Source organism: Penicillium taxi (genome assembly GCF_028828555.1).
Source record: "Penicillium taxi strain IBT 34144 chromosome Unknown utg000005l_segment0_segment0, whole genome shotgun sequence".
Lineage (NCBI taxonomy): Eukaryota > Fungi > Ascomycota > Eurotiomycetes > Eurotiales > Aspergillaceae > Penicillium > Penicillium taxi.
In genome coordinates, this window is record NW_026643207.1 from 1,160,910 (window position 1) to 2,194,028 (window position 1,033,119).

Here is a 1,033,119-nt window from a genome sequence, read left to right on the forward strand (position 1 = left end):
GGCCAGTTCTGGAAACACCTGACGACCCGCCTAAAGACTAAGAGCCTGCTATCTACTACCTTTCACCCGGAAACAGATGGATAGACCGAGCGAGCTAATGCTATCCTAGAACAGTACCTCCGAGCCTATATAAACTACCTATAGGACGACTAGGCTAACTGGCTTCCGCTAGCCGAATTCGCCTCTAACTCTGTATAAAGCGAGTCGACTGGCGTCACCCCGTTCTTTACTAATTACGGCCAACACCCAGTCGTTAGATTCGAGCCTATCCGCCTAAGTAATCACCCCACCGCCCACGATATAGAGAGGTTCGCGGCTTATATAGAGGAGATCACGAACTTTATATAAGCCTAGATCCTGGCCGCCTAAGCTCGCCACGAAGAATTCGCTAACCATCACCACCAGCCTGCCCGAACGTTTACTAAAGGACAGAAAGTCTGGTTAGACGCCTAGAACATCAAGACCCGTCGCCCCTAGAAGAAATTAGACTAGAAGAACTTAGGCCTCTTCGAAATCACCGAAGTTCTAAGCCTATATACCTGCTATTTATAGCTTCCCCCTGGAATGATGATCCACCTAGTATTTAATATCTCCTTATTACACCCTACCGACGACAACCCACTTCCCGCGTAGTAACAAGAACCTGCCCCACCTATCAAAGTCGACGGAATCGACGAGTAGGAGGTAGAGGAGATCCTAGACTCCCACTGGGAGAAACGTGGTCGCCGGGGAACACCACATCTAAAATACGTGGTTAAGTAGACCGGTTACGATGACCCAACTAAAGAGCCTGCTGCTCACCTAGAAAATTATGGACAGTTAGTGAAGAACTTCCACCTCCGCTACCTATCTAAGCTAGGTCCTGTCTACGCCTCTATAGAGCTCGGCTCTAAGGAGGGGGATACTATCACGGTGCCAGCTCAGACGACTACTGATTGATTAGATAGTGCGGGCCACGTGACCCGTAACCTTATGTAAACTCAGAACCTTGTCTGAATGTAGCTCTTCAAGCTACGTCTTCGTCTTAGCCTGTCAGTCAATGCAATACTGTCTGTCCAGTTCTAGTATAATTCTATTCACCTGCCCGCCCTATGATATATAGAGCCTATATTGTGTTCAAAATACTATCTTCTATTCTTCGCCTTCCTATATTCTGATCTTATGGAAAGCCGCTATGATATCGAGTTTAGTAAACCAGCGAGCCTTCGACATGTTTCATAGTGTTTCTTAAATCAGAGGTAGGGGGTAACAGTCCTTAATAGTTATAGAGTTTAACCCTCTATAATCGATATAGAATCGGATGCCTCCACCAGGTTTTCGTACTAATAACACCGGTGAAGCTGCTGGCGATTTACTAACTTGTATAAATCCTTTTCCTAGTAGATCGGTAAGAGTTTTTTGTAGAACTAATAGCTCTTCTCTATTCATTCCATATAATGGCCTATAAGGTAGTGTCGATTCGTTACTATTTCTATCGCGTATTAAGGGTATCTTATGATCGATCCCTAGGCGATGGCTCGGAAGCTTATCTGCTTTCTCCTAGCTAAAAACATCTAACTAAGGGAGATATTATAGGAGAAGTTTAGCTCTCGGATCGGTGAATTTCTTAGGTTATAGCGCCTTATCGATATCATCTATAGTCATTTTAGCTATTTAGAGGTGGTCCGGCGACGAAATACTATCGAATAGTTCTTTGATTTCTCCTATAGATGATTGCTGTACTTTCAATCTCTTTACTTTTATTAGACCAATTAATAGGTCGATATGGTTCTAATAACAAATACGCTCTCTATTTCTCGAATAGATATCTAAATATCCTTGTTTCGTAGTATAAACTCCGTCGACATCTTTTAACTAAGGCGTCCTAAGTATCATTTCGTCTAACTATCTTAGAATGATATAGGTAAAGACTTTCTGCTATTATAGTCTATTAATATCAAGATCGAAGTATATGGCCTAAGTAATCCGTCCTTGATTCTTGATAACTCTGTTCAGGATTCATAGTGGAATCGGGATATATAGAAGGTTAAGAGATTACGCTAGGTATCCACTAATAGATATATAGCTATCGCTTCTGTTATCTACTAAAGTCTTCGCGAATTGAATTCCATTAACTCTAGCATCGATATAGAATAACGCCTCTTTCTTTAGTAGCTTCTTAACCCCCTTCTACTCCTGCTCGTGGTTTAGTATAGGAGCTAATCTTTTCCCGAATCATTCTCCGCTTTATCTTCTTCGATCGCTGGCGAATACTCCCTTCTTTAGGGGTGGCTCGATCTTGGTTCTTCGACTACTATATTCTGTACCACTACTTGGTTCGGATTCCGTGCGGGTAGTAAAGGGCATATACTTTACTAATAGTTATCTCGACCATATTATAGATATCTCTTTTCTATATAGTGATGTTAGAGTTCTTCTTTCTCGACCTATTTTATATGTTTTCCTATAAGATATTGATCCTCTTTATAAACCTATCCCTTTTTGTTCATAAATCGGGACGAATTCGTCTATATAGTGTTCATATTTATTATTAGAGTCTAGTCTATCCTATCCTTTATAGCTATGGTTGATTAATCTCTTTAGATTCGCTAGCAAGTAGATAACTAGCGTCTACCTAATACGATATTTAGTATCTCGCTATTAGTATCGATTTCGTGGAGCTATATAATAAGACCTATAAAATCATAGGGAACACCACGATTTATAAGCGAATTTATTATATCTTTATTAAGAGTATTTAGTAAGAGTTGTCGTTTTACTTTGTTATACTATTTAGTTACACCAGTATCTATAAGCTCTCTTTCTAACTAGGGAAGGAATCGTGAAAAAGGCTGGTCGGGCTTCTATTTAAGCTAATATAGATACTAAGCTACTTGTGATCGAGTGTTAGGGTCCCTATATATCCTCTCAAGATATTCTAGAAGCATATATAGGTTGCCTTCGCTTTATTATATCTTCATAAATATTCTAGTGTTCTTGGCGGCTATTTTCTCTAGGCGGGAAAATATATAGAGGAATTGCTCTTATAGGGTACTAATGGTAGCTCCGTCTACTAGTAATTTATTCTCTATCGAGATTCTCTAGGTTAGCTAATCAGAGATATTTCCTATATATATCGCGGGGTCGGGGAGACGAGGGCGAGGTCGTCGAATCTGGTTATTATTACTGGTTGATTCGATTAGTATCCCTTATGGTTCCGTGGGTGGTTCGGGAGCGGCTCGCTCCTAGGACTAAACCACTAATTCTTCGAGTCTTCTAATTCTCTTATTGGTACTAATACTTATCTAACTAATATATTATATTAACGTCCTAGCCTACTTAGGTAGGCTCGATGGTTCGCTTATAATCATAATAATAAAGATATTCGTTTTCTTCTTATATTTAAATCGGATGCTTTCTATCTTTAATTCGTTTATTGGATACTTAACTAGATACTTTCTAAGAGCGATTTCGTATTTATAGGACGCTTAATTAGATTCTTTCTAAGAGCTTTTCGTATTTATTAGTATGCTCGATCGGATTCTTTCTAAGAGCGATTCGTTCATCTATTATATATGGCTCAATCAGATACTTTCTAAGAGCGCTTTTCTTATCGTCGGTTATAGGTTTTACTCTTATTAGAGGAAGGATTTTATATATAAAGGGCTAAAGCTAATCTTAAATTCAGAACTAGCTAGGCATATACTATTTATAAAATCCTTAAAGAATATAAATAATTCGGGGTGGAATCGTGAGGTATATAGTTAGTAGGTCATATAGTACAACTATATGATAGTTTACCAGGATTTAACCTATTATAGGTAGGGGAACGGGGGCGGGTATTAGGTAGCAGATAGTCCCGGACTAGATGATCCTTAGATCTGTATCTAAAGCACTCCCCCTAGTCACGCCGGGTGAGCTTAGCCTTAGAGAGATCTATAGGTTCGCTAGGGCCTTAGGCGGGAGTCAGGGTCCTAGGTAGTATATTTATTATCGCGGCAGCTATATATAAGGTCCTTACGATTTTCTCCTAGGGTGTACTACCTAAGGGCGTGGGTTAGTGGGCATAGTATATCTATTACTAGTGTTAGCGGAAGCGGTTATTAAGCGACTAAAGATAGGCTATATAGCTATAAAACTAGCGGGACGGAGCTAGGTTATATAAGAGTATATCCTAGAGCTTGTTCGAGATAGCTTATATTAGGAGGGGAGTCAGAGCTTCTTTATATAGTTCGCCCTCTAGGGCTAAACGCTAGAATTCGGATAGGAAGGTGTTAAAGTCGTTATTCTTCTAGCGGAGCTAGTATAAGTAGTTCTAGGTATTCTAGACTCTATTAGGGTCGCCGAAGGCCTTCTCGAGATATTTAAGTATTTATAGGTAGTCTATAAACTAGGGAACTCTATACAAGATCTTTAGTAGTACTAGTTCGTACGCTTTACTAGTAAGTCTCCCTATAATATAAATAAGTCTAATAGTGGCTATTGGGAAATAGTCCTAGTTCGCGTTCATCTTGCTATAGATCTACTATATAAAGCAGCGGAGGTCGCTATAAGTTCTATTAAACTCTTTCGGGTCAGGGATTCTTTCACTAAGGGAGGTAGACCAGGGACCTAGGATAGGAGTTGGTATAAGTTCTTATATAGGGATATCTACTAGGTTCTTAATACCTTAGGCAGGAGTGTTTTCGGTCGGGGGGGTTCGTATAGCAGGCAGGGCGGAGTTCAGGATCTGATTTTTTTCGACTTCGAGCCTAATAATCTTGTTATATAAGCTATTGATGCGCTCTTCCTAATATCTAATAACACCCTCCCTATGGTGCCGAGTCTCCTCGCTTTTAGTCGCGGCTTAGTAGAGGGTTTAGTTATCTTTCTCAATTTCTTGAGAGTAGCCCTCTATAGTCCAGAGGTATAGTACCTAGACATCGGGGTGTTCTTGGACATAAGCCAGGAATTCTTTAATAGAATCGGTGTTCAAAGGCGGTTCAGGGCGGGGCATGCTGGTAGGTAGCAGCTCTAGTATAGGGTAGAAGCTATATAGTATCACGGGGTAGGCAGGTGAATAGAATTATACTAGAACTAGATAGATAGTATTATATTAACTAATAGGCTAAGACGAAGATATAGCTTAAAGAGCTATATTTAGACAAGGTTCTAAGTTTATATAAGGTTGCGGGTCATATAGCCCGCACTATCTAATTAATCAGTAGTCGTCTAAGCTAGCACCATAATATAGCTAGTTAAATTTATAATATTCAACTCTTTTATAGAAGGTGATATTAAATTCGCGTTCTAAGGTTTATTAATACTCAGAATAGATTTTCTTTATATTCTTTTAAAGATAAAGATTAAAATCAATATAAATTCTTGGTTTCCTCTATTCTTTATTGATGTTAAATCGAATCTTCTAAATATATATTTCTATTAGGTTCTTTAAAAATTATTTTGAATAAAGAACTCGGATTTACTATATTAATAGATATAGATATAAAAAGGCTATCTTTATCACCATTAGAACACAACTCTCTTTATTCCTAACTCTTTTATTCCTCACGATATCTCTAAATCAATATCTTATTAAAACTACTTTTAAAAATAACTAGCTATTTTATATAAATAACCAGCTAACTTTCTCTGGTATAGCCAAAGTTATTAATCATAGTGCCTTTAAATAGTACTAGGGGATAAGTGATAAAGATAGCTTTAAGGGCTATCTTCTAGATCTTACCCCTGGTCTAAATAGTAGCTATATGGTATAGCATATAGAGCTATTCTATCGGGTTCCTAGATACGACGTGAAAACCAAATATAACTTAATATATAGTCTTCGGACTTATATTATGTAAATATATAAGGATATCGAGTTAGAGATTATGAATAGGAGGCTAATATTAGAGTATCAGGGTGATGCTATTAAATAGCTTAAAGAGGTTTAAAATATATATGATAAAGCCTATAAAGATATTGAAGAACCCTTACTACTAGTCCTATTACGACGAGATAGGAAAGAGGTATATAATTCTATAACTAGCTATTCATATAGAATAGCTGGTTATCTTATTTATTAACATGATTATAGATAAAGGTTGGCGAAATAAGAGTCAGAGTAAAAGGACTAGGCTTTCTATCACCCTATGTTCTATATAAGGATGCTAAACGAAGGAATAGTAAATATTTAATATTTTCTGTTTAACTACTTATTTTTATAAATTAGCTACTTATCATCTTTTTTTAGACTATTATAAACTAGCCGGTTATGATATCTATAACTATTTTAAGTATTTTGCTCCTCTTCTAGCAGAGTTAATAAAGAATCGGCTTAGCCCTAATAATATATGCGATTTAAGCGACTTAGAGACTTCTTCTAAAGAAGATAACGATAATATAGGCGAAGGGCCGGCTCCTAAAGACCCTAAAGGTAAAGGAAAGGCTAAAGCAGTTCTAAAAGGTAGAATTGAAAAGCTAAAGCCAGCTAAAGGAGCTATGACTAAAGGAGTTATAGCTAAAGTAGCTAAAGCTAGGGATAGTACTAAGGCGCGAGCGATATAAAAAGCCATAGATACAGCCATAGCTTCTATTGAAATGATAGAAGAAGAATTACCACCTGATCCGATAGAAGAGAAAGTGTCGCTCGCTTAGCGAGCGTAGCTAGCTAGTCGCTTATTACTAAGAATAGTACTTAAGTTCTTACTATAGTAAAAGGGAATTAGAGTTTACTATAGTAGAAAGGAGTTTATTGGAACATGGATATTATAATCATGCAATACCATAAACCCGGAACGGAATAAACAGACCCCCGAGTTATAGGGGAATAACTATATTAGGAACTTAAGTAGCTATATAAATCGAACATATTTCACACTATTTTATATAATATATAAACTAAGAATCTAGGACAAACCATACCCTTTTCTAATATATATAGTATAACATGTGAACCCTATCCTTTCAACATAGTTGATCGATAATTACTAAAGTATTACTATAAGCCATAATATAAGCTATAGCGCCTCTTATACCTATAATAACAATAATAAACTTCATAGAGATAAAGAGTTACCTCACATAAGCTATTTTTCCTATCCTATAATATATTAATAACTAGTTATTAGTAGGGTTTAGCTAGTTAACATACTCTATATTAGAGAGGTGGGAGACTAGGTGATTCCTTAAGATATTATAGATAGGAAGGGTGATTAATAATTTGTGCCATTAAAAAGAGATAAAGAGAGATAAAGAGAGATAAAGAGAGATAAAGAAGAGGAAAGAAGAAACCAGGGAAATAGCTAGTTATATATTTATTATAAATAGGTCGATCATAAGGTTTTTTTTACCAAGTATTCGGCTATTCTTACTAAATAACTGATTATCCGGCTATTCTTGTTATATATATAAATAATTAAGTATCCAGCTATTCTTATTAAATAACTAGTTATTGTTCAAATTTAATTTATTCTAGTAATTCCTCTATCTAGTTAGTCCTAACTGCTTATATTCTAGGGCTAGCTATTAATATTCATTCTCTAGCTCTAATATATATGTTCGGACCTCTCTCTCTCGGGCTTTAGCTTCTATTATTCGTGTTCGTGCCTTAATTTATCTTATAGCAATCTCTCTTAAAACCTAAGAATCTAGAGGGATATTGTTAGGATGTCTTTGATCCTATAAATTGCTTAATGCTCGGCGACGGAGGTTATCCCTATAAAATATTAGAATAACTAGTTATTTAGCTTAATTAGCTGGTTATTACTTACCCTCGATATTCGATTAGAGGAGTTGAATATAAAGAATCTAAGCGACTACTAGAGCGCTCTCGTGATCTTCCTCTTTAGTGTTGGTTTTAATAATATATAGTTAGTAAGCCTCTTCCATAACTAGATGATCTAGAGCGAATAAAACCAGAGGATAAAGCTAGAGATAAAATATCATTATCACCATTATTACTATTGTAAGCTATTTCTAGCTATGATACTAGCTGCTATACTTCTAGCTCGGCTTCTAACTATGGCTCTAGCTATGGCTCTAGTATATAGAATATAGTATTCTCTATACTAGGAAGATGTCTTACTCTTCTGATTAGTTGTTTAATTGGTTATTTAATTAGAGAATCAACTAATCTAGAGCGTTTTTTAGAGCCTAAGATTGATTATTAGTCAAAATAACTAGCTAATTCGGAAGAGTAGCCGGCTATTACTTACTTTCATAGGAAATATTAGTCAAGAGTTGTTTCAGCTAGCCCCGATTATAAGAAGTATAGCTAATACCAAATTTTTCTCTAATAAGGTTCTCATCAATATCTTACTAATCATGGATAGTAGATCTATAATAACCAGATATTAGTAAATAATAGCTAGTTATAAGTATAATATATATATATGAATTATATTAAGAAGGGTACTATAGATACTAGTCTAATAGCCCTTATAATATGACTGCTCAGCAGAATTTGTGGAATCATATATATTCTTATGAATCTCGGGGTCTATTTTAGAACATGCTATATATAGACCAGCTGCGATTACCTGATATGCTTTATGTTTTACCTAGCCTTTAAATCGGCTATCTTCTAACCCTGAAATATAAGTTAGCTAGCTATTATTTAATATTAGTTAGTAACTTACCTTTAATCTTCTTAATTAAGAGATCATATATAAATTGTGATTTATATTAAGGGAGTGCTTTAAGGATTGCTCGAGACTAAGGATAAGGAGTACCCCTTTAATAAGGGATCATCTTATGGATTAATCGTTTAAAATGAACTTAACAGAATATCATAATACTTTAGCATTACTAAGCCTAAGGCCGGTGCGCAGGATCAATATCTCGAAGATAAAGGCCAAGTCCTATATAGCTAGTTAATATAGCAAAATAGCCGGTTATTGAAAAATAAACTATTCATTTGTCCTCTATCTATATCGGCTATAATGGCTTTTAGTCCTCCGCTATAGAGGTAATAAAACATATAAGGTCTTTATATAATAGTCTCTATAAGAGAGAAAACACGTTTAAACATAAGCTTAAATATATTCTCTAACTCTATTGTTATAAAGATATATAAAAGAGTCATGACTATAGGATATATTAGTAAATAAGTAAGTAATAGATAATATAACTAGCTATTTCTACGAAATAACTAGCTAATTTTCTCTAGATAATAATTCTTATTTACTCTTATTACGCCGCTTCAGGAAGACTATAAATAGAACCTTATTTATGTCACCCTTCACCTATTTATAAGATATATCGATTTCGAAATAATCTAGACTAGCTAGAACATTTATCTAGGTATTATAGCCATAAATAACTATAGGGCCGTATATATTATCGGAGAATATTACTTATATATAGTCCTAAGAAAGATATGGTTAATAATAACTAGTTATTCCTTACTAATAACCAGTTACTTATTTTAAATCCTGGTGAATGTTCAAATTCCTATTTTACTCTATTAAATTATCGACCTTAGGGAAAGTTAAGAGCCCTTTCCTTTACTAGGATTACAGAAATTTGGTCATAATTAGTAAAACTATTATAAATCTATGGTAGTGTTTATTTATTATAACTTTAGTAGAACTATAGTAGGGCAGGTATCACGGTACCAGCTTAGACGACTATTGATTGATTAGATAGTACGGGCTATATAACCCGCAACCTTATATAAACTTAGAACCTTGTCTAAATATAGCTCTTTAAGCTACATCTTTGTCTTAGCCTATTAGTCAATATAATACTATCTATCTAGTTCTAGTATAATTCTATTCACCTACCCGCCCTATAATACTATATAGCTTCTACCCTATACTAGAGCTGCCACCCGCCAGCATGCCCTGTCCTAAACCGCCTTTAAACACCGATTCTATTAAAGAATTCCTGGCTTATGTCCAAGAACACCCCGACGTCTGGGTGCTATACCTCCGGACTATAGAGGGCTACTCTTAAGAAATTGAGAAAGATAACTAAACCCTCCGCCAAGCCGCGACTAAAAGCGAGGAGACTCGGCACCGTAGGGAGGGCGTTATTAGATATCAGGAAGAGCGCATCAACAGCTTATATAACAAGATTGTTGGGCTCGAAGTCGAAAAAAATCAGATCCTGAACTCCGCCCTGCCTACCATATAAACCCCCTAACCAAAAACACTCCTGCCCAAGGTATTAAGAACCTAGCAGATATCCCTACACGAGAACTTACACCGACTCCTACCCTAGGTCCCTAGTCTGCCTCCCTTAGTAAAAGAATCCCTGACCTAAAAGAGTTTAATAGAACTCGCAGCGACCTCCGCCGCTTTACGTAGTAGATCTATAGCAAGATGAACGCGAACCAGGACTATTTCCCAATAGCCACTATCAGACTTACTTATATCGCGGGGAGACTCACTAGTAAAATATACGAACTAGTACTACTAAAGATCTCATATAGAGTTCCCTAGTTTATAGACTACCCATAAATACTTAAATATCTCGAGAAGGCCTTCGGCGACCCTAATAGAGTCCAGAATGCCTAGAACCGCTTATACCAGCTCCGCCAGAAGAATAACGACTTTAACACCTTCCTATCCGAATTCCAGCGTTTAGCCCTAGAGGGCGAACTATATAAAGAAGCTCTGACTCCCCTCCTAATATAAGCTATCTCGAACGAGCTCTAGGATATGCTTTTATATAACCTAGCTCCGTCCCACCAGTTTCATAGCTATATAGCCTATCTTTAGTCGCTCGATAACCATTTCCGCTAACACTAGTAATAGACACACCGTGCCCGCTAACCCACGCCCTTAGGTAGTACACCCTAGGAGAAAATCGCAAGGACCTCGTATATAGCCGCCGCGACAACAAATATACTACCTAGGACCCTGACTCCCGCCTAAGGCCCTAGCGAACCTATAGATCTCTCTAAGGCCAAGCTCACCTAGCGTGACCAGGGGGAGTACTTTAGATACGGATCCAAGGATCATCTAGTCCAGGACTGCCTACTACCTGACACCCGCCCCTATTCCCCTGCCCGCCTATATTCTAGCCGAATAGAGAACCCCGCCTAGGCTGACTCCGCTACCTATACTAAATCTACTAAGTCTGACTACTCTATACTCCAGCCAATAAATAGAGTAAGCCTAGCCTAAATCGCGACTAGGTGAAACCTAACCACGTGCTCCGCCTATCCGCAGCTATACTAGGAGACTCTATTGAAGAAGAGAACCTCCGCGCCGACGCTTTTATCCTGCCTATAACCCTGACCTAGAAAGAGACCCAGATCCCTATATACACTATAATAGATAGTGGTGCAGAAGGGAAGAGGTTCGTCGATAAAGATTAGGCCCGAGACCAGAGCCTTATATTCGAAACCCTGAAAGAACCTATCCACCTAGAGGCCTTCGACGGCTAAGAGCCCGAGAAGGACTATATCACCTATTTTATATAAATAAACATAAGGGTAGAGAACCACTACGAGAAGAAGGCCCTATTCCTTATCACGAAAATCGCTTACTACCCTATTATACTAGGCCTGCCTTAGCTTAAGATCCACAATCCTAGTATTTATTTCGCGAACCATACCCTCGAGCTAAATAGCCTATACTACCAGAAGTTCTGTAACACCCCTAGTAGGGCCCCGAAGATCCGAGCCCTATATGATGTCCCGAAGAAAACCCGCCCTATAAACCTGCCTGATCGCCCCTCTGTCCTAGAAGGCCTAGATATATAGTCTATAAGCCTAAGGGCCTACGCCATATACACCCGAAGCGAGAAGGGCTATCATTTGTTCTCCGCGTCTATAGAGACACTAGACGAGATACTATAACCAAAACCTGACCCTGCCCTGCCTAACGAATTTAAAGACTTTAGAGATATGTTCTCCCCTAAGGAAGCCGAACGACTGCCCCCACACCAACCTTACGACCATGATATTCGACTAATAGAGGGGAAGGCCCTACCATTTAGGCCCCTCTATGCTATATCCCGCCCTAAGCTAGAAGCTCTGAAGGAATGGATCTCCGAGAACCTAAGGAAAGGGTTTATCCGCCTAAGCTCCTCGCCTACTGCCTCGCCTATCCTATTTATGAAGAAACCTAGAGGGGGTCTCCGATTTTATATAGACTACTAAGCCCTTAACACGATCTTGGTTAAGGACCGCTATCCCCTACCCCTAACTAAAGAAACCCTAAACCAGTTAAAGGGGATAAAATACTTTACTCGCCTAGATATCATCTCTGCCTTTAATAACCTTTAGGTAAAGGAGGGGCAGGAGTACCTAATAGCGTTCTATATAAGATTAGGTCTCTATAAGAGCCTAGTAATGCTATTTAGCCTAATAGGCGCCCCTACTATATTCTAGAGATTTATCAACGATTCCCTATAAGATTACTTAGACCTGTTCTATACCATATACCTTAACAATATACTAATATATAGTTATATAAGGGAGGAACATATCGGACACGTCCATAAGGTCCTCGCCCGCCTCCGCGAAGCAGGGCTATTCGTGAAACTAGCTAAATACGAGTTCTGTGTTTCTGAGACTAAATTCCTAGGCCTGATTATAGGAGGCGAAGGAATCTGTATAGACCCTAAGAAGGTCCGGACAATCATGGACTAGAAATCGCCGACGAACACGACTAATGTCCGAGCATTCCTAGGATTTGCTGGCTTCTACCGACGCTTTATAAGAGACTTCTCGAAACTAACTACCTATATAAACGAACTCATAAAGAAGGATGTTGCCTTTAAATAGACTCCCGCCTACAAAGAAGCCTTTAAGACCCTAAAGACAGCCTTTATATCCGCCCCGATCCTAGCACTATTTAACTAGACTAAAGATATGATCCTAGAAACCAACGCGTCTGATTATATATCTATAGGCGTTATTTCCTAGTACGACGAAAAAGGAATACTATATCCTGTTGCATTCTTCTCTAAGAAGCACTCAGCAGCTAAGTATAATTACAAAATCTATAATAAGGAACTTATGGCTATCATATACTATTTCGAAGAATAGCGCCCTAAACTTAAGGGCACAACCTCCCTAATTAAGGTTATCATAGACCACCGAAACCTAGAATACTTCATAAGCACTAAGTTACTAAACCACCGATAAGCCTATTAGTCTAAGTTCCTATCCTATTTTAATTTTACGATTATCTACCGCCTAGGTAAATAAGGCGCGAAGCCTGATACACTGACCAGGAGGTTAGAAGATCTACCTAAGGAAAGGGATAAATAACTAAAGCACTAGAGTCGTATAATCCTAAAGCGCGAAAACCTAGATAGCCAGATCTAAGGAGAACTAGGAATACTGACCCCGCCTGCCTCACCACCGCCTGACTCCCCTCTAACCCTGAAACTAGACGCCCTAATAGGCCTAGAACCTAACCCACCTCCACCTAATATAGAAATAGTAAGAAGTATACACTTCGTAGATAAACTATAGCTAGAACTACCAGTCGCTATAAAGGAAGCATACAAGTCTGCCCTATAAAAAGACCAGATATTATAGTCAATCCTAAGTGCCCTAGACAAAAAGAAAACCCGGCACCTAGATATCACACTCGTGTACTACATAAGAGATAGGAACAACCTGCTATACTAAGGATGTATTTATATCCTAGATAACAATAACCTTAAAGCTGAACTAGCCCGACTCTACCATGATAACCTAGCAATAGGACACCTAGGTCGCACAAAGATATATAAGCTTATATCTCGCGAGTACTACTAGCCGAACCTCTACCGTTATATCGAGCAATAGACCAAAAACTATCATACCTATCACAGAATTACCCCATCCCAAGAAGCCCATTAAGGAGTCTTACGACTACTCCCGATCCCTGCCCACGCCTAGCTAGATCTATTAATAGACTTTATCACACACCTGCCCGAGAGCCAAGGATTTGACGCAATCTTGGTAGTAGTCTGCCGCTTAACTAAAATGAAACACTTCCTGGCCTGCCACGGGACCTATAACACTAAAGACCTCGCCTACCTATTCTTGAAACACGTCTAGAAGCTATATAGACTCCCTTATATAATTATATCTGATAGAGGCCCCTAGTTTATAAGCTAGTTCTGGAAACACCTAACGACCCGCCTAAAGACTAAGAGCCTGCTATCCACTGCCTTTCACCCAGAAACAGATAGATAGACTAAGCGAGCTAATGCTATCCTGGAACAGTACCTCCGAGCCTATATAAACTACCTACAGGACGACTAGGCTAACTAGCTTCCGCTAGCCGAATTCGCCTCTAACTCTGTATAAAGCAAGTCGACTAGCGTCACCCCATTCTTTACTAATTATAGCCAACACCTAGTCGTTGGATTCGAGCCTATCCGCCTAAGTAATCACCCCACCACCCACGATGCAGAGAGGTTCGCGGCTTATATAGAGGAGATCACAAACTTTATACAAGCCCAGATCCTGGCCGCCTAAGCTCGCCACGAAGAATTCGCCAACCGTCACCGCCAGCCTACCTAAATATTCACTAAAGGACAGAAAGTCTGGTTAGACACCCGGAACATCAAGACCCGTCGCCCCTAGAAGAAATTAGACTAGAAGAACTTAGGCCCCTTCGAAATCACCGAAGTTCTAAGCCTATACGCCTACCATTTACAGCTTCCCCCTAGAATAATGATCCACCTAGTATTTAACATCTCCTTATTACGCCCTGCCGACGACAACCCACTTCCCACGCAGCAATAAGAACCTGCCCCACCTATCGAAGTCGACGGAATCGACGAGTAGGAGGTAGAGGAGATCCTAGACTCCCGCTAGGAGAAACATGGTCGCCGGGGAACACCACGTCTAAAATACGTGGTTAAGTAGACCGGTTACAATGACCTAACTAAAGAGCCTGCTGCTTACCTAGAAAATTATAGATAGTTAGTAAAGAACTTCCACCTCCGCTACCTATCTAAGCCAGGTCCTATCTACGCCTCTACGGAGCTCGGCTCTAAGGAGGGGGATACTATCACGGTGCCAGCTCAGACGACTACTGATTGATTAGATAGTGCGGGCCACGTGACCCGCAACCTTATATAAACTCAGAACCTTATCTAAATATAGCTCTTCAAGCTACATCTTCGTCTTAGCCTATCAGTCAATGCAATACTATCTATCTAGTTCTAGTATAATTCTATTCACCTGCCCGCCCTATGACAGCAGGGCTCTAGAGTAAAGCAGCTAGATATCAAACCAGACAAAATTAGCTGGTTATTTTGCAGAAATAGCTGGTTATTTTAAAATAGATATATATACTAAGTATAAGATCTGGGCGTTAAAGACAACGAATCAGTGTTAAAAGACCCCTTAGAATCAGCTATAGAGGCCGATTTAGTGGTAGAGGAGGGTGTGAATATATTCCCTTTGATACAAATATCGCATAAGGATGCGCCTTTATATCTAAAGGAATAAGGCTATAGAACTTAACCTGATAGCCAAGTTTAACGATTTTCCCAGCTCCCTAAGGGTAGGTTGTACCTATATAACCAGTTAATAAGTTATATTAGCTAGTTAAATTGATATATAATAACTTACTATAGACACGCTGTCTTGTATCTTGTTGCTAAATAGCATCATAAGTCTCTATAGCAGGTAAGGGATTAATACCCTGAATAAGATTGTGTAAGAGTGTAAGATCAATCTTTGCCATTCTCCCACTTAAATTATGGTAATGATGGTTCGGAGTCTCTATAACCAAGACAAAATTGGCACAAGCAACATATAGAACCCGATTATAAGGAATACCCTAGATAGATATTAGTAAAATAACCGGCTATAGGTGGTAGATAACTAGCTATTAGATGATTACCTATATCAGATAGTGATATCGTAAAACAAGCTTATAGCTGGTTTCTTATGGATCATAAGCTAAATTTCTCCAATATAAGTCTCGTAATGCACAATAGACTCTATAATATAAATAAAGTTAGTAAAAGAAATAACTAGCTATTACTATAAAATAACCAGCTAATGTTCTCTAGTTTACTTACGAAATAGTCATGCGTATAGAGTCTATAGTTTGATCTTGATGATAATGGACATCAGTCCGAAGAGATTGAAGACGGTCGAATAGGGCCTCATCAGCCCTAAAATGAACCAGATCCTTTAGACATGGATCTAGATATTGGTATACCCTTACCCTAGAGCACTACATAACTCGTTTCTCAACTTTATAGCTAAGAACAGGGCTATAAATAACATGACTCCTATTACAGCGAAAATGGGAATATTGATATACATTAACTCGATTAGAGATCTTATCTTCTGGAATACCCTTAAGATCGATCAAATAAGCATAGCCTTGTTCATGTGACCGAGGATACTTAGGAAGCTCAGCAACATGTTCAAATTCCAATGCTATAAGACCACCCTTTGCTTTAATTGAAAGTGGAGTTGGTATCTATTATATTAGCCTATTAATATAATAGCTAGTTAAAGTGTAGTTTTAGCTGGTTATTTACCTTAGGTCTATCTTCTATAGTAGATCCATCTTCCACAGCAGTAAATTCCTCTCTAAGGATCGCATCCATTAGGGGAAGGGCTTCAAGGGCATCGTCGTCATTCAGCCCTAGATCATCAATATCAATATAATCCTTAATATATAAATTATCATCATTAAAAAAGGATTCCTCCATATTGGTCAGTCCTATTAGAGCTTAGTTATTAGTCATGGTAGCTAATAACTAGTTAATATACATAAATAGCCGGTTATTTACTTACCAGGAACTTAGACAGGAACTTGAATTAAAGAAAAAGATTAAAAATAGGGGGGATATAAGAAATTGAAATGAATTGTCACACGCTAGACCTAAATAGTTTTTCTCCTGTCAGTAGAACTTTTTACGCTAACCGTATTAAGAAGGTGGCAGAAAAACCTGTCAGCTGAACTTTTAGCTCCTGTCAGCTGAACTGTAGTCACGGTTATTTATTGTAAAAGGCAATTCCAATAACAAAAACACACTCTTAGAACAGAACCGACCGCCTTCCCAATTAATTGGCATCCACGTAGAACCATGTGGTGACTATAGTTCAGCTGACAGGAGCTAAAAGTTCAGCTGACAGGTTTTTCTGCCACCTTCTTAATACGGTTAGCGTAAAAAGTTCTACTGATAGGAGAAAAACTATTTAGGTCTAGCGTGTGACAATTCATTTCAATTTCTTACATCCCCCCTATTTTTAATCTTTTTCTTCAATTCAAGTTCCTGTCTAAGTTCCTGGTAAGTAAATAACCGGCTATTTATGTATATTAACTAGTTATTAGCTACCATGACTAATAACTAAGCTCTAATAGGACTGACCAATATGGAGGAATCCTTTTTCAATGATGATAATTTATATATTAAGGATTACATTGATATTGATGATCTAGGGCTGAATGACGACGATGCCCTTGAAGCCCTTCCCCTAATGGATGCGATCCTTAGAGAGGAATTTACTGCTGTGGAAGATGGATCTACTATGGAAGATAGACCTAAGGTAAATAACCAGCTAAAACTACACTTTAACTAGCTATTATATTAACAGGCTAATATAATAGATACCAACTCCACTTTCAATTAAAGCAAAGGGTGGTCTTACAGCATTAGAATTTAAACATGTTGCTGAGCTTCCTAAGTATCCTCGGTCACATGAACAAGGCTATGCTTATTTGATCGATCTTAAGGGTATTCCAGAAGATGAGATCTCTAATCGAGTTAACGCACATCAATATTCCCATTTTCGCTGTAATGGGAGTCATATTATTTATAGCCCTGTTCTTAGCTATAAAGTTGAGAAACGAGTTATGCAGTGCTCTAGGGTAAGGGGTATACCAATATCTAGATCCACGTCTAAAGGATCTGGTTCATTTTAGGGCTGATGAGGCCCTATTCGACCGTCTTCAATCTCTTCGGACTAATGTCCATTATCATCAAGATCAAACTACAGACTCTATACACATGACTATTTCGTAAGTAAACTAGAGAACATTAGCTAGTTATTTTATAGTAATAGCTAGTTATTTCTTTTACTAACTTTATTTATATTATAGAGTCTATTGTGTATTACGAGACTTATATTAGAGAAATTCAGCTTATGATCCACAAGAAACCAGCTATAAGCTTGTTTTACGATATCACCATCTAATACAGGTAATCATCTAATAGCTAGTTATCTACCACCTATAGCTGGTTATTTTACTAATATCTATCTAGGGTATTCCTCATAATCGGGTTCCATATGTTGCTTATGCCAATTTTGTCTCGGTTACAGAGACTCCGAACCATCATTACTATAATTTAAGTAGGAGAATGGCAAAGATTGATCTTACACTCTTACACAATCTTATTCAGGGTATTAATCCCTTACCTGCTACAGAGACTTATGATGCTATTTAGCAACAAGATGCAAGACAGCGTGTCTATAGTAAGTTATTATATATCAATTTAACTAGCTAATATAACTTATTAACTAGTTATATAGGTACAACCCACCCTTAGGGAGCTAGGAAAATCGTTAAACTTGGCTATCAGGTTAAGTTCTATAGCCTTATTCCTTTAGATATAAAGGCGCATCCTTATGCGATATTTATATCAAAGGGAATATATTCACACCCTCCTCCACCACTAAATCGGCCTCTATAGCTGATTCTAAGGGGTCTTTTAACACTGATTCGTCGTCTTCAACGCCCAGATCTTATACTTAGTATATATATCCATTTTAAAATAACCAGCTATTTCTGTAAAATAACTAGCTAATTTTGTCTGGTTTGATATCTAGCTGCTTTACTCCAGAGCCCTGCTATCACGGGGCGGGCAGGTGAATAGAATTATACTAGAACTAGATAGATAGTATTGCATTAACTGACAGGCTAAGACGAAGATATAGCTTAAAGAGCTATATTTAGACAAGGTTCTAAGTTTATATGAGGTTGCGGGTCACATGGCCCGCACTATCTAATCAATCAGTAGTCGTCTAAGCTGGCACCATAACAGTATCCCCCTCCTTAGAGCCGAGCTCTGTAGAGGCGTAGATAGGACCTGGCTTAGACAGGTAGCGGAGATAGAAGTTCTTTGTAACAGGTTGAATCCTGGTGAACTATCACGTGGTTGTACCACGTGACCCACCAACCGCATACCTCACGATTCCACCCCGAATTGTTCACGTTCTTCAAGGATTTTGTAAACAGCATGTGCCTAGCTAGTTCTGAATTTAAGATTAGCTTTAGCCCTTCACATACAAAATCCTTCCTCTAACGAGAGTAAAACCCACGACCGACGATAAGAAAAGCGCTCTCAGAAAGTATCTGATCGAGCCACATACGACAGACGAACGAATCGCTCTCGGAAAGAATCCGATCGAGCATACCAACGAATACGAAAAGCTCTTAGAAAGTATCTAGTTGAGCATCCTACAAACGAATTGAAGACGGAAAGCATCCGATTCAAACACGAGAAGAAAACGAATATCTTCATCATCATGGCTGCAAGCGAACCGTCGAGCCCACCCGAGTGGGCCAGGACGTTGATGCAGCACATCAGTCAGACAAGTATTAGTACCGATGAGAGAATTAGAAGACTCGAAGAATTAGTGGTTCGGTCCCAGGAGCGGGCCGCTCCCGAACCACCCACGGAACCACAAGGGATACCAATCGAATCAACCAGCGATAATAACCAGAGTCGACGACCTCGCCCTCGTCTCCCCGACCCCGCGATGTATGCAGGAAACATCTCTGATTGGCCAACCTGGAGAATCTCGATAGAGAACAAATTGCTAGTAGACGGAGCTGCCATCGGTACCCCACAAGAGCAATTCCTCTATACATTTTCCCGCCTAGAGAAAATGGCCGCCAAGAACACCGGAACGTTTGTGAAGACACAACGAAGCGAAGGCAACCCGTATATGCTTCTGGAATATCTTGAGAGGATGTATGGAGACCCTAACGCTCGATCACGAGCAGCTCGGCGTCTACATCAGCTTAAACAGAAGCCCGACCAGCCTTTTTCACGATTCCTTCCCCAGTTAGAAAGAGAGCTCGCAGATGCTGGTGCAACCGAATGGCACGACGAAGCAAAACGACAACTCTTACTAAACGCTCTTAACGAAGATATGACGAATTCGCTTATGAATCGTGGTGTTCCCTATGATTTTATAGGTCTTATCACACGGCTCCACGAAATCGACACTGATAGCGAGACACTGAATATCGCATTAGGCAGACGCCAGTTATCCACTCGCCAGCGAATCCAAAGAGATCAATCAACCATAGCCACAGAGGATAGGATGGACTGGACTCCAACAGTAAACACGAACACCACACAGACGAATTCGTCCCGATTCGTGAACGAAAAGGGACAGGTTCGTAAAGAGGATCAACATCTCGTGGGAAAACGTGCAAAATGGGTCGAGAAAGAAGAACTCCAACGTCGCCGTACAGAAAAGAGATGTCTACGATGTGGTCGAGATAACTGTTGGCAAAGTATATGCCCTTTACTGCCCGCACGGAATCCGAACCAAGTAGTGGTACGGAATGCAGTAGTCGAAGAACCAAGATCGAGCCACCCCCGAAGAAGGGAGTATTCGCCAGCGATCGAAGAAGATGAAGCGGAGAATGATTCGGGAAAAGATTAGCTCCTGCACTAAACCGCGAGCAGGAGCAGAAGGGGGTTGAGAAGCTGCTAAAGAAAGAGGCGTCATTCTATGTCGATGCTAGAGTTAATGGAATTCAATTCGCGAAGACTTTAGTAGACAACGGAAGCGATAGCTATGCATCTATCAGCGGACACCTAGCGCAATCTCTTAACCTTCCGCGTATCCCGATTCCACCGCGAATCCTGAACGGAGTCATCAAGAATCAAGGACGGATCACTCAGGCCACATACTTCGATCTTGATGTTAATGGACTACAACAGCAGAAAGTCTTTGCCTACATCATTCCAAGACAGTCAGACGAAATGATACTTGGGACGCCTTGGTTAAAAGATGTCGACGGAGTTTACGCTGCGAAACGAGGGTATTTAGATATCCATTCGAGAAATGGAGAGCGCATTCGTTGTTGGAACCGTATCGACCCGTCAATCGGTCCAATAAAAGTAAAGAGATTGAAAGTACAGCAATCATCTGCGGGAGAAATCAAAGAACTATTCGATAGCGTTTCGTCGCCGGACCACCTCCGAATAGCCAAAGTGACTATGGACGATATCGACAAGGCGCTGCAACCTAAGAAATTCACCGATCCGAGAGCTAAACTTCCCCCACAATATCTCCCTTGGTTAGATGTTTTTAGCCAGGAGAAAGCAGACAAGCTTCCGAGCCATCGCCCAGGGATCGATCATAAGATACCCTTGACACGCGATGGAAATGGTAACGAATCGACACCACCTTATGGGCCATTATATGGAATGAATAGAGAAGAGCTATTAGTTCTACGAAAAACTCTTACCGATCTACTGGGAAAAGGATTCATACGAGTCAGCAAATCGCCAGCAGCTTCACCGGTGTTATTAGTACGAAAACCTGGTGGAGGCATCCGATTCTGTGTCGATTATAGAGGGTTAAACTCCATAACCATCAAGGACCGTTACCCCCTACCTCTGATTCAAGAAACACTACGAAACATGTCGAAGGCTCGCTGGTTTACCAAACTCGATATCATAGCGGCTTTCCATAAGATCAGAATGCAGGAAGGCGAAGAATGGAAGACAGCGTTTCGAACACGATACGGGCTCTATGAGTGGCTAGTTACACCTTTTGGCCTGACTGGCGCTCCCGCAACCTTCCAACGGTATATCAATGAAGTTCTACGCGAATTTCTCGACGAGTTTGTGTCAGCATATGTGGACGATATCATTATTTACTCCGACGGATCGATCACGGATCATAGACGAAAAGTACGCGAGGTGCTCCAGAAGCTAAGAGATGCTGGACTTCAATGCGATATCGAGAAATCTGAATTTGAACAGAGCTCTGTGAAATACCTAGGGTTCATCATACGAGCTGGAGAAGGTCTATGTGTAGACCCGAAGAAAGTTGAAGCCATTAAGCTATGGGAAGCACCTACTAATATCCGAGAAGTACGTGGTTTTGTTGGATTCGCTAACTTCTACCGGACGTTTATACCACGATTCGCAGATGTCTCTGCACCATTGGTGCAGTTGACAAAGAAAGATACGATATTTAAATGGGACAAGGAGAAACAAGAATCATTCGAGACCCTAAAGGACCTCTTTATCTCTGCACCAATATTGGCTCATTTCCGAGAAGACACCGAAACAATAGTGGAAACAGACGCATCTGGATGGGCGACAGGAGCAGTCTTATCACAAAGACAAGAAGATGGGACACTAAGACCATGCGCCTATCTCTCGCGTAAGTTCTCACCTGCAGAGACCAATTATATGATACACGATAAGGAATTACTCGCTATCATCCATGCGCTACGGGAATGGAAGCCAGAGCTGAAGATGGTCCCGCGATTCGTGGTCTTAACGGACCACAAAAATCTACGATACTTTCATAAGGCGCAGGATCTAAGCGAACGACAAATGAGATGGGCAGACATCCTGGCCGAATTCGACTTTGAGCTACGATATCGACCCGGGAAACAGGCGATCCAACCAGATGCTCTATCCCGGCGAGGACAAGACGAACCTAAAGGAATCTCTGATGAGAGGCTCACGAATCGTTTCCGGAAACTCTTCGAATCAGTAACAATCCGTAACAATAGCACTGAACCAAGTCCACCTTTAGACTTTGATATACTAGTGGCGATGTTTGAAGAAGCAGAAACGCAGGAAGCATGGAATAACGCGCGGAAGGAAGATCAAATATACCAGCAGTTCGCACTCGCACTTGAAAAGGGAGACCGACGAATCCCTGCCGAATCGAACCTGAAAATAAGCCTATCCGAGTGTGACTTAGATGAACGAAATCTTCTACGCTTTAGGAAAAGGACATGGATTCCAGACAACGAACCACTACGCACAACCTTGATCCAGAAGGTCCATGATTCCTACACGACTGGACATCCAGGACGGGACGCAACCTATATAATACTGGCCCGTAGATTCTTTTGGCCAGGAATGACGAACGATGTACGGAGATTCTTAAGGAATTGCACCATTTGCGGACGAAACACGATTTGGAGAGATTCGAAGCAAGGCCTACTTAAACCGTTACCGATTCCACAACGAATCTGGGCCGAACTATCCATGGATTTCATCACAGAACTTCCACCCACTGGGAAAGAAAGAGCGACGAATTGTCTAGTAATTACTGATCGGCTATCTAAAGGAGTGATCCTAATAGATATGCATAGTATTACTGCGGAAAGCGTCGCAGATGTCTTTATGAAGCATATTTATATGCATCATGGTTTACCGATAGCGATCACTAGTGACCGCGGCCCACAGTTCGTAGGGGGGTTCTGGCGAATCGTGTGCGAAAAGCTAAAGATTCGACGCCGATTATCTACCGCATTCCACCCCCAAACTGATGGAGCTACGGAACGCGCAAATCAAGAAGTCGAACGAATTCTACGCGCCTTTACTACGTACGCACAGGACGACTGGGCAAGTTTACTACCTATCGTAGCCATGGCGATCAATAACCGAGACGCAACCTCTACTGGACTATCTCCATTCTTCTTCACACACGGATACCATGTCGATCCAGTCGAAGTGATAGAAGTCTAAGCAGAGAAAGGACCAGAGATCGCAGCGGAAACGTTCACGAACCGGCTACAAGACGCCACCGATTGGGCAAATGCAGCGATGGCTATCGCCCAAGAACGCCAACAGGAACAAGCGAATCGTTCAAGACGAGCCGCTCCAGTCTATAATATCAACGATAAAGTATGGCTAAACCTACGGAATGTACGCACGATACGGCCTTCAAAGAAACTAGACTGGCTTCACGCCAAATACACAGTTCTAGAAGTGCCATCCTCTCATACAGTGAAGCTGGATGTGCCAAGCGGCATACATCCTGTCTTCCATGTTGAGTTAATAAGACCCGCGGCAACGGACCCGTTACCGTCACAAATCGTGGACGATTCGCAACCGCCTCCGCTGTTAGTCGAAGGAGATCTGGAATACGAAATTGAAGAGATCCTATAAGCAAGGACGCGAAAAATTGGACGTGGATCGCGGAGGGAAGCATTAGTGAAATGGCGAGGATACGCAGAACTGACATGGGAACCTATCGACGCAATGGAAAACTGCACAGCTCTCGACACCTTTGAACTACGATACGGACCAATTACGACTTCGAATGGACCCCGGAAAACAGGAGAATAGGAGGGGGGTATTGTAACAGGTTGAATCCTGGTGAACTATCACGTGGTTGTACCACGTGACCCACCAACCGCATACCTCACGATTCCACCCCGAATTGTTCACGTTCTTCAAGGATTTTGTAAACAGCATGTGCCTAGCTAGTTCTGAATTTAAGATTAGCTTTAGCCCTTCACATTCTTCACTAACTGTCCATAATTTTCTAGGTAAGCAGCAGGCTCTTTAGTTAGGTCATCGTAACCAGTCCACTTAACCATGTATTTTAGATGTGGTGTTCCCCGGCGACCATGTTTCTCCCAGCGGGAGTCTAGGATCTCCTCTACCTCCCACTCGTCGATTCCGTCGACTTCGATAGATAGGGTAGGTTCTTGTTACTACGCAGGAAGCGGGTTATCGTCGGCAGGGCGTAATAAGGAGACGTTAAATACTAGGTGGATCATCATTCTAGGGGGAAGCTATAAACAACAGGCGTATAGGCTTAGAACTTCGGTGATTTCGAAGGGGCCTAAGTTCTTCTAGTCTAATTTCTTCTAGGGGCGACGGGTCTTAATGTTCTGGGCGTCTAACCAGACTTTCTGTCCTTTAGTGAACATTCGGGCAGGCTAGCGGTGACGGTTAGCGAATTCTTTATAGCGAGCTTAGGCGGCCAGGATCTGGGCTTATATAAAGTTCGTGATCTCCTCTATATAAGCCGCGAACCTCTCTATATCGTGGGCGGCGGGGTGATTACTTAGGCGGACAGGCTCGAATCCAACGACTAGGTATTAGCTATAATTAGTAAAGAACAGGGTGACGCTAGTCGACTCGCTTTATATAGAGTTAGAGGCGAATTCGGCTAGCAGAAACCAGTTAGCCTAGTTGTCCTATAGGTAGTTTATATAGGCTCGGAGGTACTATTCCAGGATAGTATTAGCTTGCTTAGTCTATCCATCTATTTCCGGGTGAAAGGTAGTAGATAGCAGGCTCTTAGTCTTTAGGCGGGTCGTCAGGTGTTTCCAGAACTAGTTTATAAACTAGGGGCCTCTATCAGATATAATTATATAAGGGAGTCTATATAGCTTCTAGACGTGTTTCAAGAACAGGCAGGCGAGGTCTTTAGTGTTACAGGTCCTATGGCAGGCCAGGAAGTATTTCATTTTAGTTAAGCGGCAGACTACTACCAAGATTACGTCAAATCCTTGGCTCTCGGGCAGGTATATAATAAAGTCTATTAATAGATCTAGCCAGGCGCGGGCAGGGATCGGGAGTGGTCGTAAGACTCCTTAATGGGCTTCTCGGGACGGGGTAATTCTGCGACAGGTATAATAGTTTTTGGTCTATTGCTCGATATAATGATAGAGGTTCGGCTAGTAGTACTCGCGAGATATAAGCTTATATATCTTTATACAACCTAGGTGTCCTATTACTAGGTTATTATAGCAGAGTTAGGCTAGTTCAGCTTTAAGGTTATCGTTATCTAGGACATAAATACATCCTTAGTATAGCAGGTTATTCCTATCTCTCATATAGTACGCGAGCGTGATATCTAGGTGCCGGGTTTTCTTTTCGTCTAGGGCACTTAGGATTAACTATAATATCTAGTCTCTTTATAGGGTAGACTTGTATGCTTCCTTCACAGCGACTGGTAGTTCTAGCTATAGTTTATCTATAAAGCGTATACTTCTTACTATTTCTATATCAGGTGGAGGCGGGTTAGGTTCTAGGCCTATCAGGGCGTCTAGTTTCAGGGTTAGAGGGGAGTCAGGCGGTGGTGAGGCAGGCGGGGTCAGTATTCCTAGTTCTCCTTAGATCTAGCTGTCCAGGTTTTCGCGCTTTAGGATTATATAACTCTAGTGCTTTAGTCGTTCATCCCCTTCCTTAGGTAGATCTTCTAACCTCCTGGTCAGTGCATCAGGCTTCGCGCCCTATTTACCTAGGTAGTAGATAATCGTAAAATTGAAATAGGACAGGAACTCAGACCAACAGGCTTATCAGCGGTTTAGTAACTTAGTACTTATGAAGTGTTCTAGGTTTTGGTGGTCTATGATAACCTTGATCAGGGAGGTCGTGCCCTTAAATTCAGGGCGCCATTCTTCGAAACAGCGTATAATAGCCATAAGTTCCTTATCATAGATTTTATAATTATACTCAGCTATTAAGTGCTTCTTAGAGAAGAATACAATAGGATATAGTATTCCTTTTTCGTCGTACTAGGAAATAACGCCTATAGATATATAATCAGACGTGTTGGTTTCTAGGATTATATCTTTAGTCTAGTCAAATAGTGCTAGGATCGGGGCGGATATAAAGGCTATCTTTAGGGTCTTAAAGGCTTCTTTATAGGTGGGAGTCTATTTAAAGGCAATATCCTTCTTTATGAGTTCGTTCATATAGGTAGTCAGTTTCGAGAAGTCTCTTATAAAGCGTCGGTAGAAGCCAGCAAATCCTAGGAATGCTCGGACATTAGTCGTGTTCGTCGGCGATTTCTAGTCTATGATCGTCCGGACCTTCTTAGGGTCTATATAGATTCCTTCGCCTCCTATAATCAGGCCTAGGAATTTGGTCTTAGAAACACAGAACTCGCATTTAGCTAGTTTCATAAATAGCCCTACTTCGTGGAGGCGGGCGAGGACCTTATAGACGTGTCCGATATATTCCTCCCTTATATAACTATATATTAGTATATCGTTAAGGTATATGGTATAGAACAGGTCTAAGTAATCTCGTAGGGAATTGTTAATAAATCTCTGGAATATAGTAGAGGCGCCTATTAGGCTAAACAGCATTACTAGGCTCTTATAGAGACCTAATCTCGTATAGAACGCTATCAGGTACTCCTGCCCCTCCTTCACCTAAAGGTTATTAAAGGCAGAGATAATATCTAGGCAAGTAAAGTATTTTATCCCCTTTAACTGGTTTAGGGTTTCTTTAGTCAGGGGCAGGGGATAACAGTCCTTAACCGAGATCGTGTTAAGGGCTTAGTAGTCTATATAAAATCGGAGACCCCCTCTAGGTTTCTTCATAAATAGGATAGGCGAGGTAGTAGGCGAGGAGCTTAGGCGGATAAACCCTTTCCTTAGGTTCTCGGAGATCCATTCCTTCAGAGCTTCTAGCTTAGGGCGGGACATAGCATAGAGGGGCCTAAATGGTAGGGCCTTCCCCTCTATTAGTCGAATATCATGGTCGTAAGGTCGGTGTAGGGGCAGTCGTTCGGCTTCCTTAGGGGAGAACACATCTCTAAAGTCTTTAAATTCGTTAGGTAGGGCAGGGTCAGGTTTTGGTTATAGTATCTCGTCCAATGTCTCTATAGACGCGGAGAATAAATGATAGCCCTTCTCGCTTTAGGCGTACACGGCGCAGGCCCTTAGGCTTATAGACTATATATCTAGGCCTTCTAGGACAGAGGGGCGATCAGGCAGGTTTATAGGGCGGGTTTTCTTCGGGACATCATATAGGGCTCGGATCTTCGGGGCCCTACCAGGGGTGTTACAGAACTTCTGGTAGTATAGGCTATTTAGCTCGAGGGTATGGTTCGCGAAATAAATACTAGGATTGTGGATCTTAAGCTAAGGCAGGCCTAGTATAACAGGGTAGTAAGCGATTTTCGTGACAAGGAATAGGGCCTTCTTCTCGTAGTAGTTCTCTACCCTTATGTTTATTTATATAAAATAGGTGATATGGCCCTTCTTAGGCTCTCGGCCGTCGAAGGCCTCTAGGCGGATAGGTTCTTTCAGGGTTTCGAATATAAGGCTCTGGTCTCGGGCCTAATCTTTATCGACGAACCTCTTCCCTTCTACACCACTATCTATCATAGCGTATATAGGGATCTAGGTCTTTTTCTGGGTCAGGGTTATAGGCAGGATAAAAGCGTCGGCGCGGAGGTTCTCTTCTTCGATAGAGTCTCCTAGTATAGCTGCGGATAGGTGGAGCACGCGGTTAGGTTTCACCTAGTCGCGATTTAGGCCAGGCTTACTCTATTTATTGGCTAGAGTATAGAGTAGTCAGACTCAGCAGATTTAGCGTAGGCAGCGGAGTCAGCCTAGGCGGGGTTCTCTATTCGGCTAGAATATAGGCGGGCAGGGGAATAGGGGTAGGTGTTAGGTAGCAGGCAGTCCCGGACTAGATGATCCTTAGATCCGTATCTAAAACACTCCCCCTAGTCACGCCGGGTAAGCTTGGCCTTAGAGAGATCCATAGGTTCGCTAGGGCCTTAGGCGGGAGTCAGGGTCCTAGGTAGTATATTTATTATCGCGGCGGCTATATATAAGGTCCTTGCGATTTTCTCCTAGGGTGTACTACCTAAGGGCGTGGGTTAGTAGGCACGGTATATCTATTACTGGTATTAGCGGAAGTGGTTATCGAGCGACTAAAGATAGGCTATATAGCTATAAAACTAGCGGGACGGAGCTAGGTTATATAAGAGTATATCCTAGAGCTCGTTCGAGATAGCTTATATCAGGAGGGGAGTCAGAGCTTCTTTGTGTAGTTCGCCCTCTAGGGCTAAACGCTGGAATTCGGATAGGAAGGTGTTAAAGTCGTTATTCTTCTAGCGGAGCTGGTATAAGCGGTTCTAGGTATTCTAGACTCTATCAGGGTCGCCGAAGGCCTTCTCGAGATATTTAAGCATTTATGGGTAGTCTATAAACTAGGGAACTCTGTACGAGATCTTTAGTAGTACTAGTTCGTACACTTTACTAGTAAGTCTCCCCGTAACATAAGTAAGTCTGATAGTAGCTATTAGGAAATAGTCCTGGTTCGCGTTCATCTTGCTATAGATCTGCTATATAAAGCAGCGGAGGTCGCTGCGAGTTCTATCAAACTCTTTCGGGTCAGGGATTCTTTCACTAAGGGAGATAGACCAGGGACCTAGGATAGGAGTCGGTGCAAGTTCTCGCGTAGGGATATCTACTAGGTTCTTAATACCTTAGGCAGGAGTGTTTTCGGTCAGGGGGGTTCGTACAGCAGGCAGGGCGGAGTTCAGGATCTGATTTTTTTCGACTTCGAGCCCAACAATCTTATTGTATAAGCTATTGATGCGCTCTTCCTGATATCTAATAACGCCCTCCCTGCGGTGCCGAGTCTCCTCGCTTTTAGTCGCGGCTTGGCGGAGGGTTTGGTTATCTTTCTCAATTTCTTAAGAGTAGCCCTCTATAGTCTAGAGGTATAGCACCCAGACATCGGGGTGTTCTTAGACATAAGCCAGGAATTCTTTAATAGAATCGGCGTTCAAAGGCGGTTTAGGATAGGGTATGCTAGCGGGTAGCAGCTCTAGTATAGGGTAGAAGCTACATAGTGTCATAGGGCGGGCAGGTGAATAGAATTATACTAGAACTAGATAGATAGTATTATATTAACTAATAGGCTAAGACGAAGACGTAGCTTAAAGAGCTATATTTAGATAAGGTTCTAAGTTTATATAAGGTTGCGGGTCACGTGGCCCGCACTATCTAATCAATCAATAGTCGTCTAAGCTAGTACCGTGATACCTGCCCTACTATAGTTCTACTAAAGTTATAATAAATAAACACTACTATAGATTCATAATAGTTTTACTAATCATGACCGAATTTCTGTAATCCTGGCAAAGGAAAGGGCTCTTAACTTTCCCTAAGGTCGATAATTTAATAGAGTAAAATAGGAATTTGAACATTCACCAGGATTTAAAGTAAGTAACTAGTTATTAGTAAGGAATAACTAGCTATTATTAACCATATCTTTCTTAGGACTATATATAAGCAATATTCTCCGATAATATATATAGCCCTATAGTTATTTGTGGCTATAATGCCTAGATAAATATTCTAGCTAGTCTAGATTATTTCGAAATCGATATATCTTATAAATAGGTAAAGGGTGATATAAATAAGGTTCTGTTTATAGTCTTCCTAAAGCAGCGTAATAAGAGTAAGTAAGAATTATTATCTAGAGAAAATTAGCTAGTTATTTCGCAGAAATAGCTAGTTATATTATCTATTACTTACTTATTTACTAATATATCCTATAGTCATGACTCTTTTATATATCTTTATAATAATAGAGTTAGAGAATATATTTAAGCTTATGTTTAAATACGTTTTCTCTCTTATAGAGACTATCATATAAAGACCTTATATATTTTATCACCTCTATAGCGGAGGACTAAAAGCCATCATAGCCGATATAGATAGAGGACAAATAAACAGTTTGTTTTTCAATAACCGGCTATTTTGCTATATTAACTAGCTATATAGGACTTAGCCTTTATCTTCGAGATATTGATCCTGCGCACCGGCCTTAGGCTTAGCAATACTAAAGCATTATGATATTCTATCAAGTTCATTTTAAACGATTAATCCATAAGATGATCCCTCATCAAAGGGTTACTCCTTATCCTTAGTCTCGAGCAATCCTTAAAGCACTCCCTTAATATAAATCATAATTTGTATATGATCTCTTAATTAAGAAGATTAAAGGTAAGTTATTAACTAATATTGAATAATAGCTAGCTAACTTATATTTCAGGGTTAGAAGATAGCCGATTTAAAGGCTAGGTAAAGCATAAAGCATATCAGGTAATCGCAGCTAGTCTATATATAGCATATTCTAAAATAGACCCCGAGATTCATAAGAATATATATGATTCCATAAATTCTACTAAGCAGTTATATTATAAGGGCTATTAGACTAGTATCTATAGTACCCTTCTTAATATAATTTATATATATATATTATATTTATAACTAGCTATTGTTTACTAATATCTAGTTATTATAGATCTACTATCCGTGATCAGCAAGATATTAATAAGAACCTTATTAGAGAAAAATTTGGTATTAGCTATACTTCTTATAATCAGGGCCAGCTGAAACAACTCTTGACTAATATTTCCCATAAAAGTAAGTAATAGCCGGCTACTCTTCCGAATTAGCTAGTTATTTTAACTAATAATCAATCTTAGGCTCTAAAAAACACTCTAGATCGGTTGATTCTCTAATTAAATAACTAATTAAACAACTAATTAGAAGAGTAAGACATCTTCCTAGTATAGAGAATACTATATTCTATATACTAGAGCTATAGCTAGAGCCATAGTTAGAAGCCGAGCTAGAAGTATAGCAGCTAGCATTATAGCTAGAAATAGCTTACGATAGTAATAATGGTGATAATAATATTTTATCTCTAGCTTCATCCTCTGGTTTTATTCGCTCTAGATCATCTAGTTATAGAAGAGGCTTACTAACTATATATCATCAAAACCAACACTAAAGAGGAAGATCACGAGAGCGCTCTAGTAGTCGCTCAGATTCTTTATATTCAACTCCTCTAATCGAATATCGAGGGTAAGTAATAACCAGCTAATTAAGCTAAATAACTAGTTATTCTAATATTTTATAGGGATAACCTCCGTCGCCGAGCATTAAGCAATTTATAGGATTAAAGACATCCTAACGATATCCCTCTAGATTCTTAGGTTTCAAGAGAGATTGCTATAAGATAAATTAAGGCATAAACACAAATAATAGAAGCTAAAGCCTAAGAGAGAGAGGTCTAAACATGTATATTAGAGCTAGAGAATAAATATTAATAGCTAGCCCTAGAACATAAGTGGTTAGGACTAACTAGATAGAGGAATTACTAGAATAAATTAAATTTGAACAATAACTAGTTATTTAGTAAAAATAGCCGGATACTTAATTATTTATATATATAACAAGAATAGCCAGATAATCAGTTATTTAGTAAGAATAGCCGAATACTCGGTAAAAAAAACCTTATGATCGACCTATTTATAATAAATATATAACTAGCTATTTCCCTGGTTTCTTCTTTCCTCTTCTTTATCTCTCTTTATCTCTCTTTATCTCTCTTCATCTCTCTTTAATAGCACAAATTATTAATCACCCTTCCTATCTATAATATCTTAAGGAATCACCTAGTCTCCCACCTCTCTAATATAGAGTATATTAACTAGCTAAACCCTACTAATAACTAGTTATTAATATATTATAGGATAGGAAAAATGGCTTATATAAGGTAACTCTTTATCTCTATAAAGTTTATTATTATTATTATAGGTATAAGAGGCGCTATAGCTTATATCGTGGCTTATAGTAATACTTTAGTAATTATCGATCAACTATATTAAAAGGATAGGGTTTATATGTTATACTATATATACTAGAAAAGGGTATGGTTCGTCCTAGATTCTTAGTTTATATATTATATAAAGTAGTATAAAATATGTTCGATTCATATAGCTACTTAAGTTCCTAATATAGTTATTCCCCTATGACTCGGGGGTCTATTTATTCTATTCCGGGTTTATGGTATTACATAATTATAATATCCATATTCTAATAAACTCCTTTCTACTATAGTAAACTCTAATTCCCTTTTACTATAGTAAGAACTTAAGCACTATTCTTAGTAATAAGCGACTAGCTAGCTACGCTCGCTAAGCGAGCGACACTTTCTCTTCTATCGGATCAGGTGGTAATTCTTCTTCTATCATTTTAATAGAAGCTATAGCTATATCTATAGCTTTTTATATCGCTCGCGCCTTAGCACTATCCCTAGCTTTAGCTACTTTAGCTATAACTCCTTTAGTTATAGCTCCTTTAGCTAGCTTTAGCTTTTCAATTCTACCTTTTAGAACTGCTTTAGCCTTTCCTTTACCTTTAGGGTCTTTAGGAGCCGGCCCTTCGCCTATATTATTATCATCTTCTTTAGAAGAAGTCTCTAAATCGCTTAAATTGTATATATTATTAGGGCTAAGCCAATTCTTTATTAACTCTACTAGAAGAGGAGCAAAATACTTAAAATAGTCATAGATATCATAACTAGCTAGTTTATAATAATCTAAAAAAAGATGATAAGTAGCTAATTTATAAAAATAAGTAGTTAAACAGAAAATATTGAATACTTACCATTCCTTTATTTAGCATCCTTATATAGAATATAGGGTGATAGAAAGCCTAGTCCTTTTACTCTGACTCTTATTTCGCTAACCTTTATCTATAATCATATTAATAAATAAGATAACCAGCTATTCTATATAAATAGCTAGTTATAGAATTATATACCTCTTTCCTATCTCGTTATAATAGGACTAGTAATAAGGGTTCTTTAATATCTTTATAGGCTTCATCATATATATTTTAAACCTCTTTAAGCTATTTAATAGCATCACCCTAATGCTCTAATATTAGCCTCCTATTCATAATCTCTAACTCGATATCCTTATATATTTATATAATATAAGTCCGAAGACCATATATTAAGTTATATTTGGTTTTCACGTCGTATCTAGGAACCCGATAGAATAGCTCTATATACTATACTATATAGCTACTATTTAGACTAGGGGTAAGATCTAGAAGACAGCCCTTAAAGCCGTCTTTATCACTTATCCCCTAGTACTATTTAAAGGCACTATGATTAATGACTTTGGCTATACCAGAGAAAGTTAGCTAGTTATTTATATAAAATAGCTAGTTATTTTTAAAAGTGGTTTTAATAAGATATTGATTTAGAGATATCGTGAGGAATAAAAGAGTTAGGAATAAAGAGAGTTATATTCTAATAGTAATAAAGATAGCCTTTTTATATCTATATCTATTAATATAGTAAATCCGAGTTCTTTATTTAAAATAATTTTCAAAGAACCTAATAGAAATATATATTTAGAAGATTCAATTTAACATCAATAAAGAATAGAGGAAACCAAGAATTCATATCGATTTTAATCTTTATCTTTAAAAGAATATAAAGAAAATCTATTCTAAGCATCAATAAACCTTAGAACACGAATTCAATATCACCTTCTATAAAAGAGTTAAATATTATAAATTTAACTAGCTATATCATAGTACTAGCTTAGATAACTACTGATTAATTAGATAGTATAGGCCATATAACCTATAACCTTATATAAACTCAGAACCTTATCTAAATATAGCTCTTTAAGCTATATCTTTGTCTTAGCCTATTAGTTAATATAATACTATCTATCTAGTTCTAGTATAATTCTATTCACCTGCCCACCCTATAACACTATATAGCTTCTACCCTATACTAGAGCTGCCACCTACCAGCATACCCCGCCCTAAACCACCTTTAAACGCCGATTCTATTAAAGAATTCCTGGCTCACGTCCAAGAACACCCCGACGTCTAGGTGCTATACCTCCGGACTATAGAGGGCTACTCTTAAGAAATTGAGAAAGATAACCAAACCCTCCGCCAAGCCGCGACTAAAAGCGAGGAGACTCGGCACCGTAGGGAGGGCGTTATTAGATATTAGGAAGAGCGCATCAACAGCTTATATAATAAGATTATTAGGCTCGAAGTCGAAAAAAATCAGATCCTAAACTCCGCCCTGCCTACCATATAAACCCCCCGACCAAAAACACTCCTGCCCAAGGTATTAAGAACCTAGTAGATATCCCTACGCGAGAACTTGTACTGACTCCTACCCTAGGTCCCTGGTCTACCTCCCTTAGTAAAAGAATCCCTGACCTAAAAGAGTTTGATAGAACTCGCAGCGACCTCCGCTACTTTATATAGTAGATCTATGGTAAGATAAACACGAACCAGGACTATTTCCTAATAGCTACTATTAGACTTACTTATATCGCGGGGAGACTTACTAGTAAAGCATATAAACTAGTACTACTAAAGATCTTATATAGAGTTCCCTAGTTTATAGACTACCTATAAATACTTAAATATCTCGAGAAGGCCTTCGGCGACCCTGATAGAGTCTAGAATACCTAGAACCGCTTATACTAGCTCCGCCAGAAGAATAACAACTTTAACACCTTCCTATCCGAATTCTAGTGTTTAGCCCTAGAGGGCGAACTATATAAAGAAGCTCTGACTCCCCTCCTGATATAAGCTATCTCGAACAAGCTCTAGGATATACTCTTATATAACCTAGCTCTATCCTACTAGTTTTATAGCTATATAGCCTATCTTTAGTCGCTTAATAACCACTTCCGCCAATACTAGTAATAGACACACCGTGCCCGCTAACCCACACCCTTAGGTAGTACACCCTAGGAGAAAATCGTAAGGACCTTATATATAGCTGCCGCGACAACGAATATACTACCTAGGACCCTGACTCCCGCCTAAGGCCCTAGCGAACCTATAGATCTCTCTAAGGCCAAGCTCACCTAGCGTGACTAGGGGGAGTGCTTTAGATATAGATCTAAGGATTATCTAGTCCGGGACTACCTACTACCTAATACCCGCCCCTATTCCCCTACCTATAATAGGTTAAATCCTAGTAAACTATCACGTGGTTATACTATATAACCTACTAACTATATACCTCACGATTCTACCCCGAATTATTTATATTCTTTAAGGATTTTATAAATAGTATATGCCTAGCTAGTTCTGAATTTAAGATTAGCTTTAGCCCTTTATATATAAAATCCTTCCTCTAATAAGAGTAAAACCCACAACCGACGATAAGAAAAGCGCTCTTAGAAAGTATCTGATCGAGCTATATATAATAGACGAATAAATCGCTCTCGGAAAGAATCCGATTAAGTATACCAACAAATATAAAAAGCTCTTAGAAAGAATCTAATTAAGCGTCCTATAAATACAAAATCGCTCTTAGAAAGTATCTAGTTAAGTATCCGATAAACAAATTAAAGACGGAAAGCATCCGATTTAAACATAAGAAGAAAACGAATATCTTTATCATTATGATTATAAGCGAACTATCGAGCCCACCTAAGTAGGCTAGGATATTAATATAATATATTAGTTAGATAAGTATTAGTACCAATAAGAGAATTAGAAGACTCGAAGAATTAGTAGTTTAGTCCTAGGAGCGAGCCGCTCCCGAACTACCCACAGAACTATAAGGGATACTAATCGAATCAACCAGCGATAATAACCAGATTCGACGACCTCGCCCTCGTCTCCCTAACCCCGCGATATATATAGGAAATATCTCTGATTAGCTAACCTAGAGAATCTCGATAGAGAACAAATTACTAGTAGATAGAGCTGCCATCGGTACCCTATAAGAGTAATTCCTCTATATATTTTCCCGCCTAGAGAAAATAGCCGCCAAGAACACTAGAACATTTATGAAGACATAATAAAGCGAAGGTAACCTATATATGCTTCTAGAATATCTTAAGAGGATATATAGGGACCCTAACACTCGATCACGAGTAGCTCGGCGTCTATATTAGCTTAAATAGAAGCCCGACTAGCCTTTTTCACGATTCCTTCCCTAGTTAGAAAGAGAGCTTGTAGATACTAGTACAACCGAATAGTATAATAAAGTAAAATAATAACTCTTACTAAATACTCTTAATAAAGATATAACAAATTCGCTTATAAATTATGGTGTTCCCTATGATTTTATAGGTCTTATTATATAGCTCTACGAAATCGATACTAATAGCGAGATACTGAATATCATATTAGGCAGACGCTAATTATCTACTCGCTAGTAAATCTAAAGAGATTAATCAACCATAGCTATAGAGGATAGGATAGACTAGACTCTAATAATAAACACGAACACTATATAGACGAATTCGTCCTAATTCGTGAACAAAAAAGGATAGGTTCGTAAAAAGGATTAATATCTTATAGGAAAACATGTAAAATAGGTCGAGAAAGAAGAACTCTAATATCGCTATATAGAAAAGAGATATCTATAATATAGTCGAGATAACTATTAGTAAAGTATATGCCTTTTACTACCCGCACGGAATCTAAACCAAGTAGTGGTATAGAATATAGTAGTCGAAGAACCAAGATCGAGCCACCCCTAAAGAAGGGAGTATTCGCCAGCGATCGAAGAAGATGAAGCGGAGAATGATTCGGGAAAAGATTAGCTCCTATACTAAACCACGAGCAGGAGCAGAAGGGGGTTAAGAAGCTACTAAAGAAAGAGGCGTTATTCTATATCGATGCTAGAGTTAATAGAATTTAATTCGCGAAGACTTTAGTAGATAATAGAAGCGATAGCTATACATCTATCAGTAGATACCTAGCGTAATCTCTTAACCTTCCGCGTATCCTAATTCCACCGCGAATCCTGAATAGAGTCATCAAGAATCAAGGACGGATTACTTAGGCTATATACTTCGATCTTGATGTTAATAGACTATAATAGCAGAAAATCTTTACCTATATCATTCTAAGATAGTTAGACAAAATAATACTTAGGACACCTTAGTTAAAAGATGTCGACGGAGTTTACGCTACGAAATAAGGGTATTTAGATATCTATTCGAGAAATAGAGAGCGCATTCGTTATTAGAACTATATTGACCTATTAATCGGTCCAACAAAAGTAAAGAGATTGAAAATATAGTAATCATCTATAGGAGAAATCAAAGAACTATTTAATAGCGTTTCGTCGCCGGACTACCTCTAAATAGCTAAAGTAACTATAGACAATATCGATAAGGCGCTATAACCTAAGAAATTCACCGATCCGAGAGCTAAACTTCCCCTATAATATCTCCCTTAGTTAGATGTTTTTAGCTAGGAGAAAGCAGACAAGCTTCCGAGCCATCGCCTAGGGATTGATTATAAGATACCCTTGATATGCGATGGAAATGGTAACAAATCGACACCACCTTATAGGCTATTATATAGAATAAATAGAGAAGAGCTATTAGTTCTACAAAAAACTCTTATTAATCTACTAGGAAAAGGATTTATACAAGTCAGCAAATCGCCAGCAGCTTCACTAGTGTTATTAGTACGAAAACCTGGTGGAGGTATCCGATTCTATATCGATTATAGAGGGTTAAACTCCATAACTATTAAGGACTATTACCCCCTACCTCTGATTCAAGAAACACTACGAAATATATCGAAGGCTCGCTGGTTTACTAAACTCGATATCATAGCGGCTTTCCATAAGATCAGAATATAGGAAGGCGAAGAATAGAAGATAGCGTTTCGAACACAATATAGGCTCTATAAGTAGCTAGTTACACCTTTTAGCCTGACTAGCGCTCCTATAACCTTCTAATGGTATATCAATGAAGTTCTACGCGAATTTCTCGACGAGTTTATATTAGTATATATAGACGATATTATTATTTACTCCGATGGATCGATCATAGATCATAGACAAAAAATACGCGAGGTGCTCTAAAAGCTAAGAGATGCTGGACTTTAATACGATATCGAGAAATCTGAATTTGAACAGAGCTCTATGAAATACCTAGGGTTCATTATACAAGCTGGAGAAGGTCTATATATAGACCTAAAGAAAGTTGAAGCCATTAAGCTATAGGAAGCACCTACTAATGTCCGAGAAGTACGTGGTTTTATTGGATTCGCTAACTTCTACCAGACGTTTATACCACGATTCATAGACGTCTCTGCACCATTGGTGTAGTTGATAAAGAAAGATACGATATTCAAATAGGATAAGGAGAAACAAGAATCATTCGAGACCCTAAAGGACCTCTTTATCTCTGCACCAATATTGGCTTATTTCCGAGAAGACACCGAAATAATAGTGGAAACAGATACATCTAGATGGGCGATAGGAGTAGTCTTATCCTAAAGACAAGAAGATAGGACGCTAAGACTATACGCCTATCTCTCGCGTAAGTTCTCACCTATAGAGACTAATTATATGATACACGATAAGGAATTACTCGCTATTATCTATATACTATAGGAATGGAAGCCAGAGCTAAAGATGGTCCCGCGATTTATGGTCTTAACAGACCACAAAAATCTACGATATTTTCATAAGGCGCAGGATCTAAGCGAACGACAAATAAGATAGGCAGACATCCTGGCCGAATTCGACTTTAAGCTATAATATCGACCCGGGAAATAGGTGATCTAACCAGATGCTCTATCCCGGCGAGGACAAGACGAACCTAAAGGAATCTCTGATAAGAGGCTCACGAATCGTTTCCGGAAACTCTTCGAATCAGTAACGATCCGTAATAATAGCACTAAACCAAGTCCACCTTTAGACTTTAATATACTAGTAGCGATATTTAAAGAAGCAGAAACACAGGAAGCATGGAATAACACGCGGAAGGAAGATCAAATATACTAGTAGTTCGCACTTGTACTTAAAAAAGGAGACCAACGAATCCCTACCGAATCGAACCTGAAAATAAGCCTATCCAAGTATGACTTAGATAAACAAAATCTTCTATACTTTAGGAAAAGGATATGGATTCTAGATAACAAACTACTACGCACAACCTTGATCTAGAAGGTCCACGATTCCTATATAACTAGATATCTAGGATGGGACGCAACCTATATAATACTAGCCCGTAGATTCTTTTGGCTAGGAATAACGAACGATATATAGAGATTCTTAAGGAATTGCACCATTTACGGACGAAACACGATTTAGAGAGATTCGAAGCAAGGCCTACTTAAACCATTACCGATTCCATAACGAATCTAGGCCGAACTATCTATGGATTTTATCACAGAACTTCCACCTACTAGGAAAGAAAGAGCGACGAATTATCTAGTAATTACTGATCGGCTATCTAAAGGAGTGATCCTAATAGATATATATAGTATTACTATAGAAAGCGTCGTAGATATCTTTATAAAGCATATTTATATATATCATAGTTTACCGATAGCGATCACTAGTAACCGCGGCCTATAGTTTATAGGAGGGTTCTAGCGAATCGTGTGCGAAAAGCTAAAGATTCGACGCCGATTATCTACTATATTCCACCCCTAAACTAATAGAGCTATGGAACGCGTAAATCAAGAAGTCGAACGAATTCTACGCGCCTTTACTATATATATATAGGACGACTAGGCAAGTTTACTACCTATTATAGCTATAGCGATCAATAACCGAGACGCAACCTCTACTAGACTATCTCTATTCTTCTTCACACATAGATACTATGTCGATCCAGTCGAAGTGATAGAAGTCTAAGTAGAGAGAGGACCAGAGATCATAGCGGAAACGTTCACGAACCGGCTACAAGACGCCACCGATTAGGCAAATATAGCGATGGCTATCGCCTAAGAACGCTAATAGGAATAAGCGAATCGTTTAAGACGAGCCGCTCTAGTCTATAATATCAACAATAAAGTATGGCTAAACCTATAGAATATACGCACGATACGGCCTTCAAAGAAACTAGACTGGCTCCACGCTAAATACATAGTTCTAGAAGTGCCATCCTCTTATATAGTAAAGCTAGATATGCTAAGCGGCATATATCCTATCTTCTATATTAAGTTAATAAGACCCGCGGCAACGGACCTATTACCGTCATAAATCATGGACGATTCGTAACCGCCTCCGCTGTTAGTCGAAGGAGATCTGGAATACGAAATTAAAGAGATCCTATAAGCAAGGACACAAAAAATTAGATATAGATCGCGGAGGGAAGCATTAGTGAAATAGCGAGGATACGCAGAACTGATATAGGAACCTATCGATATAATAGAAAACTGCATAGCTCTCGACACCTTTGAACTATAATACGGACTAATTACGACTTCGAATAGACCCCGGAAAACAGGAGAATAGGAGGGGGGTATTATAATAGGTTGAATCCTAGTGAACTATTATATGGTTATACTATATAACCCACCAACTGTATACCTCACGATTCCACCCTAAATTATTCATATTCTTCAAGGATTTTGTAAATAGTATATGCCTAGCTAGTTCTGAATTTAAGATTAGCTTTAGCCCTTCATACTGCCCGCCTATATTCTAGCCGAATAGAGAACCCTGCCTAGGCTGACTCCGCTACCTACGCTGAATCTGCTAAGTCTGACTACTCTATACTCTAGCCAATAAATAGAGTAAGCCTGGCCTAAATCGCGACTAGGTAAAACCCAACCGCGTGCTCTGCCTATCCGTAGCTATGCTAGGAGACTCTATCGAAGAAGAGAACCTCCGCGCCGACGCTTTTATCCTGCCTATAACCCTGACCTAGAAAGAGACCCAGATCCCTATATATACTATAATAGATAGTGGTGCAGAAGGGAAGAGGTTCGTCGATAAAGATTGGGCCCGAGACCAGAGCCTTATATTCGAAACCCTGAAAGAACCTATCTATCTAGAGGCCTTCGACGGCCGAGAGCCTAAGAAGGGCCATATCACCCATTTCATATAAATGAACATAAGGGTAGAGAACCACTACGAGAAGAAGGCCCTATTCCTTGTCACGAAAATCGCTCACTACCCTGTTATACTAGGCCTGCCTTAGCTTAAGATCCACGATCCTAGTATTTATTTCGCGAACCATACCCTCGAGCTAAATAGCCTATACTACCAGAAGTTCTATAACACCCCTGGTAGGGCCCCGAAGATCCGAGCCCTATATAATATCCCGAAGAAAACCCGCCCTATAAACCTGCCTGATCGCCCCTCTGTCCTAGAAGGCCTAGATATATAGTCTATAAGCCTAAGGGCCTGCGCCGCGTATACCTAAAGCAAGAAGGGCTATCATTTGTTCTCCGCGTCTATAGAGACACTAGACAAGATACTACAACCGAAACCTGACCCTGCCCTGCCTAACGAATTTAAAGACTTTGGAGATATGTTCTCCCCTAAGGAAGCCGAACGACTTCCCCCGCACCGACCTTACGACCATGATATTCGACTAATAGAGGGGAAGGCCCTGCCATTTAGGCCCCTCTATGCTATATCCCGCCCTAAGCTAGAAGCTCTAAAGGAATGGATCTCCGAGAACCTAAGGAAAGGGTTTATCCGCCTAAGCTCCTCGCCCACTACCTCGCCTATCCTATTTATGAAGAAACCTGGAGGGGGTCTCCGATTTTGTGTAGACTACCAAGCCCTTAACACGATCTCGGTTAAGGACCGCTATCCCCTGCCCCTGACTAAAGAAACCCTAAACCAGTTAAAGGGGATGAAATACTTTACTCGCCTAGATATCATCTCCGCCTTTAATAACCTTCGGGTGAAGGAGGGGCAGGAGTACCTGACAGCGTTCCGTACGAGATTAGGTCTCTACGAGAGCCTAGTAATGCCGTTTAGCCTAACAGGCGCCCCTACTATATTCTAGAGATTTATCAACGATTCCCTATAAGATTACTTAGACCTATTCTATACCATATACCTTGACGATATACTGATATATAGTCGTATAAGGGAGGAACATATCGGACACGTCCGTAAGGTCCTCGCCCACCTCCGCGAAGCAGGGCTATTCGTGAAACTAGCTAAATACAAGTTCTGTGTTTCTAAGACTAAATTCCTAGGCCTGATTATAGGAGGCGAAGGAATCTGTATAGACCCTAAGAAGGTCCGGACGATCATGGACTAGAAATCGCCGACGAACACGACTAATATCCGAGCATTCCTAGGATTTGCTGGCTTCTACCGACGCTTTATAAGAGACTTCTCGAAACTGACTGCCTATATGAACGAACTCATAAAGAAGGATATTACCTTTAAATAGACTCCCGCCTGCGAAGAAGCCTTTAAGACCCTAAAGACAGCCTTTATATCCGCCCCAATCCTGGCACCATTTGACTAGACTAGACATGTTCATTAGGTTAGGTAAACCCATACCCAACCCAACCCAACCCACAATAGGCTGGGTATAGGTCAGAAATTTTACCCAAAACCTATATAGGTTGGGTATGGGTTTGAAGTAAAACCCACACCTAGCCCATAAACCCATCTTTTTGCTAAGACTTTTATTTCACGTGATATTTGTCACCTAGTTAGTACTAGATTGAGGCAAAAATTAGGCACTAAGGCACTAATTACCCTAATTTAGTTTAGGTTAAAGCGAAAATCAGGTATTAAGGCATCAAAAATACCTATATAGGACCCATACCCAACCCATACCCACGTGGGTTGGGTTAGGTATAGATATAGGTTTACCTTACCCCTGATGGGTTGGGTATAGGTATGAATTTTGACCTATACCCAACCTATACATATGTCTAGACTAGACTAAAGATATGATCCTGGAAACCGACGCGTCTGATTATGTATCTACAGGCGTTATTTCCTAGTACGACGAAAAAGGAATACTACATCCCGTTGCATTCTTCTCTAAGAAGCACTCAGCAGCTGAGTATAATTACAAAATCTATGATAAGGAACTTATGGCTATCGTACGCTGTTTCGAAGAATGGCGCCCTAAACTTGAGGGCACGACCTCCCCGATCAAGGTTATCACAGACCACCGAAACCTAGAACACTTCATAAGCACTAAGTTACTAAACCGCCGACAAGCCCGCTGGTCTAAGTTCCTGTCCTATTTCAATTTTACGATTATCTACCGCCCAGGTAAACAGGGCGCGAAGCCTAATACACTAACCAGGAGGTCAGAAGATCTACCTAAGGAAGGGGATGAACGACTAAAGCACCAGAGTTATATAATCCTGAAGCGCGAAAACCTGGACAGCCAGATCCAAGGAGAACTAGGAATACTGACCCCGCCTGCCTCACTACTGCCTGACTCCCCTCTAACCCTGAAACTAGACGCCCTGATAGGCCTAGAACCTAACCCACCTCCACCTGATACAGAAACAGTAAGAAGTATACGCTTCGCAGACAAACTACAGCTAGAACTACTAGTCGCTGTGAAGGAAGCATATAAGTCTGCCCTATAAAGAGACCAGATATTATAGTCAATCCTAAGCGCCCTAGACGAAAAGAAAACCCGGCACCCAGATATCACGCTCGCGCACTACGTGAGAGATGGGAACAACCTGCTATACCAAGGACGTATTTATGTCCTAGACAACGACGACCTTAAAGCTGAACTAGCCCGACTCTGCTATGACAACCCAGCAACAGGACACCCAGGTCGCATAAAGATATACGAGCTTATATCTCGCGAGTACTACTGGCCGAACCTCTACCATTATGTCGAGCAATGGACCAAAAACTGTCATACCTGTCGCAGAATTACCCTATCCCGAGAAGCCCGTCAAGGAGTCTTACGACCACTCCCGATCCCTGCCCGCGCCTAGCTAGATCTGTCAATAGACTTTATCACACACCTACCCAAGAGCCAAGGATTTAACGCAATCTTGGTAGTAGTCTGCCGCTTGACTAAAATGAAACACTTCCTGGCCTGCCACAGGACCTATAACGCTGAAGACCTCGCCTGCCTATTCTTGAAACACGTCTAGAAGCTATATGGACTCCCTTATATAATTGTATCTGATAGAGGCCCCTAGTTTATAAGCCAGTTCTAGAAACACCTGACGACCCACCTAAAGACTAAGAGCCTGCTATCTACTACCTTTCACCCGGAAACAGATGGACAGACCGAGCGAGCCAATGCTATCCTGGAACAGTACCTCCGAGCCTATATAAACTACCTACAGGACGACTAGGCTAACTGGCTTCCGCTAGCCGAATTCGCCTCTAACTCTGTACGAAGCGAGTCGACTAGCGTCACCCTGTTCTTTGCTAATTACGGCCAACACCCAGTCGTTGGATTCGAGCCTGTCCGCCTAAGTAATCACCCCGCCGCCCGCGATGCAGAGAGGTTCGCGGCTCATATAGAGGAGATCACGAACTTTATACGAGCCCAGATCCTGGCCGCCTAAGCTCGCCACGAAGAATTCGCCAACCATCACCGCCAGCCTGCCCAAACATTCACTAAAGGACAGAAAGTCTGGTTAGACGCCCAGAACATCAAGACCCGTCGCCCCTAGAAGAAATTAGACTAGAAGAACTTAGGCCCCTTCGAAATCACCGAAGTTCTAAGCCCGTACGCCTGCCGTTTACAGCTTCCCCCTGGAATGATGATCCACCTAGTATTTAACGTCTCCTTATTACACCCTGCCGACGACAACCCGCTTCCCGCGCAGCAACAAGAACCTGCCCCACCTGTCGAAGTCGACGGAATCGACGAGTAGGAGGTAGAGGAGATCCTAGACTCCCACTAGGAGAAACGTGGTCGCCGGGGAACACCACATCTAAAATACGTGGTTAAGTAGACCGGTTACGATGACCCAACTAAAGAGCCTGCTGCTCACCTAGAAAATTATGGACAGTTAGTGAAGAACTTCCACCTCCGCTACCCATCTAAGCCAGGTCCTGTCTACGCCTCTACAGAGCTCGGCTCTAAGGAGGGGGATACTGTCACAGTGCCAGCTCAGACGACTACTGATTGATTAGATAGTGCGGGCCATGTGACCCGCAACCTCATGTAAACTCAGAACCTTGTCTGAATGTAGCTCTTCAAGCTACATCTTCGTCTTAGCCTATCAGTCAATGCAATACTGTCTGTCCAGTTCTAGTATAATTCTATTCACCTGCCCGCCCCGTGACAAGCTATTTCATACAAATAACCAGCTATCTATGGCAGAAACTCCCGTTTTTAATAATAAATTACTGTTATGTATTGTAAATAGAGAAAAAAGCAAAAAAAAGCATCCTATTCTAGTTAGTCACTGTCAGCTGAGGTCTAACCGGATTAGGGTCGTGGCAAAAAAACCTGTCAGCTGAACTTTTTTCTCCTGTCAGCTCAACTGTAACCTGTAAATAACCAGTGGTTAAGTAGCTGAAATAGGCACAGCGTATTTCAAAAGAGGGTTCGAGAAAGATTCTCTGTGTAGATCCATCCTGTACAATAAGAAATTTCTGATAGTCAAAAGGTGAAACTGATTTTAATCGCGTCTGCATCACTATCCGACAATTCTTTACAAGTCCCCCTCCATTCAAAATTCGTTCATTCATTTCCTTAATTTCGTCTCTAGAAAGTCAAGACCAAGGGCGTAGCGATCGGGGAGGATTCTCTGGCATACCTTTCCTAGTAATTTTGAGCTGGGCATGTTGGAAATCAAATCTTATCATGCCATGCTTTCCAAATCTCCAAAACCTCCAAGGAAATGCCCCCAGGTGGGTCGTCCGTCAGAGCTCCATCTTATCTTTTCTCTTTGACGTATCGTTCCCACCCTCCATACTTGAAACTAAAAAAAAAAAAGTAGACCAAGCGCCGAGCAGCCTGCCAATGAAATTCTACTTTACCCTCCATCTATCCACGGCTCTAAGGAAACAGCTCTGGAACCTTTAGTTCTAGGTGCTCTATGTCATCAATTTTAGATAACCTATTAACTGGTAGCTCTTCAAGATGTTGTATCAATCTTAGAAATAGGTCTGGTGTAAGAAAGTGTTCTCTCGCTCCACACTCTTCTCACTCTATTATATGTGAGGTATATATACCGTTATACCGTCTCAATCCATAGCTACTTACGTTACTATCCACGAATACTCACCTGGAAATGGTTTTTATATGAGTTTACGTAGTTGTTATCAGTAAGAGCAAAGGACCATATGACCCTTAGGTTACTATTACTCGATTTATTCGGTCTTGCTGTCTCCTTATTGATGCCCATAGTAGGTAACAGTGTAGCACTCCCAGACTTGTAGACACCTGGGAAAGAAGAATCGATTATTTAAAAGATAGGCTTCGATATTTTCCTCCTAGACATGTTTTTTGAACACCGGGACCTTGACCTCCTGATCCATAGCCGGCGTTTTCAACCGATAGCCCTTGAATATGTGAGCTGTTTCAATCTGTAAATATCCATGGACGTACACTGAGATATGAGATCAAGAATTGTTAAGCCTAGGAGGAGCAGTTGACATCCAACAGACTTTCATCAACCTATAAAGTCATGCCAATGTCAGCTAAAATATTCATTCACGAGCTTCAAATATCATACATTCGTGCAGATAAAAGTATCAGTTCCGGAGGGACTCTCAACATCGATATCAGTTGCGTATATACCTGAGCACGTCTACTAAAAGTCAGATTCCGCTCTTTTTTTTGGGAGAAGGGTCTTGGAGATACTTACATTCGGGCTCGAACAAACAATTGTTCCCACGTTCGACTTTTTCCCGGAAGTAACACCTTTGATGTTTTTAAAATGCACATCAGAGATTGTGAGGTTACTCTTTATCTCTCGAAAAAACTTGTCAGTATGTGATACGCGTATTGCATTGGAATCTGAAAAGAATCACGCACCGGGTATTCGTTGCATAAGGTGAGATTTGACTGGCCATAGCACTGCGTTACTTCAATAGCGTAATCGACATTCTCAATTGTCATGGTGTCGTAGGTGATATTTTTCACGCTTCCTAAACCACCGCCGCCTTGCAAGTCTGTTGATAGTGCAGAGGACACGCCTGACCAAGCTTTGATGCGTGCACCATCCTGATGTAAAGATCAGATATATTCAAATCCTCTATATTCATTTCTTAGGAAGACTTACTGAAGCGTTGAACATGGAAATGTTGTAAATGAGCAGGTTCTCGACGATATCAACCTCACCCTCGTATTGACCAAGTGAGCCTACTGATATGCCGTGGGAGCCGTTGCAGTGAAGGTTCTGAACAATAATATCCGTGCTGTTAGGCTTGAAGGAAACGCAATCTAGACACTATCAGCATGGACCAATTCAACAAAAAAGAAGAATTTTTTCTACCATCACCATTGTTGATCACTGAATTCTGAATCACAATGTTTGATGAGCGATACAAATCCCTGTAATCCACATTAAGTCTGAGAACAATTCCCATATGGCCCACCAATAAATGCTTACCATCCGTCAGTATTCTTGGCAGTATGGTTGCTCGTACTATAGCCAGAGATATCAATGCCCTCAAACAGTAAGTTGGACGAGTTGGCCACAATTTGATACCACTGAGGTGAGTATCGTAGTTTGAGAGGACCAATGGTGCCGCCATTGAGTCCAATAATTCCCACCAAAATAGGACGCAGAATTAGGGCATCCTCGGCGTAAAGGTCATACCATACTTGACCATTGCCATCAAGAGTACCAGTGCCATATAAATTCACATCTTCGCCGCCCAATTGGAAGAATGTCGTCGCATTCTGAAAAGTTTGATTGAAAGCATTGGCTTGCCAATAGTCCGTGTCATTTGTGAATTGAACTGTACCTTCGATCTCTGCACAGATTTGTTAACCTTGAGCGTTTCTACTTTTCTTCGTGAAATATTACCGATATCGATATGTTTCAAGAACGTCATATCAATTGCCGTGCCAATGGTATATGTCTTATCAGCGTCGAACACAACCTTGCCGCCATTATTACATTTCCTCAAGGCTTTGAGAATGTTCTTGGAGTCGTCGATTCCATGACCATGATTAGATACACGACATGTTCGAGTTCTGGGCTGACTGTCAGGAAGAGGCTTAAATGGATGATGTGGCTTGCACGCGTCTGTTCGCGACTCTCCTTTACCACCAGCGACGGCAAGACTGAGCGATAGGAACAGTCCTGCCACATGAGTGATAGCTGAGAATTTCATTATTATGAAAATGGTAGCGGGATATCTTAGTCGACTAGAGTTGGAAGAGCAAATATGTACAAACAGGTGTATCCGCGATATATAGTTAGTTCCTTCCCAGGACCCCTTGCAGAAAGTGCGACTTAATTCCAAGACGATCAACTAATTATCCCGGATTCACCGATTTTCAAGCTGAATACATGGGGAATTACAGATCCAGTGCGCTCTCCACAGCATTTCCGTATAGCGTGGGGGTAAGCACTGACTTGATCCGGGGAAATTGCATGATTATTTGTGGGGACATGCAAATGTTAAATGAGGGTGTTCATGAAAGTATTGACCTTTTAGCGATGTTGTTGGAGGTTATGATGCTCTATCGATGTTAACATCATTCTGATAGGGGGGAATTTCCTCTCCCATTTAACCGATTGGGAGGATAAATCGGGGTAATTGAACAAGGTCCCAAATACGAGCGCTTATTCATTACCGAACAGTCTGAGTAAATTTAATTGTTCTTGAAATAAAACTTGAAGTTGTTGAATTAGTATATACAGCGCGGCTCCTCAATAGATAATAATCTGGACTCCAGCATACAAAAGGCATGGAGCCCGGGATAATTCAGATGAGAATCGTCTATAGATGATATCTATATCAGCTCTGTTAATTCAAGTCATTCTACATCCGCATCATCAGCAACACCTATCAGTAAATCCCAAATATCTAGGTCGACTTTTCAACAGCATTTTCAACAGCTTTCACGGCATTCTCCCCGGCAGTCTTGGCTTCCTCTCCGAACTCCTTGGCGGCCTCGACAGTGGAGCCGTTCTGGCTGCGCTGCCACAGCAGAATACGAGAACATTGGACGACACCAACGCATCCGAGGAAAAAGTTAACGGCGGCGAGGCTATTGAACAGTTTGGGTCAGTCGGGGGACTTTCAGACGAAACGGGGCGTGCAAGTTCAGATGACATACAGGACGTTGCGGGGCTTGATAATGAAGCACCAACGAGTCCAGATAACTCCGGTAGCGGTCAGCGCAGCGTTTTGGGTGAGAGACAGCTTCTCAGGTGGACGGTAGAAGTCGGAAATACCGGCAATAACGAGAGCCCACTGTTCGCAAGTAAATATATTAGTTCCCAGGTATTAAAGCAAGTGAAAAACGACGATTTCGCATAGATCCAGCGCTAATACAAATCGCACGGAAAGAGGCTTCGACAATGGAAAGATGGGGTCGAGTTAAGTTCGTACCTTCATAACGGGAGCCCTGTTCCATATATCGTCGTTAGTCACGTCTTCTTTGAATACAGATCGTCATTGGTGTATATTCCACGACATACCAGAAGTGAACGGTCTTCACACCAATAGGGCTGTTCCATAGACGCTGGAAAGCATTTTGGTGCTCCGCGGCACCGGCGCCGGCCTCGGAGCTATTGAAGCGGAAGCCCTGGGCGCCTTGTCGGCGGAATGGTCCAGAGGCATTGCGGAACGCAAAGCGAGAGTTATTCAACAAACGGAAGCCCATACGAGACGACATTTTGATTGTTGGGGGGTATGATCAGGGTTGAGGAGCGAAGGGCGCGAGATTCGGGACCGGTGACTGGGCTCGGAAAGCGAGGGTTCCGGGTTGGGGTAGGTACTAATGTTATCACCACCAACAAGGAATTAAATTATTCACAAAGAGTGGAGATTGTTCAGAGCCTTTCGATAATTGATCGATCTTTTTCGCAATACTAGTTACATAGTTAACGATCTAAACTGCGGTCCTGCTCCGGATGACATAATATATGCGCTAAACCACTTTAGGCCGAATGAACCTGGCGAATCATCACCGTCGTGAATAATGCAACTCCCGTCAAGACCGTACTTGATAATTGACCTCTCCTCATCCCCTCCTTTACCTGCGCGATTCAACCACCATGTCGGGAAAGTACGTCTTCACCAAGGGTCTGAAAGAGCTCCGCTTTCTCTTCTGCCAAACCTCCGAGCAGAGCGCTCCCACAAGGCATGTCTCCCGCCATCAAGCCAAATCCTCGCTCAGACCATTGCTTTTTTAATATTGCGACATTGTTCTCTAACTTTAGTACTTATATTCAGAACTTTTATCAACCGTGCCTACCCTACCATGAAGAAGCACAACCCTCACACTCCCATCATGATTCGCGAGGCCTCTGGCACCGAGCCTCGAGTTTATGCCCGCTATGGTACGCCAACACACTCTCGAATTATTGCAGTGCAATATCGATCGCATAATGAAGAGCTCAGCTAACATGTTCAATTTCCACTCACAGACCTTGGAAAGGAGAAGTCCGAAGCCCTGGCTGGTGAGTAGTGCCTCCGTGAGATCCGAAGCTGAAAACAACAATACTGATTTTTTTTTTCTTAACCAAATACAGGCCTGTCGGATGCACAGATCGAAGAGCGTATCACCAACCTTGTGAAGCAGAGCTCATAATGAACCCGCCACTAGCCCCTCATCTTATGTTTCTACTGCGACTTCCCTGTTCTACAATCCTATGTACCTATAGATGAAACCGGATCCTTCTAAACGATTCTTTCACCGCCAATTGATATAAATTAACACGCGGCAAATGCCGATATATTCAATCTCTGTTTATACTATGTCTTATAAAGAGGTACTAGCATTTGCAAGATCTCCAAATCGGAACTGCGACCAGCTCATACTTCCCTCCGGATACGTGAAAAGTCTCTTGCCAACATCATCACCCGCAGCTCCGGCTCCAATGTGAATAGGGAGCAGGTGGTCGAATGTCGGATGGGCCTGGCGAGCATCTGGGCGCTTTAAAAGCTGCACCAGGGCCTGCTCACGTTCCTCCGGCGCAGTGGTCACAGCCTCTTTGAGAGCTTCATCGAAGCTAACTGTGTACGGCATTGGACGCGAGCTGCCGAATGAAAAGCGCAGGTCGCGCAGGTTGTGCACCGCCATACCGGAAACAATAATGAGAATGTTCTGCTCACGCAGGTGGGAGATTGCCTGACCGAGCTTGTAGTGCTGCACCGGATCTTCGTTATCGAAAAGGGAAACCTGCACAATAGGTACGTTTAGTGGGTTGTCATCCGGCGCAAATGCTGTGCCGAGTCAGTCTCTGTTCGTATGAAATTGTCGTTGCTATTAGGTGACATACCGCACTTAAAGCTGGCCCAAACTCCATGGTCCAGTCCACGCTTCGTACCCTTCGCGTCGATACCGGCATTCTTGAGAGCATCAAGCACTTTGTTCGCAACAGCTTTGCTACCCACATTAGGATACTTCTCCTTATAGTAGTTATCTGGGAAACCGTAGAAGCTGGCATGTGTTAGCAAGGTCATCTAACGCGGACTCGAGAAAAGACATACTCATAGATCAATTCGGTGATCTCAGCATTGTTGACATAGATAGTATCCCTACCACCCTGCCAGTGCGCGGAGAACACAACAACAGCATCAGGCTTAACCTTCGAGGTAATTTCTCGCCCTATCTGACCCAGCTTCTTGTAGGCCGGGTGGTCATAATCATACATGATGTTGGGCTGAATCTCAATTGTTAGCGACTTCCATCGGAATGCCAAAGATCAACCTCGTCAGATTTATAGACCGAAGAATGAGGGGAACTCACTCCGCCATGACTAAAGAAGTAGATGGGTGTTTTCCCGGTCATCTTGGATTCAGCCAAATTGTCAATTGATGCAGTTCTTCCCTTGGTCGTCGCAGCTGCAAGTGACGCTGTTGCTGCAGTCGATAGAGACAATGGAGCTACAGCCGAAGCAGCGCGGGAAGAGGATCCGAATAGACGGCGGAAGGCAGACAGATTGACGGCGTCGCTCCAGAAAAGTGCGATCAGCACAGCAGCAGCAAGAGTCAGTAGAGAAATAAAAATGAGTTTCCGAGAAGAGTCAGGTGGATTTGATCTTGAGGGATTTGGCAGATTGGTTTGCGGATGTATCTCGGAAGACATGTATAACGAAGAGTAAGTAGAAGGGTAGGTAGGGATCTGGGAAGAGCTCTTGATAAAGAAAAAGTCAAAATGAATAAGACAATGGCATCATTGTTAGATCTCGATATAAGTCTGATAAATCAGTGGCTTGCATCAAATATACTCGAAGCCGATGGCCCGATGGTTCGTCAGCGCGGAATCTGGCCGCGTCGGATGTTGGTAACCCCTTTCATATATTACCAATTTATTACGGGCCCGCATCAAAAACGTCTACTTCTCCATCTTCATATCCAAATTGATTAGCCATAGTCTATAGATATATTCGTTCTTTCTACCCCTTAAAGTTTATGATTCTTGGTCGCAGGCTTTAGGTGAGATGCCCCAGCGCGCCTGGAGCGCTGCAAATAACTCCCTAATATCATTGAGCGAGCTCCTCTTGAGTAGCTTCTCATTTATAGTAGAGACTATGAATGCCTCTTATGAGCTTTCTAGCCGCAAGATATCACTTCGTAAGGTTACCACTAGCTTCAAAAAGCCTGTAGCAACTTTTTGAGAGCGCTCTTTGAGGTGCTGACTTCAGTTGAATTGAAGGATTCCATTGTAAGATATGATTCAAAGATATTATATAGTAATGATCCCTATGAGGCTTTTGTATATGACTATATGGATTTCTCAAAATAATGAATCCATTGAAATGCCAATGAAATAGTCATTTAGCCATTTTCAGAGATAGTTAGGCCAATGTCATCATTATGTAGGCGATCAAATCAGCGTAGAAGTAGCTGTTTTGTAGAGAGGATAACCATTCATGGGACACCACCTAGGTAAAACCATCAGTTAAGATAGCTTTAACCACAGTACTAGAATATTAATTAGTATTTATTCTAGAAAAATCTCCTGTGCAGCTCTTGTTTGATGATCCATCGGTATTTTCCGGCGCCGATTCATAAAATCCAGTCTCATCAAATTTGTACATCTATCAGAAGTCGATACCAGCATATTTAATAACTTATTGATAGCTTTTAAACCAACCCTTGATCGCTGATTTATAAAAAGCCTGCTAGCGTTCAATAACAAGAGCTTTTCAAAGCCTCTTTTGTTATTCAGGGTTATATTTTAGGGAATGTTTAACTCAATCTTGGCTTCAGGGCTTCATTGAAGGATTAAGAGCCCAAGAGATGTTTTAAGTACCTAGGTAGCATTCCAGTCTTATCGTGATAATCAATCTAGAGGCTTGTCGTAGGCTTCATTAATCCTGGGCCTATTTAGTCCTCGAAACCAATAGTAATTTACGCTAAATCTCGCGTATTTGATGACATTGAAGAGCAATCTTCATTTCTGAATGCGCTGATAGCTTCAAGAATTCGTTCATCCTGATTTTTATAATGTGAAGACATGGTGATGGGTAGACAGCGATATTCTCATTCCAAGGTCCGTGATCGCATATTGTCTAGATAACTACGAATTAATGAAAAGCAATGTGGAAAATATATGATTCCCGTATCAAACGGAAGAAAACTATTCATTAAACATAATTGCAGGCCTTGCTCCAGGGTATTCGCTCCGTTTTCAATGTATTCCGTTCAGCCATGGTTTTCTCCAAGGAGTCATAATGCAACCCATCGATAAACAAAAATAATAAATCAAGAATCAGAGTAATAAGGTGTAAAAGGGGAAGGGATAGAAGTCGAAAGGACGAAAATGGTGACGGGGAACACAAATATGTTTCTCTGGGACTGAAGGAAGAGATAATGTACATCGAAACAAACCCAACTCGATAAGTTCTCTTTCGTGGAAAATGGGGCGAAGGTTATGCACCAGGCGTACATGCACTTGTGGCAGAAATGGAAGTAGGGTAGAGAGTGACTGAGTGAATAGAGTAAGAGGGGAAGGAGGCAGAATTACATCAAAACACAGTCTCCATCGCTCTGCTTGCTAACAGCTGAGCGTGAAAGATTGGTTTTCTGCATCGTACCTCCACCTCTCTTGAGATCTTCAAGACGTTCACGAGCCTTTGGAAATCCTTGCGCTAAGAGAAGAAACATAATTGTTAGTTATTTCGCATATCAAGAATCATGTAGTAAGTTCGCCTACCCGCTGCGCGCCAGTACCATCGTTTGGCATCATCCAAATTAGCAGTAGCACCAATGCCAACCTCAGTGAAGTATCCCATGGCATATTCAGCCTTGGCCAGACCAGCTGTAGCCGCTTTCCGGGCCCAAAGATAGGCTTCCGTATCATTTTGCTGAAGGATGCCCTCCGATCCAGTTAGATACCAACCACTGAGGGCAAGCTCACTCTGATGTTCACCCTGGGCAGCAGCACGAGTGTACCAGATAATACTCATTCGGTTGTCCACGGGACATCCCATCAAGCCATATTCATAGGCAGTACCAAGGCGGAACTGGGAGAACTTGTAACCCAAGTCCGCGGCCTGGTGAAATAGTTCACAGGCATATGCCTCGTCTTGGACGATAGTGTCATTTCCAGTGGCAGTTTGGTACATGAGAGCCAATTCATGTAGCGCGTGCGGATTTTCTTCATCGGCGCGCTCGGCTGCACGCTTCAACCACGAAACACCCTCGCGTGGATTCTTGGTCTGACCCAGCAGACCCTTCAGGTTGATCATTCCCATCTTATACATGGCCGGGGTGTCACCCAAAGCTGCGGCACGTTTGTACCACTGTACAGACTTCATTGGATCTCGCCTAGTGCCGCCACCTTCCTCCTGGCCGATTTCGCAGCAAACTGCCACTCGGTACGCAGATTGTGCGTGTCCAGCCTTCGCGGCAGAGTGATACAGCGAGTATGCCTCCTTCGGGTCAGCCTCCAGACCCAATTGACCTTCGCCATAACAATCGGCCAGGTAGAACTGTGCGTCGGGAACACCAGCCGACACAAGCTTCTTCACGATCTTGTACGCGTCCAAAATATACTTCTCCCTGGCCTTGACCTTCATTTTTGCATCGAGTCGAGCATTATTGGTAACAAGAACGTCAGCGGCCTCAACCATCTTTTTGGCAAGGAGAAGTGAAGTTTTGTGATCAGCCGGATTAGCTCGCGCTTTCTGCTGAAGTCTCTCTACTTCCTGCTGAGTGACGGGAGTCGAATCAGGACCTGTTGGTGGCTGTGGCTGCGGCGCTGATTGCGCGGGGGCTGGATTGGGGGCACCTGTGTATTGTCGAACTGGTGCAGGCTTGCCTGATGGGTCATGGCCAAGTCTGAACGGTGTAGGGTGGCTAGACAGAGTATCAGGGCTTTGTTGAGGATCCGGAATCTGAGCCTGCTCGAACTCATGTACCGGTTGGTTGATAGCATACGGGTCTTGGACATGACCGGCATATGGGTTCACTTGGTCATATGGGGAACCCTGTTCATAGCCATGGGCCTCATAGCCCTGGGGCACATATCCAGCCTGGCCTGGGTGCATTTCACTGGGAATATCAAATTGAAATCCAGCATGTTCAAATTGATTGGGAACACTGCCCTTTCGAAGATTGGGCTGGGATTTGGAGTGCGCTAGCGAACTATTGCCGGAGGTGGGCGAAAAGGCTGCATACTGGCCACCCGATGACGAAGGTGGAGACGACGAAGTTTGTATTGTATGTGTGTCAAGTCCCATCTCATCAACGGGACCACTTTCCGGAATCGCATCAAAGTTGGGCATGTCGGGATCCTCGTCTGGACCGCTTTCATAATAACTATCCAAAAATTCTCTGGGTGCATATGACACACGATTATTGACATCAGAATGGCTGACCATTAGCCCAGAGTCCATGTCGTTACCAGGTCGGGGCATAGGGTATCGTCTAGAGCCGGTCGTATCAGAACGCGTAGATGGAGTATGATCCATCGAATTTTGTTGGTATTCAAAGTCTCCATAGGCTGCTGGACCAGTATATTCGCGTGTTTGGGAAGGCATTGTTGCGCTTCGCGAAGGATGAGGTCGGGACGCAGCAGGGTGCATGCCAGTAAAATTTGGATCCGTGTAAGATCGATCCTGTTGATCTGGGCGGACAGGAGGGCGTCCAGGGCCTGAATACTGTCCTCCGCGGCCACGCACAGGTGGCGGTCCACGCGGGGGAGGTGGTCGCATGCCTTGCCTCTGTCCATTTGCAGTATGCGGTCGAGGAGGCATTCTACCATTACCATTGATATCCATTGCTGCCATACCATTCTCCAAGCCCCGAGGATCAGGTCCACGTCGGTCTCTAGGGTCTCTGGGGGCAACAGTGGGAAATGGATTATCATAGTTCTCGCCAGGCCGAGGTTGACTCCCCGCTTGAATCCTGTTAGTTCACGTGTCACATGACAATAGCGGAATACTTACGAGGCGCTCGTGATCGTTTCTGCGGTGGCATAGCACCAGGAGGGTAGGGACGACGAGGATCAGGTCCTCTAGGTCCTCCATTGGGAGGACGACCATTCATTGGACCCGGAGGTCCTGGTGGTCGCATCGATCGGGGTTGTGAATTTGATGGACCGTGGGGCGGGCGTGAGCGAGATGAAGGGCCAGGAGGTCCTGGAGGTCCTGATCGGAGATTATAGGTCGGATTTCCAGGTCCATGTCCTCCATTTGCAGAGCGCGTGTCGGGAGCAGCATATGCGGGGTCTGCGCCGTACATAGCATCTGGCGCATACCCCCCAGGGCCTGACACAGGGGATATGGGAGAAGCGTTATACTGCCTTATAGGCGGCATTCGCTGGGTTTGGTGGGAAGGATACGCCATGGCTGTGATGGCTGCAGTTGGCGAAGTCGAAGTAGAGATCGGTGTACGCAACAGCTCACATGCAAGGAGGGTAGACGCTGCAAAATGATGTAAAGCCCAGTCTCACCCCCAAATTCTCGAGACTCTTTTGGAAGGAGCACGTGGAATGAGAGAGACTTTTCTGATACCTTGTTTCGGACTAATTGAAAGTAGAAGTAGTGTAGCGGGGGCGAAGGGATTAGAGGGAAGGCAGGTGACTTTTATTAAATCTTTGTGACCCACACCTCCGCCGTCATAGTTTGGTTCTTTTTTCTTCTTCTTTTTCTTTTCTCTTTTACTTTGCTTTTCATCTCTTTTTTGATAATTGTTTCAGGAAATATACGAGACTCTTGTTTCGTTACTTAAAGCCGCGCGGTTGCTACCCCGTACTCCCATCTGCATATAACGTGCCTGTCGATCCAGGGGTTCTACTTAGTACGAAAGCACTAACTAAATCTAAAACGTAAGCCAGCCGTACGGGTACAACGGCTGCCGAATGGGGGCTTACTACGGAGTACACATCCATTACTTTGAATCTTATATCATCTATTCAACTATACTGTATAGAACAGCTTCCTGGATAGAACCCCCGACCAAGTGTCTAAAAGGCTCAGCTTTAATCAAACCATGACAGACTTCTCAAATGGCACGGTAATGTTTACTCGTATGTACGTACCAATAATCAATCATAGTGACTGGTTCTTCTAGTCTTCAGCTCGATGAATCTCAAAAGATATACGAGATTGTTCTCGATACAGATAATAAGATGATACGAGACACTATGAATAGTGTAGTACAATCAGCAGCATTAGTGTGCATATTACAGGTGGAATTCTATCTTATAATATCGCTGCGCCACGATACTCCAGCCCCATTTACTGCGCCACGCTACCGCAAATCAAAGCGACGATGTTAATGATGCCAAGCTCAGTATCCAACTTCACACCATTGTTCGTCTATTACGAGATTACTTCCAATTCAATCCTCCAATCCTTGCAAAGTTACCCACCACACCTAAGAATACTCCACAATGTCTCGCGCAGGTCTGTGGTTCAAGGTCATCGCAGGGTAAGTAATGCGACAGATTTCCCAAATCCTCGGTATATAACTAGTCTCACTAACGTCACATGTCTCGCTTAGTGGTATCCTGATCTCAATCGGCGGCCCTGCCTTTGTCGAGTATATCCGGCCCACTGATGAGGAGCTTGTCAAGCGGTACAACCCGGAGCTGCGGAAGCGCAGCGCCGAGCAAGGACAGCAGCGTGCGCAGGAGTTTGACGACTATGTCACAAAGTTGAAGGAGTGGTCCAAATCCGATAAGTCCAGTATTGTTGCCCGCACCTTTTGAAGATGTAGAATGTTATAGCTAATGCATTATGCCCCGATATTAGTCTGGTTCGCCGCGCAGGAAGAATTGGATGCGAAGCGCGCCCAGATAGAGGCACAACGTACCAAGGCCAAGGAGGAATCCAAGGTACAACGGGACGAGATGCGCAAGGAGCTTTTGGGCGAAAAATGATTTCAATAAAAATTTCCCTCCCAAAAAGTCCTTTATGTTGTCGTTTTACTGCCTACTTTCCCCATCTCCACTCTCTCCCATCTAACGCTTTACAGCTCCCTAATTCTCTTCGGGGCACCGATTCTCAAAATATCCCATATATTATCCTGTATGCTGTCATTATGGTGTGTACACTACAATTGCCTGCTGCACTTGATACAGAACGCCAGATGGTTGACTGCACTATGTATGCCTGTTTAATGGGCACGAGATCAATTTTATATCCTACTCAAAAGTTTCATCCAGAAAAATAATTGAATAGTCATGAATATTCCATCTGTAAGCTTGGAAGCTTGATCATAGAATCCCCTTCGAACATTGGAAGTATCTACCTCGTAGGAGCTACCGGAACCATCAAGTGCAACGACTCATAATAAACTATATTGAGCATCGTGGGGAATGAAAATCACAGTCTAGAATTCGGTCTTAGGGGCTCGAGCCCTTTTCGTCTCATATCTCTTTTTGAAATTTGTCGCAAAGTACCTAGGTAGTATTTTCTTGACCGAAATGGTTACCTAGGTAATCATCCAATTCCATCAAGGTACAAGGTATAATCAGCACCCCCCATCATCATGACAATCTCCAATATGTATGGAAGTCTTGGTAAAAATATCAATCATAAGCCTTATAAGCAGTCATGAACCTCGAAAGCATAGACAGCTTCCAAATACCTATCGATATTTATGGTTATGAAACACGGAAGCCCGAGGTCTTGGGTTTCAGAGCTTTATTAGATTAGCCACTAAACTGGCAAGCTCTCGAGGGTTCGTTATAATGTGCGCACGGAGAATTCATCCAATAGAGGTCAAGGGGCTCTAAACATACTAGTAGATTAATTGACGTTTCGGTATGCACTTCATGGAGTCTGAAGTATAGACAGGGCTGCAGCTTCAAGGTAAAACCAACCCGTGTGTCAGCTTCCATGCACTATCAACAACGAATGCGTACATCCATCCATCTGGGCATGGATTTCGGGATGAAATAGTGGTGATGTTTCAGTCAACAAGGTAGTTGACTAGATTTATTTCAAGGGTTCTTTGCACACGTGGATGAGATTCCCTCGAGTCATTCAATTTAGCTGCAATTGAAGCAGTTCTCGAAACCCCCTTCACTTTAAAAATCTTCCACAGCTCTTAAGTAGACATTTCCAAGGTTGTATTGGATCAGCTGAACATTGAACTAGGACTTCAAAGTTCATATACCCTTCAACACACACGTAATATGAGGATAGCAAGAACAAACTTTTCAAAGTTCTGCGCCTCGACTTGCATCAAATTGCCGATTAGCTCTTGAAGACTTTGACTGTGTGACTCGAGGCCGAATGCCCAGTCGGATCAAATCCTTCTCCATCCTTCTTCACAAGGCATGAGATATTCTGTGTCCCGTTCGTAGGGCAGATCATTACCGTTCTCGAGCCGTGTTAAACGTGACTACAGGTTGTTACCTTATTAGGCCTAGTGCTGTAACTACAATACTACGCCGTACTCCGTAGATGTCTTGGACTTCTGAAGACGGATAATTTTTAATTTTTAACTTTTCTTTAGAAAAAAGGGTTATGTGGTGTTTGAATGGGAAAGACATGGTTACTTTTGTACGGGCTTTATATAGTCAAGCTAGATAAAGATCGATTGCACTCTTGAAACGTTCATGTCAGAATTCCACGGGTGCTTTTCAAAAGAAGTGAGCCTCAGCTCTGATATTATACACACCATTTGGTTATTATTCACGGTGGTGATACCTACTGAAACCCAAAGAGGTTGGAGAACTTTTGAACCTACGCTACCCTGAGGACTCACCCGCCTAGGTGGCATCAAAAAGTTCGTGAAGTTCAAATCTCCTACCTAAAATTACCTACCTAGGATTGTCGAGGTCTGACGTCCAATCCACTGCCAATTGAGTACCTAGTTAGTCTCAATGAATATTCTCTTCACTTCTTTCTTTCCAGATTCCTCAACATTCCGAAGTTCTCAGGTCCTTTCTCAAGTGAATCTTCAAATTCCATCTCACTTTCATTACTCTTATCACCCTTCGAAATAAACATGGAGCATATTTTGACGCCTCTGTCAAACTCTGAATAGATCATTTGCAGAACTTCTAACATCCAGTAGATTCACTTCACAATTTACAAATCTTCAGATTTATTGACAAGATCAGGGTTGCCAAAGATAGAAGTTGGTTTGGTGGTTACTACATCCCATTCAACAAATCCTTTACCGATTTCAAGAGAAACATGCTCAAAGTGATTGGAGCCGGAATCGTCGCAAAGCGTTGTTTGCTTGGAACTAGTGCTTCATGCACTCACGGTCTCTTGCAACATGTACTACGTTGACTGCCAATAGTTATATCCTTGACTTCCCTATTCAAAAGTGATCTGTCTGCTTCAACCACTGAGAAAGGCGGTCTCGTCTCAGTCAAGCTCACTGGGTCCCCTGTTGGCTCTTTCCTTAGCCTCTTCTTTCTGACAAAGAAAATTGATTTGCGCCGACTGAGCTGATAATGAACGTATCAAGCTCAAGGTTTTAAGAAGGCTCCCAACCCTCCATCCTTTCCCTTAGTTTCGATCTGACCTCTTTCCGGTGCTATATACGTCTCCCATCCTCTAAATGAGACCGAAAAACTACGACTCCGTCATTCCTATGGATCTGAGCGAGCCTTCTTCTTGTTTCAAGGCCTAGATTTACATAAATTCATGACTGTGAGAAAGGTCGTAGGATTATGCGCAACTAGGTGGCAGAATATGCTCAGACTCAGAAGATCCAGATCTCTATGACCGTTGAAAAGATCACTTGGTTGGATCGTTTTTACGGACTTGAATTCAACTTTCTCACTGTGCACAGCCTAAATATCTTTAAATATGAAGATCGAAAGACAGGTCGTGGTATCTTGCAAGGCTTGACGCATCTTCATTACGAGGTTGGGCCTCAATATGAAGTTATTGCTCTAATAATTTAGGGTAGTAGATCACACGCCTACCGAACTGGTCCATCGTAGTCTAGTACAGTAGTCCAGTATCAGCCTGTCAGGAAAGAGAGGACTTGATTCAACGAAGGAAATTCAAACATCTGTGGAGAATGAAGATCCCATCGAGTAGGTTGTTGGTAATTCGGTTACGGTATGGCAAATAGTGGAAGTCTAGTTCTTCTATACATCGGGACATGCTACTCAGTATAGCTGTTTCTCGAGCAACGATTCCAAGAGTATAGGCTGCCACAGTGTTGAACGTTTACTTATTAGACTGGAAGAAGAGTATTGAGGATGAACTCAGGTCTTGGCAAATCTAAAAGTAGAATGTATCATCATGCATGTATTTATCGCCCTAGCGAAATGCATCACGGCCAATGGGATCACATTATTTGTAGTATATTGATCTAGTGCTTAAAACACTTATCAAATACATAAAACACGAGCAAGATAGCAGCTCTACTTAGAGACTATGTGAGATTATCTATTCTTAAATGTCCAATAATTGCTAGAATGTACTCTGTAAGTTCCAACTCCATTTGAGACACTGCGCCACTTACATCACGTGACAAATCGACCCGCCATCCGCGGCAACCTAGCCTTCCCAACCCAGCTCTTACGCTAAACAACTCTCATCTCATAATCATTCTCACACCCTACCTCTCTCCTTCAATATCTTCCAAGGCCTCTAAATTGCTCATTCCATACTCTTCTAAGTCAGGCCGATTTCCTTGGGCTTCCAGGTCAAAGACGCCCGGTTGGTTGACCCCCAATCAAAACACAGCGACCCTGACTACTTGAAAGTAGTCTGGCCCTCGCAGCTTTTCAGGAACTCATCTCTAACATTCTGAATAATAGCTTCACTTTTCACGATGACTTCCGAACACCCTTATGACCCTTATATTCCCGCTGGAGGCGCTGGTGCCTCTGCGCCGAATGGTAACCAGCGAACCGCCGCTTTGCAAGCTGTTAGTCTCATCCCTTTGTTACCTAGCGATCCCTCCAAAAAATTCCTCGGACGAATCCCTCAGACATGCGATTCATTGCACTGCTTTTAACTTCATAGAAAATGCGCGCTATTGAAGTCGAAGGGGGGCAAGAGGCACTCGGTGGCGTCCATCTGTTACCATGCACACTAACATTTTCGCCATAGCAAATTGATGACACTGTTGGTGTGATGCGCGAAAACATCAATAAGGTTTCTCAACGTGGTGAGCGCCTCGACTCTTTGCAGGACAAGACGGACAACCTGGCAGTATCAGCCCAGGGTTTCCGTCGAGGTGCCAATCGCGTGCGCAAGCAAATGTGGTGGAAGGATATGAAGATGCGTGCTTGTTTGATCGTTGTGGTCATTATTCTGCTAGTGGTCATTATCGTGCCTAGTAAGCTACAATTGCCTAGATCTTCGAATTTCAAGAGAAGAATGCGACGCTAACCCATCTCCTGCAGCTGCTGTTCATTTCTCCAAGTAAATGGAAAGCCTCGCGCCATGCATGCCGCCACGAGCTTTGTGTTTTCTAGTTGGGAATACGGAATCTTTGAATTTTTATTACCCGGTTTACTGTCGTTGAAGCCATGGCGCTCCGTCTTTTCTTCCCAACCGCTAATACCTCCTCCTGTTTGATTTTTCGCGTGTTCTGAATGACCAAATATGCCCTCTTGAACTCTCTCCCTCCCATATGATGAAATGCGCCGATCTTCCCCTATGGCATCGCCTGGGTGAAGATGTAAATGATCTTTACCATCATGCCTGTGTTTTTGAGTTATGTTACTATCCTTTTGCGAATTGTTGTAGCACCAATGAAGTCAGTCAACCCAGCTCGGCTTATTCTATTCAAATCTCAACGCCATTTAATGGAAAGCCCTAAATCCGAATCTAAATAGGCATAATACTGCCAAGACGTAGAGTCGGAGTGATTCAAAAGTGAAGCGATAAAAGACGTAATCAGAGGTTTCTATGCCGTAATAGAAGTGGAGGAAGTGGATATTATGTTGCAGGCCTAATTAACGAGTAAGAATCTCGGACTGGATCAGATAACTGGGATCAAGAATTAACGTGAAATATCTGGGGTAGCTTCCCATGTATATGCCCCTTCTTTTGAGATGGAGAAATGGAATGATTTAAAGTACTAACAAGCCTCGATCCTATAAAGTACCTAGTTGCTTTCTTTAGATCTGACCCTACCTATTCCGGAGTATAGCCTTTCCCGAGCCCTGTAGGGTAACTTATACCGTATTTGCCGGAAACAAATTATGCACCAATAGATCAGAATTTTCATAGTAAAACACAGACTACACAATTGACTAATTCCCATGATTAACTACTATTCTCCGAGTGAGTTATTCTGATACAAAGTCAGAACTAAATCGAACTCGCTAGAGTCCCCACTTCTAATTGGGCAACTTATCGCTCCGAGGCCCGGCCGACAATCTCTAAAATCTTTAACTTGTTAGTCACACCTCATTCTCTCTCTTCTTGTCTTTCTACACCACTTTCCCTTCCCACATAATTAACTAGGGGGCAGCCTCCCTACTGACCTCGCTATTACTTCAATTGCAGCTGCCGCATGTTGTTGAAGATGTTGTCCCTTCGCTCCGCTGTGCGGAGAGCTTCCACTAAGCCCCTCCGATCGCTCTCCACACCCAACACTGTTTCGCCATTGCGAGCTGTAGCTGCTCGCTCCGTCTCGACTCCTCTGCGTCATGGCCGTCACTTCTCTCCCTCTGCCGATTCTCATCTCAACTCCACACGTAACACCGTCGTTCAACTGCTCAGCAACATCGGCTCTAAGCGTGAGGTCCAGCAGTATCTGTCCCACTTTACATCCGTGTCCTCTCAGCAGTTCGCTGTCATCAAGGTCGGTGGTGCCATCATTACCGAGCACCTCCAGACCCTGTCGTCCGCTCTCGCATTCTTGAACCATGTCGGCCTCTACCCGATCGTTGTCCACGGTGCTGGTCCCCAACTCAACCGGATGTTGGAGGCCGCTGGTGTTGAGCCTCAGTTCGAAGATGGAATCCGGGTCACTGATGGTAAGACCTTGGCATTGGCCCGTAAGCTGTTCCTTGAAGAAAACATGAAGCTGGTTGAGGAACTGGAGCGCATGGGTGTACGTGCCCGTCCCATCACCGCTGGTGTTTTCTCCGCCGACTACCTGGACAAGCCGAAGTATAACCTTGTCGGCAAGATCAATGGCGTAGACAAGAAGCCGATTGAGTCGGCCATCGCTGCTGGATGTCTGCCTATCCTCACCTCTATGGCTGAGACCCCCGACGGACAGGTCCTGAACGTGAATGCTGATGTTGCTGCCGGTGAGCTGGCCCGCGCTCTGCAGCCTCTGAAGATCGTTTACCTCGCTGAGAAGGGTGGTCTGTTCAACGGTGACACTGGTGAGAAGATCTCTGCCATCAATCTCGATGAGGAGTACGACCATTTGATGTCCCAGTGGTGGGTGCGCCACGGTACTCGCCTGAAGATCAAGGAGATGAAGGATCTCCTGGATGATCTTCCCCGTACCTCTAGTGTCGCTATCATACACCCAGCTGACCTCCAGAAGGAGCTGTTCACTGACTCCGGTGCTGGAACCCTGATTCGCCGTGGTAACAAAGTTAACGTCAAGAGCTCTCTGTCCGAGATCGAGGACCTACAGGCGTTGAAGGAGGTTTTGATCCGTGACCGTGAGGGTCTCGATGCTAAAGCGGTTGTTGACCGCTACGTCGAGGGCCTGAAGGAGCATGAGTTCAAGATCTTCTACGATGACCCCATGGAGGCCCTGGCTGTGGTTCTGCCCCCTCAGCAGGGTTCCCTGATTGCCCAGCTGGCTACCTTTACTATCACCAAGGCTGGCTGGCTAACCAACGTGGCTGACAACGTCTTTGTTAGCATCAAGAAGGACTTCCCCAAGCTGGCATGGACTGTCAAGGAGGATGATGAGAACCTGACCTGGTTCTTCGACAAGGCTGATGGTAGCCTCAGCCGTAACGGCCAGGTTTTGTTCTGGTACGGCGTCGAAAACGGTGACGAGGTCAAGCAGTTGGTCGAGGAGTTCACCAAGAACGGCCGCCAGATGTTCGGTGATATCAACCTCGAGGCGCGCCTCCACCGTGCCCACGAGGCTGCTTCTAGCATTCTTTCCAAGGGCTACGGAGCCAGCGCCGCCTCTGCTGAACAGAAGCGTGGTTTCTCCACCAGCTCCAACGTCCTGCGCGCTTCCCGCGCCCAGCGCCCTGCCGTGGCCGTTCGCGGTATTCGTACATATGCGACCACCAACCCCAACCCTCCCCTCGGTGAGAAGAACGCTTCAAACACCCGCCCCGCCAAGGTTGCTCTCATCGGTGCCCGCGGCTTCACTGGCCAGGCTCTGATCAATCTGCTCGACGCCCACCCAAACATGGATCTCCGCCACGTCTCGTCCCGCGAGTTGGCTGGTAAGAAGCTCCAGGGCTACAGCAAGCGCGAAATCATCTACGAGAATCTTAGCGCCGAGGACGTTCGCAAGATGTCCGCCAATGGCGATGTCGATTGCTGGGTTATGGCCTTGCCCAACGGCGTCTGCAAGCCCTTCGTTGAGGCTGTCAATGAGGGTGCCAGCAACGGCAACGTTATCATTGATCTGAGCGCCGACTACCGCTTCGACCCCACCTGGACCTACGGCCTGCCCGAGCTGGTCGACCGCTCCAAGATCGCCCGTGCCACTCGCATCGCTAATCCTGGTTGCTACGCCACCGCTGCCCAGCTCGGTATCGCCCCACTCGTTCCCTTCCTTGGTGGCCAGCCCACAGCCTTTGGTGTCTCCGGTTACTCTGGTGCTGGAACCAAGCCCAGCCCCAAGAACGACGTTGAATTCCTGACCAACAACATCATTCCTTATAGTCTGACTGACCACATTCACGAGCGTGAGATTAGCGCTCAGCTCGGTGCTAGCATCGCCTTCATCCCCCACGTCGCTGTTTGGTTCCAGGGTATCCACGTAAGTTCTTTCTCATTACCTGTATTGATCTCCTTATACTAATGTTTCGTCGTCATAGCACACCATCAGCATCCCTCTGAAACAGAAGATGACATCTCGTGACATCCGCAACCTTTACCAGGACCGATATGCCGGAGAGAAGCTCGTCAAGATCGTTGGCGAGGCTCCACTAGTCAAGAACATTGCCGGCCGCCATGGTGTCGAAGTTGGTGGATTTGCTGTCCACTCAAGCGGCGAGCGTGTCGTTGTCTGCGCCACCATCGACAACCTCCTCAAGGGTGCCGCTACCCAGTGTCTCCGTAAGTCCTAAACTTCAGATACTTCCAAGCAGAGCTAACAATTCAACAGAGAACATGAACTTGGCTCTGGGCTACTCTGAGTACGAGGGCATTCCCCTGGATTGATTGCTATATAAGCGATAAGGTGTAATGCCTTCGTGTCTGCCCGTTATTTTAGTCATATCCACATGCATCATCCGAGTTTCTTTGAGTTGCAAAGAATATAGCTTGAAAGTGTCTTGATTATTTTCCCCCTTACACTTACTGGATCTCGGATTTCTTTGATATTCATTTATCTCCTGACAACGTCGACCCTAGACTTTGTTTTTGGCAATTTGGAGAGTGTTGCTCTGTGGAGCTCTGTTGATGTCGATTTATCGTGTATTACATTCCGTTTATATCGGATTTACTATCTTCTTCTAGGTTGTATATGATGCCTCCAACGTTTTAGGGAAGATTTTCAATGGCACAAACAAAAGTAGATCTGCTTCTTACATTCTATTCTTCCTACGGTATGAATTTCCAATTTTCCATGTTAGCCTCCAAAATACGTAGGTACTACTGCCCAGGTACAATTACACAAGTGACTGCAGGAATACGAGGCGAAAGTAACGTACATGAAGCTAAGTATAGAAGTTCCTCTCTAGCCACGTACCGGTAGTAGTTTGATATGTTTTGAGTTGAGAGCCTTTAGAAAGCCGGATACACCGAGGCACCTGGGCAAATTCACTTATGTAGTATTTAAGAAAGAGTGGTATGTGATGACAAGAGGCTGAAGATATTGTGTTCTATTCAAATCTACTTATGTACAGTTTTAGAATAATGGTATCAGTCATATTTAATTAGGATACATACAGTCTTATAATGCAAATACTTATTTACTTGCGCAGGCAGATACGTAGAAATACCAGTGTTATGTTTCAACGTCACCACGCGCGACTCTTCTCTTCAACACTCCATTGTTAACCAACAATCTCCCTCCTACACCCTCTCTTTCAGGAATGCGATTGTCCTCAAATATCAGCTCAGAGTGAGTACGGAAATCAATTTAGTCAATCAAACCTTCAAAGATTCTCGATTGATAGCATCCACTCCATCCTCACTTCAGACTTGGACTTCTATTCAACCACGACTTTCATAACTATCATTTCTCCATTATCGTCATCTTTTTTCACTATCTTGCATTGCTTGAGACTGTCGAGTCGGCAAAGCTGTTTCAAAGATCAGTTATCGACGCTGAGTCTCATAACCCCAGTGTTTAAGTCTAAGGACCGGCCGCCAACATGTTTTATAGCCACGATAGTAAGTTTTCCCATTCATTGATGATATTATCAAAGCCCCAGGATAGGAGATCAATTGTTGCTAATTCTCGAGCCTTGAAACAGTCCTCACCTCTCCGGAGCATGGCGTCGCCACCATATGGTAACCATGAACAACCCGCTTTCCGTGTTGAAATATACTGACTGATAATGATAGGCTCGTAGCAACTCTAGGATCTCGATCCGTTACTAGACGATTTAATCGAAAAGCTATTCTTGACGTCGACGTTACCGAAGCATGCCGTGTCATCATCAATCCTGATGCGCCTATGGCGCTGCGACTTCAAGGAAACCTACTGTATGTTATCTCTCTTAATCTCTCCATGAACACCATATCAAAAGAGCTGTCGTGACTGACATATTCTTAATCTTTGCAGGTACGGAGTCTCGAGAGTCTTTCATCAACAATGCGGGTATACTCTGCTCGACACTCAATCTATGCACGATCGGATGATTAGTATGCTGAAGCAGATTCCTAAAGGTGGTCTTGACCCAAATGCTGGAAGAACTAAGTGAGTTTGATTCAATCCTCACTGGATTTGCTCTTACTTCGATCTGGTGCAAAGCTAACCTCATGCAGGCCAAGCAACATCGTCCTCCCATACGATCTGGCCTTTCTCCCTGAGACTGGTCTACAGGGAATCGATCTCTCCTTCATTGATATTCTCCCTGACTTGAAAAAGTCAGCCGCTTGGGTTAAATCTCCAGATCAAAGTCAATCCAGCATGTCTCAACTCGGAAGCATTCAGCTTGATTTTCCCTCCGACCTTCTCTTGGACAGTGATCTACCCAACATGAAAGATGACACCGATACAATTTCTCGAAAGCGAGGCCCTGATGATGAAGAAGGGATCCTCCTGCAGCCTGACTTTGAATTCGATGAGTACGGTAATATCGTCGAGTTTGATGCGGGCCATATATCTCCAACAAAGAGAAGACGCATCACTCCAGCCCAGATGGGCTCGCATTCTCAATTGGGAAGAGAAGGAGGTTTCACCATGGAAACAGATCAGCTTCATGAAGTGAGTGCTTGAATGCCTTAAACAAAACTGGATGGAATTAACTGACATCATACAGATACAGATGCTGGACGACTACCTGATGGAGGTAGATCTCCCCACGAATGGTAACAACGTTTTGCTTAGAGAGAGTGCAGTTATTGAAGAGTGCAAACCTGGACCTGGATGTCCTGAAGAAAGACAACAGGTACAGACGAAAAAAGCTCGTCCGATAATGCCTTCTGACTACAACACCACTCTCCGCAATACGGACCTTTCACAGTGGAACGAGAGCTATACAGCATTCATGGAGCAGGCAGCGAAAAACAAGCATCAAAATAAAATGCACACGATCGCCAAGAACAATGCAGCTTTCTGGGTTTTCGGCCAGGGAATCGGCGCTGTGGGAACTGGGCTGGGTGCACATCGAGAAGTCCACCCTCTGAGCTGTTATGCGGGCAATCAGTTCTACAGCATGCTGTCCGGCGATAGCAACACGATCAAAATGAGTTGTGCAAGGGGAGACTATGACGAAGAAAGCAACACGCCTACAAACAAGCACCGAGGGGGCCACCAATCTGATGAAGCGGACGTGGAAATCGGCCGGGACGCGCCCTCAAACGTCCTTTTCGATGACCACAGCTCGCAAGCGCCGTGGAACATCACCGCCTCGATCAAAAGCTCTAATATTGGTCTGCACAGAAGTGCAAGTGATCTCTCTGCCCGCGGACTCCACGACTCAGCCAGCTTCATCGGCTCCCGAATCCGCGGTCGTCTCACAAGCGCCAGTCCCCTTGCTGGACGAGGATTGCGCGAACGACTGAGCAGCCTTACCCTCCAAGAAGATGGACAGGCCGATCTGGAAGATTTTGAAATCACCAAGTACCTGGAAAACGAGTTGGCAGAGGACAACGAAGACATTAGCATGCTATCCGTATCGCGACGAGCTGTGGCGATCGATCGAGCCGTTGCAGTGCTCGATCAGGAGAGCCTGAGCTTTTTTGACTTCATCAAGAGTAAGACTGAGCAGTCTAGGTATTCTGGAGAGATCTCGTTCTCAGAGCTTCTCCCGCCTACCCATACGACGCGTCCTGTGGCTACCCAGGGCTTCATGAACGTTCTTACCCTCGCTACGCGGGGTGTGCTGGACGTGTCTCAGGGCCCCAGCAAGGATGCTGGTTCGTATGTGTGGCCTGACCGTTTCAAATATGGAGAGATCTTCATGCAGCCATTCGAATAAGCGCATTTTATCCGACAGCATTACTAGCTATGATTTTTAACGCAGCAGTCACAACTTATGATCCTATATGGCTTATTCAACAACATGCTTTGCAGAGTCGACTTTCATTCATCTGCATGGAAGCTTTACCAGTGACTCTTTTTCATGGTTCCTTCACTTCCAGTTGCTTTTTTCCATGTCGATCATCCTTCTATCTGCTTAAGTTCTCGATTCGCGTTTATGATTATGATTTATGAGCTCAGGTGAAATGTCCCTCAGCTGAATATTCTTGGTGGATGAGGAAAGAGATAGCATTTTTCTTAAGTATGATTCGGACAATTTCAATGATCTTTATATTTAAGCTCAAGGTTTTCCACATGGCATTTGTATACTTCGTTTCAAGTTCGATTGTTTACACTACGCGTTCTGTTCGTGAATCTTACCAGGTCACGGCGTATCACGTATAGGATACGGGATGGTCGGAACAGTAATAGTAATAACACTCGAACTTTACCAGGTATAGTATACCAGTGTGTATTTTGATAAGATTTTATAGAAACTGCTCGATATTCTAGGTATCTCGAGGATAGATTTTCCAACTGAGATTATGCTTGTTTCTTATCATTCAAGCCATCTGTGATCTAAATGGTGCGCCCAGGTGCGCCCAGGTGCGCGGTCGAGAATCAGCCTGGTTGGCGTGATAAGGGCGATGATAGTGCTCACCTAGACAGGTGATTCTTGGATCATATGGCTTTATGGATTTAATTTATCATTGAATCTATTGCTACCTATTCTAGATATCCTATATACTCCTTAGGTAGAATTTTAAATATCTGTAGCATCTATACATTTTCTAGCAGGTAACTTCACTCTGGGCTGACAATATTTTGCCTGATCGATGTTCGGGTGAATCCCGCAGCCTTGGAGCCTGAGGACTGAAATAGATCTGAAATGATCTGAAATTTGTACTAAAGATATTTAGATAACAAAAAGACATGAGATCTTGAATTATTTGTAGGACTCAATCCAATACCTGCGTTTGAGGATGGCGTGCTGACCGCCTGAAATGTAAGTGAAATACTCGGAAACCGGACTCAAAATTACGCGGACTGGGTACACTTCGCCACCGGTAATCTCGTCTTGGTCTTTCGATTTCTTTCCTCCTTCCTCCTCTCTTACCCAGGTTTCCCCCCACCAAAATTTCTATCACTTTTCTTATCCCAACTCTGGGAACCCTCATCAAAATTTTAACTTCTCAGGGCTCTCACCTTGGGGATTCCCTCATAATGGGTCGCACTGTTGACCAGGAGGTCCACGCGGCTTTCGTTGAATTTCGCGCCAAAGAAGATGACAAGGTGCGTGACTGTTATTTTCGGTAAATACCAAGCAGACAAACTAATACACAGGCCGGTTTTTTTTGTAGTGTCTCTCCGTCCAGTGCATTTACTGCCAACAGATAAGGGCAAAGAACACTTCGCGACAGAAGCAGCATCTTCTTGAGTGTCCTGGTCTGCGTGGTCACCCGAATGCGACCCAAGCCTCTCAGCCAACCCAGACGCCCAATGGTCTCACTTCCAATGGCTATCCCGGAACACCCAACGGCCCTAACGCTTCTGCGCCCGGTCCCAATGGCCCTTCTATTCCTACACCTAATGGCGCAATGATGACCAACGGTGTAGTCCCTCACACTCCTCTGCAGACTCCGCTGCAGGCTTTGCAAAATCGGCCCCCGATGCAGACTCCTGGTCCGCCCGTCGGAGGACCTCCAGGTTCGGCCCCGCAGTCCGCGCAAACGTCGCGTCCGACCCCAAAGCCAAAACCAAAATCAGCAAGCTCCAATCTTCCTGCGCCACCTCTAGATGATGTTCACGCCGCCTTTGTAGAGTTTCGCGCAAAAGAAGAAGATAAGGTAGGCGCGTCCAAAGCAGAATGACGTCAACTTCCATTTTGTTGATCACCCGAAGTGGAAGTCTTAATAGAAGTCAAACTAACGCGATACTAGTGTCTTTCGGTGCAATGTATCTACTGTCAACAAGTTCGTGCAAAAAACACAAGTCGCCAGCGCCAGCATCTTCTTGAGTGTCCCACCTATCTCAGTGTCATGAAGGATTCAATTCCTGCCAACAACTTGCTGCACACCTTCCCGGAGGGTGATGTAGCTCGATCGCTTCAAATTCCTGCACCTACACTCGAGCTTGATTTCCGCATGAGCATCAAGATGAACCCCAAGGTCGCTGTTGGCCCGAGTATCTGGGGTCACCGCGAATGGGTTTCTTTCATTGGTGGCCAGTGGGCTGGTCGATGGGGCAAGGGAATTATTCTCGTGGGTGCACACAATCACTGATCACATTTTGCAATCACTAATATTCTTGGAACAGCCTGGCGGTCAAGACACACAAGTTATCACCAAGGACTCAACCACCAATCTTCACGCAAGCTACATTCTGCAAACTGCTGATGAACCGCCTGCTTTCATCATGGTTCGCGCCGATGGATGGCTTACTGGATCCAAGGATGTCTTGGACAAGGTTAACGACTCCGGGATGGCTGATGGTATCAACCCTAGCAGCTATAAGTATCGCATCAACCTCTCAATGGAGACCGGTGATGAACGTTACATTTTCATCAACAGTTTGATGTGGATTGGCAGCGGCTGCCGCCGCGGTCATGAAGGTAGACCTTCCGTTTTCGATATCGTTAATATTTTACTGATATTTGAAATAGTCATTTTCGACGCGTTCCGTGTGAACTGAACACCGGGTTATCCAATCTTTTGCTGTTCTTAAGCGATATCTTTACTGCCCGTGAATCGAACAGGCGCCCGCATTTATTTCAAGTTTTATTAAATGGCGCACACCCTTTTTATTTATTATGATGACCTGCTTATCGCCGACATGATTTTGACTAACTTCCCTTTTGCTCCAACATGGATTCTTGAAGCCTAGTATTTACTTCCGTTTCTCTTGTATCTCTTACTGATTATGTTTTCCCACGTGGATTTTCACCATTCTCCAAGATTTTACCACTTTGAATGTGACAGGTATGGACTTGCCAGGTATGAGCTGCTTGATGGTGATTTAATTATCACAATAATTTGAGCTGCCACAGTCTGACATTTGAAATGAATCAAATTTTCAATTTCCTCGTTTTCCATACCAGATACTCTATAGAGTGTAAATAATAGTGGGCCTCAGTGTACAACTCTGCTCAATTCACCGCTTTATTCTCTCGGCAGAATCAATATCGTAATTATCGTACCGATATTGGTAGGCAGTGTTATAGCGCTGTATTAATACTGGAAATATTTGGAGATCTCTAATTGCTCACCTGGACGCTCTTTCCAACGTTCTTGTGAAACTTTCAGATTAGCTTGGCGTGTTGATCGTTATATCAGCGGCCTTGGGGGCTAGAACTGAGAGTGTATCAATATTCAACAATCGATGTAGACTCTGGGACTCAGGAGTATCTATAAGAATGTATTCTGCCAATATTTATCATTAGGTGAAAGAAACAGCATTAGAGATTGCAGATCTGTCTGCTACCATATCTTCTAGGCAGGCATTCAGTCAATGACATTGTGATGTCGACTGCTGCGATTCGTACATTTATGTAGGGAGCACTTTTTATAATCTTCATTTCTGTGAATTATCTAGGACCAGATATCAGATATCAAATAAATCAGGTGCCCTAGTTAGAAGGGCTCTAAGGTTATTTATCAAATCCCAAAAATTGAAACCGTTCGACATCCAGAGCTGACAGCTAGTCAACAGTGGCTGACTTCTCCATCTGATCTAATTCTGTTGTGTATATTGCAATGAGAATTAGTATAGGGGCATGAGACGACTATTCTTCGTGTTGACTAAGATGTGAAGGGGATCAAAACTGACATGGAAGGCGGGAGACTTTGGAACGCTTTTGAGATGATTTCCAATTAAAGCCCAAAGGGGCACCCAAATTTTTCAAACTGGCCCAAGCTGAAGCAATACTTATCAGGATTTTAATCATACGGTCTCTAATTCCAAGGTTCGTCGTGAATTTGCAGCTTTGGAATCTGGATCTACCCAATAGGCTCAACTTGATGGGTTTAGGATCTGGCTTTCTATATCTCAGATAACACATAGGCGGGAGCCTTGCCATCCCTTGGAATGGATATTATGCAGCAGTCAAGTTTATACAGAGTATCGAGTATAAAAACCTAAAATATGGATATTGTGTACAGTGTTTTTGTGTAAAATACCTTCCTCAATGTCTCAAATTTGTTTTGTAAAAATACTCCTGGAAGCGGTCTGGCGGTATCTATATCGGCCATTTTACCCCATATTTTGGTATCCACGAACTGCATTGCAATACCGTTTTTAACCTTAAATGCTTACCGGACTTTTTGACTAGCTTTAATTTTACGTTTATTACCCAGGTATGGAGTATTCTTTTAGCGTAATATGGACTAAACTCCATACTTCCGATGCAATACATTGATACCATACATACCCGATATATTTTTCGATTACAACGAAAACAATAACATGTTATTGATCCTTGAATCAGTTAATACCTACTACCTAGGTAAAGTAGGTATTTAACATTTGGATCTGCCTAGGCGCTAGATGATGTATGAGGTTTCAACACTCAATGACGGTTTCAAGGTTGCCATCTGTGTTTTTTTTCCCAGGTTTCAAACTTCCAATGTTTACGACCTCATAAGTAACATTACTCGCCTTTTCAAGACTCGAACATCAACCCATACAGATATGGGGGTGTGCCTGAGGATATATTCATTAGGAGCTGTCCAGGCGAAGTGTCGTATCTGAGGAAGGGAGAGTGAGGTTATATTGATGTTCAACCATGGAAGATTCTATCATAGATTTCTTCAAATTGGGAGAGTGGTTATCCAAAGATTTCAAAGGAAGTCTAGAGGCTCACCATCCGATATCACTTAGTCACTGAATTCTTCGGCAATCAGCCTCATAATTTGGAATTGAATCCTTCGTAATATTGTTAGACAATATTGAGGGGCAGGTTTCGACATCTGTCTAGTTGTGTATTTCTCTGTGTGTGCAAGATGTCTAAAAAGCCTTCGAGGTAAAATTGGCCAGGAGTTAGTGAAATGAACAGTTTTGAATTGATAGGGAAGTAGATAGATACAGAGGGATATGCAGAGAGAATGGGTGTGAGAGTAGATGCAAATGATAGAACAAGGGGTATAAAGGGTGGGAATGACAGAGGACTTGTAACGATAATCACTTCCCCAAGTTTTTTAAAGGGTTAATTAAACTGATAAGAATCATGAATAGTACCAAAAAGCCGATAAAAATTCATCACAGTAATAATCATATAACAAGCACAATAGTGTGCATCAAAATGAATTAAAATATAGATTCTTAGAGAATCATCAAGCTACAAATCGGCAGTTATAATCAGAGCTATAGACAGCAAATACCCACAGTCAAGGGCTTTCCCACTAGACTATTATACCTGAAGAAGAGGTTTTGAGCATGATACATAGTTAAGTGGCTGGCTCGGGAGTCACTACTAAGCGAATGCATCGGCTTCAATCTTCAAATTGACTGCTATTTACGAAAAATCTTCGATCAAATAGTTGCATCCATTCCTTTAAGTTATCAACTACACGTTCGTGAAACATTGAAGCTGAAAAGCCAGTTTAATTGAGCAAGATGAGACCTTGGAGAAAGTCAAAAGGGATATCAGGCTGATATCTCCTTAAAACCCCTGCCAAGAAGGCTTAAGTGCTTTGTACGACTCAAAATACTTATTTTTGTTACTCATACAATACTGACCAATCTTCGTGTCAACTTTCAGCTTATATTTGCTTTTTCAGCGCAGAAAAAAAGCGGGAGCCACCTACAGATGACACCTACATACCTTTTATAACACTATAATTCAAATTTAGCTCTACCCACTTAGGTAAAGCCTAAATGAATGTGAACTTAGAGTTTGATCTCGGAAAACTCGGAATTAAGAAGTTTACTAGCTTTTTAGGCGAAATCAAATGCTTTGATGACTTGCCTGCAGATAAGCATCAAAGACTGCAAGTAATACGAAAATGGCGAGATCACCTGCAGAACCAATAGGTTCGTGGAATGCAGCCCACGCGAGGCATCCCCTATCGTGAGAGGGGTCAAGGATTGTGGAGTCTCTTATAGCAGAGTAGCGAATCAAGTCCAAAATTCCGAAGAGACTTGCAAATAACTACGACTATTATATCGAGCTGGTCCGCATGAAATTGGGCTGATCTGCTTTTACACATTTCACTTGCCTCCAGAAAGACGTGTGGAGGCTAACCATGTTTCCATCTATACCCAAAGCTTTCTTTTTACTTGGCATTATCTTGCACACTCCTTCTGGCAGATGTGAGGATACCACCATCGTCCGTGATGTCGCCATCATAGGAGGTGGATCAGCTGGAACCTACGCTGCTGTGAGACTCCGAGATGAAGGAAAGTCTGTTATTGTGATTGAGAAATCAGATATCCTTGGAGGCCATACAAACACATACCAAGATCCAGTCACCAATCAGACTGTGGACTATGGCGTTGTGGTCTTCCACAACAACCAACTTGTCAAGGACTATTTCGATCGTTTGAACGTATCTTGGGTTGTCGCAGTCCCAGACTTCAGCACGTCTGCCCCCCATTGGCTAGATGTTGACACTACCAAGACGATCAACTATAGCAGCCCCGATCCTTCAGCTGCTTTCGCCGCATATGTAAGTTTCCAGGGTTATCCTATCTCAGGCTTTGAAACGCCTCGCTAAACTACAGACAGGCACAACAACTGAGCAAATACCCTCAACTTGAAGCTGGATTCTTCCTTCCTGACCCTGTACCTCAGGACCTACTACTGCCATTTGCCCAGTTCCTTGCCAAGTACCCGACTATTGCAAATGCCACCTATTCTATATTCACCTATGGCCAGGGTCTAGGCGACTTCCTACAACTTCCCACATTATACGTCTTTAAGGGTGTTGGAATAAGCGTCGTCAGTGATATAGCCGGTGGATTCTTGTTGACAACAAGCCAAAACAACTACGAGATCTATGACCATGCAACACAGCTGCTTGGGTCAGACATCCCTCTTCAACAGCCAGGTGGAGCAAACACAGAGCCGAGACAATAAAAGCATTGAGCTAATAATTCGAACTGCAAACGGTCGTCAGACGGTGAGAGTAAACAAATTGCTGATCACAATTCCGCAGAATTTGGAGAATATGGAAGTTTTCATACTCGATAAGCGGGAATCAAGCCTCTTCGGCGAGTTCAAAAATGCAGCATATTACACAAGTCTAGTGAGCAATACTGGGTTACCGGCAGGCTTCTCCTCAAGCTCGGTCAGCGAAAATACTGCATACCATCTTCCCAAACTACCTGGTATCTACTCGATTTCTGCGACAGCAATCGATGGAGTCTTTGACATAAAATACGGAAGCCCCAGGTCTATTCCAGACGTCGATGTTCAGAAAGAGATAATTTCCTACATCAAGAAGCTGCAAGCCAACGGTTTCCCAACAACCGTAGAAGGAAATCCTAATTTTGTGGAGTTCAAAAGCCATGCTCCATTCGAACTGACGGTGTCATCTGATAGTATTGCGGCTGGGTTTTATAAAGACTTGTATGCGTTGCAAGGTCATCGGAATACATGGTATTCTGGAGCTACCTTCCAGTCTCACGATTCATCGCTGATTTGGAATTTCACTGAGTCGGTTGTGCTACCGCAGTTGTTGAAATAGCTTCAGCACACAGTTTCACCCGCGGCTGAATCTACTAGAGGTCTCAATACAAATCAGTCTGACTATCGTCCAAACCCACATGTTATTGCTCCCAATCTCGTTTATGATATCTTACATAGAGTTTAGGTCGAGTCTGCAACTACTTAAATAGAGATATGTATAGTTGTGAAAGATTGTAAACCTTTACACTTCAGAAGTTGTTGACTTAGTGCCACTATCTTTTCGTCAGAAATATTGAATGAATTCCTATAAGCCGAGCGAGCAAATGTTGTTTAGGTAACTTCCAGTCCAATTATCGCCAAATAAGGTGAAGTGCCCAAGGCACCTAGTCTGTTCCATATTTTTGCACTTCTGCCCACTCCATTGTGACACCTAGATTACTGCTGGTCTCATAGATCTTTTTGTGAATTTCGACATCAATACTGCGGATTTGCGGAGATAGAAGTTGACATAAGCGGTCGATAAATAAGCACAGGCCAGAGCAAATTCTGCCATCATCCCAGTATTCATAGGCAGATATTATCGAGAATTGACTAATGAAAATCATCCAGGGTTTTAAAAGTGAAAGAAATCTACAATTCGGAATTTGGTGCTTCCGATGTCTGTCCGGCCGTATAAGGCCGCTAATCCAATAGAAAAATATTTCTTAGGGAGGTATTCGATATGAGATAAAAGATGAGAACAATGACGATGGGAAATACTCAATTTGTCGCCCAGGTGGCATTTGGATACCATATTCCCCATTTCGTTCTTTTCTCTTCAAAATATCTCTTCAGCTCTGGAGCCGGCACAACAATATAACACCAGCTCATATTTTCCCTGTAGATTCCATCCATCCATAGTGGCAGTCAGTCACCTCCTTTCAGGCGGTGGAATATGCAGTATTTCAAATGGTTTAAGTCCTGAAAACTCTGGAAGCGCTCTCAGTAGAATGTAATGGGCGTCTCAGCCGTAGTCCTATGACTTCATACGGGCTTTCTTACTAAAGTAAACGGTATACAACCCTCTACGTTCATTATTTGGGGTATCAGTAAATTATTAAACAGAGCGAACAAGCAGGACAACCACAAAAAAAACTACGGACTTTAAGTAATGTCTAACGAAATTTAATCTTTAATAATGAAACATGTAAATTCCTCATAGCGGCCGTGGACTTGGAGGCTGCGAGAAAACTCTCATTTGTCTTTCCACTTCAGTTTCCCCGTCCATGTTTCTCTCAAATACTACTGAAATCTCCTGGGTTTGCTTGATAGCTGGCTTTTTCAGTATACCCCTCTCACTGTCACTGTCTGAGCCATTAAGTGTACCACTGAGTGCGACTACCTCACCGCCCACATAGTAACAGGGATTTGGACGAGTTGGGCCTTGAATTTTGGAGAAATTACCAGAAAGTTGGTATGAATCTGGTGCGGGTGTTTCTTGGCGGTTTGATATCCATCGCATACGAATAAATAGTATTCTGAGAGAGGGGATAGAGGCGGCGAAGATAGTAAGACCTGTTTCGGCAGAGCACCATATCAAAATGCTAGAAGAATACCCTAAGATTGATTAGCTCGAGTGATAGTGAGAGATGAATCAGAGTTATTGAATCTTACATGTAAAGTCTTGCAATTTTCCGACATCTACAAGCTTAGATGTCTTGATAAATGCAGCTGCTGCCGCACTGTTCATCTTCATCAGTAGATGGTCCTTTGTCCAATGAATGAAGCCTACTTACAAAACTCCTAAGGACATTGCAATAGCAATGCCAAATTTCTCACGTCGTCTCATTTGAAGCTTCCATATAACCTTCCAGGGGAGGAGTGCAAGAATAAAATCCATGGAACCGGAGTATGCTGCTCGAACGTATTAGTGTTCATCTCCAGGTTATATTTGTTAGTAAAGAGTTCGTACCACCAGCCGTCAGAGCGATTGTTTCGTAAATATGGGAGGGCCAGCATTTTGCCGTAGCCATGAGCTTTATATCCCATAGAGCAGAACGTGGATGACACTGTACTAGATAGCATATAGCACAGAGCCACATGATCATATTTATAGATACTATAATGAACCACAAAAGGATCTTCGCCCAAGGTTTCGTCACAATTCGCAAAAGGGTGACAGCAAATGATGTCTTGCTGAGGACGCAACTGATGATAGCAAACTCAAAGGATATGTAAACCAACTTGAGGGATGGAGGTACAACAATTTCTGGGTCCTGGATCGTATCAATATGTCTGCCAATGACTCCCGAATTAACGGCCTGTGTGACTAGACCGGTGAATATGAGAAGCATGACCTGCCATTTCTGATCAGCTTTTTCTCGTTATCTCCTTTGTAAACGATATATATGGATGACTTACCCAGGAAATACAGACGATAACATCGTCCCATCCAAACCCCCGACTAAGATAGAACTTACACCAGACTCGTAGAGCTACCACGAATCCAGGAACCATGACCAAGATCCAGCAAACCGCTAGAATCTCTGGACCTTGACTTTCCGCCGCCTCTGCAATTAATTGGTCGGTGGTCATAATTGGAAGCACCTAAAATTTAGGCTAGACACACTGTCAGATTTTGGTCTCTCTTCCCAGTTCAAATAGACGATCTAAAAGTCTCGCGAAAGCAAAGAAAGCAGGTCCAATGGATATAGTCTCCGGTTGGGTTAATTCCCCCTTAGATCTGAACAGCGGAGACCCCTAAAAAGTACTTACATATGTACCTAGATACTCTATCGAATAGGAGTCCTCATTCAACGCTCAAATTTCTAACGTTTTAAAGTACCATGCAAATAAGCGACAGACATCCAGCCTGCAATATCGCGGAGCGGATCCTATGTTCCCGCTATATGACAGGTACTAGTCACATAAGAAAACCGCTCATATCGAATAAACATGTACATCCAAACTGTATTCCATCACATGTGGCTGAACCCTGCCGCTATGGAGCCCCGAAGTAAAATCTCTCCCAACGGGAGCACATAAGTGCATTTGATGGATCAGTCCATGCATGGCAAAATGGAATAGGTAAACCTAGAAGTGACTGATCAATATCTTCAATTCTAGACTATTGGGTAGACTCTAGGATCGACGATATATCCCGGGCAGACCCCGGAAGGCGTTTCTAATAGTTCCAAAGCTTTTCCGGATAAAGAGGAAATAGCGGGGGCTTGAAACAGTCGTGCATGTAGGGCATAGGCCACGTTCCGGCTTCAGTGTCATGGCCGTTGCTTTGGGCATGGTTGTGGGTATTTTGTCATGGTCCAATTATGCGTATTAGCTTTCAGCTACATATTTATTTAGAGTAACGACTCTACTTCTAGGTTCGGGCGATCAGAAAGGTACATATGTTCCGAGGTCCGTACCTACGATTAGCACCGGCCGAAATAAATATTGGTGAACTTGTACTTATCCACAGATGATTGGTCCCTTTACCACTAAGCCGTTAGATTTGTCTCCACATCTGGGCAGAATACGCTGAATCCTTCGTTGTTCTTTATCGTGTTCAAGTAAATATGTGACCTGTCAACATTTTGTACGTACATAAGTACCGATCACTCTTGAATATTCTATTCAAGACAAGTACTTGTCAGTTCTCTTTCAGCACATCTTTTAATTGAAACAAAAAAGTCTCGGCAAATGGGTTTAATATCACCACTATGTTGACAGCCGATGTACTCGCACGGAGCATAAAGAGAGGCCGTTGGATATATTGCCTAAGAATATAGACCATGTTGATCCTAACATATCTTTCAGCCCTTGATTAGGCTTTGCTGCATCAAATAATTAGAATTCTAGCCCGAGCCAGCGCGTTCCAGATTTATATCAATCCAAGGCCATCATCCACCTACATGCCCAAGTGAATTAGATCCATGAATGAACTTTGGGAAAGATATTGTAGCTGTATATGTACGCATGCCATGTCTAGTGTCACAGCACGTGGCCTAAACAAAGCACTTCCAGGTTGCAATTCAAAGATCGGAAATGATCTCCTCGCCGTTGGCACTACTGAGGTATTAAATGTTCTACTCAACATTTATTCGACTCGTGTAGGACTTGTAGTTCATGAGTAAGCCCTAGATATGGGGCTGGTTGTTGACTTAACTATCAATCTTCTGATTGATCAACTGCAGGAGAGTGTCCGACTACCTTAATTCACGTGAGCGATCTGCATTCCTTTCCCGTGGGGTAAGCATCTGGTAGAGTGTTTCAGTCGCATGGGGTGTTATGAGCCGGATAACTTTCTCAAAGGATATAGGAATCCATGAAGCTAGATGGGACTATAATGAATTCCTGGGGCGATCGAACAAGGTTCTTGACTACTTTGTATCAGTAAAATCTTTCACCAGGCTTAATTGATAGAATGCCTATATAAAAGTTATAGATATGTCAGACCTCTCTCCTTGACATGAGCTTTGACAAAAATCAGATTATGCAGATTGGTCCAGCGGCCTTTGGTTGGGCTACCGTATTTAGTCAGGAGCAACTTCAAAAGGGTCTGAATGGTGGAAAGAATCATGCGCAAGCTAAATTTCTTGACAAACTGCTCGAAAATAATGAAAGACCGCCAGATACTGTGGACGACAATGTCGTTGTCACCTACCTATTTTCTAACGTCTGGGTTGGTAGTGATACTGCAGCCAGCGCAATAAGCAGCGCCACGTATGCATTCTCAATAGCCCAACAGTGCACAGGAAACTGCGTGGGGAGCTTTAAAGGGTTTATTTAACCATGCCGGGTACATCAACGGATTTGCAAGGCTCAAGTACCTTGACGCTGTAATGTGGGAGGTGATGCGAGTCACTCCTCACGTGGGGCTTATGCTTGAGCGTATTTTCCCAAGATTTGTCTCGCTTCCAGATGGTTGATTTGTGCCAGAAGTTACTTTTGTCGGTATGAGTCCGTGAGTTATCAATAGAAACGAAGCTGTGTTCGGTATCAATACTGGTTCTTTTATCCCCGAGAGATGGCATCTAAGGCCCAAAGAGCCAGAAGATGTATATCAGGCTTGATTCTCGAAAATGAAGGAGACATACTTGATCTTTGGCGCTGGATCATGAAGTTGTCTTGGAAGTTATTTGTCCCAGCTGGAGAGTTATAAGCTCATCACTGCCGTTTTCGGCACTTTCGATGTAAGTCTCCTATAAGTTTTTCTGGGGAGCTCAAAGCTGACAGAAGCGTAGATGGAACTCCTAAGCAGGGACGTGGAATAGAATACTGTTAATCCATGGTTTTTGAGATTTACTGGAATCCCTGCGTTTTGAAGGAGCGGATACAGCCTTCCAAAGTTACTTTTTCAGTTTAAGACGAGGATATTCATATCTCAGGAATAGAAAGAGGAAGAGGAATGCATATGTTTCCTTCTCCTCGCAGTGTTCATTCATTCATTCCGATTCCGTGACCTGTAGAATACAGTTTTTCTAGGGTAATCATGTCTTTCAGCTAATGGATCCTTCTGCTCCACCTGGGCAAGCACTGTTTCCTGCCATAAACCAGTGGAGTCTGTGGAGCATAATTAACAACCTTGGAATCCCTTCCTTGGAGCTCCGGCCCGTATTTTAGACCCCAATTATCCCGAGGTCATAACCCGATATTCTGATATCGCGATAATTAGCTACAGAAGTAAATAATAATCTCCTAAATTCCTTCCATTGGTTCAAGCTTTGCTATTCAGTAGGGCTGTCCCATGTTCCAAGGTCCTATACTATAAAGCTAAAAAGGGTTGCTAAGTTCAAAGTGAAAAGCCGGATCTACATAATGTAATGAATTTAGCGCACTAACTAGCTCATATGCACCGATAACTAGCCAGTTGATTGTATCGTTTGTTATAACTGCCAACGACGCTAGCGTCAGCCCATAATACGTCATGAGCTCCAAGTTGACGAAAAAAAACCTGATAGCTCCAGATGTCAACCTTATCAACTTATATACACACATATCCCAGCTCTGAGGCTCATTACTGTAGAATGCTCTACTTAAGCCCTCTCCTATAATCTGTTATAATACCATCAAATCTTATACCACAGTATCATGACAGGCTTCCTACACAAGGCCGAGGAGTCGATGCACTTCCATCATCATCACGACACGAACAAGCCAAATCATACATCCAATGTGACACCTGTTACTCAGAGTGGTAAGCTGTTTCTGCCTTTTAAATGCGCCATATACAAGGCGCTAACAGAGACCTGTTAGATAAGCACTCCAACTACAGCCTCTTCCACAAAAAGCACGATGACAAACACCATCTGAGCCAGGAGGAGAGAGATCGTCTCGAATTTGAAGCATCTAGACATTATGACCATGCTAAGCGTGAAAGTCACGGTGCTGGTGTTAATTTTGAGGCATAGATTTGGGCTTCTGAAAGACAATATTTTCTACAAATTATGCCATTAAACAGCGCCTGAAGCACGCTAGCTATGAATCTTAGTCGCTTCTAAGGTTTGGATTTGGATACCTTTCTATTTCTTAATGTTACTTGCTTCATGATAAAAGCACTGCTGGTCTGCGACTGCACCCGTCCGGGTGGTATGGTATTTGAGTTATAATTCCATAATATATTGGTAAATCGCTATTATGGCCATTCTCGGGTCCAGCTCTCAATTTCCCACAACTTCGATGTTGAATTGCAAGTTCAATCTGTCCAAAAACCTAGTTGGCCATAAGCTGATCCTAGTGATATATCTGATCTCTCGGTCAAATGCCCCGAGCACCAAACTTGCTACCATCTTGGCTATTTGAGTACCGAGCAATAATCAGAGCTATTCCAATTCCAGATCCTGTCCATAGCCCTTGTAAAGCATTTTTTGACAGATATTCTCTTTCTCTCTGTGTTCACTATATCAACCACAAATAAATACCGTGAGCTAGAGAACTACACTAACCATTCTCGCGCCATTGCGTGACGCATGGATTTGACGACTTCTATATCCACTTGTTAGATCATACTAGAAGGTTCAGGCTTAGGGTACTTGATAGACGGCAGAGTTAAGTTTCGCAGCTTGAATACTTTTCCTAATTCAAGTGTTTCAAGGTTCTTCATGGAGCTGAGTAACGCTACCTCGACACTCGTTTTTAGACTACGCGTAAAGTATTAGGTTGCAAAATAGAATGACTGCCGTAGCTATCTAGGTATGTACTTGACTTGGCCATCGATGTCGAGACATCTCTAAACAACTCCTAACTTCTGGACTAGCGTCTGGGCAGTAGGGCGTAATATTATAATAATGGTCTAGGATATTAGTTTTACTCCGAAAATCTAGTTGCAAAGGTAGATTTCTTTGAATTTGTCTGTAGTACTGTTCCTCCCATCATCCAAGTTCTATTTCGAGGTAGCGTTTGTCTATGTGGAAAATGCTGTTAGCAGTCATTCCACTTCTTGACCCTTTCCTCCAAGAAGACGACCAAGAGACAAGAACACAAGCTTCAAATACTCTTTTCAGCGGAACCATTATAAGCATCGACAACAAAGCGCCCAATGGGGACGTCAATGTCATACCTCTTCCGGCTCTTCCTAAAAAAATCGGTTCGTGGAAAAAATCTCATCATATAAGAGTTGTTTTCGGCCTTTGTGTTTGTTCTTTGTATCGTCTCCATGGAGGGAGATGTGTGATACATACCAGTTATGTTGTGTGCTAGGATGGACAAAAAATCTGAATATTTGAGATCCTGTTATTGCCTGTGTGGTGTTGGTGTGTTGGTGTTGAGTGTGTGGAGGGAGAAAAGGCTGAAGAGCGAGCTCGCGAAAAAAGACTCAGGCTCAGTCTAAGCCTAATTTGGTGAGCTATCTTTAGTCATGATTAGGTCAGGTGACTACATGGCAGTATCATTTACCGCTCACACTAACAGTAAATGGAAGAGTATTGAAATGAAAGTATAGAGGTACTATTTATAGGAATTCTACTCCTATAGTAAGTCTAAGTAAGAGATACATAAGTACCTAGGGATAGGTAGAGGATAAAGTGAGGCTGAGAGTAAAGTGAAAGTGATGTAAGAGACAAAAGTGAAGTATGAAACCGGAAATCATTCTAGTACGATTACTTATCGTAGATTCCATTAATCCTTGGTATCAGATTTACTTCAAGGTGAATTGTGTACATTTCAGACTCAGTATATGAGATGAAAGTGTTGAGGTTTGAATACGAATACAAGGATATGCCCTACAACGTAGACCAGAGTACAGCCGTCGGCGTTGCAAGCCAGTGAAACCGCAGCATTCAGAATACCTTCTCGATCGGCCTCACCGGTGAAATACAGTCTTCCAGTATTTTGACTTTCAATATTCTTGCAAGACGAAACTTCTTCCTCAATTTCTCTGCTTTTCATCGATCGAATAGGGTATGACTATTCACTTGCACTGAACAGGTTCTCAGGAATGGTGACCACGGCAAGGGTTCGACATTTCCTCTTCGCACCAACTTCGAGACGATGGATCTCAGGTTGTTATAGAACCACGATTGCAACCAAGGACCAGTTCGGTCCAAGGACGGTAGTGCCGCTAGTGCGGCGATACCATGCGACAGTGTGGCCATCTTACGGCATCACCACGCCCGTCCCCGACCACCAGAGCCCCAGCTTCGCTTTCTCGCCCTTTCGCTTCGAGACAGGCTACGCTGTTTGTGCCAAACGCCCACCGCGCCCGTTTCCTCCACCCTTTCTCTCCCCGCCATCCTCTTCTTTTTCCGACCCTCTCACCACACACTCCCTGAACAAAGATAAGAGATTATCCGTAGAAGGAGAGCTGATTCGCGGCCTGAGCAATGGAGATGATGCGATTATAGCATCAGAGTACCTACTCGGCGTTGACGATGGTGTAGGAGCCTGGGCTACGAGGCCTCGTGGCCATGCAGGGTAAGTTTCTTCAGCCTATCAGTGTTGTGCGCATCATCTCACGCCAATTGAAAACCAAAAAGTCTGTGGTCGCGCCTTTTATTACATTTTTGGGCCCTCGAAGTCGAACGTCGAGTCTCTGCAACAACTTCGATTCCCGATCCTGTTGAATGCCTCCAGCTTGCCTACGAACAAACGACTCGTGCAACCACCAGTCCTGGCGAATGGTTCGGAACTACCACATCGGCCACCGCTCTCTTACACTGGACATCCGAGCTGGATGGTACCAAATCACCCCTGCTATACGTGACGAACCTGGGCGATTGCAAGATTCTCGTGATTCGGCCTAGTAAGAAAGAAGTTCTTTTCCGGACTTCTGAGCAATGGCATTGGTTTGACTGTCCGATGCAGCTGGGGACAAATAGCAATGACACACCTTGTAAAGATGCAGTGCTGTCTAGGGTCTCTTTGAAAGAAGACGATATTGTGTTGGCTGTTTCGGACGGTGTCACCGATAACCTGTGGGAACATGAGATATTGCAGCTCGTTCTGGATAGCCTTCAGAAATGGGACCAGGGTCACTCTGATATCAAAACTCTTGACATTCCTCCTGATATGTCGAATGATCGCATGGTTTATGTAGCTAGGGAGCTGCTCAATGCAGCTTTGATTATCGCTCGTGATCCATACGCTGAAAGTCCGTATATGGAGAAGGCAGTGGACGAAGGACTTGCGATTGAAGGAGGTGAGTTTGCCACTCATTCCACATCAGGAATTAATCCACTAACTTTTCTTCTAAAGGGAAAATGGACGACATATCTGTCGTAATTGCTTTGTGCAAAAAACGAGGTGTATGATTCGGGTATGATGCTATACACTTTACTCTAAGAAGGGTGCCTGTGGCTATCTCCTCCTTACGTTTCAAGTCATTATTAGACTGAAATGACCTTCAGCATGCTTCACAAAGCCACGGCGGGCATTTTCAACAACATGTTGTGCTCTGAGGCTACGACTTGACGACAATTCATATTCATAATATCACTTCACATCACTTCATTCCTTGCGAGGAGAGGGCGGTAAATTGGACTTTTTGCATTCGTTAGGCGTCTGGGAATATCACTTCATTTAAGCTGTTTCAATAGTATCAATATATTCACAATGTAATAATGAATTCAATTCAACCTTGAGACTACTAAGGACTTGTGCAATGCGAAGGTTAAAAGAAATCTCTAAGTCAATTTTGATGTTTCAAAACCAGAAAGAACAGAAAGGACGAACTCCATTTTTTTGGAATGTCTCAAAGTCCAGATCAAAAATCCCATAATTCTCTTATTCATACACTCATACTTCATATCAGCCGTTAATAAAAGGTCCCAAATTTTGTCATAGTCATACTCGTAATCAATCGATTAAAATCATAGCCAGGTCTGTCAGCTTTCAAACAGGCTGACATGAATTGCTCCAATGATTTAGTCCCACTCTCGGATAATCACCGAATGGCGCTCCTTGATGATCTCCTCGCTAAAGAGGGAAAAGAACTCCATAAGCTCCACGAGCAAGGCTTCTGAATCGACATTCCTCTTCATGAAAACCAGACCCTGCCAAAAAGAGAGAGCAAGAGTAGTAACGCGAGTCACAAAGTCGAATCGTCCAGGTCCTCGGCGAAGCTTCGCCATCTCGATACGGAGCTGTCGTCGGGCACAAGGACATGGTTTCTCCACAGCAAGTGTACACCTGACCGCACAAATGCAGCACGACCTACAGATGCACTTGTAGTATTTGACCGGGAACACAGCCGGATAGTTCGCATCTTCACGGCGCAACTCTCCAATAACCCGTCCTTCCAGTATGGCCAGTGCGGCTTGTCGATTGTCCAGGATGAGTTCTTTTTCCCACGCGATGGGGTCAAGTGTTTTCAGATCGAGAAAAGGGAGCTCGACGGCATGAAGGTCCGGTTCTGGGGTTACTTTGGGAAATGCTGTGAGGTAATTCTCACTATGGAATATCATGATCTTGGGTGGGATGCTTGGAAAAATTGGGATGAGACCATCCCACTTTTCGCGAAAAACTGAAGTTTTATCAATAAGGACTCTCAGCACGACGTTACGGTACTCTTTTGTGTCGCTCACAAAAAGCGTACGGTCCTCGTTTTGGCTGATCTGTCGTTTGATGTAGTCCTCCTGGTACAAGGCAATGATGTCGTCCTTGGGTGCCTCACAGATACTGCGGTGGTCCAAAATGTTCTTGAAAGTGCAATAGATCCGATAGAGATGGACAGGTCCTGGAAGTTGAAATTTTCGGGGGTCAATGGAGGGACGCTTTTCTCTCACAGGAAGCTGATCGCACAGCTCAACGGCCGCCATCTCGAGCTGTAGACGCGCGTAGATGGTATAAAACAGATTTTCTACCGATTCGATTAGAACGCGGAGGGAATCCGTTCGAATACCTCTCTCCGAACGCTTGATCCAGTACATGAAGCCGTTCTCGTTGTTATCGAGCTGCAAAATGTATCATTAATTGGCATGTATATGTAGAGGTTGGGTTGTTAACTTTACCTCAATGCCATATGCGAGGAAGATGACATGTAAAATTTTCGCGATAGCGTAGACCCTACTAAAAATCCTCATCACAACAGAAAAATGTAGCTGTAGGTTCTCTTGATTCAAGTCCTCCATGGTCCGCACATGTGTCGGCGATGCAGGAATTGGTGAAGACCTGATCTTCACCCAATCATTGCTGCTCACCGTGTAGGGACGTGAGTGATGTTTTTTTGCCATCTTTTGAATCTGAAGTCAGTTTTGAGTCCTGTCAAAGATGTGGGTTTTTTTTTACTATAAGAGAATCAAAAACTCCAAAATTCTCCTCTTGAGAGCCACAAGGGCTCGCACCTGAAGGCTTGGATTCTTCGACGATTGACTCAGAGTATCGGTAAAACCCGTCTCTCTGGTCTTCAAAGGTGTCGTCGAAAGTACCAGGGGAAGAAAAGTCCGTTTTGTAGCTTGTGGTTTGAGTAGTGGAGTGAGAAATGTGACTTTTGGAGCGATGTTTGAACATGGCGAGCAACGAACGAGTCTTGCGTTGGCCCTCCATGATGAAGCCGCACTCTGAAGAGATAAAATCAAACCTGAATTTGAATTTGATCTGCTAGGTATGGTTTTTTGCAAATGTATGAGAAAATACAGAGATACAGACTGAATCTCTAGAATTTCCTCGACAGGAAGGTACGACGCCGAGCCCATTGTTCGAGGCCTGCTTGGCAGTGAATATTTCCCAGATTTCGATTCACTATTAACAGATAAGCTTACAGTACAGGAGTATCTACAGTACGGATAGGGGGAAGGGGAAAGAAGCAAGGAATGGTGTATAATCAAATGCTTTGCTGCCTCCGGTAGTCTTCATAGCAATGAAACCTCACATCTAACCTTGCACACGGAATGTCCGTCCACTTGCTGTCTTACGCTCACGCTCTTCGTTCTCCGGTCGGGCTCGGTTGAGAACTACCTTCAATTTAGCTATCATGACGTGTAAGGATGGGGAAGTGTGCATACCTTGGAGGAAGTCTGCAGTGCGTTTTCTCATTCGAGTGTGGATGTATGCCTGCATGGATGGTAAGCTAATTGCTCGGTGATAAGATAATAATAGAAGTCATCATACCTTGGAGGCCTTAATGTGATAGTGGAAATAGTCACGGAAAGTCTGGATATGAGAAATGCTGTCATATCGGCGCTGAGGGGTAAGGTGTCGGGGGAACAGAACTATGTCCTTCGTTAGTGGAACATGCGCATTTGATCGAGACATTCAACAAGATTCGCACCGAAGGTAATGTAGCTAATCTCGCTAGATCCGTCCGGCAGACCTGGAACACCCTGCAGTTCAAGCGGGGGGTCATTGCGGAAGAGTACTTGTGGAGCGTTCTGGAGGGTCACGACACGCCGTCTGGCATCAACAAATTCCTGTTCCTTATTAGCCCCAGGCCATGATACCTTGAATAGTTTCTCGTATGCAACACACCTGCAGGAAGACCTTGCCGAAGATCCGATCCGTCTCCTCGCGGAACACTGTGCTGAATATCACGGTCACGCGGTCGAAGCTAGCCTTGATATAGATCGCCTCCTCGTCACGGTAGTGGATGGACATGACTTCACCACCTTCCTTAATACCCTGTGGCGCAGACTCGGATGTGTATTGAGATGCCTCCTCGGCAAGCTTGTTGAATTCGTCAAATGCTCTCTCGAAGGGGGCAGCCATGGCATTGCGCTTCAACAGAGCAAGCTTCATGATCAATTCATCGCGAGCTTCCTGTTCAGTAGGCAAGTTCTCAAGATCGATTTGTACGGAGAAATCATAACCTGGCTCAGGCGAGACGATGTATGAGCCGTACTCCCGTTCCAGCACCTCCTGGGCGCCGTATTGGACTAGCTCCTTGAAACATTTCACTTGAAGCGAAATGAGAATCTTGGTTTTCGATTCGGGTGTTGAAAGGTGGAAAGTTACTCCGTCAAAGTCTGAGACCACTTGATCAATCGAGGTCGGGGGGGCACTGCGGGGGGTTCATTGTTAGCTGGGCCTGACGCTGCTTTTTGTATAGAATGAGGGGACGGAGGGGTGAGGGAAAGGAATTGTACCCAGAGAACCGCTCCGTGAGGAGGGATTGGATCAAAGCGTTCTGGTAGTCTAGAAGAAGCATGGCAGGCAACACAATGGGGGAAGTTGATGCGTCAACAAGTTGTCTGTAGGTGTGAACGGCGACCACGAATCCACGAATCGTCATGGAGCGGTGGGGGGCCCCAGTATTTACGCCCAATTCCTCAGGCACTAAAAAGACATGCGGCCCGTAATTAATTTTGTGCTAATCGATAAGTCGATATTTTTTTCATCAACCGCCGACGATGGTAAAAAGCTACTTGTAAGTGTCTATTTGTGCGATTAAGCTTGTGTATAGCCTTCTGAATTTATTCCTAGCAAATTCGAGCAATCGAATACCTTCGGGCTCGTCGCCTCGGCGTCTTCGAATGCGATCTGGGCCAAGGACGAGCAGACCCTCGGCGGCGCTGCACGCCAGACGGGCGCCGGTCGGGCGATTGTCGGTGCAGCTGAATCTGTTCTCTGCTGGGATGTCAAAAAAGGAGAATTGCTAGGACGGTGGCAAGATTCTGCTTGTAAAGCGCAAGTAACTGTGGTCACCCAGAGCAAAACCGATGAAGATATCTTCGCAGTCGGGTAAATTTCACCCATCGCATCCCCTGTTTGCTCTACGCTAATAATCAATAAAGTTACGAAGACGGAAGCATTCGACTTTGGGACTCGCGAACCAGCACAGTCATCATCTCTTTTAACGGTCATAAATCCTCTGTCACCCACCTGACTTTTGACAACGCTGGAGTGCGCCTCGCCAGTGGCTCTAAAGATACGGATATCATCCTATGGGATCTGATTGGCGAAGTTGGTCTCTTCAGACTCCGCGGACACACAGATCAGATTACTTCGCTTCATTTCCTCTTCCCGTCCGAAGAACTGCTTAGGGCTTCCGGGCTGAACGAACACTCGGGTTTCCTTTTGACTACTGGAAAGGATGCGCTAATCAAAGTATGGGACTTGTCATCGCAGCACTGCATTGAAACGCACGTGGCTCAATCGAATGGAGAATGCTGGAGTCTGGGGCTCTCACCCGACCAGGGTGGCTGCATTACAGCAGGAAATGATGGAGAGCTCAGAGTTTGGTCAATCGATGAGGGCGCTATGATGGAAATTTCAAAGGAGAAGGTCAGCGCAGAAGGTCGCAGAATTCTCAAAGACCGCGGCACCATTTACCGCAACGGTAAAGATCGTACAGTCGGCATTCAATTCCACCCTCGTTTGGACTACATAGGTATCCACGGCTCTGAAAAGTCTGTTGAGATTTGGCGGGTTCGCTCGCAGACCGAGGTCCAAAAGAGCATGGCACGCAAGCAGAAGCGAAGAAAGGAAAAGGAAGCTCAGCGGAAAGGTGACGATAACGCCGCAGAGGCTGACAAGGAGAAGTCCGAAGATCCCGCGTCGGCCCCTGTGAGCGAATTGTTCGTCCCTCACGTTATTGTCCGAACTGGTGGAAAGATTCGATCATTTGATTGGATGACCCTTAAAACGAATAGTCTGAACATCCTCGCTGCGACTACAAACAATCAGCTGGAGTCATATAGCATCGTTCTTGCAAACAAGAAGAACAAAGACGACGACGAAGCTGACTATACCCGCAATCTAGCTGTGGATATCCCTGGTCATCGAGCCGACATTCGATCAGTCGCCCTGAGCTCTGAGGATCGGATGCTCGCCACTGCCTCAAATGGCAGTCTCAAGATTTGGAATGTGCGCACAGGTTCATGTCTGCGTACTCTTGAATGTGGTTACGCACTTTGCACTGCGTTTCTTCCTGGTGATAAAATTGTGGTAGTTGGAAACAAGAACGGCGAGCTGGAAGTATTTGACATCGCATCTTCAACTTTACTGGAGACTATCCATGCGCACGAAGGCCCCATCTGGTCTCTTCACGTGCACCCAGATGGCAAGTCTATGGTCAGTGGAAGTGCAGACAAGTCGGCCAAATTTTGGAACTTCCAGGTCGTTCAGGAAGAAATCCCGGGCACTAAGCGTACCACGCCGCGCCTCAAGCTAGTGCACACAAGAACTTTGAAGGTCAACGATGACATTCTCAGTCTTCGTTTCTCGCCAGATGCTCGCTTATTGGCAGTTTCTTTACTAGACAATACCGTCAAGATATTCTTTACCGACTCCCTGAAGCTCTTCCTTAACCTATATGGTCACAAGCTTCCAGTCTTGAGCATGGACATCTCTTATGACACCAAGTTGATTGTTACTTGTTCGGCTGACAAGACCGTTCGACTATGGGGCTTGGACTTTGGTGACTGTCACAAATCTTTGCTGGCGCATGAGGACAGTGTGATGTCAGTGGCATTTTTCCCGAATAACAAAGAAGGAAACGGTCACAACTTTTTCAGTGCGGGTAAAGACCGCATGATCAAGTACTGGGACGGTGACAAGTTCCAGCATATTCAGAAACTTGCCGGACACCATGGTGAGATCTGGGCGTTGGCCATGGCCCACTCAGGTGAATTCATTGTCAGTGCCAGTCACGATAAGAGCATTCGCATCTGGAAACAGACCGATGAGCCACTCTTCTTGGAGGAGGAGCGTGAGAAGGAAATGGAAGAGGCATACGATAACACACTCACTGCATCTCTCGAACAGGATGAGGATGAGGAAGATGGTGAAAAGGCCGAGGCGGTTGATGCCGGAAAACAGACTACAGGAACACTCATGGCAGGAGAAAAGATCATGGAAGCATTAGATTTGGGTATGGAGGATCTAGAGGTTATGCGCGAATGGCGCCAGACCAAGGCCATCAACCCCAATGCAGGTGCCCCTGATCGCAACCCGATCTACCTTGCGTTTAACAACATTTCTGCCGAGCGTCATGTCCTAAACACTGTTCAGAAGGTCCCCGCGGCAGCCTTGCAAGACGCCCTACTGGTTCTCCCCTTCTCCAAACTAACCTCCCTCTTCACTTTCCTCAACATCTGGGCCGAGCGCGAGTGGAATGTGGCTCTCACCTGCCGGGTTCTGTTCTTTATGCTGAAAACGCATCATCGCCAAATTGTCACCAGCAAGATGATGCGTCCTATGCTCGACAGCATCCGAACTACGCTACGTCGGGTCCTCGCCCGCCAAAAGGATGAGATGGGATTCAACATGTCTGCCCTGCATTTCATCGGCAACCAGATCCGCGAAAACAGCACCAAGGACTACGTTGACGAGGATACCTGGGAGGAGCAGCAGACACAGGAGGGAACGGGCAAGAAGCGGCAATTCACCAACATTGCGTGATTGAAGCGAGTGTTCGGTGCAAGCATGTCAACAGGCGTTGTGGGTCAAATTTTGACCATCTGGATGTTTATTTGTCTTCTCATGTCGATGGTTGCTCTACAAAAGTTTTATATCCTTGGGAGTTTAGAGACCAAAGATCGAATGTATTATACTAGATCAGATCCAATCGCAAATTTTGGTTTCATATATCTTCACTCTTACCTTCGCTCTCTTCTTACCTTCTCTTACTTTTCGCTTTCCAAGGTGACTCTCAGTCTTACTCTTACGATGATCTCACTCTCACTTTACTGATTTTTTTTTATCTCTAGATAGTGACCTAGGTGCTACTATACAAACCAGATAGATCACCACAGAACCTACCTCTCCCATTTTCTTCTATCCACCCTTCTTCCATCTATCATCCGCTCTTCGGTCTTTTCCTCCCGGCACCATTTCATAGAAATAGCAAGAATACACAAGTTCTCGTCACGTGTCGTTGCAGCAAAGGCTGTGGTGCAAATTCCCCACATGAATCCTTAGTGATGGTAAGTCACTCTCTTGTTTCCCATTATAGATGAAGAGTATCGACGACAGCTAACTGATGATAGTGCTATGCTTTCTATGGGTCCCAGGGGCCCAAACCGAAGCGAGAGCCGCGAAATCGAAGGTAAGATTAACGCGGCCCTGATTTGACTCCTGCTGAACAGAATGCTGATGAGACATGAGTAGAGGTTAGCCGTCGCTCGCTCGGCCTAAGTTGAGGCTGGTGGCTAAGCACACTCTTGAATTCTTATGTGTTCGAATATTGGTCTTGTATCTTTTGAAATTATGATTTAATACGGCATTCGGGTTTTTTTTCGTTTTTATACCCATTTTGGTCTTCTGTTCCACTTTTATATCTCACATTATGGCCCGGTTTTGCTTTCTTCACTTTCATAAAATTGCAGTTTATAATCTTGAGAACGGTAAAAATTGAGTATACGCTTTTTAATCTAATCTTCCTCCATGGACTCCCAGCCATCACGGCCAGCAGCAGGTTCACCACCCGCGTCTCCAGCAATCTCTTCATCCGAATCCTCATCGTCGTCAGGCACAATACCAACGAAACGCTCCTTCACCTCGCCGGCAAGATCAGGCAGACGTGACACGAAAGCACGGCGCACAGCGCCGTTGGTAGAAGCATCCCAAACCTGGACATTGCCCTTACTTCCAGCCACAGCCAGACGGAATCCAACCTCGGCATCAGGGGCAAAGTTGCTTGAGAAGACCTTTCCAACCTCCAACTTGCGTGCGACAACCAGACTGGGCTTGTCATTTTCGACGTTCCAGATCTTGACCTGCTTGTCTGTGGATCCGGTCACCAAGAAACCGGGGATGGTACGGTTGATGTCAAAGGATGAGATTGAGGAGTCGTGGGCCTGCAATGTCCAAAACGGCTTAGACTCGGCTGGGGTAGCTGGGACGTTACGGATGTCGAAGCGATACAACATTCCAGCATCGGTAGTGGCATAGAAGTAGTTTGGATCGTGCGGGTCCCAGCGAACGGTCTCCACATCGGCATCGACACCCCAACGAGCCTGGGAGTCAGGAGCACGCATGTCAGCAGCGACCACAGTGCGGTCGTAGCTACCGCTCAGCAGAATGGTGGATTCAGTTGGGTGCCAGTCTAGCGAACAGACCTTGTCGGTGTGGTGAGAGTAAGACTTGGCGCAGCTGGTTGTGTTGAGATCCCAGAGCTTAACGGTACGGTCTGCGGAGGCTGATGCCAGCAGATTGCGGTGCTGGCGGTTAGCTGCCAAAGCTAGTACCGAGTCGATGTGATATTCGTCGTTGGCCTTGGCCTTCTTCTTTTTTGACTTCTTTTTTTCGCCAGAGTCCTGACCACCTTGTCCGAGAATGGCATTGGGGTACATGCAATCCACAACGTCAAGGTCCCAGATCTCAATGTCAGGCTCCATGGTTCCCACGGCGACAAAGTTACCTTGTGTACGTCCCTCAGTGTTCTTGCCAACGGGGATATCGAGCCACTCCAAACAGAGAGGAATTCCCGGCAGCATGATGTCGTGGTGGACGTAGAGGTTATCAGCGCGATCCTCGTAGACATAAACCTCCAAATGGGCGACTTCATCTTCCACCTTTCCGGCCAAGAGCAAGTTGTCTTCCGGCATGATCTGTAGCTCCTCACGCTCCTCGTCCTTCTCATCTTCGGGGATGACGAGGTAGGGATCCTCCTCGTTGGGCTGGTGGTAGGCGAGCGATTGCACATTGCCGAACATTGTTATTTTCTCGCCTTCCTCGTCGATCTCATCGCTGTCATAGTGGTCGAGATCAAACTCTTTCAAAACATCGTCGTCACTAAAACAATCAATTAGCATGCGCTCGTTTCTAGAGTCCTGGTATATCATGGAAACACACTCAGTACTCTTAGAGTCAGTTCCCTTTTTCGAGGTCGTCTTCTCGTCAACGTCTTCCATAGCATCATCCGCTTTGGTATCCTCATCCATGGCAGAATCCTCATCGGCCTCATCCTTGCCGCCATCTTGGGCAGCATTCAAATCATCCTGAGCCTCCTCCAGCTGCATACGAGCAAGCTTGGATATCCGGTTCATCTCCTCCTCATTAATCTCATATTTTGTAGGGAATTGGGCGGCAACACCACGCCGCACCCATGCTGTGGTAGTAATCATCGAAGTCATTTTTGGTATAATCTTCGACAGATCAGTTTTTTTTTTTTTTTATCGGGATATTATTTTTTTTATCGCAAAGAGGGGCCCTTCCGCCCGGCAGAAATTAGCCATATCCTCACCGCCCGGTGATTCTCCGGACCGAATGCTTTACAAAGTACAGGACTGTAGTCTCCGATCATACCATTAATCCACCTACCAGTCACCATGCATTCACACCTACACACCGCATACAATGTCAGTACGTATTGTTTCACTTATATCACTTGCCTTCTTCCCGACAAATGATCTAATCAGGCCACTACTAGACTGCGAGGAGATCATGACTGCCCTCGATGAATGCCACGCCCGAGGCTTCATACACAAAGCCATTGGCAGCTGCAATGACATCAAGATTGAAGTCAACAAGTGCCTCTCTTCTGAGCGCTCCGACCGAGCCCAACAAAACCGAGACGAGGCACGCAACAAGCGGCGGCGCATCGAGGAAATTTGGGCCAAAGAAAGGGAACTTAACCAGATACCATCGAACACGGCAAAGACTGATGCTTCAACTCAGTAATCCAATACTACCTAGGTACATTTTCTGGTCGTTTTCGTGACTCTGGGGGTTTAAGTTTGGTGTGAACGACTAGAGAATATCTCTTCTCATGACTTTGTTTTTCTCAAAACGTTGTCTGTACGATATTCGACGCATGACTGTATATATGATGATCCAATCTGATATTAGAGATTGATATACCCATGCCTACTTATCAATAGTCCTTAGGTACACAGCCATGTTCTCTGGTGGATAATTATAGCTCGAAATACAGACCGGATGGTCGCCGGAACAGCAACGTAGACTTTTAGGCTTGAAATGAAGACATAGGCAGTCCCAGAGCTTCATGGATGACCGTAAGATTTTACCTTAATTCCATACCATACCAGCTATGAAAAGTTGTAGCACATAGACCATCAGAGTAAGAGCAGACTATGGCACCGCCCCACCCACCGCCCGGCAGAATTGAAAAAAAAGTTTCATCGGCGCGACATTGCAATCTCGAACTTTCAATACATTCAATCCAGATTTTTCACAATGAGGGCCAAACGTTCTAAGAAGTATCGCAAGCTTATGCACCAGTATGAGCTTACTTTCGGTTTCCGTGAGCCATACCAGGTTCTTGGTAGGCAACATCCCCGTAGCTGATGCAAAGAACTATATTGATCAGCTCTCAGTGGACTCGAACTTCCTCCATGCGGTGGACTCTTTTAAGATGGAATTAATTCCAGCACTTGAGCGGACTCTTCAAGGCAAACCCAAGCCATGTTAGTGTTGAACTTTCCGCTCCGGAACTATGCGAAATAAATTACAAATTTCAGATCGCTTTTGTTCAACTAAACTTATGAACTGACTTTTTGTTTGTAGTGTTGACCAAGTGCTCGCTCGCTGCCATCATGGCCGCACAACCAATTAATCCCAAGACTAAGCAGCCATACCGCCCGATGCATCTTCCTCCTCCGACAGAACTACCACTCCGCCACTGCTCGCACAACCCAGAATCCTCTCCAATTGACGAGGTGGAATGTCTGCTCTCGCTGCTTTCACCCAACTCAAGCAAAAAGGAAAACAAGGAGCATTACATTCTAGCCACAGCTGAACCACCTATATCCAAGAAGAACAACGACAACCGCGAAGGACAGAAACAGCGCAAGTGGAAAACTGAGACCGAAAAAGCGGAAGATCAGGCTCTGCGCCGATCTCAAGAACTACGTTTCAAGGCCCGCTCTATTCCAGGTGTACCGATCATCTATGTGAAGCGGTCGGTTATGGTCCTCGAGCCACTGAGCACACAGTCCGATACTGTTCGCGACGATGTTGAGCGAGGAAAATTCCGTGCTGGATTGGACCCTGAGTCCGCGACTGGCAAACGTAAGAGAGAAGAAGATGAGGGAGCTGAGAAGCCCAAACAAATTAGCGGGCTCAAGAAGGCCAAGGGGCCGAATCCGCTTAGTATGAAAAAGGCCAAGAAGAGTTCAGTTCCTGCTTCTACGGCCAAGAAAGATAAGCCCCAAGACCAGAAGGATGATATTGAGAAGCGCGATGAGGATGAGTCTGGCGCAGCCAAAACTAAGCGCCGAAGGCGTCATAACAAGGGTGGTGCCCGCGAAGAAGGCGCAGGCGAGGCCATAGAAGTGGATGCTTAATTTTCTGTTTCTGCATTGAGTCTCCTATTCTATTTTGGTACCGCAGCATGGCGTCTGGTTTGGGAATTATACAAAAAGTTGAATTGATGTATTCTGAGACAAATCAGCCTGTAACTTCATTCCAACTGAGTAGTCTGGAGGGTATTATTCTCAACTCTCAATTCCAAGGTTTGTATATGACTTTAAGCCAGGTGTCCAGGTAAGTATGATGGTCATAATCTTTAGGATCGTAAAAGCTTTACCGCCCTTTTCTTCAATATCTTGACTAAGGCTGAGTACTATCTGGAGTGCAGAGTGTTATTCTTCTGAATAACATGTTTCTCCCGAGATCTTGAGCATTCCTCTTTGGACATATTCTTCTCTGTTCCAGAGCCAACCCCTAGTATTCAAAATCCAATGAGCCATCCATTGCACAGTTGAGAGTCCATTATAAGGTTACCTAGGTACAATTGATAATCTAGCACCAGGCCATCAATACAAGTTCGCCAGAACCAGACGCAATGCGATTTACAAACCCAAACCTCGCGTATAGAGGTGCTCCTTGCTTACTAGAATCAATATAAGCGGCAAGTCTCTCAGCATCAATCTGCTCACAGCCCCATTTAACCAAGATTGAGCCTGCTCCTCGAAGCCTGGAATCTCGATGAGTATAAAGTGTAACCCATGACTTGCTTCTTTTAATTTCCAATCCTGCAAAAAAGATATCGCATTCAATCTTAGGCTGATCTTCGCCCCAGGGTGGATAGCAGGATACTCGGTCGATCATAACCTAGTAACAACAGCCTAGTAAAATATTTGCTGGAACCACATCTTGTTCTAAGATGTGGGTCTGTCTCTAATATACCAAGATGGTTTATTACTGAAAGGATAATTTCTAACTAATCATGAGCTGAATACAGAACATGATGTCGAATGGCAGCTGGGTAAGGCGCAGGGTTGGTGTAGTTCTTAACTACTCCGTAGTATCCGTAATGAAGGCTCCGCCCTAATATAGTTGGTCAATTTTAAATTAGCAATTATGTAGTCAGCATAGAAGACTCTGAAGTCTGAAGTCTAAAGCTTAGCATTCTTTAGCAGAGTTGATCACCCGTGAGATACAGCATGAAGTGAACAGTGATCAGGGATCCTAGCGATCTTAGAAGATTTCCGCTTCTAAAATGCCCTCAAACCTAAACATCGTCTTAGCTCATTTATTATATGTACACAAAGGCGAGGAATTTTGCAACGCATAGCTCTATATCCCACTTTTAACTGCCACCTCAAAAGTTAGGGCTGGACCCACTAAGGGTTCGAGGGAAAGAAGTGGGTTGAGACCGGAAACCTCTGGCCTACTCTCTGAGTCATGCCTCGACGTAGCCTCGTTGAATACTAATTATCACGTCATTTCCTTGATCCCGTTTCCAGCTTTCCGTGTCATTGTAGGGGCTCGTCTGTATCTGGGCTTGTCCAGAGGAGGACTCAGTGTTGATGGGCGAAAAGCTTACCCCTTGAAGTGGGAGGTTACTCTTCCCCATATCACATCCACTTTCTACGCCATTATAGATCCTGTGGTCAGTAATGTAGCTGCGCTTAATGCAGGGGAAATACACGTGGTACGGAGAAATCCAAAGAGTAGCTGTCGACTGATATTCCCGTCTCGAGAAAATCAGAAATAGTTAGTGTCTCAACAATTCGAACTAAAAAGTCCGGCTTCATTTTAGCTCAGTGAGCTTTGTCCGACTGTAAAAATGCCTTACACCTTACGATTCCACTTTTATTTGCTCGAAGACTCTCCAGGGACTATACTTCACTGACTTCGGAGACTCTAAAGACCGTAGAAAATTACTGGGTCATAAATAACCTGTTCCTTTTTGTTTTTCTCTAGAGACTAAGAACACTTCAGGATAATAATACTGACCAAGTTGACGTAAATTTCCTGATGAACCAATCATATTACATATTTCTTTTAGTCTACTGCAATTCAAACAAAGGATTTGATCCAGCTCTGCCTCAAAACAAAGGCGTCTTTCGAATAAAAGTACTAATTAGATGAGTGCGAACAAGCAAGTCGTGGTGTCCTTTTCCGGGACTCTCTCTCTCTCTCTCTCTCTCTCTCTCTCTCTCTCTCTGTGTGTGTGTGTGTGTGTCTGTGTCCTTCCCCAACAATACTTTCCGATTTTCATTCCATTCAACCTGTATGGCAGGCATCTACCTCTTGGTGGCCCTGCTTACGGTACACATGATGTATGTAGCAGCCTTTCCATCAAGAGCCGAGGTGGACTTGGTTTTCCCGCGTAACGAGACCTACGCTCCAATCGCACTTTTCCCTATTTTGTTTGCCTTCCAAAGCCCGAAACTGGTCGCCGCCATGGATCCTGATATCTATGTCACACTTTATACTGGAACTTATCCCAACATCGCTACTATTCACACCAGTATTGATGGGCAGGCTGACGGGATGAATTTATATTACAACAATTTCTCCAGCAGTGACCCAATGTATGTTCACTTATACACCACTGCACTGAATGCGAGACATGATCCAGGGACATTGTATCACCTTGAATGGAATTTCTCAGGCGGCAACTGCTCCAACAACACTTCATCAGAGGAATTCACCGATGACTCTGTACAACTTGAGGACACGGAATTCTCTAATACTCTCGACTTCACTGTCCAAAACGGCGCGCAATAGCCAGACATAGCCAGCTCGAGTGAAGCCGCTTCATGTAAAAGCGCAAATTACTTCGCCTTCAATGTCACTGGCACTATAGATATTGGAGGCTCTGATCATCTTACTAAGGAGTGGACCGGCCGTAAGTCTTGTGCTGTTTTATCTGACGCGAAGCCTCAAATATCGGGAAATCCATGTGCTGTTAAAGTCTCGAATGCTACAGCGAGCAGCATCTCGGCCGCTATGACAGCCACAGTGTGCGCAGCCACCTGGCCCACTCCCGCTGTAAGCTGCCCAGCAAGCAAGAACTCCTCTCCGGCCATGTTTGTATGGAATACCCCCCTTTTCTTTGGATGGTTGGCTACAGCGTTTTTGGCTTTTGTAAAATGCGTATAAAATATCATGGATTGTAGGCAATATGTCTACCGTAGGTACTTTGCCACAGAGATTTACAAATCAACATGCAACTGAATGTCGACGAGGTACTTTCAAGGCTAGAAAGATCCATGGATCTATCTTATCCTGTAATGAGCCTAATTTTGTATCCTGAACTGATGAGGCAAGATGGAAACTAAACGAAATTCGAAGATGGAGAGAAGAAAAGAAGAGAAGAGCTTCACTCTACTAGTAAACAGACTAGTCCAGCTAGTGCGGCTCTTTCTAGTCACGTGACTACCATAGGTTCCGCTTCGTGACAATCCATAATCTTTCTCACAAAGTCCCCACCCGGTAATCTACTTTACAACATGCAAAGTTTCACTTAGGACACTGTGACTATAGATCAAACCAACGAATACCCACAATTTGCTATCTATTATTTCTTGTACTCTGTGCTTCGCCACAAGTAAAATAATTAATATCCTGTTCCAATTCTTATCAGAGACAACTCAACCAATAATGTATCATTGAAATTGTAGCAATGCATCTAACTATACCAGAGCTAGTTTGGTCTCAGGCACAAAAGTGGTGTACTTACTCCCGTCACTATGAGCCACTCAAGCCTTTTAAGGTGGAACTGGTTCATACTAGCCTGGGGCTGAGCAAATTTCAGAATAAGTCATCAGTATTTGGCCGAAATTCTCAAGCTTCCCAAGATGTTTGGACAGTATAGATCGAAGCTCTGGCCTTTCCGTTCTTGTTCTGAATCCCAAACCAAAGCAACTGAGCGAGCAGTATTCCTTTGCACAAGCAACGGGAAGAAAGTCTCGAATTTTTAGCCTGTGATGCGGGTCGGTATAGTGTTTTTCACAGAAGGCGAATGAATCCATCATTATAGGCCCTTCATATAGAATAAGCTTTCCATGGAGCCATCTCCGCATCCAAGGACTTGGAGGCCAATGAGGCCAGTAAGATTGCTGTTGAGGACATACGCGAGGAACTCATCAAGGAATCCAGGTCCAACACAGGACAGATCTGGAAGAGGCCCATCTTATAACCCGTAAGCGCACAGGCCGTCCTGAGTGAGAGCTAAAATATGCCCGTGGAAATGCCGCTAATATTGGTGATTCTCGTCCATTGAAGAGAGTTTTTCTCGAAGTTGGTCCCAAGAAAGACAGTGTTCCTAGGGATTTTGAAGTGGCTGTGAATCAAGTGAATACCAAGAAACTTATACCAAGAAACTTGTCAGCCTTGTGACGAACATTTCCGCTAGATTCTCAATGTGCTCATCAGCAACGGTAGGCTGATCTACATCATCGAGGAGCTCGTTGTATCTATAAAACGCTAGCTACGTGTATGATATATGAAATGGGTTTCGTACAGAGCACAGCTTTTGCTAAAGTCCTGGATCTCCAGAACCTTATCAAATCTGGGAAGAGCGGGAGGCATAGAAACTATAGCGGCCATTGTGACTCGAATTTCGTGTGTTGTCGTGCAACTTAGATACCTTCAACCGAGGTATAGAAGATGAAAAATAACTACTGTAGCTGGATGACTTAGAAAGGAAGGAGAAGGATTGAGAGCATCGTTTCTATTTATGTACTAGTTCGGAAAAGATTGCTTCATCCCTGTCATAACTAATTGGTCGAGCGAGTGCGAGCGGAAATATCTCGTAAGTGGGCTTATCATTTGAAGCGGCTCACAGGGATGGGGAAAAATGCATTTTCAGAAAACCCCTTCTGACCAATAGACTGGACTTGGGTCTTTTTCTAATTTTGCACACGTATTCCATCCATTTAGATTGGTGTTGGACGTGCCTCACTCCACTTTTCTGCTCCCTCGGGGATATCCACAATAGCATGTTTAGTCCAAATATGAATGGCGCTTTTCATCATATCCTTATCCAGACCTTCCAAACAACCACCCTTGACATTGGTAGTCGCTGATTCACTCGGCAGTTGTCCTGGAGCGGGCACGAAATCCCGGCGGCGATGGAGCACCCTAGCGCCACAATTCTTGCAAAAGAGGCACTCCATATCTCGGCCTCCAATGGTGTGGCGCGTGTAGCTTCCAATAAAAGCCGACATTGATTTAGGAAGTTCAAAGTACTGGAAAATGGCTGTAATGCCAAAGGCGGAGGAGCTTTGGTGGCGACATTCCGTGCAGTGACAGATATAAAGAGCCAGTGGTTTATCTGTTGGTGTCTCGAACTGAACCTTCGAGCATTGACAGCGGGCTTTCATTCCCATTTTTGATAATTCGGGATACTGAGACTTAGATTTAGATGTGGAGGTGATTTTGGATGTTGATTGTCATTGATCAATGCCGGGGATATGATCAAAGTGGGGCGCGCACATGGAATCGAGATAGAAGTAATCATACATTCTACCGCGCTTCCCGATTACACCGTTGTTCCGACCGGTATTCTCCGCGGAAATGAAGCGAATTTCCTGATTGGTAGAATTGGGAAATACAATTTGACTAGGATCTAGCAAAATTTGCCTCTCAAACCCACTGGAAGTTTTTCGCATTGAATACATACAACTATCGTCATCTCCATCGATGCTAGATGTCTTGGATAATCTCTTCCGCGAAAAAGAACCGCGATGCTGTGCAATGACCGGGAAACAGAATCTATGACTTCCAGTCCCTTCATCTCAGAGAAAGTAGGGTTATGTGGACTGGTAGCTGTGTCCAAACAGTTTGGGCAGGGTATTGAGCCATGATTGGTCGTCCGAGGTCGCTGGCGGCGGATGGTGCTTTGTGAAAGCATATCATCATCGTTACCTTCGAGTTTGTAAAGAGTCCTGTCCATTATCTTTCGCTCGGATGAAATCTCATTTCCATTTCGTCCGATACAGGCTCCGGAGCGTGGGGGGTTGATTCAGTCATGATCTCGTCTAGCTGTTCGGTGGGCATTGTTTCAGAAGGCTGAAATAGGTCAGTAGACTCAATTACTTTTCGTGAAATTTGAGTGTATAATAAGTGCTAATAGAAAGAGTAAAGGAGTGATGATATGGTACAAAAATCAAATCACCTCGCATACAAACAATGATCCCACTCACACCTCATCTCTCCAAGTCTCTTAGCCGTCATAGAGTACATAAGTATTCAACTTAAAGCCTAAGCAGATCCGCACTGCCCAGCTTTAGTAAAGCTAACATCGTCAAGCAGAACACTGCCTATAAGAGAGGAATCCTCAAAGTCACATCCAGCAATAAGAGTCAAAGTCTGCGTCGACTTCTTCGGCACAAACGTTCCACTAAGAGACGTCCATTCTCCAAAATTGAACAAAATCGAGTCTTTGATCTCGCCAGTCGTTGAATTGTGGCCCATGAAGACATAAAGTGAGCAATAGGACGCGCCTGTTGATACTGCCTGAACTCCTACGTTGAAATCATATTCGGCGTGAGGAGTCAGGTGATCGAGGGTTTGGGAGATGGAGTTTGTGCGGCCGCCGACGCTAGTTTGAAGATTGCTGCATTTGCATTTGTCAGTCTTGGTTCAAGATTCTGATCTTGAAAGTTGGAAGACAAATTCAGAGCTATGGGTGAAATCTTACAGGTAGTATTCACCACCGTAGGCATTTGTGCCAGTGCTCACTTTGGCTACGTTCACAGCAGAAGGGACCCAGGGGTATAGAACACCAGATTCAAAGGATGGGTTCACAACGGCATTGCATGCAGAAAGGGACATGATGGGTTTAAGGTCGATGGAATGATCTTAAAAACTTGGAATGGAATCCATACACGGACTAGTCCTCACCTTTTATTTACAAAAATTTAAGAAGCAAATAAGTGTTCTGTCTTTTTGGAATAGCCGTGGTTCTAGCCACAAACTTGCGTACTGTATACCGCATTAAGGCATTGAGGATCCGGGGATCTATCTCAGACATCTACCTATAAATAAGGGGCGTTGTTTTCTGGGTTTGCTGACAAACCGAAACAATACTACTAATTATAGAGGCCATTAAATAACTGTATCTGTGAGATCAAATTGAAGATCCATCAAGGGTCCACGGCCGGGCTCAACCTTGGACTGATTATTCATGCCGAAACCTGGAAAGTTACACCCGCTTAAGGTCGCAAAGTTCAAGCTCTGGTCGAATTAGATTCCGTATGTGGAATTACTGACCTGAGACAATTAATTTTTAGTATGATCAGAATGGGAATTTATCGCATAGGTGACTTTGTGGCTTGTTCAATGTGTTAAGTTGGGAGGCTGAGGGCCTCCATTTGAGCTGATGTGAGAATGCCCTGGGTATACAGTTCGCACACAAATTAAATGGAACCATATAGATCAAGTGTATTTAAATGTTCAACTTGCATCTAATTTAGATTTACAATAACTATAATTATTAAGGATGCCTGGGCAGTAGATCACATCCGAGTCAACCTTGGAAATACAGCGCGGTGTACCTTGTTACCTTGAACCTTGGAAAGTCGTAGAGACTTCCAAGGTTATTTACACTTATCCAATGAGGAGGTTCCTCCTGATGATCGGACCAGCTTGTCCTTCAATATCAATCAGACCTGCGGAGTCGCTTCCGTTCCAACCTTGGAAGGTACTTCATGACTTTTATTGGACTTCTGTTGAGCAGAGACGCTTTATCATGCGTCATTTAATCTCGGAGTCTTTTTCTCACTTCAATGCTTGCCGAGGGACAAGTTTAATGCGGGGGTCTCATATAGGTAAGATATAGTTCCTAGTAAATATACCTAGGTGGGTACATTTCACTAGCTTGAGTATATTTCTACCAAGGTACCGAGGTAAGTCCCACGGTTATAGAGGCTCTTTAACTTCGAATGTTGAGCTTGTCCAAAGCAAGGTAAAAATTATAAGCATATTTTATCCAATATATTATCCCACATCATCTGTATGATGGTGAAATCATGAGAAGTTGACAGGAATGGACATTGACAGGAACTGTATGCAGGGGCATCGGAAAGGCTGCACCTCCATCTTCCCACATGGTCGGTATCATTCCTGCAACATAACGGAACAGGGTTGATCAAGGTCCAATCAAACACATCAGCCTCTTTATCCGTGTGAAGAGATAAAGGGAGTGGAGTGTACGTGAGTATGGAAATAGTACAGAGTTCCGAGACAGCCGTACTTAGAAATCCAAAAGTATAACCTTAGGATGGATCTTAGCCAATGAATGGGGATGATTCTATCCCTACCTATGATTTGATAGGATGGTCTGCTGATGAAGAGACCAGAGCTCCAGAGCTGGTTGGTCTGTAGTATGACAAAAGTGGCTCAGCTTCGTCAACTGCGAATCACCTGAAGGCTGAAGCCTGGATGTACACGCATGATCAAGTCGATCTTGAATACCCCTTCTATAGCATTAGAAATGTAATGATCAGGAATTTGTGCCTTGAATCTTGAAATGTTTAATGGTCACCGGGGTTGGCCGCGTGGAAGTATGTAAAGTACCTGTCACTTCCAAGGTTATTTTATAAAAGGACCCATTTCTCACATTCTTCATTCTTTTTATACTCCACTTTAGAAATTGTCCCAGAATCGGCGAAATAGGCAATGGGTCCTAAAACTTCAACTTGAAGCAGGAAATGCATCAAATGGAGGCATGTATCCTCCGCTGTTATCCGTGGAAAAGCATCAGTGGAGACAGTGGATCATCCGCTTCCTTCCAAATCATGGAAGTGATGTATTTGTGGAGCCGAGATTGAAATACCGTTATTGTCTAACATTTATTTTATTTTGGCAGAAAACACGAAAATCCGTGTCCTTAAAGTCGTCATCCCCGGAGTCTTCTTCATCCTCCTTTTACCCCTCTTCTCTCAGTACATACGGCAGTAAGTCCAACATTCCCACATTCCATCGTTCATAGTCATATTCATTCCACTAACTTTAATTTCCAGGCTTCTCTTCAGCCTCGTCACAATATCAACCGCGCGATCATCTAGAGACATTGTTCATCAAACACGGATACCCCACTCCCGTCTCTCTTTCCTCGCTGCGAGATTTAACTGCCACTGTTTCGGCATATAACCCACCTTCTCCTCGACGTTCTCGTTCAGACTCCCCTGAGCATCTTGACTCATCTTCTCCCACAAAGCCGATCCCGATCCCCAGACGGCAAGGTCCGATATACGACGAACATCTCCCCGTCACACCGCTCACTGGTCGTTTCGACAAAGAAGACTACATTGAAGATTGGGAACGTGCCTCACTGTCAGCCAAATCACGACACGCCTTCCCCCGTGTCCATTACCATTCCAGCATGCGGTCCGATCACTCTCCTTACTACTCGCCAGTCGCATCGCCAACTATGTCCCCCCGGCGCACTGCTTCCCCACAGCCATCGCGCTCTCGCTCTCAGGCTCCAACGAAGTCGGTCCCGGGCTTCCACCTCGGCGCTCTACCTCGCTTCCACCCGGCAGTCTTTCAAGACCCCACTTCGTCCCACTCAATTACCGGGCAGCCTGCATCCCCACGTCAATCTCGCCAACAAACTTACCGCCCTTCTTCCAGTTCGCGTGACATGAAATGGCAATTCGGATATCGCGATCTGGACTTGAATCAAAGTCCGTCGGCCCCACGCTTGGACCCCCTGAATAGTCCTGGCCCGGTGACACCACTCGCTTTGGAGTCTGGAGATTATCTGGCTGCTGGGTCTGTCAGCAAGCCTTCAAACTCTCGGGATGCCAAAACACAGCATTCTGGCCCTCATCCCGACTTGATCGAAAAACTCCTTGTCTGCAAAAATGAAAATGATCGTCAGAGACGCATCTCTACCAAGGGTCGATGAGATTTCCGCCAATCATACCCTATGCACGGACTTGAAGTTGGGAGACCCTTTTTGAACTTATTTTTTCGCCTTTTTATTAGACTTTATATGGTTGTATTCGTGCATGAAGGAGAAGGATTTGATTTCTCCAAGGCCTCTTTCGAATAGGGGTTATTCTTCTATATTTCTTCTCTCCCTTTTTGATACTGTGGTTTACTTTAGGCTTGCATCCTTTTCTTGAGAACAAGAGCGTATTTTGCCTTGGCCATTTTGTGTTTATGAATTATGTATCTATACCCCCGCTGGTCAAGAATTACCAGACCTTACTCTCATCTCTTAACAATTCAATTATGTATTACCATTGCGTAGAACCTGTGTACCCCGACTTTGTTGGGAGTGATTTACCATTTTAGAGTCCAAGCGAAAGATCTACAAAGTACTGCAATACTGCCAAGAGCGGGGGCCAGGGGCAGCCGTAATAGTAAAAGTGCGTTTCAAAAGAAAATATCTCTGTACGCAAGTGGTGAAACTGGTTTCGATCCATCCTGTATCTATAGCAGAGTTGTTCTTGTATAGTTTTGTTGCATTGTACGAACCACGACTAAGTGACAACTTCATAAATACAAAGTGTAAAATACTGTAAATACCAAAATCAAATTCGAGAAATTTTCATCAATTCCAAGTCTTGGGAATGTATCTGATCTCATTTATTGGTTGAAAATCATTAAATCCCTATCGTTTATGCAGGTAATAAAATTTTTGGTTTTCTCGCTTTACACATAAAAACCGTCTTAAAAAAAAACAAAAGCAGAACGCTAGACTTTGCGGAAGAGGCGAGAAAAGAATGCTTGTTTGCGATACCGGCCACAGGTTGCACGGGTTGACTTTTGGATAGACTCCTCTGCTGTTTCAATAGTTTCTATAAGAGGCTGACTAGATGAGGAATGCCTATTCTCACACCAGTCATTGAAAATAGATATTGAAGACAGGGTATCCGGGTGATCAGGACCTAGTACTTGGCCGCGTAGTCGGGCGCATGCTGTCATCAATTGTAAAGCAGTGTCGAAGTTGCCTAATAATTTTAAGGTATAGGCAAAATTTGATTAATTATATTTTATCTATAATAAAAATGCCATACTACTCAGAGTATAGGGATGTTCTGGCCCAAGCACCTGCTTGCTAGTATTTATCACCTGTACCTGAACATCCTCAGCTTTCTTAAATTTACCCCTAAGGCTTAATGCTAACCCTAGCATCGAAAAATTATGAAGAGTCTTCGGGCTTTCATGGCCAAATAACTCTTTCCTCGCTTGGGTTGACTCCTCTGTCATTCTTTCCCATCAAGGAAATTCCCTTGTATCCATGCAAACCATGCTGAATCATATAATAGAGACGCCCATTCTTCTAGCACAGAGTCTGTCTTTGGCTGTTGCTCCACATCATATAGCACATGAGGGAATAGCAGCTGACAAGTCAGCCAGTTCTCAAACTCGCTATTCGGAAACTTGTCATAAAGACGCTGTATAAAGTCTCTTTGCTGTGACAAAGTCAGACCAGAGCATATGGAGATAATAAGGAGCGATAAGGACGTATGTAGTTTCATCAGAAGATAGCTCCACTCTCATCTCTTCTCTTTCTTTTCCTCTCTATCTTAGAATTCCATTTCAGCGTCCACCTCTTTTCTCCATTAGAGTAAGGTCTTTACATTTGCCATCTTTCGTATAATTTATGCGTCTTGAGCCACTGTTGCATAGATAGCTGAACAAGTCGGTGCATCGCAAAGCTCTTTCTATCCTCACTAACAGAAATCATCGAGAAGTTTCTTAGTACTAATATGTTATCCTCAAATATGTCGTCTACCTTAGTAGTTTTACTTTTAGTCTCCTTGTCAATATTTTCGATTTTTCCTTTTTGTCGTTGCTGACTCTGCTGGTGTTATGGGATGAATGCAGGAATTTGTACGCTGTCAAGATCCGAATGTCAAACAAGAAGAATTAACTAAGGAAGGAAAAGGGGTCCTTGGGATCGGATGCTCTTATGGCAGGAACCAGGGGCGCAGTCTTTCCAGACACTGGGCATATTGTCGGGTATTGATCCGTTACAGCTTTCATATAAGACCCCACGATATATAAAGATCTTATGAGCCTATATCTAGCTACCCACGAGCCCCTGTCTGGCTACCCACGAGCCTGACCACTACGTCTACGCCTTGGAAAGGGGGATAGCTTAGAGTTAGAACGATAAGCCTGAACTATAGCCTGCGACCTTGAATTTATGCCTAGGTACGTGAGTTTCTAAGGCTTTCTATATAGGTCTAAAGCTTTATCTCTTTTTTCCGCCATGACACGAAATAATGATGGAAACATGAAAGCCACCTGACAGATAAAAAGAATCAAAAAACTATTCGAGATAGTACAAAGAAAACGACACCTGCAGGATTCGAACCTGCGCTCACGAATGAACGCCCTTAGCAGGGGCGCGCCTTAGACCAACTCGGCCAAAGTGTCCTATTGATATATTAGCTCCTAGTTGATATCATGAAATTGAGTCATTTGGGCGGTTGGAGTGCAGACATTACAAACGTAATGAGACCCACAGTTAGGTTATGGTCTTCCTATTGGCTAGTATTATGGATCTAGTCCTAAAATGGAGTAGCCCGAAATATATACACCAATAGGAAAATTATTCCCCGGCACTACATTGTGGCTTGAGCTGACATTTCAACTCTAATACTCCACTGTCACCACAAATGTGGTCATCGATAAACCTTCCATCTCTGTTTCATTGTCTTCTGATACAGCTGTGAGGAAGACCCGCAATGAATTGAATAAAAACTACTATTATAAGGATTGATCCAATTGAAAAATATGATTATCGACTTTTATCTTGAGTAGAGAGGGTGAGAACTATATATCTTTTCTCGACTACCTTACAATGTCAAGGTGCAGGCTCCGACAGGAATAATACTGGAACTGATACAGAAACTGGTTCATTCACTAATAGGACGGGCACCTGCAACGTATGAAAATCTTGCCCGTACTGAGCCGGCGGGATTCTTCGACAATGGATGGCCAGGAATCTCAACCACCTCAAGCTTCGATGGAGTGGAGATGATTTTCTATATACGCTCTGCAACTTCAAGATTTTGACCCAGAAACCTTTTTACAATCAATTCACCAAACAATGAATTAATAATAATATACCCGATATCCTTTTTGCTCTTCCTTTCCCATACATATTAAATACTATAACTCTCTAGAGCAAAATTTGAATTTCTTAGCGTTTTCCAATTCATATTGAATACTTAGACTCAGACCAGAAGCGGCCCAATTTAGTTCAATCTGTTCATCAATGTCTAGCTATAATAATAATAATAATAATAATAATAATAATAATAATAATAGATGAATGTTCAAGTAGCTATATATTTGATTCTGTGCTGGCCCTTTCTTCTTTCTATCTCTTCAAGTATCGATATAATTCCACGAAAGACTTGAGCCATTCTCTTTCCTTCTCGCTATGAGGCTCCCATCTAGAGCACTTTTGCCGTTGGAAATTGCGACCCTGACATAATCTGAAGGGAGTGAAGAAGGCGTCATCGATAGTAACCGGGATTATTGGTGTATTCCAGGGCGTGTTTCCAGTTCGTTGAATTTTCCCATCATATTTATATTCGCTGTGTAAACCACATATTTCATCATCGGAAACATAGACATGAGGAATCCCGCGGACAACAATTTCTGCTAAGCCCGTTACTAAAGCTGGAAAACCATCTTTAATGATCTTATCCCCATCAAGTAAGCCATTGGTTTTCATTAAATCCAACAGTTCATCCAGCACGGAGTCGAAGGGAATGACTGGCATAAAAAGGTATCGAAAGTGCTCGCAAGCAGCCAACCTCGCCTTTGGGTATCGCATGAATCTTTCTGCACCATGTCGCATACGCGATACGATATGTGCTGTATTAGGTCGACGCTTTTGCGCCGAATCCAAGGTACGTTTAAGTATATCTGGATTGGCCTCTAGCATATCGGCTGCCCAACGTAGCTCTAAGGCTAACTGTCCAGAAACTGCAGCCAGGGGAGTTTGTATATTTTCCCAATCTCTTTTCATTTCTTCAAAAGAGTATCCGCTCTCCAGAGTACGCTGGACTGAGAACCTCGCATGCGCGCTTTTGACATTCATACAGCCGCAGTAACCAAAATTACCGCAGTAACCCTCAACTTGAGACCAATTCAATATCTTGTACTGCCGTGTCAACTCTTCTCGGAGGCGTGCATGCATGTTGCTATAGATTGAGTTTTTCCTCCAACCTTTAACGTGATGGATGTTGGAATATAGTGGTGAGTTTTCAGGGATAGGTCGTTTCCGAATTTTTGAAAAGCAGTGCCTAAAGAATTCGGTCGCAAACCTGACCTTCGAAATGGTCTCAGGGTCAGACCCGATGAGGGTGCGGCAAATAGGATGAGACATGATGCATCTGTCGATTCGGTCACTTCTGTAGCAGAGTAGCTTAAGGACATCCCATACTCGCAAATCATCGATGATCTGATGAGCGAGTTCAGTGGGCATTGCCTCTAAACTCTGGACGATCGAACCCAATATGTCTGATTTTTTCATTTTTTTTTCCATAAATATTTGGAGATAGGAGAGAAATATGTGTAAAATGAAGTAAAAAACGAGTAAGTCAAGTGCTTTCAAGGTTTCCTTTTATTATGCTACTTCAGCTTACTTTCCGAGCCCTAACACCGGTCGCGGCCGGGGATAGACTAAATATGGTTAGAGTAGGCAGCGAAGCGGATCTTGGGAGCTTAGGGCCATGGCTACCTTCCTTTGCGACTATTTCCGCAACATTACTCGTCCACGATGTATGTCAGCGGGTCAAATCTCTTCGAGTTAAGGATTATATTAAATCAATTACGTTACGGTTTGGTACCAATACAAATAATAACAGAATATCCTGCCACGCGAGTCGCTCTAAAAATAAGCATAACAGTGTCTTCGCGCGTCGAGTGTATGCGTGCCACACCATAACCGCCAATTCTGAACACCAACCTATTCAAAGCAATTATCTTCCACGCACCATGCCTAAAGCCGACGATTGTACTTAATCCCACCTTTCTTAGGCCTATGAAGTAGCTAAACGTGATGAAAAACCAAATACCTCAAACATTACGCGTGATTAAGGTGTGAATAACATATGGGTTGTTGAATCGAAGGGCATCCTATAGAGCTATAGAGCAACTGAGCAGAATCCAATGCATTCGAGAATTGCGGAATTCACACGTTTGATCAAAAGAGAGAATATTGGCCTAAGAAAACTGATTTCGATCCATGCTGTAACTCATAATATCATCTAGTCATTCATTATGAGCTAATGATAACAGAGCCAGTCTCGAGGTCCCAAACTTGTTCTATATCATCTCAATATTTCAGAGCTCCGTACATTCCTAACACAGTTTTCTGTCGGTTTAAACGGGTATGATAGTTATAGAATAATGTACCATAAATGGTGGAAAGAATTAGTCAACGGTTTTACTACTCAAGGCATTTTTCATGGCGAACTGAGTACCCATTCCCTAAAGATATATATCATTAAACCTATTGGAAAAAGAAGAATATTGAATTGAACTATAAGATATAGAAAGAAAGTACATCAAGTGGGAAAGATGCAATGAGCTTTGCGACTAAAGGCTGTCAAATACTGGTCCAGTCTCAAGGCATATGAACATAGGAGTTGAATTGTGAAAGGCCTTATGTGTTCTATGGAGGAAACATGAAGTCTTGCTCCTATTCAGGATGATTCGATAGATTAAAAGAACCATTTGCGTCAACCCATGTGTCCTGGATCATATTGGAAAACGGCAGCTGACTAGAGAGCTGCGCATTTTCGTTTTCACCCATCGCTGTCGTCAAATGACTTATAAACCCTTGAGCGGCGGGAATGATACCAACTAATGTAGTTTGAATTTCTGCCCTAGATATGAGATTTCCACTATCTGAGATAGCAGTGTCTAGGCGCTCTCGTAGCTGCGAAATCTCTTCTGCCAACCCTGTTCGTTCAACGCTTTCTCTTTCTTCCGGAAGACTACTTATCGCAGTCGTTTTAGCTTTCTTTGTGGAACTGGATATCTACAGGTGTCTATAGTCAATATTATAGATAAATATACGTATATATACACGTATAGCCTTCGTGACTATATCACTCTACTCACTATTCCTTGGAGATGTTGTGGGCGTAATGATACGGTTGGGATATCTTCTCCTATATCCGCTGGTAATGACCGAACGGGATGTTTAGTATGTGCCCCGGTTCTAGTCAATCTGCGATGGACCCTCTGAGTAGCACAACTGGCTTGCAAGAGGCCATCGCGGTTTTAGGTATGATAGATATTATGAGCGATTGATGCAATATTGATAAATGCATGAAGAGCAATTGTGATTTAAAGTGCCTGGGCAGTGAATATCTAGGGTAAAGTAAAGCAGAATTAGAGAGTAAAGTTAAAGTGAAGTGGAAGTAGAAGTAAAAGTGAGCACAAACATTGAATTAAGCCGGAATAAGGCCCGTGGAATCTTATAGATGCTATAGGCTATGTAGATATATTCTCTCCACTTGCAACTACCGGATCTTCAAAATTCCACTCTTCTCGCAAGCCGACATCCAATGACAAAACATATAACAACACCAGGCTGAAAATGGAAGGATTTGGTCTGTTCCAGTATTGGGGGAATGTCTCGATATACTAGGAACTCACCTTCTGGTTTTGCGCTCCGTAGTGTAGTTATAGCTCAGTAGTCACGCAGGGCGGACTGCGTGTCACATATATTTTTAAGAGTCAATCCCGTGTCCTTGGTGAGAGCTGGGTTCAGTAACGCGTTGAATTTCTCTAGGAACTGATCTTCAATATTCCCCTTGGCAGCCATAGCTGCAGTTGGATTGCGCTTTAGATCCAACAGCAATGCACATATAAACTGCTTAGAGATAGAGCAAATCGACATTTGAATCTCCGACGTCATCGCAATGCGCTTGTCCATATCTGCGTGTCCCCAAACTCGTTGTGCGACAAGCTCACTAACTTTGATAACAGCAATAGCGCCACCTGGTCCTCCATAACGAAGGACAATTGAGTAGAGGATCTCCTGAATAGCTGCCATGATTAGGATACCTGTGAAGCCAGGAAAAATTCAAAGTAATTACTAGTTCTTAAATATCGGTTGATATACTACGGGACAGAAAGCTAAATTAAAAGTATTATCGAGCCAAGCGCATTTATTGAAGGATAGTTGTGATTTTTTATTATACCAAACATGACTTTAAAATGATAAACCATACGAAAAGTTTCACATCTTGTTCATCGCTGAGTTTTCTAACTTCCAAGGTTGTTTCTGAACTAGTCCATGGTGACCTTGTTTGTAACCCTGGAAGAAAAGTGGAGTTTCTGCCACTGGAATCATTCTCGGCACATTTGATGCGATAAACACTAAAGAATGCAATCTCCACCTCTCCACGCTATCTCCAGAAACTCCAAATGTGCAGGCCATATACACAGATGAAGCATTGACAGATTATTTGACAGCCATTGCATATAAATTCCGTTACAATTGCTCAAGGCCTTCTTGTCCGTGCTCTGGAATGTTTGGCTGCGTTCGGTCAGCATGGGCACCTCAGCTGTTTCTGGAATTCCTCGAAAAAGCCCCAAGTAATTGACCTCTGATAGGGCCATGGGATCTGCCATTGGTCTGGTAGATCGCGATCGAAATGGTTGGTCCGAGGTCCGTAGTATAATGGCATAGTGAGCCACCTGGTATAACCCTTTCCGGCAAAGAGAAGGGGAAATTTAGTCATGCATTCCTGGAATACTATCCATCTTCTGTGCTCTGGAATTTTACTTATAAGTCTTTTATTCCAAAACCACATCTCGGAAGACACTTGTGAGGCTAGGAGGCTGTGTTGAGTCCAGAACCTGTTGTGCCTGAGGCATCTAACCTTATTGATCAACCGTTTTGCCGCCGCAGACAAACTCCCTACACATATACAACTTCACCAATCATAAATTGGTGGAACGGCTATGGCCGTCGCAATATCAATGCGACGAACGAGTCCAACCAGCCTCATCCTGGCTGCTCTGCTGGCATTTGGATTAATCTGCTTCTTGCTCTCCCCCTCCACACCCTCCGCCTCCGCCTCCGCAGCATCCTCGCGTCAACGACAAGAAAATGCCGCTGAGCACCCTCTCTCACCGCCGACGAAGCCCTTTCTCAAATCACAGCCCATCCGCAGCGATGGTGTACAGGCTGCCCCGCCCGTAGTCCACTACAATCTGAACAATCTCACCAGCACGAGCACCGCCCGCGCAAATGGCGAACGGATCCTCATCCTCACTCCGCTCGCTCGCTTCTACACAGAATACTGGGAGAACTTGGAGAAACTGAGCTACCCGCATGATCTGATATCACTGGGCTTCATCGCCCCGAAGACAAAGGACGGAAACACGGCCGTTCTGGCGCTGGAACAAGCTATCTCGCGCACGCAATCCGGCCCTATCGATGACCGCTTTGCTAGCATCACCATCCTGCGACAAGACTTTGAGCCGCCTCTATCATCGCAGGATGAAAAGGTCCGGCACCAGATGGCGGCTCAGAAGGAACGTCGCGAATCAATGAGTCTGGCCCGAAACAGCCTCCTATTCACGACCCTCGGACCGGCGACCTCGTGGGTGTTGTGGCTGGATGGTGATATTGTCGAAACCCCGGCTTCGCTCATTCAAGACCTGACAAGTCATGACCAGCCCGTCATCGTGCCGAACTGTTTCCAGCGGTACTATGACTCGAAGAAGCAGAAATGGGATATCCGGGAGTACGACTACAACTCGTGGATCGACAGCGACACGGCTCAGAATTTAGCCAACGATATGGGCCCCGATGAGATTCTGTTGGAGGGATACGCCGAAATGGCCACGTACCGCACACTCATGGCGAAGCTACCCGACATGGAGAACCTAGACCCCCACCGCATGGTCGCTCTAGATGGAGTGGGTGGAACAGCATTGATGGTTAAGGCCGATGTGCACCGCGACGGAGCCATGTTTCCCGCATTCCCCTTCTTTCATCTCGTTGAAACAGAAGGCTTTGCCAAGATGGCCCGTCGACTCGGATACCAAGTCTTTGGACTACCAGATTACTTTGTATGGCTCCACCTGACTACCCCCTTACATGAACTTGACTAACTGACTACTAGGTCTACCACTACAACGAGTGATCTCCATTTCTTGAATGAATATACTTGCATCCGTCGCGCGCTGTGCGCCCGACCTGAATATTCCTCGCCAAGCTATCAAGGTGATAATAAGCAGAACCCATCCATCGGCGTCTTGAGTTCTTAGGCCATTCCAGTTTCGTATCCTATAGGAATGTTTTGCTTTTTTCCATTCCTGCTTTCCATTTCCAATTCAATTCGTGTATGATGAGATGTTTCGCGATGGTAGGCGTTTATCGTGGTGGTGATTTATGAGATTTGTACTTTATCAAATCATATAACCTCTGATCAGGCTTGGTTTCTATCGACTCTGGAATTGCGCAGATATATACATAATTCTTAAATGTCATTGCTACGGATTCTCGTGCTTCACGGTGTGCTTGACCGTTCAAAATTTCAAGATTCGCTACTGTCACACGCTTAGTCCACGTCTTACTCTTAGGCTTTTTCTCACTTCCACTCTCACTTCACTCTTACAAAGACCCGGAGGTTACCTGTGTACGGGATAAGCAATCGACAACAGAGTTTTGACATTGATAGATACTAAGAGTCATGCTTGCTAGATCCATGTATTTATTGAAGGGTTCACCGGACAATATAAGGCTATTCTAGATATATCAGAGTTGACAGATTTTCGCCGACCAAGCTTTATTTAGGTATAGCCCCTAACCAGACAATCATTGAGTGAATGAATCAAGATTTAAAGAAACTGATCTTGTAGGGTTTCATTCAGTGGAATACACGAATCATAGATCAATATCAATTACGTCGGAAATCTAACCTCGGCCTCCGGACTTGGACTCAAGATCCGAGGAACAAAACACCGAGGTGTAACCTATCTGCAACCATATAAGGCGATTTTTTTCCACGAGCACTCGCAACGTGTCACTGATTTATGATTTATGACATATATTATACCATTTGTGATTTACGCCTCGTCGGCTATCCGGACCATCCAGCCGCAGAATGACAAGCCAAACCCCGACAGTACGAATAGTAGAAGTAGGACCACGAGATGGCCTACAAAACCACAAAAGCCCCGTATCGACGACGACAAAACTAGAATTGATCCAGCGCCTAGAAGACAGCGGGCTACGCACAATCGAAATGACATCGGTCGTCTCACCGAAAGCAGTGCCGCAATTAGCAGACTGTCGCGATATACTCGGCGACACGGGGATTCAACACCGACTGCGAACATCGCCTCTGCGCTTCCCGGTGCTTGTTCCTAACTTGAAGGGACTTGAGATTGCGATGCAGTATGGCGTCAAGGAGATTTCGGTCTTTATCAGCGCTACGGATGGCTTTAGTCAGGCGAATATCAACTGCTCGGTGCTTGAGAGTATTGAGCGGGTTAACCGAGTTGTGGCGCTAGCTACGAAGGCTTGTATCGCTGTAAGAGGGTACGGGAACCAATGTAGAGCATGGATCTTTCGAAGTCAACTGCTAACTCCTGTAGATACGTCTCTTGTATCTTCTCAGATCCATATCATGGTGAAACATCACCAGCAGCCGTCCTCCGCTCAACGCGGGCTCTTCTAGGCGCAGGATGTTATGAAGTAAGTCTAGGGGACACGCTAGGCATCGGATCGCCGGCAGACGTGCGCAGGCTCTTGAAATACCTGATAAGCCATGGCATTTCGCCCGACAGGCTGGCTGGCCATTTCCACGACACGTATGGCCAAGCTGTAGCCAATGTGTGGGAAGCATATCAGTGCGGAATCCGCGTGTTCGACAGTAGTGTCAGTGGGTTGGGTGGTTGCCCCTTTGCACCTGGCGCAAAGGGAAATGTCGCATCGGAAGATGTGGTGTATATGTTCCATAACGCGGGCATTGAGACTGGCGTTGACTTGGCTAAATTGGCCGTTACTGGTGATTGGATCTCGCGGCTTCTTGGAACGGTCAATCATAGTCGTGTTGGTCCTGCGATTTTGGGAAAAGAGATGGCTTTCCTTGGGGAGCATCATGGGGATTTGACTATCTCTTGGGATTTCATTGAGGCGAAAAGATTGAGGCTTTATCGTTCTGGTGTGAATCTTAAGATCTTGCGATGAGAGGACAGTGCTGGATCTCGAGAGTGTTTAAATGCGCCAGTTTGTATTTCCAATATTTCGGTCATATTCAACAACATCGTCGCATAAATTTCACACCAGCCAGCGAGAGGGACTCGACGAAACGCTGCAACTCAAAGATCAAGTCTTAGAATAGCCTGCCAGGGCGATGGGGCAACGCTTTCAGGGTCACAATTCACATGAAATGATCCTGCATTGGGCTGGGTGGTGAAGCCATCACGAGTTCTGCTTCGACGCTAAAGGATTAGAATCCCGACTCATTAGGGCGTGAATAACATGAGACAACTTCATTAATAAAGGAAAAATTGTTTACACGTTCGAGCCATGTGCTACTAGGAAGAAGCCAAGGATGTCGACGTTCTGAATTTTGTTTCATGATGGCACGAGGTAACCATACATAGCGGTGAAGGTACACGGCCTACTGTGACCCAGGGTTCAGAAGCTAGGCTAGAAATACTCACAAATAAAGCAAAAACATTGAGTCTAGACTGTACAATCGGGCGGGATGTTATGCAATAATATTATGAAGTACCTCAAGAAGTAGTTGTATTCAATAAGAATGAAAAAAACTGGTACCAGGCCGATGTACATGTTCCAACCTGAATACCTTGATACTTTAAAATCGACTCGAATCATACCGACAAAAATAGAGCCGAAACCACAACAGAGTAAGAAGCACAAATCATCAGGGACAAAGAAGAGGGGGGCTTCTTATGAGAATGCAAATGGAGACTGAGGGTATTACAAAAGGACGAAGCTGGCGCCGAAGACGGACGACAGAATGGTAACTAGGCCAACGGCAATGGGGCCAATGGTGAGGGCAGGGATCTGCAGACCAGGAGCGGCACCCGTGGAAGTGGTGGAAGTGCTGGAGGAAGTGCTAGCACTGCCAGTCACGTCGCCAGAGCCAGAGGTGGCAGTGGCAGTGGACTGAGTGCCAGCGTTCATGCTGCCCTTGCCGCTGAAACCCGAACCCTTGCCAGCGCCATCGGTGAGATACTTCTTGGCGGGCTCGGGGATAGCAGGAAGAGAATCGCTGTCAACGTTCCAGTTGGGAGCGTTCTTGGTAGGACAACCGCTGGCGCCACCGGTGCTGTTGTAGCCACCATCACCCTTGGGGTTGGCAGTCTTATCAAAGGCAGTCTTGAGGGCAGTGTAGTCGTCCAACTCCTTGACGCTGTCGTCGCTGATGGAGACCAGACCATACTTGCTAGACTCTTGGGAGTACTCATAGACCAGACCACCGGAGTAGACAGAGGTCATGTCGGTAGAGTAGAGCGAGCTGACCTCCTCGAACTTGCGGGTGTTGGTGTTGCAGCCGTATTCGGAAAGGAAGAGGGGCAGTCCGTAGCCGGTGAAGTTCTTGACCTTCTGATCCCAGCCAGAGGTGGTGAAGGAAGAGGGGTCACACCACGAGTAGTCGTTGAAGGCGAAGAAGTCACTTCGCTCGTCATCGCTACCACAGTTCATGTACTCAGCCATCTCGAGACGGTTGGTGTTAATATCTGCAGCTGAATAGCCAACGGGGACCTGGCGCAGGTTGCGACCCTTCAGATATGAGCGGAGATCACGGGTGACAGCCTTGACGTATGGAGCAGCCTTGGACGAAGGACCATCGTTGATGACCTCGTTTCCGGAGAAGAAAGCGAGGGTATTGTCGTACTTAGCAAACATTTCGACAGTGGCGAAGATGTACTGAAGGTAAACATCATTGTACGAGGGACTGGGGTCAGCTCGGTTGATGGCGTATTTGGGAGTGTTGACGTCCAAGACGAGGTAGATGCCAGCATCTGCCAGAGCGTTCATGCACTCATCGTGGTCGGCGGAGTTATCAACAGAGTAAACACGAATAGTGTTTAGGCCCAGGTCCTGGAACTTCTTGATGTCGCGCTTACAGCCGGTTGCGTCCGCAATGGGATCAGCCAGGTCCGAAGAACCACCAGGCTGGTAGTCGACACCACGGATGTAGAAGCGGTCGTCACCCTTGAAGAAGGCGTTACCCTTGACAGTGATGGGGGTAACACTGGAGCGCTTCTCTTCAATAGCTGGGGCAGCCAAGACAGTAGAGGCACCCAGGATGAGGGTTGCGAGGGAGGTTGTGACCTTCATTATGGTTGATAACTGAGGAAACAATGAATAAAACGGGTATGGATGGATGGAAGACGCGTGTGAGTTAAATGTATGAAACGAGTGAAAACCCTTGCAAACGAATGGACAAGGAATGTAAAGACCAAGGAATGGCAAGAACGAAGGATGGAGGAAAGAAGAAGCAGGGATGGGTAAGGGGGGAGATTACAGTGTGTTATACTCTGTAATCCGTCCTTTCTTCTTACTCAGCCCCAGTTTGATCAACACAAGGTGGCGTCCAAGGGAAGAAGAGAAGGGACACGGCAAAAAGACTGTGCGCATAGTGGAACTCATTATAGTAAATGATTGGATAATTACCAGTCCAACTCGGCGATCTTACTGTAAGGGATTCCGTTTCAAATCAGAAGTGGATTTATTGTGGATATATTGGGCTTGACTGTGGGTATTTATGGATATGATGTGGAGGTGGGCCAATTTGACCCTGATTTCATCACATCCTTTCTTACTGTCTTAAAGTGTATGCTTGTCCGATGAAACAAAGCCAATTCTCTCAATTCTTTCCTGTTTGTTTCTCTATATTTAGATGTAATTTTTATTTACTGACCAAAAGAGAACAGAGATAAAATACAAATACCAAATACAGCCAAGATTACGGAGTATAAGCGAGACCCTGGATTTTCTTGGCGGTGACGAAGTGTTTGTCACTTTCAATTTCCATTTTCTCAGGAGAACTTATGATCGTCAGGGATAGTTAGTTATTTCAAGCCAATCACAATAATTACAGGGATGAACTAGAAATCTATGCAAAATTGAGCCAGAAGTTCAATAAGTCTACAGCAGTAGAAACAATCCGATCAAGTGTGGGGACGTATTCAAATCAATTACTTTGTACTCTTAAGTCTAGAACCCTACCTAATCTATTCATAGCGGGTGGCGTGTTATCCCCCGATATCACTCACTTTACCTGAACCCATTCTGTACTTTTTCGCCAGTTTCATCACAATGCATAATAAATAGCCCGTTTCTTTAATGAAAGAGAGCCAGTGCAGATAGGAATACCCTTACTTAGATTAAGGTTGAAGGTCTAAGGATTGACTGGGCCATTCTGGCCCATCCACGTGCTTCCATCCCTGATGATCCTTAAATGACTAGTTATTTCGAGGAATCTACGGGGACGTAAGAACAGATGTTTGCCTAAGCTATGTAGAGCTGAGATGAGTAATTGAACAAAATTCACTGGAGTCTTACAGAACGAAGCATCGATTCCCGATTGGCTGAAATGCTGAATAGATCTGAAACATGATGTTTATCCCACCTAGCCGATGCACTAACAGCTCTTCACAGTTCTGGCAGCCACTCATAATCATCATTATTAAATGGTCCCTCCCTTCTTCGGAATGTCTTGTTTACGTTCTCCTTCGATAGCTTCTTTAAGACTCTTCTTGACCTGTTACCTTCAGGTCTCTACGTACGTAGTAGAGAATATCAGATGTTCTGAATGGGGTGAAGGAAGATGATATTCTAATTCCCAGCTGATCTGGGGAAATAGCGGAAGGTGACTAAGCTACTTAGTCACTATACTGTGCCATACCACAGTAGAGTGTTCATACCAGAGGTCAGCTTTACACACCTAGGTAGTAAGGCATTATAGAGTTGGGTATATTCTACCTTCTCCAGCGAAGTCTGGGCGTTCTGAGCTATCCCGACAAGCTCAACTAGAACGGACGCTATTGGAGGTTTTCTTGGAGTAGCTGACTAAAACATTATGGCACCATTATTGGCGTAACTCTATACTTTGTTAGCATCAGGCTCCCTAGAACGGCTTAGAATAGAATACTTACTCATTACGTTCGGCTGCATTTCTGCTTCCATCACTTCTGTCTCTTTCTTGATATGGAACTACCGCTCGTCTGAGAATTTACAGGAGAAGTGGTGGCATCAGAAACTAGAGGATACTGGGGAGTTCGCGAATGTTGAGGAGCTCGCAAATATTCTCTAGCTCGAGTCATTTTGAAATATGAGTTTCAAATTTGAAGCAAATGATGAAGTCTGAATGGAAGGGGTAGCTGGAAGTCCTTTAAACTATAATGCTACTTGTAATAACAGAATCTGAGTTATGTCCTTTTCCTTGGACTTGACACATAATAGTTAGCCCCGCAGCTACCAATTCCCATGAATAGAAGAGAATCTTCACCTCAAAGCTATGACCGTATCAAACAGGTGGTTTATCCATATTATTTGACTAGTCATAGTGTATGCGTGACCGCATCTTGTCCCCGAGATATAAAGTATGAAGAGAAAGCTCGATATGATTGTGATCTAACTATTCTTCCGAGTAATAGACGATCACAAAAGAGGGAATCGTTGATGAAGAAACAAAAAGCAAGGAAGGAAAGAAGGAAAGAAAGAATATGAAGATGAAAATAAAAATGGGTTTAATACGTGCGCTAATGATGCTTCTGAGCGATAGTAAAACAGAACAGAAAGAAGAAATGAAGCAAGAGAGTAGTAAAGAGTAGTAAAGAGTAATAAAGGGTAGAATGCGAGAATGCGAGAAAGACTCAAATCACCTGGTCATTACACAGGGTGGTGGCCAGTCTTTAGGAGATGTCGAGTAAGTCGACGGCGGAGCTCAGTCAGGTTGAGCGGTAGATTATCTAGTGGGTTTCGGTTTGCTAGGATATAAGCACCGAAAATATCGCCACGAAGGAGGGACGGCTGCCCCGCCTGTTGAAACTGAGCGGTTCCAGGCAGTGGAACTGGAAAAATATCCCAGCTGCCGATACATCTGGCAATTCCGGCTGCATCCCTTTGCCAAATCTCGAAGTCTGCTTTAACTCCCGCACGGGTGTCTTCTAAGTCGATAAGTATCACTTTCCGTGTGTGAGGGGCCCCGCCCTCCAGGAGTAGGCGGGCATTAGCCACAAGGTTGGGATACGACTCGCTCCATCCAACCTCCATGGATATTGTGGGCAACTGATGTGGAGACTGAAACGGTTCAATCGCGAAATCTGTAATCTTTGTGGAGCCCCTATAGGGTGGCTGAATCATGGCAATCATCGGATTCCCTCCATAACAGAGCTCGCTTTCTTCAGCCACAGTGAGAATGCCTGCAGCGCGCCATCGGGCTACCTGGCTACTAAGCCAAATAACTGCGCCTTCGTGTTGTGATGTCGGCATCCTGATATGGATTATCTTTTGTTGAAGAAATGACGTTAATTTATAGCCGGGGTTTCTGGCCTCGAGAAGTTTCCAGAGCTCTGGTGCAAGATTTTCCGATACATTCGTCAACACCAAGAATGGCGAAGCGTTGGATGGGATATTGCTCTGGACGAGGATGAATGCCTTTTGCACAGAGCGCATGTTCGCAAGCGAAATGGTTGGGTCTGGCCCCAGGGAGCGGAGTTGAGTTGGAAGAGAGCCCATGACGAGCTGAGAAGTTAGAATCCAAGGAGGAGATACTTGATCTTTCCTAAAATGGATGTATTTGATCTTTCCAGAAATGGAAGGTGGATGTAGAAGTTGCGGCTAGCCCCATTTTCTCCATACTCACTTTCTCGGTTAGACTTAATTATTGCTAATCAATCATGTGCCTAAGATTTTTGACCGCCCTCATAAAAGCGGCGGCACCTGAGATAGGAAAGCCCCACTCATGCATAGAAAAAACGGTACCTAGGAATGTACCTTGGTAGTGATGAGATCACAGACCTGGTCAAATTTTATACGATGTCTCGCAAATGAAAAGCTTCAAGGTTCATACCTATCATTCTCTACCCCCGGGGATAATTTATTCTTTCATTCCTCAACAGAGTCGTCACAGAAATTGCCCAGCGAAACCCGAGTCAAATATTGCCTAATTTGGCTAGCTGAAGTGCAGTCCTTTGGCTTGATAAATTTCTGTGGAATAATATACGCCACTTCAACAGTAGGCTGGCTGCGGTCAGTAGGAGGTCTCCTCACTTGAACTCTTTCTAGAGCATTCAAGATATTATGATTAGAATAATTTTCTCTCCATATATTCATATTCATTATCGACGTACCAGTTTTTCACACCATCCGCAATAGTAAGCTTATGAGTTATATAATAAGAAGCAGAGCATAAGAAACACACTATAGATCGGCTCGTCCCAGGCATACTTGCTTCCGCTCCCAATGAAGGAACGAATGCAGTTTAGTTAAATGGACACACGGAGATACGTGCAGATTCCGGCCAAATTAGAAGAGATCAGAAGAGCAATCGTCCATTCCTATATATCAAATGGGCATTGTAACACTATCTTCCGCGTGCGCTCAAGCTTCAAGATTGGAGTTATCGGCAAACGAAAGGTGGAAAGGTCCCATCCGGCGTACTCTGATCTCGAGTCGGGAGTCATTATGGATAATTTTCTCAATGTGATCTTGGTGATATGGATTATAGAGCTCCTAGGAAGTATTTTGATCGTCAAATCTAGTCATGGTGAGTGATGATGGCGAGAATATCGAGGACTACTAGGACTTTTGTCAGGGCCCTCAAAACTAAGCTTTTTCGGCCCGTTCCTTAACTGACCCACAGTTAATCCTGATAGGCCCCACTTTCGTCAATTGAAAATGGAGGAAAGGCTTTAGTTCGAGAGTCTATTTCTGGATCATTTTTTGTAAACTCCGAAAGACTGGAAACTGCGCAAGATTCAAAAGTAGCGTGCAGAGCCACAAAACGCGTTCAGTTCCTTTTAAATTCGCGATGAAGAGTGAACAGAACGGTAGTATTTCCAAGGTTTTTAGAACTAATATACAATTCCAAGTTTTCCAAATTTCGATCCGTCTTTAATATGAGTCACTCTTGTATCAAGTTTAGTACAGCCAGTCCCCAGTGTGAGAGATAGATTTGAGCACTCAAAACACAAGGAGACTTCCTTATATGCGGTATTTGAGACTTATTATCAGATAAGGCGCTGCATAGCGCAGGGCAAATGTCAAGATACTCGGCAGTTTTATTCTGAAAAATCTGACAGTATTCCCTTCCATTTTAGCTTATTTACATGCGTAACCGTAATAGAAAAGCAGAGCAGATGGGACGCCATCTCGAAAAGCCCGCCCCCTTGAAAAAAGGGGATGCATCGGAACGTAGGTGGCTCGAAGGCCCCTATATACACAGGTGAGCCATATTACTTTAATTGGTGCGTTTCAGAAAAGGGGTTCGTGATCGTGATGCTGGATGGACGGGAATGGGATTCGAGGGTGGGCTGACAAGGGATATAAGAGGGAAGAGCTGGTCATCTCTTCTTTAGAGTTCAAATGATATTAAGACTAGCATTACAATGCCTCCATAGAAACTCATTCTGATGATATACTTACTAGTGTTGTCACAACATCTGCAGCCACAAGCTCAGGAAGTCGTAGAATTGCCGCTTGCTTGAGGGCGGACTGTCCGTTTAACTTCCTGACGTAGATGATTCAGAATCATCAGACTCCTTCAATGTTTTCTGATTGGACCCCCCTGATTAAGAAACGATGAGGTTCGATCGGCAGACTCCCAACTGTAGCTTGGGGTACTTTTCCAGAATTTGCTGGACGAGTCCTTGATGGCGTGCGTCATCGAAATCATGTGTTAATTTTCTATGGTGAGATGAATCAGTAAAGTGTAAAATGTGATTTTTAGAGCAAAAAATAAGAGATTGTAGAACTTGGGTAGTTGAGAAGAGTGAGAGGACGGGTGAATGACGTGCTTAATTGGCAAGCGTTACAAAGTAGAGAGGAATATCTACTTTGAAGCCATTCTTGACCTGCTTTCTAAAGCTATAGTGTAACTCATTATCATTGAAGCTATCCTCATTTGAGTTAAGAGGCTTAATCAAAAATAGAGTGTGACACCCAGATATCTTATAATTCTGCGATTATTCAGATTGTAGCGAGAAGGGTAGGTTCATACACACCCATCATTACCTCCAGAGGCCCACTAGTGGCTCACTGGACCTTCATTAAACACAGTCTAGAGAGTAAAAATGAGAGTGAGAGACATGACTGGGCGTGAGACGATGAGACGGATGAGATGTAAATAAGAGTAAAGCGAGAGGTCACTCACGCTGTTTCAAAGCTATGATATCGCTGGATCATGTGTATGTTCAGAATCTCGGAATATTTCGAGAAACACAATTCAAAAAGATTCAATTAAAAATGGCTTCCAAGGGTCTTGCTGAGGTATTGTATGCTGAGAGTACCACAAAAGAAAAACGCTATTGATGGCAATAGAGAAAGTGTGAGAAGCATCCTCCTACTGTCCATATATACTGTACAAGCGTACTTGGGTTAAATACACATATATCGGCTCATGCTCTATACCTCTTGAATATAATTTGCAGGAACACTTCTCGTGACTCCGCCACGCTCAACATCAGCCCACCCATCCCCAGTATCTCTAGTGATCAGCACAAATCGATCACCCTCTGCCATTGACCATTCCGCATCGCTTTGAGCTTCGTAGTCGTACAAGGCTTCTACATACTGCAACTTCTTGGCGCCTCTGCGGGGTGCCACAGCTGGGCCCACGCGCTTTGCCGCCAAACTCCCTGCTACCGAGGCTGAGGAGTTGGAGTAGGTTGAGCCGGGTCGATCGGGCAGACCAGGGCTAACTGACGGTACCGGTGATGGAATTGGTGCGACCTCCACGTAGGCGGCTGGGACGAGACCTTCGTTGGAACCGAAGCGAACGCGTAACCAACCAGATCCGTCTACCAATTATATTAGATAAAAGGCATGGATTATTTTCTTTGGTTAGAAGGACTTACCATCTGACTCGATGATGGTCACATCATCTCCGTCTTGCACGGTAACCTCATCATGTCCAGTTGCCTGATACGCATATAGCATCTTTCCCCTCGACTTGGATCGTGAGCTAGATTCCATGGGAGGCGGTGCATACGACGTCGGGGGTGGAGCCAAAACACGTCTCTTAGCTGATACGGGCTTGTTCTCCATGACGGGAGGGGGTGTTTCTCCCGGGTGTTCGGGAGTGGACTGGTTCAGCGACCGGGTTGTGCTAGCAGCATATTCGGAACTAAGAGAAGTCATGGTGTTCTGGCGCGTAAGTGATGGGGCGTTTGTTGAAGCCGCAGAAGACTCGAGATCGATGGCTGGTGGCGCAGTACCGGCCAATTCCTGTCGTTGCACTTTAAGCTTCTTCTTCTCCTCCTTTGTTTGCTCGCCTGGGCATTCTGCTGGTACTTTCATTTGACATTTACTGTGACAAGTATATCCACAGTCCTGGCAGTCAAAGCCCTTGGCTGAGAGACCCCATATACGATCTCCGCAAAGATCGCAGTTTGTGGGTATCTTGAACGTCTGAGATCGAAAATTGTGGTTCTTGGCTCCTAGAGACAAGTCTCCCGCGACAGCAATGATAGTAGATGTTTCGACCTCGGCAGTAAGCCACTTGCGATCTACATCGTGCAAGTTCTCCTGTAAACGGAAGATAGATCGCACGATATCGACCTCATTGCGGTTGTCCTTGCCTTGTTGAATATTCTCCCGAATCTTCTGGCCAGCTGTAACTTCACGTTTCTGTCGGTCGGCCTCCACTCGTAGCTCGCGTATCTGCTCCTTGCTTTTTCCAAGAATGTTACGCAAGAACACTTTAGCAGCCTCATCGGTGATGATCGACGCATCATCGTGCCAGACAGGACTTGGCTCGAAGCCCACATTTGTAGGCTCCTGTGCCTGCGTGATGTTGTGTTGGAGGAACATCATAGAGTCCAGGCTAGGATTGTTTCGAGGGATCTCAACCAGAAGATTAGCGAAAAGGCTCGTGCTGTTCGTGAGTGACGATTGTTCGAGCTGCGCAGCAACAGTCCATAATGCATTCAATCTTGTCACTCGGGTTTCGTTGAGATCTTGCAAACCCTGAAAGATTCAATGGTGAGTACTGTCGTTGAGTGAAGTAAGGCTTCAACTCACATCCAAAACCTCGGGAACATATTCGTGAAAGAATTTCTCCTTCAATTTGTTGGTTACATTGATGCTGATAAGATAAAGGTTCTGTAGAATGTCAGTCAAGATCGTAAGAAGCCATAGGAGCTGGTGACATGCCTTGTAGTTATTCATCTCCATTATTTGTTGTTGATAAGCGCCCTGCGCTTTGGTTTTGCCGTGGTCGAAGGAAGATTCCATCTTCTTTCGCCGCGATTCAACCTCCTGGCAGACCCCGTCGTATTTACCCTTGGCCTTCTTGAGCTCCCCATATGCTGCATCGCGTTCCTTCTCCAGCTTCGCATGGAAATCGACGTGACACTTGCGAATCTCCTCATATTGAACCGCAGCTTGCTTCAATGGCTCGGCCACATGGGTGACCAACTCTGTACCAAATTTATCTCGCTCGGCGGCATGAGACTCGACAGCATTTAATTGGGTAGCCCATGTTGTAAGGGAGGCACTTTCGAGTGATCCTGGTGTTAGGGTGGGGGTATCGCCGACACTCAATGGACTGATCTTCTTCGATCTGCGATCTTGGTATTTCTTGCAGAGCGCCGTCAACCTGGATGCGTATTCTTTTTCAATCACGCTGCGCTCCCGGTAGAATTGTTGGATTTCCTCCAGCCAAGATATGCCGTTCGATACCTGTGCAACATAGATGCATTAGCTAGCTTCGGTCCAACATGGTTCTATGATAAGATGGGAACCGATGCCGGAAACATACCCAAGAGTTCACAGGCTTGAAGGCATCCTATATGAGACCAATAACTTTAGTAATCTCGACGCAATTTAGAGCTGATTGCGGGTCTACCTTTAACTCCGCTCCAAATTGGGGAGCCACGTCTGCTGCCATGGCTGGGTTAAGCTGCAAAGGGATATGCCACTCATAAGCTGAAAGAAAGACCCGGATAGGGATGTCGGAATTGGCGGGAATAGGACCCTCCAACTACAAGAGTTAGACTTGTTCACTAGAGATTCTGATAAAGCTCGAAGATAATTGAAGAAGTTCAATCGGGTATCAAGAGATAGATGATACGCAATTCGAAGGCGGGGGCATTCAAGTGCATGTGACAATACCATACCCAATATTCTTGGTGAGCTAACTAGCAATGTGTCTCTTTTCATACCGTAACAATACGTTTATCCTATTTAGGCTTAGTGGCTTACTTCGAGGTTCGTCATTTTGTTTTCTTCTTTTGCGGAGAATTAATCCTATTGATATCTTTTCCGCCTTGTATTCCCCCACCCATTCCCATTGGTAGTCATTCTCGAAGCCTTTCATTGACTTCGACTTTCTTGATTTTTTCGATTCGGATTTACTTCGTGAGTGGAATTTGTTGTGGGGAAAATTGTTGTTCACATTAACCTCACCCCGCCGCATTCGCCGCGGCCCCCTCCTCCGCTTCGCCTTTTCCAATCCTCTTTCTTTTTTCTTCCTTAACATTTCTTTCCTTTCATTAGCATCATGTCTTCTGAGGCTACTGAAGTTCCGGCTGGAACCTCTCTGGCCGACCGCGTCACCAAGCCAGATGAGTCTAAGACTGGTATGTCCTAAGCTCCCTCGCGACTTACTGTGGTCGTGTAGTTACCTCTTCAGAATACAATGGGCTAACCTATGTGCTTCATGTCAAGCAGAATCCGTTCCCATTCCCAACACCGAATCCAGTGTCGATGGCGCCAGCGAAGGCATGCTTGGTTCTCAGCTCCAAGAGCCCGACTACCAGGTCAATGTAAAGCTCAGTGACCTGCAGGCTGATCCGTCCAACCCTTTGTTCTCTGTGAAGTCATTCGATCAACTTGGCCTGTATGTATCCCCAGGTATATGATATTTCTTATGTATGTACATGCTAACAAATTTGACGCGGTAGTGATGAGCGCATCCTCAAGGGTCTCCTTGCTATGAACTTCCGCAAGCCCTCGAAGGTGCAGGAACGCGCACTGCCTCTCCTCATGAGCAATCCCCCTAAGAACCTTATTGGACAGTCGCAGTCTGGTACTGGAAAGACTGCCGCTTTCACTCTCAACGTCCTTAGCCGTCTTGACCTTTCGACTGAGCAGGCACGTCGCACCCCACAGGCGCTGATTCTGGCGCCCACTCGTGAGCTCGCTCGTCAGATTACGGGTGTTATCTCACTTATGGGTCAATTCGTTGATGGCTTGGTTGTCGGCACGTCAGTCCCAACCGAAATCGCTACTCGTCCCAAACTGTTGGAAGTCAGCGTCGTAGTTGGTACCCCCGGTACAGTTCTGGAGCAAATCCGACGTAAGGTCCTGAACCCAACCAACATCAAAGTTCTGGTCTTGGATGAGGCCGATAACATGATGGATCAGCAGGGATTGGGTGATCAGTGCCTGCGCGTGCGCAAGTAAGTTACCCGCTATAGTTATTCAACCTCATCGCACACTTTCGCTCACATTCTGCAGATTTCTTCCCTCAACAGTTCAAGTCGTTCTCTTTTCGGCCACATTCCCTGATCACGTTCTTTCATATGCTCACACATTTGCTCCTAATGCAAACGAGATTACTCTGCAGCATGAAGAGTTGACCGTTGAAGGGATTAAGCAACTCTACATTGATTGCAACTCCGAACAGCAGAAGTTCGACTGCCTCGTCAACCTATACGGAACCCTTACTGTTGGGTCTTCGATTATTTTTGTCGCTGTAAGAAAAATCTTCGAGACTATCTCAAATTGGCATATCATTCTGACAAGTTTTAGACTCGCGCCTCTGCTGAGATGATTGAAAAACGCATGACTTCGGAGGGCCATGCTGTGGCATGTCTGACTGGTAATATCGAGGGTGCCCGACGTGACACCGTCATAGATGCGTTCCGTGTTGGTGCTGCTAAAGTTCTCATCACTACTAATGTCCTTGCCCGCGGAATTGATGTTTCGACCGTTTCTTTAGTCATCAACTACGTGAGTTCACCCTCGAGAAGTCTAATATTCTATCGATTTCAACTAACATTTACGTCTCATGCAGGATGTCCCCGAGCTGTACATTGAACAGAATGGCCAAAGTCGTCGTACTCGTCAGCCCGACCTCCAGACTTACCTGCACCGTATCGGACGCACGGGACGTTTCGGCCGTGTTGGTGTTGCCATCACTCTAGTTTCGAACCGTGAGGAATGGCAGTTGATGAAGGGTATCCAGGACCACTTCGGAGTCGAAATTGCATCCCTTGAAATCTCTGACTGGGATGAAACTGCTCACTTCCTCAAGAAGGTCATCAAAAGTTCTCGTGCCGCTTCCGACTTTGCTGGTGGCCAGATTTAGGTGTACAATGCACTCTCTCTTTGATGACTGGCCTGTCATAGGTCACCGCCTCACGTTTATGTGTGAAGAGTTACGAACCCCCATCTTTGCCATTTTCTCTTTCTTCCTCTTGATTTGGGTTGATAGGTCTGGAGCACTAGGGACCTACCACCAACTATTATGCAACCCTTTTGTATCTCACTCCGTATCGCAATTCCGCTCTTGTCGGGTCAATCCACCATGTATCTGCTTGCTACGAGAGTCGCTTTATCTATATCCATGATTAGACGAATTTCCTTCAATCAGAAACATCACCACGTAGGGAAGTGAAAGTGAAAGTGAAAGTGCAAGTTAGATGAGAGTCCTAGCCGATCTAAACATTCGAAAGTTCGATGAAAACCTTGGCACATTCCAGAAAGGTCTATAATTTCAAAAATCGAGTGAAAACACAAGTAGCTAGTGCGGTGTTTTGCCGATATGACCCTTCAAATGAGCCATTGATTGAATACAGCCCCAAAGTCCATCGTATTTAATAGATCCATATCATCGACACTATTCATTTGATCAATCCTAATTAGAGAATCACCTGTAGGATCAGAATCCACCATAGCGGTCTCCGGTTCTAAAATTTCATCGATAATTTTCGAGAAAACCTGACTTGCCCGTTGAAACAAAGCATAATTTGCATTATCAGGGCGAACAGTAGTTTCAAGATGGGAGATGAAGACGCTTAGGTTTCGAATCAAAGCCGACCTCGATCCTTCATAGAGAAATGTCTCTCCTGTTCTCTTTTGGTGCTGTAGGGCTTTGATCAGGAGACTCGCACTTGGAAACCCATAGAGTAAGATCTAACAAAATTCGGAAATTTTAGCAAGGTAGACTGTTTCTTGGAAGGAACCTAAAGTACATACAGTCCATGTAAAATCTGGTCGAAGATCGAGCATCTGCTCGCGTTGTGTTCCTAAGGTGAGGACGGTTGAAAGAATTCTTGCGCTCACGGACAACAGGGCTTTACTTCCGTGGGGGTTGTACTTCCCTGCTAACAGACGTTGAACGAGGAATTCATTATAGAGGTATGCGAGAAAAGAGATGATGAGCATCAGGCACACTACTACTGGAGATTCATTGTTCCAACATTCTGGAGTATAGCGTAGGTGAGGAGGTAGTGACTCCCAGGCTACATGGCAGCGACAGGAGATATCACTGCATATTATCAGCATTCCTAGGGAAGTTAATGATAGGGAAATGGTGACAAGGATCCATACTTGAGAGAATTGGTGATTTCAGGTGTCATTCTCTGCAGTGAGAGCTCAAGAACCTCATCACGAAAAGTGCATATGATAAATCGTACTCTTATCCATGATGATCGCTGAAATAGGGGCTGTAGATTCCAATTATTTGAATCAAGGTCTTCTGTCAAACAAGTCAAGGTTGTATCTTCGGTTGCAAGCGCTTCATCGCTGATATCAAGGGGCATCCTGCAATCAGTATATCGTAACGGCATCCGTGGTGGTCGGCCAAGAAATGTGGCAATGGTTTTATCTAGCTGATATGCTGCAGCAAATTGCCGGCGACGAGACTCGAGAAGAAATTCGGGCATCTCGCTTGAGCTTTTCAAGTCACGATGGATGCCAAGAGCGAATATGTCAGTAGAAAGCTCACCCAGTCGGTTCCAACCATGAGGACCTATATCCAATTTAGACGCCAAAAAATTATTTGTGTAATCAAGAATCAACTCACTGGAGTCGCCATTTACTATGTCTGAGAGCAGCAGATTCTCATAAACCAGCCATATCGTTAGATCATTCAGTGGGGTTAAAATCTTGCAAATATACAGAGCAGCATCACTGGCTGCAAGCATCTTTTGTGCAAACTGCGATCGTACTGTTGGATCATCCAATTGACTACGAGATAGTCCATGATATCCGGCACGACCAGCAAGAGAGCATATAACCCCAATAATTTCCAGCCGGATTGATGAGCCAGTGAATAGAGTATGAAAGTCCTTCCCAGCTGTTGAAGGAGGGACTGAGAATATTTCAGCAGTATTCTGAATGATGGGAACGGTAATGCTCGCTGTTAAATCATCAAGACTCTTGATTGAAATGCATTGCTTGCACATAGTTCTCAGAGGGTCCAAACTGTTCAACACGAATGGTGCTGGTATAACAGCACTTTGATTTAGGACATAGTAATCCCGAATGAGGCTTTCAATGATGGCAAAGTCACCGAGAGTCAACAATATTTCGGAAATTTTCTGTACCCAATATGGAGGTAGGACACGCTGTGTGGCCTCTAGTTCTAAACTTTGACTATCCGAGGCTAGGTCAACATCGACTGCATCTGTCAAGGGAGAAACAAAGCTTGTAGGGCCAAAATAGCCGGATAAGATAGGTTTCTTTCGGGATAACCTCCCAGCTGTTGGTACAAGGCCGCTAGATGCAGTCAATTCAGAATTGAAAGACTCCTTGTTAGGTTGAGAGTTTTTAGACACACTAGATTTCATGTTAAGATTGACTTCTTATGTGTTTATACGGACAAATTTGAAGTTGAAGCATTTAAAATGCACGTACGTTGACGCTGCAGTGCGGTCAAAAGGTACACCTTCTGCCAATGGGAATTTGCGTTCTCCCTGGCGTTTAGTAAGCGGTGCCGGGTGGTAAAAACATCGAGATGAAATTCCACGGTGCTTGCACCGGGTACAAACAGGTAATGCGTGGTCGCACCGCACCTTGTCCAGTCGACAAGGCTCGCATGAGGCAGCTTTGCCGTTACGTCGACGGGCACTGTTGATCTGAGTTAACCGAGAATCATTATTCAAAGTATCAAAGTCGAAGACGAACCTCATTGAAAATATACTATATTAGCAAGATTGATGTCTCCTGCATGATATCATTGACGTTGAAGCTTTATTCGGGGTTCGCTAGTCCGTCCATAATTCGAACGCCGAGAACTCCGGCTTAAAAGTGGAGAAATAACCAAACATCATGATTCGTCAGCACTCAGTATAAAAGTGGATGTCGCTGCGTTGAGTATTTACCCTTTTCTTCTTGGATAGAGCTATCCTCAGGCCAGCCGTCACATCTTCTCTTTTTCCGGTATATCGTAACACCATCCATCTTCGAAAGTTCTATCACTTTGTTCCAAACATCAACTATCATCCTCCCTCACCACGGCACGTCACTCACAATAGCGGAGTTCGACGATAAAATATCTTCTCCGAGTTTGATGGCTCCTGTCGGCAGCAACTCATCATCAAAATCATGGATAATGACTCCTAAATGGAATTTGCATACTGGTCGAGCCTTTTATACATATATACATACAGATCTCCGCCATATCAACAGAATGTGAACAAGAATATTCTTTTGATCGTCCGGCCTATGCTTCAAGACTCGAACAATCGGCGAACCGAAGGTATATGTATGTGTGTCTACTTCAGGGAAATTAATGATACTTTTTTTACTCAGGGGAGGAATCAAACACGTTAGCCCCCAGGAAGATTTTAGTCTAACAATTCCGATCCTGCTGAAGAACTGGCACGTCGATCATGGATATCAAATTTACAGACAAGACATAATACTAATCTTATCCCATAGGCTACTGAGAGAGATAAGGGGCAGTATTCCCTTACTAAGTACCGTGGGTCTATGTTCTTCTGAAATGCAATATTCTCACAAACTTGAGCTCGGTTAATAGAATAGACAGGACTCGACTTGAAGCCTTCTGAGTTTTTTCTGGGGTGCATATTGTGCCAAGAAGTGGAAGAAGAAACTTTCTACGAGAATAAGATGAATTTCGATCAAGTTCACAATCACGTTGGATGTTCAACCCCTGGATATCCAGAGATTGGCTTATGTGCTTTTCGATAAATATCGGGCAAGGCTGATGGAACCGAGATTCGGCTCACTTTTCATTGGTTTTCGACGACTACCTGGGTGAAATTTCGATATCAGATCTTGTATCAGGCCAATCATCTCCTTACTCAAATGAATTTCTACAGCGTCATGATGATATAGGTGACTATATTAGCCCTTGAGTCCGATATCGAATCCGTTCTGTCTTCATCTTTAAGATGAAGACAGACAACTTTAGTCAAACGTTGATCCGATACTCAAACAGTCAGCAAAAAAGTATTTAAAGATTATATTTAGAAACTTGGAAGTAGTTGTCCTATCATACAGACCCGTCACTATCGTGTTATCACGGAAAACACGATAGAAAGTTTCCGTGGTTGCCTATCACCAGTTGACTTGAGCTATCAAACCAGCAAGTCTGCAGCAACTGGAGCCAATGAGTTGCTAGGTCTTCCACCTGTCTATTTCGGCGATACAAAGGCAACGGGACATGAAATAGTTCTTGGCCGCTATGGCACGACAGATCCTTACTGGACCTGATCTATGACTTTATGGGCCAGCCTGGAGGAACATTCACAATAATTGTCATCATATCTCGGCTACTAAGAGTTCAAAACAGTGTATCAAAAGTTGTCATCAATTTGCCTTGCCGCTCTGTCGGTAACTTGAAGATCACACCACTAGCAGCAAACATCGGACCAGGCCGAGATTTTTGCATTCAGGAAAAGTGTGGTTACCTCATCATAGGCTTAGTGGCTTGATTGAAAAGCTGTATCCTGTCATTTTAGAATGTCGCTCTCCAGACCCAGTTGAAAATCTACAAGATTAATAACGCCGATAGGGCTACTGCACTGGAGCTTCAGCGAGCTGCAGCACTACTAGAGAGGAGAGTATTTGCAAGAATGAGATCATATATACTCAATATGTACTCCACATCCAATGTTGCACTGTTCTCAATCTTCTGTTAGAATTTAGGATACCAGAAAATGAAGCCCCACACACTGTAATCAGAAACCGATGAAAGGGAGAAGAAAACGGAGTAAAAAGTGACGGGGAAGGTGGTCAACGTTGAGGGAATCTAGATTCAAAGTTAAAAATTGCTGTCAGATACCAATTCCATTCACCGAAAGTAGTCTGATGGGATTCTGAGGCTAGACCGCTGTGACTCAACGTCGTGGTGCAATCGAAATTGGTTACTTGGTTGCCTATGAGCTTGCGAAGAGGTCGAGAAAAAGAACTGCCCATTTTATGCACAAATTAGAGAACAGATGAACTCTTGCTCAGAGGCATTCAGGGGTAATCCTGGTCCTCCACATGTCAGAATGCTATTGCACGAGAAGATCGATCAGATAAGATCTAGGCACCGGAATTTTCACTGCTTCAACATTTATCGAGAGAAGTGTGATCAATTGGCGATACCTCATAATGTAATGTTCGCTTATGTCAAGGATAAGTGCTTCTTAATCTTCTGTATCGAACCCAATATAGGTATTAGAAAAGACTTGATATTTAAATATTGATTATCACTCCTAGTCACGTGGTTTGATGACTCAGGTGGGGTATCTGGGGAATTTACAACCAATCAGATAATTTGTTGAGGCCTCGGAAAGTGAGGAAGCCGAGGGTCGTATGATGTTCAAAACCTTTGCTCTTTGGCAACTCCGTAACAACACCACCGTTCTATTTTTCTAGAGCCTAACTAGATGTGATTTGGTGTGGTGCGAGCGCATCCTGGCCCACAATCCCACACCCTGATGGTGATCGCCTTTTTACTGGAGGCCAATTAATTCGAGACTCCCAACCTTTCTAGAGGCCCGCTCACATTCAAGCACACCCTATTCAAGTGGGTATGTGGCTAGACTTCTTCTCCTTGCTAGGCTACATCTCTAACATCTACCCCCTCAGTACCTTGCATCTTACATCTCAGTCCCTGGATGTTTCATGCATGAGCTGTCCTACCTAAAAACACTTTTGAGTCTTGCTATCTACCAGGAGTAAGTGTCTCTTGATATTCTTATCGATGGTCGATTGACCGTCGCTAGCCTATACTGGCCTAGCTATCCGTATCCCAAGCCTGCGCAGGGGGGCGATCTCTATCTTTCGCAGCCACTGCTTCTCTGTACAAAACTAAGACAGGCTATAGTTTTCAGCCAACTAGCCTAATCATCCTCCAAATTTATCCATTGGTGCCGGCCTAAGACAAGACGTCTTGGATGCCCTAGCTCCTTATCTATTCAACTTTTTGATATTGATATACCCGTCATGGACTCGGACTTCCAGCTTTTCTCTCCCCACCGCCAGTCCGGTGGGGATGAGTCTCGTGGTATAATATCTGCCGAAAATACCAACTCAGACTGGACGCAGTGGATGCGTTGGGATGAACCCATCTTGGACGAGAACAACCATAAACCAATTGACACCAACATGGGCCTTCCTTTTGTCTCTCCACCCACCACAATGAGTTCACCGAATACCGTTCAGCAAAGCGAAGTTTTCCCAAATCTCCCTCTTGGAATGATGCAAATCCCATCAGGACTCTCCGACGACAGGAGCCGGAACTTGGGTCTAAAAGGCTCCATCGGTTCGAACTTTGGCCTGGTCTCTCCTATTTCTAGCGTGGGAGTTGGCCGAAAGCGCAAGAATGGCACCGACGACGATTCCACGATGAGGATTGATCCTGTACAGCCAGGTAAGAAGATGCCTGCCAAGAAACGTGCTCACAATGTTATCGAAAAACGATATCGAGCCAACTTGAACGAAAAGATCGCCGAACTACGTGATAGTGTACCAAGTCTCCGAGCGATGAAGCCCCTCAGCGGTTATTCTAATGACGATGAAGATGACGCCGATGGTACCCTGCCAGCCAACAAGCTCAACAAGGCTTCTATTCTATCTAAGGCAACCGAATATATTAAACATCTCGAAACTCGCAACAAACGCCTGGAAGATGAGAACACCGCTTTGAAGAATCAACTTCGCCAAGTGGACAAGGCCGCAGATCAAGCTGTCACCTCGAGCGCTTCTGTGTCATCTCCTAGCAACTATACTGTATCCGGTGAATCAAATACTGGCACGTCACCCAGTGTTTTCTCTCAGGCTGAGGAGGCTTCTGGTAATACAAGCGATGCTTCTCCCTCTCCACAGAACCCTCCTGAGGGCCTTATCAAAGTGCCCGATGCATGGCGACGCATGAGAGAGGAAGGGAAGAAAGGAATTTTCGCTGAGTCATACATGACTTCAACACCTCGAACCAACAATGGTTATGAACGGGAAAATGAGCGCCGACGGTCAAAGCTTCCTAACAAATACATGCTCGGCGCCCTTGCCGGTCTCATGGTGCTTGAGGGTTTCGGGTCAGACAAATCCGATACTGAAGCAAAGGGGCTGCTTGCCGTTCCTTTGAACTTATTGAGCCATTTAAAATCGCCCAACCTTCCGTACCTGCAATACTATATCAAGAACTTTTGGTACACGTGGCATTTGCGAGCTATTATTGGATTCCTTGTGCTTGCAACCCTCATTCTTGCCAGTGCCTTTATCATCTTCCTCTACCTTTTCAATGCCCAGCCCATCACAACGCGAACTCCAGTGAAAATAGCTGCCGAGAAAAATGCTGCTCCAAAAACCTCAAACTTCCGCCAACAAGCATGGCTTACCAGCATGCAACGAGCCGGTGTCCCGCGCCATAGATTCTGGCGTGAATGGGCTGTGGTGACATCACGATGGTTCGAATACGTTCTGCGATGCCTGATGGGTTGGAAACTTTACTCATGGGCCACTGGTATTACGGAGGAGGATGAAAAGGGCCGGGTGAAGACCTGGGACATTGCTATTGATGCTCAGCTTACCGGTGGTGATACTGAAATTAGCAAGAGTCGACTTGTGCTGACCATTTTCGCGGCGGGAACCCTTCCGCGGAGCCCAGTAAGAATGATGCTTAAGGCTTTGCATGTTCGCATCCTTTTATATAGAGTGGGAGAACCCGGCTCTTGGACCTTCCATATCTCCAACGATATAGCTCGTACGCTTGCCCGGTACCAGTGGGCCATGGCAAGAGATATGAACAACAGATTGCCCGAAAATCACCCCAATTGCCTTCCCCCTCACCTTGCGGCTCTGATTAGTCTCGACTGCGAGGATGTCATGACCGATTCTATCACTCAGCGTGCTGTCAATCTCGTTTGGAACCAACCTACTCAAGAAGGCACTCTTGATGACGAGGTGCTACTTGATGTCGTCGACGAGGATCCGGCTATCCAGTGCCCGGTCGATGCCCTGGCCGCTTGGTATTCATGCCACCTTCTGCAGGCCTCTCTTTTGAAGTATCTCGAGGCGAGCGGGGGCGGTCTCAACTCCAAGCCCAGCCGTGACTGTTTTAAGAAAAGGATTCATATGGCTCTCGAATCTGCCCCGCGTCTCTCAGCCGCGTATACCCGCGCTCTCGTAATGAAATCAGTTTTCTTTGAGACCGATCGCATTAAGAAAATCGATTTCGTTCTTGCCGCTCTTCCTAGGGAGAACAGCAGCGACCAGAGTCGTGCTGACAACTTCATTGACTCGTCACTGCCAGTCTCAGTCCGGAATGAGATTGCACTCACTGTACGCTGTGCAATGATTGCTGCAGTGGTGACAGGGCGGTCCTCGGACGATTCACCTTTTCCTGCGTCATTCACTATCCAAAAGGCAATCAATTGGTTCAACGAACTCCCCATTGACCCGGTCGAACTTAGTCTACTTGGATTTTCCGCAGTCTACCATTTGCTGCATCTCCTTGCATCTGACGTCGATTACATTGCTTCGTCCGATTCATCCGCTCCGTCTTCCCCCACCAGTGAAACCGCATGCTCCGCCGATGACGAGGCCGAGGAAACACCTCGTCCCGTTCGCAAGCCTCTAATCTGCCCGCGAGACATCCCCAATCTAGGTCGTGTCGCTGCCCAGTTGATTTACTGGGCTCAAAACGCCTACAACCCTATTTTCTACGGCTTCTCTCCCGCTCTTGTTGAGGTCATTGTAAAGTCATGCACCTCTGTTTGTGCAAATGCCGGTATCAACGTGGATGACTACTTTCAAGTCGCCTCCGAACCTATCTCAGTGAAGAAACGTCGGCACAGACGTCGTCGGGAGAACTCTGAACCGGCTCCCCAGAGTGATGCTGACCAAGACGCAGTCGGTTCTCATATTGGAAAGATACTTTCATTTCCACATGAACGATCAGCTAGCAACGATACGGGTTATGGCAGCCTGAGCTCCAACGACGAGATAAATTCTCGTCTTAATTTAACTGAAAAGGTACTAGACATTATGGGTTGAACACTCGAGCCAAATCTTCCTGTCTAGTATACGGAAATTTTATAATGACTTTGGCGTTTCTTTTCGGTATTGGGTTGAGCATAAGTCTACTTTGTGTTATGCGGCTTCGGAGTAGAAGGAAATAAGGAATTGTCAAACTAACTGGCGCATTTTGTTTTTTACACATACATTTAGAAATTCGCTCCTCGTGTTTGAATTCCGAGCTGCTCTTTCAGTCAAATAATAAAAATGAAGATTTTCCAATCATTTACTTTTCTCCCAGTATCATCCAGGTTCGGGCAGTTACCCTTCCGAGGTTATGCATACTTGTCTTCAAGTCTCATACCTCGGCATGATATTATCAAGGCAAAAGTCATGGTGACACTACTCCGTAAGCATACATATGGTACTCCGAACGTTCTAACCTAATTTGGAATTGGTTTCTGGAGCTCTTGCCAGGTTTGCCTTGTAAGACGAGCCCGAACCTTTCCTGCTTTGAGAATCTCCAAGCAAATACAAAACACCCCAAGCTACCCAGTGCTCAGTTGCTGGACAGTCGAATGTTCTCGAATCAAACTTAATAGAAGAGTGAATTGTCTAGAATATTCAACATTCTCGTCATATTATGGCTCCCTTTAGGGTGATTATCATTGGTGGCAGTGTCAGCGGTCTAACATTGGCCAATGCGCTCGAGCAATACGGTATCGACTTTGTCGTGTTAGAAAAATATGAAATTGCGCCTGATATTGGGGCTGGACTCGCTATCTGGCCTCATGGCGCGCGGATACTGGATCAACTTGGGTGCCATGATGCAATTGTGAAATTCAACGAGCCAGTCAATACGATCACAACCTATGATGTGAATGGGAATCATCGAGGAGAATTCCCTGAAGCAGGAGCTTGGTTTGAGGAGATGTAGGTAATTTTTCATTCTGAATTTTATGCAGGTATTAACCGTTTTACAGCTTTCGATACAAGATGCGCTTCATGGAGAGGCGGCAGACTGTGCAGGCTATTTATGACAACCTTCGCGACAAGACAAAAGTTCATGCTTACAGTGCGGTTGTCAAGATTGAATGCCGCTCAGATGGTGTCTCTGTTGAAACAGATGACGGATCTGTTTTCCACGGAGATATCATTGTCGGAGCAGATGGAGTCCGAAGCTCTATTCGAAATGAGATGCAGCGTCTCGCATCAGACGAAACACCTGGCAGAATTCTATTCCCGACCAAGGAATCTTTTCATCATACCTACCGTGGGCTATTCGGCACATCGCGCATGCCCAAGGGTATGATGAGACAAGACGAAGCCTCCAGATCATTTGGCTCAGATCGCAGCTATCTTGCAGCAGGAGGACCTGATGGTATTCTGTATTGGATCATTTTTGCGAAGAATGATGAACCAGCCCAGGGAACATCTTTCCCTCACTTCACTGAGGCAGAGGCTCAAGAACTTATCGCCAGGTATGCGGATGATTTCATCAGGCCAGGCGTCAGGTTTGGCGATGTTATCAAGCATCAAATCAAGTCTTCCCTGGTCCCCATCGAGGAAGGTGTTTTGAAAACATGCTTCTATCGACGTATGGTCTTACTCGGTGATTCCTGGCACAAGAGCAATCCAGTGACCGGGCTCAATGGAAATAGTTGCATCAATTCCGCTGCCACACTTGCTGATGAGCTTGAATGCTTCGCGAGGCGTGAACCAAGTCCTGATGAAGCCAGAATCGAAAAGGCTTTTCTCGCGTATCAACAGTCTCGAGAACAGCAAGCTCGAGTTGCAGCAAACCTTTCTCATGCGATGCAAAAAGCTGATGCTATGGCAACCCCACTACACAAGATCTTCCAGTTATACCTGCTCCCAAAGATTCCAATGGAGGTATTTGTGAGTAGAGTGGCCTATCTTATGAGTTTGGGCGTTCGGATGAAGCATCTTCCTATTCCCTCAAAACCAGGTATGCACCTTTACGACGATGAAGTCAAATTGAAGCCCAAATCTCGGTCGCGATTGGCCAGTATGGCCTGGATTTCGCTGCTTGTGTTTGCGACAGTGTGGCTCTATCCTCTCCAAAAACTTGAGTTCGACCGTGTTCATCTGCATGGCGAGCATACGCGTGAGAGTTACTTCTTCATGTCGATAAATCTGGAACAAGAACAAATGTATCAGCTCCTCGATCAATTGAGAATATCAGTGGTTATGCTGATTATGTGCATCGAATCTTACCGACGGTTCTTCTTTATGAGTATACTCGGCAGGTACGTGTTTCGGTTTTCCGTTCATTCGCAACCTGGCAACTAACTGAAACCAGTGCGCTCTTATTTGGAATGGCCTCTTTGGTTTTAGACTGGACCATTGTGATGCCGATTTACTTCAGCCTTTTCATCATGTTTACCGGAGCCAAAGCATTTTACTTCCCGTCTCCAAGAGCTTTGGACTTGTCAATACCTAGGGCAATCAATTTGGCTTACTGGTCTGTCTATACTCCTTTGGTCGTTTACTCTCTGAAATCTCCCACGCTGCCAGTAAAGCTGTGGCCAATGGCTCATGCTATTATGCCATTGGTCGTTCGATTTTACAACAAAGTACTTCCTTCAGCATCTGTCTCAAATCCTAAGGCATTATTTGGACGTTTTACCGTGAGTCAATTACACTTTATGGAGATGGTCTCTGCCATCCATTTCATTTTCTCATCACTAGGAGCTCGAGCTCCATTCCATGTGGTATTTCGCCTTTTGAAGGGGGAATCTGGGTTTCTTCAAGGAGTTGAAGCTCAGACACTTCTTTTGGATATTCTAATCACGATCTTCACAATTTTTGTTCATTGGGACCTACTACGAGTCCGTATATCCACCAGCTATTCCTGGACAGAGATTATCTCTGGTCCCGCCCTTGTATTTATCGTCAGCCCTTCTATCGCATTGGTCAGGACATGGAAGTATCGAGAAGATAGCTGGGAAGTGGCGCGGAGATCAAGCGAAGATGTCTAATTGGATATTCGAAGTCGAAGGGATGTCGTGTGGTAATCTGGCGAGAAGCATTGGTCATCTATCCACAAGCTGTACTTTTGTCGGCCGTGAGAAGACTAAGATTGTGAAGATGTGGTGCGGTAATCATCGGCAATGAGTATTGGATGCTGCTCTGTCCTTTTTAAGTAAACCCCAACGTGGTATAGAAAAACTTATGTCAATGGGAATACACCAATACATCATCATGTATCGTAATCTACTACATCGACTCCACAATGCACTAAACTATTGTCCTTATCAACGTTGCAGTTGCGTTTTTCTCCTCAAAGCCACAAAGCTTATAGAAGAGCAATATGACGTGCACTCTGCAAGCACGTTTCGATTTGAGTATCTACAGGTAAGAAAAATGATGTCTTTGAGTGAATTGGATCAAGAATTCAAGACAATAAGTTATTTAAATTCCGGTTCAGGAGGGGGAAATGGGCTTTCCATGCCGCAGACGGGGAGTGGATAAAATTTCCGTTTTCGGAAGCTTCAACCACTATTCAGCTTCTAGGCCAACACGTTTCTTCCACACCTCTCTTCCCGCTTGGATTCTTGAGAATGTCATAGACGTTCATTGTATTACTCATGCTACCAGGTTTTAACGTGGACTTAGTGGGTGGCGTTCGTTCAATCTGTGGTTTGTTTATAGATCTGAGCACTGAGACGACATACCAGTGGATAAGCTCAAGCCCCCTCGATTCACTTACCCATTTCGGTTTGTTACATTCCTCAAGAAACACGCTTTCGTTGGACAATAACGCAAATCTTTAAATCTTTGTGATGTTTTCATTTTAGCAGTAATAAACTTCAAGGCACTCGGTTCTTATGACGGCATTCAGGATGGAGTCCAAGATCCGGAAAGTTGGATACCACTTCCTGAAATGGAATTGGCTTTTTCTCCACGCAAAGGTGCTCCGTATTTAGAGCGTTTATATTTTGCAGATACGTCCTTTGTTCTTCGTTCGGTCTGAGACTTCGAGGAGTCGTTGAATATCCGTGCTGTTGGGCGGTTTACGACGATATTCCTTTCTATTTATTCGCTGTTTGTCTTCTAAGGCTCATATCTATATCCTTTGCGGAACTATTTTGCATACGGATGGCAAAATGGGCGTTGAATTGAAAGGAAATGGCCATGATGAGCCGCCCATGAACCCGGAGATTGCGGTTCCTCTGTTCGTCATTGCGGTACTAATCGCCTTGATATTTATATACAGAACGATCATTCGAATTCAACATCGCCGACGTTCAAAGCTAGCCATGCAGACCAATGACCAGACTCAGCTCTCTCGGACGAGTGGGAGAATCGCTGGCCTGAAGAAGCATGTGCTGTACGCACCATTCTGGGGTAATCGGCACAGCCGAGAGTTTCGATTTCTCAGAATGCATATGGGATCGGTGCCATTGAGGATGGAGATGATATTCCTAGTGATTTATCTGTGTCTGAATTTGATATTTATCATTGTGACAGTTGATTGGTGGCGAAATGATCTCTCTTTGAAGCTATTTCAACTCAAGTATGCCGCTGGTCATCTGGCCGTGATGAATACCCCTGGACTGGTTCTGAGTGCAGGCCGGAATAATCCATTGGTTCCAATGCTAGGACTTTCCTTTGACTCCTTCAACTTCATGCATCGCTGGGTTGGGCGTGTTATTGCAGCGAATTCTATCATTCACATGAGCAGTGTTCTGGCAAATCAAGCTTATATGAGTGAGTGCCCTCGATTTTTAGAGCACAAGATATATTTTAGCTAATTTATCTTCTCTGCAGATGGTAGCGACTACATTCTTTATTCAATTTGGCAAGTGCCATTTTACATATACGGTTTGATGGTATATATCAATCCATGATGATCCAAAAATGGAGTATTCTAACGCGACTCTCATACTTTAGGCTATTCTTGGATTCGTCTTCATCTGCATACAATCATTATCGCCTCTCAGACACTCATTTTACGAATTCTTTCTTCACTGTCATATTGCTCTAGCCATTATGTCCTTCGTGGCACTGTGGTATCATCTCAAGAATTTGACACAGCAGCGGGTGCTACTAGGTACTCTGATTTTGTGGGGTCTCGATGTAAGTTCACAATTCCAATCCCGAACTTCTGAACTATTTACTGATTTTGAAAGCGTGCCGGTCGCCTCGGAATCCTTATCTGGAGAAACTTCAGCAAGCGTCCAACAACCGCTACCGTGGAAGCGCTTCCCGGATCAGTTGCACGTGTTGATGTTGAGGTTGCCCGAGCCTGGAACTTCCGTCCAGGACAATACATGTATCTTTACATTCCCTGCCTTGGCTTATGGACCTCACACCCTTTCACGGTTGCCTGGACATCAAACGGAGAGAGCTTCAATGAGAAACAGAGCTCCAGTGACTCATTCGCTTCTCTCATTGGCGGCTCACAGAAGACTACAATGTCGGTTCTTATCAAGGGCCAAGACGGCTTCACCAAGAAACTCCTTCGCAAAGTTGAGGAGTCGCCCGAGGGAAGAATCAAAGTATTAGCATTAGCCGAGGGACCCTTTGGTAGGGATGAATGTTTCTTTATCATAAAAAAATACTAATACTAGTCTAGGTGGGATTCACTCTTTGGCTTCGTATGGGAGTCTTCTGCTGATTGCAGGTGGTATTGGTATCACTCATCCAATATCCTACCTGCATGAGGTGGTATCAAACTTTGCCTCTCGTAAAACGGCAATCCGCAAAGTCCACCTGGTGTGGATGATTCGAAGTTTGGGTAAGTTGCATTCCAAGAACCATCCTTTATCAACATGTACGATAATACTGACTTGGGCTATTAGATCATTTAACATGGGTTCAAACGTGGATGATTGAGATATTAAGCCACGACGCCTTGAAGAGCTCCATCAATTCCACCGGAACTTCATACTTTCAGTTTCAAGGCTTGAGGCTATGTATTGAAGTTCACGTCACAGACCATAAAGACAATGTCGAAGAATATATACCTACACCCGAGACACCGTGGACAGAATGTGCCCCATCTAGCGTGTCCGTCAGCGTACAATATGGGAAACCGTGTTTACGAACATTGTTAGAGAATGAAAAAACGGAGCAGGTTGGTGCATTGGCAGTCAGCGTCTGTGGCCCCGGTTGTCTCGGTGATAGTGTCCGTGAAGCTGTGCGCAATGTGCAAGGGGAGAAGACGGTTGATCTGTTTGAAGAGGCGTTTTCGTGGTGACTAGCTAAATATTTTCAATCTCTTGACATTCAAGGTTTCTGTGGCTTCTGAGCGGTAAAAATATAAAACGAGAATAATCCTGGATTTACGTTATTTGACATGGTGGCTCTCAAATGAAGCCGGGAAACGAATGACGCGCTAAAATCAGCAGGAGTTGGCTCCTAGAGTTGGCCACAGAAGAAAATTATATAAAACATTTTGAAAAACATTTTGAAAAACCCGAAATTATTCCCATAGACATGAGACCTAGAATTTAATCATATCACGTATAGTAGCCCTAGCTATAGCATCTCATTCTCTGGTATATTCCATGGATTCTAGAAGTATAAATAAGTCTACTGATTTAAGAAGTGATATATGTGGGTATCGCTGGATCAATCTTGGGAGCCAAGGGTTTGATGATTTAAAGTGAATATATGTGAAGCGGGGCCAAATGCTGATCGTACTTTTTTGAAATGAACATGAAATGCCTAAACTTGCTAGGTTCTATCAGATTTGTCATCTACGGAGGTATTGCGGGGCTCATTAATCAGAATATATCAAGCGTCTTCAAATTTTTCTTCCTTCTTCTTTTTTTTACAAGCTTGCATTTCACTTTATTCACAATGTCTACGCAAAAGGCTGTCGTCATCATATCGCCAAAGGTTGCAGGTTTGGTCACTGACAGACCAATCCCTAAGCTTCGCGATGATTACATCCTCGTAAAGACCGTTGCTGTGGGTCTAAACCCTACCGACTGGAAACACATCGAATACGTTGCATCCCCCGGTGTGCTAGTAGGCTGCGACTATGCCGGTACAGTAGAGGCCACTGGCAAAGACGTCCACGAGTCCTTCAAGAAGGGTGATCGTATCTGCGGCTTCGTCCACGGCTGTAATGACGTTCAGCCTGAGGACGGTGGCTTTGCTCAATATATCGTGGCCAAGGCTGGCGTGCAGATGAAGATTCCCGACCACCTATCCTTCCAAGAGGCCGCCACTCTAGGTGTTGGTATCACCACAGTTGGCCAAGGTCTCTACCAAAGCCTGAAACTGGCTCTTCCCACCGATCCGACCTGGGATAAAACTCCTCTCCTCATTTACGGTGGTTCTACAGCAACTGGCACACTGGCTATTCAATTCGCCAAGTATTCCGGCTACACTGTCATCACTACTTGCTCTCCACGCAACGTGAACCTTGTTCGTAGCGTCGGAGCTGATCACGTCTTCGACTACAATGTCCCCGAGTCTCCTGCCCAAATCCGCAAGCTTACCAACGATAACTTGAAGCTCGTTTTTGACTGTATTTCACTCGAAGATAGTACTGCTTTCTGTGAGGGTGCCATTTCTACCGGTGGTGGTGACTATAGCACCCTCCTTCCCGTCAAGATTGCCCGCAAGAATGTCCGCAGTCGTTCTACTCTGGGGTACACTGCTTTGGGTGAAGATTTCTCAGTTGGACCTACCCCTTATCCCGCTAAATCCGAAGACTTTGATCATGCACAGCTTTTCACAGTGATGAGCGAATGGTTCTTGGCCAATAGAAAGGTCAAAGTGCATCCTCCTAAGGTTGGCAAGGACGGCTTGAAGGGTGTTTTGGAAGGACTTAAGCTGATGAAGGATGGCAAAGTCAGCGGAGAGAAGCTGGTTTATAATGTTGATGAGACTCCTTAAAAGACGGTTTTGTCATGATTGATGGAGAGGCCAAATTTTAATCTTTACTCTGTATCGACACAGCCCATCTTGATTCTGGCTCGCATATAATTCACTGTGCCATTTTCAGGTTGTCAGAGCCCTTGTTTGTATTAAATTAAACAGAGACTGTTTGCTCAAAGATAGGATGATGAGACATTCCAAGCTGTCCGCGAACAACAATCTTCATACTATCCAAAATTCGTTGCTCTAATCCTCCCTCAAGTACCACAGCACCCCCAATCTTCTGCCAGCCAGTTTCAACCGTCAAGCCATTGAAAGCGCCGAATGTCTTCCTAAATTTGTATGGTCTAATAGCTTTCCAGATCAGATAAATATCATCAGCAGGCATTGGGATCATATTCGGGATCGACCACATGAATGTATAAGTAGACTGTGATGGCAATCGTGGCGATGGATTTAGCCCAGACTATCAAAGAATATCAGCGCTGATACGACCTTAGAGGTACCTGAAGTTGAAGTCATTCTCACCGGGACGGTCACAATCGTGTCTGCAATGAAGAGCATTCCCTGGTATTCGGCCCAGTGCAGAACAAGACTGCCTGGGAAATGACCGCCACATTTGATAGCAGTGAGGCCAGGTACGATCAATTTTGTGGTTTCAGTAATGAGTTCCCTCTTCACATCTGTGGCATCCATACGTGACATCCATTCTGTGTCTTCAGGCGAGACATAAACTGGGCACTTGAAGGTGCGTGCCCAAGTCACATAAGTTGTGTAATAGTGGGGATGAGATATCACCATGGCCGAAAGTCCGCCCAGTGCTTGAATCTAGGGTAATGTATCGGTTAAGGAGACTTCTCCACTTCTCAAAATAGATAAAACGAACCTTCTCGACGGTATCGTCATCAAGAAAAGCGATCAGATCCCACAGTATATTCTGATGTGGAGTCTTCAGGAAGAAAGCGCGTTGTCCAATGGCAAACTAAGCCTGGTCAGAAACAGCCTTGATACATAGCATTAAGTATTACCTTGGGTGTTGTGCAAATTGACCAAAGGCTGTATAAACTATCCTCACTTTGATAGTGATGAGTCCATTCATTGCGATAGTTTTTGGTTTTCAGCGATCTCAGGGTGGTATATGCCTGTCCTGATGGTGGAATGAATTGTCGCGGGTCCTAGAAACAACATCACATCAATTCTGAGGTCTTGAAAATAGAAAATTCGATACTTAAGGGAATATGGACCTCGCAAATGAAACAGCTAGGTTGTTCGGAGGAATCCGAAGTGCTGTACTGAGTCCCACAGGCTACGCATAGGACCAGCGCATCATCCTTCTCGTACATGGTCAACTGCTTTCATTCACTCGAGTAGGTCAGATCAAGTTCTGAATTCTTATTCAAATGCGGAGGTCTAGATGATGAAGTGAAGTATGGACCAGCCGGACCAATAATGCCCCGCACGCGGGGTGCTTATGTGTATTTGTCAACTTTGTACCCATCTAAAATGCCGATATCTGACTTAGTGTACGAATTAAAAGTATCCAAAAGGAATGCACAGACTCCGAAGTATCCAACAACTGGCCGAGTGTAATGCCTGAACGTCCAAGACTTAGATACCACTGTTCAGCACAAGTACCTCGGAACTGAGCTATAGTCTCATAATCTGAATCTTGAGGAGAATATTTGGATCCTCAAATCTCAATGGAGCAAGAAACCTTGCAATTGAAGAAATCTAAGTTAAGAAAGTCGATCAGTGGTAAAAAGTTCTGGTTGAAGCTGAGATCCTCTATTTATACTTCAAATGCTATAAGTTGAATTCAGTAAATTTGATTGAAGATTCACTAGCTAATGAAAAGGAAGCAATTCCTTCTCAGTGTATGAGTTTACATTTATAATTTATGAATATATAGATAACTACTGTTTTGGCCAAAAATAGTGTAAGCAATCTTGATCGACGTTGACCAATCACAAGGCGGCCCGCATCATTAAAAAATCACTGATCAAAAGCTCCAACAACCATTTCTTCTCTTCTCAACCACCAACATTCATCACACCATGGTCGACCCGGAAGTGTCACTCTCTAACTTGAGCCGTAATGATGGCTCTGTATCCTACAAATGCCCGGCTACCGGCTTTCATGTGCTTGGTGCCGTCAATGCCCCAGTTGAGCTTCCCGGTCGTCGCGACGCCCAAAAGCCCGAAGAAGCTACCGTTGAGGTGTTTGTGAAACCAGGAAGTGCCACAGCTGGAGTTGGTGAGAGATACGCCGAGGGTATCTTGCGAAGTGTGTTGAGTGAGGTGATCTTGGGACGCGAAAAAGGATTCTCTCGCCGCGGAGTTGTCATCACACTAGTGATTCTTGGAGGCGAAACCATCGGGCGTGGGGACTCTGTGAGTAGAACAGATGGCACTATGCCCTGGATGATTTTGAAATCCATAAACTTACATATATACAGTACATCACTCTTCTCCCGGCTCTTTTGAACGCTTCGTTACTCGCTTTGCTTTCGGCATCCGTACCCATGTCCATGGCTTTCGCTACAACATTGCTCGGTGTGACTCAATCTGGCGACATCATTCGCGATCTCTCAACAAGTGATGCAAAGGCTGCGGCATCACTTCACGCTCTTGCATTTTCCTCCAAGGGCCACCTGCTCCTCAATGAGAGCCAGGGACGATTCGATTTTGAAACATGGGAGCTGGTCCGGCAACAGGCTGTCGCTATCTGTCGGAAGGCTTCTACTGGCTCTGACGGAGATGTCACAATGGGCGAAGAGACAGATAAGGCTCACCTGGATGAGTTTATTCGCGAGACTGTGGAGGATTCCCTACACAAGGACTATTCATGGAAACTTGACGATCTCTGAGAGAGATAGCATAATAAAATTGACGAGATCACGATACCCCACAAAGTACTGGACATTTTTTTTTTTTTTTTACCTCGGCTTTACGATCTTCAAGCTGCTACTCGGGAACGCAAGTGTGACAGCTGGTAGCACACCGAATGCTGTATCACCTGTCTATACTTTCATACACAAACCACTATTGGTTTGGAGGGTGATCATGGAGTCCACCCCTGCTGTGGCACCTTAGCCTACCCACGATCTTTGGTTCCTGGAACTTTTCTTCTTGGTTACAGGTTAGAGCTTCAAGCAAGCGACACCAAGTCCAATCAAATGCCTCATTTTCGTCTGTGTTTGAGATCTGGATTGAATATGATGTGAGAAGATGCCAAAGAAAAAGAAAAGGTAAGAATTATGCTTAATAATCTTAGAGATGTACAAAGTAAACGTCACATAGCCGATTATGGAAGTCTCCGCAGATCTAATTGGGACTATCTTTTCTCTCCGCCTAATTAGGTTACGGGGAGACTCCGCTGTTTGATCTTTTTTTATCATCTTATCATTTTATCATCTATTAAATGAAGGGAGAAGTAATAACTCCGTTGTCGGCTTAACGACTTGAAAAATAGAAAAATAGAAAATAGGAAAATAGAAAAAAGAAGAAAAAAAAATTATTCCCGATCAAACCCAGTTTCGACTATGACACGTTCTTAACTATTTATCTCCAGCATTAAAAAAAAAAAAAAAAAAAAAGTATAGGTGCTTTTAGGGCTAACCTACGGGTCCTTCCCTACAAGAATTGGACTAACCCCATTACATCCAAGCCCCGGCCTTCACCTTTTCCTTTGAGAGCTCCAATCCCCTGTCCGACCCCCGATCTGCACATAATTACCATGGCGTCGCAAGGCAGCGAATCTCTCCGAGCTGACACACCAGATCTCGCTCAGAAATGTTCTCTTTTATCTCCCTTATGTCCTAGTGCCCCACCTGCCCCATCCACTTCAACCGTCAGCGAGGCACTGCTTCACGATTACGCTCTCCATATAGAACCCTCTCAAACACACGGCATCCATTCACCTCGAGTTTCGACTCCAGTTGCACCTGATAACAAGGCTCTAGCACCTCCGATTGAATCGACTCAAGAGGAGACCGCCGGCTGGTCGCTGTCCGGCTCGACCCTTGAGCGGTTTCGTCAAAAGTCCCTCTCTGGTCGTCGACCGCGAAACGCGCCAAAATCACTCTCCACCGATAGTATCCCCCGCCAGACAATCATGAAGGCCCTGGCTTCAAGATCTAGCTTTGGCAATGCTCAGAACAGCACGTTCCAAAGCCCTTGGTCGGGTCTTATCTCGAATAACAGCACCGGCAACTCCGGCCCCACTGGCAGTGGTAGCAGCACTAATAATGGCTCTACATCTTCAGAGGAGAAGGACCCGCAGCGCGGCAATAGCAATACCTCCCGACGACTATCCGCCGCTTTATCTAACCTTCAACTGAGCGATTACCTCGAACGATCGTCGTCCTCGGCGCGACTGGTGTTGCAGTCGCCTTGTTTCTTTCACCAGCGCTTCGATGACGCTGTCAATATTAAGAAGGTGCTGGAAGAGATTGCAGATGATGACTGGCTGTCGCATTCACGACTAGTCCAAACTGCAACGGGCGTGAGGGAGGTATCCAAGCAACTACAACGGCGGCCAATCAAACGTGCCGTTCGGAATGTCATGATAGTTACAAAGGCACGCGATAACAGTCTTGTACACTTGACACGAGAGGTGGCCGACTGGCTACTTTCAACTCCGCGCTATGGAAGTGATGTGGGTGTTAATGTCTATGTCGACGCGAAATTACGGGATTCGAAGCGGTTCAATGCCGCTAGTATTCTTCAGAAAGACCCTCGTTTCTTAAGGATGCTACATTTTTGGACTCCTGATCTCTGCTGGACCTCACCGGAAAAGTTCGATCTGGTCTTGACACTTGGAGGCGACGGAACCGTTCTATATACATCTTGGCTCTTCCAACGTGTCGTTCCCCCAGTCCTCTGTTTCTCTCTAGGCAGCTTGGGCTTCCTGACGAACTTTGAATTCTCTGAATATAAATCACATCTCAGCGCAGTGATGGGCGATGTGGGCATGCGCGTTAACTTACGCATGCGCTTCACATGTACAGTTTACCGGAAAGACCGGAGCAAGGGAGCAGAAGCGGGGGCAGTGGTTGAGGGAGAGCAGTTTGAGGTACTCAATGAAGTCGTCATTGACCGTGGCCCTTCTCCCTATGTTTCCAATTTAGAGCTATACGCCGACGATAACTTGTTGACTGTCGTCCAAGCAGATGGTGTCATCTTCTCCACTCCAACCGGTATGTTCTCTCTTTATTGGTCTCCAACGCATTTTAATTCTTTTTATCTGACTCACCTCCGTATCTAGGTTCCACCGCTTATTCTCTGTCCGCTGGTGGCTCTCTCATGCATCCATCCATTCCTGGAATCCTTCTCACTCCCATTTGCCCCCATACTCTCTCATTCCGCCCGATGGTCCTCTCCGACTCCCATCTTCTTCGCATCTTAGTGCCCCATACCTCGCGCTCTACGGCCTACTGCGCCTTTGATGGTAAGGGTCGCGTCGAGCTCTCACAAGGCGACTATGTCACCGTCGAAGCCAGCCAATATCCCTTCCCAACAGTCGTCGCAGATGGCGGCGAATGGTTCACCAGCGTGCAGCGTGCTCTACGCTGGAATACCCGCGGAGCTGTCCAGAAAAGCTGGGACGGCCGCGCTGACGATGCCGAAGAAGGTGAAGACGAACAATGGGACATTGACACTGAACCCTCGCCTGAAACCGATAGCGGCATCGGTCCGAGCGAGGATGGCGACTCTTTATGCCCCAATCCGATGCGGCGACAAATGAGTCTCCTCAATATGTGATTTCTTCTCACCCTCTTATAAACACCTTTATATACTTGGAATGCCGTCGTTCATTTCGGCATTATGACGATAATAATTAGCCTTCCGGATTTGATTCCTTACCATTTCACGCATAGATTCATGACTCTGTCTTTTTGGTGCCGTTTTTTTTGTTGGCCGGTGTTGGAGACTAGCGGTCGCTACTTAACATACATCCCTGTGGGATTGGTTCATTTCGGTTGAAACCTTGGAACTGCTTTATATTATTAGACAGTTGTCACTTCAATAAGAAGATAGCTTGTTGCAGTAATTTTGAAATCTCCCAGCGCAAGAAATATACATTGATATCAATCCTGATTCAAAACAAAACTTACATAGGTCTTCTCAGAAGCCTGTTAATGTTAAAAGCTTGAGCTTTTAACTCGAAAATGCGACTAAATCAAAACTCAGCTCGTAACAGAAGCTCAACTTCCAAATCATCAATCCCAATTCCTCATAATGTATCTCTTATCGCATAACAGCAGTATATTGATAAATCACCAATCGCAACTATCGGCCAAGAACTCCGCAAGCTTTTCAAGGTACTTCTTATCCTCATCATCAAAGCCTTCAGGCTCAGCGCAATCAATATCAATAATAGCAACCGTCTAGGCGAAATTAGTAAAAGATCCAAATTCCCTATTTTATTCTCACTCACCTCGCCTCGAACGATAATGGGAACAACAATCTCACTCCGACTCTCCGCGTCACAAGCAATATGGCCCGGGAACTCCAACACATCAGGCACAACAAGTGTTTTCTGACTAGCAGCCGCAGTACCGCAAACACCGCGACCAAAATTGATCTGCTGGCAAGCTGGCTTTCCCTGGAAGGGACCTAGTAGTAGAAGGTGGTCTTCTGGCGAGGCATATGTAGTTGAGATGGTAACGCTGCCCAGACTATCGGAGCCTTCGAGTGGCGGAGAAGAAACGGGCGAGGCGAGCGCGGGGAACTTGTCATCGCGGATATAGAAACCGGCCCAATTTACAGATGAGGATGGGCTTGGTAGAGCTGCATAGGCGTGCCAGAGGAGGGAAGAGACATTTGAGAGGTTGCTGACCCAGTTCCGTTGGCCGTCTAGGAGACCCTTTGTTTGCTCGAGGACTTGGGTGTAGATGTCGGCTTTAGTTTGGCCTGGGGTGAAGTATGAGGCGTCAGCGTGAGGCTGAAGGATTCAGTGTTAGTTGATATTTGTGGAAGATGCGATAATCCGCGCAGGTTTGGTCGCGACAATATCCAAGGGAATGACTAGAGCGTACCATATTGACAAGTATGTAGGATATGGAGATTTTGTCTTGTGAGAAGGTATAGCTGAGTCGATATTCACGAGGCGACTCGGTATCTTATATTGTGAAAATTGGCTCTGATCGGCATTCAGTCAAGGTTTGAGCCGCAGTGGAGAGATGGCAGCACTAGCGGGACATTACATACATTACATACATTACATAAATTACACACCCAAATGAACCCTCAAATCCCGAAAACTTCTCCTCTTTCATCAACAATTCTACCAAAACTGACGAATAAAAGAGAAATTGAATATCATAATACTAAAGCCCTTGAATCCCTCTATACTGGATTAAAACCTGATATCGCGAAAATTGGGCAAAGATTCGCGGTCCATCGCGGCCGACTTCTTCGACCCTATGATAGAAAATCGCTATTTGTTGTGAGCTCAATTCTACCCATTAAGTCTTCGTGAATAAATCGACTATTTCGATAAGGCAGAAGTATTAATCCATGGAATGGAAATCTAAATTACAACTATTTCGATTATTGAAGAGGCATATTTAGCATATTTAGACCGAACAACAAAACCACCATAAATCGGCAAACACTGGTTAAACGTTTCCTTCAACATTACCCCCGAGTGCGACCGTCTACGCCGACGAGATATTGATGTTGAAAGAAGTCTTGCTATTAATAACACTGTGGTTAAGAGGTGATTTCAAGAGTATAAACACGTGTTGGGTCCTCCCGCGCACCTGTAATTTATGTAATATGTATGTACTCCTTAAAGCCCGGTTTTTACCCGCTCCGTCGGCTTTCGCCTTTCACTTCCCTCAATACTTCTTTTACTTCTTTCAGGCTTTGACAGGTTCCAAGACTATGACCCATGGGTCCTGGAACTATGTTATTGCTATAATCTGTTCGTATTCACAGAATTCCTACTTCCACACTGGTAGAGTCGGTTGGACCCTTGGAACCTGTAACGGCCGTGGCGCCATTCCAAACTTTCACCCTTCGTTTCTTCAACATGATTTGTCAGTCAGCGCGTCAACGGCGTGTACCGAGCACGGGGATGAGATTCTGGCCATCTCCGACGCCAGTCATACTAATAGCTTCTAAGTTTCGGGGAACAGACAAAATGTTCGGCCGTGGTGCCAATAAACCAGGCCTATTAGGCCAGGCCATTGTCCAACTCACTTTCTTCTCCGTCCACTCGGATCTCACGAAGCTCGGGTGTGGGAATGTGTCGTTGAAACCTTGAACTAAACACCTTGGAGTGTTTCAAGAGAACGAAGCACGGGTTGATCTGAACTGATTGGTAACGGCCAGAATGCTCAACCTCAGACTTGATGCCTTTTATCCAGCAATCGGCATAGTTTGTGTTGAAGAAATGCTTTTGAATATGCACCTCATTTGGATTGATGCGCACCACAGGTCCTGCACTGATCAGTATTCTAGATACTGTTACAGGTAGAGTGGAATGTAGTACACACCATATCTCTGATGCATTCTTTCAATCTCATCCTCAAGGTAATCAGGTCCCCATGCAGCGAAGTAGATTTCGTATAAACCTGTCAAGGCAGCCCAGCAGGGGCCAGGGTACTCCTTAAGTGGATGTATATGCAACCGATAGACTGTCATGAGCAGACTATAGGCCAAAATACTACCTAGTAAGAAACACGCAATCATTTCATTTGATATCATGTTGATCGATGATTATTCTTGCGAAGTCCTTCACACGGCATTAATATGAACCCTAAACACACAAAGTCTTGTCGCATTTCCTCCCCCACTATCCCTGGCTTTTTTTTTTTTGCAGGAGACATACCGAGGATCTGTCTAAATTCCATTTGTAAGCCTTCACGAATTCGATGATTGGAAAGAATCTAATAAGAGAGATGATTTCGAGTACTGCAGAATGAAATCTGCATCTTCACATTTCCAGATGCCGGAGCACTTAGCTCCTGTTGCACAATCCTGCGGGAATCTGAAACGTGCATGCGGAGTTCGAGGCTCCTACATGGTTAGATACGGGGTGGATATATATTTATGAAGTGCGGAGTAATCACCTTGACTCTTTTGGTAGAGCTTCGTAGCCGTCCCACTCGGTTTGGCGCTAATTATGCAGATCCATCTATTTCAGACGTGATGCATACATCAACTTGAGTTCATAGAGCCGAGAAGCGAACCTACATGATAAGCTTTGGACAGCGCACACTTTGTCTAGGAAAAATTTGATAGGTCAGATCGGTGGATGATTTAAAGTAGCGGTCTACGATATCCGAAAATAAAACAATGACCTACGGAACCTTGGAAGCACTCAATGCACTGCGCATTGACAGATAGTTCTTTGAATTTTGAGGTATTAGAAAAGAAAATATTGAAACTGAAACACTGGAACGAAGTACTAAAAACCAGAATATACTTTCAATTGAATAAATTCGAACAAAGAATGATAAATCAGGAAATTAAGTAGCTATACTCCGTACAGACCCCACATATCCCATTATATTAGACTCCCGAGTCTTCTTGCTGAACATTAAATTGGGCGTCATACTTATTCCACGCAGCACAGTTCTGATCCATAGCATTCGGATCGACAAGACGTTTGATCTCATTGTAGCGTTCCACCCACTGCAAGGCAAAGCCTTCAGCAGTATGCCAGCCAATATGGCAGTGCATCAACCAAGTTCCAGGGTTATCAGTCACAAAAGCAATAAGCAAATGGCCAGAAGCGGGTAACAGGGCGGTATCTCGACGCGGGGGATTGGCTGTATTGACAGTTCCATCCCAGCTACCTGTCCCTTGCCCCAGAACAAAGAAGTCATGTCCGTGGAGATGAACAGGATGTGGAATGGGAAGCGTGGTGTTAATCAACAGATAAACCCATTCGTTTGGATTCGGCACTTCAATCACACCGCTGGAGTTGGAAAAGTCGGTAACTCCATTGTAGACTTGCAGCAAGGTAGGGTCCGACCACTCCACGTCAAGAGAGGTGCTGTTGAGATACCATTTGAAGAGATTATTGGAATTTTTGGCAATTGTGACGTCAGTCAGTGCTTGCCAGTCTGCAGCTTCGACGGTTTTAGGTACGACTGGGACAAGTTTTTTCAGATCTTCATCAACACAACCATCAACAAAAATGTAGGGCTTGGTGGTTGGAGCTCTGATATTAGAATCGTAGTGGAATATTCCTTTAATATTGTTCACGCTGAGGTTCTCAGAGCACGCCGTTTGGGGAATGGCTCGGATCCAAAAGTTCTTGGCCACTTTATGTTGGTTGGCAGTGACGATCACATCGTAGCGCTGGCCCATTGCAATATCAACGAAGTCTGTGGTGTAAGGCTTGATTGGCACCAGATCTATCGCAATGACTGTGAGTAGATGATTATCGATCATAAACTTCCAGTGTGTATCAATCGCGGCATTGACAAGTCGAATTCGATAGGATTTGCCCTTGGTAGCTCGCCGTGTATAGCGAGATCCAGTCACAGTGCTGTTTGCAGTGGCGTTCCAGACATTAGTTCCGTTGATGAGACCGTTGTCCAAAGTCGGCGGGCCAACAGTTTCGGCATGATGATACAGTTCATCCACGGTTTGATGAGACCAATCGTTAAGGAACATCAATCCCAAGTCGACATCATAGTTGGCACTCGCAGGTCCAGCGATGTTGATGCCACCGAACACACCCTCCCAAGCTTGGAGGCCAATGTGTGCGTGATACCACGATGAGCCGTATTGCACAGCACGCCATCTGTAGGTATACGATGAGCCAGGTGCCGTGGGACATTGAGTGATGGCTGTGACTCCATCATTTTGGTTGGTGTAGTTCTGGCGCATGCCATGCCAGTGGACACTGGTGCCGTTATGAGAAGTCGTGAGATTGTTGGTGACATGCACAATGACATTGTCCCCCCAATCAGCAAAGATCGTAGGACCTGGAATAGACCCATTGACAGCCATTGCAGAACGCGCAACTCCATCTGGAGAGACGGTCACCTCGTTGAGAGAGAGCCAATATTCTCGGGTGACACCTGTGTTGGGAACAACCTCATTATAGTCGGTATGGATGTCATAGTCACACCACTTCTGTCTCGTGTTGGCAGTGTTTCCAGAGCACCTTTTAGGGGGATTTTGAATAGAAGATGCAGCTGCCCCAAGGACATAAGATAAGATGAGGAACGATTGTAACTTCATAGTGAAGAACTAAGAAAGTAAAATGTACAAAGACTAGATGACAAAACGAATGTTGAAGCTTGTCATTTTCTGAAGATCCTTCTTATCCCTAGCACTTTATACACTTTCCTAGGAGTGCGACCAAGCACCAGACACTAGGCTGATTCAGAGTGAGCAAGGCCCAATTCACCTGCATCGGAAAAGACGTATCGAGAATTTACTTCTTCCTCGATTGAGGCTACATGGTCCCCAACTCCAAAATCCGATTTGAGGCCTCCACTAGAATTAACCCCGAAAAAGAAATCTAAACTCGTTTCAAGGCAAGATATCTATGGTCTGATCCCTTGATACCCGGTTACTTTTGCTAGAATGAGGTTAGTCACTCGTGTTGTTTCTTGACGATCTTTTTCGAGTACATGAGAAAGCAAGTGCTATGACAGCTTCAGCAACGCCAGAAAGGGCGCCTTGTCCGTTTTCCAGCCAAATAATGCATATTTTCTGACTTTGCGAGAATTTCAATTGGTTCGCATACTCTATAGCTAGGTATCAGGCACCTGGGCTGAGGCTGGGGGAGTGGAGTCTGCATTGTGCATACTTGTTATTAGGTACTGATGTACTTACAGCACTCGAGCCTATGGATCGGAAGGAACTTTGGGGTACATTCGGACATGCTAAGACAAAGACAGCAAAGTGGTAAGCAGAGTCCGTGCTCCAGTACTAGCGCCTTGGATACGCGGACTGAATATTGACATTACGATCTGAAATGGACGCTACTACAAGGAATCAGGGGTTACTAGGCGAGTGAACGCGTATGCATTGCATTTAGATGAGTTTATCAGCCTGGAGAAGAAAAGATATAACGAAACTCCAAAGCCCTAAGTTGACTATCTGCCTTTCTACTCTTTTTTATGTAAACTTCTCAATACTATTCACTCATTATACTTTCAAGATGCTATCGTCAATCTTTTTGCTTCACCTCTTTGCAATCTTTGGTCTCCTCTGCCAAGCTACGCCTTTGCATAAACGCGATTCTGGATTTGAAATCTACGCCTATGGTACTGGTATCAGTGGACTTCAAGTTCACTACGACGATGGTAAGAATATCTTCCGCGAATTCTTGGCTTATAGACTGACTTGTTCGATCAGGCAAAGCTAAACTCATTGATACATCACTTTATACCAAAAGCAATGCGGTTCCTGTCACATGTATGTACATTAGGTACCAGCAGTATGATTGTTATACTAACATACAAAATTTAAGTCCAAGTGTCGAGCTCAAAGTCCTATACCTGGATTGCAAGTAGTCAATCTGGGAATGTTACCTGGGCCCCAAAGACCCTTTACCTGGAGGACGACGGAGCAACTGCAACTGAAGTTGGCTTCACATCTGCCAGCAGCACGTCAGGAAAACTCACCAACGTGTTCTGGCTGTATGGACAGTCTGTCATAGTGAATGTGGACAGTGCAACTTTCTATGCTGAGCCAGTCGCGCACACTCCCGGCCACTACACTCTGTGCTGGAGCCCAACGGATGTATCGGGCGATGGTATCATTGTTACCTTGCGTACTATCGCGCCCTCTACCGATTCCGTCCTCAGCTGAAGAATGAGGTAGAATAAGCGACCAGGATTGCGGGGGACTAATGTAGAGAATTCATGGTCTATGTTGTAGGATGTTGACGATGGATACGAGGATAGCTGTTTTGTGGCGTGGGCCTTCTTGTCAGAAAGTACTATGTTGTACCTCGTTAGTGTTGATAGTTAGGAATATGAAATTCCTGTTTTGAACTTTTCACGTAGACTATTACTGCAAGAACCCCCTTCTGCGACAGTCAATTCCCGACGGTTGCTTCATGCCCCGGCAATACTACAAATGACCCATATCATCATGCATAATGATTGGACCCAATCACTCGAACATCTGGCCACGTCGTTTTAACGCCACCTGTCATTTTTCTTGGTAATTTCCAGCGAGATCATCGAGCGTAGAATCGGCACTTACCTGAACTAATGACACTAGTTACACCATCTAAAGTATTTCACCACTGAACGGGTCACACTACTGAACGGGTCACCCCACCAATTTTACGCGTCAGTCTGGTGTTTCCATTTTCAACTACCCACCATGCCCCCCCTAAATGCTCTATATGTCCAAGACAAACAGGATCAGGAGAATAGGGTCTTATTAGCTTACCAAGCTTACAAGAATGGCGATATATCATCAATGCGTAAAGCTGCAGCTATGTTTAATATACCATTTTCAACCCTCCAACGCCGCCATTCTGGTGTCCAATTTCGTCTTGAAACACACCCACCGCAGTCTAAACTGACTGAATCTGAAGAGGATTCATTACTTCAATGGGTCGTCTCTCTAGATGATCGCGGCTGTGCTCCTAGAACTAAAGATGTTGGTAGAATGGCTAATATCCTACTCGCCGACCGCGGAACCAACCCTCCTCTTACGATCGGTAAAAACTGGGTTACTAGGTTTGCGACGCGTTTACCTGAACTTAAGACGACCTATTCAACACCGCGCGATTTTACACGTGCGCGTCAAGAGGACTATAATGTGATCAATAATTGGTTCAAACTGGTTGAAAACACGATCGCAAAATATGGTATCACCACCGACGATATCTATAATTTTGACGAGACTGGGTTTGCGATGGGACGATGTGCGACCGCGAGAGTGGTTACTAGAGCTGGTTATTATGGTAAACGCGCAAAAAAACAGCCTGGTAACCGGGAATGGGTTACTGTGATAGAGTGTTTAGGCGCGTCTGGTTACGCACCTCCACCCTGTATTATCTTTAAGGGTAAGGTGATGATGCAGAGCTGGTTTGCTCCTGATCTAGGTTTACCACCTAATTGGCGTCTTGAGATTAGTCCTAATGGCTGGACATCAAATCAAATAGGGCTCCGTTGGCTTGAAAAGCTCTTTATACCTGCTACTGCTCGTACTAAAGGACGGTATCGCCTTCTGATCTTAGATGGCCATGGTAGCCATTTAACACCTGATTTCGACAAAATCTGCCAGGAGCATGATATTATACCATTATGTATGCCTGCGCATGCGTCTCATCTTCTTCAACCTCTTGATGTTGGGTGTTTTGCGGTGTTAAAACGCTCTTATTCTCGGCTGGTTGAGTCTAGAGTAGAGCTTGGTTTTTCCCACATTAGTAAAGGAGATTTCCTAGAGATATATCCTACTGCGCGTATTGAAGCATTTGCATCTGCTTCTAATGCGTTTGCTGCAACTGGAATCGTGCCACTTGACCCTACTAGGGTGTTAAAAAAGCTTACTATGCGCGTCGATACACCACCACCACCACCCTCTATAGGAAGCGATTCAAGTCGAAATTGGACACCTAAGACGCCTAGGACGCAGAAAGATTTACGACGTCAACACCAAGCTATATTACGCACTGTATCTCGAACGCCACCAACACCATCTAAGAGAGCATTAGACCAGATAGTAAAGGGTGCAAATTACCTATATCAAGAGAATGCTCTCTTACGCCTGGAAAACAGAGATTTACGCGCCGCCCATGAGAAAAAGAAAAAACAAAAAGAACGTCCGAATCGTCAATTAACAGTAGTAGGGGGTCTTACAATTCAGGAGGGATTAGACCTGGTTGACGCGTCGAATGGTGGCCCTAAACTTAATGATGCCAATTTACAAGAGGGCCAGGCGCCTGTAAGGGCGCCTGTAACCCAACGCCGGTGTGGGATATGTAAGACACCTGGACATAGGAGGGAAACCTGTCCTAGTAGGCCCATTCAGTAGTTTTTTTTTACTATATTACATAGTAAATAATGGAGTTATTGGGATTCATAAAAATAAGTGGGTCAAACTGACCCGTTCAGTAGTGTGACCCGTTCAGTGGTGAAATACTTTATTTAGGGCTAAATCCTTAGTTCGTGGTTTAGTGTATTTACATGTGGATCATTGAATCACCGCAATACCCGCTTAAGTAACCTTATCTCGGCAACCTGATTGAACTTTGCAATCGAGAAAAAACAAATTGACTTTGAGACAAACAAGCTCACACATGTAAAGTGTACCTGAATTTTTGATTAAGTATCATTCTATTCGCTTGGAATTGCCCGGAGTTACACGTTGGTACCTACATCCGCTGCATTTACTTCGTACAACCTGCAGTATCAAGTCATTCCTGAAACTTAAAAGCTTTGAAATTTCGATAAGTTGATACGGCAAGAAAAACTGCTTCGGAGATGCTTATCAGCTTATTGCATATGCACATGTATATTTTGAAACAGACTGAGGGTCCGATGGACAACCTTGGAACGGAGCAAATAATGAGAGAGGAAGTGGACAAACGTGACATCTGGAGGCTCAACCATCCTCTGGAAGCTGAGTTCAGTCCACCTTGGCACCTGCCCAAGTGCCCGCCTGGCCTTCTATTATTGTGATACATCACATCCACAGATACCGAGATAGTACGATCTGCTTAAAATAATCTAATACCTAGGTTTCAACCCCTAGTGCTTATTTATCCGTGAAAGTGGGCTCGATTCTCGAATGATGCTTATCAGAATTCGTATATAGTTATCATCAATCTGAAACTCGTCACATCAGCTAGGCAGTTGATATAAATGCTGGAGATCTTCGGACACGATCGATCTAGTGGATATCACGGTCCTTCCAGCCGAGATGAGTCGGGGCGCCCAAAGCGGCCAGAGCTCAATTGCTGCTTATTACTATATAATCATTTTTCAAAAAAAGACGCATTAGGTGTCAGCCCTACCTACGTCGTAGATTCCTAGTACCCCACCGTAATTGGAATGCAACTGCCGAGAAATGCTTCACGCTATTTCAATAATTACAAGCACCTTCCTATATGCAGTAGGTGATTTGTCACGATAATAGGTAATCTAGTGTCAAGTGCTTTTGAAATTTACATGGTCCGAGACCCTACATGGCTTGCAGTAGAATGTCGCGTGGGATAACTCAAATCTTCTCCGGAGTTGCCGTCTATACAACATCTCGCACGAACCTTGCACAGCTGAAGCCCAGGGCCGACACATGGCAAGATTATGAAAAGAACTCGGCTCTCCAGTGACTCACTACTCCGTAAGTAGCTGTTCAGATCAAGTATAAGTCATCGTGCATAAACTTCGTTAGTTAGAATAAGATACATACGCGTGGGGTATCCCGTGGAATCCGCCAATAACACCACCCGAGTCAATCTCTTTTCCGACATCGCCAACGCACACAGAGGTGGTGTTTGCAGACAGACTGGCCACTGGAGAGAAACACGCCTAAATAGACTGGTTTTGTAGTTCATTAGTTTCATACAACTCAAAGGAGTTTTGGTATAAAATAGGATGTTCAAAAATTAAAAGCTAGTCAAATTACCCGCTCGTATATATTTTACTTTAGCCTACGGAGTACAGAGATCGAGATCGTTAATTGTTCCCAACCGACTAAAAAAAGATAAATTTCAAAGGGAGCGTGGCATTCGACAAGGGATCAAAATGTATTATTATTTTTCTCTCTTTTCTTTCTTTTCTTTCTTTTCAGACAGGGATTGCGATAAGTCAATGGCGTCACGTTGCCGGAACCTCGGTCGATTAAAAGCTATTCAAGTTGATTAGTCCGTTGATCACTTTGTGAACTAGCGAATATCGCTTTTTTTTAATAGAGGGAAATTATTATGACCGTTCAAGTTTGTCCTTTGATGAAAGAAAGGGGAAATTCCCGGTACCTTGCTCTCAGATTCCAACCCTTGGAAGGCTGTTCTCTGTATAAAATCCAGACTTTTTGAGACCGAATAAACCCGTAATTGGAAAAGGGTTAAAACATGGAAAACTTGTTTTGGCCGTTACGCCTAGAGTACCACCCCCCTTCTTTTACCAGATGATCATATAGACACACTGAAACAGATCAGTGAATCCTGGGTATGTGTAAGCCCCTCAATTGTCGGTGCATTTGCTCCTTCTTTAATCTAGTGAAGGCCGTCTAGAAATACTAAACAGACCTCTTCGAAGCTTCTCAATTGTAAGATCTCTGCAAGATGGTTACTGTCGGTACACCGGTGGGTATAGCAATTCGATGAAGGTGATGAGAGGCTATCGCCCACTTCTAACACCTATTACAGGTTGTGCTTTACACCCCTATAATATCTTGTTTTCTCTTGAAGTGGTTGTAAATTCTGCTTTTCATTCATGGTGAGGACTAGATATTTATCTTACAAGTTGCTCTTCTGTCTGAGACGAATGTGTTCCATCGTCTAAGATAGGAGAGCCAGTGAAGACGGGACATCCTATTTGTATGTATATTGTTCAAGGTTGTTGCTTGATGCACTCCGAACAGGGGTTCGCGATGTGGTCTAAACCAGGGCGTCTTTATCCGATATCCCAACAGTTATGAAAGTCAGTCAACTGCAAGGCGATCAAAGTCGGCGATGTATGCTAGTAGACATTGCGGTTGTCGCATGTGATCGTCATTTTTCTGTGAACGCTGGAAGTCTCGAATAATGAGAGCACATTTCAATCGCACCAGGGAGCGCATGCGCAAAATTTGCTGCTACGAGGGCTTGAGTGGCCTGGTAGGCGGTCCGAATAGCAGAGCCGCAGGTAGCATGGCAGGCAGCATAGCAGGAGTTGCTGCCACAAGAGAATGAGCAGCCCGAAAAACAGTCGTAGCACTGATGATGCAGTGCGGCTAGTCGCAGAAAAGCTTATAGGAGAAGAGAGGCCGAAGTTACTGTAGGCACGGGAGCTACAGGAAGAGGAACAGAGCGGGTTGGCTAAACATGATCACAATGATTTAGAGTGGTTCAGGTCACTAAAAATGGCCTGGACTTGCCAATGTCAAGGGCACTCTTGACGCCTATCTTCTTTAAGATATTTCCAAATCTATCCCTTCCGTATCGCGGCGGCATATAGGGTTATAAGGCACGTACCATGTTACAATATTACAGATTTGGTTGCGTATTACTCATCTTACCCAGCCAGATGTCCACGTCCAGCGCTTACTAAAATCAGCTACATCGTCTATTTCAGGTGCAATAAGTAAATGCCTCAGTATCGGTGGGTATAGCAAGGTTGGTGAGAGGCTAACGCCCACTTCTGACACCTATTACAGGTAACGCTTTACGCCCCTATAATAGCTTGTGTCTCTGAAGTGGCTGTAAAATCTGATCTTTCATTCATGGTGAGGACTAGCTATTTATCCTACAAGTTGCTCTTCTGTCTGAGACGAATGTGTTCCATCGTCTAAGACAGAATAGTCGATAAAGACAGGACATCACAGTTATATGTATACTGTTCAAGGTTTTCGTTTGCGATGCATTCTGAACAGGGATTCGTGATGTGTCGTTTGTCCGATATCCCAACAGTATCATATCGTGGATAAATCACACTCTGAGGGTGATAGTCTCTTAGTGCCATATATTGCGGAAAAGTTTCCTGTTTCTCGAGATGTTGGCATCAGATAATTACGAATTAGTGTTGGTAACGGAAAATATCTATCTATTCCGTGACCGTGTATGTTGCGACAGCCGAGAAACAAGGCCATCAACAGACGGAAAGTATTTCGACCGAAAAAGCTTCTGCCGAGACAGCGACTCCGGAACTGGATTAGTATATCACGGCATCCTTGAACGATATGCATTCATCGCGAACGACACCCTTGAGCGATGCGCATTCGCGACAGTAATGTCCCGTCTTCACCGTCTCTTCTGTCTCGGACGAATGATGACATTCGTCCAGAGCAGAGGGGCGCCCATATACTATAAGTAGCTAGTTCTTTCATCAATGAAAAAGCAGACTTCACAACAGCCACAATATTCAGTACTATAGAGACCACTACACTTGGTGGTTTGTCTACGGTGTTGAGTAGTGGTTTGTTGAAGCTCACCAACTCCTTTCTACTGCAGTAAACTCCAATTCCCTTTTACTGCAGTAAGAACTCGAGCACCGTTCTCAGTAACGAGCGACTAGCTAGCTACGCTCGCTAAGCGAGCGACAACGTCTTCTTTGGCTAGGAAACTCGCCTGATTTGAATGCTATTGAGCCAACATGGTTCTTCTTGAAACGCCAAACTACTAAGAGAGGTGCACCTAAATCAAGAGCTCAAGCAATAAGAGCGTGAGATGAAGCATGGAATCAACTACCCCAGGAACGAATTCAGCAGTCGATTGAGTGGATACCGAGACATATTGAAGAGATTATTCGCTTGGAAAGAAGTAATGAGTATAAGGAGGGCAGAGATCATACAAAACACTAGATCAAATCATACAAGATATCACTGTCAATAAAACAGCTAGTCTTAGTTATGTATAGTTAAAAAAAAAGCAAAACTGCTGAAAATTTGAAATAGACCTCCGTAGTGATCGGTTTTATGAGCGAGTTGTCGGACTGACTGAGAGAAAGGAGGGGTAGGCAGTTTGCCGTACCATGGCAGCCCTTTTTCGTAACTGGCGTAGCATACTAGCGCTTACGAAACTACATATGTTAATGATTGGCTTGTCAAATGTGATAAATGATGCGTCGATAATGCGCACTTTATGAACCCTGTAGGCACCAATAATGCCGCAGGCGGTGATATGTAGCAGAATGATAAAAAGATATTTGACGCTAATTATAGCTATTTCCCGTCAAACTAGAATAATAACGCTCGATGATGACAACATATCAAATTCATTCTATATAAATATGGTCATCTCCTCAACATATGGGTCAGACTTTTCAGCTAGATGATCACAAATGGGGTCTACCATTAGCAGGTTGATGACCGGTGGTAGGCCAGGGGATATCAAGGGAGATATATGGCTACTAAAGGGTCGTACGAATGTTAATGACTGAACGCTTATTCTCTTGGTGTCCTTAGAAATCTGCGAGATGGTCAGTCTCTTTTGTTTCGAGTCATGTACATGTAATATAAGTCGAAAATAGTTTCACCACTTTACCTTCTTGGATTCTTTCTTAAATCCTACTTTGAAGCACATCAATCCATATCCGTAATAATGTGTTTTGGATATCAAGATTTATTATAAGGGCTTGTCGCAATGTATATTGAAATGTTTTCTATCGGCATGTGATACAATCACGAGACTTACTCACATTGCTGACTGCATTTTAGATGGCCACCGCCGAAAGCGCAAGAATCTTACGGAATGACATTTATCTCTGTCTTAGGCCACGGACTAATGCGCAAGTGATCACATCCAATGACCCCATGAAAAGTCAATCCACATATATGCCCGTCGAAGCGCCCGGGGTCCTAATCACTTATAAAGGGGCGATCAACCCGTCTATAAGAAGCTATAGAATTCTTAGTCAAGAATTTTCGCCTATTCTTCTCTATCAATTATTCTCTCGCTGTCAAAGATACCGCTTTTGAGCATCCGACATATTCAGACAGCTTCGATTCCTTATCACTATAACCTTCAAGAATGGCTGAAGTGATCGGTACCATCTCTGCAGTCATTACACTTATCGAAACTTCCATAAAAATCTATGATAGTGCTAAGAAGGATATCAAATTATCTGAGATATTCGAAACGGTTCGACGTCGGCTCCCTGTCATTCTACAGACCCTCGCTACATGTAAAGAAAATCTCGAAACGCGAAAAGACTCGATTCCCGAAGATGTTTGTGAAGCTTTAGACGCCACCCTCTATGTTTGTAAGATAAAAGCAAGAAACTTAGAGGAAATCTTTCAGAAGACCATACCCGGCGAAAACGACACAAGAGAACAACGATATTCAAAAATCCTCAGCAGACTCGGCAAAGGGAACAAAGTCGAAGAGCTCATGCTGAGTCTTACTGAAGAGGTTCAGCTCGTGATCAATCACGATGCGGTCAAGTCTGCGAATCAGAGTCAAAATGCTGAACTAAAAGATATCATAGAGGAGATGAAGTCTTTTATCTCTACACCAGATAAAGACAGCTCAACGATGAATTTCAGCACCGGAGGTGGAGCACAGATTAATAATGTCCAACGCGGCAGTGGGATATTATATGCAAACAACGGCGAGGGAAGACAATATGTTGGTGAAATCCAGAACTTCGGTAAGGACTAGTTAATTGGGTCGTCCTTGTATGCCGATAGAATTTGAGAAAGGAAATTCATTCTGCCACTTCTGCGATAAGATGGGCTTGTGTAGCCCATGTTGCTAGCCTTCGCTATCAGAGTTATTTAATTTGACTTAGTCAATATCGAGACCGAGAGACTGTAAATTCGGGAATCGATCGGATAAACTGGTAAGGTGATGAATGCTGGTGTGAAATAGATTTTCTGTCAGAGAAGAGCTAGATAAGGCCATATCAAAAACGTAGGTGGTTCAGGGATTTAGCATGATGTTTTGCTAATACCTCTAGAGTTGTCCTCGGAAATCAATGTCCAATAAACATTTTCAAAGGTGGAAGTTCCTTCAGAAAAGCTTGGAGCTAGTTTAACCGTTTAATGTAGGTAGAGTAGTCACTTGCATATAGAGAACGTCGATAGTAATAACTCATCTAACTCAAGAGTTTCTAAACATCTAGGAACTGTGATTTTAGGTAGTAATTGAATTCATTCAATGTCAACCAAGGATGGATATCTGAGAGTTTGCCACTGTAGTTTTGTGGCCCATAATGCGCGTTGTATTGTTTATTTTCTTCCTCTATCACGTTACTGGTACAAAAAATGCCGTTAGCTATATACATCTTTTCGCTTCATATAAAGTGTATTCAAATAATGTGGACCTGCTTTTTAAAAATATACAACGTATACTTATTTTTCTATAAAACTTACCCACATGCAAGAATCTCCTTTTCCCGAATTGTCTCGGTAAGCTAAGAATCAGTGTTATCAGAGTCTAAAGAAGTAGTATGGGACGAAGGATATGATGTTCGCAGCTTGTAACCAAATTACCACTGACCTTCGAAATAGGTCCTACTACGATTATTCACAATACCATCGTCTTCAAGGTCTCTCGGGTTCTTTCGAACTCTAGCCCCGACCTTCCTTTGATTATACCACTCCTTTTACTATTTTACTCCTGGTAGACTCTCAAGTCGGGAGGAATCGTACTTCGACTCGAACTTCCCCTTTGCTCTAGCTGGCCACCGAAGGCAGCCGAAGCTAGCCCCGAGGGACATTATACTCTCAAGTTTCCCTTTCCAGCATATCTAGATAGGGAATATCTAGCCCCGAAATGAGCCATATAACTCAGCTCCGGCTTTGCCTATCTGTAGCTCTAAATGGAGTAACGTCGTATTGAAGAAAGCCATACTTTCGGAGCCAGACTTCGCATATCCCAAGGTTTTCGTCACCAACCCTGAAATTAGCCCTAGTTCCCGGCTCTGGACTCCCCCATCCTTTGATTAAGCCTGGGAGGAGTCGTATCAATTCGATAGGAGTCATACTTTCAAAATCAACCTCTTGGTCTTCGTCTGGGAATCGTTGCCTCAACCCCAAAAGGAGTCCGACTTCGACTCAGGCTTCTCCCGCAACTCGTCCTTCTTCGAAGAAAGCCATTCACTCTGAAAGCTGTCGCCGCCCGTCCGATTATATCAATGTATCTTTTTTGCATATCCTGAGGTATACCGCAATTATTAGGTGTGGTTTTGTACTTGTCCTGATAAGTCGGTTTGAGCCGATCTTGACATCTCCACCCGGACAATAAGGCTTTTCGCGCAGCACATGAGAAACATATCCAAAAATAGCTCGCCCGGATCGCCAAGTAGTCACTCAAGATAATTTAACTACCCAAGAAGCTCAGCAGCTTCTAGAGAAGTCAGCAGATATTTACTCTAGAAGTTATTCAGGCTAAATCTTGATATCAAAATCAATATCATTCCAACACTACCATCGCCCACATAGATATGGGATTTGTAAATAGACTGAGACAAATTTTATAGTTTAGTATTTTTGGTTAAAAAAACACATTAACAAGTTATTTACCTATGTAAATAATTAACATCTACCGTGTGAAGATGGCGATTGTCATAAAGAGACTTAAAATCATTTCTAAAACCTTTGCTATATTGAATGGTTCCATAACTCAGTTGGTTAGAGTGTGGTGCTAATAGGACGTACTCAACCGTGCTACGCCAAAGTCGAGGGTTCGACCCCCTCTGGGACCAGTATTTTTGGGCCTTCTAATTTTTTTTCGCCACCTCCAGCTAATTGTTACTCAACCAACAACTATCAATATCGACAAAGATATTATTTAGATGATTTATTTATTTTCTTACTCTTAGATAGTTAGGCACAAGTCAAATGTTTTATGCTATTTTTCAAACGTGATTATACGAACGAACCTTGTTGTAAAAACGACCTGACATTTCCAAGGATTTCTGGAAATTTTATCCACGAAGGAAATTAATATCAGAAATGTATCTCTTTGGTCCTAAAGACAGTTAAAGCAAGAACCTTGGAAAGAGGAACTTCATGAAAATTGAAAATTGGAAGTCTAGTTCTGCATAGTTACTACATTCCGCACTCCATACTTCGTCACCCCACAGTAGATTTTCGATCTCAATCGTCTTTAGGTTTTGGCGCAACACTACTCCAAGTTCATCTTGTCATTGATTGAAAGTTGGATTAAAGTTTTTTAACTTTCTATCCTAATCCGATCAAGTCTTCAGCCGACAGCAGCCGAGTCGAACGGTGCATGACGTAGTTGAGGCTTTGGCTTTCTATACCGTCATCACTATAGTCCAAGGGATCCGCCCATTTAAACCCATTCTAACCCTGTATTTGATCTAGCCCCTGTCAGCTTTGGAACACTGCCGTTTTTTTTCTCAGCTGTATCTTAACCAGTTACCATATTCCAGGTAATACTTACCCCCGCATCTACCTGCATCCTGCATAATCCATCGATGCAATGGCTTTAAACGGCATCCAGATCGTCCTCCGTGCGTGGCAGGTATGTATCAAACCTCTTAAAGAGAACTAGAATAACTCCTGCTAATCAGGCGGTTTTTGTATAGTTCTTATGGACTCTCCTCATCCTTTCCCTTGTTGGTAACATGATCTCCGAAGCTTTCGCTGGAAACCCAAGCTCGATCAACTATACCATGTTCGTAGCGGCTTTCTCGATGCTTTCACTACTCTACCTCATTCCGGCTTCTTTCAACCCAGACTGGGCCATTCACCCAGTCATCATGATCGTTGTTGATGTCTTGAACTGCCTCCTGTTCTTCTGCGCCGCTATTGCGCTCGCTGCAAAGTTGGGGGCTCACTCGTGCAGTAACGCAGTACGTTTCGTTCCAACTTCCATACCCAAGGCCTTTGTTAAATTAACTCATTCTTGTCTAGCGTTACATTCTACGCAATGAAATCACCAACGGTTCTCTCAACCCGGCAAAGCGTTGTCGCGAGGCCCAGGCCTCGACTGCCTTCCTTTGGTTTGCCTGGGCGGGATGCATGGCATCTGTATTTATCTCGATCATGATGGCCCGCTCCGCCAATGTTAACTTGCGCGGTGGTGGTAGTCGCGGTCGCTCTTCCAGCCGTCGGCCTGACATGGCTCAGGTCTAAACCAGAAAGACACAGCGCAACTGGGAGCAAGGTCACAAAATCTCCTAGAAGAAATATCTAATCTTATGGTCTCTATTTAGGAGTCGATCTGGCCTTGGTGTTCCAAGGTGCTCATCTTAGGAGCTTCTTGGCTATCCCGTTCATAATTAACCGGGCGATTGTATGACTTGATGACCTGTGGAGGGAGATTGAAAGAATCTCTCTCATGACTTCTTCGACAGTAAAATGATTTAACGGGTGAATTATACTTCTTTAATTGGAATCGGCGCACTTGGAATGTCCTCGTGTCTCTAATAATATTGATTACTTTCTTGGAGTTCTATGCCAAACGTAGTAAAGTAGTTTTGGTATAAATATGGCCTACTTTAGATCCATCCTGCAGTAATCTTCAAAAAGGTATGTGATTTTATTCCCTCGCACTTCTAAGACGTTGCTCCCGCGACCTTGAGGGACCTTACCTTGTAATTAGTTAAATAGTAAATAAGTACTTTGGCTATGTACCTAGCTAACTTCAGGGCTGTAGTTTCACGAATGGACCGACCCCCAGGCACGAGCTAGAAATAAAAAATCGGGCAAACCTACTAAATATTACTGGGCATGGGTTTGCAAATTTAATTTAGATTCAAGTACAGGATAGCAGACATGACAGTGCCCGCATATCCATGGATTTATGTAGAGGGAGTTTGTTTTGTGGCGTATGGACTATACCTACTAGCGTCTTTGCTGACACAAGTTGACTCACAGTTGAATCGAGGTGGTAGAATACTGTTCAGATCCTTATTCTCCGACCTGGAGAAACTTCCATCTTCATTCATATTTCAGAGCTAGGGTTTAGTTGCGGGGCCTGCAATCTGCTCCACCCTAGGAATTTCCAGAATCAAGAGCTCGGATCCGTCTGCCCCCTCAACTCCCTTTCTTTACCTTCCCTATCTATCCCAGCCAAAATGCCCATTCAGTGAGTTTGCACATCATATTCAGGCATTTGGGTCTGTTAACAAAGCTTCCAGCTATTTAATTCTGCTATCCCGACAGGGGAAAGTGGTACGTCTCGTCGCCCACCTAATTATTGAACTGATCTGAACCAAGCTCACCCGAATTTTCTCCCAGCGCCTCGCAAAGTGGTTCACTACCCTTTCTCCCAAGGAGAAGGCCAAGATTATCAAAGATGTGACTCAGCTGGTTCTGTCTCGCCGCACACGCATGTGCAATTTCCTCGAGTACAAAGGTGGCTTCAATTCTGGGACACTCATAATTGGACCCTCGCTGACAGCTCTTTGACCTCTAGACTCCAAAGTCGTCTATCGCCGTTATGCCTCTCTCTTCTTCATCGCAGGATGCTCCTCCACCGATAACGAATTGATTTCACTCGAGGTCGTGCACCGCTACGTCGAGCAGATGGATAAATACTACGGAAATGTTTGCGAGCTCGACATCATCTTCAATTTCCAAAAGGCATACTTCATCTTGGATGAATTGCTATTGGCAGGAGAGATGCAGGAGAGCAGCAAGAAGAATGTCCTTCGTTGCATCAGTCAACAAGACAGCCTGGAAGATATGGAGGTAAGTCCCCCCGTGATTTCTGCCCATTAGAGCTAGGTGCTTGAAGGGATTCTGTATGTCTTCCAAAACTAGGGGATGCACATCTCTCTACCAATTTACCGCTGGTCTTTCTATTCCTTCCGTTTCACTCCTAGGTGCAATCGGGCTAACGCTCTCTGCCCCAGGTCGAGGAAGATGTGGTCACTAAGATCATGTAATGATCGGGACTGGCTCCTTGTTCTTGTTCTTATTTTACTTATTTTACTTGTTGCTTGTTGTACTAGCGATTCTAATTTGTCATTACTGATCAATACCACTACCATTCAGGAATCAGAAGACGTGAATCGCAATTTGGATCGAATTGGACTATGAATCTGACACAGAAACCGGGAAGTGAAGGGGGAACCACGGAAAAGGGATTCGAGCCCGTGAAGTCTATGTGGCTTCTCACTGGCTTATCCATCTCACGTGATACTACTCACTAATCGCACCCCCTCACCCCCCGTCGCATGGAGAGATATCAGTGGCTTCGACTCTTTATTCTACTCTACAACTTCACTTCTTCACTTTTCCCCTTTCTATTGGTCTTGAAATCCGATAGTTCGATTCTTTGATTCTTTGTTAGTCTTGTTGATACTGGTTGCGTCATCCGTTATCGGGCTAACTATCCCCGGCTCCGACGCGACCGCTCTCGTCATTCTATCACCACTCACCACTCACCATCTGACCCCGCGACTCCAATTTGTGTGGACACAACAGTCGCAGACTATATAATTAAATTTGTTTTTCTAAACTTTGAGAAGTCCACTTCAAATAAGCCAAGATGAAGGTATATCCACGCGCCTCCCCCCTGGTCACCAGGACCACGTCTCAATCGGTCTTCTCAACATCGCATGCAATATGTATTATAGTTCCTTCCACTCCCCGATTACGAAGATGTTACAAGCTCCTTGACTTTTGATACATCCGATTGCCATATTATTGGTTCATGTGAACTGTACACAATCAAGGCCGCCCGCGCAGATCGGAAACTCCATCAACACATTGAAGAATCGCTCGAAGCCCAATATGAATCAAACCTCCGCCTCTCTGCCTCTTTGTCTCCACCAAATGCCTCTGCCGCCGCCGCGGCCCTGAACCTCTCCCGATCGAGTCCATTTGGCCCTATGAGCGAGGTCTCCAGTCGCCGCACGTTTGCCTATCTGATTGCGACTCTGAACGCAAGCCATACCGATTACGAATTCTCAAACTTGCTGCGACCGGCAGACTTCCGTCATGAGCGCCATCTGAATCGTATTATGGAGCAATTCAATTCAACCTTGTCAAATCTCAAGCCCTGCGATGCCTTCGCGTTCTCACCTTCATCTCCCGCAACCCTGTCCGGTTCATACACCGATAGTCCACTTTGTGGACCGCGCATGTGGAGATTAGTCGATACGCACATGACGCTGAAGGACTGCGTCTGCTACTCTTACGCGCCCGATGGGGATTCATTCGAGGCTGACCAAGGAGCTCTCTGGAGCCTTCACTACTTTTTCTTCAACCCGCAGCGCAAACGCGTCACATACCTCTACCTACGTGCAGTTCCCCTCCATCTCCCTCCAGACGATGGAGTCTACACGCCCACCGAGCAATTTACTATGGACGATGCTTTCCTGACACCAGACTCTGATGGTAAGCGCAGCCGGTGGTTCTCACCTCGGGGAGAGATCTTTGAGAATGGTGATGAGATGGATGCCAAATCCAAGAAGTCTCGTCATGTTGTAGATGACGACGAGATCATGATCAGCGACGAGGATCAGCAAACCCCTGAGAAAGTGCGAGCAATGAGTGAGGAGATTGCAGACTCCATGGAAGTCTAGAGCCTCTCGCTCATGCCCGTCTTTTATAGTCTTTACTGTGTCTTTGTGTCTTTGATTCCTGATGTTTCTTGTGTTACTTGCCTCTTAGCTGGAGGCGTTTTGGCTGGGATTCCATGGACCCGTGGCGCATTCAACTGCAAATTATTTTTCACTATCCACAAGGGGAGTTACATGGACCAGCGGTGATTTTGATATAATCCTTGTACCTATATATTTTGATCTTGATGTTGGAAGGGTAGGTTATATCTTTCAATCACTTTGACAGACAGCTAACATTTGTGCAGATGGACGAAGTTTTTCATATTTGGACTACCTCACTATGTTTTCGAACATAGCGAGAAGGACCTACGATATATGGAGGAAGTGGGACTTTTTTTGCACCTATTGTTCTATTCTGATGCATGTTGATAATTGAAATATCATACTATTTTTTCTCTCATCAATAGCTTTTGGAATATGTATTCGCTGCATGCTGTTGTTACTCGGAAGCCTCTAGGGCCTAGTTTGTAGCTTTCATAAGTTTCAAGGGTTTATAGAAGTGCCTCTCAGTTTGGAATCGAGTCGACCAATGCAGTAAAAGCCTGCATAACATCCAGAGTTCTCTAAACTTCCAAGATTCGGAAGGAAACTGTAATCGGAAGAATCTTATAGGAAGGTATACTGAATTGCTAAAAGTTGAAACTAAAACAAGACTTTGAGGTCCAAAAAAGGGGAATTGGATCACAATGTCGTTGGAGAGAGACTGACTGCACTTCTAATAACCCGGGATTGCAAGGAGTTTGCTGGGTCAAGGTCAAGACAAATACGCGGGCTTAGGCGTAGATGCTTGAATGGCCTCAATAGGCACAGAATGCACACCCCTATCATCAGCCAAGGCCATAGACACCGTGGCAGTGGACATGCAATGCCGAACCTGTTCGTGAAGCAATTCATCGCAGGAGATTAGAATGGTGGTACAACTTTGATTCCTTACTAGATGCAAAAGTAGATATCTAGGTTGCTTAGAAACGGGTAATTAATCAAAAAGTTCAAGTGAAACTCGGACAGTGAAGATGATATCAGCTTGTGAGAATGTAAGTACCTAAGAGCTTGCCCTAATTAACAAGACGGGATTTTAGCGTATTGACGAGGCCCGAGGTGATAGATAAGACTATACACTAGGTGAAACCCTAAGAATTAGTTAGCTATGTGATTTTTACTATATACATAAAGCACTAACCACAGGTGTCGTAGTATGTTTTCAAATATTCGGCCTGAAACAGGCTAAGCTCTATCTCTTTTGAATAAACGAGGGCGAATCATCCGACAATTCTAATTAATAGTATGAATCCAATTGAGAACAAGATTCATTATCGCCGATCGGAAGCAAGAATAAAGCTGTAATCAATATATCCTATTCCGCTAAGGCCAAAAGGGAAACACCAGGAGCCACTAGAGTGTTTTAGGATTATCATTATTCACTATCATGGCATATCTCCCCACACATTGATAGCAGTCCGCCCACGAATGAGACATACTGATTTCATTATCAGCATGAACCGCTCTAGAAGTACGCAGGCTACGAAAAAATTATAAGGTTATGGGTTCCACCGCTGTCGCAGAAACCTTCTTCATCAGGAATGCCGATTGAGATGATATAGTCCAATTCCGCTTGCTCTTTTAAGACATTGTCCGCTGGTTCTAAATTATTGATTAAATTCAAGAATCAACATACCAAGATTACCCTTTACCATGGATGGCGATAAAGGCTCTCAGGTGTTCAAAGACACTACTGGTGAAGATGTTCGATTGGAGGATCTGGGTTATGAGCAAGGTAAGATGACGCACTTCGAGACCAGTTCTATCAAGCTGCAGAGTCATTTACTAATATATCATTTCTTGTAGAGCTTAAACGCTCCTTCGGCTTGTTTAGCATGATAGGTTTCAGTTTCAGTATTGTGACATCGTGAGCATTTCAGTTATGATACCATATCAAAAAGCAACTGTCTAACTCAATTATAGATGGACAGCTCTTAGCGGCGTCTTAGTTGTCGGAATTACCTCTGGCGGCGCACCAGTGATGATATGGAGCTTCCTAGCAGTCTCTATTATAACTCTAGCAGTTGCAGCATCAATGGCCGAGATGTGTTCTCAATGGCCAGTCGCAGGTGGTCAATACTCATGGGTTGCTGCTCTTACACCTCCAAAGTATGCTCGTGGATTATCTTATGTGGCTGGGTGGTTTATGCTCACTGGTATGACTGAATATCCTGGGTCTTCTCCTCATATGCTGCGTAGATGCTAACTTTGAGACAGGGCTTCTGGCAATGGGAGCAACTAATAACTCGATCGCGTCCAACTTTGTCACCGGAATGGCAAACCTCGTATTTCCAGATTACGAAATTGCCCGATGGCAGACAGTCCTGGTAGCCTACCTCGTGGCTTTTGTCTCGACCGTAGTTAACCTCTGGGCGTCTCATTTACTACATAAAATTGCAAAAGGCATTCTTGTCTGGAATTTTGTCTCCTTTTTTGTCATTATCATCGTGCTCCTTGCGACAAATGATCACAAGCAGTCTGCTTCCTTTGTTTTCAAAGACTTCCAAAATACCACTGGCTGGGGTACTGGAATGGCTGCAATCATCGGTATCTTACAAGCCTGCTTCGGAATGTGCTGCTATGATGCGCCCTCACATATGACAGAGGAGATGAAGGCGCCATCTAAAGACGCCCCGAAGGCTATCATTCTTGCAGTCGTTCTGGGTGGCGTCACTGGTTTCATTTTTCTTATTGTCTTGTGCTTCTGCATTGGAGACATCACATCCGTCGCCAACACGAGTACTGGAGTCCCTGTTATTCAGATCCTCTATAATTCCACTGGCAGTAAGGCGGCTACTTGCATCTTAACTACCATGATCACCGTGATTGTCCTCGTTTCAGGAAACAATCTCCTAGCTGAAGGATCTCGCTCCATTTTTGCCTTTGCTCGAGACAATGGGCTGCCTTTCTCGAAGCTACTCAGCAAGGTCGACGGTAAGAGCCAGGTCCCCGTTAACGCTGTTCTACTGGCACTATTAGTGCAGCTAGCTCTTGGTGCGATTGAGTTTGGAACGACAACTGGATTTGAGACTGTTATCTCCATCTCAGCTGAAGGGTTTTGTAAGTCATTTTTTTGGCCACCCATTTTGCAATTACAGAGTATTTGTACTAACAATGATTCGCGACATAGATCTTTCTTACGCAATGGCTCTCTTCAGCCGACTAGTTGGATATTTCTCTGGACACGTGGTAAAGATGGAAGGACCATACGCTTTGTCAACTCCCGTGTCAGTCGCTCTTAACACTGTGGGATTATTATTCCTTCTTTTCGCAGCCATAACCTTCAATTTCCCTTCTACTGCTCCTGTCAACCACGAGTCGATGAACTACACTAGTGCTGCCATTGGTGTGATTGCCCTTATCAGCACAATAACTTGGTTCACGACTGGCCGAAAGGATTTCACAGGTCCCAGTGCTGTTAGTTTCCTGGATGGACAGAGCACAGGTCAGGAAGTCATACAGTCTGAAACTGAAGGATCTGAAACGAAGAAGTAGCGCTTTCTCATTTTTTACAAATGCTGCGTTCTTACTAAGAGATATCGAACATTATCTATTTAATTTTAAATAATCATTATTGCCAATGGGCCACCTTTGCAACAGACACAATTATTATGATATCGCATTAGTATTCGGTTCAACAACGAACAAAATAATGCTACCTAAGCTTACCAGGGGCGATATCATGAATTGCGATAAATATCTCCTTTTTGTTCTGGCGCACTCTCGACAAATCATCAACAAAAAGCCGCCAGGCGAGTAATTGGGCTGCTTTCTCTTTCAACTCTTCCTAGATTTCAATACTTCACTGCTTGGGGTGAAAATCTCAGTATACATAAATAGATGCCCCAGAAAGAGTGACTTGGCAAGGGTGAAAGCTTCGCCATCATCTATTAGGAACTTGTCGTCTTCATCAGTCGTAAGTCTTATTTCCGAAAATAAACGTTATTGAGCCGAGGAATAGACTGTATCTAAATGCTCAAAGCCAGTTTCTGGTGACCACATGTACCGTGACCAATCCTCTACCTGAAATATCTCCTCCGACAAACTCCCTGTGATATTCACGTCTATATCCTCCAAATAGCCCAAGTCTCCATCAAGCGTCAGCGCAGGATCAAGAGGAAAATCAAACTGATTCACTTCGAGTGGGCTAATCAAAGGTCCTGTCTGAGATACACGCGCCTCCGAGACAGATAAAGAAGGCATCATGGAGTACGTCGGATCAAATATAGTACCAGAAACGAAAGGATCCAGAGTGAGATCTGGAGCAGAGCATGCCGGTGAATGATCAGACTCAGCACAGGTGATAGAAATAGAAACATTGAGACCTTCTGCATAGGACAGCACACGACTCAACCCAGTACCAGACCCCTCTGAGCCAGACCACTCTATCTCGTTCGCAGATTCGCGTCGAGAAGAAAGGCCTTCCTGGGCAGGGGTATGGGAAGATGATGTGGGCCCTGAAGCCGACGCCGACGTCGAGGACAAGCGACGCGAATCATCCCTCTCCAATGGCCGAGGTGCAATAGGGAGGTAATCGGCTGGCTTATGGCGCTGGAAGAGTCTACCATGCGTTGCTTTCTAGAACACTAAAAATTAGCGAACTCCGGCTGTCCGCACAGAATCTCTTCCTTGATTGGCGACCAGCCTTTCCGGAAGCGAGAAAGGCTTGCTTTTGTGTATTTGCGTTACTTTTGAATTTGGAGTCTTGATCTCTGCATCGCGCTTGATTCGCGCATGCTCCATTGGCGACGAACATGGCGTCGAGCAACATATAGAACAAGTTGCAAAGGGGCGCCCCTTGCGCTTAATGCGAATCAACGGTCGATCTGGCTGTGTTAACTCGGTATCCGTGTGAAAGGAATTTTTCTAATAAGGATCATAATTCACGCACCATGGTGCTTGCAGCTAGAGACTCGGTGGCCGCGTATGCAGGCTTCGCAAGCCCACTTATGACCGTCGATAAGCATACCTTGAGTAAAATAGAATGAAGGGAGAAGCGGTCAGTGGTCAGCAACGGACTTTATAGCTTTCTCTTTGTAATCGTTTTCGGAATAATCATATCAAATTTCAAGGTATGACCGGATTAACATGACACATGGCAGGAATACCAGTTAGGAGATGCTGATCCACGACCCCCAATTTCATAGCCACATGATCGACGGTGGAGCTTCCAACTATGGGGATTTCTGTTGTACTTTTCAATATCTGATGTCTGTGGCTAAAATATCGAAGCCAATGAACCTATAAGCGTCGGGGCGTTCACAAGGATAACCCAAGGGAATTTGGTTGGTTACAATATGAATCCAAGAGATTAGGTCAGTATTTTTTGTACATATAAGCCTAAAATTAATGAATAGACCTCGGTTGGTCACTGTGGGAGAATTCTACATTTTTTTGGGAAATTTTCAACGGCTACGGGATTGAGTTATGCGGCATTTATTCTTACCACTCAACTGAAATTTCATCCAACTTCCCGCACATTCAAAAAAGGGGGGTTCTCCTTCTCTGTACCAGATCGAGGCTAGATTTCATCTGGAAAATCCCTCATACATACTCTTGCTCCATTATCCTGGAAAACTCATCACACAGGAACTAGGCAACCGTCATTCGCTCGATTGACCGTTCCCTCTAGATGCGCCTATCACCGCTCGGTTCGCTATGGGGCTGTGCTATGCTGTGCACGGCCGGGATATGTCATTGATTGTGTCGAATACTAGGGACATCGATGGTTCCAATGTTTAAAGCTATTAGTGGCTGTGTTGCAGCTTATTGCTTAACATGCTGCGTACTGAGTCCTGACATGGCCAAGTCTTCTCTATAAGGTATTCTCCGATTATCTACTACTCCATGTTATCGATAATCCGTATCTTCATTACGAAAGAAGAATTTAAAGAATTTAAGCTTCTTCAAGCACCAATCATAGTCTGCAATCCCTTATTAGGCGGTTCCACTCCCTGGAGTATGAGCCATTTTTTATATTCAATGTTCCCGTCTCTTAGCCCCTATTACTGTCTCATCGGGTCTATCCAGCTGGCACCTATTAAGAAGGTTATAGTACATTGCAAAATCCATCAGACATATTACACATAAAGTAAGAATTTCCCACAGGATTCAAGATTCCGTTTTTAATTAAAAAACAAAAGGATGAGTTTGTGGCGAGAAGCTGGTAATGTTAGATTTGTTCTCCTTTCGACACAGCTCTTCCGATATATACGAGTCAGTCGCGGAGCACCAATCTAGCACAAGACACTGATTTATACTCCTCTAAGAACCTTGGAAGTGTTATTGGTATAGAAAGTCGATAATGATAATTAGCATATTAGTAAAAAATAGTGACTCGAGAATAATTATATATAATTAATCAAATTATCAGGCCTGTTATCGAAAATGGCCTTTAGCCCTAGTTTCTATCGCACCTACTATATTCACACACCACTCAAGAAATCCTTCGAAATTGTGATCCGGGTCTTCTTCAAAGCGTTGCCAGTATCTGACGACCGCATGTCCAGGATAATTTTTTTCTTCTTAAGAGGAGTTGAAGATGTCGGCTGCATCAACACAGTGCACAAGGTAGTGAAAATCCTCCTAACCTTGGTAGTAAATGCTTGGGGATCTTCTTACGGGTATCCGTGTCGTATTTCATGCAATGGATGATATCAATCTTATCTGATGTTGCGTTTCATAATTCTTTATCCTTAATTCCTTGTCGGCGTGCAGGCAATTAGCTCAAATAACTTAGCTTATTGGGCAACTTTGTGACAATGTGGTTGATGTTCACAGTGTCACTCGATGTAACCTAGGTCCCAAGGTCACTTAAGAACGAGTGGTGGGAGACATGTACCGAGATTGTCTACGGGTCTTCAGTCCGTTATAGCTTGCTTGATGGAGAGTGGGTGGAAGAGTAGGAACGGATGTGAGAAAATCAAACCCTATAAAGTATACCTAGAGGTAGATAGAAATTAAAAAGTGAAATTAGTAAGAGTGTAAGTGGACGTGAATCTGAAAGTGATCGTCAAATGAAATGATCGTTGAAGATGTTTCTGGAAGATGTTTGATATCAATGTTGTTGTTCGGTAGTGGCTCTCGACTCTAGCTTCTAAAATTGTTAGCATAGGTACTGCAAACCTCTTTCTAAAAGTTCTTTTGGAGTCTTCGATTCTGGTTCTACGATGACTATGGAGTTGCTATATATCTCTATCTTCTCCTTTGAAAGAGTTTGATGATATTTCATGACTATTCTCCATTCTATTTCGGGTAATACCAGACCTGACCGAATAGTTATTCGGGTTGATTCAAGGAAGGAGAAGAGGAATGGAATGAGAAATTAAAATGAGCGTTGTATTATGCTTTTTTCCCCTCCTATCTGTCTCTTGACTTCTTTAGATTTACCTGGGGCTGATAACTGACCGACTGATCTTAGCAAAACTTTAATCACGATTCTTAGAGTCTTTAGAAGATTCTTAATATTATCTACTAGTGGCACAGTTGCCCGGAACATCGAATATTTCATTAAACAACTATTTGAGCTTCTCGGACCGAAAGAAGATCCTACTGTTGTACCTCGTATTAATGCTATCTCCCATGGCATACTGTACATAGCCTTGATGATATCATGGAAAGAAATAAGAAATCTTATCAAGACTGTCTTAAATGAGCCAAGGGCCGACTCGGTAAAGAAGCTTCCGAGGTGAGAACAAATCATGTGAGCGTATATGAAATGACAAGTTTCAGGAACTACTTCTTGTGGAAAAGGTCATGACGTATTTTAATATGAGTGATATATGTATTTGTGTGCTCTACTAGCTTTGTCCAGGTTAATACGAACATTTGGTTACGGGCTTTATAATTGATAATGGTCCCGGACGTTACCCATGGTTCTTACCAAATGACAAAAATAGAACGCCTACTGTTGGCCGGAACTGCTCGCTTCCAAGATTGCATCCACAAGTTCCGAGGTAATGCTAGTTCATTTTCGCCTACATTTGGTGCATTGTTATGCTGGTTCCACATCGTCAATGCGCAATGGACAAAATGCAAATCTTGGAATTCTTGACTAACAGAACGTCATGTAACTTCTAAGTCGAAAATCTTCAATTTCAGAGATTCCTTTATTTCATTTTATCTTGAATAATGTAGTCTCTATAAGTTTGAATTTCCTTTCCATACCCGTTCTCAAACGCTTATTATAATCGAGACCGCACGATATCATCGAGCTTACCGCGAAGATCATCAATTTAGTACATCATGCAGGATCTAATGCAGAATCTAATGCAGGGTCCAATGCAGGGTCCTGTCCAAGTTTGGAACCTTGGGAGTTGCTGACATACAATACCCAGTCTGAGAGCCACCCCGATATTTACCCTTGGCTTCTCTAGTTCGAGTCCGTATACTGTCTTGACCAATCACTAGAAGCTGATTCAAAAATAAATAAAAAACCAAGAATTATCACAATGAAACCATGGTCGTCTATGTTTCCATCTATCCAAATCGGGGTATAAGTGGAGAGCTTGCTTGACTTCCTTCTTGTCAGAGCTACAGAGCCGTGAGTGGTAAAAAAAGATGTTGCCACTTCAGATGTACTCTGATCAAACCTCTTCTGGTAAGGCGTTATACATTATGCTTACTATCAAGGTGTCATCTCATAAAACTTGTTTCGTGCATCTGCCATGTGGAGTAAGCTAGTTCTCCAGGTCTACTTTCTCCGCAATTAGAAGAATAAGCCTTGGTTGACCATGACGTCTATATCTCCTTCATTGATACCTGACTGGTTCAGTGCCCCATTTCATGCTCTATGCTCTATGCTCTCCTCTTTGTGTCAAAGCGCTATGTCCAACTCCTCTCAAGCCCATGGTACTTGTCTGCTTAGATCTCCAATCCGGTTTTTCTATTTTCAAGTCACGACTCTTGGAATTGCCCATAATCAGGGTAGTAATGGGTAGATCAGTCTACTAGATACTCACTTTCAGTGTCTTGACCAGGCTATAAGTACGCGGCATGTATCCCATGGAGCTAATGCATCCTATTCTTTCAATCAATCACTCATCTCAGCTCTTCAAATATCCCCTTTCTTGTCTATCCGTCGTTAAAGAGATATCCAATTACTTGTCAATATGAAAGGACTTGCTGTTGTCATGGCCTCTGCTGCTGGAGTCAATGCCCTCGTTACCCGCGGGGATAGCTGCTGCTTCCATCTGACTGCCTCTGGTGGTGCGTCCGGCTCTGTCGGCCAGCTAGGTGACGGTCAGAACCGCATTGGTGATAACAGTCTCTCTCCTGCCGAATACTGTATTTCGGGTAACTCTATCACCGATAGCAATGGCCGCGGTTGCATCCTGACCCGTGAGTACTACAAGGTGCCTACCAACTCCATGAATCACTAGTCTAACTCATTACAATTCAGCACCAACTACACAGCTCCAGTGTGATGTAGGTGCTACTCCCACTTCTGGATTCTCTGTGAGCTCGTCCGGTGAACTAGAGTACAACGATAGCTCTAAGTTCATTGCCTGCGAGACTGGCCAGAACGGTGGTTTGAACATTTATACCACTTATGACAGTTCCGCGCTCTCAAACTGCAAAGACATCACACTCACAGCTGACTCCTGTCACGCTCCTGCCCCGCCGCCAGTACCTCCAGCTAGCAAAGACTGCGGTACAACACTGAAGTCGGGAAGCTACGAGTTCCCTCATCTCATCGTCCCTGTCGACTCAAACTCCCCAGACAAGGCCTATGGCACTCAATACAATGGTAAAGTGACTTCCAGCATCTCAAGTATCTTCAACTTTGATATCCCCCAGTCCGACTCTGGGAAGACCTGCAGCTTGGTCTTCCTGTTCCCCAACAAAGCCGACCTCGAAACTTCGGACTATACCTTTAGTGGTGATGGCAAGATCGACGTTGCGAAGTTGTCCTCTGCTGCTTCAAGCTCTACTACCTTCAGCAATGCTCCATCCGTAACAGAGGATCTGGGTGATATTACCATTTCACCCGGTAATTCTTACATTGTCTCGACTTTCTCTTGTCCCGCCGGTGAAGCCGTTGCATTTGAATTAAAGAATGCTGGTACCACTAGCCTTGAGTTCTTTGAGGATTATAACCCATCTCCGTAAGTCTGTTTCATACCTCGAGGTCTCTGAGTACCTGCTAATCTACAACCTGCTGCTAGTCTTGGTCTTTACATCACTGTTTGCTAAAACAGATCAAAGTCGACATGGATCTAGTACAAAACAATCTTGAATAAGCATGTTTCCGATAGTACTTGGATATATGCTGAGAGGTCTTGGAAATGCCTTGATCTCCAATATGCTGCCCAGGTGTCCAGGTGGTTTCATTCCAACAACCGATAGTTCTAATTTGGGAAGCATCAGGGTTCTGAGACTTCGGTGCTGCGTTTTAACATGTATTTACCTTATTATGAATCAAAATACCATTATAATTATGAAAAAAAAAAAAATCGGAATTCGGTATAATTAACTTTTTCGTCTAATGTTGCCAAAAACTGCATTTTCTGCGCCTATGGCCCTGTTGTATCTTATTTGAGGAAAAATTTCCAAATTCAGTTGAGTTGATTTCCAAGGCGTTGTGGATAAATTGGTTTAACCAGCTTGAGGTTTCAGACTTTGAAATGTAATTATAATGGCTACCTAGGTAGCTGAACACAAATCCTGGAAGAAAAAGCATATGTACGTAATAATATGTTTCTCTAGGAATTCTCGAAAACCGACGGTTCAAGGTTCCAGACGGCATCCAAGGAAGTCTATAGTGCAAATCAATGTACAAATGCCATGCAGGAAAACAAAACGTCATCTAACAACATTCCATGTATGTATGTATGCAGGTAATCACACAAAACTCACGATATCGCTGGCTTAAACGGACTTTGTACAGAGCCATAACTAATAAGATTAAATATTAGCAACCGATAGAAGTACCGAAATAGCCTTGAAAATAAACTTACCCTTGCGGACACAGCGAACCAAGAGCCGAACTGCCACTACGCATATAGCAAATCTTCGCCTGCTGACACACACGCGTAGTACAGTTAGGACTGTGAACGCTCATCTTTCCCTGGTAGGTATTATGAAGAGAAACCAAGTCCAAGTCCTCCTCCATAGCCTCAGTAACACGATGCCAGAAGGTTGCGTTCAGCGGCGCATCTTCGTCCCACCCTGCAGCAGGGCCGTACGTGTCGCGGGTAGAATATTCGAATTGGAACGTTGGGCCAGAGTCGGATAGATGCGTGTATTCGGATACATTACTGTAAAAAGTGTATGCCTCATAGACGTTGAAGTCGCCTGTGTCGACTTCATATAAACGGAAGCCGCTATTCACGTTCGTTAGGGGCGTCACGCTTGGCCCGACCCAGCCTGTCGAGAGGGCGGTTTCTGAGGTCTGTAGCGTGCCATTGTTGGAGTAGTATATTGTGAATTGGTCTTCGTGGTTGTGACCCCAGAATATGTTGGCTATTACATGCGGCGAGTAGCGTTCCACTATTTGGTAGAAGAGGTCTGTGGGATTTGGCAGTGGGTTCGCACCGTCCCAGCCGCTGAGTACGTGGCCTATTATCCAGACGCGCTCGCCTGCATCCTCGGCCTTTTGTAACTCGTTAACCATCCATGAAAAAATTCCCGAGTTGTCGGGGTTTTTCGTGTTGATAAAGTTGAGGATGTTGCCTTTATACCAGAAGTCTAGAAGATGTTAGCCCGGTAATTGTGTTATATTGGAGATAATACAAACCAGTATTGAATACGATAATCCTTAATCCATAGTGGGTTTTTATGGAGTAACCACCATAGTGTGTCGCTGCCTCTTCACTTGTCTCATGGCTAATCCACCCCTCATGTTTCCAGAGATCAGCCACATGCTTATAGTTCCAACTAGACTGCTCTCCCAAACGTCCTGGGAGACTGTATGGGGAGGCAATATTAGACGGACTTGAGTCATGGTTTCCCAAAGCGGCAAATACAGGGCCGGTGAGATACTGCTTGAACATTCCGAAGACACTTGTCTCGATGTATTCGAGATATGCCCTAGAATCTTGTTTTTCAGGATCATGCGACCCTAAGTCACCAGTGTACATAGTAAATGCCAGGGACTCCTCGGAATCACCCTTACCAGTGCCAGTGAGAGGTCCTACAGCCTGCAATGCCGCAAGAGCTAGATCATACGGCGTATCGCACTTGAAGGCGCCATACGCAGAGGCGGGAATAAGAACGTCATCTGAGAGTTCATTATGGCTGTCTCTGCGACAGCACATTCCAGCCGTACAGTTCGCCTCGGAATTGACCATAAATCGAGCATCCAAGTGGAAATCAGACATGTGGAGAACCTTCACGCGCTCGCCACTTGCCTTTGGAACCATAGTATTCTCAGGCTTGGGCTTTGGAAATAGGCCAGTCGTATCAAGCGGAAGAGTCTCAGGTTGAGGACAAAATTCCTTTAAAATTGAATGGCAGATATATTGACCATCAGAGCCTTCGACATCAGCCAGCGCAAGCACTTGAGTCCAGATAGCGCCAAACGTCTTTTCTGCGAACTTTTCTTCGCAGCCTTCACCAGGTTTGAATTCAAACGACTTACACATGCTGACCATAGCGTCAGGGACCCTAGTCGGCGTCAACAGCGCTGCGGGCTTGGCCGCAGCCAAAGCCTGCTTGCACTTTGAACATGGATCGTCGTCTGGCGTGATCGAGTTGATAATGGCAGTGACATTAGCCACGATTTCATCGATCAATGCAACTTGCTGGTCAGGATGCAGGTTTTCCCGGGGATCAGGGAAGTAAACTGCATCTTTGCCCTCGTGAATGACATCGGGATTGGTCAGCTCATAGGGAAAAGTGATATTCAGCACTGGATCATGAATTATGGGCTGAGGCTCCCTGGTTGGTAAGGCTGGGGCTTCATAGTAAGATCTGATGGGAAATCAATACTACTCATGTGGACTCAGTCCCCAGAGCAAGGATCGGGTGTAAAACATACTCAAAGGCTGAAGTTGGAAACCCCGCTGCGGCGATATACGACGAAGCCCCTGGAAGCACATTCGAAACCACCGTGGCATTCACTAGCAGCCCAACTCCAAGAACGACTTGCATCCTTTCCGTCGTTCCCGAATTCTAGGCTATAAACAGGATATGCCTGTGGACTAGGAAGGCTGTACAAGGAAGCCTCATTGGTCAGAGTAAGCGTTGATGGTCCAACTTTGGCGAGGTCACGTGGGGAAGATGCGTCTATTATGGAGCAAAATGGTGATCGAAAAGGAAAAGATAATATTAATTCACATCCATTTTAGCTACGAGCATTATAACTCTAGAGTCTAGACAATCATAAATGGGGCTGATTATAGGTACTTTCTGATGAGGAGTTATTCTGATATCCAGGTAATCTAGGTACTGTACGACCTGGACGTCTCCGTGTTGAGATCCCGATCCTGTATCTACGCCTTCCAAGATCGAGGCTTGAAGCAGCCCTACAATTTCTACGTTCGGAATCCTGTTCGGAATCCTGTTCGGAATCCTGTTCGGCGTTATGGGGCCGGATCATGATGTCATTGAAGCTATGGCTCCTGAGACCAAGAGTAGATCGTTCACAACATAACACAGCCAAGTTTAATACAGCCTGGTTTACATGATAAAGCAAAATGGCATGATGTCAATGGTTGCCGAGATCCCGACTCCTGGATTTCTGACATCTAATATGTGGCACCAACAGGAATACTATATAGCCCGGATCTCAGCCCAGTACTCCCTAAAATCAATTCCCAACAGCCGCCCCTTAATCCATTCCGAGTTCATCCGCAATACCAAAATGACCGTTTATCCCTCGCTGGAAGCAACCACCTTCGATGCCGACATTCGCGATCGGCACTTGATTTACGACTATGCTGCACAAGACGCAGAGGGCAACCCGGAGAAGTGGCGCTATGAGATGTGGTTCGAGAGCGATAACCGCATCAACTATGCCATCCACGGCGGGCCCATGGCAGGTCGCATAAACTACCAGACTGCGGACTACCAATGCATTCGTCCTGGAGAGTTGTGGCAGTGCAATTGGCTGGAGGAGACCGGCACCATCTGTTCTCTGGTGTACGATATACCGAATAAGAAGATTACCACCCTGCTGGGATTCTCCAAAGGCCACTGGACTCAGGCTGAAGATGCCCATGGCGACAAGCGCAACCATGAAGATCTGGAGCGCTGGCGTGGATTGGCCAGGGTTGGAGAGAGTCAGACCGATCGCCACATGCTGAGTGAGCAGGCTGATATCCTGGAGGACTTCCGTGGCCCTGGTGACCTGAAGCCCTCTGACCCCAACGCCCCTACTCTGTGAGCAGGCCAGAGGTAATAATGAGTTCGGATTTAGAGTCGGTGAAGAGCGAGACATGATATTGGGTTGCCATGATTTTTGGATTAATAATGGCAATCATCTTGTTTAATAATCCACTAGACATGAATTTAATCAGAAGGGCGTTTGTTCCGATCGGAAATTTCCCATGGCCGTTGAATAATCCCTGTTTTGAGAGTTATGGTTCAATGAGGGTAGCGCGAGACTTGGCATGTTCAATGCTTGGTTGAGTTGACCAGTCAGGTCAAGAGCCATCTCCGCACATTTTATCGCACCCGCTCAAGCTTCACCAAGTGAGCGAGGCCTAATTACAGTCGTGTATGTCGCAGTAGGATAAACGAGTGGCATGTCCGAAGTGACGTGGCTGGGCTGGTCGAGTGATAAAGAAGTTCATAGACTATCCGTAGGATGGTCTAATGCAGTATCAGTTAGTCGTTTCCCATTGATCCACTTGGCGGTGCTTGTGGCGCTTGCATACAGACAAGCTCGATTTGAATGTCGTCAGGGGTTCGAGGCAGCGGACTGCCGTAGGAAGGAGCACGACTGATGATTCCCACGGCGACTTGTGAAGCCTGTTGCTGTGGCGTCATATCGTCCAGATACCACACCTGCCATGGATGGCCTAAAGACCCCGAGGGATACACAGAGACATCCTGATCAGTTTTACTCTCAAAAGCGAAATCTGTTAGGGAGTTAGATAAGCGTCGGTTGAAACAGTATGACACGTCGAAAGACATACCTTGGACAGGGATGCTGGCAACATCGAAAATAGGCGCGCCACACAACAACTCAGGCTGAACCATCATCAATTGTGATAGAACCGTTTCCAGCGGTTTGCTGTAATATTCACCCGATCTGGCGAGATGGAAGATGCCAGTCTTTAGGGCCATCTTAATCCCATTGGTGCACTGTCGGCCCCATATTCCATCACACGCATTATTTGACCCTGAAGGGATACCAGTTAAATTCCCAACACGTAGGGCGATTTCAGATGTCCTGTTCATGTCCACAACGGAAGGATCAATATTTGAATTCTGATACCGAAGCCAGAAAGCGGTCTTGGTCATGGGGCCGTTGCCTTTACCGGATAGGCTCGCGTCAAAGCCATAATAGAGGGTGATTGGATTGATGAAGAGAGGACTGAAGTTGAATTTGACGGCAGTTTGGGCAAGAGGGTCGATGCAGGCACCATTCCAGAAGGAGCAGAACTGGGCGCTAGACTGGCAAGCCAACACTAACAGAATCCATGATCGGATCAAAGAAAACCCTGGAAATGCCATGGATAAAGACCGAAGGGTGAAGTCCACAAGAGTGACCGCGAAGGCCCTCAGATGTGTGAAAATGAAGAGGAACAGGTCAAAGCAGTGACTTCATGCTCGGGAGTGATGTCGGATAGATGTCGGAGAGAGAAACAAGGGTCAAATGGAAATTGACAGGAAAACTGGGTCTTAAACCCGATGGCGAAGGCTACCTTGAAAATGGGTCCGTCCACCCAAGTGGAGTCTGAAAAGAACCGGGAAAGAGAGGTTCAAATGGAGAAAGTAGGAAGGATTAGACGAAAGTTAGACAGAAAAAGAAAATACCAAGAACAGAAACGCCAATGTGAAAGAAACGGATCTCTCGGGGAATGGAAGGACACAGGCCAAGGGGTACAACATAAACAACTCGATTATTTTATTTCCTTTTTTTCCGAGCATTCCCATTCCACATAAGATAATCCGGTGGGTCGGAAAGGGAGGGAATTAGGGATTCCTGCAGGGTCAAGACTAATAAGGAGAAGAAAAGTACGATCATAGAGTTCTGTTTTTGAGGGTCCAGTGGGTCCTAACAGGGTCAACCCCCTTAGTCAGGGTCTGAACCCGTATTGTATTTTGTATCTACAGAGGTCAATATGTGAGAAAGTACGAAAAAGTACGGACTTATTGAGAATACACGGGTTACCAAAACAGGGAACTGATAAACAATCAGCTGATAAATATGTGCTTATTCCCTAGCTCGAGTATTATCAAGGCTTCCAAGCCCTGTACACACACCGTTTATTGCTAAACATGCGCAAGTAAGAGTCCAAGTTTGAGAGTAAAGGTAAAGGTAAAAAAATAAATGTAAAAGTAGAAGTAAAAGTGAGAGTGAAAGTACAAGAATAATATTACTGTGTAAGAATGTATCCATATAAAGATGCTTCTTAATAATTAGTATTAGGGCTAGTACTAATACAGGTATTGTTACGCTAAATGTACCCAACACTATTTAAATACGTGAAGTGTTAGAACCTCATATGTCAGATGCCACCTGCATTGGATTCTAGAAATAGCTTCTTTTAAGAGGAAAATTCTAGATCATAAATTAAACCCTCCTCGGTTGTACTATGAATGATGCGTGTTTTCGATAGCCTGGTAGCCTGATTCCCGAAGCCCAATGCTAGTGCTTAGCCCAGTCCCCAAATAATACAGTATTGATGTCTGAGCAACCCCGCTTCCTGAGAGGTAAGATAGGGACTTGGCAGCCTTGAAGTTTTGTTTTAGTTCCGAATATTACATAACCAGAAATATACCATAAGTCAGGCACCGCCTAGCCTAGTTGAGTTACACTATAATGTCTCTTATCCTCTGATTGGTTGAGTTACACTATAATGTCTCTTATCCTCTGATTGGTTGAGTCTCAGCTATACGACCATCCTTCGCTTGACGGTATTCTTCTCTTGTTCCCTCTCTTCAAGCTATTCTCACCTTGACGTTATTATCACCTTCACACCATTATTGCCTTGACAGTATATTCTCCTCACTCCCTACTTATCCCACAGCGGTATCACACAGCGGGAGCCTCTCTAAAAGATCCGTTCTTTGGAGGCAGATTGGATTTCCAAAAAAAAACCTACAAAATGTTTCGCCCAGCCACTCCTTTGAACCCTGAAGCAAAGGAATTCTTCAAATCTGATGACCGCCGAGATTCAATGCCCATCTGTTCTCTTACGGACGATCCCGCGATAAAGGGAATCCGCCACAATCGTGAGAAACTATACCGCCTAATTCGCGAAAAACCTGAGCAAGTTTGGGAAAGGTTCTGTCGAAAGTACGAGTCACTACAGAGCTCCTCTTACAAACTTACTGGAGAACTGGCCAAAATCGAGGCTCTGTGGGAGGAGACTAAAGCCGAGAGAGACCAGCTAGCCCAGGAAATTATACGACTTCAAGCGGCAGCTAAAGAAGCAATGGCTTACGAAGCAGGTACGGACCGAGGTGAGAGAAACCACAAAGATCTCGTAGATGATTTGGCGGCAACCAAAGCCAGTCTAGCTGTGATTACGGGAGAGCGCGACTCCCTCTTCAAAGAAAATGCCCAGGTCACCTCTGAGCGAGACCAGGCCCGCAACACGATCGTAGATTATGTCGCCCGAATGCTTAAACAAGCAGAAGGAGCTTCTTCCCATCCTGCCATTCTTTCCGATGGAAACAATGTCGAATTCAATACCTGGAAATCCGAGATCCGACGAAAGCTTGCCGCTGACAGTGGGTATTACCCCACTGCAATTCATCGATTGATCTACGTCTCTAGCCGATGTGAAGGATTTGCAAAGCGGCATATTGACCCTCGCCTTTGCGAGGGCGCTATTTGTCCTTACCAAGACGCAGATGACATCCTCAAGCATCTTTCTATTATTTTCGCGAACCGACGGACTCAAGCCCAAGTTCATTACAAAGAATTGTTCATGAACTATGGAGATAACTTTCAAGTCTTCTTGGCCACCTTCCTTCGACTGTCCGATGAAACGAAGCGACCTGAAATCAACAGAAAGCGAGATATTTACAGTAAGTTACCTCGACAAATGCAAACCTTGATGCTGGAAGCATTCACTTCGTTGTCGACTCCGTTCGACATATTCGTTGAAAAATGTCAGGAAATACCGAGTGACATTACTCTTCAGTTCAATACTATGGCCAATACTAAAGAGACGAAGAAGGTATTGGCTCCAGCAGTTAAACAGACTATCATGAAGGACCAGAAGCCGGTTTCTAATGATAGAACTTCTGGTACGCAAACGACACTCCGTGATGGAACCCCGATACCCATTTTAACTTCGGAGCAAAAACATATTTTTTTGCGTGAAGGCAAGTGTTTCGCTTGCGAGGGCGATCATGTCTACCGGGACTGCCCGCACCGCCGCCCAGTAAGTTAGATTAGCTTTTAGTCGCGAAGTGGTGAAGAAGTCGAAGATACTCAGGCCTAGGAAAACTCCTCTCATATCTTTTGTGCTATATCTATTAGTGCCAGCAAACTGGGCCAATCCCCACAAAATCTCATGCTAGCAGCTAGCCTATTCCCGGAATTATACAGAGCACATACCTAGTGAGGTGCCCAGGTGTCAGTATTCATCCATGTCCTTGCCTAGGTATGTTTGAGTGACCTCACTTTCCTAGAGCAATGTACCATCTACCCGGGCATGAATGTTAGGACTTAGGGACAGCCCTGAAGCCTTGCTTTCCCCTTGCTCTATTCCTACTCACGATTGAAAAAACATGAGAGAGTCTTAAGGCGGGAAGAAGAAATGATGAGATTTTACTTTAGCTGATTGGAAACTAAGCGGCCGGAACATGAACAAAAGCTGAATATTTGGTGCAAGTTACTGCAAGAGATGACAATATTGCTAAAGGGAGTCGCCACAAACCAAGAAAAGAAAAGAAAAGAAAAAAGCGAGGAATGGCACTATAGTTCGAAATTGCGTCGACTAACGGTCAAAGAAGAAGGCTGCATGGAAGAAGGCCACGAAGGGAGAGTGATGCTGAAATTTAACATGATGCGTTTCGTACGATACACGATAACTTGAGTTCAGCTAAAAATCGGTGAAAATAATCTGAATCGACCTCTCAATAACGAAACTATTACTGGGGGCATACACAAGCCCCGAAAACATCACCTTTGCAGCTTGACGACTGGGTTATTATTGAAGTTGGATGGAGTATGCTTATCGAACGCAATATAAAGACCGATCCTGAATATTGCCTTGCGGATCACCGTATCCTCTCTCTCTATATTGCATCAGACAAGCACTCACGCGGATCTACTTGAGTCTCTGATTAGACGCTGAAGACATATATAAGGATGACGGCAAAATTGTTGATCACTTGGCCGGAATTTTTGTATATGATTCAGGCTCACGCTTGAATTGCATATTTTACCTTAAAGATGAGCATCCGATATGATTACAGAACCTTTATCGCTCATTTCCTCCATAATGCTAATGGACTCGGTCTCTGACTAATAGATAGGCCTCCAAGGTTGGTTACTGCTTTAAGCAGAAGTGTCGTGGCATGGTTATGCATAGCCCTGGAGTGAATAAGTTTATCAGCGCAACAAATGACAAGGTACTAAATCCGGAAAGGTACTGTCTTTCTTATCAAATACAGATTCTGTTAAAAGAGGTAAAACAAGACACATATCTGGCCTTCTGGCCCTAGAAATACATTAATGGTATCCGATAAAGCAGCAAATACACCGTGGAATGACCTTAGAGCGCCTATAAAAAGATAGTCATCAAAACTACCCATCAATATGAAATGTCAAACATAAAGCTACTGTGGCATCCATGTCGGGTCTTTCGGTATCTTAACTCGTCGTAGAGAAACCCGAGTCGTTACCAACAAGCTGATCTTGAGCTTTTTCCTCATCGTTGTCAGTTTCGTCAATGATGGTTTCATCGATAATAGTTTCATCGATAATAGTTTCGTCAATAACGGTTTCATCAATAGTTGCACCATCATCGACATCTGGCATGTCGTAATCCTCATTCTCAATCTCGGTGGCATTGGGGTCTTCGCCATCCCCTTCAGCTTCATAATAGTTTGCGCCTTCCTCGTCTTCTCCGTCACCTTCGTCAGCAGCTTCTTCTCCACTGCCAACATCATCATCCTCAGTTTCCACGGCTGATTCGTTCTTGGAAAGATTTTGCAGTGGTGAAGTTGTGAGTGGTTTCTCATCTCCATCGTCACTGTCCATCTCAATAACCACGCTGATTTTAGAATGCCCATTGCTTCCATCTGCAGTGGAAATTGAATTGTTTGTCTCATTGGGAGCAGAAGGTTGCCCCAATGCTGCAGCCGAGGTAGAATCACGCCGATCTGAAGCGGAATTTTCAGTCTCTGCGGCTGCAGAAGACTTACCAACGGCCGTTCGAGGAAGTTTGAGGTTGACAATGTTGTCAGCTCTCTTTTGAACGTCTCGGCGAGCAATACCCTTGGTACGACCGCGGGGAGCTGGAGTGTCTGACGCTGGTACAGGAGTCGCTGGAGTAGAAGGTTCCGTAGTGACATCGCCTGCCATGAGCAGATGATCGACCTTCATCTTCTCTTTATTTTCCTCGTTAGTTTGTTCAATGATCAAGGGCATGTTCAATTCGTAAACACGAGCGTAAAGGTCCGCAATGAGATCTTCGAACATTGTAACCTTCATGAGGTTGTTGTTGCATTTCCTCATCTCCACGGAATCACGGAGCAATTCCAGAATTGGGAGGCTTTCCGGTGCAAGCTGGGCCAAACCTTCCAGTCGGGCTGTGTTCGAGCTAAACTCGTCCCAGCTCATAGGCTTGAACACGCTCTCTTCGTGGCCCTCCTGGATATTGCCAGCTCTACGAGTCACCTTTGCAAATACCAGGCAGAGATCGCCCCACAGTTTGATGTGGTCGAGGAAATCACCCGGCTTCTTTTTCACACGGCGCAATAATTGATCCAAGCTGGCACGATCATCGAGCTGGTCGAGAAGACTCGCAAAGAAATAAACATAACGTGTGGTGTAAACGAAATGTCTACCAGGTCGCTCAAACTCGGGCCTCCAAACTTGAATAGTCAGTGTCTTAGTAAAAATTTGTGACATTTCATGCTTAGCAGCAGCGGCCGTCGTGGCATTCTTCTCATCATCGTAGATGATATGTGCGGCTTTTGCACTCATGCGGTGATGCCAGTTTGATTTGTCAGCGCTCTTGAACTTCTTGATGACTTCCAGGATATATGGCGTCCATCCTTCGCTATCCTTGGGTGAATCCACTTTACGTGCCCATGGAGTTGCAAGGAGGGCTTTGCTTGCGTCGATGGGCTGATAGTATGTTAGCACAATATTTTTGGTGAAGGGAATTGCTCTACTTACCGTCATCTTGCCTTGAGCCACAAGTTTCTGCACCACGGTCAAAAGCTTGAAATGAGGTTCGAATATTGGCTCAGATCGCGAGTCTCTGCGCTGAGGAAGGGCCAAGATAGCATCGCGAAGAGCATCTAGCACATCGTGCGTTTCAACATTCTTTGAAGATGTGCGCAAAGAATCCTCGCAATTTAGCATCTTCCATAGACATTTGCCGAGAAAGTAATGTGTCCTAATCATCAGCCAGTTAATTATGGCAATTGAAATGCTTCTCTTAATCACTTACATCCACTTCTTTCGCTTGTTTCCAATAGCGATCGCTTTTCTGAGAAGACGACTGGCCAAGCCCCATACTGAGTAAAGGGGCATCTCCTTGAAAGGCTGTGCTTTGTACATTGCCTGACTATCTCCGTGGCTGAAGTGTCGGATAAAGTCTTCTAGGCTGAAAGCACCCATGGAGAGAGGTTCTCGAGAGGAGCAGTAGAGGCGAATTCCGAAGTCAGTGTACAAGTCTGATAGTACCTCCCGGTTTTCGGCTGTTGGTGCGATAGTTCGAACTGCGGTTGAAACAGCCATTGCATAACAGTGTATGGCAAATCGCTGCAATGTTGCCAGTTCTGGACGATTGTTGTTGATCTTGTCTGCAGTCCATGTGATGTCTTCATCCACTTTAGCGTCGTATACCTGCGCAAGCCGGTACCAAGTTTCCCATCTTCCGGTTCCATGGTCGATATCCTGTCTAAAGAAACTGATCGCATCGTCAAGCTCTGAGGTTGACCCAGGACTGGTGCGTTTTTGCGAACGAAACTTTGTGAGAGTGGCATGGCCAAGAAGGAAAAACCAGCCCTTGGAAGCGATTTTAGCCTTTTCGCCGGGTACAGGTACCATTGGAAGCTCTGCTGCCGCCCCCTGAAAAGCACGGAGCAAATTGGAGGAATTGATCGGAGATTTGATGTATGCTAAGAAAAGACGGCGGTTGAAAGACAGCTGGGGTGACGCGGAGGAAAGCTTTGCGGCGCCAATTGCCTGCTGCATCTTTTCAATTGTTGTTTTCAACTCAGACTTCGATAGATCTTTCATATTCATTTTACGGGCCTGTTTGATTACGAAGTCGATCATTGTGATGGCTGTGGGCTGATCCAAATTCTCAGGGGGGCATCCATGATCGGAGATCCAGTCATTAGAAGAGAATTTGATCCCATAGAGGTCGAAAAGCACCTGGCAAACGTCCGTCTCGTAATCTCCTTTTGTCTCAAGGTCAGACAATTCAGATTTGACGAGCTTCAAGAACCGCTTGTTCGAGTACTTGCACATGGACCGAACTCCCAACGCATGATGGACGGATCGAAGAACATGGATGCGATCATTCAGTGGCTCGTTGAACTTATCCTTGTTCTGAGATATTGCTTCCAATAGCAATGTATACAGCATAATCCAGCAACTGACATATAGCTCTCGCATCCTCTCCTTGAAGTTTCCGAGTGACTTTGCGTGATTTGCACGGAGGTCACGTTCGGATGTCTGACCCACGCGTACTGAATCCTCGTACAGGATGAAACTATGGAGAAGCCGAACGAGTCGAGCTATCGCAGATATAGAAGCTTGGAGGTGGTCCATATCCACGCACTCATATGCCTTTTCTCCCTGCTGTAGCACAAGGGGAATGGCCTTTGCCATGATAACATCGAGTGATTTGAGCCAACCTAACAAAGTGACCTGGCGGTGTTCACTTGACTCTTCGATGTGTTTCGCATCTTCAAGCTCTGACATGACAGTCTCAATACTTCGCAAATAGCAGCAGACCACCTTCGGGGGGTAGTCAATAGCCTGGTATGCTTCGTAGAGCCTCCGCCATAGGAATAGTCGCAGGGTGGCATCCCCGCGATCAAGAAAAGATGCCATTTCGCTGGAGTGTGAAGGAGCGTTTTGCATGTTTGAATCCTCCACATACTCGATTGACGAGGGCTCGAGAATCGGCTCGATGGCTTCGATAAGCGACACGGGTTTTTCGTCCTCAGAGCTGAAGACTTTGGCAAAGAAATCCATACACTTGAGCTTGAGTACTTCCTGATCGATGGCTGCTGTCGATAGTTCAGACATGACTGAGTTGTTCACAAGACAAGTAACAGGACCGCCCATTGTTTGAATGACGTGCTTCAGATCCTGGAGACAAAGCAAGACATGCTCACGCTCTGTCTCGCCAACAAGGTTCATTTGGAATACCGTTGCCCACAAGTGGCGAAGAGACATGTTCTGTTGACACTCTTCGGATGGGCAAAAGTCAAAAAAGTGATTGAGAGACGATCGAGCGAGCATGCTCCATCTGCCAAGACGATCTCTTTGTGGAATTCTTTCATTTTGGCTAGCATCGCTACCAAGGGTTTCAACCATGGCAAAAACGTCCAGATGAAGTTCGAAGATAGATTGTATCATTTCCAGGTCGTAAAAGTCTGTGGCGTGGTACTCGAAGGGGGTACTCGAGCTGAGCATGCGACGCTCGAGATTTTCCACTGATCCACACAGTTTGGCGAAAATGAATTCATCTTCACGAACTAACAGACTCACAACTGTTTCCTTGAGTTGTCCAGGCCATAGGAATGATTCGTATGCTGACTTCATGACTGGCCAGTCCAAGACAATTTCGCCGAATTGTGGCATCAGAAGACACTTAATCCACTCGTATGAAGTGTCATGAGGATGGAGCCAGCCATCATTGACAGTGTTCGTGAAATGATACATCTCCTCACCAGATGGCAATTCTTTGTGAGAAAGTGGCTTTCGGGCTGTCTTCCTTGAGTGCTCCAGGAACACAGCTAGTCCAGACTTGCTGGTTCCTCGAATATCTTTCAATGCAGAAACGTCATCTTTTTGTACCATGGCCCGAGATTTCCCATCGTTCCAAGTTCTGACCAGGCCACGAAGATCCTGGAATAGTCTGGTCTCAGAATCCTTTGGGGTGTCGCTTGAGTCCATTCCAGTGGTCAATTTTTCTCTTAGACTCTCTATAGAACCTGGTGCTTCAATGCTCACTCTTGAAAGCAGAGAACCGAGAGTATTGAACATCCACTCATCAGCATGTACGTAGACTTCGAGACAATTACCGTAATACTTTTCTTGATCAAATGCAATTTCCTCTGGTACCACTAGTCCATCAGCGTTGGATTCTCGAGCTCGAGTCCGTCTACTTTTCATTCGCCCGTTTTCTGGCTGTTCTTCGTTCGCCGCCGATGCTGATGATCTTTTACGAACTTCAGTAGGCGACTTCGGTTCATCCTCTTGGTGAGTGATGTCGTTATCTGCTGGGTGGCTCTCGTTCGGTTGAGCGGAATTTATTTGAGGAGATTCCGTGGGCGCTTTTTCCGCGTTCTGTTCCTCCACTGACTCAGGAGCAGCCTTGGGACTGCCCGTAGCATCGTTCTCGAGCTCCACGTCTTGTGGTGAACTGTCAGCCAGAATTTCGACATCTTGGTTTTCAGCTTGAACCACAACATTATCGTCAGGAGCAGTATCTGCGACATCCGTTTCTTTCAAGGATGCGGTCTCGGACATTTCGGAGTCCCTGTGCGGAAGAATGACTCGAATTGATCGGCTTGGAGCTGCAGCATAACTGGCATGCTCTTCTTCATCAAATGCCTGAACAATTGCTTTCCCGACGGATTCCCATGTTGGCGATGACGGATAAATTTCCCGGCGAGAGGTAGACAGGGCGAGAGGACCTTGAGATGGGCTGAGGTTTTGTAAATCGCCTGGGAGATTGGGCAGATACGGGAAAGGGTCATCATGATGCTTGAGATATCGTGCCAATGCTTTCTTAGGTTTCTTGACCGGAACTTGTGAGGCTGAGAGTTCATCGCCGAGGGACTTGAGTGTTGCTAGCAAGGATTCCTCCGAAAACATTTCCTCGATACCCATGTGCGCTGATTGAGATTCCAGTCGATTCTCGTCGTCTACTAGAGCGCTCTCTAAACAGAAACGGCTCAGACGAAAGCTTTTCAAAGCGCCGCTGAGTCTCGCGCTCTGTCTCCATAGGTGAAGGTCGGTATCATCTCGTTCCAGGGCGTCTGCAAATGACCCCAGCGCTCTTGTTGATGCATCGTGTATCTTTTGTGTGGATTCTGGCTCATCTTTCAGGGATTCTTGCAAAACATCGAGAAGGTATCGGCCGTGATTCTTGTGGGAGAGGTAGAGTGTTTGGAATAGGCTGGACGTTGAATCGTTGACATTAAATTCCACTATCGCATCAGTAACACTTTCTTCGGAGGCGCCTCCAGATTGGACATTTGATGGTTCGGCTTGTTTGAAATCCGAGATCGATTCGGGGTATTTGAAAATGTCCGACTTAAAAAGAGCATCGTAAGCTTCTCCGGCATGAGAAAAAGAGTTCGGGCCTTGTGAGTGAATCTTCAGGGCATTAGTGTAAAGTTTCAAAGCTTCTTCAATCTGAAGCTCCTTAGTGTCGTCAACTTCATCTTCACCATCGTCCAGCTCAACATTCAATGCGACCCAGCCTGACATGGTGGGAGCTCCCCACGGGGGGCGTTTCCAAATGTAAGACCCAGGATGATAGGATTAATAATGTGACATCAAGGCCACCCTCATGAAAATAATGGAACAACAGTGAATTTTTGGAGATCAAGAGTACGGAACGCGTAAGGTCAAGGCCAGACGCGCGATAGCTTCCTGATTGGGTAAAGGCGGAGAGGAGATTCTTTGTTGCCTGATGGCCTGAAGTTCTTCGGATGTTAGGTTATGTACACTCGTCCTCGCCTTCTTCATTTTGTGTTTATCCCCTCGCTTTGGCAATTGATTGTTTTTGAACCGGATACCCACACTAGCTTAATTACGCTGCCCATGTGCAGCCGTTATGGTCGCGCCCGCTGTTCCTGAGTATGTTCCCCTGATTCCCCAGATACGTGTTTCTCGGGATCCTTGCGCATGCTCATTAAGACCCGCTGGTGGGATTAGAGCTGCACAAGTCACTTGATATGTGACTGACCTCAGATTAATGATATAGGATCCATGAGGAGGAGGACATCTTTGTTGCCGTCGATGCGCGAACAGAGTCATTGCAGAGCTTGCGAGAACTAGGCCCCCGGATCTGGTATACCTGGTGAAGCAACCAAAGGCCAATTCTACTCGCCAGGTTCGTATTTTTACTATCCACAGCGTCCTTTGAAATAATGTTCCTAAATAGTGATCTTCTTATAGACCGGCGTTTACCATCATGTCACTGGAATCGATGCCTCCTCGTCAGCCAGCCTAGCTGCATACGTCAACACCCTCACGTTCTCCCCCCTCGACAAGACACACAAAGTTGTATCTGGAATCTACTGGTGAGCTCACCCGTCTGGCGACACTAGTTCCATCTCTAATATCTATGCAGTTGCTACAATGCCTTCTCCCATCTGGATATGCGAGTCGAGGTCAAAATTCCCGGAAGCTTAGAAAGCTACTGCATCGATGAGCGAGGTGACAAGCGCGTGGCTACCGAGGCCCTTTGGCTAGAAACATTCCTTTGCGGAGTCTTGCGCGCCTATTTGTATGCTGATGATGGAAGTGGAGATGCTATTAAGAAGATTGTCGGCGTGCGACGCTTCAACCCCGTGACGAACACAGAAATGGAGCACAAGTTCTTAGATGCGGCTGGCAAGCTGTTCTTCCTTGGTACCGACAACTTCCCACTCACTCTTCTTCTTTCTGTATATCTGACAATACTACAGGCCGCCAGCTCAGCTCTGACCCTGAAACCCAAGTTCCTAACACCGTAAGCAACCACCTGACTTCAGGTATCCTTAAGTATATCTATACAACTGGTCGTTACACATCCGGCATCAATTTGTTTGAGAAGCTGCGCACGCGTGATGTTGAGGTGTCGTCCCTGCTGGCCCGGGTACAAATTATGGCTGATGAGGAAGTACAAGCCGTGCGGTTGATGTACGACGCTCTCCAAGATGTTCCGATGGACTACGCTTTGCTCGATTGCCAAGCCGATTTCTGTCAAAGCAAAGGTGAGGGTGAAATGGCCTTGGAGTGTGCCAAACGCGCGGTAACCGCCGCCCCAAGCGAGTTCAGCACTTGGGCTCGTCTGGCCGAGGTTTATGTTGGGATGGAACAATGGGACTTGGCACTTCTCACCTTGAACTCGTGTCCTATGTTCACTTACCAGGACAAAGATACACCACGCATGCCTCAGCCATCCCGCATTATGCTTCCGATTCTCGCCGAGAGCATTCTGGACGAGATTGACGAAGGTCAGCCCAAGCAAGGAGATCCTCATGACTATGTTCACCCTTCTCTCCGGAAGCTACATGCTGCAGGATACCAGGGAACATTCTTGAAGGCCTACAATCTGTTGACGAAAGTTGCTGCCGCAATTGGATGGGATCAGCTTCTGAAAATTCGCAGTGAGGTCTTCGTAATGGAAGAAGAATATCGTGTCGAGAGACATCATGTGCCCAAGCCTGCACAGTCACTGGATGCCGAAACTAACGGAGATACCGCGGATGAGGATGATGGTTCCGGTTCTGTTGTCGATCGCGCTGAGCCCACTACCAATGGCGACGGAAATGAGAATACCGGCGAGAACACTATTGAGCGCCCTGAGCAAACAGTGGCCTCCGAGGTTGCTAAGCCCGGAAATGATGTTGTAAGATTTCCCATAAAGAAGTCACTTGTAATTGCTTACTAACAATCCTTCAACAGCCTGATCCATCACACAACGATTACACGCATTTCCGCAATAAGCGCCTGTGTGAGCGATGGCTGGATAACCTTTTCATGGTTTTGTATGAAGATCTTCGCATTTACACTATCTGGCGAACCGAGATGGCCCAGTTCCGTCAGCAGGCGATGGAATACAAAAAATCAGCAACGGAATGGGAAATCCTTGGTGAGCTCGCAAATCGACTTCACCACTTTGATGAGAGTATTGAGGCATATCAGAGCTGCCTTGCGATTCGCTTTTCTCCCAAAGCCACACGTGGCATTTTGAAGTTGTTCGAGCAAAGGAACGATACCAGGGCCATGCTGGGTGCCTTGATTCGTCTGATCGCATGGCAATATCGCTGGTACTCTGAGGTAAGAGCACTAAATATCCCCCCTGCCCATTCACAGTAGATACTGACTTTTTGTTATATAGTTCTCTCCGGAGCTTCTATACATGATGCGCAAGCTCATCGAAGACGAAGGTGCTGTTAAGGTTCGCAGCATCGTTCAGGCTACCAACCTGCCCCAATCTGTTCTGGATCTCACACATCAATACTGTCAGCTCTGCGCTACTTTCCGTAGCAGCGGAAGTGACGCCTAAATCCTTGTTAAGTATAGGGTGTCGACCGGCGGATTGTAGGCTCTTATTCCTGCTTTATCTCCCCGGCTGAAATAGATGCGACGCGCCTGGTAAATGACCATTATTCATGAGACTTATATTCCTTTAATCATCCTGTCCCTCGATTGTCTCTGTATTTCAGATCCATGTTATGTAATGCATATCAGTGTATAATTCCAATTACATTGGTAGATAAGGAATGGAAAGAAGATGCGGGGGTGTAATCGCGCAATCACTGAAACGCTTTGACTGTAATTAAATTAGGGCTCAGGTACAACTCTACTTATCCGAAATTTTAAGAACTTGGACGATTCGGCGCTAGATCATAGAGTTATCTTCAATACAAAAAGAAACTAACATATAACTAGTTATCATTTCCTAGCAAGCGATCTTTTAAGAAGGGGCAATGACACATGGACAATTCGTCCAATAGTAAAGCTAAAGCACCAAAGGGCCAATTGTTTCAATTGATTGATGACAGTATGTCCGTTGTCGCAACAATTAGTCCTCCAAGGCATCCTCAATCTCAGGAAGATCCGATTCCTTGGGAACAACATGGCCTTTGGCCTCAACTGCGGCTTTGGCAGGACCGCTAATTTCAACAGTCTCACTCTCCTCCTCGTTGCCCTCTTCTTCTTCTTCTTCCTCTTCTTCTTCCAATTCATCCTTTTCCCCAGTGGGCTCATATTTTCCTTCATTATCAACCTTGGCATCTTCATCGGCAACAGGCTTCGTTTTCTGCTTTTTAGCAGCCGGGGGTGCTATTGCGAGAGATAATTTTAGCGTGAATTCATAAAGAGAAATAAATGAGACAAGCACATACCTTCAGGCACTTCCTCTTCCTCATCGTCATCATCATCGTCAGAGGCATCCTCTTCATCTTCTTCTCCGTCCTCGCCACTCACGATCTCGGGCTCGGAATCTTCGTATCTACAATATGCGCATCGAGTTAGCAGGGATCACTTGGACCTCTTCGGCATTTTACGCAAGGTTATTGGCTGCGCAAGGTAATGCGATCAATGCGCCATCATCCAACGTAAGCACAATCGCAATAAGGTTCTGCGCATAATGGCACGGGCGAATTGGATAAAACCAATGTAGACGCAAGAATAGAGCTACTGACTCTTCTTCCTCTTCACTCTCGTCACTGGGAAGAGCTACAAGCTTCTCCGCAGTATCCTTTCTCTTGCGAGTTGTCATTGTGGAATTTGGATGGTATGAGAGAACTTGATATCAATCAAAGGAGTATGAGATTGGAGTATGAGATATGGGGAGAGAAAAATCAGTTTGGAGGGGAGCGCGGTTTATAAATGGAAAGAGAGTGGCATTACAGGGTTCCAGTCCTCCAAAGGGGGAACCAAGGGAGAGGGGTGTGAAAAACCGGAGTGACGACATGGGTTTTGGGGTATTTAAATATTAATGAAACACCTCAACGTCGTACCGAGGTATGGTGTAATTTCCGGCAGCATCAGGAATTCAACCTGTATTTAGTTCCAACATCTAAACAATAAAATACACAAGGCGAGTCATGAATTAAAAGTCATATTTTCTGATCACCACAGAGGATACTCCAAGCACCTTAATCAAGGATATCGTCGCCTTTTGGGTGTATTTAAACAATTCAATCTCTGGATTGAAACGCAAAGACAAAAAAGCAAGCCCTTGGACCTATGCTAGAAAAAAAGTCGTAACGGTCATGATTTGGGGTAGGGTGGGTGTTGCTTAGATCTCGTTTTCAGGACCTAGGTCGTACTTTCTGGTAGCCATCTTTCTTGGCTTCTTGTCCGGCGAGGGGGTTTTGGATGAAGTGGTGAACATGGTATCTGTGAGGCGCAGTTGATTCATACGTTGTATGGCATTTTGAACATCACTCTCACGACCGAGTATGTTGGCTGAGCGGGGGCCAGGAGCGTGCGACCTGGGCTTGCGAGTAGGGGATTGAGAATTCATCTCACGCTCCAGAGTAGCAAGGCGGCTTCGAAGACGGTCATTCTCATCTTCAAGTTCTTCTATGCGCTCGCTTGTGGAAGGCTCAGGGTCTTCGTAAACTGCACACGCTGTTAGAGTCGTTGTAATACTTCGGGCGTTGGTGGGATGGACAACTCACTGTTAAATCCCCTCGATACAAGCTCGATCTTTCGATCTACATGTTCGTTGTTGCGACCAATCTAGAAGTTTTCAGTATCTAGGCGATCATTTCAAGGCAGCTTTTTACTAACCTGTTCATCCCACGCATTCTGCCATCGCCGCCGTTCCTGCTCCATCATCTCATCCATTTCGGCCCAACACTCTTCTCGAACATCTTGTTCAATGTTCATTGCGCGATTTTCAGCTGCTCTCAGTCTCATTTCGATCTCAGAACGGGCAATCTCCTCCTCAGCAAGTCGTACAGCGAAACTGTGGCAGTCCTTTGTGAGACGTGCGATCTCGGCCATGGCCTGCTCCATTTCCTCGGAGGATGGATAAAGAGGTGTTGTACGGCCGCTAGTAGAAGTAGCAGCAGAACGTCGGTCTTTACCAGAGGCGACAGAAATTATGGACCCGGTGATGGATGGAACACGAGGCACGGTTACCTCACGAGCAAGTGCAGAATAGCGCAAAATCTGGGATGTAGCGTTGAAATCGCCCAGAGGATCGGCCGTAACAATCATGATGGCCTTCTGCGGGTGGAGTCCTCGGGACATTTGATTCGAAGATGGGAAAGAATTAGAGAACAGGAGTTCGGTCAGTTTACACTGGCGGAAGGGAACAAGAGCAGTCTACTTTAGATTAGCAATGGATCCAAGGGATATTGGAAGACAAAAATCTTTACCTTTGCGCCATCTTGGAAGTGACTTTGCATTTGAAGGCATTGACCAAGATACATCAGACTTTCATTGATTTTGCCAGCCTCTGCGAGAGTAGCCCCGGCTGTTTTAGCGGTTCTTGCTCGTTCAGAACCTGATTTTGTCAATAACCCGTTTGATAGATAACTATCTTTGATAGAATAACTTACCTGCCAAGTCCACAACTGTGAGAGTGTTGCCTACCCATGTGGCTTCGCCGTCTCGTTTGCTGTGTGACTTTCTCTTGACCTCCAGACAGAAAAAGCCGTGACTTCGGGAACTCACACTATTGGCACCTGTGCCGGTAACTTTACGCTCTGTCAAGCCTATGTCAAGAATGTGTAGTGCATCCTCATACGTGCTGCAAGCAATCTTCCGGAGACCTGATACAAGCTTCTGTTCCGGGGAGGATTCAGTGTATTTGAACAGTAACGGGCGTCGACGGTCTTTTTGGGCATTTCCGCGAGACATGTTACCTTGTCCAGTGTTGATAGCCGGGGATAAGAGGTCGTAGATTCGGTCATTGTAGACTTCATACATGGAAACAAGTACCATGTAGTTAGATGTCGGGCTAAGCTCAACTGCGAGATGGCTGATATCGGGGAGTCTGGGGGGTGCGGTAGGACGTTCGCGAGGTTGACGGCGGGGAAAAACCAATGCAGGGGTCGGTTCCTTTAAAACAATAAGTTGTGATTTAGCCAAGTTTGCTTCAAAAGAATTGGGATGGGTGAAGGGAATAGAGTTGAAAGATACAGGTCGCTCAGTCGACGATAGGCCAAAGGTCTGTCGATCCTTGCTTAGGCTTCCAGGGGCATTGTGTAGTCTGGGATGGCTACGTCCAGGAATAGACAGACGCACGATTGGCGATCCTTCATGGGTAATAGGGATTTGGGGTGTCCGTACCGTGAGTGGGGTATTTGCACGAGATGGGCTCATGGGCGTTTGAGCCCTTGAGCTACGACCATTGAAATCACCATATACCGCTTCCAGGAAAGTTTGGGCGGAGAATAACTGGGCCTCGGAGGTGTCTGATGCTGCCAGGGAAGCGAGTAGCATTGGACTTATGCTATTATCCTCGGTCTTGAGAGTTGGTTCCAGTGATCGAAAGATGATATCTAGGGCCATTTGGGTCATTCCTCGTTCGGATCTGGATCCTAGAATAGTATGGCTCTGTAATTATGTTCCCGGTAAGCTATCACCCATAGAATAGATTTATGGAGCTTACAGACCTTTCCACTGCCGGTAACGCCTAAAGTTGCTACCAATCCATCTCGCCCTTCTTTCAAGACGCCTCGCACTAGTGATCCCATGCCGGTATCGTGGAAGACATCTAATTGGGACGCGATCTCTTCAAAGATTTTTGTGAATCCAAATTTCTCGATAGCGCGCTTTCGCGAGTCACTGGGTGGCTGCAGAGTGACATGTGTTGGAACAGGTACAGCAATTTCCCTGTCACTTTCGGATATTTCTGGCAGCTCGACCATGAGAAACCGTTCGGATTCGGATTCATCGCGCTTGTTTGTGATTGGAGGGCGTAAACGAAGATAAACTTGAAACAGCGATGTCTGCGGCTGCTTTGACAACATTTTGAGCTGTCCGTATGTGAGGCTCCAAAGTGATGTGTAGGATTGAAGACCGGCAGCGTCGAGCCAATTCGGTGTCCACAGATCATCGATCACATTGCCCGATCTGGAATAGCATATTGTTGCTGTGACAACAATATTTTGATATCACGTGATCTACGGTAGCAATTAACCTTGTTTTTCCTTCTCATGTTGTTTCATATGGCAGTATCATAAGGCTCATCTGATACCTTCGCTTTGGGCAATTACTCCACCAATGTCTTAGATTTCTTTCTCCTGGTTCTTGACTCCACTGTCACGTCGTTGTGAGGCTCAGAGGCTTGCCAAAAATCTGACCCACCGCACCGCCAAGACCCCGAGTACGAATATTACCCTTTTCGGCTAATAGTCAAGCATTGCCAGCCCACGAGAACCCACGCATGAGCCATGGATCGGAAAGGGGCCGAGATGCTCCAAGATTTCCTGCAAGCCTTATATTGGTGCCCAGCAGATCCATGCGCTATGGCTGCCGTAAGTACATATGCCACTGCCACAAATCCCACCTTTTTAGCTCTACAGAGCGCCTGTGATTCGTCCGCAACCTCGACCTAATCGGGAATCTCGTTTTCGCTTGTCTGTACGCTGAACAGTGAATGTGAAGAGGTTTACTCAAATTCTAATTCAAGGGCCTCCTATATAATCTTATCATGTTTCCTTAAGAACTGCTTTTTCCATCAGCTTTGGATTGCTTTACGACATATCTTTTCTCCATATTATCAATATTTCACATAAATATCCACAAATACATCAACAATGATAGAGACCCGATCTTATCGTAAGTTCTTTACTTTACCTCGGGGGACTCATCAGCGAAACTAATGTCAAGTAGAAGAAGGAAGTCTGTGGTACTATGCACCGAACCAGGGTGCCCCCATCGCCTTCGCTGCTCTCTTTTTCATTTCAGGAGCGATCCATTTCTTTCAATGCTTGTAAGACACTTGAACTTTTAACACAGTCGTATACAGCTACTAATATTGATGGCAGTAAATATCATTCCTGGAAAGTGACAGGTCTACTGCCATGGTCTGCTCTTTTGTTTACTGCTGGATTCATAACGCGCACTATTGGTGCATTCTATCAATGGGAAAATGTTGGAGTTTATATTGCGAGTACGGTCTGTCTTCTCGCCGGACCGTAAGTTAAATCTTCTCTCTAGGGCTATTTTTTTTTTAATCCGCTGACCCTCTGAGCAACAGTCCTGTATATGAAAGTGCCAACTACTTTATCCTGGGCCGCATACTCTACTATATTCCGTATCACTCGCCCATCCACCCAGGCCGCGTGTATACAACCTTTATTGCTATGGGCATAGCGATTGAAGTTATCACTGCAAATGGTGGTGTTAAAATCGCCAACGACAACTCAACAGTCGCTGACCAAAACGTTGGAAAGGCATTACTGAAGGCGGCTCTTATCATGCAGCTTGCTCTGATGGCGGGCTTCGTGACACTAGCTTCCCGGTTCCAATTCAACTGCGCTCGAGGAGGGGTACTAAACTATAAAGTTAAACGCTGTCTGCGTGTGCTGTACGTCAGCTGCACACTCATCACTATCCGAACCATCTACCGCACAGTCGAGTATTTCACTGCTGCCAGTTTGAGTGCTTCCAGCGATGCTCAGAATATCAGTCCTATTATTAAACAAGAGTGGTTCTTCTGGGTTTTTGAAGTGGTTTTCATGTACGGCAACACCACTTTGCTTAATGTCTTTCATCCGATGAAGGCACTTCCTCGATCGAACAAGGTTTATTTGGCCCAAGACGGTCAAACAGAGATCAAGGGTCCTGGGTTCAAAGATGATCGTCCCTTGTATATGACATTTATTGATCCATTCGATATTTTCGGCATGATTGTCAACAAGGGCAAGAAAGAGAAGTACTGGGAGGTCAGTGAAGTCCTTCAGCCTACTGATGTTCATTACAAGACTGCACAGGCTGTGTAGAGTGGTAATACGCCAGCTCTTCTTAACTGGGCATGAATCTGGGACGTGGTTTTGGAATATCGTTCAACATTCACATACCACACCCGAAGGTGATTTCAGCAACCTTGGAATCACTATTCGTAGCACTCTCCTCCTTCTATTTTTCCATTCTTGACAAATCTCTCCTTCAAGGCGAGTTCTAAAGACACCTCGATTCAACATCATACATATCTGACTCAACCTCTGTTACATCACCTCACTTCTGGCGGGTAGTAGTTATCTACTACTTGGGTACCTGGTTACTTATATACCGCAATGTTTGCTATTACTTTATCATATTTTATACGGAAATGCTTCAAAATTAATAGACAACTTGCATCTGATGACACATAAATACAAGAAAAGTCAATAGGCAAGAACAAGCTTGGATACTGCCCACGCATACCCAAGTGGCAGCGCCTTGTAAACCGGACCTGTCACGGAAAATTAACGAGAACAAACAACTAGATCATAGATCATCATCGTCGTTTCCAATCTCTTTCTGGATCTCCCAGCTGTGGTTTGCGAAGCGACTTCGTCGTCTTATTCGCTCTCCATAGCACATAAACAAGGGCAGTACAGCGCAAAAAACGGTTGCCACACTTGCCAAAACAGAAACAGCAATGTTCGCCCCCATCCAATGGAACATTTGGTTTGTGAAGAGAGGGAAAGTCCCACAGAGCACTCCGCGCAGGAATGCCACTGCAGCAGTAGCACTAGCTGAATAAGTCAGATAGCTGTCGGCTATGTACCCATACATCAAAGTGTCTATCTCGGTTAAAGCGTATCCAACCAGGACCAGAGACATGGTGGGAACGATCCACGGGATGTTCGCACTCTTTAGGATGGGAGGGATCGTCCAGGCAAACCACCAGAGACCAATTGCCAAGGCCGGAGAACCAATGATTAGTCCCAAAAGTTTGTCTTCTGGCTTGGTGGTTAGGCCTTGGCGACGCTTTTTGTTAAAAATGTGGGTGTCCAGAATGCGGGTCAATGTGCTGAAGCAGACACCCAACCCGATAGCCATGAATATAAGGGATGCCTGAGCGGCAGAAAACCCCAAATTTTGATAGATTGGTTGCAATGCCTCGGTAAAAATGAATATGATGGAATTAGAAACCGAAATCATGATGGCGGTGACAAATATTATGGGCTCTCTGAAGAAAAATTGAGCAGGGCGGAAGAGGGCTTCTTTGGTAAAAGTTGCAAAGTCCATGGAATGATCATGGCTCAATGCTGGAGGAAGTGACAATATCTCATTTCGGAGTATATTCACTTCGCGTGTGAGGAGCAAGGAAGATCGCGACTCGCGGATAAACCAGAGAGCGCCAGTTGTAATACCAAGAGCGATTGCATACACATAGAAAACCCATCGCCTAGATAGTTCGTTAGAGTGAGGAAACAGAAAATAAGACATTCCAGCTTACCAGTTAAGCAGTTCAATCAAATGGCTGCTCATGATAGGTCCAATAATCATGCCAATATTTGATGCAACTGTCCAGAAGAACATCACCCAGATTCGGTCTTGGGAATTGAACATGTCTTCAATACTTCCGCCCACCACAGTGGCCGGGATAGAAGCCAAAAATCCGGCGATTATTCTCATGGTGATAGCCGCAGAGTTCGACTCCACCACTCCGATCACCAAGCAGCAGATACAGCTAAGAGCGCTGCAGAAAATGTACGTATACTTGCGGCCGAAGGATTCAGACCATGGAGGGAATATAATACTGCCGACAGCTTGGCTAAGCAAGAATCTGTCGATCATGCACTGGTTAGATATGGCTCAGTCTGCAGTATTTGGGAGATATTAGGGCTCATACAATGTCACGAAGCAAAATGTCGCATAGGTCGGGGTAACATGGTAATCCTGCTCTGCTGCTTTTGCTGCCGCTGCGCCTGCAGTACTACTAGCAGTTCTGGAAAACTTAGTTAGCCTTTCGTTCGAGAGATTTCACTGATATAGGACTCGCCGTACATAATAAGATCCAGAAGGCATACAAGTCCAACATCGTAGATTTTCCGACTTGTACTCCAGTTCCTTGGGTGCTTCGGATTTTCGCGATACCACCTTACGAACTTTCCATCTTTGGTAATCTCAAGATGATGTTCATTTCGCAAATGATTCTGCAAAGGAAACTTGAGTTCGTCTTCTGCGTCGACGATAACTGACTTTCTGCCGCTGCTTGGAGAATCCATACTTTACCGTGTATAGGTAGGAGTCAATCTCAAATTCTGCCCACAAGAATATCCAGAATTTTGCCAGATTCTCGTGTTATTCTATGCTTCTCGAGTTAAGCTCCTTTGCACGCATTCGTTGCTGTGGGTTACAAGGGGCAATTCTCCGAGGAATTCCAACCCCCTTACAATATGCAACCGAAGTCAAATATAGCGCTATTTGAAGCTTTAATTTGCATTAGACAGCCTTTGCACACTATTTGCAATAGATGAGTAGAACAATCATCGTCGCCAATGAAGTTGCAACCTATGTTTCGACAATATTTTTCCTCACCCGCGCGATTTTTTACTCCAATTTCCAGCTAAAACCTTTCACTCGACTATTGAAGACATGAACGGCTATCACTCTCAATTTTACGATGGGGCTGGTGGCATTCCTTACATATCTTTGGAATTCCAGCCACCCCTCATCGTGAATCTCGTTAATCTCTTCCAGGTCTACAAACATAGGTATTCGAATAATCCAGTAGGCAATAGGAACATGCTGAGTGCGGCTTGAACACTCAGCCACTCAGAAGAATTCTAAAATTCTTCTTCTACTACGGAGTGCACGAAATCATCTCGTTAGCCTGGCAATTTTGAATCAACCGCAACCTCAACGTTCTACTCGTTTACATTGGAAGTTTTTTTTTTTAGCTCATGATTTGAAGTACCAGTATTACCAGTGCTTTTCCAACTCAGTAGACTCCACATCTGAAGAATAATCTACTTTCCTTGAAGGTTGCACATGTCGTTATATTTGTCCACCACCTGGTTTCAAGGTTATTCATATGCCTACGAGCTTTGCATCAGTCGAATAGCCTTTACCCATCCAATACAATAATTAGATAATCTGTCACTCTTAGAGCCCTGATTAAGAAAAAGACAATAATTATAAGTCCCTTGGAATCGATTGTTCTTACTAAAGCTATCTAGCTAGTCAGGGCTTCTAAGATTCCAAGATTCTTTTTGATGGCTTAGGTATCTTTTGCCATTTCTTCGCAAGAATAGACCCGTAGACATGTATATCCAAATAAAAAGCCTCAGAATTCTTCCTCATGTCATTCGCAAACCACTCACAAGTAAAATCAAAAATGAAATCTATCCAGTGCACTGGTGTGGTTCTCTTGAGTTGATCTACACAGGTAGCTCTATGTAGCAGATTTCCTTTCCACGGTGGGGCTTTCTTAAAACAGCTACCGCCGCTTTAATGAGGACGCTCAGAGTCAAGCTCAGTGAGTAAATTTCAGTCCAGGCTCAGGCTCAGGTCTCGTCACGTGATATATCACTGATGTCAAGTCGACTGGTTCAGACTGGCCAATCATTCAAATGCCACAAATGAATGAAACTGAATTTTCTAACTAGAGTGTAATCTGGCTTAAATACACACCGAAGAGTGGGTCCCAAATCACTTCCTTTGACAACTGAGGCCCAATGAACACTCAGTGAGCATGATTGGCTGCTCCCTGCTTACTTAGAGATCGATCAGTGCCATCTGTTGAGTCTTTTCTCACGCTACACCGAAAGAGGACTAGTGGAAACAAGGTTACAGAGTTGTTTAAATCTTTCCCTCTAAATAAATAGAAGATGACGCAAAAATTTGAATGGGTCTATATTGTTGATCATGAAGGGGTTAGGGGGAAATTTTGCTCACTCGGAGAGAACTAGGCATAAACAGGCGTATATAAGTTGGAATAAACACCATTGACCAACTGTTTCCATTTATCCTCCATCTCCTTTTAAGGGAGTTCCCGTGAAGCCAGAATTCTGAGTGGCGAAGATGCTGAGTCGTGCTCCTCATACTCAACTGCTTCAAGCAAGTTACGCACACCAGACGCTGAGCTGTGCAGCGCACTCTTTGTCGGACATTTTTCTATCCTTAGCGACTAGTATCATGACTACCCCCGATAAAAACATCAACATGCTGATCAAGTTCCATGCGAGACGAAACCTGTGATCAAATGTGCCCATCTCTTGCAGCTCGGAGATCCCATCATCCTCGTTGAATTTATCGTCTGTGCCCGTCCGAGAGTAACCCCGATGGCTTTTCATTATTGTAAATTGCAATTAAGAAGAATGGAATCTGATCAAGATTTCTAGCAATATATAGTCCGGGGGCCGACATATTAATTTATGCGATGAGGTGCGCGAGCCAGTACTGAAGATAATGTAAGATTGTGGAGAAGATAAGTCCTGGTGGAGCGACAGTTTGCTTGAAATAGTAAGGAATATCTCTCAAGGCTGCAAAAAGTGACTTGTCTAGATAGAGGTGTCAACTAGCATTGCAAATTTGAGAAATAAATATTTGGTACTTAGTTTGGTTACATTCTGAGGTTATAAACCCCCGATAGGTAGCGCCATTCACATAATAATCCTGGTCTAGTGCTAGTTATCTCCCACGAATTACCGATAGTCTCGTCATATGGCTTAATACTTAACCTTGGAATAAACCCGGAATCAATTTCAACCTTTCAATTCATGTTGCCGTACATGTAGTTTATACAAATCGTTGATTCTCTATCTTGACCTTGAAGGTCCATTGCATTGATAGACATATAAAAACTGTTCGGATCATATGTCCATCGATATGGCAATATTTTGTGTTGATGATGCCTCCTTTGGCCCTGTCGTTCAGGGTTGTCGGAGTGACTTTGACTTCACCCTTAAGTTCGAAAAGATCATTCTATCGATACTGCCCTTGGCTGTGTTCATTGGAATTTCAGTGCCCAGGATCATCTTCCTTGCTCTTCATGTCAAACTAGTGGATGGTATCGTGTTCTAATTTATTAAGCTTGTCTGTCCTCCCTCCTTTCATAAACTTCTCAAAACTAATAAAACATGGGGTCGGGAAGGTGGCAGCAGCAGTTTACACGATTTTGCAGCTGGCTATCCTCATTCTTAGCTGCTTCTAGTCATTCGAGCTGCCGTCATTATCAATTACAGCAAATGTGCTTTGTAACAGGTTGAATCCTGGTGAACTATCACGTGGTTGTACCACGTGACCCACCAACCGCATACCTCACGATTCCACCCCGAATTGTTCACGTTCTTCAAGGATTTTGTAAATAGCATGTGCCTAGCTAGTTCTGAATTCAAGATTAGCTTTAGTCCTTCACAATATATCTTCAGTCTTGGCATCCGAGCTGATGTCCACCACATTCCTAGTTCAATAGTTGTTAGATAGTCTAAAATCGAGACCGAGGTTCAGATTCAAGCAGAATCACCTCTCTATAGTACCAAAAGCGAGGAGTCATCCATGGCTGAACCCCAAATCGGTGCATTAAACAGAGCTATAGGCGACTTGACCGTTTTTTCACACTATGGCCGAAATATCGGTGCTTTCTGGCTGACTACATTCCTCTCTTTAAGTATAATTTGCGGGTTCCTCTTCAATTTCCCGATGATATGGTTAAGTTATTAGAGCTCAGACTCTTTCAACAGACCCAGATCTCTCTATATTGGTATATATGCCCTCTTCCAAGTCCTGGCCTTGACTGTAATACTAGGCGAGGCACTGATTAGCTTAATATTGATTATTCGCAATTCTGGGTTCCGTCTACATGAGACTGCTCTGCGTACAGTTGTTTCCGCGCCGCTAAGCTTCTTTTCTCAAACTGAAACCGGAACCGTGACCAATTTATTCTCCCAAGATATGACACTTCTCGACGGGGAGCTTCCATAGGCCTTAATTAATACATCCTTGCAGACCTGGATTGCCATAGGAGGAGCTGTAGTTGCTGCAACGCCATCTCCCTATATCATCACCACTTATCCCTTCGTCATCTTGATTCTCTATATGGTTCAAAGATTCTACCTTCGCACGTCCCGTCAAATCCGACTCTTAGACTTAGAGGCCAAGAGTCCGCTCTAGTAAGATCTACACTAGTCAGAATGATGAAGTTAGTTGCTAATTTTTGTGGGATTTAGTACCCATTTTCTTGATATAATCAAGGGTTTAGCTACTATTAGAGCCTTTAATTGGACGGAAAATTATATTTCTATTAATAATGACCTACTCGATATCTTGCTTTTGTACTTAGCACTATAGTAGCAGTAATTGCATTGCTAGTAGTTGTTCTTGCTACGCAACTTCGCCCAAGCACTGGCTTTATAGGTGCGAGTATGGTGTCAATCATAAGCCTAGGTAAGACTCTATCGAGTCTTATGCAAATATATACTTTGTTGGAAACTTCAATAGGCGCCGTTTCTCGTTTGAAATCTTTCAGCGAGCAAACTCCTCTAGAAGATCTACCTAGTGAGGATATTCGCCCACCAGCTTTATGGCCAGAGAAAGGCAGAATTAAAGTCCAAAATATTTCTGCATCATACTATGGTGCAGAGCTAGCTGTAGATATAGCAAAATCGGAAAATCTTGCTCTACGGGACCTTACATTCATAATCGAAGCTGGCCAGAAGGTAGTAATTTGCGGAAGAATAGGAAGGTGAGTTTGAAACCTATATATGATATTTAAACATTAGTATAGTTTGATCTAGATACTTATGTTTATTGATAGTGGTAAGTCTTCCATCGTCCTCCTCCTTCTACGCCTCTTGGATCCACTTTCTATATGTGAGGGCGACTTGATCATCGATGACGTCTCCCTCCTGAGAATAGATCGCTCTACTTTGCGCGAGCGTATAATCGCAGTACCCCAGGATCCAACATTTTTTCCTGATGGCACTTCATTCAAAAAGAACCTCGATCCATTCAACGAAATCGGGGAAGATGAGTGCCAGCAAGTGCTCGAGATGACAGAAATTTGGGCATCTGTGTCTAGTCATGGAGGTATTAACGCCGGACTGACTGCCAACACATTAAGCCAAGGCCAGAAACAGCTATTCAGTTTTGCCAGAGCGGTTTTACGTCGGCGAATTCGTTCTCATCTACTGAATGCTGAGGTTGGGGAAAATTACCTAGAGTTAAAATCTTCTTTAGTACAGCCGCAACGTGATGGTGGTGTCCTAGTCCTTGACGAGGTCAACAGTAGCACAGACCGGGAGACGCAGAAAACCATTCAGAAGATTATATCGCAGGAACCAACTGTCTGAGTTCTCTCAGCACCGATTCTTATTACAAACAAACAGTCGTTAACTAGATACCCGATCAATTTCACATTGGATGCGCAAAAAATTTTTTGCTTGCAACAAACCTGGCGTTGTTGGAACTCGGGGAGTTGATCTATACTAGATAGTGCCAAGGCGCGGCTTTATTGACGCGCCGAGGTTTAGGCCACCTTGACCTCTCCACAATTATATTCAACAGTAAAGACATCCAGCTCTGCTGACCAATTGTGAGCACTCATTTTGTTATGAGCTTATTGTTCTGTGCTAAATTCTCTCAATATAGATTACTCCATATCGTCACTCGCCAGTTCTCCGCGCCTTGCTCCAATCCTAAGACTGCCATACGCCATGCTCTCATCACTCGGCGTCACAAATGTGCGCCAAACAGTTGCACAAGCTTTGAACTTTGCGCTCGTTCTTTCTACAGCATTTATGCTATGGAAAGGTCTCTCCATATTCTCCGCGTCCAGCTCGCCTATTGTCGTCGTTCTGTCCGGGTAAGCGCTACGTTTTCCGAATCTTGGAAAAATCCATTATCTAATACCACTGCCAAGGTCAATGGAGCCCGCATTCCAGCGTGGTGACCTGCTGTTCCTCTGGAACCGGAGCCCTCGTGCGGAGGTCGGAGAAGTTGTTGTCTATAATGTGCGAGGGAAGGATATCCCAATTGTTCACCGGGTGCTGCGAACGTACCCTGAGCTAGAAGGCAGGACGAAGAAAGTGAAGGAGATTACAGTGTACGTCAAACACCTCGGTATGATATTTTGCGTTTGTATACTGACTGTAATCAAAGTAACTCTGCTCCGGACTCCCACATGCTCTTGACCAAGGTAAGTGCGATCAATATGAACAACTTCACTATTGAGGCTAATATGTTCTTATTCTTCTATAGGGCGATAACAACCTTGCCGATGACACTGAGTTGTATGCTCGGAATCAGGATCATCTCAACCGTTACGAAGATATCGTTGGCAGCGTGCGCGGCTATATCCCCATGGTCGGATATGTGACGATTATGCTGAGCGAACACCCTTGGCTCAAGACTGTCCTACTTGGTGTAATGGGGTTGATGGTCATGCTTCAACGAGAGTAATCGGTAAAATTAGCCATTCAAATGAGATGAAATAAGATATGAGCCTTAAAAGTGGCAATTGTTTGTCTAATTGATATGTTGCGGGTAGAATTGCAGCCTAAACTTTTCATCTGACGTATTTCCCCAACACCCCACTTAAGGAGCTTCCTCCATATTCAATGCTCACTTCCCTGATCAGCTCCCCCCCCCCACTTGTCCAGTCTCCAATTGATAGAATATTTTGTTTTCACTCGCTTTTTCGATTTTTTATCTTTTGGCTTCGAGTTCAAAAGCTCCGCGTCTCTTCAACACCCCGCATACCCATCATTACGCGCCCCGCACCCACGCGCTCGCAAATATGAACGGTGGAAAGCGTATCAGCAAGGCGAGTTTATCTGACCAGGAGCTCCTGCTACCATTGAATCACTGACTTGGCTAACTAAAATTGCTGAAAAGGAGCTTGCCGAGCTTACCCAGTCGCCACCAGATGGCATCAAGGTCGAATTGGCCAACGAAGACAACCTCTATGAATGGAAAGTGACTTTGGATGGTCCTGAGGGATCCCCCTATGAGGTAAGTGAGTTTCGAAACCAAAGTGCTTCACCATTTATAGGTGCTACAGACCGGCGGGCTTCCCCGCATCCATTAACGCATATAAACTAAAATCCCTTTTCGAGAACAGAATGGCCGATTCATCGTGAACATCTCATTGCCTACCTCATATCCTTTCAAGCCTCCGACTGTTTCTTTCGTCACCAAAATCTACCACCCCAACGTTGACTGTGAAAAGGGAACTATGTGTCTCGGAATGTTGCGTGCTGACGAGTGGAAGCCTAGCTCAAAGCTTGCTGCAGTTTTGGAATTCGTTCGCCAATTGCTCGTTGAGCCGATGCCCGACGATGCGATTGAAGCACAGATCGCCGAGAAATACAAGAATGATCGCAAGGACTACGATAAGATTGCTCGTCAGTTCACCAAGACCCACGCACTTAAGAAGTAGCTGAGGCTGTCAGAATCTCGCTACGCTTTGGCGGGAGGGTTCTCTCTCTCGCATCTTTACAGATGATGAAAAGCCTGGATGAAGCCTCTGGCTTTGGTTATCTCGTCACATTGTGACCATTTTAGCGCATACCATTACGAAGCCTTGATAAGAATGCGATTCAAGAATCAACCAGTCTATGTCTTTCTCTTCCGAGGGTTTTCTTGTTTATGTCCTTTTAAGAAGCGTATTGGCCTGAAAATCTTCTTTAGCTGCTATGCCTGTTGTTTTTGGTGTTCAGTGGATTCAGTAAGCCACGGTTGCTGGAGCACAATGCTGATAATCATCAGTATGGTCACTACAATATGGTACGTTCAGAAGATTGGATTGGGTTGGATTGAAGAGCTGTCCGTGAGATCGCTGTTGAGAGCTATCTCATAGTAACAACACTGAAGGCTAGTATTAGCATGTTACGATACAAAATTGACCCAAGTAATTACAACCTATTGTAGTCGCGAAATCAGTCTGTCTTTTGCCCAAAACATCACTTTTCAGATCTTGAATTTAAGCCCCAGGCGGTTGGCGAGTTGTCGTGTATAGTTGCCCTTGTTGATCTGCTGCGGTCTTGGGGTGTCGTCCCCATGGCCGTAGTCCGTCACTCATCAGGTGAGATCGCCGCCGCATATGCTGCCGAGGCACTATCTCGAAAGACCTGCTTGAAAATAGCTCTTCATCGCGGTCTAGTCTCCATTTTGGCCCAGGAGCGCAGTCCAGGGGCGGCATGATAGCTGTCGCCCTGTCTGCCAGAAAGATCCAAGCGTATCTAGATGGCTCTATCACCTTGGCCTGCATCAATAGTCCCAGAAACGTGACACTGGCAGGCGACAGAACGCACCTGGGGCAGTTGCAGGAGAATTCCCAGAGCGAAGGCATCTTCTGTCGTCTACTTCACGTAGACAATGCCTATCACATCCCGTAGATGCACAGCGTCAGTGACGAGTACAGGCAGCGAATTGCCGACATAGTTCCCAACCTCGACGCCTCGACATTGACTTGCTTCCATTCAAGTGTCTACGGCCGTAAGAGCGCTCCTGCGGGATTATACAGGTCCAGCACACAAAAGAGGCCAACGAAGTCTATGGCGGTAGAGAATTACGAGAGGAGACCTTGGCGTATCAAAAATACTAGGAATCAAAAGAAGAATAAGTGTGATTGCCGTGGCCAACAAGACTCACTACGAATTCTGCACGAGCTTGGGGATCAGCTATGGCCAGTGATGTTAATTCATAAACTGAGATACTTGTTGAATTTGGTGCTAAACATTTAATTAAATCAGGCAAATCTTAACGTCAAAGAAGCTTTCCGGGAGATGCAGCATGGCTCTCATATCGGTAAGCTGGTTCTCCGCTTCACGACCGAATCTCGAGCATCAATTATGCCGCCAAATATGGCTCCCTTGAGCCTTAAGCTAGATGCGACTTACCTACGAGTCGGCGGTCTTGGCGGGCTACGGCGCCCAGGCAACGACATTCATGGCAGAACATGGTGCTCGTCATCTAGTCTTTGTTTCGCGCTCTTGAAGCGCTCGACAGGAGGCTACACATCCTACATTCCTGGAATTCACCCGAGATAGCTCTAAGCCTAAAACAATATCAATGGCATAACTCTCAAATGCAGAAAAATTCAATTGTGTGAACTACTCATAAGAGCTCTTTCCTCAGTCAAGCGAGGGTATGCAGGATTGACTTTGATATTGCAAAGACCTTCGCTGACCCTGGACCTCAAAAGCTAGCTGGAACTGAAGAATAGACTGCAATTGTCGAGGTATTTAGAGAGCTCCAAGGTTGGTAAGAGAGCCGTTGTTGTCTATGCTGGAGGAATTTCATATCAAATGGTAGTACCAAGGGTTCATAATCATATTCACCATTTTAGCGAACCATCCATACTTCCCAGTTTATTTCACTTGACTCAAATTTGGTATGGAAATCTTCTGTCTGAGCTCAATTATATCTTGATTTTGCCAGCGCCAAGCTTCACTCTATCCTTTATTCAACCACATCACCTATCAAGTAAAAATAATACTTTACTTGAGCCTATACTATCGTCCACATCTAGCTGGGTCGCGACAAATACACGCTCAGAAAGCTTCCCGATAATTTCCAGGCCCCGGGGGCGTCAAAAGGCGATTCTGGTGGTAATATTAACCGTAGTGCCTTCGAGGTATTCCAGAACCATGGTTGATATAATGAAGATGACAATATTAAAGCATTCGTGGGTGAGTAATGATAAAAAAGTGATAGTCATCAACAAATGGCTGTTTTTAATTACCCAAGTTAATTACGAATAATTAAAGGGGCCAAACCGTCGACTATTCAATTTTCGGATCTATTGACGGACTCGAGCCCACAGCTTTAGCATCAACTGATCCACTTGAACATATTTGCTCTCCAACGCTAGAGAACCACCTGCAATTATTCCAAGGTTGAGTTGCAATCCATTCCTGCATCTCCAGGGACTGTCTACCATCTGGCCCTGGGAACGAAGTTGCGATCTTTCAAGACAAATCAGCCCAGCCAAGTCAACACCATACATGTCCCAGTTATAAATTAAGGATGATAACTGGTTCAAGAAAAAGTAATCAGTCTGATAATTTAATAAAGGAGGAAAGTTATAAGACAGGTCTAGTTTGAGCCCGAGTTTTGGAACGTCTTTTCCCCTGAAAGACTAGGGCGTTAACTAGTTTGTTTTATGCTTCCGTGCCGCAGCAACAACGGCCCATGTTAAGTGACTCGTCAGGGTATTTACCCTGGAACTATCCTAGATAGGTAATAGAAGATCTTGCTGCATAGAGGAAAAGAGCTCTGACATTTATTCTGAATAAAATACCATGTATATATATATGGTGAAATTCGCTAGGTCCAACAATGGCTAAAATAATATACTTTGTGGATATTTACGCACTAGGCCTATTTGATGTAAGCAACTGGCAAGATATCCTCATGTCTGGATCGGCTATTTCCCCACCATCGGGAGAATCGTTCAAAGGAATCAGTAGCCGCCGCCATCTTCGGTTCCACATGGATCGCCCAAAGACGAACCACGTATAGCAAAAACATGAAGAACACGGTCATCAGAATACCAAGGCGCAGCGTATTCGGAGTATGGATATATGACTCCGGATCCGGCGTACCATCTGTCTGCATGGCAGGCTTGAACCCGATCGACATGGGGAAGTACAAAAGGTAGACTAGGACGGAACGCATGAAGGGACCATGCAGTAGGTACAATGGGAAGCTGATGGATCCAATCCATAGTAGGAATCGATTTGAGAGAGCTCGTCGCATGGATGGTGAAAGCATCACTCCAAAGCACACCATCTGCGCTCCCACACTTGCATAGTAACGGCTCATATTCGAGCCTACTGGGAAAATTGTTTTACCGACATAGGCGAGTTGGGCAGACCAAGCTGTTTGTTCGGCGTATTGATCTGGAAATGAACAAATGTACAAGCCAAGTAGAACCAGCGCGTATGGAATAAGCTTGAATACGCGCGGCACCCCATGCGTATGGTGAAGGTTGTAAAATGACAACTCGGCCAGGATCATGCCTGCAAAGATATTAACGCCAACACCACCTGTCAAGAATTAGCGCTCGAACCTCGTCTGTAGAAAGGAAGTTTCAAGTTCAATATCTTGGGATCTTCGCTACCGGGTTCTTACCATCTAGAGTAACCCAGGACCACATGTACAACGCCATTTCAGCTAACAACCGAAATTGTGGTGTAGTATTCACCAGAGCAAGCAAGGTCATGAATACATACAACGAACCCCGGAAGAGAGGCAGTAGAGCCCATTGAGGCTGATCGTAGGCATTTTCCCCATACAGCCAGGTCCCCACCAGCTGTCTAAGGAGATCTTGCACAGCAATGAGCCAGGATGCACTAGGTTTTGGAGCTGTCGATCGCAACCAGTATGCATCCACACTGCCAGCCAATTGAAAAGCACCGAATTGGCAGGCAAGCCATGTCAGAAAGGTGATTAGCGCCGCAGGAAACACTAGTCTCCCGGTACGCCGAAACGCTCCACTGGATAAAGAATTGAGAGCCTCAGAGATTGCTCCCGTCCGGGCCAGATGGACAGCTTTGAGCGAGTTGACGAAGCCTAGTAAGATGAAGAATATGGCCACCCATGCTTGACCTTGAATGACAAGTCTAAAGAATGGGCGCTGAAATAGAGATGATTTCCCAGTTTCTGCAAAAGAGGGCGGGATGAGGAAAGTAGCAAAGCTCAGTGAGGTATGACTAGCAACGACAAAAATAGCGGCAAGTCCGCGAAGGCCCTAAGAACAGTCGAAAACAAGTTTAGGTTTGGTTCGTTTAATGTCTGGTCTAGACTTACATCAGCCCAGGTGCTGGGGCAAACTCGGTTGGGTAATTTCTTCGACACTCCATTTAAAACAGCCATTTTGAGGCAGAGAGAGTGGATTCCTGCGGATCTTGATTTCGGCAAATATCAATATATTTCAGTCCTGTTCCATAGGGAAGGGAAGAGAGGAAAGGATAAATATCCATGGATAAATATGTTCTTCATTTTGAATAGATGAAAGCGTCTAACTATCAACGGAATAAGTGAGGTGAAGCTGAAGACGGAAGTGCATTGATTCCACAGGACCCGAGAACGAGAACAAAAACGAGAACAAGAACAAGAACAAGAACAAGAACAAGAACAAAAACGAGAACAAGAACAAGAACAAGAACAAGAACAAGAAACAAAAGCAGAAAAAAATTGAATAAATGTATATATAAAAATAAAACATAAAACCATTATAATCATTTAGTCTATGGGTTACAAATACTCCGTACTCCACCAATATACAAATTAAAGTACGAAGTTACCGAACTATCCGCAGTAAATGGTAAACAAATAAATACATCTAGACTCAACTTATGATCTACGATGATGCATCCACGGTTCACGCATGGGGTGAAACGAACTAGAATATAAGTTAACTGACCTTTAATATAATCTTACTAAGTACTTGTTTAAGAACGAACGTAATTTAATCTTGTTACGTCATGCCACGCTAGTCCATTTCGGGCTATGTTGATTTTTTGTTCTTCATTCTGTTAATTTCCCTATTTCCTTCTATCTTTCTATTTCTTTTTTTTAGTTATTGTCCTTCTTTTTTGGTTTCCTCATCAGATACCCCCTGCTTTACTTTCTTTTGTTTATGTGTTTAGTGTAGTGCTGTACTTCTCTACTGCATGCACCTCATTCTCTCTCTCTCTGGTTACCCCCTTCCATTCAAAAGTCAATTTCAATTAGTGCAAAAAGTGCAAAGGGCCATTGTTCTCTGTCTTTAATCAATGTCCAGCGGGAACTGGTCAATACTAGTTAGTGGCCATGGTCACAGGGAATGGGTCTGCGAGTTACTCGCCTCCCCTAGAATCTGATCTTGCCGGTCGCCGAAAGATCACTCACCGGTTGGATCCTCTGAAGATCGAGCACCCAAGAGCGGCACGAACCGCCCTATCATCTCCGTCTCCATCTCGCTCTCCTCGTTCCCCTCACTCTCCACCCAATCGGTCACTCTCCCCCTTACCTCCATCTGCAACAGGCTTTGATGATCGTCCATGGCTTCCAGAGTCTTTGCGTGCTGGCTCCCCTGGACCCATGCCGGATGATTGGCCGTTGAAAATGCCTGGTTTTGGTCCTCAGCTCACACCACCGAAAGATCGAAATGCCTTGAACGCGTTTGCTCAGGAGAACTGTTGGGATAGGCAAAGTCATCGACAGGCTCTACCAGCTAGGGGTGGTCTCCGTATATCCATGTCAACTTCAAGGTTGCAGAGTAGGCGACCGAGATTTCCTGAGCCAGAATGGCGCCAGAATACAAATCCTTACGCCCTCCCTCCACCTCGATTTCCTCCAAATGGGTTGGATGACGACACCCTCAGAGCCAGCGTCAATTCCACCTTGACTTCGAGATCCAGCATTGAACAAAATAGTGGCACCGAGCGCAGCAGTGTGTTGACCAAGAGCAGCTCGATTACAGATCTTTCACCTGACACCCCTGATACTCCCTGTGGCCTGGACGAGGGCATGAGCGTGGAAGATGCCATCTCCATGTATCTGGACGGATTCAGTGACGTGACCGAAGAACCTGCTTCGCCTAGGTCTCGACTAGGTAGTAAAGCTGCCTCGATCGTCTCAATGACACCACCGCCTTCCCGGGATACCCATTTAGACTTTGATTTTCCTTTAAGATCGACATCGCTGGACGACGTACCACCCATTCCACGCACTTCACACTCCAGGCAAGAGCCTGTACTGTGGGAGTCCACGCCAGAGTACCTCACCCCTGAATTTGAATTCGAACCCGAAACTCCATTTTCCGAACCCACGCCTGAGCACTCAGCAGACGCGCTCCCACCACAACCGATACCCTCGGAATTTTCTACCTCGCCAACTACATCGAATGTACAAGCGGCTCATCAGCGACAACCGTCAAAAATATTCATCCCAGGCCCGGTCCCACCTCCCCTCATTTCTGGAAATGACGCACGGGACATGTATGGCTTTCGCAAGGCTACTCACCACGTGACATTGGAACAATACGAGGCCTGGAAGGGCCCGTATTCGCACTACACGGCCCAACGCAAAGACAAGTGGATGGCTTTGCTAAATGAACATGGCCTTCCAACAACAAACCCGAGCACATTCCCTGCACCGTCCAACAAGGTCAAGAGATTTGTTAGAAAGGGAATCCCTGGCGAGTTCCGGGGTGCTGCGTGGTTTTGGTATGCGGGTGGCTACCAGCTTCTGAACGGCAACTTTGGTGTTTACGATCAACTCGTGGAGAAAGCCATGGCTTCAGAAAGCGATGACGACAAAGAGCACATTGAGCGAGATCTCCACCGGACCTTCCCCGACAACATTCATTTCAAACCGGATCCAGTAGAGACTGGATCTCCTAATGACCAGCAAGGCAATGTGACAACTGAGACGCAGATGATCCAATCACTTCGACGCGTGTTGTATGCCTTTGCTTTGCACAATCCCAAAATTGGTTATACGCAGTCACTCAATTTCATCACCGGCATGCTTCTTCTCTTCTTACCAGAGGAAAAGACATTCTGGATGTTGCACATTATCACATCTGTCTACCTTCCTGGAACCCATGAGATCAGCCTAGAGGGTGCTAATATTGACCTCTGGATTCTCATGGTATTGCTTAGAGATTCTATGCCAGCCACTTATACCAAGATTGCTAGCATGGGTGGTACTTCGGGACATGGCAAATCGCCTCCATTGACTGTGAATTCGCGTTTGCCGGATATTACACTGGGATTGACCAATTGGCTCATGTCTGTTTTCATTGGAACTCTACCTCTTGAAACTACGCTTCGGGTGTGGGATATTTTCTTCTATGAAGGATCAAAAACCTTTTTCCGCGTGTCGCTCGGCATCTTCAAGGCCTGTGAACGGGACATCATAGCGGTATCAGATCCGATGGAGGTTTTTCAAGTCGTGCAAACGGTTCCCAAGAAACTCCTAGATGCCAACGCCCTGCTTGAAGATTGCTTCGTACGACGTCACCGAGTCGGTCAAGGCCGAATTGACGACCTGCGGGCTGCTCGCCGAACGGCCGTCCGCCAGGAGAAGCTGCGACGGTCCGCTGCTTGGAGCAAGGGCGAAATCAAACCATCGGCAACAGATGATCTTCACGTTAATCGGCGAAAGGAAGCTCCTGGTATTGAGCACCGAGTAGCCGATTCTTGGCGGCATCTAAAATCACATGCATTTCGATAGCCTCAAGAAAGCATCATCGATACCTATCTGGGTATTTATTGTGCCGATCTTGCCTGAAAAAGCAGCTGCAATACCTGCAGCTGCACGTATTGTAGGCTAATGAAGTGAATCAAACAACTAACCCCTATAATCATAACTGTCCTAGTCCTCGTTAGCAGGACATCGGAAACCAACCTCCCTTGCATTTATGGGCGTCTCTCGAAAATGGCATTATACCTGGCATATTGGATTCTTGTTTTGTTGATCTACATTTGTATATAAAAGAAGCGAGCATAAATCTGGGATTTGATTGGAAGGAATTGATTGACTTCCTTAGCATCACAATTAACTTTTGACTATTTCTAAGCTAATGTGTTACCTAATCATGTAAATTTTTAGTTAACCAGTTAACTAAATAACTGAATAAATAATAAATAGTCATATAGTAAGTAGTTGTAACAGACAGGTATATCGAGTACAGAGTAAATTCAGTAGGCCAAGACTAGTTCCAAATACACTTATTGAAACTTAAGGTGTAAAGTATTTCACCACTGAACGGGTCACACTACTGAACGGGTCACCCCACCAATTTTACGCGTCAGTCTGGTGTTTCCATTTTCAACTACCCACCATGCCCCCCCTAAATGCTCTATATGTCCAAGACAAACAGGATCAGGAGAATAGGGTCTTATTAGCTTACCAAGCTTACAAGAATGGCGATATATCATCAATGCGTAAAGCTGCAGCTATGTTTAATATACCATTTTCAACCCTCCAACGCCGCCATTCTGGTGTCCAATTTCGTCTTGAAACACACCCACCGCAGTCTAAACTGACTGAATCTGAAGAGGATTCATTACTTCAATGGGTCGTCTCTCTAGATGATCGCGGCTGTGCTCCTAGAACTAAAGATGTTGGTAGAATGGCTAATATCCTACTCGCCGACCGCGGAACCAACCCTCCTCTTACGATCGGTAAAAACTGGGTTACTAGGTTTGCGACGCGTTTACCTGAACTTAAGACGACCTATTCAACACCGCGCGATTTTACACGTGCGCGTCAAGAGGACTATAATGTGATCAATAATTGGTTCAAACTGGTTGAAAACACGATCGCAAAATATGGTATCACCACCGACGATATCTATAATTTTGACGAGACTGGGTTTGCGATGGGACGATGTGCGACCGCGAGAGTGGTTACTAGAGCTGGTTATTATGGTAAACGCGCAAAAAAACAGCCTGGTAACCGGGAATGGGTTACTGTGATAGAGTGTTTAGGCGCGTCTGGTTACGCACCTCCACCCTGTATTATCTTTAAGGGTAAGGTGATGATGCAGAGCTGGTTTGCTCCTGATCTAGGTTTACCACCTAATTGGCGTCTTGAGATTAGTCCTAATGGCTGGACATCAAATCAAATAGGGCTCCGTTGGCTTGAAAAGCTCTTTATACCTGCTACTGCTCGTACTAAAGGACGGTATCGCCTTCTGATCTTAGATGGCCATGGTAGCCATTTAACACCTGATTTCGACAAAATCTGCCAGGAGCATGATATTATACCATTATGTATGCCTGCGCATGCGTCTCATCTTCTTCAACCTCTTGATGTTGGGTGTTTTGCGGTGTTAAAACGCTCTTATTCTCGGCTGGTTGAGTCTAGAGTAGAGCTTGGTTTTTCCCACATTAGTAAAGGAGATTTCCTAGAGATATATCCTACTGCGCGTATTGAAGCATTTGCATCTGCTTCTAATGCGTTTGCTGCAACTGGAATCGTGCCACTTGACCCTACTAGGGTGTTAAAAAAGCTTACTATGCGCGTCGATACACCACCACCACCACCCTCTATAGGAAGCGATTCAAGTCGAAATTGGACACCTAAGACGCCTAGGACGCAGAAAGATTTACGACGTCAACACCAAGCTATATTACGCACTGTATCTCGAACGCCACCAACACCATCTAAGAGAGCATTAGACCAGATAGTAAAGGGTGCAAATTACCTATATCAAGAGAATGCTCTCTTACGCCTGGAAAACAGAGATTTACGCGCCGCCCATGAGAAAAAGAAAAAACAAAAAGAACGTCCGAATCGTCAATTAACAGTAGTAGGGGGTCTTACAATTCAGGAGGGATTAGACCTGGTTGACGCGTCGAATGGTGGCCCTAAACTTAATGATGCCAATTTACAAGAGGGCCAGGCGCCTGTAAGGGCGCCTGTAACCCAACGCCGGTGTGGGATATGTAAGACACCTGGACATAGGAGGGAAACCTGTCCTAGTAGGCCCATTCAGTAGTTTTTTTTTACTATATTACATAGTAAATAATGGAGTTATTGGGATTCATAAAAATAAGTGGGTCAAACTGACCCGTTCAGTAGTGTGACCCGTTCAGTGGTGAAATACTTTAGTCATACTTAACTAATAGTTCTTCAGTTGAACCCTGGAACGGGTACAAGATCGACCTCGATTTGGGTCTGGACCCTTATTAGCTTAATTACCGATTGGCCGATCAGGGTTCATCCCAGCTGAGCACCCGTGTCGTCATGGATTCAAATGCGGAAGGAAATACCAAAACCTTGCATTCCCCTTTCGAGGTTTTTTCCCTTGTCAACCCCTCAGCCTTTCACAATGAGTGGACAGGCTGCTAATTACTACGACCCGAATCGCGGCTACGAGGAGGGTCAGTACAGCAATTCTCAGTACAATAACCCAAATGATATTTACCAGCAAAACGACAATTACCAGCAAGCTTCAGAGCCTAAGCCTCCCCCATACCCTGATGATGTTGCACCTAATGTTGCACCGCCGCATGGTGGTTACAGCGATCCTCCTCCCAGTTATGAGGAGGTTTTCAAGGTAGACCGGCCAAAGTACAATGATCTTTGGGCAGGTCTTTTGGTAAGCTGCCCCAAGTCCTTCCTCGTGCGCAGAAATTTTATATACCATAGAAATCTGACCCTATTCCTAGCTCATCGCGGTATTCCTTGGCTATGCCGCTATATCGGGTTTGACAATCCACAAGTATGCGACCCATAAAGGGTTCAGTGGCGGTGGCATTTACGACTCCGGAAACGATTTCTCCTTGAACACAAACACACTCATATTATTCGTATTTGTCCTTTGCGTTGCCCTCGTCCTCTCCTGGCTGTATTTCCTCGGCGCGCGATACTTTACTAAGACCTTCATCTGGGTCACGGGCATCCTGAATATTGTGTTTGCATTGGCCACTGGAATCTACTACATTGCCAAAAAGCAATATGGTGGTGGAATTGTATTCCTGATCTTCGGGGTCTTCGCTATCCTGTGCTTTATCAGCTGGATTCCACGTATCCCATTCACAGCTTTCATGTTGCAGACCACGATGGATGTTGCCCGTGGCTATGGACATGTCTTCTTGGTCAGCGCGATTGGTGGGATTGTCGCCATGGCCTTTTCGGCCTGGTTCTCCGTCACTCTGGTTGCGATATACGTCGCCTACGAGCCGGACTCCACTGGTGTGAACCCATCCTGTCAGAATGGCGGTTGTAGCTCCGCAAAGGTCATTGGACTGATTGTATACGTAACCTTCGCCATGTACTGGTTTAGCGAATGGCTCAAAAACACAATACACACAACTATCGCCGGCGTCTATGGCTCCTGGTACTTTTACAGCAAGTCACCAGGTGGCATGCCCCGAGGCGCAACCCGCGGCGCATTCCGCCGTGCAACAACCTATTCCTTCGGTAGTATCAGTTTCGGCAGCTTGATTATCGCAATCATCCAGATGCTGCGCCAGGCATGCTCAATCGCACAGCGCAACGAGGCCGCGCAGGGAAGTATGTTCGGCAGCATCATGTTCTGGATTCTGGGTTGTTTCATCTCAATGCTCGACTGGCTCGTAACACTTTTCAACCGCTACGCATTCTGCCATATTGCACTCTATGGCAAGGCCTATATTCCTGCGGCGAAAGACACCTGGAAAATGATGCGTGATCGCGGCGTCGATGCCTTGGTCCAGGATTGTCTGATGGGTCCGGTGCTGACCATGGGATCTGTGTTCGTCTCCTACGTCTGTGCTCTGCTCTCTTACCTCTATCTGCAATACACGCACCCTGCATACAACGCGGACGGTACTTTCACCCCTGTCATCATGGCGTTTTCGTTCTTGATTGGTTTGCAGATCTGCCAGATCTTCATGACGCCTATTGGTAGTGGTGTTGAAACTATCTTTGTTGCTATGGGCTGGGATCCTCAGGTTATGATCAATGATCACCCGGAAATATACTACAAGCTTGTGGAGCTGTACCCACGGGTGCAACAAGCAATTCATGCTTAAATGAGTTGAGGGCCATGGATATATGAGTTTCGTGAGTTTACTACCTAATTAAGCACATTGGCAGTTTTATCTTCTTCTGCCGAACGCCAATTTGTTTTCCAAAGGAGCCTTGTTGCCCTTGATGCCAGATATGACATGTTTAGGAACTTCAGGTTTCTAGTGAATAAATTGATTGATACTTAATGTAATAAATTTTCTTTCCTTTAATCGCTGCGGCCTTGGTCTAGGTACCTTGCTACCTGGCTAGGTAATTAATGAGTTTGTTCCACTCGTACACTGATATTAACTACAAATACACACCAAAAACCTTGACACTGCCAACGAAGAGAAAGGGAAAAATGAAGAAAAGAATAGGAAGAAGAATCATATCGCGACACAGATCATAAAATCTCAAACAATAACGTTGGAACGTGTTTAACATCTTACCAGACAATCATCAGACCCATAACAGCCGCAACACCGACAGCAACAACACCGCTGTACGCAGCGCTGACCTGAGGAGCAGCGCCCTTGAAAGTGTTGAAGCGGTTGGCACTAGCCCCAGAAGGAGTAGGGTAGGCCGACAACTTAGGAGCGAAGCGCACAGAGGCAGAGGGTGTTCCCATCAAACCGTGAGACCAAGCAGGGGCCGAAGGTGAAGCAGACCAAGATGAAGGAGCAGCAGAATCAGACCAGGATGAAGGAGTAGCAGAATCAGACCAGGATGAGGGAGCAGCAGAATCAGACCAGGATGAAGGAGCAGCAGCAGATTCAGACCAAACGGGCGTAGGAGATGAAGCACCAATCATAGCAACGCGTGAGTTAGAAGCCGCAGGCGAAGATTCAGACCAAGATGAAGGAGCAGCGGATTCGGACCAGGATGAAGGAGCAGCAGATTCAGACCAAGATGAAGGAGCAGCAGATTCAGACCAAGATGAAGGAGCAGCAGACTCAGACCAAGATGAAGGAGCAGCAGACTCAGACCAGGATGAAGGAGCAGCAGATTCAGACCAAACGGGCGTAGGAGATGAAGCACCCATCATGGCGACGTGCGAGTGAGAACCCACAGGCGAAGAGGCATTGGGCATCTCGGCGACAGGGGTGCTGGCGCAAGCGTACTCGGTGTGGGTTGCGGTTACGTATACAACGCGGTCCATAGCGATGTCGCCAGATTCAGGGGCGTAGGCGCGTTTGACATTCACGGAAGCTAGCTCCATTGGTTTGCTGGCGTGGCGGAATGGGGCTGCGACACGGCTTGTGGTTGAGCAGAGGGCTGTCTCTAGGTCTTTCACGTCTAGGCCGGCGGCGCCACAAGCTGCTGCGGCGGTGTCGGATAGCTGATTGATGCTGTTGACTTTGGAGCAGAAGCATGCTGCGTCGGAGGCCTCGCATCCTACGACTTTGAGAGTGGCGGTCTGGCGGGACGTTAGGGCTTTGTCTTGACTGTTATTATACGTGTACTAGGAACTTACGGCACAGCTTGTGAAATCATCGACAGTGGCAATGGCAGCGGTGCCAGCAATGAGGAAGGAAGCGATGAATGAACGCATTTTAATGATGTATAGGGGTTTATTTGAAATAGAACGATTTAAGTGTTAGAGATGGGAATAGGACAAGACAAGCGAGGCCTTACGACTGGATTAAACGTTCTTATAGATACAAAGCCTTTGTAATGGAGTAAACAAGCTCAACAACGATCTACTCCGAATGTATCCCTTGATCATACTGAAGCTTGTCAAGTATGATTATGACGATGTCCCGGCATGTTGGTACATCGGGGAAGGGGACGTTACTCTAGCAGTGGAAGTAAGCTTTCGGAGGCATCTGACTCGGACAACAATTGCAAAGTTCACATAAACAGATCCCCTGTTGATCACTCTGGAATGCCTCAAGAATGTGCCAGTTGCTATACTGCTATCTCATGTTTGTGCGAGCATCCCTAGTTACCTACCCTCAATGGAATGTTCATATTGATGTAGTAACATTGGAAGGATGACCCTTACCGAATCTACCCGTAGGCATTGAAGTTTCAATTCTAGCTCCTGAATAAGGGTGAGAGCCATGTCTAGTGTAGCGTAGGTAGGCAAAATCCCGAGTTCTCTACCTAACCCTAAATAACTTCCAAGTACGTTTCAATCCAAAGTCTGGCCGGCTTTTAATGGATCGCAAGGTCCACACCAAAGAGGCATATTATCTACCTCTTCATTGGATTGCAATCAGCTTTTTACCTAGGTACGTTGATACACTAGACCTACTTCATATACGTCAGTACACCTAGAATCGTCCATGTATGTGGCAAGTTGTGGAAGTTTCAGCAAGTAAAGACTACGGAATGACCCGCAGAGACAGGGTATATTGATGTAAACCAAATATCGATAACCTTGTCGGCAAAAAAAAAACAGGATTGAATTACGGAGGGATAAAAGTGAGCACGTGGATCTAAATATGACTATAAAGTAACGTTGAGAGAAGCTTTCCTAAAAGTAAGCCTGGATACTTGAAAAAGAGATCGATATATCCAAGGGGTATTATGACTAGGGCAAAATATGTCCATAAGAAAAACGCATTCACAATCAATACTGAATCAATTAAAACTTCTCACTTGTAACACAGCGGGTAGAATTCACCAACAACCAAGCCAATATTTTGACCAGGAGTGTCAACCCCTTGACAAGTATATCCAATCCAAAGAATAGAATCTTCAGTAAGCCCCGAGTGATGCCGGGTACTTTCTCGCCCTCACGAGACGAGCTCGAACCATACCTGCCGTATTTCTCTAAATCAAATTCTTCGACCACGATCTGCTTCTTTTTCGACTTGGACTTGCGGTGGCTATCCTTAGGAGTAGAAACAGCGCTACCCCGGTCCCAGAATCTCAAGAAACTTTTCCTCTTTGCTGGCTTTGATGTTGCAGCAGCCTCTATTTGCGACGCTAGCTCAAGACTTTGATTGTAGTCTTCGCGCTCAGCCAATGTTGTTATAAGATCTCCACGGTAAGGCATTGCGGCTCCTGATTTAGTCGCCGATACCGCATTCGGTCCCACTGATTGAGGTGAGCCAAGGTCCATATCTGCGAGAATAGGATTTGTGGCTTCGTCAGAGACGGCGACTGCCAGGATAGCCGCGATCAGCGAGTCAATAGCGTAGAGCGATGGGATAGTAGCGATAACAGCAGCGGGAGAAATGGACAAAGTACGCGTTCCAAAATCCATAGTTGCGAGCGGCTCATCTTGGTCAGAGACGGGCATTGTGGATGTACGCGGGTTAGCGGCTTCTTGCGCTGCTTCCATGGCTGTGGAGGACATGGGACCAGTGACAATTATTGTCGGCGGCTGGTGAGGTGTCGCATCGTTTGAAGGTGCGGAAACGGTTATGTATAAAATGCCCGATGATTGAGATTGCACAGGAGATAGTGGAATACCTTCAGCCCCGACTAGGGGCGGAGGAAGTCGTTTGGACTGCGATGGATGTCGAAACTCGTAAAGGCGAAGGTTGCGATTCCAGGATAGACGACAGGATTCTTGAGCGGCTGCCCGCTTAAGAGCGTTGCTTTCAATTTCTGATGCATGGGACCCGGAGAGATGGTGGTATTTGCTGATCTCTTCGGCCTGTTCGATAGCGAGCATGGCAGCTAGCCTGGGGAAGAGTAGTGTGACAAGCCCATCGTGGGGGTGCTCACGGCGTCTGCGGTCCTCAAGGCTCAGGGTCATGATAGGGACATCGTGATTAGGCTTCGATGGAACTCCACGAGATATAGATATTTCATTGTTCGAGTAGGTTTGCAATGTATAAAATGGCTTCTGTGAATTCCCAAATGCGAAAGTTGCAGGTCCAGTTCTTGCGCCCTGTAGTCAGCAGTCGAACATGCTCAATATATAGGTATCGCAGCTTACTTTGTTAAGCGTAGATTGAAGGCTCCGTCAATATCCTGGGGCCGTTGACCATTGGCAGCTTCCCAGAGTAATTCCAACTCCTGATTAGAGGAATATTGGATCTCCTCTGGCTCCATTACCCCAGTCGGAAAGTTAACTATACTTGCGGGGACAGTTTTGGGCCCAAGAAACTGGTCAATATTCGATGTTGGCGAAAGTGTAAGCTGTGGCTTACGAGAGGTCTTGGTAGACAGATCATCGTTAACCATTTGAGAGAGATACTTCTGTTGATTGAGCGGGACTTTAGGATCAAATTGAGGAAACATAGATTTCATAGGAACTTGTGGAGTAGCAGAAGACTGTAGCGACTGGGGAGATGCAGATGAAATGGCAGTGTAAGGGCTACTGCTACTACTGCTCGAGCTGCTCTGCAAAGGTAAAGATCGCTGGCTGGTGTGATTTCCCTGGCGACTTCGGCTGCGTGCAGATTGGGTGGACTTCGAATTAGGCGATGAGTCTGCCGTAGACAGAGACTTTCCCCGTGCAAGATGTGCTGGTAGTGGTGGTGGGGGCGGCAGATCATGGGTATCTTCGATGATTTGAAGCAATAACGATTCCGTGTTGGAAGACGAATCCTTTATTTCATTGAGAGGGATGGGTTCCGATTCAGCCTTTTGAATCGGCTTCTTAACCCTGCGAAATGGGTTCTTTGCAGCCTTTATCTCCGGTGAAGGAGGCGGGAATAACTGAAATTGACTCATGGTTGTAGGAGCTGTATGACATATATAGTCCGGCTTCGTGTGTTCAACAATAGGACTATAGACCCACCTCGACGTTCTCGATAAACGTTGCGAGAACGCGACAAGGGGGTGTTTCGACTTGACATATAGCCCATTATTGACCGTAAACTCTTCTGACTCCTCCATATGCGCTATGGTATCGTATGTGACAGCCCTATTTTTAGGGCCAGCGCTTAGGAGAAGGCAGCTGTGATTGGTCTATTGATGGGACGGGGAATAGCGACTGCAGGGAACGGCGCGTCGACCTCGATGATTTTCTCTGCAATAAGGTAGTTGATTGGAGTAATGAGGTCTCTAAATCTGCAGTTCTCTGTCATCCACAGATGCAATTGGTGGGATTCCAGTGCAGATAGCTCACCTTAGAGTTGGACTGGCTCGAAATCCAACGCACGTACGAGCTTGGCAGCACAACGAGAACATTTAGCATTGGTCGAAGATTCTGAAGAAATACAAGTGAGTGCAAGTGGAATGAGATATCTATACATTGGAATATTTACATTTTATACACCTGGGTAGTTCGTAGCCTTAATCTTGGCTGTGTCCCAGTGCCTCACCGTGGACTGAATAAGTGAGTCCTTCGGACATGGCAATTGCCCCCTCCATATTGCCCTTGTTATACAAAAATAGGCCTTGCAACGCCGCTGCACTGGTGCTTTTCGAGCGGTCGGGCTTATGGCCTTGTGCATCCTCAATTAGGCCAAGCTCCTCAAGCCGGCTGATGAACAGTTTTCGGTGAGATCCGTCTTTGTCAATCTCTTCGTAAAACCGATCCCAGAGTCGGCTGACCTGGTAGCGCGTTACCTCTCCGAGGCGGACAGTCATATCCACGCGCCCCGGTCGGACCAGGGCCTCGTCAAGACGCTCAACGTGATTGGTAGTTAAAAAGATAATACGCTCCTCAGCACTGGCGACTCCATCAAGAGCATTCAGTAGACCAGAGAAGGTCACGTTAGCGCCCCGGTACCCATCCGCGTCTGACTGCTCGCGCCTGTTTGAGAAAGCCGCATCCACATCCTCCAGCAGAACTAGAGTTCGGTTCGGAACAATTGTTAACAGATGATTTAAACGATCGTCAGTTAGTCCACGCTCGCTCAGGTTCAAAATAGCAATATCGTAGTCTAGCTCGCCAGCCAACGCTTGGATAAACGAACTTTTTCCAGTGCCTGGTGGTCCATATAATAGGTAGCCACGACGGTACGGAATGCCGCGGTCGTGATACCAAGCTGCGCTTGAGATAAAGTCTTCCACATCCTCCACTATACGTTCCTTGACGCCCTCATCGAGCACCACCGACTCAAGCGGACGCTTGCGTCGTGGATTCCCAAATGGTCGCCACTCCGTGCCCCAACTGTTATAAATTGTAGTCTTTCCTTCATGTGATTTTTCAGCATATGCGTGGGCTTCAGTAAACAGGTCTTCGAAGATATGGCGATGAGCGTAGAGAGTGGTCAAGGTGATAGTCTCCCACGGTTTCCCAGTCTGAAGATCGCGTGACTTTGATTCGCGCATGCGGTTGACGAAAATGAACGCATTCTTGTAGCGAAGAACGTGTTTCCCGGGACCAGGAATCAAGGAGAAATGTGTATGGATGGCACCGTTCGAGTGCTCAACCTTTTGTGTCTGAATAGAAAGGTGACGCATTCCGGGTGTCATTTTCTGGAGGAAACGGTTGATAAAACCCGAATTGCTTGCAACTGAACGGCTAGTACCTAATTGTGACTGTTGATAAAGGGTCATCCAATGGAGAAACCACGGATATGAATCATCTTTGATGCTAATTTCGACGTCGACAAGCATGCGACGTCGCAATAAAGCTGCACCATGACGGATGCCCTTCTGAGCGAAAGTGAGCCCTGCGCCCAAACCAGCAAGGCCAAATCCCTATTTGAAAAAATTCGTTAGTGGACCGGATCAGTTTCGTGATCTCAATTGCCTCATACCGCTGTGAACAATGGATTGTTCGTCAGTTGCGAAAAAAGACTACCATCACCCTTTTGCACAGACTCTTGCACACTCTTGAGGGCTTCAGTCCTCTGCTGAAGAATCAAGTCAGACGCTGATGGCACAGCACTGGACCCATTTGGCTCCATACCAGCCGAATCTAGGAATGGGAGTTGTTGTTAAGAACAATCGCGATTGACGATAAGAAATCTGATTATCGGAATTACTAGCGGGCCGACAACGGCTCAACTCGATCTACAGCGTCATTCATTTTGGCTTTCTTTTCTGGCTTTCTTTTCTGGCTTCTTTTCTGGATTTTTCTATCTCTTTCTGATGGACCAAGGATGACAATGTAGTCCTGACATCCACTGGATAGTTCTCATTCTAGTCCCCTTTATGAGTCGGGGTTCGGAAATGGAGTTGGTATAAACCGGGGGAATCTGTAGTCCGTCGGGATTTCTACCCTCTCCGATTCGGGCTTAAGGGCTTTAACGTGTGTGCCTTTGCTGTCTTATATCCCCATGCGCCCCCTACTTCGCGCTCAGTTTTGTCACCAGGCAATTAACTGGCATACTCATGTTCGCAACATGAGCTCAACAACAACCGAAGTCTTGTACGCGCTGTCGGTGGCTTCTGGTCCGACCAGACTAGGCCCGGAAGATTCTTCAAAACTGAGCCACCATGTCCAATCTGGGTTTCGAAACCCCTGGGAGTATGTGAAGCTTCTCGCACACGCTAATCAGCATTGAATGACACTCATCTCCCCTGTTCTATAGTTCTTGGCGCAATATTAATTTAAAATCAGCTCAGGATATTCTCATGTAAGTTCTCGACCTCTTATACTACCCTTCTTTCCCCCCTCCCCCCCCCCTCTCAGAATCAACTCATCCACACTTTATCTATTACTGGGCTCATATTGGACTCTTCATACAGGCGCCGAGTCACCGGCCGAGCAAATGTACCAGTCACTACCGGCCCAACTGTCCCTGTTCGAAAGCCAGAATTTCTTCCTAGCCGAGTTACCCCCAATTTGCGCGCAACATGGTTAGGACATGCCTGCTTCTACGTCGAGTTTCCGAGCGGTCTTCGAGTCCTCTTTGATCCAGTCCTTGAGGAGCGCTGTGGACCATACAACATGTTGGGACCGAAGCGCTTCACGGATGCTCCTTGCAAGCCTGAAGATATTCCTGTGATTGATGCAATTCTCATTTCCCACAACCACTACGACCATCTCTCATACAAGACTCTTATGACTCTGTGGGAAAAACATCCCAACTGCCATTTCTTTGTTCCATTGGGCGTCAAGGCCTGGTTTGACAGCTGCGGCATAAGTAAAGTTACAGAGTTGGACTGGTGGGACGAGAACGAGATCAAATTGTCTCCACTGTCTCCGTTGCAGCAGGAGGAGGCAAATTTGGGTAACGCTGGAGAATCTGCTTCCACAGTGGCAGAGATCACGGCACGGGTCAGCTGCTTGCCCAGTCAGCATAACAGCGCTCGTACTCCATTCGATCGATTCAAGACTCTGTGGTGTGGTTGGGGTCTTGAATCAAACGGTGTCAAGGTTTATTTCGCAGGGTACACACTCATCTGACTTTTCATTAGGTTGGGAATATATGTAGGCTGACTCGCTCGAACAGAGATACTGGATACCGACCCGTCCCCGAGCTTCCTGCCGGAGAGGATGACCATGACCCAAAGTACGACTTCCCCATATGCCCAGCTTTCAAGCAAATAGGCGAATTTCGAGGCCCATTTAACCTTGGCTTGATTCCCATTGGCGCATATGCTCCTCGTCATATCTGGAGTCCCGCACATGGTGATCCGCACGATGCAGTCAACATTCTCCAAGATACAAAATGCAAGAATGCACTTGGCATGCACTGGGGAACCTGGGTTCTTACTGAAGAGGATGTCCTCGAGCCTCCTGAGAAGTTAAAGACCGCTTTGAAGACACTGGGTCTGCCCGAGAAGGGTGTCTTTGATGTGTGCGATATTGGCGAAAGCCGAGAATTCTAATATAAGCTCATAGAATGCATGATACATAACGGGTTCACGATATCTGTGGCATATGTGGATTATTTACGGCATTTATTTCCATTCGATGGGTTCTGTGAATATTGTACAATAGTTGGTTCAAAGATCTGTATTTCTTAACGGCAAAGAAGAACAATCTAATCTATTGCGCCTGGCAATTGCGTTTTTTTGCCCAGGTCCATGAGTTATCATATCAACATTACCTACCTTAGTAAATTCATACGTTTATTTGTCGGGTAATTATCCCATCCCTCTATAGCATTCCATTGAATAGACACCCGTCTACTGCTCGATCTAGGCTGATCTATTCTGATTGGAATTTTAAAACGAATGCATCACATCATAAGGCCGACTTGGTATTGATATTCTACCAGGAATTTTCGCTCACATCTCATAAACCACCCAGACATCAACCAGGTTGGGATCCATCCTCTTATCCAATTTTCCTAATAACTAAACAGAACTCATTTGAAAATCTCCGATGTGCTCCAGTCTGCATTTGATCTTTCTTCGCGACAATATTTTTGTCCAAGATAAACCTAAACACTAATGCCCTGGCTCACCATGAATAGCCTACTTATGAAACTATCATAGCACTTAGCTTGTCAGCCATAGTTCTCCTTTATTCAAACTCCATACCCCCTTCGTAGAAGCTAACACCCGGTGATATCACTAGAGTCCTGATATTAGCGAATATCGAATCGCCAACGCTGGAAAACTGGTTTCTCCTCTCACTGTATAGCCTATAATCACCGTAGTATAGCCATTTTACCGACTCGAATTGAGGATAGCACCTAGTCAATAGAAAGACTATTTATTTATTAATAATGATTTACGTATAGTACTTTATACACTATTTAATTACTTTGTATGTAGAAAAGGCCCCCAGGTTGGAAGGCCCAGTCACTCCTAGTTATCTTGGCCACAGGCTCAATTCTTCTATCCTTCAACATGATATATACTAAAAAAAATTAAAAATTAAAAGCTCTAACTTATTTGGCATGAATTGATTCTCAATTTCTAGAATCTGATAGGAGGAAATTTGTAACCTTTGGGCTCGGGGTTTTAGAATGACCAATTCAAAATTGGTATTCTATAAAAACTTTCTATATCTATTAATTTTACACCGATACATTTTGAAAGCTGTTCCAATATCCTTCTATCGCACAAGAACGCCACGGTATCTCATCTTTCCAAAGCGAAGAGTTTCCATTGCGTCCTCGATGCCATCCTTAGTTAGAGGGAATGTCATTGAGGTAGGAGTAATTTTCTTCTCAGCAGCAAACTCAACCAGTGAACGGAGGGCTTTGCGAGATGCAACAAGAGAGCCTTGGACGCGAATGCCATGTTGGTTCATGTATAGAAGAGGGATAGGTGCGTTGCTCATGTCAACAGTCAAGGGGTAGATAACTCCGTGGATATCCATCAAAGGCATAAGACTAATTAAAAAGTTAGTCAAATCTCACAGTAGTAGACTGAAACTAGAAACTCACCTAGGGTAGTCAACATTGGCACTTCCGCAGAGTAGAAGATGCTTAACAGGCTTAAAGTCGGGCAACTTGTCACCGGATCGGAAAACATGGTACTCGGAGGCACCGAAAGCCATAGCCTCTTCACGCTTAGCCTCAGAACTAGAGAGAACAACCACATGGCATCCCATGGCTGAGGCAAGCTTAATGGCCAAGTGGCCTAGGCCACCAATACCCATCACACCAATGCGATCTGTGGATTTGAGACCATATTCAGTCAGGATAGTCCAGACGGTTGCACCAGCACACATCAAGGGAGCAGCGTCAGCAGACTCGTATCCTTCAGGAATGGGAACCACACATCCGGCATCCCAAACACAACCGCTACTAAAAGACCCAATGTCTAAATCAGCGTAACCGTATTCTTTTTTGTTCTCACAGTACTGGTCCCACCCTAATCAATTTTGGTCAGTCAACGGCTATCTTCATAACTCCAAGGGTTTCTGAATCACATATTCTCAATAACATACCAGTTAAGCACTTCTCACACTTTCCACATACGTAATGGGTATAACCGAATCCAACACGGTCACCAACCTTCACGTTAGTGACAGCTGGGCCAATCTGACGAATGACGCCGACACCTTCATGGCCGAGGACCATTTCAGTCTTCAGGTAGTGCTCATCAGTACCGCAGAGACCCGAATGAGTGGTTTCGATGAACACTTCATTGGGTTGCAATGTGCGAGTAGTGGTGCCTGCGACAATCTTTCCCTTCTTCGAACCGCGGAAGACATCAAATGTGACGCTCATTTTATAGTATTGGTAGTGATATAAGATTTTTTAATTCTTTTTTCTCAGGGAAAACTAATCAATGACGATTGTATGGTATTTAAAGACATTTCAACTGGTTCCACCAGAGGTTCTACTTTTGTCTTTTTTTTTGATTCCTCATCAAAAGCGAAGCAACAGGATCCAGATCCAGTGTGTCCGCTATTTCTCTCGTGAGAAGTCCGAGGTGGATCTTACAGTTTGCCTATCGCTGTCTATCAAGAGTAAGTACTTCGGCAAAGCCGGATCTAGTCCGATCAGTCCGATCCATCTCCGTCAAACGAGAAGCGAGAATGAGATCCCGCAACCGAGTTATTTCTCCACAAAGCGGCATTACTCAAATTTCCGAGAATTAAAACTCGGCGACTTTTGCTTTTGAAACCTCTGCACTCTTCCTGAACTTGCAATTCTCTCTGATCTTCCAAGATTCTTCGCCATCATATCCACTCCAGGGCTATCAATTTGCCTATTCAGGTAGCCAACTGCCATTTTACCTCGGTTTGATATTGGAAATTTTACTTATTGATGTCTCACGTCTGAACCTCCTAATCTATAGACTTCATTTCAAAACGTCCAAGTGGGGACTTCAAATTATACTTCAAGGTCTGCTAATATGATAGACGGAGATAGGAGTACAATGTACATACAAGTCCACTCAGTCTACGGAGTATGGAGTAAACCTTGCAACTACTACAGAGTAGTAACTAAACCCCTGAATCCTGAGATGAATTATGAGATCGACAAATTCTGTTCCATTTTAGGCTTAGATGAGGATATTCAGATCTCTCTAGCTTGCTTTTAGAGACCTAGCGTTCCTAATTTGTCCAAATATCTAAGTCACTAATGAGCTCGTTGAAACCTTGTATACGTACTGCCAAGGTATAGTACTCCTTCCTAATTTCCACTCTTCTCCGGGTACTCCGCAAATACATACAGTAATTAGAATACCTGCATGAATTACAACCTATCTGTGAACGAACTCCTCTTTTCTCACGAGGCATTCAATATGCAGTCTTTGAAACCCATGGAGGATTTACAGTAGTCAGCAGTAACCACTAGGAGTAACGCTCCCGTGAAGGATCAATAGCCTATTCTTGTCGGATATTATTGGCCCTTAAATCCTCGGAGCTTTCTCCACTCACGAATCCTCCGGGGCGATACCATGCAATAAAGCCAAAATCATACCAAGAAGGTATATCGTATCCAAGACTGATTCTTGGGGTAGGTTCGAAGGAGATGCGAGCTTTAAGTGGCTGTGGAATCATTATATAACTCCCGCACATTGGGGGAATTGATAGGTACACCATGACAGTTATATACTATCAAAATTGAGGAGATAGAAGATCAGACTAATGCTTTCCATCTTAGTCCAAATTTTCTCTACCAAAAACCCATATAGACAAACATCGCTGTTCTGTATACTAAAGATTCATGAACAAGCTTCTATAGCTAAGATAAGTGCTCAGGATGCGACTTTATCTATATGTACTAACTTATTCACTAGGTCAATGGGTTTACCTTGCGCACATCGAATTTGTGAAGGGCTAAAGCTAATTGTCGGTACATTAGTAGAATAGCTATTCAATATCGGAGCTGAATGGGAGGGATACCTATTACAGGCAACGCTTTACGCTCCTATAATATCTTGTGTCTTCTAAAGTGGTTGTCAAGTCTGAGTTTCATTCTTGGTTTGCTAGCTAATATAAAGCGACGATTTGACCACATGACTTCTTTGTTCCTGTCAACTTGAGAATCTAACCTGACTAATCATGCAAATGTCACAAATGAATGAAACTGAATTTCCTAACTAGTGCGGAATCTGTCCTGAATACACACCAAAAAGTGGGCAACAAAGATTCGACACTCCTCGAGACAGAAGCCATATGACATTCATGATCCGCAGATCGACTTAGCAACTCAACCAATCGAGCAGATAGAACAAATGCCCATGCAAGAAAAAGGACTGAAAGATAATTTCCCTTGTCATAACTTGAAAGTCCCTGGACTCCGGGCCAGACTGAAAAGGGAGTGTCATCTGACAAACTCACATTTAATCAACTATCAACTGCCAGGACAAGTTGCTTAGACATGACCTTTAGCTTTGAATCACAATTCCCTTCGGACGTTCTCCAAGTTGATCGGCCATTTATGAGAAGACTGCCCTTCGACTGTGGTGATTGCTTCTCCTCGTAAGCGAATGACGTGGTCTTGTTCAAGCTAGCAAGGCCACCGAGAAAAGGTGGGGTTTGATTGACGAGATGTCTCAGCTCTATGGCATGATGGGGGAGTAGGTTATCCTTGCTGGCATCGAGATAGGATGACCATGTCTTGAAACTATCCTGAAGGGCCTGGCTATATTGATCATCACTTGGGCGTACAGCATCGCCCATAGTCATACTCACCCGTAGGTAATGAAGGCTGAGCAGTTTTTCGGGGGTTGGACGTAGGCGCCAAAGGATGGAGTCGCTTTTGCCTCTTCGTCAATAATAGAGAGAGAAGGTAAACAGGGAGGAGGAAATCAAGGGAGAGGAGATCAAAAGAGCTATTTGTGGATCTCGGGTGGTGTAGTCAGATAGGAAGATCCATGGAAACAATAGAAACATATTTCCTCCCCGAAAATACTTCATTACAGCGGAAGCACAGCCTTCTCTTTTCTTGACTGGAGGACTTCAGATTTCCTGCATCGGTTACGCGGAAAGACCTTATTCAGATAAATACAGTTGTGCCGGCAAAGAACAACCTGGGAGTGGATTTAGCAGAGGTTCGCATGAACTTCATACTCCCGAAAATCTATGTGATCGCTGTAGTACATATTCTCCTTAAATAAACCTCCCAAATATGGATTGGGCAGACGATCATGTGATTCTCGAATCTCGAGCATCTTGCGACTTGCGATAATCCCGCCTTTCTCCATCGGCCGCACTTTGGATGAGACCTTTTATCTTCAACACGATCTCCGCAATATCCCATAATTGTTCGCCGGCCATCTGTCGTCCCCAGGATTGCCTGTAAATCACTGACGAACAGATGAATGCACCGATTTCTTTTTGAAAGTCCTCTTGCTTTAGAACGCGCGAATGAGACACAAAGGTGTTCTAGGCTGGAGGTATATAGTCACTCAGAAGCAAAAAAGTTCCAGCGAGCACCTAACAAGTCTTTCAGAGCTAAGGGCTACACATGGTTTTTAGCTTATATGTAATTTCTGATCGTTTATCAAGTTGCTGATCGATATGGAGCCAAAGAAGTCTCCTAGAACTAGAGGCTACAACACGTCTGTGGACCTCTGATTAGGACTAGTTAACATTTTCTTTCTGTAATTATTCAGGGATAAATGTCATACTTTCTATAATTGCTATCGTTTAGCGGCAATTATTTGCATATTTAGTTTAGTAACTACTAGTCTTTCACACATCGCAGGCTATAATGCTTAGGGGTTGTTGAGCACTTACGCTCCGCTGGCCCTCCGGAAGCCACTGCCCTGGATACAGTCAATCATGGGTTCCTACGTCGCTCATAGTCTCTTGAAAAGCATTTAGTAGGCGGCTAACGCTGCTGGCTTAAATAGGTGACACCACCATCGAACGTGTTTTCGGGTTGCGCCGTCAACCTAGGTAGAAAGGGCCACTTTCACGACAAAGCTGCCCAAGTGGTACAAAATAGAGGTTCTCAATTTGAATACCGAACACATCTGGGCATAGTTCAATCTTATCAACATATAATCAAGACTATGTGTACCCGTACTCGCAAGTTTCCTACAGCTCTCCACCAACATGGTGGTTCTCCGACAGACCATCAAACTTACTAGCCGCAGCCTGAGCATTCTCAGCCCAAGCCTGCAAAGTCTCCGGATCAAGATCATCCAAGAAGGACAGACCTTTCATTGCACGCCCTCCACAAGCGCGCTCCAAGGCCAAAAAGGCAAAGTGACCACCAATGACAGGGCGAGCGAAAAAGTTTGGTCCCGGGAAGTTTCCATCGCCCTCTGTTTGGTGGAGGTCAGTGAATGGTCTATCAGTGACAGTTTCGTTGACCCAGCGCGCGACGGACTCGAGGACTTCCGAGCGTACGGGCTTGGAGGTTACTGCCATTGAAAAGAACTCCCAGTCTGTTTTTGTGTAGAGGTGGCGGCTGTCTAGCGGCAACCCGTATTTCTGACGCACGTAGTGGTACCAGATTGATTGCTTCTGGTAGATGTGACGTGGTACGAAGCCGGCTGATTCGTTGGATGAGAGGTTCGTTCCTTCGAGGTGGAAGCAGAGCTGGGCGTCTGCGTAGAGATTGTAGAGACTTGTCCAGGAGCCGTACCAGTCGTAAGCTAGTTTGGCGTGAGATCCATCACGAGACATGCCGAACTCTTCCCACTTGGCGATGTACTTGCTGGCAATTTTCTTGTCCAAGTCAGTTCGAGTTTGTCTTCTTAAGGTTGGGGTTGTTTTTACATACCTTGAAGTGGGAGGCGTCAGCATCATGACCTGTCAGTTCGGCAAGCTTGCCCATGGCATTGATGCCAATAATACCCTTCAGGGCCAAGTTGGTCTGTAGGGCTAACCAGCCAGCAAAGTCATCAGTGGAAACTGTGTGAGTTATGTCAGAATCTGTCAGAATAGTCGGATGTAATTTATAAGGTCTGTGTCTTACGCTGGTTAGCAGGCTCTAGAGAGAACTCTACTAGGTAGCCGGTCCATTGCTTCCATAGACGGTAGCTTCGCTTCACCCATTTCTCTGCGAGATTCTTGCCGGTGATGCCCCCACCCCACTTGCCATCCTGGTGCTCAATTCCAGAAAGAACCTGGAGATTATCAAGAGGGAAAATTCCGGTGGACTCGCTGGAGAAGGAAGAGGGGTCAGAGCCCTGCGCTGACCATATCGAAGCTGCATCAGCCGCGTCTTCATATTGTAGAGAGTTGGCAATTGCAAGACCCATGATCAAAATATTACCGCACTCTTCCACTGGCATGTATTCATCACGACCATCAGGATGACCAGTAGCATTGGGGAAATGTGTACCTAGATCATGCATTGCGTATGTGTTAGGGTATTGTCCACTCAGCATATGCTCGATAAGAGGCTCCAGCAAGTATGCTAACCATCTCGGGTTGGTATAAAGGAAGAAGGGGAATGCAGGGAAAATGACATCAATAGTTTGGAAGTTTCCATTTGAGGAGATCTCCTTCAGAAACAAGATCGGGTTGTCCGAAGTGCCGGAGAAGGTGGTCGCTCCCAACACCTGCCGCGCTGAGAGGGCAACGATGTCCACATAGTCATCTGCTCCAGAAAGATACGCATCTGCAGCTAATTGCTGGGAGTAGTTTGATGCCAAGGAGCTAGCTGCTGCATAGTCGTAGTAGTGAAATTTTAACAATTCCTCGGTTGTCGGGAACCAAGACTGCCACAGAGGCCGCATCTGGGTCAGACCCCTAGCGGATGCATACTGGACTACCGGAGCTTGGATGAAGGCGATGGTGAATGTGACGCTATCGGAAGTATACTTCGCAGTGCGACTGAGGTTGAAAGACTTGGAAAATGCAAACACGGGGGTGCGGTCATGAACAGCTCGGTGGTTTTCGTCATTTTCATTGCCAAGTATGCCAGTACTAGCAAACCCTCTCCTCACCCTGTCGGCCTCGCCGGACTCGTATCGGGCATTTGCAGGTCCGGTGAAATGGAGGGTGCCCCATTCTGCACGATCGGCAATCTCGGAAAAGAGAAGTTCAGTTTCTCTTTGAATTCGCCATCTTTGCAGTGTAGACTTTTCATTATTATGACTTTTGACATCCACATCGTCCCGCTGCCATTTTATTTGACTGTCTGCGTTACCGCTGACCCAACGACCATCAACATCGATGTATACATTGACTTCTACCTCGCCATGAACGTCAATTGTAATATAGGAGGCCGGAATAGACTGTCGCAAAGTCGATGTCGGCGTGATAGGGGAGAGAAAAGAGACTGTGATATCAAGAGGAGTGGAATCATTGGTGGGAATACGATAGGTAAAGTTGGTTGCGGAAGCGTCATAATTGGTTCCAATGTACTCAGGAAACTGCACTTGGTGGCTGTAAAGTCTTTGGTTAGTGAAACAGTCATATAATCATGATTCTACAACAATCATACCCTTGATGTGAGCCTAGAGAATCCTGGGGCTTGCCCAACAGCGGGTAAATTGAATCCTGGCTCGGGACATGGGCCATCAACGAGAGTCCCACCTCCTGCCCGGTATAGAACATGGGCCATTTTAGCCAAGGTTCATCGCGGGCATTACCTAGCCAGGTGCTCAGATAAGGGGTGCGCACGATCAACGGAAGAACCGGGGGAGTGAGGGACGAGGCTGTGATGATAGCAGCCTGGCTGACAGCTGCCAGAACAGCAAAGGATAGCTGCATTACGGCAGCTATTTCAGGAAATGGCGACAATGTTTTAACACCAACTAGTGTCACCAGGGAAGTCCGGAGATGTGCGACAAACGCTGGATGAAATGAAGGGGCTCGAGAAAGCGAAATGCGGGGAAGTCGACTCAGCTAGTATACAATCGACCAGTATGGAAACATTCAAGTTTGTAATTTGTCGTACGTAAGATGAAGAAAGAGTAAGCAGTGAATGCCCATTGGTTTCCGTACCTTTTTCTGCACCCTTTGCAGTAGTTCAAGTGATTAAGTCATCCGAGGTTATAGTTAATAAGAGTTTCAGGTTTGGCGATGATGTCATACATGCTGATCATATGTTCAGTTACTATACAAAGTAACTACTAATACTCTCCTTTTTCATCTTAGTATCTACACAAACAATCAACATGGATGGAGAGGTCCTTGGAAGCCAATTGACTTGGAATGTCGGTAGCAACAAGAGCGCGAATTAGGGCTTCCCTACCCAATAACAACTAGCCAGTTAACTTCGAGTTATTAAGTAAGCTTGAATTTGGAGGTTTCGTCATGTCGAATATTCGAATATTCGAATATAGATCGACTCTATGCTACCTTAAGAAGTTAGTATGTCCGACAGTCTGCTTAGAGACTACTCAGAGTCTGTTTAGAGGCCCCAATGAGACTTGTTACTTGAATTCTAGCGTGAGCACGAGAGGCTTCAATATATGGCGGTGAAGAAGAAACAACTGGACACTCAAGTTCTGAAGGAATAAGAAGAAAAGAAAAGCAGTCTAAATCGCATTTAGTAAGGCCCAAATTTGGCCAGCAAAACGCGTGGTTGTGTGGACCCCGAGTCCGTGCTTTCTTATACAAGCTATCTACTAGACTATACGCGATTGACGCGTGCTAAACACATCCTTCGATCTCGCTTCCTTCCTCTTCTTCCCTTTCCCCATTACTTTCACATTTCTCAACTCTTACTCAAATTCTTGGAAGATTTGTGGAGTTTTAATCTCTCGACGCTAAGGAGTTACCCGAATCCCCGATACTCGGTATTTGGTATCTTTTGATCTTCTCACTTTTTTCTCTACCTACAACCCTACACCTCTCCCTCCCCTCCATTCCTCCTTTTAGAGCGATTTCTTCCCCATTATGGATTCCACATCAATCCAATTCACCCCCAAGGAGGGACGTCGGGTTCTTGGGGACAAAGACGCCAACGCGTGTCTGACACCAGCCCACCGAAACAAACAATCTCTCTCCGAGTCACCCGTCAAGCGAACACCTTTCACGCCGGCATCTTCTAAAGTGCTTCTGCCCTCACCTATATTTGCAGGTCAAAAACGGACGAGGGACCAGGTTGATGAAGTCGATGTTAACCCCGGACACGTGCAGGCGGGGGTGAAGCTGGAGAGTAGTCAGTCGCCCGTCAACGACAATAATTGTGAACATGTAAGCTGTCCGAGACTTTTTGAGACAACGTATAACCAGAAAGAACGTGACTAATTGGTGCCTGCGTGAATAGCAAAACCAAGAAACAGATGCGATGGACGTCCGCGTCTCAACACCACCAAAAACAGAACCCGATCAATCCCAACAACAGATGGATTCACAAGGGTCTTCTGCAGTATCTCCTAGTATCCAAGAAACACAAACAGTACCTGAGGACCCAGATGCGCGAAAAATCTTCATTCGAAAAGTAAGCGGAGCTCTTCTTCATTCCACGTGTTGGTGGTATGTGGCTAACAGATCGTCTAGAAAGCAGCCCTTCTCCGAAGTACCCTACAAACCGCCATGCGTAATGTCACCAATCACCATATCGATCGTCGCGTTTCAAACCTGGAGGACCACAGCCGAAATTGTCCCAGAATCTCCTTCTCCGCTCTGTCTTCGACTTCTTCCATGAGAAAGCCCGCCACAAATCCATTCCAAACACCCCGAATTGGCACCTCAGGATTTATAATCTCTACACCTTTCCAACAGACTCCTGATCTTCCAATACGATCGTCCTCGATTGTTGATTCCGCAGAACGACCCAAGGCATTTCAGCACACTCCGCGCAGATTGGGATCTCCAATGCAGTTAAGTAGCCCTACAGCGACAGCCACTCGTCAACGTACTCGTGAGCTAGAAGAGGCAGATACTGGGGCAGAGGCAGAAATGAACGACGATTTGTCGCCGTCACAGCGAGGTGATGCAGTAGACGGGCTGCTAAAACTTATGAAAACGGCTTAAGGTGTACGGGTTAAATGATATTGTTCCAACATGCAATCAATGATACCACAATTTTTTGTTCCTTTTTTTTACCTATCGAAAAAAAGATCAATTGCTATCGGAAAAGTGGTGCAATTATGCAGGGCTACCGGTGAATCCAACTCGGAGAATACAACATAATTTGTGTGGCGTCGGAATACTGTCCATCGCCCAATCTGGTAATATGTGGGAGTAGGGGGTTACGCAGGGCAGCAACATGAAGTCCACATTGATACCAAGGGAATCCGAAAGAACGGCTTGATTGACTTAATCTACTCAGATCATCAGCTGATCTATGTTCTTCAGTAGTTTCAAGGTTATGACGTTCTCCGGTGTATCAAGATTATAGCCCTAATTCACATCATGCTGACGACGGGTCCCTCTTCAAAGCGTTACACTACAGCCAGTCTACAGGGAGACTTGATCTCAGATAACCCAATGACTTGTGTTTTCCTAATCTGAAGACTCGGTTAGCCTATCACCCGTTTGTTTTACTGCACAGGCCAATTGTCGGCCTGCTAGAGGCTATTATTCTCGTGTAACTGACTCGATATAAGACTTGATAGGTCCGGATGCGTGCTTTTGAGGAAGAGCGAACAATCTTCTCGGTTAAATGACGAATTTCACGTTGTCAGCCTCCATGTTCACAGCAATCTTAGTACAATATTAAGTAATGATTGTGTGATCGTATAAGAGTTTACTTTCTTCCCTTCCCCTCCCCTCCTCTCTAGAGCTTAAGATCCTTTTCTCATCCTTACTAAGAATACCGATACTACCCACGATCTCCCTTCTTGTTCCACAATATGATCTATAACTGGGCCTGTGAGCACTGTCGTCAGAAGGTACGCATACCCTCTCATACCTTTGCCGTCGACTTCAGATAACTCATGGCTCTGAAATGGAAGAGAAACGCAGGTCAAAGCGTACGCTCTTCCAGCCAGGGGAGAGTCAATAAGAATAAACGACCTTTGCAGCATATATCGGCACTAGGGTTGCCTCATCCGTTCGATATCTATCCCGATAGAGCAGCAGCAGTGGTGCCCAAGTCTTCAGCGGGCTTCTCATTGGGAAATATACCTGATCCTGAAATCTTCAATTTTCCTCCAATGGATGTCACTCCAAACGCATTTATCCCAACTGTAGTTCCTAGTCTATCGGTCAACCAGATGGTGGAACCTCCACTTACTCCTAGTGGAGCCTTGGATCTCGCTGCCCCAGCACAGCCGACATTTAATCAGTCAGAATTTGATCTCAATACTCTGACACCACTGGCGGAATCAACCCCTTGGATGGGCGACTTTTGTTCTCTAGTTCACAGTGCTGAGCTGAGCAAGCTAACCACGCCACGTCTTATGCCTTCTTCTCATTCTTCAAGCTCTTCGCCCTCGCCGTGGCTATCTGGCTCTGCCTTACCCTCGCCACTGGATTTGTATTCTACGTCCCCATTCGATACACTCTTCGATGCCCCGGCTATTCTACCTGATGTAACGACTTTCGAGATACCGAAGTTAGCCAACACTACAACTACACAGCCCAGTGGTTGGCGACAGAATATGCCTGAATACCAGTCAGATCAGAGTTTCGCCTACACACTTGGAGGAATAGGAGGCGAGGCTCAATTCATTCAATGAGCTACATGTGCGTTTTTACAGGAGTAGGTAGCGCTAGAATAATCATTTTTACTTTTGAACCTTGGAAATTTATGGTATCAAGTAGACAGGTCAATATGTACAACAATATATATTCCTTTAGCGGACTTTCTTAAGCTTGTTTCTCTTCCGTCCCAGTACATCACGGCCCTCGCCAATTTCACCAATAGCCTCGCGCTTCGCAGCGCCTACTTCTTTCAGCACTCCTGTCCGAACAACACGGCTCTCAAGGTTGACACCCTCCTCGGCGTATTCATCCATCTGCCGACCCACGCGCTCCTCAATTGCAAGCACAAGCTCAACATCACGCTGTCCAACCATGGTGACGGCTTCACCAGTCCGTCCAGCACGAGCCGTACGACCAACACGGTGGACATAATCATCTGGGTTACGAGGCACGTCGAAATTAATCACCAGTGCAACGGATGGGATATCAAGACCACGCGAGGCAACATCTGTAGCAACCAGAACTCGAGCTGCGCCAGCGCGGAAGCGGGCAAGGTTAGAAGTACGCTCAGACTGAGGGAGAAGACTGTGGAGGGAGGTGGCACGGTGACCTAGCCGGCGCAACGTACGCTCCAGCAGATCGGCCGTCTTGGTATGGTTGCAGAAGATGATAACGGGCTTGGAGATATTCTCATCAGTAGACAGCAGGACATGCAAGAACGCTTCACGATGTGTCATAGGCACTTTGACGTAAGTCTGCTTAAGAGTAGGTGGGATGTTGCCTTGGTTTTCGGTGGCGATCTCGGTGACAAAAATGGGGGGTTTGTTGCCTGTGCGAGGCAAATCCTTCAGTGCTCGTACTTCGGCGGTCAAAGTGGCTGTGAAGAGAAGGGTCTGTCGCTCTGATGATGGTGGTAGAACGGAGAGACAGGTTTCCACGTCCGGGAGCATGCTGCCCTGTCCACTTGCAAGCAGCCGATCAGCTTCATCGAGCACGACCATCTTAACTCGGCGTAATCCAGCTATTGTGTCTTCGCCAGATGTGCTAATATGATCTGCCAATCGTCCTGGTGTTGCAATTACGACATGTGGTCGTTGCGCGAGGGCGATTGCTTGCGGCCGCATTTCTGTGCCACCCGTAATGAGAATCGGCTTCATGCTCTGTGGTGCAGAGACGGCCTTGAATTGCTCATAAATCTGAAGAGCAAGCTCTCTGTAAAATTGTAGTATCAGTATGCATTTGTTTAAAATTGTTGCTAGGGTATGTGGCCTACCTTGTCGGCGTTAAGACCAATGCGAAGATACCAAACGGATCCTCAGCCCATTTTTGTAAGATAGGAACTGCAAAAGCCATTGTTTTTCCGGAACCAGTGCGACTTCCACCAATACAATCTCTTCCGTTCAGGATCTCCGGGATACATGCTTTCTGAATGGCCGTGGGTCGTCGAATGGCCATAGTGGTCAGCGAGCCAACCAGCCATGGCGAAACGTTCAACGCTCCGAATGTGGATTGTTCACTGCGTAACCCAATCTCGAGAGCATCGCGAATTGTCACAGGGTCTTCTTCTGTAGACTCGGTTTGTTTTTCGGTGTCGTCTTTCTTCTTGATACGGGAGAGTGTGGGGAGCGGCGCTGGAGCAACATATGAATCGGTGGAGGACTCTGAGAGACGACGTCGTTTAGGCGCACGGTCTTGAACCTCAGGTTTTTCCTCATCTGAACCACCGGAATCAGATACATATGAGTTCTCGGTCATCTGGTCTTCTTCTGAGGTCACCATTGTTCCTGTCGCCTTGATCTTGAGAAATAATTTTGCGGCAGAAAAAAAGATATCTGATCTGGCGGTGGGGAGTTATGGTGCCTTGTAATTAAGGTGTTACGGCCCGTAGAAAGTGGTTTTTGGTTGATATATGCAAAAATTAGCGTTTAAAATAATCCAATGGCAAGATGGCCGAGTTGGTCTAAGGCGTCAGGTTAAGGTCCTGATCTACATTGTAGGCGTGGGTTCAAATCCCACTCTTGTCATCCTTTTTTGGCTTATTATTTTTTTTCCAATTCTAATAGAAGAGATTTTCTTCATCTAAGACACCTTAACAGCCTGAACCTGAGATTCCGAAACAACCTAACGAGGGCTAGACTTAGCCCTAGAGTCTATTGGAACAGAGTGGAACTATAAATTATTTCTTGAGCTTGATTGCTCTAAAAATTACGTTGGAAAGTTTGATCTATGATGAAACTTATTTTAATGAAGCCTTGTCTCTCTCCATGCAAAGGAAATGCCGACATTGATTAGCTAGAATAGGGTCAAATATTGCCCCTTCCATTGGGGTCTCCTGAAAGAGATATTATACACTTATCGTTGTGAGAGTAGTTATAAAAGACATGGCTCAGAGATCTATCACTTAAGTACGTATTTTTCTTTCCTGGGGTTTTTAAGGCCACGACGGGAGGCAGGGCGAGAATTTGGTAGAGAGACTTTTTGTGAAAGATCATGACTAAAAACTATCCTCAATTATCCTTATGTTCCCTGATTCAGCGAACTTGTTAGCAAAATACTCGCTGATTCTCCTTCAATTATCCTCCTGTTCCCTCTACATCGGAACATTGAATTCAGCAACTTGTTAGTAAAGTTGATTACGCTCCCGGAGGAGGGGGAGGAGGTTGATCGCTTGGAGGAGGAGGAGGGGGTCCATCGGCTGGCGGGGGAGGAGGGGGAGGAGGATTTCCTGCTCCACCAGGAGCGCCATAAGACCATGGGGCCATTCCGGGAGGAGCCGCAGACATGCCGGGGGGTAACCATATCCAGCGTATCCAGCGTATCCGCCGTAGCTGGGCTGGGCAGCGGGAGCGGAAGCAGGAGCAGGAGCAGGCGCGCGCTGATTCCAAGGAGCAGCAGATGGAGGTGGAGGGGCACCAGGAGCCGTGGCAGGTGCTCCATATCCACCTTGGGATCCATAGCCGCCGTACTCGCCGCCACCACCGCCGCGACTGTGGCTTTGGTTCTGGTTCGCCCAAGGGGGTGGGCCACCGTGATCCCGGGATCCGTGATCGCGGGATCCGTGATCGCGGGATCCATGATCGCGGGATCCGTAGTCATCACGAGGGCGATGCTCGCGTCGCTGGTGCCAGGGAGCTACCACATCACCGGAGGGCTGCTCACGCTGATCACGCTGTTGCCATGGCTTAGCATCACGGTTACGGTCATCAGGGTAACCCTGGTCGGGACGGGCTTCGATACGGCGAGGCGGATTGTCGCTAGGAGCGCCTCCAGAGAGCTCATTCATGAGCAACTATAATATATGTTAGTATCAATGATTTCTTGAAAGCAGCATATTTTTTTAGAGAAATCTCTTGTAGAGACCTACCTCCATTTCACGATCCACGGCGTCGCCAGCACCACCAGCACGAGGAGTACCGCGTCCAGCGAAGCCAGGGCCACTGTTATTACGCCAGTCGCTGCCTCTCGGGCGGTCAGGACAATCACGTTGCATATGACCAGCGTTACCACAGACACGACAGATGATGTTTGTGGTGAAGTTGCGCTGCTCGGGGCAGTCATACTTTCGATGTCCGATTTGACCACCTGTAGCAAATTTATAAATCTGGATTCTTGTATGTCAGGAAAGAAAAATCACTTACAGTTCTGGCAGGCTTGGTTTTCGTCGTCCCGGAGTGTACCGTTGAGAGCAGCCAGCTCACGAAGTTGGTTACGCTTCAGCTCGTTCTGACCCTCGGGAATAGATGCGGCCTAGTTAGCTTGTTAGTATCCTATCACCGCAATATATGAAGGGAATGTAGAAAATGATATGGCTTACCGTCTCGATGACGTTGTGAACAAGTTTCTTTGCCTTATTGACCTTCTCCTCTGTGTCAGCCATGATAAGACAGTGAAGATCCTCTTCCTGATTGCTGGCATGAGCTGCATCGGACCGACCCTTTCCTTCCTTGACGGAACCCTTGCCTCGGATAGCGATTTTGGCTCCAGACTCGGTCTCCATTTTCTTCAAGGTGTTTCCGCGAGGTCCTATGAGTAAGCCGACTAAAAAGATAACCTGTGTTAGTGTATGGCCCTTAATGTTAAAAAGAGATGATCACGCAGCTGTATTATCCACAGTAAGGGTTAGCAAGAAACGGGCCGAGGACATCCAAAAAGATGCCTCGTCAGCTCGAGTCGAGCAAGGAGTGGGGAAGGAATGGGGGAGCAGTCATGAGTTAGAGGGTTAGTTTTATGCATACTGAAGTTAATTTCGGGATAGTCGTTCACTGGGACGTAGACCTTTTCTTGAGTCTTAGTAGGGCGTCTGTAATCGGAAGGTGGATTGTATTTCGGAATAATCCTCATGGCCTGCTCAACCAGCTTATGGCGTTCGTCCTCGAGTTTCTTGCGGTAACGAAACTCGCGAGTATTCACACGTCGACCGAAATTATCGTACTGCGGAGCGGGGGGAGGAGATCTATCATATTATGAGAAATTTACCACATAACGGGAATAGTAGGAAGTATCTTACCGGTCGCCGTCAGCAGGGACAACGTCGTTGATCCGAAGCTTCTGGCTGATCTCCTCAATGCGCAGGTGCAGAGCGTAAGCTTCAAGTTGCTCGGCGGTGAAGTTTGCCATGATCATTGTGGGTAAGCCCATCAGACCGGCGGCTTTGTTGTCCTGTTGATCACCCCAGCGGTTGCGCTTCTTGCGCTTCTTAACGCCATCCTCAGCGGGTTCCTCTGTGAATAAAACGGGTCAAAGGTTAGTTGGGATTAATGGTAAAGTTAATATGATAGTAAAGCATACCTTTCGTAGGGCTGCGACCGCGTTTGGCGTCAGTAGTCGATGAAGGGGTCACGGTGCGACTCTCGTCCTCATCTTCTTCGCCCATACGGCGACGGCCCAAGGGAATATTATTAGAACCTGTTATTCCTTGATTACGCCACGCCATAACTTTAAAGTCAAGGTTGCGGCCTGTAGATTAGTGAAGGGGTGGTGTAAGGAACAAGTTACGGGAAGGTGAGAGCGGAAGAAAAGTGGCGGATACGTCACGTGGGGTATATTATTGCCAAAGCGGTGTAAGTACTAGACCTAATACGGGCTACTGTATTCGCTCTAGTTCTTCGAGTCCTCCTTCATTCCTGCTTGTACCCATTTCTGACCTTCAGCTGCAAACTTCTTCGCAGTGTCCTTGTCTTTGATCAGTTCCTTGACATTGTGAGGTGATGGGACATCACGGCCCTTCTTAATACCGGGTCGCTGAGCCAAAAGCTCCTCCCACGCCTTTAGGTTAGGAAACTCATCGATATCGATACCAGCCCAACCAGCAGATGCCACCCAGCCCCAGTGCGAGATATCGGCTATGGAGATATGGTCACCAACCAAGTACCCGGACTTAGACTGTGCCAGGTGCTTGTCAAGGACACCATACAGTCGGCGTGTTTCATTGACGTAACGGTTGACACCGTACTCAATACGCTCGGGCGCATACCGAGAGAAGTGGTTTGCCTGGCCCTGCATGGGACCGACGCCTGCATTCTGGAAGAAGAGCCAGTTGTTCACCTCGTAGTACTCCCGGGATCCCTTGGGGAAGGAGATTTTGTGATCTGGGTCATATTGATCTGCGAGATACTGCAGGATGCTGCCCGACTCAAACAAATTAATCTGTTGGCCATCACTGAAGGTATCAGTGAGAGCTGGGATGCGGCCGTTTGGGTTGATTTTGAGGAACCACCTGCTCATCCGTCAGCGTCATGTCCAGTGGGGCAATTGTGGGGAGCGTACTCCTCCTTCTGAACACTCTTTGTCATGTCAATTTTCTCTACATTGTATGGTAGTCTGTATTTTTTTATTAGAGACAGTCCCAGATATATATTAGCTTACTTACGATAACTCTTCCAGGGCAATGGAGATCTTGATCCCATTGGGGGTCTGGGCCGTGTAGAGGGTAATGTTCGGCTGACTCATATTGATAATAAAAGGATGAACGAGTCCCAGATGGTGCTACTTGTGAGAATCAGAAATTGAAACTTCCAGATGTCAAATTATATATGAATTGAACGAGTCGATTGAGCCTGGAGAGTTTTGAAGTTGAAAACGTTCCCCACATGAATTTCTAATCGCACCGAAGTTAACCCCGGCTGAATAATCCATGCGATGACTGTTCGTACATTACGTTACCCTGGAATTCTCGACTCACTCCCGGTGAAGATAACGTCTTCTTTCAACTGGAAGCTTTCGCCCTGAAGGTCTATAGTTTATGACAACGGGATACAATGTATACTGAGTGAAATCAAGGCCGGGCCAAGACTTCGGACTAGATGCAACATAAGAGGGTGTGGAATATGATCTAGATAATCTATCGGCCCAAAATACGAGTGTGATGGAGCCCCGATGTTCACAATTTGGGAATGAATTCATTCGCAAAAAGGGAACTTTGAAAGTATGTATGGTAAACATCGGAGAAAATAGCAGGTCGTAACGGACAAGTTAAAAAAATATACACAAGAAAAAGCCAGCTGTAAAGCAGGAAAGAACTGAAAAGGAAATCCAAAATCCATCTAGAAGTCTGAAATCTTACCCTTGTAAAGAAAAAAAAGGCGAAGAGGTCCAAGGAGATCTAGGAGAACAAGAAGATCCTGACTACCAGGAGAAACTTTCCTCAATGTAGTCCAGATTAGACTTGTCTTGTCTTTTCCGGCAGACGCGACGGACATCATCACTCAAGCCTCCATTGCCACAAACCATCACACCCATTGCGCCAACCTGGTTCTCCGCTTCCATCCCGATGAGAGTATCGATCTGCGGCCGACCAGGGAACATCTGTACAGTTGCTGAAGGGCTCTGGATCTCCTTAGTATTGCGTGGACGGGTAATGAACAGCATGATACGCAGGATTTCTCGACGGCGATCCATTCCCAGAATGTTGGTCATCCAAGGACGGATCCACTCCAAGTGTTCGGGAGACTGGATGATCCAAACTAGAGTGAGTCGGCGGGTGGCTACCGTGCCCTCGGCAAAGCCGGCTACAAGATGCTGGACAAAGGGGACATGGTGCGTGATACCGACACCACCGGCAAAAAGCATGACTGTGCCGTATGAATCCATGGAATGGATGTTTCCATACGGCCCCTCGGCGAAAGCCCGCAGGGTGATGCGGGATCCGATAGAGTCGGCAGCACGTTGGTAGAGTTTGTCGGTCAGTCCTGTTCGGCGGCGGACAACAAGCGATATACTTGTCTTCTGCGGTATGCCAAGGAGATCTTGATGGGAAATCGGCAGGGACTTTTCGTCTGTGTTCACCTCTTGTGTTTCACTCCACCCAACAGAGAACGGGTGTGAAGTCCACCACCCGACGGCTGGGATGTAGAGATATAGGTGTTGACCAGGTCGACAGGTCCAGGGCCGGGCCATTTTCAATGTGATGCGCATCGCATCTCCAGGCATCGCCTCAACGACTGCAGTGGTGGGCTCGCGACCAACATTACGGTACAGAATGATGAAAAGACGAGTGGTTCGCTCGAGGGCCCAAAAGATGATAGCAACGAGCAGGTAGGTCTGCGCAGCAAGGCCATTCAAATGTACCCATAGCAAGGCTAAGAAGACAACTGCGAGGGCAATGTGCAAGTGTAGGAATATTTCATAGAAAGCATGACGAATAGGCGATGGAGATTGTAGTAAAATCGCTACCATTGCACAGACGGCCTAAAGATTCAATTAACAGGCCATTCTTATTTTGAGCGGCAAGAGAGAAAAAACCATACCACCAAACCTGATGCCAGGAAGCTGCTTTTTGTCATTGCCTTTCCAACAATGTCCCAGCCAGCTGGGAATAAGGGTTAGCTTTTGCTTGATATGGAGGACTTCGGAATTTCTTACCTTCTTGAGCTTTGGGGATGGCCCAAGCAAAAGTATGTGCAAGGGCTTCCAGGACTACTATACGCCCGAGCCATCGATGTAGCAAATTCCAAGTATCAAATGGGACATGAAGCATAGCTATAAGAGGGTTGTTCCGGCCAGCCATCAGGACAAGGGGAATAAGATTCACGGTGGCCATCGTGCCAGTACGGTTGCGCACAACCTGAGCCGCAGAGACTTCCATAGAGCCGTAAGGAACAGTTACCACACAGAGAATGACGTTCATGGCAATGACTCCAGCAACGAGGAATCCATGAAAGCGACTTGGGAGAGTACCCATGTTGATAGCCGACGAGAGCTGGAATTCTCGATTGTGCCGTGCGCGGAAAAATGGAGCATAGATAATGTGGTTCTTGATCCAAGAAAAAGTTTCGTGGCCAGAAACGAAGTACCGCTGTGTGTCATCGCTGAAAGTAGACAGCCTTCGTAGGTGGTTGTTGAACTGAATTGTAAGTTTCCAGACATACATGGCGGCGGCAGCGCAGCCTAGAGCCAATATTGTATACCGTGCCAACTCATCGTTGATGGCTTCATAGAGGAGTTCCATGGCAGTAGGAGCAGTTGAACCACCATTCCGTTTCTCAATTTCGTTTGCACTGCTCAGTCCAGCGAGGAGAAGGGATATGAAGAGCTGCATGATTTCTAGGGACTGGATACTGTATTTTTTTGTCGGGCAAGACCAGCTTGTCTTATATTGAAAATGGTGGATGGATTTGATATCCCAAACTCGGAGCTGCTTATGGTTCGTTTACTAATGGCGATAACGCCAAAACAACACCAGGTTGCTTTGGAAAGCGGAAAGACGGCAATCCGAGAAATATTAAAAGAAGGAACAACTCAAAGATCTGGTGTTCGATGGTTGATACTGAAGACAGGGCCTGCCTAGGGTGAATGCTTATAGTCAAGCTTTGGTAGAAGGAAACAGCATCAATTGATGATTAATTCCTCCGATTCAAATGAGCTCAGGGCCAGCCCAGGAATGGAAGTTTGAGTCAGATATGTAAATCTCAGAATCTATCAGGATCTTGTGGTTGGTGGGCAACGAAAGGAATGCTGAAGTAAATATCAAAAAGCCCAATTGAAGCGAAACCAGTTCACAGTGAATGGCTATTGTAATTGAATGAAAGAAGAAAAAAAAAAAAAGAAAAAGACAATGGCAGTCAAATTGAAAAGAAAGAAAGGCAGTGAATTTCCATCGAGGAGACACAGCTCTTATTGTCCCTGCAACCCTTTCCTGAAAGACGGGGGAAAGATATGAGACAAATCAGACATGTGAATACAAGGATAAAGGCCAAAGTGGCGCAAAATCAAAATCATATTGGTATATCATCATGAGCTTCGTCAATGTACTTTAGCGCCCACCCCCTGCATAGATCGGATGTTTCTCTCCGGAGTGATACCGGGACTCGAAGACTTGTCAAATGTCGAAGTATTAGTCAATTAGTCAATTAAATAGTCAATTGTTAGTCAAAACCTAAAAACACTTTATCTATCGAATAGCAGAACTGGAATGTTTTGACCAGAGAACGCCAAGCGAACATACGACACCTAAGATATTATGTGGGGACGTGTGACTTGCTCAAGCTGAAACAACCATACTTCAGACGTGCATCAATCATGTTTCTAGCCGCCGACTCGTCCAGTGTCAATGTCAACATCCGTGCGGATGAATATTTTATAGTCTGAGAGGATTGGTTTAGTAGGGAAACCTATGATCCAATCCGGTGCATTTGTGTGAATTACGCAACTCCGGCAATTGAAATTCTCTGACGAGCCCTCAGATCATGCAAATGGCACTGAATTTGTGAGACATCCATCCTCGATCAGTTTCCAAGGTTTTGTATTGAAAGTGTTGTTCAGTAATTCGATGTCTTGAGATCCGAGCCCTGACCCGCTCATTTATCCCAGACTTTAGCTCCTGCTTAGCGAATCATTGAAGTTTCGGTCCCGCAAGACATTATTAGTCCCAGCTGTCATCTGTAATAGACTCCAAGATTAATATGGCTGAAACAGATGTAATAAGTATAAGGTATCAATATACCCAGGGAATAATAGCGAAAAAATATTTGAAAAGAGTTCGAAAATAGAAAGCGGGCTACAGCTACCTAAGTTATGCTACCGATGAATAACTCCAAGACTGATCAAACGGCCAATACTTAGAAATTTGGAGGTTGAGTATAGAGCGATGGAGGGATATCAGGATCCATTTTCAGACTGCTGTAACCTTGATTCAATCTTGTGATTAGGTTGAATAAATTAGAATGGAACATAGTAAACCTATCATATATGATGGAAGATCAAACGGCAAAGTAGGAAATTAGTTAGCACATTGGAAGATCTAAAAAAATGAAAGCTCGTCCTCGGAGGAGCTGATGGGCTCGTCCGGGGGAGGGGTATCTCTTGGCCGTTTTACCGGCATATCGTCATGTTCATCAAAAAGCTTACGCTTTGGAATAGTTGGTAAAGGTCCTCGTCCGTAGTTAGGGACATTTGGTGGTCGGTCGGTCAAAGAGGGAGAGGCTTGTTGATTGGCTTGAGACTTTCCCCTGCGTGGGGGAGGCGATTGCTCCCCTTCATCGGAACAGATCTCAAATGAGGAGCTAATGCATTCATACGTGTCACGCGGAGGATTGCTCGGACGCCATTGAAACTCAGATGTCGACGAATCTGAACACGACTCTTCTGTTTCGTCCAGATATTGCCGCTGCCTTGCCGATAGGTCCTCTAGCTCTGATACGACTGAAAATGGGATTCTCTTGCGCTCAGGAGACCGCCTCTTCAAGAAGCATGAGCCATTTGGACAGCTCCTTCCTTTTCGTGAAGGTGTAAAGTCCTGTTTGGCTGAGGAGTCACTATCACTGTCACTGTCCGTGGTATAAGGCGACGAGGTTTTGGAGCGGAGTGTCGTAGAAATCTTTTCTGTTCTGGCCTGGTTTTGATGAACTTTTCCGTCGTCCAATTGAAGCAGGGCATTTTCAGGTGCATCACTATCTGATGAATAAGGTGTTTCATCAACCGATGCAGCATTGGCATTCTTCGGCGTACGAGCTATCCACTCGTTTATGCTCTCCTCCCATCGATACAGTAGATTGCGGTTTTTGGCTTCCAGGTTCACTGGAGACAGCACACTATTCTCCTGCTCTTTTTGGAAAGAAATGACTGTCTCCTGGATCTCCAAAGCCCACACATGGTCATCTGGCTCAGATGTTTCTTCTGCAAAGTTCATAGCAGCATCCATTGCGACTCGACCCAGGAGTTTGGATATACCCCTGTATTCAACTACATGGAGTAGTCGTGACACCATAAGACGGTAGTCTGAGGAGCTCAAGCACCTCAAGGCCTGTCGCACAAACAGTGCTAGCTCTTTGATCAGTCCAGGACGGGACGCTAGAAGATAGGCATGTTCTTCGAGATTGGGTGCGAAATGTATCGGATGGCCTCCTGTTAAAATTGTATCGTTGCACTCTAATAAAAGCATCGCGATCAGAATACAACCACGTCTCAACGTTATATGTGTGTTAAGACTAGTCTGAGGAAAACCTGGTCTCAGAGCTAAGCAGTCTGAAAGATATCTGATCATGTGCCAAGCTTCAGTTGGACCTTCATCGTGGTATGCCGCACTGACTCTAGATGAGTGAATGTGCACATCACAAAGTCTCGCTAAAAGACTAGTGACGTGGTTGTCTAGGGCATCGCTCACTGGAACCGGGCACGCCCGGTCAGGTTCAGGTTCTTGTAATCTCAATTTCTTCTCTGGGGTTTGCAAGGCCTGTTTTGAAGGTTTGAGGGGAGCAATATCGCTTGCAGCTAAGATTACAGATTTAACCAGTCGTTCAGCGGCAACGTAGTTCTCGTCTTCATTTGAAACCGATATGATAGCATAGGTCATCCAGGTATTCCACAACTTAGTAGCCATCCATTCTGCGGGTATCACACCACGCATAAGAAGCTTGGCGAGTTCGTTGGAAACATAACTCGCGCTTGACGACCCGTTAAGACCGTATGAGCGTAAGAATAAGATGGGCTTATCCTCATTTCGCTCAGCAACAAAATGTAAGGATAAAGGGTGAGGTAAAAATGTAAGGGTAGAGAATATGGTTGTAAGGAGTGGTTCACACGCATCAGGATGACGAGAGCAAATTGCAACGACTGCGAATTTAATCGAAGTTGGAATCCACCCGTGCCGAATCATTTGGGATACAAGATGAATTCCCTGAGCACGAGCAGCTTCACGGAGCGGCTTCCATCCTTTGCAATTGGGTGCATAAAGCAGCTGCAATTCCGTAAAATAGTGAGAGCACATGTTCTCATTACTACTTGGATCTTTTTCATTCTGCTCTTCTTGCTCAATTGCGATGAACTTAGGTAGAGAGCGTACGACCATACTGAACAACGACCGTGCGCCACGACCGGAATCATCAGACCTGCCAATTTCGCAGTTCGAGAGAAGCTGTTCAAGAACAATATCCAAATTGCGGACTATCTCTGCAAAAACGGGGTCACCGGTCTCATTGAGCAGCCCATGCCATCCACTCCTAGCATAGTATGTCTTTTGGTCTTGATGTTTTGTAAGACTCTTCCTTTTGTTCCTTCTATCTTCAGAATATTCAAGATTCTGCACGCAAGAATTTGATCGTGTAGTATTCGGAGATTTCCACCGCTTTTTGCCGAGCAAGGGTGTTGAAAGTTGGATTGCTCCAGGAAGGGGAAGTGCTTCAGAATTGTGCACCGACAATCTTGCGCGTCGGTTTTTTTTTGTCGCTCCTGTTCGAGCACTGTACTTCTTCACACGTCGTGCTGGCTTCTTTCCGGGAATCCAACCAGGGTCATTATTGTCGTCGGCGTCCGAATCCTGATAGTTAAAGCCAGACTCGGCAATATCTGGCGCAGCCCTGATAGAATTCCGGGACTGTTCTCGAGGCTTAGACTTCATGGATATTTCAGTCAGGGTTCTTTGGTGCTTCTCCAGCCGATTGTAGATCGAGGTCAGTGGGCGCAGAATTCGCGCCGCCCATCTTGCGGTGGGCAGCGGGTCCTCCATTGGAGGGATGGGAGTAAGGATATACTTTCTGCGGAATGAACTTTTAACAAAGTTCGTTAGTGAAGCTGCTTAGATATCTTTGGGGCTGGAACCTCATACAATATATGACGATAGACGCAGGAGTGTTATGGTGTAGAAAGATGGAGACGCGGCAGAACAACAAATAATGAGGGGAGACTATCTCCAATGCGGACTAGCGCATTATCTTAAAGTAAGATAACGTCAGATAATGGTTGACCGCTTACCATATTGGAAAGGGCTTGCTTGCTTCTCGATTGGGAGGAGTTCAAGTAAGCTTTATGGTTCTTTAAGGATAATTAGACGTCAAATTAAAACTAGGTATTTATATGTGAGCCCTGGATGCAGCTATCTTACTACTAGTACTAGAGTGAGGTCAACATAGAAGTTCCAAGGTTATTCGGTTGCAATATGAATAGTCCAAATGTAGGATGTCTACAAACCTAGAAACTTGAAAGATCCCACCATATGATAACTACAGCGTGAACAGAAAGAATGGACCACTTGTTATGCCGAACAATGGAGACTTTAACGTTTTCATGACCCAATTCGGACGTAAATATTTTAGGTAGTCATGTCGTCAATGCATGAAAATATAAGGCCATATAGTGTACAACCGAATCCATGAACCTCCAATCCATGCAATGCCCAGTACAAGACCACCGGATTCAAAAAATAAAAATATAAAAAAATAGACAGAGAGGGGAGATATTGAGAATATTCTCTAAAATACAACATTTTTCCAGGCGTCCGAGCAAAAGACCAAATGAAAAGAATTTATTTTTGGAGACAAAAAGGTGGTCAGGAAAAGGAAAAGGCTTATGACAAAGCGGAGAAAAACTGTATAATACCGTATAGACAGAATTCAATTAAGCCTTGGGCTGCTTAGTGCCCCGTAGCTTGGGGTTGGTAGCAGTTCGCTTCTTCTGCTTAGTGCGGGAGGAGTTGGTGTCACCACCCTCGATGAACTTCAGCAGCTCATCAATATTGCGTGAGTCCATCGAACCAGAAGCACCAGTCACACCAACAGCCTCTGGAGCAGTCTGGCCAACCTGGGGCTGGATGCGGGTGCCCATGGTGGACGCGCGCGGGTTGACATTGATACGGCGCAGGCGACGGGCCTGGATGTCCTTTGCGTGCTTGGCAATGGAGACCGCATTCTGGGTCAGCTGCTCCAGCCAGGTTTCAGCCTCCTTGGTGTTGCGGTCCTCGGGACCCAACTGGGAAAGGAAGATGTTGTAAGCATCACGCATCTTACCAACAGCAGCCTTGGAATCTTGGTCTAAAGCCAGAGCCTGGGCGAGCTGGAAGAGGATTGTGGCAGTGTTGATAGACTGCTTGCCAAACAGCTCCTCGCACACAGAGAGAGAAGCTTCAAACCACATGCGCGAGTCCGCATACTGCTTCAGGTGTTGCAGCATCACGGCAGCGTTGTTCATGGTTGTGATGGAGTCGGGGTGGGCAGGACCGTAGATGATCTTCCAGAGGTCCATGGCGTGTTTAATGTAAACGAGGGCAGTCTTGGTGTTGCCAGATGCATGCTCGAACAAGCTCAGGTTAAGGTAGGCCAGGATGGTGTCTGCGGAGTCAACACCCAGAGTGCGCTCAGTCACAATGACAGCCTTGCGAGCCAGCTCTACAGCAGCCTCCTTCTCATCAGTCTGGTAGTATAGCATGGAGAGTTGGTGGTAGAGCTTGGCAACCTCAGGGTGGAGGATACCATAGATCTGCTCGTGGAGGGAGAGAGATTCCAGAATGAGCTCCTGGCCCAGTTGCTTCTGGTTCTGCATGAGGGAGATGCGACCGGCCTCCAAAGCCTCCTCAGCCAAGGCGCTACGGGGAGAAGCGTCACGAACCAAGGGCACGATGTTGAGAATATCGTCGGCGACGATAGAAGTAGCGAGCTTGGTTTCAACAGCGGCACGATTAGGGGTAGAAGTAGCGGCAGCACCCTTCTTCTTCTTCTTATTCTTGCCATCGTCGTTGTGGCCATTAGCGCCGTTGGTGGCTGGGGCTGGAGCCGGAGCAGGAGCCTTCACCTGGTCCTTGGTGAAAGCGAATTCACGGGCACCCAGCTGGAGACCTAACTTGATAGAGATATCACGCAGGATTTGCATGTGTCTCAGAGAGCTAACCCACTCCTTCTGGAGAGTGAAACGATAGCGGGTGTTAACCTGCTGCTCAATCTCGGTACGGAGAGTCTCAGGGGTCACATTCTCGAAGGAGAAGTCGCCCTCGGGATAAATCTCACGCAATGACTTCTCAATCTCGGCACGAGGAGCAGCGTTCACATCAGAGCCCAAGAGGCAGTTCAGCAGGTGAGAAATGCAAGAAGCGACGAAGGGAGCAGGAACGTTGCTTAGGTACTTGTTAGCAACATGCTTGAAGGAACGGACGATCATCTCCTGCACGAGAAGAGTAGACAGAGCTTGGAGGCGGGCACCCTTCTCGCTAGACAGGTGCGCCAACTTGCCCAGGTAGCGGATGTTGATACCACGCTTGTGCAGGAGCTGGGTCAAAGATTGGCCGTCCATGGGGAAGCCAACGTCGCCATCGTGCAGGTCCTGAATCAGATCTGGGATAACCTTAGATCGCAGGTGGTTGCAGGCGTCGCGGACTTCCTGTTCATCCTTAGCCCACTGCTCCTTCTCCTCCTTGGTCTGGGGAGCCTGGCCACTGAAAACATCGGGATTGAGAGACAAGTTGAATCCTGAAATGTCAACACGCTCATCTGCAGCATCCTCGGTCTTCTCCTCATTCTCCTCAATCTTCTCCTCAGACTTTTCGTCAACCTTGCTCTCCTTAGCCTTGACCTCCTTAGGGGCTTCCTCGGCCTTAGCAGCACGGCGGCGCTCGACTTCGGCCTTAACATACTCGCTCATCTTGAGGCGCCAGTAAGCCTCAACAAGCTCCAATCGGAGTACTGACATGCGGTGGGGGTAGACATCACTACCATCCTCCTCCTGCCAGAGAGCATCCAGTGGAGCCACGCGGTACAGATCCAGAACATACTTGCGACCATCGGTACCCAAAAGACCCTTGGTCTCAACACTGCCCTCGAGATCGTGACGCTTGCCGTCCTTGTCCCAAACAGGGTGCTGCTTAATACGAAGAGCCTTGGACAGCTTCTCGAAGACAGGGACAAAGTCTTCGTGGGTCGCCACAACCTCCTTGCCTTCAACGCCGCCGTAATCGATCTGGTGCTCACCAGGCTCGCGCTGCTTGAAAATACCAGGAACAATACTCTGTCCAACAATGCGCTTGCCCAAGTAATCAACAACAACGGTACCAGGGGTGAACAGTCCTGGGATATCGAGCTGGTTCACAGCCTTGATTCCCAGAACATCCTTGCCCACGGCCACACGAGCAGCTTCGTCACCGCCCTCGGAAGTGAAAGTACCAACGCCGTCGGCACCGAATGAGTAGAAGATGTTGTTATAGACGAAGATCTGAGCATCACGTGCTTCAGTTGGGTTCAAAGGAGCGACCTCGCCACGAGCAACCAACACCGCACCGCGGGCAGCAGCCTCGTTGTAGTCAGCGAACAGCTTAGATGTCAAGCGTTCCCGGAATACGCGGTCCTGAACAGTGTCACGAGGCAGTTCGCGAGTGGTCTGGAACTCCTCGTTCCAGTCGCGCAGAGTCTCGGCATTATCAGCGCCAGAAATCAAGTAGCTCTCCTGAGAGCGAGTAATATCGGCCTGGTGAGAGTTGAGGCTCGATGAAGTAGGGGCAACCAGCCATGGGCTGTTTGGAATAGCATTTTGGAAGGGGAAAGTGGTCAGTAGATCCTTTTGATTGTTGGATTCTTGCAGAGCCTCGAAGGCGGAGTTGAACGAGGGCGACAGCAGAGAAAGCAGGGTGAGGAGAGAGTGGGCTTTGCCATTTTTGGCAATGGTCTTCGGGAAAGGATCGAAGCGGCTGTTCGAGGACTTGTTTACAAAGAAACCTGAAACGTGAGAGGTTATCTGGAACTGATCGCCCTCCTCAGTGAGGACCTGCAAGTAGAGCAGATGGCCCTTTTGGCGCAAGTTGTAAGGGACAGGATTCCATGGAGAGAGCGAGATAGACTTCACGGTCTTAGGAAGAGGAGGCTCAGGCTGGGGCAAGATAGTCTGTAGCGAGGAAGGGCTGTTCAAGTTGTACTTGGTGAGCGAATGATCCTTCTCCGATTCAGCAGCCTTTGCAGCTTCGGCAGAGATGGCATCATGGAGTGACAAACCGGCGGAGATACCATAGAGGTTATCTACACGGTTACCAGCAGCGCCGACCAACTCCCGCATGCGCACAACATGCATGCGAGCCTCCTTCTCGGTGTAGGGATCCTCCACCAGCAAAATTTCAGAGTCCGCCTTCAAGTCCTCAACCTCGGAAAGCTCGATGAAATCGTTGATGCGTTTTCCGTTGAACTCGAGGTGGAAGCAGGTGTACTGGAAAGTGCCGGGCAGTTCGACAATGGATTGGCGAACATCTTGCACCTGTTCTTGGCTCGATACCTACGTGAGGAGACATGGCGTTAGAGAGAATTTGCAGTAATTTGCGGTATGGTTCGAAATACACACCATGACCTGAATCTTGTGTGGCTCATGAGGAAGCTTCACGGAGATTTGGAAAAGACCTTGACATGAGTCAGAAAATCACGGCAATTGCCATGAATTGATGTCACACATACCACCAGCATTTTCATCTTCGCCATTGAGCTGATCTTGAGAGACGGGAGCAACCTCTATATTTATCGTCAGAATATTTGCCATATAAAGCCATTGACCATTGAATGAATATGTATGCTGCGATTCCGAATCTAATCGTGTGACCATCGGGGATGATGAAGAGGGAAAGATGTACCTTTCGGGGCCTCCAACTCTCCATTGGTTTGAGCCATTATAGATAATCAGTTGATATAATAGCACTAGGCAAGGTCTATTTGCGACAAGAGGCTATATCACGGTAGGACGGATAGAAGGTAGAAACGACGAGAACCGGGGAAATTTCGTCGGAAGAAAAATAAGTCGCTATGGTACAAGAAGGTAGGAAGGTTCAATTGGAATCAGATAAAACCCCCGTACCCCAGATAGAAGAAAATGCAGAGGAATCAAGTAAATGGGGGTGTGTTGCGGAGGAGAAATTTTCGCAGGCATGCTAGCGGAAGTGCTCGGGCGGTGGGTTTTCGGGGAAGAATAGCGGCGAGCGTATTCTCCACACAAATATCCTCACAGGTATTACAATGCTGCAAGGGTTTAATTTATTGAAATGACCTTGGATATTGAAAAGTGTAGTTGAATAGGAAATCAATGCTGCTCGTGGCTTCACTACGGCCAGAATACACAGTTGGTCTACTGCCCTAATTAATTCTTTCATTGCCCAGATTAGGCCAATCAGACTGCAGACTTATGTACCCGAGTAAAATGTAAAGGAACCTTCCAAATCTCGCTTAGTTGTTCTTCTGTCTCCATTATTCTAACCTTAGACTCAAAGACCTTTCGTATAGCTTCGGCTCCCCAGATTATATGCCGACAGGAAAACTCAATAGGTATTTGCTATATCTGGACCCTGGTGGTTAGCTAATCTAATCTGATAAGCTAAATAAATAGCTTATTAGGTACCTTGGTATACATTTCAAAGATCATTTCAGTTGAGAAATACCTGGGCACATATCTAGGACGTTGTTTCAGGCAACGTTTCGTATATAGCATACGAAGTATACGAAACAAATGATGGAATTAGTAGTATGTATGAAAACAGACTAAAAAAATGCAAATTACGGGTTACCTACAAGCTTGACAAGAAAAAGCAAGCTGTAGTATGATTTAGTATCAATTGATATCTACCATAATTTTGATGTTGTGCCTAAGTAGAAAGTCTCTGGATCGGGCTCCACAACGGCTAGATATACGCCACATCACTAACGAACGGTGGGATTATTTCCACTTCCCTTCATACTTTTCACTCTCTCAACATCTTTCGTTCTCTTCTTTTCTTTTCTTTTCTTTTTTAGATCTTTCCTCTCGCTATTCGAGGTTTTGACAACACTGTCAACACTTTTAGGCTTCTTGCCTGTCCACTCTTTGTTATTTTCTAACACATCCCTTGTGTGGCGCAATCGGAGTACTCCGTATAGCATCATCTTCTGTGGCCGTGTTATATCAGCATTACCGCTCCACCTGTACTCGAATTGATCGGAGAACCAAGTGGAAAGGTTAAAGCTTTAGCCCTTATCTTAGAGCAATCCATCACTCTTTTATCCAACTAAATCGCCAACATGCTATGGAGGCGGTTGCAACCCCTTTCATCCTACGCCAAACTGAGCATATCTAGACCCACTCGATCTACGCCACAACTTGTGCCATATGCTCTCAGACGGTTCAATGCTACTGACCCTCGAAACACTGGCCAGTATACCCCTGATCCCACTGATCAAAATGATGGGGAAGAGGGACAGGATAAGGGTTCCAAGAAGGAGTCTAACGACCCCAACTTCAAATCTACCATTCTAAAGATGCTTGAGACTGCCGCCACAACGGCTGCTTCAATTTTTATTCTGGGGTAAGAATTATCTCATACAGTATAGCAACATGTTGAGCTAATATTACACAGAGCGGCGGGTTACTCATACCATCAGTATTACAAGTACTTGATTCTGGATAAAATGGACAATGCCTTCAGTCCAGGTGATCCGGCTCTGGAAGTCGCCGGTGTTCTGGCTGGAAAACACCAGTACAACCATGAGGAGCATTGGATAGTTCGCGACGAGCAGCCTCGAATCGATGATATTGTGGCCGGGCGGACCACTGGTCACTACTATTTAATAGTCGGTGAAAAGGGCACTGGAAAAACTTCCATGCTTCTCGAGTCAATGCGGAAGATCAATGGCGACGGCTGCTCTATGTTGGAAGCGCATGGTGATCTTGAAATCTTCCGGATTAGACTTGGCAAGGCTTTGGACTACGAATTCCACGAGGAGTAAGTGTTATTTCTATACTTATTGTGTTGAAGGTAATTATTCACAAAGTACAGTTATATCGGCAGTCTATTTAGCATCCGGGGCCCACGAGATACCACCGCACTTTTGGATATCGAACGAGCCTTCAACAAGCTAGAGAAGGTCGCTCTGTCAAGAAGACGCAAGCACTCACCGCCGCTAATTCTTATCATCAACGGCACCCATTTGGTTCGGGATGATCACGATGGACAAGACTTGCTTGAACTAATCCAGCAGCGTGCTGAACAGTGGGCTGCTAGTGGCCTGGTCACCACCAGTAGGTCTTCACCTCCAATTATATAAACACGCTCCTAACATGAATCAGTTTTTAACAGTGATGACTACTGGGTATACGAGCGCCTGAAGCGTTATGCAACCCGAATGGAAGTCATTGCCATCACCGATCTACCCAAACACAAGGCGATATCTGCTTTAAAAAGATATCGCCAACGGTTCTGCCATGAGGAGCTACCATCCTCAGTTCTCGAGCAAGTCTACGATAAAGTGGGAGGTCGTTTGTCCTTCCTCAATCGAGTCGCCAAGTCCAGCAACGTCCTGAAGACCTGCGCGGAAATTTGTGAGGCTGAGAAAACTTGGTTCCTCAACAAATGCTGGATCCTCGGAATGGAGATGGACGATGATGTGATGGATGAGCAGAAATTCTCTTCCGCAGCTATGGTCCTGGCCCAGGCCCTGGTGGAGCGCGAAAAGGATATGGATCAGACCTACGACCCAGAAAGTGGCCATATCTTACCTGCCATTCCGCTCCATGAAGCACGCGAAATCATGACCCGCGCCGACTTTATTCAATCATACGATCACGAAAACATCTTTACCATCGATTCGCGGGCTATGGTTCGCGCCGACTCCGTCCCGATGCAACATGCGTTCCGACAGATCTGTGCTGCCGATGGATTTGACAAGCATCTCGAACTCACCTTGGAGCGCATTGGCGATATTGAGAGTCTCGGACGTACGCGCGAGCTGACGATCAAGGATCTCTGGAACCAGGGCAAGTATCGGGTCGTCGTGAAAGATACCAAGGGAAGGGAGAGTGGGACGGTGGAATTCTCTGTGGCAGAGCGTGAGGGTGACGATGAGGATAATTAGAAATTTAAATTGCGGAAATGTACTCTTATGTCAAGCATATTATGTCGTATGCTCAAGAATTTTGGTGGAACGTGAACCCGACCTTGAAGCTGTAAATAGTGACATCATCACACACCGCCGACCAAGACTTCCTCTTCCACTCTTGCCTTTCAGGTTTTTAGTAGGTAGAAAGGGCTCTTGCCTTCCAGATCAATTATCTCTCCTTTTCTCGACTCAATTTCTCTCCTTCACATCTATCCTCACCTTTGCTTCAGCCCCACCCCTTAACTCTCCTCAAACTTAACAATGTCTCTGTCAGGGACCCTCGCGCGCAGCCCCTCACCCGTGCGCTTTTGCCTCGCTGTTTTGAGCAGCTTGGTCTTAAGCTCGGCTCTGTTTACCTTTTCTTCTAGCCTTGTCGGCAATCACATTGGTCACGTTAGCAAACATCTTGAAGAATGGTGGGAAGTGGCAGGTTTACTGGCATGGCGCGTTGCGGAGGTCGGTCTGGCTTGGGTACTAGGATTTGACGGTAGGTGCAGTCCTCCATACTTCAATCAGATTATTTTCACATTTACATGATGCTAATTTATACGCGCAGGCTTCGATGTCGCGTCATTCGTATACCTTACTCACCTACCCACCAATGTGCTCTTATCGGCATTCTACGATATACGCCCAACAGCGGTATTGCTTTCGTCTGCTATTACAATTATATCGACGGCGATTCCGTTTGCCTTGTTGCGCCAACCATGGCCTGCTCATAAAATGTCCGGTGCATCCCCCGCAGTTGCCAACCGCGCCATCCTACAAGACATTGGCACTACAATCTCCACCACTCTCACTGCGACTTCCATCTACACTGTCATTCTCTTCGCCAGTTTCGCGACATGGCTCCCAACTCATCTTGTTCTACACTTTGGGACAATTGTGGATATCAGCATTGTGCATGAAGGGTCTGCCAGCATTCGCGCTCTCCTCATACCATTGGTCCTAGCAGGCTTTGCTACTCGCGACTTCTTGTTCGTTAGCTCCGCTGCCCACTCGGCTACTGAGAAGACAGCACCAAAAGGTCGGATATTAATTTCTCGCATCGTCCCTCTCGCAACTGGGGTACTGCTCACTACAATTGTGCAACTGGCAGGTACAATCAAAAATGTTTCTGTCGAGGGTGCGGCCGGCTTGGGTGCGCTTTTTGCGCTTTCAACATTGGTTGCAGGTGCTGCCTTTGGCTGGATTGAAGCAGTTGAAACCCTTGAAAAGTGATATCGAATATGCCCTGTACAGAAGGTGGTGAGGACTGATGTGTAATTCCAGTTGATGCTTGGTTTTTAGTCCTCTGTTCATGTGGTCGTCTTTTTCAGTGCACATTACTTCGGTCTACCTTGTCTTCTTATAATTATCATGTTCTAACTCAAGGGGCCGCTTGATACGATTTCTCGAACAGATACTAGACTCGGCTCAATTAAAATTCTATATTCATTATAGCTTAAGAACCCAATATCTGTCTATCTGCAACAACCGGATATTGAATTATCAATAAAAATTAAACAACAGGGAATATACAACACCATATCAAACGGGGCACCAATCATTCGCCATGCGCTAGGAAAAACAGAGATAATAAGATGTTGAGGCGGTAAGAATGCCAGATTAGATAGCGAGATCAAGATTGAGCCATATCCATTTCATCCGTATTGTGCATGATCTTACTCTTAGGGATCAGCCAGCCAGGATTCAGAAAATTGAAGACAGCCACAGCAAGAATCATCATAGCACCATCGAGTCCAATAAAATAACTCTCATGGGTAATCAAGAAACCGGACCAACCCTCTGAAAGCTCAACAGTACGATAGATACTTCGAACATAGATGCAGAGCACAGAGAAAGTCGTAGCGGCGAAAAGCGCATAGGACTTCTTATCCAATTGATTCCAGAGGCCGCGGCGCATGCAACGGCGAGTGAAGTCCAAAGCGCAAATGACGAAGACACTGATGGAGAAAAGCTGGAAGACGATACCAGCAACCATGATATGCGTGCCTGGCGCGGTGTTTCCGTTAACTGCTGTTGCTTGGACGGAGGCGATACCGCCGCCAATAGCTTGGATGACGAGTGAGAGGATGTCGCAGGTGCAGAAGATCCAGAGGTATAGGGATGGACTGAGTAAGGAGGATTCTGGGCCTAGAATTTGGATGAAGCGACCTAGGATCACGTAGATGCCTGCTGTGAAGAAGGTTGGAGCTAGATTTAGGGTTAGCAAGACCCTTGTTGATAGAAATGTTTTTATGGTTCGGATCATGACATACCGATGATCAGGGTGGAAATTTGCATTAAGAATGCTGTTGTATTATATGGGCAACTAGATGACCAGGCTCTTCCAGCCCATCCAATCAATTCCACTACCATATATTAGTAAAAGTACTGTAGTCCAATCCTTCGTGCGAAGTACTTACCCATCGCACCAATGCTGAAAACACTGGCCCACCATGTTCGCGTCCAACAAAGTTGAACAGTGTGGATGATCATCGACAGTCCGAAGAGCACACAGAAGGCGATACCAGCTCCCCGTGATGGAACATAGTTATAATCAGTGTTGATACCCGGGATGATGGCTTGACAGCCTTCGTATATACTTTGGTTGTACGACATGGAGAATCTCACGACCAAGAAGACATATACCAAACGAAATTAACGCGTGTTCGAAAGGTGGATTGAGCAGTGGAGATAGAGAAGCCGGTAATGCCGTAGACTAGAAGATATAAGGAGTAAGTGCGTTGATAAGGGCGAGGTACGATATATGAACCTCAAAAAGAAAGTATTTGAATTAGAGGACGAGGTTCAAAATATAAGAGAAATAGAAAACAGGTACCACGGCTAAGATTAAATAAGACCGTTGATAGTTCACAATCGTCCTCTAGTTATGGGCTGAGAAACCGAACGCTAAAAAGGGCTAGTTACCTGACTAGTCGATTGCTCCGTTTGAACGATATCTTTGTTGAACCATCCAAAGCTATTTAGTGGAGGAACCCGAATTCCTATAAAGTAACAAGTGTGTGTAATCCGCCCTATAAGAAGTGACATGCAAGCGAATTGTGTGAAAACCGCCTAGATCTGATATAAATTCCCTTCCGCCGGAGAAATCCGCTAGTTAATACCAAATTTGTACATTTTGATCTCGCAAGGTCCTCCATTTCAGGTTTAGCGTCGGTGGAGGTGGGGTATACCAAAGTTATGAATTAATAAGAACTGATACTTGGTTTGGTTCGGCGTCTCTGAACATTCCGAATTCCGGTCTAATATACAACTTTTACATGATTGCCAGAGCTGAGAATTTGTTCGCTTTGACTCCTTGACTCCTCTGTGACTCGTTCGGTTGTTGGCACTTGAAACTTCCGTAAAGCAAAATTCCCTACTAACACCGTATATGGTCTTTTTGACTGTGCTGACTTGCAGGAGATCGGGCGTCGCTGCTCGGGTTGTTTGAATTTGATTAAAGCTTCAGCTGAAGGTCATAACTGGAGTCTATTCAGTATTATTTCGAAAGGAAATGGAGGGTACATGAGGCGTCATTAAGAGCTAGCTGTGAGAAGCCTAGGTATGATTCTGAGTATCATTCCTACCTAAGGTTTTCGAGTTCTCGACCGGGCCTTTCAAAATCTGAAACCTAAGTATCTACATATGTAACACATACTAATGATAAATGCATATCAGTGTGGCTTTAAATGTTGGAACTTTGAAATTTTTATTCTGCTGTATACACCTCGGACCAAAAAGCTGTTTCTTGGAAACAAAACACATGGGGAATGTGTAAGCTAAAGGGATCGGATATCGTCAAGCCGAGTTTCCAACATGCACGTCAGCCATTATAGAAACTATTTCAGCCGGGAACTGGGTAAGCGAAGCCTAGCTTTCGAGATCGCATGATGAATCTTAATAGGCGACATCCGGTCAGAAGTTAGCCATCGTCTCACGTTCAATAACTTTGGAGCCTTCCCCGGAAGCTTGAGGCTGTCCCCGATCTTAATGGTCCCCTAAGTTTAGCAAAAGGCTTCGGCCCTGATGTGTTCGTCTAGATATGCCCGGAAAGTTACACGTACAGTTATGAGTTCACGAACTTGTGGAACATGAACAATTTAAGAAGTCATCACCCCGAAGTTGTCTTGGTGAATTGAATCCTAGTTCGGAGTACGTATTACTTATGAGTTGTCCAGGCCTACAGTGATGTCAGATGGTGTGTATACCTAGTCAAAATCAAAATGCTGACTCACTAATAGACATCTGTCATATAAACACGCGGCTAGCCAAGATGTATCCTTGGATGAGCAAGCCATGACGCTATTATTGGAAGTCTAGAATATTCCAGGCCCTGGAGGTTGACTAGACTTCCAAGGCTTGAAAACAGGCCTCCCGAGGTCAAAGTGAACCTTAACGTATCGTACTTAGGTCCCAAATCTCTTACTACAGTTCTATTGATTATGTATAAGCTTTAGCCCATCAACTGCCAGTATACACTAGCTATCAAATAGCTAAGGCAGAACTTTGTGATACTGATAAATGATGTTGCAGTGAAGTGTCAAATGTTCTGGATTATATTTAGGTGGAGTCTGTAGTCTCTCTTCAGGGTTTTCCTCCACAAGTTTCCACATACTAGTTCTTCTTTTCAGCTTGAGCCAGTAATCTCCGAAAGCCTTGAATCACTTGTAGCTTGTCAGATGATATATATATATATACATTAAAATGTCATATGGATGATGAAACGAGAATTATATTAATGTTGGAGCAGGCTGCGATGGATAAGATATATCTCATATCTGCCTGCTGGTTACTTTCTGTCCATTCGAAGCAGGTTTGTGAACTAAGCCTCCAGGGCTCCATTAATAACCTAGGTAGTTATGTTCTCAAATATTACCTATATAGTGGTGCTCGATGAAGATAAACTTCAAGAAGAGGACCTTGTCTAGGAAAACTGCCCCTTGTAACTAAGCACCCATTAAGAGTTCATTTTAAAGAGTTTGAGCAATGTATGGTTCCAGCCCTGGAGATGGCGGCGATGCTCCCAAGGTTACTACTTACTAAGATATATAGGTACTACATCTATGGATATGTAGGCACTAGTGATAACCTTGGAAGAATAGTGTATATCGACAGCTAAATACCTAGATACCTACTCACTATCTCGTGTAGTGTAACCTTGGAATGTGGTCATAATAAATAATCATTGGAAGTTAAAGAAGGTCTATTACCTGACTAGTTAATTACAAATTAGAAGTGTCTTGCATATACCAACTGGCGTAAACATACTCTGTATGTGGAATAAAGTTTTGACATAGCCCTAGGTACGGAGTATTCCAAATCAATTAAGGTCTATTGCATGTGACAACCTTGGAAATTATTTAGAATCTTGGGACTTTGACATATCATTAGTATTGCTTATTCTGATTGCCACTTCCAAAGTTGGACCAGATGCTGCCCTTTCATCCGTGGGTATATTCCATCGATCAGAAAGCTGCGCTGGTTACGGAACTATCAAGGTACTCGTTCGCTTTCGATTCCCAGATTCTTCATACACGGTATTGAAAACCGACATGATTGCAGTAGCATATGCAAACAAGATAGCACTAACTTCCCTGATACGATTATGTAGTGCAACAAGAAGCAATTATGTCCTGAACAACTTGATGGGAGAGACCCTCGTGTTCATAATAGAAACAGAAAAACTAAGTCCAGCACGAAGAACATGCAAATCACATGAGTACGCCTCCAATATCATTGTGCCCTTAGGCCTTGCATGTAGAACCCGCACCAACCGACACTTCCTGTCAAAGCGAAAGAAGCCATTAACAAAAGTCCCCCACCGCGACAACCGACCTTGCCGAGATAGTAGTCAGGAATCCAGCTAAGGAGTACAGACCCACAAGTTCGCATTTGGTATTTCCAACGATCGGAATCTGGACTACGGCAGTTAATATCTGAAGCGGAACAGGAAGGGGGGTTAGATGCGTAGCTGCCGACGGAATTGGGTAGAAGAGCGCGTTACGGGTATACTCTCCGAGAAATGCCAGAGTCTAGGCATGGCGATTGGGAGGCGAGAGATGGTCTGATCCAGACGGTGGTCAGTTATGATATCTCCAGTGAGACGGCAAGGAGCCTCGGGAGGGCATCCGGCGAACATGTAAGTTTGCTTGCCTTCCCGAGAATAGAGCGGGAAGAGATTGTTTGATCAGAAAAACAAATCATATAAGTTTGAAATGGAAAGACTGTTTGATCGAGATCTTGAGCTGTCTTATTTCAACCTAAGTCAAATCAGGAGGGCTCGATCTGCTCGAAATGTGATGTAACAAGTTCGCATTTAGATCAGATATGCCGTTCAGGAAGTAGGATACACAGTACATTAAGTACAAATCATTAAGTACAAATCATTAAGTACAAATGTATGGATCTCTTATCTTACATAGTACTCCGTGCTGTGTAGTGATGTGTGATGTTTTGTCATTTCACTTCAAATTCTTCAAATTCTGCACAAGTACTGTAATCAATCTCTGCAGTTCTCAACGAAGATCAGTGAGTCGGTATTGGTCGCCACGACGGGAAGAATGATTATGATGCGTCAACTAGCCTATGTCAGATTCGACAGCCTGCATCTCGCATCTCGCATGCATCTTGCAGCTTGCAGCTGGGTAGAATCCGTCTCCCCGCGCCCCTAATTCCCCACCTCTAAGGTTGGTGGATCATCTTTCAAGTCAAACGCGACTGCTTCACTTGATAGAGAACTGGCGATCGGGAAGAAGATCGGAAACCTACCTTTGAGGATGCTCACGTCGACTAGATCTGTGTGAACCTTGGAAGATACCTAGGGATAAGGGAATGTCTAAGGCTACACACAGTATTGAGTGTAGCCAGAGCCCTGGAGGTTCCTAGCCCTGCCTAGGTGATCTTTGAATTTTCTAAGCTTGTTATAATGCATGAAGCAAGACATGGATGAAGTAGATCCAGTAGATCCATTAAAGCCTCAACGCCGCATGATTTGCAAGGGGGCAAATCCAGGTACTGATACATATCAAAGTGGCTTGAAGAGCAAATCCCGAGAGGTCTCTCCCTTTTCCTAATATGACGTCTAGGGGGATTCACCCAGCCTCTTGATTTACTCTAATGTCTATATTTTAACTCCAAGGCATGCAATGAGAAAAAAAGATAAGACTCCTGTATGAGTTGGCGCTGAAAACATTAACGGGTGGGTATAGCGGAAGTTGACGGAGAAGCCGATAGGCCGCTAAGAATACACATCTCGGTACACATTGTGGATCCTCGATGGCAAGTGTTCACATTGTACTGTGTATGGCTCGATCCATTTGCCAAGGGTAAAATAAAAAAGAATGTTTCGTTATGTTAGACTGTAATCCAGGTTCAGGGGGGAATGTACGCCGTAAAAACGTAAATCCAAAGGGGAGGACGATCAAAGACCCGACAGGTTGGATTTACGGGCCGTGGATTATCGGGCGATCCCTTATCTGTCGTTGTCTTCATTTTTGCTCATTTCTTTTTATTCCTGTTGCCTGTCACCTGCGAGTTTGTTGGGCCGGGCATCGATCATTGAAGCTGTCATCCAAGAAATACTCCACTTGTAAGCAACCCACCAAGCAATCCACAAATATGGATGGATGCTTCCCGGGTGGTTCCAAGGTTCGTGGGATGTATCGGAATGGGGTTCCGACGTTCTTCTGAAGAAGGTAAAGTGGTGGTATATACAAACTTCGTAGAGAATATAATTCTCCTAGACTACACAATTCTCCGGACTTACCGACTCGTACCTATGTATTCTGAAGATATCAGGGCTCCACTGATGGCCTCATTCGGAGTCGTGTCCGTACGACAGAATACCCAACAAAACTCCACCTTAATTTATTCCAGAAGCCTTCCAAAGTTCTTTTTGATGGAGCCCTCAATTTCAAGTTAAAAATCAAGATCATCCGGCTTTACTTCCGCGCGACCCTAGCATAAAGCCAAATTCAATTAGAATGAAGTACGGAGTATATTGATACAATTTGAAATCATAAAATTTCCCTATAGGCCTTTTTGGAATTAAATTATATAGGTGTGGAATCTAGAGGGATCTAAAAGGTAAAAAGGTCTAAAAGAATCTGGAATTTGGATTATGTCAAACAATGAAATCATAAAAATAAACGGCGCCACAATTGGGGGAGATTGACACATCGATCGCCCGTTACCACAAAGAAAGTATAGCGTTGAACTAGGATATCCCCCTGCTTGAAATCTATGCTGCAAGGTATCTGACTCAGAAGATCTTTTTCTTTTTCCCTTTTTTTTTTATATGTTAATGCTGTTTTTGTTCCGATCTTTGGCCCCTGTTCCCTGCGGGCGCCACACGGTAGGCTTTGCATGGCATATGCAGGAGTAAGTACTAAGTACGGAGTATAGAAGTGTTGGCATTGACTTACTACCTTCCTAGGTAGGTGTAACTAGTACTTAGTAACTAGCCGCCTAAGAAGTAGGTCTGGTAGAAGAGAAATAGTTCATGCTAAACCTTGTTCACGAACTAATGCATCAAGCCGAAGTCTGGAGACTCAGGAACACGTAGTTAGCAACCTTGGAATCTGTGGCGATAGGATCGTCAGGTGAAATAAAACCTAGTTTAACTATATTGGAACCATTATACCAATACCTAGGTTCTCCCAATGTATCGGGGAAACCGGAATAAATTGGAGTGTTTCAGACCTGTAGTTAGCGCAATGAGTAGTTAGCTTAGCTTAGCGTGATGAAGTCCAAGTCTTTCATCAATAAGCCGATGACCTGGTATGGGTCTGAAGAGTACTCCTATTTGAATCCTTTCATCCTTTCTGATTTTGACACGCAGATTGTCAATTGAAACTAGCCTCTCTTTAGAGGTACTGAACACATCACTCTATCTTGTACAAGGTCATCTTCTTCCCGACACGGGTCACTAATGCACGGTAAATACCAGGCTCCCGTCTTTATGACCCACAAGAGGATCATTCCTGTCTTTAAAGCCCCGGTACCAATCAGGTTGGATAGAAAATATGGAGATGACAACAGGAGACAGAGGGACACACTCCGGGACTAAAAAAAATCCTCTACCTGACTTTATCCGCCCGAAGTTTCGCTAACGTCAACGGTTTATATATACGGAACATCATTAGTCCACCAGTATACTACATAATTCCTGAACCATTGAACTGGTTACTGGAACCGGGCTGAAACATGTTTGAATTGTAAGGGGCTAAATTGAGCCTTTGAAAGGATTGTCTAGCTTGATTTTCCATGTAAAAGGGGTGAAGTCGGAGAAATGACAAGTGAAGCCAGGTGGCAAAGGTTGACGCAAGAAAGTTGCTTCACCATACAGAGTAATAGATTATAGACTGGGGGTGGAGCACGGGGATACAGAATAAGTTTCGGTTTTAGGGGTGAAATACAGAAAATAAAGGAATTCCAGAATATTTAGAGAATTTCCGGTGGATATTAGGGACCCAACCCCCGGGGAGACTAGAAAGGCTAGAAGGTGAAAAGAATGTTTACACGTAACCGAGACCGGCAGAAGTCTGATTTTGACTTCGATTCGTATGGGGCTTAGGCCCACCCCCTATGATGGGGCTGTAAGAAGTTGTGTATTCTACGAACATCATACTGTGATCGATCGAAGATACATGGAGAAAGAGAACGTGGAATGGAAGACGGTTCGGCATAATATGACACAAATGGTAGGTGTCAGATCTATTGGCCCAGCTTGAACATGTTTCTCGTGATGAGACGGGGCTAAAATGGTAAAAGGCCTTGGGGAAAGCTGATTTGCTGACGAAAAGTTCCCGAGACTAGAAGCTAGAAAGGGTTCATTCAAGTGAATGTCGACGTTGATTGCACGGAAGACTACCTTGAAGGTTGAACATCTGGTCTTGATTGACTAAATTGGAATTAACAGGAACGAACCTATGGAGTATATCCGTAGTGAGCTTAGGAAGAGGAGTTAGGAATAAACTATCCCGGAGTCATATGTTAGGTCATCATACCCCCCCCCCCCCCCCCCCCATCCTCTAGGTCAGTACCGAGTGTGAGTTACTTGACATCATCATGGGTTTAGACTTGTACTTTCTAGTCCATATGAGAGAGGAAGGTCCTCAGTCTACTCCGCATACAGTAGGTAGATATGATCCATCCGAGTCTAAGTGTACTCTAAAAGTCCCGAGGTCCCTATGTCTGGTAAATCCATGTTCTCGGATGGATCCGTTTGTTCCTGAGGCTGTTACCGTCTACTCCACTCATGCAGGCTTCGCCCGGAGATTTGGTTCCTGGCTTTTTGTTTCCCCTGAAAGTGGAGTTGTATACTGTATCAAATCGAGCTGTGTATTTCCATCTGTAGGTACTTTTGTATCTGATGCTGAAAAGTGACAAGTTGGATTTGAATAGATTAATTCACAGATCTATTGGATCTGAATGTATGTGATGAAGACGTTGTAACATACATGTGTAGACAGGGGCTGATTACCCTGTTCCCCGGGGGCTAAAGACGGGAGGGAAAGCCGCTACAACAACCACAAATATGGATCCTTGTAAGTTACCGTATATTTCGATTAGGTATTTTGTATTTATTTTTTAAATTGGTTTTTAAGATATTTTTTAGATTTAGGCATTTTGTGTTTGACTTAGCTCTATAATCATTTAATCCTTTTTTCATTTATTTGATTTTTATTTTTGCTATTCCATTTTAATTTTGGGTTTACTCACTATATCTAACCAATATTCCCCCTTAGGCTTGTATTTATTAGAACATATCTCTCCTCGACATACCTTCAATTCTCAGCCCTTTCAAGTTCTTCTCCTCGTTCCTCCCTTTCTTCTCTCTTCAATCCGGATCTACCGGACCAAACTTCCGCACTTTTCTCCTTTCTAGGGTTCTTCTCCCTTGCCGAACTAAGCCTATCCCTTCTGCCGTTATTTCTGGTTCAGATCGCAATTTTTATGGACCTGATTCTACAGCCAACCTCAGTCTTATCAGTTTGAATCTTTTGGCTTTTTAAACTTGTGGATTTCAAATAAAAAGCAACCTTGCAACCTCCGATTCCAAAAACGAACCTGTCAAATCGAATCCTTTGTCCTGTCTTCAACATTCCTGCCCTAATCTGCTGGCGTCCGCACTGTCCTAGTGGTCATCTTTAAAAAGCTGCTCTTCCGATCTTGACTGCAGTTGGACCCATCGTCTTCCGTCCATCCTTGACTAGACAATCCTGGCCTTTTCCAATTTTCGATTTTCGAATTTTTTTTTTTTTTTTGCTACTGGGGTTGGATTTGGAAAGTTTGCCTTGAGCTCATTTTCTCAAAATAACTATATAATGATCCATTCGTCGTCTTCATCTGGTCAGTTTTTCTCATCCAAGGGTTCAATTGCACATACAACAACGCAATCACCTTACTCCATCTTTTTTGCTCTTGTCCTAACATGACTTCCTCAAAAGATCTTAACATGATCCTTCAAGATCTTTCGGCCTTCAACATGGGACGAGGAGCCTATGACACAACTGGTGTCAAGAAGCCTGGCGCTCCTCCACCTCCTCCCAAATAATTGATGATACCCTTTATCCGCATACTTGTCAGCGATACTTTGCCTGGTACCAATGGTTGCTGGGGGTTTGACGTCTACACACTCGGAGTTTTGCGCACGTTTTTTATCTCTTTATTTCGGTATGCTTTACCCTAAGCCTCGTTTTGGGCATCAAAACTAACAGTCCCTAGACAGTTGTATCACCATTTTGGCACCCTTTTTGCCTATCTGTCATAATCTCGCTTTGTTTTTTCTGTCAACGACAATGAGCTCGACTTATACCCTTTTATAATCCTTTTCTGTATCGGTCTCGGATTTCAGCGACAACTTCGATTTCCTCCAGACTTCGGCATATGTACCATTCCTAATCTCGACATCCCACCTTATGATTTTAATCCGACATACACTCATCTACTTCCACCTGACACGACTACTGGGACAATCATCTTTTAATCTCTCAAAAGTGTTGCTTTTTCTTTTCTTTCTCGATTTCTCACCAACTCTTCATCTCTGGTTATCTGGCTCTCTCTGTTTTCTTATTTTCTTTTTTTACACGGCGTTATGGCATAGACGGAACGGAATTTTTTGCATGAGCATGGACTGATACTACAAGAACATCTTCCGACCTCATGGTCAATATTAGCACGTTTGCTAATTTCTATTTTGGGACTTGAGTTCTTCCTGTGTATTTGTATGTATGTACCTGTTTGTATCATACCTTTTTGCGCCATCAAATGAGAAGCGCCTGGTTTTAATACTTGTCACTTTTTCCACTCTTTGCCTTCGGTCTAGACCCTGACCCTTGTTCATTGAGGTTTAGGTTTAGGTTCGTTGAGGTTCATTGGAAAAAGTAATTATGCCAACACTGAATCTCCGAGACTTGTCGGGCAGATTTGCTTAGAGACTAATGCCGATCCAGGAACCGCCGGTCTGGTTTTTGATGGTCCTGCCAATGCATCGGTAGATCCCGAGCCTGACTAGGGCTTCACTGGGGCACTGGCGCCCGAGATCAATTTGCATAATCGGGCACTACCTAAATAGTACCTTTGCGCAGGAACAAGGTTTGGAATATAAGCACTGCTTTTGATTAGATTCTGCGATTTGTATTATAACTCTCGATACGGATACGACGTAAGATTACTTAGGTATATCTTTAATGGTTTTTCCTTTAAAACTGATTGACAGTACGGTCCTATAAGAACATGGGAGTATACGATACATTGGATAATGATTCGTAACTTTTGGAAAAGGGGAAAAGGCTAGAATCAGATACTAGATGGCTAGCCTAACCGTTCAGCATATGAAATTCTAAATGAGAACAAAGTCAATAAACATTCATATTCTAATCTTCCTATGTTCTTCCTCTATGTACTTCGCAATCCCGTGACTCCGGATATGTTGTTTGGCGCTAAACTACATTCGGGAACAACATCATCGACCACGAACCCCAGCACTTCCGTTGCATTGCGACCCTCTTGACATCTTTTTTTCTACATCACGCCCATCACGAGAACCCCACATCATATATTTCGATCTAAACTTCTGTCTTACAAGCCCCAAGACAGTTGACCCAAATACTAGTCTCAGCTGATTTTGCCAGCTCAGCCTTCTGCCTGATCGTAAATTATTTGACAGGCGTCGCCTGCTGCACGACGGCCTAACGAGCTATCTTTCTCTATTGCCTCATCCCAGCTCCCTAGGTCTCAGCCATGTCCGACCAGGTTAATTCAAACGCTCCGAAGCCGAGCAGCAGTGTCAAGCTCGTGTTGTTGGGAGAGGCTGCTGTGGGCAAGGTACATTCGTCCTTCCACCATGTTGCGAATCTGTAGCTGATATTATTCTCTTCGCTTATAGTCTTCTCTTGTCCTTCGATTTGTCAACAATGATTTCCAGGAGAATAAAGAACCCACTATTGGCGGTAAGCATTAACATATCCCCCCTCCCCACCCTCTTCAATCGCCCGAGCGCCCCCGATAAATTAGTACTACCTTGCTCCGTATTTTGCTGGACAAACCACCCTTGAAGTGAGAGTCGAGTACTATTTTGGGGCAATCCATCCAGATGAGACATCATCCTTCAGCCCCCTACCCCTATATGCCATAATAATTCTACCTACCAAAATACTATATGAAACAATACGCTAACGTCACAATACAGCTGCTTTTTTGACACAGAAATGCTCGCTTCCTACGCGTACAATCAAGTTTGAGATTTGGGATACGGCCGGCCAAGAGCGCTTTGCGTCGCTTGCCCCGATGTACTACCGTAATGCGCAAGCCGCACTTGTGGTTTACGATGTCACCAAGCCTTCCTCGCTTATTAAGGCGAAGCACTGGGTAGCTGAGCTCCAGCGCCAGGCAAGTCCCGGTATTGTCATCGCTCTCGTCGGTAATAAGCTGGACTTGACCAACAGCGGTGATGCCTCTGGTCCCGCTTCTGAAGGAGAACCCGAGTCGGCTGGACCCGACGGGGACGAGGCAGTCGGCGAGGAAAATGAGGAGCAAGATTCTGGCGATGCGCGCAAGGTTTCGACCCGCGAAGCAACCTCATATGCGGAAGAGGAGGGCCTGTTGTTCTTCGAGACTAGTGCGAAAACTGGAACTAATGTGGTAGATGTCTTTACTGCCATTGCGAATGCCATACCAGAGAGCAGCCTGAAGACTGGCCGGGGTGCCGCAGGTGCTGGTCAATCTGCACTAGGAAGCCGCTCTGCAGAGGACTCTCGAGTGAATCTGGGCGATCGTAATGCTGCGACAGCCAAGGAGGGCTGTGCCTGTTAACTCGCAATGCTTTTAATGTTTTTGGTCTTGATACTCAATTACCTTGCGACTTGCACGGGCACAGGCGTTTCCCCTATTACTGTTCTTATCATTGTGCCTCTTGTATTGAGTTACCCATGGCAATACAGGCCTTTTATGAGTTTTTTGTCCCATTGTGCCATATTACATTCCATCCATACAGCTCAATTTAGAATCCTGCTCAGAAAAAAGTTTAGAAATACCAAGTAACTATTAGTACTCGAAAGGCATTCCTGGTGGCATATGGAATAAGCTAACTGAACTCCGTAGTATGGGGTATATATTCGGCCAATCAAAGGTAAGCTAGTCACGGGACAACCCAGCCCTAAGCTAAACCTAAAATGAAAACGCTGACTCAGGAAGACCCACTTTTATTACCCAAGCGAAGCCCACAGCAAATTCACATCTGGTTCTCGAGATCACCTCCCCTCCGCCGACCACCTCAACCAGCACTACCGCAGCACCTCGTCGCTCGCAATCATGGCTGCCATCAACAAGATTGCTCTCAACTCGCCCTCCCGGCAGAGCCCCTCCGAGCTCGAGAACGCGATTGCCGGCGCTCTTTTCGACCTCGAGAGCAACACACAGGACCTCAAGGCCAACCTGCGCCCCTTGCAGTTCGTCTCTGCCCGTGAGGTAAGAATCGCAATTATTCCGCTATCGAAATCTTCGGTGAATCGCGTCGACTATGCTTTCTTTTGGTGTCATCGGAACGGAAGAGGTGGAATTTATGATTTGTGGATATTGTGGACAAGTCTCAACACTTTGCCACTCCTATCGCAGCACATCTCATAGTTGTAGCACATGTAATGTGGTACATTGAAAGGGATCAACTCAACAAGAAGCATCGTCAACGTCAATTCCGGAGGATATCGATTTTTTTTTCCACCTGGAACTTTTGTGCGCAGGCTCTTGATTTGAAGAACTCATGGTCTAACATTTATTATTGTACGATAGGTTGAGGTCGGCCACGGCAAGAAGGCCATCGTTATCTTCGTCCCTGTCCCTCTCCTCCAGGGCTTCCACAAGATCCAGCAGCGGTAAGATTCGCCATTCAAAGCACCGGCTTCAGTCCTGCGCCATTGAAATATGCGGACCGTCCAAGAATGAATCACGGACTAACATATTAACTACAGCCTGACCCGTGAGCTCGAGAAGAAGTTCTCTGACCGCCACGTCCTCTTCGTTGCTCAGCGCCGCATCCTGCCCCGCCCCAAGCGCTCCGTCAACTCCCGCTCCACCCAGACCCAGAAGCGCCCCCGCTCCCGCACTCTGACCGCTGTGCACGAGGCTATCCTCACCGACCTCGTCTACCCGGTTGAGATCGTTGGCAAGCGCATCCGCACCAAGGAAGATGGCAGCAAGACCCTGAAGGTTGTCCTGGACGAGAAGGAGAAGGGCGGTGTCGACCACCGTCTCGATGCCTACGGCGAGGTCTACCGTCGGTTGACGGGCCGTTCCGTCGTGTTCGAGTTCCCCCAGAGCGGCGCCGAGTACTAAATTCTCAGTTGTCTGGTTTTTATGAGGGAAAGGGAATGATGTCGTTGTGTTTATGGGATTACTTGTTTCTAGGCTTTGAAACTCACTAGATTCAAGAGAGAGCATAATGGCTGAAAGAACCAAAAAATGCATTCACGGGTTTTCTTCAATTTATCCTGATATTCCCCTACCATTTTACTCCCTTTTTCATTGATTTGGCTATGGTTCTGGTTCTGGTTTGAGGTAATGAGGCTGAATTCCATCCCGGGTCGCTTTATTCTCCTTTTAATCAGAATGGATGGGATAATACTCTTCCAATTTATCATTTCTGATTTTCAAGGTGCCGTAGCATTTGACGTGGAATTGATATAGATGGAATGGAGCTTAATGATCAAGCTGGACCTGGCTTTTACCTACGTGGCCAGAGGGTGATGGCCCTTCTAGACTCTACACTGATTAATGACTTGTGAAAAGGATAGCATTTGAAAGTAAAAATGTATGTGCAACGACGGGGTATGGAAGAGAGAAAAAGAAGCATATAACAAGATTAAAAATCACAGTGAAGGTACAATCTGACCAACCCCAAGGACCATCCAGTAAGCCAATTCCCTGGAAACCATATTATCTTTCGACGACTTGTCCACATTCTGTTCAAGTTGCGCCTCCGCATCCCACTCCATATGGACAAAGACAGGAATTTCCAAAACATCCTCATCCTGGCGCAGAGTATCATCACCAGCAACCTCGGCACCTTCACCCTCTTCGGACCCAGGTAAAAATCCTGGCACAACCTCCAGCACAACAGTCGTCCAATTGCGGCCCTTGTCCCAGACTTTACCAGCTTCAGCTACCTTCTCATTGGAACGCACTCCGCCACTAGTTATGGGAGCAGAAGCACCCTGCAGCGCCTCGTCCCACACGTCGCTGTTAGCACCGATCTCGAATTGTGGACAGAGCACGGTAACTTTGCTGGCAACACGACCTGGTGTTACAGATGGTGTGGCGAGGGTAATTCGGACTGGATCAAACATGTGGTTCTTCAGCGTGAGAAGAACGAGAATAGGTTTGAGTGGATTTAGCGCATAGAGATCTGGTGGTGGAGGCGAGGGCATAGCCGACGAGGTCGGGAGGGCGAGAGCCCGTAGAGTTGGGAGGGGAACGTAGCTTAGGGCAATAAGACGAATACGGAAACGTGTAGACTGTGGTTTATTCTCGGGTTTCACAAGAATGTGCTTGCAAGACTTGCAGCGCTTGGCACGCTTCGTGCGTAGAAGGACTGGTAGCGGGAGCAGTTCGTCGACGAAGCGCACGTCTGGAGATTGTTCTGCGCGCTGGTTGATCGATGCCACGGCTTCCCAGCCGCCGTCTGGAGAATTGAGTCGCTCGATCACGGCGATGTCGCCGTTTTCGGGGGCTATGCAAAGACCCTCACTGGCTGTGAGGGCCTCGCGCATTACTGGCGGCTTTGATTTGGGTTTTTTGCTACTACCGTAAAGTCCGCTTAGTCTGGATGAGGATGCGTAGAGAGACATCAACCTGTTCAGGGCTCCTGGGGAGGAAAATCCAAAGTCGGATAGTGGATCGCTGGGAGATGTTGATGTTTCTGATATTTGATTGCGGTAGAAGGATTTCAGTGCTGCAAATCGGGCATCTGTATTTGCAGGGCCCATGGCTGGCTCTTCCTTTGTGGCTGGATCTTCACTGTCATCGAGTGCATTGGATTGTTCGTCGACTGAGGCAAGAGTGGATAAGGGTGACTTGAGATCGCCAAAGGTGCGGGACGCCTGCCTCGATCGTGTATCAAAAGTAATTGGAGCGGTTGTATCTGTCATCTTTTGCAACTGGTTACGAATGTTGGTTGGCTTATCGAATTTGATGCCAATATCGAGCGTTGTCCACAGGCAGTACCCGCAGGATAGTACCCACGGCCCTTGCTTGCTGCCATTGCCTACAACATTCTCGATGGAGTTTACAGCTAGTGGAGCGGTGCAGACAGGACAGTTGAAGCAATTTCGGCCGCATCTAGACACTTTTAGCAATCTTCGTCTGCCATAGATAAGGTCAACATTTTGTTACTTACCTATTACCATCACTTTTCACCATGCTGCTCGGGGTCTCAAATAGACAGCTTGGACAATACCAGCTGACGATTTCTTCGGTTATGCATCGAGGGCATTTGATCTGGTGGCAATCCTCGCAGTACAGCAGCTGCTCGGGAGGATAAAGCGAAAAATTGGATCTTGGATATCGGGGATCAAATGTCTGGTCTTCTTCGTCGTCGCTATCATGATCTTGCTCTTTCAGCTCGGGCTTTTCTTCATTGGTATTATATGCCCGCTCGGGGGTCGTTGATTTCCGGGGAGTTTCCCTCGATCTTCGTCTCCTGGCCGGGTCTGGGACTGGAGTATCGGCACAAGGACAGGAGATGTAGGTGTAAGGAAACGGGCGAGACATCTTGTGTTGGGTTGAGGAAGGCGATTAATAAAGTCGCGCTTGATCGGAATGAGGTTTGGTCTGTCAAGTCATGCTTTATCGGCGGCGTTATTCCTTCGATTTATCCCTTCGATATAAGGGTAAATTGATCAGCGACGAGTTTGTCTGGAAGGTAACTTTATGTTATTGTACCTGCGTCGAGTATCAATATGCGCGTGTTCTATCCGCTTGGCGGGCGCTTCACGGGGGTGAGTTCGTGACATGAGAACGTACCACAGACACGAGGCTAACTGGTCTTGACGTCTTCAGTTTTCAATGATCTGAGATTCAAAAGATACCAGGCACATAAGCCCTGGTTAGTGTCCAACAGTGAGCGTGGGGCAATGCACGAACCGGCGCGGAGGTTGAGCTTCGGGGATCCCTCATCAACAATCGACGTCAGAACAAAATTTAAGATCCGATGGCCTTCAATTTCCAACTTTAGCCTCAACCTCACGCCCAACACTCAACAAGAACAATGGCCTAAATATTGACAAAAATTACACACATACACAGTTACTCAATAAATATACCATGATTTCTCTCCACACGACTCGCACCAATCTTCCGCGGCGATGTCTCCCTACGTCGTGGATGGTTCGGACATATGCTAGCCAGACTCCAGGCAATCCCACGATGGAAGTCTTCAATCGGAAGACCAAGCAACTACAAAAGGAGCGCGCAGCCCAAAATGTCGAACAGAGCCGGAGAGTCGACTACTTGAAGGACGAAATGGCAATGCGGTTATGCGATCGGTTGCTGGTAAGAAACTTCTACAAGACAGGGATAGCACCGTCAGATAGGCTAATCGAAGCTCAATACTAACTCTGTTATTGAATAGGATATCAAGCGCAAATTCCCCCATATTCTTGACCTCGGCGCAAACAGTTGCAATATCGCACGAACAATGACAATGCCAGACATCGACTCGGCAGTACCGGAGGGCACATCTACGCCACCACTTGCAGAGCGGATCTCGAAAATTACTTGCGTTGAGAATTCACGGGCACTGCTTCACCGGGATGAAGAGCTCCCCTTCAATAAGGAGATCGATATCCAAAGGGATGTCATTCCAGATATGGAGACGCTACCCTACGAGCCAAATACATTTGACGCTGTGGTATCCTCGCTATCGATGCATTGGATCAATGATCTCCCCGCTTTGCTAAGCCAAGTCAACACAATCTTGAAGCCGGATGCCCCATTTATTGCAGCGATGTTCGGCGGGGACACCTTATTCGAGCTGCGGGGATCATTGCAGCTGGCGGACCAAGAGCGGCGCGGTGGAGTGAGCCCCCATATATCTCCACTAGCGGACGTGAAGGATATCGGAGGCCTACTGAACCGAGCCGGTTTCAAGATGCTGACTGTCGATGTCGAGGATATCGTGGTTGAGTTCCCAGATACTTTTGCTCTGATGAAAGACCTACAGGCTATGGGCGAAAGCAATGCCATTTTGCACCGCGAGGCCGGTCCCTTATCTCGCGATGTACTACTAGCCAACGAGGCTATTTACCGGGCTATGCATATGGAGGACGGTGCGCCAGGCATCCCAGCAACATTCCGGATGATATTTATGATCGGATGGAAGGAGAGTGAAACTCAGAGGCAGCCGCTAGCACGTGGTAGTGCTGATATAAACCTGCAAGATATCCTGGGAGATAGCAATTTCCAAAGGCCGTGAAGAAGAAGATTATGTATAGGACGAAGTTGGGAAGGAATTCCAATATGATTTTTTTAGTATATCAAATGTAAAACCACTACGCTGAGCAAAGAGGAGGATTGTCCACAAAAAGAAAACATGAAATGCAATCGAACCTCTTAAAGAAAAAAGAAAAAGGAGATCACCGCGCATTCTTTCCACTTAAACCGTCCGGCGGTCGGTCATAACCCGCACAATCGATCCAGTCCCTGTTAATTCCACTAGCTTCTCGTGCCAGTTAAGCAGCACGCTCATCTGCTGACCACCGCCGCCTTCGCCGAGGTTCCGGGCCTGGACCTGCGAGAATCCTGTAGTCTGGGGGAGACGTTCTTGCTCTGGGCAGCGCTACCAGGGGTGGTCCCTGTCATTCCCTTGTAGCTGGATGAAATTAGCACGGCCCTGACATCGGTCGTAAAATGCATATAACGAATAAGACCTACAGATACTTCATCAAGCAGTCTGCCCGCTCTGATCCACCATCCGAGCCACAGACACCCTCCAGTACCCGAGTCATCTCTCCCTGTCGGATACCCTGTAGCACTTCAGTTACAGTTGCCAGATGCACCTCCTTAGCACGGTCATCACCGCCTAGCGGCGCTGTGTCCAAAACATGGCGCAGCGCGCCTTCTGTGTCGCCGCTGCGCAGCAACTGGCGCACCTGGCCGGCGACATTGGCAGCATCGCTAGAGCTCGCAGGTTGAGGCACAGTGGCAGGAATGAGGGTTTCCATAGGGAAATTGACCGACGACTCCGGGTCGAGCTGGTCGATATTGATGGTGCGGTAATTGATTTGCGACATAGTGGCGGGGTTGTTCTTGTTATGGATTTGAAGGCTTAGAAAACCAATTTGGAGCCTCTATTTGTAGTCTAACTTTGATTTCAAGGGCTTAGAGCTAGGAAGAGTGGCAGAGACAGGTTGTCGAGGCGGACGTGTTTGGGTTATGTCGCTACGGTGGGCGGAAAGCGGGGAGATCGGGGACAGAGGAAAGGGTCCCGGGTGACACTCGATGGGAGAATATGGAGAGAGGTTGGAGTGAAAAGGAAAAAGAAGAATATATCTTCAGAATCCAATGACTATAAGGAATTGGTGAGGTGAGTTTAAAGGGGGGTCAATTGGGTGGATTAATGGTGACTTGGGGGGAAGGCGGAGCTAGTGGTGGAGGTCTATTGCTGCCTGAGGCATAAATGATTAAGCTTTCCTACTCTATAAGTTTTGAAGATTAAGAAATGAACCACATTGGATTTGAATCTCAAGTGATGACTGAGCAGCCTGGAAAGCCACACTTTTCTCCTGTCATTCCAAGCGTGGACAATATGGTGCTATGGTGGGAGTTGCGGATATTTCAGAGACATTAAAATTTGAACTAGGGCTGACTAGGTGTAATAACTTGATGTCTTACTATTTTACACTGGCAGTGGCACATATTGGTAATCTATTTGATGCAGTGCTTGAAAGTAAACTCTCCTATTACTCGCAGCTTCATAAATCTTAAAAGCATGACCATCATCATTGGTTCTAGTTAAATTTATATCATAACCAAGAGAGCACATCCCATAGTTCTCCCCCAAAGACACCAGCACAAACCAAGAAGAAAGCCCCCATGACTGGATGACGAAATAGTAAAGGGATCTGAATCTGTCCACCACTATTCTTAGGCCTAGTAGTCGCTGTAGGAGCCGGATAAGTTCCATTTCCAGAGCAATACGAGTCAGGACAAAATCCCCAGTAGCACGCAAAAGAGCATAATCCTGTGAAAGTTGTGTCACCATGTTTGGGCTCACCCTTCTCATAAGATGCACGGGGCTTCTTCTTTGACTTTCCCATGGCAGTACAGTAACACGTCCCAAGTGGGCAGTAACCGTACTTGCAAGTGAACTGGCAAAGGTCTGTGAAATTCGAGTATCCGAAACCTTCGATACAGACTTCCTGTGATAGAGAGAGCTTCGGTGAGACCGGCTCAATCACTTTTCCAGACAGAGAACTTCCAACCCATGCATTGTAATTGGCAAGACCACCCGAGCAGACAGTAGAGAGGGGGTTACCTTGAAGACGCATTGATTCCTGATCATCTCGCGAGATTATGACAACAGTTTTTCCAAGAGTTTTTGAATCAAAGTCAAAACTCCCATGGTAGATGCCAACTCCGCCGTCAGGCTCATATTCCCATTTGGCATTGTTTTTGATACCGCCAATGCTCACGGCAACAGAAGCATTGGAGGTCAACAGTGCAGAGAAAAATATCTTATCTGCAAACCATGTACCAACGTCGAACCCAGTTTGCAGCTGACTCGGTGTAAAGTTAGATGTGTTTCCGTTAGCACAGGAGACAAGAGGTTGTGTGCGGTACCAAACAACCAGACTTTCCTCCGTAATAGATGCCTTCCCTGCCTTGTATAGATCGATCACATAGGGAAGCTGAGCCCGCCAACCATCGTGTGGCATGTCTCGTGCATAGTTGAACGGTGCCTTGCCAGCAATGAATACACCGTAGCCTTTTTCGTTTAGCGGGCCGATATAATGAGACTCGCCATAGTCGTTCCAGGAAATGATCTCCACCCACTCGGGCTCCAAAAAGGCTATCTCCACCCAACGGTCATACCACAGGTCGTCACCATGACTGGCCCAGTTTTTCTTATACTTCGGCATATTTGTGTAGAACCATGGCGAAGCAGGCATCATATATGATTTATTGGCTTGTTTGAGACTCTGAATATATGACGCATCAGCGTAGGTGTTCATCCTTCTGGAATCCGCCGCTGGCCAGGCTGCCCAGGAAAACAAGCCATCAACAACGCCGCCTGCTAGTTGAAGTGCGGAAGCTGGTTTGACAGAAGACCAGTCAGGAACAAAGAAGCAGTCTATCTCTTTTTTGATTGTAACCCAGTCTTCGGCGTTGCTGGTTCCTTCAAACGTGGACGTAAATGGCTTCCCATGGTGTCGATAATATGCAGAGCTAGTAGAGTAGTTTTTTAAGAGAGCTGCAACTTGCATTTTTGGCCAGGCCCCGTTACCGTCGTAGTCGAAGGAGAAGAAAAGATGGAACTTGAGACTCTCGGCGGCAGCGAAAGCGTCAGCAACTGCTTTCTGATTTGTTTTGACTCCATATGCCATATTGAGTGCGAATGCGTCAATGTGGGCTTCTTGAGCTAGTTTCATGTCATTTTTCCAATCTGACGTGTCATATAGCGCTGAATTTGCCATCTAAAGTATTCTGCAGTCAGTGAGGTGTCAATAGAGAATATCTGGGTAAGCAACATTTGAATAAGGATACTCCATACCATGAAGTGAGCGAAGACTGCCTTTCCGGAGACACTTGAGAACAGAACTAATAGAGTGAGAAGAACTTTTAGATACTCCGCTAGGGAGAATTTTGATACCCCCATCTTGATGCTAATTGAAAGCAAAAACATGAGGCTCTGTGATAGGGATCGCTTGCCAATAAAATGGAAAATCCGACGAAACTTGGAATTCAGATCTGAGCAACGACGGCCCGGGGTGCTGTACATATTATTGCCTAGATACATAGATAGTCTTGGAACCCTCGGAGCGTACTGGAAATCCCTGGCCCTAGGTTCGTCCTCGTGGGAAATTGGTTCAATCATCTTCCACGGTTGTGAACTACCATCTACCTAGTACGGAGTACAGATCGTACAGATAGATCAGAGTTACACGGTCACAGATGATTGATTGGATTGCTATATATAAATCTTGACTGAAATAACGTCTACTTATACGATCTACCTTCTAAAACTATAGAAGCCATGGGGTCATAGACTTTATTGGATATCTTCACAATGAAGCCAATCTTCTGAGACCGGAGCCGTAAAGGGAATCTTGGAAATATCAACTTGGAGACGTTGGTAATTGTGATTATCCCTAGATTGATATTTAGGTAGTTTGGTTTGCTAATAAGTCCTCAGACCCTGCCTATGTATGTATCACAGCGCCCTATTAATCTCCGGTAAGATCCGGTCTTTTGACGCCGTAAGTCTGGGATTGGTACGGTGAATATCTTAGATCCTGACAGTTCCGCTTGGCATATAGTATAGTGATAAGCTGCCCAAGTGGTTACACTTAACCGCACCGGATAGGTACAGAACAAACAGTGCCTTTTTGCCTTGAGTTCCAGGGTTGCTGCTCTCAATTCGATATCAAATCTACGATGCGGTGGGTCCATTATTTCACCGGTTGATCTTACGAGCTCGAACTTTCAAGGGCAAAAACTTTTAGAGCTGAAGGGCTTGGATCTGTTTTGTCCCGGGTTATTTCGATGTCTTTTAAATTTTGATATAATTTCATATTTCATTTCATCTATATAACAACCACCCCAGGTGGACGGCTCAAACGCTATAATGCTAAAATTCTATCACAAAAGCCATCCATCATTAAACATAATTATATACGTGTGCAAGAGCTCCTAGGGCGAGCTTGTGACAGTGATCGGAGGCACTGTTATAGTCGGCGGAGTTTTAGGTCGCTCATGGCTCTCCTGCTTAGCCAATTGGGCCGGAGCAGGGGCCGGAGCAGGGGCTGGAGCAGGGGCCTCTACATCAGAGACGGGAGTCTTTAGCTCAACTTTGTCAGCGGTATCATCAGTCTTGGTATCATCCCGGAAGAGAACGCGACGGGCAAATCGCGTGACTGGTCGAAAGACCGCCTTTATACCGCGAGAAAGCATTTCCCAAGCCTTGAGCAGCGGCTTCATGACAACACTCATACCACGGACGACAGCGTTGAAGACAACACCGAAATGACGGTCTGGAATTAGGCGGAGTACCACAGCCCAAGGTAGACAACCTAGAGCGCAGATCAAACAAACTGCCCACAGGATGCCATTCAGTCGAGTCACGCCAAAGGCCTGGCCGCCTACGTAGACGATCATAACCTGTCCGCCAATCATGATGGCGTTGATAGTTAGGAACCAGTAGTTCCGGAACATGCCCTCAAAGATGTTGAACTTGTTGTCGAGGCGTCGGTTATTGAACTCGTTGAAGATTTGCATCCACACAAATGTGTTGAAGACGACTGTAGAGAGCTGTTTAGCTCGAAGGGTTGGATCATTGTTGGCGAGGTGGGCGTTGAGAAGCTTGTCTCCTGCGAAGTAGAGCATAAAGGTTATGGCAAGTTGGTAAACAGCCTGTCCGAGGATCATCTTCCACATGGTCAATGTGAAAAGTGACGCACTCTTGGCTACTGGTTTCCGATCCAGGATCTTCTCTGTCGGGGCGTCCGTAGCCAGAGCGAGAGCAGCGAACGTGTCCATGATCAAGTTCACCCAGAGAAGTTGTACTGCATTCAGAACACTGCTGTTGGAGCTGCTGTACACAGCAGACACGAATGTCAGAATTACAGCAGTGATGTTGACAGTGACTTGAAACTGCAAGAATTTAGCGACGGCATCATTGACAGCTCGTCCCCACGCGATCGCAGTCACAATGGACCGGAAGTTATCATCCAAAAGAATGATCGAGCTAGCCTCCTTGGCTACTTCAGTTCCAGCAATACCCATAGAAAAACCGACATCTGCAGTCCGCAGAGCAGGTCCATCATTGGTACCATCACCCGTCACAGCAACTGTTTCGCCGAGAATCTTCAATCGTTCTACAAGAATACGCTTGTCCTCCGGTGAAGAACGTGCCAGAACCTGCAGGCGGGGTATTACTTGATCCATTTCCTTGTCGGATAGTCGTCGGAACTTAGGACCTTCCATAACGAGGCCGTCCTCTGTCTTAATTCCACAAGATGTTGCAATTGCAGTTGCCGTTGCGACGTTGTCTCCAGTTACCATCTTGACTTGAACTCCTGCAGAATGACACTTGCGAATGGCCGGTGGAACCTCAGGTCGAAGAGGATCCTGAATTCCCACGACACCAACCCAGGTCATTTCACGGAAGACATCGTCGAATTTGGCTTGAGACGCATCGTCCTCTAGTCTTTCGGCACCCTTCGGAGGCCAGACGGTAAAGTCTGTATAGACAAGTCCGATAGTTCGGAGAGAGTCCTGTGCATATTGGTCGATGGTCTTAAGAATCTCTTGTCGTGATTCTTCAGAAAGCGAATCTGTATTGATTCTCTCTTTTCCTGTCTCGAGATCGGTAATTTGCGAAGTGCAGGCGTCCACCATCAACTCCGAGGCACCTTTGACGAGGAGGCGATAGCCAGTGCCTGCCTTGCGGTAAACAACGCCCATACACTTTCGCACAGAGTCGAACGGGATGAGCTGGACAATCTCAGTAGAACCACGCTCCGAAGGCAGGTCCATTCCCAGGTACGTCTGTGCCAATTGAAGGAGAGCGACCTCGGTCTTACTTCCTACAAATTGCTTCTGGCCATCTTTCTCATCCTCAAAAGCAGTGGAGTTCAGGGCAACGCTTTTAACAATCAGTTCTCGAACCGGGGCAGACAGCCTCGGAAAGACTTCAGAGGCTTGTTGTGATGCTATGCCATTTTTGGTCTCAGACAGCTGAGAAAAGCTCTCCTTCGAACCCCAAGTGCCAGTGACCACCGTCATTTTATTTTCAGTCAAAGTTCCAGTCTTGTCTGAGCAAATCACAGTAGCGTTTCCCATTGTCTCGCAGGCCCGGAGAACACGGACCAGATTGTTCTCCTTGACCATGCGAGAGGTAGCAAACGCAAGGGCAAGTGTGACAGCCAAAGGAAGACCCTCTATAGACTTGTTAGCTTCTGGGTACTATGATATCTAGACATAAGTGACGTCACTTACCGGGAATGGCAACAACGATAACAGTCACAGCAACAATCAGGATATCTACAAATTCCTTTCCCTTGACGGCAGGACTTCGGTCAGGGTGATGTGGAAGGTCGGCGACAAATCGGAACAGCAGGACGAAGAATAAGATGATGGCAGCACTGAGAATCACTGTTAGTACTTTCCACGTTGTAAGATGAAGTCATATAAACTTACGCCGAGCCAAGATATCCAATCCAATCAGCCAAACGACCCAGCTTCACCTGGAGTGGTGTCGGGTCATCGGAAGTTTGCAGCGACATCATGATGCGGCCGTAACTTGAGTAAGGACCGACGCTAGTGACTAGGTAGGTACCGACACCTTCAAGAACCTTGCTGCCAGATATCAAGAACGGATCAAGTCTTTTGGTTGCGGTGCCCTCGATAATCTGCTGCCATACCTCATGGCCATTTGTCTTTTTCATTTGATCTGACTCGCCAGTAGCTGAGGACTCGTCACATTTTACTCCATGTCCAGTGATTAGGATTCCATCAGCAGGGACAGAATCACCAGGCTCCAGGTGCAGAATATCGCCGACCAAGACATCGTAAACTGATATCAGCAGGGACTTTCCCGATCTGATGACTTTGACTTCTCTATCATCGTTCTGGAAATGGTTAGTAAGCGATAGTAGCGAGCTGAATTAAGATACTTACTCGCTTGTTAAGTTTAGCGAACTGTCTTTCCTTCTGCCAATCATTTGCAGCAGTGACAACAGTGACGATCAAGATCGCAACGCAGATAGCCACTCCTTCCACCCAGTCCACACCTGAACCTCCTCCATCCACTGTCTCATATATGCCCAATGACAATGATACAATTGCAGCAACAGTAAGTAGTATAATGATCTTGTCGTTATATGCAATCCAAAAAAGCTTGAAGAAGCCTGTCGACTTGCGAGCGGGCAACTTATTCTGGCTGAAAACACGAATGCGATCCTCAAATGGCGAGCCATGTCCAGATGGTGGTGGTTGTGGTGATGGCGCTATTGTCTGACCGGGCTCTGATTCTGCCTTTATTATTGAAGACCGCCTATCATATAATGGCGGAGTAACTTGTTGAAAGTCAACTGTACCCGCCAATCGACCTTCATCGGGAGAAAGACCTGCACTCAGGTCCGTTCGTAGACCACGCTCCAACCCCTGCAAGCCACCAAGGGCGTGGAAAGCCGCGAGAGACTTGGGGTTCTGCATCTTATTAAGCTGACCCGGAGAAAAGGCAAAGCGATTATCCTCGATGTGAAAATCAGCTTCTTCTCGAGGATCGGGGTTCAGAGCATCTTTGAGTGATACATCATCGTAGATTGCTTTAACATGGGAGGGATCCGTTTCGGAGTTAGCCCTAGAGCGGATCATAGTCTCCGCAGTTGATGCGTATGAGCTCGAACGAGGACGTAAAGTATCACCATCAATGGAACTAGAATGCCGATGTGATGCATTATGCACCGTCAGATGGCCTTGATTTTGGTTCCAAGCCATATCCGGTGAAAGAGATGTTGACGTCGGACTATGATTCAAGTCTGTGGGATTAGACCATGATGAAGAGACAGCAGCAGAAGAGGCAGATAAAGAGCGCTGATGGGGAAAAAAGTTAGTAACAAGTTGGCGCCCAATGTGAATTCCAGGGCTTTTTACCTCTCTGCCAGAAGTATCTGTCACCACAAGAGGATCAAGATATGGGCGCTTAGACTGATCGGATTGTGAAGAAGCCATTTGCGCTGCACCAATGCAATTTTAAAATGACAGATTATTATAGTGTTGGGTAGTACTGTACCCTGATTTCTGTTTGAAAAAAGGCAGGGGGATGTAAAGTCCTGATATTCCCTTGAATGTTTTAGCCAAGATTATGGACTGGGCGTCTAGAGTAGGCTGAGTATATATGCCGAGGCCGCCCAGCATTCACTGAGTTTGCAAATGTCACTAGTTTTTTAGGAAAATATGCCAAGATTATGAGTGTATTGTTTGACCCACTGGATCATTAATGGGTCGGAATAGGATGTTAAGTGATGTCGTATGTGGCAATCACGAAAGTAAGAAGTAGGAAATCCCAGGTGCACAGCCTCAATGGCGATTATTGATACAATGATACCTAATGTGATTTAAGCTTCACTCGGACCTTGCTTGTTAATACGCCCAGGCTTCAGATTTCAAGATATACGGTAAATGGTATTTCACACAGGCTATTGAAACTAGTTAGGCGCTTTATTTTGTCGGTTCCAGATGTTCCCCACTGGATACAGTTATCGGCCCCAGAACCAAGGGTCCACACTTGAACTGTCCAATGTCCGTTTAGATACATCAAATTGTGGTTGCCGCCGGTCTTCAAGGTTGATTGCTGCGCCTCAATCCACAATCCAATGATCGAGCAGAGATACAAGCGAACCTGGTAAACGTTATAATCATCATATTGAACCTTAGTGTTTGTAAAGCACGTTTTGGTATCTAGAGTAAACCTGGTAAACACTTTACAGTATACAAGTAATAAAATTGTAAGGGGGATTAACCGTCATGCTTGGCTTACGTCCTAGATTTAACATAAGCCATAAATACGAACAAAGAATCAGCAGGGGCTAACCCCGGAGTCCGGTTGTAAGAGATTAACGCCTTCAATAAGCCAACGTTTGGGACTTCGGACTTCGGAGGTTGGGACTCATCCCGAATCTCTGCAGCTGATGAATCTGCCCACCAGCCACATATGTGGCGTAGAAGTGTGGCAATGCAGTCACGTGCTCTTAAAAGCAGAAACAAGTCACACGAGAGTATTATGAGGTTTAAGGTCACATGGGTGCAGAGAATGCGGTGTGGGATATTCTGTATACGTTTAGCAAAGCCCAGGGCTTCATTATAAGCTGATTCAGAGTCTAATCCACCTGACCAAAAGTTATTGAAGTCCTCTGATTCGAACAGGCCGGCGCGTACGCTCCTGACAGGTGATCCTAGTAGTGAGCAGATTCTAGCATCGCCCCATGGGCTCAACCAGCTGCGTATCACGGCTCAATAGGGTTTAGTTTCGTCGAGAATCAATTCTTTACCCTTGCTGTTTGATGTTCTGTAAGCATGGCCAAGCTCTTGGCAGGCATACGAGTCATTAGAGTCGAAATCGGGGCATGCGGTTTATCAAATCACTCGTTGGACCGGAAACCCGGCGTTTTTGGCCACTTGCATTGCTAGGGCCTCTTCTTTGCGCCATCAGATTATTTCAAGCTGAGCCCGAATGTGCTTTGAGCAATTTGGCTATCGTATGAAATCCCAGTCTAGCTACTCTGATCAGGCAAAGTCAGGCAGGAAGACGCGTGGTATACGAAGTAAACCAAAGTTTCATAGTGGAGAGGGAATAAACTAATAACTATGGACTAAGGCTAAATAGATCAAGATCGAGATAGAAACACAAGCCACATCAAGATAAGGCGCAGAAGTGTGGCTGAAATTAGCTCATGGTCACGTGGGCTCTAGACCGCTTAGTGCACATCCATGTGAGATTCAAGCAGCCCAAGGTTCCAGGATTCTATTTTGGCAGTGTTTTGAGGCTGTATATGTCAGAAATTAAAGCCAAACAATGTTACATATTGATTCGGTACCTAGCTAGTCACCTAGACAGGAGGGCGCAGCCTCAAATCCACCTCGTACTGGCTACCGGGAAATATATTTAGCCAACCCATAGCGTCATGAACTACCAGGGGAAATATTAATTGAAGACTTAATTAATGAAATATTCTAGAGATATCCAGGTCTTACTTGCTCGGCTGAGGGCTCCATGATAGCACACGGAAATATCAACAATCGCCAGGTTAGAAAAAAGGTAATAAGAAAGAAAGGGAAAAAAAGAGGGAAAGAAGAAGGGGTATCTATGTAGAAGAGTAAATGGGGTGGATGATAAGACAGGGTAAAAGGACATTTGTCAGGGAGAGTAAGAGAGAAACATTTAGAAAAACAGCTCTCGATGAGCAGCAGAAAATTGAAGGGTGAAGTTTCAAGATCCAGTAAAAAAGAGAAGCACCGAAATAATATCAAAACGCTCAAAATTAGTCGTAGCCTAGTTCATTTCCGAGCATGAAGGCATCGGCTAACTTGTTTTTCGTATCGCATAGCCCGTATCTTATAGAGGAAGAGAGTCATAGATTAAAGATCGAGACTCTCCGTGAAGCGACTCCCACGACTTCCGTCATGACTGGCGAGACTGCGGCCCAATCCGTCGGGTAGTGCGCTCTGGGGTTGGGGATAAGAATGAGTTGGGGTGATAGTATTCGCAAAGTTAGAGTTGACAGAGCCAGATGGAGGAATCTGAGCTTTATTCCTTATGAATTTGATTTGGTGCTCGTCTACCTCTCGGGTCACGGTGGTATCCAAGGGAATTCCATATGGCGAAGTGGGCGGTGGTCCATTGTGTACCGGGGAGGAGAGGGGTCCTCCAGCTGGTGATAATGGAGAGAGACCATACAAGTCAGGAAGGCTGGAGGCGTCATCTGTACTGACACCGCCGCCATAACCATCGCCTCCATGAGTTAGGACGGGAGGAATCTTACGTCCTGAGATCTTTTGAAATCCGCGTTCACTCGAATTTGAATCGTATGTAGTATCCGTGGCCGTGGTGGCGGTTGACTGCCGCCAGCGCTTCATAAATGCGGGCGCAAAGTATGAAGACCGATACATGTGATCCAGATTTGAATTGTGTTCCACCATCTCTCGTGACGTTCCAGCATCACTAGATGGGAGAGTCGCTGTACCACCCTTCTGAGTTCGTCGGCGGTATAAGAACAAAAGGAACAGAAAGAGCACGGCCAGACCCGCGACGCCTCCAACGACACCGCCCACAATTTGCGGGGTACTAGTAGTAGAATCATTGGTCGTACTGGCTACTGGTGCGATCTGCGTGTTGCTTGAGGTTTGTGCTGACCCGGTCCCGCTAGCGGTACTCGTCTCCTCAGAACCTGAAGACAAATTTGTTTCCGAGGAATGAGTGCCGGAAATTAAATAATAGTCGCCAGAGGAGCTGGAACTAGAAGTTGGAGTCGATGTGGGGGTTGGATTATAATTGATGGTGGATGTGGCGTTTGAAAAAGTACCAATAAGTATATGAACAGACGAGTTGTTACCCGACGTAGGGGTTGATATGGTGCCCAGAGGTGTCGAGGTTGTGGGTAAGAAAGTGTGCGAGGAGGCCCTTGGCGGGGAGCCTGCAGCAACTTTACTAGTGAGCGCGGTGGTTTGTGTAGCCGGAGAGGTTGCCACGGGGAAAGATGTCGGCGAGGTGGTAAGCGATGAGTCGACCGAATTTTCCAGCGAAGTTATACTTAAGGTCGTAGTTGTAAGAACATCAGCATCAGATGTGGAACTAGAAACTGTCATCGAAGAATCGGCGCCAACGGACGCAGAGAGAGTCTGGGAGTTTGCATCGACCACTTGCACAACGGTCTGAACAGAGTCAGCCGCCACGCCCTGGGTGGAATCCGCTTCTTCCCGTTTCAAAAGCTGCGCCTCGTCTTCAGCTGGTACATCATGGGGACATGTCGTATTGTGAGTTTGGTCACAAATTTCGGTCAAAAGTGGGTCTACCAGGGCTTGCATGATCTTCTGGTTTGTTTCAGCGTCTCGGAGAATATTGGGTTCGCTATCATCTGTATCGTCTCCTTCACTATCCTCGACTGCCTCGTGTTGGTGCTTTTCGACAAGCCTTGCAAATCGAGAATGGCGGTGGCCATGGCGACTCATCGCGTCAATTGACGACGATGGCGGGGTACAGAAGTGTATTCGTGACTCCTCACAGAGGTTCGGACTGGGTCGACCAATTCTAGCACAAGAATGAGATGGAAAAAGAAATCCGGGATTCAGTTGAATAATTGAAGACGGAATGAAAGACAGGATCTTGCCTGATAGTTCATAAGATGGATCTTCCAAAAGTCTTGGTTTTGAAATACGATAGAGTGGGAACAAATCGGGTGGGTAAGGAGTGGACGTCGCGATGAGTTCGCTGGCGAGTGGTTTCAAAAGGAGTGTGGATAAACATTCGACAGAAAGTTTCAAATCTGTAAATATTCGCAGGTTAGTAGATGTCAACATAGCGGCGCCTTATAGGGCTGCCATTGACAGTCTACATCAATCATTGGCAAGAAAGATCTCACTTGATATTTAAGGAGTGAAAGAAGAGAGAGAAAAACCGGTCAATGGAGGGGCAGATATCGCGACCTAGTCCATAGCGATGTCGACGGAATTCCCTCAAAAGATAGTCGATACCAGCGTTGGGACGGAGAAAGTAGGCGGAGTTGAATAAGAGAAGGTGTGACAGTTGAAGTCGATGAGCACACTGAACTCAGATTGGCGAACCAGTTCGACTCGTGGTGGGTGAGATTTAAAAGAAAGTCGAAAGCAAAGCGAAATGAGCGAAAAGAGTGAGAGTGGGACGACAAGACCCAGACCGGACTAGACACTTTTTTCCCCTAATCAAAAGTTTGGGTGACCCACGGTGACGAACTAGCCCGAGGGGCCGGAGATGATCTTTGATCTTTATTTTTGGAGAGTTGCAAAGAGGGGAAATGGTGAATATGTAAGAAGAAGGGAAGATGGAAAATCAAAAGGGGAGTTGAGTGCGTTCTATTGTTTACATTGTGTTCCACGGGTTCAGACTCTGCGAGGAGAGAACTTGCATCAAACACGCACTGGTATTGATGCAGGTACACGGCATGATGAACCAATCAAAAAGGTATACGACTGACAGGTGGAGTAGATATAAATAGTCTAAACTAGATTAGGTCTAGACTCTACGTAGGTTTAATTATGGTGATTAGTATCCTCTTCCCGCAAGGACTCACTTGTACTAGTTAATAAGAAGCAATACTAGTAACGTACTTGACTAGTTCATGGAATAGGCCAAATTCCATCTTCTCTGCCAGATGAAACATCAAGACCGCACTGGGGGTATTTGGTAAAGGGAGCGCTTATTTCTCTTTCTCTCACCCACTGAGACACTAGTTTCAAAATTAAAACGTCTCCAGTTCCTCATTCAAGCCTTCCTCTGCTTCGGCAGGGATCTCGAAGCCATCCTAGTTCCTCGTCAGTATGACCGGTGATGATTAGTGCAAATATCTACAACTCACCTCAGTGGAGTACAGGATACCCTGGATGTGCTTGACCAGCGAATCATCACCATTTTCCAACTCGGGATCAGCCTCAATAGCACTCTGCAGAAGCAGCTCAATATCACGTAGTTTAGCGAAGTAGAAGTCTCGCTCTTTCTCCAGGCCGCTGATAGCCTCCTTCTGTGTCGCAATCTCCTGCTGCAGAGCAGCGGTGGCAGGTCCACTTGCTGCCGCGGCAACCCGGGGACCCCGAGCTGCAGTCGTGGTAGGGGTCGCTCCACGCCGGGATCCAGCAGAGGGAGCACGCGCAGCCGGGGCAACACCACCGCCAGGAGCGCCTGACGCTTTCCGTCGGCTTACAGCATCGTAGTCACCGCCCGGGTAGTGCTGGTCCCAGTATCGCTTGACCCACTGCAGGAACTCAAGGTTGTCCTGCATGCGGCATTTTGAAAGGGATTGAACGGGGATCGGCTTGTCAACGGCATGGCGGGCAAAAACGTCTAAATGTGGGGTATGTTAGACAGGGGGGAAAACGGTTTGGCGGACTTCTGAAATGAGGGAATAGCCTGTTGAGGACGTACTCTGAAGAACTTTGAAGTTTTGGAGGTAGGCGTATTCGGAGTTGACGTTGAACTTGACACGGGACATGGGTACGTCCACTAGAAAAAAAAGATTCCCCGCATCAGTAACGGTTATTCTCAAAGGGACTGGCTGACAGCCAGTCAGGACTCGGGCGATGCCGAAGTCTTACTCACTGAAAATCGAATCAAAAACCTGGCATAGAGCAGCGCTATTCACGATTGATCAGTCAGTTGATAGCGATCCCAGTATTGTATTCGTGTTGATCATCCATACCCGGTTCCACACTGCTCGATTTTGGTAATGTTCAACTGCAGAAGGTTGTTCAACCATTGCAGAAGTTCTTGTCTGGATAGATATTGTCGTTAGAGAACCATCTTTGTCGCGTTGAATGCCAATGTCAATAGGGGGGTAGAGGGGAAAGCCGAACCTGGATTCACCCATGGTGGGGTAGTGCGGTCGGAGTTGAAAAAGGAAAAATCGAACTGAGGTTGAGATGAGAGCAGATAAAGATGGGTGGATAATTTACTGCAAGGTCAGGGTTTCTTCGCCAGTGCCTAATCTGCGTTGATGCAAAATGACCAGATGATTTGTTTTGATGCTAAAACCCACGTATCGCCGTGGCGCTAGTTGATGAATCGGCCAATCATATTAGCTTATATAATCACGGCACCTGAGGCTCCAATATCTTCTATTTAGGTTACTGAAGCCCACTTCAACACTTCGACGAAAATGATGCTAAAATTAAGTACATGTATTGCAATGCGTGTTGTGCGAGTAAATTTATAAACTAGGATATAACTAGAAACCGTCCATGTCAAAGCCTTATTTGGTTCTATCCACTCCTTGACCCATGTTTTGTTCCGAACTCCTTAATAAGAAAGAATGCCAACCAATTTGCCAGTAACAAGAACGCTTAATAAACTATGAAAATATGCAATTGTACACTATCCATGTCACAATAGAAGGTCTCAACACTTACTCCTCCAAGAGGTCAACGCCATCAAGGCCGTAGCCAAAGTCCACAATGACTGCCCGAGAGTCTTGACTAGTAGCAACAATGCGTCGGTAGTCAGACTGGACATTAAGGATCCAACTTGTGGTCCACCCAGCGAGATCAAGGGATAACTCTCCAGACTCAGAGTCAAAGACCTTGACACTCATGTCGTAGCTGCCACTCACAATACGCTTGTTCATGGTGTCCAAATGAAGCGACCGAACCAAGTGAGAGTGGCCCCGGAGTGCATTGACCATTTCACCGGTGTTCGCATCAAATTTGTATATAGCACGATCATTACCACCGGTCAAGATAGTTCGGCCATCGTCGCTGAACTCAACACAAGCAAGACCACGGTCTTTACTCGGGAACTCCTTCACGCAGGTTCCAGAGATAACGTTCCACAACTTGACCACGCCGTCTCCGCTCGCTGACACGATCAGGTCACCGCGCAGTTGTACGGCATTTACCGGCCCGCGGTGACCAGTAAGCCGCTCCAGAAGCTCACCAGTCTTGCGATCCCATACACAGATTGTGCTATCCTTAGAGCATGAAATGATGAACCGGTCATCAAAGCACACATCCAAGACACCAAGACTGTGACCTTTGAGACGGAGGATGGGACGGTAGTTGTCCTTGATATCCCATACGATACAACTAAAGTCCGAAGATCCGGTCACCATGATCTCCTCGTCAAACTTCAAGCAAAGGATTGAAGCGCTATGATACTCCATAGGGGTGATAATGTCACCTAAGGGAACCGATGGTGGAGTGATAGTTAGAAATGGAGACACCCCCGTGGCTTGTGGAGTTGGGTTGGTCATTTGGACGTCTGCTGAATCATCTGTGGGTGGGCCGATAACTTTAAGACAAGACCAAGGGTAATGAGCATCCCAAATGCGAATGGTTCGGTCACGAGAGCCAGTGATAATTTTGTTTCTAGAAAAGGTTAGAACGTGCAAATATAACAGTTAACTAAGACTTACTCGTCAAACTGTGCGCAATAAACGCTATCCTTGTGGCCATACAGGTAGATTGCAGCAGCCTTACCCTCTTTCCAACGAAGATCGAGGGCCCGTCGCACAAGAAACATCTTCTTCCAATCTTGATTGGGAATATTCTTTCCCAAACCAGCGGATTGTCTGTTCTTGGTTTCGGTAGCGCTAACTGAGCGTCGTGGGTATGCAGAACGGAAAACATGCTTCCAAACGTGACGGGAAGATGCTTCATGGTTCCACGATCTTGAAACTGACTCAGCATTCATCAAGGACACGGGGTCCAATAAAGAAAGAGTAAAAGCCATAATTTCAGAAGGAAGATATAACGCAGGATCTATTGTTTCCGATTAGTATCAACATCCAATCTCGCAGATACCAAGGAATCCTACCACATCGCACAACATCCAACTCAATTTCTGAAAGATCAGATCGATCTCGCAGATAAATGCCGATACCACTCTCGGAATCCTTGGTCAGTCCATTGGGAGAAGTCTTGTCCCGCTCCATCCGCGTCAGGTCGAGTCTGTTCAACTTCAACTCCAGCTTGCTCTGCTCTATCTTTTCATTTTCCGCAGCAGCAGCAGCACGCGCTGCTGCACCCGAGAGCTTATCGTTAGGAAGTATAGGTGATTTCAAACCACAGCCCGGAATGGGGGCGAGAACTGACGCAGTCGGCGCATAGAAGCTATGTAACGCAGACACGCTATGGAGAGATGGACGGCGGTTGATGCTATGTCCATGATACCAAGCGCTTTTCTTTGTGCTCAAACTACCCGATGGTGTGTGCCGTTTGTTGTTGGAATGGACACAATGGTTGCGACAGTCGTCTTCCTTCTCCTCTCCGTAGAGATGCAAATTGTGCTTCGATGACTTGTTGCGAAGGGTTACAGACAAGCGCCGACCAAGAGCGACAAGACCCTCCATCGGATGGCGCAGTCCTGAGAAGCTTTTGGCTGTACGGCGACGGGGCACGGCCCCTGAAAACTGCTCAACGTCTTCTACTGCCGAAGCAGCATCATCAAGGCACGCCTCTGCCGGAGAGGTCTCGCGCCAGTTATCGAGAGTATAGACCTTGGTAAGATGCGCAGGATGTACGGCAGTTCGAGTGTTCGAGCGAGATGACAGCGAGGGGTGTCGTCGCAAAGGCGCGGAATTATCTCTTGGCGACATGATGCGAATATGAGGATGGCGAGTGTGCGAAAGGGAAAACGAAAGTGAAAATTAAAGGGAAGCAAATAAACGTTTGGGCAATTTTTGAATGCCTATAATATGGGAAGAAAGATGACGAGGTTTGGCCCCTAATCTAGTGTATCAAATCGATGTTGAAGTATTTCGGTCTTGGGGGTCTGCAAAGGACGATTCTAATGAACTCGGAAAATAATGTCTTAAAAGAGGAGAAAAGAAACACCAAAATCAGTAAGAAAATTAAAAATGAATGGAATGAACGCGATAGAGATAAATGAAAGAATACAAAAAGCGCAAGGAGAGGATAAATAAGGGAAGAATTCAAGGAAAGAATGAATGGGAATGGGCTTATGGGGTTGGGCGGTGAAACGGGGATTGCCACCTTAAAGTAGTAAGTACTTGTGCTCTTCAGCCTTGCAGGGATTATTCTCATTTTTTCTTACATCTATTCCTAGATTGGCTTTTTTTGCCTCCCAAGAGCCCTAAATTCCTTTCACTCGGTTATGTACTGTACCCGAACCGAGATACAAGAGTCGATATGGCGGTTCGGGACTTCAAATCCAAGGTACTGTTTAACCTTAACAAAATCGGGTTAGTAGATTTGCCACGGGCATTCGGATGTGGAATTATATTGATTTCCAAGTCATTTAGGCCTTGACTATGGGTGGTTTGAGTCGACATTAGTTGCCTGAATTTACGGCAAATCTGTTAGTGAGGTAGAGTGAATATCCCGTTGATTTCTATCTTTAAGGCTATAGATAGAGTATATCACAATTTAGTGGATCAAAAGTGTCTCTATATTGCTTCGAAGGTTTCTTAAAATGAGTTGATCAAAACAGAACTCTCTATATTTGGCAATTCTAAGACTTGATCTCACGAGTATATACGGCCTAACCGCCAAATCTAGGGCTAATTTCCCCCTCTAATATCTAAGAGATTGGTTAAGCCCGTATCAAAGCAACCTTGAACTAGTACACGACCCATTACCTAAACACCTTGTCATATCCAGTCAGAGTAAAGCGATAATGAACGTCTCCCTTCTTCATGCGTAACATAGCATTCTTCAGCCCCTCCTCCCCGATAGCAATCTCCTCCACCCAGCTTTTGAGTCCCTTGTCCGCAGCCAACTGTAGCATCTTAAGCATCTCACGACGACTACCCAAGTGACTGGCACCGATCAAAACACCGTTCGAAATCAAGTTCTGTGCCTTGATAACCTGGCCCTCTTCCTCGGGCAGACCAACACTGATCCATCGACCGTGTACATCCATCATGGACAGATAACGCGCAAGATCAAAGCCATCTGAAGAGTTGGCACAGTTGATGATCAGATCAAACGATAATTGATGGGGAATTTCCCATCCTTCCTCGGCAGTAGCGATGTATCCATCAGCACCTAGCTTGAGAGCATCGGCCTCCTTCGCCCGAGACCTTGAGATAGCCCAGGTCTCAGCTCCAAGCGCTTTGGCGAACAGGATACCAAAGTGCCCGATGCCACCCAGACCCACGATTCCAACCTTCTTACCAGGCCCAGCATCGTTACGCACTAACGGTGAGTAAGCAGTCAATCCAGCGCACAGCATCGGTGCCACATTGACGGTTTCCAATGCATCAGGGATAGGGAACACCCAGTGCTCGTGGGTCCTAACATGCGAAGAGTATCCTCCCTGGCTCACAATTCCGGTTTCTGGCCACTCGGAACCGTATGTGTCCATCATCTGCACAGGACAGTATGTTTCGTTGTCGTTGAGACACTGCTTGCATTTGCCACAAGAGTAGCTTTGCGCTCCCACTTTTGGTATAAAATTAGTCACTAGAGGTATTTTAGGATGAGTCTTAGTTCATACCTCCTACTCGCTCTCCTTCTTTGATTAGAGTGACCTTGGGTCCGACACGGATCGCACGACCGACGATTTCTACATCAACCATCAATACTTAGGCGAATGATTGAGTCTTATAAAGAGGCCTACCATGTCCCACACACAATGGAAACTTTTGATCTCCCCATCCACCTGGAAAACTGTGAGTTCAAATGTTGAGATCGCGCTTTGAGGGTTTTCATACCACTGATGGTGTGAACATCGCTTCCACATATACCACAAGCTTCAATCTTGATATCAACGTCTATCAATGCAGTCAGATACTTTGAAATACAACCAATCAAATCAACTAAACAGAAATGAATATCGATCTTACCATAGTCGCCAAATGGCTTCAATCTGTACTATATGAAAAGTCAGACCCGTTCAAAAACGTACTAGTATTGAAGGTAAAAAAAAACATACAAATCTCTTGTGGAACTCGCTGATTCCAGGTGCATCGACTTGAAACCCTTCAGCTTCATCTGGATAAGGCATTGTGAATTGAATGAGAAAGTCAAAAAAGAAGCCCGGAGCTGGGCAGTGGAGAATATTGAAATGAGATAAATATCAAAATAAACAATCCACGTATATAAGTACAGCGCTAATCCTGATGGCAACCACTTGGGTATTCTTATACTCTGAATGACGATAAAGGCGGATCTAGATCGTATCTACTCCGACTTGGAATTCTCCACCAATGAGACTTGAGAAATATCGTTGATAAGGGACTATCTATCCCGCAATAATATGACTTGAGCTTGAATGAAGAGGTATGAATATTGTTCGGTATATCGAATTTTCAATTTAAATACTTGAAATGTGATCACATAGCAGCGTTATAAGCCTATCTAAGATCTTAGGTGCAACAATCTATGTGATTATGCCACATCCTTCAGTTCCAGCTCCACTTCTATCGCACCTTTAATCTTATCAGCAACTTCCTGAGCCTGGATCTCACTGATACGAGCAAGAGGTCGACGCGGAAATCCACCATAGCCGTAGTATGACTGAATAGCAGACTTGGTACCGGGGATAGCAGCCTTGGTAAGAACCCAGTCAGCCGCGCTAAGCCGCTGTTGCGCTTCTATAGCCTCAGCAAGCTTGCCCTCGGCCCACAGATCAAAGATCTGCACACACAAACGTGGAAGAACATTTGCGCCACCAGCGAGGATAGCGGATCCGCCTGAGATAAGTGTCTGTAGACTGAAATCGGCAATACCACCAAAGGCAACGTAGGGGTGTTTGGCATTAGGCTTGACAACAGTTGGGATAGCACGAGTAGGAGCAAGTGGGGAGGGAGGAGTAATGGCACCGAGAGCAGTTGCAACGCGAGTCAGCTTGCCGGTGTTGGCGCAGGTGAACTTAGTGCCGACAACGTTCGGGTGCTCAGATATGCGGATAATCAGATCGGAATCCATGTCAATACCAGCGACGGCGCCAGGGTAATTGTACAGAATAAGAGGCACTGGAGAGCTGTCGGCTACAGAAGTGAAGTACTCGTAGATAGTTTCGTCGTTGCCCACGGCGTAGCGGTAGTAGCTAGGCGGCACGATCAATGCATACTCACCGCCAGCAGCAGCAACATCCTTGCATAGCTCGATAGTGCCGCGAATGCTGTTTTCACTGGCACCGGAAATCACCGGGACATTGGAAAACCCCGCTTCGTCAAGAGCTGATCGGGTTTCCCGAGTCACTGTCTTGCGCTCCTCGCGGGATAGATGCACAGCTTCGCCATTTGAACCCATAGTTACCAGGCCTACCAGGCCGGCCTTGGCCAGACGGACTGCATGGCGGCGGATGGAGGCCACATCGAGTTCTTCGGTATTTGGGTCGAAAAATGTCATTGTAGGCGCATAGACGCCAGGACGAAGTGGAGTGGGCATGATGCTAGATTTTGAAATTAGCTAGGTAGCTACAAGGAACATCTGTTAGATTGAACCTACTGTGGTGGTTTTTATTGATATAGAAAATTATACTAAACCTTGGAAGCAGACAAGGTTGAAAAGAAATGGCGTTTCTCATTAATATAACGGACTTCCCCACGTTGGCGTATTCTCCCATTTTGTATGGCGGAGAATTAAATTCCACCAATAAACGAGCAGTATTCAAGTATGGCGGAGGGGTATGGCTTCATAAAGGTATAGTTATGTACTTCAAAAATGTACTATTGATCTAAATTTCTAGGTATGATTTGATAATATTGCTAAGGTGGCTCATATTTAGCTCCAATTCCAATGAATTGAATGGTAGATGAATGAGAATTTGATCAATATCCAGCTCCATACTTAGATGTTGTTCTATATCCATGTGGGCCGATAAGATATGAGATCGGCTATTGACGTACTACTTTTTCAAATACCGGAAGAATTATCTCCAACGAGAATTCCCCTCAATTCATATTTCCTTCCTTAATTTCTCCCGTTATAGACTCTGTGAATCTTGCTCCACAGTTCCATACTAGAAGCATTGTCAGAGATCACCATGGCTCCTCCTAGTGTATTGATGGTAGGTCATTGCCCCGTCAGGTACAATATTAAGCTAATAGAAGAATGAAAGGTCGGTACCGGCGAGTACACCACTGGCTTCGTCGGTGGAAGTGCTTCAACATCAGACAAAAAAGTTGGTGTAGTCGGCTTGAGCTTATTCGATCTGCGCCGTCAAGGCAAAGTGGGCGACTTGAGCATGGTGGGCGTGTCGGGCAAGAAATTCCCTGGTATTCGTAAGTGCATCGCTACAAAACAGTAGTTCAAAAAATAAAATAGCTAATGATTGAACTCAGGTGATCATTTACATCGGAACATTCATCAGGTGTACAATAATCTTGATATCTCCTTTACCTCGTACCCAGAGGACGATCAGACTGATCCAGACGCCTACAAGACCGCAATTGACTCCTTACCTAAAGGCTCTGCAATCACAATTTTCACACCAGATCCAACTCATTATCCTATTGCCCTGTACGCAATTGAACGCGGCATCCATGTAATGATCACTAAGCCCGCAACTCAGCGGCTGGTCGATCACTTGGCCCTGGTAGAGGCCGCACAGAAGAATGGTGTATTCGTATTCGTCGAGCACCACAAGCGCTTCGACCCGGCCTACTCAGATGCACGCGCAAAGGCCCGCACTATGGGTGACTTCAATTATTTCTACAGCTACATGAGCCAGCCTAAGAGCCAGCTCGAGACTTTCAAGGCATGGGCAGGCCGCGACTCGGACATCTCGTACTACCTGAACTCACACCACATCGATGTTTGCGAAAGTATGGTCCCGGATTACAAGCCTGTGCGTGTCACAGCTACAGCTTCTCAAGGTACGGCTGCTGCACTAGGCTGTGTTCCTGAGACTGAGGACACGATTACTCTGCTTGTGGAATGGCGACGCAAGGACAACCCGGCCAAGATCGCAACAGGTGTCTATACCGCTAGCTGGACGGCACCAATGAATGCAGGTGTACACTCGAACCAATACTTCCATTGTATGTTTTTTAATCTTTCATGCATCGTTGATCTTCAGCTTATGACATTGAACAGATATGGCTGCCAATGGCGAGATCCGTGTGGATCAGGCTAAGCGCGGCTACGATGTGACCAATGACGAACAGGGCTTGATTTGGGTAAACCCGTAAGTTGCGAATTTTTTTCATTGGACCCCAGGCTTACTTGACCTCTCAGATTCTATATGCGCTATGCGCCTGACGAAGAGGGCAACTTTGGCGGTCAAACTGGCTACGGCTATATCAGCTTTGAGAAGTTCATTGATGCAATCACCGCCCTCAACGAAGGTCGTGTAACTCTCGACCAACTAGATGCCCGTCCACTACCTACGCTACGAAATACAGTCGCCACTACCGCCATCTTGGATGCAGGCCGAAGGTCTTTAGACGAGAGACGGCCGGTGGAAATTGTATCAGAGGGTGGGAAGTGGGAGCTTAAATAGATCTCGGAGTGTTGCGGAAAGCATGACTTTAAATATTCAAGCCAAATAGGACCTATATCGAAGTGATCTTGACGAAGTGTATAGAGTAACATGGTGTTATTTAGAGGAGACTGCTAGTTTTACCCCCCTGCCTAATTCTTAAGATTTTTAAGGCATCAACTATTCTGCCAGATATTCTGCCCGAATTATTGATTCGGCCTGGAATAACTATTAATGCGATATTTGGCTTCGGTCGCAACCCACTTTCTTTCTTCCAAAATATCTTAATGTTTAAATACGGTAATCGGTCCGTTTTGCATTCTGGTTTGCATACTTAAGCAATTGACTATTTATAGATAAAGATAGGCAAGATACTCAACTCGCCGCCGACTGCGAACAATTCGTAGATTTAAAGGGGTTTGTAAAGAAAAAGAATAGAGATTTAGAGATTTGGACCTAAATACTATGAAGAAAGGCGGTCAAGTGGTAAGTAAATTAAAGTAAGGCGGTAAGGAAAGTGGAGTAAAACCTTAAGAATCAGGCAGGAGGAGTAAAACTAGGGGGTAAAACTAGCAATCTCCTATTTAGAACTTGACTGACCCTAGATGGAGCCGTCACGTGATAGTGGTGAAAAGCTGAACTGACACTGACTAACTTAAATAGGAATCATATCACATGTATTTTTAATACGCCAGAGTTAAGGTAGCCCATATAGCGCTAGCTCGACGCTAGTGCCCCATTTAAAAGACCCACTTTGAAAACCACTAAATGTAATTTAACAGTTTAAAAACAAAACAAAATAAAGATAATATGTTATCAGACCTGATAAGAAAATTCAAGCTCGGATGGTTTTAGTGTTACAGGATGAATACAGAAATTGGTACGCTGTAAAGATCCGATTGATAAACGAAAAGAATTAAGGAAGGGAAAGGGGTCCTGGAACATATGACTAATACGCGAAGAAAACAGACTAAACTCAATGCAGTAATATCATCTCTGACAAATGCTTATAGTCACGTTGGAGAAGAAAGCTGACTAAAAAACTGACTAAACCACAAGAGGCTTTGCTACCTTTTCTTGGATTTGAGCAAACAACGAATCCAAGCCGATCTTGGTTCACGCGCAACGGTTGAGATAGTTGTATTCGGTACTAAAAGATCAAATCCGTGGAACCCGCCGGGCCAGACATGCAATTCAGCTTGGACTCCGCATTTCCAAAGGAGGGTGGCATATGAAACTGCCTCATCTCTAAAAACTTCGGCGCTGCCAACGTCTATGAAGGTTTCGGGCAGGTTGGAGAGGTCGGTGGCTCGTAAAGGGGCAGCATATATGCTGACATTCTCCTATTCACATCGCTCACCCAACAGACACTTCCATCCGGTCTGATTACTGCCTCGACTCCAAGAACCTTCGTCAACATACTGTTGACTTGAAACTGTAAAGTCACGATCGTCCAACATGGGACAAATGAGTACTTGAGCACACAGCAATGGTCCGCCGCGATCTCTAGCCAGCAGCGCTGTCCCTGCTGCCAGTCCCCCTCCGGCAGATGATCCCGGTAGGACTCCCACATGTTCTATATACAAAATTATTATTTCTAATCCGTACCATGAAAACATAATAGAGGTTGTGAGAGCTCAGTCACCATACGACAAGAAACTTGATATCTTCGCATTGGGGATGACTTATCTAAATATAGTTGTGCACGGCCTCGAAGATGATGTTTTTTTTTTATCAAACTTGGAAAGCTCTTATTGGCCCCAGTGGAAGCAAAACATTTGGAATTAGCCCGGATGATGTTGAAAAAGGGTTGATCAAGAATTTTGACTCTAAAGTTGACGAAAATGCGCGGGCGGTCTTATCATATGTTCTTTGCGAGCCAAACGAGCGACTTGATATCGACACTTACGTATCATACTTTGGGATATGTTGGAAAATGCCACTAAAGTGGCAACGGCTGCATTCGTACTGATGGAACTTTCTGCTGGAATAGATAAATGTTCCGATCTTTGTTGTGAATGAGACATACTAAATATTGATGTATTCAAATTGATTTATCAGTCGATCCCAAATCAGAATTATGATTGCCTCAACTGACTCTCCTGATCAAATATTTTGTCGTGTTGAGACAGGTTCAAATTCATCACTTGGGGATATCTCACTTCCACGGGTACTTCTATTTTCATAGGAGACCGTCAACTCTGTCATTTTGGTGATAAGCTGTGACTGATGGCGATTATCTTGCAAGATGTGATTTGTGTCGGCATCTCCAGATTCCTCATCAAACATATCATCTTGTTGTTCCAAGTCTTTTCCTGTTATTACTCTGGCCATAGAGCCCATGACATATCCAGATCGACCTCCAGGGGCACTTTTGAATGATTGATCCATATTATTGTAGTTAGAGGCATCCTCGTTTGATTTCATTCCGCGAATGGAGCGAAACAGCGGCCGTAAAGCTGGTATACTGATACAAATAATGGTTGTGGTTAGCTCGGAGTTCGTCCACATGACTGAGTCAGTTGTTGCATCTAAGCTCGTTATTAGCGAGAACAAATACGGGTACTGTGATTATTATAAAAGCTTACAAAGGTAGTCATCAGACTCGCTCAGCACGTATAGACTCGACGTCCGGATAATGCCACAAATGCCGGCACTGTTTTCATCACTCATTTAGCACATGACAGATATATAGGTAAGATGAGAGGTCTATCGAAAGACAAAAGACTTACAATATACCGAGACTCAATGATGTGCAGATCGAGATCTTTTCTTTGGGCTTCATATTGATCTTCCAAAGGGCAACCCAGGGAAATATAGCAAGAACGAAATCCATTAATGCGGACCAGACTGAATTTTTGTTTATCAACAATATTCTTGGTTTTAAAGAACATGGGCATATCAAGGACCAAAACCTACCACATAAAACAGTTGCAATATTTGTCAAATTCAAGACACAGCCATTTGACTGAACTCGAGGATCCCATATCGAGCGCGTAGGTGTACACTGAGCAAAAACAGTGATTGAAAGGAAGATACTCAAGAACATTATAGTGATGATCCAAAACCAAAGGAAAATCCTTTGCCTGCATTTTATCAGCCAAGGCTGTTATTGTTCATGATGTCATCATTTTGGGCTTTACCATCTCTGGATCACAATTCGCAGCAGGAACAGCGAAACAGCGGATTTACTGAGTCCCATTGCCATTGAAATAACACTCTGGCCACAAAGAAGTAGTAGCATTCCGTGAGCCTTCTGGCTCTCGGTCAGATACCAAGCGTGAACTCCCATTCCATATGTGGCCGATGCAGTACAAAGAGATACAAATATAACCATCAGGAACTAGGTAGAATCAGACATAATTAGTCAGATAGTTTTCTCATTGATGATAGTGAAGCATATTTAGGTAGCATACCCAGGTGATAATGAGCAATAGATCGTCAATTCCAGCAATTTTACGAAGGACTGTACGGGTATAGAGTCGCAATCCAAGAACAATCAGGCACAGGAAGATTTCCAACCAAAGTACTCCAATAAGGACAGGGCCCTTGCCGTGGACTGCCATTTGTACTTGTTGCTAATACTTTTTTGAACCTTTTATTTGTGAGCATGGACTTGCTTTATCCCAATATCTTATACAATTCTAAAAACTTAGAAGAGACAATGTAACAGAGTTGCCGGTCAAAGCTTAGAAAATCAGTGGATTTAGGAAGCTCAGGTCTTTGGCGCAGTCATTTTAGGCTTCTCTTTCTGTCATTAGGTCGTGCTGTTGCAAATATCTTATTTTTTAGTTTGTTTTTTCTCCACTCGCATGTGGAGTAGAAGACCAAAATACAGGCTGCTAAAGTCGAGATCAGCAAAGGAGACTCAGGAGAGATGATTAAATAGTAGAAAATTGAACGAGATTTTTATCGGGATCCTTCCGGTCGTTAAGTATGAGGAATGAAGTACGAAAATGAGGAGAATCAGGGGATGTTTTAAACTAGATGGAAGAAACTAAGCATCAAATTAAGGAATGACTCCATTATCGGGATTAAATATTCAACATACGACAGTACTCAAGGCTCAGAAATTTGACTAATTGAAAACTATAAGATAACAACACACTGCTAGGATGAAAATGAGAAGATAGGGTGCATTGTATGGACTTGTCTAAAGGCTGGTCAGGAGAATGTTTCACAAATAGATTGCATCATTAGTAATGAGTTGGCGCATTTACTTAGACAACGGTTGCTTAAATAAAATTGACTCGTCCTTGCGGCAAAAAACGTCAGCCTGTGAAGCTTTCTGTCACTGTTAAAAATCTTGAAGTACAGGGGCCATATGAGACCACTAGCCAAATTCGCTGTAGACGCCCTATTATAGCCTAGTGCCATACATATAAATACGTCAATTTTGTATTAGTTAGCGAAAGTGGGGTCTCATTAAAATTCGCAGGTCGGTAGATCGCCTAATACACCGCCTAATTATAAAATACGCCCAGAGCTTATATTCCTTCCTTATTATGATATAACTCTTGAGCTATGAGCAGAGACTGTGCAGTTAGCATGGGGTAATCTTAGCTTCAGTATTATAGAGAATTTAGCTATTACTATGCCGCATAGGGTGGCGCAAGTCAGTAAAAGCCATGGTTGGCATACACCATATTGAATGAATTCAAGGGGCATTCTGCTTGGCAGAAAATAAGTGGGTCTTGTCATGCGAGTTTTGAGACACTTGAGATCGCGTCGTGTTCTGTATTTCATTGTGCTTTTTGAAGATTAAATTAAATTGAGTGTATCTAATTTGTATAGCATATGATATGGCCTCCACCTTTATACTTAGTGAATCGGCTTAGATACAAAGATCTAAAGGTCTTCACTTCTATACCTTCCAATTATCGTGCTATGTCGGGTGTGAAGATAAGACACGGTGTGGAGTATCCAGTGGATATTTCTGTTGCGACAGCCGAGAAACAAGGCTGTCAACATACGGAAAGTATTTCGGCCTAAAAGCTTCTGCCAAGGCAGTGACTCTCGGTTCGGAATAACCACTCGGAGGAACTAGGTTAGTATCACGGCTGTGAAGGGCTAAAGCTAATCTTGAATTCAGAACTAGCTAGGCACATGCTGTATACAAAATCCTTAAAGAAACGTAAACAATTCGGGTGGAATCGTGAGGTATGCGGTTGGTGGGTCACGTGGTACAACCACGTGATAGTTCACCAGTGTCAGCAGTATTTTAGGCACTAAAATCGGGTGAAATCACGAAGCATAGTAAGTTGGATTAGGGAAAAAAGTCTGTTAAATACATGATCCAGGTTGGGCTATGCAAACAGACCAAACACCCCTATTTCTAGGTTGACAACCAGGATTCAACCTGTTACAACGGCATCCTTGAACGATATGCATTCATCGCAAACGATACCCTTGAGCGATGTGCATTCGCGACAGTAGTGTTCCGTCTTCACCGTCTCTTCTGTCTCGGACGAATGGTTACATTCGTCTAGGACAGAAGAGCACCCATATACTATAAGTAGCTAGTTCTCTCCATCAATGAAAAAGAGAGACTTCACAACAACCACAATATTCAGTACTGTAGAGACCACTACACTTGGTGGTTTGTCTACGGTGTTGAGTAGTGGTTTGTTGAAGCTCATCAACTCCTTTCTACTGCAGTAAACTCCAATTCCCTTTTACTGCAGTAAGAACTCGAGCACCGTTCTCAGTTATCGGCGACTAGCTAGCTACGCCCACTAAGCGAGCGACAATTTCTCTAAACTGTTACCTAGGTAAACGGCGTTTAGTGTTAGAACCATTTGGATTCAGACCAAATTTCAGACCGTATTTGGATTACATATATCCATCCGGTAAATAAGGATTAGTTGATTCACAGGTTATATTGAAGGGATATAAATAGTAGCCGGTGACTGGATATATCCCGAGCTAACCTCGCAATGATAAATTAGAATAATTTGAAGAAGCCCAAACCCTTGGAAGAAAAGAAAGGAAGAGATACAAGCGCTATATATCGGATTCAGATATGCTTCCCTTCAATAATAACTTCTATAGCCCTTCCAATGTCAACAGTGATATCAAAAACCTTGGAACGGCTCATTGAGACATAAGTACTTCCAAAGTTTGATTAAAGAAAAAATTTGATTGAAAAACATTGCATTGAATAGATTAAAACAAAATTATATCATTCTCCACCAAGCTATCTTCTTAGATTCTTCCAAAATGTTGGAATGCTCCCATTGAACTTCTACTCCTTGGCACTCTTAGTACGCTCTGACTCGGATTCATCAGATACAAGAGCATTCTGTAGTTCCAATACGACTTTATCACCAAAAGTAACATTTATTTCCTCAAGACTTAGACCCATTGTCTTCATTAAAAAAATATTAGTATACTAGGATAGTACCATGAAGGGAAAGAAGGGAAAGCGTACCTCGGGAAAGTAAAACAGAATTATGGTAGTTGTCACAGCTGTCACACTGACAAATACCATATAGAATTTCCACCCAATGTTATCCAGCGCGATAGTAACAGGGGCGCTGTAAGCAATGGCATTTCCGAAGAAACTGGCGAAGGCTAGGGTGGCACCTTCACTGCGGAGATGAGTCGGCCAGATCTCGGAACCGTAGACATATGAGGTACACTCAATCGTGGCGGTATAAAATGCTCCAAAGATGAAGTACAAAGACACTGCACCGTTCACACCTGGTGTGTACGATGTGTTGAGATAGTACTTTTCCAGCGCTGCCATAATGCCAACAAGCAGGGCGCTACCAAATCCGCCAACAACTGTATTCATCGGTTAGCATATTTATCATCAATATTTAAGACTCGTTTAATCGTACCTAGGAGTTTGACACGGCCGACGCGGTCGAGAAGGAAGACATTAATTGCGCAACCAATAAGTGCACAAACAGTCCAAACCACACCAAGTCCCAGCTGCATCGTTGTTCCGAAACCGAGACTTCCCATTAGCGTGGGAATCAGATTGGCAATAGCAGTAATACCTGTTCCTTGGCCCATGGTCCACAGTAGCACAGCACAGATAGCTCTCTTTCTGTGAGATGGGGTCTTCAAGATGTAAATAAATCCGCGCGGGCTGTTTTTCTCAGCTTCAACCTGAGCCTTAATCTGTTTGGCTTCTGCATGAGCAAAGCTAGCACTGGGATCTCGGTTCGTGCGATGAAGGTATTCCAGTACTCGAATGGCCTCTTCATCCCGACCTTGTTCCATCAACCATCGAGGGGACTCGGGAATGAAATAGAGTGTCAAAATGTAAATGACACCAATGGCCGTGAGAACAATGAAAATCAATCTCCATTGGATTGAGTGTTTCACAAAGCTGAATGCCAATGCGCACAACGCAGCTATAATGTAGGCCGTCACAGTACCGACTCCGTGCATACCAACTAGCATTCCACGCGTATGAGGAGGTGAGACTTCACTCATATAGACAGGAGTGTTAGCGAATATCATACCAGAGCCAATACCGCAGATAACGCGCCCAGCTATAAACATGGCGACATTCACCGCACCTGCCTGCAGGGCACCGGATATGATCACGATTAGGGCAGCGACTCCATTAGCAATACGACGGCCGAATTTATTAGCCAGTGGTGCCTGCACTAGAGCTCCGATCATAGCACCACCAAGGAAGCTATTTTCATTTTTAGTGGAAGGCTATGTTTGAAAATTGACTTCAACATCTTACCCTCCAAGCATACCACTTTGGCGAGATGCTGCTTGTGGCGTTGACAGGAATTTCTCAATGAACGTCACCTGGGACAAAGAACCGGACAATGCATTGGCGCCAAATCCGTAGACGAAGCCTCCTAGGCAAGCAGTCATAGCGACGATGATGTTGACAAGACTCGTCTCAGGCTTCTCGCCTTTAACACTGTAGGTGTCAACAGTGGAGTCTGACTTAGACTTCTCTGGCTCGCCCATTCTGACGATTTGGAGAGATCGTTTCTATGTCGAAATGGAAACAGAGGTGAAGTGAAGGAGAATTTAAAAACTTTCTGCTGAGCAAAATGATCCCCAGTAAGTTTCTCATAAATATCAGGCAAGTTCAATGGTTCTGTGCATCAAGTGGGGAAGTAGGTGCTCACACGACTATTCTTCATATGGGAAAGCAACCGCTGCATCCAACTTTAGACCCAACTTGAAATCCTGAAATCCTGAAATCAAAAATGTTTCAATTTCCATCCGGGGTATTTTTTGCTCACCGACTCAAGAGTGTTCAACTTCTTCGAGTATTTGCATGTCGATCATTGAAGTATGATCATTTCTTAACTTGACTAGCGTCACAAAACCTAAATCCTGACAGAATTCAAAAAAAGTGGTCCTTTTTGACAGAGTAGTTACAAATGTACAGAAAATACGCTAAACTCCACTTCTCCTGCGCCCACGCTAGCACCGACAAATTTTGCTAGCGTCGAAAATAGCTAAATTCGACCACCTCATGCTAGTGGCTAGCTATAGACTCGGCTTCCATTCCAAGTTCCGCATCCATTGAATGGAGACCCTCACTTCCATTTACAAGAGATATCCACATCTAGCACTAGATGATCATAAATTTGGCCCCGGGTCCACATCTGGCATTTGGAGGATTGCTACGTGGCTTCTATCAATACCAAGCACTCTATATTTCAAGCGTCGAGTATCTACATAGTATGTACCCGGAACAATTTTTTTGTGACACAGTCCTGCTATAATGAATATCTCCGAAGCTCCCATCTTTCCCGTTCTCAGTGGCAAGGTAGCCATTATCACGGGTGGCTCCCAGGGCATGGGAAAGGCGACTGCTTCGGTATTTCTTCGTGCAGGCGCCAAAGTGGTCATTGCCGATCTCAAGACTGAGCAAGGAGAGGAGCTCGTTCGGCAGCTTTCTACCCTCCATGAAGGAGCGATTCGCTTTGTCAAAACAGACATCTCCAAATCGGAGGATGTCCAAAATCTTATTGAACAAACGATCAATGCATTCGGTAGACTTGATGTAGCCATCAACAATGCTGCTATGTCACCTGATCAAACTCCTTTGATTGAATCCGATGAGTCTTATTGGCGCAAGCTAGTAGACGTCAATCTCACCGGCACTGCTCTCTGCTGCAAGTATGAATTGCAGCAGTTCAAAAAACAGGGGTCCAAGGGGTCAATAGTGAACATTGCTTCAATCAACGCCTTTATGCCTCAGCCGAACATGCCCGCCTATACTGCTACAAAGCACGCACTTCTCGGGTTGACCAAGCATGCTGCAACTGAAGGTGGTCCTTTAGGAGTCAGAGTCAATGCTATCGCCCCTGGTGCTATTTTCGTAAGTTATTGCTAGACTTGTGCTTTTTTGGCTTTTTCTTTTGCCCTCAACTAATTTACAAAACAGAGTGACATGTCTGCCAAGGCATTGGAGATTATGGGTACCAATCATGACGAATTTGCGCCCAAAGTTAGCAGCTTGAACAGATTTGGACAGGCTCACGAAGTGGCACATGGATCTCTTTGGCTAGCCTCAGATAGTTCATCGTACGTCAATGGCATTTGTCTACCCATTGATGGTGGATTTCTGTCCAAGTGGTAGTTAGGCAGTCTGATCATATTTCGTGGGAAATGATTGTTACATGCTATTGAATATGATTATCTCTATAGGATTTCCACATTTAAATATCCAACCGCTTGAAGCTGAGGTATGCCGTAATCAAAGAAATGAGTAAGTTATTTACCTGCTTGAACTAATAGAATTTTCCACAGTTTCTCAACTTGGTGAGGCTTTGTTTCTAGTCCTGCAAAATAAAAAGTATTTATTTGCGTTGAATACTGGGTAGTGAGATTTTCAAGTCGTACATCTTAAGTATATAGAAATATTTCGTCTTGGGGCTGGCAAATAAATCTTGGATTTATTTCATGAGGATTGATTTACCCCTTCCTTTCCTTTCCCAACAAGTCGCGCTATAATTATTATGTAAATTCCTTGCCATGCTGTATCTTCAAACCTCCATAAAACCAGGGGAATAGCGGCAAAATTAAAGCTGCGTATGTACTTTTTATCTACAATGTGGAACCTTTTCATGCGGATGGGTCCATTGGGGTTGTAGCAAAAGTACATTAGGATTCTATCGGCTATAATGATAGTTTACTAGCGGTTAGTCAACGCCGGGAAGTATTAATGAAAATCTATTCCTACTTAGGAAGATCATGATATCTAGTTAGTGTTTGAAATTTCTATCAATTACCTACATAGTAGGTATTTTGGTGGAGCATCTTGAACCTGGAAAGTGCTTCCCGCTAAGCTTGGTGCTGATAAAGACTCATTCGATCCTTTCCACCCAATTTCAGTTGATTTTGGGGCCATCTTGGTTTTCAGCTTGATCTGTTCTTGGTTTATCAAGTCGCTTTTATTTTTTCCGTTAAAGTTTCCACGCTTTATTGATTCATCAATGACAAGTCTCCAGAACAAGGTTGCGCCTACTCGCATGTTCGAGAGTAAACTTGCTATTGTCACAGGATCAGCAAGAAGTAAGTTCATATATGTTTCTTAGGGTGGCATTTATTAAGAAAACGGAACAGGTATTGGTGCAGCCATCGCCCGTAATTTAGCAAGCAAAGGCTGTAATGTGATCATCAACTATGCGACTAAATCATCCGATTCCCTTGCCAAAGCTCTTGCTATAGAGCTTGAGCAAGAATACTCTATCCAAGCATTGCCTGTTCAAGCAGACATATCCTCCCGTGCCCAATGTGAGAGCCTTATTGCTGTGACCAAGAACCATTTCTCAAAGTTGGGATCATTTCAAATCGACATCATTATCCACAACGCGGCAATCTGCTACGTTGGACCACTCGAGAGTGTTGTTGAAGATGAGTTCCGCAGGATCTACGAAGTGAATGTGCTTGGTCCAATTCTTCTCACTGCTGCTTGCAAACAATACCTTCCCAGCGACCGATCTGGGCGCATCGTATTGCTCTCAAGTATTAACTCCAAGGTTGGGACTGAGAATACCACTTTATATGCCGGTACTAAAGGCGCTGTTGAGGCCATGACTCGAGTATGGGCTCGTGAGCTGTCAGAAAACGCCACAGTCAACGCAATAAACCCTGGCCCTGTGATGACGGATATGTACATGTCTGCCGATGATGATATCAAACACTCTCTTGCAAAGTGGAATCCTCTGACACCATTGACAGCTGTACGTCCTGATGACAGTGAAGAGATGAGAATATTGGGTGAGAAATTTGGAGGTAGACCTGCATATGCGGAAGATATTGCTGGACTTATTGCAACTATATGCAACCCTGAGTTTAGATGGTGCACTGGAAGCATCATTTCGGCCAATGGGGGCCTTTCATTCAGTATTTAGTCAGCATTTGCAAATCAACTCCCGAGATCCCATTTCTTATCCTTATTTCAAAGTTTTTCGGGATTACATAAGTGCCGTCTTTGTTACGGGATGAATATAGGAATTGGTACGCTGTAAAGATCCGATTGATAAACGAAAAGAATTAACTAAGGAAGGGAAAGGGGTCCTGGGGTCCTGATGCTCTTATGGCTTGTCCGGCTCCGCACAGATGCCAGGAGCGCAGTCTTTCCAGAGACTGGGCATTTCATCGGGTATCGACCCGTTACAGTTAGCGGCTTCAAGCTATCATAGACTTTGCGGGCCGGGCCGTCCTTTATCTTAGGACTTCATATTTGAAGTCTGAAAGTTGGATATTTAGCGATATTAATAAGGTTCAGTTGATTACCTGTTACCTGAATATACCTAGTTTAAAGTCAGAGTAAGGTAACTATAAGGGGTTTAGTATGTTTCGAAAGAAGGTTCTCACTGACTAAGCTCTAGAGTCCATATCACGTGATTTGCATCTTTCAATAAAACTCAATAACTACTTGAAATCGTGCTAAGTCAGAAATCGATTAGTGTGTTTCAGAATAGGGTTCAAAAAAGATTCCATGAGAGCAAAGTGGTGAAACTGATTTCCATCCATCCTGTATATTTCCTCAATCAGACTAGTTACTTTTCCTTCGAATTACGGAATAATGTTATTCCGGGATCAGTACAGTTCACTAAGTTGCTTGAACTAGTTCGTTCTTTCCTCACACTTCCTTCCCGAACCAATATGTCGCAGACTGGTTCGTTCAACATCCTTGCTTGGCTTCATTCTATCGAAGGCGCAGACTTAAGCCCAAATTCAAGTCTAATCTCATATAGTTCCTCACCACCCTCCACAGACAACCCCTCCCTCAGGTCCAGAAAATCACTTGACAATATCAAACTCCACGCTCTGATCTCAAACAATCACTTCAAAATTGAGAACTTCAAAATCAATATCCCGCCAATCCTCGAGATATTTCTTGCTGAGAAAATCCTTCTGCCTGGAACCCCTTTGACGGAGGAGGAACAAATCACAATCCAACGCGACCTTAGAGTTGCCTGGAGTTTGAAAGAATAAAATGCGATGTCTTAGGTCCTGAAACCACCCCCTTTTTCCGATCAACGATTTCGAAGTTTTGAAGGCTGGTGGCGAGACTCCTTGGTCAACTGGGCCTATCAAAAATCCAGGATGCATGCCTCTGTTGAGACCGAAAACCGAACACCATATCGGTTTTATTCACGCAGAGAATGGAGGCCCCGACCAGCTTAAAATATGGACCCACGCTCAACAGACCGCCGCGATCAACGACCAATTCTCGGAGTTTTGCTCACCAAATGACGAAAATCTTTTCCCGTGCCTCCTGATCGAGGGAAAATCAGAATTAACCGAGGGTCACTTCACGAAGCTGAGTCACAGCTAGCGGTCGGGGGCTTACATTACAACCGGTCGATGTCCCATCTGATGAAGGCCGTCAACCCTGACATTGAACCCGATGTGCTGCCCTGCCTTGTTTTTGGTATGTCAGTGAGCCAAAGACTAGCAGTTTCATACGTTCACTATCCTCATGGGGATATCCACTGCATGACATTTCTTGACTCATATTACTTCACCAAACCTGATGATCGCCAGAAATGTCATGACTTCGTGGTGAACGTAACTAATTGGATGGAGCGAACCCAGCTCCCTCACATTAAAGGACTTCTTTCAAAGCTAGCTGCAACTATGCCAGCTAACGAAGGTTCGAAAGAGAACTCACGCAGTGATAACAAGAGACCTGCCAGCAGCCCGCTCATCTCGCCGATCCGAAACCCCTCGGATTTTCGCTGACCGATAGACGACTGGCTTGACTGCATGACTTGATAAACGTGGCTAAATGACCTGTATGACGGACGAGTAACCTTTATGATTGACTTTATTACTGACTCTATGACTGACTTGTATGACTAAATAACTGTATAACCAGAATCAAACTTCAATGCGAGATCACAAAAGCTTTATTGACTTTATGATCTGTAGGCACACTTTAAGTTGCTGCTGATAAGATATCTTCCTCCTAAAGCTACCTAGGTACTAATGCTTTGACTGATAAATTGACACAGCAGTGGGACACAATAATTCAAGTCCATCAGCTCCGATGAACTCACTTCCAATTTGTTCTAGACTTTCTGGTTCTCTACTGGAGAGAGAGAAAACCAGCCACTGCGAGGCAAAGATGCCAGATATGCCCAGGTGTGATTTTTAGCGGAGTTAGAGGTGCATAAATCAGGATGGGTTCGAATGTAGCGTGATCGCTGATTTTCCCGGAGTATATGTTAGCTCCAGTCAAATTGAACAGCAGTACAGAATATCAGTTCCACAGTCTTCTTGTATACAACTATGTAACTAGGTATTTCGCAGGTTACTCTATATTACATAATACAATTGCAGGGACCGTGAGCTGATCCGTTGAGTATCATTACATAATCGCAAACAAAGCCGACAGCGTGACTGTCTCAGCTGTATCGGTTCACATCACGTTTACTGTCTTCATCCTCGTTCTTTCATGACGTCACGTCATTCGTTTTTCCTCTTATCGCGTAACCTTGGACGCGTTATTGAGGACCTTGCACATCCCAACCCCCACTAAACCTCCCACCTTACAACCTTACAACTTTCACCTACAACATGCCCATGACTGACGAGACTGATCATAGCGGCGGGGTCATTCTAGATGGCCCCTTTGATCCAGATGCTCAGGCGACAGTCACTGACTTCATTGATTACACGGAATACCTCCCTGCCGACCTCATGCGTTCGTTGACTCTCATTCGCAATCTGGATGAGCGATATCTCGACTCGGCGCAAGCTGTACACAACCTGACTCGGACCTACGGCCAGCTCCCTAACCTTTCTTCTGATGAGCGCCCGAGTGCAATTGCTATTCGCGCCCAAATATCTCAGCAGCTGGATCGCGCCATCAACGCCCGCGAGTCATCATACTCAGAAGCTTCCCGCATTTACGATGTTGTGGATCGCCACTTTGATCGCCTGACAAACATACGCCAGAAGCTTGTAACCCTTCCCGATCCACCTTCAAAGGAACCAACACCGCCGCCGCCAGACCCCACGAAGAAGCGCTCAGGTAAGAAAGATAGCGCGGCTACGCCGCGTCTAACCCTCACACTTGATAAGAAGAAGCCGGGATCGCGACGATCGGATCCTGCAGCAGCCGCGCGATTGTCAGGATTCAATCCCGATTCGCCAATCGCTAGTACTGAACAGTCTGATGCGGAGGGCGAAGCAACCGTTGCTAAGCTTGCCAAATCATCCAAGCGCTCAAAAAAGGACGCAGCCCGGCGACCTCGACCAAACCCAGCCGCTGGATTCTCAACAAGAGATGCTCTGGCATTACTCAAGCCACCTCCGGATGATGCACAGGTGGGAGATGTAGACTTGCCGTGGATCAGACTGACCGAGTGGGAGATGACTAAACTGAGAAAAAAGATGAAGAAGAACGCCATTTGGCAACCAAGCGAAGTTATGATCCAACGTGAGCTGTCACTCTCCGGTCGAGGATGGGAAGCTTATCGCGCCGCCAAAACCTTGGCTGAGGAGAACGGTACTGATTTTATCGATTGCGACAACATCGAAGAGACGCAACGCGGCAAAGCCGCAAAAGAGCTGGATCAGACCAAATTGAGCAACCGGGGAATGAAACTCAATGAAGCTAAGAAGCTAAAGCGCGAGGCGCTTGCGCGGGAAGCAGCCGCTGAGGCAGTCGCTGAGGCAGTCGCTAACGGAGAAATGCCTGCTAAGCCGATGATTAGCCCTGTTCAAGGTGTTTCGATAGCCAGGCCATCACGAAAGAGAAAGGCAGACGATGTTGCGATTGAAAAGATAGAGGAGCCGGTTCTTGTGCCAGAGCCTGCTCGGCCTTCCTCCAAGGGCGCAAAACGTCGCAAATCTAGTCGTGGAACGGGCACCGAAGTCGCGGCGGATGTGCCTGAAGCTCCCATTGCTACAATTGGCACCGAACCATCTGGCACTGACTCCAAAGTAGTGCCAAATCTGCCTTCGCCGACTGGATCACGACGATCCACTAGATCGATCGTACCGCCCATTCCTGCTTCTACTAACACGCCCCCTGTCACTCGCCCCTCGTCCAGACGTTCTGCCGCTGGTATACCAACGGAGCTGGGTGGATCAGGAGGAATGGCTCCGGCTGCTATCCCTAGTGGACGAGAGTTACGCGTCAAGAGCGCCACTCCCGCAAGTACTATTGCTGTCCGAGAAGCATCACGTGCGCCCAGTGCTTCTGTACAGAACCGTCGACGCAAGAGACCTGCACCGGGTCCCGTTCTATCTGGACAGGATGGCGGCGCGTCAGTAAGCTATGGACGTCGTAAGGCCAAGCCAGGCAAGAAACGTCTCAATGTTCGCAGCTCGCAGGACGTGCGTGTCGACGAGGACGGAGTTCTTGAGCAAATCGATGCCAATGAGCCACGTTATTGTCTCTGCGGAGATGTTAGCTTCGGAACTATGATTTGCTGCGAGAACCCTGATGTAAGCTCCCATTGACTTTTCTACGCCTTTATTTCGATATTCTAATGATTGAATAGTGTGATCGTGAATGGTTCCATCTGGATTGTATTGGCCTTACCGCAGTTCCTTCACGCACAGCTAAGTGGTATTGCCCTGAATGTCGCATCAAGCTCCACACGGGCACTGATGGAATTGTCAATGGTGGATCACGACGCTGATCTGGAGGAAATTGAAGGGGTTCTATGATACGATGAAACTATTCCCCGCTATGACTTGATCGACTAATACTAGGCCTGACCGAGGTGTCAGGCTTATCTTTCTAATTGGAGTTCTAAGGTTCTCGTTTTTGGAGTTTGGAAATCCGGTGTCTGGAGAGGAATGAATACCTTTTACCTGGATTAGGTCACATATTTTCCAAGGTTGTTTTGATGAATGAGCAGAGCTTTATCTATTCATTACTGTATGATATTTTCCAAAATAAAATTAAATAATTTTCATGTGGAATGCGAGTGAATAAATTTCATCATTTCATGATTTAGCCGTTGCTTTAAGTTGGAGTCGCTAATAAAGAGGATCTTAGATGAAGGATTTTATGTCCACCTGACCATCATCCAAACCTCAGTGTTGTGTTGTGTAATTTGCAGACAGCTAGGCAGACTATCATTGACAATCCCATTCATCAATGCACAATGTAGGAGAAACAACGATGTTATTCAAAATCAAAAGCTACAGACTTAACCCAACGAGGCGGTGGCAGAATGCCACTATACCTGGCTTATCGCGATAAGCTTACTATCCCAATGACGCAATAGTAACATCATCTGAGCTCGGCGATCTGACTTCACCTAAAGCATAGGGCTACAATCTCCAATCTCCCGTCCATAAAATGTCCAACCAAAGCAAATTAACAACCTGGCTACTTGCCAGTACACCCAATCACCTAAAGCTTGCAACAAATCACCCATTTCTCGCCGCAGCCGGTACAGGCAAACTCCCAAAATCAACTCTATCACAATGGCTTTCCCAAGACAGACTTTACGCCCAGTCTTACATCCGATTTATCGGCCTCTTACTCTCAAAAATTCGTCTACCATTAAGTCATACGGCAGAGACACATTCTTCCCAGACACAGACACAGACACCCGAGCATCTAGCCGTTGACGTCCTGATAGACGCCCTGGTGAACATCCGCACTGAACTCCACTTCTTCGAGACTACAGCGGCAAATTATAGTCTTGATCTCACGCCTGGGCTTTCCGTAGTCGAGGGCGATACTTCCGATTGTCGGGGGGATAGTCCTTCCGTGATAACTCGTGCGTACATTGACATGTTCATGTCAGCTGGCAGTCCTGGCGTTACAGTGCTAGAGGGAATAGCCGTGCTATGGGCGACGGAAGTCTGCTACCTCCGATCATGGCGGTATGCCGCGTCGTTCTTGGAGACGAAAGATGGAAAGCCAGATGAGGATGGCGGGGCGTTGAGAGAGAAGTTTATTCCGAATTGGTCGAGTAAGGAGTTTGAAGATTTCGTTTACCAGATTGGGAATGTGCTTGATCTGATAGCTGGTCAGATTGGAGATAGTGAATTGGAGGATGTGCGAGACCGGTGTTTGGGGTGGTGGAGGCAGGTTTTATGGTTAGAGGAACAGTTTTGGCCTGCTATGAATTGAGTGGCGACCTAGATTTTACTTAGGCAGGGAATATAGGATCCAAATTGATGAATTAAAATTCTCCAAGGTGCTTCCTCTTGTATTATACATTTCGTAACTGTACATAAACGCAGAGCCATCTTCTAGTCTTCAAACAAGCTTCTTCAAACAGAATAGGGGAAACAAAAAAAAAAAAGAAAATTCACTGGAAACAAGTTTCCTAAAAGACTCCGGATAATAATCCTTGAACGCCAACCTTTCCTGCAAGCAATAAGAATAGAAAGTAAGATATGAAACAGTGAAGCCGCCAACACCGGTGTATGCGGAACCTCGGTGAACCCAAGAGAAAAGTCAAGAAAACAAAAAATCAGTAGAGAAAGGAAAAGATCATTCAATCTGTGAGCCACGGAGCTATGGTATGTTACGTGTTGTATGATCTCTCGTTAAACGAAGAAGATAATATCCTAAGTGGCGGCTGCGCGAGCAGCATTGCTCAACTGCTGGTGGTATGAGCCAATAGGTTGGAAACCCCTTAAAAGTTAGTTTTGAAGGAACATGGGAAAATGAGCAAAGACTTACCGAGCCAGATCAAACCCTTCACCTCCATCATGCTCCGGTTCCTCGTCATTCTTAGCCACGCTGGTCGAGGTGTTTCCGCGGTCAGACTGGGAATGAGGAAGAGACTGGGGGGATTGCAATGGAGGCAGTTTACGGCTGGGGTTGAGACCGTTCAACGTTCCCGGCTTGCTAGGGCTGACTAGGTTGGGCGGGGGCGGGCTGCTACTCATGCAACCTCCATTCAGGCGGTCATCAGCTTCGCGCTTGAGAGGACTCATGTCCGGGATGGGGCGCGCAGGGGTGCTACCTATGTCGGCAAACTTCCAGAATTGGGCTGGGGAGCTCATCGGCATAAACTTTGAGGGGATCTGAGCAGTGCTTGGAGGTGGAAGACGAGGCTGCTGGCGGCGCGGGGCGGGAGTGATCATTGATGTGGGACCATCGTCGTAATAGGACGATGAGATAGTCGGAGGTGAGCCTTGAATGTTGTCTGACAGACCGTAGGCGCGGCTGAGGTTGTTGGTGCTGTTCTGTGCCTTGGCCGAACTAACGTTGCTGTGAGTGCGGGCCGGAAGAGGGGACGGTTCTTCATAATCCTGGGGATCCATATGGCGCAACGGGTGGTCCGAGCCAACGCCACGACCGAGCCGGGAGCCACGCTCAGGAGTGTATGCTTCTACAGGAGCTACAGGGAATGAGCTGAAGCCAGGCGATGAGACAGGGGGAGACTTGCGGGCAGCAGCCGTGAATGAGGTGTTCAAGGGTGCAATGTGAACATGGCGGGCCGAGGAAGGGGGTTCCTTGGTTGCAGGCGAGGATGGTGCAGAGGAGTGGTGACAACCCCGGCGAGTTTGCTTCTTGAGAAATTCGTCGCGGGACTCGGGAGCAATCATCCATTTCATGCCCTTTCCAGGTTCATCCGTGCGGCGAGGAACCTTGACGAATGCCTTGTTCAAGGACAGATTGTGACGGATCGAATTCTGCCAGCCGCTGGTTGAATGACGATAAAAGGCGTAACGTGCCATAATCCAACTGTAAATGCTGTTCAAAGTGAGTTTCTCCTCCTCGTTGGAGAAGATAGCCTGGGTGATCATCACAGCATAGCTGTAGGGGGGCTTGAGATCCTTGTTGGCATCCAGGCTATAGTCGATCTCCTCTGTGCTTTCCATCATCATACCGCGGTTGTAAAGCGGTGACTGCTTAGACGTACGTGCACCGACGGTATCAGGAGAGCGAGGTGGCGGGGTGACATTGCGCTGTTTAAGAAAGTTAGGAGCCGGCGCCAGTGAAGGTCCACCAGACGAAGAGGGGCGCGGCTCAGTTGCCTGTGAATTCTGGGGATGGGCATGCTGTGAATGGTCCCAAGCGGTGGTAACCGGGTCCGGTTCGTCTCCGCGAGCGATACGCTTTGCGCGTTCAATGAAGGTGGGGTGTATGCTGGGTTCGTCGCAGGGAGTGAGGAAGACCATTTGACTATTGGCGATTTCGATAATATCTCCACAGCGAAGAACTGCGTCGCCACCGCGCTTGAGAATCATGTTGTTCAGACGCACTCCGTTGCGGCCATTCACTCGAACATGCCAAGCAGGTGTCTCATCATTGCGGCCGTAGAAGATCTCAGCATGCAGACGAGAAACAAACTTACTGGGTCCCAAGTCCAGGTCCACTTCAGGCAGTGCACGAGCCGCCACGGCTATGGGGCTGGATTGTTCATGATTTTTCGACTCACGATCCGGCTCTCGTCCGATGTTGATATGTGATGATTTGACGTAATAAGTCCAGCCGCGACCAGCGATCTTGGCGTATGCTGTGATAGTGTGCTGATTTTGTGTCTTATCGTTGGAGTGGTCTTGCGCAACGCGCAGCTCCTCAGGTGGGGCACTCAGATATGAGATGACGAGGTGGAGGTCCTCTGCCCCGGAGTCCTCAGCTTCATCGGCGGATTCCTGTTCTTGTTTGACGGCGGTTCGAAGAGAATCGTTGGAAATCTGCAAAACAAAATATGAAGTTAGGATACATCCTACGAGATTTTGACTCAGACTAGTGCATCTGCGAGACTGTCTAATATACGCACCTTGCGCTTCTTAGCGGACGGACGAGTAGGTGACGAGTCAGGCATCTCTGCATCGGATGTTTCCTGCAGTTGAATTTCCTTGCGACGCGCACGACGACGATTTGTCAACGGCGCCATAATCGGGATATTATTGGGGGTGAAGTATGTGTAGTGGGGGGTAATTCTCTTCGAGATTGATAAGAAATGGTTGGAGATCAACAAATTCTGGTGAGCCGAATCGGAATGTTTGAAGAATGTGGGCAATTTATTCCGGGTACAGGTTGAATACTCCGCAATCCGGGGAAGCAGATGGAGTAAGGGAAGGGGAAACGGAGAAGAGAGAGAGAAAGAGAGAGAGAAGACGATGATAGAAGGCAAAGAAAAACACACAACAATGGGTCCGGATTTCAGCGGTCGCCCCAGTCAAGTTGTTCGGATGAAGAGCGCCAGAACCAGAGAACGATAGTGTCAGAACCACCCGATTGAGCTTGGTTTCGCCACCGCAATAAGTTGCCGAGAAGGGAAGATGTTGAAGGGGAGTATTGAAGAGTTGGAGGAAACTGAGGGATGATGTATGATCAGTGGCTGGAGTGGCTGGATTTGTTGATTATCGATAATCCCTACGGATCGACGCGATGGCGTCTGTTTGTGACCGCCTTGTCGCGTGGGGAACGTGTGATGCTTCTTTAATCAGCCACAAATACCAGTTGGATCTGGAGAGTACAAAGATCAAAAAATGAAAGAGGAAGAAGTAGAGAATATAAGGATCCAGGGAAGAGAGAAGAGAAATAAGAGAGGGAAATAAATCAGTCTTCGCTTTTGGCCGTAAACAGTGGAGTCTGGTCACAGTGGCGTATGGTACGGATAAAGGGCCCGTGGGGGTTAGAGAGAAGGTTGGTATTACCAATACCACAATTACGCTCTCAAAGTACAGAGTGGGATTGAGGATTGTTGTCCGAGTGCGAACACAAAGAATATCCCCACATCCTACGTTAAAGACATGGAGGATACAAGGGTGGATTTGTCTTTATTATATTCTCGACTCCACTGGGTTTAGATTGTATTGGATACAGAGTGGGTACATTCACTACTAGTCTATATTCATACATCAAACCCAGGTATAGTATAGGATTCTATGCAGGATTCGGTATAGTACAGGATTGAACGTTGTATACAGATACAAACCAGACTCAGATCCTTACTTACAAAAGTCCCACGGGGCCACTCAATCCATGCCGTTTGCGTCACTTACCCCGGATTTAGTTTAGTTTGGCCCGTTGGAATGTTTCCTTGCCTCATCGGGCTTGACATGTCGATCTCAACTATCGTCGGGATTCATGCTTGGTATATTAGCATGCAACATTACCTCTACGAGATCGATCTGGGTGGGAATCGAGGGTCAATAGTCGATGGTGGAGACTACTTTGATCCACTACATATAGACGCAAACAACAAACACGCATGATTCAAATGAGACTCAAATAATCCGAAAATTGAATATTTAGAAAGAAATGAATACGGATAATGAGGTATAGAATAAAATATCAGATATGAAATTATGAAAACCTGTTCCCGTGGGAACCTCAAAAATCACTAAGAGAAGAAAATAAGACATATACCCAAGGGCTAGTTCGGTGATATACTCCAGGCACGCCCGAGGTCATGAATAAAAGAAAGAGAGAAAGAGATAGAAGATGTGTGAGAGGGAGATAGTAAAAAAGATAACTTGTGTGGCCGGTAGGAGTTGAATGTCCTTGATAGTAGATGGACAATGAAGAAAATCATCATCAAACGTGATCGTTCGGAAGGTAGGAAAGGGAAGGGAGAAGACTAAAGGCGTGAGGGCATACCCTCGACTTTTTCCACGGTCATTCAGGATTGAAGTATGACCGAAATCATCGTCACTCCCATACAACAAGCGTGGATAGGCTTTTGATAGTTATAGATGGGGAAGGAAACCGAGTTTGGACCTAAGGCAGTCTTGAGTTCAAAATTTACTTTCCGACACATGGGGGGGAAAGGCAAAAACAACTTCAGAGTAATAGAAATCAAAAAAAAAAAAAAAAAAAAAACAGATGAAAAGAAAGATGAAAAATCGTAATGGCGTAAAAGGTTGGTTGATTGATAAGGATGAGGTGTTGATGATATTCAGAATGGAATGCGCCAAGTGTTTACTCAGCAGAAGGCATCTTGGAATCGCCATCTTCATCCAGACGCAGAGTGGGGTACAGAATGGCTTCTGGCTCAGACTTGGGTTCATCCTTCTGGATCGAAGAAGCACGGGTGCTAGCATCAACATCCATTGCTCCGTCCATGGAGTATGATGGGGAGGCCGAACTACTGTGGTCCCAGCTGGCATGCTTGATGTTCCAGGCGATCCAGTCTCGGAGGCTCTCAATCAGGCGAACCTTGTCGACCCAAGGGAAGTTAACGTCACGTTCAGCCACCTCGGTGGCTGCTTGCGCGGTACGGCGAGCGGCCTCCTGCTCAGGGTCGGGAGAGGCACTCGACAGGGCTGGGTCGATCAGACTAGCTGAGATGTTCGCGTGAGCCTGGGTGGGGGTACGCTCGCCCCCCGCGACCTTAGCATCATCCGATATGACTTCCTTGTCAAATTGCGTAGTCACCTGGCGCGCACGCTGCAGGGTACCTCCGGTGAAGCGGCGGCGGTCGTTGTTATCAAATGCTCCACTAAGAGTAGACGGAGGAGCCGCACTGGCCGGAACGGAGTAGTTCACGCTATCCGCATTGGAAGGCAGACGAGGATAGACACCGCCGCTACTCTCGTGTGGAGGGGATACCCGGTGGCCGTAAATGGAAGTAGGAGAGCGGGCTGATGTGTAAGATTGAGCACTCGACGGCGGGGTCAGTGCCGGGGTTCCAACTGACGGGGATTGCGCCGAGTTAGGTATCATGGATCCGGGGGCAGTCGCCGTGACGTGGCTGGGAGGGAGCTGGCTTGGAGGAGACTCAGGGTGACGGTAGTGCATTTGGGAGTGCATGTAGTGAGCTCCAGGCTGGGCGACACCGGCGGCAGCAATGTTGTCCTCGCTCTCGTAGATAGTGTTCTGAACTTGCTCAAGCATGTGTTCGAGGTGAATGAAATCGCTCTTGTGGCGGGCCTCCGACAGGGGTGGGAGGTGGTACGCGGGAGCGTGCGAAGAGGGACCACCAACTATGGCCATCTGCTGGTGATACTCAGGTACAGGTGGGCTGAGAACAGGAAGCTGAAGCGCTTGCAAGCCATTCAAGCGTTGGCTCACGGCAGCATAGGAGTGTGTGTCAAATTGACGACGCTTTAGGTCACCGAAGAACTCATTCAAAGCATCAAACTTATACTTTTGACTGGCCTGATTGTATTGGCTCACGTCCGGGCCCTGGTAAGAGTACATCACATTTCCGTAAGAAGGGTTGGCGGCATGCTGCGCGGCCGGGTGATAGGAGAATTGTGGGGCCGGAGCAGAAGGAGCAGGATAGTTGTAGTTCTGTCCCTCAGAGTAGGCAGGAATGTAGCCTCTAGGGTTCTGCTGATACATAATATCAGGGTTGGGTCGAGATCCAGGCTCTGGGGAGCGGATATCCGAATCATCGGCATGAGTCTTAACATGCTTCTTCAAATCTTGGGGACGCTTGAATGCCTTTCCACAGAAGTCACACTTGTGAGGCTTTAGCGGAACATGCACACGAATGTGGGAAGTGATGTGATCCCGCTTGACAGTAGTAGTAGTACAGGTACCCCACTGACATGTTAAGTTCAAGTTGTTAGTGCTTTTGCGACCAACATGGCGTTCGCAGACGTGGTCCTGAAGAAATAGTTAGTGACCATAAGAAACAACGCTGATCAAGAAGTCAGATGAGCTCGTACATAGAGTGCCTCCGCAGAAGGAGCTTTTTCATGGCATCCAACCCATTGGCAGGAAAACTGATCACCGCCAGTGTTAAGCGAGTTATTGACGGCAGCAGTTGCGGCGACGGCAGTTGCGACTGATGCAGTCGTGTTAATGTTGTTGATGTGGTTTTGCTCAACCGGCGCGGCAGACACGGGCTGCGGCGACGCGGCCGAGGCGACGTTATTGTCAGACATTATGCCAAGAAATGACCCTCTTAATGCTGGGCGGGAATTGCCACAACTTCAGAAAAGGGGTGAAGCAGACTTAACAAGATAGAAGAGAAGATTGGAGAGAAAGGCGTGGGGAAATAGGGTGATGATAGAAAAACAAAAGTCAAGAGATGAAAGGAAAGGAGGGGGGTGAAGAGTGAGAAAAGAAGAAAATCCGGGGGGGAGAGAGGAAAACGAGCCGAGCTTTTGCCCAGAAAAACCCAGGGCGGAGAGAAGAAGATGGACCGGGCCAAGAGAGTCTGTGCGGGAACCGAAATGGCGTTGTCATACGCACTCTTACTGGTAGAAGTCGGGATGAAAGGGGCTGTGCATTCCAGTCCCCTCTTACTTGCTGGACAATTACACATGTTCAATAGTATTATTATTACCATACCGATGTACATCTGCTTATAATTTGTGTGTTTAAATGAGGTATCAGATTCATCCAATACGTAATCTGGGTATGTGCAGTATAGAAAATACCTAGGTACCGAATCTTCTAAATTTCTGTCTTCCACGATAGCCTGAAAGCCGGATAGGGGTAACCTTGGAACTTACAATCGTGGAACTATACCAGACAAGGAATGAGATCTGCCAAGCATCTAAAGTGAAGCAGCCAAGGTTTTCCTAATTCCGCCCCGAGACCCAAGCCTTCTCTCGGCACGTCAAACTTGGCACATATTTCCAATGTTATAGTGCACATACCAAGTATTTCATGAGGCTCCAAGTTGGTTCTAGGAGTGGTTATAATAGAGGGTGTGAGTATAGGATAGTCGGACTGTGTACCTAGGTACCTAGCAGTCACGCTTTAAGAATATTTGCTTATAATGCACGCACTCGCAGCTCAGGTGGGCTCCATAGTATATACACTTCCCGAGGTCTATCTATCTGAACAACTAATTAATACAACCCTTAATTCCACTAACCAGATGAATAATGCATGTGAGAACAGTCACATCGGTGCGAGGACGGCTCCAAGCATCGATAGACCGTCGTGGGTCTTGGAAAAAGAATTAAAAACCGTTCACAATTTACTTAACCCCTGAGCTCATCTCGCTTCGGCGGCTGGTACCAACTCCAAATATTCAATCCTACCTTAGTCCCAGCCGTAACTGGGTACGAGGCATGCCATGTCTCCGGGTACCCAGAGCCATCAGGGCGTAGATTCTGCCAAAAGACCGCATTGCCCTTAATAGGCTTAAACGTGATGCCCTCCTTGCGCTCGCCAGGGGCAAACTTGTTCCCTTGGTCATCGTCGCACTCCAAGAATCGACACCACTCCTTCCCCGGCGGCATGCGCAGACGCGGGAAATTGGTGCCACCACCCTCGCAGTCTGCGTCGAGATATACCATGAATGTGCTGATGCGATCTCCGCCTTGTGCGAACGATCCCGTCCAGTCGAAATGGTGGCGATAATGGCCTGAGACGTTGTAGCGCTGCGCCCACATGCGCTCGATGTACAGATGTGGGCGCCAGCCCTGGAAGGCTCGGGCGCGGTCTTCTAAGCAGCGGATAACGTCGTCGCGTTCAAGGAGGCCGCGTTCGGAGAGACGGACGTCTGAATCGATTCGTTCGGTGACCCCGTCGTACACGATAGACGGGGTGTACTTAGTGAGACTGTAATATTTATGTGTCAGCCTTGGTCCGATTTGAAATCAGATGACGAAGACTCGGAAGGGTTCGCTTTTACCTGACGTCTAGTATATGTTTTACTTCTTGGTCGCTCACGAAGTTCTCCAGATATATAATGAGCGGTGCGCGCGATAGGAGGTGTACATGGTATCCAGCGGGAACACCAGGGCAATTGAACGGCACGCCATCTTCGGGACTGATGAACGTGTCATCTGTAGTGTTCAGCGCAGGCGGTAGATCTGCAAGATCCCAGTCATTGTATATATCGCGGTCTTGTAGGGACTTGGAGGGGAGAGCAGGGAAGAATGGGCGGAGTAGGGGGTCGAGGGCGAAAATGTAGATCGGCACGAAGTATAGGGCCCACGTGAAAAGACTCGAGAGCTTTGGTATGGAAGCCATTGGGTCTGAACCCCCTGCCGACAGCTATAATTTACAGTAAAAGTTCGACAGAGCTTGCGATCGAATCGAATTACTCGTGGGAGACTCAGGCTGCTGTCTGCGAGTTGGTATGAATCAATTGGGATAATGTACAATTGAGGCCCAAATCATCCTTGGGGAAAGTCCATGTTGTATGAGGTATCTGTATGTGCTGATGGAGCAGTCGTGCCGCCCTCCCCGTTAAGCTTGGAAGGTGTGGGTCCGGTATCTGATTCCGGCCAAGTCAGAGAGAGACTATACGTAGCAGTACTATGAAGTTGTGCTTATTTAGAAAATACCTTGATATTTCATTGCCATCCAAATGCGACCTGATTTGCTCATTAATAATTTTCACAGAATAGCCAAAGCCAAAGGGACCATTTGATTGTAACGCCAGTCAGGTATTAACAACGTCTTCCTTCATTATATGTATTATAGTTATAGAAGCAGCCTAGACAGCAGTGTTCAACCACTGAGACCACTCATCGTTGGGTGCCCCGTTCACAGGTCGACCTGCAGTATTGTTCCCAAAAAGGTCATCGAACGAGATGCCAAGGTCCATGTCCATACCCATATTATTCTCATCTAGTGCCATGCTGAAATCCGGTAAGCTATTGGGGATGTTGGCTTGTTCCTGCTGAATTGTTTCATCCGTAACTAGATTCGTGGGCTGGTAGTTATATCCTTGCCAGACGAAATTTTGGTTGGGAATGGAAACTAGGTCGGGACTACTGAGCGCTTCACTTGGAGTCTGGGCTTGGGAATTCGGCGAGTTCATTCTTGGAGAGTGCATTGGTTGTGTATTGGACTGAAGGCGGCTCGGTATTGATGATTTGACACCAGTAGCTGCATAGTTGGACATGTTGGGGAATTCGAAGCCAGGTGTCGAGGCACTTGTCCCGGTGGGGTCGGTAGGTGTGGTCGGTCCTATTGCTTGTGACTTCGCGTCATATTGGAACTGTGATGAACGTATGCCATTGGGTTCGTGTCTGAAGTGATCGGCTTCAAGTGTTGACATCGGCTGCGTGGGATAAGCAAAGGGATCGTCCGAAGGGAACATGATTGGCATGAGATCGGGAAGATTGCTCGGGTTGTTGAATTGCTGTGACCATGCCAGGCTCGACGGCTCTTGGTTGGGGAGAGAGAGGTTCGGTGGATTTGAGACCGAGGGCTCCGGGGTAGCCATGGTCTCCGTCAATAACTCGGGGGCCGAGGCTATCCATGGTTGCTGGTTTCCGTTCTCGGGTCTGTTTTGTGGAGGCTGGTTATAATCAAGACTAGTTTGTCGGCGGTTTGGAGGGTTGGAAGGTTGTGAAAGGTTCAAAGGATCTGAAGTGTTGCGCTGGTGCATAATATGAAGGGGGAAAGTGGTAGAACGTTTTGGTTTTGGTTCCAAGTTGGAGGAATCGAGTTCGGATGTTGGCGCTGGTCGCTTCAAACCAACTGGAGCCTTTGAAATAACTGGTGTCTTTGAAACTAGGCGGCTCTTCAGCATCTCCGGTAATGTTTTAAACAGGCACTGGAAGTTTTCAATTAGTTTTGGTATAACAACAGATCATGGCACAGATACTCACATTCAAGCTCTGGGAACAACGATCAGCCGCCATACTTTTCTTGGCTAATCCGGCCAAGGTGCTTTTACCCTCCATGGCATCCTTAAGGACTCCATCCTTGGCAGTGGGAGAATCGGGGTTCTCGACAACGAAAAAGATCAGTGATAGGATGGCAAAGTAGGTAGTATACATGGTAAACCAAAAGGACCCATTCAGAAGGCCCCTCTTGTGCATTCCGGTCGTGATGTGAACGATATTCCGGGAAACGCTGACACAAGCCGCAGCACAAGCATATGACCGCTTATCCATACCACGCGCCTGGGACCCGCTAGATACGTAGTGCAAGAATGGACGGTACATAACCATCTGTACGTGTGCATAGCCTATACGCAACAACTGGCGGATTCGTTCCAACTGAGGGGACACTTCAGTGCCGGGGCGTAGGGCAGCAGGTAATTCTTCCATCCAACCTTGCAGGTCCCGCTCGATTTCGCGGATTTTCGAATGGCTAACCATATATCGCTGGTGGTTTTTAGAGCGATAACGCGCATTCTTCACCGGGTATATATATTTTACGACCTTCAATATGATGTTTGAAAGGCGGGTATGCGCATTGCAGCCAGCCATCAGCGGGGTATAATCGGAAGGCATCTGAACGATACCATCTGCTTTAATGAATTCTCCATCGACTTCCATGGGATACTCTTGATCTATGTCGTCATCATTCAGCATCTGGGGAAGACCCAAGAGCGTACTGACATAGACATCCATCTTACGAACGACCCAGAAGAGACGTTTGCGCATTTCTCGCTCGACTGGATTGAAATCTGCCGTCACAGTGCGGTGAAGACCCAATCTCAGGGCTGAGCGGAGCGCAATACCAACATAGGAGTAGCAGGTACTCAGTTTGGCAGAAGATTGGAGGAATAGAATCATGAAGCAAATTGCTTGCAGGGAAATGAGATCCCGACAGTCAGTAATTTCCAGAAGTTGGCGACCAGCCTTGAAAAATTGAAATCTGTGAATCCAAGTTAACCACGCTGCTGTCTATAGGGACTTTCTTTCGAGAACATACCCTTGACCGATTGCACCCTCATAACCAGCATGATCCAGAGTCCCAGCTCCATCATCCGAAAACAGACATCCGACGGCCATGACGATATACAATAACGGTAGAAAAGAGTTCTCTTCATTCCCATAGAGTTCTGGAGCCGTGTCGTAGATACGATCTAGGCTAGCAAAGAATGTGGGTTCATGTACGAAGCGCATCAAGCTACAAGCATGATCGAGTGCACTTTGACATAATCGGCGAGCGATGGCCCGTGGGGGTAAGTCGAGCGTGTGCGGCAGAGATCCATCCTGAGGCGAGTCTGATACAGATTTGGGGCTTTCAAGCATCTGATTCATCGCCTTTACGGGTCGGTTTATCGGTACATCGGCGGCGCCCAGCTGTTTGCGCAGGCGACGAACAAATATGATACCCGAAGTATGACCATGGTAGTCCCAATGTCCCTGATCATCACGATCTAGACAGCCCGAGTTGTCCACCATAGTCTCCAATAATGGCTCTTCCCCACCTTCAGGAGCCGCATCGGTGGATCCAGTCGCCGGCTTGGATGGGTTGGCTTCTCCAATTGCTGATGCTGATGATGATGATGATGTCGGTGCGGGTGTTGGAGTTGATCCTGGTGCTTGAATCGGTACCTGTGTTTCCTTCTGAGCAGCGATGTGCTGCTCCGTGGCGTGTATATCCAGTTGAGGATCACTCAAATTTATATCTGGATGCAGATTGTGTAATAGTGTCTCTGCCTTGAGCAGACGGGCTTCGAGGGCTTCGACATACTGCGGGGCAGGGTTGCGACGGCGGTTAGAGGGTTGATCGTACGTGCATTCTGATGGAATGTTAGCCTACTCCACGTGCGCGATCGAGCTCGAGTCCGAGTCTGAGTCCAGGGGTCTAGTTTCGGGGGTAAGTTACGCACCATAGCTGTAAACGGTACAGTGCGTACATGGCTGTTTCCCGTCGCACTTGATCTTTTTTCTACGGCATTCATCGCAAGCACGGCCTACTCGCCTCCTCTTTTGCATAGGTAAGCCAGATTGGGGAGTGAGCTTGGTGTCGATGGGGGAGGTATCCTGCGACTCATCATCTAGGTGATAGGAATCGTTCATGACAGACTCATCCTCCATATCAACAGAATGGCCCAGGGTTGTTGGCATGATTGGGGAATTGAAGACGTGGGAATGATGTAAGGAGGGCTTGGCGGCCTTCAAAGTGTCATCGCCCTCCTTTCAAGAAGGGTCGGGTTGGACAAAATATCTATGTATCTTGAAGTCAAGATAAAGGCAGTTGACGGTAAAAGTAGCGAATAGTAGAGAAGAGATTAATAGGGCGACGCCGAGAGATCTCACACGGGCCTTTGGACTGACGAAACTGAAAGCGGTGGAGGTGGAGAATGAGTTCACTTCACTTTTTCTTCTCTTTGTTTCTTTTTCCCCTCAAATTTGGAGCGTAAGCACTACCAAAAAAAAAAAAAAAAATACAAAACTTCAATAGTATTAGTTGACAGTGCGGGATATTTTTTTTTGGATTTTTGGCGTTAAAAAATAAATTGATATTTACTGTACATGGGGATCATTTTGAAATTTCAGGTTGTCGAAGTCCGCTTACCAGTTCATTCGACTCCATAGCAACTGAAGGCCTCGACTCGGCTGGACTTTTGGCTTATGTGGAGGTTTCGGCCAACTTGATGAATACCGAATAGGATAGTTACTTGTGAGGTTAAAGTTGCCGGTATGATCGACGTTAGGTTAAAGGTTATTTAGAAGATTAATTTCACTATCTAGTACGGGGAATTTGATCTTGAAGTAGGTAAATACGTGGGGTCGTCTTTGTACTATGTTATATGCCCTAAGTATACCCGTGGACCCTTAGGTATGGAGGGGGAAGTTCGGCGAATTATAGTCAACCGCCTAAATACCTACCGCTCTTATTGAAATTAAATAAGGATTTTCAATCTGTACTATCTCTCCCCTCTTTCCCCCACTTCTCTCTCTCTCTCTCTCTCTATATCTACAGTGGGGATGAGACCTCAGCCAATCCTATGTCTGTATTAGCGAATGTATTTCCACTTGTCCACTGATAATTGTGCTTTCGAATGGAATCTTTATCTAGGGACGCGAAGAATGGAAAAGATAAAAAACTTGGGCAATTCGAAATATTCCATTTCCTTTCTATTTAGTATTATTTCTAGCTCAAACAGTACCCTTGGCTCTGGATGATTAAGCTCATTGTGCAGCTCGATCTATGCAATTGTAAACAGAACTTAACCTTGTAATGAAGTTTGTAGTTCTTGTTAGAATAGGATGGGGCGTTTGAGACTACTCACTACCCTAAATCACCCTAAACCATACTAAGTGGATGTCGCCACATTCTGATTCTGCCTTGCAAACCACTCCTACCTATTTTACTTATTTTACTTATTTTACCCATTTTACCCATTTTACTCCACCATAATAATTTTAATTCAAGAAATGGAGTTATCATGTTTATCCTAGTAACACTCTGCTGTACTTTTGCTGCCTTAGGTTCCTTCTTATTCGGCTACGACTCTGGTGTCATCTCATCAAGTATTGAGCAAGATGCATTTTTACATCGCTTTGGCCACAACGGTCTGTCAGATGCGGCCAGCGGTGGGATCATCTCCTCCTATACCGGTATGAAACCCCGGTAGTTTCTCCTATGATCGCATGAGACCTGGTCTCGGTTGTTGAATTTAGTATCTAACAATCCACAGGAGGTGCCATTGTGGGGTCTTTGCTAGCATCCTATATTTCCGACGCCTGGGGTCGCAGAATGGTCATGTTCATCGGTGGCTCTATTGCTACGCTCGGTGCGGCTCTTCAGGGTGGCGCCACCGCTCTTGCTATGCTGATCGCTGGGAGATTCATTGCCGGGCTGGCAATTGGCCTCATGTCCGCCACGGTTCCCGTGTATTGCGTAAGTGGAGCTTGAATCTTTGGCTGGATTATAGAATTTAGTATAGCTTACTCAGTCCAGACTGAGGTTGCTCCTCCTCAAATTCGAGGGTTTTTAGCGAGTATGCAGCAATGGATGATAGGTCTAGGGATTATGGTTGCAGTAAGTTACCGCCCATCGGATCGTGGCTCTTTTTTCTAACCGGCTCGATTCCAGCAATGGGTGGGCTACGGATGTTCTCGATACGAGAACAACTTCTCCTGGAGATTCCCACTTTCCTTTCAAACAGTCCCCGCTCTAATCCTCACATGCGGCGTCTGGTTTCTTCCCGAATCACCGCGCTGGCTGATTGAGAATGGCAAGGACAAACTAGGCCAGGCCATGCTAGCACGTCTGCACGGCAATGGAAGTGCAACGAACCCGATAGTAGAGCACGAACTCAGCCAAATTTACGAAAGCATCGCCTACGAGAAACAATCTGTGGTCCGGTCTTGGCGCAAACTATTCTCTCGTCAGTGGTGCAACCGCGTTATGCTCGCATGTGGCCTGCAAGCATTCACGCAATTGTCTGGCACGAATGTGATTCAGAACTATGGACCTCGGCTGTACAAATCTCTTGGCTTGTCCACCTCGACATCGCTCATGATTATAGGAGTCTGGGGTGCGTTGGCCTTGTTCTGGAACACGATCTTCATGACTTTTGTCGATAAAATCGGCCGGCGAAAACTTCTCATTCCATCTCTGTTCGGCATGGGAACAACCATGTGTGTTGAAGCTGCTCTGGGTCATTACTTTGACTTTGACGATAGCAACAGCAACCAAGACGCGCTCCGAGCTGCCATCGCCATGTTCTTTGTATTTTCGCTCTTCTACACTTCTCTCGGTCTCATTTCGTGGATCTACCAGTCTGAAATCTTCCCAACAGCTATCCGGGCCCGCGGAGCTTCTGTCGCGACAGCAACAAACTGGAGTATTAATCTGATCTTCGCGCAGTGCTCGCCAATAGCACTGACTAAGATCGGACCGCGATATTTCTACTGTTTTGCTGGCTTCAATTGGGCTGCCGTCTTTCTAGTCTGGTTCTTCTATCCTGAAACGTGTGACAGAACACTTGAAGAAGTGGAGGAGGTATTTATCGGTCATCTCCAGCAGCTGGATGTACGTGCAGAAGCTACGCAAGAGACTGTGCGACCTAATTCGGAGTGTAGAAATGATGGGATGAATCCGCTATCTATGCATCCGACTAATGGTAGTGGTTGGAGTAATGGCATATGCAAGACGACGAGTGAAGTGTAATATTTACGATATGACAAATGTATTTTCAAATTTACTTCTAGTATTGACACCTATAACGCAAATCCTTGGAGTCGTTATCGAGGGACTGACGTTACATGATCTGCAGACCACTCCATACTTTCCTCAGACATGCAACCTTGGATGGATACAAAGTACAATCTCTTCTATAAGCTAGCTAGGTAGTTGATCTTCTCTGCCCAATTCCAGAACCTAGATCCGTCAGGTTCACATGCCGTATGATTGAAACACCGGAGAATTCCGTAACGACAACTCGAACACCGAAGCCGAAGCTCTAACCCTAACCCTTAGCAACCCCTTATCCTTCGGAATATTTGACTTTTGACACCGCTACCTAACAACGGCGTAGTTCACATGAAATGCGATTCCACGTGGCATTCTCCGCAGCCAGTAACCGAAATTTAACCGACGAGCTAAAATAAGCTAAAGGGGACTAAACAGCTTGTCGACTCGTCATCCAGCCAATTCGGGGGCCCTATATCCCTGCTAATCAACCCTTTGGAAATTATATCAAGGCCCCCCACTCCCTTCAGGTCTGGTTACGTAGGTTTGCCTTGCCGTGGAAACGCTACTACGCTTGTTGAGACTAGTTCGCACTCTCTGCTGCCCGATATGCCCAGCTGCCTCAGCTTTCAATCGAATAATTTTTTTATTCCAATATTTGAAGGTTGAGGTTATAATATTGGAAAGTTGGAATGTGGGGACCTTAAGTTCACTCGAAAGTAATTCTTCCATAATATGGATGCAGGGTAGTTCAAAATCTCATCAATCATATAGGGTATTGTAGTCCACAAATCATACACTTGGACAGTACCCAAGACCAACCTTCATGTACCATCCATGCAAAAAAAAAAAAAAAAAAAAAAAAAAATACAACTGCTATGTGTGGAGATCAGTACATCAGCGAAGGCATAACATAATTTGTCAAAGGCGCAGCGAGAATTTCACGACGCAGATCAGACTCCCAGGTATAAATCGTCGATTCCGAGACTTGAAGAGTCAAGCACAAGAAAAGGAAATCAGTAAGTCGATGCCAAGAGTCTGCATTCAACCGCTTAGCAACTTTCAGCATGCGGCCCGCGAACCAAGGTCGGGCGGAGGGGGACGTGGCCGTGGGTGAGTATTGCGAAAAGTCCGGGGTGTACGTTGTGCTCCATCCGACGTGGCCGTCGTTGCAGGAGAGGAGGATTTGAAGAATGGCTTCTACGGAACCACTCTCGCTCACTTCGCTGTCTATCATTGCTTGTTTAAGAGTGTTGACAAAAGTTCTGGCGAGGACGGGCGTGTATCTGTAGTCCCATAGTGCGGCGTTTAAAATGATCAGCGCTGTTAAACGAGCAACCATCTGTTTGCGATCCCCCGACGCGGTAAATCGTGCACTGGGAGGCGCTGTAAGGACCTGGAACAAAATGGAATGTTCTTGGACTGCCATGCGCCGAGATCGGTCGCAAGACTCCGGGTTGTCCCGTTGGTAGAGGGAAAGTTGCTCGCATCGACGGAGAAAGTCGAGGAATTCTTCACATTGAAGCCTGATTTCATCGGTGGGAGAGATATCATGTTTGAGTATTGTCGGGGTCGAGGAAGAGTGGGGTAATTTGGTCGGAGCAGAGGAAGGAGATTCGGGCGGAGAAGGCATCGAGTGAGGAGGTTGGGAGAAGGAGTGGTGAACAGGCTCTATAGCAGGTATCGTAGCTAGTGGGGGCCTGTCTTCGTAGAAGAAGCTTGGCCCATGTGTTTCATAACCCGAGAGAATATAATCTTGCCAGTTTATCAACATGCCCAATCGAGTATTAGCAAAGGCATCAGGCCCGCCACGAGACCGGATCATCGCACGCGCGGCACGCATATGAATCCAGCTTATTTCTTTGTGGCCTGGTCGTGGATCAAAGTCCTCAAGAGCGGCAGCACTCAGACATGAAATGATTGCGACATCGGAATTATCTAGCGGGTTGTTGCTGAGATGTTCGCGAAGCATGGTGATTGCACGATCACGATGCAGCAGTATAAGAGGGGTCTCTTTTTCATTGCGGACCCACGCCCAAGTACTTGCGGCATGGACCAGAATTGTGTTTTGGAAGGCAACGGCGCCTTTCATTCCTTCTGGAACGAAAACGGCCGTATACCAATTATGGGCCTTGGATGTTCGAAAGTGAGTTCCGTATGAACAGGCAGGCATGGTATTCACGTAGAAGTCAAATAGTTGTTGGCCTTCTGCGTCCAAGTCTATAGGAAGGGTGTTGAAGGGGTCTGTGCGGGCAGCACTCATGACCGTTCTCGGTGATAGTGACAGGTCGAAGGGTGTAACTTGTGCCGACGACCAAGATGTAGGGTTATGCGTCTGCGACATTGAAAAGTCATGTGACTGACTGGACGTTCGGAAGGGCAGAGAGGCGGCCACATCATGAAGCTGAGCGGCAGCCGCAGCCGCAGGAATGCCGAACCAGTTGTTTTCAACGGGTACAGCTTCATCCCGATATTGAACTTTACATTTTGGATGATTTGCAGGATCTGCACCGTCACTCTCATCTTTCTTTTTGGCTGACTTGCGCTTCAGAGTTGAAGTCTTCTTGGGACGGCTGCGCTTAGACTGGTGACTTCCCTCCTCTTCACTGTCAGAACCAGGACTGCTTTTCTTCTGGCGCATATATTCTTGCATGACATGGCGCTTGACCTGTGTCAAATTGGATCGACTATTATTTGAAGAATCGATGAATTGCCACCTCATGTTGGCAGAGTCTGTATTAGAGGGATTTGACATGGTGGGGAAAAGATTGATATCCCCAGGATACTAGTGGGTTTTTCAATTTTTCACATTCCTTTATTGAGGGAGAATTAACGTTGAGGTAAGTCTCAGAATACGAGAATTAATAGAAAAAGAAATTGAATTGTGATTTGCTTGCATTGAACCATGGAAAGAGAAAGAGAGAAGAAATAAGCCAAAGTCAGACTGTGGACCTCGTTATTTTATCTTCAGCAATCCCCTCTTCTCCGCGCGATCACTCTGCCTCTATTTGGATTAGCCGCGATTGAACCCACACATTCACGAAGAAACTCGTAATCAAGGCGAAATCATATTAGCCCCCACTACGGAATTTGAATAGACTCCGTTGGAAAAAGACTAAGGAATGTGGATGACAATTGAAAGTTTTGAACCGAGTTAGGTAATCTGATCTGATTAACTATTTATAACTATTAGTTAATAAAATGGCTAAACTGACTAATCCCTTTCAAGGTTTACGCCAAATTCAGACTAATCTGATGATCAGTAATTCAACTTAAACGTCAAACTGGTTGGTTTCAAAAGTTGTCTGTTCTTCAAGCTCTTCGATGTCCGTCCAGGGCTGGGGCTTTCCGACACTCTAGGCACTTAGAACTCTTCCCTTTACAATCACAGTAGGTAACGAGTACGAGTACTCCGCAAATCTCCCCTGTATGCCAACTCATCAGTCCAATTTGACATTTCCACAACCGACGATCTATCAAATAAACGGCCGCATATTTTAGGGCCATGTTTCAAGTACTACTTAGTACTAAGTAGAGGTTCATTCCAAGCTTGTTGATGTGAAGTCACGAACTCCAATGAGGCGCAAGAAATAGGCGATACCTAGATAGGATAAAGGTCAGGACGGACAAAATACTATTTGAAGTCTAGTCTATAGTCCGAAGATGATGTATCCAGGGGATATCCATGCATGTCAGACACCATGTGGTTTCTGTGGAGATCATGTTCCAAAGTTCTGACATAATCTTACAGGAGTCGTTCATGTCGAGAAAAGGTAATTGGCTCAATTGGGGTTTTATATCATCAAAATGTGGATGACAGTGTCCTGTATTGATATTTAAATATTTTCTCAAGTCTGAGTCCCATATGGCAAAGAACTCAGACATAAGAGGCTACAATTACTAGAATGACGCTCAGGTGGCATCTGAGTATATACTAAGAATCTAGGACGAACCATACCTTTTTCCAGTGTATATAGATAATGCAACGTGTGAACCCTGTCCTTTCAACGTAGTTGATCGACAACCACCATCCCGGGGCAGCGACTCTAGCCAGAACTACACTCCAAAAACACCGATGACACAGAAGGATATACGCTGCCAACATAAAGCTCTGTTACGTATAGTGTCGCGATCACCGTCTACACAAATAAAGCAGATCTTAGACCAGTTCTTGAAAGGCGTAGTAGCTATACACCAATATGGCAATACATGATCAGGAAATAGCCGCTCTTCGCAAAGCTAATGAAAAATAGAAGAAAAAAAAAAAAAAAAAAAAAAAAAAAAAAAGGCACGCCCTAACCGCCGAATGGTTGTTGAAGATGGTCTTGCGCTCCAGGAAGCACATAAGCTTATCGACGCGTCAATTAATGGTGTTGTAAATAGTAATGGTGTAAACCAACACCAAACCCCGGCCTCTTCTCAACCAGGCCATCGGCCACATAGGTGTGGGATATGTCGGGAAACCGGGTATAGGAGAGAGACATGTCCACAGCGCCCGATTCAATAGTTTATTTACATAGTTTCAATGGAGTTATGGGATAAATAATGTGAAGAATGAAATAAAAGTGGGTCTAATTCACGAGTCGTAAATATGTGATTTACTTTAGTTAACTAACTATTCTTTTCATATAATGATTAGTCACCATGGAATAGAGTCATGTGACATACCGCCCTTCATCGTCTTCTCACCGCCTTATTTTTCGCCAAAAAGTCCGCATCTCCGAGATGCATGGAAAGATTCAAGGGTCAACGACAAACGTGTGAGGTTGGTGAGACTTTACATGATACAAGCTCCTTTCTCAGTTTTTTATTGAATCTAGATGGTCATCACCAGCCTACTTCAACAACACATCTCGAAGACAAGTCATTCCACACGAGCGGCGCACGCCCCCGTCGGAACGCTCGCGCAGCCAAAACGTCTCCCCTGGGCCTTTCTCCTGTCGCAAGACTGAAAAACATCTAGATTGAATCTTGTGAATTTGAGTCAGTCAATACAAGTCCAATGATGCATCAAATCCTCTCACTTGGATTTGTTTGTATCTAGCTCATCCTACGCGCCTTCGCTCCTGATACCCTTGGATTTCTTCTCATTCCGTTCTGGGGTCAGTGAGAGTGTTTTACGAAGCATTTGACCGTTGTGGAACAAGTGAAAACTCATCTCAAGTGCCAATTTTCGTATCTCCAACTTCTACTACGGCAGATATGGGGCCCGTCGTGGGTGCCAATCATGTGAACGGGTTCAAAATCGCAGATACACCCCAAAAACCATCAAATCCATATGGGACCAATCCAGATAAAATCCCCCGAGACGACCCTTTCCTTGCTCAAAGCGCACACTATGGTCGTTATACCCCGCACCCCGACGACTTTACCCCTCATCATCAACACTGGTACCAGTCAGACCCTGATGCAAATCCCTTTTGGACTGAGGTCGCGCAGAAATTCTGTATTCCGGAACACTCGCTTAACATCAATGGACCCAGGCAGGCATTTGCGGTGGGTAGTGTGATCATTCGGATTGACCGCGAACTCGTCGAGGGGCCAGCAGTGAAGCGATTTTCCTGTGTGAATGCGAACGAATTGTCCGCAGCGCGGAAGGTTGAGGAAGCTCTCAAGGAATTAGGCGTCGCTATCCCGGTGGTATACTTTTGCGGCACGATCGGAGGGAGAAACATGACTGTGGAGTCTAGAATTCCAGGTGTTTCACTAGACGTTGCCTGGAGATATCTCAATGCGAAGCAGATTGACAGCCTCAAAAACCAATGTCGTCGGATCATCCAGACTCTAGCAACGGTCGACCCAGCCCTCGATGAGCCCTCTTACGTCTGCCGCGGCCTTAATTCGCAACCACCACTTTCTGGCGAGGAGAAGGAGCGGAAAATACTATTCGCAGAAAAAATCGACGCGGAAGATTTCTGTCTCGTACACAACGACTTGATACCGAGGAATATAATTGTGAACGACGGTCGGGTCGTGGGTGTGGCAGGCTGGCGACAAAGTGGATATTTTGGCCTGGAGAGGGTCAAACAAATACATCAGTCATTGCGAGATACCACAGTTGCATCGCAAGAGAATACGACATGGGTAGATCTTTATGATGAAGCCTATGATGCTGAAAAAAGCGTGCCTTTGATGTCCGCCAAAACCGAACCCACGATTACTTCACTGGAAAAGTTTCCAGACAGTGATGAACTGGACACCAAATTATTCGAAGGTGGTAGCGACTATCCCACATCAAAAAAGCTCACCGACCTCAAGAATGAACTACCTTCACGTGCATCATCAACTGATCGGTCATCGCCAGCGACTTCTGTCAAGCCCATATCTAAAAAGGAGGCGCAACCAAGAAAGGCACAGCGAAGAAGCCGGTGACCAAGAAGCGCAAGGTGAACGATGATACAGAGAGCATTCGGTCCAACACTCCCCTATCCCGCACGAGCAAAACCCCCGGGAAGAAGCAAGATTCCATCTCCATTGCAGGATCACCGGTGCCAGAAAATAAGAACATCAGGAGGAAGAAGCGAGGCAAAGGACGACTCAATGAAGGGGACGACGATGATGAAGACGAAAATCAACTCTTCTGTATCTGTCGCCGGCCTGATAATCATACCTGGATGATTGGATGCGATGGAGACTGTGAAGATTGGTACCACGGAAAGTGTGTCAATATCGATCCTAGAGACGCCGAGTTGATCGATAGATACATATGTAAGACAATATCCCCATTACCTCCCAACAAATTCTGACCTAGCAAAAAACAGGTCCGAGCTGCAGTGATCGCGGCAAAGGCTGTACGACATGGAAACCGATGTGTCGCCTACTTGAATGTCGCAAACCTGCACGAGCTACGAGGAAACCCCCTAGCAAGTATTGTTCTGATGAGCATGGCCAAGAATTCATGCGCCGACAGACACGCCATCTCAAGCTAAGTGGCCCGGGAGACTTAGGCAGCATGGGCGGCATTCTCACAGCCAGCGATCTCAAAGCCGCGCTCATGGGTGTGGCCTCCTTCGCGGAATTTCGGAAACTAGGCGACCGAATCATTTCCCCATCGCCACAATCCATCAAGGCAGAGACGCCGAAGGAAGAGACTCCGAATGGCATTAAGAAAGAAACGACCTCCCAAGATGATAGCAAATCCACATTCGATATTGACGTGAATGGGATGGAATATTCCGCCGATGAAGCGGTGAAGATCGAAAAGCTACAGAAATGGCGTGCAGAACTTCTTCAGCGCAAGGATATGCTAGCTGCACGCTCAACGTTCGTGTCGCTATTGCGTCAGCGAGCCAAGGCCATCGTGGAGAAGCTGAAGCAGAATGATCCAAAAGGCGGATGGAAAGATATTTGTGGATTTGACTCACGGCTGTCGTGGTCTGATGACGAGTTCGATGAGTGGCGGTTATCAGAAGCTGGTCAAAAGGCTCTGAAAGAGGGCACGGTCGAGGCTCTCGCAGCCAGCTACCCGGGAACTACCGACGCTGACGGTGATACAGCCATGGACGACGAGCAGGGCGAAATAGCAGTCATCACTCAGGGTGTTTGCACCAAAAAACGGTGTGAAAGACACAAGCAGTGGGTCAAAGTGCAGCAGCAAGATATCTTGTTCGAGGAGAACACAACAGACGAGGATCTCGCCAAGTACGAGCAAGAAGCACGGTCCGTGGCGGAGAGCGCTGTTCTGAAGAAGTGGGCCGAGATGGAGAATGCACCGCCGTGATTGCTGCCGAGTACCCATCATTCATCTCATCATTTTCTTTTCCCCTTTCTCGTGTCCGGATGGACCAAGAAACTAAATCTTGATACCCCCCTGACAGATAAATAAAAATCCATGGGACGGAGTTGGCATTTTATGGAGAGTCGGCGGGGCAATGGCCCCGTTTGTATGGCGTATCGGCGCTGCGTGGATGGATCTAATCATATTTGGACGAACATGTAAGAATAACACTGTGATAAGAGAGATACCAATAAAGAGATTTATTCCAAATTCCCCCGCTGTAGAGAATCTAGGCTTGGGACCATATGCCCCATTTGCTAAAGCCAGAGCCAACACGGTCTTTAATCACTTCAGCCACAGTGTCTGCCCTAACATCCGACAACAATAGGTGTATATCAATGCCGTGATCTAGAGTCCTCATCAGGAGATTTGTCAAGAGCGAAGAATCGGGTGGCTGAAATATGGAAGTGATGATGCCATCCTCGCGCGAAGGTCTATCATCATCAGCATTCTTCGGTGGCTGATCGTCGAATTGAACCGAACCTAGTCCATTAGTATTGACAAGAAGGATAGACAAGAAAGAAGCATGTGCTCTAGATATCCTTGTTAGAGTCCGTAATGTAGTTGACAAGACAGCAGCGCCTTTGACGGGGCTAGAAGCGCGAATGACTCCGTCAGCTAGAGTATCAAGACCAGCAACAATGAGAACGACAGGGTGGCTGATTGGATTTGATTGGATCCCTTGCAGAGAAGCAGATACCTGCCCGATAGCCCTGACAGCGCTGGGCAAGTTGTGCACAGGAAGTAATTGCACTGAATCAAGGTGTCTGATTGCATCATCCCTTGAAAGACCTTGGGATTGCAATGTGCTCAGTAGAGTTCTGGGTGCGAAGGCACCGAAGTTGGTTGGATGTATGATGAATGCGCTCGTCTCTGGCAATGGCTCTTTGCGGAGTAGGTGCTTTGTGAGCAGATACCGAGGAATCTGATACTTTGTGAGATGAAGTTGGATGTTGGTGAAGAAGAAGCCTACCTGGCCAACGTATTCGTCGCTGTTTTTCTCTCTTGACCGTAGTCTGGAGAAGCCGATGACACATCCTTGACGGAAGATGCCTGTAGTTGAATATTTGATTCCTAGGTTCCAGTCTTCTTGGAGGTTTGAATCGTCATTGTTATGGTTGTTACTAATGACTGCGCTCGGTTCTGATTCAAGGCAGCGAACTAGATTAACTGCTAGAACAGGGTAAGCAGAGTCCTTGGCGTGACTCGAAGTTAAAGCCATTGTGTGCTACTGGTCCAACCAATGAACCACCACCATAAATGTACGGGCTTTATATCTGATAATGGATTAGGATCGGAGTTGTTGAGTGGAGAATGATGTAGAGGGGAATATTTGGAGGTGATCCACCGCCTAGGTTTATGTGATTTGTACGAGCGACGACCAACTACACTCATATTATTCAACTTGAAATCTTCATGTCAATAATGAATTTGAATCTTCTTTCAATGTTAGTTCGCTATTAAATCGATGCATCAATCCTTTCGGATATATGGATAAACTATTGGAAGATAAAAGACCGAAGATATCTTAGAGCGAAATTCTTATCAATGAGTTTTACTGTGTACATCTCTTCAAATGATCCAAGGGTCAGTGTTCGATTTCAAGACACCTGAACCTGAGTGAATATCTAGTTAGCTGTGAAATGCTTAGCAACATCCCTTGTTGTCGTGATATGAGATGGTATATCAATTCAGTTCGAATTGTCAGTTCTTTAGTTCAGATCTATTTCTCAGATTCACGTGATTCTTGACTAAAGCATGTCATTATGAAGAAAGTTATCAGTGAGCTTATTAGCTCCATGGATATTAGATATTTTATACCTAGGTAAGTAAAATAAAATATCTCTTGAAGTGTTGCTTTACATGAGCCCGGGAATAAGAATAAAGGCAAAGTGCCGGTTAACCCCACTTGAGCACTCACACTCAACCAAATGCATGTCCTCTGCATGGCACGTTGTAAGCCTTGACTCAGCCAAGGTTAAACTGCATACTATGCATGCAATTTGATCTTCTACCACTTAAAAGTCGAGTTTTACAGAACTAAGCCGGGAAATCCCCAAATGTGGATCTTTCACTCCCCGCTGGAAAAATCACATACAAAGTACATCTACGGCTTGACCTGGCCCCCTATTTGAATGCTTAAATACAGAGGAAAACTTAGTATTTCGGGTTTAGTAGATCGATTGATTCGTTTCAAGTACTTCTGGAAATTCTAGAACTAAGGCGATGTATATGGGGTACTATCATTCTAGATCTACCATGCAGCATTTGAACTAGGGCTAAATGTCCAGACATCCGAGATTATATAGTCAAATACACGACCTTTAGACATTCTCTTGCTCTGTACTATTCGTACTCCGTAACCGGACTCTAGTAAAGTCGGTGATTCCTTTATATCCGTAAGATCTGATATTCCGATAGGTTGAATGGGGAGAAAGAGTGGAGATCTCATACTTTTTTTCTAAGCCCCACCAGCGGCAGAAGATGGATGGATTGAATCCCCTCCTTTTGCTGTTTCTTTTCTTTTCTCCTACATATCCCTTATAGTAAGTGCAAGTCCACCATAAATCATTGCTTACAGTCACTCATTGCTTCCAATTATAGATATATCATAATGGCCCCTACACTCCCCCAGAGACCTCCCTTCCGTGCTGAGCACTTGGGTTCCCTCCTTCGTCCCGATGACCTCTTGACCGTCAAGGCTGCCCAGGAGAAGGGTGAGGCTGACGAGAAGGAGCTCGTTGCCGTTGAGGACAAGGCCATCAACGAGATTGTTGCCGCCCAGAAGAAGCTTGGCTACTCTGGTATCTCCGATGGAGAGTACCGTCGCCACAGTAAGCTCGGAAATCTTATAGCATAGATAACATATCATTGACATGGATTGTAGTGTTCTGGGGTACTTTCTTCCCCGGTCTTGATGGCTTCGAGGAGGTCACCGAGTTCGACGTTGATATTTTCCGCCCTTATGCTCCCGACATCGCTGCCTTCCTCGAGGCCGGCCACAAGCCCGGCGAGACCGTCCTTTGCACTGGAAAGATCAAGCACGTCGGCAGCACCTACGTCGACCAGTTCAAGTACCTCGCCAGCCAGGTTTCCCCCGAGGAGGTCAAGAATCTTAAGATCACTCTTGCCGCTCCCAACTGGTACCACTTGCGTTACCGTGAGGGCTCGTCCTACCCCAAGGACGTGTACAGCTCCGATGAGGAGTACTTTGGCGACATCGCCAAGGCCTACCAGGCCGAGCTCAAGATCCTTTACGAGGCCGGTTGCCGCAACATCCAATTCGACGACCCTAACCTCGCCTACTTCTGCTCTGAGAAGTTCCTCAACGGCTTCAAGGAGGACAAGCTGAACGTCTACTCCGCCGACGACTTGTTCCAGAAGTACATCAAGCTGTATAACGACAGCTTCATCGGTACCCCCGAGGACCTGCACATCGGTGTCCACCTGTGCCGCGGTAACTTCGTCGGCAGCCGTCACTTCTCCGAGGGTGGCTACGACCGCATCGCCATCAAGCTCTTCCAGGAGCTGAACGTCGCCACTTACTACCTCGAGTACGACACCGAGCGTGCCGGTGGCTTCGAGCCCCTCAAGCACCTGCCCACCCACAAGAACGTCATCCTGGGTGTTGTCACCTCCAAGTTTGCCACCCTTGAGGACAAGGAGGAGATGAAGAAGCGCGTTATCGACGCTGCCAAGATCATCGCTGAGGGCAACAACATCACCCTCGAGGCTGCTCTCAACCAGGTTGGTGTCAGCCCTCAGTGCGGATTTGCCTCTCACCGTGAGGGTAACGCCATTGACTGGGACGGCATGATCAACAAGCTGCAGCTTGTCCGTGACATTGCCAACGACATCTGGCCTAACCAGCCGTAGATGGACTTGAAGTTGTAAAAAAAAGTTAAAGCTATATATATAAATTTCTATCTTTGTCAACGACAAAGAGGCGTCATTCCTCTCCGCTTATTCAACAATGCGAGGAGGCCTGGGATTTTCTTTGTGTACAGCGCGCTGGTGGGGATTTTTGGGATGTCACGATTTTATCTTTTGGAATACCACCTTAACGTACGATTCTCGGATATAGTCAATGAATATTAAATGAACCAATGTTCATGATTTTGATTTGATTTGGTTCAATGGCACTCGTAGTCAAGTGGATCAAATCCTGAACAACAAGGAACACCGACATGCCCTTTGGGAGTAACAACCCAGGGGCTAGCTTGTCGTCCTCCTTAAATCTTGGAACCTCTCCTCCGCCACAGACAGCACGATATCTTCGGGTGTAATCCCCTAAATTCTTGATCGGCCATTTTCATGCCAACCACGCCAATGACCGATATAGGGTTTGTTGCTGTTTTGATCTTAGTGAATACACTTTCATTTGGCACCAGCAGAGTAATAGGCCGATTGAGCTTGGCGTCTACCTAGGTATGGTGGTAATGTTGAATCATGCTTCAACCTCTGGCCTGGTAATGGATGATATCGCGACCTCGGGAGCTTCTTGTCACTATTCCTGGGCCTTGCTGTCTGTACCACTTCATCGGATATCTTTCTAAGGTGTTAGTTGTCCCTGGTCAGACACCGGTCCGAAATATCCCATGCGGTTGCTCAACACCTCCATACGCTCAGCAAACAAAGCGTGTACTTGCCTGAGATTGTCGCTGCTACTCCTGCTGGTATAGCGCCTGTTCATCGTGTGGTTGCTGCTGGTACTGCTGGTAGCGTGGGCACTGATACTATCCATGGCTAACCTGTTGGCACCAGTGACAGTGAATCTCTATCTTGGCTTGAATAGGAAAATCAGAAAAGTGGATTAGTAACGATGGATGAAGAAGAAACAAGAAGGGTAAAAACCTAAGTTGATTTTTAATTTCCATTGAATCTACCTACCTTACTGTCACTTCTACTTTGGACAAATGGATGGTAATTTCTTTTTCAAGCCTGGTTGATTCATCGAACTTCAATATTTCTATCCTGTATTGAAATCGTTCTAATCATCCAAAGCTTTCTTTTGTCATTGAAAGGTGCACATCTCAGGAGATACTTCCTATTTCGGGACTTTTGTATTTGATATTCACCTTTCGGATTGGAAATTTTGATATTTTAAAGCCTGACATGAATAAAATTGACAGCACAACCTTCTGCTTTCCCGTCTATAATGTTACCTACGTGCGAAGATGACAAGATTATAATTCCCTTCTGTGAAACCATCTTGGAGCCCTGGATGTCTCTTCATAATCCCATGAGGATTTATTGATCAAGAATTGTCGAACTTCATCGCTACGTGTCTGCTGATATGTGTATGCTTCATAGAATGCGCTTAGGGCTTTGGAATTTTGGAACCTTGGAAGCAACACTTTTGTTCTCTGAAGGCATATTTAGCAACTCGTTCTTCGCTAATAAAGTCTTAGCAATGGCAGTTATCTCACATTATCCCCTTATAACCCAACTCAGAGGTACCTATCAAGATGGGCAGAACTTCCAAGGGTAGAGCCCTGCAAGCAACCATTGAAGTGTCACATTTAGTCCGCAGGGCCAAGAATATTGCACTCCTTGACAACAGAGTTCTTACTAGTATTATCGTTCTCGATCTATGGGTGGAAACTCCAGTTAGTAAAATCAATGCTAGTATACGTCGCTTGTCAAGAATACCTGGTAGCGCGGCTCTTGCTCCATAGCCGTCATACTGCGGCCAGACAGTGTGGTTAGTGTAGTGGTGACGCCACGAATGATACCGGTGCTAGCACTGGTGTTCGAGTTGGGGCCTGCGTAAACATTCAATGTCAGACTTTGTAATTGGGCAGAGATCGTAGCGAATGTGTGTGGGTATCATACCTCCGACAGGCTTGTAGCTGACTCGGTCGCCTTCTTTGTAGATTGCCATCGTATGTATTGTGAGAACTCTTTCGTAATGTTGGAGTTAAAAAAAATATTGATGGATTCAGATTGGGGATCATTGGTTGGGTTTTCGGCCTTACTTAATATACCCTCAAGTATTGTGATTTTTTGATGGAATAGTTTTCCGTGGCTATGCGTCATGTCAACATTCATGTATCGCTGCGAGATTCAAACATTTGTTGAGACTGACGTCGAAATGAAGCTTCAGGGCTTTCATGATCTATATGACTTGGCGGGAATAATCGCCCGCGCCCTTGAAAATGATACATGGGTAATCCACCCCGGATGATAGTTCCGAGGGACTTTTTATAATCTAAGGTCGGTATCTAGGTAGACATCCTAAGTACGAAAGAGTGGGTCAGATGAAGGTCATCTTATTTTAGGTTCAATTTTCTGACCCGGCGCTGGGTTCACGTATTCACATCCTCATCTTTCGATGCATCCAAGTCAACCCTATACACATCAAGAATCCACAAGGAAATCACGAATCAAACAATGGCGACGCGGATGATATGAACCATTATAGAAATTAAATGTATTAGGTCGGATCTCGAGAGAGTCCTTGGTGATAAACAGAGGGGATATCATAGAAGTAAAAAGGAGTCCAAAGGGGGTGGAGGCCAGGCGTAGGAGAGACAAAAGAGACGGAAGGATCCAAGGGATAAAGACGAACGAAAAAGAAAGGAAGATAATTGAAAACCAAGTTGATGCGTTGACTTGTCATCAAACACGGACATGAAGCGAAAACGGATGGAGCAAGCAGTGTTGTTACACGAGGCGATCTAGATGATCACTTCAGAATCGCGGCGGGCATTCAGCATCTTGTCTGGGTGAACATGAGCAATCAACTGCGTAGCAAGCCTGGTCTTGCGCGTGTGTATTAAGCCCATTTTAGAATTGGTCCTTGGCGTTAAGTTTGAGTAAGCAGGTATGTTTACTTCGCAGGTTGGGTTTTAACATTATTCGAGAGCCAAGCCTGGAATGGGTTAGAGATGCCGAAATTCGATAGGAGAAAAAGATGATAAAGTAACTTACCAAGCCCTCAAAGATACCAGTACCATCGGTAGCAACACTGGGAGCGACATACCACAGCTTATCCTTCAGCTTTGTGAGTTGGAGCTGGTTAGTGACGTCCTCCGGGCTTAGGTCTAGGAATTGGTCAGTTCAGCAAATAGATTATCAGCCGATGAGAAGGAATACGCACGTCCAGGAACATCCTGCTTGTTGGCAAACACCAACAGAAGAGCATCTTTCATTTCACGATCGTTGATGATCTTGTGAAGCTCCGAGCGAGCCTCCTCCAAACGCGCCGTGTCACTGGAGTCTACCACGAAAATCAAGCCTTGTGTGCCGGAGTAGTAGTGTCGCCAAAGAGGTCGAATCTTGTCTTGACCACCAACATCCCAGACATTGAACTTGACATTCTTATAGGTAACACTCTCGACGTTGAATCCGACGGTAGGAATGGTGGTCACGTCCTGGTTGCTGAGTTTCAATTTATAAAGAATTGCTGATGCTGGTTAGCATCTGTTGTGTCCGGAAGAGCACGGAGAACAGGCTTACTTGTCTTTCCAGCAGCATCCAAACCCAACATCAGAATACGCATTTCCTTCGTGCCGAAGATCTTCCCCATCATCTTAGATACTGAAGCACCCATTTTGGCGGTCAATTGGAGTTGTAGTGAGAAAGTATAGGTGGTCGCGCGGGGAGAGTAGAAGGGTCTATTAAGGAGATGTGGACCGTTCAGCCAGATATGCAGCCGTAGACAAAGGAACGAAAGAGGGAAGTTGTTTGAGATCGAGGCGGGGAAAAGGGGGAGGCTGAGTCAGCCTATGGGAATGATAATTGACTTTGTACTCTTCAGTAGTTCCATGGCTACTTTTGATTGCATTCATTACCTTAGATCTTCTATTTATTGACAATGACCAGTCAATTGGATCAATATACCTCTATTTTATTGATCTGGCAGGTCACTATTCCCTAAAATATCCAAGATCATGGACACAGTGAGATTCGTACTTGTTTCAGACTCTTAATTGAAACTTGGACACGTACATTTGCCTGTTATCTATTACTAAACTCAAATTTGCGCACAGTGACCATCTTATTTGATCAATTTAATCTATATGAACTTTGAAACGCAAGGTGTGGAGATGAGCATCTCATGATCCAGCATGATGAAGTAAATCACCTTAACTACCTGTGGACTTAAGTATACTCCACACTTTAACTATCTCTAAGCTTGCCATAAATCCTTGTTTAACTACCTGGCGCAAGAACATGCTGTTGGTCTTGAGCTCCCCAATATATCATTATCTGGATATTGGCAACTTATAGGTGTTATCAGAGAAAAAAGAAATATTGATCTCTAGGTAGTAGGCATAGGTGTCCTCAATCTTGGAAGGTTTATTACAGAGTATTGCCTACTTATTTAAGTGTAGGTGGTGTAGTCTCGAAGTATCCACAACTCCACTTTGCCTTTCGTACCTCATTTACCATTTGCGCACCAACACAGTGTAGTCTATTATTATACTTCCCGAGGTTGGTTAGCGGCTAAGAAGAACAGACTCTCCCGCACAGCCTTGGAGTTCGCCAAGTAGCCAGAGGGATGACACTTAGCCCGATGGTGGATTCAACTTTAGTATTTCGATCAACATCCCAAGGTTCTAGCCTTATCTTAGGGAGCTACTCAATAGCTTCCCTTCTCCATAAAATCATTCGTTGAAGATGCAAGGACGATGGAGTTGACTACCGAGGTATGTACCGATAGCGCACTTGAAAATCTAACTAGAAACAACGGCGCTAAATTAATAAAATCTTGGTTCTTCCAAGATCGTTTTAAACATGGTTCATAACCTAAAAGCAGCGATAGCTAAGATTACATTTCCCCACCAGGGTACACCATACATTGCGACTATCAGTCTGCACAGATTATCACCTCGCTGGAATTATTCCATAAGGAATGAAATATTTGAAAGCTAGCGCTTGTTCAGCATATCAATCTTGCAAGGTCGTTATAACCTCAAAAGAATCTTGATATGGCACAGAATGTTGTATTCAAATTTGAAGTCCCAGTAACCTGGGCACTCTGAAGCTACTTCTCGATGGTTTGCTGGGATCTCAAACTGCCCAAATTTTGATACGTGAAGACACATTATATATTTCCCCAAAAATCTCAAGGTTTCAATTACAATTATAATCAATATCATCACCGGCCGTACGGTAGGCACATCGCTCAAGTGCCCAGCCTCCTCATGGTCCCAAAATGCATCCAAACATTAGAGAAGCCAAAAACGCAAAGAAGGTCAAACGACTAGAAGAATCCGAGATTGTCATTGTTCAAATGTTTCAGATGACAAGAACTTGGCCACTGCCATTTGCATAAACTTGCCCGTAGTCTCAACCTGTTGAATCACAAATCATTAGAGGGGTCAAGGGTTAGACAGTCTCGCTGATGGAAACTTACCTGGGGGTCCTCAAGAATAGTCTCATGGTCTGCCTCTAACGAGTGGCACTCCACGTTCTCCACTCCAACAACCTGATCCCAGCCGGATGGTCCAAGGGACTGACGGGGCTCCGTTTGCCATTTGTTACAGGCACGTTTTTCCGTCTTGGAACCATACTTCTTCACGATCTCTGCCTGTTCGTCAATCTTACTCACAAGCTTCTCGGTGGTTCCTATTTTTGCCCATATCATGAAGATTTTCACTGGTACATCAGTTGACCAGCTTGAAGCATTGATTGCACGTGGCTTATACTTGCTCAGCGCCCGGAAGGATTCAATGGTGTGCTTTTTCCTATGGAAGGGAAATTCGATATCTGGTTTCCCTGGGCGACGAATCGGTGGAAACCAATTCAACATGTCCAGAAGCTCAATCGTCAAGTCTGGGAGATTCTGTATTGGGCTTGGAAATGGACTATCTATGAGAATCAGTCCTTTAATCTGCTCTCCTGCCTTAGATAGCTGAACAGCTGTTTCGTAACTTAGGGCACCGCCCATCGACCAACCACCCAGAAGATAGGGACCGCAAGGTTGAATGGCGCGTATGGTCTCGATATATGCGGCTGCTGCATCTTCGACCGTCCAGTTGAGGTTTTCGGTCGTGAGAAATGGAGATCCCAGCGTGTATACAGCTAGGTTGTCGGGAAATTCAGGAAGGCCACTATATGAGAAGGCATATCCCGAAGCTGGGGGAAAGAGAAACAATGAAGGAGTTCTGGGATTGGGCTCGCCATGGAGAAGTTTTGAGAAGCATAACCCATGAGAAGCTGGAGATGAAGAAGGACAGAGGCTTTTCCTGAACTGTGCGACTGTTTGATGGTCGAAGAATAGCGATGGAGGCAGCATCTGACCTGTTTCTCTCATCACCCGGTCAAGGATTGTGATAGCCATGATTGAATCAACACCCAAATCGACCAGCCGCGTAGTTTCATCAATATCAATATCCCTTTCAGCTGCGATGGAGGATATGAGCAGCTCTGCCGTTTTCTCCGGAAATTTGCTCATTGGTTGATTTTCATACGACCCAGGATGCAAAACTTGTTCTTGATTTGCCTTTTCAATAAGCTGAAGTTGTTCCATGATAGTGTCAGCAGCAAGCCATTTAGACAATGAAACGTTCGTTGTCACATCCCTCCAAATTTTCTCCCGTATCAATGTCAATGTTTCGCTGTCAGCAAATGCAGAAAGCTCAGTATTTGCGGTGATGAACTTGGCGTCGAGTCCCAAAAATTGTCCCCATACTTGCTTGAGCTTCTCCTCATAGATGAATCGATCAGAGGAGTCTTTGACTCGGTTCAGATTTTTCTCGTCCCTATACTTCTGCACCGTCACCCGAAGCTTTTCCCTCTGAATTTTTCCTGACATTGTTCTAGGGTAATCTTCAAGCCCAAGTGACTGCAAGGGTATTATCTCAGCTGGCACATACATCATTCCCATGTTGGTGCGAATGGTATCTTGAAGGAATTTTGCCACGCCTCGATCGACAGCTTTGTTGACAACAGCGACTGGAACCTCACCAGCAATAGGATCTGATACTCCAACAATCTGTGGCTCGAGGATGCTGAGCTCAGGAACCTGGCTCAAACTCGTCTCAATAGCACCGGGCTCAATGTTTTCTCCTCCACGGATGATTGTTTCTTTATATCTCCCCATGATGTAAAGTTGACCGTCATGGTCCATGACTGCTTTATCTCCAGTGGCAAACCACGGATAATCATTACCATCGTCGTAAAATCGGCCAGAGCCGTTGCCCATGTAATGTGTGACTAGTGCGGGACCAGAGAAATTCAGCTCTCCCGGAACTCCCCTCGCAAGAGGAATAATACTACCAGGAGCACATATCCGGACCTTTGAGCCTTGAGCTGGCACCCCGATGGAGATGTGTCCTCCTTTGGTGATGGAATGAAACTCCTTGACAGGTCCAGTTGAGACTTCAGTTCCCTCTGTCATTCCATAGAGAATCTCCACAGTCGACGATCCGAGTTGATCGAAGCACATTCTCGCTAGATCTGGGGTCACAAGCGCCCCTGCCAATGTTATCTGCCTCAGGGAGCTGATCCCCCTTCCTTTCTTCACATTTCCGAGGGTAACAAGAGCGTGTACCATTGTTGGTACCATCGACATATGAGTACATTGTTCCCGTTGTAGGCATCCCATCACATCTTGCGGGACAAAGCTTGGTCCAGGAAAAACAACAGCTGCTCCACGAGTGAGGGGCGGTATCAGAGAATTGAAACCGAAGCCGTGATTATTTGGCACGACTATTGCAACCTTGTCCCCAGGTACCATAGTTCGATTTTTGTTGCGACACTGCAAGGCGGCAACAACCCGTGAACCTCGTGTCAAACATCCCTTGGGGAAGCCAGTGCTCCCACTTGTGAAGAGGACCGTTGCGTCTGTAGGATCCCAGAACTTCTGCGACGAAGTTACACAGAGACAACCCACATCTTTCATCAAATCCTCAAATGAGATCCAGTTGTCAGCTTGGCCACCCAAGATGATCCGAAGACAAGGCTCAAGTGCCAAATCATCGATCCGTTGAGCCGAATCACAGCTAGCAGCTATTATAACAGTTTGCTGGGATGGAAAGCTCTCCAAGACTGTTTCCATCATATGCTTGACTTCAGTCTGGTTTGAAAGGTTTCGAGGGTTGATAGGCACATGGACACAGCCCAGACGGTATGCAGCCCATGTGGCCATGACATACTCAACAGTATTAGGCAAGAAAATGAACATGGGAGATTCCTTGCCAATCCCTCTGGCTGCTAATGCATTGACAAGCCGGTTGATACCTTGGTCAAGATCTCGATAATTCCATCTCAGGTAAGGCTGGTGAAGGTACTCGTCGTCGTCGAGAGGTTGACTGCGGATGTTGTAAAGCTCTGCCGGCTGTTGAGTGCTTATGACAGCTAAGTTTTCCGGATAACTTTTGATTGCATTGCAAAAAAGTTCATCGAGGCTCGGAATGTTCTTCGACAATGGGATTCCTTTCGCTTCGCTGATTGGTGACATGTTTACCAGACTGTGACTTCACGTTCCAGGCTGACCCTATGAATCTTTTTAGCTGACAAGCAGTTGATACCTGGGTATGGCCCTGGAGACTAAAAAGGAGAGAGAAGGATAAACCAGACAGATATATGACCACCTGGACCTTAGACAGTAATGATCACAACATTCATTCATCTGGGTTGATTTGTCAATCCTTAAAAGTTACCACCGGAATAGCCCCTACCTGAGCAGTTGACCTATTGGTTAAGCTTGTGATATGTACCTACCTAGGTACACACATCCATGGATGTGATCATCTGCATAGCTAGGTATTTTACGAGGCCAAGAACAAAACAGATACTACCAAGTTTGTTTTACCTAGGTACTATATGAAAATCTAGACGAAAAAACCTACAGATGTGATAGATCGATGTTGATCTTGCTTATGCATGTAATGTACCCAGATAGTGGGGTCCTATTGGCGGGAACTACTACCTCAGGTCCTGGTGTCGGGACTGTATACACAGCACCTTCAGTGAATTTATTGTTGGATAAACGTGCCATAACAACGAAAATTTGACTTTCCTGTTGTGATATACGACTTTGAAAGAAATTGGTATTGAATGGTTATAACTTTGTCAAGGTCAAAGTTGGAAACAAGCCGCTTACGAAGAGATGCATCACTAAATCAGGGAACATGGATTTCCACAGAAAAGCAGCCCCACAGTTCAGCTGGTTGGCAAGCTACAACCGTGGAAAGCCTCGATTTGAATTTTATGATAGATACCCAGCTGCTTCCAAGACCATAAATCGCGGAACCTGTCAATATGAACTACGTCTATATACCCAATAGGTAGTGTTTCAATATTGTAACCCTTTTTCAAGGCAGGTTTATGCACGAGACCCCCGCTTTAGTTACTAGAAGAAGTTAGAGAATTCCAATGTTCCAAGATTTCACCTTCAGCCTAGGTACATGCTAAGTATGCATGCATTCATTGAGAAAAAGAAAATAAGAACTTGCAGACACTAGTAGGATCTTGCATACACGGCAAAGGATCAAGGCTAATAAACTTTTTGATAGACGTTCGAATCAACTCTTCAGCTGATGCATCAACATACCTGAGCATGGATCTTTGAGATATTTTCTTCTGTCCAGAGTACCTAGGTAAGTACTCCGTAGAGTCACGTATAACATGGATGAAAGGGGTACGGTACGCCAGTAAGATTGGGTGGGTAGGTAGTCTCTATTTTTGTCTATTTTGTCTTTCTTCAAAACCCTTGCTTTCAACAAATGGTCTTACTTTCGCCATTAATTGGCTAGATGTGCTTTTTTGTTTTGAAGTTTACCTAACTGGCATAGTCCATTTTGAACGACCCTGGGAAAAATTTACTGGATTCATTTTTCCTCAATTAACCTCGAAAGTCCATTTAACACTACTGTGATTTTATCTTTCATTCATTGCCTTCCACTGACATTGGAACCGTGCAAAATGATTGATGAGAACACGCATTTGATAGATCCTCCAAGCAATGGGGTCCCATGCCCAGCCAAAAAGACTGAGGATGTGGAAGATCCATTGGAAGAAGAAAAACCCAGATTAGACTGGGGGTTTTTCTTGGTAGCCCTCGTAGGTGGGTAGTATACTCCATGGTCCCTTCTTCCACTACTATTGACAGAGGCTGATCAACCCTGACAGGAGTGTTCATCTCATATTGTGCTGACACTTTTGTCATCTCTACGCATGAGGAGATTGCATCTAGTTTTGGCCAACTGACTATCAGCCATTGGCTGGTAACTGGATTCAATCTTGGCTGGGCAATCGCTTTACCGACTGTAAGACTCAATCTCCTCAGACTCCATTGCCATAGCCAGAAATACTGACATTGATTTGGATAATAGTACGGAAGACTCTACGATATCTATGGAGGGAAAAACACGCTCATTTCTGCTTATATATTATGCATAGCAGGTTGTGCCATCACGTACGTTTCTCAGTGGCTCTGAAATCCCCAAAGATACCGCTAACACATAAAAGTGGCCTGGCAGGGTCAATGCAGATCGCAGTCCTAGGAAGATTTATTTCTGGAATCGGGAGTTCTGGAATCACGGACTTAGTGTCTGTACTAGTCACTGGTATGAGATCACTGTCCCTACACTGGTTACACGGTAACTAACGACCTCCATTCAATAGATATGGCACCCTTGCGACAAGTTGCCGTGCTACGAATGTACATCCAAACCGTTTCTATGACAGGAGTCGGCGCAGGAGCACCTATTGGTGGGCTAATTATTAGCTTGGTGGGCTGGAGATGGTATGATAGCTTCTATCTGATGCCATCAGTGTTAAGCTAACTTGTCAGGTCGTTTCTGGGACAGACCCCAATACTATTTTTCTGCCTTGTCATGATCGCATGGAAACTTCCCAAGGATTCCTACTCAAAAGTCCACCAAAATGGCGCACAGGACTGTCATTTGGAGAAAAGGCGTATGGATGTTCTCGGCATCGTTCTTCTGGCAGGTGCTGTTTCATCATTCATTCTTCTTTGCAGCGCGTTCACAGAGACTTCAACTTTGGGTAGGATCAGATGGGCACTTGTGGCCGCCTTAATTATTTTCGGAGTCCTTTTTGTTATTGATGAAGCATTCTGGGCTAAAGATCCTTTGATTCCTCTGGATTTGGCCGCGACTAATGGAATAGGCATTGCATGGACTGCACAAGTCCTGCTTAATATTGGTCTCTTCAGTGTTGGTCTAGACTATAGTCTCTTCTACATGACGCCCGCTAACTTTTCAATTCCTAGATGATCACGAACATTTCTGAGTTTTTTGTTCGAACTGAATACGCTTCAACAAGAACAACTGGTCTTTACATGATACCAACCTCCATTGGAATGGTTGTTGGTTCTATAATTGGTGGTCAATATATGAAACGGTAAGAATATTCCCCTCTTTTTGCGGTGCTCACAAGGTTCTTGATGAAGCTGAGCGAGAAATTCGTACTCACTATTCTTTAGAAGTGGAAGATACAAGCTCCTCTCTATTTTAAGTTTGGGACTCTCGATGTTGAGTTTTCTTCTCATCGCGATTCGATGGTCAAGTGGCCCAAACCACTGGGAAGTTGTTTACACCTTAATTATGGCTATCGGTTTGGGCGGAGTGTTTGCGACTCAGTTCGTCGGAATCTCAGCAGTCGCACCTGAGAACCAGTCTTCAACTACCATCACAGTTTACTATATGGCGCAGCAACTTGGAATGATTGGTGGAACTACATTGGCAGCGACCATTTCCCGGGCTCAACTCAGACGCGGCTTATTACGGAAACTTGGCACGAGCGCAGAAGCACTTGCAATCATCCAGAAAGTGCTTGGTGACACTCGATTTGCACAATCATTGCCAGACCATTCTCAAGGCATTATCCGGTCCATTTACTTGGAGAGTTTCAGAGCAGTCCCAAGTATGTTTTCCCACCCCTTGCTACTATTTTCCTTACCTAACTTAAATAGTCATATCATTGATTGCTGAGCTCCTTGCTTTGCCTTTGCTTTCTTGTCTGAAGGAACGACTTCTTACGTGAAGGCTTAAAGCCATCGCACTAGACCGATTTTGAAGGGAGTGAGTAGTCCGCATCGGTGCTAGAAAATTAATTGATGGGTCCAAGTGTGTATATACACTGTCTTGTCTGGACCTTGCTTTAAAATGTTTAAGAGAGTAATTGATGGGAAAAGGGAATACTGTACACCAAACGAGGTTGATACTCGGCCGCATTTGATAATTTTCTTCGTTTGACACAATTGATTTTTTGTTTATCTGTTACTTGACTGCATAGCTAGGTATCTCGTTCGTTAATACTTCTGCCTAAGTGGGCACCAAATTGATATTAACTCATAGTTAGCTATAGACTAAATAACTAGTAGATCTTCCCCCTATTTACCTACGGAGTAGGTAGAATTTCAATCTCTCCTTTGTCGGCTCATGTGCGTTTTCGGACCTCACTTGTTGGCTGCTTACTTCCACTGGATGCGTTGGCGGTTTTAAAAGCAGTCTTTAGTGCCTCTACCCAAGCCTATTTCCTCTTCATCGCCCCTCAATGGCCAATGTCCCAGTATTATCGCTCTTCTGGCAGGGCCAGTCTTACAAATCATTTTGATTCAGCTGAACTGTCCCCCTATTGAAGCGAATAAGCTCCAGAGTCTAAACTTTGGTATAATCTGAGCGCACATAATCCATTATAATGAGAGGCTTAGATAAATTCGGACCATGGCCGACTGCTTAGTCCATAGTTATAAACTCCTATTGGGAAATATCACGCTGCTGCCTTGGTAAATCAATCGCATATAATGCAGGTCGTCATTGTCGATGCGACTGCCTCATTGCAGAATGGAGTATCAATTCGATATCCTTCCTTCTAACATACCAGGAGAGCTTCAAAAAGAAATTTCATCTAGAGATAGGCAGATGGCAGTCCGCTATTCTTCAGCTAGCCACATGGTTCACATCATCATGTAGATATGTCAAATTCGTTTCCTTTCGTCGCTATAGCTTTATTATTTGGGATGAAAAACGTATGTGCAATCTTGATCTTCTGAAAAGTAGTACCAGCCCGAATATTGAATCTGTGTGAGATCCGAGGTCTGAAGCTGACCAACATATGAGATGGGAAAGCATTCTCTTCAAATGGTAATTAGGTCAAATTTAGACCCTCAAAGTTAGTGCATAACCTTAATTGAACATCGAAAAACATTTGTGCCAAGGTATGAGAGCCTATTACAGACTTCCGACGTCATCACACCTGATACTTAAGTAACTCGAACCATTTCATTTTATTTTTTCTTCATCATGCTAAAATCATGTCGTCCAATGGAGATAATAGTTTTGAGCGTCGGCCGTCTTTATTTCAGCAACGCCGACTCTCCACGCAATTCAAGAAGAATGCCTGGCTTGGTCCTCCTTCTGATGTAAAGCATATTGTATTCAACGACTATTTTTTTCTGATGTTAACAATTTTCAGATTATCTATGCCGGGATATCAGCCAGTTTCTCAGAGAAATATTCTATCATTGCCATAGCCTTTCGCGATACAACCTATCTATTGGACTTTGTCCAGAAAAAATACGAAGTTTCTGAGGGCTGCGATGGTGCAACTAACTTTATTATCGACGAGCTCGAAAAATACACGAACACCAACTTGGAAAAGATCATTGGGGCTGCAATACCTCAGAGCCTTGCCGACCGTTGCCCTAAACTCTGCTCTCGCCTCTGGGCTGAGCTCGATATCATTCCCCTCGTGTTACCGGAAGCGTCGAGGGATCGGTATACTACGGGATCTACATGGGATTGCAAACACGTCGATGAGCAGGCGGAATCTATGGCCCGCAAATGTGTGAGGTTGGTGTTGATCACAACTCACTTATGAATTAAGGAAACTGAACTAGACAGATTGTTTGGTCCGGAGAAAACCCCATTACTGCAAGTAGGTTTGATGGGGACCGTGGAGGTTGACACAGACTTCCATGTCCGTCTTACAAACCTGGACGATTTTCAGAATACCGTCTCTCATCGGACTTGGTCGGCTGTGCAACATTATGCTTCAGACCTTAAAGATCGGAAAGTGAAGATTGCTTTCTTTAGTGCTACACCGCAAGGTGGAGGTGTGGCTTTGATGCGACACGCCCTAGTGCGATTTTCCCACTACCTTGGTACTAATATCAAATGGTGATTCCAGAAACTACATCATGGAGTTGGAAAAGAGACCGACTGACGATGCAAGTCTAGGTACGTCCCAAAGCCGTGGCCGGGTGTATTCCGAGTCACCAAGAACATCCACAACATCCTGCAAGGTGTCGCACATCCGGATGAACGTCTAAGCACAGAGAACAAGAACCTGCTGCAAGACTGGATTGCCGAAAATGCAAGACGATACTGGACCTCTCCGGGTGGCCCTCTATGCTCTACTGCCGAGGGAGGCGCCGATGTGATCATCATTGATGACCCTCAAATGCCGGGATTAATTCCGATAGCCAAAAAAGGCAGCGTCGGACCGGCCTGTTCTTTTCAGAAGTCATATACAGATTCGAAGTGACCTGATTGAGCAAACAGGAAGCCCACAGGCTGAAGCGTGGCAGTTTCTGTGGAACCAAATCAAACTTGCTGATTGCTTCATCAGCCACCCAGTGAGTGCGTTTGTGCCAAATGACGTACCACGGGATATAACAGGTTATATGCCCGCCTCTACCGACTGGCCCCCCCCCCCCCCCCCCCAGAGAGAGTGGATATTTATCTTCATCGTCATGGTTGACATGTTACAGGCTGGATGGATTGAACAAGCACATGTGCGACAAGGATGTGGCACACTATGGCCGTATCTTCAATGCAGCCTGCCGAAATGCGGAGATGCTGCCCATAAAATATCCCGAAGGTATGATCCATGAGAATCAGTAAGTGCCTATCTGAAAAGAGCTAAATGGATAATAGAAAAGTACATCGTGCAGATAGCGCGATTTGACCCATCGAAAGGAATCTTCGATGTTCTCAACTCATATGAGAAATTTTATAACCGGCTTGTCCAAGAAAGACCGGATTTAGAGGCCCCAAAACTTCTCATTTGCGGCCATGGCTCAGTAGATGATCCAGATGGAACTGTGATTTACGACCAAGTGATTGAACACATAGATGTGAAGATCCCCTTCATCCAAGATTCCATTTGTGTCATACGGTTGCGACCATCGGACCAGGTTCTGAACGCTCTTCTCTCCAAAGCCACCATCGTACTGCAGCTGTCTACCCGAGAAGGATTTGAGGTTAAGGTATCAGAAGCTCTTCACAAGGGTAAGCCAGTGATTGCTACACGCGCTGGGGGTATTCCACTGCAGGTCGAGGACACCAAAAACGGATTTCTGGTCGATGTGGGCGATACAGATGCAGTTGCACAGCATCTGTATGACCTATGGACGGACGAGGTGCTCTATACTCGCATATCGCAGTATGCACTCAGCCATGTTTCGGACGAGGTGAGCACGGTAGGAAATACTGTGAATTGGCTGTATCTCGCTTCGAAGTTCTCTAAAGGCGAGTCGGTAAAGCCAAATGAGCGTTGGATTTACGACCTGGCTTTCGAGGAACTTGGTATTGCCACGACCGGGGAGCCGCAATTGACACGAGCAGTCAAGTTGGAGAATATGGGATAGACTTGAAATGGACATATTATCCTCTCTAGCATATCATATCATATCTCACCGGCCATATACAGAATAAACATTGACAGAACCGGGGCAATGCAAAAGGCTCGGCAGTCCACAAATCACAGTATCGAGAAAAATGTAGAAAGGGGTATCATTGGCAAAGTTGAACGGAAAATCAAAAAAAGGAAGCGATTTTCACGTTCGTCCAACAACACGATAACGTTCTCTCGCCATTCCTCCCTCGGCCCCCTCGACACCATATCCCTCGCCAACTTCACCAACTATTCGAGCCGGTATTCCACCAACAACGCAGTAACTCGGTACTATCATACCGGGTGGTACAACAGCCTTATCCAAAACAACCGCGTAATCCTTTATGATAGCCATACTCCCAACCATAGCGCCTGCGCCCACATGGGCATGGTTCCCAAGCGACGCAGCCTCCACAACAGCACCCTCACCGACAAAGACATGGTCACCGATCTTGAGCGGGTAAAACGAGTGCACACCGCGATGTGATCGACTAGGTGGGTGTAGGATTGCTCCTTTGGAGATATAGCTGTAGCGACCGACTGTTATGGCCACGCTGGGAGTGTTGGTTTGTGGAGCGGTTGAGCCATCGGTCGATGCCGTCGTGGTTGGTGTTCGGAATAAGTCGCCGCGGATGACAGCTTCGGCTTGGATTACTGTCTTGCCACCTAGGATGATGTGTTGTGTGCCGTGAATTTGGGAGCGACGCGAGATCTTGTTACCCGTGTCCTGTTTTGCGTAAGCTGGTGGGGTTAAGTTGATAATTGGAGCTTGTTACGCACAGTCTCGATGTACTCGCTTTTGGCTTGGGGTTTAGGAGCCATCTTGGCGCCTGGATATAAGTCTGTTTGCTGTGGACAGTCCAAATTCCTGCGTCTTGATGTTGATAGACCAGGGATAAAAGGCGGTGTGGATTACGAAGTATTGGAGGCTTGGCAGAATTGAAGTTATCTAACGGGGTAAAGGTTCTTTTTAAAAGGGAAAAACATGTGGTTGACTGTGAATAGTATCATTGACTTTACTCAGTGTACTGTAACCTGTATATACAATACAACAATAGAACTTTGATAACTTGGAGTACAATTCATAGATATACTGGAGAGCAAACAGTTGCCCGAAAAAAAAAAACAGTTAAAAATGTGGCAAGAAGATATTAATCCACACGAATTCAATAGAGGTGATATGGTTGTTTTTCATAACACTTTTAGGTGTAAGCTGCCACTTCCAGCACTCAGGTCGATTTCAATGGAGCAAACTCAAAATCACCGTCCCATTGCAGCTTGAGCGACATCGGGAATGGGAAGTACGAGGTGCCGTCCTGGCGCAGATAGACATAGTAGCCGCCCTCCTGGGGGATCTTCTTGAGTTGACCCTGTTCGCCAGCTGCGCGACGGAGGTTCGGAAGGCGAGCGACAACACGCAACATGGCGACGAGGGCAACTTTGGAAATCTCCTGGCCGAAGCTAGTGCTGGGGCCCTGACCCTGGCTGATGTAAGAATCTAAGGGACGGTTGAGCTGAACGGTGTTGGGCTCGGGGAAGACAGTTGGGTCATGGTTGGCCTGAACAAAGGAGGCAAACACCTTGTTACCGGGCTGGATGTTGACCAGGCTGTCGTTGTCGGAGATGGTCATGTTGGTCTTGGCCTCGCGATACGCACCGAAAGTACCGTTGATACGGATAGCTTCCAGACAATAGCGATACAACTTCTCATCGTTCGCGCTAGATTCCTGCTGGGCCAGGCGGCTGATCTCGGACAAATGATGCTTGCCATCGCCGGTGTAGAACTCGATAATTTGAGTGAACACTTGGCCTTGGTTGGGGACCATGGCGACAATTGTCGGGATGATTTGCGACCAAGTGATCTGGGAGGAGCTCAGGCCAGAGTCTTGGAGACGCTTAAGGGCGCTGCTACCGAACTCACGGAGGGCGTTAGTGTGAGGACGGAAACTGTCCATGAGACCGGCCAGAAGGCCGCTGTTGACGTCGGCCTTGACGGTGGCCTCGACTACATATCCGAGCTGCTGGGAGACAGCAGCGGCTGCTCGGTTCAGGGAGTAGGACTTGGGGGCATCGATGTCGAAGAAGAGTGCGGTGTAAATAGTGGTCAGGATCATGTACATCTCTTGCTCGGTGAACAGGCCTTGCGTGTTCGCCTCGGTCTTCAGGGGCAGGCCAAAGAGCGCGGAAGCAAAGTGAACATGGGCAGCATTGCCGACGTCACGAGTGATGTCAACCTGGTTGATTTTTGCCAGCTTGGCACCGTTCTCCTTGATGAGACGGAGAGTGGTCTCCTCGTAGAATTTCTTGACAAGAGTGGGGAACTCCGCAGTACTGAAGGACTGACCCAAAGCCTGGGTTGTCTCTGCATCGAACGTCTTGCCAAATAATTCCTCAATGGCGCCAGTCAAGGCCATGCTGAAGTCCTGGGGATTGTTCAGGACCAACTTGGCACTCTGGTGGGAGACCAGGTCAACGCGTGATGGGGTAAATGAAGGAGGTTCGTAAGAGTAGTCCTGCTCACGGCCAAGATTCTTCATGATAACACGGTTCTCAGATGGAATAGTCATGGGATAGTGGGCATAGATAGAGTCAGGCTTGAACCAGTTGGGGAAAGCCCGGGTGGCCAACTTGTAGAAAGAGCAGCCCTGATTGATGTTCAGATCATAACGGCACTCGTTGTAACCCCAATTGGTCAAATTACGAGGATTGTAGTCAACGGTGTAGTGGCGATCACCACGAACCAGAGCCACGGCATCGGACAAGACAGCCCGTGAGATGGTGTAAGTTGGGGCGATGCCAACACCAGGCACCATGGGTTCCTTAGCCTCCTCGCAAACAATACCGGGATAAAGCTCGACAAAGTCAGGGTGCTCATACAAATGGCGTAGGTTGTTTGCAATTTGTGGATCAGAATTGATCTCCTCAAATGTGTCGTAGGTCTTCAGGCCGAAGTGCTTACGGAACTCGTTCAAGGAGCCAACCTGCCATTTACGGGCAGCCTGCATACCGAGGATCTCGACGGAGCGCAGGGCCTTTGGAATGTTGCGGGGGCCGAACGAACTGGCAACATCCTCAGTGGCTTGTTTAAGAATAGCAACAAGCTCTTCATCTTTGAAGGTGCCATCTTCCTGACGTTCTAAGCGGGCGAATGTACGCTTAGATGGGTCCGGGCTGAGAATGCCCTCGACCTTCTTCATACCCATCAGCAGTTCAGGCATGGAGACCTCCTCAGCAGGCTTACCCATGAGGTCGTAGTAGATCTGCTCAATCCACTTCTCGTCACCTTGAGAGATGGCCGAGTGCCAGCGGTAGGCCAGGTTGAACTCGACAGAGCACTGGTTACCCAAACCAGAGGGAGTAGAACCGGATTTCTCCATTTGAGCACGAGGATCCAAACACCAGGTAGAGTTGGTCCGGTTCAGATTGACAATGGTGCGTAGATAGTCGTACAAAGTGATGTTAATGTAAAGACCGCAGGTAATAAGACGACCAGTCTGGAATAGGTCCTCATCATACTTGGCCCAGGCCTTGTCAGCCTCCTCCTGGGACAGACCGGCGGGTGGCTTAGTAAAGCGACCGTTTTCATTTATCTCAGCCAGCTCCTCAACAACATGGTTATGGAATCGATTCAGCATAACAAGAAGTACACCACAAGCCGCAGGAAGAGCCTGGAGACGACCCTCAGAGAAGCAATCAGGCTTAAGCTTTCCGGCCTTGTGAGAACGAATGAGGTCCTGCTGCTCCTGAACATCACCGTATAATATGGAGAGATCAAGATAGGCAGAAGTCTTATTCAGGTGTTGCTGACGGTAGTCAGTCTGAAAGATATCTATGAAACAAATTAGAGATACTGTCGGCATCTCGAGGCTCATTTGAAGGCTTACCGTGGATAATCAAAGAAGCCCAGTTGAAGAACATGCTCGACACCTTGTTAGGGTGGGGAGTGAACTTTTCACGGGCGAACAAACTGTCAAAAATGAGGCCAGGGTCGGGTAGACCAGTAGGCTGAATGGTAAGTGGAGGAATGGTGCGGCAGTATGGGGTATTGGCAGCACCTAGCCATGGAAGAGTCGGGTTGTTGTTAGAGCCATCGGCAGAGCGGTACTTGAAATCATCACCCATATACCTGTCATAATGTCAGATTGTAGATCCTAGCTGCAAAGCCAAAATCTAGAGAACACTTACGATAGAGGAGGGTGCGGAAGACTTCCCCATAGTTCATCCAGGAATGTGTTGGTGAGCTCGGTACGGTTCTTGGAGTGACCAGGTAGATCTGCAACAAGCTGCCGTTAAGATTTTCGTTAGAAATCAGCTGCATAATGATGGAAACTATTCGGACAAGTGTACTTGCCTGAATAATGCGCTCCATTAGATAAGTTTTGTCATCGACAAGCTCGCCGCTAGCCTTAGATTTCACCAAGTCCTTGACCGTGTTGATATCGCGGAAGCCAAGAGACTTGATATCATTGATTAGACCAGAAGACTGGTCGTGCTTCAAGTAGGTGCCATCGCCAGTTTGGTTTGGCAGTGGCTCGCGCGATGCGTGAATGGCCTGCGCATACTTTTCGAAAACTGCGACAACCTCGGCACGCTTCACGACGTGGTTCTCCTCATTGTTGGACGAGGACTTGCGCGATGGTGAACCCCTGGAGAAGCGCTTGTTCTCCTTTGGGCTCTTGGGCTCGATATCCCCATTTGAATCCTTGGAATCCTTGTTCCGCTTGAAGGTAGTAGAAAATCTCCGCAACATGGTGACGGAAGTCTAAAACTTTCAACACCACTGTAAAGAATTGGGACGAAAGAAATTGAAAAAAACTTCCACGGGCACGGACAGGGGGCGAGGACCTAAGTAAAAAGGCTTTCTAAAACCCGGATTCAAAAAAGAGCTGCGTGGGAGCCAGGATCATAGCTGCAGGCCAAGTGGATCTTCATAAGTGGCGGATTTGTTATCGCCAATAGTTGACTGGATCTCATCATCTCAAAATATGATTGGGAATGGATAGGTTCACAACACTAGCATGGAGATGGCTGGTACTCTATGACTCGAGACATTGCTTGCCAATCATATCGAAGGACTCGCGTACTACTTGGAGCTGAATTCGTCAGATCTCATCATGGCTATAGAGTTCTATCTGATGAACATCTCAACAGAGTAATTGATCATCGACACCTCTAGTGGGGAACGCTTTGTAAGTTCTTTGAAAGGCAAAGCCGGTAATTGGACGCAGCAGCAGAGATATGACAGTATTCCGTGTCTCCTAGGAGAGAAGTATGCGATATTTGCGTCATACATTATCATATTCTGAGAATGGCCCTTTGCTTTTTCCATAATGTAGGGAATACGGGATACGTCAAAAATGTGATTCAGGTCAAGCTACAGTAGCGGTGTATGGAGCAGATCTCGGAGCTAGAGCGCCCCGCACACTACGGAGTAGGACTGTGAGATCCTAGAAGATACAAGACCGTGCGTAGAAAGTGGAGCTTTGTATGAATAGACACATATCTAGGTATCTCGTGTGGCTGGCTAGAGATGATCACCAGTTTCCACGTAATTGGTGGGCTTTTTTGGGCAGTTGACGTGGCTGTCATACATTAGGTAAAGGGCCTTCATTCGCTTATCAAGCAAGGGCTTTCTTTACATTAGTAGCAAACTTACCTTGTTACCTTTTTAACTTGCTTGCAGGACTTTGTTTTCCCCTTTTTCTCTCGATTCCTCAAGATCGACAAGACCCACCAGTTCCCCCTGGATGGGCCATAGTGTACAACCGAGCTGCATGAGTACATTCCGCTTCTTACCATTGGTAGCTGGATCTACCGAATTGAACTGATCAGAATCTGATGGATCAGAACACTCATAATTCAAATTTTCTATCCCTCGTGGTAGATAAAAGCAAAGCTTCGAGCTCACGCTGTGGGGTAAGTAGTATTTATTCCTAATCTAAGCAAAGAGTAAATCGAAACTGTCATAAAAACATGAGCCTCACTGTGGAGGAACCGGGAGGTCCGAAGCCATCCATGGATGACGTATCTGTCGATTGAACATCTCATATCCCACAAGAATGATGGATTAAACGTCAGTTCTTGAAATAGTAGGTTGCAGTCCGCGATGCCAAAGTTCAATGAAAACTCTTCGGAATCTTTAGGTGACGAGATGAGTGGGGACTGTGGGCCACGATGTGGAGGTCAAAGTACTTCCCGCACGGAAATACCTAGCGTGTCTCCACTTCGTTGCTAGTCTCGATCGAATATATCTGATGAACGTCTCCTCTTCCTTGTTTAATCGACCCGGGGGCTGGATACGGGTTGGACTTCATAACATTGGAAAAGATCAACAATATTGATTATTTTTAGTGAACTGCGGTACTTGGGATTGTCTGATATTGTAGGTCCCAGCCCCGGCTGGATCCAATAGGCCATTACGACGTCGCAACAACCATGCAGGACGGAGCAATTGGGTTCGTTCGGTTTTAGCGGAGCTGAACAGTAACGAACTCCGCATCCAGAATCTCAGCCCAGATCAAAGTTTGCGTAATGTTGTGCAACGATTGTGAGATAGCCGTTGAAGGGCTGCATATTTTAAGAAAACAAGAATCCAGAGCCAAGGAAATATAGTGTCAGGGCAAAATTAGAGACCAGGGCCAGTAAATGTGGATGTTTGAGTCATACGGCGCAAGGAAGAGAGAGAGAGAGAGAGAGAAGGAAAGAAAAAGCAATGATTGGCGATAAGGGCTGAGCGAGGTAGTCGGCTCCACTGGAATGTCTTGACGTATTCTTTCCAATAAAACCAAGGAAATAATCTACGTCGTACGTATATATTGAGTATTTTACTTATTTTACAAACCCCCTCTTTACGTCTTAGAATTGACATGTAATTTATCCCCATCTTGTCCCATTTATACAAATTTCCCCTCTCCCGATGTAACTTGTACTGTATAACTTTCCTTCATTATGGCTCTACCAGACCAGTTTGGGCCTCAGCAAATTCCGAAGCAGTTTGTACTCTGCTTTGATGGAACCGGTAATAAGTTTGCTGGTGATGAATCTGATAGCAATGTGTTGAAAATATTTCGCGTACGTATCATACACTTTCCATCTAGCAACTTTGAAAAGTATTTAACTAATAAAATGGTCAGATGTTAGATCGCAGTCAAAGTCACCAATACCATTACTATCAGCCTGGAATTGGAACCTACGTGACATCGAAATCATTGACAAGCCATGGCCGAATCCAACGCATCAAATCTTGGTATCAAAAGGCCAAAGATTCGGCGGTTGGCTCATCCTTCGATGAACACGTTATGGGAGGCTATAAGTTCTTAATGCGTTACTACTCTCCTGGTGATGAGATCTATTTCATTGGGTTCAGTCGTGGCGCATACATTGCTCGTTTCTTGGCTGAGATGCTTGACTACATCGGATTACTCGAAGCCGGAAACGAGGAACTGATTAGATTCGCCTGGAAGACTTTTGCTAAATGGCAACAGCGACAGGGGGACTCGGAAATTGAGCAAGAGGAGAAGAAGAACCTCTTCGAGTATATGAAGGCCTTCCGCGAAACATTTAGTCGTCCAATCTCGAGAATCAGGTTTATGGGTCTCTTCGACACTGTGAATAGCGTTCCACGCTTTGAGAATGCCTGGATGCAGCGTAGCAAGTTTCCATATACTGCGCGCAGTTCCGCAAAGGTTATTCGACACGCTGTTGGTATCGACGAGCGCCGCGCCAAGTTCCGCCAGGATCTGATCTCTGGTCCACGTCCTCACGAAAAGCAGAGCAAACATCAACGTCATCACCTTCCAGTCCAACTGGCTCATCTAGGGCTCCACGAAGACCGTCAACATCATCTGCACTTCCATCGCCAAGATGTCGTAGGTCAAGGTGATCAGCACGGTGACAATGACGAGCAAATCCCTGCCATCCGCTTGAACGATGAGGATGAAAGTCCAAGTCACGAGAAGCGTGCGCCGGAACTAGGACCTAATATCCAAATCCCTGGATGGGGCCCTAGTGATGGCGAAACATACTATCACGCCCCAAATCATGGTTCTCATCATGGTGGCTCACATCATGGTGGCTCATCTATTGCTGGAAGCTCTGTCAACTTTGAAGCTGAAAAGCCCCATCCGTACCGTGCATCGTCTCTACGGCGTTCAAGCCTTGCACCCCCAAAACCGGGCCAGTCAGCTGAAGATCTTACGTCTATCAAAAGTGGCCAATCAGGAAACATTTCCATCCAGATACCTAGCGGTGATGACTATAACCCGGAGGATGAAGAGCAGGATATTCACGAAATTTGGTTCCCCGGTGGCCATGCGGATATTGGTGGTGGGTGGAAGCTAAAGAACGGTGAGATGTGGGCATTGAGCCATGCACCGCTAGTTTGGATGGTCCAAGAAGCCCAGAAAGCTGGTCTGGAGCTAGACTCTCGCAAGATGAAACAGTTCCAGTGCCTAGAGGAGTTCGAAGGGGAGTACAGCCCAATCCAGCGGGAGATCTCTGCGCGACGACTCAGTGAGGCTCCTTCGGGAACTGACGACAGTGCCGAAGCTTTCCGAATCGGGCCAGATGAGAAACAACGCTCGGCTGCAAGTCGTGACTTTTGGCATGCACTGCACACTTCCAGTACGAAGGGACTTGTGCATGACTGCTTGGAGTTCAATCAAGGGCTCCCAATTGGCTCTGTCATCTCATGGAAGATCATGGAATGGTTACCGTTCCGCCGTATGGATCTTCAGGCAGACGGCTCTTGGAAGCCAATCCGCTGGCCACTACCTCGGGGTGAGGTTCGTGATGTGCCTATGGATGCAGAAATTCATATATCTGCGATCCGCCGCATGCAAGCGGATCCAAGTTACCGCCCTGGTAATGTCATTGTTGGTGGTGGAGGTCGTGGTATCCGTATTGCACCAGAGGAATTTGGTATGGGTGATTGGGTTGTGATGAAGAATGAGGGTGACCAAGTCCGCGAAACATATGTTCGTAAGAACATGTTGAGGACATGCAAAGAGGAAGATGAGCGGACGGACTTCTAGAGTGACATTTTTTGTAGATATCCCATTTTGTCTCGTATGATGTACTTGTAATTTCACATTCAATTTTTGATATCTTTGTCTGAGCTAGACCTAGGTATAGAAGATGCTGCTACTACTTCTGAAGATCCACCTACTGTAGTGGGGAAGGAGTACCCCTTATTATTATGGTTTAGGAGGACGGTATGAGGGGCGGTCAGAGTAGCGGCGACAGTGTAGCTGGTGAGGAGTATAGATAGGACTTCGTCCCATAGTTAGACCATTATGCATACATCTACCTCATTTCTGGACATTCTGCTACAGAGTTCCATTCCCACCATTACATGAGTTGTTCTAACGTCTACTTAATAGCTGAATCGACCTATGTATTCTGACTGCACTGCCTACGAGCGTTCCCTGTATCAATATCTAGTGAGATAAGGACAGGAGAGTTGGATGGTACATCCACATATTCATTTTCTATTTATTGGCCTTGAATTTCTCATTTGTATGTGTCCATAGAAATGGCATTTAGTTTCATGTAGGGCTAGTGCTCTCTTATTTTGAGAACCAACTCAAATATTGTATTGGAGCAGGATTAGGTGCACGGGACTCCATTCACGTGAAAGAGATAGTCAACATCCAAAAGATCTAAAGCTTTCAGGATTTTCTAATCAAATAATTATGGAGCCTTCTTCTCTCTTACTCAGATGCGGGGTCCTACTGCAGACCAGGTAATCTATCTAATATTTTATCTTCACCAAGTATATTAAGTGCGAGTAAACAAATCTTCAGGGAGGCCATAAAGCTACAATCTAAAAGACAGTCTTGAGGTTTCCTACATAATAGAGATATTGGTTCGTGCTGTCATCCAATTGATATATCGGGATAAAGGAACGATAAACTGAGGATGCAAAGCTCTATATGCGATACTGGTGATTGCAATTACAGACGTACAGCCAATGCTACAAGATATCAGTGTATTAAGAAGGGCTCATTTTGAACAAGAATGTGAATTCGAGTAAACAGGATATAAAATTGCCCTAGAAGTCCACAAAAGCCCCTCTAAGTCGGCCAGTGAAATTAATCACGTATTCCCTGTGGGCTAGCTACATCTTGCTGTATAGCTAAAGTTGCCAGCAGTGTCAAGTAAATCATTCAAGGTAGTTACTAGATCATTGATGGAATTAGCGAAGTTCCTTTTTACAAGAGATGATAGAAGAAATATTGATGCGCTTGATACGACAATAGCCGCCGCATTTACTATGGGTGATTTTTTATCTTATTTACCTGCACACTTTTCGCTTACTGTATGCTCAACCTATCAATCAATCAATCAATCAATAAAAGTTCTATCAAACTGTTGGAGCCTGTATCGTAATGGCTATGCAGGTGCTTCTTTCTGGTTGAAGCAATGTATCTAGACATTAAGGCGTACACGTGTTTTATGGAATTGAAAGACTAACCAATTGCACGGCCTGACTAAACTTTATTGAGATCTTTATGAGGACCAAATTCGTTCTTGTCAATACCCCAATGAAGGACCAAATACCTCCTCTCTTGTATCAGCTCTCGCAATGTCATAGATACTATGGCCACGCCATCGAGCTGATTTCCTAATTTCTATTCTATATGTGTAAATATAATCTTACACGCGAGGAAAGACAGAACGAAAAGCCCAGTGACAGTGAAAGCACGCATTCCAATCATCGTGATTTTTGAAAAATACTCGTCACAAATTTGTACGCATGCAATAGTTCTGTCGTCCTCACACTTCGTTCCTTTCAGGCGGGCTGGTAGGGCTTACGGTGGGAATAGCTAGTGGATAAATGGTTGACACATAAGTTTTGAAGTATTTTTTTCTTTTTTTGGAATCGAATACTGGTTTGCACACTGAATAAGATGTGACTCTCACATTCCAATCGAGACAAACTTCCTTATTATGTGACCCACGATCCTGCATGGCTTTGTTCCCCGTCCCTATTGCTCCCTTCTCTAGCTTTGATACATTTACATATTCATACGTTACTTTTCTATATTGTACGCATACTAGATCCTTACAGTGACCAAATACTTGCTATAGAAAGTGCAAAAGCAGCGATGAGCATATAGAACGTAGTGATATGCAGGAGAAAGAAGGTATATAGAAGGAGCTGTTGACCTGGAGCCCGGCAGCTACCTGAGGCCTCAGGCGTACGTAAACAGCAAAAAGCATTCATAGTTAGACACAATTATTCAATTTTGCTGATCTGGATTGGGATTCCATCTTCCTTCGCCACCTGTAATAACTACCAGATCTGTCTAATATGCTGATGATCCCGTGAGCCCAACAAGGCTCGACTCCTGTACAAGATGCCATCACGAGCTATTGATTATATTTTCTTTTTGTCCCACCCGACTAAAGTATATACATATCCCTTACTTGGCACTTGGCGTGACGAGTCTTATAAGAACATAAGACAACACGAAGTCAAATCTACAACATTCTTCGTAACTAGAATGCGACTTAACAAGGGTTTGATCTCAGCATTGCTGGCCCCTGCTGCTTTGGCCACCACCAACGCAGACACCGTCTTCTCTGGTTTCGAAAACCTACACAAGCGAATCCTCTCCACCCAAGACTGCATCAAATCCTTCGATGGCGGTGTTGTACAGAGTTTGAGCTGTGGTTTCGAGCTGTATAACGTTTTGACGGCTAGCGGCTCGGCGAGAAAAGACCTTGCCGATTTGGACTCGGTCCCACCTGATCAGGTCCAGGCTTACCTGAACCACTATCATGGCATTCGTTTGGCTGTTTCCAAAACTTTGGAAACCGCATCTTCAAGGGTAAGTAAGAATGATTGTTAATACAATTCTGACTTCTTCTTACGAAATACAGATCGATAATATAGACTCTGCGGGTCTGAAAATTTTCGCGCAAGTCCTGGTTCGTCATTTTGGTGGCGAAAGGGAGGTTTTCGAGACCTTGACAAAATCCAAACTTCCAGCATCAAGCCATTCTGAGATTGCTGGCCCCATCGACAGTCTTAAAGATGAGTTTGAAAATGCGTTTGCCGTCTTTGTTTGAGCCGATGTTAGAAGTTGGTGGGAAATATACAGCCGATTGGACTTGGAAAGGTCATTAAATTGTATCTACCGCTAGTTGTCTCTCAATTTCTCGCCAAAGTCCCTCTTTCAAATGCCATGTCAGCCACCAGTTCCCATCTGTGTCCTTCCCTATCACCGATCCATTATTTATTAGCATGGGCCATCGATAGATAGTTTTGGTTAAGATCAGTCTCGGTCTTCCCACTGATAGGGTCTTCTCAACTGGACCAACGACTGCAGGGGAGAAATCCACCTCGAAAAACCTAGCTTGATGCCAGTTCGAGCAATGGATCAACATGTTTGATACGCCCATCGCTGAGGCAAGTGTAACCCCAACTTTATCCATGCCCCCTTGCTGAACAGCCATGTACGCATTGACCTGCTCTTTGGAGCGCTGGGCTACAAGAGAACGCCGGAGCTTGGAAGCCAGATAACTTACCGGCCGCTTGAGCACCTGGTCAGCGGTAAGGATTGTATGGGCAGTCAGCCATGCATTTCCGACGTAGGTCATATGCTGTGGGAACCGGTCTGGAAAAGTAGGCCGGATATTGAAGTTGTTCAGGAGCGTGACATGGGTTTGCCCTGACGGTTGCATGGAACGTACAATGCACTGAGCCCACCATGCCAATAGAACATCGCTTTCGCTGATGAAGACATCCACAGCTCCCACGGACACGGACAATTCCCGTATTGCCGCCTCTCGCATCTCGGTCACGATGGATCCTGGAATACAGACCAGTCGATCTTCATGTTTTGGGCATGGTAGCATTTCCCAAATCCAACTTATAATGAGCAGTAGTGGTCCGAGCCATTGCATAAGCATCAATATCCACTGTGACCGGACGAACCACTCTAGTAGTGGCTGCGCATTCATGTCCGCCAAGGGGTCTTGCAAGAACCCGAGGAACGGTGGGACTTGATCTTCACGACCTCGAAGAACGGCTGCCCACGCGCTGAGCAAACTAGCCCGCCCCGAGGCATCCATGAAAGTATGCAGCCATGTTAGCTTCACCAGGGTGGCATTTAAGGTGACTACAAGGTGAATATCTAGCTGTGGTCGATCTGTATGTATCCAGTCTTCGAGTTTCTTGGGGGAATCAGATCTGTAAAGTAAGGAGTCGAGATTCGCAGCCGAGAAAGGGAAGATAGTCGCAGAATTTGTGCAATATGGAAGCTTTGAGGAAAGCAAGTCGTCCAGCCTTTCGTCATGCGTCGTGGTACAAAAAGTGAATCCAGGGCATTTTGCATCGTATTTCTCGGGTATATGATATTCAAGTTTGCCATGCTAGATATTCTAATTAGTAGTCAGAGCCAAGAAGCAGGAAACGCAATGGATACGTACTCTCTGTTTTAGACGAGCTCCCAACTTCTTCCAGTCTCCTATTTCCAACAAGCGTTGGAGGGACCGACGGAGATGCTCTGGATCCAAAACATAGTCAAACTGAAGGGTGAACTCGAGAGCAATCCCTCTATTCATCCATGTGTCATCCTTTGAGTGTAGAGGGATAACCTGTACGGCCATCTCTTTCTACTCTGACTTGGCTGGGATGCAAAAGGGAAGGAAATCTAGGAGAAGGGGGAAGTCGCATGTCCACAATCCCACTCCCTTGCACCATGCAAACGAAAGAAGAAAGCCACTTGATAGTAGGTACTACTTAGTGATACAGAATTTCGAAGCTGTCACAGATTCAATGTATCTATTTCACTCCTCAGCCGTATCTGACGGTTCAAGTATTGATTAATTACAAATAGCGCGTTGATCGATGCAGCTAGTCAATATAATTGCTCGTTTCGGATCCGATCTGCTGGGAACTTCCAATTTAGTAATTATAAATAGTATATTAAGACGATTGATTAACTACGATTTGAATTGGAAAGAAGTTTTACATTCTTGCCTCCTTATTCCCTTTTCACACCAAACCTTCGTTCCCACGTTGTACAAATGGGCGAATTCGTCAGTGATTCCATCACTCATCGAGTGCCTCTACAAAGCGACGTTGTGGCCAGGCTTGGGGGCGAGGAAACTCAACCCTATCAAGATGATATGGATATCGAAGACACTCCCGTCCCTTTCCCGATCGCGATTGTTGGAATGGCCATGAGACTTCCCGGCGGCGTGAGCTGCGAGACGGAATTCTGGGACTTTTTGATCAACAAACGCGATGGCCTATGTAAAGTCCCCGATACTCGATACAATATTGACGCTTTTTACGATGATTCTAGACCGGGTAAGATCCGAACAAAGCACGGATATTTTCTGAAACATAATATCCGGCATTTTGACCCAGATTTTTTTGGAATCAGTAAGATCGAAGCCGCTAAGCTTGATCCACAGCAAAGGATGCTCCTGGAGGTTATCTGGGAGTGTATGGAGAATGGCGGTCAAGTAGGGTGGAGAGGAAAGAACATCGGATGCTATGTGGGTGTTTTTGGAGAAGATTGGCTGGATGTGAAGATCAGAGATCCCCAGGACCATGATAGGTATCGCGTTGTTGGAACGGGCTCCTATGCCCTCTCCAACCGGATCTCATATGAGTATGATCTTGGAGGTCCAAGCTTGACTATCCAAACGGCATGTTCATCATCCCTGGTAGGACTACATGAGGCCTGTCAGGCTCTATACTCTGGCGAATGCTCTTCCGCGCTGGTGGCTGGCACTAATCTCATTTTCACACCAACCATGACCACATCAATGTCGGATAATCTGGTCATTTCGAAGAGTGGTGTGTGCAGGACCTTTGATGCGGCAGCAGATGGCTATGGTAGAGGAGAGGCTGTGAATGCGATTTTCATCAAGCCATTAGATAAAGCAATTCGGGACGGCGACCCGATCCGAGCTGTCATTCGTTCGAGTGCAACGAACTGTGATGGCAAGACTCCTAGCATCACTACTCCTGGGTCTGCAGCACAAGAGAGGTTAATCAAAAGAGCCTATAGAAAAGCCGGACTGGATGTGTCCTCAACTGGCTTATTCGAATGCCATGGTACAGGAACCACGGTTGGAGATTTGGCAGAAACATCTGTGGTGGGCAAGATTTTTGGGGATAAAGGAATTCATATCGGAGCAGTATGTCTGTTGTCACCGTCTATGAGCTTATGCTGATCGAATCAAGGTCAAACCCAATGTTGGACACTCGGAAGGTGCATCTGGAATCACGAGTGTGATTCATAGTGTACTGGCGCTGGAAAATCGCACTATTCCACCTTCTGTTCACTTCCAGAATCCGAACCCCAGCAGTATGCGATCACCTAGATATTTGAGATCCGCGAGCGAGTACTAATCGACAGCCAGTCCCATTCGAGCAGGCAAAGCTGAAGGTAGCAGTGGAGCCTACCCCTTGGCCGAAAGATCGAAGCGAAAGAATAAGTATCAATTCATTTGGAATTGGCGGGACAAATGCTCACGTATGAATTTCTCTCTATTCAAAATACCGCTGTTAACATTGCTAGGTTATTCTTGATTCTGCTCCTTCCAAGCGGACTAATGTTTCTACAGATGTAGATAGTCCACAGCTCCTGGTTGTCTCTGCAAAGTCAAAAGACTCATTGGATGGTCAGATCAAACGTCTACAGGCATATCTTGAAACAACAACGTCACCTTTAGCTGACATTGCATATACCTTGGGTTTGAGACGAGAACACCTGCCTCATCGCGCATTTTTGGTCACTCAAAGCGATGGGAAAGTCTCGTCTTTTGAAAGGTCAACCTCGATGTGTGCACCCATCATCTTCACATTTACGGGTCAAGGTGCGCAGTGGCCCGGAATGGGCAGACAGTTGATCAAAAACGTCCAAGGATTCCGAAAAGATATCCAGATGATGGATCGAGTCTTGCAAATGCTAAAGAGCAAGCCGCTGTGGTCAATTGAAGGTAAGCTTGCACCCTACTCCGAAAGACCAAGGTTAACAGTTTTGATTCAGATGAGCTTTTGAAATGTGACGAACAAAGTAGAGTGGCAGAAGCTGAATTTGCACAGCCACTCTGTACCGCCGTTCAGATTGCTCTTGTTAATGTTCTTCAGACTTGGGGTATTACACCTGATGCAGTACTAGGGCATTCCAGTGGAGAGATTGCAGCCGGCTATGCGTCAGGTGCATTATCCGCTGAGATAGCGATACTAATCGCTTATTTCCGTGGTCAGGCAATGAAGAATCAATCTAATCATTCGGGTGGTATGGCAGCTGTTGGCCTAGGCTTTGAAAAGGTTGAGCCTTTCCTGAAGCCGGGCGTCGTCATCGGCTGTTATAATAGCCCGGACAGTGTCACGCTATCTGGAGACAGTGAGACACTCATAGAGGTTTTGGATAACATCCGCGGTGACAACCAGGACACGTTTTGTCGAAAGCTCGCCGTTAATGTCGCGTATCACTCGCACCATATGGTTGAAGCCGGTGAAGCATACGAGAAGATGATCTCACCTCATTTGTCTCATCAGCCGTCAATGATTCCAATGTACTCCACTGTTTCCGGGACAATCATTTCAGATCCCTCTATTCTGAGCCCCAGCTATTGGCGCAGGAACTTGCAGTCCCCTGTTCTATTTCATACCGCAATTGAAAGAATTCTCAACGATGACAGTCAGCCAAAGCTTTTCCTGGAGATCGGACCCCATTCCGCGCTTTCCGGTCCAATTCGACAGTCAATCAAAAATGCGAATACACAAGTGCATCGATATACCCCAACAATCATCAGGGAGAAAGAACCATGGAGAAGTCTTATGACCACAGTTGGCAACCTCCACACACACGGCGCCTCGATTAATCTTCGCTCGGTAATTCCCCAAGGCACAGTTCTGACAGAGCTTCCGCCTTATTCTTGGCAGCATAACGAGGATTATTGGGAAGAGCCTCGTATTGTTCATGACTGGAGAAATCGCCAATATCCTCATCACGAGCTGCTTGGGTCTCACACACTAGAGTCAAATCAATTGGAGCCATCCTGGCGAAACATTTTGAAGCTGGAAAATGTTCTTTGGTTGATGGATCATAAGCTAGGTACTGATATTGTCTTTCCTGCCGCCGGTTATGTTGCTATGGCAGGTGAAGCTGTGCGGCGAGTGACTGGATCATCAGACTACTCGCTGAGAAACATGTTTATTCGCAATGCCCTGGTCCTAGAGGATTTCACAGAGATAATGACGAATTTGCGGCCTGAGAAGATCACAGACCATGCTGATTCCATGTGGTTTGACTTTACGATTTCGACATTTCAAACCGGAAAATGGAAAAAGCACGTCGTGGGCCAGGTCCGTGGGGGGCCTGATCAGGAGCACGAGCACGATGTTCCCCCCAGAGAGACCCATTCTCGAAAAGTTGATTCAGAAAACTGGTATCGCGCACTGAAAAAGCGAGGGTTGGACTATGGCCCCCATTTCAGGGGACTTAAACAGATCACAGCGAGTGCAACCACGCAACAGGCTTCCGCGGTTTTGCATAGCGATGAGCCACCGCACGACAGCTACTACGCTCTTCATCCAACCTCTATTGATCAATGCTTGCAGCTGTTGAGTGCAGCAGCGACACAAGGTATCTCGCGGCGAATAACAAGGATGTGTATACCCACTGCCATTGAGTCTCTATATGTTAGCGAAGGTCGTGGACCAATGGACCTGAATGTTTCCTGTGAGACTATCGGTGGTACTATGGAAGCGCATGCGACACTATTCTCAAACAATCGTGTCTCACTCCTCATGGAAAGGGGCTTCTTCTTCAGTATCCAAGATCCAGAATCAGATGACATGAATACGCTACTGGCATCGAATTTACATTGGATGCCGCATATCGACTATCTGCCCCCTAAAGAACAACTCCCGCCCCATGAACCGGTCTTCAATGGGCAGACAATGGCCAAGTTGACGAGTGTATGTGTGGCTGAAGCATACCGTCTAACGAGACATTCAACTCCCACTTCGAAGCACCTTGAGAAATATCATGTTTGGCTTAAAGACCTTTACCAGAAAATTCAGGAAAAGTCGACTGACATTGTTCCTGAGATGAGGGAAGAGGACGTTTCAGTACTTAGCATCTTCAGTCCCTATGCCGATGCATTGAACAAGGAAGCACACGCGTCTCATCCCATGTTCAAGCCTACTCTCGAACTCTTGAAGAGAGTCTGTTTTGGGCTGCACGATGTGTTGGAGGGTCGCATTAATCCTCTCGAACTTCTCATGCAGAATGATGGGATGAAAAATTTATTTGATAATATGTCTGCGGCTGCACCTTGTGAAGATTTCCTCGCACTATTAGGTCAATCCAATCCAGCCGTTCGTATCCTTGAGATCGGCGCTGGAACAGGTGGGCTGACATCCATTGCCCTCAAGAGTCTCAATCCAGACAGTGGCCGACTTTACTCACGGTACAAATTCACGGACATCTCACCAGGATTTATAGCAGATGCTCAAGAGCGGTTCCATCAGTACGATGCCGTCGAATATGCAACCCTTGACATCACTCGCGATCCAGAAGAGCAGAGCTATGTTCCGGAGAGCTATGATCTGATCCTGGCTGGCAATGTGCTTCATGCGACGCCTCAAATATCCAGCACGCTACAGAATGTCCGCAAGCTTCTAGCCCCCGGTGGTCGGCTACTCATGCAGGAGCTCAGTGGAGACCTTCCCTCGATCAATTTCTTGATGGGCATTTTACCGGGATGGTGGCTAGGAGGGAATGACGGTCGGCCAGACAGCCCTGCATTGTCTGTTGAGAGATGGCATGAAGAGCTGATCGAAGCCAACTTCACCGGTGTCGAAGCCGTGCGATATGCCAATGACAGACCACTGAGCCTGGTAGCAGTGCTCCTTTCGAGAACGAAAGCTGCCGATGTGGATGTAACAGGAGGGCAGATTGGACTAATTTATTATTCACAAATCACGGAATGGGGACGCGACCTTGAGAAAGCACTTTCCTTTGCAGGCTATACAGTGAAGTGGTACACATTGCAGGAAACACCTTCGGCTGGGACTGATCTTATTTCCCTCCTTGACCTTGAAGAACCATTCTTTCAGTACTTGTCGGCTGATGAATTCGTCTTGTTTCAAAACTGCATCTCCAAACTAGCCGAATGTCATCTCCTTTGGATCACAAAGAGTCTCCAAATCGCTTGTGACGATCCTAGTTTTGCATTGGTATTAGGTGTGGCTCGAACACTTCGACATGAATTGAGTGTCAAGTTTGCGACTATAGAAATTGATCAGTTTGATACCATTGCCACGACTTCTGTGCTCAAGGTTTTCCAACATTTGAAGGTTCAATCTCATAGGTCGTGGCTTGATCCAGATTATGAATATGCCCTCCAGGATGGAAAGGTTCTTTTGCCTAGGTTTCAATGGTCCTCGCTGGATCAACAGCTGGCCAGTGTGCCACACCTGTCGGCAGCAAGGTCATTGGATATCAAATTCAATGGAATTTTTGATTCGTTAACGTGGGCCATTTCCATGTCGCCAGTTTCTCCACCCGATTTGAAAGAAGGTGAAGTTGAAATTGATATGAAATATGTTGGTATGAATTTCCGGGTGAGTCAAAGTCTGTCCCTATGCTTTATGCTGGCCACTTCCATGGCTCTAACCTGTGCAGGACATGATGATTACCATGGGATTTTTGGGGTCTACAGACCAACTTGGATTTGAAGGCAGTGGTACTGTTCGTCGGGTAGGGTCTTCCGTGGAGCATCTCAGAGTCGGCGACAAAGTCAGTTGCATCTATGATGGTCTCTTTGCCACTCGAGTCATTGTCCCAGCATTTCTTTGCGAACCTATTCCTGAAGGAACGTCTCTGGAAGATGCGGCGGCCTTCACAGTCATTTTTGCAACGGCAATATATTGCATGATCATTGTTGGAGACCTTAAAAAAGGCCAGTCTGTCCTTATTCATTCCGCGTGTGGAGGCGTTGGATTGGCTGCAATTCAGGTTTGCCGGATGATCGGGGCAGAGATATATGTCACAGTTGGGACAAACGAGAAGGTCCGCTATCTCACCAACGTCATAAAAATCCCAGCTTGTCGTATATTTGATTCCAGGAGCACATCATTCCTGCAGGGCGTGCTTAGGGAGACGAATGGACGGGGGGTTGATCTGGTGCTCAACTCTCTGGCCGGCGAACTGCTTCATGCCTCGTGGAGATGCGTCGCCAAATTCGGGAAAATGGTCGAAATTGGAAAGCGAGACTTCTTGGGCCACGGTAAACTTGACATGAGAGCCTTCCTTGAACACCGCTCCTTCTGTGGGGTGGATCTCAGAATGTTATCTCTTGAGTTTCCGATGGTCCTTCGAGACCTTCTTGACCGGTTTATGGACTACTTCAGGCAAGGGAAATTAACGCGCATTGAGCCGGTCACTGTTTTTGAAGCTCGTGACGTTATCAAAGCCTTTCGCTATATGCAAACAGGCCAACATATGGGTAAGGTTGTTGTTCGAATGCCAGAAGATCCAGAAAGTCTGCCAATAACCGGGATACATAGCAGCGTTTCTATCTTCAGACCAGACGTCTCGTATCTTTTGATCGGCGGGCTCGGGGGACTTGGTCGAGCGATCAGCACTTGGATGGTGGAAAAGGGCGCCCGCAATTTCATCTTCTTGTCTCGGTCCGGTGCTGAATCCCTTCATACCCAGGCCTTCATTCAAGACCTAGAAAATCAAGGTATGGTTAGCGTGACGGTGGTTACAGGTGATGTCGCCGTGGAAGCAGACCTCCACCGGGCTATTTCAGCAGCAAAATGCCCCATCGCAGGTGTTTTCCAGATGGCAATGGTACTCAAGGATCAGATGTTCTCCAAAATGACACACGAAGAATGGACGGCTGCCCTGAAGCCCAAGGTGCAAGGGACTTGGAATCTCCATTATAATTTCCAAAGTACGCCACTCGATTTCTTTGTTCTTGTCAGTTCCGTCACGGGTGTCATGGGATTTGGCAGTCAGACAAACTACGCTGCAGCCAATACTTTTCTCGATTCGTTTGTGAAGTATCGTCATTCTCATAAGCTACCGGCAAGTGTACTTGACCTTGGTTTTATGGGGGACATTGGTTACGCAGCCGAGAAGAGCCCACAAGCGTTGAAAGTCTTCAATACCCTTGATGGCCAAATTTTGGAAGAAAGGCATCTGCTTCAAGCTTTGGAGATCTCCATCTTTTCTCAATTCTCTCATCCGTCATCGCAACTTATTGTGGGAATGGGGACACGGAGCCTAGGTACAAATTCCCTTGTGCAAGAAGGTCGTTTCATCCGTTGGCGGAATGTTGCTGTCAGTGGGAAAGCGACAACCGTCACTCGATCTCACGCACTAAGCTCTCTTCTGGATGAAATTCGTGACAATCCCGAGCTTCTGAATGATGAGGCCACTCACGACAAAATTACTGTTGAGTTGGGCAAGGTTGTTGCTTCTCATCTTGCCTATGCGGAGGATATGAGCAAAGAGGAACTCGCCAATATTGCAATCGATTCGTTGATGGGCATTGAAATACGCAGTTGGCTTCGTCGTAACACGGGTATTGATATTTCTCTGGTAGAGATAGCGAATGCTGGTACCGTTGGAGGCCTTGCCGATGTTGCAGTTAAGATCTTGCGCAAGAAGTATTTGGATGGAGAAGAAAACCCCAGCACATCTACTCAACCATCATCAGAGGAACCGGATGAATTGGCAGTATGTTTGGAAGACATGAAACTAGGCATCAACTTGCGGCCTATTGCTGGAACTATCCCGGACTGGTGCTCGGATTCAGAGGGAAGAATCTTCCTGACTGGTGCAACAGGATTCGTGGGTGCCTTTTTCCTGCAGGATCTTCTTGCCCTCCCACATGTCAAGAACGTCACTTGCCTAGTTCGAACCACAGATCCCGAATCAGGCAAGCGGCGAATTGAAAATACATTTGCCCGATATTCTCTGCCCATGAATTTTCTGAGCAAGGTGACTGTGGTCCCGGGAAATATCGCATATCCGAACTTGGGAATGTCAAAGGAAGACTTTGATCATCACGCACAGGCATCAAGTGCCGCCTTCCACATTGCGGCCCATGTCAACTACACCCTTCCTTACTCTGCTCATCGAGAGGGTAATATCACTGGACTCCTTAATGTGTTGAAGTTTGTCAATGCTGGTCGTCTCAAGGCTTTGCATTATTGGTCCAGTATCTCGGCTTGCGGTATTCCTTTCCTCTCTGGAGGTGCTATCCCAGAGGACAAAAGGGCGGTGTTGGATCGTCAATCCTTTGATTTGCATACGGGATATACCAGGAGCAAACTCGTCGCCGAGAGCATAGTATGGAATGCAATTGGGAACGGTTTCCCTATATCCATCTATCGCCCAGGGTTTGTGATGGGCGACAGCGTCACAGGAGTTGATAAGCCCGAAGACCTAACCAGTCGCCTAATGATCAACTGTATCCAACTCGGAGCGTTTCCTACCTCGCCTCCGCAACTCACCCACTTCGTCCCAGTCGACTATCTATGCGCAGCAATCTTGCATATCTCGCAGTCTTCAAAAAGCCACGGTCACGCCTTCAATGTGCTTTATCCTCAAGATGAATCCATAACCTTTGCTGATACCTTCAACATTATAAGCGATTGCTGTCCCACTCCCCTACAAGAGATCTCTGCAAGCAAGTGGCTGCAGTTGTTCCGGGAAGGTGGCAAGAAAGGCATGAAAGTGGCCACTCCTATGCTCCAGGAAAGCCTGGCGGACAGCCTAATTTGGTGGGATACAAGCAACGGAATGTCCACGTATGAAACCACAAATCTGCGCAAAGCACTGGCAGATTCGCCCGAGACCTCGAACTTCAAGTCTATGCCGGATCTGCTCAAGACATACTATAACCATTGGAAGATTACGGCTGTGGAGGAGAGTGGTGGCACTGTCTGATTCGTTCTCTCTACGATAGACATTCCACAAAGGCACTTAGCTTCCCTGATATCTCTTACCTTTGTCGCCTTATAGTTAGTGCAAATAGAAAAAGACGGTACTGGTTGCTACTAAAGCCTAGAAGGGAAGAAGTTTAAGTGAGATTTTCAGGCAATATTAATGAGAGATGAAATACTGGAAGTGGGGTGAAAATGTATTTTATTCGATGATGGAAAGAAAGAGAAAGAGAGTGAAGTGGGTGGTTTATCCACTCTGAGATACGGCCCTACTTCCTATTTTTCTTATTATGCCTAGTTCTCACCTCCAATTTCTTCCTTTTCTTATATTCTATAGAATATTGTAACTACTGTAGTAGCCCTATGCGGCAGTCCGTAGTAACCCAGGAAGGCGGTCTGCAGCGGCAGAGCCGAGTCGTCATTTATCTAGAAGTTGTGATAGTTACAGAATGGACACCATTACACACCTCTTCACTTTTTGACTCCCTACTTTCATTAAGCTTTCTTTCGTGGTTGTGGTTGGTTTTTCTTGGCTGACTCGGTCTGCACATTCCGACCGTGCTGCCTACCCAGATACCATTATTTGTCCAGCCAATTATAGATTTTAAGGTGATATCTGACGGTATAGTAAGAGACTAGGTGTAAGATGAGATTACCATCAGAACAGAATTACGCTAGGCCTCAGCCTCAGTCTCAGCCTCATAGTCCTTCCAGGTAATATCTACAGATTAATCTAGGTAAATAGATGACTCATTGGTATAATATAGTAAGCAGGTACAATATCTGTATATCTAGATAGTAAAATGGAATGTGCTATTGGATCTAAGGAATACTGAAGACGTACGACGTTCACATAGACTGTTTTCAGACATTATAATTGGCGGAGATGAAGATGCGATCTCCGTCGTGGACCGGTAGATCCATGGTTGCATCCTTGATTGTCGTCATGATTTTATACAGTAACAGTACAGCCGTTTTAGGGAGGCTGGGATGATGGATGAGTATAGAGAACTACTTTTGATTTTCAAATCAATATAATGCAGTTAATTTGTAAAAAGGGACTGGGGAGTGGAATATATGCAGTTTGACAGACAAAAAGAGTATAGTTGAGGCTGCGGTCTGGACCCCGTGCCTTTCCGCCTCAACCTTTTTCACCTCTCAGTCTTTCTTTCCTCCCCTCTTCCCTCCTCTTCTTTTTATTATCCTAACCTCTTTTTATCTTCTCGAAGCTTGGCCGGCCCAAAGTTTTCGTTCTTTCCCTGCCTTTAATGATGCGCTCGGCGTAATCAACTTCTTCCTTCCCCACCTCCCCCCCCCTTTTTTTTTTCTTTGATCGTATCCATGGAAGAGTCGCAACGACCTGAGGCCATGCGCTCTCATTATTCTGATGCCCGCGAACACCGACGAGTTGTACACAATCCCGTATCTCCGGAACGGGCAGGAAAGGAGGACGTCATGATCAATCTATCTCTCTCCGAACAATCGCCTCGTACCCGATCTCCTGTGGCCCGATCACATTTACGCTCCCGATCACTGGCTGGAATCCCGGGAATGCCATCGATGACGCGCGTATGGTCCACCCCAGGACTTGACTCTCATGGAAGATATATCTTTGTCAACGGCCGCGAGGTACCCGCACCTTCAGTCGACAGTTCGAAACGCTTGTTCCCCTCGCAGATGCGCGACGATCATATCGAAACCCGCCTCGGATCACTCAACATCTCCGAGACTATTTCCGAGAATGCGGAACTTGAGACGGCCCCCATCTCACCTAGCTCTCCACGCAGTTCCTCTCCCGTCCCAATGCAGCAGCACTTCCTTCGCGTCGGTCGCATGCGCTCTACCTCTCCCCTCAATTTTCAACCACCTATGACTAGTCTGCCATCTCCCCACGCCTCTCCAATACTGAGTTCACGTTTCAATGAGTCCTATCCAAGTAACTCGAACTCTACCACTTCATCTGTGCCGTCTACTCCCACCAGTCTCCGCTCCCGCAGTCCTAGCATTTCGTCATTGGAAACTATTGCCGATATCCCCGATGCTGAGGCCGAGGCTCTTGAAGAGGATGATCGTATCGCCAAATTGAAAGCTGCAGCCGATGCGGACGATGAAGATAACAATGTGAACCGACGACGCGGTACAGCGGATTATATTCCTTCCGGTTCATTCAACGCCATGCGAGGAGGTCCCAACACCTACCGAAGTGATAAACGCAAGCGATGGAGTGTCTGCGGTGCTGAGCGCCGTCAGGATCTAGACTTGGAGACCATCTGGGAAGATTAAAGGAACCAATCAGCATCTTGGCTACTAGCCTATCACATCCTGCAGGGATTGACAGGGTCCAATATGCAGCCATTCAGAATAGGAACTGATCCCGACATTTTACCACGTTCTCTTTACCGGGAGCTGAGCTCAGTCAACCTCTTAAGAGTTTTCCCTCCGACATTCCCGACACAACCTCATCACTTCGTCACTTCGTCCACTTGATACCCCCCCTTTGCACCGTACATATCTTCTCGTCCATTTTTCTATTAAATCTTTCCATGTTAGAGGAGCGATCTCATCACCAAAAGGAGTCTGTTTTGCAGTTTATTTTCCTTTGTTTGCTTTTGGTCATTTCGTTGGGGAATACTCGTCTGGGTTTCTTATTTCCTATCTCATTATGCTGAGCATAACCATTCCCGTTTCGGCGCAACATTGCCTTCGTGCTTTTGATTCGCCGTTCTATGCTCGATACCATTTCAAATTATTGCCTGGCCTTTGCTTTCCTTTTTACATCTCTCCCTGCAAATTTTTAGATGAAGAATTAAAAATATCATTTACTTGGCCTAAGGGCTTGGATAAAAGGATTATGGTAAACCATATATGAAACTTGGGTATGTTTCAATGTATGCTGTGAATAAATCGACTTGGCCATCCATTCTCAGTAGCAGGAGGCCTAAACAGGCAACTATGAAGCTATCTACAAGCGATCCGTTTCAGGTGGGGGAATGGGATCTTCTATGTCTCATGTATCATGCATGGGGCTACGAGGTTAGAGGACACTAGCCTCTCGTCCTCAACACAACCTAAGAATGAACCTCAAACAGAAATGTGATTTTAAAGAAGTAGAACATTTTATCTCATTGAGCACTCGTAGAGAAAGCTAGTATTTCTCTATAGATTGAGTGGTACCAATCATTTTCCCCCACTTCTGACCCCACGCTCTCTACCTAGGTATCAACTTCGACCAAATCTCGCAACTACCTTGAAGATCCTCATGTTCAGAGGTGCCTTCAAATACGCTCAAGGATTTCGTCTCATCTCATCTTTCCGTAAGCCCGGCAGTGCCTCTTACACAATGAGTTTCAGGCCCCATATAGGAATAATCGGAGCCGGCCTGTCAGGGCTCCGTTGTGCCGATATCCTGACTCAGAACGGGGCTCAGGTCACCATTCTCGAAGCTAGAGATCGAATTGGCGGGAGGGTATGTCAGTTCCCTGACCTGTTGATGTAGTCTTCGACTCTTCAACTCGGCGAAATCATCAGACTGATGTATCCTTATCTAGGTTCTCCAGGGCGAAGTTGGAGGTCATGTAGTTGATATGTGTGTGCCGCTTTCTCTCATTATATCAAATAGTGTATCTAACTTTATGATATAGCGGTCCCAACTGGATTCATGGTGCGGGGGAGAACCCGATCATGACCATTGCCGAGGCGACACAGACAACCTTCAATGATCCCGAGGGCAAGGTTCTTATCGTCTCGCGCGATGGACATCCTCTCGATGCAGACACTGCAGTAAAGATCTCAAATTTCGTGTGGAAGACCATCGATGATGCGTTCTCGTATAGCCGTGAAAATTCAGATCGCATTCCTTCCGAGCGAAGTCTGTTCGACTTCTTCGCGGACAAAGTCCAAGAAACGGATTTTACCCCAGAAGAAAAGCAGTATGTGCTGGATTCTTCCAAATTATGGGGTGCCTATGTTGGCGATTCTGTCGAGCGACAAAGTCTCAGATTCTTTCATTTGGAGGAATGTGTTGATGGGAGTGCGTATATACTTGTCTGATCTCTTATTTAATATCCTAACCATGGTATAGGTAATTACATTGTTTCCTCGACTTACAAGCGCATCTTGGAGTATGTGGCCAAGCCAGCGTTGGCACATGCCTCTATCAAACTTGAGCAACCGGTGGTGAACATCAATGCTCCCATTCGCGATATTATCAATGCCTCCAACCACAAGGTCACCGTGACCACAGCCACAGGAGATCACTATGCCTTCGATGAAGTAGTAGTGACTTGCCCACTAGGCTGGCTGAAGCGTAACACAAGCGCATTCACCCCCGAACTCCCAACCAGGCTCCTCTCAGCCATAGATAGCATCTCATACGGCCGTCTAGAGAAAATCTACGTTACTTTCCCGCGCGCATTCTGGCAACTTGCAAGCAAGCAGCCAAATGTGGCACAGAATGAGGACTTGGTCTTCGCCCAATTCCTCGACCCAGCCTACGACAACCACCCATCACACATAGAATGGAAGCAAGAGTGTCTCTCCTTCGCCTCTCTCCCAGAACCATATTCACACCCCACTCTCCTCTTCTACACATATGGTGCCTGCGGTGCAGAAATAGTTGCTCGAATCGCATCACTAGACCCTACTTCGGCGGAATATAGAGATGCGCTGATCCAATTCGTCGAACCCTATTACTCACGACTACCGGGTTATTCACCCGCTTCGCCTGACTGCGTGCCTAGAGAGCTTCTTGGTACGCGCTGGGGAGCGGACCAGTATGCGGGGTATGGGTCATATAGTAATTTCCAGGTCGGGTTGAAGGAGGGTGATAGGGATATTGAGACGTTACGTTCTGGGGCTGGGGTGCATGCAGAGCGCGGATTGTGGTTTGCTGGTGAGCATACTGCGCCGTTTGTGGCGCTTGGTACGACAACTGGTGCTTACTGGAGTGGTGAGCGCGTTGCGGCGCAGATTTGTGAGAGTCGTGGATTGGAGAAAGCCGACTTAGATGGATTAAGTCGGTGGATGAAAGTCTAGTTCCGATTGAATTGAATGCCTTGCACATGGTTGCTTAGATACTCGAACTACTACTGAACATATTCAGTCTTTTATATGTGTAGATTGGTCAATGGTCGTTAATGGATTTCATTTCAGGATTAATATATCTATGGTGGGATATTTGATCCTACAGGTTCTCTGATTGGGATAGTCAGCCGTCAGAGTGAATTACTCAGCTGGCCGTGTATATCCACAGTCCAAAGGACGAGCAATCAGATAGTATAGGACAGTAGATTCACAAGAGAGAGAAATATAACAGGGCCCAGTGGACCTTCGAAACAAGAGATCATGGTTTCACGTGACAGGTGAAGATCACAAATGCATAAGGGATCATGAAAAATGAAAGGGAAATGACGAGGGCATGAGAGACCACACACAGAAGGAAATAATCAAAGGAAGAGGGAATAAACAGGAGGAAAGTTGGAAAGGAGACTTAAATGACATCGGGAAGGAGACATGTCATATGTAGATGTCCCCTCACTTATCGCCACGCCCCTTGGCTCAATGACAAAAGACCCTGGACACAGTCCAAATCATCTTCTTGACTTCCACCGCCACTCGACATGAAGGCAGACACCTCTGAGCTTATTTGTGGACCTTTGCCTTGGACGCCGGCGAATGGTCTGCGTTTGCCGGTAGATATGCCAAGACCCCGATTTCTATTGGCATCCCGCAAGATAGGGCGTGAAGTGTGAGATGCTGTACGTCGACGAACCTGGGATGATCGAGTTCCCGGCACCCAATTCTCCTTGTCGGAATCGTTAGGGTCCAGCTCCAGGCCTGGTTTGCTAGACTTCGAGTTCATCATTTTTTGAGGGTAGTTGGAGTTCTTGGTTTCTAGCCTCGCCAATGAGGACGCGGTACGAGAGAGCTTTCGCTTCTTGTCTGTTGATTGGGAGGAAGGTGTGCGAGAAGCCTCGGCCTGGATAGCGAGGTGTCGTGCTGACATGGTGCGAGATAGAGAGCGCTGACTGCGAGACTGGAAGAGACTAGGGGAAGCATGGGGAGCTGTTTGAGAACTGGTAGGGGTGGATAGGGCGCTTCGTGCGTCTGTGTCGAAAAATGATTCCCAATTGCGGGGATCGCGAGACCGGCCGAATACCCGCTCATTGTCTCCCATGACTGATCGCGGCGTGGCCGGAAATATGGCACTGGAACTACGACGCAGACTGGAAGACTTGGTTCGACGCACTGAGAACATGGCCACTCGGTTTTTGGACGGAGACGGCTCATTCTCTGAGCGGATGACGGCTTTGCCGTCCGACGACATGGCAATACGCAGTGCGTTGCAGCCCTTTGGAGGGGAAGGAGTCAACTCATCTTTCCTTCGTATCATGGCCTCGCCATCGAATGACATAGACAACCGTAATGAAGGAGGAGATTTAACGGGTGTGGCAAGAACATTCTCGATCTGTTGACCATGAGCTTCATCTTCAGGTTGATGGTGTGCCTCCTCCCGAATATCTGATCCCGCTCTCTTTCGCTTCGGTGCTTGCATTATGGACTCTTGTGATGAAATGTTGGTGTGTTGTCCCGACTCGGCCTCCGGAAACTCCTCCTGTGTGGTGGGTGGAGTATCTAAAGGATCTGTTGCCACGCTAGTCTGTGTGCTCAGGAGTTGTGCATAAAATTCCTCCTTTTCTGCCACTGGATCCGATTCAGATAACTGCAACAGTTCTCCTGTCCATGATTTTGGTCTGGCTCCTTCCGGTCGGTCGTGGTTGTCACCCTGCTCTGCCCCACTCGAGAACCCCGGTTCCGCCGACGCGTTTTCGTCACCATTTGGATCAGACATACTACGTGGAGCGACTAGTTCGTGTGGCTGCAAAGGTTTCGACTTTCGACGATCGTTTTGGCGGCGATTTTGGAACCAGATCTGGAGGGGTTAACGGGTCAGTTCAGACACGGGAGAACAATTTTGATTATGGTCTTGGCATCGCGTACCTGCACCTCTTTCTCGCCGAGTGAGACGCGGTTCACGATACTTGTCCGAGCAGCTTTGTCTGGTTTTGTGTTCATTTGATATTCGGCCTCTAGAATAGCATGGTCCTCAGGGCTATCAATTATGGGGTTCGGTTAGAAAAAGAATCGACGCGTATTGAAAGGCCGGTGAGAATTGCGTCAACATACCTGGTCCGACGCCTCTTTTGCCGAGCAAGTAATTTGTTATCAATGCGAGGTGGAAGATCCTGAGTAAGGGTTTTTTGAGAATGTACCAAGAAGGCGTAGGTGAGAGAATTGGAGTCGGTGGCCGGGAGAGATGGCGGAGATGAGGCCGCCAGCACCGAAGGCTCCTGGTCAGACATGTTCCCGCTTAAGAGAGCATGAAGAGAAAGGAGGTTGGGGAGAAGAAGAGTGTATATAAACTGTATTAACACGGAAAGGGAAGTGGAATTAGAAAGTAAGGAAGGATGTAGTGTGAGGCTGGAGCAGAACAAGAATACGGGAGTATGTACGGAGATGCCGCGTCCCCATTAATCGCGTCGAAAAGAACGCGGCCCGCGCTAGTGACACATGCATCTTTCACTTGGTTACATGTGGGGACGCGATTTCTTAATACGGAGTACACTGGGTAGTATCTATTGCCTTTCGTTCTACCTATTTCTTCGTCTTTAATCCATTCTTCTAGACGCGTACAGCCAGAACAGGGTTCTTCGAAGATAATTCGATTCTCCACTTGGCAGCATGGGGGCCCTCGCGTGTTTGACGATGGAGAATGTGCTACGATCTCAGGAATCCCTCAACCCAGTAGGGTTCTGGTTTTTGTAGATATATTGATGTTTCTAACTATCGTGTCAAGTTTCAACTGTTTAGTCTCATTTTGTGTTGAAGCGCGCGGGAGCACGTCTTCACGTGACTTTATTCACCACGTGACCCTCGACAATACATTTGGCCATTCTTGTTTAGGCTTAGCGTCAGTATAGTTTATTTACTTCTTAGGCCTAGCGCCAAAATCTACTCCATCTATCTTTCTACACCTCTTCGTTGCAATTCTAAGCGATTATCTCGAGAAAGCCTTTTAAAGGCCGGGATGAATCTGGGGAAAAGATTTAAGCGAGCTGAAAGACAACATGACAGAAGTTGGCACCCTTGCAAAGAACCAGAAGTCTGCATTTTTGCGTCAACCAGCTTCTTGAACAAGGTACCCCCTACGCGCGCAAAAACCTTTGAAAAGAGAAGCGGTTATTCGTGTGAATGTGTTTACGCGATGAGGCTTTGGCTGGTGATCGGGGGAATTGTCCGATAACGAACGACAGGACCTAAATGAGCTCTCGAACGGGGTATGTCCGATTGGAGCGTCGTTTCAAGACACACGTCCGGCAGTGGCACATGCGCGTATCATTCAAGCGATATGCTTCAAACCGTCGGAAAAACACAAATCAGAAAAGCCCATCGCAGAAGTACTCGTTCTCGCACGTCACAAACCCGACCTACGAAGTTGCAGATTCAGAACGACAGTTGATCGCTGACATAGCAGCTACCCCGTACTCACGTCTTCCATCAAAGTCGGATTTTCAGGACGATTGACAGCTTGACCAGAAGTATTCCACAACTGCAGTGAATGTTTTCGCAACGCTTCGACGAAATATCGAAGAGCTTGAGAATCAATAACAAGAAGCGGTTACAAAGGAGAGGGCCTCAAAAGACCCAGAGCTAACTCCCTCTCGGAGGTGAGCACTAAATGAATTGAGTCTGTCAAGAACTCGAAACATTAGCAAGTCGAGGCTTGTCTTGGCTGGGAGGGCTACAATGTCTAAAGAACCTCTTATTTACTAGACAAATAATCCGGCAAAAGTCTCAAAGTTGGACCGTTCAATAATTTATTGATAAACAAGGCTTCCAACAGCAATGGGATGAACACTGGCGGCCCACTTTTCAATCATCTCGTTATTGAAAAAATGATCATTGCTAGAGGATTCGAAATCCAAATACTTAAATCTGGACTTTTTCCTGGGAAAGTTCTCCACCTCTCCTTCTGCGGCCCCCTTCTCTACGCTTTCTTCATTGTCATCTTGTTCAGTTGGTGTATCTGCCGAGTTCCCGGTTTCTTTGCTGATCATATACAGTCGGTTCAGAAAATCCAACTGGTCGATCGTTTGACGGTCCAAGACATCCCAATAAAACGGCGAGCTTCTGGCTTGAAAAGCTTGCCGGAATAGGGCAACCGGGGCTCCATACCAAAATTTGGGCTCCAGGAGAAATGTATAATCACCATGCCCAGGCTTAACGACAGTGGGTAAGCTGTAGTTCTTCAGCCAGACCGACCTGAACAAGCCTGGCTTTTGCTCCTATTGATCGATGTATCGCTCGGAGAATTTTTGGTGGCAATGATCCGAGTAATCCTTCGCAGAGGGTACTTCTCGGGATCGATCGCCCCGGCGAGTCATGTCTTCTTGCTCGAATTTGATAGAATACTTGATGTCGACTGGAATGATGAGCAAGCCGGGGTCGTTCGTGCGGTCGAACTGCCTATGACAGTTCAGGCATAGCGGGACACTATTTGCCAGCGACTTCGGGGCATAGTTAACCAGTCCCCGACGTTGCCATTCTTTGAGCTATTTTTCCACATTAATAAAGTTGTGAAAGGCTAGGAGAAGTACATACGGCTGTATCTCCCTTGACAAACACATGTGCGACATCTGGATCGATCGAAAAGCAGACCCAGCAAGCATTATTGCATAGGCCCTTCGCCTTGTCTTGAATGGAGCTTGTAAAAGTGCCCGATGAGGCAGCGGAGGCGGCGCTGGGCTCCGCCATATCGTTAAATTTAACCTGTTTTTTCGGCATGATTAGGCCTGGGTCGTTCAAAATGCTCTAAGATACTTAAAAGGCTATCAGGAGAATCGGCACGGAAGACAAATCGTATCACTTGGAGAGTTCCTTCCTTTCTTAATGCTATTGTTGAGGAAGGACCAGGAAGATGAACATACTGCCCTGATCGCCCTGTCGGGGCGACCCTCTTGTTAGTTTAGGACTAAGCCTCTTACGAGCTTCTAGTGACGAACTACTTCAACCAAAATACAATGATAGGCTCAATCAATCGTAAACAAGACTCGGGCGATTGTGTTGTCTTTGAGGGGACTACCATTCAGTCGTCTAATCGAATGATAGCATATAAACGGGAAAATGTAGAAAGTGTGTAATTGTTTAATTGTCAATTGCGCTACTCTACACATTCACGCCGCATCCGTTCAAAATAGAGTATATCTCTCTCCATCGCCGCCACTAATGAAGGATGGTTATATCCTCTTGATTTATCTTACTTCAATTGATTGATTGAATGGGATGAACGATCATTTTAGTAAGACACGACATTTATTGATGGGATAATAAAAACGACCTACAGAGGAAGGGAAGAGGCTGAAGTACTTAACGTATTTCCCGGTTGACATCAAAATATCTACTCTTTCATAACTCACCATTTTCAACCCACTACTATGCCTTCAAATCGCTCTGGAAGACAACATAAATCGCTAGAGCAGGAGGGACGCATCGTATTAACTATTAAAGCTATTAATGATGGTCGATTTCTTTCTGTCGCATCGGCTGCACGGTCAATTAATGTCCCGAGATCAATACTAGGTACTAGAATAAATGGCATAACAAATCAGTGGGAAATGCGACCAACACGTCATAAATTTTAGGAGCGCAGCCCTTGCCCCTGCTATGTTTAGAGATATGGCCAATCTTTTACGCCGGTCGAGATTCTCAACCACCTGACACCCGCCTTTCTATTGGCAAAAACTGGCCACATGAATTTTTTAAACGACACCCTAACCTGGCATCGCGTCGATTAAGGAAGTGTGATTATAATAGGGCTTTAGCTAAAGATCCTAGGATTATCGCACCATGGTTTGAAGTGGTTTAAAAAACTATTGAAAAATATAATATTAATTCGGACGATATTTATCTTCAACTTTAACGAGTGAGGTTTTATGATGGGTGTAAAGATGACGCAAAAGATCATTACTTCCTCGGAATATCATGAGCGGAGACCTGTTTTATAGGCTGGGAATCGCGAATGGATGACGGTAATTGAAGCAATTAGAGCTAATAGTGAAGCTCTTCCGCCTTATATCATCTTTAAAGCTAAGATGTTTAAGGTGCGATGGTTTGATTTCCTTCCTAAGGGGGTTGATTGGCGTCTTCATCTTAGTCCTAATAGCTAGACTAGTGACAAAGTTAGTATCGATTGGCTAAATATACATTTTATCCCTAATATTAGGATGCTGAATGGCAAATTCTGCCTCCTGATATATTAGATGGCCATAGTAGCTATCTGACGCCTGAATTCGATTGGGTTTGTCGGGGAAACGACACTATTACTCTCTGTATGCCTCCACATGCTTCATATCTTTTATAGCCTTTAGATGTGGCTATTTTGCTCCTTGAAGACGTTTTATAGAGCAGATGTTGCAAATTGGATGCGAAACGGAATCAATTCGATCGAGAAAGAAGATTTCCTTGAGATATTCCCTGCGCGTAGTAGAGTTTCTAAAGCTGATACTATAACAAATAGCTTTAAGCCTACCCGTTTACTGTATTTAGACCCTGATCAAGTCTTAAATCGATTAGATATTCGACTTGAAAACCTACCACTACTGGAATCCACCTCTGATCGACCATTCTCTTCTGGCAGCGATAGTGATCCTAGCTCTATTTGGACACTGAAAAAGCTAGCAAAATCGAAATTTCACATCGATCTAGGCGTAGAACCTTTATCAGAATTCGTTCCATCGCCTATCAAAAGGGGATTTAAAAGCATTATGATCGCACGATCCGAACGGTCCATCACCATATTTTTCTAGACGATCGCTGAGGCTATTTGGAAGAAGCTAATGAAAAACAGATGAAAAAAGGGCTACTAGTAAAAAGCAGATTACGCATAAAGGTAGTTTAGGGGTTTAGAAGAGCTTGAGATCAATGGTGTCGATGGGAATAGTGGTGATGCATCTTATATGTCTGATGTTGAAGCTGCTCAAAACGTGTTTACTGAGACTGAACAGCGTAATATGCTTATTATTAGGCGTCAACCAACCTGTTCTGGATGTGGTCAAAGGGGCATAAAATCAATCAATGTCAAAATCGTATCATTTAATTGAATTTAATTTGTTATGGTGTTTAAATAAAGGTTTAAAAGAATGGTGATTTTGAAATTTTGATAGGGTTTCCCGGTTAGACGGGAAATACGTAGTCAGCCGCTCAGTGAGCGAATCAGCTCAAATTTTGCTTAGTGAATCAGACTGCCCACTGATTGCTGAATTTTACCTGATGCCCAGTGAGTAAATCGGAGAGTTTATATAATACTCATTGATCGGGTCAGGGAGCAAAAGCAGCGAATAAGCACTGGTACAGAAGAAGAACTACAAGAACTGGCATATGAAATCCGGCACATAATACTTCCATTATAGTAATTCCACCAAGTTAAATCCGAAGTAGTCATTTGCGCAAAGTTGCAAAGCGAAACTGCAGTCTACACTCTTAAATCTGTACAACTATACATCTTTCAATCCTGGCTGGTATTCGCCGACAATAAGCTGAAGTAACAACCCTGAAACCAAATAACTCTAGAAACAGCTTAAAGAACGATGTTTAACCCCACAAAAGTCGGGGAAGTGGAACAAGGGCTTTTCAGCCGATTAATATTCCCGGCATCTTTCGACCATTGGTTCCACAGATACAGGGAGGAGCTGTGGCGCATCGCTCGCGTCAAAGCACATGAACTGGTCTAACCCCCCGCTTTGACAGGTCGATCATCTGAGAAAAGTCACGCCAGTCTTCATTTATTACTGGCCATTCTGGCTATCAACATTCTTATTCTATTTTTTTTGTCTTTTTTTTTTGCCCTTGTCATCATTTTAAGCTTCATCTTCATTTGTTTATTGTTTACTATAAAGGTAAAAGCTATATTCTTCTTCCCTGTACAAAGTCCGAAGTATGAGCTAATCTCATGACTGATTAACTCGATAGGATAAAACTATCGAGGAGGGAGGGGAAAGATGACTGATACCAATAACCTCAAGTCAAGCCATTTGGCTATTGTCCTAGGGATTGGTCTCGGTGTGGTGTTGTTGATTGTTTCGAGCTTGGCGTGAGTGGCTTTCCCTCATCTCTGTTGCCCACTATTTCTGATGTCCTTGTTACTCTGGTCGCATGACCTTCCATCGCCGATTTTGTACTTGAATGTCTCTGCCCGTTCTCCAATTATCCTCCGACTTGTACGACAGGAATTTGGCTAACATCGCCCAGTTTGACAGTCATCATCAACCGACGCGACCGCCAAACATTCCTCAGTCCGAAAATAAATGCCGATGAGCGATTGGCGAAGCTGGATGTTGTGTCACCCGTCCGAGAGTTAGGACAGTGGTGGGCCGAGACAAAAGGCAATATGGGTCTTTCAGAGGCAGTAGATGGCCAATTTATCTGGTAAGGGAATCTCGCCCGTTCGGTTTCGAACACAGATACCACAAATCCGGCGACTGACAATTAGACCAAGCGCCGTCTGCCTGGAACAAGTGGATCGCTCAGAGGAAATTCGCGAGCTGAAATGCTTGCATGTCTTTCACAGGGAGTGCTTGGAGAAATGGTTCTTGGGTGATCACTTCAATTGCCCGTTATGTCACTCGGCGTATTTTGTGGCGGAGACGCCCCATCGAAGTGTCTATGCTTGGATGGTATAATTGATGATCTCGATGGAAAGGGGGGCTATGTAATTCATGCAATTATGATGTTAATTCTGCTCTCACAAATACTCACGTTTATGAGATGATGACTTCAATGATTGCGCGCACTACTAAAGCGTAGATCATGATTGACTTGGCTGCTTCTAATCCATATCTAGGATTGGATTCATTGCACGAATGCATCAGCCACAGGAAAATACTCAGAGTTGAAGTCCCAAGTATTATAGTTTGACCAGTCCAAGAAACTGGATAGGCCAGATGTGACATCGTGGACCATATCTTCCTGTACCGGCTGTGGGTCCAAAAGTTGATCGAGTATCAGAGACAATTTCTTCTCTGCCGCTTTACATGTACTGTAATTACCATGGCCTGGACGTGCCACCCATGACAGTAGTGATATGAAAACACTCAGATTGCGTATCAGTTCTGCGCGAGGGAGGAGAACAACATATGAGCTGGGCTGTTGTGACTGGTGTAGAAGTTCCACAAGCAAAACACTTGCACTGGGAAGTCCGTACGTGAGTGCCTGCATGGTATCAGTAATGCGTTCAACTTGCATATTGAACATACTGTCGGAGATAATGAACTCACAATCCAAGAAAAATGTCTATCTAAGTCAACCAGCGGATTTCGCTGACTGCAAATTTGATTGACGATGCCCAGGATACGGCGGGAGATATCGCACAGTGCACCCTCTTCAGCACCTGTATGTTTGATGAGTGTCCGCTGCAGCAGAAAGCACGTGTGTAGGTAATTGAGATAAATATAAGCAATCGCGAGCCACCCGTCTGTTAGAGAATCTGGTACCTGTCGGTCATATCGAATATGATCGGGGGCTGCTTCCCATACAGCACGCACCTGCTCTTGTATTTCGCTGTTTGAAAAAAAAACCCAAGTCAGTCACAGAAAGAAAGTGAAAAGCCCGCCTGGATATGCTTACTTGGATTTACGAACCAGATCACTGGGCTTATTGGTTCCTAACGCGATATCGAGGGTTTGTTCTCTGAAGATGGCAAGCTGGAATCGCAGCCGAGACGATGTCATTCGGTACATTTGTCCCAGAGTATTCCAACCGTTACTGTCAAGTTCAGATACTGCTTGATCAAAAGCAGCACCCCCTTCGATAAGAACATCGTCGCTCACATCGAGTGGAGGCTCTAGGTTGCAGTATCGATAGTTCATGAGAGGTGGGCGGCCAACGAAAGATGCCATCGTCTTGTCCATATAGAAAGCCGAGATGAAGCATCCTCTCCGCCACTGAAGACGGAAAAAAGGATATTCGTCCGAGCTCTCTGTGTCAAGATGTAATCCAGCAGTATAAATTGTAGCCACCAAATCACCCAGCCGACGCCAGGCTTTGTTACCTAATTTCGAAAATCATCAATAAACTGGTGTTTTGTATCGTATTGTCATTAATTCAGCTTACTTGAGTCTCCATAATGCTGTGTCAAAAGCATCACATAGTTGTATTGTAAAAATGCCAGTAATTCATTAGCGGAAGAGGTTTGATCGCAGAAGTTGATGCAGATGGTGCTTGCCATTATGACCTGGTCCAGAAGGCGATTTTTCGGCCAAGTTTGGTCGGCTCCTTCCAAGAAAATAGGATCATTTTCAGGCGTGACTACCAATTGTAGGCCGAATAGAGAAAATAGGCTACCTATTGCCTCCCAACGGGTATTACGACCTGTAAAGGACGAGCAATATTCTTGAACAGTCGTCGTTTGGTGCGTAGTCATTGACCGAGATGAGTTCTGAAATATCTGAGTCGCCAGATCTTGCAACTGTGGCATTATATCGTTGGAATTAAAACCAGAGAATACCTCATTGATTGAATTCAGGATCGCATCAGTGACAACTCTAGGTACGACCACATTGCATGATCGAGGATAATAATTTTCAATCAACTGCCGACGGCCATGAAGATTCCAAAGAAACAAAAGTACGTCTGCACCGGACTGGACTCGGTCCGGCTCCACAGATAACACAGGGTAAGAGTCGGTGTTTTCTTCTGGCTCAAAGGGTATCTCGTTGCGATGTTCGGCGAGAACCGCGCTAAAGCTTGTTGAGCCTAAATATCCAGGAAGAGCAGATGGTGGCTCTAATGATACAAAAATTCGACCTTGGCCCAATGCCCCGGGACTGGAAGAGCTATATTTGACGATCAGATTTAACATTTCGAGTTTACAAGGTTTAGCGCTTCTCTACCTGGAAATTGGTTGACGGGTCAGCTCCAAAGAAGTTGAGCTATTCGATGGAGCTAGTACCACTGTTGAATTAGCTTGCTGCGAGAGCCTGCGCCTGGTCATAGGAGCTGGATGATAAAAGCATTTATCACTGATTTTCTTAGTGGCGCATCTGCGACAAATGGGACGCTCATGGCCGCATCGCTGCTTCGAACGGCGACAGGGCTCGCATGATTGAAGTGTACCATTCCGACGAGTTGCAGGCGACCGTGAACGATGTATATCATCATTCCTCATTTTGAATACAGAGAGTGACGGCTTGACAACTGGCGGAGATTGAAGTTGAGGTGGGCAACCGGATTTCCCGAATTGGTCTACATTTGAGTCTTGTAGTGGGGAAAGAGCACCCCCTTCGTATTACGGTTTAGGAAGGCGGTATGAAGGCGGTCAGAGTAGCGGTGGCAGAGTATATCTGGCGAGGAATAGATGGGAGACTACGTATTATGCTTACATCTACCTTCATTTCTGGACATTCTGTTACAGAGTTCCAATGTTCCATTCGGACTAACATACCTCCTATCTCTCTTTTTTTGAACCTCAGTCTCTCTAGTATTGCTAGAGTCTAAGCTTCTGAGACACTAATATATGGAAAGGCTATTAAATTGTAATATCTAGGAACTTGTTTCGCTATGACCCCTGGCATCTGCCTTACTACTGAGCTTATTTATGATAGATGTTTTAAATTCAAAGACCAGTCTTATAATATTAAGTCCCTTCTGTAATTTTCAATTCATACTTTGACATTTTGTTATCTTCCAAGAGTTGAGTCTAAGCTTGAGCGATCAGTGATGATTCTCTACTAAAGCGCGCAATAATGCAGCAAACCCCTGCTATAGCAACAGAGCAGGCGCAGAATAATTGGGTACCGAGCCACCCATATGAGTGTAGGATTGCACCAGCCACCGGCGTTCCAATCAGCAGGCCCAAACCTGCAAAAGTAAAGCTCATACCCATCCGAGTGCCAACTAAACCAAGACTCGGAGAAAGACTGACCACCGTTGTGGGCGGCAACGACACAAATGTGCCGGAAAAGAACCCGTAAAGAATTGCAAAGACAATAAACCCTCCAAAGCTTTCGATGGCGATCCAACAGTAAGCCAAAAGAGCAGAAATGAGAGAACAGGGTATAAGAATGTTTAACGGCCCGGTCTTATCTGCTAGGAAGTTGGGAATGATACGCCCAAAGACGGACCCAGCATTAATGATAGGAAGCATATAGAATGCTAGATTTTCAGACGCCTTCGTTTTCTCAGAGGCGTAGGTAATGCAGTAGAAGAACGGAATATAAAGCCCCATAAATCCGAAGAATTCAGTGATGGTGAACATGGTGAAGGGCACTTCGAGAAAGGCTCGAGGCTCCAAAAGTCGACGTTTTTGGGGAGGAAGTACTCGGACGCGCATCACTGCTAGACAGATTAGCATCATGCCGAGCATGATGAATGCTATCACCCGAGTTGACCAGCCAAAGCCAATTTGTGGCTGCAGACGAACAAATATAATGGGATAAATAATACCACCAAGACTGCTTCCAGAGGCGGCAAGACCAGTGGCAAAGGACCGCTTCGTGGTGAAGTATGTCGATACAATTGCAACACTGGGAATAAATAAACAGCCGCTCCCAAGTCCAACAGCTATTCCTTGGGCTAGTATCAATTGCCAATATTCAGTACAAAGGCTTGTCATGAACATGCCAAAAACCACCAAAAAAGACCCTAATGAAAGCAAAACGTAGAAGTAGCCGGCATCAAACAATGGACCAGTGAACACGCCAATGATCAGTAGCAGGCATGCCTGGACAGATCCAATCCATGAGATATTAGAACTGGAGCTATTCGGGATGAGTTCTTTCTGGTAGTAAGATTGAAAGACTCCGAAGGAATTGATGACGCCCCTAGTAAGTGAGTGGTCACTTAGTAACCTGTATCATAGAGCAGTATAACGAAAATACTTACCAGGTATTAAGAAAGAGAAAGAAAGAGCCCAGAACCTGTAACCATGCTTTAACTCCCCCATTAGGGGCTTCGCTTGCTGGCGCTAAGGATGAAGGATTCGGGTTTACCTCCTTGTCCGAGAAGTCTTGACTAGATGATGTTTCTTTCGATTCCGACATTTCTACTAGCAAAGGTATTATAGGAAATATGCTCTGTATAGCCATTCCTTCATGGTATAAATCAGGTACAACTACTATGCCTACAGCCGTGACCTACCAAATCGCATTTATAATCATTCGGGCCTTTCCAAAGGCCGAAACAATGAACTTTAGATAATATCAATTACTAAATATTTAGATGGCGTGACATTGGCCTATACCAAAGAACGACCCGCAAATGATCAGCAGGGCCGGATAGATTAACTAGCAAGGGTAAGTTCATATTTCACTTTAGTGAGTAGGTCCTAGACGTGTGGATTACTAATTATTATACCTACCCATTTTCTGTCTAGAAGGATGACGAAAGTGTTTTGAGCATATCGGGATAGATCTAGCTATGAGAGCTCGAAGGTAGACAGAAATTCACCTAGCTATAATTTCTGTTGATTAAATCATCCGAAATAACTTCGCAGATGGCGGCCTTCTGCGGCTATTCAGACAACCCAGCCAGCGTGGTAAAAATCTTCGAGGAGGCTTGTATACCCCTAGAGGTAAAAGATGTTTATATCCGATTTCTGACAGCACCCGTCAACCCACAAAGCCTGATGGTCGCTACGGACAGATATCCTGTGCAGCCCTCTTATCATACTGGTGGTCACCCAATTCTGGGTTATGATGGAGTCGCTTAAATTTCTAGAGTTGGTAAGTATACAACAAAGAAATGTATATTGTGAAGGATTCCTTAGAATTCTCTAAGAGTAGCTTAACTAGCTATATAATAAGTGGTTTTTCCTTCACTAACCTCTACTCTACATCTCTATATCTATTACTATTACCATATTGGAGTTATTACTATGGCCAAGGTTTACAACCACTCCTCTTATAAATGGTATCAGGGGCAGAGCTCCAGAGACCCCCTGCAAAATCACCTACCCCCTCTGACCCCAGGCGTCAACTGAACGTGTATTATATGGCCAGGAGAACTGTTCTGTCGAGTCCCTAACCCATGGGGGTTGCTGGGATGCACTGCATGCCAATTCATTATCCAATCAAAGGGGTCAAAAAAGTGGGGGACTTATTCCGATCTACGAACCTTGAATCCTTCAATACACTTAATAGTTCTATACACAACAGTTAAACACTGTGTACTTCCAACCTTGGAAGGTTGGGTATGAGGCTCCAGAAATCAGATTTGAGGCTGTCAGAAATGTAATATTATTCTTGCTGAACGAGCCTAGTACCGGTTTTCGAATTCACTTAGATGATAAAGTTCTGCTTCTCTCGGAGAAGCAATCGAAAGTGTTGAGGCACAACGTTCAACCGAAGCCCAGCAGGTAACAGAGGAGGAATTAGAGTGAGCATGGTGTTAGCATTCGAGGTATATGGAAAACGTTCACTGCTGACGATACAAGGAGAGAAAGATATTTTGAAATGTGATAGATAAACTGTCATATCGCGTAATATTGACACGGAAGAAAAACCCGGGACAAAAAGCAAAGTAGATGCCGTGGGTGTACGAAGAGACCGAAGGAGGAAACAATCGGATCAATCGTGATAGCCTCAAATGGTGAGAACTTTCTAACGTAATCAAAAAGCAGTAACCTAACGCCGGAAAGAAAAATGCCAGAACCCCCAATATTGAGACGCCGAAAGAACCACATAACAAAATCGAGATTCGAGAACCACATTAAAAGCATTCAGATGCAAAAGAAAAATGGGTATGCGAAATGTTGCCCATGTGGGCATGTAGAATTGAAATTGTCGCCACAGGCAGACAACGCGGAGCATCCAGTCATGAGAGGAAAAAAAACGGCTCATGGCTTTTACTGGCCAGCTCGGATGGCACGAGCGGGGCTCGATGTGCTTCCAACTCGAGCACTAGTCTTTCGAACTCCTCGAGGCTCAACCTTCTTGCTGTCGGTTGTTGCCCGCCGGGGACTAGAACGGACCTTGGTAACTGGGATAGGGGTGCTAGTATTCTTACGACTGGAAGGAGTCTTAGGACCTGCGTGCTCGACCCAGTTCTCTTGATCCTCGTTAGCATCATCAGTCAAAGTGTAGCTGGCAGTGACTGTTGCCGAGTAGCTAACAGACCGGGTAGTCGATGCTGCCGCAGGTGACTTGGATGACCGCTTGGCCAGCATGCGAAGCTGAGCCTCTTCTTCACTCTCACTGCTGTCATTGCTTAGCCGGTGACCGCGTTGGCTACGCTGCTCTCCATTTTTAGCGTCATGGTCCACCGCAAGACCACCTGATGCAGTCCGAGCATAGGGATGGTGACGTGAATCCTTTCGGTGTGATTTGCGAGGCTGACCCGGGGTGGGGGCAGGAAGGTTTTCCTCGTGTTGGTTGGCATGAGTATCGGTGTTGTTGTCGATCTCACCAAGGGCAGCACGTTTGGAGTGACTGTTATTGGGAGGGGTAGAGATCGGTCCGTTACTGGAGCGCTTTTTGGTCGAGTGACGGGCTGGGGTAACGGGGGCAGCCTGAGCAAGTTTCTCCCGCATGCTATCCTCAAACCACCACTCGCGGAAAGAGCCCTGGTTCAGGTGAAGCCAGTGCTGTTGGGGACCCACGACCATACCAGGGCGCATGAACCGCATGAAGGAAATGACTTCATTGGCAGTAAAGCCGTAGCGGTAGATAAGATAGGCGCCAATCAGGCAGCCTGTCCGACCGAGGCCTGCCTTACAGTGCACAGCAATTCCCTTGTTCTTTATTGTGATCATATCATGAGCAAGCTTGATAAACTTGCGCACAAGCTGGAGGGGAGGACAGGTGCCATCCTCGAAGATCATGTCAATGTGTTGGATTCCCATCGCTGTGAAGTAAGATGGGCTGTAAAGTTCCGAGTTCAATCGCACAACCAAGCCAACATTTCGAGATTTAAAGTGGACCAGAACATTCTTGAATGCGAGCGGAAGTTTGGAAGAGCAGATTTCTGAAATACTGGATGGAAGCGCGTCATATTCGGGTGTATTCATGGGGATGGGTGCAACGGGCTGATGTTGCGGAGAGGCGAACGCGAGGAAGTTTTGAGTCACCCAGTTGAAGTCACCCATATCAACTCGCTCAAATTTTTCATATCTATTTCAATTGTCAGGAAACGAGGCATAACGGTAAGGAAAAAATGGAAAATACATACTCTTCGAGATTGAAGTCACGCAGTCCGCACAATCCCTGCTCTTTGGCCTTCCATACACCATACACCACATCCTGGATGTTCAAAATGAAATCGGCCTGGCTGTATCCAGCATCGCGGAAAGGCATATATGGGGGATCAGCCTGTGCGATTGGTGCCAACGCCAAATGAGGGGGCCACGATTGAATCAGAACCATGTAGCAGGCTACTAGGCAAGCGGCGTTTGCGCGGCTTCGGGCATCAGTCTTGCTGTAGAAGACAACCGGTCGCTCACTGTTTGCAGAATCACCCAATATCTCATGAAAAAGAACTGCGAAGCGATACAAGTGACCAATGTGGAGAGGACCGAAATCAGCGTGGAAAGCATTGTAGAGGAGAGTATCATCGACGGTGAAATACACAGGAGACCGGCGCTTGCTATGGGACGTCATAGTGGGCCGCGCGGATCGCTTGGATGGAGACTTGGGTATGTCCTGCGCAAAGGGGAAAGGAGTTCTAGAACTCGGAGTCGAGTCATAGGATGCCAGGTAAAGGCGATCTTTTTTGCGTTTGTTGTTAGCCCCCGCAATCACACATTTTCTAGGCAACAATAGCAATATTGCAGTTAACGAACCTTGGATGTATTCAATCATCTGACCGGCGTCGGACGACATGATGGTGTTTTGATGAGAGATGGGACAAAAAGAGAAAACTAGGAGTAAACTATTCAAGCTTGCGCAAAACTGCCCTCACTTTCTCGACACTGATTAATGACAGGCCAATTGAGAGAGTCGCGACAATGTCAATCAATTTAGAGATAGAAGAAGTCAAAGGATAATACAACCCAGCAACAGGAGAAATAAAAAGGCAATGGAAAAATGTTGTGGATGGGAGGGTTCAAGATTGAATGGGATAGAAAGTGTGGAAGAAGACTCCTATGGGTCAGGGCAGCTGCCATGCCGCGCTAAAGCCCGCTGTTATGTTATGTTGGTCAATATTAGGGATAGTGCCCACTGTTGACAGGGCAACCGATGTTCGCCTCAGGCATCTCACACATTAGCTTATGTCATCTGAAAACCACTCGGCCAACGAACCTATTTGAATTGATGTTTTGATGACTGCACGTGAGCCTTCGCTGCCTAGTCTGCATTGTTGCCTGTTCCTGAAGTAATCTTGTCACCGTAGAATTTATTCGTATAATTCGTATCGCCCATCTGCGTGTGTTAAATAGATATCTTGTTTACACAACAAACCAGTGATCCTAACATTCCATCCCCTTTAAAGAAGAATCACCAGTCGACTAGGTATATATATATCAATTGGTATAACTTATTTGCTCATGTGCCTCCCAGCTTAGGCAGGTTGCCTAGTTGCCGCTGTTCTCTGCATTAAACTTCTAACTTTGGAACATCTGAAGACTTGGAAAACACGCGACAAGCCCTGCTCGGGTGATGGTATCAGACGAAGAGATTTGCGTTTAGGTAACAGAGTTCTCTCCTTTGACTGATATTTGGGAATACCCTATTACCCTCCCGAGCGATGCCGGTGACCTGACTGCCCATATTCAGCAACTGCTCGGCGAATTCGTCGGCAGCTTGGTGTAATGTCCACTGATCTCGGCCTGAAAATCTAGTATTGGCTCCGGGAGCCTACTGGCGGCTGTTTCTAGAAGAGAAGCTACGAACTGTTCTTAGAGAAAGTGTCTCGCAAGAAGAAAGCCAAGGTCGATGACATGGGGATTGTTATGTCAGTTCATGATCGTTCCTAGCGTGATTTGACCAAGCGTTTCAACAAAACCGATATTGGCTGGGTTCCTACCGAGAAACAACTTCGAGTCATTTCTGTCATGCAGAGAGGCTGATGCTGAGGGTCAATTTAACTATGTAAAGGACTCTACCTCTCCATCTGCCGGGCGGAAAGGGGATAAATCTTTCGTCACATACAGTGTGCTTAATGATTGAGATCATTTACTAGATATTGACGGAAATGTATAGATAGCAAGGAATTTGGCGCCGCATTTATGACTTGATGAAATATGATTCAGCTATATGCTACTTGAACCCCTACTGCTGGCTAGATTTGATAGAAAGAAAAGAACTATCGACTCCGCACGCAAACAGTTAGGTGTCTAATTACCTAGATCAAGAAATATGGTGTCCAGGAAACGTATAAAGACAATCCAGATGAAATCCGGGATGAGTTCTATATAGAGGATCAGCAGAGGTAAAAGAAAGAAAAGCGTAAAAGGGCAACATTCTTAGCGGTGAAATGCTGTAAAGCACCATCGGTTTTCTCTATGCACTCCCATGAGGGTTACCAGCCGTGAAGTAAAATGGAAGAGTCTCTTAAGTGACAAAATTAAGCAAGTAAAGAAGAACAATGACAAATGATGGGATAATTTGCTCAATACTACCATCACAGAAATCGGAAAACTCTCTCCATACCTGCAACCGGATGCAGCAACCGTGGTTTACAGTGGCCTGACTGTCGTCTCCGAGCTAGCTGGCAAGGCTGCTGCCGCACTGAAGGTGTTTTTTTGGCTAGATTCGCGAGTTTATCATGAGGGCCGGGGAAATGATGAACCAATTTGAGAAGCAAATTGACAACTGGATTCCGAAGTGTTATGCTGCATCAAGGAAGTCTATGTGGCTTTGTATTGTTGAAAGCGTCTAAGACCATAACTGTAAAAATTATTGTATGCTATATAGAATTAGATTGGAGAGAATCAAGCACCATTCTAGGACTCTATCAAGTTTCTACCTAGCTAAACTCCATGGGTTGAAGCGAAAACTGCCCGCAGAACAACTGAGTAGGTATGCATTGAAAATTCACTTGGTCCTAGAACTACCTAAGTGCATATGCACTAAGTAAATAGCTACCTACAGTAGATACCTAGAGTTTCCAAGGTTGCCTACGCAGTCGGAACTAGATAGTCAATGTCTATGCCTCGTAGATTTCTCAAATTGATCTTGATCTTACACCTGGACAGTCCAGTATAACTGCCTGGGGCCTAGCACGCCATATAAAAAGAGCATTGTGCTTCATCCATGGCCTTCTAATCCAAAATGCAAGTTCTAATTCAATCCTTGCATGCGTACTACATCGCACTTTTTTGATCAATATGACTGCTGATTCAAGGGTCGTCATTCATCGCACCTCGGGAGATACATTGACACTGGGAGTTTTACCCCTTGCAGCTTCCATACTATCATGCATGATATGTTAAACAGCACCCTTGTTCATGTATTGTGTCGATCGTGATATTACCCGTGCTATTAAGGGTCTCACCTGACAAAATGCAAATTCTAAGCTAATCGAATTCTGAGCATCGTGACTCTCCTGCACGCGAGGGGTTTGTTGTGCCTCATGTGGGTGATATACAAAACACTATTAGTTCTAGTTTATTATGTCTATAAAGTCTAGCTTTGACCTGGGGAATTCGTTTGTATCATCCAAGTCATACACTCTCCCTACCAATCTCTTTACTTGCCTCAGCCTCGTCACTCTCTCTTCAACTAAAAAAGCTCACACCGCCAAAATGAAGTTCGCCGGACTTGCTGCTTCCCTCGTCGTTGTGGGGATTGTTCTTTCTGCCCCCATGCCTAGTCAAACTGGCATCTCAAGCGCTGTATCCGGCTTGGAAGGTACTGCTAAAAACGTGATAAGTGGTGTGGCTGGTGAAAAGCGTGATGTTGACTCTTCTGGTGCATCTACCTCTGATGTTTCGGGCTCTCTCGAAGGTGTAACTGGCCTCGTTGGCAGTGCTGCTGGTACTGGTGAGAATGCACTTACCAATACAGCCTCCGGTATGTCTATTGCTATTTTCATCAACCGATGCCACCATACTAACCCTCCGTGAAGCTGTTAAGCGCGAGCCAGAATCGGGCGGTCGACCCCAAGAAACACACCCAGAGAGTGGAGCCTATTTTATTGACCGTGACGCTGGAAATGTCCCTTGTATGTTCATCTATCATCATTGACAATTATGCCTCCCTCGAGTACTGACAACCCATCAGTTGTTGAGCGCCAGGTCAATTCCGCCGTGGATACTGCAACCGGAGCAGTCAGTGGTAAGTTGAACAGCACTTTGAAGCTTCGATTAACCACGTTACTAATCTCTCACATAGACCTCGGATCTACTGTGGAGGGTCTCACTCATCGCGACATTCAACCAATTGCAGACGCTGCCGAAGGTGAAGTGAATTGTAAGTTCGACCAACTTCCGATTTTGACATCCGAGTACTAACTTCTAGACTAGCAGTGGGATCTGCCGCGGAGAGTCTCACTCGTCGCAAACTTCCCGGTCTGACTGAGATTGTGAAGGGCTCGGTCACCAACGATCTCGCCATGCTCAGCGGAGGTACGTCGCTACCCTTCCTTAACTGTTTTGGTCTCTGAATTTACTGACAACCACCGCAGACTATAGCGGCCTTGATGCTGCCATGGCTGCCAATAAGCCCCCGGCCCCTAGCCATGTTGGCGAGCTCCCGGCGTCGGGGTAGAAGAAGTCGCTACATACGTTTTCCTGCCTCAGCCGTCATTCAACAGCTGAATAGTTCTGTTGTTTATGCGGATACGAGCCCCATAGAATCGTTTTTGGCCTGCACTTGATATCTCCTCTTCTCTTTGGGTGTTCGTATTTTGGAGGATGCCATATGAGCTGTAACCCATCTCTTCACCGCTGTAATGTTATTTCTGCCCTCCACGATGCTACCCAATATGTCTTGTAACTTAAATTGTCGAATGTGTTCTCATCCTCTCTTGGAAGTGTACGACCTTTCCTTTCAATCCACCAAAAATCGTTTTATTTATGCAAAATCTATCCAAGCTATAATTCCTGAAATAAAATCATCATTAAAATTTCTGAGATTTCATGGACACTTTCCGACATGTCCTCGACAACACTGCCAGGGCGGCCAACCAAAGTCAGGCCGAGTCCAGGTTAAAGTGATCACCATTTCCTAGACTGAGAAATACCACAAGCACCATACCGGTCCATACGTAACATTCAATGTGGAAGCCAAAAGGCTTCACTACCTAGGTATGTTGTCGAGGATGACAGTCATCAACATGAGTGGAAAATATGTCACTACCATTTAAGCAGTGCTTTCAACACTCAGATATAAATGATAACTAACTGATGTAACATGTTTAGTCACATATTAGGTATCCATTATCATTATATAATTTAACCATAGACGTCAGTTTTTGCAAGATGCTGGGGGTTTGATTCGAAACATCAAGCGAATCTATCCTTATGAAGTTCGCGAGCTAGTCTAAAATAGGCTAGTTGCTTATGCGCATGTGCTGAGTCATCAATAATTGATGATTTGGTTGATCAATATCTCAGCATCAACCTCAAGACCCTAAAAAATCGCTATATAACATCTGAATTGACCTCAAGATTTAAGCCTGCTATCTCTTCTCGCCCAAACTACCTCGAAATGGCATCTGCACAGCCCCCGAGCAACGAATTTCCCCACTCACTGTACGATCACTTCCCCACCAAGACTCAATGCGCCTTGTCGCGTTGTGCCTTTAGAGCAACCATACTCACTCTGATCAGGACAATTTCTCTGCCCTTCCCCACAAACCGCCTCGCTTCTTCGGCTTTACAAACCCTCGACGTTGACGCCGAATTGTCCCCGAATGTACGACGCACATTGACGCTCGTAGCGCCATCCTCACAAGACTCGACAGAGCCACAAGAAAAGAAGCAGAAGCAAGACACCGACGATTCGAAGACTGTTCTGAAGACTACATATTACGCCACCACGAACCGCATGCTGCGCGTGGCGGTCAATGGGTTTATGGAAAGCTTGGGTGTCATTCTCGGAGTGATGACAGAACTAGATCTTGACGTTCTCAACGCCGAAGCTGAAGCAAAACTGAAAGATTGAAGCATCACATCCTTTTTCCAGATGATCAACTTCGACGCCGCATACTTGGTACTCTCGTGAGTAACTTGGAACTTGGTTCACTAGTCAATACTCGGTGGGCTGGGCTCAACTAGTGTGATATGGAAGGCCAATCGGTCTTCGAACCATATCTGGGCTTTATACCCGGACCTTTATGTTCTCATAACCGACGCATCCTATCCGTTCGCAGTCCTGCAGAGATATATTCCGACCATGCAGACCTCAGGACTGACCAGAGACTTTCAAGAAAATAGAAATTGTCTTCGTGATGGCAGTAACAAGGTACTTCAGGCACAAGTGTGGATGAGCTTCCAACGTTGGAAGGATCGCGAGAAAGGAGATAGACTAGTGGTTAGAATTACTAGCGTATGAACATATTTACTATCCGAGGGTGTTCGCATTCGCATTCGCACTCGCATTCCAACCCCGCTTCATTTGTAATCACATGGTGGCATGAGGTTCTATGTGTATACCTACCATATTCTTTATACATTCAACTTGGAATAAGTTTACCAGAATGTGAAGCTCTAGACACAAAGCTTAATAATATCAGTAATTGTTCGAGTGGATTGAATAGCATAAAATAGAGAACAGAAATAAGATCGTCCAATCAGAAGCTATATTAATCGAGCATCGGATTCGGTCAAAGACTGTTACCATTTTTATTCTACTTTATTCTAGCCCTCTGGAGACCCTCAAACCACTTGTGCCTAGACCCAAAATTCTTGGTAAGATTTCCTCGGCCCATAAATTCAAATAAGATAAATGCGCGCGCTGCTTCTTTATCGCGGGATTCCAACTCCGCCTGTTCGCACATTCTTCACTTCTTACTTAACGACGTCATACCACTTACTACACTTCACATCTCAACCTCATCAACTCGCGCAATTCAGAACCATGGCCTCCGCAACCACTTTCTTCGACTTTGAGCCCAAGGATAGTACGTCCTACCCTTCCCCGTATTAACTACAGCAATCAACTAACCTCTCATCCAGAAAAGGGCGAACCCTTCCCTCTCGCCTCACTGAAGGGCAAGGTCGTGCTCGTCGTCAACACCGCCTCAAAATGTGGCTTCACCCCCCAGTTTGAAGGTCTTGAGAAGCTTTATCAGGACCTGAAGAAACGCTTCCCAGAAGACTTCACCATACTCGGCTTCCCCTGCAACCAGTTCGGCAGCCAAGACCCCGGTTCCAACGACGAGATCCAGTCCTTCTGCCAACTCAACTACGGCGTCACATTCCCCGTTCTGGGCAAAGTTGATGTGAATGGTGGTGAAGCCGCGCCTGTCTTCAACTGGCTCAAGGAACAACAGTCCGGTCTTATTGGACTCAAGAGAGTTAAGTGGAACTTTGAGAAGTTCCTTGTAACACCTGAAGGCAAGGTCGCCGGCCGTTGGTCTTCTCTTACTAAGCCTGATGCTTTGGAGGAACCCATTGTGAAGGAGATTGAGAAGGCTAAGGCTAAGGGTCTCTTGGCTTCTCAAAAGAAAGCTACCGAGACCACTGCGGCTGCTGAGGCCACTGAGGCCCCTGTTGCATCTGCTTAAACTTGAGATTTCGCATCCCTAGTGGCGTTTCATGAAGGAGCTTATTATGTTATTTTATTCCCGTACTCTTTGTATGTTCATAGACTGTTGTATCTTTGTGTTTTGTATGAAATACGCCCATCGCATACCCTGTTTAACACCAGAATATTACTGAATTAATGAATGTTAGATGAGATTCGCTAAGAGAGGAAATATCCCTGTAATTTTCATGAACAATTTTGATCTTGTGACTAACTATTTTTTTTTTTTCGAAACCGATACAATCAACTACTAGGATGTAACGACTCCCCCGTCGGTTCGTAGACTTACTAGTCTGAAATTAAGCAGTAGCACCCTTAGGAATTAGGTTGCGCAACGAAAGATCGTAAACCACATCTTCGACCTTCTTCACCTATTAATTGAGTTGAATTAGCTTATTGTCCTCATATACCCTCGAGTGTTAACTTACGCTGTACTTGATACCATCGCTGCGCTTGCGAAGAATGTCATTCTTCAAATTGAGCAGCTGGAATCCAGCAAAGAGCTCCTTAATGAAGTTGCTAATCTGGAGAGGACGGTCGAAGTCACCCAAGGTGACCGAGTTGACAGCAAGTCGTGCCTAAAACAGAAGAGTGAGTAGTGCCGTATCTGACAAGAAGGGAGGTGAAAATTACCAGTTCCTCGACCATGGAAATCAGAGCTAGAAGATACTCTTCAATTGTGAGGTGGAAGGCATCTTCTTCCTTCAAGTTGACGGGGACTATAGAACAGTCAGTTCCAATCACTGCTGGATCTCAATAGGGAGAACATACTTTCGAGGAACTTGCCCACGTCCTCGATTGTCATGAATGAGGTCGAGCTGGGTCCTTTGTGCTCCTGCAATCCACCGAGCCATGCACACAGCTCAATTGAGGCAACCTAATTGCATATGTTAATATAAAGTCAAGGGCAAACGGACCATAGACTAACCAGGTTCTGGAGCTCTCGTGTCCACAGGCCGTTATACTTGTAGAAGGGGTGCTTGTCAGCCACAGCCTTCAGGCGAGCAACTTCTTGCTTCTGGGCCAATATCTCGACAGTTGCATCTTCGAGCAAGCTCTTGACTATACCAAGTTAGATATAAGATACTTCGAAACGAGGCCATGTCCACTTTCAAATAAAAGAGGAAAGAGGCGCAATATTCAATTGAAAGATCAAAAAGCTTTCAACATAAATATTCACATACGTTGATCGCTTGGGGTAGAATGCGCCCGCGAGAGAGTAGCTTGAGTTGATCGTCCTATGGAAAACATCAGTTTCTACTCTGAAAATTAATTTCAAGTCTGGGAGCAGCCCTGTCAGAGGAGCTGGAAGATTTAGTGTAGGACAATAATATATAATACCTTTTCTCGAAAGACTTTGAACAATCTCGTGAAGCGACTGACATTTGAGTGTTAGCTGAGTCATGCGCGTTAAAGCCTTGATTGGGGTTCGGCTTGGCAAAGAATTTCAATGTTCGGAAAAGACGCGGACGCCGAAATACTCACATCACGAACGGCGCTCTCCTCGTCAATCTTGGTTTGGAGATCCTCGAAAATAACTTGATCGATCATTTTGGCGGGAAGAGAGTTGGAGAAAGTGGGAGTGCGAGCCGGGACGTTGAGGTTGAATTTCAAGGTGAAGTTGTTGCGGCGGATAGGAAGGCACGTCAAAATAAGGTCAAAATAAGGTCAAAATCCTTGGGATTTGGCATCAAAAAAACAGGTACTGGAGGTTTGACTGAAACTCAATTCATGAACTGAACATTTCGAAATTATATTTTATTGATCAAAATTGGATATATTGACATTCACCACAAGGATGTGGCTCCCAATAGCAGCAATACCCAGTTGATATTGATCAAACGTTGGGAGTCGGGACTAGAGATATTGCCGCATTGCCCAAGGTTGTTTCTAATTCTCATTTCAAGCTACCTGGTATTCCATATGGTCGCCGTTGAACCTTCAGTCCTCGAGCGATTGTGACTAACATCGCCTTCAAAAGTTAGAAATGCTCAGGCATATTGTCAGACGAGATATTCAAGCTCAATTCTGACGCGATTTCTTAATTCAGAAACAGCATGTCTCTTCATATGTGTAGCCTTGTACCTCTTTCCTCAGAAGCGCTTGTGATGATCGAATAGGTCTTCCGGAGTCTCAAGACTGAAAGACATGCCCAGACCATGGTCATATCGTGGACATGATCAAAATTGTAGAAAGTAGTCTCAATCGAGTCTTCTTTTGACCATGAAGGACGAATTTGAAGTCATTACCAAGACTTCATATATATTGCCGGGCCAAAACACTATGTCACTGCCAGTGAGGCTGCCAGTATGCAGTGCCTCAATTACAAGTGTACCATCTCATGTGCCGAAACTACTTGGGTATTCAGCTTCGGTCTCTAATCTTGCCGACGTGGAGTATATCATCATGGATAAGGCTTTAGGTGTCAGTCTATAGACTAGATGGTTGGATATGAGCAATTGTGAACAACACAAGCTATCATCAAGATTTGTTAAATTGAGAAAAAGCTTTTTGATCTTCCTTTTTGGTCTACTGGAAGCATTCATTTCAAGGAAGACATTCCTGCTCAACTTCAAGCCCCGCTCTATATAGTGAGCACAGAAAAAAAAAGCCATGACGCTGAGCTATGTTTCGTTGATTTAACTGTAGATTCTATGTTTTGATATGGGAAAAGGGCGGATCTAGATCCTAGCTGTGATCCATGCAAGTCTGCTTTGGGCTCTGAAGTTGGGATTATCACAAAATTCTGAACAAAAGCAACTCTCGTTCAACATAATAAAGTACTGAATCTATGGCAGGTGCAGATTGGAGTTACAAATGAGGACGGTTGGGTCAGCAATGATATTTTTTGACGAGGCTGTTCAAAAGTCAGTAGAACTTTAGACCTCTCCTAGAGCTAGTGCAGAGGGCGACGAGGATATTGCTCTTATGAAGAAGGGATAGCCATTCAGAGATCGCGAATTGATTGACTGATGACTGGAAGCTGTTGCTGTGGATAGTAGTGGCCGCAAGTGAAGTTGGAACAAGGTCTAAATAAGGTCTACGCACCACAAAACTAGCTTTGCTCGGCTCTCGGAAATACTTGGAGTGAGATGACCGGATGAATCATTAGTTATCACCGTATGGCATTATGGTGGAACTTCCAGGCTCCTTCAATACTCCATCTTCCATTTCAAGGTTGGTGAAGTAGCGAATTAGAGTCTTTGCTGCAGATCGTGCTCATCTGCAGCATCGCCGATACTTCTGGTTTCATCGACGAAGTCCGGAGGTCGGACTCTAAGGAGATCAAGAGTTACAATGTTTTCATGTTTTCAGAGTCCACACATTCAATAACTGACTTTGATTCTAAAAAGCTCTAAAAAAGCTCTCCATTTTCGGTGACTTCTCGGACAAACAAGTTGACAAATCTGTCAACCGCCATTCCCGGCGAGATAAATCAGTAGCGATAGCGGGTCGAATAGTCTGTGAAAATGGTCAGTAACTCAATCCGCTTCCACAATAGAGCAGAATTTTCATACCTTTGGGACTAACAACCAAACCACGTCCCTTCTTTGCGCCCTTGTAGACACATTCGATGATATCGATAAGTTCTTGCTTGTCATCGAGAATGAAGTTCAATTTATTATTATTTCCGGTACCGAAATCGCACATCATGTGCTTATTGCGGTAAAAGAACATGATCGACATAGGGTCGTAAAGTTCGTACATTTGGTTGAAATCCTTGACCTGGTCGATGTCGCAAACATAGATCGCTGCAAAGTCTAAACACAAAGGCGTGTTAGTGATATTGGTAGTGCATCTCTAGGGTTCAGAAAATACCCACTCTTGACCTTTTCTGCGATCTTGTACAGAACCTCATCCTGTAGCATGCCTGTGGTATGCGGTCAGCACTTAGTCTTGAGACAAACAAGGTGGGGTGATTACATTCTTCATCGTGGTCGCGTCCGAATCGGATAACCACGAGTCTATCCTCTTCACCGAGGATGGCCTGGTCAACGTGCCAGCCAGAATTCAAATGAGGGAGAACGATTGAACCCATGACAACGGTTGTAGAATCGAAATGTGTAGAAGGAAAGAATAATAATGTGACCTCATACGCTTATCTTAGGACCCACTATTAAAGTCACGTGGAAATGAAGTATCACGTGATGTTAATCACTGTCTGTTTAGCAGTGCGCTCTTGGCATAACTAACTACTCCGTACTGCGCTGTGCTTCTCCGTAGTTTTTAAATAAACATTATTTTAATGTTCGGCCCCACTAATTCAGTATTTGTTCATGTGATCACATAAATTGGAAATTACAATATGAGCAGATGACGTGTAGACATTTTAACTTGTGAAAGACTTCACTGTTCAGACGTATTCCTGTTTTCCTCATTTCTGCTGTCCCAATGATCGATCGGATATTTCTATGAATCAATCTTATGTTTTCTGCATCAGTGATTGCTCAGACCACGCCTCGACCGCATTGCAACGCATTCCTACTAATTCCTGAATAGGTTTAGTGCTGAGAAGATAATTATCGATAGATTATCATATTCACGGGGTAGTGCGGGGTCAATAGGCCAGACTATTGAGGATAAGCTCTTCCAAGGTTCCAGCCCATCCCATCCATCTTTCTTCCTCTAACCGCCCCTTACTGACCCGTGGAATTCTTCCTATTCTTCATCACTCCCAAGGTTGTATATAATAAACATGGGCTGGTTTGACAGTATGTAAAGTCTAACACTTGAGAAGTGACGCTCTAACTTGCTTTCAGATGATACCCCCGAGGCCAAGAGCCAAAAAATCGTCAATGTAAACAACCACCACAATGCGAAATGGACATTTGAGCTGCTCGGTGGTGCTGCTGCCTACGAAGCCATACAAGCATACGAAGACCATGAGGCTAGAGAAGGTAGGTCATCATAACTATCTTGCTAATACCGCAACGTCCGCTTATTTATCTGTCTACTTCAGGTAAGATTGAGGATCGCGTGAAGGCAAAGGAGTTTATCGCCACTGCCATCAGTGCTTACATTGCTCGCGAAGTTGAGTCCAAGGGCATTGACTACGTGGACCTGAACAAGGCGAAGTACCACGCTCAGCGCAGATGCGACATTCGTCTTTCTCACAGAGGCCGCTTTAAGCCATGAGAATTACAGGGGATATTGCGTGGAATAGGTTCAACACAATTTTATGATTTTATGAACTTCAAGACAATCGAGAGATTTCTTCGTGGCAAAAAGATCTTATTTTAGAGTACTAATGGTGCCATTGTGTGCTAGTATCACCTCCCGAGGTCGGGTAATTTCGGGCGGTTTGTCGGCATAGGCCCCCTCCAGGGCTGGAGCCATGTATATGGAGCGCTTAAGACGTGTACAATTAAGGGTTGCCTTTGGGCTGCCCTCATTATCCTAATGCATGGAGATTCAGGCCGTAAAAAAGTATGAGAGACAGAAAATTTACATTAGTAAATGTATGAGCCCTGCTCTCTTATACTAAGGCCTGTAAGTCACTCATTTCCTGTCAGGACCAGATATTCTCAATCTTTCTGGGGTCTAAATCATCTCGAGCATGCCTGAAATATCCAGGAAGCTTTTGTATCAGTCGCTGACCTAGGTAATGACATCTTCGTCTCGTTGACATATTTCCTGCATAGTACTCTGCAGGTAGCCCAAGCTTTCAACAAATGCATGCAGATATATTCCTTGTGAAATCGGAAGTATCGGTATTTTCAATCATTCAATCATTCAGTCATAGTATGGATGGTTTCTCAAGCGAGAGACGCTTTCTGCAGTCCAAGGTTACTAAAGACACAGCTACCCTCCTTCGTTTCATTTTCGAAAATTGTATCTGGGGTCCGAGAGAGCCTTGGCAGACATTTTTCTAAAGCATGTTACAATGAGCTAAACAAGGATAAGTCTTCGAATGGGACAAGGTTAATCAAAGTGGTGATCGGTCACAAGTAGAAGACTTAAGCACAGAGCTACATTCAATAGAGTGGGGGTGATCAGACTTCGGCATAAGCCGATACGAGGGGTAGACTAACTGCAGGCAGTTAACTATGTAACATCAAAATGTCCCCAAATTTGTGTCAAGTATGGTTCATACGATTGGTAGCTCCAGAGATACGTCTTGGAGATGCTGATGGTTGAGTGGGGATATAAAACACACGCAGGTTCATGAGTGAAGCTGATTATTGACAATTAATGGGTAGTTTCCGAAATATCTCCCTCCAACTCGACTGATTTTTGTATATCTGGGGGTTTTTGGTAGCATGTGTGGTAAAGACATGGGTAGTAGGTTATATGATGTGTGAAAGACTGATGGGTGACCAGCTGACTTGAATGGTTGCATGGAGATTCGGGTAGGTTTAGCAATATCAACTGACTAGCTACATGCAACCATCGAAGTTATAGTAACCCCGTTGAAGTCCCTTAATGCTGCACTGGTGGTGAAAGTCCAGTTATAGACATGGATACGGTATGCTTCATTCCGCCGACAATCTATGAGTGTATTGGCAAGAACTTTGCACAGCGAGATGAAGATCGAGTCTTCAATTCGTGAATCAAAGTGATAAACCTCCAAGGTTTCAAGCAGCAAGAACTGCGACAGAAATATTATGTGGGCGAGTTTCAAGTGGATGTTCCTAGTAAGTTTGAGCCCTTTTATTATTCTTCTTCTTTCAGTTCTTTTCAGTAAGAAGCGTACAGCCTTCCATGTTTCGAACACAGAGCGGCTCTTTTGAACCCTAATCACATGATGCGCTATTCCGACGTGAATAGCGCGTAAATAATCCGTCTTGCAACTGATCAGGTGATAGATACTAGAAGTTTATAATACTAGTATAGAGGACATATGGTCGTCGATCTTTCTGTCTGGAAGGTTCGATGCGAACTCAGCAAATATAGCGGTCTTTGAAAAGACAGCCTGTCCTCTGTAGATATCTATCTATTTGCTATGGAGAGTACAATGCTTCTAGCAGTCCGTCTAAGGTCAAGTTGTTAGGAAATATTGACAGTAAGACTTATTCTCAACCTCCGCTAGTGTCCGTCATAATGCTATGGTTTGGGTCTAGTTGAATACTAGAGGTTATTATCCTTAGGAAGTTTATCAAGGTTTGTGACCACGAAATGCACAAGACTGGTAGATAGACTACTAATATCAGCACTCAACCAAATTGTAAACATCTCAGCAGTGCCTTCGCGACCCGAACCCGTGTCCCGTGTTCGGGTGCGCACCACCGGTTCCGACACTTTTAGGTACTTTCACCGGTTCCAACACTTTTGAACATTATACTATAACTCTCAATTCTCTCTTAATTCTACCTATTCTTCTAGGCATTCGCGTCGTAACTGTTCAAAATAAAGCATATCTCTCTCTATCGCTACCATTAAGCTTGGATTATGTTCCTGAACCTGCTCCTGAACCTGTTTTTTTTTTCTTTTATTTTACCTGCTTCTTCTGTTTTATAGCTTCTTCTTTTGTTTTCCTAGCTATAGTTGAGCGATTTGCGTCACGCACAGTTAAAGTTTCCTCCTGTATATCATTCAAAGCCTTATTAACTGGTTTTTGTTGAGATTTCGCGGTCGCCCTCTTTTTAACGCGGTCATAGAGGGTGATTCGTTTGACACCATATTCGCGCGCAATCTTCGAGATATTTGATTTTCTTTTTCGCGTTTGGCAGCTTCAAAGGCCTTAGGAAGGCGGGATTCAGTAGATTTGTCGGTATTAGGCATGGTGGGTAGAGGATATTGCTCTTGATGATAATGTTCAAAAGTGTCGGAACCGGTGGTGCACACCGATTGGGTGTGCTCTTAGCACTGCTATCTGTGTCTTATCAGCACACTAAACACGTGTTTCCCGTGTTTATTGTGCACAGATATTACCAAAGGAGCCTAGCTCCCCACTACCCCACTACAGCTATAGCTTCCACTTCTCCATCCTTTCTAGATCAGAAAATATTCAAAACTTTTAATCTTCTTTCATATTCAGAACTACGAGGCTCAGAACTTTTAGTCACCATGGAGGTCTCTTCAAATTTTCCCTCCTCGGACTTAGAAGTTTCAGAAGGCCACTCGCTTAAAAGCTCGATCTATAAGAACATCAAGTCGTCTCCCATCAGCAATATTTTGGAACCCCCGCAAACCCAATTTCTTCTGGATGAGGATGAAAAGTTCTCGCTAGCCAAAATTACCTCCGCTAAAAAGGCACTTAAGGTGCTTATGAAAGCAAAAATCATCGACGGCAGGGAGTTTGTTGTGTTGACTGGCCTGACGCCAACACTAGTCAACTCACTTTGGAACCTGCTCAGCATGGAGTACCCCAAAATCCGCAAATCATCAGACCCCCGCAAAGGCATCCTCGAGCTTAAGGTGCCCACCTGGATGCATGAAGAGGTCCATGATTGGCTATGGATTTGCCGCGAAATGTGGAATGAGCAGAACTTGCTCACCGTCAATGAAAAACGGGATTTGCGAATGCTACCATCACCAGCTGTTGATCTACGGGGCCCCGCAAAAATTGCCGCTGCCCCGAAAAAAGAACCCGATACCGCAATTATCTCATTACGCGCTCCCCCGTCCGCCGTTGGCAAAAGCCCAATCCCAAGCATAATGGTGGAGACCGGATACTCCCAAGGGTACACCAGCCTGCAAGAAAACATGCGACGAATCTTCTGGGGAGGCTCCCCGGAAATCCAGCTAGTGGTGATTGTGAAATTCACGAAGCTAGCCCATACAGTAAAGGGTCGGATCGAATTCTGGAGAAGAGACGCGACAGGAACTCCTGTCAAAGATGAGGAGCGGACAATCTTCCCAGCACCTATCATTCCTCAACCAACCCTTTCCTTCACTCGCGCTGAGCTGTTCGGCCCAGCCTTCCTCTTCCCAAACCGAAATCCTAATGACGCCTTCCCTCTGGACCTCGATGAACTACGCCGATCGATCACTATTTTCTTATCTCACAAAGGGCTGGTGCCAGCCTGATTCGCTATGGGGCATTGTATTTTTATGAACTCTGTATTTGTATATTTTTTTTCTACTGTATGATGATTTTTTGCTATATGATTAGCAATTGAATGTTACCCTCTTGTACTATTATAGTACTCTCTCTTATAATCATAGCATCTCTTAATTCCTCTCGACAAATTCAGTAGTCGGTTTCTTCAAGTTAATAGTGGCTCTCATATCCATCTGTTCGCTTAAATCCCTTCAAATTTTGTGAGTTCTGCTTCGAGGGCGACTAGACATGTTGATGGGTTGGGTTTTGGCCCCAAATGGGGTTTTTTGGGTAGTCACATGATAGTGCGGCTGAGGTATCTCTAAGGTTTGGACTTTTACTTTACCCAGCACCCTTAAGATAAACATAACACTTCCACGTTACCCTGATAATGTCTTCAGTCACCTTTCAAGGTGGTTCAAACTCAGGGCTCCAAGTAGGGATTCATCATGGTCCAATTTATCATTCCGCGGGTAGATTCCACAAGATCCTATTCCATTCATTCAATTGATGATGACCTAGAGCAACCTGAAACCCCACCAGCCCCGGTTTTCACTGTTCCATTTCGTCGCGACCTAGACTTTGTCAGTCGTGGGACACTACTTGATCAATTACATGAAAAAGGCTCAGTACCTGGATCTCGCATCGCATTAGTCGGCCTAGGCGGCGTTGGGTAAGTTAAAGAAGAATAGCGTGCGAATTCTCAATTCCTAAGAACTAAGTAGGAAATCGCAACTGTCTATCGAGTACTGTCATCGAGTTCGACATGAATCTGCTGAGACGTGGGTGTTTTGGATCCACGCCAGTAACAAGATTCGGTTCGAACAGAGCTGCCGAGAGATTGCCGACCGAGTCAAGATCCCCGGCCGGCAGAATCCCCAGGCAAATATCTTCAAACTCCTTTGCCATTGGCTACAGGATGAGAAGCACACTTGGGTTCTTGTCCTTGATAATCTTGATGATGATCAATTTCTTCATGAAACTCCACAAGTATCAGATGGTCAAAGTAAGACACTTACGCGATCGATTTGGGCATATTTTTCGCAAATATCAAGAGGCTCTATCGTTATTACAAGTCGGAGTAGGCGCGTGGCCATACAATTAGTAGAAGAGGAGGAAATCATTTCAGTTGAGCCGATGGATGAGACCCAAGCATTTGCACTTTTAGAGAAAAAGCTTGGCACCCTAACACAAAGAGAGGACATCGTTCAACTGATTACAGCACTCGAGTTTATGCCGCTTGCGATTGTGCAAGCAGCGGCCTATATAAAGCAAAGGGCGCCACGACAGTCAGTGCGACAGTATCTCGAAAATTTCCAGAGAAGTGACCAGAATAAGATCACTCTCCTTAATAGTGAAGGCGGCCATCTCCGCCGAGACACAGAGGCTAAGAACTCAATTATTATCACATGGCAAATTTCTTTTGATTATATTCAAAGAATCAAGCCATCATCGGCTGATTTGTTATCTTTTATGAGCTTCTTCGATCGCCAAGGGATTCCAGATCATCTACTTCGACAGAACAAGGAACAACAAAATACGAAAATCGAAAGTTGTGATCAAGAGGAGAGCGAAAGTGAAACTGAGAAGTTCGAAGCACTTGAAGACGATATATTAGTACTAAGAGACTTTTCTATGATTTCTGTTAGTACCGATGGAAAGAGCTTTGAGATGCACCGACTGGTCCAGCTATCTATGCAACAATGGCTCAAGACGCATAAACTATACGAAAGATGGCAAGGAAAATTCATACAGCGTCTTCATGATAATTTTCCGAATAGCGAGATCGAGAACTGGCCGACCTGTCAACTGTTATTCCCTCATGTGCTATGTGCTATGAAGCAACAACCAAAGACGGAGTCTCTGTTGGAAGATTGGGCTTCTTTATTATATAGCTCGACATACTTTGCATGGGTACAGGGGAATTTCCTCGATGGTAAAAGAATGGCAGAGGGGTCAAGCCAAGCGAGGAAAGAGTTGTTAGGCCATGAAAACCCGAAGACTCTTGATAGTTTGTCGACGCTAGGGTTAGCACTAATACTTGGGGGCAAATGGAAGGACGCTGAAGAGCTCCAGGTGCAGGTCATGGATACCAGTAAGCGGGTGCTTGGGCCAGAGCATCCTGATACTCTGACCACTATGGCCAACCTAGCAGTGACCTACAGGAACCAAGGGAGATGGAAGGAAGCCGAAGAGCTCGAGGTGCAGGTCTTGGACACTAGTAAGCGGGTGCTTGGGCCAGAACATCCTGATATTCTGACCAGTATGGCCAACCTAGCAGCGACCTACTGGAACCAAGGACGATGGAAGGAAGCCGAAGAGCTCGAGGTGCAGGTCATGGATTCTCGCAAGCGGGTGCTTAGGCCAGAACATCCTGATACTCTGACCAGTATGAACAACCTTGCAGCAACCTACATAAAACAAGGACGATGGAAGGAAGCTGAAGAGCTCGAGTTGCAGGTCATGGATTCTCGCAAGCGGGTGCTTAGGCCAGAACATCCTAATACTCTAACCAGTATGAACAACCTTACAGCAACCTACATAAAACAAGGACGATGGAAGGAAGCTGAAGAGCTCGAGGTGCAAGTCTTGGACACTAGTAAGCGGGTGCTTGGGCCAGAACATCCTGATACTCTGACCAGTATGAACAACCTTGCAGCGACCTACCGGAACCAAGGGAGATGGAAGGAAGCCGAAGAGCTCGAGGTGCAAGTCTTGGACACTAGTAAGCGGGTGCTTGGGCCAGAACATCCCGATACTCTGACCAGTATGGCCAGCCTAGCAGCGACCTACCGGAACCAAGGGAGATGGAAAGAAGCCGAAGAGCTCGAGGTGCAGGTCTTGGATACCCGCAAGCGGGTGCTTGGGCCAGAGCATCCTGATACTCGGAGTAGTATGGCCAGCCTAGCAGCGACTTACTGGAACCAAGGACGATGGAAGGAAGCTGAAGAGCTCCAGGTGCAGGTCTTGGATACCCGCAAGCGGGTGCTTGGGCCAGAACATCCTGATACTCTGACCAGTTTGGCCAGCCTAGCAGCGACCTACTGGAACCAAGGACGATGGAAGGAAGCTGAAGAGCTCGAGGTGCAGGTCTTGGACACTAGTAAGCGGGTGCTTGGGCCAGAACATCCTTCTACTCTGACCAGTATGGCCAACCTAGCAGCGACCTACTGGAACCAAGGACGATGGAAGGAAGCTGAAGAGCTCGAGTTGCAGGTCATGGATACCAGTAAGCGGGTGCTTGGGCCAGAACATCCTGATACTCTGAGCAGAATGAACAACCTTGCGTGCACCATGGATTCATTAGGCGAACACGCCGCTGCTTCGCAATTAATGACAGAATGTATCCGACTACGCAGCCAAGTACTAGGCCCTGATCACCCACAGACCCTTTCCTCGATATCTTCTTTTAATAGTTGGCGTGCTCAAACTGGCGGAAATCGCAGAAGAGCAATATTCTCTCGCCTCTTCCGCAAAAAGTAGAGTTGAGTATTTTTCCGGAAAGCGGCTTTTCGTTCATAGGCGAGAAAACAAAAATTTCTATTACCAGTACACACCATAGCATTCCATTACTTAATGATAGTAATTCATGCACTGATTTTCAATCGATAGAAATGGAATGAGATGTATTGCCAAGACCTGAATTGATACAATGGAATTCTCAGAAATGAGTATTTTACACTCTGTATTTATGAACTTGTGGTTCATATATAACTAGAGAAAGAAAATGTGCGTTTAGCATGGAAGCCAATTTCGAATCTTACTGTACCACATTTCACACCAAATTCTATACCGCCTTTTATCATCACCCTTTCCAGGTTATATCATGGAAGGAGGCTGAAGAGCTTGAGGTGCAAGTGATGGAGAACCGTAAGCAGGCGCTTGGCCCAGCACATCCTGACACACTGAGCAGCATGATCATCCTAGTATTAATATACTAGAGACAGGGACGATTGAAGGGGGCTGAAGAGCTCGAGGTGCAGTCTATGGTGATCAGCAAGCAGGTGCTTCATAGATAGAATGGTCAATAAACTCAAGGAGATAGTTGAAGACTACCAATACAGTTTCTTCTCCAAGCGATCGGACAAGCCGAAGCGGTTGATGAAAAAGAGGTTCGCATCAACCGGGGGTAGTGTAAGCCCAGTGACACAGTGCGCCCAGCATGCGCAAGCACAGAGGCTGGTCGCTAATATCAAAAATAAGGATAATCAATGTGTTTTCCATTGGAAAACTTTCAGAGATTAAACTGAAAAGAACAGATACTACACTTGATCTAAGCCAATTGGCAAAGAGAGCTGAAGAAGAAAAAGAAGAAGAGGAAGGGATGTGGGAAGTTGGGGGTTTATAAAAGGAGAGACTACGCACAGACCCCGTATTCATTGGATGACTCATTCAATATTGGCCAATAAAGTCACTCTCCTTCCGCTGTCCGCCTTTTCTGCTACAGCCTCCATAATTACTTTGTCCGAGAAAAAGGAATAGCCAATTAAAACTGGCATCCCGACATATTGGCACCTACGGTAGGGTTGAAACCATATCGCTATAAAATATCTTTTATTACATTGGTCTATATTGGGCGGCAGTGTATAATTTCAGTAAGTATGTCTAAGTACTAACATCACCATCAGGGCAGACCGTCGTAGCAAATTCCGCACTCCCACTGTGTAGGAGTTGCTCTTGGAGGAGATTGCCCTAGCTTCTTTCTTATTTTTCTCTGTTCATTACACCATATACAGCTTCTTTTCCCTGGAAGTCTCTTAACCCTATGAACTATACCGGCTTTCTGTGGCTCAAGCTCTGCTGCACCAAACTTGAAGAGCAGTAAATAGAGCTGCTTACGAAATTTTTCCCGGGTAATGAGATCCTTCTTGAGAGTGGGTAGTTTCTTCACTTCAATTATTGATTTCGTACATCTCATTCACACCCAAAAAAGACAGTAATCTTTATCAGCTGTACCAAATAGCTTATGTTTCTGAGTAATAGGCCTCTGGGGTATCTTGAGAGTATGCCGAGGAATCATCAAGTCGTCAATAGCAACATCACTTAATGGAAGCCAGTATTTCAAAGATGCAGCACGAATTAGATCCGCTAAGAATTCTATTTCATGCTCTCATATATGTGATTCCCGGAATCCTAGCTTTTTCCAGCATTTTGTTTACTCTGATCTGGATTAGAGAAATGGAAAAAATATTAATTTGCTGAAAGCGGCTAAGTGAGATGTAGTCAGGAGGAAGGTGATGTGGCTTCTCTTTTTAGACCAAAGCTCCTCTTTAGCAGTATGTTTCGATGTATGTACCCCAATATAAATGAAACGGTGATAAGTATCTTCACCTCGCTGGTGCTGTTGGTTTCCATGGTCATGCGTGAGGCTCTCTCCTGAGTTGCCATATACTTATCACTATTATTAGATTGTAATAAGGAAATTATCAGGTTTTAAGAGTACATAAAGGAGATTAGAGAATTTATATCAATCCTAGCAGGGAAATTGGTCTTCGCATCAAAAGAGAGTATCTTAATAGGCTCAAAATTCGCGTTCAGCTTACTGCCTGGCTTCAATTCATTCAGACCAAGGTCGCCTGGGTCGATTGGTGGAGATGATCGGATTACCAATGTAGAAGGAGCTATAGATGAGCTAATGAAGAAAAAACCTTCAAATTCCATGTAGAAACTGGTTATATAGTTGAGTCGGTTGCAAGCAAGACATAGTAGATAATAATTGCCAATAGTTTGTTTCATTGGTTGTAGCGGAGACCATGATCACTAGACTATAAGAGCCCTAGCCCTAGAACTTTCCAAAATAGGTCTAGTTTACCCACACCCCTCGTAAAATTTTGCGTTATCGAGGAGGCTCCACTGTATCTGATCTTCTTCCGACCATCCCTCTCATCGGCGCAGGATATTCACCTCTTTGCGACCTCATCCCTATACCTCATCCATCATCAAAAATGGCTCCCGTCGCTGCTGTACGTTGAATACCATTCTAATCGCTTTGCTGTTCCCCCGAACATGGTCAAGTCTACAGCAGACATGTCACTATCGACGATGGAAGACCGACGCCGGATGTTGAAAAATACTTCAGCGCCGATTTCATTGTCTTGAATGCACGTCGTGCTGATAGACTACCAACTCGGGACTCAACAGGAGCAGTAGGCTAACTCGTTTTCTCCCCGGTTATAGAAAGGCCGCAAGGCCCAGAAGGTTACCCAGAAGGTACGTTTCCTGCAATTCACAATTGACTTTCAATCGAGACACCAGACCTAACAATGATCTCCAGTTCGTTATCAACGCTTCCCAGCCCGCCAGCGACAAGATTTTCGATGTCTCCGCCTTCGAGAAGTTCCTCCACGACCGCGTCAAGGTCGAGGGCCGTGTTGGCAACCTCGGTGATGACGTTGTCATCTCCCAGGTTGGCGATGGCAAGATCGAGGTCGTTGCCCACATCCCCTTCTCTGGTCGCTACCTCAAGTACCTGTGAGTTTTTTGCCTACGCCAAACCTTACCACCTTGCATCCAGAACTGACCACATTTTTCTCGCTTTGCAGGACCAAGAAGTACCTCAAGAAGCAGCAGCTCCGTGACTGGCTCCGTGTCGTCTCCACCTCCAAGGGTGTCTACGAGCTCCGCTTCTACAACGTCGTTAACGATGAGAATGAGGAGGATGAGGAGTAAATATACTCTCTGACTATGGAAATAGACTAGCACTAGCCCTTAAATGCGGCTGTGAAAAAGTTCATACCCACTTCGCCTTTCATTCTTCCCCATTTAGACAGTAAATCATTTGCAGGAGTCCGATGTTGGTAGCAGTGTAAAATGTACAACCTACAGCATAACAACAGCGTTAAATAGTTCGTGTTAAAACTCCTGACGATATGGCATTGCTAAGATATCCTCGCTCAAATAGTAGTACATCTGAATGGTATTACAGAAATAATTCTCGGCCTCATCATATGATTCGCGTATTTGCCCAGAAGGTTTACTTCGACTTGGGCTTTGTCAGTCGACCCCTATGCAACTCCATTTTCAAATCTTCCTCTCCCTGCCCAGGCGGTGCGACCAATTCACCCTTAACAAATGTCCAGCCCTGATTCTGCAGACGTTTCCAGATATCTCGCACCTTGACTCTCACGAGATCGCCTGTTGCGATTGAATCCTCCTTCGAATCATGACCCTGCTGGCCTCCCATCTGAATCTCGCGATCCAGGAACTTGTAAGCAAGAAACTTCAGTTTGTGTCGGGAGGGAAGAGGTCCTGCTGGATAAAGAATCACTGTATCGATTACAGTAGGATGAATTATTCGGCAGGCATTGAGGTCATTTTCAATTGCGTGGCCGATCAGCGGTGTGTCGGGTTGGAGAAGTTTGAAAAGAAGATCTCGTGCTGCAGCAGGAGATTCAACAACCTGTAGAGAGCTCGGTTTCCCCTCCCCACCGATTGGAGTGCCATATGGTCTGGCGGAGGCATAGTGCTCAGGAAATACACCCGAGTAGCGTGAATTCAGGTCCAAGACTTCGCCAAAGGGTCTAACTAGAATATCCAGTAGCTCGCGGTTCTCTGGCCAGCTGACAGCAGTGAGTCGAATTAGTTCCAGGCCCAGTGTCGTATAGCCCATTTCACAATCGAAAGATACAGGCTCGAGGGATCCTTTGTCGGGCTGGGTCGGTGTAGTCTCGAATGGAAGTACAGCCGAGAGAAATTTGACTTCTGAAATCTTGAAGACATGGTCATTGGCTTTTGTACAGCCAGATGAGGTGCTCACTGGTTCATTGCAACATGGATAGATTGGACCCGATGAACCGGTTACCGTGTCGGTTTTCTTGCGAAGAGGATAAGTTGGCCGAGAAGGATGATGAGTACACAGACCACCGCCGGTCAGGGCTCCATCCTCGCGGCGACCAGGGAAAACCTGAAAGCGTCCGCCACACCGGTCACATTTCTCCCAGCCCTTACAATAGGCGATTGTCTCCTTAGCGGTCTCAACTTCGGCTGCACTCGGGGCTTTGGTGTTATAGCCAAACTCTTCGAGGCCTGCCAGGGGTGTGATCAACATTTTCACGAGAGCAATCTCTTCACTTTTGCTGAGACCAGTTTCAATGGGTTTTGGTGCTTCATTGATTTTCGATTGAATTGGCTTCGTTTTGTAGTACCGCTTATAGAGGTGATCCATAACCTCTTCGGCCCATTCCTTAAGATTCATTCGCGTCAATTTCAAAACCCGAGACCTGATAATGTTGCTGTATAGACTTTGTTTAGCGGCCCTTTCCTCTTCGTCGAGTGCCATGATGACAAGCTCATTTTCGGAAAGGATGAGGCTTTTGTTTGTGTTATTCTTGTCCTTCTTCAGCTTCTCGTTCATTGTCGACATTGCCCAATGAACCTTATTCAAAATTGTTGTCCGAACAGAATGTGGAGCTGGCGACTTGGGTATCATGCGAGGATTGAGGTTTTCTTTGGGTGCCTTGCGAGGAGGGTGTTTCAAGGAGTCGTCGACATCAGGTGATGCAACTGTGTCTATCTTTGTTGGGTTCGAGGCAGGCGCTTTGCTCTTCGTGGTAGACGGAGTGGTATTTGAGCTTGGAGGCTTGACCTCTGGCCAGATAGAATTTGGAACCTTCTGTCGTTTGGGTGGTTGTTCAATGGCATTATTTGGTTTCTCTACGGAGGTTGAAGCGCGTTTCAAGGCCTTGGGTTGACTGTTAACGGACGTAAAATCAATACCATACCATAACTACCATACCATAGGTAGACTGTTATCCTTGTGCGAGAACACGCATGTTAAGAGAGAGCATTGTGTGCTCTGTGGACAAGGCACTTGCTCAAACAAGCCACCTGGTCTGAACATTGTGGGCAAGGTTGGAAATCTAGCAAAGCGCAAAGAGTTGGGAGGTTTAGGCGGGAGGAGACCCGCGGCCACCTTAAAGCACTGCAAGCTCGATGGAGTCGCTAATTAATTTGTCGATTTGCAAAATGCTTTTTTAATGTGAGATCAATGGGCAGACTTGAATATGCCACCAAATATTGCAAAATGGAGAAGAATCAGCTAATAGGAAGAGGAGCTGAAGAGTGACGATGCAAAGCAAACAAAGTGGGTCCTAGAATATCAGGTGACCCCTTATCGGTTTATCTCCAGGGACTTATCGGTTTTAAGCAGGTCTTGTCAAAATCCGATCAGCCCAAAATATTCTAGGCCGGGATCGGTGCAATAAATTGACGGAAAGTTTCAAGGGAAAGAGTTAGTGGCTTTACACGTGCTCTAGTGGAGATATTTTTGGAGAGAAAAGGAGCTTGACTAAGCCGAGTCCGATCGATCTCGGACCCAGCTAGACAGTTAACTCCGAACGCCTCTTTCGTCTCAGTCCAGCTTTATAAGTCAGCCCCTAGCAGCTTAAAATCCATCTTACCTTACCATTTACGTTTAACACAGTCTTCTTCAAACCAACCTTGGATTCAAGAAGCAATGTCCGAGTCTCAGACTACATCTGATCACCTATGTGTCCTAGTGCATGGGTAGGCTCCCTTACGTCACTTATCGAGCTAGGCTGACTTGTTCCTTTTACAGACTCTGGGGTAATCCGGCGCATCTGGAATATGTGGCCTCTACACTACGAGAAAGATATGGAGAAACTGGCCTACATATCTTATCCGCCAAAGGAAATGATGGAAATATGACTTATGATGGAATAGAAGTGGGTGGCGAGCGATTGATGCATGAGATTGAAGACACTCTGGAAGCCTTGGAAGCAAAGGGACAGACAATTAAAAGATTGAGTATTGTTGGATACTCCCTCGGGGGCTTAGTATCTCGATATGCTATCGGTTTGCTCCAAGCTCGAGGCTTGTTGGATAAGTTGGAACCAGTGAACTTCACTACCTTTGCCACGCCGCATGTGGGTGTAAGAACACCCGCACACAATAACACCACAAACCATGTATGGAATTGGATGGGATCACGAATTCTGTCCATGTCTGGTCAACAGATGTTCCTGGAGGATTCCTTCCGGGACACCAGACGACCCCTGCTCAGTATTATGGCAGACCCGGACAGCATCTTCATCCAAGGTCTAAGGAAATTTCGCAACCGATCAGTCTATGCCAATCTTGTTAATGACCGCTCTGTGACATTTTGGACTGCTTCCTTCTCAAAGGTTGATCCCTTCCAACATCTAAATGGTGTAAATATCAAGTATGTCCCGGGCTACGACCAAGTCATCGTTGATCCCGATCAGTATCTTCTACCCTTCACACCAAAGGAACGTGAATCACTTATTTCCAGGATTCGGAAAGGAGGAAAAAAGTTTGCGAACGAGATGCCTTTCTATTTGCTCATCCTTCTCCTGGCTGGACCCGCTGCAACAATATTCCTTGCCTACTCTGGCGTACAATCGGTCCGCAGCCGGAACCGGATTCGACTGCACAGAGAGGGAGATAATGGTATACTCTTTGGAAAATACAGAGTACCTCTACTTGTTCAGAACGCTCAACATGTCATGGAAGAGGTATTTGAGAATGTCAATGCTCGACAGGAGCCAGAATATCTCTCCAGTACCGATGCCGAGGCTTCCGATTCTTCCTTAGCGAAGGCCGACACAAACACCCTAAGCAGAAAGAAATCAAGCGAGCGTGCTCCGCCGCCTTACTCTCTCGGAACCGAAGATACTTCCAAGTTCCCACGACTTGCTTTGACACCTGAGCAATCTGCTATTGTTGACTCGCTCAATGATGTTGGTTTCCATAAATACCCCGTTTATATACATAATCACCGACACAGCCATGCAGCTATCATTGTTAGAATGGAGCAAGAGAGTTTCGCAGAGGGCAAAATAGTCATGAAGCACTGGCTCGATAACGAGTTTGTTAACTGATGGCAACAGCTGTGAACTTTCTGGTGATGACGTACACTCAGCATGGTTGCATAATGTTTGGGCAGATTTATTATTAGATTTCAAGGTTGGATTGACCAAAACGACACAGCATGTCTTTAGAACTCGAACAATCTCTTCCCTTATATAAGATTTAATACATGAAACTCTAGATCACTGATACAACTGCTTCCAAGGTCGCTCTAAACCTCAATAGATACCTCATAAGAAATACGACTGATACCCTTCTGTCGGCTAATCTTGCGGATAGTAACTCGTCCACACAGACCAGTCCGGGGTACATGGGTCCCGCCACAGGGAGTCTGATCAAGCCCACCAATACTGACAATTCTGACAGGACCATCGCCCGCCTTAGCACGCTCACCAACATCTGAGCCCGCCTCCAACCATGATACAAGAATTGGCAAATCCTGCTGCACAAGCTCATCGATCTTGGCCTGTATAAGCGGTTTATGCTCATTATACACTAATCCTTCATACTCCAAACAAGCCTCCCCAGGAGTATGATTGGCTTTGACCTCTTTCATCTCAGGCATGAGAGCCTCCATAGCCACGCCAAGGATATGGCCTCCGGTATGGAGTCTGGAATGATAATCCCTCTTGGGACCGTCGACTCGTTGGATAACCTTTTGGCCCTCCTCAAAGATCAATCCATTACAGGGCTTGCCGAAATGGATTATCCGTCCATCTGGTGTCTTGCGCACTAGGGACACTGTGAATGTGGTTTCTTGGTCTTGACCTTGATCTACCACGGCGATGGTGCCGGTATCACTGGGCTGTCCACCACCCTGCGGATACAGAATGGTTTGCCGCGTTGTAATAGCCAAATCTTCCGGGGATATATTTTTGGCTAAGAATTTTTCATCATCGGGGAGTCCTGCGATGGGCTCATATGAAACGATCTCTGTTGTCAGGGTTCTTAAAGAGCTATCGTGCAGGTAAACTGCTTCTGTGGGGCCCTGTTATCAGTTAGCGAGGACTTTCACATGATGTTGCTGTGATCTACCATTTCATTTATAGAGAGGAAAACTTTGGTCAATTTCAGAGTCTCGAAATTGGCCCTGAGAAAGAAAGACTCGAGTATGATTCTTGGGGTCATCTGTGGTGGGTCTGTCAAATTAAGGGCGCAGATAAGTGCCTTGAACCTCAGGCTGCCACAAACTCGTGTAGATGGCGAGATAAGTATTCTTTGGTTTCTAGGCATAATTCGGTATAGTTTGGCATGGCTTGAAAAGTTTTAAAATTAATTAATAATGTTTTCAACCGAGTCGGGGACCACCTGCAGAGAATGACACCTGGGCAAGACACCTGGTCAGAGATCTGGGAGGTGGTCGAAATGGTGGTTCATTGCGCTGAAGAATTGAAGAAAGGAAGATATAGTCTACAGTTTGGTATCGAAAGGTCTTTATATAGTCTACCTACATAGGGACTTCAAAGTTTACAGCGAATATCGTCACATCATGCTCACCTAAGTAGGTCCACCGAGTAGGTAAGGAAATCAAATTCGCTTATACAATACCTCGTACCTAGGTAGCTATGTACAACTTCGGAAGATTTGGAACATTAGTCAATTAAGAATTGAAGATTGAACTTCCAAGGTTGAGAAGGGATAAGCATTTGATGTGGTGTTTATATATCAACTATCCAAAGCAAGTCGCCCGGTTCAGTTTTGTATCGCACTACCCTTAACAGCAGCTAAAGGGGAACCATTATTGATTGCCTTCTGCAACTCACGCTCAGTCGCAAACCTGACAGCGTCAAAGACATTGTTGCAAATCTTCTTAGGAGGAAAGCGGGGAGAAGTGCCCTCTTGCCATACACCAGTCTTGACAAGGATAGAGTACCACTCATTATCCGATATCTTGTTGTATTCATTGGTACCACGGACATCCGACTCAGGCGTGTCACCAACAAAGTAGACTGTTCCAGGGGGTTTGTCGATGCCGTGGGAATCACTGCGCCATTGCTGCAAGAGCCTCGTTGCAAAATCAAAAGTGCCCATCTGCGGCTTACCGAAGGCGATTGTGTTCAACTCTTTGCCGGTGATGGCTTGATAGAGAGCTTCAACCGAGGCTCGGAGAGCTCCCATACCTAGACGTGAGTGGTCGTGAGATGTTGCCCAGACCACGTCGTTGTGGGAGAAGTATAGTGGTGGGCCTTCGTTAAAGGTCTCTGATCTTTTGTTTAGCTGGCCTCCTTGGGACAGTAGGACATCTAGAATAATCTGCTGGTCGCCTGCCCAGTCGCGACTATCGGCAAAGACGAATATTGCTTCGATTGTTGTTGAATCCAGGTCCAGTGTTCGTGAGTTGTTGTGCTCCTCTTCGGTCAACTTCCGGAATGGTGTTGTATCATGTTTGGTCTAATCAGGAGATAGTTAACGTATGAATATGGAAAAGTGCAAAGTTGATGGATAATTATAACTTACCTTAATAATATCACCAGGCGTGATAACATCCTTGAAACCGTATTTTTCGGCGACCAGACGGCACTGCTCGCCTACACCACCAACGACTAGCACGGTGTGGTATTTTTGGGCCATTTCTCGCATAGGTGTGTGACCACAGATAAATTGGCCTTCGCAAACTTCGATGTTAAGTTGGCGGCTGAGATCGAGACATCTTTCTTTTTCAGTCTTTCCACCGCCGTTGGTTAAAAAGATGTAAGGACTGTTGAGAAAAATAATTAGAACATATTTTCTTCGATGAACTAGGCTCAGGAAAAAGAGGAAACTCACACTTTGATTCCGTATTGATTTTCTCCATTGATATACTTCATGGCATCGATAGCCTCTGGGATGACATTGCCACCACGAAGAAGGACGCCATCGATATCAAAAGCTATCGCAAAATCATCGCTGGTGACTATGGGTGGGGTAGTCGGTGTAGAGAGAGGGGATCGGGTCAGGAGAGAATCCTCCTCTGATGAAGAGACCGCCGTGTCGTCTTCAAGGTTTGGCATTTGCAATGGAGAAGGGATACCGAGATCAAGGCGACTTGGGGCCTTTAATGATATGTGTGTTGGGGGAGTGATGGTGTGGATATCTCCAAGAAGATCTCGTTCTGCATGTATACTGGAAAGTCGGCGAACTCTTTGGGCCTCGAAATCAGTGGTGTTGACCATATTGAATGATATAAAGCGTGTTGGAAAAGTGGGTCGTGGAGATAGGCTCTTCTGTGGTACAAGAGAGTGTGGAGTCAAGGTATTAAAATAATTGATTTATACTTGGGTATCATTGATCATTGAGGGGAAAGGAGGGGAATAGGGTGATTAATATACTACTATAGGTAATTATGGAAGAGTATCAGGCCTACAGTATCTAGACCCAGATCTGCAGCCATCCCATACTCTGACTCCTGTAAGTGGCTTCGTCATCACCTCCAATCACTATTTCTCTAAATCAGCCACACAGAGAGAAATGGCCTGATCCACAACGGTATGGCCTTGGCGATACGAGCCATGCCCCAAGTCCGTTCAATCTGATTGATCAATCATAGTTTCAATCCCATGTGGAAGAGGACTGAGAGTGGAAACCGAGGTCGTAATTGAACCTTAGATAATCGCAAACATCATACTAATATCATCAAATCCGGTCTGATCAAGAACTGATGAAACCGGTCAAAGTCTATCTCTACTTGTTTCTGATATGACGTCGGATAATTGATATCAGAGCGCTTCCCACCACACTTGATATTCGTCTTTTTGATTGGATATTAGGAGGATTACTTGATTACCTACCCTACCTCGACCAATACTACCTACCTAGCAAGTTCATACCTTAGGAGGGTAGTACATATACAGAATTGTTACAATACCAGTGACGTCATGACCATAGTCGTTTCAATATAGAATGGGAATAACCTCAGCCTCAGGAACCGGACAATATCACGGTGGGTCTGTGCGTCATACGTCCACACCTTGGAATGGAGGGTATGAGGAAACTTAGGCGACAAGTTTATTATCCGAACCTTGGAACCACCCTGACTATTCCATCCGAACCTTGGCAGCCTGGAACAAAAGTACAATATATGTTCATGATGTCGAAATAGAGTGGTGGATACGCACTTGAGCGTGCATTCCCGCTTTCACATCGGCTTCTATCATCCGTAGTAGTGAGTTGTCATACTTACAGCCCCTGTCAATATACCTAGAGCAAAGAGAATGGATTAGACAATACATGCAGGTGGCGACTTGTTGAATTGAATTCAACGGAGCAGGAATTCTTATTTGAAGACTTGTTTAATGTTGTCATACAGTGCGTAACCTGATGATCGTTCTTTTTCCCTTCATGTGAGTGGCTGTGCTACGGAGACGTTCCGACCACAATCCTGAGATTAGCTAGTATCTTGTAAATTTGTATTCCAATTTTTTTTTTTTAAAAAAAAAAAGAGTTTCGTGGTTCGCACTAGAGCAAAGACAATAGTAAAAATATTTATTGAAATTTATCTACCATTGGAAAATCATGGTTCATCCAAAGCCAGAGAGCATGGGGATCACTTTATACATCAAAAGTACTAACGATTATTTACAAGAATGGCCTTGCTTTCAGCAACCGGGAAAAGGAAAGTGCAAATGAAAGTTTCCCCGGTATGTAATCGGGGAGAAGAACCGATCTAATCCACACTCAATATCAAATCATCACCTCGTCGAGAAGGAGTGACTTTGCGACTTGTTGGTGAGATTCTCTTTTTATCACCTTGAGGCGGTTGATCATGGGTAGGTGGGTATATTACAGTCGTTGGATACGACTCTGATGGATAGGGAAGATTATCTGGAGTAGGCGGGAGTGGACGACTCCGTTGAAGCCAAAAGTCTTCAGGGCTGTAAGCAGCGACAACCTCGCTTGGCGGAGGACGGGGGCTTTTTCTGATCTCAACACGCTTGATATCATCGCCACGAATCAGACGAGGCTGGGGTATGACTTTCCCGGAATTCATAGGCTTGGGAGGTGGGATTGGCTTGGGTGATCCCGGTTTTTTGGGCGAGGTATCATTTGTACGAGGTTCTAGGTCTGGATAGAATGTCGGAGGGGTGAGGAGTCGGATAGATGTTCGTTGTGATGACATGGTGCTGTTATTGGGCGCAAGGTTGCTGGTATTTTGATTTGTTGGTTGAAGTGCGCGCTCAGCAAAAGATAGTCCTGGTTTTGGTGCACTACGCGGGCCAGCCGGTGCAACGCGAGGACTTTGGCCGGGAGGTGATTGCGGATTTTGGACTCGTTGGTACTTCTGTGCTGGAAATCCATTCTTCAGAGCCCGAGGATTTGCTGGTAATCCTGCCATTGGGTTGAGAGGGCTTGACTTTTGAGGCACCCGCGGCTTCTTCTCTAGGCCTGATTGAAGTTCATCCTCTTCAAAAACCGTTTCCCCACTTGATGGTCGATGGCTCCATTTCAGTGGTTTAGGATAAAGTCCCGTTGGTAATAGGCGTGAGAGAGTACGCTGCGAGGAGGCTGTATGAGGTGAGGCTTCTCCGTCTGATTCCGAGGTAATTGCAAACCCTATTCTGTCCTCTCCTCTTGAAGTGTGTGGATTTTTAGAACTTAAAAATGCAGCATGTGTTTGAGAGTATTGCGATGGCAGATGGAAAGTGCGTGATAGGTTATTTTCCTCTAATGTAGACAGGCCTAGACCTGAGCCTGGTCCTGGGCCTGGCCTTGGTGATCCATGCCGCGAGGATGGCGCTGAGAAGCCGGGAGGCTCAGACATGGTCCCCCCAATTTCAAAGTCATTCTTTTCCGTATCTGACTGCTTCTTCTTCTTCCATTTCTTGCAGCAGTAAAATACCGCAACTCCTATCAAGAAGGAGCTTGCAACACCTGATGTGACGGAGACCCCAATGACTGTGCCCGGGCTGACAACATGCTTCTTTTGCGTTGAAGCAGTAGAATTTGAACTTGAATTTGAAGTAGTGAGCGCTGTGATGGAAGATGTCGATGAGGTTTCAGTGCTTGAAGTTATGGACACCACCTCAGACCTTGTCGTCGTCATTTCCGTCGATGTAGAGTGGAAAACAGTAATCGCCACAGTACTACTAAGTGTTGTTAGTATCGATGTAAAGGTCGATGTCGCCGTCAACTCCGCGGTAGTCGCCGAGGTTGTCTTTAATGTTATTTTGGGACTTGATATTATTGTATCTGTTGCAGTAGATGACGGAGCGGCAAATGTCGTAGCGGTAATAGTAGCATGTGTCTCCGCAAGAGCATCTGGGACTGATTCACAGATATTGTAAACCTCGGAGCTCTTGAAGACCTCTGTCGAGCAAAGAGCATATGCACAGCTCAACCCTGCCTCGCCAATGGTAAGACCACCAGCCGATTTAGTCCGACATAGACACCTAATATTGGATTGCTCGGTACATTCCTCAGACGAATACTCGGTCTTGATGAAGTTTTCGAGACAGATTCTGGCGCATTTTGGAACCATTTCCCACAGAGCAGAGCTTGTTTCATTGCTGGAGGCGGCTGACGTGCTAGCTTGACATAGGACTAACGGAAGGACCGTAGCGAGAATGCGATGGATTGAAAAGAGACGCATTCTGTGGTGCGACTCTGAATGATTACCCTGGAAGCCATATGATCTATGAGGTTATCATCATTGATAATCGCGAGTATAATTCTGGCGAAAGCAATGTATTCCCTGATTCAACCTGGGACGAGGGAAAGGGCATAAAGAGATAGGAGTATATGAAAGGAAATCAAAAACATTCCAACATAAGCCATGGAAGAAGGGAAAGGCTCAAGCCTTAACTGAACACGAAACATTGAATGCATTGCAAGTTTAGGCGCGAATGCTTCGTCCGTATACTACGATCTATTCTACGGACCAAACAAATCGAGCTCCACCCGGACTTGAAACGCTTCCTTCAGAGCGCTGCCCATGTAAGCGCCATCACGAAACAAGATGACATATTCAATCCAGGTACATATGAGGCAAAGGAATAGGCTAGGCATTAAAGCGCCTTCTTTGCTAATCCCGTGATGTGGTTGGGTGGCTGCGGAGCTAGCGCCTGCAGTACGCGCCTGCAGTACGCGCCGGCGAAAGGTGAGCGCTTGCATCTGCAGTGCATTTCCAGTCAAGGAGCTGAGTGTTTCACGATTATCGGACTCTTCACTCGGGCTATCTGGTTATGTTGTCTTGAATCTTGATTTTTTCGATGTTGCTTGTTTGCCGAGATGAGGGTTATTTAATTTGCAGAGTTAACTAATGTCGAGATAACGAGGCTTACCAAGTATTTAGAAGACTTCTGAAAGGACTTTGAAACCCGCCTGCATGAGTTACTCTGTGCCGAGGTAGTCAGTCCAGGTGCAATCTAGATTATTGAGTTTGAATTAAGCAGCCCTGGAATGTAGATTGATTGTGGAATTACTTTATATATAGCCACTCCCCACTCAGCAGAAAGTCTCGACCTAGATAATAAAAGATTTTAGTGGTTCCGTTATGATTACCCGGTATCCTACAAATAACTAGACTGTACTTCGTGAGCTTTGGAAGTATCAGTTGGGATTTGAATATATTGCATTGCCGTCATCGTTGCTAAGAGTTAACCACGGCCGAAAACACGCCCATGAATCATTCCATGAGCTGGTATCTGGGAACAAAAAAGACATCAAAGCAAGGGAACCCCTGCAAGATCGAGCAGAACAAAAGAAACGCATGATAAGCATCAAAAAGGGCCAATATTAAGGAATATTATTAACATCTCGTAGATGCCAAGAAGTGGGGCCGCATCGGGGTAAGGCTCGACCAATCCAGAACCGGATCTCATTGATCCCGGAGCTCAGAACACATCGAGAATTGCTTCTCCATACGAGATAGCGGGCGGGAATGGAAGAAGTACGGTCTTGATAGCGATGCTTATTCTTTGTTGAGGCTCAGGGTAAAAGAAGCTGGAGGGACGTAGACTTAAGTCTAATATTTGAATATGATGTAGCTAGAGAAGAAAATAAGATTAGCGGGCAGTTTCAAGGGGGTAGGAGCTTATGGTCAACGTACAAGGCGTGAATAACACCAGGCAACCAACCAAGGATGGTCAAACAGATGTTGATCAAGATATCGGCACCACATCCACGCTCTAGGAAGACACCCAGAGGGGGAAGGATGATGGCAAAGATGACCTTGCAGATGTCACTATAAAATTCCAGTCAGTTTCCATCTCGTCCCAGTTGTGACAAAGTCAATGGGATAGTTATAAAGTATCGGGGCGGTGAATCGATAACTTACGAAGCAGTAAGAGGCATTTTGGGCAGATTTCGAAAATAGTGGGATGGACGAAGAATGAAGATTGTAAAAAGCCGGAAGTGTGGAGTGAGTTTTCTTCTTAAAGGTAAAAGGGGAAAAATATGACATCATTGATCAACTGTGGCTGATGTGTCGATCACGTCCCTGATTGGCCTTAGCCTTCTTTCCTGTGGCTTTATTATGTTCTGCTTCCTTGCTTTTATTTTTACTCGTTACAAGTCAGTGCTTCATTTTGATTCATCCCTTCAATTTCGCCTAATTTGCAGTGATTTGGCTGTTGCCTGGAACTCTTGGCTTTGATCAGCCTGTGTAACCAAGGTGTACATCCGGCGATGGCTCCAACAGGATAGATAAGCAAGGAAGAGACTTGACATCGTCACCGATTCTAAGCCGCGCCCAACGCTCCAGCCCTATGAAACCCCACTTGCCAAGCCACCACTGCCCCGATCTTCTCATTGGCGAAGGTGGCACTCCACTCGGGTTGAGCTGGCGCAACTCGTGTGCAGGCAAAGTGGCTGAACCGGCAGGATAAATCAAAAGCCCCTGACGCAACTACCTTGAACTAAGCCTACTCAGTCATCTCAACGACAACTCACCTGGGACAACAGATCATAGTTACACGGAGTCAGTGGGCCAGAAATACAAACGTATATTTTTAGATCATGGAAGTTATTTGTCTTTCAGAGATGCCTAGTTACGTTACTCGGAGGTATTGCTCAGTCAATTTAGGGTCACTGTTTAGTCATGCACAATCAACCTTGGAACACACTCGATACTTTTAAGTTTTAAGTCTATGAAGATATATGGACTGTTTGCAATTTGAAAATGTCACTTGGGTGGGCAAATGTGTTTTGCACTATTGTACCAACTTAGTCGCAAAGTCGTCTCTTGACAAGAAATCAACATTGGAAGCCATGGCCCATGGAAGACAGGATAATTTATAATCATGTACCCGAAATTGATTGCACATAAATTCGGAAATATACCAAGGTTCCAAGGTTGGGACCTCGGGACGGGAACTGACTGTTAAGCAATTCCAAGAGATACACCTGATAGACTTCACTTCAACTTTAAAACAACTATACAGGGCTACCTAGTTATGTACCTATACAGCTCCTGTTTTATAGGTAGCATTCAATAGAATCCCTACAATAAAGTTGTTAGTTGATCATATCTGATATCTGTTGATGGCCTTCCGAATGCGGAAATAGCCGGGTGCACCGAGCATGATCTACAAACTGATATTGACCTGCATCCAGGACCCAATACGTTTCCAAGAATTCGAGAGGCAACAAACAGTACAAGAGTCATGTATTCAGACAAAGATCTTCGGAATCCTGGCGATCTTATTACTGAAGCGATGGTATTCGAATTAGACCGACATGAGCGTAGTATGAGGCCTAGCAGAGATAAAATGATCATCAATTCCACACTTGAACGGTAATTCAATCCTCTTGCTTTTATTGAGAAAACATGCATATAGAATTTGACCCTATGGTCTCTCTTCCACAGCCCCCTGCCCTGGGACAGCCTGTTCCGAGCTCGCATCATGCCGTCTCGGTTCAGCTACCCACTTGGGATGACATTAAAGAAATATTCACAGGAGCCAAAAGAATGCAAGATGTTCAAATGGCAGGGTATCCAAGATCATTCATCCATGAAGATGTGAAGAAGGTAAGGTCCGCTGGCACTCAGAGAAGTCCAATCTAACCACTGCTAGCTGCATCAAGTCTGCATCGACGAATTTGCCAACGACTCGGCAGCCTGCTTTCTATTCCCCTCAATTGATTATGCGAATGGATGTGTACAGTTTGCGACCTCGTCTGCTATTCACCAGGAAGATGCGATAGCAGACCATCTTCTTTCCATCCGATCCCTCAAAATAGAGCTCGAGGCATCTGGCAAAGATCAACCTGATCTCATGATGCTCCATGCTGTATTTTGTCCAGCGGATATTACAAAGCCAGTGAAAGAGTTCTGGAGACTAGTCGGAGCCGGTATCTCATCCCGTTTAGCTCAACATTGCATGGATTACATGCGCTCTATTTCCGACGTAACTGGGAAGCCTGACACGCTGCACCCACTTATTCAAAGACGGATGAGTGGATTTCCTCATCGTAAACTATGCCAGCGCATTGCGACTTTACTTGAGAGAGCTCCAGCGTGTGCCCGTCAGAGAGAGCTCGTTTCCCCAAATGATGTGTACTTATATCCCACGGGGATGACAGCCATTTACCAAGCACAGCAGCTGCTATCTAAGTGGCGCGATACTCAATCTGTTGTATTTGGGGTTCCATATGACTTGACGCTCAAATTGATCGAGACTTACAGCCGGTCAGTTTGCTTTCTTCCGTTTGGCAAGGAGAGCGATCTTGATCAGCTGGAGGAACATCTGGTAGAACAGGCCCGTGTTGGATCTCCTGTTCAGGCTATTTGGTGCGAGTGTCCATCTAATCCACTTCTCCGAACACCAAATCTGCGCCACATCCGTAAATTGGCGGATCAATACGGCGCTGCAGTAGTGGTTGATGATACGGTTGGCGGGTTTGCGAACGTCGATCTTCTCGGCGTTGCGGATATCCTCGTGACCTCGTTGACGAAGAGCTTCAGTGGTAAAGCTGATGTTATGGCTGGAAGGTAGGAATAAAGACCATAATTGCAGGTCCAAAGAACCCTCGCTGACCTGATTTCAATAGTTTGGTTTTGAACCCTGCCTCGCCCTTTTATTCGGACTTGAAAAGAATCATCGAGAAGAGTTATCAAAACCATCTTTTCAGCGCGGACGCAATCAAGCTAGAAATGAACAGTCGAGATTTTTTAGATCGCACAGCACGAATCAACGACACAGCTAGCTATATTATGCGATCTCTGAAGCCACTGGTCAATGACTCAACATGCGTCCTCACAAAGCTCTACCACCCCGAACTGGATCCACGTCCAGAGAATTATCGAGCTCAAATGCGTAAAGAGACTAAATACTTCAAACCAGGATATGGAGGCCTCTTCACCATGCAATTTGAAGATGTAGAGCTCGCGAAAGTCTTCTTCAACTGTTTGAATGTTCACAAGGGACCATCACTGGGAGCCCCGGTCACGCTTGCCCAGCCATATGTTCAAACTGTCTTCCACAACCAGATAGAGTGGGCTGGTAATTGTGGGCTTCATGAATCTATTGTTCGAGTTTCAGTTGGAATGGAAGATAAATATGCTCTGCTGGTAGCTTTCCACCTTGCACTTGCTGAAGCTGATCGAGTTATGGCTGCTCGATCCAATCCAAGCCCCGTCAAAACAAAGTCCGGAGCCACTTTGACTCTAGAAGGAAAGAGGCTGCTGGTGGGGGGATTCTGACAGGTAGTCGAGGTACACAGCGAAGGTCTTCGAGATTCTACCCTGAAGTACATCAGGATATCAATATATAGGACATATTTTAGCTTCAATGTTCGTACTTGTTAACAATACTAAGTGTACTATTGCTTCCAAGGCCGCGATTATCTCTAATAATCATATTCAGTTATAGATCTATACCTACCTAAGTAGCTAGCTGGGTGATCAATGGTGAAAGCCAATGAATCTTTAAAATTGATGAATGAATGGGCGATAACTGATCGCTGGCAGCTACCCGAATGAGCATTGATCTTACCATTGATATCGGGTCTTCGACATAATTTCAATATTTTCTGCCATATTTTCTGTGCGTAAGGTGTAACGTCTTGTCGAACTTTGGAGGTATTCATTCATGAGTACAAATCAATTTCCAAGGTTGACATGTAGAAGGGTGAAATCGAGGTGCCAAGATTCACGTGACCATAGCACTAGCGTGGTTGAGTCGCCAACCTCTCTCCATCCTTTCCGACCGCATCTTCCCCATCATCGGCCAGATCCTGCACTCCTCGGGTCTTATTTCATCCATTTCAAGCTCTAAAGTTCTCTTGAGAGACCAATCGAGTCATTTAACATCAAAAATGGCGACAGAACTCTGGTAAGTTGTCGTCTTCGTGCCTCAGCCCCCCTGGGTGCTTGACAGCTATGAATCGCCAATCCAACAGCTTCAATCTCATGAGCTTGTCAGATCGTTTAAATAATTGCTTTACTAATCTAATATTCTTAATAGCCCCGTCTATGCGGTTAGTCCCATTCCCGAGATTGCCGTCTCATGAGGTTATCTCCTGCCATTTCAACCGCCATATCATCCTTCAAACTACATCGATCGGAAAGCTGATATTTATTCTTTAGCCCTTCTTTGGTGCGCTGGGCTGCACGTCCGCTATTGTTTTTACCTGCTTCGGAGCTGCCTATGGTACCGCTAAGGCTGGTGTCGGAGTTTGCAGCATGGCTGTCCTCCGCCCCGACCTGATCGTTAAGAGTATGTGAAGCTTCAAGGCCTAACGACCACTACTGAATGTGGTCCCCGCTTTTTCCCGGTCGCGGTTTGCTAATCTAGACTCGCAGACATTGTCCCCATTGTCATGGCTGGTATCATTGGTATCTACGGTCTTGTCGTGTCGGTCTTGGTCGCCAACGACCTGAAGCAGGCACTGCCCCTGTACACTGGTTTCATTCAGTTGGGTGCCGGTCTCTCTGTCGGTCTGGCTGGTCTGGCTGCTGGGTACGTTTGATTCCTAAGTTTCCGAAACCCATATGATGTTTGCCACTGACATTTATACTTGGTACAGTTTTGCTATTGGTATTGTCGGCGACGCTGGTGTTCGTGGAACTGCTCAGCAACCTCGTCTCTACGTCGGAATGATTTTGATTCTCATTTTCGCTGAAGTCTTGGGTGAGTCGAGTCTTATTTTACACCCCAGGAAATTTTGTTCTAATCAATTCCCTCGAATAGGTCTTTACGGATTGATTGTCGCTCTTCTCATGAACTCCCGCTCTAAAGCCTCTTGCTAGACAAAATGCATCTCGTTGCATCCGAGGGTCGGCCATCTCCATCGACTCTCGGGCACTGCGGTGTTTTCGTACAAACCCGCGGTTCGACGTGCTTTTTTGTTGCGACCTCTTATATTTGACATATCAACTTCAGTCCCATTATGTCTCGTTGAGAGGACGAGTGTGTGCAAAGAAACGAAAATATTTCGGATAAGATAAATTTATTTGACTTGTGAAAGGAATCTTTCTTGTTTTTTATGGTATGTAGAATCAGGAACCACGTTTTCATTTCGAACTCGACCCTGGTCGACTGGGTGTGAGGAGATATGGGACTGGCTTATATTGCATGAACGTGTGCTGGATACTGTACTTTATGGATCTCGCATTATCAGTGAGAACTGGACTGTTTCATTGTCAGTTTGATCGATTCTTGCGTGTATTTCTTCCTCTCGGTTTTTGCCTATTTTTGTCCTTTTATTTTTTTGTTTTGTCGGGCTTTTGTATTTGGTACGATATGGTAACCCCGATTTGTGAATTATTCTTGCTTTCGTCATACGTATTGTATCGAATTTTGTCAATTGGGCTCTTATATCCACAAGAATCAAAATTCTTCCGAGGTAAAACAGAATGGATTTTCGACTTACGACTTACTATTGCGGGCGAACGCTCTGATGAACCAGGTTCATCCTATTAGGGAGTCTACAGGAAACAGGATTGCTACATTGATGAATTTCCGGGGTCATGATGTATGCAAGCAATGATATCAGAGAAAAGATGTTAATGTAGATGATTGGATATTTGATAGTTTAGGAGAGAAGTATGATGGAGATAAGAGTTGCAGCTTACGATCTAGCAAGGAATATAAGTGCCCTGAAACCAAGACGCTATTCCCTACTCAGAAAGGTGCAGACAGGCCAAAGATGCATCCGACGAAAACCGAACAAGGAATAAGCAAAAAAAAAAAGAACCTCTAAACTTAAGTCTTATCGAGCTTCCGTCTAAGAGTACGCGTTCTCCGCATCAGCTTCTTGAACTTGTGCTTCTTCATCTTAGCCTTGCGCCGCCGCTTGGTGCTAATAGCGTGCATGGTACGGTTGTTGCGCAGGCGCTCGACATAGGTCATGCCCGATGTTGAGGGCATGTCGATGGTCATCTCATCGTGCATGCCCGGAGCCTCGATCTCGTCGCGAACGAAGGGACCCGTGTGTGCCTCGTAGCTCTTGCTACCATCGGCGTTGCGGGATTCCCGAATCGTCAGAACGGTCGAGTAGCTGGTCTCGGCTTCTTGCGATTCCATGGCTTCGGTCTCGGCGGACATATCCATGGGGGTTGGAGGCGGGGGAGGGTGGAATGGTCGGAGAGTACGAACGTAATCCTCTACAGACATGCGCTCTGGTCCGTCGAGCATGCGCAGTTCCCCGTCAGCTTCGCTGAAGCTTCGGTGGATCTGGCCGAACTGGTCTTCTGACTCAGACATGGCGTTGTTCTCCATAGACTGGACAGTTGATGACAGAGTGAAGATGACATCCTCGGGCTCATTCTTCAGAATCTTCTTTGAGGAGAAGATGGCATCAAAGGCTTCGAAGGTCGAGGTTGGGGGAACCGTGGTGGTTACGGAGATCGGGCGGTGAATGGAGAAGAATGAGGCAACATGCACGTCTGATAGGAGTAGGTAGTTAGTAATTGCGAATACACTATGGAATAAGGAAGTAGCAGCTCAGAAAACTGACCATGCGGTTGTCGGTGCTGTGTCGAGGGCACGCTCGGCAGCTTGGAAAATGCCGCATGCTGGCTAGACTTCGACGAAGCGTTGCGGGTAGCGCTATCCTTACCTCGGCGGCGTGTAGCTTTGCTACTGGAGGAGTTCACTCCCTTCGTCGGAGTAGCATCTATCCGGCGAGGGCCATCGCTGGGAGGGAACGGAGGCTTGGAGGATGAGGAGTATCGGCGCTGGTGTATATGACGAGCCGTGGTGAGAAAACCAGTAGAAGGGACATGCTGGACGCCAGATAGAGGCACCCATGCGGCCCGGCGCAAAGATGTTGACAACATGATTGACAAGACCCAAGAGCTGGGAAGACGGTTAGGGTGAGTCTTTGAACCGAAGGCGAAATCGTCGGGTCGGAACTCGGCGTCTCTGATCATGCGGGTTATTACATAATTATATGCCTCAGGTGTCAATATAAGCGGCTGAAACCTGTCAAGTGACTTATCATCCGAATCATGTTCCACACTTGAAAGTCGATTTAATTGAAAGTGGGGATAGCAAGGAGCTCCATTTGTTACAATTACATTGATAGGGATAGGGATTATATTTGGTTTCGATCTAATTCAAGCGGATTAAGATTGTCGAATATAGACAGTTTTGATTATACAAAGGCACAGTCATGAGGTACAACAAGTATGGAGCGTGGAGAAAACATTGAACAAAAGTGGTATCATCCTGCAATATCAAAAACAAAACAAAGTAAAGATAACAACAAAGTAACGCCGAGACCGAAGAGTGGCGTTAATAACGGGCTTTTGAATGCAGCAAAGAGCCAACGGCTCCTCTAACAAGATGCCTCGTGAAGAATATGGAAGTGAATGTAAAGAAGAGATAAGATCTTTGCAGGAGACAGACGAAAGGGAAGCCACCGGGTAATGCAACAAGAGGGAAAAGAAGGCTAGACAAGCTTGAAAGAAAGTGAGAAGTAAACGTCGTGGAAAAGGAAGACGGTCATCAAATAAAGGCCAACAGTGGGGATTTCGTAAAGTAAGGAAAATCGTCTCTACCTTATAGTATCAAGGTATGAAGATTCTTCTGAATAATCATGTCTTGTACCGAGTCCATGGTAGCCTTCAACAACGTTGTATCCGTTGCATTGGTGTAGTGGATGTAGATTTCACGGTCTGGAATCCGGTTGATGCCACGGAAGCGATCGGCGAAATATCGTGCTGCGGCATCAAAGTCTGTGTTTGACCCTGTGTAGTCTGGGAAATGGTTGGAGATGGTTGATATGGCGAGTTTTCCTTTGAAGAGATCGATTTTGTTCAGGAAAAGGATGATAGGCTTACGCTTGAACCACTCGCCGTTGACGAGAGACTCAAACAACATCATAGCTTCGTGCATTTGGTTCTGTGGAGCGCATCGGATCAGTATGTTGTCAATCAAGTGGCATGCGAAGTCTGTGTACTCACCGCATTCTGGTCTTCTACAAGGCACTGATCGTAGCCAGATAGGGCAACCATGAACAATAAACATTGCACTCCCTCAAAGCAATGGATCCACTTCTTCCGTTCTGATCGCTGTCCACCGACGTCCATCATCCGGAAGTTCATCTGACCAAGCTCAAACAGTGTCTCCGTAATACCTGTTGTTCGGAGACGAGCCTGCAGCATGTCCTGATTATCAGGTAGCCAGCCGGGAGAGAAGATACGCTCCAAGGACTCATAGAAGCTGAAGGTTGTGAGCAGTTTGAAAATTCTAAGCAGAGAAGATCAACTCACTAGCTGAGATTATCATGTAGGGCAAACTCATGGCCGCGCACGACAGCCTTTTGTACGCCTGGATCAAGCCACATAGTGTGCATCGCATCGCGGATCTTCAGATTCGAAAATGCCTCATCCGACCCAACATCGGGATCCTCATTGTCTAATATTGTGCTTGCGATCTTTTAAAACGTCAGTCATGAACTACATATTTGGCATGAAAGGAAATTACCCGTGAATCTTCGCGCTCAAATTCAATGTTCTCGGCATTCATGATGTCTAGCAAAACCTTGAAGGCAATGACAGTGTTGGAGTAGATGACAGCGCGTGTTTGATGGCGTTCTTCGTCGGGAAATCCACCACTGTGAATGATGCGCATTTGCTTGATGATAGTGGACTTTCCAGACTCTCCGGCTCCTATTAAAGTTTAGAATAAAAGATTACAGCAATGCTCCGAAGGCGACTTACCTAGTAGCAGAATCTTGATCGTCCGGTCCATATTCTTCTTGTCACTTTTAATGGATCGATCGATGCGAGCATTCCGCTGGAGCGCCTCCTTGTCCTCCTCGGCAGGTTTTGAGCCTACGCAACCCATGATATAGGGACGAAAGCAGAAGCAAGGAAATGTATATCTGGAGTAAAAGTGATTAAGTTAGCAAAAGACCTTGTTGCGACTTCCAAGGTTCAACTCGGAGCAAATCCAGGCGCACTAGAGATATGACCTGAACCAGGCATGTCGCAGAGCAATGCGCCACTCTCCCGCCCGAGACCGAGACCCTCGAGAGTCAAGCGAACTCGAATCCGGCATGATTTGCCCCGAGCAAACATGATAGGTGTTGACCTACCAAACAGACCGGCCCCTTATTCAGCTTTATATACCTCGCGGGCGAATGAGATGTCGTATCTGAGATGTTGCCGTGCGGAGGAGATTCGATCGGTTCTTTCCCCGCAGGATCTGCTACGGTCCGTTGGTAATTCGGTTGCGTTCCCAATTGGACTAGGTTATCCTCCGAGACAAGGACGACCAGATACTGTGGCAGGTAATGCGCTTTGGACGAAGCAACTCGAAGGTCGAAGGGGGGGGGGGAGGAAGATGTTGGTAGCCGAGACCGTGTGGCAGATGTCGATACCGGGAGTTCCAGACTTTAGGCGGAGGGTTTCCCGGAGATCGGACACTTCAATGTAGATTTAGACTTATACGAGCAAGGTTTCCAGAACCTATAGCTTTCCCAAAGAGAAAGAAAGAGGGAAAGAGGGGAATACGGGAACAATAATGACGAAAAGAGAATTGAAGATCAAAGGTATTTTTGGAAAAAAGCCGTTAGGGGGATATTAAGAATGAAAAAGGAAGGGGCAAAAGAAGTAAAGGTGTATATTATCGGCAGCACATCTCTGCCGTCCCACAAGAAAGAGTCGAGTCCACAAGCGGAGGATACGGAGTAGTAGAATTAGGCTAGACTCTTGCGTTCGATGGGGGTTTACTCCGTACCTTCCCAAGGTTCACTTCCGATGATCGGCATACTGAATTCCTTAAATATCTTGATATTTTGATATTTTGATATTATATAATTTATAATTTATATTTTCTATTTTATATTTCCACATTTTCTAATATTTTTTGTATTTACATCTTCCATTCCATATTTGTCACAAACTTGACTATTCATCCTTTGATTTATACCTAGGTAGCAATATACGTACTATAAAAGTACTCTCGTTAGGGAGTGGTATTTCGGCCCCTTCCTTTCATATAGAGTAGTACTCTAATACCAGGGCTTTTCACGCCGATCCACCAAATGGGGCCATTGATTGGGCCTGAGTTGTCCAGCTGATACCCGAGCTTGGACAATGATCAAAGGTCGGAATCATTCTTAGTTTCAAATGGTGGGCTTTACATTGTTTATAATCAGTTTTCTTCCCTTCCACTTTTAGAGCTCCTAACTTCTTAACTCCACTATTTTCTTTAAAGGTACCATGGAATTGTTCAATGCATATAGTGAAGCTACTAGGAGATACACGAGTCATACTCAACTCTGGGACAAAAATACTAAACATTATACCCTAGCAATGGTGCCATCAAGATGGAAAAACCCGAAACGTCGGCGGAATTCTATCCCGGTCCACTTATACTAGTCCCTAGACTCTTTATAATTTAGTTTAATATGGATTCTCCGTACTTCTTATTCCAAGGCTGCAGTGTAATCCTCCTGGTCATTTCCAAGGTTCCGTACATATACATCTTCATGCATTCAGATCCATTTTGCCCTTGACATAGGTACTTTTGACAGTAGCAAGTCGTTCCACGCAACGTGGCGTATTTTAAACATTATGCTGTGCCGCACAACTGAACTGTATCCTCGATCACTCCCAATCACTGAATCGAGATTCCATTGACCCCCCTTTCGCTTAGTTTCTAGCTAGCTTAGCGGCCATGTGGTCCCGGTCCCAAAATTGATCCATCCTTTGGAGCTGGTTCGGCAGTACCCGTTATATAATAACTAGTACTTACCTATCTCCTGATCTCACTCTCACTGGAATCTCCACGGCCGACAAAATAAAAAGTATGTAAATCTACAGGGTCTACCTAGGTACTTTTTTTTTTTTAGGTAAGTCTTATACCAGTTCAATTGATGTGCCAACACTGGAATCCTGACCAGCCTTTCTCTAATCTCGGAATAATCATAACCAACATTTGAAATTGCATCTACTATATTGGCAGATGGCGGAGTACCTAACTCAAAATAATTCCATCTCCGTCCCCGTCACGTTGAGCTAGTGAAAACCAGCGGATCATTACGGCTTTATTGCCCGGTGCAACTTAGTACGTAATTTATGCATTGATGATCACCAGTTTGACAGCAGATCCCACTCTTCAGGGAGTTCCGCAAACAAAAAAAAAAAAATACTATGCAATGGAAATCATTGCATTGTGTTTAGTTCGCTTTTTCTACATAACTTTCAGGGCTTGTCCATTTCCAGCAAGGTTCACCCTTGCAGTTGCCTACTTATGCTGTGGTCTGTGTCCTCTACTTGATTTCGTGCATGAACCCTACATAGGTATGGATATCATTCTCAGCTCGGAACTTTGTTTGAAGCTACACACCTCACGACTTGGAAGATAGTACTAGCTCATACTTCCTGCATCGGGCGTAAACTCAATATCTCATTTGAACCTATTATAGTTATACAAGATATTATGCTATGTTTACAGTAGCATAGAGAAGGTATTCCCCTGTCTTCCGCAGTCTCGAATAGAAATTGAGCACTGGGCAAGTGACAACCCGTGGTATAATATTTCCAAAGAAAGCACATATATGTTCTATCCATGATGCCTTCATTCCAGTAGCCAGATGATTTCTGATGCGAGAAAAAATAAGCACAGGGCATGGACGTTGACCTTTCGTATTATTATGCCTGACTTTTACATTAGTACATCTGATATGTCTCAATCCCGCCACGATTTCCCATTTTGGATGAGTCCAGCTGTCAAATTGCCCCACCAACATTCAGCACAGAGTGAAAAAGTTAACATACTCGTATTTTACTGCTTACAACATCGAGTTATTGAAATTTTCCTCATTGAATTCTGCCAGTGCGATGTAGTTGATCTCCTAGAGAAGCCGGAAGTTGTGTACCAGGCTTTCAAAGCAGCTATGATACTTTGTGATAACCAGTTTTTACTCCTTATTATCTCAGGACACTGGCTCTGTTTGGAAATTAAGGAATATTTACAGACAGGGAAAATTATTCCGACAGAAAGGGAATTAGAGAATCAGTTCAGTTTTGACAACTTCATTTAGGAGTACGAAGAGTATACTGAAGACTTGCTGTGATTGTGCAGTATCACTTACTCGGGCCCACGAGCTGCAGGCTGAAACCTACTGTGATCGATTGACGTTGTTTGTATCAATTGGAGATGGCATAATTAATCCCTTGCTCACTAACACGATTGTATTAATCCATACAGCCTGGGGGCCTAGCCAGTTGGTATCTCTATTTTAGCACTAAACCCAATCTGGCGAGTGGAGTATTCTAACGTTTTCGGTCTACTACTTTGTACGTACGGCGTGACTACGAAACATTAGGATAATTCTTCTCAATTGAGTCGATTCCTTGTAAGGCGTGTGGAGTATGTGAAAAAAGGCTCGGAGATGACTTCGAAGGCTATGGAGTGCTGAAACACGACGATGGAGAAGCTGTGCCGTACACCCCTCTTTAGAACATCCGAGTTTGGAAGATCTCGTTGATTATCAATCCATCCAACAATAATCCACTCAAAGTTCCAAGCTACGGAGTTGTAGGTAAATAACCTTTCAAGAGTTAGTCTTACTTCAAATCATTCCACTTACATACCTATCCTTCCTACATTGTTCTACAAATGTACGAGGCTGTGCACCGAACAGCACTTGACAGTTCGGTGATTCTCATCCTAAGTCCGCCGCATCTCGTATCTATGGGTTTACCACGGGCATGCTAGTTGTAACAAAAATTCAAAATTCAGATGAATAGCTCGCTGTGTGAGATTGACGACGATCGCTGACTCATCCAAGGACATGTGACGTCTTTCCCCAGCTTCCCGAGGTCAGAAGACCCCGAGAGGTTTAGTGCTTCGTTCTCAAGGCGCAGAACTATTACAATTCAATTGTGCTATTCATTCTATGCTTGTACTTAGACCTGAGCTGTCCAGTGGCTTTATACTGCTGTCATTTGCCATTCGCGCAATATGGTTCAGCCACTACCCAGGTCAGTGTTATGATGTAACTATCTACGGGAAAGCTCTACTAACAGTCCTCTAGTGATGACCGGGGTTTTATCTGTCCAGATAAATACGAGACCGAACAGAAACAGAGCCTTCTCAGTAATGATGATTTCGAAGGCAATTTGAAAAAAGGCCCCTGTAAAAAAAGAGCCCAACTATGGAACACCTTGGCTAAAATTGGCGCCTTCTACTTCCTGATCTATATCTTGATAAGATTGACTAGGAGTATGTATTCATTTCCAAGATCCTATCCTTAGTCGATATTCATACTGATTGAGGTTGTTACTCCAGCACCACGGCCCCCACTCCCGGAACCAGAGGTGGCGCCTGCAGTCTGCCAGACGCCAGAATGTATCCACGCTGCGTCCGAAATTCTGTACAACTTAGATCCAAACTATAAGAGTATTGATCCTTGCACCGATTTCGACCAGTATGTTTGCGGTGGCTGGAGAGAGATTCACGATATGCGATCTGATCAAGGTTCGTTAACCCGTGATCGTCCCAAAAGCAACTCCTAATCTAAGGCTAAATTTATTATAGGATCGATATTTGCTGGCACTATCATGGAAGAGAACTCCCAAACTCGTCTACGTCACATTGTCGAGCGCTCAGAGCCTTCTGAGCAGTCTGATACCGAGAACTTCAAGAAGCTCAAAGATGCATACGATGCTTGCTTGGACGAGTTCACTATTAGGCAACGCGGCAGCGAGCCCTTGGTTCATATTTTGGCGGAACTGAAGAAGGTATACCCTGCCGAGAAAGGTATTGTTTCAGGAACTCTTGACCATCTTACCAGTGCAATCCTTTATCTCATAAAATCTGGTGTCGAAGCATTGGTTTCCCCAGGAGTTTCGGTAAGTACACCCGAAACTTCCTAATATTAGCTATACATGGATCACACCTGACAGTATTAGGCTGATGATAGAGACCCTGACAATGTTGCCATCTTTGTTTCGCCACCTGGAGGCATCGGACTGCCGGCACGAGAGTATTACAACAATACAGAGACTGTTGCCAAGTACACTGCAGTCTTGAAGCAGATATTCCAAGGATTCGATGTTAGCCATTACGATAGAATCGCTGAGGACGTTGTAGCATTTGAGAAAAAGCTTGCAGATGCGTCTCCAGATACAGAAACTTCAGAGGACGTCACGAAATACTATAACCCATTCAGCATTAAGGAGACTGAGTCGCTGCTTCCAGAGATTTCTTTTACCGATATTATCTCTGAATTAGCGCCGCATGACTTTAAAGGCGACCGTCTGATTGTCGCATCACCTTCGTACATGAAAGCATTGTCGGACATTTTGAAGAATACCTCTCGTGAGACGGTGTCTTTCTTCCTGCAGTGGAAGTTGATTCAGCGGTACTCAGACACCATTGAGGATAAGACAGTTGAACCCCTTCGCCAATTCGAAAATGAGCTTGGAGGTAAGGATCCTCAAGCGAAGGAAGAGCGCTGGCGCACGTGCATTAATTTGCTAGATGGTGGTCAAGGCTGGAGTCTGAGTCGGTTCTACGTGTTGGATTCTTTCTCCGAGGAATCCAAGCAGCTCGGAGATCAGATCGTGTCTGATATCAAGGAACGTTTCATTTTTACGCTTGACCAAACTGAGTGGATGTCGCCAGATGTTCGAAAGCTGGCTATACAGAAAGTGGCCAACATTGTCCAAAAGATCGGGTATCCGACCAACAGCCCTAATGTCCTCGACGCAAAGGATGTAGAGAAGTATTATCAGGATCTGAAGGTGTCTAACGGCACTTTCTTTGAGAATGAACTCAATGTGGCCAAGTTTGATCTTCGCAACGAGTGGTCAAAGCTAGGAAAGCCCACGGACCGCGATGAATGGGATATGACTGCCCCTACAGTTAATGCCTACTATAATCCTCCGGGCAATGAGATCGTCTTCCCTGCCGGGATCATGCAACCTCCAACGTTTTATGGACCTACGGCCCCATTATATCTGGCCTATGGTGCATTTGGTGCCGTTGCTGGGCATGAGCTGTCACACGGTAAGTGAATTACATATGGGAATTCGATATGACTACGCGGCGAGTATTTACTAAGAACTTTCCAGCATTTGACTCAACCGGCCGCCATTATGACGAAGGTATGTGTTTAGTTGCCCCGCTTGATTGATTCACCCATCTAACTGTGGTCTCAGTCGGAAACTTTACCAACTGGTGGGACTCCAAGACTGTCGATGCCTTTGAAGAGCGTGCACAGTGCTTTGTCGACCAATACTCCAAAATCACAGTGGAAGGTCCAGGTGGTAAGGTCCTTCATGTCAATGGACGACTGACACTGGGTGAGAATCTTGCCGATGCTGGCGGTCTGAGTGCTTCCTACCATGCATGGCAGAAGCGTGGCACCGACGATGCCAATCTTCCAGGTCTGCTTGACTTTTCGAAGGAGAAGTTGTTTTTCATCTCGTATGCGAACTGGTGGTGCGGAAAGAACAGCCTCCAGGCAGCGGAAAGAGGCATATATAATGACCCACACGCACCTAAGCGGGCGCGGATCATTGTAAGTATTGATCACATTTCATCTGCAGGGCTGTCAGTTGGCTAATTATGATTTTAGGCAACCATGGCCAACTCTCGAGAGTTCAAGGAAGCGTTCCAATGCCCGGATAAAAAGCCTGTCTGCAAGCTCTGGTAGTGCAGTCTTACTATACCTAGATAGTAAGCGGAGTAGCTATTCCCATAAATCAATCCTCCCCTACCTAGGTGAGGGTTGATGAGTATTTTGTGTGATTGAAATTATAAGCTATCCTCATTTGATCTATATCATAGTTCATCATATTCCAAAGTTCCTTGGTTGACTAAATATGCCCAGACCTCGGAATCTTCAGGCTTGGTAATATAGCCCCATTTTTAGGCTCCGCCGGGGCCCAGCTTCAGATATTCCCCCTCTGCAGATCACCGAATGAGCGGTCTGACCTTGCTAGATTGAGCTGAATTCAACCATATAATCCAGTTCTATAGATTCACCGATCTTTTGCACTTCGATGGATCTTGAGATAGGCTTGAGATAAGTGACGAAGACTCTGATGGAAGGGATATTTCCTATTCTGACGCTAAGAGTTTTTTAGTTTAATTAACCCAATTTACGGAGAAACTAACTAGTCATGAATGGAACGCAGTACTAATATATGGTCACACTAAATGAGCTGACATGGTTGTAGAACAGGGGGTTCATCTATTTAGTTTTAATCTATACTAAGTAGAAGAGACACATACAGTGGCCAAACTACAGACTTTATCCTGAAGCATGTAAAAGTGTACTCATCAAATTTGACACAGACATAAATGTTAATAAATGGGTCAAATATCCATCGAGCTCAAAAATCAGTGTAAGTGATTAAGTGATCAAAGTACCAAGCGTTCGCCCTTTTGGTTCCGCAGTGTCGGGACCATTCCAAGGTTCCTTCTTCCTCCATTCTCCACTTGGGAAGAAAAACACTTTCCCCTCCCCCCTTTCTCGATCTGGGATAAGGCCTGATGCATATTTCTAGTTGATCTTCAAATCTATTTCTCTACTGCGGTTCGTTGCAGAGAGCTGTCCGGGGGGAAACGCTTCTCGCGCGCCCGCAATGGAACCGTTCCCTGCCACCGATTCACCCGGACACACCAAAACACAGGAAACGCGAACCACTGATCTGCCACTCTATCAAGCACGCAGTAGGGAAATTCAACAGAACTTGGCCAAGGTTCGACGTGCAAATACCGTGGCCCAAGGAGGTGATATCAGCAGGATCTTGGAACTCAAAGAACTAAAGGCAAGAAGAGGAAGAACAAATTCAACGGGGATTCGTGCCAAGGACAACCAGGAACCACTACGGAAACACTCGTTACAGTCGTTGCAACGATCACATACGCACCGGGCCCAACCGACAGCAGGCCCAGCCGGACGGAAAGCTGGTCATTTTACAGTTGGAAGTGTTGGTCAAAATGGCAAGATATTTCTCAGGTACGATCTCATCTCGATCGCGACAGTCTTGTCGTACACTTTATGCAAGGTAGCTAGCTGACCTTGGACGCTTTGATTCAGGCCGATTGCAAATCCGTCGCAGACCGACATCTCAATAGTCCCATATTCATCAATTGACCAAGTGACTACCAATAGTCTTCAGCCGCAGTCACAGCCGCGAACGTTCGCCCATGTCCGACGTGATCATGCACGATGGTCGAACTCGCAGCTCTCGGAATCATATCCGGAGGAAGTGCCTGTCGAAGACAACGAGTCGGTTTTCTCCTCGAAAGCGGCGAACCCGGGCTCTACGCTGTTTTCCCGTAAGAGAGCGACTTCTTTTTCAACAATACCCGAAAAACAATCCGTGCGAGGTGCTGGGAAACGTGGAGAGCTGCGAATCGTTATAGATCGATCTGAAGACCGGCCCAGAACGACATATGAAAAGTCGCGGGCCCAGACCTTGAAGGTGCCAATCCCCCATTATCGACTCGGGTCCCCACGATTCAGCGCCGAAGGTAGTGCGATGATGCAGAGTTCCGCATACACACAGACTCCAATGTCCGATAGCTTTGGAAACTCGACTTTGTTCGGTGGTATGGCGGATCCGTTGCCCACGCTGCTCCGCAGCCCATATGGGAGGGATTCTTTTTCTTACAATCGTGCATCGTTTACCCTCTCGATCTTTTCTGGCACAGCTGCAATCGACCTCAGTCGGAGCACGCCAGTCCCGAGGAACTCCATGGTGTATGAGTTGAATGGCCCCGTGGAACCTTCGATTTACGAGACTCTGGTATCTGACATGGATGATGAAGCGGTTGTACGTTACTTTCCCGGGACGAAAGACGTCAGCGCCGCCACACCTGCTCGTATTGTGGCACAGATATCTTCCGAGTCATTTATGGACTATGAGCTCGTGTCAGACTTCTTCCTCACATTTCGATCGTATTTGTCCCCCAGCCACCTGTTGGCTCTTCTGCTTGCTCGTCTGCAATGGGCTATTCACCGTTTGCAAGACGATGGGCGAATTATTCGCATTCGTACTTTTGCTGCACTTCGCCACTGGATTCTGAACTACTTTGTCGATGACTTTGTCGCGATCTCAGATCTTCGGACCCACTTTTGTGAAACGATCAACACCTTATATTTAGACGTCAAATCTCGCAGAAATGGCGGCACAAGCGATTTGAAGATTCTCATTGATCTCAAAAGGTGTTGGAACGGGAAGTGTCAGGTCTACTGGGGAGGCTCTGATTTTTCCCGCGCATTAATTGATCCGGACAGTCCCATTGTGCCTGGCAGTGGCCAGATTGATCCGCTTGACGGCGATGCTGCCCCACAGTCTGTTTCACATCCTTCACTAGCTCAATCACTAGTTGCTTCTCGCCATAATAATTTCCGCCAGAGCCTTGCCACTCCCCAACATGACCGAAACAACTCTGCTGCCACACAACAGAGTATCCCCTTCTCCGCCAAGAGCGAACAGAGCATGTTGGCGCTCTCTTGTTCACTGCCTCCTAAACTTCCACATCCCTCTCACCCGAGAAGCACGGCACCTCGACCCGTGCCTGTGGGTTTGGTCAACCCTGGTTCCTCGCATGACCACCCGGTGTCGTCGCCCATGCTTTCCAGACACCCATTCCGCAACCATGTACACAAACGAAGTGGGAGCTTCTCAGACTCGGCACGAGATGATAGAATGCCCATCTTTGGCATGGAAATCGGTTCAAACGGTTCTGCGCCCAAGGAAATATCGGACCCTGTCGGTTTCATCCGAGGTGTCCTGTACCCCCCTGCAGAATCTTACATGACAATGATGGCGCCAGAGTCGCCCCCTCTACCTGTCCCGTCTGCATCCTCTAGCTTGGACCGCAGAAGCATGTTGGATGGGGGCCCGAAAAACGCACAGCCGACTTCGGGTGTAAGAACCATTATTGGTTCAATCAGGCGGGTGCTCCATACTAGGAACGGTGGTCATAGCTTCTCTGGACGGCTGGCAAGTGCCTCGGAGTTTCTCACCACGCCGTCTCGCGGCCGGACGTCCCACATGCCCAATCATATTGCGTTAGGGTCGGAATACTACCGAGAGCGGAAGATGGCTGCTGCTCCCAAACACCCTATGCGGGTTGATGTTCTTTGCGAACATGTTTTGAAAGAATATATTGAGTCTATGGGGCATAATGATGCTAAAAATATCCAGCCAATATCGGTTGCGCCGGAGTTGCAGATCACGGCACAGAGTCCTTCGGACAATACGGAATCTTTTTCCTCTCTTAAAGCCCCCGAAGTTCCCGAGACTGGCGATCTGAAAAGTGACCTGAAAGGCGACCTGAAAACGAGCAGTGAACTCACAACAGAGACTGACTCACTTGTCATGATTAACGAATCTGCCCTTGAAATCCCCGCCATGTCGGGAGCTGTGCGAGATGCCAAATATGATCCAAGTCTGCCACTTCAAAGTTATAACGCGTCTTCATCACGTTTGTCGTGTACGGCTTCATTGAGAGATGAACCAGAGAACTCTCTTTCATATCGAAAGTCATTTACCAGCGAAACCCCTTCGATCACCCGCAAGAAAATGTCATTCTCGCTTCGGCTTCGCAAATATGCGTCCTTCCAGAGTATATCTAGACACCGCATACCAACAGGAAGCGATAAATTAAAAGCAGCTTCTAGCCAGAATGATATGCGAGATCAAGAAAAGATGCCATCTAATCCTGTCCTCCGCAGACGGCCTGGCGGGAATCTGCGTCGCGTCCAGCATGCGGGTGACCTTGAACAACTTCCTGGACGTGAATCAGTCTTGTCGACTTATTCTTCCAATGATTCAGTAGCGGAAGCGCCAAAAGCTGAACAAGACCCTTCAAGGCCTCCGACAGCCTTGATTTTTCCTAGTCCCAATCGATTTTCACTAGTTCACGCCTCTCCAGCCCGCAGAATAAGACGATCATTCGAGGCAGCACTTGCTCGATTTGCCCAGATTCCTGATGATGACGATGGAGGTATTGAGTCGACCTTGTTGAAGCTTGAGGGCAAGTGGCCCAGCTCACCACCGGCAGATCAGGAGGCTGGATTTGAAAAAGTCAAATACTCTGACCCCGAAGATAAAAAGGACAAGGCTGTGAGTGACGGACTCTTACGTCGGCGACAAACAGATAAATCCACATATTCTACGGTTGGAGGGCGACTGGCGCCACCTAGACCCTACTCTGACTCTGTGGCCGAGTCGGAAGAGTCATACAATTCCGTTCCTCTACTCGAAAGAGGATTAGCAGATGATTCCGTGAGGCGACCACTTGCTCCTACTTTCGAAAATCATACACCGCTCAGCCTCATCTCCAGTCGGGACTCCGAGCTGGTATCGTCTCATCCGTCGATCCAAATTATCCATGAAACCGAAAGCATTCAACGTATCCCGCCTGGCTCAACAGCTCCCGATTCTTCTTTCCTCAATGTGGCACCGATTACTCCCAAACATCTTTCGCTTCCATCTTCAGTCATGTCTATGGACATTATAGGTTCACATGAAGCCGTTGAAGGTCACACCCTAAACAGACACAGCTTTACCTCGTCAGCTGTTGATATTGATATCCCGCCTCATCCTCTAGGACAACCTCCTTCTCCCCCCATGACCATACAACACCCGCCCTCTTTTGGCTCCGATTCTTTACCCGCAAATAAAGCGTTCTTCCAGGCACAGCCACTCACTCCCGATACATCTCCTCTGCGGCCAGAGGTGGATCGGTTTCACCAAGCTCGACATGTACCGCAATTATCGAGAGACATCCTCTCCAACTCTGAGAAGGATCACAAAAGTCAGGGTCTTCTCCACCATAATGGCCCTGACCATGTTCCTTTCATTCTCGCATGCGAATCTCAAATACTAGCCCAGCAACTGACTTTGGTTGAGATGGCTGCACTGAGCGAGGTGGATTGGCGGGACCTGGTAGAAATGAAATGGAACAGTAGTTCTCACAATGTTGTGAGCTGGGTCCAATTTCTTTCCGAGAAGCGCAAAGGCATTGATCTCGTCGTGGGGCGCTTCAATCTCATGGTCAAATGGGTTGTTTCCGAGATTGTTCTGACCAGTGACATCCACGAGCGAGCACACACTGTCATCAAGTACATTCATACAGCTGCCCATGCACGTCGAATCTGCAACTATGCCACCATGCTTCAAATCGCGATTGCCTTATCATCTTCGGATTGTTCACGTCTACAGAAGACGTGGGATCTGGTTCCCCTGGAAGACAAGCGGATGTTGAAAGATATGGAGTGTTTGATTCAGCCCGTGAGAAACTTCTATGAGCTTCGTTACGAGATGGAGACAGCCAACTTACAAGAAGGCTGCATTCCATTTATCGGTCTATACGTACACGATCTCACCTACAACTCACAGAAGCCAGCCCAAATCGCCAATGCCGACGGTGGAATGCTGGTCAACTTCGAGCGATACCGTACATCAGCTCGGATTGTCAAGGGCTTGCTCCGTCTGATTGACGCTAGCACCAAATACCGATTTGAGCCCGTGCCTGGTATTATCGAACGTTGCCTGTGGATTGCATCTCTCCCGGAGGATGAGATTCAAGTTCTTAGCAAGAAGCTTGAAGCCTGAAGCCTGAACAATCCTGCACATTTCTCATCACTGAGAGCCACGAATTTCTATTTTTATCTTGTATTTTTGATGACTGGACTCCATACCCCTTTTGCTGCAGAAACTTCATTTTTTTCTGCCATGTTCTGCCATGTTCTGCCATGTTTTACTGTATCTATACGTGAATTTTACCCATGTTCCCTTTTGTTTTATTATCATTCGGCGTTGAAAGCGAAGCATTTGCATCTGAGTTGGGAAGGAAGATATCACGGTCTAATGTGGATGGGATTATTACTATACCAAAGATTTAGCAAAACATTTGAACCCATTTATGAATTTATACCAAATCTATTTTAAACCCAAGTGACCTACAATTTTTAAGCATTTAAGCCAGTAATTGGGTACTAATCTCAACTTGAAACCTCATAATACCAATGCCTGCGTCATAGAGCACAGTTTCTCTCCCGAAGGTCGTGCGTTGATCTACTCCCAAGTTAGTGTCCATTTTAGCCGTTCCTATTTCGCAACCCCCCAATTCCAACCGTCGATGGCTTCTTAATCTCTTCTGGTTTTGATTCTTATCGCTTTTGAAATCCTCCATTTTCTGCTTTCATGTCCTGCCTCTGCTCTCCTCAACTGTAGGCCCGCCACGATGGACACGATAGAGCCAGGGCACAGGGCTTCGGAGGAGATCGATCACAGTCCTGTGTCTGCAGGAGCCCAAGAACTCCCCGATGACCTGCCCAAATCGCTGGACGATCGCCGTTCGGTTCCTGTCTTTCAAGAGACTGAGATGTACGATGCATGGCAGGGTACGTCTGTTGTTCTCCCCGCCCCGTCCCGTCGACGATCTGGAGGGGAACATACCAGCCCAGTCCCTACTCCGCAACCTGTGACTAATGAATCTCGATCAAATTCAACAGGCCAATCCCAATTCCTGACTCCTACCGTCGCCGCAAAGCCCTTGACCTTTAGCCTTGCCCTCGATGACCACTCGCACTTCCCCGATACGGACGAATACGGTCTGGACCTCGAAGACAACGATGCCCGTTTAATGGAGATGCTTGCAGCGCAGGCCGCCCACCGCGAAGTCGACTCACTCGGTGCCGACGAGGAGAGCATTGCGGCCGACGAGAAATTGACGACGGCCGAGAAACGAGATATCCTTCAGAAGAGCCTAAACATGGCGGCGAGCAATGGCGACGTCGAGCGCGTAAACAAGCTACTTGGCGGCCCAGCTAAAAGCTATGTCGATGTCAATATGAAAGACGAGGAGGGCACGGTGCCTTTGATCTATGCTAGCTGTTTTGTGGGTCGTCTCTTTCTCTCTCCCTTACTGCGGGTAACCCTATGCGCTAGGGATACGCCGCGATAGATGAAGGTTGGAAATGCTGACGTAGGAAATTGTAGGGACATCAAGAGGTTGTTTCGGCTCTTCTCGATGCCGGTGCATTTGTTGACCAGCAGGATCGCAATCAGTGGAGCGCGTTGATGTGGGCTATGACCAATCGACACAAGACTATTGCAAAGATTCTTCTCGATCATGGTGCTTCGCCGGATATAAAGTCGTCTTCTGGTGGTACGGCATTCGACTTCGCGCAGCCCGGTAGCGAAATCTCCGATTACTTGCACGAGAATGGGTATAGTTTTGGACCTAGTGTTATTGAGGATGATTTCTATGATGCCGGTCTGGCACATGGTCATTTTGAGGAAGCACTTGCTGAAAATGAAATGAAACGCCGAATGATGATGGAAGAGAGTGCGATAAATCTGGAGGTTGATTTGTCTAGTCTTGGTTTAGATGAAAAATTTGACGTAAGTACAAGCGCAGAAACTAGCAGGAACCGTTTTGCTGATCGAGATACAGTCATTGGATGACGAGGAGCTGGAACAGGAGCAACAGGATTTCGTTTGGGACAAGTGCTTGAATGATCAGATGTTTGTATTCCAAGACCATGAACTGGAACGTATTTTGGATATCATCATTACCAACATGACCCCCCAACGGTCTCCGTCTCAAAAGCCAGTGCCAGCCAATCTTCTCTTTCTCAGTGCTCGATATGCGCACTACCATGCCAGCCCCGAACTATTGGCAATCCTGCTTACCTCCGCGACGGAAAAGATCAACGATGTGGTCGAACGTTACCAGTGGGATATGACTATGCAGGCTTTCTGGCTGTCCAATGCCACTCTGCTAGTTCATTACCTGAAGAAGGACACTGGGCTGACAGAAGCAACAGTGGAGTTCCAGCTTCATCTGGCAGAGCTGATCAACGAGATTTTCGTTCTTATCATTCGCGATGCAGAGCGACGGATGAACAAAGTCCTGGATGCGGCAATGCTGGACCATGAAACCATCCCTGGACTAGAGGATATCGCCTTCCAAAATGAATGGAACATCTTCCGCAAGAAGAAGTCAGAGGCCCCCGAGCCTGCAGAGAAGCGCTTCCGGCCGCCATCACCCCGGCGGCGAGCTCAGATCTCTCCACGAAATATCACCTCCTTACTCTCGTCGACCCTCTTCGTCCTCGATCTCTATGACGTTCACTCCGTGATCACCACTCAAATCCTCTCTCAGCTCCTCTACTGGCTTGGCGCAGAGCTTTTTAATCGCATCATGTCCACGAAGCGTTACTTGGCGCGGACGAAGGCAATGCAGATTCGCATGAATGTTTCCACATTAGAAGACTGGGCCCGTACTAACAATCGGCAACCGGAACACTATGAAAATGGATCTATGACAAGCACCGGAGAGACGACTGTTGATTCTGCTCGTCGCCATCTAGCCCCCGTGATTCAACTACTACAATGGCTACAATGCTTCTCCTCACTAGGAGACGACCACGAGTCCCTCGTTGACACATTGCTCCAGCTACAACAACTAGTCCCTATCCAGCTTCTACACGCTGTCAAATCATACCGGCCCGAAGTCGGCGAGAAAGGTTTAACAAAGCAAGCCATGAAATTCCTCCTCGAAATGCAACGTGATCCCGAAATTCTGTTCCGAGAACAGCAGAAGATCGAAGACGCGAAAAATAAGACGACTCCTGTACCGGGATCTAATTCCGAAGACCGTCCCAAGACACCTATCAACCAGTCCCAAGCAAGTGCGGACGATCCCGGACAGAAATCACCAGCGCCGTCTATACCCGCGAGCATGTTTACACTGAACGATGACCGTCCACATAATAACAGCGTCTTCCTCGACACGACACTTTTCCTTCCATTCTCTCTGCCAACAAGCACAGACATGCTCATCAGCTATGGAGCCGGACTCGGCGGGACGAACCGCGAACGAGCCCGCAAGTATATACCGACAGTTCCACCAGAAGTGCTTAGTCGATTTGACCGTGGCGACTAGAAAAGCTTTAATATCTTTTTTTTTGCTCTTCTGTTCTTAGCTTTTATTCTACCTTGTCTTCTAGCTCAGATATTGGTATTTAGCTGCGCTTGTATGAACTTTGTGGGTTTTCGGCATCGGCAATGGAAACGGAGGAGCGATACCCCTTTGCGCTCTTGGCTTTTATATTTGACGATCGTGGATGTGCATTCTTGTTTTAGTATATAATGTTTTCAATGCCCCAGCTTTCAGTTGGTTGCCAACCCGGCTATTGGCAGCTAGGGATTAATCTTATCTTCATTTTGGCCTGTATTCAAATAAGCTACCTAGGTACATCCAACATGTTTAGATAGACTCGAGCTGTGCTGTGCCAGCAGGCATGGGGATTTCCAAGACCCAGGGGAATTAAAACAATATATTTACATGTAGAGGCACGACCTGGCCAGATGGACACCCGGGCGATGAAAGATGGAGTATATAAAAAGATGCTAGGGTTATTACATACAAGCCTCGATATATTCCTCCAAGTACTAAATCCAGCTGAGTTGTTCGCCAAAATTACAGCCCGGCGCCATATCGCTGACATTATGCAAGAAAATCATCCCAAATTCCCGAAAACGACCGAACTCCGTGTAGATGAGTGCAAATATGTAAACTATGATTTATACGGGGCCTTGAGGCTTTCCCTTGACCATTCGGCTGATCAACTCCTTACAATGCTTCTCACTATACTGTTCCCAGACTTCATATAAGGAGAGAACCTCCTGAGTGCACTCAATCACAGCTTTGATGTCAACTTCAGACTCTGCAAGCCACTGGACCAGATTCTGGATTCGAGGCCCACCACTCTTGTCTGATAGTGCTGTAAGCATGCTCATCCCCCCTCCATCCCGCAAAGTACCAGCTAAAGCTCCTCCCTCGCGCATGGAGCCAGCTAAAGCTGACTGTGCCGAGTTACCAAAGTTGTTCAGGTGGGCTGGCTTAAAGACAACAGCAATAATGATAGCCATAATAGCAATGATATGTGGTGGATGTAGCAATGGGAGATCTGTGAGATAATGGTCATTGATCACTGACCAAGCTAGTGCAACCTCGTCTGAAGTAAGCGACAGCTTAGGTTGAAGCTCTGATAGAGTCCGGTAGGGATGATGCACAATCATCTGTGAGCTCATCTCAGAGATCAAGGCGAATTCACACTCTCCAAGTTTAGCTACATCGGGAGTGATGAACTCCGGCCATAAGCCACGAGCCTCGCCTACTACAAAACGGATATGTTGTGGGCATTCTTCCATTTTGCAGGCGAGATAGAATGCTGTTGTGAGGACAAGATATGGGTTCGTATGACGGATCTCATTCTTGGTGTAAAACCGCTTCAGGTAGACTTGGGCTGTGGCAATTGCTTGTTGTCGGGTGGACATGCGCTTTCCTAGCTTGATAAACTGTTGGTTGAAGTAGATATTAAGCAGGCGTTGGTCTGGCAGCGGGAACTGCGCATGAGTGGCTTTGTCGCGTTCGCGCAGTGCCTCGCGTACATCAGCTAGCTTCTCACGTGAGAAGAGCCAGAACTGGCGTTGACTCGAGGTCCAGTAATTAGCAGCCATAATGGATGTAGATCTGCTCAGGTGAGGGGAGATTACTTTAATATGCGCAGTTGATTTCTGGCATATGCCTGGTTATCGATAACAACCCTGGAGGGCGGTGTAGATTATTCTACGGCAGAATATAGTATTAATAATAGCGGGAGTATGGAGTTCGATCGTGTTTTGTGTTTCATCGAACAACAATTCAATTGCTCTCAAAATGATGATGTCCACAGATCCCCTACAGCTCTTGCCTCCTGAAGTCACTCTGAAAATTTTAGAATTTTCTCCCATCTCAGCCATTGGGGCTCTAAAAAGCGTTTCTAAACGTTGGCACGACTTTATTGACGTCACACATCAAGACGCCATTTACAGTTCGCAAACCGCAAAACCAACTGGTCACCGCGATATTACCGATCTTTCATTCCTCAAAGACGGCAAATCCTTTTCCCAGTATTTTGGAGGCTTTAATCACTTCGAGGAAATAGAATCATGGAAGGAAGCATGTAAGCGGCAGACAGTGCTCGCGTGCAACTGGGACAAATCACACCCAATTAGCCAAGAATCCCTGATTCACGCCGGGAAAGATGTCTGGCGATTCCATTCTGATTTCACACGTCGATACTTTGTTCTTACTCATCATGTTGGTGGATTGACTGTGATCGATATGGACTCGTATGAGATCCTATGGGAACTTCCTGAAAGGGTGACACGCCGATATGCACATCTAGAGTACCAGGATGGAATGATGGTCTTTGATGGTGAGGGAGATTCTTTGCAAGTCTGGCAGACTGATCTGGAAAATACAAAGCGTGGACAATTCAAGCGAATTGCTATTCTAGAACACGATCGCCAAGTTCGAGGCTTTCAACTTTCTTACTGGACGCTCTGTGTTGTGTCTTGTGAAGAGACGGGTTTTGTCTGGGACATGACCAAAAACCCTCCCAAGTTGACCAATCGTCTCAAGATTGAGAAAGATGCCGGTGGTCACTTAGACCAATCTGAGGATGTTGTGATCTACGCCATGGGAGAACGAGGTTACTATGCTTACGACAAGACATCTGGTGAGCTTCTCGGTGTGCTGGATCCATCACCGTGTACGGATCGGTACCATATCCGTGCACCCCCAATACCCAAATACGACTTTTGTGGACCAGACGGAGACCCCTTGACTCCGATTCGGCTTAGAAGAGGACCTCTGCCCCGGCCGAAACTCCTCGCTAGTAGATTGGAATTTGAAGATTGGGGATCGGGAAAGGTAGATGGGGACCTTTTCGTTGGTATCTCTCGTAATGGAAATGTTTTTGTGTGTTCAGATTGGCGCAAATCCCTTCGAGACCCTACAAGCCTCGCAGCTAACAGTTCCATTCTTGAATGCTACAATGATGGAGTGACTTTCGACATCGGCGGCTGGCTAGCGGTGCGCAACCACCGTTTCATGTTCGAGGCTCAGGGCCGCATCTACGTTGTTGCGCTTGATGACGATAACAAGTTTCAAAAAGTCGAATGTCCGGCTCGTGCCTCTTACTCACTCCTCCCCAGCTCTGCAAGCCAACTCAACGTACCAATCAGCTATATGGAACTATGTGACGATGCTATCTTTACAACTTACACTGTAAATCTTTCGCAACACGCTGCATTTTACAGAAAATGGCTAATTCTTTGTTTGAAACCCATAGACGCTCGGCAATCAGGACCGTACGATTAATTGCCAGTTCAACGAGGAAGGAAGACACCGTGAAGTATCTCCGCTGAAATGTATTCGCGTGGTTAAACTTGCTCATAATCTGCCTGGGATTCCTGCGTCATTCTTGCCGACCGAATGGCGCAATAACTTGAGCGATATGGCTGCATATCTGCGTCTCCTGGTAGCGGATGATCCAGATGGTCCGGATTCTTTGGAAAACACCTTCGAGGTCGACTTTTTTGATGAGAATAGTACGTGGGAGGATTCGGAGGATGATGATTAAGCGTCTTTCTCGCAAGGAAACAGATCGAAGAAGCGCGAGAACTCCGTTGAAGAGGATTCAAAAGATTACGCAGACATCGAAGGACAAGGCAGGTGCCCAAATTGTCTTTGGCTCAGCAATTTCAAGAACTACCCAGGCGACTTACAGATGATGAGCGATGTCGGGAACCTAGTAAATCGGCAATCCATTTCTACAAAACGCAGGCAAAATACACCTGGACAAAAGTCTAGGTCACAGAAAGCAGATGTCCTTTATCAAGTGTCCAAGTTAGTCTTAAACTCTATTATCAAGGTGTGGTTGATACACCCTATTAAAGGGAGAGTGGCAGCTAACAAGTCATCTCCTGTCCGCAGGAGTCTATCAAAAATGCGGATAACCTGAAGGAAAGCAAACTTGAAAGGAACTTGCTATTTTCTCAATATGATTTAAAAAAAAAATAATTTGAATACAGTCCAAGTGTCTCAAATGAAACTTCGGAATATCTTCACAAAACTTAGAGAGCGGGAGTTTAGCGAATCGATCCGTGGGATAGTCTCCTTAACAAGTGCAGATATCAAAGCTGGATACTCGGAATACCTAATCTGAACAGCTAGCCACGCTAGGAACGTTCTTGCAGCTGCCATAGGTGTCACCGCCGGAAATATTGACATCACTCCATGTCCAATCAGAGCAGGCATCATCACCGCAAACGATAGCGATGTTATAACCGTCAGAATCAACAGCATCGGCGCCGGAGATGCTCTTGATAGTGAGGTCGGTGATGGGGATACCGGTGGTAGGGTCGCCTTTCAGGTCACCACCCTTGTAGTTCTGCTCGATAAGGATGCCATAGCTGTGTCAAATACTGTCAGTAAAGCGCGAATGGGGTATACTGGTTTCGGGTCTCGTTCGACTCACTCGCTGATAGACGAGAGGGTGATGTCCTCGTAGGTGACACCCTTGATAGTGCCAGTCTTTCCCTCAGTGGCCTTGATACGGATACCTAATGTATGTTAGCTTCCACCTCTACTAATATTAGGGTTCTTGCCCTATTCCGTACCGTTAGTGGAGTCCTCGACTGTAGAGCTCTTGAAGGTGACAGTATTGACGGTGTTGTCAGAACGGCCACCCACACTACCAATAGACAGGCCGTGACCACCGGAGCAGACACCACCACTGAAAGTGATATCCTGGAATCATGTTAGCCTTATGAAACTTGTATACAGCCAGGACATGGTAACATACAGTTCCAGAGTTAACAGCAACGCAATCGTCTTGATTGTAAACCTTGGCACCGGTAATCACCACATCGGTACTATCACTAATATCAAAGCCATCGGTATTGTGACCGCCACCGGAGTCACCAGCCTTGTTGTTGATGGTCATATCGGTGATAGTCAGGCCGTCACATCCATTGATACTAACAGCCTGCACCGGGGTATTCTCAATGTACAGATCGGTAATGGTGGATGACTTCAGGCTGTGAGCGTAGAAGAACTTAGGCTTGGTCTTGCCACCGTTGCTTCCCTTGCTGTCCCACCAGCTGGAGCCGCCACCGTTCAGCTTAGCACCGCTAGCACCCTTGATGGTGATGTCGGTTCCCTTGATCTGGAGAAGAGGACCATCCCACTCCTTGTAACCCCAGGTGGTTTCACCCTCGAAGATGACCTGCGAGCATAGATGATTAGCAATGCATAAGAGGAGTTGAACTCAAATTTGCTGGCTCTTACCGTGGTTCCATCCTCCAAGTCACTCAAATCCAGGGTTGTTCCTGAAGGCACGGCCACATCAGACAGGATGATGGTAGAGCAAGACGCCTGCGACTTGCTGGCCGATGAAGCACCCTTGGAGCCAGAGAAGGTACAGCTCGATCTCTTCTCCAGACTTGGGGCTTCAGTGATAGCCGGTCCTGCAGGGAAGGCTGCGGCAGAAGCAGTTAGGGCAGCCAGTGCCAGGTAATGAAAGAATTTGGGCATTGAAATGAAATTGAACAAAATATTGTATAAAGGCTGGAATGAATGAAAAGAGTGGATGCTTTTTCTTTCAAGGCATAAGCTCTCCTTTTATGCGAACTTCCCCAACCCATTACGCTAACCTGTTTATCGGCGCTATTTGCTAGAAGTAGTCAATTCTGCGATGAACGTGGAGAATCCCTTAGCACCGAAGAATATCCGTCGGTCCTCCGGTAGTCTCCGACGTGCTGAAGAAATTGGTGAGAACGCTTGTGTCTTGGGATATCCATTTTCAATTTGTCCTTGCAAGAAGGGGTCGAAACTAGAGCTTCTCAGGTTAGATCCGGCTGTTGGCGGTTTCACCGTTACCAATGAACCCCACACGCAATTGGCTAAGTGGGGATATTCTTCTGATTGATTAAAAAGTGCCGTTTCAATAATTTCAAATAGGATCCACCATACCTTCCTAGTCCAAGGGTTCTTCTTAGACAGCTGTCGTTCTATCCCCCGTTCTGCACATGTATGTTTTAGCGCCTTGGCAGAATAGAAAGCTATGATTCGTTTACTTAGTCCTACTTATAAAACTTCGCTAAATGATACGCACCGAGGTCACATCTCCACACTCTCTGCACATCGCGACTCATCATCTTACCTCTCTATATGAGCATGTATTTATTATTTAGCTCCTCTGTGGCTCTATCTTCTATCTCTTCTCCTATATCACTACCTAGAGAAGCCCCCCTATCACAAAAAACAGATCTACATTATGATGGTTACATCTGGCCGATATGTTTCTTGGGGGTACCTATGTAGGCTTCATAATAGGTGTTGAGTTTCCATTTAGTGTGGCAGCCTTTGGGCGAAAAGTACGGAGTATCCAAATACCATATAGATCAGTGTGTGGTAATAATGATCAATAGGCGTGTCGTTATCTCTATTGCCAAGGCGCTAAAATGGACATATGCAGACAGACGAAAGAGAGAATAGTTTGTATGGGGATGCAGGTCAACTGTCAAGTCCCGTAATTTGGGGGTGTCAGTTTGAATGTAAGAGATAAATTATTAAATTAATTAAAATTATTAAATGCGGAGTTAAGACTGATTAGCCAGAAATTGAAGAATCAAATAGATTGAGTCGAGGCCTACACCACGCCACATTTACTTTACTTGAGTACTAGTAGTACTATTCAACCATCGTAGCATTAACTTGAAAGACCGACTGCACTTTGGCCACAATGGGCTCAATTCATTGTCATTTTTTCGCAAGGTTCTTTTCTTATCTTGAGTGTTAATTTTTCGACTATAAAAACACAGAAATACAAAAGAAGTTACTGCACTGCACGATGCATTTCTGCGCAGTGAACCGAGCCAGACACAAGTACCGCCCAATCGCAATCGGCAGTATAATGGGTCTAGTGAGTATGATGTGGGGAGCAGCAGGTCAAAAGACTCCCCACGTGGGAAAACGGAATCCTAGAAGACACCAACGAAGACATAGGTACGCAAACATAGGTACAAGCCGCAAAGCCGATGCCTAGTATTTAATAATTTCCAGGGGTAATTCCTTCGATACTTATTACCGGTGGCTGATATCATTTACGATCATTTATTTACGCAAACAGACTCACTCGCCCGCCGCGTCAGCTTCCACCATATTACTCCGGGTATCCGGATTCAAACCCCGATAGAATTCTTAGCTCAGCCTTTCAATACACTCCCTACGGATAGCAGAGAAAGTCATATCATTCATATCATTCATATCAAAGGAGCAGATCTGATCACTGAATTGGAGAAGAAGACTGAGGGTGACTTGATCCCATTTCTCCAGTAAATAAAGCTTCCTAAGGTCATTGGTAGATTCAGAAAACTAAAGTTGTTCACTGCTCTCTTTAATGTTGGTTGTAATTGATATGCACGAAGCAGTGATAGGACCCTATTACCTGACACCTGTGATGGACTATATCGCCCTTCTCCAAGGGCTCAGAAGGGTGGCATTGTACCGTGTGATTTGTATAGTTCACATATTCATACGGTACTACTAAACTAGGCTGAGCGCGAAGAGAAAAGGACAGTGGGAGGTGATTGATAATGCAGTAGTGCAATGGAACTGAAAAGTTCGAGGCTGATACGTCAGAGAGTTGGAAGAATGTCTCACTTCATGATGTGAACCTGTTACTTATTAACACTTATCTACTCGTGTAATGTCTTTTAAGGGTTGAAGGATCAATTTGAGCCTATATCTCTTTGCAACATTGTAGAATAGAATTCTGCCAGGATTCGTGTCCGCCTGACCATCATCTCTCGGTATCATAGACTCCTCACACCGCAAGCTGAAGAGGGAGAATATCCAGTGGTCGTCTGGCTGCAGCCACTGTCAACATATGGGTCTGATGAATGACAGTAGCCGTCGGGCTTCCAGTCACTATCGATCCATGGAACTGTTCGAAGCAGGATCCATACTTCTCAAGGTCGGATATTTGTATTCTCACTATGTAGCTAGTGAGTACCACTAGTACCGAATGGTATTTTAAGAATTCATTCTGATTCCTGAGGACAGTTGTGCCCGCGTTTTGAAGCTTGGCATACTACGTTCGCCAAAGCAGGCCATCATAGCGCCGAAGCCATCATTTTTGTAAGGAATAAAGGGAATATTATGCAACAGCAATCCATCTCCCTGGAGGTAATCACGTAATTCAATTGTCGTAGAGTTTGTTATGCATATTATGCAGAAGTTGGTCCCACTTTCCTCATTCTGCCCACTTAGATTCTTTCTACTTTAGATTTTTAAAAAGTCTTTTAATTGACCCATCTCTATCTTCATATAGTCTAATGCGAATATGGGTTTGATAGTAAATTCATTGGTTTGTGAGCATTGAGCAACTGGCAACCTTTTCTCTCCCAAGTGAACATTATGACATTCGTAGACGCTATAATTTTAACTTCAAACTGCTCTGTGGGCGATCGCCTGAATCAGCATTTTCACATTCTAAATTCAAACACTTTCAGGCCAAGGAGAGGATTATATCGTCAGTCTCTATATCCATCATTTCCTTTTCAAAAAAAGGCTTCATGCCATGATACGTGATCTTCCACCCGTCATCCCCAAAAAATCCTTCGATAAGTTGAGTATTTCGTTTTGTGACAGGTACACAGAGTGGATATAGACTGGATGATTCAGGGTTTCTTGCGGATGCAAAAGCATATTGGCAGTTGCTTCGCCAACATCATCTCAGGCTGTCTATGGGGCAACGTTGTTTCCATTGCTAAAGATGCAAACTTCCTTTTCTTGAAAGTCAAGACCAAGGAAGCCGGTGGAGAGGCACCAGTCAAGAAAAGCGCCATTAGCTACCAATGTATAGGTCAAGCGATTGTCAACCGCGTATTTCTTCACGGCCTCATAAGAGGCTTTCTTCCGGCCAAAAATAGGCAGGCCACGAACGCCCGATAGATCAGGATCGAGTCCAAAGTCGCTGGTGATACTAGATACGCTATTAACTAGGCTCATTCGCTATATAAAATTAAAAGGCTCCCATACAAGCGATACACTCTACTCGCGACGGCCGCATCAATCAGACCGAGTGGGGGTTTAACCCCATGTGAAAAAGTAGTGCCAATCAATGCGTCCCATCCAGTGAGAGTAGCAGATAGTGAATCCACCAAGGTGAAGTCAACAACTTCAACGTGAGCAGTCGTCGGGAAGGGCTTAGAGGTGCGACTCAGCACTACTACATTGAACCCAAGATCAATTATATGACTGAGGGCTCGAGATCAGATATTTCCACTAGCCTAACAGCATGTTGTTAATTAAGACCAAGTTTTGTTTGGATTGTGTCCCTTTCTTACCCCGGCAAGGGCCATATTTTTGATTTTAGTCGACATTTGCCGAGCTCTTATTCCGTATAACGTTCAAGGAGATTTTTGAGAAAGCAGCAGTGAGTTATTCCTAGGTATATATGAGTTGGTTATAGGAATAGGCAACTGCCTAGGTATTTATAGACTCGGTATAAGTGATCCAGGGCTAGAGTTGTCCAAAGTGAATTCTCGACATCATCCTTGATTCCGTCTGCCCTCTACTTATTCCGAGAACTCAACTCCGAGATTGAAACTCAATTTCTCAATCTATCGGCTTTGTATCTAATCTTTTCTCCAATTCAATAAAACACAAATCCTGTGGCAGTTCCAGCTCCTTGAAAATGGCACGTGGGAACGGTTTCGTCTCGCCCGTCTGTTGATAGCCACAGCGCATGTACCAACGAATCAATTGCGGGCGGGTGGAAAGAGCATCTAGCTCGATGACCTCAGAGTTCCAAGTCCGTTGGCAGTATCCCTCAGCATAGGTAATGACTTGACGTCCCAGACCTTGGCGTTGGTAACGATCGTCAACGGCCAGCATGAATAGCCTGGCATGGCTGTTTTCGCGCTCGGAAGCACCAACGCAGCATATAGGGGTGTTATTTTCCTCGGTAGCCAACAGGAATTCATTGTTTGGTTTAGCCATTGTGGTTATGATGTCTTCGACTTTGACTGTAAAGGCCCGTGCGAGTTCCACGTTTCCAGTCCAGTCTTGCCTGCTATCTTCGGCGCGAAAGGCCTCTTGCACAAGTTGCTGGATTTTCTCCGCATCGTCTAGAGTTGCGATACGGAAATTGAGGTTGTCTTTTGTCATGATTTTCTGGAAGAATCGTTGTTCCAGGGCTGACCTGAATGTTTGAGGGGGTGGTAAAGTTCAGTTGTTTTATCCTTTTTATACCCAAAGGTACCTCATCAACTCCGGTGGTGTGATACGCCCTATTGTAGACATCCAGCCAATAGTCCTTGAAGAATACTTGAGATGCAAATCACGCATACATTAAATGAAACAGGTATCTAGGTACTTCTATTGATTGTATGAAACCATATTCCTGAGAAAAAAAAAAAGGTCAAAGAAAAGATTTTCAGTAAAGCCCTCAGAGCCCAAATCTAGAACCTTGGAATCTCTCACCATGTTCCAAGGTTAAAACTTGTAATAAGAGAGACTAGACGAGTATTAGCCCAATCATTCGAAGGACCGCTTGGGTTTGAATTACTTGGGTGGAATTTTGACTAGGGCAAAGAGTCAAGCGATATCTTGCAAGACGGTAAGGTAGCCAAATGTCTCAAGAAGAAAATAAAAAGACAAAGAGGTAGGGAGCATGAATAGGTCTCCGAATGAAGGTGAGTAGTATTAGAGATAAGAAAAGGTATGAGCTGGACTGGAAAGAAAGATGTATTCAAAGAGTGAAGCAGAGGCAGAAAGAGAAGTAGAAGATAAAAGACACAACACTAAAAATTACAGCAAGGGTGGAAAGGCGTTCTCCCATGGCACTCCAAAGGTACCATGTTCATAAAAAGACAAGAAGGTTGGGGTATAATGTGAATTAGACATCAAATGTGATTCTCGGGGTTGATCGGATCACAGGGTATGAAAACAGCCGTTAGTGTAGATATTAAGGCGGGAGGGATAAACAAAGGAAATATATAAAAGGGTAATAAAAAGAAGGGAGTTAGTAGTGCTTTTTGCGATGGACCTTCCACTCAGCCTTAGCAACGCGCATGAAGAGTTCGGTGTCCTTGATGGGCACCCAGCTCGTCAGTACTTTCATAGCATTCTCAAAGTCAGAATCGAGAATAATTTCGCGCATTCCGTCAATAAGAGCTGCGGAAGTGGCATGGATGACATCGAGACCTTGACCAAATGTGCCTGCGCGTGTTGGGACACCAGCTTTGCCTGCGGGCCTGGAGATAGAAGTCTTGTCTTCTGCATCCCCGAGGAGCATAAAGACGTCCCACACGCGGAGCTGGGCAGGGAAGGGGATTGAGTAGTTGAAGAGCGTCAAATACCAACGAGTACCATAGGCAGTTGGTGGGATTCCGACTTCGTTCTGTAGAGCATTCTATCAGTCATCATATCAAAAAATAATAAAAAATAAAAACATGAAGAAAAAGACAATTGATCTCACCAATTTCGCAGCCACTTCCCCACCAGCCAACCATTCACGTTCAAAATCATCCAAGGGCCTCCATGAGTCCAGCAAAGCCGGACTTGTAGAGGTCTTCCAGACCACGTAGCTTCCACAATCGAGTAAGCATCACAAACGAATGCTCCTCATCATAATATGCCAGCAAAGTGGCTGCAAGAGCCGCCATTCCTTGCACATAGCCATTGTCGGGGTAATACAGAGACATGGCATGGAGTACGCGGAAGAGCAACCTTTGCCCACCACGATATCGTCGACGAAACATAATATGGCTCGAGATAGTGCGGGGAACGTCAATATCAATCTGAACGTCATCCGGCGAGGAAATGTACTGGAACTCGTGATAGGCCTCGATGAGTTCCACTTCAGAAGGACTATCTTCGTGTTGCTTCGCGCTAGATTCCAGGAAGGAATACCATGCTGTTGCGCGCCATCGATCCGGAATGCCCTTCCATGTACGCTCGATCAGCTTTGGGCTACGAGTATCGAACTCAAAGTTCATTCCACCACCCCCATAATGGCTATTTTTTTTCAGCTTTGCCATGTTGGTCCATTTATCTTCACGCTGCCACTCCTTCTTTCGCCTTGCACGCGCCGCCGGTGTGTCTTTCCCTTCACCACAATCGTCCCACGGAAGAGTAAGCATGTCACCGGCCTCATCTGTGACCTTTCGGTCCCGGTTTTGAGGAAGATGGTTAGTTGCGGAGCGCAGACGAGATGAGCGACGTATTGGGACACTAGCTGTGCTTGCGGAGGTAGATGGGCGATTGAATGTAGAGTTAAAGGATGGATTGCGCTGTAGACCATGACTGGAGCGGACACTGGCTCTAGCAGACGGTGGTCGAATTGAGCGCTTGCGTCTTGGTGCCTCAGAGGCGAGCTGAAGACTTGTTGTGACTCGTTGGATAGGTCGAGGCTCTGAGTCACCATTGTTTGCTGGGGTGTGAATGAACCCATATCGATCAACTTGCCCGGAGCCAATATTGCGCCAATCTTCAATGCCCCCTCCAAGTTCCATGGTCTCTCTCTTTATTCTTTTGCGATCCACTTCGACAGAGGCCCTGATATTTGATTCTGCTCTGTTCAGACTGAGTCCTGGTGTTGAGGCAGTCTCTATGTCAGAAGTCGCAGGCTCTTCCCACAGAACACCATTTTCAGATGCAATTGACTTGGCGATATCGGAGTCCGTGACATTCTCATTACCCATCTCATACATAAGGCGGACTCGTCGAGACAGCATATCATCGTCGGCAGAGATAGCTCTTGTCGTGATACTGCTTCGTGGGCGAAGGGTGCGCTGTGAATTGAGTCGTGGGGTCGCCTTCGGTATTTCGTTGCTTGTGTCGGTATTGCCGATCGAGGGAGAGCTTTCGGGCGTTGTTTCCGTATCCTCTTCCTGCTCTTGCTTCTTCTCCGGCTCTGCAGGTTGCAGAATGGATTGTTGCTCCGAAGCTTCTTCAGGAAGCTGGTCAGATTGCGCATCTGGCTTTATAAAATGGGGCCTCGTCGCATGGTTCTTGATGAGACTTCCACGGTGAGAGAACTTCATAGTAGATCCTAGTCCTTCTAGAGTTGCCGCTGGTATATCCATGCTGATTCTACTGAATGCTGGTTCGATCGGGGGCACTGGTGGAGGTTCGTCTATGCTAGGCCGTTCCATGTCGGTAGATTTCTTTCTGAGACCTGTCCATTTGCGCTCCGACCAGGCAGATCTTGGTCGAGAGCTTGTTCTTGGACGGTTTTCATTGACCGTGATGTTGGGAACACTGCGCAAGGAAGAGGCCTTCGCCCATAATGAACGGTCATCTAGCGAGCGTATTGTTCGGTTATCATCTTCCACTGGACTCACTTCCTCCTGCTTTGTCACTTTTCGCGCCGAGTGCACTGAGCGCACTGAGCGCGCAGATGATGGACGATTGTCGAGGTTAGAGGACGCGGCGTTGGCGTGGAGGAATTGGCCGTCCGAGTGTGGCGCATCAGTAGGTAACGAGACCGATCGAGGGGCGATAGGGCGCTGGGTGACAGTATTCAATGCGGTTTTCATTGGGAGTGGTCCCGATCTTAGAGGCGATAATGCAGGAGCTGCGTCCTCCATTTTTTAGCATGACTTGGGAGGCGCGAATACGAGAACAGAAGTACTGCGTTCAGGAGGGGAGAAAGGAGTGAGTGTAATGTTTTCCTGGGAAATTAAGTTGGCCAGAAATAGAACTTTTGAAAATTCCCCCTTTCACAGCCCAAATGTAAAAGAATGAAAACTCGATTGAAGAAGAAAAGAGGTGAGTAAAGTTCAAGGAGAGATTCTAGGGGCATTCGGCGTCTCACGCTAGTATGAGGCCGCGCAGCACTGACTAGATGTGGAGCTCACGGGGTATTAGAAGATATTATGAATACTAAAGTATTGAAGGGATTATTGTCAGATTATATCTTATACTCTTGAATATAAAGAATTAAAATGTAATATTCTTCTATACTTAAAAATGCGGAGATGCGCGGACTTCATGCAAGGAGATTGAAAAGTATCAATTTTTGGTCAAGCCAGAACATGTACAGTGAGAAAACACAAAAACGCGACTCCAGTTAGCCGAAGGGGTTAAGAACCCAACAGCATATGCAAAAGGGGAATGAATGATCCCCATCATTAGAAAGGCGTACAATGATAAAAGAGTAAGAATATCAGGCTAGAATCGGGTTGGGTGCTCCCTGTGGTTCAACAGGCTCCTTGGGCAATAGTTCAATCTGTCGCACCAGAAAGCTCTTCTCGTCGGTGAATTGGTCGTCATCAGTTCTATCTTCTAGAAACTTGGGTAAGAATCTTAATAATCGATCTCGATTGTTGATGAGAATCCGTTGTACAGCCACCGATTTGTTCGGGTTGGCCACAAATACCTATACCTCGTTAGTGCCCTGCTAGTTCTCCTCTTCCTTTGAGATGACCAATGAGCATACCTTGAAAACATGGAATCCCTCGTACTGAACCATCTTGCGGTCGTCTCGCAGGAGCTTCATACATAGCTTGAGATTCTCCCCACTGTCCACATATGCCATCATCACATTGTAGTTCGCACGGTCCAAGAGAATTTCCCCAAGGAGTTTGATGCTTTGCCGTTTGGTAACATATGAGTCGGACTGCACCAAGATTTCGTTAAATCGTCCAAAGAACATAGAGAAGTTGGTTGCAAGGTATGCCGTGATGAGACTTTTATGCCGCGTCAAGATTTCCTGTAAAAAGTATTAGTTTTCTCGTTCAACCTTTGACTCTCCAACTCTAGATTCTTTGGATCATACCCGGAATGTGGTGAATGCGTCGGCGCTCACTTCGAAGTTGCTCTTGTCAATCCATTCGAAGAAGTTCCAGAACACCCCGTCACCTTTTTGTGTTTGATTAGGCTTCAGTTCTGTGATTCGGACTGCCGGTTCGCCCTGTTGGGACTGATCATATAGAATTACTGCGGCGACAACATCAAACTTGAGAGCTTCCCTCAATATCACGCCACAGGGCATGACGCTTTGATTCTCTGAATACCCGCGACATAGCTCAATCAGAATTTCCGGTCGATGGTGGACAATATATGAAATCACAGGAGGATCTTTATCAGCCGCATAGTTAAGGGGTCGAAAGCGTAGGATATGAGAGAAGATAGTCTGGGTGTCTTTTCTAGCCTCAAATGGTAGCAGGTGAATCGTTCGCGATAAATCATAGAGTAGATCTTCTTGAAGGATGGCTTGGACGAGGGAATGGATGATCTCTGGGGATGTGCTAATCTCTATTCAAAGTCCCAAGTCAGCCTCATTCTGATTCAGCCTAGAAATTCCAAGTAGGATAAATGAGCATTGTCGCATTATCAATAATAAACCCACCTTGTGTTCCTTGTACAATCACTTTCATGTGACTGAGCTGCTTTGCCAGCTCTTCTTCTGCCTATATATACGTCAGCGGTCTTCTAGGGCGGATCATCTCGGGGGCTGTGGGACCTTTGGGGAGCTGGGAGTCTCCTGGATTCTCAGAAGCAATTCCTTGGTTGCGTGAGCAACATCGGCAGGCTGCCGTGACCGGCCACGGTTGAAAAAGAACGCCATAATCTAGGGTAAAGAGCAAAAGGAAAGGGGAAAAAGTAACAAGGATCGATGATGCACTTTGGGGAACCTGGGGGAGAGACTGATCACATTCGGAATAAACAAACGGGAGCGGGGCAACTGATTTTATGGCCTCAGGCCAATCACGATAACGATTTTTTTTTTTTTTTTTAATTTATGCTATTTTATCTACCCCTCCAAGACAGCAGTCACTTTTCTCTCTACTATCTCTTTACAGTATCTTTACCCTATTCATCTTTCTCTATCGCACGTCGAAATCTAGCAATGGCGTCCTCTAGCCTTGCTAACGAACCCCCCGTCGACGATGTCGATACACGCTCGGTGTCAGGTTCGTCCGAGTCCAGCAATGAGGAGGGCTGGGAGGATGTTGAACCCGATGATGAGACACAGCCTGTCATTGACCTGTTCTCAAGCCAAGTCTTCCCTGACGTGCGTTCCATGCTGAAGGAATGCAAGGCAACACACAACTTTGACCTGTTGAAGGTCAGAAAAGATCTGAGTACGTTGACTTGAGCTTTTTTTTTTTCTGTCGCTAAACTGACACTTTGTTAATCTTTAGATCTTGACTTTTTCGACACCATTAAATTGGTCAACTACATCCGAACTGCGGTAAAAGATGGAAAGATTCCGGATGTGTCGTCCAAGTCTAACTTTGACGATGATGTCTATCTGAAGCCTGTCCTGGAGGATGATGCTCTTTTGTACAGCTTGGACGATGTCACCGAGGAGCAGGCTGAGAGTGCAGCACCTACCAGTGAGGCAGAGCGGAAAGTTGTTGAGCTGCAAGAGGATTTGGAGAGATTGCAGCTCCAATTCTCTGAGTATAGAACCGCTGTCCAAAAGTCAATGGAGGACCAACTGAACAAGGAGGATGATGATAAACTCGATCCCAAGAATGCGACTGTGTCGAAGTTTGCCAACGCAAACAGAATCTCGGAGGCTGATGAGGACTACTTTGCTTCTTACGCCTATAATGGTAAGTTTGCCTATCTTATCTTTTCTTCTATATCTTCTTTCTAATAATAATGGTCGCGAGAAGGAATCCATGAATCTATGCTGAAAGATGCTATTCGCACGGATGCCTACCGTGATTTCGTCTACGGACACAAGCACCTCTTCAAGGACAAGGTTGTTCTAGATGTGGGGTGTGGAACTGGAATCTTGTCCATGTTTTGCGCCAAGGCTGGTGCAAAGCAGGTCATCTCGGTTGATAACTCGAACATCATCGACCGCGCTAAAGAGATCGTTTATGACAATCAGCTCGGCGATGTGATCACGTAAGTCTTTTTCTTTCTTTTTTCTCAAAAGACTCATTTAATCGCTCACAATTTCATAATAGTTGTATCCGTGGTAAGATCGAAGAAGTCACTCTGCCGGTTGAGAAAGTTGATATCATTATCTCTGAGTGGATGGGTTACGCTCTTCTCTTTGAGGCCATGTTTGACTCTGTCATCTACGCTCGTGACCGCTACCTCGCTGACGATGGTCTAATGGTTCCCTCACATGCCTCTCTCCACATTGCTCCTTTCGCAGACCCCGAATTCGTTCACTCGAATGTCACCTTCTGGAAGGATGTCTACGGATTCAAGATGGACAGCATGCTCTTGAAAATCCACGATGAGGCCTTAATTCGCCAAGTCCCACACGACTCCATCCCTTCAGAATCAGCCGAATTCTTGGAACTGCCGCTGCACACCATCACCCGGAGTGAATTAGTATTCTTGAAAAACTTCCAGGTTACTTTGAAGACGGATATTGATGCACTGGATGGCTGGGCCATCTGGTTTGACATTTTCTTCTCACCTTCTAGAAACTTGGACTCTAAGAAGGACGTCGTGAAATTCACAACTGGTCCACATGGTCCCGAGACCCACTGGCAACAGGCCATCTGTCTCATTGATTATGGAAACAACACCCCGAAGCCAATGAAGGCAGGAGCGGTCATCACTGGAAGAATTGGCTACCAGAAGTTTGAGGAGGGATCTCGTGGACTGAACATCGGTATTGGCTGGGAGAGCCAAACCATCGGTTGGGAAAGCCAGTCCATCTCAGGAAACCAAAAGTGGGCCCTTGACTGAGTAACATGCCCCTCAAAAGTTGATCTCTAGTTCAAAAAGACATATATGTTTAGATGATAGGCAATACCCAAATGAATTCATTCTATGGTTAGTACTTCTACTGATAGAATTTGGGCCAGGTATCATGTATTACTTCATAGAATCTGGGGTAATCAACGTTTATCCTTGTCGTAAGCTGTACCCAGCTCTGGTTTCCGAGAACGCCTGTCATCGTCGCGAATTTCACGATGATGTCGATGGTCTGAGGAATGGCATCGATCTGAAACCTCGCGGGTTCCATCTCCACTTTGGTCTCGACGACGATGTCGATAGCGATGATGATCTGATGAGTGCCGCCGGTCCGATTGCTCGCGGTTTAGATCGCTACTCCGGTCCCGATGATGGCGACTATGGCGGCGACTATGGTGACGACTATGGTGACGACTACTGTTGTTTTTGTCATCGCGGTCCGGCGTATCGAGATTGAAGCCCTCTAAGCTATCAATCGACCTTGAACGCCTTCTTCGTTTATGCTTAGAACGATCACGCTCCTGAGTCTTCGATACTTCAAGCTGATTTTGATGCTCTTGCTCGTTCCGTAGTTTACGCTGCTGTTCTGTTGCTTTCAACTGTCTGACACCTCTTTTTATGAGTGCAAGCGGATCGCTGGCATCCATGCGAAACTTCACTCTTTCTTTGCGCATTGGGTCATCATTTCCCCATACGTTCTTTTCTGGCATAGACTCTGGTGCTTCTGCAGTCCGAGACCCAGATGAATACCATGGCTGGCTGCCAGCGATCTGTTTGAAGCCTGCTGCGTTAGAAAAGCGCATGGTGTATTGATCTTCATGGCTTTTTCGCTTTTTCTCCGCATCAGCCTCAGCTTCAGCATTCTTCTCTGCCTTCTTTGGTGCTCCTTGGGCCGGGAAGAGATTGATATGACCTGCACTGTCGACCAATGGTGCTTGATAATCTTTATCGCCCCGATGAGATAAGATAGTTGATTCTTCACGCATAGAAATATAGTGTGCCGCATCTTCTCGAGCAAGTCTTATGTCTCTATCTGTATCGTCCTCTCCGTGTATACGCCGCTTTTTACGGTCCCTCCCAGCATCAGATGTCCGATTTCGGTCGGTTCGATCCAAAACTTGGGGCGGCGGCGGAGGTGTATTTGCCGGTCGCTCTCCTCGTAATAACTGGATCCTGCGTTCGGCGTCTATCTCTTGCATGCGACGTTCCTCTTCTTCTTCGAGGGCTTTCGCCTGCGCCTCGTCCCGCTTGACGCGCTCGATATTATCCTGGTTGTAGACATTCCAAGATTTTTTCCCAAGCAGATGGCTAAATACATGTTAGTTGTAACCGATGTTTGCGCAATAATATAGAGCACTTACAGTGGCATAGTGAAGGCTAAGGTAAGGACAGAATGACGGGGCGCAGTTCGTTGCCGAATAAACTACCTTATCGATAAAGCACCCCACGGCCCAACGTTCCCGGCGGTGGCTGAGTTCCCCAGGTCTCTTTCACTTTCACTTTCACTTTCAAGCTTAACCAACTTGCCTCATTTCTCCTACAAATTTGAGGTTTTTGATTTGTCAACCTCCGGATCACTATTCTATCTGAACCGAGACAGTGACACTTTAAAGGCCTTAACGGGGTTGATCAACGCTTCTACCTATCTCTGTAATAACAGAGTGGCGCTCCCTCACTCACTCCTTTGATTTCACCCACAAATTCAGCTACGATATCAGCTACGATCCGACATGTTCAATCGTAAAGACATGCCATCCATTCCCAATCCCTTTGGGTCTAGGCAAGATCCCGGACGGCCATCGCCGCAGGGCTATTCGAACCCCAACCAGGGACCGCCACGGTATGACAATAGCCCCGCTCACATGCCTAGCGCAGGGCATTCCCCCGATTCCGATGTGCTTATGACTAATGATGGTGTACAATTAAGAGGATATGGTACTCCGCAGCAGCAGCCGGGACGTCCGTCACAGCCCATGCCGAGTCGCCCATCTGGAGGGCAAGGACAGACATGGACGCTCCATCCCAGCAAGAGTCCCAATGACAACTACACCTTTGGCAATCTGTATGATCATTCCTTTCTATCTACCTGGTCTCCGGATACTGATTGACTTTGCGTAGTGTCGCTGTCTCCCCACAAGATATCCCCCCGTCTCGCGATGGCACTGACGTCCTTCTCCTCATCAATGACCTATATGTGTTCTCGGCCCGCCCTCTCGATGGGTTTCCCCCCGGGCTGATCAGCATGTCGGACCCCCAACGTACATGGGCAAACATTGGACTCAGAGATGCCATCAAAGTGCAACTTTATGACCCGTTCAGCGATGGTGGCCAAGCTTATCTGGGATCTGCGGATATTGAGGTTAGCTTTGCCTCCGTTAAGAAGCGCGTGGAGGCGCCATATGATCAGGATGTTCTGTCGAGTGCTGTGATCAAGGTGAGATAACTCTTGTAAAGCTGTATTACATTCCCAACGTGCAGCTACTCACTTCAGCAGAATTTTGAAAACCAATTGCTCGCCCCTGGCCAGCGAATCTTAATGGACCACAAAAGCATCCCGCTTCTGTTGCAAGTTAAAACTGTTCAGCGAGTAGATCTGACCGCTGAAAAGGCCGACCTTTCGTCTGGACAAGTTGAGACCGCTCCTACTGCTCGAGGAATAATCACCCGGCATACCCAGCTCAATTTCTTCAAGGATTCCCAGACTGGTATCAACGTCAAGGCTTCAAATCATCGTCCTGCTGCTAACTCGATCATCCAACCTGGATTTAAATTCGAGGATATGGGCATTGGTGGTCTTGACTCTGAATTCAGTACTATCTTCCGTCGTGCCTTTGCCTCTCGTATTTTCCCGCCTGGTCTTGTTGAGAAGCTCGGCATCCATCACGTCAAGGGTCTTTTGCTATATGGACCCCCTGGTACTGGTAAGACCTTGATTGCGCGACAAATTGGAAAAATGCTCAATGCCAGAGAGCCGAAGATTATCAACGGTCCGGAGGTACTGAATAAGTATGTTGGTCAATCCGAGGAGAACATCCGAAAGATGTTCGCAGATGCCGAAAAGGAGTACAAAGAAAAGGGCGATGAAAGTGGTCTTCACATTATTATTTTCGACGAGTTAGATGCCGTTTGCAAGCAGCGTGGAAGCGGTGCAGGTGGTGGCACCGGTGTGGGCGACAGCGTTGTCAACCAGCTTCTATCAAAGCTTGACGGTGTCGACGAGCTCAACAACATCCTATTGATTGGTATGACCAATCGTATGGATATGATTGATGAGGCTTTGCTGCGTCCTGGTCGTTTGGAGGTTCACATGGAAATCTCGCTTCCCGATGAGACGGGCCGAAGCCAAATTCTCAAGATTCACACCGAGAAGATGCGTACTAACAATGTAATGGACACCGACGTTGACCTGGCGGAGCTCGCAGGTCTGACGAAGAACTTTTCGGGTGCCGAGATCGCCGGTCTCGTCAAATCAGCTTCGTCCTTTGCTTTCTCTCGTCATGTCAAGGTTGGCACAATGGCTAGCATCACCGATGATGTGGTGAACATGAAGGTCAACCGATCTGACTTCCATCATGCATTGGATGAAGTTAAACCAGCTTTCGGTGTCTCAGAGGAGGAGCTTTCTAGTCGTATCCAATACGGCATACTCAACTACTCTGAGGCCATTGATGAAATTCTCAGGGAAGGTCAATTATTTGTCAAGCAGGTCGGTCAAGCCCAGTCCACGCCTCTCTTCTCGGTGTTGCTTCACGGACCTACTGCAAGTGGAAAGACTGCTTTGGCAGCACGCATCGCAATTGACTCCGGCTTCCCCTTCATCAAACTGATCAGTCCCGAGGATATGGTCGGATTCAGCGAGGCTGCCAAGATTCAGCACATCAGCCGAATCTTCGATGCGGCCTACAAGTCAGCAACCAGTATCGTTGTCGTTGATAATATCGAGCGTATCATTGACTGGGTTCCAATCGGCCCTCGTTTTAGCAACAGTGTTCTGCAGGCTCTCATGGTTTTCCTGCGGAAACAACCCACTCATGGGCGCCGCTTGTTGGTACTGGCTACAACTACTGAGCGGGCTCTTATGAAGCAGCTGGATATCTACAACTCGTTCAACTCAGACATCATGGTGCCCAACGTACAGTCCTTCGGCGAACTGCGGTTCGTCATGGAGAAATCTGGCGCCTTTGATGCTCAGGAGATTGCACGGGCTCTGGAAGGGATCGGTGGCCTGGCAGATGATGGCCGTCTTAGCGTGGGTATCAAGAAGGTCCTCTTGGGTATCGAAACTGCCAAGCAGGACGTCGATAAGGTCGGCCGCTTTATTCGCGTGATCAATCGGGCTATCGAGGATGAACGGACCTTCACTTGAATGTATAGATAGATAGTGCCTTTGTTGGAAGCCATATATTCACTATTAAATATTAAAGACGTATATACCTAAATCCATATTAAATAGTAAAAGCACCTAGGGGTCCATCAGTTAGACCTACTATGTTTCAGCCTCCGCTTGATAGGTCTAGTCTATAAAGAGAACCAGGAAATTACAGTGTTTCATTATTCAAATCAAGTCTAGCCTGCGACTATGGGGCTGAAAAATTTAGTGGTCGCATCCCCCTATTGGCTACCACGCAGCCTCAATTTTAGGTATACGTCAAACTTAGGCCCCAACTCAGTCATCCACCAGTTCACCCCCTCCTCTAAACATACATTAATACAATATGGAGTACGGGGTAAAGAACTCAAATTCCCAAAGCTGTGTCTAATACTAAGGACTCGACCTATGGACTAAGCTAAGCCATTTGGGGTACAATGAAACTGGTAAAACGAGTACGATTCCAAGCATCCACCACCCCCTTAACTCGCACAAAAGCATAAGAAAACGATACATAAAGATATACAAAGGGATAAAATAATCAGAAATAAGTAACAGGCTAGATCAGAACCACCAAAAAAAAGCACAAGTAGTATCCGATCCCGGAGGTCTCGATTTTGTGCAAAGTAGGTCATTATAGTCGTCAGAATAAGCATAAAGTAAGGGCGCACGCAGAAAACGCCCGAATCAGTAGTCGTAGGTATACTTCTTTGCGGCCCGACGGTATTCATCCGGATGGGCCTTCTCGGCCTTGTTCTTGAGCGCGCTATGTGCCTTCGTCAGCCTTCTAGAACACGCATGCGCCGCAAATCTGCCGCCGATCCAGCGCACGTGCCAAGCGTTACGGCGGAGCGGAGGCTACAGACCCTGTTCACGGAGCGGGGCGGAATATGCAACGTCCATGCTCGTGGGTTGGGGTTGGATTTTGGAAGTTGAGTTTTTGCTTACCTCACGCGTTTCTGAGTCCACTCTAGATCTCGCTTTGTTTCTCTTGCTGTCTTCAGCCCTTCGTTGAAGTTCGAGCGCAGGCCCTTTAGACGTCGCTCGGCCATTGCTTGTAGTTCCAGCAACTCTTGTTGCTTTGCGTGGAGCTGGCCGGAGCTATTTCATTCATGTCAGCTTGAAACACTCGAATTTTTCGCTTCTAGCCAAAGTGATAGCAGGGCCACGGGTTTCAATTGGGCGTTTGCGCAAGAGTTATAGAGTGTGCTGGTTTGTGGGGATGCGATATGGGTAACTCACGCTTGTGCCTGGTGTGCCAAACTTCTGTCCAGTGGTGTCGGATCGAATGCGTTTTGCATGCGACTGCTGAGGACATCAACGACATCAACGCCGGAATATCCTGCTGAGCTTTCGTAATCGCCGCTAATACCAGCAGAACTAAAGGTGAGTCCACCAGAGGAGCGACTGCCGGCAGTGGTGCTCGCATCAGAATAAGCCGATGGCGAACCCGGTACCCGGGAAATTGGATACATATTGGCCGGTGCTGGGGCTTTGGATGGCATATTAATGGCCATCGCTGAAGGCTGATAGTATTGACGCTGAGCAGCCATGACGAAAATATAAGATAAATCTTTTGAAGAAAAAGATGCTCTGAACGACGATGAGGTGTCTCAATGGAAAAACAATGAGGTAATCACTATGTATAGTCCTTGTTGAAGTGTGGGGACAGCAATATAAAAAAATGGCGGAAGGTGATTGGAGCTGGGATTGCAAACGGACGAAGCTTGGAAGAATTAAAAGGGAAGCAGGAGGAGGATGGGGACACCTGAATGAGATGAGACTTTATATAGTCTTCGCCGGAGAGTCTTCCTTCCGGCGGGAACTTCTTGGGGAGGAGACGAGGCAAGGATGGGAGGACCCGGCCCAGAGCCATTGGACCATCGGAGGGACATGGACTCACAACCCCTCCTGTGTATCTCCCAATCCGCTACCTTCGGCTGCACCTCCTACTCCGTATTCTCCCGCCGATTCGCCTCTTGGACCGCCCTAACCCCGCTCCGGAGTGGAAAACATAGGTCTGGCCCAAGGCGCAAGCCAATCCCTCCACTTAGGGCTTCCGTCTTGCCGTGGCGTTTCCCAAAGATCATCGGTCATGACATCCATGCTTTTCTGTATGGCCAGATTTTGCGTCCTTTATCTTCTCTGGATGATGGAATATTACGGAAGTATTGAGTCTGAGCGGGGGGATGCTGGTTTTGCCGTGGGTCGAAGGTGGAGGTGAGAAAGGAGAGTATAAAATGGGGCCAATTGACTTTCCAACTCTCTCTTTTGCTTTTTCCCCTTTCTTCATTTTTCTTTTAGCGCTTTCCTCGTTTCTTTCTTCATCTGACATACCTTCGCTGGAAATTTTTCTTCGTGAATGGCTGAGGATGTGGTTCCTCGAGAATTACGATCAACTGCTTGATCGAGTCGAGCTGGGAACTACACACGAACTGTTATGACATAAAAAGAACTTGACCCCACAAACTGCGACCCTTACTCTATTCCAAGTACTAGTTTGATATTAACCAAAGATATGTTCTGCTCACTCTGTTGCATGAATTGTCTGTAGCAAATATTCATGTCTTGCTGTGGGGATCCTTCGGATCAGTACCAATTTCTTCAAGGACGGGAGCTCCATACCGAAAGCTCCTTCAGCCCTTGAAAAGAACATAATATTTGGCTGGAGCCAATTAACCGTGTGAGATCATTTAGAATTCCCAAAAGTTAAAAGAAGATTGCTGCCAGAGATCGTCGAAGCTGACAATATCACATAGGATGATCATGGACATTGGACATCACTGCATGTCCCGACGAACCGTGGAGAAACCGGCAATCAATCGAACGGGAATCCTGGCGGTGGCCCCATACTCCAGCTTTCAGGTGCAGATCTCAAGCTAGAATTATCCTGGGAGCAACAAAGCAAAAGCCAATATTGTGCGACCAAGGCTGGATCAATTCAGCTCTTTCATGTTGCAAAAAAATAAATAAAAACCCAGGTCTGAGCATGCTGATCCTTGTTCCTCCGTTTGACTGTTGAGATGCGGCTGTTTATTTCGCCCGAGAAAAAGTCATCCACCGGCTCAAAATATGCTGGAAAATCGACGAAATGGGTGCAAGTACATGGACAAGCGCTCTAGACGCGAGGGGAATAACCAGTCCACCCCCACAATACGCAATCATGACCTGCTCTTTGAGATGGAAAGAGAACCAACTATTGGAACTACCTTTACAGTTCCGTCGGGAATGCAATTCAAAAGAAAAGCTCTTCTTGGCTCAGTCATCTTCCATTAGTTTTCGATTAAAAGCTGACATGAAGAGCATGCAGGATACAATCCTAAACCAAAAAGTCCCAAAAAGCCCTACCGCTGGGCAGCCATAGGGAACCGTTATCCTTCCAAGGCTCCCTCCATGATGCATTGTAGCCTTAATTGGCGCTTCTGCCTTACAGCCTAATGAGGAGCAATATAACGAATGACAATTACACAGTGAAACCACCCACACCACTTTTAACTCTCAAGGGAAAAAGGGTAGCAGGGGTACAACTGCCAACACACGCCCAATCTCTCGGACTAATAGTATCGGGCAGCATAGTCAATGACGCGCAGCACATACCAGCAGTTCTCTGTGCAAATGAAAACTTGTTCCCACTGTCCACCCGTCATCTTGGGTTCAATTTAGGTCCAACCTTCTATATCCATTTTCTCGTTGATACGCCACTGCCTTTACTATGCTATCCCGGACCCCGGATCGCTCTTCAGTCCATGTTCTCTCGTTTACTCCATGTAACTGCAGCTCAACCTTTTTAACAGCTGTCAACAACATTGTCAGCGGCCCAGACTTGCATGCGTTACACGAGGCCGCTTGAGTCCGAGATAATAAGTCTTGGATCTTTCCGTCTACGACTCCATTCTAAGTCATGGGTGATTTATTTGCCTAAGCTCAACCCTTGGATTATTATTATTGATGACTCAACATCAAAATTACTTTGAAGAATGAAAATTATCATCCTCAAGTTAGCTAATTCGTCGCAGAGTGGGGTTAAGGGCGGGGTTTTTTGTTTTCTTTTTTTCTTTTTTCTTTTACTTCCCTCACCGCCACATGCAGCCATGGCGCATGGTTGTCACGGCCAACTCACCACTGCCTTTTCCACTTCCGGACTGCACCTTTCGGGGATTTATCGTTTCTATCTGCATTATGTCTCGCTGAACGTGTCTACTTCATTCGGATACCGATGACATTTCGCGCAATAAATGCATATCAACCTTGTTTTGGACATGAACTAACTACATGGAAACTATTTAGTATTTGAACATCGAAAGAATACATACTATCCAAGTATCTAGGTCCGGGTATCGATGACTTCGGGACTGGAATATTCAGAGCTACATAAGTAGGCACAGAGTACATTTCCTTTGCTCCTACCATGTTAGTGCTCAGCACCACTGTTCTCGGGGGGAAAAAAAGAAAATATTTATTATACTAGCATAATCGAAGAACAATATGGCTTCTATCTACCTACTCCATCTCCTGCGCTCGAGATACGCCCTCAACAGCCCTATGATTTTGACCTCCAATAGGGGCTCCACATTCAGGACATCTAGCTTGCTCCATCGGCATACCACACTCTCCAATAGCAAACTATACAAATGAATATTTAGCTTATCTGGCCTGTTCAGATCTGGGGTAACTTGAGACAGTTTGAGGAATGGGGAAATCTACTCACCGGATGTCCATTGACGCAATTGTACCAGTGCCCAGAGTGAGTCGCAATTCCTCCTCGCCCACTGACCATGGCCGTCTTGATTGATTGAAGTTCTTCTAAAGTCACCGTCTCGTACCGCGGTCCCTCGTAGAGCTGGACCATCTCTTGGATATTTTCTTGGAGCTCAGGGCAGTTCCCCAGTCTATCACACAGTTTCAACGCAGCGGCAAGGAGATCACGGGTTGATTCAATGGTCTCTTCAAGCTTTTCTAGACCCTTGTACTTTTCTTTAAGATGCAGATCAGTTGTAACTTCTCCTGGATGAGTACGCTGATACCACGCGTCGAACTGGGCGATCTTGGCGAATGAGATGGTTGCCGTGATGACGATACGAGAGAGATTTCCTTCATTGGCTTGGGTTATCAAGTCTCGGCAATCCTTCAACGCTTTAGTCAAGGTAATTTTTAGTCGTGGTGGTGCTGCATATCTTCCCCTTGAATCTATCACTCTGAAGATATCGCTCAACACGATTTCTCGGGCTTTGATGTTAACTAGCCGTGCGCTGATGGTGATTTGGTTGTCTGGTTTTCGTGTTGCTATGTTCATAGCCTCCATTCTTGCTGAGAGAGAGGCTATATTGTCAGTTGAAGAGTTCTGGTAGATGGCAACTGCATCCGTGAGCCGTTTCATCGGCTGATTCTCGGTCTCCATATTTTTGCTGAGAATCGAAGCCTCTATCTCAATACGTTTACAGGGCGTATACCGCTGGGATTTACCAACATTCTCTAACACCAACGCCGGCTTAGATTTGAGGTCATTCTCAATGTCATTCAGACGCGATTGAAGGCAATCAAGGTCGGTATGACCCTTGGTAAGGAACCGCTTACAAGTCTCATCCGCAACAGCACGGTTGATAACACGATTGTAACGTTTTGTTACAAACTGGCGAATGGGCTGTTTACAGTCCGGGCACGAGGGTATGGCACTGGCAAGAGAGGAAGAGACATCCCGGAGGCCGTCGAATTTCCCATCTTTTTCTCTCGTGTATACCTCATCCAGACCAACCAAGCTATCAACTGATTCACTTGTGAAGAAATGGCCGCATCCAAGAACAATGATTGGCGTTTCATCGAGGTTAATTTCGGAATAGGTTTTCCATTCGAGGAAGTCAACACGGGCATCTCCCTTGTCGCCGCACTTTTGACACAGATTGTTTGGACAGTCTTCACCACAGAGGCTCGGGCATTGATGGCCGCATTTGAGAATCTTTGTGCATCGCTCATCACAAGGAAGTCGATTGCATGGCGCCGCGCAAGGCATTGCGCATGAGCCTTGGTGGGTGCAGGACCAGGTGCATCTCTCGATGCATGGAGCACATGGCTTTCCGCAGATTAAGTCGCATGCTGAGTGTGAGCATCGGACCTGTATACATTGATTAGTATCTCCAATATTCTGGACAAACGATGGATTTCAGTGAGTCTTACCTCGCAATTTGCCTCGCAGTAACCGCAGCTCTCCCCATCATGACATGTTTTGGGACACCGATGGTTGCAAACACCATATGAACGGTCACACTTTTTCTTGCACTCCGGGTGCTGAAATATTTTTACGTCGCCATATATCTCCTTGAGACATTTTCCACAGTAATCACTGCAATTGTGGCCACATCTAAGAATTTCAACGCATGGCTCAGGGCAACGGAAGTCCGGGAGCGTGACGTCCTTGAAGCAGCGAACCTGAATTTTATGGCCACACTTAGGAACAGTCTTTTCGATCTCGACGTCACAATTAATGCCTTCCAAGTTAAGCATCTGGTGACAAAAGATAAATCCCTTGATATGGCCACAAGGAAGCTCCACATCTCGAATCTTTGTCATGCAAGGGCCACAAGCTTCACCACAAAGCTTGGGACATTCGTGCTCACAGGTTGATCGGATACGTGGGCATGGTTTTCCACATGCAAAGCCGTCGTGCAAGACCGCTGAATGACACTTAGCCTGGCATTGATGGCCACATGGCTCGAGTCGACGAGTACATGGGAGACTGCATCCACCTTCAGGACTCTTCCTTTCAAAGTCGTGAGGTTCAGAACAGAGAATAGGCGTATTTGGGTGGCGAGGGCAACAGAGAGCTAATTCCGTGCCGACTGCATTCGCAAGAGCGAGATGAGAGTGGACATTGGCCCACATTGGAACATTGAGATACGTTTCAGTATTTCCAACGAGATACATACCGTGCTGAGCTCGGCTAAGGAGCACGTTGATGCGATTTTCAGTGCGTAGGAAGCCAACTTTGCTGTTAGAGTTGCTGCGAACTAGGGATACAACGATCACTTTTGCCTCTTCGCCTTGGAAGTTGTCGACGGTAGCCAGGCGGAGCGTCTGGAGTAACGACTTCTTCTCTATCGTCTTCTGACCATTTGACTCAATATTCTCATCTTCAACATTCTCAAACCCATCCGCAGCCAAGGTTTCCAAGTCTCGCTCGCTGAGACAAATCTCAAAATCATTGCTGAGCGATGCCCTGAGCTTCCGCAGCTGCCCGGTATAAGGGGTCAAGAGGGCAATATCCGTGCTCTTGTACTCTCCCTGTCGAACAAGATGTCGAACAAGAGCAGTAACCATTTCGACCTCCCACTGATTACTATGAGACTTTACACGGCTGCCGTCATCTATTGAGTCTTCGTAAATTCGATGGTCCAACCAGAAGAGGTTTTTTTGCATTCCAACAACATTCGGTAGAGTCATAACACTTTCATGATCCTCAAGTTTTGGGTATATACTCCTGATAAGCTGTGATATCTCAGGTCTCATTCTTCGCTGTACATTGAGCTGTGCAACAGGGGCAGGCTTGAGACCTGGCTCACCAACAGCGCGTCTCTCAAACTGACTTCGATCTAGCTTCCATTTCTTTCCTGTGGACGATTCAAGACTGAGTGAATGGGTTTGAATCTGTGGTCGCAACTGTTGATGATCCCCAATCTGAATGAAGTGTTCAACGCCTGGCATGAGGGCTGAGATGACATGGGCTTCCATCACCTCAGCTGCTTCCTCGCATATTATTATTTTTGCTCCTATGCGGCGCAGTGTCTCTATATGACGTGCATAAGCTGTGGTCGTGATTCCTACCACATCTGCTTGAATCAGAGCTCGCCGGTTGATCTCATCATGTACTGCATTGATATCCTCGCGGAGATTTGAAGTGTGATCAAGAGCCTCAAAAAGAGAGGCAGTTTCTAATTCCTGCCACCGCTTGAACCAGCTTATTGCAAGAATCCGACGTTCAGGTATTGAGAGACTATGAATGTCTTCCTCGGCAGCGCGAGTGAGGCCTTCCAAGCTCACATTGTCAGCTTCATTCTCGCTCTGGTCTTTGCGGGTTTTCATCGTTTGGACTCCAAGCCAGTTGAGTAATTTATCATCGCCTGATCCGACAGTTGTGTATCCTTCCAGATCTTTTTTATTCAGCTGTGTATGTATAGTGGGCCATTTGCGGTTCACGAAATGCTCTATCGCGGCCCAAGACATGCCTTTTCGAGACTGGTGCAGAAATTTCATTGCGTGTTTAGCTTTTTCCATACATTTGTCAAGTTTTCCGTAGGAAATGCCGAGGGTTTGCGTCTCTACCCTCGTCTTCCCAATGTCTTTGCTGACAACGCGAAGGTTTTTGCCTTCAAGCTCAGTGGCCTTACTGCGGCCGCCCATGCGTATAATTTTCTGAATACCAACGTCAAGAAGGTGCTTTAAGAATTGGTCCAAGGCATGGTTGGTATAACAGCTGTCATTTTGTCAGCACATGTAAAGGCCTTCCCAGTGAGGACATGGACTTTTGGAAATCAAAACTTACATCACAATAATCGGGCCTAGATTTGCCTTCGCCTTGATTTCAAGGAGAACTTGAACAAGCTTGACACCTAAATAGGACTTCCCGGTACCCGGTGGGCCTTGGATGAGGGCATACTCGCGTGTAAGAGCTGCGATAAGTCCCTGGCACTGGCCATGATCAAGCCCGGTTTGAGTTTGTAGCTTCAAGGTGTCAATAGACTCAGGGGTACTCGGGTCCAATGCAACAGTATCAGCTCCAACGTTTGTGATCGAAGCCAGAGGAAAGATAAATCCTGGTTTGCGCGCGTATGCTGGTGGTGGTATGCTGTGACCATGTTCATCATCCTTGTGGCCTGGCAAAACCCATTTTCGAAATGCCAAATACCCTTCACGTTGAACCCGCTGAAGGTTTTTCAAGATAGAGACGAACGTGGCAGGGATCAAACCGTGAAAGTCAACCAAAATACCTGTGAGTTTCTCGCTGTAAAGCTGACCTAGTAAGATAAGTTCTTGTTGCATGCATGCTGCAAGCTTGACCGTAATACTAGGGGGAAACATATCAGAGACAAGATTACTCATGTTGTCGTGTTCTCGGGCTTTGGAAGCATTTTTAACAGTGACCTCGAGGAAAATATGCCTTCGGTGAGTTCCTTGAGACGTCAAGAAGCACACTAGGCTTCCTTCCTCTAGTCTACTAGAGTCTTGCCACCATCTGCATTGCTCGCTGGAGGTTTTTTTGCGTAGTTGTGGTGGAGTAGAAAAGGATACAGTCGCTTCGAGCTCCTTTTTCTCATTGATAAATATTTGCTTGACTTGTGCTCCCAGAAAAACATGCGCCCTGTTATCCTGTCTTGGGAGATAAGGACTTCGTGTAATATCAATCTGCTGCAGGAGATCTCGAAGGACATCTTTGGCTGAGCTGAAGATATCATAGCGCAGGAGTCGGAATGTTGAGTCAATGTATCTTTCCAAAGGGTCGTCGAGAAAGTGCGGCTGAAGAAAGTTGGTAGACGGTAGATATTCAGAATTGCTGCTGACAATCTCCCCATAGGTAGGAAGAATCTGAACTTGAGATATCTCTGTAAGGTCGTTGTCGTGTCTTTCTCCAGGTACTTCCACATCCATTGGAAAAGACGACAGTAGCCCAGTCTTCCGTGAATTTTTCTCATGGGCCGTAGAGGTAACAAGATTTCGATTTGAGCTATTGATCAGGCTCTGTATGACTTCTATTTTGTTTTCAATTCCATCAAGGTCTGCTCTCAAGCATGTTTCAGTCATTTTGGAGCCCAGTTCGCGGGTTAGGTCGAGTAGTGCGGGAAGTTCATCGTGGAATCGAGCGTGTCGGACCCTTGACAAAAGCTGACGAAGGGTATTCAACAACAACTTTACCATATCCAGAGAGATGACTGATGCATTATTGTTGCTGTCTTCAAACTTCCTCATCAGGTTCTGACAAACACTTCTCAGATATCTGATTGCTCGATCTCCATTTGTGCCACTGAAGGATGTGTAAAGAGTGCCAACAAATGAATCGACAGAAAGACAGTTTAAGAGAGAAGGATGGGTAATGACTTTGAGAAACGGCTCATCATAAGCTGAAATAAGCCGCAATCCTTCTGGACTGTCTGAATCCACAGTTGCCAGGATAAATCTATGGCCATGAAGGTTATCATCCACAATATCTTTGGCCAGTGATTGATGATTCTCTCTGCTGTCGCTTTCAAGGATTTCGAGAGCCCCATTCCAAAATTGAAGTATCTCCTCATGTTCCATTTGGGGATATCCAGATCCTAAGATATTATTTCTAAGAAGTCTCTTCCAGTCAAAATATTCATTCCGAGCATCCAGATCATCGGCTGTGGAATGGTATGCAGCTGATTTTGACTTTAAGTCGGCAGCCATATTCACATCGTGCGAGTATTTACACCTCTCACCGTAATAGCACTTGCCACGCTGAAAGAAAGTACAGAGTTTTTCTGGCTGATTGCACTTTCTGAAGTTGTTGGATCCTCCTCGGTTGCCCATATTGCCCCGAGATCGCCAATTTCCGCGATGAGCCATTATGAGAGATGATAGAAGGCAACTTAGCTGTAGAAGGTCTAGATCTTTCGAGTTCAAAAGGTTACAGCCTTGGATGGATGTATGATTCTCGCTGAAAAAGTAGGAGGTTGTCGGAAGAAGAGAAAACCTCAGTACTATATAAATATTCTAAGATACGCCAAGCAGGCATCTTCTTTCAAAAAAAGAGATGACATTGTGCCTTGTACTTCTGAAACAACTCATAATTGGATAGACCGCCAGAAGCTTGCTGAAAGCCTGCTAATAGCCTCCAGTGATAACGGGTTGTTGTTGTTGGCTAGGTGAGCCATCTGCAGCAATCAAATCCGCCTCGTGATTCCTTATCACAGCGATGGCATAGGTATTAGAAGCATACATAGGTACTCGCGAGAATTTATGGATAGTTTACAAGAAAGCTTGAGAGCCTATAAATGCAATCAGCTGACATGAATTAGGGTAATCTACAGGCCCTGGGGGTTGGAACAAGAGTACTATGGTGCAAAAGTAAAGTACATTTTGAGGTCATGTTACAAGTCTCAGTATACGTGACAAGGCTGAAAATATATGAACGCCTTCCATTTGGTTAGCTACAGACAGGTAATTGTGAGGCATTCATACACGGTTTATGGAGATACATCAATGGCCTATGATTAGCAGCCCCGTAGAGATCCATGTGGCGGTACGTCATCGTGTCGCAAAGCCACATCCAACAGGTCTAGATCATTAGTCAATCTACGCGCCTGCATAGGTTGTTTGAAATGTAGCCACGCCTTGAGCTAATCATACTAACAGGGATTCTGAGATATTTTCGCCATTGGATGACGGCGGCTAAGCACAGCAACAACCAGAATGATGATTATCATGCACCAAACAAATTACTTACGGAAAGACTTAGACACTAAAAGAAGCAAGTTTCGCTTCTTTGATCTTCTGTAATACATCTTATAATTCCTAAATATGGAATGGTACGACCACTAAAATAACAAATATATCATATTAGGCTAGAAATGTCCTTTTAGTAACTTTCTGCTTCTTTATAACGGGTCTCCCTATTCCACCGTCTATCACTAACCAGTACCAGGCACATAGATAGTCAATCGTATCAGGGAAAGCCTGAAGTCACAAAGGCGTTTACAGTCATTCGAAAAAAATCATTTCAAGAGCGTCAAGCTGCTCGACCCGGACTAGAGGGAGAATGGCTAGATCTCCATTTCAGATCTTCTAGGACTGTGACTCACCTTATAATCGTGCAGACTTTTCGGCTTTGCACCAGGAGATCAACCCTACCAAATCAGGAGCTAATCTGAAAGCTGTTATATTTCGACAAGCTAGTCCTGCGCGGCGAAGAAGGTTTTTGGCCCGAGTAGATCACCTCCAATGGGCAAGCAAGCAATAAAATAAGCAAAACTGCCGCCTCATCTACAAATTGTCACGAATCACATTACGCTGGCGTTCCGGTACTGAATATGATGCATAGATTCTGCAGACGGGAATGATCCAGTGAATAAAACTAGTTCAGCAAGCACACAATTCACATAGCTAGCCCACCATCTGAATCTTTGGACGCGAACCAACAGAACTATATGTGTTTACGGTTGCGTTAGAATGGGCTAGACTGCCTTGACTGCTTGTTCTATGGACAGTTCATGTGCTTACTGCTGGGTATTTTCATTTGAACATTGGAAAGCTAGTCGCAACCTTTTGCCAGCACCATTCTTAGCGAATCAGGCAGTGTCTGGTGCTCCTAGCGACGCTGTGCAGGCTCCAACTCAGATTAATGCTCTGCTTCGACTGTAACAAGATTCAAAGGCTAGGTAATGGTATCAAGATTACCAAAAAAGGAACATAAATTGTGATGGGTCGGGACTGTCTACCTATGTATATATTGAACGGAAATTAGATCAAGAGTTGATACTGTTGAAAATACAAATCAAGAAGTGAAAATAACTAATCAATTGTCGTTGTGCGCTCGTAACCTGGTATCACAAGAAAAAGAACCACAGGGCTGATAGAAGAGAAAATTATGAAGAGCCTATTAAACAGAGAGAAGAGCCAATTCCACTGACGCCAAAGGACCAAAGGCCAGATCAGAACCGGGCAAGTAGATAAGTAATACAGAGAGAAGGTAAGCGCTTTGACATGACAAAGATGATATGCACCAGTCAAGGCCCACTGCAGAGATGCAGAAGATGCGTTCCTTGAGTTGCAATGCAATAAAAATGCGGGATTGTGGTGAGCAAATCAAATGGTGTTGTGCTCTTAGTCGCTAGATGAATGCACCCCCTTTCCCCCGAAGTTCCAAGTCCCGCCGGCCGGCTCTTTCCTGTCCCCGATCCTGTTGAGAAGGAAAATGATCAAGATGCACCATGGATCGTAAAATGTAATTTCGCCCAGAACTGAAAACCCGCTCAAATATGTGCCATAGAGCAATGGGCTGCAATGGAGATAGTTCGTGAAAAAGGATATTATGTGAAGCAAAAAAGATAAAAGTCACAGTGGTGGCTGTGAGCTGGGAAATAAAATGCAGAATATGATGTAGGATGCAAGAAATTACTTTAACGCCGGGTAGAAAGGGGATTCTCACTACCTGAGTTGAGACGATCTCGAAGAAGTAAGAGAGGTCGGTTGGTGTCAAGTAGTCCCATCATCATTTGACCCAATTCATTATGCTTGATGGGCTTGGTGACGTAGTCATTAAAGCCTGCTCGGGCAGCGTGCTCAATCTGATCGGTCATTGCATTTGCGGATAGAGCCATGATAGGAATCTGCGGGTAATGGTTTTTCAATTCCCAGGCACGGATATCCCGACATGTATCATAACCGTTCTTGATGGGCATTTGAATATCGCACTGTGGAAGTATCAGTATAAGTGAAACAATGAAAGCGACATATCAAACGTACAATAATGAGAGAGTAGTAGCCCGGCTCTTTGGAGAAGACCATGTCGGTACACTCTTTTCCATTGGATGCTGTCTCGGACATCAATTTGATCTTGTCCAGATATTTCAACATGACCTATTTATACGTTAGCAGACCATAAAAGGCTTGAAGGAAATGTTCTGAGTTACATACACCGCGATTAGTCTCGTCATCTTCCACAAGCAAGATTCGGTATCCTTTATTCCCAAGTTGTTCTTTGACCATTTTGGACATAGTCTTGAAATTGTTGTTGATTTCTCGTGCCATGTCTTGATTGCGATCCTTGCTCAGTTCTCGCTTGCTTTCGGGGTCGAAAATTGTAGAGAAAGCCGAGGGCTTAACAGGCTTTGGTACAATAAAAACTTGTTTGCCAGTAGCCGCCAATGCCTTGACTTGAGGGCTGATTTGGCGTTTCTGGTACAAGTCTGAGATTATGACAACGACAGGAGCAGTTCTGGGATCGGATGCCGACATGTTTTGGATGACATCGAGTATATCATCCGTTGCAGGTAAGTTGAGAACCAGGTGAGTGCAATCTGCGTTAGTACCACTTTGCATCATGTCCTTCCACTCATCGACATCCGGCAAAGTTGTGATCTTGAATGGGATCTCATGCGGCACGACTTGTTCAATATGCTGCTTTGTGGCTGTGCGTGTGTTCTTGAGTGTACACAAAATGTAAATGGAGAAAGGTCCTTGAGAAGGGGGAATGATGGCCGGACCCAAAAATTTGCTGGGAGATGCTGCGGCCTGAATTGGCGCAGGGCGAATCGGCGCATCAACGACGGAATTGACATCAGGAACTACGTTTGCAGTTTTCTGAGATACTGTATGAAAGTTGCTCTGGTCTAGTGCTGGTGGCAAAGGCGCAGGTACGATATCTGGAGTCGGTAGAGCAGCTGACGCCATAGATAATGGAAGCGAACTCTTCGGTATGGAGACAGCTGATGCTTCACTAAGCATTGGGGACTGGGATGCGATGGAATCAAGTCCAGGAGAGATAGTTGATGGGTCTGAGAACCTTCCGTCAAAGGGTCGTAATGGCCCCAAAGTTTGCTGTTCGTAAGACGCCAGTCTGGAGAGTCCTGGTCTCCTGGAAGAAGTTGAAGATTGACGAAAAACTTGAGGTGATTCTGAAGGAGACGGAGGCTGAGGAGCATCAAGCTTAACGTTGAAAGAGAACTTGGCACCTTGGCCCTCTTGGGCGCTAGCTTTGAGCATACCTCCATGCATCTCCACTAGCTGTTTGGATAAAAATAGGCCCAAACCACTGCCTGCATGTTGTTGCGAGACAGTTTCTCCCACTTGACTAAACCTTTGCATAAGAAGTTCTGCATCCTGTGAGTTGAAGCCCTTGCCAGTATCCACCACTTGGAAGTTGAGGAAAATTTCGGTCTCTTTAGTCTTTGCGGACGCAGTTTCGCCGTGATAGAGACTGCAGCGGATGTAGATTTCACCTCGTGCAGTGAATTTCACGGCATTTCCAACAAGATTGATCAATATTTGGCGAATCCGGAATCTATCTCCAATGACCATTGATGGTACATCTGCATCCATTAAGTAATTGATCTCGAGACCCTTGTCAATCGCTCGGGATGCAACGGTGTCAATGACATCTTCGATCATGGACCGAACATGGAACCAGGAGATTACCAGGGACATCTTGCCTGCTTCGACTCGAGAGACGTCCAGAATGTTATCCACCAGTTCACGGAGATTAGTAGAACTGTTCTGGATGGTGTCAAGCATTCGTCGCTGGTCACTGTCAACTTGTGTGTCAAGAATAAATGGAATTGTACCAAGAATTCCGTTGAGGGGAGTTCTGATCTCATGCGACATGTTGCTAAAGAACTTTGTCTTGGATTCCATTTGGTTGTTGAGCTGGCGCATTGCTTTATTGAGATCTCGCTCGAGGTTCTTGCGGTCGTTGATGTCAGTGCAGGTGCCGTACCAAGAGGCTTCTTCGCTACCAAAGCTACCTATCTCAACGCAGACTAAGCGGACCAAGTGCCATCTGAAGTCACCCCCTCTTGAACGAAGGCGAATTTCTGTGGAGTAGAAGACGCGGCCATTCTCATCCTTTTGTAAAGAGGCCACCCCACGCTTCACAAGGTCGTTCAATGCATCTGAGACGGCATATATTTCAGCGAAAGATTGGGGTTGTGCATTATCTCTTTGGGCTGATTGGCTATTGCTGGGACTTGTTTGACGCTGCTTTTTGAGACATAGACCACCGCATTTCTCCAAGTCATCCGGATGAACGTGTTTGGTAAATCCGAGATCTGCGGCATCCTCAAGCCTCTGTCCTGTATACAAGTTCCATTGCTCGTTGACAAATATCAAGCCGCGTTGCTCTGTAGCTTCAAAGACTATTTGAGGGATTGAGTTTGAGAATGCCCTGTATTTTGCATCTGTGGCAAACTTCTCCCTCTCTTGGGTTGCTTTCAGTTCCGCAATATGCTGTTCGTGAATGTCAAGGAAGGAACCAATCCAGTAAAGGACCTCTCCGGCTGCGGATAGTAGAGGATTCGCTCGAAAGATAAACCAGCGGTACGCATTTTCATCGTTGTAACGTCTCACACGCACTCTTTCCGTGAACTGCGAGCCAGTGCGTAGCGCGATAGCCCACTTGTTGGACATGATTTCGCGCTCGTTGCTGTGGATGTTCTGCCAAATGTCTCGCGACTTTTGCTCCTGCGGTTTGCTCCTTCTGTAAGCATCAAATTTGGCATTGGTCCATATCACTTCGCCGCCCTGTGGTTTGGCCAGACAGAGGTGTAGAGGAATAGAATTCAACATCAGTTGCGCTATAGTGTCGGAGAATGGCCGAGGGAGCTCCCGTTGTAGCTGGGAATAATAAGATCCTGTCGAGGCCTGACGCGACGGCTGCGGGGCCGACGATAGAACAGTAGATGACCGCATTTCATGTAATGGGGATGCAGCAGTCAAACTAGGGTCATTTGCACTGTCTTCGGCAGTCATCCGGGGTCCAGGAGACGTGGGCGTGGATGACGCAAGGTTCACTCGAGATTTAGAAAGGCGATGACGATGCTGTGTGGGAGGCTTAGGATGTTGAACATTGAAATAACCGTCTGTCCCATCCCCAGAGCGGGGGTTAAGGCCCGGAGATTGGGTCGCCGAGCCAAATCCAAAGTGGCCATGTTCATACGGCGTTGCATAGCTTGACAAAGCAGGGCTGAATTTCATGGATGAGTTATCACTAGGGCTAGCAAGACTGGCTCGCGCTGACATAGAGTTATCATCACCGACAGAGTAGTTCATATGCCCACTCAGCCCTGCAACAAGCTCCATTTCGCTGCTCGCATCTGAAAAGGTGCCACCCAAACCTAGGAGATTGCCATATCGGGGTAGCTCGACCTTACAATTTAATTGTCGTTCGAGTTGGCTGTATTGCTGGGCTAGGCGGAATGAAGTCGTGAGATGTGGCATGAGTTGGGCAAGGGACTGTCGAAGGTTGGGTGGATAAGGTACAATGGATGAGAGTAGAGATATTACAGCGACCGGGAACCTCAGGGTTGGAGAAGCGCTTTCACCAGAGTGATCGCTGTACAAGAGCGGGATGTGAATAATTGTCTTTGAATGATCAATTCCAATTGCCTCCAACGGAAGTGTATTTGCGTAGTCATGTTCAGGCGGATTCTGTTCGAAGGCACCCTCATCCACAGCATGGCTCAGGAAAAAGGGATTTTGATCTGCATATGACCGTGGAGCTGGTGAAGGCGCAGGAGACTGAGACCAAGGTGATTGAGGAATCTGCTCGTATTCATCATACCGCCGTATTGAAGGCACGCAAAACATATTCATGTCCCCAGTTCCCTTGAAGCCAGACTCAATCTCTTCGGCAGTCGGAGTAACTTGGACCGTGTCTAATGGGCTCATAACCGAATGTTGCGGGTTTTGCATTGACTCTTCGTAGTCACGAGTAAGTACCACTGGACCGCTCCGTCCGAACAAACTAACGACGCCGGTTCGTTTGATAAGGGGGTCTGGTTCTACTTCTAGCTGCCTCAATGTTGGAAAGACTGTCAGTTGCATCATGCCCATGTACTTGTGTTGGTGTTCTTTCGCTTGGGCATGAGCCTTCGGGGTTTTTTCGGTGCTTGACAAAGGTGCCTCCGCACTTGGTGTTTCGACGATACGAGCATGTTTCTTTTCGAGCCTTCCTGTGGCCGACTTAAGAAGGCTATGGCGATCTTGATCTACCTGACCTCTGACATGGCCGAAGCCTGCAAAGGAGTGGCGTGATGAGAAAGACGGTCGGACTGGAGTGGCACCCTGAGGTCTAGATTGCGCGGCCGGTGCTCCGTTCTGCTTCTGGTTCCATTCGTCGCTCAATTTGCGCCCGCTGGGCCCGCTCGGGGTTTCTGGTGCAGTTCCGTTGTCCATGGTGTATAGATGATCGCTCTCTGTGGAACAGCTGGCGCGTGGATTAAAAGTCGCTTTCTGTCCCCATGGCACGTTCTCTAGGTCTGTCGCATCACCTGGAACAGCAAGTGATGCGCGCTCTGTGCCGTAGTCAGTACGCAAGATATCCACGAGATTAGACCACCATCTATCCAGTCCCGCATCCGCATTTAATTTCAGTACTAAATTGTAGATGTCAGGGCTCGGGAATTCTTCAAAAATATCCTTTGTCGGTGGCGAAAATGCAGCTTTTAAACCCAAAGGCTCCGTCGCAGAAATACTCGGGTCCTTGGCTGAATGGAATTCTGGCGATTTGTCTTTATCCGAAGGAAGTTTTAACCGGAACTGAGCCTGGCGTGCTGTTTGCTCAGGACTGGGATTCGGATGATGCGTCACTCTTGGAAATGGATAAGAAGGTGTTGGCTGGACGGGGTTCATTTGATCGTTGGTCTCGTCGGCCTTGATCGTTCCCGTAGAAGTTATGGGGTCGGCCTTTGGGGTTGGCTCAATCGAAGATGCAGATTTCGCAGAATCTGCAGTGGATGCAGAGGATAAGCGTCTTTTTCTGGGGGGATCGTTGACGTTGCTGGCCGATTGAGGTAGTGACGTATGGTGCTGGTTTTGTTGCATTTGCTGATAAACTAACAGTTCCTCCATCTGCCTACGAAGTTCCTGTAAGGTTTGCGAAGTTTTTCCCTGCTCTTCTTGCCGTTCGCTCCCCGATCGCGAATCTTCTGCAGCCGATGCCAGTCCCATAATATGCTCGACAGAGTCTCCACGTGAAAAATGAGGCATCCGAACTCCAAATTTTGCCGAAGCCTCTACTCCCATGAAAGCATCCAAGGAAGACCGGCGAGCATTTTCGACAAATTGCGGCGATCGGGGATGAATATTGTAAGGCTGTGATACAGATTCGGTCGGCGAAGGAAATGGAGGGCTCCTCCTGCTATGCACGTCCCCCATGTTCTCGCTCCTCCACCACTGCTCGATGGGGAATCTATTACTCCTGGGCGATGTCAGTATCGCAAGTCAGGATGAGTCGATCATGTCTCGGCCACAACGGTCGTTCTTCAAGGGAGTAAGAATCGATGAGGGGGGTGGGAGAAAGGGAGAAAGGAAACAAGATGAATAGAGGAAGATAGAGAGGCTGAAATAGAATAAAATCAAGATTGAAGATCCAGATTCAAGGTTCAAGGTTCAAGAAGGATAGGAGTGCAATGTATTTTGTTTGGAAAGTAGGTTGAGGGGTGGGTTTTTCGGAATCGGAGGAACAAGCGTTCTATGGAAACTGGCGTCAGTACCCGTGATCGACTTGTTAAGTGGATGAATAAATAATTAAAAGTGGATTCAAGGGTATGACGTAGTGGGCAGAATAGAGTTACTCGTTTATTATTACGTATTGAAATACAGTATAGTATTATATTAACTACTTCACTAGTATAAGACCTTCATGAAACAACTCCAAACACATCGTCTCTTGACTCGGTACTTACCGTACTTGAACTTGTCTGGGCCACTTTACCTATTTCCCCCTCTGAGTATGCCTATACCTTCCTTCTCATTCGCGAGTCAGACCACCTGGAACGTGCGTACAGATCATTTTCTTGGAATCAGCCGATTCTTTACCTAGTTAGTTAGGAATATAAAGCTGAGAAATTTGCCTTTCGTATTTATAACTCCTTCCAATTGTTCCTGCCCGTGATGTATCGTCTAATTTAGCCACTGGCCACTGAGACAAAACCAATTCAAGGCTGACCAGATTTACAAATCATCCATTAACTGATTAGGCAAATATTATGACCAAGTATTTCATCGTACCTTTGAATTCCAAGATTGTTGATCACTTTCGGGGCAACAAATCCAATAGGGTAAGGCCCAAAAAAAAAAAAACCAACGGGGTGGGTCATCACAACTAATATTGCATACCTACTTAGGTACCTAGGTAGTGAGGTCTACGGGGTATGAAGTAGTGAGACGGATCGCCTTCCAAGTTTGGAAATATGGGACTATTGATTTGACAGATGGTTATATTTTGGTTCCAAGATTACCGCGTTTCCTAATTCCCTATATCCACCTCTAGCTAGGTAATGCCAGGAGGAGAGGGGCGAAAATCAGGAATGAAAAATAATCCTTGGCATCAGGTTCCTGGGTCTAGATCTCTTGGGATATACAAATACCAGCTGAGAAGAGGGCGCATTGGTGGTTGTTCTAGAAGAACCGCTGACGATGATGGTCTATGAAAAGGAGAAGTGATCAACGGTGGAAGGGATTGAAGATGACACTTGCCCCCTTTCTGAAAAGAATAAATACGGGATGCGGAGTAGGGCTTCTTGTCGATCATCTAGGCTACCTCCTAAGTATTTAGTCAATTTAAGAGTTTTGATACCTAAATGTTCCAAGATTAGTTTATAAGGATGAACGGTGGGGAAACAAAGACGATTATATAGTGATTGCCTAGGGCTACGAACAAAAATGTACGTCATGGCTCGTGGCTAAGTGGACATACCTGGATAGTAAATGCTCAACTCCAGGCCCCAGGGCTATTTGACACCGTTCCCTCGGCATCTTCATTTCTTTCTAGGTAACTCTACCTGATATGACATTTGCCTATTTCTATCAGAGGTTGTTCCAAATGATCAAAAATTAGTGGGTCTTGGGAGTTTAACTGAAGGATTCTCCAAGTACAGTACTCCGTACGTAACCCTTGTGTAGTGAAAATGAAAATGAATAGATATTTGGGCATAGGCAAGAACTTCGGAAATAATAGTTAGGTAGATAAGCAATTTTAAAGATTTTACCTAAGTAGAAAGTATCCACACACTTTATGTAACTATGGCAATCCTCTATTTATATAACCGTCGACCGGGAAAAACCAACTCGGGATGAAAACCTTGGAATCTGCCATGTGGATCATAAAATTACCTACATCAGATATACAACTAAATACAGTACCGATGTAATAACTGCCCAGGTGAAATTATGATTCAAAATCAAAATATTGTGAGACCTAGGATGCTCAAGGGTTTTACAACCATCTGGATGGTTCCTGAGGACTAAGTACCCGCTCACGACCTCGGGAGCCTTGGAGATTTGCTCACATCTTTGGGACACTTCAGGTGAGTTGACATCCCCTGGTTGCGAGCAATTAATGACACAAACCGCACGTGGAACTCCGCATGATTGTGTCGTCTAGAAATTTTAAGAAAATCTGCCAGTGTCCCAATTGCCAGGCGTGGATTGTGGAGTCCACAGATCAACTCTTCAAGGATGAAATTTTTAGCTAACAGGCTATGTAGTCTTTTCGCGCAATTGAGCAGTGAAAACAGGGCACCATCTCATTCAGCGTCCTGGGTTCTGGGCACTTTGGTTTGACGCAGGAATTAGATTCAATACAACAAAGCTGGAGCCAAGGCTACGATATGCATTTGGAAAGCTTGGTAATCTTCTCTTCCTCGGTGTCATTTTTCTCGCTGTGAATCTGTGACTAAGCTAGCTTAGATATGTTTCATCTAATCTGCGGAGCGATTTCAAGTCCATGAAATCATATAGAGCTGAGCGTACCAAGATTAATGCAGCACCGCAGGCCGTTCTGGATAATGAGTGCTATAAGAGATGCGAGAAAACCCCTGAACCCAGGTGTTGTGAACAAGAGATCATTAATGAGAAGTCAAGACAGAAAGGAAGATTTTTGTATGTTCCATTGGAAGTCAAATAAAATAGATATTTTGGAGATTTGGGGAATATACTGTGTAAGAGAAATTAAAGATTCCACCTAAGCAGAAGGTACCCACATACTTCCAAGGTTTTGATTCTGGCAGGCACAGATCTTCAGGGCGGGAGATACTTATTAAAAACTAAACCCCACCGACATTCGATTCGGGTGGATCATCAATGATCGGGTATAACTAGTAACTACCTAGATAAGGGCGACTGATCAGCCCTGGAGTGAAAATTTGAAATTTGCAAATTGAAACTGAAAACTGAAAGCTGAAAACTGAAAACTGAAATTTGAAATTTGAAATTTGAAATTGATACAATCTAGATATTCACCGCCCTGTCAAATCTTTAAAGCACGCTTACATAATGCAATACCGGTCTGAAAAGGCAATGTAAGCCCTCGTAGAAATAGATTTTCCGTAGTTTGTCTCATGCACCGGGAATTCTTGTGCTCGTGATCAGCCCTGCATGGGTATCTCGATCTCTTTTTAATCCTTCGTTTCTGGCAACAACTCCGTCTCTTGAATTGGGGGTCTGATTAATTTCCGCTTTTCTCGATATCTCCAGCGCCGCTTCCGTCCTTCATGTTCTTCCCGTTAGTGTCCAACCCCGCCTGAAATTTCAAGGTGTGGCCGCACAGTCAAGGTATACAGATAGATATCTATAGTCATGGAGGAGAGTATTCTTCTCGGCGATGACTTGCCCCTTCCACCGGCTCGTCTTTATGAACGATTAGGCCAGTTGCCTGGCTATACTTGGGATCAGTCAACCGAGCCATTTCACTCTACTTATAATCACTGGCATATTCATGGGTATCGACATGGAATCGAATTAGATCTGTCAACACCTGTCGCAGCCTCATACGGCCATCACTCGTCCGGTCCGTCAAGCATCACCCGAACTTCGCCCCGCGCAGAACTACGTCCGGCAACTCGTACACAGAACCGAAGACCTAGTGATACAAGTAGCGAACTTTCATTCTCTAGACCCGACCAGGAACAGGAACAGGTTTGGGTCCCAGTTGTTGCCCGAGTCTCAACTCATGTTGTTAGACTGGAACGTGAATTTCATATGCTTCGGTCGATCGTGCAATCCTCAGATCCAGACTGCAATTACACTGTGCGACCGATTGATTTAGTGCGACTTCCTCCCGATCCCGGAGATGTGGGAACCCTCTTAGTGGCCATCTTCGAATCACCTGGCCATGATAAGCTGCGAGATTTAGTTACATTTGGCCCGGCGTCATTCGTGGCTGGAGCCAAGGGCGATAACAACATGACTCCAAACGAGCAGGTTGCACTATCAGAGTTTTTGGACTTTGCAATTGGCGCCTGTGACTGTCTAGAAATCATGCATTATGGTATGAAAACAGTGCACGGAGAGATTCGTGGAGACGCATTTCACTTCTCCGAAAATGGGACAGTCAAACTCTCCAATATTGGTAATGGCGCGAGGTCTTTTGACAATGTCTTGAGCGAAGGCTGGTCTTCAGTTTCCCGAGAACTCGGCGCTAAGTATAAGCTGCAATTTATTGCACCCGAGCAGACTGGAAGAATGCCGACCGAACCAGATAGTCGCACAGATATCTATGCTCTGGGACTTTTCTTCTGGTCTATGTTGGTTGGAAGGTTGCCCTTTGCGGGAGCTGATCCCGTTGAAGTTGTTCAGAATGTTCTCAGCAAGAAACTACCACCTATCACGTCAAAAAGATTGGATGTCCCGGATGCCCTCTCTGCCGTGGTTCATAAAATGACGCAAAAGGTCGTCCATGACCGTTACCACACAATTTCTTCCGTTAAGAGAGACTTGACACAAATAGCCCAACTGCTGGGTGACGGTGACATTGAATCCCTTAACAATTTCCAAGTTGCGAAACGAGATGTGTCTTCATTTTTCACCCTCCCCTCTCAAATGTTTGGCCGGCAAGATGAGTATGATGTAATCATGAACGTGGTTGAAAAAGTGAAGAAACGACATACGGCAGTCTCTGCACGATCTTTATCTCATAGCCCCAGCACAGCGCATGCTCTAGCTTCTTCATCATCCATCTCGGATGGACGTGTGGACAGTTTTGAGCTTGCTTCTGCTTCCAGTGACTCAGGATCCTTCCAACTCCCACCCAGGACAAATTCAAATGCCGCCAACTATCACCTCTCACACGTCAGCACTCAAGATTCAATAGCGAGTAGCGACACTTCAAGAAGTCAGGGAATGCCGACCCCAACGTCGGTACCGATCGCTAGCAGAGTAAAAAGCCCTTCAAATTCTCGAGGATCCACAAATATCGACCCTTCCAACCCTAGTCAACCGTCATCATATCCTTTTGTCCAGTCAGAAACGTTGAGCTCTCTTGGTAAACACAAGACCGGAGCAAAGTCTCGCCGTAACGGTCGTTGCGAGGTAATTACGATCAGCGGTGCTGCTGGTATAGGAAAGACAGATCTTCTAAACCGAGTACAACCTGTCATTCGGAAAGCTGGATATATAGCAATTACGCGCCTTGATCGCGCCAAGCGGGTTCCATTTGAGCCTTTTGCGAAGATTGTAGCTAGTCTCCTACGCCAAATATTTTCCGAACGTGATGTCAACACGGACTATCACAACAGTATTCGAGTCGCGCTGCGATCAATGTGGCCCACGCTGCACAAGGTGCTGGACCTCCCTGAACAATTGATGGCGCCGGGTGCAAAATACAAACCGTCCTCACCTAGGCCTTCAGTTGCTCAGCACATACTGAAGCAAGACGTTCCTGATTTTGATCGTGGTAAGCGCCTTCGCATTCCCTGGATGGACAAAGGTCAGTCGTCTGCCGATTTCTTCCTTTCAAACGCAGCCTCAAATAACATGCGCTTGATGGATATTTTCGTTGAGATTTTGAGAACTTTATGCCAGCTCAAGTTGATTACTGTGTGCTTGGACGACCTTGAATTCGCAGATGATGAGACTTTAGAGCTGGTTTTAAACATCATCCGAGCGAAATTGCCATGCGTGCTCATACTCACAAGTCGCAAGGAAGAGATCCCCTCTGAGAACATAAAGACACTGTTTGAATTGAATCATTCCAACATTACTCGCATCGAGCTTGCACCACTGAATGAAGATGATATCGTGAAATTTGTGGCTGCGGCAATGCATCAGGAGCAAAATACTACATTGACTCCACTCGCTGCTGTCATCCAGGAAAAGAGTCATGGTAATCCCTTCTATGTGCGGGTGATGCTAGAAACCTGTTACCGCAAGAACTGTATCTGGTATTCATGGAAGGATTCAAAGTGGCTGTTCGATCTCGATCGGATTTTTACTGAGTTTGTGGCTCCTGTATATGGTGAGGGCTTGGGTCTTGGCTTCCTTACCAAGCGTCTACAGGAAATACCAGCGGCTGCGCGATCAATCCTTGTTTGGGGCGCTCTTCTAGGAAGCCCATTCTCGTTCTCCTTGGTTCAAAAGCTTTTGACAAGTGAATTCCTCTTTTCAATGGATGACGATGACATGGACTTCGATCTCAAGTCCCCGAAAAATGTCACATTGATCAGGCTATCAGACGAAGAGATTGTTGTTGGGTTACAGCATTTGGTTCAGGCAAACCTCTTGGTTCCTGGGAAGACTGATGATGAATTCAAGTTTGGAAATGATCGGCTCGCGTCAGCTGCCATGTGTTTGAGCGAGAGCCAAAATATAGAGAAGATGCATTACGTTCTTTCACAGGTCCTGATGAAATACTATCATGACCACCGAAGTCGCTATTCGATGGCCCAACATGTTGCCCTCGCTTCTCGCACAATTAAGACCCATGTTCTTCGAAGAGTCGATTACCGAAGAATCTTATGGGATGCGGGACAGACTGCTGCTCAGTCCGGTGCCCGGCCTACAGCTCTGTGGTACTTCCGCCACTGCATTGCACTGCTCCAAGACAACCCTTGGGATGACTACCAAGAGGATGTCTATCACGATGAAACCATGCGCATTTTCATTGCCTCCGCCGAAATGTCTTGGTCGCAAGGTCAAAATGATGATGCTCTTGAGTTGATCGAGGCTGTTTTCACTCATGGCAAAGATGCGGTCTCCAAATCAAAGGCCTGGATCATCAAAGCTAAAATATTTGCCCAAATGGGTGACCATCATCGATCAATGGAGGCGCTACTCACTTGTCTTGACGAGCTTGGTGTTCATCTTCGTGTTCCTACTTCTTTTGAACAATGCGATACCGCGTATCTCAAGTTGAAAGTATATCTCGAGTCGACGGACTTGGAAGCTATTGCTCATCAGCCTATCAGCAAGGATCCCAATCTAATCACCATCGGTGCTGTTATGGCCGAGGCGATGTCTGTCACTTATTGGGACGATGCACTGACATTTTATCGAATGGCAATTGAGATGATGCACATTCATATCTTCAGGGGCGGGTTCACCCAAATCTCAATAGGCTGCTCCCACCTTGCCATGATATCATTGAGTCGCTTCAAGGACCTTGAATATGGCGCAAAGCTGAGCGACTTCTCTCTCGCCCTACTAGAGCGCTGCTCGGAGCTGTGGACTCAGAGTAGAGGGTCCATTGTTCACAGCCTTTACGTTAGCCACCTCCGCCTTCCTATTGCTACGACGTTACCTACCCTAGATGCCTCACTTGAGCTTTCTTTCATCATGGGTGACCCCTATATTACGCTGATCGGCATCTCATCTATGGCCATGACTAGGCTTTACCTGGGTCACGACTTGGCTCAGATAGAATCATTTTGTGCGGAAACTCCTGATGATATCCCAAACTGGCTACATGATACTCGTGGGGGTGCCAGCCTACTGGCAGTGCGGCAGGTTGCACGAGCTCTCCAAGGCAAAACAGAAATTCGATCAGCCGAAAATGTCATGTCTGATGAAGAACACAGGACAAGCTCCTATCTGGCCTACTTGGACGCCAATGCCAGTAATGTCGACAGGCCTCGCGATATTTACTACGGCCTCGCCATGATTCCTTTGACACTGTTTGGCCACCATTGCAAAGCGATTGAGGTTGGCACATATATACTTGAGACGGCGCCCAGGCTCTGGTCTGTTCGTGTGAAGTACGTCATCTACTTCTACTTATCAATCTCTATCCTCACTCTGCACAGTGACTATCCTGATCGAGGTCACTTGGAGGGGAAAATGAAGATGATTCTCCAGTATAAGTCCGAAATCGATTTTGCTCGAAGGTGCTCTGATGCAAACTACGGCATGTGGTCCTTGCTACTCGAAGCCCTTATCGCTGAAGCTCGAAATGACCATGGCACCGCAACGCAGGCATTTGAGGCTGCTCTTGACCATTGTCAGCTTCATGGATGGCCTCTAGAAGAGGCGCTGGCGCTCGAGTTGCAAGCCGAGTTTCTGATCAGACGTGGGGCGAAACGGGCAGCACGTTCTATGATGCAGGACGCCATTACTGCATGGAGTTCCATTAGCGCATCTGGAAAAGCGGCAATGCTTCAAGAGAAACACGAATGGTTAATCAAAACAGCGATATCATCCAAAATGGTCGACACTGGATGCCAAACTACTGACTCACTGCTTGAGATCAGTCATGATGTTGCCGCGCAAGAGGAAATTGCTCTTCCTTCACAACTCGAGGACGAGAGAAGACAGCGATGGATCGAACAGAATGGCGTCACAGCAGGCGAAAGGTCCATGGATATTTCAGGTGTTGGTCTAGATATCATTGACCTATCTAGTATTCTTGAGTCTAGTCAGGTCATGTCCTCTGAGCTTCAAATTGACAACCTCTTCACGAAGATGCTCGAAATCATCCTAGAGTCATGCAATGGTTCTGACTTTGCAGTCATCGCCACTCACTTTGACGAGCAAGGGTTTGCAATTGCAGCGGCGGCGGATGCTGATAAGGGCCAGATGTCGTATGCGGAAGGTCTTCCATTCGCGGAGTTTGACAGCCGAATGGCCCAAGAGATTTCACACTATGTCATGCGTACAAAGGAAGAGGTCCTCGTTCATAACGTGCTTGAAGATGAGCGGTTCTCCAACGTGAGCGAGGCCTACCAGGAAAGTTTTCCGCTGGGCCGGTCTGTCATCGCGCTGCCCATCGTCCAGGCCAATAATCTTCTTGGAGTCATCCACTTGGAAGGAAAGCCGAACTGGTTCACGCAGCGCAATGTTGTAGTACTGCACTTGCTTTGCAACCAGGTCGGAATTTCTCTCTCGAATGCCTTGCTGTTCCGTGAGATCCGCAAGGTCAGCGCCAAGAATGCTTCAATGATCGAAACGCAGAAGCGAGCTTTGGCACAAGCACGAGAATCAGAGCAAAAGGCGAAGGTGGCAGAGGCGGAGGCCAAACACAACGTGAAACTCAAAGAAGATGCTGCACGTGCCAAATCCATCTTCCTTGCAAACATTTCTCATGACCTTCGCACACCAATGAACGGAGTGATTGGTCTCTCGGAGCTATTGAAAGGCACCAGGCTGGACAAGGAGCAAGATGAATATGTCGAGTCCATCCGTGTCTGTGCTGACACACTGCTCACACTTATCAATGACATTCTTGATTTCTCCAAGCTGGAGGCTGGCAAAATGAAAATGTCTATAGTGCCGCTTAATCTGAAAGAGACAATATCAGAGGTCACCCGCGCTCTCCGATACACCCACCGAGAGAGAGGTTTGGACACAATTGAGGATCTGGAACGTGTCCCTCCAGAGCTAGTCGTTCTTGGCGATCCTGTTCGTTTGCACCAGATTTTCATGAACCTCCTCAGCAACAGCTACAAATTCACACCTAAGGGGTCTGTCACAGTTAGGGCAAAGGTTGGACGCGAGGGTAAAGGGCGTGTTCGCCTGGAATGCTCTGTATCCGATACTGGCATTGGTATTCCCGAAGAACAGAAAGCACGACTTTTCCGGCCTTTTTCCCAGGCTGATCCATCAACAGAAAGATCATATGGCGGTAGTGGATTGGGTCTTAGTATCTGCAAGGCAATCATTGAAGATGTCCTTGGCGGTGCTATCTGGCTTGAGTCGACTGCCGGAGTTGGTACCACGGTGACATTCCACCTGGTCTTCAACAAAGCGCCCAAAAAGACAGCTGTCAAGACCCCGTGGTCTCAGGACCTAAAGCACGCAGAGAGCAAGGCAGCTCCTCGAGCTACAGCTCGTGATCTGACCCAGATTCCCCGTGATCAGATCCGAGTGTGTATAGCCGAAGACAATCCAATCAACCAGAAGATCGCGGTCAAATTTGTGACTGGTCTTGGTCTCCAGTGTGAGGCCTACAGCGATGGACAATTAGCGGTAGATGCGTTGCGAGCAAAATCTAAAGAGGGCAACCCATTCCATGTTGTCCTGATGGACGTCATGATGCCCACACTCGACGGATACAACGCAACGCGCGAGATCCGTCGAGATACAGATCCAAATGTCAACGAGGTACTGGTAATCGCTATGACTGCCAGTGCTATTGAAGGCGATCGGGAGAAATGCCTCGAAGCCGGCATGAACAACTATCTCCCTAAGCCGGTACGATCGCCAATTTTGAGTGAGTTGCTGGACAATTACCTCGCACCGGTACCATCCCACCCACGAACGCGCATGGCGATCAGAGAGAAAGCATCTAGAGGAAATACTGCCCGCGATACAGGTACGCCAACCAGCCTTTCTTCAATAGGGTCAGACGAAGCAAAATTTCCTCCAACCCCAAAGTCCGAGACAAAATGATTTTACATTATTCCAGATGATACCCTACAAAGTTGCTCCTAATTAGAATGAGAGGCGTCACCTTGAATCTTGTTCTGTGAACTTGATACTTAGGTTACGTTTTCACGTTTGTATTTTTTTTTTTTTTTTTTTTTTTGTTTGGAATCACCCTGGGGAATTTGGGATTGTCGGAGTTCTAAGTTTCTCATTGGCTTCACAATTCTTTTGTTTGGTTTCATCGCGATGGAATCTACCTGATTCACGAGTTTCATGATGGAGTTGGAGTTTTTATTATCTGTACATGCAGGCATTGAGCCTCAGCATGGATTTATTTTCTTATATTCCCCCATCTTTATGTATTGTATCGTACCCAGGGCTCTTTCACCACAGCTTTCAAATGTTATAAACACTTCGTCCAGAAAAACGTACTTGAGACTTAATTTCATCCAATGATGTAATTTACTCGAAGTAATCATATTTTGTGCATTCTATGTCATGAAGCATCATACCAACCATTTACAGGTCTACTACTCTCATCTGTCAACTCCAGTTATTTAAGCGCGGCGGCCAAAGACACGGAAGCGCTTGACACCACCATCCGGCACAAGGGTCAGCTTGACGTAGGTAAAGACCTGAGAGTTCTCAGCATCAAATGTATGCTCGGTATCAGCCTGACAAGACTTATCGCCCTTAATAATTTCAACCCAGCCCGGGTTCTCAAAAGTAGGGGCACCGTTACCAGCAACAAGGCCGTGAACGCGGACAGCGTGCGGGAAATTACCACGAAAGTCCTTGGTATCGACAACAACGTTGGACACGGATCCAGGAACACCAAGCTGGATAATAGCCCAGTCAACATGGCCAGCACCACGCGAGCGAGCAGTCTCCCACCCATCTCCCATATCCTTACCACGACCAGGTAAAATAATATTAGAAGCGGGTGTGTAGTGCTGGTCCGAAGCATCTAGAACCAAACCACCCATAAGAGCAGACGAAAGCTCCTCAACGGTGTCGGATTGTGTATTAGGGGGAGGAGGTGGAACAGCATGGCCGTACAAACGAAGACGGGCAAATCCACCATCAGGGTACATCAGCAACCGGACATGGGTATAGGGGGCCGGGTTCTGAGCATCATAGGGAATCTTCCAAGCACGGCGCTGTGACGGGCCGCATTCTGACACAGGGAGAACAGTGTTCCATCCATTAAAGCTCGGGCTTGCGATCTGGTCATCTGTGATTCCGCTGCCTTCTGGTGCGTAAATGGCCTGCAGCTCGGCCTTCTCGCCGTAGTTTCCAGTGAAGAATGCCGTGTCTACTTCGACTCCTTGAATTGATCCCGTTACGCCTAGCTTGATTACTACCCAGTCGTAGGGGTCTTGGTTGTGACGACGGGTTTCCCAGCCGTCGTACCAGGCGCCGGTGTGGATGAATACGCCCGGACGAGAGATGGCTGGTGTGGGGGTGAGGAGGTTATCGGCTGAGGCGAAGAAGTCATTTGAACATGCTAGAACTTTTGTGTTGAGGTTGCATGAGGCTAGATTGGTTGTGTGAGCGAACACCTTGTCGATATCAGCTGAGGGGACTTGTTCCATATTGAATTATAGGTAGAGTATATAGATCAAGATTGTAGAGTGAAAGAAAATGAAGGTCCAAGGAAGGGGATGACTCCAATACTTAAATCAGTGGAGTTTATTGATAAGAGTATCTATTACTAGCAGTATGTACTCCTCGGGGCCCCCATATAACTGTTATCTTGATCCATTATAATAACTATACCAGAGCCAATAGAATCTATTACAGTCATTATAATTTTCCGGGTTCCACCGAGTCGCATTATGGAAGTCCGGTGGTGAACACCGATAATACGAGAGGCCGGAGTTCTTTTCGGAGCTCAAGCGCTGCCCCACAACTATCGGAGGTCTCCGATTATCGCAGTTTTCCGATCTTCCACATCTACTCTATTGACATAGATCCAGTGAGTTGCAGATACAGTATTGCAGTGCCCTGTACGGAGTACTCAAGAAGCAGCTGATACAAATAGCACAACTATCATTGATCAATCCTCTCGAGATTGGGTCAATCGAAACAGTATCGCCATAATACCCACCTTATACCGCCACATTGGTCATGACCTTAATATGAGGTTACTGTATGGCCAATACTGCAATATTTGATTCTTAGGTAAGGTCAATTATCCAAGATTGTGAAAGCTATGAAAAGTCGCTTCTCAAAAACAACCTGGGCAGTGATGATACGATTTTGGTTTGCCCAGGTGGTGCTTGATGGTCTGATAAAAAGTCAATTATGTGACACATTCCATAGATAGTATCCCGAGGTCCATGGAGGACTGCTTGTGCAACAACAAGCGGAACCACATTCGAGTCCAGCCAACTGCTGAGAATTTTGGAAGCATCCGTGGAAGCATCGGAATAAACGAAGGGATTGAAGGACATAGGCTAACACAGGTCTATACTAAAATGAGATATTGTCTGGCATGGAAAGAGTGGTGAACGTTGTACCCATTCGAAGTATGAACAGAATGAATCTTGCAAGGAAAGGTTTCAACCCTGAAGCTTTAGCAAACGAAGACATCCATATCATTCCAAAAAGAAGAATCCAACAAGCAACACAGCTTTCAGCTAAACGAATTAAAATAAAAACATCCATCGCTAAAATCTCTTGGTCCAAAACTCCTGCAATGTCTTTTATATCGCCTTGCTATATGAATGTAGGCAAAAGCCAGCAACGAAAAGCACTTTTGTTTCCAAGCTTGGAAGGCTCGGTCAATTTATCTCTCAGACTTCGTTGCAAGCTTCTCTAGCTCCTGATACCGCCACGCACATTGCGTAATTTGTCTTCTATCAAACGCAGACAGGGTTTCTCCCTTATCCACAATTTCCTTCTGGGTATCTCTAAGCATTCCCCAGCGTTTGAGAAGCTTACCCTGAGCATCAGAGACCGAAGCCAGGTTATTGTCGTGCGAAGATGTACGTTCGTCGAACGTGGCTTGATATAGTAGTTTTGCATGGAAGTAGGCCATCTCGGACTCGTCGTAAGTGACACCTTGTGCTTCAGGTATTGTTGTGTCTTGAAATCCCTTGGGAGGCATAGCGGGAGATGAAACGGCTTGGGTGGCGATTTCTAACAGAGTGTTGTTCTCTGGATGGGTGGCAGTGGACGGGAGAGTGTGTTTAAAAGGGTGAACCTCGTATATTCACGGATACGCGTATTTATATAACATCTGGGGCGACAAATGAGGACTCGCAGGAATGGACTGCTCTTGGAGCAAGCAAAAATCAAAATCACGACTTCGGAAAGTCAACTGGATATCAAATAATGGAAATGACCGTCGAAAGAGCAGATGAAGAGGAATGTGGGTTTGAATGTCCTTAATTATATTGTATCAAGCTTTTTGAACATCTTGGCCTGTGAAGAAGAAACAATCTGGGTTTGCCATCCAGCAACATTAGGCCACATTAGGGTGATACCAAGGGGAGGGGAAAAGGAGACTACGAAACACCCCTCAACGGTGCAGCGCAGAGAATGATAGGCAGGACCAATCCATCCCGAAAAAAAATCAGGTCGAAAAATATCAAGCCTAGGTCAACGGGTACTTCTAGATATCGTTCGTTGGGGCAACCTTTTTTCAAATTCCATCATTTAACCTCCCTATATGCGACTGCAACATGACTCGATCAGGCTGAGCAATATCATAACATGCTGTTTGTTTTGATGAAGGAATCATAAAGGTGTCATCTGTCTCGTGATGCGAGCCAATTGACTTGACTGAGGCGCTATCTAACTTTCTCATTGGTAGTTTAATGGTAACACAGCTCTGCCTCTACAATCCGCACAACCGGACATCCATGGGCAGATTCTGCTGGATCAAGAGGCATGTCGGTAGCAAAATTCCCGTCTTGGTCTGTACGGTTGCGTTGGCATAGCCTTGTCCGTGCGTCAGGGTTAATGATACCACCTCCCAAGACTCTGAGAATTAAGGTGAGCCGTTTTGAGGCTGATTATGCTGATGACAGAGGCTCCCTACGAATCTATGTAGGAATAAGAATGGCTCTCTATTCTAGCTGGGATGGCCTTGTCATAATTTCCCACGAGGAGAAAACATGACTTAGGTCTCAAGTAGACTTCTGATCTCTCATGTATTACACAAATAGAGTTGATGTAGTCTGCCAGTCATCGAGCATACCCGCTGTCTCACATTTGTCTCTACACTGCTTTATTCAGGTAAGCATTACCTATCAAACTTGGCCTTTTTTACGTAGGTGGCATTAAGGAACTTTCGATCTCTGCATGGAAAGCTTGGACAGGACCTCGGGAGTATCGTATCTAGGATCATATCTAAGAACAACATCAAATGCAAGGACACTCAAAAAAAAGTAAACCATACCTATCAAACACTAGAATACTCTACGGATAAAAGACAGCTATTCAAGTCTAAATACCTACCCGGCTGAAATGCTGAGATCTCCCTTAGAGTCAAATTCCAAGATTCTCTCCACAGATAAATCTACTTTGGTGATGGAAGCCCTGGAGACTCCGGATCTAACATCGTGCTGTATAACACTAACTCAACCCATACCTCCAAAGTCATCAAACTTGCCGTATCAAGGGTGCTTCCTTAAATAACTAAACACCCGATCAAGCCTGCAGTGTATCGTGCCATCTGTAACACTATTTATGCAAGAAGTTCATGACCATATCTTCATTCTTCTCAGGCACGCATGATCAAAACTCGAAATAAGAAATCTCCTTTATCAGATAGAACAACAGATTTCAAATCAAGGAGACTGCATGGGTCAATGTATGAGCCACTGAAAGGATGACTAACCTAGCAATTGAAAACAATACCCGAAGCATTCGTGTAACAATGACTTCTACCTCTCTGGGCAGGTTCTAAGATTTGATTGAAATTAGGTCTAGTAATGGGGCTGTTCGGAGAAAGGAAAACTTTTTTTCGTAGAATTGACGCCTTCCTAGGTAAGTAGAAGTCTTCGTTATGCGGCTGAAATAAGAGATGTGGATAGATCAGGGCTGAGAAGAATCTGAATACTAGAAGAATGGTACAGGATAAATCGAGAGTGTTATTCCAAGTCATTCTTTACAGAGAAAAATGTATAAATATTGGCGATCAATCTTCCGATTTTTCTCATTTCTGCGCTAAATCAGAAAATAGAAGACGGAAATGGTGCAACAGAACAAGCATGTCCCCGACGGGCTAGCACGTCTGCATGATGCGTCTAGGCCAACGCTGTTTCATATTGCCAGAATATTCATCTAAATAACATTTGAAAGTGGCAAGGACAATTTGTTAACCTTCATAAGAAAGTATTTATAGATTAGCTAGGTAGATAGCTACCAAGGCACCCCTATTCATGGATACCTATACCTAAGGAGGTACTGTCAGAGACCTTGGGATACATAAAAGTACATATCTATTTATAGATCAATCAATCAATCTTTGAAGTTAGGATGAATGCAGCTTGATGGATTCACATGAGAAGACCTGCATTTTTTTTCCATCGAAAATTTTACCATAGAATCAAGAGGTCCATAGCTGTAAAAAAAAAAGGATTTCAAGAGAAGGGTTCATCAATTGATATGACGGATACCCGAGAATCTGGCCTGGGGGTACACTAAATACTTAGCGAAGGACCTTCGCTATAGCCCATTAACCCTATTTTTAGTGTAGAGAAGGCTGTAAGCGTAGGCGCGGGATGACATCGGGGAATATCAATTAGTCGACGATAGTAAAATTGAATTGTTAACATCTTATAGGGTAAATAGCTAAAATCAATCTTAGTTTCAATCTTGGAAGAATAATGGCTTCTCTGGCTCCATGTGTCGTTTTCGGCCAAACTTCGGCAATTTCTCGTCCAAGGTTTCCAGCGCTGCCTCGATTACTTTTCATACCAGGTAAGTGAAAAATATGGCAGGATTGAGATTTGAAGGCTCAATAAACTCGGATGGAGTGGTAGGAAACTAAAGTCAATAACTGTCAACATATGATGTCCTTTTCTCTTCAAGGTGCCACAGTGATACCATTTAAGTAGACCATTGCGATCTTCTTATCAGTCCCCGCAGTCCACGCCAACTGAGGGGAATCGATGGAACACTTCGATTCTTGATCTCTCAAGCTGTCACGCGGTTCGACTTAACATCATGGCTGAAGAGCGGATCAAACTAACACTGAAAGGTAGTCCTCGAGAGGTATGGCTTTCTTTTCTAGACAACTTTATGAGTGAACAACTGCGACTGACCTACTTTAAGATTGGCGTTGAACATGGCCGGTCACTGCGAGAGCAGATTCATAGCCAAATCAGCATATACGATGCCATGTTCCAATCCACTTCGAAGCTTGGCTGGCCTGATGTCCGCGAAATAGCGAAGGAGTTCAAACCTGCTCTTGAGAAACTAGTTCCTCATATATATGCCGAGATTGAAGGAATCTCCGAAGGGGCCGGTTTAGATGTGCTCGATGTGATTGCCCTTAATTGTCGCAGCGAGATTGCCCTCGGGAAATTTTCCGACGGCTGCACATCATTATCCTGGAAGAAGAGTAACACTGCACGAATCCTGGCACAGAATTGGGACTGGACTGGAGATGTGTCGAAGAATCTGGCCCTGGTCACTATTGAGCAGACTGGGAAACCTACCATTTATATGGTCACGGAGGTGAGTTATTTGCCTCATGTGGCATGATAGTCATACTAACATTGAAATATTACAAAGGCCGGTATTGTTGGTAAGATTGGATTCAACTCTGCTGGAGTTGGGACCTGTTTGAATGCAATTCGTGCAAAGCCGATGATCAGCAGCAAACTGCCCATCCATATCGCGCTACGACTGTGCCTGGAAAGTTCATCGGTCGAAAACGCTGTGAAGACTCTCGAGACTCTTGGTGGTGTCTCTTCGGCTCAACACATCCTCATCTCTGATAGTAAGTCGGCCTTGGGACTCGAGCTGTCGCCAGTGGGTAACAAGTATCTTGTCGAGGACTCGTTTGGTCTCATCGGGCACACGAATCACTTCCTTGAGAACCGCTATGTGGATGAAACACAATGGTTATCTGGTTCCCCTATCAGATTGAAAAGAGTGAAGCAGTTGGCACAGGAATTGATTTCAAATGGGGTGAATGGCGATGGGATCAAAGCCGCCTTGCTACGTGAGCGCATCTTCTCGGACACATACAATGATCCTCAGTCAATATGCTGCCGAGAGGATGGGGCCCGCCCCATGCCAACGCGTACTCTGTTCAATATTGTGATGAACTTGGATCCGGACAACCTTGGTGCTGAGGTAGTATTTGGTCGCCCGGGAACTGAGGAGGAAGGACCAGTCTTGAAATTGCCATGGGCCTGAATCATCTCACCCGCAATGACTTTGGAAATGGATGTAAATTATTGAAACCCTATTATGAGTGCATTGTATCAGATCTAGAGTTTCTATGGCATTCTAACTTCGAAAGGTTGATTGAAGAGAATCAAATCAAAGGCATATTTCCGAAAACTCCAGGAACCATAATTACTGCTTGCAGACCTCCCATTTGGGCACGCCAACTACCTTCAGTGAGTCTGTCAACCCAATCCGTATCCAGTTATCAATCTCCTTTTGAGTAGAAACGACAATGTAACCCAGCATGCCAATCGCATTGACACCGGCCTCTCCATTTATTGCAGCGCGTTGCCTCGGCAGCACAACCACCCAACGCTTTGTGATGATAAAGTTATGGGGGCATGCAGCGTTGGGGCTAACAGCCGCATTATGTGTAGTGCAACCTTCCCATATCTTAGTAGATTGCTCAAGAAGCTCGGTATATATCTTCAGCAAAGTTTCTGGCGTAGTCTGAGCATCCAAGCGGCGATAGAACCAGTGGAAGGGCACTTTGGGTTCCGGGTCATTAGAGTCCAAAAAGGATGCAAAAAGGTTTTGTGGCGTTGGGATAAATTGCAAGTGTTTATGCAGTCGACTGCAGCCTCCATCCTGGCCACAGTTGAAAAAGCCGACATAATCTCTATCCATTGTGGATATGATAAGCCACGCTGAGCTCAGATCATTCAGATCTAGAGCTTCATATTGCCTCTGATGTCCATCAGAAGTTACGAGCATGAGATGCGGTCTGGCATAGCAGAATTTGTTTGCTATCAGAACGTGCGTGCCGTTGATTTCGCCAATCTCAAAGCCTACAGTGCTGATATCGCTTCCATCTCGTCTCTGTTCATCGTGCTCCTTCTCTGATTTTGACTGAAGGGTTGGCTTTTTTATGAGAGCAGTTGTGAGACAAAATTGAAACTAACGAGGTTATTAGGCAGATAAAGCAGAGAAATTTCGGTATTCTGTACCTTAAGATCTCCATCAACGTAATCAATCGTTTCTTGCTGGTCATTGTATTGGACAATGCCAGAGTTGACAAGCTTGTCGAACTCGGATAATATGGACGACTCATTGATATTCATGATGAAAGAATCTGAATCTTCAAAAGAATTGAGCAAACTGTAGAACCAAAACTAGTATTATGGGTATAGGTTGTCAGAATCTCAAGACTTCAACTTCAATTTCGATAAAAAATAATCGGCGGGTAATTAATTACCTTTTCGGTTTTCTATTTATGTATTTAACTGACTACGGAGAAGTTGGTTAACCAACTTAGTTATTGCCCATTTCATGATTATATAAGCTGGTGTATCTTATCGATAAGCATAACTGCGTCATTCAAGACGAAAATAGCCAAATCAAGGACAAATCAACGCCTTTGCTTTTCAATGCTTTATGCATCATTTGAATACGAAATGCAAGGAAGCTCTTGCATAATATTGCTTATTGCTTCTTAGACCAGGCTGAACCTTTATTAATCGCAACATCCCCGTCTGAATAATGAAAAAAGCACAGTCTACACAAACTGTTATTAAACGATATTCAATCTTTAGTTATGGCATCGGAGACTCCAACTCTCATTTCCCCCAGGCCAATTGCTCCGGAAAATGAGCCTCTACTAGGCCGTTCTGGAGATGTCACTCAGACATCAAGTGAAAAGATTGCCCGCAATCTCATCACAGGTGAGCTGAACCCCTCATATTTAAAGACTCACGACTCACTCTTGTGCAGGCTCTGCGGGTGTTGCTCAAGTTGCCATTTGGATTGTAAGTAATGAGTGATGATATCCCGCCTAATCATAATACAATTTCAAACGAGTTCATGGTCTAATGACATGTCTAGCTGGCTGCCCTTGTTTGGTCAAGGGTCCTAATGCAACCACCAATCTTGTTTACGGCCCATCCAGTAAGCTTACATCTTCAACTTACATAAATTCAACCTAACCTGTCATTCTGTCATTGTGTCATAGCTCCTCGCCATCTCCGCACTTCTTCTACAAGTCCAGGCAGCCCTAATTCTACAGCCAACTACAAGCCCCGAACAGAAGCTCCTCGGCACTCGAATCCACTACATAATCCAACTGGTCAGCATAATCGGCTTTCTTTCCGCATTCGTAGTCATCGAAGTCAACAAGGGCAGCCATGCACACTTCACTTCTCCGCACGGTATTCTCGGCTTGATCACCGTCATCTTCATTGTCCTACAGTCTCTTGTTGGAGTGGTCCAATACTTTTTGCCCGTCACTATCCTCGGCAGTGTCGACGCCGGCAAAACTATCTATAAATATCATCGTTGGTCCGGATATGCCCTTCTGCTATTGGAGTCTGTCGTTGTCGTGGCTGCCACCCAGACGTCATTTAATAAAGCTACTATCCATATTCCTACTTGGCCAGTCGTTATCGCTCTCATCATCGTTTTGGCTGGAGTGGGTGCACGGATCAAGAAGCACAAGTTGGGGCTGTGAGTGACTTGGCTCTCTTGGTTTTGCACTGAAATCCTTGGGAGTGAACGGCTCTGATCATTGCTGCCTATTGAAAGTCATTTTTCCAACATTATGTCTACTAAATGCCGAATATCAGCCTTGGGAATGATAGGAATAAAAAGACAGTGAAAGCGTGGAGCCATCATGCCATCGTAAATCATTAAATAACACAGAAAAGCCAAGCCAGACATAAAGCGCACATCAAATCATCACCATAAAAACGTAAATGGGTATACAGTCATGTATTCCTCGGACAGGACATCAGCCCAAGGGAAAATAAAAACAAATTGATCATCTCCAAGCAAAACCTTCCAGTAAGAGTAATTCCTGAAATAGGACAAGCACACATAAACACTGTATTTTGTTCTATCCGCTCCACGGTAGATCAGCCTCTGCAATGCGGGTGCAGGTCAAATAAGGCAACCCCAAAGCAGAGCTCTCGCTCTCCTGCAATCCAGAACGCAATACTGGTTTCACAATTTGATGGGCTAGTCGCTTGATTTCATCCATTTTCCGTTCAAATCGCTTCATAGTCTCGCGTGTATAGGGAGCATCAGATGAGGGGGTGGGATGTAGCTTTAGAAAGCGCTTGAGCTCATCATGGGGTAGGTATGCCTGTGTAGAGGTGGATCCGATCAATCTATACACGCGGGCAGTCTGGTCAGGTATTGTTGGTGGCCTTGAAGAGGTTGCTTGACTACGCGCTCCGTTTGATGGCACAGGAGTACTGGAATTCTTGAGAATTGGCGCAGGAGGAGCAGTTGTGCTCTCGATTAGCCATTGGCGAAACAACGAAACAGCGAGCCAGTCCAGATAGGCATTGTTGGGGCCGACACGCTCGCCTCTCGAGGTAGTCAGAGACAAGCGAAGGAGCTTGGACATGACGCGCATTTTGAGATCTTCAAGGTCTTCGAATTTGTCTTCAATAAGATCCCGTACGACTTCGGGCACCGGAGCATATGAGCCGTTCCGCAAATTTGGTAATGCGGCAGGCCACTGACCCACGACATGGATCAAGGCTTCTGAGAAGATGACTCGGCTCCGGGCTAAATATCCGAGCTTGAGATAGCTGGGTGGATACTTGGATATCTGCTTAAATAGCCGCGAACCGAAGCCTAATAGGTGGTGGTCTACCCGAGGGCCTGTAACGGGCAGCGCGTCGTACATATCTGCCAATGCAAGAAGAGACTTGCATTCTGTATAAGCGGAAGCAATGTTGACGCTGTTTAAAATCGGTGGGTAATTATAAAAAATGCGAAAGAGGTTATCGTAATCGCGAATCAGTGGATCACTCGGGGTTTGCGCTTCAGATTGCATTCCCGTCAAATTAGCCATAGACCTAAAGAAAACGGCTTGTGAATTTGATGGTTTCGTCATTGTGGGAGGATAAGCTGTTTGGTCGCCACTGAAGATGGGCGCATATGAAGGTTGCTGTTCAGAAAGAGAATTAGCCATTGTTGCGCTAGTGCAACGTGCAAGTCCACCAACCTTTTGCACTAGAATCGGTTCTTCGTCCGCTGCAAGATTGGTCCAGTCGAGTTCATATCTCCAGTGCCGACTTTCTCCTTTCTGCGCAGAGAGTCTACCACTGTCAGATTGAGCTAACGTGGATCCGTTTGAGAGCGAACCATCCTCGCTCACCCGAGACATGTCGGGTTTTGAGGGGGATGTATTCTGAGACCATTCCTCGCTTGTGCTCGCCTCGAAGAACCCCGAGCACTGCACCAATATAAGTCGATGGAGGAGGTAGCGCTGTTCTTGCGACCCGACGCGAATAGCAATCTCCGTGTCGCCGGTGTACGCGAAAATAGGGAAATCGTTCGACGAGGCATGTACGGAGCCGCCATGCTGTGAACGACCCGACCGATGTCGTCGGCCTGAAAGAGAAGGGCGCGACACTGCAGACGGGGTACTATTGTTCGGGGCAGTGCGATCAACAATCTGCGCTTGGGAAACCATTTTGTGGAGAGATGAATGCGACGCGTGGAAACGAGTATGCGCCGGTGACTAACACCCCGTCGGCACCAAAGGGGATCGGGGATCCGTCATCCGTGGATGTACATAGGGCGAGATGAAGGTTTTGAAGGGGTCGTGATTTGTGGATGGAATACTGCGCGATGGTTAAAGAATGCCGCCAAGTTCATAGATTGAGTGTGTCTAGTCTCTCTGGTGACAATGATAAAAAGGGTTTAGCGCAGCAAGTACATATATACAGTTTGAATAGGTACGTATAAGATCTGTATCAGTTTTGGATTTAAGTTGATTATTTCGTATATCTAGATGTCATATGCCATATGGTATGATTTTGACTCTTTTTTACAATTCTTGTTTTCTTAACCCTAACACACTCACCGAGTTTAGGTACAAAACTTGGAAATGATAATAATAGAGGGGACTCAGGTACGGAGAACATTAATACACAGTAAGCAACACGGGCCATCACGTGTCCACTCCACTTAGAGTCTCTTTTGATCAACTCTTCTTGATCATGAGGCTGAAGTCTTGTTTTGATATTCACAAACTCTCCTTGATTTGGACCGACACGATTGCTACTATGGGCCTTGGATAATTGAGCTTGCTTATTTGCTAGCGGATGAACGCCCTTCAAAGAGACGAGCTCGGGGCAGTACGACTACGAATTACTTTTAAAATAGATTGAACCTTGGTGGGATTAGGTATTTGCCTAGGCTTTTAGTTAGGGTCAGGTACCTACTGTGTAGTTAGCGCCCGTGTGGGGACTTTCCATTCATATGTACGTATTACTCTAACTATTCTTCGCCGCCACTATTTACTTACACTTGTATCTACTTAGGTAGGGAATGGTATGTACACAGCCTGGAGTGAACTGGAAACGCTGAGAAGTTCCAAACCGAGTTTGATATTCCATTTTCTATGAGCCTAGGCCATTTTTCAAGGTTATAAGACCGATCATGGTACATAGTCCTCCACATTGTATGACTGGCAAGTATCAACTATCTATATCAATATTGGAACCTCTCCTTTCATTATATAAAAAAAGAACTCCAAGAAACATCTAGGTAATGTCTCCCTGAAACATGAAGCTGGATATAGAATGTAAAATCCTCCAAAATTGGGAATAGGAAATAGGGGAACCGCAAGCAGCGTTTCAAGAGTTGGCTGCAGCCAACAGACCAATTAAGTTAGGCAATACTACAATATGGAAATTTGATGATATCTGCTTCATAAGTTCTAGATCACATTGTGTTTTTTTCTTTTGTTTCTCGCGGTTAAAATCCTTCTTTGACCAAAATCTTAAAAGGAAACGAGCCGCGGCCTCCGTGGTTCCAAAAACTCCCTTTTCACGCCCCTCCAAAAACTCATCCCACATAACTAATACTTTCAAATTGTTTATTCGGAGATTCAAGAAGTTGGCTGGGACCCCACTGGTTCATACGTCGGTCGAAGCAATACGGTTATACGTGGTCACACCATCTGCTATTGCAACGCTCGCTCCTTACTCGTTCGACGCCCAAACCCCCGCGATCTTCAAAAATCTGGCCCTGGCCACACCTTCCCGGGACAGCTTTCGTAGCTGTCCCGATCTGTCATCACTGCGGATCAACCAACCCTCCCCTAATTCTGCCGATTTCGGTGTCGAACTCACCACCTCACCTTCGTTGTACCAACCTGCCCCGCTCGTTAAAAAGCGCTCCAGTCGTCAGACGGTCTCCAAGAAGGCGCGCGGCGTAATCGGCAAGGTTCGCGCATTCCGGAAGATCGCTGCTGCCAAAATGGCGCATCCCTCCATCAAAATCGACACAAGCGTACCACCCACCAAGCGCGGATTAGAAAACGAAGGCGAGGGTGGGCTCGATGTGCTAGCCGTAGAACAGGAAAATCCCCGACTGGATGCTGGAAACACTGAAGATGTACCGCCGTTCCTATGTCAATCAGTGTCGGGTGAGTGAGGAGAGGGCGCATGCGCCCCTCGGAGAATACCTACTGCACGTGCGAGACTATTTGACTGACCGCTTTGATCATGCAGAGATTCATGACAAGTTTGAAGATCTGGAATGGATACAGAGGACGCGATTGGCCGAGGGGATGCTTTCTAATGACCCAAATCACCCATTTGCTCTTGAGATCGATCCCAGAGTCAAGGCACGGAATCGGTATATTAACGTGCAAGCATGGGCCAACTGCCGGATTCACCTGCGGGTGCCGGATGGCCAGTGTGACTTCATCAATGCTTCTCCAATTGTATTAAAGGACTCGTTTACTCAACAAAAGAGGCGGTACATTGCAACTCAGGTTCGCCTCCCAACCTTCCCTTCCTTACCTCATGACGTGGTGAGCCTGGCTAAACAATCAATAGGGACCCAAGCTTGGTCAATTCTCGCATTTTTGGCAGATGGTATTTGACGAAAGTAAAGAAGTAGGCGTGATTGTCATGCTCACTCGGACCTTTGAAGCAGGCCGGGAGAAGTGCGCGCAATACTTCCCCTTGGGCCCTGAGCAACCTTCTACGACGCTCTTTGTGGAGGAATCGGATCCTACCGAAAATGACGAGACCCCAGAGAGAGAGCCCGCAGTTTTTGGAATAGTCACATTGTTGGAATCGACCTTTGATACCAAATCGCAATCTGAGATTCGAAAGCTTGAGTTGACTGTAGGGTCGAAGTCGAAGATTGTGTGGCATTTCCTTTTCGCAGGCTGGGCCGACTACTCTAAACCAGAAGCGGAAGATCGTGACGCGCTTCTCGATTTGATCAAGCAAACAGCTTCTAAATGCAGCCCAGAAAACCCGCGCGTTGTTCACTGCAGCGCAGGGGTTGGTCGGACAGGAACCTTCATCGCGCTTGACCATCTTTTGCAGGAGCTCGACTCGGGCCAACTGCTCCAAGTATCCGATCCACAAATTGACCCGGTATTTAAAACAGTGAACGAGATGCGTGAACAGCGAATGATGATGGTCTACAACGAGATGCAGATACAGTTCATTTACGAGGTTCTTCGTGAACAGACTGATGCGAAGCTCGGCAAGACTCCAACTCAAAATCAAGAACAAGACTCATCAGAATCTCAGGGTGAAGAGCCCCGGTCTGCAAAGTTGGCCAAACTGAGCAGCAATGAAAACTATCTACCTGCCTTTAAGCCCGAGCTGGAGTCTATCCCAGATGAAATTGTAACTCCGGTGCGAAGCGAACCTGGGACACCTGAGGTCTCCGGCAACGAAAAGTGAATACTCCATGCTTGGTCTGCTTCTTTACAATTCCATATCAACCGATGGCTTTGGTATTGGGGTTTTCCTCTCTTTCCATTAACTTACTCGTGTGATGTGATCATGACTTTTCACTCCTCGATCTCCTTTTCCTGCATCATATCATGGCAAGCGGTGTTGAATCATATTGTTTCTATTCCCCAAGCAACTGCTTATACGGGTTTCATTCTTCTCTTATTAATTCCCAAGTTGGCTATATGTCCTATTGGATACCCACGGCTTCCTATTCTCACTCTTGATGCATTTTTCAACATATGTAGCTCGATACTCTCTACGTGAAATTACCTTCGAACCAATACATATTAACAGATGTCTGAATAGTATCTGTAACTCTTGATCCTTTATATCAGCAACAGAAGTATTGCCTTGAAAATAAGCTATTCACGAGGTTTTCATAAGTGAGGCTACTCTTTGCGATTTGCTTTGATCCATTTTATCAGCTCTTTCTTAAGTATTTGTATTTGTCTTTCAACCCAGTATCAATATGCGTGTATCTAGTTCATTCATATAGTTTGTGGTAACATCATTTATGCCTACGTATATCACGATAACTGATACCTCGTAGGCGGATTGATGAAATTCGAACGCATTATATCATCGCCGACATAATCATAATAGCAGCCTAGTGTACAAACAAACATCACCTCTTAGATTTCTATCCTTCTATATTCCCTCCTTCAAACATCCGCACGTGCCCAGGTGCTTGATCAATGACACTCTGCATGCGCAATCACTCACGTCCCTCCTTCCTATCCCGTGGCATCATGACTCGACTGTCCCAACTCCAACTGGCTGTCACAATTGAGGAAATGTTCCTGGTAAGAGTTCTCACTCAGCTCTATGTTGAAAGATTACTCATGAATTACAACTTATAGGAGCAAGCCAAGATACAGCGAGTGACCTTGAACGAGACACTTCGTCAGGTGAAGTCCGAAATCACCGAGCACATACAACCTGGCAGGTTGCTATTTATTCTCTTCCCTATCTTCAAGAGTTGCTGATCGTTTCATGGTATAGCTTAGTTGGAGTTCCCCACGAGCTTTGGCTCCGGTATTACAACACATTGCGCCTAATCACCTGGGGAGAGCGTCGCACCACAATGATTATTCGCGCAACTGCCCTTCGTCGCCAGGTTGGGCAGAAACAACTTCGTGATCGTCACAACTTGCCTGACACCAAGCGGATGGATATGGATCGCGACATTATTCTTGTCATGTTTGATCACTTTGATTTGCCGCCTTATGGTGCAGATTTCTAGGCTGCCTTGAGGGCCAGCCACATTTCACGCTCTTATTTGGAACTGAACAGTACTAATTGTATCTTTAAAGATGAATTTGATTAGGGTTCAAAAATTCTTTACCTGGCCAAAAAGGTGCGTTGATGATGTTCTCATTATGGCTGCGATGGCTAGGTAGAACGCGCCTCAGACTGGATAGTCCTCTATCAACTCTTGGTCAAATTCAATCGATGATCAAAAATCAACCGTGGAACCTAGGTGATTAAGAGCTTCATTAGTGGCACTGAGATTTGAACACAAGTCTGCTTCTGTCGTGATAGCAATTGTAATAGTCCTGGTTGAGTAAACTTGCAAAAGTTTTCATAGATGTTGATTAAACTGTACAGTTCTTCAAGAAGAGCGAACTCTGGACCTGATTCTCTAAGAGATATATATTGCAGTCATATAAACTGAGATGGACTTGGCAACAATATGACCTCAGGAATCATCATGCCCAACTTCTATAGGAAATGCCGTAGAGCGTAAACAAAAAAAGAAACAAAGGCGCTTTCGAAATACAATATTGGAACTAAATGACTGGTATCGTACCAAAATGAGATCGATCAGTACATCAAATCATAAGACTGAGACTTGTGGCGTATTAAGCCAAGTTCAAGCCATGTGTTGGCCTGGCTGTGCAGATATTTCGACCCAAGGATATCATGGCTCATTGAAACCATTAATCCTTGCGTTTCGCTGCAGCATCGTCTAGAGCAGAGCCACCATTGGCATCTTGATAGCTTGGAGGAGATGGTGACACCTCAGAAGGCCCTGGGCCATCATCGGTGTCCCAATTATCAACAGCGTTCTCATCCCAATTGTCCACTTCATGCTCCAGGGAAGTCACGCCAGTTTCTTGGGGACTGAGTCCGTCGTCGTGAATGCTGCCAATACCAACGCCGAGCTCAACATCGTCGGTTGTACCCTCCGCCACCCCGAAGCGGTTCTTTCGGCGACGTTCCAGCATGCGACGATGGTACCAACTACACAGACCTACAGCTCCGAGACTGCCAACTACATTTGCAACGATATCGAATAGATCGAATGGTCTGTCGTTAGGCAAAAGAGCTTGGACGATCTCGGAGCCGATGCCAAGACCAAGTGTACAAACGAGTAATGTCAGGTGGAGGGTTCGCCGACGGGTGGTATCTAAAATCCAGTAGAAGGCAACCGACAGGAGAAAGAAGGTGACAAGGTGGAGAAATTTATCATTGGGTTGGAGTCCTGGCGGAATGTTGCTGTCGGTGCTATGTGGAAGTAGTCCAATATAAGCCGCTATTACGAGTAGCAAAGCGAACCCTCCTAATGCGGGTCAGTAAATCGTTGGAAGTACGCGCCATCGGATAACAAACCTGCAAAAGGGTAGCGGATCTTCATGTTGCTCAGTTGGAGAAGAGCAAACATTTAAATTCTGAATCGATCAGAGTGGTGTTGCCGAGATTACAGTCTTCAGCTTTTGGTTGAGGTTTGGTGATAAGATCAGATGGTCCCAGCTGTTGCCTTACGCGTCATATGTGGAGAAGATCAGAAGTCGATATGGGCGGTGAATTATGAGATGGAATAGAAATTCAATACATAATAAATGAAGTCAGATGTACCACCTTAAGTGAAGTAAAGCTTTTATGTATTTCCAATTGAGAAGCAAGTTGAAGTTAAGGTCATCTTGACTGCCATCGGCTACAACTGGCAGAACTTACTCTCCGCCTTTTCCCCTGCCGTAACTTCATCCCCGTTCATGAGAAACTTCCCTCATCTTTTTCATCAAACCTCGCCTTTATTCCATCGTTTTTTGAATTTCTCAAATTGCCCACCTCTTAGGCTGACAACGCGGCGTATCTCTATGCATTTTTCTCCCTACCAACCGCCTTCGTCGTGAACTCAAAGGCCTGCCTTCTCAACCCTGGAGTATCGACTCTGGCCCGCCCCAGAACCGGGGTTTTGGAGCGACCATGTCGCTCGGTCAAAACGCCTGGCCCCCTGGCAATATTCGTCCCCCTGATGATCACAATGACTCACTGCGCCCTGTCAATGGCTTGGTGAAGACGTTGTCGGGGTCGCGAACTCCCCAAATACGCGGTTCTGTCAGCGCCGAGGGACCGAACCCGGGTAGTATGAGATCTGAGCCCGACACCGCGGTCGAGGAAGACCCGCGCATAGCTCAATTTCGCGAATTGTTTCGGCGCAGTGATGCTAAAATCAATGCGCTTTTTTCTAACTCCTATTCTGCCGATGATTTCCCCGGCGCCGTGGTCGCGGAGCTCGAGCCGCCCGAGTCTAAAGCTGAACGCGTCGATGCGCCGGAACCTACCTCGACGGCACCCACAAAATCCACTCGCAAAATGGACGACGACTACGATGATTACGATGAGGACGACGACGTGGATATGGCTGATTCAGTTGAATCGACTCTAAAAGCTAAATCGGTACCCCCTTCGCAGGACCCTAGTGCCACCACCCCACCAGTCCAACGTCCCGGTACCTCTGCTTCCAACAGTGCGGATGGGACCAAAGACTCAAAAAAGGAAACATTGGAAGATATTCGGAAGCAACTCGAAGAGGACAAAAAAGCCACGGAAGAAGCTGTCAAGCGGAGCTTCCATACCATGTTTTACACCCTTGAAAATGACCGAGATGCCATGCTAGATCAACAACGATTGGAAGAGTCAGAACGTCAGGTAGAGGCAGAGATCTCTGGCCAATCCCACTCCGGTGGTAACAACCCCACCAGCGGCTCGAACGGCTACAGCACACTCAGTAACACTAACCTTGGAGCCTCAAGCCTGACCTTGAAAAACCTCATTGCACGAATTGACAAGAAGCGTGATATGGTCCAAGCTTCCGATGCCGAGCTTCGAAGTCTTTTAAGTGAGGTTCGCAAAAATCGCAGCAAGTGGGCTAGCGAAGACAAGATTGGACAGGAGGAACTCTATGAAGCTGCTGAAAAGGTGCTAAGCGAACTGAAGGCCATGACTGAGCACTCGTCTGCCTTCCTCACCAGGGTCAACCGGCGTGATGCCCCTGATTATCACACAATCATTCGACAGCCAATGGACCTCGGATCAATGACCAAGAAGCTCAAGGGTCTACAATATCGCTCGAAGCAGGATTTTGTGGATGACCTAAACCTCATTTGGGCCAATTGTCTAAGGTACAACACTAATCTGGAACATCCGTTACGCAAACACGCTCTGTACATGCGGAAGGAGACCGAGAAACTTGTTCCACTCATTCCGGAAATCGTGATTCGGGATCGAGCCGAAGTCGAAGCTGAAGAGAGGCGAATACAAATGGCAGAGCTTGATGGCGCCGAGGAAAGCGACGATGAGCCTATCATGTCCTCGCGGGGAAGGAAAGCCCCGGGTAAAAAGTCTGCCAAGGGCACTGCCCCCGCTCGCCAAACCCCCAGTGGTTCTGAAGGTCCCCCAGGTGTTTCAACCAGTCAGCCTCCAGTGGCTGCTCGTTCAGATTCAGATACCGCGATGGAGGCAAGTCAAAATGGGTTCACTACACCCCCTCCTGGATCGAATACCCCCTCGGACCCTCTAGGACCGGCAGCAGGTGCTGCAACCAGCCAAGATGACGAAGCAATGGATATTGACGGACCAACTACATTGACCACTGCGTTGAGTGCCCTGTCAGTGCCTGGGGTGGACTTGGAGGATGTTGAATTCAAGGTATGGAGGCAATTGACAAAGAAGGACCGGGCACTTATCGCTGCGGAGCGACATCGTTTGCTCAAGGGCGACAAGCTCAATCTCGATGAGCCAGCCCTGCTTCGAACAAAAGCCGGCATGCGTCGATGGCTTCGACACGACAAGCAAGCAGCCTTTGAGGGTGGCAAGACCGACAATACTAGTTCCCACGCAATGGAGCCAGCTAGTGAGACTCTGGCGGAGGGCATTGAAGGCGAAGAAGAAAGAATGATTCCGTATTACTACGATGTCATGAACGGTATTCCCGATCTACCAGAGCGCCTCCTTTGGAAGGAAGACGCGGAAGGAAACGTCGTCGATGCCTCGGAGGAATTTCTCAGAATGCTCCCGCAGGGTTCTTTCAAGCAACCCGAGAGCAAGCTAACTCGCAAGCTGGATTCGAACATGCGACAGTTGCAGGAAACCCGCAAGATTTGCTCGAAAATTGGCATCGTGAAGCAGATGCAGCTCCAATCTCAGATGTATCAAAACCAATTCCAGAAGTACCAGCCTGAGCCTTTCGTGGAGCAGGACGTTTCGCCCCATGTCATGAATGACAGCGGTCCAGTTATTGCACCAGGAACTTGCCGTGCAGCCCTGCAGCGCTCTGTCGCGAAAATCTTCTACCACACTGGGTTCGAAGAGTACCAGCCATCGGCTCTGGAGGTGGTCACAGATATCGCCTCTGATTTCTTCCAAAAGATTGGCCGGACAGTCAAGTCCTACATGGAAGCTCCCAAAGTCCCGACGACCGAGTTTCTGGAATCTGCAACGTCTGCGGTGGAGTGGAAACGCGCCTACACAGAGCCAGAGGTTGTCCTCCATACACTCTCGGCCGTTGGTATCGATATCGAAGAGCTCGAGTCTTACATCAAAGACGATGTTGAGCGGCTCGGAACAAAACTGACTACAGCCCATGATCGCCTCAAGTATCTGCTCACTGAGCTTCTCCGACCTGCACTTGCAGAAGGTGGTGAGGATGGCTCTAACGCCTTTGCCGATGGCAGTGAGCAGTTTGTTGGGGGTGATTTCGCAGAGGATATCGACGAAGATTTCTTTGGATTCAAGGAATTAGGCTTGGACCGCGAGTTTGGCCTCGCTTCTCTCAGCGTGCCGCTCCACTTGCTGCAAAACAGGATGTATAGCGCGGCAAACCCACAGAGCACCAGGTCAGTTCAATATCATTTGACGTATATCTTAGTTGCTAAAGTTACTAACTGTACTGTCCTAGTGCTGCTCAATCTGTGGATGTCTTCCAGCAACCACCTCCGTACTCTCGAATCTCCGTCGAGACTTTGCCTAACCAGATTGGATTGGTACGAACATTCTTCAAAGGTAAATTGGACGCCAATCGCGATGAGCCTCTTGTGGAAGATCTTGAACTTCCACCTAAACAAAGACCCATGGCTATCAAACCACGTCTTCCGGCATCTGGTAAGATCCCATCGCTGCCTGGCGTAGCAGGACCTACATCGACCCCCCAGAAACGCCCTGCTCCATCGAACACTGCGGCATTGAAATCAGGAACTACAGAGCCAAACAAGAAAAAATCCAAGAAGACCAACGGCTTGGTAAATGAAATTTCCAATTTTAATATTGATGGAGATGCCGAGCAGCCCGTCGACGGCACGCTCGACGCTCATCCCAATCCTGATGCCGCGGCTGATTCCCAACAAGACCACGTCAATGGCACCATGACAAACGGGACTACAGCCTAACGAACTCAGAGTATCAGGAAGTTGTAGATACTGTTCGAGTCCTGTTGCATGGTAGGCCGTCCTTCTTTACGTCTAATATCTCTTTTCCAAAATTCATTCTTTTACCTCCTCTCTCATACGCTGTAATGCGTAAGGAAAATAAGTCATCAACTTCGGCGACGAATGATATGATCCATGAAGAAAGCCAGAATTCTAAAATCTGATTCGGAAGACTAGGTGATTTCAGCAGATCAATATAACTTGGCTATGATGTTCTAAATGGTAGAGTTAATCTAATTGAAACCACGCAGTGCCTCATGTCAATGACCCTAGTATTCCCTGTGTTGTTTATAATGTCTCTTCCTAAACTGGGTCATCAAGCATCCGTAACAATGTATTCCAAGGCTCAGTCCTGCCATCATTCTTCACATGCATCACAGCCTCTTAATTCCAGCCGACTATGATCATTTTTGCTATCTCATTATTTCTACTTTTACCCATCCGATCTTATTAGTCGGTCATTTATTTGTTCTGGTCTTGATGTCTTCTCTTCGTCTGCGTAGAGATATTCAATACCTAAATACCTGGGTACAAATAGCCAGCTTCATATGTACCTACCTGCATACACAGCGCAGCCTTAGAACCTCTAGGCTTCAGTAGCCAACCTACTAGATATAGTTCTATTATGGGAAGTCCCGTAGTCTACAGTTTTTTCAGTAGCAATTGTGGCTCGAAAGCTCTTTTTTATTATCCCTTTTAACGCTATATTATACAGCGTCAAAAAAATAAACTATATTCCAAAAACCATAAATTCCGAGTAACCGTACTCAAAAAAAACTTGCGGAGATCGAAAACTCGCAGGGCATTTCGTATTTCCTAGTCGCAATGGCCTGAGCGCCCTACTCAGGAACTCCTTGTAGAAGCATAGAAATCTATAGCATTTCAACTTCGAATGAAAAAGGCAGCAAAAAAAATCACAAAAAGGGTATTCCATCACTAGAGAGCTCGAAAGCTCAATAGTGCAGTTAACGGCATTCCAGTTAGATCCACCACATGCTCTTGTCAAGGCGGTTGGAATTGACCTTCATGTCCAAAAGAAGATCAGCCGGGAACATAGGATCAGTATAACCAGGCTTGGTGGCAGGATCGCGGTTCTCCACTCGCTTGCCATGTTGGGGACCATGAATAGACTTGACATCTTCGTGCTGACGGGCACGGACGGATATCAAGTGCGCATAGTAAATGGCCGGGTGGATCGAGACCGAGGTAGTTGAACGAACATACTGGTAGCTGTGCTCATAGATCATGTTCACAAGGTCGTCGGGCTTGTGAACCATCTCATCCAAAAGGACCTTGTAGTGAACCGGGCGAGCAGTACCCTGGATAGCAGTGTGTGAATAAAGGAGGAAATCCCAGCCATGAGGGCTCACAATATCACGATCGATCAAAGTTCCGGGAAGTGGGTTGCCATTGTTGTCAGCAGCACGCTTATCCTTGGGGTTAGGGAATGCGCGAATATGATGGCGCTTATTGGCAGTGATAACGGTCAACTTGCCCTTCCATCCGTCACCACCGCAGGCTTCGCCAATAACTTTGCGGATATCAGGAACTTCCTTGTTCAGGATGTTTGAGTACTCAGATTCAGAGACACCGTCGCGGAGGTAATAGACGAATTTTGGCTTGTTACCCTTTCCAACAGTCTTGATCCATTCGCGGACAAGAGGGAATAGGATGCAGCGAACGTTGGCGATATAAATAGTCTCCTGATGTTCACCGTTGCATTCAGCGCCACCCATGTAGCTGATTCCGTGCTGATCGGCAGACACGCACATAGCTGCCAGGGATGGGGTCCAGACACCAACAGCCGCGTGCGTAACATCAGCACCGATTATCAAGCTGAAAGGGCGCAGACCTGTACCTGTACGAGTTGGGAGAACTCGGTTGGTAATTCCGCCCAGTTTGGCGTTGACCTTCATTAAAAAGTTGGAGATAAAGATAGGGTTGTTTTGGATCACATTGGTGGACTGCAGAACTTGCGAGGGAACTCCGAAACGGCAGTCACAGTTCTTCTTAATGCGGTGATAAACGAACATATCCTTAGTAGGAACGATGAAAATCATAAGCTGAGGATCAGCCTTGTTGGCTTTTCCGAGAGAGTCGTGCAGAATGCGGACAGCTGCTCCAACATCATCCTTGAGTTCCATGATCAGTGGGCGGTCCTGAATGGTGCCACCATGTCCCTTGTAGATTTGAGTGAACATCGTGACAAAGTAGTCAATCTGCTCTTTGTTCAAAGAGTTGCGATGGCCACTGAAGTGTCCGATTGCCCAGTGCTTGAGAGGAACCTTGTTGGGGCGAAGGAACTTCTTGCCCCGAAGATCCCAGCGTCCCTTGACACCCGGGTTGATCTTAGCGTTTCCGGCGAACTGGATCTCAGGGTTAGGAAGAAGACGAGCTTTGACCTTGAGCATGTTCGGGTCAACCTGAAGACCGTAGCTCTCCAGGTTGGGATCTGTGTCATGGCAAAGCAGCTTCTTATATTTCAGGATGTGATCATATCGAAGAGCAGGGCGCTTTGCCGTGAACTTGATCATTTCACCAAGTTGGACGTCATCAAGTTTGTGGTTATAACGCCCAAGGTCTGTGTGGGTGACAAGTTCCATCGGATAGAAAATCTTTTCGCCGCGGGTCATCAGGACTAGGGGAGTCTTGGGGTATACCAAGGTCACATCGTATTTCTTTTTGAAGTACTTCTCGACAGTCATCAGTTCTGCCTTACCGGTAGCCTTATCCACGACTTCGATAATGTGTGTGTCCGCAAAGTACACACTCAGTTCCTTGATGTTGAAGTTTTTTTGTTTCACGAAGGGGCAATTCTTGTAGATGGGGAAAACACGCACGCCTTTGATATGCTTGTTCAGTGCGTGGAATTCCCGAGAAGGGCCATTTTTGCTAGGTAGAAGAAGTTTAAAAGCCTGCTCTACCGTACGGCATGCAAGCAGTTGGCGAGCAGTCTCTATCAGTCGGTCTCGGCTCCAGAATACAGCATGTGCCGCATCGACATTGAGGACAAGACCACACTAGTAGATGTGTTAGCTATAAACTCACATACATGTAAGTAAATTTAGAGACTTACCATCGAGGGACGGATCATCTGGAAGATTCCGCGATAGACACTGGCACCCTTTCCAATCTTGTGCCACATCGGGTCTCTCCCGGCGTCTCGTGCTAGGTACTTGTCATGAAAGTAATAGGCGTGCTTGTATGGTGTGAAGGTCGCGGAAGGCCAGGCACGGACCAGATGGTCAAGGAAAACTAAGAAAGTCAGATAAGATATCTCAGAATGGTTTCAATTGATAGTAACTTACTTAAAGCTTCGATGACACGTTCATCGACAGCACGCTGCTGTGTAAGCCACTCGTTGACCGGGGCGAGGAAGATCTTACGGCGATGGATGATTTCGACGGTCACATCAACCAAATCAGAGGGCTCAGTGTAACCGACTTCAAGCTTAACAAGGCCTGTGCAGGTGCGGCGCTCAAACATAGACCTACAATATCAGCCACATTAGGCACACCGAAATCATTTAAAACCCAATTGGACTTACCAGGCAGTGTGCGAGCCGTCGAAGATGATATCGCGCAGAATGTTTTGCTCTGCCGTCCACGCAGCCCAGGCTCGGCGAACCATGCGGGGCTTATCATCTAGGACCTTTCCATTCATGTACATGGTGACCTGTTTTCTTGTTAGTTTCAAGGGTGAGTATAATGTTTGGATTCACTGACTTGATACTGGTGGACTGGGGTGGTTGGAAACTTGGAAATTTTGTATGCATTCATGATGAGCTCGACTTCTTTTCCGCTGGTGTTGTGGCCACGGCGAGGAATAGGTCGCACATGCTTGCCCTTTAATGTTGTTAGCACAAATAAAAGATAATTGCAAGAGCAGGACAGGCTGCGTCAAAAGAAATTATGAAGCTGAGAAGGGATAAAAATAAGTTGAAGGTAACTTACACCCTCGCCATTTTTGGCAAATAGAGTGTCGATAGAGGGGAGTTCTTTGGGATCAAAAAGTCGCAGGTTCCTATAGGTAGTCTCAAGGTCTTTCACCTGGTCAATCAAGTCCTTGCTAATATGGCCTTTGCCACTAGGAGCAGACGAACTAGCCCGCTCGGACAAAGATTCGACATTGAGGTTCGGGCAGGTGCGTGCATAATTATCAATATTGCCCGCTCCCCATTCCTCCTTCGTGCAGGTTTTCCGCACGTAAGGAGGCATCTTGGTGATGCTGTTCGATGGCTTTCTCCTTTTTTTTTCTTTTTCTTTTTTTTGTTGGGGTTTAGGGATCGCTCTTTTTGTCAGATGTTAGCAAGCTTGAAGTCGGCAGTCAAATGCAATGAGAAAATCCCTTAAATCAAGGCATGATCATTAAAAGAAATGAAAGGGAGATGATCTGAAGCGAGGTGCTTGAGGGAGTTTATTGCAGACTTGTGGTAAGGGAAGAGTGTATACAATCGCTTACTAGTTGCTATAAGAGGTAGTCAGGATAAAAGTAAGAGAAATAAATGAGTAGAGGAAGAAATGTAAGAATACGGAAGGGAAGGATAAAGTTGTGTGTGGACTAGATTTACCTTGGTGGTTGAACGGGGGTCTTAGAACTTTGAAGTATTCTAGATTTTCCAAGGTATGAGAGGTGATGAAGAAGAAGGAGGATGAGAAAAGAAGAATAGAAATCGAATAAGAGTGATTCTTATAGGAAAGGATTCAGTGAATGCGCAAAATATTGTAACTTGAAAAGTGAATGAAGTGAGATTAGATTTGAAGGTAATTCCGAAGTCATTGTGAAGGTATCTTATAGATATTTTGCACTGTAAAAACTTTCAATTTAGTCTCAATTTGCAAAATAAGGGGTTTCCAGTCTCTTACTCTTAGGGCTAATTAAATTGAAGATTTCATAGTACAAAGTGGGGCAGTATCCATCGATATAATTGGATATCAAAAGCTTGATGTCGCTTTAAGCTCATAACAACTTTTCACACCGCCTAATATAAAGTTCAGAACGCCTCTTATTATTGGGGCAAAACAAACACCTTATTAGTTTACTAAATATCTTCTACAAACTGAGGCAACTCAGGAACCTTGAGGATACTTGATCTCAGATTTCCCTCTATTCAGACATCCTTAAAAGGGGAGGCCCAAACATTTTGGAAATATTATCAATTATGTCCAGGTGAGTATGGATTCTACCAGATTTTTGACGGCAGTAATGCAGTTAAATAGAATTTAAGCTACCATTAAATATCGAATTGAATCAGATCTGATTACAAGGTTGTCGTTGAGTTGGAAACCCAAGGAAATGAATTTTTTAATAAGTTTGGAATAAACCAGGAATTAAGGATGATCAGCAGAAAGCATGAATTTTAATTTTGAAGACTTTTTTCACCATTTGCCTAAGACTGTACGGGTATGGAAGCAAAGAGAAAAAAGGCTAAGTTTCCAATCAAAAACCTTGGAGATACAAGCATAAAACGAAGGGCTATCCATGCCTGATCAAAACATGCCAATCAAATCGACGCCAATAGATGCAACGGATCTCAAGACTCACGCAAGTCCCCACCATACCCTAAATAAAAAGATGAAAAATGGAATGTTAAAGAGGCAAACTTCATCAAGAAGTTGCGAGGATGTTGGTGTGACAGTGTCACCAAAATTGCAGGCAGTCAAAGATTAGATTACGGAATAATTGAGTCTTTTCATAGAAACGTGATTCGAGAAATCCAGCGAACGCTGACAGGAGCTTTAGCGATAATTGCCTGGTACGGATATTAGTTTGACACCCAAGGCTAAGGCAAAGATTTATACTTACTGCCATACTGATTTTGGCCTGATCCAAGCCCGCGAGCGTTTGCCGGAAGTGGGATAAGGGAAGTAGATGTGGGGATGTCCGTCTGGCGGAGGAGATCAACCATCTTCTCGGGAGAAAGACGAGAAATGTTGTAGGATGATGCAGGAGGAATGATGCTGAGAAGATGGACCACATCCCGCGGAAGAGAGGCGGGGGATCCTTGAGGTTTGTATGATGAAGTCGCCTGTCCATTCAACTGCTGAACCCGCTTTTGTTGGTCCATACGGCGGCCTTGATCCACCTTCAAAGGAGACTCAGCACGGACAAATTTGCGTGGACGATCAGAGTCATAGTCCACATCGTCAGTGGGGTAAGGTCGTTTTGGCGAGCTGAATGAAACATCGTTGAGTCGCGGTGAAGGCGCATTGCCAGCTTCCAATGGGACCGCAGCATGCACAGTCTTCGGTCGAGTCTGCGAAGGAGACAATATGGGACGCACAGACATTGGATCGAAGGTAGGGGTTGCATAACGGTGTGAAAACTGATCCAATGTGGGATCTTCTGGGTAGAGCTCACGCATGCGATTTTCCAGGTTAATCACCTGGATAAGATCGCCGTACCGAGATTCATATTCGTGAAGGAAAGAAAAAATAGGTTTAGCTTTGTGAACGTTCTCTGGATTAGAGGCCAATCTTCGGACAGCCGTCTCAAACACAGCTCTGGCATCTTCAAACAGACATTAGTAGATTTCAAATATAAGAGGTAGATTATATGTGACTTACTGATGATGTCGTTAATATCGATCAAATGCTTCAGGTATTCAAGTGCGAAATTTTCATCTTCGGGGAATAATTTCGCACCGCGCTCAAAGATCTTTGTGGCGGCAGGATCCTTGTAGCAATGATACTCCATGAGGGCACTGGCAATGTATACATCACTAGTGATGCGACCCCTCTTACGAGCCTCCGCAAATATTTGACGAGAGCCAGCTAATTCTCCCGGCTTTCCCTTGCCCTGCAGACGACGCATGGACCGCATGAGAGAAATCCAAGCAAAAGAAATTGTCTTAGAAAGGATGTTGATCTGAAAAGAGTGAGCCTTGCAGACGGCATCAATCTGTGCTTTCTTGCGGGCTTCGATCTCCCTAGATTCACTGGGAACATCCTCATCATCATCTTTCTGGGTGGTGTGACTCTCTGGATGTTGCTGCGCAAATGTTTCCTCGATGCGCAAAACATCCTGGGACTCTTGAGTCTTCGCCTTGTCGATCAAGCTGTAAAGACCTTCAAGTAATGCATCATACGGCTCCCTGACTTTGGCTGCTCGTTTGGATGAATCATGCTCGGAATCGGAAGTGACCTCCAGTCGATCGGCGCGCTTGAAGGCCAGTAGACAGCTCTCCGGGTTAGCCTCAATACCTTGCTTAAGGAACTCGGCGCCCTCTTTCTCCAGATCGTTCAAAAAGCAAAACTCCGCGGCCTCAAACCAGATTTCGGGTAGGAATCTCAGGGCCATGAGGGCCTGCTTATAGACATAAAGTACTCTGCTCTTGAAGGCTGCAGCATCTTCATCCTTCAATACCAGAGGGTCCTCTTTCTCCCAGGTGATCCAATGCTTCCAGATATCAAGTTGGTGAGCAAATTCAACATCGCCCTCGGCTCCTGGGAAAGGAGGTAATCTTGGGAGCGAGGTACGAATCAGGTCACGAGTGAAGTTCTGAAGCTCGGTATATGAGCTACGTGCTGTCATGTACGACGGTGAGTGTTCTTGTAGAAATTTGCGACCCTAATGAAAAAGTCAGTGAAATTCGAATTCAAAGTGGAGTGAATTGAGAATAATAGTTACCGTGAGTTTGTTCAAGCCCATTTCGAACTGATCGTACTCCTTCCAGAGAGTATTGACAACTTGCGTCGGCATGGAAATGGCTTTCTGGTATGCCTTGCGCAGAATGTCCATCTTTTGCTGATCCTGCCAGCCAGCGCCTCCAGCAATACCTGGACCAGAACGAATGAAGTCCAAATAGTCGGTCCAGATATTTCCGCAGTCTTTGTCCATGCCTACATATTGGAGAGCCATCTCATATGCCGAGGAAATGACGCGTCGTGCTTCTCCAGCGTTGTCCGTTGTCAAGGGGTTCCGGCGACGGACGTAATCAAGGTAGACAGACCAAAGTTGAACACTAGGTATTGTGAGAAGTGTTCGGTTAAAGATCTGCTCCAGTCGGAAAAATTCATGAAGCTCGGATTCCATTGTGGCGTAAGCCACCCATTGATCAGCCTGGAGTAGTTCGTAATCAGTAAATGTCAATATCGAATACTAAAAATTACGTACCGCCATGGGGAAAATCTTCAAGAATTTCTCATAAACATCTCGTGCGCTGTCGAGACGGTTACGACCTCTGTGCTCAGCAATCAATTCCAACCATGCTGGTATGTCTCCACGGGGGTCCTCGTCAACTCGATCTTGCAAGATTCCCAGACGATCATGGGCCAAGCGGCCTGTGGAAACCGAAGGAGAATCAGGTAGAAGAATAGGGACAGTACTATTCTGAAGGCTGGCATCATAGGAAGCCGACTGAACTTGATCAGAAGCAGGACCATCGTTATTAGAAACGAGAGCAGTAGAATAAGAACTATTGACAGCATTTGACATGGGATCAAAGCCCTGGGCACCAGAGTGTGATGAAACATCGGGGGAAGTGATTTGAATTGCATTTCCTGATTCTCCAGAGATAGTCACGGGCATTGAATTTATGTCCTCAATCCCCAGTGCAGCCGGTGGTTCATAGTCTGCTTCATCTTTGTCATCCTCATCCTCATCGTCCTCAACCTCAAATCCACAAATCGTCTTGGCCTTGGGTTGTGTCGTAGCGGTAGAGGGTGCAATCGGTGTAGATGTGCGGGAATTAGCGCTTTGTGAGCTCAGGGAAGGCTCTTGGGTATCATCAATTTCAGCAATATTCATGTCCGAGGCTGAAGGCATGTCAAGTACAGCTTCAATAGTTTCCACGGCAGGTTCCTCCTCGGTTTGATCGAATTCGGGCGCATGTTGGTATTCATCCACTGTGCGTGAAGGGTCGTATTCTTCTTCCTCGTCATAATCCGAATCTTGCACCTGAGTTGAAATTATTTGCTCTGAGTCTGATTTCACGATGTCATCCCGAAAAACAGCTTCCTCAGCTTCATCGTCCATCATGATGGATGATGCGTGCGCTGTGATGAGCTAAGAATTGATGGGAGATATCAGTTAGGTAAATTGTTGATTGGATTAAGTTAAGTGAGTGGAGTTGAAAAAGGAAAAGTAGAAGGTTATGTTGTCGAAAAAGGATGGTCAGTTGATCATAAACTGGAAGTGGACGTAATACCAAAGCAACCAGGACTGGAAGTCAAAGAGACAAAATCCAATCTTCAGATCACGTGGGCGGTCGCGTCGCGCCTACCGCCTCGCGCGTCGAGATCTATTATGCGAGGGGGACATTTGGCGGCCTCGACCTTTGACATTCTTGATCTGTTTGTTTCTATCACGCTTTCTCCCAATCTTTGCCCATTTGCCTATAAATCGAGCGCATCCTCAAATCCCATTCCACTGTCCCCATCTACCCACCACCCAATATTTTTCATCAAACCCTTCAAAATGTCCGTCGTCTCCCTTCTGGGAGTTAAAAATCTCAGTAACCCTGCTGCCTTCACTGCGCCTTACCAATTCGAGATTACTTTTGAGTGCCTCGAACAACTTCAGAAAGGTTTGTTGGTCTAAGTTTTCAATTGCTCTGATCCCACTTATTAACTCTCATCTCTAGATCTCGAGTGGAAGCTGACCTACGTCGGCTCTGCCACTTCGTATGTGCAATCCAAATTCCTTGCCACCGACTGAATTCTCATTTATTGACTTGAATCCAGCTCCGAATATGATCAGGAACTCGACTCCCTCTTTGTCGGGCCCATTCCGGTGGGCGTGAACAAGTTCATCTTTGAGGCCGATGCTCCCGACCTAAAGCGCATCCCCCCATCCGAGATTCTCGGCGTTACCGTCATTCTCCTAACCTGCAGCTACGACGGTCGTGAGTTCGTGCGTGTCGGTTACTATGTGAACAACGAGTACGACTCTGAGGAACTGGCTGACGAGCCTCCTGCCAAGCCCATTATTGAGCGTATCTACCGCAATGTCCTTGCTGAGAAGCCCCGTGTCACTCGCTTCGCCATCAAGTGGTCAGATCACCATAATTACATGAATGAAGGAAAATTTACTGATTTGATTCCCAGGGATACGGATGAGTCTGCTCCTGCAGAGTTTCCTCCTGACCAGCCTGAAGCCGATCAAGTTGAAGATGACAGCAATGTCTACGGTGCCGAGGAGGTTGAACTTGAAGCCGCTCTGATTAAGGAACTTGAATCCTCGAACAAGCCAGAGGAGGGTGAGGACCTTGAGATGGATGGTGGAGAAGGCACCGCTGGAAACGACGATGACGATGACGTTTCTGACGCCGGCAGTGAGGATCTTGGAGAGGATTCTGATGACGATGAGGAGGACGAGGATGACGAGGGCGGAGAGGGCGACGAAGATGTGGAGATGGGCGACGACTCGGAGCAGAAAGCCCCCCAGCCTCAACCTGAGGTCATGGTCCACTAAATATTTGGCCTTGACGCGAATTACCCGAGGCCCGCTGTGCCTCCCCTGCGTTTGTTTTTTTCATTTTTTTTTTTCATTTTTCTGCCTCGATGCTTCAGCACGACAACGAGCATGCGACGTTCACGACAGTTTTCTTAGATTTCCCCATTTGGGCAAGTTGATACCCTTCAACATAGCGTTAACCGAAGTCCCATTTACGAAATTTTTTAGTTTCACTCCTAAAAAGAATTTATTTTCAAAAAAAAACCCCTCAATTTAGATAATACCTCTTCATATATCTACCCTCCATGCGTACGTAGGATATGTCCTTGAAGCCTTAATGGCGATTGACCAGATTTTGCATCCATGACGCTGATCAGGGTGGAATGTTTCGACGTGCAAGTAAAATCAACGCATTCAGTGTCCAACTTACGCACATCCCCCTACCTATACTTGTGTAGCTAATGAATGAAACAAGAAAAATAAATGAGTCAGCATTTTTGTTGCTTAATTTTCATCCACGATTGATGATTGGATTTGTTGACACTCTACGGTACAGAGTGTATACAACAACAGATCTTCAAGTCTCCAAAGCAACTTACCATAATTTCATCCAAAGAAGGGCAATGGTTTAGAAATGTGTTTAGAATTAATACAATCTTTATACTCCGTACCGTAACAAGGCTCGTTCAAGATCTAGAATCCAAATTTGGAGCCCAGGACTATAAAACATCGGTTAGTGCCATTCGCTACCATATGCAAGGGAGGTGATAAGGGAGTCAAGTCCTTGTGAACTCACCGCCAAAAACTGCCTTTTTCTTTTGAGATGAGACGAATTTCCCAACATCGTTAGCGAAATTGCTGCTGTTCTCTTCCAGTCGATCCATTGAGTCGCCGACAAGACCGAGACGCTCCGTGCGCTCTTGCATTTGACGCGACATGTAAGACCAATAACCCTCTTCGTCACGACTTTGATCTGGGGGCGGCGCACGGCCTTCTCGAAGTGCTTTGCGGCGCTCTTCTTCATCCAACCTCATTTGTTCGACCATTAGCTTGGACGGTGGGCGGTCTGGACCTCCGACTGTTCTCAATGTTAGTTATCAAAGAAGAAAACTGTAATCAAGGAGTGATTGGCACTTACTTAGCAAGTCCATATCTGCCGGAGACACATATTGAGTGCCAGAGATCCATTGGACATTAGTGATTGTAGGGCGTGTTGGTGTCGTTTTGGTGGGATCATAAAGTCGATCTTCTGAAGGGCTCCTATGTAAAATTTAGTATGTTGCTCTTGCTGATTGGAATGGGCGATGTACAATTCAGTTCCAGATCCCCAAACGTTGAAGAGCCCCAATTCCGATGGGCCAACCCACGTCATCACACTACCACTTGGTGTAATGCATGCGTTCGTCAATCGCCGCATGTCAGCAATATGATTGATCCTGCGACAGCCAATTTCTTTCAGCGCAGGAATGGAAAATGCTCGAACATTTCCATCACCAAATAGTCCAACCAAGCTACAGCCTGTGCTCCGGGGTGATATCACGACCTGTGCCGAGTCACAGAGATAATCATCCCATGTTTTGTGTGCACCTTTAGCAGTCGGGGGTTTGAAGACGCGGCAACCAGAGACTGTGACTGCAATGACAACGCCATTGGTCTTGATGCCGTTTCTCAGGCTACTGACAGCACTTGGCGTAGCAAAAGCCTGCATACCAGAGTCTGCATTGATGGGAATGAGCTTAATTACTTTGTCATCAACTGAGTTGACGCCCACATATGAGGCTGTGTAGGTCCCATTTGCTCCAGGGAGGATCTTGAATGTGGCGACATTTCCTGTGTTTGTACCGACAAAGCAGCAAATACTCGAGTAGTCTTCGCCTTCCAGAGTAAGCACACCGAATTCAATCACAGTAGGCCATTCGGTGCGAGCCTGTTCGGATGGGTTGGATTTCCGGAAGCTGCCCCGTTTTGAAGCTTTGGTGAAGTCTGAAAGATGTGCAGTATGGATAATTGCAGGGCCTCGCAAGTCAATAATGGTTAAGCTACCACCCTCAAATCCGGCAGCAACAAAGCCCACAGGACTGTGCTTCACTGCTGTCACGGGTCCCTGCTGCATATCCAAGAGGGTCAGCGGCAACATGCCGGTCCTCAAACCGGGATCAATTCGATGAGTGATACCTGTCAGGTTTCCAGGACCTAAGTTAGTGCCGGCTGGTTCCTCAGCTCCTGAGTTGGCATTGTTCCCCCATCTGAAGACAACAAGCTCTCCGCTTCTAAGGCCAACCGATAATTCACCTGTTCCGCTCGCGAGAGACATCTCGGTCACTTCAACATTGCCAACTCGTCCAACGGCTCTAGCAAGATCCACTTGGACAACCTCGCCATTTTCAATTTCATCATCATGGCCAGCATCCCAAATGCGGATAGTTCCATCCGCATGTGCAGTGGTAATTATATTTCTACTTTCAAAGCGCTTGAGGGGATTACTTGCTTCTGCACCCCCAGTCACGAATTTAGGCCCCTGCATTCTGCGCTCTCTCAGTCCCAGCCAAACCTCTCGTTGGACTGGTGTGAGCGTAGCCTTATTGACAAATGGGTGGACAAAGGAGAGATAAGGATGAAGCATGTTGGATGGCGTAATTGCATGGCCACTAGGGAAGCTCATTGTGATTAATTCTCCTGAGGTGAGAACAGCGAGCAAGGCAATTGGATCATGGGCGCCTGCAAAATAAGGTGAGGAGCGAGGGATGGGACAGAAGGTGCTAGCGGTGGCACCGGGTGGAATTGGAAGGCTCATATGGCGACGTGGCCTCTCAAGATATGTTGATAGAATCTGCCATGAAGATGTCGCGTAATTGGGGGTCGGGCCCATATCCAAGAAGGTCATGCCCTTCTTAGGGTCACCTGAGCTCTTTCCGCCAGCAACAAGAAGACCGGTATCGTCAGGATTATCCTTAGCACACCAGACTACCTTGGTGATGGGCATTTTAGCTCCAGAAAATACACCAGCAGCTGGATCAGATCTGCCTCCACCCACTTGGTCAACGTTGGTAGCTTCCAGTGTCCTGGCATGAAGCCTGCGTCCGTCCTTTGTATCCCACAAAACTAGACTTCCATCCTCATGAACAGTCAACGCAAATATTCCGTTCGGGTGCCAAATAGCATCCGTAAGTCTGGGCCTGCGCACACTACTCGAGAGCTGTTCGGGGTCACCACCTGGAGCACCAGCAGGAACCTCGTAGACAAAATACTTTTGGGCGAGATTTTGTTTGAAAGTGAATGTCGCTGCACCTTCCGGGTAGCCAACTAGAATCTTACCAATGTCTCTGGTGGAGAATGCAATTGATACTACAGGGCAAACTCGTGACCGCGAGTTCTGGGACTGCCATAGGTTTGAGATTTTATATTGTGTCAACGATTCACGGTCAAGATCGTATGCAATCACATCACCTAGAAGTATAGTGTTAGTCACATGTATCATCTCACATCTTAGCACTAGTATAACACACCGTTCGAAAGTCCAATGAATGCGTAGTCCAGGCTTGGGTCTGTTGCGAGTGCCGTCGCATGACCTGGAGGAGCATACGAAGTGAGGACTGCTCGGGTTTCAAGAGAGTAGATTGTGATCTCATTTTTAGAATCAATACTGATCAGCTTGTTGGAGCAAAACTGAAGGTACTTGGCTGATGCCTTGCGCGGAAACTTAAAAACCACCAAAACACGTCTTTGTCCAAATACATAGATCTGGCCGCTTCCGAACTGGGTATCGTTGGTGCCGACGGCGAGGAGGGACTGAATTGGATCATAGGCAATCACACTGATCTGGGAGTTGACACCGCATCGAGCAAGCTATGGAAACAAGGTCAGTTCATATCACAAAAAGGATGCCTGGAATGCCAAGATGTACGTCGTCGAGCTGGAATAGGTCGGCGGACAAGCCCTCAGACAGGTCCTTCTGGATTCCAGCCTGCTTTCCTCTTAGAAAATGAGCCATATCCCGGTATACGGTGGTGGCTGAATATGAGGCTGACTATGAGTGAAGGTAAAAAGGTGGTGGAGTCTGGGTTGAAATCTGACGACATTAGGCATGAGCCCCCGCTCCCGTGATTTCTTATCGCTTTAGCGTTCCATGATTGTTTCACATGTATGTTTGTTTGAACCTATCCCTACCCTAAAATTAATAAAGCGGTGTAGTTACTGCTCTTATATGCCTTTTTCAATTTTACTAAACCACTACAGAAAAGAGAAATTCCAATAAATGCCTGAAATCTAAGGCACTGTAGTGGAATTAGTAAGAATTGTAGTGATAAGTAGTTGAAAGGTGTAGTGGCTACAGCGGCTCCCTATTTATAGCAGTAAGTGATATTCCTATTTGCTATTAAAGGGCATTATTACAACAAGGACTAGGGACTTTCGGAGTCGCCGCGAGAGAGGCCATCTAAAATCCGGTGTTCTCAAGAACGTGTTCTTCTTGTTAACAGATGATGCTTGTTTATCTTACGGCACATATGGCCCGGATCAGTTTTATGGATATATCTGGGCGATGAATCCGGACTTTTCATTGCCGGGACCTGATGAAGATGGGTACGATGGCCGACTCAAAATCCATGTAACCCAAGTCTTCTACCGGTTCCACGAATTCATGTCCACGGAATTCTCACTCAAAGATATTTGGCGGGATTTTCATTTTGTCAATTCTAGTAAGCTATACCCAAGCTCTTGGCAGGAGCCAACTGCTTGGTTCCTTCCACACCTTGATAAGCCTGTGTGGCCTTACAATTAATGTCGTCGAAACAAATTGTGAGGCTTTCGGTCGGGTAACTTCTCGCCTCGTCCTCTTTCTGTAGCCGTAAATATTGTCTGACTAAAGGTATCGTGATAAACTTCACACTCTGTTCAGTACCTACTATAACTCTTACATATTGTTTCTCTTCCATTCATTGGTATATAACTATCATTATTCCAATTCTCCTTGTGTAAGTGAAATGGCAAAGTACGCCTAAATATCAATATACATCTTTGAAACAAAAACTCCGGCATGAGCTGATCAATAATCGAGTAGCTAGTAGTTCGGCCTCTGCATAAAAACGAAGATCCAATCATCGAATGAAACACTTTCTCGAACTTTCTCTTTGAGTTGCTCAGGTTGACCAATGTAATTGTGTGCTATAGCCAGTGCATCCGAGTTCGGTCATTTGTCCAGAAGGTCATCAATACGCGCATTAACCCAAGTCGAGACCCATTGAGCCATTCGTGATATGAAATTGACAATAAAAGTTCTGAATAGCACAGGAGCGCTAAAGTCTCTATTCCCAGAAGCGCCGTTAACTGCCGACTGGAACAAATTCAATTCATATTGAGCGGCACCATACGTTTCAACAAGGTGGCGATTGACAAATTGGCTGTTCAAGTACTCGAACACAGGTATAACCTTGATGTGACGTATCACGTTAGAAAGTCAACATAAATAAAGTGAGAATTGGCATACCATTCGTAACTGTTGGTACTATCATCTCATGCTTATCATGTGACTTCCAGGTACCATATCCATAGCAGCAGTTTCATGATAATCAACCACTTCTTACAACTTACAACTACCGCACGTACTACACGTAAAAGTAGACCGCTTGCGGCGTAAGCTGAAGTCCAATAGCAAGCTATTGTAGATACTCACGACCTGAGTATCCCGACAGTAACTCATTGATCGCAACTTCTCCAATTTCCTCATCTGGGAAATTCAGGCTCTTCCAATTATCATTACAGACTGGTTGCTTTCCTTAAAAGATCTGAAATTCGTTTAGTCATTTTTGATTTCATAAAATGGCTAAGAGAGCAAATACAATTATTAGAAACAACATACCCTTCCTTTCATCAGATCCGTCTCAGGGTGCTACCTAAATTAAGGGCTAACCGAATGAGCGATAGTCAAGTAGTACTAAGCTTAATGCTTCTACTTCTAGGACAACAAAATGTGCCAACGCCATATTCTTTTCATTATGTAGACTACCCATGCCGATTATGTATCTTAAATTCTGGATTTATTCCCAGCTAATATCATAATTCTTACATCTTGTAGCACGACCTATCTAGATTTATATAAAGCATTGAGTAATTCAGGCGACACACTAGTGGTTGAGGTGTTTCAGATATCTAGATCCACATTAGGTAGACGGTCTTCCGAAATTCGGCGACAAGGGTCATGCGTTTCCAAGGTTGAATGTATCATATAGTTCGTATGGGCAGTTGTCAGACAACGGCCGACTTTTCGGCATGCCGAGTATTTCTGTTTGCCTCTTGAGATTTCACAACTTCTGATTTCCCATATTCCACTATGTTTCGTGATATTCGGAATAAACCGATTATATGAGCTGTCGGATTCCTAATTAAGTTAAAACTTAAGGGTGAGGTTTGAAGCTCGGGCCGTGGCTCGGGATTGACTACAGCCACTCTCAAAACCGGTCTGACACATTATTTTTTAGCCTCACCGCCAAGAACTTAGCGTGAAAATATTATTGAGCTGACCGCATTTATGAGGACAGCTGTAATTCTCTTGAAATATAAAACGTGAATTATAAGATGTATTAAATTTATGTAAATATTAACTTGAGTGCCTTATTAATCTTCATGGTAGCGAAATAACTGACTAGCATGTTATGAAATTCTGAATAAATTGTCTTAATAACTCATTTGAGGATCTATATTTAGATACTGTCAGAGTACCTACTTTGACCAAGTTGTGCATCATTCATTAATAGTCCTCATGTAAATGTCATTTGAACTGAGGGGGCTTTGATTGAAAGGTCTTAATTACAAATTAGGTGCGAAATTTTACTTTAATGATCGCTTAAAACGCTTAAGTATTTGAATGAGAGCTAAAGTACCTTATAAAGGGCCAAGATTAACGGACCAAATACGATGAGACCGGCATTTACAGTATCGCACGTTTCATTGAACACCATATCTCGTTAACATCAAACCGTAGATGCATCTTAACGGAGCCTACTGACTTGTTTGTTGCCTTGTGAATCACTGAGAAGCTGCAATTATCTTTGCCTAAACCTGACGCTTCTTCTTGGTTGAGGGCACACGTCTCTCTATATTCCCGATCTCTGATATTGTCCCCTCTGACTTATCTGTCTCTGAAACTGGAAAATGATGGGCTGGTGGACTTTGATCTCACTACTTATATCAGTAACAGCTGGCTAGCTAGGCTATCAAACTAAGCCAGAGAGTTCCGCCCCTCAAACTCCACCCATGGCCCAGGAAGTGAGCAGTTACCATACTACCCCTCAATATTGTTTTCCACGACAGCCACAGTTCTGGGCATTTTATTCGTCTGGACCTGGCACGACAGTCCAAGGATGGCCCTCCCAAGGCGGAATCTATACGCTTGATGTCTCTAGTTGAGTGGAGATAATATTCCTGGAATTGGACCCATTTAACAATACGCGGCACCAGGGATGGTGTGGCGTGGGTTTGGAAGACAACAAAGAGGGCGCGAGTGAGAAAGGTGGAGCAAAGCTGCAAAATGCCCGTACCATGGAGGAGCGTTGTTTGGTGATTGAAAGGCTAGGAGGAACTTTCTACGCGGACCCAAAAGGTTGCCCTTTTCTTGACCTTCCTTGACGGGTAGTTGTTTGATTCTCAGTCAGAATGTATGTTGTTTCGGGCGTCTTCCGTGAAAGACATATTACTAGTGTTGATATGTTAGCTGAGAATGTAGTAAATCCAGATATCCTAACCTCATATTAAGCGCTTCTAATTTCCGACTCGACCCTAAGGTTCTTTGTATTGTCCAATAATGGTAGCTAGTTGGCATTTTCCCTGTATGTCATGGGACCCTACTTGCAGCATACTGTAGCTGCTTGAAAACAAGGGTCATTTGCCGCTTCTTTTGTGGCCTTTTTAGTATCATATAGAATAATGAGATGAAAATACCCGAGGGTCGCAAAATGCGCTGTATTGCGCTAGTGAGATAACATTTTATAGCCCACTCTGATCTGTACAAAGTACCAATAAACCCACTTCACAGCACTTCAACCACGTCTATTCCAACTCCATACTGGAGCCTGTTTGTACGACTAGTATCCAGTTCTGTTGTATCGTGAAGTACCACTAACAAAGTCACGTGGTAGCGAAAATGTGTCAAAGGCCCGATTCCATTTACAGTTAGTCTATTTTAGTCAGCATTGGAATCCCACAATGGGATTCCTCCATTCTACAATAGATACACATACACACTTTGGTACGCATACTGCGTTCTCATTTGCCCACTAGAATCCACTATTCCTTGGTAGTCGACCTCCATTTGACAAAATGAGCTTTTAGTGGGGCTAGGAAGTACACCATTACGGAGTAGTTGCCCCAAACTTCTTCTTCGATTAAGACTTCGACATTGGCTTTCTTTTCTTCCAGATTCAAATCTTTTAGCCTTCTTGACTAAATATCCAGTTGCTCCTATCACGAATTCGTTGGATCCTCTAGAAAGCATAATTCCCCCCAATACCGAAGTTATGATTTCCGAAGCAAGCGCATGCTCACCTTTTAAAAAAACAGATAACATGATGCCAGAAGACGGAGAACGCGAGGCTGACTTCCAACTCTCCCTAGAGAAGGTCCATTCTGCTGCCACAACTCTCAAAATTCTAGAAGATCTGTGCTTTTCTGATAAAGAATTCATAATTCTCAACGGACTGACCTCCCGTCTCTGTCGGTCCCTATGCAATCTCCTCGACCGAAGCTATCCCAAAATCAGAAAAGACCTCTCTCTCACAGAGGGGATCCTGACTCTGAAAATACCAACCACAGTACATGAAGTTTTCTACTCGTGGCTAATAGATTGCAAGGGAGACTGGTTAGCTTCGGGACTCACAATACCGATTGAAGATCTCGATCTTCAATTCATGGGAAGCCCCCGTATTTCTTTGCCGAATCCTGTCCCTAGAGACGGAGCACCACCAGTTCAATGGATTACTAAAGAACCGGACGGGTGCATTTTCACCAAATGGATTCCAAGCGTGGGACCCGATCCTAAGGGGAATCATATCAGACTTCCAAACATTATCATTGAGACTGGGTGGAGCCAGACATATGCAAGCCTTATCGAGAAGGCGAGCGACTTCTTGATCGGTGGGGCACCAACACTCTCTCTCTCGCCATGGTGCTGAAAAACTTCAATCGAGTCAACGGAATCGGTAGTCGTCTGGAGATTTGGAGACTGGACAATACTGGCACACCATTTTTTTCGGACATGCGAATTATTTTTCCAATCCCACTGCTTCAACCGCTGACCCTCTCCCGTGCCGACATATTCGGCCCAGCCTATGTTTGGGCGGGCCAGAACCCCAATACTAGACTACACCTTGACCTGAACAACCTACGCACAGAGCTGACTAAACCCTTCAGGATAAAAACAAAACACCTGAGGTCTAATTAAAGGCAAAAATGTCTATTTGAAGACTCGGTAACTCATCCTCGCAAGTTTTTGCTTCTCTTTCTTTCTTCTTACTTTTTGATATTCACTTACATTTCAGTTTTTGAGCGCTATCATTATTATTGGCGTATTGTCATTTGCTGATTGAAGGTGACTAGTCTCTTCTCTTTATGCGTTAGCAACATGTTAAGGCGTTTCTTGATGTTCCTATTTAAGCAAGAAATCCTTTTTTAGAGAATTTATAATCAGCTTACTATATTGTTCCTAAGAGCAGAGGTTTTAGTAACTTATTTACCTAATTCGCAAGGACCCAGTCACACTTAGTTTCTATGAGATCTATTAGATGGTCGATCTAGTTGCGGGCTTTCTCTAAATGATCAAAATTAGTCTGCAGAGCAATTGTGAGGAGAGAGCTGTTTTCCTTCAGATCTAGTGTGATGGATTTCAGTTCAACGGGTTTACATTCGAAATTATGGCGTACAAAATCTAGCCCAATTTTTTAATCGCACTAGGGGCTTGGCAGTGGGGCTGGAAAGCAATTATGATCTGCTTGTGTACTATTTTGTAAATGCAGTATATGACTGGATTAGGCTTAGCGGTAAATCAGTGGATCACAAATTCCATATCTTCAAATATTTGACAAGGTATATTCGGTATAAGCTTGGGTACTTAGATGTTAGGACATGAAAAATATAAACCTAGGAAGCTGTTGTTCTTAATTGTGAAATTTGAATGGTGTAATAATCATACCTTCTCTTCCGATGTTTTCCGTCTGATATTTTTAAATTTCCTATACGATCTTATCATAGCGTGGCATGACATCAATGGGCCCGCCTTTCATGACGTACTACGTTCACCGAGCGTCGACCGGGTTCGCCGTGGCCTCATTTCATGATATCCAGAGCGCTAACGGATCGTTCCCGGTCTAGGTTTATTTTTTGTTCTGACCGTGATACCTTTCTGTACAAGCGTCCGTATCTTACCACCTCTCCATCTTCCTATTTAAAAGTAACGACATCTCGGTCTATTTTGTTTCTCCATTCTCAACATCAGAATTAACAAATTCATCATGTCGTCTACTGATATTGCTACTCGAGAGCTGAAGAACCCTATCGATGTCGCTGAGTACCTTTTCAAGCGTCTCCGCGAGGTCGGTATCAAGGCTATACACGGTGTCCCTGGTGACTTCAACCTCGTCGCTCTTGACTACCTCCCCAAGTGCGACCTCGACTGGGTTGGTAACTGCAATGAGCTCAATGCCGGTATGTCTATACACTTGCATCATTAACGGATTCAAAACTAACAGTTCTTTGCTTGATAGGTTACGCCGCTGATGGTTACGCTCGTGTGAACGGAATGGGTGCCATTGTCACCACTTTCGGTGTCGGAGAGCTGTCTGCCATCAACGCCCTCGCCGGTGCCTACTCTGAGTTTGTCCCAGTTGTCCATATTGTCGGTATGCCCACCACCGCATCTCAAAAGAGTGGACTTTTGCTCCACCACACTCTCGGAAACGGCGACTTCGGTGTCTTCGCCAAGATGAGCAAGGAAGTCTCCTGCTACGTGGCCTTGCTTAACGACCCTCTTAACGCTGCCACCCTCATCGACAGTGCTATCCGCGAATGCTACCTGCAAAGTCGTCCCGTCTACATTGGTCTCCCCACTGATATTGTTGAAGCCAAGGTCGATGGTGACCGTCTGCTCACTCCCCTCGACTTGGACGAGCCCGACAACGACTCTGAGAAGGAGGACTACGTTGTTGACGTTGTCCTCAAGTCTCTCCACGCTGCCAAGCACCCCGTCATCCTTGTTGACGCTTGTGCCATCCGTCACCGTGCCCTTGATGAGACCCGCCATCTGATCGAGGCCTCTGGCCTCCCTACATTTGTTGCCCCCATGGGTAAGGGTGCCGTTGATGAGACCCACCGCAACTACGGCGGTGTCTACGCTGGTGACGGTTCTAACGCCGGAGTCCGTGAGGTTGTCGAGTCCTCCGACCTTATCCTCAGCATCGGTGCCATCAAGTCTGACTTCAACACAACTGGTTTCACCTACCGTATTGGTCAGCTAAACACCATCGACTTCCACAGCAACTACGTCCGCGTCCGCTATTCAGAATACCCCGGCATCAACATGAAGGGTGTTCTCCGCAAGCTTGTCAAGAAACTCGGCAAACTTAACATTACCCCCACCCCTAAGCTCACCAACGCTCTCCCCGAGGAGGAGCTGAACTCCACCAACCAAGAGATTACACACGCTTGGCTGTGGCCCTCTGTTGGCCAATGGATGAAGGAAAAGGACATTATTCTCACTGAGACTGGTACCGCCAACTTCGGAATCTGGGAGACTCGCTTCCCCGCTGGTGTCACTGCGATCAGCCAGGTTCTTTGGGGTTCCATTGGTTACGCCCTTGGTTCTACCCAGGGTGCTGCTTTGGCCGGAAAGGAGCAAGGCCGCCGCACTATCCTCTTCATTGGTGACGGTTCCACTCAATTGACCGTCCAAGAGATCAGCACAATGATCAAGGGCAAGCTCAACCCCATCATTTTCGTCATCTGCAACGACGGATACACTATTGAGCGATGGATTCACGGTTGGGACTCTGTCTACAACGACATCCAGCCCTGGGACTTCCACGGTATCCCGAAGGTTTTCGGTGCCACCGATGACAACTACAAGGGATACCGCATCAAGACCCGCGAGGAGCTTAACACATTGTTCGCCAACGAGGAGTTCAACTCTGCTTCCAAGCTTCAACTGGTCGAGCTGTACATGCCCCGGGATGATGCTCCCAAGGCTTTGCAGTTGACTGCCTCAGCTGCCGCCGAGCGGAACGCCTCCCAATAAGTGACTCGCATGATGTTCTAGCATCTTCAACGGAGCTCTGGTGCATTTCAGTTGCTATTCTCTTTCATCGGCGATTGTTTCAAACCAGCTGGGGACTAACAAGTCCCCCCACATGGCCTGCATATTAATGACTTTCTGGATCTCTTTTTAAGATGTTTTTATTTTTTTCTTAGTCCTTTCTTCAGATTTCTATTAGAATTTTGCTTAAAAAAATGAATTCATTAACTGTTCTTACAATTACTTTTTTTTGATCGCTATACCCCGTTCTAAGCCAACTAATTATAGGGTCCCATACGGAGTATGGAATAGATAGGCTCATAAAAAGTCACTGACAAGAGCTAACTATCTACGTACTAGACTAACCTTCATTATGTACCAAGTACAAAGCGGAGTCCTTCCATTGTAGCCCCTGAGCGCCACAGTTGCTATCTACTAGTAGAGGAATGTTTCACCTGTCAGGTAGCCACCAAGGTAATATGAGAGGTCAGATGGTGGAATGTGTATTCATATCTACCTGGGCACTAAGTAGTGGCAGATCGGGCTTTAGCGAGTTTCATGGTAGAAGAGAAGAGACATGGTCGATATTCATCAACTAGAATGCCAGTACTGCAATATACTCCGAAATAGCGACGGGGACCAGTATATAAGCGCTAGGATTGGTTAAACGGTGCACCTGATCAGAAGAATAAACATACACTTATATCACCATGGATGTTGTACTTAAGTATATTCGACTTGTCAAGTTGTCAAACTCCACTTTAAGGCGGCCCCACGTGATGCTCTCCAACATCAAAGCTTTTGATAGTGAATATCCCGTACCCCGTTTTTTATTTGTTCTATTTTTCTCCTGAACAATATCTTTCATCCCTGCATTGTAAGTGTCATATTGAATGCTGTGAGAGATAAATACCCGAAGCAAGGGAGTGTGTGGCTAGAATATCCCGTCGCTTGCACTTGCTCGGGTTTTACTGAGGGGGATCGACCTCGCAGTTGTCCAGACCGCTGACTATAGTGACTTGTCCAGGTTCGATCCCAGTCCCAGTGGGCTGCTGTCTTCTAAATTTTTCCTTCCCTTTCGTCTAGCCTCATCGTTTGAGGCGCGTCTTGTGTAACTTAACGCTACGATAGCTTTGAGGATGTGTTTATTGACGATGTTCGGTTAAACTCACCAACTTGAACCTGTCTTTTTTTTTTTCGCCAGCGATATTGCAGAAGCCCTTTAACGACGAGTAGTCAATCATCTACGTACCAGCTTCACTTTTTCTCCCTGCGACGCTGGGCCAGTATATTGTGATGTGGATGGTGTTGACGGTAACATTCCAGTCGTCCAACATCGCAGATAACGCGCTAGATAGGCTTTTGCGACACGAGCTTTACATTCACCCATAATGGATGGACAAAGACAGCAATATATCCCGGGACCCCCAACTCTACCCCCGCCTCCTCCACGACACCCGCCGACACAGCTCCAGTCTGTTGTACCGCCGCCGCCTCCAGGGCCACCACCAGGAGCATCAGGCTATGGCGTCCAGCCAGGATGGCAGCAGAACTGGCTCCGACAGAATATGACACCCGCTGGCTATCCTCCTCCCCCTCCATTTCCTCAACCTCAACATCTCCATTACCGACCCGGGCAGTTATCGATTGTTCCCCCTCGTGAGCCTCAGTCTCAGTCTATGGTCGGTCCAACGTATATCCCCGGTGCAGATACTCTTGATGGCTTTCCATCATATGACTCTCACACAGCCACTCTCGGAAGCCAGACATATGAACACCGTGGTACGGATGGCAATTACAACCCGCAAACTCCATCGGGACGGAATCCTCCTTCACTTGCTCTTCACAACAATATCCACGAGCTAGTGAGCAATGATCACCCGCCGCAGCAGGCTGCGAGTCAAACTACAGATCTCACAAAGGCCCAGAGCCATCGTCATAATCCCAGTGGTGCATCACTGGGTGGGTTATCACCGAGCGAAGCGGCAATTCAATGGCCTCTTGATCGAGTCCTGCTTTGGCTTGCAAGAAACGGATTTTCAAGGGATTGGCAGGAAACTTTCAAATCATTGGAACTTCAGGGCTCCGATTTCCTTGAGCTCGGCCTCGCGTCTGGTGGACGAGGAAACCTTGGCAAAATCCACAAGGTCGTATATCCTCAGTTAGCCAAAGAGTGTGCCCAGAACGGTACTGCTTTTGATTCAGCACGCGAGCGCGAGGAAGGCTTAAGACTGCGCAAATTGATACGCCAATTTCACGACAGCGCATTTGACTCCAACATATCCACGCCGATGCGCGGAGAGCCACCAAATCTGATGCCCAGCGAAACAGGCACAGGCACAAGCACAGGCCCTTACTCGAACCAAATTCTTGAACCCCGCTCGGCTGGCCCTTACACCGGTCAGACTGATCTCACCGCAGATCAGCTGTCCTTGTTACAGTCCTCTGGTCAAAATCAAAATTCACAGATGCGTTCCGTTACCATGCCTGTGAATGCAGTCCATACAGACCGAGACTCATCTTATGACTCCCCTTCGCGAGAATCCCCAACTTGGCTTCGATCAGACTATTCGCGGAATGCCTTTGCATCTATTGAGTACCGCCGTCAAAGTCCTTCCATGTCCAGTGAATCTGGTGTCAATATGGCTGGCTCATCTCTTCGCCCACAGGATAGTCCTAAGAGTGGGAGCCCAGCTTTACAATATGCGTCATCCTCTTACGTAGGACTCACCTCCTCTTCTACCGGTGATTTGACATTGCGACAAGACCATTCCCGAGGGAACAGCACTGATTCCATTCCTGGCATTGGCCGCGGTTATACACCCCGGTACTATGATAACCGCAGACAAGGGCCGGAGGGAGTTCGTCCCTCGCCGCAAGATAATATTCATGGTCGGCCATGGAGTGGGGAGAATTCATCATACTCCAAAGATCACAGCAAGGGGCTTCTTGGTTTCTGGAAGAAGAAGACCAAGGCAAATGATTTAAACCACTACTCACCAGAAGATCCAGACTCACCACCTAGCCCTGAGTCTCGCAACCATGGCCAGTACTTGCCGTACATAAAACCGGGCTTCAACTCCAGTGACTTATCTCTAGGCGAGCGCCCATCTTCGTCTTCCGCTACGAAACCGAAAAAATGGGTTTTTACAACCATGGATGGCTTGAACTACCGCCTGATCGATATCACAGATATGGACAATGTGGAGACTCTTCGCGTAGGGATCTGCAAAGCACTTGGCTTGTCTGACTGGACCAATGCTCAAATATTCCTCACAGAGCCTGGACTGACAAATCATGAAGACCCTTTGAATGACACAAACCTGGAACTTTGCCGACGACGAAGATCCGATGCTTATGGTTCCTTGAAATTTTTCGTCCAAGCGACCCCCATTCGTCCCTTGCGGCTCCAACTTTCAAAGGTTGATGGCCTCGGGCTTTCGATGCCTACAGAGAAGCTGGCGCCATCTCCAACGTCAACACATACTCCTATCCATCGAAAGCCATTAGATGAGGATGCCCTCAGTCGAATATCTCCACAGACTCAAACTAAGCCTGGATCCCCACTTTTGAGCTCGTGGCAGCCAAATTTCAAGGTTCCAACTCCAAAGCTACTCTCAGACAATATTCAAGACTTTGACCAACCTATGGATTTGGAAAAAACAGACCTTGTTCTACGCCATGAGGCTCATTTGCGTGACATTGAACGGAAGCAAAGGGAGAATGGCATTACCCGAATTCCTCCGACAACACAACAAAATCGGAAGGACTATGGCGAGACCGGATATAGACGTGAAGGAGTGATTGATTTTGATTCACCCCGCATATCACCATATGAAGAGAAGAAGCCAGAGGCACTAGTTCCTCTAAGAAAGCCGCCTGCTGCACCCAATGAATCCAACACACTGACAAAGGTCAACTCACTTCGAAAATCCACAGGCCATCGAGCGGATCGACATGCCCCACAGTTGCCATCCGTGGCCCAGACTCATGGTCTAGGGGCAGTTCTTGCTAGTGTCGGTCGGATCTCAAGCGCAATTGGCGCACCCGCTCCTTCCGTACAGGTTCCTTCTATGCCCTCTTCAACTATCACTCAAGAAGATCACGGGTCGGACTCTGAACGCACCAACAATACCATGGGTTCCGCTCTCACAGTTTTCAGCAAAACGACAGCAGACTCTCCTAATCCAGACATACAGGGTAGTACCAAATCGCCAGCATGGTCTGCTACTCCAAATTCCGCGACGGACTCGGCGCCTTTCCAGAAACCATCTTTGCAATCGCGCAAGTCATACGGCCCGGAATTTGATTTTGAAGAGAATCAAGTTTCATTCGAGAGAAATTTACAGCCAGCGGATGACTCTGATGGCGAATCTTCTGACGACGGCCTTTTTGCAATGCCATTGGCTAATAAACAGGCTCAAACACCCGATTCCACATCTCAGACTAAGGCAGAGAAAGAGAAGCCTCAAATATCCGTGAACACAAACGACAGAAACCGCAAACGTCGTACTGTGAATTTTGAATCTCCAATTCGCACTGTACACGAGGGCTTCTCTGCACAGTCACCTTATAGTCCTGCAGAGGCTTCTGATTCCCCAATTTCTCCCAAAGATGACCGAACATCTAAGAGAAAGTCCTTCGTCAACGCGGATGTCTGGGCCAGTAGACCCCCCGTAGAAGGAGTCATCGACAATCTGGATAGTTTCTTCCCAGATGTTGATCTTGATGCTCCTTATCTTGATGAACCACCATCACCGATCAGCAAGGATGTTGCACCTCTCAAGTTCAAGGCAGAAGCTTCGTACCCCTTTTCCAAACCGGGCTTCGATCCATCGGCCATTTATGGAACAGACGCCGGTACTACAAGGCCCCATGAAGGAGCTGGTGTTGTTGCCCGCCACATGATTGATCGTAGCGGTGGTGGCCTTTCACGGAAGAAGTCTATTCGAGAAGTTGCCAGGGGCGCGGCACATCGGACCAAGAGCGTTAACGGGCCCGTAGGTCCGCAGCGGTCAGGAGACCTGTTACGCCGCAAGAGTACCAAGATGTTTGGTGCCAAGATTATGCAGATCAGACCCCGGCCCGGCAGTCGATTAAGCCAGCTTGAACCTATACCGCAGAATGTCCCACAGTCTGGATCATCTGTACCGCAGCGACAGCCTACTTTCCGTATCATCCGTGGTCAACTTATCGGTAAAGGAACCTTTGGTCGCGTTTATCTGGGCATGAATGCGGACAATGGTGAAGTTTTGGCTGTGAAGCAAGTCGAAATCAACCCTCGCATTGCCGGAACGGACAGGGATCGTATCAAAGAGATGGTGGCTGCTTTAGATATCGAAATCGATACCATGCAACATCTGGAACATCCTAACATTGTTCAGTACCTCGGTTGTGAGCGCGGTGAATTATCGATATCCATCTACTTGGAGTATATCTCCGGTGGCTCGGTTGGAAGCTGCCTGCGCAAGCATGGCAAGTTCCAGGAAAGCGTTGTGCAGTCATTGACTCATCAGACTCTTGGCGGGTTGGCTTACTTACATGATATGGGGATTCTGCATCGAGATCTCAAAGCCGACAACATTCTGCTGGATGTGGATGGTACATGCAAAATTTCCGACTTTGGAATTTCTAAGAAGACAGATGATATCTATGGCAACGACTCCTCCAACTCCATGCAGGGCTCCGTTTTCTGGATGGCTCCAGAGGTCATCCAGTCTCAGGGCCAAGGCTACAGTGCCAAGGTCGATATTTGGTCCCTTGGCTGTGTAGTACTAGAGATGTTTGCAGGTCGCCGACCATGGAGCAAGGAAGAGGCCATTGGAGCCATATTCAAGCTAGGAAGCTTAGGCCAGGCTCCGCCTATTCCCGAAGATGTTTCCATGAACATCAGCCCAGCAGCTCTCGCCTTTATGTGGGACTGCTTCACAGTGTAAGTCTCAGTTCATCTACATCATCTCGAAAAAGGAAAAAAAACTAACGTTAATACAGTAATTCTGCTGAACGTCCCACAGCTGGCACCCTTCTTACACGTCACCCCTTCTGCACACCGGATCCAACATACAACTTCCTTGACACGGAGCTGTACGCAAAGATCCGATAAGTTCGTTTCTCCTTCTCTTCCTTGGCTCCTTATGTCCCATAAAAATCTTGCCTTACTGGTTCGTGTTTGTGTGCGTAGCGAATGCTGCTCTGTTCTTCATTTTTGCATTTTCTATATACATACCCCATTTCTACTGTTCCTGTTTTATGTTAAGCGAGAACTGGCGCAGATGAATTCGTTTACTTGACGACTCGGTGTCTATTGGTTTGTTTGTATATACAGACTGTGTTATGTTCTTACGAACTCGAGAGCATCAAGAGGTTGGGTTGCAACTTCCAAAGTTCGAACTTCGGCTTATGAGGAGGGTTGATCTGAAACCCATATAAGGTAGTTATTATATGCATCATATAGTTACTCTCTATCAATTCATATCAGTGCAGGAAACCATCTGAAGGAAGAAGAATATTCATGCATCCACCTCTCCAAGGTGGGCATTGTGTAGTGTTTTCATCCAACCATAGAATGTTGATTTCGGCGCCGAACTATACTTAGCTGGCAGGGGATGGCTATCAACCTTCCAGTATTGGGGCACTGAGTCCTCCATCCTAGTATCAAGCATAACAGAAAACCTTGCTTTTTCTTATTTTCCGCTCTCAGTCACTTAGCTACATCAAAGTAGCCCCTTGATCATGATAATTGACTATTTTATTTCAGCATTTAGATCTATTTTCGAATGATAGATCAGTCATTTTGAATATCTATAAGTATAAGGGCAATATTGCCATTGAATGCCTTTGTGGCGCAGTGGTAACGCGTTTGCCTCGTAAGCAAAAGATCCGCGGTTCAATTCCGCGTGGAGGCATTTTTTTGCATTTTTTGCACTGATTACACTTTGCTTCCACTTGTATTACATCCCACTACGAATTGTCCAAGTCTTTTATTTCATTTTACTAGATTATTTCAGGGTACTGACTACTACTGAGTATCCATGGATATATGGGGTAAACGTTTCTTTCCCTGGTCGACAACAAAAACGCTTCATTCAATGCTATTTCAAAGAGCTCGATACCTAGGGAATTTAAAGCGTCGGACAGTGTAAATTCTTGGTTGCAAAGGACACTGAGATCCTCCTGGGCAGATCAAGATTCAAATGGTCTTCAGTGATTTGATAACAGTTGCCAGGCGTAGAATGCCTTCTACTAACTTCTCTTCCTCATGCCAAGCCCAACACAGTCTCGCACCTTTTCCATAGGACTTGATAGTCCTTTCCTTACTGGAAGGATCATCGGGAACAGCGAATATATGCCCTGGCGCAATCTGAAGATTATATGCATGGAGAGCGATAGGCGCAATGATGTCTGTATTGATGCCGCACTTCTCAAAAGAAATGTAGGTGAAAAAGCCTCCAGCCATGCCCCGTGAATCATAGTCTGTACCTGATCCTACCGTCACGCCAAGGGGCACAAGATATTTCTCAATGGCCCCCATCAAACTGTAGTATCGTGCTTTGTAGGTGGGGATCAGAACTTTCTCAATGTGGTCCTGAATAGTGCCATTGGCCAACAATTCATTTATCAACAGAGATGCCATATGACTTTGGCATCCACCAGAAGCTGTCGCACCACTGAAAGTTAAGAAGTTAGTACTTCAAATTCTATCAGGTAGGAAGGGTCCGTTCGACCTACACAGTGCCCATGACTGACATCAGTTTAGTGCTACCCTCAAGCCACCCAACCCGTACTCCCGGCGCAACAATCTTTGAGAAAGATCCGTTACTTACGCAATTTCCATAAGGCAAACATCCATCTAAGTTATGATCGACGTCGACAAGACGAGGGGGACAGGCTCCAACGTCTTTGTTCCGATCGCGCTCCAGAGCTGGCCATTTCAAAAAGTCGTAGACATCATCAGAGATCACTAGAGCATCGTGTTTTCGGGCCAGGCGCACCAAAGCTTCCCGACTCCTGAGCTCCATTGTCTTCCCACTCGGATTGGAAAACGTCGGGATCAAGTAGATGATGTGACGGTATATTTTTGGGTAGTTCAGTTCGGGAGTCTTCTTAGGTGCAGGCGTCTCGAAGTGCCCATCGCGATCTACTTCACTCAAAGCCTTCGCCAGAAATTCAAGATCAACACCATCCTCAGTCTCAGGAACACCTCGAATCCGACCTCCCATTCCTGCGTCACGGAAGATAGGACACGCTAGGAAATAGGTAGGCTCAATCAACCACACAGCACGGGTAAAGACCGGATCAGCAATTTTCTGCAAAAGCATCGCTAAGCCATTAGAGGCTCCGTTTGTGACGAGAATTCGATCTTCGTTGATCTTTCCTGCTGCTGGTATGTAGGCTTGAGAAAGCCAATTGGCAATGTTTTCGCGCAGGGGCTGGATGCCATGTCCTGGTCCGTATTCGAGATCATTCTCTATACCCTCTTGCCCAAAAACTTTGGCTGCCGCAGCGTTCAGAGCTTGGGCTGGAATTATTCGCGGCGTGGGCCATCCTCTTTTGAAGTTGATGTGGTCGAGAGCAACTTTCATGGCGGGTGGGGTAATAGGTATTTGGGTATTTGGAGGTGCTACAATTGGTCTATAACGATAACCTCAAGGACAGTGTAACGGAGAAGAATGAACTTATAATATTCACCAATATAAGATGTCGATATTACTTGATAGCTGGCTTCAAGTATAAAACTAAGGTTTAAGATTGTTTTAATGAAATGATTCCATATACTGTTTGTCATCGTAGCCGTGGAACTCGGAGCGGACTAGAGGACAAAAGCCCGAGAGTGATAAGCTGATGCCACAAGATCTTGTGATTGCGTGCGTAATCGGTGTTTTCAATTAAAAAGTTTCTTATTTAGGGGCTATGTAAACATTACAAAGTTTCAAGTACTCTCGCAACAATGAATCCATCCATTAAACATTGGAACATGATCGCTCCACGGGTGTCTACAGTTCCGTGCCCAGTGGAGATGCTAGGACACCTGATCTGGATCAGAAAAGCACCTTTTCCCTGCAAACAGATAGATCCGGGACGCCACCTTTCAGCCGCACATCTTCAGCCTCACAGATAATTTTTGTAATATCAAGGGCATATTTGGCCTGCAACTCCGTGCCTTCATTCCGTATCAGTCCTCTCATATGCCATTTGACCTGCTTAGCTACATCCAAAGGCAACAATGCCGCAATTGTAATCTGAGAAGTTTCGATAGGATTCAGAATAGAGGTTTCCGATAGATACGGGCCGTATTCGAGAAGCACTGATGCTTGATCTAGATCACCCCCAACTGATTAGCATGATAATTCTCCAGTGATGGTCCAAAGAGACTTACGAATATCTGGCGAGAACTTGTACATAGGAGCAAATATATTCTCAGTTTCATCACGGTAGATATTGCGGAAGTACTCCAAGCCCCGAGTTGCCAAATCGAACGGATTTACCATATCCTTTCGAGCATCGAGGACCGGTCCAGAGCCACTACCTTCAAGAAGGCCTTCTGCTTCCACATATGACACAAGTGGATAGAACGCGTTGAGTAGTCGAGGAATGCCGTAAAGCAATGTGCCTTTGATCATAGTCTCCAGGATTCGCTGTAATATCCGCCGTCGCTCCATGGGCGAAGTCACATCTTTTATGGCAGCTTTGTACACTTCTACCACGAGCGGACTCGCGTTGGCAGAAGTGTATGCGGAGGCCTGAGTTCACATGGCTATGAGAAAAAAAAAATCACTGCGATTGAGAATTGCAATTGAACTTACCGCTATGCAGTACCATATGGGCTCTGCTGATGCATCTTGCCTTGGAAGAGCGAGAATTTCTTCAATGATCTTGTCAAAGGTCTGAGCTGATGTCATTTTGTTGTTTACAAACGCTTCTTAACATGTAATTAAATTTTACAAGGGTAAACTACCTTATATTATAGCTATCGGTGGAGCTTGCTGAAATTGGTTGACATAGCCCCCGAGATCGGAAAGGATTCAAACCCTTATCAATTTTGAAACCCGAAATGCGAAGCCCGAAGATTGCTGAGTTCTATCTAGATAACTTTAAATAATATCGTTAGCTTCGCCCCACAGATATATGATAACTAGTTAATGTAGCAATGTGGCCTGACTAAGCAGAATGTGTTTCTCCTCTATGAGCTTCTTCTAGGTCTCCTTCTTCGTCTCCCACTACCCATCCGATCCCTGCGCCCGTTTGGGGAGTATCTGGCTTGTAGACCAATACACCACGGCGTTCCCGTTCCCCATTTCACCAGGTAGCTTTACGTACCTTTTTTTCTATGACGGGCTTGGTTTTCCTTATTTCGGGTGCCGCCACTTTTATAAGGGTGCTCAGGGTAGTTTCAAACTGTCGCGTGAGTCTATCATTTTGTGATTAGGGATAGCGGCATGTAAACAAAACCCTAATAGGAGTCCTCGAGTACGGATAACGCGAAATAGAGACGGATTGACGGATTCAATCCGCCAATCCGCCAATCCGTTACCATCCCTAAATTATAGAGGAAGATTATTATGATAATATCTACATCCATGGTTTCGATTTCAAGAGGTGACTGAATAACGGACCCCTGAAATCACGAAATATTGAAGTTGAAAGTTGTGTATAGAAGAGTTTGATTAAAAGTAAAATGTAACGTCCTACCAAGATAAGTCATGAAACCAATTGAGGCCCGCTCCTTCACCCATCATACTTGCAATGATATCCTGACTATCCGCAAATTCCTCACTGATATACTCAGAATGAGTACTTTGTGCAAATGGTGTCCCTTCATTACTGCGTAAAGATTCGTCCCTACTCTCTTCAACTTCTTGGGTTTCGATCGTGCCGGGAGACACATCACACAGCCTAGTTTCATGTGATACCCGTGAAGCGCTCGTTTTTTCTTTATCCTTTGTTGCTTGCGGTGCCTTTCGAGACAGAGAAACAAGGATATTTGCTGCAGGTATCCGCCCTGACTCAGTTTCTGCAAACCTTTGGATACTATCCTCAAGGTCGATAAACGGCTCGCGTCCGACATCACAAAACCTGGATGTATCCTTCTTAATGCGTATGTATAGTTGCGATACACTGGTGAGTGTATCGCACCATCCTTCGGCAATTTTCCACAGCTCACTAGACTCAATGAGCCATTTCAACCCCCAAGTATATAATTCTCCTGCATTTTGAAATCCTGGTGCCATATGCGGCCAAGCATTTGCGTAAGAGAGGGTGGTAGCCGCACTAAAGACACAAAAGCTCGTGAATGGTGTCTGAAGCTGGATTCCATGTTGTTGAAGGCTTTGGAGGAGTTTAATTATTGATGACGCAGCCCCAAAAAGCTCAATTGAGCCTCGATCCCACCATCCAGGAGGGGCCTGCTCTTTCAGTAACGGGGGGTCGGTTGGCCCGCAGGGTGATTTTATCCGATGGGGGAAAAATGGGATATACTCTCTGTTCAAGAAGATGACCATGAGATAGTAAAGAAGGTTGATGGTGGCGAAGCTTTCTCCCTGGTTGCGGGCGATGTGAGCCAGGAGATTATGTCCTCCCGATGAGTAGAGTAAACGAGGAGAGAGGCTCGCCCGCCAGTTTTCAAGTGATGTCATAGTGCGGTACCAAAAAGTAGTCTCTTTCCAAGGGGGGTCGTGTGAACTTGGGAGATCCCCTCCTCTGCCTCCAGTACAGATCCACTGTGAAAGTTTTGACCAGATATCAAACCCCTGAATAGTCAAAGATAGGCAATATTCAACCCCTAATTTCTGTGATGGGGATTGCAGCGACTGGGCATATCCTTCAAAGACCAGTTTAGTTAGGTAGGTTGGGTTGGGTGAAGAATCATTGCCAAAAACATAGTCTTCATCATTGATGGGCAAAGGGATTTTGACTTTTTCTGCCTCGAAAGTTCGTACACGGTGCTTTCCGCAGCCAAGCATGCAGTCGATCACAAAACATGCCCAGATAGTCCGATGGATAGTCTCTCGAAGCACAGTATTTGGTTGCTCCTTTTGAGATTTTCCAATTTCTTCTAGCCGAGCTTGAAGCATCTGTCCGGTGCGAATAGCCATGCCTATGGGATATCAAAATCAAATGTTCTGGGGAAGAGTGCACAAAACAGTCTTACCAATATAAATCCATGCACTGAAACCGTTACAGCAGCCCCAGTCGTGAAGACCTAGTAGGACCAGGGTTTGTATAATCTCAATATCGGCATGAACGGCCACATGCTCCATCACTTCTTTCCGAACATATCCTGCAAAGTGATTCGAGGCTGCCAATGGGCTTCCATAGAGGCTAACCGTCTCTGGCATGTAGCGAGCACACAAGGCCATTACAGCACATAGCTTCAGGGAAGAAAGCTCATCGTTGTAGTCATATTCTAAGAATGTAGGCTTATGCAGGAACCCAAATTCGGGAAACTGCTGCATGAATATTTGACCGGCACGACGGACGAGTTGGATATCAACTTCAATAATGGGATTTTTTGAGTGCAGTGAGATATTATTGTTGGGTTTTGAAGATGCTAGGCTTGGTTGATGTTCAAAAGGTCGCTCAATGTCGACGTTAGCTCGTCTCCTAGCAATGGTATTCCCCAGATTTATCGAGTAGGGATACTGTGGATCTGCACTAGTACTTTGTTGACTCTGCTTGCGTGTGACATGTGGCGTGGTCAACACACATTCACGATCAGAGTGGGACGAGCATGCCTTGCAAGGAGGTGATCCATCATGATGGCACTTGACCTTGGACTTTCTAAGCCCCACAAACTCAGTAAGCTGAAAACTAAATCATAGTACCTGAATTCGCATACCGACACCACTGGCATGCAAGAGTGGTTCTCATAATTTGGTGGAGGAAAAGTAGACTAGGGGTCGGGAAAGTACCTAGGTGTGAGTTGCGAATTGCGAATTGCGAGATAGACTTAGTCAAGATAAGCATCAAAGCCGGTTCGGGTCTGACTCGGGGTTGATAGGATTTGATGCTTATCGTAATGAATTGTGGGGCTTTAATTGCTATCTACATCATGCCTGATTGGTTGATTCTGGACTTATGCTTATTAAGTGCTGGCTTTGGTTATCTGATAAAGCGAGCACGACAGCGTATTTGATTTAAGCCTTCATTCTATCTTATTTTTCTCCCTATTCCCCAGTCCCTGTCTAATATCTGCTTTGATTCAAGATATCCCATCTTACTGGAACAATCATCATGGCTCCCAGTGTTCTTGTGCAAGATACCCCAAGCGTCGCAAGCGACGAACTGGGCCAACTCCCAAATTCAGAATCTAGCAAAGGATATTGGGACGAGAACCCAGAGCCATCTTTGCTCCACCGATCACTTCATCAGAAGCCCCTCGTTGCTGTTTCAGCCTCTGGGCACGAGATCACTCTTCATAATGGCTCGCGAGTAATCGACGCCTGCGGTGGAGCAGCTGTGGCCATTCTTGGTCACGGAAACATGGAAGTCATCGAAGCTACTTTCCAGCAAATGAAGCAGGTTTCATACGTTCATACCCTGGCATATACGACAACGTCGTCAGAGGAACTTGCCGACTTACTCGTTGGCGATGCACCAGGAGGTCTCATTAAGGCCTTTTTCGTTGGTAGCGGAAGCGAAGCAAATGACGGCGCCATGAAGTTGGCACGGCAGTTCTTCTTCGAGAAGGGAGAAACTCAGAGAACACACTTCATTGCAAGAAGACAAGGCTACCACGGCAATACATTTGGCAGCATGTCTCTTTCCAATAATGTATCACGGCTGCTTCCATACAAGGACGTATTACTCCCTAATGTGAGCCATGTGAGCCCGTGTTATGAATACCAGTTCCGAAAAGAAGGTGAATCCAGCGTCGAGTATGTCGCCCGCCTTGCTGCCGAGCTTGATGCTGAGTTCCAGCGCGTCGGCCCAGGCAATGTCATCGCCTTCGTTGCGGAAACGGTTGGTGGCGCTACAAGTGGCTGCATCACTGCCGAGCCAGGCTATCACGCAGCAATGCGCGATGTTTGCTGGAAGCACGGTGCCTTGTACATTCTTGATGAAATTATGTGTGGAATGGGGCGGACTGGCTCCACATTCGCCTGGCAACAAGAAAAAGACGCAGAAGGGAACCAAGTATCCCCGGATATCATGACTCTCGGAAAAGGATTAGGCGGTGGCTACGCGCCTATCGCGGCTATAATTGTGAACAAGAAAGTCATTGAAGTCCTGGATCGCGGTACCGGTGCTTTCAATCATGGCCACACCTACCAGGCCCATCCCGTTAGCTGTGCCACTGCTCTGGCAGTCCAGAAAATTGTCCACCGAGAAAAGCTAGTGGAAAACTGTGATAAAATGGGCCAGGTTCTGGAAGGACTTCTCAGGGAATACCTTGGAGGTCAGAAACATGTTGGGGATATCCGAGGTCGTGGTCTGTTTTATGCAGTCGAGTTTGTGCAAGACCGCGAGAGCAAGGAACCCATTGACACTACACTCAACTTTGGCTATGCTTTGCAGAAACAATCCCTTGATTTAGGAGTTGCCGTTTATCCTGGACATGGAACAATTGACGGCGTGAAAGGCGATCACATCATCATTGCTCCCCCTTACACAGTGAATCAGGACCAGCTTGAGAACATCGTCAAGATCTTAGCAGCGGCATATACGATGACGGTGAAGAAGTTTAATCTATAGAATTTTACTTTATTTATCTAAATCAATGCATATTGTTCCTAATTCTCGTATAAATTCGACGTCAAATATTGAACAGGTGAACAGTTCGCGTAGATCTACATTGGTATCCGGGTAACCTGTTCATTCCAAGGTTGCCGTCAACTTGTGTAGCAGGAAAAATTTAGCGAAGTATAGTCGAACGCGCGAAGTACCCATCATTTTCACCCTACTATATCTATATCTATCAACTACTTTTACCTAAACTACCTGGGTACGCAACAACACCTAAAAACTTGTCGGTATATAGAGCAATGGACCCCGGCATTATCTCACACAATAGCTATGTCGGTACACCGGTGGGTATAGCAAGGCTAACGCCCACTTCTAACACCTATTACAGGTTGCGCTTTACGCCCCTATAATTGTCGCTCGAAAGGGCGATATTCGAATATTATACTGAGAATAGTAAACGTTGTGAGCTCCAACAAACCGCTACTCAACACCGTAGAAAATCCACCAAGTGTAGTGGATGCTACGATGCTGAATACTGCGATTGTTGTGAAGTCTGCTTTTTCATTGATGAAAGAACTAGCTACTTATAGTATATGGGCGCCCCTCTGCCCTGGACGAATGTCAACATTCGTCCGAGACAGAAGAGACGGTGAAGACGGGATATTACTGGCACGAATGCACATCGCTCAAGGGTATCGTTTGCGATGAATGCATATCGTTCAAGGATGCCGTGATATACTAATCTGGTTCCAGAGTCACTGTCTTGGCAGAAGCTTTTTCGGCCGAAATACTTTCCGTCTGTTGATGGCCTTGTTTCTCGGCTGTCGCAACAATAATATCTTCGTGTTCTCTTGAAGTGGTTGTAAAATCTGGTTCTTCATTCATGATGAGGACTAGCTATTTGTCCTACAAGTTGCTCTTCTGTCTGAGACGAATGTGTTCCATCGTCTAAGACAGAATAGCCGGTAAAGACGGGACATCACAGTTATATGTATAATGTTCAGGGTTGTCGATTGCGATACAATCTGAACAGGGATTCGTGATGTGTCGTTTGTCCGATATCCCAACAAGCTAGTTATGATCTTCCAACCCTTCTAAACAAGAGGTTTATATATAACCTCTGTTTTTTTGAGGCCTCATCTCGATTTATGACCACACAAATAGCCCCCTAAGTCATTATTGGAACAGTTTTATTCCTAGAGTAAGGCTCTATATGTCTATATTTCTCCTTTTCACCTGGTCGGTTCATTCGGAAGATATAGCAGTCACCCTCTCCTTTTGCTAATTCAATAGAACATATATGACTAAATAACATAACATGGTTTCCACTCATCCCATATACAATCCTTATATACTAAAGCCTACTTTAGATAGGGTTTGGCCCTTTCTTCATTTAGGTATGTAAGGTCTTCTTCCAGCTTTCCAATGGCTACTGTCGGTACACCTGTATCAAGTGTGGAATAGCTATTCGATAGAGGTGATGAGAGGCTAACGCCCACTTCTGACACCTATCACAGGTAACGCTTTACGCCCCTATGATATCTGTGTGTCCTTTGAAGTGGTTGTAAAGTCTGGTTTTCATTCTTAGTTTGCTATCTATTATAAAGTAACAATTTGATCACATGACTGCTTTGTTCCATATTCCAACAGCTACATTCACTCTCCTTCAATTATTCAATAAGAGTAGTATCTCAAGCAGTGATTCTGCATCGCGCGAGAATATCTCGATATCTAATAAAGGGATCTCGTTTAATTGAAATCAAAATATAACGCTTATCTATATAAGATGATTTGGAAGGACGGCTGGATGAGGGGACGATTTTCCATCGTGGCGCTGAGGATCTTTGTCGATGATATATTGAATGCTCACAGCGGACAGCAAATTAATGAGTAGTAAGACCAAACTCGCGAGAGGTAACCTAGTTTATAGATGCTGTCGCGCGCTCAACTTCCTTGGAATTTCTCGTATTAAAAGATATCAATGAGTTCACTATTAAACATTTAAAAAGTGGGATTGAAATAATAAATAGGCTCTGAAACTCTTCCAGGAGCTCTAGCTATACTTCAACTTAAAAGATTACCAACTATATCGGAATTTGACCCAGTCCTCCTTATCTGTTCGATCTAAAAATTCCTCGTACTCAATAGTGATCGACGCCTCGTGTCCTTCAGGTAAATTAGCACATTCACGGTCACGTCGACGGTTTTCATAGTTATAGTAAACGCTAAGAGGGGGCGTTAGCAAGTTAAAGAGGTTCTACGTGAACTAGAGAAAGACTTACCCCATGACAAAGCAAAGGAATAGACAAAGGCAAATGGAGACGAGCATAGCTCTGAGTCCAGTAGCATAACGAGGAGCTTCAGTTGAGATGAAAAGCTGAGGGCTCACAATGTTGGCAACACAAGACGACACGAAGCACATTGAAGTTGTCATAAGTTTCTTAGAGAAACCTGCCACATTACTACTGATCAGACTCAGAAGGATGGCGTAGCCTGCAGGCACACAGAGAACGAGCCACACACCCGCCGTTCGGGCCCAAGTAGAGGTTTCAGGAAGGACATCCAGCATGACAATTCCAGCCAAGGTTGGGCAAGCGACCACAAATATAATAATGGTTCGGCCATTTTTTATTTGGCTAGAGGCAAGACCTGCAAACAACATGGCAATTATTTCAACACCTCCCACTGGTAGAGTGAGCAGAACGGTCATCAGGTCAGTAAATCCCATGTCCTTAATGATAAGAGGCAGGAAAGAACCGGCGATGTTTGTGATATTGCTGATACCAGCCCAGGCGGCAATCATCCAACATTGAGGGTCTCTTAATGCCTCTAAAGCCTGGGACCACTTGAACACAGATGATCTCAAACCTGTTCGGTTGTTACGAAGACGCTCAACCGCAATCAGCTTTTCCCGGGGAGTGAGAAATTTGGCGGTTGTCGGATCAGACGGGAGGAATAAGAGAATAACGATGGACCAGACAACAGTGAAGCCTCCGCAAATCAAGAAGATCAGCTGCCACTCTGCTAATCCTGAATGTGTCTGGCCGACGCCGTAGGATAATAGGCCACCAATAATTGCTGCTAGACCAACGCATCCATACCAAGTTCTATAAATGAGTCTTAGTCTTTACAACTAGATTGATATGGGAATAATCAATAGAACAACTTACGTGACACGGGAACCTTGCTCTTCCTTTTTGTAGAAGGTGGCCATGAGAGAGACCCAGCATGGGCCAATAGCACTTTCGAAAACTCCCATGAAAAAGCGAAGGACTGCAATGCCGGCAAAGTTCTTGGTGCAAGCACACAAGCATACCATTGTGCCCCAGAGAAAGACATTGACAGCAGCATATTTGCCAATAGAAAATTTAGTGAGGAGATAGGAGGATGGACCCTAAAGAGTTCCGGTGTTAGCTTTAAGTCCATGAAAATCTTTGGAAGACAAATTAAGTCACATACCTGAGCCACTAGGAATCCAAGGTAGAAAATTGAGGTAATCCAGGAGTATTCCTGGCCCTTGAGACCAAGGTCTGTACGCATTCCATATACAGCTGCATATGAAGTTGTAACCTGTATTCAATTATTAATTCCAAGGCTAACTTGGTCGAGTAGTATGATGAAGTAAAAGATAATTACCTTATCGAGATATTGGAGGCCATAAGTTAGAGAGAGGATCGGTAAAAGATATAAATCTGTCTTGTGTTTCACTCTTCGAGCTTCCTCTTCAGTGTATTCGATCTTCTCAGACTGTGCGAGGAATTGCAGTCCAATGTCTGCATGTTTGTCGATGTACTTTATATCTAATGCCTCGACATCTGCGGTGGCAGAGGGATTGGTATAATTATATTCCTTGTCGACTTTCACCATTTGATAGAGCCTTTACCTATCTTGGAATATTAGAGGTTCCCGAGATCCAATATTGACAAGACGAATACGCTTGAACAATGGATGGTAAATTGTAATGCAACCTAATGTCTCTTTCTGAGTCTTTACAAAAGTTCGTGAACAATTAAATTATATAGAAGGTATTCCTTCAAACTTGAACGACCTATAGTTTGGAATACTCCACTAAAGATTAAAGGTCCACTAAGAGATAAAGGCCCACACTAAAAGATAAAGAAGTGCCGGTGCTCGATCTTTATTAATTGGGACCGAGCGAACATCTTTTGCGAAACTCGAAACCCGAGACCCGGGTTATCTTATCAGATAATATTTTTTATTACAGCTTCACGTTATTTCATACTTATCGTGTATCATTTCTTGAGATTGAATGTCTTTAAGTCTCCTCTCTTCCTCTCTCTGTCTTGACTCACATCATCAAAAATATATTCACCATGTCTAAAGACGTCAAGTCCATAGTATGCACTCCAGTCTCCCTTGAGGTCCCAGCCTTAGGCACAATTGATGGCCGATGCTTCGATGGAAATACAAGCCAATATATAGGAATTCCATATGCTCAAATTCCAGGACGTTTCAGACGGCCTCAATCAGCACCATCGCCATGGCCAGAGCGTCGTTGGGATGGTACAAAATTTGGGTCAGTCAATCTGTATGAAGACCGTTGAATATGGAAAATTAACCTCGTATAGGCCATTCCATCCTCAGCCCCCTCGAGACTTTTATCCTATTCCTGTACCCGAACGACCATGGGTTGAATCTCCACCGATTTCGGAAACTGAATGCTTGAACCTCAACATTAGTGTTCCTTTTCCGCCAGACTCTCCTGACCTGGAAAAGAAGCTTCCGGTTATGGTTTTCCTACACGGAGGTGCTTTCACTTATGCTGCTGGATCCGCTGGAATGTACGATGGGAGAGTCTTGGCTGATATCTCGCGTGATGATGAGAAGACTCCAACTATAATCGTAACCCTCAATTACCGATTGGGTGTTTTAGGGTTTCTTGCAAGCGAAGAGATCAGAGAGTACAACAAGAGTCACGGAGAAGATGGGGTTGGAAACTATGGCCTCTGGGACCAGGTGGAGGCCCTGCGGTGGATTCAGAAACATATTAGTGCTTTCGGTGGCGACCCTGACCGAGTGACCCTCTTTGGCCAGAGTGCCGGTGGAGGTAAGCAATCCTGGCTCAAGCCAGCATTGAGAAGAACAAGCCGGCTAACTATTTCTTAGTGGCAACTAATATTCATCTTCTTCGGGACGAGCCTCTATTCTCAGGAGCTATCTTGCAGTCTGGACTACTTCCACTGTGCGGTATCATGACTGTGGAACAGTACCAGGTCATCTACGAGAAGACACTACAAGTCTTGGGTATTTCGTCAGACCTTCCACCCAAAGAAAGACTCGAGCAACTGCTCAAGGTTGACGAGTCCCGTATAACTGCTTCCATGGTTGATGTTTTTATGACCCCCGTGGTGACTCTTGCACCTTGCGACGATCATTTCTTGATCAATGGTCCCATGCCATCCTGGAGCGATTTCGGTAATTTTAAGACTCCTTCATGGTGCAAAAGAATCATGATTGGAGACGCCAAGAATGAATGCATTATTTGGAACAAGGCATACCGAGATATTCCATCCTCCAATCTTCTCTCACGGTGTGAATCCGTGGTAGGACTGGAGACTGCACAGAAACTGCTTGATATCTACAACATCACACCAACAATGTCCCCTACTGAGACGTTCTATGCTATTGAGAAGTTCACCACAGACGGAATGTATCTGGCTATTAATTATGATGCTATGCGCGCAGCCCCTGAGTGTTTTGCATACCATTTCGATGAGCCTTCACCGTACGACAATGAGTGGGGTGGTCTGGCGCATCATAGTTTTGAAAACATCTTTATCTGGAGTGTTTTACGACACACACTGCCACCTTCTCAACAAGAGCAATCAAAGAGGATGGCAGCACTGTGGCTAAAATTTGGTCAGGGCCAGGATCCTTGGCCGAAATTCGGCAAGAATGAAAATATCATGATCTTTGAAAACGGTCAAGCTAATTTAAAGACACCGACTGAAGATGCAGAGCGAGGTTATGGGAAGTGGTCTCAAATCCAGAAAGAGGGCCTCCAGGAAGAATTTGGAAAGCTGGCAGACGACCTGTGTATCTTGCGAGGTGATCTGTTGAACCCTGATGTGCAGCCAATCCCTGTTGCTGTTTCCGATATCGTTCCCATTGCTCGCAGGACAGGAGAGGTTGGCATTTTGTAATACTATCTTCGCTATTGTTTATAAAACTTAATTAATTGATTCGTATTCTTGGCAACTCTATCACCATGGCAAACCCCCATTGCAAGTAGGGTAGGCTATATACCTAGGTTCCTAGTCTCCTTCAGTCTTGACAGATACACGGTTCAATATACCCAGAGGTAGGCAAGTAAGAAACATCCAATATTGTTCTCAACTACTTCCTACATAAAGAGGTATCTGAGAATAATGTGTAAAACGAGAAGACACCTAGACAACGTGATAAAGGTACAATAATAAATATTTCTCTTTCATGGTGTGCATGATTGCGCTCCGCGTGGTATCTATGCTCGGGTTGGCTAAATAGAATTATAAGTAATACATAAAAAAAATATGAGGATAATGGACCTAAGAGCGTGTGCTCGAAAGATCATCTTCCTCCTCGGCTAGATCAACCTGTTCGGACTGATAACCTGCCACACCAACTCGGAAAACACCCTCACACCAGTCGGCAAAAGTCTGAATATCCCAGAGGGCATCATCACGGCCCTTGTTATTCTTCATGTTATGAGGACGCTTTCCTTTCTCCGATGAGGTGTACTTTTCGAAGAAATCCTCGTAGATCTGGATAGTGCGATCTTGTACCGCACCGACAAGCGTCTCTTTCATACGAGTGTCATCAATGTATTCGTTCAATTTCTTTCGAAGATTTGGAACTTCCTTTTCAATGGTATGGCATGAAGGATGAATAAGTTCTCCAGGTCGCAAATTTCTGCTATCGACAAATTTAGTAGGCAATGATGCCGTCATGCGAGCGGCAAATGAGTTAATGAAATCGTTGATAACCGTTCGCAAGCGGCCATCCAGTTCCACTTTGGCGTCGAGCATGTTCTCCACTACACGCGGGAGGAGACCATGACCGACGAGGCGCATCAAATTCCGAGGGTTAAAGAGGCCTCCACGTTCCCGCAGTTCCCAAAACGTGTTGGTCACACCGGAAAAGTCCAATGAGACTTCTGGAGCGACATATTCAATGTCAAATGCGACAATCTGTTGCTTGAGAATGAGGAGGTGACTCATCAGGAAGAGTTTGCCATCGTCAGGGTTAGATTTGCCAGCGATCAAGTTGCTAGCATTGTGGAGAGACAATGTGGTCTGATGGACGATCTGGTGCGCGAGATCGTCGAACACAGTGGACTAAATCGGGGATATATATGTCAGCGGGAAATCTGCAAAAATACGAAGGCCCATACTATCTTACATTTACAAGGCGGTAAATCCGACTGAGAAGCCAAATAGCTTTCCGCAAGGTTGGATACCACCCTTTCAGCACTGTTTGGGTCTCGAAATCCCATTTCACATCCTTCTCTTGGGTGACTTCGTCACCCTCCTTGGCAGTTTTGGTCGAGTCAACCGTAGATTCTGTTGTGGTGTTTTTTTGACTTGTGATTCGAGTGTCAGTCACATTCAATGATACCTGGTGACTATGCATAGGGTAATCTATGTCTTCTGGACGGGGCTTGTATTGTTCGATCTCATCACGTAGGACCGCTTGGGCGCGGAAGACCAACCGAGTTTGGACATCTTGCAGAGCAGGTTGAATTAAGGTGGAGAAGTCGAGGTGGGCTGCATCTGTTTGTTCGGATTCATCTTCAGGATCCACGAAGTACCGTGTTTGAAGTAGTGTGCACAGTTGGCAGAGACTGACAATATCGGTCTCATGAATAATGCGGGGGCGAAGATGGTCATATAGTGGCTCGCAAATTGTTTCAAGGAAATCATACAATCCACCATTCCCATGGAACCATTCACCCCACAGGTCGTATTCGTCCAAGCAGATTCCGCGGATGTAGCTGATGCTGGCCTGAGCAAACGATAACAGGCTTTTCGACGAACTGGGTGTTTGCATGATCTCATTAAGTTTTTTGCGGGCAAGCGGAATAATGAGTCGTGTGCGAGTGGCTGCGTAATTGTTATGCAGCTCATTCATCAAACTTTGATACTCTGCTTCGTTGTTCTGATTCGGGTTGACCGGAGGGACGGCTCTCTTTTGGATTTCAATTCCGATCAATTTCAATTCCGGTGCTCCGACTCGAAATTTGGCGTAAAGCAAGCCTGAAAGAGCTGTATCATTCAAAGATTGATCTGAAATTTGCTTCGAGACGCTCTGATAGATTTCTCGAAGTGCAGTCACAAAGTTGCCACGGATCAGGGTGAGGGCGCGTGTCAATAGAAGCCGGTATCTGGCACGATAGGTCTCTGCTTCCTTTTGCTCAGGCTATGGGATATAAACATTAGAAATGAGCAAGCAGAATGAAAAGTGCACCGGTACATACGTGTGTTTCCATGTAATCCAAGCACACGTCTAATTGCCTCAGCATACTAGAAAACTCCTTATCGCGGACAGTATTTCCCGCACCGGGAGCATTGAGTCTGCGAGATGCAGGGTCCAACAAGTCGTAGTAAGGGAGATTGTTCTGAATTCCTTTCACAAGCTTTGTGTCTCGCTCCTGGGCAGACTGTAGTCCTTCGCATTGTTTCTCGAGCTTCGAAGTCTGCTGGTCCACGGCTTTGAATTCCTCAGACGTGCGAGACAGGGTGTCAACTAGCGAACAGTTCACCAATATAAGTCTATCGAGGTCATCTCTTGTTTGTCGGAGCTCATCCAGGTAGTTCCTAAGTAGGCAGAATGTTAGTATTGGTCTGAATCTTCACAGCGTCTAGCTTAACGTACTGGTATGAAGCGTAGCTCTCCTCAATTAAATCATCTTTGACGTCATTAATCCACTGTGAGAATTCAAGCTCGTTATTCCACTCGGGAAGTTGGAACTTAAGTATGGTAGTAGGTTCGGGTGGAATTTCGGCCGTCGACTCGAGCATTGGCTTGGTCTCGTTTTCGGTTGGTACCCTCGGTGGGCCTGATGGCGCTGTCTGGCGGCGTGCCCGCTGCTTCTTTGTTGAAGCCATGGTGCAATTGAAGCCCAGGATTCTAATGCAAGATCACTTTCTGGTTCATATCTCAAGGTAAGCGAAAACTAAAAAGGGGGAAAATGAGAGAGAAATGATGAAAGGACTAGAAAGATGTATAGCGGGGACAGATAACATGTGCACGGAGGTGCTGCCGCCGCAATTCTGCCGCAATGTTTCTGCCATTGGATTCCGCCTGCGCAAATGATTGAGCTTCCCCGGCGGCATCCTTATTTTCTGGTTCCTCGAAGCTCATGAAAATGCATTGAAGAGTTTACCGACACGCCTAAATATGCTTTCAAACAGGACTCGTCGGTCTGCGACACAGTTCGCACATCTTATCCGCCCTTCTAATGCTGCAACTCGCCAACCTCTTAATGCGCCATGGCGACGACTGGCCAGCAGCAAATCGAAGCCACAATCTGCCCACTGGCTACGGAACTCCCTTGGATTCGGATTTGCCGGTACTGCGGCATTTCTAGGCTACTCCTATATCAATGGTGATTTGCAAGGGTTTTGGCCTAACAACCAAATTACGAAAGAAGTCATTGATGTCAACGATCTTCGCGCCCAGTTTATCCAGGAGAAAAGAAGTCTAAGGAGTCCAGCAGTTTACACGTGGGGCTCAAATGAATACCGAGTGGCGGATCCGGGGTCCAAAGAAAAGGATATTAAAACGCCTAAACGTTTTAAATACTTCAACGGCCAGGTGCTGCGGGATTTCAAGGTTGATGAAAAGACTGGTGCTGCCATCACAGAGAATGGTGATCTTGTTCAATGGGGCAAAGGATATTCAGAAACAGATTTCAAGCCGACTAAGACCCTCACGGGCAAAAACCTGGTCTCACTTTCTCTATCCGAGAGCCGAATTATTGCGCTGTCTTCGGATGGAAGCGTCTACTCCCTGCCCATTTCCCAGAAGGACCAGACCACTGGGCCGAAAGCTCGGGAGAGCTCCTGGGTTCCTTATTTGGGTGGCCAGTCCATGCTGAGCTATCGCATTTTGAAGCCGTCTTTGGGGCTTGGTGAAAAGGTCATCTCCATCAAAGGCGGACAAGAACATGTTGTTCTGCTCACAAGTTCCGGGCGTGTGTTCACAGCCGCCGCATCTACCGAGAGCTATCCCTCGTTAGGCCAACTCGGTGTATCTGGACTGACTTGGTCCACCCGACCTAGCGGGGCTGTGGATACATGTCATGAAGTGACCGCTTTGAAGGGCTCTAAAGTCACCCAAATTGAATCTGGTGACTATCATGCTCTCGCATTGACGAAAGATGGCCGCTTGTTTGGCTGGGGCAACAACTCTTACGGACAACTAGCAGTGGAATTTGAGCCAGAGCTGCCTTACCAGGACACCCCCTTTGCCCTTCCCGTGAACAGACTTTATGGTCGAACACACTCATCAACAGTTACCAGCATTGCTGCTGGTGGAGCCACTACCTTCTTCTCAGTTGATGCGAAAAGGATTCTGGGGCCCCAAGAAGAGACTGCCAATGTCCGTGATTTGGGCAATGTGACTGCTGATACATGGTCTTGTGGTCGAGGTATCTGGGGAACCTTAGGAACTGGCCGATGGGCTCATATCCAGGACTCGCCCATGAAGATCAAGGATTTGAGCGGCTTGGGCGAGTATGACGAGAAATCGAAACGCTTAGTCCCGATTCGCCTCCACACTATGTCTGTCGGAACCAACCATGCTTCTGCTGTGTTGGAAAATAAGACAAACCTCACCACAAAAACTTCTGACTCGCTCCACAAAACAAATGACTGGGGCTACGAAGCTTTCTGGTGGGGTGGCAACGAGCACTTCCAATTGGGTACTGGAAAGCGAAGCAATCAGCCTCGACCGACCTATATCAAAGCTCCCTCCCAATCCATAAAGAATCCGGAGCCTGAGGCCCGTCTTCAAATAATGCCCAGACACAAAGGCAAAGTTGGAAATCGGACGATCAGCATGGAGCAGAGAATTGAGTGTGGGCGACATGTCTCTGCAATCTACTCTGCCGTATAAGAAGTTAGCAGAAAGCGATGTATACTATGTGGGAAGTACGGAGAAGTACACTGGTTAATTCAAAATTTATGCTAGGATCATAAACACAGCCTATGCATTTCCCGTATATTATCTTTAGTCCTAAGTAAAACCACATTTCTATGCAAAGATTGTATCAGAACTTATGGAGTCCAGGCTTATAGGCTTATCGTGGTTGCAAACTGGACAAACAGCGATAAGACGCTTGGACCACCGCTTATCCAAAAAATTCCAAAAAAAAATCCAGCACCTTATTCTTCTACTTCAATAAAGTCACCATGCCCCGTGAAAAGCAAAAGAGAGGTCGCCGGGCGGAGGCAAAGGCCCAAAATGACGAAACTAAGCGCAAGCGCGGCGAAGAGTTCGAAGACCCCGTCCAAAAGCGTCTAAAAGCATACGACATCCACGTCGAGGCCCACGCCGACGCTAGCCACGAAAATCCCTTCGAACAGAACACAGACTTCATTCCCCTCGAACAAGATCATCAGCAAGATGTCAATAACGAAGATGGCGACATGCCATTCTATGGTCTGCTCGACACCGACGAACAAGAGTACTTCTCGCGCGCCAATGAGATGCTCGAAGCAAACCAATTCCAGGATGCCGAAGAAAAGAATTTGTTTATTGAAAGTGTCTACCAAGAGGCCAGTGGCAAGGAGCTTAAGATTGCTTGTAGTCAAGGGTGCTCGAGACTTATGGAAAAATTGATCTCCATGTCAGATATTCGCCAGATCCGGCGCATCTTCAGCAAATTCATTGGTCACTTCCTTCATCTTGTGCAGCACCGGTTCGCAAGTCACTGCTGTGAAACACTGTTCATTCATGCTGCACCGGCAGTGATGCAAAAGACATCCAAATCACAAGCGAAAAAGGCTGAGGAGGAGGGTGGGGAAGGGGAACCAGAACTGTCACTGGCTGGTATGTTTCTGTGTGTCATCCAGGAATTGGAAGGAAATTGGGGTTTTCTTTTGACCGAGCGGTTCGCGTCGCACACTATCCGAGTACTGCTTTTGGTCCTTGCAGGAGAGCCCGTTGATGTTGATTCAAACGATTCTATTGTCTCAAGCCGAAAGAAGGAACGATTGGGTCTTGCAGCTCCTGGTACACAAGAGGAGAAAATTTTGACTGAAAAACCTGAGCAGCCTAAAAAACGGGGTGTTCCGGAATCGTTTGAGCCGGCACTCAAGAAGATCATGAACGACATGGTCTCGGGATTGGACGACACTTATCTTCGTGCCTTGGCTACCCAGCCTGTGGGTAACCCAGTCCTGCAGGTTATGCTGTTCCTCGAACTCTCCCACTTCGGCAAATCCAGCGCTAAGGACCCGAAATCGACCTTGCGGAGACTTGTCCCAGACGAGACTTTCGAAGAAGGAACGGAAAGTGCGACTTTTATCCGCGGCTTGCTCTACGATGCCGTTGGTTCCCGCTTAGTGGAGACAATGGTGCGTTATATGCCCGGTAAGGTGTTCAAGAATCTCTACAAGAACAATTTGCGCGATCGCATGGGTTCCCTTGCCCGAAACAACACAGCTGGTTACGTGGTTCTGCGTACATTAGAGAGACTCGGAAAGGATGACCTGAAGGATGCCATGGATAACATTATCCCCGAACTTCGAGGACTGATTGAGAGGGGGCGACTCATGGTTCCCCGGGTGTTGATTGAGCGTTGCGTGGTTCGGAGCATCGACCTGGAGCCATTCGCCAAAGCACTGAAGGAAGCTTACGATGTTGACCCCGAAATTCGGCTTCGCCAGATGCTCCGGTTAGACGGATCAGCAGCGACAGAATTTGAAGACGAAGAGATGAGAGATGCAGATGATGAGGGTAGACAGGACAAGCCACAATCTGGTGGCTCTTCCAACGCAGAGAAGCTGCATGGCTCTTTACTAACACAGGCGATGTTAGCTGTTCCTGGGCCACTGAGTGAGCTTGTTTACAGCAGCCTCCTCGCCCAGTCATCTAAATCGATACTGCAGCTCGCACAAGCACCCACCTCCTCCCATGTGGTACAACAAGCGCTGACTCTCCCAACTTCCACAACCCAGTTCCGCCGACAATTCACAACACGATTCCTCGGACATCTGGTAGAACTTGTCCAGAACAATAATGGATCTCGTGTCGTGGATGCTCTATGGACGGGTACCAAGGATATCTACTTCGTGAAGGAGCGCATGGCGCAGGAAATTGCGGCAAACGAAATGACCTTGCGTGATTCTTTTATCGGCCGAGCAGTATGGAGGAATTGGTCAATGGACCTTTACAAGCGTCGACGGGGCGAATGGACAGGTATTGCCAAGGGCATCAACACTGAAAGCTTGGAACGGCCCAAGTCGAAACTTGAGCAGGCTCGAGAGCGTTTTGCGGCCAAAGAAGCTAGTAAACAGCCTGTTGTGAACGTTGAGGTTGTGACTGCCGATTGACGAAGAGACGAGTCAATATAAGAAACCAATCTAATCAGATTTCAACTTCCGATCTATACTTTGATTTAATCCCCGATTGGCCAGCTTTCATATGGAGTATCTTGAAGGATGCGATAAGATAACGAACTAATTAAAATGGTGTAATTTATTTCATTCTGGGCCCACCACAGAGCTGCTAATGCCGAAAGCTCAGAATACAAGATGATTGAGATGAATAGACAGTATAGTACTTGTATACCGGCAACTTTGGAAGGACAAAGACTGGCTTGATTATGTCAGGTTATAGTACCGAAGTCGGAGATGTCGCCATCTCCGGCAGACTCCATGGCAAATCTTTTTTTTCTCTTACGCAATTGTTGAGTGCCCGGGTGTGGATCAGCTCAACTCTTCAAGGGTTCGAAGTCATTGATTTCTTGTGAAGTTTGCACATCCTCTTTGAACATAAGTACTATATTGTATTACTACATATCGAGAGATCACAATGTCGGACATTCCGAGCCGCGCCGATGAGGTGCAAAGCGTGAGTCACCAGCTTTATGACCATAGTCATACTTCATGCTCTTTACAGATGCAGTCATGGACAAGAATGCCACTAACGACTTGGAAAATATAGCTCTTGAAAGCAGTAGAAGACCTTCTTATCCCATTCATTCGATCTGCAGACGAGCCCACAGCCACCGTACAGAAGAACAGTGCCAATGGACAGACAGCATCATCACTCGTGGAATATAGAAAGCCAGAAGAGCTGCGCGATATCCTGCAGCTGGAGATCCCAGAGCAGGGTAGACGCCAAGAAGGCCTGATTGAGGTTCTCCAGAGTGTCCTTAAGTACTCCGTCAACACCTGGCACCAGGGTTTCCTGGACAAGCTCTACGCATCTACCAATGCTCCAGGTGTAGCCGCAGAGCTCATTCTGGCAACATTGAATACCAATGTGCACGTATACCAAGTCTCGCCTGCGTTGACCGTCATTGAGAAATATACTGGACAGCGGCTAGCGAATCTTTTCGGATTAAACGGACCTCGAGCAGGTGGAATTTCGGTTCAGGGTGGCTCCGCATCGAATACAACGTCGATTGTCATCGCACGCAACAATCTCTACCCAAGCACAAAGGTGGATGGTAATGGCGGCTACAAGTTCGTGCTGTTCTCTAGTGCCCATGGCCACTATAGTGTGGAGAAAGCGGCTCAAATGCTTGGATTCGGAAGCAGTGCTGTCTGGCCAGTGCCAGTTGATAAACAGGGTCGAATGATTCCGTCTGAACTGGAGAAGCTGGTACAGAAAGCCCAGAGTGAAGGCCACACTCCATTCTACGTGAACGCCACCGCTGGAACAACAGTCTTGGGATCCTTCGACCCTTACCATGAGATTTCTGCTATTTGCAAAAAGTACAACCTGTGGTTCCATGTCGATGGATCCTGGGGTGGCTCTTTCGTCTTCTCTCGACAACAGAAACACAAGCTGTCCGGCGCAGAGAAAGCAGACAGTATTGCAATCAACCCACACAAGATGCTCGGCGTGCCGGTAACATGCTCGTTCCTCTTGGCCTCGGACCTGCGCAAATTCCACCGCGCGAACACCCTTCCTGCAGGCTACCTTTTCCACAATGAAGACCCAGAACCAAGTTCAGACGGTGTACAAGATCCAGAGACCGAAGCCGACTCTCCTGAAGTGTGGGATCTGGCCGATCTGACTCTCCAATGTGGTCGACGGGCCGATTCTCTCAAACTCTTTTTGGGCTGGACCTACTACGGAACCGAAGGTTACGAGAATCAGATAAATTCCGCGTGCGATACCGCAGAGTACCTGGCCAATCTCATCACTCAGAGCCCGAACTTCGTTCTCATTAGCGAGAATGCACCGCCTTGTCTGCAGGTCTGCTTCTACTATGCTCCTGGAAAGGAAATGGCTTACAAGCGCGGCGTTGTGTCGAATGAGACCCAGCGGGCGAAGAATAACAGCAAGGTCACCGAGCAGATCACGCATGCTATTGTTTCCAAGGGTTTCATGGTTGACTTCGCGCCTCCAAGTAGCGATGATGATGCTACTGGCAATGGCAAGTTCTTCCGCTGTGTAGTAAATGTGTCGACGAGCAAGAAGACTGTGGAGTCTCTTATACAAGCTATTGAGGAAGTCGGTCCTAGCATAATCGAGTCTTTGAAGTTGAAGGCACAGGTTGTTCCTCAGAAACGACCTGGTGAAAGAGGACATGGGCCAGTTGTTCACCAGGCTTGAATGGAATCTAACTTTCAGCTTGACATGTTGCGCTTGATGATTGACTGATTATATTTACTTTTGTCATTTTTTTACATCGTGATTTGTACATACTTGGCTTGGGCAACCACCTCAGGTCAGTGCCACCTGTGCACTTGCATTATAAATTTTACACAAGATCTCATAAAATTCAAGCGACGTAGAGTTATCAAACCCTATGGTTTTATGATTTCACCTAGCTGACAACCTCCACTCTACGCTTCAAGATTGAGCGTGCCTCAGCCTCAGTTAAGCTATCAATCTCCAGTTCCGCAAGCATAGCCCGTGCACTCTCATTATCTCTGAAGAGTCTCTTCTCAACACTCCAGAGATCAGCACCGGTCTCATCCGCATTACGTGCTTCTGAGTCGGTGCTCAGATTGAGCAGACGCAATCCTTCATTAAGCTTCTTCATGATCTGCAACGAATCACCCGCATGGCCAGTTACAGCGAGCGAATTGTCAATCGCAGTAGACAGTTGCTCGATATCACTAGCAATTTGGGCGGCTCCAGTTGCAGAAAATGTGTTTCTAGTCAAAACATGATCCCAGATGTAATTCTGAATTGAGAGAAGAAGCTGTCGGGAGACTCGTCGTAATGGTGCCATACCCAGTGCTTTAGAGAGGAAGGAGAGCTGTGTTGCTAAAGAGCGTATTGTAGGCGCCAGATCAGGGGATAGGGAGAGATGGGATGGAATGGCACCATCCAAAGGCGAGGAAAGCGTTGTCCAGGTTGACACGCGCGAATAGGGCTTCAGAGCTGTGTTAATGTTCGAGGCCAGAGTAGAGGTAATGATGGACTCGGACCGTAGTCGAAGCCGACGGTATGCCGAAGCAGTCTCATCGAACAGAGCACCATCTGATGGGGTACCGTCGTTGGATGAACCAGTATTGGTAACAGCTGGAGAGGTGCGTGATGCAACTTCCGCGATGGACATAGTTCCTGCGACGTTGAGGCCGCCATTACGGTTCTTGCGAACCTGTTCTTGAAGATCGGACCAGAGCTCAAGGAAGAAAATGTCGTTACTCCAATCATCCATCTTTTTCTCTAAGTACTCGGCGCTTCCAAAGACCCTGCAAAGTCTCTCAAGACCTGCAACGCCTTCCACGCTCGCTTGTCCGTCTGCTCCCTGCACTGTGCGACCCAGAGCGGAGGTCAGTGCAAGATATGCCTCCAAGGCAGAGTGAAGGCGCTCGTGAAATTGGTCGAAAATTGTAATTTGAATGTCAATCAAGAATCTTAGCTTCTGACTGAACGAGGTCAGTGGCTTATAGCGTTCGCTGATGGTCTCAAGTAGGTCGTTCACGCGAATCGCGGCCTTAGTCGGCTTGGTAGCAGTAATTTCAACCCCATCATAGTCGATATGCCCACTGTCGACAGTGTCGATAATGTTCTTGTATCGAGCCAATGCGAACTCCTTCTCCACCTGGAGCCAGCGATCATACCACCCCTGCTTGGTAAGGACCTCCCAGGTCATTCCTTTCCAGTTTCCATCCGAGTAGGGGTCTGGCAGATAGTTCCATGATTCTCTGATCTCGTTGTCGAAATTCATCAGCTCATGAATGAAATGGCTGAGTAATTGAGGATGGTCCGCGATCTGAGGCAGGAACGATTCAATCTTCTCTCGTAGCATTGGCAAGACCGCAGTTATTAATGCATGCAATGCGTCGTAGAAGTTCCATTCCAGAGATTGGTCGATCGACTGTGCCTTTTCATCAAAAATCGGCTGGAGATAAGAAGTAAAAAAACCTCCGAATTGGCTGATGAGATCCACTATATGCGACAGATAATATTCGGGCTAGGGAGTTTGATCAGACTAAGTTCATTACCTAGATTAGAGGAGGCCTTGCTTACCTTGTCAAGCCTATTAGTCGGCTTATCGCCACTGAAATGATACTTGAATCGGAGATCAAGAGCATGCACCATGACCTCCAATGGAAACAGAACCCGAGGCTCAAGGTTCTGGCCCACAGCCAATGCATCGCGACCTTGAAGTTCACTGGGAGAAAATTAATCAGATAAAGAAGTTCACCGAGAGAGTTTAACTTACGGTATCTGCAAGTCTATCAGGAGCTCAACATCCTGTCGCCACGAATTCAGATGATTATCTGTAATTTTCAGCTCCCGAGTCGGCCATTTCATGGATTCAAGAGTCTTCTGTAGACGACCACCAAAGAAGTCCTTCAACTGCTGTCTCAACGCGGTTGCTAGTCTCTCCGTATAGATAACAAGGTGAGGCGCAGCCCCTTCAGCGGCGGGCTGGGCTTCCTGAAGCAACAAGACGATTGCGCGAAGTCGAGAGTAGGGCTTCAATGCGGCACGGGGTTCCGAGGTGATTTTCGACAAAGCATCCTTACTAAAATTGCACTTCTTAGTATCTTCAATTTGCCTTCAAGTGTTGGGAGCATACCTCAACTCTTCGGCTTCCTTCAGCAACTCCACGTATCCCTTGGAAATATCCAGTCTTTGTAGCCTCTGCATACTACTTTCCAGACGTCGAACCGCTTCATCGCTGGTCTCCGATTTTGTAATTGCCTTTAGCCGTCGATCGATGTCCGCTTGTTCCTCCGCGAATGCCTCGGCACGCTTTCGAGTAGCTTCGGCGTGGTCATTAGATGCTTTTGTAGCATTAGAAAGGGCCTCTTGAGCTTCTGTTAGCTGTAGAAGTTGAGTTAGTGGGTGGTGCGCATTTCGAGACATGGACTTTGCGGGCAAGGAGGGGATCAGTACCTGCTTCCGCTGGAGGTCCTGTTGCGCGCGAAGGGTGGATAACAGCGAGTCCAGGCTCTCAAGGTCAGCAGAGACTTGGATCTTGTCATTGAAATAATCTTCCACCCGTGTCCTCTCGTGCGATGACAGGGACGTGGGTGGTGCCATTGTTGAGGGATGGAACAACGTTAAGCGCAACGGTGTCGCGACCTTTGATCTCCGCCTTCCGCTGACGTCTTTCCGCAGAGCTCGATGACAGGCACCTTAAACACCTATACATTGAAATATGCCCAGCCCAGCTAAAAAACGCAAGCGAAATGGCGAATTACCACCAAAAATGCGCAGTATTGAATCATTCTTTAATGGACCCAAAAATGAACTCAAGCAAGCACCTGAGCCTGAAGTAGAGCTTGGGATACAGCCTAGGATACAGCCTGTGGTCACGGAGCAAACGCTCTCGGATGAGGCTCTGGCGCGCAAAATTCAAGCAGAATGGGACCAAGAAGAGGATTCTCAACCTGTCAATACCGATATTGGCCAAATTCCAAAGGTGGAGCCTGAGATTAATACAGTTCCATCAATGCCATCAATACCTGCGGATATACCTTCAATAGCATTCGCTACCATCAAGAAGAACACTCTTTCTCTCCAGTCTTCGTCCGGAATAGAGGATACAGTGTCTGCTACTATTCCATTTGATCAGAATCCACAGATGTTTGACGCGAGCAAATATGCCGCCGAATTACAATCACATTGGATAGCCGAAGGAGGCGACGCTACATATGCATTACTAACGAGAGCTTTCGTTCTTGCAAATTCAACGACGAGCCGCATCAAAATAGTCGATACACTGGTTAACTTTCTTCGAGTTCTGATTGAAGGAGATCCAGGGAGCCTCCTTCCGGCAGTCTGGCTAGCAACCAATTCCATCTCGCCACCGTACGAGGAACTTGAATTAGGACTAGGCGGCTCTGCCATCTCGAAAGCTTTGAAGAAGATATATGGCCTGGATAACCAGGGTCTCAAAACTCTCTACGATAGACATGGCGATGCAGGAGATGTTGCGTTCGAGGCTAAGAAGCGACAGACCTTTACGCTGGTGAAGCCGAAGCCGCTCAAGATCAAGGGCGTTTTTCAGTCACTTCAGAAAATAGCTACAAGCAAAGGATCTGGCAGCCAAGAAATCAAGCAGCAAACAGTGGAAAAACTACTGCAGGATACTCGCGGCGCTGAGGAGAGCCGCTACATTGTGCGAACTCTCGTTCAGAATCTGCGGATTGGCGCGGTCAAAACCACTATGCTCATCGCTCTAGCGCGCGCATTCCTCTACTCTAAGCCAACCGGGGCGGAGTTCACAGTCCGACCCCAGAGCGAATTCGCACGGCTAAAGAAAGAAGAACTTGCCGAAATTTACAGCAACGCGGAAGATATTGTAAAGGCCTCTTATGCTCGACATCCAAACTACAACGATCTAGTGCCATGTCTTATTGAATTCGGAGTCTCAGAAGAGCTTCTCATCAGATGTGGCCTAGTGCTACATATCCCATTAAGACCAATGCTGGGAAGCATCACGCGCGACCTCTCAGACATGTTGACAAAGCTACAAGGGCGAGAGTTTAGCTGCGAATATAAATACGACGGACAACGAGCCCAAGTGCATTGTGACGACCAGGGCAAAGTATCCATTTTCTCTCGCCACCTCGAGCTCATGACAGAGAAATACCCCGATCTCGTATCCCTAGTTCCTCAAATCCGAGGAGAAGGTGTGTCCAGCTTCATTCTGGAAGGGGAGGTTGTTGCTGTTGACCGCAAGAATGGTGATTTGCAACCATTCCAGACACTCACCAACCGAGCAAAGAAAAATGTCGAGATAGGAACCATTGCGGTTAATGTGTGTCTCTTCGCATTTGACCTGATGTATCTCAACGGGGAGCCGTTGTTGGATCGACCATTCCGCGAGCGTCGCGAACTACTCCGCAGTCTCTTTGTGGAAATCCCTCGCCAATTCACCTGGGTCAAGAGCTTGGATGCGGCATCTACTGATTCAGAGAATATATTGGATTTTTTCAAAAGTGCGACAGATACGAAATGCGAAGGAATCATGGTCAAAGTGCTGGACAACACGATCAAATTCAATAATCAAGACACAGCTACGACTTTGAATCCTACCATCAAAGAGACAAACATCCAGTCTATAAAAGCCGACGACCCCAAGTCCAAGCCCAAAGAAAAAGAAAAAGGCCGGCGTAAAGCCCTTATATCAACCTACGAACCAGACAAACGACTAGAATCCTGGCTAAAAGTCAAAAAAGACTACAGCACCTCGTCAGAAACACTCGACCTAATCCCAATAGCCGGATGGCACGGCAGCGGCCGAAAATCGAAATGGTGGTCCCCAATCCTCTTAGCAGTGCGCAATCCCGAATCCGGCGCCCTTGAAGCCGTGACAAAATGTATATCAGGCTTCACGGACAAATTTTACGCATCCAACAAGGAAAAGTATGTGGCCGGTAGTCCAAATGTCATTTCTCGCCCTGGCTATGTTGAGTACTATGGGGAGCCGGATGTGTGGTTTGAGCCGCAGGAGGTTTGGGAGGTGGCTTTTGCGGATATCACGCTAAGTCCTACATATACTGCTGCTATTGGGTTAGTTAGTGAGGCTAGGGGATTGAGTTTACGATTCCCGAGATTTGTGAAGGTTCGTGAGGACAAGTCTATTGATGAGGCTACTTCTTCGGATTATTTGGCGCTTTTGTGGAGGAAGCAGGCCGAGCGGGCAGGGGTTGAGAGTGGGAAGGAAGGGATTGAGGATGGTGTTTGATGATACGACTTTAATTTAGGCATTGGGATGAAATAGACTGAAGTGTTTTTTCTTCGATACCGTATCATTGGTTGGAATTTGATTATGAATATGGGCTTAGAGCTAGAGCAGAACTTGAAACCAGAGATAGGCACCATATATTCTTCACCTGAATGGTAGCTTATTAGCTCAATGAGAGCGAGGCACAAAGTGAGCGAGATACCAGTAGTATCTGACTCCGCCTTTCATCAAGAATCCCTCTTCTCCTGGCTAGAGGAGCAGGTAAAGTATTATGTAGCCTAATAATGTATGATAACAAGGCGAGTTTGCTAAAACAAAGACCAAACACAGCAGTGGCTGGCGGTCAGGGGGAGATGGGCAGGGCTATGCAGATACAAAGGGAAAGAATATAAGGAGAGGGAAAGGGATGGTGTAAACGCCATAGATGCAATGATGGAAGTGGGATCACAAGTGATACTTGGAGACCAAGTCCTCGTGGAAAGGGGTAGTGGAAAATCATAAGGGCGTAAGAATAACGGGCATAGGGGGTAAGACGTGTAAACAGAAAGAAATTAAACTGAACAGTAACAGAAAATAGTCACATCGGCCATTAACGTTTAAGCTCGCCACCGAGTTGAAATTTCAAAGCAAGGCCAGCCCGAGGAGAGGCAGGGATTAGAGCAAGACCAACTCGAGGAGAGAGTGCAAGGCCAGCTCGGGGAGAGGCAGGTGGAGGGTGCATTGCATCAAAGTCCAACTTCTTGCGGGCCTCCTTCGAGAACAAAGGAGTGCGGGAAGCCGGCCAGGGAGGCTGGGCCGGGCTCGGTGTAACGTTGACAAAATCGGCAAAGTTCAATGGCTGACCTGGAGTTCCCATATTGGGGGTCATGTGCGGGAGACCAATGTGTTGGCTCGGGGGTGTAGACGGAGGGAACAGATGGGAGCCAGCAGCAACTCGAGCGGGAGTGGGTGAATTGGCCAGGTACATCAAGAGGTCCGCTCCATTCTCACGATCGAAGGGATGATCCGCTCGCGGTAGCCTAGCATGTCTCGGTTGCGGAGTTCGCGGGGGCGATGAGCCCGCCATGGAGCTTACAGTTTGGAAGCTGTGCAATGGCAGGTCCGGGTCGTTCTCTTCATCGGAAGGATTGTGGAATGCTGGCGAGGATAGCTCCGCAATTGGAGCCTCTGACATAAAGGGCATGCGCGTGCGTCTGTGGGATGGTAAGGTCTGGTGACCTGGTGAAGACTGAGGCAGACGATGGTTGCTCTTCCACGACACCCGTTGCACCTTTGCTGGGCGTTCCGAGAGGGAGTCTGATCGGGTTCGCTTCCCGGTCAACATGGGCTGGGTGGCAGTGAGCACCCGCTTGTCGAACATGACAGCATGCTTACTCCGGGCTGATCGGAGGAGCTCTCTTGAGTATGTAGCATTTTGGATGGGAGGTGAGGTTGCCGGGGTCTCGCAACGGCTGCGCGAGAAAGTGGAGGAGGAGTCGGAAGGTTTCTCGTTGTCCGAGGGACCAGCTTTGTTGTCCCTCAACTTCAATCCATGAAGATCCCCATGTTGTAACTTGAGCTTTGCGAGGCCCAAACGATCTTGAAGACAGTAAGAAACCTAGAAATAGAAGAAATGTCAGTCGTAAGTTCAGAGATGAGTGGTACAAAAGCTACAGAGCTATAGAGTATAGATGAATTCCTGGATTGAAGACGCCTAGGTTTTTGTTTTTGTGTTTTTTTCTTTTAAGGGAGAAAAGGAAGGAATAGACTCTTCTATTCATGATCTCACCTGAGCAATGTCAAACTTGCGAATAGTCTTCTCAGAATCTGACGATGGCAAGGTCATGATGGATGTAGATGAAGAAAGAAAGACTGGTCTTTCCAGTAAAGGTAAGGGCGGCTGGGAAGGGATAGCCATTGGTGAAGGTTGGTGGAGCCACTTAACCGAGGACGTCAAGACTGGAGAAATTTAATGGAAAATACCAAATGAAAACGGAAAAGCGTGATAGATTTTAGTACATAAATTCATATAATTAAAATGAGTGAAGTGAGGAATGGGCTTGTGAAAGAGAAAAGAGAAAGAGAAAACGCGTCCAATTTTACATTTTACGCGATCCGTGTTTCGTTTCCGCACTATAAGAGTACTTACTAGATGTACTACGTACTAGTAACTCCTTCAGCTCGACAACTCATCTGCTAGGAAGAATGAAGATGATGCAGTAACGAGTGGGCCTTATTGGACTCTACTCTTGTACATATCCAGCCCCCACTGCTGCTAAGCTTCAACGCTTCCCCCTTTTAGTCTTAGGTCTCTCTCTTTCTCTACTCTCTTTCTCTACAGAGCACTATTTGAAGGGAACCTCCAACATTCCTCAAGGAATCATGATCCACCCAGGCCATGAACAATAGGACATCCATGACCCTTTTTCTATCAATGTCCACCTATATCTAGTACTACTTTATATATCATATATATCATATATATCATATATCCCAGATATCGTGGTAATGTCTCACACTTCCAAGGCTTCTGAAGTGGGGGTTCGGCCTTTACGTGATATATAATGTATAATAAATATAATAATGCCAAATCCCTCCAATGAGTTCTCCGGACTCCGAACTCCTATAATTGCGTAGTTTGCTGAAGACATAATGCACGTTCCCTGGGTTACGTGGCAGCCTTGGGAGTCTTCGGAAAATACTGATATCTGATATCGGATAACTGAAAATAGCAAAGGCTCAGGGCTAATGCTGATCTGATGCAATGGCTTATCATTCCTTGAATCATTGCAGTTCCAAACCAAGGATCAGTGGATCTAATGTTTCAGTCGGGGAGAAAAGAGGGAAGGAAATATGGAAAGCTATCAAATCAACTCCACGGGCCCCCTTAATGAGGCACTAATCCAACGCTAGATCTGAACTAAGTTACTATAGTACTAATTAGAAAGATCATTAATAGATCCACCGGTGAAACAGGCCTCCTGATTACTCCAAGTGGCTTTAAGCAGGCGTACGTAATTCTATATACCTTTCTATCATTGTTTAGGGGTACTATTTACTGTGAACTGTTCTCTGCTCTTTTGACTTTTTAGAATTTAGGGCTTTCGGGGCTTATTTTGCCTGTTCTCTCTTTTACTCTCTTTTACTCTCTTTCCTCTTTCCTCTCTCTCTCTCTCTCTCTCTCTTTCTCTCTCTCTCTCTCTCTCTCTCCCTCTTCTTCCTCCTTTTCTTCCTCTTCATCTTCCATGTTGTATTGTCCGCAAACAGTCGCGCTCTCCTGTTCCTGTCTAAATTCCCCCCACCAAGGCAGCTACAGTTACATACCTTTTTTTAACGACCAGGTTCTAGAGCTCTAGATCATCTAGAGACTAGATCTCTCAGCATGTTTTTCAAGTCTCTTCGGCGCCGTTCAAAGGCAAGCACCCAAGATGGTAAAGATGCGACCGCAAAGGTTGAAGTTGTCTCTGGAACTTCTTCCTCCACAATCGATACCTCCGTCGATACTTCTCATACTTCAATAACACCTCCTGCATCCATCAAACCTACTCAATCTTCTCCAAATTTACCCTCCCTGGTTGAATCAGACTCCAATGAAGGCAGCGCTGCCAGTATTGTCAGTAGTCCACTACCGCAATTGCGCCTGCGACCAGGACCTTACCGGCCCAATTCACAACGCAACAGCATGATTGTATGTAGATCCCGAGTACGGAGTGCAATTCTCTAGACTATGTCATTAATCTTACTCCGCAGGTTAGCTCCACTACCTCCGTCAATGGAATTGGTCGTTCACCTACCACATCTTATCGCTCGCTTACTTCGGGCTCTCCTTATGCGCCAAGGATCATATCGATCACCGATAACTCCTGGGTTTGTACTCCGCACATTCTCACAACCTTCCAATGATCCCCCTTCCACCAGTCCTAACCTATCTTACTTTCTAGGTTCACCAAAAAGTCCTACTCGTATACGGCCAGATCGGTGACCCGCGAACTCACCCGCTGGACGGGAACATAACCGTATTCCACCACCAAGATAATTTCCCGTCGACAAGCTGGCCTGTCACGGCATCACACTTCAAGGCACTCGTTCATCTGGTTCCAGGACCCAACCGTCTCCGATTTGATTTCCACTCTCCCAAGCTCTCGTCAGGAAGTACCACTCCCGTGGCGCATTCGTCGTGGATTTGCATCAACTACCTCCCTTTGATCAATGCACCCCCACTACAACTGGTGATCTTGCTAGGAAAGGACTCTGACGGTACCTACGATGCCGTGCCTAAAAGAATTGAGCGCGAAGGGAATGGGTTGGAGACCGCGATCCGTAAATACCGAACAGCGGCGTATCTCTGGCAAGCATTTACGGGAGAGCAGATGTTCCGGAATAATTTTGGACGACGCTGCTTCCGCTTTGAGGAGGAATGGCAGAAGGGCAGTCTGAGTCGTCGCGATTGGGAGAATGGTCAAATGCGCAACGAGGCCAAAATTCACATTGTGCGCTCGGAGAAGACAGTCGCAGAGCTACGGGATCTCGACATTGCGCAACAGAACGGTAGCGCTCAGAACAAAGATGAGCTGTTCAACATTGCCAAGAACGCGGTACGGAAGCATTTCAACCCCCAACCTGGTCAGGAGCAGTACATCTCGGTTCTCCTCCTCGACTCGCACTGGGATACGACAGCGCAGACCATTACTGGTCACGCCGCACTTGGATCGTCCGGAGGTGATATCAAGATGGCCATGTTTGGATCCCATTGCCTTCAAAGCTACCCATCCTCGCTTGATGAGGTCGTGGATGCATTTTCAGACTGCACACGGACCGACACTAACTATGTCGCTAACGATTGTGGCGATGCGGGATCTAACTGGGAAGCAGCCAACATAGGTATCGGAGCGCATATGCATGAAGTGGGACATCTCTTCGGGTCTCCGCACCAGGAATCTGGTGTAATGCTTCGTGATTATGTGCAGCTGAACCGTACATTCTTGACCAAGGAGCCTTTTTCAACTCGCACCAAGGCCCAAGGGTTGAAAGTTTGCTTACCGAATGATGAGTGTGGCTGGCACCGCCTCGATGCACTGCGCTTCCGATTCCACCCTTGCTTCCGCCTTCCCAGTGATGCGTCGGCGAGCTTAGATGGCAGTGTGCAAGTGTGGCCTGTAGAGAATGGAAAGATTCTCTTCACAGCGACCTCCGGCATTGCCTTTATGGAGCTCTATGCAGAAGGCGATGACTTGTGCCACACCTCCATCGAATATTTGAACGTCGAGTCCAGTAGCAACGGCCTACCGAAGCAAGTGTCCGTGACCGAGGGCGAACTCCGCCAAAAGCTCTTTGGATCCGAGAGGGAGAAGAAGAAGAAGATCAAGGTGGTAGTCTTCTCCGGCGCTATGGGCAGCTACACCGTGGAGGACGTTGGTTCATTGAAGCCGAAGAATTCCGTGGTGAAGCTACCCAAGGGCCAGTCTGGCTACAAAAGTGGGTTGCTAGGCCAATCTAGCATGGAAGGCAGTGTGCCAGAGCAAGTTTTGCTTGATTGTGCTTTCTCATCAAAGCTCTTGATGTCAGTCAAAATCTACCATGGATCTGCGGTGGATGGCCTGGAGTTCTTCTACGAGGACCTGACGAGCCAACTCTTTGGAAAACGTGGCGGTAAACCCGGCGGTGATGAGTTTGTACTTGACATCCGGCGTGGGGAGATTATTCTTGGATTCTACGTACGAGCTGGACTTTGGATCGATGGAATCGAGATTCTCACCAGTCTGGGGAGAAAGTCAGGTGTCTATGGAAATGCGACAGGTGGATCAGGGTGAGTTTTCTTGTGAATCGAGGCCTACACGATTTGATATTAACTTCTTGACAGACACACATTGATCCCTCCTCTCGGATATAGGATTGCCGGAGTTTGTGGTTCTTCTGCATCCTGGATTGATGGATTTTCCCTCATCATTCAACATTGAGATTCTTGATATTGTTATGCTTGTTGATATTCACTCTTTCTTGCTTTTTATTTTTCTCTCTCTTTTTACCTTCGCCAAAGCGCAGAACCTGGCCAATGGTCATTCAGTACATATACAGTCCTGTTGAGACAGAACGCTTTTTGTTAATATTTTCATTTTCTTCTCATTCTCATTCTTGAGAGCGAGTAAGTGATGATGTGGCAGCATTTCATCATTATACCATTTTCTTTTCCCCTGTCATTTCCTTCCTCTCTAGCTTGTTGACACGCATTTCGGACGAGATGACTTTTGTTTCGTGCGGCACTTGGACATCTTGCATAACGGACATTCATATTTGGTATTGGGCAACTTTATAGATGGATAATATCAATGGCTCTAAGCCGTACTTACTTCAGCGTATATGATGACTGCAGATCGACCTCGAAGTAGAATACCGAGAACATAGTTACATACCTAGGTATGGATCATCTGTTACAGATAGAGTCTTGAAACATTCATCTCGAACTACACATTACATTACCTAAGAACAGCCCTGGAGAGGAAGCACGTACAATTTCTTGACTGACATCATATTAACAAAGTTCACAGCCCACAGAGCTTTGTTACCCCCACCTACGTACATACGTACTAAACGGGCAATGAATTACAATAAAGCAGAGGATTACAGACAATTAGATGCTAGATCCGTATTGAAGACTTTGTTCACCGACTTCATCTCAGAAGGACTAAGATCGACTGGAATCCTACTATGTAATCTAATATGTAATAGAGAATGCAACGAAGAATGATACGTCTTACGTGTCGTCCTTGTACTGATACAAAAATCAGAGTATCTCGAATAGGTATTATATAGCTATGATCTAAAGATCGGAAAAGCTTCCACTCGCGGCGGATGGCGCCTAAACATCGGAAGATCATCACTATGAATAATGCATAAAATAATTATGAAGCTACAGTAGATGAAAATCTAGACAAATCATAATAGGTGAACTGATGTGTGAGCTTCAAATGGGAATATCCTAATTAAAACATGACTTTGGTGCTTACTAAGTACTAAGTAACTAGGAGTTGGTGTACATCTCGGATGTAATGCAGGATTGACAATTCCCCACTAACTTTTGACTGAATTTCGCCACACTCCTTAGCCTTCTCTTTTCATTCGTCAGTCTCAACTAGACTGCCATTGCCGTTGCTTTGTATCCATGTCTTTACTAGTTGACCTCAGACAGTGGCAAATTCCACTTTTGTGGAGGAAATGAGTACATACTGCTACAATTTAAGTGGGTCTTCAATCGCTTAGGTGGTTAGGTACCTAAGTAATAGATAATAGGCCAAGAAAGGCAGCTCTATTTTTTGAGTTTTTTTATATTGTATATTTTCTATTTTCTATTTATATTTCGACCTCGGCATAATTCACGTGCATGTAGTCTACGTGGTGGAATGGACTACTAATACGGAGTACGGAATATGGACTATGGATTCCCATATTGCTTTTTAAAGACGCCACTTGACAACGTGATTGTTTCAAATGCGGAGTATCTAGTATCTAGTATTGTTAGTACTCCATAACTCGAAAGATTATTATACTGCGAGCATATAGACGCATACACATCTGTGTTGAACACCCAACTAGGACTGTGGCAACTAGACTGTGGTGCACTATCTCCCCGTGGATTGGACTCTGGACCTCCAGATCCGCAAATACGAAAAGCGTGGCCCCGATGCTATGCGGAAATGAAAACAAACAGAAAAGTTGACAGCTTCGATGAACGAATAAGGTTAATCCGATCCGTGTACCGCATGATTGATAGCTTTCTTTTGCTTCGTCATGGGTCCCCCATTCACTTAGGACATCCTGGTCATTTCTTCCAAGGGTTATCCCTCGGGTTATATGCGTAGCGAGTGCGAATGCGACGTACATATCTTATATCAAATTTATAAATTGATACAGCTTCGACATTTTTTGTGTCCCCTTGATCGAAGTTGTTGAGAATGGCTTACTCTGGTGGCGTCTTGTACCTTGAACGCAAAAAGGAACAAAGGGACGTGGCTGAAATTCTTAGCGAGGTTGATAGTTTCGTGTTCCTTGTGTCGGTGCAACCATGGTAGTGTAACGCTTAGGTTGTTTTAATTTTTGTATCAATAGATGAGTCTCTGTTAAGTCTACTTATCTAGGCAGACAGATAAAGAACAGGTCCAGGAGCTGATAGCTCTGAGATTTTTACACGGGCCTTTCAATCTGAAGGCTTGTTTCATAGATAGCTTAAGCGTAACCCGTGTGGATACAACACGGTTACTGCCGATGATACCAGATTGGGTTTAGTTATATCGTACTTAAAGTAGTTATAGTAAGCCAATGATGGAAAAAGCCTCTGACGTAGATAGCCAGGTCCGTGCACCAATCGGATCGGATAAAGATCTGTCGTTCTCTGATTGGCGGGCTGAGGTGCCAGCAATAGCGAGCTCGGAATAATAAACTCCGAGCTTCCGCACTGGGACTAAGATCGCCATCCAGCTTTCAAAGTACGCGTAATATACATCACACATCCACTGACGATCTTCTCGAAGATCTTAATTTATATTTCAGCCCTTTGTCGTATCACATTACAGAAGAGCAATGTGCTAAGTCGATGGATTTTCGATCTCATCGACAGAAGTTCTATCGTCAGCTCAGTACGGAGCACGCTTATCCTATTTATTATGGGATCATTGCTTGCAACGTGCTCATCACAATACGGAGAACTGAGTGAAGTTCTGATTCTGATTCTGATTCTGATTCTGATTCTGAACTAGCAGTATCTATACCACGGTCGACGATTTGGAATTTGGACTCGGTGATTGTTGTAACGGTCCGACGAACCACCTATCAGATCAATTAAAGAGGTTACAGGAACAACTGCCACAGCTCCGATCCATGGAAATCACTTCTAGCCACACCTGGGCGTATGCAGAGCATGGGAATACGATTATGGATCCTATATAATACATAGGTACGTACGGAGTACAATACAACAAGTCATTATCTAAAAATGCTTATCCGATGTTCGCACATGAATAGACTATAGTCACCGCCACTTAAGCCACAAGAAACGCCGACATATGCTAGTCCAATTATGGATGATCAAATAGAATGAATTTGATAGAGGCGAGTAAGGTGCCAAAAGCAATATCAAAAGGTAAAAGAAAGTGTGGCTGATTGTGGGGAGGCCCAGAGCTATGGTAACTATCCATATACTCTCTATCGATAGGTGGATCGACTTCCAAAGTCACAAAATTACTATAGTATAGAATAGAAACAAAGACTGCTATGACGTACTGGATAGGTGCAGAACTACGGAGTACTAAATGAAAGATCCACAGGGGGATCTTGGGAATGACCAATATAGTACTCGATACATAGTTACCGTACACAAAAGAAATAATTTACATAAATAAATTAATAGTTTTCAGTTCTCCATACTTCACCAATCAATTCCATTCCTTAAATTCACAAGAAAAATAAAAAGGAAAGGGAAAAAAAAAAAAAAAAAAAAAAAAAAAAAGAAAAGAAAAGAAAAGAAAAGAAATTGGAAACACCCCACCCCAAAAGTCGATCTACCTGCCGTCCCTCGTTCTCGCTCTCAATGTTATCGGTACGGACTAAGAAGTACATTTGTGGCAACTAAATCTTCCGAAGCAAACCACCTTTCTTTCACCCCTGGGACTCTGTGGCTCAGTTTGAATGGATGAATTATCTGTTCTTACCTAAGGCCTCTGTTTTATATCACTATTGGAGGGCTTCTTTAGCCGTACCGTCTTATTTTATTTTTTTTATCTTTTCCACTATATACTCTTTTTCTTTCCCCTTCCAAAGCACTTTCGTCATACGCTGCATCCACCCCCTCCTCTTTTTTCCACCCCTCGCCCCGAACATTTTCCCTTCTGATCAAAAAGGGGGCCTCATCACTTTAATTCTTCCAAATTCTTTTGTTTCGACTCATTTGGACCTGAAGTCCCGCGATATTCCGTTGTAATCGAGTCTCCGCTTCCTTCATACGCTCGATCGTCAATTCTCTTTGACCTTTAATCTTCGATCCTAAAGAACGTATTCGACCTTCATCATTCTTCAAATCAGCCTAAATTGATACAAAAAGTGACCTGTTGAGCTGCTACATACACTCAATCTCTTCAACCTGACCCTGTGGGCCCGATCTATCCGTTTCGAAGCGAAAGTCGCGCATCCGAATTGCCGAAAACTCCCCTTGTCCAACACACGTCTACACGGCCCTCAACATCGGGCCATCTGATTGCTTTGCATAACAGATGGTTACAATATAGAGTGAAACTTTGTCTCTCCTCCCTCACAACCCAACTCTCCACCTCTTTATACTGTCGAGCCAGTATATTCGCCATGTTCCGCAACCGGTAGGTACCCAGTGGAATTGTTGAATGTTGAATTTTAAATATATAGTAGCTAACGCTTATTAGAAACAACGCTCAGAAGCCTGATGATGACTTCATCAGTCGCTTCCAGCAAACTTTCTCAGACGTCGTTCCTCGCCGAGACAGCGACGGCAGTCAAGAAGGCGATCCCATGATGTCGGGAAGGTACAAGAATAGCACTCCAGGCTTCTGGGGATTCCAAACTGACACGCCCAATCATGGAAATAGACCAATGAGCAATGATCAGAAAATGCAGGAGGAGGCCAGCGTCAAATTCTCCAACCAACGGACACCGCGTAATCTACAAGACCTCAACTTCTCGCCATCGTGGATAGATCACAATCCAATGCATATGATGTCTATTGCCAATCAGCCTACTGGATTCTACACACCCAACTCCACCGGCCTTGGTACAATCTTCCATAACCAAGCAGGTGACCTGCATACGCCAACGATGGGATTGAACATGATGACTCCACTCTCCCTCTCAAACACGATACAAGGCCCTCAACATCACGAAATGGACCACCACTTCAATCATCAGTACCTTTCACAGCAGATGCCCGATATGAATTCTTATATCCAGCAACCAGCTTCATTTGCGCCTAGTGCTTTCATGCATCGCGATTCCTACGACCCTATGGACGAATCTGGAGATGGTCTATCAGTCGATGGGAACGGGATTCCAATGGACCAAGTTTCAAATGTAACAACTTCTGATTACTCGAACCCGAGTACGGCTGTGACCTACTCTGTAGGTGAAAAGTAAGATAACCCTTTTTTTTTTTTCGAAGACGTTTGCCTTTTCTAACCTTTTTTTTATTTTTTTTAGCTTCCGTTATAATGTTACCCTGCGTGCTCCAACCGCAATGGTCAAATCTAAAAAGGAGATCCCAATCTCATATCTTAACAAAGGCCAAGCATATAACTTGACGGTCTTGGACTCTACTCCCCCAAATACTTCGGAACAGCTTCGATACAGAACTTTTGTTCGTGTCTCATTCGAAGACGAAGAACAGAGGTCGAGACCGGCTGCCTGTTGGCAGTTATGGAAAGAAGGTCGTGGAACGAGCGAGGCGCACCAGCGTGGGGGAAAGCTTTTGGCTGTTGAATACGTGGACCCATTGCAAAGCAATGGTGATGACCATAAAAATCGTCAAATCCAGATTGAACAGATGTCCTTCGACGGATTCTGCATCACATGGACTGCCAGCCCAACTGGTGGAGTCTCTGATTGCACCATCCCCGTGCGATTCAACTTCCTATCTACCGATTTTAGCCACTCAAAGGGCGTGAAGGGTATTCCAGTCCGACTGTGCGCAAAGACCGAACTCTTGTCATCGATTGATTCTGGCGCTTCGCGACAGCACGAAGTCTGCTATTGCAAGGTCAAGCTGTTCCGAGACCATGGCGCAGAACGGAAGCTGTCCAATGACGTTGCACACGTGAAGAAGTCAATCGATAAGTTAAAGCAGCAAATCGCACAGGCGGAGATGGGCGGTGGTTTCGGCAAACGTAAGCGTGGTAACAATGTTACCGGCGTGAAGTCGGAAAAGTCTATAAAACACAAGCGCACTTGGTCTGTAAGCTCACAAGAGGCTCTCTCTGATAAAATGTCAGTAGAGGATGATCTTCAGGCGAAGCTAGTCATGATGCAGGATATGTTTTCGTCAACTCGCTCTATGAGCTCCCTTGCTTTACGTGGTGATCCTCAAGATGACCCGGATATGTATCCTATTCAACTACCAACCGAGGGCGAATTCGTCAAGGTTGAACCCCTCCGTCGTCAGAGTACGGGTCTCTCATCTGCGTCTTTGATTCCTTCTCCGACCAGCAGTCATGTTTCTTTGAACAACTCACCGCATATGCACGCGGGTCATTTTGGTATGAGAGAAAAACAATCCACGGTTATACCGAGAGAAAACATATCAACGGGCTACATTGAAGCTGTGGACATCGACCCAACCTACCGTCCTCCTGCGGAGCGACCCCCCAAACCAAGTAGGTTTCTTCTGGGTACACTATTCCTCGCCCTTTGCTAACCATGACACAGTCGCATGCTTCTATGTTCGATTCTCCGGAAACGAACAACACCCACAAGAGTACTACCGGGCCATCTACCTTACCGAACGAACTGTCCGGGATCTGATGACAAAAATCTCCGAGAAGCACCAAATTAACCCGGACCGCATCGTCCGCATTCTCCATGTCAACCAAGCTGGCTTGCGAATCATGGTAGACGACGATGTCGTTCGCGAACTTCCAGAGGGCCAAGACATGATTGTTGACATTCAAGAATCTCCTCTGATGAGCAGCAGCAACGTACCTGGTTCTCCAGTCGAGATCAAGTTGACATACTGATCATATCACGATATATCCCCCATTCCCTAGGTCCCTAGGCTTCGAAAATTCTCGATACTTCTCAAGGCACTCTCTCCTTTGCTCCTTTTTCTCGATCGACAACTGTATCTTTCCATTATCCTTTGACCGGCACTCTCTGTGAGATCAGCTCTGTCTCCGGGATCACCTAATGATATGCAATGGAACATGTCATGCATTCTGCGTTCTTGTTCATCCCCCGTCGGGGATTCTTGCTCTCGTCATTGGGTTGGCAGCGAATCTTTATTTCAATTATCATTTCCAGGGCGTTGGGCACGGAGATTATACACGCGTCTCCGGACAATGATACCCTGTACTATATAGCTCTAATGCTATTCTCCAGTTTTTCCTTCTCGCTTCTTGCTTCTGTTTAGGGCCTCTATCTTAAGGCGTTGGCATTTGTTATCTGCATCGGATTCGACTGGGATACGGTGCAAACTGTTCATAAACATATTGTCGTTATTGCTCATGTTTGCCGATGACTTTTATCTTCTTTTCATCTCAATCTGGTTCTAGGATTGACGAACACGAAGTTGATATCCCAATTTCATTACTATTTACGAAGTCTGTTACCTTTAATGCTCGATTCGGATCTGCTATAGCTGACTCTCTCTGCCCTGCATCATTTCCCATTCAGCGGTTGACTTCGGTTGTCTACTTTTTAATATATTTACGGTTTGATTGTTTACTTCACAGATAGTATTCACCATGAGTACAGGTTTCGCATATGTATATTTACTCGTTGCTCAGGTGCGTAATATGACAATACTATCTGATGCTATTTCCTTCCGTCTCTCGGTCTCCCATCGTATTGTTGCTAGTCCGCTCCGTATTGATGCTAATCTACTCCTGAAAAAGCATAGTATAATGGATCTGCCAAGTAAAAACTAATTTTATACCGCTCGTGTATACTTGATGTTCCATGGTTTTTACTACAGCCTCCGAAACTTTTTTTCTTAAAAAAAAATTAAAAAGCACAGGTCCTTGGGCCGGCGGGATCTCCGGGCCCAACAGCCTGGTAACACGAGTAGGGCTGTTGAAGTGAAACCACTGCCCCGGGTTAGTTTTACGCGGGTAGGAATCGACAAGATAGATAATAGAATATATGATTGGTGGCTGGCCGCTCGGTTCATGGTTTTAGCCGGAACTCGGCTTAGGGCTAAGTACGTCACTGAACGGGAGTAGGAGATCCACAGGATTGAGATGCTGTCAGGTACCAGTTCCGATTGGACATGTATCAACCTAATAGCGGCTCGCCTTCCTCCAACTGAACTTTTGGAACCTTAGAAGGCTCCTGGCTCCCTCTAGCTCTCGAGATCGACCGATCCAGACCAAACTTCAGGATATCTTTGCGCCCCGTGCCCAGCTCGTAATTATGAGTGTAACACGCTAGACACAGTACTAGCCAAGGGCCCCTCCCCTAATAAGTCACTACTTAACCTGCTAGACCCCACAGAAGCGGGCAATTATGTCATTCTGTATATGTTCCTTGGAAGCGGGGTTACTAACCTGAAACGATCCCCACACTATTTTACTCCAGCGGAACGACCCGTTCAGATCAGGATCTGATTATAGAGGCTAAGTAGTAATTGGTATGTTTTGTCTGTACGTGTTTTTCAAGGATTTTTTAACAACGGCTAGCTGTAAAATATTAGCTTCGAACCCCCCACTTTTATCTGGAATCGTCGATTTCAGCCACACTTTTCTGCGAAGATCTCTTTTGATCTGATAGCTTGGCCGCTGTATGTAGCACTGATACCATCAAGAAAATAGCTTCCAGGGCTATATACATCATTTCAGCAGGAACCGATACTTACCTAGGACCTAGCTGTCAAGTCATGGGCAACTGTTTGTCGATGTCGCCCTTGCACCTGTCCATATCCTGCTTTGCTCTCTTAGTAAAGAATGGGCTCTTCAGGTGATTACGTAACATCAAAAACCTTGGACAAGATGTGTAGTTGTTGAGTGAATAAAAGTCTCATCGAGTATCTTGGAAGTGATAGTATGGTGGTCAAACCAAGCGTTTCATATAATGTCAGAAGCTTGTTGTTCAAAATTAGAAGATCCAATATAACCAGATTTGGTTAACCAGACAAGTTCATCTTCCACCACCACACCTCTCAGCGTAACACTAGTGGTACTGATATCACAAAACTAGCAGAGCCCTTGGTATCGAAGAGGGTAATGTCCGTCTATAGATCTTTTTGAGTAATCTGAATGTGATAAAGAGCGTTGGTGTTAGCACGATGCTACCAAGTTTAAGTAGCTGTGTCGTCATGCCCTTGGTATGATCAGTATCAATAGCTTCCATGATATGATTATGCGGCCATTGGCCAAATAATCATAGAAGGGACTGTTCATTTTTCAGCAAATTAAAGTGAAAATAGTATTTGTAGCCTAGGGGTACGGATCACTGAAAGGCGTCAACTCTGAATACTGTCCCTTCACAACGTCAAAGACTTTGATCAGAATCCACTATGCCCAGTATTTTCATGCCAGAATAAAATTCTGGTTCCATGATAGGCACTGACCGTGTCATTGTAAATCGGGTTCAGGCTGTAATGGATGGTGGAAAGATAGAGTAGACTGAGAGCACCTTGGATAGATGATCTACCTGCCGTCTGTACAGCTGAGAAACAGTGCCAGAAAGAGTTTCTTATTTAGCTGTTAGCATGAGATCTGGTGAGCTGGAAGGAAGCGTGATTTGTTGATGAAGATATTAAACATACGGCTAGTTGAAATAAGGGTATTTAGACTGTTTACAAGCCCCACTTGAATCATGTATCTAACAAAGATCCCTAATTCTACCCTCATGTTTCGTGACTTTTACCCGATTTTGCTACCATAAAACAGTTGACAGAAGAGCTACGTTACATGACTAATAAGCGAATTTATCAGCTCGAACATCTAGATCAAGAGTCTTGGCTCTATAACCGTTGATATTCTTGAACTTTAGTCCTATATTCTTCCTTCGAACACTACGTCCGTTCCAAAGCCCAAGGCTTCGCTCATACCGAAATGTCGTGATCAGACTGGTTCTGTTGCGAAGAACTGTCCCATTCGCGATATCTGTATAATCTGGGAATACGTCACGGAGATGTGGGTTGATTCAATCTTCTCGTTCGTGCTTCGTAGGCTATTTTGGTCGATTTCGATGCGGCTCGGAAATACGACGAACGAAACTTGCTTCTGCAAGAACTTGAATCCTTACCAGTTTCACTCACAGATCTTTTAAGCAAAGGGGGTGGAGGTATACTGCAATAAGTTCTTGACAACATGGCGATTGGGATGAGGCTATAGAAATGATCCATCTAACAAGACACTCTCTTCATAGCACAAGGAACAGGTTCTGATCTATAAAGCCTCGACCTGGGTACAATGATCTAGTGACGCAATTAGTAATCTTCGGATTTTCAGGCATCCTTTTCTACTTTCTTGACAATTAAGGTGGTAGATATTCCTCATCTAACTGATTTTGTTCAATATGCTACAGTAGAGGCTGTAGATTACAGTGAAGGTAGTCGAGTAAAATACCTTGTGGTACTCTAGCGATGGAAGTGCTGTCCTTGCCATATTATAATCATCATCTTACAGTCGTGAATCTCTCATCTACTTAAATACAAACATTTACGCATATATCGTGATTGGGTATTATCAGGATGTACCAATGTTGAGTCACGGTATATACTTGATTCGCAGATATGAAAACTGGACCTTGGTTAGTGTCTATTAAGCTCCTTTCAGTGTTATATGCTAAGGCTTATAAATAATTATGTACAGACAGAGGGCAGATACTGAAACCTTGCATTTAGAAAAACGTGCTTTTAATAAAGATCCGATATCAAGAAAAGTTTTAATTTTGGAGCAAACTCTCTCACTGTTGAGGATCTTGAGTATGTATATACACGGTAAACTGCAACTAATTGTCGAGCCTAGTATTCAAGTACCACTATATCAGAAAATGAACAGTGAATGAGTTGATATTAACTGATATCTATGACACATCTTTAAAACAGCTTTCTGGATCTCTAAAGATACTAAGTATTGCCTTTGATATCATTCGAAGAGACATCTAGAGCTCGAAGTGAGAGCGCCTTCTCAGCTGGGGGAATACTGTGACCTTTTAATGTGTCACCTGATTCTCAACAACTGCACTTTGTGTATGAATCACCCGCAGTAGCAGGATGTTTACTTCCACTTTCCACCTTCCAATCTCTCAATTCCTCTTTCCTACCACACTCCTCTCATTTCTCTTTCCATAACTTTCCTTGTTCGTCCCCTTCAACCCGTTCGTTAAATTCACTCGTTTTATCTTCTGTCATTCTTGCAATGGCTTCCCTCCAGCAGTTCCGTGTTGCTATGGTTTACCTCGTGGTGATTTTTATCACCCTTGGACTTGCTACCGGTAAGTTGTACCAATATGGCCTTTGCTTACCCCCGCTGCCTATGCCTTTAATATTTATTTCTTTATTTAGGCGGCAACATGTTTGAGTTGCAGGACAAGCGTCGTCAGGCTATGGATGGTTTCCTTGCCTTTGCTCGTAAGTCACTCTTCTCATCACCATGTATCTTGTTATGACATTAGAACTGACCCAATTGCAGGTGAGCCCAACGAAGTCCATGCTCGCGGTTAGATCAATAAGAAAATCACCTTATCATGTATTTACTAACACTCTCAAGCCACCCACACCACTTTCTTTACTCTAGTTGAAACTATCACTTGGTGCCACCCTGAGTCTTCCATCCCTGGCTGCACTCAGCAAACCTCGATCCCCATTGCTGTCATTACCCCTGGCATCATGACTACTCCCATCGTAATTACTATCGGTCCCATCGTCACCGGCGATACTACCTTTGGCGAGGCTACCTCCTCGGCTGGAGGCTGCTCGGGCCCTGAGTGTATTGAGAGTACCAGCACTGTCGTTATTCCGTGCACTACAGATGTGAATATTCCTGTTGTTCACACCGAGACCCCGGCTGTTACTCAGGCTCCCTATCCATCATCCAACGGCACTGTCCCCGCTCAGGCCACTGGCACTGGAATTGGTGCACCCATTGTCACCGTTACATGCCCTGACTCTCCCCAATGTGCGCCCGCCCCTCCTTCGGCTGCCACCGAGACTGTTATCTGCCATGGCTCTTCGAAGTGTGCTCCTTTTCCGAGCCACACCGTTATCCACATCCAGTCTACTCTTTCAGCTACCGGTATCCCTATTTCTCATCAGGCTACTTCTACTGGCAATGGCACCGTCAGTATCCCAATATCTACCAGTGGACATCACGTTTCGACCTCTATCGTCACTGAGCCGGCCTCGCCTTTTATGACTCTAGTCCCGAGCATGGCAGTCATGGAGAGCTGCAGGGTTTCTACTATGTTTGGTGCTCTTGCTTTGGTATTCCTCCTAACAACTATTCTGTGAACACCAGGAGTACAGCTCCTAATTCCCCAACACTATCATAGTGCTGGTTTGATATCGGGGCTAAGCCTTCCATGCTTTTAAAAAACTGGAAGGGTTAGGTTAAGTTGTGATTGTATGTTTAGCTATGTCGCGGCAATATGTTTAACAAAATTACACAATGAAAATTTCCCATCAGTTTCCTCGTAAATTATCTAGCTAAGTATTAGTAAAGGTTTCATAGCTTTAGTTCGACGTTAGAAATGCGGCTGACTTGTGTACTGTGGGCCAATGGAGAGTGTTCCAGCTACCCCTCAGCCACGGCATGATGATGATATCGGGAGCATTATCTCTGAAATCCCTGAGACGCCAACACCACCATTAGACACACCGTCGCCGTCGCCACCTTCTACTCCAAGAGCTCAGGCTCCTGCCTCCCGCGATGAGCGTCTCAATGCGCGGTTATTACGTCAACAAGGCTATAGCTATGCAGAGATCTCTGATCAGATAGGTATCACCTATCGTCAGGTGCAGCTAGCCTGTAATGACTCCCGTCCGACTCTCCGTCGACGTCGTGGACAGCTTCCTAAGCTGTCTGATGCGGAGTTAGATGATATTGAGTCCTTCATCTGTTCTTCTGCATTAGCAAGACGGATGACCTGGAAAGAGCTTGTTCGTCATCTATCCCTTGATGTCCACTGGACTACCCTCCGGTATTCCATGAAAAAAAGAGGCTATACTAGATGTGTAGCACTCCGGAAGCCTCCTCTTTCCGAACCTACTCGCCGAGCTCGACTTGAATGGGCTCTAGAGCATCTACACTGGACCCCTGAGCAATGGAAGGAGGTCTTATGGTCCGATGAAATCTGGGTTACAGCAGTGTTTCATAGGCGAATCTGGGTTACAAGGAGGCCTGGAGAGGAATTGGATGACTCCTGTCTCCGAGTACGACATCAACGGGCACCAGGATGGTTGTTCTGGGGATCCTTTTATGGCTCTAAAAAGGGACCTTGTGTGTTTTGGGAGAAAGAATGGGGTACGATTGATGCTGCGAGATACTGTGAGAGGATTGTGCCTCTTATAGATGATATGGTAAAGTTGGCTAGTATGGATGGGATTGATCTTTCTTTCATGCATGATAACGCTCCTGGTCATAAGGCTATAGCGACAGTAAACGAACTCCGTGGCCGCGGAGTTCGCTTATTGAAGTGGCCAGCATTTCCTCCTGATCTAAACCCTATCGAACAGATATGGAACTGGATGAAGGACTGGATTGGAGACCACTACCTCCAAACCGACATAAAACTGACATATGATAAACTGCGTGAGGTGGTAAAGGAGGCATGGGAGGCGGTGCCAGAGGCGTTCCTAGAGCGTCAGATTGGTCTGATGAAGGAGAGGTGTGAAGCTGTTATCGCAGCTCATGGTGGACATACCAAGTTCTAGTTCTAGTTCTAGGGTAGTTAAGTTGAATTGAATAAATGGTGTTGAATTGAATAAATGGTGTTGAATTGAATAAACGGTGTTGAATTGAATAGAATAGTATGTAATTTATTATATTATGTGTAATATTAGTGTTTAAATACAATACGCGGTATTTAAAAGTGGCAGAAAACTAGTAGATACTATTACCTCATTAGGTTTAGCGTCCCCGATCCACAAGATTGGTCTAGACGAATCGGGAATTCTTACCGCCGATTTATCACTCTTATTCAACTCTACTCCTATCAGTCACTGCTATTTCTGATGGGAGACCGTTCTCATCCTTCACACCGCCACCTTAGACAAATGGTCCACTATCACAAATCTACAGCAAATTCGCGCACGGCCTACAAAGTTCGAGGTTATCTCCACCAAAATGGAGCAGGACAAGGGCAGGGCTGAGAAGTGAGAATATTGTTCAAGCAAGCATGGTATCAGATTTCCACTCTCACTCTCATTCTATATTAATTTCCTATCTCTAGGGACTCACTGAGTTGCTGTCGAATTAATTAGTTATGAGTTGATATTAAATTCTATAATATTATTAGTAATATTATTAACGGTTAGTTTAAATTTAATTATTTTCACTGACAACAAAAGGTATCCATCTGGTCTGCATTTTGTTGCTAGCTTGGTCCAAAGCCTCTGAGTAAACAACCTAGGCCATAGTACCTAGATATCCATACTTATATTCTATAAGTATCGAGATTTCTCTTGCACATAGACTTTCCAAGGTTATTTTTTATTGAGCTTCTTCCAAGTTTGCACTCTGCAATATTCCAAAAAACCGACACTAGTATACTTGTTACTTGATTTTCTTGTTTTTTGAGATGTCCATGACTTCCGGAACCATTGCAGAATTTGATATCGTACTCTCGGTTTCCAAAGAGGTGATTAACAGACAGCTGAGGCTACTCTACGAAAAACAGACTAATGACGATGGGGACGTCAATCCCACCAAAGACACTGTGGAGGGAGATTTCATGCCCCTCATGTCCAAGTATTTTACAGAACAAGTCAAATTTCTTCATTGGCTAGCTTCACGCCCAGCTAACACGGAATAATATCAAAGTATGACCGGTTATCGTCACCCAGACAACCCACTTGTGCTTGGCTACGGTATCTCGTAGAAGGTGCCAGATATGCGGATATTAACCCCAAGGCCGATCTTTATCTGACCCCACGCTTCTTCATTTTAAAGACGTTTCAAATGACAACAACCGCAGGCAGTGTGCAACTAGATGGAACAAAGTTCACAAGTGGCACTGAACTTTTGCTTGTCAACCCATCACGAATACTGGGCCAGAATTCTGCTGTTGAATTGCATGGACACAAGGCCAATTTATAGCATTTTGACTGAATCCTTTCATCTGTATCAGTTAAAAGTTTGCCTCACTTCTCTATATTCCCTCTGTATCTCTAGAATTATTCTCTTCTAAGGCTCGCGGCTTAGCCACCGAATTCGAACTTGGCGAGAGGCCCTGTCCATTTCTCAGATCTGGGAAGATTGGGAGTTAAATATCTTTTTTTTCATATAAAGTCTCACTGGTCTTAACTATGTAGATAAGTATTACTACGTATGGACCATTGCACGACCTACTTCACCGATTGAACCCACCCTCGCTTATAAGTGGGCCAACCTTGGTATAAGAGTAGGGGCTGCTTTCAACAGAATCAACCAATGAGAGTTCTTCAGGAGGTGGGTAAACAATTTTCTTCGGGGTTATTTCGACTTCATTTCATGTATCGCGAGTAAAGTACATAAAGCAACACAAGGCCCCATATCAAAACGCCAGAATAGTCCATCTCTTCAGCCATCCATTCAGATAAAATGTGAAAAATCCCTAGTTTGAACGCTTCATTGCAGGATCTTAGCTGGAAAGCGCAGACAATAATTACAATAATATGACTGAGCTCTTGAAGTAGGAAGATTGTCCAAGATATTTGGGTATCGCAAGGAAACAACGGATATACATGAGGGCAAGCTTGTGTATGAAATGGTAGACGAGTGGATATTAAGGCACCCTGTGTCCCAACGATGACAAGCTTATATATCAGCTTCGTTGCCAATGGAATCGATCTTCCTGGTTAATGCACATATCCGACAGCCATCACCCACCTTGTCCCGCAGAAGTCGTGCTGTTGTGACCTTTGGACCAACGGTACGAGAGGCCGTAGAAGAAAATGAATCGTCAGATGGAGATAAGGGTCGGGGTGTTCCATCTACTGGGCTACTTGTGGTTGAAGGCTGTGATTGTTCGGAATGAAGATGGGATAAGTGGAAGACGTGCCCACAGGCAAAGCCGATGAGTATTTCTCGCTCTATAAAAATTGCATGCATTAGTGCTGATAAAGAAAATCGGAGTTGGAGAGATTTTGTACCTTTTAGTTGGAACGGAGCCTGGCAACCACTGCATTTTCCTTGTACAGAAATTGCAGGATTAGCTAGGTTCTTCGAGATTGTGACATCGTCAACCTTCAAGGTCGGTGTCATATTCGAATCTTTGCCATTGGCAACGGTGCCATCGGTAATGTTGAATTTTATTCCTCGCCGTTGGCCCCTGCGAAGTGTGTCCATACCCAGAGCCACTTCACTTTGCATGACTCGTGCTGCACCCTGGCTGATACTAGCCTGTAGATCATGCTCACGAATCAATCTCGAAAGACCCTCCCGCAAGCCCTCGATCTCCAGTCCACTGGGAATACGGCGTACAAGCTTGATGGGGTCGATAGAAGTCCCAGCCTCGACAAGAAGACCGTGTATGAACTTTGGCTTATCCATAGAGTAATCGAGAAGGTCCTCCCAGAGATCAGGATCATCTTGGGACTTAGCAAACGAGATGGCCTGTGATACATCCTTCAAGTCTGCCAGTATCAGATTCAAGGCTCGCTTGGTCTGGCCCATTTTTGATAACAGATAAATCAGTTCTGGCGTAAAGTGACGTTTTTCACATATCGATGTGGCAGTCTCAAATGTATAAGAGATACTCGTTTGGAGAAAGTCCATCAGCAGTGGTCGGTCATAATCTGCAAATACCTCTACAGCCGTATCAGCAAAGCTATCTATCAGAGCTTTTCCTTCATCTGCAGCTAGTTTGGTTGCTGCATCCAAGGTGTGGGCTCCCCGCCCTCGTTGAGGTTTTGATGATGACTGCGGAAGAGATTCACCGCGCCATAGAGCCCGAAGATAGAAATAAAGAAACAAAAAGTGTTTCGCGGCAGTAAGTTGCTGTACAACCGTCTCGGGGGGGACAATACCAGTGTAAGCTTCACGGACAAGTAGCTGGATTGGCTCCGCAGACATCTCTTCCAGCTCAGATTTGGGAGCTGACTTCAGCCGCTTTCTCGAGATGCGGATCAAAATGAAAGCAGATATATCGTCAATTAGTGCATCTACCAAGCGGTGTGTGCGAATCAAGACCATGGCTGCATCTGCATCTTGCAGTCGAATATAGCAATGCAGAGCTTCGCGGTAATGCCCGCCAGCAACGAACAATTTAGCACGACAGTCTGTCAATATGCGCCACTCCTCGGACTCATTGCGTATGGAATTGGACTTCAGCTGTTCTTCAATAGCCATAATCACGACATCAGGGTCGAACAGGTCAGATGGCCATGTCTCCACCAAGTCTCGGAATCTGTTCAGATCTCGAGACACGTAGTGACTTAGCAGAACCTCGTAAATGACTGCAGTTAATGCAGGATGCAAGCCTGTTGGGATATATGGGATGATCTCATCATGCCTATCTTGTTTGATGAATACCCATGCCCAGTGCTCCCAGCGGGGGGCATTATGGAGGACTTTGCTGCAAACCTCTGCAGCTTCGCTCCACTTTTCGTTGCTCACAAGCTGTTGAATCCAAAGTTCACCGAGACGAGCCTTTTCTTGATCAGCTCGTGGTGTCCTTTTTGACCAACGGTTAGAACAGATGAACGGTCGTCAGAAAAAAAGTCTCCTAGACTTGATTGCGACCTAAGAGATCCGGAGGGAACTTCTTCAGTATCATATGTCGAGCCTGCAGCTTCAGGGTGTTCATCTACGAGTGTCCATGCCTCTTCATACTTGCCACGTGAGTCCAACCAAGCCAACCGATCTGTGAGATCTCTCTTGACAGCAACAACGCAGTCGAAGGGACTGTGGACGAAAATCTTTGCACCGGGAGCTGCTGCAACATCTTGAACTTCTTTTGGAACAGCATCTTCGGGGGATAAATGTTTGGAAATGAAGGACGATGGAACTCTACCCGATATCTTGTCTCCACTGCTTGCTGTGCTGCGAATACTGGCGCCAGAGCTAAATAACCGTGCTGGGTACATTGTAGCATCCAGAAGACCAAATCCAATTGCACCGAAGGCTCCGCGCTGAGCAACTTGACCCTCAGGGGTTTTCCATGGGGGTAAAACATTTAGATGGTAGTCTGAAGCAGTGAGACTTTCAAAACGAGTGACGGAGAGCGTATCGGCACTAAGCTCTTCCTTGGTTTCGAGATCAATGATTCGAAGTTCAGGCTCCAAGCCCTTCTGGCGATGGTGAACCCCCGAGACCTTTTCAGAGCTTTCGCTGGCGTCGTCGTCTGCCTCGATGCACGCGAGTATAACAAGGAGACGACGTGTGTATAACGATATTCCAGATATTAGGCAATCCGTTCGTAAGCTGCAATATTCAAGAGTAAGTATGACCATATGATAAACCTTGAATCTTAAAACAACTTACATTGTGGATACCTCTGCAGAGCCGTATTTCTCGCCTTTTGAAGACTTACATGCCCGGTCAGGGTATACGTCAATTACCCACACGGTACCTCCCCAGCCCACAAGAAGTTTCTCGGCCTGAGGGGTTGACACTACCGGAGGTGTCGCGTGTTGTGTCATATCATCATGGGGGTCAAGTTTGTCCATATCATCCAAGGCAGATTGGTCAATCCATTCAGCGCGCGCTTTCCAAACGCTAGCCATATCATCCCAGCCTGGTCCGGTTGGGCGATCGATGTGGCTGATACGCTTCCATGCAATTTCCAACTGTGAACTCTCCAGGTGCAGATTAGAACGCATGATCTTGATACCCTCCTCATTGACCCAGGCAACATATTTGCCAGACAAAGACCATCGAATCGTGCTAATGGCACCCTCGCCACTGTGGAGAATTGTGTCTTTCCCACTACCGCCACCTAATCCCATTGATCCTAGCCAGCTTGATGCCGCAGCAGTTGCGCCTCCCATTGTAGTTGCATTTGAGCTGACCCCAATGCGACCTCCTGACGTTAAAATCAATTCACCAGCTCGACCGCCAGAGATGAATGTCCTATCATTCTTGTAGTCTGGAGACAGAGCAACTGCCTGAACAGGCCGACCAAAGTTTCGTTTCAGAATATCCTTAGGGTCTACCAAAGATGATATGCACACGTTGCCGTCGATAGAAGCCGATGCAATGTGGATTGAGTTTGATGGGGTAGATGCAATGGACGCTTGGCCCGATCTCTGGCCCCGAATGCTTCCAGAGCTGGTGGGGCTTCGCGTTGGAGAGCGGAGGTCGTCTCCAATCTGCCGTGCAGGAAAGTCGAGCTTGGGATTCGGCAGAGGAGGGGGGTACGGGGATATAGATATGCATGTTACACTTGCTGAATGACCATGATATACACGTAATGGCTGCATAGCGGGTAACGATAGAACATTCTGGGGAAGGTCAGTCCACCCCTATGGCTGCGGAGGTTATTGGGTTACTTACAATGACTCCATTATGCGTTCCGATGATCTGTAAACCAAATTAGCCGGGATACTTGAGTGTCAATCTAATGTATAGACGCACCATCTTGTTTGCGGCAACGAGAAATGTGCTTGTAGCGTCTCCATTCCGATATACCGACCCCAGGTGTTTCGTGAGGTATGCATATTTGAGATGAGGTTCCTCGTCCTCCTCATCAGACTCCTCATCTTCATCTGTTTCATTTCCGCCGTCAGTGTGATCAGATTTGCCGGTGCCCGATTGGCATTGGTCGTGTTCGTCATGGCTTGTGTCCGAAGGTGATCGGCTGCGCGCGATGGGCGTTTCGTGCTCCGAGGTGCCATTATCAGCACCTCCATTCGCCGTTGTCGCGCCGGGCGCTTCCATGGCGAATCCCTCGTAGCACCCAGAGCTTCCCTTAGGATTTGAATCACGACGCGACTAGTAATCGGGGTTTGACTTCGTCGTGGAAGGAGCTGGGATTGGGCCTGCTCCATCAATGACTAAGCAGTATTTCCTGGGCCGATCTTCAATGTGATGACATCGCCCATTTTTGAGAAATTCTAATAGTTACTATGTTCGCAAGAGCCCCTATCTGCTTCACTTGCAAGCGGCAATATGCTCTGCGACCATTCCGATGGTCACAAAATCAAGACCTTCATGCCTCACGGGTATTGGAGCTCCCACGCCGTCGTAACTTTTTCTCATCCAATGCCTACCTCTACCAAAAAGGTAACCAGAACGTGGGCTCCCCCGAGCAAGTAGAATCCCAAAAACAGCGCAGGCGCGGCACTAGAACTCCAGCAGCATCCACTTCCCTGCGAAGAGTTGCAGTGGAAGCACAAAGATCAAAAGATGGAATTCTCTCAAAAGCTATGCTCCGAGAGCAGGGCATTCAGACTAAGGTGATATCCCTGAGCTTTTTTAACGTTCAGTCTTACTAAATTGGAGTCCTCTGGATCACAGACAGTGACTGCCTATACGGTTGCTGAGAAATTTGACATACGAAAAGTGCGTGACATATTACAAGAGAAAGGGTATGAACCGGATCCGCTGGAAACAGGGCTGTATCCACAAGTTGTTCATGTCCAGGTCCCTATGGATTCAATACGCCGAGTTGGAAACCCATCAACAGAAGATCTATCATCTGACAAAGTTGGTGATTTATTCGTCTTCCCTTCAGGCACTGTGGTGGCATGGTCTCTTCCAGAGGGATTTACATCTTTCTTAGCGACAAGGACTCTCCTCCCGGCAGCCGAGGGTGCCCATGTGGATGAGCTGGAAACCGAAGATCTTGACTATGTTGAAGATCCAAACCGTGAAAACAGCACTATCAAGGGCGATACAATTATTCTGGGTACTAAATCAGTGAACGAAAACCCGAACACCCATCTCGTAGCGAGAGAGTCTATCGATACTGTCTTGGCTAAAGTTGCATTCTCGTCAGGCTTAGCTCGAAGCACAAAGCTCGCTGTTCTAGAGACCCTGCTATCGAATTATTTTGAATCGACCCGCCCTATCCCCACTATGCTATCACAAGGATCTCGTCTCCCCTTTACACGAGACTTCATCCTCCGAAAGACAGGACAGCTGCTTTGTGTGCGCGCCCAGCTCAATCTCTACTCAGAACTCACCGACTCTCTTCCAGATCTCTTCTGGGACAGTCGACATGAGCTTGGTCTGGAAGGGTACTATGAACAAGTGGGTCGAGCATTGGATGTGGGTATCCGCATCAAGCTTCTGAATGAGAAAATGGATTACGCACAAGAGATCGCTAGTGTACTGCGTGAACGACTCAGTGAAACTCACGGTCTTCGGCTTGAGTGGATCATCATTCTTCTCATCGCTGTTGAGGTTGGCTTTGAGCTTATGAGACAGTGGAAAGAGAGAATGCATGAGAAAGAGAAGAATGCCCACCAGAGTGATGCTTCGGTTGTCTGAGAATTCTGAATTGGAATGTACAAAATATTTTATAAACTACGGAACATAGAACAATGATACCCTTCACTCTCAATACCATCTTGAAGCTTGAGTTGCCCCCGTGATTGTTTCATGTGGAGAAGGCTGGGGTCAGATGATCGCCTTAGTCATCCCCGCACGGGGGCGATAAGAAGCCTAAACCCCAACCCCAACTTATAACTAACTACTCCTTTTAGAAACAAGTGATCTCTCTCATCTACATAAATCTGCTGCTTAAAGTCATTGAAGCTCCATTCCATCTCATATAATGTGGGATTTATCACAACAGGTCTTCAGTGTCCCTGGGCCTCAAAAGCTCATCAAATCACTAGGCTCGCTGTGGCTAGCCTCGCAGGCAACAGATGAAAGACCAGCCCCTGGAGTTTCTTCATCGTGTCCTCTTACGGATGTCAGCTGTCAAGTCAAATATGATGGTCAAGATACCTGCTGCTTCAACTACCCGGGTGGCCAATTCATGCTGACCCAGTTCTGGGACTTCGATCCCGCTGTTGGCCCTGATGACTCCTGGACCATTCATGGACTTTGGTAAGCTTCTCTCCGTGATCTAGATGATCTACACATTAACTGGCTCTAACATTCTTCAGGCCTGATCATTGTGGTGGTGGATTTGATCAATACTGCGACTCCAAACGGAAATATAGCAACATTTCACTGATTTTGGTTGATGCTGGCCGCGCAGACCTGCTTGATTATATGGGCGCCTATTGGAAAGATTTCCGTGGCGACGATCCCAATCTGTGGGAACACGAATGGAACAAGCACGGTACCTGTGTCAGCACCCTCGAGACTGAATGCTATACAGATTACTTGCCGCAGCAAGAAGTAGTAGACTACTTCAACAAAACTGTTGAGATCTTCCAGCAACTCCCTTCCTACGAGGTCAGAATAATGATTCTAAATTGCGTAAATATATACGGCTAGATTAATTGCTAACTGATTTACAGTTTCTGGCCAAGGCTGGCATTGTACCATCCTCCCACCAAACATACAAACGTGCAGATATCGAGGCTGCACTTGAAGCTGCTCATGGCTATCCAGTGACCTTCCATTGCCGCAATGGTGTCTTGAGCGAGATCTGGTATTATTACAACATCGCAGGAAGCCTGCAGACTGGAAATTTCATTCCTTCGGCTCCAGGTATGTGTATATTGATATGTTCCTATTCTAGAATTGATTTTAACTATTTTTGCAGATGGCCAAATCTCAAATTGCCCCGCCAGTGGCATTCGCTATGTTCCTAAGAGAGCCCATCATGAGCCGACCAGAACAACCACCCATGGCTCAGCGCCCACTGCAACTGGTGCGCCATTTTCGGGTAGGGGAAACATGATAGTATCGACCCTCAACCAGAGACGTGGCTGCATCATCAGCTATGGAACGTGGTTCTCGTCTGGAACATGTGCCTCTTTTCGGGCAGAGAAGACATCAGGTATGTTGCAAAGTGCACACCTAAAACCATTTGATCAGTACTGATTTTGTATCTTTATTTCCAGGTGACGCATTCACTCTTAAATCAAGCAAAGGACTTTGTGCTATTGAAGAGGATGCTTTCAGCTGTGGGGATCATATAGAAACCCCTAGCGAATTCACGGTATGTTCAATGGGCTACTCGTATTCTATTTTAAATCTGAGTTGCCTTGTCTGGTTGCTGATAGTTACTTTCTTCCAGGTCAAGGACGATAAGCTCGCCTATGAAGGCAATACGACCTTCTACGCCGAGAACGCCCCCAAAGGCCTAGTGCAGAGCACTATTTTCGTTGCGCAGGAGGAGCATCCAATTGAGTTGGAGATTACGTGGAAGTCGCGAGACTGGGCATAAACTCGTCCCTACATCTGTTGACCGGATTTTTCGTCTTTTCATGGCATTTACATAGTGATAACAGGCTAAACATAGACGTCTTCATTGACTTGAAATTACTGCATATATTCAGCAAATCAAGGACTTTCTTTCCCACCCAAGCACTCGCCCTCTCAGGTAGGCAGTTAAACAGACCTCAAGACCATCCGGGTTGATAACGATAAGTACGATGCCTATACCCAATAATGTTAAGAGCCTTTCAACCCTATATACAGGAGAAAGTCTTGGATGATTACAAGTGGCTATATATGATTCCATAGAGAGTACAGATGAATCTGTTAAGGGGATATGGGTAGAGTGAAGGTGAATTAAGGGGATTCGCCGAGAAGGGGTACAAAACGCACTGTGATCCCAATCCTAGAGTAGGTCAAGGAGGCACAGTGGAATGGCAAAAGACAACATAGTAACATAGCACATAATATATATCAATCAATCAAGGCACCAATAGGTTGGTGACAAAAGATTGAGAATAAGGATTGAAAAGGGACAAGAAAGGAAAAACATGGAATACAAAGAGGAAATGAGAAAATGATGGCCAAAGTGCCATACCAAGTATGTGTTCCCGAGAATAGACCTGTTCGGGTAGTCGTCATGTGCGTTAAAGGAGGGCAGATTTTTGTCCAGGAAAATAGCAGGTGTGCTCGCGCCAAAGTGAGAATGAGAAGTAAAAGCCATACGTCGTCATCGTCGTTGTGTCGTATATCCATTAATGCTCGTTGCGTTTCGTGACAGCGTGAAGTGAAAAAGGAAAGTCGTTGCACACGGTCTATATCGTGCTTTTCATAAAGGTACAGAACGCAGGAACGCTAGTCGAAAAGAAGGATGATTGGTCACGTTGGTGATACAGGCGATTTTGATGTTCGAAATTCAGGGATCAACAAGAAACTCGCTCGAGAGAGAATCGATCTGGTCCGAGTAGGACTCCATATCGAAAGAAGGAAGCGAGAAAACCTTGGCATCATCAGGGTATATTGACGAGCCCAGTCCGAAATCGGAAGAATCGACATACGACGCGTAACTGGTCGGTAGAGTGGAAAAGGTCTGACTAGCAAGGCTGTCAATTTCTTCTTGAAGCTGATTAGAAGAATCCTGGCTCATAAACACATCAATCTCGGAGCCCACAGAAGAGCCCGCGAGTGTCGGCGCGGAATGTGGTGAGGAGACGTCATAGGAGGAAACGGCATTTTCGCTATAGAATGAACCCTGTTGTGGACACTCGACTGAGACTTTGGCATTAAATCCTTCCATAGCCCGGGCATACCGGTTGTGAGCCAATTGAGGAGGCGAAAGCGGCAAAGGAAGCATATCATCTTCAAATTGTTGAGAGTTGAGAGAAAATCCAGATTGAGTAGGGGACTGAGCATTGTCCATTACAGCACCGGGGGATGCAGGCGGGGTGATGGATGACATAGCGCTAGACGGTGTATATTTGGGCGATACAAAGACTGGGGCTTCTTGGAGGACATAGCTTTCACTTTTGACAGGAGAAACAGATGTGGCCTTTTCGGCTACACGCTGGCGAGTGCGAGCAGACTTTGTTTGACGGGTTTCCATATCTGGGCGGGTTTTCTTCGGAGGGCGGCCACGCTTGGTAGTCTTTGGGACAAAGCCGGTGAAACCTCCGACGCACATATCACGTTGACGGTGACGAGTGAGGGCATCCTGTCGGGCAAAACTGGCACCACAGGCACAAGCAAATGGCTTGCTGCCGGAATGAGTCTTGAGGTGGCGTTTGAGGTCATGGCCGCGAACAAAGTCCTTTCCGCAACGATCACAAACATACTGGCGATCATTCAAGTGGGTCTGAACGTGGGACTTGATATTTTCTTTTCGACCAAAACGACAGTTGCAGCCGGCAAAAAGGCAAACCCACTTGTTATCTTCGGGATCGGGGCCAGAGATATACTTCGCAATCTCATCACTGGAAACGCTGCTGTTCTTTACCGATGCCTTAACGCGAGCATCAAGGTCAAACTCGTCGACAGTCTCGCCTTTTACATCGTCAAATAGCTGTGAAATTGACGAAGCAGAAGATTCGGCGCGCTGGCGACGATTTCTCATAGACGGAGTAGGTGGCACGCTGGACTTTTGGGGCGAAACTCCACAAGAACCGGGGGAAGGCATAGCGGCAAGCTCGGCGAATGAATCCATAGAAGAAATGGCAGGAGATGGCATCTGCTGGGGAAGCTGCAAAGGACTTGACTCGTGCACTGCTTGTAAGGAATGCGCTCTCTGCATCTCACATGCCGGCATACGGGGAAGGGAAAAACTCTGGGACTTGGTAGGGGTATGGTCATTATTGTACGTAGAAAAATCAAAAGTGTGCTTCATGGGGGTAGGATCAGGGGTTAATGGGGAAGTGTCTATCTCAATCATTAGCATAGGCCATTATCAATATTGCTCGGAACAGAGGGTCTCACAAGAAAGGTAGGCATTCATCTTGGAAGAAATGACTTCTGGTTGAACAGAGAAATGCTCCATAGATTGAGCATAGCCATTGGCCCGTCCTTTTTGAAACACAGGACGAGCTTGGTGGGGAAATGGTTGCCAACGTCTTGAATCACGGGGTTCCCGCATATTCCGCAGGGCGCCCTTCATGGTGACGTTGGGACTCGAATTCTCACTGGCAGATCTCGCCAGTGCTGGGGCAATGGAGGCATTAAGGTTGACTGGATTCCCAGATACGGGATACATTTCTTGTACCTCATCCAGGCTCCATGGGTAATTGCTCTGATAATGCTGAGGCTGCAAAGGGTGTCCAGATGTGTTGAAAGCCTGCTGATCTTGATAGAAAGATGGTTCAAACTGCTGCGCAGCGGTTGTTTGCTGCTGGTAACCTGCTTTTTCGTTAAAGTAGTCTCGAAGCTGCGTGACCTTGTTCGGCGCAATCTGACGATCGACGGATAGGACCTGTGGACCAAAGCTGCTATAGTCCATGGTCTCTCCGCGACGGTGTGCTCGGTAAGGCGGAATGCGACTCATGTCTGGTGTTTGCACAGCTTCGAATGGTGCTGAAATTTGACGGCGATGGTGACCGTGGGATAGTGTCGACGAGGGGGAGATCATGGCTGGTCCGGCCGCTCGATATTCACGTCCCTGTCACACGTTGTCAGTATGTGAACGCGATATAATAAACGCGATCAAAAAGCAGAAAACGAAAGAAAGTAACTAGAGCCTGAGGAAGCTAGCTTCGAATAGATATGTAGGGCTCTTTTGTTCTTAGATCAGAGCGATGTGAAACAACCGAGTAGACGGTGATAGGTAACACAATAAGGATCCGGGTATCTTTAAGAAAACGTAGCCCAAAAGAATGGGAATAAAACTTCAATAAGAGCAGACCTTGAAGCGGGCCAGGACCAAGGCACTTGGGCGATCTATCAATCGAGCCCATGGTTCATATCAACAAGGCAGGTTGGCATGGCAACGTCTCATGCCGGGAGTCTGGGAAACCACCTGTGACGCGGATGGGCCCACTCTTCAATGGGGCAGATCAATCTATGGTTTTCGTTATTTCGAGATCTTACCCACATAAAATTCTATACTTTTCACACATCCGTAGCTCCCTGACTTTCTGTTTTCCTCGACTGCAAGGGTTCAGAGGTGTTCTGCTAGGAGTAAAAGAAGATCCATCTCCCTTGTGAGGAGGCTTCAGCCCCCTAGATCGTCGCCATGGAGATACTCCTGTTCAGGAAACAGTGGGGTCGATCTCCTGGATCTCAAGGTCCTTCTCATTAAATATGGGCCGGTTGTTTGGTTACGGTGAATGTCATCATTTTTGGCCTAAGGCATCAAGGGACAGTAAATCACGTGCTTTATTCATATCGATAATCTGGCTGATAAGAGCCTTGATAAGGATTGTCTGGAACTTAGTAATTCCGCAGCCCTATCTGGCTTAGATCATGTGACAGCACGTGACGCACAAGAACTTTTAATTGCACTACCGAGTTCCACCCACAGACAATTTCTTCTGTCTTGCAAGGTTAAGGAAGACAACTTGTCGAGGTCAGTTTTTTCCTATTCTCCATAAAGAATAGCGGTCTTCAAATCAAGATGTGACAACTGCGCGTACTTGAGGCGACTGGCTAGACAATCTTTATACTCCAAAAAACCGGAATTATCCACTAACTCACGCTCCTCACCAGGCCTTCATCAAGATGCAGATCTTCGTCAAGACCCTTACGGGTAAGACTATCACCCTCGAGGTGGAGTCGTCCGATACTATCGACAACGTCAAGTCCAAGATCCAGGGTAAGCGCAAACTCCCAGACCTCGATGTCACCATTCGCTCAGGAGACTGACGATTTTCCAACTTCAGACAAGGAGGGTATTCCCCCTGACCAGCAGCGTCTGATCTTCGCTGGAAAGCAGCTCGAGGATGGCCGTACCCTCTCCGACTACAACATCCAGAAGGAGTCCACTCTTCACCTCGTGCTCCGCCTGCGTGGTGGTGGCAAGAAGCGCAAGAAGAAGGTCTACACCACCCCCAAGAAGATCAAGCACAAGAACAAGAAGACCAAGCTTGCTATCCTGAAGTACTACAAGGTTGACGGTGATGGCAAGATTGAGCGTCTCCGCCGCGAGTGCCCCGCTCCCGAGGTATGATATGCGTTTTACATTCCCCGCCAATACTGAACGGTATGACTAATTTTACTCTAGTGTGGTGCTGGTATCTTCATGGCCGCTATGCACAACCGCCAGTACTGCGGAAAGTGCCACCTCACCTACGTCTTTGACGAGTCCAAGTAAATGGACAAGGTGTGGCTGCGGGAGACTCATTTATCAGTATTCCAGTGTAATTGTTTGCTAGAATCGGATTTATGATATCTCATGGTATAAAAAGAAATCTTCTAAAACTTTGGCTCCTCCAACTTTCGTTTCATCTACCGCGTAGCTTTTAAGATATAAATTCTTGTATATGGGGTCCACGGGTGCACCCATGCGTAGGCATAAGATAGCACAAATATATATTCAGGCACATAAGTGCTTATTCTCGGTCTCAATCTGGGAATCTCATCGCCTAGTACCTATGTAGCTAAGTACAATAGAATACAAATCCCTTCAACTCACATTTAGGCGAGGTTTATCGACCGAATATTCTCGTATCTGCTCTCGGGGTAGTCAACAGCATTCGCCGTCTGATCCAACACATCGACCCCGCCAATAACATCGACAAAGTTTCCAATCAGACTTCCCTCGCTTATGTTACCTGTCGGGCCACCCTTGTCACCACTAGCCTCCCACCACATACCTCCACCAAGCCCACGACGCCTGATGAAGTTGGCCTTCTCTCTGCCAGCCGCAACAGTATCGTATGAGATCATGGTGCGTGAGGCTTTATCATAGCTCCACGAAGCACCAATAGAGTCGTCAAAGAACTCATTAGCTCCAGGTCGAGGCAGCGCCTTGTAGTCCCAAACGCCATTCTCCCAACTACCCTCGCCAACGCCAGAGTACGTGTGGCCGGGACCTTCAGTGTTTTGGAATGCACGTCCGTACAACGGCATGCCTACGACTATCTTCGATGGAGGCACTCCGCCAACATTGATGTAATGGTTCAGAGCTGCGTCGATGGAGAACGGAGTCGAAGAAGTGTTTGCGGAGTTTGGGAAGATATTGGCCTGGTGACCAGAGGTGGCATCCCAGCTACCTGCGAAATCGTAGGACATCAGGTTATAGAAATCCAGGAGAGGAGTCATCTGCGGCAGAAGTAATTTGGTATAGTTGTTTGATCCTGCGGGGCAGGCAATTGTCAGATAGAAATGACGATTTGGTCCAGCGGCTCGATCGAGGCTCTAAAGTATCGTTAGTGTCATGGTCCAAATGGAACTGAAGTAAAAAAAAATGGATTTCCTACCTCTCGGCAAGCCTGGAGTAATTCAACTAAGTTCTGAGCTTGGCCCGCATCTGGAAATTCCGTCAGCTCTTGCTTCTGCATGGTCATGTATTCACGTCAGACTGCTTACCCTGGGGATACTCCCAATCAATATCAATTCCTTCCATAACTGTCAGTCTTGGTTTTTTTTTTTTTTTTTTTTTTTTCTTTCAGTCATCGTTCTAACATACCATCGAATCCCAAGTCAAGTATCAGCCTCGTCGCTGATGCTGCAAATGCAGCCCGACCCTCAGGTCTGCTGCAGGGTGCAGCAAAGTTGGATGAGTAAGTCCAGCCACCAATAGAAAGCAGGAGCTTCATCTTGCGGTTCTTTCTCTTGAGAAGAGCAAGCTGCTTGATACATCCGTAGACATTGCTGCCACTGTCATTCCAGCTGTCCCCAGGATAATGCTTCTCAACATCGGACCAACTGTCGGTCAAATACCTAGTAATTGTCAATTTATTTGTATGATCCGCGGGGAAACCGGGATTGGTGGTACTTACACCTCGCCAGTCTCGGGACGGATATTGGCAAATGCATAGAGAACATGCGTAAGTTTGTCAGCAGGTAGGTCTTGAGGGTTGTAGCCGCGACCATAGATGGCCTGTGAGAAGCGGTTAGCATATATGGCCGACTCGAAGAACAGGATGAGGTAGGTATATATGATAACATTGCAGCAGCAGTGAATCAACCTTGAAAGACAAGTAAGGCAATCGTCACTTGTGTGACATGGTAAGGATCTTGTACTACATACCCAATTGACGAAGTAAGCCACAGATCTCATTTCGACGGACTTGTCGGTGTTTACAGGGGTGGGACCAACGAAAAAATATTGCACAAGGACGGCTAACAATACAACCAGAGTTAACAAGACAGCTGAAAATCGAAATGCCACAATTGAGGTGAGTGAGCACTGAATATTTCGTGCCCAAGTCAATAAAGAGGATAAATGTCGATGAGGTGGAGTACCTTAAAAATGATTGCCTGTTTGTATAAATAAAACCGACGTCATTGGCCAAGATCGTGGCTGTGTTTGTGGCTGGTACGTACCTGTGGCTAAATATAGATCTCGCCTAACTTCGGAGATATTTTCCAAGATTGTACTTTCTGTTGTAGATGAAATTGAGAAATGGACTGGTGATTGTAATCTCTACCGTACCTTAGGAGTCCAGATTTATAGAGATTGGCAAATTAGAACAACTATCAAATCCCATGCCTTATACTACGTGACACCTCCACCTGCGCAGGGTCTTCGTACGACCTCACTTTCCAAGGCTGTCATGCTGCCATCTATTATTTACATCGACTAGCTTCTAAGTGCTAGCTTCCCGTATAATATTACGACAAACGGATGTATGGAAAAAGTGACTATTGACTTGTGACAACATCGGGGCTTATCATTGATAGTCTCAAGCGGAACCATTTGCCGAAGCAGAGTTTCTTGTAACCTTAGAAGTATAGGAACGTCAACAGGAGACCTCGGGAACCTATCAAGGCACTGAGTGGTTCAGGATTCAGCAAATAACTTGGATACTCTCAGGTGACAAATATTTGAGCTTCGATAACCTCTACGCAATGAATAACGATTCCAATCTTGAAACAAGATTTCCAGAGCTCCAAGGTTTAATCTATTTCCCATGTAGATAGATCAGTCAGGCGATAAGCACTTATTTAAATTGCAAAGATGATCGAGCAATTGGAGGTGAATATGAAGAAAATGACATGTTTGATTGATTATACGTGTGAGGTAAATCAGATCAGATCCTGGAGAAGGAAAATAAGGTTGGCCGATGACATATTTATTCCAATATCATGACTCAGATACATCAAGGTGAATCCGTGGATTTTTTAGGTAGTCAATACCTAGAAGGCTATGAGGTACAGGTTAAAAATAAGCACAGGACCCACAGCATTATGCCGTTGTTGAATGCCGATCGCAAGACCTAAGGCAGAAGCAAGCTGAAACCTGCATATCTAGGTAAAATGTTGAAACCGAGAGACCCGAATGCTAGTCTTAGCTGCTAGTCTCCACAGGAAAATGAAACGTCAGCTTAAAGAAAAAATTGGGGAACTCTGCAAAGGATCCGACAGACATCAGCTGGACTTGAACCGAAGGGCCGATCTGAATGATTATTGGTATGTCACTCAGCGAACTAAAGTCTTAGCACAGGGTCCACAATGCGAGATCCAATGCCCCCACCTAAGTTTATCGAATTAAGGTATTATTCCTTCATTTCTTTAATGATCAAGCTAAAGTTTCCTGAGGAGTTCCGTAGGCTAAGAATACCTAGGTACATTCCATGGTTACCTATGGTTTGTTCAAATGTCACCTAATAATTGTACTCCGTATACTTCCAGGGAAATAACAGAACACCCACAAATATAACGTTTCTTGGAATTAAGAAATACACATTAACCACATGAAAAGTCAGGGGATACAGTCTTCATGCTCAGCTCAACAAATTAAATCCAATTTTCTCTCTTTCACGTCTCGTAAGAGGCAAGATACAGCGACCCGCGCCGTCAAAATGCCCCGCATAGCTAAATAAGCCCTCCAATGAGTAAATAAGAAAATATGAAGAGAGGAAATAGATCCCTGGAAATTATACACACAGTACAGCCATCATGCCAAGCTCAGAAAAAAGTAGACCACGAGAAACCAAAATACATATAGTTCGAATCACCATCTCTGAATCCAATGACGGATCACATCCAAAGAAGGGTCATCATCAAGCCAATAACCTGCCCGCAGGTCAGCATTTCGAAGGTCAGCAACGACATGCTGATCTGTGATGCGTGCCAATTCCTGATGAAGTGTCGTATCAATGCCTTTCAAGGCAATTTCAATACGAGGCGATCCTCGTTGGCTACGGAGAATGTTTGCTCGGGAAATCACCCATCGATGTGCTGCTGCTGCCCGCAAGTAGATCTTATGTGCCTGGAACCGGCGAGCGCTGCTATCGACAATAACTCTGTAATGAAAAAAAAAGCGGAAAGATGAGTCAATGGCCTTCTATGGGTGAAAATCGAGATATGTTCATCATTCACCTTTGTAGTTCTGTTTTTTCTGTACTGGCATTACGCTGCCCCGTTAACGGGCAATTGCGGTAGTTGGTAGATGCGAGACGCTGAGCAGAAGCATGGCATTCGCGTAGCAAGACGAAGCCTTCCTCATTATATTCATCTGCGGACGCAGTGGCACTCTGCTGGGAGATGTGTAGCAGGAGGGTTCGGTAGTCGTTCATAAGCTCGGCCACTCGAACTGCGCGGGCTTGGTTGACTGTTCATTCTCCCCAATTTCAATCAGTACGGTTGGCATAACAGGTCAATTGAGTCGAGTTCATGACTGCTTACGTCCGTCTGCCATTGAAGGTAGTAAAATATTAGATATAAAAGCGGCAATATGGATTTAGAGGCGTTGGAAGGAAAGTCAAAAAAAGGAAAATAATATCCAAGGAGACCAATGAAAGGAAGTAAAGGAAAGGAATTGCAGGTCCCACTGGATAACAAAAGGGTAGACGGGCCGAAGAGTTGATGTTCAGAAAGAAAGACGAGGGTTGTAGGTGTTTTATAAGGGGAACCGAGATGGTCTAGTCTACTCCGGAGACACAGACACCTTACTCCATACATAGCCAAAAAGGAAGTCTTCAATAGGATCGAATTCCGAAAACAGAAAGAGTCAACATAAGATGATTGGAAATCGAAGGATAATTAAAAAAGGAATTATTCCCAGCGGAAAGGCACATGGACTAAGCACCAATGAACGGGCTAAAAACGCTCCAAAAAAAGAAGAAAAGAAAAAAGAAAAAAGAAGTCAGGAACGTCCGAGAGTCCAATTGTCAAGGACAGCTGGAAATGCAATACGCGTGGGTCTTTTGCCAACACGATCTCTTGAAAAAAAAAGGTAGATATGGGAAGGCTAGGGCTATCCCTGCAATACAACAGGCCAAAAAAAAAGGTACCTAGTACGGGGTATCTTAATTGGCACCTTAAAAATGGAGAAGGAGTGGACTCAGTGGAGAAATCACGAGATTAGATTCAGAACCAATTTGGTGGGTTCAAGCCAGCATTTTTCTCGGCTTGAAGGATTACGAATTGTGGCTGGTTTGGGCAAAGTTCGAACTCCTAACGCTCGTGGAAACCCCAGGGGCTGTCACGTCAGTTGCAGAGATCGAATTAAAGAACCTGCATAAGCGAGAAGCGGCTTCCCCGAGTTGAGCTGTGGTATCATAATATCATTTAGCTTATTGATTATTGGTATGACGAAGTATGCGCCTAGTGTTACCGAGAAAGGTATTAGCTTAAGTTAAAGATATGCTAAGACAAGATAGCATAATTTTATGTTATTTCAGCTTCCGACGCTCCGACGGTGAGAATATACGCTCTAGCCACTTTTCGGGCTGAGCCACATATGTGGCGCTTCCACACAAGCTGAGTGAAAGCGCATCACCTCGCATATAGAAGTCATTATAAAATTTACTGTGATTCATCTACATGACGATACTGTGGCGATATTGATGCCCCACATACTCCGCTGAATTGAAGTTCCTTCCCAACTAATGAACTGAAGATTCCAAGTCCTGGCCAAATGCGCCAAGCGCATAGCTGTTGAACGTTACAGCGCAGGATTTGGGGTACCTGAAGTACTGGATATGTATCAAAATTATTGTGGTTTTTTTTTTATTCAAAAAAAAAAAAAACATGCTTTCAATCATTCCTCATTCTCAGCTTCTGAGAAAGTATCACTCATAGACTTAAATCAATGCTAGACCAATGCGGCCTATCACTTGCATCTCTACAAGATCCAGACTACGTTTAGTCCTTCTCCGCAATGGCCTGCAACCGTTCATCAATCTCCTCCTCTGTCAAAGCCCGGAATGATGTAGTAGTGCCTTCACCGTCCAGTCGAGGGCCACCAACAATTCCAATCTCCAGCTCATGTTTCTTAAAGTCAACGCTCAGCACATTGCTCATGGCGGTAATACCCAGCTCCACAACTTCCTCCCAGCTGCCCGGTGCGGCATCCTTGTTCTTCAGTTTCTTCTCAAGGTAATTCAACGCCTCCTGTTGCTTGGGGCCAGAGGCTGTGGCCTTGTATCCAACGTAGTAACCAGCCGGGTCACACTTGTAGAGCTGAGGGCCATTCTCATCGTCAACGGAGACAAGGGTCATAGCCACTCCAAGTGGCCGCATGTAGGCCTAGATGAACAAGTCAGCATTCATCATGGTTTATTGGACAAAGTGAATTTGTTAAGGAGAAACATACTCGTTGTGTGTAGACTTGGTTGATATTCGCCAATCGTTTCGACAGAACATCACATGGCATCTCGTAGCCAAACTTGTACCGGAATTCAGCTGCCTCTCCGCGGGCTCGGTCGACGTAGGCACGGGCATCTGCTATAGAACCTGTCATGACGCAGCCAACAGATGGCGAGAGTTGGAAGACATGTGAAACGGAGGAGGGGTCGATGAGTTTGTCCTGGGTGACAGCGGGTCAGTTTGATGCATTCGCGTGATTTGGATGTTCACACTTACAGCGACTTTTTTCTGGGAGAGTACCACGGCACAGTCTTTCCCCCTCACACCAATGGAGGTGATGTTTGCGGAAGTGATAGCCTTAAAAGCATATTCTGATACGCAAATTGGCTGTCAGTGATCGTGATGGCTAGCTGGAGTCATGATGACCGCGGAGGCGGCCACCTGGGGTGAACTTGAAGTACGTACCGACTTGGTACAATCTACCCTGGTCAGAGAAGATGGTGATATGTCTATCGTAGCCTGCGCTTCCTAATGTGGAGAAGATGGAAGTTAGTCGAAGCTGGGATCACGGGGCCACGAGTAACGAGCAACGAGCAACGAGGATTCTTACCAGACATGATGGCGAAGTTTGAATTCCGTTAATGACAGATGAACAGGAGAAAATGGTTGCAGGAAGGTAAATGCTGATTACAGGATGAAAAGAGGAGAATCGGCTGTGACGCGTTGCTGGGGATGCCTAAGCTGTCTGGAGCTAGGTTGAGGTGAGGGACTCACCGCCTTGAATTGCCCTGAGTATCTACACTCAAAACCTTAGAATACCAAGTGATACTGCTCACTATCGAATGTGTATAAATCCAGAACCCTGTCCTCAATACTAGTGCCTAAATCTAATCCAGAGGAATAATTCGCTGTTACCCCGTGAGATACATTCAAGGAGATATTTGTTTTTCGCCTTTTAACTGTTTTTCTTCACATACGACCAGGTGTGGAGAACAGTAGAACGCAGGCAATACTTGGGTGAGTCTTTAGCACCCAGCTCGCCCTAAAGCAGCGACAGAACCATTCTTAGGGTGAGGGTAGGTGATTTGGATGAGCATGGTTGAACTCGGGGATGAGGACGAGTGAGCAACATTTAAGCTATTATATGCTGACCCATCCCGTGTCTGATTATCATAATATATCTTTATTTCCTGCCATATCTGAGTTATACCATAGCTGTATTTAGAACGGTCTCGTGCCTGTACTGACAGGTCGATTGGAGCTAATCCCGACATAAAAATAGCATCGATTCAGATGATGTTTATAACTTTGATGAGACAGGATTCGCGATGGGGTTTACTTCAACCACAAGCCTTGAAAGGCTGCTCAATTTTCCATCTTGTATTCCTTAGTGGCGCAAATACTAGAGAGCCGCAGCATAGTCAATCACTGCTTTAAGACTAGGAGACCGAGCCACTTACAGTGAGCAGTCTCCTAGAGAAGAAACTTACCTCAAACCCGCCATTCCTTATATATATATATATATAACTCTTAGCATGCTCCATAAGCTCAATCCTTAAGAAGAGCTCTACCGGTGAAAGTATCTATAATTCTAGCGCTTATCAGCTTACCGGCTTTCGTCATGTCATAGGTATGCTATGGAGTGTTAGCGATAGCCTGCCCGTTGATATGGCTCGAATGATATGAATAACTGCATGACAATGGAATCAATGATTAACATATCAGCAATGGACTTCACCATGCCATGAGGGCACTCCGAGAATACTGGAAGATTAGCGAGACAGTTCATGCTATTTTGAAGAGCTTGACTGATAACAGAGACGGTTTATTAGATGATGAGCCAGAGAAGAAACCGCTACACTTGATCCCTTATGTTCATTACGGTGGCTGATTTGTGGGAATTTTCCAAGGTTAGAATCTTTTAGTATGAGGAATTCCCTCATTTCCAGGAGCTTCTAATGCTCCGTCAAATCCAACATTTGAAGGCAGATGATTAAGTAACAGAGTAGAATCGGTGCTCTGATCTGAGTTCAAAATTGAGCATTTTCAGCGTTGGAATTCAAATAAAGCGGAGCATATGTACACGTAACACCAGTGCTTGTAGGTGAAATGACCTAAGTATCATCTATTTTCTATCAAGTCTATATAAGTGGAGCGAAGAAAAGTGATAAACAGTAAACAAAATGAATACCCATAGACTATCAGACAGCATAGCTTGGCATGAATCTGTAGAGCTCAGAAGATGTTCGCTTCCAGACCTTTTAAAACAGGCTATCTATAAAGCCTTACATGTATTGAAATTATGCAAATCCTGGCTGCTGTATGTTTTTTTCTTTTGTTTTTCGCTGGTAAGCAATTTGTATCTACACATCATCAGCCAATGGCATGCCTGTACATGTCTATTAGTTACTACTTTTCTCCTCCAACGTCTCGACATATATTTGTCATACAGAATCTCAACATGGACCCCGTAATGAATACTCTCGGAGAGGATGATCAAATGAAGGATCGAATCCTTTTGAGAGACAATTTCAAAGGAGCAGTATCAGAACCACTGAAAGTACTTGAGTCTAAGCCAGAAACTACCTACACTAGCGATGACCTGGCTAGCCTTGGTATTAGTCTTGAATTTGTCGACCTAATTGACTCAAGTTTCACTGAGTCAAATTTCTGTTTTTCAGCCTTTCCCACTGGACGAGTTCAAAAAGTTCACCCTCGAGCCTAATGACGATGATAGCACCTACCACAACTTTCTCGAAATATATGACCGTCCATCTAAATCTCAAGCTCGTCGGGACTATCTAAGAGCAGAGGATGTCATCGTGTTTCTTCAATTCTGTTATCGTTCTCTCTTTTAAAAGAAAGGGAGAGGAGAGTATGATATCTTTGAGGAGCACGATTCATGGCAGGATTACAGTAAGTTCAAAAGACCTGGTTATCACACTATCGTGTATTCTAACTTATGATGGAATAAATATGATAACACATTCCATTTTAGTCCACCAGAGTTCCTCTTTAGATCGCCCCGTGGCCTTCCACGCTGCAGAATTCATTCAAACTGAGAGTGGATATCAGAGACGATACACCAAGTAGATAACACTCGATGTTTAAATGAAGTCACCAACCTTGGAAAGTTCATTCGATATTTACAAGCATCTAGCGAGGAACCTGAGAAGTAGATTGTTTCCAGAGCTGGCCAACTTCCAAGGTTTATACCTGGACACCCTGTTAAATGAAAAGAATAGGGTTGGTACTTTGGATCTAATAAGAGATCCATCTCTCCACTCATAGATGACATAGTACTAATTAAATTAGTAGAAGTGAAAGCGGAAGTGGAAGTATCTAGGTAGGTAGAATAAGGAAGTTCACTGTGCTGGACTTTTTAAATAGTCCTTTGAAGAATTTCAACTCCTCAGATTCAAAGCGTTCACCCCAGCTCTTCATTCCGTCTGAATCAAAAATTGAGAACTATTTTTACATTTTTAATATCATGAAAAGTATTTACCACCAAATTCTCCTAATATTTCTATTCTAACATCTATAGATGCCACCACAGAATAGTAGAGAGGTTGGTAGTTGTGTAGATGCAAAAAGTGCACTAAATAGAACTCAGGTATAAAACAAACCTTTCAGTGCAGGCCTAATCCAAAGTAGGGTTCCACTTTCTCTTGCAGGGTTAAAATGGTAACGTATTTCCAGTTCAGAAAAGAAGAGGTGCTGATTAGCACAGGTTTGGCAGCCCGAGAGGATAGCATCTCCCGAGGTCTTCATATGTTGGTCCAAGATTCAAGTGAGTTAGAAAGGGCTGCTGAAGAGAATGGAGAGCTACGTTTTTGTAATTTGTCATTTATTTTTTCCATATTCAAGCCACTACGTAATTTAGGGCATCATAATACATGCACCCATTTCATAACATTGGTATATGTAGTGATATATGCAAATTTTGAAGAAAAAACGCCCCTTGTAAATACAAAATAGCTATTGGAGTGGACACCTAGTCACTGTCCTCGCTGCTCGAAATATCAATCTGAGCAGTCCTCATTTTCCGCTTCTGCTTCTTCTTGTTCTTGCCTGGAGCAACCTCCTTTTTCTGCTTTGGCACTTTCTTCTTGGGCAAGCGGGCCTTCTTGGTGCTCACTGGTGTGGGTGTAGGTGCAGGCGCGGCGACTGATTTCTTTGCCGGGGTGGGAGCATCGTCGTCGCTCTCACTATCACTAACACTGCCGCTGCTTGAAGTATCATCGTCGGGGCTGCCACTGCTGCTGGTGCTGTCGCTGTCGCTGTCGCTGTCCTCATCACTATCATCACTGGAGCTGCCACTGGAGCTAGTGTTGTCACTTTCGCTCTCACTGCTTGAGTCATCAACAACGACAGTTCTGTTTTTCCTCTTCTTGTTCTGCGGTTCAGACTTCTCCTCCAGCATCTCCTTCGGCTTCACCTTCACTTTCTCTTGCTCCAGCTTCTCAAGCGAGAACGTCTCAGTGGTCAGAGCAAAGAATACAAGCTCAGCCCGCAGCCTCTTCTGGAGACGCTTCTTTGCCGCTGCATCCAGCGACTCTCCAGACCCAGCACCACTCAAGTCCTCTGACTCGGCAACCAGAGAAGCCCTGAAGCTATCAACAGCCTGTTGATAGTCGCTATTCGCATTGTCGCCACCCTTCTTCTCCTCAATCTTGATATCATCCCTGATAACCTCCCCAGCAGCTCCACTCAACCTCGATTTCGCACCATCTCCCTTCAATCCCTGAAGATATGCCAGGATCATGATGTTGTACTGCGCGGGCAGATGCTCAAGCGAGTAAAGGTGCTTGAAGATGTTTGTTTCGCGATTCTTCTGGAACTTCCACGTCGCACGGTCACGATAATAGTGGCTCAGGTATGAAAGGATAGGCGTCTCGTGAATCCTCTCAGTAGTCGAGGCCGAAGCACCAAAGCCGGAATCATTCTTGTTCTTCCTCTCCTTTTTCTTTTCGCGCTTGCGTGTTCGCATTTCGTCGAGCGCCTTTTCGGCTTTTTGGGCTTCTGTTTCTTCGCCTGTCACAGTCTCACTGCTGTCGTCTTCGAATTCGGCGTCGGCGTCGGCGTCGGCGTCGACATCACTGTCGCTGTCGCTATCACTGCCATCTTTGGTCTTTGTGCCCGGTCCGAAAGAAACCCGACGCTTCTTTTTCTTGCTCAATTCGTCGTCATCCTCTACCTGGTCGCTGGTTGACTTCTTTCGCTTATTTTTTTTATCAACAGATTCCTTCTTCGAACTCTTCTCGATAGTGGTAGAGGTTTCATCGTCTCTGGTCTTCCGTTTCGTCTGCTTTTCTGCTGCAACAGACGTAGAGACGCCTTTGGCCATGTTGTGTGGTTTATAAAAGCAGCGAGTTTTAAACAAAGTAGCCCGCACAGATTATATGGGACTAATTGAAAGGATTACTTCTTCAGCAATTCCTTAATCTTGTGTGTTGTGCTGCTACGACGGTTCAGTCAAAGGGCGGAATCTGACTTTTTTTTTTCTGCCGTATCCACGTGAAGGCGGAGCTGCGATAAGATCATGATGTCTCCAAACATTGGCTATTCTACTTCGTGAGATAGTCCTCGATTTGATAATGTAGTCTTTCGACTATGTTAGTTGAAGTTCTAGTACCTCATATCATATATGTGTAACCCATTCTCTTGCGTATGTCCTGGTTATCACTCCTGCCGTATTCTATCGTGGCTTAGGTACCTGGCGACTGTAGCTTCATGAAGCTACCTCTTGTTAATCGCCTGACCTCCTGGCCTGCGAGTCAGAACTAAATATTATCGTCTACTGTTTATCCAAAACCTGCCTACGACTCATAATATCTATCCGCCCGCGCAGCCTGCACTGTGACACCATCTCACGACACCATCTCATAAATTCCAAGGCTTCCAAGTTGATCATTTGATCCATTCGGTAGTGTCACCATATAAAAAGCCAATTTCATGTACAGTAGAGTTATGGAAACGGAGTTAGACGAAGTGAAGGGAGTCAGTCCGTTGTCCGTTGTCCGTTCACCCTCCGTTCCTCCGTTGAATACTCCATTGAATAACAGGACCATCCTTTAAATACTTGGGTTCTTTTTTCCACTTCTAATATTCCACAGATCTCAGATTCCAGATCATATATTTTTCATCTTCTTTCCACAGACCAGCCTTTTTCCTCTTTCCTTTTTTCTTCTTCAGTTCGGTTATTTTGAATTGAACACCGTACCACCTACAGCTGAAAATCCAACTGTTCTTGATGGCCCCTCTTAAAATCCTTATCTGTGGTGGCGGTTGTGCAGGACCGGCTCTGGCATTTTGGCTTGCCCGAAGCGGTCATCAAGTCACCATCGTCGAACGCTTTCCAGCACTCAGGGCCACTGGTGCACAAATTGATCTACGTGGTCAAGGGATTGAAGTGGCCAGGCGAATGGGGCTCCTTGATAAAATCCGCAATTCTCTCGTCGATGAAGATGGCGTGGCTTTGGTCGACTCGCAAGGTGCTATCAAAGCAACTATAATGGCCAACAGGACTGGTAAAGGTGCTCAGTCTTTCACGTCAGAGTTTGAGATAATGCGTGGAGACCTTGTGCGCATCCTCTACGATGCAACTAAAGACAACGTGCGGTATATCTTTGGTAAGACCGTTGAGCACTTTGAGCAAGACGAGAATCAAGTAATCACTCATTTCTCTGATGGCTCGGTGGACACCTTTGATCTCCTAGTGGGAGCAGACGGCCAGGGATCGCGCATTCGGAAAGCAATCCTTCCCCCAGATTCTCCAGAACCATACCGGCGGCTGGGTATTCACATCGCTTACTGGTTTATTCCGCGCATTGAGACCGATACCAATATCCGTAGGACGTACATCAGCCCCAAAGGTCGAATGATCATGCGCAGAAGCCACAACCCAACGGAGTCACAGGTCTACTTTTTCCTCCGGGATAATTCCCCGGAATTATGCAGTATCCATAGAGCACCAACGGAGCTGCAGAAGGAGTTCTGGGCTTCACGGTTCCGGGATGCAGGGTGGGAAACCGATCGGTTCCTAGAAGGCATGAAGACTACGGAGAATTGGTATTGCCAAGAGGTGGTTCAAGTGCAGACAAGCGTATGGCATAAGGGCCGTGTAGTGCTTCTTGAAGATGCAGCACACTGCGCCTCACCATTTAGCGGCATGGGTGCTACGGGCAGCCTTGTCGGAGCCTATATCTTGGCTGGCGAGATCAGTCGCAACCCGGACAATCTATCTCACGCATTTGCCAAGTATGATGAGACCTTGCGACCATTTGTGGATGAGATTCAGAATTTCAATTTATCCCTGATACGTTTAGCTATCCCGGACACGCAATGGGGCGTCGCAATTATCCATTTTATCGGCTGGCTGATCTGCTTTCTTCGGATCCCCGATCTTGTGGCAAAATGCTCGAATAAGAATAAAGGCGGATGGATAGTACCGGAATATTCAGAGAATAGATCACACTGGGATCAATAAGTTGTCTCTACATGTTTTTATGGATAGGCATCGATTCGTCCAGAGTACTTTTAGCAAATAAACAATGAACAGGCTTAAGCAATTTGAAATTTGCATACATCTGAAAATTACGTACAATACAAATTTATCAATGAAAACAGGATGAGATAGAAATAGCGAGAGTGTCAAATTCAATTATGGACCCGATCTACCTGCCCTGAGAAAACTAGTTAGTCGTCTGAAATCGAACTGGTGGCGGTTACCTACGTAGTAAATAATCTCTGCCTAGATAGATTGAAGGCCATAGTTAATACAAATAAGCCTACTTGCCACTTATAAGATCTAAGGATGCATATATACTTATCGCATCTATTTATGGACTTTATACCGCTAACATATCAGCGCGCGAATAGACCTAAGTATCAATAAATACAATTCCAGTTTTTATCATATGATTAAAGTAGCTTCATTCGTGAGATCTGGACATATAATTGAAGAAATCAGTATAAAACGATGAATCCTCCAAGTTTAGGCATTTGATATAGTCCTCTTTAGATTATATACCATACCTATTTTCTTATGTTATTTTCGAAATTTGATATATGAATCACCAAGCGAAGGGGAATTACTACAAAGGCCATTTTCACAGGACCTTATATTCTATATGTATAACGACTAAATAAATACGAGCTTGAGTAATTTGTGATTTCGAGTTGTGTCATAATGAATTATACACAACTGAATCGTGCATTCGTCTCGCATTAGGTTATCATATGACATACAGAGTCGCTACCACCTTGGTACAGTAAACTAGACAAGAATCTCTAAGTAGAGATCTTTACTATTGAGCTTCACTGCTATTATGTTCGTTTGTATCTCTTCGCTGACGCATCTTCTCCGTTAGACTTTCTATACCAGTGGCAGTCGTGGTAGATGTACCTCTAGCCGTAGCCCTATGCTTCGCCCGCTCCTTCTCCTTCTCTTTATCGCGTGAGCTGGGACGAGTCGTTCGTCGTCGGCGTACAGGTGTGTATACATCGTTAAAGTTCATCACGGTGCCGAGGAAGCGCATGTCAGCATCTGACTGACTTGCCAGGTCGCCCAGGAAGAAACACAAGCGTGAACGGAATTCGGAAGAGAGGTCCCGTAGCCTGACACGCAAGGTAGCGAGCATTTGGTCATCAGCTGCGAGGTCCCGCGCTGATAGGGATGGGACGTCGCTGTCTGGGCCAGAACTTTCAGGTCTAATATCTGGTGTTGAGGCCGTAGATCGACTGTTAGCTCGGCGTGAGAGGATATCGCGCTCTGTACCCCAGCGGCCCTGAGCTGTGCGGGAATCGATTCCGGCGCTGAGTTCCTGACGGCGGGTAAATTCTGCGACAGAAAAGGAGTATAGACCATCGACGGCGTCCTTGTAAGCGAGCATAATTTTCAAGATGTGGTGAAGTTGGCTGAGAAAGCTTTCTTCCGGTGGTTTGGAGGCACCGTAACGCGAGGAAGAGACGGAGCCAAGAAGGCCCTTGTGGGTGATGGACTCGAGGTAGATTTTGTGTGCTTCGATGAGGTCGTCAAGAGTGCAGCCGGGTTTTGAAATAGCCTGCTGAAGTTGATCCCAACTAGACTCGATCACTTCGAAAAGAATGTAGAATTGTAGTTGGCAGACAAAATGTATCATTTCAGCAATAACACATCGTGCGAGCTTCCAGTCTGCTCCGAGTTTGTCCTCCACATTCCCTATCACACCTCGTGCACCAGTCATACATCGACGCCAGGTGCTGCCCAAGAAGAATTCAACGCGTTTCACACGCCATAGGAAGTTGAAGACTTTCAGGTATTGGGTCGATGCATACTGAGTAATAACCACGTCGACGGGGGCATCCACCTTGTATTCCAGTGTGAAACAGTCCCAGCCAATCTCACCGTGACTCAGTTCGAGCATACGTGCATCCAGCCGGCGGAGCACATCTGGGGAGTCGTACTGTGCATTTGAGGCACGGATGGCATGCTCCAGTTGTGCAGTGAGAGTGTGTCGGTACTGTGAGCCTGCAGGGCGGTCCAGGGCTGAAGCGAGGGACTCCATGAGTAGAGCAATGAAATCTCCCTGGCCTAGCAGAAGATACTTCTTCAATGCGCGCAAGTGATCAAATAGCTTAAACTTCTCATCCATGAGATGAATCAATCGTGCCATGGTGGTTTTGTAGGCCTCATCAATGGAAGTTTCCAAGGTCGCGGTATCACCATACCGTAGATCTTTTGATGCTTCCTTGGAGTAAGCCTCCACCCATGCAGAGTCTTTACAGCCGTATCGAATAAAGTTGAGAGACTTTCCAATCAGAAATATCTTCTTTGCAAAATCATGGGTGATGATTGAAGGCACCAGTTCATCATCTAACTTATACTTTCTCTCCCAGACACTCGTTGCAATGCGCCTTGGATCAGCGTTGGGTTCAACCTCTGCCACTGGCTCGGTCACGAAGAATTCTTTGTACGGATCGGAAAGCTCGCCATCATAGATCCATAACCGAAGCATATCGTAGAATGGACGAGTCACATGGACAAGAAGCTTCTCAGCAAAGGCGCCTACAAAGGGATCTCCATGTGACGAGGAGAACCCATGTATTAAGGATATTAACTGGCCTCCTTTTTTATCTGCATCTGACGTTAGTAGGTAAGAAGGAGAAGGCAAATTCCAAAGCACTCACTTTGAGCTTCTTCAACGATCAAACACATCAATCGGAGTGCCATAGTGGCATCTCTTGTCCAGACCATACATCTTTTTAACGTAACACTACCCTTGCGGACAGCCTTGTGTTCTTTCCCGTCTCCAATTGCAGTCAATGCCTGTCTAATTTCTGCTTCCAGAGTAGCAACCAAGCTGAGATACGATCGCAACTCGTCACCAATGGCTGCCCGTAAGCTCTGATTCATAAGTCCACCATCTGAGCTCTCCACAAACTCAGCCAGTTCCTTATAGAGAAGACATGGCTCAGCTAGGGAATTGAGAAGAGAGACTATTGGAGACGGTAAGTTGGAAGGTAGTTTCAAGACCGTAGAAGATTGAAACTGCAAATTTGTTGAAGATAACCCCTGCAGGTTAAACGGCAAGTCACGCAATAGTCCATATTCAATAAATTCTGCTGAGCGGTTCGATGACATCGGCGTTGCAGTTGATGGCCGTGATCGTGAAGCAGGAGCATCTGCACGCTCATCACCCGAACGATCAGTCATGACGGCATCAACGTTACTGGCAGCACGACTCCGTCCTCCTTGCCGATAAACACGCTCGGCCTGGTCCATACTATCAGGATCCCAATCCTGGCGCAGCGTGCTCTGCCTCTCCGGCTTCGCTACCTGCGCGGGCCGCTGCGACACAGAAGATCCCACAGCAGGACCCTCGTCATCTTCCGAATCCATACGCGAAATCGTGTTTCGTCGTGAAATCGGAGCCCCACGCCCAGCGAGATTCTGCTGGCCATCATCCATGAGAGGACTGCGACTCCTCTCTCCGTCGTCGTTCATAGTTTCGTTGTCTTCTGATAGCTTATACAACAGGTACAGAATGCCCCATTTCTGAGAGAGCACTGGCTGCGTCAAAAGCTTAGTGTACATATTGGAGAACCGAACAGCAAGCTCTGGGCTAGCATTCTCACGTCGAAGTTTGCGCTTGATTAGATCCGCCGCATTATTGACATTGTCCGTCCCCGCTATGCTGCCACGGCGGCTACCCACGCCAGATGGTGAAGCTGGGGTTGCAGCAGCGGAATTGGAGTGTGCGTCCAGGATGCGCCAGACGCGGTCGATTTGAGCATGGTGGCGGTGCTCCTCGAGTGTGGCAAGCGCTTCTTCCGGGTCCGAGTAGTCTTCGTCTTGTAGGGCGGAGATTGGGAGCGGCGGGGTCAGGGAATCGATTAATTGTGAGAGGGCATCGTCGATGCGGCGGTTGCGTACAGGCTGCCGGGTCGAGGTCGACATGACGCTGCCCTTTCCCCCGCCGAATGGGCTATTTTTTGATGTTTAGGACTGGGGCGTCGTCGTTGGTTCGCGTTCAGGTGTTTGACACGTTTGGGCGAGACCGCAAGTCATAGGGTTTCTGAAAGGTTCATATCATTCAGGAACAATATAACGAGTGTCTATACTCCTATCGCAATTAATCAGACAATTGCAGTCAAAGTCCAAATGGAGTTCTGGTTTGGTGTTTGAGATGTTTGGGTTGCTTGGCAGTAGCGCGTTCCTTATCAACTATCGTCCGTGCCCTCAACTGATATTAGGGCTAGAACTCGTCGTACATTGAATGATATACAGTTCTACGAAATCAATTTTCTTCAAGTATTCCATTTAAGGAAACTAGTGAAATGGAAGTTAAAAAGCCACCCCGACGCCAGCCATCCAGCATTCATCAAAAAAGCAATCCGAATCGAAAGAAATCCACAAACCCCCTCCAATTATTGAACAAGCGAAAGAAAAAACCAGACAAAATATCTCTCGTAACCATCAAGAGAGATTTCAACAGAAAAGAAATTGGATGAGGAGGGGAATGGGGGATCGCAAAAAGTACATTGGAGGGAAAGGAGGAAACGTGAGCCATAAAAATAAATAAAGGAACAACCTTCAAGACGCCAAAATTGACTCGTCTTTTGTTAAGACAAAACAAAATTCATCCGTTCCAGAACCACTGGAATCAGCCCTATCCAAGTTTTGAATCATGTGGATCATTAACACCTGCCCATGCCAAAAGGTTCGGAGTCATTGCCGAATGGGAAAGAAAAGATATATCGGGAAAAGCAGCCCAAAGAGAGCAAACCGCAGCAGTGTCTAGGCAAAGACTTAAGAATCTCCTATTGCATCATGCAGCTAAGCAAAGGAACTTTCAACCTGGCTTGAGAAGCGAAGTTATCGCTGATCCTCATGCCCGGCGCATCTGGGCGGGGATTTGAGAACCCGGCATACCCATTTGGCTCATACCGTAACCATGGGGGTCGAAGCCGGTCGACATTCCGTTCATCATAAGCGGGCCAAGACCTTGAGCCTGGGAGACGGGGCAGTCCTTGTGGGCCAGCAACAATGTCTTAAGATTCACAATCTCCTCTCGGAGCTGGGCTACTGTAGCGGTCAAGGCATCATTTTCAGTGGAAAAGAGCTCCACCTTAGCCTGGAGATTAGCAAGCCATTGCTTCTTTCGCTGACGACATTTCAATGCCGCAACACTGCATCTCAAGTCAGTCATTTGTAAGTCGTGATATAAGGAGAGATCAAGTGACGTACCGGTTCCGCTCCAAAAAGTTGCGTCGCTTTTCTTCGTCAGTCATTTTCTTAGGATCGCCGCCATGCATGTTGTGCATATCTTCGTCGTCAGATTCCATTTCTGAAGGCGAGTCGCTCATCTTCATCTTCTTATTAGAGGCTTTACCGATGTCATCTGCCTTGCGTCGGTTATTGGCCTTGGGGGCGTTCTTCTTGCCCTTTCCCTTGGTAGGCTTAGCATATTCTTGTTCGGAGATTTCACCTTCCATTTCATGAACATTGCCATTAGTGTTTCGCGATACACGCCGAGCGGCGGCGGCGGCGGCACGGGTCTCGTTCTGAATGGCCGTTGCCTGGTGCATCTGAATGTTGTTGGGCTGACCACCCTTGGCCAACATGAATAAGCCATTGGCGGCATCCGCAGCGTCATGCTGAGTTAAGTCAGCCGCGGCCTGAGATGCCTTTGGATCCATGGTTGTATTCGGAACAATCAATTCTGTGTCATTGGGATTGGAGGTAGGGCCACCGACGCTATTCTTCTTCGCATTGAGAGCAGTGCGGTGAAATTCGATGGTTGATGGGGTTGCACCGCCATTCTGAAGCTGCTGTAGCAAAGCCTGTGAGTTAGGGCTCGGGGCAGGGAACATGGAACCACCACCGCCGGGGGTCAGTCCAGTGCGAAGGGAGGACTCATTCGGCGTGGGGAAGCCTCGACCGATGCTGTCGAAGTAGTCATTGGACCCGGTGGGACCGGGAAGCATGGCTGGGCTCAAGGGCCCTGATCGCAGGGAGTTGGACCAGTTATATGCAGCACCGGAACTGGGGCCAGGCAGAGCTGGCGATGTGAGAGCAGCAACGGATGGTAGTAGTGACTTTCCTGGAGTGTCACCTGGGTTTCCTCCGAAGGACTGCTCAAACGGATTGGGCTCCAACGAGAAAGGGTTGTGGACGGAATTAAAGTAGTCCGGGGTATCACTAGCAGTTGCGCCAGGACGTGGTGGCGCCAACGAGGTTTGGTCCGATTTTCGGTCTTTGATGTCTGAAGCCGAGTCTATTGAGGCTCAAATTAGTATGCGACCGGCAGTATTGCTTAGAAGCGCGCAAAAAGGTACCAAAAGGCTTCCGAAAGCGAGGGCCGCTCATGATGGAATTGTGTGTGGGATATCGATGACGCCAGTTGTGAGATCATCAAAACGGCAGAGGGGGTTGAAAGTATTGGGAGAAACGCGAGTGGCGTATTACCAATCCCGAGTATTTAGTCAAACAGAGACAAACACAAGAACAACAAAGGGTAATACTATTGTGCGATAGATGGGTAGGGATGTTGGAACTAAGGAAAACGCGCTCTATATGATGGCATTCCACAAACCTTCTTTCTTGATCTTCGAATCCATGGAGGTCAAAGTCGCAATGTTTGACAAGCTAGAAGCGACTGCAATAGACATAATAGTATGCACTTATTTTTTGTATGGTGCTAGTACTGTGTATAAGCCCGTGGCTTGCAGAGAGGAAGGAGAGATGGGAAGAAAAAAAAGTGACGTAGAGGGGATGACGACAATTTTAGGGGAAGAAAACATTAAGTACAAAAGTTACGGCTGATGTAATGTTACAGTACGACTGCCACGCGAGATCAACTTTTCTCCTACTACGGATTACTGGACAATACAGATTCTTAACCAAGGATGGGTATTGTAATTACTAATATGAATGTAACTCCTGAACACGGGCTACTTTCTTTAAACAGGCTGCTAAAAAAGACCTTCTAAAAGTACCGAATTTTATACTTTCTTTTCTTGCTCTATTCTTTGACTATACAGTAATCAAATCTTCTAACCACAGATAATCAAATACATACCAGTAACAACTTCCCAATGGAAAGCGAAAGAAAAAAAAAAAAAAAAAAAAAGAAAAAAAATCAGAAAGGCCGACCACCATCTCGAGGTTGAACATGGAGAAGAAGTGGATCATTGATATCAATCAACCAATCGTACGTTATGTAGAAAGCAGAGACTTATTTCCCCAGAGAGGTTTTACCCCTCAAAACCCCAGATTGAAAAGAGATAAGAAAGCACTCTCTATTAAATCTAAATGCTAATATTCCGATCTAATTCCAAAATAGAAGAGATCAATTCATATGGTATGAATGATTTCATGATGACGACAACAGGAATTCTCGGGTGCTTTGGGATCCGAGTGGGTCGAGGGGTAAGAAAATAAGCCAATTATATATCAAAGACATGGGACGACGCTCTAGGAATTGTCGGTGCGTGAAGGAATCCGGTAAATGACGCAGCACGTGATCCAGTATTCAATATACGGGATGACGTGTGGTCTGTGAACTGGCTTCCATCATCTACACAGAACATTCTTAATCTTAGTACACTTTGATGTGATGAGTCTATAATGGTTCCATCAATATCAATTTTAGTTTTCTATACTTACCTGCTCAATAGTGATTTTGGAGCCCTAGGAGTTGAATCTCAGTATTACAAAGTATCTACTCCCTATACTGATCTGTGATGAAGGATATCCCTGGATGTCATTGGCGTGCGTCCATTTAGCCTTTGCTTAGCGTCAAGCCCAGGAGGTTTACAGAGTATAAGAGCGGAGCTTGGACCTGGCAACGTTACTCCATAGTACCTAGACCACGAGGCATATTTAGCTGCTTAAATGATAGCTAGTGTATTACCCTACATGTGTTCTTGGAATTGTTTATCATTTTACCGCGATGATATGAATTTTACCTAGGTATTCATGGATAGCAGTTCTCATACTGCAGATACCCAGCTGATATGTTCTACTGCCTATCTAAGTAGGTGAATTATCTCTAGTTGGACTTTGATAAGTACTGTTAGTACTATAGTACCTTAAACCGACAGGACAGGTCTCAAGAATCTCAACGTCGTTGGGTGGGTTGTTTCAAAAGTAATTCTTGAATCCTTACATAGTAAAGCTCAGCGGATGATCACATCAACCAGCACCAAGTGGCCCAGTGGAACTGGACTATCTTATCTTCCTTGGTCTAGTGGTCATGATTTCCGCTTGTCATTAACACTGATAAGCGCGGGAGACCGGGGTTCGATTCCCCGAGGGAGAGATATCTTTTTAGCCCTTTTTTTGATATTCAGCTAGCCATAAAAACGGGTTATTTTTTATTGCTTTAAATTTAATATTGCGTGGAGCAGACCTCGGGAGAATGAGGCCTCCTAGCTGATCACTCTACCTTAAGTTATATGTGGATTCTAGGGCTTTACTATGAATGTATACCCTAACCGAAAGTGTTAAATTCTTTCATTCATTATAATATCAAAGTTCCTGCAATCGATATAACAACTGGCAAGATGGCCGAGTTGGTCTAAGGCGCACGGTTCAGGCGATCACCTGATCCACACTTCCGTGTCTCGCAAGGGGCGTGGGTTCAAATCCCACTCTTGTCATACTTTTTTCAATTTTTGTTTCTATATCATAACTTTAAATATGGAATATCTTCTATTATCTTATGCAAATGTTCACCTTCTATGCCCAAGTGTTGCAAATTTGTATTTAGCCCCACATGCATGCTTTATGCAGAGATTAAACTCCTAGTTACCGATAAGCTTTGAAGGTATTGGTCTCATTTCTGAGGCTTTCTTATAGTCCGACTGAAGTGCTAAAAGAGTTTGAATAGGTAGAAGGTCACATAGTTCCCCAGTCTCTCATTTTTCTGTACTTGTTGGAGTTCAATTTAAATTTGAGATCCCTGTGGCATCTTTGCATATTAGAATGCCGATCATTCGCCTGCACTTAATGGATCAACCGCCTCTGTTTTCATAGTAATTGATATTGCCAGGTTAAAGAGTGAATTTTGACCAAATTCTACCTGCTAACAGGGGTGATGGGTCTTCCATCCAAAGTCCATGGACACTTATCTCGTAGAATCTCAAAAGCCGTCATTGCGGTCATGAATAACGTGATTCAATAATTCATATCAAAAATTTAGAGTATTCAGTCAAGTGGAAAAGATCTAACAGATAGCTCTATATGTTGCAGCCTTGTCGATGATTCCAAGAGAAAGTTTGTTGTTTTGCGTCTGCCTAGAGAACAAAAGGCCTAAGACGACCTCTGGTATGAGGAATATCATCTTCTCAGTTTCTGATTCTTGAATCTTCAAATCCATGGCCATCAACCATATTTGATATTAACTGCAGAACGAAGTATTCTAAGGTTGTGATCGACAAAGCTCACAGTTTAAGGTACCGCTTTGTTTTGGTTGGGTTCGATTGACCGCCCTAGCTCCCTCTAACTAGCCGCGTGTACTCTCTTTAGGCCATCCCGATTCTTAAATCTTTCGTCACCCCGGAGCCTGTGATCATTACTCTATCTTGGCTTCATTGATTTGATATACTCTGCCCATCATGACGATAGCCGAGGAGTTCCGCTCAAGAAACTTCAGTACGTACTACCTCGGATGATGCGCCGATCAGAGTCGTTTTGAGGAGTCGAGTTTGGAGCTGTTGCTAACGTTGCGCTCATCTAGGTATCTATGGACAATGGTTAGTACCTCAATCTCGGTCGCTGTCTTCCGATTCTGCATCTGCATCTGCATATGCACTGTAGAAGTTTCCCATATCCTGGATCTATCGCAACTTTCTGTCGCCTCCACCTATTATTCCGCTTTACAGACTCAAGCTCTAACAACGTCGCATTAGGACTGGAATCCTGTGTGTCCTCCTTTGTCTTGCCCTCGGCATCGCCAACCTTTTCACAACCAATATCGTACATATCATCTTCTCATGCCTATGCCTGTAGGTTTGGACCCCATCTCAAACAAAATAACACTGGATCCCTCCTAACCCAGAGAAAAGTGCCTCGGCATTCGTCATCTTCTTCATAGAAGTGCCTCTTCTCCTCCGATTCTGCCCTACATCTGCCAAATTTGATGCGTTCATCCGTACCTTCACGACCAACTGGATGCGAGCTGCCTTGTACCTCGGTCTGAGTGCTATCCAATGGGTCAGTCTTGTCAAGGGAGCTTGCAGCTTGATCGCTGCCGCTGTCTTCCTCCTCATAGCAGCATGCTTCTATGCACTTGCAGGCCTCAAGAGCCAGGAGTTCACCGGCAGCAAGACTTTGGGTGGCCATGGAGTCGTGCAGATGATTGTTTGATCTATGCTATCAACCTAATCTTCTTTTGTTTTCTCTTGATATGAATTTGATGCGCATTTGGAGATAATTCAGTGGTCAACCCTGAGTGGAAGGGTTAGGTATATCCCCTCAAAAATGCCTTTGGGCAGTATGCATTGGAATGCGCTATGACCTTCTCAGTTTGGTGTTCTTGTGTACTTTTATGTCTTATCGGGCTTCTCCTCGCGTCCGATTCTCTAATATAGCCCCTATGGTAGATCTCTAGGTCTTCCTCTATAGTAGACATATCGGTTTTGTCTATCCTGCTTTTGCCCGAAGCGCTCTGTCTGCTCAGATGCGTAGGTATGGATGTTATATGATAGTAACTGTTCCAAGTAAGCAGGTGATTAACATCGAGAAATTCAATCTACTGAGATATGGGTTCATGGATGAAAATACCCCAAGTCCACGCATGCTGTCATTCGGCACCTGCCCAGGTGATTAATCCCGAGGTCAATATAGATGTATTTACCTGTTCCATAGTCGAGAATTACTGGACAACCTTTGATTGCCCAGTGATGTATTGATATATAAGAAAATATTCATCCATGTCTAGTGATCAACTGCCTAGGTAGTTGATACACATGTAGCTAACTAGGTTGTAGACAACATGTCGCCCTCTTTGGAAATCTTGAAATCTATATAAAATGATTATTCGTTTATGCTCTAATGTTCCAATGCTTGGCTGACTGCAATAACAAATTGAAGAAAGAGAGCACTTTATCTCTACCTGGACGGGTGTATCACGCACTGAATGTGATGCGAATGCTAGACGGAGAAGAAGCCCTGGACATAGTGGGAGTCCTGGGAGTCCTGGACGGAGTGATGGTGCTGGACGGAGTGGTAATACTGGTCGTGATAGGAGTTCTGGTTGTCCTAGGAGCTGCTGTTTCCCAACCACTGGTGGTCGGAGTAGCAGTCACAGTAACAGTACCACAAGCAAACATGGTATTCGAGATTGTTGAAAAATGTTCTTCTAGTAATGTGTAAGTAACAAGGATCCTCCAGTACCATTTCGAACCATCCACTTACTCCAGAAAATCACATTGTCTTTCTCCTCGCCAGCTTCATTTTCACATTCACAAGTAACGATGCCTGTGAGTCCACCTACATCAGTATTACATCGGGAACACTCAGCCCCTCCACTTTATAGAGCAAGTTAGTAAGTTTATTTGCAATTGGTCCAAGTGAAGGAATAATCTGGGACTCACTAGTTCTGGGCAATAAGTTTGCCATTCTTGTTTATAAAACAATCACCCTGGTTCAACCAAGCCTCGTGATAGTTGATATCATCATCTCCTCTAGTTCTATTTGCGACTTCAAAGTGGAATGACGGATAACTGAATTCGGTTCTATATGCCCAATCCAATTCCGAACCTTCCCAAGCTGTCCACATATAAGCGAAGACTGATTGTGGCATGGAATAAAGCACAAGAGCAAGGTCAGTCAATCTCATGATTCAGGCTTGAGTATGAACAATTATAGAAGATGCTTATAATTGAAAAATGTTTACAGCCTTGGAAGTGGGAGACCAACGCTCTTATATCTTACTTTGAATTCACGTATGGACTCGATTATACTCCACTATTAGTTCATGCTCTATGGCCCCGGTCATAATGTTCATGTAACCCTAGAAGCTATCGAACTTTGCGAGGCCGGCATAACAATATCACATTGGTGTTGGGGGCTGAATGTCAAAGTACCTCATTAATCTCTGTATGGCATCGGGACAGAGTCAGATACTTCGGTAGTTAAATGCCAGCTTTCGGGTATAATTCTGTTTACATCACTTTAGAGGCGACATTGGCCCCAGTCCCCTATATAGCTCAGGCAGTTGAGCCATATCAGACAGTTCCAAGGTTAGTCAGGTTTGTTCAAACTACTAGCTTGGTGCATAGATACACAAGTACATAGGTTTCATCTAACAATAAATATGAGTCAGATCAATGGCAGTTCGGGAACAAAGAAACACATTCAATGGCACCTGGGGGCTATCTATGTATATTTACTAGGTGTCGGTATTATCTACAGGTACGGATGATGAATTGGGTCTGTCCTTATTTGGAAGCTTGGATAACCCTGGAGGTCTCGCATCTGCCACTTTACCCTGTTCATACATAGAATAAAATACCTGTGGATATGGTTCAAGCTATGACTAGTGAGATTGGAGTGATTTGATCGCATCTGGACCTCCATATATATCTCCAAACCTACCAAGGTAGGCGACATATTTTTTTTATCGTTCTGCTTTCCCGTTCTTCACTACCTTTCGCCACTATTTTACCTTTAGCCACTAACTAGTTGGTGCTAGAAGAAACCCCTCTCAGGTTATGGAGGAAAGACCTCAGGATAGGTAGCCCCCTTATTTTCGACCATGAATGTTGAAATGTTCAAAATAGCCAAATAAATGCAAAAATCCTCGATCATTATACCCAATTGGCAAGATGGCCGAGTTGGTCTAAGGCGTCAGGTTAAGGTCCTGATCTACATTGTAGGCGTGGGTTCAAATCCCACTCTTGTCATTTTTTCGTTTCCTCAACAATTTCAAAGTATATCTTTTTTTTTAATTGTATAGATAATAGGAAAGTGAAATATCACCATTTTTTGCATTGTTTTGAAGTTCTCTCTATTGATGTCACACTGAATGACGTCCAGGTGGCCAAAAATGTGCAGAATTCTTCGACAACCTAATGCAATACAACACTGGCGCTAAACTAATGTAGTAACTAAATAATGCTAGTCCATGAGTTTCAACTTATTAATGGATTGATCGGCATCCTAAAATTTGCCAGTCATAACGAGGTGGAAATTCTGAATATTAGGTTCCAGGGGTTCGAATGTCCAGAGATATACTGAACAGCTGACCCTGATAGCCAGGAACAACATTTGAAATGCAGGACTAGTGTTGATGTAGACATTCAGTGGCAATTCTCCGTACTTTTTGAAACTTCTGTACTCCGTAAGACTATCGGTTGAGAGTGGACCCTTGTATTGGTTTCAAAGCTATTCGATAGCTAATGTACTCTGTACATGAATTAATATATGTTCACTGCAAGGTAAACCAATACAAGATTTCTCTAGCTAGTCATATGATGAATCATAGCCAGAAGACTCGTGGATGTGGGAGGTTGTATGATGATGCAATGTGGAGAAATGTTGCAGGTTTACCGCATCGGTTAAGATAACCAATCCTAAGAGATAGGATATTTGGCGCCAACACAAGTTTGGCTTCTTATGTTAGACCTAAAATCAAGTACTGAGTACTCTGAACGTGCTTGTATAACCTTGGGACATACCTTGTATAGCAGTTGAATCTCAATTTAGAGGCCGAGCACAGCCACTGATAGTACGGAGTACAAGAGGTACCCGAGACACCACTATTAATATCCTAGGTCTGGCCAAAATGATTACCAGTCCCACTATCCCCATAGGGTTGGAATAGTGATCACCATGAGCTGCAAGCCATGCCGGAGGTTAGTTAGATACACAGCAAGTCATTGCCCAACCTAATATGAGGCATTTGAAATCTGGTCACTAAATGCCGCAAAGACGTGGCATTGCGCTCTTTTTAGAAAAATAAAACCCATTGATGATAGAGTTTGTTTATTAGAGATTGGATTAAAGTTGAATTCAAGTCGTAATAATACAGTAATTAATGGTAATCTAAAAATTGAGACTTGACTGTAGACAGAGCACGTCACGCGCTTCGGTGGGTCGTGGCAGAACAAGATGTCATCCTTCTTTACTTCTCTGTATTCAATTTCTTAGATCTTCTTCACATTCTTGATCATCACTTTTGTTCCAACTCAATTGGTCCTTAGACCGTTTTATTGGTAAAATCCGGGTAAGCTTCATCTGACTATTTCCTTATCACCTGCATACCCCTCCCCTTGGCTACCATGTACAATCGTATACTCCGTCTTTTGCCCTGCTTTGGTCCCCATACAGGTCACCTGTGGCCTGTTGACTCCACAACATTACTTGCTGTATCTGAACTGGGTACTTCCAACTCCAATGGGGTTTCCAGGGAATCTAGAGCATAGCCTTGGCCAATACCTCAACACGTGGCGCTTATCAGGCTGCCAATGCTCAACCTAAGCTAATGATGTTATGGATCTGCCAGCTTCACAAATACCTTGACCATGTCTTCCCAAAATGTCCCGGCCATCCCTCCTCGACCGGCTCGATCCCCTCAGCCGGAATCATCTCTAGATCTGCCTAAGATCCCCCCACGCCCGACGAACCGTCGCTTGGATCGATCCCCGTCCCCAATGCGAGACAGCTATGCTCCCTCTCCATTCAATGAATGGAGTGGTCCATCTCTCAACCGGACTACCTCGAACGACCTACCTCCACGGCCGCCGAGCGTCACAATACCCTCCCTAGGCGAGGAAGGAATTGAATATGCTGATCTCAACACGACTCCGGCAGAGACTCGCAACGTGGGCCCTGAACTGAAGATTCATGCTCCAAGACCCTCCTTACCTATCTCAAGTGCCAAAGCAAAGGTGGAAGCGGTAACCCGCACAGATTCCCGGCAAGCTGCGGCGGCGGGCGTAGGCCGTGCAAGCTCCCAAACACGCGAAGATCCGGATCGTAACAGTCGCTCGTTATATCCCCAGACAAGTGGCTCGCGGGCCGAGTCCGATGCGTCATCCACTCGTCGTTTCTCTGCACAACTCGGAGAGGAAAATGGCATCAGGGTTCCTATGTACCCTAACGCGGGTGATGTACAGGCACCATCTCCGAGCCCGTATTTGGAAGCAGGCAACCAGCGCCAGGGTCGTAATCATCACCGTTCTCGTAGTGCTCGGGATGCATCTCTACCTCCAGGTAGTTACGGCCTGCACGGACATGGAGTGCCTAACGATAAGTTTGATAAAGCTTGGTACGAAAAGCACCCAGATGAGTTCGTCAAGGAAGAGGGCCAGTATGGCCCTGGTGTGGGTACGCCCCGCCCTGACTGGGCGCTGAGTAGCGAGGATCTGAACAAGATCGTGCGAAGCTCAGCCTCATCTGGATCTGGAATTGGTAAGTCTTTTCTTATGTACGAGATCTGTGTTGAAGACTTACCTTGTTCTTAGGCACCTCACCTGCTATGATTGGAACACCTGAAGAGGAAGTTGGTTTCCTGGCCTCTGATGAATACATGCAACGCATAGCGTCTCCTCCACCCGACTCCCGGAATAACAACCAGCCATCCGTTGAATCTCCCCTTCGGAAAATGAGTTTCCCTGCCTCGGATAAGGAGAATTCCCGTTCCTCGCTGCGTCATAACCGATCTGGCTCTCAAATGGATAACGATGTGATTCATGTTGATGATCTCAAGCACCCTTTGCACCACCCAGATGGGTTTGCCCCCACCCCATCTGAAGAGAAGTCAAATATACTTGAAGAAAGTTATGAAGACGATCAGACGCCCATTCTGGCCGCCGATGAAGTGCGCCCCGAATCGGCATATCAGCATCCTGTAATTTCACCTACCCGAGGAAACTTTGAGGATGGAGAATACCATAGCCGGACACCCGGCAGCTCGCATAGCCGCTCTAACAGCAGATCCGGTGGGCAAAGTGTCCCCGTGCTGAATCGGTTTGACTCACACGACGAATCACATACTCCTCTCGAGGATGTTGTGGAATACGAGCCACTATTTCCCGATGAAGAGTCAACGAAGGAGCAATCTATTTCAGCGTCAGAACGCTTCAAGAAACGCCCAGACATGTCCAAGCACCGATTCCCTAGCGAGGATATTTGGGAAGATGCTCCTAACAGTGCGCAGCTTCACGCTACTGTGAACACTCCTGATATTCCCAAGCGTGACTCTGCTTCCGTGTTCGAAACTCCCGAACAGGAGGCTGCACGGATAGTGCAAGCACCTGCGATTGATCAGCATCATGTCGCTAGCCATATTCTTGCCGGAGAGAGCAACAAGGGATTTAAGCGTCCGGATTACCTGAAGCAGCGATTCCCTAGTCGTGATATCTGGGAAGATGTTCCTGATAGTCAACAATTAGTGACCACCGTTGGACCTGCCGCAGACGAGATAAAGAGCCCCGAAGTTCCCTCCAAACCGACCATTCCATTTATTCCACCCCGCCCGCAGAAGCAAACCCAGGCAACGTCACCGACAGAGAAGCGTGCACCTCCGTTGATTCCTGGCCGACCTAAGCCTCAGATCCCTTCTCGACCAGTCAAGTCTAGCCCGCAGAGCTCAACAGATAATGCTGGCTCAACCAACAAGGAGGTCTCGACAGATGATTCCGCTGCACATAAAACGAAGCCCATTGTACCAGCTCGTCCGGGTGGCAGCAAAATCGCAGCGCTCAAGGCCGGTTTTCTTACTGACCTCAACTCGCGTCTCCAGCTAGGCCCTCAGCAGCAGAAGCCCAAGGAAAAGGAGCCAGAGGAGCCAGAAGAGAAACAGCCGCTTAGCGATGCTCGCAAGGGCCGAGCTCGTGGTCCGACCCGCCGAAAACCTGCCACAGAAAATGCAAACGTCACTCTCCCATCCATTCCGGAGGTCAAAATCGCAGAGACCTGGGATGTTTGGCAAATCGGTTACGGTAACCTTGTTGTCGGCAGCGACAAGCACGTTAAACCTTCTGTCGCAGAGACCTCCAGGGCTCCTGAGATTGCCAAGAATATAGCCGGCGAGCCCGTCGACCCAGTTCCCACATCTGCTGCTGCACCTGAAGCCGTTCCTGCAGCCACAGAAGTCGATGAAATTCCGAACCCAGCCTCGATCAAGGCTCCAGAACCAGAAGTTACCGCTCCTACTGTTGAGATTCCTTCCACAGAGGAGGAAGAGGAGACCGAGAAACCCTCATCTGAGGCACTTTCCACCGAAGCTACGCCAACAGGAAGCTCTTCTACTAAGTTTGAAGACGCTCTTGAAGATCTCTCCGCTGCAGCTCACGAGAAGAAGCTGTCGGAAGAAAACACAGAGTCCTCTTAGTTTGATGTTTCTGTTTCTTCTCGCTTTTATGTATTTCATACCTTACCTTCATTTGAGTATCTGACGAATTAAATATCGTTCTGATCTATAGTTGCGATCGCACTGACAAGATCCAAGTAACTCTTCAGCCTTTACAATCAATCAATCCTTTGAAATATTCGCTGTTTACAAAGGGGCTGTTTTGTTCATCGGCCCATAACTCTTCATCAATTCAGACTTTGGCATCCACTTAGATGCGGATTTCTATTTTAAAAATGAGAATAAATTGGGAGCTCATGAACTGCCAAGTAGTATTACGTAGCTGTAGTTGATATCTGAAAAAACACATCGTGACTGCTATCGGATTAGTAGCAACAAAGAACGAATTCAGGTCTGAACAAATTAGAAGAAACACAATGAATCTCTAACCCATAATTTATTTACAGGCATGTCTATTTGCTCATAGCTCAATTCGTTGAAGGCCGATGAATCAAGCTCATAGTCGTTCAATTTTTTTCTAGATCCACGGGCACATCGAGGAATATTTGATTTGTCTCTAAATCTGTAACAGACGGTCAGATATTATGATGGGTATCGTAAATCATAGTATGATCGATTTGGCAAAATTCAGGCCTATTCTTCTTCTCCTTCTGTGTTTACAGTGTCGTCCTCAGGCGGGTCCAGGGCCTCTAATTCTCTTGATAACATATGACTACCTAGCTATGAACACGGTGGGTTTCACTGGGCCTCCGGAGATTCTTCTTTCCGGCATCGGGATGTCATCTTCACTTTCACCGAGTTTACATATAGTCTGGTACCTACTATCTCTGAATACTAATAAATATGCGAATCTAAAGGGTGCTTGGTCTTTTGGTAAGCTTTGGTCTGATACTACACTCTCTGAGATGAAGCTATTTATTGCAATTTGGATATAAATGGGTATCAAGCTCCACAAACGGAGATGTATTGGTCAACAACACCACCATTCCCATTGCCTTGAAGATATCTGGGATTAGGTCGTTTTCAAAAAATTAAGCTGTTTCCATGTTTCTAACCCTGACCCTGAGGCTGTTACTCAAGAGGCTTTACGATTACATCTAAAACCAAATCAGATGTGGTGGTATAAGCTAGAGCCATTCGCTTCTAGGATGTGAGATTACCGTATATGTCCCGCTTCTACTTCGTCGTATGATGTCCGATCCGCGCGTGGGGATCAAGGGCGCCGGATAAAAAGGTTGAGTTAATTCTAATGTTACGGGATAAATGCAGGAATTTGTACGCTGTAAAGATCCGATTGTTAAAAAAAGAAGAATTAACTAAGGAGGGAAAAAGGAGTCCTGGGGACCGGATGCTCCAGAGACTGGGCATATCATCGGGTATCGACCAGTTACACAGAGTGAAAAGCATTATAGGAGTGTATTTGACACATGGGAAAAATTGACTAGAATAAATTTAGGAGGGTAAATGCGTAACTTGCTTTGTTCTTCGCTCCTAATGTAGTGCTGGTGTATCGGTTGTTGCTTGAGTGGTCATGTATAAAGGCGTCTTTAGTGTTGAAATTTTCTCAGATAGCCGTGATACACACAAGGCTTGCCATAGTTATTTCAGTGACAATATACAGTGTTCTCCACTGTCCCTGAAAGGTTGACAAAAGAGCAGCACCTTTCCGATGACGACACCCCAGACTATCAATATAATTCCTCTTCTTTGTGTGTGGTAATAACGCAGTCGCTCGTTGGATAGGCGACGCAAAGTAGGACGTATCCAGCCTCGATCTGGTCATCATCTAAAAAGGATTGATCATCCTGATCAACTGTACCAGAAACCAGCTTTCCAGCACAGGTAGAACATGCGCCGGCACGACAGGAATAAGGCAAGTCGAAGCCCTGTTCCTCAGCCGCATCTAGTATATATGTATCATCGGCACACTGAAAGCTGGAATCGAGGCCCTCGCCGGAATTTTGCAATGTGACGGTAAAAACGGCCATGATGAAAATAAAACGAGACTAGGTGACTTGGACTGAAGGATGGATTCTCAGTGTGTACTGCGGAAGATAATATGTGAGGTAAGGGTGGGGATTGAGCCGTTGTTTATACTCTTAGGCGGGACTGTGAGAAATTGTGACCTTATTTTGTAGGTATCTACAGAAAGAAGCTAGGACATTTGCCAAGGAAGTGGACCTTAATGCTTTTTGTCGAGTCTTGACTCCGAGATTCGGCGACCTAACATCCACCAGCCAAGTAGAACCGAGGTGAGCTCGATTCAGACAGGATGATCGTTGACTTAACTAGGCAGTACAGTGAAAAGATTTAATCAGGATCATCCACGAAAACTTCTGCAAGAGGCTCGCTCATTTCACATCATCTAAAGTTGCAATAATGGCATGGCATACGGTAATTATGCCGAAGACATGTAAGTACCTACAGCTCTAAGATGTAAGTATCTAATAGTACGTCGTGACGCTTCGTTGATTTGGACTAATACTGCATTAGCTGTAGTGCCGTGCAGATTTGGAGCAATACCTGTATGTGGTCACAGTGGGGGCTCTGGAAGTTCGACATTTTCTGATTTGGATAGACCTTCCAAGGCTTTGCGAAGTTTGTAGCGTTTTAAAAAAATAACTCTAGGGTTATAATTGGTCAAATTTCTACTAACTAGGTAATTTAGTGGCCATTGTACTTCGTCCCGGCATATATTTCATAAATTATCTTGAGACTTAGTGGATTGTGCTTCGAAAGCTTGGCGCTAGGGGCAGTTTTTCCAAGGGCAATAAAACAAGTCATTTCTATAATTCGATGGATATACGACAGGGAATGTGCAGAAAGCGCCACACTGATATATGATATATCAGATTGACTGGGAGCCAGAGATCTATGAATCAGCCTATCAAATAAGTTCCTGGGCACCCGGATAGTTTGCCCTGATTTTTATAATAATAACACCTTCAGTTCTAGTATCGTTATCCTATTTGAATCCGATGAGACTCAAGAATAGCCAGAGAGAACAGGTAGACGAGAAATTCTAGGCATGATTTAAAAAAAAAAATAGTGTATAACTACAAAAATGATGCCTTGATATTCTTCGGTTTCTACACTCGGAGAAAGAGTGGGACTGCCAAATCTACTCTTCTAACTTCGTAGGTAGAAACAGGAAATCAGAAGGATGCATGGGATTTCTCACATATAGGAATATAGGATAGTCTAGTTAAAGATGATGCGACGATGGCTATGGCCAATTGTCAGTGCAACTCCTAACACCCTAGCATCCCCCCCAAACCATCCCATTTGGAACGTGACTTAAACACCTCTGATTATAGCGACCATCTGACAAATTGACAATCACTCCATCTTCATCATAGTGAATTGGGTACAAGAGCTTTTTATTTAAACGTCTAAGTCCCGAGCACTCCACCCAAAACCATTTTATTAAAGATTCTCTATATCAGCTTTGGTGTAATAGCTTTAGTTTCAGCTCACCGTCACCTTGTTACAATGTCGAAGCTCATTGAAATCACCTCTAAGGCCGAATTCTCGTCGCACTTAGCCACACTCTCGCCCTCCGCACTTCTTGTCCTTTATTTCTATACTCCATGGACTGCTTTCTGCACACAAATGAGCGCTACTATGTCTACTATCGCCTTGCAGTACCCAGCTAGTGACCCACCCACCATCTCATTTATCAGCATCAACGCCAAAGAGCTGCTTGATATCGCAAAGGAGCACGGCGTATCCAAAGCCCCTTCCGTTGTTTGCCTGCGTAGTGACCAGGTTCTGGAATTAATTAGAGGCTCTGACCCCACAAAAGTGTGTGATGCTCTTAATCGCCATGCTGGCGTCAATGTGACCACTGTCCTCACTATCCCGGCTCTTAAATCCAAGGAGTCGAACGATGCACTCAATGCGCGTCTGACGAAGTTAGTCAAGGCTGCCCCTGTCATGTTGTTCTTGAAGGGAACTCCCGATTCGCCCATGTGCCGTTTTAGTCGACGATTGGTTCGGATTCTGCGTGAGCACGGCATCGACTATAATTATTTTAATGTCTTGGGCGATGAGAACGTTCGAGAGGGTCTTAAGGAGTTTGGCGACTGGCCAACATTTCCCCAATTATGGGTCGACGGTGAGCTGGTTGGTGGATTAGATATCGTAAGTTCTCCGATATGTTTTAATTCTGCAACATCATCACTTATCCTTAATTTGAGGTCCGCGAGGAAATTAGCGCCAATCCCAGCTTCATGGGCCAGTATGCTGTCAGCAAAACTGTCGCTGCAGAGGACTTTGCATGACCTCGGGATACTTATGAGGGCGAGATAAATAGTTAATACACTCGATCTTAATGGAGAGCTAGATGTTGTAATGTAGGTCAAGTCTGGTATCCTCATATAAGTTGAACAACACTAACTTTTCGCAATGAAAGAAACACCCCAGGGCAGATCCGTGTCTACGACGCAATTGCTTGTTCTGGTCAAGCTGAGTATCGTGCTACCGAGTTTCTTGATTGGTATTATAACTCCACCGATATAACTCTTTCGAAAACAGAAAAAAGAAACGTGGCGCAAAGATGAAGGGCATAAACAAACTGCTTTCGTGACAGTAAAAGATGCTGGACATATGTGTCTAGCTGACCAGAAGGAGGCGGTCGAGCATATTGTAACGTCTTGGATATATGATAAGTGGGTTTTACTCTCAGGTTTAATTTTGCTTATGGTGGTGGATTATTCAAAGATATAGATAGATCCATGGACACGTATTTAACTCTGGAAGATACCTAAGAGAATGTCTGAGTACCGATCTCTCGATCAGTAAGTATTGGTATATAGGGATAGGGATGACAGAGGCCTTCGTACCGATGACTATTATCGCAGAGTGTCAAAAAAGATAATGTAAAGATGTTTGTTTCTTCTAAGTCTACCATTTGAAGCAAATTGAAAGCTGGTTCTAACCCATCTGCATCCCAGTGGATACGATTCTAGCGAATTAGAAGTATAGAAAAAGTTGGGGTCATGAGTGTATCCTAGCAGTCAGTCTTGAGTGCATCCCAGTGACTTTTTGGGCTCGTACGAGGTTCATATTTTCAGATGTTATAATTGATAGTGGAATATACTTCGGATTTCAATGGGTCATGTGGTGGTTGGGTTATGGTAGATTAAAATATCTCGCGACTTTTTGATAAGGTTAGATATGTACATGGGACGGGAATGGGACAAAATCTTGTCCCATATGGGACCCGAAGATATTTTTTGGTTCCTTGATACCTTATCTTTATCCATATGTGACCGAATAGGATCAATCAATCATCAGATTGATTACCCCCACGCGCCATACCGCCTACTAAATTAAGACTAGTGCGGGTAGATCAATAAAATCGAAATTGAGGTCTGAGGCATTAATGGCAGAGCTAGATCTAATTACGGTAATATTACTAGGCCATTCACGGCTAGCATCATAAGTATAATCAATAACAGTCGCGCTTTTGATTTACCTCTTGTCTCTGGTTTCATCATTACGCCCCTCCACTTTTCTTTCTTTCTAGAATCTTGCTTCCACTTTTCAAGCTATTACTCATTGAACTCACTATGCCAGCTCCCCACAAGAAGGAGAAAAGCTGGCACTTGATGGTAGACGGTTGGGATAATGTCAAAAGTGGAAAAATGACCCTCGATGAGTTTGATTCATTAGTGACGGTGTAAAGAACCAGCAGACTAAGTTGCCCGCCCTGTTAATGATATACCTCAAATTTGATGATATCTATAAGATCCTAGGTTTGCGGTACACAATATATGCTTCTGGGTTCGATGTTGTCGAACATGTTCAAGTCTCGGATGTCGATGGTGAGTCCTTACAAAAAAGTAAGAAGGAGTGAATCTAATTCAATTTATTAGCTGGTGATTTTGCGAAGATCCAAAAAGCCTTTGGAAATAACACAAATGAGGCAACCCTAACAAGATCATCTTCTACCACTCAAGCATCTCCAGCGTAACATCTAGGCAATTATTTACAAAATTCATTTCTATATGAATATTTTGAAACAAAATTGATCACTTCTGTCCATTCAGATGTAAATAAATACAACTTGCTAGACTTTTGACCCGTAAGTATAAAAATTGATCAGAGATGAATGTTGATAATTGATTTTATAATGACGTGGTTTGGTTATTTTCAAACCATCATGGTTCCTTCCTATCCAAATATTTCCCCTCCAAAATCCAAGTAGGTGCCCATTTTGTTCTTTACCACGATGACCTCAAATTTTCTTAACACTTCTGACCGTCATTATGTCCTTAGTGACTGATTCAGACTCTATTCCGATGGCGCAAGTCAAGCTTGTTGTCAGCGCTGCAGGACGAGGTGATGAGTACCTCTGCCTCCCCACCTCTGGATTAATGGATGGTTTGCCCTCAAACTATATTTTTCGGACCTTTACCCGCCTCAAGCACGTCGAGAATGACGTGCAGAATATCCTCCGACTGCTCAATGACGGAGGTACAAACCAGTTTCTCATCCTCTTTGGATTATCTCCTACAATCATGGAAAAATTGGCTACACGAGAAGCCAAACTTGGTGTGAACTACCGTATCCAATTTGACGGATCCTCAGCCCTAGTTAAAGTGGTCCCTAGCAGTGGACATGAATTGGCCACTGACATGGTCAGAGAGATTGTTGGCGAGCAGCTGAGCGGAATGGGTATTGGTCGCACTGAGCGAGCTTGGGGGACAACCACCTTGTACAAGCCAGCTCAACTCACCGCAGGAAAAGAAGGTGATCAGATCTTCTTGCCCCCGGCACGACTCAATGCCCCTAGAACACCTCCCAACTGGCCTACTTTCGTTGTCGAAACGGGTCTCTCGCAAGGAATTGGAAAGCTTCGGTCAGCAGCTGCCTGGTGGCTGAATCAGTCCGAGGGCTGGGTTCGAATGGTAATGGTCATTTCAATCAATACCACTGTTGTGGACTTCGAGCTATGGCAGCTCGCCCCCCCAAACGCTCCTCATCCGTTGACTCGTCGATACATCGAGACGCTGCGTAACAAGCCTGCAACATTGCCTGCAACATTGCCTGCAACATTGCCGAGTATACAGGCGGCGGGGTGGCAGGGTCGACCCCGCCACCCTACCACCCGACGAACTTTTCGTCTTATCGGCCAATAAAAACTCTGTATTTCATTTTTTGTGGGTAATATGATACATCATAATAAGTTTGTCGGGGAGCTAAAAAAAAAGGTCGTCGGGTAGTGGTAAATAGCCATCTTATGTGGTAATATGCAAGATTTGACTTACGGTGCTTCAACCCTACCACCCCGCCACCTAGCTTCAATTTTCGATAATTTACCAGGAATTTGTAAAATGTTTCTTCCTTCATTCAACAATAAAACAGTCAACTCAATTCAGATTTTGATAATATAGATATAATTATTAAAGGAATTCCTAAGAATAATACTTTGGAACTGGTTTTAGGAACTTATTATCATTTTTTGAAGTTTTCATCTAAAATTATAAAATTTCATAACAATATATCTATATCTGTATATATATCTGTAGACTGTATCTATTTACATCTCAGTCCTTGCAAATCGATTCCTATCTTTTACCATCTTTTACTGATCCTTACCATTATTTACTAGACTGAAGATTTAGGTATTTGCTTTTTTTGTCTATTTATACTTCTCTATATATATCGTTTAATTTCTAAGAATATGATCTCTCATAATTCAATTTATGAACCCACAAATTCCCTTCTATTTGTACAGATTTCTCTTTTTTTTCATTTCTGTTTGCCTTCACTTTCTTAAGAATCTTTATAATTATGGCTTCTGCTATGATTTTATCTTGGAAGAAAAATCGATCAATTCCATTTGATGAACTCTATGATCCTGATCATTTCTTGAATCTTAATGACGAAAGGGAAAGCCTAGAAACCTTCTCTCAATCCCCTACCGACCTACCTACTCTTACTCAGGAGAACCCTCACGGCTTCCAACTTTCCTCTGTTCCAATATCTGGTGGATATAATAAAGTCAGATTCCTACAATACGCCGCATGTCTACCTGAGTACCCTCAGACGCATCTAGACGGATTTGCATATCTTATGCCGATTACTGGTCTAGATCCTTCAGATATGATCAAAGATATGCAGTATGGAGCTGGAGGTCGTGAAAACCAGCATAAGCGCTGGCATGGGGATAAGAAATCACCACTACTTGGGAATGTCACTTGCACCTTTACTAAGAAGTCATGCTCTGGTATCAAATCTTGTCCGAAACTCGCAAATGATTTCACCTCTGAATTTGGTCATTCTGAAGTCACTGCTGATCTTTGGGATCATCTTGAAAATAGAAAAATCGAAGTCAATAACTACTTTCAGACCAAGTTTGGAGATGACCGAGCGAACGCACGTACTTACGCATTTTATCATAAATGCCGTCAACAATGGGATCGAAAATGTGGGAAAACACATGGAGATTATTCCCGAATGATTTTGAAGAGGTTCTCCTCAAGTGCGTTTGAAACAAATCAGTATTATCTTGGGTGTAGTGCATGGAAGCCAGAAGATGAATCTGGTAAGCACTACTTCCATAGGTTTCCGGTTCTCGAAGGCTATGATTTAGTCTATCTCAGAGAACTTGTGGAAGGCCATGCTAGCCGCGATATTACCGTGAACTCTCTCGCGTGCGCAACGATGGTACCAGCAAAATCAAGGACTTCAAAGTGCCAGTACCATGTGGACATGAATCTCCATTATGTCCCATGTAATACTATCTTTATCTCAGTGATTCCAAAGGAGACTAAGAACTGCCCATTTATAATCTTGGCATCTTGGGGCACCCATACACATCCACCTCCACCAATGAGCAAGACGCCGTCCAACATCATAAAGGATATGACTCAACTGATTCAAAGGACCGATCATCATTCATTATCATATAGTCGATTCATCCGCAGTTCTGTTGTGACTGAGTTTTTGCAAGCACAAGGTGTTGCATCACTCCCTGAACTTCACCCATCTCTTGGTAATAGAGATCTCATTGCTTCTTGGATTAAGAAGCAAAGAGTGATTTCCTGTCCGCTTGGACAAAACTGGATAGGTATGTTATATATTATTTATCCTATAGTCTAATCTTGATTTAACCAATCCTTACCGATCCTTACCGATCCGTATTGTATTTAGTTATTTTATACTAATTACTATTAGGTGCTTTACTTGAGCATTGTAAGCAGCAATCAGGACCTAAGGAAGACCTCTATATTCGCGAGATGTATAATGATGGTATAAATCTCCGGATTGTGTGTCTTACCGATGCCTAAGCTCGCTTTTGGACAACCATTGAATACTTTTAGGTCGATATGACTTTTAAAAGAGTTGCAGGGATCTTGAACGAAGTTGTATTCGTCACAAAAGATCCTGACTTAGAGCAAACTGTCTACCTGGCAAGAGTCCTTGTTAGTAGTGACTCAACCGAATCCTACCAATTTCTTTTTCAAAGTCTGTTTAACATACTTGAGACGATTAACGGTAAAAAGATTGATTGGTTCCATATTCATCGGAAAGGCATCATCGCTGTGATGGTTGATATGTGTGGGAAACAATCTAGTGGGTTTGGTCAATATCTACATTCAGTTGATGGCAGTTACACTTGGCAAGAACATATTCAACATATGTTTATATATTGTAAGGTTCATTACCATCGGAACCTTGCAAGATATCAAAATGAGATTGAGTACCCTATGATGCAACGGCTCGAGAATATAACACCTAGGAGCGCTTGTGAAAGTCTTATTACTACCCTTAAGTCTTCACAGTCGAAACGTGTTCGTGACTGGGTTAAGAAGATTTCTTGTCGTTGGTTAATCTCTGGACTGAATGAGTCAATGACTAAGATGAAAAAAGAGCATTTCCGTGCATTTGTTAAGCACACCAATCTGGTCGAGAGTAGTCATGCTGGTAGCAATCGTGGAGGTATCCAATTGCAACTACTCCCAGCTCTCAAGGAATCGCAAGCTCGAGATACACGCCCACTTGATGATATTGCCCGAAAAAGTCGTTATGGAGTCAATCCAACACAAAGATCTCGGACTTTTGGTAGTCATTTCCACAGAAAGCGCCCTGGATCTTTCCTAGAGACACCAACACCTATCCGGCAGCTCAATTTAGATCATATCGATCTCACTTCATCACCTCCATTATCATCAGCTATATTACAACAACCACCTCTTCATCATGAACCTACAACTGAATTAGCTGGAACATCTCATCAAGATTTACTAGTACAATTCGTGAACAGAATACCACAAATGATGAATGTTCTACAGAAATTGGAGCATACCGTCGAACGCAATAATGCTCGTATTGACAAGTTTGAAGAGATGATGGGTGAAGCAGTAAAGGAGAAGGATAGTTAGGATCAATATTTATCAATTAAAGTCAGTCAGAATCAGTCGAAATTAGTCGAAATTAGTCGAAATCAGTAAGAGTTGGTAAGATATGATCAATCACATTTCTTTTTAAGAAAATTTATTTCCTCGCAATTCTGGTTTTATCTGACTTTCCCCCTTAATTATTTCTATCTTTTACCATATCATTGGATTCTCTCATCATGCCATATTCTACGAGATCCAGGACTAACGCCAATCATCCTGATGATGAAGCCCCTCCTATAAAACCGCAGAAACAACCACGACTTCAGACAAGGGGTATATCGAAAACGACTATATCTACCCCAAGACGAACGAAATCAATTAAACCTCCTCTTCAACAAACTAAAGCAACAAGACCTACTATAAAAAAAACTAAAGTAGTAAAGCCTCTTCAAAAACAAACGAAAACAACAAAACCTCCCCCAAAACGAACGAGAATAACAAAACCTCCACCAAAACGAACAAAAACAACAAAAACTCCTCTGAAATCATCACTTCAACCGACCGATGGGACTGAGATATCCCAACAGCTCACTGATCAGGCTGAAGTAATCCAGCAACCAACCGACCAGACTGAAGTACTCCGGCAGCCGACCGACCAGACCGAGGTACCCCAGCAGCTGACCGATCAGGCTAAAGTGATCCAGCAACCAACCGATCAGGATGAAGTGATCCAGCAGCCGACCGATCAGACAAAAGCACTCCAGCAGCCGACCAACCAAACTAAAGCACCCCAAGCTAGATCATGGCCTCTCAAAGAATCACAACCCCGATTTAAACCAATTATTGGTCTCCCAGATCTTGGCCCACCAAGCAATACTATTTCTTTGGTCGCAAAAGAACGTGGTGAAATCTCACAAGAGGAAAGAGTTAGAGGACAAAAGGAATTATATCCAGAATTGATTCAAGAAAACCAGTCAAGAATCAGGTCCTTTAAAGTCTGCAAGTGTCAGGAGCATACACATGATACTCGATATAATATCTGGAATTTTACTGGTCCTATTGTGAGCTTAACTTCCTTTTCTTAATACTATTACTAATTTCTTTAGGCGATTCCAAGTTGCGCAACTAATTGCCCATATTGTTGTTACTCACCAGAAGGTATTAACAAAAAGACTGGACAGATAAGAAAATACTAGGCTTCTACAATTCGAAAGCATATTGAAAATATCCATACTGTAAGTCATATAATATCTTATTACTTAATTATTTATATTGATTAAGATTAATAAATTTAGGTTGATAAACGGTTTGCTGGACTCTACACTGTTTCTAACACTGTTTCAAAATCCTATTTTTGGTATATTGAGGGAGATAATAAAGAGGCCTTTGAAAAAGCGAATTACTTCCACCAGATCTCTGAGGAACCTGAATGAAACCTGAAAACTGCTGGAAAATGAAAAAGAGACTTGAAGTTGTTGTTCTTTGTATTTGTTTTTGTATTATCCTAAAAATCCTATTTTCTTTAGGCTTTAATAAAGAAAAGAAATTTTAATCATATGATCTGATGTTTGTCTTTGATTCTACCTAGATAGGTCTTTAACCGATTTATTGATCTAAAGATTTTCCTAGAAAATATTCAATTATTCTAGAAATTACTTTTTCGACAATAAGGTCATTTTGAGCTACTTAATCTATGAAGTTTCCCCTAAGTCCTCATTATCTTTTTCGATATTTTTTATTCTCTATCAAGCTTATTATGGCCAACATAATAGTTAACCCAAATGATCCTGACGATATTCCCATAGATACCCCTAGTGGTCATTGGTGGTATAGTAGGATAGATGGGATACCAGGAAGCTTTGTGTAAGTATAAGTCTTAATATTGATTCCTGACTATCAAGATAGAATAGTACTAATCTATCTCTTATTTTAGGAACCCTGTTAAAGTTTGTAAATGTCCAGAACATCCAGCACAAAGATGGCCTTGTCAAAACGCAATAATCGAGATTCATGGTTGTGTTCAACGATGTCCTTATTGCTCTTATACACCAATAAGTACTGGGTGTGTAGCAGCACCAATCCGAAAACATATTAAAATGTCACATATTGTGAGTTAAATTTGATATTACTAACATAACTCAATCTAATATCTATTAGAAACCAAACCATGGAGGTAAATGGAAGGGACTTCATGTCCTAGACGGTCGGAAAACTGCAAGAAGGTGAGAATTGATTATCGAAGCCCTTTACCATCCCTTACCATCCCTTACCACTCCTTACCATCTTTTACCATTACTTACTAATATATATATCAATTTTCTAGAAAAGAACGCAGCCATAAAAAGGTCGAAGATGAAGAAACTGCTGGTGTAGGCCAAGAAAGTGACGAGGAGGAAGAAAATGTCTTACAACTTGCAAAAACGAAAAAACGAAAAAGAAAATCAAGATTCTATAAAGATGACACCGATTCCGACGATGATAGTCCATCTGAATCAGCAAGAGACCGGCGACAGCAAGACAGAAATAAAAGACGGAAGCGACAAGAACGAGAAGATCGACTTCAGAATGCAAAAGAACAAGAAGAAAAAGAACAAAAAGAATTTGAAGAACAAATGGCTAAGATTCAAGCTCAAAAGAAGAAGAGAGAAAAGGAACTAGCTGATGCTAAGAATCCTAAATCTAAGAGCATATCTTCAAGTTCTGTCACGAAGGAAAGAAAAGGTAAAGAGAAAGCTGACATTGAGCTCCCTTCAGAAGCTGAGTGTGATAGCTTTGTTCGTTGGTTAGAGTCGCGGACGAAAGATGGTAAAAGTTCTGGGGGGATTTGGGATTTTCTGAAGCGACCTGAACTTCATATACCAGAACTTGAAGATAGACTTGATGAGTTGATAGATGAAGCATCTATTAGAGTGGATATGGAAGAGGATAGGAAAAGAGAAGCTAAGAAGAAAGAAAGAGAGAAGGCGATTGCTCGTGCACAAGCAGAACTTGAAAAAACGGATAAAGAAGGGGCGAAGAAAATAGCTGCTGAAGAGGTAAAGAAAAAGGCTGCTGAAAAGGCTGCTAAAGAAGCTGCTGAAATTATTGAGGATGATGAGGATGATCTAGGATCCGAGGAAGCAGGAGAATGATAAATAGTAGTGTAATGGTGCTTAGTGATTAGTGCTTAGTGCTTAATATTTTAATTTTAAGGTTTTTGATATCAAGTGATTTAAGAAAAGACTATTTAAGATGTTTATTTTTATACAGATATCCTTAAAATTAAGATTTATAAAGATATTACATTTAATTTGGAAAGATAATAGTTGATATGTTTCAAGAAATCATAAAATCTAGTAAATAATGGTAAGGATCAGTAAAAGATGGTAAAAGATAGGAATCGATTTGCAAGGACTGAGATGTAAATAGATACAGTCTACAGATATATATACAGATATAGATATATTGTTATGAAATTTTATAATTTTAGATGAAAACTTCAAAAAATGATAATAAGTTCCTAAAACCAGTTCCAAAGTATTATTCTTAGGAATTCCTTTAATAATTATATCTATATTATCAAAATCTGAATTGAGTTGACTGTTTTATTGTTGAATGAAGGAAGAAACATTTTACAAATTCCTGGTAAATTATCGAAAATTGAAGCTAGGTGGCGGGGTGGTAGGGTTGAAGCACCGTAAGTCAAATCTTGCATATTACCACATAAGATGGCTATTTACCACTACCCGACGACCTTTTTTTTTTAGCTCCCCGACAAACTTATTATGATGTATCATATTACCCACAAAAAATGAAATACAGAGTTTTTATTGGCCGATAAGACGAAAAGTTCGTCGGGTGGTAGGGTGGCGGGGTCGACCCTGCCACCCCGCCGCCTGTATACTCAACATTGGCTCCAACTGTTCAGCAACTTGCAGTCAACCAGCAGCCTTACTCCCACTGCGAAGTGCAGGTGACGACACAGAACGTGCTGTATGGCCCCATGGTGCTGCCGTTTGAAGCCCTGTACGACCGGCCCCCGTTGCCAGGGTTGGGGGAGACAGATGTTGTGCTGGATGTGCAAGATTTCCGGGACATCGTTCACCAACTATTCTAGGTGTTGGTTTCATAGGCGTCTCTGTGTCTATTTCTCTTTCCATTCTTGCTATGATCCCATGATTAATGATTCTTGCTTCGCGGACAGCCACACACGGCAGGGCAAACTGGTATTAGCAGCAGTAGTCCACTCACAAATCGAAGCAAGGTCAACAGAACATTAAGAACATAGTTCAGCGTCCGTCCACATTAATCTCAAAAAATACCTGGGCAACAATCTAATAGCTAATATAACTGAATATGACGATGACTTCCCCCTTCTCATGTCTCAGAGGTATTACGTAGTACTACTATGAGTATGAGGTTGGAATGTTGTAAAGTGGTTGTATTCCATTCTATGAAGAATCTATAATTGTCAAAGTTATTGGGATTACTGCATTAACTAGACAATGGAGGCCCACTTAACAAGAAGTTTGTCTACAGGAGCCTATGATATATATTCATGAAACCACAAAGTACGTTCAAAAGAACTGTTTCATTTTTTGAATGTGTTTATTATCAGCCATCTGTATCCAGCGTTATTGAGTAACGTAATTCAATGTTCAGACTTTGTATGAAGTTGTGCATTCTGGTATCATTTTTGAGATAAAAAGAGACTGGGCAATCGAAAAGCAACTGGAAAAGAAATAGCAGTCAAGCATTTCTGATTTCACTTTGCCAGATTTCGTCCCCAAACTTAACTCGTGGGAAGTTTGGACATATCACCCTTACCGTCCTTGATCCACTCCTCTTGAATCAGCCGTGCGCGTTCATTGTACAGTTGCTTGTACGCACCCCGGATGGTTCCATCACTGACGTGCGCCACAGCAGAGATCTCCTTGGCGGATTTTCCCTGACCCATGAGGTGGGATGCCATGTAGATGCATGCTGCGACAACGGAAAGAGGAGAACGGCCGGCCAGGTCTCCGTCATTGCTGACCTTATCAGAGAGCGCAACACCGACACTGGTAACCTGGAATGGCAAACCAAGAAGATTGCAGAAACGGTTGCAAAGATCACTGGGCTTGGTAGATGCAGTTGCGGTGTATGTATCGTTGGGATCAATGGTGCCACCACTCGACACAACGGCATTATTGCGCTCGATGTTCTGAGCGGTAAAAAACTTTTCAAGGGACTTGTAGATACGGCCGATCTCCTTTCGAGAAACCTTGGTCACGGCAAAGATCTCGGTGAAAGTACGGGGAACCTTGCACTGGCGGCATGCAATGAAGATGCAACCAGCGATGATAACGTCCTGAGACTTGCCCTTAAACGCCTTGGCATCCTCCACAATCTTAAAGAGGTACTTAGCGGTGTCGGCCACATTCTTCTGGATGTTGAAGCCGTCGCAAAGAGCACCGATCTCCTTGTAGGCTGCGAGGAGGGCCTTATTCGCCTTTTCGTTTGACTGTTTGCTCTGAGCACGGTAGAGGTCGCGAGAACGGCCAGTTGCGCCGCTGGCAATGGAGGTCTCCAGCTGAGCTCCATTGAGCAGAGGGTTCGAAGCGTCTCCAACACGAGACGGGTCGTCGTTGTTCTGGTCATCGTTGGAGAACGTGCGCCATTCGGAGTGCATATCAATCTCACGATCGGCAAGAACCAGGCCACATGATCCGCAGACTGTCTCGTGGGAGTCGGGAAATTCCAGGTTGGGGGGCACCTCTTTGCACTCGGGGCATATAATAGTGGCAGAGAGGTTCTTCTTCCACGGAATCTCCGGGCTGGAGATGGAAGTCGACATGGCTAGTTTATCTGCTACCCGGGTAGCTTCGAAGCGCTGGGTCTGTCTTTTTGCGATCCCCTTTGCTGTAATCGGGAGGTTGTGCTTGACTCGGTGATAACGAAGGAAAAGTGGTGAATACAGTTTGGCGACTGTACCACGAACTAGGAGGCCGAGGAAATGCGATCAGCTGAAATGCGCGCCGCTACTTACTCAATCATGTTAGCTCAGTCACATCCCAGCATTTACAGCGTTTAGATGGAAGAGTAAAACATGCCAGCAAGTGAAGCAACGTGAAGCGTCAATTCCAAAGCCCAGCTGAAAAGGGTGATGGATGATCAGGAACCGAAGTCGAGATGGAGAGAAGGACGAAGGTGGGAAGTGATGTGAAGTGAATGGGGGGGAAGTTTGGTCACGTGACATGAGTACTGATGAATCAGCGCCAAGCCGATGTTCCGACAGAAGTCGATTTGATCCCTCAACAGCACGGAACGATACCATAGATTCATATCCCTCCTCTCTTCACTCCTCTCTACCCATCACGATGATGTCCATGTCTCTCCGGGCTTCGGTAAGTTTCCATGGTATGCGCTATCTGATTGTGGTGCTGACTGGCCTATTTAGCGCTCCATCTTCGCCCGTGCCTCTCGGCAACAGGTCCCGGTCGCTCGCACCTTCCTGACCTCCGCTGTCCGCCGCGGTATGTTTTAAGCATCCAGAACCATTGAGCATATATCAACGGAACTTGCTCATTACCAATTGATTGTGCTGTCGCTGACTTGATATACTCTCCGTGAAGCCGACCCTGTCCAGGACCTGTACCTTAAGGAACTGAAGGCCTTCAAGCCCACTCCTCTCAAGGCTGGTGACGCCGATGCCCACGTTCAGAAGTTCGCCATTCCTCAGGCTCCCCCTCTCCCGAGGAGGCCAACCTTGCCAGCGAGTTGTCCGCCTACCAGAGCCAGGAGGTTGAGGTTGAGGGCCAGGCCGCCGCTGGTGAGGCCGCCCCCGTCGAGGAGTCTTGGTTTGAGGAGGATGAGGAGGAGGTTGCTGCTGCCCACTAAATGCAAATGCCCTTTCTTTATATTGGTAGGGTCTGGAGAGACGACGGCAGTATACATGCCGTTGGCATAAACAGTTGGCCGCGCGAGTCTTCGAGCTTGTAAATTAGACTACCTGTGAAATGTTGAAGCCTTTTTATTATTCTCAAATCGCCATATCCCAGTCCAGCTCTGGAGTGTACCTATGGTAGTCTTGAGTATACCGGAAAAGCCGGGGTATATAGCGACAGTCTGGTATATCTATCTACGGAGTGATCATTGACATAGGGCAGCATCTGTATGAATATTCCTTAGAGTATATTCAAGATCTAATTAGCTATGCAGATTTGTATCTAAAGAGCCCTGAAGACCATCTCAAATTTACCGTAGACCTATGTAAAGTCCCCGGGTAAAGCCCAAAATTAACCCATACATTAAGCGCGCTATTGTAATAATATGTACACATTTGATGTATTCGAAGGGTTGGCAAACATCAACTACCTAGTACATAAAAAATTCAATGTCATAATGCAGCTCTAGGTTTTATTGGAAATGTTAAATAGCTGTATAATGATCACAAAAAGAAAACACAAGCTACAATATCTATGGTGCATGTATTGATAGAAAATTAAGAACTCAATGATAGAAAATTAAGAACTCAATGATAGAAATAAATTAAAAAAAAATGACAAGAGTGGGATTTGAACCCACGCCTACAATGTAGATCAGGACCTTAACCTGACGCCTTAGACCAACTCGGCCATCTTGCCAATTCGATATAAGAAATCTAAATAGTTAATTATATAAAGTAGAAGTGAATAATTGATATGATACAATCTTCCTTCTCACCCCTGCAGTTCGCCCGCATGGGTCCGCATGGTTCGGAAATGGGAATAGTGATTGAGCTTATTTACAGCTGAGTAGATTGTGGAAGTTGCCTTGTCGCTTTAATACTCTTAACCCCGTTTAATGCCCGCTGTCTTCATGTTTTCTTTTTCTCCCTTATCTTTGCTTGATGATATTGAGGCTACAAGGTTGAATTACTTTTCCTTATTCGTATCCAAGCGGGGATTGCCAAGAAGGTGGCTTGAGATATGATGACTCCATAATATCCATTTTACAAGATTCAAGGGTCTAGTGGATGGGTTGAAACTTGGATTAATATTACACAGGTAACTAAATAGTAACCAGTGCTCCATACTTTATACTCCGTACTCCGTAACTAGGAAACTAAATGATCTAGGATTGAAGACTGGGGCAAAGGGTTCAGGTTCAGGTTTAGATTCAGATTCAGATTCAGATTCAGGTTCAGGTTCAGGTTCAGGTTCAGGTTCAGGTTCAGGTTCAGGTTCAGTTCCGATCAGTATTACCCCATTTTGAGCATTGATCTTGATCTTGACTAGGCACTTAGGTAATTTATTGACTAGTGTTTTCCTTACGTACGACGTACCTTCCGTAGTGGGTTGGAATGTGGGATGTTATGTCATTAAATCTCCTTCTCTTCTCCTTAGGACATGAAATAGGCGGCATTCCTTACATTTTGGAATGCTAGAATGAACAGCAGTGCTTCCTATCAAGTTGATCTTTCTGTAACAGGTACCGGATGTAAGCGGATCGGGCTTAAAGTAGTAATTTCTATAAACTTCCGGAGCAGTTTCAATTGGCGCCGTGGCCCCCATTGTAATCGAGACGGTCAAAAATCAATTCTCGTTCATGCAGAGAGGATGAGAGGGCAAAAGGGTGGGAAAGGGTGGCACAGTAAACTCAGCCTCTCCAGGATCAGATGGAAAGAGGATGAATCTCAGTGGGAAGCTAAACATCTACAAAGTACTCTGTAGTTTAAGTGGAGAATGAACAGCGTGTCTCACTGTAGTAGTGATTATTATGATATATTTCACTCGTTTCCATTTTCCTCTGAATTTATTTTACCTTTTTACCTTTTCCCCTTTTTTAATCTATTTATTTTCATATTTTTATATTTTGTTTATTTTGGTTCCGACTTTTCACTGCAGGTCAAGCTTAGAGATAGTTTCCCCTCTCTACCTTACCTACTCTAACCTCCCCCTTTACATTTCTCCACTTCAATTATTACCTGTCTATTTTGATATTCCCTCCTCCCTCACTTCCATATCGCTTTCGGTCTTCCATTTCCCCACCTCGACGCTTCCCCAGACCCTGGTTCCATTATTGTACACCGCAAACCGTTGGAGGAACGCCGATCTCTTGCTCGATCGGTCACGCCATTAGTGCATTTTCGATCTATCCAAGGCCCATCCAGCTCCAAGAACCTGTGGGCGCCTTCTTGTCGGCATTGATGAGCTTTGGACTTTCGAGAAGCTTTTAGTCGTGTGACTGATCATAAAATATTGGACAGAAAAGAAAAGAAAAAAAACAAATAAAAAGGGAAGAAGAGAGCTTGCTGTTGCTGATCTTGCCTTGTTCGCCCTTCTTATCTTGCAATGCGTGTTTGAAAGATTCAGGATAACGGGATAATATTCCGGGTGTATGCAGGAAGGAGCTGGTCTTCTTCGACATCATCGCATTCTCGTCACTTTTTCCCCTCAGGGAAATGTCCAGTCGTCAACTACAATCCCCTTGACCGCTTCCAACATGACCATGTCTGTTTCCCCTGAAATTACAAACTACGAAGGTGGGGATGCCTTGCTCTCCAGAGCTGCCAGCTACACTGATCTCCACAGCCCATCGGAATCTGGCCCGCCCGATTTGAGACGAAATTTCTCCGATTACAAGGTCCCCGCCCAGGCGTACTCACCGACAAAGGAATCTGTGGCTGCTGGAAAGGCCATTCTGCGACGGACATCCCTACGCACTAAAGACAAACCCCCGACTGTCTCCCATTTTACATTATCATCTACAGAGGATCTAAGGGACACGGAAGTACCCGTAGAGGCTTCAGTGAAAACAACTACAACTACAACTATTGAAACTACAACTGTTCCAACTACAAATGTGGAAACAAAGATTCCAGAGACAAGGGCACCGGAGCCTGCTGTTCGGCCCTCCAAGAGTCGTTCTATGTCAGGTCGCATAGTAAGTCTTGCACGGAAGCCATGGGGCTCGTCCTCACGATCTCCGTCTCCGTCTGCCAAGAGGTCAAAACAACAACGACTGGAAGACCCATCTCCAACTCAATTGGGACACCAGAAATCAGAGAGTTCCAAAGATGCACCAAATCCGGAGTCGGCACCGCCACCTATGCGTAAACGAACTATATTATATAAGCGACCAAGACGACCCGTGTCTGCAGTGGTAGCAAAGGGAATTGAAGACTCCCCAGAGTCGCCCAGCAGTCCGTCAGGCAAGCTGCGAAACCGAGCATCACTCGAGAGGTTCTCCGCCTCTCTTTCTGTTACAACTCCTGTTCTACCACCCATGCCAAAAGGTGCTGCAGCAACAGCTGCTTCGTTCCAACATACTGTCAACGAGACTTCTTCACGGAAGAAGGATGAACTTTGGGGGGTATTCCGTGGCCTTGAAGCTGATTACCAAAAGTATGTGATGCCAAAGAACTAGTTCTTTACAATTGCTGACCGTGGAGTAGATTTCAATCCAAATCAAGTGCCTTAAAGGCCAATGTCATCCGTAGCTCCCTTCTCCCATTTCTTGGCCGCCATCATCTCCACGCTTCATGCAAGTGCCTTAGACCGGAAGACTTGGATCGTCGGGTGAATATTTTGAATAAGTGGTGGATGGGGATGCTAGAGATGCTTAATGGGAAAAATAACCAATCCATTACAGGGACTGACAGACCCGTCTATCTTGAAGCAGTCGTGGGAATCATGAGTCGTCCAGAATGGCGCATCCCATTTCCTACTGCACAACAAGGTGACGGACTAACAGACTCGCTGCAATATGCATCTACATCCGTCTCAGAAACCTCAGAAGGATCTGGCTCATCGGGATCTGATTTTCTGGTTGAATCGATCCATCATAATATTCGCAATATCTTTGTCCAAAATCTTCTGTCGCAGATGTTGTTTGTCGTGGAACGAATGTCGATGAGACACACGCCCGCCAGTCTAGTGGCATTTTGTGGAAAGGCTTGTGCGTATGCCTTCTTTTTCTGCCCTGGAGTACCAGATATCTTAGTCCGTCTGTGGAACACACCTCCTGCCTTATATCGGCGAATTCTCGCCGAATCTGCATCCTCCAGAGTTGGGAATATGCGGCCATTTACTCAGGAGCTTTCAATGAGTTTCCCTGCGGCTCTGCGACCTCTTGCATTCCCATCATCTGCGCCATTATTGCGATATTTGCGACTTAAACCCGAGGCGCCTCTGAACACAACTAACATCCCCTGGCATGGTCCATGGAAGGCTCGCTGGTGTGGTCGTGATACGGATCTGTTCTTCGTCTTCATGAAATACGTACACATTTTGTACGCTGAATATTTGCCTGCGAAGACCGAGAAGGCCAAGCGCATACTGGCGCCCGGTCTGCTTCTCATACATGCGCAACTTCTGGTCGTACTGGAGGAGACTATATATAAGCAATCTACATCCCAAACGACAGATCTGGGTAATTCGGCATCTGTCATCACGTTCGACGACTTGCTTGAGTCGCCTGATGCTTCGGCTAATGCGCACCCTTTGGGAGGTGGCCGAAACAGTCATCGGTCAATGGCAGAGAACCGGCTAGTAATTCTTTTGCGGGACTTTCTCTCTGACTCCTCCGCGGAGCCAAATCGCTCCCGACTTTTGTACGCTGAGAGCTTCTGTGGCATTTTCAAGATTGCCGCTCAGGGAATCTCTCTCTTTGACCACAATGCATGCTTCTTGATATGTGACTTCGCCGAGGAGGTTATGCCGATTATCACACGATATGCCCACTCAATTGAGACAGAGTTGTTTGACTGGTCATTCTGGTTGGGGGTCTGTCGCCAGATGATGCAAAGTCATAATTCGCTTACTGAAGTCCGAGTCTTCTCCTTCATATTTAGTGTGTGGGGGACCTGGATTGCGTCAGAAGAGAGAAAGTCTGCGCTATGCCTGGATTTCCTGCTAGATGAGTCTATCTTCTACCATTACTTTAATCACTGGAGTCCGATGGTCCGCGCCTACTACCACCGTCTCCTGTGCTGGAGAGTGGGTCGGTTCAACGGGGAACCTTCTTCTGTTGATTCAACCGTACTAGTGACCCTCTCTAATCGACTCATGCGTGTCTGGGAGTATTATGTTGGGTATCAAACCAAGGCGGAAGAAGGGCTCATAGCACCATTGTCATCTGCTCCTTGTACACCAGCTCCAGGGCGGAGGATTATCATCATTCGATGTGACAATCAGCTGTCTCCAGTGGACCTGTTCGTCTCATTTGACCGCGTCATTCCTCCCGGTTCTTCAGACCAACCCGTGGGACATCGAAAATCCAACTCCGCGGACTTTACGGGTCTAGACAATCCGAATTCCAAGCGAAGATGGAATTTGCTCAAATCTATGTTCGGTAAGGCCGATGGCGTAGAAGGTGTTCCCACAGATACGTCTAATAGTGGCGCCATGCCCGACGAGAAATCAAAATGTGTGGAAGAGCATGAGAAACCCCCGAGAAATAGTGGAGAGCAGTTCCATCTCCCACTACACCAACCCTTCTTCTTCAAATTTTCACTAGAATGGATAGACAGGCCACAATGGCTCACTAAGAACAAACGTCTATTCACCCCTTGTCTCCCTGTCGCCTCTGAACTGCATGTGCAGCATCGATGCGTCCCCGAGAAGCTCATTGAGTCTGACACCACTTCAGAAAAAGGATCGATCTCGGCAAAGACAATTGGCGGCGAAACTGTATTTGAGGAGGCAGTAACTGGAGAACCAGACCATGATGACCCTCCAACACAAATGACTCCCGAAACTGAGTGGCCTTTGACCAACAAAGATTCTCTTCTTCCAGAGTTGCCTGCACAACCAACAACGGAGTACGTTGTGACAAGCAAATACGCTGGCCGTGCTCTGGCAGAGTGGACTCATATTGTTTCCGAATGCGATAGCTTCTTCGCCCGCCGTCGCGACGAAGGTGTGCCTTCGGATCGCGCAGTGGAAACCCCATCACTGGGCGTCGAAAGCTTCCGCAAATAAGAAACATTTCACCTCTACTTCTGTCTCGCTCATGTTGATCATTGCATATAGACTTCCCAATACCCTTCCAAGGCTGGGAGGTGGTAATTTTTTCTTTTCTCTTCTTTTTGGCAGTTATGTCTCTTTTTTCTCTTCTACTTCACAGCATCGTGTGCATCACGGACTTTGGGGCATATGGGTACCGGCGTTTACCTCTGATATACTACAACATTGGCCGGTCGTCTAGCACGACTCTATCTCTTTTCTTTTCTTTATTTCTTCTAATTTGTATTGGAGTAAGATGCACTGGTAATAGGCACATTCAGATACCAGAATCAAATGTTGAAAATCTTTCTTCAACCTTCTCGAGAGTCCCGAAGTCTGGACTTGCGCATTACACTGGTGAAATCCATAAAACATTCATTTAGATCACATCAAGTACATTACTTATAATGTTTCTCTTTTCTCGGCAATCCTTTCTTCATCCAGCTGCTTGTTCAAAACCCACTCCAAAACCCCCTGAACATCCTCTCGTCCCATAGAAACCTCAACCATCCGCACTCCACGCCCACTATGCACATGCTCATCTTCCAAGATCTTCTGCAGTTCACCACAAGTCTTGGCCGAGAAAGTACTCTTAGCAGCATGATCCTCATCAGCCCCAAAATAACTCAAAGCCTGCAAGTGCCGCCAAAAGGGGACATCGTTATACGCCTGTTTGCGACCATGAATGACTCGCTCGATAGTATAGCCCTCATTATTGATAATAATAATAAGAATATCCAGCTTCTCCTTAACCATCACGCTAATTTCCTGCGCGGTCATCTGCAAGCTCCCATCTCCGATTATCAACACTGTACGACCAGTTGCGCCGGTAGTCTTGTTTTGTTCTCGTCGCGCGAGAGCTGCGCCTAGAGTTGCTGGTAGCATGAAGCCTATCGAAAGCCAGGTTACGGCGCCAAAGAGTTGGGTTTTTGGTGGGAGTTTGAAACCTCGGCCGCCGTAGGCTGCTGTACCTGTTTCTGTGAGGATGATATCGCCTTCGCGGAATAACGGGTTCACCAGGCGGAAGAAGTTGTTCTGGGCGATTGGATCGCTGCTCTTGATATCGCTTATTGAAACTACTGCTTTTTCGGGCCCGATAGCTTCGACTGTGCGGGAAGAGTCGAGGGCTGTCAGGACCTTTGTCAGGACAGTTTTCGGTGATAGATCGCGGTAGACCTCGTCTTCGATCTGGACAGTACTATCCTTGAAAGTGATAGCTGCAGCGTTCTTGGGGACGGCGGTGAAGAAGAAACTATTCGTGTCGCTGTAGTGTGGACCAAATGTCAAGACTAAATCTGCAGATTCAAAATATTCCTGAGCGGGCTTGTCTCCAAATGCAGCCGAATACAGCCCGTATACATTCGGAGTATCCTCGTTGATGAGGCCCTTGCCGAAAATGGTCGTCCAAGTTGGCCAGCTTGTTTTATCAATAAGGCTTTCAATCTGCTCGATTATTCCGAGAGCTTTGCTCTCACCGTCCACGTAGATGAGTGGACGTTTTGCGCTGTACACTCGCTCTAGAATGCGGTTTACAACCTGAGGCTCATGAATAGGACTAGGTACTTCAGGTACACGGATAGGCGAATTGAGACTCGCAGCAGAGACAAGAACACCTGGCATATCATCCGGCAACTCGATGTAAACAGGCCGGCTATGAACGAGCGCCTGTAGCAGAATCCAATCGATCCTTTCAGGTGCCGTAGTCGCATCAACAAGTTTAGTCTGCGCAGCAGTAATATGCGTAGACATAGCCGCGAAGCGCCCATACTCACCATCAGAAAAGGTATGATGCATCAATGCGCGCGAACTCTGCTGCAGCCGCGGCGGGGTACCGACAATATGAACAACGGGAGACCTCTCGGCATAAGCGCCAGCAATACCATTCGCAGCTGAGAGCTCGCCGACGCCGAAAGTGGTTATGATAGCTGATAGGCCATTTATACGGGAGTAGCCATCTGCTGCGTAGGCTGCGTTCAACTCGTTGCAGTTTCCTACCCAGTGTAGACCGGCTGGGACGATGTAGTCTAGTAGACGGAGATTGTAATCTCCTGGGACGCCGAAGATGGATTGGACGCCGAGTTGTTGGAGGCGGGTGAGTAGGTAGTCGGCTAACTTGATTGTATCGGCCATTTTTACGCGGATTTCATAGAAAGTACGGGGGGTTTGAAGATATTGGGAAGTTTAGATGGTGTTTCCTTTCTTTATACGTGGATTTCCCCGCTTGTTTCCTATCTTATCGCCGATTGGCCGTTGCTAGCCGAAGATCCGCTTTATTGTACCCATCTATTCCGACCTTTGAAAGCAGTGTCAAATCCTAAGGTTCCTTTTGTAAGACAGTCATGTTAGAAAGCTTATTATGGGCAGCTATAATGCAGCTTTGAGGTGAAATGGACCCAATTCGGCATTTTGAATTTGATCAATCTCACAGTATTTCTGAAGACCTTGATATTAGGTCAACGGGTACGTGGTCATATTTCCGGGAGTGTGGCTAAAAGGGCGGAAAAGACGTCAATTTGATATCTGATAAAGAGGATAAGAATGCCCTAGGGTCGAAGTTCAGGTTATAGCATTGATCGATGCTAGAGGTAAGTTCACGATGGAGCTCTGGAGGTAAGATTTAAAATTGAAACAAATTGCAAATCTAGTATCAAACTTGGATTTTTAGTTTGATCGGTAAATGAAGCAAATATTCGAGAGTGTTATAGATGACCTTAAAATAGCTTGCCTGTGAACATCTTGGTAGTATTTGAGCTTCTCAGAGCAAGCATTGTGGAATTCTTGCTGCTTTACTTCAAAAACGTAGTGATAGTCACTGGACCAGGCACATGTATTGGGTTAAGATAAGGAACGGCTTTTTCGACATTGACGCGCTCTCTAGACCTTGGCATCTTTCATTATCAAGTAGTAGTTTAAGCAAGTAAGTTGAGACTTGGATGTTCTTTCTTTGGTGGCACTTTGTCGAGACATGCTTTGGACATACTGACTGATATTGATATTTTACCCTGAGAGAGATACCCTAGGTGATCAGATGGTATCGCAATGATTTTGGGTCATCGCCTGCTGTCTCTTTGAAGAACTTGGCTTCTTTTTGTTGATATATGATCATCCTTACCTGGAGTTGTGGGAAGTATTCTGGTCTGGAATCGAGTGCTTTGAATTACCAAAGTGAAGTCATTCCACCTAGCACAGACCAAAGCCTTTCAGAGTTTCTCCAAGACTATATAAACTCGACACTGCTGGAAAATGTGAGTAAAGAAATCCAGAAGTGGCAAGGCCAGTGGGAGATGCTGGCGACAATTCTGCCGCCAAGTGGAATGCGGAGATAATGCTGGAATGGCTGCATGGGATGTCACCGTCTGATTCCACTCAGGCCTCCTTCTTTGAACCACTTTTTCAAAAAAGACAGTATCGAAATATGAGAGGTGATGGCAAAATCCTTTTGCGGACCCTGGACAGTCACCGCGTGCGCTGACAATAGTCATGTAACCATGAACAGAGAATTTTAGCGTACGACACTTTGATGGCCACCTGGTCGTCAAATGCTAGATTGAAGTAGTCAGATCAATGTTCATGAGTTGACTCACTTTGGATGTTGGGAACTATTGATACCAAAGGAGACAGTTGAGGGACTGAGAGCTCAAAGAAGTGGTTTTATAGGTACAAAAAGGAACCTTGAATTCCCGACTGCCAAACGAGGAGCAGTTGATTGATGAATACGTTGCCTATTACTCCTAGAGAGGGGTTCGATAATTGGGCTATGAAGTAGTACGTAGTCGAAACTACACAGCCAACTAGGGCATAGGGTATAAACAAAGGGCTAATATGATAGACCAGATGTCAGACCTATACCCAGCGTATTCCAAAAAAGAAGTACGGCTCCTTTGACTTTCGGGTTTCAGAGCTTGCTGAAACATCATCCCTAAAAACATAATGAACGTGCCCCGCATGAAGACCCTATGCCTGGGCAGGAACTAACTTGAAGTATGCTAGGGCCCGAGGTTGTTGCAGACTTCGAGAATCGTGAGACAAGGTGACCCGAACCATCGGTTTTGGACTCATTCGATTTAAACACGGCAAGCCCCATCAAAGCAGATCCAAAGGAAATATTATTGAACAAATTTGCTGAACTAGTTCAAGGTTTTCTATGGGACCTGGCCTGCAACTGGCATTTGACAGAATCTGGCTCATATGCTGTTATTCTGGTTTATATTTTGAATTAACATAAAGATATCGTAAGTGTAGTAAACGTGTTTATTAGACTGCCATGCCAACATGTTCATAGCAGACCTCAACCTCGTCCGTCCTCTCAATGACTGCAACGCCTCGCAACATGATTTCATCACTGTTGTGGCTTGCACTGTAATTCCCATTCTTCTGATATGGACTGCCTTTTTCCAGAGCCTCTTCGGGATACACAATGCCGTACTTCTGACCGTCTTGGGAAAATCTAGAGGTGCCAGTGTCTTTGGTATACTGACTGGACTGCTTGGCGTACTTGCGCATTTTGTAAGAAGAATTGGGAGAAATTGCGTTGCTCGTTCTATCCGGTCCATATCGGGTGTGATTCCATAGAGGTCGTAACATCGGAATGCATGCGCACATCACTGTGAGGGCGGTTTCCGTCGAGGACCAGACAAGCAGTGATGTTGAGGAATCTAGAACCGTGTCAGTTTTGTTGTAGAGATCAAGGATACTGAAAAATTGGAGCGTACATAGATAATTAACGGAAGCGAAGTCTGCAGCAGTTGTCTGGCGAATAATTCCCACAATTCCCACAATTCCACATATTCCAGCAAGGATTCCAAGACTGAGGCCGCCAGCAACCACCATCTTATCGCTCTTCTTCATGTTCAAATTCCAAATAACAAACCACGGAAGAATTGCAAAAGCAAAGTCGCTGATTGTGTACCATGCTAGGAAAAAGAAAGTCAGCATGGATGGAAACTTCCAAGATTGTCTGGAGGTACTCACACGCAACAAAGTAACCAAATGTGGAAAAGTTCATCCAGCACTTTCCTGGCAGTGTTGTGTTCCAAGACTTTTGTACTGGTAAACAATGTATTATGCAAGTGATAGTTCCGAAAATTGCAAAAAATGCTGTGATGAAAAGATTGATCCAGACAAACCAGATATGCCACTTAGTTCGCAAAATTCGAAGAAGGAAAACCCCGACGGCACACTTGGCAGCTCCGTTGGAGAAGATCTCAGTGGCATGGCTAAACAACTCCCACTTGACGGCTTCGATATAAATCACTGGACTACCTATAGCTTCATAATGTTGCCCTAGACCGTAGTGGGATGATATGCCGATGAATATATTGTTCACTAATTGAGCAATCTAGACGTTGTTCATTTAAGATTAGCTTATGACAGCGATACTAAGCAGGATTGAAGCTCACCACTGCGATAATAACAAAAATATCGTCTGCACCGAGAGCATTTAAAAGGATTTTTCGAGTATAGAGCCTTAGCCCTACGCAAACAATGACTATGACAAGCATCATTGCAAGGACCCCATTGACCATAGGCCCTTCACCTCCGTAGTAGCCCATACTGGAAATCACCGAAAGGCGAAATAGAAGTCTCAGATGAAGTGCTGGGTAATGTAATGCGTGTACATGGAGTTTTAAGGCTAAGGTTTCAAGTTGGGAAAAAATGAAAGAACATTCCAAGATTGAAATTCCAAGGCTCTATTCAAGTGGGCAAGATAATATGTATATTTTTCTAGATCTAGACAATCTCCTGATAAATAAGCACCTAGACAATTAGAATGAAAGGCTTTTAATTCATTAGTCAACGGTGTTGGGCCCTGTGCCTACGGCGTAGGTACTTTGGCATCCACTCCGTGTGATCTATAAGACAATCAATAAACCAATGGTTTCGAAGAATGTAGTTTAGGCTGAAAAATGGCCTTGAAGTTTAGTGATTTATCCACCGGCCGAAAGAAAAAAAAGCTGATTCCACTAGTCTTGCTCTAGCGTCGAACCATGACACGTTAAACCCTGACATAGAAGAGTTTGCATCTTTAAAATGGATTAGCTGAATTGACAGACTAATTCAAGTCAAACTTATCTTATACAATACAGAGTAACAGATAACTAAGTTCGACCTGTGAATCAATCAATTCTATCTTAATAGCCTATATAATAAACAGAATTTTCAATTATAAGCAGTTTTTGTTACAAAACAACCTCTATACTATATACCTTGCATTTCCAATTTTCAGTGATTATTATTTTCAGAGAGTTCCAAGGTTCGTGACAGGTTAAAATTACTTGAGAAGTATCAGCCACGCAATACTAATTGTCCTCTCATAAAACTTTCCTTTCTTGACTAGTAATGCCGGGCTAAAGTCTTAGACGCCAAAAAGGCTATCATGATTCATGAAAGAGGAAAAATGGATGTATCCAAGAAAAATGGGCCTAAGTTCCTCTGACAGAAAACGGGTGGTCGGTTCCACTAGGGTACTAGTACCGCACTGACTGCGTATTAGCATGTACTAGGAATAGTTGACACTTCTGACAATTAGGGGGCACGTTTCACTCCAAATCTTTAAATTTAAGGCTTATTTGCACCATTCTATTGGGCCATTTTAAAAGTTTAAGTTTATAAAACAGAACTCGATGTATCAAGCAGAGATAGCAGAGCGAAGTACATTATATTGCCCCGAAAGTCTATAATCAGACAATAATTGTTTTAAGTCGAATATTAACGTGAGATATAGCAAGACGGAAGGGAATGAGGGCTCCGAAACTAGGCTGCGCCAGTTCTGACAGACCACCTCCAGATTATCAGGTCTATCTCACTCCCTAGTGCGATGATGTGCCGGGCTAGATCCTTTCTAGGCCTTCCATTAATTTAATCATTGAATGTTATACATAAATTATTCCTGTAGGTATCAGATTTCAATGAGGCTATAAAAACAAACTCCCGAGGTTATAGTTCGAGATAGACATGGTAATGTTGTAATAGCTTTTATGAACCAAACGAAGGTCAAATAGAAATTGCAAGGATAACCTCACTCGGGCCGTACATCCATATAAATTGGTAGGAATATCGATTTCCGATGTGGCTGAAATGTCAAAGTATGGAATCTTGGAAGGATTCCGATGCTGGCATGCATGGACAAGTGCCGGTATTCCGCAACTGGGTAAAAGAGTACATCCGAGATCTCGAGGGATAAAATAGCCTGGTACCTATTTACAGAGTATGTAAACTAACTTATCTTGGACTATGGATCTTGTTGCATTTCAGGGCTGGATGTAACCCTGATGTCTCCAGTCGTTAATAATGTTTTTCAGCTTATGTTTACTGTGTACATAAAGGATGTACCGTTTCCCCACATGTACGAATACAGTCTAGTCATCGATCGCTCATACATGGTATTGCACTTGTTGAGGTTTATGTCCGATTGATGGCTAGTTAATTAAGTACTTAATCCTAAAAGGGTCTCAATCAAGTGGGGGCTGTCAGTAAGATACGGACTTAGGTCCGTAATTCCACACTTTGGATGTGTATATCCTGCTGAGATCAGTGTTTAGTGCTGAGGACTAGTGAGAATCTGGCTCACTGACCACCCGGGCACAAAATACATATCGTATTGTTGTATGACAAGGTAAGGCCTGGTTCTTTCCAAGGCTCACTATCTAATTAGCATGAACTCAGCTGAGCCAATATGATCAGACAGATCCTTTGAAAATTCACATTTCCGTATGTTCTTAACCTGAAGCCTTCCTATCTCGGATCGGATTCCCCGGAGTTGAATCGGCAATGATCATAAAAGGCTAAGGCCTGGAGCCGAGGTTTGTGCATATGGTACCTTTGAAGACTTTCGAAGCGCACTTTCATAAAAGCTGATTGCAGATATATCGGTGACTTCCATGTGCATTCCAAGCCTCTCTATTTCCTCACAGGTTGAACTTTAGTGGAGAATTCTTTGTCGTATGTAGGTACAACACAGAGACAGGGATATAGACCTTGAACAATACCTCATGCACCTACAGGTCTCCTAATAATAGTATTCAAAAGTCGGGAGTGAGCGTCCTATAAGAAAAGAGGTTAAGCTATTTTCTTGGCGGTAACAAGGATGGTTGGTGTTTATGCATCCGTTGAGATTCTAAACGCCGAAAGTATCACATGATGCAGGCCGAGATTTCGCCGTCTTGTGTGCTCTAAGATATAAAGCCTTGGCTAATATCAAAAGACGACATACTCTAGAAGCTGGAATTAATTAATAGACTGTATAGTGCGTTTATCTTCTTTGGAATAATGATTCCAAGGATTGTCTACATTTGAAACAGCCGGCTATGCAGAAAGCAAACTAGTTTGATTGATTATAGATTCATCGAAGTCATCTTGGTCGACTCCACTCCCTGTTTAGCGCTTCTTTTGAACAGAAGTGTTATGAGATCTCTAATTTTAGAACTTTCTGAATCTTGATCAGCGAGATGCTCTACTGCGTAGAGAAAATGGCTTCATACGGGGACAGTTATCTGTGCTACCTGTTTTAGGGCTGAATAATTTTAATTATCGTCTGGCGACTCTATTTAAATGTACGAAAACAGGCGCCTCGACCCATTCCGATCCCATTCATCATTCTGAGCAGCTTCTATAATTCCTGATAACTAGATAATGATATATATGTGTATGAGTTATAGGACTACTGAGCCGATGGTCATTAGCTTTAAAAAGTCCAAAAAGTTCCAAGGTCATAAGTGAGAATTGTCTAGGTGCCTACCTGCTGCTCTGTACTGTTTTTCCAATTTCTACATGAATACGGATCCATAAGAGCATATTTCCTTCGTGAACGGCATGAGTCGCATTTTGCCCCACTGAGCCTCTCAAATTAGTTACAAAGACGTCCGTTAAATAACAGAACTAAACCTTTATTAAAGATGCGGTACTAATCTAAGACCTTGACCTGCTGGCAACCGTTATAATTTTGCATTAGTCTCATGATTAATTCAGTTGGGAGCTAGTTATAACTCCAGATGCTGGGATTTGATCCCCTACTGAATTCCCAGCCTATTATAATAATGAACGCCTCCATCAGCGAAAATCCTATCGCTAACAGATTCAGAAACATCTAGTGGAAATATGGCTGTTAGGCTTTCCAATTGCCCTAGACCCGTAGTATAATAGATATGGCTGCCTTCAGTAAGAACGTGAATTCCAAGAGTAGATGTTCTAGAGTTGATGTAAAAAGTCAGTAAATTCGTGACCGAGAAATTACCATGATGTGAATCATAAATATTATCATAGACAGGCCATAGTGGAATAAAAGGTCCTTAAAGCTCATAACATCGTGAAATCGCACCAGGAAGTTGCCCTGTTTCTTTTAAGGCATCCTTAAGTCACTATCATTCTGGCTCCGGTAAGGTGGTCAATTGGTTCACCCTTCACTTTTCCCTACTATCTACTTTAGAACTCACATCCCTTTCACCCTTCCACCCCCTAAGCTACTAGCATGCCCACAGCCTTGGAACTATCACATTGAATTTCTATCTCGATTGTAAAGGTATTATTCAAGATACTAGTTGACAGCTGATCCGTGGAAATCAGAAATTCCACTTCATTTACCTAGTAGAGAGTGACTTGCGACATGATCTAGGCAAAACATACGAACAAAACAATGAAATTGGGCTACATAGTATATATATATATATATGTATTGATATCGTCTCTCACTTGGGCATCCTGGAGTTGATACCTGGGTAGCGAATACCCATTTACCCGACTGGTATATGTACGAACGAAAATCGGTCCAAATATGCTAAGACATAGACAGGAAGGTGTGAATACTGTAGAAATCCAAGGAGGGCGAGGCTGTACAGCGCCCAAGTTGAATGAAGGATATGCCAAGCGTGTGGGGTATGCATAATTTGAATGGGCAGAAAAAAAAGACAAGGGACAAGTGAAGTACAGTAGAATACAATTATGCCAGGAGAGAATCGCTCGCGCGGTGAATCACGTTCGCTATCCGGTCGATCCAGTGTTGAGTGAGTGACCAGTCTCCTGTGTTAATACTGTCACGAATAGCAGGGAAAATGGAGGCATCGTAGCCAGACCACAATTCAGGTCCAAAGACGACATGGCGGAATTGAGTGCGGTTGGGAATCTGGAAAATTTAATGTAAGCCAACATGATATTGCAATTAGCATGAGATGATTTTCTTACGCCGCCTCCACTTTCGAGATCCAGGAGAGCCGTGTCAAGGCCAGCCATGCGAGTGTTGTGTAGCAAACGTTGATTTGCCATGACGTTACTTTCATATCCGCCGGAGCCCCAGACAGTATCATGCCAATTTTGGTTCCACGACTCGAACTTCTCCGCGTTGGCTAGAAGTTCACTTGCGGATGTGAACATTGGTTGCATGTTGACTTTAGCATTCTTGGACTTTGCATAGTTATCCAAGTCTTGCACCCAACCGGCGATATGTGAAGCATATGCTGTAATATCAAATGGCAGCATGGGGTTCTCAGTTAGGTCTAGGATTAAAAGTGACCAGAACTCGGCAAGAAGTTTGTGGTACTGGAATCCAGGGTCGCCGAACTTCTCCATCCACTCGTAAGATTCGTAGCAGCTGTGATATGGGAATCCATCGCCCTTGAAACCGAAATCAATACTAGAGGTACCAGCAATATCCTGGAAAGCAACGTAATCACTACCAGCCCCGAGAGGCTCAAGCTTTTGGCCGTTCTCCAGCCAAATTTCCTTCAGCGTCTTGTTGGCATAAGGATCGGAGAGACGGCCTAAGATTTGGATCACTGAGCGCTCAAAGACCGGAGATCCTGAAGCGCGAAATCCCGAGCCGGAAACACCCACGTCAACATTCAGGTAAGCATATGCATTGGCTCGGAGGGCTTCCACCTCCTTCTCAACATACTCTGTCGAGCCGATGAGGTTGTACTCCTCTCCATCCCAACTAACGAACTCAATGGTACGGAGTGGCCGCCACCCATAGGTGAGAAGCTCACCAAAGGCTCGCACAACTTCTAAAAAGACGGCAGTTCCACTGCCAGGGTCGACACTCCCCAAACACCACGAGTCTCGATGATTGCCAATAATGACCTTTTTCTTCTGTTCCTCTAGTCCGAGAATAGTCCCGTGAATGTTGTAAATGGGCATTCTTTCCACTTCATCCTGCAGATTCATCAAATGAACAATAGGCGAGCTTTGATCTCCTGTCCACCATTCCGAGACTTTTGGTACTCCACCAACCCATTCATTTGGAACCTTGGAGCCATGACCTGCAAGAGATTGCAAAAGTCGCTGCGCATCACGCCAGGCAATCGGAAGACTTGGAATCTGCACTAAACCAGGGCTGTCCTGCGGAGACAGCCTCTTCTTCTCCTCTGGAGTGGATGCGAACCCGGGACTGAGGACGTCTCCGACCACCTGGGACATTAAGCTGACACCGCCTCTTTGGACACCATCAAATGGCATATATCGGCCTTTTGGAAAGACTGGGCCTTTGACAAAACCATCCTGGGAAGGATCGGAGTATATGATGCAACCCACCGCCCCAGCCAGCTCGGCGGCTTTGATCTTCAAGGCACGATCTGGTTCGGTTCCATAGTAGCGGACAAGAGCAATCGAGCCTTCGAGTGAAATTCCACGGTCGGCGAGTAGTTGAAAGTCTTCACGAGCTCCATAATTAGCGTAGACAAGAGGTCCTGTCACATTTCCGGACTTGGAGTGCCCGTGGAATACGGGAACCCGATCGCTATTTTCCTCTAAAGTGGCCTCCCAAACCAGATGGGGTGGATCAATGATGGCCACCTTGCGGCCACCTTCGCGGGGATAATTCAGGTATACCTGAAATTCCTCCCGGGTGACTTCGTCGAATTGCGCCTTTTTAAACGCCTGTTCTACCCACTCAGCCACGAAAAAGCTGCCTTCTGTGCCGGCGACGTGTGGAAAGGAGGTTATTCTCTTCAGATCTTCGGCAATATTGGACTCATTGATGTGTCCCTGTAAAAAGTTTTCGACGGAGGCCGAACTATACGTATTGCCTAAAATCATGCGCTGGTTGAGATTGAAGACGTCTCCGATGAAGAATACGTAGACCAATGCAATAACCAGCAGCATGGCAAATAGTCGGAGCAACACAATGGGCGCATTATCTTTCCAGTGCGATCGGGCATAATCGAGGTTAAAGGTGCTCGGTAGGTTCGGGAGGTATCGTTGCAGGGGTCGTTGGATGGCCGACAGCGTCCGTGTCAGACTTGAGAAGCCTTTGTAAAAACTAGATCGAAGTCGAGATCGTGTACTATTTGAAGATCCTTGTTCAGAGTCATCAATATCCATCTGGTCTATTTCTCTCCGCAACTCCTCCGTAGATCCCCGGGCCGAGCCCGATACGGACGAGGCGAGATCATCAAGACTTGTACGTGTTGATTCAACTGTCGGTGGTTGGTAGTGGGAGGTATCATGACTGAGGAGCCCCTGACGTTCGACATCGTTGCCGTCACTTTCGCCCAGGTCGGAGCGAGAAGAAGAAGCCTGGGCGGTAGCCTCCTCATAGGAGGGAATGGGGAGGGCTTGGTAATCGTACTTATCGTCGCCCATGGTGTTATGGGGAAGGCTCCCAGGAGCGTTGATAAGAGGAGGGTACGGAAATAGCGATCCGTAATATCATGGTCTGAAGAATTAGTAAAGGCGAGTAGACATTATCTCCAGATTTTGGCAGGCGAGATTGGGGGTAAGATTGATGGAGAGAGGAGGTGATAGTTGGCCTATCAATGATCTAAGTGTGGCGCGACCCACCTATCTACTCCATAACACGCTTATAGTCATTACAAGAGACCAATAACTATGAGAGATTTGACTGACTCAATTGATTATATAAATTTCATGCACGAATTAGTTAGTTACATGTAAAACCTATTTTCTTAAGCCAGTACAAAATGGTGTTTCATAGATCGCGATGGACTAGAAAGCCCTAGAGGCGGATATCTCGTAGATCTAGTTATAAATACCAATTAGCACAACCAAGGTATCTATTATATCCACCTTCTGTACGGAGTAATACTCTCCAACACTTTTGATGTATGTCAAACCCTTGTTTTTCAGGCTCTGAATTGTTCAACTCTATATAGATGGACACCTTATATTTAAGGCCTAAACACTGCACGTGGAATCTACACCGCCTTAAAGGGGGAACTACGTTGTTGATGTAAATTGGATGGTCACCAGGTATACTCTATTTTACACGGTAACTATCAGGGCAGAGGAATTTGAGATTCATCGAGAACTTAAAGTATTCAAGGGATAATATTGGGCTAATAGGGGTAGAAAGTACGGAGTAAAGAGGATCATACTTGATACTACCCGCAGTTAAGAGTACGGGGGATTTTTACTGTACACCATAGACCCCTGGTGCCTGAAATATAAAGTACATTCACATTAGAATTGTGTTCGGATCAAGGGAACAGATCTAAATGTACCCAATCTCTATCTTTAACTATCAAAATACCCACTTTTTTTCAACCAAACAAAAATTAGGAGTGACCGAACATACACTGTACATATGAGTACACAACCGTCCTCCTTTTTCTTTGTTGCCTACTTATTCTCTCTCTTTTCCATTCAATTCCTCTTGTTGTTTCTCTTCATTCCCATCTCTTTCACATACCTTCACTATGTCTGCCCGCCCCCAAAACATCGGTATCAAGGCCATCGAGGTCTACTTCCCTTCTCAATGTGTTGACCAGGTCGAGCTTGAGAAGCACGATGGTGTCAGTGCTGGCAAGTACACCATTGGTCTTGGTCAGACTAAGATGAGCTTCTGTGATGACCGGGAAGGTATGCTTTCTTACAATTGAACTCCTAAGAAAGGAGAGAACATTGTGAATTTGGATTAACGATAATGCAACCTTCAGACATCTACTCCATGTGCTTGACTACTCTTTCATCCCTCTTCAAGAAGTATGAAATTGATCCTAAGTCAATTGGCCGCCTCGAGGTTGGCACTGAGACCCTCCTGGACAAGTCCAAGTCTGTCAAGTCCGTCCTGATGCAGCTGTTTGCTGCTTCTGGAAACTTCAACGTTGAGGGCGTTGACACTGTCAATGCTTGCTACGGCGGTACCAACGCCGTATTCAACAGCATTAACTGGCTCGAGTCTTCTGCTTGGGACGGTCGTGATGCTGTTGTTGTGTGCGGTGATATCGCTTTGTACGCTGCTGGTGCTGCTCGCCCCACCGGTGGTGCTGGTTGCGTTGCCTTGCTCATTGGTCCCGATGCTCCTATTGTCTTCGAGCCCGGTCTGCGCGGTTCTTACGTTACCCACGCCTACGACTTCTACAAACCCGATCTCACCAGCGAGTACCCCGTTGTTGACGGCCACTTCTCTCTCCGCTGCTACACCGAGGCCGTCGATGCCTGCTACAAGGCATATGCTGCCCGTGAGGAGACTCTCAAGGTTGCTAGCAAGACCGAGGAGGCTGAGACTGCTCTGGACCGCTTTGACTACATCCTTTATCACGCCCCCACCTGCAAGCTGGTTCAAAAATCCTTTGCTCGTATGCTCTACAATGACTTCCTCGCAAACCCCACACACCCTGCCTTTGCCGAGGTAGCTCCCGAGCTTCGTGCCATCGACTACGAGGCTTCTCTGACCGACAAGGCCGTTGAGAAGACCTTCATGGCTCTGACCAAGAAGCGCTTCGCGGAGCGTGTGAACCCTGGCCTCCAGGTTGCCACTCTCTGTGGTAACATGTACACTGCTACTGTCTACGGTGGTATTGCTAGCTTGCTGAGCTATGTTACCTTCTCCCCTAGCGAGCCTAAGCGCATTGCTCTCTTCTCCTACGGTAGTGGTCTGGCTGCCTCTATGTTCAGCGCCAACATCGTTGGTGATGTCTCGAAGATTGTTGAGAAGTTGGACCTGAAGAACCGCCTTGAGTCCCGTACCGTCCTCGCTCCTGTTGAGTATGATGCCATGTGCAAGCTGCGCGAACATGCCCACCTGAAGAAGAACTTCCAGCCTACTGGAAAGACCGAGACTCTCCAGCCTGGAACCTACTACCTCGCCGAGGTTGATGAGATGTTCCGCCGCAAGTACGAAGTCAAGGCTTAAGAAGCCTTTCGATACCCCCTTTCTTTTTGCCGTTGGCCATGACCAATTTTAGAGACGGTGCAGAAAAAAGATTCCCCATTCTTCAGCGTTATTTGTTTGCATCAGAATAGACTATGCAAGGCAAAGTCCTTGCTAATTTTTTTTTGGGTCTGATTTTCGTTTATTACCTTTGCCCTTAATGGCAAAATGAATGTGATGAGATAAGCTGGATAATTCCAGTGCTTCGGGTTATTAGGGCTAACTTAACATTGGAACTACTTAGCCAAATAATGACATAACATACTATTCAATTTGCTTAGCGCACTAGATCCAATCATTGGCACATCTAGTAACAATAAATTGCTAATTATGGGTCTTTTTCAGTCTCAGAAACTGTGATGGTGAATCACCCCCAGCGCGTACATTCTGACATCTGTAGCCGCCGAACCTCAACTTCCATCACACTCAGATCAAATCTCTTTCCCTTGACTCTTACCCATTTTCAAGGTTCTTTGTCACAATACTCATCCATGTGCTATTTTTATCACAGATTCTCGGACACTTGACTACTTAACCGCCCACTTTGGCGATTCCTGAGGCATGGCGCTCTCACCCCTAAAGGGTATTCCCTGCTCTCATGATGCCGCTAATTACCTTGAGATTGCGACCTAATTGTTGCTGAATTGAGAAGTCCTCGATCACTTTGCATACAAACTAAACCTAACAAGGAATCTGAAGACTGATACTGAAGCAGATGCTGAATATAGCAACACTTGACGCGCGACTGTCCACTGAAACTGCACTATGCTCAGACAAAGGCCCCATACTAGAGTTTCAGTACCCCCTGTCGCGCAACATTAAGCTCAATTGTCGGCAGTTTCGCGTTTCATCGCGTGAAAGTCCTGCTCTTAAAGACCAAAAAAAGATTTGGAGCCTCGGAGGCGTCACGATGGAGCCCCTTCTCCATGTTTCAGATTGCTCAGATCCACTATAGTTCGTCAGTGGGCCCTTTTCTATGCACAGTATGACATTTCTGCATGATTGTTTGAGCCTGTCTACTACCATTTAATATCCAAGATATTCTCCTGTATCGCGTCTTTCTTACTCCAAGGTTCACAAGAAAAGGGCTTCCACTTGAACGACGTCCTGTCCTTCGCTGGTCTTTACATTGACCTACATTCGTTTTTTATACTGTCCTTGATCAAGAAGTTTCCCTTATAGATCTTCCAAGGCTCCCTTCCTACAAAACAGGATCAGTCCAACACTACTCTATCATGTCTACTCAACACATTCATTATCAACCAACAACGCCACCGGCTCTTCCTCTTGAGGACTATGTTGGCTTGAATCATAGTCGAAACCTGTCAAATGCATCACTATATTCAGATGCATCATCGCCATGGTCCACTGTGACAGGCAACACCAGTCCCGGCCTGTCTCCAATTCGACACCATCATGGCCCGGCACTTTTACCAAAGACCCGGCCTCAAGATGTGGTGATTGAACCAGTATCTGCCGGTGGTCCTCGTCGCCAAAGTCGGATTTCGTCAACTTTAAGGAACCCGCCAGGCTTCGCCCCTTATACCCTCAGTAGGCCTCGTACTCGGCGGAATGAAGTGGATGCGGGTGATTATATGAGCCTGGCCTCTCCCATTTCCCCAGTTGCCACGATAAGCAATGACAGCTCATTTGCCTTGGCATCGCCAGTGACCATTGTTCATACCCGTCAGCGTAAATCTGCTGGTCACTCTCGCTCGATGTCAACATCTAATATTGACGAGGCCACCTTGAGTCGATATGGGTATCCTACATACCGGCAACTTCCAAAATATGTGCCCAATATGCAAGCGCAAACAACACCGACTACACCGGTGACTCCAGTGACCCCGAATATTGTAGTTCATCAGCCACAACTGGAAACATCGATGAAAGTCCCCCACATTGGTCCTGTGCGCCCTCAACGCCCATTGACAGTTCCAACTCCTCGATACTACTGCCAAGTGCCTACACCACAGAAATCACCAGTACATCTGCTAAGTCCTCATGAAGCTCCCTCATCAACAAACCTATTTTCTTATTTGACTACGACAACTCAATCAATTAATCTTGTCCGCAACGTGAGCGTGATTCCTACCAGGGGCATGCACGACTATTTCTGGTGGGACATTCGCAACCTTCGAAACTGGTCATCATTCTCGCTCGCCACCTTTGATTCGATCCACGGGCTCACCAAACTATTAAAAACGGAGATCCCAGAATCTCTCGCCCCGCCAGTTGCAGTCTCATCTTCGCGTCTGGCACCAGAATCAGAGCCTGGGCTAGTTAATTTGATCGGTGACCTCTATGCACCACGGGTAAACGCAGCAGTAGCTATATCCCAAGGTCAGGAGCATATTCAACTCTACGCAGCACCTGATATGCGTCATACAGGGCATAAAAACCACGGCCACCCACACTTCCTCGCCAACTATGCCACAGACACAGACTGTACGGGTAATGGGCTTCCCCGAGGACGTTTGGTCGGCATCGTGAAGAGCTTCGATCGCTGGAATTCCGGCATGCGCAACGAGGCTCCCCACCGCCGCGTCGAGTATCTAAATGGACTGGCACACCTACAGAGATGCATGCGCGAGCACTCCTGCCGCTACGGCTTCATAATCACAGAGATAGAGCTAGTCTGCGTTCGAGCTGGGTGCGACGAAGGCAACGACGTCCCATACTTTGGATTTCTGGAAATAGCCGCTGCTATTCCTCTTAAAACCGCTGCCACACAAGCAGGAGACGCACCTGCTCTCGCAACGCCCATCAGCACACGCTCTTTCTCTTCATCTTCCCATGGCTCTTCACATTCACATTCAAGCTCAAATTCCCGTCCTGAGTCTGACTCTCCAGCCTCAGAGTCAGATACAGCCAATGATAGCTTCGCGGCTACCCCCATGACGGCAAGCTTGGCTTTATACTTTCTGCTCATGCTGTCTAAGTCTGTGCCTCTTCCTTCTCAACCGTCCTCTCACCTCAACGTTGGTGGACCAGGCGCCCTCTCACGACAGCGTATACTGCCAGAAACCAAGGACAAGTGGATTCCCGAACCACAGATTGGTGAACGGCGGGACGCTAAACGTGTTCGTGGATGGGTTTGGCCACAGGATTCATGGCACAGGCGTGAAGGCGGTGGCGTCCGAACAACCACAAATGCGGAGATCAAAGCGAAGAAGTGGCATAGATAAGTATTGATCTCATATCTAGTTTCGGATATGTATGTATGGGCTTTTTCTTTCTATTGTTGTTTTTGAAGCTGTATGATTTATCTGAGTAATGATTTTCGAATATCCTTTTAATCTGTTTGCATTTGACAGAGCTTTTTTCATGATTGTTGTTTTCTCTGTTTATTCCCCCTTGAAGTTTTTTCTACTTGATAGCTAGTCTTTGAATATATTGACACCTTTATTTTCAGGCTCTATATTTCCTTGTCAATTGAAAGTTCAATAAATGGTCATCTGGTGTCAGGTTCTCTTTTGTTACTGATTTGATTATTTGGTGGATCATTTTCTTTTTTCAATATTCGAAGTTTTACTATGTTAATAACAGACTAATGTTTTTACTGTACTGTGTTGAATCAGAGAGAAAGTGAAGCTGGAATCGAATTCCCAAGGTCCCCAAAAGTCTGAAGTCATGCCCCGTTCTCGATTGTCATAACGCAACTAGAGCTGTGGGGAATTTCTAATACTATATCCCAATACGGTACTGATCTAGTCCTGAGTACCTTGGAGGAGGGTACCTCGATAGCCAGATGAGACATTGCAGTACGCGGTATGGGTATAAAAGGGATCAATAATCAATCTTCTCCATCCATTCAAATGGAACTTAATTATCATCATTCCACTTCTACACCACATAAGTCACATCCCAGCTATCATAAACAAGATGCAAACATCTCCATCCCAAGAAAGAGATGCTGATCTCCACGATGTCATAATCATCGGAGCAGGGCCTTGTGGCTTAGGCGTCGCAGCTCGTTTGCACGAAGAAACACCGTCGGCAATGTTCACAGATGAAGAACACCAGCGCTATCACTGGATAAAGAAGCACGCGGGACGGATGAAGCTCATCCAGGCACGTGGAAGTAAGATGAACGGGGCACCCGCAGAGAAATGGAACTTTGGACAACAGAAAAACTGTTCTTGTTTCAGGGAAGAAAATGCTGCATACAAGGAGCGTCGAAGATCGATAGACTCAACATCATCAGAGCCTTCTCTTTCATCCTTGTTGTCTACCTCTTCTGCAGCGTCATACTCTACCCTAGTCCTGGATGGCTCGGATGATAAATGGATGAAGAGGTGGAATGATGCTTTTCGTGCATTGGAAATCAAGCAGCTTCGTAGTCCCATGTTCTTTCATGTTGACCCCGGAGATCGGGATGGCCTTTTGGGTTATACGCAGGAAATGGGACGGGAGGATGAACTATGGGAGATACCCGGGTGTGTGGGTAAAGAGATGAGCAAACATAAGCGAAAAAAGAGAAGACAAAGTGGAAAGTCTCAGTGAGTCAATTAGAAACCAAAGAATTTGCTTTTGCGATGAACACTAATTGAATAACAGGGCGATTGGGGTCGAAATTGATGAACGAGATAGAAAAGACTACTTCTCCCCTTCGCCGGACCTTTTCAAAGATTATTGTTCATCCATTGTCGAGCGTTATGGTCTCAATCAACCAGGTCAAATCTTAAGACAGGAGGTCACGAATATCGAGTATGACTTTTTGTCCGATTCCCTCGACTCAAAAATATTCACTGTGACCACTTCAACAGGCCAGAAGTTTTACAGTAGAGCTGTTGTTCTCGCTATTGGAGTCGGTGGGACGGATATAAAGAAAGTGTTTCCTTGGAGACCATTGAGCAAAGAGGAAGGTTCGGAGGCTTGCTGCCATAGTATGGATATCAAGTTATTCCCCTTTCCCGGTTCCAACTTACGCAGAAAGATCCAATACCGAGAGCAAACCAACGTGGTCGTTGTTGGAGGTGGGCTGTCTTCGGCACAGATTGTTGATATGGTTGTGCGAAAGGGAGTCACTAGAGTTTGGCTTTTGATGCGCTCTGACCTTAAGGGTAAGTTGTCTTATGAACCGTTAGTTACCGATCCCTATGCTGATAATACATAGTCAAGCATTTTGATATTAGTCTACCTTGGATGGGAAAGTATAAAAACTGGGAGAAAGCAGCCTTCTGGTCCGCCGATACAGACCAAGGTAAGCATTTTTGACTCTGAAGAAGAAGAGACCTGACCTTTTGCTTTTAGAACGTCTTGGAATGATAAAGGCTGCACGAAATGGTGGAAGTATTACACCTCGCTATGTCCGAATACTCAAAAGCCACGCCGCAAATCACAGAGCCTCTATTCACCCACGCACCGTGATAGAGTCCCATGCATATAATCCAGAAACTCATACCTGGACCCTAACAACCGATCCGCCAATTCCTGACCTCCCTCCAATAGACTACATCTACTTTGCAACGGGAGCCCGCGCAGATGTACGCGAGATGCCATTGTTAAGTCAGATCACAGAAAAGTACCCGATTGAAGTACAAGAAGGACTGCCGTGTCTAACCGATGATCTTATGTGGAGAGAGGATGTTCCTCTTTACATGACTGGACGAATGGCGGCACTACGTCTAGGACCTGGAGCTCCTAATCTTGAGGGTGCCAGGCTTGGAGCGGAGCGTATTGTATGGAGTCTAGAGGAGATACTGGAGAAGGATAGAGGGATTGGGAAGCAGTGTGAGTGGTTCTGTGGACTGGGAAATCGGTATGCATCGCTAGATTCAGAAAGTGAGTGAGCTAGAATGTAGGCCTTCAGGTATTTGAATTTTATCATTGGTAGTTCATATTGTCATTGAATTCCGTATTTCTAAAGCCCCAATTTTATAGTTACCCCATGGCCAATCACATGATGTCTAGCTTCCCCGCAATGTAATTGCAACGTCCTTCAACCTCGACAGATTACTTCTTCACTAGAATGCGTCTTTGTTTAATTTAACCTGCGCGATTCTCCTTGAGATCGGCTGCACAGTGCAATTGTTCAAAACTAACCTTGGAACTGCAATCTGTACTTAAGCCGACAGTAATCTCCCAACAACGATGAAAGAACCCCAGCCCCCTCCGCCAGATATTCTCGATGCACCAGTCCACCACCCCACTGAAAAGCCACTACGCTTTCTTGTAATTGGAGCTGGATCTCGTGGAAACGCATATGCGCGTGCCGTTACAACAACTACAAAAGGCTCCATCCATGCCGTTGCCGAGCCACACCCATTCAAGCGCCGAGAATTTGGCCAAAACTACATATGGGGCAGCAAAGGCTCTCCATTTGAAGGCCAAGAGTTCAGCGATTGGCGCGAGTGGGTGCAATGGGAGAAAAGGCGTCGCGAAAACGCTAGTCTCAAAGGTAAAGATGAAGGCCCTGTCGGCGTGGACGGGGTCTTTGTGTGCACTCTAGACGAAACTCACATAGAAGTCTTGAAGGCCATCTCTCCACTAAAGTTGCATGTTCTTTGTGAAAAGCCTCTAGCTCTCTCACTGGAAGATTGCCTGACCGTCTACCGAACCCTGCAGCCTCCTGAGGGCGACGCCCAAAGACCCAGAGCACCTACGAATATCTTCTCGATCGGCCATGTCTTACGCTACAGCCCACACAATATGCTCTTGCGCAAGCTGCTCCTCACAGACCGGGTAATTGGCGACATAGTCTCGCTAGAACACTGTGAGCCCGTAGGCTGGTGGCACTTTTCCCACAGCTACGTCCGCGGCAATTGGCGGCGGGCAACACCAACCGGAGACGGTTCCTTACTCACAAAGTCCTGCCACGACATCGATTTCATCCTCTGGCTTCTCTGCTCGCCGCCTTCTCTTGAGACAGCGCGTGAATCTGGCCACAAGCCGCATTTTCCGCGCTCCATTTCATCTACAGGCTCGCTGACACAGTTCCGCCGTGCGCGCAAACCCGCCGCCGCAAAGGATGCTACTAATTGCCTTTCGTGTCCTGCCGAGCGCGACTGTAGCTATAGTGCCTTGCGGATCTATAAGGATCGACACTTCGCAAAGGGCCACCTGAAGTGGCCGGTTGATATCGTTTGTCCGGATATCGAAGATGTTTATACGACAGAGGGTGAGGCTGCGGCTGAATCATATCTACTTTCGCGCTTGAGTGAGGATTATAATCAGGACACGGATCCTGATGTGGATATTGCTGCGCGGCCCTGGTACGGACGGTGTGTATACGAGGCTGATAATAACGTATGTGACGACCAGGTCGTCACTTTTGCCTGGGATGACGAGAACGAACCGCCAAATCGACTCGCCAAGACGGCCTCGTTCCATATGATTGCACCTACAGAGAAGCAATGTGAGCGCCGGGGACGTGTCTATGGAACGACTGGTGAGATTGAATATGATAGCCAAACCATCTCTATCTATGACTTTGCTTCGGCAAAGACGTCTGTCATAGATGTGCCTCGTCCACCGCCTGAGAGAGCAGAGTCGCATGGTGGTGGTGATTACGGCCTGGCAGGACAGTATGTTCGGGCTGTTGATGCCGTAGTCAACGGTGGGTTAGATGTTGAAACGGCACAAGCGCGTTTTGTGGGCTGTACGTTGGAAGAGGCGGTTCGGAGCCATGCGATTGTATTTGCGACTGAGGAGGCTAGACGTGAGGAGAAGGTTGTGAAATGGGGGACATGGTGGGACGAGAAGCTAAGAGCTTCCATTTCTTGATATTGATAGGAGCCCTTTGACATGACTTGATGATATTTGATTTACGACCTTGTCCCGGCGTAAAGCTAAAGTTAATCTGACACATATAATGGACTGGAATGCTTGATCGAAACCTTGTACTGAAAAGCAATAGTCGAAAAGCAATATTCAGGAATAGCCTTGAACTCACCTAGGGTCTTGTATTGCCAGAGTAAACATGTGGACTGCTTGAAAATAGCCCTGCATATTTCAAAATAGAAAATAAGAAAGCGCAGTCAGTTTCGAAGGCCTAACCTTACATATTCATCAAAATGGAAATAAGCCCTAATTGAGGCCATTTAGTAAAAAAAATTGGTGAGTTCTCTTTGGTTGAGCGTGTCATCCTCAGTACAGGGGCTGTATCTGCTCATCTGACTATGTCCCCGAAGGGACATAAGTGGACTCGAATTTGTAAATTATATACTTTGACATTCTGCCCTGATACACCAGAATGAGAGATCGGAAATGGCGCTAGTCCCATTTCAATAATTTTGTGGATACAGAATCATTGGCCTGAAAAAGTAGGCTTCACAAGTAGTAAACACCGTTCACTTGATATTCAACAAGCTTGCTTATTCCGAGCCTAGTTCCATATTCTTACCATTCACTATTTGTATTCACCCGCCACTATTCACTGCTTGAGATGATTCTTCTATAGGTAAACGAAGCTTATGGCTTGAGATTCACAATATGCGCCAATTCCACTCTGGATTAGAGAAGAGATAGCATTGTGCAATATGGTGTAGACTGTACGCGCAAATGCTAACATCTCTCGTTCAAAAGATTGTCTATCAGTCTTCATACTGAGTCTCGAGGTCATTTCTAGATGGGGATATCGACATATCTAGGATTATATTACGACAACTTCTTGAATTCTGGGACCTTGGAAGACGGTTGTGTCTTAGGCCTGATTGCTAACATTACTATGGAATAAATAAATAAAAAAATCACCATTCCTATATCACGCATTGATTCTGCGGTCGGTAGGAAAGGCTGTGACTCCCATCCAGCGGGACACACTTGAAAAATATAATCCACTCTTTTAAGTCTTGACATCGGGCTCCTCACGGCCGACATACTCCTTGAACTTGAGCAGAGACAGAGCCAGAGAAATGTTCTCGCTCAGGTACTCCTGAGCATTGAGACCGAATTTGGACTTGTCATCCTCGTAGCGCTCAACGTACAAGCGGATGGTAGCACCGCTGCTGCCAGTGCCGGACAGACGCACGACAATGCGGCTGCCATCGTCGAACTTGGCGTACAGACCCTGGTTCTTGGACACACTGCCGTCAAGGTCGGTGTAGGAGAAGTTACCGGCATCCACGACCTTGCGGGAGGAGACGGAAGAGCCGATGAAAGAGCCGCTGGCGATCAGGTCGGAGAGGATGCCGACAACCTTGTTTGCGCCTTCGCTGTCGACGTTCTCGTAGTCATAGCGAGTGAAGAAGGTGCGGCCGTAGGTCTGCCAGAAGTCGTTCTGGATAGAGGCGATGCTGGGAGTCTCCTCGGGCTTCTGCTTGGAGACACCGGCAATGATGTTCAGCCAGGCCACGATGGCCCACAGACCATCCTTCTCACGGATGTGGTTGCTGCCAGTGCCGAAGCTCTCTTCGCCGCAGATGGAGATCTTCTTGTTGTCAAATAGGTTGCAGAAGAACTTCCAGCCGGTGGGAACCTCGTAGCTCTCCAGACCCTGGGCCTTGGCCACGCGGTCAACGGCGCCAGAAGTGGGCATCGAGCGGGCAAGACCGTAGACGCCCTGCTTCTGGAACCAGGGGATGAGCTTGGCGTGGTGTGCAATGATTGCCAAGCTGTCACCGGGTGAGACGAAGGTGTTGGCACCGTAGATCATGTTACGGTCACCATCACCATCACTGGCGGCACCCAGGTGCACGCCGTTCTTGTCAACGGCCTCGACAAGCTCGTGTGCGTACACGAGGTTGGGGTCGGGGTGACCGCCGCCGAAGTCCTCCTTGGGCACGCAGTTCATGATGCTGCTGGCGGGCAGACCGAGCTCCTTGACGAAGATGTCCTCGCCGTAGGGACCGGTGACACCGTGCATACCATCGAAGAGAACCTTGAAGTCCTTGTGAGAGGTAAGGAACTCCTTGATCAGGTCGAAGTCGAAGATCTCCTTCATCATGGTCAAGTAGTCGGTGGTCGAGTGGACGATCTCAACCTCGAGGGGACCGTAGGTCTTGGTGCCGATGGTAGTGGTGTCGACAGCGGGGACATCGACGTAGTTGTAGGAGGTGAGAGATTTGGAGGTGGCGTAGATCTTGTCAGTCACGGTCTCGGGGGCGGGAGCACCGTTAGCGAGGTTGTACTTGATACCGAAGTCATTCTCGGGACCTGTTCAAGTAGTTGTTAGCCACCAGACTCGTAGTAGAAGAAAGCAAAAGAGAGGGAATAAAATGGCCTACTTACCACCGGGGTTGTGACTGGCAGTGAGCAAAATACCACCAGTAGCACCACGCACACGGATCAAGTTACTCGCAGCGGGGGTACTCATGATACCATTCTGACCGACTAGGAGCTTCTTGACACCATAGGCAGCACTAATCTTGGCGATCTTAGAGATCACCTCAGTGTTGTAATAGCGACCATCACCTCCAATAACGAGGAAAGCACCCTCAGCACCCTCAGGGATGGACAGGAGAATACTGGTGATGAAGGACTCGGAGTAGTGGTCCTGCTGGAAGACCTTCACCTTCTTACGGAGACCCGAACTAGAAGAATGTTAGGGTTATAAATAGAACAAGAGAGAGAAGATGGAACATACGTGCCCGGCTTCTGGTCTGTGAAGGGCTTAATAGAAACAGTCTGAACCGACATTTTGAGGATAATTGGAGAGTTGAGGAGGTAGAGAAGCAACGGAGGAATGAGGGGCAGAGAAGGTTGTTTACGTGCACTAGTTTAACAAGCCCCCCCCTGTTCCGAGACATTAACGAAGTCAATTGGGGATTTATCTTCTTTCAATTTATTCCGGGATAATCCCCTGAGCTACTTTGTATAATTAATTCCCTTTATTCCGAGTTGCCAACTATTGTTCATCCCCTTAGGCGGGGCAGTTCCCAACACCGTCTCCATATTTCCATTTCTAAGAAAACTCCGGATTGTCGAATTTCAAATTCCAAATTCCAATTCAACCAAATAGCTTTTCCTTGTAGAATCGCATCTCCTCGATACTTTCAAGAATATCATCTCGGGCCAGATGAACCAATCGTTTAGGAGGAACCTGCGCAAGTAACTCATCGCTTCCCCAGCGACGCGCCGCCTCCTTGAAAGTACTCACGTCTAGAATGCGGTAGTGCAGATGCTCCATGATCTGAGCATAGGGCTCACACACGAGGAAGGCCTTGTCAGCGTGAACACTGTTGCCAGCCAACAGACCAGAACGTGGAGTGGGGATGTGGCGTTTGATGTAGGCAAGGAGCGAGTCGGCAGCGGCAGATGGAGTTGTGCTCGAAGCACGAACAGCGGCGGTGAGGCCCGTGCGGCCGTGGACGTCAATACACCATTGCGACATGTTGTCCAGGGTTGAGTCTGAATGATGAATGACAGTTTCAAAGCCGTCGGGCTCTAGTAATTGCAACTGAGCATCGGTTATAAAGCAACAAATCTGGAGGATCACGTCTTTCTCTGGGTCTAGACCTGTCATCTGTGTTTGGTGAGCTGTGGAGCCCTTGGATGGATATTATATAGTACATACCTCACAGTCGATCCAGACCAAGGGGTCCTTTGAGGGTTCTAGTGGCATTGTGATTGTGGTTGTGGTCTTGGTCCTGTGTGTCTGGATGGGTTGTTAACGAGCTGTAGGGATAGAAAAGAGTCGCGGATTGGATAGGGCAGAAATGTTCGACCTGGTGGGGAAAATAGGAAAATAGGAAAATAGGAAAAAGAGGCAGACTGAACCCGAATTCTATTGCATAAACTGAGTGGGATTGCGCAAATTCGAGTTCGTACGAGCATTGAGAAGATGACGAGGAGAAATGGAAATTTGATGAGGAAGTCCTACAAGTCTTCATAACGCGACATACAGAAACAGGAATTTATTACTTGAAACCGTCCCTAGTTATGAACAGGTCGCCCATAAGCGACAAAGCGAATGCATTTCTCTTTTCCAAGATGGATGTTTCCTGTATTGTAGTTTGGACGTGACGGCGTAATGATAGAAAATAGCCAACTTAAATGGTCAGCAAAAAGCATGCATTGAACACAGCATGTTGCTTCAAAATATTTCATCATGCAGAAAATAAAACGAGGGTATCTATCCCAACCTCGAGCCTAAGCAATAGATGACGTTATCACAACTCCTCATCCTCCAGTGCAGCAGCAGCTTGTTGCGAGTTGAAACCTTGCGTGTTACCAAACAACGGAGCACTGGTGCTCTTGATCTCATTGGAATCTGTCTTCAGGACTCCATCAATGGAACCAGAAGTATCGGCAATTCGACGCCGCAGCGAGTTCTCATCTGCAGCGGAGACGCTCGGTCGCTGCTTCTTCAATGGACTTCCGATGAATGTATCGTCCAGGGTGACAGGAGGTTGGGGCGACTCGGATGGACCAGCAGCAGGGGCGGGCTTCGTTGGAGAGACGGATCGTTCAGTGGTCGTAGGACTCGTGCCAGTATTGAAAATCCCGGTAGAGTTTCCCACATTGATACTAGTCGGCTCAGCAGAGTGCTGGCGCTTGAGCTATGAAAAGGTCAGTGGGTTTAAAGATTTTTAGACAGGAAAGGGACTTACCCGAATTTTGCGGACACCTTCCGCTAGCTCTCCTTGGCGTCGAATGTCATCAGGAGACAGAAAACGGTCGTCGTCTTTAGCTTCCTCGTCATCGGCATTGCCCAGAATCGGGTTGTCGGTATCATCTTCGTCACTGTCCATATCATCGCCGTTCTTGCCCTTTCGTGTGGAATCATCGCGGAAACCCACGAAACCAACAGTTCCACCAGGCTTGATAGGGCCAAGGTTAGCAAAATCTTGTAATGACTTCCGCTTCGCCGCCGCCGGGGTTTCTGGCACTTTAGCATCCTTATAGATGCCCATCTTCTGTAATTGTCCTGGATTGAATGTTAACGGTGTTCAGAGGCGAGATGATCAATGGGTTACTTACGTTCGCCACGATACATAAAAGTGAAAGTGGCATAAGGCTTGTCCGTTGGGTCAATGCCCGTGACTGTTTGTGTGCTGATAGTCTTCGGGTCCAGCGTCTTAGGCTTTGCGAAGCTCGTGGTGTGATCAACATCGGCATCTCCTCCAGTACCATTGTCTTGAGCTCCCTCGTCATCATCCTTCGCATCAAATTGCGGCGAATATTCACCGCGTTTGATTTCACCTGATGCCAGTACTCGAAACAAGGCTACCTTGATCTGGCCGGTTGTTTCAGGAATTGGGTCATCATCAGAATCGGACAAGTCGTCATCAGATACAGATATCAGCGGATCTTTCTCATCATTGCCATAGCGCATGATGCTCTTCGGCTTGGATGGGGAGTTCATATCCATGTGACTCTGTCGCTTTTCACGGCGCTTCTCCATCTTTTGCCGCCGCCGTTCAATCTTAGCGGCTGCGTCCTTGCCCTCCAAGTCTAGACCATTGAGCCAACGCTCTAGGCCAACCTCACGGAAGAGAAACTCGCGTTCGGCGATACCTCCACCCTCGGCGGTGACCCAACGCGAATTCACCCATGTCTCCTCTCCCCTCCGCAATAATGTAGCCACTTCCTCCTTCTGTCGGCCATCAAAATAGATGTAGGCAGCTACAGTCTCGTTCGGAGAATTGGTCATTGCTTGATATGGCATAACCGCGGTGGAGCTCGGCGTTCCTCCCACAATTTTCGGCTTTGGGTAGGGGCATTCTGACGTTGGTTTCGGAGTGGAGTAAGGGACATCCTGTCCGGAATTGAGAAGAGTTATGGAGATGGCGAAAGTAGACTGCTCGGCCTTGCCATTTGAAGAATCGGGGACTTTCGGCGGGGGAACAGGAATAAAGCAAGCTATGCGAGAGGATCGCAATTGGCGCTGAATGGAGTACTCAGAGATAGGGCCATCCGGAGTATGGATGCTCACAGCAAGTCCCTTAAAACAGGGCATGACGGCGCCTCGCGGAGAGGTAGGGGGGTTGTCAAAAGCTTATTGTGGTATGGAGGGGGGATTGTCGAAGGAGTTAAGAAGTGGCCCTGAAGGAGGGATTGCCCCGCGGGCACAAGAGGGCGGGTTAATCCTGGTATGGAAAAAAGGAGGGCTTACACCTGAAACAGGCGGGGTGATAGACAGTAAAGGTTCTTATTTTTTTTTTCCTTCTTCTGAGATCGATGAGGTGAGTTGGGCTTTAGGAATCGAGGCGGTCAGAACAACGTGTTTAGACTGGTTTGAAGCACCTAGAAACCCACTAAGTCTGGACTCCACACGGTTGATAGTTGTTGGTGAATCTCGGTGATGCTTATTTGTGGGGATATAACTGAACGTGGGTGAATTGTTAGTCCTCGTAGTTTACAGTATAGTTCACAAATCCAAGGCAGTATGAAGTTCCAAGTGCATACTTCAGAGCATCGCAATCTTGGGCAGATGAAGAGGGGGGCGGAAGTGGACCAAAACATATCCGAACCCCACGTGATGCACTTTAAGTTGTGACTATCGACATCTTACTATGTCATTCTTTGAAGCATCTCAGCCATATAACCTTTGGTCCCTAGGGTCTACTGAATTCTATCCACTGCCCAAGGCCCCTCACCTCTACAGTCTGCCTCGAAAGATCCCAGATCCAGGATCTATCAATCTCGTCATCCCCTCAAGTCCCCCACATCACCTGACCACGACCATGGATCGACTACAATCAGGGCCCGCTTTGTTAACACAATCATTGATATTCGTATCTTGAAACGACTAAGATTAGAATTCAGTTGACAGAACAGACAACTTGCAAGATGAGAGTGGAGTGAAGATAAACATCACCCACTTCACTACACTTCCACGTCATCCGTTGTTACCTCGCCAGTAACTATGTGATCTAGCTTGTACAGAGGCTCCAGTTCGACTTTGCGACGGAAGATGTACCGATTGATCCACCAGGGCAAAACCTTAGTGACCTGATAGTGCATGTGAACGCGAGTGGGAACTGCAAAAATGTAGTCAAGCTCTTCAAGGGTCCGCTGCTTAGTCTCAGGAACCCAGAGGAAGATCATCACTAAGGCAGTCACATTCAGGCCGCTAGAGATATGTCAGCTGATTGATTTTGATTCTAGAATGAAGAGAATACTTACGCATAGAATCCGAACGCTCCAGTGGCGGTCATTGCATCCAACATGCGAGGGAACGTAATGGAAAGCACGGCGGCCCATCCAAGACAGGTTGCCACAGCCCATGACATACCGACCTCTGATGGAGAAAGTTAATTTGGAATTATATAGCAAGGACATAATATGGCATACCTCTGTGAGAAAGGGGAAAGACTTCCGCAGAATAGGTGAATGGAACTGGGCCCTCGCCAGGTGAATAGAAAGCAGCAAACAGGAAGATGAAGAGGGCAATGCTCCCGAGGTGAGCACCCCCAGTTCCTGGAACATAGAAGCAAAAGCCAGCTGCGAGCAAGGTCCAGGCCATCTGGGGAAAGGTGAAGAGGAGCAATGCTCGTCGACCCCACGTGTCGATGGTCCAAATGGCGGGGAAAGCAAACAGGAAGTTCACCAAGCCAAATCCCCAAGAAGCAAAAAGAGCGGTCGTATCACTTGCACCGGCATTGCGAAACACAGTTGAGCTGTAGAATGCAATGATGTTGACTAGAGGAGAACAATTAGCAAACCTTACAATTCGAAGCGTTAAATGGCCAACCTACTTCCGCATAGTTGTTGGCTAATCATCACTACAAAGGATGCAAGAGTAGCACGACGAACTCGAGGGATAGTAAAGAGCTCCACGAAGCGAGACAAGTAGTTGCTCTCGTCGATGAGGCTCTGCTCAATTTGGATCTGGGCATGGATGTAGTAAAGATCACGAGCAGCCTGCAACGGAGTGTTACGAAGACGGCAAAGCGACTGATAAGCTTTATCCATCTGGCCTCTTCGGATATACCAACGAGGAGACTCAGGGCAAAAGAAGACACCGATAAGGAGGGGGACCGCGGGGATGAAAGCAGAGCCAAGCTGAAGACGCCAGGACAGAGCACCGGTATCCTTGACAGCTAGATTAGCACTAAAACCAAGGAATATTCCAAAGGCTGTCCAAAGCTGCCAGCACATGACAAGGCCACCACGGATCACAGCAGGAGTGTTCTCAGCGCAGAAGATCGGGATGGTCGAGGCCTTGAGCCCCATTCCGATACCAAGCAATAGCCGAGTGACGAACAGTTGAGGCCAGTTCTGTGTGACGGCAGATCCAATAGGAGAGAGTACACAGAAAATAGCAGCGATAAAGATAGTACCGCGACGACCAAGAAGGCGGTTGCAAGGGTCCGATAACCAACATCCGAGCACAGCACTTGCAATATATGGGGCGGCATTCACAACGCCGACAATCCATTGATTTCTCTCATTTCCTTTCTCAGGAATGCCAAAAGCATCGGGAAAAGACAGATTAGCGCCGTTGGAGCCAGTCTGATCCCATCCTCTGTATTACGTATTAGCAGTTTCGCTCGGAAAGGATAGGTAAAATGACGTACTGGACCGCTGCTCCAATGGAGCACAAAATGATGGTGAAATAGAGTGCCTTGGGCTGGCGCCATTTGTGAAGAACCTCATCACGCAAAGACGTGATTTCAGGCTCGGTAAGATCTGCGACTGACTCGAATGCAGTCGGATCACGAGCGACAAGGGCACCTTTCTTGAGATTCGGCAAGATGTCCAAGACATTGTATTGCTGAGCAAATTCCTCCACATCACGAATCACTTGGGCTTTGCTCAGATCGATAAGGGGATTCTTGATCCTAAATTTGAATCAGCTACTACATTAAGGGATCCAGATATGTGAGTACATACTTTGCGGAAATGTTGTTGCTCAGATTGACTCGCTCAAAATGACCCTTCTCAGCAACATCAACATCGCCATCGCTTTCCTTGCTGATGCTTTTGTGAATTAGCTGAAAATATTCAATCAAGATGAAGGACAAATAAGACATACCGCTGCGGAGCAGCATCTACATGCGTAATGGTTTCTTTCTCAGGCATATTGATTATTTGGGGGAACCCAGAGAGAAGCAAAGAGAATTGCAGCTTAGTGGGGGAGATGGGAAGGGAAAAAATGGAAAGCTTTCTAAACGCAGACAGCTCTCCCTTTATGCTTTTTTCTCTCTTATGAATTATTTCATTTCCAATTTGACTGGCGTACAAAGCTTCCATTATCACTAGAGTAGCATTCGATGAACCATGGCTACATCTTATTTACAGAAGCAGGTCATCTGGGGTATCTGAAATGGCCCATGGGGAAATACGCATTTGAAGCTAACCTTGGAAATGGGGACTAACCGTTGTCAGATCGATTTTCTCATTTACCCGTCATTGTCATCAACCTTGGATCGGTCTCTGCTTCCTGTCCTATACCACCAATGACTCATCTCTTCTGAACTTGGGATTCCTGAGTTCAATAGTTGTGGAAATCACACGAGCTACGATTATACAGAGTTTTGTCCTTTCATCGCCGCATTTGGGATAGTCTCCTCCGTGTCAATGGCCAGGAAGAAAGGTAAGCAATTACCGTTTTGAGAGGATCCGGGAATCAATTAAGGGTGATAGATCATGCGACTGATTTCCATTAGAATTGACCACTACATGTCATCTCTATCACCGGTACCCCTCGATGATCCACGAAGGCTCCAGGGGTTTCCCTTTGAAGAAGCTTCAAGCTCCAGAGTTCAATAAAATCAAGAGGTTCAATGCAACTCAGACCGAACCTTTCAAATGGATACGATTTCCGATTTCCCCAGATTCATTGTGGAGAGTGGGGATAATCTGGGGATAATCTGATGATGTCTGAAAGCGTCAGATCCACTTGACAAAAGTCCCAGTAAAATGACTTCCCTAAGAACCTTGAAAGGTTGGAAGACGCTGCTAATTAAGCTAGTACAGTCACTCGAGGTATAATCTAAAGCTACAAAGAATTATCTGGGCAAGATTTCAATTCCCAGCTCCAGTCTGTTGATCTAGCACTGGCTAGCAACCCCTCAACCTGCTATATTAAGTATAACAGGCATAGTGAAGGCTGGGAGCTTCCCGGGCCTGGGCTGATCGATTTAGCCGCTTGTGGATCGAAGCTTAGCTCGTGCACGCCATGTGGAGATCATCATTCACCCTGCCTCATGCGGCGATGTACCCCAATCTTTAATTGTTATAGTCATGACGCCTACATGTATAGTCAAGAAATACATTCCACTTCAACTGATTTAAGAATCAAAGTGTTAAGATAAATCATAATTCTCAGAGTTGGATGGTAACGTTCGTGTAGAATCTAATATTTTCTCTAGCCGCTTTCGGCTATAGCCCTGGAGTCAGTCTTGAAGAAATCGAGTAGTTTTCAACTCCACTATATTTCAGGGGTTTCCAACTTTGTTCCACCAATACACCCCAAAAAATAAGGGAGCCGGAAGAAAAAGAAAAAGAAAAAAAACTCTAAGAATGACTTGTTCAGTCTGTCTCGAAGAATGGATACCGAAACGCGGCGTTTTGACCACTAGCAAGTAGCTAGTACTAGTACATTAAGGTATCTGGGCAGTTTATGAGTTACTAATTAACCTTGGCAAGTAGCTCTCGTAATCAGATACATGCACGGTCTCAAACTTCCTGATCCCCGACCTGTAGTGTGATCTTGCATAATCCAAAAGAGCCCATTTGTTGCCTACTAATTAGTAATTAATTCTATATGGTATCTCCGTCATTTGAATTTGGCCTGGATTCGGAATCGTAGGGAAGTTGTTTATATGGTCGAAATGAGCATGTAAATGGAGAATATGGATAGATTGTTGCTAAACAAACATAGCCAAGCACTTAAGTACCGTTGGACGCGAAGTTTATATTAACGGGCGAAATACTATCGTCCGACATTATATGGCTCAATGATGGAGCAAAATTCCCTGTCTGTATTCAATAAATAAATAAAAATGTCTCGAGTAAACTATTAAGCTTCTATACTCCTAGTCTCACTTGGAATACGTAGCTATGATGACATTGATCACTGCAACAACTTAGGCTAACCTAATAAGGCTAATATATATCACATTTGTCAGCAGTGTAGGGATGATAAAGGCTGACAAACCTTAACTAGGTAAATAGTTTATTTAAAATATTTAGAGTGCATGATTATGCCATTAGGTCTATATAAGCAGTGCACGTCTGCACCTACTCTCGGCAATGCTTCACCGCACTCTCACTAGCTCCTTCAAAGCAACTTCACGACTCAGTCTTCTATCTTCCACATTCCGTCCCTTCTCCACCATGTCTGATATCACTCTATACACCTGGCCTACCCCAAACGGCATCAAGGCCTCTATTACTCTTGAGGAACTAAATATACCCTACAAGACTGAGGGTATCAACATCTCCACCAACGTCCAGAAAGAAGAGTACGTCAATTCCCTCAAGATCAACAAACGAGAAATAAGACTATACTGATCGTGTCAACAGTTGGTTCCTGAAGATTAATCCTAATGGCCGTATCCCCGCACTACTCGATGGCAAGCAGCGTATCTTCGAAAGCGGTGCCATTATGATCTACCTGACAGATAAATACGATACCGACCGGAAGATCAGTTACGCGCCCGGCACGCCCGAGCATATCGAGCAGCTGTCCTGGTTGATGTTCCAGATGGGTGGCCTCGGCCCTATGCAAGGTAAGCTTTCTATTCTCAAATCACGATACAACTTTTATCTAATTGAATTGTTTCCTATGCAGGCCAAGCAAACCACTTCCGCCTCTTTGCTGGTGTTCGATCCGACTACGGAATTAACCGCTACGTCGAAGAGACCGAGCGTCTCTACTCTGTCCTTGAGATTCGTCTGAACGAGAGCCGATATCTCGCCGGTAGCAAGTACACTATTGCTGATATTGCCAACTACTCTTGGGTCCGTAGTGCCAATTCGCTGGAAATCGATCTGGCCGAGTTCCCTGCCTTGAATAAATGGGTCGACGAGATCGGTAAGCGCGATGCAGTGAAGAAGGGTGTTAATGTTCCTGATATCGGCCGGACACCAGAGCAGATGGCCGAATTCTTTAAAGGCGCTCGTGCTAAGATTGATGGAATGACCAACACTGATAAGCATTAAACAAGCTTGAAAAATATTGACAGTTCATGAAATTTGGGAATTTACATCAAATAGCATGATATTATCGAGAGTTTGTAAGAAATCCTACACATTCAAAAGTTACCTGATACCTACATACATGAGGTATGATAGTACAGCCCTCTTATCTTCGAATGAAAGCACAAATAAACGTCGAATATGGGAGCTCCAAGGCTATTAAGTGTTTGCTACATAGGCTTCAAGCAACTGTACATAGTAGATATCACCATCCTCAGATTTCTCCAGGACGGTAACTTCTCCAAGTCTCAAAACCGATCTGCTCATACCAGCCATCAAGAGCAACCCAGTCCACAAATACCCCCTCTATCCCTCGCTGCTTCATATTCTCAATGGCATGGCATAGCATTGCCAATCCAATTCCAGATTTTCGGTGGTCAGCATCAACACCAACAGCACCGATCAAACCAGTCTTTGGGCCACAAGTTTGGGGGAATGCCCAAATTTTGTTTACGACAGGCGATGGGGGGAGCATAAATGTCCATCCAACTTGTTGGTTCTGAGAATCGAAAGCAGTCATGATGCAGTCGGGATATTCGCTTGGGTGTAATTTTATATACCCTTCGACCCAGCCCTAAATAACACATTAGCTTTTTTATACACTCACATGATGCAAAATTGAGCTTGCGATAGACGTACCGCTTTATCAGAAAAGTTCTTCGTCTGCCCGATGATACACGCCTCATAATCTTCGGGTTGCAATGCTGCAAAGCGGAAACCCCTCTCCCGTGCTCGGTCCATATACTTCTCAGGTGATTGGAAATTCCGGATATCCTGGTATAAATCAACGGATCTGGAGCCCGGCCGACTGAGTCGAAAGCCACGGTGAGTGAAGAAATCTTGGACGGACTCCGGAAGATCACGAGGTATCCCGGGCCAAAAGCGTGGGAAAGAACTGCCTAGCTTCAAAGAGTTCAATCGGAACTGGGTTCTGAAATAAGAGCGAGTCTCGGCTAAGAGAGATGTTCCGATTCCTTGACCTTGATACTTTGGAGACACGACCAGGGCTGCAATATGGACAGTTTCGGGTGGACCGTGAGCATTTAAAAAGGCAAGACAGAATCCGGTCAGTTCTAGTCCGGTACGAGCAACGAAATGATGTGCGTTAGGTTGGGCAATTAACGACCGTAGGTCCTCAGCAGGAATGAGATAGGTCGGCAATGCTGCTTCCCACGTCGATATCATCTCGTCAAGGTCTTTTCCCGCATCAAATGGTAGTATGGTGCCATTTGATTTTGAGGACACACTTGGGCCGATTGGAAGAGAGCCCTTTGGTTTGGAATCTCCAAAGATGATTCTGGCGGCCACAGAAAAGCTTTCGATTGTTGGTTCATAAGTGGCAATATAAGTTTGAATTTTGGGGACTTCGAGAAAGTCATAAGGACTGCATGCGGCAATCGCTACCAAAGATTTAGTCAGCCGAGGGAGCTCATGGCCAAGAATTTCCTGATATGGAGATTCGCGCGCATTTATTGAGACAAAAATAACAGCATCAGCAGCCTTGATAAGATCCAGTTCCTCTGTTGATAGGCCGCTCTCTCCATATCTGATTTCAGTGATGGAGTGATTATGAAGTCGAAGGGCATCAAGATAAACAGTAGCGCTGTAAGAGCCTTTTCGACCCATACCCTCTCCATCAACTGCACCGCCTGCGGGAGTCTTGTCACCTGGGAAGAGAAAGACAATATTCGAAGTTTTCAATAATGGAAGAATCTTATTTTGATCGCGAACAAGCGTAACAGAACGCTCATATGCATCTTTACAAAAAATAGAGATTCGTTCATTCAGCGCATCAAGAATTGCTAGATTTTGTTGTTGACATGCGGTGTCCCAGTTCAGGAATTTGTCCTTAACATGAGCAACTCGACGAGAGGCATCCGCTAGTTGAGAAAGCTGGATGTTTCCAGTTTCGACAGCTTTGCATACACCCTTGATAGAGGAAATCTGCACGTCAAATGTATGGCAGATCATGACACTGTCACTACCGGCTTGAATGGCAAGAACCGACCCCTGTTTAGTGCCTATTGTTGATCGGATGCCATCCATTTCCAAACAGTCAGTAATAATCATACCGTCATATGCCATGTCTTTGCGCAGTATACCAAGCACTTTTGGTGACAGCGTTGCGGGCAGCTTGTCATCAATGCTAGGCAGTGAGATATGGGCAGTCATGACTGTCTCAATGTCTTCAGCCACTGCTCGGCGGAATGGAATCAGTTCGCACCGTTCCAGTTGATCCAGCGTCTTTGAAATCACTGGGAGTCCATAGTGTGAGTCAACGGTAGTGGCGCCGTGACCAGGAAAGTGCTTCACACTAGGGATGATCTTCTGGTCTCGAAGACCCCGCGCAGTTGCGCTTGCAAATCGTCCCACAAACTCTGGGTTATCACCCGGGCTGCGGACTCCAATGACTGGGTTTAGGGGCTCTGAGTTGATATCACAAACCGGTGCATAGTTCATATTGATGCCAAAGAAACTAAGAATCTCTCCAGTGGCTTGTCCCGCTTGAAAGGCATGCTTCGGGTCATGAGTAGCTCCTAGAGCCATTGGGCCAGGGATCTGAGTAGCAATTGGAGGAGAAATCCGGGTGACTAGTCCATTCTCTTGGTCAATTCCGATGAATAAAGGTCGTTGGTGGCCTGCCATGCGAGCCTCATGTTGCAGAGCGAGAGTCAATGCCTATGACCCGATTATTAATATTTTTTCAAGATAGTAGTCTTAGAAAGTAGCTCACTCGAAGCTGCTGGGCATTCTTAAAATTACGAGAGAAGAGAACAATGCCTCCAACATGATAGTCATGGATCAGTATCTTGATCTCCGCACTGGGGGTCTGGCCATGGAAACCGACCGCAAACAGCTGTTAAATTCCTTAGCGCGACATTCTCCGGCAAATATTTCTGACCAGAAGACTTTAGAGACAGTACATACCTGACCGACTTGCTTCTGCAGATCTGTCATTATGCAAGGTATAGGTATGTTAGTTGACATCGAGTGTTGTGGTGGGGGGAACGGGAAACTGAATCGGTAAGTGGAGTCTTATTATTGGGGCTTTGATTCCCTAAGGCTCCACTCAATATCAAGCATCTCTCGCTCTTTCCCTGATAATACAAAAGAAAGATAAGAGATGACAGGTGACTTTGCGGGGTATTAATTCTTGAATATCCTGGAGTTACATTCTGGAATAATATACCACCAAACACATCTTTCTCCTCTACAGCGAACTATGGCGGACCATATCCATACAACCAAAGAGCAATCCAAGGACGATGCAGCTAGTGTGATTGCCGTAACTGATCCAGGGCCTCCAGTTTTGCAGGAATATGAGCGCTTATTTACAGTTGACAACCAATTTGAGCAGCCTATCACCACCAGAAGAGAGCTTTGGTCCTATTATCTTTACGCCAACGGTAAGACATCAAGTGCACTGTGTGAATGTTCCGACTTTAACTATCTATCGACTCATAGGGGATAATGGTGTCGGCCCTGGCTCTTACAGTCAAACTCTGTATTTACCTCCCATATCGGATGTCCAAACTAATGAAGCTAATGGAAATATGTGCCAAGGTTCCAATGGGCTCTCAATGGCGCGGGGTTTCAACCTGAGACTAACCCGCCAAAGGCATGCACTTCTTCCTCAGCGTGTGTTGTCCCTTGGGTGGGAGGTACCAGATCTACTTCCTCGGTGGTTTTGATTGCCAACGGTCTATGTTTCACTTTCATGACAATCATCTTTTTCTGGCTGGGAAGTGCCGCCGACTATGGTTCATTCGGCAGATGGCTGCTTCTAGTACTCACAGTTGTCTGCTGGGCATTTCAGTACGGTATGATGGCCCTCCGCCATCCCAGCCAGTGGCCCTTGGCGATGGGCTTGTACGTCGCTTCTTATATTGCTTATGGCGCAACCCTTGTCTTCATCGCTGCTGTATTTCCTCAGCTGGCGCGCTGCATGCCACACGTTCGCAAGGCTCGCGATGAACTGTCAGATAGAAAGATAAGCCAGAAAGAGTACGATGCGATTGAATCTCTTGAGAGGAATCACATTAGGTAAAGCTAGCTCAGTCTGCCCTTAACCTCTCTTCTGACGATGAATACAGTAATATCTCAACGGCGCATAGCAACATCGGCTACCTTCTCACGCTGGTTCTCAATTTGAGTGTCCTGCTCCCTATGCAGAGCAACGCCTACTCAAACAATCTGGCTCTTTGCTTGACTAATTCATGTAGCTAGTCCTTTGATTTTTTTTTTATTGGTATGCAGATACTGACATTCCCATAGACTGGGTTGTTTTGGGTATTTGGTGGTTCCTATTCCAGCAAAAGCGACTTGGTCCAAACGTGCCCCAAGGCTCCAATTTCGCTACCATCGGTCTCAAACAGATATGGTTAGCCATTCGAGAGATCAGGTCTCTGCCTCAGACCTTTCTTTATTTTTGGGCATACTTTCTGCTCGCAGACGGTCTGAATACAACAGGTAAGTTACCTCCTCATCATGCAAGATGTGTTCATGCTCACATGGAAGGAAAGGAACACTCGTGAGTATCATTCAGAATGACAATGTTTCCTTCTCCTTTCTACAGATCACCTACCTCGGCATTACGCAGGCCACTTGCTCAATTATTTCGACATTTGGATTTTGGTACATCCAACGATATTTCAAATTCCAAACGAAGACCATGTTCCTGTTCACCAATTTCTTCACCATCTTCATTCCACTTTGGGGAATGATAGGACTTTGGACCACTAGAATTGGGTATCACAACACAGTATGCATTTATCCCCCATTTGTTTGACTATTAAACCAAGTTGACTGGATCCCAGTGGGAATTCTACTTTTACAATGTCATTTTTGGACTTTTCCAGGCTCCATACTACGCAGTGAGCTTTGTTCATATTCAACTACGCGGAGGCTTACTGATTACCTCAATCACAGTACGCCCAAACGATGATAAGTGAGCTTATACCACAGGGCTACGACAATATGTTTTTCGCTCTTTTTGGAATCACTAACCGCGCCGTAAGCTCTATTTTTCACTCGGGCTGTTTCAAATACTAACGGCCTTAAGTCTTCCATCATCGGCCCAAACGTTATCCAGGCGATCATCAACAATACACGGAACAACTGGATGGGATTTCCGTTCCTCTTTGCTATCTGCACCGCTGCCATGATGGTTGTTGGATTAGTTAACATCGAGAAAGGTCGAGAGGACTGCAAAAGATTCACAGAGCAACGGAAAATCGGTCGAGTCGTTACAGAGGGAAGAAACTCTACTGTACCTGCCAAAGGGAAGAACGCAGCGGCAACGATCGGTAGTGGCTCTGCTGATGATGATGAGGAATGAATATTAATTGAATGATATGAACTAGCAGTAATTCAAAAATGGTCGATTTATAGCCAAACGCAACGCTTCTATGCTGTGAACAAGTCAAGCTCTATAACTTGTAGTCAAAATTTTGGTCATAGCTCGTTACTAGGCAGCTTTGGAAAGTACGTAGGTATTTAAACCTCGCTTTTCTCGCTATTCAATGGAGCAGGAATCTCCTGGGTCTTTTCTGTCTCCTTGCGCTGGTCCTTAGCATCAACCTTCTCACGCCAAGCACTTCCAAAGATAGTAGTAGCCCAAACGCAAATTCCAGAAACAATCAAGAAGAATGCACTCAAAGTACTGAACCAACCCACACCGATAACCTCTATGGCGGGAAGTACAACACCGGATCCAAGGGCAGCAAAGAAATATCGGCACATATAGTTTCCAGCAACAACTTCAGCACTGCGGCCTTTGGCTTGCATGACATCCAGACAATAAGTATTCAGACTGGGGAAGCAGAAGAGCTGGGCCACACCCTGCAAGAACATAGCGAGCACAGGGACTGGGATACCACCAACGGCTTTCTCGACCGTCCATCCATAAACGAGGACACATCCCGGAATAGCGATTCCGAGAAAGACTAGACACGACTTCAGTCTATCCTCAGGTATGCGCACGCCACCACGCTTACGGATCCATTTCTTAACAGTGTGGTCTGCCCAACGCCCGCCCATGAATGTGCCCACGAGATATCCGCATCCTGGTGCGATGTAGAACAGACCCGAGAGGATGGGACTAGTGAGGTGGAATCGTGGATTGAGCACGTACCGAATAGGCGTGAGCAACGAGTATTGGTTCCAGACCAGGGCGCCAGCTGCAAGACCTGCGAAGGAGAGGTTTGGGTTTGAAAGGAGGAGAATACCGACGCGGAATGGGTTGATTCTAGCCCAGAGGAACTTTGCTTTCTGTCTCTTTGTTTCCTGGATACGTTCCGACTTGTCCAGATTTGGAAACGTTTCTGGGAAAAGAAAGAATACTAGGATCGTGCCTACGCCGCCTAGTGCGCTTTGAAGCCAGAAAATTACTCGCCATGAGCGGAAGTTAACAATCACTCCCTAAATATTCCTGGTAAGCTTCTTTCGTTCTGGGCATGGCGGTAGATATTAGCGATACATACACCGATGAAGGGGCCCAAGGCTGGCCCGACGAGAGTGCCGGATAAGAACGATGCTAGTGCTGTTCCGCGAGCTCTCGGTTCATAGACATCACCTATGGCAGAGCTACCTACCACCAAGAATGATGTTCCTTGGAAGGCCGTGAGAATACGGAAAATGAAGTATGCTGGAAGATTCGGCGATAGCGCTGTGCCGATGCTGAAACAAAAGAAGAGAAAGGCACTCGTCAAGAAGATCTGGGGACTGATGATCAGCATAATAGAACACGATTATAGAGAACTATCGATTTCTTATGTTTGCTCACCGGTCTGCGTCCCCATACTTGACTAAACGGGCCCCAGAATGGAGCCGCAATACCCATAAATGCCAGATAGAGAGCGTTGCTTGCATTGATTATACTTCCAGTGGTTTGAAAGGTCTCTGCCACTTCTGGTATAGCTGATAAAATAGAAGTTGAAGAGATGGGAGCCAGGAATGAGCAGAATGACAATACAGCGACGATAAGCCTCTTTTGTGCCGGCGAGAATCGAAGATATTGATCGGCATCAACCTCGTGAAATTCATCAGTTGTAGCGGGCATGTCATGATTTGAGTAATGGCTTTGTACATGATGGAGATCATCTGTAGCTTCAGGTGATTGCTGATATTTCGATCTTATATGGCGTATCTCTTCCATTGGAGGCGAGGTTTCTTCCGTACTAGATCTCGAATCTGCAGACATCACGGTAGTTTCTTTTCTAGTATAATGAAACCACAGTTGATCTGCATTTGCTAGACTTATGATTTTCTCACTAATCACACAGGCAATTTGATTTTCAGTGACTTTTTGAGGTCAATGGACGGCTCATATACTTGTCCGGATATTCAAGAGAAACGCTGCAGTCCCAGTTCAATTCGGTCTGCAGAAAGAGCAGACAGCCCTATTAAATGAATTGTACTAGTGAGTCATGCAGGGGAAAAAAAAATGCAACAAAATAGCGCTCTCGATGATGGTTATCGGGCCCCGAGGATCGGCGTGTGGATTCACACCCTGAGTATAAATTAGGTTCATAGTGTCAGATAAAGCCATTCATAGGGCGAAGAAGCGTTCTATTCAAAGGTGAAGGATCCCGATACAGGAATGTAACCCAATAATCTGGGGTTTTGTGGGAATATCGGTGCCAAATCCGAGCAAAAACGGAAAAGAATCCGAGCATTGAAAAACACGCCACAACCTAATTGATAGCGCGATAAAGCGATAAAGAAGCTATCATATTGGCAGCTGGTTTGCATCTGAGATACGGATCAGTCCAGACCCTTGATACCTTCCATCTCTGCATATACCTGAGTATAAGTAGCCAACAGCGGCCAACCAAACACTAAACCTGGATCCCGAGTATCCGTGGTCCCACCCAGTTGGACGATGGAAGTACAGAGATCGGGTATATGACATTGCTAATGATAACAGAGGTCATAGCAATTAAGCAGTTCATTTGCCATAGATGAATACTAAGAGTGAAATCACGCGTGACTTTGAAGAAGATCCCAGTCCCGTCCATGACGTATTTCTTTGACCGCCAAACATCGTAACTTTCCCTCCCCACTTGGCCTCCAAAACATCGGATTTTTTTTACCTCAATTCCTGTCTGATATTTACCTGCATCTGTCCCACCTTAATAAAATCATGTCTTCCAAGAAGGAGCCCCAGAGCGCTGTTCCCCCCGCCAGTAAGGGCTCGTGGACAAGTTTCCTCAAGGTGGGCACACCAAGTGCCAAATAACATTTTGCTTGAGCTCACCACTTATTCAGTCGATCGCGTCTTTCAATGGAGATCTTTCCTCCCTGACTGCTCCTCCTTTTATCTTGTCCTCTACCTCTCTCACCGAGTACTCCGCCTACTGGGCTGAACACCCCGCCGTCTTCGTGGCCCCCGCTAAGGAGGCGGACCCTGAGAAGCGTGCTCTCCTGGTTCTCAAATGGTTCCTCACTACCCTGCACCAGCAATATTGCAGCCGAAGTGAGAAACTAGGTAGCGAGAAGAAGCCCTTGAACCCTTTCCTTGGTGAGCTGTTCATCGGCAAGTGGCAGGCAGACGCCAACTCGGATGTAGGCGAGACCGAATTGATCAGTGAACAAGTCAGGTAAATGACCGCGCATAGCTATAAGTATTCTATTAAGGAGTATTTAACCAAATGATTGATACTACAGCCACCACCCGCCTGCTACCGCCTATGCGATTCAGAATAAAAAGCACGGTGTCGAGGTAAGTGGATCGCGACATACCCCCCTATGACACAAAAAAAAGTGGTGGCCTAACAGGGTAACTATATGAGTTTAGCTTCAAGGATACAACGCCCAAAAGGCCTCCTTCTCTAGCACTATTCAAGTTAAGCAGATTGGCCATGCTCTCTACACTCTCACCCCTCCCGGTTCCGATGCGAAGGAGTATTACCTGATTACGCTCCCTAATATGCACATCGAGTCCCTTATCTACGGTACACCCTTCGTCGAGCTTGAAAAGTCTACCAAAATTGCTAGCAGCAGTGGCTACACCGCCAAGATCGACTTCTCCGGAAAGGGATGGTTGAGCGGTAAGAAAAACACTTTCTCTGCCAGTCTGTTCAAGACCAGCGAGGGCGAAAAGAAGCCCCTGTACATTGTAGATGGACAGTGGAATGGTAAATTTACCATTAAAACCCCGAACAAGGAGGTTGTCGATCTCTGGTCTGTCAGCGAGAACAAGACTACCCCACTCACCGTGACCCCTCTCGAGGAGCAGGACCACTATGAGAGCCGCCGCGCTTGGTATGATGTTGCCTCCAACATCCAGAAAGGTGATATGGATGCTGTCTCGGCTTTCAAGACGCGGATTGAGGTCGCCCAGCGCGAGCTGCGCAAGGCTGAAAAGGCCGAGGGTCGTGAATGGGAACGACGCTTCTTCAACCGCCACGACGAGAGTAGCGATAATGTTGAAATCCATGCTCTCGCTCGCCAGCTAGATCTCGCCGCAAACCTTGATGGCGACAAGACCGGTGGAATCTGGCGCTTCGATGCTGAACGTGCTGCTGATGCCAAGCCACCATACCACAAGGTTGGTCCTGAGGGACTGGGTCTTACCGAATAGACGGTCTGTTCACAATAGAATTGCTTATTTTGATCTGTCTTTTCTCTGCTTTTTCTTTGAATCAAAGGGGCTGAGGACTGACCTTTTGGCTACTGACGCTCACCCTTGATATCTGTTTTCAATAGAGTTGACCTTGTGATATCTTGTGCTATGGAGATTCATATCCTGTTACATCCTGACTGTATATAGTTCATGTTTACAACTGCGCATCTAATTAGTCAGACACCTGTTCCTGACCTTTATTCTGTTATTGTCATTTTAAATGGAGTCAATAAGTCACTTACTATAGCTACCCAGATATGACTTGAAAAGCGTAGAAGTTTTGGAAGTGATATTTTGTAAGGTCGATAACAACACAGGTATTTGAACTTTGAGCTTTTTTCGACTACAACAAATTTCATCTACACTATTGAAAACAAATTATCGCCGCTTCTTACATCTTCATTTCAACATATCAGATTCGAACAGCGGTTACGCGCCGAGCCAACCTCGGAAGGGGGCATCACCATGGAGATTCAGTCTCCCCTACCATCACAGTCGAAAACTCGATCTCCCACCTGGGCAAACTACGCCGGCAAATTTGTTGATTTTGCATTGCAACTCACTCCAACAGACCTTTTTTCCCTATCTCTTTTCACTCGCACATTAGCAACAATGCTGTTGTTAGGTGTCGCTCGAACGCGACTACGCATGAACACAACCTCAATCTTAAAAACTCGGATCAAAAAATATTCGATCAAGGGCTCAGGCTCAGGCCCGTCTTCAAATCCGGCAAGGAATTTTACGGTTGCTGTTGTAGTCGGTGCACCAAGTCTTTGGTGGCTGCTAACTTCCCACGACAATGTGCCACTTCACGATGTGCCACTTCTTGATAGCCCTCCTACTGAACACTGTGGCATTGAGCCAAGCTCTTCCAAAAACGATGTCACACGCATCATATCGCAGGGAGCATACTCATTTCCGATCGGAAACGTCGTCGGCGTCAGCAGATACGATGGTGCTCAATTGGCTTCCAATAGCCCGTGCGAGGACCGTTTCACCCATGGCAAATTTCCATCACCGTCCATCGAAGGTAATCAGTGGATGGCCTGGGGTGTTTTTGACGGTCATTCAGGCTGTCAAACGGCAGAATTACTAAAGGAGCAGCTTCTGCCTTTTGTCCGACACAGCCTGAATCAAGTCAAGCCATCCTTAGACGAAGATTCTTTGCCAGTGGAGTCAGTACAGCGTGCTATTATGGATGGGTTTGTGAAACTCGACGATTCAATCATCAAAACAGCCGTTGATACGGCTCAGAGTGGATTATCTTTGCAAGAGAAAGTGAAGAGACTAGCACCCGCCCATGCCGGTTCGTGTGCTTTGCTTTCCATGTACGATCCTATCTCAAGCTGGCTGCATGTAGCCTGTACTGGAGATTCAAGAGCTGTTTTGGGACAGAAAGGGTCAGACGGCAAATGGGAAGTGATACTACTGTCAGAAGACCAGAATGGCTCAAACTACGAAGAAATTGCCAGACTGCAAAAGGAGCATCCTGGTGAAGATAACATTGTCAAACATGGACGAGTGCTAGGAATTATGGTCTCGCGAGCCTTCGGCGATGCTAGGTGGAAGTGGCCTCTGGAATTCCAGGAGGATGTGAAGCGACGATTTTTTGGTCCAGCACCTCTGACGCCCAGATACGAAATTAAAACGCCCCCATATTTGACGGCTCGACCAGTTGTGACTAGCGTCAAGATCGATCCTACGAAGCCTTCCTTTCTGATCATGGCAACAGATGGTTTATGGGACCTGCTCTACAATGGGCAGGCCGTCGATCTAGTCGGAGATTGGTTGGAGTCAGAGAAGAAGACGAATAGCAACCTAGAGTCAACATACAAGCCATTTGACTTTAGTCAATGTTGGGATGATCCCCCTGTCTATTCGAGGTTCGTGAAGGAGAGAACTACAGTGCAAGATGACAATGCTGCGGTGCATTTGGTGCGTAATGCTCTGGGTGGCAACCATCACGAGATGATAGCCGGCCGGCTTGCCTTCAGCGCCCCATCCTCTCGAAATGTACGCGATGATATTACTGTACAGGTAGCTTTCTTCAATGTGCCAGATAAGAAGAAATAAAGATGGGCCAGAGCCATGGGATAACCCTGTTGCCGACACTAGAAGCTATTTGTTGACTTCGGCGATGTTGTGAGGAAAAATAAGATGGAAATCTAATTCAACTTGAGAGGCACTGACAGCTCGGGGTAACCAGGCTATCTATGGAGATGGAATACGACTTCTAAGAGAATAAGTTGATATAGAGCCCATTCAACACCGGTAGACATGCTCGCCCTTTGGTGGGCTTGAAAAGAGTGTGCCACGGATACTGCATAGGTCAATTCGATTCATAGCCGATATCGCGACAATATGGTGATGATGGAAACATGCCGCTCTTTCTTCAAGTGCTATCTTCAAGTGCTATCAGTTTAGAAATTAGAAATTTGGCTGGTGGAGTTACTTTCCAAGGTTGATTCTGTTCTGGTGTTCTTGTTTTCTTGTTTACCGGGAATTGCTACGAGAATTATTAAAGCTTTGAACAAGTCATATTACCAGTCACGACTGGCTGACATTAGTTTTCGATGTATGTAAGGACAAAGAGAAAAAACCGTGAGATCGTTAAGAGACCAGCATCAATCGTCTACTACACCACATCTGGAGATGTGTAAAGTTTTTACAACTGGCCAACAGTGTTGAAGTCCTCAAGGGCAACCTTGGTACGAGCAGACATGGTCTTCTCACCCTCGCGGACCCAGACACGGGGGTCGAAAGCCTTCTTGTTAGGCTTGTCAGCACCGTCGGGGTTACCGACCATGGTCATGAGGTAGTCCTTCTTGTTCAGGACGTAGTCACGGATACCCTGGAGGTAGGCGAATTGCATGTCAGTGTCGACGTTGACCTTGACGACACCGTAGGTGATAGCCTCCTTGTACTCCTCCTTGGAAGAGCCGGAACCACCGTGGAAGACGAAGAAGACGGGCTTGTCGGAGTCGGCCTTGGTCTGCTCCTTGACGTATGCCTGGTGCTTGGACAGCAACTCGGGGTGCAGCTTGACGTTACCGGGCTTGTAGACACCGTGGACGTTACCGAAGCCAGCGGCAATGGAGAAGTAGGGGCTGATTTTGCGCAGGGCGTTGTGGATGGCGAGGATGTCCTCGGGTTGGGTGTAGAGGGAGTTGTTGTCAACATCCTCGTTGTTGACACCATCCTCCTCACCACCGGTGATACCGATCTCCTGTTGATGGGTTAAGATATGTAATGATAGTTAAAGAATAGATATCAAACTTACCATCTCGATCCACTGCTTCATGGGGGCAACACGCTTGAGGTAGGCAGCGGTGGTGTCAATGTTCCACTGGACGGGCTCCTCAGACAAGTCAATCATGTGGGAGGAGAAGAGGGGCTCTCCGTGGAGCTTGAAGTGACGCTCATCCTCCTCGATCATGCCGTCCAACCAGGGCAAGAGCTTCTTGGCGCAGTGGTCGGTGTGGAGAACAACGGGGATACCGTAGGCGGGGGCAACGGCACGGATGTAGTGAGCGGCGGCAATGGCACCGGCAATGGAAGCGGCCTGGTCGTCGTTGCTCACACCCTATGATTTTCAAGTTAATACTTAGCCATAGAAGATGACGACATAGTTCTGCATACCTTTCCAGCGAAGTAGGCAGCACCACCCTGAGAAGTCTGCAGGATGATGGGGGACTTAGCATCACGGGCAGCCTCGAGGGCGGCAACAACGGTGGAGGAAGAGGTGACGTTCTATAATAGGGGGTCAGTTCGGTTCAAATTGTGAATTGTTATGAGGGTCACTAACGATGGCGGGGATAGCGAACTGCTTCTCCTTGGCGTACTCGAAGAGACGGAGAACGTCGTCACCGACGATAACACCGGACTTGCGCGAGAGAACTTCGATGACACCCATTTTGAAGGATATTGTGTATAAATGTACAGGAAAGGAAGAATCTGTTTGGGGGGGAAGGGAGACTTTAAGAGAGTCAGAAGAGGAAATCGTAAGGTTCACAGCTTTACCGAGAGACAAAAGCGGGTTGAAATAAATGGAGGGGCAAGTTATGGGGCAGAATCGTCATCGAGAACTCACCGGTTAGTGGATCTAGTTTACCTCAGGGTTCTCTTCTTCTGACCTCAGTATGATATTCCTAATATGATATAATAAGCTAATGTCGGGTAACATTCTTATATATCGTTTTTGGCTCCGCAATGGCCCGATGGCTTTTTCACCTATAACCTTTATACTCCGAGCATTATACAGAAAGTTATTATTTATTTTTGACCTCTCGATCAGTACCAGTATTAGACAGTCTCAGACAGATCAATTAAAATTACCTGGTTCTATCTAATTCTATAGTCTTCTATCATATATGCACCAACTGTTTCGTAGTAGGAGGATTCCGATCTGAGACTACGGAGTACCCGTAATTTGTTCGTGAACTAACAACCGAGGAATTCAATTCTCGTTTCAACTAAGTTCCTACTAATATGGGCTCTAATTCCAACCCGAGCTCTAGAGTCAAAATCCGGTTGGACCGGTTATGGTGGATCTTATACTAGCCGCATAGCCTGACATCATACTATGTAGTACATGTACATCAGACCATTAATTATCTGGATTTCCACCACACCATGATTAGATGATAGTCTGTTCTATTTCTCTATTTCTGAAAATATATATGGTTTATGTCCGAAATGAGAAATTATTACAAGGTTCCATGATAGATCAGCCCTCCGTACCCCTGCGTGAACTGGGTTTTTCCATCTCATAAAACAAAAGATATACATCTTTCTGCATCCCCAATACATCTGAAGTTTTGCATTCTTTGATCTTCTCGTCGGAAATACGCCACCAGCGATCGTCCGACTTTCGACGCCGTCGCATCCGTGAACTGATTCCCGTGGCGGTGGTTTCCGTAGACGAGCGATGGACTGTTCGAGAGGATCGTGTGGCAGAAGAGAAGCTAAATCGACCCTGTTTGGTGGATGAGCTATTGGTATCCTCCGAACTAGTATGTTTTGAGGTTGTTCGGGAGATGTTGCTCTGGAATGAACGGCGCGAAACTGGGGATGTGGGACGAGGCAATGAAGGACTGAGTTGGGAGTGCTGTGACGGCGATGCGCCAGAGAGCGAGGTCGACGAGGTTGCGGAGGAAATGCTTTTACCAGAATCAGGACTGCTTTTTGGGGCCAGTCGTGGACTTTGTGCCGCTGACGGGTTCTCGCTTGCGACGCGACTCTGGGCAAATGAGCTGAAGGTTTCTGGCGTTGAGAAAGGCGCATAGAGGTAATTGCGCCGGAAGGACTCGTAGTGGCCGCTCTGGTGGCTGCCCTTGTGGCAAACAATGGCAAGTAGCTTGTACATTTTCTGGGTCAGGATACCTCCTAAGGGTAATCGCTCGGGGAAGGAGACTTTGGCAACATTCTTGGTCGAGCTGCTGTGGTCATAAATTGACCGGGACAAGTGGATTGCAATCACCTTGGGGCATTTCGTGATACGCATGTGTCGAGCAATTCGTCGCTTCGGTGCGAGGTCGGATGGTGGCAATTCAATGCCCTCCAGTTCGACCTCGGGGTCCTTTTCCAATGCTTCTCGGATTAGCACAATCTCCCGGTCTAGGCGCTCCTGTTCGACTGGTGAGCGCAGGCGAGCCCTCTCCGCTGTTTTGTACTCCACGGCATGCTGCAGGCGACAATGATCACAGCGGAAGTCTTCAATGTACTCAGTCTTGAGAAGACCGTCAAAACAAGCGTTGAGTGTTGTTGAGCTCTTCTGCGGCACTTGCAGTGTGAGATTGACGAATGCCGTCTGGTTGGGCTTGTAATGGTAGTGGCAGAATTGGCACTCAATCTGCGATTCCATTTTGCCCTCAAATGGGAACCCAGATTCACCGTCAATCTCTTTCAGCTTAGTTTCGATTAGTGCGGGTAATCCATGGGGTGATCCATCGTCAATCCGCACCTCCACCTCGGCCGAAGATTCCAGAGTGCTGGACTCGGGCACTGCCGCTGTCTCTGAACCAATAGGCATACCGATGGTTCCCAGGGCCCGATTTCGAGCGCGGACACCAGCATGGTGCTCATCACAGAGTCGCTCTAGAACAATCTGTAGGAATTCCTGCGCATCCTGTTGATTCCGGCTGATGCGTGTCCGGAATGCGAGTTCCAGAGCTTGAATGAACCCGCGGGCTGAGATGGTCTTTTTGTAGATGGGTCGCTCGTTCAATCGATCCAGCATCTCCTTCAATGCCCGTGTAATCACACCCTGTTGTAGTTCCCGCAGCTTGTCCGACCGCTCCTCCTGCGGTAATTCATCTGGCCTGGATATGGCACCATATATTTCTGGCCCGTCCAGCGCGCGGCGATGTAGCTCCCGGATCAAGTAAACTCGGAGGTCTCCCAGACCAGCAAGAGCCTGTAGTACCGAATTTATGAAGCAGTCATTGGCGAGGTTCGAGAGGCCCACGATGCTTTTCTTGCGATTGCTGTCATTGGAATCGTCTCCATCGATTGTGTAGTTCGGACCGAAGACGTAGAAGAGCGCAATAGCGGCGAGGGAAGCCCCAGCTGCATATGCGGCCACTGTAGTAGGCTTCTCCTGCATCAAGACTGTTATATGGAATCTTCAAAGGGAGGGGATAAATCGGCGAGTTCGAGAAGTGGAGGAGTCGAAAAAAGTTATCTCCACGGAATCATCGCCCCATCGTCAGATTGGAGGTGGCAGGGTGCGGGGCTCGGATATTGAGATTTAGAGAGGGTTGAGGTTTACAACGATGAAATTTGAAGCCGAAAGAAGGGCTCTATCCCAATCACCGGAAAGATTTGACGGGTAAGTCCGGGCAGGAGAGGAGGAGGGGAGTGGACCGAAGGTTCGTGCGGAGAAAGAAAGATTCTGGGGATTCCCAGATGCAACTCTTGTGGATAATATAGTGTCCTCTCATTCAACTTGTTGTCATATCTCCAAAAAAAACCAGAGGACTTCGTGCCATGTATTGGGATTTGTATTTGTTTCCTCATGGAGACTCAATCGCCCCACGATCTGTCAATCGTCAAAAGGAATTGACAGGCTACCATGGAAGTCACTGGATATACCTACGTAGGTAGTCCCGATGTCGGTCTCTAGGAGGCATCTGAAGGGAAGATATTAAGACATTCTGAGTTTGTGACACTCAAGGTTCCATACTAGTACTTATCAACCTTAATTACTTTAACTCTTCAAGATGTTCTACCTCGGCAATTGCTGTCTAAACACTTAGAATTTATACTTCCTCAAGTTCATTTTACTACTGCCATAGAGTCTTCTAATGTTCTATTGCTAACAGTTGGCTGTAGTTAGCTACCTACCGACGCGAAATATATATATATATATATATATACATGTAGGTACATGCCGCGTATAGTTCGACCCTCAGGTACTCCGTACAGTATAAGTACGATGCTGGTCCACAAGTCTGAAGAAGAGACCTGGTACGCCAAGTGGACCCAGGAGCCTATGGAACAGTATATGGTAAATTGGGATCAAGTATCGATGTGTATGAAGCGATACGTAGATATTGCAAGGCCATCGCTATCTTGTCACAGAGGTGACTATTTATAATGAACTAACGGCAAAGGGACCAGATGAGTATGGTATTGGCAATATAACTGAATTGAATCCATTGGACGTTCTCGTGGTTCGAAGGGGTAATCGATGTGTCCGAATTCGTCTCTGCACGGCCTGACAGGAAGATCGCCGCGAAGGTGGGCGGTGAGGAGAAAGGGGAGAAATAATATCAGGATGAATTGAGGAAGAGAAGAGGATATAATAGTAGAGGAACAGTAGGAGAAGAGAATCACACGAATTTTCCAGATTCCCCCATACTATAAGAGAAAGTGGAAATGTGAAAACCGGGGGAGTGCAGGTGAAGGTTGATTGATGGGCAGAAGCACCAATAAGCGCCACTCGCTAAAAGCCAGGCCGGAAGTGCCAAGACTCAGCGACTGGGAGCAACACATCAGAGCCTTAGCTTCTTTCGTCTTCCCCATTCACCTTCCAGTCTCTCCTCCCCCTCAAACCCTTTTGAACCTCTTTTTCTTTTGGATTACTATTTGGCCCCTGAGCCTGTGGTCCTAGGCTGTTCCTCTTTTGCGAGGGTACATCCGGCTTTCCTTCCTAATCCTCCAACCTTGCGACATTCCCGTCAACTCCTCATCCTACCCCATCCTTCCATCCTCTACACTCCAATTTTACACAATGTCTGATTCTCAGAGTCGCCAATCGGCACGTGGCCGGGTATCTGCCCGCGGTGGCCGTGGTGGACACAGCTCCCGAGGTGGTCGAGTTGGTCGCGCTGGAAATACCGATAGCTCAGAGCTCACATCCTTCGATGATAGTGAACTCGGTCAAATGAAAAAAAAATACGCCGATGCTCTTCCTACTCTTCGAGAGTTGTTTTCGGACTGGAAAGACGAGGATCTTGTGTTTGCACTTGAAGACTCGAATGGCTCGCTCGAAGATGCAATTGAGCGCATCACTGAAGGTATGGCTCGTCTGACTACTTCCCCGAACAGTTTACGTTTGTATCTACCTTTGTATACATTTATTATTCCTCCCAGTTCCTTAATATGCTGTGACTAGCTTGATTATCACTTCGTATCACGACTGATTCGTTCCCGCTAACTTCTCTTTAGGCAATGTGTCGCAGTGGGGTGAGGTCAAGAAGAAGACCGCAGCAGACCGAGACCGAGCTCGCACCAAGGCCAAGGAAGCCCAGAGCATCCCGGCCGAATCGACTACATCCTCCATTCGTGGAGGTCGTGGTCGCGGTGGATTTGAGGGTCGTGGTCGCGCCCGTGGAGACCGGGGTCGTGGCGGTCGAGGTGGCCGCGCAGGTGCCCAAGCTAACGGAACTCGTACCGTATCTAGCACCACAGACGCCTGGGGCGCTGCAACTGAATCCACTCCGTCTAAGTCTGAATGGCCAACAGAAGCTGCTTCCGAGCCTGTGACCGAAGATGCGTCAGAGTCTACCGAGCCCAAGAGCAGTGTGATCCCCGAGGGTACAAAGAAGGGATGGGCAAGCCTCTTCGCCGCACCCCCGGCTCCTCCTCCCCAGAAGAAAGCTCCCGTCGCCGCCCCCGTCCCGGTCCCTGTTGAGAAACCTACTGAGGAGCCTATTGAGAAACCTATTGAGTTGCCAGTGGAGGTCAAGGAACCCGAGCCCGTCCCCGAGCCTGTTGTTCAGAAGACTCCCGTCGTGACCCCGGCCGTTCCTATTCCTGCCGTTCCCATCGCTAGCACACCGAAAGATGATTTGACCCAGACTAATCTCGATCAAATTCCCGACATGTCCGCTCCTGCACCCACTGCAACTGCGGCAAGCACTATCGGAAGTGTTATTGACCCCGCAGCGGTGTCGACTCCTTCGCGTGTTGCCCAGTCTGGTCTCCCCGGAAGCGCATACCGACAGGGAACCCGTGTTGGTGGTTTCCGTCGCGTGATGGAGCAGCAACAGGCTGTGGTTATGCCAGGAAACCATGCCGTGGACCGTGCCGCGGTCCAATTTGGTAGTATGGGACTGAACGGTGACTCCGTGGATATCGACGAGAACCGTGAGGAGGCCGAGACTCGTGCTCAACCTCCTCAGCACTCCCCTGTTGCACCCCGAGCTGCTCTTCCTCCCAGCCAGGTGGCTGCAGAGGCCGCTGGCGCACGCCCTGCCCCCGGCTTGCCCCCAGTTCCCCAGCCATCTGCCAATGAGTCCTTCTCTGACTACTCTCGCTATTCAGAGGCTCAGAAACCCTATGATCCGTTCAACCCCCAGGCTAGCCAGCTCCAAGCCCAGATTCAGGAACCCTTTGCCAACCAGGCTCCTGCTCAGTCTGTTGCCTCCACTGGCAGCGAATACCCTCCTTTCTATGCTGCTGATCAACAACGCTTCCCCTACAACTACTACGGAGGCTACGGACAGTCTCAGGACGCTGGCGCTCCTCGGGCTGCTCCTGGATTCGGCGTGTCTGGTGCTGAAGCCCAGCCTCTCCCCACTGGCCAAGCTCCCAGCCGCTACGGACCTGTTGATACCACTAATAGCGGTCACAATACTCCCAACCCCACCCTCCCGGGTGCCACCCAGACTCCTGCCACCCAGCACATGCAGGGTCAGAATGCTGGATATGGCTACCCCTACAACCCTTACTACAACAACCCTCAATACGCTAGCTACATGCAGCAGGTTAACGCGGCTCAGCAGCACTCGTATGGACGTAACCGTCCTGCGTACGACGATGTTCGCCGGTACGATGAGCAGCAGCAGCAGATCCAGCAACAGCACCAGCAGCAGGGACAGGCTCAACAGGGCCACTACGGCATGCCCCAGGCTAACCAGTACGGTTATGGTAGCCAGTATGGTGGTCCCTATGGTGGTAAGGCTGGTGGTATGTATGGTCAGCCCAACACCTTCTCTTACGACCACACTTCTTCTCCCGGAAACGCTGCTGCTAGCTTCACTCCTGGCGGTCGTGACTCTGTTTATGGCCGCACCAGCTCGACCCAGCCCTCGGACACTCAGCCGTCAGCTGCAGGCGCCACTGCCTTTGGCTCTGGCATGTCGGATGTTTTCGGCCGTTCCCAGGCTGGCTTTGGCCAGAACCCCCCTGTCACCCAGCAGCCTCCTGTGACCGCTGATGAGACCAAGGGCTTCGAGGCCCCCAAGACTGGTGGACCCAGCCCTTCCCTTGCTCAGGCTAACCGCCCCGGTTCCGCTACCAACAGCGGTCCTGGCCAGCCCCAGGCTCAGACCGGCCTTCCCCCTCTGCAGGGACAGCAAGGTCAGCAGGGCCAGCAGGGATTCGGTGGCTACGGCCACTTGAACCCCCAATACGGCAGTGGTAGCCTAGGTGGTCTCAGTGGCCACCAGGGCGGAGCCTCTCAGACTGGCTACGCGAACTATGGTGCCGGATTCGGTAACTACTATGGCAACAGTGGACGTGGTGGTTGGGGCAACAACTACGGCCACTAGATGCGGAGAATTGAACTGAGTACCTTGTTTTGTCTATGCCATAACACCAGGCGTTGATGTATTGGGGACTAGGAAATGGGGGGGGGGGGGGGGGGGGATTTGTTTTTTCGATCCATGTAACCAGGGACGGATTGATGTCTTGTTAAAGAAGACTCTAAAAAAAAGGATCCCCATGATTTTCAGCTCATGCTTTTTTTGACTTGTGTAATCTCTTCTACTTCTTTCTACTCCTTCTAGGAGCTTGGCTGGTCTCCTTCCATATGCTTTTACCTCCTTCCCTTTTTTCTCGTTTTCACTTGCTAATACCGCTTTCCCCGGTCAACGCTATCTTGTATTACATCCACCAATTTTCCGCGGTTTCACCCCATCTCTCTCTGTTGTTTTCTTCTGTTACATCTTTAACTCCTAGCCCACGGTGTCAATTCGGGTCTGGTGCGTCATTCTATGAAAACGGGGGGTTATGTTTCTGTCCCTTTTTTTTCAAACCTTCTAACCTTTGCCTTGAGCAATCACTGCTCATAGTAGAGGTAGATCGTGATGGACAATGCTCATGTTAACTGAGCCTTCGAAAAAAGTATGAAGTTATGTACGCACTTGAACCAGATAGTTCGAAATCAATCCAGTCAAGGTTCTTTCAAGGCCTAGATTGTTGAGGCAACCGTCTTATTTTGTAGCTGTATAGGTAGAGGAAGGAACCAGGGCAAGACCTCTGGCCCATCACCCGTGAAAGATCATTCGCCTTAGGGTTATCTTCGGTAGAGGATGATGCATTTTCCAACATGCAAGGTCCATGTAGTGATCTAGCTAGGCACTCCGTACATAACCATTGTAGCCGTCCATGGCTGTCGAGAGTCTTTGATAGATTCCACTCGAGAATATCTCATAGTGTCCATGGGTTCAAGTACTGAACACACCGATAATTGTTTACCTACACTGAGATCATTTGTTAAATTTTAAGCAGTAGACTCCCAGGATTCAAGAACATGAAACTCCTACCAAACACCCCTCTATACCATCCAAGGTTATCAACCCATCTCGGTACACAGTCTAGAAGACCAAAATCCGATCTCCTATTTCTCACTTTTTTTCGTCGACAGATCAGCCGCACCTCTCCTAGGATGAAGTTCCCTCTGATAAACCCCTTCCTCCTCATCCTTGAGTCCCGAACCAGTCGGATCCCTACGAATAAGGAAACTCTGCACCCTAGCATCCTGAGACGGCATCTGACCAACAGTACTGCTCCTCCGCTCCGCCAAAACCCGCATAGAGTCCGAACTAACATCACGCATGCGATCCTCATGCCCAATACTCAACTGACCAATCCAAGTAAACTGCATAGCGCCCCCAAGCAGCACAAGCAGAACCAACAGCCTCGTAAATGTGCGCGAGTCAACAATGTTCGCCTGATTGCCGTTGTGCCGGTTATTCCAGCGTTCCCAGTCCTCCCACGTCGCGTTGCCGTAGATACCTGAGCCGCCATGGTTGAATGAGGGGTGGCGATTATGCTTCCATCCTGTGCCGGAGATGTCATATGCTGTGCGCTTGGCTGGGTCTGAGAGGATCTCATGTGCCGCTACTATGATCTTGTAGCGCTGGAGTCGGACTTCAGGCGTTATGATTAGGTCGCTGCTGTGTGGACGGTCTGGGTGGTAGAGCTTTACTAGGTCGTAATATTGGGTTTTGATGTAGGGCGCGTTGCGGGGGATGTTTAAAACGTCGTATGGAGTGAAGGATGGTGTTGCTGGCCATGAATATTCGTTTTTTGATTGTGATGTTGTTGCATAGCTCCTGGTTGTGATAATTGTGGGCGAGCTTAGTAGTTTGCTGCTGTAGCTGAGAAACCTGGGCTTTTTCAACATTGTTACATTCTGGTTGAAGTAGAATATGAGGGCTGTGGAGCTCTGATTATTCGGATTAATCGGTATTCGGATCTACGGAGGAACATAGATCAGATGTTGGAGTTGGAGGTCATGCGACGTTTAGATAATCGTCCTATGGAGCCTGAAAAACCAGGTGACTTTATATATTCCGATGTTGAGCCTTAAAATCATGGTAGTAATATAATCCGAAGGCGAGGGGCTTTGCTAAAGAGCTTGTATTCAATCTTCTGCTACATATAGAAAGAACTTATAATATAATGTTTTGTTTTGTCAAGTCGGGTATCTAAACGTATATTTGGATCATCCACGCTATGCGTCGGTATCCAGAGAGCAATTAAAAAGCAAATAGAGATCAAATAACGATCAGAAAAAAAAAAAAAGATTGGATGTCAGATCGAAGCGTGGAAAAAGGAGAAAATATTCCTAATTTGAACGATCTTCACAGATAATAGTCCAAAGACCATAACTTCTCCCACGGCCGAGATCTTCCTGCTGGCCGTCGGTCAGTTGTCGACCGTGAGGGAGAAGTTGGGGACCCTGCATGTAGTTGTTGTGTAGATGATGCCAGAACCCGCGATGGATTATCATCCTATAAGCAATGAAGAGGTTAGCTGGAATATTCAAGATAAGGATGGTGACCCGCAAAAAGATTGGAAGGTATTTTTTTCCTACTTTTCACGGGCCGAGGAGCAGGTCGCGGCGAACCTCGTCGAATATCGGATGTGTCTCTCGAGGTTTAGAGCTGGCATCTACGTCGGCGGGTCGGACAAGATCGACTACGGACTCATTATCTTTGTGCGAGGGAGTAGGGGTGCCCCGTTTTGAGGTGGAGCTTCCCCGTCGGCTGTCTAGGCTTTTCGAGAGGGTTTGGGCGACGGAGCTCTCTTCAGTCGGGCGCTTCAGGCGGATACTACCCTTGACGTCGACATTTGCAGAAGCGACAGTACTCTTAGATATTCCAGGAGTAGCGGGTGCACCTGGCTTTTCCTCGTTGGCCTCAAGGAGGTACCAGCGTAGACCATCTGATAGTTCAAACGGATTCTCATCGTCAAAAGAGGCGCCATCACTGACATTCCCTAGCGAGCGTTGGTCCGGTGTGACGCCATTCAATGATTTGGAGAGATCCACAACGCGCTCGTCAATCTTTGAAATGCGAGCGAGGAGCCAATCCCGGGACTTGAGCTTGTGAGAGTCCTGCTCGCGTAGGAAGTAGTGTGGAGCACCAACATTGAAGGCAGCCCAGGAACGTATAGCTTGGTTACGAGTGGGTAGAAACAGGGCAAGATCCCCTTCCTTGAAAGAGCGGTAGGCGATCTTGTCATGGGAATCTTTTTGGAACCGGTGGTACTTCTCACGGTAGCCACGAGATTCCTTTTGCCACTTACGAGCGAGCAGCTCAATATCTTTCACCCGTTTCACGACCACGTCCCCGAATATAGAGACATCGAAGCGAGCTAGGCTTTCCATGAAAGTAGCAAACTTGACGTCTTCATCCTCAGGGCTATCGTCTTGCATCCACTCCAAAAGAGTGGTATCCGGTTTCGCAGATAGAATGCTAGACTGGATGTTGCTCTCCCCAATTTGAGTTAAAGAAGCATTGAGTTTTGAAGCTCGTTGGATAAGGAGTTTGCCATCCTGCTGGATCATCGCAAAGCCTAGCTGTTCAAGCATTTGCCCAAACTTTTCGACTTGCGAGTAAAGCTGCGCAGAAAGATCATGCGACTTGGCACCCCGAGCCTCGTAACGGGCCACAGCCTCTTTCTCTGCCGTGGAGGCAGTCTTTAATTTTTCGTCCCACTCTGTTTCTTTAGTTTTGAACTCCAAAGCTTGGGACTCTGCAGCGGCCAGCTGCTCGGCGATTTCAGCTTGCTTCCGCTCCGTTTCAGCAAGCCTTTCACGCAGTGCATCAGCACCATTATCTTCTGCCACTTGAGATTGCAGGGAGGCCAGGTTTGATCGTTCCTGGTTGAGTTCCGTCTTGGTCTCTTCCAATTTGGCTCTTGTCTGCGAAAGTTCTGCTCTCAATTTGACTAGTTCCGCATCACGCTCATCGGAGACTTTAGCGCGCTCGGCTAGATCGGATTCAAGCTGCGCGATTGTCTCTCCAAGGGACTTGTTCTCGGCCATGGCCTTCGACGCGCTGTCTTCGGCGCTTCGGGAATGAATAGATAATCCCTCGGAAAGCACTTCAACGGCCTTGATAATTCCAGGGAGCCCAAGAGGAACGGCGCCTCCTGAAGACAAGTTCATGAAAACGGCCTCGAGAGCGTGGTAGTTTTCTTGATCCTTTTCACTATATTCAGTCTGCTGGCGCTCAAGGTCTTCAAGCTTTGACTGAAGAACTTTCTCCATGTCTTGCAGAGCCTCGACCTGTTCATTCAGATCATGAGTCTTTAGGGTTTGCTCGTCAAAGTTGGCATGGGCAGTCTGCAATTCGATCTCAAGCTGGTGGACACGATCTTCAAGATCCTGTTTCCCATTATCGCGGCTATCAGACAGCCTATCCAATTCCTCCTCGACCTCCTCCGCACGTAGCCTCAACTTCTTCATCTCTGTTTCCAAGTATTTCCGCTCATCTTCAAATTCGCGTTGGCGTGCTTCGAGATTTCCAATGAGGTCTTGCTTGGTGGATTGGGCTTCTTGATACTTATCTGAATTGGTTTGGCGCTCGGCCTGTGCGTCTTTGTGAAGTCTCTGAACTGTCTCTCTTTCCACGGCGAGCTCAGCCTCGAGAGCTACTATACGTTGAACAAGTGCCCTATCTTCCGGGGACTGTGTCATAGATACCCGCCGCGAGGATACGGAAGAACGCCTTGAAAGAGTATCGGGATATGGCGATGCCGGCGAACTAGGAAAATCTGGTCCAAAATTGCCACTAGAAGGACGACTGAAGTGGCTTTGGCGATGAAGCAGGTCCTCTAATTTTCGAATACGACTTTCGGACCCTTTCAACCTCTCCTCTAGTTTCGTCTTATCTTGTTGCAGGCTTTGAACCATATCATCACCACGGAGCAACATGGAACTTCGACCGAGGTCAAACACACTGCCATTCTTGAATGCTGCCTTAGCTCGTCGTCTTTGCTGGCGACTGGGAGCATCCAAGTCTTTGAACCTTTGGGATAAATCATTCACAATATTTGTGAGCGAGTTTTTAGACCGTAACTCTTCGATATATATCTCAATTTCTTTCCGGTTGACTTCGGGCCATTCTTCATCTTGCCCTTGAAGGTTGACTTCGATACCTGGGGTTGCAGAGTCTCCAAAGGAGACGTAGTCGCCCATGTTCTTCAACCACTTCTTCCGCCGGTTCTGCTCCTCGTCTCTCAAGATAGCCATCTCCTCCGCCAAACTTAAAGAATCTGCCTTGATCTTCACACCCCATTCCCGCCTCCGAACACACTCGATGAGAATGGATCCGTATGTCATTGGCATCTGGAAAACAGAGTAAAGGATATCAAATGCGTTGCTTTTGACATCAAGATTGACAAGTTGAGCATGGGCGTCAGCCAGCCGGGATTCAATAAACGAGATCGTGCGCATATGTTGAAGGGCAGTCTTCTCGGCGGCACTGCGGCGACGTACAGCTTGCTCGAGGGCGTGCTGAATGTCCCCGCCAAGCTCGAGCAGACTTGGAAGAAGGTTCTGGGTATGATTGAGGGCAAGTCTTGAGACATTTGCCAACATCTTCTGGTTATTAGGCAGGCTGAGGACGTGTTCATAGTCGGATCCGATTTTCTTCGCGATAGTTTCCACCTCTGTAAGCATACCGTCGTCTTCTTCGATAGGCGAAAGAAGTACATCGCCTACAAGGTGTTGCGTATCGGAGGCAAGATCACCAATTGTTTTTTCGATGTCGTGAACCTGACCCGCAAAGCGCGGGGATACAACCGCCGCGTCAGCGCCAGCTTGTAGAACCTCGCCCACATCGACAAATTCGCGGAGAGACCCAGTAAGGCGATTATTATCCACCTTTGGCGTAGAGGGCCGGCCGAGAATAGGAAAATCCTTCCGTGCTGGGATGGTCTCCAGTACCGCTAGAGCGCGTTGCCAGCCGTTTAGAGCAGCTTGCTGCTCCTCCAGTAGATTATTCGCCCATGTCTGAGCTTCTTGAAACCGATGCTCTAAGTTACCCACGTGAGACTTGAGGTTCTCCATCGCGACACCTACAGCCCGATTGATGACATCAGTCCGCTCATTATGCTCACGAGTGATCTTCTCAGTCGTTCCACAGCGGGCAGATAGATCCAAGGCCCAGCTCCGTCTTGCCATGAATAGATTCCGCCATGCTTGTAGATCATTCTGGTCTGAAAGGGACGCCGGTGGACTGCTGGGCCGAAAGGGTTCTGGGGTAGGTAGGTCTGGGAGCTCGATGTCGCCGGGTTCGCTAATGTATTGTCGATCATATACAAATATTTCTGTCTGTTAAAGAATTCATATTAACACAGTTGGATCTCAAGTACAGTGATGATGTCTTGTGGTGGTAGCTCCATACCTCAGCGGCAAGCGTTTGGGTCTTGACGTTCTTCCCCCGGGCAGTCATCAATATTTGCCTCCCAGGAGGTATTGACGTATTGCGGACGATCCATAATTTCAGTGATTCAGGACTGTGGATGAAATGCTGCATCAGCTTACATGTCGCATAAGTTAGGGACGTAAGGGTATCCGCAAGCGAACAATATCGGAGATACGTACGATGCGAAGTTTACTGGATCAGCCAGTATATGCTCACCGGAGTGAGCGATAAAGATATGCAAAGACATTTAGTGATTTCCCCCTCCTCATTACCGAGCTTAAAGGCTCGAGTAATTTCAATGAAGTAGGAGGGGAGAGTGAGTTAAGCTGGGAGCAATGGGGACGTGAGGCTCTCCAAGTGATCGTAATCTCCACCGCCTCCGACCATATCACAAGGCACATTGTGATCCACCCGATCTTCCCTCATGCTCCAAACATGGCTGAAAAACATGGCCGGTTGCCACATTTACGTCCAGCTGAAGTGACTCTTCTTAACCTCGCTTCAGATGACTCGCGTGATGTCGTGACTTTTTCGGATAAAGAGCAGATGATTCTGCGACTCATGAACGGCATCCAGGAACAACGGCTGGAGAAGGCGTTTCTGGAACAAAGTAGGTATAAAATTGAGGGTCTTCATTTTTTTCGAAATTCATTTCATTCTTACTTAATTCTTGCTGATTACTTACACAGAATTGGAGTCATTGTCCGGTGAAAATGCGCAAGAGCAATTCGAAGCCTCCGAGCGTGAGTATCTAGAGGCGCGAGCTACCTACACAGTCAGAAAGAAGGCCGCTACAACAATCCTCATGACTGATCCTATCCTCAAGGCGGTTCATCTGAATGCCACAACTCCGCCCGAACGGCATGTGCTCCCTAACTTATCTTTCTAACACTATGTCTAATGGCATATTAATTAGGGCGCTTTTCCGTCTTATCAACCGCCGGGATGTGCTTGCACTCGCACATGAGAACCTCGCTACAACTCATGACGAAGTATTGAAAAAGCTTTCAGATACAGAACTTGAAAATCTGCAGATTAACCACGAGAATCAAGAGCTCGTGCGCGAGCTCCAAGATCTTGTTAGACAAGACTCTTCGTGGGAGGAGAAGCTCAAGGATGAGAAACTGACTTCTCAACTTTCTAGTCTGGCGATCGAGCTCAAGGCCAATAGAGCGAAATGGGAGACTATGAAGCATGTTGCCAGCGCTATGGTGGTTGGCAGTGGACTCAACTGGGCTGATAATGACACGCTTCGTGACTTGGTTCTGGACGAGAGTCTAGATGAAAGCGATTGATATCTTCAGGTGCGATTCAGGCGTTGCAAGTGGTGATACCCAAGAAATTCCATAGAGCAAATAAGGAGCTTATGAAGGAGCTTATGTCACTTGATTCTTGAGCTTCAACTAGTTAGTAGTAACATCAATAAGAAATTAGTAATAATTGAGGTTTAAAGACCTCGACCCACGCCAACACCATCTGCGAGTGCGCAATGATGGGCAAAGATGGGCAATATTTCACGCGTTCGCTGATGTTGACTCGATAGGTAGCCGTACTCAAAATACATACATATTAGGCCAATCTAGATTTAGCAAACCAGCTGAAACATACTAATAAAAGTAGGAGATAAGAATACACAGCAGAAATAAGAGAGCATTAGACGAAAGCATATTACACAATAATACAGACTCTATGACGGAAAACGGAAGAGATGGAAGGGTAAAATTACACAACCCGTTGATACAGTATACAGTATACAGCATGGTTGGAGAAGTGTGTACGAGGGTGTAACATGAAACATAAACAAAGCTTTAGTCCAGTAGTATATGTATCATACAGATACTGGAAATCAGGAGTGAGGGACACATCTATTTTATCTATCTGATAATCAATGATCTTCCATTTTCTGCAAGGGAATTGCAGTACTTAGCAGTACTTAGTCCACAGTAATTTCCCTAGCCTCCCATCATCCTAATTCCTAGCTTCTAATAAATGGGCCAATGTGCGGAGTATGCAGCCAGCCACCACACACAAAAGAGATGATAAGATCAGTGTGTGCTGTACTGTAAACATAGCTACCATAGCCCTGTGGTTTTGACTCTAGACCCTTGCCTCGCGCTCATTCGATCAGACATGGTTATTGCCGGTGCTCTTTCCAAGCTTTTTTCCTTTTCTTTTTTCTGGGGGCTAAAGCGTCAAGGTAGTCTATACTATAGGGCTTATTCTATACTATGTACTTCGAGGTATCTCCCACCTGGGCTTCCAATGCCGAGTTGATTAGGCTTCAAATTTGCCCAAGTGCTTCGGGACATGGATACTTCTTCCATAAGCGGTTTCATCTCCTTCTCGGACTTTTGCTTACCTAGGTACCTATGTAGATGAATATGGACTTACGTGATTGGAAAACTTGCACTTGACCTTTGCACAACCTCTATCAAACAGCCGTCAATTGCATGGGAATAGAAATAAGTATAAGTTAGCGCTTTGAGTTTGAGGGATGTTCTCCCGACATCCATGAATGTGCAATCATATCCAAGTCTTGCTGTCAGTAGATGTCTATTGCTATCATATACTATACTGCAGAACTTCTATATTTGGAGATGACATTTGAAGTTGTACTATTATTAGTGTGTTTAGTGTTGTGGGGGATTTGAGGGAGAAAGTATAGGATACAGTACAAGTGGTATTGGAGTGGTACTAGGTACTTGCCTTTGAGGTCACTTTACTATGAGGTACCGCTGTATTTGGTACCACCACACGGGTTAACAGTCGAGTTGCTCCACTAAGAGTTGAGCCAAGTATGTTACCGTCTAATACACTGTACTCAAGTAAGAGATCAAATTCAGCCCTTTTTAGATGGAATAAGTAGGAGAGAAGAGGTTAAACTTGAGAGGGAAAGAATCCAGAATGGAGAAAAAGAAAAAGAAATGTATACAATTTTTCCCACCTTTCAATCAAAAAATTGAGAAAAAGAGGAGTTCTTGCAATTACAATAGATTACCTACCACGCAACCCGTTACATTCCCTTGGCCCAGTAAGCAAACAGTCCTTGCCCCCCCTCTTTGCACTTTCCCTACTACTACTGCTCTCCCCCCTCTCACTCTTCTCTCTCCTACACTACCATTCTCTCATACTATTCTCCCACCATACAAATCTCAGGTACTGCATAATCCCACTCCGATCTATATCACCGCCTCACTACCCAATTTCTCAACACCACCCCATCCACCTCTTTTTTTTTTCTTAATTATTTTGGTCTTTATTCTCTTTTTCAACCTCGCAATCCTTTTTTTCCAATCGTCGCGAAGTGTCGCGACCGCGACCGCGTTTAATGCTATGTTTACAGCAATACCAACTAACTAATTCTCATTTAAATAGGCTCCTTTTCTATTTCTCTGAAATACCTTGACTTTTCCAAGTCAATTTTATTAGTGAGTTTATTCCTCGTTAGTATTTTATTGTTCGCGTTAAAAGTCGCGTTCGTTTGCGCGCGACCTCTTGTGTTGGCCTTGGTTATTCTAAGGCCGCCATTCACTACTTAATGTCCACCTTTTCAACTCCCACTTTCAATTCCTCCCATCCTTTACATCTATTCCTTCCATTCTGTTTCCTCCAAATTTCATCTCAACCATCTTTGTTTCTTTCTAACATTTACCAAAGTCATCATGCCTAAGGATAAGGCTCCTCCCCGCAAGGCCGCCAAGGAGCGCGTCCAACGTCGCAAGAAGGGTATGTTTCTCTCGTCTCTAATCTTGGTTTTCTAATGGTCCTAACCTGTGATCCACAGACCCCAATGCTCCCAAGCGTGGTCTCTCGGCATACATGTTCTTTGCCAATGACAACCGCGACAAGGTTCGCGAGGAGAACCCTGGCATTTCCTTTGGTGAGATTCATCCCATCTAGATCCTTCAATTCCATTGATCTCATCTAACTTCCCATGCAGGCCAGGTCGGCAAGACCCTTGGTGAGCGCTGGAAGGCTCTCTCGCCCTCCGAGCGCAAGCCTTATGACCAGAAGGCCGCTGACGACAAGAAGCGTTACGAGGATGAGAAGGCCAAGTACAAGGCTGTATGTTCCCACAGCTACTTCCCAAATGATGAACAGACTAGACTAACAATTTCCTCACAGGAGGGCGACGAAGAGGAGGAGGAGGAGTCGTCCTAGACTTCTCGCAAACAAGATTTGCGTAGTCGGCGTTTATCTTCGAGGTTCCTCTGATCCTCATTGTTATTTTCCTTTGCGTTTTCACTCAGGTTAAGGGAATGGGCTCAGGGTGGTTTTTCTTTATTTTCTTTTTCAATGATGGGATTTTGGAAAGCCCAATATTTTGAGTACTTGTCTCATTGAAGGACAGTTTTTTATTGACATTCTCATTGCTTTGGAGAATGGATTGATCCCATGATCTTGCAGGTTCCCCTTATTGCATTCATCTTTACTAGTTTCATCAATCAAACTGCTTCCTAAATTACTTATTTACTCTGTATGGTTTGATGACCCAAAGCTCTGGACCTGGTCCAAGCTCCCCGCGGCAAGCTTTTACCCCAGTCGGTGTTGGTGCCTGGTTTGTGAGGCGCGCATACTCGACTCATATCATAAGAGTAATTTTCAGATTCTGCTATGGAACTACCTAATCACCTAATCATGATCCTGAAATGAATTTGAGAATTTACAATTGAAATAAATCATGGTTGTGAATCGTTTTCTACTTCGCTTCGTCCGCCAATCTCATATCACGATATGGAGAGCTTTGAAGAGAGCTCTCATGGCGATGCAGGCTCAGCCTTGACAGCAACATCCCTCTCAACAGTATCCACAACAGTCTCTTTCTCAGCGGTCTCTTTCTCAGTGGTCTCTTTCCCACTCTCCTTCTCGGCAGGATTCTTCTTCAATTCATGGTCGAAAGGCTTCCTTGCCCAAACACGTCGGCTAAATAGAAAACCATCAGCAAACTAGAATCAGCACGCCATCAGACAAGAATATCTCACCCGATTTCATAGCCGTGAATGTGAGGGTTTTTCAATTCCACCCGAGCCTTTGCCAGGAAGACCTGCACCTCTTCCTTGGTCCAGGGGTGCGGTGCACCAAACTTAGTGAGCAGCCACATACCATAGCCCTCCATTCCAGTAAGCCAATGAGCCAGGTTCAGGTTACCAGCATCCTTCAGCACCTTGTCCTTGGGCCAGGGTCCAATAGGCACCTTATAGACATGCTCGTGGACATCGATGAAGCCAGCTTTTTCAATTCTTCCACGCATCTTGTCTTGCACCATTAATGAACGGCCGGCTCGTTCAGAGGCTCCACCGAAGACTTCGGCCCACTGGCCTAGGATACTGTCCTTTGGTAGAGAGTTGTCGTCGGTCCTCACCTCAATATCGAACTCGAGCTCTTCGATCCAACCTCCAGGTTGGATATTGCTGGTGAAAGGGGTTAGAGTGGCAGGGATGTCGAATCAGAGCTGGGACTCACTCGTAGCATCGTTTGTACAGGGTTTCCCACCCTTCGACGTCGAAAGACCCGAGCATGTGGCGCATGTAGACAAAATCAAACTTTTCAGTCCATGTCCATGGCCGGAGAAGGTCATCTACCTCGAATACACAGTTTGGGGGCATCCAGGTCACGGGAGGGGGGAACAGATCTACACCATGGACCGTCGCTGGTCTTGGTCAGTGGGTGCACGAGTTAGGACGAATAACAGGCCTTACCAGTTGGGTACATATCAGCGGCATCACTAGAAATCTATTAGCAGTGAATTCTAGAGGTCCTTCGTGTAATTGATATTCTTACATAGCCCAGCTTCCTTTACCAGTTCCGACGTCGAGAATTTGCTAAACCGGGTTGTTAGCAAGTAAAGTTGCAGCATGGTGACAAGCTCTTACTTTTGGGGAATCACCGATGGGAGCGTGATGCAGAAGGTTGGGTTGATGATAATCAAGCACAAGAGCTACTAAATGACTGTAATAACCGGTTAGAAGGGCCATGGGACAATCGCAATCACGACGAAGCCGGTCGTGATGGGATCTCTTACCCGGTTTCGTAGGCTTCAAATTGCTGCTCATCGGATGGACTCCTGTTTAGATATTAGTATAGCAGTCAATGAGAGTGCTTTTGTGGTGATTTACCAATAATCCTCCGACTTTAGGGCTTGGTATCTAGCTCATTGATTAGTCAATGTGTTCTGGCGACATGAACAATGATACGTACCTTCGGCCATTTTCCATGCGGCCTTTGGCGATCTCTGTCGCGATGGAAGTGGTGTCTCTGGTTGATTATATATGAGCATGAATTGCAAATCTCCCATGGGACTCACTCACGATTGCCAGTCACCATTATCATATGATTTTTCTAATGTGTAAAAGTCGGGATCCTGTCTCAATGTCAATGGAAGCTCTACCAGAAGTTGAAGGAACTCTTCTTACGACATCAATTGGGTCCGAATACTTCTGGGTGGGCATTGTTATATTGATTTGCAGAGGAAAAGCTGACAGGGGCATATGCGGGGAGTTGAGGTGTCACTTCGAGTTTATTTGTGTTAAGATCGCTTGCAAATCATGTGATAAGTCTTTTTGTTTGAGCCCGACTAAAAGTACGAGGTCTTGGCTTGACTTGAAAACTGCTAACTGAATCTGTATATCTCCGTATGTTAGCGTTGTTGCAATTGATATTATTTTCACTTTCGGAAAATTACTCCGCGGAGGAAGTGTTTAAAAGTACGAAGGAAGCCTTTCCTAAGTATACTAGGCTTAGGTAAGTAGTTAAGTATATTATCAAGGTAACAACCTTGGAACAGTCTTCTACTATTGTCAATTGAAAGTTACACCTGATGTTCTCTATCTCCATTCGAAATCAAAAGAACTGGAAGTTTTCAGTATTCTCCATCCATGATCCTTGACCGTTCTTTCCATTGGCATTCTCCCACTCTCATCTCCACCACCCCACATTTCATTTAATTCAATTTTATGCCTATGGAAACAAGTCTGGGCCCAGCTGTGATGCTCGACCCACTACTCATGTGCTCCGTACACGTCAGTTGAACCTATATCACAAGCTTGGAAGACTTGATTAAATGCATGACACATCAGTTGCTGCAGATCTAGGTCGATGCTGCGAGCCCGAAGAAGCAAGAATTGCAGGGGTTCATGCCCGCCCAGAAGTGCTTCAACATAAGGCTAGTTACGAGGGCAATACATACATCATCTATGGATACGAATAATTCAAGAGCCTGGAACACTTTGGGAGAGAACCTCCCGAGGTTCCAAAGTTGGAAGAACAAACATTTTCTGAGAAGATCTTCCTTCTCTAACATCTATTTGAATAAAGATTTACTCATATATCGGCCCTGTGATATACGGATCACTTCCAAGATCCAGCTGAGCGGCTGCACCGAGATAGGACGCCGTTAACAAGCTCACCGTGGTGTCAACGACGATGACTCGATCTTCACTGGCAAGGCGACTACCTATGTAAGCTTTACAGTTACCAAGCCTCAACCGGCCTCATGGGGGAGACGCACCTTGACTCTGGCGTATGCTGTCGATGTTGCTGAATTCCACAGGGGAAAGCGCAGAGTATGCAATTGCATGCAATTGAAGGCCCACATGGGTTAAATTCTACCGACACACAGACATTTCAGACTCTGACAGGTGGCATTCGCCCAATCCCTTGAATACACCTGGTTATGCATAGTTTAGATTTGAAGTAGATATGTTCTCATAACTAATTATGAGGGAAAGACCCCTTCTTGGAATAGAGGTTAAGATCAACGAAGAGTTAAACCATCGAAGATTGATAAAATCCCAGTAGCCAAGAAACTGATGTCGCATGCTTTGCCGCCTCAACAGTCATATAATTCTTGTTTCGTACAATGTGTAACTATATGCACCCCACAACCATGGACATATTGTTCAAAAAAACATGGAAACTTCTTCGAACGAGAGTTGCTAGTTAGAATAATAGATCATAAGACATGAGAGATCTCAAAGCCCTAAATTATTGGACTATAATGGACATGGTTAGAAACAAAATAGTGTATGTACAGATGAGGGGTTCTGTTCCCACCGCCAGTTCCGCCCGACCACGTCAAAAGGGCAAAGAGCCGCATGAGGAGAGCTCCCGCCTTTTTCTCCCTCCGAGCTTCCTCTCCACTACGCCATCCTTTAATCCCATATGGCCTGACACATGGACCTGCGCGCGTCTGTTGAGCAGGTCGAGGACGTGGCGGCAGGGTTCAACACCTTTCGTGCCCCTCTGCCCGAGTACAAGACCGAGATCACTGGCCTTATCTCCGACCTTTATGCCATCAGCGCCTCTCTGACTAGTCTCGACGACTTATCCAAAGAGTCTAGTCTCCGTCGCAACTGGCCTCTCATTCATTCTGATCTGGAATTGGTGCTGTCCAGTCTGAGATATACAATCAAGGATATTCTTGTCTACTTCAACAATCTCAATGGCAGGACCGCGCCGGAGGAGTATAGGACTGCCTGGGTGTTGATGAGCCGATTTTTCTGGGATGAAGCCCGACCCCGACAGTCTCTATCAGCCCGACTGGCGACATATAAGACCGTGCTGAGAGATTTGAGAGACATATTACAAAAGTCGGTCAACTGCCTGGCTTGGAAGAAAAAGTAAAGTGCTAATCTACGAATTGTTTGTAGGAAAACCCATCATAACCCGGATCTTGCTATATATCGGGAAAACCTCCGGAATTTAGATGCAGTTCAGGAGAAACGCCTCGCGCCACGCTTTTCACGCACGCCCTTGGGTCGCAATCCATCCTCGGGTGATAGATATGGGCCGGAGCCCGTTAGTCCAGTTGATGATCGGCCACGACGTCGGCGATCCTATGAAAGACCTCGTCCTAAGCACCAGACATCTCCCTTATCGCCCCTATCTCCTTCATCTGGCGGTTTCTCGGACGTTCCGCCCGTTGCACCTGAGGCTCCCAGCTCGCCATTGACCGAGTCCACGTCTGCGACTACAACCACTACCACCCAATCGACTCACGAAGCTATTGAGTACCACTGGATAAAAGAGATCTTCACCCGCCCTCAGCCAGACCCATTGGAGCTTGCAACTGTGTCGGAAAAGTAAGAACCGGAAACTGGGGATTCTTAGGTTTTCATGTACCTTGTACTAACGCAATTGCAGAGCGGCATGCTTTGGCGATCCTCACCCAGGAATCAAACAATGGCTTCAAGAGCAAGGTTTCGAACAACTACTCCAATTGTACGTACTGGGGTACTTTAAACTTGGCTATATTTCCCGAAACTAAGAATATACAGAGAATTCAATGACGAGGCGAATTTGACCGTCTACTTCTACTTGAGAGAACGGGATCATCGCGTGAGAATTGTCCTCAAATTTCCCCGTCGGGGCCGATCCAGCGAATACTTTTGCCTGCCACTCAATATGTTGGAGGTTGTGAGAGACCGAAACGGCTGTATCCTTCGCCTGTGTCGAAGGCGACGCTCTGGGACTGAGCTAGTCTTATGGGCTAGTCTGAAATTTGCTACCATCGAAAGTAAGTATTAAACTGACTCGGTATTTCGTTTTGTATTCTGACTTGAAGCAGATCAAGTTTCATTCTTCTCTTCTTTCCTGGCGCTCCGTTCCCAGGATGCCGGCCATCCAGTAGAAGATATTCGAGACTATGAGCTAGAAGGTGAAGAAGAGCTTTATGGCGGGTGAGTTACTTTGTAGTGATCTTTCCTCACATCGCTAATTTGTATAGTCTCATACTCGACGATGACTACACACACGCCCTGCGCGTTTATCAAGATAATGGAACAGGAGCTGTCAGAATGCAGGCATCAATATACAAAGGGGAGATGGAACGGTAAGTACAGCTGCAAACCCTTAGCAAAATCTAAGCTCATCGATGATATAGTACCCCCGTCTGGACGGCATTCATCACGCAGTATCTCGGTACCCGTGGCTGGCTAAAGGAATACGATTCACGAACAGTGCTGGTGCGCACCCTGAAGCCAATCATTTTAATGTCACCAGACTACTACAACCCACCATTGACCAATCGTGGCGAGTGGATCTTGAAATTCAAAACCCGTAGCGGTAGGTACTTCACTTCCAGCCTAGTCAAACTGATATTTACTGTGTATATAGATGCCGACAGCTTCTTGGAGACAATGGAGAAAACCGCGCGCAGTATTCATTGAAATATGGTGTTGGACACACTTATGGCGTAGCCTTGTTATGACTGATGAATTACGCTGATACGATTCTGATGACGACTAAAAGTTGGACTGACATAGTAAGTGGTATACCGAGGCTGAGTCAATCAAGTTTGGAAATTCTTTGGACTTTGGAACTTGATCAGCTGCCCTTTGAACGAGATGGAGTGCTCGGTCTTGATATTCATCTGCCATTTTTATTGGGTTCTTTGTTGCTTATCTTCTGCGGTGCTTATTGGAAATATGACTCTCATCTCATCCATCATGGTTTCCTGTAAGAGACATTATTCGTACATAAGGGGTATCAATATAATTCTAAAGACCAGACTTTCACTGGTTGGATGTTGTCTGCTCGGCCGCCTGCTGGACCGTCTGCCCAGCTGATGTATTCTCGGCCGTTGCCTGTTCACTCATTGGCGCGTCGCTCTGCATACTTTGCCGTTGTTCTCTATCGGTAAGTATTTCTTCAAGTTCTACCATTGTGCGCTCAACTCGAAGATCTGCCAGTCCTTGAATAGAGCGGGCTCTAAATTCCTCATAATTAGCTGCAGAGCGAGCCTTTTGCAGTCGATGCCGCTCAGTCTCATCTCGCGCCTTTTTCAGCTCCGCCATCTGCTTTTGACGTTCCTCCTCATCGCGAGAGAACGTGTAGAATCCCGTACCTCGACTCCGGTTCTCACCAGAAGCATCGTAGTGCAGCAGCTCTGGTGGGGTGACAGATCGGTCTCTCCGGGAGGCAATATAAGCCATCCTCGCCGCAATATCATCATCCGGATTAAACGCCTCGTGTTGAATAGTGTCACCGTAAATCAGGTTATCTGGTCGAGCTGGCTGCCACGATTGCTGTACCATTCCAGGGTTCTCCGCCTCCTCCTTTTCACGAGCGGCGATAGCAGCCTCTGCTCTCGTTCCACGTCGAGAGCGACCAAATTCATCTTCGTAAGAAATTATCGACGCATTGTCGTCGATCTCTTCATCAGATTCTTTGTAGTTTCTAGGGTTTTCCTGTTTCGCCCGTTCCTCATCCGCCCATTTGCGATCAAAGTCCACCAGAGAATCTTTTTCTTTTCGTCGGAGCCGTGCCATGTGATCTTCTTTACCAGCTGGTCGTCGATATGCATCCTCATCATCACTGCTGTCGCCAGCAAGGTGTGCCCCTTTCTTTATCTCATTGTACAACTGTACCTTCTCAGCCATCTTGCGCTTAGACCGGTCTAACATGGCATCATCGACATCCCCGAGGTCTCTGCTGCGTTTATGGACTTGCTTGCCAGAACTGTGGTCATCCTCTACAAGATCAGCAGCTGCACGCTTCTCCGAGCCTTTATTTGATCTGGCGAAGAGATCGGATTTGGCACCTTTGGATGGACGAGGACGACCGCGGGAGGTTGACTGGGAGCCCTGAGATATAAGAGAGGACAGCTGGGCGGAGAAGGCATTGCTGGAAACGAACGTGGCTGCTGTTGTTTTTTGTGACTTTTCAACACGTTTCCCGTAGAGCTGAGACTGATCGGGAGCCATAACTCAAGACCGGTAGATCCGTAGTTAATTATGTTGAAGTTATACTGGTGTATTATTCATGATTCTGCCTTATTATACCGCTTTAGTAGAGCTTAAATTATTCTGCCCATGTACACCGGTTCAATATAGCTGACTCACCTGCCGAGCCTTATGCCCCGCGAATGATCGACGGCATCACCATTTAGCTTCTTTGATTATTTTCTCAAGAAACCTTAGCTTCTGGTTTTTTATACATTCCACGAGCTGTTATTTTATCATAAACTAGAGAAATTGCAAAAGTTGTATCAGAATCATCTCAATTGACCCTGCTATAATGTCTTCAAGCCCTATCTATCTCGGCGTTGTTGGTACACATGCCCCTCCTCAGCAATGGCAATTAGGGTCAATTGAAACTAACAAAATTGACTAGGTGTGGGTGGTGTTGGTACTGCTTTCCTCTCCCAGCTTGCTCGCCTCCCCAGCCCGCCTCAACTCATTCTTCTCGCCCGCTCCTCGCAGACTCTTCTTGCTCCGACACCGGCCTATTCTCCGGCCATCCCAGCTGCTCCCTGGGCAACTGCCTCCGCAGCTCCTTCGCTGACCATTGCCGGTGCTCTATCAGCCAATGAGATTGCCAACTACCTGGCTGCTGCTCCTGGACGGGCTATTCTTGTTGACAACACCTCCGACATTAACCTGGCCCGCCAGTACCCCACATTCCTGAAGAAGGGCATCTCTGTAGTTACCCCCAACAAGAAGGGATTCTCCGACGATATATCTCTGTGGAAGGACATTTTTGCCTCTGCTACAGAGGGCAAGGCTCTTGTGTACCACGAGAGCACTGTCGGTGCCGGCCTCCCCGTCCTGTCGACCCTAAAGGACCTTGTCGCAACCGGCGACGAAGTTACCCGTATTGAGGGTGTGTTCTCCGGCACTCTCTCTTTCCTCTTCAACAACTTTGCTCCCGCCTCTGGCTCATCCGACGCTCAATGGAGTGCTGTCGTTGCCCAGGCCAAAGAATTGGGCTACACCGAGCCTGATCCCCGTGACGACCTGAATGGCATGGATGTCGCTCGCAAGCTGACCATCCTTGCCCGCCTGGCTGGTCTCGAGGTTTCTCGCCCTGACTCTTTCCCCATTGAGTCTCTCATTCCCGACGAGCTCGCCGCTCTGCCTTCGTCCGCCGATGGCATTACGCAGTTCATGACCCGTTTGCCAGAGTTCGACGCCCAGATGGCTAAGGTCAAGGACACTGCTGAGAAGCAGGGCAAGGTCGTGCGATATGTCGGTAGCATTGATGTTGCGACCAAGGCTGTCAAGGTTGGTCTGCAGTACTTTGACAAGGACAGCGCTATCGCCGGTCTTAAGGGTAGCGACAACATCATTAGCTTCTACACTAAGCGCTATGGTGCCAATCCCCTCATTGTGCAGGGTGCTGGAGCTGGTGGTGATGTCACTGCTATGGGTGTCACTGCTGATCTGATCAAGGTCATTGAGCGCCTGTAAAGCGACATACCTTAAAAGTAGATATTAACGACAATGTCAAGAACAAAATATTAGATTTGTTTCATTGCGGCCTCGTTAAAGGGCCGCAGTATAAAATATTTCTAGAAATACTTGTAATATAGATATAATGAAACCACCAGCAATCAACCCTGATTGCACAAACACGACGGTTACGGGGTATCATGTAGTTCGAGTCAACATCATAAACATAAAAGCGGACGCCAATAAGAGGAAATAACTAAGATAATAATATTCAAGTAATTGAGCCATTCATGTTCGCGTAGATGGCCTATGCTTTAGGTCACCTCCCGCATTGGAATGCGCTCGCCAATTTGCAGTAGGAGACACATTCTCTTTCCCTACCAGCCCAGCCTGCTCATGGATTGTGTCTGTGACTGCTTCGCAAGGTAACGACTTATGTCCTCCCTTCCCAGTATCAGTATCAGTCTCTATCTCTACACCACGCAGCCCAAATGTGCGCAGCTGTCCATTGGGCCGCTCATTCAAACTCGGTGCGCGGGGTCGTTGTCTGCCACTTGCGCGTCCTCCGAACCGGGGAAAGTTCCACAGAACCATTCGATACACATAAAGCCCGGCGTCGAAGACAATGAGTGCTGCCCATGGGAAGATCGTAAAGAGACCTAGAAATAACTTATAGTGACGCGATAGTTAGCGCATTGGAAGGAACAGTGACGAATACATAGAGTAAACGTACAAAGATCCGGACCAGCCAGATCTCAATTTGGATAAGCTGCGGCGGAAGGATAGAATACCACGGCATAGCTGGGAACTCTGTTCTATTTCTCTTTTTCGCGTTCGTCTTGGAGAGGGTTATCACTAGTCCTGGATGTTATCCGGATTCCCGAGTCCTAAGCTATGACGGGGTATCGATCTCCAGATCGAGTTGTTGCTCTATTGCGTGATTCCTCCCCCATGACCCGGGAGGAAGGGTCTGGAAGCACAGGCTGACGTGTCCGGTGAACCAACAGTGTACAGAGTACCTAGGTAGAAAGCGATAGCGGTGCAGCCAGCAGGATATAGGATCGGAAGAGCGCGTCGGTCCCGTACAGCTCCGGTTATAGGGTGGGATGCGGGGACAAAAAGCGGCGGGTGTCGGAGCTGAGGGCGTCGATTGTGATTTTAGTGGGAATTGATTTTAGAGAGGAGCGGGAATCGAATGTCAGATATTAATATGGGCTCGGAGGTTTAGTATCCAGTGATGCTGTGGAGCTGGAGCTAAGCACGAAGACCGAGGCAGGAACATCAACTATCAAAGTTTGTTTTTAATCAATTTAATCAATCTGATAATCCAGTATCACAATACAGATAAGATCTGCAATTTCCTCACCTTTAAATCTCTAATTTGCATCTCTCATTCTCTACTTGAATTTATTTCAATACAGAATCAAGTGCTGCCCAGGTGGGTCTGTCACATGCTATCCCCATAATACTAGCAAACATCGACTTTAGGGCTAGAACTTGACGTACATATGTACCTACCTAGGTACCTAGGTACATAGGAACTTCGGTTGGTCTTCCAAGGCTCTTTATCCTGTTCAGGCTGTTCGACCGGACCCTAGTATGACACTATCTTGGAAGTTATCTTGCTTTCTCATGTTTTATCTCTAGTACTATGACGAATTGAAGACTTCGGAACAACTTCAACCATCTTGAAATGTTCACTTAGCGCTACATCTGGGAAGAATTAGCAGGTGAGTCTTTAGAGCATGGTCTGGGGGAATCACTATTCTCATGGTTTGGCACATAAATACCTACCTAGGTACCCAGAAGCCCTGGATGAAAATACAAAAGTGAAGTAGTAGGTATAGTATATGCCAATTTTCAAAGTATCAATGACCAACCCGTAGACATCTAGTGATATCGAGAATAGAGTCATGTTTTATTTGCAAACCGTTCTATTTTGAATACCTGATACATAGGCGAGTATAAACTTTGGAACTACATAGGTATACAGTATATCGTACATAAATCTTATATAGCAACCTGAGCCTGTGGTCACAGCCCTTGAGACTTCGGCAGCTCCGGAATCTATACATAAATGTTATTTACCCACTTTCTCCAATGTGTCCTTTCAATCCCTGGAGAGCCGCGAATATTGTAAGAGATATTAAAATTCCATTGTAACTTACTAAAAGGAGCATAGTTATTGTCAATTGACGAGTTTTCTACAGAAGTTTACATTTAATTCCGATTTTAGGGCTAAATTAGTCCGAGTGACTTTTGATTCATAGATTGAGAGTGGATTTACCACCTGATCACCAGATTCCTCCAAATCCTTCAATAAATGACATAAACGACCTAAATAACTTGATAGTCAGCGGTGGATGAAGAGCTTCGATCCCTTTAAACTAAAGACAGGTCTGTGACTTCACAGGTTGATCAGCCGGGATGCAACACACTTACCTATCTAGGTAAATAATGACTAAATACATAGGTACTTCCACCCGTGGACCCCTAAATTCTAAATTAGTCTATATACATAATAAGATTCATGTGAGATGATACATACCAAGAAACCTAAGAATCATGTTGAAAGGAATGATAAACCGAAAAATAGACACATGACACGACCATAATCGGTGCAAGGCATCAAAAGCCCGCAGAATTGAAGCTCATAAAGCTCAATGCTCAGCTCGGAAAACTTCCGTGACATGTAAGGGGATTGAAAGCTCAAGATTATGTCACGGCAGGAAGGATTATGCTCATGAGAAACCATTTATGTACTGATGAAGATAAATGTGAGACATCGGAACTAGTGATTGCCGAATTGGCATTCTTCATATTCTGCAAGGTTCAAGCTCCTTACACGAAGGAGGTACAGAAGCCGTCTACCCGTGAGAAACTGGAGGTGCATATCTGAAATTCCAAAGCATTATGATAGGAGGGGGCAATTAATACCCAGTGGCTCTGCATGAGTTCCACTAATATGTACTAGCCACTTCATAGTGAAAGGATTCATCGGAGGTTACCAGCCAATAATGAAGAATATGCATATCATCGAGCATTCTTTAACTTTATGAAGGATAGATTCCATATGTGGAAGCAGCAATCGATCTTTCGTGGCTGTTATGCGCTCTAGAAATCATGCTGAGATCGGATGCCGAGAAGTATCGGCATCTTTGTTTCAAGGTCTTACAATCTGTATTTGTCATACTTCAAGAGTCCTAAAGCATAACTTAACTATATAAATAAAGAGTAGCTAGGCTTAACAAGCACCATCCCTTGACCTCGGTACCTATGTACAGCTATAGAGCCAAGGGGCAAACCTTGAAACAAATGACCAGAGTCTATATCATAAACCATAAGGGAAGATACCACTCTTAGACAGCCTGTCAAGGTCACAAGTCATCCTATTGGCCCCTCTAAACGTTACCTAGCTATTTCACAGGCTTTTTAGAGTTCCGCACTTAAGTATGTAATACACAATTAGCCAATATAAGATCCACAGTGTCTATACTATTCACATGTACATGCTTCAGCTGTATGATCTCCGGCAAACTGGATTTTTTAGCATCGACTGACAGGCATAGCCTCATCTCTCTCCTCTTCCAGGAAATATCTCTGATTCATGTCAGGGTCCCTCGTTTTAGTTCGCCACTTGGAATACTTGAAATGCGCCATGCAACACTCGAAGAATGGAATGCGCCATGCCGCCAACAATCTAGACTCCGAGTTTTCCGAAATCCTACGGTCATGCCGAAAGAAACGATGAGAAATCAAGATAGTGACTAGGTGTCATTTCACATAAAGATGGTGCTCATCCGTCTTTACAACAAGGGTGATCCCGATCGTATTTGACCTATAACTCGTGGCTAGACCGATTTTCTGCACGCACTCTTCGCCATGGCACCTTTCCTCGGCCTGCGCGGCAATAAGCTGCAAATAGCCGCCATTCTAGGTGTATTAATGCCTGGAATTCTGTCTGTTGGCTACAATGCTGCCCTGTTCGGCGGGATGCTTACAATGACTCCTTTCGAAGACGAATTTCCCCAGATCGACATCGCCCATTCTAGAAATCCGTCCAAAGCATCCACACTTCAGGGTGTTGTGGTGGCTGTGTACACAATTGGCGGATTTTTAGGATCCTTGTCATGTATATGGCTCGGTGATAAGCTTGGTCGTCGACGAACTATCATGACAGGCTCTCTTGTGCAGATTCTAGCATCTGTTCTCTTAGCCAGTGCAACCACTCTTGTTCAACTTGTGGTGGGTCGATTATTTCTGGGCGTGGGGACTGGGTTTTTGCTTGCCACTATTCCCCTCTGGCAGTCCGAAATCTCCCCTGCTAATAAGCGTGGTGCTCACGTTGTCACCAAGGGTGTGTTCAGTGGACTTGGATGTGCCATGTCACTCTTTCTAGACTATGGAATGTCTTTCGTCAAGGGTAGTGTGGCGTGGAGGCTTCCATCTGCCTTGACAATCTTGCTTTCGATGACGGTTTTTGGGTTCATCACTCTGCTTCCTGAATCGCCTAGATGGCTCATTCGAAAGGATAGAGTGGCTGAGGCTCGTTATATCTTGGCTGCTCTGGAAGACGCAGATACTGGGGACGAGTCTATCGAGAAAAAGATAAACGATGTACTGAACTCACTCCAGATGGCCGGAGCCACATCCTTCAAAAGCTTTTTCAGCATGGGTCCTCAAAGAACATTCCACCGAGCCATGCTTGGGATTGGTGCCATGGCTTTCCTTCAAGCATGCGGCGTCTCAGTGGTGACCTTCTATAGTAAGTTTTTACCCCCTGGACAGGGTACCGATTGAATAAGCTCTAAATTTCTGTGTTATAGTAAGCGAAATCTTCGAGGAAGATCTACTCCTCGACCAATCCACATCCTTACTTCTCGCCGGAGTCTTCCAGCTAGTAGGTCCGATTGGTGGCGTAGTATGCGTGGCAAGCATTGAAAGCTTCGGTCGACGAAAACTGCTGCTCGCGAGTACAATCGGCAACGCAATCTGCTTAGCCCTCGTCGCCAGTCTAGGCTCACAGACTAACAACACAATGGCCATGCACGGAGCGGTAGTCTTCATATTCCTCTTCCATTTCTCCTATATCATTGGGTTCGGCGGAATTCCATACCTTTATGTATCCGAGGTTGCACCCTTGCATTTACGCACAATCATCAGCAGTATTAGCATCAGCGTGTCTTGGGCTCTGAGTATCCTTGTCACCAGCATTACTCCGATTGCGCTGACCTACATGCACCAAGGGTACTTTGTTATCTTTGCCGCGTTAAATGCGGTCATGGTACCTCTGATTTATTATCTCTTTCCTGAAACATCTGGTCGCAGCCTTGAAGAGATGGACAGAATTTTTGCACTTTCGGAAGGCATCTTTGATGTTGTCAAGGTGGCTAAGCGCCTTCCATATGGGCAGCAGGTTGATGGCCTGCCCGCTGAGAAAGAGTATGATATGGATTCAAAAGGTCCCGTTGTCAAGAGCGAGGAAATTTGTTCAGTCTAATGAATCTCATGAGTTGTAATGATAGGAAATGCGGTTATAACGAGCAGCAGGATGTGTCTTGTTTGATAAGTTTAAATTGAAATTTCAAAAAATCACATATTCAAGATCTCATATTAGTCCAAGCTTGTTTCCACCACAATCTCTAAAGTCGATGAGTCCGCGAGAAAAATACCTATGTGGATTTCTTCTGCTACGAATCCTACCACAGTGGAAGCTAGGAGTAGCTCCTAGCGAGTAGATAATGGCTTAACAGATGAATTATAATTTTTACATAGCTCGATATGGGTCCTTCCATCCACTGATCAATACAAAAACATAAAAATCATGGTATCGTATGCAACAGAAAGTAAAAAACTGTACAACCACCCTACACCACAAGGAAATGTGCTGGATGAAATAAAGAAACAACAAATGTATGTACATGCTTTTATCAAGATTAGCGATTGCCCTGTCGGTACGCATCATACGATGTGTCCTCGGTTTCCTCGTCTTGCTGGTACACGGGGCCGTAGCCACCAGACCGCCATCGGTCAAGTGGAGAGGCCGACTCTACCTGCCCAGGGGCCTGTGCATGATTGAGGAGTCTAGACTCGCTTTCGTCAACTGGGTCGGCGTTATATAACTGTGATAGCGGTGTATGGAAGGCTGGATGGGGAGATTGACGGCCTTCATGTGATGGGGCGGGAGAAGAAGCACGCGATGACGTGGGTGACCACTCAGCTCCCAATGTTGGGCGTGGGGTGTGCGAGCGTTCTGTCATCAAATCTTCTGGTCTGCCGTAGATGCCTCCGCCGAACTCTTCTTGGAACTCGTAGCGATCCTTGAAGTATGAGAAGTCTAGATGGTTCTCGGGAACGACTTCGAAGGGTGCTGCCTCGTCAATCTTGCCGGGCTCATTTGGAAGCATTGGATTCATGGCAATGTCTGAATACTCGCCAGCCATTTCACCAGACTCTAGACGGCCTGCGTAGATATCTTTAAGCACCTCGGCTGCCCTAGCGTGGACCATGGGAGTGATGAGCGGTTTGAAAAGAGCTGGATGGCCGAACTTGGCGTTAAGCTTTTCGGCTGCCTTCTTGCTGAAGCCGGGTTTACCAGGGGCCAGAGCCTCAGCATCAGTCAGATTACCGCGGCGGTAGTACTTGATGTCTGCATCAAAAACCCGACTGCAGTAAACCTTGAAGCCTATCATTAAGAATGGCAGCGGGATCACGCAAAAGACCATAGTCCAAGTGCCCTTGACCTTGGTGACCATGGCAATAATGATATTGGACAAGATGGTTGCAAACACCATACGATTGAACAAGGGACGCCAATACGCACCGGCGGACTCATTCTTGGTCACGAAAACGTACAGGAGCAGGTACTTCTTCAACAAGGCGTCAAGACCAAAGTACAATGCGGTTATTGGCAAGACAATTGGTTGCAGAGTGGCGAAGCACATGGCGACTGTAGAATAGAACAGGAAGTAGTTGTAGTGGGTAGCGTAGTCAAAGGGTTGGGGTGCCGTCCACTCAATTGCCTGGCGAGGTGTGGGTGACAAGAACGTTTTAGAAAACCATACCCACGCGACAGTGATCATCTGTGCGAGATCAATGGTGGCGCCCAGGTTGCGCTGCAGAAGCCAGGTTACCCAGAATGGAGACACATTACACAAGGCACTGATCATCTTGTAATAGAGCTGTCCATCCACCATGGCCTTCCAGGTACTCTCATCATTTTTCTTATCTATCACCGTTGACACGAAAGTCCACGCCGCGGAAAAGAGCGAGAACACTATCAAGTTGTTGAAAACAAAGAAGGCATAAAGTTGGCCAAGGACGTGTCGCTCGCGAGAAGTCTTCGTCTTGCTGCCACCTTGAATAGAGAGGCGTCGAAAGATGATCGGAAGCACCAAATAGGCAAGTGAGGTAACAGCTGGAGATGCAATACCTTGAATGGCAGCCCAGACTTTCGGTTGGGCCTTAATCAAATTGTCGAAGTCTTCCCAAACGTAACCCAGATGGGAAAAGTCGGATAAGAAAACAGCAATCAGAGCGTTGGGCACAATCCACACAACAGTCAATGCAGTGACCCAGATGAAATTTGCAAATCGCTTCCACTTACGCGCGGGCTTTGAAAGAGGTAAATTCTCCCAAATTAGATCGTTTGGTCGCGGAGCAAGTCGAACAGTGGTGCCCATGGGATGTTTTCGGCGGGCATTCCATGCTACCGAATGTGCATGTTCAATATTTTCCCAACTAGCAAATCCAAATGGCATAGCATTTCGGCGATCAATTGACGTTCGTCCGTGCTTGATCTCTTCCTCGAGTACACGAATGCGTATTGTAAGGAAGTCGATCGTATCCACCTTACCGTCGGAGTTCTTTTTACGATAACTTCGGGGAGGGCGCATACGGGGCCGCTTCGCGGGCAGTTGGTCGGGGCGCTTCAGGTACTTCGCCAATACCGACTCCAGTTTCCTTACATGTTCCTCATGTTCCTTGATGAGTTTAGGCAGGTCTCTGACGTTACGGCCAATAGCGGCACGGGGAAGGGAGGCTGTGTGATTAACCTCATCGGTAATTTGCAGGATACCCTCATCGGAGCGATCGGAGGGTGGGATATCAGTGATCATCAGCGTTCGCGCGTGCATACTCCGTTGATAGTCGGAGCTTTGAAAATACTGTCGTCGCATTTTTCGCACGGCCTGGTAGGTCCTGAAAAGGAAGAAGGAGATTATAATGTCGAAAACCCAAGCGCATGCTACCTGGCTCCAAATGGCGGTTGTGCTGGTCACATACAAGGGTGTCATCGTGCTGAACGCTGACAGAGATTCAGTAAAGCTATTGCTACGGCTCTCAATGACGTTGACCGGTATCATAATCGCGCATCCGATGATACTCATAATGATGAAGATGTTGCGACACATCTTGGTGAAGCGTAGAAAGATAGTAGCGTCTAATCCGATAGTCTCAAGGAGTTCGGGTTCCCGGGTATGGATAACCGGTTTGATCCAAGAGAATATCCCCTTACCCACCGCTGGTGGTGTATGCTTAGGATCGGCATGTTTGATCTTAGGGGCATAGACAAGAGTGTGATGAGGTCGAAAAAGGGAGAAGAGGAGGGTGAAAAGGACGGAGACGCCGACGGAAGTACCTAGTGAGGCCCAGACAGCACTAACTGTGAACTATATCCCATTGAGTTAATAATTGACATTGTTGATCACACACCGCACTTACCTCTGACTCAAAGGGACTCGCGATGAGTTTTAGAAATTTATCAGTACCAGAGGTATCAGTTTCGCGGAGCTGCAGGGTCTGACTTGGATTCATCGCGACCCCAAGGACCCAAAGGGATGGGAAAGTCACAAATTGAACGAATGAGTAATCGGCATTCAGGAAACCGAAGAGATATTAAGGGTCCAACATGAGAGAAGAAGGGAAAAAAAGGGCCCAAAGGAAAATCACGGGAATGAAAGAAAGTGGATTCCGCCTAGATTTATTATTAGAATTGGATCTTTGCCGATCTTTAATCATAAACTAGCGGCTTTCAGGCTTTCAGGCTTTTTTTTGTCATTTTTGTCAAGTGGATGTCAACACGTAAGAGACTGGAACCTTCGTTCCTGGACCCATATTGTACTGTATAATTGGATAAACCATAAACGGCTTACCTCGTGGCAAACCAATCATTTTGGGAGTCTATAATATCCAGTTCCAGAGTAACATTGAAACGGATATCAACAGATACGTAGGCTATCTGGGATTGTCTGTGCTCTTTAGTTTTGTAGCAGATTTAATAGGAGGATCAAATTGTTCAAATTGTTATCGTCATCTATAGACTGACATCATAAGCACCTCACATCTAAGGCCACAATCACCCACGTGCCTTGAACCCTAAATCCGTTTGTTTTTCTAGGGTTCAATAGATTCATGTGCAGATCAGATCAGGTCCTGAATAGGTTTTTCATATACGGCTGGCAATATATGATTAGCCTGTTAGGCTTTGTGCTTCTAAATACTAAGTAGTAATCAGTTGAAGACCTGAGGTTGAATCGATAGTTAAATAGTTCGAGGCATATGATATGCTAGTTGATTGGATAGCTGACCAACCATCCATGGATTTGTCCATAATTTCCACTGATTGATTGCTCATGTAATATCTCTATAGCGGGCAAACAACTCAGGTTCGACAAAGAAAAAGCCGTTGACCTCTTCTCCTTGGGATGGATCATTTCTTTTCTGGTATAAGGGTTTTTGCTTATCCTTCACTGTGTGGTCAAAGAGCACCGAGAAAACCTCTATATCTCTTCTATTGGTCTTAATACAAATATTTTGAGGGATCTCATCAAAGCAAAGTATCGAGGAGAAGGGAGGGAAAAAGGGAACCGGGGACAACTGAAAAGTGAGATCCTTAGGAGGAAATTGGTCGAGAAAGCCGTATCAAGGGAATATATGTTTGAAGGCGCCAAATAATCACCTTCCAGATCTTTCATCACATATCTTGAGAACACCTTCCACAATCGGCACAAATTGTTTTTATGGCCAGTAGCAGAACGTGCGGTCGCTCATCAAAATTTCCTTCCGCCTCGTTATCGAAAGGCGAGAACATGAATCGCCTCAAATGAGGCGTAGCCATGGGCCTAGGGGTGTCATGTACAAACAGCGGTTGGGCTGGACAAGAGCATTTTCCCCGGATTTTCCCACCTTCGCGCGATGACCAAGCCGTGCATTTCCAGACATTGGTTTAAAGGCACGAGGGTACTTCAACCATTTCACTTCCTCCAAGTCAATATCAATCAAATGGCTACCTAGCTTTGACAAGGTAACCCGTCAAACCACAGATGCGGAGTTGTTTAAACCCAATGGTTTCGGTTTCAGGCAATTTGGCGGGAATACGGCGTGCAAACTCCTGCGGTCCCATGGAGTGTCTTATGTCCACCGTGGAGTTTCCAGTTGGGTCATTCTTTATCCAGAGGGTCTCGGTTGACCATGCCGCGGATGCAGGTAATGGTATAGTAGGGTCGTGAAGATTGCCCATCTTTTTGAGAGGTCTTTTTTTGTCCCCCCCCCCCCCCCCGCTGCTGCAGTGGATGGCGAATGCAATTCTTCATCACTGCCGTTGTCGGCTAGTGCTTCGTAGTAGACATGTCTGGTTGGCAGCGAGCACGGGATCGTGTATTGTGTGTTTTCGGCTCTAATTTCCAGTGTGAAGGTCGATAATTGGAGGCCGGCGGGTCTTTACAGAGAGTTTCGGGAATTTTATCTCAACACGTCCAGGTATTCGACCTCCCAGGTCTTTAGCTTGCCCTGTGCCGCACCATGCCACTCTTAAGACGGAGCTTTGGCGGCCAGCACTTAAGGGTGAACGCAAGCACCTGACCAATGGCTATCCGGTAGAGGCGTCACTCATGGTTTAGCTGCACGTCTTGATTCGGGATACACAGGAAATATTGATCAACTTTGGGATCATCCTTCAGAATATGGAGAAAAACAGAGTCTCCCCGTGCAGATGTAGCCGTATCGAACGCCACTGTCGATCATGTACAAGAATATCTGAATAACCACTGGCATAAAACTCAAACGTGTCGCCTTCCTAGTCAATGACATAACTATCCATCTGGTGTGGACCATTCGGGATTATCACCCTGTGTGGCGCTTTGATTGTAATCGCGCACTATCACTGGAGATACAAAACAGCGTATTATGGCACTAACCCTAAAAGGGCAAAACTACCTAGAAAAGGCAATTCACAGGTCCGCCGTTTACACTCTCTACATCGTGCAAGATCCCACTAAAATGACTTTCCTGCAAGAATTGGCCTCTTGGCGAACCCCGGAAGCCAAAGCAACTAAGCCAGTACCTGTGATTGGTTCAAAGGCGCACTCTTCCGAACGCCTCCTCGTTCCTGACGTAGATGGGCGCCCAATTATAGTAACATTCTTGCGGCACTGTGGCTGCCCATGTCCGTATATCCATATATCAGATATCATCTTACTCAATCGCTAATATTTCTCTCCAGTCGCCGAAAAGACATTCATAGCCCTCCGAACTATCGCAGCAGAGACACCCAGTATTCGGTTTGTTGCAGTCTCTCACAGCGACCAGGCCTCCACCGAACGATGGCTCGAAGCTGTCGGCGGCGCTGGAGATTCCGTCCAGGTTATTGTCGATGCAAAGCGTAACCTTTTCGCACAGTGGGGACTCGGTGTGTCATCGCTATGGCACGTGTTGAACCCCGCAGGTCTGTGGGAGGTTTACCAGCTAGGTCGAGATGAGGGCATCTGGAACCGACCCACTGAAAGTGGTAGCCGATGGCAGACTGCTGGGAGCTTCGCCGTGGATGCTGAAGGCATTGTGCGATGGGGAGGAGCTTGCTCGAGGGCGAGCGAAATCCCGGATTTCCACGAGGCTGTCGAAGCGCTGAAGAGGGCCGAACATGCGGCAAATCTGTAGAGATATCAAGTTCTATATGAATATGATCGATCATACTGCTCATGTGTATAGCTTAGAATAATTACTTCCAATTCTGACCAATCCGGATCAAATCTAGTATCTATGTATCCGGTTGTATAATTAGTTCAATGCTTGGTAGTATGCATTTTAAATGAAGTTCAATCGATTCTTTGAAATCTATAAAATCTACTTTGGTGGGTAGCTATTGAACGGAGTTGAACTAAGCTGTGATGTGACGTATTTAGTATTGAAACGTTCCAAGTTTATTTTGGAACGTGGGTTTACTAAATTCGAACCTCGGCACTTTCCCTCGACAACGAAGTTGATTCTGACAACACTCACAGTACCATCTCAAGTTCTGATCAAGGGATTTAAGGCTCGACCCTTCAAAATGGATACACTCTCCAAGGTTCAGGAGCTTTTTATGCGGATACCATTGATCCTAAAAACCCTCCTGCTCCATAGCATTCGCATGTCCCCTGGAACAGGGAAGCAGAGCCTGCGCACTGAGTTACTCGTCACAATAATCCGCTCATTCCTGACCTTCTCATCTCCGGTCATTAAGACCCAGCAAGATAGCATGCGCGACCCAGGGATCAAGGGTCCCATGTGGGTATCCAAGGTCACCATGCCACATCCTGAATTTGACGTGCGCGATGCCGTTCTCCAAGCCATTGAGGATCTCAAGACCGGCGACGTGACGTTTGATATTCCAGCTATCGCTGATGTAGAAGCTGAGTGGACAGGTTACCGATCTGGCGTGGATAAGAACGCACCCCTACCTGATATCTCGGAGGAGCAGAAGTACCACGAGATGCGAAAGGAGGTATCGTCTGATATGACCATACTCTATTTCCACGGCGGCGCATACTTGTAGGTCTCTCTATTGGGATATAATTGAGTTTTTGATATCTGACCTTAATCCAGTATGATGGACCCCTGTACTCACCGTGTGCCTGTTGCACGTTTGTCTCGATTGACAGGCGCACCCGTCTTCTCGGTCCGATACAGACTAGCACCGCAAAACCCATTCCCAGCAGCGCTGGTCGATGCCCTGACAGCTTACCTCTCATTAATTCATCCTCCTCCAGGAGCACTGCACGACCCAGTCCCACCAAACAAGATCGTCATAGCAGGTGACTCCGCCGGCGGCAACCTATCGCTGGTCCTGCTGCAGACGCTCCTCACTCTTCGACGCACATCACGCTCGATTCGCTTCCATAGTAAGGATGTATCCATCGAACTACCCGCCGGAGTAGCAACTATCTCTCCATGGTGTGATATCTCACGCTCTATGCCATCCGTCGTGCACAATGCCAAACTCGACTACATCAGTATGCCCGTCCAGTCATTTGATGACCCAACTCCATTCAAGCCAATTCCCTTCCCACCAGATGCGGCGTGGCCAGTATCCCCGCAGCGTGTGGATATGTACGTCAACGCTCCAACAACTAACCACCCACTTGTCTCACCACTCGCCGCTCGTCCCGAGCACTGGAAGGATTCCCCACCTGTATTTGTCTCCGTCGGTGAAGAGTCACTCGCAGATGAAGGGTTGATTCTAGCTCGGCGCATCCACCAGGCAGGATCATTGGTCGTTGCAGAACAGTTTGAAGGTATGCCACACTGTCATGGAATGATTATGCTAGAATCACCGACAGGAAAGCAGTTTTTCGAGAGCATATCTGGCTTTTGTCGGGATGCTGCCGCTGGCCGTGTTACACCAACTGGGACCCTCACTTGGCTGGGATTCAAGTTACGGGAGACACGGGAGATTCCACTGGAGGAGGCCTGTGAGGTCAGTGATGAGCAGGTTGAGGTGCTGATGCAGAGAGCAGTGGAGTTTAGGGTGCATTGTGAGAAGGAATTGCAGATGGCTTCGCCTGAGCAGTCACAGTTGTAGGATTTAATATCCATAGATATGTATTGGTCATATTCTTTTGTACGATACCCACACTATTCAATTTCAGAGGTCAAGGGTAGTATTTTGGAGGATTGGAGGAATGCCCTCTTGCTCACTACTCTTGAGAATCCACTACCTTATAAACAAGAGCCATGATCTTCTATCAAAAAATAAAGACCTACCCATTACGAACCACTACTCTTCTTGTAGGGCTCTCCAGAGGTCCCCATTACAAGATTATTTCTTGAAAATTCATATTTAGGAACCTTACCAATAATTGACAACTTCTTGCGCTTTTACTCTCCTCTGAAACCCTCCAGCTCATTGATTTTTTCAAGGTTATTTTAAACTACTTGAAGTCATCATGATCCACTCAGGCCCTTCTTCATCTCTTTGATCACTTATGACTAGGCACAGTGATCTATACTGATGACCTCGAAAAGTTATGACTTGTCGATAAATCAATCAGACAGTGAGACACTTCCTTGCTGCTTTACATATGCCAATCTTCCTTCACTTATCAGTTTTTCTCCTAAACCCTTCTCCTCCCATTATCCTTCACCTTCTAAACCTTGATACTTCCCTTCTTTTTGCTTCACCTTCATTTTGACCCTTATCCAATCATACCTATATGTTATGGTGCTTTTTAAGCTTGTTGTCGCTGCCGTATCAGAGCCTGGTCCGTCCTGATTTTCTTGGAATGACAACGAATGCTCCCCAGCGAGTGCTCCCTACATTCTCTCAATCAAATCCGTCTCTTTTGCTCCCCATACCAACAGAATCTTTCTAATATGCTCGGCATTTCTCCCTGTCTCAGTTAGCGTACCACTTTACATTACTCTCGTTTTATTCTATGGTTGTCACGTCACTTCAACCATCCTGATTATCGACTAACATCTCTTTTCTCTCTACTACTCCTTTCATCCTTCTTATATCTTTCATCTTCTTAACCTTAATCAACTATGCCTTCATCATGGTAATGATTATCCAATCCGGCATACCTACCTATCATGACGCTTTTAAGGTTTACTGCCGCTGTCGTGCACTCTGTTTTGTTTCTCTTGGAGTAGCATTTAGTGCTCCATACGCTCTCTTGACTCTATCAAATCAGTCTACTCACCTTCTCACCTTGATGCCGAAATGACATGAAAGAGAGGGGAACTTGAACGTGCGTTGCTCTCACTTTCACCATCTTTGAGATTGTGATAAGAATATAAAAGTGATGTAACCAAGAGAGGCCAAACGCAGAGAGATGCATTATAGAGGGTGTCTGCTGGTGACTGAATCCTCATTCATCTCTGATACCAGGATTCTTGGCTCATGGCATGAAAACCATTGCTATCGCTCCACCATACTTGTTAATACAAGTTGAAGCTTTGCTACCAAGGCTATGGCTGGCCATCATTGCTGACGCGCCCCTATTTCAACGACATCGACTGATTTGGCTTATGTGCATCAATCCCTGGGAACCGCATCTTCTATCTTCCTAGAGATGTTATGGATTTCATGATACAATCGTTCCTTTTGATCACTCACCGTTACTGCCATGGACAAGTTTAAGGAGTACACATTGAAGGCCAAGTCCGAGGCATTGAGTAAATGCCATTTAAAATAGGCAGCAGTCTAAAACTACGAGCTTCCTTGGATCTGAGCTTGTCAGATGTGCAAGTCATGCAACTCACGTTCACGTCAACCTCACTATAATGTCACTTCAGCATCAAGACCGTAACATAATCTATCTTGGCTGAAGAGGTATTGATGGAGGTCAAGCGGAAGGCCTGAAAGGAGGAGACCAACCAGAAGGTGCGAAAGACTAAGGAGGATCTTGGATACCAGAAATCGTGGCTGGTCACTACCAACCAACTTAAGAGCGAATAATTCGACGTACGTTCAACAACTATCGCACTCTCACGCCTTTTCGCTTTCCATTCTGTCAAATCCTCCTTGACCCTGGATACCAGAGCTCACAGCTGGTTTTTGTACACATCGTACATCGTGGCCCCAGACTCGCTCTACATTTGTCTTTTCTTTTGAATGTGTTGTTATTTGAACTTACAGAAGCTTTTACCTATTACTATTTGATGATTTCAACTGAAATCTCCACTATCGATGGGAAACACTTATGTTTCGATTCTAATAGCTGATATGTAAGGAAAGGCTCAAAAAGGAATTATCAACCTTCAAGAGGTTTACCTATCTATACCTAGGTAGTGTATCTACATGGAAGGTGGTCTGGTATCAATGGATACAAGACAATAGTTTAAAGTAAACAGATCATGACTTGGTGAGTGCTTTAAATGCCCATGCAAACTGTCAAACTCAGATACCTAGGTATCTTTTGCCGGATTCAAAACCAAGCAACCTTAAGAAGCCCTGATTTATGAATTGATGGGTATGCTCTAGTTAATAATACTTTGTACTCAACACAATTAGTAACCAATAAGTAAGTTTTGCCAAATCAACGCTATTTGTCCTACGCTAAAATTGCACACCATCCCATGCTAATAAAAACTCCATCAGAGAACCTCATCATCATCCATTGAGGGTTGGTCGTGCTCCCACTTTACTGAGGCTTCGGGTTGTACAGTCCAGACAGGCTGTTGTGGCGGGGGCACCCTGCTTTGTGTTGACTGTGCTGAAGGCGATGACAGCCAGGGAAAGGCTACCGGAGTACCATTGATACGAATTTCACCCATGAGATTTCCCAAGCGTGGTGGTTCATCCACGTAGCCATCCCATAACCCGAGCAGCTGCGCCATGAGTCGGAGAAAGGCCACGAATATGGAAAAGGCAGGGGCGAGTATAGAAGAAAGATGAGACCAGCGCCAGAGCATGGTCACAGTCACGACTGGAAAGTGAGGTGCATCAGGGCGGAGGCAATAGCCCGAGCAGGTGTTGGAGACAAACGGGTGAGAGTATTGCTCGACCATCAGGCATTCGATGACATACCAGGTTAATGATATTATTGTGAACCAGCCAAGTTTGGTCACCTGACGACGTCCAGTCTGCGGCATTCGCTTCCATAGGCGAGGGAGAGGAATGGCAGCGTACAAACGACCATCAGAAGAAAAGCATTTCTCGCAAGTTCCACTGGGAGAATGTGAATGGCCAATTTCCTGGCTCTTTTTGAGCGAGCTCGGCCGAGTAGTAGTTGTCACTTTCTTCTCCAAGGTTTTGATACCATTCCTGAGTTCTTCAACCGTCTTCTGGAGTAATTCAAGCGTTTGATCTGGTTTCAACGTGTTTTCAATTCCATCAGGCTTGACTGATTGCTCCACTGGTTTTTCAACTGGTTTTTCAACTGATTTCTCGACTGAGTCCTCCGGTTTATCACCATTCAAGCGATGCACCTGATCGTTCGGCTTATCGGCGTCGACTTTTTGGTGTTCATTCGAACTGGCAACTTGTTGAATTTCGGCAAGAACCTTTTTCTCAAAAGCCGCAACCTCTTCCTCTGTTTTCAGACTCGTCGGATCATTCATCAATTCTTGCAGAGATTCCAAAGTATCGTCACCCACTGCTAGTCCCTCTAGCGTCTCCTTGCCGGAGCTCACTTCTTCTATAAGTGTTGCCAGAGCACTTTTGGGAAGTTTTGGTCTGATCAAAGGAGGCCTTGTCCTCCTTGTCTTTGGTTCTTCTTGGTGCAATTCATTGGAATTGTTGGATTCATATTTTTGATTCTTCCATATGGGCTGGGCCTCAGTTGGCGGTTCAGGTTGCCGTGTATGAATTTCTCGTTCTCTTGGAGGTGTCGACGGAGGAGTAGGAACTTTGGTCGATTCGGGAATTTCAGTCACTCTTTCAGTCACTCGTTCGGGCATTGGAGTATCAACCCATCCGCCCACTGTGACTTTAGGCGTCTTATCGTAGATTTGTTTCTCAAACAACTTTGGCGGCTCTGGAGTTTGAAGTTGATCGACGGTTGGACTTTCGGCTCTCGATAATCTGCGTAACAAATCTTGGGAGTCTCTTTTTGTCGGGGTTGGCTTGATAAAGGTTGAATTTTTATAAACCACGATCGGTGTGTTGGGGATAGGTTGGCCGTCACTCAACGCATGTCGTTCTTGTTCAAGGGTCTCTTCATCGTAGCTATGCGATTTCGGTACATGGCGCGGACGGAGATCATTCACCCGGTTCTCGAGGGTATTTCGAGGTGGAATTCGACTTCGTGCAAGGGAACGCGGAGAGAGTCGAATAGGTTTGGGCTCTGGGTCAATTTCCATCCTCAACGAAGGCATACCATTTTCATGTATTGGCTCCGGCTGATCTTCTTCTGGTCTGTGCTGATCAATGTTTCTGGTCCAATCTTGCCGTGTCCTTGTTCGAGAAGCCCAGTTGGTCGGTACATTCAAGATAGGGCCATGCTCTCCATCATCTTCTATTACTTGCTGCTGGTTCTGCTGTTGACCTCGTCCTGATTTATCCTCTTCCGCCTCCACCTCGCGCCGTTGCAGGTTCTCCGCTGTCAGAGCTGCTCGACCAACTTTGGCTTTGCTAAAAACTGCAGAATCCCTCCCGGTAACGCGTCGGAGGCGCTGCTCATCCTTTGTATAATCAACATTCCTTTTTCGTGGGGAATACGCCCCTGTAAAGTCCAGAAAGCTGGTTTCAGAGTATGCGAGGCCGTTTTGCGACCCTACATCAATGTCTCTTTCCCTAGCTTGCCATGACGATTGACTCAAGCGACTAACTGAGCGCGTTCCATCCCAATCGTCCAAGTGCCCATGATTTTCCATGGTTCCATCCTCGGCAAACCTCCCGTAGTTATGCGCAAATTCATCGGGCGGGATCGATCGTTGGGGTGAAGGAGAGAGCGCTTCGGGCATATCTCGCGCGCGTCGAGGACTAGGGGACGCTGGCATCTGGATACCCATACCGTCTGCCATTGATACACGCGATGCAGCTTGATAAGCACCTGCTAATGTACTGGTTCGATAGCCGTGTGGACGCGTCCCATGCTGTTTTGAGGGCGTCGGGAAGTTCGAGGTATCTAGATCGAATTCGTAGTTGATATCTCTCGCGCGCCCAAACGGGGAGGGTGGATAATGGTGACGCGCTAGAGAGACCAGATCGCTCTTGTGTGTTGACATGGCGATCAATTAAAAACCCCCTTGCGCGAGGTGGGAAGGAGCAGTGGAATTCTAGCCGCATGACGAGGTACTTTTACTCGTAAGTAAACAGGACCCGCATCGCCCGATCGGGATTAGAGCCAACACCTTTAATTCCCTTTAGTTTCCATATGTTGTCCTTTCCATCCTCGTCTGACTTGCCAAATCATGAGACCATCGTTTTCAATATCTCATATGACCCGCTCGTCAACTCTGATCATTTGAACTGCATAGCGATCTCCATAACCCGATAAAACATCGAGCTCTCGCCACCTACACATATTCGATCGCAGAACCACTACTATACCTACGAACCATGGCTAAACCCTCCAAATCTTCCAAATCTTCTCGCCGGAAAAAGACACCGGCCTCGTCGGGGTCTTCTACTCCAAGCTCCGCATCCTTAGGTCCCATCCCACCCTTCACGAAAGTCCCGGACATTTTGAAACCCTTCGTCGAGCCGTTGTTATCAGGAGAGATATATCTGGTTCATATCGATACAACAGGGGCAGACCTCAAATGGCAAGCCTTTCTCGTACCATCGCTGGTCAACGCTGTAATTGCCGCCGTCATTCTACTACGAGTGTACATGGGAATCAGCACGTACCCCGCGCTGATCGCGATCGTTATTGGACTTGAAAGCAGCCTTAGTGTCAACTTATCGACAACGTCATGGTTTGATATCGCTCAACTCATCATTCGGAGGACGGGTGGACTCTTCATCGACTACTTCCTCGTGACCGTGTTCCTAGCCTGGCCGATCAACTTCATCCTGGGCCCTGTCCGCTGGCGTCGCGCAATAGGATTCCGGGACCGCGAAGTTATTGTTCGCCGCAGTGCTTCCAGCTGGAGTAGTCAGCTTGTACGCAACACGTGGATGCGCGATGACGAGGCGATGCGCGACAAGATTGTGGCTGCCGTTACCCCTGAGCGTATTGGAAAGACTGGATATCTGCTTGTGGACGATGACTGGAATCTAGACTATGATGCGATGACCCATGCACAGAAGTTGGTTGACCGAACCCGCAAGGGTGATGGTGTGCAGCTGGATGAGTTCCGCACCGCTGTATTGGTACATACCGACTCAGATGGCTGGTTGATCTGGCGAGTCGGAGACGATAACACACCGGCTGCTCTCCAAAGATCTGCGCAGCGGGATCAGATCCTTGCTTTCAAGGATAAGTTGACTGATATGGGGAAGGAGAGTCTTTTTTTCCGTTGGGTTGAGTTGGTTCAATGGGAAAGCTCACAACCTGGTGGATTTACCCCGGAGAGGCAAAGATCTGCCATGCTTCAGGTCAAAAAGATGTTTGAGGAAGAGAAGGTCGATTTCAGTAGCTTCTGGGATGACCTTGGTGGTATGGAAGGCATGGGCTTAGAGGAGCTTGATTGAGCTCTTACGTGTTTTCTTCGGTGTTATTTTAGCTAGCATATCTAGGCGGTTGCATATCATGGAATCATGGATCATTTGATTTTAGTACCTTGTCGGTATCTGAGCATATCTATGCCTTATGATTATCATACAAGTAGCCCCACTCGCTCTTCAGCGTAGAATCCAACAAATTAATCGAGGTGTTCATGCTTAGCCTCCTTAGCCTTTCCCTTGACTTCACCGGCGGCCTCCTTAGCCTTACCAGCGACTTCATGTGCCTTTCCCTTTACTTCACCAGCGGCCTCATTGGCCTTTCCCTTGACCTCGCCCTTGTTGGAGCCGATAGTTTCCTTAATCTTGCCTGCAGCTTTTTCTGTAGTCAAGCCACGTTAGCATCCCTTCCAATTGACATGAATTGGGTTAAATGGGGATAGGTAGAACTTACCTCCAACGTCAATGCCCTTAATTGCAGCCTTAGCGGCTAGCTCATCGGCCTTCTTCAAAGTGTCCTTTCCCACATCGATAGGACCCTTCTGGTAGTTCGGGGTAGATGAGATAGACCGAGCTGCAATAAAGCGGGGGTGGTTGCCACACGGGACTTTGCAATGGCAGTAAATCGGACAGTAGACATTGTGGTTTTAATTGAGGATGTAAAATAATTGAGAAAGATGGAATAGGGTTGTGTGAAGGGTGTAAGTAGTTGAATGCGGAGGTTCTTATACTTTCAGATTGAACGACGTCATAGCCGTTGACGTCGACACATGATCATGCTACTGTATACAGGTTTTAGTTTGACATTTCCAAGGTTCTTTTTGACATACATTCTTCTTCGTTACAACTTACTAATATCCATTAGACTCATTGCGGGTACGAGTACGAGTACGTCGTTAACCTTAGACCTCAGGAGCTTGGACTTAAGAGCTTGTACCCACTTTCATAACGAACCACTTCAATGCTCATCTCAGGTTTTAAGTTTAAAGTCGAAGTTTCAACATTCCTGGAAGGCTTTAGGACCAATTTTCGGCACAAATTGGAGAAAATTATAATTGGAATAGGTAGCAAAAACACCTGGGCAGATAATACCAAGGTACTAATTAGTCCTATACAACGTTTCGCGATAAAGGAAATCTTTCAGGGCAAATCCGCGTATATGATGAGCTTCCATGATCTGGTCAAGCTGAATATCGCGCTACCGAGTTTTTGTGACTGGTTATGGCTGGACACATATGCCCAGCATCTTGTATCGTTGTGAAAAAGCAATCTGTTAGTCCCCCTCCTAATGGTGCACAGGCTGTTCTGAAATACAGATATCCATGACGTACTCAAATCCGAGGGAGGACCTCTGGAATACAGATGTCTACCTTATGATCGAACTGTTTTTCATATCTCGCGGGAGATGATATGGATGGGATACAGCAAGAAACATTTTTCTGGGTAAAGTTTGGGTATCTCCAGTCCATCACTCTCTAGCCATCAGTTCTGGTGTATGTTGACCACCAGTGTCCAACTCCGTGAGCCCAGGTGTGGAAGTTTTGATAGCCGAATATGATACAGAACCAGCCATTTCGTGCTCCTGCGTCTTCGTTTTATTCTTGTCAAAAAACATCAGATTGGCCCGTGATCTCTCGTAGAATGCCCATGCACACGCTGCGAGTGCAATGATACCCAATGGCACTCCGACTCCAGCCCCAATAGCCACGTCGTGACAGGAAGACAAATCTGAGCAGGTTGAATATGAGAACGTTGAATTTGAGCTTGATGAAAGGTTGGATGAAGTCGATACTGCATCTAAAGAGGTGACATTTGCAAGTGCCGCATACCCTGCCAGAATAGTCCCGTCGTCAATCTCAAAACTATCACCGTATGGACATACAATTTTTGATCCGTTGATTATCGGTGTGCCACAGCAGTATAGAGATACGCCGTCGATGAAGGATAAATTGATGATAGATGTACCTTCGTTTGTGGACACATCCTCTGTCATATCGAGTTAGAAACATGTGGGGTTGAGAGCAGAGATTGAAACTAACGGCACTCGGTCGGACAGCCTGATCCCCAGTTTCGGCTTGTACATGCACCTCGGGACAAAACAAATGGCTGAGTAGCATCTAGACATAGTCCATTTGATAGACAGATGTTGGATGGTCCGCAACACGAGGTAGTCTCATCAGAACTGCATGGCACGCTCCCGGATGATATAGAACCGTCGGGGTAGTAGCACGAGCGTGTCATAGATGCGAATCCAAAGCCTGGAGAGCCTTTTTTTCAAACAGTACTTAGGTAGAACGAGGAATAAATCCCAGGGTGTTTTAAGAACATGTCAAAGGGAGAAGAAAATTGGAATCTTGGAGACGAGGGGAAAACGCGCTATTATCAGTGATTGGTGCTCTGATGATCTATCAACAAGACTAACCCAAACGCCAAGATCAGCACTAATTTGGTTGTATCTAACAGGAACAGAAATGCGGCTGGAGGTCAGCTTTGAGCTACCTAGGTAACATTGGAAGACTGAGGGAATCACTTTTTATATACTATTTTCCCAGGTACCTTCTTAGGTATATATAACTTTTTCAACCGCCCATTGTGATTTCCGTAGCTAGATATTCAAAAAAAAAAATCCAAAAATACTCATATTTGCTTGAATTGATCATACTATGGTGTGTCCCAGTGGGTTTGTTAAAACAGTACTTTCTAGCCCCATTTTTCTGCCATTTTTAAATACCGCCTATAGTATTTAAAATGATTTTTACACACCTAATACAGAGCTGTAATATCTAAAAACTATAAAATTCTAGTCTAGATAAAGCGGTAAAAGGAGTAAGTACCACTCTAACAAACCCGCTGGGACAACAATGAAGAGGGGGGAAAAAAATATGACAAGAGTGGGATTTGAACCCACGCCCCTTTCGAGACACGGAAGTGTGGATCAGGTGATCGCCTGAACCGTGCGCCTTAGACCAACTCGGCCATCTTGCCAATTGATGTGATTTTTTGGAGAATTTTGACATTATATACGAACGCTAAACATATGATCATATTAGCCTATTAGGTAGTCAGCTCAACAGGGGTACATTTCAATTTTTAACGAGATATTTTGAATGCTAAGATTATCAAAATCTTCTTCAGACAGTTACAAGGTCAACTGTGCACATGATTACTTCTCAGATTGCCAAAATTGAAGATCCAAACATCCAAAACTTCCAAATTAATTATATCTTTCAATAAGGTTCCAATGTTAGCTTCACGGTTAGGATACCTCTAGAATGCACCTGGGCATGGAACTCGGATTTTTACAGGTTTTGAACAAGGTAGACGAGCCTAGCAGAGCGTCAAGAGCGAGGCCAATTCATTCCCATTGTAATGCACCTTTTATCTGTATTGGAATCAATGCTCATGATCCTCGGTAGGTCGAATAGTTCCAGGGACCCAGCAAAACAGGCACATGGTAGTGCCGCCAGTCCTCCTCTCCTTCACGGCCACGGCCTTTCACAGTGAATTTAACCTCCACCTCAGGCCAGAAGCTCTCAACACCCTGGGACTCGTACCAGGGTCCAACCTCAAAGCGAACAGACCAACTGGTCTTGCTCTCTGCTGAAGGTAGTGCAGACAGGATCTCAGGAACACTATCAGATGATGTTGCGGATGTCCACTTTGCAACACGACCGTCGGCATTTGTGACTGCGTGGAATGTGACGGGGCTAGAGGGCGATGCGGGTGCAGATAACAACGTCAATATGACGGGGAGGTTGGCGGCTGGAGTTCCAGTGAGAGTATTGAGGCAGTGACAGGTTATAGGATCACGGGCGGCCATGGTTGGTTGTTGGCTTGGAGTTGGAGTTGTTGGAGTTATAGAGGCAGGGGTTTGGAGTTGCTGTTGGTAGAGAGCGAGACGGTTTATGGTGCGACTCTGAGATTGAGGAGAGTCCATTCAGATGAACAATGGAAGATAGCAAAGAGTTATGGTTGATATGTATGGATTGAGAAAATTGAGGGAATCAGATGGGGAATTTGACTATATATCTATCGTAGTATCGGAGGGCACCGATAGATGCGGAGGTTGCCATGAGCTCACCCAGGTGCCGATTTAACTCGAGATTAAGCTATTGAGTGAGATTGATTTTGATACATTGTAATCTTACCAATTCTATAAAACGAAAGAGGAACCTGGAAGTATCAGCAATTTATTACTTGTGAATCATTGACCGTATTCAAGCGATCAACCTGGCAGATTAGCGTATTAAATTCAAGAATTCAGACAGTAAAGGCATCTTCAAATTTCAAATTTCAAATCTCAAATCAATGACCATTTCCTATCACTCAAATTACCTAACTAAGTCGTTGTGTAGACCATCTTCCGGAACGTTCGATCGCTTTGCGGGGCAACATTATTGGATTTGAACACGCCTCCTTCCCCTCTACGCATCTTTCAACTTTCTCCCCACAACTAGCTATGTCTTCCGCTGTCGTACATGGCGATGACCTTGACATGGAGCCGACACTCCAATCGGTCTTGAGCCAAAAAACCCTCCGCTGGATCTTCGTCGGAGGCAAAGGTGGAGTGGGTAAAACAACCACCTCCTGCTCACTCGCCATTCAGCTCGCCAAAGTCCGCAAATCCGTCCTTCTCATCTCCACCGACCCTGCCCACAATCTGAGTGATGCTTTCGGCCAGAAGTTCGGCAAGGAGGCCCGTCTTATCGATGGCTACACAAACCTCAGCGCTATGGAGATCGACCCCAACGGAAGTATCCAAGATCTGCTGGCTAGCGGAGATGGACAGGATGACCCGATGGCTGGGTTGGGAATGGGAAACATGATGCAAGATCTTGCATTTAGCGTGAGTGGGATTTATATCTCAAATCTGTGCTTCCAGGTCGCTAACCAGATGCATCACACAGATCCCCGGTGTTGACGAAGCCATGTCCTTTGCCGAAGTCCTAAAGCAAGTCAAGTCACTCTCATACGAAGTCATCGTATTCGACACCGCGCCGACCGGCCACACCCTCCGCTTCTTACAGTTCCCCACCGTACTGGAGAAGGCACTGGCCAAGCTCTCGCAGCTATCGTCGCAATTCGGCCCAATGCTGAACTCTATCCTTGGTGCGCGTGGCGGTCTGCCCGGTGGACAAAACATGGATGAGCTTTTGCAGAAGATGGAATCGCTGCGCGAGACTATCAGCGAGGTGAACACACAGTTCAAGAATGCGGACATGACCACGTTCGTGTGTGTGTGCATTGCAGAGTTCCTGTCGCTGTACGAGACCGAACGTATGATCCAGGAATTGACGAGCTACGGTATCGACACTCACTCCATCGTTGTGAATCAGCTGCTGTTCCCCAAGGAGGGAAGTGGCTGTGAGCAGTGCAATGCACGACGGAAGATGCAGAAGAAGTACCTCGAGCAGATTGAGGAGCTGTATGAGGACTTCAACGTCGTTCGTATGCCATTGTTGGTGGAGGAGGTGCGCGGAAAGGAGAAGTTGGAAAAGTTTAGTGAGATGCTCGTACAGCCTTATATCCCTCCGCAGTGAGGGTATAGGTTGAAATAAAATATGTACGCAAGGTATCAGGATGAATAATGAAACTAGAGAATACCTAGGTAATACATGCATGTTGATTCTTATTTGACTCGAGGCTTTGCAGTTGTTTGTATAATCTATTGATGTTCTGGTATCACTGGGCTAAGCAAATGCGGTATGTACTCGTGGAGATGTCCTCCAATCAACCACAAAACTGGACATCTAATCACTCGAAATTATGTAAAAGTCGGTACTAAGCCTACCTCCAGAGATGGATGCCTCAATCATAGAGCCGTGTGCAGATTAAAGGTTCGAACAGTCTCGACTGAGCTCATCTATCTCCAGAAAAGAAGACCTCTCTGACAGCCTCTGTAGCCCCAATTTCCCATCCGAAGATGAAGTCCAGAGGAAAAATCTACAGGCACGCAAACTATCAGAGGGGAGTCCTGCTTATTCATTTATGCGTCGGATCTCCTGAAATGGTAGAAGGTTGGAGGTGATGTTGACCTGCCGAACTTGACTGACGTCCTGAGATGCACCACAGTGGATTTCGAGAGTTTCTGGAGAAATATCAAAATCTCGCCGTGACATGGGCTGGAAAAGGAACTGGTGACACTTCATGAGCAGGATCTTCTCACAATATCTTCTGGAGAAGGATCTTAGCGATAGTGCTAACATTGTCGTACCATCCTAGACTTGAAATTTGCGCAGTCTAGTAATTTCACTAAATTTGTGAGTTATATTGATATCTTGTTAAAAACTTGTTGAATTATTTACAAAATATCTCATCCATTAGGCATTGAGTCCGAAATTGTGTCATTTCGATATCAGTCGCAGTCTCTGTGAGGCCGCAGATTGGCTCAATCTCGAGACTGAGGAATCCAACTGCCAGTATTGGAAGTTCTGTGAGCTCAAAGCTTTTGGTAAAGGTGATTAGTTCCTTTTGGCCTTTTGGAGATGAACATTCTTGACTTCTTGCTCAATCTTCTTTCTCACCTGCCCTAGAAGGGACTGAACGAGGTTTTCTACCATTGTGGCGGTAATTGAAGAATAAATCAAGTTAAAACATCTGGATCATGTTAATGTCTGTTTTGTGTTATAGCACAATACACGAAATTGACGTATACTTTGAATGAGCTCAACAGCATGAGTACAATAGAGTGAAAGAGCAAATCAATACTAACCTTGGAAACCTAGGAAGTCTGGGATGGCTGATGTGATATAGAATAGTATATGTTAGCAAGTTCTGGAGACAATCTTCTGTATAAGGGCGCCTGAAGTGAACTAAGTGTAAAGTGAAAGAGGTAAATGTGCGTTAGAGTGAAATGAGGGTAAAGTGAACATTTGAACCAAACCTTGGAATGTCTGCCACGTATCAGTCGAGCCAAAAGGCAAAATAAACAGAAAAGGTGTGAATGCATTAAGCTCAGGCCTAGCAAGTCTCGAGAAGTCGTAGTGCCACGATATCAAGACAAGACAAAAAGGAGGGCCCAAGCCTCACTTTGAAACTGGCCTCGAGTGTCATTGAACGTTGGCCAAACTTGCAGGAAAAACTAAGTAGACCAGATCAAACAGTCCGAAAGACTGGACTTTGAGGTCAAGCAAAGTGAGGCGGACAAGCAACCACATCCGTTTTGGTCCTTATGCGTTTGCTACCGGCACTTTCAAATTGAATCATTGTTCCTGGAGGCTGGCCCAGGTATGGGACCTAGGATCATGCACTCTTAGTTTGCTCTGCTGTTTTGTTTTTCTTTTTGCATGCCCCCATCGTGAGCCTTCCATATCTCTTGATTCGGGAAGTCCTGAGGTCTGGCTGAGGCCCGGTGGATGGATCTGTTGCTCTCTAGACTAGGTGTCTTATGGAAAGGCTCATTGGCTGTTTACCACAACAGCGGCTGTTGGCATTTGTAAATTTTAACAAGCGCTGCAGCCGAGACTATGACCTATGGCCCTTCTATAGGTCAAGGACTGTCCTGTTTCCAAGGTTGATTGAGAGGAAAGAAAGAAAAGGAAAGATCGACGCCTGTAGTACTTATACCTGAAAATGATCAGAAAATAACAAAAAAAAAAGAATAGGAAGACACCGAATGACCTACTCCTTTCAACTCCGCCTGTGACACTCCATGAAAGCAGCCTGGCAGCCTGCCATAATCCAATACCATGTCACAAGAGCTACAATACTGGCTGCCTGGCTGGGGTCTATCCAGGCATATCGTCCTCGGACACATCCACTACTTCCTCGGACCGTCTGCCTCCGTCAGGCCCTATAGTTACCAGGTACATCGGGCCACCAGTAGTTCACCACACCCTGAGATAACCCCGTTCTAATGGAGATTCCTTCCAAGGGCCGAGAAGGTTATATGATTGTTGGCGTGCCTCTTACACGGGTCTGTCATCTCTACTTTGTAGTTGGCCAGAGATCAGATGAGGCTAATGGTATTTTTGAATCCAGGAGCAGATTGAAGATCTCGCCGCCATGTCACGGGAATATGAGGAACATGAAGCTGTACGCATGAGCCAGAATGGCAGCCTTGATGGGTCACGGTTACTGTCTGAGCCTTATATCAACCAGCTCATCTTAGTGGATCGTTCTCGTTCTCGTAGACGACCGGAGTCTGATTCACGCGAACGCTGAGAGGCTTGGCTATTGTTTTCACCTGGGTATCTCTTTCGCCCAGGATACCTAGGTATCAATGCTTCCAAGGTAATAAGACTTGGACTGCTCCAGTGTTTTAGGTAGTGATACATAGGTGTTTGTCATCTTCCAAACCCTGCAGGTTAGAACTAGTGGACCTTGGAGGTCGTTATGGGGTTTATTTGGGTTGGAAGGACCGAATATTCTCAGCAATAATTTTCACTCATCTATAGACCATCGTAACCCGTAGACAGCGTAGATCCATCAGACTTCATTCAAAAGTAAAGTCTGCTACATGCACCCCATCGCAATTTCTCCGGCAGCCAGGACGCTCAGAAATCACAAAGCTCCCTTCTCTAACGGCTTCTTTTTATATACCATTCCTCTTCCCTTCTCTGCAAAAACCTCCAGGGCCAGAAGCCTTTGGTGCATTAACACAAAAAAGACTAAGCAAGAAAATAAGAGAAGAGAAAAAATAGAGAAGAACCAAGTGTAATCTATCTGGGGGAGGGTGGACAGAGAAGGGAGAATATAGGGAGAAATGGAAGAGAGACTGGAAACTAAAGAGGTAAAAAAGAAACATCAAAAATGGTGGACCACCTAAGAACGCCAGCCGGATGCCACACTGCTCGGAGTCCTCATCTTCATCCCTCAAAGAAAACCGTGTTGTGACATACACGGGGAATATCAGTTGTGATGGGCAGGCAGAACACATGGTTTGAAAAAAATAACAATAAGAAAGAATCGGTTTTTTTGGCATCACATGCATGGATTCATCATTTGGCAACGGCCGAACTCAAGACTTGTGTCCGGAAGAATGCACCCTTAGTCTTCTCAATCACCTGCTGGTAAACAGACTGGGGCGGGTGGTTCATGATCACGGTGCCCTCCTTGTAGTCAATCTTGGCATCAACACGGGTGTCGCGGATGAGGTTGACGATCCACTTCTCACCATCGTCCTGGCTCAGACCGAGACGAGTAGAAAGATCCCTAAAGAAGTATGAGTTAGATTAGAAATCCAGGGAAATCAAGAGTCTAGTATAAACTCACTTGATGTCGATCCGCTGGTGGATCTTGCAGTAGCTCTCAGAGATGAGGTGACGGGCAGCCTCAACGAAAGCATCGGCGGCAGAAACAAGGAAGAAGTCACTGCGGAGCACCTCCTCGGCCTCACCTAGCTTCTTCTGAGCCTCCTCGAAGTCAAAGTCGACGTAGAGGGCCTTGACAAAGTCGGTGATGGGGTCGGTGTATTCGTAGCCCTCCTGGCGCACAACACGGATAAGATCCTTCAGTTGCTTCTGGTAGGCACCGGTGTGCTTGTGGGGACGGCTGCGGTTGGTGATGACGGCAGCAGCGAGGTAACGCAGAACCCACGGGCAGCTGGTTTGGATAGTGTTGATGTAGGCAGGGGAGAAGAAGAGGTCGGTCAGGACATCGCGGGCGGGGTCGTAGTTGAAGAAGGGGAACAGAGACCAGTGAATGAGCCAAGATCGGTTGGTAAGCTGGGCCAGCGGGTTGTTGAACAGGCGAGTTTCGATCGAATCCTTGGCCTTCTGCACCTCCTCCATAGCAGCCTCCCAGTTGGTGGTGAGGATCTCAGAAGCCAACTTACCCCAGGTGGCAGCGGCAACCTTATCGTTGTCGGTCGAAAGCACACGGAACTGGTAAAGCAGCTCAGCAGCGTTACCGTAACTGCCACAGCTGTACTGGAGTCGGCCGTAGTCGAAGAGGGTGTTGACCATCTCGGTGGTGACACCGTGTTGCTCCTCAAGGAAACGCAAGTTGGCAGCCTTGTCACTGCGCAAGTTGCCTACTACTTCCTCATCCTGCAAAAGTTCGGTGATCTTCTCGCTCTGGTCCTGGAAGTGCTCCAGTTGGGCCAGAACCTCCTCGCGCTTCTTGACAAACTCATCGGGAATGGTCTCGGAGTTGTTGATTTCCTTCCACAGATTGGCAACGTAGTCGGTCATGTTGGTGTGCTTCAGGAGCTCGTACTTGGCCCGGGTGATCTCTGTGTCGTCCTCATCGTTACCAGCGCAGTATTCGAGGAGCGGGAAAACAAGGTGGCGGTCCAGGTAGGGGATCAGTCGCGGCAAAAGGTCGTACTGGTTCTCAGTGTCAGTAGGCTGAGCGCCCGAAGGAGTGGCGTTGGCTGCCATGGTGGATGCAGATGTGGGTTGGGTTCTTCAAAGACACAATCGTCGCTTTGAATTTGTGTGCGGGAGGGTGAGTGCGCTAAACTTTTTTGGGTGAGCGTGGTGGGGCGGTGGCAGAATACTTGAGAGAGAAACCTGCATTGGCTCTTTCGCTATTGTTGACCTCCGAATCAGGGTTTCTGTCAAATTTAGCTTCCTTCCACCTTGATCTGCTCCCCCATCTTGACGCTCAATGGCGTCTATCAGACACTCGTCCTCGGTCGCCTCGGCCGTGTGTAAACAGACTGCGAACTCTCGTCCTCTAGCACAATCCGTGGCTTCCGTGCAGACATGTAGACCGGTCTCATTATTTTCCCCGACACGATATGCATCTTGTAAGTTCTACATTCCACTCACCACTACTTAAGCTCGGGACTCTTTGGTGTCAATTTTCGACAAAATTCGAGGAAATTTGCAGTAAAAGTACATGCTTAAATACCCAAGCCCAAGAAGCATCTTACGATGCCAACTGATATCAAGATTTATAACTGACGACGGGTATTTTCTCTTCTACAGTCTCCATTCTCCAATTGAAATCTCCATCCACCATGAATCAAGCTCGTATGTTCCTGACGCATGTCCGTCGTCAAGCACAGGCGTTCCGAGAGCCACCCATCACACGCTCGACCTCTACTCTTCCGAAGGGCGCAAAGTCCCAACCAGCTCTGCAACTCACAAACCTCCCCTACTTTGTTCGCCGCACCGGCTCCAACCAGCTACCCGTCTACGTTGTCACAAAAGCCGGCGGTACTAAGCAACTCACTAAGATCCAAAAGACCGAGGGTGATCTGGATGCGCTACGCAATGACCTCGCACTGACTCTGGGTGTGGACGTACGGAGCTCTGACGTGAGCGTCAACCGCTTGACTGGCCACATCATTGTCAAAGTATGTTTAGACTCTTTTCTGTGGCTGTCGACTATATTGAATATCAACCTAACATCTATACAACAGGGCTGGCGCAAACCTGAAATCGTTGATTTCTTGAAAGAGCGAAACTTCTAAACTTCCTCTCATAATCTTTCATTCACATCGCAAATATCATCCGCTGTGTATGAATGATTCCAAAAAAAAGCATTGTTGGAATAATCCCGCCTAAGCGAGGGATTAAAACTTGAAGAGAGAAGGAGAACCACAGCATGTGTGAAGGAGGAAGCCAACACCGATATGTCATGATATGGTGCTGGTGGGCTGAAACGTCCTGGGTAGCAAAGTCCCTTTTCTCGTTCCAATTCCCATATTCTGCGTCTTATTCCTTGTTAAATCTCAGTTATCGGGGGGTTATTTCGTCTTTTGAATGCTGGTGTTAGTGACTTTTTCAGCTGTCTGTTTTGCGGCGCCTGCTTTTGATTCCACTTGAGTTTACTCCGTCCTCATAGCCATTCCACTCCGTGTATATTTTAAATAACTCGGTGCTTGTATAGCTCTTTTCTAATTGAACGGTTCCATGCATTATCATACCCACTTTCCACCTATTTGTACTTGGTTTCATTCACATAAATAATAATCATGCCATAAGATTATCCCCTCGAGGGCCCCTAACTTATGTGGTACCACCGCACTAAAGATTACTCCGGGGTAATTTACGCGGGGAATACAGAGGTGAGAGTAGTGATCATATGATCTCGATTTAGTCGAGGGTATTTTGAGCATTGTACACTGAATAAAGCACGCAACACACGCTTGTCTGGAAGGGTTAATAGAGAACCTTGAAAGTAAACTGGATAAAATAAGAGAAAGAGTAAAAAAACACCATTTCCACCGGCGCCCGAGAATAGTAGACATGACCATTGTCTGGAAAATGAGGAAAAATGGCGTGACGGGAATCAGGACGGTCATATCTGCGTGCCGAGCGGCATAATCCAATGAGATCGTAAAGATACTGATGGCCGATATGAAGCATACGAAAATGAAAACCTCGTCGTCAACCTACTCAGCGAGACGCGCATAGGTAATAAGCTGGCGAATGATGTTTGGATCCATATTCGGAAGCAGTAAAGCGCCAAGCAGGCTCTCTTTGCGAGGAACAATTCCGGAAGGAAGGCGAAGAGGAGAGATGTTGTCGACTTGCTTGGATTTCTCGGCGAGTCGACGCAGGATGGCCAGTCCACGATGGATGATTGAGCCGTACGCGAGGGCTTCGGCCTCGGCCTGTGACCGTTGGCGCATCTGATTGATTTGTGGGATGCGCTCAGTGCACAACAGACAAGAGAGTCGAAGAAGATGGATGGCAAATCCATCAACAGACCCTAGCCACAACTTTGCCAGATGACCGTCTGCAAACGTAGTCAGAACGTCAGCGGCAAGCAAGCCCTGCATGAGGAAGACTTTTCGCGCATCGGTGACTGCCAGTTGTTTTCTTTCAGGGACACAGCAGATGGCAAGACCGAACGCGCGGGTGAGTAGATCAGGTTGGGGAGGAGCAGATCCATCTCCGGAGAAGATAGCACTAAGGTAAATCCGGTTCGGGTCATCTCTCGCCAGCAACTTGGCGAGACCGTCTGCGGCAGACGGCGTGTATCGATGAACTGCGGGATTATACATAGTAAACATCACTTGGTCCGGCTTCAAGATGGGCCCAGGCATCGGAGCGAATGCAAGCAGGAAATTCAATAGACTCAATGCTTCCTCCTTGCCGGGTATTTGCATGAGATGGGCCAGATTTCCCATAAAGACCACTGCATCCTTCATGAAATCCAGCGTATTTTGATTCGTGCGCAGGAACCTGTCGCGCGTTCCAATACAGCGGAAGACATCGGCAAACATCTGGGTCACTGGTGAAATTCCCAGGATAGGGAAGTTTGCCTCACTAAATGAAAAGTTCCGAAGAATAGTTGTGATGCATATCAATCGATCGACGGCTCGGTCAAGATTGTAGGCCACACTCGCAAATTCATGAACGTCGACAAGAGATGTGAACTCAGCCTGACAGCCCCGCGTTACTTCCTCATATGTCTGCAATTGCATGACATCAGACACCACCGGAATATGCTCCATGAGATAATCGGTCTGGTCCTGGGCGCAATCAACCAAGCTTTCCACCAGGTCATCGCAGTTCTCGAGTGAAAGCTGTACAGCCGGCTCAACGGAGAGAGTGGTGAGAGTATCCAGCGCAACCCGAATTTCACCCTGAATTCCAGACTTGAGGCCCATTGTGAGTGCGTGAATATCTATCACACCCAGCTCTCCGAAACTCGGTACAGATGGTTTCAATCGTGTGATATCCTCTCCAAGCTGGAACATTTCATCTACCAGTATGGGACCATGTGGACGTGGCTCTGAGAGTACCATGGGTGTGAATGGGTCCTCAATAGGTTTCTTCACAAATCGCTCAACCTTTTGTTCAATGGTGCCTGGTTGCTGGACGGGGGGTGCAGTGATCGGCTTCACTTGTGGTGAAGGTGCTGCAAATTGCCCTGAGAGGTCGGTTGGCGGTACCGAAGGCTGTGATTGGCGAGAGACACTCAAACGATGTACGGGCTGGGGAGGTCTGCTCTGGCTTCGGACTTGTGTGGGTGTTGCAAATCCGTTTAGTTGAGCGGGGTGAGACTGATTAGGGACAGAAACGTTGTTCTGAGGAGAAAGGGCGAGCGGTTGAGGTTGTTCAAAATTTTGACCGGGTTTTACGGATGGCGACTGGTACTGGAGGAGAGATGGGTCGCTTGGCTGGCGCGAAATTCCACCTTGTTGTTGTTGTTGTTGTTGCTGTTGTTGCTGTTGTTGCTGTTGTTGCTGTTGTTGCTGTTGTTGTTGTTGTTGCTGTTGCTGTTGCTGTTGCTGTTGCTGCTGTTGCTGCTGTTGCTGTTGCTGCTGCTGCTGCATCTCGGCCATTTGCTTCTGTTGAGACGAAATGAATGCCTGCTCATATGGACCCAGATTCCGTTGGTGGTGTTCTCGAAGCTCTTGAGCTGCCATTGGAAATTGCACCTGGGCAAACTGGAGTTGTTGTGCGACTGCCGGCCACAGATTCGATGCCGTGACTTTCTTCGAGCCTCCCATCTTTATCACGGAACCATATAATTGGATCAAATTGATCGGGCGGCCGCAGACAATCGGATTCAGATCCAATGGAAGATTACGCGCCATCATGAATTTTTGCAGTGAGCGCACGAAGCCGTCCGGATTGCTAGGCTTCGCCATGTTCGCTTGCATCTGGCGGATCGCAGCCATCTGTTGAGGGTTGGCCATAGAGTTCATACCGGCAACCGGTCGTCCAGCCATTTGCCCGTTGACATTCATTTGTCGGTTTTGGTTTTGCTGTACTTGCATTGCATGTAGTCTCTGCTGTTGAGCTGCTAGGGCCTGATGATACGCCGGGGTTACTTGTTGTTGCTGTCCATTGAACTGCGCCTGCATGGATGGTTGCTGGGCTGCCGATGAAATCCCAATGACATGCTGGAGACCTGAGTGACCCGGCTGGAACTGGGCGCCCATACCCTGGGGAAAGCCCTGGCCTGGCATGAAGTTGTTGTTCTGTGGGGTATTCACGCGGCTACTGTGATCTGATTGGGAAGGCGACATGTGGCCACCAACTTGAGGAGAGAAAGGACTCGGGGACGCGGTACCCATGCGAACGCTCTGTTGGTCGAATTCGTTCATAATAGGCGACTGAGTTACATTTGGTGATGCTCCTTGTTGGAGATGCTGATATGGAGTGGGGTGTTGAGAGAACTGTGGCGTCCCATTCGACGGACCTTGATAACCAGGGAAAGGCATCTGAGGGGTTTGAGATCGTGATCCCGGCATGCCGCCAGGTGCAGGCCGCGGTGACATGGGCATGCCATCTTCTGGACGAGCACGCTTGGATGGGATCACTGAGTTAGAATTGTGAAATCCTGGCGAGGCATTCCGCGGCATTCCATTGAACATGCGCTGGAATTGGTTGGGATCCTGGGGGGTAGGAGAGGTGTGCAAGAAAGCACTAGAGGGGTCGATAGTTGATGGATTGAAAGCCCCATTATCCTGGCCAGGGAGGCTCGAGGCGTCGGTGAGCCAGGCGTTCATGTCGTAAGATTCTTACCAGCCCATCTGCTGTGAGAAATTTGGTCAGCCACGATCCATCTCTGTGGCGCGTCATCAACGCGATTGCAGTCTGAATCTGAGATCAACCCTAAAGATAGTCTTCCATAAGGTCCAATGGGTTTGTTTGCGAACGCGTAGGGTGGAGCTTTTTATAGCGCGCTTGGTCGCGACATGTTTTGAGGGGGATCTCAGAAGAAGGGTAGAGAGACCACACCAACAAAAAATAGAAATAAAACAAAAAAGGGAAACAAAATGTATGGACGCGATGACAAAAGTATACATACCAAGAAGGCTGGATTAACCTGAATTCCGTGCGAACGGATAACTAAGGCCGGGTTCCGGAATTAGCTGGGGGGATCGAAGAACGAGGTTAAGGAGACGTGTGGGTGGTCACGTGTGTATGGCCTGAGGCCACCAAAGGTTGGAAGGGGAGAGAGATAGAAAGATGTGGGGGAGTGTATGGAAAGAGTGTGGCAGGAAAGGGTAAGAACAAATCACAGGGCGTAAAAAGGGACTGCTGATCTAAGTCAAGATGACTTCGGCCCGAAAAACCATAAGGAGATAAAAAAGGGACTGTAGGGGGGAAGTGCGTAAGGTGTGGACTCCCGAGGGGGAAAAGGAAACGTAGGTGGGTAGCCAGAGTTCAAGGATAAAAGAAAACCAAGGTATAAAAAAAGCAAAGCAAAAGCAAAATGATACTTACATATGGACAAAGTAGAGAGCTTTGGTTGGAAGTGGAAGTGGAGGCAAAGAATGGTAAAATGGTAAGGAGGAAAAATACTGAAGGCTGAGAATTTCAGCCTTGTGTTCTGTTTCCGTCTCAGTACCACATGTTTTTTCATACATCAACCATTCCTTTTCTTTTCCTCTTTCATTTAGAAGGTATGTAAAATAAGTAAATTCTTTCTTGTTATTCTTTTTTTCTTTGATTTTTTTTTTTCCAAATTCCAGTTTTGTTGGATGTCCGGGGTTCGAGATTAGCCATATTTAGTGTCGCGGGTCTCGGCTTTGCGGGGCTCTCTCTCTTCAACCACCATTAAAGGAGAGACTTTGAGACAAAAAAAAAAACATGAGAACTTTGGGAGTTGAAATTGTTTTGATGAGTGGAGAGATAAAAAGGAAGAAAGAGAAAGAAAAAAAAAGAGGACCCTTTAGTTCGACATTAAAGGCGAAGATCCATTCCAACGGTCTTCGCCTAGTCTGGTTAGTCTATATACTCCCGGATAGTGGGCACAGTGTCTAGGTGGGCGCACGATTTCAATCCCATGAATACAAAGCAGAATAATATACTGAAGCTCATAAGAGCGGAGAGAAAAGAGAAAAATATGGGAATAATGAAAAATGGGAAAATGGGAAAATGGGAAAAAATGGGAAAAAGACCCAGGATCCGACATGATGGGTGTTTGGAGTTCCTTATATAAAACCCAGGCTAGTGTCTGATATGACGCCCAATCAACGAAACCACCAGAAAGAAAAAAGGAAAGAAAAAAAGGGCTGAACCTGACATGATGACAGGAAGATGTTCGTCTTGTGCAAGGATCCGACTCGATGATTCTGTACCTGTCCCACCTAGCCGCGGTCTGATCCACTGCCATGATTGGTGCCGAACTTGGGAAGTTCGAGTCCAAGGCGGGAATAAAAATCATCTTTTAAGTATGCAGATTGTCTGAACTGGTATTTACTTCGTCGTAAGCCATAGGTCTGGCCCTGGAGACTAGTTAACTGCCACCTGGGCAGCTAGCTAACTATCCAGTGCCTAATTAGGAACAGCCTCATTGTGACGACTTGACCTGCCCAGATGAGCCTAACTGAGGCTAATTCGCTGAATACCTGAAGTTATAAACCGTAATATGGAGTTTCCAAATCGACCAAAGAGTACAGAGTACTCCAGGGCTGTAAATTTTGTCCTTCCTGCTTGGCACGAAGTGGAGCTACTATGTGGTGTCTGTTTACAACCGTGGAAGTTTCAGCACAATTTATCATGAAGAAATTCCAAGGTTGACATATAATATCATGGGTATTTCAGAATCATCCCAGGGCTACATACAGCTTTTGACAACTATTAGATATCTACGACTTTTCTTTAACTACAGAGTAGTCGAGTACGGTAAACATTGAAGTGCCTTAGCGCGGTTGCACACATCACGTGACCATGTAAGCTCTCACTTCCCCGATTCCAGAGCTCTCTAATGACCACATTCCCGAACAACTTCGCCTTACCAATTTCTTCCACGAACATCCATCGAAGCATATTACCATCTTCCTCTCTGATTATCATTCTCTCTTGATCACCACCAGCTCTCAATATGGCAGACGTCGCCGTGGAGAGCCCGGCCAACATCGTCACGCCTCTTTCCAAGCACAACGCTCTGGACGCCATCACCAATCTTGACTCTGTGGAAGGAACTGGTGCTGATGACAATGATGAATATGCTACCCTCAAGCGGTTACAGAGACACCTAGAGTACGTCAATCTAGAAATGACCAAGAGCAGCGACTAATGCCTCCTAGATATATCCAGCTGCAGGAAGAATACATCAAGGATGAGCAAAGGTACATTCATAACATCCCCAGTATCCATAGACTTGAGTTACTAATTATTGGGATCGATGTAGGAGCTTGAAGAGAGAGCTGGTTCGGGCACAAGAGGAGATCAAGCGGATACAGAGTGTGCCACTCGTTATTGGGCAGTTCATGGAGGCCATCGATCAGAAGTGAGATCTAAATGCTTTGAGTTGTGGAATAGAGAGAGCTCTGGCTAACTTAGTCTAGTACTGGTATCGTACAAAGCTCGACCGGATCGAATTACGTTGTCCGTGTCTTGTCGACACTCGATCGCGAGAAGCTGAAGCCATCATCCTCCGTTGCCCTTCACAGACACTCTAATGCCCTGGTCGACATTCTTCCCCCAGAGGCTGACTCCTCCATTGCCATGCTGGCCGACAATGAGAAGCCAGATGTGACCTATGCTGATGTCGGTGGATTGGACATGCAGAAGCAGGAGATTCGGGAAGCGGTTGAGCTGCCATTGACGCATTTTGACCTCTACAGACAGATCGGTGCGTCCACGAATTTTCTTTCTCCCTCGTACTAGTGCTAATCTCAAGTAGGTATTGACCCTCCCCGTGGCGTCTTGCTCTACGGTCCCCCTGGAACCGGTAAGACCATGTTGGTCAAGGCCGTGGCCAACAGCACAACCGCCAGCTTCATCCGCGTGAACGGCTCAGAGTTTGTGCAAAAGTACTTGGGTGAAGGTCCTCGCATGGTTCGTGACGTGTTCCGGATGGCACGCGAGAACTCTCCTGCGATCATTTTCATTGACGAGATTGACGCAATCGCCACCAAGCGTTTCGACGCCCAGACCGGTGCTGACCGCGAAGTCCAGCGTATTCTGCTGGAGCTGCTGAATCAGATGGATGGTTTCGAGCAGACTAGCAACGTCAAGGTCATCATGGCCACTAACCGTGCAGACACTTTGGATCCAGCTCTGCTGCGTCCTGGTCGTCTGGATCGTAAGATTGAGTTCCCTAATCTGAAGGATCGACGCGAGCGCCGTCTGATCTTCAGTACTATTGCATCGAAGATGTCGCTGTCCCCTGAAGTGGACCTTGATTCTTTGATTGTGCGCAACGACCCGTTGTCGGGTGCGGTAATTGCTGCGATCATGCAAGAGGCGGGTCTGCGAGCCGTCCGTAAGAACCGATATAACATCATCCAGTCCGACCTCGAGGATGCCTATGCTGCTCAGGTGAAGAGTGGCCACGAGGATGACAGGTATGTCTCATTTTTCCTCCTAATTAATTTCATATGCATGTTACTGACTCGTTTACTTTTCAACAGACTCGACTTCTACAGGTAAAGCACCTCTATTGGTTTTTGGGTTTTCGTGGGTGGCCTCTTCGTTGTACGATCAATACTCTGTGAAACTTGAGTATCATAGATGATCAATTTGACGTGGATAACAATGCAAGACGTGCCTCATATTATACCACGTAAAACTCCTAAATGTCGAGTAGCTAAGATGGACATGTTTCCGCTTGGTAATCAAACCTTGGAAAGGTACGGAGTACAAAGTAACTATTTATGGTTCGCGATTCCAAGTTTCATGTTTTCGGGGTTACCGCTTTACCGTACTGTGTAATATCAAAAGCTATTCAGTCGGAATATTCCGTTAGATGGTGAATTGTGATACTTAAAATTCCACATACCTAGGACGACGGTAAACCAAGAAAAGGGCCTTGCCACCTTGTTTATCTCCTGCATCTGCCTAGTACAGCTGTTTTGCGCTAGTGAGCGCCAAGGCAACCACCTGCATTCAGTACACTGAGACCCAAATTCCAGAATACTGAGTAGAGTAGATAATTTATAAAAACAATTTGATAGTACACAAATATTTGAAGCTTCTAAATCATAAACATGCTATATTGAAAGGGTAAGGAAAACGGGGGAATGTTTGGAAGCGTAACACACCGCCGGCCCAGCTGATTCCGGTAATGACGCACTCCCGTCACGTTATGCCGATCGCCAGGCTCCGCCCCCAGTTCTTGTCTTATCTTCCTTCTTCTTCCTTCATCCCTCTACACCACCTTTCCCCACCCGTACTTCATCACACAATGAAGTCCTTCACTCTTCTGACAGCCCTGCTGCTGTCCTCTGCCTCTGCTGAGGTCCACAAACTCAAGTTAAAGAAGGTTCCCGCCCATGAACGCCTTGTAAGTGATTCCCCAACCCCAGCCATCAGGTCCCCTCTAACCATTTTCGATCGCAGGATATCAACGACATTCAATCACACATCCAAGCTCTCGGTCAGAAGTACATGGGTACTCAGCATGAGAGTGAATTTCAAGATACTACTTTCAAGTCTACCTTGGCTCATGACGTCCTCGTGGACAACTTCTTGAACGCCCAATGTAAGTATTTCGAATCCCTCTCAGTAATGGAGTAACGTTACTGATCCTTTCAGACTTCTCCGAAATCACCATCGGTTCCCCTCCTCAGACCTTCAAGGTCGTCCTTGACACAGGGAGCTCTAACTTGTGGGTTCCCAGCTCTGGCTGTACCTCCATCGCTTGCTACCTCCACAGCAAGTTCGATTCATCCGCATCCAGCTCCTTCAAGGAGAACGGCACTGAGTTCGCGATCCAGTATGGTTCGGGTAGCCTGAGCGGCTTTGTCTCTCAGGACACCGTCACCATTGGCGACCTCGAAATTAAGAAGCAGGACTTTGCCGAGGCCACTAACGAGCCTGGTCTGGCCTTTGCCTTCGGTCGTTTCGATGGTATCCTGGGTCTTGGATACGACACAATCTCCGTTAACAACATCGTTCCCCCCTTTTACAACATGCTCAACCAGGGCCTGCTGGATGAGCCTGTGTTTGCTTTCTACCTCGGCGATGCTAACAAAGAGGGTGATAACTCCGAGGCTACCTTTGGTGGCATTGATAAGAGTCACTACACCGGCGAGCTTATCAAGATTCCCCTCCGTCGCAAGGCCTACTGGGAGGTTGAATTCAACGCTATCGCTCTTGGTGACAACGTTGCTGAGCTCGAGAACACCGGTGTCATTCTTGACACCGGCACCTCTCTTATTGCCCTTCCCTCCACCCTTGCTGAGTTGCTCAACAAGGAGATCGGCGCTACCAAGGGCTGGACCGGCCAGTACACTGTGGACTGTGCTACCCTTGACAGTCTCCCCGATCTTACCTTGACCCTTAGCGGTTACAACTTCACCATCGGCCCCCATGACTACATCCTTGAAGCTCAGGGATCGTGCATCAGCAGCTTTATGGGTATGGACTTCCCTGAGCCTACTGGCCCCCTTGCCATCCTCGGTGACGCGTTCCTCCGAAAGTGGTACAGTGTCTACGACCTCGGCAACAACGCCGTTGGCCTGGCCAAGGCGAAATAAGTTTGTAATCAGGCCCAGTTGTTTCTTGGTAAAGCTACCACCAAGCTGGAATTCCGAGATTAGGAAAGGTTTCGCACATGCGGATTGGCGGGTACTCTTTTGCTTTCCTTTTTTTCTGCTAATGCCCAATCCATACTACCATTGATTAAATGTTTGAGGTTAATTTCCTCAGGACTAGCTTGCTGATTGTATTGCAAACTACTTGTGTATGTATTTACTTATTTAGTTGAGGCTGAAATCAATTTGTGTCTCTTACTTTTTTTTTTTTTTTTTTTTTGGCTTGGGTGTGCGCTCATTGCGCAAGATCTAAATGATACGAATATCGAGGCGTATTAAAGTACTACATAGGAGAAGCATTTGCCCTGCATGTCACAGCATATACGGATACTTGAAGCACCTTGTATAGTTAGCTAATTGGCTGAAAAGCTTCTATGGATCCGATCAAGCCAATCATGGCTGATTCCCTGCAAGGAATTTATACTGGTTGGAGCATCAATGGATAGCTTAGCTTGCTACTTACTGTACGCAACATTTCAACTTCCAACTTCCAAGTCAAACTTCAAAATTGTACTAGCCAGTGGACAAAGTAATATATCCTTCAGAGGTACTTTCGTTGAATGTCAGAGTAATACTTCCAAGTTTACCCAGAAAGGCGGTGAGTGAGTGTAGGCAAGCTCCAAGTGAACCTCCCCGCTCAAATTTGACGAACTTACTATATCTTCATCACAACCTACAACCTTTCAAAACACTTCATTGCTCTCAAACCAAACCTCAGTACCTGACATGTGCATTCAAGCTACAATTTACTGACTTCGCCACTCCTATTCCAATTCCCGCATTTTCTTTTATCCCCACCGCCGTGGCAATTCAAATCACCAGACAAGCTTCAACTCTCTCATTTCTCATTTCACACAACTCGAGTGCATTGAGTCTTTCTTTCTTAAAAGAAATCTTGTCTTTTTACCCTAACTTCCACCTCTTCAAACCCCCACCCTCCAAGTCCATTCAGTCACGCGCTCGTGTCCGGGCATGGCACGATAGTCGCGATAAATTCTACCCTGCTCTTGCTGTCGCTCAGATCGGAGGTAGCCAACACGAGATTGGAATTAAACACCTATTTCACTCGGGGTGAGGGTTTTATCGCCAGTGGGCGATCTGGGATCAGTCATGCTTCTCCGTTTGCCGCACGGCCTTCATTACCCGATCACCGTCACGTCCTTTATCAAGAGTGCGGGTGATGAGGTTTCGCAGAATGAGGCTATCTTCTGGTACAGTTACCGTTCAACTACCGACGAGATTGATGGGCTAGGAAACAGAGTTGATGTGGAGCGCAAGTATCCAGCTCGTTTTGAATCGCCTGTCGATGGAATAATCGAGGAATGGAAAGTCTCCAGGTGGGACGTTATCACAGGACCGTATGTGTTACCTTGTTGCTATTAGGGGGTATCTTTTTCGCTAACAATTAATACAGTGTCGATCTTGTGGAGATCACTGAGCCATGTTCACACGAGGTGCAATTTGGCGGAATGTGTGCCGAATGTGGCAAGGATATGACTGGGTAAGACCACTACGAACTCGACCACGATCATGGCGAATATCAAATGCTGACACGTTTTTTCTATAGCTTTACCTACAATACGCAAATCCAAGATGCTATGCGCGCCCCGATTCAAATGTCCCACGACAACACTACACTCACAGTCAGCGCAAAGGAAGCTTCCAGAGTGGAGGAGGATGCCAAGCGCCGTCTCCTGGCATCTCGGCGCCTATCACTTGTGGTGGATCTCGATCAGACCATTATTCATGCTACCGTTGACCCGACTGTTGGTGAATGGAAGGAGGACAAGGAAAATCCTAACTATGAGGCTCTTCGCGATGTCCGACAGTTCCAACTCATTGACGATGGACCTGGAATGCACGGGTGCTGGTACTACATTAAGCTGCGACCTGGATTGGAGGAATTCTTACGCGAGGTGGCGCAGCTTTATGAACTACACATCTACACTATGGGTACCCGAGCCTACGCTCAGAACATTGCCGATATCATTGATCCAACCCGGGAGCTCTTTGGAGATCGCATTCTCAGTCGCGATGAGAGTGGCAGTCTGACCGCCAAGAATCTGCAACGACTATTCCCAGTCGACACCAAGATGGTGGTTATCATGGATGATCGCGGTGACGTGTGGCGGTGGAATGCCAATCTCATTAAAGTCACCCCATACGACTTCTTCGTTGGAATCGGAGATATCAATTCCAGTTTTTTGCCCGAGAAGCAAGAATTGCCTAGCGCAGACGATGTTACAAAGAAGGAAAAGGACCAGAAACCCGACAAGCCTCAAAAGAAAGAAACAGGCTCCGAAGTTTCAGCACTGGAGCAACTTGTGACCATGGGCGGTGGTGACAACCCGAAACTACTTCTGGAACAGACCAGCGCGCAAGAGGAAAAGATTATGCAGCAGGTAGAAGACCGTCCATTGCTTCAGAAGCAGAAGCTTTTGGATGCAGAAGATGACGCATTGGCCTCAACTAGTGATTCAACTGACAGCATTGAAGAGTTTGAACCCTCCAAAAACCGTCACCACCTCCTTGAAGATAATGACCGAGAACTCTACCACCTGCGCGAACGACTTGAGAATGTGCACAGTCAATTTTTTGACCAATACGACCAACAAAGCCGCAAGATCGGCGGTCGTGTGGCAACCTTGCGCGGCGAAAAGGCGTCTAAAGATCGAGACGTTGATTTGAAGTTTGTGCCCGATGTCAAGGACATTATGCCTGCAATCAAGCGTGAAGTTCTCGGCAAGGTGGTCTTGATCTTCTCGGGTGTTCTTCCTCTGGGCACAGATACCCAGAATGCCGACATCTCGCTGTGGGCGAAAAGTTTCGGTGCGACTATTGCTTCGAAGATCAGTACCCGAACCACTCACCTGGTGGCTGGACGGAACCGAACCGCTAAGGTGCGCGAAGCTACCAGGTATCCGAATCTCAAGATCGTCACTACCCAGTGGCTTCTAGACTCTCTCACAAACTGGCGTCTCATGGACGAAGAACCATACCTGCTCACCGTACACCCCGACGACCGCGGTGAGCCCATTTCCCCATCCCAAGTAAACATGGAAAGCTCTTACCTGTCATCTTCTGAAGAGGGCGATACGGAGTCAGACGCTTTGTTCGATGATGCTGGTCTTGATGCGACGTCACCTATCGGATACGATGCTAAAGAGCAAGCGGAGGTTCACGATGAGCTGAAAGACTTCCTCGGAAGTGACGACGAAAGCGAGAGTGACAATGAGAGCACGATCGACCCAGACGAGGAGACAAAGAAGCGTAAGCGCGGTGCAACCTCTAATGGCGATGGTTCAGCTGAATATGACCCTGATGACGAAGATATGGGCTCGCGACTTTCACAGCGGATCAAGCGATCATACGAGCGCAGCACAAGTCTTCGAGAAGTCGCTTCAGCCAACAGTGCCGGAACCGCCCAGTCGTTTGATGAATCTGCCGCGACATCGCAAGCTGATATGGACTCTGAAACTGATATGACAGGCGCAGTCAACTACGATGTTGATGACGAGGACGAATTAGAACGAGAGATGCTCGCAGCATTCGAGGACGGCGGTGGATCCGATGAGGGTGGAACTAGGACTGCCGAGGGTGGATCTAATGAGGGTGAGGATGAACAAGGGGATGGAGATGAAGAGAGTGGTTATTAACAAGCCCCTCTTCCTTCTCTTTTAACCATTCTCTCTCCTATTTGGCCATTTCACGAGGTTCATTCTATCTTGGCATACAGCGACGGAGTTTGTCGGTATCTTTTTGAAGAGCCATTGGAATTTGGTTGACGTTGCTTCCGTTTCAATTTTATTTCCACGCATTAGGCGTGCTTGAGGTATTCTTACAAGATATCTTTAAAAATCAAATCAAATCAAAAATTAAAGAAAAATAAAGCTCTCCTTTTTTGTAGATGGAGGTTCCAATGTTGATAGCCTCCTTGTAGTGCTTCAATTCCATCTAAAACATTGATATCCAACTCGCTGCCAAATCAGTACATCAACGCACATCCCATGCCAAACAAGTAGTGGTATACGCAAAAATAAAAACAAAACCAAAAATAAAAACAAAACAAATAAGAAATAGAAACCAGTAAATCGTAAACAGTCAAATAATTCATAAAAATCAATGATAAAAGTCCCGATGAACCTGCCAAGACATAACCATCATCCAAACATAAAAGACTGTATTGAGAATCTCAAAAGCGAATGCAGTTTTCCAGCAATTACCTGCAACAAGATATAATTAGTTAGAGACTCAAAGAGTAGACATTGAGCTATTGAAAGTTCACCAACTTACAGATTGTGCTCTGCGTCAACCAAGCCAACGTATCGATATTATTCCCCCGCGATACATTCTCCACAACATAGATCTGGCAATTATCATTGACATTGCCCTTGATACTATAGAGTTGCAATGCAGTCTCAATAAGACCGGTCAACCATAGCACAAAGAGAATGAAGCTGCCCAGAATCAGAATGCCTGGTAGAAGGAAGTGGCGCGCGATTAGGGTTAGGACTAGGAAGACGAAGAAGACGCCCAGAGCACTTGTCACGACCATGAATGGGAAGAGCCTAGCGGTAGGATTGTTAGTGTAAGCTGTATTGATGTTTATAGGAACTATTTGTTGACACTCACCATATGATACCTAGGTTCATTTGTGTTTGCACAACCATAAACCAGGCAAAGATCCCGAGACATGTTGCTGAGCCTGCTAGGACGACTATCAACCAGACATTCAGCTGGATTTCAGGCCAGTGGTAGCTTTGGTGTATGCGCTGTTTTAAGCGTCTTTCGACGCGCCGTTCTACCGTTGGCATTTTGTTGTTGTGGTAGTCGGATCGTATACAAGGTGTTGGAGGTTGCTACTGCGGCCGATTTAACTTGGTCCTTGAAGCTCTGGTCATAGAGGACTTGAATCAAGGTGTGCGCGCGTCTGTCTGGGTTCTGCTTTTGTGATTTAGGGCTGTTACGAGGCTGTGAATTCGTCGAGCGCAATGTTGGGTGAGGCGGGCGATAAGGATCTGGACGTGGACAGACAGCGCATTGGGCGCCGCTGCAGAAATAGAAATGGAAATGGAGCTAAGTTGCAGCTGCTTGATGCGTCAGGGAAAATGCGTAGGTCGGAAAAATAAAATAAAAGAAAAGTAACCTGTAAGGGGGGGCTATTTTGGAAATTCAGGTGGCGGGGGATTTGACTACGGGTTGACGGGTCGTGGTACTTTTTATAGATATGCGCAAAAATCATTGAACATTCGAAACCCGTCTTTCACTGCTTTCCTTTTTATCCCAATCTAATCTAAAATAGGAACAGAAATATTCACAGCTCTAACTTAAAGGAGGGTATCGCCCAGAGCACTGCGGACTAATGAGCATCCGGCGCGGATGGTCTCGTTGGCGCCGACAGTGTCCAAGCTGGGGTTCACCTCGACCAGATCCATGGCTACTAAATTGCCAGTCTCGTGTACAGCCTCGCAGATGAAATCACCCTCGCGCAGGGTGAGTCCTCCTCGCACTGGGGTACCAGTGCTAGGAGCCCACTGGGGATCCAAAGCATCAACATCGAACGAGAGGTGGATAGGAGTATCGTTGCCGATGTGAGCGAGAGCCATGTCGACAACACGTCCAATTCCATGACTGTATAGGGAAAAAAGTGGTCAGCGACATGTTGATAAACAAAGACTAAAGAACAAGATCTCACCGGTCAACGTCGTGCATGCTAAACGCCTTGATGCCATGCTCCTTCAGAAGCTTCTTCTCGCCACGGTCAACATCACGTAGACCAATGTATACCAACTTGCGAGTGCTGATGATGTGGTCATCCTCGAGCCAGCCAAAGACATCACGCTTCTCTTCCCGGGCCAGCCGGGTCAAGAAGGCCACGGGCATACCGTGGATGTTACCACTAGGGCTATCTTCAGGCCGGTTAATGTCGGCATGAGCATCAACCCAAATAACAGCTATCTCGCGGCCCAATCGCTCACGAATAGCCTTGGCAGTACCGGAGACACTGCCGATGGCGATGGAGTGGTCGCCGCCGAGGGTGAGAACAAGCTTGCCGTCCTTGGCATGTTCGTAGACCTGGGAGCTTAGACGCTCAGTGACGGCGCTAACAGCGCGGGGTTTCTTCATGCCCCGGTGATCGGGATCGTCGGCGGGAATGTCGTTCTCGTAGTAATGAACCACATCATCGTGGTGGACCTCGTAGTCAAGGTCTTCGCGCAGTTGAGTGAGTAGACCGTTTTCAATGAGTGCCATCGGTGCTGCCTCTACACCTTTCTTGCCCTAGATATGGTTAGTATTCATGACGTAGCTGTTCACGGTTCCACTATTTTGGCTTACTTGTCCACCATTGAAGCCGACAGCTACCACACCCAGCTGGTTAGGATTGGAGAGGAAGCGCGAGAGAATTGTAGGAGGAGCTGTCATTTTGAATGGAGTGTTGAGTATATCAAGAGAGTCGAGATGAAGTCACTTTTGATCTTATCAACGATAAGATAGTAAAAGGTGGGGATAAGGATGGGGAAAGCAGAGATGACCCGCAAACGGAGAGAAAAGAAAGGAGGATGAATATGAAAGAAAGAAGAAAAAGATGAGGAAGATAAGGAGTTTATAAGCTTGATCCCCTATCATATTAATATTCCCTCCGGGGGCCGTTGGTTGTTCCGCCTTTTCGTTGACTTTCGCTAAAAACTGCTTTTAGCGATCACGGGTTCTCCATCATTTCCCTTAAGTACAGGTTGAGGAGAGGTGCCCCGTTTTGGCCCATAACACTGTCCCACCGTCCATTTTCACGGTAGAAAAAGTGACGCAAAGTCCGGGTAATCTCGTAATGGTATATGTAGCTGATCTATTTGGGAAATTATGAGTTAGGAGTTCTTTGTACAGCTATCAAGGGTACCGAGTATAGTGTACAGACTCCACGGGTATCAGTGCCAAGTTCAAAGATATATACATAAATAGTCATACACTACAGGATCAGTTCCCGGAGAATCTCCTCGGCCTTGGTCGCTTCAACACGGCCTTTCTCACCCGTGCGCATCATCTGTCCCACAAACCAGCCCAATTTCCCTAGCTGCTTCTTTTGACGGATCTGCTCAACCATTTGCGGGTTTTGTGCGAGGGCAGACTCAGCCAGAGCCAGATACTCCTCGCGAGATAGTGGCCGGAAGAGAAGGTTGTCTTCATCTAGTATCTGAGGCACTGGTCGACGCTCTCCGTCGAAGACTGCCGCCAGAACCTGCTTGGCCGTGGGTCCAGTGATGCGCTTCTGGTGAAGATAGTCGACCAGGTCGGCAAGGGACTGTGCCGGGACAACTTCGGGATCCCAGCTCTGGTCTGATTTAGCCAAGAGGCCTCCGAGCTCGTGCAGGACCCAATTGCCCGCCATTCGAGCGAGGGTCGCACGCGTTTGATCGTTTTGATCACCATGACGGGAGTAAAGGATGTCCACCACGTCTTGATAATACTCTAAACGAGCGCCATCGTCCAGCTCTATCAGTGGCTTGGCATCCTCGATCGAGAGACCATACTCCGATCCGATCAGTTGTGAGACCAGCGCATCTGGCAACGTGGGCAGGTTGCCTTGGAGACTGGAGATCAAGTCTTCACCAATGACCAGTGGTGGGATGTCGGGATCCGGCATGTAGCGGTAATCAACAGCACCTTCCTTGCCTCGGAGGAGGCGAGTCTCCGTACTGCCAATAGTCCACCCACGCGTCTCGCCTTCAACCACTCCACCACTCTCAAGTAACCTAATCTGGCGGTTCTTCTCCGCAATAATGGCATCCTCCACGGCCTTGAAGCTGCTGAGATTCTTGATCTCCGTGCGCTGACCCAGACCACTAATTCCATCATACTGATGTTGTCCCGGTGCATCGCCTCGGCGTCGAATTGAGACATTGACATCGGCTCGCAGTCCGCCTAATTCCATTCCCGTCGTCACGGCCCCGCACGCTTGCAGGATTGATTGGAGTTTTCGAACGCAAGCCGCGGCTGTGGCAGGAGTGTGAATTTGCGGCATGGTAATGATCTCGACGAGAGGATGTGAGACACGGTTAAAGTCTAGGAGTTGCGTCGAAGGCGGGTATTCCTGTGATTTAGCGGTGTCCTGCTCTAACTGCACCTGTTTGATATCAATTCGGACCCGGTCACCATCTTCCGGCGCGATGCCATCGTAATCGTATAGATCGACATATCCATTTCGAGCGAACGGTTCTGGAAGTTGATTTAGTTTCTGGTTCTGTGAATCGATGTACAACACCAACCATAGTATTGGGTGATTTGATATCCAGCCGGTTGATCTTGATAGAAGTAATGCTTGCGGTCAAACCGGCTAACAGTTTGAATTTCACAGTTCAGGGCGATTGCCGCTCGGAGCGCCGGGAGGAGGGTGGCCGCTTGGAATTCCTGAAGTGTATGAGCGATAATATTTGTGTGACGATGTCCTTGTAACGCACTGGCTGACTCCCTGGGAAGGCTAGATCGAATAGGGCGACATTCGCGTTTGGGGTATCACTTGTAGAGGTAGCAGCACCTATTGAAGAAGTTGGGGTCAATACCAGTCCAGAATCCAGAGAGACCGAGCTCGACGTACGAGAGAACAATTTTGCAGCAGTGTTCAATTGCGCGTGTATTTCTACACCGACTGTCAACTCCCATGTCTGTCTGGATTCCTCCTCGTTCTCTTTTCGCTGTTTCTTTTGGAGTTTGAGGGCCTTGGCATCCTGCTTGAGTTGCTTGCGGAGCGGAACGCGATCAGCACGATCAGCTTGATCTGTTTGGAGAGAAGAAGAGTAGCGTGGGGAAGATGATATAATCAAATGTCGATTGAGTCGAGCGAATAAGCGGACTGCGCCGCTGGTAGGTCGCCGAAGCATAGAGATTGGAGTGTTGAAGTCAAGATCAGCGCGGAATCTAATCGGAGTTATCGACCACAGCATAGTATGACAGGATAACTCATTTGGCTAACATAGATAGAGTACTTCTTAATTGAAGTATTTTTATTTTATTTTATTTTATCTTTTTACAAAAGATCAGAGGAGCCAGATAATGAAGAAGTACATATTTTATCTATTTACTTACTAGTAAAAATGGCTTAATGATTAAATTTAGGGCGCTAGACCGGCGTTGAATATGCAAGGCATGTACTCCATATATGTTGATTTGTTCATCTTCTACTCCGCTTTCTTCTGTTGTTCATTCCCCGATTGAATCATTTTCCCTTGTATTCAATACAATATACCGAGTACTTCATACACAGTGAGGCATATTCCGACCCCAAGTGTTTAAGCTTGTCTAGGGTTCCTGGATTACATCTGGTGAGACTGCGCTGCGCATTTTGCGGCCTGAACATTCAACAACTTATACATACCTCTCTTATCAAGGAATGTCAGAGAAAGAGGAGTTTTGAGACATCGACATTCGAGTCTTGTCACTTGAATTTACCCTCTAGTACATCACAGTCGACCCTGCATTCCGTGCTCGGATTTTTACTTGTACATCTGATCGACGGCCCCTCCCTTGGGCCATACTTCAACGCTGATTTAAGTCCAGCTATCCAGGATATTGTTCGTCTAGCGATGACGGAGATTTGGTTTCCGATCTATTCCGAACGCCATGCCACTCTATACCGCCTCTCATAGTTTGCGCTCTAGAAAAACAAAGAAGGATGGGAGAACAAGGACATCCTCTACTTCAAATCCTAAACATGACCCTATCGAGAACTATAAGAATTTCTCATCACTAAATGACGCCGGCTCAAAACAAGCTCTGAAACCGCAGGCGGATTCTGAGTCCCCGAAGCCAGTACTGACTCAAGTAGTCGATGTATTCCAATTTCTTGACAGCAGCAATGAATCGTCGTCTTCAGACTCGTCCGAGGACGAGCCAGTGCCTGCCATTCAGGCGCAAGCGATCGCTAAGATCCAAGCACCAAAGCCACGAGCTAGTTCTGTATCACATGCGATGTTGGCGGAAACGAAACCATCTCAAAAAGCGACAAGACGCTCATATGGCGGGGTCGACTCGCGCCCGCCACCAGCTCCAGCACCTCCGCGAGAGGCAAAATTGCACATCGCTCACAAAGGCCCACCGAGACAAAAACCATCTGCGCCAGAAGATTATGATTCATCGAGGCCGGAGTCACCTCCAGTCCCATTCAAACGCCAATTACAAGTCAAGGAAACCGCTCTCCATAGGCAATCACTTCCACCATCTCCTCCCAGAAGCCCAGAAGACCGCTTTCATCGCGGAGCAGTAACGAGAAGAAACCCCAGTGCGTCGCAGGTCTCCTCAGGCTATGGCCTCGTCGCATCTCAACTCACTCACTCAGCGGATGAGGAAAAGGCCACATTTCCACCCTTATATCGTCGCTTTGAGAGTATGAACCACCGCGTCCTGCTGCATCTCCAAGATGAGATCTCGCAGATGGAGGAAGACCTTCAAGCACTAGACGAATATGAAGAGATGCATCGTGTAGCTGAAGCCGAGCAAGAAGGAAGAGAACTCCAGCCCGCTTCCCGTCGCATGGACGCCCAAACCCAGGGATATTCATCGCTGCATTATCGTCGCATGGACCTGATGGCAGCTTTGATTCAAAAGACCGAACAATATAGTAAGCTACCTACTCCCTTCAATGACGTACAGACCCGAGTGTTGATCGCCAATAGACACTGCGCTCAGTGCATATAGCAAGGTCCTCCAGACTCTTCCCCGCGCATCGGAAGATGACGTTCAAAACTACCGCTCCTGGATGAAAAAAAATAATCCCATCACTGCAGCCGAAACTCGCTTCCTGTATCAGGATACTGACCTCGTTTCTTTGGCACCTCGGCCGGCCGTGTCCGCGTCCGCTGCTGCTACTGCTACATCACCAATCTACATAGCGATAATAATCGCATCCGGCGCCATTTTACTACCGCTGCTCGCATTCAGTATGCTTGCCGAGTTCTCTGGCCGTCTGGTCGTCGTAACAGTCACTAGCGGTGCGGCTGCTGCTATTGCTGCCAATTACCCCACAGGGATTGAGACACTCGTTGATTCCAAGGATGGTTGGAGGTGTGCTACTCTGTATGTCATTCATCTTCTGCTTTCCACAATAATACTGATATGAACTTAGATATTTCGGCTTCATGACTGTTGCTGCTATGTTCATTCCCTAGCTCATATATATGGGCACTGGGAATAGAATACTGACTGATGAAATCTCTTTTGATCTATTTAACTGTTAACTTCGTTGGACTTTGGCTTGTGTCTGCGTTTCATGTCCGACTGTTACGACTCTGCCATTGTGGAAATACAAAAAAAAGCACAGGACAGGCAAGGAGAATAGCGCTTGGATTCTGGGCTTGAGCATCTGAATGGAATATATCGGCGTGGCGGATTAGGACAGGCCCGGAAGTTGTGAGATTATTTCGTTGGGTTGTATCATCTATGAGAATTATGAAAATTTTAATGAGACCATTCACACTCACTGATTGCTCGCTTGAACTTGTTTGATGGAGAGGAGTGCATATCTAGGCGTACTTCAGGGCATTGGTTGTAGGGCTATTAGGTAACATGTAGATTGGGACACATCGATTAAAATTGTGTAAAAGGCGAATGCCCATCCTCTAAACCGAATAAGTACTTAAGCTGATAAAACAGTGGCCTAGACCACCTAGGCCAAACCTTATTGAAAATCACCCACGCGCCAGTCGCTGTTTTGATGCGACAACACCAACAAAGCAAATAAGATAAACAAACAGGCAGCAGAGGCCCAATATCATAGTAGGATAATGGGGCTGGATCAAGGGAAAAGTATAGAAGAGAAAAACAGAAAGGCAGGGGTTGACCAGGAAGATAGAAGTTTGTTCCTTGGAGGAAATATCGAAGAGAAAGAGAAAGTGCGAGATATTATTTCATGTCCAGCAAGACGGCATGCGCTCAAATAGTCAGAGGAAAAGAAAATGTTTTCTATGACTGAACTGGAGTGCCATTCGGCTTGCTTCCTGGTGTCAGACTTCCCTCTTGAGACCGACGTGCATCAAAACTCGATGGCTGAGGTGTTGAGCTTTGGCGGCTCTGCGCTGCCAGTTGTGCCTTATTCCGGTCTATTAATGCCGCTTGTTCCACGGCACTGCGAGCGTATGGAAGAGCTTGGGACGGGGTCTGAGCGTACTGAGCCCGTGGAGCCTGGAACGGGGTACGTCCTTGTGCCGTGGCGTTGAATGGACCTGTTTGACCAGGTCGCGGTGTGTAAGACTGTGCAGGTGTATGACCGTTGGAAGTAGACCGCTGAAATTGCGGGATGTTATTCGCCTGGCTGAATTGGGAAGTTGCTTGCGAATATTGCAACGGGCGCTGAGAGGGAGTGCCTGGTGGACGACCTGCAGTGGCAGGGGTGAATGCACTACCTGTGGACGGCTGCCGTCCCTGAATGGGGGCTTGGAATCTATTTTGCGATTGAGGAGTTTGAGCATTGCCAGTGTAGCCGCTACGCTGATTGAAGGGTATGCCAGCATGGGGTGTTTGGAAATTCCCAGGTCGGGAGACTGATGGCGTTGAGACTCGGTTTGCAGTATTAGCTTGTGCGGCAATTGCAGCTGCACGCTCCTGATGCATCGTGTAATCATCCCTCTCCATAGTGCCGCTCCAGTCTGGATTTTCAATAATGATTTTCGTACTGACTTTCAACTCCCCCAACTGGTCACCATTCAACTTTGCAATTGCATATGGAGGTAGATTGCTTATGACAGCGAAAAGGTTTGATTTAAGGGATTCGTAAACAGCTCGCTCGGCAGCTGATGGGGTTCCCGCATCGACCTGTTCAGGTGCGGGTGTCGACTCATCCGACTGAGAATTATCCCCGGTAGGAGTTGGAAGATCAAGAAAGCGAATCTTTTGATAGGATGTCAAAGTTTCCAGCAAGCCAGATATCTCTGCAAGTATTTCATCGATATCTCTCGATTCCGGATCGTCGTTGCTTGGAGTCTCGTTTTCAGGGTCATGATAGCCTGCGTTCTCAAAATCTTCTGGGTTGAAAGATTGCGCCAACTCGTCGAGAGTCTTTTCGTCGAGATCAGCGATGCTGTTAGGCTGCTCTGTGATGGCATTTGCCTCTGGAATGACTTCTTCTTGGTATGGAGAAGATAGAAAGGTGCGTAGGCGTTTGGCACCTCGCTGGCCCCACCAGACCAGGTTTTTTGAATCGTCCTGAATGACAGCTCCAGAGCTGTCAAAGGATGGTGCAAACGATGAGAAGACTCCCTGAAGGGTGGATGTATCTTGGCTAGCCGAGAGAGTAGAGTCTCCATGAGTGTGGTAAAAATCTGCCTCTGCGTAGTACTTGTCTACCCGAGCCCAATAAGATGGAGAGGGCGTGACACTGCCGTATTGTAGCCATTGCCCGGAAGGGAGGGGCGCAAGGTGATAGTTATTGCGATCGCCCAAGAAGTTTTTCGTGTCCAGAACCAGATCGAACGGATCAATCCACGGGACTGTGTTGCTTTGATTGATGCGTTTACGAGGTGGTTCCAACTGGGGTACGCCAGCACGAGGAGGGAAAACCTCACCCAGCGTCTTTTCAACCTTTGGGGTAGCGCTCAGATTGAAAGGAACAACCCTGGTGGCTGAGATGCCTCTGGGAAGGGCAGTTTCACGCAATTCCTCTTGTACCTCGACGAACTTCTCCACGCCAGACTCTGAAGACTGCAGTTGTACTTTCACCGGTTTCTGCAGGCTTGAGAAGAGCTGTCTTGGGTTTGATTGGCTTCCACCAAGCATTGTCAAAGCTTGTTTGTCTTCACGAGCACTAACAATCGATACTGTGAGGGGATCTTCATGTTCCTCGGCATCATCTTCGGTTGCCTCAGCTTTGATGTCAATCAGGTTCATGAAGGCCTGTCCAATCAAGCTGTTCATGTGCTTCTTGAAAGCAGCAATGCGGCTGACAAGCTCAGTCAAGGGTGCCCCGTCGGCAGGCCCAGTACTTGTGCCATGTAACTGAGTTTGATTGCGCTCGATCACAGCGGCAGATGCCCTTTCAATGTCTGCCAAGAAATCCTGCAATGTATTGTAACGGCCGGATTCAACGCGAGTTTGAATGTTGCATGTCTCATGGTCACTAGAAGTTTTGGCGCGCTTCGTCCGAGGCTTGGCATTCGACGCTGGAAAAGGGCAAGAAAGGAGCTTGAGATCGGTATCATGCCTGTATATTGTTAGTGCTCTTGCTACATGAGCTTTGTAGGCGCTGTTTAGACGTACTTGACAAGAAGGTCAACGAGGTTGCGCAGATGCTCATGGAGATTTGCCTTCTCTTGCGACATGGATGAAGAGTCAGGCCCTGCTTTCTCTTCCTGGACCGAACGTTTCCTCTTTCCTTGAGTCGCAGCAGCAGTCAAGTCCGGATGGGCATTGCCATTTGTCGGAGGCATTGAATTATTATCTCCAGATTCTTCGCCACTCATTTTGGGCACTTGCGATGGTAGCGAGATCGGTAGGAGTGTATCTGACGCGTTCCCCGCAAGCAGACTTTGTTTCGAATAACACTGGAATGTGGAAATGCTTACACCAAATCCTGAGAGAATGCGATCACAAGGTTAAAGTTTGATAAGAAATTGGGGCTGAAAGTGGCCCGTGGTCCCAGGAGGAACTGGTATCCGAGCAGTTTTAATGAGGTCCGAGACAGGCTCAATAAAGGATGGAGATCGCGACAATAGAAGAAAAACACGGTCGAAGTAGTGAGGGGTACTTGTGGGGATTAAGATAAAGGCGGGGGTTCAAAAATCGTATCAAGTATCCAAAGAGGGGACAATGGATATTACCACCATCTAGACTTTGTGGAAGTTGAAGCTGTTTCAAGGGAATTTGAGGGCGAGGGCATACCGTTTGGTGAGACTCAGAATGCGCGCTTTCCCGAAAAAGTGACGCCCATAATCACGTGACGGCACCATTTTCTGCCGTCAAGCTTCCGGTCTTTTTCTTATTTTAATAAATATACAATCTACATTCTGGGATTGCCTGGCTAGAGCGACCACTCTGGAATAGGTATCTCTATGATTATATTGATGGATGTCATCAGTTCTCAATCATGTTCGAGGCCTCACGGGGACCATAAGAGCAACTCATCTGTTCAGATATTACGGCTGCAAGGTACTTACTTTCTGTATAAATGGCTTAATTGATCTTCAATTGACATTCACATTCAGGGACAGTATGACCGCTTCTATGAGTTCAAGTGGAACTATTTTCGTGGGAAAACCCTGGGACTTCGTCATTTCCGCTCTCGACCCTCTCTCGACAGCCTCGAATCAATAGCCTCCTTACACAGCTTAGGTGCCAATCCAAATCGCATTGAGCAATTGGATTCGGAGGGAAACCGATATAACTTATTACTGCAAAGTTTAGAAGAAGATGACGGTTCCGATTCCTTTACAAGACGGAAACGCACTCCCCACACCTCCCACACCTTCCGAGTACCTTGCAAAATGTCTCCAGTCTGCTGGTTATCCACTGGGAACCAATTTACAGCCTTCCAAGGGCACACCTACCACTAAATTCAAGTTTGACCGGGTTGTCTCGAGATACGTGCTTTGGAAAATGGAAAGAAAACAGGCCCATGTACGGCAGTCTCTTCAGACAATTCTTGGGGCATACATAAGACTCAAGGATTCATCTCTATTGCGACAATCTGAAAATGAGAGGGAATCTTTGGATACGGGACTACTCGATGTCTTTGATGCGAGCAATTACAAGTATCTGACCGCGCGAGGCTATGATGTGGAAGATATAGTGGCATGGGCTTGGATACTGACAAGCAAGAATCCCTCCCAGGCGGCTTATCGGATGTTCACATTTGAAGCCGATTGTACAAATCGATATGGCACCGATAAACCACGTATCCCTCCGTTTATCACTCTAATGCTTTTGAAAGAAGAGTTTTTGGATTCTAATACCTTCAGACTACTACTCATTCATTCTCTACATCTTATGACTGGCCAACCGCTGACATGCATCGAACACCTGGCAAACGTCTCGACAGGTATTAAAGTACCTACAGGAGACATCAGCCCCCAAGTTGATCGGGACACATGCATGACGATGGTTGCTAGATTGATTCGGCAGGCACGGGTGGTGTGGCCTGAGGCTTTTCCCATCATCGCGCGTGCATTCTCAGCATTCTCAACCACCATCGGTACAAGTGACGAGCCACAATCGGTCTTACAAAAGCTGAAAGGCGATCGCTGGAAAGCCAAGATGTACAATACTTGTCTCTGGCTGCTTTCACTACCCACAAATACCCAACCATATCGAAACGTTTTCATCCAACAGCAGGCACAGTTTGAGCTCTTGAAAGCTATGGCCATGCACGAGCCGGTGCTTCATATCACACGACAAGGCTACCGAGCAGTCGCTGCTCTTCAAGTGGCTCATAAGAAAACGGCAGCTGAGCGGCAGTCTGCCGATCTGAAGGCTCCTTCATGGCCTCCTTGGAAAGAAGAAAAAATGGGAATTGATGCCCACCGTGGCAATGAAGGCATGTACAGTCGTGCAATGAGTGTTTTTTCTCAAATGAAAGAGGCTGGTTACTCCCACCAGTTGTGGGAGGAAATGTGTGCTATTCTGGCTGGCTGGGATACCGACGGCAGCCCAACGATACAAACCAGAAGTCTGGTGCCGCGGCCACAGGCTTTATCTTTTTCACTTGATCGTAGGCCCGATCATTATTCTGTGTGGGTTGCACGAATACGTGCCACTCGGACTGTGCGCGAAGCGTGGGCTTGCTTTTTATCTTACCGGGATCAAGGCCTTGCCCCCAAGGCTGCCATCTCTGTTGCGATGGCCGAGAAATTGATATATCGCGGAAAAGCGAAGAAGACTGCCTTTGAGGAATCAAGTTCTGCTTTACCTGGGGACGGCCCCGAAGTTTACTCAGAGCCATCTTCGGCGCGCGACTTAATTTATGTACAAACCGAACCACCCACCTTGGCAGAATTCCTCGAGGAGATGGTGTCGCAGAAAGTCCGATTCTCCGGAAGATTCTTGGCGCTCCTTCTTGATACTGCCCCTAGCTTAGCGGCAGGTTTGTTTGACCTACGCAATAGTAATTTGACACCGCATCAGATCATGGCGCTGTGCACTATATCAAATCGACCATCAGACTATCCAAAGCTCCATCTCAAAGCACTTGAGAGGCTACGCGACTTCACTTTCGCCTCCTTCATCAAATTTCTCTGTACAATCTCAGACCTGAGCGCTGGCAGTCTCATGAACATAATTTCGAGATCAAACGACTTACAAAATCTAGATCCCTCGACTGGAACAGCGCTGGGTACGGATCTGTTCGACTTGGGAAGAAACACACATCATCCTTTAGCTTTGTGGCATGCGATTCAATTGGTAAAAGGGAGACAACCGCCTTGCCGAGCGGCCTGGTCTCACCTGCTTTTTGCTCTGGGAAATGCATCCCTCAAGATTCAATTTACTCGAACCCACGCACGTTCCCATCACAGGTTAATTGTATGGCATGCGACTCTTGTGGTGCTGAGCTGGATGCGAGAACGAGGCGTCGAACTCGGACCGCATGGTTTCAGTGTATTGTGTTTGGCATTTAGCAAAGCTGTTGATGCCGGCATGAGCCACCCGGAATCTGTCGGTGTAGCTCTTGAGTGGTATCAGGGACTTTCTATCAGCAGCGTTCCCATGGAAATTGACGGAAGTGACTCATTCGACAGTATGGTTGAGAACGGACTCTCGATTCTGAAGTCCGAGTTTGACCGCATCATCCTCCCGGCTGCGAAGATATCGAATGTGGCTAAGCGAGGTGTACCTATATCAGAAACATCTTTAAACATCCAATTACCTGCGATGCTCCATGTCCCTTCGTTCTCAACACTCCACAACTTTGTCCGGGCTCTTGGGAGAGCAGGAGATGGAGATGGCCTGCTGAACCTACTACAAAGGATGAGCCAATCGGCTGCCACACTAAACGAGATAGCCGAGGAACGCTTGAATGGTGACATCATGATGCGCCGGACCCTGACAGCCCTCCGGGTGTACTTGGAAGAGATGGAAGAGTCAGTGGAAGGCCGGTCAAACTCTAAAATACAAGAGGCAGAAGACATTGTCAGCCGGACAAACGGCTGGGAGTGGCCCAGTGATGAAGAGGTTGAAGAATATCGTTTGTAAATATACTATAGCTATAGCGTTAATGCTAAAAAAAAAAACTGTGATACCCCTTGACCTTAATTTTTTCGTAAATACCACTGCGATGTTCGGCAATCTTCGGCCAAATGAGCTTTCCCCACACCTGCGAGATCCACAACTTCTGAATTCTACATACTTCACGACTCACCACCCCACCTTCTCAACTCTTGAACCCATGATCGAGTATTCCTCGATCTACCCAAGTGACCTGAACGATGGCTTTCTTCCTTTCTCCCCGACTTGTTCTTACTCCCCTTGCCAGGACTTCTCGCCCAGCTGCAGTATACCGGGTTTTTGTCTCGCGATACAGCACTAGTACGGAAGATGATGTAATTAAGATCCAGCAGATCCCTGCCCCAGGGTCCGGTCATGTGCGTGTGCTGCAGCTGAATAGGCCTCAAGCCCGCAATGCAATCTCGCGTCACCTGCTCGAAACCCTATCCAAGAACATCAAGTCCATCGCCGCGGAGGAAGGCAATGGGCCTACCCGGGCTCTAGTGGTAGCGAGCAATATTGACTCCGCATTCTGTTCAGGCGCAGATCTGAAAGAGCGCGCCAAAATGACACAAGCTCAGTGAGATTATGTGAGACCAAACATCCAAACGTCAGGCTAACCCAGATGCGATTGAACAGAACCGAAGACTTCCTCTTGAATCTGCGCACCGCCTTCAAAGAATTATCCGCCCTTCAAATCCCTACCATCTCTGCTATCTCCTCCATGGCCCTGGGTGGCGGTCTTGAGTTGGCTCTGTGCACTCACCTTCGCGTCTTCGGCTCTACAAGTCTCGTCGGTCTTCCCGAAACCCGCCTGGCTATCATCCCGGGCGCAGGAGGTACTTACCGCCTGCCCGCGCTCATCGGAATGAATCGCGCGCGCGACCTCATTCTGACCGGGCGCCGGGTGTCTGGTCCAGAGGCCTACTTCCTGGGACTCTGTGACCGGCTAGTTGAAATTCTTCCCGAGGAAGGGCCCCAGGAAGGCGTGGCACGCGAGCGAGTTCTACGCGAGAGTATCAACCTGGCGCTAGAAATTTGTGAGGGTGGACCTATCGCTATCAAGCAGGCTTTGCTAGCAGTTGAGGGGTCGCCACTCGGCGAGCTGGCAGAGAATCGGGCGTATGAGGGCGTGGTCGAAACAGAAGATCGGTATGAAGCATTGCGCGCTTTCGTGGAAAAGCGCAAGCCTGTTTTCCGAGGCCGTTGAGCTGGAACTGGATACAAGAGGTACCCAAGGTATGAATCAGCTCTGTTGCCTAATGTTTACCTAAATTTTTAGCAAAATGAAACAAATTCTATATAAATTGAACCATGGGCGTGAGGTCTGTACCCACGGTTCATGAGTATTCACATTCTAATTCAATGTTTTTATTGTTTCCACAGAGTCCACAGTGACTGCCCAAGACTCAGGTGGCTTTCTATGTTTCCTATTCGCTACTTGTTCTCAGACTCGTATCCTCGGGTGGCTGCATTAAACCTGCATAAGGCAAAAGGGCAAGTATATCCATTTTTATCCCATGTTCCTACCTCACTGGATATGCTTGAATGACCGAGGACCCTTAATGATTTGACACAGAATAACCTTGGAGGGGCAAGATAGTAAAGGATTTCTAGGTATCGATCCATGGGTATCTTCAGAAATGCGCATTCCTGTTATACGACTCAGCAAAATTACGATCTATAGATTGTTCCTGAATCTTGTAAGAGAGTAACAGCAGGCTGAACTCCATTTCGTATAATATACGGTATTTTCAAGGAAGGCACCTGGCAAAGTCCTTAGTCATGGGATTAAATATCCTCTCACTGAGTCACTTGTCACTTCCCTTCTTCAACCTCCTCCTTCCCCCAACAACCACATTCAACTTCCATTCCTGCATGATCCATCTCAGATTGAGGTGAAAATTGAATTTCTTCAGTCTGATACTGCACGGGAGGACTAAGCACCCGTGCATCACGCTAATTTGAACACCCGCCGCCCCACAAAGATCCACCGGGTCATCTGCTTAGGTCACCCTACAGCCCTATCACCTGCAGCCTCAGGTTCCTTAAAAACCATTCTCCTTTTACTCTGGTTTGCACTTTTTCTTCTATTTTCTTTTGCATTCAGTAGTCAATGGACCTTTGATTGCAAATGGTTTCTCACATTATCAGGCCTTATGGTCTGTCTGAAGTTTATCGCCCTCCAAGCGGTGCCCATACCGTTGACATTGTTTTTGTCCATGGTTTGAATGGAAACGCTCACGATACTTGGACCAGCAAGTCAAACAAATGCTTCTGGCCCTCAGAATTGTTGCCTCGAATGCTCGCTCCTATTCATCCTCGCATCTTGACTTACGGTTACAATTCCAATGTCATTTCCTTCACGGATGGTACCTCAAACGACTCGATCGTCAGCCATGCAGAGACTCTAGTGTCTACTCTTGGTGCTAACCGCAATGTAAGTGAAGCAAGCTCACCTGACTAATTCCATGCCCTCTTATGACTTCTTTATAAGAACGTTATATAATTCTCTTTGACTGATTGGTTACGTTTTATAGATCCGCGGAAACCCTAAGTGCCCAATTATCTGGGTTTGCCACTCCCTCGGTGGTCTGGTTGTCAAACGTGCTCTTATTCACAGTCGCAGCTTGTCCAGCGAGAAGACTGAGCATGGGCGTGCTCTTTATGTTTCAACTTTCGGTATCCTCTTTTTGGGAACACCCCATAACGGCTCTGACATCGCCAAATGGGGCCTCTTGCTGCACAACATATTCACAGCTGTTCTGCCCAAAAAGTTCATGGAAGGGTCACCTCAGCTGATCCAGTCTCTTCGTACCAATAGCGAGGTCCTTCAGAACATCAACGGCCTTTTCTCTGACATCATGGGACGGTACCGCATCTATTTCTTCCACGAGACTCAATCTACCGATTTGAAGGGAACCCGACAGAAGGTCGTTGACGAGATGTCGGCGGCCCCTTACATCGATGGGGCGGAACGAATGGGTATCGAAGCCGATCATAGCCACATGTGCAAGTTCGAGGACGCCGATGCTCCAGGATATGAGGTCGTGGCAGAAGCCATTCTCCGATACTCTCGACAAGCTCCCACTTTGATCCGCGTACGCTGGCACGATGAGGAGGATATGCGTTCCCAGGAGAAGCGCGCAAAGGCCCGAGAGATTTACGATAATGGTTAGTATAACCCCATTTACATAACAGAACTGTGCTGACGATTGCAGAAAGTGATGCGGCGATAGGGCGCAGTATGCCTGATTTGAACACTGCTGGTATGAGAACAACTCCACTCCCTTTCCCTTTCCCCGAACACACCCCCGAACACACTTCCATCACAATCACCCTGACCCCCTATGAGATTGAGGAGCCCAAGTTTTGATTTAATGCGCGTTCCAACTAAGATCTTATGTTTTACGAAGTACCCTTAGTGCTCATTTCGTTATCTGCTATTTCACTGTCTGATATGCCGTCTTCGTTACTTGAATATCATGTTGATGCTATTCGCTGAACTTGACTCATGTATCTTAGCTTGCTATGCAATGATTATGCAGGGCTTCTCATCTGGGCCCCAATGCAACTGTTTTCTTATTATCAACCATTGTGCCAAAGTCAGATCATATGCTGACTTTCATACTTAGTAGTGCGCAAACTGCCCCGAGCACCCGCCACCGAAGGACGTAGTTCCCCTGTCTCCGATATGGAGAACAGCGGTTTTATGCAAGTCTCTCAATATTCAACGAAGGAGACACAGTTTTTCGTTGCACCTCCCGGTTTTCATCCAAACAGAGTATTTTTCGGCATGGCTAAGGAGCTCGAATCTCTTCACAACCGCTTGTTCAAGGCTAAGCGTCGTGCTCATCAACTGATAGCAGTTCTTATCACGGGAACCCCAGGTTCTGGGAAAACTCACCTTGCTCGCCAGTACGTTTTCATGCACCGCCAGTCGTATCCGGGCGGAATATTCTGGATTGATAGTAGGTCTCGAGAATCTGTGTTCAAAGGGTTCTGGGAGATTGCACAAGCAGTGCCAGTCATTGATGACAAGGAAGCAGAGGATCATGAGTTCCAGCAAACTGGCTCTTATGTAAACTCAGTGCGCAAATGGCTCCAGAAACGCGAGGAGTGGCTTCTGGTCTTTGACGGTATTAGTTTTGAGAGCGATGAAGCCCTCAATCTCTTCAAATCCTTTCTGCCATGGGGTCAGCGCTGCAGCATCCTTTACACATCTGTTGACAAAACCCTGCGCAGAAAGCAACGCCTATTCGAGCCATTTTGTTTGAACATTTCTCCCCTTGGGGTCGAAGACGCCTGCCGGCTCCTTTTCAAGGACCTTGGAATCAAGAATCCAACGTCTGAACAGGCCGCCAAGGCAAGAGAGGTTGTCGACTACTTTGAATGCTTGCCATTAGCCATTCACGCAATTGGTCACCGTCTCAGTGCGATGGGCAAACCAATTGAGAAGTACCGTATTAAACGGCAAATGACGGATGCAAAGCTTGCAGAGCCGTATCTTAGTATTATGAACGATCTGTGTCGCTTGGAGCAAAAGCCGGCTCTCTATCTTGTGAACCTCCTATCATTTTTGGGTCACCATGTCCCCGTGGCACTTCTTAATTTTGGAAAGCATGCAATTGCCGATGGAGGTGCAGATATATTGACCAGTGTTCGAATTGGAGAAGAGCCAGATCTGGATACTACACTTGGCATTCTAATTCGACATGGCCTGATTGAGCGAAGCATTGACGCCGATCAGTTCTCTGCGGCACAAATCGGTCCAAAGCAACCCTCGGATTCCGATGACAACAACGTCAAACCAGTTCCAGAGCTGACCACTTCACTGACCGAGACCAGCCAAGAAGGATTCTTCTCAATATATCGCGGTACCAGTGCAGTGGACGTCGTCAAGATTCATAGTGTGCTACAAGGATTCTGTCGTGATGAGCTTCGCATTAAAGACGAGGAGAATACTAGTGAAGGACTGGTATACGATCTCACTTATCAAGAAATGTGGCTCATTACCATCACTCGATTTCTGTGTACTTCTTATGCTGTTGCTCAAGAGAAAATTGCCCACTACAATGACTGCGGTATCGTTCGCGATTATCGAGAGTACGAAACACATGTATCAGCGCTTCTTGCTCATTTCCCCAAAAGGATAACTGCTACTGCTGCTACTACTGCTTCGTCAACAGCACTCCGCGAAGCACGAGATAACCTGAAACGGGTGCTGAAAAACATAAGCGAAGAGATTGATCGACTGTCTCCAGAGTCTTCTCAGCAAGAGGCTCGCAACCAAAAGTCGGTTTTCGATCAGTCGAGTAGCTCTTCAGAGTTCTCGCCGTCGTCAACTGATGAGGAATCACCCGGTGTCGTGCGTAGGTTAACCTGGGACTGGACGGAGACGGAACAAAGCTCGCCAGCGGTTGAATCGCCTGAAAACGTGAAGCCCACTCATCAATTTCGACTGGATGTATTTCCTCCGCATGTATTCAGAGAGGGGAGCAAGGGCTATCAGTCGGGAAATGAATCCGACCGAGAAACTAAGGAAACCAAGAGCGCAGTGGACATGTCCCCGTCGCCTTCCCACATGAGTCAGGCCACTCTCAAGCCATTGCCAGCGACCTTGTCATCAAGTTCTCTAGCACAGTCAGACTTCCCAGTTTCATCCGATGACAAGGACTGGCAGGTAGTCTTGGGTTCGTCCAAAAAGAGCAGACGGGGAAATCCACCAAGCTTGATCAAGCCCGTCGCACCACTGGTCAAGCTTTCCTCGGTTCAAGGCGAAGGATCGTGCTATGAATTGTCTTCCGGAGAAAGGGTGCGACAGGAGTTAGTCGCAGCTCGTCGGACTATCTCTAGTCACTCAAAGCGCGAAAACGTGAAGCCGCCACCAACATTGATGTCAGCCAGCATAAGAACTTCGCCGACATGGGCCAATATCGCAGCCAGGAGCACTATCGCAGCCCGAAGCACAGATGTGCCAAGCCATCAACAATTTATCATGCCCTACGATTTTCATCAGCCCCAGATGAGTTCGTCCATGGAGACAGTACAAGCGATATCCATGTCGTTGCCACAGGAGCTACAATCACAAGAGGTTATGGTAGACCCATTAACAAGATCTACGTACAGTGAACCTGATAACGAACTTCAGCTCAGAGATTTAAATCTCCATACGGCTCCTGGGTCCAGGCGTCAGTCCCTGGCAGTCGGCCTGGTGCCCGTACGGGATCTATCTGCCAGTACGCCCTCCCTCGTACCACAACAACATAACGCATCATGGGGCGACGCTGTGGTAATTAATCGGACCCGCCTACGTCCTTCAATCAAAGATCTTGGTCAGTTTCCTGCCTCGGCCCCGGAATTTGTCAAGCGGGCCCACCCATCCGCCATTATGCCCGGCGGTCTTCCCCATATCCAATCGGTGCCTGAAGTGCCGAGGTATCGGTCTAGGGAACAGCCAGCTCCAGATCCATTATCCCGCGCGGCTCCGGAACAGATCTGGAACCCTCGGATGTACCAGCCGCCGACGGATGTCATTCGAACTGTGACTCAAATTATCCCGACACAAGCCGCAAGTGGAAGCTGGAATGTGGAAATACTTCCAACAAACTCCGTAATGGGCAGTGCCGTCCAGACCGAAACGGTCTATCTTGCTCCGCCCGTCCGCCAGCGACTGGGCTCACTGGATGAGCGATTGCAAAGCATCAATCCAAACCAGAACCCAGAAACCCGGCCCACACATCTCTTGACCTTCGGTGGACATCGCATTGATGTTCAAGGTGCCCGCGATCGTCTCAATGAAGTTGATCCCCGCCTTTATCCTGGTTATGAAGTATACCAGCAGGGATTGGAAGGTTCTTTCGTCCAAGATAGCGAACTTGTCTACACGACTGCTCCAGCTTTAGAGCGGCGACCACGAAGCACCAGTTCGCCAGAAAGATCAGGCTATGGTGGTCTTGGTGTTCGATTTGGCTGATACCTAGCATCTTATCCTCCAGTCCTTTCCTCGACCAGATCATTTATCCTATCCCTCACCCCACTGTTACTCCAATCCTTAATCCCTCCTTTCCTGTTTCTTTATTTCATTTCTTAGCGTCTGCATATCTCCACTTACATGAACTATTGTCATAGCGTTATCTAACTTTTAGCGTTTGCATGAAATACTGTGAATTCCATTGGGGGTTTGATATTTTACTCCCATCTTCGATTGCATGAGACTTCGAAAGCTAAAAGATCGAATCTCGATGGTGCCAGGGATTGTTAAGAAGAACTATTATTAATTATCATATCTAATATGAATCTGTTCGGAGAATCTTTTGAACAAAAAGGCAGATCCCATTATTAAAAAAAATTTAAGGGAACAACCCTTAACTCTAGATATTAGTAAAAACAAGGGAAGCTTTGTTTACACAATACAGGGCTCCAGGACCGCTGGATCTTGGTAGCTTTACATAGACTTCTACATGTTTGCTGTACGGACTAGGGCTATTTTTGTTTTGTTTGTATGACCATGGGTGTGTACTTACAAATACAGTTTTCATTCATTTGTAGCATTTGAATGATTGGCCAGTTGTATCAGAAAAGTGATCTACGGATCAATGAGGCTGAGATCACGTGATGTGAACCCAGGCTAAACAACTTTATGACAGTTAGAAAGGTGATCGAAGGACGTAAAAATCTGTCAAAATTACTCAGAAGTCATCTAACCCACTTGAATAATTAGAAAAAGAAGGATTTATCATCTGTACGCCCGGGCGTATTTTAGTGACAGTTTATATAGAGAAGGAAGGAGCACGTTGTCTGGAGGATTGTGACAAGTGTGCGTAATGGGCAGCCGAAAAACTGTCGCACACGTGATATTTGCCAAGCCTTACTAATCTCAATAGCATTACTAATTCAAATCAAGTTCAATTCTTCTAAGTCCGATTCTAACTACTGTAAATAAACCCCTAGTGGATGATCGTGCTTCCGCCAAGTTTTGGGCATCGTCCGCATGCTCCGAATAGTTTTAGCTTCATTAATCAGCTTCTGGGTTTGAGCCCTTTGGCCTTTGATATACTGAAGCCACTTCTTTGCAAACCTTTCTCCTTGATCATCAACCATTGATATAGTATCAAATTGGAATTGGCGCCAAGCTATTAATTGAGCTTGAATATCCTCCTCCTCTTCCTCATCCTCCTCTATTTCTTCCTCACTATCTGATGCTGAAGAGGTATCGCTTTCATAATCTGGTAGTGGAGTAGGCTCTTTACCACTGCGTTTGAACTCTGGTTTAAGTTCTAATCGCTCATCCCGCCAAAAAGGACAAGTATCATGGCGGGAAACAGTATTAAAGAATTGAGGGGGTGGCGTCTTAAAACAGTAGATAATATGCTTACAGCATAAGAATCGACTAAGTAAGAAGGCAGGACAGGCACAAACCCATTGATAAGGATCTGTATGATGCTGTTTTATCTGATCTAGACAAACAGTTTTTCTTGCATCCTTTTTCCATTGCCTTTTAAAGGCTTCTCTCCATCGTCCTTTAAAGATCCGCTGCTCTCTACCTAATATAGCCTTCATTTGATAGACCATATCAGGGACGAGACGACTTAGTAGAACCCATACCACTAGGTCAACTCTAGGCCGATTAAAACGATGAAGATAATCATGCTTTAGCTTTCGCCAATGCGATTCTACAATCATCGTTGTTTTCAGGATAGGGATCTTCTCAGGATTAGCTGCCCGAGCCCAGAGAATCCATTGATCATCTCTATACCAGTTGACAAAGAGGTAAGCCCAGAGATGGTAATAATCGCGAGATCGGCACCAATCATACATTTCTCGGGCACATTCCTGGTGGAGATTCTGCTTAAATCGAGTGCCATTGATATCAGGAAACAGAGGGTGGATATTGAAATGTCGGCAGAATATGCCTAAAATAATATCCCGTTCCTCTTTAGTTGGCTCAAGCCTTCGGCTTTCAACAGGCCTGACGCCACGAGAGAGACACTGACATTGACCGGAGCCTATAAATATCTTAGTAAATATATAATCTGGAAATCAATGTAACAGGCTGGTGCCTGCTTTAGCATTCATGCCTGTGCCACTCATGCTCGTCACGTGCCACCCGCACCCGCATCCCTTATATTGCCACATGTCCATAGCTAGTCTCTCTCTCTTCTCTTCAAGCTTAATAAAGACAGTTTGTCGGCATCACTAGTTCTGCATTCAAGATTAGTATTAGCCCTTCACAATCAAGCTAGCTAGAGCCAATATAATTAGAGTAAAGAAACCAACTTACCATCAAATTTATGCTCCTTTGGCCGTTTATGTGGAATTGATCCCCAGCAAATCTCAAGATGATCCTTCCCAACCACCTTTGCAGCTGCCTCTGGATCATACTGATTGAGCGTCGCTGTCTTAGTAGAATCCTTCAACTTCATACTAATAGCGCGCTTCGCGTGCCAGTAACAAAGCTGATGCTTAGCCTCTGGCCAGACTAGTCTGACTGCTCCAATCTCTGCTGGATCTTTATCAGTCGCAATAAAGCTGGGATCAAACCCAAACCCCTTAAGCTTTATAAGAAACTCATAAAGGATAAACAACATTGCGCCTGGATCAGCTCTTCTTCTCTGATAAGTATCAGGCTGAACATTCTGCTTATCAACTAAACAATAGGCAAGTGGTATACCAGTGCCATCAAGCTCAGCTAACACAGTAAATAGCTCCATCCCACTATTATTTGTGCCATAAGTAGAATCTATGGCTAATTGAGGCTGTGAGTTAACCTGTTCAGCCCAATTAAGACGTGGTTTAATAGTCTCCGGGAGGTAGAAGGCTAAAGTATATCGATATCAGTGAATATATAAACTAATATACTAATACTAATACCAATACCGAAGCTAATACTAAGCTAGTAGCTAAGCTAGTGGCTGAAAAGAATATTGCTCTTACCTAATGCTGATAAGTTGCCTGCTTGAAAGATCTCTTGGTGGGCCTGATACCTTCCATTCTGGAAATCTGCCTCATTTAGAAGCATTTGAGCTGAGGTAAGAGGATCATCATGGCGTCGCCAGTTCTTTGAGTTTGCCTTATGCCAGATATAATAGACCTGGTGCCTTGACACTTCCTTTCCTTTAGGATGCTCCCTAACCTGGCGGGAAATCTCTGCAGGAGCATGGGTCAAGACAAGGGAGTCAATAAGATCGTGTATGACTTGCGGAACTTGAAGATCTTTATAAGGCGGGTGCCAGTGATGTTGAATAGAAAGACGGAGGGTCCGATCAAGTAAGGATGGCTGTATAATAAGCTTACTTCCACAAGGAAATCGCTCTATACGGCGGCCATCTCTCTGTTTTTCAACTTCTACCTTAGATTGATAGCTTCGGGTATGCGCTTCATCCTGAGAGCAATGATATCTATACCGATGATATTGGGAATCAGTTGAGGTATGGCGGAATCGGAATCCACCTTCCTGCCAGATCAAATCTGAAAGACTATGCATTGCTATTCCCATCTCCTCTTTATCAAACTCAGAGCCAAATTTGATAGGCAAAGCATCAAGATCAAATTCAAAGTCATGATTAAGAGGCTGAGGCTGGGAGAGAAGCATAGTAAATTCATCCCAATCATCGCGCTGAAGAGAACGCTTCTTCGTATGACGATTACAAAGGCTTTTTCGCTTCCCTTGCTTATTAAGATCAAAATCCTCGGTCGGACGGGGATTACGGCATTTCGAGCAAAAAAAGGTAGTGGTATCCATGGTGCAGGGTAATTTTTAATGACGCGTGTATAGATAGGGATGAACACCTAGACGCGATTGTAAACATTTACGCCAAGACGCTAAGCCTGATAAAAATATCACGTGTGCGACATTTTTCAGGAGCCCAGTACCCCCCCATGATTGTGACGTGGTAGTCACGTGACATACCGACAGCCGCGGATCGAAGCCGAAATACCTTTTTCTCCACCTTTCAGCGGCGCTTCTTTCTCCCATGGACTTCTTATCAATTCCAACCTTAGAAGATGCTGAACACGAGCGTTCATTCACTCAACCCCTAATCTTGTCTCAGTTTCCCTCCTCTCCTCTCTCACATTTCCACATTCCATTACTTACTTCATAATGGAGTCCCTCTCAGGTAGCTTCTCCACCGGGCGAACAAGATCGTCTGATGCTGTTCCATCCACCACCCCCACCGCAGCCTCTGAAACCCCGGTAGAGTCAATAGAAGACGCAGAGGCCGTTCTGAATAACGGCACTTCCACTATGACGGCGGCAGATGTTACCGACAAAGCCATCGGACCCTCAAACCCTGTTGCCACAAGTGAAGAAGACCTGCGCAAGTGTTGGATTTGCTACACCGATGAGAGTGAGGACTCACCACTCAATTCAGAATGGCGATCTCCATGTCCATGCGCTTTGACAGCGCATGAGGCATGTCTGCTTGACTGGTTGGCAGATTTGGAGAATCCTCGGTCACGCAAGAGTAACGGCAGCGTCGCAAAGATGCAGTGCCCGCAGTGCAAGTCAGAAATCATCGTGAATCGACCGAGAAACTATATTGTTGATATTTTGAGCTTAATGCAGAGGGTAACGGGTCGAATGGTTCTTCCTGGAATAGTTTTCACCGTGGCTGGTACGGTATGGGCTGGTTGCTGTGCGCATGGAGCTTACTCCATGTACCTCGTGTTTGGCCCAGAGCACGCCAAGCGCATTTTAGAGGATAGTATCGATGGCCAGGCACCTGGCTTGAACCTCGGTCTGCCTCTCATTCCGCTAGTCTTAATATTCTCTCGTACGCGTTTCGCCGAGGGCCTCCTCCCAGTCATTCCTGTTTTATTTTTTGCCGCGACGCACAACCCCATCCAGGAGGCCGATCTTTGGCCCCCAGCTCCTGCAATGACATTCGCCGCTCTGCCATATGCTAAGAGCTTCTACAGCGCACTCTACGACCGCATTTTCGGCAAGTTAGAGAAAAAGTGGATCGCGGAGGTACAGCCTCGTACTACAGAAGAAATAGACGAAGTACTGCGACAGGACCAAGCGGAGGGACTTAACCGATTTGGTGAAAATATGAATGGTCAACTTCTCATGGAGATCGATCTTGAAGTACAGGTAGGAATGGGCAATGACGACCAGTTACCAGCTGCTCAAGCTCTTCCTGCCGGCGACAACGAAAACGACGCTGACGAAGCGGCTCAGGATGGACAAGTACAAGGGCAGAATGACGGAGCCTTTGGCCTAGGGCGACGACCAAACGCAATTATCCATGATACTGGTAATATCGCAGACACTATACTTAGCGCACTTGTATTCCCCGCAATTTCGGCTTCCATGGGTGGGATTTTGAAATACTTTCTTCCCAATTCATGGACTACTCCATCCTCAGTTCTAGATCGGAGTCGCCCTGGTCTCTTGCAGACCCGCTGGGGCCGCAGTGTTGTCGGTGGCTGTGCCTTTGTATTGCTGAAAGACGCAATTCTTCTATATTGCCGGTGGAAACTGGCTCAAAACCACCGACGACGCAAGGTGCTGAACTATGACCGCACGAAAAAGCGTGGTGCAAAGCGCCGCAGTTGAACCATTTTCACCTCCAAGTATCCAGTCGCTTTTCTTTTTTGATACCTCAGCACAGCACAAATTTTTCGCATTCTATGGTGTTATTTATGGGATTCTGCCTCGACGGCTTAATCATATATTCCTAGTCGCTCTTACAACTTTATGTCTCTTATGACCGTCAAAATACCACTCAGCACTATGATCGGTCATTTCAACACTCTCAATTGATAGAAATTTTAAAATTTGTTCTCTTGGACCTTCAAACGTTACGTCCCTTGAAATTATTTGACAAGACACTAAGCTTCTAGAATTGTTCTAAAAAGTATATTAGCTCACGAAGTTAGTATATTAAGCGCGCGGCTAAATTGGCGGTCACGGTTCTGCCATTTAGAGTCACGAACCTCTATCTCGCTGTATATTGATCGCCCTCTCACCACCTGCCTGCAAGCCAGATAGAAACGGCTACTCCGTATACCAACCACCCAGATGAGGTGGATAATTATTAATATCTATCTAACCCTTAAATAATTAAGGATAGCTAAAGGAAGTCCCACAACACCCCCTGACATGTGATTCTGCGGAGGTATAGGAGTATATACCATCAGTTGGATCTGACTTCAGGAGTTGATTGCTGTACCTATTTGGATAGCCAATCACTTCTTCATTTCCATTCCTGGATACCCTTTGATCATCTTTCGGCCAAAGAAGACAACCCCGACGCCGACATCATAGATAACTGGTCTCCACCATATTACCTCATACTTAGATAGCCCTTAAAGTATGGTCTGTGGGTTTGGTGGGACCTTTGGAGTATTATCCTCAAGTCATTCAGCGATGCAGCGATTCCGATATCGGATTTTCCTTGGTGCTGCCATCTCACCACACAGATGCCAGGAGGCTGATCAAGTGTGAGTGGGGCGAGCCTTTGGGGGTTTTTTGCTCAAGGCGATAAAGTGATGTGGCAATCCTGATTGAAGACTTTCATTGGCGTTCTGCCAGACTCGTTGGATGAAAGTGACGCAGGAAATATGAGCCTGAGTGGTCTCTTTGAGGCTACATGCGGTGAGCACTTGATCTCGGGGAAAGTGAATTTTCTTCCCTGCAAGGCAATAGTCCAGATAACACGAACAAGACTAAGTGTTGCCTCTGAATTTTCACCCTGAATGTCCACCAAATATTTTGACCAGTGCCGGCAAAGGCCTATAAACTACTCAAGTGAATTGACAGACTTGAAATGGCTTGAAAATTCAGCAAAACCAACTCTAAAAAGATATAAAAAGCGATATCTGCTCTAAGCTATCTACTGTACGGAGTAGTAGGGAGCCCTATAGTATGAAGGAGAAAGCGGTCTGCGACGGCAGAACCATCTAGTACCATTTATCTAGAAGTTATGACAGTTACAGAATGAACACCTTTACACACCTCTTCACTTCTTGACTCCCTGCTTTCACTGAGCTTCCCTCGCGGTTGTTGTTGGTTCTTCTCAGCTGAATCGACCTGCACGTTCCGACCGTGCTGCCTAGAGCGTTCCCCATTTCACTACCTAACTTTAATAAAGAGCGCTCTGGGCCCGTTGTGATTGCTTCTGCCTAAGAACCAATCATGGGTCTGGGCAAGGTAGCACTTTGAAATCCAGAATTGTAATTGGACTCGGCTACTGAGGGGATATGCCGTGGGCGCGATCATAGCGAAGATTTTGCATCATTGAATTTGTTAGATGGGCATCAATACGGACCCGAACAACAGTCTCAGAATTAAATAGGCGTGGAAGTAAAGGGTTGACTAATATGTTGGCGATGTAGCTTCTAGTATCTATCAGTTTTGTGCCAAAGTGTTGCTGAATATCTGGAGGTGGTGTACTTAGGTGGAGAGTGACCATAGCCTTGGAATGTTCCAAGGAGACCCTTAACTGGCAGTGTATGATGATATTCAGGGCTCAGCCTTGAAATTACCTAATGATTCGTGAGTCGCAAGTGAGGTCGACAGTGATCAACTGATGAAGTTCCTCCATGGATGTTCCAGCATTTAGAAGATTGATATCAGGTATAATGATCTATCATCCAGCTGTCCCTACGGTATGAACAAACACCTGGTTAGGTAGCAGTAGGGTACCGGTTGACTATGATGACAGTTCCAAAACAATTTCTGATTACCAATGAGCAAAAATTCCGATCAATCACAAAAGAGTAAAGCTGAATGAAGTCAAAAGGAAATGAGGTACCATTTTGCCATACAGGCACGTGACGTAGTAAATATGGGCGGTCGCAATTCTGCCGTCAGGGAATTACTCGTTCCTGAACTTCAATTGCAACTCCCGTGGACTCAACTATCAATATACCCATCACAATGCGGTCTCTATCACCAGCCCTTGCGTCTCTCGCAAATGCCTTCCGCATCCCCATGTCAATGGTACCCGTACGCCCGACCATATCAAGCATATGCCGCGAAACCCTGGCTCAAAGACCGACGCCACAAGCCAGCCCGATCACCGCGTCCGTACAATCGGCCTCATTCTCCTCCTCTAGCTCTCTAGCCAAGCGAAAAGGCGGAGGCCCAGGAGTGGATAAGCGAATCAGTACGTTTGGCCAACACCTAGCATCCTTCCGAGAACCTCAATTGCGTCTCCGAAGTCTCCATCGAATGCCTCAATGCTAACAGAACCCTCAAGCTCTCATCCGATACTTCCTCCACCACCCCCTTACACCCCGCCCTCTCCGTTTCTCTCGTAACCGCTACCTCCGCCATTGGACCATCCACCGTGCTTGGCAACTATTCCAGTCTAATCAGCGCAAGAACCAGGAACTTGAGCTACAGCGCCAGTTTCAGAGCATGCAGGCTGCTTGTGAAGAATTGCGCACTGGTGCCGGTGATGGTGGCAAGCTGTTCCGTGTCTCGATGAACAAGAAGGGTATCTTTACAGACCTCATTCCTATTGAGTATGGGCGTATGCAGACAGACTACCCACCTGCTGAGGGGTGGAACCATGACTGGAAGCGACCAGAGAAGAAATAGGCGGCCTCAAAAAATGAGATGTAAACACGGGGATGAATATGTTGGGAGAGGCGATCTTATGTACCATTTGGCGCTTTGTACTATATGCACTTATATTTTGTTCTTATTAGGGCTGCCACTGGGGCACTCAGATGCGGGCTCACTGAATAGATCTCAGTTCGGGCTTGAATTGATCACGCTGATTACGCAAAACTTAGCTACCTTTCATTATCTACTTCCAAAGTTTCAAGTGAGAACCTTGTAGTGAGTACAATTTATCGAAGGAGCGATACGTTGGCAGGGATTGTTACAAGAAATCAAAATGGATTGAAAGGAATGGCTATCGCAATGCACTTCGGGGGAATTGGCGTAAAAAAGAAGGGAGTCCGGAGTTTGTACGAGTATCATATGAGGTAATAAAAAGAGATTGATCAGGAAGAAGGTATGAGGGGTAAGAAGAATGTACTCCGAGAGAATAGACACAGCCAGAAAAGAGCCTGAAAAGATAGGGACGGGAAAAAAAAGCAATAATCGTGCCCAGACCAATCAACCAAGCGAGAGCACTAAAACCTCCCAAACCCCAAACACCAATGATGCATGATACAACGGAACGGAAAGCATTGACCAAACTGCGGCAAAGCAAAGCCATCGCATATTTCCAAGTCGAGATAGAACCGAACGCTGGCAGAGAAAGCAAGTTACAATGTCGCACGTTCATACAGAATTAATTCGTCATAGAACCACACAGCAGGAATTTTTGCGATTGTCAAAAGTCAAGAGGGCGGCACGAGTGGCTGCCTCGAAGACATCATCAACACCCTCACCCGTCAAGGATGAGCATTCGAGGTATTTGCGGGCTCCGATCTGGGCGCCCGTCTCGTTTCCTTCTTTGGATGTCACGAACTTGAGTGACTTTTTGCGCATTTCTTCGACGGCTAATGGATCATCGCGCAAATCCTTCTTGAGCCCAACTAGGATGATAGGCACGTTGGGACAGCGTTCGTTCGCTTCTTCGATCCACTATGATTCCATATGGTTAACCCTTGAATGTTTGGTCCGAATATCTCCGAGCGTACCTTGTGTTTAACGTTCTCCAGCGAATCCGGCGTGTCTACTGAGAAACCGATCAGAAGAACATGTGCTTTCGAATATGCCAGTGGTCGCAGTCGCTCGTAGTCTTCTTGTCCTGCGGTATCCCAAAGAGCCAGTTGTACTGATCGACCATCGACTCGACAATCGGTCACATAGTTTTCGAATACCGTGGGCACCTATGCTATGTCAATAAATCACTTCTAGGCAGCCGGGAATGGGCCGATAACGAACGTAGTGCTGTAAGAAGTAGATAGGTTAGCCAGACACATCATTTCAAGGCTATGGAGTGTAAGAATATTAAACCTACAGTAGGAAAGTAGCCGAGGGTGAAGACGCTGAGTAAACTAGTTTTCCCACAGGCGCCATCTCCGATGATCACAAGCTTCCTATTTAGATTGAATTAGTAAGGATCATCATAACCAGAATAGTAGATAGATAGATAAATATCAGTTCTCTTGATGAAGTTTGTCTAACAGAGGGATCTGGGGCTCAGTTCCGAAGAAGACAAGGTACAATTGAAAAACACTGAGGGGGGGAGTATAACAAGACGCAGACGCAGAATCAAAACAGTGGGCGTACCTTCGCATCACATTATCAGCTTGTTGCTGTGCCATGATCAATGATCAAGGGAGCACTGCTCTAGGAAGGAGGAGAAGGAGGATGGAATGCAGAAGACAGAGGGGTGTCGAAGTTCAAAAATAACTGCGACACGAAAAGTAGCAGGGGTATGGGGAGGTGAACCCTGCGCAGATGGTATTTCCACTCTTTCCACTAATTCCACTGCTTCCACCCAATAGCGGCTGAAGGAGAGGAGGGGCTGATGGAAGGCCTAAAGATGCACAAAAAACAGTGACGTGACGGGGTCCGAGTTTGGGGTTTAAGGCGGTCTCGGGGGGTGGGGGGTGAAGTTTAGGTATTGGGGAAAAGGATTAGGTATTAGATGGGGCTGAAGATTTGGAACCAAGGACCAGAAACAAACGACGATCACTGATGATCCGATCACGATCCACTGGTTCAAATTAATGAAAGTTGAAACGAGAGATGGAGGTCCAAGTAAGCGAGGGTTTCAAGATCTGATTTGCTGGAAAGGTAAGATGACGAGGATGATGGAAAGAGTACAGTTAGGAAAAGTTTACGGAAATTAAGGGACTTGAGAAAAGTCATTAGGAGTACACCTGTATACGAGGTACCTTCCAAAATTACATGATTACATAATATTCAACACTTTTTGGGCAATTTATTTTATCTCTTGACTAAGACTTAATTTGACCTGAGTAAAAGAAGAATTTGGTTTCCTTTCTTCACAATAAACACTATATTTACAAACAACTTTAACACTGAGTGGAGCAAACGCTACTCATGACATTTATCACGTGATATTACAAGTTATACACCGCTATTGAAATATAATAGGCAGTATAAAGGCGGTATATTACCATAGGTCACATGATTGTAAAGTCAGCCTCGGAAGCTGAGAAACAGTGATGAAGTACAAGCCCACTGAACCAGAGATCGAAGTGTCTTTCTCTTTCAAATAAAGTAGGGTTCAAGTAAGATCAAATTGAGCGTACATCTAAGTAGCATATTTACTAAAAAATACTCAACGCAAGCAGCACACTCGAATTTCTACATTATTTGCCTAATTTAACAGGCACCATATCGCTTACTGCGGCTATCCCGTTGCGGCGGCAAGAGAACCAGCCAGAACGCAGAAAAGGCCCATCGCTCCCATCCATCATCGTCGGTCTAAGATCTCGCTCTCTTTCATTGCCCCGCGAATTCAGCGCTTGGATTTATTCCACCCCAACTCTCCCTTTTACCTATTTCTACGCGCAAACCTCCCTACACCCGATCTCATCTTCTCTATTTACCATCCACGTCTTGACCCGCCGACATTATTGTCTTTCAAACCCCTCTCATACCTGGATTCCCATATCTCGATTCTTTAACCCTCGGAGCTCTTCAACAAGAGTGTCAAAGGCAAATAATCATTCAATCCCCGTCTCCACTTAAAATTTTCTTCTCTTTTATTGACTTGGTCTTGCATTGGATTGCCCGGAGCTTTGTTGGTAAGTTCTGTCGTTCTCCGCTCTCCGCTTTATCCTCTCGCTTTTCGCTTTTCGACCCTCTCTCTCTGTTTTTCACTCTACACTTTTCGCACGCTTTCCTTTTCTCTCTTGAATCCTACCTTCTCTTTTCATCCCACACTTATCTTTTTTCACCCACCATATCTAACGGGGTTGCGCATCGTTCTAGTCTCCTGCTGAGGGCTCCAGCATATTCAACATGGCAACTCCAACAGCCCCGACATCGACCAACGGTGACGCGCGGGGACCTTTGAGTAATGCCTCAGCCAGCAGTACCACGTCTGCACCAGCATCCACTATGAATCGCAAAAAACAAAAACGCCGACAGAAGCAGCAAGCTGCCCGTTTAGCCGCCGAACAATCTCATGCTCACACTTCCGATACTACGGACTGGCCAGCACAAACATTCTCGAATGACCCTAGTGATGCTGAATTTCATGGTCTCTCGATGTCTAACAACCCTGAAGATCAACCCCCGGGATCCACTCGCCATTTCAAGAACAAAGAGAAAAAGGACAACTCTGAACCGCACACATGCGCCGATGGAAGCTCGACCCCGCTTTCTACTCCGTCCGCGACTCACTCACAACCGTCCAAGTCCCGCAAGAAAAAGAGTGAACTTTGGAACCAATCGTCGGTGGAAGAGCGCGAGAACATTCGAGCCTTCTGGTTTGAGCTGGGGGAAGAGGACAGACGTCAGCTTGTGAAAGTCGAAAAGGATGCTGTGCTCAAAAAGATGAAAGAGCAGCAAAAGCACTCGTGCAGCTGCACGGTCTGCGGCCGAAAACGAACCGCAATCGAAGAGGAGCTAGAGGTTCTCTACGACGCTTACTACGAAGAGCTTGAGCAATATGCTATTGGCAACAACGAGGCTTCCTTTGACGAGGGTGCTCCCATCATCCCTCCACCCCGTTTGTATCAACAACCCCTACGATCCCCCGGTCACCACACTCGTACGCACACACAATTTCACCCTTCACGAGAGCGAGTCGAAGAACTCGAGGATGAGGATGAAGATGACCTCGATGAAGAGTATGAGGAAGACGACGAGGAAGACGGTGAGTTGGACAGCGGTGATGAATTCTATGACGATGACGTCCCAGATTCACGCTCCGATTTCTTTGCCTTTGGTAATAGTCTGACCGTCAAGGGTGAGCTCCTCAGAAGTTTAACTTACCCTGGAGGAATCTGGTCTGACCCCGCATTTGATCTAGATGGTATTCTTACTGTAGCCGATGATCTCCTTAAAAACGACGGCAGACACTTCATCGACATGATGGAGCAATTGGCTGAGCGTCGCATGCAGCGAGAGGATGATCATCATATCAGCATCGAAGAAGCCGCCCACCAGCCCTTCGACCCCAATCAACATCACCACCCTCCTCGTACCCTTGACGATGATGATTACGACGAGGAGGAGGAAGACTACGATAGCCAAGACGAGGAAGAATATGATGTGGATGAAATGGTACCTCCTGACCCCTGCAAAGTCCCAAGAAGGAATGCTTACTATCATCGTTATCCCAAGACCGAAATGACGGATGAACAACGAATGCAAGAAGGCCGACGAATGTTCCAGATTTTTGCTGCTCGAATGTTTGAACAGCGAGTAATGACTGCGTATCGCGAAAGAGTCGCCGAACAACGACAGAACCGCCTCATTGAAGAGCTCATGGAAGAGAAGAATCAGCTTGAGGAGCGGAATGCCAAGAAGGCACGAAACGCCCAACAAAAGAAAGATAAGAAAAAGATGCAAAAGCAGCTGAAGGACGAAGAAAAAGCTCGCAGAGACGCAGCGAAAGCTGCCGAGGAGGCCGCCGCCAAAGCGGCCCATGACCAGAAACTGCAGGAACAGAGATTGAAACGTGAAGAGCAGCGGAAGAAGCGCGACGCGGAGCGAAAGACATTGGAAGATGAGCGTGCACGCAAGGAGGCAGAGAAGCAAAAGCGCCTCAGAGACGAGCGAGACCGACATGCTGACGCTGAACGTAAGCAGCGGGAGCTGAAAGAAGAAAATAAGAAGCGTGAAGAAGCGAAGCGCAAGGAAAAACTGGAACGTGACAAGAGGGCTAAGGAGGAACATGAGCGCAAGGTTCGTGAGGAACAAGCGAAGAAAGCTCGCGAGACTGCTGCCCGAGCAGAGCAGGAAGCCAAAGAACGTGCTGCTAAGCAAGCAAGAATGGCAAAACCTGCGTCTTTCTCGATCCCGGGCCTTCAGATGCAGACACTCCTGCCTTTGGTCCAATCCCAACCTTACCCTGCTACTACTCCTGTTGCACCTAAGGTCTCGACCCCCGTCAGACCACGCCAACCTTCGCAGCAGAGCTCTTCTCACACCTCCTCGCCTTACTCGCAATCAGCATCTTCTGATTACCCTCTTCAGCCTTCTATTTCCCCGCGCTCTTTCGCGCAACCGCAGTCGGGAGTGTTTGGCAGACCTAGCCACCAGCAACAACCACCTCTACACCACCCTCAGCCCTCCGCGCCACTCTCTCCATTGGGTCGATCAGGCCCACCTGGCTTCCCAGTCCTGAGCGGCCTGTCTTCTAACCCCCCAGGTCTCCCCGGCACGGCTGGTCGTCCTCTTCCATCTGACCTGCATATGTATTCCCCCAGTTCGCCTATGATGAACCCTCTTCGTGGGTTCAACGCCCCCAGTGGGATCTCCATTCCCCCTGGGATGAACGGGTTGCGTTCCAATACGTTTAGACCGCCCTCATTTGAACCTGGCTACGAACTCGGCTTGCATCATGGAGCATATGGGCGGTTCAATCCTCTCAATCGTCCTCCAAGTGTTGCGCAGGATCTACAGGATGCTCGTCGCGGATCCTCACAGCGTGAAGTGGATGACCTTAGCACTCAACTGGGCAGCAGCGCACTGAATGATGCCATCGAGGGTGCTAATTCCTCAAAGTTATCTCAGTCTTTGCCCGGTGCCACCGGCCTAGGAACTTTCCCAGTACCTTCGCGTGCTAGTTTCCAGGGATCCTCGTTCTTTGCCGAACCTTTTGGGTCTCAGCAGTCAGCCTTTCCGGCTAATCCTGCTGGGTGGAGTCGACCATTTGGAACCACTCTTGCTGGTTCCTCAGCTACATGGGGATCATCGACAACTAGCAGTGCTTTGGGGAATGGTTGGACACATTCGAACGTTTTTGCACCGAGTACCCACCATCGTGGAAATTCGGCCCGCCCTGTGACTATTCGTCTTCTAATTATTCGAGCCTGCAAGGAAATGGACGCACTTAACCCAAAGGGTCGCAATGGTGTTCACTTCATAAGCCCACAGCTTCTGTCTGACGGTTATCACAATGTGCGAGAAGTATTGAACCACGCTCAAATGTTGCGACTTGCGACGGAACCGCACATCAGACTGGATGAAGTGCTCGACATCTGCGACACAGAAGGCAGCCCTCATAATGGCGGCGGATCCTTCTCCATCAAAGAGGAGGGTGGAGACCATTTTGTCAGATTCGACCCGGATACTGTCAGTGCTGCACCTGGTCATCGGAGCAGCGTTCCAGGTGACATCGGCAGCCCAATTCCTGGAAACAGCCACCCAGACCCCTTTGCCGGATTTGCCAAGTACTCTAACTTCCAACAGTACAACTCTCCTGCAGCTGGGTTGTACGGTGGGACTTCCTAATCCCTCATCACCTTTTCCCTCATCAACTCTTAACAGCATCTCTTAACAACGCCTCTTTACAACATATCTCTTAACTTTGCATCTCTTATCCTCTTTATCTTCAATGTGGGGGTTTGTGGGGTTTGTGTGGTCGGTGTATCTCTCTTTTTTGTTCTTATTTTACGTGTTCAAGTCAAATTGGACTTGAATCTGGGGCATCCGGGTTTGATCTCTTGTATTTGTGTGATGTGTACGGGTTATTCTGTCTTATGTTATCATGCAGCGATATCCGTGGAGACTTGGGATAATCTCCCTCTCTGTTCAGTATTTTTCAATGTTTCAATATGAACGAAGGTTTTCTTCGTTTCTTTTCTACTTCCAAAGTTGCAAAGTTGGCCTACTATGTAGTACCTAGGTTGTCATTGTATAATATCAAATGTCGTAGGTCGTCGCTGTTCAACAACCCAATTTCCAAGGTTATCTTACTATTGAGTATCGAGAACAATGAGACTTGGAATATATATGGCTTAGAATTTTGCGTTATTGGGTATGGGTGATATCCAGAAGACAATGGTACACTTATTTACTCGAAAACGAAAGGCGGAAATAAAGAGGGGGAAAAAGAGCATCACAATAAAGGCTGGCTTCCAGAAGAGTAAAAAACAAGAGATGTGAACTAAGGAAATTATGATCACGGATGGCTACTCTAGGGAACGATCCTGAACAAGGTGGGCATCTCGTACACAAACCCTCCTAAGCATATCAATAACTTTCGATTCAACAAAGGTTCAAATCGTAAACGGAGTCTACTGTCGCTCTGTCACGACACCCTCATAGTCTCGGGTCCGGATGTAGTCCAGAGTACGCTCGAAATGGCGCTTCGGCCCTTCAATACTCGGGTTTGGCTCGTCTTCGTTGGATTGTAGGTTAGAGTGGATGAGTTCGATCAGTCCGTTGAGATACTTTGTCGTGACAGTTTCGTTTTGCTGGTCGAAGTAGTATACGTAGCGGTTCAGGATCTCGACGAAGAGCTCAACAGATACTGCGGTATCCATGCAGGCGTCGGCAACGCGGAGTGCACGCTGCAGGCACTCAAGCACGCGTTTGCCATCTCGGTAAAGCTGTTGTTACATGTAAGTACATATTTCTGAAGTAGGGAAGAGTGAGGCAATAGGGACTTACACCCTTAGGGTCTTCTTCGCCACGTTGGGGGTTTTCCACAACCCACCAGAGGTGACTTGCAAGATAGACCGCACGACACTGATCAGGCTTCTTGAGAAGTTTGCTTCCATGTAGAGCAGCCTTGGTGATCAGTGTATCATAATTCTCCTTCGAGAAACTACGAGTACCGTGCAGAGCACCGGCAATGATGCAGACTGCTTGGAATTGAGCCCGTGAGTCGCTAATAGCGTCCTCGTAGATGGTAAAAGCCTGCGCGAAGAACTCATAGCTGACTTCCTCGAAGCCGGTCTGATCGGCAACTTCACCGCACATCACGAACAGGCGAAGCGCCAAATCTGCACAGCCTGGGTTGACCCGTTGGTAAAGACTGTTGATACACTGGTGAAGGAATCGGTAAAGTGTTGAAGATTGCGATTGCCAATTGTCATCCAAGTGCTCGCGTGTCTTGAGTTTCCTGGCTAGACGAATCGAAACAGTAACAATGGCAGGTGTGGTGTAACGAATACGCTCGTTACCCTCTGCATATGCCTTGCGTGTCGCTTGGAGAAGCTTAAAAACTTCAGGTTAGCCTAATGTTGTGAAATAGTTTTAGACATTAGCCTTACCTTGAGCTGAATATCGTTGTCGGACCCGCGAAGCAGGTGAACCAGTCTTGCGAGCCATCCTTGCTCTTCAATAGTTTCCTCTGTTTCTCCTCCGCGACGCTGAGACTGCACCCCTGGATATCCCACAGACTGTTGCATGCCCTCCTTAATCAAGACCTTCACGGCTTGCAGCACGCTTTCCAGGTTTTCGGTATTCGTGATATGAATATTATTTTTGAGGAGACTGCGAATGATCTCACCTGCAACAGATCGCCGGGTGGGGTATGACTGCGCTGTAAGAAGTGGCAGATAGTGCGGCAAGGCCAATGCCGTAAATATCGAGACATAAGATGTAAGAGGAGCGTTGAGAAGGTGAAGAAGATGCTGCTGGGTCGGCGCGGAGTGCAGATCAGCATGATCTGTATATTCGGCAGTCTTAGAAGTCGCAAAATTGAGTATCTGATCGACATATTCCAATCGGTCAGGATAGATATTGAGTGCAAGGTTAACGAGAGATACCAAGAGCGCCATGGTATCTTGAATCGGCAAAGCACGAGTCTTGATCAAGTTGACCACTTGCTCGTAGAAGATATCATACAGCTTTGCTTCTGCTGGGACAATAGCATTTTCATCTTCAACTGCCGCAGAGGCTGCTTCTTCATTCTTTGCTGGTTCGGGTTCAGAAGAATCCTCTGGCTTGTTAGGTTCCTCGGTTCCTTCAGCTCCATCAGTTCCATTATCTTCAGCCTTAGCTTCGTTTGCAGAGTCAGTTGATTCCTCCTTTTTGGACTCCTTATCAAGCTCGAGTTTCTGCAATAGTCGTGTGACCGCATCTTCCTCGCTCTTTTTCCTCGATTCTGGCTCAGATGTTGATTCTGCTTCTTTCGCTGCATATGTGGATAGGCGGTCCATCAGTCCGATCACGATCTTCTTCAGGTCGACAGACGGGTGGAGTCGCGCAATGGCGGACAACATGAGGTCGAGAGTATGAAGATGAAACTCATCTGGGAATACCTTCGTGATCACTGTTAAGAATATTAGCTATAGTCCTCTAAAATGCAAGCAATGCAAGCTATTCTTACCTTCCAGAAGATATTCTTGCGCCAAAACGTCCCGACATTGCACAACCTGCTCCAGAAGCGCCTGAAGAATGCCGGACTTGTACGTTTCGAGATCTACGAGCTGGCTAAGACGAACAACATTACTACCCACAAGTAGCTCAAGTTCGCGTCGCTCCTGTATCCGTCTTTCTCGCTCTCGTGAAGGGCCTTGGTGTTGCAGTCGAACCCAAAGCTTGTTCATTTCCACGAAGTTGGTCAAAACGAAATTGACGGAATCCTGCAAATTTCCCTCGGGCCCATCGCTGGTACCAGATGGAAGAAAGTCGCGCGCTTGGCCGGAAAGATAGTATCGTAGGAACAGGCCGCGGATCGGGTGCTGAATACCCCGGCTCATCTCCATCATATCTTTCATGATCTCCTTGACGGGCGCATCCTCGACTGACATGTAAACAGTACCCACCGTAATCATGAGGTATAAGCGGGGGACAATGTTGCCGGCGTATTGAACTAGCTCGTACAGGTCGGCTAGGTGATTAACCGGGTGGTTCTCCTTGAGGTAAACAGATAAGTGTCGCAGCGCATCAAAGACAGCCATGTACAGTTCATAATACTGCTTCGGACCAAGACTGGGGGTTCGCAATTCAGAGACAAGAGTAGATCTATCAAGTCACGTTCAAGAACGTAGGAGGTCAGCATGTTGCTTCAACGTGCGGCCGACCGTTGTTGCCTGGGGGTCAATAGATCTCACCCGCATTTTAGCGCATCCATAAGCTTTCCAGGAGTCTCTAGACATTTGCGCATCATCGCAGACTGTTGCCTCACAACACCCAATGCCTCCTCAAGGAGGCGGGTTTGGTCCTCGGGGACAGGCGGTGGTGGGCTGGCCATTGTGGAGAGTGAGGGGGAGCTAGGAAGGAGGGCAGGCGCAAGATCCCTGCGCTTCAAAGACTAATGGACTGTGAGATACTTCAGAGTAATCACCCAATTCAAGCAAACTTGGGTAAAAAGCTGAAGGAGGTCAGTTGGGGAAGAATAGCTAATTGGATGATGAGGGCTGGTTCCTCGGGACGTCACTGACCACCGATTGTCTGCCTGGGGCTTACTTATTGACGTGGCTTACCGCCATCACATCAGCTATTCAAATTTCAACTAACCAATTACTAACTCAATGGAGTTTCAAGTGATAATGAATATCACAATTCTTAAAATTTGAAATACATTTTGCCTCAAGATTCTTGATCCTGTATTTCTATCAAGAAAACAACAGCAAACCTTGGAAGGTGATCAATGCCCACCGTGGAGCCGACGCGACATATCGACTTCTCGCACCTCGAAATCATGCTCAGCTACAAAGAGATCTCTAGCAACTGCAATGAATACTTGGCAATCAATGTCATTAACGACCCATCCCAGTGGATTCCAATAAAATTGCTGGACTCATTGACGAAAGCTTCTGTCTTCTAAGCTAGGATACAGATACCCCCACGTCAATGACTCCGAAAAAGATCTTTGTGCTTTCATAATCCATGCTCTCCAATCGGCAGTAATATTTGGATATCAATCTAGGCTATCATTTTTCCCATCCTTTTTCTGGGCTAACCCAGAGAAAGTCCTAGTCCTTGACAAATACCCGCTTGATACTGCCCTGGATGAAAAGACTACTAGCCCACAAGAGCTTCCAGATTTAGACTCAATCCTAATACAGCTCCTTAAAGAGAATCCACCTTTGAAAGACCCTCTGAAATTTGCAAAAGATGCGTATGGCAGGGACATGGTGGCATCAGCTGAAGACTATTGGAGTGCTCGTGGCCGCGACATACAGCACTATATTAATTATGAGGTTGGTGCTCATTGTCAAGGATGACCCCTTGGCTCTTCTCTACATGTTACTTCAAGAAGGACTATTTCCAGACGTCGGAAGATTTGCCAATTCAGTGGCAGATGGTTGACCTTCTAGAAAACAATAACGAAAGCTCCCCTCTGCCACATGCTATTATGGAGACCATTGCACATACATGGATGGATGCGGATGCAGAGGATCAGAACCCCACTATCATGAGTCAAGGGCTATTGTGAAATGCATAGTCATTCGAACATCTAGTTGTCATTGACTTGTTTGATAACCTCACAAGTTTAGCAAATAAGTCCCACGCATACAAAGGTACCGAGACTGGGTTAGGTGGTGGTCATTGCGGGAAAATGAATCGAAGGTTCTCAATAAAATACCCTGGATCTAACTAGATCTTTTGGCATGAAATACATGCATTATATACAAACACGTTGAAGACAACATAGACAAGAGAGATCACGACCTATTACATACCCACAATTCAATGAAGAATGATCTCAATTCAATGAGCAACCCATGGAAGAAATGTCAGAGTATGCTCAAGATCAAGTGCTAGTATGTCTTGTGGGAAATGATTAGGTCGACTGTGATCGCCTAATCGCTTTTGGTGAACTGCCAAGAAAACGCCATGGATATCAACGGTAAAGAGAAATGACGGTTAGTATAAACGGGTCATTCTGTAGGTTATGGTACTACACCCGTCCCTGCTTTAACATGTGTTTTTAATCGCGGCGGTTAACCTCGGTGGGGGCATTGCGCGACTTCATCAGAGCCTTGCGCTCAACCTCCTTGGCTTCATCGTAGACCAAGAACTCGTGGAGACCACTGCCGGCAGGGACCATGGGAAGAACGGGAACCTTGCGGTCAGTGATAACCTCCAGAAGGGCAGGGCCGTCGTGCTCGATAAGCCATTTCAGCTTAGCTTCGAGATCGGCAGGGTTGCTGACGCGCTCGGCAGCAACGCGCATAGCTCGGGCAAGGGGAACGAAGTCGGGGTTCTGCTGGTGGGTGTGAGAGTAACGATCCTCGTAGAACAGGTTTTGCCATTGTGTAACCATTCCCTGCTCCTCGTTGTTCATCAAGAGAACCTTGACACCAATATTGAACTGAGCAGCGGTGGAGAGCTCAGTAAGGGTCATGTTGAAAGAAGCATCACCATCGATATCAATGACAAGGCAGTCTGGGCGGGCAACCTTGGCACCAATGGCGGAGGGCAGACCGAAACCCATGGTACCAAGACCACCAGAGGTGATCATGGTACGAGGATGACGCCAGCGGAAGTGCTGGGCAGCCCACATCTGGTGCTGACCAACACCAGTGGTGATGATGGTCTTGTCCTTAATGTCGGCGGTGAGCTCACTGAGCTTCTCGATGACAGACTGAGGCTTGATGGGGCTCTCGGGAGTCTGACGATCGTAGAGGGAGAGAGGGAAACGAGCCTTCCAGTCGTTGATCTGCTCGAACCACTCGGGTCGCTCAGCAACGGCTTGGACATGAGGCATGAGAAGACGCAGGTTCTCGGAGCAGTCACCCTCGACAGCCTCGTTAGCCTGAACAACCTTGTTGATGTTCTTGGGCATAATCTCAAAGTGCACGATACCTCCGCGGCCTTCAGCGGCAGCTTGCTTAGCCTGAGGGGCGAACTTGGGGACGCTGAGGGTTACACGGTCATCGAAACGAGCACCAACGGCGATGATAAGATCGGCCTCTTGCATAGCCATGTTGGCGTAAGCAGAGCCGTGCATACCAAGCATATGCAGGGACTTGGGGTCCAACTCATCAAATCCACCAAGACCCTGGAGGGTAGTGGTGACGGGAATGCAAGCCTTGTCGGCGAATTCCTTGAGAATGGCAGGACCATCGGGGTGGGCAAGGAGACCCTGGCCGACGTAAAGGATGGGCTTCTCAGCCATGTTGACAAGACGAGCAACGCGGCCAATGGTAGCCTGGAGAGATTTCTTGCCCATCTCACGGGCAGCCATGGATGCAGCACTTGGGAGAGAGGGGATAGTGCTCTGCATGGGAATTGGGTTGCGGAGAATACCAGCAGTGACATCCTTGGGCAGATCAACCAGGACGGGGCCGGGACGGCCGCTAGTAGCGATTTCAAAAGCCTCCTGGATACGACGAGGAAGCTCAGCGACAGACTTGACCATCACATTCCACTTAGTACACGCGCGGGAGATGCCAATGACATCGGCCTCTTGGAAGGCGTCAGTTCCAATGGCACCGGTAGTGACCTGACCGGTGAAAACAACCATGGGGGTACCATCTGACATAGCATCTTGCATGGGAGTAATAACGTTGGTAGCTCCAGGACCGGAGGTAACAAGAACGACACCGGGCTTGCCAGACGCACGAGCGTAGCCCTGAGCCATGTGACCGGCACCTTGTTCGTGCTTGGGCAGAACGAAGTCGAAGTGTTTTGAGTTGTAAATAGCATCGTAAACGGGAAGAATGGCACCACCAGGATAACCAACTGTTAATTCTTTTATTAGCAATAGATCGAGTTTGAAACGAGGGAGAAGCAGGATCACTCACAGATCTGTTTCACACCGAGACGAAGCATCATCTCGTGGAAAATCTCACCACCGCTCATACCAACCATTCTATTCTTGTTTATTAGTTCTCATCTATTTGTAGTTCACCGTATCAAGAAACAATGGAACGTACGAGTCATCGAGCTCAGCGGCCTGGCGGTTGTGTAGGGGCGAAACCTCATTCCGGCGAGGTTCTTGGTTGAAAGCAGGACTGGGAACAGCTCTTGAACTACAGATAGAAGAAAAAAAAAATAGTCAGACTTGAGATCTTGATATGACTAGAATGACTCACGAAGTAGCAGCAGCAGTACTCTGGGTACGCTTCTGGGCAGAAGAGCGAAGAGGCGAGGCAGCGGCCACAAACGAGGTCGAGAAGGGCCTACGTCCAGCGAGTTGCCGAAGGTGGATGGAGCGCAGAGCGCTTTTTGATGGTCTTAAAGGCATCATCTTGTGTGACGACAACCTGGCCTAAGAACAGAGTGCAATGAAAAGAAAATATGCTTTTGCCGTGGACTTCTTTTCTGGGGAGAAAAACCGCCTTAACCCAGAACCACCGACCGCTCTGACTCAAATTCCTAGTCGCTGATTGGCTTTCACCGCCTCCAGTAACTCCGACCTCGGAGAGGTCACGTGGAAGGCTCTCTAGTCATGTGATGTTCAAGCCTCAGGAAAATAATTAATATGCATAAATTAAGAATATTAGAGTAAAGTATTTCACCACTGAACGGGTCACACTACTGAACGGGTCACCCCACCAATTTTACGCGTCAGTCTGGTGTTTCCATTTTCAACTACCCACCATGCCCCCCCTAAATGCTCTATATGTCCAAGACAAACAGGATCAGGAGAATAGGGTCTTATTAGCTTACCAAGCTTACAAGAATGGCGATATATCATCAATGCGTAAAGCTGCAGCTATGTTTAATATACCATTTTCAACCCTCCAACGCCGCCATTCTGGTGTCCAATTTCGTCTTGAAACACACCCACCGCAGTCTAAACTGACTGAATCTGAAGAGGATTCATTACTTCAATGGGTCGTCTCTCTAGATGATCGCGGCTGTGCTCCTAGAACTAAAGATGTTGGTAGAATGGCTAATATCCTACTCGCCGACCGCGGAACCAACCCTCCTCTTACGATCGGTAAAAACTGGGTTACTAGGTTTGCGACGCGTTTACCTGAACTTAAGACGACCTATTCAACACCGCGCGATTTTACACGTGCGCGTCAAGAGGACTATAATGTGATCAATAATTGGTTCAAACTGGTTGAAAACACGATCGCAAAATATGGTATCACCACCGACGATATCTATAATTTTGACGAGACTGGGTTTGCGATGGGACGATGTGCGACCGCGAGAGTGGTTACTAGAGCTGGTTATTATGGTAAACGCGCAAAAAAACAGCCTGGTAACCGGGAATGGGTTACTGTGATAGAGTGTTTAGGCGCGTCTAGTTACGCACCTCCACCCTGTATTATCTTTAAGGGTAAGGTGATGATGCAGAGCTGGTTTGCTCCTGATCTAGGTTTACCACCTAATTGGCGTCTTGAGATTAGTCCTAATGGCTGGACATCAAATCAAATAGGGCTCCGTTGGCTTGAAAAGCTCTTTATACCTGCTACTGCTCGTACTAAAGGACGGTATCGCCTTCTGATCTTAGATGGCCATGGTAGCCATTTAACACCTGATTTCGACAAAATCTGCCAGGAGCATGATATTATACCATTATGTATGCCTGCGCATGCGTCTCATCTTCTTCAACCTCTTGATGTTGGGTGTTTTGCGGTGTTAAAACGCTCTTATTCTCGGCTGGTTGAGTCTAGAGTAGAGCTTGGTTTTTCCCACATTAGTAAAGGAGATTTCCTAGAGATATATCCTACTGCGCGTATTGAAGCATTTGCATCTGCTTCTAATGCGTTTGCTGCAACTGGAATCGTGCCACTTGACCCTACTAGGGTGTTAAAAAAGCTTACTATGCGCGTCGATACACCACCACCACCACCCTCTATAGGAAGCGATTCAAGTCGAAATTGGACACCTAAGACGCCTAGGACGCAGAAAGATTTACGACGTCAACACCAAGCTATATTACGCACTGTATCTCGAACGCCACCAACACCATCTAAGAGAGCATTAGACCAGATAGTAAAGGGTGCAAATTACCTATATCAAGAGAATGCTCTCTTACGCCTGGAAAACAGAGATTTACGCGCCGCCCATGAGAAAAAGAAAAAACAAAAAGAACGTCCGAATCGTCAATTAACAGTAGTAGGGGGTCTTACAATTCAGGAGGGATTAGGCCTGGTTGACGCGTCGAATGGTGGCCCTAAACTTAATGATGCCAATTTACAAGAGGGCCAGGCGCCTGTAAGGGCGCCTGTAACCCAACGCCGGTGTGGGATATGTAAGACACCTGGACATAGGAGGGAAACCTGTCCTAGTAGGCCCATTCAGTAGTTTTTTTTTACTATATTACATAGTAAATAATGGAGTTATTGGGATTCATAAAAATAAGTGGGTCAAACTGACCCGTTCAGTAGTGTGACCCGTTCAGTGGTGAAATACTTTACTGAATGGATGTGTTAAGTTATTCTTCTGATTTCTACATGGAGTCTTCAATTCTGCTCTAAGGTTGGTCCAGATCCCTTGAAAGGATTGATCGATCTTAAAGTACTAGTCCCAACTAGTACTACGGCAGAAAGAAGAAACCTGGAGTAATACGTATTTACGGGATTTAAGATACGGGATGATTGTTTAATCTTTTTCCGAGTCCCATGCATGCCGATTCCGCACCGAGGCCGGGATCATTACATACATCGTAGAGTACATATGTAGATTGGACTAGATTTAATATGACAGCAGTAGTAAACATCATAAGGGGTAAACATAACAATCATGCCACTCTTAATAATTCTATGGCATGGTGATATTAACCGGTATCTATGTACAACTATAGCGACGAACACGGAGCAGGCCCACTGAATTTTGAATTTTATTACTTTATATTATTCGTTTTCTGGTTTAAAAGTACGACCAATGAGAAGGGATCCCCCGCAATAGAAATTAAGTGACCAAACATCAGAATTGAATGAGGGACCCCACTATTATAGTAACATCAATTTATCCAGGAAGGGGAGATCAGCCATTTGTCCTTATGAGACGTGGAACGGTTAAATCTTTGTCTGATTTTATTTCCTCTCTCTCTCTTTCTCTCTCTCTCTCTCCCTCTCCCTCATAACTATCCTTATTCCTTTCTATACCTTTTCGTCTCATAGGACATAAGTACCACCTACCCCGCCATGGCTTCCCCACCAGAGCTTGTCCCGCAAACAGAATCTATTGCGGAGGTCTACGCCACAGACGATGTCTCAGCGAGATCAGTTGACCCTGAACACCAGAAACGATTCAATAACCTCATCTCCAAGTTCAACGCACAATACAACCACCGCCCTGACTTCGTGTCGCGCAGTCCCGGCCGTGTGAACATCATTGGCGAGCACATTGACTACTCCCTTTACGATGTCTTGCCGACCGCTGTTAGTGTGGACGTGATAATGGCCGTCAAGGTCGTTCCTGCTACTGCGTTTGAAACAACCGTCAAGATTTCCAATGTGTCGCCGGGGAAGTTCCCCGCACGCGAGTTCACCGTTCCCCGCGAGACCGATATCGAGATTGACCCCAAGAAGCACGAATGGGTAAGCTACTTCAAGGCTGGCCTACTTGGCGCATTAAAGTTCTTGCGCAAGCAGAAGGCTGAAGGCTCGCTGGTTCCTGCTAGCTTGGAAATCCTAGTCGATGGTAATGTTCCTCCGGGTGGTGGCATTTCTAGCAGCGCTGCGTTCGTCTGCGCGAGTGCACTAGCCGTCATGAAAGCCAACGATCACGACGTGTCGAAGCAGGATCTGCTAGACTTAGCTGTCGTGTCGGAGCGTGCTGTCGGTGTATACTCTGGCGGGTAAGTTGGGACAGAAATTACCCGTATTTGCGAACTAGATCTCTAACGCTAGTGAAATGAACAGTATGGATCAGGCTGCATCCATCTTCTCGAAGCGCGGATTCCTACTGTATACCCAATTTTTCCCAGAATTCAAGGTCCAGCAAATCCCCATTCCTACCGCAGAAAACGAAATCACCTTCCTCATGGCGCAGAGCTTCGTCACATCGAACAAGGCCGAGACAGCACCTCGCCACTACAACCTGCGTGTAGCAGAGTGCACCCTCGCCGCCGTAATCCTGGCCAAGAAATACGATCTGACTCTGCCAAAAGACAGCAGCTCGCTTGGATATAGCCTGCGCACCTTCCAAAACGAACTGATGACCAAGGAAGGCCGCTTGCAAGATCCGCTGGAATCCCAAATTGACTCAGTCATCCAGGCAACCTCGAATCTGTTCACAAAGGAGGAGGGGTACACACGTGAAGAAATGGCACAGTTGCTGGATATCACTGTACCTGATTTGGAGTCGAAGTTCTTGTCTTCGTTCCCTGTGCAGGCAGAGCGGTTCCGCCTGCGCCAGCGTGCGCTCCACTGTTTCAAGGAGTCTCGCCGTGTGCTCGATTTTTCAGCATGTCTCCTCAATGCTTCGCAGTTGGACTCTAGGCGCATCGAGTATCTCGGTCAACTTCTGAATGAGTCGCAGGAGTCGTGCCGTAACTCCTACGAGTGCAGTGCTCCTGAAGTGGATGACATCTGTGATATTGCTCGTCGGGCGGGTACTTGGGGTAGCCGTTTGACTGGTGCCGGATGGGGTGGATGCACTGTGCACATGTTGCCCCAGGATAAGGTTGCGGCAGTGACCCAAGCTTTGCGGGATGAATATTACTTGAAGAAATTCCCTGATATCACTGCAGAGAAGCTCGAGCAGGCTATGGTCATCAGTAAGCCGTCGAACGGCTCATTCTTGTTTGTCTTACCTCCTGCATTATAGAGTCTGAATCTGCTAACATGGCTACAGGATTACTGGAGCCGCTATTGGCAATGCCCCTCTTAAAACTTAATAGCGCCAATGCCATGCCAATGCCAATATTAATTGTTCTGAAAATGAGAGATATCCAATCAAATCATGTCCAAGCTCTATCATACTCTCGAGATCGTTCTGATGATCTTTCAATATGTGAACAGATATTCCTTGCAGTCAAGTTTGTGAGACTTGGATTATATGTCGTGACCAGGAATGATTTTGAACAAGACCAGGTAGATTGAATATGCGTTGCAGTGTATGCTGCACTTGCCTTGGAGCGCAGCACGACCCAAACCACCAAGGCTCGATTGGCCGAACTGAGAGGTTGTTTAATTTTTAGTCCCTCGCTCGACTAAGATAGCAGGAATTGAATGTAGATTGGCTGCCGTATATTTGTTGGCAATTCAAGATTTCTTCTTCGAGGCGGCCTTTGAGAAGAAATCACTCATCTTCTTCATACCAGTAGTGTTTACTTTTTTCAAATCGCGAACTCCTCGAGACTCGGCCTTGCTCTTCTTCTCTTCCTCTTCCTTGCGACGTTTCTTCTCTGCCCGGGCCTCCACTTCCTCGTCGTCCAGGCTACGTTTGAGGGTAAAGTCAGACATCTTCCGCGTCGCAAGTGCTTCAGCGCGGAGATCAGCAAGTTCTTTCAGACGATTTGTCAAAGGAGTCAGGTCCAAGGGACTCTCCGGGGAAGTAAGGAGTTCATCGAGTCGAGAGCACAAGGCCGGCGACAGATAGGACTCCTTGATGAAAGATAAGGCCGTGGAAATTTGTAACAAACGAACAGGATCTGAGGAAGCTACTACATCCAACTGAGGCGCGGGTATAGTCTCTCCCACAGGTGTTGATATAGATGGTATCACAGTAGTGGCACTTATGGATGGCGAGTCTTGCCTTTCTTGCGATTGGGCGGTTGTTTCACTGTCATTAGACAGCTGACTAGTTTGTATATCATTTCGCTTAACAGACATCAACGGAGCAGCCAATGCTTGACGAATAAATCGTTGCTCCAAGCTCGCCGGCAGACCTTGTTTTGCCAAGATTTCCGACTTCGAGACCAGCTCCTTCAGAAGCTTAGTCTCGCTCAGCCGAAGCATTCTTTCATCTCCGGCTTCCACAGTATCACATATAGCTTCCGCACGCGCAAGGAGAGTGGTTCTGAACTTTTCGTTGAACAAGACAGATCGAAGATGAGGATGTAGATCGTCGTGCGAGTCAATAATATCGTCCAAAGGCTGGAAGAGTGAAGGCCCGGAATTGGATGAAGGTAAAAGCAAGGGTATCAGAATAAAGATTGGGTCAATTGGGGTTGCTACTAATAGATCGCCCTTCTTGATCATTAAAGACGGCGCATTCTTATCGTCTGACGCGCTTGAAGCGCTAGGAGTAGCAAAGATACTACGAGCAACATGGGAAGGCGCTGTAATTGCCGTGAATTCATATACTCCAAGTTCTGAACAGAAGAAGTATTGCGCCAAATTGCCAGAGCGAGGATCTGGAAGTGATAACACACGCGCGTCTTTGCTGGCCGAAGCAGGCAAGATGAATGTCCGATTGGGCTTTTCTGCAGGTATAAGAGTCTTTTGTTGATCAATCTCAGGCTGTGCCTTCTGCTCAGCAGGCGCAGATCGAGTTGTGCGAGGCATTATAGAGAGATAAAGAGCGAGTGTAGATGTAGTAAGAAGAAGCGGCGTAAATTGAAACGGGAAATCGCGACGCGACGGATCACGGGCCAATCATGTGCGGTCGCATATGCAAGGATAATCCATCACTTTCATCCCGATCCCTTGCACTTTTATCTGTTCGGCACACAAATATTACGCTGTTGTCGTTGCGCCTCATTTGTTTATTTATCTTCATGTCCCTTGATCTTGAACTTTTCAGTCTTCTACAACTTTCTGCTTTGTTATTCCGAATCTGAAGCCAGTTGCTGGCTAAAGCGGGGAATGACTGACCCCAACTCTTGACCACTTCGCTTTCCCCTTGATTCAGAACTAAAAGTGAGTTCTATGAACCCGCTGCTTTAAGGGTTACTAACGTTACATTGTTCAAGTGACTGACACTGCATGGCCGCCAAAATCACCCCGGGCAGCTCTACTCAGCTCCCCAGGTGGCCGAAGGAAGTACACAGAAATGCAACACCGCCGAGATGTTCTTTCGTCGCCCTTGAAGCGCTCTAATACTACCCCTACTTTTCGGTCGAAAGCCAGTCAGATCTTGAATGAGGATCCAGATAATGGAGATACAGAGGATGACGAGGAAACGCTGCAACTGAAGCTTGCTGAAATTCAAGCCCGTCTTAAATTGAAACAGCTGCAGAAGAGCCAAAATCGATCGGAAAATGCAGCCTCTCCTGTTAAGAGCAGAAGCTTTGGCCTTGCACCATCTCTAAGTCCCCGGAAGCATACCATTCCAAGAAGCCCCACAAGGAGGCAACACTCTGATGAAGTACAAGTCCCAGTGTCACCCACTAGACGTCCTGTCTCTTTTCACGAGCCATGGTCTCCTAGCCGGTATAAGATGGGCATCGATAAAGGCTGGAGAGCTATCGATGTGTCGCTAAAGCGACCTCCAAGCTTGCGAACAGACGCCCGGCCAAGCAGCCAGCTTGGAAGTCGGAGTGGCGCTATATCCCATTCAAGTGATATTTTTTCACCCAGGCATCAAACTTCAACCCGGGGTGAAGATTTGACAAGAATTAAGAGTTTCAGCCAACGAATGGCCGAGGGCCGATCAGTCGAGAAATCTCGAATTGAAAGGGCAGGGAGGGCAGAGAAAATTAAGGCAAATCGCAGTTCGGCATTCCAACTGGACCACAAAGAGATCGAGTCTTTTAAGACCGCTGCAGCGAATGAAAATGACCAGTCACAATCACCTATGAGCCGGGAGCCACAAGAAATGAGGTTCAATCGAGACGACATCATGAAATCGCTTGGCCAACATCGATCCACTAGTTTACAGGGCAGTCAAAAAACGTCGAAAGCCAAGAAAACTGGTGATCAGGATGGAGAAACTATCGAAAACGCGGATGGCGCAGACTCATCCAAGTTTGAATCTTATTCAGCTCAAAATCTGTCGACTCGCATCCTACCTCATTCCTTCTTGAGCCGAAATTTGGCTAACAAAACTATCCTCCGCATACCTGATCTTCTGCAAAAAGTCAAATCCCCTGATTTTGAGCTGCCAGAGGATATAGAAGACTTTGTTGTTTTTGGAATTATCGCATCCAAATCTGCTCCACGGCAAAAGAAAGAGTCAGGGAATACCTCAAAAAAGACAGTGGATCCTTTCGATGATGGTCTCAACAACACCAATCAATATATGGTGATGACTTTGACTGATCTCAAGTGGACTATTGAACTACTGCTTTTCGATACTGCCTTCCCCCGTTACTACCGAATGACTGAGGGCACACTAGTTGCCATTTTGAATCCTACTCTCATGCCACCTCAAAAACACAAACTGGATACTCAAAAGTTCAGCTTGGCTCTCTCGTCATCAGATGACAAGATTCTCGAGATTGGGAAATCTCAGGACATTGGATTTTGCAAGAGTATCAAGAAAAGTGGCATTACCTGCAGATCTTGGCTAGATGGTCGAAAGACCGAGTTCTGTGACTATCATGTCGATATCCAGGTGCGGCAATCTCAAGGTGCACGCGCAGGGATTAACAAAGGTACCGGCATGTTCGGCCCCGGCGGATCGCGAACGGGACATTACGAGGGAAATCCCTGGCAGAGAAAGGAAAGCGTCCACAAAAATCCTACGCAGAGGAAAGAGTTGAGACCAAAAAGCGGAACGTTCGATTATGCCTCTCAATCAACGGTGTACCTTGCACCGGCTCCCAAAGCCCGTGGCGCCGGTCGTCCATCTTATAATCCACACGGAGGGTCAGCAAGTTTACTTGACGAGGATCCCTTCATTGCGGCCGGATTGATGGGTCGTGGTATGGAAAATAAAGAAGAGCGGCTACGCAGACGTCTCGCCAATCAACAGCGAGAAAGAGATATCACAACGAAGCTCGTCTCTGGGGATTCTGGCGGTGTTGGTGCCGATTATCTTCGAGCACGCGCATCGAATGTAACGCCACTTAGAGTTGAGAATAAAGACAAGCAACCTGGCACACCAAAGAGTCGATTTCCAGACGGCAATGGGATGAACCTTGCCAGCTTCGGTAGAGCGCAGAATGTACAACTTGGACCACCCATGAAGCGTGCCCATGATGGCGACAGGCTACATGAAAGTGGTGTTAAGAAAACTCGCTTTATCACACCCAAGGGTATCAGAGAGGCTGGTCGTGAGAGCTTGGGTGGCCCTGGAGCAATCAAACATCGACGAATATTATCAGATGATGACGATGATGATGAACTAGAATTCGTCTGATATGCTTTGGGCATACATGTACCATTAGATCGAAGGCTTAGCGGTTAGGCTGATTTAGCGTCGTTCCAGATAAAAAATGAGAGAAACTGATCCTTAAATTCCATATTTCCAGGTTCCGAGGCTCATATGGATCCAAGTTAGTCCCCGTCTGCACCTGGAACTAAAAACATCATCGAATAAGCTATCAATCAACTAGCAAAACTCCGAACCACGACCGCCGTTTTGACCGCCTAATATAAACCAGACATTCACTCGCTGTAACGGTAAATTAACAATATGATGACTGGATAATTAGAACTGAATAATAATCTGCTCAGCAGTTTGGTAATTTAAATCTCATTATTTTTCCCCCTTTCATTCCAAGCGTAGGATGTAATCAAAGATCTGATCTTGAATTTTAAGCTTTCTGTTGGCAGAATAATAAAGTGGGTCTGATAATAGAGTTAATTTAGCCCTTACGGCTAATTTGACTGCCTTTCTCCACATCTACTTCGCCTTCACCAAATAAGATGGTCAGCGAGCTGTATACCAGGTACATTTAGCTGAATTTATGATTGACAAGTGGGCAGCATTAAGAGAAAAACTTTATTGATGGATACTAGCTAATAGTTTGTAGATAAGAAATGAATAAGACTCTTGCACATAGTAGATCTTAACGCCCTGAAAGCAGAACTCCTGGTAATGTTCCTTTGATATCCCTATCCCCGCAGAATAAACATGAGACGAAACAAAATAAAATAGACTTGAGCATACCAGCTCGATAAGACAAAGTAATAAGACGTAAACTCGTGAGAAGAGGTTAAGGCCTAAAGATCCTTCCGGGTAGCCCGGGTTCGTTTGGTAGGGACACCATCTTCACCCGATGCAGCCCGCTTCAGGGAAGTTGTGGCCATTTCCTTTGACCCGTTCTTCTTGCGCAACCATTTTTTGAATGGGCTACTGCGGATGGGGCCAGGTGGGGAGTCGCCTGCGCCATCAATTTTGGAGTGACCTTGGGTGCTGTGAATTGGGGAGTCTGGAGGCAAGTCTCCTGCGCCATCCATTTGCTGGCGATCATGGGAATCACCCTTTGAGCCACGGTTCGGACGAAGAGAGCGGGAGGAACTAGCCTCAGCATTGGGAGGATTGCGGGATTGGATATCTGAGCCTTTATCCTCAATCACTGTGTCCATCTCTGTACCACGGGTGCCACGGCGAGTAACACTATGAGCACGAGTGGCGGATTGCTCCGATTCATCCACAATTTTCTTTCTAGCTTCATCCTTACTCGAACTCTTAGGGGTAAACAATGAGTCATCATTGGTATCCTTCTGAGATGGGTCCTGTGGCCATAGCATCTTTGGCTTGACATCACGGCGGCGAAGACCTTTCCACTTAGATTTGGCTAGGTCAGGCAGGAGATCGCGTCGGCTTGCAAACAGGCCTAGATATTCCTCATCGTCATCCTCATCTTCGTCACTGTCATAATCAGACAGCTGGGCTGGACGCCTGACTTGCTTGCCTCGGCTAAAGATTGAAGATTAGTATGGAATATTACATGTGATAGAATAGTCAGAGCACTTACAACATGTACTTAACATCATCATCATCATCCTGAAAGGAAGAGTCTTTGCCTCGGACAGTCGAGCGGGTTTGGCGAGAAACCGTCGATGCTTCTCCATCAGATGGACGGCCAGTTTTTGCGAATGGGTTTCGTGCATCCAACGAGACCTCCGGGATACGGTCGCGCGAGTCGGTGAATATCTCCAGTTTCTCACTGCCTCGGGCAAGCGCCATCCGCTTCTCTGAACGGAACAATGAGCGGTCGATCGATGGACCAATTGACCATTCTGACGGTGCCGATACCTTCTTAGCTGGAGTTTTGGTAGGAGTCGGCAGAGCCTCAACCAGAAAAACGTTCTTGTCCTCATCTGGAGAGAAATCGCGAGGTTGAGGCGAACCCCGATCAGCAGCCTGCAATGCGCGCCGACTGGCTATTCTGGCGGAATGACGGGTTGGGTACGGCTCTGAGTCTTCATAACCATGGCCATGTCGCGGCGCTCTTGGAACCCTCAGTTTGCTGGGTGAGGGCGGCGGGGGAGTGGAAAGATTTTGCGACATTTTCACGCAGTTCCGGATATGAAAAGTAGAGAGTTGTTGGGTGGTGAGAAAGAAGAAATCGATTTGTGAGATTGACGTGGACCCAGGTAGTGGTAATTCTCGTACTCGGAAGTGATCGAGTACGATCAGTAATGGGGTCAAGATATCGAGTTGTCGAGACGAATTTACACATGCAAAGTCACGATATACAAGAGCGGAATTATCGATGAAGGTGAAGGTGAAGGAAGAAAGGGCGGGTTCAAGGGCGGCAGCATATGTTTACCGCTTCCCAGCCACCGCGTTTTGTCACGCCCCACCGCCCGGCATAAAGTCACCGCCTAGTAGGTAATAATAAATCTCCCCGCGATTGTCTTGATCCGTGTTGACGTCTTTTCAACTTGACAAGACCGAACTGATATCGGTGCATGCTCTGAATCGTTCAGTTACTAAAATTATCAATTTAACTCACTTTCACATTCGAGTTTTTGAGATTGAATCACGAAATTTGTCCCCTTAACTGATCATATCAACTCCATTTCGAAATCGTTCATTCAATTTTAAAACTTTTAGTTCTGTTTCAGTTCCGAACTTCTGAAACTGAATCGAGAAGTTTTTCTCTTGTATTGATACTCGACACACGCTCTAGCCATCATGCGAAGCACCGCTGAAGAGATGGAGAGGCTTCAACTCTCAGATGAAGATACTGAAGATCTTTGGAACTCTCCCTCGAAGAGAACGACTCATAAAAAAATCACAAATAGACCGACAGATGAGAGTCCAGCTCCAGAACCGCGACAGTCTGATGATGACGGAGATACCCTGTTTGCTCGACAGGAGGCACGAGAGGATGCATTACACCAAGAGCTGCAAACTGTGCGGAAAATAAATGAGGTCATTGAAGGACTGCTGAGCAGCATTGACAGTGCCAAAGGCAACATGGAGGTTAGTTTTCAATTAAATGCATTGATCAGGTAATAAAGCACTCGTATAATTAACCCTTTGATAGACCGTATCCCAAACAGTTACATCGGCATCGACACTCTTGAATACATGGACTCGAATTCTCTCTCAAACCGAACACAACCAGCGCCTGATTCTAAACCCTGAATGGAAGGGCGCCACTCAAGATGTCGCAGATATGGAGCAGGAAACAATTCAGAAACAACAAGCAGCCGAACGGAGGGAACAAGCAATTCGGCAGCAGAGAGAAGCTGCCGCTCGGAAAGCCGAAGAGGAAGAAAGACGGCGTGCTGTGAGTACCAGGGGCACTCGCGGATCCAGTCGAGGTACAGTTCGCAGCACTGGTCTTGGGCGAACACCCAGTGTGAGTACAAGCCGAACGGGAGCAACGGGAACTACCCGGGGGTCCTCCACAACAACAACTCGCCGGCCGATCAGTGGGGCTTTAGGTCGTGGGAGTGCAACTGGCACTGGAATCGCCCGTGGTCGTGGTAAGCCTTGATTGGAAAATAATAGTTATTTTTGTGTGATAAAGCTTCTTTTTTTTTTTTTTTTTTTCTTCCGTGGATCTTCCATTGAAAAACGCGCCCCATGAAATACATGATACCCGATTGAATGTTTATGCCTGAGGCCGACGCGTACACGCGATAGCGATAAGAAGCTTAAATCCTCCAATTCCCAGTAATTACTTTTGGTTTGACTCCTAACCATTGACATAATGAACTTCGCTCCTTACCAGGACCAGTCGCCAGAGACCGAGCGGGCATTTTCTCCTCCTTATCCAGACATCCATGTCAGGTCCCCCAACTTTCGGTCACCTCGGGTATCAACCGACCTCCCATCTCCGAGCAACTTCATCAGCCGTGCCAACACTACCAACACTGGATTTGGACGGGATATCGAGGGTGGTCACTTAAGTTTTGGAACATTTGAGACGAGCCTCCCTATCCGCATGGACGTCGAGGCCATGTTGGCGTATTTGCTTCTGCCTCCTGCCGGGGGAGTCTTGCTATTGTTGTTTGAGCACAAGAGCGATTACGTGCGGTAGGTCACTAGGAAGACCTGAATTATTGCTGGAAGCTCAACTAATATTGATTCAAAGATTCCATGCCTGGCAGTCCAGCATGCTTTTTACCGTCATCTTTGTAAGTTTCAACGAGCCTTCTGACGGAACTTATCTAACAACACAAGGTTCTCCATCTCATTCTATGCTGGTCCTCTTTACTTTCCTGGACTCTCTTCCTGGTTGACCTTCTTCTAATTGGCTTCCTCGCAATGAGGGCATACAAAGATGGTAAGAGCGCCATTCTATATGGATGTACCCCGTTCAAATCACTAATGTTTTCTTCTGAAGTCGACACTCTTGACCACTTCGAAGTTCCCTACATTGGCAATTTGGCCAACTCTTTTGTTGATAACGAATAAGCGCGATCATTTTTTGAAGTCCTTGGGCCTTGCCTTGACTTGAAGTTCTATTGTTGTGCGGAGCATGTTTGTTTCCCCATATACCCCTGCTCAGTTATCAATGCCTTGCCTCTCCATAATTTGGCGGGTTGATTTGGAGTTGATTTAATAATTTGCTCAATGACCTGTTGATATTTTCAAATGATGATTTTCCTTTGTTTAAAGACATGCTTTGGAAGAGTGACTGGCTCGTGTGTGCCAAAGTAGAGGTCTTATTCGTCGTAAAATCTCCGAAGACAAAGCCGAAAGAATGGAGCTACGGGATGTTGCAGCGCACTAGCGCGAAGATGGAAGTTGATAGGTCACTTTGTGTCTCCGAGGTAGGCTGTTTCCAGGGCTTCCTGCATCTAACTGCGACAAGGCTCAACTCCGGTGGTCCACCGTCCATGCAGGGCATGGCCAATAAATGGAAGGTACATCTAAGATGAGCTTGGAATAAATATATCGGCTTTATTTCTTCGCGCCCCGCTTAAGACGATGTGGCGTATCATGCTTACTTTATCTGAAGATATCTGCCGAGCTCAACCCTGGTCCCAAGCCCACGAGGCAGCAGGGTGGGATTCTACATAAGATCATGACCTATCAAGAAGACTCTTATCTAGGTGACATGAATGGACTGACCCCGGGACTGGTCCGAGATCTCACATCGACGCCTGGTATACCCCAAGGTTATTTCTCGAACCTGAGTAGTAAGATGTCGCTCTTCAAGGCCGAACTATTCCCATTTCAGCTAGGACAAAAACTAGTCATTAGAAAAAGAAATAGATTCGGAGTTCAAAGAACTGTTAGATGAATGAATTCATGACTTTGGACATCTAGAAGGTTCCGTTGAAGCCTTTTAGTATGTAGCATGTCTCTTTCTTCATAGCTTCTGTACCTGCTGGGTGGGAGTAACTATACTAACCGCCTGGAACTACAGAAAACGCTCGGCACCTTGTCTCAAGTCTTTACATCCTCCGCCAGTATTGTCTCATGGGATGAGGACCGTTCCCAATCCACGCTTTCTCGCCGCAACTGTCAAAGTGAGTTTGGGTGAGCTAAACGCAGAGGTCACCACCAGCTACCAAATGGTCTACCTACCTGCTAGAGGTGACCGTGAAAAATATAGATCCGCCACCTTCATCTTCACGGATCTCGTGGAGTCGAAGGATTTCCATGGAAAAGCTGGCAGCTTCATGTCAGAGGGAAAGGGAACCTTCGATGCATCCAAGTACATATATAATGCACGGCTCGCTTGAGATCCTACCTGGTAGCGGGAAGGGAGAGCTTGGGGAGTTGTTTAATGATGGTGGTGGGAGAAGGATCCGGTAAGGTGAAATATACGGTTTTTATTTCGTTATCTAAGTTAAAGCAGTTGAGAGATACCTTTATTAGGGTAGAAATAGCCCCTAAATATTGAATGTACATAGGTACTACTGATGGCCTTCCTACTGAAAATAGAAAAACCCTAAATCACGTACAAGTATTGGCCATAACCTGACGTGGGTGGTTCATTGATAGGTGAAGTAAACAGAGATAAAAACTCAATGGATAACTAAGCTAAGCAAGTAACAGAAATCAATATGGTGAGAACTTTCAAGCAATGGGGTAATTTCTCAAGGTAATAAGATTAAGAACATTGGAATCGCCAGAAGGTGGGAGAAATGGGAGACAGGATTCAAGCGAAAAAGGGCCATCAAGAGGATGAGAAAATCCTACCATGGAATCCAAGGATTAGATGTTGATGTAAGACAATCCCTCATATCGTTATTTGAATGAAGCACTCTTCAATCGATTAAAAGAAAATTACCCAAAGATAAACGGATAAAAGACGAAGGTGAAATATGAAGAATATCATGTCAAAAACAAACGGCACGCTCGCCCTCCCGAAAGAAAATAGCTGCAAGAAACAAGAGGGATATTGAGTAGGCTGTTTCTGCAAAATAATTGCGCAAAGCGCTAAGATCAGAATTGAAGAGTAAAAAAAAGCAGGTTCAAGAGAGGTTGTTGAAGTAAGAGATGCGTGATATCGACGTGAGTGTGGGCAAGGGCAATAAAGGAATATCCGTCAGGACAACAGGGTCTTGGTGTTCATGACAGGTCGTAAGAGAAAACTGGGGCTTGTGAGATCTAGAAGATCTGCAAATAGTTGCTGGGCACCAAGCCGGGGTGACCGCGGGCGTTGGTAACTTCTGCTTCCCACCATCCATCGTCTTGGAGACGGATAACAGCGAGGACATCGCCCTTGGAGAAACCGAGCTCCACAGGGATAGCCGCGGCGTAGCTGTACATTGCGCGAGCTATGAAAGAAAGAATTTAGTAAAAATGCCAAACAATGAATAAGAGCAATGGATTCTTACCGAAATGCAAGATAGGGCGTCCATCACGGCTGAACTTTCGGCCTGGGTCCGCAACGGCAAGAGTACGGCTTCGGGATCGGCCCACAGGTGGAGTACCGCCAGCATCATAGAAAGACGTGGGTCGACCACCATCGCGCCGAGTGGAACCATAGCCAGGCTGCTGACTACCGCCATATTGCTCGTTCGAACCATTTGAAAGCTGCAGCTCCATGCCGGCACTAGAAGGTCGGACCTGCTGTCTGAACTGAGGCTGAGGAGACACTGCACGATGGCTGGTAGCTGGGGAGGCCCGTCTCACGTAGTCATTAGGCGAGTACGGTGGGTGGTCTTGACGTGGCGTAGGAGACTTGCTATAACGGCTTCGCATGCTACTGGACTGATGCGCCGCCGCTGGGCTGGGGCTAGCTCCTCTGCTACCATATCCATCAACTCTTGGACTAGCACTACGTCTAGCAGGGGCTGGAGAGCGGTCACGAGGAACTTCCTGGGACTTAGGTGCATCCCTGGATGGGTTGTTGCTTCCACCTCGCATCATGCTCTGAGCTTGGCCCGTGTATCGCTGGGTAGTCTTTTGCATCTGTTTGGATGTAAATGCTGGTTCGGGAGCATCCAGCCTTTTCACTGATGGATCATAAGCTGGTGGGGCTCCTGAAGTGCTTCCCCCATAAGCAGATGGAGGAGCAGAAGGGTTAGGTGTCTGGATGCCGTGCCAGTTATCGGCGGACACTCGGAGACTGGATTGCTTGCCACCAACTGTCTTCAAATCGGCTAGAGCCCGTGCGATAGGGTCCATATCATCATCGCCATTCACTTGCTGTGATCCTGCCTTTGCCGAGATTTTATCCGGGGAAGCAACATCAAAAACGTTGTTACCAACATTGAGTTGGAAGTTAGCTCGAGGATCAACTGGTTCAGGGCTGGCGGTACGGTGCTCAGGCTGGGGTCGGGAAGGTGAAGCCTTCTTCGTCGGAGATGTCCAGGGGCTTCTTGCAGTGAAGGTGGGTCGCTCCTTTTCGTGACGGCTCTTGCGTCGGAAGGGACTATTGCTGAAGAAGGCACTCTTCTTTTTCTGAACAGACGTATCGTCTTGGGAACTTGGCGATGGTGCGTTATTGATCGGTTTAGAAGGTGAGGATTTCACCGGAGAGATCGCAGGCTCGACGCTAGACATAGAATTATGATTAGATACCTCGCTTTGTGAGTCGCGGCTGGATGGTCGGTATGCGCTATTCACTGAGCTCCGTTCCGAAGGAGGACCGGGACGACAGAACATAGTCATTCCGTCAGTGGGGTATGCGTTATGAGGAATGGCATTGATCTGACCATGTTGCTCAGGGTCATAGTTAGGTGGCAGGTAGCCTCCTCGGCGAAGGTCCAGAGGCGCTGGCTGCTGCGCTTGGGGCGGGGGTGCTTGATGTGGCAATGGCTGCTGCTGTGAGGGCATCGGTGGCTGTGTTTGCTGAATGTTTGGCGGAGGAGCTTGGGGTGCCGGATGACCCATTTGAGCCGCAAGATCAGACTGTGGGTCATGATGAGACTCAAAAGTCGATGGCTGCGGAGAGGATGTGCGGAATGCAGGATTCATAGTTCGTTGGAATTGAGCGACGGAATAATTATCTCCGGTATCAACGTCAGATGCTGTGTCCTCGGCGTCTTCCTTGCAGAAATTAATGAAGCGAGGAGGATCTGGGATTTCCTGGCCAGTTCCTCTTTCTTTAATAAAGTGAACAATATCCTTTTCCACTTCGCAGTTCTCCAGCGACAGTCGGATCTTCTCACAAGACTATACTGGATGTTAGTGTCCAGTGAAATAAATAAATAAAAAAAGGAGCAGGGACAACATACCCCGTCGTCACTGACGCAAACTGTCGATGCGATGTTCGCGTAAGTCCAAAGACTGCTCTTGGTAAAGTCCAGGCGTTCTTCTTCCAAATCTTGGAATTTCTATACGACTGTTAGTAGACGCACCACGTATATCTTCAAGGCTCACATACATCGCAAGCAGACTTCCACTCTTTGTTCCACCGGCCAGTTGTGTCCTCAAGAGTCTTGACTGCAGCCTCATATTCGGTGCTGCTCGCAGCCATCTGAATCTGAGTCTTCTCAAGCTTCGCCTTATTCTTGCGCTCTTCTTGGCCCATAACCATATGTCCTTGGGCAAGATAACCCTTAATTCGGAGACAGTCTTGCTCAAAGCGATCCCGAGTCTAGAAGGAGTCAGCTTCTCATTCCCTTTGTGTCTGCCATTTAGAGAACCAACTTTATTCACTACTCCAGTTTGTTGCATTTTAGTCTTGTGTAAACGCTCGATGCCATTCTGAATAATCTTGCGTCGTTCTTTCAAACCGCTGGTGAAAGCCGCCAAAGGCTCTTCGAGTTCAGTCTTCATCTGGGCTGCAATTGCTGAGTGTGCCTTGGCAATAGCTTCAGTCTCACTGCGGACAGTTTCTAGTGAGCCTTGAAGGGATCCCATTTCGCATGATCCGAGAGGCTTGCGACAGAGGGCGTTTAACTTTCGTGCATATTCATCTTCGATCGCAGCTCGAACTGAAGGCGATATGAAATCAGAAGCTGGTTGGGAAATCATGCATCGATTATCGGAGAATAACATACCACCGTAGAAAACCTTTAATTCATCGCTTGTGACTTTCGACCCGTGCATACGGTCCAGCATAGGCTGCAGTCCTGCATCTTCTCTTCCCCAGAAGTTGTTTGCAACTAAAAACTGTGTAAGTTGTCATAAAATCATTACATCAATAAAGCTTCAACTTGGTTTTTACTTACAGGACATGGAGACCGACGGTCCGTCTACCATTCCAGGCATTGTTGCTTAATGTTGAGCCTCGGCCAGCCTTTGCTCGTAAAAAAATGGGGGGGGGATGAAAAAGGTGTGATGTCAGAAGAATCAAGTAATCAAAAACTTGAAAATAGTAAACAACTTTGAAAGTAATGAAACCGCGGAAACCCTGCCGTCACTGAGTGTCAAGATGAACCGAGCGACCTAGCTTTCCAGTGTTTACGGTGCCGTCACTCAGGGCAACCGGCCTTTCACCGCCTTACATAATCCAGTCTAGTTAACTAACTAGACTTTTAAGGTGTTGCATTTTAGCAATTGAATTGCTATTTTTATTCCTATTTGATTATAGCTTCGTTTTTCCAATTCCCAATACAATTTCAAGTTTCAGCTTTCTAATCCCCGAACTAAAAGTAGAGCAGTCTCCGAGCCATCATAAAAAAAGTAAACAGTAAAAGATACACGTGAAAGGTTTAGCCAATTGTTGATTCCAAAAAACGCCAGAAATTCCTGCCCATCATAGTTGTAAGTCAAAGTCAAGGAAAAGAAAAAGTGCAAACACTGTCTATCAAATATCATCTCAAGGGTCGTCTTCGTATCGATCCGGTCGTAAAAATTGTCTCGGCGTCCAAGTCATCAAAATATTCATGATGAAAAGTCATCATAGCATGTACTCTAATTAATCATGGGAATGGTAGGAATGGATGGTGAGAAAGTAGCACTAGGGGTAGCTGAGCTCGGAACATTCAGGTGGCTGAAATGACGGGCCACGAGTGGAGTGGGAGTCACAGTAACGCTAGCGCTAGGAGAAGCAGCAAAGTCTCGAGCAACAATGCGAGTGGAAGAGACAAGCACACTTGATGTACCCCACTGTCGGGCAACAAGTGGAGTGGCAGAGGCTTCATGAGCATAAGAAGAAGAGACAGGCACACTTGATGTAACCCACTGTCGGGCAACAAGTGGAGTGGCAAAGGCTTCATGGGCATAGGAAGAAGAGACAGGCACACTTGATGTACCCCACTGTCGGGCAACAAGTGGAGTGGCAGAGGCTTCATGAGCATAGGAAGAAGAGACATAGCTGCGGGCATTGAGAGAAAGGCGTTCGGTAGAGTTCAGGTCACGGCGAAGAAAGCCTGATGCCGAGGGTGAGAAGAATGATCCTCCAGCAGGAGGCGCGTTGTGGGGGATAGGAGTAGGGCTTGGAGTTGAGCCTGACGATAAAGACAAGTGAGGTACGCTGGAAGGGGTAGCAGTGATAGTCACAGTCTTGGGTACAGTTGAAGAAGCCGATGCAATAATAGAAGACTCGACAGTCTCGGTCTTGATCACGGTTTGAGTATGAGTCTGAGGGGCAGTAGTAGTGCTGGAGTCGCCATCAACATTCACGATCTGGTAGTCAACCTTGCGACGGACGACTTCGTTCTCATGGATGGCAAATGGCGCAGCGTAGGCGACGCTGGAGAGGGCAAGAAGAGTCGCAGCGGAGAAACGCATGATGGAGAGGATGTTGTTGGTTTTTAGATGGCAGTGAGAATGTAAACAGCGAGAAATCTTGTCGATTCAAAGTTCACTTGAGCTCGAGACCAATTGGAATAACAGCTGGTTTTAGGGATGGTAAGGTTCGATTTGAATGAACTAGAGGAAGAGAAGAGGAAGAGAAGATTTAAAAGTGGTTGAAAACTCGATCTCCATCGCCACTAGTTTTCAGGATTGAGTATACCAAGACGCAAAGCGGAGCCTCAGCAGGTAATCTATTGGGCCAAAAATAGGTAGGCTGGGATCGACAGAGGCTGGGGGATCAATAGTAATTTTAGCTTAAGTGCCAGCCACGATGTTTGTTGTAGAGTGACCCACATGAAAACGTCACAAATAAAGAAATAATGCTGATTGGACAGGGTCCCATAACTAAGCAATCAACGTGGCTGGTGATCCACTTTTCTCCACTTATCGGAAACTAGACACAAGATCCCGTTCGAGCCTGTGGAAAGATTATTATTACTTTGTAGGTGGCTATGTATCCTTAATGGAAAGATCTTCGACTCTGAGGAGCCCACACCCTAGAGCAGCAGAAGCCCAGGCTGCACAATGACGGTTGGGGTTCCACCCCAGGGCAGTAATATGGGTTCCCTCATCATAGACGGTTGTCAGGGTCACACCAGTGGGCCTAGAATCGTTAAGTCGGTCTCGTGCAGCACTTCCAGTTTCTGCTGCATATCCCTCATAAAACCGACTGTTGCCTGTACTGTCTGGGTCGGAGCCCTGAGCCCAGTCGTGTGAGAACCATAGCTGTTGCCATGTTTGCTCCTTATTGTAGATGTTTCGACGAAAAGGATTCGTGACTGAGACCTCTCCTCCGGTTCCACCATACAATATTGTTGGATGCCAAACGTTGCATGGTGCGATACATGTGATTGTACTGGGGCATTTGGCCGTTCCATTGGTTGCGAAAAACCGACGAATTGGCATCAGGCGGCCATATTCTAGATCATCGCTGGAGCAGACAGCCTGGAGAATGGGAGAGTAGGAGAGAACAGCAGATACCGATCGCATGCGAACCGAAGCAGTGCTTTCAGCCTGGGTGTCGATCATTGACCAAAGCCGAGTCTCACCATCCATACCAGCTGTTGAAACAAGGTGAGGGTAGGCGGGATAGGCAGAAGTGATTTCAAGCACATAGGTGGCATGAATCTGATAGTAAAACCAAGGCCGAGACGCGCGCGGAGTTGAAGGGATGATGCTCCATACAGCAACGTAGCCGTTGGCACAGCCCACAGCAATGTCACTTGGCGAAACCCAAGTCAAACATGTGCAGACAGTCGAAGATATTTCTCCTTCAAAGACAGGTGAAGTTATTTTGACTGAATCTAATAGTTAGAAACCAGAAAATACTAAAGTGAAATCTTGAAACTTACCAAACTCTGTTGCTTTTTTCCGGTTCTGATTTGTCTTTATCTTGATGTCCAAGACTCGCAACTTCCCGTCACCCCAAATTCCTGCCAATAATCCAAGACCCTTTGTATCGCTGTTAGAATCTACGTCTCGCTCTGCTCGATCGTTTGGGCACCAAGCCATGTGCCGTAAGTCGCCCCAGTCAGTACACACAACCAGCCGGAGTTCCGGGTTGGATTTAATGTCGAGATCGTGAGTTTGAAAACCAGTCTCCTTGCTTTGGAATTTCCAAATCTGAATAGCCGTTGGGTAAGAAGGTTGAGGGGAAAAGGCCGTGGGTGGATCGATCTTCGAATTGTGATATTCTGCCTTCTGCTGATCTGTAATTGGCGCAGTCACTGCCAAGTACTGGTCAAGTCCATTTTGATGCGGCATCCATGCGATACAAGACATTCTGTGTCCAATGTTGATCATCCAACCTTCACGCAGTCTGGTCGTAGCCGACGAACCCTTTGAATTCTTCTCCCACGTTTCACCGAAGTCGAAATACTCATGGTGACCAAGCGTGGTAGCCTTTTGGTCGTGGACAGGACCCGTGATTAAAGTATGCTTCCCCTTTTTTGGACGCGGCAAATAGTGTTTTCGAGCATCCAGTGGGTTGATATCTGTATCGATGTGCTGGGTATTACGAAGCTTTGCACCAACATCTTGATCATACCAGTCCCATCCAGACGTTTGCTCCCTCTCGACATCGGCCAGATCAACGCCGAATGTTGGACCAAGTAGCATATCAGAATCACCTTCGGTCATGTTCAAGGTTTTACGCGTCGGGAATGTGGCATCTCTAGCCCAGCGCCATCTGCCTCGCTGGTGAACCACGGCGGACATGTCTCGCACATCAGAGCCATATGTCAAAATGTAATGCATCCATTTAGATACATGGTCCTTGGGGTCAATGATACCGCGGATATGCTCGTCGGTGTCTGCAAGCTCGATCATACCGTCCTTGCGTGCCTTCCATACAAGGTGTCTGTTCTTCTTGGATGGTGATGGTGATCCCTCCTCACCCTTACTTTCTTTTAGCTTTTCGGTAGAGGAATTAGTAGATGGCCCCGGAGTTGAACGAGCTGTAGATTCGCCGAATGCGGGATCATCATTTTTTCTCTTGCGCCCTTTTGCTTTGGTTTTCTTGGTGGATTCATCATCGCTCAGGATGGAAGCAAACGGATCATTGGTGTATGCTGATGCAGGGGGCTTGGCACGACCTGATCTGCGAGAAGCCATTCTTCTAACGAGAGAAGGATGGCAGGGGAAAGGTTGACAGCGATGGAATGTTGTTGCAAATATGGGTTGATGGAGTTGGGAAGATTCAGAGATTATCTCGGCCCGTCTTATCTTTTAAGTTTTATCTAAGCCTTGACCCATTTACTTTCAACCCTTGGGACTAATTGGGTCAACTTCTACTTCGAAATTTTCCAATTAGGAAGTAGCCGGCGAGCTTTAAAAAATGAATATAATAGTAGAGGTATAGCAACATATTTTGGCACAGATGGCATATTAAAGCTCTCATAGCTCAGTCGGTAGAGCGTGCGGCTTTTAACCGCAATGTCGAGGGTTCGAGCCCCTCTGGGAGCGATTCATTTTTTTCCCCCTTTTTCTTTCTGCCCTACACTCATTTTCTGTTTCCACACTATCAAGTATTCTGTGGATAGCTAATATAGGTGCTCATCTTTTAATGGCTTACAATCATAAATAATATGAAAATACACCCGTTCTCCTTACTCACTACCTACCTTCTTTGCTTTTTTACTATATACCTGAGTTGGGCTATTCGCAATTTACCTAATCATAGGTTAACTTTCTAGATAACTATATACCTCATGGTTCTAGGTACGGAATGCCCCGGTTCAGCCTCTACCTAGATAGGCTTTAGTCTAGCTCCCGAGATGCTTAAACTCTAGTTTATACATAATCCTTAGAGGGCTGCTTGCGGCTCGCAAGTCACTCTCAGTAGAGTCATTACAAGTTATGAGGATCCGTGTGCCTTTCTGGGAATCTGATAAATCCTTCATGGTATGGCACTGCGCGCACTTTTTGCTTGGTGGCTTTTCCGAAGGTGCGGATGACATCGTCTTAAACTTGATTAGCGATAGTAGTGCCAAGAGTGCACCTGAACACTTCTCTATCCCCTGAACCTTCTTTGAACCCCACTGAAGATCGTGGCCCAGACGATCAGGGCAGTGCCAAGAAGAAGCTAATCTAAACATGTCGGACGGATTACCACCATCCTATTCGGCTACAATGAATAAACATTCACGTTCAATTCACACAAATGCTGTCATCAAAGCAGGCAACATTCGTGCTCGGGATGAAGTAAGTACTTCAGTGACTTCACTCTCACTTGAAGGATGGATAGCTGATATATTTATCAGCAACAAATGCAGAATATGCTACTGACTGCTCAATTGAGAAATGGCATTTATAACACTGATATCGAGCCAGAGCATAAAGTTGGTGGCTTTTACTGCAGCTGTGTGATTCACGTTTATTTGAGAGAAAAGATCAAACGGCTCCCAGTTCAGGAGATGTGGACTAGAGCTGTCATGTTTCCAGGTCAGTCAGGTCCAATTAAATCCTTGGTTCTTTAATGACATGCTGGATAGGGGAGAAAGCATACCACGACTGCTATCAGGCTGCCCTCTTCCATAACAACCCCTACAGATGGATTGGATCATCCTATGCCCCGGGTTCCACTAGTTATAATTCCATATCACGTCCTGATGCGACTTGCTATACTGGGGCTCTCCGACGAACAATCTCCTTGAATGCAAAATTGAACTCAGATGCACAGGCTGCCATTGATGCCATTGAACCTGCAATGAACATATGGCCAGAGGAACCAAAACCTGCAGGCATGAAGGTGGACGCCACATCATCAAGCTCAAGAGATTTGGAGGCACCAGCTAGCAGTATCAAAAATGCTAAATCGTCCAGATTCTCGGGCTTAAAGAAAACATTATCTATTATGTCACCTGAGGCTAGAGCAGCCGCCAAAGCAACAAAGGCAGCCTCTCAAAGAATTGAGCTACGAAGTGCAATCCTGACTGAGGAAAGCAGCCGGTGGCCAGATGCAGAATGGCGACAGATTGTGGCCACTCATCAAGCGAAAGTAGGCATTACACAGAATATTGCTGAACTTCGCGCCCGTCAACCCATCCAATACCTTCATCTCCTGAGAGCAGGTTATTTTGAACCAATTCCAGTAGCATGGGCAGACAATGCTTCAAATCCTCTTAAATTCACCATTGACTCTGCAGCTGGATGGAGAGGAATAACGCCAGCCTGGCGGGGATTTGAGGATACTGCCGAGGAAAGGCTGTACTGGGTTCTGAATCATAGGCAAAGCCCCACGGGGCAGAGAATGAAGCCTGATATTATCTCCGCAATGAACATGGCTCTCTCTAGAATGGCCTCTGCTGTTGAACCACCTCCTACATATTTTTCAATCGATGATACCTGCCATCTTCAACATAAGTCAAAAGGCTACTAGAGACAAGTGATGCCATCTCCATTTAGACCATTTGATGGCCTTCAATCACCTGCTGATAATACAATGATCATCTTGGACGTCTCTGGTTCGATGGATTTTGAACCCGTTCGTCCAAATTACGACCAGTACCTCATCACCGGGTATTCCAAGTCCACTCAGCCAAAGAATAAAGGCAACATGGTATATTTCATCGTATCAATTGTTCCCAAACTAATTGGTCTCTTCAATAGATGTCTCCAAGGCCATCATCCGCCGCTTCACAGATGCTATGATAAATCACGACCACAACTCCGGCGGCTACCAACTCGTTACCTTTTCCGATTGAGCCGAGTACATTGGTTTTGTCAATCACGCAAATTTTGAGAAAACATGGAGAGCCATTCACTTTGGAGGAAGAACACGAGTCATGACAGGCTGGCAATTGGTGAAGAACCTACACTTCCAGAAACACTCCGAGTCGGCGACATACCATCCGGTATATGGATGGCAAGCTGGCCCCCAAACTCCTATTCTGAGACTTCTACTGTTACTTGATGGTGAAGCAAGTGATATGGATGAATTTGAACTTGATCTCCTCAGTCTCTCTTGGGTGCATGTTACAATCTTCTTGATTGGTGTTGATGGATGTCCACACCACCATCGCCATGCCAACGAACTGCAGAGAATTAGTGAAATCAACCACCATGTTTCATTTGTGGATGCCCAGGGCAACACTCCAGAACGGTTTGTCACTCATGAGTTACTCAAGCGACACCTAGGTTATGATATTTCTATGTCTGAATTTGAGTCAATGGAGCAGCCACCTGCTTATGAATGATGAAACTAATTATGAATACTTTAACTTTAGCTTTGGAAGTGTATGAATATATATTCATCAACTTGATAGCATTTGAAGTCAATACGTATGTATATATGTCTATATGTATAAAGTACCTAGGCACGTAGCTTTATGCCAGGTAGGGCTTTTCTATTTCAGGTGCCGCCGCTTTTATGAGGGCTCTCAGGGTTAGACTCACTGAGAACTCAGTATAGCCTTGCTCTTAAGCATTTTGCCATTTTTGGTATCAATAAAGCCCAGGTATGGACGACTTAGCCTAGTATGACCATCCAAATGGACCGATTCCATTAGGCCAGCTGAAGAACCTAAAGATATTCTACTCGTGAAGAAAAAATTTAATGAGTGTTTACGTATATTTTTCGCTACTGCTATATATAACAAGAGACCAATAGTTCATGATAATCGGAAATCTTTAGAAAGAAGATTAAAGATAGCCTGAAGGCTAGTCTAGGAATTCATCCGCCGATCTCGCTGCTAGTCCTTACCTAAGACTGTATCAATGTCATCGAGAGTGGGAGTAGCCTGCTCCTTTCGCTTGTTGCTGATAGTAAGAGTCAACCGGGGGGTAGCCAGAGCAGGCTGCTCATCTATCTTAGTGCTATAAGCCTTAGGGAAGCTAGTAGCCACACTAACTTGTCTAGTGAAGAGCTGGTGAGGGGCAGGAGACCGAGAGCGCTTCTGATTGCGAGGGGAGATTGAGGAGGAGATTAACGAGGAAGTTGACGATAGATCATAGATTGAACGTAGGTCAGTCATTAATCATATGCCCATACTCTCTGCATTTATAGCAGAGACGATGTTTTACTAGGAGAAGATTGACGAGGAGGACTTTCAAATACTGCCAGGCAGGGCCCTTCAACATACAATCCAATTCAAGAGCTAGTATGCCAATCCTTATGCGTAATAACATTAGCTACCCTGTGAGGCATAATTTATACTAGGTGTTAAATATTTCGATATCTAGGACATCTTCAACGCGTTGAAATAGGGTGTACCTGTTATAGCGCGTGAAAACGCGAGTTAAGCGTGCGTAGGCTGTATAATAGACAGTCAGGCAAAATGTGAATCTCGAAATACCGGAGGTCAAATACTTTTGTTACACCACTGTATATGTGTTGTTGAGTAGGTTACTGATACAATATTGTAATATACAGGCGCATGAGTATTAGATATCACGTAAATATGGTTGTCATGGAGCTTACCTCGACAATTCGTAGCTACTCCTTCGGTCGTTAACTGATAAGTGAACTCGCAACAACATATTCGTGACTAAATAATTTTCTTCTAGTGTTTTTGAACAATGGTGGTTTTTCCCAAAGACTCGCCATTACTAGAAGTCTATCATCCGCTCTTTGCTTGCGGAAACCGTTGGTCTGTTCCAGGCAGCCTGCCATATCTGTTTCTTCCCACCATCACTTATCAACTAGTCCACTAGCATTCCGTGAGGAATTGTTTCGAAATACATCACGACGATGGAAGTATGTGAACTCTAATAATACTTTGATCGTGATTACTGAATTTCAGCTAGATTCAACGAGACAGATCGTCTAAGCGAAAAATATGTCAAGTTTCAGCCAACGGAGCTCCAACGGATCGCCGGTGAAGCAGTACAACGAGACTATTGCTCTGATATTAGTAAGATTGCAGAGGGAGGCTTCAACAAAGTGTTTCTTCTGCAAGCAAGGAATGGCCGCGAAGTGATTGCGCGAATCCCAACTCCCATTGCTGGACCTCCTCATCATACAACCTCCAGTGAGGTGGCTACCATGGACTTTTTGCGAGCCGTCCTCAAACTTCCAATACTAGAGGTCTTGGCATATTCAACTTCATTGGACAATCCCGTCGGAGCAGCGTATATTTTGATGGAACGAGTGTAATGGGAAAGTCTTTCTTCACAGTGGTTATCTCTCACTACTAACAAGATGAAAGACATCATGACACAAATCGCAGATATTAAGATGATGATTTTAAGTTCCCTTTTCCTGCGTATGGAAGCTTATATCACAAGAAAGACCTTGACAGGGAAACCCAGATACTAATCTTGGAGGATATCTGTCTCAGCCCTGTGTCTGCTCGGCAGTTTTGGCATGGCGAACGAAGAAAAATGGAAATCGACTATGGACCCTATAGGTTCCTACCGTTCCCCCTCATGTCTCCCTAGTTTGTTTTTAGAAAAATAAACCCATTACCAAGACTAATAATTATTAGGGCTTTCACCCGAGGACTATATTATATCCGCGGCTCGCCGAGGGGTGGCTATCATTCAGCACTACACTAAAGCTCAGCCTCGCCAGACTTTTCTTTTACCGACCAACTATGATATCCTTCCGTCTAAGCACACTTCGCTACTTTCGCAATTCTTATGGGTAGCGCGTTATTTAGTCCCACTGTATTCATATAGTGTTCCGACGCTAAGACATCCCGATTTAAGTCTAAGCAACATTATGTTGGCACCTGGTTCGACCAAAATCATCAGTATTATCGATTAGCAGAATTCTATGATATTCCCCCGCTTTATATAAGCAGGTTATCCTGCATTCTGTGAACACGATTTAACCTTAAAGTATGCATATTCCGTCTCTTCTCAATGCTTTCGATGAGATGGGAATCGAACAGCAGATATAATACAGCCTAGAGGAGGCCAATCTCTATTACACAGCCGCGACAGGCGTACATAATGCTAAACACATGGAACGTTGAGACTTCCTTATCTCAGAACGTAGCAGTATCTCCTTCGCCAGACAGGGTATCCCTGGGACGCGGATGCAATCAACTTACGTGCTGCATTAGTAGGCATCACCGCTCCATCGGTATAGAGCGGTATCTCCTCGGCAGCTTGCCCAGGAGTGTTCAGCGATGAAGAACGAGAGACTGCCATGGCGGAATCGCAGGAATGGAATGAGTCTGAACAGCTATTGTGCCGGGTCATAGAACACTTCCATACAGATCTAGAAGGCGGGACTGAGCCAGATAACCTCGAGTCACAAGATCATGTATCCGATCCTCACCGGAAGCTAGCTTTGAGGTAGGATAAAAGCGGCAGCACATGAAATAGGAAAGCCCCACTCGGCAGTATCGAGGCGAGAAAGTCGCTCTGGCATTCCTGGCAAACAATTTGCTAGTAAGGTAGGCACTGATAAGCCCAGCAGTCCTATCCGGATATTCCATTGGGGCGACCTGCCAGTCCTGAAGAGACAGCACGTTCGATTATGGGTGTGGCAAGCCCACACTTCTCTTATGTCAATGTGGACACAATTCGGGTTAACGGAGGACGTAACATGTCGTTCTTCTACTCAAAATCAGCCTATAAATGCCTTTTCTTGATTTTTATTTTTCTGGGGAACTTGCCACTTGGTGTGCTGCTTCTATCTCAGTTGGCTTACGTACAGACTATGTAGCACCTGTGGAACTCTATCAGGCGGTGACAATGTCTATTACCAACCATATATTTGGTTTGCTTGGACAGAAGACCAAATCGGTAACGTTCCAAGGTTCCGCGTGGACGGATGTGTTATCCTGCAGTAAGTCCATGTAAAACGTCTTCAAAAGCAAGATTAATCGACTGCATGTGACTAGTGCCTAGATATATTCCACATGAACAACATTGGAATGCTCCAAGGTTCATGTTTCTTCGCCTGAGATTAATAATGCCATGGCTTGATCACCTAGGTACCGATAACAAGCTCAATTCTCCGATTGGATTGAAAATAACTAGGTATTTAGCTACTGTGCATAAGACTTAGTATGTATCGCACGCTTCAGCTACCTACCTAGGCATGTAGAAAATCAGAATAAATAGAATTTTGATGACTTGAGTTGATCATTTATGAATTCCAAGAGATCCCCACCTAGTCAAGCTGTGCCCCCAAGAAATGTTGATCTCAAGCTTGAGGGAATTCTCAGGGGCCTATCTACACAGGAAAGCCTCTGAAGTACGGAGTACATACGTTTATAAAAAATTGCAAAAAACCTCCCCGCGCGCGTGCGCCCATTTAGTGTTTTCGACATATACTCACTCAGGGCTCACAAAGATGACTCCTGTTTGACATATTTGGATCCACAGATGCATTCATTCGATGAAACAGACTGCAGAAATGCGTCTACAGTAACTTCGTAGCCGGCAATGATTGACAGAAGACAGTTACTCCCGGGATTAGCGCTTAGCGACTCTGTATCCAAACTGGGTATTGTCGCGCCGATGTGATGATCCAAAAGGTCCCAGTATTGTAAATGTGGCTGCTTAAGTGGCGAAGAAGGCTTAATAGAGCCTTCTTCATCCACAAGCTTTGCAATATCGAAAAACACACTGTTGACAGACGTAGTCAACATAGATAAGATCTCTCGAGATTGAAGCAGTAGCCCTCGCAGAAGAAAAATGCGGATTTGCCAGTTCTCTTCCTGGCACACCTCGTAATATCCGTATCGAATATCAACTCCATGTTCTGCCCGGAGAACGCGTGAAGTCTCACGTGATATCCAGTATTCGAAGAGCTGTAATGTGAGGTTGATCACAGATACTAACAGCAGCAGATTTGCACTATCCTTTGCACACTTCCCACACTGTAGGAACATTCGACCTGCACAGAATGTTGCTTTGATGGCTTGGAGGCTGTGGTCGAAACGAAGAGGGATCGATTCTGTAAGCAGGTGGTTCATCTGGTTCATGTTGAACAGTTGCATATCCACACATTCGCAATGTGCGGTTGTGTACGACGAAGATACAGAGCCAGCGAACGGTGGACTTGCTCTCCCGTCTCCTAAGGAATCTGACGGAAGAAATGTCGGCGTCACGGGCGTGCGAGGATATCCGAAACCCATGGGGAGAGAAGGACAAGGATCCACCAAATCAGTGAAAGGGGAGCCATCAACTCCCGTTATTTGTGAATGACAAATTGGAGTCTCCATCACTGTGGTGCTATGAAAGCTCCGTGGGCTCTCCCAAACTACAGGCGGCACTGGTATCAAGCATACCTAATAGAAAGATAAGGTCAGAATGGCTAGTGAGAGGAAGGCAGAGAGAAGTCTTACGTCGTCATCCATCATTGGATCAGTCATATTCCCTGGGTCGCCGACACCCCTGGACTCTCGATCGGGTAGAGGAGGCACAATCCGAGAAGCTCGAAACCCGCGCATTGGTGGCTTCTCTTTTTGCAGCTGTCCTAACTTCCTGAGTGTAGCTTTGTTCTTACTACCCTTTGGCTTCCCTGATCGATTGGCAAAGCCGTACTGACACTGCAGTCCGTGGCGCAAGCACCTGGTGCAGACGTTCTTCCCAGACAAGTTGCACTTCACTTTCGACTGTCTACAGTTCTCGCATGCGGTTCGAAGTTTTGGGGTGTCGCCCCCGGCATACGGACTGTTATTGGACTCGGCAAGCATCGAGGATGATGAGGGCAAAGAAGGACGTTGATGAAGGTTTTATTGTCTGTTGGCAGTAATGTTGACCTCTATTTATGACGTCTAGAGTAGTCAAGGGTATGTATCACACAAAAAAATTATCGAAATTGCCGGTGCAAAGCACACACCCAATAAGATACGTCAGGGCTCCCCTCCTTCACATCCCTCTTTCCGACCTCTCTCACATATATATAAAGCAAAAGAAGCTCAAGCTCCAAGAAAACAAGACAAGAAAAAGAAATGTCACACTCGCATTCGGATTCTTGTACCGACGGCAGCCGCATCAAGAAGTCAGCCGCTGTGAAACCCCAGAATGCTTCCATCTGATCAACCTCGCATGGGATGGCAACTGGCACATCGAGAAAGGGTTCTTGTTGGATGGGTCTGATCCCTCCCCTGATTGGAAAACTTGTTGGAGTAGCCGTTGCTATATTGGAGCATCGCTCGTGATAGGAATAGGCAGAAGGCAAGTCCCGTCATAGAACCACATAGGGGTCTTCAAAGTCACACACAGTAATGCAACATCGTAAAAGCCCTAGTAAAGTTTTCATTGCTTTCTTGGGAAACCGCTGCTGACAAGGGCAATCTGGGTCTGTTGTCGGCTGGACCCGCTTGCACTATCCAATGATACTCCCATCTACGAGGTCTTTAAATGAAAAAGGATGCGTGGCCATGTGAAATGAAGAAAGAATCAACTCTGCTGGACGAATCAAGCCATGGCATTTCTTCTAGGCTTCACCGCTTCGTCGCTCTGACCGTGGTCATCGTTGCACATCATGAACCGGGTTCTCGTCAGCAGGGTTTTCTTTGTTGTTGAGAACAGAAATACCCTTTTTCGCCACACGATGTGTATGTTTCATTCCATGCTACCCCTAAATTGCCATGAGCAAGTTATGTGGATGTGGTTTAACATCAATCCCCACCCTCCCATTTCAAGGTCACGATTCAACCGCGTGGAATTTGGCAAGTCTCGGCAGTGCCGCCATGCCGATAATCAAAGGCTTTCAGGAGTCCCGTTAAATGAGCTACAGCCGCACAAACCACCAACACATGGAAGATCTGATGCGAGCTTCCAATGATGTCAAACCTCCCTGGAAGTATTCTCTCAGGTACACGCGCTGCATAGAGACCAGCTCCTAGGATATAAAGGAAGCCCTGAAGGAGAAGCCACTCAAGACCAATTTGTTCTCGCATGCGGTCTGACCCGAACATTTGGAGGCCATGGAGTACGGGAAAGACGGCAGACAGGCCCATCCCAACAAACATAGCTGCCCGAAAGGGTCTCCAACGGGGAGTCCGGAACTGCGGAAGGATAGATACGCATACGCAGCCAAGCCCAATAGTACATATCATAGTCCAGTATCGTCGTTGAAGTTCAGGAACGCAATAAAACCCGTAGAAGACGCTGGGGATGAAGCTACCTACAATCAATCCCACAATGCCGATATAGTCAAATGCATTACCAATGCGGGCTACTGAATGCGAATGGTTTGATATGGTGTGGTAGGTTGCAGACATGCCGAGGCAGAAAGCGGCCCCAGCAAAAAAGCAACAGAAGGCGGCTATATCCGAGTCTGTGGCAGACTGGTAGCGTGGTGCAAGAGCCTGGTAGAGCTTGTATGCAGCGGGAACGGCCAAAATGGCCGGCAAAAGGTGTGTATAAATGTTGACGGTCTCATTATGGACGTAGCCTAGCGACTGGAACGATACTAGAAACGAACCCGAGGCTGGCCGGTATCCTGTATGGATATGTTGGTTGTCACGCTGCCAAAGTGGAAGATCGTCCCAATGCACAAGTCCCTTCACAGTATTTGCGGGAGATTCGATCATAGACTTTGCCAGAGTAGCAGCTTGGCTGTCTTGTTTTTCCTGATGACGCTGACGAGCCATGTCACATGCAAGTCAGATGCAGTAAAATGTTTAGAATTCGAATCAGCAACAGAATATGCACAGCATGTAAGCGTTTCAACGGCTTATGAAAGTCAGTTTCTTTATTAAAATAGAATTCAATTAAAAGAAAAAAGGAAAAACAATTCAACTTGGATATTGAATGGGGTGTTGAGTAAATAGTTGGGAGTCTCCTAGCCTGATTAGATAATATTTTGGCCTGATTTTGGCCTGATAAGATAAGTGAATACGTTTTCAAAGTCACATGATCTGACATATTAGTATAACACGGGGGCCAATCGCTCATGCCTCAGCAATGCAGTCCACTCGAAATCGTGACGGTCGATTACGACCAGTCGGTGATCCTCTGGTCATCGTCGGTTATGCTTCCAAAGGCGACAAAACGTGTGTATACTTAAATACAGATGATCCTGTTCAAGTATATCATCACTGATAGTCCTTGCAGGCTACTTGAACATCATGCGCAGAAGGAATACTTCCATACTATTGTGGAGCGTTGGCTACGCTTCTGTTCTGACCACAACAAGCATCTTGATGATGCACTCGCATCACTCCCTTTGAGTTCTTCGACGGATGCAACCTCAAACCCACCCGCGGCCAAGTCAAAAGAAGCATCAACAGAAACATCGGGTCCCGCAACGAAAAGCGTACCACCATCAATGGAGCTGTCCACACTGCTTCTTTCTCTCCGGAAATTGCGAGAGGGGATCACGGCTTCAGCTGTAACAACGCCAATAGAATTCTCCCAGCGTGTTCACTACTTCTCCATCCGTCTGTCGATTCTCGCGCATCACCCACCGTCTTATTTTCCGTCCTTACGTCATTGTCTTGATCAACTGCACTCAGCCTCGCATCCATTCGCTCACTCTGAAATCAAAGAGATGTACTCCTACTTGATTCTGGACTATGCATGTCGCCAAGACGACATGGCAGCGGCCTTCCGGCTGCGGGCACGGGCACGACAAGAGTATGGATTTCAATCACAGAACATCGATCGTGTGTTGCTAGCATTGATTCACGGAAACTGGATCATGTTCTGGAAAGTGTGCAAGAAAGTTGACTCGTATCTACACGCGATCATGAAATGGGCAGTGGATCGAGTTAGGCGGAACGCTCTCAAATCAGTGGGCAGCGCATACCTCAGCGTTCCTATCGATTGGGTCCTGGGTGGATGCACTGGAGATGATGAGAGCTGGACTTGGGAGAAACTGGCTGCGGCAGAGAATCTTAAATGGGAAAGGGAAAAGAACGACGACGATGACAGAATCATCATCAGGCGGCCCCGGAGACCTAAGCCACAATTGCAAGAGCTGGAACAGATTAGTGAACAGTGTGAACCGTGACCAGAAAAAGACTGGCTTACTCTTTCCAATGCATTAGATGGTGTTGTGGATAACTAAATGGCGTTAGATTGGGGTTGGGCATATTCTTATGGAGTGGGTTTCGTTTCATGGAGGCTGGTTTAGACAAATGACCTCCCATTGACTTTCTATTTTTACACAGGAGATTACATTCAATGAAGACAATTTGCGATCACATTTTCAATTGATTTTGGTGTCATAGCTTGAAGTCCGTATTTGGGCGATCCAGATTGGTTTGTCCAGAAACGGGCTGATTTGATATCGTAACCGCTAGCTGCGCCTTTGCCTGTCTTGCTTTATCAGAACAGAGCTCGTAAACCGTTGAGAGGTTGAAAATGAGACTTCCAAACGAGTTATGGGCTAGGGTCTGTGACTCTAATAGTTGTCGTGCCTATACGTCGATTAGTGGACTGGGGTATCATAAATGATCAGACTGAGAATAACAAACCTCTTCTAATTGCCCGGCATACAAAAGACATACGGCCAGATTTTGTGCTATTAGAGGCCCATCCGTGCGTGATTTGTCTTGTTCGAGTGTACGCCACTTGGATACAGCGTCAACATAGTCACCTTCTGCCATTCTCAGAAGTGGTTGCAAGAGAGCGGCCTCCTTCGACTCGCGAGAGTCGCCGAAAACACGTTCCGCAGCATCAACATCACCAACTCGTAAAAATAGAAGAGCTTTTCTTAATTTTGTGGTATCAGTTTCAGGCTCAGATGAGCGTAGACTTTCCAATGATCGCTTCGCGGCATCGAGATCGCCCATTTCTATCAGCGCATTAACAGTCCTAATTCCAAGGTCTGCCAATCGTTCTCTCCAGATTTTTCGTTCGGTTTCGCCATTTTCTTTTTTAATGACCTCTCTCCGAGCTTCGAGGCCAATCTCATATAAACCGTTAATGCTCCGGCGGGAATCACCGAATCCAATACTCTGAAGCCTCACAGCAAGCACACGCAATGGCCACGGCACGATATGACGGGGGAGGCGATCACGAGATTCATTGTTTTCAGGTTCGTCTGTTTCGGGGGAATGTGAGGTAGAATCGATGTAATAAAATGCCGAACTCAGATCCTCTAATGCCTTTGACTCCTGGCCAGCAAGAGCTAGATTCCCAGACAGCTCCAAGCATGCCAATCGGGTATAGAACAAGGAGAATATCATTCTTACATCCGTCGAGTTTACGAGCGAGGATGTCAGTATAGATCCCACGAAATGAGCGGCAACGAGAAAGCGACCCTCCGCTAGCAATTTCTCCAGAGTGCCGAGAGAAGAAGAGAGAGGCTCGCCGGGGTTGAGGACGATAAATTCGGAGCGTAAGGGAGAAGGGATGTCAATTTGAGTTAGGGGATGGAAGATGTTATGTCGAAGAAGGAATGAGAGGTCTTTGCCCAATGTCTCTGGCGGATCGTGTGGTGCCAACGGGTCTAATTCGTGAAAAGACTCGCCGGAGAATTTGTTGCTTCCCGTGATTTTGCTCGGAGTTGGTGAAGTTGACCATGTCGACGGCGCAAGAGGGCTGTACCATATTAGCACGAATAAAATGTTGTAATCACAGGTATTGCTCACTCGTCTAATTCATCTAAAGGACCTCGCGTTGAGCTGCGGGGCCGTAGTGCTAGACCTGTAAGGAGCCGATTAGCATTGATTATTTCAAAATTGAAACAATGTCATGACATCGAGCAAAAGGGGAATTTCTTACCACGAGAGGTATTGCGTTGATGACCTACTGGTGAAGCCATGGCTCCGTCAAATGCTGAATATAAATCGCAAGTTTGGAGTTCGTCTTGATCTATTCACGAAGCTGCGGAGCGATAAGAGTATGGCAGAATTTAAGGCGGTGTATGGCCGGATCTGGCCAGAGTTGGCACGAGGTACTGTTCGTCGATGTAACAAGCTCGCTGCCATTCGCTCTCTACTTTCTTTTTTCTTTCGTTCAACTTCATCGCTTTCGTCCTGGTGACAACCATTGACATCCGACATATCAACCATTTTTTTTTTTTTAAAAAAAGATGAGTACCACTAAGAACAAGTACTCGGTCATTCTGCCGACCTACAATGAACGGAGAAACCTCCCAATTATTATCTGGCTGATCCAGAGAACTTTCAAAGAGAAGTAGGAAGCGCAACTTTTATATAATATACTCCCCTCTGATATTTCTTACCTGCAACAGCAACTTGGATTGGGAGGTCATCGTTGTTGACGACGGCTCCCCTGACGGAACCCTCGAAATCGCAAAGCAGCTGCAGAAGCTGTACGGCCCCGAACACATCATTCTCAAGCCCCGCCAGGGCAAGCTCGGTCTAGGCACCGCCTATGTTCACGGTCTGCAATATGCTACTGGTAACTTCATCATCATCATGGACGCCGACTTCAGCCACCACCCCAAGTTCATCCCCGAGATGATCCGCATTCAGAAGGAGAACGATGCCGACATCGTCACCGGTACCCGTTATGCGAATCGCGGGGACATCAAGGGTGGTGTCTACGGCTGGGACCTGTTCCGCAAGTTCACCTCGCGCACTGCCAATCTGATTGCGGACGTCATGTTGATGCCTGGTGTTAGCGACTTGACTGGTAGCTTCCGCTTGTATAAGAGATCGGTTCTGCAGAAAGTCATCACTAGCACTCAAAGCAAGGGCTACAGCTTCCAGATGGAGATGATGGTTCGTGCCAAGGCAATGGGTTACAAGGTTGACGAGTGCCCCATTACCTTTGTTGACCGTCTCTACGGTGAGAGCAAGTTGGGTGGATCTGAGATTGTGGAGTATCTCAAGGGTGTTCTGACCCTGTGGCTGAAGGTTTAAGACGTTTTGCGATGCTACACGTATCATCAATCTATCACACTTAACGGTCCCGCACTTCGATACCCACTTTGATCCCTTGTCCATTTTATCTTCTATTTCCGAATCCTTTCCTTTAATCCTGGAGGTTGTTTCCGTGTTTCTCATAGTCTGTCCATACAAAATCAAATCTTTTAACTAGTAATGCTTCATTTGGGTGTCTGTCTCCGAAAATTACATTCATTCTGTGCTTAGATGCTCTTCAAGTACCGAACGATGCGCTCAATCATCCACTCTTGGCCTTCATCCTGCACATTATGACTAGCTCCAGGAATGATACCGCTAGTCTCCGCATCCCACAATGCACCACCGGCCTCAGTGGCCGCCTGCCATCTCTCCAGTAGCTTCTCCTTGTCCACATAAGGCGGGCAGTATTCATCACAACCGGAAATTAACCCCACTAGCTTTGATTTCAGCAGACCCCGAGAACCTATCTGACCAAAGGTCTCCTGGAGCCGTTTATCGTTTAGATCTGAACTGAACACATCGTCCTGTGCCGGATTCTGGGGACTGTCTGGACTTGCCAGGCTTAGGAATCTGCGAGCACTAAGAGGTGCATTACCAGGAAGGCCAAGCTTCGCAGTCAAATCCATCGAAAGAATCACATCTGTGTTTTCCTCGGTCAATGTGCGTTCTTTCGCAGCCTTTATAAGCTGATCATAGGCACTTTGTGCCGCGGCGGATTCCTCGGCCTGCTTTACGAGGTACAAGATAGCCTCGCGGTCTGACGCCGGAGCTTGCATGATGGCTCCATCAAGCTCAGGTCGATGCAGATACTGAAGTCCCACATCGAATTTTGGGTCCTTGAGTAGAGGGTTCGGCGCGTAGAGATAATGGAGAACATCCTGGCTACCGGTGGAGTGCCCCATAAGTACAATCTTGCCATTGTCCGAAGGTGCCCCAGGAAGACGATTAGCTTTGAGATCGCGGATGAATTGTACACATCGTCCAATCTCTTCTATGTCTAGATCGAGGCTGCTGACTCCGAATCCATTGTATGATGAGGAAAGCAGTACGGAGAAGAGAGACCACGAGGTTGGTTCTAGGGCCTTGGCTATCTCAGATACGTAGGGAACAGTGCATAATCCATCTGTTAGTCCGCCAACAAAGATCAAACTGTTTGGCTTGTTACTGGGAGATTCTGGAGACGTGAACTCGAAGGTCACCAGCCTAGGAGCCTGTATGCGGGGAAACTGTGATCAGATTGGCTTGATAGATTGAGTAAATGAGAGCAAGTCTTACGTATTCGTGGAGAATCCCACAGTGGGATTTTCCGCGGTTCATGTTTTTGTTTATTTCCAAACCAAGGTTGAAAGTGGTCAATTGAAGAGAGGTTCAGAACCGCGGGGAACGGAACATGACTCCACTATTTACCTATGACACCCTTGGCAGTATCTCAATACGGTAATAAATAATCGCTTGGAAATAGCTATGCATCATAGTTGTCAAGACCATTATGCCTTAAAATTATTTACCTGCAAACCAAGCAAACAGACTGGCACTAGCCTGATTCCAAAACCTGTTGTAGAGGTAATCGAGTTGACCCACTCCGACTTGTAACTCTGATCTCCGAGTTATTCATACTATCTTGTCTCATGATTCTTGCGTACAAATTCTCAAACTTGTCATTGTATCAAGTCCATTGACACCAATATCCACAGCAAGCCGTCTTCTTTCATAGCAGTCATGTCCAGCACTGCAAAAATCGCTCTCATCACCGGAGCTACCGGAGGCATAGGCAAAGCAACTTCTTATGCCCTGGCAAAGGAAGGCTTCTCCGTGGCTCTCCACTACAACGCGGCTCCTGAATCAAGCGTAAAAGAACTCCTTGATGGCGTCAAGAGTGCGGCATCATCCTCGTCCAACGAGGGCCAGCAAGTCTTCAAGGCCTTCCAAGCCAACCTCGGCGACCTCGAGGCCGTCAAGCGTCTACATAAGGATGTCGTCTCCAGCATGGGTGATCCAGCTGTGGTATTCCTTAATGCTGGATCTACCGCCGGTCTGAACAGCGTGTCTCACATCTCGGACATTACGCCGGAAATATTTGAGCAGACGTGGCGGATCAACACCGCGTCACCGTTTTTACTGACGCAGCTATGCTTGCCGGCCATGGAAAAGGTGCAGTGGGGTAGAATTATTTTCAACAGCTCAGTGGCTGGCATCAATGGTGGTGTTATCGGAGGCCATTATGCGAGCAGCAAGGCCGCCCTGCATGGCTTGGTGCACTGGTTGGCTGGGGTGGTTGCCAAAAAGGGTATCACTGTCAATGCACTTGCACCGGCATTGGTCGAAGACACGGCCATGTTGCCTGTTGGTGGAGATGAGCTTGCCAAGAGTACGTGGGAGAGTTTCATCAAAACGAAGATTTGGTTTGTTTGCTGATACCTGAGTCCTTGCTATAGAGATTCCTGTCGGACGATTTGGGCGGCCAGAGGAAATGGCCAACACGGTGGTCTGGATGGTTAAGACTGCTTACCTGACTAACAAGGTGAGATTCTTCCCGTTGACATGTTAAGATTTCTCAGTTTGTCTGATCGAAACAGGTGATTGCGGTAGATGGCGGCTTCTCTTACGGCGGTTAGAGGCTTGGGAGTGTATATATGTATAAAGTACCTAGGTATTTATGACATGGGCCCAATGGATGTTTTATATTTATTGAAAAAGGTTAAAGTATCAAATAGAGATTGAGCTTTTCGTTCTAGCCCTGGATGAGACAGTGGCAGTATCTAGCAGCCTGATCCGTCCATACCATTCCAAATAAAACGCATACCACCAACGTATATCTCTTAGCTCCACAATCTTGGCTTTTACGTTTTTGGCCACTGTTTCCACTTCCTGTAAGCTCAAATCAATCGATATCAGATATTCAGAAAACCCTGCAATAGTCGGGGCAGCGAAAGAGGTGCCCTTCTCACATACGGTGCCAGATGTATCCGTGCCACTAGCATACTCGATTCCGTATATGTCCGTATATTGTGATGCCTTAGAATCGATTGCGTCTAGGGCGTAAATTGTCACAGGGGGTTCACCTTGCTTATAATTCGACGGAGAGACATCGATATCAGCTGATCCAGCCACTATCATGTTTGGGAAGTCATGGAAAAAGGGCTGGATAATGACTCAATAGAATAGCTATCAGAGCTATCTACTGTTTCTCTCTGTCCCTATTTAACGTCACTGCCACTCGGGCAACCAAAATACTACCCCCGTAGCAACCCACTGTTTTAACAACAACCAACGAAAACTTACGGAAAATTCACAAAACTGACTGAGTAGGAGGGCCGTCTTCTATAAGCTATCTATCAAAATAAGGTCTGTCTATAGTTCATTCTCTTAATGGCTATGAGCTGCTTGTCGTCGCTCCTGACGCTGCTCGATCTATTGATCTCTACTAGTTCTGCTTTCCCTAAAACACTCTGCTCTAGTTCTGTAGTTCGCCCGGAATTTCACGTTCATAGAATCTCTCAACCCCTTGAAAATACTCAATATATTCAGCTTGGCCCTCTTAGTCTGAATTTCCATTTAGAACGATAACAACTGTGTTGATCAAAGAGCAGTGTAGCACGTAGTCCTAAGGGTAGGTTCCTGGGTTTTCATGCCCTTATATTTTAAGACCCCAGTGCAGAGTCATACTTTCCTATATTAGATGTTAGCAGATAAGCCTTTTTCACCAGACGGTAATGTTGGACAATCCAGACTTTATCCTAGTACCAGATTGAGTGAACAGTGTCGAGGTTACTTTACAAAGCTTGGGTGGCATCAAGGCTGTTATCATCTGTTTTTATTTCTAGGTTAATGGTGAGCACAAACTTGGAAGCTCTTATTCAAATATTTAATACTTTCCGATCGATTTTTTATTTTTTTCTTTATTTTTATATGGATACTTTACGATTATTTTACAAGTTCTTCGTATAATAAATACTGTATTTAATACTTCATATTATCCTATGATGACCTCATGAAATTTGTGACGTAGTTGGAATGGGAATCTTGTCATCCTTGCTTTACTTCACTTCTTTAAATCATCTCGATCTCTCTTCCTCATCAACCGTGTTGACATCTCAATCTCCAACCTAACACTTGATACTCTAATCAAAATGAAGTTACATCTGGCCCTGGGCCTGTTGTTTGTGCTCGCGACCGCTGAAGCTGTGGGGGCTTCGAGCTGGTGGAGCAAGGCTGGTTCGTTTCAAATTCCGGGGTTAGCTTCCACGATCGCGCTAACGCTTTCCCCACAGTTTACAACAAGTGGCATGAAACTGAGCTTGAGCGATGGCTCTCTGATCATGGTAAGGGATAGTTATCAATGAAGATCTGAGTTCCAGACTAATATCTAATCAGGTATTCCCTTCCCCTCACCCGCCGACCGCCGCGACCTCGAAGGCCTCGTCAAGACCAACTGGGATTCCAAGGTGCAGAAGCCTCTCGGCTATGCTGCCGAGCAGGTCACCGACGACCTCCAATCTGCCAAGGATTGGATTTTTGATAGGTAAGTACCATATATTCTCTCTTTTGAAACGAAACTCTAACTGTTTGCTAGTTGGTCGGATTCCCAGTTGAAGGCATTCCTTGATTACCACGGCATTCCCGCCCCTCAACCCCGCCAACGTGATGTCCTTGTTAAGACAGCCCGCGAAAGCTATGACGCTGTAGCGACCAAAATTGGGGAGACCACCGCGTACCCCGGAGATTGGCTGTATAGTCAGTGGTCCGAATCAGATCTCAAGGGATGGCTTGATGAGCGTGGATGGCCAGTTCCCCAGCCGACCAACCGTGACAATCTCATCGCGTCTGTGCGTCGCCACTCTCGACTCGCTAGCCTCCAGGCGAAAAGCATTACTGCATCAGCTATGGCTGCTGCTGAATCTGCAAAGGACACATTGAGCGAAGAGGTCTTCAACGCTTGGTCCGACTCCAAGTTGAAGGAATTCCTCGACTCGCACGATGTTAAGGTTCCTCAGGGTTCCAAGCGTAACGAGCTTATCGCGCTTGCACGAAAGAACCGCCATTATCTCCTCGTGAAGGCTTCTAGCGCATCATCCGCTGCTTCCTCTGCGTTTGGTGCTGCCACTACTCAGGCTGGAAACGAGTACGCGAAGGCGACTGAAGATGCCCAGATGAAGATCGATGATCAGTTTAACACTGCAATCCAGGCATGGTCTGACTCCCGTCTTAAAGCCTTCCTGGATGCTCGAAGCGTTCCGGTTCCCCAGAATGGCAAGCGTGACGAGCTCATTGCTGCGGTCCGCGCAAATGCCCACAAGGCCGCCACTGGATGGAATCAGGACAACTTTGATACCTGGGATTTGGAACACCTCAAGTAAGGGCATTCGGCTCCTTTTTAATCTATAGCATCGTCTAATTTTCATAGGAAATACTTGTCTGCCGTGAACTCTAAGGTGGCTAATAAGGCCGATGCCACTCGCCAGGAGCTTGTCAAGGAGGCCAAAGACTCTTACGCCAAGGCTTCGAAGGATGGCGGTGAACACCTCGCATCAGCTTCCGCATCTCTCGCCCAGGTCACCGGATCCGTCAAGGATACTACCTTCGAGACATGGTCGCAGTCCGATATCAAGAAGTACCTCGATTCGTATGGAATTCCTAGCTATCAAGGCTCGAATATCAACGAGCTTCGCGCTACAGCCCGGCGTCAGGCGACTTACTGGAAGTATGGCACCAACAACCCGCAGGATACCATCTCTAAGCTCCTGTCTACTTTGTACTGGGCTTTGGATCAGTTGAAGGTCGGAGCTTCCAGCGGTCGGGCACAGGGCCAAGAGGCTGCTGAGAAGGCCACCGATCAGGTCCGTGACAAGGCCGAGAAGTTGCACAGTGAGCTTTAAACAGTGAACCATACACATTCGAGTTTCTCGGTATTTTTTTTTTTTTTTTTTTTTGAAATCGTTGCGAAAAAGCAGATAAGCCATGCTCTGCAAGGCCAATTACTCAGTCACGATAATTATGACATTGGAGTTTTATTTTCTTTCTAGGACTTCTGTCGCGATTCTTTCATAGGTAGCTGTAAAATGGAATTCACTTCTTAGTATCTATAACATCGCAAATGTGAAATTTTTGACACATTAGTATAGAATTAATTGACGACTGAGTTTTATTCTTTTTGATGTTTTTGTTTCCTCGGATTGGCCCAGACAGTTTTACAGTAATTCTAAATAGCAATGAGCCTTACATTAATCCGAAATGGAATCAGTTAACCCCGAAATTGGACACCCGAAATTGGACATGGTGCAAAAATGTGACAAGCTCCACAATCACTTATCAACATAATTTTTGTGTGCTTTCTCGCAAACTCCATTGTCGTACATAATCACGACTTTGTGGCTTCGAGATCACCCTCGGCAACCAATTTGCCAACAACGAGATACTTCTCCAAGAAGCGGTCTTCCCACGACTGCAGGTTCTCTAACTGCTCAGCATCCAGGTCCTTAAGATCATCCAGAGGGCCATTCAAATCCTCCGTCAACATCTCAGCATCAAAGCTCTGGTGGGCCAATCCGCGGGATGCGTCACGGCCGGCAAAATTCTCGTAAGGGCCACCCTGCTAGTTATTAGCCCATTACCGCCCAATGCCCGACACCTGTGTCGCATCAATTCACATACCGGTCCATAGAAGTTTCTGCCAGGTGAGACGTCAAATACACGACCCCGCACGGCAAAATAGATTGGCTTTCCGTCCTGACCATTGAACTCCACCAAAGTGTTGGGGGTATAAGTACGGAATACGACGGGGGGTGGGCCTTGCGGAAGATCGATGGGCGCTTTAGGGCGAAGGTGGAAGTACACCAGTACGGCAAATAGGGAGATGAGGATGAGGTTGATAGGAGATGCGATTGACATGCTGTAGTAGATTAGCAATTTACCGAGGCTATTCATGCTAGTTGTTACGAACACTTCGGCCTGTTGCGCAGAACTCTCTAATGATATGTAAGCAAAATATTCGGATTTTAGTTGACAGAATTTGAGGTTTCACTTACCAGCGGCAGCCATTTTAGGAGATAGGGAGGTTTAAGTTGAAGCTCGGTGATGTCAGGTAGAAAGAGCTCGGAAACAAGAGAGCCGATGACACATCCCCCGCCTGACGCCACGTGATGCCATGCTTTATTCTTATTCTTGTTTTTATATACTTCCCTATCATGTACATGACTACTTATTTATCTCGGAGTATCTCCCTACCATATTTGCTATTTTTAGATCAAGTACTATTGATTTCAACCCTTTTACCCCCAATTTACAATTAATTCAGTAAGTACAGAGCACGGTCCAAAGCACCACAATATGAAACCACCCCCCAATTCTCTAAAAAGCCTTATAGTTCAGTTATTATTCTCCACTAAAGAACCGCCCCAATTTATTTTTAAATTATTTACCGCCTTAGGATTGATGCCCTGTTTTCTTGCCTCGTGTCAGGCTCTCTCTCTCCCTGCAAACACCACCATCTTTTCTCCTTTTCCTATCAACGCATTCCTTTGTTTACCTCGTCCGAGGATCTACTCAACCTTCCCATCTATCAGACTCAACTCTATTTCTCTCTCCCTTCTCATCACTTCGACATTCAAAACTTGGACAGCAATACTTTACTCCACACCTTGGGATGTGGTCTAAGAAACCATTCAATCGTTCGCGACTGTCAATCGGTCACCCCACATCCATTGTACCGGAGGACATGTCACTATCACATGAGGCGCAAATGGGCCATCGCCATACTCAATCAGTGTAGGCCCCCCGCTATAACTGTTGAGCAATTCCCTTCTCATGTTATGTATAGTGTACCAGACTCTGCGCACGATTCCTCGACCCAGCTTGCACCTCCTTGGACACAGCAAGACGGACATAAGAGACTCTCAGATGTATCAGCAATGAGTGAATCTGATTACTCTGAGCACTTGGACAATGGGAGCGGCTTTTGTGTCTCTCCAATCGTTGAGAATGGCCACTCTGACGATGAGAGCACCCCATATCAGACATCAGCATCTGCTGCTATGTCTGAAGAGTCTGTTAATGAGTCTAGTCTGTCGCACGAGGCTCCAAAGGCCTCACACAAATTTGCAAAACTTGCCGGCAGCGATGAGAAAATCCGTCCTAACATACCGGTCGCACTTCCTAAAACTAATACTAAGACAGCACATCCTAAGAAAGAAATTTTTCACAAGCTAAGCACCTCACATACATCAAGCCTTTTAAGCTGGGGCCGCGACCAACTTCAATCTACGAAGGCCCGCAGCCGCACCAAAAGTTCAGCAAAGAATGAACTTGCGGCACCAAAGGAAATTAATGACGGACCTGACATGCGTGGGCGCTCGCTAGCTGAGCATTTGAATAAACGTGCAGCTTCAGATGGTAGCTCACGGTTCTATGAGTCGGGTTTTGGTTATACCTCCGGCGTTGTTACGACTATTGCCGCTGGACGAAAGCCACTTCCACTACCACACACCGTTGGAGGTCGATCGAGACATCCAGAGTTCACCTATCGGAGCCCTCCTATTCGACCTGCCACAGACAACTTCTCTAAAACACAGCCATTGCAATCACACACAGAAACTTATAAGAAACCTCCTGCGCGATCCGACACAAACCATGTCTACAACACTCAGCCAGTGCGGTCGGATCCTGATAACACCTACAAGAGCCCGCCTGTGCGATCATCTACTTCTCAAGGATACCAAAATCTGCTTCCACTGCCCCCAGACTCGAAGTTCGACGAAGTGATCACCAGCATGATGCTTCCTGAGAAACAGATGAACCGACCGGCGACGACTAGTGGAATCACTTATAGCCCAATACAGTCGACATTTGATTCAGTTTTCAACAAGCACACTGAACCAGTTGTTGATCGCTGCTCTACTATGACATCTATTTGGACAGCTTTGGACTTCGACAGTCCACTCGGAAGCATCAATGACAGCCCTCGTGACAGCCTGAACATTGCATCTCCTACTCAATCCACAGATGATCTGACTTCTATCATGTCTCGCCGTCGACCCATCTCCAACGCTGTGGCTCTCGCGACCAAGCCCATCTCTAATAAAGTAATGCGAAAGCCAACTCCTTCGGAAGTTTCCGGCAGAGCCGCTCCTTCCCCTGAGCCTCAGGACCCCGAGAGCAAAATTCAGGCTTTGGAGAAGAAGAAAGATGAGCTGGCAAAGCGCAGAGTTAACCTGGAAACTGTCATTGATGGATTGAACAAGACACTCCAACCTGGCAGTATGACCTATGATTTATCTGCTAAGGCAGAGGTGCAGAAGAGTATTCGCAGCATTGAGAATGATGTTGCTGAAATCAAGAAAGAGGAACATGAACTTGGCATGAAGGTCGCTCGGGCCTGGAGACGCTTAGATGAGCGGCAGAACAATGGCGATGGTAGCAACCTTTGGGTGAAGCGTGTTACCAATTAAGTTGTGGGAAATATGATACGATTATGAGTTGAAGTAGTGAGAGTGGCGTCTTGATTATTAATCGAAGGACTGATGTGTTGACTGCGGCGTTTATCTTTTACCTCACATTGTTTTATGTTCACCTCGAGCGCCTGTTTTGATACCCGGTTGCCTTGCTTGTCCCAGTACCTCAAGCGTTGAAGTTCCAAAATCCGAGATTTTACATCTTTAAGGATGTATCAAATAGCTACCATGTCTTTGAGGTCTTACTTCAGAAAAATGAAGATCAAACTCTATGAAAGAGAATTCAATTCATAGGTACATTGAGGCGATGTTAGAATAAGCACAAGATGCGAGGTGTAGTCATTGTACATGAAGAATTAGAATGCATTCCGCTCTGATTGGATATCGTTTTGATCGTAAAGTGGACTGAGCTGAGTCCCGATGCTGATGCAGCACCTCACATTCAGTTTCGATCACTTATTTCTTTCCAGACTTCTTGATGCCCTGCTGGCCAGTGTTCAGAGGACCCTTCTTGCCCTTGGCCTGGTCGGCCATTTCCTTCTTAGCCTTGAGATCTGCATTGGGGTTGAAGTTATAAGTAAATAAACAGACACGAGAGGTAGCAAAGAATCAAGATCCACATACCGGCCTTCTGCTTCTCACGGAAAGCAAGCTCGTCCTCATCAAGCTCCTTCTTTTCTTTCTTGGTGGCCTTCAGAGGCTTAGCCTTGCCACCTGTATGTAAGAATTAGTCTGGGATTCAGATATTTGATGGTGAATAACGTACCTTCTCTGCTGGCACCACCCATTTTGATATCAGGGTTGATTGTTTAGGGTTTGGGTATTGGAGATTGGAGTGTGGAGGGGAACTGATGGCAAAAAGAAAAAATATCTCACGCTATCGATATGAGGGGGTGAATATCATTGACCGCCTTCTTGATATGTACTAGCTCTAAACAACCTTTATCGTACAGTTAAGGCGGTATGACAAGGCAGAACACTAGATGTGCTAAATTCGGCTTTCTTGTGTCTATACATCTATCAAAGTTGTCTAGGGACTACACTCTCAATCACAACTAGTCTTGTTTTACTAACAGACCTTATGGTCCTTATCTAAAAAGTTGCCATCCTAGTAAACCATGATGGTTTATGCATTTGAAACCGACTGCGCGCTTTACCTTTTATTTTATGTTGATATAGATCGAAGCGGTAAATAGGGTAGAATTTCAATTCTTGATACTTCATACTGCTACTCATCGTACCGAAGTACCGGGTCATCTCGGCCCTCGTCAGAGCCTCGTCTCAGAGCCCACCTGATCAGCCAGCCACAAGCCGTGAAAGCCACATGAGATGAGCACTAAAATGGATGGTGGAGTCTGGAAAAAACAATGGAAGTTGATTCCTTACCCGAGCCCAAAATGATGCCCAAATGATGCCTAAGTTAGTCCTCTGGGAATAATATCTCCTGAGCTACTTAGAGCTAGAGATCAAAGCTGCGAATGCTCGCAAAGGCCATGACTGGACTATCAAATAGATTTACACTTTCCTTCATATTACGATCTTGAGTTTCAAGGTTCACCCTCATTCTACCACTTCATTCCAGGCTATGTCTAGTGTGGGTCAGTTGGTATCCAGTGCGGGAGCTTATTTCAAGGTTCCAACTGCATGCGAACAGTTAAATTTACCTAGATCGTTTGGCAGCTTCAAAAAACATCCATGGAGATGAGCATTTGAGGAAATGAAAAATGTATTTACTGTTCATCAGCAGATATACATCAGATGATATAAAACATGTTTCTCAGGCGATCCAAGTCACCTGATGCTAAAACATGCGGCGGTCTAATGCATGGGATGTAGACGGACTGGGCGTAAGGTTTAGAACTACTTCCAGGTGTCTTGTAAATGTCTCTAGAATGAACTTTTAGCGTTGAGTTGCTTCGCTTGCCACTCGGTGCTACAGGGACGAGCGGGAAATACTAAGACCCTGTACCCGCACTGATGGGTTTGACGAACTGAATCTCTGTCACAAAAATTTCCCCAGCGGCAATACAATGTATGTATGGATATAAGCCACTGCTCTTAATGTGAGCTAGTACCCAGTGGCATTATACCACATGGAATGGACCGCCTCAACCTTGTAAGATAGCATCAATGAATTGTGGGTGAGCATATACCTAAGGCGGTAATCATATTAACTCAGTACCTAAACTAATGATCCATAATAATGTTCATATGAAAATACAACCGCCATTTCCTCCAACAGAAAGATTTCGTTAAGCCCATGATAATGATATGCCTGTCTCATTATTTTTACAAGGCAAGGGCAAGACCCAGAATACCAAAGGCACCAGCAATACCGACGGCAACGCTGCCAGTAGCAGCAGGGGCACCACCAGTAGAAGTGCTAGTAGAGGCCGACGAGGTGGATGAAGAGTCTGAATCAGAGGTAGTAGTCTCAGAATCGGTAGAGGTAGAAGTGGAATCAGAGCTAGTGGTGCTTGTGGTGCGAGTCTTAGTAGCAGTCAACGGGGTGCTAGTTATAGCGTGCGAGCTGCTAGTGACGATAGCGCCGGAGGTAGCTGTGGCTTTGCCTGTAGCTGTGCCCGTAGCTGTAGCATCGGATACAGTTCCAGAAAGGTAGGCATCTTCACCATCTACCAGAGTACTGTAAAATTGCTTTGCGCTCTCAGGAAGGCTGCTGTACCAGTCTGGCAAGATGCCAGACTTTTCTGCTTCGAGGACAGAGCTTGCAAATGCGGTGTTATAGATGAGAGAGGACTCCCATGATTCTGGGATGGCGGTCTCGAAGACAGACTCGAGAGCAGCAGGGACGGTGTAGATGTAGCCGGTATCATCGGTGACCACGTAGTCGTCAGCACTCAGAGTCTCTGCTGGGGCAGCTAGGGCCGTTGTAGCGAAGAAGAGAGCAAGTGTTGATACTGTTGATGAGCGCATGATGAATAATGAGAGGAACAACGACGAAAAAGAGGGAGGAATCGATGTCAGAGAGAAAGGATAAACAGAATTGAGAAGGAAGGAGCAGGTTTATAAGTATTATTCTTGACGAAGAGGCAATTTTAGGCGGATCGACAAAAACAAGGCTAAGTTAGGTAGATCTCAGGGTCCAATCAAACATTGGAGCATTAGACAGATAGTTTGTTTTGATTGGAGGATATCTGTGCCAAGACCGCCCTATGATCCGACGGACTCGGTTCCGTCCATGGGTATTCTTCTATTTATCACATTCAGAACATTCCCATTATCTTAACCTTATCATCTCCAACATTAAGAGTATTGATTATACCGCAATACTGTACTATGAAGGGTGGTTAACCGTTGTCGATGGAATCGGGTACTTCGAAACCACGTATGCGTCCACGTATCCATACTTCCAAGGTTGGGCTGTGCCCCTGCATCAGCATGCATGAATACGATGGTAAGCACCAGCCCCTTATTCAGCCCGTGCGAGTCCAATTTGAAATACATTTTACAAATGCGACCTGAATAAAATGATATGTCTTATACGAATTCTCTTTTATCCAATTATCTCTAGGGGTACTTGGGTATAAAGACGACTTACGAAGCCTTTCCAGTGGACAAGTTGAATGAGTTGACTAACTAGTCATGAGCCCATTCTGATGACTAATAAACAATGCTGTCCGAGGCTAGTGCTTATAGGTGCCACATTGAAGAAGGGCTAAACTTGAGGTCAGACATTGTGCCTATTTTTAACAAGGGTACTTATTATACTGCTCAGGTGTGTACAGTTGCAAAAAGTCAAAGCCCGGGTTCGGGGTTCGGTGTTAACTCAGTTTTTGGGTATGAGGCTGAAAATATGCCTTGCGGCATTTTAAATATACACTCTTCTTAACCCCATTCAGCTTCGGAAGTCTTAGGCCACTCGAAATCAACTACCTAGGTAGCAACTGATTTCCAAGGTTGCCTGGTGAATACTCATTCTAAAGCTGTGGACAGGTATTTGAAGCGAACTATACTGTCATTCTCTACAATAATCATGATCTGAACAAACCTCAAGGTAGGATTTACAGTTCTGGAGGATATTATAGTAGGTACATCGGCAATCAATTGATTGTGATACCTACAGCTTGAAATATTTGAAGTACTCAAAATACAAACTATGTCATAGGTCTGATTTCCTTCTTTTTCTTTCTTTTCTCTAAGATAGAACCTCGGAATTATAGAAGCTTCAAATGTACTCAAGTATGACTTAAGTAACTTATTAAAATACACTACTAAATATGGTTACAATTCTTCCATTAGTTAGAACCTAAATTATGCAGATCATTTCCCCGCATAATTATATAATCAAGTATAACAGAAATACCGGGGTAGAATCCACTCCTGACACCACACGATCAAATGACTTCATTCCCCCTCTTTCACATCTCCCCATCCTACATCTTCCCATTTTTTCTTCCAATTCTTCCTGTTTACAACTACCCAATTCTCAATTCTTCAATTTTATAATCATGACTCGAGGATTTGCAACCATTGCTCCCGACTGTGAAGTCGTCTTTGATGAGGTCAAAGAGACTGACAACCTCAACTATGTCATCTACGAAGCCAACTCACATGACAAGAAGATCACTGTCGCTGAGTCTGGCAAATACAAAGACTATGCTGAATTCCTCACTCACTTCAAAGATGACACTCCCCGATATGCTGTCGTTGACTTGAAGTATGACTTTGCTGGTGACAAGCAGCGACATAAGCTAGTCTTCATTACCTGGTACGTTGTCTTTATCTCCACCATATTCTGATATTTTACTCATTTTTTAATCTCACTAGGGTCCCTGAGGCAGCCAGCACCCATGAAAAGACCTACACCACGACCAACAAGGATCATCTCTACCGGTCGTTTGAGGATATTAGTCTTCATGTGCAGGCTACCACCCAGGCAGAACTGGCCCATGCCACCCGTATGTATTCACAAAGGACCCTGTTTTGAATAGTATTTGATAGTTAACCCTTTGCTTCTGTTTAGTCTTGAGTAAATTCAAGGCTCTCTAGTGCTCGAACCTTGCAGATATTAGCGGCTTCCGATCTTTATCCAACTATATGGGTATCAATAAAGTCGTGAAACTGTCTATATGGACCAGATATGGAGCAGACTGAGGGCTTTCTTTAATGGTGAATGCTGGACTGGAAACAGTGAAGGTGAAAGGAGTCTACATTTAGGTATTCAAAAAAAAAATATTATAACACTTGAAGGCTAAAAGATGTCTTCGTCTTTCCAAGGTCTCCTGTATATGAGTAGGTGTGGAGCAAAGAGGCCCAAAATAGAATACCCGGTCCCATATCTCTCAGTCTATCTTCCTCCTAACTTTTCCCACGATCTATTCGCGAATGTGGGAGCTATGACTGATCAATACATTATTTATACAGTGCTTCCGTTGGTTCAATATTATCTTGTTACCTCTCATACTTGATTCAAGAATCTACTAGGTACAATTTTACTTTTATCGTATGCTCTAAGCATTAAATTTGTCTTTGTAGCCTGCCGTTGAACTTTTAAAACCGATAACATATATAAAACGATATTCTGACGACGCCTACTGATAAATGAGTGGGTCCCATTCTGCCAGAAGAATATGTGGGGCCCATCACGATCTCACAGCACGCTAATGCACCCACATCACAGTCATCACAGCTATCCAATTATATTAAATACTAGATAGAGGGCTCAATTATTGTTTATTCCAAGGAGCCAAGAACCTAGTTGAAACATATGCTCTCTAAATCTAGATAGCAGGTAAGAAGAGAGTGTGACTGACTATTCGGTGAGACAGGTCATTTGTGGCTTTGCTTGACCTCATAATGCATGCCTTTAAGCGTGACTTCTTTGTGTTTCAATCTCTCAAAATTTGATTGGCTCTCGGTGGCCAATATATGCGTTTTTTCCGGCCCGAAATACTTTAAATCTTTAAATTCCACTTGACGCCTTCAACACCTCGTGCAAAGATGGGTTCATTGATACGAGAACACACTTCAGCCAGGAATTTTCAATGCACAGGTCTTTTCAGTCGCTTAGTAGCGAGAGCCCAGATGACGCAAGCAACCACGATACCTCTTTGCAGAGCACTGGAGGACGGAACAGGTAATATTTTTCTTTTCTTAAAGGGTGTCCAGCTCGTTAGCTAAATCTTCTACCAGAAAAACCTATTGTGGAAGAAGACCTATTCCGATACCAGAGATATCGCTGGCTATATTTTTCGCCGAAGTACGGATTGATATTGTCAACCTAAGTTCTTCAGGAGCCAACACGCTATCGCAAATTTAACTTGCAGGCTCTCTTGGATATCTCCATCAAACTTGTCGGAAATACTGAAACGACATGTATGTGGTAAACTACGAACAACTTCATGTTAATTTTTTAAACAGGTGTTAAGTTACTTAAATGTGTTGAGGGGCAGTTTAACAAAGCATTCCTGTTGACTATGAGCAACGGCTGCGAAATCATAGCTCGACCAGATTGTGGGCATCGAAAAAAAGACTAGCATCGATGACGTTTTCGAGACACGGGTGCATATATTACGCATCGGATCTTGATTTAAAATTTTGCGACTATGAATTGATTACGACGCAACCAAATTATCCTACGGCGGGTAGAAGTGACTCACTGCCATCTTTCGTAGTCGGACCTTCGGCCAGTCCTCTATTTTGGGTTAAGCAGAGAGCTAAAATGAACTTGGATAGAGGGCCATGTATGATGTTTCAAAAGCCACAACGCTGTTTAAGTAGCTAATCATGGTTTAGGAGACTCTATCACAGACCATGCTGAAGCTATCGGAAAAAATGAGATTCAATGGGCTGATTCTCATTGCCGGCCGAGGATGAACTACCACCAATCTATGGAATGCCCAGAAACGCCAGGCGATTACATCGCTCTTTTCAAGAAATATATAGCCCTTACTCCGTTTCTAGTCCCTGCAAGTGCTGAGCAACTGACCAGGATATCGCATCCAGGCCTGCACCTTGACAATATATTCGTCGACCCAGTGGACTATCGTATTATCAGCATTATAGACTCGCAGCAGGCTGCTGTATCCCCGGCATTTCTTCAGCGCTCTTATCCGCAGATGCTTGAGCTATCAGCCTCCCCATGTTCTGCTCATAAGAAATTCTTTTGGGGCATTACTACGATGCCATAAAAAAAGCGATTCTGCAAGAAGGCAAATTCTCAATGATTCACTCCACGAGCTGAAATTAAACAACATTTCTTTAGTACCTGCATATTGGGAACGGGAAGAGCTTTTTTCTCTTCGCAATTCCTTGATCAATGTTATCGCGCACTGGACTGATATCAAGCATGAGCCAAAGTTGTGTCCCGTTGATTTTGGAGAGGAGGAGTTATTCATACATCAAGACGAAATGAATCTTTTAGAAGGTATATCGGACACTGTTCACCAGCTCCAAGATACGGGGCTTATTCCGTTGGGTATGATACGGCCCAAGTATTACGAACGAGTCGTCAAGTTGAATGAACATTTTAAAAGCGAGTTTGTCGGTTTGGCTGAGAACGAGCACTAGCAGGATTTGCATGCAAACATGTGGCCTTGCAATTAATCAAATAAGTCTGTTTATCCTAGAATGACAGGAAATTGATCTGATTGACTTACGTGCTGATCGGTCATTCGTATTCGAGAGATGATCTATCAGATGAAGGCTATATTAGGTGGAGAGCAGAGGATATTTGAAGGCCGATGGAGAGAGTCTTTTTAAGAGGCAATGGGAGGAGGATATAAGAATAACCATTCATATAGACAGATGAAACAGTATCATACGGATCCTCATCAGTGGATTTGTGCCTGTCCAGCCTTCTTACTTAGTCGGTTTTTATGCTGTAAGCCCATTGTTTTGAGACGACTTTGAATCCTCAATTCTTTACTACTTTTCCCGCCATAATACTTGTCCTTTCTGGCGGGATAAGCAATCAGAACTTAAACCAGAGTTCAAACGCAGTAATAAAAAGCCTACTCCACTACCAGATTACGAGAGTGAAACCTTTTTAGAATCAGATAGTGAGGAGGAAGAGGAGGAGGATATTAAAGCTCAGTTAGTATCTTGGCGCCAACTCCATTCTGATACTGATTTAATGGTCAATGATCAAGGGGAGTGTTTCACAGGGAAGTGGCTTCAGTATACTAAAAGCGAAAGGGCTCAAGCCCAGAAGCTAGTTGATGAAGCTAAAGCTGTTCAGAATATACGGACGATGCCCAAGACCTGGCGAAAACACGAGCATCCACTAGGAGTTTATTTATAATAGTTGGACTTAGAGAAATTGAGCGTCATTGGAATTAAAAAAAGATATGGAGAGGGACTTAGGAGAAAATTGAAAACCGAGCTTTCTACGAAAGCCGAGGGCACCTTCCTATGGATGAGCTTGATGACCTTCTTGCGCAGGGCGATACTAATGCGAGCTTGTTTGATGATATCGCACCGCCGCCTCTTCACACTTCCTAGCTTCTATCTAAGGCTCCAAGTGAAGTGAAAACGCGCTATGTTGATTTCACTTTATTTAAACGCGCGCTTTTTAAGTAAAGTGAAAGTGAGATGAATGTGCATGAGCATGTTGTTTAACTCAACTGGAAGTTTCCTTCCAGAAACAGACTCAAAGGCTACAAGTCTTAGATGCAGGCTGGTTTTGCTTTCATTTTTCTAGTCAACGAGTCCGGCAGGATCGTCACAAATTTCTACGAAATGAGAAAAAGAATGATCAGAATGACTGTTCAAGAACTCGGAGCCTATTTGATAGCCCTAGTGGAGGTTTCCAACAGTCTTTCGCAGAGTCAGCTCGCCAAGTCCAAGAGAGTCGAACCAGAACCAGCACTATGAGAAGCTGAGCAGTCTACTAGCTCTAGGACTTGGTAAGCATAGAGTAATTAAGACTGTTCGTAGATACGGTGGCGTATGTCTGGTCGCAAAAAGGCGAAAAATAGAGCACCAGAGAAGCTTCATAAGCTATTGGAAACCAGCACATAGGTCGAAACTCAAAAAGCAGCTATATATTGATGCGTCGCGCAACGCCAAATATTAACCGGGAAAATCTGGTGATCCGAAATGAAGTTTCTTTCTAATGGAAAGGCGAGAAATGATCATGACCGCGGCTGTACAGCAGGATGGTAGACAGTATGAAGGAATTTTAGGAAACCTCGTATTCCCAGTTCACCGCAGCGTCATATGTCCCCCACCAGTTATATTCATTGTGAGGGCGGCTTCATGTGCTATACGAAGAAGTAACTGGATGGGAACTTTCCAAGTTACTTGGAGGCCGAATCGCTGCTGCTATAGTTACATCATGATTGGGTTATGTCCGTTATTTGCCAAGTCTGCAGGTCAAGGCAAAGTTCTAATTCTGTTTGACAGATCTAGCTATCGCGATAAATGCCTCATGAGTCATTTAAAAACTAATTACAATCCTTCCTTGGTTGAAACCGCTAGGAACCATGGATAGGAGGTGGCTAGTAGATTAGTGGCTGGATAGACTATACATCACATATGTATAACTCTCGGTTGCAACAGTTGAACTACGATCCAGATCCCCAAACTCAATGGAAGTGGAAATATTAACAGCTCAAAGCCATGGGTTTGTTTGGTCCAAAGATGTATGAACCTTGGATAAAGGTTATGAGATATCCTTGGAGCTATTCTATCTTCAGATGCATGACATGTCATTTAGTCCGACTAACCCGTGGCCCCTGCCACATGGTTTCAAGAGTAAAATGATACATCCATAATTATGTCGTACTCCGTATGTAGCTAGGTAGATTATGTAGATTATGTTGATTATGACCCCAATTTGATCTGCAAGGCGCAAGGCGTAGAGATATTTTAGTACTTCAACATAATATGTACTTCCTTGTTCCTTTCAGTCAGAATCCTTAGCTCGGGCGCGAACCTCAGATCTGTAATCTGCAATGTTGTACTCTTTAAAAGTTGGATCAGCCCGGGTCCGAAAGGCTGAAGGAAACCTGGATGAGATTCATTATCATCCAATAAGGGCTTAGAATAGTATCTCAGCCCAGTAATATCGTGTGGGACTGGGAGTTGATAATTACACGACTCAATCAAGATCTCCTGATTCAAGTTATGGAATTATAGCCTAGGCTCTAAATTCTAGATTGCTGACATCGATAACCTATGTTGTAATCATCACAGTCCCGCCCCCCGTTGATCTATCACAAAAACGTTAACCTTTTTGACCGGGAAAAGAAAGAGGGGAACATGAAATATCAGGTTTTTAGTCTTTTGGCTTTGTTATCATTGGGTCTAGAGCAGATATTGGGCTGGATGGCTGCCGATTGGGTGTATTGGGTTTATTAAGTTACGTGGCCAGTGATGTCTGATGTCTAATGTCTACAAATTCAAGCAAGACCTGTGCGGCCTAACCCGGTTGGTTGATTATGTATCAGGCATACTAGTGAGAAAATACCTTCATTCGTAGTTCGTGTAGACGGTGTGGACTCTGGTGGATCTGTGGAGCCGGTCAGGCTTCTCGAAAGGCCAGCACCTTTGCCACTACTTTAAATAGTGGCAAAATAGTACCAGAGGCAAAGGATTCCGATCCTAGCGAGGGGAAATAAATGTTAAATTGTGATGATGTAGAAACGTGTCTATTTTGTGGGTCACTGGGGGACAATGACTCCAACATCAGGATTCAAACATCAGCATTAGTATTCAGCAATCCGTAATCCGTAATCCGCAATCCGCAATCCGCAATCCGCCACCTGCAGGGCCAGATCTCGGACATGGGATTTTCCGTATTGCATAATGCACCCACTGAATATTAGTTCACTAGACTTAAGTTGGTAGCTCGGTAGTAGCGGTGAGGATGAAGCCAGAGAATGCATGCACGCAGTACCAATTCTGGGGTGCAGGTCGACTAAAAGGATAACGATCATGTGACTCTGGAATAGGGGGTTGAAATCATTCTGGCTCAGTCCATTCCGTCCTGTTGTCTCTCCTTCTCCACTTCTAGGCGCCGGGAGTAGGTTGCACAAGACGAGTTAGGTGGCGCGCATGGACAAGAAGGCCGTGCTCATTGACCAGGGTCTGTTAGGTCTGCCAACTGACCCGTGCTACCGAGACCAGGAAGATCCACTACGTTCTCGAAAAAACGAACACCCCCGAAATGGTTGGTCAGAGCGCCCCCTGTTCTCTTCGCCTCACTTCCCGGGCTTCAACGCCTTGTGTTTATGAGAAGTGGAGAACTCCACAATCTGTTCAAGTGGGGGAAATCAAAATACACAGAAAAAGACGGTGTGTTGATGATTGATGGAGTTCGTTGCAGACTTTTGGTACAGATATATTGGGTATACCTTCATCTCTCAACCCCTGGAACCATGAAACTGACATGACATTACATGCCATGCGCGTGCGGTGCGGGGCTGGGGGACGTGGACATGGACATGCGTGGACACATGGGCTAGATTCAGGTATGAAGTGGCGGGTGTAAGGTCAATAGTGTTTAGGGGGGTGGATACTAGGACTATTGGATGTACTGTGTAGAAAGAGGGAGATTGATATTGCCACAATACAATGGTAACTGTATGTATGGGGGCGAGAGTCAGGGGGGTAAAAAGTAGTGTACTCACTTATTATTATCCAATCAACACTTGCAGTGTGGCGTCTGTAATATAGCCATAACAAGTAATGATTGGTCATTCAGATGCAGTCTCTTACACCGCTTTACTGTACAGCCACTATAAGGGCCTGGTCTCACTTGTTGGTACTAACTATGTTATTACCACGCACCTTACTCTCTACAACTCGATGCATCATCGATTATTTTTATCGCCCTCCTTCCCCCCTTCCTGATCTACTTGTTATTCATTTAAAATTATATTTTATTTTTTTTCTATCTTTATCAAACATCATTTCCCCTCTTCCTTCTCCTCTTTGATTATATTCCAGGCTTCCCATCCCAGGATTATTTCTTATATTATCTCTTTCTTCTCTCTTCATAAAATCTTGGACCTTGCCCTGGAATGGATTCTTGTTCTTGACTTCATCCCGGATTCTGTATTCTGTTTGGACTTAATAATTCTGCCACCACTCGAGGATAAAAAAAACCCCTTCCGCCTTTTTATACACACCTTGGATTTCTCTTCCCAACCACTTTCTATAGGATTGATCATGTATCTTCCAACTCCCCCTTCTTCACCTTGCTATACCCCTGAGGACCGATTAGGATTTATCTTAGCCAACCGGCTGGAACTCACTGGTATCTTGGGTGTCGGTGCCTATGGTGTGGTTTATACTGCCGTGGATATTCACACCAACGTCTCCTATGCCGTGAAGGCTCTCAACAAAACAGGGCTGGACCCAAGGCAACTCAAATATCAACAACGTGAGATCCGTTTGCACCACTTGGCTAGTCAACACTCAAATGTGGTTTCGCTCGTCCGCATCATGGATTCCGTGGATTGTACCTACGTCGTAATGGAGTTCTGCCCCGAGGGTGATCTATTCACCAGCATCACGGACAAGGGTAACTTTGTCGGCAATGATCTCTTGGTCAAGCGCGTGTTTCTACAACTATTGGATGCCGTACAGTTCTGCCATACATTGGGAATCTACCATAGGGATCTGAAGCCAGAGAATGTCTTGGTCACCGACCACGGAATGACTGTCAAACTCGCCGACTTTGGCCTTGCTACTACAGAGTACTTTACCACGGACTTTGGATGCGGCTCCACCTTCTACATGTCTCCCGGTAAGTGCCGGAAATTACTTGCGCACAGGCATACCCCATACTCGGGCAACCATCTAATATAGTTGAAACATAGAATGTCAGCAAACCAATCCTCCTCCTATGTCCTGCTACGCCTCCGCGGCAAATGACGTCTGGAGCCTAGGTGTGATTCTGGTTAACCTTACCTGCGGTCGCAACCCATGGAAGCGCGCCTCAATCGAGGATTCCACATTCCGGGCTTATCTAAAGGACCCATACTTTCTCAAGTCCATCTTGCCCCTATCCCCGGAGATGGTCTGTATCCTAAGCCGCGTCTTTGAGCGTGACCCATCCAAGAGGATAACCATCCCGGAGTTGCGCCACATGATCGTGGAGTGTTCCCGTTTCACCGAAACACCCGCACCCGCGCCTTGGGTACAGGACCAGAGTCCGCAGGCCGACTACCTAGTCCAGCCTTTCATTCCCGTGGATTCCCTACACGCTCAATCTTCAGGTTCCTCTTCAGATTCTTCGCACTACTCAGATTATTCCGAGTCAGCCACATCTGATACCTCAGCTATCACCGAGGACTACTCCGACATCAACTGCATGTCACCTGTCATGTTTGACCAAGTACCGGACTGCAAGGTGGTTTTCCCCCATTCCATGGATCTCTTTGCGGGGACCCCTCTTCCAGTCTGTTAAGGTGCTGGTAACCTTTTGCCCATTCTAATTTATAACACCAACCTCCACGAGTGATGAACGTTTACATTTTTTTTATATATATCTTTTTACCCTTGGGATTCAATGGAGTTTCCCAGGAGTTCTTTTTTTCCGGATATTTACCTTCCTCCAAAAAGTCGTCAGAAAAGAATTGCTGGAGTCTGCAGGATAATCCCGAACCAGGCCGCCTGCTTTTTGCTTTTTTTCCCCCATCCTTGCTTCTTTATGCAGATATCTCCTTACTGGATCATATCAAGTATACCAGGTTCAGGTTCACCGACCGTTGCTATCTTTACAAGTTGTCCACCGGCTTTTGGATTTGCATCCTGGGAAAATTATACCTTTTCTATATCCCCCTGGCCATGCCCATCATGGCACAGCCAGCTCTGATTCTATTGTTTTAATATTTATGCCTTATGGAGGACAGCGATCAACTTTTTTTTTATTTTCCTTCCAGTTATATTTTTATTTCTCTTGTTTATCGTTATTGGAAGTTTTGATATTACATTGGGTGGCACGACTGAAAAGAACCATGCCACGGCATGCACAACATCTTATGAATCGAAATGGGCAGGAACACGTTTTACGGAGTTTTGCTTAATGAGCCGTGGGAAATGGGGGGGGGGGGGGGGGGGGGACATTTGCTTCTCGGTTTATTTTCACTTTTTTTTTTTTAGCATGATTAGACATTGGATTGGATTCCCCGGAAAGCAGGTTGGAGTTGAAACCAACCTGTGGGGATTGATTTTACGATATTATACGATATACCCTATTGAGTGGCTTATTTCATACTCATCACTGATCAGCAATATTACCACTTTTTTCTTTAGACTTTGTTTCACTGTGCAACTGGCCTGGCTCGGCTTAGACTTCTACTTACTGCGTTTCGTATCTAGATGAGCTGTGTCACCGTGAGACCAAATCTATTTAGCACTGCTGCCCAAAGTGAAACAGTGACCAACCATCTTTGGGTCATTTCGCTACAATACTATTGGTGAAACATTCTAGTGGGAGCGCTTACTTCTCATTTGATTTGCCTTGTCCTCTCTTTTTGTGTATTACTGAACCATGGATTTGGTAGAGGCTGCAGATCCAATTGCTTGTCTGCTTGGCATACTGAATCTGTTGCCAAAAATAGATTCCGATGTTGCCGCTTTCGATACAACTGATACAACTTGCATCATTGATGAAACTGGGAATATCCATGGCCAACACTTTAATCATTCGAGGAGATCAAAACGGGAAGTGATACGTCTGGGCCTAGGTAATTATTTCAAGGTTCCAAGGTTGTATATATATATATATTAAATCTCAATGTACCTCCCAGGTAGGCACTACCTACCTAAGTACCAACTCAGATGAAATCAAAAAGTACCTAGGTATAGTAACATTTCACAATGTTACTATGCAACTACCTGTATGGTTGGGTTCAAATGGCAAGACTTGGATCTAATCAAGGCGTGCAGCCTGATAGGTCAGATCATTCCAGTGATGATGTCTTTCATCGTCTCAAGCAGTTATTACTTACATTCCTTATGATAAGCAAAGGGCTAAGAGTCCACAGTACTAGCTAGTCAAACAATAGGTAAGCAAATATCAAAATGAGCACTTCTAGAACGATGGAAGAAAATGTGGATATGGATGGATGTATGGACCCCATCCTTGGAGATCCCCTAGGGCCAGAACCTGGGCAACATATATGCTCGAGCTTGTTGGATTGAGTTGTAGATCAAGGCCCAAGGACCTTGAGATTATGTGATATTTTATCGATCTCTTTCAAGTTTCAGCCTTGTTCTCATATTTGATTCCTCTTAAATTGCCGAATGGGCCAGAACTATATGGAGAATCCCTTTCATATTCTAGAGGTCAGAAATCTCAGCCAACAGCCCTGGAGATCCGTTCAATACATTATAAAAGGGTCTTAGCCTTGATTCAGATAATAGTGCTTATGTATTGACAGCCTTCATGATTTCGATAGAAGTCTCTGTTTTGAGGTTGTCGTCCCATTGGGTCGATGAGCATATACCTAGTCAGTTCTCTCCTAAGGCCTTCATGGATGAAGCGATTAATGGTGCGAAAGTCTAGGAGAAATACCAAGCTTCGCTATCAGTGGCACGAAGCGGATGTTAAAGTTCCATTGGACCCAGATGCTGTTCATACTGGAACTGGCTGGAAGAAAGTAAGTAGAAATGAACGCTTTGTGGCAGTTTTACAAGGAAGGATGGAGGTACTGGAAATTCGAGTTTGACATGGCTGATGAACCGAAAGACGGTTTCAAACACGTCTTCCCCGTAGTTAAGAGCTTGAATTTCTAAGAGGTGTACTCGAATGAGTGGGCAGATTTATCGTTCAAGATAAAGGCCGCTTTTTACTGCAACAATGGCATCTTGATCAACGAACTTAACTACCTTGAAAAGACAACGCGCAGCCGTTCTCGGTATAGATGGCCAGATATAATATGGATAATGTAGACAGTTGCGTGCCCGGCTCAGAACGACAAGTTGAGGTACATCACCCGAGGCAATTTCATGAACGAGGACAATCGAGATGTTCTGAAAGAAATGGCCATTGCCGTGGGCCATCATACACAATGTTTTTCCTTTCCAACAACGAAAAAAAACACGACTTGGACACCGTCTGCATTGGAGACTCCTGTCAATGAGAAGGGCTGCAATGCTGCCACAGGAAGCTGCGACTTTTTTGCTGCGTCTCACACTCTAAATGCCATTGAGTCAATATATCTCGTTTCGGGCTATTCCAGCGAGTTAGGATACAACAGTATCGCGAAAATCATCGCGGTCAGCATCTATTCGGAGGATGAAGAATCCGATTCTGAGGATTATAGCACAAGTAGTCAGGATAATGAGTTGAAAAGATAGTACCCAGTGGTATATGGTCACTGAGTGAAGTTACGGTTGATTGTAGCGAGACGTGCACTCGCCGTACAAGTAAGTATCTCATTCTTGGTGCTATTTCTCGGCTGCATAAAAATCAAATGAGTATACCTGTAGCTTGAGGAATTGCAACTTATTACATTCATACTAGACACCTAGGTTAGCATCTAGATCTCCATAACTTACGACGTAAATAGTCCAAAAAGAGTCTAGTGCAGGTACCCAATGCTTATCGCGGGGGCTGGCATCGTCAGGGATCATTGACCCCAAACTTACAATTTGTTGGAACATTTTCCATATATTCCTTTGATCATATCATTAATCCGAGATCACTCCAGGGCTGATACCCCAGCCTCCCCGCGAGTAACCAAATTAGGGTCACTCTGTTTATTACTAAGACCTGAGTAACTACACCACCTGAGCTACAACGTCATTGCCGATCTCAACCAGCGAACATCAACACCCCCTTCATGGAGTACTGTCAAGAGCTAGCCTCGCCAGGCTGGTTCCAGCCTACCCTCTCTGTGTATGATTCACCCAAATTTACTTCTAGTCCACGGGTCTCCAACTAACAGAATGACAGCTTGATCATTATCGGCATCCTTGTCTCCTACTTGCCGCAGCACCTTCGCATCATCTCCCTAAGAAGTTCCTTTGGGATCTCACCGTACTTCATCCTGCTAGGTACAACTTCGGGGACATCAGCTTTCGCTAATATCCTCACGTTTCCGAAGACCGCGCAAGATGTCTCCTGTTGTCAAGAGATTAGCGGTCTGGCCTGCTTCTCGGGCATGCTAGGTGTATTCCAAGTAGGAATGCAATGGCTATGCTTCTTTTCTATGTGAGTTGAAAGAAGAGTCGCAAGTTCATCGTCCAATGACTCATAAACCAAAACAGCCTACTGCTCTTCGTCATCTACTTCCCTCGAGCAACTTCGCCCACTGACCCTAGTTCCCCCGTCTCATCAGCCCCCATCGGCCCAACTTACCGCACTGCACTAGTCATCGCTGCAATTTGTATCCTCCATGCCGTTATCACGGTCATAATCTCCGCGGCGTTTGCCATCCGCCGCCCTGAAGCCCTCTCAGCCTGGGCTAACTTCCTTGGTATTCTCTCCGCCATCCTCGCGTCTGTTCAATACTTTCCTCAGATCTACACTACCCTCCTCTTGCGCCGTGTTGGTAGCTTAAGTATCCCCATGATGTGCATCCAGACACCAGGCAGTCTGATTTGGGCTGCGAGCTTAGCTGCGCGAGAGGGTATACAGGGTTGGAGTGTTTGGGGTGTGTTGCTGGTCACTGCCAGTCTGCAGGGTACATTGTTGGTGATGGCAATCTACTTTGAATACTTTGGGCCTAGCAGTAAGCAGAAAGATGGGCAGGATGGACCGGATGAGACGTCGAATGGAAATGCGCCGGGGCTGGATGTCTCTGGGGAAGAGCCGCGACATGTCCTGTCCGAGGAGACACCATTACTTCACACTACATAGTTGGTGATGGTAGATATACAGTTACAGGATGTCGCAAGAGCATCCAATATAAGAATTCCAAGATTCCTCAAAGTTATGAACAGTTGAGAATTTTGCTGTGATAATAGTTGTAAAGTTATTTCATTTAGTTTGTATCTCTCAAACTAACACTGGGAGGCATGTTGCTTATCCCAGGAACACTAGTCTCACTCCCTTCAAACGAATATCATACCCCTATCATCGCGTCGTGGCAATTGATCAATTTAAGCGGGATAGATGATGCGGAAGATGTCGTGGTGCACGTAGTAGCTGCCGGCTCCATCAGGCTTCAGGACGAAGGTCTGGGTGTAGTTCATAGGCTGGGGCTGGTCATCGACCTATTTTCACGGAGAGATGTTAGTTGACATCAGGTCTCTTTGAGGGCTTTTCAAAAGCCATGTACAATGCTGCTACGTACCTTCAGAGCACCGGTAACCAGGACGATGATGGAGCCATCGGGGGAGGGCTGGGCGTCCAGGGTAGCAAGCTGGTGCTGGACCTGGCTGAAGGGCAAGCTCTATTGAGTTGAATATGAGTATTAGCGTTTGCACTTACGTTGCCCAAGGCTGTATATGGCGCCGTTGACAGTGCAAAAAGGAGGGTTGACGTACAGTCAGCTTCTCAGTGATCGAGGCAGCGCCCAGGTTGGAGGCAGTCTCAAAGGTGAGCATGGAGTCATCGCGCTATGTAAAAATAGGTCAGTTTGATTCATCCTTTTCAAGATTACTCGCAGCGCATGAGAGGACGGGGTCAACGTACGTAGAGATTGGAGAGACCACCACGGTTGGTATCGAAGGTGTTGTAGTAAAATCCAACAAATTGTTCTGTACAATAAAGCACCAACGAGTTAAAAAGTCATTCTCTTTGAATCTGGGTGGTTTGGCTGGTGTGGGGCATATGTATCGACGCCGGAAGGATTGAGGACCAGTCGAAGGGGAAACATACGGGCAATGTTGTTGTAGTCTATAACAAAATGTCTTCTTAGTATATCATTTTCATATTGCTCCGATCATTGGTCGGTTCCAGCTGTTTTCTCGCAAGTGCGTCGTCTACCACAACATCTTGGGATATATGGGAACCACTTGGCAACAATGTCTGAAAGAATGTTCGCAATTGGGTGACTTACCAGACATTTTGAGAGAAAGGGTGGAGTGTGAGAAAGATGCGATGATATGGATCGGAAAAGGGAGGGGGGAGGGTATTTGTTGACGAGGGGTTGCGAATTCTGCCTCTGACCGCTTTCGAGATGAAGATTATGCCTCACTTTAGCCCAAATTACAAATCGACTTGGGTATTGATCATGAGTCATTAAGTCTTTTACCAGAAGTGATGGACTAAATTATGTTATAAATTATATGCCATTGGTTTCCTTTCTGCTATCAAGACCTACTCTATGACTCCAACCCAAACATATCCCCGAAGCCTCCTTTAGGACGTGGCTTTTGCTAGCGTATACACAATTCCCAGTTGGCAGTTGGTGCCCAGTCTAGTAGACTACAACAAATAGAGGTTGAACAACAAACTATTTCTTCTATTTTTCCAACCCATTAGGCTGGAGTTCAGATTGCGGTTCATGAATTTTTTGATTATCCTTGGAGAACCTTGGAACGATTGCGTTTGTATCTTCATTCCCAACCTTCAAGTATCCAAATGGCGCCAATCATACTTTCTTTTCAAGTACAGCGTGTCTATAGAATAAAGCATCAGGTACTGGCCTAGTGAGGTATGCCATTTCCTAAATTGGCGATGCAACATACCCTGACCATCCATTGATGAGTTCCAAGGTTGATGGAAAAGTGTGGAAGAGAAGAACATTCATGTACCCGTGGGAAACCACTTCACATAGTTGCATCTTTGCGTTTATCCCGAGGCCTAGTGATGCACATGATAGGAGAATAGAAGAAATGAGAGTGAGCCCTGAAGAGTGTCGGGAGGGGGTCAGAATGGGAGGAGCACTTCGTTGGCCTAGGTACTCCACAGGTAAATGCAATCCATGCACCGAGGGGACATAAAAAAACAGAAAGAAAATCATACGTTCAAGGCTGTATAGCCTACCGCGAGTGTGGATATTGAAGATAAGAGAATACCTAGGTAATAAACACTCCAGGTGGAGAGTAAAGAAACAAGGAAACACACCAGATAAAGAGATACACCAGGAGAAATGCACCAGGAGAAAAACACCAGGTAAAGAGATATGGAGAAGAAGAAAAAGCTATCATATATATGATCCATCCTGGAGTTGAGAGAGTTGGTAAGTCTACAAATGAGTTAGCACTGATATTTCATAAATGGTCAGATGAGCAGTCCATACCTGCGGCCGTACTCTCGCTCGCCACCTCAGCAAGGTGCGCAGTCGAGATCAATGCCAATATCCTGGGTTGAAACCGAAATCCCATCACTACCCTCAATTAAGAGGCCACCGTTGTAGCTCACACCAGCATGAACGATAGCTAACCGACCGGTTGCAGGCTTGAAGCCACTGGTGATCCACCGGCCCTTGGTATTAGATAGTGACTTATCCAGTGCTGCCGCTTTCTTCGCCTCTTCCAACTCGTGTAGCTCTTCTTCAGTGAGAGGTGGTTTGTTAAACGTTTGGACGAAATACTCATGGTTGATATGAGTAAATGCAGAACTATCATCCCACATGCGGAGAATGCCCTGCACACTGCGTTTCCAGTTCTCTGACTTCAACCTTCCCCACTTGAGATCTTTTGAGAGTCGACCAAGATGCTCAAAAACCTTGTTTTCTCGGATAGCAGCTTCAAACAGTGTGCGATACCTCCATGCGTGACGAATGCCGCTCGTCGCACATGATGAAATAATATCAGAAATGACATAGAGACCAACTAATTTAGCTGGAGAAATATCTTTCACGCTGTCATTGTCGCTTTTCTCCGCACGGTTGGGATTAGCGCTAGTAAAAGCCAACGGGCTTCGTAAATTCAACAAAATCATGTTAACGATTTCGGCTGCACCATATTGAGCGTGCTCAATGGCGAAAGCCGTGATGCGAGCAACATCACCTCGTCGAAGCCGTGCTTGAGAAGTCGGCAATCGAGCAAGTAGATGGGTGAGCTTTGCCTTTCCAAGAGGGCCAATCCATTGGTTGTGCTCATTTGCTCCATCTCCTTTTTGGGGAGCCCCTCCGAACTTTGGCCTACTTTCTTCGCCATCCAAGTCGTCCTCATCAGAGGAGTCATAATCCTTGTCAGAAATGAATTCTGCAATATCAGTGGTAAACTCGTACTCGAGATAATTCTCAGGGGATAGCCAATCTGCTTCGCCAGCAAATATGGTAGACGAAGTCCGACCTCTCGCCCGACTAAAGTGGGCTCCAGAATTAGTAACAGTCTGGTGTAGCCTCCAACGATAGTAGACACCCTCGGCACTCCGGGCATCATATAGCCATGCCCACTTCTCATTTGTCTTAATTTCCGACCGACTCATCAACAAAGCTTCGAACTCAGCTCCATATTTAAGGACATTCTCAATTGTCTTGTGAATGATTTGAACCTGTTTGATATCTTCGGGAATTTTGACGTCCACTTGTGAAGATGGACCGCGTCTGGTCAAGTTTGGTCCATAGGAGGCTGGAGGTGCAAATCCCCCATGTCGTGTAGGTACTCGGCTCGCTCCATAACCCGATTGGGTTTCCTTGGCTCCGAAAGGGAGCGAGGGAGTAGAGTGCAAATCTAGTGTTGATTTGATTGAAGTGGAAGAGAGGTGTCTTGAGACAGATAGATGATAGCCTCGGCCAAGATATTTATTCTGGAGCGCGCTCGATGCGCTGTCCAGATCGGCGGTGGACGAATCACTGGCAAGAGATACTATCGCAGACACTGATTTTTTGTCCGTTGGGTGTGACCTTTCTGGAGGAAATATCTTCACATTATCCACGCGCAAAGAAGGAATCAACGACTTGACAAAAGAGGTTGATGTACCAGGAGGAAGCGACGTCATCAACAGAGATGGTTTGTGCTGCTCCGGTGCAGAGTGTCGCGAATGTTGGGGCACAAAGCCTTCATGATTCCGCTTTCGAGATGAATATTCCGACGACGATTGTTGTAGTGTACCCGGGCCACTACTACGAAAAGCGTTGTTCGCGAAATGGCGCTGTCCTGGGACATTTGGGCGTGGTGGACGAGTATTACCTCCAAAGGACTGGGGAGCATCTTTCGGTGTGTCGACATCAAAATACTTGGCAAAATCATCAAGAGCGGCGTCAGCGTCTGCCTGGTCTCGGGCGCGTTTAGCTTCAACCTCATCTTTATGTCGCTCGAACACCGACTTCTTGGGCGCAGAGGGCTTGGCACGCTTGGCCTGCCTATCATCCATGCTGTGAAGTTACCGGAGGATATTATTGTTACTTGAGGTTAGGGCGGTCAGTGTAAGTGTGTTGAATATTGTGGTAAGCCAATGTGTCGACACAGGAAAGATGTCTGGGGACAAACAGCCTTGGATATCACTCTCTTATCAGGCAGAATCCTGGTTGGCGGTGTCAGCTTATCGGGGAAAATATCGACACCTAGTTTTTCAGGGGCTCCGTTTGCATCTATCAATTCATTGAACAAACTTGGGAAAGTCATCTTATTTTCATCCTTTTCTTCTCGTCTTTGAATCTTCCATAAATATCCTGTAGGTGCGAAACAACTACTGAATTCTTGCCATAAGATGAAGCCACTGTTGAAGCTACTTAGCTGTGAACCTTATAAAATATATCAATAACGACCCCGGAACATTGCGATATCTTCGCATAACAGTTCACTATCACATACCTAGGTAGAGATTGTTAAAACTTAAAAGTCTTGTTGGACTTAGATGCTTAGGTCAATATTCTACTATATCCATGGATACCTAGGTAGATAAATATTAAATACCAGGACCTTGGAAGTTTATTGACGTCTCTAGGGTTGCAAACTATTTCTACCATATAAAAACAGACCTCGGGGCTCTTAGCATCCACTTCTTCCCAAGGTCTCTGTTTTCCAAAATTGCTCACTATTTTCCCTTCAGGTTTTAGAATGAAATTGTCATGGAAAGGAGTTAACGGCGGGTGCCGGATGCTGCCTCATATTGCAGCGCATATACTTGCATGAAATCACTGCAGACGCTCGACGAATTCTCATGTGCGAACACGCCAAGGCTGTAACTACATATGAATTGGGACTTATTTTGCTTCAAAGTTGAAATCCCGGGGTGCAGGGCTACGAAAAAGGCCAGGTGAATAAGCTAGATATCAGACATACTTAATCATTGGAAATATTCTTGACGCACAACAGAAATATTTCTTATTCACAAAATTCTTCTCATTGGTAATCGAAAAAATACCTGCGGTCATACTTCTGGCTTGACTCATTCATTATTAGTTTTGTTTCTCATTCAAATTTCCCCTCGCTGCCTGACCTCGCTGCCCCCGAGATCTTCCCTGTCTTCTGTGACTTTCTCAATGGTCTCGATGTTCGAGGAGGTAGGTTTGTCTCGATTCTCGGGATACCCTTCCTCTAGAGCTACATCCTTGCTCACTGGGACTGTCACATTGACTTCAGTACTTCGATGTAAGTCCATGATATCTCTCTTATATATATTGACATAGATTGGGAAGATCAAAGCGAGCACATATCCCATCATAGGGATAGCCATAGCAGTGTGGGCATCTTTCTTGGTCTGAAGAGCAAATAATTTAGTACCGATACTCTCACTTTAATTCAAACCTAGAAAGGCTCGAACTTACCACAACAGCACCCATCATGGGTGGAAACACCATGCCACCAGAGATGGCTGCGACCAGCATGGAGCCACCACGCTTAGTATGGCGTCCAAGGCCACGAAGGGCCAAGGTGAATATAGTTGCAAAGCAGAGCTAGGTAAAGACAAATATGTTATTTGGGGGTCTTTCCAGCTGAATTCATAGCACAAGATCTACTTACGGACTCAAAGCACAGGACGAGAATGATCATTGCAACGGATGTGGTACCTGTCGTTGTCATGGCAGCCACTGAGAAAACAAAGCAGCCTATCAAGAAAACGGTCAACATTATTCGAGGCTTGAATGCTTTCATCAACATCAAGCAACTCGCAACAAAACGCATGAAGGCGTAAAGACCTTGCGCTGTAGAAAGCATATCGGCTAAAATGCGTTTTCGTCAGAGAACGGTCAAGCCAAGTGCGATCAGTCCATGATGTACTTACAACTTGTAGATGAGTCACGACCAGTCTCCTCGCAGAAGTTGATGAAGTACCCAGCAACAGCGGCCTGTGCTCCCACATAGCAGAACTGGCTCATGACACCCAAAAATAGAGTATATTGCTTTCGGAACGGGCCTATGTCCTCATGCTGGTCACCTATCTGCCCTTCTAACGCTTCTTGGTCGGCATCGGTAATCTCAGGGAACGGAGCGAGCCAGAAGAGGATGATGAGCAGAAATACAAAGCATGCTACTCCCAGGTATGTCCATTGGACGTTCTTTAATCCTGCATTTGTGTCGACCGTATTGGCGAAGAAGACACGAGAGGCTAAGAGGGGCGCGATGAAGGTCCCTACGCCTTGCACGGCTTGTCCCAGATTAAGTCGAATCTCGCTATACTTGGGTGGACCACATATTGCGAGGAATCTGTCATCCAGTTTGGTTAATGAATGTTTCATCGAGCAACTATCGGTGTCAAGACTTACGGGTCTGCCGCTGTCTCCAGTGTAGACAATCCGGCTCCGACAACCTGTGAAGGCAGTTAGGGTGTGAAGCCCTTAGAAATATTTTGAGAGAGGGTTTACTTACAAACATACTACCACAGAAGCCCCCAAATGACCTCTTCACACCACTGGGCCAGAAAAGCAGACACCCGACCGCGAGTACGGCAAGACCTGGTTCAGTTCCATATGGTCAGATGATGGCCTCGCCACAGAATCGACCATACTTACCCGTCATGAAAGTCACTCTGAATCCATATCTGCGAACAATCCAACCCGAGATAGTCAAGGGGCAGATGAAGTAGGCAGCAAAGTACGAAGCCTGCAAAGAGCTAGACTTACTAGCAGTGATACCGAGGGTTGCTTGAAAGTGAGAATTCAAAGTGTCTAGCAGACCATAGCCAAAACCCCAAAGGAAGAACAGGATAGTAACTAAGAAAGGATGAAATGTCAGACCATCGGCTAACTTATAGACGGCTAGACCTGGGTACCTAATGCATTTGGTAGTAAAGACTGTCGCAATGTCAAGTGAACTGCAGGTGTAATAGCATTGTCTTCGATAGTGATATTCCGCTTATATCGAAAACCCATTTTGAATCGGTCGTTTGTGTTAGATGTAAGCTAATGAGCTCAATATCAACGATCCAAATTATATGAAATAGTGCATATGTATGGACCATTGGTGATCCCTGCTACCTTATACATAATTCCCCAGACTCTCCACATCCCCGCAAATACTACGCGGGTTTCGGTTACGGGTTAATGTACAGCGAGGGTAGGATTGCTTCCTAGTCAGCTGATGTCAATGCGGTGTCAAGTAGTAGTAGTGTTCAACTTTGGAAGGCCAGGCCCATTCAATATGAATGGAGGGAATGGAGCGTGGGATATGAGCAAACACATTTCCAATAGCTTCAGCACCATAAGAATTACCATATGAGGTGGTAGTCCCTGATATTCAATCTATACCTAGATGTCTGGGAGGTTGGGTGGGGGAAAGGCTTGACTGCATATCTATCTCCACTTCTCCAGTTTCCCCACATTCTTCAACCTGGAGGCCTCAGTTTCTCTATTTGATCAGGCTTTAATCAACTAAATGGGTACGCATATTGGTAGACTTGTTGCCCCTCAGTTGCCTAGATATCCATAACTACCTAGGTAATCAATTTACGGACCTAACCATTGATTCTGTGTTTCTGTACCTACTTGGGCATCTAGGTAGGTATGGGAAGCCTGCTCTTATTTGCCATCCCATGACAGACCGTTTCTCGCTCGGAACCTCATGCACCGATAGTCCGAGGAAAGCTCAACCACTAGAATAGTGCCAAATGGCATATAAGATCTTTCCAACCTTGAAATCTTGTCCATCTCGTCTTTCTCTGGAGTTTACATCCAGCCCTGGTCCAGCCCTGGGTATCCATGAATTCAACTGCCATGAAACCGATGGACTAAGCGTTGAACAAAGACTGTATCTCATAACCGCTAAATTATACGGATATTTACATCCAGGAGCTAGGTATGTACCTAATTTTTGAAGCCCTGGCTAAATCCTAGGTAGTTATGTATATATCATGCCAGAATCAGTGGACTTATCAGCTAAAAGGCGGGCTTATGAACAACCTAATTATCAAATTTCAAGGTTTCAAGGTTTCAAGGTTCAGGGGAAGGACCTGAGATATTGAGACGTGGCATGGGCATACGTGGTAAACTAGGCCTAGGTAGCTTTACGTACCGTTTTTTTATGACGGGTGGGGCTTTCCTATTTCAGCTGCCGCCGCTTTTATGAGGGCGCTTAGGGTCAGGCTCACTAAGTATAATTTAGTCTAGGCTCAGGCTCACGGAGTAGCTTATCACCATCATATCGAATAAGTCCTTAGTGATCGTGATTAGCTGCTCACTGATCGCTCACTGATGGCTTAAATAGGGCATCTATTAAGTATGATAAGTGGAGGATTTATCTACGATGTTCGAATTTTACTACTGTTACAACTATCAAAGGTCAATACGTGATGCACATGTATCCATACCAAAACGGCCTTCTGTCAACGTGTCAAAATTGACTGACACGCTTTTCCTCATTGCCGCAATACTTATCAACTAGGGCCATATGACTCGGATCTTTAAGTCGTTCAGTTCTAACTTACCAACATAGGAAATGAAGAGGCGGACAACGTTCTACATCGTGGAAGAATTTTGGATTTTATGCACAGGAAGTTTTGGGATGGGAAGCTGAGTGGTCTGCTTTTAATAATCGAAGTGGGACCAGCGCTTTTTAATTTACACGGCATCTTTATCCTGTAAAAGCAGCTGGCAAGTTGCAAGACTGAACTTGCCACTATTCTGACCAATAGGCTCCAACTGAAACATTCGAGCGTCTCGCTGAGAGTCGTTCACATTAGAGTATAAGCGCCAAATCAAATGCGTACGTACAGGTTTTATGTTGATCATCTAGAATGTATTATTTGTATCTGTACCTGTTTCAGATACTCGTTGCAAATTTGGACAACTATTCATACAAGATTGGCTGGGATCAGAGCAGCCAAGGATCGTCAAGCAGCTGCCTCGCGGTCCTTCGCTCTTCCAGTAGCCACTTAAGCATGGAACTAAGGAAATGGAGAAAATATTCCTTATCAGTGCCAGAAAGTCGATTCTCTAGGCTTTTCAGGGATATCGGCGGCACAGCCGCGTCTTCATGAGCAATCCAAAAGCCTGCAAGAAGGTTAGCTCTAGAATTCATAACTAATTTATGGAAAAAACTGGAAACTATGATGGGCACAATTTCAATGGAAGGCTTACGGATGTCTTGACAGCTGAGTTTGAGAATAGCCTTAGGGTTAACAATTCACTACATCTTGCATGATTTAATGCTACACAATATATAAAAAAGCTCATTATATATTCAAAGAGAACAGCCATGGTAAATGGGCCAGCATCAGCTTGTGCTTCTGTCTGTAACGGGCTGAAGCCCAGTGATGGATTATGGTGTCCATTATCCAAGTCTGTAGGTTTACAGGTTTGCTCTAGCCGGCTAGATCCCAGATCCTAACTGTCTGATCAGACGCTGATGCGAGTCGGGTTCCATCTGGTGACCAGGTGATTGACCTGACCTCATCATTATGTCCCTCGAGGGTGGATAATCTTGATAGGTGACCATATCCCAGATTATAACTGTGTTATCATAGGACGCTGATGCGAGTCGGTTTCCATCTGGTGACCAGTCAATCGAACTGACCCAGAACTTATGCCCCTTTAGAGTAGACACACTCTGGCAAGTGTCCGAATCCCTGTCTAATTCCCAGATCTTGACTCTCGTATTATCAGTAGATACTAATGCGAGTCTGGTTCCATCGGGTGACCAGGCAATCGACCTTACCCAACTATTATGCCTCTTAAGAATAGATACACTCTAGCCGGTGGCCGGATCCCATATCCTAACTGTTTGATCAATAGACGTTGATGCGAGTTGGGTTCCATCTGGCGACCATGCAATCGAGCTGATATCTTGACTATGCTTATCAAATGTGGACACACTCTGGCCAGTGGCCGGATCCCAGATCTTAACTGTCTTATCATCGGTTGCTAATGCGAGTCGTGTTCCACATGGTGACCAGGAAATCAAACTAACCGAATCACCATGCTCTTTAAGAGTTTGGCAGAGACTAAGGCTCTCTTTCATCTTGCAGGTTGGCAACATGAGTGATTATAAGGAATTAAAAAGACACGCCAATTTTTATTAGGGTCCTAATTTGAGATTATGTCATCATATCATCCTATCAAATCTTCTCGCGAATTCTAATACTAAATTATTTACTAGGTTAAAAATGAAGGGCTAAAATTAATCTTATATTCAGAACTAGTTAGTCTCAAACTGTGTACAAAATTCTTCCTAGGAGCTTACATTCTGATATTAGAATTAATAGACCAATTAAATAAAATACGTAGTAAGATTACCTCTTGAACAGGAGTGTGGCTCCTATGATGAACGACCATTCTAGTGAAATCTAAAATTTATTGATGGAATGACGTAAACAACCTCAGACCCCAGCGGTGCCGGAGACCAAAGGGCCCCCGGGCTTCTGCGGCTACAACAAGCTAGATAAAATCGCATAAATTCCGTAACATAGATCATACACCCGGTCCGAACCAACACGAATGCTGGTAAAGACCTTCGAACGCAAGTAATTTACGGAAAACGACGCATCTAACCCGCTGCAGCAGACGATGACCAGGGACGTTAAGAGCCAGAGCTATTGCCACTAGTTATCCCAACGTCAGGAAGGTCATCTTTCAGGCAGGGAAGCCTGTACAGACACTGTGTATATATAACCAAGGAAGGGACGGGGCTAGCGTGTTACATTTTATTGAGGTACTTACTCAGTTCGCTCAGATTTCACTCGGTGATCGAATCAGACCACTCACTGAGTAACTACTCACCGAGTGCTGAGTGTGAGCAGATCAAGGAGCTTATAATGCTCAGATACATGCTCAGTTCTACTCAGTGAGCAAAAGCGGCGAGGGGAGCACGCCAAGAACTGGCATAGGAAATCCGGTACATATTGTCGACTAAGCTGAACCCTTTCAAGGTTAGAATGGACTGATGCTATGGAGCAGTTGAACCTTGGAAGTGGTACATAGGAAAATTCTAGGCATGGAGATGGATTTATACAATAAGGATCCGGTGGTGGAGTGTATTCGGTACCGACCTTGGGAAGTACACAGTAGGGCTGAATAGTCAACGGGTCTTCGGGACTTTTAAGTACCTTCCAAGATTGGACTCTTGACCATGAAGCCGAAATATATAGAACAGAAAATGATAAGCAGTAACTCGTCTATTATTGGATTAGAGATGGATTCATGTGACCACTTACAGCACTGGTATAAAAATAGATCGATATTGAAATATTATGTATTTATGTATTAGGGGTACGAGATACCACTGAGATACTGAGATTGAAATGCTGAGATACTGAGATACTGACATAAAGAAGGTATCAGATATTCCATGGTTCTACATGAAAAGAAGTTATATAGAAGATGGATTCTAGACCTCTTTGAACCGGGTAATGTTATTCGAGGTTCCATCTTTTGAACGGCGCAAAACAATTATCCGTACGGTAAGTTTCAAAATGACGATCCGAGAGATCCGCCATTAGTAGATTAACTCAAGAATACTTTAAGTGTACTTTGGATGATTGATCCAGTATTCGACTTTCCCATTTTTACTTGGTAAAGAATAGATGAAAAGTTAGATTTTGAGAATTCAACATAGATTAACTTTCGTTCCTGCTGCAGAACTAAAACATATAAAATCAACATAGTAAGGAGTCGCAAAATATCTAGACCCACTAAGCGTAACCGGTCTGGCCACTCTAACTAGTGGCTGTAGCGTACACGGAGGAGTCAAAGGGTCTGAATCTGAAAAGCCTGGTTTTAGAATATAGGAAAAGTGGAATGATGATGAACACAGAAGGATAGAATTTGATAGATTTTAAAAATGGTTGAAGTAGAGTTGGTTTGTTTAAAAGGAACAGACCCAAACGCTGCGCCCCCTCCGATTGTGTATTACCGCCGTAACACTTTCAAATTCAGTCCATTCCCTGAAACTCAACTTTCCCCCCCAACTCTCACACCTCCACTCTTCAACACCTCCATCTCATACTCCGTACATACAATTCTCAACCTTCATTTCCCGTCACTCCTTTTCATCTTCCCTTTTTTTCAGGGCCTTAGTGGAAATAGCATTGCAACGATTCAATAGGTGGCCCAATAGGGCTGCCGTAGCAAGGGGACATGTCTGGACACAACTCTGACCTTTCTCGCGCTGCGTCGCTGTCATCTCAGACTCCACGTTTGTCACAGCCTCAGATCTCTGAACCGCTTGCCCGTCGCGCCTCTAGTCGCCTTTCGCATGTCTCTAACCCAAATATCTTCTCCGACGAGTACGCATTAGAACCGATTGACACCGAAATCAACCGGGTCCCTAGTCCCGCTTCGGCCTCCACCTCCGCCTCTGCCCCCCTTCACTCAACTCAACATGTACAAGAGTCAACAATCGCTGATAATGAGGACCCATTTGCTGATGGTCCTCGGCTTTCTCAGGATGGATCTCGTCGGTCAAGCCTGCCCCAGAAAGGCCTCGGCCTCGGATTTGCTAGCAATCGCGACTCCGTAAGCTCTTCCAACAATGGCCAATTTGCATTTCAACGCAATCAAAGCGTTTCCTCTCGTTTCTCCATACCGCGCGCCATGAGCCCATACACCGGGGCGACCGGTCCAAGTCACCCATATGGCATGTACTCGCAAGTCGGTGTGAGTCGCTCTGGAAGTATTGCCAGCGTTTCAACTATCCGCCCAATCGACCGCCCCCTGGGAGAAACATCCGGTCCTCAACATCCCTACGGAATGTATTCTCAAAACGTCGTTGAAGAAGATGCTAGCGACAACGTGATTCCCGTTGGGTTCGCCGCCCACAACCAACCATATCAACAGCCGCTTGGCCGGCGACTTGACGACGTGGGGGATATAATTGGGCCAGACGGACATGCAGAGCCACTGCCTCCTTATTCACGTTATCCAACAGGTGTAGTACCAAAGCCACCGGGCGCAGAGACAACAACGTCTGATGTCAATATCCTACCGGAAGACCAGGAGTTACATTCACTTTCAAGAGAGCCGCCAATCTCTGAATCCTCCTCGAGAGCACTGATTACTGAAACTTCGGGAGACAATGAGCATAGTGAGCACAATGAACCGCTCAGGGCGGTGCCCTTGTCGGGTGTGATGGCCTTCGAGGAGAAACTCAAACAGAAAGGGAAAAAAAGGGTATGCTGTGGACTACCAGTCTGGACTCTCGTTCTCATTGCCACCGTTATGTTAATTGGAGGGTGTATTGGAGGTGTGATTGGTGGAATCCTGGGCACAAAAAGAGCTGCAGAAGACTCGCGAAATACTGAAGATCCCCCCAGTCGTGGTCCACACATTGTAACGGTCACTGCAACACCTGCTATGGGCTTTTCAGAAATCACAAGCACCCCAACGAATCTCAAGTCCATCCCCACGGGCTACTACCTTATTCCCGCTGTCTTGCAAAACCAGTCTGGGTTCTGTGTTGAGGATCATGACTTCAAGGCGGGTTGGGCCTGTCAAGAAAAAGCCAGTGATTTTGAAATGTACCTTGGAAATTCCGGCAGTGGCCACTACGCTGTTTTAGGGTCTGATGGTCCAACTTCAACCTTTACTTATGGAGCCCAGTCACCTTTTCTTCCCACACCTACCCAAAATTTGAGTCTGGCTTATGACACCAGCAACACCGGCTTGGGGCCTGCTCTATTTTTCTATACCCTATTTGACAAGCTCATCATCCTTCCACAAGATACATTCTCATCCAGCTCACTCTCGTCGCGATCATTCTCAGACGAACTCATGGCAGGTATGATGGAACGCAAGGAAGTCTCAAAACCCGGTGAAGAACCGTGGTTCTGCTGGTGGAACAGTACAATGATGGAGTTTTTCTTGTACATCAACCAGTCGACTTCAGATACCACATCTTCCACTGCTTCTCATGATGATAGCATGTCAACTAGTACAGCTACTTCGGAAGCCCAGTATAAGAATCGTCGTAGCAGCATTTTCAACTACCCACGAAATATCAAAATTGAAGAGCGACGTGACTACTCAGGAGCCGAGGCCCCCTATTGCCAACAGATGTTGGTGGAATCGAGTGGTCAGCTCAAAACCATTGTCAATTCAGTCATCACCATCAAGGAGGTTGAACCTGTTGCGACAACTACCTATGGCGTCAGTGCTGATGGTTCTAGCCAAACTTACACAGCCAAGGCACAGTACGCGTCACCATGTTACTGCTTGTCTTCGACTGATGATTAGTTTAATTTTCCTGAACATTTTGAGCGTGTACCTTGTTCTTCATTATGGTTTTTTGGTCCGGGAACTCTGGCGTTGGCGTTCGATGAGCCTTTGGATTCAATATCGCGTTATGTGCACATGACTGTCTTCCTCCCCCGTTGTGTGGGTCTGTATCTTTCTTTCGATCTCAAAATATCGATCTTGTGTGAGATGGTTTATTACTCCTACCCCATCCCACACCATCTTTCAACTTTACCTTTCGTTGTCCTAACTTTAACTTGACTTGACACGATTCTCTTCTCTTACTGGTTTAAATATGGTCTCTTAAACGGCGTTTGCTGGAGAATGGTGAAGCTACATCAATCAAGCTTGTCTGTCTTTTTTTTTTTTTTTTTTTTTTCACATATGTTTCCCTCTTCGGCCATTGGATCAAAAATTATCTACATGAGCATCCATATGGCAATTACACAATACATCCATGGATGCCTTTCATTTGAACTATCTACAAGCAAGTCACCTCATTTTCAAGAAACCTTTAATATCTGCTTAACTGTCCAAGCTGATTATAAGTCTGATACTTCAAAGCTTTGGAGTACTCTTAGTAAATAGTCGATATTTATCTAGATATTTAGTAGATAAATAACTAAATATTTATTTAAATATTTAGTTCGGTTGACAGGTGAGATAGATGACTAAGTATAGCACGTGATCATTAGTACAGCTCTCTTAGCGCCTTATACCTAAGGCAGCAATACTTCCGACACACGCACCTTGCCAACCTCTCCTCCATCTGCCCTCTCCGCCATTTATCCTTCCTCCCCCTCCCATCCTTTTTTCCTCTCCCCGCTCTCTGATTCACTTTACTCGCATGAGGTTATTTGATATCGATTGAATCCACCGTGACTCGTTCATTGCGCCACGTTTCAAAATCCGTCTTTGGACCACCCAGATCAATGATCGCATTCTCCTAGATGACCTTCCCGTCTCCTCACCACTCCGCCCAATCGTCGATTGCTTCTGGCACCGATAAATCTTCCTCCGCCAGGCCTGAGATTGGTGCCTGGGGTCGGTCTACATCACAATCCGGCATTCGTCGTGGGTTGACTCCTCTCGCGACCAACCTTCCCTCCACCGGTCCATTTGCACCTTCCCGGGGCTTGGACGCAGGTCCTGGGGTCTCAACACCATCTTCTTTCTCTGCAATTCTGAGCTCCACCAGGGGTATTTCAGGGGGCAGCCCCAAGCCCTCGCCATTTGCGTCACTTCTTGCTAGCTCGCAGCAATCCCAGTCACTCTCCTCCCCCAAATTCCGATCTCATACTCCATCCGCAGGGTCTCACTTCGCCTCTGCAACAAGTTCTATTCAGGGTGGTGGAGGTACCAGTGGAGGCGGTGGGCCGGGATCTTCAAGAGGTGTCGCATTTTCACCACTGTCGTCCGGCACAACTGTGAATTCTCCTACAGGGTTTGCTTCTGACAAACCAGGCTCATCAACTGCTATTTCTAGTCAATCTTCCCTCGCCAAGATCTCGATAGCACAGGTCTTCTTACTTCTAGATTCTATCACAGAGAAAGAGGGGAAAGAAAAGTGGGAGACAAAAGCTGCTCAGATACACAAAGTACGTTTCCACATCTGGGTTTGAATTACCTTAATTTTTAAGCTGACATTAATAATATCTAGCTTGTAACGTCTAACGGCATGGAGGTCTTTTCAAAATACTTTCGCCGCCTTCTCACGGGCAACGCGTCACAGATTTTCCCCGGAATCAACAAGCCCGTCGAAAATGCAGGAAACTACCCACTTCTAGTCCAGGAGATTCAGAAAGTCTCGTCGGATATTGACCAAGCCCAGAAGATTGCAGAGACGGTAGATACATCTGAAGGAGACATATTCCGCGATTTCGATCTCTCTACCTTCCTTGATCATTTCCGACTTGACCCAATTGTCAAGGTCTCACTTGCTATGGCTTTCAAACTGACAAACAAAGCAGATCTCCGCGCTAAAGGTAATCACTCAAATGTTTTCAAATTCTGTTGGGGTTATTATTAACATATTCTTTTAGCCGATGCGATCATCTCCAGCTCCCTCTCAGCTTTCCTACAAAGCTTGGCAAATATTACGGAATCAAACAAGGACCTTCCAACTGTTTTTCTCGCCCTCACAATCGAAAGATTGATCCTTTTCCCCCCACGCAATTTCACCGATGAGGCCAAGGCCAAGTTAGTCTACGCATCGAGTCTGCGATACTCGAAGTTAGGGTTGGATACTCCAGTTGAGATCTCTTCGGCTCTGCAGATGTTCAATTTTCTTAACCCTCAATTTACTCTTGTGCGACAGCTGCACTCAAAAGGACCGCGGGCAACAGCGAACACAGATACCGTTACCGAAGTGGTCAACGCTGCTGGCCCGGAGTGTTGGAACGAGCAGCATCTTGCCAGTGCTCTTATCTTCATGATATACTCGCAATACCTCCCACAGTTCTCATTGGAGACCTTCCTGAGTGTGTATGTTGAGAAGCAACCCAACTGGTCCGTGGTTCTTCGACTATTCGACCGCGACGGACTGAGAGTCGACGCAAAACAGTTCGAAAAACTGTATCATGCACTTCTTGCCACTGCTGCCAAAGATCCTTCTTTGGATGTCCAGAAGATTTGGGGAGGAGATTGGGAGCACCGTGAAACTCAGATTTCATTTGTGACCGCCTATGTCTCTGCCCAAACAGATCCAACTCAAATTCCTAACCTTCGTGCATCTTTCACTACCGACCTTTTTGAAGGCGCCCCGGCATCTGTTAAAGTTCACGTTGATCGTGCAAATCGGTCACCGCTCCGATCTTTGGATGCTATAAGAGCAATCTTCGAACTGGCACTCTTTTCCCATGCCTCTTGGGCTTCACCGGAAAGCCAAGCTATGATCAAAGCAGTGGTCCAAGAAGACCTGCCCACATTCCTGATTTCGTCCCTTGCTATCCCACAGCCATGGACCGATATTCAAATAAACTTCCTGCGCCGGACGTTGGTTATGTTCCTTGAACAATCAGAGGAAGGAAATCAAATTGCGCTGTGGGGAGCATGGCAACAGCAACCGCAGTGGACTGTAGAGGCGATGGATGCTGCCCTCGATAAGCAACCCTTGTTCACCCCAAGGATCTATGAACAAGCCTGTGTTTTCGGTTGGATGGACGATCTGCTCTCTATCACCAACCCGCTCTCACTCGAGCTTGCCTGTTACTCCTTTATGAGGGGTCCATTTGATCTTGAGCAGTGGATTCGGGAAGCTGCTCAGAGGGGTCCCTTGGACATATCCAAATATTTGAAATACAAAGCAGAGGACGAGCTCCACGTACAGCGAAAGGAGCATCCTGCCCCTCAGCGAATCACTCTCACTATTAAAGTTGTTTACATTCTTTTGACCGCTCTGGAGGAATTGTTGGGTGATCGTGAAAATCTTACACCCCTTCAGCGCATCTGCATTCAGACTTACCCTCGTTTGATCAACTACGGTGACAAATTTGATGATATCATCGATGCCAACGGTCATAATGGCAACGCCTTACCCGATGCAGTTGACAAGCAGATGCAGGAGCTTTTCGGCAAGATGTATCACGAAGAACTGTCGCTCAGAGAAATGTTGGAGTTGATGCGGCAGTACAAGTCATCCCAAAACCCCGAAGAACAGGACCTTTTTGCGTGTATGGTGCATGGCCTCATTGACGAATATCACTGCTACCATGAGTACCCACTTGAAGCTTTAACGAAAACCGCCGTTATGTTCGGTGGCATTATTAACTTTGGCCTGGTAGACGGCATCACACTCAAGGTCGGCCTGGGAATGATCCTGGAAGCTGTCAGAGATCACGATGTCCACGATCCAATGTTCAAATTTGGCGTGGAAGCTATCGAGCAGCTTATCAACCGCCTTTCTGAGTGGGCTGGCTTCTGCCATCTACTTCTTCAGATTCCAAACCTCCAGGGTACACCCATTTCGCAGAAAGCAGAGGAAGTTTTACAAGAACAAGGAAACCCAGTTGGTGACAAGGGAGCTGAAAATTTCGAAATTCCCTCGCCGAAGATTTCCAATGGTAACTCCGGCAACGTTGAAGATTTGACAGCCGACGGCACGTCACCTTCACGAAAATTCCGCTCTGTACATGCGGATCCCCCCACTCGGACGGATCTTTACCAGGATCCAGATGAGGACAGCCAGGATAAGATTCTATTCGTGCTCAACAACGTCTCGGAGCAGAATCTTGATGAGAAACTGGCGGACTTGCGTGAGGTTCTTCGTGACAAACACCATCAATGGTTTGCAGCCTACTTAGTTGAAGAGCGTGCAAAGCTGCAACCCAACTTCCAGCAGCTGTATCTCGATCTTCTTGGTCGGATCGATGATAAGATCCTTTGGGATGAGGTCCTGAGAGAGACATACGTCAGTATTGCCAAGATCTTAAACTCCGAAGCTACTTTGAGCTCGTCCACCGATCGAGGCCACCTCAAGAATCTGGGCTCCTGGCTTGGCTCGTTGACAATTGCCAAGGACAAGCCTATCAAGCACAAAAACATTTATTTCAAGGGCTTGCTCTTGGAAGGTCATCGTACGTCTCGGCTGACGGTTGCAATTCCATTTACGTGCAAAGTTCTTGTTCAAGCTACATCGTCGACGGTGTTCAAATCCCCTAACCCTTGGCTTATGGATGTCCTGAGTCTTTTGCTGGAGCTTTATCATTTCGCTGAGTTGAAGCTCAATCTTAAGTTTGAGATCGAAGTGCTCTGCAAAGACCTTGATCTTGATCACAAGACGATTGAACCTGCCTTTATCATTCGTGACCTCTCTGCCTCTGCTACTGGCGAACAAAATGTTTCGGCAGCCAACATTCCAGAGGGCCTAGATGCCTTTGAAGACATGACACTTACCTCAATTACTCAGGGTATCCGCAATGAGCGATTGTCGCCATCTGCTATCATTTCAAGCCTGCCTAGTCTCGACAAGATTCTCGTTTTGCCTCCTTCTGCAAGCGGCATGGTGGATGCCAACATTCTGCGACAGATTATCCTGGCCTCTATGGAGCGTGCAATTGCCGAAATCATCACACCGGTTGTGGAGCGCTCTGTTACCATTGCCTCCATCTCCACTGTCCAGCTGGTTACAAAGGACTTTGGCATGGAGCCTGATGAGGAGAAGGTGCGACATGCTGCTGGCATCATGGCCAGACAACTTGCTGGTAGCCTCGCTTTAGTCACTTGCAAGGAGCCACTCAAGGTCAGCATGACCAACTACATCCGGATGATTCAGCAAGAGTTCTCCGAGTCACCTATTCCAGAGGGCTTGATTATCATGTGTGTCAATGACAATTTGGATGGCGCTTGCGGCATAGTTGAGAAGGCCGCTGAGGATAAGTCTCTGCCAGAAATTGAAAAGATGATTGAGCCACAGCTGGAGGCACGCCGTCGTCACCTCGCTACTCGACCCAATGAGCCTTTCGTTGACCCAACAATGAACCGATGGGGCCTGTTCATCCCCGATCCTTACCGTCAAACCACTGGCGGTCTGAACGAAAAACAGCTGGCCATATACGATGAGTTCGCCCGCCAGTTGCGAGGTCCTGGAGCTGTTCTCCCTCAGAATGTTCCGACTGATTCTGGCCGTCAGCTTCCAGATGTTCTCCAAGAGTCGTACCCGACGATTCCGAACCTCTCGACTCCTGCTGAGCAGCCTGCCGTGCCTCATAGAACACCTCAGGCACAACACGCAGCATCACAAATGGGTATCCAGACTAACGGCTTCATTGACTCTCAAAACCCTCGTGAGCGAGTTGAGTCTATCATCTCCGACCTGCAGCAATCCGCTCGCAGTTCCAGTGAGGAGCATATGCAGGACCTTCCCAGAGACAGCCCTGTTCTTCAGGAGTACAACCAGGCTTTGCGCATCATCTTGACCTCTCCCAACGGCGAGGAGATGGCACGGCTGACCTCGTTGAAAGTCTGCACTACTCTTTACTCTCAGTTTCCTCAACCCTTGGAACTCGAGGTTTTAGTTTATCTTCTGGCAAAGATCTGTGAAATGTCTACGCTGATCGCTCGGTACACTTGGGCGCTTCTTGCGGAGATTGATGACGAGCATATGTTCAACGTGCCTGTTACCGTAGCTCTCATCAACACTGGCCTTCTCGACATTCGTCGGGTCGACATGGTTTTGACTCGTCTCATCCTGCAGAAGAATGTCAGCGCCCTTGAATTGCTTGACAAGTTAATGGACCGGGTTCTATTCAGTGACGAACCCTCGGCTCTCCGATCTGACTTTTCTGGCAGCCTTGAAGCAATGAGCCAGTGGCTTACAGAAGATGGAAATCTAGCTCCGGCTCTGGAGATTATTCGCAAGCTGCGCGATTGCGGTATCCCCGAAGTTATAAACACACTTCTCACCGACCAGTCCCGATCTAAGCGAGACCAGATGGAGTACATCTTCTCAGAATGGCTTGGTGTTTACAAAGCTTCCGGTGCTACTGACCGTACATATCATTCCTTCCTCCAGGATATGCACAACCGTCAGGTTATGAACACCGTTGAAGACTCTGCTCTGTTCTTCCGTCTCAGTATCGACGTGTCCGTCACCATGTACGAGCACGAGTACCAGAACCCCAACGGAAGCCTAGACGAAGCCTTCATCCACACTGACGCACTCGCGAAACTTATCATTCTCTTGGTCAAATTCCAGGGTGAGAACACGGGCGCTGTGAAGACCCAGAAACCTGCATATTTCAGCTCCATCCTCTCTTCCTTGGTCCTGGTCCTTAACCACCACCAGGTTATGCGGGGAGAAGGTTTCAACCAACGAGTCTTCTTCCGTCTGTTCTCTAGCCTCCTTTGCGAGTACACCCTAGCTGGTCTCCAGAACCATCCCGAGCACAAGGGTATGATCTTTGCAGTGGCAGACAAGATCTTGTCATTGCAGCCTCGTTTCGTGCCCGCTTTTGTCTATGGATGGTTCGCTTTGGTCTCCCACCGCGTGTTCATGTCTAGCATGCTCAACATGCCAGAGCGTGCCGGTTGGGCGCCCTACTGTGAGATTATGCAAGCCTTGCTTTCCTACATTGGCGAGCAGCTCAAGGCGGCTAACATCTCGTATGTCGCCAAGGATTTGTACAAGGGCGTTCTTCGCATCTTGCTGATTCTGCACCATGACTTCCCGGAGTTTGTTGCTGAGAACCATTTCCAATTTTGCAATGTGATCCCGGCTCACTGCGCCCAACTTCGAAACCTAGTTCTCAGTGCCTACCCATCCTCCTTCCAAAAGCTCCCGGATCCTTTCCGTGAGGGCCTCAAGGTCGAGCGTATTGAAGAGATGCGGGAAATCCCCAAGATTGCCGGCGATATTGTTGCGCCTCTCGAGCAGCACCGCATAAAGGAAATCGTCGATGCTGCCATTCAGAGTGATGATGTCTCCGATGCCATGGTTCAGCGGATCTGTGAGGCTGTTACCTATCCCGACGGGGCTAGGGAGACCGCACTTTTCTACGCACCAATTAATGTGAACGTCGTTCTTTTGAATGCGCTGGTATTGTATATTGGCCAGCAAGCAGTGGTGGAGCATGCGTCAAAGAGCAACACTCGCAGTGTCTTTGAGAACTCGACCCAAGCCATTCTTCTAGATAAGATTGCACAGACTATGCAGCCCGAAGCTCGGTACTATCTTCTGAGCGCAATGGCGAACCAGTTGCGCTACCCTAATAGCCACACCTACTTCTTTAGTTTCACCATCTTGCGATTGTTCGGTGTGGATTATTCGGAACTTGATGATTCTGACATTCGCCAACAAATCATTCGTGTTCTGCTTGAGCGACTCATCGTCCACCGACCCCACCCATGGGGCCTCATCATCACGCTGCAAGAGCTTCTCCAGAACCGCAGCTACTCTTTCTTCCGTCTTCCCTTCATCCAGGCGGCTCCCGAGGTACGATTCATCTGAAACAAACGGGGGTTCTCTCCAAACGTAAACATTAACCAACATAATTTGCACACAGATCGGTCGCCTGTTTGACGCTCTCCTCCAGCACATCCAACAGCAAAGCCCTCGACCAATTTCATAGGCTTCCTCCTACTCCTATCGAAACTTCTTCGACCAATTCACACAGTCGGTATCCCCATGCTGGCTCTCCACTCTTCCATTGTATTCTTCCTGGGGTCTATTGCTTCCACGTTACTTTTTATGCCTCACATTACCGGTCGGGATTTTATTCAGGGGATGGTATGCATATCTTTCCTATTCGTTTTACGATTTCCGCATGAGCTGAGAGACCATGATTTATCTTATTTTTCCCTTCTTATTCGCGTAAGCCTGGAACGCGACATGTAATGATTAGATCGTAAAAGCTGGAGTTGATGGTTCTCTGCATTACGGCTGGGGTTTTAATGCGATCTGTCATGTTTAAATTATTTCCAATGTATCTTCGTAATAACCTTGAAATGTAGACTGCTCATGCCGATATGGATGCAATATACTACGAAGGTAAGTACCTAGCTTATGAGAACACACATACACACACAACCTTTTCAATTGGTCACCCTCCAGGACTGTTTTCTATCTTGCATTTGATACATTCAGAACGATTCAATATTTAAACTTATAAACTAGGCTAAGTCAGAAATCTAGTTCCACAGATATTTTTTGAGAGCAAACTGATGGAGCTGATTTCGATCCATCTTGTATCCATATTATGATATTCAGCATCCATGGATTTACAGCGCAAGAGCAACGTACAGAATACGAATAGCACCAGCAGTACCTCTAGTATAAGTCGCTGTAGAGTCCGAAGTAGTCGATGAGTGAGCAGTAGAATTAGAACTACCAGTGTGCTAAAGTACAGCTGCACGCTCTTGGGGCGACTGCTGAACCAGGCTGGGTGTGTTCAATGTAAATATAGACCAATACGTAGGCATGGAGAAAGCATGTCTTTCCTATCCATGACTAGCCTTGGAAGTGAATACTGAAGGAGAGAGTGAAGGCAAACTATGGGTGTGATCTATAGATTGGAATTAGCCCTAATTTATGTGAGCTCTCTCTGCATGAGCAGCTTCTATTTCTTCGTCATCTTACCCGACGCGGTATTTTGACTTTTTAAGTGGGAACATGTAAATAGAAAACTTCATTAAAAATTACAAGATAAACAGCTGCCTCTTCAGGTTTAGACTGAACGTGGACCTTCTCATATCTAAGATGCCTTCTAGTAGGATCTCCAGTCACGTGATGGAACTGACCAGACCAGCTCACCAAGTCTAAGCCCGGGCTAAAATTTACTCAGTCATAAAAGGAGTAATGGAGACAGGGAAGCTATGTGGCATGGGAGAGGGTCTCAACTACATAGATGTACCCAGCGTTGGGGCTGTGTGATGATGTGGCGGTGGTATGAGTGCGGAGCTTGGTTGTGAGAGCTCCGATAAGCAGTAATAACCCCGACCAACTTCGACTTCCTCCCTACAGCTATCCGCGATGGCGCATTCAGATTACACAGACGATGGAACGGAATTTGACAGTTCATCCATCCAGGAGGTTGTCATAGTTAGTGTCTTCTCTAATCTCTAATGTTATTTTCTCGCAACATTGAACTGACATCAACAGAATGCACTCCTCACGCCGTTCCGCGTACTGTTCTCCAAGAGCGCACTTCGCATATACCTCAATATACTCCTCTTCACCAGCGCTACTTTCGTTTTACTGGCAATATCCGGAGTTGCATATGGAATCTTCTACCTGAATTTCATACCCACTGTCGGGGTCGATCGAGAAGTCCACCTCCAATTCGGGTACAAACAAACGCCCATGATTGCAGTGGCTTTTTGCAGACTATACTAACTCAGAGATGAACAGTCTTTTCGATCCGTGGGGAATAGCCTCATTTGAATCAGAATTTGTATCCTCTCAACCCTACGATGTCGCCGTGACCCTTGAATTACCTCGCACCCCCTCTAATCTAGATATCGGCAACTTCATGATCGACCTGGCCCTCTACTCGCACCCATCCGACGCTGTTCGCATCCCGGCCAGCAATGCCTCGCTCCCGATCGCGCACTCTCGTCGACCTGCGCTCCTGACTTATACGTCACCTCTCGTAGATATGGCTAGAATACTGGCACGCTTGCCACTTTACGTGGTGGGCTGGGATAGAGAAGCCGAGACGTTGGAGGTGCCGATGATGGAGAAAGTTGAGTTTCCTCGTGGCGTGCAGAATCTACCAAAGAGCTTGCGTTTGCAGATTCACAGTCATGGAAAGATGCAGATATACTCGGCGCGAGTGGAATTCCGTGCTAGATTTAGCGGGCTTCGGTATGGACTACTACTGCTGCTGTTATTACTATTGCGACCCTGCAGCAACTTGCTAATTTGAGAATAGCTGGATTATGTACCGCTGGAAGCTGACTTCCTTTGCCGTCTTTAGCTCCATGTTCTGGACTATCTCTATGATATCTGCTAGCTTTACGTGGTTCGTTCTGAAGGGGTTGCGGCCTGAGAATGAACCAAACCAGATTAGTGACATCAAGAAAGTCAAGGAAGAGTCGCGTGACTTTGTGAAAGAAGAATCTGAAGCTGAAGATGGTCTTTCCTACGCTGACACTGTCAAGATTAAGAAGGAAGAACCCGAGTCAGATAGCAGTAGCAGCTTGCTATCTAACTATCCCGGCGACGACGAAGGCCTCGGCTCAGCACTTCAGAGTGCGGAAGAGCGTGGCCTTCAGAGACGAAGAAGCCGATTAGAAGACGATTATTGAAATTAATTCAAAATTCACGATTCAGGAGAGCTGGTTGTATTGAAATGTTCTGCTATACCCAATAACGCAATATCTACCCAAATAGCCTAATTTGATTTGATTTCGCCGAGTCCCGATAAAAGTAGCCCCGCGTCAAATCTCCAATTTCTTTACTTCGACACTCCCCTTCACCCTGCACTTCTTTGGAATTGACGCCATGCATATTCTGGTGAGGCTCAACTGACCAGCTCATTCCTTCTGAAATTATAATTAATTGTAGCTGCTAGGTCACCAACGACGACGGCCCCCCGTCGAACCAATCTTCGCCGTACGTTCATTCCCTCGTGCATTCGCTCCAGTCTGCCGGCCACACAGTTTCCGTCATCCTCCCCCACCAGCAGCGATCATGGATCGGCAAGGCGCACTTGGTCGGTGCATCCGTAAAGCCAACTTACTTCCGGCCAGGCACTCTTCACCATGAAGATGGGACAGTCCACCACCTGCCCCGGGGCAGTACCGGCGAGCCCGATGACGGCGGTGACGAATGGATTCTGATCGACTCAACTCCAGCAAGCTGTGTCCAGATTGGTCTCCATCATTACTTTGAGGATAGAGGTCCAATTGACCTGGTAGTTTCGGGCCCGAACTATGGACGCAACACCACAGCTCTGTTCGCTCTGTCCAGCGGAACTATTGGCGCCGCAATGGAGGGTGCAGTCTGTGGAAAACGCTCTATTGCACTGTCTTATGCCTTCAGCTCTCGTAATCACGACCCTATCATTATTGCAGAGGCATCGCAGCATTCCGTAAAGTTGATTGAGTACCTTTACACTAACTGGGTCGACGGTGTCGACCTCTACAGCGTCAATGTTCCACTCGAGCCGGGTATGAGCGAGAATAAGGTTCTCTATACCGATATGCTGATCAATAAGTGGAAGTCTGGTGGCTGTTTTGAATCTACCGACCCTGCTGAAGGTGGTGAACCTGAGCTTGAGGAGCAGCGTTCGCGCATTGCTAGCGAGACTACTAGCTCTCAGAAGACCGAAGTGACTAATAACGAAAACCTTAAAGGATTCCAGCACAAGCACTTCAGGTGGGCTCCGAGCCTGCAGGACGTTTATCGCAGCGTCGAGGAGAATCCTCCTGGAAATGACGGCTGGGTTGTTAAGGAACAAATGACTAGGTTAGTTCCATTGCCCATTAACGAAAAAACTTTGGAATGCTAATCATCTGTTGTTAGTGTCACGCCTCTGAAGGCAAGCTTTATGAATGTACCTGGTTTATCTGGGGAGATTAAGCTGTGAGTAGAGACTATTAGCATAATGGCTACGAAGGTTATGTTATGATTCGGATATTCAGATATGTGGCTTAGCTGATAAACATCATGACCACTTATTCCCAACAATTTTTTATCATTTGATTCCTGTTTTGTCCAGTTACTTGAATCGATTCTGATGGATTTTGCTGTAGTTCCACCAAAAACCCCACTATATACTCGATAGTCGACTGTGACGATCCATATGTGCAGCATCTGGTTGATCAAGCATTGACCCGTCGCCTCGGAAATGCTTCTTCCAAGCGCATCTCATATGTATCCGAGCTACCGGATTCATCTGCGCCTTTGTTTCAGTATCGCGAATACGAGCGCATTGACTTTGAACATGTCATGACCAGGCCGTCGACCTCCCTTTCCAACGCCTACATCATCCGCAAGGCCCTGATTCGCAAACATTACCTCTCAAACACTGTGGCTAACTGGATTGCCAAACACCCAGACAGCATCCTCCGCAACCACTTCAAGCCCGCCGTTGACTTCGAGCTAGACTATTCCGAATTCCTTGATGAAGCTCTACTGGAAGCCTATGAGCTGCGTGAAAGCCTAGAGAAGAACGAAGAGCTGTCCGAGTCTGAAAGAGAATGGTGGATCCTTAAACCCGGCATGAGTGACCGGGGCCAAGGAATCCGTCTCTTCAACAGCGAAGACCAACTACGCGAGATCTTCGAGGAATGGGATGAAGACAGTGATGAGGAAGAAGATGATTGCTCCGAGAATGCAGACAGCGATCAGAAACCCGCCCACGACGACGGCGTAGTCACGTCCCAACTCCGCCATTTCCTTGCACAGCCCTACATCGACCCTCCACTTTTGCTCCCTTCATCATCAAACCGCAAGTTCCACATCCGGACATACGTTCTAGCAACCGGTTCGCTCAAAGTATACGTCTTCAAGGAGATGCTGGCTCTCTTCGCCGCAAAGCCCTACTGCCCACCCAACGAAGAAGAAGACGAAGTAAAAGATCTAGCCCGCCACCTAACCAACACCTGTTTCCAGGAAGGTGGAAGCTCAAACGAGGGCAGTGTCCGTCGTTTCTGGGACCTAGATCATCACGTCCCCGGTCTCGCGGTAGACTGGAAGGAGAAGATCTTCGACCAAATTTGTGCTGTAACAGGTGAGGTGTTTGAAGCTGCGGCCCGAGGCATGATGGTGCATTTCCAGACACTGCCTAATGCGTTTGAGTTATTTGGGGTTGACTTTTTGGTCGATGCTTCCGGCAATTCGTGGTTATTGGAATTTAATGCGTTCCCTGATTTTGGACAGACCGGTGAAAACCTGAGGGATGTCGCTGTCGGAAGATTGTTTGAGGAGACTGTTGATGTTGCTGTGAAGCCGTTCTTTGGGCTGCAAGCTGGTGGGAATGGTGATCTGAAGTTGGTGAAGGATTTAGATCTGGGTAGACATGCATGAACGATGCTCTATGGGTGAATCCTACAGGCTGGGCTAAAAGTGATTTTTTTTTTCAGGTGTTCTGGATATAGACAAGCAAGTCAAGAATTATATAGACAATACAGTATGCATAGATTGTATGATCTAAATAAGTATTACCCGATAAGGTATAGCTAGAAAGGAAAAAGCGGACCCGCCGTGATTGGCCCACTCCTCAAACATGCGTTTTAAGATTATCGACAATTCACTTGATCCAAATCATTCATTCCCAGCATGAATACACAAGCCAAAGCACCAAATGATGTCTCACGACCAGGTCGCTCAGTCCATTTAGAGCCACTGAACCCATCACACATCACAGACCTCTACGAAAGTATAGGATCAAACGCAGAACTGTGGACCTTCGTGCCAGATGGACCCTTCAACGACAAGGACTCATTCCACCATTTCATCGCAGCAGCCTCCCAAGCTGAAGGCGTCTTCATCTACGCGCTAATTGATCAACCGACCAAGAAAGCACTCGGGGTCCTAATGCTCATGCATCTCGACCTAAAGAACCGCTCTGTCGAGGTCGGCATCATCTTCTCCCCACTCTTGCAACGCACAACAGCGGCCACTGAAGCCTTGTATCTACTTTCTAAGACAGTCTTTGATGATCTGGGCTTCCGCCGCTTTGAGTGGAAGTGCTGTGATACGAATGAGTCGTCTAAACGTGCTGCTGCTCGCTATGGCTTTACGCGTGAAGGCGTCTTTCGTCAGCATATGATTGTTAAAGGTCGGAATCGCGATACGGTTTGGTACTCTATGATTGACTCGGAGTGGCCGGCTTTCAGAAAGGCTTACGAATCTTGGCTTGATCCTGCCAACTTTGATGATCAGGGGCGACAACGTCAGTCGCTTGCTTCGTTTCGGGCTTGAGTTTGCTTATAGATCCATATATACATGTCTTTGGTATCCATTTCTAAGGTTTTCATAACAGGATACCTAGTGTTTGGTTTATAGAATGCAATGAATGGCACCTACCAGGGTAGATACCTAAATTGGAGGAGCAGACATCGGGAATAAGTGATGCCTTCCAACCTACCTAGGTACTATATAGGTATATGATCGATGGTTTTATCAGGCACAACGCATGAATGAAAGACAAGATGCAGCCTTGGTTCCCCGTTGGTGGAATATCATTTGGTTCATTCGTGATGATGGTTAGAATTTAGTTTCAAATAGGAATCCAACGATAAAATAAAAATACAGCAGCAAGAGATGGAGAGCTCTGAAGATAAGGTGAAATGAGGGCTTTCTTGAGGCACCTATAAAGACTGCCAGCTTTGATTCCTCCTGGCTTTGAGCGCACGCCATCTCTGTGCGAGGTCGTGGGCTAAGGTGCCAAGAACTTAGTGACAAGCCAAGTCCTTGGTAGCATTATCGAGTCTCCAAAATTGCTCCCAGGGCTCCTCCAACTTCCAAAATCTCAGGAGTCCTGCTGACTCCTAGAGTCTGGCCTGAATCTTTCAACTGGCGTATCAAAATTCATAGAATATCTCACACACAAGTAGTAGGCCGACTCAAACCGATTTCTGTGTTGAGTTCTCTGTTATCTTTCAATTTCGACAAAGTGAGGAGTATGTGCTTTCGTTCTTCATTTAATGAGGATTCGGCATCGGATGTCTCTGCATCTGTGTGTTCTGGAAGCTTGATATCTATGGGGGTATCTGTCGCAATGGATCATCAACTATTTCTGTCAGGAGCTGGTCTTCCAAATCGCAATAACAATTGCACCATGTCCGGCCATGGTAGCTCCTCTCATCCAGATCACCTCTATAAAAACGTTGCACATGAATCTCTCAATCATGTTCTATTGTTTCCATTGGTGTCAGTAATGCCCATTATAAATTGTAAAATGCACTCTTAGATTTCCCGAATTGAAAGCGGTTTGTACTGTAAGTGAGCTTTTACTGTATTTTCTGTGGAGTACTATGTTGTGGTTTTTCCTCTTTCTGTTGCTTCTACCGTTGCTGTTGAACGTTCGTTGGACATTTTAACGTGCTGTCACGTTAAAATGAAAATATTCTGTATGGTAATCCTTCAGCCAAGCTGAAATGACCTCGTCATAGATTTTGTACGTCAAGCCCTCACGTTCCCCTGGCACTTCGTCAGACGAAAGCGTTATACGAAAGAGTCATAGTCTTATAGAGTGAGGGAACAGATCTGGTACTCGTCGATGCCTTGAGCTTCCAACTGTACGCGGTGAGAGTGATATTCCCATCTACAAGAAAAAGGCAAGTGAAAGACAAATTGAAACCTTCCAAGGCGAGGTCTTTCCGCCGAGGTATACTATCACATCAGGCTTTTTCGCTAGAGTAGATTCGGATCTCATTTCAAGGGAAGAAACCCTATCTATGCAAGGGAAATAGGTTAGTGCTATCATCAAATAATAAAAATAGAAGGTTGACGAAGCTCTGGTAGCCACTGAATCTCCAGGGTTAGTTCTACCTAACATGTATCTTCAGCCAAACCTCTCCTTTGCTAGGATTTTCAACCACCCCATAGTCTCCTTCTCCTTCTCCTGATACTTCTGGATCCGTTCTTCTCGCTCCGCAGCACGAGCCCGAAGAATCTCCTCGCGTCGAATCTCTCTATCGTTCTTCTTCCGCTGATCCATCTCTTTTTCCCGTTTCAGAGCCACCAAATCATTGTCTCCAGAGCCCATGAGTTGCTCCTCAGGTGCAGCCTCCGGCGAGCCGCCACGCGCTGCTGCAAACAAGCGGTTCGAGGCGGCTGCTTCCCGTCGCTTCTCAAGCTGTCTTTCTCTGGTTCCGGGTTCCGCGCGAGGGGCTATCTCGTCTTGTAGGTTGCGCATAGCGGTCTTGTGAGAGCGGATCTCATTACGGTATTGTTCTCGGGATTCCCCGCGCATGTTGATGGCATCTTCAATTGCAAGTTCTCTTTTGAGCTCAAGGTCTTGCATATTTGGTATCGTCGGTCCGGAGTGCACGATCCTTGCCGAGCCTTGAGGGAGGGTCGGTCCGTACTCGTCGTCTTCATCATCTTCATCCGTTGGTGCTTGCACCTCCCGAGGTTCCGATTGCTCGTTTCCATATTCTGGCGAGTCTCTTCCGTGGTATTTTTCACCTGGCTGGTAATCTACATTTTTGCGAGCCTTTTCAAGGGTAGTTGGATCGTACCAGCCTTCAGCGAGTTCTCCACGGTTCCTGTGCAAATTAGCAAACATGGCAATACGAGATATTAAGCACCTGAACTTACCACTTTCTTATGAAGCTTTTCCATCGACCTTTCACTTCCTCCTCGGGTAGCTCGTCAATATATTTCCCTTTTTGTATATCTAGGTACATGGCGAACATGGGCTCGAATACCTCCAGATCACGTCTGGAAAGCTCCCGCGCATTCAGTGGAAGAACCACATGTTTTGCTGGAGAAGCTGCCCTTTTAGATTCATGACGATCTCGTTCTCTGTCATGGTGACGGTGGCGACCTGAGTCGTGTCTTTTGGATCGGTGTGGAGAACGCGAACGGGAGCTATCTCGGTGTCGTAGGCGATTAGAATGTGAATAATGGCTACGATGGTGCCGGTCTGAGCTCCGTGCAGGTGGTGAAGCTGATCGGCGGTGAGGATTAGAAGACGACATGTTGTTGAGTGAGACGAAAAACAGTATGACTTTGATATCACTTTGCGCCCCTTATCTCTTATCGGCAAGTCCCACTTATATCAAAGCGGTATGATACGACAGAATTATGCGCTTCGTACTCCATCACTCTTGAAAATGAATGGTGCTCGAAAAGGAGCTACGCACTTGATTTTTTAGATGCAGAGTAAAAATGGTACTATAATTTACGGGCAGAATGCTTCTGACTAATATCATTGATCATATTGATGTTCACTGGTTATCAGGATTTCCGATTGTTCATTCCATACCTGAACTTCAGCCTTTCCGTCTCATGAGACTTGAGCTAAATCGAGTTCGGAATATCAAACCCATCTCAACATCCTGACTCATCATCCCTGAGAAGCACCCTAGTTGAAGGGAAGTGGTATTTACCCATAGCTTTTTGATCCTAGCTTTGGGTTTCACGACCTGTGATGCATTGATAATAATTCCCAGTTGATGTAGGAGCTGGATCTTCTCTGTAACCCACCATCTGCAACCAATTCCAATGGAATCGAACTCATATTTGTGGTGTCCTTGATGGGTTACTTCCTCCCAACTTCGGCCAAGTGATACCCCAGATTCAACGTCAATATTGAATTTAGATTGAATCGGGCAGAGTTTTATGGGGGACATCTGAATTAAACAGGTTGGCTTTAGAGCCTTCCTCGAGGATAGAGCTTGAAATAGTGTAGCTTGGCTGACATTCAAGTTGCATTGAGGTTGTTGAGGAGGTCAAAAGGTAGAAGCACCAGTGGTTTGTACCCGAGACCTTTTCATGTGGAACGGCGATAATGTGCTAGAACGACTTAGCCAATATTTTGTCATATTGACTAGCTGGCACATAGTGGACTCTTTGAGACGTGGGCATGGTTAAACGACTAAGAACAATATGGGACAGTGAGGTGTCACTCAACAGTGAATGACCATTAATAACGACACTTTTTGACTCATAATTTTTCCTCTTAAATCTGTATAGGCAGGTATGATTATTTCCAATAATATGGGCGAGCATATTTGAATTCTGTTGCTGCTGTCCGTATTTGAATCAACAGGTGGAAGTAGTCCCTTTGTTAGGGTAAATACATTAAGCGGCAAGATTTACAAAATTGTTTAATTTTACAGATCTTGAACTTAGCTGGCTGGAACACTCTGCTCACTGTTGCTATCCGGCTTATCAGAGGTAGCCGGAACCGACGATGCTTGCGAGCTCGTAGACCGATTGGCAGCCGCCATCTGCCATGCAGGAATAGATGCAGATCGGTTGAGTTGGGAAAGTGGCCTGCTTGGGACCTGAGCGCTAACCGCAGGGATGGCTGGCGACGACTGTGATTCTAGATCTGGGGAAGAAACAGACGCTTGCAAGCCACTAGCTGCCGGTGTAGAGGGAGCCACAGGATTGATGGATGGAACTGGAGTTGAGCTTCCAACCGTTCTACCGCCAACGGGAGTAGTGGTGCCACCGCTACCAAGTCGGTTTCCCAGCAAGACCTTCAGGCTCTTCAATTCAGTGCCAAGTTCTTTCAAACGGTTCTCATTACCCTCCCGAGCACCCTCAAGCGCCTTAGGGATCGCATCCTTCAGTGACTTAACTTCATCGCTAATTCGGCGGGTTTCATCGTCTCTCCGGCGGGATGATATCTTCAGATCTGTGACAAGACCCTCGACATCTTTAAGAGCGGAATCCAAGCGCTCTGTACGAGCATCTTCAGCGGCCTTCAATGCCGCGGTATCAGTCGAGAGCTGGTCAATTAATGCAAACGCACGAGAAAACTGCTCATCAATATTTTCCTTGTCCTGCTCTAGTTGAGGAGGTGTTGGCGGGGCAATCAATGGGGAGATATAACGCTGGATTGGCAGGTGAGTATGTAAGAACTCAAGGAACCAAGAGATGTATATCATACCTTAGTGACAGTATATAATCCATACCCTACACCACCAACCACTGTCGCCATGATGAACCAGTCCCGCCAATCCCGCCTCGGTGGCCTGCTACGCGATTAGTTTTTAGATACCGAGAGCAATTCTTCAAGTGGAGTTGCACATACTCTGGAGGAGCTTGCCATTGATTATATTGGGGATAGCCGTATCCTTGGGTAACTTGAGCCTGAGGCTGATAGGCAAGCTGTTGTGACTGATAATTCTGCGAAGAGGGCGTACTGCCCGAAGCGGCAGCAGCAGCCGATGGATCTTCGCCAGCACGCGATAAAGCGACATCGACTTCTTCTTGGGTTAGATTTTTAGATTGAAGGAATGCGACTCGTTTCTCGATTGGTGAAGACGCTACTGAAGGGTCTTGGAGGACTATTTCATATTAGCAAAGCTCATGCGATATTGCCATGGAATCATACAGGTCACCTAGAGCTACGTTAATTATCGATCGAAAGCGGACATTAGAGGTAGAGCACTTACAGCAGAAGCAATCAGCTCCTCTCTGGGAGCCATTTTGATGAAGCGATGGCTACAGCTAAGGAGACCTGTGGATAATGAGGGAGAAAGAGTGAGTACCGTTATCAGCAGCTGGACCTCGGAACTCAGCGCGCCAAGACTCGACCTTCCCCAGACTATGTGACACGTGACAATTATTTTTTCCCGCTACCCACCGCCTACCATTTAAGGAAATCGTAAGGCTTGTTTACATCCGCCCAACTGATAACAAAGTTCCCCTCCTCAAGGAATTTTATGCGCGCTTGAATTTAGACTCTCAAATATTGAATTTTTGACACTCCTACTGATTAATCGAAAATCTCAACTCCATCCGCCGCCCCTGCGGCCTTATTATCATTATGTCGCATGATACTGGTTTGTTTAGTGTCAGGCGTCCCCGCGAGGTATGCAGTCCTTCCTGGCCGTCGCAAGATGAAAGGTTTGGCTGATAGTAGAAACTAGACGCTTGGGAGTGTCCAAAACTTTTCGGCGATTCCCCAACCTGCATCAGCTCTGAAGCGCACTAGCTCTATTGGATACAACAATCCTCAATTCACATCGCAAAACACCCGAACCTCCCTATTGAATTCGACGAACAGACCCCAACAGCCAAATTTTGGGCGCGTTTCATCCGTTGGTCCATTTGGTGTTGAAGCTGGCCTCCAGTCAGTGCGACGCTCCGTATCGGCCAACTTGTTTCATGGTGCTAGTGCGAGCCGACAGAGCTATGCGCCAGGTTCTCTTTCGTCGAATCCGGCCCCTACACCCAGCCAACAACGTCGTAGTAGTGTGTTCTCCCGGCCCTCGATGGCTGGTCCGATGGGCCATCAGTCGTTCTTTAACCAGGTCCCATCTGTAGCTGGAGTCCCCAGGGATCCACGACCACTCCGGGATCGATCTTTTCAGGCGCGAATTGGGCAGGAGCTTCTAGAATACCTAACCAACAACAAATTCGAGCTAGAGATGAAGCACACTTTGGGCCAGAATACTTTGCGCTCGCCAACTCAAAAGGATTTCAACTACATTTTCCAATGGCTGTACCATCGCATTGACCCCGGATACAAATTTCAGAAAGCCATGGATGCTGAAGTACCCCCGATTCTCAAACAGTTGCGCTATCCATATGAAAAAGGCATTACGAAGTCTCAGATCGCAGCGGTCGGTGGCCAGAATTGGTCGACCTTTCTAGGAATGCTGTACTGGCTGATGCAATTGGCTCAAATGATGGATCGCTTTAGCCAGGGTGTGTATGATGAGGCTTGTGCCGAGGTAGGGGTGGACGTCAGTGGAGATCGCATTATCTACTCCTTTCTCACTGGTGCCTATCACGACTGGCTTCAAGGTGGTGAAGATGAGGACGATGAATTGGCAGAACAGAGATTGGTCCCACACGTTGAGAACATGGCACAAGAATTTGCCCGCGGCAATGAGCGGCATGTTCAGGAGATGGAGGCCCTCGAGGAAGAGAACAGAGCTCTCCGTCAGCAGATCGAGAAGATGGAGAAGAATGCACCGGACATGAACAAGATAGACGAGCATTTCCGGATGCTTGAAGACGATAAAAGAAAATTCGAGGATTACAACGAAAATGTTAAAGGCAAGATCAAGAAATACGAGACTCGCATCAAATTTCTCGACACCGAAATCGAGAAAACGGATGTTGATCTTCAGGCGACCGAAGCTGAGCGCAACGATCTTCAAGCCAGTGTCGATCAGCAGGGTATTACCATCCAGGATATTGACCGCATGAACACGGAGCGCGAGCGCCTTCAAAAGAGTCTTGAAGACGCCATGGCCCGCTTGGAAGAAACCCATGCTCGTGTTATGGAGAAGGAGGCTGAAGCGAGCCAGAAGCTTGAAGATCTTGAACAAATTGTCAAAGCATACAATACTCTCGGCTACCAGACCAGTCTGATTCCCGCCTCTGCCGAAAATGCCAATGGTCAGGACTTCGAGCTTGAACTGAGGGTGAACGAGAACAATTTCTCTGCCAGCCAGATTGGAGGCTCACAAAATCGCATTTCCCCCGAAGGTGACCGCCTTTTGGCCGAACCCTTCACAGGATATCACCCGGCACATTTGCTTAATCTCGATCTTAGGGGCTTCGTACGCAATAGTCTACAAACACTTCGAAAAGATATCAATGAACGACGGAAGCAAGGCATTGATGACGATCTCGAGCGCCGCAATCTACTTGATAATATCAAGGAGGCAATGGATGAGAAGAGAAGTGAAGTTGAAGCCTTAGAGCACCGGCGCCGAGCGGCAGAGGAGGAGTTTGAACGTACTAAGGAAATCACAACCACTCAGAAGCTAGCATCTGATGCGCAGATCGAAAAGATGGAGAAAGAGCTTGCAAAGATGCGCGCCACTCTGAGTGACAGTGTTCAATTGATGGAACAGCGAGAGATGAACACCAACATCGAGTATGAGCAATTAACACTACGGGCGAATGCACTACGAGAAGAGCTTCATACTAATGTGGAAACTATGCTGAACGACGTCATTCGATTCAAGGTCCACGTTCAAAAGGGACTCGAAGATTACGAAAGCTTTGTCGTTGATGAAGTGGAGCAGGAGCTTGGAGGCGACATGGAACTTGAGGAAGAATTGTGAGGTTGCTTTTTTCTTTTCATGAATGATGATCGGATTTTTTTTTGGCCACAAGTCAATTGATTTTATCTATGTAAAATACCCCAATCAAAACATACGATAAGTGTAAAATACTTACTTATTTTTGTAGTGATCTGTTTTAGATCGGAAGACTGAAGTAGATAACCAACCTCTTATTGGTCGACATGCTCTTGTATGCTGACTAACCATATCGATCGTAAAACCAAATTTCCTGTGAATTCATTTTCTCGTTTAACCTCATCATACTCATTAAATTTGGTAACTTGATTGTGGCTTGTCGATACTGTGTTGATACTACTTATCGGAAAGCATTTTCAGCATGCAATCGTCCTGATAAACTCGAAATGTACCACATCATCCGCTTGACTTCCGACGTAGTGATTCTTCCGCAGACGCCTTTCGCAAGGCTTGTCACTGTGCCATGAGGCGCTGCCTATGCTCCGGCCGTCCTCTACAAATCGGTCGTACCATCAACTCACGCGTCCTATCCTTTCCTCCCTTCTCCAGATCCCCGATTCGACCCATCAATAATATCCAATCCATCTCGACAAAACACAGTCTGGCCGGCAAGGAATTCGACAAGTTACTGAAACTTGACAGCCTTCCACCAATTCCTCTGAAGGGGCTCTCTCGCAAATCGCCCGATGCCTGGATAACATTAGTGGAAGAATGTTTGCAGGCGGATTCCGAAAAAGGGAACGTCGCGGATAGGCGCAAGTCTGCCGCTTCGATTTTAGATCACCAAGATGATCTCAAACAGAGCTATCTCTTGAGTTCATATCTCTACCTGGCACGTCTTTCCGCAGATTTAGTCCTTCCTATACATATCGGTTTCGAGCGGAAGCAATGGTCTACTGTGCTCGCCATATTCAACAATGCAATAGACACATACGAGCTCCTCATTCCTCATATGACCCCACTGAATCCCTCAATAGGTTTCGATTGGAATGCGAGTGGTCTTTCGCTGGACGAGATATCGGGTGACAGGCTTGGCAAACTTGAAGTGAATTTTCAAGCATCTGCACCAGATAATGTTTGTTTCGATATCTTGACACATCGACCCGCCGCGCGACTCTTTGCCAACAGATTATTGGGCCAAGTCTTCATGGATCTGGGGTCATTGATACTAGAAGCTGCAGATCGTCCTACGGAGGAGTCCAAAATGGCCATGTCCTATGTTCATCGTGTCCTTGCTCGTCTGCACCATCTGGATCTGATCTCAGACAGAATATACCAATACCCAGAGAAGCGCACCAGTGATATAATCTTCCATCCCCCTGCGCTGAACTTGCTGTCTGGTCATATAATGGCTGTCTTGTCCGATGCAGCGTGGCAGGAGCATCAGTCCGCGATCACAGTTGCATCCACCGAGGCAGGAGAGGAACCACTATTTCTCCCCTTCAAAGTAGGTGTGCGTGAGCTGGGCCCTGAAATCTGGATGGAGCTTATTCTTTGGTGCTGCATCGAGCACGGCTTTACAAAATACGGCGCCTCTCTAATAGAAGAGATGATGAAGCGAAAGGGGGATAAGGCATGGACGGCTGAGAGCTGGAGACCTTTGATCAATAATCTGGATGTGGTGCGCCGAACCAATATCAGCACTGAGCAGTATTGGCGACGTTCGAGTAATGATCATATACCCAAGGCATCCAAGCGCGACAAACCTCCATTTCATGGTCTTGGTAATAGAACCATCAGCTTGGAGGTGGTTTCCAGTCTGCGAGACGGCCTCTCCAACGCAGCTTATAATGGACTTGGTAATTATGGCGCCACACCTCGGGATCTACTCAAAGCGGCTGCTCCTTTGAGTGGCCTGCTCGAACGACAGGGCCCCAAGGACGACCTTCGACCAACATGCAAGCACACCAACTGGAATATTACGCGAATCATGCGATCAGGCTGTCTGCGTCCCGAGAAAGATCCTCTCTCTTTTGCACGTTTACTGAGGTCCACTCAAAACATGGTGCCACCTTGGCCTGAAACTGACATAACAGAGCTAAAACAGCTGGACAGCTTCACGAGAGGACAGCTGTATGACGAATCAGCGGCTATTGCTGGTTTGATCGAATACAGCATAAAAACCTTTTCTTATGAGCGCCAATCTGAGCCCGCTTTTGCCCAATTCGCCTTGCTTCAAAGCATTGCCGATGCCAGTAAGGCTCATCACATCCGCGCATTTTTTGAATGTCTTGGCCAATCCGACCCCTTAAATGTCCCATTCTTCGATTCAGAAGCCTCTCCATTATCCCAGTCATCTCTCCCGCAAGTCTCACGTGCTACCCTGGCTGATTTGCTCGATCTGGCGACTTCAAATCAGGCATATGAATTTGGAGAGTGGTTGCTCTTCAATGATGATCTTGACGGCCCCACCATTCCCGAGAGTGCTTACGGCGATCAAGTCCTAGCACCGTCCCTTCTCCGTTTTGCTTCTGCGACAAATAATGTCGAGCTCAACAAGCTCATCGTTCAATCGATCAAATCACCGATCTCCGTCAATACGCTGAAAGCCCTGGTCAACGTCTATTTTGTGTTCAACGACTGGGAACGTGCGGTCTTGACCCTCCAATTTTTGCGCGACTACAGAGCCAAGTCCTGGGGGTTCAGTAATGTTACAGTGCTTGCAAGAGAAATTATCGTGCGAGATGCTGCCATTAAGCACAAGCAGGCTCATGGTGGTGATGTGAAAGATGATATTGCAAATTTGACACGTGCCAAGAACACGATGCTCCGTTTCTTCAATGAGGAATTCAACTCATCCAGGGGCCAGTTCCCAAGGGCGGCTGTTTTCCAACAAAAAGTTCTTCAACGATTATATAACGTGTTTATGACTATCCCTGGCGTCCTGCCTGAACTGCTTGCAGATGCAAAGCTCAAGCATACCTACAAGAGCCACCAGAGACTGCACTACATCCCCCCTGTCGCCTTCCACCCTCTCTTATCCGCCGTCGTGGAAACTCAAGGCAGCACGGCAGGCATGCAAGTCTGGATGAGATGGTGTCGAACAGCCCTGGGTCCCGATCGCAAGCGCCAACGAGAAGGAGGTATAACCCGTCTTAAGCTCCGCTATGAGAACACGATGGACTTCGACGTCAAGTGGCATACCCATATCCAAGAAAAGGCCATTGTTCCAAACTTGAACACAATCCGCATCATTTCACGAGCCGCCATTAAGGAATACGATTTGGAGAGAGCAACTAAAACCACCTCTTCTTCCTCAAAATCTCCAAATTTATCTGCCTCCTACAAACTCCCCCTCTCCAAATTCACCTACCCACACCAAACTCATAAGGGCGGTCGCCCCCCAAAAACAGAAGTTGAGAAAGTCCTTGATTTCTGCGTTACCACGTTCCTCAGTTCAGGCATGCCTGAACATGACGTCGAGCTCGAAGTCCCGGGCTATTTGGCTTATCTACGATGGCGAGGCGTCTTCACCGGTCAGGGGAAGCATAGCAGAGATTCATTCAAGGATTCCTTGCATGATCCTTGGATAAAGCGCGTGGCGACTGGCTCTGGGTTATAGTGTATGCATCTGCTAGACCTGCACTGCACATACTTCGGTCTTGCTTGTATAATATATATATATATAGATTTCTCCTTGCAAATACCCCCTTTGAATGATTATTGCCTACGTAGGTACCAATGAAGACATCTGACCAAGTGAAGGTGTATTCAATGCTTAGGTCTACGTATACATGACTTTGGACCTTGAAAGATAAAAAGAAACGGATAATCAAATCTCGCCGAAACAAATATTGGTATAATATGAACGCTACCGATCAAGGATATCTCTAGAACTCCACTTTTAATCGTTAATTTAATCAAAGAAGCCACCAGTGCCCCTTTTTGTTTTTCCAGTCCTTTTCAAAAACATGATAGTAAAAATGACAATAGGAATCATTGTTGATCTCACTGTTCCTCATCGCCGAAATTCGGGAAAAAAGATCGAATAAACTCGCCACTGATAGGATCATAAGGGAAATACATGTCCTCCGACAACTGGGTTCCAGCCAACATCGAGTTCATATCCATAGAAGGGAAATTCAAGTTACTCATAGGGTTGAACTGGTCGGCAACGGGCACATCCTGCGGGTTCAGAGACAAGTCATCAATGTAAGGACCCCAAGGACCATTACTATCATCCATCCTGATATTTGCAGTTCCAATCGGGTCATTATCCTGAGCGTCTTCGGTCGAGATGGTTGATGTTGGTGCAGACTGGTAGGAATATGACGGGACGTCGGAAACATCGAATTTCATGCCGATTGCTAGACGGCGCAAGCTGATGTCGCAAAGCTGCCATGCGCGTCTAGAGGCGACGCTGTATTCTGACATGGCGAAAAGCCACCTGATAGACTTTTTGGATAGGAGGATAAAATTCTGCTCGTCGTCTGGCATGTGGACGCAGCCGAAGGCTAGTTCAAGAAGAAGAACTGTCGCTGCTTGCATTAGATAGTGCAGGATGCACCACCAGGGTGCAATCTCGTAGAGCTGGGTGGCGTTTGGCTCGTCAGGGATTAGGTCTAGCATGCGATTTGCTGACTCGAGGGTTAGTACAGCCATGTCGTGGCTGAAGGAGGATTTGTCTGCCGGGTTCTTTTGCCTCGCATCTCGACGGCAGAGACAAGGGCGGCCGAGGGTGATTCGTGAGCTGTAGTAGTGGAATGCGAGGACTAGTTTGCCTCGTAGTCGGTCCGGGCCGTCGTCTTCCTTGCGGGTGAAGTCTAGGCCGGTTGGGAGACCTGTGAACCATAGGTCGATTCGGGATCTTAGTTCCGCCATTCGGTTCTCGATATGAGTCCATGGTACTATGACACAGTCTACTGAGTAGACTTTGTTCACGATCTCTTGAGCGATGACCGCCAAATCACAGTAGTACAGGTGAGTGAGACCAGAATTGATCGGTAAACTTCTCACCCAAGAGTTATCACGAGCACGTTCCGGATGAGTGGCATGTTTACCACCACTAGGGTTGAGTGGCATATGGCGAACCCAGACGCTCGCCATGACCATGTTGATACGGTCGTCTCGAAGCACTGTATTATTGATAACTTCAGCAGCAATCGGCGAGGACAACTGCTCTTCTTCAAATGGAAGTGGCAGAGGTGTGGTGCATATTCCATCCATGATACAAGTGGCTCTGCCAGTCATGATACCCAGCAGATGCTCAAATGTATAGAGGCACCACCAAACTCGATAGCGGGCTTCTTTAGCGATATTCGGGGTTGAGGGACTAGCACTCTTCATGTTGATTCCTAGTGTGATGGCGGATCGCACAGCCAAAGCCGAAATTCTCCACGCCCTAGAGATTTTACATTTAGTGAGACATTCTACAGCAGGGTGATCGGAACATACCGGTTAATCTGATCTGTGGACAGCAAATAGAAGGAGATCAAACCTTCTACTTGAACTTGTTGCAGATCAGGGTGGTTGAACAAGTCGTTGCCACTCATGCTGAGAATCCTTGCTCGAGTCAGATACGTTAAATGGTCCTTTTCATCTCCAGCCCAAGGGGCTTCAGTCAGATGGGCATGTTTGGCCCCAATCGCAAAGACCATATTCAATATAGCCAGCCATCTATCTCCAGGTCGTGCGGTGCTCTCAAAGAATGTTCGGTACTGAGCGGAGAAGAGAGATCGGTTAATGATGGGGAAGAAAGGGTGCACAGTCTTGAGATAACTCTCGAAGAGTTTATCGGCCATAAAGCGAAGTGGGAGGGCATAGACATCTACTGGTTCAGTCACAGAAATTTCGAGATCATCCAGATGATAGTTGACAGCATTAAGAGCGAGGTCGTCATCTTGCCGCTTACTCTGACCTGGTTCCAAGGATCCAGGCAACCCTCGAGAGCGATGTTCTGCCTCTCTCTGCAGTCGCTGCATCCAAGTCACTTCTGAGTTTTTACCCATGAAACCCGTTGCCCTGGATTTTTCGTCTCGATTCAAGTCTTCTTCCACCCTGTCGATCGCCTCCAACGAACCAATTGACGAGGGTGAAGTTATGTCATCCGGTTCAATGACTTCGTCTTGCGGGGTGGCGGAATGAGACGGGGCGCTATTGGACGAGTATTCCCCATCATTCTCATGTCTGGCCAACAAACTCCTGATCTTCTCCCCGGCACGAGCCTCAACCATACCCCCCAACTCCTTCAGGAGATTCTCGTAATCTTGCGCCTTATCCGTCAGCTTATCCACCTGTCGCTTCGTCTTCTCTCTGAACCCAATGGGATAGTTGCAAGACACGCGCAGTTCACGGCACTGTCTACACACCGGTGTATCTCCGCTACATTTAGTTTTCCGAGCGCGACAGCTTTCGCAGGCGCGTGGGACTCGACGGTTAAAGCGCGGGGCAAAACCACCTCGATTGCGGGGAATGGCGATTTTCCCATTTGGGGTCGACGCTCTAGATTTCGCTTGGGCATCTATTCGTCGGAATTGTGTCGAGGGGGCTTGTTGGCTTGAGGCAGTTCCTGAAACCGACGGGGGAGGTTGAGAGTCGATGTTGAGCGGCTCCAGTCCCTCACCCGGAGAATTTTGGGGAGGCTCTTCCATCGTCATGATGGCGGTGGTCTTCAGCCTTGTTTTGCTTATTTTTCTTGTATTCTTGGAAAAAAGAATGATTTGCTGACAAGATAATTTTCCTGATGATAGGATCGCGCAACGCGATTCGTCGGCCCGTGATGCCGATGGATCCTCGGTGTCCAGCGAAGGCGGGCTTTCGAGAGAAAAACGAGTATTTCAAGGAGCAGTAAATAAGTCTTGGAGGTCCAGGCCTGACCTAGGTAGTGATAGGGTCTACATTAAGAGGCCCACGAATAATGAGATGGTGTAAAGGATGGGAAACCTTGAAAGGGAAAAGTAGCGGGGTCTTTAGGTCTAGGTCGATGTCCAGATTAAGCAGGCTTATGTAAGATATTTGATAACGAATTCAAGAACCGTGGTTATACTACTAACATACAAATAAGAAGTCGTTTTTTGCCCATCTTTTGATCCAATAAAAACCTCCCAACCCAATTTCTCCATAGTGCCCATCCAGGGTGAAATAAACCAAAATCCAACAATATATATGTACAGGAAGAAAAACTTGCCATAAAGGAGCATTGCGCGCAGGCCATAGAGTCATGTACAGAGATAGAAGCGCATGAAAACAAAGGTATAAGGTGGAAGACAATGACGACTGGTTCTCAATTATGACTGAGAGTGGAGATAGTGTGTGTGTGTGTGTGTGTGTGTGTGTGTGTGTGCGTGGAAGAGAGTGAGGCAGTCGGTGAAGAGGACAAAGGAAGCTTGAATCATTTAGATTTCGCCAAACATCTCGTCAAGTTCATCTACCTCGACAGTTTCTGGATTCTGCAACTCTCTCCACGAGTCGAATATAGACTCTGTATCCATGGGAACCATGGCCCGAGGTTCCAAACTAAGCTTCTCGTGGGACTCGGTAAGATCAGACATTTTGAAATCCACATCAAAACCGCTATTCAACATGTCGAGGGAGCGCTTGAGAGTCGAGACAGGAGCGACATCGGGAAGGCTGATCTGAGGAGTGGGAGGTAACATGTCGCCTCTCTTACTCACAGCATCGATAATATCGCTCGTACCAGACGAGACTGACGACGCGACGGAAGTGAGGGATGGAGAAGGGGAAGTGCCGAAGAGGGTTGCCGCTGCAGCCTCATCCAAATCGTGGGCTCCTTGATCCACAGAATTCAAGTGGGAGAAGTAATCGCTGAATTCTACTTCAGACATGCGATCTCCTTGGATAGATGGTGAGATTGATCTACCCTTCACCATGGAATCAGCCATGTCCTCGTCCATAGAGCTGAGGCCCTCAGAGAGAACAGAAATGCTCCGGCCGGACAGATCACGACTGGCCTTTTCCTCTGAAGCGCGCTCGCGCACAGCACTAGCGGTCTGAGTGAATTCCTTCTCGTCACCCTCCAGAGGCGGCGAAGCAGCACGGTGTGAGTGCATCAAGCGCGTATGGCTAGAAGGATCTGGAAACTGGTCGGAAGGAGTCCCCCGGCCAGCGGAACCATTAAGATCGACATCTTCCTCGTAGTTAAGCGAAGACAGGTCCACCTCTGGACTAGGGCTCCGATCGCGCGCCATCAGGTCACGTTCGTCTTGGTCAAGACTTGAGACGCTTGGGGTGATATGGGCGACAAGAAGGAATTCATCCGAGGGTTCCGGAATAGGTTGACGAGGGTAAGTCGTCAAGTAATAGTAGACTTTGCGGGGGTGAATAAGCACAAGCTCCTTGGCCATCGGGCACGGCGCAAGAGCTGTCCATGAGCGCTTCATGTAAGCAGCCAACCTGGATGATAAGAGGGCGGCAGGATTTGCGGAACTGATGCGAAGAATAGAGTTAGTTGGCGATCATATGAGGAATCAAATTGGATTTAACATACTTTGCGACGGTAACGTTTAGGGTAACCAAAACTGCGGCCAGCTCCTTCACTAGATGGGGGCGGTTTCCAGTCTTCTCCAGCTGGTCGATCACCGCCACCACAATGTCATCATTAATACCCTCCGTGTCAATCTTAGGCGTAACACCAGCATCTAGCGGCGATGGTGGTGGGGTGTGTTCGAAGACCCCGTGTCGACCAGCGCGCACAGCAGACTCCCTCCTTGAAGGCTCGGGCGATGAAGAAGTGTGGGAGCGCTTCAATTTTTTTGTAGGATGCGCATCTTCATGCGAAGCTGGACCAGATACTTTTGAAATGGAGGGAGAGCGACGAGATGAGTTGGGGAGGTGGATGCCTAGAGATGGGAGAGATAATGACTTGCGACGGGTATTATAGGGCATGATGAAGGAACAAAGGAGTAAATCCAAGTATAATCAAAGTTAACCAAGAGGTTGATGATAAAAGGAAACTTATAGGAAATAAAAAGGAACTATAGAAAAATAATAATAAAACAGAATAATGATCCCAAGTAGATTGTAAAGGGGAAAGAGAGGGAGAGAGAGAGAGCGAGGCAATAGTAGAGATGGTCAAGGCGAAGATTGCGCCTGAGGAATCTGTTCGATGGGAAACACTAGGATATTCCCTTACTTTTTTTTCCTCTTTTTTTTTTCTTTTTTAAATACGGTAATATTACAGAGTGAATAACATGCAAAACAAGTACTGTGATTGGACAGGAAATATGAAATAGTTTCTATTACGGTATGTCACAGCTACCAACCATGGTACTGTATTCTTCCTTCCACATTCAAACCTAACCTTGACTTTACATGGCAACTATAGTAGTCCTAAGTTTTCTATCTAGTATTCAAGTATCAAGTATCTAGTATCTATTACCTAGTATCAAGTATCTGGTATCTGGTATCTATTATCTAGCAAAGGTAGACACATCAGAGCTCGTTGGCGAGAGACTAATCTCAAAAAATAGAGAAATACGTGGAGGAATCCACCGGCCATGTGTCCCATATCCATTTTAGGTCTACTTTCATTATGGCTCCATATTTGATCCATATTTGATCCATATTGGATCCATATTGGCTCCAGTCTAGGATCCATCTGCATCCTAGTCAGCCATATCTCCTTGGCCTGAATAAAAATGACCCGCAAGTTCGATTGGCTCAGTGGCAAGGAGGCATGAGTGAACGGTGCATAACACATTTCGATCTATGTGGGTTGCTAGGTGACTCTGACCGCTGCTTCGAAGGAATCCATGAATATAGGTACTATATACCTAGAGTACAAGAAAGTACATAGCTACTCCGTATAGTAGATAGGACACAAAACTTAATACATGCCGTATGTAAATACCCCATAAGTAAGAAACCCCAAATCTTAACCCATCTTGGAGAAATTTAATTCTCTCCGAGCTTCCGTGTAAATCAACCCGAGACCTCCGGGCGAAAACACCGATTCCCAAAAAAGACCCCTCGCGTCGCCGTTTGGGACCAAGTCCACTATATGGTGGATCCCCGGCCGAATCGACAGGCACTTTCGTTTTCGTCTAATACTTTAATTACCGCTAGTAATCATCATGCACTTTGCCACATGAGGTCAAGCTCTAGGCTACTTCTTTAATCTCTACTTTCTGTTTGTTGTCGCTTAGAAAGTCATGGTCATGATGCTAAAGATATGGGGATTCTGAAATTCTGCAATCCAAAATGCCATCAAATATGGAAATCATTTCCTACTACATCCGATCATCGGTATGATGCTCCAATCCTACGTAGCTGAGTAGATTCATATCGCCTCCGTGCATCATAGCCTCGTCTAGCCTTGACAATGTATGTAAGGGTCCGGGTACCAGCATTGTTCTTGTTGAGTAGATCGCCATTCGCCCTTCCAATACGGAGCTATCTATTCCTTAACTGTAGCACCTAGTAGTGATGACATCGTTCATCAGGTTAGCTCGGTGCTAACCATGGAACAGGGAGCACGGCCACGTTCTGATTGTTTGTTTTCGGTCAAAGGGACCTCGGGAGCATCTGATTCTTGCCTGACGTTTGTTTTTTTCTTTTCCTTAACCTCTATTTATCTTCTCACTTGTCAAAGGAAACACGCTATACTCTCCTACTCAGTATTCCTCCATGTATGCGGGTGCAGTCATATTTGGAATTCTCCGCATTACCACAGGAACGCTGGGTCTCTACGCCGTAGGCTGCAATGCGATCGTTCCCCGGCCATATTATGTAGTCATGATGCAAGTGTTGTAGATACCCATATAAAGGTTCAGCTTATCTAGTTACCCAGGAGTACCCCTGAGGTCCGCAATTAGGGACTTGGACCAACACTGTAATCTCAATAACTATACAGTAACTGTACATAGTACTAATTTAACAAAGGTACGTGCATATGAAACCATGAATTCTAATCCATCAAATGTGAAGTGGCAGCGATCTAAGAAACTCTATCCTTTCCAGCGATCAAACACCAAATACTTAGGGCTACCTAGGTATCAACCCTTACCTGGTCCCGAAGTCTTAGATTTGAAGCACTTCCGATATGCATATGCATACAACAACCTGGTGCCTACTTCAGGGCTAGATCCTAGACCCTGTCAAATCCAAATCCACACTTCGAATACAAGACATCTACCCCTGCATGTAGATCTGCATGCATATTACGACCCAGATTTAGGAGGCGTTTCCTATCCACATCCCGGAAACGCACTAAATTCCCCCAGCCAGTCAAATGCAATATACCCCCTCCATTACCTTCATTTCTCACTCTATTCAAGGTTTCGCGCTGAGACCGTGCTTCCGATTGGTCGATTCTAGTTTGATATCATCTGTTGGAGTTGATGGATCTCAGCTGAGTCTGGACGTATACTTTCAATGGTTTAGTCTTTTTCTCGGCTTCTTAATTGTCCAACGGCAGTTTCAGGGGGGCCGCCTGTAACACATTGCGACAAGTCAGAATTTACTTAGGTAGGGTGCGACACGGTACGGCGCAAATATGGCTTATTTCGATACCTCAGGCTATCAATGATATTCATGCCTCAGGCCACACTATACAATGCACCTCATCATACGATTTAAGTATACTTTGATAATCATAAGACTACCAGTAACTAGTTAGTAGAACTTCCCTAATAACTCATATTCTAGTTTCTAAAGTCCTCTAGGGCTCCATCCAATTTGTTCAATTTCTAAGGTTTCATAATAAAATCCACTCATACACTGAGTTCAATGCCTGTCTATCAACAAGTGAGCATCCCTCGCGGACGTAACCCTCTATCAAGAACTATCCTCCTGTTTTGGCCGCAAAATATACTTCCAAGTTGTTCCAAAATGCCACCTATTCTCCTCCACAATCTCTAACCCACTCTCGCGAACAATCGCCCCGATATCCCTATTCCACCAGCACCCATGCCGATCCGCATGTGCAGGCGCAAGATTATCCAAGATCCGATTAATCCAATCATATTTTGAGCGCCCATGCTCCAACAACAAGATACGGCCGTTCAACGGCTCCGTAATACTGCCCAGATGGCGTAAAGTCCCAACAGGATCAGGCATAGAGCATAGCCCCATCGTCTGAACAATAGTATCATAACAAGGAGTCGGAGAATAATCAGTCGAAGCAGGCAGCACCACAGAAACAGATGCGGCATCTTGAGCCCGGAACGCAACAGCTGCTCCCTTGTCATACCCCGGATACAGCGCTTCAAACTTCTGTCTTGCAATCTCAACCATCTGCGGACTGAGATCGACAAGCGTGAGAGAGCGACAGCCCAGTATCGCTGCGCGCCCGTTCTTGTCTGCGCCGCGCCGCTGGCCAAGCTCGTAGTATTCCAGATTGCGGCCCGTACCACAACTGACTTCTAGCACGTTTCCACGCGCGAGGCTAATCAGATCTGCGCGTTTCTTGCCCAGTCGCATTGTTTTCTCGGATAGCTCGACTTCAGCGTCAAAGGTCGGCGCTGTCATGTTGTATCGGTCTGACACGTCTGTTGGGACTTTGAGGGATTTGGATGCGGACACCTCGCGCTGGTAGGAGGCGTAGAGGAAGCTGCAGTAGGTGGTTATTCCTAACAAGGAGACTCCCATAATTGTTATGATGCGTGGAGACAGGCCGATGGATGGCATCGGTTGTGGTTCGGTTCGTGTTTTGGTTTGTTTTCGTGGCCTGGCGATGGGGTCTCGGCTGTCGCGGTCTCAATTACTGGGGTTGGTGTCCTGTCGAGTGAGAGAACTTACCGCGTTCGTAGAATCGTGCGTGGTGATATGGTTTGTACTCCTCTTTGAGTCGTTGGCCGAACAGTCCGCAGGATCGTTCTTCCCCACGGTGCGTTCATGATGGCTGGATCCTGGAGCGACTTGGATATGTCACGAGGGAACAGTAACCAAGTAACGGAGGCAAGTCTCTTTCTGTCTAGGCAGTGAAGACCGTCAATAGACCAAGTCCTAGCCTGCAATTTCCCAGATACCGCAGCGATATGAGCAGTGAAGATTTCTGAAGCGCAGCAGAACAGGCGGATAGTAGTCCAGGGAAAATCACGGATCAGAGATAGCGGCTGAATGATTTCAATCTTCTCTAATCATTGAAATCGCAAATCGTATATATCAAAAGGACTGAGGCTGAATATTAGTCCCGACTTAATCGGAAGGATAGCGAATGAAAGTTGGAGCGGAGCCGCGATCTGTAAGTCCGTTATCGGACGCGGTAAATATAAAGGTACCGTTGACCCACGCTACCCTGGAGAATCCAAACTTCAATTAAACTCGTCTGGCAGACCTTGCAACTTCTGTTGAAGTGATTCCAATGGCATTGCCGCCTAAAATCCTAATTGTTGGAGGTGGAGTCTTCGGATGTAAGTGCACTATATATATCTACACACTAAACATTGGGATGTATGCATGCAACCTACATATCAATTCGTGAACGGATCTTCTGAGATTGAACAACCTGCTAAATTGTAATAATCAGTATCCACGGCCCTATCCCTCCGAAAGCGCCATCCAACCTCACATATAACCCTGATAGAGTCCTCTCTAACGATCCCAAACCCCCATGGCTCATCAGTCGACACTTCCCGGATCGTGCGAGCCGACTACGCAAACGCCGCATACACAAAACTAGCCGCAGCAGCGATCAAAAAATGGCGGCACACACCCTGGGGCGCTGAGGGGCGCTATACGCAAAACGGCCTGTTACTAGTCTACCCAGCCTCCAGCGCCAGCGCAAAGGGGTATGCGCGCAAGAGCTACGACAATGTGCGCAAGGTAGAGGAGGATAGGGACCAGGTCGTCTTCTTGCACACACAGGAAGACGTGCAGAGTGTCGTGCCGCCTTATGATAATGTCGATGTTGCGGGCGGGTATGTGAATTGGGGGTCTGGGTGGGCAGATGCTGGCGGTAGTGTGCTGTTTGCGAAGAAGATGCTTGATAGAGAAGGGGGCGTTAAGTTCCTGACGGGCGATGTGTCGCGTGTGATGTATGGCGATTGCGACGTTGGGTCGAAACGCCGTGCTACAGGTGTTGAATTGGCCGATGGGTCGTCCGTCACAGCTGACCTGGTGATTCTTGCCACGGGGGCTTGGACGCCTGCATTGGTTGATTTACGTGGTAAGGCCGTGGCGACTGGACAGGCTATTGCATATATCCAGATCTCAGATGCCGAGCAGGCCGAGTTGGAGAATTTACCGACTATTCTCAACTTCGCAACGGGCATCTTTATCATTCCGCCTCGGGATAACTTGCTCAAAATCGCCCGTCATGCCTTTGGTTATCGCAATCCTGTTACCATACCTGTGCCTGTACCCGGGCCTGCTGCGGCTGGGAAGGTCATGCAGGTTAGTTTGCCGGAGACAGGCATGCCGATCCCGCTTGAAGGCGAAGAGGCGTTGCGAGTGGCGCTGAAGCAGCTGCTGCCGAGGTTTGTGGATCGGCCGTTTGCGCAAACGAGGATTTGCTGGTACACTGACACGTAAGTATACACTTTTTCACTGTTGTTGTACGGAGTATCCCTGTGGCTAATCGTTGAATGCAGTCCTAATGGCGATTTCATTATCTCGTATCATCCGGAGTATGAAGGTTTGTTCGTCGCTACGGGTGGAAGTGGACATGGATTCAAATTCTTCCCTGTTATTGGGGATAAGATTGTTGACGCACTTGAGGGTTCGCTGGAGCCTGAGCTGCAGAAGCTGTGGGAGTGGACGGAAGTGTCGTCAACGGATTCGGAGGATATATTTGATGGAGATGGAAGTCGCTCCGGGGCACGGAACTCGATCTTGAAAGACGAGTTGGCCAAGACGAGAAAGGCAGCCAGAGGAAGCGCCCTGTAAGAACATCTAATGGTATTTTGTATCAACATTGGTGTACAGTGTGATTTGCTACGGAACTGTATATAAATCCCACCTGAGCAAGGTTGAATCTTGGACAAATCGAAACTACATCCCCTGGGCAGCCTAGGGTTTACAAGACACATGATTCATAAAAATTTCCATTGGAGAAGCATTGCAGAAAGCTGCAAGCTAACGGTCAACCGCGCGCAATTGCGACGACTGAATCTAGCATCGAATTTTTTTGGGCCCTGAAGGCTCCATCACTATGAAAAGTGCGAAAACAAGGAATGATTAAGAGGCAGCCAATCGACCAGCAGAAAAAACCGCCTCACTGCGGTATGCAGCAATCTAAAAGTAAGTCGAAGTAAGGAGCAAAACCCATCAACCAATCGCTAAAACGCCGAACAATGCTTGCATGAACACTCGTAACAAGGGTAAGAGAGGTAAAAGATAAAAGGTGAAAGATAAAAGTTAAGGAGGACTGAATGCGGTCTTCCGAAGCGAACAAGATAGAAGGGAAAGTTGATAGATAATACATGGTGAAGATGATGGAATGGAGGAGGCGCGTATTGAGCTTTCTGAAGGCAATCCGATTAAACCTTGCGGAAGTCTATGATCGCTGTTAGTAAAACATAAAAGCGTAGCTATGGCTAGACAGAAGCTCACCATTAAGCACAGGGTAGATCAGCTCAAAAGCCTGGTAAATCTCCTCGCGCACTTTGGCGCCGGTCAAGACAATCTTGCCGCTGACGAAAATCAAGAGTACGATCTTAGGCTTCATCATACGGTAGATCAGACCGGGGAAGAGTTCAGGCTCGTAAGAGCTGAAGTTGTGATGGCGCGAAGCCAGACCCTCGAGACGAATGGGGAACTTGATGTCGCAAGAACCCACGATGTTCTGGATCTTGAAATCGGTGAACTTGGCATTGAAGCCAAGTTTCTGGATGATGCGCGCATACTTGCGAGAGGCCAGCTTGGAATCGTCCTCCGACTTGGCACCGGTCACGACCATCTTGCCGGATGCGAAGATCAAAGCAGTGGTCTTGGGTTCACGGATACGCATGATGACGGCGGCGAAACGCTATTCAGAAAAGAACAGTTCAGTCACTATTACCTCAATAATATCAAGTCAGATGTGATTCATTAGTACCTTGGGGTTGTACTCGGCATTGCGAGCGTGCAGGGCAATAGTCTTCAGATCCAAACGGCAGTCAAGGTTGACGGTAGCCACGATGTTTCTTAGATTAAAGTTCAGCATTTCTGACCTAAGATAGCCAGAAAGGTAGTACTCACTGCAATGTGGGAACAATGCCACTGCTACCAGTGGTAGCCCCAGGAGTCGCAACGGGAGTCGCGGGGGTAGCGGGAACAACACCATTACCGTTGATGTGCATGCCAGTCATTTGACCGTTCATCATGGCAAGCTTGGCATCCTTCTCGGATGGGGGAGTCAAATCACCAGCACCACCGGGGTAAGAGAGCGACGACGGCGCAGTAAAGGCACGTGCCTGCTCAGCGCTAACGGGGTGGGTAGTGAGGGAATCCATGATGCTTAATACCTGGTAATCGAAGTTTCAAAACTTTTGGATCAGGTAAAGAGGATCTGGGAAAAGAGAAAGATTCAATAAGTAACATGAAGAATTGGATTGGGGTGGGGGAAGGGCAAAAGAAGAAAGCGGTAACTAATAGCAGTACTAAACGGAAGTGGAGGGCGGTAAGGAAGAAGGATGAGGAAGGCAGAATCAAATGGCAAAGTCATTCATATATATAACTTACCAAGTAATAAATGGGAGATGAACAAATAAATGTATCCCCCTTGAGCACTGAAACGACGATTAGACGAGGTAACAGTGAAGTGATGATCAAAAGAAGTAAATCTTGATCGGCAGCGAGGACAGAAAAGCACACTGAAGTGTTTTCGAGAAATCAATTTATGCGAGAGTGAAGCAACTTTTTTTTTCGAGTATTGGGAATTTCTCTCTGCGTTTTTTTGTTTTTCAATTGGATTGTCTATCTGGATCGATCTGAGAGAGTGGCGGGGAAGACTTGATTAGGTTAAGCTTCCTGTTTAGGTAAGCCAAGCCAAGTTATAATTCTTCTGATATGGAAAAAAAAAAGAATTTCTTTTTTTTTTTTTTCCCTTTGGATTTATTTGAAGATTAAATCAAATAAATAGTATGTGATTAGTTTTAGGGAAAAGGAGGGTGAGGGCGGGGAAGCAAATGAAGTTCCAGACGATGCCAAGACCAAGACAGAAATCGCAAAGGAATCAGGAGAGTGGGAGGTTGGACCTTTATATAGTGCTGAGTCACAGTATGTCAGGGGAGGCTGGGGTGAGTTGGTGGCGGTTAAAGCAGCGAGAAAGTCACCCTTCGAACCATGGCAGACAGCCCCATTAGCGGCTCAAACACAGGGTGTATTTACCAATAGGATACAAGAATGACAATACCGTCCTCTTATTCGTGACAAGGGGTTCCCGTTCCCCACTTAGTCATCAATTATAATTGGATCCCTCTCCCTTGCTTTCTATCCTCCCTTTTTCATGGTTGCAGTCAACTTCGCCCTTTTATCGTTATAATTGGCCCTACTCTATCTGCCCCCATTTCTATCTTCCAATCATTGTCTTTATAGTTGTCCACTCCTTGTCCGACGCGCTATCACATCGCCGCTTTTACGGATGGCAAATGAACAAAAATGGTTTTGCCTAACTGACTTCTTCCTTCCATCATCCCACATACACAAACACAGCTCTCTCCCAACTACTCCGTACCCGTATCTCAACTAATAGAACGGAAATTCCATTCTAGACTGATTTGATTCGGATATCGTGAGTCACTACTCTTCAAAGAAAAATGGTATGAGACTGTTTTGGAATTGAGGCCAGCGTGTCCTGAGAGGAAATTGAGGGTTCGACTGGTCATGCGGATTTCTGATCCACCGCCAAGACTGAATCTCATATGATCGACAACTCGACTTAGTAAAAGGACAGGCATTTAATATGGTATTCAGCATACCGTACTGTCGTCACATCTCATTATTTACCTTAGTACATAGTAGTATAAATTTATAAATTATTCATTGACTCATAATCCATGATGTCAAGAGGATCAAAACCAAAGCTTATTTCCGACTATTCAAGGCCTAGATGAAGTTACTATGATAGCATAAAAGTGCAGTCCAACCACATAAAAATTTATAATTTTTTCAATTTATTAAATAATCTGGAGAACTCGGCGAAATTCGAATCCGGTGAGCCGAAAGCAAAGAAATGATTCCTAAATCAAGCCTTTGATTGGCTGGCTCTCCTCACTAAGCCGCGGGTAGGCGATTTTCGGTGTTTTTTCTAGTTTCAATCATTCGAAAACCATAGTAGTTCGACAACTCACTTCATTCGTCTCTACTATCTACAATAAAAAGGAGTTATACTGTGTTTATGGCTACTATCTACTGATCTTTATTTCAGCTCTCTTCAGTATATCTCAATGGCGTCCAGAGCAGTCTTGCCTCTGATGAGGCGTGATATACGCTCTCGAATTCTACGATCTAGCCCTTCCTCACTTCTGGCCTCTGCAGCCTGCACTTCGCCTCAAGTTATCCCCGCGCGACGGATAGCCTATCGAACTGCTTTATTCACACCCCCAGTCCAGACCCGCGCGTTTTCACAATCAATATCACGGCTATTTACCGATGAGAATGGCGACTTTGACCCTCGGGCATTAGACCGCGAGTCAGACGATGTGGATGTTTGTATTGTTGGCGGTGGTATGTTATATGCAACGGCGAGTCATCAGTTCCATCTAATTGAGGTTGTCTATAGGTCCTGCCGGTCTCTCGGCCGCTATTCGGTTAAAGCAGCTTGCCAACGAAGCTGGTAATGAGGACTTCCGAGTGATTCTGCTGGAAAAGGCTGGTGAGATTGGCGCCCATATTTTGTCTGGAAACGTGTTCCAACCCACTGCCATGAAAGAGCTCTTTCCCGACTGGTTGGATGAAGATAACCCCTCTCGCTTCGAGGGAGCAACACCAGCCAAGGCCGACAAGATGCGCTTCCTCACCAAGAACTCCTCATTCCCGCTCCCTGCTCCGCCACAGATGAACAATCATGGCAATTACATTATCAGTTTGAACGAGTTGACAAAGTGGATGGCAGAGCGTGCGGAGGAGGTGGGTGTGGAAGTCTACCCCGGCTTTGCGGCAAGTGAGCTTGTTTACAAGTCTGATGGCTCAGTGAAGGGTGTTGCCACTAATGATCTTGGTCTGGACCGACAAGGAAAGGCCAAGGAGACATTTGAGAGGGGCATGGAGTTCCACGCTCGAGTGACCCTGCTCGCCGAGGGCTGCCACGGAAGCTTGACGAAGCAGGCTATTAAGAAGTATGATTTGCGCCGTGACAGCCAGCCTCAAACGTACGGCTTGGGAATTAAGGAGATTTGGGAGATCAAGCCCGAGAATTTCCGTTCTGGTGAGATTATGCACTCTATGGGATACCCGCTACCGCTGGATACCTACGGGGGTGCCTGGATGTACCACTTCGGAGACAACATGGTCAGCATTGGGTTAGTTGTGGGATTGGACTATCCTAATCCATGGCTCTCGCCGTATGGAGAGTTCCAGAAGATGAAGCACCACCCGATTTTCAAAGACGTACTAGAGGGCGGCAAATGTATCTCCTACGGTGCTCGTGCATTGAATGAAGGTGGCTTTCAGTCCATTCCTAAGTGTGCGTTCCCAGGCGGTGCTCTGATTGGTGACACGGCCGGCTTCTTGAACGTCCCTAAAATCAAGGGTACTCACACCGCCATGAAATCTGGCATGTTGGCCGCAGAAGCTACCTTCTCTGCACTGCAGGGCGAAGACCAGGGTACTGTATTTTTGTTCGATTACGAAAAGGCTCTTCGGGACTCGACTATTTGGAAGGAGCTGTATGAAGTACGCAACATCAGGCCTTCATTCAATGGGCCCCTTGGATTCTTTGGTGGACTAGCCTATTCTGGACTGGAAGCCTATATTCTCCGTGGCCGTGTGCCATGGACTCTTAGTCACCACGGTACCGATGCCGAAGCCACCAAGCCCGCATCCCAATATACCAAGATTGAATATCCCAAGCCCGATGGCGAAATCAGCTTCGACATCCTGACCAGTGTCAGCCGTACCGGTACCAACCACGAAGAGGACCAGCCAGTGCATCTGCAGGTGGAGGACTGGGATAAACACACAGATCTTGCATGGCCTGTGTACAAGGGTGTAGAGAACCGGTTCTGTCCTGCCGGCGTGTACGAATACGTTGAAGATCCAAGCAAAGAGCATGGAGTCCGGTTCCAAATTAACTCGCAAAAGTAAGTGTTTTCATTACTTACCATGTAGCTATGCTAACCATCTCCCAGCTGTATTCACTGCAAGACTTGTGACATTAAAGTGCCTACTCAGGATATCAACTGGCAAACCCCTCAAGGTGGAGAGGGCCCCAAGTATATCATGACATGAGGCCAATAAAATGGATGAGCGTAGTAGTGGAGTGTATGATTGTACATAGAAGATACCATAAAAAGAAACTGCATTCTGTATTTTGGATTTGATACCATGTAATTAGTAGAAGATGGAATCCACAAGATGTACTTTTGTACATCAAGACTCCCTTGTATCTTTCATAGATAGACCCCCGCTAACGGGGCCCTCGGGCAGAACCGTGGAATGAAGGGGGCCCACGAGGGCAGGAGTAAAATATCAAGCTTAATTCACTCTAACTTTCTCCTCACTGACAACAGCTAGAGATTCGAATCCCCTTATTTACGTGTTTTATCTGGCGCCCGGAATCAAATTTGGTGGGGGAACACGTGCATTGTGAAAAAAAGTGAGGCGGCCATAGCTCATCTCCCACCGCCAGATCTGATTTCTTTTCCCTTCCTCCCCACCCTCTTTGCTGTGACCTGCAAGCCTGTTTTTCTTCTTTCTTCTTTCTTTCATCTTTGTGCACAACACTGCATTTGGAATTCTGATTCTGATACAGATATACTCTGTTGGGGATCCAGATTACACCGCCATCAACGCCATCGCCATCGGGTTGCCTGATTAGGTCGCGTTGTTTTCTCGATCGCTTGGGCACTTATCTTGGGCTTTTCTTTACTTCTCCAGGATCCATAACTTGAACTAGTCATGACGGAAGTCTCTTCCACCCGACTCTATCTCGGGAACCTTCCCCGCAATGGTATGCTGGCGTTTTTTTTGACGTGTTTACCCCATTTCTGTTGGGGATCATTCTGCTTCCTTAGGGATTTCTCTCCCCCGCTTAGAGCCTGTGACCCACTTTCCGCGTGGTGATTAGGGGTTAGGGGGATCGAATGCATTCAGCCGCAGGAGTTTGACGATCACTTTTTTTTTTTTATACAGTTAAACTGACACCATATGATGAGTAGTTACCAAGCAGGATATCGAAGAGCACTTCAGCACCCATGGCTCCGGTAAAATTACCGAGATCAAGCTGATGAACGGATTTGGCTTTATCGAGTATGAGGATTCTATGGATGCTCGAGATGTCGTCCCCGGTAAGCATTGTCAATCTGTTTTGGTTTTCTAAAATCACTTGCTAACTATATATTCAGCCTTTCGTATGCAACTCCTACTTCAGCCTTGACTGGGCAACAAAGAATGAATGATTACTTACCAACTTACTTGTATAGACGGAAGTGACTTCAAGGGTGAGCGATTGACCGTGCAGTTCGCTCGTGGTCCTCGGCGCAAGGAGCCCTTCCCCTTCCCTGGTCCTCCGGACCGCCCTATTGGACCTCGTCCACGCCGTACCGTATTCCGGATGCAGATATCCGGTCTTCCAGAGACAAGTTGGCAGGTTAGCAGCCCAAATTCATCCCCTGGACCCCCCCGGACTCCCTTTCCCTTGGTTACGTACCCTTTCTCTCGTCGTCCTCGGCTAGGATATTGTTCTTGTATTCTGGAAATCATGGACCCTTTGCACTTCAAGACCTGGTGATGCTCATCACTCCCCTTGGAAACTTTCGCATCTTGATTTAAGACTCAAGTGCAACGAAGCGCGACCTTTGGCCGAGGACCGGGAAGATTTTATGCACTGGCCATTTTGGAAGCCTTTCCCCTGCCTGGACGTAGATTATCATTCCCACATGAACCTTCCGGATATACATATCTTCCTGGAACCTGGACTCACCATTCTCTTAGGACCTCAAAGACTTCGCCCGTCAGTCTGGCCTAGACGTGGTCTACTCAGAAGCCGGCCGTGAACAAGGAAAAGGGTAGGTTCTTAAAGGCCGTCACATGATTTCCCCTCGTACACGCATTAACGGATATAAAAAAAGGTTTGTTGAATTTGAAACCGCCAATGATCTGAAGACGGCCGTGGAGAAACTTGACCAGAGAGAGTTCAAAGGCGCGCGTGTATCTTGCGTTGCGGATGTAAGGACCCAAACCCACGGACTAGGAGGACCCCCTCTGATAGTGGTATAGATCCAAAGCGTTGAAGACCGTCCTTACCGTGGTGACCCGTACCGGTCTCGTTCCCCACGCCGACCCTATCCCATGGATGAATACGACCGAAGATTCCCCATGCCCCGTGGATACAACAGTCCCCGGGATCACTACCGTGAACGGTCACCCATCCCCAGGGCCTACTATGACCGAGATGCCTATGGACGTCGCACTCCCCCACGACCCAGAATGGAGGACTACCCACCTCCGCGTCGTCCATATGATGAATATGATGCCCGTTTCCCACCTCCCCCGCACCGTGACTATGATCCGTATCTAGCGTCGCGCCAATATGGCCGTCCCCGCTCCCCTCCTCGTGGCGAATATGTCCCGTATGACCGTCCTCGCTACTGGTAGATTGTTATTCTCGCTGCATATCGATGATCGCGTTTCCATTCCTCTCAATTACCCACCATTGTCTTATTGAGCCTTTTATGGTATCATGAATCTTTTCCATCTGCCGAGTTTCCAGCTCAGACTGGTCGCTGCTGGTGTTGTTTTCGGTTTCATTTCGCCCTCCAGAACTCAGATATACAGCGGTTTATCATTTTCGACTACAGCGCTTTTTCATTTTTCTTCCTTCGATTTTTTTCTCCAATTTTTTTTTCCTTTGGTCAGGGTTTTTCTTATGTCGATGGATGGCCGGATCGGAGCAACTATTTTGGAATCTCCCTTCTCAGTGGATTTTCAACTACGACAGCAACAGATTATCACAGTTTTCAGCAGCGAAACCATTATCAGTGTCGGTGCTAATCATCATAGCGATTATGAATTTCTTAATTTTTCTGAAAATAGAAGTCTTTTTTATGACCTCGTAAGGGATCTCAGTTTTATGTTATCACACACATTGACATATCCTTTTAGAAAAGCTTAATTATCACTACACGTCGGGACAGAGATGTTGAGACTAATAACCCAAAAATATTGTAATGGTAGCACAATTTCAGGAAGAAAAACACTGGTGGTCTTCAAAAAACCAAAGAATAGTGCAGTATTCATGCATCGGCATAGATCCTGCCTACTCCTGGCCGCGCGACGCTAAAGCAGCACTAAATCATTTCTCTGAACTGAATATTAGCTGCAGCTCTATATATCACCTTCCCAGCATCTCTATCACATACGACCACAGGGTGTGGAGAACAGGGCTTCCCGTCCGCTCAGCCGTACTTAAGCCACACGCCGGTCAGTTAGTAGTATGGTGGGTGACCACATGCGAATCCTGACTGTTGTATGTTTTTGTTTTCTATTTTTTGCTTCAGCTCTTAAGCCACATATAGAACGCGCAAAATAAACCAAAAGCCCTTAGCACTTAGCTCACCCTAAAGCAGCAATAGATTTCTCCTTAGGGTGAGGATGATATGGGTAAGCTTAGGTGAGCTTAGATGAGGATGGGTGAGATTAGCACCCCTAGAATTTTTTACCTTATGTACTAAAAAATACATACATAAATCTTTGAAACCATCCTTTCTCCAAAAAAGTCAATATCCTCCTGGTCGCCCGCTCAGAAGGGTCTTAAATATAAGACCAACAACGAACAGATTGAATGATCTTGAAGCTACTCTTTGTTACAGATATTGATCCAAGAATTTCGAGTTCCGCATAATAACACCAGACTTGGAAATCGATATGAATAATCCCTTCTTCCATACCTTCGCCTGGTATCGGCTGCTCCCGGTGGATCTCCACGATGATACCTAGCTTCCAAATAAATATGCTTCATATTGTTGCTCCTCAATAACTTTTTCCTTTTAGCCTTTTTCCTTAGCCAATTCGAAAGTTCAAGAGTTGACATATATTGCACATACATTCACAATGGCAAGAAAACCAAGAGTCGCCGTTTTATGTGACTACAAGTTCATCGATGCCGACTACCTGGTCGAAGTTCAAAAGGAGCACAATATACTCTACCCTTAATACTACAGACGGATGTCACCGCCAATGATCCCTGAAGACTCATCATCCACACGGGAACACCGCCATACAAACCTTTTGAGGAGCTGTTAGGCAACCGATGGTAAGATCATTACATTATCTATCATTGATAAAAATAGGTAAAGAAAAATTGGTCATGAGGCATGGGATGCGATTCCCAAAATTCAGCAAAGGACATAAGGGTATAAAACTATAATAAAAAAAATTCATTGATCATCAGGCATAAAATTCAATCAGCCAGAAACTTGGTGCTCCCAAAAAGCCCGTTGCAGGAAATCTTCAATGTTGGTCCTTCCGTACTTGTCCAATTCCCGGGGTGCAGTAACCTTAGCCTTGTCCCACTCCTTCCAATAGAGCTCCACAACCTCCGCCATTGCGGAGATGTTCAATACTTCCGCAAGGCGCCAGTGGCATTCCAAAAGGTCCCGGGAAGGCAGAGTCAAGTCATACTTCAACATTTCTCGGTGGGAGATGTTGGTATCAAGCGTAAAGGTCACTCTGCGGTCTTTGGGCAATTGCTTCTTGCAAGAATTAGTGCATTTGCTGTACGTTTTGATTTCATAGACATCAGGATCCTCCTAATGGGATATGGAATTATCAAAATGATAGTATAATTACTTAACTGTTAGTTACTTACTGTGGGCTTAAAAGCGATTTGGAAAGTACCAAATTCTCTGTGCATCGCGAGGGTCAATGTTAGACCATTGTAGGTACTATTAATGGACTTAGAAGTAAAGCAAGTCTTCCGGAGAGTCGGAAAACATCGGAAAAGGACCTCTCACTGTTTGTTTGGTTCTTCGTCCTAATATTGATTAGTGAATGAATATATCAAAAAGGATGATAATTTACTCCAGCTTTCCAATGCGCATAGGAGAATGGGATTACATGAGCACCGATGCAGGCTGCATCATCGGTGTCTGGGTCCACCTCCGGGTCATCTTTGATGGAATTGAAGTAATCGTTGTCCATCTGCCTAGACAAAACACAGCGATACCCGTCGCGGAGAAAGCAAGCATCTCGGAATGTGTCAGACCGGTTTTGATTTTCGAGACTTCCGTCTATCGCATCTAAATTATCCTGGCGTTTAGGGATCGGCGATGATGTAACAGTAGGGGCCCGAGTCCTCGCTCTCACTATTCCTAGATAATGATTAGCAATGCATAGTTTACTCTAAATAATATATTGGGACTTACTCAGTGCTGTGAGACCGGTGAGCAAGTTGAAGAAGACAGCGTGCAGCTCTTCATCAGTCTTCGAATCAAGGATATCGCGCGCCAGAGAATCTCTGCCACCTTGGGGCAGCCATTTGATCAAAGCAATTAAGCTGGATTTCAATTTGTCCTCAGAGGGTCGGCTTGCTGGATTGTAGGCTTCTACCCTTAGTTTGGCACTGGCTTCGAGGGTGCTCCAGTCATGATCAATGTCGGTTGACATTAGGGATAGCTCTCGCTTCGGGGTTACCGGCTGATGCTTTCTGGGCGATTTTCGTGGGGTAAGTCCGAGAAATCTCCAATACGCTTCTTTCCTTTCACCATGGTAGCGGAGGCGGGGCCAAAGGGTCTCTTGAAGAATGCTAGGATTGGAAACAGCATAACCGAACAATTTATTTTCCGCCACCTTAAAATACGGTAACATCATTCGGTATACTACGTCATAACACAGGCTTTATTTATCCAGGCTGCTCCGTCAATACCACTTTATAAACATTATTTTTAAAGCTCCCCGATTGGTCAAACCTGATTACTAACTAGCATGTATAGAAGTGGGTCTAAAGTGGTATCAGGGATCAGCCAATAATAGTCACTGAGCAGTCACCGAGTGCTCAGTGAGCGTTCATTGGTCATCACTGATCTGTCACGTGATAATCATGAGCTGACAAAGGCCCGATTCCATTTATAGTTTAGTGCGGTTTAGTCAGCATTGGAATGGCCCATTAATAAAGAAGGCGGTGAGGTGTATACGGCAGAACAGAGTGTATGTTTTCCGGAGTAAGAGATATACACTAGTGTGCGTAGATATGATCCCGACTCCCGACCGAGTAAAGGCGGTATCCCAAAAAAGGCGGTGAGCTACTACTAACATATGTTTTTTAACTTTACTAATATTTAAGACTACACACTTTACTAATTACACTACAGAAACAAAATGTCGCCTGAAATCTAAGGCATTATAGTCTTAGTAGTAATATGTGTAGTCTTATTAGTAAAGTGCGTAGTGTTTAGAGCAGCTCCCAAACTTCACCTATCACAAAGCCACAATCTAAAAAATAGTTTAATAAAGAGGAGATGAGAGTAGCGATACGCGATCTTCTAAAACATCTAGTATAAAATAAAGGTGGATTCTGTTTCTGATATACCTTAACCGATCTATTATATTATCGATTAGATATTATTACTTTCATAATAAAGAATATCTCTGAAGCTATTAGTCTTGGATGGAGGAGGTTGAAAAGTAGATAGATGGTCGCTGTACAGAGCGACTTCTTTATGGATTCCATCTTTCTATACTACATCCAATATGGTGAACACAGCGCAGTTTGTACGCTAACATCGCCGCTTCAAAGATTTCTTTCGACGCAAATTTCCTTGCACTGGGTAGGTCATATTTGACTGCAATACTGCGCAGAAGTCAAGATGAGCGAAGATATTGCGACCGAATCTAGGCTTAAGGTCCAAAAGAACCTGAAGGGGCCCTGAAATAGGGCGCTATAAATGATTGTGATATGGCTTCTGTCGTAAGATATGGGTGACTTCCTTTACACGTGTATTCGTAAGAACTGCAGTTGTAGAGATGATGTGAAGTGTAGATTCTATTACTGCTAACTGAAACTAAAGAAGACCTCTGCCCCACTTATTTGGGAGGCTGCGTCCAATGGGAGTCGCTGGTGGAATAATCCAATCAGAAAGGATGATTCCGACTTCCCATATTCGGACAGCTTCCTTCGAAGGTCAGCGATTAATCTAGTTAATCTCCATCTCATAATATTTATCTCATACTACTTCTTGCACTCCGATCATACTTTTTTTAATACCCTGCCAATATATTGGTAGAAAGGGAAATCTTACACTCTTAGTTAATTCTTCTTCATCAAAATCGGATTACTACAGCGTTCAATTCCTGTATCCATCCCGTAACAGATATACGCCCACATGAGTGAGTAGATCCTATCACGGTCCCTGGGCTTGAAATATCTCATCTTCAGAATTTTTCCCGTCTTTCGTCTTACCTGCATTTCATCTAATCTCGGATGCTTCATCCCGACTGTCTTACATGCCTGAAGCTCATCTACACGAGCTTATTCTCTTTCGGGTTCCAATTCATTCTTATGATTCATCTGATACTCCAAACTCTTTATTTCGGCAGTAATCTATGTATTTAAAGGACCAACTGCTTCTGGGGAAGACAGTTGGTCAAGAAAGTATCTCTCAAGAAGTTTTATATCTATCTCTCTATTCATCTGATCCCTTGGATGGATGTCCTTCTTCCTTTATCAGACCAGCAAGATCCTTTGGTCTGATCATTATATTCGTCCCGTCCCTGGCAGCAGTCGGTGGAGCTTGAGCACCTCCTGCTTTACGTTTTAGGCACTGCTACACCTCCTCAGTTCAACACTTCTTTAGTGGATTATGCAAAGCACTTACCTGTTCTTCAAAGATGCTAGAATAATTTGATATCGAGGAGCCAAAGCTTTTCTGAAGAAACATAAGTTTCGCATATAAACCCCGTTGACCTAAAACCAGTTCTCAAAGTGTTGGTTCTAGTTATAGGGTAATATACTGGTTTAATTCCCCTAGAGCTTTATGTTTCTTGTCCTATTTGGTCTGACGCATCTTGAACATTTCAACATCATCTCTCCATTCCCTGCGAATACGCTCGTTCATACAATGCGTTTCCTCATCATCTCCTTCAATACATCTTGGTTTAGGTTGGATTTCGTCATCCTCTGGCTCTGGTCCTAACCTTTGAACTTCATCTTCTGTAATATTCATATCAATATAGTTTAGAACACCCTTTTCTTCTGCCAGGGCAATGACCCCTTCAAACCACTTCATCCTTTAGGTTGAGTCTTTGAGCTTTTCACTACTTATCGCGGAATCATTCGTTGAATTTTGTTGATCGAATCGTATGTTATATCGATACTCCGATTCAAAATCGCTGCTAGGATCTCAAATCGTTTTTCTCTTCTTGAAAGTCGGTGTAGAATTTAGAGGGTGAAATAGGCTACAAAACGTCGATTTTGACGGTAAATAGTACTTACTAGTCTATTAATGGCGTGCCAGACTCATAACTGTTGACTCTTATGGAGATTGGATGGCCAATTAGAAATGTGAATGAGTGATTGACTGCTCAGTAAAGATGGAAATTTAAACTAAGTAGGAAGACAGAGCTACTGCAAACACTGCAAAATAATGTAACTAATCCAGATCTGGCTGACAAATCTAAATTGAACTCCGCAACTACTAGATGAATGAGTATGAAAATAGAGGTACCGGGGTGATGGGAGCGTGGCAATAGGCCAGGGGCTCCAGCAGAAGAGAAAGACCGTCTTCGGCCGAGACCACAAGAAAGAAAAAACCTCTAAGCCGGGGCAACACCGGTGCTATTAGAGGGAGGAAACCAATTTCTAACCAGTGAACTATAGAGTTACTGCTCAGCAGCTACTGGGAATACTGCCGAGGAAGGGCAACCGTAACACTCATCATTATGGCTTTGGCATATGTGGCTGCAGTAACGTAGTGTAATATCTTGTAGCTCTACTCTCGCGCGGCTTGGAATACTAGAATGATAAGACCTTTTCTTTCCTTAAAGCACACCTTCATTTTCCTCTTTCCATCGCATAGCTAGTCAATCAGACACTTTCCCCCCAGATTTCATCACAAGAAAAAGTCTGAAGCCTCTCATTAAAGTATCATTTATAATATAGTCAAAACTCGGAATAGAATGGCCCAGTCGTTGAGACTTTGGGTCCCAAAGAAGAAGGTGTTTGAATAATAATTGAGAAATTGAGTTTGAAATTTCAACTAGCTTAATTCATAGTACTAGGATTTGCTCCATAGTCAGATAGTTGCGCGACAAACAGATTTTTTTACAGTGTAAGGGCTGTACTTCGTATGACATTAAATTTTCAAAATGAATACTTCAGGTAGTAAAGAAGTAAAAATATCACCACTTTTAATACTCTTGCTTTTCAGATGTCTAATAGAACTCATTAATAGTATTGGAAATAGTGGATAGTGTGGAGTAAAAAGCGCACAGATGGGGGGGCTATCCGGCCGAAGTAAGTACTGTTTGCCTAACACGGACTTAGCGTTCTTTTTTATACTTTGACTTTTTGCATTACGAGTAGACTTCGAGATATCGATCTCCTGAGTTTGGAACATTGTTCAAACCTCAATGAAACAGGCTATTGCACTGTAGTTATATCATCATTACGAAATCAATAAATTTAGCTACATTGTCACAGTTTTCACAGCTTTTTTTTTCGTTTCTTTTAAAGAAGGGGAGTTTGTATGACTAAGCTCTCGAATCGAAATTGTGTCCCAAGAAATTTGCGAGACTGGGAGAAGGCGCAGATCTTATATGGTACGTTAAAAAGTTATGAAAAAGGTTCCAAAACTCTTTGCAGGGAAAAAATTGGGAGGCGAACGCTTTGAAAATTTGATGTCAGAATTTGAATGGTCCCAAGTTTAGGGAAATATGGATCTCGTATTCATTAGCTCTATGATAGGTCAACAAATTACCTTTGAAGTTTCTTCAACTGGACTAATTCTCACCTTGCGGGTTAACTCCGGAGTTACTACTCTATACCCTGGTGGCTCTATTAGGACTTCCCCTAACTATTCCTTTTCTTCCGTCTATGTATAAATCTATATTCTAAATATGCAGTTGAATAAATGTATCTTATGATAGATCAACATGTGTGAAATTGATAAAAAATGACCTTCGGTATATCGGCCGAATTTTAGATCTCGTATCTTTCGTTAACCAAGGTTGGAAAGAAATGCACATATAAATTAAAATGAAATTCTACTGGTAGATACCTGAGTAAACCCAAATATTCTTTAGTTAATTTACTAACGTACGCTTCCATGGTTCTACATCAGTTAGCCGTCTCTCTTCCAAATACTTAATATCTACCTAAGGCTGCTGACCGGTCATCCCTAAATTCATACTCTCGTTAAATTTAGGGGGCTTCTAAGGACTACACTACTCGCCATGGGTTTATCTGAGAAATACCCTGCATATGGAGGTCGTGGTCCAGGTGATTTCCAAATAGGCATTGCCCTAGGAACTATCACTACGATATTTGCGTTGTTGCGCATTTACATTCGACTGAGAGTGAATAAATTCGGAACTACGTCGTTGATATGGTTCCTTTCAGCTTATGTATGAGGCCTCACCTTCCGGCATTTTTACTTAGACCCTCTACTGACTCACTTAATAGATATTCACTACCACGTCACAAACATTTGCTTCAATTGCTATATTTAATGGGTTGGGAAACCACGTGGAAATTGTAGAATCTAAGGGCAACATGAGAAACTACCTTCTATACAGTTGGTTGGCGGTCTTCTTTTTCAGTATCGCGATTCCACTTGGAAAGTGCGCACTATGCTCCTTCCTTATAGAAATGAATCGTCAAGGAAGTAAGTCACTTTCCTATTATCTATCTTTGGCTTGCCTTTCCATAGAAATATGGACGAATGGGGGCTCTGGAATCCTTGGCAATTGGCGTCGTGTATCATACGCATTTCAAGTTTTGGCATCTGATTTCTCTTTCTTACAGATCCGAGGATTCGTCTCAGTCTAATTATTGTCGGTGTCTTGAATGTTCTTATCGGTTTCCCAGAACTAGTCATAATTTGGACTCAATGCAATCCCCCACAGTCACTGTGGGACCCCACTCGGCAGGGCGACTGCAATGCAAAGCGAAGCACGATCTATCTTTCCGTTGTTGGAGCAGTGGCAGCAGTTTCCGATCTTTATCTCGCCATAATTCCAGCTGCCATGTTGATTCCACTTAAGCTCGACTTAAAATTGAAAATCGGTCTGAGTTTCTTGATGGGGGTCGGTGTCTTTGCTGCAGCTGCAGCTATTGTCCGCGCATATGCTGCCAATAGTCTTATCGGGCCCGATGCTACATGTGAGTTAATTATATTCCTTTTCCTTGGTAACAGCCTGACTTACAAAAGAATTAGACGCATCTGGTATCCTGTTCTGCTGGGGTGAGATCGAAGAATGGATCGTGCTCATTTGCATGTCAATCCCACCTATCTGGCCATTGCTCTACCCTATAGCCAACAGATTCATCCTCAGCAAAGGTTCCAAGACTTATCCACCTACAGGTGCTTATGCCAGCAAGGGTTATAACCAATTTGCCTCGACAGGGGCACAAGGTACTATTCTTGAGACCACTACGATTGCTATTACCACGAACAAAGCTCCAGCGACTGGAGTTCATGCCTCAGACTCATCAACTGAGTCTCTCATTGACTCAGAGGCTCAAAAAACCGTGAGGGCCCATGATGGCGAAGGACAAGGCTGGATAGAGATGAACAACTACAAAAATTCTTAATATGCCACGTCAATTATCCATTCTTTTCATCTTTCATTTTATCATGCCATACGGCTCCGGGATTGGTTATGAACAGCAAATATACTCATCCATCTGGGTAGGCTTCTACATTCGAGTCACATTATCACAAATGGCTTGATTATCCAGTGGCGCATGTATGCGTACCCCTGGATTCTTAATCATGACTTATCTTCAGAGAAACCTTCTTCACCTGGGTCATTTTTCAGTATTTCAAGATTTCTTCATTTTAATTTTATATAATATTTCTAATCAGACAGCTTTAAATCTTTCAAGGAGCTTTCCTCCAAAACTCTCTATATACATATATTACTTTTCTTCTCAATACTAGTTCCCAAAGTATTCTGGTGGTCCTTTTGTGTAGCTATTCAAAGGTAAGATTAAATACCTGCCCAACGTCATCCTTCTCTATAAATAAGCTCTAAATAAAATATTCCTTAAATATGATACAAACAACTTAAATGGTAGCACCCACTACCCCTTAGCTAACGACTACGAGAAACGCACCTGTTCCAGTAACGTATATATCGTGTCTTAAATGCATATCGATAGGGCTCACAATTAGAATCCTGGCGTAAGCATAGTGCAGATTCGTTATGACTGGTTCTATGTCGGAACGAAGAAGTGTGATACTTGCGACACCCAAAAAACTGCATGCGATCTGGATCTTCAGAAGCTTGCGCGAAATCTGATTCTTCATGAGACTCTTATCAGTAAATATCCGTAACATTGAAATCTTATCGCTGATCGCTAGACCGTGGTGAGATCTGGAAATACGTTACTATGTAATAATCTTTTAGTATTCAAGGATTAGTGCAGTAGCCATGCATTAGACTAGGTATCTCTCTCCGATGCTCCGTTTACTACGAATGGACAGGAGAGCATAGACCTTCGGATGAGCAGAACCGGAGAAATAACTTCGCCCACGGCGGAGCTCTGTGTCTCGATATGGCGATGTTGTCTTCGCCTGACCTCGATCCAAACCCTATTGATGGTTTCTCCAACCAGTTCCTAGAGAAGTACGGGGTTTCTGTGGCCGTCGCACAAAATCGACGGGCTAACAGGATATTGACCCGCCAGATAGAGGGGGGAACCTTAGAATGGCGCGTCAGCCTAATGATGCCTACATCGCGTTACAGCACTGTCAACTCCTCGACTCTGAATAAGGCGGTGCAGCTGTTCGATAACTGGATCAAGGTTTGGGTTAAGACCGGTGTCCCCATAAATAAAGACGTTGAGACCCAGATCATTGGATTGTTAAGACAGCGAGATTCCTAGTCCTAGTCGAACTAGACGCCTCGTCCTTGTCACCATTTGTGCGGTGGGCGATTGCCCTTTTTATCTTTAGGTTGTGATGCTTCTAGGTTATATATTAACATGGCAATTCGATACCCGGGATTTTACTCTAAATTGAATAATCATACTGAATGATTTAGAACCACTAAGCCATGGTATTCCCGTGGAGTAATTGAGAGGACTAAAGAAACCTGAACAAACCGAACTGAGCAAACTGAACTGAGCAAGCTGAAATGAATAAACTGAACTTGTTGGAACCAATGGAGTCCGGTTTACTGCAGTGAATGGACTCGGGATGTGAATAGAACTAGTGGAATCGCGGCATATCCAATTCCATCGCGGGGACTTAAAATGAACACACGTCTTACCGCACAAATTATTACACGTACAACGTAGTAGTCAATAGTGCATCCAGATCCCTGTGAGCCGACAGAACTGAATAAACTGAGCTGACTACGGAGTGTTGTTTTTCCTTAGTCGCCAGCAGACAGACTATTACCTCCTCTCTTTTTGTTCCCTCCTCACCCCTCTTCCTCTTCTCTTATTCCACCATCATTTCCCGGATAACAACCTCCAACTTTTGATCCAATGTTGAATAGCTCTAATTCATGCTGCTACATAGAGGCTGTAGGTTGTAACTCAGTAATGAATCTAGTTTGACATTTGTTTTACAGTTCTTAGAAACATATACCTAACTTCAAGTTCCGCGGTTGCTTGCTCTCTTGGGTACAAATTCAAGGTCTCTGGCCTCTGGATGAATCAGTTTTCCCGTAGGCCTTACGAAAAAGATGGCTCTCCATAAACTCGCTAGTAGATCGGAAGGAATGTAATCTTGGAGCCAACCTAACCAGCACATAGGTATATCCCCTCATCTACAAGCATAAGTCACCCGGAGTCAAATCACAAACTAGATGCAACCTATGAGACTTGTAGTAGAAGTTGCAATCAAATTAGTTCTTCTTAATCATTATCTTCCTCTAGGTCACTTTCTTCGTTCTCCTCATAATCCCAGGCCCACCAAGTCCTAATATTCCGCTCAAGTTGTTTCTGACTAGTATGCTCAAACCAGCTACAATACCAATCCAAAAACTCAGGGATAGAGTTGAATATAGGCCTCTGACCAAAAACCGGCTCAAAACCATGATGATCCTCCCCATCAACCATAACGATCCGCCAAGCCCAGTCCTTGTACTTGTCCGACCCATCATCGTATCTGCAGTACAGATACGTCAGGTAATATTGGGCATACTGCCCATAAGTGTTCTGGCAGCTAGTCCCCCAAACAAAACCAAGCTTAGTGTCCATATCCCCTGTATCGATGAACCGGTCATCTTGTACCCAAAATGCTTCCTGAAAACTATCCCTGATAAGGTCCTGTGCTGTAATAACATCAAGATCCGGTATCTCAGCAAGCGTGAGATAACCTTCCGGGTTGAAAGATGGCATTCTCGAGCACGAAAAGTCCGGGTATTGAATGCCGTTGGCGTACTTGAGAAAAAGGCCTAGCTCGCCACAGACTGGGATTTGAGCCTGCGGCTTGTTACAAAAGATGTGTAGAGTCTCGATGAATAATTGTCGTCTTTGTTCCGATAGCGTTGGTGGAATTATCCCATCTATGTATCCCTTTGTTATACTGCCCCCGTATGGCGATTGCTCAGAAAGGGGTTTGACATCGGCTATTCGAGAGACATCACCCGGTTCCACGATATGGTAGTCTGACAGCTTTTTGATTTTATCTTCGGCTGGTAAATCCATAGCTTCGATCGAGTCGATTCGGTCTTGGATGAACTTAAGACTTGATGACTTCATTTTTGTGCGGAAGCGGTCTACTGCTAGACGCATTATTTCATCTGCGTCTGGATTGGATGCAGGGGTCACCATGGCTTGGTCGTCTATCCTTGGAAGATGGCAATCAATTTGAAGAAAAGAGAGATGTATTTCTTTAAGAAAAATCTCTAGATCGAACCTTAGAAGAGCTTCTTGAGGTTGTTGAACGATTTATTACTGAGAGGTTCCAATGTTCAATTCCAAGGTTATTGAATTTATAGCTCAGTGAGCTATCGAACATCAGAAAGAGAAAATTCGGACTCTTCCAATTTTTCTGGGGTATGGTGCCCCACTCTCAGACAGGTTCAAGGTTGAGCCCTGTAGGGTTTAACGTTCAGCTATGGTAAGCCAGCCTTGGAATGACGCCTAGAACAGTATGTTTTGGCCATATCCATGGAGACCCCTGATTCAAGATCTTGAATAGCCGATTGCCAGACCAGACCGCCTATGATATTTTGCCATTAGAGTTATGCGATGAGATATTAGGGTCCCCGAGTCAGGTGACCGACTCCCTTTTCTCATTTTATTTACTCTCCACCGCAACCATGGATAGTTATCTTGGCTCATCCTGTTCAGATGGCTTTTTTTATGCTTCCAAACGAGTTACTCCTTATGGTAGCCAGTAAATTGGATAACATAAGTGATGTTTCTGCACTTTCACGCACCTGTCATTCCCTGGCAATTATCCTTGCTCCATATCTTTACCGAAAAGCTCAAAACTATATCCGTTCAGATAAAATATCTGTTCTCGAATGGCTTGTCAGACGAGCTATGCTCGAGCCTATTCGCAAACTCCTCAGAAACAGCAAATATGACGCACCGTCCTCTCAACTGAAAGACCATGCCCTCATTTTGGCTATGGAGGCATGCAACCCCGATGGCTCTCTCAGTCGGAGCGCGCCATACATCAAAAGCCCTAATCCTCCTGCTTATCCATTCATAAGACTTCTTTTAGATAAGGGTGCTGACATGATGGCCAGAAGACCGGTGACGAAACAAACCCCCCTTCATCTCGCAGTAATGCGTGAGAATAAAGAACTTGTGAGCCTGTTACTGAAGAATGGTGCTGATGTATCGGCTCTTGATTCTTACGGTAGGACACCTCTTCATTCGGTACCTTCAAATGGCGCAATTATAAGGCTTCTACTAGCCAACGGCGCTAATGTATCAGCCCTAGACCTTTGTGGCAGCACACCTCTTCATCGCGCCGTGGCAAACGGGATGGAAACTGCTGTAAGGCTGCTGTTAGAAAATGGTGCTGATGTGATGGCCGGATCTAGTAGTGATATAGGGACACCAACATGCCTTCATTTGTGTGTGTCAAGCACCAAGAGCGGAACTAAATCATTTGTGAAGCTGCTGTTGGAATATGGCGCTAGCGCTGTTATGGTGATCCGCGATCCTAATATGGGTATGACACCCCTTAGTCAAGCAGTCCGGATCGGGCTGTTAGAAGTTACAATGCTGCTATTAGAAAATGGCGCTGGCGCTGCTATGTTGGTCCCGGATCGGAAGGGCATGACACCTCTTCATCACGCGGTATTAAGGGACACAGGTGGGAATGGAGAAGTTGTGAGGCTACTGTTGCAAAATGGTGCTGGCGCTGCTATGTTGGTCCCGGATCGGAAGGGCAAGATACCCCTTCATCACGCAGTATCAAGGAACACAGCTGGAGCTGGGAATGGAGAAGTTGTGAGGCTACTGTTGCAAAATGGCGCTGGCACTATCGTAATGGCTAAAGACCAGGAGGGCAAGACGCCCCTTCACCACGCAGTATCAAGGAACACAGCTGGAGCTGGGATTGGAGAAGTGGTGAGGTTGCTGTTGCAAAATGGCGCTGCCGTAGCAGCTATAGACCAAGATGGCAAAACACCCCTTCATCACGCTGCAGCAAGAAGAGGGGACGAGGAAATTGTGAGGTTGTTACTGGAAAGTGGTGCCTCCGCTTCCGCTACTTTTGAAGAGGACGGTGTTGTTATCACCCCAGTCGATATTGCATGGAGACATAATACTGGCCCAGTTATACGGCTTTTGGAAGATTCACTCAATCAACTTGCACCAGTGCTGATTGGCCAGAGAGTGGACGGCTTCTAATACAACCTTGGAAGGTTTATGTTCGTTCAAAATTTTCCAAGGTTGTTGCTAGTTAAAAAAACCATTCAGCCTATCGTGTACCTAATAGATTTGATATCTCCGATCTAAGGTATCGTGGCTTGACAAGAATATAGAAAGATGAAAGATTATAACATCACACTGTCAAGAGATCATCTAATTATGATGCACTCCTAGAATAATATTGTCATGCGCTTGATTATGCACACAATGCCTGATTGATAACTTTGGAACACATTGGTAACTGTAGACGGCAGTTCAGCAGCAGCATCCATTGCCCAATTTGGGTTAAAAAGCCAAGTCTCGGTTAATTGAGGGCACAGGTGATTGACACAAATCAAGCGGGTGTAATATGCTCCTTGGTTGGACATTATGTGTGACTGGTGTTCGTGCAGAAAGAGTCCGAGCTGATGGGCCTTGCGGGTCATTGTCGCTATGCTCTTTGATGAGGACATTGTCATATGGAATCTGTAGCTATTGCAGGGAATTTGTTAATGGTGTGAAGTGGTTACTCGAAAACACGAAAGGAAGGATAATTTCCAAGGTTGATAGTGTTCCTGGTAAAGAGAATTATCTTTGGGCAATACTTAACTGTGACGGCATAAGCTGCTGAAGATACAATTGATGAACATTCTAAGTTCTAGGGATCGCTCTCTATTGATATATCACCTAGTTAGCTAATGTTTGATGTAGACCTTGGGAATTATAACTGTACGAACTTAGGTAGAAAACTGATAACAATTCGGGCGTTTGGCTGCTCTGAGTGGTCGTCCTGTAATAGCAGAACATCCGTTTATAGGACATAGACTCCCGTTTTCAAGGTAGGCTCTATGTACCGTTTTTTCCATGTAGGTGCCGACCTGAACCCCCTTGAAAACTCGTATTAATTGAAAGAACCCTTTGAGATCAATACTCGATTTTTGAACGTTACAATTTCGAGAAAGTAAAGAATGAGGATCCTAAAATGATTCACGAATGGTTTGGTCTACTCGAAAAAAACTTACTTGAGCCTGTTCCTCTCTAGGAAAATGGTGTTCATGCTTGAAAAAAAGACATCGTTTAGAGTTATCATACAGGGTATAATCATACAAAGACCTCGAAAAAAGCAAGAAGAAAAAAACTGCCGCCAAACTAGGGCGTGACGGCGGAGCGAACCCTGAACGCAAGAGACAGGGTTACCATATAGGGTATCATACAAAGACTCAAAAAAAGTAAGAGAACCACTGCGAAACTAGAGCGTGAGAGCGAGGCGAACACCAAATGCACGAGACACGGTCTTTCGGCTCTCGTCACGTCCACGTGGTGCCTGGATGTTCAACTCCTGCAGGATGCGGGCGCTTGTGATGCCTATTAATTATGGCTGTCAGCAAAATTGTCTATTATGTATCAAAGAAAGAAATGCTACTCACGGGGAAGGTCAGCGAGATCTGCAAGGGTTTCAGGGCACTCGGCGATGAGGATGCCGGTGGTGAGGTTATAAAGGGGTGACAGCCGGAATTCTGGCGTCACTGCTACACTATTGTGCAGCCGAGCAGTGTTGTTTTGATCCCTGTTATAATTGATGTCAGATTTTGATGCTAAATAGCTTGAGAATATACTCACATTGCGCTCATTCGAGTATTCAGGTCGTCCATTCGGGTATTTAGGCCCTGAGTTTGGGCGGCTAGGCCCTGCGTTTGGGCGGCTAGGCCCGCAATGTCCCCTCTGAGATCGACTCGCATGGCCGCGACTTCCGCCATCAGAGCATTAAGTCCTCGTTGGATGGCAACGTCGGCTGCACTAGCGGCTTGCTGCGGCTGGGCCTGTGCCGGGAATAATGTTTCGAACTCATTAGCTGCGCCGCGAAGCGCATCAGAAAAGGGTTGTGCCATGATCACTCTCTGAGTGAATGGTGGAGAAAAGAAAATGGATTAATGGTGGATCAAAAGAAGTATAGTGCTCAGTGGAGTGCGACGGGTCCCCACCAAACCCCTTGACCGCCTTCTACACCGCATGTAAGGCTATAATCGTATTTTATTGTAGCGTGTTTCCCGGTTACTTAAAAAATAAGGTCGTATTATTCGGACTCCCCTTTGAGTGGACTCCCCCTACCGGATTAATAGTTATTACAGTAGATTTTCTCCACTTTCCCTACCGCTTTACTTACCGCTTGACCGCCTTTCTTCATAATATCTTAAGTCCAACTATCAATGCTGCTCGAAATGCTGCTCGTCGCGCCGGCGTGGCCGAAAAACGGGGTATTGAAAGCACCCTAAGTGATGCCACCACTCAGGATAACTCAAGACCTCGTCGGACACGATGGCGAGTTGAGGATCCTGACATGGAATACTATTAGTTAAAATTGAATGCATTCGCGTCGAAACAAACACGTATACTGATACCGGAATAAATAAAATTAAGTAAACAAACCAGAGTGCAAAACAAACTGAATACAGAGGTGTAAAACTAGGCAGATGCGACCAAAGGAGAAGTTAGGAGTTAAGTTTTAAAAACCGGCCAGTTTTTCGGCTGAATAGCTATTCCATAATACTGGCAGAAATATTGGCAGAATTATGGTGGCTCCGGAATATCTATTAATCCGGGAAATTCAGGCATTTTAAGGCAGGGGAGTCCAATTAATCAAAGGGGGGAGTCCAATTAATCAAGGGGGGTCCGAATAATACGACCCAAAAAATATTATGGTGGTCGTGTTGCAGAGTTGATGTGGTATGGAACCAACTCGATCGTAGACATGTGCATGGGTTGGGTATGGGTCAAAATTCATACCCATACCCAACCCATCAGGGGTAAGGTGAACCCATACCCATACCCAACCCAACCAACGTGGGTATGGGTTATGGGTCCCATATGGGTATTTTTTTTATGCCTTAATGCCTGAATTTTGCCTCAACCTAAACTATATTAGGGTAGTTAGTGCCTTGGTGCCTGAATTTTGACTCAATTTAGTACTAAGTAGGCGATAAATATCACGTAAAATAAAGGTCTTGGCAAAAAAATGGGTTCATGGCTGGTGTCAAATAGACTGTGACTGGCTGGCCAATCATTCAAATGCCACAAATGAATGAAACTGAATTTTCCAACGAGGGCGTAATATGGCTTAAATACACACCTAAAAGTGGGTCCCAACCCACTTCCTTTGACAGCTGGGTGTGGGTTTCACTTCAAACCCATACCCAACCCAATGAACATGTCTACTCGATCGATAAAGATACTTTCCTTCAGATCTTCCCTGATGCACATCGAAAAGCTTTTGTCGGTACACCTGTACCAAGTGTGGAATAGCTATTCGATAAAGGTGATGAGGCTAACGCCCACTTCTGACACCTATCACAGGTAACGCTTTACGCCCCTATGATATCTTTGTGTCCTCTTGAAGTGGTTGTAAAGTCTGGTTTTCATTCTTAGTTTGCTATCTATTATAAAGTAACAATTTGATCACATGACTGCTTTGTTCCATATTCCAACAGCTTTTAAGGCAGATACTATAATTAATAGCTTGAGAGCTATAGGTTTAGTGCCTTAAGACCATCAGAAGTGCTCGATAAGCTGAATAAAAATATATATCTGGTGTTGAAGCTGCTCAGGACAATTCTCTTGAGACTGAATTGCCAGTTTTACCCCCTGTCCGACGTCAGATTACATGCTCAGGGTGTCGTAAGAAAGGTCATAACATTACTAAGTGTCAGAATCGTGTTATTTAGTCAATTTAGTTATGTTATTGTGCTTAAATATGGAATTGAAATTGATGCATTTTTTGAAATTTTGGTGGGGTAACGGCTTAATAATGATAACGGGTTATCCGGGAAACACGTTAAATAACTAAATAACTAAAGTATTTCACCACTGAACGGGTCACACTACTGAACGGGTCACCCCACCAATTTTACGCGTCAGTCTGGTGTTTCCATTTTCAACTACCCACCATGCCCCCCCTAAATGCTCTATATGTCCAAGACAAACAGGATCAGGAGAATAGGGTCTTATTAGCTTACCAAGCTTACAAGAATGGCGATATATCATCAATGCGTAAAGCTGCAGCTATGTTTAATATACCATTTTCAACCCTCCAACGCCGCCATTCTGGTGTCCAATTTCGTCTTGAAACACACCCACCGCAGTCTAAACTGACTGAATCTGAAGAGGATTCATTACTTCAATGGGTCGTCTCTCTAGATGATCGCGGCTGTGCTCCTAGAACTAAAGATGTTGGTAGAATGGCTAATATCCTACTCGCCGACCGCGGAACCAACCCTCCTCTTACGATCGGTAAAAACTGGGTTACTAGGTTTGCGACGCGTTTACCTGAACTTAAGACGACCTATTCAACACCGCGCGATTTTACACGTGCGCGTCAAGAGGACTATAATGTGATCAATAATTGGTTCAAACTGGTTGAAAACACGATCGCAAAATATGGTATCACCACCGACGATATCTATAATTTTGACGAGACTGGGTTTGCGATGGGACGATGTGCGACCGCGAGAGTGGTTACTAGAGCTGGTTATTATGGTAAACGCGCAAAAAAACAGCCTGGTAACCGGGAATGGGTTACTGTGATAGAGTGTTTAGGCGCGTCTGGTTACGCACCTCCACCCTGTATTATCTTTAAGGGTAAGGTGATGATGCAGAGCTGGTTTGCTCCTGATCTAGGTTTACCACCTAATTGGCGTCTTGAGATTAGTCCTAATGGCTGGACATCAAATCAAATAGGGCTCCGTTGGCTTGAAAAGCTCTTTATACCTGCTACTGCTCGTACTAAAGGACGGTATCGCCTTCTGATCTTAGATGGCCATGGTAGCCATTTAACACCTGATTTCGACAAAATCTGCCAGGAGCATGATATTATACCATTATGTATGCCTGCGCATGCGTCTCATCTTCTTCAACCTCTTGATGTTGGGTGTTTTGCGGTGTTAAAACGCTCTTATTCTCGGCTGGTTGAGTCTAGAGTAGAGCTTGGTTTTTCCCACATTAGTAAAGGAGATTTCCTAGAGATATATCCTACTGCGCGTATTGAAGTATTTGCATCTGCTTCTAATGCGTTTGCTGCAACTGGAATCGTGCCACTTGACCCTACTAGGGTGTTAAAAAAGCTTACTATGCGCGTCGATACACCACCACCACCACCCTCTATAGGAAGCGATTCAAGTCGAAATTGGACACCTAAGACGCCTAGGACGCAGAAAGATTTACGACGTCAACACCAAGCTATATTACGCACTGTGTGAAGGGCTAATACTAATCTTGAATGCAGAACTAGTGATGCCGACAAACTGTCTTTATTAAGCTTGAAGAGAAGAGAGAGAGACTAGCTATGGACATGTGGCAATATAAGGGATGCGGGTGCGGGTGGCACGTGACGAGCATGAGTGGCACAGGCATGAATGCTAAAGCAGGCACCAGCCTGTTACAATAGCCCCCTCCTATGGGTCGTCGTCGTCGGAGGCGATGTAAGCTGGAGTTCTAGAGCGGGTTGGGGTTGGTGAACGGCTGGATCGTGGGCTAGTTAAATGGCAATCCTTTATATAATGTGTTTCGGAACCGCAATAATAACATAGACCTAGGAACTGTCGCGTATCGTGGCGTACTTGGGCACGTTCTTGGGCCTGTCTCTCGGGGACGATGTATGGTTGGATCTGAGCTGTTCTTATCCTTACTTGGTTGCTTGGTGAAATCGGGCGGGTCTTAGTAGTGTTGACTGATAAGTCCATTGGTTCGAGTTGGTTTATGAATTGACTAGAGGTAGGCTGGTTCTGGGACTGGTTCTGGGACTGGTTCTGGGGTTTCTTCTGGAAATTTGGCTGATTTCTGGGTTCTGGCTGGGTCTGGAATCTTGGCTGGCGACGGTCGTATCGTTGTAAAAACTCGATATAAGCTTCATACGAAAGGCTAAATAGCGAATCGCTAACTTGTTCGAGGGTCTCGCGAAGAGGGCGACGGAGTCCACGGTGAAGTGTGGTTATCGCGAAAAGCGCCTGGTCCACGAGACCTATACTTGCTTCATGCGAAAGGCGTTCAAATCTAGCTAGATAGGCGATAAGACTTTCATCATCTCTCTGCCGGATATTGGCGAATCGAAGAATATTCTCTTGTTTCTCGCGGGGGTTATAGCATAGACGCTGAAAGTACTGGAAGATCTGATCGGGGTTGGCTTTATCTTGAAGATGTAACACTGATGCTTGTTGAGGTGGTTCTAGGCGATTATAGATATAGTTGAATGCTTGTCGTCCTGTAAGGCCATCGGCCTCTAACTTGGCTTGTATTGCTGGGAGCCATGTACGTAGTGTGAAGGGCTTGCCGTCAAATCGGGGTGGGTCAGGAAGATGGTAATGCTGGTTCTGGTTCTGTTGCGAAGCGATCGCTAATAACTGGTTTTGCTGGTCTGAAAGCTGCTGCTGCATCTGCTGCACAAGAGCTAAAAGGTTGGTCTGGTCCATCGTGGAAAACTGGCGGTTCGTGTACTTCTCGAAAAAGAACCGGAACCGAATCGAAAAGGAAGCTTAATAAATGTGAAGGGCTAATACTAATCTTGAATGCAGAACTAGTGATGCCGACAAACTGTCTTTATTAAGCTTGAAGAGAAGAGAGAGAGACTAGCTATGGACATGTGGCAATATAAGGGATGCGGGTGCGGGTGGCACGTGACGAGCATGAGTGGCACAGGCATGAATGCTAAAGCAGGCACCAGCCTGTTACACACTGTATCTCGAACGCCACCAACACCATCTAAGAGAGCATTAGACCAGATAGTAAAGGGTGCAAATTACCTATATCAAGAGAATGCTCTCTTACGCCTGGAAAACAGAGATTTACGCGCCGCCCATGAGAAAAAGAAAAAACAAAAAGAACGTCCGAATCGTCAATTAACAGTAGTAGGGGGTCTTACAATTCAGGAGGGATTAGACCTGGTTGACGCGTCGAATGGTGGCCCTAAACTTAATGATGCCAATTTACAAGAGGGCCAGGCGCCTGTAAGGGCGCCTGTAACCCAACGCCGGTGTGGGATATGTAAGACACCTGGACATAGGAGGGAAACCTGTCCTAGTAGGCCCATTCAGTAGTTTTTTTTTACTATATTACATAGTAAATAATGGAGTTATTGGGATTCATAAAAATAAGTGGGTCAAACTGACCCGTTCAGTAGTGTGACCCGTTCAGTGGTGAAATACTTTAAATATATAACTACTAAATAGCTAACCTTTATAAGCTTTTGGGGCCTGTTAAGGGATAGCTCCTTTGACTATCTACGCTTTCAGCTAATAATTGGTCATGTGGCTAAGATGAAGACTTCAAATTGGATGAAATATTTCTAGTTCTTCTGAAAAACACTCTCCACCAGTCTTGTGTCTTTGTTCGGCTCGCATATTTGCCGATTTGATCTTGTCACGGAGTTGATAATCTGGAAATCATGTGACCGTTATGTAATACCCACAACTACTTAACCGATCCGTACCCGGATCCCCCATGATTCCTTCAAGTATCAGTCTTGAAATGTTATCGAGTTCTTGTTCCCATCCTTGTCTTCTCTGTAAAATCCAGTAACCCTTACAGATCTCAACTTATGGAATCAACATAAAGATATTATTCACGTCGAATTTGGGGTTTCGTCCGTTTCCATAGAATTGGCGTGCTTAAAGAACTTCATTGATGGTTCTGCTTGGGTTCTACGGAACGAAAAGAACCCAAGGAGCACTTCAGGTCTCTCTTCATGGTCGAGACCTTCAAGACGTTTGGAATCCTGTCTGGCTATTTGGAGAAACTGCTAATGTCGGCCCTGTTGCTTGAATAGAAGGAGGATACATTATCCCACTTCATCGAGGAAAACAATATAATCTCTCTTTGAATGTCATCGGATGATACTAGATAGAAATCTTCGATTATATCCACTCCGACCCAGAACCAAGAATGCTGAGTAATAAATCACGAATAACTATTTATTGGCACCGATCAAAGTCGGCCTGACTCTTAATCTCAAGCGTGAGTCTGAGATTGACCAGATACAATCACCGATTCTATCTCAGCTCCTACCACCGGGGAGCAGCAGTTCTCATCTGTCGAGAAAAGGATACGATGTCCAACTAACAAGGGGCCATTTCATTAATGCGGGTCTCGTCATTAATTTCAAGCGAAGCCCATTGCGAACATGGGAAATCTCCTCTATCACTGAGTGCAAAACCGGGAGTTTAAGGCTAATTCCACTCTTCAAGAACCGTATCGGCTTAGAGGCTAGTTGCCTACACTGGGAATACCCAGAGAGCCACACTCTGGGATGCTCTTCCTTTTTCAATGACAATCCCATATGCAGATCGAGGGATGCTATGTGAGCATAAAGTCCCGAGGTCGGCGATTCAGCCTGTATAGAATAATGTTGGACAAGATTTTCCCCTTCCAATGACATCCATTCAAAACTCAACCTCAAAAGAGCTCTAACGAAGAAAAGGGCTGATATTCGGCGTCTAATAATCGAGTCGATCATTGCGCCTGAAGAGACAGGGATCGATCACGGAGGTAACACACAGGCCTGCTGGCCTTTTACCAATACCCGACATTCCAGATGTATCAAACTATCCACGGGTCGCAAGTCTAACAATTGGCTTCGAATAGTCAAAGATAGCAGAGAAGTTGCCACTTTTGCTGTGGACAGTCAGCTTTGCCTTGTTTACCAACGAGGGCAGAGCTGTCGGTCATCTTCAGCCCCGTGCTACCTGCAGCAATATAGGTCGCATAGAAATCGGCGCGAGACAGTTTTTTTTCACTCAGATTACGCTCGAGCTAGAACCCTCGTGACCGGGACAACAGACTAGCACCGAGTGATTGGCAAATGGTTTCAAAAATGATACGATGAAGTTGATAAGTATGCGTGAAAGGTTTCGAGGATGCAAATCCTGAGCTCACCACTAGTTTCTCTCGTTGAATTATTAATACACTGAGACAATTACAAATATATTGTGCTGTCTATCCTTTACTCGGGCTGTATTTTGGTAACAGGGCTGCTGAGATCCATATCCCAAGCTGGATGGAACAAGTCTCATTTGTTTGAAATTAGAAGGAACCTTGGAAATTACCCATCGGATCTACCAAGCCTCATTCTAGCTTGATACCCTTGATGTCCATGATTCGGATTCTTAATCTTCGATACTGCTCCATCAGGTTCGTCCACTTTGATTGGAATTAATCCAAGGTTCCAAGTTTCTCTCAATCTTTGGCATCTATACCTAGGTAAAAATCGATGGAAGAGGCATATTCTTAGTTTCAAAATATCAATGCAACATTTTCACTTAGAAATCATGAGCTCATCAAGAAAAATTAATAAATCGTAAAATCAAAAAGCATATAAAAACAGCTATAAGGAATTAATCATCGAGATAAAATCAAAGCAAATCGTAAAGTAAGCGGCCGTAATGAATAAGTCAAATTTTCAGCTTGCAGCAATGGCAAATACTGAGAGCAAGCATTCATTACTTCGTGAACCTAGCATCTATTTGCATGTCAGTTTCTCGGGCACAGATAACAAGATACACAATATCAAGATCAAGGAGTCTCCACATACGGCTTGCGTTTCTCAGCACCATTAGTCCAGCGATCCGAAGGACCAGTCATATTCCACAGACGACTCTTATACGCGGGGAAAGAGGTATTATTCCACATTTTGACAAGAACACTACACAAATCAGTAAAAAGTTCAATATGATTGCGCAGAGTAGATCTAAAATCTAAAGAAAACCTACCTCTGGTTCCGATCTCTGTACTCTTCATCCTGGATTTCCCGCACATGAACCTTCATGCCTTCCTTTGAGATAGAGAAATTATGGCGCTCCATCTTTTCGGAAGTGGACTTGCTGACGCCTTTGACAACGCTGTAGGTTGCGAAGCTGATTGCACCAAGGACTCCGACGAAAATAATGAGGAAGACGAGAGAGATAACTTGATGCATTGTGGTGTATGTTTCTTGTGTTAGCTTGGTGGGGTTGGTGGGGTTGGTGTAGGTGATAAATTTGATTCCACCGTGGGAGGAGTGGGCGTGTGTGATCAATAAGGCTGATCGAATGTGGGGGTGACTGGGGAACAGTTTCTATAGTCGGAAGATATGAAAGAAACGAAAACGGATGAATCAAGAATAACTAAGAATCCAGGGGTCCACATGAGAGACTGTGGCTGTGCTAAAGTGGCTTAGGGTGTTTTTACAGTTGCCTAATCAGTCTTATCTTTAGTCAGCTCAATCTGAGGTCCAGTTAACTAAGAACTTGATTGATCTACATTTCATCTACGTCATAACGTGATATCATACCCAACTCAATTCACTTATATCTTCTCTATTCATTCTAACTCACAACTACCTACTGGCAAGTTTTAACTATCATCAATCATCCTAACTATGTGTGATGTACCATTCTTCCCAATATGCATCCAATGCGGTACAGATCAAAACCCCTGCCGATGTAAAATAGTCGGGCCCACACTAGGTAGGCAGTCCTGGTCCCACAGATGGATCACGCCCTAAACCTAACTCAAGCTAATTATTCTTAGGCTTTTGCTGTACTATTGTTGCCGCGGTTGGTGATACTTTTTGCCCGGAGCTATTGCTCTCTACTAATCATTATATAGGTTATCTGCTGGCCTGCTTCTCTCTTCTGTGGCTGTTGCTGTACGCAGACGGGGAAGGAGTATGTTTTCCCTCTCTGTGGTATGGTATTAAATATGTGACTAACCATTCAATAGTGTATTGGGATATCCTGTTAAACTGAATGGGCAAGTCAGTGATGCTATACCGTTCTGATCTGAGATTAGATCATACTACATTCTAAACTAGTCTAATCTCAATGCATATGATGGAATGAGAGAGCGAAATGAGTTTATTTCTGTTCAATTGGGGAGGTACAAATTAATTCAGCTATTAGGTACATGACGGATATCAAAGAGTCATGAAGGAGTCATGGAACGAAGAAAAAAGCACTATTGAAAATAGCAGCTTGCTGGAGTACAATCCAGGCAGTACAGTGCAAATGAGGTATCCAGATCAAAACAAACAAAAATTAAAGAGAGAAATAACCCTCCAAGTGACGATTCCCAGTATTCATGATGAAACTCTTTTTGCCTTGTCCTTCATCGGGCGACGAGTATCAAGGATCACAAAATTAGTCTACCTGAGCTTCTCCTTGAGCTTTTCAAAGAAGCCACTCAGGCGGTTCTTCTTCTTTTGCTCCTTGGTAGGAGGCTTCAAGTTTACGGCAGGCTTGACTGGAGTGGACACTTCAGCAGTTGGGACCGAATCTACTCCATTGGTCACTGTGGGACCAGTCGATTCAGTGGCTTGGGGCTCTGATGGGGAAGCAGAGGCAGCCGCAACGCCTTGGGGAAGAGGGGTCGCGTTTGGGGAAATATCTTCCGACTCAATGCCAGTAGAAGGAGCGGCAACGGCAGTTGAGAGGGCAGTCTCAGTCTCAGCAGTAGCATCTGCGGGAGCAGTCTCAGTAGTAGCGGCAGTTGAGGGGGCAGTCTCAGTCTCAGTCTCAGTGGTAGCAGCTGCGGGAGCAGTCTCAGTCGTAGCGGCAGTTGAGGGGGCAGTCTCAGTCTCAGTGGTAGCGGCTGCGGGAGCAGTCTCAGTAGTAGCGGTAGCCGATGGGGCAGTATCTGTAGTAGCCGCAGTAACAGTGGGTGCAGGCTCACCGGCCGACTCTACCAGATCCACCTTCTCCTGGATTTCCTTCTCCATTGCATTCTTGTCGTCCACGGCCTCCTGGTACGCAGCGGCCTCGGGAGCCTGACCAGCCTCGGTCAGTGACTCCTTCACAACCTCTGGAACCTCAGTGGCAGGGACAGTGCCATTGGCCTTGATATCCTTCTCAAGAGGAACCTCGGCGGCCAAAGCGGCGGTAGTGGAGGTCGGGGCTGCTGACTGGATGGTGTATCCAGGGTCAGCCGTGGCAGCCTGCTGAGCAGGTCCGCCGATAAGGGTAGACTCCAGCTCACCTGCAGCAGCTTGCTGAGCAGGTCCACCCATGGGGATGCTGGATTCGGGGATGAGAGGGGAGCTGCTAGAGATGGGAGGCAGGACAAAGGCACTGGAGTCTGCAGTATCGGTCAAGGCACTGGTGCTGCCGAGGGGAAGACTATCGCTCTTCTCATAAGATTCCTTGTCGAGCTTGACGGTCGACTCCACAGTGTTGCCATGGATAGAACTCAGGTCTGGAACTTTCTCGCCAGGGTTCAGCTTGATAGGATTGCCGGGGCCGGTCGAGGCAGGAATGGGATTCACGGATAGAATTTGCTCGGACTCTAGCGGGGTTTCGGGGAAGGTGCCCGGGAGGTTACCATTGGGCTCCTTAGCAACATTAGCAGCCAGAGCTGCGGTAGTAGATTCAGGGGTGACGCCAGACATAGCAGCGGTAGAGAAAGTATGGTTATGGGGGATGATTTCCTCGGGCAACAGAACGTTATTAATGTTGTCCTTTCCGTCGTTCTCCTCACGAGCACTTTTATCGGTAGTCCAAGTTCCGTCAACAACAAACTTGAAGAGGAAGAAAAGAAAATGTCAGCGTAATTCACAAACAAGGTTCCGAAGAGAAAAGCATTTATACTTTTGCCCAAAAAGCGGGACAAAGAGTGACGTCAGGGGAGGCGGTGTCAAATTAGAGATCACGGGATAATAAATTACCTTGTATTGCACCTTCTCCTCAGGCAAATCCACTTTCTTAGAGAAGATGTTGCCCACCCGGTCCAGTTTCACCGTCTTACCCCAATCATCAAATGTGCCTGTTACGAACACCTCTTTCGCCGTGTAAGGCCTATGACAAACCAGTCAGCTACCTAATCCCAGCACTGAAAAATAGGACCACAGGGTCTGAGCTCGCTCATGTCCCAGACTCCCAAAGCTCTGAAACATGAGACAAGAAGGCGCAAGAGGCAATAGGAAGGGAATTTGGAACTACTGACCAATGGAAGGTGTAGGTACCCATCACAGAAATAAAGAAGTCAGAGTGGAGATAAAAAGATTGGAAAAGTAGAGATCAAAGGATTCAAAGAAATGGGGAATGGTGCATCGAGGCTCGATTTTGGGTGGGGGGGCATTGGTTACACAGACCACCAGCTTCCGTCCTCAAGGAACCACAGATACTTGATACCTGATACCTGATATTACCTGACACATAGCTAGACGCCCCCTTATCACATTCAATAGTTGAACACTTGACTTGATGTATCACATATCATTGAATGTACGGAATGATTGTCTGCATTAGCTAGGTACCCGTTCTGTACTCCATAGCTGACTAACAGCTGAAAGGGACCGTTTCTGTCCAATCCGGTATTTGTGCGTCCATGTTGCTCTCAGGCTACTTGACTCGATGCTATAGGATAATCGAGGTAACATAAGTTTCTAGCTAGTATTTCACACTTAACTATTTCCGGTCGACTATGCCGAAAATGGAATCCCGTCTAGTCCGTACATATAACTATCAAGGCCGACATTGTCGATTTAGTACATAGTATATTAGATGAGACTTATAATTGAATAATTGGGTAACTGAATGACTATGAATGAACAATCTATGGAGTAAGAGTCTGATGATCGGGAAATAATGAAATTAAGTATATACACCATGCCTGGTACCTACTCTATACTGAAAACGGACATGACAGTGCTGATTGATGTCAGCACACAATTTCGCCACCAAAAGAGCCCACTAAGTCCCAATGTACGTAGTGGCAATGTACGCTCCACTTCTAGAAGTCTAGAAGACGCTTAGAATAAGACTAGCCATAGTATCACAGCTATTTATTACTCCTTTCTTAATTTATACCATCCCTTTGTTTGATCGAAGAGATAAGAAATACATAAGATAGGATTATTTTTTCTACATGTTAATTCTTAAATGTTAACTACTACTATCCTTCTATTCTATTAATTCAAGTAAATTTACAGCTATCTTAGCACTGGGTGACGTCGATCATGTCTTCACGGGATGATCGACAGGAAGCTTAGACCAACTCGCCCCGACTTCACTCTTTCCACTACCCCTCCTTCATCCTTCTCTCTCCTGTCTACTCGGTTTCCTTCCCCTGAACTATTCTTAAAAGTCTACGCTTTCTGTGGCAAATTAATAGGTAAGTCAAGTCATCATTTGTTCACTAAAAAAGGAGTAATCTGCTCGTTCCCAAAACCCCTTCCTAAGTCAGAGGAAGAAAGTGGCCGACATCCCACATTCTTCCAATTAGACTCTTTGGTTCAATCTCCACTCTGGCCTGGCCTAACAATCCGCTGCTTGGTTCTGAGCACATGACTCTGATCTCTTCTTCTTACTCAATCCCTATTTCTCTCTTGACTTTTCTATATAGTTCATCCCCCTTTGACTAACCTCGGCTCTAATTGATCAGATTCCATATCCCCCACCTTCCTAATTCCCAACCTTTCCTCTTTCTCTCGTCTTCATTGAAGGCCGTGGCGACCTTATTGGCGCCTATACACACAATCATGGCGGAAACATCCCCCTTTATTAGTACCGACAATCTCGAAAAATCCCACCGTATCCAAAAGATCTCAGAGGAGGATGAATTTGAGGTGACGTCACCAACTGATATGACTTTCCGGGCTGCCAACGCGGGCGATTCGGCAAGAAAGGCCAACTTCGGAGGAAGTACACTCAGTCTCGCAGGTTCGACTGCTTCTGGATCGTCGTTGTTCAGCCGGAGTCCCTTTGATGAGGGACCGGGATCAGGCGCAGGCAGCGATGGCGTTGATGAGCTCGGCGCTCATCTCCACCCAGAATCCGCACAGGGAGGCATGCCGAGCAACTATGCCTTGGGCCGTCGAACTTCTGTTTCTGCCGAGTCCTTGAACCCGACATCCGCGGGCTCGGAAAGCTGGGCACCCCCGCACCACCCCAAAACCGACGAGCAACTAGCACGGCTGAAGACCGCCGTCAGCAGCAACTTTCTCTTCGCTCATTTGGAGGACGAGCAATTCAAAACGGTCTTGGATGCGCTTGTGGAGAAGCCCATCCCTGCGAAGGGTATCAAGGTCATCTCGCAGGGAGACGCGGGTGATTATTTCTACATTGTGGAGCACGGCAGCTTCGACATCTATATCCACCCCTTGGGCTCTGTGCAGCCGGGTCCCGATGGCATGGGCAATAAAGTCGGCTCCACTGGACCGGGTGGCTCCTTTGGTGAGCTCGCCCTTATGTACAATTCTCCCCGTGCTGCAACTGTCATCTCCATAGACGCCAAGAGCACTCTTTGGGCTCTGGACCGTATCACTTTCCGTCGCATCCTGATGGACTCGGCCTTCCAGCGACGCCGCATGTACGAGGAGTTCTTGGAAGAGGTCCCAGTCCTATCTTCCCTAAAGCAATACGAGCGATCCAAAGTCGCAGACGCCCTGGACACGATCAAGTACCCAGCCAATGCAACTATCATTACTGCAGGTGACCCTGGCGATGCTTTCTATCTTTTGGAATCGGGCGAGGCCGAGGCTATATTGAATGGTGTCTCCGTCAAGACATATCACCGAGGTGACTACTTCGGTGAGCTAGCGCTGCTAGACGATAAACCCCGTGCAGCCAGTGTTATCACCAAAACAGAAGCCAAGGTAGCACGCCTGGGCCGGGACGGATTCAAGAGACTGCTTGGGCCTGTGGAGGAAATTTTGCGGCGGACTGAGTACATACGACATGATGAAATCGAAGGGTATTCGAAATGATGATGTGCAGCGTAATGATAAGGCACTGATTTCAGCTTCTTTATACACTCGGTTCTCAATCCTGCCCTCTCATTTATACTTCTTGTTTTCTAATTTACGACATACTTTTATCTGCCAGCCCGGTATAAGGTCTGGCAGACCCTAACACTCTTTTGTGCTGCGAATCGTTTATCCTCTGACAGCGGTATCACTGTCATCCTTGTTATATTATTCTATGCTTTCATGCTTTTCTGTATCTTAAGTATGGCAAAGCAAATTGATTAGATCGTTCAACCTCCATTGTGTAATGCGGCAGATCCTCAGCCATTATCTCTCAACAACCAAGTCACTTCGCAGCACCCACTTCTCCCCAGCCATCACTTCTTTCCCCTCATGCAACATACAATAATCCCCATGCCGATGTAAAAGCGCCATCCCAACTTCAGGGGCAACGGATATCGGGGCCGGGTTCCTAATTTCTCTCGTCGGATCCGGATAGAAGACTGTTTCGCCACCAGTGCACGCGGTGAGGTAAATCAGCAGCGTCCAAGTTGTTCGAGCAGACAGAGCCTTTGTAGAGGAAGTGGGGAGAAAGCTGAGGGTATTTGATTCGTCATCTAATCACTAGTCAATCATACATTCACTTCACATTTTTACGGGATGCTTCCAGAAGCATTGAAAGAACGATATGATACAGCTCTGTACAATAGTAGCTAGCGATCCATGAAACTTACAATGTTGCGCGAAAAACTGACCAGCCGAATAACGATAGATTCGTATATTCGGATTAAGCCCCTAACGGCACCCCACCCCAAGCGTTCTTCATTTTCGCCATAAGATCCACAGTCTTATTGTCATTATTGCTACCATCATCTTCCCCATAACCATCTTCTACAAAGCGCTCTGTAACAAGCTCTTTCAATGCAGTCCCACTCCACAGCATCTCCGCAAACCGCGCATCTTGGACCTGGAACCGGTCATTGACGCGTACGGCGTCGCCCTTTTTCGGCTTGCCGGGTGTTGTGGTGAGTGGGAGCGATGCTAAAAATTGAGCATAGGTCTTGCATAGGGTGCTGGGGAGAAAATTGCGGATTAGGTAGATCTGGGAGGGAAGAAGGGGTGTCAAGGTGAGGTCTTGGGGTGGAAGGAGGGGGCGGAGGGGTGGCCAGTTTGGTGGTTGGGTTGTTGTTGTTGATTGGGGTTTTGAGTCTGCTTTCTTTGATTTGGCCATGATTGAATGGAGTGATAACTGTGAGTACTCCGTATGGTCGGATCAAGTAGGTGGTGCTTCAGGTGGGAAGTACAGCTTGGTTTGATGCGGAGGGTATTTATTGCAGATGATAAGATTCTCCGCTTCCCCCCACAGTTAGTATTCGACTAATACTATATTTCACCAAGACTTCCAACTTTCCAACTCCTATTCTTTTCGCTTTTTCTCTGGGTTGGATTCTGGCAATTAAGTCTCTACTCTTTTTACCTTTGCCAATTGTGGAACATACCATCAAAGATTAAGGTGACAACCTTGTGGAATTACGTGTAACAGAGATAGAAAGATGTTCCTAGTAGAAAGTAACTGATCTCGGCCTTTCGCCGTGTATTTTGTGGCTATTATGATTGGTTGAGCTGTCTTCTCTGAAGAATTTGCAGTCTCCATTATCTCCTTATTAGGGTTAGTGGTCTATGTATTCTAATCTCTATTGGCCCATTTGTATACCGCCCTACCCTTATTCTGCCGTATATTTTTCTTTCGATAACCCAAGGTTGACTCGGAGCATAAATCTTTTCTTTTTCCGTTACATCATATCTTACCTGTACGATGCGGTCCATGATGGACGTAACTGATCAGCTATCTAGGTAGATCCATAGCCATCATTTTAGTGTACAACTACCACCAGAAATGGCATTATAAAAACCCTAGAACATCTCATAGTAAGCGTAGTATCTACTCTAGTGGATCTTGTCGGATGATTGGAGCGGGGCGGCAGAGAAAATTTAACCCGGAAGATCATCTGAGTGCCAGGGACAGACTTCATGTCCAATGTCAATATTGAATGTCTGAAATTATATATATGAGTTAGACCCATGATCTCAGATCTGTCTGATTTGAATAGAATTTGTAATTACTTATAGCCATGAGAAGTAGTTTATAGCCTATGACTTTAATGCCGTACTTTCAAGGTTGAAAACCTTCATTACTAGCATCCAGTATCCCATCCTAGCCTCACCGCCCGCAAATTCCAACTTCATCTACCTCTACTTCCACTTCGTTGGCTCCCAGTTTCCTTGGGGCTAGACTCTAGAGCTTGATCTACCAGTGATAAATAGATATCTTCCACAACCTCACTATTCTTAACTCTTCACACCTCTCTGAAGTTGACTTTACCCATGAAACATCCATTACAGCCTTCCACAGCGACCAGAAATGCAATCGCCCCTCACCGCCCGGCCTGATTTCCGATTTTAAGAACTTCATCTTCAACTTCGTTGCCTAGCTTCCGCAGAGCCATGTCGTCGCAGACCATGACGGCCCCAGCACTGGGTCATCGTCCACCTGACACAGGTCAGGAATCACCCATATACGACTATGGCCGCTCACAGAACGTCGATTCCCTTCCGAATGACTCCAGGACCGACTCCGCAATTTGCGACATGCATCATTCGGTCCCAGCCTCGAAGGACTTAGCCCCCTCTATAGGAATTAAAACAGAGCCATTGGATCACCACACCTTCTCTACTGAAGCGGAAAAGGAAATCAGCACACAATCTGCCGCCGGCGCACTCCTTGCCCAGTTGCTAGGAAACCCTTCGTCAAATTCTGCTCCTGCACCAGCGAACTCCACCGATATGCAAATAGAAAACCCTGAGGTTAAATTGGAAGGGCCAGGTTCTCAATTTCTAGGTCTGGAGGGTCAAGATACGTCGTTGGATATGAATCCCTATCAAGATCAGCCTTCAACATCGGGAGACACGCATAATATCTCAAACGATAACCTGCCCGGTGCTAGTTCACTTCCAGGAATCGATATGACAAATAATGGCGCTTTCTCCTCGGAGAATATATTTTCTGGTGGAATGGATGTTATGAACGTGGACGGCCTTGAAGACCCTTTAAAATCAACTTCGGATCAACCATCCCTGATGCCTGCATTTGATTTCAATGCACTGTCACAGGACCCATTCGAGGCTCTCCACCAAAATGAGCTTCTCACGGCCGCATTCCTCGCGCAAAACTCTAACTTATCTGCATTGGGATATCAAGACAGCTTCAATTCAGCCGCCGGTGAACCACGGATCCAGGCGTTTGCAAAGCTGGAATTTGATGATGGTCATTTTTATTGCAATACATACTCGTTCATTCTCGGACGAGATGTCCGAGCGGCGCGCGCTGCGCATCAGCGAGAGCTCCAGTACCGGCAGGCCGTGCGAAGTTCTCGAGCAAAAAGTTCAAGTGGCGGCAACGTCTCGCAAACTCCTAACCGGATGAAGCGAGAGGGGAGTGCTGCCATGATCGGCAGCGTCGTTAGTGACCGCGGAGGTATAATGGGCTTTGATCCAGATGTTCCCCCGCATCTTCCATCCAATTTGAATATCAGCCGCCGGTCCTCGAAATCTCCACTTGATGAATCGGCAATGCCCATGCATGCCAATCCCGCTGAACTACAAACATCAACAGACTACAACGCGCTTGCTTTGGAATCTTTACAAGAAGGCAATGTCACTGGAAATGGCAATGGAGAGGCCAAGCCCGTCGATGCGCTTGCTTTGCTCCCATCTCCCGATTCATGTCCCACAATTCCTATTCACCCACCAACAACAATGGATGGCAGCGCTGCAGGCCATCGTGGTATATCACGCCGCCATGTTAAAATCGCATTCAATTTTGACCGCAACCTCTTCGAAATGGAAGTGATGGGTCGAAACGGAGCTTTCATTGGAGCTGATTGGCTTTCACCTGGCCAACTTCGTCCATTACATAGTGGTGACTACATACAAATTGGAGGTGTTAGAATTCGATTCTTGCTCCCCGAAGTCCCTATTGGAGAGACAGGCGCAGATCGGATGGAGGAGCTCGCAGAAGACGAGGAGTTGGATGATTCACCGGACGCCGAACATGAGATTGATGATATGGATAAGCCCCTCAGCGATAGCGTCGACAGCAAGGAGCCTTCTAAGAAGATCATTCTCAAGACCAATTTCGACAAGCCGGCGCTCTCTGCCGACTCCGGAGAAAATGGCCAGCCCGCACGCCGTCGTGGACCTGGGAGGCCACCGAAGGATGGAATTATGTCCAAACGGGAGCGGGCTGAACTTGCCCGAGAGCAGAAGAATGCCGCTAAGAAGGATGCTAATGGAGGTGTTACGCCGCCACCAGCACCGCCTCTACCTCCATCACAGCCTCAGCCTCAGCAGCAGCAACAACAGCAGCCGCAACAGCTACAACCGCAGCAACAACAGCAACCGCAGCAATCACAGCAGCCGCAGCCCCCAGCGCAGCCCAATTGGCCCAAGGCAGGGAAGGCCCCGAAAGAATCTGTTGGTGTTGAGTCACCCACGCCAAAAGCTGCCGAGTCGAAGCGCAAGTATAACAAGCGTAAGAAGGATGCAAACGGTGTGGATTTCCCTCTGCCTTCGACTGAAGGTGGTGCGTTCTCTACAGAGCATCGGGCTGAGGAGTATGTGAAGCCTCCGCCGGTCAAGAAACGAAAGCCATCTCGATCACCGTCCCCGAATTACCCTCCAGAATCTGCTTACACGCAGGAAGATCTGGCCAAGCCTCCTTACAACTACGCTGTCCTCATATTCGATGCCCTTACCGAAGCTGGCATTCCGATGACGCTGAAGCAAATATATCGAGCTTTGAAATTGAAGTATCCATACTTCCGTTTCAAATGTGAGACCGAAGGCTGGACATCGAGTGTGCGACATAATCTTAATGGTAATAGCCACTTGTTCATGCACGCCGAGCGAGATGGCAAGGGCTGGTCATGGCAACTCAAACCGGGTGCATCTGTTGAAAAGGAAAAGAAACGACGACCCTCACCTCCTCCGCCACAGCCGGTGCCTCAATCTGCTCCCCAGGTTTATATGGGACCTATGTCTCACTCCTATAACCCAGCTGGTATTCCTCCAATCCAAAATCAGCATCAGCACCAGCAGCAATTCCAATTCCCTTCTTCGATACAAACTCCTTCATTTTCAGCGGCACCAATTGCTCCTCCTCAGCATTCTAGTCCCTACCCGCCATCCATTGCTCCATCTTCTGTTCCTCTCTCGGCTCCCTCTGCAATCTCGGCCCCCTCACAGGCTCAGGCTCCAGCTCCAGTTCCAGTTCCAGCTCCTACTCCTGCATCTTTCCCCATCCCAAGTACTATCCGCAACAATCTTCCGGCCGCCTTTGCTCGGACCGTTCCCTCGACCTACACCTCTCCCTACGCCTCCAACGCCTCTTCGCAGCCGTCTCAGGCTGCCCCCAACCCCTCTACACACATTCCTCAAATCCGGCAGTCTAATACACCCCAATCTGGTCCAGGGCCAGCCCAACACCAATCTCCCTACGCCCCAGTGTCTTCGTCTCAACAGCACACCACCTCGCAGCCAGCATTTCCTCCTCCCGTTGCTCCTTCTCAGTTTCAGCAACATCAAAATCATCAACCGCGACAGCAACCGGCCCCATCTCAGCCTCAGCATATGCCACCATCGCATCACGAACCTCAGAACTCGTCTGTCCAACATCAAGTTCATCAAGGGCATCAAGGACATCAATTGCATCAAGGGCATCACGGGCCCGGAAATTCTCAGCCCCAGCCACTTTCCCAGGGTCAAAATCATAATGCCAGACAGTCTGAGCCATCGTTCCTTGAACGTGCGAACAAGGCCATCGATGATTTTGAAGCCGTGCTGGTAGATGATTATACTGATAAGAATTACATCAAGGAGGTTCTCCGCAGTGCTCGCGCACAAGTGCTGGGTGGTGCCACCGAAAGCTCATTCCCACAAGGTGCAGAGGACGAAGCGGTCATCATGAAAGTTCTCAGAGATCTTGTTGAAAATCTCAGAGACTCCTAGCCTCTAATTCACTTCCAGGTTTAGGTCTCTTCCTTTTATGCGAGTTTTCGTGTGAATGGGAGTCAAGATGAAAGGGTTTGTTGAATACCTTCAGATCTTTTCTTTGTGAAAGCGTTCTATGGAATAGGGATTGGGGTTATCCCTGACGATTTATCGAGTATACGATTCTATGTCTTTTGTTTGTGACCCTGGTTTTTGTTGAATCTTAATGATATCCCTCTGTTTTTGGTCGGCAAAAAACGCCCATGACCATTTTTGTGATTTCTTCCATCTTTATATTTTGCATTTCTCAATGGCTCTCGGTTCTCGATACCGACTTTGCCAGGGTTGGATCGTGGTCTTTCAAGTCTGCGGTTTCTACCTCTTTTCTTCTGCCTCCCGACGTCTTTCGGGTGAGCCTTCAAAAATTAAATAAAAGCAATATCAAAATCAATCCATTGGAATATCCATATTTTCATCAATTGAGGCTACCTAATGGTAGCCCTGGAGCGTTGCTGTCTCATATGCCGATCCGGAAATAAAGCTAGGTACTCCTTTGACGCTTACCAACCGAGCTCATAGCCAGCGCCTAACCCCTCGCGACGCATCTTGGCGATATCAGATTCAGCTACTATTGGAGCAAATTTAATACCCTGCATGCTAGGCGTTTCATGTAGGAAATACGAGTTCTCGATATGTGCTGTACTGCGCACTATTGAAGGCATCCACGGCATAGCGATCGATTTAAGCCATGATGTGATGTATAACGATCTTGGAACATATGTCTACAGAGGCTTAGCTATGGTAAAGATCTCTGATCTTATCAAATGGCACCTTATTGGTGGAAAGTCGGAGATAAGAAGATACTACGCAGTCGTCGGCGAGATCATATAGATGCTAAGTAATCAGGCCAAACGCATCATATTGGCTATTAATAGAGATTTGTAGGTATCCTGATTATGTGAAAAGAGAACATTTCACGGGAATCGATATGTTTACCTCTCTGAATGTGTCTAAGCTACT

The 1,033,119-nt window shown here is 46.0% G+C and overlaps 368 protein-coding genes across 368 annotated transcripts; 184 read left to right on the top strand and 184 right to left on the bottom strand.

Annotated features, from left to right (window-relative positions):
- Positions 1-15,826: 15,826 nt before the first annotated feature.
- On the bottom strand, positions 15,827-16,973 carry N7495_007789 (uncharacterized protein; the record flags this gene model as incomplete). The annotated part of the gene is made up of 5 exons (XM_057210440.1): positions 15,827-15,865; positions 16,197-16,358; positions 16,420-16,551; positions 16,679-16,696; positions 16,920-16,973. The coding sequence occupies 5 exons, from the start codon at positions 16,971-16,973 to the stop codon at positions 15,827-15,829; spliced, it is 405 nt and encodes a 134-aa protein (XP_057059983.1).
- A 287-nt stretch (positions 16,974-17,260) lies between these two features.
- N7495_007790 (uncharacterized protein) lies at positions 17,261-18,398 on the top strand (the record flags this gene model as incomplete). Its single annotated transcript, XM_057210441.1, has 4 exons — positions 17,261-17,434; positions 17,496-17,756; positions 18,314-18,361; positions 18,390-18,398. The coding sequence occupies 4 exons, from the start codon at positions 17,261-17,263 to the stop codon at positions 18,396-18,398; spliced, it is 492 nt and encodes a 163-aa protein (XP_057059984.1).
- A 28,370-nt stretch (positions 18,399-46,768) lies between these two features.
- On the bottom strand, positions 46,769-48,474 carry N7495_007791 (putative extracellular exo-polygalacturonase; the record flags this gene model as incomplete). Its single annotated transcript, XM_057210442.1, has 8 exons — positions 46,769-46,807; positions 46,866-46,940; positions 46,998-47,114; positions 47,168-47,356; positions 47,415-47,575; positions 47,628-47,686; positions 47,745-48,111; positions 48,165-48,474. 8 exons carry the CDS (start codon positions 48,472-48,474, stop codon positions 46,769-46,771), a joined length of 1,317 nt encoding a protein of 438 aa, XP_057059985.1.
- A 699-nt stretch (positions 48,475-49,173) lies between these two features.
- N7495_007792 (mitochondrial pyruvate carrier family protein) lies at positions 49,174-49,987 on the bottom strand (the record flags this gene model as incomplete). The annotated part of the gene is made up of 4 exons (XM_057210443.1): positions 49,174-49,357; positions 49,427-49,563; positions 49,702-49,717; positions 49,791-49,987. The coding sequence occupies 4 exons, from the start codon at positions 49,985-49,987 to the stop codon at positions 49,174-49,176; spliced, it is 534 nt and encodes a 177-aa protein (XP_057059986.1).
- Positions 49,988-50,369: 382 nt separating this feature from the next.
- On the top strand, positions 50,370-50,905 carry N7495_007793 (L51/S25/CI-B8 domain-containing protein; the record flags this gene model as incomplete). Its single annotated transcript, XM_057210444.1, has 4 exons — positions 50,370-50,455; positions 50,548-50,654; positions 50,742-50,774; positions 50,847-50,905. The coding sequence occupies 4 exons, from the start codon at positions 50,370-50,372 to the stop codon at positions 50,903-50,905; spliced, it is 285 nt and encodes a 94-aa protein (XP_057059987.1).
- A 171-nt stretch (positions 50,906-51,076) lies between these two features.
- On the bottom strand, positions 51,077-52,405 carry N7495_007794 (DODA-type extradiol aromatic ring-opening family dioxygenase; the record flags this gene model as incomplete). The annotated part of the gene is made up of 4 exons (XM_057210445.1): positions 51,077-51,540; positions 51,597-51,757; positions 51,808-51,980; positions 52,067-52,405. The coding sequence occupies 4 exons, from the start codon at positions 52,403-52,405 to the stop codon at positions 51,077-51,079; spliced, it is 1,137 nt and encodes a 378-aa protein (XP_057059988.1).
- A 2,029-nt stretch (positions 52,406-54,434) lies between these two features.
- N7495_007795 (uncharacterized protein) lies at positions 54,435-57,084 on the bottom strand (the record flags this gene model as incomplete). The annotated part of the gene is made up of 2 exons (XM_057210446.1): positions 54,435-56,658; positions 56,711-57,084. The coding sequence occupies 2 exons, from the start codon at positions 57,082-57,084 to the stop codon at positions 54,435-54,437; spliced, it is 2,598 nt and encodes an 865-aa protein (XP_057059989.1).
- Positions 57,085-58,162: 1,078 nt separating this feature from the next.
- On the top strand, positions 58,163-58,651 carry N7495_007796 (uncharacterized protein; the record flags this gene model as incomplete). Its single annotated transcript, XM_057210447.1, has 3 exons — positions 58,163-58,200; positions 58,273-58,457; positions 58,524-58,651. The coding sequence occupies 3 exons, from the start codon at positions 58,163-58,165 to the stop codon at positions 58,649-58,651; spliced, it is 351 nt and encodes a 116-aa protein (XP_057059990.1).
- Positions 58,652-62,523: 3,872 nt separating this feature from the next.
- On the top strand, positions 62,524-63,123 carry N7495_007797 (SNAP receptor SNC2; the record flags this gene model as incomplete). The annotated part of the gene is made up of 3 exons (XM_057210448.1): positions 62,524-62,619; positions 62,805-63,033; positions 63,101-63,123. 3 exons carry the CDS (start codon positions 62,524-62,526, stop codon positions 63,121-63,123), a joined length of 348 nt encoding a protein of 115 aa, XP_057059991.1.
- Positions 63,124-64,218: 1,095 nt separating this feature from the next.
- On the top strand, positions 64,219-67,025 carry argEF (bifunctional acetylglutamate kinase/N-acetyl-gamma-glutamyl-phosphate reductase; the record flags this gene model as incomplete). The annotated part of the gene is made up of 3 exons (XM_057210449.1): positions 64,219-66,621; positions 66,680-66,920; positions 66,970-67,025. 3 exons carry the CDS (start codon positions 64,219-64,221, stop codon positions 67,023-67,025), a joined length of 2,700 nt encoding a protein of 899 aa, XP_057059992.1.
- Positions 67,026-68,182: 1,157 nt separating this feature from the next.
- On the top strand, positions 68,183-70,456 carry N7495_007799 (Rad21/Rec8 N terminal domain protein; the record flags this gene model as incomplete). The annotated part of the gene is made up of 6 exons (XM_057210450.1): positions 68,183-68,201; positions 68,285-68,321; positions 68,376-68,516; positions 68,596-68,730; positions 68,799-69,240; positions 69,296-70,456. 6 exons carry the CDS (start codon positions 68,183-68,185, stop codon positions 70,454-70,456), a joined length of 1,935 nt encoding a protein of 644 aa, XP_057059993.1.
- A 1,265-nt stretch (positions 70,457-71,721) lies between these two features.
- N7495_007800 (DUF3237 domain-containing protein) lies at positions 71,722-73,188 on the top strand (the record flags this gene model as incomplete). Its single annotated transcript, XM_057210451.1, has 5 exons — positions 71,722-71,790; positions 71,859-72,344; positions 72,438-72,758; positions 72,814-73,108; positions 73,160-73,188. The coding sequence occupies 5 exons, from the start codon at positions 71,722-71,724 to the stop codon at positions 73,186-73,188; spliced, it is 1,200 nt and encodes a 399-aa protein (XP_057059994.1).
- A 3,548-nt stretch (positions 73,189-76,736) lies between these two features.
- Positions 76,737-78,179, top strand: N7495_007801 (flavin monoamine oxidase family protein; the record flags this gene model as incomplete). Its single annotated transcript, XM_057210452.1, has 3 exons — positions 76,737-77,159; positions 77,219-77,514; positions 77,537-78,179. The coding sequence occupies 3 exons, from the start codon at positions 76,737-76,739 to the stop codon at positions 78,177-78,179; spliced, it is 1,362 nt and encodes a 453-aa protein (XP_057059995.1).
- A 4,194-nt stretch (positions 78,180-82,373) lies between these two features.
- N7495_007802 (cytochrome P450) lies at positions 82,374-83,028 on the top strand (the record flags this gene model as incomplete). The annotated part of the gene is made up of 3 exons (XM_057210453.1): positions 82,374-82,492; positions 82,545-82,822; positions 82,848-83,028. Exons 1-3 carry the CDS (start codon positions 82,388-82,390, stop codon positions 83,026-83,028), a joined length of 564 nt encoding a protein of 187 aa, XP_057059996.1. The 5' UTR covers positions 82,374-82,387.
- A 27-nt stretch (positions 83,029-83,055) lies between these two features.
- On the top strand, positions 83,056-83,261 carry N7495_007803 (uncharacterized protein; the record flags this gene model as incomplete). Its single annotated transcript, XM_057210454.1, has 2 exons — positions 83,056-83,063; positions 83,087-83,261. 2 exons carry the CDS (start codon positions 83,056-83,058, stop codon positions 83,259-83,261), a joined length of 183 nt encoding a protein of 60 aa, XP_057059997.1.
- A 929-nt stretch (positions 83,262-84,190) lies between these two features.
- N7495_007804 (uncharacterized protein) lies at positions 84,191-84,510 on the top strand (the record flags this gene model as incomplete). The annotated part of the gene is made up of 2 exons (XM_057210455.1): positions 84,191-84,296; positions 84,356-84,510. The coding sequence occupies 2 exons, from the start codon at positions 84,191-84,193 to the stop codon at positions 84,508-84,510; spliced, it is 261 nt and encodes an 86-aa protein (XP_057059998.1).
- A 2,024-nt stretch (positions 84,511-86,534) lies between these two features.
- On the top strand, positions 86,535-87,846 carry N7495_007805 (uncharacterized protein; the record flags this gene model as incomplete). The annotated part of the gene is made up of 3 exons (XM_057210456.1): positions 86,535-87,010; positions 87,073-87,734; positions 87,791-87,846. The coding sequence occupies 3 exons, from the start codon at positions 86,535-86,537 to the stop codon at positions 87,844-87,846; spliced, it is 1,194 nt and encodes a 397-aa protein (XP_057059999.1).
- Positions 87,847-88,458: 612 nt separating this feature from the next.
- On the bottom strand, positions 88,459-90,079 carry N7495_007806 (uncharacterized protein; the record flags this gene model as incomplete). Its single annotated transcript, XM_057210457.1, has 3 exons — positions 88,459-89,487; positions 89,545-89,775; positions 89,822-90,079. 3 exons carry the CDS (start codon positions 90,077-90,079, stop codon positions 88,459-88,461), a joined length of 1,518 nt encoding a protein of 505 aa, XP_057060000.1.
- Positions 90,080-90,406: 327 nt separating this feature from the next.
- N7495_007807 (actin-related protein 2/3 complex subunit 2) lies at positions 90,407-91,760 on the bottom strand (the record flags this gene model as incomplete). Its single annotated transcript, XM_057210458.1, has 6 exons — positions 90,407-90,486; positions 90,538-90,586; positions 90,644-90,744; positions 90,804-90,942; positions 91,001-91,529; positions 91,615-91,760. The coding sequence occupies 6 exons, from the start codon at positions 91,758-91,760 to the stop codon at positions 90,407-90,409; spliced, it is 1,044 nt and encodes a 347-aa protein (XP_057060001.1).
- A 118-nt stretch (positions 91,761-91,878) lies between these two features.
- N7495_007808 (snoRNA-binding rRNA-processing protein DIP2) lies at positions 91,879-94,870 on the top strand (the record flags this gene model as incomplete). The annotated part of the gene is made up of 3 exons (XM_057210459.1): positions 91,879-91,895; positions 91,952-92,209; positions 92,263-94,870. The coding sequence occupies 3 exons, from the start codon at positions 91,879-91,881 to the stop codon at positions 94,868-94,870; spliced, it is 2,883 nt and encodes a 960-aa protein (XP_057060002.1).
- A 971-nt stretch (positions 94,871-95,841) lies between these two features.
- Positions 95,842-97,545, bottom strand: N7495_007809 (rRNA-processing protein PWP1; the record flags this gene model as incomplete). Its single annotated transcript, XM_057210460.1, has 2 exons — positions 95,842-97,204; positions 97,265-97,545. The coding sequence occupies 2 exons, from the start codon at positions 97,543-97,545 to the stop codon at positions 95,842-95,844; spliced, it is 1,644 nt and encodes a 547-aa protein (XP_057060003.1).
- Positions 97,546-97,740: 195 nt separating this feature from the next.
- On the top strand, positions 97,741-98,092 carry N7495_007810 (COX assembly mitochondrial protein; the record flags this gene model as incomplete). Its single annotated transcript, XM_057210461.1, has 2 exons — positions 97,741-97,774; positions 97,842-98,092. 2 exons carry the CDS (start codon positions 97,741-97,743, stop codon positions 98,090-98,092), a joined length of 285 nt encoding a protein of 94 aa, XP_057060004.1.
- A 516-nt stretch (positions 98,093-98,608) lies between these two features.
- N7495_007811 (rRNA-binding ribosome biosynthesis protein UTP23) lies at positions 98,609-99,717 on the top strand (the record flags this gene model as incomplete). Its single annotated transcript, XM_057210462.1, has 3 exons — positions 98,609-98,696; positions 98,749-98,838; positions 98,939-99,717. The coding sequence occupies 3 exons, from the start codon at positions 98,609-98,611 to the stop codon at positions 99,715-99,717; spliced, it is 957 nt and encodes a 318-aa protein (XP_057060005.1).
- A 2,218-nt stretch (positions 99,718-101,935) lies between these two features.
- On the top strand, positions 101,936-102,391 carry N7495_007812 (uncharacterized protein; the record flags this gene model as incomplete). The annotated part of the gene is made up of 1 exon (XM_057210463.1): positions 101,936-102,391. One exon carries the CDS (start codon positions 101,936-101,938, stop codon positions 102,389-102,391), a length of 456 nt encoding a protein of 151 aa, XP_057060006.1.
- A 155-nt stretch (positions 102,392-102,546) lies between these two features.
- Positions 102,547-102,774, bottom strand: N7495_007813 (uncharacterized protein; the record flags this gene model as incomplete). The annotated part of the gene is made up of 1 exon (XM_057210464.1): positions 102,547-102,774. The coding sequence occupies one exon, from the start codon at positions 102,772-102,774 to the stop codon at positions 102,547-102,549; it is 228 nt and encodes a 75-aa protein (XP_057060007.1).
- Positions 102,775-103,976: 1,202 nt separating this feature from the next.
- N7495_007814 (uncharacterized protein) lies at positions 103,977-104,215 on the bottom strand (the record flags this gene model as incomplete). Its single annotated transcript, XM_057210465.1, has 2 exons — positions 103,977-104,082; positions 104,130-104,215. The coding sequence occupies 2 exons, from the start codon at positions 104,213-104,215 to the stop codon at positions 103,977-103,979; spliced, it is 192 nt and encodes a 63-aa protein (XP_057060008.1).
- A 329-nt stretch (positions 104,216-104,544) lies between these two features.
- N7495_007815 (GFA family protein) lies at positions 104,545-104,997 on the bottom strand (the record flags this gene model as incomplete). Its single annotated transcript, XM_057210466.1, has 1 exon — positions 104,545-104,997. The coding sequence occupies one exon, from the start codon at positions 104,995-104,997 to the stop codon at positions 104,545-104,547; it is 453 nt and encodes a 150-aa protein (XP_057060009.1).
- An 874-nt stretch (positions 104,998-105,871) lies between these two features.
- N7495_007816 (carbohydrate binding domain-containing protein) lies at positions 105,872-106,444 on the bottom strand (the record flags this gene model as incomplete). Its single annotated transcript, XM_057210467.1, has 2 exons — positions 105,872-106,226; positions 106,311-106,444. The coding sequence occupies 2 exons, from the start codon at positions 106,442-106,444 to the stop codon at positions 105,872-105,874; spliced, it is 489 nt and encodes a 162-aa protein (XP_057060010.1).
- A 1,703-nt stretch (positions 106,445-108,147) lies between these two features.
- Positions 108,148-109,523, top strand: N7495_007817 (uncharacterized protein; the record flags this gene model as incomplete). The annotated part of the gene is made up of 3 exons (XM_057210468.1): positions 108,148-108,174; positions 108,480-108,567; positions 108,634-109,523. 3 exons carry the CDS (start codon positions 108,148-108,150, stop codon positions 109,521-109,523), a joined length of 1,005 nt encoding a protein of 334 aa, XP_057060011.1.
- Positions 109,524-112,958: 3,435 nt separating this feature from the next.
- N7495_007818 (uncharacterized protein) lies at positions 112,959-114,122 on the bottom strand (the record flags this gene model as incomplete). Its single annotated transcript, XM_057210469.1, has 1 exon — positions 112,959-114,122. The coding sequence occupies one exon, from the start codon at positions 114,120-114,122 to the stop codon at positions 112,959-112,961; it is 1,164 nt and encodes a 387-aa protein (XP_057060012.1).
- Positions 114,123-116,291: 2,169 nt separating this feature from the next.
- N7495_007819 (beta-lactamase/transpeptidase-like protein) lies at positions 116,292-116,657 on the bottom strand (the record flags this gene model as incomplete). Its single annotated transcript, XM_057210470.1, has 1 exon — positions 116,292-116,657. The coding sequence occupies one exon, from the start codon at positions 116,655-116,657 to the stop codon at positions 116,292-116,294; it is 366 nt and encodes a 121-aa protein (XP_057060013.1).
- Positions 116,658-117,571: 914 nt separating this feature from the next.
- N7495_007820 (mannosyltransferase complex subunit MNN9) lies at positions 117,572-118,761 on the top strand (the record flags this gene model as incomplete). The annotated part of the gene is made up of 2 exons (XM_057210471.1): positions 117,572-118,687; positions 118,741-118,761. 2 exons carry the CDS (start codon positions 117,572-117,574, stop codon positions 118,759-118,761), a joined length of 1,137 nt encoding a protein of 378 aa, XP_057060014.1.
- A 963-nt stretch (positions 118,762-119,724) lies between these two features.
- On the top strand, positions 119,725-120,812 carry N7495_007821 (hydroxymethylglutaryl-CoA lyase; the record flags this gene model as incomplete). Its single annotated transcript, XM_057210472.1, has 2 exons — positions 119,725-120,161; positions 120,218-120,812. The coding sequence occupies 2 exons, from the start codon at positions 119,725-119,727 to the stop codon at positions 120,810-120,812; spliced, it is 1,032 nt and encodes a 343-aa protein (XP_057060015.1).
- Positions 120,813-121,571: 759 nt separating this feature from the next.
- On the bottom strand, positions 121,572-122,939 carry gel1 (1,3-beta-glucanosyltransferase gel1; the record flags this gene model as incomplete). Its single annotated transcript, XM_057210473.1, has 1 exon — positions 121,572-122,939. One exon carries the CDS (start codon positions 122,937-122,939, stop codon positions 121,572-121,574), a length of 1,368 nt encoding a protein of 455 aa, XP_057060016.1.
- Positions 122,940-125,495: 2,556 nt separating this feature from the next.
- Positions 125,496-126,344, bottom strand: N7495_007823 (uncharacterized protein; the record flags this gene model as incomplete). The annotated part of the gene is made up of 1 exon (XM_057210474.1): positions 125,496-126,344. One exon carries the CDS (start codon positions 126,342-126,344, stop codon positions 125,496-125,498), a length of 849 nt encoding a protein of 282 aa, XP_057060017.1.
- A 2,886-nt stretch (positions 126,345-129,230) lies between these two features.
- On the bottom strand, positions 129,231-132,044 carry N7495_007824 (putative actin polymerization protein Bzz1; the record flags this gene model as incomplete). The annotated part of the gene is made up of 6 exons (XM_057210475.1): positions 129,231-129,625; positions 129,683-130,793; positions 130,848-131,507; positions 131,587-131,613; positions 131,674-131,808; positions 132,030-132,044. The coding sequence occupies 6 exons, from the start codon at positions 132,042-132,044 to the stop codon at positions 129,231-129,233; spliced, it is 2,343 nt and encodes a 780-aa protein (XP_057060018.1).
- A 283-nt stretch (positions 132,045-132,327) lies between these two features.
- Positions 132,328-134,139, top strand: dbp5 (ATP-dependent RNA helicase DBP5; the record flags this gene model as incomplete). Its single annotated transcript, XM_057210476.1, has 6 exons — positions 132,328-132,406; positions 132,495-132,666; positions 132,731-133,228; positions 133,287-133,524; positions 133,581-133,781; positions 133,846-134,139. The coding sequence occupies 6 exons, from the start codon at positions 132,328-132,330 to the stop codon at positions 134,137-134,139; spliced, it is 1,482 nt and encodes a 493-aa protein (XP_057060019.1).
- Positions 134,140-134,603: 464 nt separating this feature from the next.
- Positions 134,604-136,966, bottom strand: N7495_007826 (uncharacterized protein; the record flags this gene model as incomplete). Its single annotated transcript, XM_057210477.1, has 5 exons — positions 134,604-134,966; positions 135,030-135,321; positions 135,384-135,804; positions 135,859-136,613; positions 136,692-136,966. 5 exons carry the CDS (start codon positions 136,964-136,966, stop codon positions 134,604-134,606), a joined length of 2,106 nt encoding a protein of 701 aa, XP_057060020.1.
- Positions 136,967-140,237: 3,271 nt separating this feature from the next.
- On the top strand, positions 140,238-143,288 carry N7495_007827 (basic helix-loop-helix domain-containing protein; the record flags this gene model as incomplete). Its single annotated transcript, XM_057210478.1, has 1 exon — positions 140,238-143,288. One exon carries the CDS (start codon positions 140,238-140,240, stop codon positions 143,286-143,288), a length of 3,051 nt encoding a protein of 1,016 aa, XP_057060021.1.
- Positions 143,289-143,892: 604 nt separating this feature from the next.
- On the top strand, positions 143,893-145,562 carry N7495_007828 (FAD-dependent oxidoreductase; the record flags this gene model as incomplete). The annotated part of the gene is made up of 2 exons (XM_057210479.1): positions 143,893-144,182; positions 144,233-145,562. The coding sequence occupies 2 exons, from the start codon at positions 143,893-143,895 to the stop codon at positions 145,560-145,562; spliced, it is 1,620 nt and encodes a 539-aa protein (XP_057060022.1).
- A 1,817-nt stretch (positions 145,563-147,379) lies between these two features.
- N7495_007829 (ferric reductase family protein) lies at positions 147,380-149,475 on the top strand (the record flags this gene model as incomplete). The annotated part of the gene is made up of 6 exons (XM_057210480.1): positions 147,380-147,983; positions 148,044-148,105; positions 148,167-148,352; positions 148,406-148,802; positions 148,852-149,013; positions 149,078-149,475. 6 exons carry the CDS (start codon positions 147,380-147,382, stop codon positions 149,473-149,475), a joined length of 1,809 nt encoding a protein of 602 aa, XP_057060023.1.
- A 605-nt stretch (positions 149,476-150,080) lies between these two features.
- Positions 150,081-151,127, top strand: N7495_007830 (zinc-binding alcohol dehydrogenase family protein; the record flags this gene model as incomplete). The annotated part of the gene is made up of 1 exon (XM_057210481.1): positions 150,081-151,127. The coding sequence occupies one exon, from the start codon at positions 150,081-150,083 to the stop codon at positions 151,125-151,127; it is 1,047 nt and encodes a 348-aa protein (XP_057060024.1).
- A 136-nt stretch (positions 151,128-151,263) lies between these two features.
- On the bottom strand, positions 151,264-152,208 carry N7495_007831 (uncharacterized protein; the record flags this gene model as incomplete). The annotated part of the gene is made up of 4 exons (XM_057210482.1): positions 151,264-151,575; positions 151,638-151,937; positions 151,996-152,091; positions 152,185-152,208. The coding sequence occupies 4 exons, from the start codon at positions 152,206-152,208 to the stop codon at positions 151,264-151,266; spliced, it is 732 nt and encodes a 243-aa protein (XP_057060025.1).
- An 810-nt stretch (positions 152,209-153,018) lies between these two features.
- N7495_007832 (putative exosome complex subunit Rrp46) lies at positions 153,019-153,975 on the top strand (the record flags this gene model as incomplete). Its single annotated transcript, XM_057210483.1, has 3 exons — positions 153,019-153,045; positions 153,116-153,499; positions 153,565-153,975. Coding segments are annotated over 3 exons (822 nt in total), but the record flags the coding sequence as incomplete, so codon positions are not given.
- An 869-nt stretch (positions 153,976-154,844) lies between these two features.
- N7495_007833 (putative NAD+ kinase Utr1) lies at positions 154,845-156,871 on the top strand (the record flags this gene model as incomplete). The annotated part of the gene is made up of 2 exons (XM_057210484.1): positions 154,845-156,306; positions 156,375-156,871. 2 exons carry the CDS (start codon positions 154,845-154,847, stop codon positions 156,869-156,871), a joined length of 1,959 nt encoding a protein of 652 aa, XP_057060027.1.
- A 515-nt stretch (positions 156,872-157,386) lies between these two features.
- On the bottom strand, positions 157,387-158,151 carry N7495_007834 (GAF domain-containing protein; the record flags this gene model as incomplete). Its single annotated transcript, XM_057210485.1, has 3 exons — positions 157,387-157,497; positions 157,548-158,054; positions 158,149-158,151. The coding sequence occupies 3 exons, from the start codon at positions 158,149-158,151 to the stop codon at positions 157,387-157,389; spliced, it is 621 nt and encodes a 206-aa protein (XP_057060028.1).
- Positions 158,152-158,890: 739 nt separating this feature from the next.
- Positions 158,891-159,238, top strand: N7495_007835 (uncharacterized protein; the record flags this gene model as incomplete). The annotated part of the gene is made up of 1 exon (XM_057210486.1): positions 158,891-159,238. The coding sequence occupies one exon, from the start codon at positions 158,891-158,893 to the stop codon at positions 159,236-159,238; it is 348 nt and encodes a 115-aa protein (XP_057060029.1).
- A 1,392-nt stretch (positions 159,239-160,630) lies between these two features.
- N7495_007836 (uncharacterized protein) lies at positions 160,631-162,316 on the bottom strand (the record flags this gene model as incomplete). Its single annotated transcript, XM_057210487.1, has 1 exon — positions 160,631-162,316. One exon carries the CDS (start codon positions 162,314-162,316, stop codon positions 160,631-160,633), a length of 1,686 nt encoding a protein of 561 aa, XP_057060030.1.
- Positions 162,317-163,244: 928 nt separating this feature from the next.
- On the top strand, positions 163,245-163,897 carry N7495_007837 (uncharacterized protein; the record flags this gene model as incomplete). The annotated part of the gene is made up of 2 exons (XM_057210488.1): positions 163,245-163,389; positions 163,557-163,897. The coding sequence occupies 2 exons, from the start codon at positions 163,245-163,247 to the stop codon at positions 163,895-163,897; spliced, it is 486 nt and encodes a 161-aa protein (XP_057060031.1).
- Positions 163,898-171,716: 7,819 nt separating this feature from the next.
- N7495_007838 (uncharacterized protein) lies at positions 171,717-172,346 on the top strand (the record flags this gene model as incomplete). The annotated part of the gene is made up of 1 exon (XM_057210489.1): positions 171,717-172,346. The coding sequence occupies one exon, from the start codon at positions 171,717-171,719 to the stop codon at positions 172,344-172,346; it is 630 nt and encodes a 209-aa protein (XP_057060032.1).
- Positions 172,347-175,136: 2,790 nt separating this feature from the next.
- N7495_007839 (MARVEL domain-containing protein) lies at positions 175,137-175,792 on the top strand (the record flags this gene model as incomplete). The annotated part of the gene is made up of 3 exons (XM_057210490.1): positions 175,137-175,178; positions 175,243-175,509; positions 175,571-175,792. 3 exons carry the CDS (start codon positions 175,137-175,139, stop codon positions 175,790-175,792), a joined length of 531 nt encoding a protein of 176 aa, XP_057060033.1.
- A 944-nt stretch (positions 175,793-176,736) lies between these two features.
- N7495_007840 (AP-1 complex subunit sigma) lies at positions 176,737-177,549 on the top strand (the record flags this gene model as incomplete). The annotated part of the gene is made up of 5 exons (XM_057210491.1): positions 176,737-176,747; positions 176,800-176,833; positions 176,879-177,017; positions 177,078-177,352; positions 177,517-177,549. 5 exons carry the CDS (start codon positions 176,737-176,739, stop codon positions 177,547-177,549), a joined length of 492 nt encoding a protein of 163 aa, XP_057060034.1.
- A 605-nt stretch (positions 177,550-178,154) lies between these two features.
- Positions 178,155-179,193, top strand: N7495_007841 (RNA polymerase III-inhibiting protein MAF1; the record flags this gene model as incomplete). The annotated part of the gene is made up of 2 exons (XM_057210492.1): positions 178,155-178,160; positions 178,243-179,193. 2 exons carry the CDS (start codon positions 178,155-178,157, stop codon positions 179,191-179,193), a joined length of 957 nt encoding a protein of 318 aa, XP_057060035.1.
- Positions 179,194-180,924: 1,731 nt separating this feature from the next.
- On the top strand, positions 180,925-182,766 carry N7495_007842 (putative GABA permease; the record flags this gene model as incomplete). Its single annotated transcript, XM_057210493.1, has 5 exons — positions 180,925-181,006; positions 181,078-181,138; positions 181,195-181,427; positions 181,489-182,331; positions 182,402-182,766. The coding sequence occupies 5 exons, from the start codon at positions 180,925-180,927 to the stop codon at positions 182,764-182,766; spliced, it is 1,584 nt and encodes a 527-aa protein (XP_057060036.1).
- A 447-nt stretch (positions 182,767-183,213) lies between these two features.
- On the bottom strand, positions 183,214-184,240 carry N7495_007843 (uncharacterized protein; the record flags this gene model as incomplete). Its single annotated transcript, XM_057210494.1, has 3 exons — positions 183,214-183,849; positions 183,874-184,137; positions 184,163-184,240. Coding segments are annotated over 3 exons (978 nt in total), but the record flags the coding sequence as incomplete, so codon positions are not given.
- Positions 184,241-188,381: 4,141 nt separating this feature from the next.
- Positions 188,382-189,465, top strand: N7495_007844 (uncharacterized protein; the record flags this gene model as incomplete). The annotated part of the gene is made up of 3 exons (XM_057210495.1): positions 188,382-188,610; positions 188,672-189,377; positions 189,438-189,465. 3 exons carry the CDS (start codon positions 188,382-188,384, stop codon positions 189,463-189,465), a joined length of 963 nt encoding a protein of 320 aa, XP_057060038.1.
- Positions 189,466-190,124: 659 nt separating this feature from the next.
- N7495_007845 (PPN1 endopolyphosphatase family protein) lies at positions 190,125-192,363 on the bottom strand (the record flags this gene model as incomplete). Its single annotated transcript, XM_057210496.1, has 4 exons — positions 190,125-190,167; positions 190,230-190,959; positions 191,009-192,183; positions 192,251-192,363. The coding sequence occupies 4 exons, from the start codon at positions 192,361-192,363 to the stop codon at positions 190,125-190,127; spliced, it is 2,061 nt and encodes a 686-aa protein (XP_057060039.1).
- A 712-nt stretch (positions 192,364-193,075) lies between these two features.
- On the top strand, positions 193,076-193,597 carry N7495_007846 (uncharacterized protein; the record flags this gene model as incomplete). Its single annotated transcript, XM_057210497.1, has 1 exon — positions 193,076-193,597. One exon carries the CDS (start codon positions 193,076-193,078, stop codon positions 193,595-193,597), a length of 522 nt encoding a protein of 173 aa, XP_057060040.1.
- A 443-nt stretch (positions 193,598-194,040) lies between these two features.
- Positions 194,041-194,892, bottom strand: N7495_007847 (uncharacterized protein; the record flags this gene model as incomplete). Its single annotated transcript, XM_057210498.1, has 1 exon — positions 194,041-194,892. The coding sequence occupies one exon, from the start codon at positions 194,890-194,892 to the stop codon at positions 194,041-194,043; it is 852 nt and encodes a 283-aa protein (XP_057060041.1).
- A 1,598-nt stretch (positions 194,893-196,490) lies between these two features.
- Positions 196,491-197,786, top strand: N7495_007848 (uncharacterized protein; the record flags this gene model as incomplete). Its single annotated transcript, XM_057210499.1, has 1 exon — positions 196,491-197,786. The coding sequence occupies one exon, from the start codon at positions 196,491-196,493 to the stop codon at positions 197,784-197,786; it is 1,296 nt and encodes a 431-aa protein (XP_057060042.1).
- Positions 197,787-199,213: 1,427 nt separating this feature from the next.
- On the bottom strand, positions 199,214-205,252 carry hir3 (putative transcriptional corepressor of histone genes (Hir3); the record flags this gene model as incomplete). The annotated part of the gene is made up of 3 exons (XM_057210500.1): positions 199,214-200,695; positions 200,747-200,969; positions 201,024-205,252. The coding sequence occupies 3 exons, from the start codon at positions 205,250-205,252 to the stop codon at positions 199,214-199,216; spliced, it is 5,934 nt and encodes a 1,977-aa protein (XP_057060043.1).
- Positions 205,253-205,601: 349 nt separating this feature from the next.
- On the top strand, positions 205,602-208,043 carry N7495_007850 (ChAPs family protein; the record flags this gene model as incomplete). The annotated part of the gene is made up of 8 exons (XM_057210501.1): positions 205,602-205,624; positions 205,752-205,799; positions 205,826-205,880; positions 205,946-206,070; positions 206,121-206,401; positions 206,458-207,383; positions 207,440-207,814; positions 207,876-208,043. 8 exons carry the CDS (start codon positions 205,602-205,604, stop codon positions 208,041-208,043), a joined length of 2,001 nt encoding a protein of 666 aa, XP_057060044.1.
- A 519-nt stretch (positions 208,044-208,562) lies between these two features.
- Positions 208,563-209,261, bottom strand: N7495_007851 (uncharacterized protein; the record flags this gene model as incomplete). The annotated part of the gene is made up of 3 exons (XM_057210502.1): positions 208,563-208,822; positions 208,885-208,991; positions 209,098-209,261. 3 exons carry the CDS (start codon positions 209,259-209,261, stop codon positions 208,563-208,565), a joined length of 531 nt encoding a protein of 176 aa, XP_057060045.1.
- Positions 209,262-209,783: 522 nt separating this feature from the next.
- N7495_007852 (uncharacterized protein) lies at positions 209,784-212,472 on the bottom strand (the record flags this gene model as incomplete). Its single annotated transcript, XM_057210503.1, has 6 exons — positions 209,784-210,109; positions 210,169-210,229; positions 210,281-210,820; positions 210,874-211,001; positions 211,057-212,056; positions 212,116-212,472. 6 exons carry the CDS (start codon positions 212,470-212,472, stop codon positions 209,784-209,786), a joined length of 2,412 nt encoding a protein of 803 aa, XP_057060046.1.
- Positions 212,473-213,261: 789 nt separating this feature from the next.
- Positions 213,262-214,449, top strand: N7495_007853 (putative RTA1 domain protein; the record flags this gene model as incomplete). The annotated part of the gene is made up of 4 exons (XM_057210504.1): positions 213,262-213,283; positions 213,338-213,437; positions 213,493-213,642; positions 213,705-214,449. The coding sequence occupies 4 exons, from the start codon at positions 213,262-213,264 to the stop codon at positions 214,447-214,449; spliced, it is 1,017 nt and encodes a 338-aa protein (XP_057060047.1).
- A 487-nt stretch (positions 214,450-214,936) lies between these two features.
- N7495_007854 (uncharacterized protein) lies at positions 214,937-216,666 on the bottom strand (the record flags this gene model as incomplete). The annotated part of the gene is made up of 4 exons (XM_057210505.1): positions 214,937-215,843; positions 215,895-216,224; positions 216,291-216,386; positions 216,446-216,666. 4 exons carry the CDS (start codon positions 216,664-216,666, stop codon positions 214,937-214,939), a joined length of 1,554 nt encoding a protein of 517 aa, XP_057060048.1.
- A 1,839-nt stretch (positions 216,667-218,505) lies between these two features.
- N7495_007855 (uncharacterized protein) lies at positions 218,506-218,736 on the bottom strand (the record flags this gene model as incomplete). The annotated part of the gene is made up of 1 exon (XM_057210506.1): positions 218,506-218,736. One exon carries the CDS (start codon positions 218,734-218,736, stop codon positions 218,506-218,508), a length of 231 nt encoding a protein of 76 aa, XP_057060049.1.
- Positions 218,737-220,806: 2,070 nt separating this feature from the next.
- N7495_007856 (uncharacterized protein) lies at positions 220,807-221,733 on the top strand (the record flags this gene model as incomplete). Its single annotated transcript, XM_057210507.1, has 3 exons — positions 220,807-220,828; positions 220,883-221,103; positions 221,179-221,733. The coding sequence occupies 3 exons, from the start codon at positions 220,807-220,809 to the stop codon at positions 221,731-221,733; spliced, it is 798 nt and encodes a 265-aa protein (XP_057060050.1).
- Positions 221,734-222,096: 363 nt separating this feature from the next.
- Positions 222,097-222,841, top strand: sec11 (signal peptidase complex catalytic subunit SEC11; the record flags this gene model as incomplete). The annotated part of the gene is made up of 4 exons (XM_057210508.1): positions 222,097-222,245; positions 222,303-222,485; positions 222,542-222,578; positions 222,641-222,841. 4 exons carry the CDS (start codon positions 222,097-222,099, stop codon positions 222,839-222,841), a joined length of 570 nt encoding a protein of 189 aa, XP_057060051.1.
- A 384-nt stretch (positions 222,842-223,225) lies between these two features.
- On the top strand, positions 223,226-223,820 carry N7495_007858 (putative ubiquitin conjugating enzyme (UbcB); the record flags this gene model as incomplete). Its single annotated transcript, XM_057210509.1, has 2 exons — positions 223,226-223,393; positions 223,503-223,820. Coding segments are annotated over 2 exons (486 nt in total), but the record flags the coding sequence as incomplete, so codon positions are not given.
- A 330-nt stretch (positions 223,821-224,150) lies between these two features.
- Positions 224,151-224,584, top strand: N7495_007859 (uncharacterized protein; the record flags this gene model as incomplete). Its single annotated transcript, XM_057210510.1, has 2 exons — positions 224,151-224,210; positions 224,312-224,584. The coding sequence occupies 2 exons, from the start codon at positions 224,151-224,153 to the stop codon at positions 224,582-224,584; spliced, it is 333 nt and encodes a 110-aa protein (XP_057060053.1).
- Positions 224,585-225,065: 481 nt separating this feature from the next.
- N7495_007860 (polyketide synthase dehydratase domain-containing protein) lies at positions 225,066-225,432 on the top strand (the record flags this gene model as incomplete). Its single annotated transcript, XM_057210511.1, has 2 exons — positions 225,066-225,077; positions 225,136-225,432. 2 exons carry the CDS (start codon positions 225,066-225,068, stop codon positions 225,430-225,432), a joined length of 309 nt encoding a protein of 102 aa, XP_057060054.1.
- A 1,333-nt stretch (positions 225,433-226,765) lies between these two features.
- Positions 226,766-228,262, bottom strand: N7495_007861 (uncharacterized protein; the record flags this gene model as incomplete). The annotated part of the gene is made up of 3 exons (XM_057210512.1): positions 226,766-227,433; positions 227,519-228,137; positions 228,197-228,262. 3 exons carry the CDS (start codon positions 228,260-228,262, stop codon positions 226,766-226,768), a joined length of 1,353 nt encoding a protein of 450 aa, XP_057060055.1.
- A 939-nt stretch (positions 228,263-229,201) lies between these two features.
- Positions 229,202-231,610, top strand: N7495_007862 (putative GTPase activating protein (Gyp3); the record flags this gene model as incomplete). The annotated part of the gene is made up of 1 exon (XM_057210513.1): positions 229,202-231,610. One exon carries the CDS (start codon positions 229,202-229,204, stop codon positions 231,608-231,610), a length of 2,409 nt encoding a protein of 802 aa, XP_057060056.1.
- Positions 231,611-234,215: 2,605 nt separating this feature from the next.
- On the top strand, positions 234,216-235,902 carry N7495_007863 (choline transporter-like family protein; the record flags this gene model as incomplete). The annotated part of the gene is made up of 2 exons (XM_057210514.1): positions 234,216-234,485; positions 234,556-235,902. 2 exons carry the CDS (start codon positions 234,216-234,218, stop codon positions 235,900-235,902), a joined length of 1,617 nt encoding a protein of 538 aa, XP_057060057.1.
- Positions 235,903-236,324: 422 nt separating this feature from the next.
- On the bottom strand, positions 236,325-237,431 carry N7495_007864 (uncharacterized protein; the record flags this gene model as incomplete). The annotated part of the gene is given in 2 exon segments (XM_057210515.1): positions 236,325-237,341; positions 237,354-237,431. The coding sequence occupies 2 exon segments, from the start codon at positions 237,429-237,431 to the stop codon at positions 236,325-236,327; spliced, it is 1,095 nt and encodes a 364-aa protein (XP_057060058.1).
- Positions 237,432-238,469: 1,038 nt separating this feature from the next.
- On the bottom strand, positions 238,470-240,679 carry N7495_007865 (uncharacterized protein; the record flags this gene model as incomplete). The annotated part of the gene is made up of 2 exons (XM_057210516.1): positions 238,470-239,718; positions 239,775-240,679. 2 exons carry the CDS (start codon positions 240,677-240,679, stop codon positions 238,470-238,472), a joined length of 2,154 nt encoding a protein of 717 aa, XP_057060059.1.
- Positions 240,680-241,078: 399 nt separating this feature from the next.
- N7495_007866 (bifunctional AAA family ATPase chaperone/translocase BCS1) lies at positions 241,079-242,643 on the bottom strand (the record flags this gene model as incomplete). The annotated part of the gene is made up of 2 exons (XM_057210517.1): positions 241,079-242,434; positions 242,494-242,643. The coding sequence occupies 2 exons, from the start codon at positions 242,641-242,643 to the stop codon at positions 241,079-241,081; spliced, it is 1,506 nt and encodes a 501-aa protein (XP_057060060.1).
- Positions 242,644-243,015: 372 nt separating this feature from the next.
- Positions 243,016-244,513, top strand: N7495_007867 (uncharacterized protein; the record flags this gene model as incomplete). The annotated part of the gene is made up of 3 exons (XM_057210518.1): positions 243,016-243,206; positions 243,428-244,072; positions 244,135-244,513. 3 exons carry the CDS (start codon positions 243,016-243,018, stop codon positions 244,511-244,513), a joined length of 1,215 nt encoding a protein of 404 aa, XP_057060061.1.
- Positions 244,514-245,690: 1,177 nt separating this feature from the next.
- N7495_007868 (NAD(P)-dependent alcohol dehydrogenase) lies at positions 245,691-246,813 on the bottom strand (the record flags this gene model as incomplete). The annotated part of the gene is made up of 3 exons (XM_057210519.1): positions 245,691-245,970; positions 246,025-246,454; positions 246,531-246,813. The coding sequence occupies 3 exons, from the start codon at positions 246,811-246,813 to the stop codon at positions 245,691-245,693; spliced, it is 993 nt and encodes a 330-aa protein (XP_057060062.1).
- Positions 246,814-248,885: 2,072 nt separating this feature from the next.
- Positions 248,886-249,221, bottom strand: N7495_007869 (uncharacterized protein; the record flags this gene model as incomplete). The annotated part of the gene is made up of 1 exon (XM_057210520.1): positions 248,886-249,221. The coding sequence occupies one exon, from the start codon at positions 249,219-249,221 to the stop codon at positions 248,886-248,888; it is 336 nt and encodes a 111-aa protein (XP_057060063.1).
- Positions 249,222-250,583: 1,362 nt separating this feature from the next.
- On the bottom strand, positions 250,584-253,214 carry N7495_007870 (putative glutaminase; the record flags this gene model as incomplete). The annotated part of the gene is made up of 4 exons (XM_057210521.1): positions 250,584-251,219; positions 251,275-251,405; positions 251,470-252,887; positions 252,946-253,214. 4 exons carry the CDS (start codon positions 253,212-253,214, stop codon positions 250,584-250,586), a joined length of 2,454 nt encoding a protein of 817 aa, XP_057060064.1.
- Positions 253,215-254,345: 1,131 nt separating this feature from the next.
- N7495_007871 (uncharacterized protein) lies at positions 254,346-255,428 on the top strand (the record flags this gene model as incomplete). Its single annotated transcript, XM_057210522.1, has 3 exons — positions 254,346-254,645; positions 254,719-254,892; positions 254,952-255,428. 3 exons carry the CDS (start codon positions 254,346-254,348, stop codon positions 255,426-255,428), a joined length of 951 nt encoding a protein of 316 aa, XP_057060065.1.
- A 1,124-nt stretch (positions 255,429-256,552) lies between these two features.
- N7495_007872 (uncharacterized protein) lies at positions 256,553-257,077 on the top strand (the record flags this gene model as incomplete). Its single annotated transcript, XM_057210523.1, has 1 exon — positions 256,553-257,077. One exon carries the CDS (start codon positions 256,553-256,555, stop codon positions 257,075-257,077), a length of 525 nt encoding a protein of 174 aa, XP_057060066.1.
- A 117-nt stretch (positions 257,078-257,194) lies between these two features.
- Positions 257,195-258,821, bottom strand: dbp8 (ATP-dependent RNA helicase DBP8; the record flags this gene model as incomplete). Its single annotated transcript, XM_057210524.1, has 2 exons — positions 257,195-258,254; positions 258,316-258,821. 2 exons carry the CDS (start codon positions 258,819-258,821, stop codon positions 257,195-257,197), a joined length of 1,566 nt encoding a protein of 521 aa, XP_057060067.1.
- Positions 258,822-259,662: 841 nt separating this feature from the next.
- Positions 259,663-261,975, bottom strand: bbp (putative zinc knuckle transcription factor/splicing factor MSL5/ZFM1; the record flags this gene model as incomplete). The annotated part of the gene is made up of 7 exons (XM_057210525.1): positions 259,663-260,331; positions 260,407-260,624; positions 260,681-260,789; positions 260,857-261,080; positions 261,278-261,495; positions 261,550-261,763; positions 261,831-261,975. 7 exons carry the CDS (start codon positions 261,973-261,975, stop codon positions 259,663-259,665), a joined length of 1,797 nt encoding a protein of 598 aa, XP_057060068.1.
- Positions 261,976-262,139: 164 nt separating this feature from the next.
- Positions 262,140-262,991, bottom strand: N7495_007875 (glutathione S-transferase family protein; the record flags this gene model as incomplete). The annotated part of the gene is made up of 3 exons (XM_057210526.1): positions 262,140-262,758; positions 262,809-262,862; positions 262,912-262,991. 3 exons carry the CDS (start codon positions 262,989-262,991, stop codon positions 262,140-262,142), a joined length of 753 nt encoding a protein of 250 aa, XP_057060069.1.
- Positions 262,992-263,666: 675 nt separating this feature from the next.
- Positions 263,667-265,578, bottom strand: N7495_007876 (ferric reductase family protein; the record flags this gene model as incomplete). Its single annotated transcript, XM_057210527.1, has 3 exons — positions 263,667-264,728; positions 264,788-264,849; positions 264,903-265,578. 3 exons carry the CDS (start codon positions 265,576-265,578, stop codon positions 263,667-263,669), a joined length of 1,800 nt encoding a protein of 599 aa, XP_057060070.1.
- A 1,701-nt stretch (positions 265,579-267,279) lies between these two features.
- Positions 267,280-269,982, bottom strand: N7495_007877 (uncharacterized protein; the record flags this gene model as incomplete). Its single annotated transcript, XM_057210528.1, has 1 exon — positions 267,280-269,982. The coding sequence occupies one exon, from the start codon at positions 269,980-269,982 to the stop codon at positions 267,280-267,282; it is 2,703 nt and encodes a 900-aa protein (XP_057060071.1).
- Positions 269,983-270,869: 887 nt separating this feature from the next.
- On the bottom strand, positions 270,870-274,817 carry N7495_007878 (translation initiation factor 3 subunit CLU1; the record flags this gene model as incomplete). The annotated part of the gene is made up of 3 exons (XM_057210529.1): positions 270,870-274,496; positions 274,563-274,618; positions 274,673-274,817. 3 exons carry the CDS (start codon positions 274,815-274,817, stop codon positions 270,870-270,872), a joined length of 3,828 nt encoding a protein of 1,275 aa, XP_057060072.1.
- A 1,442-nt stretch (positions 274,818-276,259) lies between these two features.
- N7495_007879 (ATP-binding protein) lies at positions 276,260-278,089 on the top strand (the record flags this gene model as incomplete). The annotated part of the gene is made up of 4 exons (XM_057210530.1): positions 276,260-276,543; positions 276,595-276,960; positions 277,015-277,256; positions 277,305-278,089. The coding sequence occupies 4 exons, from the start codon at positions 276,260-276,262 to the stop codon at positions 278,087-278,089; spliced, it is 1,677 nt and encodes a 558-aa protein (XP_057060073.1).
- Positions 278,090-278,374: 285 nt separating this feature from the next.
- N7495_007880 (uncharacterized protein) lies at positions 278,375-279,334 on the top strand (the record flags this gene model as incomplete). The annotated part of the gene is made up of 2 exons (XM_057210531.1): positions 278,375-278,600; positions 278,670-279,334. 2 exons carry the CDS (start codon positions 278,375-278,377, stop codon positions 279,332-279,334), a joined length of 891 nt encoding a protein of 296 aa, XP_057060074.1.
- A 400-nt stretch (positions 279,335-279,734) lies between these two features.
- On the bottom strand, positions 279,735-280,717 carry N7495_007881 (RTA1 domain-containing protein; the record flags this gene model as incomplete). The annotated part of the gene is made up of 3 exons (XM_057210532.1): positions 279,735-280,309; positions 280,375-280,467; positions 280,522-280,717. The coding sequence occupies 3 exons, from the start codon at positions 280,715-280,717 to the stop codon at positions 279,735-279,737; spliced, it is 864 nt and encodes a 287-aa protein (XP_057060075.1).
- A 10,629-nt stretch (positions 280,718-291,346) lies between these two features.
- On the top strand, positions 291,347-293,935 carry N7495_007882 (40S ribosomal eS7 domain-containing protein; the record flags this gene model as incomplete). Its single annotated transcript, XM_057210533.1, has 7 exons — positions 291,347-291,430; positions 291,492-291,555; positions 291,795-292,406; positions 292,706-292,733; positions 292,795-293,071; positions 293,393-293,475; positions 293,572-293,935. 7 exons carry the CDS (start codon positions 291,347-291,349, stop codon positions 293,933-293,935), a joined length of 1,512 nt encoding a protein of 503 aa, XP_057060076.1.
- Positions 293,936-294,468: 533 nt separating this feature from the next.
- Positions 294,469-296,368, bottom strand: N7495_007883 (putative dynactin Arp1 p62 subunit RO2; the record flags this gene model as incomplete). Its single annotated transcript, XM_057210534.1, has 2 exons — positions 294,469-295,936; positions 295,995-296,368. 2 exons carry the CDS (start codon positions 296,366-296,368, stop codon positions 294,469-294,471), a joined length of 1,842 nt encoding a protein of 613 aa, XP_057060077.1.
- Positions 296,369-296,920: 552 nt separating this feature from the next.
- On the top strand, positions 296,921-298,070 carry N7495_007884 (uncharacterized protein; the record flags this gene model as incomplete). Its single annotated transcript, XM_057210535.1, has 2 exons — positions 296,921-297,148; positions 297,228-298,070. 2 exons carry the CDS (start codon positions 296,921-296,923, stop codon positions 298,068-298,070), a joined length of 1,071 nt encoding a protein of 356 aa, XP_057060078.1.
- Positions 298,071-298,250: 180 nt separating this feature from the next.
- N7495_007885 (actin-related protein 2/3 complex subunit 5 family protein) lies at positions 298,251-298,887 on the bottom strand (the record flags this gene model as incomplete). Its single annotated transcript, XM_057210536.1, is given in 3 exon segments — positions 298,251-298,403; positions 298,415-298,466; positions 298,529-298,887. 3 exon segments carry the CDS (start codon positions 298,885-298,887, stop codon positions 298,251-298,253), a joined length of 564 nt encoding a protein of 187 aa, XP_057060079.1.
- Positions 298,888-299,619: 732 nt separating this feature from the next.
- N7495_007886 (glycoside hydrolase family 71 protein) lies at positions 299,620-301,595 on the bottom strand (the record flags this gene model as incomplete). Its single annotated transcript, XM_057210537.1, has 2 exons — positions 299,620-301,290; positions 301,368-301,595. The coding sequence occupies 2 exons, from the start codon at positions 301,593-301,595 to the stop codon at positions 299,620-299,622; spliced, it is 1,899 nt and encodes a 632-aa protein (XP_057060080.1).
- Positions 301,596-302,506: 911 nt separating this feature from the next.
- pmcB (putative calcium-translocating P-type ATPase(PMCA-type)) lies at positions 302,507-306,550 on the bottom strand (the record flags this gene model as incomplete). The annotated part of the gene is made up of 4 exons (XM_057210538.1): positions 302,507-304,755; positions 304,814-304,959; positions 305,015-305,445; positions 305,495-306,550. The coding sequence occupies 4 exons, from the start codon at positions 306,548-306,550 to the stop codon at positions 302,507-302,509; spliced, it is 3,882 nt and encodes a 1,293-aa protein (XP_057060081.1).
- Positions 306,551-308,956: 2,406 nt separating this feature from the next.
- N7495_007888 (uncharacterized protein) lies at positions 308,957-310,546 on the bottom strand (the record flags this gene model as incomplete). Its single annotated transcript, XM_057210539.1, has 1 exon — positions 308,957-310,546. The coding sequence occupies one exon, from the start codon at positions 310,544-310,546 to the stop codon at positions 308,957-308,959; it is 1,590 nt and encodes a 529-aa protein (XP_057060082.1).
- Positions 310,547-311,811: 1,265 nt separating this feature from the next.
- Positions 311,812-312,558, bottom strand: eb1 (microtubule-binding protein BIM1; the record flags this gene model as incomplete). The annotated part of the gene is made up of 3 exons (XM_057210540.1): positions 311,812-311,874; positions 311,929-312,410; positions 312,492-312,558. The coding sequence occupies 3 exons, from the start codon at positions 312,556-312,558 to the stop codon at positions 311,812-311,814; spliced, it is 612 nt and encodes a 203-aa protein (XP_057060083.1).
- A 909-nt stretch (positions 312,559-313,467) lies between these two features.
- N7495_007890 (F-box/WD repeat-containing protein) lies at positions 313,468-315,654 on the bottom strand (the record flags this gene model as incomplete). The annotated part of the gene is made up of 3 exons (XM_057210541.1): positions 313,468-314,425; positions 314,473-314,818; positions 314,874-315,654. 3 exons carry the CDS (start codon positions 315,652-315,654, stop codon positions 313,468-313,470), a joined length of 2,085 nt encoding a protein of 694 aa, XP_057060084.1.
- A 998-nt stretch (positions 315,655-316,652) lies between these two features.
- Positions 316,653-318,026, bottom strand: N7495_007891 (NAD(P)-dependent alcohol dehydrogenase; the record flags this gene model as incomplete). Its single annotated transcript, XM_057210542.1, has 6 exons — positions 316,653-317,461; positions 317,517-317,585; positions 317,640-317,681; positions 317,734-317,793; positions 317,866-317,893; positions 317,955-318,026. The coding sequence occupies 6 exons, from the start codon at positions 318,024-318,026 to the stop codon at positions 316,653-316,655; spliced, it is 1,080 nt and encodes a 359-aa protein (XP_057060085.1).
- A 383-nt stretch (positions 318,027-318,409) lies between these two features.
- N7495_007892 (dihydrodipicolinate synthase family protein) lies at positions 318,410-319,414 on the bottom strand (the record flags this gene model as incomplete). The annotated part of the gene is made up of 1 exon (XM_057210543.1): positions 318,410-319,414. The coding sequence occupies one exon, from the start codon at positions 319,412-319,414 to the stop codon at positions 318,410-318,412; it is 1,005 nt and encodes a 334-aa protein (XP_057060086.1).
- Positions 319,415-320,012: 598 nt separating this feature from the next.
- Positions 320,013-321,470, top strand: N7495_007893 (Gfo/Idh/MocA family protein; the record flags this gene model as incomplete). Its single annotated transcript, XM_057210544.1, has 5 exons — positions 320,013-320,036; positions 320,088-320,250; positions 320,311-321,009; positions 321,065-321,155; positions 321,206-321,470. The coding sequence occupies 5 exons, from the start codon at positions 320,013-320,015 to the stop codon at positions 321,468-321,470; spliced, it is 1,242 nt and encodes a 413-aa protein (XP_057060087.1).
- Positions 321,471-322,722: 1,252 nt separating this feature from the next.
- Positions 322,723-323,022, bottom strand: N7495_007894 (uncharacterized protein; the record flags this gene model as incomplete). Its single annotated transcript, XM_057210545.1, has 1 exon — positions 322,723-323,022. The coding sequence occupies one exon, from the start codon at positions 323,020-323,022 to the stop codon at positions 322,723-322,725; it is 300 nt and encodes a 99-aa protein (XP_057060088.1).
- A 533-nt stretch (positions 323,023-323,555) lies between these two features.
- Positions 323,556-325,015, bottom strand: N7495_007895 (uncharacterized protein; the record flags this gene model as incomplete). Its single annotated transcript, XM_057210546.1, has 6 exons — positions 323,556-323,980; positions 324,038-324,105; positions 324,182-324,299; positions 324,369-324,535; positions 324,593-324,792; positions 324,866-325,015. The coding sequence occupies 6 exons, from the start codon at positions 325,013-325,015 to the stop codon at positions 323,556-323,558; spliced, it is 1,128 nt and encodes a 375-aa protein (XP_057060089.1).
- Positions 325,016-327,693: 2,678 nt separating this feature from the next.
- Positions 327,694-329,393, bottom strand: N7495_007896 (uncharacterized protein; the record flags this gene model as incomplete). The annotated part of the gene is made up of 4 exons (XM_057210547.1): positions 327,694-327,816; positions 327,880-328,235; positions 328,292-329,103; positions 329,158-329,393. 4 exons carry the CDS (start codon positions 329,391-329,393, stop codon positions 327,694-327,696), a joined length of 1,527 nt encoding a protein of 508 aa, XP_057060090.1.
- Positions 329,394-330,162: 769 nt separating this feature from the next.
- N7495_007897 (SDR family NAD(P)-dependent oxidoreductase) lies at positions 330,163-331,023 on the top strand (the record flags this gene model as incomplete). The annotated part of the gene is made up of 2 exons (XM_057210548.1): positions 330,163-330,762; positions 330,829-331,023. The coding sequence occupies 2 exons, from the start codon at positions 330,163-330,165 to the stop codon at positions 331,021-331,023; spliced, it is 795 nt and encodes a 264-aa protein (XP_057060091.1).
- An 856-nt stretch (positions 331,024-331,879) lies between these two features.
- Positions 331,880-332,800, top strand: N7495_007898 (SDR family NAD(P)-dependent oxidoreductase; the record flags this gene model as incomplete). Its single annotated transcript, XM_057210549.1, has 2 exons — positions 331,880-331,958; positions 332,010-332,800. 2 exons carry the CDS (start codon positions 331,880-331,882, stop codon positions 332,798-332,800), a joined length of 870 nt encoding a protein of 289 aa, XP_057060092.1.
- A 1,205-nt stretch (positions 332,801-334,005) lies between these two features.
- N7495_007899 (uncharacterized protein) lies at positions 334,006-334,233 on the top strand (the record flags this gene model as incomplete). Its single annotated transcript, XM_057210550.1, has 1 exon — positions 334,006-334,233. One exon carries the CDS (start codon positions 334,006-334,008, stop codon positions 334,231-334,233), a length of 228 nt encoding a protein of 75 aa, XP_057060093.1.
- Positions 334,234-334,274: 41 nt separating this feature from the next.
- N7495_007900 (uncharacterized protein) lies at positions 334,275-334,640 on the top strand (the record flags this gene model as incomplete). The annotated part of the gene is made up of 1 exon (XM_057210551.1): positions 334,275-334,640. The coding sequence occupies one exon, from the start codon at positions 334,275-334,277 to the stop codon at positions 334,638-334,640; it is 366 nt and encodes a 121-aa protein (XP_057060094.1).
- Positions 334,641-335,477: 837 nt separating this feature from the next.
- On the top strand, positions 335,478-337,552 carry N7495_007901 (putative PHD finger domain protein; the record flags this gene model as incomplete). The annotated part of the gene is made up of 2 exons (XM_057210552.1): positions 335,478-337,355; positions 337,412-337,552. 2 exons carry the CDS (start codon positions 335,478-335,480, stop codon positions 337,550-337,552), a joined length of 2,019 nt encoding a protein of 672 aa, XP_057060095.1.
- A 668-nt stretch (positions 337,553-338,220) lies between these two features.
- Positions 338,221-339,003, top strand: N7495_007902 (putative transcription regulator PAB1642; the record flags this gene model as incomplete). The annotated part of the gene is made up of 1 exon (XM_057210553.1): positions 338,221-339,003. One exon carries the CDS (start codon positions 338,221-338,223, stop codon positions 339,001-339,003), a length of 783 nt encoding a protein of 260 aa, XP_057060096.1.
- Positions 339,004-339,446: 443 nt separating this feature from the next.
- N7495_007903 (putative forkhead transcription factor Fkh1/2) lies at positions 339,447-341,731 on the bottom strand (the record flags this gene model as incomplete). Its single annotated transcript, XM_057210554.1, has 3 exons — positions 339,447-339,513; positions 339,562-341,528; positions 341,615-341,731. The coding sequence occupies 3 exons, from the start codon at positions 341,729-341,731 to the stop codon at positions 339,447-339,449; spliced, it is 2,151 nt and encodes a 716-aa protein (XP_057060097.1).
- A 2,033-nt stretch (positions 341,732-343,764) lies between these two features.
- On the bottom strand, positions 343,765-345,677 carry pacC (putative C2H2 transcription factor PacC; the record flags this gene model as incomplete). The annotated part of the gene is made up of 2 exons (XM_057210555.1): positions 343,765-345,396; positions 345,459-345,677. The coding sequence occupies 2 exons, from the start codon at positions 345,675-345,677 to the stop codon at positions 343,765-343,767; spliced, it is 1,851 nt and encodes a 616-aa protein (XP_057060098.1).
- A 1,050-nt stretch (positions 345,678-346,727) lies between these two features.
- On the bottom strand, positions 346,728-347,724 carry N7495_007905 (oxidoreductase, 2OG-Fe(II) oxygenase family; the record flags this gene model as incomplete). Its single annotated transcript, XM_057210556.1, has 2 exons — positions 346,728-347,310; positions 347,384-347,724. 2 exons carry the CDS (start codon positions 347,722-347,724, stop codon positions 346,728-346,730), a joined length of 924 nt encoding a protein of 307 aa, XP_057060099.1.
- A 469-nt stretch (positions 347,725-348,193) lies between these two features.
- N7495_007906 (putative C6 transcription factor (Mut3)) lies at positions 348,194-351,515 on the bottom strand (the record flags this gene model as incomplete). Its single annotated transcript, XM_057210557.1, has 4 exons — positions 348,194-349,261; positions 349,317-350,313; positions 350,371-351,187; positions 351,278-351,515. The coding sequence occupies 4 exons, from the start codon at positions 351,513-351,515 to the stop codon at positions 348,194-348,196; spliced, it is 3,120 nt and encodes a 1,039-aa protein (XP_057060100.1).
- Positions 351,516-352,840: 1,325 nt separating this feature from the next.
- On the top strand, positions 352,841-354,570 carry N7495_007907 (sugar porter family MFS transporter; the record flags this gene model as incomplete). The annotated part of the gene is made up of 4 exons (XM_057210558.1): positions 352,841-353,012; positions 353,093-353,295; positions 353,356-353,436; positions 353,491-354,570. 4 exons carry the CDS (start codon positions 352,841-352,843, stop codon positions 354,568-354,570), a joined length of 1,536 nt encoding a protein of 511 aa, XP_057060101.1.
- Positions 354,571-355,480: 910 nt separating this feature from the next.
- Positions 355,481-357,346, bottom strand: N7495_007908 (sigma-70 region 2 family protein; the record flags this gene model as incomplete). Its single annotated transcript, XM_057210559.1, has 1 exon — positions 355,481-357,346. The coding sequence occupies one exon, from the start codon at positions 357,344-357,346 to the stop codon at positions 355,481-355,483; it is 1,866 nt and encodes a 621-aa protein (XP_057060102.1).
- Positions 357,347-359,793: 2,447 nt separating this feature from the next.
- Positions 359,794-362,311, top strand: N7495_007909 (putative PHD transcription factor; the record flags this gene model as incomplete). Its single annotated transcript, XM_057210560.1, has 3 exons — positions 359,794-360,865; positions 360,925-361,299; positions 361,353-362,311. The coding sequence occupies 3 exons, from the start codon at positions 359,794-359,796 to the stop codon at positions 362,309-362,311; spliced, it is 2,406 nt and encodes an 801-aa protein (XP_057060103.1).
- Positions 362,312-362,597: 286 nt separating this feature from the next.
- N7495_007910 (uncharacterized protein) lies at positions 362,598-363,590 on the bottom strand (the record flags this gene model as incomplete). The annotated part of the gene is made up of 1 exon (XM_057210561.1): positions 362,598-363,590. The coding sequence occupies one exon, from the start codon at positions 363,588-363,590 to the stop codon at positions 362,598-362,600; it is 993 nt and encodes a 330-aa protein (XP_057060104.1).
- A 1,392-nt stretch (positions 363,591-364,982) lies between these two features.
- Positions 364,983-366,244, top strand: N7495_007911 (cobalamin-independent methionine synthase II family protein; the record flags this gene model as incomplete). The annotated part of the gene is made up of 2 exons (XM_057210562.1): positions 364,983-365,202; positions 365,256-366,244. 2 exons carry the CDS (start codon positions 364,983-364,985, stop codon positions 366,242-366,244), a joined length of 1,209 nt encoding a protein of 402 aa, XP_057060105.1.
- A 1,646-nt stretch (positions 366,245-367,890) lies between these two features.
- N7495_007912 (hypervirulence associated TUDOR domain-containing protein) lies at positions 367,891-368,252 on the bottom strand (the record flags this gene model as incomplete). The annotated part of the gene is made up of 3 exons (XM_057210563.1): positions 367,891-367,959; positions 368,021-368,133; positions 368,204-368,252. 3 exons carry the CDS (start codon positions 368,250-368,252, stop codon positions 367,891-367,893), a joined length of 231 nt encoding a protein of 76 aa, XP_057060106.1.
- A 948-nt stretch (positions 368,253-369,200) lies between these two features.
- Positions 369,201-369,923, bottom strand: N7495_007913 (ADP-ribosylation factor family protein; the record flags this gene model as incomplete). The annotated part of the gene is made up of 4 exons (XM_057210564.1): positions 369,201-369,242; positions 369,302-369,414; positions 369,471-369,776; positions 369,830-369,923. 4 exons carry the CDS (start codon positions 369,921-369,923, stop codon positions 369,201-369,203), a joined length of 555 nt encoding a protein of 184 aa, XP_057060107.1.
- A 1,755-nt stretch (positions 369,924-371,678) lies between these two features.
- On the bottom strand, positions 371,679-374,780 carry N7495_007914 (acetyl-CoA synthetase-like protein; the record flags this gene model as incomplete). The annotated part of the gene is made up of 1 exon (XM_057210565.1): positions 371,679-374,780. The coding sequence occupies one exon, from the start codon at positions 374,778-374,780 to the stop codon at positions 371,679-371,681; it is 3,102 nt and encodes a 1,033-aa protein (XP_057060108.1).
- A 2,170-nt stretch (positions 374,781-376,950) lies between these two features.
- On the top strand, positions 376,951-377,562 carry N7495_007915 (Vacuolar membrane amino acid uptake transporter fnx2; the record flags this gene model as incomplete). The annotated part of the gene is made up of 2 exons (XM_057210566.1): positions 376,951-377,069; positions 377,118-377,562. The coding sequence occupies 2 exons, from the start codon at positions 376,951-376,953 to the stop codon at positions 377,560-377,562; spliced, it is 564 nt and encodes a 187-aa protein (XP_057060109.1).
- A 330-nt stretch (positions 377,563-377,892) lies between these two features.
- N7495_007916 (transporter) lies at positions 377,893-378,331 on the top strand (the record flags this gene model as incomplete). Its single annotated transcript, XM_057210567.1, has 2 exons — positions 377,893-378,211; positions 378,261-378,331. The coding sequence occupies 2 exons, from the start codon at positions 377,893-377,895 to the stop codon at positions 378,329-378,331; spliced, it is 390 nt and encodes a 129-aa protein (XP_057060110.1).
- Positions 378,332-379,604: 1,273 nt separating this feature from the next.
- On the top strand, positions 379,605-381,941 carry ccg9 (putative trehalose synthase (Ccg-9); the record flags this gene model as incomplete). Its single annotated transcript, XM_057210568.1, has 7 exons — positions 379,605-379,712; positions 379,766-380,142; positions 380,194-380,469; positions 380,530-380,788; positions 380,854-380,927; positions 381,063-381,172; positions 381,229-381,941. The coding sequence occupies 7 exons, from the start codon at positions 379,605-379,607 to the stop codon at positions 381,939-381,941; spliced, it is 1,917 nt and encodes a 638-aa protein (XP_057060111.1).
- Positions 381,942-382,130: 189 nt separating this feature from the next.
- On the bottom strand, positions 382,131-382,789 carry N7495_007918 (dynactin subunit 5; the record flags this gene model as incomplete). Its single annotated transcript, XM_057210569.1, has 2 exons — positions 382,131-382,694; positions 382,748-382,789. 2 exons carry the CDS (start codon positions 382,787-382,789, stop codon positions 382,131-382,133), a joined length of 606 nt encoding a protein of 201 aa, XP_057060112.1.
- A 407-nt stretch (positions 382,790-383,196) lies between these two features.
- Positions 383,197-386,717, bottom strand: N7495_007919 (peroxidase/cytochrome P450 family protein; the record flags this gene model as incomplete). Its single annotated transcript, XM_057210570.1, has 4 exons — positions 383,197-385,796; positions 385,852-386,093; positions 386,153-386,250; positions 386,307-386,717. 4 exons carry the CDS (start codon positions 386,715-386,717, stop codon positions 383,197-383,199), a joined length of 3,351 nt encoding a protein of 1,116 aa, XP_057060113.1.
- Positions 386,718-388,915: 2,198 nt separating this feature from the next.
- Positions 388,916-390,999, top strand: N7495_007920 (T6SS phospholipase effector Tle1-like catalytic domain-containing protein; the record flags this gene model as incomplete). The annotated part of the gene is made up of 2 exons (XM_057210571.1): positions 388,916-389,038; positions 389,101-390,999. 2 exons carry the CDS (start codon positions 388,916-388,918, stop codon positions 390,997-390,999), a joined length of 2,022 nt encoding a protein of 673 aa, XP_057060114.1.
- A 2,475-nt stretch (positions 391,000-393,474) lies between these two features.
- N7495_007921 (uncharacterized protein) lies at positions 393,475-394,042 on the top strand (the record flags this gene model as incomplete). Its single annotated transcript, XM_057210572.1, has 2 exons — positions 393,475-393,801; positions 393,854-394,042. The coding sequence occupies 2 exons, from the start codon at positions 393,475-393,477 to the stop codon at positions 394,040-394,042; spliced, it is 516 nt and encodes a 171-aa protein (XP_057060115.1).
- Positions 394,043-394,096: 54 nt separating this feature from the next.
- N7495_007922 (uncharacterized protein) lies at positions 394,097-395,584 on the bottom strand (the record flags this gene model as incomplete). Its single annotated transcript, XM_057210573.1, has 2 exons — positions 394,097-395,347; positions 395,405-395,584. 2 exons carry the CDS (start codon positions 395,582-395,584, stop codon positions 394,097-394,099), a joined length of 1,431 nt encoding a protein of 476 aa, XP_057060116.1.
- A 420-nt stretch (positions 395,585-396,004) lies between these two features.
- Positions 396,005-404,913, top strand: N7495_007923 (type I iterative PKS; the record flags this gene model as incomplete). Its single annotated transcript, XM_057210574.1, has 6 exons — positions 396,005-397,129; positions 397,176-397,299; positions 397,355-397,467; positions 397,513-397,933; positions 397,984-401,573; positions 401,635-404,913. The coding sequence occupies 6 exons, from the start codon at positions 396,005-396,007 to the stop codon at positions 404,911-404,913; spliced, it is 8,652 nt and encodes a 2,883-aa protein (XP_057060117.1).
- Positions 404,914-406,250: 1,337 nt separating this feature from the next.
- N7495_007924 (uncharacterized protein) lies at positions 406,251-407,192 on the top strand (the record flags this gene model as incomplete). Its single annotated transcript, XM_057210575.1, has 1 exon — positions 406,251-407,192. One exon carries the CDS (start codon positions 406,251-406,253, stop codon positions 407,190-407,192), a length of 942 nt encoding a protein of 313 aa, XP_057060118.1.
- A 976-nt stretch (positions 407,193-408,168) lies between these two features.
- N7495_007925 (flavin monoamine oxidase family protein) lies at positions 408,169-409,943 on the top strand (the record flags this gene model as incomplete). The annotated part of the gene is made up of 5 exons (XM_057210576.1): positions 408,169-408,223; positions 408,272-408,375; positions 408,458-408,495; positions 408,551-408,939; positions 408,991-409,943. The coding sequence occupies 5 exons, from the start codon at positions 408,169-408,171 to the stop codon at positions 409,941-409,943; spliced, it is 1,539 nt and encodes a 512-aa protein (XP_057060119.1).
- A 502-nt stretch (positions 409,944-410,445) lies between these two features.
- On the bottom strand, positions 410,446-412,270 carry N7495_007926 (homeobox domain-containing protein; the record flags this gene model as incomplete). Its single annotated transcript, XM_057210577.1, has 3 exons — positions 410,446-411,840; positions 411,909-412,020; positions 412,095-412,270. 3 exons carry the CDS (start codon positions 412,268-412,270, stop codon positions 410,446-410,448), a joined length of 1,683 nt encoding a protein of 560 aa, XP_057060120.1.
- Positions 412,271-413,228: 958 nt separating this feature from the next.
- Positions 413,229-413,492, top strand: N7495_007927 (uncharacterized protein; the record flags this gene model as incomplete). The annotated part of the gene is made up of 1 exon (XM_057210578.1): positions 413,229-413,492. The coding sequence occupies one exon, from the start codon at positions 413,229-413,231 to the stop codon at positions 413,490-413,492; it is 264 nt and encodes an 87-aa protein (XP_057060121.1).
- Positions 413,493-413,785: 293 nt separating this feature from the next.
- N7495_007928 (uncharacterized protein) lies at positions 413,786-414,752 on the bottom strand (the record flags this gene model as incomplete). The annotated part of the gene is made up of 3 exons (XM_057210579.1): positions 413,786-414,253; positions 414,323-414,520; positions 414,570-414,752. The coding sequence occupies 3 exons, from the start codon at positions 414,750-414,752 to the stop codon at positions 413,786-413,788; spliced, it is 849 nt and encodes a 282-aa protein (XP_057060122.1).
- A 3,212-nt stretch (positions 414,753-417,964) lies between these two features.
- Positions 417,965-418,645, top strand: N7495_007929 (putative RING finger domain protein; the record flags this gene model as incomplete). Its single annotated transcript, XM_057210580.1, has 3 exons — positions 417,965-418,056; positions 418,215-418,391; positions 418,462-418,645. 3 exons carry the CDS (start codon positions 417,965-417,967, stop codon positions 418,643-418,645), a joined length of 453 nt encoding a protein of 150 aa, XP_057060123.1.
- A 169-nt stretch (positions 418,646-418,814) lies between these two features.
- On the bottom strand, positions 418,815-421,128 carry N7495_007930 (putative C6 transcription factor; the record flags this gene model as incomplete). Its single annotated transcript, XM_057210581.1, has 6 exons — positions 418,815-419,174; positions 419,240-419,374; positions 419,456-419,522; positions 419,589-420,012; positions 420,075-420,796; positions 420,854-421,128. The coding sequence occupies 6 exons, from the start codon at positions 421,126-421,128 to the stop codon at positions 418,815-418,817; spliced, it is 1,983 nt and encodes a 660-aa protein (XP_057060124.1).
- A 531-nt stretch (positions 421,129-421,659) lies between these two features.
- Positions 421,660-423,001, bottom strand: N7495_007931 (MFS general substrate transporter; the record flags this gene model as incomplete). The annotated part of the gene is made up of 2 exons (XM_057210582.1): positions 421,660-422,782; positions 422,844-423,001. The coding sequence occupies 2 exons, from the start codon at positions 422,999-423,001 to the stop codon at positions 421,660-421,662; spliced, it is 1,281 nt and encodes a 426-aa protein (XP_057060125.1).
- Positions 423,002-424,803: 1,802 nt separating this feature from the next.
- On the bottom strand, positions 424,804-426,775 carry cdcA (phosphoprotein phosphatase CDC14; the record flags this gene model as incomplete). The annotated part of the gene is made up of 3 exons (XM_057210583.1): positions 424,804-426,067; positions 426,126-426,660; positions 426,736-426,775. 3 exons carry the CDS (start codon positions 426,773-426,775, stop codon positions 424,804-424,806), a joined length of 1,839 nt encoding a protein of 612 aa, XP_057060126.1.
- Positions 426,776-429,639: 2,864 nt separating this feature from the next.
- Positions 429,640-429,960, top strand: N7495_007933 (uncharacterized protein; the record flags this gene model as incomplete). The annotated part of the gene is made up of 1 exon (XM_057210584.1): positions 429,640-429,960. The coding sequence occupies one exon, from the start codon at positions 429,640-429,642 to the stop codon at positions 429,958-429,960; it is 321 nt and encodes a 106-aa protein (XP_057060127.1).
- A 126-nt stretch (positions 429,961-430,086) lies between these two features.
- On the top strand, positions 430,087-430,603 carry N7495_007934 (uncharacterized protein; the record flags this gene model as incomplete). The annotated part of the gene is made up of 3 exons (XM_057210585.1): positions 430,087-430,306; positions 430,360-430,461; positions 430,521-430,603. The coding sequence occupies 3 exons, from the start codon at positions 430,087-430,089 to the stop codon at positions 430,601-430,603; spliced, it is 405 nt and encodes a 134-aa protein (XP_057060128.1).
- Positions 430,604-431,545: 942 nt separating this feature from the next.
- N7495_007935 (CTAG/PCC1 family protein) lies at positions 431,546-432,001 on the top strand (the record flags this gene model as incomplete). Its single annotated transcript, XM_057210586.1, has 1 exon — positions 431,546-432,001. One exon carries the CDS (start codon positions 431,546-431,548, stop codon positions 431,999-432,001), a length of 456 nt encoding a protein of 151 aa, XP_057060129.1.
- Positions 432,002-432,916: 915 nt separating this feature from the next.
- Positions 432,917-433,565, top strand: N7495_007936 (glutathione peroxidase; the record flags this gene model as incomplete). The annotated part of the gene is made up of 2 exons (XM_057210587.1): positions 432,917-432,959; positions 433,015-433,565. The coding sequence occupies 2 exons, from the start codon at positions 432,917-432,919 to the stop codon at positions 433,563-433,565; spliced, it is 594 nt and encodes a 197-aa protein (XP_057060130.1).
- A 319-nt stretch (positions 433,566-433,884) lies between these two features.
- On the bottom strand, positions 433,885-435,136 carry N7495_007937 (translin; the record flags this gene model as incomplete). The annotated part of the gene is made up of 8 exons (XM_057210588.1): positions 433,885-433,956; positions 434,014-434,163; positions 434,219-434,304; positions 434,357-434,462; positions 434,514-434,647; positions 434,770-434,823; positions 434,927-434,963; positions 435,071-435,136. 8 exons carry the CDS (start codon positions 435,134-435,136, stop codon positions 433,885-433,887), a joined length of 705 nt encoding a protein of 234 aa, XP_057060131.1.
- Positions 435,137-437,021: 1,885 nt separating this feature from the next.
- Positions 437,022-437,624, bottom strand: N7495_007938 (DIM1 family thioredoxin-like protein; the record flags this gene model as incomplete). Its single annotated transcript, XM_057210589.1, has 4 exons — positions 437,022-437,047; positions 437,104-437,346; positions 437,409-437,456; positions 437,510-437,624. 4 exons carry the CDS (start codon positions 437,622-437,624, stop codon positions 437,022-437,024), a joined length of 432 nt encoding a protein of 143 aa, XP_057060132.1.
- Positions 437,625-438,281: 657 nt separating this feature from the next.
- Positions 438,282-438,721, top strand: N7495_007939 (DUF3759 domain-containing protein; the record flags this gene model as incomplete). Its single annotated transcript, XM_057210590.1, has 3 exons — positions 438,282-438,297; positions 438,346-438,483; positions 438,546-438,721. The coding sequence occupies 3 exons, from the start codon at positions 438,282-438,284 to the stop codon at positions 438,719-438,721; spliced, it is 330 nt and encodes a 109-aa protein (XP_057060133.1).
- Positions 438,722-441,592: 2,871 nt separating this feature from the next.
- N7495_007940 (uncharacterized protein) lies at positions 441,593-442,555 on the top strand (the record flags this gene model as incomplete). Its single annotated transcript, XM_057210591.1, has 1 exon — positions 441,593-442,555. One exon carries the CDS (start codon positions 441,593-441,595, stop codon positions 442,553-442,555), a length of 963 nt encoding a protein of 320 aa, XP_057060134.1.
- A 462-nt stretch (positions 442,556-443,017) lies between these two features.
- N7495_007941 (tetratricopeptide repeat protein) lies at positions 443,018-446,051 on the top strand (the record flags this gene model as incomplete). The annotated part of the gene is made up of 2 exons (XM_057210592.1): positions 443,018-443,241; positions 443,294-446,051. The coding sequence occupies 2 exons, from the start codon at positions 443,018-443,020 to the stop codon at positions 446,049-446,051; spliced, it is 2,982 nt and encodes a 993-aa protein (XP_057060135.1).
- Positions 446,052-448,513: 2,462 nt separating this feature from the next.
- N7495_007942 (60S ribosomal protein eL22) lies at positions 448,514-449,237 on the top strand (the record flags this gene model as incomplete). The annotated part of the gene is made up of 4 exons (XM_057210593.1): positions 448,514-448,531; positions 448,746-448,778; positions 448,843-449,039; positions 449,111-449,237. 4 exons carry the CDS (start codon positions 448,514-448,516, stop codon positions 449,235-449,237), a joined length of 375 nt encoding a protein of 124 aa, XP_057060136.1.
- Positions 449,238-449,541: 304 nt separating this feature from the next.
- rex3 (putative RNA exonuclease Rex3) lies at positions 449,542-451,407 on the bottom strand (the record flags this gene model as incomplete). The annotated part of the gene is made up of 2 exons (XM_057210594.1): positions 449,542-451,248; positions 451,303-451,407. The coding sequence occupies 2 exons, from the start codon at positions 451,405-451,407 to the stop codon at positions 449,542-449,544; spliced, it is 1,812 nt and encodes a 603-aa protein (XP_057060137.1).
- A 615-nt stretch (positions 451,408-452,022) lies between these two features.
- On the top strand, positions 452,023-453,427 carry N7495_007944 (lipase ROG1 family protein; the record flags this gene model as incomplete). The annotated part of the gene is made up of 2 exons (XM_057210595.1): positions 452,023-452,072; positions 452,125-453,427. The coding sequence occupies 2 exons, from the start codon at positions 452,023-452,025 to the stop codon at positions 453,425-453,427; spliced, it is 1,353 nt and encodes a 450-aa protein (XP_057060138.1).
- A 200-nt stretch (positions 453,428-453,627) lies between these two features.
- On the bottom strand, positions 453,628-454,454 carry N7495_007945 (uncharacterized protein; the record flags this gene model as incomplete). The annotated part of the gene is made up of 2 exons (XM_057210596.1): positions 453,628-454,404; positions 454,452-454,454. The coding sequence occupies 2 exons, from the start codon at positions 454,452-454,454 to the stop codon at positions 453,628-453,630; spliced, it is 780 nt and encodes a 259-aa protein (XP_057060139.1).
- Positions 454,455-455,108: 654 nt separating this feature from the next.
- On the bottom strand, positions 455,109-456,568 carry N7495_007946 (phosphatidyl synthase; the record flags this gene model as incomplete). The annotated part of the gene is made up of 3 exons (XM_057210597.1): positions 455,109-455,807; positions 455,874-456,114; positions 456,183-456,568. 3 exons carry the CDS (start codon positions 456,566-456,568, stop codon positions 455,109-455,111), a joined length of 1,326 nt encoding a protein of 441 aa, XP_057060140.1.
- A 1,490-nt stretch (positions 456,569-458,058) lies between these two features.
- N7495_007947 (uncharacterized protein) lies at positions 458,059-459,981 on the bottom strand (the record flags this gene model as incomplete). Its single annotated transcript, XM_057210598.1, has 1 exon — positions 458,059-459,981. The coding sequence occupies one exon, from the start codon at positions 459,979-459,981 to the stop codon at positions 458,059-458,061; it is 1,923 nt and encodes a 640-aa protein (XP_057060141.1).
- A 1,374-nt stretch (positions 459,982-461,355) lies between these two features.
- On the bottom strand, positions 461,356-461,684 carry N7495_007948 (YqaE/Pmp3 family membrane protein; the record flags this gene model as incomplete). The annotated part of the gene is made up of 3 exons (XM_057210599.1): positions 461,356-461,377; positions 461,440-461,574; positions 461,668-461,684. The coding sequence occupies 3 exons, from the start codon at positions 461,682-461,684 to the stop codon at positions 461,356-461,358; spliced, it is 174 nt and encodes a 57-aa protein (XP_057060142.1).
- A 1,495-nt stretch (positions 461,685-463,179) lies between these two features.
- N7495_007949 (Cystathionine gamma-synthase) lies at positions 463,180-465,033 on the top strand (the record flags this gene model as incomplete). The annotated part of the gene is made up of 3 exons (XM_057210600.1): positions 463,180-463,359; positions 463,406-464,322; positions 464,382-465,033. The coding sequence occupies 3 exons, from the start codon at positions 463,180-463,182 to the stop codon at positions 465,031-465,033; spliced, it is 1,749 nt and encodes a 582-aa protein (XP_057060143.1).
- A 614-nt stretch (positions 465,034-465,647) lies between these two features.
- N7495_007950 (H(+)-transporting V0 sector ATPase subunit c) lies at positions 465,648-466,581 on the top strand (the record flags this gene model as incomplete). The annotated part of the gene is made up of 6 exons (XM_057210601.1): positions 465,648-465,664; positions 465,797-465,809; positions 465,919-466,048; positions 466,135-466,291; positions 466,359-466,462; positions 466,523-466,581. 6 exons carry the CDS (start codon positions 465,648-465,650, stop codon positions 466,579-466,581), a joined length of 480 nt encoding a protein of 159 aa, XP_057060144.1.
- A 955-nt stretch (positions 466,582-467,536) lies between these two features.
- On the bottom strand, positions 467,537-468,705 carry N7495_007951 (mitochondrial 37S ribosomal protein mS38; the record flags this gene model as incomplete). Its single annotated transcript, XM_057210602.1, has 2 exons — positions 467,537-468,219; positions 468,291-468,705. The coding sequence occupies 2 exons, from the start codon at positions 468,703-468,705 to the stop codon at positions 467,537-467,539; spliced, it is 1,098 nt and encodes a 365-aa protein (XP_057060145.1).
- Positions 468,706-469,336: 631 nt separating this feature from the next.
- Positions 469,337-470,626, bottom strand: N7495_007952 (guanine nucleotide-binding protein subunit alpha; the record flags this gene model as incomplete). The annotated part of the gene is made up of 5 exons (XM_057210603.1): positions 469,337-469,678; positions 469,741-470,026; positions 470,077-470,213; positions 470,264-470,448; positions 470,500-470,626. 5 exons carry the CDS (start codon positions 470,624-470,626, stop codon positions 469,337-469,339), a joined length of 1,077 nt encoding a protein of 358 aa, XP_057060146.1.
- Positions 470,627-474,754: 4,128 nt separating this feature from the next.
- Positions 474,755-477,452, top strand: N7495_007953 (M13 family metallopeptidase; the record flags this gene model as incomplete). Its single annotated transcript, XM_057210604.1, has 8 exons — positions 474,755-474,774; positions 474,828-475,015; positions 475,082-475,270; positions 475,331-475,644; positions 475,705-476,803; positions 476,869-476,901; positions 476,956-477,317; positions 477,375-477,452. 8 exons carry the CDS (start codon positions 474,755-474,757, stop codon positions 477,450-477,452), a joined length of 2,283 nt encoding a protein of 760 aa, XP_057060147.1.
- A 934-nt stretch (positions 477,453-478,386) lies between these two features.
- Positions 478,387-483,378, top strand: N7495_007954 (mitotic regulator LTE1; the record flags this gene model as incomplete). Its single annotated transcript, XM_057210605.1, has 2 exons — positions 478,387-478,763; positions 478,845-483,378. The coding sequence occupies 2 exons, from the start codon at positions 478,387-478,389 to the stop codon at positions 483,376-483,378; spliced, it is 4,911 nt and encodes a 1,636-aa protein (XP_057060148.1).
- Positions 483,379-484,009: 631 nt separating this feature from the next.
- On the top strand, positions 484,010-486,718 carry N7495_007955 (uncharacterized protein; the record flags this gene model as incomplete). Its single annotated transcript, XM_057210606.1, has 3 exons — positions 484,010-484,699; positions 484,768-485,172; positions 485,225-486,718. 3 exons carry the CDS (start codon positions 484,010-484,012, stop codon positions 486,716-486,718), a joined length of 2,589 nt encoding a protein of 862 aa, XP_057060149.1.
- Positions 486,719-487,359: 641 nt separating this feature from the next.
- Positions 487,360-488,298, bottom strand: ssn8 (cyclin-dependent protein serine/threonine kinase regulator SSN8; the record flags this gene model as incomplete). The annotated part of the gene is made up of 1 exon (XM_057210607.1): positions 487,360-488,298. The coding sequence occupies one exon, from the start codon at positions 488,296-488,298 to the stop codon at positions 487,360-487,362; it is 939 nt and encodes a 312-aa protein (XP_057060150.1).
- A 199-nt stretch (positions 488,299-488,497) lies between these two features.
- Positions 488,498-490,247, top strand: N7495_007957 (F-box protein; the record flags this gene model as incomplete). Its single annotated transcript, XM_057210608.1, has 2 exons — positions 488,498-489,892; positions 489,993-490,247. 2 exons carry the CDS (start codon positions 488,498-488,500, stop codon positions 490,245-490,247), a joined length of 1,650 nt encoding a protein of 549 aa, XP_057060151.1.
- Positions 490,248-490,823: 576 nt separating this feature from the next.
- Positions 490,824-492,202, bottom strand: N7495_007958 (glycoside hydrolase family 28 protein; the record flags this gene model as incomplete). Its single annotated transcript, XM_057210609.1, has 5 exons — positions 490,824-491,079; positions 491,145-491,229; positions 491,287-491,416; positions 491,472-491,894; positions 491,957-492,202. The coding sequence occupies 5 exons, from the start codon at positions 492,200-492,202 to the stop codon at positions 490,824-490,826; spliced, it is 1,140 nt and encodes a 379-aa protein (XP_057060152.1).
- A 2,977-nt stretch (positions 492,203-495,179) lies between these two features.
- N7495_007959 (uncharacterized protein) lies at positions 495,180-495,405 on the bottom strand (the record flags this gene model as incomplete). Its single annotated transcript, XM_057210610.1, is given in 2 exon segments — positions 495,180-495,390; positions 495,401-495,405. The coding sequence occupies 2 exon segments, from the start codon at positions 495,403-495,405 to the stop codon at positions 495,180-495,182; spliced, it is 216 nt and encodes a 71-aa protein (XP_057060153.1).
- An 886-nt stretch (positions 495,406-496,291) lies between these two features.
- N7495_007960 (GNAT family N-acetyltransferase) lies at positions 496,292-496,843 on the bottom strand (the record flags this gene model as incomplete). Its single annotated transcript, XM_057210611.1, has 1 exon — positions 496,292-496,843. The coding sequence occupies one exon, from the start codon at positions 496,841-496,843 to the stop codon at positions 496,292-496,294; it is 552 nt and encodes a 183-aa protein (XP_057060154.1).
- Positions 496,844-497,699: 856 nt separating this feature from the next.
- N7495_007961 (putative TBC domain protein) lies at positions 497,700-500,268 on the bottom strand (the record flags this gene model as incomplete). Its single annotated transcript, XM_057210612.1, has 3 exons — positions 497,700-498,077; positions 498,156-498,264; positions 498,293-500,268. The coding sequence occupies 3 exons, from the start codon at positions 500,266-500,268 to the stop codon at positions 497,700-497,702; spliced, it is 2,463 nt and encodes an 820-aa protein (XP_057060155.1).
- A 578-nt stretch (positions 500,269-500,846) lies between these two features.
- Positions 500,847-502,250, bottom strand: N7495_007962 (Mo25 family protein; the record flags this gene model as incomplete). The annotated part of the gene is made up of 5 exons (XM_057210613.1): positions 500,847-501,059; positions 501,120-501,392; positions 501,459-501,937; positions 502,032-502,092; positions 502,146-502,250. 5 exons carry the CDS (start codon positions 502,248-502,250, stop codon positions 500,847-500,849), a joined length of 1,131 nt encoding a protein of 376 aa, XP_057060156.1.
- A 282-nt stretch (positions 502,251-502,532) lies between these two features.
- N7495_007963 (protein arginine methyltransferase RmtB) lies at positions 502,533-504,346 on the top strand (the record flags this gene model as incomplete). Its single annotated transcript, XM_057210614.1, has 4 exons — positions 502,533-502,767; positions 502,828-503,244; positions 503,308-503,545; positions 503,608-504,346. The coding sequence occupies 4 exons, from the start codon at positions 502,533-502,535 to the stop codon at positions 504,344-504,346; spliced, it is 1,629 nt and encodes a 542-aa protein (XP_057060157.1).
- A 152-nt stretch (positions 504,347-504,498) lies between these two features.
- On the bottom strand, positions 504,499-505,724 carry N7495_007964 (uncharacterized protein; the record flags this gene model as incomplete). Its single annotated transcript, XM_057210615.1, has 2 exons — positions 504,499-505,663; positions 505,717-505,724. 2 exons carry the CDS (start codon positions 505,722-505,724, stop codon positions 504,499-504,501), a joined length of 1,173 nt encoding a protein of 390 aa, XP_057060158.1.
- Positions 505,725-506,085: 361 nt separating this feature from the next.
- Positions 506,086-508,721, top strand: N7495_007965 (AAA family ATPase SEC18; the record flags this gene model as incomplete). Its single annotated transcript, XM_057210616.1, has 3 exons — positions 506,086-506,417; positions 506,474-506,789; positions 506,850-508,721. The coding sequence occupies 3 exons, from the start codon at positions 506,086-506,088 to the stop codon at positions 508,719-508,721; spliced, it is 2,520 nt and encodes an 839-aa protein (XP_057060159.1).
- Positions 508,722-509,411: 690 nt separating this feature from the next.
- N7495_007966 (KxDL motif-containing protein) lies at positions 509,412-510,277 on the bottom strand (the record flags this gene model as incomplete). The annotated part of the gene is made up of 3 exons (XM_057210617.1): positions 509,412-509,490; positions 509,673-509,825; positions 509,967-510,277. 3 exons carry the CDS (start codon positions 510,275-510,277, stop codon positions 509,412-509,414), a joined length of 543 nt encoding a protein of 180 aa, XP_057060160.1.
- A 131-nt stretch (positions 510,278-510,408) lies between these two features.
- On the top strand, positions 510,409-510,717 carry N7495_007967 (uncharacterized protein; the record flags this gene model as incomplete). The annotated part of the gene is made up of 1 exon (XM_057210618.1): positions 510,409-510,717. One exon carries the CDS (start codon positions 510,409-510,411, stop codon positions 510,715-510,717), a length of 309 nt encoding a protein of 102 aa, XP_057060161.1.
- A 2,664-nt stretch (positions 510,718-513,381) lies between these two features.
- Positions 513,382-519,296, bottom strand: N7495_007968 (putative NF-X1 finger and helicase domain protein; the record flags this gene model as incomplete). The annotated part of the gene is made up of 3 exons (XM_057210619.1): positions 513,382-514,791; positions 515,094-517,188; positions 517,258-519,296. The coding sequence occupies 3 exons, from the start codon at positions 519,294-519,296 to the stop codon at positions 513,382-513,384; spliced, it is 5,544 nt and encodes a 1,847-aa protein (XP_057060162.1).
- Positions 519,297-521,848: 2,552 nt separating this feature from the next.
- Positions 521,849-527,618, bottom strand: pkhB (putative sensor histidine kinase/response regulator; the record flags this gene model as incomplete). The annotated part of the gene is made up of 3 exons (XM_057210620.1): positions 521,849-522,142; positions 522,195-522,308; positions 522,366-527,618. Coding segments are annotated over 3 exons (5,661 nt in total), but the record flags the coding sequence as incomplete, so codon positions are not given.
- A 3,405-nt stretch (positions 527,619-531,023) lies between these two features.
- On the top strand, positions 531,024-538,043 carry N7495_007970 (putative sensor histidine kinase/response regulator; the record flags this gene model as incomplete). The annotated part of the gene is made up of 1 exon (XM_057210621.1): positions 531,024-538,043. The coding sequence occupies one exon, from the start codon at positions 531,024-531,026 to the stop codon at positions 538,041-538,043; it is 7,020 nt and encodes a 2,339-aa protein (XP_057060164.1).
- A 533-nt stretch (positions 538,044-538,576) lies between these two features.
- On the bottom strand, positions 538,577-539,614 carry N7495_007971 (allantoicase; the record flags this gene model as incomplete). Its single annotated transcript, XM_057210622.1, has 1 exon — positions 538,577-539,614. One exon carries the CDS (start codon positions 539,612-539,614, stop codon positions 538,577-538,579), a length of 1,038 nt encoding a protein of 345 aa, XP_057060165.1.
- Positions 539,615-540,810: 1,196 nt separating this feature from the next.
- Positions 540,811-541,131, bottom strand: N7495_007972 (uncharacterized protein; the record flags this gene model as incomplete). The annotated part of the gene is made up of 1 exon (XM_057210623.1): positions 540,811-541,131. The coding sequence occupies one exon, from the start codon at positions 541,129-541,131 to the stop codon at positions 540,811-540,813; it is 321 nt and encodes a 106-aa protein (XP_057060166.1).
- Positions 541,132-544,199: 3,068 nt separating this feature from the next.
- On the top strand, positions 544,200-545,399 carry N7495_007973 (putative acyl-CoA:6-aminopenicillanic-acid-acyltransferase; the record flags this gene model as incomplete). The annotated part of the gene is made up of 2 exons (XM_057210624.1): positions 544,200-544,712; positions 544,770-545,399. 2 exons carry the CDS (start codon positions 544,200-544,202, stop codon positions 545,397-545,399), a joined length of 1,143 nt encoding a protein of 380 aa, XP_057060167.1.
- A 162-nt stretch (positions 545,400-545,561) lies between these two features.
- N7495_007974 (uncharacterized protein) lies at positions 545,562-546,493 on the bottom strand (the record flags this gene model as incomplete). The annotated part of the gene is made up of 2 exons (XM_057210625.1): positions 545,562-546,329; positions 546,380-546,493. The coding sequence occupies 2 exons, from the start codon at positions 546,491-546,493 to the stop codon at positions 545,562-545,564; spliced, it is 882 nt and encodes a 293-aa protein (XP_057060168.1).
- Positions 546,494-546,966: 473 nt separating this feature from the next.
- Positions 546,967-547,875, top strand: N7495_007975 (cytochrome b561 domain-containing protein; the record flags this gene model as incomplete). The annotated part of the gene is made up of 4 exons (XM_057210626.1): positions 546,967-547,093; positions 547,143-547,177; positions 547,254-547,316; positions 547,381-547,875. 4 exons carry the CDS (start codon positions 546,967-546,969, stop codon positions 547,873-547,875), a joined length of 720 nt encoding a protein of 239 aa, XP_057060169.1.
- A 384-nt stretch (positions 547,876-548,259) lies between these two features.
- N7495_007976 (uncharacterized protein) lies at positions 548,260-549,852 on the bottom strand (the record flags this gene model as incomplete). Its single annotated transcript, XM_057210627.1, has 1 exon — positions 548,260-549,852. The coding sequence occupies one exon, from the start codon at positions 549,850-549,852 to the stop codon at positions 548,260-548,262; it is 1,593 nt and encodes a 530-aa protein (XP_057060170.1).
- A 1,793-nt stretch (positions 549,853-551,645) lies between these two features.
- ptpB (tyrosine protein phosphatase PTP1) lies at positions 551,646-553,096 on the top strand (the record flags this gene model as incomplete). The annotated part of the gene is made up of 3 exons (XM_057210628.1): positions 551,646-551,814; positions 551,900-552,204; positions 552,230-553,096. The coding sequence occupies 3 exons, from the start codon at positions 551,646-551,648 to the stop codon at positions 553,094-553,096; spliced, it is 1,341 nt and encodes a 446-aa protein (XP_057060171.1).
- Positions 553,097-553,899: 803 nt separating this feature from the next.
- N7495_007978 (uncharacterized protein) lies at positions 553,900-554,393 on the top strand (the record flags this gene model as incomplete). Its single annotated transcript, XM_057210629.1, has 3 exons — positions 553,900-553,953; positions 554,011-554,096; positions 554,153-554,393. 3 exons carry the CDS (start codon positions 553,900-553,902, stop codon positions 554,391-554,393), a joined length of 381 nt encoding a protein of 126 aa, XP_057060172.1.
- A 697-nt stretch (positions 554,394-555,090) lies between these two features.
- Positions 555,091-555,788, bottom strand: N7495_007979 (VanZ family protein; the record flags this gene model as incomplete). Its single annotated transcript, XM_057210630.1, has 2 exons — positions 555,091-555,713; positions 555,764-555,788. 2 exons carry the CDS (start codon positions 555,786-555,788, stop codon positions 555,091-555,093), a joined length of 648 nt encoding a protein of 215 aa, XP_057060173.1.
- Positions 555,789-556,360: 572 nt separating this feature from the next.
- Positions 556,361-559,821, top strand: N7495_007980 (SAGA histone acetyltransferase complex subunit SPT7; the record flags this gene model as incomplete). The annotated part of the gene is made up of 2 exons (XM_057210631.1): positions 556,361-559,272; positions 559,335-559,821. 2 exons carry the CDS (start codon positions 556,361-556,363, stop codon positions 559,819-559,821), a joined length of 3,399 nt encoding a protein of 1,132 aa, XP_057060174.1.
- Positions 559,822-560,840: 1,019 nt separating this feature from the next.
- On the bottom strand, positions 560,841-564,077 carry N7495_007981 (putative eukaryotic translation initiation factor eIF-2C4; the record flags this gene model as incomplete). Its single annotated transcript, XM_057210632.1, has 6 exons — positions 560,841-562,880; positions 562,937-563,115; positions 563,169-563,350; positions 563,408-563,535; positions 563,586-563,705; positions 563,814-564,077. 6 exons carry the CDS (start codon positions 564,075-564,077, stop codon positions 560,841-560,843), a joined length of 2,913 nt encoding a protein of 970 aa, XP_057060175.1.
- A 1,521-nt stretch (positions 564,078-565,598) lies between these two features.
- rna14 (cleavage polyadenylation factor subunit RNA14) lies at positions 565,599-568,839 on the bottom strand (the record flags this gene model as incomplete). The annotated part of the gene is made up of 5 exons (XM_057210633.1): positions 565,599-565,612; positions 565,666-566,370; positions 566,427-567,429; positions 567,490-567,921; positions 567,976-568,839. 5 exons carry the CDS (start codon positions 568,837-568,839, stop codon positions 565,599-565,601), a joined length of 3,018 nt encoding a protein of 1,005 aa, XP_057060176.1.
- Positions 568,840-569,277: 438 nt separating this feature from the next.
- On the top strand, positions 569,278-570,273 carry asf1 (nucleosome assembly factor ASF1; the record flags this gene model as incomplete). Its single annotated transcript, XM_057210634.1, has 3 exons — positions 569,278-569,386; positions 569,444-569,483; positions 569,544-570,273. 3 exons carry the CDS (start codon positions 569,278-569,280, stop codon positions 570,271-570,273), a joined length of 879 nt encoding a protein of 292 aa, XP_057060177.1.
- A 675-nt stretch (positions 570,274-570,948) lies between these two features.
- On the bottom strand, positions 570,949-574,246 carry N7495_007984 (uncharacterized protein; the record flags this gene model as incomplete). Its single annotated transcript, XM_057210635.1, has 6 exons — positions 570,949-570,974; positions 571,052-571,333; positions 571,394-571,515; positions 571,566-573,702; positions 573,762-574,101; positions 574,160-574,246. The coding sequence occupies 6 exons, from the start codon at positions 574,244-574,246 to the stop codon at positions 570,949-570,951; spliced, it is 2,994 nt and encodes a 997-aa protein (XP_057060178.1).
- A 4,570-nt stretch (positions 574,247-578,816) lies between these two features.
- Positions 578,817-579,419, top strand: N7495_007985 (uncharacterized protein; the record flags this gene model as incomplete). The annotated part of the gene is made up of 1 exon (XM_057210636.1): positions 578,817-579,419. The coding sequence occupies one exon, from the start codon at positions 578,817-578,819 to the stop codon at positions 579,417-579,419; it is 603 nt and encodes a 200-aa protein (XP_057060179.1).
- A 1,335-nt stretch (positions 579,420-580,754) lies between these two features.
- N7495_007986 (alpha-keto acid decarboxylase family protein) lies at positions 580,755-582,532 on the top strand (the record flags this gene model as incomplete). The annotated part of the gene is made up of 2 exons (XM_057210637.1): positions 580,755-580,947; positions 581,007-582,532. The coding sequence occupies 2 exons, from the start codon at positions 580,755-580,757 to the stop codon at positions 582,530-582,532; spliced, it is 1,719 nt and encodes a 572-aa protein (XP_057060180.1).
- A 1,388-nt stretch (positions 582,533-583,920) lies between these two features.
- On the top strand, positions 583,921-588,632 carry bck1 (uncharacterized protein; the record flags this gene model as incomplete). The annotated part of the gene is made up of 2 exons (XM_057210638.1): positions 583,921-588,461; positions 588,521-588,632. 2 exons carry the CDS (start codon positions 583,921-583,923, stop codon positions 588,630-588,632), a joined length of 4,653 nt encoding a protein of 1,550 aa, XP_057060181.1.
- A 1,086-nt stretch (positions 588,633-589,718) lies between these two features.
- N7495_007988 (aminotransferase-like domain-containing protein) lies at positions 589,719-591,111 on the bottom strand (the record flags this gene model as incomplete). Its single annotated transcript, XM_057210639.1, has 2 exons — positions 589,719-590,196; positions 590,258-591,111. The coding sequence occupies 2 exons, from the start codon at positions 591,109-591,111 to the stop codon at positions 589,719-589,721; spliced, it is 1,332 nt and encodes a 443-aa protein (XP_057060182.1).
- A 456-nt stretch (positions 591,112-591,567) lies between these two features.
- On the bottom strand, positions 591,568-592,428 carry N7495_007989 (uncharacterized protein; the record flags this gene model as incomplete). Its single annotated transcript, XM_057210640.1, has 3 exons — positions 591,568-591,845; positions 591,906-592,269; positions 592,333-592,428. 3 exons carry the CDS (start codon positions 592,426-592,428, stop codon positions 591,568-591,570), a joined length of 738 nt encoding a protein of 245 aa, XP_057060183.1.
- Positions 592,429-593,214: 786 nt separating this feature from the next.
- N7495_007990 (fungal specific transcription factor domain-containing protein) lies at positions 593,215-594,981 on the bottom strand (the record flags this gene model as incomplete). The annotated part of the gene is made up of 2 exons (XM_057210641.1): positions 593,215-594,623; positions 594,678-594,981. The coding sequence occupies 2 exons, from the start codon at positions 594,979-594,981 to the stop codon at positions 593,215-593,217; spliced, it is 1,713 nt and encodes a 570-aa protein (XP_057060184.1).
- A 778-nt stretch (positions 594,982-595,759) lies between these two features.
- N7495_007991 (aminotransferase, class III) lies at positions 595,760-597,220 on the top strand (the record flags this gene model as incomplete). The annotated part of the gene is made up of 1 exon (XM_057210642.1): positions 595,760-597,220. The coding sequence occupies one exon, from the start codon at positions 595,760-595,762 to the stop codon at positions 597,218-597,220; it is 1,461 nt and encodes a 486-aa protein (XP_057060185.1).
- Positions 597,221-599,288: 2,068 nt separating this feature from the next.
- On the bottom strand, positions 599,289-601,078 carry N7495_007992 (allantoate permease family MFS transporter; the record flags this gene model as incomplete). Its single annotated transcript, XM_057210643.1, has 5 exons — positions 599,289-599,436; positions 599,494-600,318; positions 600,382-600,605; positions 600,671-600,781; positions 600,848-601,078. The coding sequence occupies 5 exons, from the start codon at positions 601,076-601,078 to the stop codon at positions 599,289-599,291; spliced, it is 1,539 nt and encodes a 512-aa protein (XP_057060186.1).
- A 585-nt stretch (positions 601,079-601,663) lies between these two features.
- On the top strand, positions 601,664-603,375 carry N7495_007993 (Carboxylesterase type B; the record flags this gene model as incomplete). Its single annotated transcript, XM_057210644.1, has 4 exons — positions 601,664-601,748; positions 601,801-601,861; positions 601,912-602,279; positions 602,339-603,375. The coding sequence occupies 4 exons, from the start codon at positions 601,664-601,666 to the stop codon at positions 603,373-603,375; spliced, it is 1,551 nt and encodes a 516-aa protein (XP_057060187.1).
- Positions 603,376-603,759: 384 nt separating this feature from the next.
- Positions 603,760-606,318, bottom strand: N7495_007994 (Golgi transport complex subunit COG3; the record flags this gene model as incomplete). The annotated part of the gene is made up of 4 exons (XM_057210645.1): positions 603,760-604,548; positions 604,613-605,629; positions 605,688-606,027; positions 606,086-606,318. The coding sequence occupies 4 exons, from the start codon at positions 606,316-606,318 to the stop codon at positions 603,760-603,762; spliced, it is 2,379 nt and encodes a 792-aa protein (XP_057060188.1).
- A 292-nt stretch (positions 606,319-606,610) lies between these two features.
- N7495_007995 (RCC1 domain-containing protein) lies at positions 606,611-608,329 on the top strand (the record flags this gene model as incomplete). The annotated part of the gene is made up of 1 exon (XM_057210646.1): positions 606,611-608,329. One exon carries the CDS (start codon positions 606,611-606,613, stop codon positions 608,327-608,329), a length of 1,719 nt encoding a protein of 572 aa, XP_057060189.1.
- A 296-nt stretch (positions 608,330-608,625) lies between these two features.
- nop9 (RNA-binding RNA processing protein NOP9) lies at positions 608,626-610,770 on the top strand (the record flags this gene model as incomplete). Its single annotated transcript, XM_057210647.1, has 1 exon — positions 608,626-610,770. The coding sequence occupies one exon, from the start codon at positions 608,626-608,628 to the stop codon at positions 610,768-610,770; it is 2,145 nt and encodes a 714-aa protein (XP_057060190.1).
- A 481-nt stretch (positions 610,771-611,251) lies between these two features.
- N7495_007997 (pyridoxal phosphate-dependent decarboxylase family protein) lies at positions 611,252-613,006 on the top strand (the record flags this gene model as incomplete). Its single annotated transcript, XM_057210648.1, has 2 exons — positions 611,252-611,290; positions 611,384-613,006. 2 exons carry the CDS (start codon positions 611,252-611,254, stop codon positions 613,004-613,006), a joined length of 1,662 nt encoding a protein of 553 aa, XP_057060191.1.
- A 214-nt stretch (positions 613,007-613,220) lies between these two features.
- N7495_007998 (RINT-1 family protein) lies at positions 613,221-615,901 on the bottom strand (the record flags this gene model as incomplete). The annotated part of the gene is made up of 4 exons (XM_057210649.1): positions 613,221-614,822; positions 614,879-615,023; positions 615,075-615,380; positions 615,435-615,901. The coding sequence occupies 4 exons, from the start codon at positions 615,899-615,901 to the stop codon at positions 613,221-613,223; spliced, it is 2,520 nt and encodes an 839-aa protein (XP_057060192.1).
- A 118-nt stretch (positions 615,902-616,019) lies between these two features.
- On the top strand, positions 616,020-618,554 carry N7495_007999 (putative DNA ligase I; the record flags this gene model as incomplete). Its single annotated transcript, XM_057210650.1, has 1 exon — positions 616,020-618,554. One exon carries the CDS (start codon positions 616,020-616,022, stop codon positions 618,552-618,554), a length of 2,535 nt encoding a protein of 844 aa, XP_057060193.1.
- A 589-nt stretch (positions 618,555-619,143) lies between these two features.
- N7495_008000 (uncharacterized protein) lies at positions 619,144-620,379 on the bottom strand (the record flags this gene model as incomplete). Its single annotated transcript, XM_057210651.1, has 2 exons — positions 619,144-620,151; positions 620,323-620,379. 2 exons carry the CDS (start codon positions 620,377-620,379, stop codon positions 619,144-619,146), a joined length of 1,065 nt encoding a protein of 354 aa, XP_057060194.1.
- Positions 620,380-621,915: 1,536 nt separating this feature from the next.
- N7495_008001 (zinc metalloproteinase family protein) lies at positions 621,916-624,490 on the top strand (the record flags this gene model as incomplete). The annotated part of the gene is made up of 4 exons (XM_057210652.1): positions 621,916-622,221; positions 622,284-622,400; positions 622,475-624,339; positions 624,394-624,490. 4 exons carry the CDS (start codon positions 621,916-621,918, stop codon positions 624,488-624,490), a joined length of 2,385 nt encoding a protein of 794 aa, XP_057060195.1.
- Positions 624,491-628,880: 4,390 nt separating this feature from the next.
- Positions 628,881-631,273, top strand: N7495_008002 (grainyhead-like protein; the record flags this gene model as incomplete). Its single annotated transcript, XM_057210653.1, has 4 exons — positions 628,881-628,894; positions 628,958-629,677; positions 629,745-630,913; positions 630,966-631,273. The coding sequence occupies 4 exons, from the start codon at positions 628,881-628,883 to the stop codon at positions 631,271-631,273; spliced, it is 2,211 nt and encodes a 736-aa protein (XP_057060196.1).
- Positions 631,274-636,090: 4,817 nt separating this feature from the next.
- On the top strand, positions 636,091-636,711 carry N7495_008003 (uncharacterized protein; the record flags this gene model as incomplete). The annotated part of the gene is made up of 1 exon (XM_057210654.1): positions 636,091-636,711. The coding sequence occupies one exon, from the start codon at positions 636,091-636,093 to the stop codon at positions 636,709-636,711; it is 621 nt and encodes a 206-aa protein (XP_057060197.1).
- A 2,288-nt stretch (positions 636,712-638,999) lies between these two features.
- Positions 639,000-639,517, top strand: N7495_008004 (uncharacterized protein; the record flags this gene model as incomplete). The annotated part of the gene is made up of 2 exons (XM_057210655.1): positions 639,000-639,169; positions 639,265-639,517. 2 exons carry the CDS (start codon positions 639,000-639,002, stop codon positions 639,515-639,517), a joined length of 423 nt encoding a protein of 140 aa, XP_057060198.1.
- Positions 639,518-640,216: 699 nt separating this feature from the next.
- On the bottom strand, positions 640,217-644,278 carry N7495_008005 (CLH domain-containing protein; the record flags this gene model as incomplete). The annotated part of the gene is made up of 6 exons (XM_057210656.1): positions 640,217-640,491; positions 640,552-642,019; positions 642,040-642,823; positions 642,884-643,842; positions 643,895-643,921; positions 643,976-644,278. 6 exons carry the CDS (start codon positions 644,276-644,278, stop codon positions 640,217-640,219), a joined length of 3,816 nt encoding a protein of 1,271 aa, XP_057060199.1.
- A 188-nt stretch (positions 644,279-644,466) lies between these two features.
- Positions 644,467-645,832, top strand: N7495_008006 (RMD1 family protein; the record flags this gene model as incomplete). The annotated part of the gene is made up of 2 exons (XM_057210657.1): positions 644,467-644,796; positions 644,843-645,832. 2 exons carry the CDS (start codon positions 644,467-644,469, stop codon positions 645,830-645,832), a joined length of 1,320 nt encoding a protein of 439 aa, XP_057060200.1.
- Positions 645,833-646,118: 286 nt separating this feature from the next.
- Positions 646,119-647,690, top strand: N7495_008007 (T2 family ribonuclease; the record flags this gene model as incomplete). The annotated part of the gene is made up of 6 exons (XM_057210658.1): positions 646,119-646,396; positions 646,456-646,750; positions 646,816-647,008; positions 647,064-647,300; positions 647,365-647,462; positions 647,541-647,690. 6 exons carry the CDS (start codon positions 646,119-646,121, stop codon positions 647,688-647,690), a joined length of 1,251 nt encoding a protein of 416 aa, XP_057060201.1.
- Positions 647,691-648,596: 906 nt separating this feature from the next.
- Positions 648,597-650,795, bottom strand: ace2 (putative C2H2 transcription factor (Swi5); the record flags this gene model as incomplete). Its single annotated transcript, XM_057210659.1, has 2 exons — positions 648,597-650,092; positions 650,150-650,795. 2 exons carry the CDS (start codon positions 650,793-650,795, stop codon positions 648,597-648,599), a joined length of 2,142 nt encoding a protein of 713 aa, XP_057060202.1.
- Positions 650,796-652,798: 2,003 nt separating this feature from the next.
- On the bottom strand, positions 652,799-654,386 carry N7495_008009 (glycoside hydrolase family 18 protein; the record flags this gene model as incomplete). The annotated part of the gene is made up of 6 exons (XM_057210660.1): positions 652,799-653,521; positions 653,584-653,633; positions 653,693-653,722; positions 653,793-654,046; positions 654,106-654,206; positions 654,357-654,386. The coding sequence occupies 6 exons, from the start codon at positions 654,384-654,386 to the stop codon at positions 652,799-652,801; spliced, it is 1,188 nt and encodes a 395-aa protein (XP_057060203.1).
- Positions 654,387-656,282: 1,896 nt separating this feature from the next.
- On the bottom strand, positions 656,283-656,969 carry N7495_008010 (uncharacterized protein; the record flags this gene model as incomplete). Its single annotated transcript, XM_057210661.1, has 3 exons — positions 656,283-656,574; positions 656,651-656,882; positions 656,957-656,969. 3 exons carry the CDS (start codon positions 656,967-656,969, stop codon positions 656,283-656,285), a joined length of 537 nt encoding a protein of 178 aa, XP_057060204.1.
- A 1,448-nt stretch (positions 656,970-658,417) lies between these two features.
- prs2 (proteasome core particle subunit alpha 1) lies at positions 658,418-659,478 on the bottom strand (the record flags this gene model as incomplete). Its single annotated transcript, XM_057210662.1, has 5 exons — positions 658,418-658,801; positions 658,869-659,081; positions 659,138-659,232; positions 659,327-659,389; positions 659,472-659,478. 5 exons carry the CDS (start codon positions 659,476-659,478, stop codon positions 658,418-658,420), a joined length of 762 nt encoding a protein of 253 aa, XP_057060205.1.
- Positions 659,479-661,322: 1,844 nt separating this feature from the next.
- Positions 661,323-661,954, top strand: N7495_008012 (uncharacterized protein; the record flags this gene model as incomplete). Its single annotated transcript, XM_057210663.1, has 4 exons — positions 661,323-661,476; positions 661,514-661,683; positions 661,723-661,777; positions 661,860-661,954. 4 exons carry the CDS (start codon positions 661,323-661,325, stop codon positions 661,952-661,954), a joined length of 474 nt encoding a protein of 157 aa, XP_057060206.1.
- Positions 661,955-662,855: 901 nt separating this feature from the next.
- On the bottom strand, positions 662,856-664,208 carry N7495_008013 (WKF domain-containing protein; the record flags this gene model as incomplete). The annotated part of the gene is made up of 1 exon (XM_057210664.1): positions 662,856-664,208. One exon carries the CDS (start codon positions 664,206-664,208, stop codon positions 662,856-662,858), a length of 1,353 nt encoding a protein of 450 aa, XP_057060207.1.
- Positions 664,209-665,114: 906 nt separating this feature from the next.
- Positions 665,115-666,350, top strand: N7495_008014 (FAD/NAD(P)-binding domain-containing protein; the record flags this gene model as incomplete). Its single annotated transcript, XM_057210665.1, has 1 exon — positions 665,115-666,350. One exon carries the CDS (start codon positions 665,115-665,117, stop codon positions 666,348-666,350), a length of 1,236 nt encoding a protein of 411 aa, XP_057060208.1.
- Positions 666,351-667,170: 820 nt separating this feature from the next.
- N7495_008015 (tubulin gamma complex associated family protein) lies at positions 667,171-670,301 on the bottom strand (the record flags this gene model as incomplete). Its single annotated transcript, XM_057210666.1, has 2 exons — positions 667,171-668,978; positions 669,032-670,301. 2 exons carry the CDS (start codon positions 670,299-670,301, stop codon positions 667,171-667,173), a joined length of 3,078 nt encoding a protein of 1,025 aa, XP_057060209.1.
- Positions 670,302-671,232: 931 nt separating this feature from the next.
- On the bottom strand, positions 671,233-672,713 carry atfA (bZIP transcription factor atfA; the record flags this gene model as incomplete). The annotated part of the gene is made up of 3 exons (XM_057210667.1): positions 671,233-671,533; positions 671,592-672,621; positions 672,683-672,713. 3 exons carry the CDS (start codon positions 672,711-672,713, stop codon positions 671,233-671,235), a joined length of 1,362 nt encoding a protein of 453 aa, XP_057060210.1.
- A 3,251-nt stretch (positions 672,714-675,964) lies between these two features.
- On the top strand, positions 675,965-676,715 carry N7495_008017 (Tvp18 family protein; the record flags this gene model as incomplete). Its single annotated transcript, XM_057210668.1, has 4 exons — positions 675,965-676,001; positions 676,087-676,102; positions 676,259-676,354; positions 676,415-676,715. 4 exons carry the CDS (start codon positions 675,965-675,967, stop codon positions 676,713-676,715), a joined length of 450 nt encoding a protein of 149 aa, XP_057060211.1.
- Positions 676,716-677,476: 761 nt separating this feature from the next.
- N7495_008018 (uncharacterized protein) lies at positions 677,477-677,680 on the bottom strand (the record flags this gene model as incomplete). The annotated part of the gene is made up of 1 exon (XM_057210669.1): positions 677,477-677,680. One exon carries the CDS (start codon positions 677,678-677,680, stop codon positions 677,477-677,479), a length of 204 nt encoding a protein of 67 aa, XP_057060212.1.
- Positions 677,681-680,875: 3,195 nt separating this feature from the next.
- On the top strand, positions 680,876-683,688 carry N7495_008019 (Aim21 family protein; the record flags this gene model as incomplete). The annotated part of the gene is made up of 2 exons (XM_057210670.1): positions 680,876-681,764; positions 681,818-683,688. The coding sequence occupies 2 exons, from the start codon at positions 680,876-680,878 to the stop codon at positions 683,686-683,688; spliced, it is 2,760 nt and encodes a 919-aa protein (XP_057060213.1).
- Positions 683,689-685,355: 1,667 nt separating this feature from the next.
- On the bottom strand, positions 685,356-685,655 carry N7495_008020 (ferredoxin; the record flags this gene model as incomplete). Its single annotated transcript, XM_057210671.1, has 1 exon — positions 685,356-685,655. The coding sequence occupies one exon, from the start codon at positions 685,653-685,655 to the stop codon at positions 685,356-685,358; it is 300 nt and encodes a 99-aa protein (XP_057060214.1).
- A 1,504-nt stretch (positions 685,656-687,159) lies between these two features.
- On the top strand, positions 687,160-687,950 carry N7495_008021 (glutaredoxin family protein; the record flags this gene model as incomplete). Its single annotated transcript, XM_057210672.1, has 2 exons — positions 687,160-687,810; positions 687,867-687,950. 2 exons carry the CDS (start codon positions 687,160-687,162, stop codon positions 687,948-687,950), a joined length of 735 nt encoding a protein of 244 aa, XP_057060215.1.
- Positions 687,951-689,939: 1,989 nt separating this feature from the next.
- Positions 689,940-690,812, top strand: N7495_008022 (uncharacterized protein; the record flags this gene model as incomplete). Its single annotated transcript, XM_057210673.1, has 1 exon — positions 689,940-690,812. One exon carries the CDS (start codon positions 689,940-689,942, stop codon positions 690,810-690,812), a length of 873 nt encoding a protein of 290 aa, XP_057060216.1.
- A 7,978-nt stretch (positions 690,813-698,790) lies between these two features.
- Positions 698,791-699,834, bottom strand: N7495_008023 (transcription factor SUA7; the record flags this gene model as incomplete). Its single annotated transcript, XM_057210674.1, has 1 exon — positions 698,791-699,834. The coding sequence occupies one exon, from the start codon at positions 699,832-699,834 to the stop codon at positions 698,791-698,793; it is 1,044 nt and encodes a 347-aa protein (XP_057060217.1).
- Positions 699,835-700,357: 523 nt separating this feature from the next.
- N7495_008024 (ATP synthase subunit H) lies at positions 700,358-700,877 on the top strand (the record flags this gene model as incomplete). The annotated part of the gene is made up of 4 exons (XM_057210675.1): positions 700,358-700,384; positions 700,438-700,513; positions 700,613-700,703; positions 700,754-700,877. 4 exons carry the CDS (start codon positions 700,358-700,360, stop codon positions 700,875-700,877), a joined length of 318 nt encoding a protein of 105 aa, XP_057060218.1.
- Positions 700,878-703,463: 2,586 nt separating this feature from the next.
- N7495_008025 (DUF1765 domain-containing protein) lies at positions 703,464-706,942 on the top strand (the record flags this gene model as incomplete). The annotated part of the gene is made up of 2 exons (XM_057210676.1): positions 703,464-704,365; positions 704,416-706,942. The coding sequence occupies 2 exons, from the start codon at positions 703,464-703,466 to the stop codon at positions 706,940-706,942; spliced, it is 3,429 nt and encodes a 1,142-aa protein (XP_057060219.1).
- A 426-nt stretch (positions 706,943-707,368) lies between these two features.
- On the bottom strand, positions 707,369-709,096 carry N7495_008026 (alpha-keto acid decarboxylase family protein; the record flags this gene model as incomplete). The annotated part of the gene is made up of 1 exon (XM_057210677.1): positions 707,369-709,096. One exon carries the CDS (start codon positions 709,094-709,096, stop codon positions 707,369-707,371), a length of 1,728 nt encoding a protein of 575 aa, XP_057060220.1.
- Positions 709,097-711,220: 2,124 nt separating this feature from the next.
- On the bottom strand, positions 711,221-712,518 carry N7495_008027 (uncharacterized protein; the record flags this gene model as incomplete). Its single annotated transcript, XM_057210678.1, has 3 exons — positions 711,221-711,879; positions 711,938-712,304; positions 712,366-712,518. The coding sequence occupies 3 exons, from the start codon at positions 712,516-712,518 to the stop codon at positions 711,221-711,223; spliced, it is 1,179 nt and encodes a 392-aa protein (XP_057060221.1).
- Positions 712,519-716,900: 4,382 nt separating this feature from the next.
- N7495_008028 (M28 family metallopeptidase) lies at positions 716,901-719,536 on the bottom strand (the record flags this gene model as incomplete). Its single annotated transcript, XM_057210679.1, has 2 exons — positions 716,901-717,083; positions 717,143-719,536. The coding sequence occupies 2 exons, from the start codon at positions 719,534-719,536 to the stop codon at positions 716,901-716,903; spliced, it is 2,577 nt and encodes an 858-aa protein (XP_057060222.1).
- Positions 719,537-720,609: 1,073 nt separating this feature from the next.
- erg13 (hydroxymethylglutaryl-CoA synthase) lies at positions 720,610-722,048 on the top strand (the record flags this gene model as incomplete). Its single annotated transcript, XM_057210680.1, has 2 exons — positions 720,610-720,772; positions 720,850-722,048. 2 exons carry the CDS (start codon positions 720,610-720,612, stop codon positions 722,046-722,048), a joined length of 1,362 nt encoding a protein of 453 aa, XP_057060223.1.
- A 1,253-nt stretch (positions 722,049-723,301) lies between these two features.
- N7495_008030 (uncharacterized protein) lies at positions 723,302-725,254 on the top strand (the record flags this gene model as incomplete). The annotated part of the gene is made up of 1 exon (XM_057210681.1): positions 723,302-725,254. One exon carries the CDS (start codon positions 723,302-723,304, stop codon positions 725,252-725,254), a length of 1,953 nt encoding a protein of 650 aa, XP_057060224.1.
- A 697-nt stretch (positions 725,255-725,951) lies between these two features.
- Positions 725,952-729,794, top strand: N7495_008031 (Gfo/Idh/MocA family protein; the record flags this gene model as incomplete). Its single annotated transcript, XM_057210682.1, has 5 exons — positions 725,952-726,505; positions 726,627-727,132; positions 727,186-727,272; positions 727,323-727,830; positions 728,147-729,794. The coding sequence occupies 5 exons, from the start codon at positions 725,952-725,954 to the stop codon at positions 729,792-729,794; spliced, it is 3,303 nt and encodes a 1,100-aa protein (XP_057060225.1).
- A 1,060-nt stretch (positions 729,795-730,854) lies between these two features.
- On the bottom strand, positions 730,855-732,647 carry pgmA (phosphoglucomutase PGM2; the record flags this gene model as incomplete). The annotated part of the gene is made up of 3 exons (XM_057210683.1): positions 730,855-732,164; positions 732,240-732,541; positions 732,595-732,647. The coding sequence occupies 3 exons, from the start codon at positions 732,645-732,647 to the stop codon at positions 730,855-730,857; spliced, it is 1,665 nt and encodes a 554-aa protein (XP_057060226.1).
- Positions 732,648-732,957: 310 nt separating this feature from the next.
- N7495_008033 (oligoribonuclease) lies at positions 732,958-733,572 on the bottom strand (the record flags this gene model as incomplete). The annotated part of the gene is made up of 2 exons (XM_057210684.1): positions 732,958-733,497; positions 733,525-733,572. 2 exons carry the CDS (start codon positions 733,570-733,572, stop codon positions 732,958-732,960), a joined length of 588 nt encoding a protein of 195 aa, XP_057060227.1.
- A 547-nt stretch (positions 733,573-734,119) lies between these two features.
- On the bottom strand, positions 734,120-735,909 carry N7495_008034 (uncharacterized protein; the record flags this gene model as incomplete). The annotated part of the gene is made up of 3 exons (XM_057210685.1): positions 734,120-734,509; positions 734,561-734,877; positions 734,931-735,909. The coding sequence occupies 3 exons, from the start codon at positions 735,907-735,909 to the stop codon at positions 734,120-734,122; spliced, it is 1,686 nt and encodes a 561-aa protein (XP_057060228.1).
- Positions 735,910-736,778: 869 nt separating this feature from the next.
- Positions 736,779-738,977, bottom strand: N7495_008035 (sugar porter family MFS transporter; the record flags this gene model as incomplete). The annotated part of the gene is made up of 7 exons (XM_057210686.1): positions 736,779-737,025; positions 737,079-737,193; positions 737,247-737,594; positions 737,651-738,420; positions 738,473-738,736; positions 738,789-738,875; positions 738,931-738,977. The coding sequence occupies 7 exons, from the start codon at positions 738,975-738,977 to the stop codon at positions 736,779-736,781; spliced, it is 1,878 nt and encodes a 625-aa protein (XP_057060229.1).
- Positions 738,978-741,236: 2,259 nt separating this feature from the next.
- N7495_008036 (glutathione S-transferase family protein) lies at positions 741,237-742,064 on the top strand (the record flags this gene model as incomplete). The annotated part of the gene is made up of 3 exons (XM_057210687.1): positions 741,237-741,364; positions 741,426-741,631; positions 741,694-742,064. The coding sequence occupies 3 exons, from the start codon at positions 741,237-741,239 to the stop codon at positions 742,062-742,064; spliced, it is 705 nt and encodes a 234-aa protein (XP_057060230.1).
- A 250-nt stretch (positions 742,065-742,314) lies between these two features.
- On the bottom strand, positions 742,315-745,058 carry N7495_008037 (uncharacterized protein; the record flags this gene model as incomplete). The annotated part of the gene is made up of 4 exons (XM_057210688.1): positions 742,315-742,674; positions 742,740-744,779; positions 744,835-744,957; positions 745,029-745,058. The coding sequence occupies 4 exons, from the start codon at positions 745,056-745,058 to the stop codon at positions 742,315-742,317; spliced, it is 2,553 nt and encodes an 850-aa protein (XP_057060231.1).
- Positions 745,059-745,323: 265 nt separating this feature from the next.
- On the top strand, positions 745,324-747,438 carry N7495_008038 (uncharacterized protein; the record flags this gene model as incomplete). The annotated part of the gene is made up of 9 exons (XM_057210689.1): positions 745,324-745,507; positions 745,566-745,605; positions 745,665-746,144; positions 746,195-746,319; positions 746,376-746,570; positions 746,624-746,862; positions 746,918-746,974; positions 747,030-747,113; positions 747,163-747,438. The coding sequence occupies 9 exons, from the start codon at positions 745,324-745,326 to the stop codon at positions 747,436-747,438; spliced, it is 1,680 nt and encodes a 559-aa protein (XP_057060232.1).
- A 158-nt stretch (positions 747,439-747,596) lies between these two features.
- Positions 747,597-749,316, bottom strand: N7495_008039 (putative MFS transporter; the record flags this gene model as incomplete). The annotated part of the gene is made up of 3 exons (XM_057210690.1): positions 747,597-748,520; positions 748,583-748,816; positions 748,885-749,316. Coding segments are annotated over 3 exons (1,590 nt in total), but the record flags the coding sequence as incomplete, so codon positions are not given.
- Positions 749,317-750,243: 927 nt separating this feature from the next.
- Positions 750,244-751,683, top strand: N7495_008040 (OSBP family protein; the record flags this gene model as incomplete). Its single annotated transcript, XM_057210691.1, has 4 exons — positions 750,244-750,315; positions 750,369-750,700; positions 750,768-750,822; positions 750,898-751,683. 4 exons carry the CDS (start codon positions 750,244-750,246, stop codon positions 751,681-751,683), a joined length of 1,245 nt encoding a protein of 414 aa, XP_057060234.1.
- Positions 751,684-752,337: 654 nt separating this feature from the next.
- N7495_008041 (PP2C family serine/threonine-protein phosphatase) lies at positions 752,338-753,798 on the top strand (the record flags this gene model as incomplete). The annotated part of the gene is made up of 1 exon (XM_057210692.1): positions 752,338-753,798. One exon carries the CDS (start codon positions 752,338-752,340, stop codon positions 753,796-753,798), a length of 1,461 nt encoding a protein of 486 aa, XP_057060235.1.
- Positions 753,799-754,390: 592 nt separating this feature from the next.
- N7495_008042 (fructose-bisphosphate aldolase FBA1) lies at positions 754,391-755,638 on the bottom strand (the record flags this gene model as incomplete). The annotated part of the gene is made up of 4 exons (XM_057210693.1): positions 754,391-754,951; positions 755,006-755,308; positions 755,365-755,475; positions 755,531-755,638. 4 exons carry the CDS (start codon positions 755,636-755,638, stop codon positions 754,391-754,393), a joined length of 1,083 nt encoding a protein of 360 aa, XP_057060236.1.
- Positions 755,639-756,451: 813 nt separating this feature from the next.
- Positions 756,452-758,329, bottom strand: N7495_008043 (putative ubiquitin C-terminal hydrolase; the record flags this gene model as incomplete). The annotated part of the gene is made up of 1 exon (XM_057210694.1): positions 756,452-758,329. The coding sequence occupies one exon, from the start codon at positions 758,327-758,329 to the stop codon at positions 756,452-756,454; it is 1,878 nt and encodes a 625-aa protein (XP_057060237.1).
- An 831-nt stretch (positions 758,330-759,160) lies between these two features.
- On the top strand, positions 759,161-759,446 carry N7495_008044 (uncharacterized protein; the record flags this gene model as incomplete). Its single annotated transcript, XM_057210695.1, has 2 exons — positions 759,161-759,232; positions 759,276-759,446. 2 exons carry the CDS (start codon positions 759,161-759,163, stop codon positions 759,444-759,446), a joined length of 243 nt encoding a protein of 80 aa, XP_057060238.1.
- A 512-nt stretch (positions 759,447-759,958) lies between these two features.
- Positions 759,959-762,722, top strand: N7495_008045 (putative RNAPII degradation factor Def1; the record flags this gene model as incomplete). Its single annotated transcript, XM_057210696.1, has 2 exons — positions 759,959-760,244; positions 760,396-762,722. The coding sequence occupies 2 exons, from the start codon at positions 759,959-759,961 to the stop codon at positions 762,720-762,722; spliced, it is 2,613 nt and encodes an 870-aa protein (XP_057060239.1).
- A 1,070-nt stretch (positions 762,723-763,792) lies between these two features.
- On the bottom strand, positions 763,793-764,581 carry N7495_008046 (J domain-containing protein; the record flags this gene model as incomplete). Its single annotated transcript, XM_057210697.1, has 1 exon — positions 763,793-764,581. The coding sequence occupies one exon, from the start codon at positions 764,579-764,581 to the stop codon at positions 763,793-763,795; it is 789 nt and encodes a 262-aa protein (XP_057060240.1).
- Positions 764,582-765,277: 696 nt separating this feature from the next.
- Positions 765,278-769,362, bottom strand: atg11 (autophagy protein ATG11; the record flags this gene model as incomplete). The annotated part of the gene is made up of 3 exons (XM_057210698.1): positions 765,278-769,021; positions 769,095-769,206; positions 769,295-769,362. The coding sequence occupies 3 exons, from the start codon at positions 769,360-769,362 to the stop codon at positions 765,278-765,280; spliced, it is 3,924 nt and encodes a 1,307-aa protein (XP_057060241.1).
- Positions 769,363-769,550: 188 nt separating this feature from the next.
- N7495_008048 (centromere protein H) lies at positions 769,551-770,410 on the top strand (the record flags this gene model as incomplete). Its single annotated transcript, XM_057210699.1, has 3 exons — positions 769,551-769,725; positions 769,805-769,976; positions 770,032-770,410. The coding sequence occupies 3 exons, from the start codon at positions 769,551-769,553 to the stop codon at positions 770,408-770,410; spliced, it is 726 nt and encodes a 241-aa protein (XP_057060242.1).
- Positions 770,411-772,777: 2,367 nt separating this feature from the next.
- On the top strand, positions 772,778-773,276 carry nhp6 (high-mobility group nucleosome-binding protein; the record flags this gene model as incomplete). The annotated part of the gene is made up of 4 exons (XM_057210700.1): positions 772,778-772,841; positions 772,900-772,995; positions 773,056-773,180; positions 773,241-773,276. The coding sequence occupies 4 exons, from the start codon at positions 772,778-772,780 to the stop codon at positions 773,274-773,276; spliced, it is 321 nt and encodes a 106-aa protein (XP_057060243.1).
- A 596-nt stretch (positions 773,277-773,872) lies between these two features.
- Positions 773,873-775,564, bottom strand: N7495_008050 (class I SAM-dependent methyltransferase; the record flags this gene model as incomplete). Its single annotated transcript, XM_057210701.1, has 11 exons — positions 773,873-774,038; positions 774,098-774,526; positions 774,579-774,765; positions 774,815-774,840; positions 774,897-774,937; positions 774,989-775,064; positions 775,138-775,179; positions 775,232-775,261; positions 775,314-775,370; positions 775,424-775,476; positions 775,529-775,564. 11 exons carry the CDS (start codon positions 775,562-775,564, stop codon positions 773,873-773,875), a joined length of 1,143 nt encoding a protein of 380 aa, XP_057060244.1.
- A 1,723-nt stretch (positions 775,565-777,287) lies between these two features.
- N7495_008051 (uncharacterized protein) lies at positions 777,288-779,281 on the top strand (the record flags this gene model as incomplete). Its single annotated transcript, XM_057210702.1, has 8 exons — positions 777,288-777,703; positions 777,764-778,195; positions 778,257-778,334; positions 778,391-778,629; positions 778,681-778,792; positions 778,840-778,944; positions 778,996-779,177; positions 779,229-779,281. The coding sequence occupies 8 exons, from the start codon at positions 777,288-777,290 to the stop codon at positions 779,279-779,281; spliced, it is 1,617 nt and encodes a 538-aa protein (XP_057060245.1).
- A 345-nt stretch (positions 779,282-779,626) lies between these two features.
- On the bottom strand, positions 779,627-780,817 carry N7495_008052 (CCDC174 family protein; the record flags this gene model as incomplete). The annotated part of the gene is made up of 1 exon (XM_057210703.1): positions 779,627-780,817. One exon carries the CDS (start codon positions 780,815-780,817, stop codon positions 779,627-779,629), a length of 1,191 nt encoding a protein of 396 aa, XP_057060246.1.
- A 313-nt stretch (positions 780,818-781,130) lies between these two features.
- Positions 781,131-782,302, top strand: N7495_008053 (homoserine dehydrogenase; the record flags this gene model as incomplete). The annotated part of the gene is made up of 2 exons (XM_057210704.1): positions 781,131-781,164; positions 781,227-782,302. 2 exons carry the CDS (start codon positions 781,131-781,133, stop codon positions 782,300-782,302), a joined length of 1,110 nt encoding a protein of 369 aa, XP_057060247.1.
- Positions 782,303-782,572: 270 nt separating this feature from the next.
- Positions 782,573-783,083, bottom strand: N7495_008054 (uncharacterized protein; the record flags this gene model as incomplete). Its single annotated transcript, XM_057210705.1, has 2 exons — positions 782,573-782,953; positions 783,018-783,083. The coding sequence occupies 2 exons, from the start codon at positions 783,081-783,083 to the stop codon at positions 782,573-782,575; spliced, it is 447 nt and encodes a 148-aa protein (XP_057060248.1).
- A 3,083-nt stretch (positions 783,084-786,166) lies between these two features.
- On the top strand, positions 786,167-787,784 carry N7495_008055 (putative MFS sugar transporter; the record flags this gene model as incomplete). Its single annotated transcript, XM_057210706.1, has 2 exons — positions 786,167-787,049; positions 787,111-787,784. The coding sequence occupies 2 exons, from the start codon at positions 786,167-786,169 to the stop codon at positions 787,782-787,784; spliced, it is 1,557 nt and encodes a 518-aa protein (XP_057060249.1).
- A 436-nt stretch (positions 787,785-788,220) lies between these two features.
- On the bottom strand, positions 788,221-791,098 carry N7495_008056 (putative DUF221 domain protein; the record flags this gene model as incomplete). Its single annotated transcript, XM_057210707.1, has 2 exons — positions 788,221-790,953; positions 790,997-791,098. The coding sequence occupies 2 exons, from the start codon at positions 791,096-791,098 to the stop codon at positions 788,221-788,223; spliced, it is 2,835 nt and encodes a 944-aa protein (XP_057060250.1).
- A 1,471-nt stretch (positions 791,099-792,569) lies between these two features.
- Positions 792,570-792,803, bottom strand: N7495_008057 (uncharacterized protein; the record flags this gene model as incomplete). Its single annotated transcript, XM_057210708.1, has 1 exon — positions 792,570-792,803. The coding sequence occupies one exon, from the start codon at positions 792,801-792,803 to the stop codon at positions 792,570-792,572; it is 234 nt and encodes a 77-aa protein (XP_057060251.1).
- A 758-nt stretch (positions 792,804-793,561) lies between these two features.
- N7495_008058 (Alkyl hydroperoxide reductase subunit C) lies at positions 793,562-794,218 on the top strand (the record flags this gene model as incomplete). Its single annotated transcript, XM_057210709.1, has 2 exons — positions 793,562-793,727; positions 793,785-794,218. 2 exons carry the CDS (start codon positions 793,562-793,564, stop codon positions 794,216-794,218), a joined length of 600 nt encoding a protein of 199 aa, XP_057060252.1.
- Positions 794,219-794,609: 391 nt separating this feature from the next.
- On the top strand, positions 794,610-796,121 carry N7495_008059 (alpha/beta hydrolase; the record flags this gene model as incomplete). Its single annotated transcript, XM_057210710.1, has 2 exons — positions 794,610-795,091; positions 795,146-796,121. 2 exons carry the CDS (start codon positions 794,610-794,612, stop codon positions 796,119-796,121), a joined length of 1,458 nt encoding a protein of 485 aa, XP_057060253.1.
- A 2,516-nt stretch (positions 796,122-798,637) lies between these two features.
- On the bottom strand, positions 798,638-801,211 carry N7495_008060 (uncharacterized protein; the record flags this gene model as incomplete). The annotated part of the gene is made up of 1 exon (XM_057210711.1): positions 798,638-801,211. The coding sequence occupies one exon, from the start codon at positions 801,209-801,211 to the stop codon at positions 798,638-798,640; it is 2,574 nt and encodes an 857-aa protein (XP_057060254.1).
- Positions 801,212-801,545: 334 nt separating this feature from the next.
- On the top strand, positions 801,546-802,622 carry N7495_008061 (uncharacterized protein; the record flags this gene model as incomplete). The annotated part of the gene is made up of 1 exon (XM_057210712.1): positions 801,546-802,622. One exon carries the CDS (start codon positions 801,546-801,548, stop codon positions 802,620-802,622), a length of 1,077 nt encoding a protein of 358 aa, XP_057060255.1.
- Positions 802,623-802,792: 170 nt separating this feature from the next.
- N7495_008062 (uncharacterized protein) lies at positions 802,793-803,463 on the bottom strand (the record flags this gene model as incomplete). Its single annotated transcript, XM_057210713.1, has 3 exons — positions 802,793-802,974; positions 803,047-803,199; positions 803,445-803,463. 3 exons carry the CDS (start codon positions 803,461-803,463, stop codon positions 802,793-802,795), a joined length of 354 nt encoding a protein of 117 aa, XP_057060256.1.
- A 597-nt stretch (positions 803,464-804,060) lies between these two features.
- Positions 804,061-804,585, bottom strand: N7495_008063 (uncharacterized protein; the record flags this gene model as incomplete). Its single annotated transcript, XM_057210714.1, has 1 exon — positions 804,061-804,585. The coding sequence occupies one exon, from the start codon at positions 804,583-804,585 to the stop codon at positions 804,061-804,063; it is 525 nt and encodes a 174-aa protein (XP_057060257.1).
- Positions 804,586-804,626: 41 nt separating this feature from the next.
- Positions 804,627-804,833, bottom strand: N7495_008064 (uncharacterized protein; the record flags this gene model as incomplete). The annotated part of the gene is made up of 1 exon (XM_057210715.1): positions 804,627-804,833. The coding sequence occupies one exon, from the start codon at positions 804,831-804,833 to the stop codon at positions 804,627-804,629; it is 207 nt and encodes a 68-aa protein (XP_057060258.1).
- Positions 804,834-805,992: 1,159 nt separating this feature from the next.
- N7495_008065 (hydroxyisourate hydrolase) lies at positions 805,993-806,529 on the bottom strand (the record flags this gene model as incomplete). The annotated part of the gene is made up of 1 exon (XM_057210716.1): positions 805,993-806,529. The coding sequence occupies one exon, from the start codon at positions 806,527-806,529 to the stop codon at positions 805,993-805,995; it is 537 nt and encodes a 178-aa protein (XP_057060259.1).
- Positions 806,530-807,051: 522 nt separating this feature from the next.
- On the top strand, positions 807,052-808,132 carry N7495_008066 (ArsA family ATPase; the record flags this gene model as incomplete). The annotated part of the gene is made up of 2 exons (XM_057210717.1): positions 807,052-807,438; positions 807,500-808,132. 2 exons carry the CDS (start codon positions 807,052-807,054, stop codon positions 808,130-808,132), a joined length of 1,020 nt encoding a protein of 339 aa, XP_057060260.1.
- A 2,148-nt stretch (positions 808,133-810,280) lies between these two features.
- Positions 810,281-810,755, top strand: N7495_008067 (uncharacterized protein; the record flags this gene model as incomplete). The annotated part of the gene is made up of 3 exons (XM_057210718.1): positions 810,281-810,397; positions 810,454-810,507; positions 810,573-810,755. The coding sequence occupies 3 exons, from the start codon at positions 810,281-810,283 to the stop codon at positions 810,753-810,755; spliced, it is 354 nt and encodes a 117-aa protein (XP_057060261.1).
- A 776-nt stretch (positions 810,756-811,531) lies between these two features.
- On the bottom strand, positions 811,532-812,914 carry N7495_008068 (eukaryotic translation initiation factor 3 subunit E; the record flags this gene model as incomplete). Its single annotated transcript, XM_057210719.1, has 2 exons — positions 811,532-811,745; positions 811,806-812,914. The coding sequence occupies 2 exons, from the start codon at positions 812,912-812,914 to the stop codon at positions 811,532-811,534; spliced, it is 1,323 nt and encodes a 440-aa protein (XP_057060262.1).
- A 229-nt stretch (positions 812,915-813,143) lies between these two features.
- N7495_008069 (mitochondrial 54S ribosomal protein mL49) lies at positions 813,144-813,954 on the top strand (the record flags this gene model as incomplete). Its single annotated transcript, XM_057210720.1, has 3 exons — positions 813,144-813,285; positions 813,467-813,837; positions 813,904-813,954. 3 exons carry the CDS (start codon positions 813,144-813,146, stop codon positions 813,952-813,954), a joined length of 564 nt encoding a protein of 187 aa, XP_057060263.1.
- A 924-nt stretch (positions 813,955-814,878) lies between these two features.
- N7495_008070 (putative ARID/BRIGHT domain protein (SWI1)) lies at positions 814,879-817,953 on the bottom strand (the record flags this gene model as incomplete). Its single annotated transcript, XM_057210721.1, has 1 exon — positions 814,879-817,953. The coding sequence occupies one exon, from the start codon at positions 817,951-817,953 to the stop codon at positions 814,879-814,881; it is 3,075 nt and encodes a 1,024-aa protein (XP_057060264.1).
- Positions 817,954-820,277: 2,324 nt separating this feature from the next.
- On the top strand, positions 820,278-821,830 carry rpt3 (proteasome regulatory particle base subunit RPT3; the record flags this gene model as incomplete). The annotated part of the gene is made up of 6 exons (XM_057210722.1): positions 820,278-820,435; positions 820,483-820,524; positions 820,587-820,685; positions 820,744-821,030; positions 821,082-821,745; positions 821,812-821,830. The coding sequence occupies 6 exons, from the start codon at positions 820,278-820,280 to the stop codon at positions 821,828-821,830; spliced, it is 1,269 nt and encodes a 422-aa protein (XP_057060265.1).
- Positions 821,831-822,584: 754 nt separating this feature from the next.
- Positions 822,585-823,878, top strand: N7495_008072 (uncharacterized protein; the record flags this gene model as incomplete). Its single annotated transcript, XM_057210723.1, has 3 exons — positions 822,585-822,683; positions 822,740-822,881; positions 822,935-823,878. The coding sequence occupies 3 exons, from the start codon at positions 822,585-822,587 to the stop codon at positions 823,876-823,878; spliced, it is 1,185 nt and encodes a 394-aa protein (XP_057060266.1).
- Positions 823,879-825,045: 1,167 nt separating this feature from the next.
- fcpA (protein-serine/threonine phosphatase) lies at positions 825,046-827,591 on the top strand (the record flags this gene model as incomplete). The annotated part of the gene is made up of 3 exons (XM_057210724.1): positions 825,046-825,293; positions 825,350-825,436; positions 825,503-827,591. The coding sequence occupies 3 exons, from the start codon at positions 825,046-825,048 to the stop codon at positions 827,589-827,591; spliced, it is 2,424 nt and encodes an 807-aa protein (XP_057060267.1).
- A 463-nt stretch (positions 827,592-828,054) lies between these two features.
- Positions 828,055-828,749, bottom strand: N7495_008074 (uncharacterized protein; the record flags this gene model as incomplete). Its single annotated transcript, XM_057210725.1, has 3 exons — positions 828,055-828,158; positions 828,229-828,528; positions 828,578-828,749. The coding sequence occupies 3 exons, from the start codon at positions 828,747-828,749 to the stop codon at positions 828,055-828,057; spliced, it is 576 nt and encodes a 191-aa protein (XP_057060268.1).
- Positions 828,750-829,262: 513 nt separating this feature from the next.
- On the bottom strand, positions 829,263-830,358 carry N7495_008075 (arginase; the record flags this gene model as incomplete). Its single annotated transcript, XM_057210726.1, has 3 exons — positions 829,263-829,566; positions 829,631-830,214; positions 830,272-830,358. 3 exons carry the CDS (start codon positions 830,356-830,358, stop codon positions 829,263-829,265), a joined length of 975 nt encoding a protein of 324 aa, XP_057060269.1.
- Positions 830,359-830,899: 541 nt separating this feature from the next.
- Positions 830,900-832,808, bottom strand: N7495_008076 (glutamyl-tRNA(Gln) amidotransferase subunit PET112; the record flags this gene model as incomplete). The annotated part of the gene is made up of 4 exons (XM_057210727.1): positions 830,900-832,146; positions 832,197-832,338; positions 832,389-832,465; positions 832,526-832,808. The coding sequence occupies 4 exons, from the start codon at positions 832,806-832,808 to the stop codon at positions 830,900-830,902; spliced, it is 1,749 nt and encodes a 582-aa protein (XP_057060270.1).
- Positions 832,809-833,547: 739 nt separating this feature from the next.
- Positions 833,548-835,091, top strand: N7495_008077 (uncharacterized protein; the record flags this gene model as incomplete). Its single annotated transcript, XM_057210728.1, has 3 exons — positions 833,548-834,544; positions 834,600-834,999; positions 835,049-835,091. 3 exons carry the CDS (start codon positions 833,548-833,550, stop codon positions 835,089-835,091), a joined length of 1,440 nt encoding a protein of 479 aa, XP_057060271.1.
- A 793-nt stretch (positions 835,092-835,884) lies between these two features.
- N7495_008078 (uncharacterized protein) lies at positions 835,885-838,376 on the bottom strand (the record flags this gene model as incomplete). The annotated part of the gene is made up of 2 exons (XM_057210729.1): positions 835,885-838,117; positions 838,174-838,376. The coding sequence occupies 2 exons, from the start codon at positions 838,374-838,376 to the stop codon at positions 835,885-835,887; spliced, it is 2,436 nt and encodes an 811-aa protein (XP_057060272.1).
- Positions 838,377-839,322: 946 nt separating this feature from the next.
- N7495_008079 (uncharacterized protein) lies at positions 839,323-842,097 on the top strand (the record flags this gene model as incomplete). Its single annotated transcript, XM_057210730.1, has 1 exon — positions 839,323-842,097. One exon carries the CDS (start codon positions 839,323-839,325, stop codon positions 842,095-842,097), a length of 2,775 nt encoding a protein of 924 aa, XP_057060273.1.
- A 233-nt stretch (positions 842,098-842,330) lies between these two features.
- On the top strand, positions 842,331-843,319 carry N7495_008080 (putative mitochondrial methylglutaconyl-CoA hydratase (Auh); the record flags this gene model as incomplete). Its single annotated transcript, XM_057210731.1, has 2 exons — positions 842,331-842,689; positions 842,749-843,319. 2 exons carry the CDS (start codon positions 842,331-842,333, stop codon positions 843,317-843,319), a joined length of 930 nt encoding a protein of 309 aa, XP_057060274.1.
- A 924-nt stretch (positions 843,320-844,243) lies between these two features.
- N7495_008081 (uncharacterized protein) lies at positions 844,244-849,085 on the top strand (the record flags this gene model as incomplete). Its single annotated transcript, XM_057210732.1, has 4 exons — positions 844,244-844,549; positions 844,650-845,283; positions 845,331-845,378; positions 845,745-849,085. The coding sequence occupies 4 exons, from the start codon at positions 844,244-844,246 to the stop codon at positions 849,083-849,085; spliced, it is 4,329 nt and encodes a 1,442-aa protein (XP_057060275.1).
- A 4,128-nt stretch (positions 849,086-853,213) lies between these two features.
- N7495_008082 (RING finger domain protein) lies at positions 853,214-854,671 on the top strand (the record flags this gene model as incomplete). The annotated part of the gene is made up of 1 exon (XM_057210733.1): positions 853,214-854,671. The coding sequence occupies one exon, from the start codon at positions 853,214-853,216 to the stop codon at positions 854,669-854,671; it is 1,458 nt and encodes a 485-aa protein (XP_057060276.1).
- A 1,633-nt stretch (positions 854,672-856,304) lies between these two features.
- On the bottom strand, positions 856,305-856,529 carry N7495_008083 (uncharacterized protein; the record flags this gene model as incomplete). Its single annotated transcript, XM_057210734.1, has 1 exon — positions 856,305-856,529. One exon carries the CDS (start codon positions 856,527-856,529, stop codon positions 856,305-856,307), a length of 225 nt encoding a protein of 74 aa, XP_057060277.1.
- Positions 856,530-856,996: 467 nt separating this feature from the next.
- On the top strand, positions 856,997-857,662 carry N7495_008084 (mitochondrial 54S ribosomal protein mL40; the record flags this gene model as incomplete). The annotated part of the gene is made up of 2 exons (XM_057210735.1): positions 856,997-857,225; positions 857,319-857,662. The coding sequence occupies 2 exons, from the start codon at positions 856,997-856,999 to the stop codon at positions 857,660-857,662; spliced, it is 573 nt and encodes a 190-aa protein (XP_057060278.1).
- A 711-nt stretch (positions 857,663-858,373) lies between these two features.
- On the bottom strand, positions 858,374-859,347 carry rho2 (uncharacterized protein; the record flags this gene model as incomplete). The annotated part of the gene is made up of 5 exons (XM_057210736.1): positions 858,374-858,661; positions 858,718-858,909; positions 858,965-858,970; positions 859,041-859,119; positions 859,313-859,347. The coding sequence occupies 5 exons, from the start codon at positions 859,345-859,347 to the stop codon at positions 858,374-858,376; spliced, it is 600 nt and encodes a 199-aa protein (XP_057060279.1).
- A 1,672-nt stretch (positions 859,348-861,019) lies between these two features.
- N7495_008086 (uncharacterized protein) lies at positions 861,020-864,463 on the top strand (the record flags this gene model as incomplete). The annotated part of the gene is made up of 1 exon (XM_057210737.1): positions 861,020-864,463. The coding sequence occupies one exon, from the start codon at positions 861,020-861,022 to the stop codon at positions 864,461-864,463; it is 3,444 nt and encodes a 1,147-aa protein (XP_057060280.1).
- A 785-nt stretch (positions 864,464-865,248) lies between these two features.
- On the bottom strand, positions 865,249-868,157 carry N7495_008087 (vacuolar protein sorting-associated protein 35; the record flags this gene model as incomplete). Its single annotated transcript, XM_057210738.1, has 5 exons — positions 865,249-865,563; positions 865,625-866,173; positions 866,230-867,233; positions 867,291-867,928; positions 868,018-868,157. 5 exons carry the CDS (start codon positions 868,155-868,157, stop codon positions 865,249-865,251), a joined length of 2,646 nt encoding a protein of 881 aa, XP_057060281.1.
- A 972-nt stretch (positions 868,158-869,129) lies between these two features.
- N7495_008088 (uncharacterized protein) lies at positions 869,130-869,345 on the top strand (the record flags this gene model as incomplete). The annotated part of the gene is made up of 1 exon (XM_057210739.1): positions 869,130-869,345. The coding sequence occupies one exon, from the start codon at positions 869,130-869,132 to the stop codon at positions 869,343-869,345; it is 216 nt and encodes a 71-aa protein (XP_057060282.1).
- Positions 869,346-869,840: 495 nt separating this feature from the next.
- Positions 869,841-872,105, bottom strand: N7495_008089 (acetolactate synthase catalytic subunit; the record flags this gene model as incomplete). Its single annotated transcript, XM_057210740.1, has 4 exons — positions 869,841-871,597; positions 871,660-871,727; positions 871,792-871,887; positions 871,951-872,105. 4 exons carry the CDS (start codon positions 872,103-872,105, stop codon positions 869,841-869,843), a joined length of 2,076 nt encoding a protein of 691 aa, XP_057060283.1.
- A 2,857-nt stretch (positions 872,106-874,962) lies between these two features.
- Positions 874,963-876,659, top strand: N7495_008090 (uncharacterized protein; the record flags this gene model as incomplete). The annotated part of the gene is made up of 3 exons (XM_057210741.1): positions 874,963-875,618; positions 875,683-876,564; positions 876,617-876,659. The coding sequence occupies 3 exons, from the start codon at positions 874,963-874,965 to the stop codon at positions 876,657-876,659; spliced, it is 1,581 nt and encodes a 526-aa protein (XP_057060284.1).
- A 367-nt stretch (positions 876,660-877,026) lies between these two features.
- On the bottom strand, positions 877,027-878,271 carry N7495_008091 (uncharacterized protein; the record flags this gene model as incomplete). Its single annotated transcript, XM_057210742.1, has 1 exon — positions 877,027-878,271. One exon carries the CDS (start codon positions 878,269-878,271, stop codon positions 877,027-877,029), a length of 1,245 nt encoding a protein of 414 aa, XP_057060285.1.
- Positions 878,272-878,758: 487 nt separating this feature from the next.
- On the top strand, positions 878,759-881,008 carry N7495_008092 (Mcm10/DnaG-type zinc finger protein; the record flags this gene model as incomplete). The annotated part of the gene is made up of 1 exon (XM_057210743.1): positions 878,759-881,008. The coding sequence occupies one exon, from the start codon at positions 878,759-878,761 to the stop codon at positions 881,006-881,008; it is 2,250 nt and encodes a 749-aa protein (XP_057060286.1).
- An 806-nt stretch (positions 881,009-881,814) lies between these two features.
- N7495_008093 (uncharacterized protein) lies at positions 881,815-883,108 on the bottom strand (the record flags this gene model as incomplete). The annotated part of the gene is made up of 2 exons (XM_057210744.1): positions 881,815-882,514; positions 882,573-883,108. 2 exons carry the CDS (start codon positions 883,106-883,108, stop codon positions 881,815-881,817), a joined length of 1,236 nt encoding a protein of 411 aa, XP_057060287.1.
- Positions 883,109-883,738: 630 nt separating this feature from the next.
- N7495_008094 (uncharacterized protein) lies at positions 883,739-885,472 on the top strand (the record flags this gene model as incomplete). Its single annotated transcript, XM_057210745.1, has 6 exons — positions 883,739-884,029; positions 884,094-884,411; positions 884,787-885,091; positions 885,150-885,192; positions 885,239-885,341; positions 885,402-885,472. The coding sequence occupies 6 exons, from the start codon at positions 883,739-883,741 to the stop codon at positions 885,470-885,472; spliced, it is 1,131 nt and encodes a 376-aa protein (XP_057060288.1).
- A 1,016-nt stretch (positions 885,473-886,488) lies between these two features.
- Positions 886,489-886,749, top strand: N7495_008095 (uncharacterized protein; the record flags this gene model as incomplete). Its single annotated transcript, XM_057210746.1, has 1 exon — positions 886,489-886,749. The coding sequence occupies one exon, from the start codon at positions 886,489-886,491 to the stop codon at positions 886,747-886,749; it is 261 nt and encodes an 86-aa protein (XP_057060289.1).
- An 871-nt stretch (positions 886,750-887,620) lies between these two features.
- N7495_008096 (formin-binding protein HOF1) lies at positions 887,621-890,674 on the bottom strand (the record flags this gene model as incomplete). Its single annotated transcript, XM_057210747.1, has 7 exons — positions 887,621-887,790; positions 887,851-889,633; positions 889,696-889,794; positions 889,845-890,057; positions 890,111-890,397; positions 890,464-890,568; positions 890,635-890,674. 7 exons carry the CDS (start codon positions 890,672-890,674, stop codon positions 887,621-887,623), a joined length of 2,697 nt encoding a protein of 898 aa, XP_057060290.1.
- A 645-nt stretch (positions 890,675-891,319) lies between these two features.
- Positions 891,320-892,138, bottom strand: N7495_008097 (uncharacterized protein; the record flags this gene model as incomplete). The annotated part of the gene is made up of 1 exon (XM_057210748.1): positions 891,320-892,138. One exon carries the CDS (start codon positions 892,136-892,138, stop codon positions 891,320-891,322), a length of 819 nt encoding a protein of 272 aa, XP_057060291.1.
- Positions 892,139-892,654: 516 nt separating this feature from the next.
- Positions 892,655-894,817, bottom strand: N7495_008098 (transcription factor TFIIIC subunit TFC6; the record flags this gene model as incomplete). The annotated part of the gene is made up of 2 exons (XM_057210749.1): positions 892,655-893,502; positions 893,557-894,817. The coding sequence occupies 2 exons, from the start codon at positions 894,815-894,817 to the stop codon at positions 892,655-892,657; spliced, it is 2,109 nt and encodes a 702-aa protein (XP_057060292.1).
- A 1,363-nt stretch (positions 894,818-896,180) lies between these two features.
- On the top strand, positions 896,181-897,083 carry N7495_008099 (uncharacterized protein; the record flags this gene model as incomplete). Its single annotated transcript, XM_057210750.1, has 1 exon — positions 896,181-897,083. One exon carries the CDS (start codon positions 896,181-896,183, stop codon positions 897,081-897,083), a length of 903 nt encoding a protein of 300 aa, XP_057060293.1.
- Positions 897,084-897,092: 9 nt separating this feature from the next.
- N7495_008100 (uncharacterized protein) lies at positions 897,093-897,900 on the top strand (the record flags this gene model as incomplete). The annotated part of the gene is given in 3 exon segments (XM_057210751.1): positions 897,093-897,300; positions 897,314-897,390; positions 897,415-897,900. 3 exon segments carry the CDS (start codon positions 897,093-897,095, stop codon positions 897,898-897,900), a joined length of 771 nt encoding a protein of 256 aa, XP_057060294.1.
- A 495-nt stretch (positions 897,901-898,395) lies between these two features.
- On the bottom strand, positions 898,396-898,677 carry N7495_008101 (uncharacterized protein; the record flags this gene model as incomplete). The annotated part of the gene is made up of 1 exon (XM_057210752.1): positions 898,396-898,677. One exon carries the CDS (start codon positions 898,675-898,677, stop codon positions 898,396-898,398), a length of 282 nt encoding a protein of 93 aa, XP_057060295.1.
- A 534-nt stretch (positions 898,678-899,211) lies between these two features.
- N7495_008102 (uncharacterized protein) lies at positions 899,212-899,798 on the top strand (the record flags this gene model as incomplete). Its single annotated transcript, XM_057210753.1, has 2 exons — positions 899,212-899,399; positions 899,450-899,798. Coding segments are annotated over 2 exons (537 nt in total), but the record flags the coding sequence as incomplete, so codon positions are not given.
- A 45-nt stretch (positions 899,799-899,843) lies between these two features.
- Positions 899,844-900,546, top strand: N7495_008103 (Mitochondria protein Fmp29; the record flags this gene model as incomplete). The annotated part of the gene is made up of 5 exons (XM_057210754.1): positions 899,844-899,907; positions 899,983-900,081; positions 900,130-900,287; positions 900,323-900,447; positions 900,486-900,546. The coding sequence occupies 5 exons, from the start codon at positions 899,844-899,846 to the stop codon at positions 900,544-900,546; spliced, it is 507 nt and encodes a 168-aa protein (XP_057060297.1).
- Positions 900,547-901,944: 1,398 nt separating this feature from the next.
- N7495_008104 (Zn(II)2Cys6 transcription factor domain-containing protein) lies at positions 901,945-903,300 on the bottom strand (the record flags this gene model as incomplete). The annotated part of the gene is made up of 2 exons (XM_057210755.1): positions 901,945-902,892; positions 902,950-903,300. 2 exons carry the CDS (start codon positions 903,298-903,300, stop codon positions 901,945-901,947), a joined length of 1,299 nt encoding a protein of 432 aa, XP_057060298.1.
- A 963-nt stretch (positions 903,301-904,263) lies between these two features.
- On the bottom strand, positions 904,264-905,208 carry N7495_008105 (hemolysin III family protein; the record flags this gene model as incomplete). The annotated part of the gene is made up of 1 exon (XM_057210756.1): positions 904,264-905,208. One exon carries the CDS (start codon positions 905,206-905,208, stop codon positions 904,264-904,266), a length of 945 nt encoding a protein of 314 aa, XP_057060299.1.
- A 313-nt stretch (positions 905,209-905,521) lies between these two features.
- N7495_008106 (uncharacterized protein) lies at positions 905,522-906,569 on the top strand (the record flags this gene model as incomplete). The annotated part of the gene is made up of 2 exons (XM_057210757.1): positions 905,522-905,610; positions 905,672-906,569. 2 exons carry the CDS (start codon positions 905,522-905,524, stop codon positions 906,567-906,569), a joined length of 987 nt encoding a protein of 328 aa, XP_057060300.1.
- A 214-nt stretch (positions 906,570-906,783) lies between these two features.
- On the bottom strand, positions 906,784-908,327 carry N7495_008107 (uncharacterized protein; the record flags this gene model as incomplete). Its single annotated transcript, XM_057210758.1, has 4 exons — positions 906,784-906,978; positions 907,036-908,104; positions 908,155-908,209; positions 908,288-908,327. 4 exons carry the CDS (start codon positions 908,325-908,327, stop codon positions 906,784-906,786), a joined length of 1,359 nt encoding a protein of 452 aa, XP_057060301.1.
- Positions 908,328-908,597: 270 nt separating this feature from the next.
- Positions 908,598-909,393, top strand: N7495_008108 (dolichyl-phosphate beta-D-mannosyltransferase; the record flags this gene model as incomplete). Its single annotated transcript, XM_057210759.1, has 2 exons — positions 908,598-908,701; positions 908,760-909,393. The coding sequence occupies 2 exons, from the start codon at positions 908,598-908,600 to the stop codon at positions 909,391-909,393; spliced, it is 738 nt and encodes a 245-aa protein (XP_057060302.1).
- A 227-nt stretch (positions 909,394-909,620) lies between these two features.
- On the bottom strand, positions 909,621-910,713 carry N7495_008109 (uncharacterized protein; the record flags this gene model as incomplete). The annotated part of the gene is made up of 2 exons (XM_057210760.1): positions 909,621-910,622; positions 910,672-910,713. 2 exons carry the CDS (start codon positions 910,711-910,713, stop codon positions 909,621-909,623), a joined length of 1,044 nt encoding a protein of 347 aa, XP_057060303.1.
- Positions 910,714-911,115: 402 nt separating this feature from the next.
- Positions 911,116-912,011, top strand: N7495_008110 (SDR family NAD(P)-dependent oxidoreductase; the record flags this gene model as incomplete). The annotated part of the gene is made up of 3 exons (XM_057210761.1): positions 911,116-911,764; positions 911,832-911,917; positions 911,973-912,011. 3 exons carry the CDS (start codon positions 911,116-911,118, stop codon positions 912,009-912,011), a joined length of 774 nt encoding a protein of 257 aa, XP_057060304.1.
- Positions 912,012-912,102: 91 nt separating this feature from the next.
- Positions 912,103-912,513, bottom strand: N7495_008111 (uncharacterized protein; the record flags this gene model as incomplete). The annotated part of the gene is made up of 1 exon (XM_057210762.1): positions 912,103-912,513. One exon carries the CDS (start codon positions 912,511-912,513, stop codon positions 912,103-912,105), a length of 411 nt encoding a protein of 136 aa, XP_057060305.1.
- A 1,013-nt stretch (positions 912,514-913,526) lies between these two features.
- ish1 (double-strand break repair enhancer MSC1) lies at positions 913,527-915,272 on the top strand (the record flags this gene model as incomplete). Its single annotated transcript, XM_057210763.1, has 5 exons — positions 913,527-913,611; positions 913,668-913,718; positions 913,771-913,918; positions 913,970-914,749; positions 914,801-915,272. 5 exons carry the CDS (start codon positions 913,527-913,529, stop codon positions 915,270-915,272), a joined length of 1,536 nt encoding a protein of 511 aa, XP_057060306.1.
- A 482-nt stretch (positions 915,273-915,754) lies between these two features.
- N7495_008113 (uncharacterized protein) lies at positions 915,755-916,434 on the bottom strand (the record flags this gene model as incomplete). Its single annotated transcript, XM_057210764.1, has 4 exons — positions 915,755-915,985; positions 916,048-916,285; positions 916,337-916,361; positions 916,422-916,434. 4 exons carry the CDS (start codon positions 916,432-916,434, stop codon positions 915,755-915,757), a joined length of 507 nt encoding a protein of 168 aa, XP_057060307.1.
- An 869-nt stretch (positions 916,435-917,303) lies between these two features.
- Positions 917,304-918,839, top strand: N7495_008114 (uncharacterized protein; the record flags this gene model as incomplete). The annotated part of the gene is made up of 1 exon (XM_057210765.1): positions 917,304-918,839. One exon carries the CDS (start codon positions 917,304-917,306, stop codon positions 918,837-918,839), a length of 1,536 nt encoding a protein of 511 aa, XP_057060308.1.
- A 459-nt stretch (positions 918,840-919,298) lies between these two features.
- N7495_008115 (translation machinery-associated protein 7) lies at positions 919,299-919,630 on the bottom strand (the record flags this gene model as incomplete). The annotated part of the gene is made up of 3 exons (XM_057210766.1): positions 919,299-919,396; positions 919,467-919,556; positions 919,609-919,630. 3 exons carry the CDS (start codon positions 919,628-919,630, stop codon positions 919,299-919,301), a joined length of 210 nt encoding a protein of 69 aa, XP_057060309.1.
- Positions 919,631-921,131: 1,501 nt separating this feature from the next.
- Positions 921,132-921,776, bottom strand: N7495_008116 (uncharacterized protein; the record flags this gene model as incomplete). The annotated part of the gene is made up of 1 exon (XM_057210767.1): positions 921,132-921,776. The coding sequence occupies one exon, from the start codon at positions 921,774-921,776 to the stop codon at positions 921,132-921,134; it is 645 nt and encodes a 214-aa protein (XP_057060310.1).
- Positions 921,777-923,311: 1,535 nt separating this feature from the next.
- N7495_008117 (actin-binding ADF family protein) lies at positions 923,312-923,852 on the top strand (the record flags this gene model as incomplete). The annotated part of the gene is made up of 3 exons (XM_057210768.1): positions 923,312-923,571; positions 923,631-923,761; positions 923,827-923,852. The coding sequence occupies 3 exons, from the start codon at positions 923,312-923,314 to the stop codon at positions 923,850-923,852; spliced, it is 417 nt and encodes a 138-aa protein (XP_057060311.1).
- Positions 923,853-924,847: 995 nt separating this feature from the next.
- On the top strand, positions 924,848-925,122 carry N7495_008118 (uncharacterized protein; the record flags this gene model as incomplete). Its single annotated transcript, XM_057210769.1, has 2 exons — positions 924,848-924,939; positions 924,996-925,122. 2 exons carry the CDS (start codon positions 924,848-924,850, stop codon positions 925,120-925,122), a joined length of 219 nt encoding a protein of 72 aa, XP_057060312.1.
- Positions 925,123-925,344: 222 nt separating this feature from the next.
- N7495_008119 (uncharacterized protein) lies at positions 925,345-926,372 on the top strand (the record flags this gene model as incomplete). The annotated part of the gene is given in 3 exon segments (XM_057210770.1): positions 925,345-925,579; positions 925,599-925,840; positions 925,869-926,372. The coding sequence occupies 3 exon segments, from the start codon at positions 925,345-925,347 to the stop codon at positions 926,370-926,372; spliced, it is 981 nt and encodes a 326-aa protein (XP_057060313.1).
- Positions 926,373-929,512: 3,140 nt separating this feature from the next.
- Positions 929,513-929,743, bottom strand: N7495_008120 (uncharacterized protein; the record flags this gene model as incomplete). Its single annotated transcript, XM_057210771.1, has 1 exon — positions 929,513-929,743. One exon carries the CDS (start codon positions 929,741-929,743, stop codon positions 929,513-929,515), a length of 231 nt encoding a protein of 76 aa, XP_057060314.1.
- Positions 929,744-930,977: 1,234 nt separating this feature from the next.
- On the top strand, positions 930,978-932,220 carry N7495_008121 (serine/threonine-protein kinase; the record flags this gene model as incomplete). Its single annotated transcript, XM_057210772.1, has 2 exons — positions 930,978-931,557; positions 931,631-932,220. 2 exons carry the CDS (start codon positions 930,978-930,980, stop codon positions 932,218-932,220), a joined length of 1,170 nt encoding a protein of 389 aa, XP_057060315.1.
- Positions 932,221-934,799: 2,579 nt separating this feature from the next.
- On the top strand, positions 934,800-935,117 carry N7495_008122 (uncharacterized protein; the record flags this gene model as incomplete). Its single annotated transcript, XM_057210773.1, has 1 exon — positions 934,800-935,117. The coding sequence occupies one exon, from the start codon at positions 934,800-934,802 to the stop codon at positions 935,115-935,117; it is 318 nt and encodes a 105-aa protein (XP_057060316.1).
- A 17-nt stretch (positions 935,118-935,134) lies between these two features.
- On the bottom strand, positions 935,135-935,423 carry N7495_008123 (uncharacterized protein; the record flags this gene model as incomplete). The annotated part of the gene is made up of 2 exons (XM_057210774.1): positions 935,135-935,218; positions 935,319-935,423. 2 exons carry the CDS (start codon positions 935,421-935,423, stop codon positions 935,135-935,137), a joined length of 189 nt encoding a protein of 62 aa, XP_057060317.1.
- A 179-nt stretch (positions 935,424-935,602) lies between these two features.
- Positions 935,603-936,621, top strand: N7495_008124 (PQ-loop repeat-containing protein; the record flags this gene model as incomplete). The annotated part of the gene is made up of 3 exons (XM_057210775.1): positions 935,603-935,658; positions 935,716-935,973; positions 936,030-936,621. 3 exons carry the CDS (start codon positions 935,603-935,605, stop codon positions 936,619-936,621), a joined length of 906 nt encoding a protein of 301 aa, XP_057060318.1.
- Positions 936,622-936,863: 242 nt separating this feature from the next.
- Positions 936,864-937,772, bottom strand: N7495_008125 (nuclear transport factor 2 family protein; the record flags this gene model as incomplete). Its single annotated transcript, XM_057210776.1, has 6 exons — positions 936,864-936,977; positions 937,058-937,156; positions 937,251-937,322; positions 937,399-937,463; positions 937,585-937,602; positions 937,766-937,772. 6 exons carry the CDS (start codon positions 937,770-937,772, stop codon positions 936,864-936,866), a joined length of 375 nt encoding a protein of 124 aa, XP_057060319.1.
- Positions 937,773-938,976: 1,204 nt separating this feature from the next.
- N7495_008126 (SURP domain-containing protein) lies at positions 938,977-940,974 on the bottom strand (the record flags this gene model as incomplete). Its single annotated transcript, XM_057210777.1, has 1 exon — positions 938,977-940,974. One exon carries the CDS (start codon positions 940,972-940,974, stop codon positions 938,977-938,979), a length of 1,998 nt encoding a protein of 665 aa, XP_057060320.1.
- A 1,044-nt stretch (positions 940,975-942,018) lies between these two features.
- On the bottom strand, positions 942,019-943,915 carry N7495_008127 (putative l-fucose permease; the record flags this gene model as incomplete). The annotated part of the gene is made up of 8 exons (XM_057210778.1): positions 942,019-942,303; positions 942,371-942,499; positions 942,567-942,634; positions 942,829-943,250; positions 943,310-943,353; positions 943,413-943,498; positions 943,556-943,756; positions 943,816-943,915. 8 exons carry the CDS (start codon positions 943,913-943,915, stop codon positions 942,019-942,021), a joined length of 1,335 nt encoding a protein of 444 aa, XP_057060321.1.
- Positions 943,916-945,851: 1,936 nt separating this feature from the next.
- On the bottom strand, positions 945,852-946,997 carry N7495_008128 (WD40 repeat domain-containing protein; the record flags this gene model as incomplete). The annotated part of the gene is given in 5 exon segments (XM_057210779.1): positions 945,852-946,030; positions 946,382-946,709; positions 946,727-946,756; positions 946,774-946,827; positions 946,851-946,997. 5 exon segments carry the CDS (start codon positions 946,995-946,997, stop codon positions 945,852-945,854), a joined length of 738 nt encoding a protein of 245 aa, XP_057060322.1.
- A 2,114-nt stretch (positions 946,998-949,111) lies between these two features.
- Positions 949,112-951,205, top strand: N7495_008129 (uncharacterized protein; the record flags this gene model as incomplete). Its single annotated transcript, XM_057210780.1, has 1 exon — positions 949,112-951,205. One exon carries the CDS (start codon positions 949,112-949,114, stop codon positions 951,203-951,205), a length of 2,094 nt encoding a protein of 697 aa, XP_057060323.1.
- A 950-nt stretch (positions 951,206-952,155) lies between these two features.
- On the top strand, positions 952,156-959,271 carry N7495_008130 (CCR4-NOT core subunit CDC39; the record flags this gene model as incomplete). The annotated part of the gene is made up of 4 exons (XM_057210781.1): positions 952,156-952,803; positions 952,866-953,190; positions 953,248-959,135; positions 959,206-959,271. 4 exons carry the CDS (start codon positions 952,156-952,158, stop codon positions 959,269-959,271), a joined length of 6,927 nt encoding a protein of 2,308 aa, XP_057060324.1.
- Positions 959,272-961,041: 1,770 nt separating this feature from the next.
- On the top strand, positions 961,042-964,673 carry N7495_008131 (uncharacterized protein; the record flags this gene model as incomplete). The annotated part of the gene is made up of 4 exons (XM_057210782.1): positions 961,042-961,505; positions 961,573-961,904; positions 962,303-963,110; positions 963,398-964,673. The coding sequence occupies 4 exons, from the start codon at positions 961,042-961,044 to the stop codon at positions 964,671-964,673; spliced, it is 2,880 nt and encodes a 959-aa protein (XP_057060325.1).
- A 252-nt stretch (positions 964,674-964,925) lies between these two features.
- N7495_008132 (GNAT family N-acetyltransferase) lies at positions 964,926-965,570 on the top strand (the record flags this gene model as incomplete). The annotated part of the gene is made up of 1 exon (XM_057210783.1): positions 964,926-965,570. One exon carries the CDS (start codon positions 964,926-964,928, stop codon positions 965,568-965,570), a length of 645 nt encoding a protein of 214 aa, XP_057060326.1.
- Positions 965,571-967,155: 1,585 nt separating this feature from the next.
- Positions 967,156-968,011, bottom strand: N7495_008133 (uncharacterized protein; the record flags this gene model as incomplete). Its single annotated transcript, XM_057210784.1, has 2 exons — positions 967,156-967,861; positions 967,914-968,011. 2 exons carry the CDS (start codon positions 968,009-968,011, stop codon positions 967,156-967,158), a joined length of 804 nt encoding a protein of 267 aa, XP_057060327.1.
- A 1,437-nt stretch (positions 968,012-969,448) lies between these two features.
- pex14 (putative peroxisomal membrane anchor protein (Pex14)) lies at positions 969,449-970,759 on the bottom strand (the record flags this gene model as incomplete). The annotated part of the gene is made up of 5 exons (XM_057210785.1): positions 969,449-970,162; positions 970,219-970,303; positions 970,363-970,618; positions 970,666-970,672; positions 970,727-970,759. The coding sequence occupies 5 exons, from the start codon at positions 970,757-970,759 to the stop codon at positions 969,449-969,451; spliced, it is 1,095 nt and encodes a 364-aa protein (XP_057060328.1).
- A 341-nt stretch (positions 970,760-971,100) lies between these two features.
- Positions 971,101-973,357, top strand: N7495_008135 (kinetochore-associated Ndc80 complex subunit NDC80; the record flags this gene model as incomplete). The annotated part of the gene is made up of 2 exons (XM_057210786.1): positions 971,101-971,145; positions 971,204-973,357. 2 exons carry the CDS (start codon positions 971,101-971,103, stop codon positions 973,355-973,357), a joined length of 2,199 nt encoding a protein of 732 aa, XP_057060329.1.
- Positions 973,358-973,796: 439 nt separating this feature from the next.
- On the top strand, positions 973,797-976,895 carry N7495_008136 (uncharacterized protein; the record flags this gene model as incomplete). The annotated part of the gene is made up of 1 exon (XM_057210787.1): positions 973,797-976,895. One exon carries the CDS (start codon positions 973,797-973,799, stop codon positions 976,893-976,895), a length of 3,099 nt encoding a protein of 1,032 aa, XP_057060330.1.
- A 386-nt stretch (positions 976,896-977,281) lies between these two features.
- Positions 977,282-979,929, bottom strand: N7495_008137 (uncharacterized protein; the record flags this gene model as incomplete). Its single annotated transcript, XM_057210788.1, has 2 exons — positions 977,282-978,674; positions 978,728-979,929. 2 exons carry the CDS (start codon positions 979,927-979,929, stop codon positions 977,282-977,284), a joined length of 2,595 nt encoding a protein of 864 aa, XP_057060331.1.
- A 738-nt stretch (positions 979,930-980,667) lies between these two features.
- On the bottom strand, positions 980,668-982,177 carry N7495_008138 (uncharacterized protein; the record flags this gene model as incomplete). The annotated part of the gene is made up of 2 exons (XM_057210789.1): positions 980,668-981,718; positions 981,780-982,177. The coding sequence occupies 2 exons, from the start codon at positions 982,175-982,177 to the stop codon at positions 980,668-980,670; spliced, it is 1,449 nt and encodes a 482-aa protein (XP_057060332.1).
- A 2,889-nt stretch (positions 982,178-985,066) lies between these two features.
- N7495_008139 (class I SAM-dependent methyltransferase) lies at positions 985,067-985,918 on the bottom strand (the record flags this gene model as incomplete). Its single annotated transcript, XM_057210790.1, has 1 exon — positions 985,067-985,918. The coding sequence occupies one exon, from the start codon at positions 985,916-985,918 to the stop codon at positions 985,067-985,069; it is 852 nt and encodes a 283-aa protein (XP_057060333.1).
- A 676-nt stretch (positions 985,919-986,594) lies between these two features.
- On the top strand, positions 986,595-988,117 carry N7495_008140 (NAD(P)/FAD-dependent oxidoreductase; the record flags this gene model as incomplete). Its single annotated transcript, XM_057210791.1, has 3 exons — positions 986,595-986,643; positions 986,760-987,759; positions 987,823-988,117. 3 exons carry the CDS (start codon positions 986,595-986,597, stop codon positions 988,115-988,117), a joined length of 1,344 nt encoding a protein of 447 aa, XP_057060334.1.
- Positions 988,118-988,710: 593 nt separating this feature from the next.
- Positions 988,711-989,664, bottom strand: N7495_008141 (TBP family protein; the record flags this gene model as incomplete). The annotated part of the gene is made up of 4 exons (XM_057210792.1): positions 988,711-988,727; positions 988,784-989,198; positions 989,268-989,355; positions 989,411-989,664. 4 exons carry the CDS (start codon positions 989,662-989,664, stop codon positions 988,711-988,713), a joined length of 774 nt encoding a protein of 257 aa, XP_057060335.1.
- A 1,935-nt stretch (positions 989,665-991,599) lies between these two features.
- On the top strand, positions 991,600-993,601 carry N7495_008142 (electron-transferring-flavoprotein dehydrogenase; the record flags this gene model as incomplete). Its single annotated transcript, XM_057210793.1, has 3 exons — positions 991,600-991,879; positions 991,935-993,453; positions 993,502-993,601. The coding sequence occupies 3 exons, from the start codon at positions 991,600-991,602 to the stop codon at positions 993,599-993,601; spliced, it is 1,899 nt and encodes a 632-aa protein (XP_057060336.1).
- A 669-nt stretch (positions 993,602-994,270) lies between these two features.
- On the top strand, positions 994,271-995,968 carry N7495_008143 (uncharacterized protein; the record flags this gene model as incomplete). The annotated part of the gene is made up of 7 exons (XM_057210794.1): positions 994,271-994,322; positions 994,531-994,659; positions 994,717-994,722; positions 994,795-994,961; positions 995,306-995,379; positions 995,443-995,539; positions 995,591-995,968. The coding sequence occupies 7 exons, from the start codon at positions 994,271-994,273 to the stop codon at positions 995,966-995,968; spliced, it is 903 nt and encodes a 300-aa protein (XP_057060337.1).
- A 1,808-nt stretch (positions 995,969-997,776) lies between these two features.
- N7495_008144 (HNH endonuclease signature motif containing protein) lies at positions 997,777-999,178 on the bottom strand (the record flags this gene model as incomplete). Its single annotated transcript, XM_057210795.1, has 4 exons — positions 997,777-998,121; positions 998,181-998,318; positions 998,393-998,682; positions 998,737-999,178. The coding sequence occupies 4 exons, from the start codon at positions 999,176-999,178 to the stop codon at positions 997,777-997,779; spliced, it is 1,215 nt and encodes a 404-aa protein (XP_057060338.1).
- A 2,177-nt stretch (positions 999,179-1,001,355) lies between these two features.
- On the bottom strand, positions 1,001,356-1,001,595 carry N7495_008145 (uncharacterized protein; the record flags this gene model as incomplete). The annotated part of the gene is made up of 1 exon (XM_057210796.1): positions 1,001,356-1,001,595. The coding sequence occupies one exon, from the start codon at positions 1,001,593-1,001,595 to the stop codon at positions 1,001,356-1,001,358; it is 240 nt and encodes a 79-aa protein (XP_057060339.1).
- A 2,164-nt stretch (positions 1,001,596-1,003,759) lies between these two features.
- On the top strand, positions 1,003,760-1,005,119 carry N7495_008146 (uncharacterized protein; the record flags this gene model as incomplete). Its single annotated transcript, XM_057210797.1, has 4 exons — positions 1,003,760-1,003,930; positions 1,003,989-1,004,190; positions 1,004,331-1,004,687; positions 1,004,743-1,005,119. The coding sequence occupies 4 exons, from the start codon at positions 1,003,760-1,003,762 to the stop codon at positions 1,005,117-1,005,119; spliced, it is 1,107 nt and encodes a 368-aa protein (XP_057060340.1).
- Positions 1,005,120-1,006,085: 966 nt separating this feature from the next.
- N7495_008147 (uncharacterized protein) lies at positions 1,006,086-1,006,415 on the top strand (the record flags this gene model as incomplete). Its single annotated transcript, XM_057210798.1, has 1 exon — positions 1,006,086-1,006,415. The coding sequence occupies one exon, from the start codon at positions 1,006,086-1,006,088 to the stop codon at positions 1,006,413-1,006,415; it is 330 nt and encodes a 109-aa protein (XP_057060341.1).
- Positions 1,006,416-1,007,393: 978 nt separating this feature from the next.
- On the bottom strand, positions 1,007,394-1,008,314 carry N7495_008148 (uncharacterized protein; the record flags this gene model as incomplete). The annotated part of the gene is made up of 1 exon (XM_057210799.1): positions 1,007,394-1,008,314. The coding sequence occupies one exon, from the start codon at positions 1,008,312-1,008,314 to the stop codon at positions 1,007,394-1,007,396; it is 921 nt and encodes a 306-aa protein (XP_057060342.1).
- A 717-nt stretch (positions 1,008,315-1,009,031) lies between these two features.
- On the top strand, positions 1,009,032-1,010,354 carry N7495_008149 (ankyrin repeat domain-containing protein; the record flags this gene model as incomplete). The annotated part of the gene is made up of 1 exon (XM_057210800.1): positions 1,009,032-1,010,354. One exon carries the CDS (start codon positions 1,009,032-1,009,034, stop codon positions 1,010,352-1,010,354), a length of 1,323 nt encoding a protein of 440 aa, XP_057060343.1.
- A 1,249-nt stretch (positions 1,010,355-1,011,603) lies between these two features.
- Positions 1,011,604-1,012,243, bottom strand: N7495_008150 (uncharacterized protein; the record flags this gene model as incomplete). Its single annotated transcript, XM_057210801.1, has 3 exons — positions 1,011,604-1,011,719; positions 1,011,782-1,011,921; positions 1,011,975-1,012,243. 3 exons carry the CDS (start codon positions 1,012,241-1,012,243, stop codon positions 1,011,604-1,011,606), a joined length of 525 nt encoding a protein of 174 aa, XP_057060344.1.
- A 3,638-nt stretch (positions 1,012,244-1,015,881) lies between these two features.
- N7495_008151 (uncharacterized protein) lies at positions 1,015,882-1,016,812 on the bottom strand (the record flags this gene model as incomplete). The annotated part of the gene is made up of 2 exons (XM_057210802.1): positions 1,015,882-1,015,894; positions 1,015,944-1,016,812. 2 exons carry the CDS (start codon positions 1,016,810-1,016,812, stop codon positions 1,015,882-1,015,884), a joined length of 882 nt encoding a protein of 293 aa, XP_057060345.1.
- A 3,115-nt stretch (positions 1,016,813-1,019,927) lies between these two features.
- Positions 1,019,928-1,020,309, bottom strand: N7495_008152 (uncharacterized protein; the record flags this gene model as incomplete). The annotated part of the gene is made up of 2 exons (XM_057210803.1): positions 1,019,928-1,020,036; positions 1,020,104-1,020,309. Coding segments are annotated over 2 exons (315 nt in total), but the record flags the coding sequence as incomplete, so codon positions are not given.
- Positions 1,020,310-1,021,515: 1,206 nt separating this feature from the next.
- N7495_008153 (carbohydrate-binding module family 48 protein) lies at positions 1,021,516-1,023,258 on the bottom strand (the record flags this gene model as incomplete). Its single annotated transcript, XM_057210804.1, has 3 exons — positions 1,021,516-1,022,883; positions 1,023,031-1,023,160; positions 1,023,212-1,023,258. 3 exons carry the CDS (start codon positions 1,023,256-1,023,258, stop codon positions 1,021,516-1,021,518), a joined length of 1,545 nt encoding a protein of 514 aa, XP_057060347.1.
- A 1,587-nt stretch (positions 1,023,259-1,024,845) lies between these two features.
- N7495_008154 (cyclic nucleotide-binding domain-containing protein) lies at positions 1,024,846-1,026,072 on the top strand (the record flags this gene model as incomplete). The annotated part of the gene is made up of 1 exon (XM_057210805.1): positions 1,024,846-1,026,072. One exon carries the CDS (start codon positions 1,024,846-1,024,848, stop codon positions 1,026,070-1,026,072), a length of 1,227 nt encoding a protein of 408 aa, XP_057060348.1.
- Positions 1,026,073-1,026,838: 766 nt separating this feature from the next.
- N7495_008155 (uncharacterized protein) lies at positions 1,026,839-1,027,282 on the bottom strand (the record flags this gene model as incomplete). Its single annotated transcript, XM_057210806.1, has 1 exon — positions 1,026,839-1,027,282. The coding sequence occupies one exon, from the start codon at positions 1,027,280-1,027,282 to the stop codon at positions 1,026,839-1,026,841; it is 444 nt and encodes a 147-aa protein (XP_057060349.1).
- A 1,274-nt stretch (positions 1,027,283-1,028,556) lies between these two features.
- On the top strand, positions 1,028,557-1,032,117 carry N7495_008156 (forkhead domain protein; the record flags this gene model as incomplete). Its single annotated transcript, XM_057210807.1, has 1 exon — positions 1,028,557-1,032,117. One exon carries the CDS (start codon positions 1,028,557-1,028,559, stop codon positions 1,032,115-1,032,117), a length of 3,561 nt encoding a protein of 1,186 aa, XP_057060350.1.
- Positions 1,032,118-1,033,119: the final 1,002 nt, after the last annotated feature.